This window comes from Homo sapiens, chromosome 13 (assembly GCF_000001405.40).
Source record: "Homo sapiens chromosome 13, GRCh38.p14 Primary Assembly".
In the NCBI taxonomy this organism is placed as follows: Eukaryota; Metazoa; Chordata; class Mammalia; order Primates; family Hominidae; genus Homo; species Homo sapiens.
Genome location: NC_000013.11, coordinates 18,897,835 through 19,813,413, shown reverse-complemented (window position 1 = coordinate 19,813,413; position 915,579 = coordinate 18,897,835). Strand labels below are relative to the sequence as shown.

At 41.8% G+C, this 915,579-nt stretch overlaps 4 protein-coding genes, 7 long non-coding RNA genes and 20 pseudogenes across 44 annotated transcripts, besides 17 other annotated features; 19 read left to right on the top strand and 12 right to left on the bottom strand.

The window, feature by feature from the left end:
• Positions 30,458–30,537: an enhancer, noted in NCBI's record as "active region_7409". NCBI's record gives its function as "activates an Ori minimal core promoter by ATAC-STARR-seq in GM12878 lymphoblastoid cells {active_cell/tissue: GM12878}" and the evidence as "EXISTENCE:reporter gene assay evidence [ECO:0000049][PMID:35858748]".
• PSPC1 (paraspeckle component 1) lies at positions 30,469–142,209 on the top strand. 17 transcript variants are annotated; one of them, XR_007063688.1, is made up of 10 exons: positions 30,469–31,028; positions 40,871–41,172; positions 53,996–54,091; positions 61,947–62,143; positions 71,765–71,849; positions 83,070–83,175; positions 103,815–103,872; positions 107,583–107,752; positions 135,591–135,690; positions 139,160–140,917. XR_007063688.1 is itself a non-coding variant. In NM_001042414.4 (10 exons), exons 2-10 carry the CDS (start codon positions 30,657–30,659, stop codon positions 110,237–110,239), a joined length of 1,572 nt encoding a protein of 523 aa, NP_001035879.1. In that variant the 5' UTR covers positions 30,469–30,497; positions 30,623–30,656; the 3' UTR covers positions 110,240–110,914. The 17 variants fall into 17 exon arrangements, 9 of the variants coding, with proteins under 9 accessions (NP_001035879.1, XP_047286391.1, NP_001341837.1 ...); XR_941617.3 differs by lacking the exon at positions 139,160–140,917 and adding an exon at positions 138,430–138,662; NR_149052.2 differs by lacking the exon at positions 139,160–140,917 and adding an exon at positions 137,761–138,662.
• Positions 43,907–44,466: an enhancer, noted in NCBI's record as "H3K4me1 hESC enhancer chr13:20343088-20343647 (GRCh37/hg19 assembly coordinates)". NCBI's record gives its function as "activates a minimal SCP1, AML or CMV promoter by ChIP-STARR-seq in naive H9 embryonic stem cells {active_cell/tissue: H9 hESC(naive)}" and the evidence as "EXISTENCE:reporter gene assay evidence [ECO:0000049][PMID:30033119]".
• Positions 46,806–47,306: an enhancer, noted in NCBI's record as "H3K27ac hESC enhancer chr13:20340248-20340748 (GRCh37/hg19 assembly coordinates)". NCBI's record gives its function as "activates a minimal SCP1, AML or CMV promoter by ChIP-STARR-seq in primed H9 embryonic stem cells {active_cell/tissue: H9 hESC(primed)}" and the evidence as "EXISTENCE:reporter gene assay evidence [ECO:0000049][PMID:30033119]".
• Positions 70,331–71,100: an enhancer, noted in NCBI's record as "H3K27ac hESC enhancer chr13:20316454-20317223 (GRCh37/hg19 assembly coordinates)". NCBI's record gives its function as "activates a minimal SCP1, AML or CMV promoter by ChIP-STARR-seq in primed H9 embryonic stem cells {active_cell/tissue: H9 hESC(primed)}" and the evidence as "EXISTENCE:reporter gene assay evidence [ECO:0000049][PMID:30033119]".
• Positions 76,160–76,439, top strand: RN7SL166P (RNA, 7SL, cytoplasmic 166, pseudogene; annotated as a pseudogene).
• On the bottom strand, positions 139,973–179,755 carry MPHOSPH8 (M-phase phosphoprotein 8). 5 transcript variants are annotated; one of them, NM_017520.4, is made up of 14 exons: positions 179,453–179,755; positions 171,144–171,299; positions 166,123–166,971; positions 164,893–164,992; positions 163,154–163,411; positions 154,294–154,419; positions 154,125–154,213; positions 151,576–151,716; positions 150,288–150,374; positions 146,835–146,989; positions 144,883–145,037; positions 143,051–143,178; positions 142,125–142,208; positions 139,973–141,580 (listed from the first exon to the last, which is right to left on the bottom strand). In NM_017520.4, the coding sequence occupies exons 1-14, from the start codon at positions 179,663–179,665 to the stop codon at positions 141,539–141,541; spliced, it is 2,583 nt and encodes an 860-aa protein (NP_059990.2). In that variant the 5' UTR covers positions 179,666–179,755; the 3' UTR covers positions 139,973–141,538. The 5 variants fall into 5 exon arrangements, 4 of the variants coding, with proteins under 4 accessions (NP_059990.2, XP_047286351.1, XP_047286352.1 ...); XM_047430395.1 differs by lacking the exon at positions 139,973–141,580 and adding an exon at positions 142,450–142,574; XR_007063684.1 differs by lacking the exon at positions 139,973–141,580 and adding an exon at positions 142,450–142,570 and having other exon boundaries at positions 142,147–142,208.
• Positions 168,000–168,501: an enhancer, noted in NCBI's record as "H3K4me1 hESC enhancer chr13:20219053-20219554 (GRCh37/hg19 assembly coordinates)". NCBI's record gives its function as "activates a minimal SCP1, AML or CMV promoter by ChIP-STARR-seq in primed H9 embryonic stem cells {active_cell/tissue: H9 hESC(primed)}" and the evidence as "EXISTENCE:reporter gene assay evidence [ECO:0000049][PMID:30033119]".
• Positions 178,847–178,896: an enhancer, noted in NCBI's record as "active region_7408". NCBI's record gives its function as "activates an Ori minimal core promoter by ATAC-STARR-seq in GM12878 lymphoblastoid cells {active_cell/tissue: GM12878}" and the evidence as "EXISTENCE:reporter gene assay evidence [ECO:0000049][PMID:35858748]".
• Positions 179,147–179,276: an enhancer, noted in NCBI's record as "active region_7407". NCBI's record gives its function as "activates an Ori minimal core promoter by ATAC-STARR-seq in GM12878 lymphoblastoid cells {active_cell/tissue: GM12878}" and the evidence as "EXISTENCE:reporter gene assay evidence [ECO:0000049][PMID:35858748]".
• Positions 179,457–179,706: an enhancer, noted in NCBI's record as "active region_7406". NCBI's record gives its function as "activates an Ori minimal core promoter by ATAC-STARR-seq in GM12878 lymphoblastoid cells {active_cell/tissue: GM12878}" and the evidence as "EXISTENCE:reporter gene assay evidence [ECO:0000049][PMID:35858748]".
• Positions 179,797–180,186: a silencer, noted in NCBI's record as "silent region_5139". NCBI's record gives its function as "represses an Ori minimal core promoter by ATAC-STARR-seq in GM12878 lymphoblastoid cells {active_cell/tissue: GM12878}" and the evidence as "EXISTENCE:reporter gene assay evidence [ECO:0000049][PMID:35858748]".
• Positions 211,064–211,663: a silencer, noted in NCBI's record as "silent region_5138". NCBI's record gives its function as "represses an Ori minimal core promoter by ATAC-STARR-seq in GM12878 lymphoblastoid cells {active_cell/tissue: GM12878}" and the evidence as "EXISTENCE:reporter gene assay evidence [ECO:0000049][PMID:35858748]".
• Positions 212,636–213,625: an enhancer, noted in NCBI's record as "NANOG-H3K27ac hESC enhancer chr13:20173929-20174918 (GRCh37/hg19 assembly coordinates)". NCBI's record gives its function as "activates a minimal SCP1, AML or CMV promoter by ChIP-STARR-seq in primed H9 embryonic stem cells {active_cell/tissue: H9 hESC(primed)}" and the evidence as "EXISTENCE:reporter gene assay evidence [ECO:0000049][PMID:30033119]".
• TPTE2-AS1 (TPTE2 antisense RNA 1) lies at positions 224,919–252,075 on the bottom strand. Of its 3 annotated transcripts, NR_172899.1 has the most exons (5): positions 251,901–252,075; positions 250,940–251,090; positions 248,600–248,812; positions 246,224–246,363; positions 224,919–225,446 (listed from the first exon to the last, which is right to left on the bottom strand). It is a non-coding gene; the product is annotated as a TPTE2 antisense RNA 1 (long non-coding RNA). The 3 variants fall into 3 exon arrangements; NR_172898.1 differs by lacking the exons at positions 246,224–246,363; positions 248,600–248,812; positions 250,940–251,090; positions 251,901–252,075 and adding an exon at positions 226,025–226,338; NR_046988.2 differs by lacking the exons at positions 246,224–246,363; positions 248,600–248,812; positions 250,940–251,090; positions 251,901–252,075 and adding an exon at positions 226,258–226,338.
• Positions 225,262–225,331: an enhancer, noted in NCBI's record as "active region_7405". NCBI's record gives its function as "activates an Ori minimal core promoter by ATAC-STARR-seq in GM12878 lymphoblastoid cells {active_cell/tissue: GM12878}" and the evidence as "EXISTENCE:reporter gene assay evidence [ECO:0000049][PMID:35858748]".
• Positions 225,662–225,881: an enhancer, noted in NCBI's record as "active region_7404". NCBI's record gives its function as "activates an Ori minimal core promoter by ATAC-STARR-seq in GM12878 lymphoblastoid cells {active_cell/tissue: GM12878}" and the evidence as "EXISTENCE:reporter gene assay evidence [ECO:0000049][PMID:35858748]".
• Positions 226,072–226,121: an enhancer, noted in NCBI's record as "active region_7403". NCBI's record gives its function as "activates an Ori minimal core promoter by ATAC-STARR-seq in GM12878 lymphoblastoid cells {active_cell/tissue: GM12878}" and the evidence as "EXISTENCE:reporter gene assay evidence [ECO:0000049][PMID:35858748]".
• Positions 226,212–226,392: a silencer, noted in NCBI's record as "fragment chr13:20161162-20161342 (GRCh37/hg19 assembly coordinates)". NCBI's record gives its function as "represses an EF-1alpha promoter that drives an FKBP-Casp9 reporter gene in an ReSE screen in K562 erythroleukemia cells {active_cell/tissue: K562}" and the evidence as "EXISTENCE:reporter gene assay evidence [ECO:0000049][PMID:32094911]".
• MRPS31P2 (mitochondrial ribosomal protein S31 pseudogene 2) lies at positions 244,593–260,845 on the top strand (annotated as a pseudogene).
• On the top strand, positions 248,218–255,582 carry GOLM2P1 (GOLM2 pseudogene 1; annotated as a pseudogene).
• On the top strand, positions 251,840–390,537 carry TPTE2 (transmembrane phosphoinositide 3-phosphatase and tensin homolog 2). Of its 8 annotated transcripts, NR_073485.2 has the most exons (24): positions 251,840–251,914; positions 254,285–254,386; positions 260,741–260,843; positions 310,137–310,190; positions 319,913–319,966; positions 320,511–320,564; positions 330,867–330,926; positions 337,791–337,841; positions 339,339–339,500; positions 346,070–346,189; positions 347,850–347,949; positions 348,096–348,159; positions 348,894–348,958; positions 362,189–362,249; positions 363,070–363,151; positions 363,250–363,338; positions 375,261–375,322; positions 377,108–377,188; positions 380,836–380,941; positions 382,867–382,946; positions 386,897–386,989; positions 387,581–387,707; positions 388,397–388,467; positions 390,250–390,537. NR_073485.2 is itself a non-coding variant. In NM_001395978.1 (23 exons), the coding sequence occupies exons 4-23, from the start codon at positions 310,180–310,182 to the stop codon at positions 390,350–390,352; spliced, it is 1,569 nt and encodes a 522-aa protein (NP_001382907.1). In that variant the 5' UTR covers positions 251,882–251,980; positions 254,285–254,386; positions 260,741–260,843; positions 310,137–310,179; the 3' UTR covers positions 390,353–390,537. The 8 variants fall into 8 exon arrangements, 5 of the variants coding, with proteins under 5 accessions (NP_001382907.1, NP_954863.2, NP_001135440.1 ...); NM_001395978.1 differs by lacking the exon at positions 387,581–387,707 and having other exon boundaries at positions 251,882–251,980; NM_199254.3 differs by lacking the exons at positions 251,840–251,914; positions 254,285–254,386; positions 260,741–260,843; positions 387,581–387,707 and adding an exon at positions 276,651–276,818.
• Positions 251,916–253,997, top strand: ESRRAP1 (estrogen-related receptor alpha pseudogene 1; annotated as a pseudogene).
• Positions 305,625–305,674: a silencer, noted in NCBI's record as "silent region_5137". NCBI's record gives its function as "represses an Ori minimal core promoter by ATAC-STARR-seq in GM12878 lymphoblastoid cells {active_cell/tissue: GM12878}" and the evidence as "EXISTENCE:reporter gene assay evidence [ECO:0000049][PMID:35858748]".
• LOC124903271 (uncharacterized) lies at positions 346,506–346,602 on the top strand (annotated as a pseudogene).
• On the top strand, positions 354,630–355,213 carry CYCSP32 (CYCS pseudogene 32; annotated as a pseudogene).
• SLC25A15P2 (solute carrier family 25 member 15 pseudogene 2) lies at positions 397,982–398,146 on the bottom strand (annotated as a pseudogene).
• On the bottom strand, positions 405,266–464,283 carry PARP4P2 (poly(ADP-ribose) polymerase family member 4 pseudogene 2; annotated as a pseudogene).
• Positions 430,106–431,155, bottom strand: CCNQP3 (CCNQ pseudogene 3; annotated as a pseudogene).
• LINC00421 (long intergenic non-protein coding RNA 421) lies at positions 466,665–468,365 on the bottom strand. Its single transcript, NR_034026.1, has 2 exons — positions 468,197–468,365; positions 466,665–467,549 (listed from the first exon to the last, which is right to left on the bottom strand). It is a non-coding gene; the product is annotated as a long intergenic non-protein coding RNA 421 (long non-coding RNA).
• A 75-nt stretch (positions 468,366–468,440) lies between these two features.
• ANKRD26P3 (ankyrin repeat domain 26 pseudogene 3) lies at positions 468,441–550,614 on the top strand (annotated as a pseudogene). Its single transcript, NR_027248.3, has 21 exons — positions 468,441–468,839; positions 473,885–473,957; positions 479,820–479,848; positions 479,943–480,015; positions 481,531–481,788; positions 483,806–483,876; positions 491,875–492,041; positions 496,360–496,527; positions 498,667–498,700; positions 503,632–503,773; positions 516,565–516,778; positions 518,030–518,213; positions 518,739–518,876; positions 520,343–521,267; positions 524,225–524,282; positions 529,223–529,308; positions 530,157–530,214; positions 549,146–549,191; positions 549,403–549,631; positions 550,063–550,204; positions 550,383–550,614. The product of NR_027248.3 is annotated as an ankyrin repeat domain 26 pseudogene 3 (transcript).
• MRPL3P1 (mitochondrial ribosomal protein L3 pseudogene 1) lies at positions 507,654–509,337 on the top strand (annotated as a pseudogene).
• Positions 550,615–569,598: 18,984 nt separating the features above from the next.
• Positions 569,599–612,087, top strand: LOC124900335 (uncharacterized). 4 transcript variants are annotated; one of them, XR_007063709.1, is made up of 7 exons: positions 569,599–573,881; positions 585,982–586,166; positions 593,625–593,797; positions 602,462–602,539; positions 604,874–604,931; positions 608,905–609,074; positions 611,592–612,087. It is a non-coding gene; the product is annotated as an uncharacterized LOC124900335 (long non-coding RNA). The 4 variants fall into 4 exon arrangements; XR_007063708.1 differs by lacking the exons at positions 602,462–602,539; positions 604,874–604,931 and having other exon boundaries at positions 569,617–573,881; positions 593,639–593,797; XR_007063707.1 differs by lacking the exons at positions 593,625–593,797; positions 602,462–602,539 and having other exon boundaries at positions 569,627–573,881.
• PSPC1P1 (paraspeckle component 1 pseudogene 1) lies at positions 585,979–611,977 on the top strand (annotated as a pseudogene).
• Positions 612,088–625,948: 13,861 nt separating the features above from the next.
• On the bottom strand, positions 625,949–631,381 carry LOC101928697 (Putative uncharacterized protein LOC645739). The gene is made up of 3 exons (NR_126054.1): positions 631,272–631,381; positions 628,072–628,189; positions 625,949–626,294 (listed from the first exon to the last, which is right to left on the bottom strand). It is a non-coding gene; the product is annotated as a Putative uncharacterized protein LOC645739 (long non-coding RNA).
• Positions 631,382–631,589: 208 nt separating this feature from the next.
• Positions 631,590–639,642, top strand: TUBA3C (tubulin alpha 3c). Its single transcript, NM_006001.3, has 5 exons — positions 631,590–631,669; positions 633,851–634,073; positions 635,020–635,168; positions 635,807–636,487; positions 639,255–639,642. Exons 1-5 carry the CDS (start codon positions 631,667–631,669, stop codon positions 639,549–639,551), a joined length of 1,353 nt encoding a protein of 450 aa, NP_005992.1. The 5' UTR covers positions 631,590–631,666; the 3' UTR covers positions 639,552–639,642.
• Positions 642,218–661,129, top strand: SMPD4P2 (sphingomyelin phosphodiesterase 4 pseudogene 2; annotated as a pseudogene).
• On the bottom strand, positions 670,337–670,432 carry RNU6-52P (RNA, U6 small nuclear 52, pseudogene; annotated as a pseudogene).
• Positions 681,858–686,930, bottom strand: CENPIP1 (centromere protein I pseudogene 1; annotated as a pseudogene).
• LOC107984132 (uncharacterized) lies at positions 695,131–739,380 on the top strand. Its single transcript, NR_146902.1, has 5 exons — positions 695,131–695,435; positions 699,613–699,767; positions 700,266–700,305; positions 724,108–724,211; positions 739,153–739,380. It is a non-coding gene; the product is annotated as an uncharacterized LOC107984132 (long non-coding RNA).
• Positions 704,286–704,448: a silencer, noted in NCBI's record as "fragment chr13:19683106-19683268 (GRCh37/hg19 assembly coordinates)". NCBI's record gives its function as "represses an EF-1alpha promoter that drives an FKBP-Casp9 reporter gene in an ReSE screen in K562 erythroleukemia cells {active_cell/tissue: K562}" and the evidence as "EXISTENCE:reporter gene assay evidence [ECO:0000049][PMID:32094911]".
• Positions 724,833–724,927, bottom strand: RNA5SP24 (RNA, 5S ribosomal pseudogene 24; annotated as a pseudogene).
• On the top strand, positions 750,631–765,519 carry PHF2P1 (PHD finger protein 2 pseudogene 1; annotated as a pseudogene).
• Positions 780,788–787,413, top strand: GTF2IP3 (general transcription factor IIi pseudogene 3; annotated as a pseudogene).
• USP24P1 (ubiquitin specific peptidase 24 pseudogene 1) lies at positions 794,078–797,927 on the top strand (annotated as a pseudogene).
• Positions 800,780–805,155, bottom strand: LINC00442 (long intergenic non-protein coding RNA 442). Its single transcript, NR_026852.1, has 4 exons — positions 804,275–805,155; positions 803,971–804,140; positions 801,850–801,981; positions 800,780–801,734 (listed from the first exon to the last, which is right to left on the bottom strand). It is a non-coding gene; the product is annotated as a long intergenic non-protein coding RNA 442 (long non-coding RNA).
• On the top strand, positions 848,022–866,659 carry PHF2P2 (PHD finger protein 2 pseudogene 2; annotated as a pseudogene).
• Positions 886,673–907,975, bottom strand: LINC00408 (long intergenic non-protein coding RNA 408). Its single transcript, NR_104118.1, has 6 exons — positions 907,838–907,975; positions 907,304–907,387; positions 906,756–906,917; positions 905,612–905,779; positions 904,348–904,444; positions 886,673–887,104 (listed from the first exon to the last, which is right to left on the bottom strand). It is a non-coding gene; the product is annotated as a long intergenic non-protein coding RNA 408 (long non-coding RNA).
• Between the last annotated feature and the right edge of the window lie 7,604 nt (positions 907,976–915,579).

Below are 915,579 nucleotides of genomic sequence, written 5' to 3'. Positions count from 1 at the left end.
AAAAAATACAAAAATTATCCAGGCATGGTGACAGGCGCCTATAGTCCCAGCTACTCGGGAGGCTGAGGCAGCAGAATCGCTTGAACCCGAGAGGCGGAGGTTGCAGTGAGCCAAGATCACGCCATTGCACTCCAGCCTGGGCGACAGAGCGAGACTCCATCTCAAAAAAATAAATAAAATAAATACAAAAATTAGCCAGGCGTGGTGGCTCATGCCTGTAATCCCAGCACTTTGGGAGGCCGAGGCGGGTGGATCACGAGGTTAGGAGATCGAAACCATCCTGGCTAACATGGTGAAACCCCATCTCTACTAAAAATACAAAAAATTAGCCGGGCGCGGTGGTGGGCACCTGTAGTCCCAGCTACTCGGGAGGCTGAGGCAGGAGAATGGCGTGAACCTGGGAGGAGGAGCTTGCAATGAGCCGAGATTGCACAACTGCAGTCCGGCCTGGGCGAAAGAGCGAGACTCCGTCTCAAAAAAAAAAAAAAAAAAAAAAAAAAAAAAATTAGCCAAATGTGGTGGTGTGCACCTGTAGTCCCAGCTACTCGGGAGACTGAGACAGGAGAATCACTTGAACCCGGGAGGCAGAGGTTGCAGTGAGCCCAGATTGCGCCACTATACTCTAGCCTGAGTGACAGAGCAAGACTCTGTCTCGAAAAAACAAACAAACAAAAAATAAAAAATAGAAAACTGGATAAATATCTGAAATGGCTGTTTTTAGACAGGAGGCAATAAGCAGCACAGGACCTGGATCCTGGGGACAAGAGAAACAGGCCTTTTGCCTGGAGAGCCTTTCCAGGCCGTGGCATACGAAGATGGTGTCGATGAGACCACAGCAAACTTGCTGACTTGAGGGGACAGAAAAAGGATTCAGGGGAACTGAGGGAGCTAGAATGTCTGGGGCAGAATACAAGAGAGTAGGGAGCTACACAATGAAAGAGCTGCAGAAATCCAGATAGGGACCCCCTTGAGTCTTTGGCTTATTAATTTTTTTTTTTTTTTTTTGAGATAGAGTTTCACTCTGTTGCCAAGGCTGGAGTGCAGTGGCAGGATCTCCGCTCGCTGTAACCTCTGCTTCCTGGGTTCAAGCGATTTTCTTGCCTCAGCCTCCTGAGTAGCTGGGCTTACAGGCGTGTACCACCACGCCTGGCTAATTTTTGTGTTGTTATTTGTTTGTTTGTTTGTTTTGAGACTGAGTCTCTCTCTCTCTGTCACCCAAACTGGAGTGCATTGGCATGATCTTGGCTCACTGCAACCTCCGCTTCCTGGGTTCAAGTGATTCTCCTGCCTCAGCCTCCCAAGTAGTTGGGACTATAGGCGCACACCACCGTGCCCAGCTAATTTTTGTATTTTTAAGTAGAGAGGGGGTTTTATCATGTTTGCCAGGCTGGTCTGGAACTCCTGACCTCAAGTGATCCGCCCACCTCGGCCTTTCAAAGTGCTGGGATTACAGGCATAAGCCACTGTGCCCTGCCTTAATTTTTGTGTTTTTATTAGAGACTGGGTTTCCCCATGTTGGCCAGGCTGGTCTTGAACTCCTGGCCTCAAGCAATCCACTTGCCTTGGCCTCCCAAAGTGCTGGGATTAGGGGCGTGAGCCACCACGCCTGGCCTGGCTTATTAAATTAAATAAGCAAGAGGCCACTGGCCTGCTGCTGTCTCCATACTTCAAATTCCTACATATTGAACTGTGACCTAACTTAGTCCATAAAGGAATTTAAACCTAATTTAGGAGTATATATTTTGTAACAGATAATCACGTTTCAGCCAATCATAAGCAGCCAAGCTTCAGTCAATCACAGGCAGCCAACTGATGAGACCATGTCCATATAAGGCAAACCCTTAGGTTACTTCTGTAGTTTACTTCTATTTTCTGTCTATACTCACTACCCATGTTGCAGAGGGGAGCTCTCTGAACCTCTTCTGCTTTGGAGTGCTGCCCAATTTATGAATTGTTCTTTGCTCAAATAAAGTCTGTTAAGTTTAATTTGCCTGAAGTTTTTCTTTTAAGAGGCTGAATACTAAGCTATAAAACTGTAGGGTGAAATTCAGTAATACCAGGAAAAAAAACGAACAAAAAAACAAAAACCCTGCAAGCTATTCTAGTTGTAAACTGAAAAGTTCCCAGAGCTCACATTAGCCAGCAGTGGAGAGACTCTATAAGTAACCAAAGCATCCAGTAGAGATCCCAGAAGTGTCATACCCCAATAACAGGGTAGAGCCCTAGAGCAGTGCTTCTGAGAGTGTGACTCACATGACCCCGTGGGTTCACAGAACATTTCCAGGAGGTCTTCAAAATCAAAAGTAATTTTATAATCGTACTGTCAAAGTCACAATAAAGATGAAGAAACGAATCTCTTAAATTTAACATCTTATTTGGGAAGCAAGAATTGCAATTTGGGGCACATACAGGCTGGGTGGTTTTCAGTATGTCCAAAAAACACAGAGAGGTTTGGGGGTTTTATAAACAAGATAAATGTTATGTGTTGATTTTAAAGAAATTTCATTACGCTGGGCACGGTGGCTCACACCTGTAATCCCAGCACTTTGGGAGGCTGAGGCGGGTGGATCACGAGGCCAGGAGATCGAGACCATCCTGGCTAACATGGTGAAACCCCATTTCCACTAAAAATACAAAAAATTAGCCAGGTGTGATGGTGGGCGCCTGTAGTCCCAGCTACTTGGGATGCTGAGGCAGGAGAATGGCGTGAACCTCGGAGGCGGAGCTTGCATTGAGCCGAGATCATGCCACTGCACTCCAGCGTGGGTGACAGAGTGAGACTCCGTCTCAAAAAAAAAAAATCATTGATATTAATAAAGTTTCAGGGAGCTGACAAGATCCAATTAGTGAGAAAATGTGGTGGGAAAATTAGTCTTAGAGAGGCAGCAGGTTGTTTTAGCAGCTATGAGATAAGAGTGGCCTCAAGTTACAACAGGCAGTTTATTCAGCAGCTGGACGTACAGAGAACTACATTTTTGGAGCAATGTTATGTGCCCCTGAGTGCTTTTTCCCTCTGGTCTCTTCACTCTGTTTTGTTGAATATGACAAGAATGTCTCAATTAGTATGATCAACTTTCACAAAATCGGGATGGAATTTGCCTTTTCAGTGGTTGACATCTGCTCTGACAGGTACAAAAGAAATTAAGGAGGCTGAGCATGGTGGCTCAGCCTGTAATCCCAGCCTTTTGGGAGGCTGAGGGCGGGCGGATCACCTGAGGTCAGGAGTTTGAGCCTAGCCTGGCCAATATGGTGAAACCCCATCTCTACTAAAAATGCAAAAATTAGCTGGGCTTGGTGGCGCGTGCCTGTAATCCCAGCTACTCGGGAAGCTGACGCAGGAGAATTGCTTGAACCTGGAAGCAGAGGCTGCAGTGAGCTGAGAACGTGCCATTGTACTCTAGCCTGATGAACAGAGAAAGACCTTGTCTCAAAAAAAAAAAAAAAGAAAAGAAATTGAAACTGCCAGTTCCTTGGTATTAATCAAGAATCAAAGAAGTGAATGCAAGTCTCCATTGTATTCTTCACCAACACATGATCACAGTTTTTAGTTTGAATTAAGAGAGTCCTGTGATGAAATAATAAAACTTGGGCCAGGCGTGGTGGCTCACACCTGTAATCCTAGCACTTTGGGAGGCTGAGGTGGGTGGATCATGAGGTCAGGAGATTGAGACCATCCTGGCCAACATGGTGAAACCCCATGTCTACTAAAAATACAAAAATTAGCCAGGTGTGGTGGTGCCTGCCTGTAGTCCTATCTACTCAGGAGGCTGAGGCAGGAGAATCACCACTTGAACCTGGGAGGTGGAGGTTGCGGCGAGCCAAGATTGCGCCACTGCACTCCAGCCTGGGCGACAGAGTGAGACTCCGTCTCAAAAAAAAAAAACAAGGCTGGGTGTGGTGGCTCACGCCTGTAATCCCAGCACTTTGGCAGGCCAAGATGGGTGGATCACCTGAGGTCAGGAGCTCGAGACCAGCCTGACCAACATGGAGAAACCCCGTCTCTACTAAAAGTACAAAATTAACCAGGCATGGTGGCGCATGCCTGTAGTCCCAGCTACTCAGGGAGGCTGAAGCAGGAGAATCACTTGAACCCGGAAGGCAGAGGCTGCGGTGAGCTGAGATCATGCCACTGGACTCCAGCCTGGGCAACAAGAGTGAAACTCCGCCTCAAAAAAAAATAGTAATAATAAAACTTGGTAATTTCCAATGTTACAACTTTGTAACATTGAGTATGCACACACACACACACGTGTGTGTGTGTGTGTGTATATATATATATGTATATGTATAGTGTAATGAAATGAGAAGTAGATATGAAGCATTTTTGCTGCATACCAAAGTAGATAGTTGTCAGTCGGGCGCAGTGGCTCACGCCTGTAATCTCAGCACTTTGGGAGGCTGAGGCAGGCAGATCACTTGAGATCAGGAGTTCAAGACTAGCCTAGCCAACATGGTGAAACCCCGTCTCTACTGAACAAAATAAGTTGTATGCACTGTAGTCCCAGCTACTCCAGAGGCTGAGGCAGGAGAATCACTTGAACCTGGGAGGGAGAGGTTGCAGTAAGCCGAGATCGCACCACTGCACTCCAGCCTGGGGGACAGAGCAAGACTCAGTCTCAAAAAAAAAAAAAAAAAAAAAAAAAAGTTAGATAGTTGTCTTGAGGAAATTACTTACGTAATTATTTGAATTGCAAGCTGAACTAACTGCTTTCTTCATGAAACACCATTTTTACTTGAAAGAGTGGCTGACAGACAAACTATGGTTAAATAGAATTGGGTGTTTGGTAGATACATTCTTTAACCAGGAGAATCTTGTCACTTCAAGAAAAACTATTGACAGTATTTGTTGCCAATTATAAAAATTTTAACTTTCAAGCAAAAATTGGAATTTTGGAAAACTTGTGTTTGCTACTTTGAGCTTGACAGTTTTCCAATATTTCAAGAATTTTCTGGGCTGGGCACGGTGGCTTACGCCTATAATCCTAGCACTTTAAGAGGCCAATGTGAGAGGATGGCTTGAGACCAAGAGTTCAAGTCCAGCCTAGGCAACAAAGTGAGACCCCATCTCTACAAAAAATAACAAAATAAGCTGAGCACAGTGCTGTGCGCCTGTAGTTTCAGCTATAGGCAACGCTGAGACAAGAGGCTGAGGTGGAAGGATCACTTGATCCATGGTATTGGAGGCTGCAGTGAGCTATGATAGTGCCACTGCACTCCATCCTGGGGGACAGAGCAAGACCCTATGTCTAAATTTAAAAAAAAATTATGCTGTACTAAAAACTAAAAAAAAATTCTGATGAGATCAATGGTGATATTAACATGTGAATTATTTGTTGTTATTATATAATGTGGTTTTATATATGTATATATTTTTTGAGACAGAGTCTTGCTCTGTTGCCCAGGCTGGAGTGCAGTGGTGCGATCTCGGCTCACTGCAACCTCCTCCTCCCAAGTTTAAGTGATTCTTCTGCCTCAGCCTCCCGGGTAGCTTGGACTACAGGCACATGACACTGCACCTGGCTAATTTTAGTAGAGACAGGGTTTTGCCATGTTAGCCAGGCTGGTCTTGAACTCCAGACCTCAGGTGATCCACCTGCCTCGGCCTTCCAGAGTGCTGGGATTACAGGAGTGAGCCACTGCACCCAGCCTATAATGTGGTTTTATTTGTTCTTATTGGGCAGATGGTCCTGAACTTATGATGGTTCAACTTAAGATTTTTCCACTTTATAATGGTGTGAAAACAATGCTCATTCAGTAGAAACCCTAATTTAAATACCCATACAACCATTCTGTTTCCACTTTCATTACAGTATTCTATAAATCACATGAGACATTCAACACTTTATTGTAAAATAAGTTTTGTGTTAGATGATTTTGCCCAAGTGTAGGCTAAGGTAAGTGTTTTGAACATGTTTAATGTAGGCTAATCAAGCTATGTGTTTTCTAGGTTAGGTGTATTAAATGCATTTTTGACTTACAGTATTTTCATATATATTTTATATTTCAGGCATGAGCCACCACACCTCACCAAATTTACAATAGTTTCCGTTTATAATGGGTTTATGGGAGTGTAGCTGCATCCTAATGCAATCAAGGAGCATTTGTATAATGCAGTGTCAACATTTTGGAAGATCCACATCACTCAGTGAACCAATATAAACTGTTTTTTTTTTTTTTGAGACAGAGTTTCACTCTTGTTGCTCAGGTTGGAGTGCAATGGTGTGATCTCGGCTCATGGAAACCTGTGCCTCCTGGGTTCAAGTGATGATCCTGCCTCAGCCTCTGGAGTAGCTGGGATTACATGCATGCGCCACCACGCCTGGCTCATTTTGTATTTTTAGTAGAGACAGAGTTTCTCCATGTTGATCAGGCTGGTCTCAAATTCCTGACCTCAGGTGATATGCCCGCCTTAGCCTTCAAACTGCTGGGATTACAGGTGTGAGCCACCTTGCCCAGCCCATCTGGCTTATTTTTAATTTTTTTAGTGGTGTGGTGGGGTTTTTTGTTTGTTTTGTTTGTTGTTGTTGGTTTTTTTTTTTTAGATGGCATCTTGCTCTGTCGCCCAGGCTGGAGTGCAGTGGTGTGATCTCGGCTCACTGCAACCTCTGCCCCCTGGGTCCAAGCGATTCTCCTGCCTCAGCCTCCCGAGTAGCTGAGATTACAGGCATGCACCACCACGCCTGGCTAATTTTTGTATTTTTAGTAGAGACAGGGTTTCTCCATGTTGGTCAGGCTGGTCTCGAACTCTCAACCTCAGGTGATCTGCCCACCTTGGCCTCCCAAAGTGCTGGGATTACAGGCATGAGCCACTGTGCCTGGCCAATATTTTCAAATATTACAAAATCATGCAAGAGTAAAAGATCCATGCAAGGTCACATCACTTTGGGAGGGCAAGCCTGGGCAATATGGCAAAAATCCGTCTCTACAAAACATTCAAACATTAAACAGGTGTGGTGGTGCACACCTATAGTCCCAGCTACTGGGGCTGAAGTGAGAGGAACACTTGAGCCTGGGAGGTAAAGGCCGCAGTGAGCCGAGATCGTGCCACTGTACTCCAGCCTGAGGAACCCTGTCTCAAAAAAAAGAAGTATATATGTATGTATCCACATATGTATAAGGCTAGATTTTCTTCATATAGTTCACCCATAACATTTTGCTGCAGTTTGAACACAAGCAGGTATGACAATCCAGTAGTTTTCTAGTAGGCCAGGCATTTAAAAGAATTTGCAAAATGTAAAACAGTTAAATATGGTTTACTAAATTTTGTTTTGGAAAATGTGATTGTTTTTTACAAAAAAGATGCAAGGTGACACCCATTTATCATTGAATCCCTTCCTTCCTTCATTTCTTTTCTTATCTTTCCCTCCCTCCCTCTTTTCCTCCCTCCCTCCTTTCTTTCTTTCCTTTCCTTTCCTTTCCCTTTTCTTTTCTTTTCTTTTTTCTTTTCTCTCTTCTCTCTCTCTCTCTCCTCTCTCTCCTCTCTCTCCTCTCTCTCTTCTCTCTTTTCTCTCTCAGAGTCTGGCTCCATCGCCCAGGCTGGAGTGCAGTGGCACATTCTCGGCTCACTGCAACCTCCACCTCCTGGGTTCAAGAGATTCTCACAGGCCAGGCACGGTGGCTCACTCGTGTAATCCTAGCACTTTGGGAGGCCGAGGCGGGCAGATCACCTGCGTCAGGAGTTCGAGACCAGCCTGGCCAACATGGTGAAACCCCATCTCTACTGAAAATACAAACATTAGCCAGGCATGGTGATGCGCACCTATAAACCTAGCTACTCGGGAGGCCGAGTCAGGAGAATCCCTTGAACCTGGGAGGCAGAGGTTGCAGTGAGCCGTGATCATGCCACTGCATTCCAGCCTGGGTGACAGAATGAGACTCTGTCTCAAAACACACACACACACACACACAAAATTAGCCAGGTGTAGTGGCACATGCCTGTAATCTCAGGTACTCAGGAGGCTGAAGCAGGAGAATTGCTTGAACTCAAGAGGTGGAGGTTGCAGTGAGCTGAGATTGCACCACTGTACTCCGACCTCGGTGACAGAGTGAGACCCTGTCTCAAAAAAAAAAAAAAAAAAGCAGAAGAAGATCTGTAAGTCGCATCTCAACCTGACTAAAATTTGGCTGGGGGCAGTGGCTCACACTTGAAATCCCAGTACTTTGTGGGGCCAAGGTGGGAGGATAGCTTGAGCCCAGGAGTTCAAGACCAGCCTGGGCAACATAGCAAGACCTCCCCACGACTCTTTTATTTTTATTTTTTATTTACTTTTGTTGTTGTTGAGATGGAGTCTCGCTCTGTCACCCAGGCTGGAGTGCAGTGGTGCGACCTCAGCTTTGTGCATCTTTTGCCTCCCGGGTTCAAGCACTTCTCCTGCCTCAGCCTCCCGAGAACCTGGAATTTCGGGCGTGTGCCTGGCTAATTTTTGTATTTTTAGTAGAGATGGGGTTTCACCATATTGGCCAGGCTGGTCTCGAACTCCTGACCTTAGGTGATCTGCCCACCTGGGCCTCCCAAAGTGCTGGGATTACAGGCATGAGCCACCATGCCCGGTTTTATTTTTATCTTTAAAAAAGATAAACCTAACTGAATTTTAACAATGACTTAATCATGGCACAGGAGTAAGAAATGATGTGTGCTGTGTACTTCCTCATCACATCATAAAGGAAAAGATTGATAGATTTGATTACATAATAATTAAAAAATTTTGGCCGGGCGCGGTGGCTCAAGCCTGTAATCCCAGCACTTTGGGAGGCCGAGGCGGGTGGATCACGAGGTCAGGAGATCGAGACCATCCTGGCTAACACAGTGAAACCCCATCTCTACTAAAAATATTTTAAAAAATTAGCCAGGGGTGGTGGCGGGCACCTGTAGTCCCAGCTACTCGGGCGGCTGAGGCAGGAGAATGGCATGAACCCAGGAGGCGGAGGTTGCAGTGAGCTGAGATCCCGCCATTGCATTCCAGCCTGGGGGACAGAGCAAGACTCCGTCTCAAAAAAAAAAAAATCTTTAGGCTATGCTGGGCACACTGCCTATAGGGGAGCCTGCTCCACAAGCAGCAGTCCTTCTCTGGGTGCTCTACACTGCCAATTCATTAAAAGTTGCTGTTTAAAAAAACAAAACTGGGGCCAGACACAGTGGCTCACGCCTGTAATCCCAGCACTTTGGGAGGCCGAGGCAGGTGGATCACAAGGTCATAAGGTCGAGACCATCCTGGCCAACATGGTGAAACCCCATCTCTACTAAAAATACAAAAACTATGGTGGGGCGTGGTGGCGTATGCCTGTAATCCCAGCTATTTGGGAGGCTGATGCAGGAGAATCGCTTGAACCTGGGAGGCAGAGGTTGTGGTGAGCCGAGATCACGCCATTGCACTCCAGCCTGGGCGACAGAGCGAGACTCTGTCTCAAAAAAACAAAACAAAACAAAAAACTTGCCAGGCGCAGTGGCTTATGCCTGTAGTCCCAGCTGCTTGGGAGGCTGAGGCAGGAGAATTGCTAGAACCCAGGAGGCAGAGGTTGCAGTGAGCCGAGATTGCACCACTGCACTCCAGCCTGGGCAACAAGAGTGAGACTCCATCTCAAAACAAACAAATGGTGGGGAGGTATTATGCATGGACTGGCTTTAAAAACCCTGCTTTTGCTGGATACAGTGGCTCAGGCCTGTAATCCCAGTACTTTGGGAGGCCGAGGTGGGCGAATCACGAGGACAAGAGATCGAGACCATCGTGGCCAACATGGGGTAACTCCGTCTCTACTAAAAATACAAAAAATTAGCCGGGCGTGGTGGCACACGGCTGTAGTCCCAGCTACTCGGGAGGCTGAGGCAGGAGAATCTCTTGAACCGGGAGGTGGAGGTAGCAGTGAGCTGAGATCATGCCACTGTACTCCGACCTGGCAACAGAGCGAGACTCCGTCTCAAAACCAAGAACAAAAACAAACTCTGGTTTTACTTTGTGGGAGGTATAGTGAAAGGAGTACAGTCCTTGGAGTCAGAAGACCTGAATTCCACTCTGCTTTCCAATTACCTCTATTTGACCATGGCCATAATAGGCTTCATTTTCCTCATTTGTAAAGTGATGACAAATTTGTCACTTATCAGATGGTCAAAGGATGAAAATGGTTAACATACTGAAATGAGCACTCTGAAACTATTGCTAGTAGGAATTAAATTGTACACGCTCTGTGGAAGGCAGTTTGTCAATCATTATCAAAATTATTAAATAGCAGTTACCCCTTGATAGTGAAATTACAGGTGGTTTTGGTTTTATCCTAGTTTGTTTCTTCTAACAAGTAGAATAAGCATTTTTCAAATATTTATATGTACATGTATATATATATATACACACACATACATATATATATATATATATATATATATATTTTTTTTTTTTTTTTTTTTTTTTAAACATTGTCTAGTTCTGTCACCCAGGCTTGAGTGCAGTGGTGCAATCTCAGCTCACTGCAACCTCCGCCTCTCAGGGTCAAGCAATCTCTGACCTCAGCCTCCTGAGTAGCTAGGACTACAGGTGTCCATCATGCTTGGCTAATTTTTGTATTTTTTTTTGGCGGAGATGGGGTTTTGCTATGTTGCTCAGGCTGGTCTCGAACTCCTGGGCTTAAGCGATCTGCCTGCCTCAGCCTCTCAGTGCCAGGATTGTAGGTGTGAGCTGCCACACCCAGCCAATAGATATTTTGAAATATTTGAGGGCCAGATGTGGTGGCTCACGCTTGTAATCCCAGCACTTTGGGAGGCCAAGGCAGGCAGATCACCTGAGGTCAGGAGTTCAAGACCGGCCTGGCCAGCATGGTGAAACCCCATCTCTACTAAAAATACAAAAAAAAAAAAAAAAAAAAAAAAAAAAGCCAGGCGCAGTGGCTCACGCCTGTAATCCTAGCACTTTGGGAGGCCGCACATCTGTAATCCTAGCACTTTGGGAGGCCGCACATCTGTAATCCTAGCACTTTGGGAGGCCGAGGTGGGTGGATCACCTGAGGTAAGGAGTTCGAGACCAACCTGGCCAACATGGCGAAACCCCGTCTCTACTAAAAATACAAAAATTAGCCAGGCGTGGTAGCAGGCGCCTATAATCCCAGCTACTCAGGAGGCTGAAGCAGGAGAATTGCTTGAACCCAGGGGGCAGAGGTTGCCGTGAACCAAGATCGTGCCACTTCGCTCCAGCCTGGGCAAAAGAGTGAAACTCTGTCTCAAAAAACAAAAACAAAAAAATCAGCTGGATGTAGTGGCAGGTAGCTGTAATCCCAGCTAGTTGGGAGGCTGAGGCAAGAGAATTGCTTGAACCCAGGAGGTGGAGGTTGCAGTGAGCTGAGATTGCACCATTGGACTCCAGCCTGGGCACCAAGAGTGAAATTCTGTCTCAAAAAAAAAAAAAAAAAGAAAAAGAAAAAGAAAAAGAAAAAAAGAAATATTTGAGATTTAGTCAAAACATTCCATTGGTGCTAACAAAATAGGCCTCATGTTGAATTATTTCAGTTTGGTGCTATATGACAATAGTGTTTGGTGTATTTCACATGTCTCTACAAATAATCTGCAAATATACAAATGATTTACAAATAGATTTTCGACATCATTTCTTGTTTTTTTTGAGGTGGAGTCTTGCTTTGTTGCCCAGGCTGGAGTGCAGTGGCATGATCTGGGCTCACTGCAACCTCCACCTCCAGGTTCAAGCGATTCTCTTGCCTCAGCCTCCCGAGTAGCTGGGATTACAGGTGTGAGCATCCACACCTGGCTAATTTTTGTATTTTTAGGAGAGACGGGGTTTCACCATGTTGGCCAGGCTGGTCTTGAACTCCTGACCTCAAGTGATCCGTCTGCCTTGGCCTCCCAAAGTGCTGGGATAATAGGCGTGAGCCACCATGCCCAGCCCATAATGTCTTCGATAAAGAAAATTTTTTATTTGTTTTTTGAGACAGACTCTCAGTCTGTCACCTAGGCTGGAGTGTAGTGGCTCAATCCTGGCTCACTGCAACCTCTTCCTCCCGGGTTTAAGTGATTCTCTTGACCTCAAGTGATTCACCTGCCTTGACCTCCCAAAGTGTTGGTATTATAGACGAGAGCCACTGTGCCCAGTCTATTAAAGATTAATTAGTAATAATATTGTCTTAATCCATTTTGTGCTGCTATAACATAATAACTGAGACTGGATAATTTATAATGAGCAGAAATCTAGTTCTCAGATTTCTTAAGACTGAGAAGTCCAAGATCAAGGCCCTGACATTTAGTGTCCAGTGAAGGCTGCATGCTGTGGGGAGGAGGAACACTCTGTCTTCATATGCACAAGGCAGAAGGGCAAGAGAGGACCAACTTCGCTGTCAAGCCCCTTTATAAGGGAACCTAATCCCATCAATGAGGAAGGAACCCTCCTGCCCCTTTTTAAAGGCCCACCTCTTAATACTATCACATTGGCAATACCTAAATTTTGGAGGATCCTCATTCAAACCATAGCAAATATGTAAAATGCAGTTTTGTCTTTGAAATTAGTCTTAGTTGTGTGATTTTCAATAGAAATCAGGCAAACAAATTTAAAAGGTATTTTTACTAAAATTACATGGAGCTAGGTACAGTGGTTCATGCCTGTAATCCAAAACTACTTAGGAGGCTAAACTGGGAGGATGGCTTGAGCGCAGGAGGTCAAAACTACAGTGAGCCATTATCACACCACTGCACTCCAGCCTGGGTGACAGGGTGAGATGCTGTCTCAAAAACAAAAACAAAAACAAAAATAAGGTACATGCTACAACACGGATGCACCTTGAAAATATGGTAACTGTATTAAGACACACAAAAGGACAATTATATAATTCCACTTATATGAGGTATCTCAAATAGTCAAATGCCTAGACAGAAAGTAAAATAGTGGTTACCAGGGGCTGGAGGGAGGCGGTATTGTGAAGTTTTTGTTTAGTGGGTAGAGTTTCAGTTTGGGTTGAATTAAAAAGTTCTGGAGATGGATGGTGGTAATAGTTGCACAACAGTGTGAATGTACTTGTTGCCACTGAATTGTACGCTTAAAAATAGTTAAGATGGGCTGGGCGTGGTGGCTCACGCCTGTAATCCCAGCACTTTGGGAGGCTGAGGCGGGCAGATCACGAGGTCAAGAAATCGAGACCGTCCTGGCCAACATGGTGAAACCCCGTCTCTACTAAAAATACAGAAATTAGCTGGGCGTGGTGGTGCTTGCCTGTAGTCTCAGCTACTCGGGAGGCTGAGGCAGGAGAATCGCTTGAACCCGGGAGGCAGAGGTTGCAGTGAGCAGAGATCGTGCCATTGCACTCCTGGTGCAGCCTCGTGACAGAGCAAGAGTCCGTCTCAAAAAAAAAAAAAAGTTGGTAAATTTTGTGTAATGTACATTTTAGCAAAGTAAGCAAAAATAATCCTATGTAATTTTATTAATTAATTTTAATTTTTTTGGAGAGGGAGTCTCCCTCTGTCACCCAGGCTGGAGTGCACCGACACGCCTCCCGTGTTGCAATTCTCCTGCCTCAGCCTCCAGAGTAGCTGGGTTTACAGGCATGTGCCACCACGCCGAGCTAATTTTTGTATTTTTAGTAGAGACGAGGTTTCACCATGTTGGCCAGACTGGTCTCAAACTTCTGACCTCAAGTGATCTGCCCACCTTGGACTCCCAAAGTGCTGGGATTACAGGTATGAGCCACTGCGCCCAACCAAATTTTATTTATTGTGTAAGAGACAGGGTCTCACTCTGTTGCACCAGCTGGAGTGCAGTGGTGCCATCATAGCTCACTGCAGCCTTGACCTCCCAGGCTCAAGCAATTCTCCCACTTCAGCCTCTTGAGTACCTGGGATTACAGGTGTGAACTGTTACATCCACTTCAAGGTTTCAATTTTGAGGAAGTCCAGATTGTCTATTTTTCCTTTTGTTGCCCTTGTTTTTGGTGTCATAGCCAAATCATTGCCAAATCCAAGTCATGAAGATTTTGCCCTAGTTTTCTTCAGAGTTTTATAGTTTTAGCTCTTACATTTAGGCATTTGACACCTTTTGAGTTAATTGTGTATATGGTGTATGATAAGGGCCCAACTTCATTCTTTTGAACATGTATTTCCAGTTTTGCCAGCACCATTTGCTGAAAAAACTGGTCTTTCCCTAATGAACGGTCTTGACATCCTTGTTAAAAATCATTGATGGGGCCAGGCACAGTGGCTCACACCTGTAATCCCAGCACTTTGGGAGGCTGAGGTGGGCGGATCACCTAAGGTCAGAAGTTCGAGACCAGCCTGGCCAATGTGGTAAAACCCCGTCTCTACTAAAAATGCAAAAATTGGTTGGGCATGGTGGCCCATGCCTGTAATCCCAGCTATTTGGGATGCTGAGGTAAGAGAATTGCTTGAACCCAGGAGATGGAGGTTGCAGTGATTCAAGATCAAGCCACTGCACTCCCACCTGGGTGACAGAGCCAGATTCCGTCCCAAAAAAAAAAAAAAAAAAAAATTGGTTGACCGTATATATATGAGGGTTTATTTCTGGGATCTTGATTCTATTCCATTGTCTGTACATCTGCTTTTATGCTCATATCACACTATTTTGATTTCTGTAGGTTTGTAGTATATTTTGAAATCAGGAGTTGTGAGACCTCCAACTTTGTTATTTTTCAAGATTGTTTTGACTTTTTAGGGTTTCCTGAAATTCCATATACTTTTTTTGTGTGTGTGGGTAACGGGAATTTCACTCTTGTTGCCCAGGCTGGAGTGCAATGGAGTGATCTCAGCTCACCACAACCTCCACCTCCTGGATTCAAGCGATTTTCCTGTCTCAGCCTCCTGAGTAGCTGGGATTACAGGCATGTGCCACCATGCCCAGCTAGTTTTTGTATTTTTAGTAGAGATAGGGTTTCTCCATGTTGGTCAGGCTGGTCTCGACCAACTCCTGACCTCAGATGATCTGCCTGCCTCAGGCTCCCAAAGTACTGGGATTACAGGTGTGAGCCATTGTGCCCTTAAACCTTCCAATCTATGAACATGGAATGTCTTTCCCTTTATTTATTTTTATTTTTATTTCTGAGTCAGGATCTTGCTGTCTCACCAGGCTAGAGTGCAGTGGCCTGATCACAGCTCACTGCAGCCTTAACCTCCTGGGTTCAAGAGATCCTCCTACTGCAGCCTCCTGAGTACTGGGACTTCAGGCGCATGCCACCATGCCCGGCTAATTTTTTTCTAGTTTTTGTAGAGATTGGGGGCCAGGTCTCACTTTTTTTCCCCCAGCACTTTGGGAGGCCAAGGTGCAGATTGCCTGAGTCCAGGAGTTCAAGACCCACCTGGGCAACATGGCGAAACTTGTCTCTACCAAAATACAAAAATTCCCCGAGTGTGGTGGTGCACATCTGAAGTCCCAGCTACTTGGGAAGCTGAGACAGGAGGATTGCTTGAGTCTGGGAGTGGGAGGTTGCAGTGAGCTGAGATCATGTCAGTGCACTCCAGCCTGGGTGACAGAGTGAGACCCCATCTCAAAAAATTAAAAAAAAAAAAAACAATTTTTTTTTATCTTTCAGCAATGTTTTGTAGTTAACAGTGTGCAAGTCTTTTTTTTTTTTTTGCCTTTTTTGTCAAGTGTATTTTTTTTTTTTTTTTTGAGATGGAGTTTTGCTCTATTGCCCAGGCTGGAGTGCAGTGATGTGATCTCGGCCCACTGCAACCTCCACCTCCCTAGTTCAAGCAATTCTTCTGCCTCAGCCTCCCAAGTGTAGCTGGGATTACAGGCGTGTGCCACCACGCCCAGCTAATTTTTTGTATTTTTAATAGAGACGGGGTTTCACCATGTTGGCCAGGCTGGTCTCGAACTTGAACTCCTGACCTCAGGTGATCTGCCTGCCTGGACCTCCCAAAGTGCTGGGATTACGGATGTGATCCACCGCGCCCAGCCTTAGGGTTGTCTTTTGAAAACAAATGTTTTTCTCTTCTTTTTTGTTTTTTATTTTTTGATACGGAGTCTTGCTCTGTTCCTCAGGCTGGAGTGCAGTGGCCCAATCTCAGCCCACTGCAACCACCGGCCTCCTCTGTTCAAGGGATTCTCCTGCCTCAGCTTCCCAAGTAGCTTGGATTACAGGTGCGTATCAGCATGCCTGGCTAATTTTGTACATTTTTATAGAGATGGGGGCAGGTCTTGCTATGTTGCCCAGGTTGGTCCCAAACTCCTGGCCTCAAGTGATCCTCCTGACTTGGCCTTCCAAAGTTCTAGGATTACAGGCATGAGCCACGTCACCTGACCATTTTTTTATTTTATTATTTTTCTTTTTTAGAGATGGGGATCTCACTATGTTGACCAAGCTGGCGTTGAACTCCTGGCCTCAAGTGATCCTCCCATCTCAGTCTCCCAAAGTGCTGGGATTACAGGTATGAACCACTGTGCCCGGCCTTTGTTTTTGTCAAGTTTTTGAGTTGTAAGAGTTCTTTATATACTCGATATTAAGCAAGACCCTGTCTCTTAAAAAAAAAAAAAATGATACGGCCAAGCGCAGTGGCTCATGCCTGTAATCCCAGCATTTTGGGAGGCCGAGGCGGGTGAATCACCAGAGGACAGAAGTTCGAGACCAGCCTGGACAACCCGGTGAAACCCCGTCTCTACTAAAAATACAAAATTAGCCGGGTGTGGTGGTGCATGCCTGTGATCCCAGCAACTTGGGAGGCTGAGGCAGGGAGAATTGCTTGAATTTGGGAGGCAGAGGTTGCAGTGAGCCGAGATCATGTCACTGTACTCCAGCGTTGGACAACAAGATGGAAACTCCATCTCAAAAAAAAAGAGCTATTAGTCCCTTACCAGATATATGATTTGCAAATATTTTCTTACATTCTGTAGGTTGTCTTGTCTTGATACTGTACCTCATTCTTTTTATGCTCTTTTATTTTTTGTTCTTACTGTTCCATCTTTTATTTGTGTAAGCACTTTAAGTAATATTATTTTGCATGCTATATAATCATTCAAGTGCCTGACATCCAACTCACCCTCTTTTTTCCTATTGACTCTTCCTCATGACGGATTATTTCTTTATATATTTTGTAACTTTTGTTTGACTGGTCTTAAATTATGAAAATTGAGAAAGATTCTTTGCTTGGTGAAACTTTGGTCAGGCTCCTAAACCACCTCTTAGGCCCATCTGTGTGCTTCCTCGTAAGATCCAGTTTTAGCAAAGAACCTTGCTGAGTCAATTTAGCAAGAATTTCCCGCACTTAAGATCCTCATCCTTCACCCTCCCCCAGGGGTCTGGTCACCCTGGCCTGTCTTCTGCAAGAATTCCGGTAGGTTGGTCTAGACAGAATCTCCCTCATCCCGATGTTTCCTCTTAGTGATTTTTCGTTCACTAACTCCTGCCTTGCTCTTTGGTTCTAAATTCCCGCTTGCCTGTGCTGTATTCAGAATTTAGCCCAATCTTTCCAACTCCAGTAGTTGGACCCCACTACAGTAGTTCCTGTACTGATCTCCGTAGTCCTGAGGGTCCTGAGTAAAGTCTTCCTGATGTGCTTTTTTAAATTTATTTTTATTTTTATTTTTTTTGACAGAGTCTTGCTCTGTCGCCCCAGGCTGGAGTGCAGTGGCGCAATCCGGCTCACTGTAACCTCCGCCTCCCAGGTTCATGCGATTCTCCTGCCTCAGCCTCCCGAGTAGCTGGGACTACAGGTGCCCGCCACCATGCCTGGCTAATTTTTTGTATTTTTAGTAGAGACAGGGTTTTGCCATGTTGGCCAGGCTGGTCTTGAACTCCTGACCTCAAGTGATCCGCCCACCTGGACCTCCCAAAGTGCTGGGATTACAGGCGTGAGCCACTGCGCCAGGCCATCTGATGTACTTTAACAAATATCACTGAAACATTTTTCTTTCCTGCCAGTGGGGTAGTCTGTCTGCATTCTTTTTTTTTTTTTTTTTTTTTTTTTTTTTTTTTTTTTTTTTTTTTTTTTTGAGATGGAGTTTCACTCTTGTTGCCCAGGCTGGTGTGCAATGGCATGATCTCGGCTCACCTCAACCTCCATCTCCTGGGTTCAAGCGATTCTCCTGCTTCAGCCTCCTGAGTAGCTGGGATTGCAGGCATGCGCCACCACGCCCAGCTAATTTTGTATTTTTAGTAGAGATGGAGTTTCTCCATGTTGGTCCAGCTGGTCTCGAACTCCTGACCTTGTGATCTGCTCGCCTCGGCCTCCCAAAGTGCTGGGATTACAGGAGTGAACCACCGCGCCCAGCCTCTGCATTCATTTTTTAATCACCAGTCATAATTTTTTCTTTCACAGAATACATATCTTAAACTTGGAAGGAATCTGCTGCATTTCCCTATAGAGTATTTTGTTTTGTTTTGCCAGAGACAAAAGCAGTTACTGGGGCTCATAACACAATACCCCTAAGTATGGCACATTGGCATTCTGGTTGTTTTTTAGCTGAAGGAGGCAGGAGTGCCTCAGAAGCCAGATGGTCTCTCTCTCTCTCTGACCTTCTCCCGCCCTCTCTATCCTCCCACTTGCCTACCTCCCCACTGCCCGACCCCACTACTTCTCCCCTAAAGCAAGCCATGAAATTGAGAAAGATTACTCTCTGACTTACTTCTTCTGAAAGTAGGTCATAGACCCTTATGTGACATGGGTCCTGCCTGAGGGAATGCTACACAAAGACACAAAGAATCTGGACAAACGGGTTATGCTGAGTTCCCCCAAGCAAACACACATTTTTCCCTGGGTCTTTCTCTGTCATTCAAGCCAGAGTGCTGTCACGCAATCCTAGTTGACTGCAGCCTGGACCTCCTGGGCTCAAGCTATCCTCCCACCTCAGCCTCCTTAGTAGCTAGGACTACAGGTACATGCCACTGTGCCTGCTAATTAAAAAAAAAAAAAAAAAAAAAAATTGGCCAGGTGCAGTGGCTCACACCTGTAATCCCAGCACTTTGGGAGGCCGAGGCAGGCAGATCACCCAAGGTCAGGAGTTTGAGACCAACCTGACCAACATGGAGAAACCCTGTCTCTACTAAAAATACAAAAATTAGCCAAGCATGGTGGCTCATGCCTGTAGTCCCAGCTACTCAGGAAGCTGAGTCAGAGACTTACTTAAACCCAGGAGGCAGAAGTTGCAGTGAGTTGAGATTGTGCCACTGCACTCTAGCCTGGATGACAGAGCAAGACTCTGAAGAAAAAAAAAACAACAACTCAGGGGAACACATTTATTATAAATAGGTATTTTATTTATAAAGAACATTTTGAAGGATACAGATGAACAGCCAGATAAAATACATACGGCAAAGTACCGGGGAATGGGTGGGAAGCTGCCATGCTGTCTCTGAGCATGCCATTCTCCTAGCACCTCTGTGTTCAGCAACTTGGATGTTCATCAAATCTCATAGTTCAGGAGGTTTTTGTTTTTTGTTTTTTGAGATGGAGTCTCGCTCTGTCGCCCAGGCTGGAGTGCAGTGAGTGGCGTGATCTTGGTTCACTGAGACCTCCACCTCCCAGGTTCAAGTGATTCTCCTGCCTCAGCCTCCCAAGTAGCTGGGATTACAGGCATCTGCCAACATGCCCAGCTAATTTTGTATTTTTTTAGTAGAGACAGGGTTTCACCATGTCAGGCTGGTCTGGAACTCCTGACCTCAGGTGATCCACCCACCTTGGCCTCCCAAAGTGCTGGGATTACAAGCACAAGCCACCGCGCCCAGCCCTTTGAGGAGTTTTTATAGGGCTTAATCTGTAGCTTTCCCCACCACTCCTTTCTGGATGTTCCTGGTGTTGACCTAAAGGAAGAAGCTGAGGCAAAATTAATATAAGTAGAGAGTTTATTTGGGCCAAGCTTAAAGCTTGCAACCTAGGAGCACAGATTCAAGTTGCCCTGAATATACACTCTGATGAGAAGCAGTTGCAAGTATATTTTTAAACACAAAAAAGGGGGACAGGGAGTGGGCTTATACAAAGTTGTTTGTAAAGCCTAGGTGCAGTGATTTACACCTGTAATCCCAGCACTTTGGGAGGCCAAGGCGGGTGGATCTCTTGAGGTTAGGAGTTCTAGACCAGCCTGGCCAACATGGTGAAACCCTGTCTCTAGTAAAAATACAGGAAAGTTAGCCAGGTGTGGTGGCACATGTCTGTAGTTCTAGCTACTCGGGAGGCTGAGGCAGGAGAATCATTTGAGCCAGGGAGGTGGAGGTTGCAGTAAGCCGAGATTGCACCACTGCACTCCAGCCTGGGGGACAGAGTAAGACTCTGTCTCAAAAAAAAAAAAAAAAAAAAAAAAGAAAATTTTTTTTGTAGAGATAGGGTCTCCCTGTGTTGCCCAGGCTGGTCTTGAACTCTGGGACTCAAGTGATCTGCCCACCTCAGCTTCCCAAAGTGCTGGGATTACAGGGGTGAGCCACCTTGCTCAGATAGCAAGCAGTTTAAACGATGAATACATAGCTGAAAGGAAGGAGTAGGTTATGACTGCTGTCTCATTTTAATGTCTCCTTGGGGGCTAATAATTTATTTTTACTTTTTAATTTTTTTTAAATTTTTAATTTTTGGAGATAATGTCTTGCTCTGTTGCCCAGGCTGAAGTGCAGTGATGCTATCATAGCTCACTGCATGCTTAAACCCCTGGGTTCAAGTGAGCTCCCACCTCAGCCTCCCAAGTGGTCGAGTGGCTGACACTACAGGCATTTGCAACCATTCCTGGATAATTTTGTAATTTTTTTTATTTTTGTAAAGACAAGGTCTTGGCCGGGTGCGGTGGCTCAAGCTTGTAATCCCAGCACTTTGGGAGGCCGAGGCGGGCAGATCATGAGGTCAGGAGATCGAGACCAGCCTGGCTAACACAGTGAAACCCTGTCTCTGCTAAAATTACGAAAAATTAGCTGGGCGTGGTGGCGGGCGCCTGTAGTCCCAGCTACTCGGGAGGCTAAGATAGGAGAATTGCTTGAACCTGGGAGGCAGAGGTTGCAGTGAGCTGAGATCACGCCATTGCACTCCAGCCTGGGCGACACAGCAAGACTCCGTCTCAAAAGAAAAAAAAAAAAGACAAGGTCTTGCTGTGTTGCCCAGGCTTGTCTTGAACGCCTGGGCTCTAGGGATCCTCTCTCTTTGGCCTCCCAAAGTGCTGGGATTACAGGCAGGAGCCACTGGGTTCACAGGGTTCGTAATTTAAAGGATTTGCATTCCTCAGATAAAAGTTATCTTTTCTCACTGGCTGGGGCTGAGAGTTCCAACCCCCTAATCCTCTAATCACTTGATCTTTCTGGAGCCCAGCCCCAGCCAGTGCTGCCTAAGGTACCCCGCTCCCTATTTCAAGTTTCTGCATTAGCATAAACTCAGGTGTTATCAAAGGGGCTCATTATTAATAACAAAAGACCCTCCCATCCTCAGGAAGTTCCAAAGGTTTTAAAGGCTTTGTGATGCCAGGGTACCATGACCCAAGCCTGTAATCCCAGCACTTGGTGAGGTTGAGCTAGGAGGACCCTTTGAGACGAGGAGTTTGAGGATGCAGTGGACTATGATCCTGCCAGTGCACTCCAGCCTGAGACTCAAAATAAATAGATAAATAACATTAAATTAAATTAAATTAAAATAAAGCTCCATGACAGGAAGTGGGGACAAAGCCCAAGTATATTTCATATTATACCAGGGTGTATTTCTCTTATTCTTTTGGGAATTTAGCTCTGCATGTAAAGGATTTATTTTTCTAGTTTTTCCAGCATTTTTTGGTAGTTTTAGCAAGCAGTTTTCTCATTATGTCTTGACAAGATCTTCCCGAAAGCAAAAGTGTGACTTAAATTTAAAATACATCTCTGAGCTGGGTGCAGTGGCTTGTGCCTGCAATTCCAGCACTTTTGGGAGGCCGAGGTGGGAGGATTGCTTGAGCCTAGGAGTTTGAGACCAGCCTGGGCAACATGTAAAGACAACATCACAAGGCCGGGCGCAGTGGCTCAAGCCTGTAATTCCAGCACTTTGGGAGGCCAAGGTGGTTGGATCACGATGTCAGGAGTTTGAGACCAGCCTGGCCAACTGGTGAAACCACATCTCTACGAAAAATATAAAAAAATTAGCCAGGCATATTGGTGCGGGCCTGTAATCCCAGCTACTTTGGAAGCTGAGGCAGGAAAATCACTTGAACCCGGGAGGTGGATGTTGCAGTGAGCTGGTATCAAGCCACTGCACTCCAGCTTGGGCAAAAGAGCAAGACACCATCTCAAAAAACAAAACAAAACAAAAAAACACACCACTAAAAAAATTAAAAATAAGCCAGATGGACTGGGCAAAGTGGCTCACGCCTGTAATCTCAGCACTTTGGAGGCCGAGGTAGGCAGATCACCTGAGGTCGGGAATTCGAGACCAGCCTGATAGACATGGAGAAACCCCATCTCTACTAAAAATACAAAATTAGCCAGGCATGGTGGCACATGCCTGTAATCCCAGCTACTCCAGAGGCTGAGGCAGGATAATCGCTTGAACCTGGGAGGCAGAGGTTGCAGTGAGCTGAGATTGCGCCATTGCACTCCAACTTGGGCAACAAGAGTGAAACCCCGTCTCAAAAAAAAAAAAAAAACAGATGTGGTGGCACATGCTTGTAGTCCCAGGAACTTGGGAGGCTGAGGCAGGAGGATCATTTGAGCCTGGGGGAGTTGAGGCACAGTGAGCTGTGATGGTACCACTGCACTCCAGCCTGGAATGACACAGGGAGATATTGTCTAAAAAGATAATAATAATATGATAAAATACATCACTGCTCTCTAGAGAATAGATGTTAGTACTTCTCTGGGGAAAATTAATAAAAATAATCAAAATAAAAAAGAAAGAGAAAGGACGTTAGCAGAGCAGGAGGGGAAGCAAGAAGATAATTAGGAGAGTACTTCAGTAGTTATCAGTTAATGGCTAGTAGTTATTAGATGATGATGAGTTGGCTTAGAATGTGTTCAGGATATATTTTGAAAGTAGAGCCAACAGGATTTGCTGATTGGATATTGTTGCTGTAGTAAGAAAAGGAGTAGGCTGGGCGCGGTGGTTCAAGCCTGTAATCCCAGCACTTTGGGAGGCCGAGGCAGGCGGATCACAAGGTCAGGAGATTGAGACCATCCTGGCTAACACGGTGAAACCCCGTCTCTACTAAAAATATAAAAAAAAAATTAGCCGGGTGTGGTGGCGGGCGCCTGTAGTCCCAGCTGCTCAGGAGGCTGAGGCAGGAGAATGGCATGAACCTGGGAGGCGGAGCTTACAGTGAGCTGAGATCGCACCACTGCACTCCAGCCTGGGCGACAGAGCGAGACTCTGTCTCAAAAAAAAAAAAAAAAAAAAAAAAAGGAGTAAAGTAAGACCTCTAGTTTGATGGTTTGAAGATGTGGATGAATAGCAGTGCCATTCATGAAATGGTAAGGACTGGGTCCAGAAAGGTCTGTGAAGAGATCACCCACAGTCTTGGTCTGGACACTTTACATTTGAGATGCTCGGCATCCAGGTATACATGTAAAGTAACTAGGGGGCAACTTTGACTACTGATTTTATTTTATTTATTTATTATTATTATTTTTTGAGACGGAGTTTTGCTTTTGTTGCCCAGGCTGGAGTGCAATGGCACGATCTTGGCTCCCCGCAATCTCTGCCTTTCAGGTCCAGGCAATTCTCCTGCCTTGGCTGGGATTACAGGTGCCCGACACCATGCCCGGCTTATTTTGTAGTTTATTAGTAGAGACGGGGTTTCTCCATGTTGGTCAGGCTGGTCTCAAACTCCCGACCTCAGATGATCCACCCATCTCAGCCTCCCAAAGTGCTGGGATTACAGGCATGAGCCACTGTGCCTGGCCTATTTTATTTTCTATAGCCTCATAACAGAGGTGAGACTAGTGATTTTAGAGCCACATTTCCTGGCTTCTGTTTTTATTATTTTAATTATTTATTATTATTATTAATTTTGTTTTTTTTGGGGGGGTCGTTTGTTTTGTTTTTATTATTATTATTTTTTGAGTCTCACTCTGTTGCTCAGGCTGGAGTGCAGTGGCACGACCTTGGCTGACTGCAACCTCCACCTCCTGGCTTCAGGCGATTCTCCTGCTTCAGCCTCCCCAGTAGCTGGGATTACAGGTGCCTGCCACCATGCCCAGCTGTTTTTTGTATTTTAGTAGAGACGGAGTTTCACCACGTTGGCCAGCTGGTCTTGAACTCCTGGCCTCAAGTGATCCACCTGTCTTGGCTTCCCAAAGTGCTGGGACTACAGGCATGAGCCACCATGCCTGGCTGCTTCCCATACATTTTGTTTAACAATTCACCAATTCACATCCTAGCTCAACTGTTTTTTTTGTTTTGTTTTTTTGTGTTTTTTTTTTGATGAGACAGGGTCTCACTCTGTCGCCCAGACTGGAGTGCATTGGTGTGATCTCAGCTTACTGCAACCTTGGCCTCCCAGGCTCAAGCAATTCTCCTGCCTCAGCCTCCCGAGTAGCTGGGATTACAGGCACACACCATTACTGCCTGGCTAATTTTTTGTATTTTTAGTAGAGACGGGGTTTCACCATGTTGGTCAGGCTGGTCTTGAACTCCTGACTTCAAATGATCCCAGCCTTAGCCTCCCAAAGTTTTGAGATTACAGGAGTGAGCCAAGGCGCCTGGCCTTGAGCCACCTCACCCAGCCTTCAACTTCGTATTAATTGTGTGATCTTTGGCAAGTTACTTAGCATCTCTTTGTCCTAGGTTTTTTCTTTTTTCTTTTTTTTTTTTGAGACAGAGTCTTGCTCTGTCGCCCAGGCTGGAGTGCAGTGGTGCTGGCTCAGCTCACTGCAAGCTCTGCCTCCCGGGTTCACTCGTGCCATTCTCCTGCCTCAGCCTCCGGGGTAGCTGAGACTATGGGCGCCCGCCACCACGCCCAGCTAATTTTTTTGTATTTTTAGTAGAGACAGGGTTTCACCATGTTAGCCAGGATGGTCCCGATCTCCTGACCTCGTGGTCCACCTGCCTCGGTCTCCCAAAGTGCTGGGATTACAAGCATGAGCCACCGCACCCAGCCTGTCCTAGGTTTTTTCATCTGTAAAAGGTGGTAGTAGGACAGGTATGGTGGCTCACACCTGTAATCTCAGCACTTTGGGAGGCCGAGGCAGGCAGATCACCTGAGGTCAGGAGTTTGAGACCAGCCTGGCCAGCATGGTGAAACCCTGTCTCTACTAAAAATACAAAAATTAGCCAGCTGTGGTGTCATGTGCCTGTAATCCCAGCTATTCAGGAGGCTGAGGCAAGAGAATCACTTGAACCTGGGAGACAGAGTTGCAGTGAACTGAGATCGTGCCACTGGACTCCAGCCTGGGCAACAGAGTGAGACTCCGTCTCAGAAAAAATCATAATAATAATGCCTGGCACATTTTGGGTTGTCACTGGGAATGGGTGCTACTGGCATCCAGTGGGTAGAAGCCAGGGATGCTGCTCAACATTCCCTTACAATAAATAATCACTTGGTCAAAATTTCTATAGTGTCAAGATTTAGAAAACCAATTCTAATGCATCTGAGGCACACTAGTGTGCAGGTCTGACCTGGGAAATCAGTGTAGCTGAAGAGGAGAGGAGAGCTGAGGCCTGTGGTTCTCTTGGCTCTCTCAGGAGTCAAGTTTCTTGAGAGAGGCAGAGGGACTGAGAAGTAGCCAGTGAGGCAGGAATAACACAGAAGAGTGTGACAGGAGTAATGACAGAACAGTTTCAAGAAGGGGGCAGGAAAGCGATCAATGATAACACTGACTAATATTTATTTATTTATTTATTTTGAGACGGAGTCTCACTCTGTCACCCAGGCTGGAATACAGTGGCATGATCTTGGCTCACTGCATCCTCCGCCTCCCTGGTTCGAGGGATTCTTGTGCCTCAGCCTCCTGACTAGCTGGGATTACAGATGCCTACCACCACTCCCGGCTAATTTTTGTATTTTTAGTAGAGACGAAGTGTCACTATGTTGGCCAGGCTGCTCTGGAACTCCTGACCTCAAGTGATCCACCCGCCTCCCACTCCCAAAGTGCTGGGATTACAGGCGTGAACCACCGTGCCCAGCTACACTGACTAATATTTATGATGGCAGAATATTTTCTTTTTCTTTTTTTTTTTTTTTGAGACAGAGTCTTGCTCTGTCGCCCAGGCTGGAGTGCAGTGGCGTGATCTCGGCTTACTGCAAGCTCTGCCTCCTGGGTTCACACCATTCTCCTGCCTTAGCCTCCCGAGTAGCTGGAACTACAGGCGCCTGTCACCATGCCCGGCTAATTTTTTATGTTTTTAGTGGAGACAGGGTTTCACCGTGTTAGCTAGGATGGTCTCGATCTGATCTTGTGGTCCGCCTGCCTTGGCCTCCCAAAGTGCTGGGATTACAGGCGTGAGCCACCGCACCCAGCCAAGTACTTTAATTAAGCATTTATTTATTTATTTATTTATTTATTTATTTGTTTGTTTATTTATTTATTTATTTGAGACAGAGTGCTACTGCAAAGCCCAGGCTAGAGGGCAGTGGTGCGATATTGGCTTACTGCAACCTCCACCTCCAGTGTTCAAGCGATTCTCCTGCCTCACCCTCCCGAGCAGCTGGGATTACAGGCTCCCGCCACCACACCTGGCTAATTTTTGTATCTTTAGTAGAGATGGGGTTTCGCCATATTGGCCAGGCTGGTCTTGAACTCCTGACCTCAAGTGATCTGCCTGCCTTGGCCTCCCAAAGTGCTGAAATTACAGGCATGACCCACTGAGCCCAGCCTTAGTTAAGCATTTAATATGCACAATACCTCTGTGAAGTAGGTATTATGCCCATTTTATAGTTGAATAAGCCAAGGCAAAGATCTATAAATGTCAAATGCTGCTAAAAGGTTGACTGGAGGAAGAGCTGAGATTTGAATATGGGGTTTGGCAAAGTGGAGGATGTTGCTGACTATGACAAAGAAGGGTTCAGAAGAATGAAATGGTGGGGGCAGAAGACTCATTACTGTGGCTAGAGAAGAAAATAAATGATGAACAATTGGAGACATATAATGCAGAAACTCTTTTTTTTTTTTTAAACGGAGTCTTGCTCTGTTGCCCAGGCTGGAGTGCAGTGGCATGATCTCAGCTCACTGCAACCTCCGCCTCCCGGGTTCAGGAGATTCCCATGCCTCAGCCTCTCGAGTAGCTGGGATTACAGGCACCCGACACCACGCCAGGCTAATTTTTGGTAACTTTAGTATAGACGGGGTTTCACCATGTTGGCCAGGCTGGTCTCAAACTTCTAATGTCAGGTGACCCACCTGCCTCGGCCTCCCAAAGTGCTGGGATTACAGGCGTGAGCCACTGAGTCCAGCCAAAACTCTTTTTTTTTTTTTTTTTTTTTTTTTTTTGAGATGGAATCCCGCTCTGTCGCCCAGGCTGGAGTGCAGTGGCGCAATCTCGGCTCACTGCAAGCTCCACTTCCTGGGTTCACACCATTGTCCTGCCTCAGTCTCCCCAGTAGCTGGGATTACAGGTGCCCGCCACGCCCAGCTAATTTTTGTATTTTTAGTAGAGACGGGCTTTCACCTTGTTAGCTGGGATGGTCTCAATATCCTGACCTCGTGATCTGCCAGCCTCGGCTTCCCAAAGTGCTGGGATTACAGGCGTGAGCCACCACACCCGGCCTTTTTTGTATTTTTAGTAGAGACGGGGTTTCACTATGTTGGCCAGGCTGGTCTCCAACTCCTGACCTCAGGTTATCCACCTGCCTCAGCCTCCCAAAGTGCTGGGATTACAGGCATGAGCCAGCGTGCCCAGCCTATTTGTGGTAATGCATTTAAAGAGAGTTCAGAATAGTATTACAGGGAGAGCAGGGAGAGACATGTGGTCTAGGGAGGGACTAGTGAGCATGAGAGTGAGAGTTTGAGTTGGGATGACCTTGTTGGAGTTGGGATTTTTGTCAAAGAAAGGAGGGGAAATGGACTTGAAGTTGAAAGGGATCAAGAAGCTTCTATTCTATGTCCTATGACACATGAGATGTAGGATAAGAACACACCCACTTCTGGAGAGGGCTGCAGGGGAAGCAGTCCTCAGAGGAAGACCATGTTCCAGTTAAAGCAGGAAAGTGATCAGAGAAAAAGTTAAGGACAGATGATTTTGCTGATGACAGAGAGTGAATTTCCAAGGACTCAGTACAATAGAAGGTTTTGGAGCACCTGGGAGGGATGGGGGAAACTGGGTCAGATTGTGGACTGTACAGAGTTGGATGTGTATTAGAATCTGGGGGATTCAAATTTGGGTGGTGACGGCTGGGCACGGTTGCTCACGCCTGTAATCTCAGCACTTTCGGAGGCCAAGGCGGGCGGATCACCTGAGGTTAGGAGTTCCAGACCAGCTTGCCCAACATGTCGAAATCCTGTCTCTACTAAAGATATAAAAAATTAGCTGGGCGTGGTGGCAGGCGCCTGTAATCCCAGCTACTTGGGAGGCTGAGGCAGGAGAATCACTTGAACCCGGGAGGCAGAGGTTGCAGTGAGCCGAGATTGTGCCACTACACTCCAGCCTGGGCAAGAATGAAACTCCGTCTCAAAAAAAAAAAAAAAAAGGATTTGGGTGGTGACTGAGGACTATGGTAAATAGAGATTAGTGTTGATTGTGTTTTATTTTTATTCTTTTGGGTAGTTAAAAAAATGTTTGTTCAAAGTATAACTTAAGTACAGTAACATTCACCCTTTTTTTTTGTCTCTTGTTGCCCAAGCTGGAGTGAAATGGCACCATTCAGCTCACTGCAACCTCCGCCTTCCGAGTTCAAGCGATTCTCCTGCCTCTGCCTCCTGAATAGCTGGGACTACAGGCTTGCACCAACATGCCTGGTTAATTTTTTGTAATTTTAGGAGAAACGGGGTTTCACCATGTTAGCCAGGCTGGTCTCCAACTCCTGACCTCAGTTGGTCCGCCTGCCTTGGCCTCCAAAGTGGTGGGATTACAGGTGTGAGTCACTGAGCCCGGCCAACATTCACCCTTTTAGTGCACAGTTAGACTTAGTTTTGACAAACGCATACAATTGTGTAGTCATCACCACAATCAAGATTTAGTTCCATCATTCCAAAAGCTTCCGAGTGTTACCATGTGGTTAACTGCCCTCCACATCCCAGTCCCTGGCAACCACCAATCTGTGTTCTGCAGCAATAGTTTTGCCTTTTCCAGAATGTTATATACACAGTTTGTAACCTTTTGAGTCAGGGCATTGCTTGTATCAGTTCATGGTGTTGCTTGTATCAGTAGTTTATTCCTTTTTATTGCTGAGTAGTATCCTGTTATGTGGACGTACCACTGTTTATCCATTCACCAGTGGAAGGACATTTGAATTGTTTCTTTTGTTTTTGTTTTGAGGACAAATAAAGCCCCTGTAAACATTTGCATACAGATTTTTGTGGGAACACAAGTTTTCATTTCACTTGGGTAAATACTTAGAAATGGGATTGCTATTGTAAAGTAAGCAAATGTCAAGCTTCATGAGATACTGCTGAACTGTTTTGCATAGTGACTGAGTTCATTTCTTTTCAACATTCATTAAGGAGTCACCATGTGCCAGGAGCATAGAGTTGAGTAGTTGTTAGAGAATGTGGCCTCCAAATCTGAAATACTGGCTATCTGGCCCTTTACAGAAAAAGTTTGTTGACCCTTGTCATAAGACTATGGCCCATAAGAGCTCATGGCCTGATTATACTAATTTTATAAGCAATTTCACGGAGTCCTCTGAGGCCAATAATCAACAGCACAGTTATTTTATAGAATTGTATTGTTTAACTAGGAAATATAAAAACCTTGCTCTTGAAACAGAAATAAAGATTTTTAAAAATTACTGGGAGGTATCTTGTTATTGAATGCTACATCCAAAATATGCAAGTTTTTATTTTTCCACAATCATTGAAAATTGAGCTTGATATGGCCGGGCGCGGCGGCTCACGCCTGTAATCCCAACACTTTGGGAGTCCGAGGCGGGTGGATCACAAGGTCAGGAGTTTGAGACCAGCCTTACCAACATGGTGAACCCGTCTCTACTAAAAATACAAAAAAATTAGCCAGGCGTGGTGGTGCGCACCTGTAATCTCAGCTACTCAGGAGGCTGAGGCAGGAGAATTGCTTGAACCCAGAAGGCGGAGGTTGCAGTGAGCCGAGATCGCGCCATTGCACTCCAGTCTGGGCGACAGAGGGAGACTCCGTCTCAAAAAACAAAACAAAACAAAACAAAACAAAACAAAACAAAACAAAATTGAGCTTGATATCTAAAAGGGTAAGGATGTTTACTCAAGTCATTGTATTTTCACACACTGCTGCACACATCACATAATTTGTCCCAAGAGTACAGCCAACAACAGTTTTGATATTTTAGCAGGATGGGAAAGGACGTCTTCACCCTCCTAGGAGATTTGTCGATTGCACGCGCAGCGTTATGCGCATGCGCGGTCAGTCAACGGTCCGTTGGTGCCGCGAGTGCGCAGGCGCGTCGTTCCGGCGCCGGCTTTGGCGGAGGGGTGGGACTTGCACCGGCGTCTCTTCTTCTAACTGCAGTTTGTGGCAGCGCCATTTTGAATGTGCAGCTGCAGCGGGCGTGAGTTGGGGGAGGACGGGTTGCCGACTCGCCTACCTAGCGGTCTCTTGATTGTCGATATTTTGTTGGCATAGGTTTATGTAGAGACGTATACATATATATAGACACACTGTCTATAAATCTAGGCCTGTATCCGGTGTCCGAGGCGAACTCAGTAAGATGATGTTAAGAGGAAACCTGAAGCAAGTGCGCATTGAGAAAAACCCGGCCCGCCTTCGCGCCCTGGAGTCCGCGGTGGGCGAGAGCGAGCCGGCGGCCGCGGCAGCCATGGCGCTCGCTCTTGCCGGGGAGCCGGCACCGCCCGCGCCCGCGCCTCCAGAGGACCACCCGGACGAGGAGATGGGGTTCACTATCGACATCAAGAGTTTCCTCAAGCCGGGCGAGAAGACGTACACGCAGCGCTGCCGCCTCTTCGTGGGAAATCTGCCCACCGACATCACGGAGGAGGACTTCAAGAGGCTCTTCGAACGCTATGGCGAGCCCAGCGAAGTCTTCATCAACCGGGACCGTGGCTTCGGCTTCATCCGCTTGGTGAGTGTCAGGCGCCCGCGCGAGGGAACAAAAGGACTGTCGGGGTGGCCGCGGGGTCGTGGGGCTGAGGCCAGCCTCGTCCTAGGACGCTGTCTCAACCTGTGGCAACCGTGGCGCCGCTCGGCCTCATCGATTCCTCTGTGCGGGGTTGGCCGCTTCCCCAGCTCGGCGCCTTTGGTTTCGAGTTCACGGTCCCGGGATTTCCTGCGCTCACAGTGGCCGCCGTTTTCTGCCGTGCGCCGATCGTGCTTTGCGGTGGCTGCAGGCCTGCTGCCCTGCGCTGGATCGGGCATGGTGCACCCTGTCCAGGTAGCGAGCGCTCCCGGGTTCCCCGTTGCCCCGGGTACCGAAAGGGTCCGGGGACAGGGGCGGGCAGCGTTTTGGGGTGAGAATTCTTCAAGGCAAAAATCGTGCCATAAAAAACGAATTGGATGTACATTTGGAAAGGAAGCTTAAGTCGGACCAGACGTATCACTGGTCGTGAGGGTCTGTCCAGGAGACTTGCTTCTTAAACAATTATTAACATCCCATCCTTGGCTTCAACCACACCTATATGCGTTTAAGGGTAGACCACTTTATTTCTTTTTAAATTAAATTTATTTATTTTAATAGAAATGGGGTCTCGCTATGTTGCCCAGGCTGGTCTCGAACTCCTGAGCACGAGCGATCCTCCTGCCTTGGCCTGCCACTTTATTTCTCACCTCAGTGCAGCCTGCTATTTACCTCAAACTGCTTAGGTGCCCAAACTCTGTACTCAAGTAACACCGTTTAATCTGCAGTAATGAGACAGTGTTTAATTGTATGTATCTAATATAGTGTTTTTCTACCAAACATCCTGGAGAGTTTCACGTTTTTATAGGGGGGAGAATAGTTGATACACAGTACTACTTCATAAATTACTGATACATATCCCAGTATCAGAGTAATATAGCTTACTCTCTTTTAATCTAAACTTTGAAAAGTTTTCCAATAATTTATGCAAAAATTATGATTCCTTTATATTTAAAAAAAATTTGAACAAGCCTGGCCAACATGGCGAAACTCCATCTCTACTAAAAATACAAAAATTAGCTGGGCGTGGTGGTGCGCGCCTGTAGTCCCAGTTACTTGGGAGGCTGAGGCAGAGGCTGCAGTGAGCTGAGATCACGTCACTGCACTCCAGCCTGGGCGACAGAGCGAGATCCCGTCTCAAAACAAAACAAAAATTGCTAAGGTTTACGCCTTTTTTTTTTTTTTTTTTGAGACTGGGTCTCGCTCTATCACCCAGGCTAGAGTGCAGTGGCGCGATCTCAGTTCCTGGGCTCAAGAAGTTCTCCCACCTCAGCCTCCCGAGTAGCTGGGACGGGGACTACAGTCACGCACCCCCAAGCCTGCCTAATTTTTGTATTTTTTGTAGAGGCGGTGTTTCGCCATGTTGTCCAGGTTGCTTTCGAATTCCTGGGCTCAAACGATCCTCCCGCCTTGGCCTCCCAAAGTGCTGGGATTACAGGGTGAGCCACTGTGTCCGGCCTGGAACTTTGATTTTCAAAATTGGGTTCTCTGTCTGGACGATACAAAATCTTTTTAATTTATTTTTTTATTGATAATTCTTGGGTGTTTCTCACAGAGGGGGATTTGGCAGGGTCATGGGACAATAGTGGAGGGAAGGTCAGCAGATAAACAAGTGAACAAAGGTCTCTGGTTTTCCTAGGCAGAGGACCCTGCGGCCTTCCGCAGTGTTTGTGTCCCTGATTACTTGAGATTAGGGATTGGTGATGACTCTTAACGAGCATGCTGCCTTCAAGCATCTGTTTAACAAAGCACATCTTGCACCGCCCTTAATCCATTTAACCCTGAGTGGACACAGCACATGTTTCAGAGAGCACAGGGTTGGGGGTAAGGTCAGATCAACAGGATTCCCAAGGCAGAGGAATTTTTCTTAGTGCAGAACAAAATGAAAAGTCTCCCATGTCTACTTCTTTCTACACAGACACGGCAACCATCCGATTTCTCAATCTTTTCCCCACCTTTCCCGCCTTTCTATTCCACAAAGCCGCCATTGTCATCCTGGCCCGTTCTCAATGAGCTGTTGGGCACACCTCCCAGACGGGGTGGTGGCCAGGCAGAGGGGCTCCTCACTTCCCAGTAGGGGCGGCCGGGCAGAGGCGCCCCTCACCTCCCGGACGGGGTGGCTGGCCGGGCGGGGGGGCTGACCCCCCCCACCTCCCTCCCGGACGGGGCGGCTGGCCGGGCGGGGGGCTGATCCCCCCACCTCCCTCCCGGACGGGGCGGCTGGCCGGGCAGAGGGGCTCCTCACTTCCCAGTAGGGGCGGCCGGGCAGAGGCGCCCCTCACCTCCCGGACGGGGCGGCTGGCCGGGCAGGGGGGCTGACCCCCCCCACCTCCCTCCCGGACGGGGCGGCTGGCCGGGCGGGGGGCCGACCCCCCCACCTCCCTCCCGGACGGGGCGGCTGGCCGGGCGGGGGGCCGACACCCCCACCTCCCTCCCGGACGGGGCGGCTGGCCGGGCGGGGGGCCGACCCCCCCACCTCCCTCCCGGATGGGGCGGCTGGCCGGGCAGAGGGGCTCCTCACTTCCCAGTAGGGGCGGCCGGGCAGAGGCGCCCCTCACCTCCCAGACGGGCCGGCTGGCTGGGCGGAGGGCTGACCCCCCCCCACCTCCCTCCCAGACAGGGTGGCTGGCCGGGCGGGGGGCTGACCCCCCCACCTCCCTCCCGGACGGGGCGGCTGGCCGGGCAGAGGGGCTCCTCACTTCCCAGTAGGGGCGGCCGGGCAGAGGCGCCCCTCACCTCCCAGACGGGGCGGCTGGCCGGGCGGAGGGCTGACCCCCCCACCTCCCTCCGGGACGGGGCGGCTGGCCGGGTGGGGGGGCTGACCCCCCCATCTCCCTCCCGGACGGGGTGGCTGGCCGGGCTGAGGGGCTCCTCACTTCCCAGTAGGGGCGGCCGGGCAGAGGCGCCCCTCACCTCCCGGACGGGGCGGCTGGCCGGGCGGGGGGCTGACCCCCCCACCTCCCTCCCGGACGGCACGGCTGGCCGGGCGGGGGGGCTGACCCCCCACGTCCCTCCCGGATGGGGCGGCTGGCCGGGCGGGGGGCTGACCCCCCCCACCTCCCTCCCGGACGGGGTGGCTGCCGGGCGGAGACGCTCCTCACTTCCCAGATGGGGTGGCTGCCGGGCGGAGAGGCTCCTCACTTCTCAGACGGGGCAGCTGCCGGGCGGAGGGGCTCCTCACTTCTCAGACGGGGCGGTTGCCAGGCAGAGGGTCTCCTCACTTCTCAGACGGGGCGGCCGGGCAGAGACGCTCCTCACCTCCCAGACGGGGTCTCGGCCGGGCAGAGGCGCTCCTCACATCCCAGATGGGGCAGCGGGGCAGAGGCGCTCCCCACATCTCAGACGATGGGCGGCCGGGCAGAGACGCTCCTCACTTCCTAAATGTGATGGCGGCTGGGAAGAGGCGCTCCTCACTTCCTAGATGGGATGGCGGCCGGGCGGAGATGCTCCTCACTTTCCAGACTGGGCAGCCAGGCAGAGGGGCTCCTCACATCCCAGACGATGGGCGGCCAGGCAGAGACACTCCTCACTTCCCAGACGGGGTGGCGGCCGGGCAGAGGCTGCAATCTCGGCACTTTGGGAGGCCAAGGCAGGCGGCTGGGAGGTGTAGGTTGTAGCGAGCCGAGATCACGCCACTGCACTCCAGCCTGGGCACCATTGAGCACTGAGTGAACGAGACTCCGTCTGCAATCCCGGCACCTCGGGAGGCCGAGGTTGGCGGATCACTCGCGGTTAGGGGCTGGAGACCGGCCCGGCCAACACAGCGAAACCCCGTCTCCACCAAAACCAGTCAGGCGTGGCGGCGCGTGCCTGCAATTGCAGGCATTCGGCAGACTGAGGCAGGAGAATCAGGCAGGGAGGTTGCAGTGAGCCGAGATGGCAGCAGTACAGTCCAGCTTCGGCTCCGCATGAGAGGGAGACCGTGGGGAGAGGGAGAGGGAGGGGGAGGGGGAGGGGGAGGGGGAGGGGGAGAGGGAGAGGTCTTAATATGTAGAGAAAATTGTAATTACATGGTACGGTATTTTTATTAATTTTTTTCTTTTTTAAAAAATTAATCTTCTAAAACCTTTAAGATAGTGTAATTTTTTTTTTTTGAGACGGAATCTTGCTCTGTCACCACGTTGGAGTGCAGTGGCGGGATCTTGGTTCACTGCAACCTCCACCTCCTGGGTTCAAGCGATTCTCCTGCCTCAGCCTCTGGAGTAGCTGGGACTACAGGCGCATGCAACCACGCCCAGCTAATTTTTGTATTTTTAGTAGAGACGGGGTTTCACCATGTTGGCCAGGATGGTCTTGACCTATTGACCTCGTGATCCGCCCGCCTTGGCCTCCCAAAGTTCTTGGATTTCAGGGGTGAGCCACGGCGCCCAGCCAAGGGACTGTTTTTTTGAGAGGGAGTCTCACTCTGTCGCCCAGGCTGGAGTGCAGTAGCGCGATCTCGACTCACTGCAACCTCTGCCTCCCTGGTTCAAGCGATTCTCCTGCCTCAGCCTCCTGAGTAGCTGGGACTACAGGTGTGTGCCACCAGGCCTGGCTAATTTTTGTATTTTTAGTAGAGATGGGGTTTCATCATGCTGGTCAGGCTGGTCTGAAACTCCTCACCTTGTGATCCGCCTGCCTTGGCCTCCCAAAGTGCTGGGATTACAGGTGTGAGCCACTGTGCCTGGTGAGACTGTATTTTTTAGGGCAAACACTTCAACATGTAAGTGGCTTCAAGAGAAGGGTAAATATTCGCAAACTATTAATAATAATGAAATATGGAAATTTCCTTAAAATTCAGGTTAAATAATCATTACATTTTGAACATTATAAATGCATTTATTTATTTTTTGGACATCAGAGACAGCTCGCCATTTGGTGAAAATTTTTATGTAAAAGTTATCTTTTTTTTTTTTTTTTTTTTTTGAGCTGAGGTCTTGCTGTGTCGCCCAGGCTGGAGTGCAGCGGTGTGATCTTGGCTCACTGCAACCCCCGCCTCCTGGACTAAAGCGATTCTCCTACCTCAGCCTCTGGAGTAGCTGGAATTACAGGCGCCCGCCTTCATGCCCGGCTAATTTTTGTATTTTTAGTAGAGATGGGGTTTCACCATGTTGGCCAGGCTGGTCTCGAACTCCTGACCTCAGGTGATCCACCCGCCTCAGCCTCCCAAAGTGCTGGGATTACAGGTGTACAGGTGTGAGCCACTGTGCCTGGCCTCTTTTTTTTTTTTTTTTTTTAGATGGAGCCTCGCTGTCACCCAGGCTGGAGTGCAGTGGCACACTGGGCTCACTGCAGCCTTGCCTCCCCAGGTTCAAGCGATTCTCACTCCTCAGCCTCCTGAATAGCTGGAATTACAGGCATGACACCAGCCCAGGCTGATTTTTGTATTTTTAGTAGAGATAGGGTTTCACCATGTTGGCCAGGCTGGTCTTGAACTCCTGACCTCAGGTGATCCACCTGTCTCGGCCTCCCAAAGTGCTGGGATTACAGGCATGAGCCACCATGCCCGGCATATTATTTTTTAGGGTTTTAAAAATTTACATATAGTAGGCCGGGCGCGGTGGCTCACGCCTGTAATCCCAGAACTTTGGGAGGCCGAGGCAGGCGTATCATGAGGTCAGGAGATCGAGACCATCCTGGCTAACACAGTGAAACCTCGTCTCTACTAAAAATACAAAAAATTAGCCAATTGTGGTTGCAGGCACCTGTAGTCCCAGCTACCCGGGAGGCTGAGGCAGGAGAATGGCGTGAACCCAGGAGGCGGAGCTTGCAGTGAGATTGCGCAGCTGCACTCCAGCCTGGGTGACAGAGTGAGACTCCATCTCAAAAAAAAAAAAATTTGCATATAGTAAAGGGTACACATTTTAAGTGTACTGGTTGGTGATTTTTGTTTTTTCTCTTGAGACAGAGTGCCCAGACTAGAGTGCAGTGGCATGATCATGGCTCACTCTAGCCTCCACTTCCGGGGCTGAAGTGATCCTCACACCTCAGCCCCTCAGGTTGCTGGGACCGCAGGCACACACCACCACACCCAGCTAATTTTGTTTATTTTTTGTAGAGACAAGGTCTCTCTCATTATGTTGCCCAGGCAGGTCTCAAACTCCTGGGCTTACATGATCCCTCCTCCTCAGCTTCCCAAAGTGTTAGGATGACAAGTGTGAGCCACCATGCCTAGCCACTGGTTTGTGAATTTTGACAAATGTATATGTCTGTTTAACTCAAACCCCTATCAAAATATACATATTATCACCCCATTAAATGTCTTCATATTTCTTCCTATTCTCATTTTATTTTATTTTTTTTTTGAGATGGAGTCTTGCTCTGTCACCCATGCTGGAGTGCAGTGGTGCGATCGCGGCTCACTGCAAGTTCCGCCTCCCGTGTTCACACCATTCTCCTGCCTCAGCCTCCCCAGCAGCTGGGACTACAGGCGCACACTGCCACGTCCGGCTAATTTTTTTGTACTTTTAGTAGAGACGGGGTTTCACTGTGTTAGCCAGGATGGTCTCAATCTCCTGACCTCGTGATTCTCCTGCCTCGGCCTCCCAAAGTGTTGGGATTACAGGCGTGAGCCACTGTGCCCAGCCCTATTCTCACTTTCAAAACTGTTTCTAAAGTCTACCTCTTAAGAGTTGTTGGATTATATGATGTATTAGGTAAGAAAGTACCCATCTCTTTTTAGGTGTTTATTAAGTGCTTGCTGCTACTACTGTTACTAGTGAGTTAAAAGCAATAAACAAAACGACTGTTTAGAATGCAATTATCCCTCAGTATCTGTGGGGGATTGATTCTAGGACCTCCTCCAGTACTAAAATTCGTAGATGCTCAAATCCTTATACTGTGTAAAAATGGCATTGTTTTTCCATGTTACCCATGCAATCCTCCTGTATACTTTAAATCATCTCTAGATTACTTGTAATACCTAGTACAATGTAAATGCTGTATGAATAGCTGTTATGCTGTATTATTTGGTTTATTTTTTTTTTTTGTCTATTTATTTTTTTGAGACGGAGTCTCGCTCTGTCACCCAGGCGTGAGTGTAGTGGCACTGTCTCAGCCCACTGCAACCTCTGCCTCACGGGTTCAAGCAATTCTCCTGCCTCAGCCTCCTGAGTAGCTGGGACTACAGGCCCGTGCCACATGCCTGGCTAATTTTTGTTTTTGTTTTTTTTTGTATTTTTAGTAGAGACGGGGTTTCACTATGCTGGCTAGGCTGGTCTCGAACTCCTGACCTCGTGATCTGCCCGCCTCGGCCTCCTAAAGTGCTGGGATTACAGGCATGAGCCACTGCGCCCAGCCTATTTAGTTTCTTTTATTTAAATTTTATTTTTTTATTTTAAAGGAATAAAGAAGAGGTCTTGCTATGTTGCCTAGGCTGGTCTTAAACTCCTGGCCTCAAGGATTCTTCCTGTTTTGGCTTCCCAAAGTGCTGGGATTACAGGTGTGAGCCCCCTTACCCTGCCTGTCAATTTTAAATTGTTTCTTTCCCAAATGTTTGCTTTTCTTTCTTTCTTTTTCTTTTTCTTTTTTTTTTTTGTTTTTTTTTTTTTGGACACAGAGTCTGTCCCTGACACCCAGGCTGGAGTGCAGTGGTGTGATCTTGGCTCACTGCAACCTCTGCCTTCTGGGTTCAAGAGATTCTCCCACCTCAGTCCCCCAAGTAGCTGGGACTACAGGCGCTTACCACCATGCCCCGGCTAATTTTTGTATTTTTTGATAGAGACTAGGTTTTGCCATGTTGGCCAGGAGGCCGGTCTTGAACTCCTGACCTCAAGTGATCTACCTGCCTCAGCCTCCCAAAGTGCTGGGATTACAGGTGTGAGCCATTGGGCCTGGCCCCAAATATTTTTGATCCACTTTTGGTTGAATCCATGGATACAGAGGGATGACTATATCTCTAAAAAGGGTAACTTCATTTGTTTTTGTAAAAATAATTCTATAGGTAGATTTTTGCAATAAAGGGCAATAATTTCAAGCTGTCATGAACATTTTAGGGATTGAATAAAGAGCTCTTGTGACCTTAAGACAATTTTCATAAGACAGTATGTTTGTATTCTTCTTACATATACATATAAAGCCTCTTCAGTTGTCCTTGGAGAGTTCCCATAACACAATGAAAAAGACATACTTCTGTTAAATTTACCAGTTCCTTATTTATTGTTTTAGGTGCTGCCCATATTCTACACCAACTTTGAATTCTCCCAGTAGAAGGAAGTTCTCTTACCTTGTAGTTTCAGCAATGAGCATATTTTTTAGTTTATAGTAAGTGTATATGTACACTTTATATAATGGCGAGAACTATTATAGCTCGTGAATGTTGCCTTTGTTTCTCTTCATGTAATAGTGAGAAATGTGTAACCCATGCCAGTATTTCAGGAGAAGTCATTAAGAAGACATTGGCTAGGGCAAGATGGCTCACACCTGTAATCTTACACTTTGGGAGGCTAAGGCGAGAGGACTGTTTGAGGCCAGGAGTTCGAGAGACCAGCATGGGGAATATAGTGAGACCCCCCCATCTCTACAGAAAATTAAAAAATTAGCCATGCTTGGTGGCATGCACCCGGAAACCCAGCTACTCGGGAGGCAGGAAGATCCCTTGAGCCCCAAAGTTTGAGGCTGCAGTAAGCTATGATTGTGCCACTGTACTCCAGCCTGGGCACCAGAGTAAGACCCTGTCTCAGACACCTCCCTCCCCTGAAAAAAAAACCCAAGAACTAACAGTTTTTACATATAAAATTGAAGAGAAATGAAAATAAAAAGAAAAGGTGATTTGTCTGGCTGTAGAGAGGTGGGATGTTTTGTTAAGATATAAAAAACAGGCCGGGTGCGGTGGCTCACGCCTGTAATCCCAGCACTTTGGGAAGCTGAGGTGGGCAAATCTGGAGTCAGGAGTTCAGGCCAACATGGTGAAACCCCGTCTCTACTAAAAATACAAAAAATTAGCTGGGCGTGGTAGCGGGCACCTGTAATCCCAGCTACTTGGGAAGCCAAGGCAGGAGAATCTCTTGAACCCAGGAGGCAGAGGTTACAGTGAGCCGAGATTACGCCATTGTACTCTAGCCCGGGTGACAGTGCCAGATTCTGTCTCAAAAAAAAAAAAAAAAAATGAGATAAAAACATAAAGGGTATGGAGAATTATTCCTTTGTTGATAGTTTCTAGTCAAGTTATTATTGTTTTTTTATTTTTATTTTTTCCGAGACAGAGTCTTGCTCTGTTCACCAGGCTGGAGTGCAGTAGCGCCATCTCAGCTCACTGCAACCTCTGCCTCCTAGGTTCAAGAGATCTCTTGCCTAAGCCTCCCAGGTAGTTGGGATTAAGGCACCCGCCACCACGCCCAGCTAATTTTTGTATTTTTAGTAGAGGTGGGATTTCACCCTGTTGGCCAGGCTGGTCTCAAACTCCTGACCTCAGGTGATCCGCCCGCCTCAGCCTCTCAAAGTGCTGGGATTACAGGGGTGAACCACTGTGCCCAGCCTCTAGTCAAGTTGTTAATATGTGTTCTTAATATATGTAGGAGATTTTAAAACTATATTGCTTTGAATATTTAATAGTTGGTAACTGGCCTTATGAAGAGCTAATCTTTAAATGATTACTTTTAACAAAACAATGGAGTTGGGACCTTTTAATTAAAATGTTTAAAATGATCATTGAATAGTTAAAAACCATGTGATACCAAAGTTAAAAGATACAAAATCAAATTGACCCTGTCAGCCATTTGCTAAAGATACCTAGTTCTCCCTAGAAGCCAAACACTGTTTTGAATTTTTTCTGTTACTGTCATCTTTTAAAAATGTTTTTTCTTCCTAAAAAGGAATCCAGAACCCTGGCTGAAATTGCAAAAGCAGAGCTGGACGGCACCATTCTCAAGAGCAGACCTCTACGGATTCGCTTCGCTACACATGGAGCAGCCTTGACTGTCAAGAACCTTTCTCCAGTTGTTTCCAATGAGCTGCTAGAGCAAGCATTTTCTCAGTTTGGTCCAGTAGAGAAAGCTGTTGTGGTTGTGGATGATCGCGGTAGAGCTACAGGAAAAGGTTTTGTAGAGTTTGCAGCAAAACCTCCTGCACGAAAGGCTCTGGAAAGATGTGGTGATGGGGCATTCTTGCTAACAACGTAAGTTTTAAATATCTTGTCCTTCTTCTATCCAGTTACATATGGGCTTCTCTCTGTTTTGGAATTCTGTCTTTCATTGCAGTTCATACTAGCATATGGTAAGTAGGTGTTGAGTAAATATTCAGTGAATATAAATAAGAAATTTTCGTGTACTGGTAGGAGTCAAGAGTCATGTACTTTCTTCAAACTTCAGAGTTTAAATCTCTGCAGTGTTTTGTATTATTTCATTTAACTTAATGAACATATATACAAAGTAAAATCTATAAACTTAAGGTAATCCTTTCAGAAATTGTAATCAGCTTTATTGACACCTAATTTACATTAATAAAAAGCACCTCAGGGGTGCAGTGGCTCAAGCCCCAGACTTTCAGTGCGCGGATCACCTCAGGTCAGGAGTTCATGACCAGCCTGGCCAACATGGCATGAAACCCCATCTCTACTAAAAATACAAAAATTAGCCGGGCGTGGTGGTGCATGCCTGTAGTCCCAGCTACTGGGGAGGCTGAGGCTCAAGAATCACTTGACTCCGGGAGTCGGAGGTTGCAGTGAGCCGAGATCATGCCACTGCACTCCAGCCTGGGTGACAGACTCTGTCTCAAAAAAAAAAACAAAACCTCATCTCTTCTAAAAATACAAAAATTAATTGGGCGTGGTGACACATCCCTGTAATCCCACCTACTCAGGAGGCTGAGGCATGATAATTGCTTGAACCCTGGAGGCAGAGGTTGCAGTGATCCCAGATCATGCCACTCTACTCCAGCCTAGGTGACCGAGTGACCTTGTCTCAAAAAAAATAGTACCTTGGGCCAGGCGCGGTGGCTTATGCCTGTAATCCCAGCACTCTGGGAGGCCCAGGCGGGTGGATTGCCTGAGCTCAGGAGTTCGAGACCAGCCTGGGCAAATGGCGAAACCCTGTCTCTACTAAAAATATGAGGAATTAGCCGGGCTTGGTGCTGCGTGCCTGTAATCCCAGCTACTTGGGAGGGTGAGTCACCAGAATCGGTTGAACCCGGGGGGCGGAGGTTGCAGTGAGTCCAGATTGTGCCACTGCACTCCAGACTGGGCGACAGAGCGAGACTCTGCCTAAAAAACAAAACCAAAAACAACAACAACATAAAAACATCTTGGGGGCAGCGTGGTGGAGTGCACAGTAGTCTCAGCTATTTGCGCTGTAGTCCCAGCTACTCAGGAGGCTGAGATGGGAGGATCACTTGAGCTCAGGAGGTCAAAGTTGCAGTGAGACCCTGTCTCTATTTAAAAAGAAAATTAAAAATAATAATAAAATAATAAAAGACATTCTGTTGTAGAGCTCAATGAGGTGTTTTTTTTGTTTGTTTTTTTTTTTGGAGACGAGTCTCACTCTGTCGCCCAGGCTGCAGTGCAGTGGCGATCTTGACTCACTGTAACCTCTGCCTCCCAGGTTCAAGCAATTCTCCTTCCTCAGCCACTTGAGCAGCTGGGATTACAGGTGTGCACCACCATGCCTGGCTAATCTTTTGTATTTTTTTCTTTTGAGATGGAGTCTTGCTGGGTTCAAGTGATTCTCCTGCCTCAGCCTCCCGAGTAGTTGGGATTACAAGCGTGAACCACTGTGTCCGGCTAATTTTTATATTTTTAGTAGAGATGGGGTTTCACCATGTTGGGCAGGCTGGTCTGGAACTGCTGACCTCAGGTGATCCACCCACCTTGGCCTCCCAAAGTGCTGGGATTACATGCATGAGCCACCATGCCTGGCCCGTATTTTTGTAGAGACGGGGTTTCACCATGTTGGCCAGGCTGGTCTCGAACTCCTGACCTCAAGTAATCCACCTGCCTGAGCCTCCCAAAGTGCTGGGATTACAGGTGTGAGCCACTTCACCCGGCTGAGCTCAGTGAGTTTTAACAAACATATGTACTCATGTAACACACTGCCATAATAAAAATACAGAACACTTCCGTTACCCCACAGAAGTTCCCTTGTGCCCTTTTACAGTTATTCTGCACTCTACCTGCCTTAGATAGCTATTTCTTATTTATAAATAAGTTTTGTGTTTTCTAATATTAAGTGAAATCATATAGTATGTATTCTTCTGTGTCTGGCTTCTCTTGCTCAGCATATGTTTATGAGATTTCATTCATATCTTTGTGTGTATAGTATTTTGTTCCTTTTTATGGCTGAGTCATATTCCATGGTATGGACATAACTATGTTTTGTCCGTGACATATGGATGGATATTTGAGTTGCTTACAACTACTGGCCATTGTGAATAAAGCTACTATGAGTATTTGTTTACAAGGCTTCTTGTGAATATTAGGCTTTCATGTGGCTTAGGTAAATATTTAGGGGTAAATTGCTGTATGTTTAATTGTATAAGAAACTGCCAAGTTCTTTTCCGTGGTGGTTGTATCATTTTACATTCCTACCAGCAATGAGTGAGTGACTTCTAGTTACTCCACATTTTACCCACACTTGGTGTTTTTATTTTTTATTTTTATTATTTTTATTTTATTTTATTATTATTTTTTGAGACGGAGTTTTCGCTCTTGTTGCCCAGGCTGGAGTGCAATGGCGCGATCTCAGCTCGCTGCAACGTCTGCCTCCCGGGTTCAAGCGATTCTCCTGGCTCAGCCTCCCAGATAGCTGGGATTACAGGCATGCGCCACCATGCCCAGCTAATTTTGTGTTTTTAGTAAGACGGGGTTTTTTTTTGAGACGGAGTCTCGCTCTGTCCCCCAGGCCGGAGTGCAGTGGCGCGATCTCAGCTCACTTCAAGCTCCGCCTCCTGGGTTCACCATTCTCCTGCCTCAGCCTCCCGAGTAGCTGGGACTACAGGCTCATGCCGCCACGCCCGGCTAATTTTTTGTATTTTTAGTAGAGACGGGGTTTCACTGTGTTAGCCAGGATGGTCTTGATCTCCTGACCTCGTGATCCACCTGCCTCGGCCTCCCAAAGTGCTGGGATTACAGGCGTGAGCCACTGCGCCCGGCCGTTAGACGGGGTTTCTACGTGTTGGTGAGGGTGGTCTCTAACTCCAGACCTCAGTTTGGCCTCCCAAAGTGCTGAGATTACAGGCGTGAGCCACCGCGCCCAGCCTATTATTAATTTTTTGTTAATTTGCTTTTTGAGGCAGAGTCTTAATGTGTCACCCAGGCTGGAGTGCAGTGGTTCCATGTCGGCTGCTACAACCTCTGCCTCCCGAGTTCAAGTGATTATTGTGCCTCAGCCTCCTGAGTAGCTGGGACTACAGGCATGCACCACTATGCCTGGCTAATTTTTTTTTTTTTTTTGCAGTAGAGATGGGGTTTCGCCACGTTGGCTAGGCTGGTCAGGAACTCCTGGCCTCAAGTGATCCACCTGCTTCGGTTTCCCTAAGCGCTGGGATTACAGGTGTGAGCCACTGTGCCCAGTTGCCACTTGGTGTTTTTAGACTTAGATATTCTAGTTAGTTTAGCGCAATCTCATTGTGATTTAAATTTTATTTTCCTGATGACTAATGATGAGCATCTTTTCATGTGCTTTTTGGCCAATTATATATCTTTCCTGAAATATCTAAAATTTTTTGTCCATTTTTTTAGATGTCCCCCTTATTCATTTTTTTTTCTTTTCTTTTATTTGAGACAGAGTCTTGCTCTGTTGCCCAGCCTGGAGTGCAGTGGCGTGATCTCGGCTCACTGCAAGCTCTGCCTCCCGGGTTCACGCCATTCTCCTGCCTCAACCTCCTGAGTAGCTGAGACTACAGGCGCCAGCCACCATGTCCGGCTAATTTTTTTTGTATTTTTAGTAGAGACAGGGTTTCACATGTTAGCCAGGATGGTCTCGATATCCTGACCTTGTGATCCGCCCGCCTCAGCCTCCCAAAGTGCTGGGATTACAGGCGTGAGCCACCACGCCCGTCCCCTGCTTGTTATTTTTAATTGGGCAGATTGTCTTCTTACTGAATTATGAAATCTAGATAAGTCTGTATTATAAATCTTCCTGCCAGTCTGTGGCTTGTTTTTAAATTTTCTTTTATTTTTATTTATTTATTTTTTTGGGGGGGGACACGGTCTTGCTCTGTCACTCAGGCCAAAGTGCAGTGGAGTGATCTCGGCTCACTGCAGCCTTGACCTCCTGGGCTCAAATGATTCTCCTTCCTCAGCCTGCTGAGTAGCTAGGACTACAGGCATGTGCCACCATGCCTGGCTAATTTTTTGAATTTTTTTTTAAAGTAGATATGAGGTCTTGCTATGTCACCCAGGCTGGTCCCTAACTCCTGAGCTTAAACTATCCTCCTGTCTTGGCCTCCCAAAGTGCTGGAATTACAGGTGTGAGCCATTGCATCTGTAAAGTTTTTTAACTTTAACAGTGACCCTCAAAGAGCAGATGTTTTTATATTTTATGAAGTCCAAATTTCATCAATTTTTTTCTTGTATGGTTTGTTCTTTTTGTGTCCTTGTATGATCTTTGCTTAAGATTGCAGAGCTTTTCTCATGTTTTCTTGAGAAATTTTATAGCTTTTACATTTATACATTTTGAGTGTGACGTAAAAATCCTTGTTACCGTGCAGGTCTCCAGTTGTTCCAGCACCATTAATTGAAAAAATTTATGATTTCCCCTTTGTTACCAGGAAAAAAAAAATCTGTACTTTTTTGTTTCATTGACCAGTTTGTCAGTTCCAAAATTGTACTTGCTTAATTACCATATTTACCCTAAGCTTTGAAATCAGGTAGTATAATCATCCAATTTTATTTTTTCAAAAATTTTTTTGGCTATTTAGGTTCTTTGTATTTGCTTATTGTATGGTGCTGTCAGCTATTGGTTGGGATCATTCAGATGTTTTAGGGTTTAGGGAATTTAGGGTTTAGGGAATTGATCCCTAAAATTTAAAAAATTTTGTTTCCTGGCTCTATGGAACTTAGTTGCTGATTTGTAAGCATTTTAAAACTTACTTTCGACTATTAAGCATTGATACTAAAACTGAAATTCGTGCTATATCTGCTGTTTTACAACACAATCTTGTCAGAGATTGTGCTCTTATTCTCTTTCCTTAGAGAATGCTCTTTCTTCAGATTGTCATAGATCTTGCTTTTCCATTTTATTTTTATTTTTTAATTTTTTATTTTTTTTCGTATTTTTAATAGAGCTGGGGTTTCACCATGTTGGCTAGGCTGGTCTTGAACTCTTGGCCTTAGGTGATGTGCCTGCCTCAGCCTCCTAGAGTGCTGGGATTACAGACATGAGCCACTACTCCAGGCCTACTTTTTGTATTTTTTGTAGAGGTGGATTTTGTCATTTTGTCCAGGCTGGTCTTCAACTCCTGAGCTCAAGCAATCCACCTGTCTCAGCTGGCCTCAGCCTCCCAGAGTGCTGGGATTACAAGTGTGTGAGCCATTGTTCTTGTCCTTTTTTTTTTTCTTTTTTTTTCCTCGAGGCAATGTCTCAGTGTGCCTCCCAGGCTGGAGCGCAGTGGCATTATCACAGCTCGTTGCAGCCTCAACCTGCTAGGCTCAAGTCATCCTCCCACCTCAGGCTCCCAAGCTGCTGGGACTATAGGCATGCACCACCACACCCAGTTAACTAACGATTTCTTATTGATAGCTTTTTTTTGGAGATAAGGTCTTACTCTCACCCAGGCTGAATGCGATCATAGGTCACTATGCCCTCAGCCTCCTCAGGCTCACATGATCCTCCCACCTCAGCCTTCCGAGTAGCTGGGACCACAGGCATGTGCCACCAGACTTGGCTAATTTTTTTACTTTTTGTATTTTCGCCATGTGGCCCAGGCTGGCCTTGAACTCTTGGGCTCAAGTGATCTGCTCGTTTTGGCCTCCCAAAGTGCTAGGATTACAGACACAAGCCACCGCTCTTGGCTGGTAGGATTGATTGATTGATTGATTGATAGATTGATTTGAGACAGGGTCTCACTCTGTCACTCAGGGTGCAGTTCTGTGGCATGTTCTTGGCTCACTGCAACCTCTGCCTCTTGGATTCAAGCGATTCATGTGCCTCAGCTGCCTGAATAGCTGGGATTACAGATGTTCACCACCACACCTGGCTAATTTTTGTATTTTTAGTAGAGACGGGGTTTCACTATGTTGACCAGGCTGGTCTCGAACTCCTGACCATAAGTCATCCGCCTGCCTCAGCCTCCCAAAGTCCTGGGATTACAGGCGTGAGCCACTGCGCCCAGCTGCAGGCTTGCTTTTTAAAACTCTTTTCTGCACACTTTTCCTGTGCAGAAGAGTACAAAAATAATTTTGTACTTTTCCTATTTTATATTTATATTTGAAAGGGATTACTTTTTCCAACATTTTATTTGCTTTATCATATCTTTCCATTAAATGAGATTACTTTTAGACAAAAAAAATTCTTTAAGAAAAACATTATAATATTTCCATTGCCTGTTGAAAATAATGAGTTATCTAGGAAAACCTGCTGATAAGTATAAATTGCTACTTAACTTTTTAGGAAAGCAACATTAACCCTTGATATACTATCAGTGCTAATTGGATCCAGTTTTAGTTTTTTGCTTTCTTTTTTTTGTAAAGATTGATATTTCCTTATTTGTTATTTGTAGTTATTTGTAAAGACTGATACTTCCTTATTTCTTAGAGGTCTTCAAAAGAACAAAAAGAAAAATTAAAAAAATTAAAACAAGCTGAGTGTAGTAGTAGGCACCTGTAGTCCCAGCTACTCTGAAGGCTGAGGTTTGCTTGAGCCCGGGAGTTCGAGACTAGCCTGAGCAACGTCGTGAGACCCGTCTCTCAAAAAAAAAAAAAAAAAAATTAGATCCCTTTTCTTAAAATTACCACATGGATCTATTGTGTCATTTTGTAAATCTAAGATATCATTATCAGATCCTAGTGATTTTATTTTTTCTCCATCATAAAATATTTTATTAATATCGTCATCCTGGTAATAATAATAATAATAATAATTATTATTATTATTATTATTTTTGAGATGGGCTCTCATTCTGTCACCCAGGGTGGAGTGCATGGCATGATCTTGGCTCACTGCAACCTCTGCCTTCTGGGTTCAAGTGATTCCTGTGCCTCAACCTCCTGAGTAGCTGTGATTACAGGTGCGCACCACCACACCCAGCTAACTTTTGAATTTTTACTGGAGACAGGGTTTCACCATGTTTGTCGTGGCTGCATCCTGATAATTATTTTATCATTACTATTCAACTATTCTCAACCATGCTTATAAATATGCAACTGAGCTAAAATGAAAAACCATCACAAAATGGTACATGTCTATAAGGGTGATTCAGTGCAGAAATAAATTGTCATCATCATTACACATTCTTCGTTTTAAAAATTATGTGTAGCTTGGGCAACATGGCAAAACCCTATCTCTACAAAAGAAAAATAAAAAAATTAGCTAAGCATGGTGGTGCACACTTGTAGTCCCAGGTACGTGGGAGGCTGAGGTGGGAGGATCACTTGAGCCTTGTAGGTCGAGGCTGCAATGAGCAGTGATCATGCCACTGCATGGCAGCCTGGGCAATAGAACAAGACCCTGTCTCAAAAAAAAGAAATTACATGTGCAAAATATTGCATTATCTTTTAAGCCACCTTTTTTTTTTTTTTTTTTTAAGGCAAGTTCTGCTCTTACCCAGGTTGGAGTGCAGTGGCACGATCATAGCTCATTGTAACCTGGAATTCCTGGCCTCAAATGATCCTCCCACTTCAGTCTGCCAGAGTGCTGGGATTACAGGCAAAAGCCACCTTGCCCAGCCCTTAAGTCACCATGTTTTTTTTAGTACTGTATATTTTACCTTGTTTCCACAGTTCTAAGAAAAGATCAGCCACAATGAGGAAAGATCAGTCACAAATACGTAGTTGATGTTATATATAATTACAGAAAACATGAAAACCCCAGATGTATACCAGTTGGTATGGTTAAAAAAATTATTGTGCATGCATGCAGTGCGTAAAATGGTGCCATTTTACATTGAGTACATTGGATATCTGAAAAAAAGCATGTATAGGTAATTCATTTTATGTAAACTTATGCATATATCCAACAGAAAGGCAAGTCTTAAGTGGTTTTCACAAAAATGTGATCAGAGCTCCTCTCCATATGTTAGGATTTCAGGGGCCTTGTTTCTTCTGCAATACTTGCTATTTAAGTTTTTTCACAATGAAACATTTTTCAAGTTTTTTTGTAAATAAATTAACACTTTAAATTTTAGTATTTTCAAGCCTGAAAGAACACTGAAATACTTTTTCTCTCTCTTACCCCCTGAAAAAAACCTTCAGTTTCTTTTTTTCCGAGACAGGGTTTCAGTCTGCTGCCCAGGCTGGAGTGCAGTGGTGTGATCTCTGCTCACTGCAACTTCCACCTCCTGGATTCAAGCAATTCTCGTTCCTCAGTCTCCTGAGTAGTTGGGACCACAGCCGCTGCCCGGCCACCATGCCCGGCCAATTTTTTGTATTAGTAGAGATGGGGTTTTACCATGTTGGCCAGGCTGGTCTCAAACTCCTAACTTCAGGTGATACACTTGCCTTGGCCTCCCAAGGCGTTGAGATTACCAACGTGAGCCACCACGCCTGGCCGAGTTCACTTTGATTTAATGAACTCTCTTTACCAAGAACTGTGCTAAGTGCCCTACCTTTCTTCTTTCGTTATCATAACAACCCTATGATGCACTGATATCCCATTTTACCGATGAGAAAACTTCAGAGAAAACTTCAGCTAGCGCAGGAACCTCCTAGCCAAAGGCTATGCAGCTCATAACCTGCTGTAAACCCCAGGGCCTCAGTCCCGAAGCCTCTCTCTCTCAGTCCTTCAAGTTTATAACCAAACTAATGATTGACTTGGTGGTAAAATGGGGAGAAAAACAAAAACCCAAGCAGTAACTTCAGATTTAACATTATGGTTGAACACTTTGATTTGTTTCTTTTTGATCTGTTTTGTACTTATTATATACTTATATTTGCAAAAAGAGTAACCTGGACAGACGTAGTCACTCATGCCTATAATCCCAGCACTTTGGGAGGCTGAAGCGAGAGGATATCTTGAGCCCAGGAGGTTGAGGCTGCAGTGAGCTGTGATCGCCCCACTGCACTCCAGCCTAGACAACAGAGTGAGACACTGTCTCAAGAAAAAAGAATAAATGTAGTTATTATACCTATGGTAAACAGAATTTAAGTTGAGTTTTTTTTTTTTTGGAAACAGTTTTGCTCTTGTTGCCTAGGCTAGAGTGCAATGCCGCGGTCTCAGCTCACTGCAACCTCTGCTTCCTGGGTTCAAGTGATTATCCTGCCTCAGCCTCCCAAGTAGCTGGGACTACAGGCATGTACCACCATACCCAGCTAATTTTTTGTATTTAGTAGAGACGGGGTTTCACCATGTTGGTCAGGCTGGTCTCAAACTCCTGAGTGATCCACCTGCCTTGGCCTCCCAAAGTGCTGGGATTACAGCTGTGAGCCACCGTGCCCGGCCTTAGGTTGAGTTTAACAAATTTTGGTTATACCTAAAGATGAAAGTGAAATAAACAAGATGAGTCAGAAAATGGACAAAGGGAGCTTCTATAGGGAGTGGTGTATGTACAATGAAACCATAGATAGAAACACATTTTAGCATGTGTTCCAATAAATAAAAATAAGACACAGTCCCTTAAGTAATTCCCTTGTACACAATACGTACCCATGTTCCTTGGTCTTTTTATGTTGTGTAATTAGATGAATGTGGTTGTGATTGATCTTTTTTTCTGAGACGGAGTCTCGTTGTATCATCCTGGCTGGAGTGCAATGGCACGATCTCGGCTCACTGCAACCTCTGCCTCCCAGGTTCCAGCGATTCTACTGCCTCAGCCTCCCGAGTAGCTGGGACTACAGGCGTGTGCCACCACGCCTGGCTAATTTTTGTTATTTTTTTTAGTAGAGATGGCATTTCACTATATTGGCCAGACTGGTCTCAAACTCCTGACCTCGTGATCCACGCACCTCGGCCTCCCAAAGTGCTGGGGTTACAGGCGTGAGCCACCACGCCCAGCCTGATTGATCTTTGCTCACTGGTTTATGTTTCTTCAGAAGTGGAATTGTAGGAGCAAGATGATATATAGAGTGGTAGAGGGAGACTTTATAAACTTGTTTGTATCGATTAAGTTCCCTCTTAGAAATCTGTACTTCTCCTCTCCCGCACTGTGTAAGAGTTGTCTAGTGGTCCAAACTTACATGTGAAAAGTTTACAATTTGTTAAAATCTCTAACATATTTGAGAGTACAGAGATGTCAGAGTTTTCCCTTAATTCTGATTACGGTTTCCCTTGGCTTCATATACTTTTGTCATTTCTGATGAATGACATATCATCTGCTTAGTTCATTTTTCCCTCTTAATTCTGTTTCTGAAGTTTCTCTGAAGGGGGATGGTCTTGTGTTACTGGAGGGGTTTGCTTGTTTCTTTGTTGGCCTCTGCTCAGGTGCACCTTTTATCTGATTCTGTTACTGTTCTATGTTTGTGGCCCTGCCATAGCTTCCAGCGGATGAATGGTCCATAAAATGCATCATCTTCATTTTGGCCCTGGGCCTTTTTGGGTACTTTTAGAAGTACCACATCTTAAGTCTCTTTACCTTTGGGTTCCTATTCAGTTTATCTGAGGTTTCTATAATCTCATTCCACCACTCCATGATATTCCATACCTGCTTTAACTGTTTCCTTAAAATGTCTTCACTAACTCAGTAATAATTTTGAAAAGTTATTTTGTATCTTTTCTTACATTTAGGATCTAAAGTCTGTGTTAATCTCTGGTATTATGTGTAAGAGAAGCTTTTGGAGTCCAAAAACCCTTCATCTCTCTAGCTTAGTTTTTTCTCTCTGAAGCATCACTGTTTTGAAGGTAGTATAAATAGATTTTAATGCCCCTTGCATGGTGAAGAGCCGATCTCAAAGGAAATTTTAATATCAGTGTGCCATCCATTCTGCTTATTCCTCTTCCCCTCCATGAACTCTCCTTTTCTCCTATTTTACTGAAGAAAACAGTAAAGAAGGAGGGCCTCTAGTCATATCTTTCATTACCCACTCTTGTCATTTCCTTATCCCAGCTTTTCTCCTTGAATGTCTGGTGTCTTCTGCCTTCCCTTTTTCCCTTTTTGTCTGGCTAACATCTTTTATTTTTATTTTTATTTAGAGATGACATCTTGCCTTATTGCCCAGGTTAGAGTGCAGTGGCTCTATCATAGCTCACTGCAGCCTCAAATTCCTGGGCTCAAGTGATCTTCCCACCTCAGCCTCCTGAGTAGTGTATGCTACCTGGCTAATTTTAAATTTTTTTTTTTTTTAATTTGAGACGGAGTTTCACTCTGTCGCCTGGGCTGGAGTGCAGTGGCGTGATCTTGGCTCACTGCAACCTCCGTCTCCCGGATTCAAGCGATTCTCCTGCCTCAGCCTCCTAAGTAGCTGGGATTACAGGCGTGCACCACCACGCCCGGCTAATTTTTTGTATTTTTAGTAGAGACGAGGTTTCACCATGTTGGTCAGGCTGGTCTCAAACTCCTGATCTTGTGATCCACCCGCCTCAGCCTACCAAAGTGCTGGGATTACAGGCGTGAGCCACTGTGCCCGGCTAATTTTAAAATTTTTTATAGAGACAGGATCTCGTCATCTTTCCCAGGCTGATCTTGAATTTCTGGGCTCAAGCCATCTTCCCCGCCTCTGCTTCCCAAAGCTCTAGAATTACAGGTTTGAGCCACTTCGCCGAAATGTTTTAGGTCGGATTTTCAGCTTTAACTTTTTTTTTTTTTTTGGTGACAGAGTCTCACTCTGTCGCCCAGGCTGGAGTACAGTGGTGCGATCGCCACTCACTGCAACCTCTGCCTCCTGAGTTCAGGCGATTCTCATACCTCAGCCTCCTGAGTAGCTGGGACTACAGGCGTGTGCCACCACGCCTGGCTAAATTTTGTAGTTTTAGTAGAAACGGGGTTTCACCACGTTGGCCATGTTGGTCTCAAACTCTTGACCTGAGGTAGTCCGCCTGCCTTGGCCTTCCAAAGTGCTGGGATTACAGGTGTGAGCCACTGTTCCTGCTGGCCAACATTTTTAAGAACTTTCTGAACAATACTGATAGATACAGGGAAACTGGGTGGTGGGTACAGATGGGTGGGTTGAGGTGGTGGGACATGTTGATGATAAAGATATATATTTAGAAAATGTCTCACTTGAGAAAAATGTCTCAGAAGTATCATTTGTACTCATAAAAATCAATCAATAGCTGAAGCAGTGGCTGTGATGATGACCACACATATAAAACATGGGTTAGGTACAAATTCGTTTTCATTATACTTTCTAAATGTTAACTATAACCGTTATGCTGGTTCATAATTGTTGCTTTATTTACTCATCTTTTTGTGGCTTTTGACATTCACCTCTCTCTGACTCAGTAAATGTTTATTGACTGATTTTTTTTTTTTTTTGTGATGGAGTCTTGCTGTGTTGCCCAGGCTGGAGTGCAGTGATGCGATCTTGACTCACTTCAACCTCTGCCTCTGGGGTTCAAGCAGTTCTCCTGCCTCAGCGTCCTCAGTAGCTGGGATTACAGGCACACACCACAATGCCCGGCTAATTTTTTGTATTTTTACTAGAGATGGAATTTCACCATGTTGGCCTGGATGGTCTTGAACTCCTGACCTCAAATGATGTGCCCTCCTTGGCCTCCCAAAGTACTGGGATTACAGGCGTGAGCCACTGCTTCGGCTGTTGACTGATTTTTATGAGTACAAATGATACTTCTGAGACATTTTTCTCAAGTGAGACATTTTCTAAGTATATATCTTTATTATTATAAAACATTTCTTTTAAGACGGTATTAATTCTTGGCACTGTGTTAATTTTTATGAATGCTTTTATACCTATCCAGGACCCCTCGTCCAGTCATTGTGGAACCCATGGAGCAGTTTGATGATGAAGATGGCTTGCCAGAGAAGCTGATGCAGAAAACTCAACAATATCATAAGTAAGATTTTATTAATAGATAATTTGTGTCTGTACTATTAAGGGTGTTCATTACATTTGTTTTCAAATATTGGATTATGAGGTGTTCTGTTTATTTATATAATCTGGGTAATAGAGTGGTCTAGTCTACATGGAATGCTAGTTTTCTTTTCTTTCTTTCTTTTTGTTTTTTTTGAGATAGTATCTTGCTCTGTCGCCCAGGCTGGAGTGCAGTGGTGTGATCTTGGCTCCCTGTAATCTCTACCTCCCACGTTCAAGTGATTCTCGTGCCTCAGACTCCTGAGTAGCTGGGATTACAGGCACGCACCACCATGCCCAGCTAATAGTTTTCTTTTTTTATATGGGTAAAACATACTAATTTTTTTTAGAAATGTCTACTTTTATAACTGGGGCAGGGAGGGTACTAGGAGGACACTGTCAATAATATTCATGCCAGAAAAACGATGAAATCTAGATAACATGAAAATACTTTTTTTTTTTTTGTTTTTGAGATGGAGTCTTACTCCTGTAGCACAGGCTGGAGTGCAGTGGCGTGAACTCGGCTCACTGCAACCTCCACCTCCCAGGTTCAAGCAATTCTCCTTCCTCAGCCTCCCGAGTAGCTGGGATTACAGGTGTGCGCCACCACGCCCGACTAATTTTTTTGTGTTTTCAGTAGAGATGGGGTTTCGCCATGTTGGCCAGGCTGGTCTCAAACTCCTGATCTCAGGTGATCTACCCGCCTAGGCCTCCCAAAGTGCTAGGATTACAGGTGTGAGCCACCACGCCCAGCTGGAAATACTTCTTAAGTTTTATTTTGTGCTTCAAGTCTATTGTAGGTTAAAAGGAGATTTTTGGTGTGCCAGGGTAGAGCAGGGTATTCCTAGTTAAATAACCTGGCACAGCGGAAAAACTCTTAGAGGTTGCAAAAAATAGCTCATTTTCAAAATGTATGTTTATTTTCCCTTTTCACTTAGAATAATACAAGTATATTTACATAAATTGCCTATATGAGTGCACTTTTTTTTTTTTGAGACGGAGTCTCACTCTGTTGCCCAGGCTGGAGTGCAGTGGCACGATCTCGGCTCACTGCAAGCTCCATCTCCCGGGTTCACACCATTCTCCTGCCTCAGCCTCCCGAGTAGCTGGGACCACAGGCGCCCACCACCATGCCTGGCTAGTTTTTTGTATTTTAGTAGAGACGGGGTTTCACCATGTTAGCCAGGATGGTCTCGATCTCCTGACCTCGTGATCCACCCACCTCGGCCTCCCAAAGTGCTGGGATTACAGGCGTGAGCCACCGCACCCAGCCGAGTGCATTTTTTTTTTAAGTTTATAAAGCTTTATTAAACATTTCAAACAGCTGTGCAACGAACACATCAAATAAAAGTCCTAGAATAGCAGTCCAGATGTTTCACAAGTATGGCCTCACAGTCCCATTCCCTAGATGGACTGCCTCCAGTTCTGTTCTCTGCCTGTCCCACCTCCCTTTCCTCTCCAATTACTTTTGCAGAGCTTATTATATTTTTAAAAACCAGTCACTTACTTATTTATTTTTTTGCAGGGGAGGAATGAAGGGTTTTATTGAAAATGAAAGTACACTCTGCAGTGTGGGCCTGAGCATAGGGGCTCAAAGGCCCTGTTACAGAGTTTTTGTGAGTTTAAATACCCTCTACTTGGGGTATGCCTTATGTAAATGAAGAGGATGAGGTAAAGTTACAAGTCATTTACTCGGTGTATGTCCTATGGAGAGGATATTTCCTGTTATAGCTGAATTGTGAATTGGTCTTCTGTTCCCTGCTTCCAGACTGTATTTTCCTGCCTCATCTCTCCACTTAGAGATGTGATCCTCATAAATCTTTATGGGAGGCAGAGGGACCGATGGTCTTTTTTTCTGTAACTGCTTCATGCTGACTTGGGGCATAGTCTCTACCTATTGGGGATCACGGAACTCTCGCCCTGCTCTATCTAATGGAGGCAGGGTAGTTTCTTGATGGCTAGGGGTGGTGTCTTTGCCTGGAACTGGCTGGAGCCTTTGTTGCATGGTCATCTGAAGCTTGATGGTCTGTCAAGGGTTCCAGTGGGTGCACAGTTCCAAAAGTGTGGAGGGACCCTTCTCAGTTGTGAGACCATGAACCCAAAGTTCAAGGTCCCAAAGCTTTGTTGTGGTGTGGATGGCAAGGACAGTCTTTCTTTCTTTTTTTTTTTTTTTTTTGAGACGGAGTCTCACTCCATTGCCCAGGCTGGAGTGCAGTGGCACGATCTCAGCTCACTGCAACCCCCGCCTCCCAGGTTCAAGCAATTCGCCTGCCTCAGCATCCCAAGTAGCTGGGACTGTAGGCACGTGCCACCATGCCCGGCTAATTTTTTTGTATTTTTAGTAGAGACGGGGTTTCACCGTGTTAGCCAGGATGGTCTCGATTTCCTGACCTTGTGATCCGCCTGCCTTGGCCTCCCAGAGTGCTGGGATTACAGGCGTGAGCCACCATGCCCGGCGACTGACTGTCTTTGACGTTTCCAGAAGATTCAAACCATAAAACGCTTTCTTAGGGCCGGGCACAGTGGCTTACACGTGTAATCCTAGCACTTTGGGAGGCCGAGGCGGGCAGATCACGAGGTCAGGAGTTTGAGACCAGCCTAACATGGTGAAACCCCCGTCTCTACTAAAATTACAAAAATCAGCCGGGTGTGGTGGCACGCATCTGTAATTCTAGCTACTCAGGAGGCTGAGGCGGGAGAATTGCTTGAACCCAGGAGGCGGAGGTTGTGGTGAGCCAAGATCGCGCCACCACACTCCAGCCTGGATGACAGTGAGACTCCGTCTCAAAAAAAAAAAGGTTTTCTTTACCCTTTTGCCAGCATGCCAGGCTTCTGAGTTCTCGCTCCCTGAGTGGCCGTAGTGAACCTGCTTGACTCTTCCTCCTGGCTGGCTCACCAAAATATGTTAACGGTGGAGAGTATCCAAGTTCTTGGCGTCTTGAACAAAGAATTGGACAAAATGCTCAAAGCAAGGAAGGAGCGAAGGGTTTTATTGAAAATGAAAGTACCACTCCACAGTCTGGGAGTGGGCCTGAGCATAGGGGCTCAAAGGCCTACTTATTTATTTTTTGAGACAGTCTCACTTTGTCATCCAGGCTGGAGTGCAGTGGTGCAGTCTCAGCTCACTGCAACCTCCACCTCCCGAGTTCAAGTGATTCTTGTCCCTCACCCTCCCTGAGTAGCTGGGATTACAGGCGTGCACCACCACACCCAGCTAATTTTTGTATTTTTAGTAGAGACGGGGTTTTACCATAATGGCCAGGCTGGACTCGAACTCCTGACCTTGGGTGATCCACCCACCTTGGCCTCCCAAGGTGCTGGGATTACAGATGTGAGCCACTGCGCCCGGCCCACTTGTTTATTAGATAAATAAAACTTGGAGTGCCTTTGTGTTAGCCACTGTTCTAGGTGCTAGCAGTGTAGTCAAGCAGGTAGTTGGATTTATAACTAGGATTTAGAGCAACTGTCCTGGCTGGATTTATGAACATGATATTTTAAAGTCAAAGGACCAAACCTTGAACCTTGGAGTTCTTCAGTGTGTAGAGATTGGGAAGATCAGAAGGAATCAATAACGACTGAGAAGGGAGCATTCATTCATTGGAATAGGGGGAAGAACCATCAGACTGTGTCCTGGAAGCAAGGGAGGAGAGTATTTCAGGGAGGAAGCATTAGCATTAGCGTTGATTATAATTCATATCTATTGTTTTTTTTTTTTTTGAGATGGAGTTTCTCTCTTATTGCCTAGGCTGGAGTGCAGTGGCGCGATCTTGGCTCACCACAACCTCCGCCTCCCAGGTTCAAGTGATTCTCCTGCCTCAGCCTCCCAAGTAGCTGAGACTACAGGCGCACATAACCATGCTCAGCTAATTGTTGTATTTTTAGTAGAGATGGAGTTTCACTATGTTGGCCAGGTTGGTCTCGAACTCCCGACCTTGTGATCTGCCTGCGTCAGCCTCCCAAAGTGCTGGGATTACAGGCGTGAGCCACCATGCCCAGCCTAATTAATATCTATTCTTATTTCCTTTGCAATGCTATTTCTCTTTCTTTTCTTTTCTTTTCTTTTTTTTTTTGAGACAGGGTCTGGCCCTGTTGCCCAGACTGCAGTGCAATGGCATGGTCATGGCTCACTGCAGCCTCTACCTCCTGGTCTCAAGTGATCCTTCCACCTCAGCACCCCCCAAGTAGCTGGGACTACAGATGTGGGCCACCATGCCCGTCTCATTTTTTAATTATTTTGTAAAGACAGAGTTTTGTCATGTTGCTCAGCGTGGTCTCGAACTCCTGGGCTCAAGCGATCTGCCTGCATTGGCCTCTCAAAGTGTTGGGTTTACAGGTGTGAGGCACTGCACCTGGCCACAATGCCATTTTTTTTAAAGGGTTCCTGTGATTTCCTCTTCACTTAACTTTTTCCTTGTTATAGGTCACCATTACAAATTTGAAATAAAGCATACGTTTGGATTTGGGAGTTAGAGAACTAGAAGTACAAGGTTGTTAACAAGAATAGACTTTATAGGCAATATTTGTTTATATAGTTAATGATATCAGCAAAACTTAAGAGCTAGTTATGGCTGGGCGTGGTGGCTCACGCCTGTAATCCCAGCACTTTGGGAGGCCGAGGTGGGTGGATCACCTGAGGTCAGGAGTTCGAGACCAGCCTGGCCAACATGGTGAAACCCTGTCTCTACTAAAAATACAAAAATTAGCCAGACGTGGTGGCGTGCACCTGTAATCCCAGCTATTCGGGAGGCTGAGGCAGGAGAATCGCTTGAATCCGGGAGGTGGAGTGGAGATTGTGCCACTGCACTCCAGCCTGGGTGACAGAGCGAGACTGTCTCAAAAAAAAAAAAAAAAAGGAGTTAGTTATATTCCCACTTTTATTACTAAAGATTTAGATTTATTCACAGAAGAAAATGCTCACAAGGCTGGGCGCAGTGCCTCACACCTGTAATCCCTGCACTTTGGGAGGCCAAAGTGGGTGGATCACCTGAGATCAGGAGTTGGAGACCAGCCTGGCCAACATGGTGAAACCCCGTCTCTACTAAAACTACAAAAAATTAGCTGGGTGTGGTGGCAGGAGCCTGTAATCCCAGCTATTTGGGAGGCTGAGGCAGGAGAATCGCTTGAACCCAGGAGGCGGAGGTTGCAGTGAGCCAAGATGGCGCCATTGCATTCCAGCCTGGGCTACAAGAATGAAACTGTTTCAGGAAAAAAAAAAGAAAGAAAGAAAAAGAAAATGCTCACAAAGCAAAAAAGCCAAAATTCAAATTCACTTGCACCTTCAAAAAATCATGTTATTTCAGTGGTTTTTTTTTCCTTTGAAAGAAAATAAATAATTTAAAAATATAGTCAGTCTTTGACTTTGGAACTGCTGACCAGTAAACAATTCTTTTAGAAAAATTAGTGGTTGGTAGATTCTCCCAATCTTTCCCACTTTCCAGTCAGTGCTTTAAAAAGAAAAAAATCCAAGTAGGGTTTTCAGATATAGAGTCCCTAGGATCATGGCTGTCTTTGATTTTTCTTCACATGCTTCTGAATATCTTTCCCTCTCTTGTTATTACATCTTTCCCTCTGTGACAGCCTTCTTCTCTCCTAGATTTGTCATACCCACCCCTCCTCACCTCCCTACCCCAAAATAAAAGTTAAAATTTACATTTATAGCAAGGTATCTATGCTTTTATTCATGGAGTGGGAATTGTTTTCCCATGAGTACTTTTAAATACAGGCTGTTATAGGCGAGACTAATTGAAGATATTTATGCAGAAATTTCTTGAAAGTTGGCTGGGTGTGGTGGCTCCCACCTGTAATCCCAGCACTTTGGGAGGCAGAAGCATTGCTTCCAGGAGTTTGAGACCAGCCTGGGCAACAAACGTAGTGGTACCTCATCTCTACAAAAAATACAAAAATTAGCTGGTCATGGTGGCATGCCTCTGTAGTTCTAGGTGCTCTGTAGCCTCAGGTGGGAGGACTGCTTGAGCCTGGGAGGTTGATTTGGCAAGTGAGCCTTTTTTTTTTTTTTTTTTTTGAGATGGAGTCTTGCTCTTGTTGCCCAGGCTGGAGTGCAGTGGCACAATCTCGGCTCACTGTAACCTCCGTCTCCCGAGTTCAAGCGATTCTCCTGCCTTAGCCTCCTGAGTAGCTGGGATCGCAGGCACCCGCCACCACGCCTGGCTGATTTTTGTAATTTTAGTAGAGAGGGGCGGTTTCGCCATGTTGGCCAGGCTGGTCTTGAACTCCTGGTGTTGTGATCCGCCTGTCTCAGCCTCCCAAAGGGCTGGGATTACAAGTGTGACCTACCGTGCCCAGTCTCGGCAGTGAGTCTTAATTGTGCCACTACACTCCTGTGAAACTGAGCAAGACCCTATCTCAGAAAAACCCAAAGCAACACCTCCAACAACAAAAATTCTTAAAAGTGAAAAGAAAGGCTGGGCACGGTGGCTCACGCCTGTAATCCCAGAACTTTGGGAGACCGAGATGGGTGGATCACAGGGTCAGGAGTTCAAGACCAGCCTGGCCAACATAGTGAAACCCCGTCTCTACTAAAAATTACAAAAAATAAGCCAAGCATGGTGGCGGACGCCTGTAATCCGAGCTACTCGGGAAGCTGAGGCGGGAGAATGGTGCGAACCCGGGAGGCGAAGGTTGCAGTGAGCTGAGATTATACCATTGCACTCCAGCCTGGGCAATACTGTGAGACTGTGTCTCAAAAATAAATAAATAAATAAATAAAAAAGTGAAAAAAAAATTGACTGGGGACCAGGTGTGGTGTCTTGTACCTGTAATTTTGCACTTTTGGAGGCTGAGGAATGAGTATTACTTGAGGCCAGGAGTTTGAGATCAGTCATATTTTTTATATGTCTCTAAAATAAATATTTACATATATATGTATATATGAAAAAAATGAAGACTTTCAAATATATTCATAGCCCTTTATTTGGTAATTCGTTAATTTATTCAAGAAATGTATATTAAATGTATATACTGCACTCTAGGTACTTGAGGTGGTGGTACAGCATTTAACAGCCACATTTGATGTCGTCAATTGAGTTTAAAGTCTATCAAGAGAAAGAGGTAATAAATAATTAACTACAATGGTAGTAAGTTAGGCCTTGATTTTTGGGGCCTACCCAATTAATTGGCACATAACGCTCAGTAAAATCTAGCTGGTTTTACTAGAAAAACATCTGATCCAGACAGTTAATTCATATTCATGTGTTCCAGACTTTCCTTTGTAAAATATTTCTTTTTTTTGGGACGGAGTCTCGCTCTGTCACCCAGGCAGGAGTGCAGTGGCAGGATCTCAGCTCACTATAAGCTCTGCCTCCTGGGTTCATGCCATTCTCCTGCCTCAGCCTCCCGAGTAGCTGGGACTACAGGTGCCTGCCACCACGCCCGGCTAATTTTTTTGTATTTTTAGTAGAGACGGGATTTCACAACGTTAGCCAGGATGGTCTTGATATCCTGACCTCGTGATCTGCCCGCCTCGGCCTCCCGAAGCGCTGGGATTACAGGCATGAGCCACTGCGCCCGGCCTGTAAAGTATTTTGTTGACTGAAAACCAGAAAATGAAACCTCCAAAAGCAGAAATTTTGCAGGTAATAATTAGGAGAATGCAGGTTGTGGCATCAGATTGTGTAAGTTTGAATTATTGTTCCATTATTAGTTGAACATTCTTGGGCAGTTCTTAAACTCAGGCCTGTAATCACAATATTGTCACGAGGTAATTCATGTAGACACGGTGTCTCACACGGTGTCTTGGACATTGTAAGTGCTTGTTGTTCTCATTTGTTGTTGTTTTACCTTTTAAGCATACATTTCTGTATGTTTTAATGTTAATTTAGGGAAAGAGAACAACCACCACGTTTTGCTCAACCTGGGACATTTGAATTTGAGTATGCATCTCGATGGAAGGCTCTTGATGAAATGGAAAAGCAGCAGCGTGAGCAGGTTGATAGAAACATCAGAGAAGCCAAAGAGAAACTGGAGGCAGAAATGGAAGCAGCTAGGCATGAACACCAATTAATGCTAATGAGGCAAGGTAAATATGGATTTTCATGTACATGTGGTATGATTTTTTTTTTCCCTTAAGTGTGTGTACCATTCATGTACTACTGTGTAAAGTGCCATTTAGGAGTTTAGAGGTAAAGTTGGAACTCAACATATTAGGTGTGAAAATCTCCCTTTTCCCAGATAACTTCCCTTAAAAAAAAGAACACAACTTACTAAAAGTTAGTTTTACTTGACGGGCGCGGTGGCTCACGCCTGTAATCCCAGCACTTTGGGGGGCCAAGGCAGATGGATCACCTGAGGTCGGGAGTTCGAGACCTGCCTGACCAACCTGGAGAAACCCCATCTCTACTAAAAATACAAAATTAGCCAGCCGTGGTGGTGCGCACCTGTAATCCCAGCTAGTTGGGAGGCTGAGGCAGGAGAATTGCTTGAACCCGGGAGGTAGAGGTTGCTGTGAGCTGAGATCGCATCATTGTGCTCCAGCCTGGGCAACAAGAGCAAAACTGTCTCAAAAAAAAAATTAAAAAGTTAGTTTTACTTATGCAAGCAGTAGTGTTGGAGGTAATTTGCGGGTATTAAATTGTGCCAGTATCAAATACATGATTCTCTTGGCAAACAGAAACATAGCAGGCAAATTTTGGTAGGTAGACATGGCACATACAGGATTTTTTGTTTGATGAGAAGAATTTGGACAAATGCTGGCTATTTAAGATTATTATTACATGTTTGAAAGAGTACAGATGGATAATCTGGTAGAGATGAAAAAGATTCATTTGTACACATTGATATGGGGATTTAGGAAAAGTTAGTAATTGGTAAGTGTATATATATATATATATTTTTGTTTGTTTGTTTTTTGTTTTTTTTGAGATGGAGTCTTGCTCTGTTGCCCAGGCTGGAGTGCAGTGGCGCCATATTGTCTCCCTGCAGCCTCCACCACCTGGGTTCAAGCAATTCTCCTGCCTCAGCCTCCCGAGTAGCTGGGATTACAGGCACACACCACAATGTCCGGCTAGTTTTTTTGTATTTACCTTCTCTTGGCTGTCCCCAGAGATCAAGGTACCACAGCTGCCTGTCTGAATTTCTGCAGTAGCATTCCTGCTGAACGTTTCTGCCATCTAATCTTGGCTTTCTTTAAACCGTTCTGTGTACTAGATTCAGTATTTTTCTTAGCAGGTGAAATTTTGATCATTCTTCTCTAAATCCTTTTGGGTAAATTCTCACTTGCTTTAGAATGAAGTGTAGGTTTTTTTGTTATGTGTGTTCTAGTATTTCGTACATCACTATTCAGTAAATGTTTATTGAGCACTTATGATGAAGTCATTGAGTAACTGTGCTGATGCCACATACGTTAAAACAAAATCGAGCCCAGCAAACCATAGAAACTAGTTAGGTGTTTTGGTTTAATTTGGACCCTAAGCTTGGTAGTTCTATAAGTTCACTTTTCTAACAAAATTGAATTCATTTATATCTTAGAGTAGATTTAAAGGTAAACTGTCATTAGCCAGATGTGGTGGCGGGCGCCTGTAATCCCAGCTACTTGGGAGGCAGGGAATTACTTGAACCCAGGAGGTGGAGGTTGCGGTAAGCCGAGATCACGCCACTGCACTCCAGCCTGGGCGACAGACAGAGCGAGACTCCATTTCAAAAAAAAAAAAAAAGATAAACTGTCTTTTATTTTGTGGAAAATGTGCAAGTTGTTATTTGAGATAAAGGTACTGAATCATTCATTAGCTGTTAGATCTGGAAGAGAGATTTTTTTTTTTTTTTTTGAGACAGAATCTCACTCTGTCGCCCAGCCTGGAGTGCAGTGGCATGATCTCGGCACACTGCAACTTCCGCCTCCCATGTTGAGGCAATTCTCGTGCCTCACCCTCCCTAGTACACCCTCCCTGGGACTACAGGTGCGTGCTACCACGCCCAGCTAATTTTTTTGCTTTTTTAAAATTTGAGATGGAGTCTCACTGTTGTCGCCCAGGCTGGAGTGCATTGGTGTGATCTTAGCTCACTGCAACCTCCACCTCGGGGGTTCAAGTAATCCTCCTGCCTCCGCCTCCTAAGTGGCTGGGATTACAAGTGTATGCCTCTACACTCGGCTAATTTTTTGTATTTTTAGTAGAGATGGGGTTTTACCATGTTGGCCAGGCTGCTCTTGAACTCCTGACCTCAGGTGATCCGCCCGCCTCGGCCTCCCAAAGTGCTGGGATTGCAGGCATGAGCCACTGTGCCTGGCCAGTTTTTTTGTATTTTTAGTAGAGATGGGATTTCTCCATGTTGGCCAAGCTGGTCTTGAACTCCTAGCCTCGAGTGATCTACCCACCTTGGCCTCCCATAGTGCTGGGATTACAGATATGAGCCACCGTGCCCAGCCAAGAGATCTTAAAGTTTGTCCAGTCCAGTGGTTTTGAAATTTTATTACCCATTAGAATCATCTTGGAAATTTTTGAAATTTCGTTTCCTGGGCTCTGTGGTTACCCTAGCCCTTCTGTTCAATATGAATTGTTTTCTCTTAGCCTGCTAGGCACTTCTCTGCCATTTTGTTTCCCACCTACCTACAGTTGTGCCCTAGTTAGATAACAATGTTGATTAGATGTGGAAGCATCTGTACTAAAGATTTGTGTTGATGCTACGAACAGTGGTATAACATTCACTAATTTAGCACATCTTTAATGTCAGTTATGGGAGACATGTCTGAGGTACTGAGGATATATTGATGGCAAAGAACATTTCCTTAGACTTCAGTTTTTTCTTGAGCTCTTAGAAAACTTTGCCTGAAGGTATTTTGATGTTTGAAGTAGAGTAATTTTGCAGTTATTTCCCATGAGTTTTTTTGTTGTTTATCGTGTGTGTTCATTTAAAGCCTCTGTTAACAATATCTTAGTTTATAATATTAGAAAATCACATTGCTTGTTGAATCCTACTCCCTGCTTCTGGGTTCACTTGTGCCGAAGTACTTGTACTTATTTGATCCAAAGTCTGCAATTGGTAAATTTCAGTTGTAGTTTGTTTAAAAATTTAAAAAGTTACAACTTTCTCCCATTTGTTCTACAATTTTGTATTTCTTTTTTTTTTTCTTTTTTTGAGACAGACTCTTGCTCTTCGCCCAAGCTGGAGTGCAGTGGTGCAACTTCAGCTCATTGTAGACCTACCTCTTGCCTTCTGAGTTCAAGCGATTCTCCTGCCTCAGCATCCCAAGTAGCTAGGATTACAGGTGTACACCACCACGCCCAGCTAATTTTGTATTTTTAGTAGAGATGGGGTTTCATCATGTTGGTCAAGCTGGTTTCGAACTCCTGACCTCAAGTGATCTACCTGCCTTGACCTCCCACAGTGCTGGGATTACAGGCATAAGCCACTGTACCCGGCCTACAATTTTGTATTTCATCCAGCATTTCTAAGGATGTATTCAGGTTGAGGAGAGACTGTAATTAATCTTAGTTGTGTGGTTCCGCAGAAACATGTATCATGACATATCATGGAAGGAGAAATCTCAAACAATACAGAAAAATTGTCCCCCTATTTACTACCTTCTGCTTTTTTGTAGGAATCACTTTTTGTATTTTAAGTCTCTTTTGTATTCTTTAATGAAAAAAAATTTGCATATGTCATTAGATGTTTTTGTGTATTTGTAAGCAAAAAACCCAAAAATCGTAACAACAAAACAAACTGGCTGGGTGTAGTGGCTCATGCCTGTAATTCTAGCACTGGGAAGCTGAGGTGGGAGGATTGCTTGAGTCCAGCAGTTCAAGACTAACCTCAGTAACACAGTGAGACCCCGTCTCTACCAAAAGTACAGAAATTAGCTGGGCATGGTGGCATGTGTCTGTAGTTGCAGCTACTTGGGAAGGCTTAGGTGGGAGGATCACTTGAGCCTGGGAGCTTGAGGCTGTAGTGAGCTGTAATTATGCCACTGTACTCCAGCCTGGATGACAGAACGAGACTCTGTCTCTAAAAAAAAGCTGTTTACCTTTTCTGTACCTTTTTTACTTTCTACATGAATATATATGTAAATATCCGCCTTATATTTTTAATGGTTGTATGATATTCTTTTATATGGGTACAATTAGTTTAGTTCATCCTCTTTCGATAACAATTTCTCTTTTCAGTTTGTTTTTAAAAGCAGTGCTGCAAAGAATATATATGCATGTATCAGAAAATTTTTGTAAATGTTGATTTTTTTTTATTTTTTTGAGACGGAGTTTCACTCTTGTTGCCCAGGCTGGAGTGAAATGGCGCCATCTCGGCATACTGCAACCTCCACCTCCTGGGTTCAAGCGAGTCTCCTGCCTCAGCCTCTTGAGTAGCTGGGATTACAGGCATGCGCCACCACGCCTGGCTAATTTTGTATTTTAGTAGAGATGGGGTTTCTCCATGTTGGTCAGGCTGGTCTCGAACTCCTGACCTCAAGTGATCCATCCGCCTCAGCCTCCCAAGGTGTTGGGGTTACAGGCGTGAGCCACCACACCCAGCCGTAAATGTTGATTCTTATTGAACACATGGGTACCTTACAATAATAATTGTTTGATTTATACTTTACTGATAATTATTTAGTCCTTTCTAGATTCAACTCCCATTACATTAAAAAAAAATTTTTTTTTGAGATGGAGTCTCACTCTGTTGCCCAGGCTGGTGTTCAGTGGCACAATCTCAGCTCACTACAACCTCCGGTTCCCGGGTTCAAGTGATTCTCCTCCCTCAGGCATGAGCCACCATACCCGGCTAATTTTTGTATTTTTGGTAGAGACAGGGCTTTGCCATGTTGGCCAGGCTGGCCTCAAACTCCTGGCCTCAAGTGATCTGCCCGCCTCAGCCTCCCAAAGTGTCAGGATTACAGGCGTGAGCCACTGCGCCTGGCTCCATTACATTTATTTTTTTTTAACATTTATTTATTTATTTAGAGACGGAGTCTCGCTCTGTTGCCCAGGCTGGAGTGCAGTGGCGCAATCTCGGCTTGCTGCAACCTCTGCCTCTGTGTTTCAAGTGATTCTCCTGCCTCAGCCTCTTGAGTAGCCTGGATTACAGGTGCATGCCACCACAGTCGGCTAATTTTTGTATTAGTAGTAGAGATGGGGTTTCACCATGTTGGTCAGGCTGATCTTGAACTCCTGACCTCGTGATCCGCCCACCTCAGCCTCCCAAAGTGCTAGGATTATAGGTGTGAGCTGCTCGGGTAGCTGAGGCAGGAGAATTGCTTGAACTAGGGAGTCGGAGGTTGCAGTGAGCCAAGATCGCACCACCGCACTCCAGCCTGGCGACAGAGCGAGACTCCGTCTCAAAAAAAAAAAAAAACAAAAAACAAAACAAATATGTTGCTGTGAGCCCTTCTTAAAGAAATCAACAGAGGATAAACATCACATAAGTGAAGAACAGAACAGTCATGCCTGAACCTACTTGAGATATTAGGATTTAAATACATGTGAGGTTTATGATTAAAGAACATTAATGCCGACAGGAGATCGAGACCATCCTGGCTAACATGGTGAAACCCCATCTCTATTGGAAATACGAAAAATTAGCCAGGCCTGGTGGCATGCGCCTGTAGTCCCAGCTACTTGGGAGGCTGAGGCGGGAGAATTGCTTGAACCCAGGAGGTGGAGGTTGCAGTGAGCCGAGATCACGCCACTGCACTCCAGCCAGGGCGACAGAGCGAGACTCCCATCTCAAAAAAAAAAAAAAAAATTAATTCAGTGTCATAAATCTGGACAGATCAGCGGTAAAATAAAAACTGAAAGAAAAATAAAGAGACTAGTATTTTTAGAAAATAAAATTGTTAGATCAGAAGTTATACATTCAGTTTTCATGACTTGTGCAATTTTAAATTGAGAAAACACTGTCTTACAGTCTAGCAAATCAAAATTTTAGTTTGTTTATATTCCTTTTTTCTGTACCTGTATTTATGATACATTGAAATTATAGCATATAATTTCATGTAATTTTATCATTAAATTTGTTAGGACAGCATTTTAATTAATTAATTAATTTGAGACAGTCTTGCTGTGTCACCCAGGCTGGACTGCGTTGGCATAATCTCTGCTCACTGCAACCTGTGCCTCCCAGGTTCAAGTGATTCTTCTGCCTCATCCTCCTTGAGTAGCTGGGACTACAGGCGTGTGCCACCATGCCCGGCTTATTTTTGTAGTTTTAATAGAGACAGTATTTTGCCATGTTGGCCAGGCAGGTCTCAAACTCCTGACCTCAAGTGATCCACCCGCCTCAGCCTCCCAAAGTGCTGGGATTACTTTCGGAGGCCGAGGCAGCCTCCCACTTTGGTAAGCCACTGTGCCCAGCCAGGAAAGCATTTCAAAGTGTTATTTGGTTTAGTAAGTAATAAGTAATACGGTAGATGATGCCTTCATGACTGTAGATGGCTTTATTTTATTAAGAAAAATTCCTGAGTGTAATTTCCTGGATCAAAAGATAAAGACATCTCTAGTTGGGCCGGGCGCGGTGGCTCACGCCTTTAATCCCAGCACTTTGGAAGGCCAAGGCGGGTGGATCACAAGGTTACGAGTTCAAGACCAGCCTGGCCAAGATGGTGAAACCTCATCTCTACTAAAAATACAAAAATTAGCTGGGCGCGGTTGTGGGCGCCTATAATCCCAGCTACTTGGGAGGCTGAGGCAGGAGAATTGCTTGAACCTGGTAGGCAGAGGTTGCAGTGAGCCGAGACCTCGCCATTGCATTCCAGCCTGGGCAACAAAGCGAGACTCTGTCTCAAAAAAAAGAAAAAAAAGAAAAAAAAAGACATCTCTAGTTATGTACTTTTTACAGTTTTTTCCCCTAGAAAGATATTATCATGGCAGTGTACAGATGTATAAGCTTTAGTGAAATATCAGGAACTTTGGGTATTAGGAACTTTAAAAAATATATAATTTAGTCAACATAAAATGGTAGTTTTAAGTTTATAGTTCTTTTAAGTATTAGGTAATTGTGCTTATTTGATAATTTCATTGTTGGAGCCTTTGAGCTAATTATACCAGTGTTACAAGTAAGGTGATAAGATCTGAGAGGTTAAAAGCCTGTCAGTCCTGGCTGTTGGGGAGACTGAGGTGGGAAGATCTCTTGAGCCCAGGTTTTTGAGGCTGTAGTGAGCTACCATCATGCCACTCTACTCCAGCCTGGGTGCCAGAGTGAGACCCTGTCTCTGAGAGAAAAAACAAAAAAGGTATTTAAGTAATTTTTTTGTTTTTGAGATGGAGTTTCGCTCTTGTTGCCCAGGCTGGAGTGCAATGGTGTGACCTCAGCCCACTGCAGCCTCCGCCTCCCGGGTTCAAGTGATTCTCCTGCCTAAGCCTCCTGAGTAGCTCTGATTACAGGCATGCGCCACCACGCCTGGCTAATTTTTGTGTTTTTAGTAGAGACGGGGTTTCTCCATGTTGGTCAGGCTGGCCTCCAACTCCCGACCTCAGGTGATCCGCCTGCCTCAGCCTCCCAAAGTGCTGGGATTACAGGTGTGAGCCATTACTTAAATACTGGTCAGGTATTTAAGTAATTCTAATGAGTATTTAAGGTTGAGAATTATGTTATAAAGGTTCGAAATAATTGCGGTCATGTTTAACATTTTTCAGATAATCAAGTGTTTTCTCTATGGGCCTATTATGAGAACTACCTGGGCCCTGTCTCATATACCAAAACAGACTTTTCTTAGCAACATCCCCAAATGCATATTTTTAAGTTTTCCAATTGAGTCTGATCAACTAGGTTTGGCATACTTTTTTGAAAGAGCTTTGGAATAAGGAGAGGTTTGGCCTGGCATCCCAGTTGAATCATGTAATAGCTGGAGCAACTTTATAATCTGTCTGAATCCTTTTTTTTTGCATAATTTATAAATGTCTGTTTTTAATCTGTAAAATGGGGAGAACAATATTTACCTTGTTATGGTTATGATGCCTGTCTTGCTATTGTTATGAAGTTTGGGTTATTGGTACCTTAGATTAACTTTAGCTGTAGTATTATATGAGTCAACTCTTGAGTACAGGTGTTTATTAAGAAACATTCAGTTGAGGTAATTTGTTCACTTTAGACATTTCAGATATAAAGAGAAAAGGAAAATAAAAGCAACCAGCAATTGTGCCATCCAGAGTATTTTAACATTTTATTATTTTAAAATATATGCATATATACATACATAATTTTATACAAAATCACACACAAAGATTTTTAGCTTTGGAGATTTTTAACGTGGAAAGTTTATACACTACTTCTTAGATGTGCAATACAAATGTACTTTTCATTATCTTACTCTGGAACCCCCCCATTCTTGATATGGCAGGGATTGGTGATAGTGGAAATGCTTTTTTGTTGTTGAAAAGTCTTGTTTATATCAGCATTTATCTTTGCTTTCTTCTTTGAAGAATTGTCTCCTCACTCTTCTTCGTAAGACATTGGCTTAGTTAGGGAGGAATTTCATGCTAATCGTGTTGCGAGGGAGGTTCCTTGGGTTTTATGTCATGATTCCTGTTTGGTCTGGTTCTTAAGTGCTCTCTGCTGGTGTCTCTGAAGGCATGTGTTGGGGCTTTGCATTTGCTGCTGAAAACAATTACAATTTGTTATTTTATTTTAGAGACAGTTCTGCTGTGCAACCCAGGCTGGAGTGCAGTGGCGCAATTTTGGCTCACTGCAACCTCCGCCTCCCATATTCAAGTGATTCTCCTGTCTCAATCTCCCGAGTAGCTGGAATTACAGGCGTGCACCTCCATACCCAGCTAATTTTTGTATTTTTAGTAGAGATGGGGTTGCGCCATGTTGGCCATGCTGGTCTCGAACTCCCAACCTCAGGTGATCCGCCTGCCTTGGCCTCCCAAAGTGTTGAGATTCCACCTGTGAGGCACCACACCTGGCCCTGATTTTTGTATTTTTTGTAGACAGGGTTTCACTGTGTTACTCAGGCTGGTCTCGAACTCCTCGGCCGAAGTGATCCGCCTGCCTCGGCCTCCCAAAGTGCTGGGATTACAGGCACAAGCCAGCCTACCTATTTTAATTTCTTGACGTAAAGATGAATTTTTATTTATTTATTTGTTTGTTTTTTTTTTTTTTTTGAGATTGAGTCATCTCACTCTGTTGCCCACCTGGGCTTCCCAAAGTGTTGGGATTATAAGGCGTGAGCCACCGCGCCCAGCCAAGATGAGTTTATTACGTGTTTTTCCCCTAACAATGAACTTGTTTTTGAGATGGAGTCTTGCTCTGTCATTCAGGCTGGAGTGCAGTGGCACAATCTCAACTCATTGCATCCTCCACCTCCCGGGTTCAAGTGATTCTCCTGCCTCAGCCTTCTGAGTAGCTGGGACTACAGGCGCGCGCCACCATGCCCAGCTAATTTTTGTAGTTTTGGTAGAGTTGGGGTTTTGCCTTGTTGGCCAGGCTGGTCTCAAACTCCTGGCCTCGAGTGATACGCCTGCCTTGGCCTCCCAAATTACTGGGATTGTAGGCGTGGGCCACCGCACCTGGCCAAGAATGAACTTGAATACTCTTTTTTATATACGTGAAGAAACGTGCTCAGAAAGGATATTTATTTAATTACCCAGCTTACATTATTATAAAATGAGTAATATACCAATATATTGCCAGTGATAGAGAACTTCTATGCTTATTGGTATAAAAATATGGAAAGGGAAACTAAAAATATTAATGTGCAGTCATTATTTTATAGATCTAATGAGGCGTCAAGAAGAACTCAGACGCTTGGAAGAACTCAGAAACCAAGAGTTGCAAAAACGGAAGCAAATACAACTAAGGTAAAAGAAGATCATTTTAAGAAACATGAATTGTATGTCTTATTAATAAAAACTCCCCACAACCTGTTACAAGTTGTATAAGTTGAGTATCACAGGAAAAATAGAAAAATTGCCCATTTTAACCACATACAGTGAATTACTTCATAATGTAGCATAATTCTTTGCTGGTTTTTAGCTGGTTAAGGGCACTTTGAATGCTAAACTTTGAAGTTAAACAAGGGTTTTAGGTATTATTATATGTAATTTATTATAAGAATATGCTGTGAATATCCATTTTTCCAGAGATGGATATATTTGCGTTGCTCTTATTTATTTTGTTATGTGTAAAACTCTACTATGAATATCTTTATGTAACTTTGTGCTTCTGATAATCTTTAAACAAGATTTCTGAGGCTGGGGGCAGTAGCTCATGCCTGTAATTCCAGCACTTTGGGAGGCTGAGGTGGGCAGATCACATGAGGTCAGGAGTTCGAGACCAGCTTGGCCAACATGGTGAAACCCTGTCTCTACTAAAACTAAAAAATTAGCTGGCTGTGGTGGCACGCGCCTGTAATCCCAGCTACTCAGGGCGTTGAGGCAGGAGAATCGCTTGAATCCAGGAGGCGGAGGTTGCAGTGATCTGAGATCTTGCCACTGCACTCCAGCCTGGGCTACACAGTGAGACTCCATCTCAAAAAAAAAAAAAAGATTTCTGGAAGTTGACTCCGTGTTAAAAGGGGTTATGGGGACTTAAAATCTCAGTACATAATAGACAATCGTGATGGTCAGCTTGAAATCTTTTAGGTTTAAGTAAGGATGTTTGAGAGAGTGGTTAATTCAAGATATATAAACCCACATTGATAGCTCACCTTGTGCCTGTGGTGTTTAATTGCAAAATATAATGGTATAAACATTACTCTTCAAAGGTTCAAAAATCATACTAGTTAGGAAATATTATAAACAAAGCTATGATAGTTAAAGCAAATGTAGAAATCTGTTTTTGAAAATAGTATTTGCTTTAAAAATGTAAGGTGCTTGTGATAAGAAAATAAGGTGTTCATGGGGAAGTAAAAGTAAAGAAAAAAGTGAAAAACCGTGAACAAATTTGAAGCTTCTCTGGTCTACAGATAGGTGATATTCTGTATATTTTGATGTATTTCTTCAAACTTTGTACCTGAGTTTATCAATTTATAAATATTTCTATGTGATTTTACTCTACCCAATTCATTCTTTTTTTTTTTTGAGAGGGAGTTTCGCTCTTGTTGCCCAGGCTGGAGTGCAATGGCGCGATCTCGGCTCACAGCAACCTCCGCCTCCCGGGTTCAAGCCATTCTCCTGCCTCAGCCTCCCGAGTAGCTGGGATTACAGGCATGTGCCACCATGCTCGGCTAATTTTGTACTTTTAGTAGAGACGGGGTTTCTCCATGTTGGTCAGGCTGGTCTCGAACTCCGGACCTCAGGTGATCCGCCTGCCTCGGCCTCCCAAAGTGCTGGGATTACAGGCGTGAGCCACCGTGCCCGGCCCCAATTCATTCTTAAATCATATTCCCTGGACAGACAGCATTAACATTTCACCTAGGGAACTGTTAGGAATGTAGTCTCAAGCCTCCCTGCAGAACTACTGAATGAGAAACAATAGTGGTGAGGCCCAGCCACCTGGAATCCTCCAGCATTCAGATAGATCTGAAAGCTTGAGAACTACTGTTTTTTTTTTTTTTTTTTTAAACAACTCTCAACATCATGAATGTGCCTTCCTCAGGAACCTTTTTTAAAACTTTTCTTTTTTCCTTTTTATATAGACATGTTCAAATCTCTTCTACTTTTTTTTTAAATTTTATTTTGGAGACGGAGTTTCGCTCTTGCTGCCCAGGCTTGAATGCAATGGTGCGATCTTGGCTCACTGTAACCTCTGCCTCCCAGGTCCCAGTGATTCTCCTGCCTCAGCTTCCTAGCTGGGATTACAGGCTTGCGCCACCATGCCCACCTTATTTTGTATTTTTAGTAGAGATGGGGCTTCACCATGTTGGCCAGGCTGGTCTTGAACTCCCGTCCTCAGGTGATCTACCTGCCTCGGCCTCCCAAAGTGCTGGGATTACAGGTGTGAGCCACCACGCCCGGCCAGATCTTTTCTATTTTTAACAAAGACAACGAAACCTCCTCTCCCCTAACATAAAGGCTTACCTGAATCTAGCTTTTTCCTCTTAAAACTTAGAGATGACAGCTAGGCTTTTTGAAATTATACCTACCCCTCATGTAAGCAAAAAATAAATCATTAAAACCAAACAATATGAGGGGTGGATTCCAAAATAGGATACAAAAATACAAGAAATTAACCTAATTGTCTTACAAATGAATAACATCATCACATTGAAAGGGGGTAGGGAAGAAAACAAGGAACCTAAATAACTGGAAAATAGTGTGTTGACTGGATATCATAATACTAATGATAAGAACCATACATAAATTCTGTAAGCTAGTTAGGCATATGGGCTAGTAGTTCTGAAACCACTTTGTGTGTATACGTTACATGAACAGATTAGTACCTACAGTCTTTTGTATCTGTGGGTTCTACATCTATGGATTCAGCCAACTGTGGATTGATAATATCTGGGGAAAAATTGTGTATATACTAACATTAACAGACTTTTTAAACTTGTCATTCTCTTTTTTTTTTTTTTTTGAGATGGAGTCTCGCTCTGTCGCCCAGGCTGGAGTGCAGTGGCGCAATCTCGGCTCACTGCAAGCTTCGCCTCCGAGTTCACGCCATTCTCCTGCCTCAGCCTCCCAAGTAGCTGGGACTATAGACGCGTGCCACCATGCCTGGCTATTTTTTTGTATTTTTAGTAGAGACGGGGTTTCACCGTGTTAGCCAGGATGGTCTCGAACTCGTGACCTTGTGATCCTCCCGCCTCAGCCTCCCAAAGTGCTGGGATTACAGGCGTGAGCCACTGCACCCGGCTAACTTGTCATTCTCTAAACCGTGCAGTATAACAACTATTTACATAGCCTTTATATTGTGTTAGGTATTATAAGTAATCTAGAGATGCTTTTAAGTGTGTAGGAGGACTTTTTGTTACTTGTCGTTCTCTGTAAACAGTGCTGTTTACATAGTCTTTACATTGTATTAGGTATTATAAGTAGAGATGCTTTTAAGTGTGTAGGAGGATGTGCATAGGTTATATGCGAATACTACACCATATGTCAGGGAGTTGAGCATCAGTGGATTCTGGTATCTGGGGGAGGTTCTGGAACCAATCCCCTGCACATACCAAGGTATGACTGTATATTGTGGATAATGAGACTCAAATTTCTCATCATTAGAGAAAGATGAACGGCTAAACTTAAAATCCTGTGTGAGTGTGATTTGAATCAGAGGTATGAACTCTGTGGTGTTTAATATTGACAAATACATGCAGAAATATAGATGTGTGTTTATGTATGGGTTAATATGTATACATATACTGTATTTTATTTTTAATTTAAAAAAATTATTTAAGAGACAAGGTCTTGCCCTGTCACTCAGGCTGAAGTGCAGTGTCTCAATCATAGCTGACTGTAACCTCGAACTCCTGAGCTCAAACAATCCTGCCTTAGCCTCCCAAGTAGCTGGGACTATAGGTGTTTACCACCACACCCAGCTAATTTTTTAATTTTTATTTTTTTATAGAGATGGGATTATGCTATGTTGCTTAGGCTGGTATCAAACTCCTGGCCTCAAGTGATCTTTCCTGCCTCAGCCTCCGAAAGCGCTGATATTACAGGCATGTGCCACCATGCCTGCCCCATATGCTGTATTTTATGGCTTTTTCTACTGAGAGGCCCTAGAAGCTTCAGTAACAATGAACATAACTGGTGCCTCGATCTTTAATAATAATTGCTACAGACAAGCTTTTTTGATGGATACCAAAGTTGGTGGGCAAAACTTGAGAAACAGGGTTTTTGCATAGTCTCAAATTTGTATACAAAAGGAAAAAATATTAAATTTAAAGGGAGAAACCCAGTAGACACCACCATAACCAAACACTAAATTTCATATCACCTGTAATAAGACAGTTAACATCAGGAGCCCCTTGATATGATTCACTGAATGGGATATAACATTATTTCTGTGATATTCTTACCAGATATGCATAATCATTCCAGTTATGAGAAAAAACAAACCCAAATTCAAGGACATTCTACAAAATAATCAGTTCTCTTTAATAGTGTCAGGTTCATGAAAGATAGAAAGACTGAACTGTTACAGACTGTTGGAGACTAAGGAGAAATAACGACTAAATGCAATGTGGGATTCTGGATAAGGTATTGGAACAGAAGAAAGGTGTTAGTGGGCCTGTGGTCCCAGCTACTTAGGAGGCTGAGGTGGGCGGATTGCTTGAACCCAGGAGTTCTGGGCTGTAATGCACTATGTCGATTGGATGTCCGCATTAAGTTTGGCATCAATATGGTGACCTTCTGGGAGCAGGGGACTACCAGGTTACCTAAGGAGGGGTGAACTGGCCCAAGTCAGAAATGGAGTAGGTAAAAACTCCCGTGCTGATTAGTAGTGGGATAGCGCCTGTGAATAGCCACTGCACTCCAGCCTCAGAAACATAGCAAGACCCTGTCTCTTAAAACAAATAAACAAGCAAGCAAACAAACAAAAAACATAGGAAGACCCTATCTCTTTAAAAAAAGATTAGTGAGGAAACTGGTGAAATTTTAGTAATGTCTATAGTTAATTATAATATTGTGCCAGTATTCATTCCTGGTTTTCATAATTTTGTACTATGGTTATACAAGGGGTTAATATTAGGGGAAGCTCGTGAGGCACATAGAGGATACGTTGCTGATTTAATCATAGGCTGAGATGTGGAATACTTGTTGCAGATGTAATTTTTTATTTTATTTTATTTATTTTTTCGAGACGGAGTCTCACTCTGTCGCCCAGGCTGGAGTGCAGTGGCGCGATCTCGGCTCACTGCAAGCTCTGCCTCCCAGGTTCATGCCATTCTCCTGCCTCAGCCTCCGGAGTAGCTAGGATTACAGGCGCCTGTCACCACACCTGGCTAATTTTTTGTATTTTTAGTAGAGATGGGGTTTCACTGTGTTAGCCAGGATGGTCTCGATCTGCTGACCTTGTGATCCGCCCGCCTCGGCCTCCCAAAGTGCTGGGATTACAGGCTTGAGCCACTGTGCGTGGCCTGAAGATGTAATTTTTTATTGCGTGATTTTTTTTATTATGTAATCTCAGTATACAGGGGCATCAGATTTAATCTAAAATTCAATTAACTGAAAATATCTCAATATAAGGTGATAATTTGACGGGTAACCTTTATGTTTGACCAAATTCTAGTAAATACAGGCAGTAATAAATCTGTTACAATCTTAGTTTTTCCTGGTGGCTGGGGAGTTTCTTTTGAAATTAGCTGTAAGAATCTTGATTTAAGAAGTGTGAACAACTTGCCTTAAAATTGAGTAGTTTTTGGCCGGGCGCGGTGGCTCATGCCTGTAATCCCAGCACTTTGGGAGGCCGAGGCAGGCGGATCACAAGGTCAGGAGATCGAGACCATCCTAGCTAACACGGTGAAACCCTGTCTTTACTAAAAATACAAAAAATTAGCCGGACGTGGTGGCGGGCGCCTGTAGTCCCAGCTACTCAGAGTCTGAGGCAGGAGAATGGCTTGAACCCAGGAGGCGTAGCTTGCAGTGAGCAGAGATGGCGCCACTGCACTCCAGCCTGGGTGACAGAGGGGACTGCGTCTCAAAAAAAAAATTTTTTTTTTGAGTAGTTTTGCAGTATGTATAAAGGAAAGAAAAAAAGATTATGTCTGGGAACTCATATATATTTGCAAGATGGAGCAAATGAAGAAAATTGTCACAATTAAATTGAAGAGATTTATCTGGCTGAGGCTGCTGCCAAGTAAGATAGCTTTATTTGTTAACAAGCCAAATAGTCTGAATTCTGCCTTTGTGCTTTACTTTAGTTGGAAGATAGAAAAACTGGCCTAGGACAGTACATTTTGGGAGAAATGTATTTGGAGTACACAAGTTTCTGGTTTTACTTTCAATGCTATAAATAAATTATTTAGTTTTTCATAGGTAACTTAATTCTTCAGAGGTTGTGGCAGGTACCAAAGGAAGACCAGGATGAGGGGCTTACATGAACTGGTTCAGTCTGTGACTTGACCACTTAGTAGTTATTCCTTTGTTTTGTTTGTTCACTTATTCCTTCATTCCTTCTCTTTCCACCCATTTACTCACCTACCCACTTCGTTTCTTTGGTTTGTTTTTTGAGACAGAGTTTCGTTCTTGTCGCCCAGGCTGGAGTGCGGTGGCGCGATCTCGGTCGCTGCAACCTCTGCCTCTTCGGTTCAAGTGATTCTCCTGCCTCAGCCTCCCGAGTAGCTGGGATTATAGGCGCCCACCACCCTGCCTGGCTAATTTTTGTATTTTTAGTCGAGACGTGGTTTTACCATGTTGGCCAAGCTGGTCGCAAACCCTTGACCTCAGATGATCAGCCCACCTTGTCCTCCCAAAGCGCTGGGATTACAAGCATGAGCCACCGCACCCGGCCCCACTTCCTTCCTTTCTTTGTTTTTTTTGTTTGTTTGTTTGTTTGATTTTTTGAGACGGAGTCTCGCTCTGTCGCTCAGGCTGTAATGCAGTGGTGTGATCTCGGCTCACGGCAACCTCCACTTCCCAGGTTCAAGTGATTCTCCTGCCTCGGCCTCCTGAGTAGCTGGAATTAAAAGTGCACGCCACCACGCCCGGCTAATTTTTATATTCTTATTATTTTTTTTTTGAGAAGGAATCTTGCTCTTTCGCCCAGGCTGGAGTACAGTGGTGCAATCTTGACTCACTGTAACCTCTGCCTCCCGGGTTCAAGAGATTCTGCTGCCTTAGCCTCCCAAGTAACTGGGATTACAGGCACCTGCCACCACGCCAGGCTAGTTTTTGTAGTTGTAGTAGAGACAGGGTTTCACCATGTTGGCCAGGCTCGTCTCGAACTCCTGACCTCAGGTGATCTGCCGGCCTTGGCCTCCCAAAGTGCTGGGATTACAGGCGTGAGCCAGTGCGCCTGGCCCCCACTTCCTTTCTTAAGTCATTTAGCGAATTATTATAAAGCCCTTCTTCTGTCTTGGGCTCTGTGTTGGATGTGGAGCCATAGTGCTGAACAATAACAGCAAGGAGGTTTCATCCAGTAGGCGTCTTTCAGAATCCTGCAAGAATATTTGAGACCTGTAAATAATTAATGGGCCTCAAAATAAAACAAATTGTAAAATTGAAATTTTATTAGTTTTCAATTAAATGTAACGTGAAGGTTTAAAATTTGTCATAATTACTAGTTCTCCTCTCCTTAGTAGTTCCATTTGTGAATATAACCTAGAAAGCAATCCTTGACCTGAAGAGGTAATTTGTATAATTATAAAGGTGGTCATTAAAGCATTTGTGGAGTAGAAATAATTGAAAGCAAACATATATGGACAACAGGAATGTTTCTGTATGCTGTCATTAAATTTAGATTATAGAATCTTCTGTGTGGTATAATCGTAAGGGCAATGCTCCTGTTCCCCTAATCATTTCCAATGTGGTATATAAACTTTTTCATACCCTCTTCTATGGTTTTAAAAATCATTTTTATTTTATTTTTTAGACAGAATCTCACTCTGTCACCCAGAATGGAGTGCAGTGGTGTGATCACGGCTCCCCGCAGTCTCACCTTATGGGGTTCAAGTGATCTTCCCACCTTAGCCTCCCTAGTAGCAGGGACTACAAGCGTGTGCCACCATACCTGCCTAATATATATATATATATATTTTTTTTTCTTTTTTCTTGTTTTTGAAATGGAGCCTTGCTCTGTCACCCAGGCTGCAGTGCAGTGGCATGATCTCAGCTCACTGCAACCTCCGCCTCCCAGGTTCCAGCGATTCTCCTGCCTCATCCTCCTGAGTAGCTGGGATTACAGGTGTGCGCCAACACACCTGGGTAATTTTTTTGTATTTTTAGTAGAGATGGGGTTTTACCATGTGGACCAGGCTGGTCTTGAACTGCTGACCTCAAGTGATCTGCCCGTCTCGGCCTCCCAGAGTGCTAGGATTACAGACATGAGTCACTGTGCATGGCCGTGGCTAATATTTTCTATTTTTCGTGGAGAGAGGCTGTCACTCAAGTGATCCTCCCACCTTCGCTTCTGCCTCCACCTCCCAAAGTAATCCCAGTAATCCTGGGATTACAGGTGTGAGCCACCAAATTCGGCCATAAAAATGGTTTTTAAAAGCAGTAATAGCAATACCATTCTTTTACTTGCCCTTTTTCCTGACATTTGCATCGCAGACATTCTTTCATGCCAGTAGATAGTAATCCACCTCTGTAACAGATGTGTTTCTTGTCTCCCAAGGTGTCAGTGAACCTTGTCTCCCATTTATAACTGATTAATGTGTCCTTGATCTTTTGCTTTTATAAATAATGCCACAATATATATCTGTGTATACATATGTCCCTGCACATTTGTGCGTACATTTCTGTTTACTGGAAATAGGCTTGTTCATTTAAAATTATGTGGTAGAAGTGGGCCCCCAACAAGGTCACTGTGTCTACTGTATTGTCTTTGTAATTCGGAAGCTTTGAGACTAAAAAGTTGGTGTTTTTTTTTTCTTTTTCTTTTTCTTTTTTTTTTGAGATGGAGTCTCGCTGTATTGTGCAAGCTGGAGTGCAGTGGCGCAGTCTCAGCTCTCTGCAACCTCCGCCTCCTGGGCTCAAGCGATTCTCCTGCGTCAGCCTCCCGAGTAGCTGGGATTACATGCACGTGCCACCGCGTCCAGCAAATTTTTGTATTTTTAGTAGAGACAGGGTTTTACCATGTTGCCCAGGCTAGTCTTGAACTCCTGACCTCAGGTGATTCACCTGCCTCAGGCTCCCAAAGTGTGGGATTACAGGCGTGAGCCACCGCGCCCTGCCAAAAGTTTTTCTATGTATCCTCATTCAGGTGGCAATCTGACGTGAATCCATTTGATGGCAAAAGTTGATCTGAACTCCTGTTATGTGAAACCTTTATTACCTCCAGAGTGTGAATGTTTTATCTTACTGCAGAAATATTAATGTGGTTGATTATGGGGTGCTGCCCCAGATCCCACTGAGCATATAAGTATATTATTAGTATATTGACTCTTTTTATAAGTAGTATTGGTATATTATGAGTATATTGACCCTTTTTTAAATGAGAAAAACTGAATTTCAACACATTTGACCTTTATTGGATCTTCCCATCGCCACCCACACCCATGAATGTGAAGTACTTTCTTCACAGTAAAATATATGAAATGTGTTAATATCCAGGAAATGGATTAACCAGTTTACTTAAAGATTATTTTTAAGGATTATACTAAGAGTTGTATAGAGAGTAAGACAACAATCTTAAAATAGTCCAGATTTTGCGTGAAATCCCTTAGGAACATTTTTGTTCATGTTGTCTGACATGAAGTTCTGAGTTTTTTCTCTGGTAATAGAAGAAATCACCATATCTTTGAATTAGTGGACTCAGATTTAGCGGGAGTGTTGTGCAACAAACAAGAACAAGGTATCTTGAAATTTGAGGATTTGCAATTCTAAATGTAGGAAAAGTACGTTATAAGAGTAATCTGGAAAACGAGACCTAATAATGGGGCATCAGCTTTATATAGCCTTCACTATATAAATTACTTTTGCAGTTTTATTGGTGGAGGGCATACACCTTGAGTATCCATTATGGGACATGTTTAACACCAGAATAAGTATTTTGGATTTTTTCACATTTTCAGTATTTGCATTGTGTTTACCAGGTGAGCATCCTAAATCTGAAATGCCCCAGTGAGCATTTTTTTAAACATCATGTTGGCTATCAGGAAGTTCCAGCCGGGGTGTTGGGGCTCACGCCTGTAATCCCAGCACTTTGGGAGATTGAGGCAGGCAGACCACTTGAGCCCAGGAGTTTAAGACCAGTCTGGGCAACATGGCAAGACCCTGTCTCTACAAAAGTACAAAACATTATCTGGACATAGTGGCACGTGCCCGTAGTCCCAGCTACTTGGGAGGCTAAGATTGGAGGATTGCTTGAGCCTGGGAGGTCAAGGCTGCAGTGAGCTGAGCTGAGATTGGGACACTCCAGCATGGGTGACAGAGTAAGACCCTGTCTCAACAACAACAACAACAACAACAAATCCAGATTTTGGAGCATTTCAGGTTTAGAAAGATTCAAGAATGCTTTCAGATTTTTGGTTTAGGGAAACTCAACCTGTGTATATTTGAATTTGCATTGGTTTAAATGCCAATATAATGTGAGTCTGTTACTTCAATATTACTATATAGATTTTTCCTCTTAAAAGTAACCATAGACAGTAATGTAAATGTTTATGCTATAACACGTAATTTCTAAAAGCAGATTGTGGACTGACACCTGCTTCAGGGGATTTCTTTCAGTGGGTTGATGAATATGGGGAGGGAGGAGTTGGTAAGGCTTCCTTTTGGAAATAGGATTTTTGTCTAGGCATTGTGGTTTTTTGAGGTGGCTTATCTCTGGATATGTTCTGAGTGGCTTTAAGAACTGTGCAGTGCCAGTGATAGATCAGTAGATCTCAGACTTTTTCTGTTTTTTTTTTTTTTGTTTTTTTGTTTTTTTTTTCTGAGACAGGGTCTCACTGTTGCCCAGTCTGGAGTGCAGGGGCGCGATCTCCGCTCACTGCAACCTCTGCCTCCTGAGTTCAACCTATTCTGGTGCCTCAGCCTCTCGAGTAGCTGGGATTATAACACACCTGGCTAATTTTTGTATTTTTAGTAGAGATAGGGTTTCACCATGTTGGCCAGGCAGGTCTTGAATTCCCGACCTCAGGTGATGTACTCGCCTCAACCTCCCAAAGTGCTGGGATTACAGGTGTGAGCCACCATGGCTGGCTGAGATTTTTTCCTTTCTATAGTAAGAGAGTACATGTTTCAGCTTTTTTTGACTCTCAATTTCTTGAATATACGCAAATAACTATCCTAGTTATGATTTTACTTTGTTTTTCTGGTTTACCTTAGCTAAGTTACTTTATTTCTTTGGCTTTTTTGATTTATTAAAGGCTTGGAGTGACATAGAAGGAAGGTAAATTTAGGATGCCGTGGTCAGTCGTGATTACAGGTTTGGCATAATATGATTGCATAAATGATTTCATTTTACATGAAGTAAAATGTCCAATGGCAGCCCACATGTTATGATGCTGAAATTTTTATTTGAAAAATTTTCAGACATGAAGAGGAGCATCGGCGGCGTGAGGAAGAAATGATCCGACACAGAGAACAGGAGGAACTGAGGCGACAGCAAGAGGGCTTTAAGCCAAACTACATGGAAAATGTAAGTAAACTACTAGTTAACTAAAATGATTTTATATTTTCAGGTTTATGATGCATATTTAGAATGCTTTAGATTTTGGTTTATACAGTAGTCTTTTCTAATCTTTCTAAATTCATCATGTTTGATAAATTAGTGATTTTCTTAACCTCTCATAGGTGGTAAAGTAAAATTAGTTTCTGAAGATATCTATGTTTTATGAAGTGGATGTTATATTTTTTCCTATTATTTTGGTTGATCTTTAAAAAAACATATGCTATTAAGTTAGAAATCTTGATATATACATCATTTCCACTTGACTGATTTTCACCACATACTAATATTGAAACATCTCTATTTTGGAAGATTTCAGACATGTACAGAAGAATTGTAGTGAACACTTATAAACATATGGCCAATCTTTTACATCTTTAAGTATAACCACTTTATTTCCCAATTTATGTTATTTGAAATACCTGATTTCATATAATTTTATTTTCAGTATGTATCTCTAAAAGATGAGGACTTTTTAAAAAAATCTTTATCATATTTTAAAAATGGTCAGCTCTTTCATCTTAACTAATTAAAGCCCAGATTTGCACAGGTCTTAATTTTTTTTTTTTTAAACATTTGGTTTCTTTGAATTGACTGTTATATCCAGCCTCTTTTAGTCTATAGGTTTTCTCTTCCTGTCTTTAATATTTTAGTAACCTTTTTTTTTTTTTTGAGACGGAATCTTGCTCTGTCAACCAGGCTGGAGTGCAGTGGCACAATCTCAGCTCACTGCAACCTCTGCCTCCCAGGTTCAAGCGATTCTCCTGCCTCAGTCTCCCAAGTAGCTGGGATTACAGGTGCGCACCACCACACCTGGCTAATTTTTGTATTTTTAGTAGAGACGGGGTTTCACTATATTGGCCAGGCTGGTGTCGAACTCTTTACCTCAAGTGATCTGCCCACCTCAGCCTCCAAAAGTGCTGGGATTACAGGTGTCAGCCACCATGCCCAGCCGACATTTCTAAAATAGATCATCTATTGTTTCATAAGATTATGCTTATAGAAAAGCATTAGGTGACAATATACCTTCTTTTCTAGTAGTTACTTAAAGTATGTATCGCATACTTGAAGCATCATGATAAAATTAATTTGGCTAGAGTGTAAGTTGGCAAGCTCTAGCCTGGGACTACTGCCTGGTTTTTATTACTCCACCACAGAGATACTGATGGTGCTTCTGTTTTTAAAGGGTTATTGCAAAAGAAAGAAGAATATTAGAAATGATTTGTGACTCGCAATAACTTAAAATATTTTTTTCTGACCTTTTTATAGTGTCTGTGGAAACCTGGGCTGGAATATTTATGTTTTTTAAAAAATTTTAAAATTAGTATTTATGGTAGATAGACCACAAAGTTACTATGCTCTTAACTTTTTGGGATATCCGTATTTCAAATAGTATGTAAATGAGGTATGATAATTGTGTAACACTGACTAGTGTTCTATAAGTTTATTTGTGATTAGAAGTGATATGAATCTACACAAGTTTTTCATTATTTTGGTGTCAGTTTTATTTGGTTCCAAGCTTCACAGTGCCTCTTACTACTGCAAACTTAAGCACTAAAAGCAATATGAATGAAAGCTCTACCTATCTCAAATATTTTGTGTTAATGGGAGTATATTAATAGGAAAGCATTGTATTAAGAATGCATTGAGGCCATTCTGGCAGTTGTTCTTCATTTACTTTGAAAACTGTCTTTGGAGAAAATTGTTAAACAATTTTAATGCTGTGTGTGTGTGTGTGTGTGTGTGTGTGTGTGTGTGTGTGTGTGTGTTTAAGCTTTGAAATTAGGCCCTCTTATGTGCTTTCTCTTTATTTCACTGTTCAGTTTAAAGGGAGGAATCAAATGGTAAGTGTTCAACTTGTCCAAGTAATGAGTAAAGTTGATTTTCTTTGTTAATTTTAAGATGCCACCTCTCTCTTCTTGCCTTCCTAATAGAAATATTCCAACAAAACTAAGAGTTATGGGACTTTTAAGTATAAAATAAATATTGATTTACATATTTCACATTTTAAATAATAATTTCATGTAACAAAGAAAGAGTGAAAACACTTGTCATATCTGGTCATCTTTTTGTTTGTCAGCCTTCAACTTGATCATAATTTTATGACACATGGGAATATATTTTTAAGAGTTTCAAGGATGTAAGCCAGTACTTCATCAATATCAGTTGTCAGTTTTATTTAATACTTGATTTTTCCTTAGAAGACAAACTTTTTGATAATTACTGTTGTAACTATAAATTAAACAACATTTTTTACTCATTTAGGATAACATTCAACTGCCTTAAGAATGTATACATTTTAATAATATGTCTTAATTGCATTTAGGTTTGTCTTTACCATAATATAGAGTGTATTCAATTTTTTTCCAGGCAGTATTTACTAAGTGGAAATTTTCTACTTATCACAATTTTTGGACACATTAAAAGCTATTATTCTGGAAGCAATGAGAATTTTATGAGATTGTTTTTTATAATTGTCTTGTGATTGTTTTCATATTAGGTTACTCCACCAACTGTAGATTAAGTAGTTTAAACACTTCAGTACTTACCAGTCTTTATGGGAAAAATCTGCATTGGACTAAATGACAGATTTTAGTTCTAGCATTTGGTTGATGCAGTTTCTTGGAGTAAACATTGCTTCTTGGGAAAATGTTAATGTCATAAAAATATCCAAACGTCCATCTTATTTTAGCTTTAGTTATTGTATCATGTAGTTATGAAATATTTGGGTTAGGAAAATTGGGGTGATGTTTAAATTGTATGTTACTTGGTTTTAAAATTTGAGAAGTTTCTTTTTTTTTTTATTTATTTATTGAGGCAGAGTTTCACTCTTGTCGTTCAGGCTGGAGTGCAATGGGATGATCTCAGCTCACTGCAACCTCTGCCTCCTGGGTTCAAGCGACTCTCCTGCCTTAGCCTCCCGAGTAGCTGGGATTACAGGTGCCTGCCACCATGCCCAGCTAATTTTTGTATTTTTGGTAGAGATGGGGTTTCACCATGTTGGCCAGGATAGTCTCGAACTCCTGACCTCAGGTGATCTGCCCGCCTTGGCTTCCCAAAATGCTGGGATTACAGGCATGAGCCACCACACCCAGCTGAGAAGTTTCTTTTTCTTGTATGGTACATATTAATGTTTGCCTTTTCAATAAAGAAAAGAATAATTCTTCATACCCTTTTCAGGTTTCCTGCATTGAACTAAATATATACCTGACTTACTATTAAAGCTTATTAGTCCCATTTGAGTAGTTGGGAATAGCCCTAGGTGTTTCAACACAGTTTATTCAACACACATAATAAACTTGAGAATAAAGGTATGTTGTATGCTAAGGCAACAGTTTGACTCAGTTGTATTTCTTTGCTTGTCAGAGGCATTCCATTGTAGCACCCGAGGGACTGTGAGGCCAGAATGATTAAGGGAATGTTGGCAGAGGCTAGCAGTGTAGTGCTTCTTCCAAGGACAATGTAAAACATTTTTTTTCTTTTAGAGATGGGGTCTTGATATGTTGCCCAGGCTGGGCTCAAGCAGTCCTCTTTCCTCATCCTCCTGAGTGGCTGAGACAACAAGCACATGCCACTGTGCCCAGCAGAACAGTGTTTTTCCAATGTACGTAATAAACACTCAAGGAGCTTTTAAAAAATGTGGGTTCTTAGATCATACTACTAATAATTGATTTGTTTTGTGATCCAGGTAGATTGTAATACATTGATCTTTGATCACATTTTTTTGCTAAATCCAGTAGTTTTCAACCTTGCAATATATTTGTGGAACTTAAGGAAAAATGCCTGAGATTCAGTCCTCCAAGTATTTTGATTCAGTGTGTCTAGGTTGGTACCAGGAGATATACGTGTTAAAGAAAACTCTACACCTTGCTTATTTCTTTTTGGTAGCGAAGATTCAAAACTACTGGCCTTGTATTGAAATGAGACATACTGAAATGAAAATAGTTGAATTTTTCATGGATCCTGGGAGTGTTAGTGGAAGGCATGCTTGATGTGGTTCAACATGGTGTAAGATTTATATAGGATGCAATTTATTTATTTATTGATGGTATCTTGCTGTGTTGCCCAGGCTGGAGTGCAGTGGCTATTGACAAGTGTGATTATAGCACACTACAGCCTCAAACTCCTGGGCTTAAGTGAATCTTCCTGCCTCAGCCTCCCAAGTAGCTGGGAGAGTAGGCATGCTGCTGTACCCATCTTTCTTCATTTTTTTCTTTCTTTTGATTGGGTCTCCCTGTGTTACCCAGGCTGGTCTTGACCTCCTGAAGCTATCCTCCTGTCTCAGTCTCCTGAATAGTGGGACTACAGTTGCCTACCACTGCATATGGTTATATATCCATCTTTAGAACACGGTTCAAACAGTATGACATTCTACGTGAATAGTACCCTGCAGAATTTGGGTGTGGCAACCTTGATTTGGGCTTTCAGACTATATGTGCAGGACATATTATCTCAAACTATGCATTAATTTTGCGTGCATAGTTCTAATAATTTTAATTGTCTCATCCAGTCGAGGGGTTGACAGACTAGAACAGACCAGGCTCAGTTCACATGCTGCCTATTTTTGTAACACTTTTTTTTGTTTGTTTTGTTTTGTTTTGTTTATTTTGCCCTACAAAAACTGATTTGAGTAGTTGTGACACAACTATGTGAGACTGTATTGAGACTACATGGCCTGCCAAGCCTAAAAAATATTTACACCTGACCCTTTACCTGAAATGTTTGCTGACCTCTGAATCCGAGAGTTGAAGGGAATCTATAAAAGTGGCTCATATTACCAAACTCGTAGAGCTTGTGAAGAATAATGCAAATCTATTCATTTATATATTCTTTTCCAGTGTTTTTAGAAGGCTCACTGAGCACAGTACCTCATATTCCAGATCCAAGGATTCCTGAGGAATCCAAATTAGTATCCAGAAGGTTCATTGGTAGTCATGGTTATAAACCAGAGCAAAAGTTAATGGGAAGAAATGGTAAAGAGTCACTGCATTGCAGCTGACACCTGGGATTTTAAAATCTTTTTTTCGTTTTTGAGATGGAGTCTTGCTCTGTCGCTTAGGCTGGAGTTCAGTGGCGTGATCTTGGCTCACTGCAACCTCTGCCTCCCAGGTGCAAGTGTTTCTCCTGCCTCAGCCTTCCGAGTATCTGGGATTACAGGCACGCGCCACCACGATTGGCTAATTTTTTATTTTTATTTTTATTTTTATTTTTGAGACGGAGTCTTGCTGTCTCGCCAGGCTGGAGTGCAGTGACATGATTTCGGCCCACTCCAACCCCCGCCTCCCAGGTTCAAGTGATTCTCCTGCCTCAGCCTCCCAAATAGCTGGGACTACAGGCGTGCGCCACCACGCCTGGGTAATTTTTGTATTTTTAGTAGAGATGTGGTTTCACCATGTTGGCCAGGATGGTCTCGATCTCTTGACCTCAGGTGATCCGCCCGCTCGGCCTCCCAAAGTGGTGGGATTACATGTATGAGCCACCACGCCCGGCCCACGCTCGGCAAAGTTTTTGTATTTTTGGTAGAGATGGGGTTTCACCATGTTGGTCAGGCTGGTCTCGAACTCCTGACCTCGTGACCCGCCCACCTTGGCTTCCCAGAGTGTTGGGATTACAGGTGTGAGCCACCGTACCCGGCCAAAATCCCTTTAGTTCTAGTCAGTAGAGGAATAAAGCACTGTTCTTTCAAATGTGAACCCCTCTTGATCAGTATTGTCCAATCTGGCCTGTTCTTTAACCAGTCAGCCTCTTTTCCTGCCTCTTGCATGGGCTTTTTGTTGTTGTTTCTTTGTTTGTTCATCTATCATCTCTTGCTTTAATCATAACCTAACTTTCCCTGATGTGGCACGTGTAAAACTGAAAAACAGAAACTCTATCTGGTAAAAAAAAAAATTCCATTAATTTATGCTGTCAGAGAAGAGTGATCCTGTTGTTATTTACTAATGAATAGATACAAATTTATTTTCTGAAATGGTTTGTGAAGATTCCAGAGCAGAAGTTACAGTTTTGTGGTTTCCACATGGCTGTCCCTCTTTTTCTACAGTTTTTAAAGCTCTAATGAGGAATTTATGTTGCTTAAGAAGATTTGTTTTTTGAAGTCTAAACTTCTGAAGCATTCAAACAAAAGACACATTTTACAAGGGATTTTTATGGCCTCTTCATTAAGTTATGGAAATAACTAAAGAATTATTTGCTGAAGGATTTGATGTCAGATTTAAGTGTGACCTGCTGGACTGGTAGGCTTATTTATGGTATAATGATGGCCTAGTCCCAGTGGTTTGGACATGTTGGTGAAAATCAAAATGGATAATAACAGACATTGCAATGGTCTCATATGTAATGTTCTAGTTGTGACTAGTTTCGGTTGTTAATGTTTTTACTTATTCATTAAAATAATTTATTACAAGCCAAGGATTTTTCTCAATATTTGGCACGGTACATAATTGTAACTTAACTTAGACTTTTGTGATCAAATAAAAACAAACATATATATAAGTTTGTAATGTTTACACATATTCTTAGAATTGATTTGTAGGATTTTGCTGATTTGGGATAATTGGTTGAAGGTATGTGTCAGTTTTAACCAGGTGTTGAGTTATTTGATCACTCCTCCAAAGATTATTTAATAGTTTCAATAATATCTAATGATGTGTGGGAAACCGTAGAATTTTTCATACAAACTGGGACAAATGAACATGCATACTATTAAAATACTTCCTACAATAGGCATAAAATGGGCTTTCTTAGGTGAACCAGGAGGTATAGTTAGCCTAATCATATGCTATGATTATTAGTAATGGTTTTCTGTGTTTTATCATTCATATTTGTAAATCTTTTTTGAATGACTACTTGGAAATGATGACTGAATCTCATACTGTGTACACACTTCATCAGAGGACACTTAATTGTATTGATTAACATTTTTTTGATCTTACCTTCTGTTAGAGTTTCAGAGAGGTTCATAATCCAGAAAAATTATCATGTTTTCTTTTTTCCTTTTGGAGAATATCTGTTCAGACTCAGGTCATGTGTTTCTTCTGATTCCTCACCCCAGCTGTCATCTTTTTCATTAAAATAATTTAAAATTAAAAATTGGTTTTAAGGAGGGAGTCTTGCTCTGTTGCCCAGGCTGGAGTGCAGTGGCGTGATCTTGACTCACTGCAACCTCTGCCTCCTGGGTTCAAGTGATTCTTGTGCCTCAGCCTTCCAAGTAGCTGAGATTACAGGTGCTCGCCACTACATCCGGCTAATTTTTGTATTTTTTAGTAGAGATGGGGTTTCACCATGTTGGCCAGGCTGCTCTTGAACTCTTTACCTCAAGTGATCCACCTGCCTTGGCCTCCCAAAGTGCTGGGATTACAGGCATGAGTCACTGTGCCTGGCCAGAAAATTTTTTTGTTTTTGTTTTTGTTTTCTTGAGGCGGTGTTTTGCTCTTGTCATCCAGGCTGGAGTACAGTGGCGCGATCTCAGCTCATGGCAACCTCCGCCTCCCAGGTTCAAGTGATTCTTCTGCTTCACCCTCCCGAGTAGCTGGGATGACAGGCACCCGCCACCATGCCCAGCTAATTTTTGTATTTTTGGTAGAGACGGGGTTTCACCGTGTTGGCCAGGCTGGTCTCGAACCCCTGTCCTCAGGTGATCCACCTACCTCAGCCTCCCAAAGTGTTGGGATTACAGGAGTGAGCCACTACACCTGGCCGAAAATTTTTTTAAGACAGGCTCTCGCTGTGTCACCCAGACTGGAGTTCAGTGGCACGATCATAGCGCCCTGTGACCTTGAACTCCTCAGCTTAAGTGATCCTCCTGCCTCAGCCTCCCATGTAGTTGGGACTGCAGGTGTGTGACACCAGCCCCTCCTAATTAAAAACATTTTTTTTGTAGAGTTGGAGTCTCACTGTGTTCCCTAGGTTGATCTCAAACTCCTGGGCTAAAGCAATCCTCCTGCCTCTGCCTCCCAAAGTGCTGGGATTACAGGTGTGAGCCACTGCACCTGGTCCTTTTTATGTTCAATATAGTTTATTCTTTATATTTACCAAGTTGTATTCTAATTTTTTTCTGACTTTGTTGTCTACTAATTGTGTTCTCTGAATTTTTCGAGGTCACGAATTTTATGTTTGTCATATTATAGTTACTTAGATGTAAACTGAGAGAATTAAGTAGCTGTTTGAAGTCTTGTTTTTCAAATGCCAATGCAGCTCAGTTATGGTTTTCAGTCTGTATGGATCACTAGACCTTGGCATTTATTGAATATTAATGCCTCAGATATTACACATTTGGCACTTTGGAAAACATAGGTGGCATTGAGGTACAACTGCTGATACATTTTTATAGACTTCATACGTGATTAAGTAATGAAGAGTATTTTTAAAAGCAGCCAAAGAAACAATTTTTTTTTGCTTGGTTTTCAACACACCTAACTTTTTACTTCAGAGTATTAGACTTACAGGTCGTCTGGGAGGTTTCCATTTTGGAAGAAAAATTTGTTCACTGTTTCCTGTATTCAAAACATAGTGCTGAGCACTGTGGAGGATACAGAGGATGTTAGAGGACTTTAGGTGCTGAGTACTTATACAGAGTAATGTTAAAAGAAACAGCTCAAACGTTCTGAGAATTTAGAAAATGAAATTCTCTACTGAGAGTGTCATTAAATAGTCTTGGTACTTTTGTGTGTGTATATGTCTGTGTTTATAAAATGATGTGATTTGTTTATTATTCCTGCTGTGTTGTAGGTATACCTCATGTCTTTTCATTTGAAATGGTAAGTTCTAATAATTTTTGGTTCAGAATGGTAAGATTTTTTAGCTAATGTTAACTCTTTTTTGAGCAATCGGAGAAGAGGAGAGTCAAGACCGGCAAATAGACATGGTTAACTAATGTAAACATATCTTGTGCATTGTCTAGTGTATAATATAACTAATAATAATTTTAATTATTAGTTTGAATTAGTAACAGAAGATCCTCAGAAGGCATAAAAATTTAACTTGTTACTTCTGCTTTGTGACTTGTTTAATGTATTTGGAGCCACCTTACAGTGCTTGTTCTACATAGTGACGGTAAATTATATTTTAGGCTAGTCAGTATCTAAGATCTTCTATACTTCATATTGAGGATAGTATCTCTGTAGTATCATCTAAAATGTTAGAATTTTGTACTAAAACTAAAAAATTATAATGTCTATGTTCAGTATTAAGTAACAACTAGTGAGATGTAGGCTGTAGGAACTCTGGTTTGTAAGCATCTGATGAGATGCAGTTATGAGTTAGATTGGTAATTATTATAATTATAAACTTTCAAAGGCTTTTACTTATTTGAGTTAGATTGATAATTATAATTACAAACTTTCAAAGACTTTTACAATTCAAAGTAACTGAAAGTTTATGGGTAAGTTTGTTTCTTTTCTTAATGGTATCTTATACTATATTGTGCACTATGTGTCAAACCCTGGCTTTTCTGGTTGTTTTACCATAGTTTTCTTAAGATAACTTCTTCATTTGATTTATTCTTGTTTTTTCTATATATGATTTTAACCAATTGATATGATTGTTACAGTAGTTTGTTTTATAATGGCAAATTTTAAATAACTTTGATTTTTATTTTGGTACCACTTAAATGTGTAAAAAATGACTATGTATTTAAACCTGTAGCTTTGAGTTAGTTACTTAGAAGAAAATATGTACTAACATCACAATTTCAAGGCCTCTGGTAAATTATTAAGATGATTTATCTAATGCCGACTATCACAAACAGAAATGGATACTCTCCTGTATAAAATGTGTACTTAACTCATACGTTGGCCATCTATGCCTTGTTTTCCTCTTTTCTGCTTTTTTCTGTTGACGGGACCAATTTGGAACTGCTGCTTGTGCAGTTTATATTTGTTCTTTTCTTTCACCTTTCATACCTTGACCTGGCCAGTTATGATGGTTTTACTTTGGTAAGGAAATGCACTGGATAAGAAAGAGGTTTTGGATCAAGAAGTGCAAACCAGTCACCAGTATTATGTGAACTTTGGTAAGATTTTATTGCTAGTATTGTTTGTCTTACAGCTGGTATCCTTGCTCATTGTTTTTTTTAGGAGTTCTGGGTAAAATAACTAAATTTGAAGAATAATTAAATACTATTAATCAATTTTAGGTTTTAAAAGCACCTCTTCAGAGTGAGTTTACACCTGACAATTGAAACTGGTAATCTTGAAAATGCTCTCAGGTGTATGCATTACAAATAAAATTCTTAGGAGCAGTGTTGTGTGCCTTGTAGTCCCAGCTACTTGGGAGGCTGAGGTGGGAGGATCAATTGAGCTCAGGAATTCAAGGCCAGCTCGGGCAACATAGTGAGAGGCCCGTCTCTTAAAATCTCAGCCAAATAGAAGCTTCTTTAACAATTAATTTATGTAAAATACTTATTTCCTTCTGTCCCTTGATGTGTGCTAGATTGTGTTTACATTTAATTGATCTTCGGTTAGAAAGCCACCCTATGTATTAAAAAACAGCCATTAATTTTGCTACACATTCAGTTGAATTTGACAGTAATATCAGAGCAATCTATTCACTCAATTACCTGACCGAGGCTTTCAAAATACATTGTTGAATGTATTTGGTTTAAGAGGCACATGTCAAGTTAATGAACACAGTAAGTTTCCCTACTTCTATTTGTCGTTGCCTCCATTTCTGATTTAGTATTTAACAAGTAACAACTACTTTTTGTTTCGTGACTAAACCTTGCAGTATAAATTAAGATGTAATTAGCTGGGTGCGGTGGCATGACTGTAGTTCCAGCTACTAGGGAGCCTGAGGCAGGAGGATCCGTTGAGCCCAGTGAGTATAAGTCCAGCCTGGGCAACATAGTGAGACTCATCTTGATTTATTATTATTATTTTTAATGTAATTGATTATTCAAAAGGATTCATTTTAAAGTTTCAATATTTTAGTAGCCTTTTTCAAAAGAGCTTTAGGTCCACAGCAAGATTATGTGGAAGGTACAGAGATTTCCCGTCTACCCCGTGCCACATGCCTACAGCTTCTCCTGCTATCAAAGTGTTTTACCAGAATGATACACTTATAACAATTGCTGAAGCTACATTGACACGTGCTTATCAACCAAAGTCTATCGTTTACCTTTAGATTTGCTCTGGGTGTACATTCTGAGGGTTTTGACAAATCTATGACATGAACCTATGATTATAGCATCATACAGAGTATTTTCACCTCCTTAAAAATCTGTGCTCTGCTTCTCTATCCCTTCCACCTAACCCTTGGCAACCACTGATCCTTCTATCGTCTCCATAGTTTAGTTTTTTCCAGAATGTCATATAGTTGGAATCATACAGTATACAGCCTCTTCAGATTGGCTTCTAGTCACCTGGCAATGTGCATTTAAATTTCCTCTATGTCTTTTCATGGGTTGATAGCTCATTTCTTTTTAGCACTGAATAATATTTTGGTTGTACCACAGTTCACCCATTCATATACTAAAGGACATCTTAGTTGCTTCCAGGTTTTAGCAATTATGAATCAAGCTGCTATAAACATTCATGTGTAGGTTTTTGTGTAGACATAAGTTTGCACCTCCTTGGGGTAAAATGCAAAGAGTGATATTGCTGTATCAGATGGTAAGAGTATGTTTAATTTTATCAGAAACTGCCAGACTGTCTTGCAAAATGGTTACACCTGTTTGTATTCCCTTCAGCAATACGTTGAAGTTCTTGTTGCATCGCATCTTGGCCAGCATTTGTTTTTGTCAGTGTTTCGGATTGTCACCATTCTAGTAGGTTTTGTAGTGCTGTCTCATTTTAATTTGCAGTTCCGTCAATGTAATTTGCAATTCTATCAATGGCATACGATGTAAAGTTTCATTTTAACAATCATATATCTGAAGAATATTTTCCCAGATATTCATGGGTGAAGATATTTAGGAATGCATGTATTGAGGGGAGAAAACTTGGGTATATATATATAAAGAGATTGTCTTATATTTTTTAAACTACCCCTCACTAACTAGCAGCGAATAACATATATTGGAAATTGTTGTTTTTAATTGCCTGAATTTCAAATGTTAAGTTTTCCAAGCATTCACTATTGATTAGGTTGGAAAGTTTACATGCTATTGAGTTGTATCAATAGAAACGTATATTTTTTTCCTTTTCATTTTAAAACGTTTAAAAATTTTTTTGGAGTGAGGTCTCATTCTGTCACCCAGGCTGGAGTGCAGTGACGCAATCATAGGTCACCATACCTCTAATTCCTGACCTCAAGGGATCCTCCTGCGTTGGTCCCCCAAAACCCTGAGATTACAGGCACTGGACACCATGCCTGACCCTTATTTACTTTTTTTTTTTTAAAGTGGAGTCTCCCTCTGTCGCCCACGCTGGAGTGCAGTGGCACGATCTCAGCTCACTGCAAACTCTGTCTCCTGATCAAGTGATTCTCCTGTCTCAGCCTTCTAAGTAGCTGGGATACAGGGGTGCACCACCATGCCCGGCTAACTTTTTTTTTTTTTTTTTTTTTTTGAGACAGAGTCTTTCTCTGTTGCCCAGGCTAGAGAGCAGTGGTGTTATCATGGCTCATTGCAGCCTCCACCTTCTGGTTTCAAGCGATTTTCCTGCCTCAGCCTCCCGAGTAGCTGGGACTACAGGTGCCCACCACCACACCTGGCTGATTTTTTGTGTTTTTAATAGAGATGGGTTTCACCATGTTGACCAGGCTGGTCTCAAACTCCTGACCTCAGGTGATCTGCCCGCTTCGGCCTCCCAAACTGCTTGGATTACAGGCTTGAGCCACCGTGCTTGGCCTTAATTTCTTTTGTATTTTTAGTATTTATGGGGTTTCACCATGTTGGCCAGGCTGGTCCCTAACTCCTGACCTCAAGTGATCTGCCTGCCTCAGCCTCCCATAGTGCTGGGATTACAAGTGTGAGCCACCATGTCCGGCCCAGTTTACTTTTATTAGAAAAGATTCATTTGCTGATGTATATTGTTCAGTATCTTAATACTTTTTTCATGAGTTAATACTTTCTTGGCAAAGAGGCCTAATATCTTGAGGTTTTTAAAAATACCCATGAATATTTCATGTAAGTGATTTTTGCTTCATTCTTTGTGTCTACAATTTGTTATCTAATATTTCTGGCTCCTAACGATTTTCTTTTTTGTTTTTTTTGAGATGCAGTCTTGCTGTGTCGCCAAGCTTTTCATAGAGATGGGGTTTCACCATCATGGCCAGGCTGGTCTCGATCCCCTGACCTCAGGTGATCTGCCTGCCTCAGCCCCCCAAAGTGCTGAGGTTACAGGAGTGAGCCACCGCGCCTGGCCAACAGTTCTTATTTAATCTTTCTCATGAAAGTTTAATTGGTTATAACCTTATTGTTCTGTTATGTAACCTTCTTTAGTGAAGGAAAAGGTAATAGAATATAGTTTGCTCACACTAAAATATTTTCAATTGCTAAATATAGTTTTTTTTAGGGAATTTATTTTTAGGAATATTTAGATATTCCTAATTGATTAAAAAGGCTGAATCCTGTTGTCAGAACTTACTATATTTTTCTCTAGAATTATATATTTTTTAGTGGATTTAAATGTTCTACATTATTTTAGCATTTTCGTTTTTTGAGACATAGAACCTAAATAGCATGTGGTGATTCCTGGACAATTCTTAAAGCTTTTTTTGAGATAAACATGAGAGGTCTTTATCAATAAAGAATTTTGACTGTGACCTAAAAAAGAGTATTGATTGTGCCCATTAAGATTGCATTCACTCAAACAAGAGTTATATTGATAAAGTGTTAGATGAATACCTCTCGTCATTGATCATTAAATGGTGTTCCAGTTGACACAGTTAAAGCAGTTTTTATTTAGTTCAGTGAGTGTATCCCCAAGTTTAGGTGGTCATACTACACTTTAGCTTTACCTGAGTACTGTGTTAAGTCATTCCTTTAAATTAGGTTATTGGTAATACACACACACATATACACCCACAAAATATACGTGTTGAGTATCCCTTATCTAAAATGTTTGGGACTAGAAGTGTATTGGAATTTGGATTTTTTTGAATTTTGAAACATTTGTGTATTATGTAATGAGATATCTTGGGGATGGGACCCAGATCCAAATATGAAATTCACTTATGTTTCATATATGTCTTATATACATAGCCTGAAGGTAACTTCATAGAATTTAATTTTTTTATTTTTTATTTTTTATTTTTTTGAGACGGAGTCTTGCTGTATCGCCCAGTCTGGAGTGCAGTGGCGTGATCTTGGCTCACTGCAAGCTCCGCCTCCCGGGTTCATGCCATTCTCCTGCCTCAGCCTCCCGAGTAGCTGGGACTACAGGTGCCCTCCACCATGCCCAGCTAATTTTTTTGTATTTTTAGTAGAGACGGGGTTTCACCGTGTTAGCTAGGATGGTCTTGATCTCTTGACCTCGTGATCCATCCGCCTCAGCCTCCCAAAGTGCTGGGATTATGTGTCTGTCCAAAAAAAATTTTTTTTAAGAGACAGTGTCTCACTGTGTGACACAGGCTTGTCTTGAATTCCTGGGCTCGAGCAATTGGCATCTCAGCCTCCCAAAGTGCTGGGATTATAGGCATGAACCACTATGCCTGGCTCAGTAGAATATTTTAAGTAATTTTGTGCGTGAAAGTTTTGCCTACATTTTGACTTAGACCCATCACATGAGGTCAAGTATGGAATCTTCCACTTTGGGCATCGTGTTGGTGTTTAAAAAGTTTTGGATTTTGGAGCACTTGGGGTTTTGGATGGTTATGCTAACCTTGTTTCATGATAGCCCAAGTACTAAATATTAAAGGAAAAATATCCATGTTCTGCACAAAAAGTGCCATGTGCCAGTAGTGGCATGTTTACCATGCCACTTTGGAAAATATTTGTTAGGTTAATTTACCTTACTTAGTGCAAGCTTCCTGTTCTATATTTTCATGAAAGAAAACTGACTGCGATTTTAAAAATATTGCTTCTCAAACCTTTTGGCTTCCATATTTCTTTAATTTTCCATATCACTATTAAAAATTATTGAGGGTGCCAAAGTCCTGCTAAAGGATTATATCAATATTTACCATATTATAAGCCAAAGCGAGGTTTTAAAGAAAACGTTACAGAGTTAAGAGTCGCTTTCTTGTACATTTTTGCAAATGTCTTTTAATGTTCCCTTTAGTGTAGTGGGAAGAATGGTGTTGTTTTATGTTTTGTAAATTTGTTTTGCTCTATAAAAAATGGTTGGCTTCCCACGTTTGCTTTTGCAGTCCATCTATTGCAGAAAGCTTTTTAATTAAAACGCATCAAAGAAGACCTGACTTTATACGGAGAAGTGATAAGGGAGGAGTATGTTAATAACCTTTAAAGATAATTGTGGATTTTTTTGATACTACTGTAAAACTTAAAAGTACTCTTACATCGAAATTAATTGGGTTGGCTGGGCATGGTGGCTCACACCTGTAATCACAGCACTTTGGGGGGTTGAGGCAGGTGGATCACTTGAGCTCAGGAGTTCAAGACCATCCCAAGTAACATGGTAAAACCCCATTTCTACAAAAAACACAAAAATTATCTGGGCGTGATGGTATCTGCCTATAGTTCCAGCTACCCTTGAGGCTGAGGCAGGAGGATTGCTTGAATCTGGGAGTCAGAGGCTGCATGAGTTGAGATCACGCCATTGCACCCCAGCCTGGGCAACAGAGTGAGACTGACAAAGGAAAAAAAAAAAAAAAAAGAAATCCGCTGGGCTGCTTTGAATTTTGAATGGATTTTTTACCCATGCATGATTTTTTAGTGTTATGTACCAATCAGAAGAAAAATACTGATGCATTGGCCTAAGCAGATTATCCAAAATGCTAATGTATTTATTTTACAAAATTAAAAAGAAGTTACATGTCTTCATATTGATCTCATAGAAAATATCCGCCAAATACTCAAGCCAATAATTATAGTGTCTCTTATAAAAACCTTGTTCTGTGAAAAAAGTATTTCATTCAACATGCACCTCAATTATGAATGCTTTTTCTTAAAATAACCATCCTACTTCAGAATGCAGCAGATGTACTTTGTGGACAAATCCTGTTTTATTGTGAAGAACATGAAAAAAGCATGTACCCATGGATAGAGATTTAATAAAATTAACTTTGACTGCTTCCTCCAGGTATTCATAGTTTAAAATTTTAAACTACAGTTTTATCCATGTGACAAATGCAGTGGTTACTAGTAAAAATTGGGCCCAAGTCTCTTGGCTTGTGCTATAGTGCTGGGACTTTTCCTAGCCATTACTTTCGCACCATTAAATGTAGTGAATGTTGATACAGAGAAAAGTCTGATGATAGTACTATAACTAACTGTATCTTAGTGCTGGGAAAACATGAAATAGTTGTGACTGTGCACTTCCTGAGTTTTGGGGACTCTTAGTGTACTCCATGACCTACACGTTAAGAACCGCTGCAATGATGGAATGCTCTTTTGACATGTGGTTCTGGGAATTAGTCATACTTTGCCTCCTTTTTTGGTCATCTGTTAATTTAAGTACACTTGAATTCGAAGCTTTCAGGAATACATATGTATAATTCTTTCCATGGAAAGGCATACAATCTTATAAATACCGCAAAGATAAGTTAAAATCTTGCCTTTTGTTAGGCTTCGACTGTTGGAATTCTTTTTTTTTTTTTTTTTTTTGGCTGTCTGGGACATGGAGATATGTTGGAATTTTTGAAGAATGAAAGTATCTCGTGAACGTCAAAAATTTTGTGAACTCCATTTCAGTAGAATCGTATAGGTTAGCTCAGCCACTTACTATCCATATGACCTTGACTAAGTTATTCAACAGCTTTGTGCCTCAGTTTCATTATGTCTAAAATGAGGTAACAGTAGGCCTACTTCATAGAGTTGAATCAATAATGTAAAACTGAGTTTTCATCATAGGTTTATTTTAGCGCACTGCAGTCTTTTGAGATGTTGGTTACAAATAAGTTGTTTTGGCTTAAACAACAACTCTTAATTTTTTGTAATGTAATAAAGCATTATTAAAATTTGTAAAAATATCACGTATACGCACTGGTTCTAACTTAAATTCTAATTTGAAGTGTTATTAAAAGTCATTCATAGAGGGAAGTAAGGGTTTTGTGTATTGCTTGTTGGGTGGGCACACAGTTGTGAATTTCCTCAAGTGATTCTTATTAATATTTGATAGATTTAGTGTTAGTGAAGAATGCTGTATTTCATTTTACAAAATCATCCTAATCTCTACCTCTTTTGCATTTTACTAGAAGTTTGTAGCGGTGGTTTTCTAGAAAGTAACAGCCTGAAGACATGACTAGGAAGCTGAAAATTTCTTTTGCCCCTTCTAAGATAGTTACAAAATGATGCCATCAAATTATACTCTTTTTTCTTAAGAGCAAAGCTGTGTAAAATAGTATTCAGTAATCATCTTTAAGATATTGTCAACATTACTAAGTACAAGTATATATATATATATTTAGTGAAAAATGCTGTAATGTGCCTCATGAATTGGTATTTTAATACAGTAATATGCTATGGTAGCATGGAGTATTCTAAGATATTCTGATTATCTCATTTAGAGAAAGGTATTTTAGAACTTGTACCAATTTATAATATACCACCAGAAGGGGAATGTTCATGTTTAATAGTTAACTTAAAACCATAGATATTTTTGGTACATTGATACATTTCCCGTGAAATTTTCTTAATGACAATGGATTTAATAATAAAAGAAGGTACTTTGTGAATAATAAAGCTTGCACTATTCTAGAAAGTTATTCTAGAAAGTGATACATAGAGCTGAAAATACAAAGAGACAATAAAAAAGATTGTTTATGCCCTTTTTTCCTGCCAGTGAATCATAGGCCAATAGTTAAGGTATTAGGGTATATAAGGGGTAGTTGAAAATTGAAATCTCAAGCAGTGAGACTGTAAACAATTACCCTATATTAGTGGTTAGATATTGAATTCCTAACCTTTCATAGTGAAGACAAATTCAAAAGTAAAAATATAAATTGAAATCCTGTCCTCCCCAAAAGTCATGACTATGAAATCCATGTATTTTACTCGATGGTGCTGGTGTGTAACCAGCTTCTGAACAACGAAATGTCTACTATATTTGCTTGTTACAGATACTTATCTAGATACTATAGATATTATTTTTATAGCTAGAAGATTTTGGGTGTTTTGAAGCATTCTTAAGTTTTATCAGTAGGTTCTAAGAACCTATCAGTAGTTTCTAAGTAGTGATAAGGAAATGGCAATTTGGTTTGGTTTATTGAAAGTAGTGATAACAGAAGCTTTATTTTAAAATAGTTTTCTAAATATAATGCTTGATGAGTAGCAATTTTATATTACAGTCTAGCTTTTTTTTTTTTTGAGACAGAGTTTTGCTCTTGTTACCCAGGCTGGAGTGCAATAGTGCAATCTTGGTTCATTGCAACCCCCGCCTCCTGGGTTCAAGCGATTCTCCTACCGCAGCCTCCTGAGGAGGTAGGATTACAGGCATGTGCCACTACTGCCCAGCTAATTTTTTTGTATTATTAGTAGAGATGGGGTTTCTTTTTTTTTTTTTTTTTTTTTTATGAGACGGAGTCTCTCTTTGTTGCCCAGGCTGGAGTACAGTGGTGCGATCTCGGCTCACTGCAACCTCTGCCTCCTGGGTTCCCGCAATTCTCCTGCCTCAGCCTCCCGAATAGTTGGGACTACGGGCGCCTGCCACCACACCTGGCTAATTTTTTTTGTATTTTTAGTAGAAACGGGGTTTCACCGTGTTAGCCAGGATGGTCTCAATCTCCTGACCTCATGATCCGCCCATCTCGGCCTCCCAAAGTGCTGGGATTACAGGCGTGAGCCACCGCGCCCAACCTAGAGACAGGTTTCACCATGTTTGCCAGGCTGGTCTTGAACTCCTGACCTCAGATGATCTGCCTGCCTCAGCCTCCCAAAGTGTTGGGATTACTGGCGTGAGCCACTGCACCCCGCCTCAGTCTAGCTTTTTTTGCAGGTCAGCAATAGTATCCATTAATGGTCACAAATTTTATGATGAGAAATTTTTAGGAAAGTTAAAACATGGCTTTTAGGGCTGGGCATTGCGGTTCACGTTTGTAATCCCAGCACATTGCGAGCGTGAGGCAGGAGGATTGCTTGAGCCCAGGAGTTAGATACCAGCCTGGTTGACATAGCGAGACCCTATCTCTACAAAAAAAAATTCAAAAATTCACCAGGCATGATGGTGCATGCTTGTCATCCCATCTATTCGGGAAGCTGAGGCAGGAGGATCACTTGAGCCCAGGAGTTCGAGGCTGCAGTGAGCTATCATGACGCCACTGCACTGCAGCCAGGGCAACAGAGCGAGGATCTCTGGGAAAAAAAAAAAAATTAAGCTTTTTAGAAAGATTGGTATTTAAATCTTCTAAATAATGTGAGAAAGCATTTTATCTCTTCATGATGGTGTTTTTGTTGTACCGTAGCTTCATTCATTGTACCGTAGCTTCATTAGGATTACCTTTGGACATCTCCATTTAAGTTAGGCAGTTTTTTTAAGGAGCCACTTGTGGCTTAATGGCAATTACGTTTCCATCATAGGCTTTTATTTTATTTCCAGCTTTATAGGTGCTTTTCAACAGTCTTTCGTATTATAAAATGGAACTTTAAATGAACATTTAGATTTTAATAAGATTGCTTTTCAAAAGTACAGTAATTATGCTTTCTTTAAACATTGCTGCATTTGTCTCATAATGGAATGTTTTTCATGATTGCTACATTTAACAGTTTTCTGTGATTGGAAATGGTCATCAAGTCAAAGTGAAAATTGCAATTTTCCTATGTTATCTTGAGAAATTTCACTTAGAGATTTCATTGAAGTTAATTCTATGTCACTATTGTTGGTAAATGAACAGCTTTTAGGAAGCAGTTTCTGTAATGAAATTTCAAATGTTCTGAATATTTCTGTTTTATAGTTAACTGTGTAATACTTTCATTCAGGTTTTCAAATAAAATTACTGCGCAGTTAAAGGAAAGCAATGTTATGTCGAGCTTTCAGTAATTGCTTGTGTGGGCTATCTATAGTCCCTGGATGGAATAATGCTTGAGTAGATGAATACAAATACATGAATGAATTATAATATTTAGACAATGAAGATTGTAACCTTATTTTTAGCATAATTCCCTAAAGCTATTTGTGTTATATGTTCAAATACATTTCAACATGAACTTGGTAACAGTCATTTCTATTTTAAGACTTCAGTGACCTGGGAGGAGAAAATAATTGGCTCTGGTGGTTATCATTACTAGATTTTCCTTTGCTTGGAATCTAGGCATGTGTCTTTCATCTGTTGGAATAAAAACATTAAAAATAATTTGTGATATATTTTATATAATCTGATTCATTAGTAATCTAATCTTGCAATATAAACTGGATGCATTAAGCATTTGTAGTATATTAAGCCTGGGAGACTGAAGTTTCTTTTCAGCATTCTTATTAAGTTTATGATGATGGAAACTTTTCAAAATTTTTAATGAAAAATGATGTCCCAATTCACTCTTTTCTTTTTGATTTTAGATGGGAAATGTAAAGTCATAAGATCGATAGGTTGACTGTGACAACTATGTTTACTTACAGAGAGAACAGGAAATGAGAATGGGTGATATGGGTCCCCGTGGAGCAATAAACATGGGAGGTAGGGATTTGAAGCAAAAGGCTTTTGTAATTTATCATTTTTGGGGGGACTGTTTATGCTGTTTGTGGTATCTACATATCAGTAAGAAACTAAAATACAGAACCAACATTTCTAAAGGTGAAATCTCTTACATCCATTAAACTGGAATACAATACAATTATATTAAAAATATATGTCTGGGAAGAAAATTCTCATTTTGTTTTTGTTTGAAGGCTAAAAGATGTGTTATACATTCATAGGCTTAATGAAAGAAACATATAAACCAGGTTGCAATACAGCCTGAAGGTAGTTTAGTCATTGCATTGTGTAATACAGCTCTGTCTTTGCAGTTTTAAAATCAAATTTTATGCCTTCTATTTGGCTTTTTTTTTTTTTTTTTTTTTGAGGCAGGACCTCACTCTGTTGCCCAGGCTGGAGTACAGTGGCACAAACTTGGCTTGCTGAAACCTCGACTTCCTGGGCTCAAGTGGTCCTTCCATCTTACCAAGTAGCTGGGACTACAGGCATGTGCCACCACGCCTGGCTTATTTTTTGTATTTTTAGTAGAGACAGGATTTCGCTTTGTTGCCCAGGATGGTCTCGAACTCCTGGGCTCAAGCAGTTTACCCCCATCAGCTTCCCAAAGTGCTGATATTCCAGGCATGAGCCACCTCGCCTGTCCTAATTGAACACTGGAAATTGATAGTTTCCGAGTTGGAAATTGATAGTTTCTGAGTTGTGTTTTTAGGTGGAGAGCGTTTTATACATTTCTATCTTAAACTAGCTTTTTGTGTAACTTTGAAGCTGTTTTCCTTCACTTTAATGAATATTGAACTTTTTTCCTTTAACCTACAGTGTTGTGCACAGAAGTGCACTCAGTGTTTGTAGTCTATAACTCATCAAGGGAATTATGTGTGTCGCCAATGCATGTTTTAGAGTTGACTAAGCTTTTAAGAAAGCATATTAGCAACTTTAGTATGGATTTGCTCGTATAGCCAAGTTGCAAGGGAAATAATGCCAAGTAAATAACCTGAAGGAAAAGCAAGTGTGGCATATCGTAGGCCTTACTAAATTTGAAATTTGAAATGTCATACATTTAAAAGTTGGATAAGGAATTAAATTTTATTAAATTAATTGTCCCACAAAAGCTGTCCCACATTAAATTGTCCCACAAAAGGTGTTATGAAGCTAAAAATCTTTATATAACTTAAAAGTACATAGTTTCAAAGATTACACTACCATGGCAAACAATGTACTTAACATGCACACCCATTTACAAAATCAAGTGTGTTCTCAGCATATATAGTCTATCAAATGAAACTTAAGTCATGTGTGGAATGAACATTTTCCATGATCAGCTTTTTTTTCTTAAACTTCTGTTGCCAGTTTTTCAATACTACTAATCAGATAATGTAGAGTCATATATTGCTGTTTTACTTGGTCACTTTTTACCAACAAGTAGTTAGTGAATATCTCTGATATATGCAGGAAGCAAGAAACATGGCCCTCGCCCATAAAGAACTTAATTGTGAAATTACTGCAGTGGATACGTGAAATAATTAATGAACCAAGAGTGTTCTAAATTATGAAGCATAATTGAGTATAATGATGTCCAAGTGGTCCAATATTTATGTCTTTTTTTAAGAGTAAATGCTGGGGTGCTATTTAATATAATCCATGTAATTTTAAGGATTTTAGGAATAAGGTTATTGTAGATTATAGGCAGTTTAAAAGGCTGTTATCATTATTAGAATGACATTAACATCAGAGCTAAACTTTAAAATAGTATAAAACTTAAAACCATTTCTGATGGTGCAGAGATACTCTGCAATTTTATCAGAAGAAATATCAGAATATGCCTTTAGAGTCCTTATTTAGTTAGGAATTGAAGATAACTTAAAATTTTTGTGACATTTTATTCACCAGAGGACTTACTTACATTTTAGCACTTAACTCTCCTAAAGCCCAGTTTATCTAATTTTCTCTTCAGTCTTCATTCAATGTGAGACTTCATCATAATGGTTTTGTAGAGCTATTAATCATTATCATCCAGTTGGGTTGTTGAGAAGTTAAAACTGTCATAACTCATCAAGTTACATTGATGGAAAGTGGCAGCAGATTTTCTGGTGTATCACTAGTGTGTATAACCAAACGAAACCTACATTATAATGCTACCTTTCTAGTAATCAGATAATGCTAACATTTTTTATATCTTTAAATTTATTTATAGCTATGTGGTGGAAGATGTGAATACTAAAAGTAAGGCTCTAAGTTAACTGCTGTTAGTTGGAAATATTATTTTTGATTTTTTATACCCATAGTTGTATAGTTATATTCTGAACCCACCATTGTTAAATTACATTCTATTAAAGAGAAAGAGAGGAAAAAGAAAACTTCCGAACCCACCATTGTAAAATTACATTCCATTAAAGAGAAAGAGAGGAAAAAGAAACTTAGTTTGTTTTCTGGGGGATTGTTGAGGTAAGACGCCTCTTAGATACTGTTCTTATATTCTCTTCATGTCTAGATTGTAGAAATTATTAAAAATAGCTATTTAGGGCTATACTGAGGGAGCGGAAATATTCTTGGTTAAAGTCTGTTTATCGGCAAGAGCATTTGGGGATGAAGGAAATAATTCCTTCCTATGAATTTGCTAGGTTTCTGGGGATTGGATTCAAAGAGCAGAAGTATGATGCCAGGGGCTGGTAAGGACTCAGCCATATAGAGATTTCAGCTGCATTATAATGTATATTTGAGAAATTGAGTTCTTATTATCAGAAAATTGACCTATGTAATGAAATACTAGAAGAAAACTCTAAATTAGAATGGCTTTGTTATGAATTTTTAATGATAAGTACTAACACTTAAAAGGGAAAAAATTTTTCAAAGAAAATGCCTAAAAATGTGTTGTATCTGAGATCATCATATATGTAGTATTACAGTGCAAACACTATTAATGTTAATGAGGTAGGTGGATTTTTTTAATGAAAAAACTTGAAATATTATCAGGTTGTCCCCATTTATGGAATTTAAGCTTGTCAGAAAGATCCAGATAGCTATATTAATATTTTATCTGTATTTGGTTGCGGTTGCTTTTAAAAATAAGTTTTCTTATAAGTCATTTCAATTTTTTGGTTTAGAGTCCATATTTCAAAATAAAAAGTTAAAAAAAGAGTACCTTATGTAATTTAGCAAGGTATTCCATAAACTCAGGGAGGAAAAAAAAAAAACTAAGATGAGAGGCTAGTTATAATGATCTTTATTTATATATTGCAGGAAATGATTTCCTCTCTCACAACTTAGCATAATTTACTGCTAATATTTTTAGCCATGGGTTGAAAAAAATTAAGTGGTTTTGTAAGTGCTAATCCTTTGTTACTCATTTAAACTGGTAAAATGTAGTCCCCATTGTTAGGGATTCTTTGGTTTAAAAGCCTGCTATTACAAAATAATAGTGATGTCTCAAAGCTTGCAAACTGTTAGTCTCAAATGCCCTAAAATGATTGATAGTTTCCTCCTTGATTTTATGTACGTTTGGCTTGGGGATGAAAATTCTAATTCTAGAGTGTAGGTAATACCCTATTACAGAGTAGATAACGCATATCGCATTCTTAAGGAGCGAAAATAATTTTGATAATGGTCTTGGTATATAGATTGCATAAATATTGTTAAATTGTTAATGTTTACTAAACTAAGATAGGACAGCTCTAAGTATAGATTGTTTTACATAGATGCGTTTAGCCCAGCCCCTGCTGGTAACCAAGGTCCTCCTCCAATGATGGGTATGAATATGAACAACAGAGCAACTATACCTGGCCCACCAATGGGTCCTGGTCCTGCCATGGGACCAGAAGGAGCCGCAAATATGGGAACTCCAATGATGCCAGATAATGGAGCAGTGGTAATGTATCATAAACATTATTTTGATTATATTCAGTAATGTACACTTCTGCATCAAGGATAACTTCACACTTAATATAATTTGGTATCATTTGTTTTGGCAGCCAATGAAGAAGAAAATTTTGTGACATCATATGTTGATGTGTTACAGATAGTTTTTTTTTTTTTTGAGACAGAGAGTCTCGCACTATTGCCGAGGCTGGTGTGCATGGCACGATCTTGGCTTGCTGCAACCTCCACCTTCTAGGTTCAAGCAATTCTCCTGCCTCAGCCTCCCGAGTAGTTGGGGCTACAGGCGTGCGCCACCACGCCAGGCTAATTTTTGTATTTTTAGTAGAGACAGGGTTTCACTATGTTGGCCAGGCTGGTCTCAAACTCCTGACCTCGTGATCCGCCCGCCTCGGCCTCCCAAAGTGCTGGGATTACAGGCGTGAGCCACCGCGTCCAGCTGAGATAGTTTTTAAGTAGTCCAAGAATTAGGATTACTGTCTGTGGCATGCTGTGGTACCTCAGTATATAGCAAATGCATATGTTAATTACAGATATTTTTCTGTGCTTTTTAATTTGTTTCCATCTTTTACCAGCATTCTAACGTTCAAGCATTTTATGATAGTGTTCTTTTCCTGTGTGGACTCCTTATATTTGATGGGGACAAAAGTCCAATATGTATGAACACACAGTTTTCAGTAAATATTTTTGATAAAAATATTACCTGTCATGATTTATTGCAAAGAATTTGGCTGTAAATTAACATTAAAGTTTTTGTGTATTTCCAAACCACCATTGTGGCATTCTTTTCACAGAATTTTAAATTATATTTAGTAAATTTAAAGTAGACAGTTTTTTGTCTTGATCTGAGAGTGTGAAGATATCTTTGTGTGGATTAAATACTATGAAAACAAGGTTTTTCAGTTGTAATTTTTATTATATTTAAATATATTAGTAGCAAGAATGATACCTTTTATCATTTCTATTAAAGTCTGTCACTATATAAATCGGACTTTAGGCAAACCGTTTTCTCATTTAGTGTTTGTTAATGCTTGTTGTAAATAACATTTTGAAAGGGAAATTGTTTGGTTATCTATTTTGAAAAGGCAGTTTAGTTTTGAAACTACTGTATGAAATCTTGAGGCGCCAATGCTGCTAAGAAAGAAAGAAAGCACTGCCTGTTAGACTCAGACCTGTCATCAGTTGTAAATCCACCGTGATCAGAGACGTTAAAAGCAATGCATTGTATGTCTTAGAGTTGAATGCAGCATTTATCATTATTTTATTTGCTTCAAGAATTTGGAGAAATTGGACATGCTGGCAGTTGGATTTTTTAAAATGATAGTTTATACAGGGAGATGAGGCAGTGCACGGCTACTATGAACAGATGGCGCTTAACACAGTGATTGCATTTATTTCCTTCAGTAGAGGCTTTATTTTATAGTGATATGTTTGAAAGCTAGTAAAAACTTATACTACTTTGGTTAAGTTTTTGTGTGGCATATAATCATCAATAGAAACATAGAAGTAACATTAACTGTCCCATTTTTTTATTGTCTCCCTGAAATTGTAAACTTTATTTAAATATCACCCTTGGTCTGTTTTGCACTGACATTTTACTGCTACACTTCAGGGAGTTCTATCCAACCTTTCAGATTAATATGTATGATTATTGTGAAGTTTTTCAAAATACTTAATTCAGATGTTTAAATGTGCTTATTAGTGCATGTTATTACATTAATTTTTAAAACTATTTTCCCATGATAATCTTTCAAGGAAAACACTCTCAGAAGTTTCCATACTGAAATCATAATTCTTTGTGTATGTTTGTATTAGTGCTTTCTATCTTCAAGGAATTGATGTGAAGATTTTTTTTTAGAATGTTTACTTTTAAAAAACCGAATTGATGCTGCTCCCCAGTTTTATTTCTCTGATTTTTTTAAGAACGTATTTTTCTTACATAGCGTAGTTTCATGCAATATAAACTTTTGAAAAAAGGAATCAGAGATTTATTATAATATTGTTTAGGCTTAAGATTACATTTGCTTCTGTCACGAAATCAGTTCTTTGTTCTTTAAATTGGGGCATAGCATTAGCAATATGTAAATCTTCAGATGCTGCATTTTTTTAAAAAAAACATAGTAACTAATTAAATTGCTCCTTTCTTCCTTCTATGTGTGATCCTGATTCTGCTGGACTTTCTGCCGAACTTCATGACACCACCACTTGGGATTTTGCCAATTTTTCTTGTCACTTATATTTGGCGTGTTCCAAATGGACTTCATATTCTATTCCTTATTGTGTGGTATCATAGCACAATGACAGATTTCCTCAAGGACCACCATCTCAGATGGGTTCACCTATGGGGAGTAGAACAGGTTCTGAAACCCCTCAAGCACCAATGAGTGGTGTAGGTCCTGTGAGTGGTGGTCCTGGTGGCTTTGGTAGAGGAAGTCAAGGGGGCAACTTTGAAGGCCCTAATAAGCGTCGTAGATATTAAACATTCGTTCATTCCTGGCTATCTAGAAAAAAAAAAGTCAGTGGTATGCCTTTATACTTTTACCTGTTATCTGGAAGAAATGGTTTTATTGTTAATGTATGTAGACTTAAAAGTTTTTTTTTTTTTGTAAAACTTGAGGTTTTTGTATTTTTCTTTATTCATGAGCTTTGTAGATTAGAATGGTAATGATGCTCATCATTTTGAATGTTGAAATGTGTTTGTGACTTTAGCTAAATATAAGTATTCCATAGTACTGTGAAATCTATGTAGTTAATCTCAATAAAGAAATCATTTTGGATAATTTAAAACTGTTATTAGTGGTATTCTCTTACGGTCTTACTAAACTTTGCTGTAACAGTAATGCTTTGGTTGCTTTAACTAATCCTATCATTAAAAATGAAAATGATTTTGCTTTTTAATTTGCGCAAGTAGCACTAAAGATAGAAGCTTAATTAATGAAAGCTAATGTCAATAAGGGGTAGATAGAGTAGTATATGTGGGGGTGGGAGGGTATGGGAGTTTAATTTGTATAAACCACTGATGTTCTGTGAAATCGGAATTTCCAGCTACATTTCATATAGCTTCTGAATATTCAGGTATTCTGAGACAGATTATTAAGGATATCTTTGTCCTGTGCTGATTTTTCCAAATAAATCTTTTTCATCTTGAAAAAAACTGTTTGAAGGCAAATCTCTTTTGCTTATAAAAAATAATGTCTAGTTTTAAACATATCTGCCATTATTTATTTGGTTTTAATATCTAGACCTTACCCGATTATTATCGTACAGTTAGTGTTAAACATTCTTTAAAATAAAACAATACTGTTGGGTTGGCTGTGAAGTGAGGATTTGCTGTGTGATTTGTGGTGAATTAGGCATTTCTTGAGAATGTAGGTTTCTAGAAGTATTAAAAGATGGCTTGACTCTGCAGTGTTGTAAATATTTCCCTAAAATTTGGACATTTCTCCAGTAAAACGTGTCTGATGGGTTAGGACCATTTGTCTCCAAGGAATGGCAGTGGTTTTCTTTTTAATTGTTTGTTTGTGTTTTTCAAGATAATGCTGAGAGACATCCAAGGAGTACAGTTCAAGAGGTGATTTTAAAAAGCAGATAATTACTTGAGAATGGCTAGAGTCATTGGAATCTGATTAGCTCCTTTCACTATCAAATACCTATTTTGATTTTCAATACTAGGGAGAAACTGATTTTATCACATTATAATGTTTATTGCAAAACAAAGTCATAACTCTTTAAAAATGTGTATGTTGGTCATGTTTATTTAAAATTACATTTAAGGAATCATATATGACTCATACCACAAATGTAATTCATCAGACACTGATCATAGCATAGCTGTTTCTCATAAAACATCATTATGGTTTGCTATATCATGCTTTCAGCACCTTTCTGAAAGATAATATGCTATTTTAAAATAAACACTATGTAAATAGTGGTGTCTGTTTTGCTGGAAGGTGTAGTTTGGAAAGAAACAATTTAAATTTTGCATAAAAGCAGTTGGTTGTAAAGCATAATTGATGCATTCTTTTATACTAATTAAAATTTTCATACGTACTCTTTCATGTTCTGCTATTTTTTTGATACACAGTGTGGATGGAACTATTTTCCAAAATTTGTGGTATTCATAGGCTTTTGTTTTTGACAGTTCTTTGAAAACATGATTTGGAGATTGTAAAATAATAGTCAAAGACTATTCTCATGTTTCTCATAAGTATGAGGTGATGGAGAGTGGGATTTGCTTTAATTTGTGACATTAATTGGGGTATGGGGAGTTTTAACATTGATTACAGTTTTTCAGTGATATCTATTGCACTTAAATCTACCTTTCCCGTCATCTATATTTTATTCATATAATTCTCAGGTAATTTTTAGCATTGTATTTCACTTCAAAGCTGAAATATGATTGGGAGAAACTTGATCCTTTGATGTTAAACCAAGGTACCTTTGGCCAAGGCTGTGAAATTCTGTATGATTCATTCAAGAACACTCGAAGGCCAGTGCACAAAAAGATGTCTTAATCTCCTGAACATCCTAGTGTCCAGGCTCAACTCTGGCACCAAGAACAGAGTTCTACACAACTTTTTCCCAGCATCAAGAAAATCCTTGTTCCGGCTTTACCAAGTTTACGCTGGGAGCAGTCAGCTTCTGAGTGACAGTCAAGTGGAGCATCTCTGAACTCCCAGTTATTCCGTGTTTTTAGTGTTTTTGTATAGTTAAACTTTGTGGCTGGTTCAGTCAATTTTTTTTTCTTGTGGATTAGTATACCAAGGAAGATTTTTGAATATCATCTGCTTAAAAGTGGTAGATACAAAAATAAAGAGGAAATTCAGTAGTGTTAGCTTTCTAAGTAAGTGTGAAGTTGTCATATATGCTATCTTTTTTTTATAAAAAGTAATATGAAACAATTTTAATATATAACAATATTATGATAGTTTGTGTGATGATTTGAAGTACTGAGTTTAAAGTCTTCAGGACTTAATGTTTCATGTGCTACTTGTAATTAGTGTGTATAAAATAAAGGAACACCTGTTTTCCTAATAGTTTTATTCTAGTACTCTATGTTGTTGGAATTTCCCCCATTTTTGTATATTTTGTAAATAAATGCATATTTTTTTTCTTGACAGATGCAGATTTTAAAAAACTGATTCACTTGTGTTTTTGCAAAATTCAATTTGCTATTCTTTCTTGAGGTTTTTTTTATTTTTCTGTGTGAAATCAGTGCTGAGCACTTAGTGAAAGAGATTGAATATTTTTAACCCTGAAATATCAATAATATTAGGGGAACAATATCTGTTTTAGCTGGAATTGCCATTTAATAAAAATAGGAATTGTAAACAAGGACAGTGACTGAAACTTTGGCTCTTGTTTTTCAAACACTATTTGAAATAATACCTTTACAGTTTGTTGAGAAACATACTTGTTGAATATTTCAGTAACTTGCTACTTATATGTAGAGTCTCTAATAATTGCTAAATAGCAATGTGAATGATTAGTAGTCATTAATTAGTAAATGGGGATTAGGTTGATCATTACAACATAGATTCTGAATGAGAAAAAGGACATATATGATTGAAATCAAGTAAGTTTTGTGAAAGGATGTGATCATATTATGGTAAAAGCTTTAAAAAGGGTTGAGATTTAGTGTCAGATGGTATTAGTGAAAAATAAATGGGCCACATCATTTTGAAAAAATGAAGGAAGTTCCTGGGGAGTAAGGTATTATTTAAGTGTTTTCTGTAGGTGTTCAGAGTTTTGTTACAACATCTAATGTGTTAAAATATATTTCTGAGGTGTCAGAGGATAGCAGTGATATAAAAAGTCAGACTTCTTATTTTCAAGAATAAGGCAGTAAATATCCATATACATATCTTCTAATTCAACAGTTATTCATGTTTTCCTGTGTTCATAGATGTTTTTAGGCATGGACTTTTTGGGGGGATGGCAAACTACTTTAAAGTAAGTAGCAGGCTTGATGTTACTTGTCCCTTAAATATTTCAACACATGCCTCCAAAAACAACATTTTTAGGTTAATTTCATACTGATGAAGATTCATTTCTTGAAATCGAAGAGTCCACCTCTTATGTAGCCCAGCATGGAAACATTTCATTCTAAGCAAATCATATAATTCAATGAATTGGGAGTAGTCTTATACTTTACAAGATCATTTTGTTTCCAGCAGCTTTCATTACTGAAGTTTAAAAATTAAAATCATTTTTCTCTGTTCACTTTACATGTTTTTCTGGTGGTGTAAAATGAAGTATGTCTGCCATTTCCTAAGTGAGTATCCATCAGTTAATTTATGGACTGTTACTCTGGGGAAATAATGAAAAAAAAATGCAGAAAAAAATTTATAGTGTCTAATGTTTAAAATCTGGAGTTTTTTAAATACCAAAAGCTGAGATGAGCCTGGGCAGTTGTAGTGAGACCTCGTCTCTACAAAAAATAAAAAAATTTTAAAAATAAATATCAAAAGTAGTGTCTTCTATGTGTTGTGAGAATATTTTGAATTTGTTTTTGTTTCCTTGATTATGGAATAACAATATTAATGATTGAAATTTGAAGCTTGTAAGACAGTGTTTAAAGGCTTACCACAAAACTTGTTTTCTGATTTTATTTGACCTTTTTTTCTGTAAAACCGTTTAGAATATAAATACCTCTAAGGGTTCCTCTTTGTTGAAACTTACTATTTGATTACACTTTTTTTTACCTGATGAAATTAACAGTGTATGTGTTTTTTCTATTTTATGACATTTTTTCCTTTTGAATAACAGAAGTCTGTTATTTCCAGATTGAAGATACTGAAATTCTTAATGTTATATAGCCAGAGTTTATACATACACATTAAACAAAATCTTTTTCAAGAAAATTTTATGGCTTCAGTTACCATTGTCACTATCAGTTCCCTCCTCTGCGAAAGATCCTGTATTTTTAAAAGAAGTTTGTCAGAATTGTTCTTTTTAAATGTGCCTTTCTCATTTAATCAGATGAACTTTAAAAGAGATGGTATTCTGCTTGTACACATAAATAAAATTTCAGTTCTGTCTTGTGGAATATAAATCACTCAAATTTCACATGAGGTAGTTCAGTCTCAAAATTAAGAATAGAATTAGAATTAAGTAGGTTCAAGTGGAAATGTACTTAGTTTGAACACATTTCATTTTAGATTTTCTTCATATTTTAATATAAATTTAGTCAATAAGACAAATTATTCATTAAATACGAGGTCCTACATTGTGTTGATAGTAATATAAGTGGACCTTATATTTTTTAAATGCTTTGTTTAAGTGTTTTGTTGATGGTGTTGAAGACTTTGAAATAGATACCTTAATCTAAATTTTATCTTAATTTTTATTTTTATTTCATTGTCTAAATTTTTATCTAAAATTTTTTCTAGCTCTTTATTACACCAAGACAGCTTCACATTTTTATTTATATATTGTACATCTCATGTAAGGAATTACCGTATATAAGCTAGTGTCATAACTTAAGTAGCCACATTCATTCAGTATGTTTTATGTTTTCTCTCTGACTGGATCTCTGATACATTCTTTCCTGTTCTAGCTGCTTTTATGCAAAAGGGCATTATATGTTTGTCAATCAACCAGGCTTCTGTGACTGTTTAGAAGAATTATGTAAATATATAATCCTGTGCCTGTTCACTTTGCCATGTTTGGAATACAAGTTATTTACATTATTATCTTTATGGTTATTTAAATAATTTACTTTTTGCAAGTTATTTGTATTATTTATTACGTGAAAATTGAGAAAACATCTTAGTGTACCTTTCGTGGTTAACTTTTCCTCAGGATATTTTTACATTATTAGATAATGTAAATCAGTATTAAGTTTCAGACATTCTTTAGATTTAAATATGTTGCCTGGTGTTTTTATGTATTGAGAAAAAGTAAACTAAATTCTACATAGTCATTCTGTATGACTTTTAGTAATTTCTGACCTTTTTGGTGTTAGAGGCAATAATAGTAAGTTGCTTAGTTGTTAATCACTGTATGTTAATTCTTTGAGTTGATTAGAAAATATGTTCCCAGACTTGAATGCTTTACACATTAGGATAACTTTGGAGTGAGAAGTTCAGATAACTGAAAATGGTAATGGGAGTAATTGTCTACAAAAACTTTTCTTAGTCATATAAGATTTTATGAGGTGCCATGTCATTCAGAATTTCACTATATCCATTAATTCATTGTAACAGCATGTATCAAGGGGACCTACTGTGTATTGGTTAGTTTTCTAGGGCTTAAGATACAACAGTGGAAAAAAACTTGTCCTCTAAATTAAGGGACAGCAGCCACAGACATCCTTCTGAAGTTAGTGGTTCTCACACTTGAGCATGCATTAGAATCACCTGGGAGGCTCATTAAAACACAGATCTCTGGACTTTATTCCAGAGTGGTCTGTAGGCCTCAGGTGGAGCCAAAGAACGTTCATTTCTAGTAAGTTCCTATGTGATGACGCTGCTACTGTTGGTAAGAACCCCTTTGAGCATCTGTTTTCAGATATTGTGCCTCAAAAGAGGCTATTCTGATTGTGATTTTTGTTGTTGCTGTAGTTGACTGTCCCAGTACACTGTAGATTGGATAAGATCCCTGACAATCAAAACACCCTCAGACATTTACAGCTATTGCCAGTTGATAAGCACTGCAAAAGTCCATTATTTCTGACTAGGAAACATATTAGCTATTGAGTGTTATTTAATGCATAAATTCATTTATCATACATTTTTGAACTAGGATTTTAAAACCTAGTTAATTCAAATGAAGAGGGTATGTGGAGAAGTGTACTTTGAAGATTTTGTGAAACAAGTTTCCTCTTAGCAGATTCTCAGCATACCAGTATGAGATGAAATAATGTAACTGTTTTTGTATCGGTATGTTTGGACATGCTTCTGGCTGCTGGATGAAGGTGCTAGAAAACTGTCCTGTCTTTACTTACCCTCATGGTGAATATGAATAGAATGATAGTTTGGTGGATTAAAATGATGGCCTGACTTTCTCTTTGGTGTAAGCTTGTTTTGCTTTTCTAGCTTGAAGATAAAAGATTTGATAAGTGTATTTCCCAAGACCATAAGTATATATATTAAAATATTTTCTTTGTAGCGTCAGATATGTGTGTGTGTGTGCGTATGTGTGTGTGTGTGTGCGTGTGTGTGTGATAAAGGCCTACTCAAAATTATGCAGCACAATAAAAAATTAAATTGGTTCATAATGAGAGCATCTATTTGCTGTATTGACAGTTGTTTGTTCCAAAAAATTGTGACTGTACCAGTGCAAAGAAACAGTCACCTGATTTCAGTCCTTTAATATCCCAGAAAGTAGATTCTATAACATTGACTTTGATGTGTGTATGTTAAGAATATCTATATGTAGGAAATAAGTATAGAGATTTGTTTCTTAATTGTAATCCGGATATCACCTGGGGACTCTCTGACTCTGCTTCCCAAAAACTACCCTAAAATAGAATTTGGTATCTTCTCAGTTTTCCACATGAATCAGCCATTTTGAGATTTTTGTGAACATAAATGGGTTTGGTTTGGAGAAGGTGCAATCAGTGTTATCTTTTAACATTGCACCAACCACACCCCTCCCCCATTTCTTCTGTTCAGAGTCAGATTCCTCGCTTCGTGGAGGCCCAGGTCTACGACATTAGGCTGCTTCTACCCCATGGTGGCTTATTAACCTATTTTCCAACTGAGGAATTCTCAGGCAGCCTAATGAGAGTAAGACTTTTTTTTTTTATCTCTTCTAAAAAAAATATGTTGATACCAGACTTTTTCACAGTTTTTCCTGTTATGTATTACTAATTGTCTTCAGTCAAGAAATGATTATTTTTAACTCCTGTGACACCAAAATGAGTTACATCTCTACAAAAATCAGTGTTTAACTTTTATTCTTGGTACATGAATACAGAAAAAAAAATGATAAAAATTTAAAAAGGGACCTGCCTTGAGTTTTTACTTTGTGTCATCTTATACATTACTGAAGTCTTCTGATTGGAATGTGGTTCCCTCCCCCACCAGCATGCATATTTAACGGCTCTAGCATTACCTTACTGGGCAGCCATAGAACTTTATATTTGATCTGTTGCTAATATGTAGATTTATGCATGATGATTAATTGGGAAAAATAAGACTACTTCTTTTGTTTCTTGGCTGTGTATTGTGCTACATTGCCCTTTATCTGAAGCCATTAAATTTTTTTAAAAAATTAGTGGAAGATGGGCAGTTTGTGGAAAATAACATGCTCCAAGTTTTAGGGCTGGGAAGTACAATGTAGAAAAGTGTGTTTACATTCTTAGATTCTGCTTTGCAATAGAATGTACTTAACTTATGTTCTGCTGTTTGTGCTACAGGCCTTAAAGTCAACTAAAGTCTAGGGGTTCATGTCATGAACTTTTTGACATATGAATGGATGAAATATTCCCTAGGTTGGCTGAAAATATAGATCTCATAGTTTGAATTATTTTGGAATTACTTGAATGATATAGAAGACTAACCTATCACAGCCAGTTTCTATTTCTTTTCTGTAGGTCATAAACACAGCATAGATACACATGTTAAATAATTTAGCAGTGCTTGAAACCCTCTTAGTTACATACTGACTTCCTACAGTTTGCTATGTAGACTGTAGTTTCTTGCAGTTTGAAGTGTGAACACAGTGGACCCATCCTTTGCCCTGATAGCATTTGTGTAATAGAGTGACAAATAATATCTTACCATGTAGCGATAAAGGCAGTAGAGAAAATGACAGCTACTCTTTTAGTTAAGGGGCCTAGAAAATAGCTATCTTAGGAGACAAAGGGGAAAGAAAATGATTTTTATTTAGTTTGTGCTCATTGAATTGAGTTGTGCTGAAGTAAGCGGCCACAGTTCTGCCTGAAGCTGAACCATCCTAGTAGTAGTGGCATTTGGCTGTTGAGTCCTTGGAATGGGACTAGTGAGATGAGGAACTAAAGTTTTTATTGTAATTGACTTAAATTCAGTTATTGATAGAATATTAAGCATACTTGGAACGACTTGATTATATTAATCTACTTTTGTATCTTTGATTTTATGTAATCTAAATACAGTTAAGTATTTTTGAGGAAAATTTTGCATCTGAATTAGATTTGCAGACTTACGAAGAAAAGAATGTAAAATTTCTCAACTTTTAAATGTGGCATATGCCGAAGTGATAATATTTTGACTACATTGGGTTCAATAAAATATATATAATTAAGCTAATTTCACCTGTTGCTTTTTTCCCTCCTTTAATGTGGCTTCTAGGAAGTTTAATATTTCACATGTGGTTTGAAATATTTTTCTTGGCCCTGATCTTAGAAGAATAATTTAGTCACATTTTAATTTTTTCCTTTCAATGATTGTAATCTCTGAATCCCATTACATAGGCTATAATTATGTAATTTATTGTTCCTTTTAAAATGAATAAGGTTGAAATTTAAAGTTTTAGTGTGTGTGTGTGTGTATGTGTGTATGTATATATATATATATGGTTTTTTTTTTTTTTTTTTTTTTTTTTTTGAGATGGAGTCTCGCTCTGTCACCCAGGCTGGAGTGCAGTGGTGCGATCTCGGCTCACTGCAGGCTCCGCCTCCCGGGTTCACGCCATTCTCCTGCCTCAGCCTCCCAAGTAGCTGGGACTACAGGCGCCCGCCACCACACCCGGCTAATTTTTTGTATTTTTAGTAGAGATGGGGTTTCACCGTGTTAGCCAGCATGGTCTCGATCTCCTGACCTCGTGATCCGCCCATCTCGGCCTCCCAAAGTGCTTGGATTACAGGCGTGAGCCACCGCGCCTGGCCAAGTTTAAGTATATATTCATAGTTAAGTGTCAGTGTGAGATTAATTTCCTGAGCTTAATTACTTGGTGTTTGCTGTCCTGCAGGGAAGGAGTTGGAGCACGAAGTTCTCAGGAAAGAAATCGTACACATCAAGTTTTACACCCCTTTCACTTTGTTACTTTCCTTTTGTGTTTGCTATCACCTTGATACTATCCATAACATTTTTAAGCATATGTTTTAAGTCCTGAAAAGGTTTGGTCGTACATACAAGATTTCTCTTAAAACATTTGTGTGAGGTTATCTTGTTTATTTATTTATTTATTTTATTCCTTCTAGAATATCCGTCATTTAGTAATTCATCTTAATTTCCTAGCAAGTCCTTGTTAGATATTTGCTTGGTGAATGAATGACACCAACTGTAGAACAGACACAGTGTTTACAAATGAGGATACCAAAATGAACAAAATATGGTCCTTTTGTAGTTTAATGGGTATATGTAGAGTTGTAAGGAAACTGACCAAGTTGTTGTAATAAAGGGCATAGAAAGTTCTTTGAAAACCCAGACGCAAATAGTTCATTTACTTTGCGGAGACTGGGAAGATTTCACTAAGATGATAGCGTTTGAGCAGGTCCTGAAGGTGAGTAGATACTTGATAGTTGTAGGCTTTTTGCACGAGAGGGTAAGGAGCATTGTGGGGTGGCAACATGATGTGGTCACAGGCCTGGTGAGGCACTAAGCCGTCTAAGGGGAGGACGCTAAGACTGGTTGGTAGCAGAGAAGAGAAGTAAAGTTGAGATAAGATTATAATTGATCACTGTTAAGGAGTTTAGACCTTTATTTACCTTTTAGGTGACTGCGAGTAAGGATAAGCCCCATTATTACAACTTAAAATAATTATGTTAAATGTAAGAGTGACTGGACTGGAAACAATGTTCTGGAGCAGAGAGACCACATAGATCAGGGATCCAGCCCCAGCCTCCCTACATTGAATTTGAAAGGATCTTTAGTGTCAGGATTGTTCAGATTCCAGATAAGAGTAATTCAGAGGTATAGTGAATTCAGCTGTTTCTAATGTATTGGGAGGGCGGAGGAGGGAGATGCAAAGTGTCCTAGGGGTTTCTGGTTTGAATGATGGGTTGAGGATACTATGAACAGAGACGCCAAAGGTAAGTGTGTTCAGGGTCGATGGTGAGGTGATTGATGTAGCTGCTAGAGGGAGAGGAGGGCATAATCCATTTGATTTTTGAATGTTTTGGTTTTGAGTGCTTTTAGGTGGTTGGTTGGGATTTTTAAAACTTTGGAAAATCCGCCTGGTAAATATATTATCTCACAGGACCTACCATCTGTCACCAAAGATGACTATGATACATTCCTAACTCGTCCTGTTTTTACTTTTGCTCTTGCAACTTATTCTCCACAAAATGCATCATTCTAAAACAAGACTTGGCCGGGTGGGCGCAGTGACATGCTGTAATCTGAGCACTTTGGGAGGTCAAGGTGGGTGGATCACTTGAGCTCACAAGTTGAGACTAGCCTGGGCAAGATGGCAAAACCCCATCTCTACTAAAAGAGTAGCCGGGCATGGTGACGCAAACCTGTGGTTCCAGCTACTCGGGAGGCTGAGGCAGGAGAATCGCTTGAACCTGGGAGGCGGAGGTTGCAGCGAGCTGAGATCACACCACTGCACTCCAGCCTGGGCAATAGAGTGAGACTTTGTCTCAAAAATAAATAAATACACAAAACATGACTCAGATTCTGCTTCCTTTTCTTTTCAAACAGTAGTTTCCCATCTGAATTAAATCACAACTACATGGTAGACCACAGGACTTTATCTGATTTGGTCCGCCTTTCCAACCTCATCTACCTCCATCCCTCCCCGCTTGCTCACTAAACTCTAAGGTGGTTCCTCCGTCTCCCAGATATTTTTGTAGGTCTCTCTTTTTTGAGATGGGGTCTCGCTCTGTCACTCAGTCTAGGGTACAGTGGTGCAATCTCTGCTCACTGCAACATCCACCTCCCAGGTTCAAGTGATTGTCCTGCCTCAGCCTTCTGAGAAGCTGGAACTACAGGCACCTGCCACCATCCCCGGCTGATATTTGTGTTTTTGTAGGGATGAGGTTTCACCATGTTGGCCAGGCTGGTCTTGAACTCCTGACCTCAAGTGATCCGCCTACCTCGGCCTCCCAAAGTGCTAGGATTACAGGCAATGACTCACCACGCCCGGCCTTTGTAAATCTCTTATAAGTGCCTTTTTCAGAACAGTTTCCCATCAAGTCTTTTCATTCATGTCAATTTTATCAGTATATTTATTTGCTCGTTGTGCCTACTTTGTCTTTTTTCGAGACAAGGTCTCACTCTGTCACTCAGGCTGGAGTGCAGTGGTGTATCATAGCTCACCGCAGCCTCAAACTCCTAGGCCCAAGTGATCATCCCACCTCAGTAGTAGGGACCACAGGTGCATGCCACCATGCCTAGCTACTTTTTAAAAAAAAAGTTATAGAAACAGGGTCTCACTGTGTTGCCCAGGCTCCCAGGCTGGTCTCAAACTCCTTGTCTCAAATGATCCTCCCGCCTTGGCCTCCCAAAGTGCTGGGATCACACGTGTGAGCCACTGTGCCCAGCAATGCCTACTTTTTTTCCCCATCTTTATCAATGTTCACACAGTGTTTGACATTTGGTATTGAACTGATCTGAGAAAATTTTCAGGAGGAAAAATGGAGTCATGGTATGGATTTAGGAGTAGAGTTTTTAGTACCAATTAAAGTGTTTGGATGAGTATTGCAGATTGTTTATTCATTCAATAAATTTTTATTGAACATTTTTGTCTCAGTCTGTGCATATAATAGTGAAGAAAATAGACACTGTCCCTACCTTCTTTGAGTTTGAAGTCTAGTAAGTGGCAAAAGAAAAATTGGGAAAAGAAAGTGCATAAAGAAATTCTTAGACAACTCCATTACACTAAAGGGTCAGAGTAAGAATAGCCAGCAGGGAGGACGAGTAAATAGTCCAGCTCTTAATAGACGTTGGTAGAATATGTACCCTGTCTAAAGAGGAAAGAGAAGAAAGTTGGAATGGATAGATAGGAGTTAAGATATCCTGCTGTGTGGGACCAGAGAGTGGAATGAGGTTGGCGGAATGGGAGAAGACTTGGTTCAACGATCAATATAAAATTTAGAACTAAAATCACGGTGTATGTTCTTTGTATTGATTGGCTATACCAAATACAATGGCGTTTGGTCTTGGTGGAACCCCAAGCAGTAAGAAGACCAGAGGACGTGGAAGTAAGTTTAAAACGCCTACCTGAGGTTTCTCCAGGAAAGTAGGCTTTTTCTAATTGAGTTTTAAATGAAGGCTACTGGTTTTATAAGTTTCTGTATTTGTTTTTCTCTCACACCTTTTCTTCCTTTGTTATACATTGAAGAGAAAACCAGAACCAACACAAATGGGAGAGGTTCACTGCTAGGAGCAACTCGTCAGGAAATGCTCAGAAGGGTCTTCTAGCAAAATGTAGCAACTAGAACTCATTGTTGATGTGATTATCCATATATAGTTTCTATAGGTGATCACTATATATACTTCTTCAGACATTGATGGTCCAGTTAATTCTTCCAGTAATTGAACTTTAAGATGACAGTGTGGCTAAGATTTGCAGGAGAAATAATTCAGTAAAAATTATATGTGATGAAGGGGACTACCTAATCCTCTCAGGTTTTGATACATTGGATATATTGTACTGACATAGATTGAAAAACTCTTTTACAAATACTGGGAGGAGAAAAAGCATGTAATTAATAGTTTGAGACTTGGTCTTTCATGTTAAGAGTCCCTGTTTATGAGTGGATAGTTACTCAGATACTCTGAGGAGTTCTTAAGAGTTACCAGTTTCCCTCTGCCCTATCCTTTTTTTCAGTTGCTTGCTTCTTTTATCATGGTCCTTGACCTCATATATATTACTGTTCAGTTGGATGGGTTATAGGAATTTAAAACATTACCTGTAAAATCGACATTGCTTTTTTGGATTGCTTTTACAAATGGTGATTTCAAATGTTTTCTAAGAATAGACCAGATTAACATTTTTCTTAGTTATATGGTAGACATTACTCAGTTCCTGCATTTTGGTTTTAGTCTCCGTTTGTGAAATATGTCAGTTATATTCTTTTCAGCATCCTGGGCTCTCTGTTTTATAGTAAGTACAAGTTAGGAAGAATGGGAATGCCACCAAGTCTGGGGACCTGACCTCTGCAAGAAGCATTGTTTTTTTCTTCTCTTCTTGACAAGAGATGATGAAAACTTGGGATTAAATGTATAATTCAGCGTATGCAAAGGGTTTTTAAAATGTTCAAGTTGACATTATGATATAATTTTGGTTAATAATCACATTATAGTAGTATATATAGTCTTAAGTACTTTTGGAGCATAAATAAATGGAATCAACTCTAGTTTGCCAAAACTCATTTTTTTCTATATAGCTAATCTATAGTATGAAATATGTATTTGGTTACATAAAATTTTCATGTGTGTTTTCCCAGTGTTCAGTGTCTTTGCCATTTCCTTAATTTTGCATCCTCGTTATCATCCTGTTTTTATTTTGCTTTTGTCTTCACTCTAGGCTTCCCTCTGGAGGCCTGCCTTTTCCTGCTCTAGTCTGAACTGGCTGCTGTCTAGAGCAGCCGGAGCAGAACTGTACCCTTCAGACCTCAGTGCTTCTCTGGGTTGGATGTGCTCTTGGCTGGATTATCATTAATTGAACACCTGACAGCTCATGTCGACAGTTGACTATAAGTTTTCTGTTTGTCCTTTAATAGTTATTTTCCTTTGGCTAGTGCACACACTGACACATAAAATAGCCTGGGTGCTAGTGTAGGAATACTACAATGAGTTTCCTTTTTTTTTTTTTTTAAGAGTTTATCACACCATTAAAAGTAACTTATGTATTAAAATGCTAATTTAATGTGAATGTGTCTTTGATGCCATATAAACTAATAAGCGAACACTGTATTTGGTCAACAAAATGAATGGTTTCTAAACAATCTATAGGGTCCATAAATTAATTGCAAGAGATTATGTCATTGTTATATTTGTGAAGGGCCTAGATTGCTTGAGCTGAGTTAGTAGACGCTCGAGTCATAGATTAGGAATAATTGATTCTACAGTAGGTCTGGGTGGCATGGAATATAAGCTCCGTCCAGCAAGGATTTGCTCCATCGAAGATAAACGCAGCCAGCGTGGGGTAGATATGAGGTGCTCCTGTCTTCCAGCAACTCCAGACAACTGATACATGTTAGAAGACAGCACATTAATTATGAAACAATGCAGAAAAGATCTTAAGGGAGAAAGAAAGGATGACAAACATCAATAATGGTAGGAGCACCTTTCAGCAGTCAACTTGGACTTTACTTACATATGCATGAATTGAGAGGCAGACGGAAGGAAAAATTCAAGAATACACAATACAAAATAAGTGTTGGAATCTTGTTCTCAATAAAGCATACATCTTGTTATCAGTTTTGGGAGCATCGTGTGACAGGAGGTTATCTAGTATTATCTGTAAGAATCACCTGCTATGTGTACAGTTCAGTAGTAGTGCTAGGTATACTTTGGTACCTTGACGGATTACACATGAAACCTGTTGCCCAACATAAGTGTGTTACAGGGAGTTCGGCAAAGAGAAATGCATATAAGATACAATAGTTGGGAAGGATTTTCATAGAATGCTCTTGTTTGGAGGTGGGAGCATTAGACGACCATTCAGAACAAAAGGGGAAGTAGTATCTATCTTAGTGAGTGTGTCCAGAGATTTGGGGAGGTAGAAATACCTAGGTATCAACTTCAAATGAGCTATATCTGTTTCGGGGAGTAGATACGATCAGAGTGGGCCCACCGTGAGCAAAGGCTGACAGTTGATACTGTGTAGAAAGCTGGTAGGAACCCAAAACAAGACTGGAAAACAAATCTAAAATCTTATTCTGTGATAAAGACCCATTGAAAAAATCTCCAAAAATCGTTAGGAGATTTTTGGCAAGAGAATGACAGTAGTCAGATTGCAGTCACTATATACCTAGGGATTGGCAGTGGGATGCATTTGAATGGCCTTAACTGCAGGAAGTGAGAGCACTTGATATGTGGGATAGTGGGATGGAGAAGAAGGGCAGAAATCAAGACGTGGAGTGATTATGATATGGTCACGACTGGGATTTATGTGGAAGAAAGAAGGCAAGGGTGACAGGTTTTAAAAAACCAAATGATAGGTATTTTGGTGCTGCTAAAAAGAGGAGAAAGGGCAGATGGAAGGGTTGGGGCCCTGTGCCATCTAGAAAGTGGGTTCAGCACAGGAAATCCTGATGCTCGGGGAAAAGATCTTGGCTAGAGAATTGTCAGTAGAGTAAGCAACAATTGACAAATGAAAATATGAGACACAAAAGTTTGCCAGTGTCAAATGTATATAGGTTAGGGGGCTGAGATACCCTCTGTACATCCACAGAGTGATTTGGGTGTCCCCTGCAGGGCTTGGTGAGTTTGAGTCTTGTACTGGAATACGTGGAAACCATTGAAGCTCCATAGAACACTGCAGTTGCATTGATGAGTTACAGAAATGCACATCCCAAAGAAATGAACATATACTAAAGATGGCTTTATTTTTTAATATTAATTTTAATTTTTTGAGATGGAGTCTTACTCTGTTGCCCAGGCTGGAGTGCAGTGGCGCGATTTCAGCTCACCACAACCTCCGCCTCCCGGATTCAAGTGATTCTCCTGTCTCAGTTTCCTGAGTAGCTGGATTACAGGCATGCACCACTATGCCCAGCTAATTTTTTATTTTTATTTTTAGTAGAGATGGGGTTTCACCATGTTAGCCAGGCTGGTCTCGAACTCCCGACCTCAGATGATCCGCCCACCTTGGCCTCCCAAAGTGCAGGGATTACAGGCATGAGCCACCGCGCCCACCCCTAAAGATGGCTATATTCATACTTGGTCAGTGGCCAACATGAGGAAATACGGAAACCCTAAGTGGACTAACCCCATTCTCTTATTCCTCAAACTTAAAAGTTACCTAAATAGGCCCTTCATTATAGCCATCATTCAGATCCTCCTTGAGATCTAGAAATAATCTTTATTACACTGTTGCACTTTAGAAAGAATACCTAATAAAAATCAACAGCCTTCAAATACTATTTATACATAAACTATATTTTTGAATTTTATGAACAATAATGTGTACCTGGTACACAGAAATCAAGATACAAAGTGATGCAGAGTGATAGTAAATTTCTCAGTATCATCTAACAGCCATCCAACTTCTCTATCCAGGGGCAGCCGCTGTTACTAATTTCTGGTGTATCCTTCCAGAAGTTTCTGTATTCATAGATGTATATATTCTTAATACATCCGCATTTCTCAATTTTTTTTTGTGATCACTTCCTCCACAGAAGGCCTTTTAGACCTTCTTTTCCTAATTGACCCCCTGCTACTGAAATGTTGACAACCTGGATAACTGTGGATGGTTGTAAGTCTATCTGTTAAATCTGTGCTGCATACATAGAAAGAGTACGATTTTTGTCCTCTCCCTCCCCCAGGTAATTTTCTCCCCCTTGGGACGGAGATTGCTCTGTTGAGAATGCAAGATGTGGAGCAATGCCGTGGTCAGTAGTTGGGAATTTTTTTTCCCTGAATAAAATGGGAATTCAGCGGAGAGACTTTGCCTAGGTCATGATAGGATGTAGCTTATTTTTTAGAAAGGAATTACGTTAGCTACTTAATAGAGAATTGAGTGGAGGAGAGCGAGAATCAAAGCACTTAGATCAGTCAGGAGAGTTGAGAGAGGTGATGGTGGCTTGGTCTGCAAAGATCACTGTTGGCAGATAAATATGTAAGAGGAGAGACAATAAGATGCATATAGCAGTAATGGCCAAAAATAAAGCATGTCTATGTATATTAATGACAAAAGCTCTGGATACAATGCCTCTGAAGACATGTAAAGGGAGGTTGTCTGTGGAACCCACAGCTGTAGTAAAGGAAACTTTGGGAAATGAGAAACTCAAGTCTGATTTTTAACCTTGAGGTCATTGTAAGTTTTTTTTGTTAGGGATTTGGGTATATAAATAGATGATCACAAAAGGAAACTAGAATGGTCAAAATTCCATATTTATTTCACCCTCTTATTCCAGTCTCCTCTTGATTGGAGAATCTGCTCATTGCCTGCTTGCTCTACTCTTGCTGCTGCACTAGTGGTGATTGTGCACTAGCATATGAACATCTGGAGTTGAATTTCAGTGCTCTTTCTGTCAGACTGAATTATTCTTACCTAATACACAATCTTCAGACCTTCTGAGATGTTAAGGGAGACCTTCTTAAGTTGTGAATACCCTCATAGAGGTGCTTCCTGTGCTTTTGTTGAATTAGTGAACAGGCCATTTGTCTAAGATAAACAAGTTATTAGCCGAATCAAAATAGGATTTCTTTATACCACATAGTTTTTCCTGAAATAATCACTGCAAAATTATTGGGAGTGCTTTTAATGAGCCCTGATTATGACTGAAAGTGGGAAATAGTATGTGTTCTAACAAAGGGACTGCCGGGAATTCTGAGGTTCACATGGCACTTACGGATATGCTGTTAATGCCTTACCAAGGGCCAAAGGTTGGGCTGGGCTCTGATGTGGCGCAGTGCCATGCAGCTTTGCTGATGGGAAGCTTCTGCATTTACAAATGATGTGGAGGCAGGAAAAGTTTGAGATGGTAGATTTACAACTACATGTTACGGCTTTCCTTATACTTTGTTTTTCTGTTACCTATTAACCTGGTCTATATAGTCTAAATTTCTCAAACTTTGTGGCAACCAATAAATGAAGTTTTGTACATTTACAAAATGTGACAGATATCTTTTAAACTTGTCTTCTGTTTTTAGACTTTAGTCTCTTTTTAGAAGATGTGTTGTCATTCTATGTTAAAGCAAACCATTAAAACATGTAATGATCCTAATGTATTTTCATGTAAATACAGTTACTGGATACACTTCTAATTCAGAAGTAGTGTTCCCCAGTGAGGAGTTCATGCCAAATGGGGCAGCAGAAGAAAGGATCCTGACTGAGGTTGGTCATCAGACCTCATCACTGATTCGGCTTAGCACCTGTTTTCCCCCTGCATTTAAACAGATGATCAGCACATAACACTGCAGTGATATTTGAGTAATTACCCCCAGTACAACATTTTGGTATTATTTAATGCACATGAATATGTAATGGATTCTGCAAGAAATATTTTTCCTAATTTGATTTACATGTTATCTTCAAAATAAGTAACAGTAAGGTGCTATTTTTTAAATGGTTTTACGTGTGTGGTGTAAAATAAACTATTGAATATTATTTGACAATTTGTTTCCAGTGGCTTTTCATGATATATGAACATGATTGATACATTAAATAAGTAACAGTGGGATTCTTGGCTGTGGCAGTAATTTACTTGAAATATTGAACTTTTAAAGAAAATAGTGGAGGCTGTTCAGGTAAGTTCATAATAATTTCTTGAACTAAAAAATGCAATTTATTGTTACCGTAGTCCATCATGGTTTAAAAAACTTACCTTGATTATGCAGTGATCAATGGTAGTTTTTTTCTTGACTGTTTTTGTTTTGTTTTTTCTATTATGTTTGAGAAATTCATGTGATCACAAGAAGATAATTCTGGATTTTGTTTTCGAGATGCCTTTGTAGGGATTTGGGGACAAAATTAAGGTTGAAAATTTTCAGTGACATGTCTCACTTCCTAACGAGCGCTTGCCTCACTACAGTTGCCTTGCAGATAAAGCAGACAGATATTCTAAGATCCATTCCAAGCTTTTCTCTAGAATTTGGTATTTTTCAGGTCTGGGCACTTGAAATGGAGTTAATTTTTCCTTTGAGGTCATTAATTATGTTTGATAAAGTCATCATATTGTACTTTATTCAACTATGAGTCTTTGCTGAACTTCACATTTCTTTGATAACTTACAGGAAACGTTACCATATAATCTTAAGAGGAAAAGATGGCATATATACATATATATTTTTTTCCTGAAAAAGTTAAGATTCTAACTGGAATGTTTAATATTTCTTTAATATTTATCTAAACTTCAGTGTTATTTTTAATATTTATAAATGATTCCTATATCTGAACATGGTTTTATTTTAGGTATTTATTTCTCAACGTTGAGTTGCTACATGAACTTACAAATAATTTTCCCTTCTTTAAGAAAATGTAAAATTTTGCGTTTTAGAATTTAGGGTTACCCTGTCAGTTATTCAAACGTTTTGGATTTTGTTCAGTTTGACTGTTTTCATAAACGTAAGGTCTTATGAGCTCCTTTGTAGTCAGTCCATCCTGCGTCAGAGGACGTCACTGTTGTGTATTGATCACCGTTGATAAATCTGTTTTTGAATTTCATAGAAATGGAATGGTACAATATGTACTCTTTTTTCTCTCCGGCTTCTTCCACTTCACATAATGTTTTTGAAATTCATCTGTGTTGCTGCATTTATCAGTACGTGGTTCTCATTCTGCTCAATGACATATCTTTAAATGAATATGTCACATTTTGTCTGTCTAGTTTTCTATTGATATGCTCTTGGGGCAGTTTTTATTTTTGGGGCTATTGTGAATAAAGCTACTATGAACACTCTTGTACAAGTCATTATGCATTCATTCCTCTTGGGGAAAATTCCTAGGATCAGTATTGCTAAGTATAGAGTAGCTTATGTTTCTTAGAAACTCTTAGAGTATAGGGCAGTTTCTTTCTTTCTTTCTTTTTCTTTTTTTCTTTTGAGACAGGATCTCACTCTGTCACCCAGGCTGGAGTATAGTAGTGCGATCATAGCTCACTGCAGCCTTGAGCTTCTGGGCATAAACCATCCTCCAGTCTCAGCCTCCCGAGTAGCTGGGAATACAGGCATGTGCCACTGCATCTGGCTAATTTATTTTTTTTTTTTAGTGAGAGACAGGGTCTCTCACTATGTTACCCAGGTTGGTCTTGAACTCCTGGGCTCAAGTGATTCTCCCACCTCGGCCTTCCAGAATGCTGGGATTATACCTGTGAGCCATACTGTCAGTCTAGGGCAGGTTCTATTAATATGTTTCTTAGAAACTGCCAAGTAATTTTCTAAAGTGCCTGTCCTGTTTTCTTTTCCCATGAACAATGTATAAGATTTCCGTTCCTCCGCATCCTTGACAACACTCCATACTGTCAGTCATGTTAATTTTAGCCATTTTAGTGAATATATCTCATTGTGGTTTTAATTTGCTTTTCCTCATAACTTTTTTTAGTGAGCCTGACGTTGTGAACATTTTCCGATAACTTCTGATGTTGAGTACCCTTTATATACTGCTTTTTTTTTTTTTTTTTTTTGCCATTCAGCCACCTGCTTTGTAAAGTACTCCTGCTTTTTCTTTGATCACCGTACACCCATATTGCTATTTAACTAGCTTCTGTGGTTTCATTGCCATTTGATGTTAAAACTCATTGACCTATGTATAATCTGTGAATGTAAAAATGAGTTTAAACATAGATAGCTTTATTAGAATTCTGAAAAGCCAGATGATATTGGGAATCCAGAATTGAATGTTCATATTACAGATTTTTGCTTCTTACAAAATATCAGCTGAAAGATACAACTTTTTTATTAAAACATCATCTAGTTGTCCAATTAACTGAAATTATATTTTAATATGTTAAATAATTTGTTCATCTATTGAGGTTATATTACATCAAAATTAGTTTGACCTTGTGGATCTGTTGTCAAGTTCTTTCATGTTTGTTGCTTTCATAGTCATTTTCTCAAGTTTTCTTGGAAAATGTTGGCTTTTGAATTTTTTGCCTTATTCTTTTGCTATATCATTCACTGAGTCTTCACTATTTCTTTATACTGTCTGTTGAAAATACATTCTTTGTTGCTTAAAGAGAATCTTACAGTTAACAGTAGAATAGAGCAGCTTTGGTGAAAGGTAATCCTGTATATTTTGACAGCTATGAATTGCTTGTAATAGCATTTAGTTTCTTTATTGCTGTAGCAGCCAGTGTTGTGGTCTGTGCCTTTGTCATGAAGGCAAAGGATCATATTCAGTTGTAAACACTCCTCGGTATAAGATTTCTCTGGTGGTTATGTTAGATAACATGGAAATCCCTACCCCACCAAAATCTGCAGACTTCAGAGCATACCTTTCTCCGAAAGGAAACCCTGCTGTTGAACAGTGAACATCTGGTTAAAAGAATGCTGGTCCCTGTGGCTCAGCACAACAGGTGTCTGCCTCACAGGAAATCCTTGCCTTTTAGGCATCTTTCAACATATGCCATTGTTAAAATCCTGTTTCTTCAAGTTTTACAATTCGTATGTTGTAATTTGAACAGCTCAGCTTCCATGCTCATTAGATCATATATTATGTGTATTTTATACATTCATTCCTTAGGACTTACTTCTATTATATATAATTTATATATTACATAATATATAACATGTAATACATGAATAATAGTAGATCTTGTGTCTTCAGGGAAAAGAGTATCTTCTTTTACTCAAAGGCTGGGAGAATGTTACATCCATTATCACATAGTTTACCATTCTCAAAAGAATGGGGCTTCTGTATTTAAAAATATCTTTACATTTTATTTTATTCTTTTTTAGAGATAGAGTGTCACTCTGTCACCCAGGCTGGAGTGCAGTGGCTTGATCATAGCTCACTGCAGCCTTGAGCTCCTGGGCTCAAGTGATTCTCCCATCTCAGCCTCCCAAGTAGCCAGGACGACCTGTGTGTGCCACCGCACTCAGCTAATTTTTACATTTTTTGTAGAGTCATCTTGCTATGTTGCCCACGCTGGTCTCAAACTCTTGACCTCAAGCAGTCCTCCTGTGTCAGCTTCCCAAAGTGCTGGGATTACAGGCATGAGCCACCGTGCCCGGCCTTGTATTTTAATGTTTTATTCTTTAAGTCATAGAAAAGTATGTGTGGTATTGACTGTTTACATTTCTGACTATGTGAAAAATGTCTCCATTCAATCTTAGGGGGTGGTTAGAGGGGCCTTTTTCACTCGCTTTTGTTTAAATGTTTTGGCATGAGGATAAAATCCCCCGTTAATGTGTGGGTAGTTCTTAGTGACCCAATTTTATTCTGAAATTAAAGACAGACCACCTGTGTTCAAGATGGTGTCATATAGTTGTTACAGTTATACTTTTAGGATTTCACTTAAGGGAGACCTTTTCTTTTAATTTGATTATTGGTTTTTTTTTCATATTAGGCAGTATCACTTTGATGGAGATGCTGTTCTTCAGAATGAGGAAGTATTAAGTGCTGTCTTTGTCTTAGCTTTCTAGGACTTCGCATATTTTGAAATCCAAATTATGAGTATCATTGAATAGATGTGTAGTAGCTCATTGTGATGGTTTTATTAGGGTTGATTACAATGCAATGTACAATCAGCCTTGTCACTTTTTTTGTAAGACCAGTTTAAACAGAACTCTAGTAATTTTTCAAATATTGAATAGAAGTAATAAGAAAAAATGACCCTTTTAAAAATTAAATATTGGGCCGGGCATGGTGGCTCACACCTATAATCCCAGCACTTTGGGAGGCTGAGGCTGGTGGATCACCTGGGGTCAGGAGTTCGAGAGCAGCCTGGCCAACATGGTGAAACCCTATCTCTACTAAAAATACAAAAATTAGCTGGGCGCGGTAGTGTGCGCCTGTAGTCCCGGCTACTTGGGCAGCTGAGGCAGGAGGATCATTTGAACCTGGGAGGTGAAGGTTGCAGTGAGTCGAGAACACCCCACTGTATTGTAGCCTGGGTGACAGAGTGAGACTCCACCTCAATAAATAAATACATAAAAATTTAAAAATTGAAATTAAATATTGACAACTAAAACTTGGCTAAATTCTGGAAATTACTTTTCTAGGTTTTAGTAATGGTTTATAAATTGAGTATTCACATATTTGAGAAGCTGAGAATGCTTAAAGTTTTTAGTAATCCTGATGTTATTGAGAAGGATTAAGTGACACTGTTGTCCAGTTTGGTTTATGGTTCTGTTTATTTTTATTGTCAGCCTTTACTGTACCAAAGGCATAAACAGTTGTTCCTCCATTTCCTGGGAGGTTGCTTCTGCCCCCATGAATATCAAAATCTGCAGATCCTGAAGTTCCTGATATAAAATGCTGTAGTATTTCACATATCCCATGTACATCCTCCTGTATACTTTAAATTATATGTTGCTTATAATACCTCATACAGTGTAAATGCTATGGAGCTATATTGTTTAGGGAATAATGACAAGGAAAAAAGTCTATACATGTTCAGTATAGACACAACCACTCGGGGCCTAACTACATTTTCTTTTCTTCCTTTTTTTTTGAGAAAGGGTCTTGCTCTGTAGCCCAGGCTGGAGCACAGTGGTGTGATCTCAGCTCACTTCAACCTCCACATCGTGGGCTCAAACGATCCTTCTGCTTCAGCCTGCCAATTAGTTGGGACTACAGGCATGTACCACCACGTGTGGCTAATTTTTGTATTTTTTTGTAGAGACGGGACTTTGCCATGTTGTCTAGGCTCTTCTCAAACTCCTGGACTAAAGTGATCTGCCCACCTCAGCCTCTCAAAGTGCTGGGATTACAGGCGTGAGCCACTGCACCTGGCTTCTAACTGCATTTTCAATCCATGGTGAATATAAGGATACAGAGTCTATAAATTCAGAGCTTGCATACAAGAGTAGATAGAATGCCAATTGCTGGTGGAAATATATAAAAAATAATTTTTTGTTCATTTATGCCATGCCTTGTTTTAAAAAATACTTACAGGACAGGCATGTTGGCTCACACCTGTATTCCTAGCACTTTGGGAAGCCAAGGCTGGAGGATTGCCTGCGCTCAGGAGTTCCATACGAGCTTGGACAACATGGCAAAATCACATCTCTACAAAAAATACAACTAGCTGGGTGTGGTGGTGCGCACCTGTAGTCTCAGCTACCTGGGAGACTGAGACAGGAGGATTGCTTGAGCCTGGGAAGATGAGGCTGCAGTGATCTGTATTCACGCCACTGCACTCTAGCCTGGGTGACAAAGTGAGACCCTCTCTCAAAACAAAAACAAAAACTCCAAAGATTTGATTATAGGGACCCCATGGGTCCTCTTGGGTTACTGGGGTGCATTAGGGTATCTGTGGATCCCCTTTACTTGCAGGCAGTCTTGTCTACAGTTTCTGCATACATATTTCACATATACTTTCTGGGGGGACAGTTTTGGGCTTCATCCAATTCTCAGGCAAATTGAGTCCCAAATGGGTTTTAACAACACTGATCTAGGGTAATGATTTCCAATATTTTTGGATCATGGACCCCCAACAGTTGAAAATTGAGCACACAGCTGTATGTTTATGTGTCCCAAAATGCAATTGTGTATGACTGTATGAATATTTCAGGCATATTATAAAACATATATAAGGATAACTGTACACATAAACCTGTCCTCTATTGAAATGTTTTGGGTATGTGCTCTTTGAAGAACATTGATCAAGGTCTTACTAGGGTAAGAGTCTTTTTCTGATGGAGCACGACACACACATTGGTATTCCCTGCCTTGGTACAAGTGGAATACGGTTTTGCAGACACAGTGGGAGTGAGGATCCTTTGTGGGATTTTGCAATACAAGGTTTCAAGCTGTGTTGTGCTGAGGTATCAACAATCTGTACAAGAGGGCCTGTGGAAATAAGGAGGGACTTAGCCAATTAAATTCTTAATAAATTATTAGCAGATCTGAAAATTATTTGGTATTTAGGACTTAATACTGTTTACTGTAGAAGATAAAATGAAGCTGATTTTAATTCAGTTGATGTTCTTTGAGGAAATGGAGAGTATTTTGAATTAAAAAGAAAATCCTTACTGAATGGAAATAATCAGCACGCAGCACTACATGGTATCGAAACCTCAATTACTGTTATGAATTTACTAAATGAGTTAACTCTGATTTTTCTCATTGTTTATTGAAATCAGTTCTTAAAAAGGCTGAATCTGATTTCATTGTATTTCTAGGGTGATAAAAGAAAATGTGGCTGAAGTTACCCGAAGTTCAGCTTGCAGTGTAATTCAGAAGAGTTAAGACCAGAAGTACTGGAATCATACTTCCTTTCAGGTCAGTCCGTATCTGCTCATTATTTTCTAACAGATCCTTGAGTATTCGTTTCTTCCTAGTTTTTTCTAGTCAATTCTTCCTGATTCTGATTCTGTGGACTGTAATGAAGATATGTAATGGTCCCAGTGTTTTGAGTCAGTAGAATATTTATGAACAGTTTATAGGTGAAGCTGAAGCCTCTATAGCTTGGCCTGTCTTCGTAGGAAACCCTGGCATCATATCTCAGCAAGGCTAGAGGGGACTCTCAGCTTCGCCTTGCCCTCCTCTTTCCTCACTGGTGTAATGCGTATATTAATTTGTCTTCAGGTAAAACTGGACTAAGAGGGGAAATGACTAAGAGGGGAAATGACATAGAGGTCTTGGAGTGAGGAGAGAGAAAAAAAAGGTCTTTGTAAAAAAATTTCCTGTTGATTTTTAATGACCTCCAAACCTAGAATTTTAAACTTGTGTTCCTTTGGAAAATATGTAATCTCTTTTTTTTTTTTTTTTTTGAGACGGAGTCTTGCTCTGTCGCCCAGGCTGGAGTGCAGTGGCACGATCTTGGCTCACTGCAAGCTCTGCCTCCCGGGTTCATGCCATTCTCCTGCCTCAGCCTCCCGAGTAGCTGGGACCACAGGCGCCTGCCACCATGCCCGGCTAATTTTTGTATTTTTAGTAGAGACGGGGTTTCACTGTGTTAGCCAGGATGGTCTCGATCTCCTGACTTTGTGATCCACCCGCCTCGGCCTCCCAAAGTGCTGGGATTAGAGGCGTGAGCCACTGTGCCCGGCCAGAAAATATGTAATCTTAAAAATGGATCCATTCCTCCTCCTCTGCTTTTTACTTTTTCGGAGAGGGGTCACAATTTTTCGGTTCTTTTGTTATGTCACTCTTAAAATATTATTGAAACATTAATGCAGTCTTTATGACAAAATTCCCATGGGTACATTGTCATCCTAATAGATCCAGAAAGTATTAAGTGTATGTCTTTTCTAGCTTTTGTCTGGTGATACTAAACATTATTGTGTCTTATTCTTGCTGCTACAAGTGGTTCTGGGGACTAGGAGTGACAGTGTTGCCTGAGAGCTTCTTGGAAATGAAGTGTCTCCCACACAGGACACAGAGTCCTGCAAGTCAAAAAGTCCGTTTTAACTGTGAAGATTAGGTCCTGTGTACTAATGAAGACGTTTCTTTCTAGGATTTGTGTGCACTTGGTTTGAGATGCACTGATGTATTCTGTAGTTTTGAGAAATTATACCTTTTCAAAGTATCTGACACCTCATGCAGCACAAAAATGTGACAGCTGTTTTGCATACTGTACCCAGCTCTAGAAAGTTAAATCTCAGGCTTTGGTTCTCAGGCCTAGACCAGCAGCATCGCCATCTGGGAGCTTCAGAATGCACATTCTCAAGCCACACCCTCAGCCTATGCAACAGAAATTTTGAGGATGGAAACTAGAGAATAATTTTCTAGTCTATGGAGATTTTATTGAAGTTAAACTTTTAAATTGCTGTATTATGTAGGTATCTGAAAATCCAAAGAACGAATCTCATATATGGGTAAGGAAATATATGGGAAAGGAAAAAAAATTGTGTACATAAGCTGTCTGTGGCATAGATCAAGCCTGTGGCATTCTGTGGCCTTCAAAGAGAGAAGGGGAGAGAGATTCTATAAGCTTATCAGGTAGATTTGTCATTGGAACTTTAGGATTTTAAAATTTTGGTTAAAATATGTGAATACTGTTACTTCAGTTAAAGTAACTCCTTTTATAGATTTTGCTTTCTAACAAAGTCAGTGAAAAGTAACCGAGGTTCACTCCAGAAACATGTAAAGAAAGTAAAATTATTAAAAGGCCAAATATTTAATTCTTGTGACATTGAATCTGCTTTTATTATAAAGAGTTAAGAAATTGCCATTTCCATGACAGTTTCCTCCATCAACAATCTTAATATTGAAGCTTGAATTTAGGTCTGCTGGTCAGTGATTCTAGTCTAGCAAATTACTTTAGGACTGAAAGCTCTTGTTTCTTTAGAAAAATATACTATGGAGATTAGATCCTGTTTACTAGTGAAGACTCTGTCTCTTTTCCAGGTCAAAACATTTTGTGGGAAATATCCTGTTCGTGACCTAGGAGAAACAAGACAGAAAACAAATCTTTCTTCATTTATGAATTTCTTACTCCATACAAGCAGTTTATGGATGTCTGGGCAATCATAGCACTTGCCATTTAAAAACATGCTACAGGGGCACATTTTCTGTGGTTAAAAATGATCTCCAGAATAAGTGTAAACTGCAGTTTTCCTTTGCATTGAGGGTTTTGGCTTTTTATTTGTAAATTAAATCAAGATGTTACCCACTCCTTGGTGTGGTGGTCTTGCTGGTTCGTGTTGGGAAGTAGTATGGCAGCAATGCACAAATTCAGAATAGCCAAGAAATCCCTCCTTTTCAACGCTCTGTGCCTGGGAACCATTAGAGGAGTTTTAAAAACCATCCCTCATAGCCCACAATTTTGGGTCAACTCTCAAAATTGGGAATAAGAAAACTGGCACTGTTGGGAGAAAAATCGTTCTTACTGAAACATGAACTGGCTCAGGCAAGCAAATAGCGGGAGTCGGCACAGGAAGGAGTGTGTGCTGCGGGGATGCGTGGTGGCGTCACCTTCAAAACTAAAGTGGTGCCAGGCGGACAGATGAGTCCTTGATCTTGTTTCCTGATCTTGTTTCCATTTGACTGAATTCTGAACCTTCATTGTCTTCACAGTCTTGCCACTTGCCTAGTGAGGCTTTTCCGAACCTGGAAGGAGACGTCTAGAAATCCCAACTTTGCTGTGTAAGGACCATTAGCTGCAAGTCAGTGGAAGTCTATAGAAAGCAGTGTGAATTCCATAGTGGTCTTGACTTCTTAGCAAGGATTTGGGATAAGTCTAAAACTTCAGACTTAAAGCTTTGAAGCATGTTAACTGCATGAAATATTAAACATTTCGAACTTCTTTAGCCTTTGTCATTTTGTGACCCAGGTTTTTCATAGTCTGCTCTATGTCTCCTGCTTTTCCTTGTTTTGCTAATCATCCTCCTTGAGCTCCACTGTTTTCATTCTGGGCATCCAATCCAGCCTTTCATGGTGTGTGCTTCATCAGGCCCCTGGTTCACATGCTGAGTGCCTTATAAGCCTGGCCAGCACTAGTATATTCTCATTAACAAACAAACAGTCAGCTTCGTTTGGGAGGGTGCTTCACTTTCAAAGCTACCCAGTATAATGCATACAATGCAGTACAAGCGGAACTCACTCAGAAGTAGCACCTGAGCTTCAAATAGACTCTCCTGATCATTCTACTGAGTAAGATTCTCCACATTTAAGAATCAATACAGGATTTACTTGCGAGGATAGTGTATAAAAATGGAATAGTTTTTCTATTTCTGGACTGAAACCAAACTCCTCATATCTAATTGTAGTTATTCAACATTATCAGAATCCCTATTTATTTTGGCAGAACAGACAAAAGGACGTGGAATGTACTTTCTGCTACAGCCATTACAGTCAACTAGATTTGAGTGCTGCCGCTGGTAAGTTAATTGAATAGCCAAGTTATGTTGTCCTTACCCAAGTAGACAGTGGAAAGGAATAATGGCAGAGGCCATGATGCGAGTCTGGCCACAGCCATGCATCCCATCTGTGGTGATCTTAGTCCTGAGATCACCTATGTCCTAGGCCACGAACTGAATCATGTACTAGTACCATATCATCTGACTTCGTAGCTTTCCAGGGGAAAAGACTAGGAGATCCGGACATGACTAGGTCTGTGTCCTCAGTCACATAAGCTGTGCTGCGTACACTTGAACTGCACTACACAACATTGCCCTGGGCCTTGACCTGTACTTCTAAATGTTATAATAAACCTTTTGGTAAGGTGCTGCCTGAGAACTGCTTTGTTTTCCAGAGGGATCATTGCTCAGGCTTTTTCCCCCGGATAATTTGAACTATTTGACGATTCCTATTTGGTTTGTATCTTAGAGAGAAAGCCCCGCCTTCCTGATAAACAGCAGGTCACCTTCTCATGTGTTCCTCTGAGGCTGTTCATTCACATCTATAGTTGGACTCCTCCTACTGTCTTCTTTACTGCTCCTGACCTGCACTGCTGCTAATTCAAATCCTCCCTTTTCCCCCAGAAAGCTATGAAATCAGATATACTACATGATTCAATTTAGTTGAAAAAGTCCAATCTTGGCCCTCATTTAGCTAGAAAACCACAAATATCTACTGTCTTTTAAAGTTTTGAGACTTGAGATATAAAAGGAAACAGACCAACATCATAGTGTTTTATTGACAAAACCATAGGAAAAGGCAGTTTTAGGATGTAAAGTAAAAATGGTTCTCTGAAATATCTACACAAACGTGAATTCTGAAAAGTTTTCATTAAAATCGTATTTCATACAATTATAAACTAATGAGGAACAAAACAATTTTCAACTTCTCCATAACCCAGACTGAGCTTGATTTATGCTTGCCATACAGAAGCAGGAACTCTTCCCAGAGAGGGTGGTGGCTCCCACACAGCTGACAGCCAGGTTTGGCTGTTACCTAAGCCCCATCTTCCCAGTCGGTGTTCAAAACAAGGGCACAAGGTCTGGCTTTTCAAAAAAAAAAAACAAAAAAAAACCGTATAGGTTCCAAGAAACTTTTTTTTTTTTTTGAGACAAGGTCTCATTCTGTCACTCAGGCTGGAGTGCAGTGGCCTTTCACGGCTCACTGCAGCCTTGACCTCCCTGGCTCAAGCAATCCTTTCACCTCAGCCTCCTGAGTATCTGGGACTACAGGCTTGTTCCACCCCATGTTACCCAGGCTGGTCTTGAACTCCTGGACTTAAGCAATCCTCCAACCTCAGCCTCCAAAGCGCTGGGATTATAGGTGTGAGCCACCACGCTCTGCTAAAAGTTCACATTTAATACTCTCTTTTAGGTCTCATAGTGTACTGGTTTACATTCTTACTACATCTTAGATTCTCTTGTTACCCTTTGAAAAGATGATAAGTGACTACAGCATATTTACAAAGTGACTGCCATCTCCACCTTTTGTGCTTGGGGAATGTGTGGCAACTGTCTACTAGAAAAAGATCAGGCCTCCCAACCCTTTCAAGGGCAGCAAACCCACACTTTATTTGGTGCTTGGGTAACTTGAATATAACATGGCTCCCTTGCTGTAAGCAAATGTTTTAGAGCTGAATTTTTCCTTTTTTTTTTTTTTTTTTTAAGCACAGAAGTTCACCAGGGCTAGTAGAAAATTTCAAGTTAAGAAAATAACTCTTGCTGGGTGCGGTGGCTCATGCCTGTAATCCAAGCACTTTGGGAGGCCGAGGCGGGCGGATCACCTGAGGTCAGGAGTTCAAGACCAGCCTGACCAACATGGATAAACCCCATCTCTACTAAAAATACAAAATTAGCTGGGTGCCATGGCGGGTGTCTGTAATCCCAGCTACTCAGGAGGCTGAGGCAGGAGAATCACTTGAACCCAGGAGGCAGAGCTTGCAGTGAGCCGAGATCGCACCATTGCACTCCAGCCTGGGCAACAAGAGCGAAACTCCGTCTCCAGAAAAAAGAAAGTGAAGTCTTTAATTTTCTTAAATAATCCTCATATGTACTATCCACATTGTGGAAAAACTGAAATACGCAGTCTGGACACTGCACTGAGATTCCGGCATACTGGCACAGACACAGCTATGTCGCATCTTACAGACTACAACAGACAACAGGCTTAACTGCAAGAGGTTTACAGACAAAACTTTACATAGATGTGCTAGAAGAATTCCAAACTGCTGTCAAAGAGAGTATAGGAATCGGTCTGAAGAGAACTCCGCCCAGTCCCTTCTGTTTGGTCACTGCAGCTGCACTCTGTATGCACCTATTAGCAACTTAACCTGTTGAAAGAAAAGAACGCAGGTGTCAGTACAGATCCAGATTTCCCCTTTCTTACAAGAAAAAACCCACAAATGGCCAAGATTTGCTTCTATTATTTGGCAATATTTTCAAGTTGCTTATCAATTTACATTGTTAGATCATTGCCATTTTAATTCAAGAAATAATTCCAAGTGCTTATAATTTTATATTACTGTTTTATTAGAGAGACTATTTTGTCCAGCTTCCTTTCATACAAGAGAGGTTAGGGACCGGCCTAAAGACATACATTTGGCAACTCCATACCAAGGCCTAGATCATGATTCAGATGGCTCCATCCTCTAGAGAGGCATCTTTCTCAGCTGCAACCTAGTTCTTTTCCTGCCGCATTATTATGTCTAACACATTGTAAACTGAGAGAGGGTGCACCTAGCATCACTACCCCAGGGAGTGCCTGTCTCTAGGACAGGTACACCAGGATTCTTGGAATTTTTTTTCTAATGTTGATAAAGTAATCTGGAGCAACAACTTGAGTAGTGACACTAAATGTGAAGAAAGGACTGTCACCTTGGCAGAGGGTGCTTCTGTCAACCTTATGAAGAGTTTATTGGGACCTGCAACAGGGCTGAATGAGTAAACAAAATGACTGTCCTACAATGGAAAGAGAAAAAAAAAGTCAGTGTTTTCAAACTTACACCAGAAGCCCTTAAAACACCAATGATGTAAAAGAATCATAAATAAGTTTTATTTTTTATTTCATAAGTCAAGATGTTGTGGAGGAGGCCAAGGCGGACAATCGCTTGAGCCCAGAAGTTTGAGACCAGCCTGGCCAACATGGTGAAACCCCATCTCTACAAAAAATACAAAAAATTAGCCGGATGTGGTGGCGTGCATTTTTAGTCCCAGGTAGTTAGGAGGCTGAGGTGGGAGGATTGCTTGTGCCTGGGAAGTCAAGACTCCAGTGAGCTGTAATCCGCGCCACTGCACTCCAGCCTGGACAACAGAGCGAGACCCTGTCTTCAAAAAAAAAAAAAAAGTGATTTATTTTTCCCTTGATTTATTAAAAATATACAAATGACAGAATCAATCTGGGAAACTGGATTAGAATGCCCCCAGCAATATACAGTACAAGTGTTAAAATGTCTATATCTAGCAAATTTTGCTTAATTCAGTCCAAGGAAATAATTCTAACAGTGGCAAAGTAATTATGTACAAAGAATCTTTGAGATCATTAAGTATTTATATTCAGAACAATGCTGGCCCTAAGACAGTATGGTGAGCACAATTTAAGGCAAAAAATAAGCAGGAAAAATTCCTACTGACAAAACTTAGGATAATTTTACTTTATGGGTATTGCCTCATTCCCAACCACTATTACTGGATCGTTTTCTGAATGCTTATATTTTATTAAGACACAGGAATTTAAAATTAAGTCATCTGTGCTTTTGATTAGAAGAATGTACTTTTCAGTAGTGAAATACAGAGTATCTTACCAGAAAAACAGGAAGCTGAAATTTATCATTCAGAACTACAGCTTGTACACTACACGGTCCACAGAGCCGAGCAATAACTTCTTTACCCAAAAAGTTTGCATGGAAGATAAACAGCAGGATGCCAGAGCCTGAAAATGGGAGATGTGTGTGAATTACTTCAAAGGCAACCTTCAGTCCCCAGAGGAACACTCAACACCAGATGGAAGCAGGCCCCTGAGCTGGGCCTGGTCAGACAGGCATCACCCACTCTGCCTGGAGGCTCAGAGGAGGCTGGCCCTCTCAAAGCTCGTGTCACCTGGCATTTTTCAACCACAGAACTCTTTTTACCTTTTGCCCAAGTAATCTCTGCTGACAGTTCCTGGAAAAGACTTACGTATGATTTTCTACACTGAAGTTATTTAACTGGTATTTAAACACTGCTGCTGAATGTGCACACGTCCCAGGGACATTCCTGTGGTGGGCATCTTTGGGTGTGGGTCTGAGTGGTTTTCCATTTTCTTCCACATACCCTTTTGCCCCTTCCAATTTTTCTGATTAATACATAACCAAAAATTGGCCAGGCATGGTGGCTCATGTCTGTAATCCCAGCACTTTGGGAGGCAGAGGCAGGCAGATCACTTGAGGCCAGGAGTTCAAGATCAGCCTGGCCAATATGGTGAAACCCCCATCTCTACTAAGAACACAAAATTTAGCTGGGTATCATGGTGGGCACCTGTAATTCCAGCTACTCGGGAGGTTGAGGCAGGAGAATTGCTTGAACCCAGGAGGCGGAGGTTGCAGTGAGCCGAGATCGCACCACTGCACTCCAGCCTGGGGAACAGTGTGAGACTCCTGAAAAAAAAAAAAAAAAGTTGGTGGATGCAGACATTGTACACATGCTGAGAAAACTGCAGGCCCAGCAGTTGTAGGTGTCAGTGGGGGCTCAGGTTCACCAGGGCCAGCTCAGGGCATCGTTCTCTGGTACTCATACCTGGCAATGCAGATGGTCCACCCGAATAATCAAAACTATAAATTACTGAACGCGCACGGTGGCTCACGCCTGTAATCCCAGCACTTTGGGAGGCTGAGGCAGGCGGATCACTTGAAGCCAGAAGGCAGAGGTTGCAGTGAGCCAAGATCATGCCATGCACTGCAGCCTGGGTGACACAGGGAGACTCCATCTCAAAACAACAGCAACCACCTGATAAGTTCTCTCAACACTAAGATATTACAAACGGCTCTTTCAGGGGCAGGGCTATATGTTCTTAAATACATTTTCCAGGAATGAATACAAACCATTTACAAAATGGGGAACAGGAGTTTCTAAGCAAAAAAAGCCAGAGCCCGGCTTCCTCCCCTCGGCAGACTGCACTGCCTCCACGTCTACCTGGCGCCACGTGTAGAGAGGGCCAGCCGCAGCCCTGCCTGGAGAGGGTCTGTCGAGCAGAGGCTAGAGAGGAAAGTGGCTTCTCCATCTCTTTCCACTCAGCTTTACTATGGAGCAAGACTATTTTTTTCTTTTTCAAAGGGCAAAGACTATTACAAACAACAAAATTCAGGGAAAAAACATTCTAGGCTTAGAATCTTGACGCTGAATTTTAATAAAACTCATTGAGAACTAGTGTGATTATTAAGACCTAACTTCCATGCTCTATATGGGTGTTAAAACAGGGATGGGGTGTCAGCTGGATGTCTCTTCCACCAGAGTGGCTCTACTGTTAACCGGTCTGCAGAATTATTACACGTAATGGAATTTCCTTAAAGTTTTGTTCCAAGAAAGGATTCTGTCTAAAAATCTGTTAATATAGTGTCACACTTCACATAGAAAAGTGTGAAGGGAGGCATCGGCTTACCTTCTGGTATGTTCTGTGGGGGTTTGTAATTGAAATCTGTTGAAAAATCTGGACCCTCACAGAGTCGATGACATGCGATTGGAAAAACTGGTTCTAGCAGAGCAAGGCGAGCTTCAAAGTAATCCTTTATTGTCTCTTCTGCTACTCTTGAAAGTCTAAGAAAAAAAAATAGTACGTGTTAACGTTAATGTAGAAAAGAACCACAAGCCTGTCGAATACCAGTGAGGGCTTCCCAGGCCAACCTTCCAAACAAAGACCTGCAGCTCTGCCTGCCTCCGCTTTCCAGCTCTACTTCCACCAAGCACCTGACACCCATGTGTCTGTCTTGTTGTCCATCTCAGTGGAATTGAAGTTCTAAGAAGGCAAGTCTCTTCCCTCCACTGCCATTTCCATCTCCCCAGCCTTTAGAACAGTGCCTGGCACAAAGTCTATGCTTAATACATAGTTGTCTAATGAATCAGTGGAAAATCAGAAAGGGGAACCCCTCAGTACTGGGCAAATCAGGAAAGTGGGTCACTCTACTTGCTGGATCTATGCAAACCCCCCGTGTGACCAGAGGAGTTGGGACTGCAGCCATCAGCAGCACTGAGTTCAACAGGCGCGGTCCCAGAGGCCCACCCGAGACCTGCTACATAAACACCGCCTTGAGTTCGCTACTGTCTGATACATGCAAGTTTCTGATATGTGTTGCCAAGAGTTCTTAAGTGATAGAAATACTAAATTGTGTTATAAGTATGAACCTGCAATAAAATAAAATATGATTGAGAATTTATTTGAAAAAGAATGAACTTGAATAAACTAGTAAATCTTGACAACCAACAACAGAATATTAGTCAGTGCTAAACAGAAATGCACTATCAAGACATGGAAGGAATCTTGAATGCCTATTGCTAAATGAAAGAGGCCAACCTGCAAAGACCAAATAATGTGTGATTCCACCTGTTCTGGAAAGGGCAAAATATGAAGGAATTAAATTACTGGTGGTTGTCAGGGGCTGGGGGAGGGAGGGATGAAAAGGTGGAAAACACAGGCTTTTTAAGGCAGTGAAACTATTCTGTATGACACTGTGATGAGGGATGGATGTCATTATGTATTTGTCCAAATTCATAGAATGGGTAACACTACGAGTGAGCCCTAATGTCAATGCTGCGCTCCAGGGGATTATGCCATGTCCCTGTAGGTTCCCCAGCTGTATGTCCCACTGTGGGTGACTGGGATCTCGACAGTCGGGGAGGATGGCGGTGGGGAGGCTTGGAAATCTGTACCCTCCGCTCAACTTTGCTGTGCTTAAAAGTGTTGCAAAAAATAAAGTCTATTAAAAAGAAAGACAAATGTTTAAAGTTTCTTTCTTTTTTTGGTGGTGGGGGGCGGAAACAGAGTGTTGCTCTGTCGCCCAGGCTGGAGTGCAGTGGTGTGATCTCAGGTCACTGCAACCTCCGCCTCCCGGGTTCAAGCGATTCTCCTGCCTCAGCATCCTGAGTAGCTGGGGTTACAGGTACCCACCACCACGCCCGGCTAATTTTTGTATTTTTAGTAGAGCCAGGGTTTCATCATGTTGGCCAGGATGGTCTCAAACTCCTGACCTTAAGTGATCCACCCGCCTCGGCCTCCCAAAGTACTAGGATTACAAGCGTGAGCCACTGCGCCCGGCCAAGTTTAAATGTTTTTAAGAAAACCTTTGCTAACCAAATTAAGAGCATACTTAATATTTAAGGAAAATACTCCCAGATAGGCCAGTGTTAAGTTTGAAATTTTCTGAGAGTTAAATAACTTGCAGAAAAATAATTCATATGCCATTTATTAAATCTGTGATCTACTGGAAACAAAACCATCAGGACTTGTGCTGGATGTTTTTCTGAGCAGTTACACACAGGCCACTCCAATTATAATATGTCTACATAAACAGATGTATGATATGTGACTTAACTATGGCACAGTCGCTTCTCACTTACGTCTCTAAATGGTTCTTCAGCAAGTCGTACACAAGCACATTGTTAGACTGCTTCGCAAAGTGCAGGGCACTATTCTGGTGCTTTGACAAAATATTGCAGTCAGCTCCACATTCAATTACGAGTCGTACGATGTCTGAATTTCCTCTTTTACAGGCCTACGTCAGGTAAAAAGGAGTAACAATTACTTAGCTGTAAACTGTGGCATGGGTGCTGGTCCCTTCTCCATACATGCTTAGCGGTTCTGTGAAGAGAGGGCACAGGCCATGGAAGAAGGATAGAGAACTTTTGGGGCCCGTCAGGCCACAGCGTTAGGAGTCACACAGCATTGCTTAAATGCAAGTGGGGAGTATCTTTGACTCAGGGGCCAACATAAAAATCTGTGTGCTACATTCAGTTAATATCTTAGCACTGAGTTTTCAGGAAATGGGCAACTTCAAAAAGGATGCTTCAGTCCCAAGACAGAACAGACACCAGGCCTTGCTAAGCAGTCCCCTGCTGCTGCCCTCTGTCCATGCCACGCTGTCCCCCGTGAGCCAGCCCCTCAGCGAGGCGCAGAGATACGTAAGCCTGGCCTTCACTGTAGACAACTTTGTCTCAGGAATCTCAAAAACACCTCTCAGGACCACAAAACACCCTCGAAATGTCCCCAGCTGCCGCTTTAAAGGAGACAACCCAAGCACAGATCCGAATCTGAACCTGCAAATGTACGATGGAGCTGTGGCACAGCTGACAGACTGTCTCCTTGTCTCTGTCACTTATTAGCCACGTGACTTCAGATAAGTCCCTTAATTCTTCTGAGTGGCACGTTTCCATTTGCGAAAAGAGGATAAGGGTGCCTGTGCCTCCCTACCCTGTGAGGCAGATGCTGGGGCAGCAGCGTCACTTTGCAGAGCAGCCTCCAGGAGCGGTGGCACTCCCGCAGCCCTAGGAGGAGCCGCCACACTACCCCGACAACGGTGTCATCCAGTGCTTCTGGCAGGGGGAACTCTGCCATCAGGGGAGCCTGGGCAATGCCTGAGACCTTTCTGGTTGTTACCCTGGGCATCCAGTGCAGAGGTTAGGGACGCCGTCCAGGACAGGCTCGGGACAGAGCGAGTGGCCCACATTACAGCCACGGGGAGGGTGAGAGGCCCTTCTGGGACCAACAGAGCCTGCAGTGACAGGCGAGGGCAGTCCCTCTGCACCTGCCCACTCTGGTAAGGACCAATGTTACACACTTTCTCCTCAGATAAAAAGGTTTTTAATTTCTGAAAATCACTATGTTTACATCTTCTCATTCTAAAACTCAAACTTCAACATGCTAAATCCTGAAAGCAATTAAAATACAGCTTTTCAGGAACAAACACTTAAATAAACCTCATGGCAGATAAAGGCAGTCTACTGAATTCAGACCCAGTAAAATAAATAAGTGCTACATGTCCGCTCAGGGAAGAAACGCCACGCCCTCCCCAACCCACTTCCAGAGCCATCTCCCCTCTGCACCCCACTCCCCAACTCAACACACGTACCTCAGCAAGGCACACAGCCCTGAGGTGCTGACCTGGGGCACTCCCGCCTGCCTTCTGCCTGCTGTGTGGGGGAGGTGCTGCCAGCCCGTGGACCACTTCCTCCTCCTCCTCTGCTTCTCCCCACGCAGGCTCTTTCCATCTATGGCCCTTTTCTCCTTTCCAATTCCCCATGGATGACCCCACTCTCAACCTATGGCTACGGTCACTGTTGCAGAGCTGGACAGCAACAAACCTGAATCTCCAGCCCACACCTCTCTCCTGAGCCTAGATGCCCCTGTGAAATGTACAGAGGTGACATCTACACGACCCAACGCCCAACTCCCCCAGCTCTGCCAGCCGTGCCCCAACTTAGGAAATGGGATGCCCAGGCGTCACCTCCAGTTACCAAGCTCTTACCAAGTGGGCACCTCACCCACTCCATCCCTCCTGCCACTCCCGAGGTACAGACTTCTGTTATTTCACATAATCTGGAGACCCTCCTGACAAGTTTGCAAACTATCTTCTTCTCAATCTATGCCCCTTCTGTACTAAGCAGCATTAAAATACACAAATGAAAACCCTCTAATCCGATTCTACCCTTCTTCAGCTTCAACCTTGCTGTGGCTCCCCAGTGCCCTCAGGACGAACTCCCTAAGGCTTGGCATGAAGGGGGCTTCTGTGCCCACCCACCTCTCTCATGCTCTAAATGCACCTGCGTGGCTGCAGTTCAGGGTACACCTGGTCATCTGTCACTAAGATGATGCTTGCAGAGGCCACCTCTGCTCCACACAAGACAACCACAGAAACAAATGAAGGGAAACAAAGACAAACCTCAGGCTCCCAAACAAAATGAACATTTCCATGAACCAAAAGGAAAGTGCTTGAGGCCAGGAGTTCAAGACAAGCCTGGGCAACACAGTGAGACCTTGTCTCTAATAAGAAAAAAAATGGCTGGGTGTGGTGGCTCGCACCTGTAGTCCCAGCTACTCGGGAGGCTGAGGGAGGCACTTGAGCTCTGGAAGCCAAGGCATCAGTGAGTCATGATGGTGCCACTGCACTCCAGCCCGGGCGACAGAAGGAGACTGTTTATGGGCCTCATGCAGCAGGAGGACAAGGGACAGGTGGTCCAGGCCATCAGAAGAGGGTTCACAGTGAGACTTGATGCCAGGTGCCCTGCAGACCCAGGGCCTGGCTGTGCTCTTTTGCTTACTGGGGACAGCGGCTGGAATGGGCGCTGTGGGCAGGCCCCCGCTTGGCTCAATGGCTTACATGGAGCCAAGCATCCCAGGAAGGAAAGAGGACAGGTCCCCACAGGGAGCTGAGCCGGCCACCACTGGCTGGGTGTCTGGACCTGCTATATCCTAACAGCATCCTGGGCCAGGAACCCACAACTGCCACAGAGGAACCAACCAGACCTGGCAGGGCCCCCTAAGACAAATGCCAAACTGCTGACCTTTCTCTCAAAACCTGTCTGCAAACCACGTTCCAGAACACAGGAACAAGCCCGAGGCAACAAATTCACCAACATAAAATGACGAACACACAGAGTGCACGAGGAACTCCGTCCCACCCCTAGGCCTGCACTTTCGAGGCCAGCAGCCTCCCTGCTGCTCCAGCTGCGGCCGGAGTGCTCCCTCCCGGCTGACTTGACTGCCATTTAGGACACAGTGTGGCACCTGCCTCATCCACCCTAAGGATTGTCAGGGTCCCCAGGGCCCAGCTCGGAGCACTTCCCTGTGACCTCATGGCTCTCTGTGCCTGTTCTGATCACACCACTGCCCATACTGAGCTCTCACTGCTACCCTGCCAGCCCGCTTCTCCTTCTCCCCTGCAAGCGGCTGACTCTAGGACTGTCTTGGTACCCACTCTGTTCTCAGTCCCCAGCACAGTGCCTGGCAGTGGCAGATGCCAACACGAGCACCTGCCAACGTAGTGAAGAAAGGGATGACCTGCAGGAGGGATTTACCTTCATCAGTGCAGTCTCACCATTGCTTTGCTGGACATTTACAAAAGCTCCTGCTTCCAAAAGAATAGCCACTGTTGTTAAAAAGTTCTATGAAAAGAAAAAAAGGCAAATTTAATTTCCCAAATTATTTAAAAGACAGTTTTCAGATATTTTGAAATTTTTAGTCATCAGGAAAAATACCCAGCAGGTTCTATCACAAGTGGTTGCGGGCTGCAGCATTCCCGTGGGGCCACGGGGGTGCACCCCGCCCCACAGAGGCCCAAACGTGGCCACTCACTGTGCTGCCAGCAACTGCGAATGGAACCGCTAGCTCCAACCTAAGAACCTCTGCATATAAATCCTTTAAAAAGATAATATATGGAAACATTTCAATTAAATTATTAACCAAAAGGAATACAAATACCATTTATTCAAAAAAATTAAATTATCTAAGATTAAAATATTAGTACTTTAATCAGAGTATTTTAATATAAATTACTTCCAACGAGATAAATCACATTTTGAAATGTGATTACAATGTACTACTGATGATAAATCCATTCATTACATGTCACAGATCAACTGAAACAAAATTAAAAAGTTACTCCAGCTGGGTGCGGTGGCTCATGCCTGTAATCCCAGCACTTTAACTGAGGCAGGAGGATCACTTGAGCCCAGGCTGGGCAACACAGTGAGACCATGTCTTTACAAAAATTTTTAAAATTAGCCAGGTGTGGTGGTACACACTTAGTCCCAGCTACTTGGGAGGCTGAGGCGAGAGGATTGCTTGAGTCCAGGAGTTTGAAGCTACAGTGAGTTATGATGGTGCCACCTGCACTCCAACCTGTGTGACAGAGTGAGACCTTATTTCTAAAAATAAATTTTTAAAAAGCTATGGGACCGTGTGACAGCCAGGCGCGGTGGCTCACGCCTGTAATACCAGCACTTTGGGAGGCCAAGGCAGGCAGATCACGAGGTCAGGAGATCGAGACCATCCTGGCTAACATGGTGAAACCCCATCTCTACTAAAAATACAAAGAAATTAGCCGGGTGTGGTGGCAGGTACCTGCCTGTAGTCCCAGCTACTCAGGAGGCTGAGGCAGGAGTGAACCCGGGAGGTGGAGCTTGCAGTGAGCTGAGATCGTGCCACTGCACTCCAGCCTCGGCGACAGAGCGAGACTCCGTCTAAAAAAAAAAAAAAAGCGATGTGACCATGTGACTGCTATATTTCACTACCAAAGAGATCCTCTCAGTCCATCGGCAGGAATACCATGAAAGCTCTGAAACTGATGCATAAGAAGCCACAAACCTTCTCTGCAGCATGAATGAGGGCGGTGGTCCCGTTCTTCTGCCGACCGTTCACTTTCGCGCCTTTTGTGATGAGGAGTCGCAGGAGGTCGTCCTGCCCTCCGGCGGCGGCAAGCATCACCAGTGTCATTCCACTGGAATCCTGTGTTGGTTTGTTAAATAAAAAACGTGTTAATCTTTAGTCAGAACAATTTCAGAACCAAGTCTTCTCACTCGAGATGTTTCAATGTGAAATCACTAATAGGCACTGATTTAGGCATCTACTTAGGATTTTCACTAAAATATCCCAACCATCAGAAGCTACTAGCTTTTAGAGTATCTTTTCACATATGAATGTTTGCATAAAATTTTACAACTTTCCTCTATAGGCCTACCTTGTTTCACTGAGCTTTGCTTTACTGCACTTCACAGGGACTGTGTTTTTTACAAAGGGAAGGTTTGTGGTAACCCTGCCACAAGCACGTTTATTCACATCATTACCCCACAGCATGTGCTCATTTTGTGTTGTTGTGTCAGCATTTTTTAGCAATAAAGTGTTGTAAATTAAGATATATAGGTTTTTTAAAAGATGTAATGCTATTCACATTTAGACTACAGTATAGTGTAAACCTAAATTTTATATGCACCAGGAAACCAACAAATTTGTGTGACTCGCTTTATTCCAACAGTCTGGAACCAAACCCACAATATCTCCAAGGAATGCTTCAATTTTTTTTGTTGGTGTTGTTTTTCTTTCTTTCTTTTTTATTGAGACGGTGTTGCTATGTCAGCCCAGGCTGGTCTCAAACTCCTGGGCTCAAGCATTCCTCCTGCCACAGCCTCAAGTAGATGGGATTACAGGTGCATGCCACCACGCCCAGCTCTCATTTTTGTATCTTCTTTTTGTTTTGTGTATTAAATCCTAAAGGCACATGAAAAGTTTGCACCATACAAAATGAACAGTGAATTTTTGGGGGGCATACGATCAAATTTTCTACCTAGAAAATCCAAAACAAGTAACTTAAAAACTATAAGAATTTCATTAAATGACTGGAGTTACACACACTTATGTGTACAAAGACATCCACAGCTTTACCATCGACAAGCAATAACCAGTTAGAAAACAAAATGTAAATGAAAAAAGACTCTAATGACCATTATAAAACATATAGGCATACATCTATAGGAAATGTGCAACGTCTATATGAATGAAAAAACCCATAGAACTTTGCTTAAGGATATAAATGAAGAGCTGAGTGAATGTAGAATTACCATGTTCCTAGACAGAAGATGCAAAAAGTAAATGTCAATTCTCAATCTATATTATTTCATGCAATTTTAATCAAAAGCCCAATAATTTTGTGAATTGTAATCCCAAAGGATTAAACCTAAAAAATCCACAGCTAAGCTAAAAAACTAAAGAATATAAAAATATTTTCTAAGCAAGACAAGATACCCAAAAGCCATAAATGTAAAAGATCAACAGATATGATTGCCTAAAACTAAAAATCTTCAAGCAATACAAGACTCAAACACAAACCTAAAATCTAGGGAGAAAGGGTCAATATGCTTCCATTAAAAAAATCCATACGTGGCCAGGCGCGGTGGCTCACGCCTGTAATCCCAGCACTTTGGGAGGCGGAGGCAGGCAGATCACAAGGTCAGGAGATCGAGACCATCCTGGCTAACATGGTGAAACCCCGTCTCTACTAAAAAAAAAAAAATACAAAAAATTAGCCGGGCGAGGTGGCAGGCAACTGTAGTCCAGCTACTCGGGAGGCTGAGGCAGGAGAATGGCGTGAACCCGGGAGGCGGAGCTTGCAGTGAGCTGAGATCACACCACTGCACTCCAGCCTGGGCAACAGAGCGAGACACTGTCTCAAAAAAAAAAAAAAAAAAAAAAAATCCATACATATCAGTATGAAAAATCCCCAGCTACAACAGGAGAGATGGACCATTGTTGTAAATGGGACAACCATCAAAGAAACACAAATGACCACAGGAAAATGGTCTCACTCTACGCTCTCAAGAGTGGCAGAGGGTAAACCACATACAAAACAGGTAGACCATAACCAAACCAAACCATCACTTTTAGAGGGGAGGGGGTTGGAATTAAAGGGACTATAATTGTACATTTATAGGGTTCTACAATTTTTTTATTTTACAAAGTGAACGTGCATTATTTTTTTTTTTTTTGAGATGGGAGTCTTGCTCTGTTGCCCAGGCTGGGGTGCAGTGGTGTGATCTCCACTTACCACAGCCTTGACCTCCCAGGCTCAGGTGATCCTGTCACCTCAGCCACCCAAGTAACTGGGACCAAAGGTGTACACCACCATGTCCAGCTAATTTTTGTATTTTTTGTAGAGTTGGGGTTTCACCATGGAGCCCAGGCTGGTCTTGAATTCCTGGGCTCAAGCAATCCTCCTGCCTCGGCCTCCCAAAGTGCTGGGATTACAGGTGTGCACCACCACGCCCAGCCTTTTGTAATTAAAATAAATGAAAAGTTAAACTGAATTCTTTCAAGTGTTACTTTCCATTTTCCTTTCATGAGATTTTTCAACGACATATTACCTCTTGGTCCAGGTTATATTCTTCATTTGAATTAAGTGCAACTTTTACAGTAATATAATCCCCATTTTTCACAGCATCCCTTAACACATCTAAAATGAAAGAAAAAATAAGTTAGATTTTATAAATCTAGATTTGTGAAAGGGATTTCAATATTTCCAAAACTACTCACTACTTGGAATTGCATCTGTTGCAGCAAAATTCTCATCTTTCCCATCAAGGTGCTTTTGGAAATCTTCCAACTTCATCCATTCCAACTGCAGGTCCATGCCCAAACTCAGAATCTGCTGCCTGCCATCTGGAACACACAATAGCCTTGTTAACATACATTTGTCTGAAGTATAAAAAACCCACAATGTTGTTTATGAAATTTGTGGTGTCTTAACCAAAGCTTTATGTACACTTTTAACACAAGTCATTGTATAATGGGGTCTTTTAATTGATAAAATCCCCAATTTTCTTTGGGAAGTAATATGAACGATCCACATTTAGAAGCCATGGTACTCTGAAGGCATAAAGATAAATAGGTAAGCTGTCATTGTAAAATAGCAAAGGAGGAATTTTAAGACTAAGTAGCTCAAAGGAAGGAGGGATCGGGGATCTGGTAAGAGGAAATGCAATTCTAATGTGACTCTTCTCCCTTACACCATTCTTCTTGGACATACACTGCTTCCAACCATGTACAGATAAAGCCATTCTCAGCATGTGAGCTATCCCAGCATGTGAGTCAAAGGCACTGCTTATGGATCCTTCCAGACTCCCACAGGCCCCTACATCTGGAAGCCTCCTGCTCCCAGTGCCCTGGCCCACACCCACCCCCGTGAGGTATTGCTAGAGTCTTCCCCGACAGGACCTACAGGCACGGGAACACTGAGGACGCATGTGTTCAGCCTTTATCACCACTGCAATCAATCACACAGACTTCAGTGCAGGTCATTTGGGAGTAATTCACAATGGTTTTGTGCTTTTTTTACAAGTGAAAAACAGAACTACTTGATGGTAGAGTTAAAGGATTTTCACCTGAAACCAGTTCCTCAAACTATATAGATGATGTTAGGCAGATGGCCTGGCCACAGAAAAAAAGTTTGTAAAACATATGCAATAAATGAAGAACTTTTCCAAAGCCCTCAACTCAAACTAACACTTCTGCTAACTCTGAGAGCTGACAGCAGAGAAACAGCACAGCCTCTGGGCTGTCCATCCTGGTGCAGCATCCCAGGTCTATCAGCAATGGTAATAGTGAAAGCCACTAGCAATCATAAGACATGTTAACTTATTTACATGAATGGATTTATTTCCTCCATACACAATAACCTGTAAGGGGAGACATGTTACAGATGAGAGAGGCTGGGAGAGGCTCCAGGGTTTGCTCAGAGACACACAGCAGTGAGTGGCAGAGCCAGTCTTCTTATTCAGGTGTCTGAGTCCCCCATGAAGCCCCCACCTGCTATGCCCCATGACCCATCCCACCACTGAGGAAGCAATGTGGAAAGATTGTGGAAGCAGAACAGATGAGGTCTTTATGAACTGAGATAATACCACCAAACTCACAGGACTGCTGTAAGAACAGAGAGCATGCCTAGACCAGAACCACTGGAAAGGCTGAGCTGCAGCTCAGATTGTGGTCTCTAACAAAGCAAACTGGTTCAAAACCCATGTTCATTCCTGACAAGTGTGGGTCTTGCCTCTGGACCTGATATGCTTGATTTTCTTTTCTTTTTTTTTTGAGACGGAGTCTTGCTCTGTCCCCAGGCTGGAGTGCAGTGGCGCCATCTCGGCTCACTGCAACCTCCACCTCCCAGGTTCATGTGATTTCTGTGCCTTGGCCTCCTGAGTAGCTGAAATTGCATGAGCTATGTTTTGCTCAAGCGCAAAAAAAAAAAAGCTATTTTTTTGCTCATGCAAAAAAAATTCTGCCTGGCTAATTTTTGTATTTTGTAGTAGAGATGGGGTTTCACCATGTTAGCCAGGCTGGTCTCGAACTTCTGACCTCAAATGATCTGCCTGCCTCAGCCTCCCAAACTGCTAGGATTACAGGCGTGAACCACCGTGCCTGGACCCTAAAACTGTTTTCTAATAAAAATGGCATATATACATTTTAGTAACTTTCAAGCAATCAAGAAATCTTTAAAATTTTCTCCATACAGGCCTTTTTTTTTTTTTTTTTTTTTGAGACAGAGTTTTGTGCTGTTGCCCAGGCTGGAGTGCAGTGGCACTATCTCAGCTCACTGCAACCTCCACCTCCTGGGTTCAAGCAATTCTCCTGCCTCAGCCTCCTGAGTAGCTGGGACCACAGGCGTATGCCACCACAACTGGCTAATTTTTGTATTTTTAGTAGAGACGGGGTTTCACCATGTTGGCCAGGCTGGCCTCGAACTCCTGACCTCAAGTGATCCACCCTCCACAGTCTCCCAGGATTACAGGCGTGAGCCACCGTGCCTGGCCCATCTTTTATGAACAATATTCTAAGCAATCTTTTAAATCTTTTAATGTGTTGCTATTGAAAACTGTATGTTTTTATTTTTTATTTTTGAAAGAAAGTCTCACTCTTGTCCCCCAGGCTGGAGTGCGATGGCACGATCTCAGCTCACTGCAACCTCCGCCTTCCCGGTTGAAGCGATTCTCCTGCCTCAGCCTCCCGAGTAGCTGGGATTACAGACATGTGCCACCACGCCTAGCTAATTTTTGTATTTTTAGTAGAGACGGGGTTTCACCATGTTGGCCAGGCTGGTCTCAAAATCCTGACCTCAAATGAGCCACCCGCCTCGGCCTCCCAAGGTGCTGGGATTATAGGTGTGAGCCACCGCGCCCGGCCTGAAAACTGTATCTTTTAAAAAATACATTTATTATTTATGTAGAAATGTATATAGGTTTAAAAAAGAAAATTGGCTTTTGTCACTGATCTTATATCCAGTCACCTTGCTACATTTTTAATACTTCTAATAATTTATTTGTAGATTTTAGGTTTTTAATATGAATCTGATGACGACAGTTTTTTTTTTTTTTTTTTTTTTTGACAACAGTCTTGCTCTGTCGTCCAGGCTGAAGTGCAGTGGCACGATTTTAGCTCACTACAATCTCTGCCTCCTGGGCTCAAATGGTCCTCCTACCTTAGCTTCCTGAGTAGCTGGGACTACAGGTATGTGCCATCCTGCCTGGTTTATTTTATTTTATTTTATTACGTTGTTGTTGAGACGGAGTTTTGCTCTTGTTGCCCAGGCTGGAGTACAATGGCGCGATCTCGTCTCACTGTAACCTCCACCTTCCCGGATTTAAGCGATTATCCTGCTTCAGCCTCCCAAATAGCTGGGATTACAGGCATGCGCCTAATTTTGTATTTTTTGTAGAAGTGGAGTTTCACCATGTTGCCCAGGCTGGTCTCAAAACTTCTGAGCTCAAGCGATCTGCTTGGCCTCTCAAAGCACTGGGATTATAGGTGGGAGGCATCCCGCCTGGGTGACAGCTATTTCCCCTCCCCGTTCCTTTCCAATGCCTATGGCTTTTTTATTTCTTTGTCTTACTGTACTGAGTAGACCTTAGTATAATGTTGAATAAAAGTGTTGACAGAAGGCATCCTTGTATTATTCCTGGTTTAAAATCAATGTTTCTGGCCAGTCATGGTGGCTCATGCCTGTAGTCCCAGCACACTGGGAGGCTGAGGCAAGTGGATCACTGGAACCCAGGAGTTCAAGACCAGCCTGGGAAACATGGTGAAACCCATCTCTATAAAAAATCAAATCAAATCAATGTTTCTAATGTTACACCATTATAACTCATGCTGCTAAAGGGTTTTTTGGTGGTGGTGGTGGTGGTGGTGGTGTTTTTGAGACAGAGTCTCACTCTGTTACCCAGGCTGGAGTACAGTGGTGTTATCATGGCTCACTGCATCCTCGAACTTCCGGGCTCAAGTGGTCCTCCTGTCTCAGCCATCCAAGTAGCTGAGGCTATAGGCAAATAGTACCACACCCAGCTTTTTTAATTTTTTGTACAGACAGGGTCTTGTTTTCCCAGGCTAGTCTTGAACTCCTGGGCTCAAGTGATCCTCTCATTTCAGCTCCCAAAGTGTTAAGATTGTAGGTGTGAGCCACCATGCCTGGCTTATGTTGCTAAAGGTTTAATGTCCTTTATCAATCGAGAAAGCTCCCTTTATTCATAATTTGTTTTTACTTTTTAATCAAGAATGCTATTAAATCAATTTCTCCTTTACAATTTGTAGGAAAAACCCAACGTGATCATGAGATTTTTTTTAAAACAGGGCCAGATTAAATTTGCTAATATTTTGTGGGGGATTTTGCGTGTGACTTCGTTTAGTGAGCTTGGCCTGTCATTTTTCTTTTTTTTTTTGAGATGGTGTGTCGTTCTTGTTGCCCAGACTGGATTGCAATGGTTTCATCTCAGCTCACTGAAACCTCTGCCTCCTGGGTTCAAGCGATTCTCCTGCCTCAACTTCCTGAGTAGCTGGGATTACAGGCATGTGCCACCACATCCAGCTAATTTTGTATTTTTAGTAGAGAGAGGGTTTTTCCATGTTGGTAAGGCTGGTCTCGAACTCCCGACCTCAGGTGATTCACCCGCCTCGGCCTCCCAAAGTGCTGGGAATACAGGCATGAGCCACTGCGCCCGGCCTTTTCTTATATATAGTTTTTGTCTGGTTTTGGTACTGAAGTTATGATGGTCTCCCAGAATAAGTTAGCATTAGCATTCTTTGTCTATTTTTAGAGCGACTTTTATAAGTTTGGTAGCCTTTGGTTTGAGAAACCCATCTGACTTGGCGTTAAATTTATGAGGCTGTTTTTATTATTCCACGTTCTTTTTTTTATTACTATAAGTTCTGGGGTACATGTGCAGAGCATGCAGGTCTGTTACACAGGCATACACGTGCCATGGCAGTTTGCTGCACCCCTCATCCTGTCATCTACATCAGGTGTTTCTCCTAATGCTATCCCTCCCGGAGCCCCTACCCCCTGACAGGCCCTGGTGTGTGATGTTCCCCTCCCTGGGTCCATGTGTTCTCCTTGTTCAACTACCACTTATGAGTGAGAACATGTAGTGTGTGTTTAGTTTTCTGTTCTTGTGTTAGTTTGCTGAGAATGATGTTAGTCTGACAGGCTTCCCTTTGTGGGTAACCCGACTTTTCTCTCTGACTGCCCTTAACATTTTTTCCCTCATTTCAACCTTGGTGAATCTGATGATTACGTCTTGGGGATGCTCTTCTTGAGGAGTATCTTAATGCTGCTCTCTGTATTTCCTGAATTTGAATGTTGGCCTGTCTTGCTAGGTTGGGGAGGTTCTCCTGGATAATACTTTGAAGAGTGTTTTCCAACTTGGTTCCATCCTCCTCGTCACTTTCACGTACACTAATTAAACGTAGATTTGGTCTTTGCACATAGTTCCATATTTCTTGGAGGCTTTGTTCATTCCTTTTCATTCTTTTTCCTCTAATCTTGTCTTCTTGCTTTATTTCATTAAGTTGATCTTCAATCTCTGATATCCTTTCTTCTGCTTACCGATTTCGTTATTGATACTTGTGTATGCTTCATGAAGTTCTCGTGCTGTGTTTTCAGCTCCATCAGGTCATTTCTGTTCTTCCCTAAACTTGTTATTCTAGTCAGCAATTCCTCTAACCTTTTCTCAAGGTTCTTAGCTTCCTTGCATTGGGTTAGAACATGCTCTTTTAGCTCAGAGGAGTTTATTACCCACCTTCTGAAGCCTACTTCTGTCAATTCGTCAAACTCATTCTCCGCCCAGTTTTGTTCCCTTGGCGAGGAGTTGTGATCCTTTGGAGAAGAGGTGTTCTGGTTTTTGCAATTTTCAGACTTTTTGCACTGGTTTCTCCCCATCTTTGTGGAGTTATCTACCTTTGGTCTTTGATGTTGGTGACTTTCAGATGGGGTGTGAGTGGACATCCTTTTTGTTAATGTTGATGCTATTCCTTTCTGTTTGTTAGTTTTCCTTCTAACAGGCACCTCTGCTGCAGGTTTGCTGGAGGCTCACTCCAGACTCTGTTTGCCTGGGTATCACCAGCGGAAGCTGCAGAACAGCAAAGATTGCTGCCTGTTCCTTCCTCTGGAAGCTTCGTCCCAGAGGGGCACCCGCCAGATGCCAGCCGGAGCTCTCCTGTATGAGGCGTCTGTTGGCCCCTACTGGGAGGTATCTCCCAGTCAGGAGACATGGGGGTCAGGGACCCACTTGAGGAGGCAGTCTGACCCTTAGCAGAGCTCAAATGCTGTGCTGGGAGATCCACTGCTCTCTTCAGAGCCGTGAGGCAGGGACGTTTAAGTCTGCTGAAGCTGCGCCCACAGCCGCCCCTTCCCCGAGTTGCTCTGTCCCAGGGAGATGGGGGTTTTATCTACAAGACCCTGACTGTGGCTGCCGCCTTTTTTCCAGAGATGCCCTGCCCAGAGAGGAGGAATCTAGAGGCAGTCTGGCCACAGCAGCCTTGCTGAGCTACGGTGCGCTCCTCCCAGTTCGAACATCCCGGAGGCTTTGCTTACACTATGAGGGTAAAACGACCTACTCGAGCCTCAGCAATGGCGGACACCCCTCCTCCCACCAAGCTCAAGTGGCCCAGATTGATCTCAGACTGCTGTGCTGGCAGCGAGAATTTCAAGCCAGTGGATCTTAGCTTGCTGAACTCTGTGGGGGTGGGACCCGCCAAGCCAGACCACTTGGCTCCCTGGCTTCAGCCCCCTTTCCAGAGGAATGAACGGTTTTGTCTCGCTGGCGTTCCAGGTGCCACTGGGGTATGGAAAAAAAACTTCTGCAGCTAGCTCAGTGTCGGCCCAAACAGCCACCCAGTTTTGTGTTTCAAATCCAGGGCCCTGGCGGCATAGCCACCAGAGGGAATCTCCTGGTCTGTGAGTTGCGAAGACCATGGGAAAAGCACAGTATCTGGGCCAGAGTGCACCGTTCCTCATGGCACAGTCCCTCAGAGATTCCCTTGGCTAGGGGAGGGAGTTCCCCGACCCCCTGCATTTCCCAGGTGAGGCAACGCCCGACCCTGCTTTGGCTCACCCTCCGTGGGCTGCACCCACTGTCCAACCAGTCCCAATGAGATGAACCGGGTACCTCAGTTGGAAATGCAGAAATCACCTGCTTTCTGTGTCAATCTCGCTGAGAATTGCGGAACGGAGCTGTTCCTATTCGGCCATCTTGCCAGCAATCCCGTATTTCATGTTCTTTTTTTATTTTGAGATGGAGACTCGCACTGTTGCCCAGGCTGGGGTGCAGTGACGTGATCTTGGCTCACCACAACCTCTGCCTCCTGGGTTCAAGCGATTCTCCTGCCTCAGCCTCCCAAGTGGCTGGGACTGCAGGCACGCACCACCATGCCCAGCGAATTTTTTTTTGTATTTTTAGTAGAGACAGGGTTTCAGCATGTTGTCCAGGCTGGTCTCGGACTCCTGACCTTGTGATCTGCCTGCCTCGGCCTCCCAAAGTGCTGGGATTACAGGTGTGAGCCGCCGTGCCCAGCCCTCATGTTCTTTAACAGTTGTGACTATTCAGTCTTTTTTGGATCAGTCTCATTATTTTTTTCCCAAGGAATTTTCCCATGTCATTCAGTTTTCAAACCTCTTTTTCAATTTTAGAGATGAAGTCTTGCTATGTTGACCAGGATGGAGTACAGTGGCTATTCACAGGTACAATCTTAGCATAATATAGCCTCAAACTCCTGGGCTTATTGATCCTCCTGCCTCGCCTCCAGAGTAGCTGTGACTATAGGCACATGCCACCATGCCTAGCCAGTTTTCTTTTTTTTTTTTTTGGAGGTGGAGTCTCACTGTGTCACCCAAGCTGGAGTGCTGTGGTGTGATTTCAGCTCACTGCAACCTCCGCCTCCCAGGTTCAAGCAATTCTCCTGCCTCAGCCTCCTGAGTAGCTGGGAATACAGGTGCACACTGCCACGCCCAGCTAAGTTTTTGTATTTTAGTAGAGATGGGGTTTCACTGTGTCGCCCAGGCTGGTCTCCAACTCCTGAGCTCAGGCAATCCACCTGCCTCAACCTCCCAAAGTGCTGGGACTACAGGCCACTGTGCCTGGCCGCCTAGCTAGTTTTCAAATCAACTGGTAAGAAATTGCTCATAGAATTCTTTCATCTTTTAAATCTGTACACAACCTGTAATCGTACCTCTTTTTCATGTGTTTCTTTTGTTCTCAACAAACTGTGTCAGAGGCTTATTTTATAGAAAACCAGGAATCCACTTCTGGCTTTACTGATGTTCCCCTACTGTATCTGTTTTTTACTGCCTGGTATCTCAACAGCAGTGTTACTATTTGGCATCTGCCCTCTGGGCGACATACCTCTTCCTCCTTGCCCACTGGTACCAGAAATTACCCTAATTTCCTGCAAGCTCAGCAATATATCCAAAAGCACATTTTCCCTCGGTATCCAAGATATAGTCATTTTTGTAGTATAAGGGTTTCCCAGGCGATCTAGTCTGTCATATATTCCGAATTTTTCAATTCTCAACTGTTTCTCAAGATTCACAAATTATACAAAGTTTTATTAGACTAACCTCTCTGATTTATTAGGTCCTAGTTATAAACATGTATGTACACTTTTTAGCACTCCTCCTCCCCACCACTACTGTAGTCTGTATTCTTCTTCTTGACCAGCTCCAATGTCCTCAGGACAGCATTTATAATATAATCTTATTTAGTGTTACTTGCTACAACATTAAAAGGGTAAAATACAAATAAGTTTATATTTGATAATTTCCTGAAAGAAATCTATTAAATAGTAAGATATAAAATGGGGCTGCCAGGTAAGAGTAGGTAAGGTAGAAAATCAGAAATCTTTTAATTTCTATACGTGCTGAGAACATTATAGGAACTCAGAAAAATTGTTTGATCCATTGAGAAGTCACAGAATGACCCGTCTTCAATATAAAATGTTATTTATTCAGGAGATCCAAATAAACTCTTCGACTCCATTATTTTTTGATCGTTGAGATCAGAAATACAGAGAAGAGTACAGTAAAATAATATGGTGCACTACCTTGAAAAATTCTGCAAAATGATTCCAAACTCACCTGAATTCTCATCTGCTTGGCACACGCTGTCTAAAACCTCCTGATCACCTTCTGCAGCAATGTATGCCCAAGTATCCGTTTCGTCTCTGGTGTTTCTCCTTTCTTTAAGTGACTGTTTGTTTTCCTTGGTTTTGTGATCGTCTATGGTTTTAAAATCCAGTGGTATTTCTTCCCTTTTCCGATTATTCTCAGAAACATCATTTTTTTCTTCTGGAGTTAATTTAAATAAATCAAATGCATTTCTGATTTCCTTAAGTGCTAACGAAAAAATTAAAATAGATGGTTAAGTATGAGTCACAAATTTCTGTTACATTCAAAAGAAAATCTAACTTAGTGTTAAAGCAACAAGATATTTTCTTAATTTTTACTAACATCTACCTTGCTTATAAAGCCTGGTCTGATTTACTGTCAAAGCCACAAAATCGTTTCAGCTGGTCTTTCTACTGGCTGCTCAATATTCAGAAAGGATGTCCAGTGTGAATGGCTGTTAAGCAGATGTTCTGAACTACTCACCTGCAGTTGTGACAAAGGCCTACTGAAGGCAGTGAGTCTCAGAGTGATCCAAGTCACACCAGCACCTTTCCCACAGCTAAAGACACCAGACTGTCTATAGCTGGATGTTGAAGCTTGTACCAAAATGGCTTCTGGTGGCAAGTGAGGGAAACAGCAGGGTGCCAGAGCACTGCCTGTGTACCTGGTAAAACTGTACCTGACGCTACCAGCTTTTAACTAAAGAAGAAAGTGGGAAGAAAACTGGCAGGTACTAGACCTGACATAAGAAATAACCCCAAAAAGAAGAGAATTAGGATGAATTCTATTATAAACTCTGGGTACACAGCAGACAGGTTTTATTATCAGGGAATATTGAAAACTGGACTCTAGTGAGTACCCTTATGAATGGGACAAACAGTAGTTCCATTTAAGGCTGTATGTTCACAGTAAAAATGTATCTGAAACTGACATACAAGATACTAGGAGGAAAAAAGGTTAACAAGGCCAGGTCCAGTTTTACAGTATTTTGAACCTCTAGTCATTCTTTGAAGAATAGAAGGCATTTAAGATTTTTGTTTTGCTTTGAACAACAGTCTTACAGCCACTTTATGTGTGACCCACTGAAACAGCCACTGCTCCTGCCACTTCATTCACCTGCTTCTACTGCCAAAACCAGCCTAGGCTTAGAAAAAAACTTACTTTTAATATTACTTCAGTTACATACAGCTTTCAGTAAGAAAACCTAAGGAAAAGCATCCATCTCTTAGAACCACTGTTTGCCAGAAAACATGTGTTCCAAGTACTTTTGCTACAGAAACTAAATATTTATCTGCTAGGGTTTATTCAAACACTGTAATGGTGTTTTTTTGTTTGTTTTCAAGAAATATAAAGTATTTGTTCCAATATTTATATATATAATGGATTTTCTATTATGGTCTATCTTGAAGTGATCCAAAATGCGTATTCAATATTATATTTACACAAATGACACAGAGTTACATATAATGAATATATTAAAAGGTTTTTTAAAATTTAGCATCTTGCTATAAAAACACATTTATTTTTCTGCCACAACTAATTTCCAGTCTCAGTAATTCTAATCAGATCCCTCATCATATTAAAAAGGAAAAACAAGGTGAAAATAAGGAAAAAAAATTATATAAATTTTTATATAATAAATTTAGGTAACTGGTTATTTGTATAAAAGATAGCAACGTAAATGGCAAAACGTTAATATTTACACTCACTCTTTAATCCTTTTGGCTCTTTTCTGCCTTTTTCTTCCTTGTCAGAATCATGCCTTTTCTGATATTTTTCTTTGGATTCATTTCTTTTGGTTTCTTTGTCCTGAAAATGACATGATATCCAAAACAAGAATGGATAAAGAGTTGACACTGTAAATTTATTTGAGAACCGGAAAATACAGGTTTGTGGCTTCAGGGAATCACCCTTGTATACTGTGGTACATGATAACTGATCATTAAATCCTCTTCACACAAAAGAATTTTGCTTCCTCAGTCAACCATATAATAATTCACAAAATATCAAATTCCAAACCCAACATCAGTTTTCCAACCCTCTTTTAGGAATTTTATTATTAAAAAAAAAAAAAGAAAATTATAAGAAAGTTTTCCACCCATAGTCTTAACCAACCATGACTATTGTACTTCTCCATGTTCCCCCTTCTGGTCCTCGTACTTTTACATGGATAATCTTTTTTAAAATTCATTTTTGTTTACATTACACACATATTTTTACATGACTGTGTTCACATTTATGTAGGGTTTTCTTCTCCACTGCATTTTCTAAGTTGTTCTATTTTGCTGTAGCACTAATGAAGATAATACTGCCATAAATAACTATGTATGCACAGCTTTTCCTTCTTTAAAATGATTTCCTTAAAATACATTCCCAAAACTGGAAATAATGGATGAAAAAAATGATGTTTTTTATAGCCCTTGATAAATATTGCATATATAAATACTCTCATAATTTGGAAAATATATCCATTTTGCAAAGCCATATAAAAATAATTTTTATAATGGGACAAATTCCCTATTAAATACATTTTAAAAAGCATTAAAATACTGGTTAATGTAGTTTGTGTCCTATTATTTAATAGTGGTATACTCAAGACAACAGGGGAAATGACCAAGCAGGATGTGAAAAGTTAATAAAATAAGCTGATGAAGCTATAAACCTGAGTATACAATGCTCCATATATCATCTGAGTACCTCTAAAAACCATCCTGATTTTTGTTCACAAATTAGCCTTTAATTTTCTAGTCATAATCATTCTAAGAGAAACAAACCAGAGACTAAGAGATAAGCTGCGGTGTCCAAAAGCTGGAGGATCTTCATTTATGACCGCCCATGGTCATAAACACTTTCTTATAGCTTGACTGTTTCCCTTTCCTTGCTTGTGAAATGTCTTGACCACTCAACATGGGTTTTCTGCTGCCTCCCGTGGCCCTTACCTCCTCGGCTGAGTCCGTGGACCAGAGGCCTCTCTCTTCCCCGCTCAACCTCCGGCCCTTTGGCGTTTGGGCAGATACAGGCATCAGCTTCTCTAACTCTGCAGCACTTTTGCTTCTGTCTTGATTCCTCTGCTTTTTAGGCACAGTTTTCTTCTCTAAGAAAGCGTTCTTGTTCTCTAGCTTCCTGTTCTCTCTAGTGTCCTCAGCCTTTCTCGGGGTCTTCTTTTTCCTCCTGCCTCTGACATCGGTATCCTCCTCAGCACTCATGGCACTGTCTAGGGGCTTCTCAAAGCCATGCTCCAGCCCCATGTCCTGCCCTGCTCTCTCTCTTGCACTTTTAGTGTTTTGTTTCTCTTCTCTGCTGTCGGAATGTAGCCCTTCACTGTCATCCTCTGGAAAGGGAGAATCATTAAGTACACTTGATTCAGATTCCACCTGGGATTCGACAAATTTTTCTTTTTTTGTTTTTCTATTTTCTTTGGGATCTTCTCTTGTTTTCGTCTTTAAATCTCTTATTTCACCCTTTTTAACTTTCTTTAATTCTTTTGTTTCTTTTACTTCATCTTTTTTGGGCTTTTTGGACTCCTTTAGTTCTTCTTTGGCTTCAGAAATTCTTTTCTTTGTCCTTAAATCAAAAACTAAACTTTCCAAGGAGCTCTCCAGGTCTGGTTTGGACTTGTCTTTTAGCTTCCCGGCCTTTGCTTTTTTCTTTTTCAGATCATCTGGGCTTTTCTCTTCTCTCTGCCTCAATTTTTTCTTTTTCTTCTTTGGGGAAGTATCTTCTTTTGTCTCACTTTGCTGATCGCTATCAGAGTTCGCCTCAAATATGTCGTTATTTAAGGATAGTCTCTATAAAATACAAAACAGATTAAAATATTCATTAACATATTGATTTTAAAGGTTTTGAAAAGTAGTACTAATGAAATTTGGTAAGAATATTTTTTGTTCCAAGCAGAATCTCAACTTCTTAAAACTGCTTACCTAAGCTGAAATCGTATGCTACCTCTATCTCTGACTCAGCAAACAGGTCTTGGCGGTGAGGGCAAGTGTGAGTCTGGAAGGCAGGGGTGCACAGAAACTCAGTGCTGCTGAGCGCCCAACCCAAAGTGGGAGTGAAAGGACTCAGGTATGGTGGGCTATAAATGATTTGAATTTCAACATTTCCAAAACCACCAAGAAAGTAATTTTTACAGACTTTCTTGGCTGCCAACAAAGTAGTTACCAATGCAAATACAAAACGTTTTCTAAGACCCTGGATCCTGGAATGTCCTTAAACTTGCTCCTACGTTTGACAGTTATGTACAGAACAAGCAAGACTGCACACAAATCTTACTTCCCAAGTTCATGTGTTATCTGAAATATTGCTTATGAAAAAATATTTTCCTATTTTAAAATTGAAAAAAAGAAACTTAAGAATAAAGTACTCGTATAAACACAAAAACACTATGCAAAGTATTTTCTGTTCCCATTTCCCAAAACCACCTTATCCTAAATGACTTGGGGGTAGAGAGAAGGGATGGAAACGATAGCTTTTTTTTTTTTTTTTTGAGACAGAGTCTCATTCTGTCACCCAGGCTGGAGTGCAGTGACTCACTGCAACCCCTGCCTCCTGGGTTCAAGCGATTCTCCTGCCTCAGCTTCACGAATAGCTGGGATTAGAGGAACGTGCCACCACACCCTGCTAATTTTTGTATTTTTAGTAAAGACAGGGTTTCATCATGTTGTCCAGGCTGGTCTCGAACCCCTGACCTCTCGGCCTCCCAAAGTGCTAGGATTACAGGGGTGAGCCACGGCGCCTGGCCAGATATACTTTAAAAATGTCTTCCCTGCACTGCCTAAGAAATGGACACCACCAAGGTTAACAAGTGGGAATATGGTGGCACTGGCTTAACCTTTCCAATCTCCCTGAATCACCTCATAAAAAACAAGGCAACTAGGACAGCAAAACAAAACTCCCCACAGACAGCTTTTGGTTTTAGTAAGTCCCAAGTCCCTACCACACAGGCCTTACCAAAACTAAAACAGTGGTAAGGCCCATGTGGTGTGGATGGTCACTCAGGGGAAGCGAAGGCAACAATCTGGAAAAGCCCAGGCTGCTGCTGCCTGAGAGAGCAGCTGTGGGGTGGGGCCTGCTGTGCACTGGGCAAGGCGGAGAAGGGGAGAGGTGGCTGACCCCTCCCAGGCCCTGCAAAAGGGACCAGTGAAGCTCTCCTCAGGACTTCCAGGACCAAGCCCCACAAGGAGGAAAAACTGCTAGGATTAGATTCCAAACCAAGTAGGCCAGAGAAGACAGAAACAAAAGATCTAAAAAAAAATTTTTTTTTAATTAGCCAGGTTGACTATCCTAAAAGCAATAAAAGCATACCAAAAAGACATGTCTATAAAACAGAAGAGAAAACAAACAAAAACTTTGGAGCATCAGGCAAAAAGACCCCAAGTCACTTACAAGACAAATAAACTCAACTGGTCATCAAGAGCAATGTTTTGTGCCAGATAACAATGGATTAACACAGTAAGACACCTGAGAAAAGAAAATGTGCACTAAGGAATCTGCAACTGGCATTCAGATAGAAAGGCTGCCAACACACTGTTAGGAAACAAAAGAAGTCAGTGAATATTGTTCTCAAGAGCCTTCCTACCACAGAGGTGGGTTGCAAACTCTTGCATGCACCTCTGCTGGGGACTGATGCTCCTGCCGGAGTCCACACTTTGAGACGTCCGGTACTAAAGCATGAACTTCAGATAACCAAAAATGACTGGACAAACATCACCATAAGGACTGGTGGAAAGCATTAATTATGTATTTGCTTCTAGGACTAAGACTGAATGAGGGTTATAAGAGAGACTGTAGTATGTGTGACTAAATGTTCTAACAAGGTACAGTGTATCTAGGAAATAACAGGGAGATGTGGTGAGAACATATTAAAGGAATATTATGCTTGCTGATTATAGTTATTAACTGGGAGTAAAGGACAGTATTTCAAATTAGATATAGAGGGAGAGAGAGGGCAGGGAGAAGATAGGTCCTAGTTAATTTCTAGTTTTATCCTTTGAACCACATTAAGTATTTTACATACTCAACAAAATTGCATCGGCAAGGATGGAGGAACCCTAAAACTGAATACAAACAGACAAATGAACCTGTTTATAAAATTGATAACCACACAGAAAAAAAAATTCAAGTAACTTCTGAACATTAAACAGTGCATATATTCTAAGAACAAAAAGAACTACAAATGAATGTGGAACTTTATCAAATAGATTAACAAATACTGTTTGTCATTCACAGTAGAAAGGGCATAGCAAATCTGAGGTTAATTTCTCTGTATTGTAAGATTTAGTAAATGAGGACATGCAATACTGTTGTGACCAGAGTTCTCCTGGTAGGAAAAGGGAGAACACGTAGGTCTCTGTGGTGACACTGTGGTGACAGGCCGAGTTACAGAGGTCAGCATGGATTTATTGAGGCTGGGATGTGCCACTGTGCCAAAAAAGAGAGCAGTGCTACCCTGAGTGGGAGCGCCAGGACACAGGGGCTGGTATGAAGGGGTTCCAGCTAAATGTACAACAGTTTTAGCACCAATAGTAACATGTTGAATAAAAGAATCTCTGAAAATGTACTGGTGCCAAAAAAAATACCCATATTTGTTTTCTGAATAAAATATGTATTAATAAAAGATTATTTTAAAGGAAGGGCAAAGGGCAAAATTAGTATATGGTACCATCTTTAAAAGAAAAATCAGGTCGGGCACAGTGGCTCACACCTGTAATCCCAACCAACACTTTGGGAGGCCGAGGTGCGAGGATTACTTGAGGCCAGGAGTTCCTACCAGCCTGATCAATAGAGAGAGACCCTGTCTCTGGAAAAAAGAAAAAAAATTAGCCAGGCCTGGTGGCGTGTATCTATAGTCCTAGCTGCTTGGGAGGCTGAGGTGGGAGGATTGTCACTTGAACCCAGAGGTTGAGGCTGCAGTGGACCATGACTGTGCCACTGCACTCCAGCCTGGGTGACAGAAGCAAGACTGTATTTAAAAATAAATGAGAAGAAAAGAAAAAAATCATACATCTACGTATAACCTGAAGACAGATCAAGCGCAGAAAATAGATTTTACCTATCTTTCCGTAACTGTAACTGTTTAGGGGTCTGGCCCCTATGAGACACTCCATGTTTACTCAAAAAAGAAAAAAAAGCTAAAAATACTACGATGTTGACAAAACAGTTCAGTAGAAGTCCATTAGTGTCACGTAACATCACTCAAAGCTCATGACAGACCAGTGGTCATCTTATAAATACACCTGTTTTACTAAGTGATTGCTTCACTTACTAAACCAGTGCTGACCCAGTGTATGGTAGTTATGTAGTATACACACATGCTCAATAAATGCCAGGCACTTCTGTTATTGCTATTATTATTAACAACTACTACACACAGTCAAAACTAATATTGTTTTGGTCATTTAAGAAAAGACTAGGTATTTTAAAAAACATAGTTGAAACTTAAATTGTAGGGAGAAAGATCAATGTTCAGCCTATAAAATCATGAGAATCATTCTCTTAATGTGAGATATCTTCACTATATAGTTCTAAGTTGTTTTTTTTTTTTTTAAACCAGGTCCTCACCAGATAATTTGTTTTAACTAGCAGAAAAAGCAGGCATAAGACATAGTTAATAATGCAGAATAAATATACAAAAACAAGTTGCTCATGTCACGGACGAACAAATGATAGTTTGGCATGTCTCTTTTTTCTCCACCTTGACCTTACTCTTAACTTAAAGGAAAATATCAATATTCATCTCCAAACTATTCTTGTTTGTCAACTGCAACTGTAGGTTGGGTACAGAAAGAAGAACCCAGCAAAAATCACTGAAAGCAGTCTGTGAGAATTGGCTACATGGAATTTACACTAAAGAATACGGTACACTTTGTTATTTGTAAATCATTTACTACACATACTTTGAGAGTTAAAATTTACAATAAATTTATGTATGTAAAAACAAATATGAGACAAAACATAGTACCTGAATATCCTTCCTGACTGCTTTGGCTTTGTTCTCTGCAATTTTCTTCCTAAATTCAAGAAGCACTTCTTTACAGTCCTCCAGGTGAATCTCGGGCTCCCAGGTATCATCATCCGATGTATAGCCTTTCCAGCGAACTTTGTAAAGAACTTTACCCTGTTATAGAAAATAAAAGGAGGCAAATAAAGCAGATTGCTAACTTGATTAAATTTCCAAAAAAAAAAAAAAAACTGATGAGAAGACATGAAAGAACTTGAAAATTGCTTCTAAGTGGAAATTTTCACATTCTAAAGTACACACATCTCCTGAGAAAAGTGGCTTAAGAAAAAAAGTATTGACCAGGTGCAGTGGGATCATGCCTATAATCCCAGCACTTTGGGAGGTCAAGGTGGGCAGACTGCTTGAGCCCAGGAGTTTGAGAACAGCCTGACCAACATGGTGAAACCTTGTCTCTACTAAAAATACAAAAATTATGGGCCAGGCGCAGTGGCTCATGCCCGTAATCCCAGCATTTTGGGAGGCCGAGGCAAGCGCATCACCTGAGGTCAGGAGTTGAAGACCAGCCTGGCCAACATGGTGAAACCTTTTCTCTACTAAAAAACACAAAAAAATTAGCTGGGTGTGGTGGTGGGCGCCTGTAATCCCAGCTACTTCGGAAGCTGAGGCAGGAGAATCGCTTGAACCCAGAAGGCAGAGGTTGCAGTGAGCCAAGATCACACGCCATTGCACTCCAGCTTGAGCAACAAGAGTGAAACTCTGTCTCAAAAAAAAAAAAAAAAAAAAAAAAAAAGATGGTGGCACGTGCCTGTAGTCCCAGCTACTTGGGAGGCTGAGGCAGGAGAATCGCTTGTATCCAGGAGGCAGAGGTTGCAGTGAGCAGAGATTGTGCCACTGCACTCCTGCCTGGGCAAAAGAGCGAGACTCCATCTCAAAAAAAAAAAAAAAAAAATTAGCTGGGCACAGTGGCATGTAACTGTGGTCCAAGTTACTTAGGAGGCTGAGGTGGGAGGATTACTTAAGCCCAGGAGGCAGAGGTTGCAGTGAGCCAAGATAGTGCCATTGCACTCCAGCCTGGGTAACAGAGCCAGACCCTGGTGTGGAAAACAAAAGAGAGAAATGAAAAGAAAAAACAGTATATTATTGATCTGTTTTTCATAAACCAAAGACTGAAGTCCTATTCTGATTCCATAAAGCAGTACGTAATTCTTGAAAAGCAATGAAAAATAGAAAAGATAGGAAGAACCAAATAATAAATGGATACTGAAAACAATTTGATCTATTTCCTTCACCTATTACATTAATACATATTTAGAATGTTTTTAAAACATTAGGATAATACTATAATTTTTAATATTGCTTTTTCACTTACGTATCAAGCACTTTTTGTTATAACTTTTCAAACGCTCTTTAGTGACTTAAGATTATTCCATCATACAAATACAACAAAAAATAGTACAAAAACGCTCCCTTTTCCATTTTTTTTGTACTTATAAATAAAGCTGTAATATCCCTGTGTATCTCTTATTAAGTTGTTAGAATAAATTCCCAGAAAGGAGGTCAATGGGGTAAAAAAAACCTAGCCATTTCCAGGGTTGATGGCAGCCAGGCGTGGTAGTAGGCACCTAGAGTCCCAGATACTTGACAGGCTGAAGTGGGAGGATCGCTTAAGCTCAGGAGTTCGAAGCCAGCCTGGGCAACATAGTGAAATCCCATCTCAAAAAAAAAAAAGGCAAGCCATTTAAAGATTAAAACACACTGCCAAATGCCTTCCAGAAAAAATGCTCCAATTTACACTCCACCAGATACAAGAGTCCATCTCTCTGTATCAGGGGTCAGCAAACTACAGCAGGGCCTGCCTCCTGTTTTTGCTCACCTTGTGATCTAAGAATTGTTCTATATTTTTAAATGGTTAAAGGGAAATCAAAAGAATTACATTCATCAACTGCTTTACAATGTGCCATGCGCTGTCTAAATCTTTGCATTTATTAGTTCATCATTAATATTTACAACATCCCCATGAACTAGGTAGTATTACCCATTTTATAGATGAGGAGACTAAAGCTTCTAGATAAAGTAACTAGTCAAAGATCACACAGCTAATGGGTAGTTCAGCTGAAATTCAAACCCAGTGTCTTACCCCACAGCTTTTTTTTTCTTTTTGGTTGTTTTTTTTTTAAGACAGGGTCGCCCAGGCTGCAGAGTAGTGGCGCGATCTTGGCTCACTGCAACCTCCGCCTCCCGGGTTCAAGTGATTCTCATCGCTCAGCCTCCCAAGTAGCTGAGATTACAGGTGGGCACCACCATGCTCAGCTGAGTTTTGTATTGTTTAGTAGAGATGGGGTTTCGGCATGTTGGCCAGGCTGGTTTCAAACTCCTGGGCTCAAGAGATCTGTCCGCCTCGGCCTCCCAAAATGCTGAGATTACAGGCATGAGCCTCTGTGCCTGGCCCATAAAATTCTTAACACAGGAATAAGTTTTCACGACTTTGGATTTGGCAATGCATCTGTAACTGGGGACCTCAGTTTTTAAAATATATTTTAATCACCTTCTTTTTCTTCCTTCCCTCCTCTCTTACCCCTGCATTCCTTTCCTCTCTAGACACTCTCTTCCAGCAATGCATGCTTATCTAATTATGCTCTTGCTTAAGAAATTCCAGAGGGTAGGCCAGGTGTGGTGGCTCACACCTGTAATCCCAGCACTTTGGGAGGCCGAGGCAGGTGGATCACGAGGTCAGGCGTTTGAGACCACCCTGACCAACATGGTGAAACCGTGTCTCTACTAAAAATACAAAAATTAGCCGGGTGTGGTGGCGTGTGCCTGTAATTCTGGCTACTCAGGAGCCTGAGGCAGGAGAATCGCTTGAACCCAGGAGGCGGAGGTTGCAGTGAGCTGAGATCACACCATTGTACTCCAGCCTGGGTGACAGAGCAAGATTCCATCTCAAAAGAAAAAAAAAAAAGACATTCCAGAGGCTAATCTCAAACAAACCAGGCACTGTAGAATCCTCCTGCTCAGGAGGAGTCGCAAGCAACTAGGCTACCACCAGCGCCAACCAGACCTCCAGATGGGTGACTAGCCAAAATAGCCATCCAAACAAAGACACACAGACCCTGTAGCACCACTCCCACATGTCTCCCATACCAAGCTGCCTTTTAAAAACCCTATGGTAAATTTTTTTTTTTTTTTTTGAGACGGAGTCTCGCTCTGTTGCCCAGGCTGGAGTGCAGTGGCACAATCTCAGCTCACTGCAACCTCTGCCTCCTGGGTTCAAGCAATTCTCCTGCCTCTCCCTCCCAAGTAGCTGGGATTACAGGTGCCCAGCACCACGCCTGGCTAATTTTTGTATTTTTAGTAGAGATGGGGTTTCACCATGTTGGCCAGGCTGGTCTTGAACTCCTGACCTCAAGAGATCCGCTAGCACCATTCTAGCTACACACTTAACACTTGCCTGATTTTCTTCACACCACCACCAAGGCAATAAACTTTCCAAGCGAAGTGCCAAGAACTGCTCCCCACCCATTTTACCCTTCAATTGTACCCACACTGCCCTTCAATCATTCAGTTATCTGTGTAGAAAGATCAAGTACAAGCACTGAGTAGAATCTGAACTCAAGAAATATCAGAAAAAGAACAAATTCAAAATCTTAACTTTTTTTTTTTTTGAGACAGAGTCTTGCTCTGTCAGGCTGGAGTGCAGTGTCACGATCTCGGCTCACCACAACCTTCGCCTCCTGGGTTCAAGTGATTCCCCTGCCTCAGCCTCCCGAGTAGCTGAGACTACAGGCGCACACCACCACGCCTGGCTAATTTTTTGTATTTTAGTAGAGACGGGGTTTCACCATGTTGGCCAGGATAGTCTCGATCTCCTGACCTCGTGATCCGTCTGCCTCGGCTTCCCAAAGTGCTGGGATTACAGGTGTGAGCCACCGTGCCCAGCCTCAAAATCTTAACTTTTAAAGATAAGCCTGAAAAGCCTTAAAATTTTAAAATAATAGTTAAGAGTACATCAATACAGTTTTATTGTTCAGCAATACAGTTTTATTTTTACTGTTCAGCTACATTAAATGGGTGGGAAGATGGTGATTTTATCCATTGAGAATATATGCATATTCTTTTAGGCAAAATAATATACAAAAGGAAAACTATTGTATACAACTTTTTTTTTTTTTTGAGATGGAGTCTCACTCTTTCGCCCAGGCTGGACTGCAGTGGCACGATCTCTGCTCACTGCAAGCTCCACCTCCCGGGTTCATGCCATTCTCCTGCCTCAGCCTCCCGAGTAGCTGGGACTACAGGCGCCTGCCACCATGCCCACCTAATTTTTTGTATTTTTAGTAGAGACGGGGTTTCACCATGTTAGCCAGGATGGTCTCAATCTCTTGACTTCGTGATCCGCCTGCCTTGGCCTCTCAAAGTGCTGGGATTACAGGCGTGACCCACCGCGCCCGGCCTGTATATAACTTTGTAAGAGCTTCTGTCTTCTGTAAAGGCATAATTAAAACTGAAGAAATTAAAGATGAGACAGCACAGCTAAGAAGACAGCTTCTTAGCTTGCATGAATGGGGGAAAAGAAAAGAAATCTTAGTCAATAGTATGCAGAACTGCCTAAAAGAAAGCAATATATTTGGTTTTAGAATAAACATCAGAGCCAGGAGCGGTGGCTCATGCCTGTAATCCCAGCACTTTGGGAGGCCGAGGCGGGTGGATTTTATCAGCTAATTTTATCAGTAATGGGTCATGGGAACAAAAATGATCCTTGTTTGTGTGTGTGCATAAAAATAGTGGTAAATGCGTTATTCAACATAGCCCTTAAAAACACCACTTTCAAATGGGCCAGAAAAAAATGTACATAAACAGAAAAAAGATAAATAAATGATTAACAACTAGAGAATCTGGGTGAAGGTATATGAGAGTCTATCTAATTCTTACATTTCTGATAATTTTTAAAAAGCAGTGGAGACTAGAAAATTACCTTTTACATTAACATAGTTATAAATCTAATGCTAGTTATCAGTGAAATATGACCTAATTGATGAGGAGGGTATTAAGAACAATTTTCAAGTATTAAGGAACATATCTTAATTATAGCTCCAGATTTAATTTACTGATAATTGTTACCCTTTACTTCAACAGGTGTGCTTCATTCATTCACTCATTCAACAAATAGTTATTGAACGTGGTCACTATGTTTCAGGAACCTTCTGAGTTTTAGGAGCATGGCAGTATACAAATACAGATGAAATCCCTGAATTCCACGTCTTTGTATGGAGTCATGTAAATCCAAAAAATTGTCCAGGGTTTTGCCATGTATAAGGAAATTGCATGATAGCCCTAGGATTTATAAATTTGACTTCAAAATTCCAGAAGCAGTCTATTTCTTGGTAGCCAAAGTTTCCTTTAATCAGTGAGCCAAACTAAAAGGCAGACCCCTATTCTACCAGATCATATACACTAGAGCAACAGTTTAAAATTTTGTTAAAAAAATTAAAAAATTGGCCTGGCACAGTGGCTCACACCTGTAAATCCCAGCACTTTGGGAGGCCAAGGGTGGAGAATCACTTGAGCCCAGGAGTTCAAGGCCAGCATGGGCAACGTAGGGAGACCCCATCTCTATAAAAAATTAAAATATTAGTCATGGTAGAGCACACCTATAGTCCCATCTACTCCGAGAGGCTGAGGTGGCAGGATTGTTTGAGCCTGGGAGGTCAAGGCTGCAGAGAGCCATGATTATGCCAATGCACTCCAGCCTGGGCAACAGAGAATCTGTCTCAAAAAAAAAAAAGGAAATTAATATACACTATTAGAATTTAATTCTCTGCTTACTCTATTACCCCAAATAAATTATAAATAATGATTTGGAATGGTGGTGTATGTATGTATTTCCACAGTTCTTATGTTAATTATTCATACATATAGTTAGAATCAAGAAATATTATTAATTAGTAAAAAGTGAATCAATTGTAAGTGTTTCTGATTATAGACTATAGACTAGACTATAAGGAGGCCTAACAAACCGCTAGCAGTACCCTTAAGTTTGTCAATGGCTAGGTGGCTAACCAACCGGCTGGTTCACTCAGCAGTGAAAACAGAAAACTGCAATAGTCCTGTTCCGCTAACACCTTTTGTATTAGTCCGTTCTCAAACTGCTATGAAGAAATACCTGAGACTGGGTAATTTATAAAGGAAAGAGGCTTAATTGACTCAGTTCAGCATGGCTGGGGAGGCCTCAGGAAACTTATAATCATGGCGGAAGGCAAAGGAGAAGCAGGCACCTTCTTCACAGGGTGGCAGGATCGAGTGAGTGCAAGCAGGGGAAATGCCAGACGCTTATAAAACCACCAGATTGAGACTCACTCACTATCGTGAGAACAGCATGGGCGAAACCACTCCCACGATCCTACCTCCACCTGGTCGCGCCCTTGACACATGGGAATTATGGGGAATACAATTCAAGATGAGATTCTGGGTGGGGACACAGCCAAACCATATCATCTTTAATCATATAAACCACTCCTTCACAAGAGCACCTAAAAATGCAAGAACTTGAATTTTAACTCACAACACTAAAGCCTAATTGCCTTACACAAATAAGTTTCTTAGTTTCACCCTCTTTAGACTGGTGAGGCTTTAGGTATACAGTGCTTACAATTCTTTGAGGCTGGCAAAATTAAACACTGTATGAATGAGAATCATCTTAATTCTAAAGATTTTATCCTTCTAGCCAAATTATTATTATTTTTTTTGAGACGGAGTCTCCCTCTGTCGCCCAGGCTGGAGGGCAGTGGCGCAATCTTGTTTTACTGCAACCTCCGCCTCCCGGGTTCAAGCAATTCTCCTGCCTCAGCCTCCCGAGTAGCTGGGATTACTGGCGCCCGCTACCTCGCCCAGCTAATTTTTGTATTTTTTTGTGTTTTAGTAGAGACGGGGTTTCACCATGTTGGCCAGGCTGGTCTCGAACCCCTGACCTCGTGATCCGTCCGCCTTGGCCTCCCAAAGTGCTAGATTACAGGTATAAGCCACTGCGCCCGGCCCTAGCCGAATATTTTTCAAATACCTCCTGTGTGCCAGGTATTGTGTTAAATGCAAGTGATACAAAATAGTCTAACAGTGGCTCATCCTTTCACCTCAAAGTGCTTACAATATATTTGGAGAAATTATACATAAAAACATTTCCATCTTTATTGCAAATAACAATATTAATGACATCAGCTCTTAATTACTTAACTCCTCATAGGAAAAGTTTCCACTATTAGCAACTGTGTATGCTTCAATTAAAATCTCTATATTGTCCGGACCTAACACAGCACCTGGCATACAGTAGTTGATAAAAAATGCTGAATGAATGCGCAAAAAATTGACACAAGGCAGCATATGACCAATGGGAAATAACAGACAATGAAAACACAACATACAGAATGACCACTGTGGGACCTTTGTTTACCTCACATCCATCTACTGAAACAGATTGTTTTCTTATTGTCCATGCTTCCCCTTGGATTAAAGGAGACCACATATAGCAGGAGAGACAAACAAAGAACGATAATGGCTTAAATGCCTTCATAGAGGTCAATACAAAAAGTAAAAAGAGCAGAGATGAGAAGCTCCTCACTCTGCAGAGGTTAGGGTCAAAAAAAGCTTTCCCAGAGAGCTACACCCCGAGGCCTTGGAAGCATTTGAGTAAGATTTCACCAGAAGAAGAGGGCAGAGAACTGTCCAGGCCAGGAGAACAGGAAACACCAAGGCATGGTGTGATGAATTCCAAGTATTTCTGTGTGGCTGCGAGCTATACAACGCATAGGGGAGAGAGGGATGATGCTGATCAGGTTATGAAGGCCTTTAAATGCCACCCTCTGGGTAAGATTGAGATTTTACTCCAAGGGCAAATGAAAATTCCGGAAGATTTTAAACCAGGGAGTTGGTTACGGTTTTGGAAAACACTGTAACGATGGCGTGGACAGTGGACTACGACGAGAAGCATTACTTCACTATCATATCACGCCAAAGCGCAGCAGCTCCCTTCACCAGCTGCCTGCAGCCTTGTGATCACCACACACCACATCCCAAACTGCTTCGTCTCTTCGGCCAAAACAATCCTCCAAAATTTGCTGAAGCTTCCCTCACACACTCAGCCCTAAGAGTGCAGTTGGAAATGTCACTTCGCTTTTCCCACGATTTCGCGTGCTTGCATTGAACTCTCACATTCCTCCCCCGCTCCTGTTTTGGGTCTGCCCGTGCTGTTTCCAGCTCGCGTCCTCCCCGCCAGGCCCGGAGCTCCCCGCCCAGCCCCGCGCCGGGGCCCCTCCACATACCCCCTCGGTCTTCATGTCCAGGATCTTCTCCACCTCGAACACATCCTCTCCGTCCTCCTCACTGTCGCCAAAGGCCTCCGCTCCTCTCGCGGCTGCGTCATTATCTTCGCCCACTACTCCAACTCCTTCTTCGACTTCGGCCAACTCCTCAGTGCTGTCGGCAGCTGACACAGGGACTGCGGTCACCCTTGCTCCCTCCGCAACCTGCTCCATCCTAGCAGCTCCGCAAACCGCCGAGGAAAACCCGCTGCGACAAACACCCCAGCAGCCCCTCGCGTTCCGCGCTCGGCCCTACTCCACATCAGCGGCGTAACGGAAGCCGACCAATGGCGGGCTTGGATCCTAGAGTGACAGGAACAAAAACCAATCATATTAAGGCGGGCGCGGCGTAACACCGCTGAGCCCGCGGGACGCAGGTGGGCGGGGCAGGGAGGGCACCCTAGGCGGAAGAGCGCTTGGGCGTTCTGTAGCTGTGGCGGAAAAGGTCAAGGGTGGGAGGGGAGCCGGCGAGGCCGCCGAGTGGCGCGACGCTGGGGAGGAGGAGGGTCGTTGGGGCGGAGGGCGTCCCAGGGCTGAGGGCGGCCCCGAGGAGCTGACAGTGCCTGATCCCCCAGCAGGGAAGCCTCAGGTGCGGACGTCGGTAGGGCCAGAGCTGGGGACTTTCTAGGAAAGGGAACCCTGCTGCTGCCGAAACCCCAGCCAAGCAGAACGGCTTCCCAGAAGTCATATATGATTTTGATAGGTTTAGCACGTGTGGATGATCCAATCAAACATAACTCACAGTGCTCTTATATTTTAATGAGTGTTGTTTAAAGACAAGGAAATTTAGCGGCCTAAAAAGCATCCGTTTTCCAAGTTCTAGCGCCCTTTGCCTTTTCATTGAAAATATCGGAGAAGGACGTGATTAAAAGTATTTGTTCAGGTTGTGAAGAGTTGACAAAAATTACACCACCCAAAGTTAGCGAAATACTGCTAGGAAAATACATTTAAGGATAATATATTTTTCTCACTTTGAATTTCGGATGTGCAACTGAAGTCTTTATGGCATCAAGCTTTCTATTTTTGTTTCTTTGAACAGTGGACTTAATTTGTAAGATGAGCCTCATCGTCAAATCTCTGAGCTTTAACTGAAGAACAATCTATGGTCCGGCAAATCCTTTTGGAAAGGATCACCAGATCTTTGAGTTGGCTCAATGATTTTTTTTTTTTCACTCAACTGTAATCAGATAGTAAATGATATACCGTTGAGCTTATTAAATACATCCTATGTACCATCACTATAGTAGGCATTAGTAACAGGAATACAAAGATCAGTAGAGTGTAGTATGCCTTCCTAGGACCCACAGGAAGGAGTCCCAGGAAGACACACACCAATACTAACAATTATGTATTTTAAAAACTGTAAAAATATTACCCATATAATTAGTTGATGGGAGAAAGCTCATTTTTACAGAATTCCAGATGATAAATATAGAAGAAAAGTTAGAAAAATCACAATAATGTGTGCAAAAGATCTAAGGAACAAAGCATTATATGAAACGGTGATGATGAGGAACTGGATATTCACAAGGCACTATAGATCCACAGATCATTTGTTGGTTGTAGGGGAAATCTGGCTTCACATTTGAAAGCCCACTGATCAATGTTAGCATTACTACAAGTGGAACAACCAGACTGTATGCTTTCTGTTAACAAAAATGTTGATCCTTAATATACTCAGGCCTTTAAGTGGAATTTCCAGTTATAGGAAAGAATAAAGGGGAAAGAGGAAAAGGAAACAATCAGACAAATCCACAATGTGGGATATCCTATTGGACAACTGACTGTTTCTTCCAGTTAAAGGAAAAAGAGGGAGGAGAAGATTGTTGTAGATTTGTAACGATTTGAGATGAAAAACATGGCAACATTTAAAATATTTTAAATCTTAACAGGTTTATTATACTATTCTCTGCTTTTATGTGTTTTTAAATAAAATTTAAGGACACATATTCATGATGAAAGTTTTCAATTAAAAAATACATAAGGCCGGGCACGGTGGCTCACACCAGTAATCCCAGAACTTTGGGAGGCTGAGGTGGGAGGATCGTCTGCGCTCAGGAGTACGTGACCAGGCTGGGCAACATGGCAAAACTCTGTCTCTTCCAAAAATACAAAAAATTGGCTGGGCGTGGTGGCTCATGCCAGTGGCCCCAGCTACTAGGGAGGCTGAGGTGGGAGGATCCCTTGAGCCTGGGAGGCAAAGGTTGCAGTGACCTGAGATTGTGCCTCTGCACTCCAACCTGGGTGACAGAGTGTGACCTCGTCTCAAAAAAAACACACACACATATATATATATGTCTGTCTGTCTGTCAGGCATGGTGACTCATACCTGTAATTCCAGTGAGTGCTTTGGGAGGCTGAGGTGGAGGATCACCTGAGATGTTGAGGCCAAGGGTTCAAGACCAGCCTGGGCAATATAGTGAGAAACCATCTCTACAAAGATAAAAAAAAAAAAAAAAAACTAGCTGGGCATGGTGGCACGCACCTGTAGTCCCAGCTATTTGGGAGGCTGAGGCAAAAGGACTGTGGCTTGCCTGAGCACCACTGCACTCCAGCCTGGGTGACACAGAGTGAGATCCTGTATTAGTCCGTTTTCATACTGCTATGAAGAACTGCCAGAGACTGGGTAATTTATAAAAGAAAGAGGTTTAACTGACTCACAGTTCAGCTTGGCTGGGGAGGCCTCAGGAAATGGCAAGACCAGCTTGGCTGGCGAAACCCTAACCCAGTGGCGCTAGAGGAATTAAAGACACACACACAGAAATATAGAGGTGTGAAGTGGGAAATCAGGGGTCTCACAGCCTTCAGAGCTGAGAGCCCCGAACAGAGATTTACCCACGTATTTATTAACAGCAAGCCAGACATTAGCATTGTTTCTATAGATATTAGATTAACTAAAAGTATCCCTTATGGGAAATGAAGGGATGGGCCGAAATAAAGGGATGGGTTTGGCTAGTTATCTGCAGCAGGAGCATGTCCTTAAGGCACAGATCGCTCATGCTATTGTTTGTGGTTTAAGAATGCCTTTAAGCGGTTTTCCGCTCTGGGTGGGCCAGGTGTTCCTTGCCCTCATTCCAGTAAACCCACAACCTTCCAGCGTGGGTGTCATGGCCATCATGAACATGTCACAATGCTGCAGAGATTTTGTTTATGGCCAGTTTTGGGGCCAGTTTATGGCCAGATTTTGGGGGGGGGGGTGCTGTTCCCAACATGTTCCCCTTCTTTGATTTGCAAAGCAATAAAAGCCAAGGCAGCTTTGTCATGGTGAGCTACTTCTCGCGGGAGTCAGGATCCGCATCTGCAGACTATACAAACAACACAAATTAAAAGCACAATCATCATTGAAATCACAGAGCTTCCAAGTGTTTTTATCCATTTTAATGGGTTACTAGCTGCTAATCTGTCTGCAGCTCCTTCAAGCACTCCAGTTCCTGGCATTAAGGTCAGGTGTGCCTGGGATGCTTTAAATATTTGTTCTTTTAATTTTGCAATATCTAAAGACAAATTTGTAGAGTGTCTTTCTAGATGCTTTTTTATTCTTTCCCAAATTTTTGATCTTATTAAGCCACAAATCCTTATCTTATGTTTAGCTCCTACAACGGGCCATATCATCTGAGGTTGAGGTGCCACTATACCGCCATGGTTTCAGATAAGAGGAACTCTTGCCGTACTTTTTATCATTTCTACCATCTGACCATTTTGTTCAGATCATCTAAACATAGTGTAGCAGTGGCACACAGACTGAGAGGTGCAATTCAAGCTAAACATCCCCTTAGGGGACCAATTAATAATGATTCCATAGGAATCGTTGTGCAGCACCTCTGCCTGTTCTGCAATGCAATCTTCCTAAACAAGTATGTTCATTTTGTCTAACTGGGTCCAATCCTGTGTACAAATAGGTTTTTGAGGGCGGTATGCCTCAATTATAGGAGCAGATTTATTATGGTAAATACTGAGATCAGAAAGCATGTGTAACTGTGTGATAGAGTGATTACATCCAGGCATTATTGCCAGCCAAGATTGATAAATATGCCCAATAAGAATAATTGTTCTCTGTGTCAGCTCTTGTTGAAGGAATACTTACGGCAATGGTGATCACCGCTATCATAGCTACCATTAAATTACCCATTGTGACTGGCTGTCCCGCTTTCCTCAGGTTTTCTTCCGCCATCTGTGACAGCTTCTTGATCTGTCCCCAGGTGGGTGGCTGTGTTAGACGGGTGTTGCTTGTGACAGTTGGGGTCCTCCTCAGCCATCAGTCTCAACATGGCTGCAACTGAGGGGTCCTCGGGATCCTCCCGGAATCTGGCTCATGATAAGGTTTCAGGTGTCTTGATGGTATCCAAATCAGCTGTTGATTTTGGCCTGGAGAAACACAAGCATAACCTCTACCCCAAGTTATTATTTTACCTATTTCCCAACTTTTTGTTATTGGATCTCTCCACCAAACCAGTTGTTCTGCTTCTGTCTTTGCAGCTGGTTTCTGTAGATGCTGTTCAGCTGCTGATAACATCTGGCCTTTGGGCAGGCTCAAAAAATTTAAAGTTAATAATGCTAGATTCAGTTGTGTATGGGCTGTCCCGTAATGCCTATTTCTCCCCCTTTTTTGTTTTTGTCATCAGTTGTTTATCTGTATGAAATAGTAACTGAGCATTTTTAATTAACTGTGTGGAATGAACCACATATGAAGAATCAGAAATCCCATTAATAGGCATATCAAAAGCAGTCAATACCTCAATTACAGCTACAAGCTCTTTTTGAGCTAAAGTATTGGGCGTCTGAAAAACTTTACTTTTCAAGCCAGAATAAGAAGCTTTACCATTACTAGACCCATCTGTAAAACAATGAAAATACTTAGCAGGCTGCAGTTTGTTTACTGCAGAAATTGTAAATGCAAACCATTGACAGTCTTGCTTAGCTAAAGGGATAGTAAAGAAACAGTCTTTTAAATCTATGACTATTAAAGGCCAATTTTTTGGAATTATAGCAGGAGAAGGCAATCCTGGCTGTAATGCTCCCATAGGTTATATAACTGAATTGATGGCTCTTAAGTCAGTTAACAGTCTCCATTTACCTCATTTTTTCTTAATTACGAAAACTGGAGAATTCCAAGGGGAAAATGTTGGAGTTACGTGCTCATTTTCTAATTGTTCAGTAACTAATTTCTCTAAAGCCTCCAGTTTCTCTTTACTTAGCGGCCACTGTCCTATCCAAATTGGCTTATCTGTTAACCATTTTAAAGGTATAGGTTCTGGAGGCTTAACAATGGCCACCATCAAAAATGATATCCTAATCTTTGGCAGGAACTTTGTCTTTCCGCTTGAAGCAGTTTTTTCAAACTTTGCAAATTTTTTTCTAGTCCCATACCAGGGACATACTCCATTTCATGCATTGTATGTTGACTTTGAGGGCTATATAATTGTTCTGGAATTAGAACTTGTGCTCCCCATTGTTGTAATAAATTTCTCCCTTATAAATTTATAGGTACAGAAGTTATAATTGGTTGAATAGTCTCAGGTTGTCCATCAGGCCCTTCACAATGCAAAATATAACTACTTTGATATACTTCAGGGGCTTTACCAACTCCAACTCTGTTAAATTGAGTGGGTGGAATTGGCCACGCGGACGGCCAGTGCTGTAGAGAAACGATTGAAATGTCCACTCCTGTATCTACCAAACCTTTAAATTTCTTTCCCTGAATAGTTACTTCACAGGTAGGATGTTTATCAGTAATTTGATTCACCCAATAAGCTGTTTTGCCTTGTTTATTTGTGCTTCCAAATCCTCCTGTTCGTTTAATTTCACTTTTTCCTATTCCCACATACGACACAATCAGGAGCTGTGCTATATGCTCTCCTGGCTCTGCTTTCCAGAGAACAGAAGTAGATGTAACAATTTGAATTTCCCCATTGTAATCTGAATCAGTGACTCCTGTATGTATTTGGACCCCTTTTAAATTTAAACTAGACATTCCTAAAAGTAATCCTATCGTCCCTGCTGGCAAGGGTCCACAGACTCCTGTTGGGACCTTTTGCGGGGTTTCCCCAGGCAGAAGGCTCACAGCTTTTGTGCAGCATAAATCTACTGTGGCACTACCGGCTGTGGCGGGGGACAGACATTGTATAGGGGTAAGGGAATGGCCTGAGCTAGAAATGCCCCGGTTTAGAACGGGCCCAGGATGGGCCCCTCATGGCGTTTCCTGAAATTGGGTTCCCATTTTTATCAAACTTAGAGTAACACTGATTAGCCCAATGTTTTCCTTTTTTACATTTTGGACATATTTCAGGCTCAGCAGTTTTCTTTTTTCCCCTATCTGGCGGCCTGACTCGCTGATTTTTTCTACATTCTTTTTTAGTATGACCATGCTTCCCACAATTAAAACAAGCTCCAGGAAATGGAGTATTTCCTTTATCCACTCTCAGTCCTGCCACTGCCTATGCCAAAAAAGTAGCTTTATGCAGATTACCTCTGATACTATCACAGGCCTTGATATAATCAACTAAATGTGCTTTCCCGAATTTAAAAGGAAAAGGCTCAACTGTAGCTATAATATTTCCCTGTTGATCTGGGGGGTGTATTCTAACAGGTAACTGCCAAGCCTCTATATCACCCTCTCATCTAGCTTGCTGAATTTCTGCCTGAATAGAACTAAGAGCAGTCACTTGAGGCGCTGCTTGAACAGTCACTGGGGCAACTACTTTTTGCCCAGTGTCCTCTGGAAAAGAAAGATCTGGAGGGTCTTTTTCTTCAAAATAATAAGGAGGGAGTGCAGAAGGGTAGGGATGAACCTCTCCCTCCTTTGCTGCTTTAGCTTTAGCTGGCAAATAAACCTGCTCTGTAACCTCTTCTGTTACTTTGTTATACTCTCCTTCCTCCTCCCCATCAGTGTGAAAAAGTTCCAAAAGGTGGAATGAACCACAGCCCACACTTGTCCCATTGTTACCCTGATGCTTCTGAGCTCCCCTTCTTACTCACCCCGGGGATTGCTTTAAGAGTACTCGGGTGTCCTCCAGCTAGTTCCACGTTCTCCAACCATCGCTCTGGCAACCCTTCAACCTGTATTTGTGGCCCCAAGATGGATGCCACTTGCCAAGACCAGCTCAGTCAGGGAGACCCTAGCCCAGCGGCGCTAGAGGAATTAAGGACACACACACAGAAATATAGAGGTGTGAAGTGGGAAATCAGGGGTCTCACAGCCTTCAGAGCTGAGACCCCCGAACAGAGATTTACCCACGTTATTTATTAAGAGTAAGCCAGTCATTAGCATTGTTTCTATAGATATTAGATTAACTAAAAGTATCCCTTATGGGAAACGAAGGGATGGGCCGAAATAATGGGATCGGTTGGGCTAGTTATCTGCAGCAGGAGCATGTCCTTAAGGCACAGATCGCTCATGGTATTGTTTGTGGTTTAAGAATGGCTTTAAGCGGTTTTCCACCCTGGGTGGGCCAGGTGTTCCTTGCCCTCATTCCAGTAAACCCACAACCTTCCAGCGTGGACGTTATGACCATCATGAACATGTCACAGTGCTGCAGAGATTTTGTTTATGGCCAGTTTTAGGGCCAGTTTATGGCCAGATGTCGGGGGGCCTGTTCCCAACAGGAAACTTACAATCATGGTGGAAGGCAAAGAGGAAGTCAGGCACCTTCTCAAGGCAGCAGGAAGAAGAGACGAGCGAAGCAGGGGAGAGCCCCTTATAAAACCATCAGATCTCGTGAGAATTCACTCACTATCATGAGAACAGCATGGGGGAAACTGCCCCCAGGATTCAATTACCTCCACCTGACTCTTCCCTTGACACGTGGGGATTATGAGGAATACAATTCAAGATGAGATTTTCGGTGAGGACACAAAGGCTAACCATATCAGATCCTGTCTCTAAAAAAAAAATGTTGGGCACCATGGCTCACACCAATTCCAACACTTCGAGAGGCCAGGGTGGGAGGAATGTTTAAAGCCAGGAGTTTCATGGTGCAATGAGCTATGATCCTGCTGCTACACTCCAGCCTAGGCAACAGAGCAAGACCCTGTCTCTAATATATATATATGCCATTTCAGTATATACTATTTTAGTGTGTATATATATATACATATATATATACACACTAAAATACTATATACATATATACACCATATATATTTTAGAAATAAAGTTCCCATTCATCAAAGATAACCAATTTGTAATATGACATCACAAATTTTTAGCCTATACACATAGAAGCACCAACACACACATAATCTTTTTTTTTTTTTTTTTGGTCATTCGGGCTGGAGTGCAGTGGTATGGTCATAGCTCAGTACAACCTTGAACTCCTGGGCTCAAGTGATCCTCCCACCTCAGTCTCCTGGGTAGCTGGGACTACAGGCACAGGCCACTACGCCTGGCTAATTTTTGTATTTTTGTAGAGATGAGGTTTTGCCATGTTGCCCAGGCTGGTCTGAAACTCCTGACCTCAAGTGACCCACCTGTCTCGGCCTCTCAAAGTGCTGAGATTACAGGCGTGAGCCACTGTGCCTGACCCCATGTGAACATAATCTTTAAAATGGGCTCTATTGCATATTGTTTTACAACTGCTACATATATAATATATGGTGCTACGTATAAACTGTGATATATATAGTGCATGTGTGTGTGTCTATATTTCTGTAAGATAAATTTCTAGAAGTGAAATTCTTATTAGTAGAATTTATGAGTGAAAGAAAGTAGTGATTTAAATTTCGATAGATGTTACTGTTTGAATGTTTTTTCTTTCCCAAACTCATTTCACATGAAGCAGGGCCTTTAAGAGGTGATTGAATTATGAGGGCGTGTCCCTCATAAATGGATTAATCCATTCTGGATTAATGGATTAATGAGTTAATGGCTTACCATGGGAGTGGGACTAGTGGCTTTGTAAGGGGGGAAGAGAAACCTCAGCTGGCACGTGTTGCCTCCTGCCAGGTGATGCCTTGCACTGCCTTGAGACTCTGGAGAGAGTCCCCACCAGCAAGAAGGCCCTCACTAGATGCCCCTCCCTTAACCTTGGATCCAGCCTCTAGAACTGTAAGAAATAAATTTTATTTGTTTATAGATTACCCATTTTCAGGTATTCTGTTATAAGCAACAGAAAACAGACAAAGACAATAGCTATTGCCAAATTTTGTTTCACTTGTATAATCTCCCTTGATGTCCACGGGCAATTAGTTTCAGAATGTCCTGCAGACACCAAACTTCAAAGATGCTCAAGTCCCTGATACAAAACGGTGTACTATTTGCATATAACCTATGAACATCCTCCCATATATTTTAATCATCTCTAGATTACTTATAATAGCTAATCCAATGTAAATGCTATGTAAATACTTGTTATACTGTATTGTTTACAGAATAATGACAAGAAAAAAAGTGTGTACATGGGTCAGTACAGATGCAACCATCATACGCATAATGATCTGCAGTTGGAGGACCAACTGTATTTGTTTCCAGTAATATGTAAGGAAGTATGTGTTTACCCATGCTCTCTGTGCTACTGGGCACTTGCAATCTTTTAAATAACTTAATCTGGCCAACCAAGAAAAGACAGTTGATCTGCTGTGAATATGTCAAGCACAGGGCAGGCAAGACCAAATCACCTAACAGATCCAGCCAGGAAAGACGTAACAAGCCTTCTTTAGATTTATTTTTCTTTAATTTCTTTAACTTTTTTGAAACAGTCTTGCTCTGATGCCCATGTTAGAGTAGAGTGGTGCGATCTTGGCTCACTGCAACCTCCGCCTCCAGAGCTCAAGCCTCCCAAGTAGCTGGGATTACAGGTGCCTGCCACTAGGACCAGCGAATTTTTGTATTTTTAGTAGAGATGGGGTTTCACCATGTTGGCCAGGCTGGTCTCCAACTCCTGACCTCAAATGATCCGCCTACCTCAGCCTCCAAAGTGCTGGGATTACAGGTGTGAGACAGCACACCCGGCCCCTCTTTAGATTTAGATGGTTTATTACTTACATAAACAGCAAAAGGAAGGGTAGTCAAATATGTCAGTTCCCCATGGTCCTTGTCCCACACCCCAAAATGAACATGGAAGCAAAAGGAGCTAGATCACTGTGAAATGAGTTGTGAGATAACCACGTTGCTGAGGAGCTGATGTTAGACTGCAGCTGCAGAGATTTTTAGCCTGAGCCTTAGACCTCATCAGAACTGGATGGCCACAAGAAACTCTCTGGCAGCATCCTTGGTGGGGAAAAGGAGGCAGGTGGGAGAAGCCCCATGGCAGCTCCTCTCAAGCCCCATCCTTTTGTGTTCCAGGAGTATCACAGGACTCAGGATAGCTGTGGTTTAAGCTTTTGCCCGTATGTCCTATGATGACAGTGCAAGGTGACCAGGGCCATCATGGAGCAGTTCCCCTACAGATTATGAGGTTATTCAGGCTTTTTACATCTTGTTCTAATTTTGATAATTTATTTATTTTCCCAGAAATCTGTTCATTTCACTGAGATTTTGAAATGTATGGGCATAAAGTTGTATATGGAATTATCTTATAAATCGGCTTGGGTTTTTTTGTTTGTTTGTTTTGAGACAGGGTCTTGCTGATTGCAGTGCCACGATCACGGCTTACTGTAGCATCAAACTCCTGGGCTCAAGTGATCCTCCTGCTTCAGCCTCCCAAGTAGCTGGGACTACAGGCATGCACCACCATGCCTGGCTAATTTATTTTATTTGAAGAGGCAGGATCACGCTATGTTGCCCAGGCTGGTCTCTAACTCCTGGCCTCAAGTGATGCTTCTGCCTCAGCCTCCCAAAGTATTGAGATTACAGACATGAGCCACCATGTCTGGCCTCTTATAATTCTTTAATTTCATTCATATATGTATTTTCCCCCTTCTTCATATCTGGTGTTCTGTATTTGGGTTTTCTCTCTTTTTTTTTTTTTTTTTTTTTTTTTGAGACGGAGTCTCGCTCTGTCCTAGGCTGGAGTGCAGTGGCACAATCTTGGCTCACTGCAACCTCTGCCTCCTGGATTCAAGCAATTCTCCTGCCTCAGCCTCCTGAGTCGCTGAGACTTCACGTGTATGCTGCCACGCCCGGCTAATTTTTTGTATTTTAGTATAGATGGGGTTTCACCATGTTGCCTAGGCTGGCCTCGAACTCCTGAGCTCAGGCAATCTACCCGCCTCAGCCTCCCAAAGTGCTAGGATTACAGGTGTGAGCCACCGTGCCCCGCCTGGGTTCTCTTAATTGTTCCTTGCTCAGGTTTACCAAGGGTTTGTTTATTTTTTGGAATAAGCCCTTGGTTTTACCTAGCAATCTATTGCTATTTGACTTTTTCCTTTAATTCCTTATTTTGTTTTATCTTCATTATTCCTTTTTGTCAATTTCTTTAGGTTTGTTCTGATGTTCTTTTTCTAGACCCCAACAGCTCTCAGATAAATTCCTGGTTAATTTAGTTTTACAGTTGCAGAGACAGAGTGGTGCTATTGGCTGCCAGCTGTCCACTCCCCCGTCATCTATTCTAAGTCTGCTAGAATAGTCAGGTAGAGTTACAGGAAGCCTGTTTCCCCAAGGTGTAAACAAGAGCCTCAACAACCCGGTAGTAAGACTCCTCCCAGACTAGTCTGGCACTCAGGGTAGGCTTTTACCAATCCAGCCTCCTAATAGGGAAACTGAAATGCAAGACTCCACGGACAGAAGCAACCAACAAGCAAGACCCTAAATTCCTTTTTAATCCACTTTTTCAGCAGGATCAACTTTTCTATGTGAGAGGCTCTCAGTCCCATCGATTTCAGATTGTGACTTTCTATTCCTTTTTCTTTTTTTTTTTTTTGAGACCGAGTCTCAATCTGTCACCCAGGCTGGAGTGCAATAGCATTATCATGGCTCACTAAAGCCTCAACCTCCCAAGCTCAGGTGATCCTCCCACCTCAGCCTCCTGAGTAGCTGGGACTACCGGCATGTGCCACTATCCCAGCTGATTTTTTGTATTTTTCTGTAGGGATGGGGTCTCACCATCTTGCCCAGGCTGGTCTCAAACGCCTGGGCTCAAGCAGTGTGCCTGCCTTGGACTCCCAAAGTGCTGAGATTACAGGTGTGAGCCACCATGCCTGGCCCATATTAAGACTTTCAGAGCATCTGAAGTTTGTTCCTCTCTGGACCAGCTCCAAGGCTAAAGCTGACAGAAATCCCAGAATATGATTCTCAGGCTGCCCCGTCACCACTGACAGTGGGCACAGGAATAGCCTAACCATTAGGAAAATGAAAGAAGGAAAGATAAGCACCAGGCTAATGTGGAAGCCTTCAAAGTTGGAGATGTCCAACAGCAGCAGGAATAACTTGGTGTTGGTCACTGCTCTTAATTTATAATGTATAAATCCTGGGGATTTCTTTTGCTTCCTTCTCCTGTTGGATCTCTTATTGTGGGGGTTCCGTTTCTTCCTCTTTCATGGCTGACTCCTTCATTTTCTGGAGCCCATCCTCTAGGACTAGATTTCTCAACCCTGACACACATTATTGACATTTTGGACCAAATAACTATTTGTTTTGTGAGTCTGGAGGGGTGAGCAGGGGATTGTAAACAATAAATAGCTGTGTAACCTTTGTAAAAGAGGCTAGAATTTATTTCTAAGACAGTAGAGAGACACTGAAAGGTTTTAAGTGGCAGAATGACAGGGCCACATATGCATTTTAGAATTGCTCTACCTACACTATGGAGATTAAATTGAAGGAGTTAAAGTCAGGAAAGCCAATTAAGAGATTGTTATAAACCAGGCATGGTGGCTCACGCCTGTAATCCCAGCGTGATTTTAAAGGCCGAAGTGGGAAGATTGCTTGAGGTCAGGAGTTTGAGACCAGCCTAGGCAACATAACATAGTGAGACATCATGTCAGCAAAAGTTAAAAAAATTAACCAGGCACCATGCTGCATGCCTATAGTCCCAGCTACTAGGTAGGCTGAGGTGGGAGGATTGTTAGAGCCCAGGAGGTCATGGTTGCAGTGAACTGTGATCACACACCACTGCACTCCAGGCTGGGAGACAGAGTAAGACCCTGTTTAAAAAAAAAAAAAAAAAAGACTGCTTTTTTGTTTTTGTTTTTTTTGAGACGGAGTCTCACTCTGTCGCCCAGGCTGCAGTGCAGTGGCAGGATCTCAGCTCACTGCAAGCTCCGCCTCCCGGGTTCATGCCATTCTCCTGCCTCAGCCTCCCAAGTAGCTGGGACTACAGGCGCCCGCCACCATGCCCAGCTAATTTTTTGTATTTTTAGTAGAGACGGGGTTTTACTGTGTTAGCCAGGATGGTCTCGATCTCCTGACCTTGTAATCCGCCCGCCTCAGCTTCCCAAAGTGCTGGGATTACAGTTGTGAGCCACCGCGCCCGGCCTAAAGAGACTGTTAATAATCATCCAAATGAAAAGGGATGGCTTTGTGTGGCAGTAAAGAGATGGGGGCAGATTTGATAACTATTTATGAAGCAAAATCAAGAATACTTGGTTAATAATTTGACATGGCAGGAGAGGGCAGAGGTAAGGATGATTCCTAAGTTTCTAGTTTAAGTACTGTATGGCAGCAGGTGTTGTCTTTCTGTTGTTTAAGGAACACCGTGGTAAAGCAGGTTTTGGAGAGGAAGATCAAAAAAGTCCAGTTTTGGGCCGGGCGTGGTGGCTCACGCCTGTAATCCCAGCACTTTGGAAGGCCCCAGGTAGGTGGATCACCTGAGGTCAGGAGTTTGAGATCGGCCTGGCTAACATGGTGAAACCCCGTTTCTACTAAAAATACAAAAATTACCCAGGCATGATGGCGTGCGCCTGTAATACCAGCTACTTGGGAGGCTGAGGCAGGAGAATTGCTTGAACCCAAGAGGTGGAGGTTGCCGTGAGCCGAGATCGCATCACTCCACTCCAGCCTGGGCAACAGAGTGAGACTCCATCTCCAAAAAAACAAAACAAAAAAGTCCAGTTTTGATGTACTTATGAAGTAACAGTGTGCTGAGTGATATAAGCAAGATGGAGAATAGGAAACCCCAGACCCTCATTCTCCCATAGAGACATCAACTTAACAACATCATATGGACAAAATTGCCTGAGAACTCCAAAAACCAGTTGAGAGTTTGCAGCACCCAAAGGTGCACAAAGCCAAGAGATGCAATGAAACAGGTAGGAAACGGTGTGGCATTTTACTTGCCACTGGTAGAGAACAGCAAGGACAATTGTCATAGTTACAGCAAGACAAGTGGGGATTTACAGTCAAAGAGCAGAGTGCAGGGTGGTGGTGGGGTGGGGGTAGAGGCGGGCATTGGATGGAAAATTACTAAGAGGCAACGTCAAGGGAAGGGTGACATTCTGGTAAAACTGATTTGACAGGATTCTTGCTGAAGGCAGACCAGGATGATCGAATGTCATCTGGAGGATGGTGGAGGATGATGAATTTGATTAGATGTCAAGAGTGGAGGATTCTTGCTAAAACTGCAAGAAATAGTTTTGTGATGCAAAGATGAATACAGGAGCTCAAAGGTCAAGTCCTGGTTAAGTAGAGGGTTCAGAGGAATCTGACTAAAGTGTGGCCAAGGAGAGATTATTTGTCACCCTACCTATTATCCCTAGCACACTGTGGTATAATTGGAAGAAAATTTCCAATCCTCTTCTCCCTCAAGAGAGAAAAAGAGAAGGGAACCAACCATGAGTCCAATGCGCAGGCCTTTTGACAGTTCGCCCAAGGAGCAGATTTCTATCTCTCCTGACTTGGAGTGCTGATGGAAACAGCGGTTTAAATGCCAGGCTGGGGTCACTGAGATCAAAGGTGAGTGCCACAGCTTGTTATGGCAACAATAAGACTGTAGTACCACAGACAGACACCAAGGGGAGCAAGAGATTATGGGCTGCAGAAAAGAGGCAAGCAAACCTTTGAGGAATTATATCCACAGCCCAGAAAAGACTTATTGCCAAAAAGAAGTTAGAAAAAGCCCTAGAATCTCTAGCGGGTTGACTGGTGAAGGTCTTACCCTGTATAAAGCCAGCCTGAAATGCCCAACGCTTAAAAAAAGATTGCAAGCATACAAAGAAGCGGAGAAACATGGCCCAAATAAATACAATAAATCTCTAGAAACTGACCCTAAAGATATGGAGATCTCTTAATTACCTGACAAATAATCCAAAATAATCATCCTAAAGATGCTCAATGAGCTAAAAGAGAACATACACCACAAAACAAAATCAGGAAAACAATGCATGTACAAAATGAGGGTATCAACAAAGAGACAGAAACTATAGAAAAGAACCAAATGAAAATTCTGGAGCTGAAGAATATAATAACTGAATGGAAAAATTGACTGGAGGGTTCATACTTGATCAAAGAGAAGAAAGAGTCAGTAACTTTGAAAACAGTTCATTTGAAATTATTGAGTCAGAGGGAAAAAAATGAAGAAAAATGAAGGGAACTTAAGGAGCTTATGGGACAACATCGAATGAAACAACATATGGACTACGGATATCCCAAACATAGAAGAGAGACAGCATTGAGATCCTACTTGAAGAAATAATGACCCTGTATTAGTCTGTTTTCATGCTGCTGATAAAGACATACCTGAGGCTGGGCAGTTTACAAAAGAAAGAGATATATTGGACTTACAGTTCCATGTGGCTGGGGAGACCTCACAATCATGGCGAAAGGTGAAAGGCGCATCTCACATTGTAGCAGACAAGAGAAGAGAGCTTGTGCAGGAAAACTCCCGTTTTTTTAAAAACCATCAGATCTCATGAGACTCACTCACCATCATGAGAACATCACAGGAAAGACCCACCCTTATAATTCAATCACCTCCACCAGGTTCCTCCCACAACACATGGGAATTGTGAGAGTTACAATTCAAGATGAGATTTGGGTGAGACACAGCCAACCCATATCAGACCCCAAATTTCCCAAATTTGAGGAAAGAAATTGCCATACAAATTCAAGAAGCTCAACAAACTCCAATAAAAATAATCTCAGCAAAACCTATATAGAGTCATACTATAATCACATATTGTCAAAATTGCAAAGAGAATTTTGAAAGCAACAAAAGAAAAGTGACTGAGGTGGAGCCAAGATGGCCGAATACGAACAGCTCCAGTCTGCAGCTCCCAGCATGAGCAATGCAGAAGACGAATGATTTCTGCATTTCCAACTGAGGTACTGGGTGCATCTCACTGGGGACTGTCGGACAGTGGGTGCAGGACAGTGGGTGCGGGACACTGGGTGCAGTGCACCGAGCCTGAGCCGAAGCAGGGCGAGGCATTGCCTCACCCAGGAAGTGCAAGGGGTAGGGGAATTCCCTTTCCTAGGGGTGACGGACGGCACCTGGAAAATCGGGTCACCCCCACCCTAATACTGCGCTTTTCCGACAGTCTTAGCAAACGGCACACCAGGAGATTATATCCTGCACATGGCTTGGAGGGTCCTACGCCAATGGAGCCTCACTCATTGCTAGCACAGCAATCTGAGATTGAACTGCAAGGCGGCACAGAGGCTGGGGGAGGGGCGCCCGCCATTGCTGAGGCTTGAGGAGGTAAACAAAGCAGCTGGGAAGCTCAAACTGGGTGGAGCCCACTGCAGCTCAAGGAGACCTGCCTGCCTCTGTAGACTCCACCTCTGGAGGCAGGGCATAGCCAAACAAAAGGCAGCAGAAACCTCTGCAGACTTAAATGTCCCTGTCTGACAGCTTTGAAGAGAGTAGTGGTTCTCCCCACACGCAGCTGGAGATCTGAGAACGGAGAGACTGCCTCCTCAAGTGGGTCCCTGACCCCCGAGTAGCCTAACTGGGAGGCACCCCCCAGTAGGGGCAGACTGACACCTCACACGGCCGGGTACTCCTCTGAGACAAAACTTTCAGAGGAACGATCAGGCAGCAAGATTTGCTGTTCACCAATATCCGCTGTTCTGCAGCCTCCGCTGCTGATACCCAGGCAAACAGGGTCTGGAGTGGACCTCTGGCAAACTCCAACAGACCTGCAGCTGAGAGTCCTGACTGTTAGAAGGAAAACTAACAAACAGAAAGGACATCCACACCAAAACCCCATCTGTATGTCACCATCATCAAAGACCAAAAGTAGATAAAACCACAAAGATGGGGAAAAAACAGAGCAGAAAAACTGAAAAATCTAAAAATCAGAGCTCCTCTCCTCCTCCAAAGGAACGCAGCTCCTCACCAGCAACGGAACAAAGCTGGATGGAGAATGACTTTGACAAGTTGAGAGAAGGCTTCAGACGATCAAACTACTCCGAGCTAAAGGAGGAAGTTCAAACCCATAGCAAAGAAGTTAAAAACCTTGAAAAAAGATTAGACGAATGGCTAACTAGAATAACCAATGCAGAGAAGTCCTTAAAGGACCTGATGGAGCTGAAAACCAAGGCACGAGAACTACGTGACGAACGCACAAGCCTCAGTAGCTGATTCGATCAACTGCAAGAAAGGGTATCAGTGATGGAAGATCAAATGAATGAAATGAAGAGAGAAGAGAAGTTTAGAGAAAAAAGAATAAAAAGAAACAAACAAAGCCTCCAAGAAATATGGGACTATGTGAAAAGACCAAATCTACGTCTCATTGGTGTACCTGAAAGTGACGGGGAGAATGGAACCAAGTTGGAAAACACTCTGCAGGATATTATCCAGGAGAACTTCCCCAGTCTAGCAAGGCAAGCCAACATTCAGATTCAGGAAATACAGAGAATGCCACAAAGATAATCCTCAAGAAGAGCAACTCCAACACACATAATTCTCAGATTCACCGAAGGTGAAATGAAGGAGAAAATGTTAAGGGCAGCCAGAGAGAAAGGTCAGGTTACCCACAAAGGGAAGCCCATCAGACTAACAGCTGATCTCTCGGCAGAAATTCTACAAGCCAGAAGAGAGTGGGGGCCAATATTCAACATTCTTAAAGAAAATAATTTTCAACCCAGAATTTCACGTCCAGCCAAACTAAGCTTCAGAAGTGAAGGAGAAATAAAATCCTTTACAGACAAGCAAATGCTGAGAGATTTTCTCACCACCAGGCCTGCTCTACAAGAGCTCCTGAAGGAAGCACTAAACATGGAAAGGAACAACCGGTACCAGCCACTGCAAAAACATGCCAAATTGTAAAGACCATCGAGACTGGGAAGAAACTGCATCAACTAACGAGCAAAATAACCAGCTAACATCATAATGACAGGATCAAATTCACACATAACAATATTAACCTTAAATGTAAATGGGCTAAATGCTCCAATTAAAAGACACAGACTGGCAAATTGGATAAAAAGTCAAGACTCATCAGTGTGCTATATTCAGGAAACCCATCTCACGTGCGCAGACACACATAGGCTCAAAATAAAGGGATGGAGGAAGATCTACCAAGCAAATGGAAAACAAAAAAAGGCAGGGATTGCAATCCTAGTCTCTGATAAAACAGACTTTAAACCAACAAAGATCAAAAGAGACAAAGAAGGCCATTGCATAATGGTAAAGGGATCAATTCAACAAGAAGAGCTAACTATCCTAAATATATATGCACCCAATACAGGAGCACCCAGATTCATAAAGCAAGTCCTTAGAGACCTACAAAGAGACTTAGACTCCCACACAATAATAATGAGAGACTTTAACACCCCACTGTCAACATTAGACACATCAATGAGACAGAAAGTTAACAAGGATATCCAGGAATTGAACTCAGCTCTGCACCAAGCAGACCTAATAGACAGCTACAGAACTCTCCACCCCAAATCAACAGAATATACATTCTTCTCACCACCACACCACACCTATTCCAAAATTGACCACATAGTTGGAAGTAAAGCACTCCTCAGCAAATGTAAAATAACAGAAATTATAACTGTGTCTCAGACCACAGTGCAATCAAACTAGAACTCAGGATTAAGAAACTCACTGAAAACCACTCAACTGCATGGAAACTGAACAACCTGCTCCTGAATGACTACCGCGTACATAACAAAATAAAGGCAGAAATAAAGACGTTCTTTGAAACCAACGAGAACAAAGACACAACATACCAGAATCTCTGGGACACATTCAAAGCAGTGTGTAGAGGGAAATTTATAGCACTAAATGCCCACAAGAGAAAGCAGGAAAGATCTAAAATTGACACCCTAACATCACAATTAAAAGAATTAGTGAAGCAAGAGCAAACACATTCAAAAGCTAGCAGAAGGCAAGAAATAACTAAGATCAGAGCAGAACTGAAGGAGACAGAGACACAAAAAACCCTTCAAAAAAATCAATGAATCCAGGAGCTGGTTTTCTGAAAAGATCAACAACATTGATAGACTGCTAGCAAGACTAATAAAGAAGAAAAGAGAGAAGAATCAAATAGACGCAATAAAAAATGATAAAGGGGATATCACCACCGATCCCACACAAATACAAATTATCATCAGAGAATACTATAAACACCTCTATGCAAATAAACTAGAAAATCTGGAAGAAATGGATAAATTCCTCGACACATACACCCTCCCAAGACTAAACCAGGAAGAAGCTGAATCTTTGAATAGACCAGTAACAGGCTCTGAAATTGAGGCAATAATTAATAGCTTACCAACCAAAAAGAGTCCAGGACCAGATGGATTCACAGCTCAATTCTACCAGAGGTACAAGGAGGAGCTGGTACCATTCCTTCTGAAATTATTCCAATCAATAGAAAAAGAGGGAATCCTCCCTAACTCATTTTATGAGGCCAGGATCATCCTGATACCAAAGCCTGGCAGAGACACAACAAAAAAAAAGAGAATTTTAGACCAATATCCCTGATGAACATCGATGCAAAAATCCTCAATACAATACTGGCAAACCGAATCCAGCAGCACATCAAAAAGCTTATCCACCATGATCAAGTGGGCTTCATCCCTGGGATGCAAGGCTGGTTCAACATACACAAATCAATAAAAATAATCCAGCATATAAACAGAACCAATGACAAAAACCACATGATTATCTCAATAGATGCAGAAAAGGCCTTTGACAAAATTCAACATCCCTTCATGGTAAAAACTCTCAATAAATTAGGTATTGATGGGACGTATCTCAAAATAATAAGAGCTATCTATGACAAACCCACAGCCAATATCATACTGAATGGGCAAAAACTGGAAGCATTCCCTTTGAAAACTGGCACAAGACAGGGATGCCCCCTCTCACCACTCCTATTCAACACAGTGTTGGAAGTTCTGGCCAGGGCAATCAGGCAGGAGAAAGAAATAAAGGGTATTCAATTAGGAAAAGAGGAAGTCAAATTATCCCTGTTTGCAGATGACATGATTGTATATCTAAAAAACCCCATCGTCTCAGCCCAAAATCTTCTTAAGCTGATAAGCAACTTCAGCAAAGTCTCAGGATACAAAATCAATGTGCAAAAATCACAAGCATTCTTATACACCAATAACAGAGAGCCAAATCATGAGTGAACTCCCATTCACAATTGCTTCAAAGAGAATAAAATACCTAGGAATCCAACTTACAAGGGACGTGAAGGACCTCTTCAAGGAGAACTACAAACCCCTGTTCAACAAAATAAAAGAGGACACAAACAAATGGAAGAATATTCCATGCTCATGGATAGGAAGAGTCAATATTGTAAAAATGGCCATACTGCCCAAGGTAATTTATAGATTCAATGCCATCCCCATCAAGCTACCAATGACTTTCTTCACAGAATTGGAAAAAACTACTTTAAAGTTCATATGGAACCAAAAAAGAGCCCTCATTGCCAAGACAATCCTAAGCCAAAAGAACAAAGCTGGAGGAATCACGCTACCTGACTTCAAACTATACTGCAAGGCTACAGTAACCAAAACAGCATGGTACTGGTACCAAAACAGAGATATAGACCAATGGAACAGAACAGAGCCCTCAGAAATAATACCACACATCTACACCCATCTGATCTTTGACAAACCTGACAAAAACAAAAAATGGGGAAAGGATTCCCTATTTAATAAATGGTGCTGGGAAAACTGGCTAGCCATAGGTAGAAAGCTGAAACTGGATCCCTTCTTTATACCTTATACAAAAATTAATTCAAGATGGATTAAAGACTTAAATGTTAGACCTAAAACCATAAAAACCCTAGAAGAAAACCTAGGCATTACCATTCAGGACATAGGCATGGGCAAGGACTTCATGTCTAAAACACCAAAAGCCATGGCAAGAAAAGCCAAAATTGACAAATGGGATCTAATTAAACTAAAGAGCTTCTGCACAACAAAAGAAACTATCATCAGAGTGAACAGGCAACCTACAGAATGGGAGAAAATTTTTGCAATCTACTCATCTGACAAAGGGCTAATATCCAGAATCTACAATGAACTCAAACAAATTTACAAGAAAAAAACAACCCCATCAACAAGTGGGCAAAGGATATGAACAGACACTTCTCGAAAGAAGACATTTATGCAGCCAAAAGACACATGAAAAAATGCTCATCATCACTGGCCATCAGAGAAATGCAAATCAAAACCACAATGAGATACCATCTGACACCAGTTAGAATGGTGATCATTAAAAAGTCAGGAAACAACAGGTGCTGGAGAGGATGTGGAGAAATAGCAACACTTTTACACTGTTGGTGGGACTGTAAACTAGTTCAACCATTGTGGAAGACAGTGTGGCGATTCCTCAAGGATCTAGAACTAGAAATACCATTTGACCCAGCCATCCCATTACTGGGTATATACCCAAAGGATTATAAATCACGCTGCTATAAAGACACATGCACACGTATGTTTACTGCGGCACTATTCACAATAGCAAAGACTTGGAACCAAGCCAAATGTCCAACAATGATAGACTGGATTAAGAAAATGTGGCACATATACACCATGGAATACTATGCAGCCATAAAAAATGATGAGTTCATGTCCTTTGTAGGGACATGGACGAAGCTGGAAACCATCATTCTCAGCAAACTATTGCAAGGACAAAAAACCAAACACCGCATATTCTCACTCATAGGTGGGAATTGAACAATGAGAACACTTGGACACAGGAAGGGGAACATCACGCTCCGGGGCCTGTCATGGGGTTGGGGGAAGGAGGGAGGGATAGCATTAGGAGATATACCTAATGTAAATGACGAGTTAAAGGGTACAGCACACCAACATGGCACATGTATACATATGTAACAAACCTGCACATTGTGCACATGCACCCTAGAACTTAAAGTATAAAAAAAAAAAAGACATAGAAAAAAAATGTATTGTATTCTTGAAACCAATTGCTAAAAGAGTAGATTTTGTGTTCTCACCACACCAAAAAAAGGATAAGTAGGTGTGGTAATGCATATGTTATTTAGCTCAATTTAGCCATTCCACATTGTATACATATTTCAAAACAACATGTATACAACAAGTATATACAAATTTGATTTTTCATTTAAAAATAAAATTCTTGGCCAGGTGCGGTGGCTCACGCCCGTAATCCCAGCACTGTGGGAGGCTGAGGCGGGCAGATCACTTGAGGCCAGGGGTTGAAGACCAGCGCGGCCAACATGGCGAAACCCCATCTCTACTAAAAATACAAAAAAAAATTAGCCAGGGCACACACCTGTAATCCCAGCTACTTGGGAGGCTGAAGCAGGAGAATCACTTGAACCCAGGAGGCAGAGTTTGCAGTGAGACGACATCATGCCACTCCACTCCAGCCTGGGGGACAGAGTAAGACTCTCTCTTATAAAATAATAATAAAATAAAATAAAATAAAATAAAAGTCTTAGGAATAAACTTAACCAAGGAGGTGAAAGACTTACACACTGAAAACTACAGGACATTGCTGAAAGAAATGAAAGAAGACAAAAATAAATGGAAAAACATTCCATGTTCATGGATTGGAAGATTTTATATTGTTAAAATGTCCATACAACCCAAAGTGATCTACAGTTCAGTACAATCCCTATCAAAATTCCAGGGGCCTTTTTTGCAGGAATAGAAAAAAAAGATCCTAAAATTCATATTGAATTGCAAAGGACCTTGAATAGCCAACACAATCTTGAAAAAGAACAAAAATGGAGGCCTCACACTTTCTGATTTCAAAACATATTAGAAAGGAACAGTAATGAAGACACTGTGATCCTTACTTAAATATAGACATATAGACCAATGGCACAGAATAAAGAGCCCAGAAATAAACTCTCATGTATGTGGTAAAATGATCTTCAACAAGGGTGAGTAGACCACACGATGGAGAAAGGACAGTTTCTTCAACAAACACTGCTGGAAAACTGGATATCTAAAATCAAAAAAAATGAAGTTGGATCTTTTCCTTCCAGCATATAAAAAATTAGCTAAAAATGAGCTGGGAATGGTGGCTCATGCCTATAATCCCAGCACTTTGGGAGGCCAAGGCGGGTGGATCACTTGAGGTCAGGAATTTGAGACCAGCCTGGGCAACATGGTGAAACCCTGTCTCTACTAAAAATACAAAAATTAGCAGGGCATGGTAGCACACGCCTGTAATACCAGATAGACACAGGAAGGGGAACATCACTCAGCCTCTCAGGAGGCTGAGACAGGAGAATCACCTGAACCCGGGAGGCAGAGGTTGCAGTGAGCTGAGATCATGCCACTGCACTCCAGCCTGGGTGACAGAGAGAGACTCCATCTCAAAAAAAAATTAGCTAAAAATGGATTAAAGATCTAAATGAGGCTAGGTGTGGTGGCTCACGCCTGTAATCCCAGCACTTTGGGAGGCCAAGGCAGGCTGATTACCTGAGGTTGGGAGTTCGAGACCAGCCTGACCAACAGGGATAAACCCCGACTCTACTAATAATACAAAAATTAGCCAGGCATGGTGGCGCATGCCTGTAATCCCAGCTACTTGGGAGGCTGAGGCACGAGAATTGCTTGAACCCAGGAGGCAGAGGTTGCAGTGAGCCGAGATCACGCCATGCACTTCAGCCAGGGCAACAAGAGTGAAACTCTGACTCAAAAAATAAAAGATCTAAATGAAAGATGGAAAACTCTAAAACTCCTGGAAGAAAACGGGGAAATCTTCATGACATTGGATTTGGCAATGGTTTCTTGGCTATGATACCAAAAGCATAGGCAACAAAAGCAAAAACAGACAAATGAGGCCACACGAAACTCAAAAATTTCTGTATAGCAAAGGAAATAATCAACAAATTAAAGGCAACATACAGACTAGAAGGAACTATTTAAATTATATTTATGATAAGGGTTTAGTATCCAGAAGATACAAAGAACTCCTACCACTGAACAACAAAAACCAAATAACCTGATTTTAAAAAGAGCAAAAGACGAAGACATTTCTTTTGAGAAGATGTACAAATGGCCAAGAAGCATACGAAAAGATGTTTTAACATCAGTAATCACTAGAGAAATGTAAATCAAAATCACAATGAAATACCTTACACTCATTAGGATGGGCCACTATAAAAAATTAAAAGCCAGAAAATAACAAGTGGCAAATATGTGGAGAAACTGGAATCCTTGTGCACTGCTGGTAGGAATATAAAATGGTGCAACTACTATAGAAATCAGTGTGGAGATTCCTCAAAAAATTAGAAACATTATCATATCCAACAATCCTTAAACAAAAGAATTCATCCTCTGCTGGATGATAAGGTTAAGAGAGCAAAAATCAAACAAACAGGCCAGGCATGGTCACTCACACCTGTAACCCCAGCAGTTTGGGAGGCCAAGGCAGGCAGATCACCTGAGACCAGGAGTTCGAGACCAGCCTAGCCAACATTGCGAAACCCCATCTCTACTAAAAATACAAAAATTAGCCAGGTGTGGTGGTGCGTGCCTTTAATCCCAGCTACTTGGGAGGCTGAGGCAGGAGAATCACTAGAACCCGGGAGGCGGAGGTTGCAGTAAGCCGAGATCACGCCTCTGCACTCCAGCCTGGGTGACAACTCCGTCTCAAAACAACAACAACAACAACAAACCAAAAACAAAACACCCAAAAGAATTCAAAGCAGGATCTCAAAGAGATATTTACACACCCACGTTGATAGTAGCATTATTCACAATAGCCAAGAGGTAGAAGCAAATGAAATGTCTGTCCACAAATGAACAAATAAACAGAATGTGAAACAGACATACAATGTTATATAATACAGCCTTGAAAAGATAGGAAATTCTGACATTTGGTACACATGGATGGACATCTAGGACACTACACTGAGTGAAATAATGCAGCCACAAAATACAAATACTGCATGACCCCACTCATATGAAGTATCTAACGCAGTCAAACCCATTGAAATGGAAAGTAGAATGGTGGTTTCCAGGGCTGAGAGAAAGGAAGAGATGGGCAGTAGATTTTTTTTTTTTTTTTTTTTTTTTGAGACAGTCTTGCTCTGTCGCCCAGGCTGGAGTGCAGTGGTGCGATCTTGGCTCACTGAGACCTCTGCCTCCGGGGTTCAAGCGATTCTCTTGCCTCAGCCTCCGAGTAGCTGGGATTACAGGACGTGCCACCATGCCCAGCTAATTTTTATATTTTTGGTAGAGACAGGGTTTCACCACGTTAGCCAGGCTGGTCTTGAACTCCTGGCCTCAAGTGATCCGCCTGCCTCGACCTCCCAAAGTGCTGCGATTACAGTCATGAGCCACGGCATCGGTTGGCAGTTGATATTTAATAGGAATAAAGTTTCTTTTTTCAAGATGAAAAGTTCTAGGGATCTATTATACAACAATGTGCATATACTTAGCACTGCTGAACTGTATACTTAAAAATGGTAAAGCTAGGCCGGGCGCAGTGGTTAAAATGCTAAATTTTATGTCTTTTTTTTTATTTACCATAATTGAAAAAAGAAAAAAGGAAATAACAGAATGCCCAAACGGATATTTGGGCCAAGAGGAGCTCAAGAGAGAGATCTGGACTTGAGATAAGATTAGAAAACAACCAACCTGTTGATGACAATTAATCCATGAGGGGATGAGGACACCAGAAAAGAATGTAGAGTTAGAAAATGGCTTGCGATCCTGAGCCCTGCCATCACTTAGGAAATGGCAGAGGAAGGGCCTGCAAATGAGCCTGGGAATGACTGGCCAAATTGGAGGCAAAAACAAAGGCAGAATGGAGGAGGAAGGAGCGGTGGGCGTGCGCAGTAAAGTCACGGGCATTGCGCTAGAATATTGCTTAGAGCACGCCATTCAGGACAGCCCTAAACTGACACTTGGTACACATGGATATCAATGTAATTACTCATTCTGTGGTAGGTATCGGGGTGGTTTCCTGACGTGGCTGAATGGCAGAAACACAATGTTAAGCAAAATATGCTGGACACAAGCAACCACATACTGTGTGATTCCACTAATACCAAGTACACAAACAGGCATGGTTGGAAGGAAGTGGGAAGGAGGCTTCTGGGGTGTGGGGTTTTATTTCTTGACTTGGACGTCAGTTTCTTGTGTTCAATTTGTGAAAAATCACCAATCTATATACTTACATGATTAAGAATATAGAAAGCTATTGAGTCCAAGTGTGGTGGCCCACACTTGTAATCCCAGCACTTTGGGAGGCCAAGGTGGGAGGATCATTTGAGGCCAGGAGTACAAGACCAGACTGGACAACATAGCAAGACCCCCTCTTTTTTTAAAAAAAAAAATTAGCCAGGTATGGTGGTACACCTGTAATCACAGTGCTTTGAGAGGCTCAGGTGGGAGGATCACTTGAGTTCAGGAGTTCAAGACTATACAGTGAGCTACGATCGTGCCACTGCACTCTAGCCTGGGTGACAGGGCAAGACCTGTTTCTAAAAATAAAAAAAAATTAAAAAAAAAAAAGCTTTTGAGAGGTATAGAAAGATAAGGACTAAAAAATGGTTTTTGGAGCAGGTGTGGTGGCTCACACCTGTAATCCCAACACTTTCAGAGGCTGAGGCAGGAGGATCACTTGAAGCCAGGGGTTCAAGACCAGCCTGGGCAACAAAGCAAGACCCTGTCTCTCTCTAAAAACAAACAAACAAAAACCCCAAAAAAGTGGTCTTTGGATGAGAATTTTGGAATAGTGCTAGACAGAAGGAAGCATGAGATAATACTAGTGAGAGAGTAGACTGCAGAGTGAGATAGGAAGATAAGCCACCCTGGACAAATCTGTAAAGGTTAGGAATGAACCCAGTGACGGCTGAAGGGCAGGTGACAAAGTGAGGTTGAGAGATGCGTTTTTTTCTTTAATTTGTTTAAAATGGGAAATGATACCAATTGCTCAGTTGCCTATTCCCCTTGCCCAGCCTCAGGTCTGAGTATAATTCTCAGGCCTGATGGGGTTTGCAGTGTGGGCTTTATCTCCTTGTAGTCCTGGGGAGGAATGGAGGAGTAGCGTTGGTGCCACTAGGGTGTCGTTCTCTTAAGACAGATACAATGCTGTTTCTTTACAATACTGGCTAAGTTGCTGTCACAAAAATACTCCAAATATGCAGTAGCTCAAACAAGATAAAGCATATTTCTTTCTCACTTAGCAGCCTGAAAGTGGGCAGGTGGTTCTGGGTGAGTAGGTGTTTTTGTTCCATTTCATCCAGGGACACCCTTTTGTCTTGGGGCCTGCAGCTGCACCAGGGTGTGCCATCTGCTACAGGGTGGAGGTGACTCAAAGCCCATGAGTAAGGAAAATGGTAGGATGCAGTAAGTAAGTTGTTTCCCTTTTTGAGGACCTGACCTGGAAGTTGCAATCATCAAATCTACTTACATTCCATTGGCTAGAAATGAGTGTCATGGCCACTCCCAGATGCAAGGGTGTGCACTCCAGCTGGATGGCTGGCCAGAATCAAATCCTGGGAATTGACACAGGAAGACAATTAGCCTTCTCTGCTTCCAATGCCAACTCCAGCAATATCTTTCCAGAATTGAGACCTCTCATACTGTTCTGGTCTGTAGGGCAGATATTTGCTGGATACCTGGTATAAGCAAATCAGCTGCTTAGAGCTGGTGTCCCTTTCTTCTGAGACAGAGTCTTGTTCTGTCATCCAGGCTGGAGTGCCATGGTGCAGTCTGGGCTCACTGCAACATCCACCTCCTGGGTTCAAGTGATTGTCATGCCTCAGACTCCCAAGTAGCCAGCATTACAGGTACACACCACCACACCTGGCTAATTTCTGTATATTTTTTTGTAGAGATGGGGTTTCTGCTGTGCTGCCCAGGCTTGTCTCGAACTCCTAAGCTCAGGTGATCCACCTGCCTCTGCCTCCCAAAGTGCTGGGATTACAGGCATGAGTCACTGCACCTGGCCGCTGGCGCCCCTTTTGATTGGGCCACCCTCTGTCTACCTGGCCATGTCTGGATGCAAGTGTCGTGAGACATCTTAACTGTCACCCCACTCCTCCCTAGCTAGCACGGCAGAAGAGGTTTTCCTGGATTTCTTCCTTATGACTAATCTAAAATAGGAAGATCTTCTCCTTCAGTGCATTTATTTTTCATAATACCCAGGCAGAGTTCTCTTGCTTTGTCTTTCTGCTTATTACCTATTGAAAGGAAAGTTTCCAAATATAGGCAAAAATTCTTCACTTTTTCTTTTAATTTCAGTGCTCATATGTAGATCATTACAAACAGAACTTCTAAAAATGTTAGTAGTGACCAGCCAGGGCATTAGGCCAGGCCATAGCTCAGGATGCTGGAAGTCACTGAAGATGAAGGCAAGAACCACAGGAATGAGGGAGGTCTTGGGTGGCTGGTGGATGGGGGCGATGAGAACATGTAGGGAATGTCAAAGAAACCAGATTTTACACAAGGTAGAGGGGGAATGGCTTGCAAGTGGTTGTGTGGAGAAAGGCGGAAAGTGACCTTACACCTTTTACAAAACACAAATGTTCTATGACCTTACCTTTTACAAATCAAAACGATCACAGACTGAAATGTAAAAAGTGCAAAACTATCTAGGTGTGGTGGCATGCACCTCTCGTCCTTCTACTCGGGAGGCTGAGGCAGGAGGATCGCTTGAGCCCAGGAATTTGAGACTGTGGTGAGCCATGACTGTACCACTGCACTCCAGCCTAGGCAACAGAGGGAGGATCTGTCTCTGGGGAAAAAAAAAAAGAAAAGAAAAGTGCCAAACTAGAAAACTTCTAGAAGATAACAGCAGAAAATCTAGATGAACTTGGATTTGCCAATGAGCTTTTATATGCAACACCAAAAGCAAGATTCATGAAATAATTTCTTGAGACACCTAGTTTCCCTAAGTAAGAAGAAATGGATCAAGAGATCTGCACATGCACATTTTGCACACTGAGGGCCACAGTCTGGGTAGCCAGACCCTGGAAACAGACATATGCTAGGAATGCTGACATCAGCCAAAGACTGCTGGGTCTGACCTGCAGACCCTGGCCGCATGACAGATGAAGAAATGCACTCAGACACAGGTATCTATCCCCTGAAAGAGCAGGCTAGAGGTCCAGGCAGCTTCACAGAAAGAGCTGTAGCAGCCACCAGCCCTGACAAGCTGGCGCCCTGTGCATTTATTCAGTACAGATTTAATGACAAAGGTCTCGAGTAAACACCACTAGAGGGTAATTAACATTGCTGACCTCCCGAGTAGAGAGCAGTACTGCACCCACAGAGGACCAAAGGTCGGTCTTAGGACCACATGAGCAAACAAGCCATTTAGATGAACTCCTCTACATTCCTATGTATCTACGCCCTAAGCTTTTAAGAGAATTCAGTTGCCTTCAGCCAAATCTTTTACTGAAGCCATGCAAACCTCCCGGCCTTCCAAGAAGGTTTGTGTCTATTTCCTATAAGTTTATTTTTATAATTTCTCCCACCACCCTGACCGATCCCCTACAGTAACTTATTTGTGAATAAGGAACAATTTATTCCTCATCACACTGAGGAGCTGTGCGACCCTACCTGCTGGATCAGAGACAAACACCAAGTGCCTTCCTAACACCAATGTCATCCTGAACGTCAACAGAAAACACTGGCTGTGGAGAAGTTTTTTAAACCTCTTGAAGCATTTTGCCAATGACCAGATTTCAATCATCTTCATTTACAAAAATTTTAAAACCAGTGGCAACAAAGGCACAGTACTTAATAAAGCAACTAAGTTAGAAGTGCAAGACGCTGATTTATATGCTGTTGATAGATCTGGAGAGGCAGGACCATTTACTAGGCTGAAAAGGTGGTGGTCATCTGGTATCTTCCTAAAAAAGTATATCAAGGTCCTAATCCTTTTCCAGAAGGCAAACTGAGGCCTGGAACAAGACAAGGTCTTCTCCAAGGCCACACAACTAGTCAGTGACAGAGGATTCATTTCAAAGTCCTGTCCTTTCAGGTCTGTGCCTACAAATCAACACTTAATCTGACTATTTCAACCTGGCCAAAAGCAACACAAAACACCCAACCATGCATTTTAGGGGAAGAAAATAACGGAGGCAACTGAGAAGACAGACAGGGGCAAGTCCAATGTGGCCTCCCAGATAAACCTCAATGCACTTACTTCTTTTGGCACAGACACTTCCTTCTGAACTTTGAAGGAAAGTCACATCACATTGCACTCTGTCCATGTGAATTCAACCCCGCTGGGTTAACCAAACTTAAACGCATTAAATTCTACAAATAGGCCGGGCACAGTGGCTAACACCTGTAATCCCAGCACTTTGAGAGGCCGAGGCGGGTGGATCACCTGAGGTCGGGAGTTCGAGACCAGCCTGACCAACATGGAGAAACCCCATTTCTACTAAAAATACAAAATTAGCCAGGCGTGGTGGCACATGCCTGTAATCCCAGCTTCTCGGGAGGCTGAGGCAGGAGAATCGCTTGAACCCAGGAAGCAGAGGTTGCCGTGAGCCAAGATCGCGCCATTGCACTCCAGCCTGGACAACAAGAGCGAAACTCCGTCTCAATAAATTCATTCATTCATTCATTCCACAAATAGCCACTAGTAGAATTATTAAGATAGAAAACCATGATGGGTACTAACATTCACTCAGAAGGGCTGGGCTAAAACTAATTCACATACGTGTAGCTCTGGCTCGGAGGAGACACAGGGCTTGGAGGAAGCAAAACTGTTCAGCATGAATTAAAATTGATTTATGAGCTTGCTGTAGCACTTGGAATAGAAAAAAATAATCTTTTCAGCGCTTTTGACCCCTCTCTCAAATTACATCAGGGTGCGACTGAGGAACAACAGCGCAGACCACCCATCCTTCTCGATCCTTCGGGAAATTAACTTTTTTTTGGATGGGAGAGTCAGTAGATGAGGCTTCATTTTCCATCAGGGAACACAAACTGCTGCGGGAAGATCCCAGCTTCTGGCTAAAGCTGGGGCAGTAGGAGCCGCCAGCTAGCTAGCCATCCAGTCCCCAGAGCCCGGGCTTTAGGTAAAGCGTGGAGATGCAAACCAGTTTTGCCGCCAAGGACCCGGCCAGGCGCGTCTTCTCCCGGGCCTCACAAGGAACAGGTTAGGGAGACGACTTCCAACTTTCTCTGCCCGGCCCTAAACGCTCGCCGCCCCTGCCCAGCCACCCACTCTCTGGCAGCCTGCAAGTCTCCATGCAGAAGCGGCTCCGTGCTGCCCAGCGCTGGCGCCCCGGCGGCGCGGAGCCCGGCCAAATGATAGGACTTGAGGGCAAAGGAGGACAAAAGTTCCCACGAGGTGGGCACTGCGGGAAGGAGGCCGACGACCCCGAGATTCTCCGGCGACCCCGGCGGGCCACCCCGGGGCGGTGAGGGTTCCCGCGGCACGTGTGCGGCGGCGCCGGCCGCTTCCCCCGCCGCCCGGGAAGGTCACGCCGCCCGGACGCCGAGGCTCTCCCCGTGCCCCGCTCCCTCCGCCCCGCACACTCCCCGCAGCTGGAGGCGCCGGGTCGGTCTGCGCTTACCGCCTCGCCAGCGTGGCCACGTCCCGCTCAGGCTGCGCCGCCTGCTCTTGGCTCCGGGTAGCCGGCCGGGGCGGCCACTTAACACCGACGTCGGCCGCGGTCGGCTCTCCGCGCAGGCAGCCCTAGAGGCGGCCCCGCGAAGCTCAGGAGCGCCCCTGCGACCCGGGGGCAGACTGCGCAGTGCCACGCTCAGGCAGGTACCTGGAGCCGCCGCAGCCCACCGGCTCTGCCGCCATCCCCCGCACGGGAAGCGGAAGTGGGCGCGGGACCGCGGCGCGCCCAGCCCGGCCAGTTCCCGCGCCCAGCCTAGCCCGCGAGCTGGCGTGTCGCTGCTGCCTGCCCTAGGAAAGCTGTGGGGCAGGGCCTGCGCCTCTGGGGACTTTCCCGCCTCTGGGCTCCCGGAGACCCTCTCTGAGGTCGGACCCTCAGCCAGCTGGGCTGAGGATGAGGGCTGGGGGCTGGGAATGTCAGTGGTTGGGAGGACTTAAGTTTTTAGCTAGTTTGACCTTGTTGGGAGGCTAAGGCCTTATTTATAAATTATATTTGAGTACAAAATTATACTCGGGATTCAAGGCCCTAATATAAAATACAGTTGAGTATGAAAATACAGGAATTAGCCGGGCGCGGTGGCTCACACCTGTAATCCCAGCACTTTGGGAGGCTGAGGCGGGCGGATCACTTGAGGTTAGGAGTGCAAGACTAGTCTGGCCAGCATGGTGAAACCCCGTCTCTACTAAAAATACAAAAATTAGCCGGGCGTGGTGGTGCGTGCCTGTAATCCCAGCTACCCGGGAGGCTGAGGCAGGAGAATCGCTGGAACCCGGGAAACAGAGGTTGCAGTGAGCTGAGATTGCACCACTACACTCCAGCCTGGGCGACAGAGCGAGACTCCGTCTAAAACACACACACACACACACAAAACAAAAAACTGGAATTGTAGTGATGGAAAGTAAATTCCCTTATTACCAGTTGTAGGGGTGGGTTGCCCCTCCACACCTGTGGGTGTTTCTCGTAAGGTGGAACGAGAGACTTGGAAAAGAAAAAGACACAGAGACAAAGTATAGAGAAAGAAATAAGGGGACCTGGGGAACCAGCGTTCAGCATATGGAGGATCCCGCCAGCCTCTGAGTTTCCTTAGTATTTATTGATCATTCGTGGGTGTTTCTCCGAGAGGGGGATGTGTCAGGGTCACAAGACAATTGTGGAGAGAGGGTCAGCAGACAAACATGTGAACAAAGGTCTTTGCATCATAGACAATGTAAAGGATTAAGTGCTGTGCTTTTAGATATGCATACACATAAACATCTCAATGCTTTACAAAGCAGTATTGCTGCCCGCAGGTCCCACCTCCAGCCCTAAGGCGGTTTTTCCCTATCTCAGTAGATGGAACATACAATCGGGTTTTATACCGAGACACTCCATTGCCCAGGGACAGGCAGGAGACAGATGCCTTCCTCTTGTCTCAACTGCAAGAGGCATTCCTTCCTCTTTGACTAATCCTCCTCAGCACAGACCCTTTACGGGTGTCGGGCTGGGAGATGGTCAGGTCTTTCCCTTCCCACGAGGCCATATTTCAGACTATCACATGGGGAGAAACCTTGGACAATACCTGGCTTTCCTAGGCAGAGGTCCCTGCGGCCTTCCGCAGTTTTTGTGTCCCTGGGTACTTGAGATTAGGGAGTGGTGATGACTCTCAAGGAGCATGCTGCCTTCAAGCATCTGTTTAACAAAGCACATCTTGCACCGCCCTTAATCCATTTAACTCTGAGTTGACACAGCACATGTTTCAGAGAGCACGGGGTTGGGGGTAAGGTCATAGATTAACAGAATCTCAAGGCAGAAGAATTTTTCTTAGTACAGAACAAAATGGAGTCTCCTATGTCTACTTCTTTCTACACAGACACAGTAACAATCTGATCTCTCTTGCTTTTCCCCACAACCAGTTTTGTTTTTTTTCTTTTCTTTCTTTTTTTTTTTAAAGCCAGGCCGGGCACGCTGGCTCACGCCTGTGATCCCAGCACTTTGGGAGGCAGATGTGGGCGGATCACCTGAGGTCAGGGGTTGGAGACCAGCCTGACCAACACATGGTGAAACCCCTTCTCTACTAAAAATGCAAAAATTAGCCGGGCATAGTCGTGGGCGTCTGTAATCTCTGCCATTTGGGAGGCTGAGGCAGGAGAATCACTTGAACCCCGGAGGTGGAGGTTGCAGTGACCCAAGATCGCGCCATTGCACTCCAGCCTGGGCAAAAAAGTGAGACTCCATCTCAAAAAAAAAAAAAAAGCCATTTCCCAATCCCCCTCTCCCAAGGAAATCCATCTGATGCCATTTCTGCAAGTGCACTGATGAAAACTGTAACACTGTCAGCTCTGATCTTGTAGTCCCTAAGGAACTATAGGTTATATCTGTGGTTCTCTGGCATTTTGTTAAACAAGTGAAAGCATTCAAGGAAGCTGTTGTTTGCCCAGAGTAATTTTCTTTAATGCCCTAAGACAAAGGGTCAGAAAGGTCTTGGTCTATTTGAGACAGCCACTCAACATAACACACAGCCACTGCCTTCCCATTGCTTTGGTTCAGCCTTTGTGTATTGATTTTCATTTTCAACACTATTTTCTTCCTTAAACAGGGTGTGGGCCAGGCGCCGTGGCTCACGCCTGTAATCCCAGCACTGTGGGAGGCCGAGGTGGGCAGATCACCTGAGGTCTGGAGTTCGAGACCAGCCTAGCCAACATGGTGAAACCCTGTCTCTACTAAAATTACAAAAATTAGCCCAGCGTGGTGGCGTGTGCCTGTAACCCCAGCTACTCGAGAGGCTGAGGCAGGAGAATCACTTGAACCCGGGAGGTGGAGGTTGCAATGAGCTGAGATTGCACCACTGCACTCCAGCCTGGATGACAGAGAGAGACTCCATCTGAAAAAGAACAAAAACGAAAAAAAAACAGGGTGTGATGACACATGCCTCTAGTCTCAGCTACTTGGGAAGCCAAGGCAGGAGGATCGCTTGAGGCCAGGAATTGGAGGCCACAGTGAGCTATGATGGCACTGTTGCACTCCAGCCTGGGTGACAGAGAGACCTCATCTCTAAAACACACACACAGACACACCGACACACAGACACACACACATACACACACCCCAACTGTCCACACAGTGTAATTTTCTTTTACAACTTTCAGTCTTGTTTGGATGTGCTGTTGGTATTTTGTTTTTTGTTTTTTCTGTTTTGTTTTTTTTTTTTGCTTGTTTCTTTTTTTGAGACAGAGTTTCACTCTTCTCACCTGGGCTGGAATGAAATGGCACGGCCTCAGCTCACTGCAACCTCCGCCTCCTGGGTTCAAGCGATTCTCCTGCCTCAGCCTCCCGAGTAGCTGGGATTACAGGCATGCGCCACCAAGCCCGGCTAATTTTGTGTTTTTTAGTGGAGACAAGGTTTCACCATGTTGGCCAGGCTGGTCTCGAACTTCTGACCTCAGATGATCCATCTGCCTCGGCCTCCCAAAGTGCTGGGATTATAGGCGTGAGCCACTGCACCCAGCGTGCTGTTGGATTATTACCTATGTTATTTAAGTGATTTGATTGGTGTTAGTGCTTAACATGAATGCACACCTGAATAGACCTCCCAGGCTATAGTAGATGTTATGACGGGATCAGAGTGCCTGGTAAATGGGCACTCATCAGAATCAGCACTTTAGAACTAGGGCTTCTGGACCGTAATTGAGTTACAGAAACAAGCCAGGGAGTTGGGATGACTTGTCCAAAGTGATGGGAAATTAACTAATTGGAAGCAGATCCAGGAGCCGTAACTAGTTACAGCAACCTAGAGGGGCTAGCAGTATCACTTGGTCCAGTGGCTTTTGCACCTTAAGAAAATGAGATCCAAAAGAACCCTGATTAAGGACAGACTTGGCTGGGTGCAGTGGCTCACGCCTGTAATCCCAACATGTTGGGAGACTGAGGCAGGAGGATTGCTTGAGCCCAGGAGTTCGAGTCCAACCTGGGCAACATAGTGATGTAACTGCCCAGTGGGTTCTTCTTGCCTGCTGCCTTGACTGAGCCAGTTTATCAAGATGGGGGAATTGCAATAAAGTTTAATTCACACAGAGCCAGCTATACAGGAGACCAGGGTTTTATTATTACTCTAATGAATCTCCCCAAGAATTCGGGGATTGGAGTTTTTAGGGATAATTTGGTGGGTAGGGGGCCAGTGAGTAAGAGTGCTGATTGGTCAGGTTGGAGATTAAATCACAGGGAGTCTAAACTGTCCTCTTGCGCTGAGTCGGTTCCTCGGCAGGGGCCACAAAACCAGATGAGCCAATTTATCAATCTGGGTAGTGCCAGCTGATGAAGCCATCAAGTACAGGGTCTGCAGAATATCTCAAGCACTGATCTTAGGTTTTACAACAGTGATGTCATCCGATGAGCAATCTGGGGAGGTTTAGAATCTTGCAGCCTCCAGCTGCATGACTCCTAAACCATGATTTGTAATCTTGTGGCTAATTTATTAGTCCTACCAAGGCAGTCTAGTCCTCAGGCAGGAAGGGGGTTTCTTTTGGGAAAGGGCTGTTATCGTCTTTGTTTCAAAACTAAACTATAAACTAAGCTTCTCCCAAAGTTAATTCAACCTACACCCAGAACAAGGACAGTTTGGAGGTTAGAAGCAAGATGGAGTCCGTTAGGTCAGCTCTCTTTCATCATCATAGTTTTCTCGGTTATAATTTTTGCAAAGGCAGTTTCAGTGAGCCCCTGTCTCTACAAAAAATTTAAAAAAAAAAAATTGTTTTTAAACCTGGTGTGGTGGCATATGCCTGTAGTCCCATCTACTGGGGAGGCTGTGGCAGGAGGATCGCTTGAGCTCGGGAGGTTGAAACTGAAGTGAGCCGTGTTCATGCCACTGCAGTCCAGCCTGGGCGACTGAGCAAGACCCTGTCTCAAAAAAAAAAAAAAAAAGTGAAAGAAAAAGAAAAAAAGGAAGAACCCTGTTATAGATTAGAAAGAGCACTGGACTTGGGGTCAGGATGTTTGTGTAAATGTCTCTGTTGACCTTTGGTGAGTCAGCCTTTCGTAAACTCCAGCCACAGCATGACTGCATCACCGGTTCCTTTGAAGCCCCTATGCTCCATCAACCTGCTGGAACAATCCACCATGCAGGGTGCCTGGTACTCTCCTTGAGCCTTTGGCCCCAAGCCTAGTGCTTTGTCTTGTCTTCCTTGAGCCCCTTCCTCTCCTATCCTCACAAGGGCTGTTCCAAACTCTCATCACTCCCAAGCCTTCCATATTTCTCCACTCCATGCTTCCCCTGTGCAAGCATCAGCTTCAATTTGTAATATAAGAAACAATCAGAATTTTGCTCAGATTTTTAATACCTAATCTACAAAGTTACCATTTTTTTTTTTTGAGATGGAGTCTCACTCTGTTGCCCAGGCTAGAGTGCAGTGGTGCCATCTCGGCTCACTGCAACCTCTGCCTCCCAGGTTCAAGTGATTCTCCTGCCTCAGCCTCCCAAGTAGCTGGGATTACAGGCGCCCCCCACCACGCCTGGCTAATTTTTGTATTTTTAGTAGAGACAGGGTTTCACCGTGTTGGCCAGGGTGGTCTCGAACCCCTGACCTCGTGATCTGCCTGCCTTGGCCTCCCAAAGTGCTGGGATTGCAGGTGTGAGCCCCAACACCCAGACATTTTTTTTTTTTTTTTTTGCACAAACTCATTCATTTGTCTTCTGTCCAACTTACTTGCTGTGTCCCCTTGCCTAGCCCAGTGGCCTGTAAGAATGAGGTTGGGGAAGAAACCAAGGGTTAGAGAGGCCAAGTTACACAGGTGCTAAGAGAAGAGCAGGGACTCAGCAAAGTTCTGTCCAACTCCGAAGGTCAGGCGCTCAGCTGCTACACTGTGCGGTGCTCCCTCCCAGAGGCTTCTTATTAAAAGCAAGTGGGCTGCAGGAACTGGAAGTTCTTTCTTCTGAAATACATCTCCCTCTATAATATTTTATAAAAGTCACTTTAGCAGCTTAAAATCCCCCACAACAGTGGCTCTTTCTGCTATCTTTATTTTAGGAATAGAGAAATAAATATATAGATGTTAAAATGCTTCCTATCTCTCAGATACTCAGAGAAGTGACTGTAAAATCATCTGGTTGGCACTAAATCAAGAAAGTGTCCATGCAAGCTTTGTTCTCAGTGTAATTTCTTAGGAATCCTGGCTGGGCCTGGTGGCATACGCCTGTAATATCAGCTACTCGGGAGGCTGAGGCAGGAGAGTCGCATGAACTAGGGAGGCGGAGGTTGCAGTGAGCCAAGATTGTGCCACTGCACTTCAGCCTTGGTGACAGACTAAGACTCTGTCTCAAAAAAAAAAAAAAAATTCCTAGGAATCCTGTGGCCTCTTGAGAACAATATTTTAGAGACATGGGTCACTGCTCTCTATAGAGGTAGCTCAACTCAATAGTATTTCAGACCTAGGTTCCAAACAGGAAACACGTAAACACACTGACCTCTCTGCTCCAGGTGACTGTTTGCTGCGCTTGGGATTGCCCGATTCAGAGATTTCAATGCAGCTAGTTTTGTGATGGGTGGCAGGTGTGACGCAGGTCAGAGGTGAGAGGACAGACATGGAATGTCTGCATAGACGAGCAAGCATTTGCTATTTCAACAGAATTTCACAAAGCACTGGTTAATGACACTAAAAGGAGAAATAATTTCACAAAATGTATCCGTGGTTGATACCACATGGGGCATATTTTAACAAAGTGAGTTAATTGGAGTTGCAAACAGATCAACAGCATAAAACATCTCTGACTCAAATATATTTATAGTTAATAAGAAAGAAGATGGGAGGCCAAGGTAGGCATATCACCTGAGGTCAGGAGTTTGAGACCAGCTTGGCCAACGTGGAGAAACCCTGTCTCTACTAAAAATACAAAAATTAGCTGGCTGTGGTAGCGGGTGCCTGTAATCCCAGCTACTCAGGAGGCTTAAGCAGGCAAATTGCTTGAACCCGGGAGGCAGAGGTTGCAGTGCAGTTAGCTGAGATCATGCCACTACGCTCCAGCCTGGGTGACAGAGTAAGACTGTTGCAAAAAAAAAAAAAAAAAAAAAAAAAGGATGTGGAGAAATAGGAACACTTTTACACTGTTGGTGGGACTGTAAACTAGTTCAACCATTGTGGAAGTCAGTGTGGTGATTCCTCAGGGATCTAGAACTGGAAATACCATTTGACCCAGCCATCCCATTACTGGGTATATACCCAAAGGACTATAAATCATGCTGCTATAAAGACACATGCACACGTATGTTTATTGCGGCATTATTCACAATAGCAAAGACTTGGAACCAACCCAAATGTCCAATAATGATAGACTGGATTAAGAAAATGTGGCACATATACACCATGGAATACTATGCAGCCATAAAAAATGATGAGTTCATGTCCTTTGTAGGGACATGGATGAAATTGGAAATCATCATTCTCAGTAAACTAGCACAAGAACAAAAAACCAAACACTGCATATTCTCACTCATAGGTGGGAATTGAACAATGAGATCACATGGACACAGGAAGGGGAACATCACACTCTGGGGACTGTTGTAGGGTGGGGGGAGGGGGGAGGGATAGCATCGGGAGGTATACCTAATGCTAGATGACGAGTTAGTGGGTGCAGCGCACCAGCATGGCACATGTATACATATGTAACTAACCTGCACAATGTGCACATGTACCCTAAAACTTAAAGTATAATAAAAAAATAAAATAAAATAAAAAGAAAGAAAAGAAAGCTTGCTTTTGACTATACAATTTTAGTACCCATTAAATATTCTTGGCTGCTGATATAACTTTTATTGAAAACTCCCACAAGTTTTTTTTGGAGTCAGGTAGAATTTATATGTTATTTTATTTGTTCCTTTTATTTCAAGTTGACATATAATAATTGTACATATTTGTGGCGTACAGATTGATATATTAATACATGTATACAATGTGTAATGATCAAATCAGGGCAATTAGCATAGGCATCACCTCAAATATTTCTCATTCTTTGTGTTGGGAACATTGAAAATCCTCCCTTCCAGCTCTTTGACCACAATACATTATTGTTAACTATATTCACCCTAGAGTGCTATAGAGCACTAGAATTTGTTCCTCTTATCTTGCTTAAATTTCATCTCTGTTGACCAACCTCTCCCTATCTTTTCCTCCCTCTGCCCTTCCCAGCCTCTAATAACCATAATGGAATTTGTATTTTAAACAAATAAACATGGATTTGGATTTCTGTCGGTCTTCTTAGAATAAGAGGGTGATCTGCATCCAGCAAAAGACTTGTTAGAGCAGTGTTTTGGGAGTGGGCAATTTTTTTTGTCTTTTCCTTGGCAACATCTTAATGGTACAGGGAAAGAAATGGGGAGAGGAAGGGGGAGGAGAAGGAAGCAGAAGAGGGGGAGGGAGAAGGCACTAGCTGAGGCACATATTTTATGAGGCTTAAATTTGTTTTTATTTTATTTTATTTCTCCATGTTCCCTCTGATGGTTAATGAGCCTTAAATTTGAATTTGTAAGATAAATATTTTTAAAAGATAAAACTTACAATAGTAAATAATTAAAGGAAAATGCTCATAAATGGTTAAAATTTTATGGTTCATCAGTAAGAGGAAATACTCTTCTCACATCATATGCTTTAGGACAAATCTGGCCACAGTTAACAGGATGTCCAACTATCAGTTTATTTGTTTGTTTAGAGACAGGGTCTTGCTCTGTTGCCCAGGCGGAGTACAGTGGCATGATCATAGCTCACCAAAGCCTTGAACTCCTGGGTTCAAGCCATCCTTCCACCTCAGCCTCCCCAGTAACTAGGACTATAGTTGTGTGCCAGTATACCCAGCTAGTTTTTTTTTTTTTGTTTTTTTTTTTTTGTAGAGACAAGGGTCTCACTATATTTCTCAGACTGGTCTCAAACTGCTGGGCTCAAGTGATCCTCCCACCTCAGCTTCCTAAAGTGCTGGGATTACAGGATGAGCCACTGTGCCCAGCCTAGTATATTTATTTTGAGTGTTAAAAAATTCTAGAAGTAGGAAGTTCCAGAGCTGGTTTATTTAACAGCTCAACAGTATCTGGGGGCAGCTTCTCTGTGGTTCTCTTAGCTTTTCCCTCATGACTAGATGGCTGCCACAGCTCTGCCTATCACATCCTCACATGCAACATCCAAAGGCAAGAAGGAAGCATGCTCACATATCTCCCTCTCATCAGAGAAAACAATCTTTCCCAGCAGCCCTCTGTCAGGCTTCCTTTTGTGTTTCATTGGCCCAGAAATGGGTCTTATGCTCCTCCCAAAAATCAATACTGGAAGGAGATTGGCATTAGCATGATTGCTTGAGAACAGGGTCAGCAAACTTCTTCTGAAGAGAATCAGCCAGTAAATATGTCAGGCTTTGCAGGGTGTGCGGTCCCTGTCACATATATTTAGCTCTGCCATTGTAGAGCCAAAGCAGCTAGACACACCAGAAACAAATACCTATGCCTGTGTTCCAGTGTGTCTGTGGACATTGAAACTTGAATTTTATATATTTTTTACCTCTCACAAAGAATTTTTTCTTTTTTTTCCCCCAACTGTTTAAAACTGTAAAAAGCATTTTGTATGGTGTGAGGACATAAAAAAACAGGTGGCAGGCCAGGTTTGGCTAGCAGGCTGTAGTTGGTCAACCCCTGGTTTAGAGCAATGAAAACTCATCCCCTTGGGGCTGTGGGAGGGTCCACCTTCCCGGAGACATCACCACCCAAACCTGAAAAAAAGAAGGGCAAGGGAAGGGTTGTTGTGCAACTGAGAATGTCACATACAGTATATTAAGGATATGGGAAAATGCTGAGGGATATAATAATTTGTCTTATGGGCAGGATGATCCCCACCAATTCCGCCTGTTAAAATCCCTGCCATTCACCGAGATCTATGTTAGACGCAGCCACCTCATAGCACCTGTTTCTGATTCCTGGTTCTCAGAAAGCAAACTGGAGCATTCCTTCCTCTCAATAACAAACTTCCCTTTAGTACCTATCATGTGTTGGACGCTGTCAACCCAAACTAACTGCTGGAAATGCAGAAGTGAAAGAGCCAATGGCTAGCCTCAAATAAATCATGGTCCAAGCAGAGGCAGAAGAAACAGGCAATTCTAATCCAGGGGGGCATGAGGCGAGAGGCGTGTGGGTAGTGAGGGCACCCCAGGAGGGCATGGATCAAGGACGGAATAGAAGATTTCAGGGGAGGCCCACAGGAGACCTTCATGCCAACATGGATTTTGCAAAGTAAGTGGCCTTTTGTTAACAGGATTAATGTAGGTTGGTGTATCACCTACCACAGGGGTTGGAAGAGTTGCAACTAAGCCAGACTCTTAGTTGTAATCAACAAAAGCATAAAAGAGATTGATTAAAATGATTAAAAGGATATAGAGTGACTCTTCTGGATGGGGAGGTAAAGTGCCATGAAGAGTTTCCTGAAACAAGGCCCTACGCCCACCGCAGACCTGGCCTGTAATGGAAACCACGCCGCTGCCCCTCTAGAGCTCTGGATATGACGGTTTGTGACGCTGCCTCTTCTTGTGCCAGGGCCACAGCCTGGTAACTATTGCTCCTCCAAAGCCTGGCGCCTCTGTACCAGCATTGCCTGATACATCACTTCCACACTGTGTCTACTGCCTTGGATTGCTCATGTCTAAGTTAGTATCTCGTGTAGACACAGCTGATGGAGGGAGGCTGGGTCATGTGCCTGTACCCTGCTTGCTCTGGCATCTGCCTTGGAGAGGCAGGACTCATTCTTGTGTTAGGAAATTCCCAGAACATAGGCAGGGTTTTCAAACCCTGCTAAGCAGCCAGAACACATGACACATGTCCACTCTGCACTGACTGAGCATTCCAGTCTGAGGAAACATGCAAAGGCACAGAGGTGTGAACCGGCAGAGCACATTTGGGGAACGGTAAGCAGTTTGGTTCTGCAGGAGAATAGAGCAGGGAGTGCTGGGAGAGTGGCTTGGAGCAGCCGGCGGGAGTCCCTGCTGAACTCATGGCCCCTGTGGCTCCAACCACAAGGGCAAGTATATATATATTTTTTTTTTTGGTGGTGCGGCTTGAGGGGAACAGGGTCTTGCTCTGTCACCCAGGCTGCAGTGCAGTGGCATGATCACAGCTCACTGAAGCCTCAAACTCCTGGGCTCAGGCGATCCTCCCATCTCAGTCTCCTGAGTACCAAAGGTGTGCGCCACCACCTTCAGATAATTTTTGTATTTTTCTGTAGAGATGGCATTTTGCCATGTTGCCCAGGCTGGTCTTGAACTCCTGGTCTCAAGTGATCCTCCTGCCTTGGCCTCCCAAACTGCTAGGATTACAGGTGTGAGCTACTCCACCCAGCAAGGGCAAGTACTTGTATCTTAGTGTTCCCTGCTGAGGCCCAGGAGCTGTGACTTACTCCTTGCCTGGCCCAGGGCCCTGCCCCTGGTAAGTTTTAGTCAGTATCTGTCTAAAGGAATCGTTGTCATAAATCTGTTGAATTGCATCATTGTTGTGAAGTAGCACGTGTACACAACTTCTCTCTCTCGTGTGTACAGATCCGCAGTGTACTATTTTATAATCATATTAATAATGGTTCCCCCAGTAAAAATAACCTGAATTTAGACCTTTTGTATCTAAATACTTATATGGTACCCAACACTAGATACTTAGCCGTTTACAAACATTTTTAAAGTGCTTTTATTAAATTAATTATTCTGGTCAAACACAGGCAGATACAACCATTGAAAGCTCACAAATAAAGGCCCAGCGCAGTTGAGACGCCATCACCTTAGGACTTAGCATGCAGGCTCTGGGTCAGACACCTGAGGGGAAAATCCTAGCCTCTCTGCTTCCAGCTGGATGAGTTGGAAAAGTCTCTTGGGGTGGGAATGAGAGGAAAGATCAGGTTCTGCCAGGTGACACTCTAAGTACTCCCTGCTCCATGCTGCTGCTTCTCAGCTTCATGCAATTGCACCTTTGAGGACTCCCATGGGCCACATTCTAACCCTCTTATTTTATTTTATTAATTTATTTATTTCTAGAGACAAGGTCTCACTCTGTTGGCCAGGCTGAAGTGCAGTGGCTTGATTATAGCTCACTGCAGCCCCGAGCTGTCGTGTTCAAATGATCCTCCTGCCTCAGCCTCCTAAGTAGCTGAAACTATAGGCATGTGCCACCACACCTGGCTAATTTTTAAATTATTTTGTTTGTGTGTTTGTTTATAAAGAAGGCGGAATCTCATTATGTTGACCAGGCTGGTGTCGAACTCCTGGTCTCAAATGATCCTCCTATCTCAGCCTCTCTAAGTGCTGGGATTACAGGTGTTAGCCATTGTGCCCAGCCCTAACCGTCTTATTTACAATAGTATTCTTTTCCTCACTGTGTCTAAAATTGTAAAACATGGCCAATTCCCAAATGCTCCATCATTCATTTTGCCAACCTCTCTGTTCCAACTAAGCCCTGGAAATTTGGAGATGAAAAGCCACACCTCATTCCATTCACTAAGAATCACAGAGCCAGGCACAGGGAGCTGGGAGCAGCAGTGCATGGGCACAGAACCTAGCCCAGAGCGCCAGGAAAGGGTCTGGGGGGGTGGCAAGAGCTGAGTCTTGAAGCAGGAGTAGGAGTTAGGCAGGGCAGAAGGAGGGAGCACACCATAGGATTGCAAGGAGGTAGGGGAAGGCATGACCGTGTCCAGGAGCTACAGGGGCTCCAGTCAGGGTAGGAGGAGAGGTAATGGGAAGGAGACCAGCAAAGGAGGCAGAGCTGATCTTGAGGGGTCTCACAGGCCCTGCTAAGAGAGTGTAGAGTTTTAGAGGATGGTAGAGGGAGCCGCTGAGTAATGCAGACATCGTGATTTGAACGTGGCTGTGTGGAGGAGGTTGACGGCATGGACTCTGGGTTGACTATCCAGTCCCCAGAAGATGACCTTGTGATGGTGAGAAGCTCCTGTAAGCCTCAAATTTCTCATGTTAAAAATGGAAGACTGGGTCAGGTGTGGTGGCTCACTCCTGTAATCCCAGCACTTTGGGAGGCTGAGGTGGGCAGATCATGAGATCAGGAGTTTGAGATCAGCCTGGCCAATATGGTGAAACCCCGTCTCTACTAAAAACACACACACAAAAAAAATTAGCTGGGCGTGGTGGCATGCACCTGTAGTCCCAGCTACTCTGGAGGCCAAGGCAGAAGAATCATTTGAACCAGGGAGGCAGAGGTTGCAGTGAGCCGAGATGGGCCACTGTACCCTAGCCTGGGCAACAGAGCGAGACTCTGTCTCAAAAAAAAAAAAAAAAAAAAGGGAAGAATGGTGTTACTTGCCTCAGAAAAATTTGTGAAGATGAGATGATACATATAAAGCACTTATTACAGCCTCTAGTACTTAGTAAGTGGTCAATAAATGCTATTATTGCTATTGATCATTTGAATAACAATGAGGTATATAGTTTGCCTCATTTTTTATAGTTGTGATAATGGAATGAATTAACTTTGTCACAGCAAAAGAAGTTTAAAATGTTAATTGTGTATCCTGATAGAAAATATAAAACATTTTTATTTTTTAGAGACGGGGGTCTTGCTATGTTGCTCAGGCTGGTATCGAACTCCTGGTATCAAGCTATCCTCTCCCCTCAGCCATTGTGCCTGGTTAATATAAACATTTGTTTATTCATTCCACAAATATTGATTGACCATGAAGGATGTACCAGACACAGTTCTAGGCTCTTGGGAAAAAGTAGAGAACAAGGCTGACAGAGGTCCCTGCTCCCCTAGAGCTTACATTTTAGCCAGAGGCGGATGATGAAAAAGGAAACAATGTAATTCACAAGGCCTGTAAATTCCACCAGGGTAGAGAAGGTGTTGCATTTGTACCTTGATCTATCCCAAGTGCATAAGACAGGGCATACGAGCAGGCACTCAATGAATGTGCTGAATGACTGGAAGGAGATTATTTCAGATAGTGCTGTGTGCAAGAAGGCAAGGAAACGGCCCGACATGACAGAGCGGGAAGGTCGGCTTGGCTAGATGCGATGTACTCCTGAGAAAGCCCTGCTGAGCTAAAGCAGATGGTGTGAAGGAACCAATCATGGGACAGTCTTTGGGACGGCTATTCCAGGCCAAAGAAGATTCCGTGCCTAAGCTGAAGGCCCCAAGGCAAGGCTGTGCTGGACCTGCAGAAAGAAAGATGGAAAGGAATGAATGAACCCCACAGTACAGGGACCAATCATTTGTGGGTCTTTGGCAGGCCTGTCTTTCATCTAACAGGAGACTGTTTTTGCCTCCAGAGGGCACTTGAACATAACAAATGCATCTAAGGGCCAGCTTGGGTTAGCACTTAGAGAAGCAGTTTGCCGAAGGCATAACTTGAGAGGGCTAGGAATGCAAGAAGAAAATAATCTCAGCTGAAGCCTTTGCTTATTGAAATTTGAAAGCACCTCTTTTAAAAATTAAATTTTCTTGAGATAGTTAGTACAATAAGCTAGCAATGTGGGCTTTCATACATTAGTGTTAGTTTAATAATATAGCCCTCCCCCTGGTGGATAGATGAGAGAGGGGTTTGACAGGTGTAGGAGAGGGGAGGAAAGGCTAATTTAGAGCGGTCTTGGCAAGGGTGTCAGGTGTGGGTGAGACCCAAAGCAAGGAGGCTCTAAGAAGCTAGAAGGCCACATAGAGACGGCCAAGGGACAGGAGAGAATGAGTACAAGAAGTCAAGAGGATGGGCTGGGGGAACCAGAGTACTTTGATGTACTTTAGAAAGTGTCCTGAGGACAGTTCTGCCTGGTCATATCTCTGTCATCTCCAAAAATTATGTGCTAAGCACTGTTTCAACTCAGTTCTATGTCACATGCTGTGCAATACACATTAGTGTGACATGATCCTGGTCTTCCATGCACTTAAAATCCAAAGCAATTTTACACATAAATGTACTAAGAATGAGTCATTTTTCATGGAGGGGAAAGATGAGTATCTAGATAATCTAACTTGAAGGGCACGAAACCACTTCCGCTTCTGTCTGATCTCCTGTAAGTTCCGCTGCTGCGGGCCTTTCCGTGCCTCTCCCCCGGAAGTTCCGCTGCTGCGGGCCTTTCCGTGCCCCTCCCCCGGAAGTTCTGTTGCTGCGGGCCTCTCCGTGCCCCTCTCCGGTAAGTTCCGCTGCTGAGGGCCTTTCCGTGCCCCTCCCCCTTACTTTGTCATTTGGCTTTGGGCTCTAAAGACCTTGTGAAGAAGGTAATGGGATCTAGAAGACTCATCCATCTGGGTGCAACCTCTCTGGGCCCCCACAAGCCTGGCACCTGTTGCATTGCATATCTGGTTAGATTACCTGCTCCACATCTGTGATCCCTGCTGGATCACCAGCCCCTTGAAGCAGGGAGCAAGTCATACTCATCCGTGTATTTAAGGGGACTAAAGCTTCATTCTTCACACAGTGTTATACATTTACACTAATATCTATCTATGTATTATATAAACATGCATGTATGTTCATCTATTGCTATTTTTTTGAGACAGGCTCTGAACTCTGTCACCCAGCCTGAGTGCAGTGACATGATCATGGCTCACTGCAGCCTTCGTCTCCTGGGTGCAAGCAATCCTCCCACATCCACCTCCCAAGTAGTTGGGACTGCAAGTGCATGCCACCACACCCAGCTAATTTTTTTTTGGTATTTTTTATGGAGATGGGGTTTTGCCATGTTGTCCAGCTGGTCTCTAACATCTGGGCTCAAGAAATCCACACACCTCGGCCTCCTAAAATGCTGTTTTAGGCTGTGTTTGATACTGTAATTTGATCTGGTTTATAAGATAGACCAGCTGGACACACACACACACACACACACACACACACACACACACACACACGCTTCAAATATTTCATTTGGGCAGCTGGACCAATCCCTTCCGGGTGGTCCTTCTGCACCCATGCAACCTCCCAGAGCAAGTCAGATTCTTGACACTGGTCCTTCCTATCTGCTCATCCCACTGGAGAAGACTGAGAATGCCTATCTGTATCTCAGGATAGGACCAATCCTAAGTTTTCAGGCTGGCTTCATCCAAAGATATGCTATACTTTGGAATACAGAAAAACTCTTCATAACATCCAGTGCTAAATATATTTATTGCTTTATAATACAATGGAATGCAAGAGCAACGCTATTTTCACTTAGACTTATGCCTTTTAGTGATAGATTCAAGATTCTGCAGCACCATGAATTATTAATAGCTGGAAACAATATTCTTATTTCTTAACATTATTTCATTTTCTTCAGCCCTTGCATGTGGCAATATATTAACATTCTTAACAACATTCTGGACTGTTTGATAAGGTCGACTAATGAAAGTTCACTCTTACATCCATAAGTAGTAATTGCTAAAAAAATTGTGTTCTCTAGGAGTGGCTACATTAGAAATCAGAAGATATCCTTATAAAGACCAGTGTTTACTAACCTTCTAGATAACAACCTCACCCAAAATTGTTTTTTTGTATAACTTCCTTGATTTTATATAGACTTTTAAAAAAAATTTTTTTATTTTTTATTTTTTTTTTGAGATGGAGTCTCGCTTTGTCACCCAGGCTGGAGTGCAGGGGCGCGATCTCTGCTCACTGCAACCTCTGTTTCTGGGGTTCAAGCAATTCTTCTGCCTCAGCCTCCTGAGTAGCTGGGACTACAAGTATGCACCACCATGCCTGGTTAGATTTTTTATTTTCAGTAGAGGCAGGGTTTCACTGTGTTGGTCAGGCTGATCTTGAACTCCTGACCTCAGGTGATCCACCCACCTTGGCCTACCAAAGTGCTGGGATTACAGGTGTGAACCACTGCACCTGGCCTATGTAGACTTTCAAAGGATATTTCCATTCCACCTTTCCATTTTGACTATAACAGCTGCAAACACTTATATAGTGCATACTCTGTGCTAGACACTGCTATAAGCACTATTCCATATTTTAACCCATTTAATCCTCAGAGCAACCCTGCAAGGTAGGTGCTGACATTATTCCCTTTTCCACTGATAAGGCAACTGAGACACAGAGAGGGTGCAAAAACTTGCTCAAAGTCCCACAGAGAAAGGCAGGGCCTGGCTGCCTGGTTGCACCTATCCTGCAGCATGGCAATGTTCCGCTGTGTCTACTCAACACCTGAGCACTGGAGGCTTAGTGTGATTGCTTTATTCTCTGGCTTTTTCTTTCTTGGGAGAAAATTTCAAGTCATTTAAGAACATATATTAGAATTTTCTTTTTCTAGTGATGAACATTTTGTGAGCAGCCTATTATGACACGTGGCACCCTTCAAATTGCTTAGTCCACAAATTGTACCAGCCCCCTGCCTTGCCTCTTTACCTGAGAACTGTCTCCATGTATTAAAGAGTTAAGGAGGCTGGACGCAGTGGCTCATGCCTGTAATCCCAGCACTTTGGGAGGCTGAGGTGGGCAGATCACTTGAGGTCAGGAGTTCGAGACCAGCCTGACCAACAGGGTGAAACCAGTCTCTACTACAAAAACACAAAAAATTAGCCAGGCGTGGTGGCGGGCACCTGTAGTCCCAGCTACTCGGGTGGCTGAGGCAGGAGAATGGCATGAACCCGGGAGGCAGAGCTTGCAGTGAGCAGAGATCATGCCACTGCACCCCAGAGCAAGACTCCGTCTCCAAAAAACAAACAAACAAACAAAAAACAAAACAGAAAGTAGCCAGGTGTGGTGGCACATACTTGTAATCCCAGCTACTTGGGAGGCTGAGGCATAAGAATCCCTTGAACCTGGGAGGTGGAGATTGCAGTGAGCCGAGATGGCACCACAGAACTCCAGCCTGGGCGACAGAGCGAGACTCTGTCTCAAAAAAAAAAAAAAAAAAAATTCTTGCCTTGCCTACCTTGATTGTTATGATGATCAAATTAAATGTGTGTGGCAGCTCTTTACAAAATTGTATATGAAGCAAAATATGAAGTTGTTAAAAGATCATCAAGATGGTTGGAAATTAAACCAAAAAAAAGAAGCCATCAGAATTGACTGATGAGGAAAAACCTAAAGAATCCACAAGAAAACTAATAGAACTGATAAACAAATTCAGTAAAGTTGCAGGATTCAAAATTAACATACAAAAAATCAGTAGCATTTATATATGTCAATAGTGAACAATGTGAAAAAGAAATTTAAAAAGTAATCCCATTTACAATAGCCACACATAAAATTAAATACCTAGGAATTAACCAAAGATGTGAAAGGTCTCTATAATGAAAGTCATAAAAGATGGATGAAGGAAATTGAAGAGGACACCAAAAAATGGAAAGACATTCCATGTTCATGGATTGGAAGAATTGATATTTTTAAAATGTCCATTCTATCCAAAGCAATCTACAGATTCAATGCAATCCCTATCAAAATACCAATGACATTCTTCACAGAGATAGAAAAAAAAAATCCTACAATTTACATGGAACCACAAAAGACCCAGAGTAGCCAAAGCAATCCTAAGCAAAAAGAACAAAATTGGAACAAATTATAATACTATAATGTGATTCCTCCAATCTCTAGTATAATCAAATTATACTAGAGAGCTATAGTAGCCAAAACAGCATGGTACTTGCATAAAAACAGACACATAGACCAATGAAACAGAATAGAGAACCCAGAAACAAATTCATACACCACAGTGAACTCACTTTCAACGAAGGTGCCCAGACATACATTGGGGAAAAGAGAGTCTCTTCAATAAAGGGTGCTGGGAAAACTGGATATCCATATGCAAAAGAATAAAACTAGACCACTATCTCTCCCCATGTACAAAAATCAAATCAAAATGGATGAAAGACTTAAGAACTCAAACTATAAAACTGCTACAAGAAAACATTGAGAAAAATCTCCAAGACATTGGTCTGGGCAAAAATTTCTTGAGCAATATTCCATAAGCACAGGCAACCAAAGCAAAAATGGACAAATGGGATCACATCAAGTTAATAAGCTTCTGCACAGCCAAGGATACAATCAACAAAGTGAAAAGACAACCCACAGAATGTGAGAAAATATCTGCAAACTAGCCATCTGACAAGGGATTAATAACCAGAATATATAAGGAGCTCAAACAACTCTATAGGAAAAAAAATCTAATAATCTGATCAAAAAATGACAAAAAGATTTGAATAGGTATTTCTCAAAAGAAAACAAGTGGCAAACAGACCTATGAAGAGGTGCTCAACATCATAGATCATCAGATACATGCAAATCAAAACTACAATGAGATATCATTTCACCCCAGTTAAGATGGCTTATATCCAGAAGACAGGTAATAACAGATGCTGGTGAGGAGGTGGAGAAAAGGAAACCCTTGTACACTGTTGGTGGGAATGTAAATTAATACAGCCACTATGGAGAACAGTTTGGAGGTTCCTCAAAAAACTAAAAATTGAGCTACTTTGTCATCCAACAATCCCACTGCTGGGTATATACCCAAAAGACAGGAAATCTGACTATAGAAGAGATATCCACACTCCTGTGTTTGTTGCAGCACTGTTTACTATAGCTAAGATTTGGGAACAACCTAAGTGCCCATCAACGAATGGATAAATAAAATGTGGTATATATACACAATGGAGTACTATTCAGCCATAGAAAAGAATGAGTTCCAGTCTGTGCAACAATATGGATGGAACTGGAGGTCATTATGCTAAATGAAATAAGCTCAGAACAGAAAAACAAACATCTCATGTTCTCACTTATTGGTGGGATCTAAAACTCAAAACAATTGAACTCATGGTCATAGAGAGTAGAAGAATGGTTACCAGAGGCTGAGAAGGGTGGTGGGGAGTTGGTTGGGGGAGGTGGGGATGGTTAGTGGGTACAAAAATAGAAAGAATGAATAAGACCTACTATTTAACAGCACAGCAGAGTGACTATAGTCAATAACTTAATTGTATATTTTTAAATACCTTAAAGAATGTAATTGGATTGTTTGTAATTCAAAGGATAAATGCTTGAGTACTCCATTCTCCATGATGTGATTAATATGCATTGCATGCCTATATCAAAACATGTCATGCACTCCATAAATATATACACCTACTATGTACCCACAAAAAAATTTAAAAATAAATTTTTAAAAAAGAATACACTGATGAAATGAATGGAATTAATTAAAAGTTTCCTAGGATGTGGTAGCAAGTCTCTGAAAATGGTCCCCCAGTGAGCCACTGCTACTGGTACCAGCAAGGAAATGTAGTTCCTTCCCTTTGAATCTGGACTGGCCCTGTGACTCATTCTGCACCAGTAGAATGTGATGAAAGTGATGCTATGTGACTTTCCATTCTGTGCAGCTATAACCTGGTGTGAATGAATGCTCACTTTAAGGCAAGTCAGCTGCTCTGTAAGAAGTCCAAATATGCTGAGATGCCATGTTTTGAGGAAGCCCAACCTAGCCAGGTACAAAGGTTATAGGGCAAAGGTGTAGAGAGAGGCCCAGTCAGCCCCTGTTTCTTCCAGCTATTCCAGCTGAGGCATCAGATGTGTGGGTGAAGAAACCATCCTGGACATTCAGTCTTATCTGATGGCAACCACATGAGAGATCAAAGTAGGGACCACCTAGCTGAGCCCCGTCCACCACAGAACTAGGACAGATAATAAATTGTTGTTTTAAGATACTAAGTGTTAGGATGGTTTGTTTTGCAGCAATGGATAACTGGAATATAGGATGATTTTGTTTCTTCATTTTCTTGTAAGGCTTGTTGAGTTAATTAGTATAGAATTTTATGAGATACCTAGGACAAAGTCACCGATCTATATCAGGAGCAATTTCAGTTGATTTTCTATTTCTTGCCAAAGGTGCCTTGTTTCTAAAGAGTACATTTCCAGGGGGCCCTGGGAAGAAAATGACTGGTGAATCAAATACCATAATAGAAAGTTAGAAGAGGAAAAACATCTTCTACTTTCTGGCTTTATTTTTGTCACTCTCATAAATGATTGCTCTGGAAAAAAAATTACACAAGTTATATTAGTTTTTCAAAGCACAGACTTTTGAAATTTGTGGGGAATTTATTGAAATTCTCTTTATGGTTTAATTTATGGCTAACTAGAACTACCCTATTAATTCTCTTTTTTATTAAAGTCTTATTTATTTATTTAGAGACAGGGTTGTCTCTAAATTTATTTATTTATTTAGAGACAGGTTGGAGTGCAGTGGCTCAATCACTGCTCACTGTAGCCTCCACCTTCTGGGCTCAAGCAATCCTCCCACCTCAGCCTCCCAAGTAGCTGGGACCACAGGTGCACCATGCCTGGCTAATTTTTTGATGCTTTTTTTGTAGAGACAGGGTCTCCCTACATTGCCCAGGCTGGTCTTGAACTCCTGGGCTCAAGTGATCTTCCTGCCTTGGCCTCCCAAAGTACTGGGATCACAGGCATGAGCCACCGTGCTCAGCCTAAAAGTCAGGTTTATTGAGGTATAATTTATATGTAGTAAAATTCACAGTATAGGTGTACAGATTTATGAGATTTGACAAATGTGAGAGGTCATATAAGCCCACCAGAGTCTTAGCAATCTCTTAATAGACTGTTTCAATATCCCCCAACAGGGTCCTCCTGCCCCTCTGTCATCAATTCCTTCCTTCCATCTCTTTTTCCTGGTAACCAGGGATCAGATTTGTGTCCCTATAGCTTTGTCTTCGCAATGTCATGTAAATGGAATCATACAGGATTGGTCATCTTATGTCTGGCTTCTTTCACTTAGCATAATGCCTTTGAGATCCATCCATATTGTTTCAGATTTTTACCTTTAGTACTGTACCAATTACATCAACTTCTTTATGTGTATTCTAAGGGCCTGCAGAGTTTTGAATAGCTAAATAAGACATAGGGACATGGCAATGTTTCTCAAAGCTCTGTCAGAGGAACACCTGCAGAATCACCTGGGGTCCTTGTTGGATTCTCAGATTGAGATCTACTGAGTCAGTGTGTCTGAGCTACTACTCAGTAATGTGTGTTAACAAACACCCCCGTGTGACTTTTACACATGACTAAAGTAAGAGACCCTCAGCTATTCCAGAATGAACAAGTATATCAGATGGTCCTGAGTTAGAATGTGGCTTTGCCACTTATTAGCTGTATGAAGTTGGGCAAATTACTTAAGATCCCTCTGCACCTGTCTCTTCCTTTTTAGTTGGAAACAGTTAATTTATTCACCAAATATTTTCTGAGCACCTATTTTTAATTGCAGGTACAGTTCTAAGAACTAAGCTTGCAGCAGCTGATAAGACAAAGTCCATGCCTTCGTGAAGCACATATTCTGTCACGGCAAGATAGACAAGCATTTTAGCACATAAATATATGAGATAATTTCAGATCATCGATAAATACTCTGTAGAAAATGAAACAATGTTTTGACATCAAGGGTACCTTAGTTAAGGTACAGCCTAGGCTACTTGTAACAAAGAGACTGGGAAATACATTTAAACAAGATGGAAGTGGGTTCCTCCTCTTTTCTCCTTAACTGTCTGAAGGAGGTGGTGAAATACACATGTAGAATGCCTTTGTCACCCACATCTCTACAACCTTCCATTTTTCTGTTGTCTAGTTGCTTCAATTCCTATCATCTTGTCTGTATTCCAACTAGGAGAAAGGAGAAAAAGGTTGTGGGAATATGTGCCCATTTTTTTAAGGGTACATCACTTCTGTTCACATTCTATTGATTAGAACTTCTAGTCCATGACACATCTATCTGCAAGGGAAGCTGGGCAATGTAGTCTCTATCTCTGTGGCCACATGTCCAGCTAAAATTCCAGACGAGGATGGCTATAGGTGGACAAGAGCAATCCCTGCCAGAGTGCAACTGGATGAGACTACATTAACCACGGTAGTCAAACAAAGCCTCTTTTATAAGAAAGTGATAGTTGAAGGAACCAAATGGTAGAGAAGGCTAAATTTCAATTCCTGCTTGTGACCCTCGGTCGGGCACTTTCATATAGTCACAGCCTATCTGCCCTCATGCAGCAGGGAGGTAATTTACTGTGTCTGCACTACCTTAGAGTAGATTAAGAACAGGGTAACTGGGACAAGATCTTCCCCTAGAGGAAACTGTGAAATTGAGATGGAAGTTTCCATCTCCTTTGTCAAGAGTTTTTAGGGTTTTTATTTTTATTTTTTTCTGGTTTTTTTAAAATTATACTTTAAGTTTTAGGGTACATGTGCACAACGTGCAGATTTGTTACATATGTGTACATGTGCCATGTTGGTGTGCTGCACCCATTAACCCGTCATTTAACATTAGGTATATCTCTTAATGCTATCCCTCCCCGCTTCCCCCACCCCACAAGAGGCCCCAGTGGGTGATGTTCCCCTTCCTGTGTCCGTGTGTTCTCATTGTTCAATTCCCACCTATGAGTGAGAACATGCGGTGTTTGGCTTTTTGTCCTTGGGATAGTTTGCTGAGAATGATGGTTTCCAGCTTCATCCATGTCCCTACAAAGGACATGAACTCATCCTTTTTTATGGCTGCATAGTATTCCATGGTGTATATGTACCACTTTTTCTTAATCCAGTCTATCATTGTTGGACATTTGGCTTGGTTCCAAGTCTTTGCTATTGTGAATAGTGCTGCAATAAACATACGTGTGCATGTGTCTTTATAGCAGCGTGTTTTATAATCCTTTGGGTATATACCCAGTAATGGGATGGCTGGGTCAAATGGTATTTCTAGTTCTAGATCCCTGAGGAATCGCCACACTGACTTCCACAATGGTTGAACTAGTTTAGAATCCCACCAACAGTGTAAAAGTGTTCCAATATCTCCACATCCTGTCCAGCACCTGTTGTTTCCTGACTTTTTAATGATCACCATTCTAACTGGTGTGAGATGGTATCTCATTGTGGTTTTGATTTGCATTTCTCTGATGGCCAGTGATGATGAACATTTTTTCATGTGTCTTTTGGCTGCATAAATGTCTTCTTTCGAGAAGTGTCTGTTCATATCCTTTGCCCACTTGTTGATGGGGTTGTTTTTTTCTTGTAAATTTGTTTGAGTTCATTGTAGATTCTGGATATTAGCCCTTTGTCAGATGAGTAGATTGCAAAAATTTTCTCCCATTCTGTAGGTTGCCTGTTCACTCTGATGATAGTTTCTTTTGTTGTGCAGAAGCTCTTTAGTTTAATTAGATCCCATTTGTCAATTTTGGCTTTTGTTGCCATTGCTTTTGGTGTTTTAGACATAAAGTCCTTGCCCATGCCTATGTCCTGAATGGTATTGCCTAGGTTTTCTTCTAGGGTTTTTATGGTTTTAGGTCTAACATTTAAGTCTTTAATCCATCTTGAATTAATTTTTGTATAAGGTGTGTAAGGAAGGGATCCAGTTTCAGCTTTCTACCTATGGCTAGCCAGTTTTCCCAGCACCATTTATTAAATAGGGAATCATTTCCCCATTTCTTGTTTTTGTCAGGTTTGTCAAAGATCAGATGGTTGTAGATATGCGGCATTATTTCTGAGGGCTCTGTTCTGTTTCATTGGTCTATATCTCTGTTTTGGTACCAGTACCATGCTGTTTTGGTTACTGTAGCCTTGTAGTACAGTTTGAAGTCAGATAGCATCAAATAGATGCAATAAAAAATGATAAAGGGGATATCATCACTGATCCCACACAAATACAAACTACCATCAGAGAATACTATAAACACCTCTACGCAAATAAACTAGAAAATCTAGAAGAAATGGATAAATTCCTCGACACATACACCCTCCCAAGACTAAACCAGGAAGAAGTTAAATCTCTGAATAGACCAGTAACAGGCTCTGAAATTGATGCAATAATTAATAGCTTACCAACCAAAAAAAGTCCAGGACCAGATGGATTCACAGCTCAATTCTACCAGAGGTACAAGGAGGAGCTGGTACCATTCCTTCTGAAATTATTCCAATCAATAGAAAAAGAGGGAATCCTCCCTAACTCATTTTATGAGGCCAGCATCATCCTGATACCAAAGCCTGGCAGAGACACAACCAAAAAAAGAATTTTAGACCAATATCCCTGATGAACATCGATGCAAAAATCCTCAATAAAATACTGGCAAACCGAATCCAGCAGCACATCAAAAGGCGTATCCACCATGATCAAGTGGGCTTCATCCCTGGGATGCAAGGCTGGTTCAACATACACAAATCAATAAACGTAATCCAGCATATAAACAGAACCAACGACAAAAACCACATGATTATCTCAATAGATGCAGAAAAGGCCTTTAACAAAATTCAACAGCCCTTCATGTTAAAAACTCTCAATAAATTAGGTATTGATGGGACATATCTCAAAATAATAAGAGCTATCTATGACAAACCCACAGCCAATATCATACTGAATGGGCAAAAACTGGAAGCATTCCCTTTGAAAACTGGCACAAGACAGGGATGCCCTCTCTCACCACTCCCATTCAACATAGTGTTGGAAGTTCTGGCCAGGGCAATCAGGCAGGAGAAGGAAATAAAGGGTATTCAATTAGGAAAAGAGGAGGTCAAATTGTCCCTGTTTGCAGATGACATGGTTGTATATCTAGAAAACACCATCGTCTCAGCCCAAAATCTCCTTAAGCTGATAGGCAACTTCAGCAAAGTCTCAGGAAACAAAATCAATGTGCAAAAATCAAAGCATTCTTATACACCAATAACAGACAAACAGAGAGCCAAATCATGAGTGAACTCCCATTCACAATTGCTTCAAAGAGAATAAAATACCTAGGAATCCAACTTACAAGGGACATGAAGGACCTCTTCAAGGAGAACTACAAACCACTGCTCAATGAAATAAAAGAGGATACAAACAAAAGGAAGAACATTCCATGCTCATGGGTAGGAAGAATTGATATCGTGAAAATGGCCATACTGCCCAAAGTAATTTATAGATTCAATGCCATCCCCATCAAGCTACCAATGACTTTCTTCACAGAATTGGAAAAAACTACTTTAAAGTTCATATGGAAGCAAAAAAGAGCCCTCATTGCCAAGTCAATCCTAAGCCAAAAGAACAAAGCTGGAGGCTTCACGCTACCTGACTTCAAACTGTACTATGAGTTTTTAGGGTTTTTAAAAACCCATTTGAAGGATATTATAAGAAATTGAAAAAAGGTGAAGTAACTATTAAATGTGATCCAGATGGACTACTTAGTATACTCAAGAATGGATTTTCAACTGGGTATCAAGTGATATCAGAAAAGTGTGCCCTATTGCTAATATTATGTTTATTGATCCATGTGGAGGTTTATATAGGTGAATATAACTCTGTGATCATTCCTTAAACACATTTTTGGTTAGGTGCGGTGGCTCATGCCTGTAATCCCTGCATTTTGGGAGGTGGAGGTGGGCGGATCACCTGAGGTCAGGAGTTCAGACCAGCCTGGCCAACATGGTGAAACCATGTCTCTACTAAAAATGTAAAAATTAGCCAGGTGTGGTGGCGCATGCCTCCCAGCTACTTGGGAGGCTAGGGCAGGGGGATCGCTTGAACCTGGGAGGTGGAGGTTGCAGTGAGCTGAGATTGCACCATTGCACTCCAGCCTGGGTGACAGAGCAAGACTCCATCTCAAAAATAACAAAAATACATTTTCATCAACATATTTATAATTCATGTACTTTTCTGTATTGAAGTTGTTAAAGTTTATAGGAGGCCATAGTTTTGGACAAGCTTCCTGTACTAGCCTGCAGCACACCAGACCAAAGAAGAATAGTCACTTGTGCCAAGTAATCAAACTGAACTTTGAAATCGGGGGCAGTTTTCCAAAAGCAGGAGATTCACAGCACCAATCAGAGGGGGTCTAGTTTACCTGAGCCAACACAATGATAAGGAAATCCCCTCTGTTTTAACCCTATAAGGAAGGTAACTTCGAAATGACCAATCTGATTTTTGTTCCCTTTTTCTATTTTCTTCAACCCTTTTGTGCCTATAAAGCCAAACCCCTCTGCTCAACTCACTAGAACACTCATTTTATTTTACCGAATGAGATGTTGCCCTATTCTAGAATCACAAATAAAAGCCAATTAAACTAAATTTGCTGTAATTTTGTCTTTTGAAAAAGTTATGCTTCAATTTTTTTTTAAAGTTTATTTACAAATAAGATAAAGTAAGCATCCCCAAGTGTACTGTGTAGAGCATTCAGTCACAAAGTTTCTATTAGTGTTGGTGGATCTCAGGAAGGTCTGCTCAATGTAAGCTATGTTTTAGCATCACAAAATCTCACCTCCCCACCTTGATTATTTTTTGAGAGGACAGGAAAATGTTGATGTAAACTTGGGAATGCCTTTATGGAATTTTAGGCTAGTGGTTCCCATGTGTCCTATTAGCCAACATTTCCCACCAGATTTATTCTCATGCCCTTCCAAGTTTGGGAACCCCACATCTTTTCTGGGGTCATGGTTCCCCATTTCATGAAGGACAGGTAAAAGCGCACTTGCATCTTTCTTTTTTTTTTTGAGACCAGGTCTCACTCTGTTGCCCAGGCTGGAGCGCAATGGTGAGATCTCAGCTCACTGCAGCCTCCGCCTCCCGGGTTCAAGCGATTCTCCTGTCTCAGCCCCTCGAGTAGCTGGGATTACAGGCACTCGCCACCACGCCAGGCTAATTTTTGCATTTTTAGTAGAGTCGGGGTTTCACCATTTTGGCCAGGCTGGTCTCGAACCCCTGGCCTCAAGTGATCTTCCCACTTCGGCTTCCCAAAGTGCTGGGATTACAGGCGTGAGCCACCGCGCACCGGCCTAAATTCTTATGTGTTTTTTTTTCTTGAGTCTCACTCTGATAAGAGTCTCACTCTGTCGCCCAGGCTGAAGTGCAGTGGCACAATCTCGGCTCACTGCAGCCCCCACCTCCTGAGTTCAATTGATTCTTCTGCCTCAGCCTCCTGAGCAGCTGGGATTACAGGCATCAGCCAGCACGCCCGGCTAATTTTTCTTGTGTGTTTTTTTAGTAGAGACGGGGTTTCACCATGTTGGCCAGGCTGGTCTCAAACTCCTGACCTCCAGTGATCCACCTGCCTCTGCCTCCCAAAGTGTTGGGATTACTTATAGGCGTGAGCCACCGTGCCCGGCCATAAGGCCATTTTTGAAAAATGAAACCTAGGTCTCATTTTGATTCTACATCAGTAATAAAGACTGAAAGGAAATGCTAATTCACAGGGCAGCAGGTTTTTGTTTGTTTGTTTGTTTGAGACAGAGTCTCGCTCTTTCGCCTAGGCTGGAGTGCAGTGGTGCGATCGCGGCTCACTGCAACCTCCGCCTCCAGGGTTTAAGCGATTCTCCTGCCTCAGCCTCCCGAGTAGCTGAGACTACAGGCGTGCATCACCACACCTGGCTAATTTTTTGTATTTTTAGTAGAGACGGGGTTTCACCGTGTTAGCCAAGACGGTCTCGATCTCCTGACCTCGTGATCTCCCCGCCTCGGCCTCCCAAAGTGCTGGGATTACAGGCGTGAGCCACCGCACCCGGCCTGTGTTGAGGTTTAAAAATGTGTCTTTTAATGATTTTTGCCTCCCCTCCCCCTTTTTCAAGGACTCTAAGGTGCACGGGATTAGGTTAGTCATGATCTTTGCTTCATAAGGCACTGTCATCATTGCTTCACACATAGCCTGCTTTTTTTCTTTGTATTATATATTGAACCTTCATTGATATGGTTACCATAGCTACACTACCTCCCAAACATAGTGGCATAAAACATTCATTCATTATGCTCACAGATTCTGTGGGTTAGCAATTTGGCTAGAACACAGTGGGGAAGGCCAGTCTGTGCTCTGTGATGTCTGGGGCCTCAGTTGGAAGGCATGGAAGTCTGAGGCTGGAATCGTTTGAAGTTTTCTCACTCATAGGTCTGGCAGTTTTTGCTGGCTGTCAGCTGAGACCTTAGCTGGGGTGGTTAGCAGAAACACCTACATGTGGCTTTCCTCGTGGCCTGGGCTTTCTCACTACATGGTCGCTGGGTTCCGGAGCGGGTGTTTCAAGAGAAAGTGAGCCAAGAGAAAGCTGTATTTTCTTTTTAATGACCTAGCCTTGTAATAAGATTGGACATTACCGTGTTCATCCCTGTTCCACATTGATTTTCCTGGGATATTTGTTTTTATCACAACCACTCCTGAGAAACCATCTTAACAAAGATATAATGTTATTGATAGGAATGGGGCAATATACAGGTGGCCCTCTGTATGCGCAGGTTCTGCATCCACAGATTCAACCAAAATCTGATTGAAAACATAAAAAATATACAGTATAACAACTACTTACATAATTAGGTATTATAAGTAATCTAGAGATGATTTAAAAGTATTCGGGAGGATGTGTATTACTTATATGCAGGTACTCTGCCTTTTTATATAAGGGGCTTGTGCATCCATCCTGGGGGTGGCCACAGCTGTTCTTGGAAATAATGCCTGTGTCCCATGGCCCCACATCCCCCAATCCCTGCAGATATGGACTGCTGCAATGTTACTGTGAACTGCTTAGTTTACATCATTATTGACAGATGCGGTTGTATTTTCCTGTGGTGCCCCAGAGTGCCTTAGGGCACAGTTTGGGAAGCAGGGTCCCAAGTGGAGAGCTTATGTCTTCTCTGCTCATCTTTAGCTAAGGTAGATTCAAGGCTGGGATCTGGAATCGTCTGAAGGCACTTTTCCAGTGGTTGATACTGGCTGTTGGCTGAGGCTTTAGCTCGGGCTCTTGGCCAATACACTAACCCATGGCCTTTCGATGTGGCCTGGGCTTCTTGCCTGGTAGCTGGGTTCCAAAGACAAATGTCTTGAGGGATCAAACTGAAAGCTGTATCACATTATTTGATCTAACCTCAGAAGTCACAGTGTGTTACTTCTATCTGGCAGTCACAAAGTTTCCCCTGGTTTTCAGGGAGGGAAGATAGAGTCTCTCTTGATGGATATGTGGCAATGTTTTGGAAGAGCCATGTGGGACCAGAAGTAATGCTGTCACTATTTTCTGAAAGTATAAGCTACTTTGATTATACATCTGGTACCTGATAACTGTAGAATGTCAGCTATATTGTAGACAACATTTTCATGACAAAATTGACCCCTAATTGATAGATTGCATCTGGCCTGGGAGAACTACGGGTACCTGATGGGTATATCATATTTAGGACTTAATGCAGAGATTCTTCTTCTTTTTTTTTTTTTGAGATGGAGTCTCGCTCTGTCGCCCAGGCTGGAGTGCAGTGGTGCGATCTCATCTCACTGCAAGCTCAGCCTCCTGGGTTCACGTGATTCTCCTGCCTCAGCCTCCCAGGTAGCTGGGACTACAGGCATGTGCCACCACACCTGGCTAATTTTTTTGGTATTTTTTTTTTTAGTAGAGATGGTGTTACACTGTGTTAGCCAGGATGGTCTCGAACTCCTGACCTCAAGTGATCCACCCACCTTGGCCTCCCAAAGTGCTGGGATTACAGGTGTGAGCCACCACGCCCAGCTAAAAGCTTTTTCTTATGAAAAATTTGAAACATATGCAAAGAACACAAAATGGTATAACCTCTTTCTACCATTGCCCAGATTCAACAGTGATCAACATTTTGCCATTCTTGTATCATCTATGCCTTCACCCAGTTTCTATCTCCTGCTTGATAATGATTTATGGCTCTTTTTTTTCAGGTAAAATTTACATATATTAAAGTGTACAAATCTCAGCTGTAGGATTTTGACAAACAGTAAGCCCCGGTGACCCACACACTCACCAAGACACTATGTTTTTCATTTTCACCTTCCCAGTCAATAGCCATCTGTCCTGAGGCAATTGCTGTTTTGATTTTTTTTCTTTTTCACCTCAGATTAGTGTTGCCTATTCTGGAACTTGATATAAAAGGAATCATACAGAATTTTACTTATTTATTTATTTTTAAGAGAGAGTCTAGCTCTGTCGCCCAGGCTGGAGTGCATTGGTACAGTCTCCGCTCGCTGCAACCTCCGTCTCCTAGGTTCAAGCGATTCTCATGTCTCCGGAGTAGCTGGGATTACAAGCATGTGCCACCACGCCCAGCTAATTTTTGTATTTTATATTCTTTGTGTCCAGCTTCTTTCAATTGATCTAATGTTTATGAAAGTCATTTATGTTGGCATGAGCTGAGTACTCTTCCATTGTATGGATATATCACAATTTGTTTTTCTATTCTAGTGATAGACCTTTAGGTTGGTTGCAGTAAAGCTTCTGTGAACTGGTTAACCTGCCTTAATATTTGCTTGCAATATATACTGCTTTTGAAATACAATAGCATTTAATTAAAAATTCCACTAATTTATAATTTTTGAGGCTGATCTGTCCCTCACCCCTCCACCTTAATATATTGTTCTGAGTTAGTGTTGTACTTCAGCAAATATCCATTAATTTTAACATTTAACATTTCAAAGTTTATTTCAAAGTTTATATAAAACTGGTACCTAATAGTTGAGAATTCTTGCTTTTGCCAGAAATTGAATTGAATACTTTTTTGAACACCAAAGTTTTCCCCCAAAAATCATTTTACCTTTCACTAAACTAATGAACTAATGGCATAATAAGCAATCTCTCTTTTTTTTTTTTTGAGACGGAGTCTCGCTCTGTCTCCCAGGCTAGAGTGCAGTGGCATGATCTTGGTTCACTGCAACTTCCACCTCCTGGGTTCAAGCAATTCTCTTGCCTCAGCCTCCCGAGTGAGTAGCTGTCACTACAGGTGCACACTACCACACCTGGCTAATTTTTGTATTTTTAGTAGAAACGAGGTTTCACCATGTTGGCCACGCTGGTCTCAAACTCCTGACCTCAAGGGATCCCACCTGCCTCAGCTTCCCAAAGTGTTGGGATTACAGGTGTGAGCCACTGCACCTGGCCAATCTCTCTTTTTTATTTCTCATTTGTTTTCCATTTTATTTTTCAGAATTGAGTCCCTAAGTCCTGAGTTGGTGGCAGCTGCATCTGCTGTGGCAGATTCTCTCCCTTTTGACAAGCAAATAACCAAGTCAGAGCTGTTGAGGCAGCTCCAGCAGCATGAGGAAGAGTCAAGGGCACAGAGAGATGCAGAGAGAACTAAAATTAGGTGAGTGAATCAAACCTTTAAGTCAGTAATGTTTATATCTCAAAATGGGCCATTTTCATGTGGCTAGTGGGTAATACACATAGTATATACCACATAAGTGGAATTTGTATATAGCATGTATGGCATAATTTTAGCAATTCAATTTTTTTTTAAAACTTAAGACATAAGTATGACTATAGTTATTAAGAAACCAATTGAATAAAGTTTCCTTTTAGGAAGTTACAGTTTCTTGTCCATGAAAATAGAAATGGTAAATTCAGTAATGTTATTAAAAATAAATAACAGAATAAGGTAACTTCTCTGAGAAAAGTAATTTTTTTCAGTTAAGTAGCTTGTTGGTTTTATGCACAGTATGATAATCTTCAGGTCTGTTTCCTTCTCTTTTTCCTCCTATTGTTATGTATCAGCTGACATCTTTCCACTTATTCTCTTCGTCTCTCATTATTTTATGCCATGTTATACTACTTGCTGCCTACTTTATAGTAAGTGGTAACACTGCTTTATTTTGTAGAGTGATCTAAATCAGTTGTTCTCAATGAGCATGTGTACCAGATTTATTTCAAGAAGTGAAAAGAAATGGCCATATGCGCTGGCTCATGCCCATGATCCCAGCACTTTGGGAGGCTGAGGCAAGAGGATCACTTGAGGCCACGAATTTGAGACCAGCCTGAGCAACAAAGCAAGACCCCATCTCTACAAAACATAAAAAAATTAGCTGGGCACAGTGGCTTGTGCCTGTAGTTCTAGCTACTTTGGAGGCTGAGGCAGGAGGATCACTTAAGTCCAGGGTTTGAAGCTGCATTTAGCTGTGATCTCACCACTGCACTCCAGCCTGGGCAATAGAGTGAGACCCTATCTCTAAAAGAAATAGTAGTTTTTTAAAAAAGGAAGACATAGATATCTGGACTGTCAGTTCAGTGACTCATTTTATTTGTGTTTGAACAAATACAAAGCAGCAAATAAATATGGCTAACTCTTGGTTTTAATTTAGTTATCAAATGTAGGTGATAGGTATACAGATACTGATTTTACTTTCCTATCATTTTCTCTGAATAATTTTTCATGAGACACTTAATGATTTAAATGAAGATTTCTGAAGAACATCTTTAAAAGATGAAAGTAAACATTAATTGTAATGTTCTGTGTTATGTGAGTGTTAATAGGTGACTTTTTATTTAAACATTTTTATGCTGTATAATTAGTACACAAAAATGAAATAAGAATTAAATGATATCAGTCTCCTGTTGAAGAAAGTTTTTACTGTTCTGTAGCTAAGATTTCTAATACACTTGACCTTTTTATTATTTCAGTTTCAGTAACGTAATATCAGATATGAATGTTGCCAGATCTGCTACAGCTAGAGTTTGTTCAAGACCAGAGCATCAGATTCAGTTTGACAAGGGCTATGACAATTATCCTGGCCAGGAGAAGACTGCTGATCTTACAAAAAGGTATCAGGCTTTGTAATCTTCTGGGTTTTGTTTGTGTAGTTTGTTTTTACCTTAACTGTAGACTTTTACCTTATTGCGTGTGTGTATTATTGCTGTTGGATATCTGAGCATTATGAATGCATTTACATCTGTGTTCTTACTCTCTGTATACCACTTCCTAGAGAGGGAACCATGTGCTGGATTTAGCCAGTCCTGCAGTTTTCCATACCTGAAATCAAAGTGGGCCATGCTTCACATCTACCCATGATGAATAGTGGTCTTTTGATTTAGAATAAGAAGAGCTGACTGAATTCTGAACAAATAAGTATTTTGTGAGAAACATTATTTTTCATTTTGAATATAAGTGACTAATACTGTGTATTCATATCCCCTTTATATCTCAATACGTGCTTATCTTTTGGTGTACCTTAGAGAAATAACCCACCATCAATGAAAAGAAGGAAAGGCAAGAGGAAAAAAGTTTATATAGTACCTTAAAGTGGTAGATTATTTGTGGCCATTTGAATTTACTGATTTGAAGTTCTTAAAGATGCTGAGCCATGCCTTACATAGTTATTTTAGAATCTAAAGTTGTTCTGTATTTGCATAAAGTTTCTGTTCTTTCTCACCTTTAAACCCTGAAAGTGATAGCTGGGAAGGAGGAACCAGATATTTGGCATGGTCTGCAAACATTAACTTGTCTTTACAGCAGGATATGCTCACAATTGGAGTGTTTTCAATGCATTATGTATTCTGTGGATTTAAGTGAAATCAGAAACTTGAGTTAACTCCTTCCAGGTGTTAAATTACTGATTTATACAGGAAAGTTGGAAAAGGTGGTCAGCAGTTAACACAGGAAGTTCAAGAGGTTATGGTGACTTTGGAAGATTATTTGAATTACTAAAGTGATTTAGTGTCTGTTACATACTATTGAATACAGGAGAGGTCTACTTGGAGTTTTACTTAATAATATTTAACTGAGTCGGTTAATTCTCGAGAATATTTAACTGAATCATTCATCTTGGACATGATTCTGTGCAACTACATTAGGATGGTATATTATAATTTGATTTTTAATATTATATTTGATATTTAATATTTTTAAAATTAGAAGCTAAAATAGGAAAGGGGTTTCTTTGCCTCCAATGTGTTAAAAAGCCAGGGAGTAAGGGGAAGCAATGATGAGACACCAAGTTGTTCACCCTGCTGTGACTGGGGTAGGATCTGGGGTGTTAACCCCAGACAACCCAGGCCTGGACTGATTCCTTCTGTTGGAGATTGACAGTTCACACTGGCCTGCCTCAGAATGTTGGCATTGCCACTGACTGTTCTGTGACTGGGCACCTTTTGTAGCCTCCATCAACCTGTTTCCCCAGCTATAAAATGCTGAAAGTGAAACCCAGCTTAAATGGCTTTCTTGAGGAATAGATCTGGTACACAGTAGGTGCTCAGCCAATGTCCATTCCCTTTCTTTATAGTACATTACTCTTTTGAAATTCAATACTTTACCAAGACATTTGCCCTCTGCTGTGACTTGCTTTAATCCACCATCCTATTTGCCAGACGTGCAGTTGAGGGAGAAGAAGGCAAGGCAGTGAAGAGAGTTCTGGAGCATAAAAGCCTTTGTTTATAAATAACTTGGGAACCTGCTAGAGGAAAGATTATATGTTTGAGATCACGTTATTTAACGTTCATATGGTATTTGCATTTTTTCCAGTTATTTCTGTTCAGTAGAGAGAAGTAATTTAGTTTATAAAAAAAAACAATAATTCATTTTTTTTTTTTTCAGACAGAGTCTTGCTCTGTCGCCCAGGCTGGAGTGCAGTGGCATGATCTCGGCTCACTGCAAACTCCACCTCCTGGGGTCAAGCGATTCTCCTGCCTTAGCCTCCCAAGTAGCTGGGACTCAGCCTCCCAAGTAGCTAGGATTACAGGCATGCGCCACCATGCCCAGCTAATTTTTTTGTGTGTTTTTAGTAGAGACAGGATTTCACCATGCTGGCCAGGCTGGTCTTGAACTCCTGACCTTGTGATCTGCCCTCCTTGGCCTCCCAAAGTGCTGGGATTACAGGCATGAGCCACCACGCCCAGCCTCAAAATTATTTTTAAAACTAACCCCCGACTTTATTTTTTATTTTTATTTTTTGAGATGGGGTCTCTCTCTTATTGCCCAGCCTGGAGTGCAGTGGCACAATCTCAGCTCACTGCAACCTCTGCCTCCTGGGTTCAAGGGATTCTCTTGCCTCAGCCTCCTGAGCAGCTGGAATTACAGGCACCTGCCATCACATCCGGCTAATTTTTTTGTATTTTTGGTAGAGATGGGGTTTTACCATGTTGGCCAGGCTGGTCTCGAACTCCTGACTTCAGGTGATCCACCCACCTCGGCCTCCCAAATGCTGGGATTACAGGCATGAGCCACCTTGCCTGGCCAACCCTCCAGTATATAAACTGGATTTTAACCTGCCACTAGATTTATTCAAGTAAATATATGAATTGATGCATAAAGCAGTTGATTATCAAATGTGCAAGAAAATGTCACCTATTAACTCTCTGATATTAATTTCAATAGCTAATTTAAAATAGTCATGTAAAGAAGGTTAATAATTATTTTAAAATTACAGAATGATTGCTTTATGAAAGGGAATGTTGTGATTTGCCTATGCAATTTTTTATAATTATGATTTATAATTAAACATTGCAGTGTTTTCTGCCCTTAAAGACAAATGTTGACTTTAACAGCTTCTATTTTAGCATAGTTTTATAGTTTTTCACAACATGGAGTTTTTAAAACCTTAATATAAATGGGAAAAAATAAAAATTATGGCAAATTAAGCTAATCTTTTCAATTAGGTATTTTGGAAATTAAATTGCTTTAACTAATTTGTTGTATATGAAGCAAAACTTCAAGTGCACATTTCTGTTTTTAGTTTATTGGTCCTAAAAATGTGTCAATTTAGCTAAGATTTTTGATGTGGGTCAGTGGAATTATTTTTAATTTCTACATAGAATATTTCACTTAAGATACTTTCTCATAATTTTTGTTGACAGTTTAAAATATATTCATTAAAATGTTATTTTCTTTTTTTTAGACTTAGGAAAAATATATTCACGGGGAAAAGACTTAATATTTTTGACCTGACGTCAGTTACTAAAGACACACCTGAAACAGGTTTGTTAAGAATAACACTATTGGCCGGGCGCGGTGGCTCACGCCTGTAATCTCAGCACTTTGGGAGGCCGAGGCGGGCGGATCACGAGGTCAGGAGATCGAGACCATCCTGGCTAACACGGTGAAACCCCGTCTCTACTAAAAATACAAAAAATTAGCCGGGCGTGGTAGCGGGCGCCTATAGTCCCAGCTACTCGGGAGGCTGAGGCAGGAGAATGGCGTGAACCCGGGAGGCGGAGCTTGCAGTGAGCCGAGATAGCGCCACTGCACTCCAGCCTGGGCGACAGAGCGAGACTCCGTCTCAAAAAAAAAAAAAAAAAAAAGAACACTATTGGAGGTGTTGGGTTCGGGGCGCGGGCAGCTGGGTTCTCCCTGTTCCCTTGGGCAGGTGCACGGTCGAGGGGTTCAAAGCCTCCGGAACGCGTTTTGGCCTGAGTTGGGGAGCGGAGCGGGGAGGGACCTGCGGCTTGCTGCCCCGCCCCCTTCTCCGGCTCGCCGCAGACCGATAAGCCCGCCTGCTCCCTCTGCCGGCCCTGGGGCCGTGTCCCCCGGGGAACTCCAGCCGAGGCCTGGGCTTCTGCCTGCAGGTGTCTGCGGCGAGGCCTCTAGGGTACAGCCCGATTTGGCCTCATGGTGGGTTTCGGGGCCAACCGGCCGGCTCGCCGCCTGCCTTCTCTTGTGCTGGTGGTGCTGCTGGTAGTGACCGTCGTCCTCACCTTCAACTGCTGGAGCATCTCTTCTTGCCACGTCCTGCTTCAGGAGGAGGTGGCCGAGCTGCAGGGCCAGGTCCGGCGCACCGAAGTGGCCCGCGAGCGGCTGGAAAAGGGCAATTCGGACCTCTTGCTGTTGGTGGACACGCACAAGAAACAGATCACCAGAAGGAGGCCGACTAGGGCCGCCTCAACAGCCGGCTGCAGGTCAGACAGGGCCTGGGGAAGAGATGCGAGGATGACAAAGTTAAACTACAGAACGACATATCATATCAGATGGCAGACATACATCATTTAAAGGAGCACCTTGCCGAGGGCTTCGTCAGGAGTTTCTTCGACAAGAAGACCAGCTTCAGGACTATAGGAAGAACAATACTTACCTTGTGAAGAGGTTAGAATATCAAAGTTTTCAGTGTGGACAGCAGATCAAGGAATTGAGAGCACAGCATGAAGAAAACATTAAAAAGTTAGTAGACCAGTTTTTACAGGAACAAAAGGAAGAGGCCCTCAAGATTCAATCAAATGACGGAAAAGAACTGGGTATAAACGATCAAGTAGTACCTAAAAATATTCCAAAAGTAGCTGAGAATGTTGCAGATAAGAATGAAGAACCCTCAAGCAATCATATTCTACATGGGAAAGAACAAATCAAAAGAGGTGGTGATGCAGGGATGCCTGGAATAAAAAAGAATGACCTAGCAAAAGTCGATGATCTTCCCCCTGCTTTAAAGAAGCCTCCTATTTCAGTTTTTCAACATGAAAGTCATCAGGCAATCTCCCATCTTCCAACTGGACAACCTCTCTCCCCAAATATGCCTCCAGATTCACAGGTAAACCACAATGGAAACCCTGGTACTTCAAAACAGAAGCCTTCCAGTCCTCTTCAGTGTTTAATTCCAAGCTCAAACTTGGACAGTGAACCTAGAATTCAAACAGATATACTAAAGCAGGCTACCAAGGATAGAATCAGTGAGTTCCATAAATTGAAGTAAGGCCACTTCTTTGATGAGAATGAATCTCCTCTTGATCTGCAGCATGGCTCTAAACTGGCGGATTATAATGGGGATGATGGTAACGTAGGTGAGTATGAGGCAGACAAGCAGGCTGAGCTAGCTTGCAATTGGGAAGAAGATGGTGATGGTGGAGCGGAAGACGTCCAAGATGATGAAGTACGAGAGCTTCAAATGGATCCTGCAGACTATGGAAAGCAACATTTCAATGATGTCCTTTAAGTCCTAAAGGAACACTTCAGAAAACCTAAAGTGCTGTAAAATGAAATCATTTTCTATTTTGTCCTTTCTGACTTTTGTTGTAAAGATGAGTTGTATCAGTTGTAAAAATACATTGAGATAGAATTAAGGAAAAACTTTAATGAAGGAATGTACCCATGTACATATGTGAACTTTTTCATATTGTATTATCAAGGCATAGACTTTTTTGGTTATGATACAGTTAAGCCAAAAACAGGTAATCTTTGCATGTAAAGCAAACTAATGTGTATTTCACATTTTATTGAACTGACTTATTTCCACAAATAGATAAACAAGAAAAAATGGTTGTACAGGTTATATGTTGCACAGCATAACCATAGTAAGAACAGAACAGATATTCAGCAGAAAACTTTTTATACACTGATTCTTTTTTTTTTTTTGAGACAGAGTTTTAGTCTTGTTGCCCAGGCTGGAGTGCAATGGCACAATCTTGGCTCACTGTAACCTCTGCCTCCTGGGTTCAGGTGATTCTCCTGCCTCAGCCTCCCAAGTAGCTGGGATTACAGGTACCCGCCACCACGCCCAGCTAATTTTTGTATTTTTATTTTTGTATTTTTTTTAGACGAGTCTCGCTCTGTCCCCCAGGCTGGAGTGCAGTGGCGCCATCTCGGCCCACTGCAAGCTCCGCCTCCTGGGTTCAAGCAGTTCTCTGCCTCAGCCTTCCGAGTGGCTGGGATTACAGGCGCCTGCCACCACGCCCGGCTAGTTTTTTTGTATTTTTAGTAGAGACAGGGTTTCAGCATCTTGGCCAGGCTGGCCTTGAACTCCTGACCTCGTGATCCACCTGCCTCGGCCTCCCAAAGTGCTGGGATTACAGGCGTGAGCCACCACACCCAGCCTAATTTTTGTATTTTTAATAGAGAGCTAATAATTGTATATTTAATAGAGACAGGGTTTCACCATGTTGGCCAGGCTGGTCTTGAACTCCTGACCTCAGGTGATCCTCCTGCCCTGGCCTCCCAAAGTGCTGGGACTACACTGGTGAGCCACTGTGCCCAGTCTACACACCAATTCTTGTTAGCCCAACAGCTGTGCTGTTCTATCTACCCCTCATTTCATGCTCAAGGAGTCATACCTAGAATAGTTACACACAAGAGGGAAACTGGCAGCCAAACACTGGACAGTATGTGTACAAAGTCACCTCCCTACTCCTTTTATTTTACATGAGTGCTGATGCGTTTTGGCAGATGAGCTTTCAGCTGAGGCCTGATGGAAGTTGAGATAACCTGCAAAGACATAACAATATTTATAGTTACATATCTTAGTTTTTTGTTTTGTTTTGTTTTCTTTTTTCTTTTCTTTTCTTTTTTTTTTTTTTTTTGAGACGGAGTCTTGCTCTGTTGCCCAGGCTGGAGTGCAGTGGCGGGATCTTGGCTCACTGCAAGCTCTGCCTTCCGGGTTCATGCCATTCTCCTGCCTCAGCATCCGAGTAGCTGGGACTACAGGCGCCCGCCACCACGCCCAGCTAATTTTTGTTTTTTTGTATTTTTAGTAGAGACGGGGTTTCACCGTGTTAGCCAGGATGGTCTCGATCTCATGACCTCGTGATCCGCCCACCTTGGCCTGCTGGGATTACCGGCGTGAGCCACCGCTTCCGGCCACTTAGTTCTTGAAATTGTGTGATGAGGCAGCAGGGAGGAGGGCAGGGCGGGCTCCAGGCGGGGGCCGGCTCTGGGGCCAGTCTGGGCCACGGTCGGGGCCCAGTCGAGGTCCGGACTGGTCAGGGTTCAGGCGGGATCTGGCGTCCGAGTTCTGGTGGGCCGGCCTGGGGCAAGATCTGGCTCTGGCTGCGGGTCCTGGCCCGGGTCAGGGTTGGGCCTCCGATCCAGCCCGCCCCGGGGCAGGGTTCAATCCCTCGCTTGCCGAAGTCCCTGGGGCTGGCCGGGGTGGAAGACGGGGAAGTCTCTATGTCGGGAAAGGGGCTCTGAAGACCACGTGGGGGCGCTCGAAGGGGCCTGGGGCCACCCTCCTCTCTGGGTCAAAGGTCATCGCAACGGCCGGGAAGAACTTCCTCTTCCTTGGCTCTCCCCACTTACTTCCTGATAACCTGGTAGCGGTCTCCCGCGGGCGTCGGGGCTTGCGGGGAGGCGTAGCAACTTTAGGCAACTTCCCAAAGGTGTGCTTAGGTTGGGGGGCGGGGCGCGGCGCCCCGGGAGGTGGCGGCGTCTGCGACAGCGGGAATATTAGAGTGGACCTGCAGGCCGGTCGCGAGGAGGTGGAGCGGCCCCCGCCGTGTGCCTGGGATCGGCATGCTGGGGCAGGAGGGCAGCCGCGTGTCAGGTGACCAGCGCCATGTCCAGCCAGGTGGTGGGCAGTGAGCCACTACATCATGGCAGAGCCGGCCAGGCCTGACAGTCCAAAGGGCTCCTCGGAGACAGAGACCCGAGCCTCCTGTGGCCCTGGCCCCTGGTCCAGCTCCCACCCACTGCCTCCCAGGCCACAAGGAAGAGGAGGATGGGGAGGGGGCTGGGCCTGGCGAGCAGGGCGGTGGGAAGCTGGTGCTCAGCTCCCTGTCCAAGCGCCTCTGCCTGGTCTGTGGGGACGTGGCCTCCGGCTACCACTGCGGTGTGTCATCCTGTGAGGACTGCAAAGCCTTCTTCAAGAGGACCATCCAGGGGAGTATGGAGTACAGCTGTCTGGCCTCCAACGAGTGTGAGATCACCAAGCGGAGACGCAAGGCCTGTCAGGCCTGCCGCTTCACCAAGAGCCTGCGGGAGCGCGCCTGGACCGCGTCCGGGGTGGGCGGGAGTACAAGCGGTGCCAGAGGTGGACCCGCTGCCCTTCCCGGGCGCCTTCCCTGCTGGGCCCCTGGCAGTCGCTGGAGGCCCCCAGACGACAGGCCCAGTGAATGCACTGGTGTCTCATCTAATGGTGGTTGAGCCTGAGAAGCTCTATGCCTTGCCCGACCCTGCTGGCCCTGATGGGCACCTTCCAGCCGTGGCTACCCTCTGTGACCTCTTTGACCGAGAGATCGTGGTCACCATCAGCTGGGCCAAGAGCATCCCAGGCTTCTCATCGCTGTCGCTGTCTGACCAGATGTCAGTACTGCAGAGAGTATGAATGGAGGTGCTGGTGCCGGGTGTGGCCCAGCGCTCACTGCCACTGCAGGATGAGTTGGCCTTCGCTGAGGACTTAGTCCTGGATGAAGAGGGGGCACGGGCAGCTGGCCTGGGGGAACTGGGGGCTGCCCTGCTGCAACTGGTGCGGCGGCTGCAGTCCCTGCGGCTGGAGCGAGGGGAGTACGTTCTACTGAAGGCCCTGGCCCTTGCCAATTCAGACTCTGTGCCCATCGAAGATGCCGAGGCTGTGGAGCAGCTGCCAGAAGCTCCGCACGAGGCCCTGCTGGAGTATGAAGCCGGCCGAGCTGGCACCGGAGGGGGTGCTGAGCGGCGGCGGCCAGGCAGGCTGCTGTTCACGCTACCGCTCCTCCACCAGACAGCGGGCAAAGTGCTGGCCCATTTCTATGGGGTGAAGCTGGAGGGCAAGGTGCCCATGCACAAGCTGTTCTTGGAGATGCTCGAGGCCATGATGGACTGAGGCGAGGGGTGGGACTGGTGGGGGTTCTGGCAGGACCTGCCTAGCATGGGGTCAGCCCCAAGGGCTGGGGCGGAGCTGGGGTCTGGGCAGTGCCACAGCCTGCTGGCAGGGCCAGGGCAATGCCATCAGCCCCTGGGAGCAGGCCCCACTCCCTCCCCTCCCCCCTCCTAGGGGATGTCAGAAGCTGGAAACGTGTGTCCGGGCTCTGGGCACAGTGCTGCCCCTTGCAAGCCATAGCGTGCCCCAAGAGTGTAGGGGGCCTTGCCGAAGCCACAGGGGGCTGCAGGGGATGTGTGGGAGGCAGAAGCCTATCTCAGGGAGGGAAGGGGGTGCAGGCCACAGTCTCCCAGTGGGTGATGCTTTTGCTGCTGCTTAATCCTACCCCCTCTTCAGAGCAGAGTGGGACTTGGAGAGCAAAGGCCCATGCTCCCTTTGCTCCTCCTCTCATCATTTGCATTGGGCATTAGTGCCCGGCCTTGAAGCAATAACTCCAAGCAGGCTCCAGCCCCTGGACCCCTGGGGTGGCCAGGGCTTCCCCATCAGCTCCCACCCAGCCTCCTCGGGGGTAGGAGAGCACTGCCTCTATGCCCTGCAGAACAATAACACTATATTTATTTTTGGGTTTGGCCAGGGAGGCGCAGAGACATGGGGCAAGCCAGGGCCCAGAGCCCTTGGCTGTACAGAGACTCTATTTTAATGTATATTTGCTGCAAAGAGAAACCACTTTTGGTTTTGAATCTTTAATGAGAAAAAATATATATACTATCGAGCTCAAAAAGAAAATTGTGGAATGCATGATTGACAATGTATTTTTTATTTCTATTTTTTCAAGTAATGCCAGTACTGTTACAGCCAGCACTGACTAAAATTTTTATATTTTCAGAGTTGACGCTGGTGAAGACATTCATGATTTAAACACCAGATCCTGAAATGTGTTAAATCTACTTTGAAATGAATCTGCAATCAGTATTTCAAAGCTTTTCTGGTAATTTTAGTGATCTTATTTGACTAGACTTTTTCAGAAGTACTAAATAAGGAATTTTAACAGGTTTTTATTAATGCACAGATAAATAGAAGTACAGTGAGGTCTATAGCCATTTTATTAAAATAGTTTAAAAGTTTGTAAAAAAATGAATCTTTGTAATTACTTAATATGTTAGTTAACCCATCAAGCTTATATTTGCTGGACTTACAACTTATTTTAAATACGTTTATCTTTTTTGACACTATTCAGTGGAATGTGTAAGCTAGCTAATTCTTGTTTTCTGATTTAAAGCACTTTTAAATCTTATCCTGCTCCCTAAAAACAAAAGGTTTTGATCACAAGGGGAAATGTAAGATTGTTAACCCTGTTTTTCAGAAGGGCTACTGTTAATTGCACCTAAACATGAAATGTGTTTTCCCACTGTCTCACAGAATGCAACATTCCACAGGAGAAACCTGACCAAAACTAGCAATATCGACAACTCTAACAGATTCTAGTCAAAATTCAAACTTAATAGTGGTAAAGAAACAGGTTGTTCACTTGTCGAGGTGCAACAATTCTTAAGACTTCTGTTTGAAATTGCTCAATGACTAGGAAAAGATGTAGTAGTTTACCAAAATTATGTTTCCACCATATCAAAGTAAACAATTCATGCCTTTATAGGGTCAGGCCTACAATGAATAGGTATGGTGGTTCACAGAATTTTAAAAACAGAGTTAAAGGGAAGTGATGTACATTCTGGGGGCATTAGGGTAGGGAGATGAATCAAAAAATACCCCTAGTAATACTTTTTATTTAATACTACAAAAGCTTTGCAAATGGAAACCATGCAATTACTTGCCTTAGTTCTTTTGTCATAAAAACAATCACTTGGTTGGTTATATTGTAGCTATTACTTATATAGCAACACTTCTTCAATTAGCAGTCTAGACATTTTATAAACAGAAATCTTGGACCAATTGATAATATTTCTGACTGTATCAATATTTTAGTGCTATAAAATACTATGTGAATCTCTTAAAAATCTGACATTTTACAGTCTGTATTAGACATACTGTTTTTATAATGTTTTACTTCTGCCTTAAGATTTAGGTTTTTTAAGTGTATTTTTGCCCTGAATTAAGTATTAATTTGATGGAAACTCTGCTTTTAAAATCATTATTTGCTGGGTTCTAATAAATTAAAAATTAAACTTGAAAAAAAAGAGAATAACTATTTCTCAGGTAGAGAAACATTCCATCTTTCCAAGATGTCCTTCCTTAGTGTTCTGATGGTATAATAGTTGAATATTTTAATATTCCATCCTGTCATTGGCCTGGATCCTGCTTAGGAATGTGGTAGTCATTATAAGGAAAACTTGGGACTGTAACATCCCCCCAAACTGGGAAGGCGTCGAGAGACTAAAGAATAATTTGGGCAAGTCCAGCTTGATGAATAGATGAGTTTACTAGGACTTACATACTGGACATTCCTAAGCAGCTCTAGAGTCACCCTGCCTCCCGTCTCTAAGCTGCCTTTCAGCTAATGTTCTGACTGTTTGCCTACTCTGTGTGCACGATGACAGTGTTTTCTTTGACATGTTCTCAGGTATGCCCTGGGATGTTTGGGTTCTCAGGGATCCCTGCTCCTCAGCTGGGCACCAGGGCCTTGACTCCCTGCCCAGCATTCAGGATCCAAGCAACACACATACACTCTTAAGTAACCTGGTAGGGGACACATCACACTACAGTTGTCAATATTGCTAGTTTTGGTCAGGTTTCCCCCATGAAATGTTGCATTCTGTGAGACAGTGGGAGGTAAGTACTACCAATTACCGAATCCAGAGGTTCAGATTAGCTACTAATTTGGGTTAGAACATTAATAACTACCATTTACAGTGTACCTCTATGCTATTACATAAAGATATACTGGTTCCTGCCCTTAGGCAGCTTACTGTCTAGAAGAGGAGATAGCATTTATAAAAAAACTTACTGAAGTGACTTAGTGATTGTTCAGGAGATGGGAAGAATATTCAAGGAATATATTTAACGGACTTGTAGTGTTTTCTCTGGGTAAGAAATTTGCCATTTTAAGTCTAAAACAGAAATAAGAGTGTCCTCTTGCTTGACATTAAATTTGGTTTACTAGTAAAATCAATGAAGAAACTCAATACAAATGGTCTCCAGCGTATAAGTGATGAGCATTTCTAAAGAATAGAAGTTAGTTTTTTGGATCTTGTAGAAATAATGTTGTATATGGACTTGGGAGGCTGAGACAACAGGATGGCTTGTGACTAGGAGTTCAAGACCAGCCTGGGCAACATAGTGAGCCCCTTTCTCTAAAAAATAGAAAAAAATTATCCAGGCATGGTGGTATATGCCTGTAATCCTAGCAACTTGGGAGGTTGAGGTGGCAGGATCACTGGAGCCCAGAATTTGAGGCTGCAGTGAGCCACGATTATGCCATAACACTCCATCCTAAGCAACAGAGTGAGATTCCAACTCAAAGGTGGGGGGGAGAATGTTGTACATAATAGATAAGTTCCTAGGCTGGCCTCCAAGGGCTCATTTAATCTTTCTACCAGTTACTTATACAAACTTTTGATTTTCCCCCTATTTAATATACCATTAGGGGCTATATCTCATTCATGTAGCACCTACTCATGTGGCTTACAGATCATAGCAACTAGTTATCTTAAATCTTAAATTCTTTTTTTGAACAAATTGTACTATAAAATATACACCTATAGAGGAAAGAAGTTAATTCAGTGTTTGTTCATTTGAACTGAAGGTGAAGCTGAAAGAACAACCCCCTTCTTGTATTGCAAAAACTGCATTTTCTTGTGTATGATAAAAAGGAAGTGCAAAATGCATAGGGACAATGAATCGCCTCTCCCCAGCTCAAATGGTTAAGCGTGCATCGGAAAGGAATTTGTTGGCCGGGCGCAGTGGCTCATGCCTATAATCTCAGCACTTTGGGAGGCTGAGGTGGGTGGATCATCTGAGATCAGGAGTTCAAGACCAGCCTGGCCAACATGGTGAAACCCTGTCTCTACTAAAAATACAAAAATTGGCTGCGCATGGTGGTGGGCGCCTGTAATCCCAGCTACTCGGGAGGCTGAGGCAGGAGAATCACTTGAACCCAGGAGGCGGAGGTTGCAGTGAGCCAAAATTGCGCCATTACACTCCAGCATGGCAACGAGCAAAACTCCATCTCAAAAAAAAAAAAAAAAAAAAAAAAAAAAAGAAATTTGTTGTTGTCAGGGCAGCTGCTGTTGTCCAGCCAAAAGAGATGCTTGAAGATTCTTGAGATTCTTGAAGGAGGCAGCTTACTTTTTAAAATAAAAAAATCTTATTTCTAAAACTGAAGTTAGTTGGCAAGGAAGCATTGAAGTTTTATGTATTCTATCAAACAGTATCAAATGATTATACTCTAGTATTTCCTCTAGTGAGGAAAATAGCACACAAGTTTATGTAATAATTTACTCTAATGAAGGTACTGTTTGAATATGCTACACTTGCATGAGTCTAAAGAATGGTTTTTGCTCCCAATTAAGTACAAGAATAGCAAAATGTGGAAAAGTAAATTTAGCAATTGTTCACTGTTGTTTTCCCACCACATCAAATAATGCTGGAAATGTAGTTGGCATTCAGTAATTTTTTTTAATTGACCGATTGAATGAGTTATTCTGTTCCATGATTCCCACGTCTTGTTCCATACTAAGTTCTTACCACTGCTACAGAGGATACAGTCATAGGCCCTACTGGTTATCCTAGAGTCGACAGGTAATATAGCTTAACAGAAAGAGTGTTGGTGTTGTGTAGAACTGGATTCAAATTCAGATTCTGCCACACTAACCTTTCCCCACCTATAAAATGAGGGCTAGTACATACATGTCAAGGATTAAATGTGGTAATCTGAGAGAGCGTCAGGCATAGTGCTTGGAACATAGTATATATTTAATAAATGCTTGAGGTGCCTGGAACATAGTACATATTTAATAAATGCTTGCAACTATTAGCAAGTGTAAAAATATAGTGATGATCCTAATGATGGTGGAAAAGGCATAGGTCAGTCAGTGACCACCAAGTAAAAGATAACTGAGACAAGTTATTTTAGTGGTGTGATTGCTCTGTAAATGTGGCTAGTTAAGGCTAACAACTGATTGTTTCCCAGTATCAGATGATCTAGGCCAAAATACTTAAAATCTAGCAGTCAGTGTGTGGTTAGACACATTTCTGCACATAAAGGCTCAGGAACAGATTCAGAAAAGCAAAATAGATAAAATAAGGCTTACACAGTTAGAAGAGTAAATGAGCTATTTGTTGATATGCTTTAGTGGGCTTGGCAAGAGTGAGTAAAGAGGTAAGCTGAAGGATAGATCATATGCAATCTATGCCTCTAACCCAGAAATTGTGTTCTTAGGAATTTGTTCTAAGGAAATATTACAGATATGTACAAAAGTGTAACTACAAGCTTATTTGTCATGATAGTATTTAAAAGAGAAAATATAAATGATCAAAATATTCAACAGTAGGGGATTGTGATACATATATATATATAAAATGGGATACTGATGCAAGCATTCAGTGAAAAAAGTATATTACCAAACTATACAATCCTCATTTATTTTATTTTATTTTTTATATTTATTTATTTATTTATTTATTTTTTGAGACAGAATCTTGCTCTGTCGCCTAGGTTGGAGTGCAGTGGCACGATCTTGGCTCACTGCAAGCTCCGCCTCCTGGGTTCATGCCATTCTCCTGCCTCAGCCTCCAGAGTAGCTGGGACTACAGGCGCCTGCCACCATGCCCGGCTAATTTTTTGTATTTTTAGTAGAGACAGGTTTTCACCGTGTTAGCCAGGATGGTCTCGATCTCCTCACCTTGTGATCCCCCCGCCTCAGCCTCCCAAAGTCCTGGGATTACAGGCGTGAGCCACCATGCCCGGCCCATCCTCATTTATTTTAAAAAGTGAGATCACACAGAAAAAATAAGAAAGATCAAAAATGTTGGTAAAAATAACTAAAGAATAAAAATATAGGGAAAAAGGTAGCCAAGGGATAGATATTGTTATTCATTTTCTTTTTACAACTTTATTAAGGTATAATTTGTGTGCAACAAACTGCACATATTTAAAGTATATAACTTGACTAGTTTTGACAAATATATACATCCATGAAACTGCCAGTTATAATTTTGAACATTTTTCATGACCCTCCAAAGTTTCCTTGTGTCCTTGCAATACATACACACATACACACACAGTACGCAGGCAACCATTGATCTACAATAGATTAGCTTGCATCTTTTAGAATTGTACGTAACTGAAATCACACAGTATGTACTCCTTTGCATCTGGCTTCTTTCACTCAGCATAATGATTTGAGATTCATCCATGCTATTACATGTACTAGTAACACATTTTATTACTGAGTAGTATACCATTGTATGAATGTATCACATTTTTGTACTTATTCACCTGTTAGTGGACATTTGGGTTGTTTCCCAGATTACAACCCACATTTGGCTATTACAAAGAAAGCTGCCATTAACTTTTGTGTACAAATCTTTGTGTGGACATGTATTATCTCTTGGGTGAATATCCAGGAATCAAATGGCTATGTTGAATAATAGATATATTTTTAACTTTTTAAGAAGCCATCAAACTGTTTTCCAAGGTGATTGTACCATTTTACTTTCCCAGCAGCAGTAACTGGTGGGAATATGGCTCATTCTCAAAAGATGATCTGAAGTTTCAAAAGTAAATAAGTTATTGAAACATGTAATATGATGGTGGTAATTAGCCAACATGATAATATGTTACTCATAGGGTTGGTTGTGAGGATGACATGCACTAATGCATAAAAAGCATTTAAGCACAGAGGAAGTACTCAGTATTCATTGGCAGTTTTATCATCATTCTGTTAATTTAACTTCTTTGGTTGTTAACAGTAGTACATTAGTGACTAATTTTGATAGACTAAAAATAAAGATAAACAGCCTAGACTTTAAAAACCAGAGTCACATATTGTACAAAAAACATTCACATTCATAAAAATACCCTTAAACAAAATTTATTTTTTTCTTTCCAGTAGAGGGGGCAGTGATTACCTGGCATTGTTGTAAAACAAAAGTTAAGCTTGCCATTATTGTAGTTATAATTTTTAATATAATTTTTGCAGTTATCTCTCAGTAACTTTTCATTATATACTATTTAATTATGAGTGTCAAGGTCTGAAAAATACATGATCAATTCAGGATTGGTTATAACTTTTTAAAGAAAGATATTTACATTGACTTGTTCTTACTTAAAATGTTTTTATTATACGACACATCACCTTCACTTTGGGATGTGGAATTTGCTAAGCAGTTAGCCACAGTCAATGAACAACCCCTTCAGAATGGCTTTGAAGAGCTGATCCTGTGGACAAAAGAGGGGAAACTGTGGGAGTTCCCAGTTAACAATGAAGCAGGTAAGTGTTAATTTCAGGGGGTTATAAAATTTATTGACTGAAATTATTTCTGCCAGATATTCACTTTCAGAGTGTAGATACTTACATGAATTTCAAAACACTTTGTAGATATCTCCATGGTGTCCTAAAAGAAATCTGACAAGGTTTTTTTAAAAAGACTTTAGAATTTCACTTATTTTTAGATGCTTGATAAGGAAAATGAAGAAGTAAAACTAGATGGCAAAAAAGCATCATGAATTTCTATGACATAAAAGGACTGAGAACTGCAAATGATTGCAGTTTTCTAATCGCTCAACAGGTTATTACTTGGTGAATTTTCTATATATTGAATAAGGGGTATGAGATTATACTTCAATTTTGGAGAACATTACAACTCTTAAAGTCTCACACTGGTGTCCTTTAGTCATAAAACCATTGCACTAATGAGGTGCAGGGAACTTTTATGAGCAACTCAAAGCAAAAACATAGTAGGCTTTGGAAATCTTTGCCTGCATAATATAGATGCTTTGAACTGGCAACAGAATATCATCTACTTCACTGGGTAGTTTTTGGAGATGTTATCTCTTCCTAAATCAAAAGGAAAACAGTATTACTATGCTATTTATTTTTTGTGATATCCATATTGTCATCAGTTAAACATTTTAATTCAATTTATAGAAGTATTTTGAATTAGAAAAGATTGATTTACTTTTAGGGTAAGATTAGCTAGAAGTTGGAAGAGCCTGAATAAGTCTTAGGAAAATGTAGTCCATATTTTAACCTTTATAATGTTGTGGTATCATTGTAATATCTTAATTTTTGATAATCTTTTATTTGTTGGATTAATAGGTAGAACAGAAGCTTAAATATCAGAAATATTTAGTCTTATATGTAAATAATATAATTAATATAAAATGTTGCTTTTTATAGGAAAACTTTAGAGACTTACAGATTCTTTTAGCAAATTCTTAATATTTTGTATATTCATATTTTGTTTTTGTTTTTTGAGAGGGATTCTCTCTCTGTCTCTCAGGCTGGAGTGCAGTGGCATGATCTCGGCTCACTGCAACCTTTGCCTCCCGGGTTCAAGCAATTCTCAATCCCAAGCCGAGTAGCTGGGATCACAGGCGTGTGTCACCACACCCAGCTAATTTTTGTATTTTTAGTAGAGATGGGGTTTCGCAGTGTTGGCCAGGCTGGTCTCAAACTCCTGACCTCAGGTAATCCGTCCACCTTGGCCTCCCAAAGTGCTGGGATTACAGGCGTGAACCACCATACCCGGCCTGTATATTCATATTGTACCTGCAATAATACAGCATACTGTGTTTCATGTATTACATAACGTATGTATTGCTTAAAGGATGGTTCTGTGTTCTGGAAGGTATCAGGGTAAGGTAAAAAGACCAATGCCTTTTTAAGTTGTACCAACCTGGGTACCAGCTCTTTCCATTATTGGCCATTTGCCTTTGAGGAAATTATTTAAGCACCTGGGCCTTAGTTTCCTCTTCTGCAAAATATCTGATATTAAGGAAAGATTTGGTCTACTCTTACAACATGTTTGGATTTCATTATTTGAAGAAACTTGGATGTTCCAAGTCCTCATGGTTAAAAACTTGATTTGAAAACCCAGTATTAGGCTGGGCACAGTGGCTCATGCCTGTAATCGTAGTTACTTGGGAGGCTGAGGCAGGAGAATCACCTGAACCCAGGAGGCAGAGGTTGCAGCCAAAATTGCGCCACTGCACTCTAGCCAGGGCGACAGAGTGAAACTCTGACTCAAGAAAAAAATAAATAAATAAATAAAAAAGGAAGAAAGAAAAAGAACAGTATTGAGGTATAATAATGTGACTTTATTCAGGAGAGTCAGTGAAGCATAGTGGTTAGAAGTTCAAGATCCTGAGTGAGTTACAGAATTGATCTCTCCAAGCCTCACTTCCTTCATCTCTAAAATGATGGGAATAATAATAATAGTACTCATTATATGAGATTGGTGTGAGGAGTAAGTGAGGTTAACCAGTAAAGTATCATCACCATCATCATCCCTGTTTCTATAGCAACATTGTGAGGGAGTTTGTTTCTGTAACTGTTTTCCGTTGTATACAGTAACATTTTATTTTTCAAAATTTTACTTTATACTGGAACATTTTAAATCTTAGAATATTAACAAGGATAGTATGTATTATCTGGGAACCACCAAACAGGGTGCTAGGAAAGCACGAACTCGTGGTATATTGTCATCAGCAGTGAAACACTTAAGAGCATCAAAATTATGAGTGATCAAACTCCAACGGAATTTATCTTAAATTTGACCTGGTTTCTGAGAAAATTTAATTTCTAAATAGTTAAATTTTCACTTTTTAATTTATGTCTTCTTTTTAAAACTCTCATTTATTTGTGTCTCTAATTTTTGTTTTCCTCCTATTTTTTTTTTATTTCCAACTTTTAGGTTCAGGGGTACATGTGCAAGCTTGTTACATGGGTAACTTGAGTGTCATGGGGGTTTGGTGTACAGATAATTTTGTCACCCAGGTAATCAGCATAATACCTGTAGGTAGTTTCCCAATATTCATTCTCCTCCCACCCTCCCCCCTCGAATAGGCCCCAGTGCCTGTTGTTCCCTTCTTTGTGCCTATATGTACTTGGTGTTTAGCTCCCACTTATAAATGAGGAATGCAGTATTTGGTTTTCTGTTTCTGCATTAATTCACGTAGGATAATGGCCTCCAGCTCCATCCATGTTGCAGCAAAGGCCATGATCTCATTATCTTTGTAGCTGCATAGTATTCCATGGTGTATATGTCCCCCATTTTCCTTATCAAATCCACCATTCATGGGCAACTAGATTTATTCCATGTCTTTGTTATTGTGAATAGTGCTGCAATGAACATACATATGCATGTATCTTTATGATAGAATAATTTATATTCATTTGGGCATATACCCAGTAATGGAGTTGCTGGGTCGAATGGTAGTCCTGTTTTAAGTTCTTTGAGAAATCTCCAGACTGCTTTCCACAGTGGCTGAACTAATTTACATTTCCACCAACAGTGTATAAGCATTCCAATTCCTCTGCAACCTCACCAGCATCTGTTGTTTTCGATTTTTTAATAATAGTCATTCAGACTGGTGTGCAGTGGTATCTCATTGTGGTTTTGATTTGCATTTCCCGGATGATTCATGACATTGAGCATTTTTCATATGTTTGCAGACCATGTGTATGTCTTTTTTTGAGAATCGTCTGTTCATGTCCTTTGCCCATTTTTTAATAGGGTTGATTGTTTTTGCTTCTTCAGTTGTTTGAGTTATAGATTCTGGATATTAGACCTTTGTTGGTTGCATAGTTTGCAGATATTTTCTCTCATTCTGTAGGTTGTCTGTTTATTGAAATTTCTTTTTTTGTGCAGAAGCTCATTAGTTTTATTAGATCGCACTTGTCAATTTTTATTTTTATTACAGTTGCTTTTTTTTTTTTTGAGACAGAGTTTTTGCTCTTTTTGTGGAGGGGAGCACAGTGGGGCAATCTCAGCTCACTGCATCCTCTGCCTCCCAGGCTTAAGTGATTCTCCTGCCTCAGCCTCCCAAGTAGCTGGGATACAGGGGCCCGCCACCATGCCCAGCTAATTTTTTTGTATTTTTCATATAGACGGGGTTTTGCCATGTTGGCCAGGCTGGTCTTGAACTCCTGATCTCAGGTGATTTGCCTGCCTTGGCCTCCCAAAGTGCTGGGATTACAGGAGTAAGTCACCGCACCTGGCCTACAGTTGCTTTTTGACTTTGTCATGAAGTCCTTGCCTGGGCTGTTGTCTAGAATGGTATTTCCTAGATCTTCTTCAGGGTTTTTATAGTTTTAGGTTTCACATTTAAGCCTTTAATCCATCTTGAGTTGATTTTTGTATATGGTCAAAGGTGGGGGTCCAATTTCAGTCTTCTGCATATGGCTAGTCTAAGGCTATTTTTGATATGCTTTCCTAGAGTAACTCTCAATTTAGAGGCTTCAGTGGCGAAAGAAGGTCAGGATGGATGTTAATCACACTTTTGTTTGTATTCTTTAGTTGGTTTAAACCTTTTCAATTCTTACATATCCTCTATGGTATCTGGAATATATGCTATAATATGAGCCAAGAAGAACAGTGAGATAAGTTCAAATTACCATAAAACCCTAAAGAAGGGCTCTGTTATTTGGGCAAGTATAGTGTGGAGAAAATTAGGGGAAGTGTAAAGATTATTAGGTATGTGCTAACTGAAAGGTAACAGGATCTGTTTGTTGTTTTAGATGAGATTATGGCCTGGGAACAAGAGCCTTAAAGTACTGACAGAAAAATAAATAATAGTTTTGATAATACATAGAAGTGGAAACAACAATTCAAAGTGAAAATGACTGAATTTGGTTCAGTGCTCTACTATGCCCTTCTCAAAAAGAATTGGTCATTGCTACTAACTGCAATTCACCCTTTATTTGTTGTACCATATTTTAAAAGTATTCAATATTTAAAGCAGAATTAGACACAATTAACCTGTCACCTTATTTGATTGTGCATCATATAGAATTTCCTTCTTATGTTTAATGTTTCACTATCTCTTATGTTTTCTTTACTGTATTGTGCTTCTTTGGTTTATTAAACATATTTTAAATTATATAAATAATAACGAAAGTTTACTTGCAAAAAAGTCAAATGATATAAAAGAATATTATACTTTACCCCTCATTTCTCTTCTTTTTTTCTGAAATAACCGTTGTCGATAGTTTGATATGTGTTCTCTCAATCCACATTAAATGGCAGTTACACATTTATCCGCTGTTTTATTTGACTTGTATGGGACCATACTATACACATATTGTCCTGCAGTATGCATATATATATATATATATATGTATATTTATTACTTAGCAGTATGTCTTGAAAGCATTTCCTTGTCAGTACATAGAGATAGACCTTATTCATTTCATAGTTCTATATGTCCCATTGTTATGAACGCAGACCATAATTTCTTTTACCGTTTTCCTTTTGAATAATGGAGCTATAGTAGATCCTTTTACACATGTTCTTGTGTACATGTTTGAATACTTTCAATTCCTAGAAGGGTCAAAGAATAGGTGTATTTTAAATTGCCATAAGTACTTACAAATCCTCTTCTGAAATGATAGCCAGTTGACCCACTCCAACCGATTATGTAAAAATCCTATTTCTTCACAGTCTAACTAATACTGGATATTGTTAATCTTTCAATGTTCTGGATAAAAACTGATATCAATGGTGTTTTCTGATATCAATTGCCTGGCTAAGTTTTTACATTTTTATTAGGGATAGGATTTCTCTATGTTGCCCAGGCTGGTCTTGAACTCCTGGACTCAAGCAATCCACCCGCCTCAGCCTCCCAGAATGTTGGGATTACAGGCGTGGGCCACGTTCCCGGCTACCCCACTGTCTTATGTTGTTGAGAATGCTTTTGCCATATTTTCCATTCTTATCCTAGATTCATTGTATGTGATCTTTTTTTTTTTTTGGTAACTTTTAGCATCTTCTCTTCATAATATTAATAAGTTTCAGGAGGGCTATCCTTGGTAATGGATTTTATTTGTTTACAATCATTGTTCTAGGCATTATTAGGTAATTTTAAGTAACTTCATTTTTCGATTCTGGTTAAATTTTCTTGTTTTATTTGATAATTTCAGCCTCCCATTTTTTTTTCTTTTTCTCCTATTGTTCTATGCTCTGGGGACATTCCTTAACTATTATCTTACAACCTCTCCATTGGGTTTTTGTTTCTGATGCCATATTTTTAACTTCCACATGCTTTGTTGGGCTGGGTGTGGTGGCTCATGCCTGTAGTCCCAGCACTTTTGGAGGCTGAGGCGGGTGGATCACCTGAGGTCAGGAGCTCAAGACCAGCCTGGCCAACATGTTGAAACCCCATCTCTACTAAAAATACAAAAATTGGCCGGATGTGGTGGTGCATGCCTGTAATCCCAGCTAGCTGGGAGGCTGAGGCAGGATAATTGCTTGAACCCAGGAGGCAGAGGTTGCAGTGAGCTGAGATTGTGCTATTGCACTCCAGCCTGGGCAACGAGAGTGAAACTCCCTCTCAAAAAAAAAAAAAAAAAAAAAAAGAAAAAGAAAAAAAAACCCAAAAATCAAACTAACTAAATGCTTTGTTGTTGTTCTTCTTTTTAGTATTATATTTTTTTCCCAAAGTGTTGGGATTACAGGCGTGAGCTACTGTGCCTGGCCCAGTTCCACTCTCTTGAAGGCTCTGGGCTATAAATGTCACACATCACCTCTCTTTAGGTTCTGCTGGTGATAATTTAAACATATGCCCATGCCTAACCCAATAGGGGCTGGGAAATGTAATGTTGCTGAACAGCCGTGCACAGGTTTTTTTTTCTTTTCTTTTAAGAGGTGTGGTGTCACTCTGTCTTCCAGGCTGGAGTGCAGTGGTGTAATCACAGCTTACTGCAGCCTCAAACTCCTGGGCTCAAGTGATTGATCCTCCTGCCCCCAGCCTCCCAGGTACTAAGACTACAGGTGCATGCCACAACAGCTGGCTACTTTTTAAATGTTCTGTAGAGACGGGGTCTCACTTTGTTGGGGTCTCACTTTGTTGCTCAGGCTGGTCTTAAACTCCTGGCTTCAAACTATCCTCCTGCCTCAGCCTCCCAAAGTGCTGAGATAACAGACATGAGCCACCATCCCCTGCCCATGGACAGATTTTTAATTCATTTACCAAGATAAAAAGCAAGAGTAGATTTTGAGAGATAGGTATGAGTTCCTGCCAAGGAGTCTGTCACTTGTGTTAGACACTTTCTTAAAATATCTACTGTTCTTTGAATGTTTATTAATACTTGAGAGGAAAGCCATGAAAAGCTGTTTGTTAGATGCATGAATGGACGGGACTAGTTAACCACTGGCTTCATTTGAGAGGAATTGGGAAGAAATCTCTTCATGTAGGGACTTCTGTAACTCCTTATTTATAATTTTTCTCACTGAGTTTCTCCAATGAGAGCTCTTCCAGCCACCTGACTTGAGGCTATAGGCTTTGGCTGCGTGCTGAGAACTGGATGGGGGAAAAGGATTGGGGTGAGGGGGCTGTCTCACCATTCAGCATACAGACTTTCACTTTATTCTTCTCTTATAAATCCAACAACTTATTTCCTCTTTCCATTTTAATTTCTCCAAAAAGTAAACTGCCCATCTTCTTCAGGAATGGAGGAGGATACACATCTAGAGGTACATGTGGGAGATGGGACATGGGAGGTCTAACTGTTCCCTAAACTTATTTTCAATTAATCCTCCTGTTTTTTGTTCCTTATCCCCACTCATAACTTCAATGGTACCTGATTCCTCTCTTCTTAAGGCTTTTTGAAGCCTTTTTGTTTCTTGTCTTCCCCTTTTACAGAGAGTTTTAGTATCTTCTCCTCTGCTAAGTCAGTTACTACTCATTTGTGCACTTTTCATCTTTTACAGTTTTACTCCCATCTCTTGTCTGTTCTTTTTCTTTTCATCTTTGTGCTTTTGTACTTTTTCCTCTTTTCTGGCCAGTTGGTAGGTGTTACAAGGGAGCAGAGATTTAAGCATGGATTCAGTTTGCCACAGTTTAAGTCCTTGCTGCCTATCGTGTGTGTGTGTGTGTGTGTGTGTGTGTGTGTGTGTGTGTGTGTGAGTGTGCACGTGTGTGTTTTGCTTTTTGTTTTTGAGACAGAGTCTCACTCTATCACCTGGGCTGGACTGCAGTAGCACAATCACAGTTTACCACAGCCTTCAAGTCCAGGCTTAGATGATCCTGCCACCTCAGCCTATTAAGTATGATAGCTGGGGTGACAGGCGCATGCCACCATGCCCAATTAATTTTTTTGTATATTTGGTAGAGATGGGGTTTTGTCAGGTTGCCCAGGCTAGTCTTGAACTGCTGGGCTCAAGCAGTCTACCTGCCTTGGCCTCCCAAATTCCTGGAATTACAGGCATGAGCCACCGTGCCTGGCCTGGCTGCTTATCTTTTAATATGATAACTTAGAATGTTTAGAATGTTTTTAATGAATAGAGATTTAATTTGTACATAGCTCCATAGCCTTTTTCTATTTAATCTATCTAGAACTTATTTTTGTATATAGTATATCCTCTTTATTGCTCTCTTTTTTTCCTTTGCGTTATATGTGCCAGTACCACTTGGCTTCATTCATTCATTGATTCATTCAGGAAGGATCTATTCATTCTGACCTCCTGGAGCATTCTAAGTTAAAAAGACTGTTGATCTACGTTATCTTATATTCATATAGCCAATTATACTTTTGAAAAAAATATAATGTTACTAAGATAACATTAACCATCCTTTTTACTTTCAATCTACCTATGTTGTGTTTAAGGTGAATTTCTTATGAACAGCATATAGTTGGTTCATGTTTTTATATCCACTGTGCCAGTCTCTGTCTTTTAATTGGTATACTCAGATTATTTACATTTAAAGTATTATTTTCTATTCATTTTCTCTACTTCTCATTTCTCTCTTTTCTTGGCTTTTTTTTTTTTTTTTTTTTTTGAGACAGGTTCTCACTCTTCGCCCAGGCTGGAGTGCAGTGGTGTGATCACAGCTCATTATAGCCTCGATCTCCCAGGTTCAGGTGATCCTCCCACCTCAGCCTTTCAAGTAGCCGGGACTACGGGCATTGCCATCACACCTAGCTAAATTTTGTATATTTTGTAGAGACAGGGTTTCGCCATATTGCCCAGTCTGGTCTTGAACTCCTGGGCTCAAGCAATCCTCCTGTCTCAGCCTCCCAAAGTGCTGGGATTATAGGTGTGAGCCATGGCGCCTGGCCTCTTGGCTTCTTGTCAGCTGCCTGAACGTTTTTCACAATTCCATCTTGTTTCATTTATATGTTTAAAAATATAATTTGTATAGTATTCTTGATGGTTGCGATTATTTATGAAAATATTCATTAGTGGCCAGGCGTGGTGGCTTATGCCTGTAATCCCAGCACTTTGGGAGGCTGAGGGGGGTGGATCACCTGAGGTCAGGAGTTCGAGACCAGCCTGACCAACATGGTGAAACCCCGTCTCTACTAAAAATACAAAAATTAGCCGGAGGGCTGGCAGGTGCTTGTAGTCCCAGCTACACGGGGGCCTGAGGCAGGAGATCACTTGAACCCGGGTGCAGAGGTTGCAGTGAGCCTAGATGGCCCATCGCACTCTAGCCTAGAAGACAAGAGTGAAACTCTCTCTCTTAAGAAAAAAAAAAAAACAGAGAGGCTGGGTGTGGTGGCTCATGCCTGTAATCCCAGCACTTTGGGAGGCTGAGGCAGGCAGATCACCTGAGGTCAGGAGTTCGAGACCAGCCTGGCCAATGTGGTGAAACCTTGTCTCTACTAAAAATTACAAAAATTAGCCTGGTGTGGTGGCACACTCCTGTAGTCCCAGCTACTTGGGAAGTGGGACGATCGCTGGAGCCCAGAAGATGGAGGTTGCAGTGAGCTGAGATCACGCCACTGCACTCCAGCCTGGGTGACAGAGCAAGACTCTGTCTTAATTAAAAAAAAAAAAGAAAAAGAAATAAAGACTGAGAATCAATGAAGTAAGTTTATAATCCTAAGATACGAGAAAAGCAACAATTTTTTTTTTTTTGAGACAGAGTCTTGCCCAGGCTAGAGTACACTGGCACATAGCTCACTGCTGCCTTGACCTCCTGGGCTCAAGTGATTCTCCCACCGCAGCCTTCCATGTAGCTGGGACCATAGGCTCACACCACCATGCCTAGCTAATGTTTTTATTTGTAGAGACAGGGTCTCACCGTGTTGCCCAGGCTGGTCTTGAACTCCTGGGCTCAAGCTATTCTCCTGCTCAGACCCCCAAAGTGTTGGGATTACAGGCATGAGCCACCATGCCTGGCCTACATGAAATATATGCTTATTTGGTTTTGATTTTTACACTTTTATGAAGCCAAGATGAACCCCCATTACCCCCCAAAAAGGAACATCCTACTAGCTTCACATTAGAAATGGAATATTTACACAATATAAACAGAGAAAACTGAGATGGGGTGATTAGGAGATTTAATAAGTCAGAGTAAATCTTAAAGGGAAATACAATGAAATGTCTAAGGTAAAGGCAGAAATTAATAGAAATAGTATAATAGGATCCATAAAGTCAAACACTAATTCATTTAAAAAAACTAATAAATTTCTGTCCAGATTTATTTTTTAAAAAAGCTAAGTTTTAAAAAGGACCACAGTATGGCTGTCACCTTGATTACAGCCTTGTGAGACCCTGAGCAGGAGACTCTCAGAAACTGTGAGAGTTGCTCACGTCTGTAATCCCAGTGACTTGGGAGGGAAATGGAAGGATTGCCTAAGCCCAGGAATTGGAGGCTGCAGTGAGCTATGATCGTGCCACTGTACTCCATCCTGAGTGACAGAGCAAGACCTGTATCTAAAAAAAATATTTAAAATGTGAATAACTATTGATGTTGTAAAGATTAAGAGATTTATTTTTAAAGAAGCTATTATGAACAATTTCATGGCAACAAATTTGAAAATTTCATGGGCAAATTACTCAAAACTATGTTATCAAAATAATTTTAAGGAAAAACTGAATAATCATTAAAGAAATTTGATTGGTATTTTAAAATCTTCCCAGAAAACAAACCCTAAACTCAGAGAAGTTTTCATGAATGTTCTACTGAACATTCAGGAAAAAAATAATTCCAATCTTATATAAATTATTCCAAAACAGAAAAAGAGGAAGCACTCCCCAATTAATCTCAATCATGGAGACAAATTTGAAAAATCCAAAGCAAGATAGTAAAGCAAATTCAGCAATGACTAGAAATCATTATCAAGTTGAGTTTGTTCCACAATGTCAGGGTAATTTAACAATGGAGGAAAAAGATCACACATTATCTCAAAAGATGCAGAAAAAAAAGTTTGGTAAACCTTGGCAGCCATTTATAATTTTTTAAAAAATAAATCTTAGAAAACTTGGAGTAGAAGAGAACTTTTTAAACCTGATAAGTGGCATTTACAAAAAGCCTACAGCAAATATCTTACTTTATGCTGAAGTACTAAATGATTTCCTTTAAGATTATAAATAAGAGCAGGATAATCACTATCATGATTTCAGCATTGTACTGGGGGCCTAGCCTATGCAGTATAGCAATAAAAAAAGTGATTAGGATTGGAAATCCACTCTATAGTAACCCCAAGTAAATCACAACCTCTCTTTGAGTGTGGATGAGACCTGAGACATGCTTACAACAACAGAATATGGCTAAGGTGATGGGGGTAGTCACTGCTTTGATTGGTTCATGTTATATGGCAAAAGTAATGGAATAGTTACTCTTGTGATTATGTTATGTTATAGAAGACTGCTTGTTAGCGGACTAGAGTGTGCTATCATGTTGTAAGAAGGCCTGTGAATGAGCCACCTGGCAAGAAACCTTGGGGACCACTAGGAGCTGATGGAAACTCCCAGCTGACAGCCAGAACAAGGCAGGGACCTCCATCCCACAGCTTCAGATAACTGAATCCTGCCAACAACCACCTGAGCTTAGAAGAGGACACTAAGTTTTAAAAAGGACCACAGTCTGGCTGTCACCTTGATTACAGCCTTGTGAGACCCTGAGCAGGAGACTCTCAGAAACTGTGAGAAAATAAGTGCATGTTTTAAGCCACTAAGTGTGAGGTTATTCATTATGCACCAGTAGACAGCTAATAAAGGAAGAAAGAAACAAACCTGTTATTAGAGACTAGATTACATAGAAAACAAAAGAATCTATGGTTAAATCATAAGAATTAACAGAATTTATTTGGCACTTTTGCAGTTGCATTTCTATATGCTAGCAACAAACATGTAAAAATATAATTTATAAAAAACATTTACAGTAGCATCAAAAATATAAATAAATAAAATCTTAATAAAATATATGCAAGAAGATTTTGAGTAAGATGTTTTAAAACTTTAATGAAACACAGATTAGTAATAAAAATAATAAAGAGATATGGGCTGGGTGCAGTGGCTCATGACTGTAATCCCAGCACTTTGGAAAGCTGAAGCCAACAGATCACCTGAGGTCAAGAGTTCGAGACCAGACTGGCCAACATGGCGAAACCCCATCTCTACTAAAAATACAAAAGTTAGTTGGGTGTGGTGGCACACGCCTGTAGTCACAGCTACTTGAGAGGCTGGGGTGGGAGGATCGCTTGAACCTGGGAGGTTGAGGTTGCAATGAGCTGAGATTACGCCGCCACTGCACTGCAGCCTGGGTGACAGAGCTAGACTTTGTCTTAAAAAAAACCATAATAATAATAATAATAATAATAATAATGAGATTTAATTGGGTAGATAAGTTCTAGAATAAAGAGACTCAATATCATGAAGATGTTAATTCTTTCCACATTAATCTCTAGATTTAATGCAGTTTCATACAAAATTCCAATAGGATTTATTTTATTTTATTTTTTGAGATGGTGTTTTGCTCTTGCTGCTCAGGCTGTAGTGCAATGGCACAAGCTCAGCTCACTGCAACCTCCACCTCCTGGGTTCAAGTGATTCTCCTGCCTCAGCCTCCCGAGTAGCTGGGATTACAGGTACTCGCCCCCACACCTGGCTAATTTTGCACTTTTAGTAGAGGTAGGGTTTCAGCCTGTTGGTCCGACTGGTCTTGAACTCCTGACCTCAGGTGATTCACCCACTTTGGCTTCCCAAACTGCTGGGATTACAGGCGTGAGCCACCATGCCTGGCCCCAATGGGATTTGTTATGGAACTTCATAAATGTATTGTAAAATCATCATAGGGAGAAACAAAGAACCAAGAAGAGCCAAAATACTCTTGAAAAAGAGGACAAGGTGAGGGAGTTGCCCTAATTTGGAAGCTATTAAGATTTATTATAAAGCTATAATAATTAGACATGATACACACAGATAGTTAAATGGACTGGTGGAACAGAATAGAGAACACAGAAATAGAATATTAGTATATGGAAATTTGACACGTGATAAAATCAGTGCTATGGTTTTGTATTAGTCCATTTTCATACTGCTATGAAGAAATACCCAAGACTGGGTAATTTATAAAGAAAAAGAGGTTTAATGGACTCACAGTTCCACATGGCTGGGGAGGCCTCACAATCAGAAAGCGAAGGAGAAGCAAAGGCACATCTTACACAGTGGCAGGCAAGAGAGCGTGTGCAGGGGAACTGCCCTTTATAAAACCATCAGATCTCATAAGACTTACTCACTATCACAAGAATAGCATGGGAAAAACCCACCCCCATGATTCAGTTACCTCCCATCAGGTCCCTCCCACTTCATGTGGGGATTATGGGAGCTACAATTCAAGGTGAGATTTGGATGGGGACACAGCCAAACCATATCAAGTTTGAATGTCCCCTCCAAAACTCATGTTGACCCTTAATCCCCAATGTGGCAGTATTGAGAGGTGGGGCCTTTAAGAGTTGATTGGATCATGAGGGCTCTGCCCTCAATGGATTAATCCACACATGGATTAATGGATTAATGGGCTATCATGGGAGGGCACTGGTGGCTTTATAAGAGGGAGAATCTAGCATAGCACCTGAGCATGCTCAGCCACTTCAGAACTCTGTAGAGTCCCCACCAGCAAGAAGTCTCTCACCAGACATGGCCCCTTGACCTTGACATCTCAGCTTCCATAACTAAGAAATACATTCATTTCTTTATAAATTCTCTGCTTCATACCATACATACAAAAAATCCAATTCTGTCGGATTTATGATTTAAATGACAAACAAGATTTAAAATGTTTGAAGCAGGCTGGGTGCATTGGCTCATACCTGTAATCCAAGCACTTTGGGAGGTCGAGGTGGGCGGATCACTTGAGGTCAGGAGTTCAAGACCAGCTTAGCCAACATGGTGAAACCCTGTCTCCACTAAAAATACAAAAAATTTGCCAGGTGTGGTAATCCCAGTTATTCGGGAGGCTGAGGCAGGAGAATCACTTGAACCTGGGAGGTGGAGGTTGCAGTGAGCCAAGATCGCGCCACTGCACTCCATCCTGGGCAACAGAGGGAGACTCCATCTCAAAAAATAAAGAAAAAAGAAAAAAAAAGGCTGGGCGTGGTGGCTCATACCTGTAATCTCAGCACTTTGGGAGGCGCAGGCAGGCACATCACGAGGTCAGGAGACTGAGACCATCCTGGCTAACACGGTGAAACCCTGTCTCTACTAAAAATACAACAAATTAGCCGGGGGTGGTGGCGGGCGCCTGTAGTCCCAGCTACTCAGGAGGCTGAGGCAGGAGAATGGCGTGAACCCGGGAGGCGGAGCTTGCAGTGAGCCGAGCTGGCGCCACTGCACTCCAGCCTGGGTGACAGAGTGAGACTCCGTCTCAAAAAGAAAAAAAAAAGTTTGAAGCAAAATACAGGAGAATATCTTTATGGCTCTGGTGTAGGCAAGGATTTAAGATATCAAAAGCATAATCTCTGAATAAATTTGACTATGTTAAAATTTAGAACTTCTTTTAAGCAAAAAGGCAAAACCAAGAGTGAAAAGATAAGCATCAAACTTGGAGAAATATTCACATATAATCACTAAATGGTTAGTATTCAGAAAATATAAAGAACTTCTGTAGCCAAAAGTACCATTTATGAATCTACTTATTGATGGATGTTTTCTGAACTTCTTTTGCCCAGAGGAAAAATAGTGCATTAAAAAGCTTCTGTCCGGCCGGGTATGGTGGCTCACACCTGTAATCCCAGCACTTTGGGAGGCTGAGATAGGTGGATCACCTGAGGTCAGGAGTTTGAGACCAGCCTGGCCAACATGGTGAAACCCCATCTCTACTAAAAATATTAAAAACCTAGCTGGGCATGGTCGTGGGCACCTGTAATCCCAGCTACTCAGGAGGCTGAGGCAGGAGAATTGCTTGAACCCAGGAGACAGAGGTTGCAGTGAGCCAACACAGTACCACTGCACTCCAGCCTTGGCGACAGAGTGAGACTCTGGCTCAAAAAAAAAACAAAAAACAAAAAAACACTTCTGTCCCAAACAAACAAACAAACAAACAAACAAACTTCTAAAAATCAAATAGAAGGTGGCCTGGGCACAGTGGCTCACGCCTGTAATCCCAGCACTTTGGGAGGCTGAAGTGGGCAGATCACCTGAGGTCAGAAGTTTGAGACCAGCCTGGCTAACAAGGTGAAACCCTGTCTCTACTAAAAATAAAAATTTAGCTGGGCATGGTGGCAGGTGCCTGTAATCCCAGCTACTTGGGAGGCTGAGGCAGGAGAATAGCTTGAACCTGGCAAGTGGAGGTTGCAGTGAGCCAAGATCGCGCCACTGCACTCCAGCCTGGGTGACAAGAGCAAAACTCCATCTCAAAAAAAAAAAAAAAAATCAAGTAGAAGACAACCCCCCAAAATAGTGGGCAAATGCCATAGCATTTCATACATTTCATAGAAGAAAAAATATAAGTGGCTAATAAAGATATAAAATAATGCTCAGGGAAATGCAAATTAAAACCATATTGAGGTAGCATTTGTACCCCTTAGATGCATAACCCTTAGAAGGCCAAAAAATCAAAAGTTAGCTGGTATTACTTTCACACTGTTGGTGGCACTGTAAATTGGCAACCCCTTTTTGGAATTACATAATTATATTTATAATATATGTTCTATATAATTATATAACATTTATTTCATATTCATATTAAACAAGTATATTCATGAATATATAAATAATTGTGTATATGTATTGTATATATTTATATATGTAATTACATAATTTATGAAAATCAATCCTGTTCCTGGAGAACATACCCCCCCAAAAAAACCTCTTGCAGATAAGGACTGGGAAGCAAGTACAGAAATGATCGAAGCAGTACAAATCAGGGGAGAACGTGCCCAAGACCTGGAGAACTGATAATAAATTGTGGTTTATCCTTGCAATGGAACACTATATGGAAGTGAAAATGATTGAAATAGAGCTATACACATCATCACAGACAAATTTCAGAAACAACGCTGAGTGAAAAAGTAAGTTGCAGCAGAATACATGCAATATAATAGTATTTTATAAAATTCAAAAGCCAAATTTTGAATATACTTTCTTAGCTATAAATGTGATAAAACTATAAAGAAAAGCACAGGAATGATCAACATAACACGGTGATTGAGGAGGGACACACAGGGGCTTCGACAGTACTGTCTCTGTTCCTCAAGTTGGATGGCAGGTTCACAGGTGGTCATTTCCTCATGCTTTCATGTTATACTCATTATATGATGACTATATTATAATTATAGTATATGTTATGCATATTATACATTATATTATACATATTTTGTATGTAACAGTGTTTCATAATATTTTAAGGAATGAGTGGAAATGAGCACATAATGTAGACATGCAGTGCCTCGTCATTAGTAGAGTCTCAGAATTATCAGATTCCAAGATAATTCCTACACAAAAACAAGCAAACAAAGAGCATGTTATCTAGAATGAAAAGACCATCCATATTCTAATAAACTGAGACAATCAAATAGGGAATCCCTCTTTTAAGGTTGGCATTCGTTATATGCTTGGAAGTGATTTGAAGCAGAAATTAGTTGTGAATAAATCTTCTCCTTATTAATAAAACAGAAGCTTGTTTTTGATGTCATATTATCCCTGCCAAGAAATTAAAAATCCTGGAGGTAGGCTGGGCATGGTGGCTCACACCTGTAATCCCAGCACTTTGGGAGGCCAAGGCAGGCAGATCACTTGAGGCCAGGAGTTCGAGACCAACCTGGCCAACATAGTGAAACCTCATCTCTACTAAAAATACAAAAAATAGCTGGGCATGATGGCAGGCACCTGTATGTAGTCCCAGCTACTTGGGAGGCTGAGGCAGGAGAATCACTTGAACCTGGTAGGTGGAAGTTGCAGTGAGCTGAGGTCACACCATTGCACTCCAGCCTGGTGACAGAGTGAGACTCCGTCTCAAAATAAATAAATAAATAAATAAATAAATAAATAAATAAGAAAATCCTGGAGATAGTATTACTTAGAACCTCAGTCACTTATTAATCAATCTAAATTTAATCCTTGATTTTATAATATCTTTCTATAGAGTTTTGTTTTGGTTTTGCTTTGTTTTTAGAAAAGGCAGGTGCATTTACCCTCTTAGGGGATGACCATTGGTGTTTTAAAAAATAAGACATTTGCTGAGAATTCCTTAAATTTTTCTAATTTTCACTAGCCAGTGATGACATTGTCCCTTTTTGTAGATAGCTTTGGAAGATGATGATACCTCCACAGTTGGGACCATGTTGTTAAAAACATCCTTCGTTTGACTATTTATACATTTGGTTCTAAAGAAGGTGTTATCCTTAGATTCTTGGATCTAAAGAATATATATATATATATATTTTTTTGTTTGTTTGTTTTTTTGAGAAGGAATCTCACTCTGTCACCCAGGCTAGAGTGCAGTTTGTGATCTCAGCTCACTGCAACCTCCGCCTCCTGGGTTCCAGTGATTCTCCTGCCTCAGCCTCCTGAGTAGCTGGGACTGCATGTGCCCGCCACCACGCCTGGCTAATTTCTGTATTTTTGGTAGAGATGGGGCTTCACGATGTTGGCCAGGCTGGTCTCGAACTCCTGACCTCAAGTGATAACACCCGTCTCGGCCTCCCGAAGTTCTGAGATTGCAGGCATGAGCCACCGTGCCCAGCAAGAGTATATTATCTTAAGATTCTTGCCTCGTTACTACTCTTAAAATTGCTCCAAAACTTGCTTAAGTAGTCAGCTTTAAATTATGTAAATATAGACAACAAAACTCTTAATCCTAAAGGTGCTTTTAAAATTCATGCATTTATACATGGCATGCAAATTGGCTACAAATTGGGAAGATTTTATTCTAAGTAACCAAATCTTAAGGAGCTAAAGCAATCCTGCTTTATAAAATACATTAATTCAAGGACTAAGCAATTCCTGAAAACAGACTGATTTACTGTGCTTCTTAATATTTCCTCAAACTAGTATATGAGTGATGGTGGTAGAGGGAGGAAGTAGCTCATACTTGGAGGAACAAACAGTTGCTGGAATATGCTTGTGGTTTAGAGCTTCTTTTAAAAATCCTGTTAACTGCAAAAGAAAGGAAGGACTAATATTTTCCATGATTTCAGTAACATCTTTATGAAGATGCTCCTTTTGAATGTGGTACAGAAAGTTAGAAAACCCTTAGGCATGGTATCTGGCATAGTGCCCCCAAGGGAGCGTTTCATATACAGACGGTCTGGGGCTTATGATGCTTTGACTTAAAATTTTTCAACTTTATGATGGTTCCAAAGGTGATGCACATTCAGTAGAAACCATACTTCAAGTCCCCATACAACTATTCTGTTTCTCATGTTCAGGATGTTGTTCCCGTAAATTACATGAGCTATTCAACACTTCATAAGAAAATAGGATTTGTGTTAGATGATTTTGCCCAACTGTAGGCTGATGTAGCGTTGTATGTTTAAGGCAGGCTAGGCTAAGCTCTGATGTTCAGTAGGTTAGGTGTATTAAAGGCACTTGACTTACAATATTTTCCCTTCCTAATAAACCCATTGTAAGTCAAGAAGCACCTGTATCTGATAGAGGTCTACCTTTACCAATTTAAATAGACAAATTTAATGTTCCTGTCTTGCTTTTAAATTGAAGAGCAACAGCAGATCTGAAATAAATACCGCAGTTAGCTTTGCATTCTTGACTATTTATTGAACAGTTCAGAGGGCAAGGAAGCAAAGAGAAACGCTCTGAGTGTGTCTTTGCTTGCCAGCTCCTTAATTGTCAACAATTCTACAGTGGCTTTCCTGTATTTTTCTGTGCTTTTTTCTGTTCTCTGCTTTGGAGTCAGAAACTTCAGTTCAAATCCCTGCCATGACAACATAACAATCTATCAGCCTGTTTCCTCCTTCATAAATGATGGGTATAATTTCCATCTCACAGGATTTGTAAGTGTTAGAATTGAATGAGGTAATGTATTAATACATACTACTTGCTTCAAAAATAGTATCCGTCTCTTTCCACATGCTTGTCAGAACTCCAGTGCCACAATGGACAGAGTGAGCCACTTTCTTCACTGTCCAATATCAATTTGGGAATGGCAGCTTGCTGTGTTTGTATTTTCAGATTTAGTTAACATAACCTTCCATCAGTGAAATAGAATACTTAATCTTTATTATATATTCCTCTCATTTTCCAATATCTTTAAAGTCATTTTATCACTATTTTAAAAATCAATTTTGTGAACTCTTGCTTTTGCATGGAGAAAAATGGGATTGATCAAACATTGAAATGGGATGATTGGTTCTCTAATTTCTCTGTATTTAGTCCTACACCTAATAGCTTCAAGCTGTCTCCTAGGAAGACAGGACTCTGGGTATGTCCAAATGAGTGGACACTCTTAATGAGTTTTCTCTGTTGTATGCTATAATATCTTTTTGAGTGTTCCAGAGAACTGAATAAAAGTAGATCTCTCCATATTAACTAAATGATAATGGCTAACATCTGTGTGGTACTTTGCATATATAGTGTTTTCACATATAACACTCATTCATTAATTTGTTAAGCATTTACTGAGCTCTGCTATGTGCTATGCCTCTACTAGACATCAGAGTATAGTGTACTGAAGTACTCCTTGACCTTGAGGTGTCATCATAAATTGACTTCCCAAGAAAGCCTTCTCCTCCTGCTTTAAGTCACTCTGCCCTTCTTATTGTCAAGTACAATACTCTGTCTCCTTTACAATATTTTCTGTGCTGATCTCCTTAAAGGTAGGGGTTGTGTCAGTTTCGGTCACTTCTGTGAGGTCCTGACTGTAAGACCTAGCTATTGCTAGGCCCAAGATGGGCACTCAATAAAACCAGTTGAGTGAGTGGAAGAATGGATGAAGGCAACATGCTCATAGGAAAGAGACAGGCTACAGATTCATTGCTACAGAATGTGATGGGTACTAAGGCAGAGAGGTGGGTTGAGGGCATTGTGTTAGTCTGTTTTGAGCTGCTATAACAGAATACCACAGACTGGGTAATGTATAAAGAACAAGAATTTGTTTTCTCACAGGTCTGGACGCTAGGAAGTCCAAGATGAAGGCACTGGCAGGTTCATTTATCTGGTGAGGGTCTAGTCTCTGCTTCCAAGATGGCATCTTGACTGTTGCATCCTTGAGGAGTGGGGGAAGAATACTTTGTCCTCATAACAGAAGGCAGAAGAAAAAGAGGGATGAACTCCCTCTTTCAAGCCCTTTTATAAGGGCACCTAATCCCATTCACAAGATAGGAGCCCTCATGGCCTCATCACCTTTTAAAGGCCCCACCTCTTAATACCATCACATTAGCAAGACCTAAGTTTTGGAGGAGACACATTCAAACCATAGCAGGTATAAAAGACAAGCATTTAATCAGACTGTTTGTCAGCTGATAATTTTTCCTTCCCTGCAGGAGACCTGTCTATGAGTGGCTGGGAGGCCTGTTTAATTCTGGGGTTTAGAATTAAAATGGCCATCTGCCTGCAAGTAGAGAGAAGCTGCATTCTCCCAAATCAGCTTTGTTCATAATAAAAGTAGCATTTTGGCCTCCATATGCCATACTCTTTATTGTCTATTTCTTAAACAGTTGACAACTCGGTTAGAGAAGAGGCAGGCTATGTATTGCCCCATCCTCTACTTTTTTTTCTTTTTTTGAGGTAGAGTCTTGCTCTGTCACCAAGGCTGGAGTGCAGTGGCGCGATCTTGGCTCACTGCAACCTCTGCCTCCCAGGTTCAAGCAATTCTTCTGCCTCAGCCTCCCAGGTAGCTGGGATTACAGGTGTGTGCCACCATGCCTGGCTAATTTTTGTATTTTTAGTAGAGATGGGGTTTCACCATGTTGGCTAGGCTGGTCTTGACCTCCTGACCTCAGGTGATCTGTCTGCCTTGGCCTCCCAAAGTGCTGGGATTACAGGTGTGAGCCACTGCACCTGGCTTACTTTTTTTTTTTAACTAAATACCTAATTGTTATGTTATTATTTTGTCTATTATTGCTCTCCTTAACACATGTAAAAATAGACCAAACTGACATGATCATATTTTAGAAAAATACTATTTTCTTTCTTTGAAAAGGAAACAGAAGAAAAAAGATAAATGACTTAAATTTTCTACTTAACATAGAATTGGAAATCCCAGTCTTTGTGGCTGCCAAAAAAAAAAGGATAAATGACCAAAAAATGAAATCAAATAAAAATCTTTCATGACTCTTTTCCTATGAGTATTAATACGAGGAAACTTAATAGTTCTAAAAATAAAGATGTAAATTGCTGCAGAATGTAAAACAGGATAAAGTCACAATAGCCAAAATGTGGAAACAACTCAAATGTTCATCCATGGATGAATGGATAAACAAAATGAGGTATAGATGTACAATGGAATATGATTCAGCCTTGAAAGAAGTACAATTCTTATATATGCTACAACACAGATGAACCTTGAGGACATTATACTAAGTGAAATAAGCCAGTCACAGAAGAACAAATATTATATGAATCCACTTATGTGAGACACCTAGAATAGGCAAATTCATAGAGACAGAAACTAGTTTCCAGGGGATAGGGGTAGGGGAGAATAGAGACTTAGTGTTTAATGGGTATAGACTTTCTGTTTGGGATAATTTTTTTAAAAGTTCAGAGAATGGATAGTAGAGATGGCTACATAACAATGCGAATGTACTTCACACCACTGAATTGCACACTTAAACATGGTTAAGATGGTACATTTTTTGTGTATTTTACCATAAGAAAAAAAATTTAGGGCCGGGCAAGGTGGCCTACATCTGTAATCCCAACACATTGGGATGCCGAGGTGGGAGGATCACTTGAGCCCAGGAGTTTGAGACCAGCCTGGGCAACATAGTGAGACCCCATCTCTTAAAAACAAATGGTGTGCGCCTATGGTCCCAGCTACTCAGGAGGCTGAGGTGGGAAGATCACTTGAGCCCATGAGTTCAAGGCGGCAGTGATCTGCGATCATGCCACTGCACTCCAACCTGGACAACAGAGTGAGACCCTGCCTCAAAAAAAAATTAATATGATAAAGCACATACCATGTATATAATAAAGATACTTCAACCATTTGAAGGAGTGTTCTGTTCTCGAGCCAAAGAGAGAAGCACATATTATCCCCAAAAAATGCACAGTTAGCAAAGCATCCAGGGAAGCTGGAAGGGCTGGTGTTTGGTGGCTGAGGTCAGTAGATGTGACTGCTCGGTTTTCGGCACCCCATGGGTACTTACCGTCATCTTCGTAGCCACCACTGACAGGGTCCTGCTTGACAGACTGACTCTGTGCTGTGTATATCACATACATTATCACTGAATTTTTGAAACACCTTATAAAGTAGACATTATTCCAATTTATAGGAATTTAATACCTTTCTGAAATTTGCTAAGTGGTGCAGCCAGCACTTAAACCCTAGATCAGCAGACTCCAATAGTGAAGTACTTTCCTCAGTATATCCCAAGGATGGCTTTTAAGAATAATTGTATGGATAATCTGGAGTAAAAGGAATATGAATTTCTTCATTTAGGTTCAGCAAGATGTGCTGACAAGATGACCACAAATGCAGGAATGTTGGAGTGGTAGTTAATATTTAGATGAGAAATCATTAAAGAGTGGAATAGCAATGTGAGTTTCTGGGGCTACTTCAGTAGGGCTTTTTGGAGCTGATTGAGGGGGCAAAAATTAAAGCCAGAAAGCTCAGTGGAGCAAATGTCATAGTGGCCACAGAGAAACAAAGTTTCAAAATGAGATGCTAAGTGAGAAACAGCAACTGAGGAGAGAAGTAATGTTTCCAGGATCACAAAGGGCATAAGGAGAATTGTTCTTTTAGACTCTAGGTGAGCTTGTAGTAATCCAAGGATTGGTGATTTAGGCCGCTGAACTCTGGCTCTGAGTACATCTCTAATCCCTAAACCTTCACCAAGAGGGATCAGGAGAAGAAAGTAGGGGAAGGGAGTCAGGTATGCCACATATCTGCTACTGAAAAATGCCTGGATGGGAAAGGAGTTTGAAATGTTGTCCTAAAATGAAGTTTCTGAGTTCGATGGGCTGAATTTTACCATGTGTTCACTATTATTACTGTGTAAAATCAAGAGATTTAAATAAGATTAAGATCTAATTAGCTTTCTGAGATATTGAAAACTAAGAACCCAGCTGGGCATGGTGGCTCACGCCTGTAATCTCAGCACTTTGGGAGGCTGAGGCGGGCGGATCACCTGAGGTCAGGAGTTGGAGACCAGCCTGGCTAACATGGTGAAACTCTGTCTCTCTTATCAGTGGGAACCAAACCTGAGTCTGCAGGCTTAGGGCAGGGGCCCAGACAATGAGAGGGGCTCTTCTCTTTGAGACTTGTCATCTAGAACTCATTGTCACTGGAAGACAGAGCCTAAATGAGCCTATCAGTTGCCTTGGGTTACAAGAACAAGTTTTCATTAATTAATTAATTATTTATTTATTTTGAGACAGATTCTTGCTGTGTTGCCCAGGGGCTGGAGTACAGTGGCACGATCTTGGCTCACTGCAACCCCCGCCTCTGGGTTCAGGTGATTCTCCTGCCTCAGCTTCCCGAGTAGCTGGAACTATAGGCACATGCCACCACACCTGGCTAATTTTTTTATTTTTAGTAGAGACAGGGTTTTGCCATGTTTCCAGGCTGGTCTTGAACTCCTGACCTCAGGTGATCCGCCCACCTCAGCCTCCCAAAGTGCTGGGATTACAGGCGTGAGCCACCACACCCAGCCAAGTCTGAGCTTTTACTGGGGAAGCCAAGTAGCAGTTCAGGGACTTGTGGCCACCAACCGTCTCTGAGATTCAAGGTCTGTTCTTTCTACTGGGGACTGAGATGGGTGGATAACCATGCAGACTTAAGGAGGAGTCATATCAATGATTCAGCCTCGAAGGAAGTCTGAGCTAGCGAGAACTGGAGGAATAATTTCCCTCTGTAGGAATTCCTGCTCTACCTACTTACTACGGGAGTAAAGTGGTCATGATTTAAACAGTCTTGTCTATACCTGTTATGTTATAAGGATGTGTTCATGGCCCTATCTGCTAAGAGTGAGTTGTTCTTATAAATAAAATAAAAATTAGTAAATTTATACACACACTATTTGTTATGCAAATCCTAAGAGTGATGTTCCAAAAAAACAAATTTTGGAAGTAAATAAGTATATAAATAGGCTTTTTTTTTTTTTGAGATGGAGTTTCGCTCTTGTTGCCTAGGCTGGAGTGCAGTCATGCAATCTCAGCTCACTGCAGCCTCCGCCTCTTGGATTCAAGCGATTCTCCTGCCTCAGCCTCCTCAGTAGCTGGGATTACAGGTGTCTGTCACCACGCCCAGCTAATTTTTTATATTTTTTTTTAGTAGAGAAGGGGTTTCACCACATAGGATAGGCTGGTCTCGAACTCCTGACCTCAGGTAATCCACCTGCCTCAGCCTCCCAAAGTGCTGAGAGTACAGGTGTGAGCCACCGCACCCGGCCAAGAAAGGTACTTTAGATAGTGCCAGAGTTGAGGATTTGGCCTGTGACTTACTGCAGTTGCCACACTGCAGTTTCCACACTGTGGCCTTAGAACAGTCTTATCCAGTCCTGAAACCCCAGTGCCTTGGAAACATCAGGACTGGTCAGAAGGACAGTAAGTCCTCAAGGCGCCAGCCCCTGCTTCTCCACACAGATTGAGGGCTAAGTATTCCAAGCTCTCTGCAGGACCCATAACCTGGATGTGGACACCAAGTCCTTCTAGGACCTGCTCCCAGAAGAGTTGATCCCAGCCATGAAACTGCCCTGATGCCTTCATCCTGTATCAGCCTTGTGAGTAGCCAGTAGCTGGGACCACAGGGGTGCACCACCACACCTGCCTAATTTTTTTTGTTGAGATGGGTTTTGTCATGTTGCCCAGGCTGGTCTGGAACTCTTGAGCTCAAGTGATGTGCCTGCCTTGGTCTCCCAAAGTGCTGGGATTACAGGCGTGAGCCACCACACGCAGCCCAATTTGTGATCTTTTATGCATTGTTTCTCTCATGTAGCATGTTTTCAAGGTTTATCCAACTTGCAGTGTATTAATGCTGAATAATACTCCATTGTGTAGATATACTATATTTTTATGTTTTTAATTTTATTTTTAATTGGTACACGACAAATATTTGTACATATTTATGGGGTACAGATGATATGTTGTTACATGCATAGAATGTGTAATGACCAATCAGGGTATTAAAGGTATCTGCCACTTTGAGTATTTGTCATTTCTGTATGTTGGGAACATTTCAAGTCCTCTTTTAGAGCTATTTTGAAATACACAATACATTTTTGTTAACTGTAGTCACCCTACTCTGCTATAGAACATTAGAACTTATTCCTTCTGTCTAACTGTATTAACCAACCACTCTTCCCTGCCAACCGACACGCACTTCCCAGCCTCTGGTATCTGGTATTTTTGTAGAGATGCGGTTTTGCCATGTTGGCCAGGCTGGTCTTGAACTCCTGACCTCAGGTGATCCACCTGCTTTAGCCTCCCAAAGTGCTGGGATTACAGGCATGAGCCACCACGCCCGGCCTTTTTTTAATGTTTATTCCACATTGTGTCAGTCCTCACACGTCTTCTGGGATCCATCTGACATGTAATCTGTTGGTTTTCCAGCAGTAATAATTTCACGTAAAATCCTAAATCTGACCTGAAATATTTTCTCTTCTCTTATTGAGAAGAGATTACCTATACATCAATATTAACCATTTTGATATACTGAGATATAATTCAGTTGGTTCATGACTGTGCCAATAGCTCCATTTTTATATACAAATAGACATGCCTAAATCCAGTTTTTTTTGTATGCACATTTTATTTAATTAATTTTTAACTTTTATTTTAGGTTCAAGGGTACATGTGCAGGTTTGTTATATATGTAAATTTTGTGTCATGGGGGTTTGATGCACAGATTGTTTTGTCACTCAGGTGATAAGCATAGTACCTGATAGGTAGCTTTTTGATACTCACCATCCTCCAGCCTCCAACCCTCAAGTAGGCCCCAATGTCTGTTGTTCCCATATTTGTGCCCATGTGTACTCAATGTTTAACTCCCACTTATAAGTGAGAACATGAGGTATTTGGTTTCCTGTTCCTGTGTTAGTTTGCTTAGAATAATTTTTAAGCTGGAGCTGGATGGCCTCCAGGCTTTTAGGCTTTTAGGCTGGATTGCTGCAAAGGACATGATCTTGTTTTTATTTTATGGCTGCATAGTATTCCATGGTATATGTGTGCCACATTTTTTAAATTCAGTTCACCATTGATGGGCACCTAGCTAAATTCTGTGTCTTTGCTATTGTGAATAGTGCTGCGATGAACATATGTGTGCATGTGTCTTCATGGTAGAATGATATTTATATTCCTGTGGGTATATACTCAGTAATGGGATTGCTGGGTCACAGGGTAATTCTCAAGTTCTTTGAGAAATCACCAAACTGCTTTCCATAATGGCTGAACTAATTTACATATCCACCAGTAGTGTATAAGCATTCCCTTTCCTCTGTAACTTTGCCAGCATCTATTTTTTGGCTTTTTAATAATAGCTATTCTGACTGGTATGAGATGGTATCTCATTGTAGTTTTGATTTGCATTTCTCTAGTATTAGTGATGTTGAGCATTTTTTCATGTTTGTTAGCTGTGTGTATGTCTTTTGAGAAGTGTCTGTTCCTGTCCTTTGCCCCCTCCTTTTTTTTTAGTGAGGTTGTTTTTTGCTTGTAAATTTGTTTCAGTTCCTTATAGATTCTGGATACTAGAACCTTGTCAGATGCATAATCTGTAAATATTTTTTCCCATTCTGTAGGCTGTCTGTTCAATCTGTTGATAGTTTCTTTTGCTGTGCAGAAGCTCTTTAATTAGGTTCCACTTGTCTGTTTTTGTTTTTGTTGCAATTGCTTTTGGCATCTTCATCATGAAATCTTCATAAGGTCCTATGTCAGAATGGTATTTCCTAGCTTATCTTCCAGGGATTTTATAGTTTTAGGTTTTACATTTAAGCCTTTTATCCATCATGGGTTGATTTTTGTTTGTGGTGAAAGGAAGGGGTCCAGTTTCAATCTTCTGCATATGGCTAGTCAGTTATCCCAGCACCATTTGTTGAGTAGGAAGTCCTTTCTCCATTGCTTGTTTTTGTTGGCTTTGTCGAAGATCAGATGGTTGTAGCTGTGCAGCTTTATTTCTGGGTTCTCTAACCTGTTCCATTGGCCTGTGTGTCTGTTTTTGTACCAGTGCCATGCTGTTTTGCTCACTGTAGCCTTGTAGATGGTTTGAAGTCAGGTAGTGTGGCATCTCCAGCTTCATTCTTTTTGTGCAGGATTGCTTTGGCTATCCTCCACATAGCTAGTCAATCACAAGTTGTACTAATTTTTTCTGCTGTTTCTCAAATCTGTCTCTCCTCTCAATTCTTACTACCACCCTGGTTTTTCAGGCCCTCAACATCTCTCACCTAAGCTGTGTAGTAGCCTCCTAACTGATCCCTGAAACTTCAATGTTGCCCTCTCTCCTCACCACTGAAAGACAGGCTACATAAAACAAAATTATCATGAGACTTCCATTCTTAAAATCCCTTTTTGACTCTCTATTGCCTATGAAATAATGTCTGTACTTCTTAATATACTGTGCAGGCATCTCCTGTTACTCCCTGCTCTACATTTGTTACTGCAGTAATAGGTAAATGTTTATAATTTCCCCTGAAGTCCCTCTGCTATTCAGTGCTTCCATGTATTTGTTCATTATGATCTTTTTCTCTGAAACTCGCTCCCCACTTTTTCTCCTGGTTTATTATTTATTGTCCTTCACGCCCAAGCTCAAGCATCATCTTTTTCAGAAAACCTACTTTGAAGTTCCAGAGTGGACCAAGGGCCACTTTTAATGCTCCCCATAGTGTTGATCTCTATTTTTTCACTTTAAACATACTTTTAAACCTGCTTCCTGAGTATAAAGTTTGTTATAATTTTAATATTTGTATTTTTCTATGTCTTTTTCTTCTCTTTATGGTTTCTGTTGACTCCTGCTTATGGCAGTTTGACTCTTCAACTCTGTTAAATTTTAGAAATAGCTCATATTTGTATAAACTTTAACTTTGGGTATCCTGAGAGACTGGAATTGAGATGATTTGCCTGGTTTCTGCTTGGTTCTGGAAGTACTACCAATCAGGAACCATTCTAGTTTGATTTATTGGTTTGAGGTTTCTTGGACTATGAATATGGTGTAAATTCAAATTCCAGCCTAAGAGTAAAGCTGGTTAGAAAACATTAGGGAAGACTTAAAATTATTAATGTTTTAAAATCTACTGCCTGCAGACTGATTTGCTTATTGGTTCACTTGTCATATCCTTCCAACTTTGTCTTTTCTACTAAATATATAGCAGATTTTGGTCCCTGGATTTATATGGAGGTCTCAGACTCAGTTCCCTACTTTGTCAGGTTTAAATCCTATTAGTCAGTTAACCAGAAAAATTCTAGATCCCCAGCATTGCTGAACAGATTCCCAGGAATGTGTCAGAGCATTTCAAAGTCCCCTATTGACATCTCATTCCCAGCTTTTTAAAAAAGAAAGTATTTTGACGTTCCTATTCATTGCCCCGATTCCTATTTGCTACCGCAGGCAGCCACAATGTTAACTAACAAAGCTCTAGGTTTTTGGTTTTGGCACACTTCCAGGGCATCTCTGGCTTCTATGTTGACTGATGACTTTAGTTTCACCTCTAGATTGTGTGTGCATGTGTGTAATCATTTTGTACTTCCTTCACATTTTGCGAGTTCAGAAATATATTTAAAAGTGTATTTGGGGCTGGGCATGGTAGCTCATGCCTGTAATCCCTTTGGGAGGCTGAGGTGGGACGATAACCTGAGGTCAGGAGTTTGAGACCAGCCTGACCAACATGGTGAAACCCCGTCTCTACTAAAAATACAAAACTTAGCTGGGCATGGTGGCATGCACCTGTAATCCCAGCTACTAGGGAGGCTGAGGCAGGAGAATCACTTGAACTTGGGAGGCAGAGGTTGCAGTGAGCCAAGATCGCACCACTGCACTCCAGCATGGGCAACAGAGCGAGACTCTGTTTCAAAAAAATAAATAAAAAATAAAAATAAAAGTGTATTTGGAAGTGATGTCACTAAAAATGGCAAGCTAGGAACCTTCAAAAATTCCTTTATTCATAAAAGCAGCTAGGAAAAATAAAAGCAACTTTTCAGATCTCTGAAAATATCCAAAGGCTTGCTGCAATCTTGGGAGCATTTATTCAAGAATGTAAGCTGAATTTTGGTGGGAATAGTGAGCTTTGTAGTGTTCTTACTTTATGTTCATTATATCCTTCCAGCTCCATGGTAGCCTTGAAAACCAACATCCTACAATCTTGGTGAAAAACAAGCTCCTGGGAGCCATAGAAAGGAACAAAATGGGGTTGGGACTCATTCAAAGCCTTATTCCCAGAGAAACGTCATTACGTGACCTGACTAGGAGGTCCAAGGAAGACCCCATGCACAAGGCTATCTTTATTTGGCCTGACTTAGAGCTCCCCCAGCCTTTGTTCATATTTGTTGAAGACAATCAGAGGCAATTGCTGAACATAATGGCTACCTGGGGTATAGATAAGTTGAGATACACAATATGCTAACAAAAAATGTAAACAAAGGCTGGGTGCAGTGGCTCATGCCTGTAATTCCAGCACTTTGGGAGGCTGAGGCGGGTGGATCATGAGGTCAGGAGATCGAGACCATCCTTGCTAATGTGGTGAAACCCTGTCTCTACTAAAAAAAATACAAAAAAATTAGCTTGACATGGTGGCGGGTGCCTGTAGTCCTAGCTACTCGGGAGGCTGAGGCAGGAGAATGGCGTGAACCTGGGAGGCAGAGCTTGTAGTGAGCCGAGATCACACCACTGCACTTCAGCCTGGGTGATGTAGCGAGACTCCATCTAAAAGAAAAAAAAAAAAAAAAAGAAAAAAAAAGTAAGGAAAACAAAAGAAAACAAAGAAAAAAACAAATGCTGAGAGTACTAAACCTGCTTGCTGTCAGAAGACATTTCTGTTCATGTCTTCCACCTACAAATTTAATGTCTTTTCCATCTCTACTAAGTACTTATCATGCACTGTAGCTGTAACTTTTGCAGCTTTTGACAGCAAAACTGGCACAAATTTCTTTGTTCTTCTTCACAATTTTGTGAGTGGAGGATTTTTCCTTACTGTAAATGTTAGCAACCTCAGCCTATAATATTTTTCTTTTCTTATTATGTCAGAGACTTTCACCTTTTCACTTAAAGGAAGCACACTGTGGCTTCTCTCTGGCATATCCAAATTGCCAGGATAATTACCATTGCATATTGGGCCAATTATGAAGTGAAATAAGGTTTACTTGTATACCACCCCTGTGATGCCATGACAGTTGGTGTGATAATCAAGATGGCTACTAAGGGTCTAATGAGACTTATTAATCAAGAATTCTATATGTAGCAAAAATATCCTTCAACATTGAAGGAGAAACATAAGGCATTAAGTATCTTAGGACATTTAAGACATTCCTCGGTAAACAAAACTAAAAAAATTTGTTGCTTGAAGACATCTCTATAAGAAATACTAATGGGAGTCATTTAGACTGAAAGGAAAGAATACTAGGTAGTAACTCAAATCCACATGAGGAAATAAAGAGCTGAGAAAGATAACTATATGAGTAAATATAAAAGGCAGTATAAGCATAAAGCAATTCTCATAAATGGGTTGATGAACATAGAGTATATGAAGATATGGTTTATAAGGCATTAACAGCACAATGGAAGAGAGAGGGAATGGAGCTACATAGGAAAAAGTTTATGTATACTGTTGTAATTAAGTTGGTATTAATATGAACTACATAGTTATAAATCAACATGTTAATTGCAATATCCAGGGCAACCACTAAGAAAACAACTCAAAAACGTAGTAAAAGAAATGACAAAGAAATAAAAATTGTACAGTATAAAACTATTTAGCATAAATCTTACTTTATCAATGATTGTATTAAATGGGAATTTCTCTCCATTTAAAAGGAAGAAATTTGCAGAATGAATTAAAGGACATGATCCTACTCTATGCTGTCTATAAGAGACTTGTTTTAGACCAAGATGCAAATAGATTAAAAGTATAGAAAAAGATATAACAAGCAAACAGTAACCAAAAAACTAACTAACTAAATAAAGAGATGGAATCATGATAAAAAAGCAGAAAAAAAACAGACTTAAAGGCAAAAATTTTTATTAAAAACAAAGGACATTTTATAATAATAAGAGGATCAATCCATCAAAAACATATAACAGAGCCCCAAAGTACATGAAGAAAAAATTGACAGAATTGAAGGGAGAAACAATTCAACAATAATAGTTGAGGACTTCAATTCCCCACTTTCATTAATAGCTAGACAATTGGGCAGAAAATCAATAAGAAAATGTAAGACTTGAATAATACTATAAACCAACTAGATTTAACAGATATCTATAGCATTCTCCATCCCCCAGCAACAACAGAGTATACAGTCTTTATAAGTGCACATGGAACATTCCCCAGGAAAGACCATATGCTAGGCAATAAAACAACTCTCAATAAATTTTAAAAGATTTAAATCATACAAAGCATGTTCTCAACTACAATAAAATGAGGTTAGAATAGTAAGAGAAGGAAATTTGGGAAATTCACCAATATATGGAAATGAAACAATGTACTCTTAAATAATCAATTGGTCATAGAAGAAATCCAAGAGAAATCAGAACATATTTTGAGATAAATGAAAACAAAAATTCCACATCTCAAAACTTATGGAATGCAGCTAATGCCATGCTTAAAGGGAAATTTATAGGTGTAAATTCTTACATTAGGATGGAAGAAAGATCTCAATAAATAATTTAACTTTCTACCTAAAGAAACTAGAAGAAGGGCAAACTGAAACCAAAGCAAGTAAAGCAAGGATATAATAAATGTTAGAGTGAAAATAAAATAGCAAGCAGAAAAACAATAGAGAAAATAAACAAAACCAAAAGTTATGTGAAAAGATCAACAAAATTGATAGCTTAGCTAGCCTGATCAAGAAAAAAAAGAAAAGAACTCAAAAATGTGGTAAATAACTTAGGTAAATAACAACAACAACAACAAAAAACCTAAACTCTTAGATAATCTGGTAAAGATTATGAAAAACCAACAGCTAACATTAAACTTAGTGGTGAAAGTTTTACATCTTTTCTCCTAAGATGAGAAACAAGACAAGGATACCTGCTTGCTTTTTCTGTTCAACATTGTACTGGAGATTCTAGCCAGGATAATTAGACAAAAAACAAAACAAAACAAAACCAACCACAGAAAAGAAATAAAAAGCATCTAGATTGGAATGGAAAAAGTGAAACTCTATTTTTTTGCAGATAAATAATGTTGTATATAGAAAATCTAAGGAACCCACAACAACAACAAACCTGCTGGAGCAACAATTGAGTTCACAAAAGATATAAGATCAATGTGCAAAAAATTAGTTATATTTAGAAACATTAGCAATGAGTAGGCTCAAAATGAAATTAAGAAAGTAATTTTATTTACAATAGCATTAAAAAATAAGACCAAAACAAAAGAAATGTAAGACTACAAAACATTATTGAAAGTGATTAAGACCTAAATAAATGGATACACATTCTGTATTTATTGAATGGAAGACATTACTATTAAGATGACAGCACTCCACAAATTGATCTACATATTCAACTCAGTTCCTATCAAAATCCTAGCTTCTCTTTTTGTAGAAATTGACTTGCTGATCTAAGATTCATTTGAAAATGCAAGGGACTCTGAATAACCAAAACAATCTTGAAGAAGAACAGTGAAGTTGCAGAGTCCACACTTTATTATTTCAAAACTTACTATAAAGCTATAGTGGTTAAAATTGTGTAGTACTAGAATAAGGATAGATATGTAGATCAATGGAACAGAGTTGAGAGTCCAGAAGTAAGTCCGTACATTTAAGGTCAATTGATTTTCCACAAGGGTACCAAGACTATTGAGTGGAAAAAACAGTCTCTTCAGCAAGTGGTGCTGGAGCAACTGGATCTCCACATACAAATGAATGAAGTTAGATCTCTTTCTCACATCATACAGAAAAATTAACTTGAAATGGAAGAAATATCTAAATGTAAGATCCAAAACTATGCTCTTAGACAAAAACATAGGTGTACATTTTTTATGATATTGAATTAGTAATGATTTCTTTTTTTTTCCTTTCCTTTTATGTGGAACAGGAAAGCTAGAGGGGTTTAGAGTTGTCTCACTGGTTTTCCCCTATGTCAGACAAGGCCCTGATACAGCAGTTTTTCTTTAGAGCAGGTCTTTCACACAGAGAATAGAATGCTCTGGGCATATTTCAAAATGGTTGCTATACCCACTCACTCTCTCTATCCTCCAATTAGGGTATATTTTGAAATGGTTGCTTTTCCCTTTGCCTTGTGTAAAGAGCCTGAGGAAATTTTCTTCAGCCTTCATCATGAGAACCTGGTGGGGTTTCTGCAAGTAAAATTCATGAAAGTATAAGGGGCCCCCAAGACGGGACTCCAACAAGTTTTTAACTTTCAAGCTAGTCCACACTCAGCCACCAGTAAATTTATTGATTACCATTGAAGTGTTCCTACCAATTACTGGCTCTGTGGCTTCTGCTCTCAGGTAAACTGTGATTTTCTATAGTCACCCATCTCTCTAGTTTTTGAGGAAGTGGTTTCCCTGTGACCTCTATTCTTGGACAGATCTAAGAAAAGTTGTTGATTTTCAGTTTGATTATCTTTTTTTCCGTTGTGAAGATGGGAGTGATGACTTCCAAGTTCTCTACATGTTGGAGTGGGAACTGGAAGACCTAATTAACTTCTTAAGAAACTGTCAAACTGTTTTCCAAAGTGGATCTAGCACTTTACATTCCTGGCATTGTATGAGAGTTTCAGTTTCTCTCTATCTTTGTCAACATGCCATCTTTCAAATTTTAGATATTCTAATAGGTATCTAATGGTTTCTTATTGTAGTTTTAATCTGCATTTCTCTAACAGCTAGTGATGATGAACATTTTTTCATTTGCTTATTTGCCAGTTGCAAATCTTCATTAGTGAAGTATCTGTTCACATATTTTGCCCATTTTTTAAAAGTTGGGTTGTTTTCTTACAATTGAAGTTTATTTTTTCTTATACTCAAAATTTTAATTGACACATAATAAATTGTACATATTTATGAGGTACAATGTGATGTTTCAGTACATTTTACATTGCATAATGATCAAATCATGGTAATTAGCATATCCATTGCCTTAAACATTTACCATTTCTTTGATGTAAGAATATTCAAAATCCTCTCTTCTAGCTAGAATATGAGTGTATTTTAAATGTACAACTATTTGTTTTCTCACAATCCTATAAAATGATAGCTTGAGTCAATGAGGTATCCCCCCAAGTCCTATCAACTTTGTCTATTTTAGTGAATTTTAATATTGTCTAGTAAACATTAAACAAACATAGTTATTCAGAGAGGATAACTGAGCCCTCTGGTTATTCTCTCTAACCCACAAAGGAAGCTGAACACTTGATGTAAACTTCTTCATCAGAGTAAATAAGAAGAATCCCCTCCATTTCATATAAAAGAAAAAATAACTGGAGAGATAATCTCTGCTCTGAGGTTATTATCCTGTGGTCTTTGATTTTGGTACATTCTCCCCCACCCCATGCCCTTCTCCCTCATCTTTAATGAGTATCTGTATGTATGGCAGAACAGTATGTTTTTAAGTCTCTGCAGTCTTGGGCCAAGCTCGTTCTATTCCCCACTCTACAACAATCACAAAAGCACCAGGATTCTGTTTGGGGTTGCCATGGACGCAGAGTTCTTATTACAGAACTGACTTATTCTCAATACGAGGTAAAAACCTAGAGGTGAGGTCTCTGAGCAAGGGAGTCCCATCCCATCCTCTGCCCTCTCTGTTGGCTAATGCTGTCCTCTCATCCTCATCAGGAGAATTAAAATCATGTAAAGTTTTGGCGGGGGAACTAGATGGTGGTCTCTGGGGCCCATAGACAGGAAAGTTTGCTTATACCCAGCTGGAAGGACCACTAACTGACATTCCTTTCCCCTCCCAGGGACCTTACAGAGTCCCCTTACCCTCAGGGTACTGGGGGACAACCAGTGGGTGTAAGGCCAAATAGCAATAACCTTGTTACTTGCCAGGAATTGGGTCAAGATTTGATTTAACAAGCTTGGTTTTGGGAACTAAAAAATGAAAAAAGGAAAAGCCATAATCTTGAAAGGCAACAAGTGAGAAAACTGCTAACAGGATCTTGATTAAATTTCTCCCTCTTAGAGAATGTTGTACCAATAACACAAAACCTCAGACTTGTGTTATTCTGGCAGCCGAACAGACCCCAGGCTCTTCTGACTGGCAGTGGCGCTGGAAGCAGTCTCATCTGTAGGTAAGCAGGTCCAGGGCTTACAGGGAGAAACTCCCAGAAATCCAGCTCTGCCTTGGGTTGCCCTGGTTCACGTCCAAAGATGTGCTTGGGCCACATCTGTGGAGCACAAGGTGGTAGACTGAGAGCTTTGATATTTCTACTCCTACTGCAGATGAGCTGGTATAACTCCGAAGGTATGGAATTTGCTGTTGTCTGTGACCCAGCAAATAAAAATAGAAAAATAATTAGATAGAAAAATAGTAGAAATAGAAAAAATTTAAAAAACAAACCAAGCCTCATTCTATGCCTGTTAATGTCCTTAAAAATACGACATTTTAGGCAGTGTGATAATATGCATATACTGGTCACTTTAATCTTTCCTACAGGGGCGGCTGGTTGCCCTAATGGTGAATGCTCTGTTCAAGGATGGTGAGCTAGTGTTCAGCTCAGGAAGCCACTCCACAGAGATGGCCACCAAAAGGGCCCCAGTGGTCCCATTGCAATTAACACCTGAAACATTGTTAATTATTACAGTGAAGATCACAAATGGGTTTTTATTAGTGAAATTGGTGGCTTACAAAGCAGCATGATGGATGTTACAATTATATGACATTTTAAGATCTGTGAATCAACTAAAGTGTTTTGGAGACAGCCCACCCTTGCATAAACAGGATAAAGGTGTATGGTGGTGGCCTCATATTTAGAGATGACACCCAATGCTTGATCCTCATATGATCCTATCTCCAGGAAGGTTTAAGAAGATTTTGGCCTCTGAAACATTAGGAATCTGTTGAGAATGAAGCTTTCATGCTTGGAGCACCTAAAGTGCAGAAAGCTTGCAGAAGCTTATGTACTGTGCCTGCTTGCTACTGAATGTTTTGTTAAATGAATAACTGTATGTGTGGCAGATTTGGTCGGAGACGTACTTTTCATTATAACCTGGTAGCATGATTATAAAGGTGTAGCTAACCTCCACCTAACTCAAACTTCTGTGGTTGCTCCTATCTACCAAAAAGCATTTAAGAATTCTGCATGACCACTTCAGTTTAGGACAGTTTGCAATTCTCACCTTCCTTAGAGGGCAATTTAGCTAGCTACTTAGTCATGTCCCATGAGGGAAGTCATTCTGTGCCCCAAAGCAGCTTATCAAAGTATTATTTCAGACTTCATGCAATACTCTCCCTGAAAGGAGTTCACATCTATGGATGTCTCATGCCCTTTTTGGAGATTAGTTTCCCAAGGAACTTGCTTAGCAATCCTGGCTTGTCACCTGAATCTGGAGTAATTTGAATGTCTTCCAGTTCTCTTCCTCAGTAGAGGATGTCTGAAAAATCTAGTAATCATTTAATAAGGCTGCTTATGTCAGAAACTCAAATTCTTACCTTTTTGGTGTTTTGAACATTTTCCCTTGTTATGATTTATTCATGTATTCTTCATAAACAATCCAATTATTCATCCTGCTGAAAAGTAGCGGATGCCTATAGATGCCTTTCTTCTTGTAAAAGGTATTGTTTTTCCTGAGACCTGGATGAATTTCCAGGAGCCATTCAAGGACATGAGAACACCCACTTAGAACTTGAAAGGTTCCCCTCATGGCTCTCAGACCAGGCTAACGAGATTTGGTCATTTGAACTCTGGCACTCCTTTCCCCACAGGCTGAAAGATTAGCACAATATTAATGTCTATCTGTGCTTAAAGGTTTGAGCTATTGATCAGAGTCCAAAATTAGTTTGTGTAGGAGAACTTTTCTTAAAGACATAAAAAGATACCATTTAATATATTGTTTCCAAAATGTGTTTCTCACACATTTCCATTGTGAGAAAGAGGTTCTGTGGTCAAATAAGTTAAGAAACCTCAGCACACTCTTAGAGAATCCCAGTTTTTATCAGCAGCAAAAAAATGTATGTGATCAGTTTCTTAAACTTATTTAAACGTTTGAAAAGTTAGAAAATTGTGGCAAAGAGCATTAATTCTTGAGTCTTGGGAGTGTATTACCTTGAGGAGAATGTTTGTGTATTTGAAACTAAAAATATGTATGTTCATATTGCCACATACTGATTTTTATGGCATAATATACGGTGTAGAGAGCAGGTTGTCTAAAAACCAATATTGGCAAAATGCTGAATATTCAGCATGGTTTTATGAAGTTGACAGATGTGGAGTGTATTTTGCATGTGTCTTAACTTACAGATGAAGAAATAAAGTTGCAGAGAGATTAAATTAGCCAAGCCAGGGGTTTCGGTGCTAGGAAGTCTTGATATTGTAAAATATAGCCATATAACTTTAAAAAAATGAATCCAGACAAAAAGAAAACAAAATCATTGTAAACACATAATCCACTTTAAGTTCACAAAATGTTTTAAACATAATTAAGGCTATGCTTGACTTACCTACTTGTTTATTTCCTACCAAGGGTGACCGGGAACTAGCCATTGATATAGAAACATTCATTATTCTTACATTTTCTTTCTTTTTTCTGTGTCCTTTCTCTCTCTCTCTCACACACAGACACACACACACACACACACACACACACACACACACACTCTCAGAAGTACTGGTGCTGTATCCTGAAATTGTTTCTTTAGTTCTTGTCAAAATTCCTCCGATTTTATTTTTTGTGTCCTGAAATACTGTTGAGATTAACATCCTGATTGCCTTCCAAAATATCTGACTTTATTTTTTGTATGGGCTTTTTACTCTTTGGTAGAGTTATGGATTCACTAACAGATTCTACTATATGCTCTGACAACTATGACCACAATGGGTGAGTTGACTGATCTAAGTGGTGAAAAATACTGGGAGCATCAATGGCAATAACAGCTTTCAATCAGAGACTTTAAGCATCTTTGGTAACATTGTTTTTGAACCAGAGTGGAGAAAATAAGATCAGGTCAGAAGAGGGATGCTTGGTACTCAAAGATTGTTTGTGACCCCAAGTAATTAGCAGCCAAAACCTTAGGAAACTATCAGAATGCCTGTGTATGATACTCTCTCAAGAGTGGTCCAAGAGAGGAGAGAATCCTGCTTGGAGAAAGAAGGTGGTAGCATTGGACAGGCAGCAAAGGAGCCCTCAGCAGCAAGAAAGGAGCTAAGAGACCCTGTATCTGTCCCTCACCCTTCAGAGCTGGTGCCCCAAACTCAAAGCCATCATCACATTGGATGGAGCCCCTGCCTCAGGTTTAGTCACTTGATCCTATTTGAGGGGAAGCAAAGATATCTGTGACTCATGAAGAGCATGAAGGTGGTGGAGGGACTTGATAATTAGGAAATCAAAATGGGCAAGAATAACGTGTGCCTACAAATGGGAATGAATTTGAAGCAAATTTAAGTTAAATTTGCTGCCACACATGATCTGGTTCAGTAATAAAGAATTGTATTTAAATCCTGATTCATTAAACTTTTTTGAGAGTCCTAAACAATTTTTATTACCAACACATAAAGACTTCTTTCCAGAGAAAAATGAAGTACCAGGTGCCAAATAATAGATTTACATGAGAATTTTTAGGGACAACACATTGTAATTTGTAGCGCAATCATAGCCAATTTGAACAACAACAACAAAAAAAGTCGTGTATGCATTTATGTTGTTTCTTGCTATTTACCTTTCAATCCTTTGCACTGACCCCAATGAATTGACATCAGAAATCTGTGCTGGAGTCAACAATGAAAGGTGATGACATAATAGATACTGGAGATGGGAGGAATTCAGGTTTGTGAAATTCAGTCTCAGAATTATTCATGGGAAAATAGTTTTCTGGACACTGATTCTAAAATTCTTTCTAAAAAGTTAGGTCTTAAGTAAGCTAAGTCATATTTACCATATCTTTTAGATTCAAGGAATTTTGTTGTTCAAATAAATTGGTCATATCACCACTCCATGTGGCAAATCTCTAATATATTTTTGCATTTGATGTTTGAAGTAAAATACAGCAACCTTACATAGAGCTTTATAATAAGCTTCATGTGTTCAAATATAATTGGTACTTTTATAACCGATGCTGTGTGTGTTATACTCAGAAAGTTATTTCTTATCGTAAGATTACCAATATAGTCACCAAAATTTTTTTTATAGTTTGAATTAATTTTCTACATTTAAATAAAACAAGCGCTGCTGCTGTTGTTACTATTCCCTTTTAACATCTCCCCAAATTAGTGTTTTATTCTGTACACTTTATGAGATGCCAGCTTAACAATACCCTTAATATGGCCCAAGGATTCTACAAAAGGAAATGCTGGTGTGTTTGTCAAAAGTGTTTTCTGGCTGGGCATGGTGGCTGAAGCCTGTAATCCCAGCACTTTGGGAGGCTGAGGCAGGTGGACCACGAGGTCAGGAGTTCAAGACCAGCCTAGCCAATATGGTAAAACCCTGTCTCTACTAAAAATACAAAAATTAGCTGGGCATGGTGGTGCATGCCTGTAGTCCCAGCTACTCGGGAGGCTGAGGCAGAAGGATCACTTGAATCCAGGAGGCAGAGGTTGCAGTGAGCTGAGACAGCGCCACTGCACTGCAGCCTGGACAACAGAGCAAAACTCTGTCTCAAAAAAAAAAAAATGTTTCCTGTGCAGATTATCTATTCACCACTTGCAGATTTGAAGTTTACTAAGCATGTGTGATATCTAAAAGTTCATTTGAAGAATAAGTTTCAATGCCAAAAATGTTTAAAAGTGGGATATAGGAAGATGATGTAAAGATGGAATCTCCCAACATTTCCATTTTCACCAGGAGGACTTAATAGAATGTCTAACAGCTACTTTTAGATATTTTTGAAGTGTGAGAGGGGTGAGTTAGTTAACAAAAAGTAGACTATGAGATTAAAATGTCTATTCACTCTAAAATCTCAGCATTCACTTTCTTATTGTCAAGTTATTCATCAGACTCTTTTCAGAGACAACCTAAATGCAAGCTCTTAGAATATTACAACGTCTTTTATATGAGATGACAGGAAATAATTTCATGGCCTTTTAAAGGGTAGATGAGGGATTTGAATACCACTTTCAGATTAAGTAACTCCTCTATTGAATATTACACTGTTTTATGGTTCATATCTCTATTGTGGTTGAGAGGTATTGCCAGATTTATTCACTAACAAGTAAATATTATTCAGTTTCTAATTAATATCCACTTTGGGGGGAGATACTTTCAGTCTATGTTAGAACTATCTTCAATGTTCAGTATCCTGTTCCACATAAAACTTTCATGCACTAGTTTTAGCATTCATTGATTTTTATGTGAATCAGTTTAACTGTGATCATTACAAAATGGTGATTTTTTTTTTAAAAAAAGTGGTTTTTCTGTGTTTAATAAGTATCATTCTATTATAAGGAGAGCTATTCCTACCCCTATTTATTCACTATTACTATGAACTTATAAATTCTTACATTATTTCAATGAATTACAATCCTTCCTGTCATTATTTATTTTGATGTTTAAAAGGTCCCATATTTGGCCAGTGGGACCCCCTAAAAGCTAGCCCCTGTGTTCCTTTGGCTTGACATGTTCCCATCACTTTTTGAGCATTTCCCCAGCCCTGGAATCAGCCGTTTACCCAAAGAACCTGATGCCCTTTAGAAACCAATATTCTGCATTTGGTATGCTCATTGCCATTGGCTCATTGCTACTTGTAGGCCTTTTTAATACCTAGATGAGAGTACAGATATACATATTGACATATACAGATATATGCATATATGCAACAATTTTCATATGTTTAATATACAGTATATACATTTATATGTGTTCTGTAAACTATGTATTGTTGTTTTGCCTATATGTTTTTAAATTTACTTAAATGGTATTAAGTTGTATCTCATTTTGTTAGTTTTTTGCTTAGTAACATAAGATTATTCTTCTTGTGCATACCTTTTGTTGTTGCTTTTAACTGGTATGAAAAATTCCACAGCATGCATCCCCTAGTGAGGAACACATATATTGCTTCCTACCATTTGCCTTCGCAAAGACTGCCGCCAAATTATTATCCTTATGCCAGACCCCTATAGACCTGTTTGAGTAGTTCTGTAGGAATATGAAACAGGACTTGATGGGCCATGAGACTGCACATTTTAAATTTGACTGAATACTGCCTATTGCTCTCCCAATGGTTACACCAGTCTGCATCTCATCAGTAATGCATGATGGTTCCTACACATACACATTCACAACAACACTTGACATAATCAAACTTTCCAATTTATATAATCAATCTAATAGATGGTAACATATTGCATTATGTTTTACTTTGAATTTATGTGATAACTTATGAATTTGAGCATCATTTTATGTTCTTATAGCATTTGGGATTTCTTCTGTAATGGTCCATTCATGAACTTAGCCCATTTTTCCACTAGTGTTCCTGTCTTTGTCTTGTTAATTTACATGTGTTGTTTTTGAATATTTTATATTTTAGAATAAGTTCATCAAATTTCTTTTAAAATTATGTTTAATTTTCAAAGTGATTATGTTACATTTGTAAACAATATAGCAAGAATTCACTCTTTTTAGTAACATTAAAAACGTGGTGCTATTGTTTGGAGGTTTGTACCCCCAAACCGCATGTTGAAATTTGATCCCCAATGTTGGAGGTGGGGCCTAATGGAAGGTGTTTGGAAGATGAATAGATTAATTCCCTCCCTGGGAGTGAGGGTGAGTGAGTACTCAGTCTATTAGTTCTTGCAAGAGCTGTTGGTTTAAAAAGAGACCAGTGGCTTCCCCCACCTTGCTTTCCCTCTTGCCATTTGATCTCTGCACGTGTCAGTTCCCCTTCGTCTATCTTCCACCATAAATGGGAGCAGCCTCAGAAGCAGATGTTGGCATCAGGCTTCTTGTGCAGCACACAACTGTGAGCCAAATAAACCTCTTTTCTTTATAAATTACCCAGCCTCAGGTATCCCTTATGGCAACACTAAACAGACTCAGATGCATGGAATCCCATTCAAAAGTTTGGACTATCGCTTTATGTATTCAAATCATCCTTCATGTCAGTTTTAGACATTGAAGTTATGTTCTCCAATAGGTCATCTGCCTGTTAGCTTTGGCATTGTTGTTCTTCATTCTCTTCATGACAGAACTTTTTGCCTTATTATTTTACTTTTGAAGTTTGAAATTTTCCCACTTTCAGTCTACAAAGGTAATTTCTAATCCTCATAGTTTTAATTTACACATTTAATGCTTTTAATCTACTTAGAGTTTACCCTTAAATATGGTGTTAGGTAGGGATTTGGTTTCATTTTTCTCCCAATGGTAGGCTGATTTTCCAAATACCACCTATGAAACAGTTCATCCTTTTTCCTTGTTTATATAATCATCATCAATGACATATATCTACATAGGTTTATCTCTGAGCTCAATATTTTGCTCCATTGATACTTATGGCATCCCTACACCTTTTTTTATTACCACAATTAGTTATTAATGGAGCCTTTATATGTTGACATAGATTTTGTAGTAAGTATGTCAATATTCTAAAAAATTTTGAAAAATACCTATGTGGGCCCTGTGGTGTTTGGGAGAGGGAAAGCCTTTAAATACTAGGTTGATTTCTTTGTTACTTGAGTATTCTATTTCTATATAAATATATTTTCTTGCACTAATGTTAGTGTTTTATATTTGTCTAGGAATTTTTCCATTCCATCCAAGTTTTCACATTTATTAACATATAATTGAATAATCTCATTTTAAAAACTTTTAGTTGTGTTATAGTTATGCTCCCTTCTTGTACATTGTATTTGGATATTCACTCTGTTTGTTCTTGATTATTATTGCCACAGGTCTATTGTAGTAATCTTTTCAAAGAGACACACTTTTGTTTTGTTAATCTTCTCCACGGTTTTTTCTTCTCCAGTTCAGTGACTTATGCTTACCTCCTTATGTTTTGCTTCCTTATTACTCCATAGACTTTGCCCTGTGCTTCTTTTCCAACCTTTCTACTTAAATGTGTACTCTTTGCTTTTAACCATCTTGACTTCTTATTAATGCTTATATATCAGTAAATTTTCTTCTAAATATTGCTTCATTGTATCCTACAAACTTTGTCATGTTATTATCAATCAGTTCTTAGTATTTAAAATATTTCGTGATTTCCCTTTTAACATAAGAGGTATTCAGTAATGTATAATTTAGTTTCAAATGTGGGTTTTTTTAAAAAAGCTAATCATATTACAATATATTCAGAGAACAGCAATATGATATTGATCCTGTGGACTTTATCCTGTGGAAGCTTTCTTTATGGTACGGAGAGCTATGATGTTGGTCTGTCCTTGTGCCCTCATAGGTCTTTTGCTCTTTCTAGAAGGTGTTAGAATTTTCTCTTTGTCTCCATTAGATACTTAAAGCTGATTTATTTCTTCTTTCTTGAATTCTGGGAAATTTATCATCATAAATTTTCACATTTTGCAGTTTTAGTTTTCATTTCTTCTTAGATTTCCATATTCTAGATGTTAGATAGCTGTTTTTATCCTCCATAACATTCTTCTTTTCTTTAGTATGTTCTCTTTATTCTTTTCTACTATTTTCTGGGTAAGTTCCTCAATTTTCTCAATCTAACCTTCTAACTCTAAATTAATTAGCTTTTCACATGTATCCAAACTACTATTTATCCCTCAACAATTTATATTTTTTGACAGTCATACTTTTACAGTTAAGGCTTTCTCTTTTATTTTTTCTTACAACTCCCATTCTCATTTCATGTTTCAACATCTTCCTTTGTGTCCTCTTATCCTTAAGAATATTTGTCATGCTTACTTTAAAATCTTGGTCAGTGTGTTCCAGTAGTTTTGCTACAGTTGGTATGCTGTTGTTCAGCTTGTTGTATTTCTTTTTCAGTAGTTGTATTCCTCAGGTATCTAATCATGTTGGTTTGTGAACTCAGATTTTGTGTGGTTGTTGGCTACTCTGTCTGGTCATTTGTACTGGAGAAGGACTGAAGGACAAAGTCTGCTGCTGTTCTTGCAACATAATTATTAATAGCACCCACTTTTTCCTTTCAAAAGTGTCCTGGTTTGGGCAGGAATTATATAGTCAGTCTCACTGAAATCTAGGACGTAAGCCGTGTCATTGTCAGTAAGTTTAAAATGAAGAGAAGTGATGTGCCCCAGGGTAGAGAGTCTCAGGAACCATGAAACACTGACCAGGCAACTCCTCTGGGTTGTGAAAAGGAAAAACTTTAGACAAGGTAAATTTAACAGAGTTTAATAGTGCAAGAATGATTCGTGAGTTGGGAAGCTTTTAGAACGAGAACAAGTTCTGAGAACTGCAAGCTGGCAAAAGCTGGCAATGTGGCCAGACAGCATTATGGACAGAAAACGGAAGTGAGGTCCAGAAACAGCTTTGTTGGTTACAACTGGGTACAGCTGGATGTTTCGTCTTATTTGAATCAGTCAGCCACCCGCAATTGACTGAAGCTCAGCTGCTGTAATTGACTGAGACACAGCTATCTGTTACAAGTGTATATTCTATTCATAATCATGCTGTTAGTTTACACACTGGGTTAGCTTGCAGTTTGTTGCATAAGGACTCAAGCACAGAGGCAACCTCAGGGAAAATTTCGTTTAATTAAACAACTATATCACCCTGAAGCTCCTGAACAAAGCAGCATTGGAGGAGACAATCTCTCTGGTTTGTAACCTGGACTTTGGAGATGGAGGCAGGTGGAGGAGTGAAGGCCCAAGGATGGCTCTTCAGCCCTTCCCTGTTTTCATCAGCCAGCCTAATGCTCTCCTAATTTTACTGTAACTACTCCTGGGTAGTTGCTGTTGTTGTCTATGGAGACAGGCAGGGATGGTCACTATTGTTTCCAAATGGCTAAATTGCATGTGTTTTTTTTTTTTTTTTTTTTTAGAACAGCTAGTTTATTAGTTGTAGGGTTATTGTAGCTAATTTGAATAAAAATTAAGCCTACAAATTCACATGGTATTTGATTATGTACAATTTAGTTTAATTCTTTAGCTCTGACCCAAATGAAGTGATATCACTATCCCATGATGGAGTCCTCAGTGATAGTGAAATGATATCACTAGCCTATAATGGAGTCATCAGCAAAAGGTGTTGTGTGTGTGTATGTTCATAAAGATACACGCAAATGTTAAATATAGACTTTCTTGGACACTGTTTCTAAAGTACTGGTAGTTTCAGCTTCTGTATGTAACATCCTTTTCTTTTTGGGTCTAGTTGGATACAAGATAAATAGATCACAAGAAGTCTACTTCTTCTTCCTAGCTGAGTTGACTAGTAGCCAAAACTTTTAGAAAACTGTTGGATTGCCTGTGTATGAGATTCTACCAGGTTGGGCTATATTAGTTTCTAGGGCTGCTTTAACAAAGTATCACAAACCAAGTGGCTTAAACAAAAATTAATCATCTCATAGTCCTAGAGACTAGAAATCTGAAATTGAGGTTGTCAGTAGGGTTGGCTTTTTATGAAGGCTATAAGGAAGAATCTGCTTGATACCTCTTTGCTAGCTTTTGCTGGTTGTTGGCAATCTTTGGCATTCCTTGGCAGGTAGACTCATGTCTAGAGTAACTGCAGCTATTTGACCAAAAGTGTAAGTCCAAATTATGTTTGTATCTGAATAATATGCTTTTATAATTCCTCAGCCCACAGCCAATTGAGTTGATGGTAGTAACCTATGAGAGAGCCACCCATGAAATGTGAGTTAAAAACAAAGATTTAGGCCAGGTGCGGTGGCTCACGCCTGTAATCCCAGCACTTTGGGAGGCCAAGGCGGGCGGATCACGAGGTCAGGAGATCGAGACCATCCCGGCTAAAACGGTGAAACCCCGTCTCTACTAAAAATACAAAAAAAATTAGCCGGGCGTAGTGGCGGGCGCCTGTAGTCCCAGCTACTTGGGAGGCTGAGGCAGGAGAATGGCGTGAACCTGGGAGGTGGAGCTTGCAGTGAGCCGAGATCCCGCCACTGCACTCCAGCCTGGGCGACAGAGCGAGACTCCGTCTCAAAAAAAAAAAAAAAAAAAAAAAAAAAAAGATTTATATACACGTAAGTGTATATATACATATATACACATAACATACACTCATGCATACACATACACACACAGAAACATAAAACAATGACAGAGAAAGAGAAGCTGATATTTGTAAAATTCACTGTCAGGCATATCCTTGGAAATACAGAGTATCTTTGACACTATGTCTAAATCTTCTCACTGTAGGATCTATAGATAACCTTCTATTTTTTTTTTTCAGACCAAATTGGATAAAAGAGGACGAAGTCATGAAAGGGATGCTTCTTCCTCTTAGTATATTTGTCACTCTAAGTTGGTGGTATCCAATCCCTTAGGAACGAACCTCTGAGGTTTTCCATTTATGAGACTCTCCTACTACTAGAGTGGGCCAAAGGGAGAGAGAATCCTATTTGGAGCAATGAGGAGGTAACAGGTAACAGGGAGGAGTGAAGCACTCAGCAAAAAGAACAGAGTTCATGAAACCTTAATGGGTTCCTCACCCTCTAGAGTTCTACCACCATGTGAGGCTGGTGCCCCAAACGAAACCCAAACCCACAATCATTTTGTAGGGAGTTCTGACTCAGGGCTACAGCTACATGGTCATATCTTCTGGGCAGGAAAGACAGCCATGATGGGTGAAAGTAAAGAAGTGACAGAAGGACTTAGGAATCAAGAATTTAGATGGGGTAAGAGGCATGTTTCCTTACAGACTGCAGTTACATTAGAAATAAATGCCACTGGCCAGGCATGGTGACTCATATCTGTAATCCCAGCACTTTGGGAGGCCAAGACAGCTAGATCACTTGAGGCCAGGAATTTGAGACCAGCCTGACCAACATGTCAAAACTCTGTCTCTACTAAAAATACAAAAATTCGCCAGGTGTGGTGGTGCATGCCTGTAATCCCATCTACTCAGGAGGCTGAGGAAGGAGAATTGCTTGAACCTGGGAGGTGGAGGTTGCAGTGAGCCAAGATCGCATCACTGCACTCCAGCCTCGATGAGAGTGAGAATCCGCCTAAAAAAAAGGATACATCTAGTTTGAATTAGTGATATACACATGAATATTTAAATATCAACCAGATAGTACATTATAGAGTAACTGTAGCTGTTTGATCCAAAAAGTAAGTTTAGAATTATATGTGTGTCCAACTATCTACTTTTATATTCCTTTAGCCTGCATACAGAATTGACATCAATGACCTGTGATAGAACCACCAATGAAATGTGAATTATAAAATATGTGTACACAAATATGTAAAGAAATGTATGTGCAGATATACTACTTCTGTCTATCTAGACACACAAACACAGGGAGAGAGAGAAAGGGAGAGAAAGAGAAAAGAGAGAGAGAAACAACAGAAAGAGGGATGAAGATTATGTGCTTTACTCTCAGGATCATCCATGGCCATACAGAATGTCTTTTACACCATTTATAAATCTCCTCACTATAGGCCCTGCAGGTCTCTTATCCAACTTTTTGATTAAATTGGATAAAAAAGGAACAGGGCAAAAAAGGGAAACTTCTTGTTATTGTCTTGTCACCCTTAGTAGCAGGCACATACTTAGGAAAGTCAGATTTCCTGTGTATGAGACATACTAGAGTGGACCAAGGGAAGAAAACCCTATGCAGAGCAACAAGCGAGTAGCAGTGGACAGGGAGCAGTGGAGCCCTCGGGGAAAAAAAACAGAGCTAATGGCCCTGGCAGGGTTCCTCACACCCAGAGCTCTACCACCATGTGAGGCTAACACTACAAGCCCACACCCATCATCACATTGTATGGGGCAGTTTCTTGACCCTGTGTGAGAGCAGAGAAGACACCCATGATGGTGAAAAGAAGGCACTGATGAAGGGATTTTAGTGTCAGGAAATGAGATGAGGTCAAGGGGATTTGTACATAGAAACTGCAGCTGAATTTGAAATAAACCACCAAATGCTTAGTTTGTGCTTCCTTCAATTGTAAAGAACTAAACATCGCTTGTGAGTAATTCAAACCAGAAAGTGAAGTCTAGGATGTCATATTGGTGTTGGACGATACATATATATATTTAAATTCTGTAGCGCTGCCAAGTCTAAATTCAAATCAGTACCCTGGAGTGGAGCTATCAGTGAACTGTGAGACATAAATAAATCAATATAGAGGCCGGGCGTGGTGGCTCATGCCTGTAATCCCAGCACTTTGGGAGGCCGAGGCGGGTGGATCACGAGATCAGGAGATCGAGCCCATCCTGGCTAACACGGTGAAACCCCATCTCTACTAAAAATACAAAAAATTAGCCGGGCGTGGTGGCGGGCGCCTGTAGTCCCAGGTACTCAGGAGGCTGAGGCAGGAGAATGGCGTGAACCCGGGAGGCAGAACTCCTCAGGAGAAGAGAAAAAAGCTAACAACCCTAGAAATGTTTTTGACCCTGCAGAACTCTGCCACAATATAGGGTGGTACTCCAAACCCCAAATACCATCATATTGGATTGTGTCCTTGACTCAGACCTGCAGTTACTTTACCCTACTTGTGGACCAAGAGAGACAATCAAATGAAGAAGTAATGGAGGGCTTTCAAGGCAGCACATTTAGTGGAATAAGAGGGCTGACTACCTCCACACAAAAGTTTAGTTTGAAATAACTGCCACCACAAAGGCTGTCACGCATTGGGACTGAGGTCATAATAAAGAGGTTTATTTAAATCTGAAAGTATTACTATTTTCCCCAGCCTAAGATGTTGGTTGCCATCTTGTTGGTTGCCTCCTTTCTAATAAAAAAATGACATTTCAGACCAAATAGTGCTATACACATGAATAGTCAAAACTTAACTGGTTTATGTGCAGAGTAATGAAAGCTAGTTTTACGAGAAAAGTAAATTTTGAATTGTGTCTCCTGTCTGACTGTATTCTTTTGTCATCCTCTAGTCCACCCACAAATGAATTATCAGGAGTGAACCCAGAGGCACGTATGAATGAAAGGTGAGTTATGCATACATGTGTCTTTATTTATCTAATTATAACTGAGCATAGAAGTATTCACACACACAGGCACATAAACAAATATATCCATCCATGCATCCATGCATCCATCCATACACACTTCTCCCAAACACATCCACTAACCCATGCACACAGTGGAAACATACAAGGAGACAGATGGACGGACATTTGTGGAGTTTATTCTGAGAAGCTTTTAACAGGGTTTCCAATTCTTTTCAATGTAGCCTTTGTAGGTAACATTGCATCCTTTTCTAATGGAGTCATAGGAAAAGGAGCAGGTCACAGGAGGGCTGCTGCTTCCTGTTAGTGTATTTGTCACCCTTAGTTCCTAGTAAGCAGCTTCTTTTTTTTTTTTTGGCTTCAACAAGAGAGATTTATTTTTATTTTTATTTTTATTTTTTAAAATTATACTTTAAGTTTTAGGGTACATGTGCACATTGTGCAGGTTAGTTACATATGTATACATGTGCCATGCTGGTGCGCTGCACCCACTAACTCATCATCTAGCATTAGGTATATCTCCCAGTGCTATCCCTCCCCCCTCCCCCTACCCCACAACAGTCCCCAGAGTGTGATATTCCCCTTCCTGTGTCCATGTGATCTCATTGTTCAATTCCCACCTATGAGTGAGAATATGTGGTGTTTGGTTTTTTGTTCTTGCGATAGTTTACTGAGAATGATGTTTTCCAATTTCATCCATGTCCCTACAAAGGACATGAACTCATCATTTTTTATGGCTGCATAGTATTCCATGGTGTATATGTGCCACATTTTCTTAATCCAGTCTATCACTGTTGGACATTTGGGTTGGTTCCAAGTCTCTGCTATTGTGAATAATGCCACAATAAATATACGTGTGCATGTGTCTTTATAGCAGCATGATTGATAGTCCTTTGGGTATATACCCAGTAATGGGATGGCTGGGTCAAATGGTATTTCCAGTTCTAGATCCCTGAGGAATCGCCACACTGACTTCCACAATGGTTGAACTAGTTTACAGTCCCACCAACAGTGTAAAAGTGTTCCTATTTCTCCACGTCCTCTCCAGCACCTGTTGTTTCCTGACTTTTTAATGATACCATCTCACACCAGTTAGAATGGCAATCTCATAGTGGTTTTGATTTGCATTTCTCTGATGGCCAGTGATGATGAGCATTTTTTCATGTGTTTTTTGGCTGCATAAATGTCTTCTTTTGAGAAGTGTCTGTTCATGTCCTTCGCCCACTTTTTGATGGGGTTGTTTATTTTTTTCTTGTAAATTTGTTTGAGTTCATTGTAGATTCTGGATATTAGCCCTTTATCAGATGAGTAGGTTGCGAAAATTTTCTCCCATTTTGTAGGTTGCCTGTTCACTCTGATGATAGTTTCTTTTGCTGTGCAGAAGCTCTTTAATTAGATCCCATTTGTCAATTTTGGCTTTTCTTGCCATTGCTTTTGGTGTTTTAGACATGAAGTCCTTGCCCATGCCTATGTCCTGAATGGTAATGCCTAGGTTTTCTTCTAGGGTTTTTATGGTTTTAGGTCTAATGTTTAAGTCTTTAATCCATCTTGAATTGATTTTTGTATAAGGTGTAAGGAAGGGATCCAGTTTCTGCTTTCTACTTATGGCTAGCCAGTTTTCCCAGCACCATTTATTAAATAGGGAATCCTTTCCCCATTGCTTGTTTTTCTCAGGTTTGTCAAAGATCAGATAGTTGTAGATATGCGGCATTATTTCTGACGGCTCTGTTCTGTTCCATTGATCTATATCTCTGTTTTGGTGCCAGTACCATGCTGTTTTGGTTACTGTAGCCTTGTAGTATAGTTTGAAGTCAGGTAGTGTGATGCCTCCAGCTTTGTTCTTTTGGCTTAGGATTGACTTGGCGATGTGGGCTCTTTTTTGGTTCCATATGAACTTTAAAGTAGTTTTTTCCAATTCTGTGAAGAAAGGCATTGGTAGCTTGATGGGGATGGCATTGAATCTGTAAATTACCTTGGGCAGTATGGCCATTTTCACGATATTGATTCTTCCTACCCATGAGCATGGAATGTTCTTCCATTTGTTTGTATCCTCTTTTATTTCCTTGAGCAGTGGTTTGTAGTTCTCCTTGAAGAGGTCCTTCACATCCCTTGTAAGTTGGATTCCTAGGTATTTTATTCTCTTTGAAGCAATTGTGAATGGGAGTTCACTCATGATTTGGCTCTCTGTTTGTCTGTTGTTGGTGTATAAGAATGCTTGTGATTTTTGTACATTGATTTTGCATCCTGAGACTTTGCTGAAGTTGCTTATCAGCTTAAGGAGATTTTGGGCTGAGACAATGGGGTTTTCTAGATATACAATCATGTCATCTGCAAACAGGGACAATTTGACTTCCTCTTTTCCTACTTGAATACCCTTTATTTCCTTCTCCTGCCTAATTGCCCTGGCCAGAACTTCCAACACTATGTTGAATAGGAGTGGTGAGAGAGGGCATCCCTGTCTTGTGCCAGTTTTCAAAGGGAATGCTTCCAGTTTTTGCCCATTCAGTATGATATTGGCTGTGGGTTTGTCATAAATAGCTCTTATTATTTTGAAATACATCCCATCAATACCTAATTTATTGAGAGTTTTTACCATGAAGGGATGTTGAATTTTGTCAAAGGCTTTTTCTGCATCTATTGAGATAATCATGTGGTTTTTGTCTTTGGCTCTGTTTATATGCTGGATGACATTTATTGATTTGCGTATATTGAACCAGCCTTGCATCCCAGGGATGAAGCCCACTTGATCATGGTGGATAAGCTTTTTGATGTGCTGCTGGATTCGGTTTGCCAGTATTGTATTGAGGATTTTTGCATCAATGTTCATCAAGGATATTGGTCTAAAATTCTCTTTTTTTGTTGTGTCTCTGCCTGGCTTTGGTATCAGAATGATGCTGGCCTCATAAAATGAGTTAGGGAGGATTCCCTCTTTTTCTATTGATTGGAATAGTTTCAGAAGGAATGGTACCAGTTCCTCCTTGTACCTCTGGTAGAATTCAGCTGTGAATCCATCTGGTCCTGGACTCTTTTTGGTTGGTAAACTATTGATTATTGCCACAATTTCAGATCCTGTTATTGGTCTATTCAGAGACTCAACTTCTTCCTGGTTTAGTCTTGGGAGAGTGTATGTGTCGAGGAATTTATCCATTTCTTCTAGATTTTCTAGTTTATTTGCGTAGAGGTGTTTGTAGTATTCTCTGATGGTAGTTTGTATTTCTGTGGGATTGGTGGTGATATCCCCTTTATCATTTTTTATTGCGTTTAATAGATTCTTCTCTCTTTTTTTCTTTATTAGTCTTGCTAGTGGTCTATCAATTTTGTTGATCCTTTCAAAAATCCAGCTCCTGGATTCATTAATTTTTTGAAGGGTTTTTTGTGTCTCTATTTCCTTCAGCTCTGCTCTGATTTTAGTTATTTCTTGCCTTCTGCTAGCTTTTGAATGTGTTTGCTCTTGCTTTTCTAGTTCTTTTAATTGTGATGTTAGGGTGTCAATTTTGGATCTTTCCTGCTTTCTCTTGTGGGCATTTAGTGCTATAAATTTCCCTCTACACACTGCTTTGAATGCGTCCCAGAGATTCTGGTATGTTGTGTCTTTGTTCTCATTGGTTTCAAAGAACATCTTTATTTCTGCCTTCATTTCGTTATATACCCAGTAGTCATTCAGGAGCAGGTTGTTCAGTTTCCATGTAGTTGAGTGGTTTTGAGTGAGATTCTTAATCCTGAGTTCTAGTTTGATTGCACTGTGGTCTGAGAGATAGTTTGTTATAATTTCTGTTCTTTTACATTTGCTGAGGAGAGCTTTACTTCCAAGTATGTGGTCAATTTTGGAATAGGTGTGGTGTGGTGCTGAGAAGAATGTATATTCTGTTGATTTGGGGTGGAGAGTTCTGTAGATGTCTATTAGGTCTGCTTGGTGCAGAGCTGAGTTCAATTCCTGGGTATCGTTGTTGACTTTCTGTCTCGTTGATCTGTCTAATGTTGACAGTGGGGTGTTAAAGTGTCCCATTATTAATGTGTGGGAGTCTAAGTGTCTTTGTAGGTCACTCAGGACTTGCTTTATGAGTCTTGGTGCTCCTGTATTGGGTGCATATATATTTAGGATAGTTAGCTCTTCTTGTTGAATTGATCCCTTTACCATTATGTAATGGCCTTCTTTGTCTCTTTTGATCTTTGTTGGTTTAAAGTCTGTTTTATCAGAGACTAGTATTGCAACCCCTGCCTTTTTTTGTTTTCCATTTGCTTGGTAGATCTTCCTCCATCCTTTTATTTTGAGCCTATGTGTGTCTCTGCATGTGAGATGGGTTTTCTGAATACAGCACACTGATGGGTCTTGACTCTTTATCCAATTTGCCAGTCTGTGTCTTTTGATTGGAGCATTTAGTCCATTTACATTTAAAGTTAATATTGTTATGTGTGAATTTGATCCTGTCATTATGATGTTAGCTGGTTTTTTTGCGCGTTAGTTGATGCAGTTTCTTCCTAGTCTCGATGGTCTTTACGTTTTGGCATGATTTTGCAGTGGCTGGTACCGGTTGTTCCTTTCCATATTTAGCGCTTCCTTCAGGAGCTCTTTTAGGGTAAGCCTGGTGGTGACAAAATCTCTCAGCATTTGCTTGTCTGTAAAGTATTTTATTTCTCCTTCGCTTATGAAGCTTAGTTTGGCTGGATATGAAATTCTGGGTTGAAAATTCTTTTCTTTAAGAATGTTGAATATTGGCCCCCACTCTCTTCTGGCTTGTAGGGTTTCTGCCGAGAGATCTGCTGTTAGTCTGATGGGCTTCTGTTTGAGGGTAACCCGACCTTTCTTTCTGGCTGCCCTGAACATTTTTTCCTTCATTTCAACTTTGGTGAATCTGACAATTATGTGTCTTGGAGTTGCTCTTCTCGAGGAGTATCTTTGTGGCGTTCTCTGTATTTCCTGAATCTGAACGTTGGCCTGCCTTGCTAGATTGGGGAAGTTCTCCTGGATAATATCCTGCAGTGTTTTTTCCAACTTGGTTCCATTCTCCCCATCACTTTCAGGCACACCAATGAGACGTAGATTTGGTCTTTTCATAGTCCCATATTTCTTGGAGGCTTTGCTCATTTCTTTTTATTCTTTTTTCTCTAAACTTCCCTTCTCGCTTCATTTCATTCATTTCATCTTCCATTGCTGATACCCTTTCTTCCAGTTGATCGCATCGGCTCCTGAGGCTTCTGCATTCTTCACGTAGTTCTCGAGCCTTGGTTTTCAGCTCCGTCAGCTCCTTTAAGCACTTCTCTGTATTGGTTATTCTAGTTATACCTTCTTCTAAATTTTTTTCAAAGTTTTCAACTTCTTTGCCTTTGGTTTGAATGTCCTCCCGTAGCTCAGAGTAATTTGATCGTCTGAAGCCTTCTTCTCTCAGCTTGTCAAAGTCATTCTCCATCCAGCTTTGTTCCGTTGCTGGTGAGGAACTGCGTTCCTTTGGAGGAGGAGAGGCGCTCTGCTTTCTAGAGTTTCCAGTTTTTCTGTTCTGTTTTTTCCCCATCTTTGTGGTTTTATCTACTTTTGGTCTTTGATCATGGTGATGTACAGATGGGTTTTTGGTGTGGATGTCCTTTCTGTTTGTTAGTTTTCTTTCTAACAGACAGGACCCTCAGCTGCAGGTCTGTTGGAATACCCTGCCATGTGAGGTGTCAGTGTGCCCCTGCTGGGGGGTGCCTCCCAGTTAGGCTGCTCAGGGGTCAGGGGTCAGGGACCCACTTGAGGAGGCAGTCTGCCCGTTCTCAGATCTCCAGCTGCGTGCTGGGAGAACCACTGCTCTCTTCAAAGCTGTCAGACAGGGACATTTAAGTCTGCAGAGGTTACTGCTGTCTTTTTGTTTGTCTGTGCCCTGCCCCCAGAGGTGGAGCCTACAGAGGCAGGCAGGCCTCCTTGAGCTGTGGTGGGCTCCGCCCAGTTCGAGCTTCCTGGCTGCTTTGTTTACCTAATCAAGCCTGGGCAATGTCGGGCGCCCCTCCCCCAGCCTCGCTGCCGCCTTGCAGTTTGATCTCAGACTGCTGTGCTAGCAATCAGCGAGACTCCGTGGGCGTAGGACCCTCCAAGACAGGTGCGGGATATAATCTCGCGGTGCACCGTTTTTTAAGCCCCTCAGAAAAGCGCAATATTCGGGTGGGAGTGACCCGATTTTCCAGGTGCCGTCTGTCACCCCTTTCTTTGACTCGGAAAGGGAACTCCCTGACCCCTTGCACTTCCCAAGTGAGGCAATGCCTCGCCCTGCTTCGGCTCGCGCACGGTGCGCGCACCCACTGACCTGCGCCCACTGTCTGGCACTCCCTAGTGAGATGAACCCAGTACCTCAGATGGAAATGCAGAAATCACTGTCTTCCGCGTCGCTCACGCTGGGAGCTGTAGACCGGAGCTGTTCCTGTTCGGCCATCTTGGCTCCTCCTCCGAGATTTCGCAGCTTCTTAAAGGACTCAGATTTCCTGAGTTTGAGAGCGTACCAGATTGACAGAAGGGAGGAGAAAATCCTATTTGCAATATGGAGGAGATAGCAGCTGACAAGGAGCAGGGAAGCCCTGGGCAGAAAAGAACAGAGCTAATGGAACATGGACTTGTCCCTCACACTTCAGAGCTCTGTCAACATATGAGGTTGGTGCTAAAACACAAACACAAGCACAGCACCTCATTGGATGCAGACCTTCCTTAGACCCACAGCTACTAGCCTGTGTCCCATGGACAGGAAAGACTAGCATGATGGGTGAAAGGAAAGACGTGATGGAGAGATCCAGGAAGTGGGCCATAGTTGGGATTAGGAGGAGGAATGCCTACACAGTAGAGTTGAATTTAAAAGAAATTCACCCACAAAAGGCTGTCGTGCATTGGCCAGCTCCAGTGGTAGAGAGTTTTGGTGAACTCTTGAGTCAGTGAGTCTTAGATAGGTGTGAAGTATGTGTTGCAGTCATATAAAGTATGATGTGTAGGGTAAATGGCATGGCAGATTCCAAAGAACCAAATACACACATGACTTCTGTAAGGGTAAGGCAATTTACAGGTTGAAAAGTAGTTGGAAGGTCGGGTGCGGTGGCTCAGGCCTGTAGTCCCAGCACTTTGGGAGGCCAGGGTGGGTGGATAACGAGATCAGTAGTTCAAGGCCAGCCTGGCCAACATGGTGAAACCCCATCTCTACTAAAAATACAAAATTAGCTGGGTGTGGTGGCGGGCACCTGTAGTCCCTGCTAGTTGGGAGGCTGAGGCAGGAGAATTGCTTGAACCTGGGAGGCAGAGGTTGCAGTGAGCTGAGATCATGCCACTGCACTCCAGCTTGGGTGACAGAGTGAGACTCTGTCTCAAAAAACAAACAACAGCAACAAACAACAACAACAAAAAAAACAAAACAAAAGCAATTGGAATTATTTTGAACTGAAAATCTTAAGTCTAGGAAGTTACATGTTGTCTTACTATGTACATGTTAAGTTCTTTGGCAGTGCCCTGTGTATGAATTGAGAGTATCTTCTAGTAGGCTGGTCAATGCACCATGCGATATCAAGGAATACAGTTATACATGTATCTATGCATATACAAACACATACATACATGCATTCATACACACAAGAGAGAGTTGGGCTATTGAGTGTGACAAGCATCCATGGGAACAAGGAGTTCCCTTGAAACTATTTCTAGAGTCCTCTCAGAATGAGCTTTGTATGCAATGTTCTTTTGTTTTTTGGATGGAGGTAGGAAAATGGGGAGGAACTCACAGAGGGAGGCTTTTTATGTTAGTGTTTGTCACATTACCATTCAGTGAGAATGAGACTGTGCTAGTAGTGTGGACCAAGGGAGAAGCGAATCCTGCTTGCAGCGAGAAGGAGATAGGAGTGGACAAAGATCAGAAAAATCCCAGCCAAAACAAAGAACAGAGCTAATAACCCTGGAATTATTTCACCCCCTCCAGAGCTCTGCCTTTATGTGAGGCTGACTGCCTTTGCCCATACCCACCCTCACATGGGATGGAGCCCTTGCTTGAGGCCTCCAGCTACTTGGCCGCAACTTTTGGGCAGGAAAGACAACTAGGATGGGTGAAAAGTGAGGAGGTGATTGGAGGTGATAGAGAATGAGGAACTCAGATGGGATTATACGAAGCGGGACTTAGAAAGTAAATTTGAACTAGAATTAAATGCTCTCCAAAAATGCTGTTACACATTGAGGTGTAGATACCCTTACTTAATCTGGATGCATCACTATGTTCACAGCCTAAAATGCTCACTGTTGGCATAGGAAACCTCATTTCTAATAAAAAGACAAATGCCATCCCAGGTCAATTTAGTGATATACGTACATGTGAATAATTAAAGTGTAACTAGGGAATGACACATAGACTAACTGTAGCTATTTATTGCAAAACATTAGAATTACGCATTGTGTCTGACTCTGCCCATATTTGTCCTTTAGTCCTGATCCGAATGCCCTGGCGGGAGTCATCATTGAGAGAGCCCCCAGTGACAGGTGAATTATAAAAGATGTACACATGGCCAGGTGCAATGGTTCACACCTGTAATCTGAGCACTTTGGAAGGCTGAAGCAGGCAGATGCCCTGAGATCAGGTGTTCAAGACCAGGCTGGCAAACATCGTGAAACCCTGTCTCTACTAAAACTACAAGAACTAGCCAGGTGTGGTGGCAGGTGCCTCTAATCCCAGCTCCTCAGGAGGGTGAGGCAGGAGAATCGATTGAACCTTGGGAAGTGGAGTTTGCAGTGAGCTGAGAACATGCCGCTGCATTCCACCCTGGGCAGCAGGAGCGAAACTTTGTTGCAAAAAAGAAAAAAAAGAAAAAACAAAAGATGTACACACACACACAAAACAGTGACAGAGAAAGAGACCGAGATTAGTGGGATTCACTCTTAGATGTGTTCACGATAATACAGTGTTTCTTTGACACAGGTTCTTTATCATCTCACTGTATCGTGTATAAATAACTTCCACATTTTAACATTGTTTAGAAAAAAAGAAACTGACTATAGAGAGAGGCTTCCATCTGTTACTGTCTTGTCGCCCTTAGTAAGTAGCAGGCAAATGCTTTGGAAAAGCAGATTTTCTGTGTACCAGACATAGCAGAGTAGGCTGAGGGAAGAGAGAATCCTGTTTGGAGTGAGGAGGAAGTAGGAGTACTTGGGGAACTGTGCAGCCTTCAGCAGAAAGCAACAGAGCTAAGAGCCTTGGAGGTGTTCTCCACCCTCCAGAACTCTGCCACCACGGAGGCAGGTGCTCCAAACCTCAAATCCTATTGGATTGTGCCCCTGTGTCAGACCTCTAGTTACCTGACCCTTTTTGTGGGGCATGAGAAACCACCATGCTGGGTGAATGTAAGGAGCTAATGGAGGGCCTTTTAAGCAGGACATTGAATGGAATAAGAGGGCTGCCTACCTACAAACTGGAGTTGAGTTTGAAATAATTGCCACCAGAAAATCTGTCACACATTGGGACTGAGGTCATAATAAAGAGGTTTACTTAAATCGGGAAGCATTACAATTTTCCCCAGCCTAAGATTTTGGTTGTCGTCATATACATCCTCATTTCTAATAAAGAAAAATAGACATTCCAGGTTCCAATAGTGCTGTATACATGAATAGTCAGAAATTAATTGGTTTCTGTCTAGAGTAATGAAAGGTAATTTTTCCAAAATATAAATTCAGAATTATGTCTCCTCTCTGACTGTATTCTCTTATCATCCGCTAGTCCACAGACAAACGAATTTAAAGGAACAACCGAGGAGGCACCTGCGAAAGAAAGGTAAGTAATAAATAGTTAAATAAAGTCACCCGTCAGCATAAGTGTGCATAGAACTATACACACACACAGGCATATGAGCAAATATATCCATCCATCCATCCATCCATCCATCCATCCATCCATCCATCCACACTTCTCTTCAACACGCGTACACAAACTAATCCATGCACATGATGGAAACATAGACCAAGGAGAAAGGAGACTGATGGAGGTTTGTGAAATTTACTCTCAGGAGCCTGCATGGCCATAGAGATTTTTTTTTTTTTTGTAACAGAGTTTCCAATTCGTCTCATTGTAGCATTTGTTAGTAACTTTGCATCCTTCTTTGGTGGAGTTGTATAAAAAGGAGCAGGTCATAGGAGAGTTGCTTCTTCCTGTTAGTGTAATTGCCACCCTTAGTTCCTACTAAGCAGTATTTTTATGGGACTCAGATTTCTGACAGAAATTAATTGGTTTCTGTCTAGAGTAATAAAAGCTAATTTTCCAAAAAAGTAAATTTAGAATCGTGTCTCCTATCTGACTGTATTCTTTTATCATCCTCTAGCCCACACACAAGTGAATTTAAAGGAGCAGCCCTGGTGTCACCTATCAGTAAAAGGTGAGTTATAAATACATGAAGACACACGTATGCATAAGAGTGCATAGAGCTGTACACACACCAAGCACATACACAAATATATCCATCCATCTTCATCCATACACACTTTTGTCAACACATTTACACAAACAAACCCATGCACAAAGTGGAAACACCAAACACGGAGACAGATGGACATTTGTGGAATTTACTCTCAGGAGCCTTCATGGCCATACAGAGTATTTTTTAACAAGGTTTCCAATTCTTCTCATTGTAGCATTTGCAGGTAACTTTGCATCCTTTTTTGAAGGAGTTGTATAAGGAGGTCAGTTCGTAGGAGAGCTGCTTCTTCCTGTTAGTGTATTTGTCACCCTCAATTTCTAGTAGGTAATTTTTTAAGGGATTCAGGTTTCCTGAGTTTGAGACCCTACCATAGTGTTCCAAGAAAGGAGAGAATCCTATTTGCAACATGGATGAGATAGCAGCCAATAAGGAGTAGTGAAGCCCTGGGAAAAAAAGAACAGAGCTAATGGAACGTGGACTTGTCCCACACCCTCGAGAGCTCTGTCCACATGTGAGGTTGGTGCCTAGACCCAACCCAAACCCACCACCTCATTGGATGCCGCTTTCCTCAGGTGCGCGGGTACTTCACTGTGTCTCATGGGCAGGAGAGACTAGCATGATCAGTGAAAGGAAGGAGATGGTGGAGGGTTTTCCCAGTCATGTGAAAACCTCTCCTGGAAATAAATCATAAAGGTGTAAGTAATACGGAAAACCTGATTCAAGTTAATTATAGTGTAATGCTCAAGAAACCTTGCAAAATGAATGAGATTTTACAGAAGGAATAAAAGGATTGTGTTTAATCAGTGGCTGATTAAGGGAACATCTAGGTAAGAATTCTGTAGTTGCTCATTAAGCAATAGCATGTGAGTTTTGTATGTAGCATTGATTTTTAAGCCAATAAATAAATTTTTAAAAGAATTTATTTTATAGGACGTTGGACGCATGGGCAAATTAAAATGTATTTCTATTATTATTATTATTTTTTGAGATGAAGTCTCGCTGTTGCCCAAGCTGGAGTGCAGTGGCGCGATCTCGGCTCCCTGTAACCTCCATCTCCCGGGTTCAAGCGATTTTCCTGCCTCAGCCTCCTGAGTAGCTGGGACTGCAGTCATGTGCCACCATGCCCGTCTAATTTTTTGTATTTTTGGTAGGGGCGGGGTTTCACTATATTGGCCAGGCTGGTCTTGAACTCCTGCCCTCGTGATCCACCCGCCTTAGCCTCCCAAACTGCTGGGTTTACAGTCATGAGCCACTGCGCCTGGCTAAAATGTATTTTTAATATGTACATAGGTTTAATTTATATAAATTTAATTAATCTCTGATTAACTGACCATTGGTAAATGAGTCTTTGTTAACTGTTGAATTTTACTTACTGGGCTTATGTGGTAGGATTTGCATACCCTCACTTATTATATATGTATGTATTTCATATTTATGGAAAATCTACTCCTTTTGGTGCAAAAAATGTATTTGCTAATAGTGTCAAAAAGAGAAATTCATTATATGTCTATGTACCTTTTTACTCCATCAGCACTGTCTTCAGTGAAATGACAACAGTAACACATGAAGGGACCTTCCACAAAATTTGAGGTTTAAGTAAATAAAAAGCTAGATGTAAACATATATATGTAAATACACACATAGACACACACAAAAGTATACATGTAGAAAGGAGAGATTCAGATTTGGGAAGTTCATTGTATGGAGCATCCATAACAATACAGAGTGTTTTAGACACTGTTTTCTAAAGTCTTATTTCTGTAGTATCTGCAGGTACCTTTCTTTCTTCGATCTAGTTGGATAAAAGAGGAATAGGTCTTAAGAGGAATGCTTCTTATTCCTATTCCATTGGTCACCCTTATTTAGCAGCACCCTGAAACCTTAGGAAAATATGAGAATGTGTGTAGTGTATGACACTCTACTAGAGTGAGCCAAAAGAGGCAACAGTCCTATTTGGTGCAAGGAGGAGGTAACAGTGGGCAGGGAGCTGAGGAGCTCTCAACAGAAAAGAGCAAAGCTAATAGACCCCTGGTCTCTTCGTCTGTTACCACATGAGGCTACTGCCCCAAAGGTAAACCCACCATCAGATCGTATGCAGGCCCTGCCTTGGGTCTGTAGTTACTTAACCCTATCTGAGGGGCAGGAAAGACATCCATGATTGGTGAAGAGTTACTGTTGGTATTTGAGAAGGCAGAAAATTACAAGGGCAAGCAAGGTGGGTATTTACAAACTGAAGTTGATTTTATGTAAATTTTGCCAGAAACAGTAACTTGGGGATGAGGTTTAGGAGTAAAGAAATGTATATAAACTTGATTCATTAAGTTTTTTTCACAGGCTGAAAAATTCCATTACAGACATCTAAAACCTCATTTCCAGAGAAAAATTAAACACCATGTTTCAAAGAAATAACTGATTAATGTCCATTTTTCAGGGTAACTAGATTATAAATTGTAGAATAATTATTGCTAATTTGTATCAGAAAATTAAGTCTAGGATAACATGTGGAGTCTTGCTATGTTCATTTTTAATCCTTTAGCTATTGAATTAAAAAGAGCAATGAGTGGTAGAGTCATCAATGATGGGTGAGATTTCAAAATATGGAGAGAAAGAAGAGAGGGATATATTAAGATTGGTAAAATTCACTCACAAATGAAGTAATAAAGAACTGCACTTAAGTTGTGATTCATTAGATTGTTTGTTAAGGCCCAAGAGCACCTTTACATAATATAAGCTTTTCTTCTAGGAAAAAATGATATATTAATAGTAGATTCCAAATCATTGACATATACATTTTCAGAGTTCAACCAGTTTATAAATGTAGAGCAATTGTACATAACTTCAACCAGAAAAGTATGTCTCTGAAGTCACTTGACCTGATGTGTACATTTTTAATCCTTAGCACTGGCCCGGATAAAATGACATCAGTAGTCTTTCACTACTTTGATATATCTTTGATATAACTCACCTTTCAGTGGTGGTGTCACTGAAAACTACTGATGTTATTAATTTGAGTCAGTGCTAAAGGATCTACACACACACACACATATAACACACATGTATATATGTGTGTGTGTATATATATATACAGATATATCTTTTAGCTATATATGTAGTATATATAGATATATAAATATGTATTTGTGTATATAGATATACACATATCTATATACATATGTCTACATATGTGCATATTTAAATGTGTGTATATATATATCTATATATACATATCTATGTATAGATATATTCTTTAGCACTGACCCAAATTAATAACATCAGTAGTCATATATATATCCTCTAATATATATATGAGCATGTGTATATATATGTAAACATATATGTATATATCCTTTAGCATATATATGTATATATACACATATATAGTTTACATATACATATATGTGTGTGTATATGCAGGTATATCTTGTTTTATTGTGCTTTACTTTATTGCCCCTCAGATATTACTTTTTTATAAACTGAAGGTTTGTAGCAACCCTGCATTGAGCAAGTCTCCTGATTTTATTTTTCCAACAGCATGTTCTCACCTTGTGTCTCTGTCACATTTTAATAATTCTTGCAATATTCCAAACTTTTTATTATCATATCTGTTATGCTGATCTGTGATCAGTGATCTTTGTTGTTACTATTGTAATTGTTTTGGGGCAACACGAACCATGCCCATATTAAGGTGACAAGCCTAATCAATGACATGTTTGTTCCGACTGCTCCACTGACTAGCCATTCCCCCATCTTTCTCCTTCTCCTTGGGCCTCCCTATTCCCTGAGTCACAACAATATTGAAAGTAGGCCATTTAATAAGCCTATGATGGTCTCTGAGTGTCCTAGTGAAAGGAAGAGTCACATGGCTCTCACTTTAAACCAAAAGCTAGAAATGATTGTGAGCAAGGCTAGACTTCTTGTAGCAGTTCAGCCAAGTTGTGAATGTAAAACAAAAACAAAAACAAAACAAAACAGAAAAGCCAAAAAACTTCTTGAAGAAAATTAAGACTGCTGCTCCACTGAACATACAAATGATGAGAAAGCAAAACAGTCTGATTGCTAATCTGGAGAATGTTTTAGTGGTCTGGATAAATGATCAAACCAGCCACAGCATTCCCTTAAGCCAAAGCCTAATCCAGGACAAGGCCCTCACTCTCTTCGATTCAATGAAGCCTGGGAGAGGTAAGGAAGCTGCAGAAGAAAAGCTTGAAGCTAAAAGCTTGGTTCATGAGGTTTAAGGAAAGAAGCCATCTCTATAACATAAAAGTGCAAGGCAAACAGCAAGTGCTGATGCAGAAGCAGCAGCAAGTTATCCAGAAGATCTAGCTGAGATAATTGATGAAGGTGGCCAAACTAAACAACAGATTTTCAATGTAGACAAGATAGTCTTTTATTGGAAGAAGATGCCATCTAGGACTTTTATATTTAGAGAGGAGAAGTCAACGCATGCTTTCAAATCTTCAAAGCAGAGGCCAATTCTCTTGTTAGGGGCTAATGAAGCTGGTGACTTTAAGTTGAAGCCAGCAATCATTGACTATTCCGAAAATCCTAGGGCCCTTACGAATTATGCTAAATCAAGCAAGATGGGTGAATAGAGATGCCTGGTGCTCATCTCCCCTACGAGAAAAAACCGAGGCAACAAATACACGTCTAAGATTTGATTAGAGTATCAAAGGCATAGTCCTGGAGTGCAGCAAAGGAGTGCAGACACATCTGTGGTGACTGGAAGTTGCCACAGCATGGAAGCACTCAGCCTGTGCAGCCCCTTCTGCCCCATCTGGATTGAATTGGCCCAGAGACAGGAGGGACTTCTCATTGCAGGGTGAAGGTAAGCAGAAGATCCCTGTCACCCCACTGCCATCACAAACACAAAGTCTTTACAACAGGAGAATCTCACAGTCTTTGCAAGCCCTGAGGCCAGTTTGGAGTACTGCCAAGAATTGACAAAGCTGCATGTCCTGGACTAGGAGTACAAGGTGAAGACTTCCCACCCCCAGAGACTTAAGCTGCAGCAACACAGCACCATCTTGAGACCAGAGTCATCTCTTGAGTGTGCCCTCCTCTGGGGGCCAGTAGCCACTGTGCCTCTCCAGCACTGGAGCTTTATCTTCAGTACACCAAGCCCACATGGGTGGGTTAAAGCCACAATCCCAGCTGTGTGGAGGTTGGTCCCAGGACTGGCTGTAACTCAAGTAATGCAGAGCAGGGAAATCAACCCCCACCACCACACTTCCAGACAGAGGAATAATCTGCAGTCCCATCCAGGGTAAACTCACTCTTAAGACAGCCAAACCACTGCAAGCCCTCTCCCAAGTGGGAGAGGCCCCTAAGCCTCTGAGCAGCTGATACACCCCCAGGTCAACAGAGTGACTATGAGCCCATGCTCAGGACCTGAGAAACAGCCTTGCAGGCCCCATCCACCACAGACATGCTCCTGGCCTGCCCAGGAGCCCTCTGCCTTTGATAAGGGCCTGAGAAACAGTCCCACAGGCTGCCCCTAGCAGGCACACCACCGAGTGGGCCTTGCACCTGTGTCTCAGACCTGAGAGACAAGCAGCTGTGTATGCCCAAGTCTCAGGGCCGAGAAAGAACCCTGGGAGCTTACTCTGGCCAGCAGACTGTCAGGCCAACTAAGCAGCCACATACCTATGTCCCAGCTTGAGGAACAGCCCTTTAGGCCACCCCCCACAGAAATACTCCCAGGCCAACTAAGCAGCTGTGCAACCTTGCACGAGCCTGAGAAATAGTCCTGTATCCATTCCCAGCAGATGCACCTCCAGACTAGCCAATCAGCCATGAATGCCCATGTCCTGGACCTAAGAAAGAGCTCCATGGGCTACTTCCAGAAGACATGCCCCTAGGCCAGCCGAGCAGCCTCGTGTCCACATCCTGGCTTATAGAAGCAGTCCCCTGGGCTTCCCCTGGCAGGCACCACCCAGGCCAGCTGAGCAGCAGTGTGCCCACATCCTGAGCTAGAATAGCTCTATGGACTACCCCCAGCAGAAACACATCCAGGACAGCTGAGAAGTCATTTGACTGTATCCCAGGCCTGAGAAACACCCCCTCTTGGCCAGCCCTGGCAAAGATATCTTCAGTCCAGCTTAGGAGCTATGCAGCTGTATATTTGGCCCATGAGTTTCCCCCAGCAGACTGGCTGCAGGCCAGATGAGCAGCTGTGTACCCACATACCAGGTAGGGGAAACAGCCCTTCAGGCCACTCCTGGAGTGCATGCTTCCAGGCCAGGCAAACAGCTGTGTGCCTGCGTCCTGGGCCTGAGAAACTGTCCTGCAAAGCACATCTGGCAGTCATGCCCTGGTTGAGCAACTGCATCCCCATGCTCCTGGCTAGAGTGACAGCACCATGGCCAGCCGCATAAGGCCATACTCCAAGTTTTCTGACCCAGTGTATGCCTGCACACACCCCTACCCTGAGAAACAGCCCAGTGAGCCCACCCCTGGCAAGGCTGCACCACCATCACCACAAACTTCCTTAGCCGAGGCCACTGAGTAACTTGCAAATGTTACTAGTGTAGATCACAGCTGAATAAACTACATGGAGACTACACTTACTGCATCCATGTAGAACCAAGGCCAGTATACCCCAATGAACTGACATCCGAGACCTATTCATAGAAATAAATTCATACAAGTAAACCTACTCCATAAAATTGGAAAAGGTGACTTTTTCACCAGATGCATAGAAATCAATTTAGAAACACAGCAACCGTGAAAATGCAAGAAAACATGTCATCTACAAAGGGAAATAATAATTATCCAGTAATAGAACCCAATCATAAACATAAGAGATGACAGAAAAAAGAATAATCTTAAGGAAACTCAGTGAGATATAAGGTAATACAGATAGACAAGTCAATGAAATCAGGAAAACATGATTTGAAAGAGAAATTCAGTAAAGATACAGATATCATAAAAATAACCAAACAGAAGCCCTAAGAGCTAAACAGTTCAATGGATGAAATGAAAAAATACAATCAATGGCTTTACAGACAAGAACAAGCAGAAGAAATAATTTCTGAACTTGAAGACAAGTCTTTTGAAATAACACAGGCAGGCAAAAAAGGATAAAAAAGAATGAAAAAAGCCTACAGGATTTATGGGACACCATTAATTTGATCAAATATTCATATTATGGGCATTCCAGAAGGAAAAGTGAAGAGAAAATATGAGGAAAACATATTTAATAAAATGAGAGCATAAAACTTCCTAACTCTTGAGAGAGAGCTAGACATCTAGTTCCAGGAAGATCAAAGAACCCCAAATACATTCAACCCAGACATTATAGTCAAATTGTGAAAAATCAAAGACAAAGATTTTTTAAAATAGCAAGAGAAAAGTAACACATTTATAATGGAATCCCCATTAGACTAACAGCTGATTTCCCAGCAGAAACCTTAGGCTAGAAGAGAATGGGATGATATATTCGAAGTTCTGAAAGAAAAAAAAAACTTTCAGCTGAGAATATTATACCCAGCACAGCTATCCTTTACAAATGAAGAAGACATAAAATCTGTCATAGATAAAGAAAAACCAAGATAATTCATCACCACTAGACCAGCCTTACAAGAAATGCTCAAGGGAGTCTTACATCTGGAAGTAAAAAGATGATAACCACCATCATAAAAACATGCAAAACTTTAAAAGTTACTGTTAGAGTCAATGCATAAAGGAGAAAGAGAAAGGAATGAAGCCTTATCACTATAGAAAACTACCCAACTTCAAAAGTAAACAGGAAGAAAGGAATAAAACATATACAAAACAACCAGAAAACAATAAAATGTTGGAAGTAACTCCTCACCTACCAATAATAACTTTGAATGTTAATAGATTAAATACCCCATGAAGGATATAGACTTACTGAGTGGATTAAAAAATAAGACCTAACTATATTTTATCTAAAAGAAACTCATCTTACCGGTAAAGAAACACATAGACTGATAATGAAGGGATGCAAAAAGATATTCTATGCAAATGGAAGCCAAAAGTGAGCAGGGATAGCTATACTTGTATCAGACAAAACAGAGTTCAAGTTAAAAACCATAAAAATGGACAAACAAGATTATTTTGTAATAATAAAGGGTTCAATTCAGCAAGAAATATAATTGTAATATGTGTATAATTGTAAATATGTATGCACTCAAACACCAGAGCACCTAGATATATAAAGTGAATATTAATAGATCTAAAGAGGGAGATAGACCCCATTACAATAAGAGTTGGGCACTTCCATATCCCACTCTCAGCATTGGGCAAATCATCTAGACAGAAAATCAACAAAGAAACATCAGACTTAAACTCCACCATAGACCAAATGGACATAAATAACAAACATATACAGAACATCTCACCTAACAGCTGCAGAATACACATTCTTTTCATCAGCACATGAAACATTATCCAAGATAGACCATTTGTTAGGTTACAAAACAAGTCTCAACAAATTTTTAAAAATTGAAATTCTATCAGGTATCTTATCTTACCACAGTGGAATAAAACTAGACATTCATAACAAGAGGAACATTCAAAACTATACAGACATATGGAAATTAAACAACATGCCCTTGAGTTACAATGAGTGAAGAAAGAAATTAACAATGAAATTTAAGAATTCCTTGAAACAAATGTAACTAGAAACACAATATACCAAAACAGGAGACACAGCAAAAGCAGTTATTGAGAAGTATGTTTTTAGCTTCATCCATGTCCCTACAAAGGACATGAACTCATCATTTTTTCAGCAACCTATCGCAAGGACAAAACACCAAACATCACATGTTCTCACTCATAGGTGGGAATAGAACAATGAGAACACTTGGACACGGGAAGGGGGATATCACACACTGGGGCCTGATTGGGTAGGGGGAGGGGGGAGGGATAGCATTAGAAGATATACCTAATGTAAATGACGAGTTAATGGGCACAGCACACCAACATGGCACATGTATACATATGTAACAAACCTGCACATTGTGCACATGTACCCTAGAACTTAAAGTATAAAAAAAAAGAAGTATGTTTTTAGCAATAAATGCCTGGATCAAAAAATCTAGAAAACTTTCAAATAAACCACTGAACAATTCTACCTCAAGAAACTAGAATAGTAAGAACAAACCAAACCCCAAATTGTTAAAAGGAAATAAATAATGAAGACCAAACAGAAATAAACAGATTTGAGGCAAAAATTACAAAAGGTTAACAACAAAAAGCAGGTTTAAAAAATATCAACAAACCATTAGCTAGACTAATTAAGAAAAAGGGAAGAACCAAATAAGTAAAATCAGAAACAAAAAAAGAGACCTCATGACAGATATGACAGAAATAAAAAGAATTATTAGAGACTATTATGAGCAACTCTACAATAAATTTGAAAACCTAGAGGAAGTGGACAAAATTCTTGACCATACGACCTACCAAGACTAACCAAGAAGAAATAGAAAACCTGAACAAACCAAAAACAAGTAATGAGATTGAATCAGTAATAAAAAGGCTTTCAACAAAGTCCAGGACCTGATGGCTTCACCACTTAATCCTCACTTGTGAAAGGAAGAGTCATTTGCCACAGCAAACTTCATTTTCCTATTTTAAGAAATTGCCTCAGCCACTCCAACCATTGGCAACCACCACTCTGATCAGTCAGCAGCCATGAACATGGAGGCAACGCCCTCCACCAGCAAAAAGACTGTGACTTGCTAAAGGCTTAGGTGATCATTAGCATTTTTTAACCAATAAAGTAGTTTTTAATTAAAGTATGTACATAAGTTTTTTGAACATAATGCCATTGCAAACTTAACAGGCTACAGTGTAGGGTAAACATAACTTTTATATGCACAGGGGAACCAAAACATTTGTGTGAGTTGCTTAATGCAGTTTTTGCTTTATTGCAGTGGTCTGGAATGAAACCCACAATGTCTTTGATATATGTCTATACCTATATTATTTATATATTATATATCTGTATACATATTCTTTTATATATCTTTATATACATATATATAGAAAGGGACAGAGAGAGAAAAGAAGATAAAAATATGCAAAATTAAGTGTTGGGAGTATCCATGAGGAAAGAGTTTCTGGTTAATGATTGTAATTTTCTTTCTTAAATATTAGGTCTTCCAGTGAGCTAAGTCATGTTTACTATATCCTTTAGATTCATGGGATTCTTGTTATTCAAATATATTTTTCATCACTATTTTGTGTAGCAAATATCTAATGATATATTTTTGCATTTTTTTTTGGTGGCTAAAGTATGTTAGAACGACTTTCCAAGTTTGAAGTTGAAGATGCTGAAAATGTTGCTTCATATGAGTAAGTCAGTTTGAAGTTTGAAAGGAGGGAGCCATTGATGGATCTCTTACCTTTAGTGAAACAGGGCTTCCGCTAAGGCAAGAAGGAAAAAGGGAAACTATGGAAAGATATCAAAATGTATGGTGGGAGGGTACACCGTATTTACTCCAGTTGAATTCTTAGACAAGTATTATTTTGAAAAAAAAATTCCATCCATTCAGAAATAAATGTTCTTCTAGCTTGAAAATGTAAAAAGTATTCTTAGAGGAAATTAATTCCATTAAAAGTTTTTTTTTAAAAAACAGGAATGCAGAATGCTACTTAACTCATCAATAGTGAACGTTTCTCATTTTTACTGGATATGGTGTGATTCCCAATTTTGTAGATTTTCCCTATGAGCAAATAGTATTGATAGCAAAAGCAAACATGTTTTGCTGACTAAAGACCTCTTTATGCTCATTGGGATTTTATTCTTATTTGTTTCTAATCTCACTAGAGTACTTCCTGTTGCACTGACCTGAAGGCATTTTATCATGTACTCACTGTAATGAAACAATACATTCTTAAACTGGCTTGTGTCTGAACTGCAGACATATTCAGGAGATTTTTCTTCTGCTTCTTTCTTGCCCAGTTGTATAACCATTCACCAGCTTGTGTCAATGCTGGAGAGGAAGTACTGCCATAGAGGAAGTTAACTCACCATGGTTGTAAGCTGTTGGTGTCTAAACAAAGATTGGAAACAAAGAGGGCAAATACAAGTAGTTTTTCAAATTGCCCTGAATTTGCCACTGAATTAAACTGTGTGTCTGCAAATTAGCTATACGTTTTCTGTAATGGAGCTGCCCAGGGCCGAAACAAAATTAGACAGATTAAGCAAGGCAAGCATTTCCTTCTTTCCCCACTCCAAACAAAATAAAGCAGGTTTTCATTTTATTTTATTTTTAAATTACAAAGTCTCATTACATAGATATAGGAGGAATTTGCAGTAGTCCCTGTGAGAAATGCTGGTGTTTCATACCAGGGGGATGATATTGGATTTATAGTAAAAGCTGGAATCAGTGCTTGGCTTTGACATCATATATTCATTCACCTGATACTCAGCAAGTCACTAACCCTCTTTAACTTTCAGATTATTCAAATGTAAACTGGCTATGATGCAATCTATGTACTGGATATTGTATTGTAAAAAATTAGTAATAAAACGAAAATAACATGCAAAAATACTTTGAAAACTCTGTAGTTCTGTAAATAGGTTTTATTCTAAAAACTGAAAATAATGTAAGAGTTCATTAAAGGAAAATCTGAAAATACAATCAACAAATCTAACCACATATAGTCATTCTTAAACTTTGATGCATGCACTTCTAAGTTCTTTAGGCATATACTTTTTTGTTTACAGATATGAGACCATACTTATTCTTTTGTAAATAACCTTATTACTTAATGACATCATGACTATATTTTTTTGTTAATATATATTCATGTGCACTTACAACATTATTTGCAACAGTTGTGTAATATTTCATGGTGTAGATGAGCTATAATTCATTTAATAGTCAGATATTGCTGAACAATTAAGTTTTTTACAAGTTTTTAACTGTTACAAAAATGAATATATTTGAGGCTAAATGTCTATATTGTTGGTTATTTGCTTGTTATAAATTCTCAGAAGTGGAAATTCTGTGTCAAAGGGAATGATTGTGACGCTATTGATATTGATATGTGCTTTAACATCAAGATGCAAAGTGTACATTTCTCCCCCCCACACTTAACACTAGCCATCATTGATTTCTCTGATATTAGTAAATATATTTGTTCTAATGCACATTCTTTGACACACCTTCATTTATCCTTTTCTGTCTTTGGACTGAAAAGTTAAATCTATTGATCCTTTTTCTATTTTATGTAATATAAGCAATTTCTCCCAGGTTGTCTTGCTTTTCACTATATAAAAGCATTTAATCCTCATGTAATCAAATGTATCTGTTCCTTTCTTTGTGATTTTGCCTTTAATGTTATTCTCAGAAAGTCCTTCTTACCCCAAGATTTTAAATATATTCACCAAAATTTCTGTTTTGAATTTATTTTCTTCATTTAAATAAAATATCTGCCCTGAATTTACTTTGTCTTAAGGTATAAAGTGTAGAAATTTACTTTTCTCCTAAGTGACTCATAGTTTTCTCAGCATGAAAATGTCATCCCCCTATATTGTCCTTACCCTGTTTTAGTGATCTAGAGTGAGCAGGAAGACCAGAGTCACTACAGTGTTTTTCATGCTTTACATCATGGCCACCTCCCTACCCCCAGAGTCTGTACCAGAGAAAAACGTGTCCAGTGGGAGAGATAGCACCTGCCTTCAATACAAATCCCATTTCATTAAACATGGTCTTGTTAGTGTCATGTAGCTTCCACCTTCTATTGATAAAAAATGAGTCATGTTCATAGTTAATATTTGTGCTTTTAATTCAACTTTGATATTAATATTGGAACTTTTAGTGTTTTAAGGTTTAGTATCTCATATCTTTTTCTATCTCTTTTTTTTTTTTTTGAGCCGGAGTCTCGCTCTGTCACCAGGCTGGAGTGCAGTGACACCACTCAGCTCACTGCAACCTTGGCCTCCCAGGTTCAAGCGATTCTCCTGCCTCAGCCTCCTGAGTAGCTGGGACTACAGTCACGCACCACCACGCCCAGCTAATTTTTTGTATTTTTAGTAGAGATGGAGTTTCACCATGTTGGCCAGGATGGTCTCAATCTCTTGACCTCATGATCCGCCCACCTTGGCCACCCAAAGTGCTGGGATTACAGGCGTGAGCCACCGCGCCTGGCCTCTATCTCTTTATTTTTGAATTGTCATTTAAATTTAGTTTTTGTCACATGTAATGCCTTTAATTTCAAAGTTATCTGAGAGTATTTCTCAATATGCAATATGAGAGTAATATGTTTGTATTTATGATTTCTGGTATGTTTGGTTTTATTTATCATCTTTTTCTTTATTAAAAATACTTTGATATTTTCTTTGTAAATTTGTCTATATTTTGCTATTAATTGATTTGTTTTTATCCCTTGCATTTTTTATTGATATGCAAGTCAGAAGCCCATTTCTAGTCTATCAATGTTTATATTTAAATGCTTAGAAAACATAATTATACCATTTTTTCCATCAATATCGAGATGTACCTGTGAAAGATAAGAAATGCAACCTGCCTTTACTTCTGTCTTCTTCCACACCTTGAATCCTAGTGTAAGAATGCCTAAAAATTCAAATCAATACTATTATTCATGATTTTATATTATTTATCTTTACTTTTAGAATCATTTATTTACATTTTCACCTGCTACATTTTTTTATTATTATACTTTAAGTTCTAGGGTACATGTGCACAATGTGCAGGTTTGTTACATATTTATGCATGTGCCATGTTGGTGTGCTGTACCCATTAATTCGTCATTTACATTAGGTGTATCTCCTAATGCTATCCCTCCCCAATCCCCCCACCCCATGACAGGCCCCGGTGTGTGATGTTCCCCTTCCTTTGTCCAAGGGTTCTCATTGTTCAATTCCCACCTATGAGTGAGAACATGCAGTGTTTGGTTTTCTGACCTTGCGATAGTTTGCGAGAATGATGGTTTCCAGCTTCATCCATGTCCCTACAAAGGACATGAACTCATCCTTTTTTATGGCTGCATAGTATTCCATGGTGTATATGTGCCACATTTTCTTAATCCAGTCTATCATTGTTGGACATTTGGCTTGGTTCCAAGTCTTTGCTATTGTGAATAGTGCCACAATAAACATACATGTGCATGTGTCTTTATAGCAGCATGATTTATAATCCTTTGGGTATATACCCAGTAATGGGATGGCTGGGTCAAATGGTATTTCTAGTTTTAGATCCTTGAGGAATCACCACACTGTCTTCCACAATGGTTGAACTAGTTTACAGTCCCACCAACAGTGTAAAAGTGTTCAATTTCTCCACATCCTCTCCAGCACCTGTTGTTTCTTGACTTTTTAATTATCGCCATTCTAACTGGTGTGAGATGGTATGTCATTGTGGTTTTGATTTGCATTTCTCTGATGGCCAGTGATGGTGAGCAATTTTTCATGTGTCTGTTGGCTGCATAAATGTCTTCTTTTGAGAAGTGTCTGTTCATATCCTTTGCCCACTTTTTGATGGGGTTGTTTGTTTTTTTCTTGTAAATTTGTTTGAGTTCTTTGTAGATTCTGGATATTAGCCCTTTGTCAGATGAGTAGATTGCAAAAATTTTCTCCCATTCTGTAGGTTGCCTGTTCACTCTGATGGTAGTTTCTTTTGCTGTGCAGAAGCTCTTTAGTTTAATTAGATCCTGTTTGTCAATTTTGGCTTTTGTTGCCATTGCTTTTGTTCACCTGCTACATTTTTATGCTACATTAACAATTATTATTTAGACTTACCTAATTTTGAGTTTATATTATTTACCATCTTTTCTCTGTAAGTCATCTTCCTTATTTCTGTGTTCTTCATTTTGATTCATTGCTCAGCTGACTCAAGCACTTTGAGTAATTGTTTTTAGGAAAGGTACATGGAGGCTATGCTTCGTGTTGCTTCATGTTGGAGTGTCTGTCTGTTGCTCCCGAGTGTGAACAGTACTTTTCCTGGATATGGATTTACTGAGTCATAGTTATTTCCCTGCAAACTCTGCACATAACTGCTTGAAGCTGCATTTACATAGTACACTTTTTTTAACCAAAAAAGTCTCAATTGTGTATTTACTTGGTATAGTTTCAGGGAACACTGAAACAGATTAAGGGGCTAAAGCCACCCAAGCCACTTCTTCATGCCTTCATAATCTGTCAGACTTGGTTCTGTATGGTGACATTGTCAAGTGAGTTCAGATTTATGACATTTCCTTGATACCTGGAGATCCAGTAGACTGTGTGGGATCAGAGGTTCTTGTAGTAAGGGCATGGCAACTTGAGGAGAGAATTCACCTCTTTTGGCCAATTGATCCTCCATCTACATCAGCCTTAACTCTCCAAGCCTGGGCGGAGGTGGTGGGTCCAGGTGGAGAGGGGAAGATTAGACGGATTGGGGATTTCCTTTATCTCAGGTTAACCTAACATCATTCATCAAAGGCCAATTTTATTTTTTTTAACTTTTATTTTAGGTTTGGAGGTACACGTGGGGTTTGTTATGTAGGTAAACTTGTGTCAGGGAGGTTTTTTTTTTTTAACATATTATTTCATCATCCAGGTATTAAACTCAGTACTCAAATAGTTATCTTTTCTGCTCCTCTCTCTCCTCCTACCCTCCCCACTTAAGTAGACCCCAGTGTCTATTTCCTTCTTTGTGTTCATCCGTCCTTATGATTTAGCTACCACTGATAGGTGAGAACATTCAGTATTTGGTTTTCTGTTTCTGCACTAGTTTGCTAAGGATAAGAGCCTCCAGATCCATCCATGTTCCCACAAAATACATGATCTCATTCTTTTTTTATGGCTGCATAGTATTCCATGGTATATATGTACCACATTTTCTTTATCCAGTCTGTCATTGATGGGTACCTAGGTTGATTCCATGTCTTTGCTATTGTAAATAGTGCTGCAGTGAACATTCATATGCATGTATCTTTATAGTAGAATGATTTATATTCCTCTGGGTATCTACTCAGTAATGGGATTGCTCAGTCAAATAGTTCTGCTTTTAGCTCTTCAAGGTATTGCTATACTGCTTTTTACAGTGGTTGAACTAATTTACACTCCCACCAACAATGTATAAGTGTTCCCTTTTCTCTGCAACCTTGCCTGCATCTGTTATTTTTTGACTTTTTAGTAATAGCCATTCTGACTGGTGTGAAATGGTATCTCATTGTGGTTTTGATTTGCATTTCTCTAAAATCTGTGATATTGAGCTTTTCTTCGTATGCTTGTTGGCCACATGCATGTCTTCTTTTGAGAAATGTCTGTTCATGTCAAAGGCCAATTGTCAGTGCCCCAGTTCTGCTCAGTATCTGCCCTCTTTGTTCTCCAGTCTTAGGCACAGGCTGTGAGCATTGTCTTAGGATTAATGGCTCTCGGGGTGGAATTTGAGTCCTGTGTTGGAGGCTTCAGTATGACAGAAACTTCCTGAAGACTTCTCCTACTGAAGTCTCCTGTGTTGGAGGCTTCTCCTCCTGAAGAGCCTCCAACACAGGAGGCTTCAGTAGGACAAAAAAAATTGTTCCTCATCAGCTACTTTGTCTCCAGCCATAAGGTAAAATGAGGCATTATTGGAGGCTCTATCAAACAGGTTCTCCTTCCTTTGATTAATGGAAGGAGCCCAGTCTTTCGGGTGTTTGTCCTTTGAAGTATATCTTACTAAAATGTCTTACCTCTGAAGTTCATTTGCAACCTCATATGTGACTCTTGCTCATGTGTATCTGTTCACTAGGTGTCTAGTTTGAGGAGATGACAAGAGCATCATTTACTCTCCCTATGCTCATTCCTGAAACACCTTATTTTATTGCAGTGGAAACTGAGATCTGGCCAAAGTTTGATGATTTGCCCAGGCTGGCATTAAAATACGGTTCTCTTCTACCAACCTTTTCTGTCTTCATGCTATACTCCTTGAGTTGATGACCACAAGTTTAAGTTTAGTATTGCCATAAAGTTGGGGTTGGGGCTTTGCATGCAATGGAAATGTTACTAAACATCCAAAGTTTACTGTCTTCTGGATAGCATAGTAAACAAGTAAAATACTCATGGAGCAGGAAGAATAAAATTTTAGCTATTAGTAAAAAGCATTTTGTTATACAACTTCTGAATAATTTTCTTTTAAAATTATATTTATAAAGGCCTTTGTTTTTTGGTTAAATTTACAATATAAGAAGAAATCTGGTTAATTTTATTTTTACTTCTTTTTGCAGCAGCAAGATTAAGAAAATTGTGCATTCAATTGTATCATCCTTTGCATTTGGGTATGTGAGACATAGAAAACACCATGTATTAAATATATCTGAGACTTGGCTGGGTGCAGTGGCTCACGCCTGTAATCCCAGCACTCTGGGGGGCTGAGGCGGGCAGATCACATGAAGTCAGGAGTTCAAGACCAGCCTGGCTAACATGGTGAAACCCCATCTCTACTAAAAATACAAAAATTAGCCAAGCATAATGGCAGGTGCCTGTAATCCCAGCTACTCAGGAGGCTGAGGCAGAAGAATCGCTTGGACCGAGGAGGCATAGGTTGCAGTGAGCTGAAATTGCACCATTGCACTGCAGCCTTGGCGACACAGCAAGACTCCATGTAAAAAAAAAAAAGAAAAAAAAATATATGAGTCTCATATGCATCTATACATACATATATATGAGACTTAATACTTCAATGAGAAACACTGAAATAAAATAACAAAAGAGCATTTCCACTGTCCATCAGTTGCTAAGTAGCCATGTGCCCCATCTAATGTAATGTAATTTATCATGGAATTTTGGTTTAAGCTGGACATTAAGAATTGCAAATAAATGGCTTTTGCCTAAGATTAATAGTAACATATTAATATTGTTTTTCTTCCATCTGCAAAAGTAACATTAATGAAAATCAAATGTTAAAATTCTATAATTATTAGTAAAGTGTTTTATTAAGTACCTTATACATCTGGAATTACTCTTTAGTTCTGGAAACAATTTACTTAGACTCTTCTCTACATAAGAGTACGATTTCATACTATGATATAGATTTATGCAATATAATTGTTTCCTTTTGAATTAATAATATTTGAATTTGAGCTGCAAGTTTTTAAAAAAGTACTTCAAAGGCTAATTCATCTTTATGGATTAGGCAAATAGTCTAATCAATTTATGGAGAATGTATTTGGAATATGTAACAGCAAGTGGCAGGAAGTACTTTAGAGTTCAAGACTCATGTGCCCATCACTATGCTAGAAGCACCCATAAATATGGAATCATGGACTTGTTGAAAATGTCACTGATGAAAAATCTTGGTCTTTTAAGAGCTTATGTTACTCATGCTTTCATTTGGTTTTTATTAATAAATTCTTTAGAATTATCCAGATTAATGAGGGTTTATTTTTTATGAGAAATTGGTATAAACTTCTTATGAAATTCTGAAATTTTAGGAAGAGTTTGTAAACAGACACAGGTGATTTTAATTCAGTTTTGCTTTTCTCTCTTGAGGTGTTGGTCTGATGTGTCTACTATAAAAGGCCATGATATCTTGTGAAGTGGTTTGGTGAGAATTTTGTTTATTAAGAACTGCTTCTATTGGGTGAAAACAGTGATTTTTCTGAGATTCCAAGACATTACAGTTTTTCCTGCCACTGGGCAGCTTAATACTAAATAATAACATTTTGGTACCTGATCAGTGGCTTAAATATAGTATAGCTATAGGGACAAATGCCCCTTTATCTTTGCATTTATTTATTTATTTATTTATTTATTTATTTATTTATTTATTTTAGAATATTTGGAGTTTTCCTGGTCTTACTGGATGTCACTCTCCTCCTTGCCGACCTAATTTTCACTGACAGCAAACTTTATATTCCTTTGGAGTATCGTTCTATTTCTCTAGCTATTGGCTTATTTTTTCTCATGGATGTTCTTCTTCGAGTATTTGTAGAAGGGTAAGTTTGATTATTTTTATAATGCATTAAGCTATTTTGTACTTTTATAAGAAGCACTTTGGGAGGCTGAGGTGGGAGGATCCCAAGGTCAGGAGTTCGACACAATCCTGGCCAACATGGTGAAACCCCGTCTCTATTAAAAATACAAAAATTAGCTGGGCATGGTGGTGGTTGCCTGTAATCCCAGCTACTTGGGAGGCTGAGGCAGGAGAATTGTTTGAACCTGGGAGGCAGAAGTTGCGTTGAGCTGAGATCACGCCATTGCACTCTAGCCTGGGTGACAGGGCGAGACTCCATCTCAAAAAAAAAAAAAAAAGCATTTTAAAATAATTAACAGGAGCATTCACCACAAACTGACTTAAGAGCCTTTGGGCCTTATGAGAACATTGGTGGTAGTCTGGCAGTACCCCCCATGGCCTGTGTTTGAGGTGGCCATGGATTGATGCTCCTCTGCCTTTGGACAGGGGTGGAAAGAGTGGGAGGGACTGCATCTTGTGGTTTGAGTGACAGCTCAGCCGTAGCACAATAAAACACTAGGTAGACTTTTAAAGTTTTTGATCTAGGCCCTGATTCCCAGACAGCACCTTTGGATCCACCTGGAGGCTAGGACAACTTGCCATCCTGAAGGGAAGGACACAGGCCTGGCTGTTTTTACCATGTGATGACTGTAGAGCCCCAGGGCCTTCAGCAAACTTCTGCAATAGCTAAGGAGTGGTTACAGCAGGTCTTGGGCAAGACCCAGTGCTGTGCTGGCCTCAGGTCTGACCCAATGCAGTCACAGTATTGGTGGCCACAGGGGTGCTTGTGTCACTCAACCCCAAGCTTTAGGTGCCTCAGAACAGAGAGAGAGAGAGACTCTTTGTTTGGGAGAATGTAAGGGAAGAAAACAAGAGTCTCCTTTTGGTAATGCAGAGAATTATCCTGGATCTTGTCCAAGACCATTAAGGCAGTACCACTATAAGTCTGCAAGAACCACAGAGTTTAGGAGGCTTGGGGTGCCGCCTAGAGCAGATAGAGCTTAGATCACAATATCCAAGTTCTTTCAAATATCTGGAAAGCCTTCCCAAGAAAGATGGGTACAAACAAGCCCTGACAGTGAAAACTACAATAAATACAGTGAAAACTACAATAAATGCAGTGAAAACTACAATAAATACCTAACTCTTCAATGCCTAGACACCAAAGAACATCTGCTAGCATCAACACTATCCAGGAAAACATGACCTCACCAAATGAACTAAATAAGACACCAGGAGCCAATCCTGTAGAAACAGATATATGTGACCTTTTAGACAAAGAAATCAAAATAGCTGTGTTGAGGGAACTCAAAGAAATTCAAGATAAGACAGAGAAGGAATTCATAATTCTATTAGATAAGTTTAACAAAGAAATTAAATAATTTAAAAGAATCAAGCAGAAATTCTGGAGCCAAAAAATGTAATTGGCACACCAAAGAATGCATTAGAGTCTTTTAATAGCAGAATTGATAAACCAGAAGAAAGAATTAATGAGCTTGAAGACAGGCTATTTCAAAATACATAGAGGAGACAAAGGAAAGAATAAAAAACAATGATGCATGCCTACAGGATCTAGAAAATAGCCTCAAAAGGACAAATCTAAGTGGTATTGGCCTTAAAGAGGAGGTGGGGAGTGTAGAAAGTTTATTCAAAGGGATAGTAACAGAACGTCCCAAACCTACAGAAAGATATCAATATCCAAGTACAAGAAAGTTATAAAACACCGAGCAGATGTAACTCAAAGAAGACTACCTCAAGGAATTTAATAATCACAGTCCCAAAGATCAAGGATAAAGAAAGGATCTTAAAAGCAGCAAGAGAAAAGAAACCAATAATATACGATGGAGCTACAATATATCTGGCAGCAGACTCTTTAGTAGAAACGTTTCAGGCCAGGAGAGAGTGGCATGACATATTGAAAGTGCTGAAGGAAAAAAACATTTACCCTAGAACAGTGTATCCAGTGAAAATATCCTTCAAAGTGAAGGGGAAATAAAGACTTTTCCACACAAAAGCTGAGGGATTTTGTCAACACCAGACCTGTCCTAGAAGAAATGCTAAAGGGAGTATTTCAATCAGAAAGATAAGGACATTAATGAGCAATAAGTAACAACCTGAAGGTATAAAACTCACTGGTAATAGTAGGTATACAGAAAAATGCAGAATGTTATAACATTGTAACTATGATGTATAAACTACTCTTATTCTAAGTAGAGAGACTAAACTATGAGCCAATCAAAAATATTAACTACAACTTTTCAAGACATAGATGGTATAATAAGATATAAATAGAAATAACAAAAAGTTAAATAATAGCGAGACAAATTTAAGTTGTAGGGTTTTTATTAGTTTCCTTTTTACTTGTTTGTTTATGAAAACTGTTATAAGATTAAAATAATGGATTATAAGATAGTATTTACAAGCCTCATGGTAACCTCAAACCAAAAAACATAACAGTGGATACATGAAAAATAAAAAACAAGAAACTAAATCATATCACCAGAGAAAATTACCTTCACTATTGGAAGACAGGAAGGAAAGAAGGAAGAGAAGACCCCAAAACAACCAGAAAACAAATAACAAAATAGCAGGAGTGAGTTCTTACTTATCAATGATAACACTGAGTGTCAGCAGACTAAGCTTTTCAGTCAAAAGACAGAGTGGATGAATGGATGAAAGAACAAGACACATCCAGGTGTGGTGGTTCACGCCTGTAATCCCAGCAGTTTGGGAGGCCAAGGCAGGCAGATCATGAGGTCAAGAGCTAGAGACCATCCTGGCAAACATGGTGAAACCCTGTCTCTACTAAAAATACAAAAATTAGCAGGGTGTGGTGGTGCACACCTGTAGTCCCAGCTACTCAGGAGGCTGAGGCAGGAGAATCACTTGAACCCGGGAGGCAGAGGTTGCAGTGAGCTGAGATGGTGCCACTGCACTCCAGCCTGGTGACAGAGCAAGACTCCATCTCAAAAATAAATAAATAAATAAATAAATAAATAAATAAATAAAATAAAAAGATCCATTGATCTGTTGCCTACAGGAAATACTCTTCTCCCATAAAGACACAGGTAGGCTGGAAGTGGTGGCTCACTTCTATAATCCCAGCACTTTGGGAGGCAGAGGCGGGTGGTTTACTGGAGGTCAGGAGTTCAAGACCAGCCTGGCCAATATGGTGAAACCCCGTCTGTACTAAAAATACAAAAATTAGCTGGGTGTGGTGCTGGGTGCCTGTAATTTCAGCTACTCATGAGGCTGAGGCAGGAGAATCACTTGAACCTGGGAGGCAGAGGTTGCAGTGAGCTGAGATCACACCACTGCACTCCAGCCTGGGTGACAGAGTGAGACTCAGTCTCAAAAAAAATAAAAATAAAAATAAACAAATGAAAAAACCCAAAAACCAAAACCAAAACCAAAAACATGCTAATATATCTGATAAATATTGATGCAAAAATCCTCAACAAGATACTGGAAAACTGAATTCAACAATATATGGGAAAGATCATTCATCATGACAAGTGGGATGTGTCTCTGGGATGCAAGGATGGTTCAACATTTGCAAATCAATCAATGCGATACATTATATCCACACAATAAAGGATAAAAACCGTAAGATCATTTCAGTTGATGCCAAAAATGCATTTGATAAAATTCAACATCCCTTCATAGTAAACACCCTAAAAAAACTGGGTATAGAAGTAGCACACCTAAACATAATAAAAACCATATATGACAGACCCACAGTCAGTACCGTACTGAATGGGGAAAAAATGAAAAGCTTTTCTCTGTGATCTAGAACACAATGAGGATGCCCACTTTTACCACTGTTGTTCAACATAGTACCGGAAGTCCTAGCTAGAGCCATTATAGAAGAGAAAGAAAGGGAATAAAAAAAGAAATCCAAATTGGGATGGAAGAAGTAAAATTATCCTTGTGTTTGCAGATGATACATTTTATTTGGAAAATACTAAAGACTCCACAAAGAAAACTATTAGAACTGATAAATTCAGTAAAGTTGCAGGATACAAAATCAATATACAAAAATCAGTAGCATTTCTATATGTCAACCGTGAACCATTTGGAAAGGACATTTAAAAAGTGGTCCTATATGCAATAGCCACAAATAAAATTAAATACCTAGAAATTAACCTAACCAAAGAAGTGTAAGATCTTTATAATGAAAATGATAAAACACTGATGAAAGAAATTGAAGAGGACACCAAGAAATGGAAAGAGATTCCATTTCATGGATTGGAAGAATCAATATTGTTAAAATGTCCATACTATCCAAAGCAATTTACAGATTCAATGCACTCCTTGTCAAAATATGAATGACATTCTTCACAGAAATAGAAGAAACAATCTTAAAATTTATATGGAGCCTCAAAAGACCCAGAATAGCCAAAACTATTCTAAGCAAAAAGAACAAAGCTGGAGGAATCACATTACCTGACTTCAAATTATACTACAGAACTATATAACCAAAACACCATGGCACTGGCATAAAAACAGACACATAGACCACTGGAACAGAATAGAGAACCCAGAAACAAATCCACACACACTTACAGTGAACTCATTTTTAGTAAATGTGCCAAGAGCATACATTGAACAAAAGACGTCTCTTCAACAAACGGTTCTGGGGAAAACTGGATATACACATACAGAAGAATGCACCTAGACCCCTACCTCTCACCGTATACAAAAATCAAATCAACATGGATTAAAGACTTAAATCTAAGACCTCAATGAAACTACTATACTACAAGAGAACATTGGGAAGAATCTCCAGGACATTGGTCTGAGCAAAAATTACTTGGGCTATACCTGACAAGCACAGGCAACCAAAGCAAAAATGGGCAAATGGGATCACATCAAGTTAAAAAACTGCTTCGTAGCAGAAGAAACAATTAGCAAAGTGAAGAGGCAGCCCACAGAATGGGAGAAAATATTTGCAAACTACCGATCTGAAAAGGGATTAATAACCAGAATATGTAAGGAGCTCAAACAACTCTCTAGGAAAAAATCTAATAATCTAATTTTTTAAATGAGCATAAGATTTGAATAGGCATTTCTCAGAAGAAAACATAAAGATGGTAAACAGGCATATCAAGAGATGCTTAACATCATTGATCATTAGAGAAATTCGCAGTGTAGAAAACTACCATGAGATATCATCTCACCCCAGCTAAAATGGTTTATATCCAAAAGTCAGGCAATAACAAATCCTGCCAAAGATGTGAAGATAAGAGAACCCTCATACACTGTTCATGGAAATGTAAATTAGTAGAATCAATTGGAGAACAGTTTGCAGGTTCCTCAAAAAACTAAAAATAGAACTACCATATGATCCAGCAATCCCACTGCTGGGTAGATACCCACAAGAAAGGAAATCAGTATATAGAAGAGATATCTGCATTCCCTGTTTGTTGCAGCACTGTTCATAATGGCTAAGATTTGGAAGCAGCCTAAGTGTCCATCAACAGATGAATGGATAAAGAAAATATAGTACATATACACAAGAGAGTATTATTTAGCCATAAAAAACAATAAGATCCTGGCCAAGTGCAATGGCTCATGCCTGTAATCCCAGCACTTTGGGAGGCTGAGGTGGGCAGATCACCTGAAGTCGGGAGTTCGAGACTAGCCTGACCAACATGGAGAAACCCCATCTCTACTAAAAATACAAAAATTAGCTGGGTGTGGTGTCGGTCGCCTGTAATCCCAGCTACTCGTGAGGCTGAGGCAGGAGAATCGCTTGAACCTGGGAGGTGGAGGTTGCAGTGAGCCGAGATCACGCCATTGCACTCCAGCCTGGGCAGCTGAGTGAAACTCCATCTCAAAAAAAAAAAAAAAAAAAAAAAAAAAAAAAAAGAGATCCTGTCATTTGGAACAACATGGATGGAACTAGAGATCACTATGTTTGTTAAGTGAAATAAGCCAGGCACAGAAGGATAAACATCACATGTTCTCACTTATTATGGGGCTCTAAAAAAAAAAAAAAAGCAATTGAATTCATAGACCTAGAGAGTAGAAAGATGATCATCAGAGGCTGGGAATGGTAGTAGGGGCTTGGGGGTGGGGAGGTGGGGATGGCTAATGGGTACAAAAAAATAGAATGAGTAACGCCTACTATTTGATAGCACAACAGATTGACCATAGTCAACAATAACTTGATTGTATATTTTTAAATGACTGAAAGAGTGTAATTGGATTGTTTGTAACGTGAATGATAAATGCTTGAGGGGATAGATACCCCATTGTCCACAATAAGGGTGATTATTACACATTTAGTTATATCTCTTATTATGTTTGAATTGCCATGTTGGTGTTTTAGTCACATATAAATGTCAAATGATGAATATAATTTTATTGTTTGAAAACTTCCCATGAATGTTATGTTTTTCCCTTAGTCTACTCTAGAAAATACATTTTAAATAATTCATGATAGTAGAATTCTTAATGGGGATGAGTCAGTAGTTTGTGGTCTTTAAATATTCCTGTCTCTTCTTGCAGAGGGAAATGAACTTTTTTTTTTTTTTTTTTATATTACAGGAGACAGCAGTATTTTTCTGACTTATTTAACATTTTAGATACTGCCATTATTGTGATTCCTCTGCTGGTTGATGTCATTTACATTTTTTTTGACATTAAGTTGCTTAGGAATATTCCCAGGTATGAAACATAAGACTTACCTCTCTTAAAGTTTTTCATTACTTTTAGCATTTTCTGTGGCTTTTATTCTATATAATCTTTTCAACTTCAAATGTTCTCATCTATACCAAATACATTGCTTTAAAATGAAATGTTTGGGTAAATGCCCACATACTTTGAAACTAAAAGATTGTGATATTTAGGGACCAGTGAAGAATATACACGCTAAGTACCATTAATGGAATAAAGAAGATGGCAGTACCCAAAGAAGGACTTTTACTCTTGTACTAACTTTAACTTCTCTACATTTTGAAGTTCTCATCGAATTCCCATTTGTATCATTTTTTGGCCTTTTGGCTAAGATCAAGTATAATATTCTTATCAGTTTAATATCTGCTATATCAAAAAAACTTATATTGAAAACAATTCCCCTCTGTGCTTCAACTACAAATCCCTTACACATAATGTTCTGTCTGGATTTTTCCTACAGCCAAGAGGGAATTTATTTGAGCATATGCAAAATTTGAGTGATTTCAATCATGAGTTTCTAAAAAATAGCAAACAGAACAGAAACTAGGAGATGACACATGTAGCAACACAATAGTAGAGTTTTGCAGTATAGTTGTGGTAGAAACAAAGAAAGCTTAGGCAAAGTTAGAACTGTTAGGGATTAGGAAAACTTAACAGTGTATGAGGCCCTGGTGACTCTTTTTCTTTTTTTACTGTGACAATGAGGAAAATGAAAGAGCAAATGTATACTGGGATGTAGATGGTGGCTTCCTAAGCTTGTTCATGGGTCAAATAGCTGATTTCTTTTTGTACCCTAGCTTCCCTGGACTACAGCTCAGGCCCCAACTAAAAGCATGTTAAGTGATTGGCTTTTGGAGTTATTTGAAAATAACCTCAGCCAATGTGGTTCTCTGACTAGAAACCTCAGCATCACTTGACAGCTTGCTAGAAATATAAGAAGAAAAATACCTTAGGCCCCACCCTGGACCCACTGAATCAGTATCTCTGGGACCCAGCAATCTGCAGCTTAACAAGCTTTTCCAGGTGGCTCTTATTGACATGTGCCCAAATCAGAGAAGCACTAGTCCAGACCATCAGTTCTCTGCTTTGGTGGTTCTGATGGCAGGAGAGATACCAGCTAGCACACTTTGGAAGTATCTCAATCTGTTGCCTGCCTGATGTGCATTAGCAGCTGTAGTGAACATCTGTTACTCATGGGAATAACAAAGATGAACAAGAATAATCGATTTGTTTTGATGTGGAAAAATTGAAAATGCTAGTCTTAAATCCCAAAATTAAATTTACAAATGCTAAGAGTCTATCGTATCACTATTTCTCTAGACCAGAATTTCTCAGCCTCAGCATTACCAACATTTTGGGCCAGATCATTGTCATAAGAGGGTGGTGAGCAGTTATATTAATTGTAGGGTGTTTAGCAAAATTCCTGGCCTCTATTCACTAGATGTAAGTAACACACAGACACAAACACACATGCACACACGCAAGTTGTGAAAACCTAAATGCCTCCAGACATTGCCAAATATCCCCCAGGTAGGTAATTGGGGAGAGGAGGGAAAATTGCCTCTGGTTAACAACTGCTGCTCTAGACATAGTTTATATTGATAAAATTCTGTTTCTGAAGCAAAAATGGATCTTTTAAATTTATTGTTAGATGGACACATTTAGTTCGACTTCTACGACTTATTATTCTGATAAGAATTTTTCATCTGCTTCATCAAAAAAGACAACTTGAAAAGCTGATGAGAAGGCTGGTAAGTGGGCAAAACATGCTTATGATTCAGAAAAATATTTTGTGTTTTGGGACCCATTGGCAAGGGTTGATATCTATACTGTATAATGTTTTTTATTTTTATGTTGATGAATGTTTCACAAACTAATGATGATTTTAAACTCTCAGGTTTCAGAAAACAAAAGGCGATACACAAGGGATGGATTTGACCTAGACCTCACTTACGTTACAGGTTTGTGACACTTAATGGTTGATTTACTTGTATTACTTCACTTTTTCTTGTAATTGTATTTTTTTGCCTCATCTAAGACACATTCATTCAAAATATTCTTTATTCTTGAGAATATATGCCACTGTGATAGTGTGACATATTTGTGGTTTAGCCCTGGCAATGGAAGATCTGCATGTCTTCTCAATTCAGGACTACTCAGTTGCAGCATAGGAACTTGAATGGATTTTCAGCTGACTCCATTTGAGTTTCAATTTATTAACCTCTTGTAGTTATTTCTGAGTCCCAAGGATCCCACAGAGACCTCTTCTCATCCTAGAACCCCAGAGAATGAGGTCAGTGTTTTGTAGATCTCAGGTTTTCTGAGTCAGAGGGCTGCAAAGCACCTTGGGAGTTCCCACCGTCACTGGTGCCCAGAAATCTTGGATTTTCTCTGGTATTTAAGATAAGAAATAAATTCTAAGAACAGGGGGAACTTCAGACTGAGGCCATCATAAGTACATGGCATACAGTTAGAACTAGTGGAGACTTAAGAACTCCATGCCAGTTTAATGGTCATTGTGTTGGATAATTTAATATGTTATTTGATTATCCTGAGTATTAGCTCTTTTCTGTCAACCTCAATTTTAAAAGTTTTTTTTCTGTGAAAATGGAGTCTGATCATGTATAAATTAATTTTTTTTGTGTTATATGAAATCTATAATAATGTTTGTAATAGTGATGATTTTGACTTTCAGAACGTATTATTGCTATGTCATTTCCATCTTCTGGAAGGCAGTCTTTCTATAGAAATCCAATTGAGGTAAGGGTCTTTATCTGACAAATACTCATTTCTCAGTGAATGTAGACTGTGTAGTCATAAGTTTAATATTGACCCAGATATGGCAGTATTCTTTTAAAAATGTACTCTTTCAAGTAAAAAAATCATAATGGATTGATACCAGTTACAATTGTGCCAGTGGTTACAAACCACCCCAAAACTTACTGGCTTATAACAGCAACTATTTATTTGGCTCATGATACTGTGGTTTGTGAATTTGGTATGGGCTTAACTGTCCAATTCAGGTGCTTGCAGAAAGGATTTCCTGTCTCAACTAAGCTCATTCATGTATCTGTGGGCAGCTACTGGGTCATCTGAGGACTGGCTAGTCTAAAATGGCTTGGCTACCCTCAACTGACAGAGCCACTGCATGCTACGTGCACCCCCCCGAGGCCCAAGGCCCATCCCATCTGGCACCCACTGCTGCCAACAGCCCCACCCCCTTCACCAGCAGAGCCACCATATGCTGCATGCACTTCTAAGGCACTGAGGACTGGCCTACCTGGTGCCCACCCTGCTGTTGGCAATACCCCACAGCTAGCAAAGCCACTGCAGCTAGCATGCATATGCCTAAGGCCTGAGAACTAATCTGAATGATGGCTCTCATACCAAGAAAAGCCATACCACTGTCTCCACAAACCCTCACCATCAGGCCACTGAGGCAGTCACAGACACCACTGAATGCTGATTACAGCCAAAAAAGTCACCTGAAGATTATATTACTGCACCCACCCAGAACCAAAGTCAAAGCACCCTACTCAATGAACACTATAGGAGACAACTATTGGAAAAAGTATTTCTCTATGAAAGCTCTCTAACATTGGAAGAGGCAACAGTTTCCCCAGATGTGCAAAAATCAGTTTAGGGCCACAAGAAACATGAAAAGCAAGGAAACATTACACCTCCAAAGAAATACAATAATTCCCCATTAACAGACCCTAAATTTAAAGAGTATATCAAATGGCTAAGAAGGAATTCAAAATAATGATCTTCAGGAAACTATGAGATACAGAGAATACAGATAGACAAATCAATGAAATTAGAAAAACAATTTATGATCTTATGGGAAATTCAACAAGGATATATATGTCATTAAAAACCAGACAGAGATTGTGGAGCTGAAGAATTTAAGGAATAAAATAAAAATACAATCAAGAGTCCAGGTGCAGTGGTTCACACCTGTTATCCCAGCACTTTGGGAGGCCAAGGCAGTGGATCACTTGAGGCCAGGAGTTCAAGACAAGCCTGATGAACATGGCAAAATCCTGTCTCTAAAAAATACAAAAATTAGTTGGGTTTGGTGGTGCATGCTTGCCATCCAAGCTACGTGGGAGGCTGAGACACGAGAATTGCTTGAATCCAGGAGGTAGAGGTTGCAGTGAGCCAAGATTGTGCCACTGCACTCCAGCCTGGGTGGCAGAGTGATACCCTGTCTGAAAAAAAAAAATACAATCAAGAGCTTTAAAAACAGACATGGGAGAGATATGGCCAAAATCTAGGAAGCTCGAAGGTTCTCAAATAGATTCAACCCAAAAAGGTCTTCTCTGAGGTGCATAGTAGTCAAACTGTCAAAAGTCAAAAAGAGGGAATATTCGTCAGGTGCAGTGGCTCACACCTGTAATCCCAGCACTTTGGGAGGCTGAGGAGGGTGGATCACTTGAGGCCAGGAGTTCAAGGCGAGCATGGCCAACATGAAGAAACCACATTTCTACAAACAATAGAAAAAAATTAGCTAGGTGTGGTGGCGTGAACCTGTAGTTCCAGTTACTTGGGAGGCTAAATCACGAGAATTGCTTAAACCCAGGAGGTGGAGGTTGCAGTGGGCCAAGATCACACCACTGCACTACAGCCTGGGTGACAGAGCAAGATTGTATCCAAAAAAATTAAAAAAAAAAAAAAGGAAATGTTAAAAACAGCAAGAAAAAAGCATCAAGTCACATATAAGAGAAACTCCATTTGATTAACAGTGGATTTCCCAGTGGAAACTTTACAGGTCAGTAGACAATAAGATGGGATGATATATTCACAAAGTACTGAAGGAAAAAAAAAACTGTCAACCAAGAATACTATACCTAGTAGAGCTATCCCCTAGAAATGAGGGAGAAATAAAGTATTTCCTAGACAAGCAAAAACTGAAGGAATTCATTCCCACTAGACTGACCTTTCAAGGACTGCTTTAAGGTGGTTCTACATCTGGAAGCAAGAGGATGATTACCATTGTCAAAACACACAAAAGTATAAAACTCACTGGTAGTACAGATATACACCTGAGAAAGAGAAAGGAATCAAACTTTGTTGCTACAGAAAATGACCAAACCACAAAGATTAAAAAAAAATAGGTGAAGAAAAGAACAAAGGATATACAAAACAACCAGAAAAAAATGAACAAAATGACAGGATAAAGCCTCATCTATTAATAGTAACCTTGAATGTAATGTAAACAGATCAAATTCCCAATTAAAAGATATAGAGTTGGCTGCCAAGATTTAAAAAAAAAAAAAAAAGACCCAACTGTATGCTGCCTACAAGAAACTAACTTCACCTGTAAAGGTTCATACAGACTGGAAGTGAAGGGATAGAAGAAAATATTCCAGGCAAACAGAAACCAAAAGCGAGCAGAGGTAGCCATACTTATCAGATAAAAACAGACTTTAAGTCAAACTGTATGAAGAGACAAAGAAAGTCATTTTATAATAATAAAGAGATCAACTTAGCAATAAGATATAATAATTGTAAATATATATGTACCCAACACTAGAGCACTCAGATAAACAAGGCAAATATTTTTAGGTCAAAAGGGAAAGATAGACTCCAATGCAATAACAGTTGGGGCCTTTAACACCCCACTCTTACCACCGGACAGATCATCTAGACAGAAAATCAACAAAGAAATATGAGATTTAAGCTTACAGATAGGAAAAAGTTCTGGTGTTCTGTAGTGCTGTAGGGTGACTATAGTTAACAATAATTTATTGTATATTTTTACGTAGAGAGGATGTTGAGTGTTCCCAACACAAAGAATGATAAATATTTGAGGTGACAGATATGCTGACTATCCTGATTTGATCATTACACATTGTATGCAAGTATTGAGATATCCCTGTGTACCTCATAAATATGAACAAGTATTATGTGTCAGTTAAAAATATTTTTAAAGAATGAAGGAAACAGATTTTTTAAATGAAAGGAAAGAAAATTACCTGACTTGGCTGAATGGCCCCATGTGGTCTCTCATTCTCCAGTAGGCTACTTCAGGCCTGTTCACGTGACGGCAGAGGCAAGAGTCCCAGGAGCGGCAACAAAACAATGCAAATCCTCTTCAGGCCCAGGCTCAAAATTATATATTACTTCTACCCCATTTTATTGGACAATGCAAATTACACTACCAGTCTGGATTCAAGGAGTAGAAAATAAACTCCAACTCTTGATGGAAGGAACTATAAAGAATTGTGGCAGTTTTTGATAGTCTACCATAGGGAAGAAAGATGGGGATGCTATAACCCAAAATGTGTATTCTTAGGTTGAGATCCTAAATTATAGTCAGGGCATATGGCTTTAGGCTCTGTGGATGACTAAATTAATTTCAAACATATAATGCCGTTTACTGTGAAATGCCAGCTGAAAGGATCATTGTTTAATTTAATATAAATTACAATACTTATTATACCTCAATAAAAATATAACTATCAAGGGCTGGCATCAGTTGCCGAGAGGTGGAAGGAGTACCTCTCTGCAGTTTGTTAGCTCAGTTCTGAACAGGACAGGCCTGCAAGTTCAGCTACTTCCCAGAAAATGTCCTGGATCCCTGGCCTGAGTCATCATCCCATGACTAGAGAACATGGATGGATTATTTTGTCAAGAAACTGGTGATAAACCAAGGGCTATAGGAATTAAGAACTAGGGCTAAAAAAGAAATGTTTAGAGTGATGCAAGATGGCCAATTAGAAGCAGCTGCAGTCTGCCGCGCTCACAAAGAGGAATGAAAAGGGGCGAGGGAATTCAGCACCTTCAACTGAGATAACCAGGTTGTCACATTGGGACTGACTGGATGAACAGGTCGACCAATGGAGAATGAAGACAAGCAGGCAGAGGGTGCGATGGCCCAGCCGGGGGCGGCATGGAGCCAAAGGAAACCCGACTCCCAGCCAAGGGAAGCAGTGAGTGTGCAGTCCTGCCCAGGAAACCATGCTTCTCTCATGGATCTTTGCAAGCCATGGATCAAGAGATCCCCTTGTGAGCCCATGTCACCAGGGCTGCGGGTCTGATACACAGACCTGTATGGAGTCTGGGCACATCAGCTGCTCAGGCACACACAGAAACCCAGGAGTTTTACACACTGTAGCCGGGGATCTTCAGCACAGTGGGAAATCTGTCCATATGTATCTCTGGGAAGTGGGCTGAATCCAGGGAGCCAGGCAGCATCATTCTGCAGGCCCCATTTCCATGGCACCTCACAAGTTAAGACCCACTGGCTTGGAATACTAGCCTGCCAACAGCAGCGGGTTGGAATCCACCTCAGATGGGTCTGAGTTCCCGGGGAGGTGGGGAGAGGCAGCCAGCATCACTGTGGTTCATAGACTCAGCCACTCCAGCCTGCCAGCTATGGAGAATACAGACAATCTGGACAAGGAAGAGTTCCCCACAACACAGCACAGCTGGCTTGCCAGATCATGACCAGACTGCTTCTTTAAGCAGGACCCCAATCCATTCCTCCTCACTGGGCAGGAATCCCCGCGGGGGCTTTAACCACTGCAGCAACGGTTCTATGGACAGAGCTTTGATCTCTCCCTGAAATGGAGCTCCTGGCGGGAGGGGCAGCTGCCATCTCTGCAGTTTGGTCAACTCAGCCACTCCAACCTGCTGGCTTTGGAGAATACAGGTGGTCCGGAGGAGGAAGGATCCCCCACAATGCAGCACACCTGCTCTACCCCAAAGCAGCCAGACTGCTTCTTTGGATGGGTCCCTGATCCAATGCCTCCTGATGGTGGGAATGCCCAACGGGGGTCTCCAGCCACCTCCTGCAGGTATGTGCGGGCTGGCTACAGGTCAGTATCCCCCTGGGATGAAGCTTCCAAAGGAAGGAGCTGGCTGCCATCTTTGCTGTTTCTCAGGCTTCACCGGCAGTATCTCATTCAGAGTCTATGAGGAACTTAAATTTACAAGAAAAAAACAGCCCCATTAAAAAGTGGGCAAAGGATCTGAACAGACACTTCCCAAAAGAGACATGCATGCAGTCAACAAAAATATGAAAAAAAATCTCAACATCACTGATCATTAAAGAAATGCAAACAAAACCACAATGAGATACCATCTCATGCCAGTCAGAATGGCTATTATTAAAAAGCCAAAAAATAACAGATGCTGGGAAGGTTGTGGAGAAAAAGGAATGCTTTTACACTGTTGGTGGGTGTGTAAATTAGTTCGACCCATGTGGAAGACAGTGTGGCAATTCCTCAAAGACCTAGAGGCAGAAATACCATCAGACCCAGCAATCCCATTATGGGGTATATACCCAAAGGAATATAAATCATTGTCTTATAAAAATACATGCATGCACACATATGTTCATTGCAGCAGTATTCACAATAGTAAAGACATGGAATCAACCTAAATGCCAGTCGATGATAGATTGGATAAAGAAAATATGGTACATAGAGTGGGATGTCTGGCTTCTGAGCGGGAATCTTTGTAGTGCCAGTGATGAAAGAGAGAATTAAATATGGGTGATGTTGAGAAAGGCAAGAAAATTTTTGTTCAGAAGTGTGCCCAGTGCCACACCGTGGAAAAGGGAGGCAAGCAAAAGACTGGGCCTAATCTCCATGGTCTCTTCAGGTGGAAGACAGGTCAGGCCATTGGATTATCTTACACAGAGACTGATAAGAACAAAGGCATCACCTGGGGAGAGGAAACACTGATAGAGTATTTTGAGAATCCCAGGAAGTACATTCCTGGAACAAAAATGATCTTTGCCAGCATTAAGAACAATGCAGAAAGGGCAGACTTGATAGCTTATCTCAAAAAAGCTACTAGTGAGTAATAATTGGCCACTGCCTTATACCTTATATTACAAAACAGAAATGTCTCATGACTTTTTTATGTGTCCTATGATATAATAGATCTCATACACCAGAATTCAGATTATGAATGACTGTCAGAATATTTTTTGGGCAGTCCTGATTTAAAACTAAGACTGGCTTGTGGTTAAATGAATAAGTTTGGTTTTTGAATATTAATAGTAATTCCAATTCAGTGAATGCTATCACTGTTTACTCCTTCTAAAGATATGATTAGACTTTGTTAATAATGTTCAACTTTTCACAAAGATGGTGAGTACCATCTTAAAACTTATTGAAGATTGGTTTTATATTTATATTTATATTGGTTTATATTTAGATTTATATGACTGGTTATGTGAATATATTTAAATACTGGGGAAATTCCTTCACTGTCTCAGAACCAAGCAAGATGCACCTGTATTTTGTGTTTATTTGCCTCTTAAAGGCAAGGGTTGAAGATAAGGTAGCAATGTCTTCTTTGTATTTTTGGCCTTAACTATGCCAATGTAATTAGAATTCCTTGTATTTAAGATGGTTCCTTTTACTTATTCAAAGGCATTTTGTGTGGTTTATGTGTAATATCAAATAAAGATTATTTAACACTTAAAAAAACAACAACAAAAAAAGAAAATGTGATACATAAATACCATGGAAAACTGTGCAGCCATAAAAAGGAACAAGATTACATCCTTTCCAGGGACATGGATGGAGCTGGAAGCTGATATCCTCAGCAAACTAACACAGGGACAGAAAACCAAACATCGCATGTTCTCACTTACATGCGGGAGCTGACAATGAGAACACATGAGCACACAATGGGGAACAACACACACTGGGGCCTGTGGGGAGGGAGGGGATGGGGGAAGGAGAGCATCAGGAAGAATAGCTAATGGATGCTGGGCTTAATACATAGGGATGGGATGATCTGTGCAGCAAACCACCATGGCACACATTTAACTGTGTAACACACCTGCACATCCTCCACATGTACCACTGAACCTAAAATAAAAGTTGAAGTAAATTATCTGTATATACATATGCCCTGATGTACATACGTATACATTATATATGCATGCATCTATAACCACATGTTTATTGAGGTATAACACATATGGTAGGTTGCACTACTCAAGTATATATCTTGATGATATTATACCTGAGTATATATGCATGTAACCAACACCTCTGTCAATATATTGGTCTATGACTGACCTCCAATTAATTGTTGTAAAGATATAAAGTATCAAGTTTCATGTTTTTCACATAGCTCTCAATTCCTCCTGTACCATTTATTGTAAAGAGCATGATTTCCCCCAATGAATTGCAGAGGTGCGTTTATTGCAAATAAAGTGAACATATACGTATAGGTCTGTTTCTGGGCTTTTTGTCCTTTTGTTATGACTGTCTATACTTAAGTCCAGACCATAGTTTTAATTATTATGGCCTTATAGTGACTCTTGAGAACTTGTGTATAAGTCCTCCAACTTTGTACTTCTTTGTTTAAAAACTATCTTGGCTCTCTTAGATTTTTTGAATTTCCATATAAATTTTAGAATCATCTTGGCAATTTACATACACACACACACACTCAAACCCACACAAACACACCCCCACACCTTGTTAGTATTTTGACTTGGGCATTGACTACACAGCTTAATTTGGAGAGACTTGACATGTAAAAATATTAAGATTTCCAACTCATGAACATAATACATCTCTCTACTGATGTCTTCTTTGATTTCTTTTAGCAATGTTTGCAGTGTACAGGTTTTACAACTTTTGTTAGTTTTATTTCTATGTAGTTGATAAGTTTTTGTGCTATTTTAAATGATATTTGAAGATCTTCATTTTCTAAATATTTGCTCTTGGTATGTAGGAACATAACTAATTTTTGTATATTGACTTTTGTTTATTTGTTTGTCTTAAGACAGGGCCTTGCTCTGTCACCACAGGCTGGAGTGCAGTGGCACCTGGGCTCAAGCATTTCTCCCACCTCAGTCTCCCACATAGCTGGGACTACAAGCAGGCATCACCACACTTGGCTAATTTTTTTAATTAATTTTTGTAGAGAAGGAGTCTCTCTGGTCTCACTGACCCAAGCTGGTCTTGAACTCCTGGATTCAAGCAACCCTCCCACCTCAGCCTCCCAAAGTGCTGGGATTAAAGGTGTGAGCCACCACACCTGGCCTTGTATGTTGACTTTACATCTAGCATCCTTCATAAATTCACATATTCATTTTAATAATGAATATGTAGATTCCCTGGGATTTTTAAAATGTATGCAATCATATAAAGTTACTACTTTCTTCCCACTTTTTATACTTTTTTCTTTCTTTATTGAATTATCTAGGACTTTCACGGTAATATTGAATAGAAATGGTAAGAGGAGGCAACCTTGCCCTGTTCCCAAACCCACGTGGAAAGAATTTCATGCTTCACTATTTGAAATGATGTTTGCTATAGGCTTTTGTAGTCATTCTTTACTAGATTAAGACAGTCCATTTTATTTCTAGTTTGCTAAAAGTTTTGAATCATGAATTGGTGTTGAATATATCAGATATTTTTTCTGCATCTATCAAGATAATAAAAATGTTTTTCTGTTATTCCATTAATGAGATTTTCAAATGTTAAACCAACCTTTTTTATTTTTGGAATAAACTCCTTTTGGTCTTAATGTATTTTTTTATGTATCACTAGATTCTATTTGCTAATATTTTATTTAGAACTTTTCATCTGTGTTCATGAGGGATATGTAGTTTTCTTTCCTGAAATGTCTTTATCAGCTGGTCTACAATTAGCTTAGGTGTCTTGGGTAACTCCTATCTACTCAACTTATCTTCATCCTCCATCTGGATGAATATGATGGGTATGTTTCAAGGTCATGGCAAAAGGAAAGAGCTAGAGTGGAATCTTACAAATGCTTTTGCAAGCCTCTCCTTTGTGGCATCCCAGTGACCAAATCAACTCACATAATGGAACACAAAATTAGAGAGAAGGGGCACTACGAGGTGAAATGTGAGGGCTTGGATTCAGGAAAAGTTGAAGAATTGAGACCATTGATGGAATGATTCTACCTTATTCTCAGGCAGGGAAGCATTTTTATACATGCAGATAGTTCACAAGAAATAACTGCTCTATAGTCAGAGACTAGAGACTTCAGCAGTTGTATAAAAATACATTTGTAAATACCTAAAGACCTTGAAGAGAAGGGTCTGAACCACATCTCACCCAGGTTATGCTATTGATGGCTAAGACATGACTCTACCACTCCCTTGGCCAATTTTGAAAATTGTTTCAAACTATTTATTTGAGGTGGAAGTACTTTCTGTTGCTCCGAATGGGCACAGTCATGGAGTAATGTGACCAGGGTCCACTGGATGGGTCATGGCACTTGAGGGCAGCCATCCAAAAATTTCCAAATTCCATCTTTATGGGGAAAACATCTCTTGATTGCTAATATTGTTTTTTAAAGCAGGTTAAGTTAATGACTGTGAGTTAATTATAGCATGTCTAAATTGAGCCCATTTTCTTTTAGTAGATTTGGTGGTGACTAATATAAATTTGGCAACACTTAATATTAGCTGGGGTGTTTTTAAAAAGCCAAAAACTTTTAGCATGTAAATCAAGACAAAGACATTACTATTTTTTTCTGGGGTGATCTCTAGACTCTTGGTTTCTATCAGTTATTAAACTGTTATCTCCTTGGGGCATTGACAAAGTACTAATAAGTCATTGATTCCTTAACCATTTTTAATCAGAGTATCCCAAAAGGAGGTAATCATGTGTTTTAATAAATTCCACAAATCATAAACCACTCAAAAAGCAAATCTACCATCCATATTAATATTTAATCTTTCATCTTTGCCAGAGTGCAGCCCCAAATCTAAGCTACTAGTTCAGCTACCTGGGCAGGCTGGGAATCAGGCCATGGAGCCCTTCAGTGATTGCATGTTCAGTGATAACAGCATGTCCTGCACTGGGAGTGTCTCTGTCATATTTGAGAAGTATCTACAAAGTATATTAAATCAAGGTTGACTAAAAGGGAGAAGATTCAAATCCAGGCATACTTAACTCCTGAGAGGATGCTAAACAGTCATGTGATTCCCCTTTATTCTTAAAAGGGAATCAAGTTGCAGGGTTACATTTTGAACAACAGCGAATGAGCAAAGCAGACATTACAATTTCATAAGTGGTAAATTTGCTAGTGGAGAAGTGTCAGATGCTGCCTTGAAGTAGCAAAAACTTTAGAGAAGCAGGACCCATAGAGTTAGTGGAGAAACAAGCACTACGGTGGAAGCATCAACAAGTTTGGCCACTGCTACCACCTCATGCAAGTACGGAAGGTATACTTTTGCCTCCAAATCAAGGAATGTACTAAGATAGGCAGAGAGAAGAGTATGGTAGATTTAGGAAAACCCAAAGGTGGAGGTTGTTGCAAGAGGCTTTCTAAGAGGAGACAGCATTTTTTACTTTTGCATCACAAGGAAGAGTTTCAGAAATTATAAACTTAGTAAGCCATGCAAAGGCTGAGCTATTGAGAAAAATCAGGTATACAATTACCTACATTCCTACAATCTTAGCCATCTTTTAATTTCTGTTCTTGGTAGAATTGAATGCACTTTATTCTGGCTGAAAACAGAAACTGTCCATCTGGTGACAGATTGTGACCAGAAAAATGTAGATTCTTGGCAGAGTTGAATTTTTTCTAGATTCTTTATGTCCTTTTTCACCTAATTTGGATAAGAGGTATTTGCAGTCTTCGGTAAACTACTTAGATCAGAAAACACAGCAGTAAATCATCTAAATGGTGAGTTGCTATATATATATATATATATATATATATGATTATAAAATGATATATATATATCATTTTTTAGGCATTGAGAGAACTAGGAAGTGGATTTGGAAAAATCCCTAAAGCTTAACTGTCCAGTTATATTTGTTTCCCCATGAAAAAGCAAATATTGACTGTTTTTCTATATATGTATACTAAGGAAGGCTGCACATAAATTACCAGTGTGAGATATTTACTTGTTGAGAGAATGAAGGACAGGGATGGGCACGGTGGCTCACACCTATAATTCCAGCACTTTGGGAGGCCGAGGAGGGTGGATCACCTGAGGTCAGGAGTTCAAAACCAGCCTGGCCAGCATGGTGAAACCCTGTCTCTACTAAAAATACAAAAAATTATCCAGGCGTGGTGGCAGGCACCTGTAATCCCAGCTACTCAGAAGGCTGAGGCAGGAGAATTGCTTGAACCTGGAAGGCAGAGGTTGCAGTGAACTGATATTGCACCTTTGCACTCCAGCCTGGGCAACAAGAGTGAAACTCCATCTCAAAATAAAATAAAATAAAATAACATAAAATAACATAAAATAAAATAAAATAAAATAAATAAAATAAAATAAAATAAAATAAAATAAAATAAAAAAATATGAAGGACAGGACAGTATTCTAAATGTTGCATGATATTTCATTAGTGCTATGATTAACCTCTAATGTTGGACATTTAAGTGTCACTATAATCAACAATACAGCAACAGACATCTTTGCGCATAAGGCTTTTTCTGTATAGATTGCTAGGAGTGAAATTACCTAGCTAAGAGTATGAATATTTTTAGGGTTCTTAATATATATTGCCAATTCCGAGAGCAATTGTATTCTTGTATCCACAATAAATCAAAGTTTTAAATTTCATGCCTTATTTTGCCAGCATTGGATTTTCTCATTAAAAGAGAAAGGGCTAATTTCATGGGTGCAAATGGCATTTCATTGTTGTTTTGACTTTGTTATTGGTGACACTGAATGTTTACGTAGGTTGTTAATCAGTTAGATTTTCTCTTTTATGGATTATTTGTGTCCTTAGCCCATTTATCTATAAGGTGAGTGAGTAATATTTAAGTTGTTGTTAATGAATTATTAATTTATCATACTAGGCATAGTCCCCATTCAGTCAATTTTTCTGAAAAATCGTTTCCCCTGTTATTCATTAATAGCATTTTTAAGCAGAAATTTCAGATTTTTATGAAGTCAAACCTAAGCCTATTGATCTTCCATTGATTCAACACCTTTAGTTCTTCCTCATCCAAAGAATTGATTAAAATTTGCTTAAATTTCTCATAGATATTTATAGTTTTTATATGTGATTTCTAAACCCGTGTGGATTTTATGTAAGAAATTCCATGAATTCTGAAGTATGTAAAACTATTTATCCTTGCCTCCCCCACTATGCAGATTCAGAGTGTTCATCTTTTTGACTTATTATTTCCTCCTAACAGAGATAGCCAGTTTAATAAATGGATGACTTTGAAAATTTTATTTTTCTCAATATTAAGCCTGTAAACATCGCTCTGAGGGTACCATACTAATCAGTTTTAAAATTTTGTGTCATTTTTGTTGTTGCACAGAGATATATACGTATGTGTGTGCATGTTTCAGAAAGATATATTTACTGAAAGTTGGATTCATATAGTGGTATTGATTGTATTTTAAATAATAACTACTATTTGTTTTTCATTTTAAAGGTTATACATATATACACACACACACACACACACACACACACACACACACTTATAGGTACACATATATCTTCATTTAAAAAAATAAAGAGAACAAATGAGCCAAAAAAGTCTCCATATTGTTACCAGTTATTTAAAATTTGATATGTTTATCTTTTTCTATCACACATACACACAATCATGCTATATACTTTTTGCATTTATTTGTTTCCATAGTGCTTAGATAGACTGTAATATGCAGATCACTCTCTAAAGATGTATCTATTCAGAATTAAATTGAAATAAGAACCAATATGAATTAGATTTAAACAAGAACCATATTAACTGTGAATTAATGATTTAGAACAAATTACTTAAAGTTAGTTAACCAGCTAATTTACTTATGTGATAGCTTTAAACAGTGTGTATTTACAATAGAGACTCATCTGAGTAGCCAAACACACTTTGTGGACTATTTGAAAAATCACAGTGGATTAGAACTTGAAGTTTGCATACCCTCTTATTCCCTGAATCTCCCCTAGAAGATGCTAGTGAGAGACAAATTAATAAAAGTAATAACCATTTTAGGTTCCCCCTAGGAAATAGCTTGTGTTGGTGCCATGTAAATATGTAAGATATGTGTTTGTCTTTTTTAGGAAGTTGTGCGGTTTCTAGATAAGAAACATCGAAACCACTATCGAGTCTACAATCTATGCAGTATGTACATTACTCTATATTTTGCTACTGTAGGTAGAAAACAGATTACTGCACGTAAGAAGATGATTTTGCTTTTTAGATTGCATTTAATCATAAGTATTTGGTAGTGGCAAGGAATGAATTTAAAAATCCCCATCTTGGACTGGCCCCATTTAGTAGAGGGAGTTAGCCCAGCAGCACAAGGTACCGTATGAAGGATGTGGCTTTGGCAGGACCAATGAGGCTGGAGTGGAAGCAAACCATTTTAGGGAAGATCTGTTCTGGCCATATTAGGTTTAGGAAAATCTTTCTGTTTTTCCTGCCAGATTGTGTTATGAGGACATAGACAATTTAACAAATGAGCCCTCTGACCCATCAGCAGTGGCATGTGATGAGAGCAAGGCTCTAGATGGGAAAAAAGCAAAAGACTCTGTAGAAAATAGGTTGTAACCCAGTTTAATACCCTGTCTCTCTTGATTTTTTCCTCTACCTGTATACTCAATAGACATTTTCAGGGGGCAAACATTTTGGTCAGCTACATTTGCCTCTTGTGTGGTTTCTAACTACCCTGAAATAATATAATGAATAGGCTGCTAGAAAGTTAAAAATTATACCTATTAAACAAAAATAAGTTGAGTTTAGGTTACATGAGATGGATAAACCACTACCATCCTTACGTTTTTGAAATGCTTGCGTTTATTTTAGAGTGGCAGGAGCAACTTGGAAAGCTCTTTTTGAAGATAGATAAGGAATTCTAATAAGATATGTTAACTTATTCATAACTTCATCATTTATCATGTTATTCCCTATAGAGATATGACATACATATTATTTATTTTAGGTGAAAGAGCTTATGATCCTAAGCACTTCCATAATAGGGTCAGTAGAATCATGATTGATGATCATAATGTCCCCACTCTACAGTAAGTTTTATGCTAAATTGACTATCAGAAGAGGGCTAAATATATTGGGCTTGATTTTTTGAAAATATTTTAACTAAAAATCTTAAACTTGAAATCAGTGAGATGGTGGTTTTCACCAAGGAAGTAAATGAGTGGATGGCTCAAGATCTTGAAAACATCGTAGCGATTCACTGTAAAGGAGGCAAAGGTAATAACATTTTCCTTTTCATTTTTCCCTTTCTAAAGACATGTAAATATAGATAAAGTAGAAGAACAAGATACGTATTGCTATTAATATGTATTAATAATTGTTAGCATTTTTAAATATTAGCTCCAAGACTGAAAGAAGGGAAGGAGAAAGGAAAGAGGAGAGGAGGAAGGGTAGGAGATAGGGAGAGGATAAGGAATGGAAGAAAGTAGGAAAAAAGAACTAAGGAAGGTTGAGCATATTTTCCCTTGTTTTCCTAGTATTTGGATTTTTTATTTTTGGTTTGCCAGTTTATATCTCTCAAAATACAAACAGTCTTTAATTTTAGAATATCAGAGTACTTTTATTTTATTTAAGGCTGATCTTTTTTATTTTTAAATTAACAAAAAAATCAATATATTTATGGTGTACAACATGATGTTTTGATATACATAAACATTGTGAAATGGCTAAATCAAGCTAATTAACATATGTATTACTCCACATATTTTTGTGTGAGAACATTTAAAATCTACTGTCTCAGCAATTTTCAAGTATACATTATTATTAACTGTGGTCACTATGTTGTACAATAAATTTCCTGAACTTATTCTTCCTGTCTAACTGAAATTTTGCATCCTTTAATCAACATCTCAGGCTGGGCACAGTGGCTCACACCTGTAATCCCAGCACTTTGGGAGGCTGAGGCAGGTGGATCACATGGTGAAGCCCCATCTCTACTAAAAATACAAAACATTAGCCGGATGTGGTGGCATGCACCTGTAATCCCAGCTACTCGGGAGGCTGAGGCAGAAGAATCGCTTGAACCTGGGAGGCAGAGGTTGCAGTGAGCTGAGATCGCACCATTGTACTCCAGCCTGAGCAACAAGAACAAAACTCCATCTAAAAAAATAACAATAATAATAAAGTAAAAACCAACATCTTCACAATCCCCCCAGTTTTGTCTCCCCAGCCCCGGTAACCACCATTCTACTCTCTGCTTCTATGAATTTGACTTTTTTAGATTCCACAAATAAGTGAGACATGCAGTATTTGTCTTTCTATGCCTGGCTTATTTCACTTAGCATAATGTTCTCCAGGTTCATCCATATTATCTTGTGACAGGATATCCTCTAAGGCTGAATAGTATGCCTTTATTTATATATACCACATATTCTTTATTCATTCATCCACTGATGACATTTAGATTGACTCCATAGCTTGGGTATTATGAATAATGCTGCAGTGAACACGGGAGTGCAGATTTCATTTCCTTTGGATATATACCCAGAAGTGGAATCTCCAAATCATATGGTAGTTCTATTTTTGTTTTTTTGAGGAATCTCAGTGCTGTTTTCCACAATAACTACTAATTTACATTCACACCAACAGTGTACAAGGGAGGGTCCCTTTTCTCTTCATCCTCACCAACTCTTCTTTTGTCTTTTTGTTAATGACCATCCTAACAGGTGTGAGGATATCTCTTTGTGGTTTTAAATTGCTTTTCCCTGATGATTAATGATGTTTAGCAGTTTCTCATTATACCTCTTGGCCATTTCCGTTGGGAAATATCTTTTCAGGTTCTTTGCCCATTTTCTAGAGAAGTAACATGTTCTCTTGCTATTGTGTTGTCTGAGTTCTTTTTTTAAAAAATCTGTTAACCTATTATCGAATGTATGCTTTGTAGATATTTCTCCCATTCTGTAGGTTCTCTCTTTACTCTATAAATGTTTCCTTTGCTGTGCAAAAGTGTTTTAGTTTGATACAGTATCATTTGTCTACTTTTTCTTTTGTTGCCTATGCTTTTCAGTCATATCCAAAAATATCTTGGCCCAGACCAATGTCAAGAAGATTTTCACCTATCTTTTCTTCTAGTAGTTTTCCAATTTCACGTTTCACAGTTAAGCATTTACTTTGAGTTGATTTTTGTATATTGGGTGAGATAGGTTGCAATTTCATTTTTCTGCAAGTGGATATTCAGTTTCCCCAGTATCGTTTATTGAAGAGACTGTCCTTTCCCCATCTTGGATTCTTGGCACCTTTGTTGAACATCAGCTGAGTATAAATGCATGGATTTTTTCTGGGCTGTCTATTCTGTTCCATTGGTCTATATGTCTGTTTTTGTTCCAGTAATATTTAAGGTTGTTCTTAAACTTTGTGAGAACCTTTTAGATTAAGGGAGCCAACAGAGATGCTATTTCAAAAATTATGCTGGAATTTTTATAGTGTAATGATACGAAGAAGTTGACATTGGTGGGGTTAAAATGGGGAAAAAAAGCCATTTGTAAATCCAACCAATTTAAGTTTAGTTAGATTTTCTCTCATTCAGGTTTAGGCTTTAAATAATCATCTAAGCATATTTCACAAATTTTGCCAAACATAAATAATTACATTTTTAGTGGGCTCTAAATGAATTTTTATATCAAATTCCAGGAAAACATAGCACCGTAAACTGACTTATATAATTCAGTAAAATCAAGTTTTAGTCTTATTGACTAGTTTCAAGCCCATTAGTTAATATACAGGTTCTGTGTTTAGCTGTATATTAGTTCATATACAGGTTCTGTGTTTAGCTCTACAGGTTGGAATATTGTATATAAACTGGCAATTTACAATACCATAGTTAAGAATATAGAGGTTGAATCATTTGAAATTGCCAGTTTTTAACCATCTTTTGCTTTAAAAATGGCCATTTCACATTACCCAACCTAAAATGTTATTATTAAAGAAGTTAGCATCAGCTTTCTATTAACTAATGCTAATTCCTTGCTTGAAGGAAAACATTCATTTCAAATTTGACTTTTTTTCTTTTTTGCTGAGAGGGGGTTTACATTATTCTGTATTCACATAATATTTTGTTGATTTTGTTAAAGTTTGTTTAGAGGGCTAATATTCAGCTGGTATGTACCAGAGCAGCCTCTTTTTTATGTGTTCATTCATATTAGTCTTGCTATCTTCTGGTTGGTTGCTGCCTGCAGGTTACCAGTAGTATCATGATAGTAAAAATATTTTATATCGATTTATAGGAGTTCTTTAAAGAATCTGAATGCCAATTTTTCTTAGTATTGTAATTATATTCTCCCCACATGTTGCCTTTAAATTTGATGGTGATTTATTTTGTTGTACAAAAGTTTGTAAATTTTTGTTTTGTTTTGAGACATGATCTCGCTCTGTCACTCAGGCTGGAGTGCAGTGGCATGATCTCAGCTCATTGCAGCCTGAACCTCCTGGGGCTCAAGCGATCCTCCCATCTCAGCCCCTCTGAGTAGGTGGGACTACAGGTGAGCATCACCATGCCTGGCTAATTTTTGTATTTTTTATAGAGACAGGGTCTCACTGTGTTGCCCAGACTGGTCTTGAACTCCTGGACTCAAGTGATCCACCCACCTCAGCTTCCCAAAGTGCTGGGATTACAGGCATGAGCCATCATGCCCGGAGAGAAGTTTGTAATTTTGAATATAGTAAAATTTGTTTTTCTATGTGTGTGTATGTATTTCATGCTTTTCTGTCATGTTTATGAAATTCACCCCTATACTGATATAGTAAAGATATTCCACATTTCCTCAAAAATATTCAAGTTCCATTTTTAGTATTTGGGTCTTTAATCTAATTGGAAGTTGGGGGGGAAGTATTTTTTTTCATATAGATAGCCAATTGTCCTAACACCATCAATTGCATGCTATTTTGTTCTCCATTAATTTGTAGTCCCTCTCAGTAATATACCAAGTTTCTATAAATATTCAAGACTGTTCCTAAGTTCTCTCTACCACACTTTTGTAATTATTGTAGCTTTATAATATGGTTTGATAAAGGCAGAATTGTCTTGCTCTTCTTGGAACTTTATTATTACATTCAATTTTAAAATCATTTTGTGAAGTGCCATAATGGAACACTTTTAGGATTTTTATTGGAACTACATTGAATTTACAGATTAACTTGAGAGAACTGACAACTTTGAGATATTGAGTTGTACATGTGAATCATCTTGTTCATTCTTTAATAATATTTTATACTTTTTTTATCATGTCTTTGCACATCTTTTCAAAAATTCATTCCTACACAAATTGTGACTGAAAATGGAATCTCTTTTTTTCTATTACATTTGGGTTGTTTCCAATTTTTATTGTGATAAATTATGTTTTTTGTTTTTTGTTTTGAGATAAGGTCTCACTCTGTCACCCAGGCTGGAGTGCAGTGACATGATCTCAGTTCATTGCAACCTCCGCCTCCTGCGTTCAAGCAATTCTCATGTCTGAGCCTCCGGAGTAACTGGGATTACAGGCGTCCGCCACCATACCCAGCTACTTTTGTATTTTTAGTAGAGATGGGGTTTTGCCATGTTGTCCAGGCTGGTCTCAAATTCCTGACCTCAAGTGATGTGCCTGCCTCTGCCTCCCAAATTGCTGGGATTACAGGCATGAGCCACCATGCCTAGCCCAATAATACTGCTTTTAAAAATACATGTTTCTTGTTGCACATGTGGCCACATTTTTGTTGAGTGTATACCTCAGACTAAAATTGTTCTGTCTTAGGGTAATGAATCTTGAACTTTACTTGATAATGTCATCTGTTTTCTAAAACAGTTGTACCAATTTTTACTCCACTGGTATTGTAGACTTCAAGCATTCCGTATCTTCCCCAATACTTGCAATTCTGAGTATTTTTATCTTTAGCCTTTTGGGTGTGTGATGGCATCTTATGGTGGTGATCATTTGCATTTCTATAATTACTAATAAGTTTGAGGAAGTTTTTTTAAGATTATTAAGTATTTGGATATCCTTTTTTGTAAAGTAACTTTTTTATTTTCTTAACCATTTTTCTCCTGGATTATTCATCTTTTTTCTCCTGATTGTAGGAGTTCTTTATGTATTCTGATTTCAATTCTGTTATTGGTCATAAATGTATTTCAAGAAAGCTTTTCTGCTCTGTGATTTGCCTTTTCTGTCTCTCAGGAGTATCTTCTGGTTAACAGAAGTTCTTAATTGTATTACCATCATATGTATCATGCTTTCCCTTTATAAAGTTTGTGTTTTTGTGTCCTGATTAAGAAAATTTTCCTTGAGTTTAAAGGACATTTTACTACTATATTTTCTTCGAGAAGGTTCATTCCTTTTAAACTTGATTTATGTGTGTGGTGTGAGGAAGGCGTCATGTTTCATCTTTTTTCATGTATGGCTATCCAGTTATTCCAGCACAATGGTTCAGAAGATTTTCATTTCTTTGCTACCCTGAAGAACATGAATCTGTTTCTGACCTTTCTATTCTGTTCATTGATTTTTCATCTGTGTGCCAATAGCACAACTATCTTACTGTAGCTTTCTAATACGTCCTCATCATCTTCTTCTTTCTCACAATTGTTTGGGTATTTTAGGTCATCTATATTTCCATATAAATTTGGGAATCAACTAGTCAAATTACACACACTGGATAGAAATTTGTTTGGAATTGCATTGAATTTATAGACTGGGGAGAATTGAATCTTTACAATATTGACTCATCCAACCCATGAAGAGAGGTATTCTCTCATTTAGTTAGGTCCTCTTCAATTTCTCTTTACAATGCTTTCTCATTTTCTGTATAGAAAGCTTGCGTATTTTTGGTGAGATTTATTCTTAGATTTTTTTTGTGGCTATTTAAATGATATCCTTTTAAAATGTCTGTTTTCTAAATGTTTTTTGTTGTTTTAAATGCAGTTCATTTTATTTATTAATCTTGCAATTAGCAACTTTCCTAAACTCACTTTTTTTTTTTTTTTTTTTTTTTTTTTTTTTTTTTTTTTTTTTTTTTTTTGTGGCAGAGTCTCATTCTGTCACCCAGGCTGGAGTGCAGTGGCATGATCATGGCTCACTACAGCCTCAACCTCCCTGGGCTCAGGTGATCCTCCTATATCAGCCTCTTGAGTAGCTAGCACTGCAGGCAGGTGCCACCATGCCCAGCTAATTTTTTCATTTTTTTGTAGAGATGGGGTTTCGCTATGTTGCCCAGGTTGGTCTCAAACTCCTGCGCTCAAGTTATCTGCCAGCCTCAGCCTCCGCCTCCCAAAGTGCTAGGACTGCAGGTCTGAGCCACCGTGCCCAGCCTAAACTCACTTATTAGTTCTACTAATTTATCTATAGATTCTTTTGGATTTTATGGTACATGATTACATCATATGAAAATAATAAATTGTATTTTTTCCATTTCAGTCATTTATCTCCCCTAGCACTGGCTAGAACATTCAGTACAGTGTAGAATTAGAAGTGGCAATAGCAGCCATCAACATACAGTTCCATTCTCAAAGGAAAAGCTTTCAACATCTCTCCAATTGCTTAACGACTGTGTGTGTGTGTGTGTGTGTGTGTGTGTGTGTGTGTGTGTGTATTAGCTACCATTTATCGATTAAGAAATTCCTTGGCTGGGTGCCATGGCTTACACCTGTAATCCCAGCACTTTGGGAGGCCCAGTGGGGTCAGATCACTTGAGGCCAGGAGTTTAAGACCAGCCTAGGCAACATGGTGAAACCCTGTCTCTACTAAAAAATACAAAAATTTGCCAGGTGTGGTGGCACATGCCTGTAATGCCAGCTACTCCGGCTGAGGCACGAGAATCACTTGAAACCAGGAGGCAGAGGTTGCAGTGAGCCAAGATCACACCACTGCTCTCCAGCCTGGATGACAGAGTGAGACTCTGTCTGAAAAAATGAAACAAAAAAAAAAAAAAGAAAGAAAGAAAGAAAAAAGAAATTCCTTTAGCTTGCTAAGAGTTTTTTTTTTTTTAAATCATGAATGGATGTTGAATTCTTAAAGATTTTTCTGAATCTTTGAGATGATAATTTTTCTACTTTATCCTATAAATAAATGTGGTTAATTACATTGATTAACTGGTAAACCAACATGTTTCTGGAATAAATGTAATTTAGTTGTGCTGTATTATTTTGTTAAATACTTATTAAATTATTTTATTATTATATTGCCAGATTCTGTCTGTTAATATTTTGTTTAGGATTTTCAAATTCATGTCATCTGGGCAATTGGTTATAATTTTCCTTTCTCATAGTTTTTTCAAATCTTGGTTTCATAAAATGAGTTAGATTTCATTTTCTCTGTTTTTATTCTCTGGGTAAATTTATGCATGCTGATTTTTTTCCTTCTTAAGTGTAAAGTGAAATTCACCAGTGAAGGCACATTGGCCTAGAGTTTTCTCTGGAGAGAAGTCTTTAAATTATGGCTCAATTCCCTATATAGAATGTTTTTATAATTTTATTTCTTTTGCCCATTTTGGTAGATTATAGTTTTCCCAGCATTTGTCCATTTAATTTAACTTTGCAAATGTCTTGACATCAAATTGTTCACAATATCATTTTACCATTTTAGTGTCTGCAGAGATGTTCCCTTTTTTATTCCCGACATTGCTTTCTTGGTGCCTTCTCCCCTTTTTTCTTTTGATTAGTCTCACCAGGGATTTATCAATTTTACTAGTCTTTTAAAAGAACCAAATTTTTGGCCTTATTGGTGGTCTCTATTTTTTACTTATTTTTTATTTCATCAATTACTATGATATCTAGTATTTTCTTCTGTACTCCTTGGGTTAATTTGTTCTTTTCCTGACTTCTTGACATGGATAATTCTTAGAGTGTTGGCCACTCTCTTTTCTATTTACGATTTAAGGCTACAAGTTTTCCTCTAAGAATTGCTTTAGTTTCATCCCATAAATTTTTATTTGTAGTGTTTTTATTTTACTTAGTTCAAACTATGTTCCAACTTTGTGCTTTTTTTTTTGACCCATGAGTTATGTAGAAGTGTGCTTCCTTATTTCCAAACATATGAGAGTTTTGTATTTATCTTTAAATTTTTGATTTATTACATTTTGTTGTGGACACAGAACATACTATGTATTTTTTTCTTTTTTAGTTCTTTGAAATTTGTTTAGACTTGCTTAATGGCCCAGAATTTGGTTGATATTGTCAAATGTTTTCTGTACATTTGAAAAGAACATGTATTATGCATTGTTGAGAACAGTGTTCTATGTACATCTATTTTATTTAACTCTTCTATTTTCCTACTGACATTCTGTTTTCGTTCCATTGAATTTTAATAATATAATTTTTTGCTTCTTACCCTCTGTCCTTACCTTGGAAGTCATATACTCCTTTTCTATGTTTTTAGTAATTACTGTAAAGATTTCAACCTGCATCCTTGATTTAGCTATTAATTTTTGTTTATGTTGAGCCTGCATCTAGAAATCTTCCTAAATTCTCTCATTAGATTAAGGAGTTATTCTAAAGATTTACTTACTACACTGACTTTCTACACTGGTTAGGCTCTGCAGTATACTGTTAAATGGAAACAGTGAAGAGAGGGCATTTTTGTTTAATTCCAGGCTTTAAAGAAAATGCTGTCAATATTATGTCATTAATATGATGTTCCTGGTAGGTATTTTGGTGGATTCTCTTTGTTGAGTTAAGGAAGTTTCCTAGTTGTTGTTAATTTTTAAAGTCACAGGTGCAGGCTGAATGTTAGTGAATGCTTTTTCCTGCATTAATTGAGATAATTGTAAGGTATGACTTCTTTAATCAATGAATATGATAAATTGCATTATTATAGATTTCTGATAAAGGATGATTCTTGTATTTTTTATTATTTGTTTTTTAATGGGCAAAATACTTTTTTTTCTTTTTGAGCTTAGATTTTTGGTATAAATTAACTTTTAGATTTGGAAGTACATATGCAGGTTTATTGGTAATATTGTGTGATGCTGAGGTTTGGGGTGTGAGTGATCGCATCACCCAGGTACTGAGCACAGGACCCAATAGTTAGTTTTTCAACCTGTGCCCTTTTCTGCTGTGCCCCGTCTAGAACTCCCCAGGGTCCATTATTGCCACCTTGATATCCATGAGCACCCATTGTTTAGCTTTCACTTATGAGTGAGAACATACGGTATTTGGTTTTTTGTTCCTGTATTAATTTGCTCAGGATAATGACTTCCAGCTGCATCCGTGATGCTGCAAAGGAAATTATTTTTTTTTTTTTTGAGAGGGAGTTTTGCTCTTGTTGCCCAGGCTGGAGTGCAATGGCGCAGTCTTGGCTCACTGCAACCTCCACCCCCCAGGTTCAAGTGATTCTCCTGGCTCAGCCTCCCAAGTAGCTGGGATTACAAGTGCCTGCCACCACGCCCAGCTAATTTTTGTATTTTTAGTAGAGATAGGGTTTCACCAAGTTGGCCAGGCTGCTCTCGAACTCCTGACCTCGGGTGATCCACCCACCCCAGCCTCCCAAAGTGCTGGGATTACAGGCATGAGCCACCGTGCCCAGCCTGTTTTTTGTTTGTTTGTTTGTTTGCTTGTTTGTTTTTGAGATGGAGTCTTGCTGTCACCCAGGCTGGAATGCAGTGGTGCAATCTCAGTCACTGCAACCTCCGACTCCTGGGTTCAAGCGATTCTCCTGCCTCAGCCTTCTGAGTCACTGGGATTACAGGTGTGCACCACCATGCCTGGCTAATTTTTGTATTTTTAGTAAAGACGGAGTTTCACTATGTTGGCCAGGCTGGTCTTGAACTCCTGACCTCAAGTGATCTGCCTGCCTTGGCCTCCCAAAGTGCTGGGATTACAGATGTGAGCCACTGCATCCGGCCCATGGCTCTATTTTGAAGTATGTTCCTTTGATTCCTAGTTTCTTGAGTGTTTTTTTTTTATCAAGAAAGATGTTGAATTTTATCAAAAGCTTTTTTTTCTGCATCTATTGAGATGATCATGTGGTTTCTGTTTAATTCTGTTTGTGTGGTGAATCACATTTATTGGTTTGCATATGCTGAACCTTGTATCCTTGGAATGAAGCTTACTTGATGGTGAACTTTTTGATGTGCTGTTGGATTTGGCTGTTATCCTGATGGGGCTACCTTTGTGTGTGATCTGGCCTTTTTCTGCAGTGCCTTTAGGGCTTTTTCTTTGACAGTGACCTTGGACAGTCTGGTGAGTATATGCCTTGGTAATGCTCATTTTTTATAGTATCTCACAGGTGCTGTCTGGCTTTACTGTACTTAGATGTCTATCTAGCAAGATTCAAGAAATTTTCTCGAATTATTCCATCAAATATGTTTTCCAGGCTGTTTTCTTTTTCTCTTTCTCTCTAGGGCATGCCAGTAATTCGTAGGTTTGGTCACTTTACATAATCTCATATTTCTGACTTTCTTCACTTTTAAAAAATCTTTTTTCTTTATTTTTGTCTGACTGGATTAGTTCAAAAGACCAGTCTTCAAGCTCTGAAATTATGTTTTCTACTTTGTCCAGTCTATTGATAAAGTTTTCAGTTGTATTTTGAAATTCCTTAAGTGAATTTTTTTAGTTCCAGAAGTTCTGATTGATTTCTTATTAAGATGTTTATCTCTTCCTTCATTTCCTGGATTGATGTAGAAGTTTCTTTTTGTTGATTTCAACCTTGAATCTCATTGAGCTTCCTTGCAACCCAAGCTTTGAATTGTTTATTGTCATCTCTGAGTTTTCATTTTGGTAGGAAGCATTGCCAGAGAGCTAGTGTGATCCTTTGGTAGTGTCACTACATTCAGATTTCTCATGGTGCCAGAATTCTTGCATGGGTCCTTCTTATCTGGAGATGCTAGCACTTCTAATTTGTGTAATTATTTTTGTTTGGGTAGGATTTTTCTTTTTCTTTCCTTTCCTATAATATTATTGTTATTTTTTTCTTCTTTCCCTTTCCCTTCTCCCTAGAGGGTGTGACTGTAGAGCATGCTGGGTAGGGTCTTTTGGCTTTGCTTCTGCAGCCCTATGCACTTCTGCCAGCAGGTTTTATATTGGGTGTGTGGTTTGACCTATGAGCCAGTAGATGGCGCCATGGGTAAGAGCTGGCTGTTGCCAGTGCCGCTGGCTGTGTACTTGATCCTTGTTTATTGGGAGGAGCTCTCTGCTGCCCCAGGCAAAGGGCTGATTTCCTGAGTACACATTAATCTGAGCTCCCTCAGCCCTAGGGGTAGGGGGATTGGGGGCACAAGATGGGTGGAGCCAGATAGGGAAGATTCCCCCAGTGTTGTCCTGCTGCCAGTCCAGGTTTGGGAAAATGCCGGCAGCGTTTCCCTGTGTCTTTCCCCCACAAAGTCTCCAAGTCTCTCCTCAAATGAGCTCCAAGGCTTGGGAGAAACAATCTCTTCCTCTGCCCGGGTTGCGTGGATCTCCAGTGGAAAGGTGAGACAGAGGGATGCTGTCTGCCTCTCTCACACCCTGAGGCTTCACTCACTTTTATCAGTCGAATGCTGTCCTGAGGGCTGCTTGCCTGCATTGTCCTCCCCAGGATCTGGGATGTCCTTCATAATTCCGAGGAATTGCCATTTTCTTTCTTGAATTAAAGCTCACAGAGTTGGTCTTTATGTACTTGCTTGCTATTTCCAAATGACTGAGGCATGCTAAAAGCCTGTAATCTGCCATCTTGGAAAAAACATCCTTGCATCCTTAAGAGAAATGGCACTTGGTGTTGATACATGGTGTTTCTACATTGCTGAATTCACTTTGAAAATATATGTATATTTTTAAATCTACATTTATATGTGAGACTGGTGTAAAAATGTCTTTTCTTCTACTGTATTTGTGCAATTTTGGAATCAGTTATATTAATGTACTAAATGAGGTGGGAATTTTTCTTTTTTACTATTATCCAAAAAAATTATAAAAGACATGAATTGTTGCTTTCTTATAGATTTAGTAAAAACCTCATCGTGTCCTTTTGTGGAGAGATGGTGAGAGATATTTTTACTGTAAATGTAATTTGCGTATTTTTCACCTGTGAGGCGGAGGTTGCAATGAGCCAAGATTGTGCCACTGCACTCCAGCCTGCGTGACACAGCAAGACCCTGTCTCAAAAAAAAGAAAGAAAATCAAGTTAAAATGCACTCCTTGAATATTTCTGAGTGTATTTTTATACCATGTATGTTCTTGAACTAACTTCTTTTCTTTTCTAGGAAGAACCGGGACTATGGTTTGTGCCCTCCTTATTGCCTCCGAAATATTTTTAACTGCCGAGGTATGAAAGATGTTCTACAAACTTTCTCTTATGATGATTGAGTTTGCTAGTTCTGAAAGATCGCTGGTAGGACGTTAAGATGATTATTTGAGTCATGGTGCTTAGTAAAATTGTAATTAGAGAAGCAGTTTTTAGAAAGTCTATTTTTGATACTTTCTTGTTTAACGTGCACTAGTTAGTAGCTGACTGCAGAATCTCTTTGGGCCAGGACTAGAGTGAGGTCAATGAGGTGCAAAATTTAAGGGAATGCTAAAAATTATAATAATTAAAATAAATAATTTTAATGCAATATTTTAATAAAAATTAATGCAAAAAATCTATGATGTATGCAATATCAACATTTTAAATAAAGACAAGACCTGATGGGGCAGGATTAAGGTGAGGGGAGTAAAGTCATGTTACACAGAAAAAAACATTCAGTAATCAACATGCTTCCCTCACTTCACCTGGCCCTGCTCTTATTCCTGCCAGTACCATGACTTCTTCCTTCCTCGTGAGAATAGTATCAAGCTTAATTAGATAAATTCTCCAAAGAGCCTTGCCCATCCTCACAACTCTTAGGTAGATAAAAAGCAACATTTCACAACTGAAAACAAAGCCTCTCCTGAATGTAAATATCTTTGCTTAGTCAATACATGTGGAGTCTGTGACCTCTAGAAATTTCTGATTAGACAAGGTGGGCTGTTTCCACTTAAAGCAGAGTTCTCAGTCATTTTTCTTTCTGCCATTTTCTTGCTGAGATGCTACCATTTCCAGCAGCTCTGCTCGAGTTGTTTGGCCTGCAGTCTAGGGAAGAGGTGGTGGTTGTGCACAATGCCCAGACTCCAATTCCACCACCTTTGGTTTCTCTAATTTGAGATACACAGATTTTGAAAATGGGTGTTCTAGGATGGTGTTTTTCAAGCTGTGGATCATGATTTATCAGTGAGTTTTAAAATAAAGTTACTGGGTTGTAACTGACATCTTTTGAAAATAAAATGGAATAGAGCAGAATAGAAAATATCAAAAGGTTTAAATATTGGTGTATGTGTGTGTGTGTGTGTGTGTGTGTGTCTCCTAGGTTTATTAATGTGGATTGCAGCTTAAAAAACAAAAGGTTTGAAAGTCATTGACAGCCATTGATCCAGAGCCCTAGACTGAGATCCAGGGACCTGTATTCCAGGCCTGTGCTTCTTCTAACTGGCTGCAGCATCTCCTTGGCAGGTTGCTTGGTTTTCTTTTGGTCTCAGTGTTGTCATTTGTAATATGGAAAGAAGGGTTGGACCAGATGCTTTCTATGGTGTTTCCAGCTCTAAAATTTTATGAATGTATGAATCCTTGAATGAGAGAAGTCCTAATTTTGTTATTTTTGGTAGCCTCTGCCCAAAGATCACTGTGGCCGGGCATGGGTGGCTCATGCCTGTAATCCCAGCACTTTGGGAGGCTGAGGCAGGTGGATCTCTTGAGGTCAGGAGTTTGAGAGCAGCCTGGCCAACATGGTGAAACCCCTATCTCTACTAAAAATACAAAAAATTAGCTGGGCATGGTGGTACACACCTGTAGTCCCAGCTACTCAGAAGGCTGAGGCAGTAGAATCACTTGAACCCAGGAGGCAGAGGTTGCAGTGAGCTTAGATCCTGCCACTGTACTCCAGTCTGGGTTGCAGAGCAAGACTCTACCAAAAAAACAAACAAACAAAATCACTGACTTTAGGAAAGAAGGTGGGCATAGAAACACTAAGGGTACCTAATATAGGAAAGGAAAGAGTGCAGATGAACCATGGTTGGATTGTACCCTTTTTTGTAGGAAAGCCTATATTATTTTGGAGAAAGGCGAACCAATAAAACCCACAGCAATAAATTTCAGGGAGTAGAAACTCCTTCTCAGGTAAGTTTTCTTTTTAAAAATGGGAGTTTTTTTAGGGGAGTGGGTTAAGATTGCCACCTGTTATTTGGTTTCATTTTAGACTCTTCTCCTTTGGTGATCAGGCAGCAGCAGTTGGGTGCCCTGCAACAGGCCTTGGTCCCTCCCTGAGTCTGAGGGTCACACTTCAGGTGCTGCCCACATGCTGGGGACTCTGGCTTCTCCTCAGAGAATCCTGCTTTCTATTCTATACTGGTTATTGTTTATGGAGCTCAGGAGTCGATTATTTTCCCAAAGTAGGAAGGTCCAGTACCCAAGGCTCCAGGACCCTGAAGTGTATCTAAAATCACCAGCCTTTGATTTCAATGTAAAAAAGATCCAAGTCTTTCACAAACCCTTACTAGGGCAATTCAACCCTTGCAGAACATCACAAAGACTGTTTTTGGATGACTCCTGGTGTGTGTGTGTGTGTGTGTGTGTGTGTGTGTGTGTGTCTTTTCTGTGTGTTGTGGGGGAGATGTATTTTAAAAGAGAAAATAAAAGGGGAAATAAACTTTTCAAAACCCCTTCTGTATCCCAGACAGTATTGCACTTTTACATATCTCATTTAATACCCATAACACCTATATGAAATATACACTGTTACTCTGTTTTTTCTTTTAGAAGCATTTTGTTATGGAAATTTTTAATCATATACAAAAGTCCAGAGCATCATACAATATATCCTCATGTAGTCATCACATTGCTGCAACAGTCATTTCAGCCGGCGCCAGCCACGTTTCATCCGTTCTTTCCCACTCCACTCACACCCCTCAACCCCACTCTCCACTCTTGCTTTCCCTAAATCTGAGTTATTGTAAAGGAAATTTCAGTCGTCAGATCATTTTATCCCACAGCATTTTAGTATGACATTTAAGTACTCTTAAAACAACAACAAAAAACCTTAACACTTTTTATCATATCTAACAATATTATACCTTAAAAATCCTTCATATCAAATTTGTAGTCCATGTTTGTTTCCAAAATTGTCTTAAAATCTTTGAAAATTTAGTTTGTTTAATCAGAATTCAAACAAAGTCCACACATTTCATTTGGTTTCTGTGTCTCCTAAGTCTCTTTTAAGAATCTAAGTTCATAGATTTCTCACCATTTTTTATTACTTGTAATTTGTTTATTGCAGAAACCAGGATATTTATCCTATAGCGTTTACAACATTCTAGACTTTGCTGAACTATTCTAAGAGTTCTCTATTCACTATCTCATTTAATATTCTCAGTAACTCTATGAGTAGGCACTACTATGATTCTCATCTTATAAATTAGAAAATTGAGGTTCAGAGAAAGTAACTTTTGAACCAAGGACTGAAATCTAGATGTCAGTCTCTGAAGCCCTTGCTGTGCACAGCTTCTCATTTATATTGCCTTTTCTATATTGCCCCTGAAACCGAAGTGAGAGCGGGTTGGGAATTCCGAAATGGATTTGGATGTGGCTGTAAATGAGTTTTTCTTTAAGTGGTGGGAGCTGAGTAAGTACTCTTGGCCCCGTTAGAAGAACACTCTAACTACCGGCCCTAAACCTTTAGTTTGGGCCAGAAGAACTCACCCTTATCCACTGCTACTTTTCTCCCACACCCAAGCCCCAAACAAAACAAAACAAAACAAAACAAAGATAGTCATAGACCCTAAGCTAAAAGTGATAGGTGAATTTACTGAAGTGCAGCCCTAAACATGCCATTTCCATGCTCAAAATCCATACTATGTCCCCACTGCCAATGGCAATAAACTAAACGTTTCAACCTGGCACTCAAGAGCCACACTTTGACTTTTCCAACCTTCTCTTCCACTATGTGCATGCACACATCCCATACTCCAACACATTTAGACTGTGCGCTCTTTCCCAGCCTATGGACACTTGATACCCTCATGCCATTGCTCATGCCCCTTTTCCTAGAGTCCCTTTCCCTTCTCAGCCTGAAGTAGTCTCTTGCTTTTTTAATTCTTAGAGCCCTTTGTGTTTCTTTTAGGGACTACGTCACTTTGCATCATTCTCTAGTTATTTGAAGTGGTGACTTCTGTATCCCCTTTAAAGGCAAAGCCCGTGGCTTACCCATCTTTCCACCCTTTTCTCATAATATTTTCTTTGTTTGTAGTGAGTGCCTCCTATGTGTTGGTTGTATTAATTTCTACTACAAGTCCATGTTGTTTTAAGTTGTAGGAGAAGGAAGCGTGGGAGCACAAGTAGCTTGAGGGCCCTGGTGGTTTACAGCCCTTAGGGAAAGGTGGAGAATCTAGTGGCAGAAACTAAGGGGATGCTAGATGGAGCTCCTTCAACAACTGTCCCCACACATCTCCCCATCCCCATTTCTTCTGCAGTCATGCATAGTTTCCCTAACTTTAGTCCAGAACCAGCACACCAAAGGCTGCAACTGAATCTCTTCTGATTCACCGAAAAAGCAACACAGGGACTCAGCTGCATGTTTGAGAGCTGTGTTGGCAAGACCTCAGGACAGAGTGCCCTCTATGTCTGGTGGTGATTCTCAGACACCATCACATTCTGATCCTGCATTGTGGGCCATTCTACTGACTACATCTACTCCTAAGTTAAGGACTTTCATGAACCTGTCTCATGACTGGCCCTTTCTAAAGGGAAGTATGGCAGTTAGTTACTTTAATGAACATTTCCCAATGGGTAAGGAACAGTCTGTGAACTTATGAGTTTTGCTTTGTTTTGTTTTGTTTTTAATTTTTGAGACAGAGTCTCGCTCTGTCACCCAGACTAGAGTGCAGTGGTGCAATCTCAGCTCACTGCAACCTCGACCTCTTGGGTTCAAGCGATTCTCCTGCCTCAGCCTCCCGAGTGCTGGGATTATAGGTGCCCATCACTACGCATGGCCTATTTTTGTACTTTTAGTAGAGACAGGGTTTCACCCTGTTGGCGAGGCTGGTCTCAAACTCCTGACGCCCAGTGATCTGCCCACCTCGGCCTCCCAAAGTGCTGGGATTACAGGCGGGAGCCACCATGATGGCCAACTTTTGAATTCTGAACCAGTTGATTGAGTACCAGAGCTCTTCAATACCTTGAAGAAAGATTCAGGGGAGAGCCGTTGTGAACAGCTTGCCCCAGGGAAAGGACAAGGCTGAGAGAATTCCAGGGCCTCCTTGAGAAAACAGAATTGAGGAAATGCAAAGTGAAGAAATTCTAGCTGTCAGGAACAAGAGAAGAGTGACGGGAAACCTGCTACTGAGGTTTGGAGGTATTCCTCTGGAGTTTTCACTTATACCATTCTCTCATGTCCAGGAAGCTGCTCTTCACCAAACCACAAGCCTTCCTCTAACTCAGTCACAACTAAGCTTCTGTCTGGACACTGATGATGCTGTAACTGTTTTGTTGTGCTTCTGATTAGTTGCCCTCTCAACCATAAGCAGCCTATAAACAGGGCCTGGCTCCATCCTTGTTACTTCCCCATTGCACTGAATTCAGTATTTTTCCCTCAAGGTAGATAGTTGTGGGGCAGCATCCCTAAAAATGTCCAGTTATATAATGGCATCCAGTAAATGTTTTCTTAATTACTTACCTCCATTAACAAGCTTTATGCAAAAAAAAAAAAAAAAAGGAATGCTGACTTTAGACTTTTCATCTCCACTTAAAGGAAGATTTCTGTTGCTTTTCAGAATAGATATGTTGGATATTTTGCACAAGTGAAACATCTCTACAACTGGAATCTCCCTCCAAGACGGATACTCTTTATAAAAAGATTCATTATTTATTCGATTCGTGGTAAGTGCTTTATGTGTAATTGAAGAATTGGGCAGGAGGGCCAATGTCCCCACTCTGGGAGGGTTTTGCTCATAGTCGTATATACAGATGATCCTAACTCATACCTGTCTTTTTACATATCCTCACACAGGAACTCCTCCTTATTTATGCCGCTCCTCCTGCAATTGCCCATTGATTGCCAGCCCTGAGATGTTCTTCACTTTTTCTTTTCCATCACCAATTTGGGGGACTTCATCCCCTACCCATCTCTCCTGTTCTCATTGCTCCTCCGGTCTCAACCCAGGTGGACTTTTCCGGGCAGAGGGAGCCTCTGATGAGGGAGGAGGAGGACCCATGTGCCCTCAAGCCTGCTTATTTCTCAGAACCACCTCTAGTTCAGAGTTTGCCTTGGTGGAGGTGTCTCCGTATCGTATCATTTTCTCACCTTCTTTTAGAGGCATATTTTTTTCTCATCACCCTGGGCTCTCCCTTTCCCCTCTCTCCTCCATCTGTAACCCTCTCACTCCCAGCTTACACTCAGGGGAGGCGGGAAAGCAGGATGTGTCTGTGTGGAAGGAATGGGGCCTCACCACTCCCACTGCCAGAGAGGTAGCAGGGAGGCGATGCTTCGGAACCCCTAAAGCAAACCTCTTCTAGCAGCCAGCTTGTGGACCTGAGATGGTGCCAGTGCTGGGTGCTATAGGTGCCATGGGGCCAGGATGCTGGTGTCCACACAGACAGCCTAGTATTTTTAGCCTTCTGAGTTTAGTTCTACATTTCACTGATTTCTGGTAGACATCAATAGAAGGAAGTTCTGCACCTGGAATGGGAAAGAGGGAACTGAGGCAAGAAACTGTGATTTCTAATGACAAATGAATATCATGGTGTTAGTGAAAACAAAATTAAATGAAAACAAACAGCATATGAGATGAACAATCAAAGATAATTAATACACTAGTTTATTAAAATATTTGTTTTAATTCTCTACTTAGTTTTGTGAATATTTAAATTAAAATTAATGTAGAATTGAGAGGAAAGCAATAAAAAATTAATTGGCTGAGAAACCAAGTCTTTGAGGAAACGCTAAGGGAAGTGGGTCATTTGAATTGAAAAAAAGGAACAGAAGAGCCTTTGTCTGTAAATATATACTGAACACCACAGGAATTTTTGGATATAACTATCCTATATTTTTATAGAGATTGCATCAGGAACTGGCCTTAAAGTAGGGCCAAAGTAGTTAAATGACAGTATTTATTATTAAGAATCATTATGATTAGAAGTCTGAAGAAAGCAACATATTAGCAAGAAAGGTTGCAAGTCACCTTTCCTGAATTTTTTTTCTTTTTCTTTTTCTTTTTTTTTTTTTGGAGACAGAGTCATGTTCTGTCACCCAGGCTGGAGTGCAGTGGTGTGATCTCAGCTCACTGCAGCCTCTGCCTCCCGGGTTCAAGCAATTCTCCTGTCTCAGCCTCCCAAGTAGCTAGGATTACAGGCATGTGCCACCACGCCTGGCTAATTTTTGTATTTTTAGTAGAGATGGGGTTTCACCATCTTGGCCACGCTGGTTTAGAACTCCTGACCTCAAGTAATCCACCCACCTCGCCCTCCCAAAGTGCTAGGATTACAGGTGTGAGCCACCATGCCCGGCCTAGCTTCCCTAAATATTTTTTCTGGAAAGATAAAGTGATGGGATTCTAAGTCTTGGAAGCTGAACTATATGTATTCTTTTCTCTTCTCTCATCTTATAAAATCTGCTTTAGGAGACAGAAATGGGCTTGAAGCCTTGTCTTTCAAAGACAAAATCCATGCAAGACCAAATAAGTAACTATTGATACGTTGTTAGCTTGGATAATTTTTTCTCTTTTTAATCCATGATGTTAAGTGGTGAGACATATTGATCTTCATGCTAACCAACCTAACTTTTTAATTTCATTTTGTTGGAACAGGTGATGTATGTGATCTAAAAGTCCAAGTAGTAATGGAGAAAAAGGTTGTCTTTTCCAGTACTTCATTAGGAAATTGTTCGGTAAGAGAAAACATGTGAATTGAAAAAATCTGATGTTTGTTTTAAGGCTGAATGTCAAACCAGCAATGTTCACCTCCATAAACTATCACTCACCATAAAGAGATTCCATAACGCTTTCTGGTTACCATACAACTTGGTGTCACTGGGTTTGGATGCAAACCAGAGATAAATTAACCTGTTTGTTCAAAACAGTTTTTTCAGGGTGCTTTCCAGAATGTATTTCTGGTCAGTGTTGCTTTGCCTTTCACACTTCCACAAATGCTGAGCATGTTCCCAGGAATGTATTAAGGATTTTAATTTACATATCTGGTCATTTTTAGCCATATTCTCTTCTTCTCAGTCATTTGATCTTTTATTATATAGCACTGATTCTAAAAGTTTAGTGTGCATGAAAACCACTGAGGAGCTTGTAAAGATTTACATTCCTAGGTTGTACCCCCAAAGTATGATTCGGGAAATCTGGAATGGGGCCCAGGAATCTATAGACTTAGCAATGTCCCAAGTGATTCTAAGTCAGACGTTCTGTGGGATGACCCTGTGAGAAACAACGCAAGGGTGAATGAACTGGGGAGGAACCTCTTTATCCAAAGCAAAAGGGACCTGGTAGTCAATGTTTTGCTACAATGAAGAAATGCCTAAAACTATATACCTTTTCTGAAACAGTAAGAAAGCATCCTTCATGGTCTAATAACCCTAAATTTTAGAATTCCTACCCAGGCCTTTGTCTCAAATTCTCCTATTACTAACCCTGTTCCCTGCCACCCCCTCCCGACTCTGCCCCCGGCTTTTTTGGCCTCTCCCAACTGAGGGCATTCACCCAGGCCTGACCCTTGGCTTTCTGTTCTTAGCAAATGCTTTATTCTTAAAGAATGACCCATTCCCCTTACTTCAACTATTATTTGTTCATTTACTGAACAGCTATTTATGAGCACCCACTGAGTGGTAGATGCAGGAGCTACAACATGAACAGTTTCCACTCCAACTCAAATGCATTCGCCAGTCTCAGTTATCAAGGAGCTTTCTCTCTGCCTCTGCAAATGGCACCAGCATTCTTCCACTCACGCCTTGGGCTTTGATTCTCTTTGCCTCAGCCCCCTAAATCCAGTTAGTCATCCATCTCTGTTGATTATGCCTTTGACAGTTTTCTATGTTCTCCTTCCTTTCTGTTCTCACTGCCACTAATTGTCCAGAATCTCCTTTGCTCAGCGTAGATTTCTGCAGTGGTCTCCTTACCCTTTCTTTCTCCTTCTATAATGCAATGTATAGAATCCTGAACTATGCATCCTGAAATATTCCTCTCATTGTGAAAAATTGTAGGTAGAGCAGAAGACACACTGTGTGCCCATGGTCAGAGCCAGTTAACACCTTTGTCTCAACATCTTTATCTGTAAAATAAATAACACATCCAAGTGTAATGGGAATTCAATTAGATAATATATATGAAGTTTCTTTGTGAACTATAAATCACTAAATAAGTGTTATATGTGATAATTATCAGGCCTCTTTGTCACATAGGAAATGCCCCACCATATTTTTCAACAACTTCTCTCTTATTTCCTTGGCTCGAGCTCTGAAGATGTAATAGCCCTAACATAATACCTGAGCTTTTTTCCATCAGTAGCTTGACCAGCAGACTTCATTCCAAATAAACTGGGTCATCCCTTTTGGCTCTTGGAACACAACTCTAATTTAGTTAGTTAGTTAGTTGGTTATTTCTTCCTTTCCTTTTTTTTTTTCCTGAGCCAGGGTCTCATTCTGTCACCCAGGCTGTAGTGCAGTGGCATGATCATGGCTCACTGTAGCCTCAACCTCCTGAGCTCAAGCAATCCCCTAATTTTTTTTATTTTTTGTAGAGCCTGGGACTTGCTATGTTGCCCAGGCTGGTCTCAGACTCCTGGGCTCAAGCAGCCTGTCCACCTCAGCCTTGCAACATGCTGGGATTATAAACATGAACCACACTGCCCGACATTGTTTGTTGTTGTTTTTCCAAGTTTTTTCTTTTTCTTTTCTTTTTTTTCTGAGATGGAGTTTTGCTCTTGTTACTCAGGCTGGAGTGCACTGTCACAATCTCAGCTCACCACAACCTCTGCCTCCTGGGTTCAAGCGATTCTCCTGCCTCCGCCTCCCAAGTAGCTGGGATTACAGGCATGTGCTACCACACCTGGCTAATTTTGTATTATTAGTAGAGACGGGGTTTCTCCATGTTGGTCAGGCTGGTCTCAAACTCCCGACCTCAGGTGATCTGCCCACCTCAACCTCCCAAAGTGCTGGGATTACAGGCTTGAGCCACCGCACCTGGCCCATTTTTCTAATTTCTACTTTGTGTTATTGCTCGTCTTTTTCTCTCCGTTTGGACTAAATTCTTTTTTCAGAGCTCTTCTTCCTTTATCTAAACTGCTTCATGCCCAATTCAATTTCTACCTCCTTAATGAAATTTTTGCATTCTGCACCTTCTGTTAACTAGCCCCCAGTAGTACATAACAGCACACCCAGTCTTTGTCATACAGATTGAGTTATGTACCATTCTACTATTGTTTCTTAAATGTACAGCTCCCTGAAGGGGCCAACTGAGTCTGCACCTCCTTTTGTGTTTTTCACAGGGCCTAGCATAGACCTTTCTTATTGTGGGTGCCATTATTTCTATGAGAATGAGTCAAAGAACTAGTACGGCTTCAAAGTCATTCATTCCAAAACTTGAGCTATCTTTGGTCACTCCATCCTGCAGCCTGCACTGGTCAAGTTCAAAGATCCCATTGACAAACACAAGAGTTCTGATAAAACATGATGAGCAGGGGGACCCCACTCTCCCCCTCCCTTGGGAGGAGCATGCAGGCCCAACCCCCAAGTGTTACAGACCCCTGTTGTTATTTTTTAAATTTAGAAAATAAAAAACCATGATAAGTTATGCATTGCTTTTTGAATGTCAATGCTAGCTTTAAAATTGAGCTTCTTAATGTATTCTCAAAAAAGGCCCTAACACATGAAAATCAAATGAGACACATTAAATAATAATATTTAATTGATTAAAGTCTAATGGAAAATTCAATACTTTTTAAAAGTGCAGCACTTTTGAAAAGTGCCTCACGGCCGGGCACGGTGGCTCATGCCTGTAATCCCAGCACTTCGGGAGGCCAGGGTGGGTGGATCATGAGGTCAAGAGATCGAGACCATTCTGGCCAACATGGTGAAACCCCGTCTCCACTAAAAATACAAAAATTAGCTGGGCATGGTGGCACGTGCCTGTAGTCCCAGCTACTTGGGAGGCTGAGGCTGGAGAATCAGCTGAACCTGGGAGGCAGAAGTTGGCAGTGAGCCGAGATCATGCCACTGTACTCCAGCCTGGTGACAGAGTGAGACTCTGTCTCAAAAAAAAAAAAAAAAAAAAAAAGAAAAGAAAAGAAAAAAAAAGAAAAGTGGTTCATGATAACCCTAAACATGTTGGCCTTTAAAAGACATAAACAACAGGCCGGGTGCAGTGGCTCATGCCTGTAATCCAGCACTTTGGGAGGCCCAGGCGGGCAGATCACTTGAAGCCAGGAGTTTGAGACCAGCCTGGCTAATACAGTGAAACCCCATCTCTACTAAAAATTCAAAAATTAGCTGGGTGTGATGGCTTGTGCCTATAGTCCCAGCTACTTGGGAGGCTGAGGCACAAGAATCACTTGAACCTGGGAGGCAGAGGTTGCCATGAGCCGAGATCACGCCACTGCACTCCAGCCTGGGTGACAGTGAGACTCTGTCTCAAAAAACAAAAAACAAATGAAAACACACACACACATAAACAACAGTATTGCAACTAGAAAAGATTATTAATAATTATTTATGCATGTAGTGATTGGGCTGTGAGAGCAAAAGTACTTGATAAATACAGGAAGTCATGATAAGTGAAAAGGAACTTTTGTTATCGTTATCTAGGTTTGTAGTTCTCAATTCCATGTGTTCATTCATAGATATTGCATGACATTGAAACAGACAAAATATTAATTAATGTATATGACGGTCCACCTCTGTATGATGATGTGAAAGTGCAGTTTTTCTCTTCGGTGAGTAATCACAAAATAGCCTCTGCCATTGTTCTTGTCTGGTCTAATGATTTTATTTCAGATTTGCTTTACTACAATTCCCAACAAGGGAGGGGGAGGGGGAGGAAAACAATAAATCAGATCTATAACAAATTTTTTTAAAAGAGCGTATGTAATTTAAATAATTTGTGTTCATTTGTTTTTTTCTAAATTGTAAATTTTCTAAATTTTTCTAAATTTACCTGTATTCTCAAATACAAAAAATACAAAATAAACACAAAAAAAGTAAAAGCCAAGATGCTAAAAAAAAAAAAACCCAAAGGTACGTTTTACTGCATAGCAATGATTACATTTTGTTTTGCATCTTTTTTAAAAAATTAAGAAGTTGAGACAGGGTCTCACTCTGTCACCCAGGCTGGAGTGCAGTGGCGTGATCATAGCTAACTGTAGCTTCACCCTCCTGGGCTCAAGCAATCCTCCCACCTCAGCCTCCCGAGTAGCTGGGAGCACTGACTAGAAAGAGTTAGGTTTGGGTGACTCAGTTGGGTGAAACAGAGAAGGCAGCACAATACAACACACGAAATAACCAAAGCAGTTTTTTATTAATTCCAGAGAGAAGAGGGCAGCACACAGGGCCAACTGGAAGGGGGAGCCATCCAGGAGACCTGTGCTCGACTGATGGGTGGGAGCAATAGCGAGAGAGAGGGAGGGACCTGAGAGTGGAAGCCTTTATTGGGATGTAAGGTGCTACCTGAGCAGGTTTCCTGAGGGGAAGTCTAATTTGGTTTAACGCAAGCAGCCATGAGTCTCTGCTGTGACTGAGAGGTGGTCACTGATATATCCACATGGTCCCTGCGGAGTATGGGGGTCTGTGGGATGAGTCAAGTAGGTTATATCTAGCTGTCCCATAGTGAAGTGGTCATCAGGAGAAGGTTGTATAAGGCAGATATCAGGATCAGTCACATGGAGAAACTGGGAGGAGGTGAACTGGAAACTGCTGAGGGTGACTGAACCCCGCTTCTGAGATCAGAAAATACAATTTATAATTAAAAGGGATGCTGAGGCAACAAAAAAATTATAAGAATTCACTACAATGTAGTTGGGTATATATAGGCATAGGTCCTTAGTAGCATCTGTTTGGCACTATCTAAACCAGATTCAAATAGCAGCATTTAAATTAAAGACCTATCATGGGAAAAACACTATTCCTTGAAAATTTTGATAGAAACAGCAAGAGAATGCAATAGCATTTTCTTAAAGCCTCCTCCTTTGTGTCTTGAGTGTATTGTTATAGATTGCAGAGTGCTACCTATTTAATGGTTATAATTGTTTGATAAATATATAAAGGAATAAAGAAAGGAACTTTAATTTCTTTGGAATGATTAGTTCCTGGTGTCAGTTTTACTTTGAAATTTTTTTTCTTTTTAGAATCTTCCTAAATACTATGACAATTGTCCATTTTTCTTCTGGTTCAACACGTCTTTTATTCAAAATAACAGGTATGAATATAATAGAAACCCATAGAAACAGCCTAATCTTCAATGTCTATAAATAAGGTGTAATGGCAAGTCTTTTGCTGGTTGTCATAAACTTAATTTATAGAAAGCAAAAAATCCCTGAGCCACCATTTTTCCTTGCCTTACTCCTCTTACTTTGGTTATTTTAAAAATACATTTGTTCTTGAGACCCACTGTTGCAGTATCCTCAGGGTCCATGCCATAGGACTGTGTTATGAGTTCAAAAGTATTATCATCAGATCTTAAGTTTGGTAGTAAATTCCTCCCAGAGAAGTTCAATATGAGTCTGCTCAGCACCTTCAGTATGTCAGGTCCCTGTCAGTAGGTGCTGATTTACCAATGACGAACCACCATCAACTTTTGTGCTAAAGTAAGGCAGGACCTAGGGAGGCTTCAGCTAGCTGAAAAGCTGACGGACACACTTATATCTGGGAGAAGTTACAAGACACAGTATTAAGGAATACAGCTAAGAAATATCATTAAGTAATAGTCTATTTAAATAGCCATTCAAATGTGGCTTTCTAATAACTGAATTGGGAAAACTTTCTGAAAAATTACTAATTGGGTTTGGAGATTATTGTTCCAAAAAAACCTGCCATATTTGGAACCACATTTCTCAGTCTAGAAGTTCTCCACTATAAGTAGCATTTGTTTTGTGATGGTGAAAAATTGAGATTTTTTTTTGTATCAACCATACTCTTCAATACAAAAGGACAAAATATTTTTTAAATGATTTAGGTCAGAGTTGAAGAAGTGGCTATGATTATATGTGGCATGAATTGATAGTTATTGTTACATCCAGTCCTAATCTTTTCTTCAAACGTGAACTGGATCGAATAACTCCTTAAGTCCAGCAAGGCAACAGGAAATTAAACCTCTGGTCTACACACTTGCAATGCAAAACATTTAATGGATTTTGATAGAGTCAACTTTGGATTTGATGGAAATTTTTTACAAGTATTTTTTTTAGATGCATACAAACAATAAGCTTTTTCTTCTAACATGAGCAAAGTCCCTCAAAAAGTGAGACCTGGGTGGAGCTTCATTTGATGCTGCTCCTCAAAAGTGGTTCTTGCTAAAGGATACCGTTTTTTTCCTTTAAAACACTGCGTTCATTTTGGAGAAGTGATAAGCTAGATCACTTTTATTCTTACTTTTATATAAATTTCTAAAGATTTCTGTAACATTTAAATTTACATACTACTTGGTAAAGCTGTTTTTGTTAGTTATGAGATTGTTGTTTAGCCAAAAATGCTAACTTCTATCATTTAGAACACCAGGCATAAATGGGTTAACCAATTTATGCCTAGTGTTCCATTATTGGAACGCTAAGCATATGGGAGTTATAGCCTACTGCTCAAGGTCATTTCCAAGGTCTGATTGTAAAAATTCAAAAAATTGCAACTTCACACATAAATTAAAAGAGATATAGTATTTTATTCCTGGGTTTTCATTCATGTCTATCCTGACTGATTTCTGTCACAGAGAGAAATTTAGATATTTTATTAAACTTGGATGTCATTAATTCCATATAAAGCAATGCTAAGAGAGTCAGCATGTGTTACTGATGTGTTGCTGAAGATTAAAGTATTTTTAAGTCTCACTAAAAAGGTGGAAGGAGCCAACTGAAATGCAAAAAAGGGTCTGGGGTTCTATTCATGGTGAGGTTTTTTTTTGTTTCTTCCAGCTCTAACGTGGGTACCCAACTGCGTGGCTTTTTGGTGAGCCCCAATATAAAATGTAATTTTTTTTTTCTATTCTTAGGCTTTGTCTACCAAGAAATGAATTGGATAATCCACATAAACAAAAAGCATGGAAAATTTATCCACCAGAATTTGCTGTGGAGATACTTTTTGGCGAGAAATGACTTCCAATGATGTTGTAGCTGGATCCGACTAAGTATAGCTCCCCCTTCCCCTTCTGGGAAAGAATTATGTTCTTTCCAACCCCTGCCACATGTTCATGTGTCCTAAGTCTTCCTTGATGATGCATCTATATTTATATATGTTTATATATGTTCTTCATAAATCTATTAAATATATATAGATAAAATGTCAGTGTTTTTCTTCTTTTTTGAAGGCACATACTTCACACACTTTCCATCTTGTATTTACATAAATTTGGAACACAGTATGCAGGAACATCAGGCATCATTTTGAAGAACTTTGAAATAGAACTTTCATGGCAAAAACTTGAGATATTTAAAAATTGTGATTCCCCAACACCCACTTACTTACATATTTTTGGTCAAGTATTTATTCCCTGCTTTGGTTCACATTTGTAATTTCAGATTTATTAGAAAGCTAATTTATATATTTTTCTTCCCCTTCATTTACAAACAGTCTGTTAACAGATTGGCAACCAAGACTAAGTTTTAAATCCAGAAGAGAGAAATGTTTCACATAAGCAGTTCCCCAACTCCCAACACACACTCTCTTTCATTCCGAGCATTAAATAGGTAGCTTACTTGACAAGCTTCCTTTAATTACACACAGACATGGGGGTTGGGGTAAGAAGACTGTGGTAAATATGAAGATAAGTAATCTTTGGTAACTTCTGCTTTTGTATAAAATTGTAAGTGAAGTCAAATATTCTTAATCTAGGTGTATTATTTTGAAATTCACTACTCCTGCTCACAACCAACTTCACCTAAGCTTGGGGGGACTCTGAAGGGAGGTTATCTTTGCGTTATAAACACTGGTTAGCCTTATGTCTACAGAAAATCATTATTATTTCCTCTTTGGTGCTGGGTGCTACTTTTTTTTTTAACAAATTTTTTATTTGTATTTTTTATTTTTTGAGACAGCATCTCACTCTGGTTGTCGAGACTGGAGTGCAGTGGTGTGATCTTGGTTCACTGCAGCCTCAACCTCCCAGGCTCAGGTGATTCTCCCACCTCAGCCTCCCGAGTAGCTGGGACTATAGGCGCATGCCAGCACACCCAGCTAATTTTTTTGTATTTTCAGTAGAGACGAGGTTTTGCTGTTGTTGCCCAGGCTGAGCTCAAATTCCTGAACTCAAGCAATCTGCCTGCCTCAGTCTCCCAAAGTGCTGGTATTAAGGCATGAGCCACCATGCCCAGTCCGTGGGTGTTACTTTATTCAAAATACCTTTATTGCCACTGTATCTTCAGGCCATGATTGTCCTTGAAAACCTTCTATCTTGGCTTTATTGAAATTATTCTTATTTGAATGATTTTCCTTTTATTGGCAAGGCCCTCAACAATCTAGACCAAGATGAAAGATAACAACTAATAAGAAAAGTGTCACTGCTAAAACACGATATACTCATTCCTGAAAAACCTGGCACTCTACAGAAAGGACTAAAAAAAGAAGCAGTTCATGAAAATACAGGGTTTGAGAGTCCAGGGCAAACCTGTCTGGCATAGCAACTTTCTAACCAACACACTAACCGCTGGGACCACTCACATCAGCAGCTCAATGTCGGGAGTTTGCCAGAGAGCTTTTTAATTTTTGAGTGGAAATAGAAAAATACTTGCTATAATGGCTGTGGGTACCAGAGTGGCACAGATGAGAGTAGAGCCCTGAGCCATGGTGGGCACGGAAGGCAGCAACCTGCCAGGAGCCAAGAGCCCCACTAGGCTGGTGAGCCACCTCGCTGCAGGTGATTTTTTCTCCTCTAAATATTCCAAAAACGTTCCGACTGCCCATGCAGCAGCCCAGCTAAGGCCTTTTTCCTTTACTCCCCCTGACCTGGCTCCCCCTTTGAGGAAAAGATCATAGAACATGCTTTCAAATTCCTTTCATGTTAATATTACGCCCTGCCATTCATATGACAGAAACATGTGTAGGCACAACATAGGTTACACTATTTCCTTTAAAATTCACACAGCCATAATCTACAGAGGGCAGATTATGTCCTGGGTTTAGGTGAATAGGGAGGAAAATACTTAGCTGGCTCAGTGAAGATTAAGATCTGTCTTTTTCAGTACCAGAAATACAGGAAGGAAGGAAACCCCCTTTTTTATTTTAAGAATTTCCCTTTTTGAAATAGAGATTACCAGTAAGGTTTCTCTTCCCCAGACCTCCAAGACCCACCAAAATTTCTGGAAATTATGAGTTGTCACACTATTCTGCTTTCGCTTATTCAAAGAAAACTCATTTAAGGCCTCTTTGGGTATTGCTTTCTTAGAATGCAAAATGAATGATTCTTTGAAGAACTCAAGAAACTTAGATCAGAATGATACTCATGTCTTAAAATTTTAGCTTTAATTTTAAATATAGGGGGTATGTGTGCAAGTTTGTTACATCAGTATATTGCACCCTGGTAGAGAGCATAGTACCCAATAGGTAGTTTTTCAACCCGCAGCCCTCTCCCTCCACCCCCTCTAGTAGTCCACAGTGTCTATTGTTCCCAACCTTATGTTCAAGGATACCTGTTGTTTAGCTCTCATAAGTGAGAATATGTGGTATTTGGTTTTCTGTTCCTGCATTAATTTGCTTAGGATAATGGCCTCCAGCTCCATCTATGTTGCTGCAAAAGACATGATTTTGCTCATTTTTATGGCTGCGTAGAATTCCATCGTGTATATGTACCACATTTGCTTTATCCAATCCACCACTGATGGGCACCTAGGTTGATTCCGTATCTTTACTATTGTGAATAGCACAGCAATGAACATATCAGTGTGTGTGTCTTTTGGTAGAATGGTCTTTTTTCCATTGGGTATATATCCAATAATGGGATTACTGGGTTGAATGGTAGCTCGTTTTAAGCTCTTTGAGAAATCTCCAGACTGCTTTCCACAGTGGCTGAACTAATTTACACTCCCACCAACAATGTATAAACGTTCCCTTTTCTCTGCAGCCTTGCCAGCATCTGTTGTTTTTGACTTTTTATTAATCGCCATTCTGACTAGTGTGAGAGGGTATCTCACTGTGATTTTGATGTGCACTTCTCTGACAATCCGTGATGTGAAGCATTTTTTCAGATGCTCATTGGTCACTTGTATGTCTTCTTTTGAGAAGTATGTGTCATGTTCTTTCCACATTTTTAATGGGGTTATTTGGTTTCTGCGTGTGGATTTGTGTAAGTTCCTTATAGATTCTGGATATTAGACCTTTGTTGGATGCATAGTTTCCAAATGTTTCCTCCTGTTCTGTGGGTTATCTGTTTGCTCTGTCGATCATTTCTCTTGCTGTGCCAAAGCGCTTTACCTTTATTAGGTCCCACTTGTCAATCTTTGTTGTTATTGCAACTGCTTTTGGGGACTTAGTTAAAAATTCTTTCCCAAGGCCAATGTCAAGAAGGGTATTTCTGAGGTTTTCTTCTAGGATTTTTATCACTTGAGGTCTTACATTTAAATATTTAATCTATCTCCGGTTAATTTTTGTATATGATGAAAGGTATGGGTCGAGTATCATTATTCTGCATATTGCTAGCCAGTTACCCCAACACCATTTATTGAATAGGGAGTCCTTTCCCCATTGCTTGTTTTTGTCAGCTTGCAATATCAGGTGGTTGTAAGTGTAAGGCTTTATTCGGGGTTTTCTGTTCTGTTCCATTGGTCTATATGTCTGCTTTTGTACCAGTACCATGCTGTTTTGGATACTATAGCCTTACAGTTTGAAGCCTCTGGCTTTGCCCTTCTGCTTAGATTTGCTCAGGCTGTTGAGGCCATCTTTTGGTTTCATATGACTTTTAGAATACTTTTTTCTAATTCTGTGAAGAATGACATTGGTAGTTTGATAGAAATAGCACTGAATCTGTCAATTGCTTTGAGCAGTGTGGCCATTTGAATGATACTGATTCTTCCAATCCATGAGCATGGAATGTGTTTCCATTTAATTGTGTTATCTGATTTCCTTCTGCAGTGTTTTGTAGCTCTTGTAGAGATCTTTCACATCCTTTGTTAGCTGTATTCCTAGTTATTTCATTTTCTTTGTCGCTACCATAAATGGGATTCTGTTCTTGATTTAACTCTCAGCCTGGACATTATTGGTGTATAGAAATGCTGTTGAATTTTATACATTGATTTTTTTATCCTGAAACTTTGCTAAAGTTGTTTATCAGTTCTAGTAGGCTTTTGGCAGAGTCTTTCGTTTTCTGGATATAGAATCATATCATCAGCAAAGAGAGATAATTTGACTTCTTTTCCTATTTGGATGCCTATTCTTTGTTTTTCCTGCCTGAGTTCTCTAGGTAGTACTTCCAGTACTATGTTGAATAGGAGTGGTGAGAGTCGGCATCATTGTCTTGCTCCATTTCTCATGGGGATTGGTTCCAAGTTTTGCCCATTCAGTAGGTTGGTGGCTGTGAGTTTGTCATAGATGGCTCTTATTATTTTGAGGTATGTTCCCTTGATGTCTAGTCTGTTGAGGTTTTTAATGTGAAGGGATGTTTGATTTTATCAAAAGCTGTTTCTGCATCTATTGAGATGATGATATGGTTTTTGCTTTTAGTTCTGTTTATGTGGTGAATCGCATTTATTGATTTGCGTATGTTGAACCAGTCTTGCATCCCTGGACTGAAGCCTTCTTGATTGTGGTGTGTTAACTTATCGATGTGCTGCTGGATTCTGTTTCCTAGTATTTGGTTAATAATTTTTGTGTCTATGTTAATCAGAGTAATTAGCCTGAAGTTTTCTTTTTGTGTGTTTCTCTGCCAGATTTTGGTATTAGGCTGATGCTGGCTTCATAGACTGAGTTAGGGAGGAACCCCTCATCCTCAGTTTGGATCAGTTTCAATAGAACTAGTACCAGTTCTTTGTACCTCCAGTAGAATTCAGCTGTTGCTTCATCTAGTCCAGGGCTTTTCCTTGTTGGTAGATTTTATATTAATGATTTGATTTTGGAACTTGGCATTTGTCTATTTAAGGTTTCAATCTCTTTCTAATTCAATCTTGGGAGATTGTATGTTTCCAGGAATTTATCCGTTTCCTCTAGATTATCTAATTTGTGTGCATAGAGTTGTTTATAGTATTCTCTGAGGATCTTTTGTATTTCTGTGGGATTGTTTGTAATGTCATCTTTGTCATTTATGATTGTACTTATTTGGCTCTTCTCTTTTTTTCTTTGTTTAGCTATCAGGCTATCCATCTTGTTTATTTTTTGAAAAACTAATTATTGGTTTCATTGATCTTTTGTGTGGATTTTTGTATCTAGTCTAAAAAAAACAGCACTTCAAAAAGCACTTCATTCAGTGCTTCTCTAATTTTAGTTATTTCTCTTCTGCCAGCTTTGGAGTTAGTTTATTCTTTTTTTCTAGTTCCCTTAAGTGCAAAGTAGGAATGTTAATTTGAGATATTTCTAACTTCTTGATGAAGGCATTTAGTGCTATAAACTTTCCTCTTAACACTGCTTTAGCTGCATCCCAGAGATTCTGGTATGTTGTGTCCCTATTTTCATTAATTGCAAAGAATTTTTTTATTTCTGCCTTAATTTAGATTTTCACCCAGGAGTTATTCAGGAGCAAATTATGTAATTACCATGTATTTATGTAGTTTTGAGAGATCTTCTTGATACTGATTTCTATTTTTGTCTCACTGTGGTCAGAGTGTGTGCTTGGTATGATTTCAAACTTTTTGAATTTATTGAGGCTTGCTTTATGGCCAAGCATGTGGTTGATCTTAGAATATGTTCTGTGTGCACATGAGAATGTATCTTCTGTGTTTGTTGGACAAAGTGTTCTATAGATGTCTATCAGGTCCAATTGGTCAACTGTCAAGTGCAAGTACAGTGTTTGTTAGTTTTCTGCCTCAATGATCTGTCTATTGCTGTCAGTGGGTTGTTGACGTCTCCTGCTGTTATTGTGTGTCTAAATCTTTTTGTAGGCCAAGAACAACTTGTTTTATGAATTTGGGTGCTCCAATGTTGGGTGTGTACATATTTAGGCTAAGTCTTCTGGTTGAATTGTGCCCTTTATCATTCTATAAGGAATGCTCTTCTTTGTCCTTAATTTTTATTGGTTAAAAATATGTTTTATTTGGCCAGGTGCAGTGGCTCATGCTTGTAATACCAGCACTTTGGGAGGCTGAGGCGGGTGGATCACGAGGTCAGGAGTTCGAGGCCAGCCTGACCAACATGGTGAAACCCTGTCTGTACTAAAAATACAAAAATTAGCTAGGTGTGGTAGTGCACCCCTGTAATCCCACTTATTCAGGAAGCTGAGGCAGAAGAATTGCTTGAACCCAGGAAGCAGAGGTTGCAGTGAGCTGAGACTGCACCACTGCACTCCAGACTGGGCAAGAGAGTGAGACTCCATATTTAAAAAAAAAAAATCAACCACTTAGAATAGTACACACATTAAGCAGATCCTACATCTAGAATGGGTTAAGCAACCATTTGTAAGCATCTTCATGAAAAACGATCACCTCTGGGTTTTTCTGGCAATATTTGAAATAAACATGGAACCAAACTGTATTTCCCTCAACACATAACTGTCCAAATTGAATGTGCAAGTAGAGGTTTATGTAAAAGCCCTGACAGAACTGTACTCAGTCTTTTGAATTAGGTGCATAAGCCTACTGACCACTCTCTATTTTACCAAGGGAAAGAGCAGTGACTTCTCTATTTCAGTACAATTATGGGCAGAAATGACATGATGCAAAATAGAGGTTCTTCCAAACAAGTTAAGATATAGGGTATAAGAGAAGACAGAAAGGCAAAATTCCCAAGAAATCAGAATGACTTCACGCTGGTCTTGTACTACAAGAAACCCTGAAATGAACTGTAGTCCTCAAACACCTGTGCTTGGCTCAGGCCCTCCAAGACACTTCAGTATGCTTCCAACTGGCTCATCATCAAATTCCTGCTATATTCATAGGCCAAAAAGAGTGCTCCATTGTCAGGGAATGCTCGAATCATGTAGGTTTCAGTCCAGAATATAAGGCCATTATTCCTAGAAGACAAAAGGGCAAGCAAAGACTGCAACAATCCCTCCTTTGGGGACACCCATGCAGCTGCATAGTACAGGAATATTTACACATGCAAATCCAGACAAGAGTGCTAAAAACCAACAAGTCATAGAAGGACGCATTCCCAGCTTTCCCTAAATAGACCAACAGAAACAAGGACAAGTATCAGGTCTCCTGGCAAAACTGACTGATGCTCATGTAACATACCCCAATTCCATGCTTGGTTAACTCTTAGTATATGGATGGGGCAGAATTGAGGCCTGAGATGGCCAGACAGAGGCAACCATGGAGACAGAGGTGGCCACAGCTTTGCAGCTTCACCTGGGCAGTGGCAAGAGCACCAACCTTGAGGTTGGAGACTGGTTTAAAATATTAGTACTGCCCAGGGTGGTTATGAAGATTGAATTAGATAAGGGAGGTATAAGTACTTTGTAAAATTTCACATGTTATACAAATTTAAGGGAGGATTACTATGAGTAATAGACAAGGTATCTGTGCTCTATTTGGGACACAAAGTTTCTGTGTTACTGTTCTCTTTCCTTTTACAATCAAAACAGAGAAGTTCATATCTCAGATTTTAAGATGTATAATAGATGCTGGAAAAACAGGTGTTTATTCAGCTTCATTTTTCACAACATTTATAAAGGTTCTGATAAATTCTGCCTGTTTTCCAGACATGGAAAGAACTTGAATTCTGGATTTGATACAATCCACTGGATATACCGCAAGCCAGAGCAAATCCCGCCAACTCCCTCCACCACTTAACATCAAAGGGACAGGGCCTAGAGGAAAAAAAAAATAGCAAATGGTATTTTATCTTAAGAACAGCTGATGTGACATTTCCAGAGTTCAATGCAGTAATGGCTGCAGGTAGGTGAAGATAGAAATGCTAATGCTGCGGAAGGGTTCTTTGTGGAAACTGTCAAAGCTCTTGTTCTCAGGCTCTAAGAACACAAGGTTTTGTTTGGTAGCCCAGGTCTATGTCTGGGTCTTGCCAAGTACAAGAAGCTCTAGTGAGGGTTGTATTTCGTTTGGTCACTGAGGTGTCGAGGGCTGGCCCACATGAACCAGCAGGCCTCCAGCTGACTGGCAATCCCTTACGGTGGGGGGAAGACATGCCAAACACAATCTACGTCTTTTTTTCTTTTTTCAACTTTCTCATTCTTAAGTATTTTAATAGCCCCGATTCTTCCTTTACCGTGTTTTTATTAAACATAGCAGGTAAGTCTGGGAGCTTGTCTAATCCCAGAATAGATTCAACATGCTGAGGGAGATGGTAAGAACAGGTAAATGCATTTGCATTCACAGCAGTGGGGTGTGATGGTGTTTGCTCCCTGCAGGTATGGTTTCTGTGGATTCTCTGCTCTTTGTGCTCTCCTCCCCACATTGGTGGCTCCATCTGGCACAGGGAAGCTTCTGGATGCCAGAAGGTAACATGTTGGCAGGCAGTTGATAGCACCCCACCCTCCAGGCTTGATAATTTCCTTAGGACAGGGGCTGAAGCAGTACATCCCAAACTCTCTTACTGGAATAAAGTTTGTTAATTTTTCTAGATCTATTTTAGAAGAGAAGAAATTCAGAAATGACTTTCCCAGTTGGGGAATCACCTATAAATAATCTTGAAATAAGCTTAAAACTTGGTAATCTCAGTGGCATTTTGAGAGCAGCGAAAACCATAGTTCTTTGTAGCTTATCATGTTTACTTGGTTGGTACGACTGCATGCGATGTTTGCGTCACATTAAGTGAGTGAGTTTTTCTTCCCTGATTCCCTGTCTTCTCTCCCCATTTTGTCCTTTGCTAAGGAAACTGAACTGAACTGAAGTCCAGGTCTTCTGTAACAGAGTGTCTCTCCTTCAACAGGGAACAACACTACAGTCGCCCATCGTTTTGCTTCTGTTCAGTCTCCATCGTGGCATGCCACACTCTCCTGGTTTGGGCCCTGCTCATTTCTTTACTGCCTTCCTGCCTGCCCTTTTTGTGCTGGTAGGTCATCCCATTCATGCTCAGCCCTCCTTGCTGTCTACACTGTCTTCTTGGGCAATCGTATCCAGTCCCAAGCCTTTTAAAAAAAACAAGCTATACCCATCCTGGTGGAATTCCTGCCTATAAAAGGGCACACCTTCAGACCTCCAGGCATCTCCAGTGAACACTACTATGCACAAGGAACCGAATTCAGTTGTGTGGAACCTGCAGCTGCAACTGGGTTTCAAACTCCTATTGCTGATGATCAAGTTAAAATACGAATGTGCTGGATTAAATGCTTCATTCAGCTTATCTGCATCTAGGTTATCTAAACTACGCAGCCACTTAAACCATTCTGTCACCTCTTCTCTTGGAATACTTAATTATTTTAATGTAATTCAGATCTCATTTTATCCTAGCCCAGCAGCACCTGGGAGAGAATGACCCTGAATTAATCATAGTAAAATCATATTAAATTATATTCCACTGATTCAGAATCGGAGATAATCTGGCAATTAAAGTGAGAAGTGTGTCATTCCTCTCCTGGAAGAAATGAACAGTAATGATGGGATCACAGAGATCGTACATACAAGGGCCCAATACACACATGCCCACCAGCAAACGGCTTACATACCAGGCTCCCAACCATACTGTTTCAATTTCTATCTTTCAAACTAACTGTGAATTACAAATGTGGTACCCAAATACCTGTATGCACATAAACAGGAAAAGGTAAACTCTTTTTTTTTTTTTTAGACGGATTCTCGCTCTGTCACCCAGGCTAGAGTGTAATGACACAATCTTCGCTCACTTCAACCTCTGCCTTCTGGGTTAGAGCAATTCTCTTGCCTCAGCCTCCCGAGTAACTGGGATTACAGGCGTGCACCACCACATCTTGCTAATTTTTGTATTTTTAGTAGAGACGGGGTTTCACCATATTGGCCAGGCTGGTCTTGAACTCCTGACCTCAAGTGATCCACCTGCCTCAGCCTCCGAAAGTGCTGAGATTACAGGCTTGAGCAACCTTGCCCAGCCAAAAGTAAACTTTTTAATTCCATCAAAATATGTTCTAGATCTTTGACAGACTGAAAGACATAAAATGTCAAAAGGTGAGACTCTGTCATGTGGCTAAACACCCTCCTACTGCAGAGACAGAACTGAGCCCAAGAGCATTCACGTGCTGGTGAGAGGTGGCCAGGGGCAGGCAGATGGTTGCACCACTCTCAGGGTCAGCATCTTCCCCAGTGTGGCATGGGGGAAGGGAGGGGGCACGGGGCCTGGGAGGCTGTAGCCTAAAGGCACACAGTGGGCAAGAGACTACTGGGCGGGCCCCTGCCAGCCTTCAGTTCCCTGAGCATCTGGTGCCAGGACGCTCCTTGTGGGCTCTGCCCTGGGAGAAGTGCCCTTGCCCAGTGCTCCTTATCAGTGTCTGTGATGCGCTGTCTCCAGTCCTCCTCATTAGCATACCTTGGCTGACCTCTGGCTCATGGAAAAACACTTTGCTCTTCTCTGAACAATTTCTTTTTCACAGCTGAGCAAATGACTGATGAGGTAACCACACTCATGACCATACTCATCTGTTGGTGGTGGGTGGGGGGTGGACTGGATGAGGACAGCATTGGGCAACACTCCTTCTGGCCTCCCCACTGCAGGGAGCCACAATTACTATGAGAGTCCTGTGGGAGGCCAGGGTAGTCCAGGGTTTCCCTTTGGGCAATCAGCTTTCCAACCGCTCCTCCTACTTCTGGCCCCAGGAGAACTAAATTACCACCATGCACTTCCTATTCCGCCTGTGCCTCAGCCCGAGGGTTCTGCTCTTCCTGCATGTTCAAGCTGATCTTTCTAGGGAGTAGCCTGCACTGTGCCAGCACTACCCCCTTGTCACAGGTAGCACCTCCCTGTGCTGGGGGAGCCTCAGTCTGCCCTTGGGCTCAGGCCCCTAGGCTCAGGTTAGCTGACATTCCCAGGAAATCCTACAACTTCTCCTTTCCTTTCATGGCTCTAAGACACAGTCCATTATCAGTCTCATTGTAAACGACACTTCTAAAGAGTGTCCTCCTTTCTTTGCCAACACTAGCAGGGACAGTAAGTGGTGTTTCCTGGGAGATGCTACGGTGTTATTTTTGCACTACAAGGGCTCTGAAGACTGCCAGACTTGAATTGAAGAACCATGTCACCTGCCTATCCCAGCCAGGTGACAGTGGACAAGGGGCTTCACCTCTGAGCTGTTTTCCAGCTGTACTGGGCACATTCCCCCCCTCACCCTGACTCACAAGGTGTTAGCAATAATGGACACTCCTCTACCTTCTGCCACACTCTGAACAACACTTCCATCAAATGGATTCATCCCAAAGGTAAAGCCCATCACTTCTAGAGGGAGAAAGGCAATGTTTTCATACCACTTTCATTTGATCTCATTTAGAAGGTACTTGAGGAATAGAGAAGACTGGGTTTTCTCTGGGATTATACTTAGGCATTTCTTAATGACTGGGACATGTTCTGAAAAATGTGTCATTACACAATTTCATCATTGTGCTATCATAGAGCATATACACCCGACCCTAGATGGCGTAGCCTACTCCACACCTAGGCTGTACAGTATGGCCTGTTGCTCAAGTCTACACACCTGTACAGCACGTTACTGTACTGGATACTGTAGGCAACTGTAACACAGTGGTATTTGTGTATCTAAATGTATATAAACACAGAAAAGGTATAGTAAAAGATGGTATAATCTCATGGGACCACCATCAGATACACCATCCATCACCAACAGAAACATGGTTATGAGGCACAGGACTGTACTTGCAGCCCCTGCCATGAGGTCAATGGCAGCCTGGATAGGGGGATTGGACTTCATGTTTGCCCACTCTTCTGCTGGTCTCATGGAAGGCAGCTCTCTGGAGCTTATGACAGGCACCACATATCCCTGGGGGGAGGCAAGAGTTCACCATTAGTCCAAGTCTGCAGCCTCCCATTCTCTAGGCCTGCAGCCAAATTACTGGACCTAAACTTCTGGGAGCCATGAACTGGGCTCTACATTGTTCCAAAGGAAAGGGGCTCAAGGTATCAGTGCGGCTTAGCAATTGTCCCTTAGAAAGCACACAGATCAAAAACTTCCCCTGCGTATCAATTCTACAGCCACCAGCAGCACTTCAACTGACCTTTCTGAAAACTGAAAAAATGAACACCAAATAAGTAAGCCAACCACAGATGTACTAACCCACATCAGGCTTGCTTTTTTAGAGGCCTGCACTGAGCCATCAACTGAACAGGCTCAGTTCTAAATCAGACAGCAGCCTGTGCTGGGTGCCTAAGGGGATGTCACAAGACAGTAGGTGTGGAAAGAAGCACCCAGGCAGCCAAGGGTGGGAGCTGCACCCCAGGATCACAAACGCCTTGGTGAATGCCTGCTCTACCTGCAGTGTGGCCCCTTTGGCCTCTACAGCTGGAAGTCTTCATCTGTACAAGGTGAATAATAAAAATATTATAAAACAAAGGCAGTCACAAATATCCACATTGGTGTTGAGGTGATCAAACCCAACACCAGGCCGTGGGGGCTACAAAGTCCGGCGGAGTCAAAGGAATGAGACAAGACAAGCTAATAGTACATAAAGTGGGTCCAGGGGGCCAACGCTAGTATAGAGGCTGTGAAGGCCTTGAACTCTGGGAGCCCACACCATTTATTGGTGATTAAACAAAGAAGCAGGTGGCGAGGATGTGCTGGTTGAAAGGAAGCAGTCACATCAAGTGTTTAGTTTACAGCTGTGTCAGTCTAGCATTTTCTTTGAAGCATATGGAACATGTTCTGCTACTCAAGATAATGTTGAACATTTCCTTCTACCTCAAGATACAATCAATTTATGATCCTGGGAGAGCAAGAAGCAAGGAGCCAGCAAGTCTGGACACATTCCAGAGGCCGTGAGGGGTTTTATGTACTGAGTCCTGGATTCCATCCAAGCCACGAGGGGTTTTATGCCCTGGGCTTAGGTTGTAGTGCAGTGGGGCAGCCTTCCACCCTTAAGCACAGAGCCTGGTGTTCCATAGGCCACAAGAAGTTTTAAACTCTGGACCCAGGACATGTTCCAAGGCTCTTTTCATATTATGTCAGATAGCAAGTCTTGCCTCAGCTTTTCTCCCAACAATTGGACTGATGGGTTGCTCCACTGGGCACAAGCATCATGGGTTCTTAAAACAAAGCCCTGAACAAGCACCAAATATGTTCCTGTCACCACATTCCACTAGCCCTTCAACTATAAACATGCACAGGAGTCACCTGAGGGCCTTGCTAATTAAAATGCAGCTTCTGATTCAATAGTCTCAAACAGGACCAGAGATTCTGCCTCTCTTGATGAGTTCCCGAGTGAGGCAGACAATGCCAGTCCACAGACTCACACTTTGAGATACAGCACCTGGGCCATTGTGTTCTAATGTGCTTGATAACCTGGAGCACCTATTAAATATCCAAGTTGCCAGGACTTTCTTCTGGAAATTCTGATTCAGTATGTTTTGTTTGGAGCCTTGGACATTTGGGAAAACTAGAATTTCTTTGTCTCCCTTTAGACAAAAGTCAACTACTGCTGAGGCATGGGCTTAATAAATGTTGACTAAAATATCCAACTCAACGACCAATCCTGTATAATTTTCAAACTCTGTCAATAACTTGCTGGGTCCAACCTGCAGACCCTGGCTGCATGACAGATGAAGAAATGCACTCAGACACAGGTATCCCATGAAAGAGTGGGGTAGGGGACCGGGCAGCTCCCAGACACTGAGGAGGGTGCTGTAAAGAGTCAGCAGGCACAGCCCTGTCAGGCTGGGGCTCCAGGCATTTATTCAGTAGAGATTTAATGACAAAGGTCTCAAGTAAACACCACACCACTAGAGGGTAATTAACATTGCTGACCTCCTGAGTAGAGAGCAGTCATGCGCCCGCAAATGATCAAAGGTCTGTTTTAGGACCACATGAGTAAACAAGCTATTTAGATAAACTCCTCCACCTTCGTATGTATCTACACCCTAAGCTTTTAAGAGAATTCAGCTGCCTTCAGCCAAATCTTTTACAGAAGCTATGCAAACCTCCCAGCCATCCAAGAAGTTTTGTGTCTATTTCCTACAACTTAATTTTTATAATTTCTCCCACCACCCTGACAGATCCCCTACAAAAGACCATGTTTCTTCTCAGCTTGCTCAGTCCAGCTGAGCCAGCTTTCCACTGGACTCCTGAATGTGAGGAGAACACAGGCTCCCAGGACCATCCAGAAGCATCTCTCATCACCATAAAGCTCTGAAACACTGGCTGGGTGCAGAGGCTCACACAAGTAATCCCAACACATTCAGAGGCTGAGGTGGGAGGATTGCTTGAGGCCAGGAATTCAAGACCAGCCTAGGCAGCATAGCAAGACCCCATCTCTACAAAAAGTACACCCCAAAATTATCTGGGTGTGGTGGCACATGCCTATAGTCTCAATTAATTGGGATGCTGAGGTGGGACTATTCTTTGAGCCCAGGAGTTTGAGGCTGCAGTGTGGTATGATCGCACCACCACACTCCAGCCTGGGAGACAGATTGAGACCATCTCTAAAACAACAACAACAGGCCAGGTGCAGTGGCTCATGCTTGTAATCCCAGCAATTTGGGAGGCCGAGGCAGGTGGATCACCTGAGATCAGAAGTTTGAGACCTACCTGGGCAACCTGGTGAAATCCTGTCTCTACTAAAAATACAAAAAATTAGCAGGGCATGGTGGCACGCACCTGTAATCCCAGCTACTCGGGAGGCCAAGGCAGAAGCATTGCTTGTACACAGGAGGCGGAGGTTGCAGTGAGCTGAGATCACGCCATTGCCCTCCAGTCTGAGCAACAAGAGCAAAACTTTGTCTCAAAAAATAAAAAATATAAAAAATAAAACAACAACAACAAAAAATGAGACAGAAAACTGAAATATTTTAAGTTTCATTATTGCTTGTTAGTTGATTAAAGTAATTCTGCTTCCACTTTATTTTTAAAGACACTAATTGCTACACTGAATAAAACCTTAATGGAGTTTCATTGTAAGTATCTATTATCGTTTGATTATTTTCTACATAGAAGCATGCAAAAAGTTTAAAATTCAGTTTCATTTGATTTAGCCTTGACTGTAATGAAGGACTCTATGAAGAGGGGACACAGTGCTTATGGGCTGGAGTCCCAGCAACTGCTTGGTGGCAGAGTCCCAGTCGTTCCCCAGTTCAAGCCGTGGGCAGATAGATGGGTACTGTCCTTCAGTTCTTCTTACCCATTCACTTGCTTGCTTTATTGCCTCAAAAGCCCAGGGAATATTCCTAGATTAAAAAAAAAAGTTTCAGATTTCAGAATATAACATGTGAAATGTAATGTGGTACTAAACCCATCACATTATATCAGACAAAATGATTCTGCCAAAAATTAAGATATTTAATAAAAGCAGTTTTCCTTGGCATCTTACGGAAGTTCTTCTGCCCGTCTCACCTGAGCTTATGCACTGCATTGTCAAGTGTCCTGTGCCCGCCACCTCCTGGCTTCCACGTGCCTCCAGGCATCCCTGCTGCCTGCAGCACAGCTCACGTTCCAGCCTCTCTACAGTTGTTTATGGTTGTCCCCTTTCCACGCTTCTCAGTCTAAATCCTATCCATTCTTCACGCACAAACTCAAGTACTATTTCACAAATGAGGCTTCTGTTTCTCTCTCCTTCCCACTGTACTGACTTGATTAGGTACCTTCAGAATATCTGAGAGTCCCCCATGAAACTGGCATACATTCAGTTGTGTCACGTAAATCAGGAACAACTTGGTAGAATAAGCATATCGAGTCAAGTCTGTGTCCACTAAATGGTGTCAAATATTTGAGACTGTTGAATATTCAAGTCTATTCAACACTCAGAAAAATTCTGAGGTTGTTCATTAATATTAATTAGCTACTTCCTCATTTGTTCTGTCATCTGCTAGAACTTGTTAGTGAACAAGTGGCAACATACACCAAAGTTCTTCAGAAAATTCTATGGGGAAACTTAATATTTTGAAAATTCTCTCCCTGTTCCTGATTTTTCCCTGTGAACTGGGAAAGGGCTGTCAGTATAGCGTGATGGTGAAGAGCTGGGTTTGAGTCCTGACTCTGCAATCACATGATATTGGCCATGTGATACTGTGTGGCTTTCATTCAACACTGGGAATCTCAGTTTCCTCAATTATGAGAATAACATGAGGTCCTATGGGTTTGTGGTGGAAATCAACAAAGCTTATAAATTTAACGTGCTTACTAATCCCTGGTACACAGTAGGCACTCAATAAATGTTCACTGAATGTCATGATAGAATGAACATACTAAATAAGAAGCATGCCCAAAGTGTTTAAAAGACCAACATTTCCTGGTAAATGTTTGTCTACTGATAGTTACTGACTGCTGAAAACGACAAAACTGGCTCTGAATATTTTCACTGATTGAGCCGGCCTCCTTTAGTGCAGTGGCCTCTACACTTTTTGGTTCACATTCCACTAGTAAGAAAATCTTGTGCCCACACCCCCATGTAATGCACTCCTGCATCAATGTTACGTACATCCTGAAATAGAAAATACAGAACAAAGTTTCAAACATGCAATAAACAGGAAATAAAAAATATTTAATTTTTTTTTTTTTTGAGACAGAGTCTCGCTTTGTTGCCAGGCTGGAGTGCAGTAGCACAATCTCAGCTCACTGCAACCTTGTGATCTGCCCGCCTCAGCCTCTCAAAGTGCTGGGATTATAGGCGTGAGCCACCGCGCCCGGCCTGAAATCGTATTGTCTTATGTCCTCAAGTGCCAGCAAACCATTTTGCCAGCACCATAGCAGTAATGTAGCAAGAGCTATATGCTGGAATATACTTGATCAATTTTGAAAATCTTGCTTTAATACTTTGTGGTATTACAGTTCAAAAGCAGGTTCAAAGTTTATACTTGTTCTAACAGCTATAATATTACTAATTAGGAACAATATAAATAGAATAACTACCTCTTTGGATGTGCCTATTAAGTCAAATACTAATTTTTTAGTCCCATCCCCTAGCTGTTCAAAGTGTTTTTTCTTTGATATTTATTTAATTAATTCTCTCGGCAAGTGGCACTGGTTTATTTTCACTTGAGGCCGGGAGTTTGAGACCAGCCTGGCCACCATGGCGAAACCTCATCTCTACTAAAAATACAAAAATTAGCCGGGCACGGTGGTGCGCACCTGTAATCCCAGCTACTCGGAAGGCTGAGGCATGAGAATTGCTGGTCTTAAACTCCTGGACTTGGTCTTGCTGGGCTCAAGTGATCAACCTGGGAGGCAGAAGTTGCAGTGAGCCGAGATCATGCCACTGCACTCCAGCCTGGGCAACAGAACGAGACCCTGCCTCAATAAATAAATAAATAAAATAAATAAATAAATAAATAAATAAATAAATAAATACAAAAAAAAGAAAGCCCCCCAAATAGAAAAAAGAATAAATTCTCATCTTCCTTGGCAAACTAATGAGAAGGTATTGCTTTTTAAAAAATGGAAGTATAAATTACATATAGTAAATTATGATTCTCCTTTTTTTTTTTTAGACAGGGTCTCACTTTGTTGCCCTGGCTGGAGTGCAGTGGCACAATCACAACTCACTGCAGCCTTGGCCTCCTGGGCTCAAGCAATCCCCCTCACCTCAGCTTCCTGAGTAGTCACACACTACCACACTCGGCTAATTTTTAATTTTTTTTGTAGAGATAGGGTCTTGCTATGTGGTCAAGGCTGGTCTTGAGCTCCTGGAAGCAAGCAATCCTCCTGCCTTGGCCTCCCAAAGTGCTGGGATTCCAGGCGTGAGCCACTGTGCCCAGCAATGACTGGGTAATTAAAAAAAGTTTTTTTGTAGAGATGGGGGTGTCATTGGTTACCTAGGCTGGTCTTAAACTCCTGGGCTTGATCTTGCTGGGCTCAAGTGGTCCTCCCATCTCAGCCTCCCGAAGTGCATGGATTACAAACATGAGCCAATGTGCCTAGTCCAGAACTTCCTGAACACCTGTTTTGTGTTCGAGAACTTTTTCTTAATCATTACACTTAAAAAATTGTTATCAGACACGGTGAAACCCCGTCTCTACTAAAAATACAAAAAAATTAGTCAGGCATGGTGGTGGGTGCCTGTAGTCCCAGCTACTTGGGAGGCTGAGGCAGGAGAATGGTGTGAACCTGGGAGGCAGAGCTTGCAATGAGCCAAAATTGCGTCACTGCACTCCAGCCTGGGCGACAGGCGAGAATCTGTCTCAAAAAATAAAAAATAGTTATCAATATTTCTCTAAATATCATAAAATATCCAGGTAGTGTTTAATTTTTCCTGTCTCACTTTTTTAAATGCAGTGGGTTTTGTTCAAACCAGGATCTAAACAAGGTCTACCCTTGCTTTTGGTTGACATGTCTCTAAAGGTTTATTTACAGGTTCTGCTCCTCAAACCTTTTTTTCTCTTGCCATTTATTTCCCCACATTCCAGACTTTGCTGACTGCATTTGCATGGTGTCACATATCATGTTCCTCTATTCTCTGATCTAATTCAAGTTTAGAAATCAAGGGGTTTCGTTTAACTTATTTGATTTTATACATATTGGTTTCTAACAATATTAGTATCTACCTTCCAAAATAACAAATCAAAAGTGTTATTAACACCATGGCTACTCCCAGTGAGATTTCTTTGTAATATTTTTTAATCCTTAGGCACTATCCCACTAGGGGATTTGACATAATTTGACACAGTCAAATTATTTACTATGTTGTAAAGTCACCTTAAATTAATTCCCAGGCTGGGCATGGTGTCTCATGTCTGTAATCCCAGCACTTCGGGAGGCTGAGGCAGGAGGATTGCTGGAGTTCAGGAGTTCGAGACCAGCCTGGGTAACATGGTGAAGCCCTGTCTTTACAAAAATTACAAAAATTAGCAGGGCATGGTGGTGCATGCCTGTAGTCCCACTTACTCAGGAGGCTGAGGTGGGAGGATGGCTTGAGCCCAGGAGGCGGAGGTTGCAGTGAGCTGAGATTGCACCACTGCACTCCAGCCTGGGCGATAGAGCCAGACTTTGTCTCAACAAATAAATAAATAAATATCAATCTTATCCGTTATTATGTAAAATATTTACATAGTTCCAAAGTCAAAACTGCAAAACAAAGCACACTAGGAGAAACCTAGCTTCCATCTTTGTCCTCTCTACCAAACCTCCCTCACAATAGTATTTTTATTAGTTTGATTAGTTTTCCCCTTATCTTGCCTTTAAAAGAACATAAGCCAATTACATGTGTATGTATATGTGTATATGTGTATGTATGTGCATATGTGTATGTATATATTTATATATATACATGTGTATGTGTGTATGTATGTGCATATGTGTATGTATATATTTATATATATACATGTGTATGTGTGTATGTATGTGCATATGTGTATGTATATACTTATATATATACATGTGTATATGTGAATGTATGTGCATATGTGTATGTGCACATGTGTGCCTTCACATACATGTGAATGTATGTGCATATGTGTATGTATATGTGTATATGTGTATGTATGTGCATATGTCTATGTATATGTGTATATGTGTATGTATGTGCATATGTGTATGTATATACATATATATGTATGTCAGAGGGATCCTACTCTGGTCATGCCCCTCTCGCCATGGGGTGGAGGGTCTGTAGGGACAAGAGAATGTGCCCACCCCGGAGCCCATATCTTCCTTTTTAGACCCTGCAACTCCAGCGTCCCTGACCACATGGCCCTGAGTCCACTTCCAGGGTCTTCCCTGGTCTGTCATCCTGAGTTTGAACAGTGCTGCCATCTCACTGGTGTTACAAGGTGGCTGGTGTGAGGGGGCACTGGCATGGGGTCTGGATGGCATTTTGATGGGTGGGGTGGGGTATTCACGTGTGCAGGCAAGGCCTCTTAGGGTGCTGGGGGTCAGCCAAGGGCTGAATTTGAACCTGGCCTTCCAGGTGGTTATGAAGTTGTATTTGCCAAGGGAGGAGATTAGGACACACTTAATCTAATAGTTTGCTAGTTTGATTTACAACTTTTTAAATACTTGTATTGTTATAAACTATAAAGTTATAAACTTTAAATACTTGTATTGTATTCTTGTCCCAGGCCCTGCCATTGTTGGGAACAGGGCTGGGCCCAACAGTCACACTGTGGGTCTTCTGGAGGCACCCAGGATCAGCAGACTGCTGTGAAGAGTACCACAACCAGAGCCAGAAGCGCCGGGCTCCAGGGGGAGCTGCACTGAAATTCTTTGAGCCCATTTCCTGTGCAGGCCAAGGCACAAATACCACATCAGCCCTGCCCGCCACAGGAGACTGTGGGCAAGCTGTCGCCTGCAAACAAATTATCTTCCTACATACTTATAAAGTAGCCTACACATGAAAGATAATTCCCTGTAGCTTGTTTGTAAGGTTTATTAAATAAATAGTTGAAAATATAAATAAGTTCCTTAATACTATAGTTAAAGCCACCTGGAAATAGAAGCGTCATCCAGTTCCATCAGTGATTTGAACACTATTCCCGTTTTTTCCAACCTGGTGCGAATAAACTGTAGTATCGCATTGTGGCAATTAGGTCCAGGAGATGTTCTCTTCCTTTTACACCTAAAGGGGAAAAAACTCCGTTAAGTCTGTTGGAAACTCTGCATCTCAAACTGCCTGTTTATAAAATTCCCATTAAAGAATTATAATACGGTTAAATCACAGGACATGAGCAGATCGTGAAACTCTCTAATACTCTTCAAGGTCCTTAATTAGCTTGCTATTTAAATAAATGAGGACAGTTGGAACCGTGTGCCTATCACACTATCCTGATGGTTGTCAGGAAACTGACCTGTATCCAGAGTGCCCCTCGCTTGCCATCTTCAATGACCAGTGAGCCATGAAGTGCAATGAAAGAAACCCAGTTTTTAGGCTCCTGTTACAAATAGCTTGGAAGAGTAAACCTAAATATTCAACAGATAAACAACAGTTATGACCAGTTACACTGGTGTATCAAATTATTTCTAGTGGTTAGTACCTACAGGTATCCTAATCAAGATATTTTACTATATTATGAAATATCAAAATTGAAAAATGAATGTTTACATGTGTTGAACTCAGAATTAACAACCCATTTTTATTTTAAAAATACAAGCTTCATTTTTTTTTTTTTTTTGAGAGACGGGCTCACTCTGTCACGTTGGAGTGCAGTGGGTGTGATCAGAACTCACTGTAGCCTCCAACTCCTGGACTCAAGTGATCCTCCTACTTTGGCCTCCCAAAGTGTTGAGATTATAGGCATGAGCCACAGCACACAGCCAAAAAATGGTTTTAGGGAAGAAAAAAAAAAAACCAAATCTTTGTCTTATAATTAAGAATATGCAATTACTTTTTTTTGAGTAAAGACAAAAGGACCTGGCAGAGTATGCACATATCTGCATATACACCATTAATTTTACATCATTGAGGTAGCCAAAACTGCTCATAAGAGGGCTTTTATTAAATAATATAATGTTCTTAATAGAGGAAAAAGGGATTGAATAAATTTTTAAAAACAAAATAAGAAAACTAATACATTGTCCCACAAAAGAAAATCAATGGAGACAAAAGCAGTTTAATTTGCTGGATTCTTTTGTGGCTTATTTTTTGGGTATTATTTACAAAATGTTAGACTAATTTTTAAGCAATATTAATAATAGCAACATACAACTCCAAGAATAATATAATAAATAATAAACTGATGAAATGCCTAATGTGTATCAGCGTCATTTAAAAAACAAATTCAGAAGGAGAAGGGACGATAAAAGAGAAATGAAGAAGAGGATAAAAGACAAAGTTGGATACAGAGATATAAAAACAAGTCAGAGAAAAAAATCAGCTTGAGACTCTACGTAGAGGAAGAAAGAAAAGCACACGCTTACAGAAAAATAACATGGATAATAGGGAGTAATACAGTGAAACACAGGAAAAGCCCATGGAAAAGGTACATCCATGAAATCCCATCCCCTTGCATCTGTGATTCAATTTTCTCCAGTTTTCCTCTTGTTTCTCAGGCCACTCCTTCTCAGCGTCTTTGCTGGTTCTTGTGCAGTCTGAACACTAAACCCTGCTGTGTGGCAGGCTGGTCCTAGCACCTGCTCTGCTCAGACCACCTTCTTTCTTTGGGTGACCTCATCCAGTGCCAGGCTTTAAATACTACTGACATTGAGAATTCTCCCAGTCTTTTCCAACTCTGACCTCTTCCCTGAGCTCTAGCCTCACATGACAATATATTTATCTTGAATTTTTATCTCACTCTGTCACCTGGGCTGGAGTGCAGTGGCACAATCATGGCTCACTGCAGCCTCAACATCCCAGGGCTCAGGTGATCCTCCCACCTCAGCCTCCCAAGTAGCTGGGACCATAGGTGCATGTCACCATGCCTGGCTAATTTTTGTAGAGATGGGGTTTCACCATGTTGGCCAGGCTGGTCTCGAAATCCTGGGCTCAAGTGATCTGCCCCCTTTGGCCTCCCACAGTGCAGGCATTACTGGTGTGAACCACTGTGCCCGGCTTATCTTTGGTTTTCAACAGTTTGACTCTGGCCTATCTAAATGTGGTCATTTTTGTATTTATTGTGCTTGGAGTTCTGCTGAGTTTCTTGGATCTGGAAGGTGCTGTCTTTGATCAATTTTACAAAACTGTTCAAATATTTTTCTGTCTACCCTTTCACTTTTTGAAACCCTAGTTACACAAATGTTAAATCTTTTGATATCATTCCACAGTCTTGGCTCCTCTGTTCTTTTTTCATTCTATTTTTTTCTTTCTATATTTCAGTTTAGAGAAGTTTATTGAGTACATTGCAAATTGAATTAAATGATTTTTTTCCTGTTGTGTCCATTCTGTTGTTAAGCTCATTCAATGACCTTTTCATTGCAGATACTATATTTTCCAGTTCTAGGATTTTCATTTGGTTCTTCTTTTTAGTTTCCATCTATTTGCTGAGATTCTGCCATTTATTCACCCATTCCATCCTTTTCTGGTAAATCAATCCTTCACTATATTTTTAATAGCAGCTTTAAAGTCTGTGTCTGCTAATTCTAACATCTGGGTCATCTGTGGGTCAGCATTTGTAGCCCATTTTCCCTTTGATCACAAGTCATATCCTGCTTCTTCATATGTTATTAAATTTTCATTCCATACTGAACATTAAAAATGACACCTTGTAGAGACTCTCAGCTATGCTATCTTACTCTAAAGAGTGTTCAGTTTTGTTCTGGTGGGTCCTGTGTAGGCTTTGTTTTAGGCTTTATTAGGATGGGTCTATTTTGGTTTATCCTTTTGTCCTGGGGCATAGTCCTTGATCATGAGATATGATCCTTATGACCCTTTTATGGCTTCAATGGAAAGATATTCATAAAGTCTCTCTAATTTGGTGCCACTTGAACTGTAAACTCTGGCCAGTACTAGGCAGCAGCTGAAATCTCTGCTTAGCTCTGTAGCTTCCCAGCTGTGGCTTTTTTCTGGATTCCTTGAGGTTGCACCCTGTATACGTAGAGGTTAGGAGACAGCCAAGAATCTGAGGGGTATTTGGATGCAGATTTCAGAGCTCCCTGCTCTGTGGTTCCCTACTTTATAGGATTTTAATCCTTAACTTCCAGCCACGTAGGCAACCTCAAACTCCAACCCCGTGTCCTCATCCCATTAAGACTTTCTGTTTTAGTTCAAACCTCCCACTGTGTCTCATGAGCTGAGAAATGCCTTTAGGTGACAAGCTGGATATATGTGGAGCCCACCTAGTTGGCTTGCTTTCTTTCAAAGATTATATTCACTCTAGTTTCTGCCTGTTTTTGATTATTCTCCTAGCCTTCAAAGAACGGTTTTAAACATTTTATTCAAAGTTAATAACTGTTATTGGCAGGAGAGTTAGTCAGATAGAGGCTCTTCTATTATTCCAGGATCAAGCACTCACTCCTCACGTAAATTGTCATCATCCCTTTTTGGCCTAGTGCAGGTCAAACAGGCTATGCATTTGCCCACCCACCCAGCCTGGAATCTGAAAACTCTGGCATTTTAGAGGTGATGGTGGCCAGTGAGACACTGCTGTTCTATCTATTCATGAATATTGGCTAGTTGTTTAATAATGTGTATTTTATTAAAAAAAATCTCCAGGCTGAGTATGGTGGCTCATGCCTGTAATCCCAACACTTTGGGAGGCCAAGGTGGGCAGATTGCTTGAGCTCACAAGTTCGAGACCACACTGGACAACATGGCGAAACCCCATCTCTACCAAAAAATACAAAAATTAGTCAGGCATGGTGGCAGGTGCCTGTAGTCCCAGCTACTCAGGAGGCTTAGGTGGGAGGATCCCTTGAGCCTGGGAGGTAGAAGTTGCAGTCAGCCGAGATAGTACCACTGCACTCTAGCCTGGGCAAGGGAGCCAGACCTTGTCTCAAAACAAACAAACAAACAAACAGCTCCTGTCCTAGGGCTAGCATTTGACCTTCAAACCACTTGCTGGGTCAAGGATGCTCAGGACTTCCTCATCTATCCCCTTGTTGTCATGATAGGAAACAGGTCCAGAGGTTGAACAACTGCCTCTGGCAGAGGCTGGCTAGGAGCTCATCAGAGCTCTTTTCTCCTCCTGGACACTCAGCTTAACAGTACATTTCTCAGGCCTTCGTACATGGATGGGGCTATGTGACTAGTATTCTTCCTCTTGTCTAGCAGGGGGATGATGCCAGGGTAATCTTTGTTCTTCTCTCTTACCAGGATAATTTTAAAGACATATATTGAAGATGGTGGAGCCACAGTATGGAAGGAGTCAAGGTCTCTAAATGACCACATAAGTGGAACTTTCTTCCTGACCAATATTTGACTGTGATATGGACAAGAAAGTAATCTTTGGTTATGTTAAGCTACTGAACAATTGGTGCTATTTATGCTAATAAGTTTGCACAGACAATACCCTAGTTAGTGGTAAAAATGTGACTAGAAGCCAATCTCCCATTTCCTTTAATGCTTAAATACAATTCCATTCAAATATAACTTTCATAATTATTACATTAGTACACTAGTTTACAAAATAGTTTATAACAGTTAGGAGCATGCTTATGAATGAATGAAAATAATGACTTAATAAATGGAAACATAGTGACTTACCTAGAGATTGAATGCCTTTTTGTTTAAGAAAGCTGTGCAAAGCATTTGTATTAAGATTTAATATAAATCCCAGTTCTGGTGTAAGTTTCCAGAAGCCATCCTACAAAATTAAGAAAACAAAGGTAAGTTATGTTATTGACATTTTATGACATAAGAAGTTATGTAGTGGGGGAGAGAGAGGGGCAAGGTTGAAAAACATATTTTCACTACTTGGGCAACAAGACAATTAGAAGCCCAAACCTCAGCACCACACGGTATGCCCATGTAATAAACCTGTACGTGTACCTCTGCATCTAAAATAAAATTTTAACAAATTAAATGAAAAAAGAAGTTATGTGATAAATATGTTTCCATGTATTGAATTTCAGTTAATTAAGGCATTTCTAACATTTTTATTACTGTAAAATAAAGTTCTTCATACACTAGTGACATAGTATTGTTTGGAACCTCATAAATGCTATGAACACTACATATCTGGTGGCATTTATAAAAAGTGTGGAAAGAGGCTCATGTGTAGAGATTTTTTTAAATCGTACTTTTTTTCTTCTAGCAATGCTTTATTTCATTTTTTATTGATACATAATACTCGTACATATTTTGGGGTTCACATGATATTTTGATACATGCATAGAATGTGAAATAATCAGGTCAGGGTATTTAGGATCTCCCTCAGCTTGAACATTTATCATGTATTTGTGTTGGCAACATTTCAAATATTTCCTTCTAGTTATTTTGACATATACAATGTCTTGTTAACTATAGTCACCCTACTGCATTGTCAACTAGCAATGAGCATTGAACTGGTATTTCTCAAACTTTTAAATAGCATGATTCCCTCTTTAAAAAAACCCCACTTTATTGAAATATGATTGGCATACAAAAAGTCACCAATATTTAATGTATACAACTTGATGTGTTTGGAGATAAGTATACACCCGTGAAACCATCAAACCATCACTTATCAATGCCATGAACTTAGCCACCACTCCCAGAACTTTTCTTCCACCCCTTTTGTTTTGTTTTGTTCCCTTTTGTGGAAAGAGTACTTAACATAAGATAGACCTCTTAGCAAATGCTTCAGTATACCATATCGGATTGTCAATCATAGGCGGTGTATTGTACAGTAGATCTCCAGCATGATTCCTTTTGTTTAACATAAAAATGTACCCTGATGTAGTCTGAAACATGAAAATGACAGTTTTTTCTAAGTACAAAATTGTTATATTAAACATGCACTTTAAAACTACCTTCCCTGCACCCCCCATCATCTGCCTGCCCCATCACATGCAGAGGAGAGTGTGCTAAGCCTGAGCTTGGGGATATTAACCTCAACGGAGACAGAATCCAGGCCCTAGGGAAACCAACACAGGGAGCAGAAAGCAGGGTGTGGCCCTAGGCAGGTGCACAGGTTGAAGGATCTATGGCAATAATTTGAAAAATGACAGCAGTGATAATGTGTACCAACCCATAGAGAACTGGTACCAGGTGCTGTTCTTTTATGTGTTTAGCCACTTCCTGTGGAGCATGATTTGTCACACCCACATTGCAGATGAGAACACGGAGGCAGAGAAAGGTTAAGCAATTTGTCTAAAGTCTCACAGCTAACAAGCAGCAGAGCCAGGAGTGGCCGTGGGATCCACACTCCTGACCATTTGCAGTATGCTCCTGGCAGGCTTTTGGGTGCACTGTCTCAAGTAGGGAAACTGGGCAGCTGTGATTATCCTGTTTAAACCCCAAACCCACTCTGTGAAGTAGACACTATCATTATCTCCACTATATGGATGAGGAAGCTGAGGCTCAGACAGGTTACCTGACTTGCCCCAAATCACAAAGTGGGCTGGGACTCACGCTTACTTTTATACTACATCAAGCCCTTTCCATTTCACTAAACTGCTTTACACCAAAACAAGTAATCACAGATGCAGGACTGGGTCTTAGTACCAGCGATGGGGCCAAATCTACAGGGTGTTTATCAGCTTAACAAATGGAGTGATAAGCTCTAACACAATCTACATGTTGAATAATATCTGTACTCCCATGACCTTATATGAAAATATTTAGAGTACAGGTGCAAGTGCTTGTGCTCTACTTCACAGTGGGAAATTTATGTGGATTACAATCCATTAGTTCTAGAATCTAGGAAATTAAGATCTCACCCCATCATCTGTTCAGAGATGTTCATTTTCACGTGAGGAATAGTAACATTCCCCAGCATGAGGTTCTGGTCTAATGTTGGTAGGGAAACACCAGCCAGCATCAAGCACACTGTTTTGTTCAGCTGTCTGTTTTGTTCTGTAGCAAGAGTTCCTCAGTGAAGGAAGCAGTATGATTTACACCCCAGTGCACAAGCCCCTTCCTTCACTACAGACTGACGATAGACAGTTCCTTGACCAGCTGCTTTGAGGAGCCCCGTTCTAAACTATGAAGCCAGCTAACCACAGATTTAAGGAGAAATAAGACACATACCTCTGTCTGTAGACTGAAGAGTTCAGTCCAAGGCACAGCATCCTGCCAGTGCTGTGTGCACACTATTTCATCCTCCTCTATTACCTCCAGAAAGCACGGGATACTGTTGTCTGTTGTATCACATTTTATTTGTAAAAAGCAACTGTCTAGAAGTACTTCTCATAGCTCATGACTTTCTGTTTCAGAACAACTTTGAAAACCATAGTCAGGATATTGACTTCCTTCGAGACCGCTTACTGATTCTTCCAGAAGACAGAGATCTACTGGGGTAGTCCAGGACTGACTGTAAAGAGGCTCAGGTAAGGCAGAGGCTATTGGCAGCCTCAGGTTGGCAGTCAAAGAGGCTGCGGAAGGTTGAAAATGAAAAGGAGAGGAAGCAGAGGGATGATAAGACCCAAAACCTCTGATGGGATCAGGGTCTGTAGGAAGAGAGAAATGAAGCTGGGGAGAATCCAGCTCAGGGAAGGTGCCAGCAGAAGGCCTGGTCATACGGCCTCCAGCAGGTTGCAGTGGAGCAGACTGTGTGGAGCTCAATGAGCTCCCTGAAAAAGTAATGCCACAGTAGGGTGCAGAAGACGGGTTCTGGAGAGGTCCTGTGGGACAAGACGCCAACTGTGGGATCCAGTCAGCACAACTGCCAGGCGCAGGGCCTTGGCTGAATTGAGATGCATCAAACCGTCTGGAAGGAGCAGCAAAACCAAAACTAGCTATCTGACAATATGAGGCAAAAGGCAAGGAAGCAGCATTGTGAGAGCGGGCAGCCGGGGAAAGAGAGGAACCAAAGGCTGGAGCAGAAACACAAAAAAGGCTAGAAGTAGATGTTTCCGGCCGGGCGCGGTGGCTCACACCCGTAATCCCAGCACTTTGGGAGGCCGAGGCGGGCGGATCACGAGGTCAGGAGATCGAGACCATCCTGGCTAACACGGTGAAACCCCGTCTCTACAAAAAATGCAACAAATTAGCCGGGCGTGGTGGCGGGCACCTGTAGTCCCAGCTACTCAGGAGGCTGAGGCAGGAGAATGGCGTGAACCCGGGAGGCGGAGCTTGCAGTGAGCCGAGATCGCTCCACTGCACTGCAGCACTGGTGACAGAGCGAGACTCCGTCTCAAAAAAAAAAAAATGTAGATATTTCCAGTGGACTTTCTTAACTTTCTTAAATAGTGGTTCAGTTGCTGTTGGTTTACATGACTCTGTCCAATTTAAATCCAATAGCTTTTCCACACCTCCACGTTCTAAAGTTGATGTGAAAGCTAGTAGTACACCTAAGCCATCCTCTTCAAAATCTTCAGAAACTTCTGGCTTAGATAATTTCATTTTTCTTTTAGCCCTAAATTTTGGTTTGGATGAACGTAATTCTTGCCACTCAGAGGACACTAAAAGAGGCTGCCCAGAAGAGAGAATTATTAACGTAAGGGGAAAACACAGAATAAAAAGAACAATCAAGCAAACATTCTTCCTAGCACTTGACTTCCCACCCATCAGGCAGTTGCTCATCCAGAATCAGGATCATCAATGTGAGCTGGGATGTTGAAAATAACACCAGTGCTGGGCGCGGCAGCTCACACCTGTAATCCCAGCACTTTGGGAGGCCAAGGAGGAAGGATCACTTGAGGCTAGGAGTTTGAGAACAGCTTGGGCGACACAGTGAGACTCCATCTCTACAAAAAATAAAAAATTAGCTGGGTGTAGTGGCTCACGCCTATAGTCCCAGCCACCTGGGAGGCTGAGGCAGGAGGAGTGCTTGAGCCTGGGAAGCTGAGGCAGCTATGAGTGCAGATTTGCACTACTGCTCTCCAGCCTGGGCGAGAGGGCAATACTCTGTCTCAAAAAAGATAAAAAGGAAAGAAAATAATGCCACTAGAGACATTCAAGATCATTTCAGTACAAGGCCCTTTTTTTCTAGACATGGAAGCTGAGACCTGGAGAGAATATCAGCAATCAATAGATTGAAAGACCTTCTTTCTTAGTTCTCAGAATTGTGGAATTTTAAACACCCCTCATTCTACACATGAGGGAACTGAGGAGCACAGAAGTGACTTGCCCAAGATTTTACAACAAGCAGTATCACAGGGTGTATGTTAGGCCTAAAATAAGATAGTCATTTGAAGTAAATTATTCTAGTCTTTTGTATTGCTTTACAGCAATATTAAGAAAATGAGAAAATGGAAAAACAGTCTTAAAAGCTTTATTTAGTTTTTTACTTATTTATTTTTTGAGACAGGGTCTTGCTCTGTTGCCTGAGGCTGGAGTACAATGGCACAATCACATCTCACTATAGCCTCAAACTCCTGGGCTCAAGCGATCCTCTCACCTCAGCCTCCCCAGTAGCTGGGACTGTGAGCATGTGCCACCACACCCAGCTAATTTTTAAATGATTCTTTTGTAGGGATATGATCTCGCTATGTTGATGAGGCTGATTTTGAACTCCTGGGCTTAAGTGATCCTCTCAGCTCGGCCTCTCAAAGTGCTAGGATTACAGGTGTGAGACTCTGTCCAGCCAAAAGTTTTAAGGTAATTAAATGAACATATAGTTATACCGGAATATGAATAATATGCATGCAAAACAAATTTTGAGGGATGCTATATTACTATTACTGTTTCAATCTAAATGGAAAGAGTGTTCCTCAAAAAGTTGCCTGTAGCAAATCCAGTTTTATATGGACGACAAGTCCTTGATATTTTTGAAATAAATAGCCTGTAATTTTACCTGTGAATATAAGCTATTTAAAACAGGAGTAGTCCTTTCCCAACTCAGTCAAATTTTAAGTATATACCTGAATAATTAATATTATAGAACATATGAAAAGACAGATTTAAAAATAATGATTACTTATCTGGTTAAATTTTTAAAAATCAGAGAAGCAAACTGGAAAAGACCAATGGTGATGGACTAGACCTATCGGATATTAAAGTCTCTTATAAAATTACAATAATTATAGTAGATGAATCAAGGAACAGAGTAGGTAAGTCCAGCAATAGCTCCTAAAACATGAAAATTACTAGATTATGAAGGTGGCATTTCAAGTCAATAGGAGGAAAAGGAATAGCCATCTGGAAAAGAAAAATGTTGGTTCCATATCTCTCATCCTGTGCCAGGATAAATTTCAATTGGATGAAAAATTGAATGTAAACATGAAAACATAACACTATTTAAAGAAATAAAGGGAAAAAATTTTAAGTATAATCTCCAACTAGGAAAGGTATTTCTAAGCATGATGAAAAGCAAAACAACACTAAACAAAAAGAAGAAACACAAGATTAAAAATTTGACTGCATTAAAAAATCTGCATGACAAAAAGATAATAAGCAACATCAGAATAACGTGGAATACTGGGAAACAAATTTTCACAACTCATATCACAAAGGGCTAATTTCCCTAACATAAAAAGTTTTCCTAAGATAAATAAGAAAACGACTAAAATCTCAATAAAAAAGATAAAAGACATGAACAGATAACACACAGGAAGTGATACGTAGGGCTGTAAGAATATAAAACATGCTCCTCTTCATTCATAAAGAAACAAAAACTTAAATGTCACCAATACATTTTTCACCTGTAAGATTTGCAAAGATCAAAATTTTATTAAGTCAGGTATTGTGGAGCATCCCAGCTACTCAAGAGGCTGAGGTGAGAGGATAACTGGAGGCCGGGAGTTCAAAGCTGTAGTGGTCTGTGATAGAGCCTGTGAATAGTCACTGCACCCCAGCCTGGGTGACAGTGAGACTCCATCTCAAAAAAAAAAAAAAAAAAATCATACTGAGAAATATGGGTTATTTTATGAAATTGCTTCTTGGATAGTATTTTTGTATTTTTTAGTAGAGACAGGGTTTTGCCATGTTGGCCAGGCTGGTCTTGAACTCCTGACCTCGGGTGATCCACCCACCTTGGCCTCCCAAAGTGTGGGGATTACATGTGTGAGCCACTGTGCCTGGCCTCGTCATGATTCTTCTATTTGCCAAAATCACCCACTTGCTTCCTCTTTCCCTTCAAGTTCACAGTTGCTTATTTTGCTTAACCACACACCCACACCTTGATCATCGAACGTGTGGCCCCCAACCTTTATGGCAGCAGGGACTGGTTTCATGGAAGGCAATTTTTCCATGGACGGGGTGGGACAGATGGTTTTGGGATGAAACTATTCCACCTCAGATCATCAGGCATTAGATTCTCAGAAAGAGCACTTAGATCCCTCCATGGGCTGTTCACAACAGGGTTCGGGGCTCCCATGAGAATCTACTGTCACTGCTGATGTGACAGGAGGCGAGCTCAGGTGGTAATGCTCACTCACTGCCCCCCACCTTCTGTTGTGCAGCCAGGTTCCTGACAGACCAGGGACTGAGGGTTGGGGACCCCTGATTTAAGGAACAGTGTGGGCTCTGGACCCCTAGCTTCCGTGCCCTCAATTTCTTGCTAAGAGTTATAGCATTGAATTTTTCAAATGATTTACTTTAAAAACTTGGATTAGGAGGTATGTTTTAAAAATGTCTGCCTCTCGCTTGTTCTCAATGTGCTTTCATGAGCAGGAGGGAACGAAGTGGACTTGGGGTTGGTGCAGAAGACACTGCGCCTAAGCCCAGGTGTGGCTGCGCGGGGGAGCGAGCACCCAGCACTGAGCGCTGTCCTTCCTGAGCGCGTCCCAGCAGAAAAGGTGTTGCGCTCCCTGGAGGGTCTCATTTCACAATGAAGACGTATCAAATAAGGAAATGCCCCAAGCTTCAGCGAGTCGGGAAGGACCAAACAGACCCGGATGTCCGGGCTCTATTGCGGCTGGCTTGTTACTGAATTCAGTGGAATGACTCCGTGCGGAATGCGGCAGGTGCCACATTTTGGTAAAACAGATACCGAGGGAGAGTAACAGAGGCTTGACATTTTTGCTAAATTACATGGTCCATTCAAAAAATTTATTGCAGCTAACATAAATATAAACTTTCAAGTCATCAAGCTAATGGATAATATTTTTCATCTGATATGTTTGGATCTGGAAGTATTCAGATCCAAAGTATTTGCAAATTTAGTATGAAATAATTTATTAGCACACTGTATTAAAACCTAAATTAATTTATAACTAATTTTGAAAATAACTTCAAAAATCTCTATAAACAGTCCAGGCATGGTGGCTCACTCCTGTAATCCCAGCTACTTGGGAGTCCGAGGTAGGAGAATCTCTAGAGCCCAGGAGGTCGAGGCTGCAGTGAACTATGATGGTGCCACTGCACTCCAGCCTGGGCAACAGAGTGAGACCCTGTCTCAAAAAAAACCAAAAATCTAAAAACAATACATGTGCACTATGAGAAAATTAGAAAATACAAGTAGACACAAGTAGACAGACACAAAGAAGAAAATAAAAGCCATACAGAATGTCTTATCTGATCTCTGGCATATATCCCTCCAGACCTTTTCTGTGAACAAAGTACTTACGTGTGTGGCAGAGTGTAGAGGCGTATCTCTTATTTTGTTAATTTAATTTTTATTGTGGGAAAAATGTATATAACAATGTTTGCTATTTTAGTCATTTTAGAGGTTAGTGGCATGAAGCACACTCACACTGTTGTGCAACCATGACCATCTCCAGTTTCAGAGCTTCTTCTGGGTGTGCGTTTTTGAAACACATATAAGATAAGTATACATTTTCCAGGGCCCATTTTAACACTGAGTCTCTCTTGTTTCAAGGACAAATAGTCGATTCTTAATTGTATATCAGAATTTTTTTCCCAAAACAATGAACTTCCTACTCCTCCTGACTCCCCAAACTCTTTGTTTGTGTTTGCTTAAAGTATTATTTTTCTTTCATGGGCAATCCATGCCAATGGTTCAAAATTCAAAATATACAAAAGGGTGCACTGTAAGAAAGTAAGGCCGGGGGCGGTGGCTCACGCCTGAAATCCCAGCACTTTGGAAGGCCAAGGCGGGTGGATCACTTGAGGTCAGGAGTTCGAGACTAGCCTGGCCAACATGGTGAAACCCTGTCTCTACTAAAAATACAAAAATTAGCTGGGTGTGGTGGTGCACAACTGTAATCTCAGCTACTCAGGAGACTGAGGCATGAGAATCACTTGAACCCAGGAGGTGGAAGGGGCAGTGAGCTGACATCGTGCCACTGCACTCCAGCCTGGGTGACAGAGCGAGACTCCATCTCAAAAAAAAAAAAAAAAAATTAAGATTAAAAAAAAAAGAAGAAAAAGCAAGTATCCCTCCAAACCCAAGGCCACTTGTCAGCTTTCTGCCCCGTCTGTTGGGCAACAGTGTCTGTTTCAGACACCTTTGCAAATTAATAACTACAGCTAATATTTATCAAATATCCACGAGCTAGACATGTTATAATGGTCTCAAAACTCTTCACAACCACCTGAGGTGGATTTTACCACTCTCCCCACTTGGGCATTAGGACTGGGGCACTGGGAAGGTCAAGTCCCAGAGAGTGAAGCGCGGGCTGGGGTTCAGACCTGAGCAGTCGGCCACAGCACCTGTGATCTTAACCACTATATTTATTGACTTTCAATCATCTACCTTTTGTGATCTTTGCCAACCTGACAGAGTTAAAAAATAAAAAGGAATCTCATGGCAGTTTTTATATTTTAACTTCTTTTAGCAACAAGGTTGCACATCTTTCATATATTATTTTCTTATTTATGATCAAATCCTTGCTCTGTCAACCAGGCTGGAGGGTAGGGGTGCCATTTTGGCTCACTGCAACCTCTGCCTCCTGGGTGCAAGCATCCTCCTGCCACAGACTCTTGAGTAGCTGGGACTACAGGCAAGCGCCACCACGCCCAGCTAAGTTTTGTATTTTTTTTGGAGAGATGGGGTTTCACCATTTTGCCCAGGCTGGTCTTGAACTTCTGGGCTCAAGCCATCTGCTGCCTTGGCCTCTCAAAGTGCTGGGATTACAAGCATGAGCCACTGCGCCCAGACTAAAAAACTTTTTGTAGAGATGAGGTCTCACTTTGTTGCCCAGGCTGGTCTCAAACTCCTGGGTTGAGGTGATTTTTCCCACCTCAGCTTCCCAAAGTGTTGGGATTACAGGCATGAACCATGGTGCCCAATTAGATTTTAGATTCTTAAATTTTGGAAATTTTAGTTTTTTTAACCTAGAGACCTAAGAGTGTTATCAGCACTGTTAACAAAACAGTTTCTTTGCTTTTGAATTTGTCTTCCAATTTTTATTTAAGCCACATTTTTTCATTTCTATTATGTTTCTGGTTATAAGGGCCACAGTATAAAGCACTATAAACTTTAAGAAATATTGGTGGTGAATTTAGATTATTAGATAGCACTTCTATTGATAATTTCATGACAAACTTATTATCCTACCTAAATGACTTTAGCTTCCTGGATGACAATCTATTTGCCCATGATAGAAGCACAGCCACAGGTGTTCTCTTTTTGTACTATACAGCTCCATTCATACAATGTGAAGTCTCTGTAATGCAACATGATGTAATTCAACATTTTATAAATGCATGAATATTTTCCATCATCAGGGATACAACAACTTCTTCATGTACAGGTAAGAAGGGAGCTATTTTAGCAAAGGGTTCCCTTCATCTTCATGAACAAACGAAAGCACGATATCAACTTATTTGGTAATCAGCATTTACCTGGTTCCTGACGGCTTCTTGGGGCTCCCCCTGCCAGCTCATGTAGGGCAGGAAGTCTACATCTTCTTTGGCAATAAGTTCAGAAACTTTTGGAATATCAGGGAAAGGCGATTCATTCTCATCCTATATTGAATCACAAATAGATTAAATCAAATAGACGTTATCCAATTAAATGATGATTACACATTCTAAAGCCTATGGGGTGTTGGTTTGGGATACGCTGGTGTGTGGGACTGGAGCTTGTGCCATGGGCCACAAGCGTGAGGGAAAGTGGGGAGGTGGAGTGACTTTCCTCTTTACGGAGCACTGGCAGGTGCTGGCCACTGTGCTGGGCACGTTATGTGAATTTTCCCCTTAAACTTATGTAGGGGAAAGGGGCTCTCAGGGAACCCAGGCCTTTTCTATTTTTTGAGGGTCTTGGATTAAAAAAAGACAATAAATGCCAAAACTGTAACAAAATTATAGGGTATCCAAAAAATACACATTAGCTAATTATTAATAATTATAACATTAAAAATGATAACATACTCAACTCATTTAGAAAGATCACCCTAAGTCCCAACACCGAAGCCCCCCATGAATGGGAGGTTGGGACTTGTGGGGCCTACTGGCCTGTCTGCAACCCACGCTTCCCAGGCCCAGGGTGTGGGTGTTGTCATTAACCACCAAAGCAAGGGTGACTTTCTTAATGTGGAAATATAAATAAAATAATTTAACCTAAAATTAACAATAATATATACCCTTTTCTCAACTGCCACAAAGCTTGTAAATTGTATTATGAGAGAGTTTTCTTTACTGAGTTTAATAATCAGAGATTTCAAGGTTTGTTTCTTCATCTAGGATAGAATAAAACATAAGTCATGTCCTGTTTTGTTTATTTCTATTTAGCTATGTCAGTAAATCATTTTAAGATTCGTATTTCAGACTAAATATTGAATTGTAGGTCCCATCTAAATTGGTGGCTCAATATTCCCTTTAAAATGAGATCAACTGATTTAGCCATAGAAAATGTCACTCTTCATTATTCAGCTCCCTGTAGTTCACAGAGAGCTCCCCCGGGCAGTGGGCTTTCTCATTCTTTCACAGTCTGTGGCTCCCAATTTAAAGCTGAGGAATTGGAAAGATGGAATGTCTTGTTCAGGATAAAAGGGTCTTAAACAAAACAGCACACAGAAGCTGCCAACCCAGCGGCATCTGAGGAGAATAGGGAGACCACCAGGTGACCATCTGTCACTAGAACTGACTGTGGGGGTCTCCAGGGCCTGCTGTCACCTTCTTGTGGGATGGCATTGAGGACTAACACTCACAGCCTTGTTGAAGATCTCATCCCTCAGAGAACAGCTGGGCAGTCCAGTCCCGGTGGCCTGGCTGAGGGGCCCCTCTGCTGAGGCCCTGGTCTGCACAGCATGGGGGGAGTCAGGTGGGCTTTGGCAGGTCACTCAGCATTTCGCACTCAGGACTCTCATCAGTAAGATGGGAATACTAATGCTACCACACGAGAGATCTGAGGTGACGTCCACTACAGGCACTCAGCGAGTGTTCTCTGAGCCCTCCTTGGGCTTTTTCTGATAAGTAAAACATTACAGAATTTTCCAGAAACCACTGACATCCACTCTTTTGTTAATTCATTCAACAAACATTTACCACACACCCCACATCCCAGGCACAGTGTCACAGATACAGTGATGAATGCCCTGACACCACAGTCTCTTTCTCCACGCAGCTGACCTCACTTTCTATTTCCACAGATAAATCAATGTAAGAATGCTCAAGAAGAATATCTAATAGTTTTTACAATGAAAAGAACAAACCTCATGACTGGTTTCATTTTCGTGAAGAATGCCATCTTCGTAATCTCCGATTAGAGCTCGGATTGCCAGCTTGTGGATCATCTGTGTTTAAGTAGCAAAGGAAAAAAAAAGATTCACTTGGCTTCTAATACAAGACTTGCAAAGAACATCATTTTAAAAACGGAGGTATAACCTGCATACAGTAAAATGCACTCCTCTTAAATATACAGTTTGATGAGTCTTAAGGGATGTATACAGTTGTGTGACCACTGTTGAAGTGAAGACACAGAACATTCTCTTTACCCTGAAAGGTTCCTGTGTGCCCCTGTGTAGCTTCCTCCAGCTCTGGCAGCTCATCTGTTTTCTGTCCCTAGAGTTTTGCTTTTTCTATAAAAGGCCATTTTGTCAATTCATTTTATTTAAAAAATTGAAAACTTCTTTTCTACCATAGGAAGAGCCACCTTGGCCCTGGGATGCCCGTCCGTGAACATGGTCTGCACTCTGAAGGGTGAAGACTGCACAATGTGCACCACCAGGTGCTTCCTCTCCAACAACTGAGTGATGGAACTCTCCTTCATTCCAACTCTTGTAATTTTGTCATTGATAAGGCTGCTTCTCACAGAGGAAGTACAACTTGCTGTGACTCTATGGAAAATGACCTCTTCCCAGGTAAAATTATTTTACCTTCTTTCCCCCTTAGAGCTAACTTTTAAAAATAGTTAGATTTTATTTTATTTTATTCTCTTTTAATTTATTCTCCCTTATCAGTACCCACAAAGATCTAATTTTTAAAGCAATATTGAGCTTAAGTTCTATACATAAGTCACTGGCAACTAATAAGTCAATGATACCGATTTAGTGCTGAAAAGTAAGCTATACATTTTTGAGAAAAAACCCAGCAATGTCTGGGAAATGATTTATCTGGTTATACTAATACTCCTTTGAATAAAAAAAACTACATAAATAGCATGTATAGGCTAAACTATAGTGGATTCAGTACCAGTCCAAATGTTGCTTCTTGGTAATAATTTGTGATATTGTGATATGTAAAAAGGTAAAATAGGCCACCCCAAAAGATACTTCTTCGGCATATTTTGAGATGCTATTCAGAGGGACAGCAGACATAGGAGTAGCTCTGAAAAGCAGTCCTTTTGCAGGGAATATTTGCATCTGCAGAGGAATCCTATGTCGGTGAAGGAAACAGCAGATGCAAACAGGCTTTCTCTGAGACCCCCTTATCTGCCTTATCCAGATTTAGGAAAGATGAACTCCCAGGAAGAGGAGGCTGAAGTCTGATACTTTAAAGGGATGATAGAGAAACTGTTACCAGAGGTGCCTCTATTCTCTCAGGGCTGCTGCCTGCCAGACTTCATCTGCATCACAAGAAAGCCTTTGCTCACCACGTGTTTCCTCCCCTCACCCTCCCACAACCTGTCCCCACCTCCCCCAGGAGCCCCACAATCCCACCCGCCTCTGTACGGTATGAAACTTCAGTCATCTGGCCCTTCTTTGAGTCTCATGTGGCTCATGCACACGTAACGACATCTGCATGTCTCTTCCCCTGTTAATCTATCGTTGGATTATTTTATAGACCAAACATGGAAACTTCAGAGGGAAAGTCTGAACTTCCCTACAGACATAAGAAATGTATGTATTTGTTATTCCTAACAGGACGCTTCAACCACACCTGAGTTTATGTTAATGAGGTGACTTTTAGAAAGTCCCTAGAATGAGGGCTGGTTGCTGGGGAACCAACCATATGATTAGAGGGCTGGAACTTCAACCCCACTCCCCAACCTCCAGAGAGGGGAGAGTTAATCACCAATGGCCAATGATTTAATCAACCAGGCCTTTGTAATGAAACCTGCATTAAAAACCCCACCTAAGGGGGTTCAGGGAGCTTCTGGGTCAGCATTCATGTGCCAGGAGGATGGTGCATCCCAACTGTATGTTAGACAGAAGCTCCTGTGCTTGGGACTATTCTGGGCCTTACCCTATATACCTCTTCATCTGGCTGTTCATTCGTATCCTTTATAATATTCTTTGCAATAAATCAGTAATACTAAGGCAAACTTTTCCTGAGTTCTGTGAGCTGTTACAGGAAATTACTGAACCTGAGAAAGGGTTGTGGGAACACTGACTTGGAGCTGACCAGAAGTATGGGTAACCTGGGGACCCGCTACTTGCTACCGGTGTCTGGAGTGGGGAACAGTCTTGTGGGACTGAGCCCTCATCCTGTGAGGTCTGTGCCAAACCCAGGCAGCTAGTGTCAGAACTGAATTAAATTGTAGGACATGCAACTGGTGTCAGAGAATTGGTTGGGAAAAACACATATCTGGAAACCAGAAATGCTGTGAGTATGGGGGAGACAGGAATTTTTTTCTTTCATAATTCATTTGCTTTTAATCAAAACATGGAAAAAACCCACATCCTCAATATACGATATGATCTACTCTTAGTCCAGTACTTTTATAACTAATATTTCTAAGTAGCATCAGTAGACCAGTGGCATGTAACTTTTTTTTTGACTAGCATCACCTTTTATTACACAAAATAGATTTCAGCCACGTTGCACATTCATTCTCGCTATAAATCTGGCTTTAAAAAAATCCCTAGGGATTCAGTCTCATCGATTTCATGATTTTCCTTTCATTGATGTCATGCCTATATTGTAGTCAGAGTCCTCTCAAAGGACAAAAGCAGATGTGGCTGCCTTGGATCAGCTGCACGCAGTGCACTCCCGGCCTGCCCGCTGGAGGCGCGGCTCCCACCATCATCTGGACCGCGACTGCTAGGGACTGTCAAAGCGGCAGCATGCTATCGCCTTCTCCAGCCCTTCTCCAGCAGCACAACCAGTCCTCCCAGCTGGTCCTCTGAGGACCAGCCATCGTGGCGACGTGGTGGCAATGTCCCCAGGCAGCCGACCATCCTGGGCTTCTCTTTGGGCAGACCTGGGCCAGGGCCTTAGGGGATCTCTGTGTCCGTGGTATAAATCTGAATGAGATCAGATACAATATTATCAATGATTGGTAAGGTCGTCACCAAACACCTGCCACCACGGCTTCTCAGCCTCGACCTCAGCGGGCACCTCAACTCCGCAGACCTGCAGGGCCAGGTAGAGCACCGCCACGGTGATGTGCTGGTCCTGGAAGCGGAGGCACAGACCCCCGTGGTAGCTGTCCCGCAGCAGGGCCCAGGCAGTGACGGCAACGGGGATCCGCTGCCAGCTGTGGCGGTTCAGCCACTTCTTGAGGGAAAGCAGGTAGTGGAGCAGGTACTTGTGTGGATGCTGGAAGGAGACCTGGAAGCGCAGAACTCTCAGCATGAGAAGCTGACACTGCACAATGCTGTCCCGGAGCTCCCAGAAGCGGGAGTCCAATTCCAGGGGCTCACCGCTTGGGTTAAAGTACCTGTTGGACACATTGATGATGTCACGAGTCTGCAGGTGCTGCTCTTCCACTTTGCCGGCCAAGTAAATGGAAGACATGGCAATCAGGTAAGGGTCACAGGCGTCCAGGCTGGTCTCGCAGAAGAACTTATGGTAAATGGTGCAAGCAGTGGCAATGGGAATGGACCGCATCCCTAGCTTGACACTTGCCTGCATGATGAACCTCGCCACTCGGAAGTGCACCCTGGCTTCGGGCGCCGGCTGCCCCTCCGGGCCCCGCGCTGCGGGCCCCGCTCCGCCGCCCTCCCGGGCTTCCATGAGGCTCCGGGGCTTCCAGGAGACCCCGCTGCCCCTGCGGAAGGAGAGGCGGCCCCAGCGCGCAGAGGCCAGCAGAGCCCGGGGGGAGGCGGGGGTGCTCGCGGTTGGCGCCCCGCCCTCGTCCCGTCCCGCAGGGCCCGCACCCCAATGGCATGTAACTTTTATTGAGTCATGAACATCTTTGAGAACCTCTCTAGACAAATTTGCAAGCATAAATGCCATATTTAATTGCAGATATTGCCTCCCACTGATGCCCATATAGACACACCTAGACCCAACTACCTCAGATGAAGAAGTGCTGCGTTAGAAACCGAAGGAAAGTATACTCATTGGTACAGATGGCCCATCTCCACATCGTGTAATGAAATTTCAACACAGGAAAGCAACAAAGGAAGTACAGACAGCAGAGGATCCAATCTTTTGGCTTCCCTGGGCCACAATGGAAGAAGAATTGTCTTGTGCGACACATAAAATACACTAACTAATGATAGCTGATGAGCTGAAAAAAAACTTGCAAAAAATTTTCGTAATGTTTTAAGAAAGTTTACGAATTTGTGTTGGGCCGCATTCAAAGCTGCCCTGGGCTGTGGGTTGGACAAGCTTGACATGGAGCATTATATATGGAAATATAAAATCATAACTTTCAAACAATGGGTCGATAGTTTAGGTTTTGAATCTTAAAGTTGCAGTTGTCTTCTGAAGCTCAATAGTCGACACTATTGTACAAAAATTCTTTCTCTTAAATTAGTGCACACAAACTTGCCTGAAATGGGAAAAAAAAATAAATTCCTCATTAGCCTTTCCACTCTGCAGTGTCTTGGTTTAACAGAAATTCTTTTGGTGATTTACTCTCCCCTTTCAATAAAAACTAGAAGCCTCCCCAAAGCCCTGGCTAACCACCAGCTGTGTTCCCAGAAGAAGAAAATCTGCTGGTGAGAAGGGGAGGGAAGAAGACAGAAAAAAAATTAGCAAAATATATTGGTCTTCCCATAGAATAACAAACTCTGTGCCTTCTTACCTGTGTGCAGTGAGGAATGAATCCATAGACAAGGAGTCGATCATTGCAAAACAAGGACGGCACCTGGGCTGGGGCCTGCAGGGCCTCGGGTGCATCTGGATTGAGTTGCCGCCATTTGACGGAGACAGAGTGGCAACTCGGAGAACATTGCCTGCTCATTTGGTCTTCTGTCTATTTATAAAAGAGGAATTATTTCTCTTTCAATGCTCCATCCAGAAAATAGTTACTTCACATTTAAAATAAAGTATACGTTCTATCCTTCGGGAATTTTATAACTCTATGGTATTTTCTCTCCCTCCTGCTACAGGGTACTTTCCCGAAAAGATTTTAAACAGAATTTTATTTTATTTTACTTTATTTATTTATTCTATTTTGAGATGGAGTCTTGCTCTGTCACCTAGGCTGTAGTGCACTGGCGCAATCTTGGCTCACTGCAACCTCCCCCGACTCCCAGGTTCAAGTGATTTTCCTGCCTCAGCCTCCCAAGTAGCTGGGACTAAAGGCATGTGCCACCACACCTGGCTAATTTTTGTATTTCTAGTAGAGATGGGGTTTCACCATGTTGCCCAGGCTGGTCTTGAACTCCTGACCTCAGGTGATCCACCCGCCTCAGCCTCCCAAAGTGCTGGGGTTATAGGCATGAGCCACCACGCCCAGCTAGAATTTTAAATAATAGCATGATCATACCCTTTACATTTACAAAGCATCCTGAAATTATGCCTTTAGCTAATTATTAATATGCAGCCTTGGTATGAGTAGATTCCAGTACTTGATATTTCTCCAAAGAAGATACACAAAAGCCAGCAAGTGCATGCAAAGATGCTTGATGTCATTAGCCATTAGGGAAGTGCAAATCAGAACCACAGTGAGATCCCATTTCACACCCAGTGGGATGGCTGTTATTAAAAAACAAGTGGTGGCTGGGCAGAGTGGCTCATGCCTGTAATCCCAGCAGTTTGGGAGGCCAAGGCAGGCAGATTGCTTGAGCTTGGGATTCCAGACCAGCCTGGGTCCATGGTGAAATGCTGTCTCTACAAAAAATTAGCTGGGTGTGGTGGTGTGGGCCTGTAGTCCCACCTACTTGGAGGGCTGAGGCAGGAGGATGGCTTGAGACCCGGATGTCAGGGCTGCAGTGAGCCAAGATTGCGCTACTCCATTCCAGCCTGGGTGACAAAGTGATACGCTGTCTCAAAAAACACCAACAGCAAACAAAAACCAAACAGACAAATAAAAAACAATAGGAAAAAAAGTGGTGGCATATACCTGTAGTTCCAGCTACTCTGGAGGCTGAGGTGGGAGGATTGCTTGGGCTCAGGAAGTCGAGGCTGTGGTGAGCTATGATTGCACCACTGCACTCCAGCCTAGATGACCGAGCGACACTGTGTCTCAAAAACCAAAACAAACCAAAGAAAAGCTGATTGATTTCAATCAATATGGAAAAAACCGGAATGATGAGTGTTGGTGAGGATGTGGAAAAACTGGAATCCTGGTGCACTGGTGCTGGGAATGTAAAATGATGCAGCTGCTATGGAAGACAGCATGGCAATTCCCAAAAAAACTAAACATAGAATGAGCATATGATCCAGCAATCCCACGCTGCGCATACATCCAGAATTGAAAGCAGACTCAAACAGACGCTTGTATACCAATGCTCATAGCAGCATTATTCACAATAGCCAAAGGACAGAAACAACCCAAGTGTCCACCGATAGATGAATGGATAAGCAAAATGTGGTCCATTCATGCAATGGAATATTATTCAGCTTTAAAAAGAAGGGAAATTCTGACACATGCTTCAACATAGATGGACATTAAAAACATTATGCTAAGTGAAATAAGCCAGACATAAAGGGACAATGTCCTATGACTCCACTTATATGAGATACTCAGAACAGGCAAAGTCATAGAGACGGAACGTAGAATCGTGGTAGCAGGCGCTGGGTGTAGGAGGGAATGTGGAGTTACTGTTTAATGGATACATAGTCTCTGGGCTGATGAAATAGTTTGAAGATGGTGATGGTTGCACAGAATTGTGAATGTAGCTAACAGCACTAAATTGTACACTTAAAAAAGGTTAAAATGGTAAATTTTATAATAAAGAAAATTAATTTCAGCAAAACATATTTAATAATTCACTTTTAAAAAATCAGTCCATGATTTTTAAGGCAGAAATCAAACTATGAGCTGGGAGAATGACCAGATGATGAACTCCTGTGTTCCCGCTGGTGCAGTCCTGAGGCAGGGCTCACACCTGCGGCAGCTCTTGCCTCTTTACGGCTCCCCTCTCACTCAAGGAAACACAGGTATTCCTATTTCTTAGCCTTGGAAGAATGTGAGATTTCCACATGTAAACATAAAACCAGATGTTTAAAAAACATATCTGTTTTCTCCATCTATGCTTGGATTTTGCATTAAAATATTCAAATACTCCGGCACCACACTGGGACAAAATCCTTAGGATGTGACGATTTGCTGTAGAACTGATTGCATTTCACATGTTTTAATTTTGAAGACATTGGAGAAATATTTTTGCAGTACCTGTTAACAGTGTTGAGAAAGCTCACAACTCAACATGAGAGACATGACATGGGGAAGAATGTACTCATGTGTAGCTGAGGTTAAACAGAGAAAGTGATAATGGGAGGAAACATCTGAAAGTTTGGCTAATTTAAGCTCCCATCCATCAGAGGACTAACTTATCCTTCAAATAGAAAAAAGTTGAAATTCTTGACTTTCAATTCCTGAGGGAGGGAGTAGATGACTCTAAAAACAACCCTATAAGGTATCAGAATGCTGACAAAGATATCAACTTAATTTCCATAAATAACAATATTACCTGAATCTGATCCCAAAGGCCTAGAGCTGGCAAAGAGTGAATAAAGTCTACCTCTTAAAATCTGATACACATCAACATAGCAAAAGGCATAAAGAAGCAACTCTCACTCTAGCAAAGAGCATCTCTGACATTTAAATGACAAGTGCCCTATTACTTTTCTCTCTACAATAATTCTACAACTATCAAGAACTCCTTGCTTAGAGGAGTTCCTCCTGAAATATTAAAGAAAACATCAATTATTTTTCAGAAAAAGAGCTTATGAAAACAATTTCCAAGATGTTTTTCAACCTATGGATAAAGACTGGATTTGTCTTTACCCTCCATATTAATTGGTGATGATCATAACATTGACTAGAAGATCCCTAACATGGGTTATTGGTAGTTACAGCTTCCGTCCGTTAGCGAGGCAGGCTGGAGTCTTCCTGTGCTCCTTCAGGGAGGCTCTCAGAGGACCAGGACTCACGCCAAGGAGGAGGCCTGATGGTCTCTACCCCTGGGAAGCTCACTTTACTAGAGTTTATAATTGCAAACACATGCTTGGAAGATGAGGGAGAAACAGAAAGATCCCAAAAACTTGACAGAAAAGCAGAACGGATCCCAGCCCCTCCAGGCATGGGCGGTGCTAACTGGCACAGTCTCTTCTTGGAGCAGGCTCCCCCGCTGCACACCCAAACTCTCCATCACATGCCTTCCTTTTTTCAAAATTTTGTTTATTTTTAAAGATGGGGTCTTGCTCAGTCACTCAGGCTGGAGTGCAGTGGCCTGACCATGGCTCACTACAACCTCCTGGGCTGAAGAAGTGATCCTCCTTCTTTGGCCTCCCAAAGTGAATACCATATATTATGATATGAGAACATTATAGTCACAAGATGTCAAATACATTCTGAGAGACCTGAAGTCTTGGGTTAGCAATAGTTCTGATCAGACTTTACCCATAGGTAATATCTTTTGTGAAGACTGTTTTCTTGTGGACCATATTCCTAGGGAAATACGTAGGTATTTAGGAGGAAACATTTACCAACTCACATAGGAGGATAACCCGATAATGAACCCCAGGCTTCTATACATACAGTTTGGCCATACATAGAGTTAGCATTGTTAACTGTTCAATAATCACCTCTTCATTGCCTATTCCCATCCTGCAAGTGGATATCTTAGATGTCAAGAGCAATAATTTAACCCTTCGATCTATATTAATCTTGAATGTGCCCCTAGCCCCAGCAAACATTAAATTTTCAAAACACCATGGCCATTTGTCTCCCTCAGAGGTGATACTCAAACATATGGCCCCATCTGCAAAAACAACTAAAATATCTGTACTAGAGTTAGACGCTGACTACACGCAATCTAGCACCTGCCAGAGGCCTCGTGAAAACACCTGACATTTAAGGAAAGTAGTCCAGTGGACCTGCCAGCTGTTCCCTCTTCCACGCTGTGCAGGTCACATCCCTGCTAAAGCTAATCACCTAAAAGCACAGGAGCTGGGCCCGCACAAGACCTGGCAGAAATGCCTCCCTTCTTTATGTTTGGACCATCTGCTAGGTAAGCTTACTTCCAGGGAAATTGTAAATATATCACACTCTTCTTTTTTTTTTTTTTTTTTTGAGACGGAGTTTCGCTCTTGTCACCCAGGCTGGAGTGCAATGGCGCAATTTTGGCTCACTGCAACCTGTGCCCCCCGAGTTCAAGAGATTCTTCTGCTGCAGCCTCTCCAGTAGCTGGGATTATAGGTGCCTGCCACCACGCCCAGCTAATTTTTGTACTTTTAGTAAAGATGGGGTTTCACCATGTTGGCCAGGCTGGTCTCGAATTCCTGACCTCAGGTGATCCGCCCGTCTCAGCCTCCCAAAGTGCTGAGATTACAGGTGTGAGCCATTGTGCACGGCCAATATATCAGACTCTTATCAGAAGATGAAAGTTACATATCTCAAATGTTATCTTTTTGTCTGTCATTCCTTCTGGGAAACTCAGTTCCCAATGACAGGCCTAGCTCTTCCTGTTTGTCTGGAACTATTGATGCCGTTTCCTCTTTTGTTTAGATAAGTCAAATGGGTCTGACTGGCATGGCTTCCCCTTACTTAGAGCAAGTGGAACTCTAGGCCTACAACAGTGTAAATTATCTCAGCCTCTAGCATGAAATTCGTATTTCATATCTTGTTCTAACTCTCTTTCCCTCTCCTGTATGCACGCGGCATGCACACCAAGCGGTACCGGAGCATCCTGACTCATCAGGTAAGCACCATGGCCCTGGGTCACGGCTCCTCGGTACTCTCGCTGGGCTTCTTCCTTCTCTTTAATCTGGAAAAGATGATTTTTAAATCATTCCTTACATGAAGAGTGACTTCAGGCTTTAATGAAGAAAACAACATCAATGTTTATTAAAACCCAGGCAAAACCTAAAAACTGAGTCTAAGATGAATGGAAACTTAAATAAAGTGATCATCGAAATGTACTTATCTGATAAGAATTTGAACCAGGAAAGGCCAACTAAAGAGAAGTCTCTTTCAGTTGGGATCAAAATATTTCAGAATCAATAGAGAAAAAAAATTTTTTTTGGTTGGGAGTTTATGTTGAACAAAAAATAATAATTACTTTAAATTTAGTAAATTGTAGTTTATAATTGTAACTGTGGTCTAATCCTTACAATATACAAAGAATTAATAAACTGTTGTTTCTTTTCTTTCTTTTTTCTTTTTTTTTAGAAAGTTACAATAGTTTTCATTTCAGCTTGACTTTTATAGCAGGATGCCGGGGATCAGGTTTTACAAAAATATATAAGGGCTTCACCAATTTTCCAATGTGCCTCTCTTAAACTTTTCTTTTTATTTTTTTTCTGAGATGGAGTGTCACTCTGTTGCCCAGGCTGGAGTGCAGTGGTGCGATCTTGGCTCACTGCAACCTCCGCCTCCCAGGTTCAAGAGATTCTCCTGCCTCAGCCTCCCAAGTAGCTGGGATTACAGGCGTGCACAACCACACCTGGCTAATTTTTGTATTTTTAGTAGAGATAGGGTTTTGCTATGTTGGCCAGGCTGGTCTCGAACTCCTGACATCGAGTGATCTGCCTGCCTCAGCCTCCCGAAGTGCTGGGATTATAGGCATGAGCCACCACACCCGGCCCTTTTAAACTTTTCATACTGAAATCACTCTTACAGTGCCAAGGGAAAGAATGTGCAAGACACTGATCATGAAGACTGGATAGATAGGGATAGAAACCCTTCATCAGGGAGGGATATTTGAGGAAGGCTCACTGTGCAAGAACTGGTTCTTCAAAGAATATTCTCGTTTTATGATAAGGCTGCTACTCAACCTTATAGCCATGGGGACTCCGAAAACAAAGGTTCTGGGAAATGGAAGCTGACTTTGAAAGCCGAGAGCGGGCACGATGCATCTTCTCGCCTTACCTCTCCAACTATGTGCTTCCCACTGATGAAGGCTTCGAAGCCACACACAGCGGCCTTGTCATCCAAAGGAAAGATATATTTTGCCTCAATGGGCACATGACTTTTATTTGTGTATGTCTGAAATACAATGACCTGAAGAAGAGAAAAAATCCATACAATTGATGAGACCACATGGATTACATTTGCAGGAACAAGGACGAACGAAAATGATTTTGCATATTTATTTGAATTTCCTTGAATTTGTATCATGCCCCTCAAATTCCCAACCCTGGCTTCACTTTTGCAATGGAGAGCTAGTGTCATGTGATAAAATGCCCCAGTCCCACGGTTAGGTGGTTCATTCATGTCCAACTGGAATAGAAGCCACCTGAAGTCTTACCAACACTGACTTAGCAGAGGCAATATAGCTGTTGTTAAGACGGCTGGAAAATCGCCCCTTTCATGTTGTGGGCTTTGATGCCTCCTTCGTGCCATGTTGGCTGGAAATGATTCCAGAATAGTCCTTCTATCCTATCGGCTCTCAGGACTTGGCCTTTCCTCCTGGGGACCTCTCTGTGGCTTTTCCCCTCTCTCTACCCAGCCCTCATCTAGCTCCTCATCTCTGTGTGCGTTGGTTCTTCCAGAATCAAGTCTTCTCCACTACTCTCTGTTGTCTCTATTATCTAATTAATCTTTCCAACAGACTGTTTTCATCACTCCCTCACTCAGGAAAAGGCGGGAGGCTTTAAATGTTTGAAAATTAAGAAAAAACCCCCCAGACATATAATAAACAGTAAGATTCTAACATGTGACAATAATAAGGCAAAAATATTTAATGATCTGTAATCAATAATCCGGGGAAGAGACCAAAATGAAAAATTAAAAAAAAAAATCTAACTTATTTGAAAACATTGTCTACACCTGGATTTGCTGCAAGCTTGGCTGCCCCTAGGGTGTGTAGGGTGCCAGGGAAAATTTTTCATGGAGTCCTTGTTAATATAAGCAATTTGAGTCTCCCCAAATCAGCAGGTCAGCACCGTCCTGGAGACAGAATCTCTTGGCATCCTGCAAATGAATACCTCGCTAGCCAGTGGGTAGGATTCCTGGAATCCCGGTCTGGCCAGCCACCCAAGATGAGGCAAAGGTGCGTCCTGGAGTTTCTCAGCAATCTGGGCTACGCTGCCTGCAATGAATGGTTAGAGTGTGCCTGGCTGGGAGACACCAGGACTGGGGCCCACCTAGTACTGACTGGGAGGACGTCAGACACTGTCCCCTTGACTGTGCACGGAACTCCTTCTCATCCTCTCTTGGATTTCCTCAGTTTTACGAAACCCTTAAAGGCATGTATGCTTGCCCTGAGTTTGATGATCAGGACCACTATCTAATTGTACTTGGTATAGACTAATGTTTCTTCCTACTCAGTAGCCTTCCTGCCTGTTCTATTTAGCAGGCCTGCCTTTGCACAGGAGTCCCCAGGAGGCCAGACATCAGGCCTGTGTCAGCTGCACTCTCTTTGCATATCACACTGTGTGGCTGGGCACTCACAAAGGTCAATAATTTTAGACTATAATAAAAGTATTTTTACCAGGCCTTAGAACAGAAACTAATATAATGTAACAAATTTTGACATCTTAATTTTCTTCCATTAGATAAAACCATGAAGTAACTAAGCTTAACATCATTAATCTCTTCCAAGAAGGGTCAAAATGTATCAGCCATGCACATATAAGAATCTACACCCCAGCCTCTGCTTGGATACTCAAGCTCGGTCTACAGTCCGGCTGTTTCATCATAAAATGAGTGAGAAATTCACTGCTAAATCGAAAGTTATTTTGGGGCAAACTTCCCCAGGGAACAGGCCTCTTTGGGTTTGAAATATCAAACGGTACAAGTCGTCTAATACCAAGTAAGGCATGGAGGACACACGCCTCTCCCTGTAACCTCGTCATAATTTGTTTTGCACGTAAGGACAATCCCTAAGTTCTTTATATTTATTAGATCGAATAGCCACAACACTGATGGGCAGATATTATTATTTCCATTTTACACATGAGGAAAACGAGGCAAAGGAGTTAAGTAACTTTCCCAAACTCACAGCACTAGAAAGAATAAGCAAGAATTCAAAGCTAAGCCTTACAAACTCCGGATCCTTTGCTTTGTATGATCTACCATGCTGCACTATGGTGTACTGGTTAAGAACCTGGACGCTGGAATCAGAATGATCTGAGTCTGAGAGAATTAAGTACTGCATGTGGAAAACTCGGCTGAGGGCCTGACTCTTAGGAAATGGTAACCATTATGTTTACAGATCCTAAGTGGTGCCAAAGGGATTGGCGGAAATGGAACATGTCCCATGAGCCCACAGCTGGGTCTTTCAAAGTGTATGCTGTTGCTCTGAGCTGCCTTGAAGATGTGCGTATGGGTCAGAGTGGGCCCAGGGGTGGAGGTCAGCTATATCCAAACTGCTCTTCTCACCCAACACCGCATATCCCCAGATTAAGGTGATCACTGAAATGGAGCTAATTTCCCTCTACAGGGATCAGAACATCATGGCACTGTACTTGAACATTCTTAATCTCCTAAAAGGCCTTTATGGTTGTTCAATGCAATCTTCAGAGTCAGAAGCTGATCATGAGGCCAAATCTTAGCAAACCAATTCAATTTTAGAAAACCAAAAACTTAACTTTCCAAGCTCTTACCACTGCATCTGGCCACTTGGCACCCCTGAAAAGCTGCCTTCCATCCTGTGACTGTGGATGATGAACCTGCTGCGAGCTCCTGGCTGCAGCCCCAGCACCCGCATTAGATAACCCTCCTGTGATGCTTGTCTTTCGCTTTGACCAGTTCTTACTCACTTGGTATTTAATGCTCTTTCTGAGCTTCAGTGCAGATAATTTAATAAGGTGGGGTTTTCTCCTTCTCTTTCAACACCCTGAGTTTTTTTTTTTTTTTTTTTTTTTGAGACAGGGTCTCGCTCTATCACCCAGGTTGGAGTGCAGTGGTGCGGTCTTGGCTCATTGCAACCTCTGCCTCCTCCAACCTGCCCTCCTGTGACTTTGCCCATTCTAGTAATGGCAAGCCATCCTCCCATCTCAACCTCCCAAGTAGATGGGACTACAGGTGCACGCCACTGCGCTCAGCCAATTTTTGTAGAGATGGGGTTTCTCCATGTTCCCCAGGCTGGTCTGGAACTCCTGAGCTCAAGCAATCCTCCTGCCTTCGCCTCCCCTCCAAAGTCCTGGGATTACAGGCATGAACCACCGTACCCAGCCACCACCCTGGTATTTATGATAGCAAAATGTGTATATTTTAGAAGCTAACAAAGATTTGGGAGAACAGTAGAATTCATCTCTCTCTGGGAAGAAAGTGCTTTGAGCACTGCCTGGCACAACATAAGGGCAATATACATGTTTGTTACATAGAAATGTTAAATAAATAAGGGCATAAGAAAGTTCTAAATTGAGTCTTTTTGATAAAAGTAAAATTCAGAACAGTTTACCCGGAAAGTCTTTTCAACAATATTTCCTATTTATGCAATAAAACATAGAGAAGGGTGTAGAGAAGGAAGTAGCTCCAGCAATTCCCCTCTCCCAGGTCGCCAGGTTTCCCTCCTGCGCTGACTCCCACATATGCTGTTGTTTCTTGCACCTTAAAAGGAGAAAGAAAACACAACCCCACTTCTCTTCAGCTGCTGTCTCATCCTCTCCTCTGTCTCCCCATTCTTCCTCCCATTCTCTCTTGAACTCACTCTGATCAGCCTTTCACCCCCACAACACCATCAAAAGGCAAAGGTCACCAACAATCTCATTGCTAAATCCAATGGTTAGGGCTGGTCATTATTCATGAGACCACCAGCAGCCTTTCCTGCCCTCCCTGTTCAGCTGTCCTCGTGTGTTTCTACAGCCGCTCCCTCTTGGTCTCCGTGGCTGACTCAGCCTCCTCCCCTACATCCCCATGTTGGCTTCTGTGCTCTATTGATTCTCTGGGTGTTTAATCTGGGCTCATGACTTTAAACACTATCTGAATGCTGCTGACTCCCCACTTATAAGTCCGGCTTGGGTCTCCTCCCTGGCCCTATGTAGCCACAAGACCTACGTGGCCAAAGATAAACTCCTGATGGCCCCCAACCTGCCCTCCTGTGACTTTGCCCATTCTAGTAAATGCAAACATGATCCTTCTAGTTATTCAGGGCAAACATCCTGCTGTCATCCTGTCCCGTCCCCACCAGCAAATCTGATTGGCTCTGCCCTCAGGCCTTGGCAGACTCCATCACTTCCTATACCCCCACTGCAAACCTTCTTCTCCACATCACCAGGTCCCTTAACTGAATTGTCAATCGTCTCCTCTATGTGATGTGACGTTGGGCCCGCTGTGTCACCTTCAGTACTGAGACTGCTAGGAGTGTCACCTGTGGGGCGCCTCCCCAGGAACCGTCCTCAGCCAAAGACAAACTGCCTTAGCCAAGGTTCTGACCCCTCCCCGGAGCAGCCCACATCCCAGGACTGGCCCCAGTGGGGCTACAAAGCCCGGCCCCCTTGCCTTGATTCAGACCTTCTCTCAAGGACCACTCTGGCCCAGAGCTTCCCCCAAGATCATCTGAGGACTCTGTTGTCTCCTCGGCCACGTCCTGCCTCCCTCACTCCCTCACAGGTGCGGCTCCCGCAGGCACAGTCCCACAGGCTTCCTGAAAACAAATTCCATCCAGAGTCTGCTTTCCAGGGAACTTGACCTAACATTTCTCCCACTGGGCCTCTTCCTACTGTTCCCAACATGGTGGCCAGAGTGAGCCGGTTAAAACAGGTCTGTTCATGTCATTCCTCTGCCAAACATCTAGAAGCTTCCATTTCACTCAGAGTCAAGGACAGCATGACCTGTGTGCTGATGTGAGAGCCCCTCACCTCTCTGACTCAGTCCCCACGCACTCTCCCCTTTCCACCCCACTGCAGCCACAGTGCATCTCCTTGGCGCGCCTGGGCCAGATCAGCCTCCTTTCTACCTCTGAGCCTTGGCATGTGATGTTCCCGCTGCCCGGAATAAGCATCCCCCGATGTCCACACAGTTTAGCCCCCATTTCCTTCAGGTCTGTATGCAGATGTCACCTTCTCAGGGAGGCCTCCGTGGCCATTCTGTTTACAGGTTCAAAGCCCCCGTCTTTCACAGCTTCTATCCCCTCCTGCTTTCATTTTTCTCTTTAGCACCTGTCACCATCTAACATGTTATGTGTTTCACTCTTTCATCATGTTTATTGCCTATTCCCCCACACAGTGTGTGCTCCACAAGGGCAGAGCTTTTGTGTTGTGCACTGCTGGATGCCCAGAGCCTAGCTAGTCCCTGGCATGGAGTGCTCAGCGAATATCTCTTGAATAAATACATTTTAGAAATCTATCTATTCCCTTCAGTTCAGGCAACTGCAATCAAATTCTCATGTATGGTTTACATCCATGTAGTTTAAGTGTCATAAAGCCACAGACAACATACCTGGGCTACAGTGTCTATGATTCTCCTTGATGTGGACATCCTCCAGAGGAACCAAGTTCCCAGAGGCATCCTGGAGGCTGGCCTTGGTGCTGCTGGAAGTTTTGGCATCTGGTAACTGGTAATCTAAATGTTAAAAATGTTACCATTAGCTTTCAAAACCATCCCTGTCTATTTTTGTTATCTTGATCTTTATTCCTTCTCCATGCCTTCATGCATTTTATTTTAGGGAAAATGGATAAACAGCATTTTATGATTTTCAATAGCCAATTTTGAAAAGCAAGTGAACCCACATGAGAAAAATGGGAGATGCCTTTTTTTTTGAGACAGCATCTCACTCTGTTACCCAGGTGGGAGTGCAGTGGCACAATCTCTGCTCATGGTAGACTCATCCTCTCTTGCTCGGGTGATCCTCCCATCTCAGCCTCCTGAGTAGCTGGGACTACAGGCATGCACCACCATGCCTAGCTAATTTTTTGGTATTTTTTTGTAGAGATGAGGTTTAGCCATGTTGCCCAGGCTGGTCTTGAACTCCTGGACTCAAAGGATCCACCTGCCTTGACTTCCCAAAGTGCTGGGACTATGGGTGTGAGCCACCATGCCTGGCCTGCCTTTTTTTTTTTTTAAAGACCCTTCTGCTTAAATTTTTGTTCTTCTTTTCTTCTTTTTGGTAGAGATGGGAGTCTCACTATGTTGCCCAGGCTGGTTTTGAACTCCTGTGCTCAAGTAATCCTCCTGCCTCAGCCTCTTGAGTAGCTGGGACTACAGGCATGTGCTCTTCTGCTTTTTTAATGTACAGACTGTGGGGTGTCCTCTTGAAAACATAGCATTACTTGACATATATTTAAATATACACACAAATACACAGAAGTCTTCAGACTGTCTCAAGGGTGGCTGAAGCCTGAATCCAGGTGTCTGCATTCCCTGGCTTGTAGTGTGGAAGGGCTCGGTCACTATTATTTATGGTGCCACCCAAGCATTTTGGGATGGCATCAAACAACGTAGATTTTCAATCCAAGGCTCCTATGGCAGCATACTGAAAAATGTTCACATCCTATTGTAAGTGGTACAAACATACAGAATACAGATAAGGTTAGGAAATATAAATACATATCATCTTGCCAGATATTTCACTTAATGACACCCAGAGAAAAAATTGGAGTCACCTCTGAACACACATGACCTCATGCATTTCTGACAAAAAATAATTTGAGCACGGTCAAAAATGTTAATGTGTTCTTACAGTCCTACTAATTAATACTGTAATTGTTTGGGCTCATGATACTCTGAGAAGTGAATATACTCTTGTATGCTCGCATTACTATGGCTAACACACGCACCACACATGGCAATTTACTCAGTGCCTTCAATTTCTCTCATTCCCATCGGAGAGAAGGTGGAGCGCAAAAGGTATGCAGTTTCAAGACTGCAGGGTGGCAGGGCAACACTCAAACCCTGGGCTTCCTGGCTCTACAGCGGCTCTGCTGTCGGTTCTCTCCATCCCATTACACTTTCTGCACCATGACATCTTAGCAAGGTTCCACAGGTTTTTAGCCTTGGCTATTCCTGAAGGGAATAAGCTCAACTTCAGTGTGTTAATGAAGTCACATGGAATTTTGAGATCGCTTAACCTTTCTCAAGCATCCTGGTTTTTATGTATGCAAGATAAAAAAGGAAATGAGGCTGGCCATGGTGGCTCACATCCGTAATCCCAGCACTTTGGGATACCAAGGCAGGAGGATCGCTTGAGGCCAGGAATTTCAGACCAGCCTGGGCAACATAGTGAGATCTCGTCTCTTAAAAAAAAAAAACAAATTAAAAAATGTTGGCAGGGCACCGTGGCTCATGCCTGTAATCTCAGCACTTTGGGAGGCTGAGGCGGGCGGTTCATGAGGTCAGGAGATTGAGACCATCCTGGCTAACACAGTGAAATCCCGTCTCTACTAAAAATACAAAAAATTAGCCAGGTGCGGTGGCGGGTGCCTGTAGTCCCAGCTACTTGGGAGGCTAAGGCAGGAGAATGGCGTGAACCCTGGAGGCGGAGCTTGCAGTGAGCCGAGATGGCGCCACTGTAGTCCAGCCTGGGCGACAGAGCGAGACTCCGTTTCAAAAAAAAAAAAAAAAAGGTCACGGATGGTAGTCCTAGCTACTTGGGAGGTTGAGTCAGGAGGATCATTTGAACCCAGGAGTTTGAGGCTGCAGTGCACTTTGATCACACATTGTACTGCAGCCTGGGGGACAGAGTGAGACCCTGCCTCAAAAAAAAAAAATATATATATATATATATATATATTTTAAAATTAAGTGCTCTATTTTGATATTAGGCAGAGGGGTTTGACTGATGTTAACATTGAGAGAAATTTGTGGGAAACAATTCTGAGATTGAAAAGAAATGAAATACTTATGAATGAGGTCATAGATAAAATAAATGCAAATATACACTCCATTGAAAATATAACATTTGAGGTCTATAAATATAATAACATAAAACCGCATTCAAGAAAATTGTCCTACCTTCATCCTTTGAAAAATTTGAAAACTCAGGTCTGTATTCCTCTAATTCAGTAGGATCACTAGGATGAAAGTCCTTTATTTGATCTCCAGGCATGGGAAATTTAATAATATATTTCATTTTAACCTGATTGGTTTTATAGACAACAAATTCATCATTCTAGAGCAAATAGAAATCAGTAGGTGATTAACAACAATAGCAACAAAAAACCTGTATGGGCAGATGTTTTCATAAAATCATGTTTGCTAATTTAGAAAATGTTGAATTCATGCAGTAAATATTTAACAATTATTTAAACTTAAGTATATTTAATGAAAATAGGAGCAAAAAACTGAGGCTCTTCTTTGAGCATTCAAGACCCTCTTTGCTTGTTCCTTGATATAAAAATACCTCTAAGTCTGTGGTGACAGAGGCTGTTTGTGAAACTCCATGCACACTGTCGTAGCCTGGTGGTGCTTCAGTCAAGGAAAAGTTCTTCTCGTGTAAGTCCATACACTTTCTGAGGGCTACGTCACAAATGAGCAGGAGTCTGGTGCCATCTGTCTCTCCCAGGTGTGAGTACTTGATACTTGTAATACATGCAAAAGGAAATAAACACATATTTATAGCTTAGAGTGACTTGTCAATAACATACTATTGAAAAGACTTTCCTGGTAAACTGTTCTAAATTTTCCTATTATTGAAATATCTCCAAAGACTCAATTTAGAACTTTATTATGCACTTATTTATTTAATATTTCTTCTTCTTTTTTTAAGACAGAATCTTGCTCTGTTACCCAGGCTAGAGTGCAGTGGCACGATCATAGCTCATTGCAGTCTCGAACTCCTGGGCTTAAGTGATCCTCCTGCCTCAGCCTCCTGAGTAGCTGGGACTACAGGTGTGCACCACACCTAGCTAACTTTTAAAGTTTTTTGCAAAGATGGGGTCTCACTATGTTTCCCAGGCTGGTCTCAAACTCCCGGGCTCAAGTGATCCTCCCTCCTCAGCCTCCCAAAGTGCTAGGATTACAGGCATGAGCAACCATGCCTGGCCTATTTCGCATTTCTACGTGACAAATATGTATATTGCCCTTATGTTGTGCTAGGCAGTGCTCAAAACACTTTGTTTCCAGACGGAAATGAATTCTACTGTTCTCCTAAATCTTTTTTAGCTACTAAAATATACACACTTTGCTGTCATAAATACCGGGGTGGTAAGTAGAAGGAAAAATCACCGCCTTATTAATTAGGAAAAAGTAGATTTAATTCTCTGCACTAAAGCTCGGAAAGGAGTAAGAACTGTGGGTACCAAGTGAGTAAGAACCGGTCAAAGGGAAAGACAAGCTCTCACAAAGCCTTCTGAGTGGAAAAACAAACATTTCAAATGATATCCAAATGAGAAATGTTGTTTTATCTTTCTTGGGGAATCAGCAGCTTTAATAAGGCAACTCTTGCTATTAGGAGCACAGGCTAGGACACACCTTTGGGGACAACATTTTATTTTTTTATTATACTTTAAGTTCTAGGGTACATGTGCACAACGTGCAGGTTTGTTACATAGGTGGGAATTGAACAATGAGAACACTTGGACACGGGACAACATTTTAGAGACGCATCTCTATTTTTTTTTTTTTTTTTTTTTAGAAACAGAGTCTCCCTCTGTCGCCCAGGCTGGAGTGCTGTGGCGGATTTCGGCTTACTGCAAGCTCCGCCTCCCGGGTTCACGCCATTCTCCTGCCTCAGCCTCCCCAGCAGCTGGGACTGCAGGCGCCCGCCACCACGCCCGGCTAATTTTTTTGTATTTTTAGTAGAGACGCGGTTTCACGGTGTTAGCCAGGATGGTCTCTTATCTCCTGACCTCGTGATCGGCCTGCCTCGGCCTCCCAAAGTGCTGGGATTACAAGCGTGAGCCACCGCGCCCGGCCTATTTTTTTTCTTTTCTTTTTTTTTTTTTTTTGAGAGGGAGTCTCGCTCTTTCCCCCAGGCCAGACTGCAGTGGCGCTATCTCCGCTCACTGCAAGCCCCACCTCCCGGGTTCACACCATTCTTCTGCCTCAGCCTCCGGAGTAGCTGGGACTACAGGCGCCCGCCACCACGCCCGGCTAATTTTTTGTATTTTTAGTAGAGACCGGGTTTCACTGTGTTAGCCAGGATGGTCTCGATCGCCTGACCTCGTGATCTGCCCGTCTCGGCCTCCCAAAGTTCTGGGATTACAGGCGTAAACCACCGCACCCGGCCTTATTTTTTAAAGATTAAGTTCAAAATGCAGAAGTATGGCCAGACGACCCTTCTTTGTTTCCCCCACTAAAAAAAAAAAAAAATCAGTCCCCCCATTCCTTCTATAAACCTCTCCCCTTTGGAAGGCTCTTTTCCTGCAACTTACAAGCATGCTTCCTTCCTTTTCATTAAGCCCCACCCTGGACTTCTCCCTGGAGCTCTCTCTGTTGCTTCCTATCTCACCACGTTCTGGCAGAGGGGGCCAGTGACCGTCTCTTCTGGCTCATTTACTCCTTAATCCACTGCTATTTGGCTCAATTCACATCTAAAAATTTTTACTTTGATATATTGTGCATAGGAAAAAACATTTATGATATACATATTTACAGAATAATAAGATAAATATCCACATAGCTACCACTTAGCTTAAGAGCTAGAACATCCCTAAAACTTCTATGCTGCCCCACAGCTCACCTTCTCTCCCACCCAGAGGTAATTTGATCACTGTCTTGATTTTTGTGTGTGTTATTTTCTCTTTTTTCCCATGTGGAATTTATTCCATAAGGAGCCACAGAGGAGACCCTGGGTAGGTGGGAGAGGTTTTACTGTGTCCCCCTTTTTATAACAGTTTTCTCTTTTGTGTGTGTGTGTGTGTGTGTTTGAGACAGGGTCTTGCACTCTTTCATCCAAGCTGGAGTGCAGTGGTGCAATCATAGCTCTCTGCAGCCTCAACCTCCTGGCTTCAAGCAATCCTCCCACCTCAGTCTCCTGAGGCTGGGACTACAGGTGTGCACCACTGTGCCTGGCTAATTTTTAAAAACAATTTTGTAGCGGCTGGGAGCAGTGGCTCATGCCTGTAATCCCAGCACTTTGGGAGGCCGAGACGGGTGGATCACGAGGTCAGGAGATCGAGACCATCCTGGTTAACACGGTGAAACCCTGTCTCTACTAAAAATACAAAAAAATTAGCCGGGCGTGGTGGCAGGCACCTGTAGTCCCAGCTACTAGGGAGGCTGAGGCAGGAGAATGGCGTGAACCCCGCAGGAGGAGATTGCAGTAAGCCGAGATCGTGCCACTGCACTCCAGCCCGGGCGACAGAGTGAGACTCTGTCTCGAAAAAAAAACATTTTTGTAGCTATGGGGTCTCACTATGTTGCCCAGGCTGGTCTTGAACTCTTGGCCTCAAGCAATTTCATCCACCTTGGTCTTCCAAAGGGTTAGGATTACTGGCTTGAGCCACTGTGCCTGGCCTATTTTCTTTCATAGTATTAATGCACAGATATATGTCCCTCAACAATGTAATGTATACTTTTGCTTGTTTTTGAGCCTTGCACATACAGGTATACCTCGTTTTATTGCACTTTGCAGATATTGCTTTTTTTTTTTTTTTTACAGATTGAAGGTTTGTGGCAACTCTGTGTTGAGCAGGTCTACTGGTGCCATTTTTTTTTTTAACAGCATGTGCTTCCTTTGTGTCTCTGTGTCTCATTTTGGTAATTCTCACAATGTTTCAAACCTTTTCATTTTTATTATAGCTGTAATGGCAGTGTGCGATCAATGATCTGTGATGTTACTGTTGCAATTGTTTTGGGTGCAATGAACTGTGCCCATATAAGGTGGTGGGCTTGGTAGATGTTATGTGTGTTCTGACTACTCCACTGACCAGTGGTTCCCTCATCTCCCTCCTTCTTCTCTGGCCTCCCTATTTCCTGAGATACAGCAATACTGAAATTAGGCCAGTTAATAACCCTACAGTGGCCTCTAAGTGTTCAAGTGAAAGAAAGAGTTGTACATCTTTCACTTTAAATCAAAAGCTAGAAATGATTAAGCTTGGTGAGGAAGGCATGTTGAAAACCAAGGCAGGCTGAAAGCTAGGCCTCTTACAACAAACAGTTCTCCAAGTGGTGAATGTAAAGAAACAATTCTTGAAGGAAATTAAAAGTGCTGCTCCAGTGAACATACGAATGATAAGAAAGCAAAACAGCCTTATTGCTGATATGAAGAAAATTTTAATAGTCTGGATAGAAGATCAAACCAGCCACAGCATTCTCTTAAGCCAAAGTCTAATCCAGAGCAAGGCCCCAACTCTGTTCAATTCTATGAAGGCTCAGAGAGGTGAGGAAACTGCAGAAGGAAGGGTTGAAGCTGGCAGAGGTTGGGTGAGGTTTAAGGAAAGAAGCCATCTCCATAACATAACAATGGAAGGTGAACCAGCCAGTGCTGATGTAGAAGCTGCAGCAAATTATCCAGAAGATCTAGCTAAGATCATTGATGCAGGTGGCTTCACTAAACAACAGACTTTCCATGTAGACATAACAGCCTTCTATTGGAAGAAAATGCCATCTAGGACTTCCACAGCTGGAGAGGAGTCAATGGCTAGCTTCAAAGTTCCAGACGACAGGCTGACTCTTGTCAGGGGGTAATGCAGCTGGTGACTATAAGCTGAAGCCAGTACTCACTTACCATTCCAAAAATCCTAGAGCCCTAAAGAATTGTGCTAAATCTACTCTTTCTGTGCTCTATAAATGGAACAACAAAACCTGGATGACAGCACATCTGTTTACAGAATGGTTTACTGAATTTTACGCCCAGTGTAGAGATCTATTGCTAAACAAAAAAGGTTCCTTTCAAAATATGACTGCTCACTGGCAAAGCGCCTAGCCATCCAGGAGCTCTGATGGAGAGGTACAAGGAGTTTGTTGTTTTCACGCCTGCTAACACAACTTCCATTCTGCAGCCATGGATCAAGGAGTAATTTCAGCTTTCAAGTCTTATTATTTAAGAAATGCATTTTGGGCTGGGTGCGGTGGCTCATGCCTGTCATCCCAGCACTTTGGAAGGCCAAGGAGGGCAGATCACCTGAGGTCAGGAGTTTGAGACCAGCCTGACCAATATGATGAAACCCCATCTCTACTAAAAGTACAAAAATTAGCCAGGCGTGGTGGCATGCACCTGTAATCTCAGCTACTCAGGAGGCTGAGACAGAAGAATCGCTTGAATCCAGGAGGCGGAGGTTGCAGTGAGCCATGATCACGCCATTGCACTCCAGCCTGGGCAACAAGAGCAAACTCCACCTCAAAAAAAAAAAAAAAGAAAGAAAGAAATATATTTTGGCCAGGTATGCCTGTAATCCCAGGAGTCTGAGGTGGGATGATCACTTGAGTCCAGCAGTTTGAGGTTCCAGGGAGCTATGGTTGCATCTTACTGTACTCTCACCTGGGCAATAATGGAGCAAGTCCCCAACTCTAAAAAAAAAAAAATACATTTTGTAAGGCTATAGCTGCCTTAGACAGTGATTCCTCTGATGGATCTGAACAAAGTAAATTGAAAACCTTCCAGAAAGGATTCGCTATTCTCCTTGCCCTTAAGACCATTTGATGAGTTATGGGAGCAAGTCAGCATATCAGTATTAAAAGGGGTTTGGAAGAAGTTTATTCTATCTTGGGTGACTTTGAGGGGTTCAAACTTCAGTGGAGGAAGTCACTGTAGATGTGGCAGAAGCAGCAGGAGAACTAGAATTAGAATTGGAGCCTGAAAATGGGACCGAATTGCTGCAATCTCATGATCAAACTTGAATGAATGAGGAGTTGCTTCTTATGAATGAGTGAAGAAAGTGGTTTCTTGAGATGGAATCCATTCCTGGTGAAGATGTTGTGAACATTGTTGAACTGACAACAAAGGATTTTGAATATTACATAAACTTAGTGGATAAAGCAGCAGCAGTGTTTGAGATAATTGACTCCAATTTTCAAGGAAGTTCTACTGCAGGTAAATGGTATCAAATAGCATCTCATACTACAGATAAATCTTTCATGAAAGGAAGAGTCAATTGCTGAGGTGAACTTCATTCTTGTCTTATTTTAAGAAATTGCCACGGCCACCTCGGCTTTCAGCAACCACCACCCTCATCAGTCAGCAGCCATCAACATTGAGGTCTTGACCTTCCACCAGCAAAAAGACAATGGCTCACTGAAGGCTCAGATGATTAGCATTTTTAGTAATATAGTATGTTAAAATTAAGGTATGTACATTTCTTAAAAAAAACAATGCTATTGCACACTTAATAGACTAGAGTGTAAACCTTTTATACTCATTGGGAAACCAAAAATGTGTGTGACTTACTTTATTGCAATATTTGCTTTATTGCAGTAGTGTGGAATCAAACCCTCAATATCTCCAAGGTATGCCTGTATATAGAATCATCTAGTAACTTTTGCTCCACTAAGGTCCTAAGGCTCATCCATTTGACATGTGTAGCCACAGTCCACTTGTTTAAACTTCAGGATGGGACTTCATGTAGGACTCCACCAAAATGTACGGATCCATTCCACTGTCCATGGACATCTGCATGATTTCCAGTGTTCTGTTATTACAGTGCTCTCTCTTTTTTTCTTTTTTCTTTTCTTTCTTTCTTTTTTTTTTTTAAAGATTGGGTCTCGCTTTGTCTCCCAAGCTGGATGTAGTGGTTCAGTCATACCTCACTGTGGCCTTGGACTGCTGGGCTCAAGCAATCCTCCTGCCTCAGCCTCCTGAGTAGCTTGGATTACAGATGTATGACACAATGCCTGGCTAATTTTAAAAAGTTTTTTTAGACATAGGGCCTTGCTGTGTTGCCCAGGCTAATCTCAAACTCCTGGACTTGAGAAATCTCTCTGCCTCAAACTCCTGAGTAGCTGGGACTACAGGTGCATACCACCACGCACAGCTAATTTTTGTATTTTTAGTAGAGATCGGGTTTCATCACATTGGCCAGGATGGTCTCGAACTCCTGGCCTCAAGTGATCTACCTGCCTTGGCCTCCCAAAGTGCTGGGATTACAGGCATGAGCCACTGCGCCTGGTCCCAGGTCATTTTCTTTGCTATTGGGTTTCTATTCAAGTCTTTTGCACATCTGCTTATAGAGTTGCTTATCTTTTCCTTATTGATTTGTAGGAACTCTTTAAATATCTTGGATCATTATACTTTGTCCTGGGCCTGAACTCAGTCTCTATCCTTTAATTAGCTCTGCAACCTCAGGCAAGTTCCCTGACCTCCCTGAGTCTGTTTCCTTGCATAAAATGATGTCGCAATACCAATTATGAGGTTGGCAGATGATGTACATGGGGTTCTTCTCACTGTGTTGCCCACTCTGGACTGCAGTGGCATAATCATAGCTCACTCCAGCCTTGAATTCCTGGACTCAAGTGATCCTCCTGCCTCAGCCTCCCTAGTAGCTGGAACTATGGGTTCTATTAGCGCCACCATGCACAGCTAATTTTTAAAATTTTTTATAGAGATGGGGTCTTGCTATGTTGCCTAGACTGGTCTTAAACTCCTGGGCTCAAGTGATCCTCCTGCCCTGGCATCCCAAAGAGCTGGGATTACAGGCATAAGCCACCATGTCTGGCCCAAGGGCAGATTTAAATATTATCAAGGATGTTGAAGATGAAATAGTATTCCAGGCATATTGAGGTCATATATAATAGATAAATCTGTGTTTTGGTTGAGAAACTCCCTCACCAAGGAAAGACAGAAGAAAACACATAGCAAGTACTCAGTAATGATTCTGTGATTAAGGATCGAACATACCTGAGCAAATCACTGAAATAAATCCCACTTCCAAGGTTTCCGACGTCTGTTCTTTGCACACCACGATCTTCCACTACTTTGGGTAAAAGCAACCCTCTGAAAAGAGAAGGGCAGGATAAGGTGTAAGCCCAACACTGACTGCATTTCTCCCTCGCTCAGAACTTTGGCAGGTTCCTACTGAACTTCTGGCATTCAGAGAACTCTGCAATCAGGGTGAAGCCATGGTTGTTTCTCGGAACACAAGTAAAGGGAGATTTCTGCCTTTTTTTTTTTTTTTTTGAGATGGAGTCTCGCTCTGTTGCTCAGGCTGGAGTGCAGTGGCACCATCTCAGCTCACTGCAAGCTCCGCCTCCCGGGTTCACGCCATTCTCCTGCCTCAGCCTCCCGAGTAGCTGGGACTATAGGCATGTGCCACCACACCCGTCTAATTTTTTGTATTTTTAGTAGAGACGCGGTTTCACCGTGTTAGTCAGGATGGTCTCGATCTCCTGGCCTCATGATCCACCTGCCTCAGCCTCCCAAAGTGCTGGGAATACAGGCATGAGCCACCGCTCCCGGCCCCTGCCTTTTATTCTATAAACACCTACTGTTTGAATTTCGTATTAGGAGATCTAATGAATTTTGTAAAATAGCTTTTGGGTTTTGGTCCTACTTAGAAAGCTCATCCCTACTTAAAGATTATTTTAAAAAGATTCTCCCATTTTTCATTTAGTATACTTTTATGGTTTGAATTTAAATATTTAAATATTTGCTCTATCTGGAGTTTAAGTATGAGAAATGAGGTAAGGGTCCAACTTTATATTTTTTCCTTGCGGTTACCCGTTTATCTCTATAGATAGTATTGAAGAACTTGTCTTTCTTCCACAAAGATCTGCTTGTATCATATCCTAAATCTTCTGTGTTTTTGAGTTAATTGCTGTTTAATATTAATGTCACCCTCATTACGCTTCTTTTCCAGAATTATTCTGGTAATTTCAAAATTAAAAAAAGTATGTGTTGTAGAATCAGCTTTTCACTTCTTTAAAAAAATCTTATTGGTAATTTTATCATGATTGCACTAAATCTATAGACTAATCCAGGAAAAACTGGCATCCTTCTGATTCATGCAAGTTGTCTTTTGGGTCCCTCAGTAGCAGTTTATTGGTTTTTTTTTTTTCCCCCAGGTGAATCTTGTATGTTTCTTTTTACTTTTCTTCTAAGTACTTAATTAATGGATCTACATTTAATAGTATTTTCTCCTGCTCCTGTGACTTCAGTTTCAGTCCTAATATTAAGTAGTAATTCAAAGCAAACAGAATCTTAGAGTTATGTTTCAAATAAACAACTCGTGTTGTCTGGTGTGCACTCTAATTTCTGGACTCTTCTCTTTAAATATTGGGCTATCCCTAGATTAGATACACATGGAAGACTCATGAATATAGAATCACTTTTCTTCATGTGATACAGTCTTCAAGAAGCAATTCATACCTATTTGCTAAATTTTAAAAATAATAGATACATAATTTTTCAAAATACAGATGAGGTCTTGCTAGGTTTTCCAGGCTGGTCTTGAACCCCTGGCCTCAGGTGATCCTTTTGCCTCAGCCTCCCAAAGTGCTAGGATTACAGGTGTGACCCACCCTGCCCAGCCATAAATATGTAATTTAAATTACACACTTAATTATAAACTGTGTAATTTTCTCCAGAATGCAGTAAGCTAGCTGATTTTAACTGAAAAGACCCATGTAATATAGAAAAAAGTAGGAAAAAAAAAGTAAAACACTTCACATTTGTGAGGCTGAAATTTTTGAAAAATAAAGATGGCTACTCTTACCGACACAAGATTCCCACGATGTTTCATACAGGAGAACCATGCAACAAGGGCCTCACATTGCCAGGTTTGCTCAAAAACTCTGTGGTTTCATTCACTCTGCCAACTCTAAATATCTGCAAGACATCCACTGGGCTCTTACTGTAAGAATTAGAAGAAAAGCCTTTAGATTACATAATTGGAAACAAAACAAAAAGTCATTATAGCAGAAGAAATCCCAAAAGAGTCCAAATGTCCATTATCAGGAAACTGATTCAATGAGTCATAGCACAGCCTATCTTGGAAGTATTATGCAGGTATTAAAAAAATCAAATTCTTTAAAAAAAATAAGGATATGTAGTAAAACATACAGTAAAATATAAAATTTAAAAGTAGATTACAAAACTTTATACATAGTATGATCCCAATTTTGTCAAATATATGATAATATATGGAATATATAGTTCTTGCTCTGGGCAACAGAGCAAGACCATGTCTCTGAAAAAAAAAAAAAAAAAAAAATGTAACTTCTGGCCGGTTGTGGTGGCTCAGGCCTGTAATCCCAGCACTTTGGAAGGCCAAGGCTGCTGGATCACTTGAGCCCAGAAGTTTGAGACCAGCCTGGGCAACATGGGGAAAACCCATCTCTACTAAAAATACAAATATTAGTTGGGCGTGGTGGTGCGCACCTATAGTTCCAGCTACTCAGAAGGCTGAGGCAGGAGAATCACTTGAACCTGGCGGGGGATGGGGGCGGTAAAGGTTGCAATGAGCCGAGATCGCGCCACTGCACTAGAGCCTGGGCGACAGAACAAGACTCTGTCTCAAAAGAAAGAAAGTTTGCCGGGCGCAGTGGCTCACGCCTGTAATCCCAGCACTTTGGGAGGCCGAGGCGGGCGGATCACGAGGTCAGGAGATTGAGACCATCCTGGCTAACACGGTGAAACGCCATCTCAACTAAAAATACAAAAAATTAGCTGGGCGTGGCAGCGGGCGCCTGTAGTCGCAGCTACTCAGGAGGCTGAGGCAGGAGAGTGGCATGAACCCGGGAGGCTGAGCTTGCAGTGAGCCGAGATCGTGTCACCACACTCCAATCTGGGCGACAGAGCAAGACTCCGTCTCAAGAAAAAAAAAATGTTATCGGCCGCGCGCGGTGGCTCACGCCTGTAATCCCAGCACTTTGGGAGGCCGAGGCGGGCGGATCATGAGGTCAGGAGATGAGACCATCCTGGCTAACACGGTGAAACCCCGTCTCTAGTAAAAATACAAAAATTAGTTGGGCGTGGTGCTGCACACCTGTAGTCCCAGCTACTCGGGAGGCTGAGGCAGGAGAATCACTTGAAGCCAGGAGGTGGAGGTTGCAGTCAGACAAGATCGTGCCACTGCACTCCAGCCTGGTGACAGAGCAAGACTCCATCTCAAAAAAAAAAAAAAAAAAAAAGTTATCAAATACCTTATTTTTAAGTGCTGTTTAGGAAACCAACCAGGTTTGGAGAAAGGGTTGTCAAGAAAGGCCTCTCTTGGGAGGTGACGTTTATTGGAATGTGGCACCATAAAATGTGTATTTTAAGACCTCACTGGTTGTGATGGGTTGGATGGGGCAGGAGTGGAGGAGAATCTGGAAGGACTTTGTAGATGGGATAACATGATCGGATTAAAGATGGCGGCAGAGTGAATGGAAGTAGCCAACAGACGAAGGACACTTTGAAGGCAGAATTGACAGAACGTGGGTATGTGGGGATGAGGGACAGAGAGACCCCACACTGGCTCTGAGTGGGTAGCTAAGATGGGGCAGTTGTTGGGGGAGACGGGGGTACGGCTGAGGGCAGCTGTGGTGGGAGGAAGGGCACATCTTCCCAACCCCATGTCCAGTGGCCTCAGGTCAGCACCTTGACATTAGCTGTGGTGGGAGTATTTGCTTCCCAGAACTCAGCAAATATTCCAGACCAGGACTTTTCCTTCACAGAGCTGGCTTACCAGCACACCCCCGGGGGAGCAGCATCGGGGTGATTCAGGCTGGGTTATGTTCTACACCCAAATGTTAACAGTGGTTATGTTATATCTGGGTTGTCCCTGGGTGGTGATATTTTGAGTGATTTTTAATTTTCTTCATATTTTTAGATATTTTCTAAGCTTTTAGCAAAGAACATGAGTTTTGTAACTAGAAAAAAGTAATATAAAGAAATCATGATTAGTGAAATGAAGGAAATCTAACTTTTCACAGCAGCAGGATCTTTCCCTAAGAAGAAGCCCACTTTAGCTGTGTGACTGCTTTTGTACTTAGGGGGTGGGGTGGCTCGCCAAGGGCTTGCTCAGGTAGCCCTGGAGGGCTGAACTGCAGCTGCCACTCCCGGGGCTTGACGTGGCTCTTCCTGTCTTCCTGGAGAAAGCTTATTGCCTTCCTGATTCTACCTTCCATGTCACCGGACTCTTAATTAGTATAGATCTCAACAGACACCTAGGGGAGGGTCAAAAGTCAAACCAAAAGAATTTGATTACATATAAAAACAAAATCTGGAGAAGGCCTGTGGAAACGAATGTTTTTGAGACAGAGTCTTGCTCTGTCTCCCAGGCTAGAGTGCAATGGCGTGATCCTGGCTCACTGCAACCTCCACCTCCCGGGTTCAAGTGATTCTTGTGCCTCAGCCCCCTGAGTAACTGGGACCACAAACGTGTATCACCATGCCCTGCTAATTTTTGCATTTTTAGTAGAGACAGGGTTTCACCATGTTGCCCAGGCTGGTCTCAAACTCCTGACCTCAAGTGATCTGCCCACCTTGGCCTCCCAAAGTGCTGGGATTACACGTGTGAGCCACCATGCCTGGCCCAGATTTTTTAAAAATTACAGTGAAATTACAAAAAGATAAAATTAACCATTAAGTGTACAATTAGGTAGTATTTAGTACAGAACATTCAAAATGTCATGTAATCACCACCTCTAGTTCCAAAATTTTTATTTGCCCAAAAGAAAACCCCATACCTTTTGGCTGTCAGTCCCCATCCCTCCCTCTAATGGCACCACACAATTTGCTGTCTCTGTGGATTTATCTATTCTAGATATTTCATATAAACAGAATCATACAATATGTGGCTTCTTTCACTCAGCATAATATTTTTGAGGTTCATTCAAAAAAAAATATTTTTGAGTATGTGTCAGTACTTCATTCCTTTTTCATGGCTGAATAATATTCTATTACATATATTTATCACATTTTGTTTATCCATTTCCCTGTTGATGAACATTTGAGTTATTTCCACCTTTTGACTGTTGTGAATAGTGTTGCTATGAATATTCATGTACAAGTACCTATTTGAGTACTTGCTTTCAAGTCCTTTGAGTATAGAACTAGGAGTGGAATTGCTGGGTCTTATCTTAATCATATGTTTAATTTGTTGAGGAATCATCAGAGGCTGCATCATTTTTCCCTCCCATCAGCAATGTATGAGGCTTTCAGTCTCTCTATATCCTCACCAACACTTATAATTTTCCATTAAAAAGAAATCATAGCCCTGGGAAGCCACACTACTCGGGATACCCATAAACCACCCTCCCAGATAGGGGGGCTGCAGGACACCTCTGAAACTTGGAAAAAAGAAGTGCCTGTTGAAGTCACTCCATTTAAGAAGGTAGAGTTTAACGTAATTTTGGAAGATTCCCATCAAAATGGTTTTATTAAGCAGAAGGGCAGGCTGGAAAATCCTCTTCAGCAGAACGGTGGACTGAGGCTCACTGCTATCAAGGTGGACAGGCTTCTCTGCTCAGCAAACCAGGCTCACCCAGGGGGTGCTCTACACAGACTCGGGCTTGCTAAGGGAGGAAGGCACCCTGAGGGATGTCCTGGCCTACACGATGCTACGGTTTTCTTTCTCAATGAAGAAAACAACGACACATTCTATCATCTCTACACAGACTCGGGCTCGCTAAGGGAGGAAGGCACCCTGAGGGATGTCCTGGCCTACACGATGCTACGGTTTTCTTTCTCAATGAAGAAAACAACGACACATTCTATCATCTCTACACAGACTCGGGCTCGCTAAGGGAGGAAGGCACCCTGAGGGATGTCCTGGCCTACACGATGCTACGGTTTTCTTTCTCAATGAAGAAAACAACGACACATTCTATCATCTCTACACAGACTCGGGCTCGCTAAGGGAGGAAGGCACCCTGAGGGATGTCCTGGCCTACACGATGCTACGGTTTTCTTTCTCAATGAAGAAAACAATCACACATTCTATCATGTTTTTCACCTTCGTTTTTACTTACTTCTTACCCAAACAACTAAATCCTCCACAAAATCCAGTATGCATTTCAGGGTACAAGGGTAACAAAACCCTTTCTCCTTCTTGGACACATTTGACCATGGATTAGCTTTCTAGCTCTGTTCCCATGGAAATCTGATAAAGATGGCATGTCAGCTGTAATAGTAGGCAAAATTGCTTATGTAATTGTGGCCTCTCATTGATAAATTGCATTGAGACAGGGGGTTCAATGGTGGGAAACCCAAGCTTTGGGCTTGTCAGAGAGCAGTGACTCATATAATTGGGTATGTCCCTTGAGGGCATCTGGAACCTAAGACAATGTTACAAGAGCTATGGGCTCTTGTGGGGTAGGGCTTCCAAGCCAAGTGGATCTCACATCCACCTGACGTGAGTCTCTTTCTCTTGTACCTGAGCTGACACTCAGAGTGGGAACAAAGGGAAAAGCTCCTGGAGCCTGTGTGGGCCTCTGTGAGGGCCACTCCCACAGAGAAGTGACTGTTTCCTGGCCCGAGATAGATCTGTAGGCAGCACACAGTGGCTCATGCCCGTAATCCCAGCACTTTTGGAGGCCAAGGCAGGCAGATCATGAGGTCAGGAGTTCGAGACCAGCCTGGCCAACACGGTGAAACCCTGTCTCTACTAAAAACAAAAAAATTAGCCAGGCTTGGTGATGCTTGCCTGTAATCCCAGCTACTCGGGAGGCTGAGGCATGAGAATTGCTTGAACCTGGGAGGCAGAGATTGCAGTGAGCCGAGATCGCACCACTGCACTCCAGCATGGGCAACAGAGCGAGACTCTGTCTTGAGGAAAAAAAAAAAAAAAACCTGTAACTCTGAATGTCTACTTGAGAAGGCATCCTGGTGAATGTTACAGAATTTTATTTGAACTTCAGGCATTAATTCTAAATTTATTTTTGTTTCATGATTATTTTAGATTGGAACTGTGCTCTTAAACTGATACTGACCTAAGGCAAAGGTCATGGCCTCTGCAAAGCCTCCCTTATTGTTCCCAGGGCTCTGTGACCTTGAGCCCTCAATATCTCATATATATATATTCAGGATTGGAAGTATCACAGTGGATTGTAATGATGAGTGTTATTTCTTTCTAGACAGTGATCTCTGAGGCCAGGGTGTGAAGCTATTTTCATCTTTGAGTGTCAGCCCTAGTCGATTGCTTGGTATATAGCAGGTGCTTAATGAAGTGTATCAGTGGAATGCTTTCAGAGGTGTAAATATTAGGAAAATATCCCATAAGTGATGTGGAACAAGAACAAAAATGCTATACACCCTGCACCCATTAAACATTCCCTCCTAGTGGGACCCTGTGCTGATCTACTCAGGGGGTGAGGTCCCCACCTCCCATACTCCAAAAGAGAACACATTTCCCCTTTGCAAAATTATTTACCAGGTGTTAGGGCTGAACTGTACCCCTACAAAATGCATATCCTGAAGTCCTAACTCCCAGGACCTCAACAATGGGACTGTGTTTGGAGATAGAGCCCTTAAAGAGGTAATTAATTAATTAAGTGAGATCATAGGGGTGGGCCCTGATCCAATATGACTGCTATCCTCATGTGAAGAGATGAGGACACAGACACCCACAGGTAGAAGATCATGTGAGGACACAGCAAGAAGGCAGCCGTCTGTAAGCCAAAGAGAGAGGCCTCACCTCAGAAGAAATCAACCCTGCTGCGCTTTGACCTTGGCTTCCAGCCTTTAGCACTGTGAGAAATAAATGTCTGTTGTTTAAGCTCCCCAGCCTGTTGCATTTATTAACAGCAGCCTGAGCTAAGACACCAGGTAAGAAGAAAAAGGTTGGGAGGCTGGCTGGTTCATTGAAACGAGTTATGAACAGAGGTGAATAAACACATAGGACTCAATATAAACAGCATTACCTGCATGCCATCATCCAGGAGGAAGTGTGAGGATATCAGGAAAGGACAGTCCCTGGAGTCCTGCGAACACTGCAGTTCCACAACCACAGCTTCCTGGCCTCCCTCCATTCCCACCTGGAAAATAGGATGTGCTTTCAGAAGCTGCACTTGGGAAACATCAAACTACATGTGCCATTTGAAAATGTTCATTATAATTATAAAATAATATATGTTCATTTAGAGATATAATTTAGAAAATACAGAAAAGTATCAAGAAGAAAATTAAAATCACCTAAAATCCTATGACAGCAATACAATCACTATTAATATTTTGGTACATTTCCCTCCTGTATTTTTACCATCCCATAAATAGATCTGTATATGTTTATGCCGTACCATTTTTCATGTTTTCTTTATCAATGAGGGAAATGTTATTTTCAAATTATGTTTTATTAACATACCTAAAAATACAAATGGAACATCACTTTGAAGGCTAGTGTCGATTTATATCTCTCTATATATTTTAGAGACAGAGGTCTTGCCATATTGCCCAGGGTGGCCTCAAACGGGTGGTCTCAAACTCCTGGGCTCGAGAGATCCACCTGCCTCAGCCCCCTAAGTAGCTGGAACTATAGGCGAGTGATGCCACACCAGACACTAGTGTTGATTTTCATTTGCATGACTTTGTGAAAAAGAAAAAAAAAAGGGATTTTGTTTTTCTTTCTAATGCAAAAGGAATGGAAATGCAACATAGCGTAAATACTTAGTGTCAAACCTTCCCTTCCCAAATACAAGAAAATGTTAATAACAGGGAAGAGGACTTTTATTTTTAATGCCATATTGATATTTTATACTATTTAAAATTTTTGCTATGAGCATGCATTTCTTTTATAATATAAATACTAAAAATTTAAACATTAAATTCTAAACATAAACATTTTCTTGGCTGTTAAAAATCAGGTCCGGGCACAGTGGCTCACGCCTGTAATCCTAGCACTTTGGGAGGCTAAGGAGGGAGGATGGCTTGAGCCCAGGAGTTCGAGACCAGCAACATAGTGAGACTTTGTCTCCACAAAAATAAATAAATAAATAAAATCAACTCATATTTTAAGGAATATATGATATTCAGGATATGCATAATTTTTCAAAACAATGAGAAAATATCAAATAGGAAAAACACTCAGAAGACAGTCAAACAGGTGTGTTTTTTTTTTTGCTAACTAGAAATCAGATTCTTACTTTCTCCAAGGTGTTATATTTTGCAACTTCAAAATCTTGAGGAAGATGAGGAATTTCAACATTCTGTGTACCAAACCTGAAATTTGTACAGCATATAATTAAAATTTTAACATTAAATGAATTTTAGGCTAAACAGAATTTCATAAATTTTTTCTTGTACATCTTTACAAAATACATGATAGATTCCTTACAAAACACATGGTAAGTCCACATGGTAAGTCCCTAAGGCCTCCTTAGCTGTTCCAGAAATTGTTAAAAGATCATTTGAAATGAGCTGGATGCCTCCTCTGCATAATCTCTAGCTCAGATACCCAGGACTGTAGCATCTGCACTGGAAGATGGTCTCCACACGGCAGAGGCAGAAAGAAGTGGGCCGCACACTCTGGGGATGGGCTACTTGTGTTTGCTTTGGATCTGACTCTTAGAAGCTATGTCACTCCTCTCAGACCACAGTCCATTCCTCTCTAAAATAAAGGAGTCAGACTTCTCATAATTTGTACTTTTCATTTTGGATTTTCTTCTCTTTAAACACTATTATTAACAAATATAACAAGATTGAATGTGATGCCTAATGAACCTGATGTTTTGGATATGCTTTAAGAAGCCATACAGAACTTTAGACTCCCATACTCCATTTGAGGAAGGCTGTTGTTATTTCCATTTTTGAAAATATCAGGCAAAAGTAACAAACTGTCTTTACTCTAAGGGCTGCTCAGTAAAGTAATGGGATGAAAATAGATGTTTTTTTTTTTTTTAAAAAAAAACCCACTGGTTTTTCTTTTCAAAAATCAATTAATCTAATAATTACACCCAATCTCATTTAATACTGAGAATTTAAAATAATGATCACTATGCTAGTTGAAGTAAAAAGACTCAAATAAAAAAATCACTAAAGAGTTAGATATGCAAAATAAATTAAAATATGAAAAAGTCTACAGATAGAATTTTAATACTGTGCTTGAGGTTTACACAAGATTTTGCAAACTCTATAGAGTCCTAGGGATCAGAAAGAAGTAAATTACTCAGTGAGTTCCAGTGTCTTCCTCCTCTGTGGCATTGCCCGGGCATAGACCTTCCGTTTTCACTTCTAGAATTAAAGCAAACAACGCACTTGTTTACTGCCCAAAGGCTTATTATAATTAGTTAACCTAAGTGCTGGAATTGTTAAGACTCATAAATATATCCTTAAATTAGTTATAATTTTGGTGATCTAAGGATAATCCAGTGGGAAAAAAGGAAGGTATAATATTATAAGAGGAAGGTATAACATTTTAAGAGGAAGATATAACATTATAAGATAGTGAGAACATACTCTAATTCTATTTTAATAGGCATATCAGGAGAATTCTCATCTGTTATTATTTGAAACTCACTGATGGCCATACAATTTTCAATTGGCACTTTCTTCTTGAAGAGTACAAAGTGCACAGGATCAGAATGAGTTTCTGAGAGTCGGCACATCACGAGCGAAGGAGCTGGAGATGTTCTAGCTTAGAGGCGGGAAAGTCAAGGGCTCTGCATGAGCTTTTGCCTCATACTTTTTGTACAGAGAAACAGTATCACTATCTATAGCATTGTGATATATAGGAATAACTCTTAATGTGAGGACTTCTTTCCAGTTTTAATTATACTGTCACAATAATTTATACTGTCTTCTTAGATGCTTTTCATACAATTGAATTGGGCCTTTTGTAAAAAGAATTCTTCTGAGTTTTCTTGTAATGTAGAACATGTAAAATACATGGCCTCTTTTCACCTGAAAAGCAGTATGGTATGGAAGGGCATAGGGACAAAAACACACAAACAAAAACCTTCACCGATATCATCGGAACCACAGCAAAAACAAATACAAAGCACTTACCGTATGCAGGAAACCTGCTGGGCCCTGGGGTACCTGCTTCGGCTAATTTCCATGACAACCTAAAAGACCAGGACACAGATGAGGAGACTGAAGGTCAAAGAGGTGAGGGCCTGTGGCAGGTGGCAGAACTAGGGCTGAACAAGGTTTGCTTGCTCCAAAGCCCAGGTTGTGGGGTGGAGAGCAAGGGCCACGGAAGGCCTGTGCCCTCCTCAGAGAAGAGTCCCGCTGCTACCTGCCCTCTGCAGCCCACCTGGGTTGGCATCGTAGAAGCAGCCTCTCCCCAGCCGCAGCAAGGCCAGCAGGGCCAGCACGGGGCCATCTGAGTCCTCAGGAGAGGGCTACCAGCAGGGACTTGTGGGCCTCATCCAGGTGGCCACCAGGGTGTTGGCCACCAGAAGGTGCGATACGTCCTCCACATCCAACTCATTGGCAGTGTGGCCAGCTGGTGCATGCCGTGGGGCTTCCCTGTGGGGAGAGTTGCTCAGGATGGGCTGGCCCCTTCCCCACAACCCCTCAACTACCCAGATGATTGGGCCAAGGTAAATCCTGTCCCTATGCACCTGGCCTGGGTAGCTTCCTTCCCACAGGACTGCAGAGACCTGTGTCCCTTTGGAGGGACCCCCACGCCATGCCATCCCCAGAACCCACAGCTGCACTTCCCGGTGTGCAGCCATCGACCCTACATTCCCCTCAATCTCTCCATTGCCCTGTCAGGGAGGCACTTTACAGATGACAGAATTGAGGTTACACAGATGCTCAACAGCAGGGCTGACCCTGGGCAGATCCTGCATCAGTTTCCTTTTCCACAAAAATTTGGATTAGCAATATGGCCTTGCTGGTCTCTGGACCCATGGGTGTGTCTGTAGGCAGAACAAGGTAACACAGGGGCTACAAGTGGCATGTGTCTGTGTCCACGTGGGAATGTTGGGAATGCTCATGAATTCTCACTGGGAAAAGGAGACAGAGCCTCAATTTTAACAATTTCCAGATACAAATATAATGGCCTCAAATCACATAAAAGAAAGAAGAAAGTTCTTCCTCACTAGCAAACCAAAGCCATACAAATTAAGCACCTGGGAGGCAGAATAAGAGTGTGTGTGTGTGTGTGTGTGTGTGTGTGTGTGCGCGCACTTGGTGGGGAGGGGGCTGACATTAATGATGCCCCCAAATCCCCAGTCTCAGTGGTTTTAATGTTGCTAAAACTCCTTCCTGTCACCTTCCAGCAGTCAGAGGAGTACTCATCAGAACAGCTGAGGGTTCACCCGTTAGGTTGGCAAACAATTTGCAGTGAGCATCAGAGCTGGGTGGAGGATGAGAGGTGACCAGATGGTTAGGGGGACAGCTCCTGAAGTCAAGGATCCTACAGGTGGCAGTGCTCTCTGATCCAGGAGCGCTATATCTGTCTCCATCTTAAGGAGAAAACATCGTGGAGACAGGATGTCACTCCTGATGTGTTACAACTAAGAGCAAAAATCTAGGACTCTCCGAAGGAATAACAGCACGTGCATAGGATGGGCCATGGGGCTGCCAGGAAATATAATTAGCAACAAAGGGGATTTTCATGATCTATTGAGTATAAAAGGTAGGATATAAATGGCATCCACAGCACAAACTCAATTTTCTGAGATATATTTTATATGCACACGCAAAAAAACCAGAAGGAAATGTGAGCAGTGGGAGAATGGGTAAGTTTCATTGTTCCCTTTCCATTTCTGAGTTTCTAATTTTCTGTGGAGAGAAAGCCCATGATACATCATGGTATTTGAGAGGGAGGATCCTAAAATCTAAGCCCTGGAGCTAAATCTGCCATCGTTGCTGGGGGAAATCACTCCAGCACTCTGCCTCAGTTTGCTCATCCATAAAATAGAAACACATCCTTCCCTACCTCAAAGGAGAACAGAATCTAACAGCAGCCCACATGCATGCCCTCCGGCTGGTTTATGCTCTTCCTGCGCAGTAGGGCTGTCTATGTCCACAGCCTTATGCCCTATGCCCTCTAAAACCCTGAGTCAGGTCTGAGCTGGAGCATTCTGCAGCCCTCCTCCTGCAGCAGCCCTGCTGGTTTCCAGGCACATAGGCCTTGGCGGCCAGCAGTTCCCCCTCCGGCCACAGCCTGCATGCGGTGACACAGTCCAGTGTGCCCAGAATGCACTGCCGGCCAGCACCCGCAGCAGCCCGCAGCTGCGCAATTACACACAGCTGTCTGGGTGTGGCGCCCCCTGCTCCACCACCTCTTGGAAGTCTTCCTGGATGCACCATGAATTTCCTGCTGGCCAGCAATGTCCTCGGCCTTTGGGTGACCCAAGATGAAGTCCTGGAGGGTGCTGACCACACAAGGAGGTAGGGGCATGGCAGCTGAATGCAGCCAGGTTGAAGGCGATGGGAGGCTGGGAGTGCTCAGGCCGAGATGCTGGTCTCTTGGCAGAGGCAGGCCGCGAGTTCCTTGGCTGACATCATGCCCATGGCCCTGATAGGCCCATGTCCAGTCTTCATGACACCTGGGGGATGGAGAGTGTGGTCAATGCACAGGGGTCAGCCAGTCCATGCCCCCGTGGCCACCCATGCCCAGCCTCAAGCCACCTCCTGCTCTCTCCCAGTGAGACCCCAGGGTCAGTGTAGACCCCATTGCATGAAAACTGGGGGATCCAGCCGTTAAGGGGCGTTTGTAGTGCTCCCTCAGTAGTTGGTCTCCATGGGCTGGGATTGGGGTCTACCAGGCCCACTCCCAGCCCACTGTTTACCTCGTGGGCCTCAGCTTCCTCCTCTGCAGAAGGGGACGGTGACCCTGCCCAGCTTAGTTCCCTCTAAGAACACCTGACCCCTGAGTGCCCACATGGGCAGGGTCTGAGTGGCCTGAGGGGTCAGAGCCCAGCGATAGGACCCCTGCCCTCATCCCTTACCCCTCCCAGCACTGGGCCACGCAGGAAGGCAGAACTCCCCAACCCCAACCCCTGTCAATCCCGGGAGCCTTCTCAGCTGGACCCAGGGCCACCCCTCTGCCCACCGGCTCACACCTGGGCCATGCAAGGCAGGGTGGATGCACCTGCCTGGCCCTTGAGCGTGTGGGGGAGCCACTGTTTCCCACTTCGGAGGCTCAGTTCTGAGGTCGGGATTCCGGGCACTCCCTTCTCCCCCATTCCCAAACCTCTGACTGGAAGAACTCTCTCGGCACAGCCTTTTCTTTCGGGGTCCCAAAGTGCCTGTGAGCAGGCAGCTCCCGATCTCCTCTCTGTGACACCCACAGACTCAAAAACACCCATATGCTCACTCATGCAGACAGGCGCTCTCGCCTACGGCTCTGAGGCTGAGCACACGGAGCTCCCTCGGGGCCAAATTTGTGTCACGCGCAGGGACACCGGAGGCGCGTGCACAGTCCGTGTAACGGCTTTGCTTGGCGCGTCTCCGTTTCTCTTCTGAGGGGCTGAGAGTCGCGGAGTTTCCTGGTTGGAGGCTGTGGCGGACGCGATTTGCTTCCTCATATAGGGTTCCGGAGGCGGCGGAAAGTCCAGCGGGTCTCCGAAGCCGGTAGACGGAGCCATGAAGAAGACCTCGGGCTTCAGGAGGGGGAAGGGCGAGCTGCCCTGGGGCTCGGTCAGCAGCCCCGGGAAGGTGGGCGCGGGCGCCGGGAGTGAGAGTGAGGACCACGCCTCCTCCCAGCCCAGGCGCCACGACCCGGACAAGGGGTTCGACAGGCTCCGCAGAGCTGCCGGCCGACACCGGACAGAGACGATGCGGCGGATCCTTTCTCTGCCGAAGAGTGGCGTGGATGACAGAGACGAGAAGAACAGGTAATAGGAACTGGAGCCCGGCAGAGGAGGGAGGAGGGCGGGTCGGGGAGAGGCCCCCTTTCCTGCTCTCGGCTCACCCCTGTCCCCGAGGGCGCTGGGCTTTGTTCCCTCTGCAGCCCGCAGCAGCCGGTGTGGCAACCTCAAGGTCATCAATATGAGCAGCGCGACAAACAAAACTTTAGCTGGTCCGATCCTCTCATAATTCCCGTTACTTTACTGAAAGTTTTAGTGCTTTAAAAAAAATTAAGAAACATAGCTTTTTATTTTTATTGTACACATTTTAAACAATGTTATATATGTTATGGAAACAAGCATCATGAGAAAAATAATTTCTATATTATATTAACTTCTGGGCTAAAAATTCTTTGGATAAAATCTAATATCCCTTTTATATCCACCTACACCTGAGTAATAAGTTATTTCATGAATGACCTCAGAAGGATCTTTTGAAGTGAGAGGATGGTTCCCTGTTCTTGAATAGGAAGACTCATTTTTCTTTCTTTTTTTCTTCTTTTTTTTTTTAAATTATACTTTAAGTTCTGGATTACATGCGCAGGACGTGCAGTTTTGTTACATAGGTATACACGTGCCGTGGTGGTTTGCTGCACCCCTCAACCCGTCACCTACATTAGGTATTTCTCCTAATGTTATCCCTCCCCTGGCCCCCCACCCCCTCCCCCCGACAGGCCCTGGTGTGTGATGTTCCCCTCCCTGTGTCCATGTGTTCTCATTGTTCAACTCCCACTTACGAGTGAGAACATGTGGTGTTTGGTTTTCTGATCTTGTGATAGTTTGCTGAGAATGATGGTTTCCAGCTTCATCCATGTCCCTGCAAAGGACATGAACTCATCCTTTTTTATGGCTGCATAGTATTCCGTGGTGTATATGTGCCACATTTTCTTAATCCAGTCTATCATTATGGACATTTGGGTTGGTTCCAAGTCTTTGTAATTGTGAATAATGCCGCAGTCAACATACGTGTGCATGTGGGAAGACTCATTTTTCTCGAGATGTGAACTCTATTCATTTTAGATAAACCAAATAAAAGCATCAAGGTTTTAAGATTTCTAGGTTACGTATGCTACCTTTTACTCTTATGATGACATTAAGAAAATTTTTATAACAGAGTAAAGACTTGCCCTTCTATATATCAAAGTGTGATATTAGGTTTCATTTACTAAAAGATGAGAAGACAGATAAATGTGTGGAACAGAATAAAAAATGCACACATACTGAAAAATGTGTAAGATTTTAGAACCTGATCCTGATGACATTTCATATGTGTATGGAAAGATGAGTTATTTGTAAATGACATGTCTGTGAACTCGAGAAAACTAGCTAGATTTTTATGTTACAAAAATAAGTTATTGATAGAATATGCGTAAAAACTTAAATATACAAAATTAGAAAATGCCAGAAGAAAACACGAATGCCTATTTATACAGATACATTTTTATGTTGACAAAGACCTTCCTATGAATGCATTCTGCAGGTTGATTTAGAAAACAAAAATTAAAACTCCCCTTACATCAGAAAAAAGTTAACAAAATAAAAGACAACATACTTGCAAAATATTCACATTATATACATAAATATAGACATTTATTATTTGCAATGAAAAATGTGTCTTCCTTTTACAGAGAATTTTTTTTAAAGAAATAAGAACTATAATTTAAAATTGGTCAAAGTACTTTTTCCAAATCTACTAGTGATCTGGAAAATCAGTAGTACTTACACCACTGCTTAAAGTTTAAGTTGCTGTTAACTTTTTAAATAAACAATTTGGTGGTGAACATCACTCTTAAAAAGGTATGTATCCTTTACCCATTGATTCCATTATACTAAAATATTTTCAGAAAATAATTAGAGATGCATACAATTCGTTTTTCTCAGCACTGTTTCCAATAGCAATGTATTAAGGAGAGGGCAAATAAAGGATTTTATAAATAAATTTCAGTGCATCCATAGGATGAAATTATATGTAACTTCTGAAGGTGGCAATAGATATGGATGTATGTTGACATGGGAAGATGTACTTTGGTATATTAAGTGAGAAAAAATCGATTTGATTATACATACACACAGAGGGAATGGTCTTGTGGTAGCTGAAAGTATACACAAAATGTGATAAAATTTTGTTATTTTGGGACATTTGTATTAGGGGTGATTTATTTTCCTTTTTCTTATTGTGATATCCACAATGAGCATGTATAACAGGTTTAGTAAAAGTCTATTATTACTGAAATAATCCTAGGTAAGAACAGGAATATGAATCTTGAACAGATAAAAATAAGTTTTTGCTTTCTATTAATTTTTTTTGTGGATTGGTATCTTCTGCCAAGGTTTAGCCTCTTCAGAAATAGAGGGAATCTTTTAATCTGTGCTGGTAGATTGTATTGTGTATATTTTTTATGCATGTCTTTTATTATGGATAGATTTATTACATACATGCAAACAATTATAATTTAATCATTTTATTTTAGTGGTGTCCTTATGAAAATAAAAAATAGCAAATATAAATCATTTCTATTGCACAAGTGTTACTTATCTTTACGAGTTTTCTTTAAAAATATTGAACTCCTCAAATACATTTATGTATTCTTTTAATCCATTTATTCATTAAATGTAACCTGAATGCCCACTATGTATTCTACTGTCTCTCAGGACCCTTCCAAGCTTAAAAACTTTATGTTTACCTGCCCAGTCTGAACAAGTTGAGAGATTTAAAATTGGACTATTAGGACTTAATCTAAATTGAAGCTTTTCCTCCCTCCTTTCAAACAAAAGCATTTCTGAAGGTAGAAAGTTGTGAAAGATAACCTTTTAACTACCCTTTTGAAAATTTATAGCAGTGTTTTTCTTTTCTTTTCTTAACTTCAACTTTTATTTGAGATACAGAGGGCACATATGCAGATATCTTACATGGGAACATTGAGTGATGGTGAAGTTTGGAGGACAGATGGTGTCACTCACGCCGTGAGCATAGTACCTGATAGTAGTAATTTAACCCACTCCCTTATAACAGTCTTAAATACTAATATTAATCATTGATAATATCTGATTTACGTATATCATATAAATCTAAATATTGAATAAAATGAGCCATGCTTATTCATTTGAATGTTGATGTTTCTTTGGCTTAAAGTTTTCTGAAATCCAAGTAAGAATAGTTTTTTGGTAAAAATGTGTCCTTGTTATCTCAGCCCTTTTTTTTGCTGTTCTTTTCTGCGTTATCTTTCTATTTTTTATTTCCATGGGTACATAGCAAGTGTACATGAGGTATTTTGGGTACATGAGGTATTTTGATACAGGTATGTGGTGCATAATTATCATATCAGGGTAAATGGGTCTATCTGTCCCTTCAAGCAGTTATCATTCTTTGTGTTACAAACATTCCAAATATACTTTTTGGTTATTTTAACATGTACAATAAATTATTGTTGACTATAGTTTCCCTGTTGTGCCTTCCAGAGCTAAATCTTATTAATTCTATCTAAATATATTTTTGTACCAGTTAACCATCCCCACTTCCACCCTCCCCCAATCTCACTACCTTTCCCAGCCCCTGGTAAGTATTGTTCTACTGTCTATCTCCCTTAGTTCGGTTGATTCAATTTGTAGCTTCCACAAATGAGTGAGAACATGCAAACTTTGTTCTTCTGTGGCTGGCTTATTTCACTTAATATAATGTCCTTCATTTCCATCCATGTTGTTGTAAATGTCAAGACCTCATTTTTTATGCCTGAATAGTACTCCATTGTGTCTATGTAACACTTTTTCTTTACCCTTTCTTCTACGGATGGACAGTTAGTTTTTTTCCCAAATCTTGGCTATTGTGAATAATGCTTCGGTAAATATGAATGTGCTCATAGTTCTTGAATATACTGATTGCCTTTCTTTGGGATTTATACCTAGCAGTGGGATTGCTAGATCCTATGGTAATTCTATTCTTAGCTTTTTTTAGGAACTTCAAAGCTATTCTCCAAGATGGTTGTACTAATTCACTTGGGTGGTGGGGAACGTGTCTGTACTGGGGACAGATGACTGAGACTACACGTAGTTTGTTTACCGGAAGGAGGGAAATAGCTCCTACTCTTGGTCATTTGAACCCATTTTTTGGAATGGGTGCTTTCATACATGAAAGACTTCAATGTTGGAGACTGTCATTGAGTCCTAGAGTGATCTGTAAGTAGGAGCCCATAGGAAGGAAGATATTGAGATAACAGTTGGGAAAAACAGAGATACAGCTTTCAGGACTCTATTTTTCCAGCAGTCTCTCTCCTTGGGTATCAGAGCACCTATGAAGATTCTCAAGGGCTTGCTAGTTGATGTGGACCTGAACTAGGCGGGACCTACGCAGGGAACATAATTAAAGTTTATCATTTTTAAAGTTTTAATTTTTCTGCAAAGCATATTTCCAATAATGACATAGACACTTGTTCCTTTAACTTTTGTACGTTCAGGTGTCAAGAATTTCAGACATTTCAGGGAACTGCCTACACTGTTTTAGGGTAAAGGGCAGCAATAGGGCCTACTTAAGTGGTTTCCATGCTGAAGAACCAAGACTGCCATTTTTGAGTGGCACAGATTAGCCTTTGAACCAGATACAGGTAATGGAGAAGACACAGTGTCTCTTTCTACCTTGTTTTAAGTGATCCACTGGTTCCAATTCAGGTAACAAAGGTTATGTCACTCATTAATTGGATATTGAATTCAGCCTTCAGGACAGACACTTCTGAAGACAAATTATTCTCAGGCTCTGCCAATATATTGCCAGTCACTATTTGTTAAGGAACTAAAGGTGAGTCTTTATCGAACATTTCATAGATTGGGAAAGGTGGAGGCAGAAATAGGTAACTAAAATCTTTTTGAAAAAGAGGCCAATTTTAATTAATTAAGAAATATTATTTATTCTATAGGTAGCTGACCTTTCCCCAGATTTTGTTTTTGTTTTTTTTTTGTGGGATGATACCTAGACACAAAACAATCCATTTTTTTTTAGATAAATGAACTCATTCATTTTTGTTGTATGTTTTTCTCTATAGGCTGTCCTGTGGACAGAGTTCTGGTGACTCATGGCTTTCAGTAGATGACGAACCCTTTGATTCTGATACCAAGGTAAAGTGCTCTTTTGTGAAATAAATTTTCTTGCTCTGAATCTAGTTTTGCATAGTATTTACTCTTCAACTGTGGCAGCGGTCTATCTATAATTGTTTTATGGTCTTGGGGAATAGTTGGTCAGAAAAAAACATATTATAGTAATATGACTATTTGAACGTCTTTTACATTTTTTCTTTGGAAAATGGGAAAGGGTGGTAAATACTTTGAGGAATTGGGGCTGAAAAATGGCATGAACTGGAAAATACATAGTGATAGGAAAACTGCATGGAAAAGCTTTCCCACAGTAGAGGAAACTTGAAATTTGCTCCGGGTTTATTTGGTAAGTATTCTTACTGGAACTTTTCAGTCATACTATAGTGATCTTTATAATCCTTGTGCCTGAATACCTTTTAATGGGTTCAATTACTCATTATAGTAACCATAGAATGTCCCCGGTGTCTTTCAGTTCCAAAACTGTAAAGCACATATCATATGGTTTCCTTTTACTTTCTTGGATGCTTATTGTGGGATGACACAGTTTTTAGTAGGAAACTTTTTCTCTCTTTCCGTCCTTGGTTCTGTAATTAGACTCCAATAACATTGTGGACATGTAGCTGGGCATGCTGGCACGTGCCTGTAGTCCCAGCTCCTTGGAAGGCTGAGGCAGTAGGATCACTTGAGTCCAGGAGTTCCAGACCAGCCTGGGCAACATAAGAAGACCTCACCTCTAGTTTTTCTTTTAATGTGGAAATTCAGAAATTTAAAATTTCTGTCTCAAAATCTGTATTACAAAGAGATTCCCATGTATTTCCTAAGCCATTCTATGAAGCGTATATTTAAAGCTCTTCATCTAATTGAAGCATACATGTTTTTCCTCCAATAACAACCAGCTCCAGAAGCAGAGACTTTTAACAACCATGTGGTAAGACTTTAATTTCAAACACTTTTTGCGCTGTAGTTGTAAAAAATATTCACAGAGCATCTTTGTATCACAGTTTAAAGTTTCAAATTTCAGAAGTTTTTGTATTTCATTCTTTAAATAATCATTTTAAAGGTCCTGCACTACTGTGAACTACTGAATATTACAAAACGTATTCTTGTGTATCCTAAAGTACCTAAAGTCTTGCATGTAAGAAGTGTTTTAATCATGTTTGAACATGAAGAAATGAACGGACAAGTAAATTTCTATATAACAGAATGTTATAGGTAATATAATATGCAGAAGATATCTAATAATAACATCTAGTGCATTTCCAAAATATGGCTTAAATTAATGTTTAGGTTATAAGTTCACATGAGTTATGCAAATATGTTATAAATAAGAAGGAAATAAATTAGAACTATGTCATCAGTAGGAAAGCAGATTACAGTATTTTTCTAATATCCTCTAACTGTAAGCTCAGATTTGGATTTTAGATGAAAATTTTTTTAACTTTCTTTTAGCCCCAACCTATGCTCTTTTAAATATATCTTTTCAGGTTGTACATTACTCTTTATAATTTTGATTTCCTATTCTTTCTCCTGGTGGAATATTGATGCAACATTTCTTTTCTCTTTTATCTCTCTGTAGTAATAATGTTCCAGCTTTCACATAGTGGTAGATGACCATGTTTACCCGAATGAATGTCTTATTTTGTAGGAAGAAAATTGAAGTCTTTATTACAGAAATACTTACAAAAAATTGTAAATTCTAATAAGTATTTTTAGGGCTATCCTATGAATTAAAGTCTCCATATATATCTGTACTTCTCCATGTACCTTACTGTAATTCACATTATAAGAATGACACTCATAAATATTACCTCTTAAGTATGTCTAATGAACAAATTTGGGGAGAAATGTTAAATCCTTTTGTAAACTGTAAAGTGTGTATACAAGTGTAGGACAAAATGATCACAGTGGGATTCAGTGATTTAGTAAATATTGAGGATTCTTTTTGTAAACCTGAACAATGAAATGGCAGTAGTGCCGAGAAAAAAAAGGGAAAGTTAGAACAGGCATGTCGACTTCTACTTTGGTTTACATTAAGTTTCAGTAGACTATGGGAATATCCTAAGGGAATCCAGTGATTTGGCACTTGAGACCTTTCCAATGAGATTCTGTTTTTGACCTTGAAGGAATTTCTGTTCTTGACTCCTGACTGTGTGCTAGGCAGTGAGACACTGAATGTAGAAGATAAGGCTTACGATAGCATAGTAGGAGCAGAAAATCAAGTAAAGAACAAACACTTCTAAGTCACTATAAGTGCTTCCTATAAAGAAAACAGAGAATTTTAGGTTAGGGCACATTGAAGAAGTGCATAGTTAGGATGGGGCCCGGAATGGGAGTAGAATTCTGTTCTCAGAGAATATCTTTCTGAGTGTGACATTTAAGCTGCCAACTAGAGGACAAGAAGCAGCGAGCCATGTGAAAGTCTAGAAGGAGGATATTCTGGACAGAGAGAACAGTGGGTCCCATCTGTTTTTCATTTTGTTCTCTACATCCAAAAAGCGGGAAGTGTGGTAAGCATCCTCGTCCTCATGTGTATTATTAGAATGTGTAGAAAAGAGAATGTGTAAATAAGGGCCTGGGACAGTTTAGATGCTTCATAACAAATGTTCTTTTCCTTCCCTTTTTACTAACTCTTGCTTTACTTTCTTGAAGTTATTTCTTAATTGGGAAATAATTGCATACTATATCTAATATTTGCTTGCTTCTATTTAAACAAGGCATAAAAAAAAGGCTTCTTACTATTTTGCCATTTTTCCTGTCAATAAAAATTTTACCAAAAATATTTTGATTTTTCCAAGCCCTTCCTCACCTAAATAAAGCAGCTTTGACAATGTTCTGCTTACACTCAACGTAACATACCCTGAAGTTACCTATCATGCCGAGTATCTTATTTTAACACTAAGATCATTTATGTAGTTAGAAATATTTCAAATATGAATGTTGTAAGTATTATACCAAGTGTGTTGGTTTTTTTTAATGCCCTCTTATTGTTGGTAGTGAACACAAAGTAGAGTTAGGTATTTGAAGTTAGTTCCTCGCTGAAATATACACATGAGCTAATATTGTGTCTGTCACAGTGTTTCCTTTGGCTTTCTATGTTCAGTTTACAGAGTCAATAGCCATATGGAGATAAAAGTTTTGCTTGATCTGGAGAGCATATATGAGTTCCTCTGTTGAAATATTTTGGTTTTCAATACATGCTTTCCTTATTTCTAGGTCTCATTGCTTTTAAATCAGGAAATTCAGAACATGATTAGGAAATATTGAGAAATTCATTGTTTTTTCATTGAAACTCATTATTCATTATAATTTCAACAGACTACCTTTGAGAATGTTCCACAGAAATATGATAGTCGCTTAACTGGAGCTGATGGTCAAAGAGGAAAAAGTACAATAAAGGAACAAGAAGGTAGGAACTGTATTTTATTTAAAAATGTGACAGAATGTTTATTTAAAAACATGAGCTCTGTTACATTCTAGTAGCCAAGGAAAATAAGGTATTAAGTGCATAGTCAAAAAAAGAGAAGTGAAATAGTGATATGTTGTATATTTTGTAAGGCATTAATTAGCAACCGATTTAATTGAGAGTGCCACTAAAGGAGCTGAATCATTAGTTCCAATTCAAGATAGTCTAAGACCTGAGGAAAGTCAGAAAATAAGGAAGAAGAAAAGAGTAAATGCAGGAATGAAGAGTGAAAAAGGCAGAGAATACAGCGAGTAAATGAAGGAAAAAGAAGCAGATATATGCAATGATGGGTGATAGAGTAAGATAATTATTTGGGGAGAATATAAAGTGAGCTTCCAGTACCGAAACTTGTCAGAGAAGTCAAGCAAAATGTTGCCACTCTTGCCATTTTCGTTACTTTTGGGAATGCATTAAGGATGGTGGTACCTGACCACGCAGAGCTGTGTTTCATCTGCGATAGAAGAATGTAATGTATGGTCAGCCATGCATAAATTACATGTCTATAATTTAATGTGCTATAAAATCTTGTTTCTTCATGGGATAGTATCTTAGGGGCCAAAAGAAGAGCATTGGAAAGAAGAGGGTAGGATTAGTTATGGAGAGATCAAGGAAGCTATAGCCTGATAAAAAGTTCGTTAGTAACCTTAAGACTTGTAATGCAGCTTAGATTTGGAGGACGTGATAGGGTGTAGCTTGAGGCTGGATTCCAAAAGGGCAGGTTGAGGTTAACGAATGTGGGAGCACACTCAGTATAGACCAGAGCTTCCCAAATTTTAACAAATCAGCTGAGGACCTTGTTAGTAGTGCAGATTCTGATTCCACAAGTCTGCGATTCTGCATTTCTAATAAGATCTCAGGTGATGGCCGACCCTTCTTGTCCCAGGACCACACTCTGACTAGCAAGGGTATAGCTGTGCATTTAGAGGAATCTGGAAGAAGAGCCCTTGGATCACCACTCAAGACATAACAGGATCAAGGGAAAGCATGATTTTCCTTTTATTTCTGAGCGTGTTTCTAGCCACAGGGGAAGGAGAAAGAGATGAAGAAATAGAAATCATTGCTGGAAGATCCCACTGCTAAATGAAGAGAAGAGAAGTCATGGGAATAGTCCATCAAAAGAAGGCAGAAGGGTCAGAATCAGGACAACAGATCTAGAGATTACTTTTGCAAAGGAAGAGGGATTGTGAGTGGAGGAGGAGGGAGGAAAGAAAGAAGTTGGCTAGTTAATTTTGGAGTTGATAATAAGGAAACTTGAGAGCTCTCACTTCTGATGGCTGCAATATATTGGCACTCAAACGGAAGATTAGGTGATTGCTGTTCCAGGAATTACTGGAAGGAGGGAGTGCTAGAATGGGGGTAAACCACAGGAGCTAATTTCTTCTCTCTGTGACTATCAGACATCAAAGATGCATGTTTTGTTGATATGAGTTAATCAACTGAGGTGAAGTTAAAAGTAGGCGCTTTGGCTGCTTTTTCTTTAAAGCAGCCGATTTTTTTAATAGGATGCCTGTTTTGTAAAAGTTTATCATGGATGACATGATATGCCAACCCAAATTAAGTTTAGAAACAAAAAAATTACAAAGTTTATTCCTCAAATAGAAAAGGCATTATTTTCCATAAATATTACACTCATTTTGGTATATAAAAGTTCAGGAGTAGCTAATAATTGTGTAGCAATGCATTTTTTATTAATATTTCAATGTTGAAAGCTTCTTATACATTATTTTTAGAAATGTTTTATATACCTTCTTGCATGAGTGGATAAAAAAATTTAAGATGGCCAAACTAGAGGATATAAGAAATGTAGACCTATCAGTAAGCCCAAATAGGTATGGAAAAAAAATAAACATTTTTATGAACTATTTTGCTGTAAGTGTGGATCCAAAGTAATCACTTCAGAACACTTTCTCTGATGAGAAATGAATTAAACATTCAAATGAACTGTCATGACAACTGTGTGCTTTCTACATTCTAGGACCAATTGAAGGACATAGTAGGTACTTGTAGTAGAATGGTATAAATGATTCTGATGTGTCACATTAAAGACACACTATAGCGTTCTACCATCAGCTTGGACATTTATCTGCCCAGGGTCACAATTTGCTCTGCTGGTTAAAGATCACTTTTCTCCTCCTCAGCATGTACACATGGTTGTATGCATACTTTTCTATTTTAGTTACAGATATCTGAATCAGAATCTTGCCTTTGAAATGTTAACTGCATGTTTTATTCAACCTATCTTCTTAGTTTTCTTCAGGATATTTCTGTCATGTTGCTGTCCTGACAGAAGAAACGCACCCCTAAATCTAAACTCATTATTTTTAAAGTGAAGCACTAAGGTTCAGCTTGATACTAACTCTGAGTGTATGGTTAGCTTTATCATATTTATATATAATTGATTATATATCCCTTTTGCCTTCTAGATTCTCTTGAGCAATATCATCACTTGAAGGTAATAACTTTTCTATATTTATCTTTAATTATTAACCACATAGCATATGAAACATATATTATTTACTAATCATTTTGTCTCAAAACCCTTTCAGCCTAAGGTTGAAATCAAAGAGTGTGTTTCGAACCAGGCGGTCGGAATGAAAGATGTACAAGCATGCACATCAGGTAAAAATTTTTGCAATACAAATTTAACTCTGGAAAGGAGCACATTAAAATATTCTAAATGCTAACAGTCTTCATATTCCTATGTCTTTTTTCAAATTTGATGGATAGATTTGATATATATAATGCAGACATTTGCATTGGTATCTATGTTTGAAAAACATTATATTTAGAAGCATAAGATAGATTTTTAAAATGTAAGCTCTGACTTAGATGTATCTTCTTTTACGTATTACTACGCTGAAGTTCTCAGTTGGGAATACCTATACTCATTCGGGTTTCACAGAGGTGAATTATGAGACTACAATTTTTTTCCCATGTTTGGAATGCTTCTTGAAATTCTGATCTTTACCTAGAGGAAAGCTTTCCTCACTAACATGTCAATTTTGTACTAAGTTTAATTACTTCATCCTAGTGTTGTTAGACTGATGATCTGAAGCAAATCGGATGCTTTGATTATTTTGTGTGTGTGTGTTTGTGTGTGTGTGTGTGTGTGTGTGTGCAGGGAATATCTTGGATTACAAAAATGAGGAAAGTAATCATTTTTTTTCATGGCTATTTGGCAGACACACTCATTTCAAAGAATGATTCTGAAACTTTATACGCTTAGGGTTTTTTGTACAATTAATAATTATTGCATAGAAGTAACCAACACTCTGAATTAGGTGTTTGTCATTGTCATGAAGTTTTCATACGTTTTACTGTGTATGTGTATGGCCATAAATCATATGTAGCATTGGTGTTTCTGTCCTAAAGTTTCAATCATATAAATGATTGTACATTATATATATTATTCAGCAGCTTTCTTTTGCTTACTCAGCATTACATTTTTTAGATCAGTCGATATGTTTTGTTCACACCCATTGATTTGACCAAAGAGATCATCGCTATTTTCAGAAGGAGCTCTAGCTGAGTTTACATTTCCTATAGTATTTCATGCTATAACAGTACTACATTTAATTAAACTCTCTTCATGGTGAGAAAAAGATAAAAACATTAAAAAATGATGGCAGATTCCAAAGAGCTTTTGTTTAAGTGGATTGTATCTATTGATATTTACTATATCAGAAACTGAAGCTGAATAATTTAAAATATAAGCATGCACCGCCATGCATTCCAATAGTCATTATAACTCTGGCCCATTAAGCACCCATGATCTTATGACACATCATGTGTCTAATGGTTAAACATAAGTCTTGTTAGTAAAAGAAAGTTGATATTCTTGAAGAATCTTTATTATTAATAAACAAAGCTCTCATGGAAAACAAAATATATAATATCGCTGAGTGAATCAAAGTAAGTAACACTAAAAAATAAAAATGTCAAAGATGATTGTTAATAAAACCTATGCGAGTGAATGGCAAGTACGGGACATGTAGAATACAATAAGCCATGCAGGAGTGGTGTGTTTCTGGGGGAGTGGAGGACATGGGACTGCTTCTGTTTTAGAAGGAATTTCTCCACGTTAGTCAAAGTGTATTATGATTTACATTCTAATAATGAAAACTTTACTTTCAGCTTTTTCAGCTTTGGATTTTAATAGTTTGACCTTTAGTAATGAGCTTCATGAAAGATCTGAGAATTTGAAAGTTGGTGATCTATGTCCATTTGTATCTCCACCAATGACCAACACTGTGTTGGGATCCACAGACTTGGGGCAGAAGAACTTAATAGATCAAGAAAAGATGACCACTGTAGGTGCGCTTCTATTTTGGAATCACACTCTCCGTGACCTGTGTGAGTCACAGCTACCAGAAAACAAAGATAGCAAAGAAGGTAATAAAGAAGCATAGAGAATTCAGTCCCAGTGTAGCTGTACTTGGCTTCATAATACCATAGTTGTAACTTTTAAAGAATCATTTTGTGGCAAACTGTGTATTGTGTTCACACCCCCCTTATACAAGCTACAACCAAACAGAGGACCTATCAGCAGGGCATTTATGTTCTTCCTTTAACCAAAGCAACATAAAAATAAGAAAGAGAATGAGATGGACGAGTAATTTTGTTTAGGCTAGCATTTAACATAAACTTGAATGTGAGTCCAAGGATTACATGCAGAACTTTGGGACTGGGGGGGAGATGTTTGATTGCCTGCTCAAACACAATGTGGTTTCTTTGCTTTATTTCCATAGCTCTGAATTTGTATCAGTTGTTACTATATAAAATGTAGCCCAAAAAGCACCTTCCAAACCCCAAAATTAAGTTATTTTTAATAATTTCTGTGACTTTATGTAGTATAGAATTGACTTTCCCAGTATGAATGGATATCCTTGAGAATTTGCTAGATGGTGTCTTTTCGGCTGTGTCCACATAGTGTATCACCTTGTTTTAATGAGTAACAATTTACTAGGAATATTGGTTTGAAGGAAGGTGGTGTCATTTAAAAAATAACATGAAAATACATTTTAATTTTACTAGGACACATAATCTGTTGAATAACTGCATCTAATATGTGTTCTACTTTATGTCCCAGTTAAATTCAGTGTCTTTAATCAGGTATACGATCAGATCTATATAGTAATAAATCATAAAATATTTTTGCACCCAGTAGTTTCATTTCCTTTTTTACACGGTGAAACCCAGTTTCTGGAAAAAATAGAAAAATTAGCCGAACATGGCAGCACACGCCTGTGGTCCCAGATACTCAGAGGCTGAGGTGGGAGAATCTCTAGAGTCCGGGAGGCAGAGGTTGTAGTTAGCTGAGATTGCACCGCTGTGTTCCAGCCTGGGTGACAGAGCAAGATCCTGTCTCAAAAAAATGAAACAGAAGAAAAAATGATTTGAAAGATTGTCCCATACAGTTTAGGACAAAGGGGATAATAGACATGCATAGAAAGAATGTACATTTCAGGTGATAAAGATATACTAGAGAAATCAATGCAGTACTAAGGCAGCCCCAAGGAAAGAGACATCTGTTTATCTGAGGAAAGATAGCAAGAATCAAGGAATACTTAACACAGCAATGTGAGTGATGAAAAAGAAATGGTTAGAATAGTAGAGGAAAACATTTCAGATATCCAGAGCAGGATGTCCACTGGTAAAAGTATAAACGGTTACAGTAATTCTGGAAATCATTGATCATAGGCGTAGTGTGTTGTTAAGACTGGTACTACTGGGCCAGGCACAGTGGCTCATGCCTGTAAATCCAGCACTTTGGGATGCTGAGGGAGACGGATCACCTGAGGTCAGGAGTTCAAGATCAGCCTGGTTAACATGGTGAAACCCCATCTCTACTAAAAATACAAAAATCAGCTGGGCGTGGTGGTGCATGCCTGTAGTTCCAGCTACTTGGGAAGCTGAGGCAGGAGAATCGCTTGAACCTGGGAGGTGGAGGTTGCAGTGAGCCTAGATCATGCCACTGCACTCCAGCCTGGGCAAAAGGGCGAGACTCCATCTCAAAAAAAGAAAACAAATAAATAAAATGGTACTATTATGAAGTAGAGAACAGTATATACAGTGTTACCATAGATGTTCTTAGTGTATTTTACACTTTGTTTCATTTCCAATGGTTTTGTTTATTTATGTTGGGTAGATACATTGGTGAGAAAATCTTTGAGATGTTTTGTACGGCTTGCACTGGTGATATCTAGTGTAGTCGAGTGGTTTGTTGAAGTTTTGGATAACTGGAAGTATTTCTTAAAGAAATAAATATTTCACTAAACATTAGGCTTCATTTAAAACTCTCAATTTATAAAATACTATGTGTTATTTTCCATCTATTTTTATAATGACTTTAGCCTTTATCTAACTCTTCTAAGTAGTTCATTTTAACTAACTGTGGATTTGTCAGCAGAACAAGATTTAGAAGTGACGTCAGAGCAAGAGCCAGAAAGGCTTGAAGGAAGTGAAAATAACAAGCCACAGGTACGTAAAAATTTGAACTTCAGTACTGATTTTATATTGTTTTCTTTGCTCTAATGACGTGACATAGACCAAATGAAATTATTTTTCACACTAGCTGTTTGGAATCAATAGATCATAATTTAACATTTAGCTTTGAAAGCATTTTTAATGATATATAAATTTTAAAATATTCTTAGAATCTATAGTATCTCATAGCTATTGTTTAACTCTTGATATAGAGGCAAACAATTTTTAGAATTTTATGTGGTCTTCCGTTTTTATAACCTCCTTACATGATAAAGAATGTAACATTGAATGTTGCATTTTACTATTTAGCATGAGAAATGATAAACAATTGAACAGTAATGGCCGCTGAGCTAAATTCATGTGAAAGGAGTACTCATTCCCAGTAGTTCAAAATTTGGAGATTTATATTGCCAATCATTAGTGCCAACATTAAATATTTATTTTGGCTTTTGGTCTCTAGTTCACTTCGTTGTCTACATTCAGGGAGAAAATGGGCTTATAAAATCAACCCAATCGTGCCTTGTAGATTGGGACCTTTGGTGTTAAGATACAAACAGTAACTTTGTGACTTATTTCAATGCAGGAAATCAGTAAATATTACTAATTTTAAAATCCACTGTCATTAGTGGACCTTGTAATACATTAAAACTGTATTTAAGCACAGAGTGTATCTAGATACATAACACTATCTTATTATGATAGATCATTGGAATTAAAATTTAAGAATTTGCTTTTTCTGATTGGTGCTGATTCAAGCTCTGAATAATTTAAAGTTTACTCTTTTCCAGTTAATAATCTTTAGAAAAAGTGCTTAAATGCACTGTAGGGCTCAGTCTTTAAGGTGTCATATGGTAAAATCTTTTTAGATAAAGAAGACTTTGCAATGCTACAAATCATCCACTAATTCATTTTTGGTAGATTTAACACATCATAATTTTTATTTATGTATTTATTTTTAATTTTTTGTGGGTACATAGTAGATATATATGTTTATGGGGTACACAAGATGTTTTGGTTGAGACATGCAATGAGAAATAAGCACATCATGGATACGGGGTATCCAGTCCCTCAAGCATTTATCCTTTCAGTTGCAAACAATCACATTACACTCTTTAAGTTATTTTACAATGTAAAATTAAATTATTATTATTATTAAGTTATTACTGACTACAGCCATCCTATTGAAACACATCATGAATTAAGTTGAGTGCAAACAAACAATGACAGTTTGCTGGTTCATGTTTCACTCCTACTTTAGGGCGAGGTAAATTATTTTTTACTTCTTAATTATAATCCAGTGATTTAGGAGGAGCTAGACATAGAGTAATAATTTTAACAGTCGAATTTAAATTATTTTCTAATTTTAATTATTTTCCAGTTTTTCTTTGTTCTTTTTACTTAGGATTTCTTTGGCTGTTGTGGCTTTTTGTTGGTTCCATATGAATTTTAGTTTTTTCTAATTCTGTGAAAAATCATGTTGGTATTTTGATAGGAATTGGGTGGAATCTGCAGGTTGCTTTGGGCAATATGGTCGTTTTAATGCTATCAATTTTTTCAATCCATGAGCATGGGTTTTTTCATTTATTTGTGTCATCAACAGTTTCTCTCACCATATTTTGTAGTTTTCCTTGTATAGATCATTCACCTCCTTGGTTACATATATTCCTAGGTATTTTATTTTGTTTTATTTTTGTTGTTATTTGTAAATGGGATTGTCTTCTTGATTCAGTTCTCACGCTGATTTTGATAGGAATTGGGTGGAATCTGTAGGTTGCTGCAGTAGAGAAATTCTACTGATTTTTGTGTGTTGATCCAGAAACTTTACTAAATTCATTTATCAAATCTAAGGAGGTTTTTGTGGAGTCTTTAGGGTTTTCTAGGCATAAGAGCATACTATCAGTGAATAGAGAAAATTTGATCTCTTCTTTTTTAATTTGGATGCCTTTTATTTCTTTTCTCTTTGCCGATTGCTCTGGCTAGGACTTGCAGTAGCAGGAGAGGTGAAAATGGGCATCCTTGTCTTGTTCCTGTTTACAGAGGAATGCTTTCAACTTTTTCCCTCTTCCATATGATGTTGGCTGTGGGTTTATCATATATTGCCTTTATTATTTTGAGATATGTTCCTTCTATGCCTAGTTTGTTGAGTTTTTATCATGAAAGGATGGTGGATTTTATCAAATGCTTTTTCCACGTGTATTGAGATGATTAAAGGTTTTTGTCCTTAATTTTGTGTGTGATGAATCACATTGACTGATTTGCCTAACTTAAGCCCTCCTTGCATCCCTGGAATAAAACGCATTGGATCATAATGTTCTTACTATCTTTTTGATGTGCTGTTGGATTCAGGCTGCTAGCATTTTGTTGTGGATTTTTGCATATCTGTTTATCATGGATACCGGTCTGTAGTGCTCTTTTTATGTTGTGTCCTTGTCTGGTTTTGGTATCAAGTTAATATGGGCTTCATAGAATGAGTTAGTGTGAAGTCTGTCCTCGTCAATTTTATGGAAGAGTTTCAGGAGGATTGGTACCAGCTCTTTTTTGTATGTTTGGTAGATTTTGGCTGTTAATCCATCTGGTCCTGGGCTTTTATTTGTTCAGAGGTTTTTTAGTAGTAATTCAGTTTCAGAATTCATTATTGGTTTATTTGGGATTTCTATTTCCTCCTAGTTTAATCTTAGGAGGTTGTATGTTTCCAGGAATTTTTCCATTTCCTCTAGGTTTTTTACTATGGGAGCAAATCATTGTTTATAATAAATAGTCTCTGACGATCCTTTCTATTTCTGTGGTATCAGTTTTAGTGTTTTCTTTCTTATTTCTGATTTTGATTATTTGAATTTTCTCTCATTTTTTTGGTTAGTGTAGCTAGGGCTTTCTCAATTATGTTCATCTTTTCAAGGAGTCAGCTGTTGGTTTTTTGATCCTAGGTATTGTTGTTTTGGTTTCTATTTCATTTAGTTCTGCTCTGATCTTTGTCATTTCTTTTTTCTGCTTTGGATTTGGTTTGTGGTTAGTTTTCTAATTTTTTAAGGCCAATGTTAGGTTGTTAATTTATTATTCTTTGTATTATTTTAATGTAGGCATTTAATGTCATAAAATTCCAGTGGACTTAGTATGCTATATTTCCATTGCCATTTGTGTCAAAATTTTTTTTTTAATTTCCATCTTCACTTCTTTGCTGACCCAAAGATCATTCCAGTGCATGTTAATTTCTATATATTTCTATAATTTCTGATGCTTCTCTTGGTTAAGATTTCTAGTTTTATTCCACTGTGTTTTCAAAAGATACCTGATATGATTTTGATGTTTAAAAATTTATTGAGACTTATTCTGTGGCCTAACATATGGTCTATCTTGGAGAATGTTCCATGTGCTGATGAGTAGGAGGTATGGCTTTCAGTTACTGGGTAGAATGCTCTGTAAATACTGGTTAGATCAGTTTGGTCTGAAATCCAATTTAAGTTCAAATTTTCTTTCTTGATTTTCTGTCTCAATAATTTCTCTAGTGGTGTCAGTGGAGTATTGAAGTTCCCCACTCAGACTGTATTGCTGTCTATCTCTATATGTGGTTCTAATAATATTTGTTGTATAAATCTGAGTGCTCCAGTTTTAGGTTGCATATATATTTAGGATTGTTTTTATCCTGTTGCTAAATTAATCCATTTATTATAATATAATGACATTCTTTGTCTTTTTTACTTTTTTTAATTTAAAGTCTGTTTTATATGATAAAAGTGTAGCTATTCCTGCTCACCTTTGGTTTCTGTTGGCATGGAGTATATTTTTCCCTTCCACTACTTTTGGTCTACAAGTGTCCTTACAGTTAATGTGAGATTGTTGTAAGCAACATGAAGTTCGGTTATGTTTTTAAATCTATTCCACCAATCTATATCTTTTAAGTGGAGCATTAAATCAATTTAAATCCAAGGTTAATATTGATACGTGAGATTTTATTCCTGTTGTAATGTTATGTGTTCCCTGGTTGTTTTAAAATTTCTTTGTTTCTTGTTTCCTTCTGTCTGTGTTTGTGGTCTAATGGAGTTCTGTCATGTTGCCATTTGATTTCTTTCTCTCGCCCTTTGTATAACTGCTTTTAGAAATCCTGTTAATTTTATTCTATGTTATTTACTGATTTATTTTAGAGACAGGGTCTCACTCTGTCACCCAGACTGGAGTGCAGTGGTGGAATCATAGCTCACTGCAGCCTCAAATTTCCAAGCTCAAGTGATCCTCTTGCCTTGGCCTCTGATATAGTTTGCATGTTTGTCCCCTTCAAATCTCATATTGAAATGTGATTCCTGATGTTGGAGGGGGGCCTGGTAAGAGGCGTTTGCATCATAGGGTCAGATCCCTCATGAATGGTTTAACCCCATCCTTTGGTGAAAGTGAGTTCTTGCTCTGAGTTTACATATCCTTGTTTGAAAGTGTGTGGCACTTCCCCCCTTCATGCTCTCCTACTCAACATGTGCCACACCTGCACTTCCTTTGCATTCCATCATGACTGTAAGCTTCCTGTGGCCCTCGCACCATGTTTCCTGCACAGTGTGCAGAACCATGAGCCAATTAAAGCTGTTTTCTTTATAAATTAACCAGCCTTAGGTATTTCTTTATAACAATCCAAAAATGGCCTAACACAGAAAATTGGTATCAAAGATTGGGTGTTACAATAAAAATACCAGAAAACCAGAAGCAGCTTTGGGTTTGGGTGTTACAATAAAAATACCAGAAAACCAGAAGCAGCTTTGGGTTTGGGCAGTGAGCAGAGACTGGCAGAGTTTGGAGGGCTCAGCAGAAGACAGGAAGATGAGAGAAAGTTTGGAACTTAGAGACTTGTTAAGTGGTCAGAACCAAAATGTGATAGGAATCTGAGCAGTGAAGGCCAGGTCTTAGATGGAATGAAAAAGTTGTTGGGAAATGGAATAAAGATCACCCTTGTTATGCCTTAGGAAAAAATGTGGCTGCATTGTGCCCAAGTCCTAGGGATCTGTGGATATTGAACTTAAAAATGATGACTTAGGGTATTTGACAGAAGAGATTTCTAAGCAGCTAGGAGTTCAAGAAATAGCCTGACTGCTTCTAGCAGCCTACAGTCAGATACAGGAGAAAAGGAATGGCTTAAAGTTGCAACTTGTATTTAAACTGGAAGCAAAGTGTAAAGCTTGGAAAATGTACAACCTGGCCATGTCATAGGGAAAGAAAAAGCCTTTTCAGGAGAGAAATACAATGGGATGTGGAACAGCCACTTGTTAGAGAGATTATCATAACTAAAACATAGCCAAGTTCTAATATCCAAAATGTTGGGGAAAATGACCTGAAGGTGTTTCAGAGCTCTTCCCAGCAGCCCCTTTCATCACAGGCCCAGAGGTCTAGGAAGAAATAATGGTTTCAGGGGGCATGCCCGGGCCCTGTTAACTCTGCTTGGCCTCATGACACTGCTTCTCACATCCATGCCACTTTGGCTTCAGTGGCTCAATGGGGCTCAGGTACAGCTTGGGCTGCCACTCCAGTGAACACAAGCCATAAGCCTTGGTGGCTTCCACATGTTGTTAAACCTGCAGGTGCACAGAATCCAAGAGTGAAGGAGGCTTGGTGGCTGCCACCTAGATTTCAGAGGATGTATGGGAAAACCGGGGTGCCTAGGCAAAAGCCTGCTGCAGGAGCAGAGTCCTCACAGGGAAAAAAAAGCCTCTCCTAGGGCAATGCCAAAGGGAAATATGGGGTTGGATTCCCCACACCAAGTCCCCACTGTGGTACCACCTAGCGGAGCTGTCAGAAGCGGGTTGCTGACATCCAGACCCCAGAATGGTAGATCCACTGGCATCTTGCACCCTTCACCTGGAAAAGCCACAGGCATTCAACTCTAACATGTGAGAGCAGCCATAGGGGCTGCAGCCTGCAAAGCTACAGAAGCAGAGTTGTCAAAGGCCTTGGGGGCCCGCACCTTGCAACCACGTGCCTTGGATGTGAGACATGGAGTCAGAAAAAGGATTATTTCAGAGCTTCAAGATTTAATGACTTCCCTGCTGGGTTTCTGACTTGCCTGGGGCCTGTTGCCCCTTAATTTTGGCCAATTGCTCCCTTTTGGAATGGGAATCGTTGCCCAATGCCTGTAGCATTCTTGTATCTTGGAAGTAAATAACTTCTTTTTGATTTTACAGGCTCATAGGTGTAAGGAACTCATCTCCAAATGAAACTTTGGACTTGGGCCTTGTGACTTTTCAGTTAGTGCTGGAATGAGTTAAGACTTAGAGGAACTTTTTGAATGCATAATTATATTTCAAAATTTGAGAAGGTCATGAGATTTGAGCGGCCAGAGGTGGAATGATATGGCTTGGAAGTTTGTCCCCTTTAAACCTCCTATTGAAATATGATTCCCAGTGTTGGAGTTGGGGCTTGATAGGAGATGACTGGATGATGGGAGCATTTGGCTCCTGAAAGGTTTAGCCCATCCCCTTGCTATTAAGTGAGTTCACATGAGGGCTGCTTGTTTCAAAGTGTGTGGCACCTCCCTCCTCATGCTCCTGTTCTCACTCTTGCTATGTGATGTGCTTGCTTCCCCTTTGCCTTTTGCCGTGATTTTAAGCTTCCTGAGGCTCTCACCAGGAGCGGATGCTAATGTCACACTTACTGCACAGCCTGCAGAACTGTGAGCCAATTAAACTTCCTTTTTTTGTAAATTAACCAGCCTCAGGTAATCCTTTATAGCAAGATAAGAATTGCCTACTGAGCCTCCAAGTAGCTAGGACTACAGGCATACACACCACACCCAGCTAATTTATTTTAAATGATTTTTGTAGAAATGCCATCTTGTTACATAGCACAGGCTGGTCTCAAATCCCTGGCCTCAAGTCATCCTCCTGCCTTGGCCTCCCAAAATGCTCACATTGTATGCATGAACCACTGTACACCAGCTATGAATTTTACACTTCAGTGTGTTTTTATGATGATGAACATTGACAGCTGTTTTCCATGTTTAGGCCTTCTTTGAGCATTTCTTGTAGGGCTGATCTAGTGGTGAAGAATACTCTCAGCATTTGCTGGTCTTGGAAAGACTTTTGTTCTCCTTCATTTATGAAGCTTTTTCTAGCTGGAGAGAAAATTCTTGGATGGCAGTTTATTTCTGAAAGCATTGTGAAAATAGGATCCCAATCTCTTCTGCCTTGTAAGACTTCTGCTGAGAAGTTGGCTGTTAGTTTCATCAGGTTTCTTTTATAGATGACTTGATGCTTTCTTCTTGATGATTGTAGGATTTTTTCGTTCCTGTTGACTTTAGACAGTCTGATATCTATATGGCATGGTATAGTCTTTCAGAGTATTCATCTGGTGTTCTTTGGGCCGATTGTGTGGGTGTGTGTGTTTGTATGTGTGTGTGTGTGTGTGTATATATATACATATATATATATATATATATATATATATATATATATTTCAGTGAGCACCTTCACTTTTTTTGATATCCCAGGAGCCAAAAGAAAAAAGAATTATAAAAGGTGGTGGGAAACAGAATAGCTTAGTGAAGAAAGGGGAAAGCTTCCTTTCTCTTCCTGAAGCCCCAAATGTCACATCCTCTAAATCTGGCTGTTTGATGTAAAATCCAGGAGGAAAAGGCAGAAGATGACACATTTTGTGTCTTCGTCTTTTTATTTCTGTTTCTTCCCAGTTAAATGGGTGAAAATTCATATGAGGTAGCAAAGAATGGATGGAAATAAAAGGACAAAATTTAGAAGAGCCCTTTTGAAATTTTGGAAAATCCTGTCGCATTCACTCACACAGAAATGAAGCTAACTTTATACAAATGTCAGTGATAAAATTATGCTACTTATATCTTATAATTCTATATATAATCCTATATATAATGATAACATAAGTACAAAATATTTTAATGACTAAAATTGTGAAAGTTAAACTGTGAAGCGATAAAATCAATGAAAACAGAACAATTTTTCAATGAATAAAATGATAACAAGTATCCTATCTATGAAACTTTCACTAAAGGCGGAGGGAGAAAGGAAGACACATGCAAGGAATGAAACAGAAGCATCAAGAAACCTACATGATGTCTCCACAGATGACCGTATTGATAATGGGTTAATTCAACAAGGAGAGAATGGAAAAACTGATGGTCAGCAAATTCCTAGGACAGAGCAGGAAGAGTGTGATAGGTAAGCCTACAGCAATATTTAACAGTAGATCATTTCCACTGTACTATAAAAGTAATCCAAATTTGGGCAAATATTCATGATTGACAAATTTTACACTTTTACAAGGGATATTCAGCCTTGCCTGTTGACCATAAAAATGCAGAAAAAAAGAGGTACCATTTTTTCAATTGTATCAATATTTTATTAAAAAATGATAACCAGTGTTGACAAATGTGAGGAAAAAGGGATTCTCATACGCTGTGGGTAAATGAAATTGGTAAATTCTTCTTGAATGTTAATTTAGTAGTGTGTCATTCCTTTCACCTGACACCTTCAGTGCTGGGACTAGATCCTACAGGAAGCCATGACTTGTGTGAATACATACACGTTAAGGACTTCATATTATATAATTTACAAAAATTTAGTTTCTATAATAAGATTGTTTCCTTCATTGATCCCCTTTTATTCCTGTTGTGGAACTCAGTATTTTAATATGAGTCATTACTCTGTATATTTGATGAGGATAAAATATCCTAGAGTTGAATGGCTTTTATCAAGCACAAAATACTGCCCATGAAACTTTTAGTCTTTCTGTGATATTTAATTATAACTATGAGCAAAATGATGATCAGCTTCCATAATCTAGAAATGTTCAGGTAGTCTTTTTAGTTCTGTAATTTTATAAACTTATAATACCTTGGTTTTGCATTTTTTAAATGCCATATGTATTTAATTTAAAAGATCTTCAAAGTGTTAGACTGTATACTCATATAAGATTCGAAAAATGCAGCTAAACCGCAAGAAAATTAGATGGTTCATGATCATGCCACTTAGGTATGATGACCTTGAGAGAACTGCCTTACTCAAGGGGCTCACATTTCCTTTCCATTCACTCTAAAAGTCACTCCAGTAATTTGCCCTCCCATCACTCCTCCAAAATTGTTTTTCTCAAGGTTACCACTGATTTTCACTTTAATAAATCCAGCCTTAATTTCTGAGACCTCGTTTTACTCAACCTATCGGCAACGCCTGACTCAACAGAGAACTCTCTAACTCTCTGCTCCTCAGCACTTCCCTCTCTTGGTTTTCAGGATCTCGCTCCCTCACCTGGCTTCTCCTGCCTTTCTAGTCCATCCATCACAGTCTGTTTGGCTTGCTTCTCCTCATCCCCTACCTTTCACACATTGACATGTCCCACCACTCAGTCCTCAGTCTTCTTTCTCATGACTGTTACTACCCTGTGTATTGAGAATGATGTCCAAATGTGTATCTCCAGCCCAGGTCTCTCTCCTTAATTTCAGACGTGAATATCAAACTGCTTCCTTTACGCCTCTCTTTGGTCACCTATTGAGTATTGCAAACTTGTCAGGTCCAAAATCGGGCTTCTGATGCTCTTCTTCATACCTTCCTCACAGGTAGTCTTTCCTACTTGGGTACATGGCAACTCATCCAGTTGCTCTGCCAATAAGCCTTGGTGTCACCCTTGATTCATCTCCCTCTCTCTTTCTCTGTCTCTGATACCTGACATCTAATCTGTCAGCACATCTTATGAAGCCTATCTTCAAAATATATCCAAAAGCCAGTCTTCCTTCCATCTTCCATGTTCAAGCCACTACCATGTTCTGTCTCGATGAGTGTAACAGACTAGATCCTACAGGAAGCCAGTTGATCTTGTTTCTTTTTCTTAGTTCTCTGTTTATTAATTCTTAGCCCAGAGGACCTGTTAAAACATGTTATATATGGCACTCCTCTGCTCAAAACCTAATTGCCTCTCATTTCTCTCAGAATATATGCCAATGTTCTAGTATCTAAAAGGCAATGTGTGACCTGACCTGTTAGCTCTCCAACTTAAACATCTATTTTTCTATTCCTTTTGCTCCGTTCCAACCATACTGAACTTCTCGCTGTTCCTGAAGCACTCCAGACTTACCTCTGTACTTGGCAGTTCACTCTATCTGGGATGGTTTTCCCTCAGATATCCTCCTGGCTTGACCCTCCCATTCCTTCAGGTCTTTGCCTAACAGCCACATTCTCAGCAAAACCCTTTCTGGTCATTCTACTATTTCCACCAGCCCTCCTCCCCGACCCATAAACCTTTCATTTCCTGCTTTAGTTTTTCTCCTCTAGCATACTATATATTTTGCCTATCAATTATATTTGTTATTGTGTGTTTACTTCACTCTTGAGTGGGATTCCTATTTATTGCTGTACCCTCAGTGCCTAGAAAAGTGCCTAGCAGATAGTATGTATCAACTTAATAAGTATTTATTAAATGAGTGAATGGAGTTTACCCTGGGTATATTGATTTAGACATTAAATGGATTCTTACTTAAAAACCAATTTGATATGGGTTCATTTTGACAATTTTATCTGGAAGTTATATGCATATTTTGGATTCTGTTGGCTCTTTCCATCTAGGGAGAAAAGCCCAATATTGTGGTTATTCACAAATTATTCTTTTTCTGGTAATTATGATAGTTTTAACTACGGTACTGTGGATCAAAGGAATTGCAAACTTCATTTGTATTTTATTAAGCAAAATAAAATATAGGGGTGGTAGATGTAATTGAGTTGAAAACATTTTCCTAAAGCGTTAGAAGCCTTCAGTGATTGAAAAAAAAGAGGCAAGGTTGGAATTCATTTCCACCTATAGTAGGAGAGATGTGCTGGTCAAGCACAGTCTCTTCTGATGGAGCAGCTGCTGATCTTACATAGGGTTTTGGGAAGAGTGGAGTTGAAGAATTGGCTGAGTTTTAAAGGAATAAATGGGTTGATATCATCTGGAGCAGCATGGTTATCAGAGTGAGATTGTTGTGGATTGGTTGGCATTTCCAGGCTCACTGATTGGAGTGAGTTTGTCTCTGATTGTTTCTCTATCAAAAGCAAGCAGCTGACATTGATTGGTTGGTGGATGAGGCCAGTGGTCATTGACTGAGTAGATTTAAAACTGGTTCTGGGTAGCCACTTGTTGCCATGGCTACCAGTCAGTCCTTTCCTAAGCGGAAGGTGACTTTAACCAGATGCTTTCTGCTCATTAAAACTTTACAGAAAAGCATCTTTGTTTTTTTTTTTTTGCTTCTTTCTATTTTACACTTTCTCTTCAGGTTCCTAAGAATCACCTAGATGCCATGTACCCAGTCTTTGTGCTCACATCCTGATCTCTAAGTAGGATGATTTTCGTGTACTTTTTTCCTCATGTGCTTCCCTTATATTTTACTGCTTCTGTAAAGCCTTCTTTGTGCTCAGAAATAACTTTTCATTTATCAGCTGTTACATGTTGCATTGTATTATAATTGTGTATTTACCTGTCTTTTGAGGCAGAGAATATACATTTCCTTGTATTTTGTTGGTACTTCATAACAGGTTTTTGTATTAGTAAATGAATTGAGATGGAAAAGAGTTGCAGTTTTATAAAAATTGGGTTTATTATTTTTTGTCTGTAGAATTATTAGAAAACATTATCCTTTTTGATATGAACAGACACTTCTCAAAAGAAGACATTTATGCAGTCAAAAAAACACATGAAAAAATGCTCATCATCACTGGCCATCAGAGAAATGCAAATCAAAACCACAATGAGATACCATCTCACACCAGTTAGAATGGCGATCATTAAAAAGTCAGGAAACAACAGGTGCTGGAGAGGATGTGGAGAAATAGGAACACTTTTACACTGTTGGTGGGACTGTAAACTAGTTCAACCACTGTGGAAGTCAGTGTGGCAATTCCTCAGGGATCTAGAACTAGAAATACCATTTGACTCAGCCATCCCATTACTAGGTATATACCCAAAGGATTATAAATCATGCTGCTATAAAGACACATGCACACGTATGTTTATTGCAGCACTATTCACAATAGCAAAGACTTGGAACCAACCCAAATGTCCAACAACGATAGACTGGATTAAGAAAATGTGGCACATATACACCATGGAATACTATGCAGCCATAAAAAATGATGAGTTCTTGTCCTTTGTAGGGACATGGATGAAACTGGAAACCATCATTCTCAGCAAACTATCGCAAGGACAAAAAACCAAACACCGCATGTTCTCACTCATAGGTGGGAATTGAACAATGAGAACACATGGACACAGGAAGGGGAACATCACACACTGGGGACTGTTGTGGGGTCGGGGGAGGGAGGAGGGATAGCATTTGGAGATATACCTAATGCTAAATGATGAGTTAATGGGTGCAGCACACCAACATGGCACATGTATACATATGTAACAAACCTGCACATTGTGCACATGTACCCTAAAACTTAAAGTATAATAATAATAAAATAAAATAAAAAAGACAACATTATCCTTTTAATGAATTTTTTGAAGTAGTGTCCCTGCCTTGCATATGAAGAAAGTAAAGAAAAATGAACATGAAGAATGGACCACAACAGAATCTGTGACTTCACTAGTATTTAAGAAGGCTGATTTAATAACTCTTGATCTGCTGCAAGTGACTGATGAGAGCAGTTTAACTGAAATAGATGAGGAAGAAAGAAGGTAAAATTGACAAGTTCTTTATTTCTCTGTAAAGGAACGTTAGCAGTGATTACTTTTTCTGAAAATAGAACAGTGAAATATTTCAAAGCTACAGAATACTCAACAGTAGCAATGCTGCTGAAAGATTGATTAAGATAAGGATGAGTGGGTTTGACAAGGAGCAGTTTCAATAAATGGTCACCATGGAACCCTGACTCTAGTGGATGACAGTAGACATCTCTAGAGAGAACATTGTCTGAGAAAGGCAATAAAGAAATGGGTAATAAGTGAAGAGAAATACGGGATTCAAGGGTATTTTCTTCTTTTATTTTAACATAGAAGTTTTTAGAGTATGTTTGTATTCTTTTGTAATTGATCTGGTAGAGAAGGGCATGCTTATGAGATTTAATTTGGTTTGCATGTCTAAGCGTTAGAAAGCTTGATACAGTGTTATTTAAAGATTTATAGTAAACTAATTCTTTTCCCTCCTTCTATTCATATATAATTTTATGGTAAGAGGTTGTTCCTTCAGAATTGAGTTGGAAATGGAATATTCTAATGAAATTGAACATAAAAATGATGACCGAAAAGTTAAACTATTGTAGATAGATTTTTAAAAGTAATGTAATAATAAATGTACAAACATTAGGTCATACTAAATAGTATTTACATAATTCTTGATGATTGTATATATTACAATGCCTTTGACAGTAGCATCATAAATAGCTATGATTTGGTGAGGTACTCAAAAATATCAGATATGTCAACTCTATAGCTGTTTGGCTTCTGGGGAGAAGAGGATGATTTTGTTTATGTACAATAGAAAAGCAAGCTACTGATGATCTATCAAGGATTATTACTCTTAGATTATACAGTTTTCAAGTATAACAACCATATTTTCCTGGACCAACTGACATGTATTGTGTGCTCAAGAAGCATTAGTTGGATGCAGGAATAAACAGTTGAATAGATGAATGAATGCCTGTTGATGGATCTTTAGGAAAAATTGAATTATTCGTTCATTGAAAGTAGGTTTCTAAAATTGCCTAGGTATAAGTTCTTAGTATTTTTTTAATTGCAAGATTCAGAAAATATTGCTTATAGTTTTGGCCAGAAATAGAATGAAAGTCTGGATTAATGTGCTATCATATCACTTAAAAACAGCTGAAAATAAATATTGAGTTCATGGCATGTTGTGAAACACATGTTTTAGAGCCAGAATTCCTGGGTTTGAATGCTGGGTCTGCTACCGACCAGCTGTATGGGCTAGGGAAAGTTACATGAGTTTTCTGTCCCTGATTTCTTCCTTCATAAAATAGCTGATATGTTACCTACCTCACATAGTTGCCGTGAGAATTAAAGTACATTTTTACGAGATGTACATTGCTTAGAAGAAAGCATCCAAACTGCTTAGTAAGGCCTGAAAAAGCTAAGTAATATCATTTAAGGGGAGTTTCTCTCATATAAGAACACAAGTAATATTTTCCAAATAGCTTGTTTTCATCAAAAATGATAATAACAAAAAATGGTATATATCTTTTATCAAATAATGCAAGTAACCTGTTTTTCCTTTTGCTGTGGCTGTCAGAAAGCTTACTCTAAATTTAATTTTTGGTTGTATTATTAATTAGTAGTATATTTTCTTTGTCCCTTAATATTGCTTCTTCTGTTTGTAGTTTAATCTCCCTTGTATAAAATAATTGTATTTTCCATTCCCCGTAAAAAAATTACCTGTAGGCTGGGTGCAGTGGCTCACACCTGTAATCCCAGCACTTTGGGAGGCCGAAGCAGGTGGATCACGAGGTCAGGAGTAAAGACCAGCCTGACCAACATGGTGAAACCCCGTCTCTACTAAAAATACAAAAATTAGCCAGGTGTGGTGGCGCGTGCCTGTAATCCCAACTATTTGGAAGGCTGAGGCAGGAGAATCGCTTGAAGCCAGAGGTGGAGGTTGCAGTGAGCCGAGATCGCACCACTGCACTCCAGCCTGGGTGACAGAGAAAGGCTGTGTCTCAAAAGAAGAAAAAAAAAATTACCTGTAAACTTTAAGAATAGGAGAAATACAAATACAGAGATTTTATACACAAGACAATAGTTTTAGATATTCTTTGTATTTTACATATTTGTTGTTTGCCTGATATGAACTGTTTGTTGTTTTAGGCTTACAAAGAAAACATCTAACGAGAAGGACAAGGTATTGTTAAAAAATATGTTATCGTGAATATGATTGTTAAAAAATACATTATAAGAGGTAAAGTGAAAAACAGAGAATCTGTGATTGTAAAGACATTTACTTTGAAAAAGTAATTAGAAACAGCAGCCAGCCACCCCTTGAAGGCACTGCTGCCCAAGGAATCCCCACCTACCATCCAAAGCATTTCCGCCCCCAGCAGCCCCTCTGGAGTGCTTCTATTCGCGGCCCTCCATTGCCCCACCAGAGCCCTATCATCCCTAGCACCCAATGGAGTTCTCTTGCCAGTGGTCTGGGAGCACCTTGGTTCCCCCAGGTCATCCAGTGGTCAACCACAAGAGACCAGAGAACAAAGCCACAGGCCCAGTTGCAACCACCTAGGGTTAGAGCACTCAGCACAGGAGTGTGGAGCTGAGCTTTGGCCCTCTGAAAGCATCCAGAAATGAAGCCACTCATCTATACCTACATTGTACCACAGTCAAACCCTCAAACATGAAATTATAAAGCCAAAGGACAGCAGCTTAAAAGGAAGAAAGGATATCAGCCTTCACAGATGAGAAAGAACCAGCACAAGAACTCTGGCAGCTCTAAAAGCCAGTGTCTTCTCACCCCCAAATGATCACACTAGCTCCCTGGCAATGCTGCTTAACCAGATGGAGATGGCTGAAATATTCGAAACAGGATTCAATGTTTGTATGGCAAGGAAACTCATCAGGAAATAAGAGGAGGTTGAAACCCAATCCAAGTAAAGCTGTAAAACAATCCAAGTTGAAAGATGACATAACTATTTTAAGAAAGAACCCAACTCCACTTCTGGGAGTAAAAAATTCCCTACAGGAATTTCAAAATACAATTGGAAGCATTAACAGTAGAATAGGCCAAGCTGAGGAAAGAATCTCTGACATTGAAGAGTGCTCCATCAAGGCAAAACATGCGGACAAAAATATAAAACAAAATGTTTAATGATCAAACCTCTGAGAAATATGGGATTGTGTAAAGAGAACAAAACAATGACTCAGTAGCAATCCCGAAAGATTAGAAGAGAGTACACCCAATTTGGAGAACATATTTTAAGATATTGCCCACAAAAATTTCCCCAGTCTCACCAGAGAGGTGAAAACACACATTCAAGAAATTCACAGAACCCCTGTCAGATGTTACACCAGATGACCATCCCCAAGACACATAGTCATTTGGTTCTCCAAGGGCAACACAGAAGAGAAAATCTTACAGGCAGCTAGACTAGAACAGGGGCAGGTTACTGTGAAAGGAACCCCAACAGGCTAAAAGCAGACCTTTCAGCAGAAACTTTACAAGCCGGAAGGGATTGGGGGCCTATTTTGAACATTCTTAAAGAAAAGAAATTCCAACCAAGAATTTCATGTCCCACTAAAGTAAGCTTTGTAAGCAAGGGAGAAATTAAATCCTTTTCATTTGAAATACAAACCTCGAATATAAATGGTCTAAATGCTCTACTGAAAAAACACACGGTGGCAAATTGGATAAAGAAGCAAGTCCCAACTGTCTACAAGAGACTCATCTCATAAGTAATAACACCCATTGGCCCAAAGGAAAAGGATGGAGAAAGGTCTATTGGGTGAACAGAAAACAAAACAAAGGGCTGGGGTTGCTATTCTTACATAAGATAAAACAGACTTTAAACCAATAACAATCAGAAATGACAAAGAAGGGAATTATATAATGATAAAGGACTCAATCCAACAAGAAGAGTTAACTATCCTAAATAAATACTCTCACCCAACCTGGAGCACGAAGATGTATAAATTCTTAGAGACGTACAAAGAGATTTAGACAACCACACAATTATAGTGGGAGAGGTCAACCCTGCACAGTGTTAGATCAGACTCGACATGTGGCCAATTGTACCTAATAGACTGCTACAGAAAACTTCACCCAACAAACATATAATATATTAATACATCCTTCTCATCTGCACATGGCACATACTCTAAGATCAACCACATGCGTGGCCATAAAGCAAGTCTCAGCAGATTCAAAAAAGCAAAATCATACTAACCACACTCTCAGGTGACAGCTCAATGAAAATAGAAATCAATACCAAGAAGATGTATCAAAACCATACAATTACATGGAAGTTAAATAACCTGCTTCTGAATGACTTTTGGATAAAGAGTGAAGACAGAAATAAAAAAATTCTATGAAAATAATGAAAATAGAGACACAACATAGCAGATCTTTGGGACACAGCTAAAGCAACGTAAATAGGAAAGTTTATAGTGCTTACTGTCTACATATGTAGTTAGAAAATTTTGAAATAAAGAACCAATATCGCACCTGAGGAATTAGAAAAACAAGAGCAAACCAACCACAAAGCTACCTGAATAAAAGAAATATCCCAAATCAGAGCTGAACTAAATGAATTTGAGATGCAAAAATCCATATAAAAGATTAACAAAACTGGTAATTAGTTTTTTGCAAGAATAAACAAGATTAATAGACTGTTAGCTAGGTTGATAAGGAAAAAAAGAGAGAAGATCCAAATAACTGCAATCAGAAATGACAAAGGTGACATAACCACTGACTCCACAGAAATACAAAAATCCTCAGAGATTATTGTGTGCACCTCTGTGCACACAAACACGAAAACCACAAAAAAAGGTAAAAATTTCTAGAAACATACAGCCTCCCAAAGCTGAACCGGGTAGAAATTGAAACCCTAGACAGACCACGAATGAATTCCAAAACGAAATCAGTAATAAAAAGTTTACCAATGAAAAATAAAGCTGAAGATCAGATGGATTCATGGCTGAATTCTACCAGATATACAAAGAAAAACTAGTACCACTCCTACTGAAACTATTCCCAAAAATTGAGCAGGAGGGACTCCTCCCAAACTCATTCTATGAAGCCAGTGTCATTCTGACACCAAAAACCTGCCAGGCAGATGACAAAAAAAGAAAACTTTAGGCCAATATTCCTGAATAACATGGATGCAAAGATCCTAAACAAAATATAAGCAAACTGAATCCAGCAACACATCAAAAAGTTAATACACCGGAATGTGCAGGCTTTATTCCTGGGATGCAAGGTTGATTCAATGGGAAACCAATAAATTTGATTAAACACATAAACAAAATTAAAAGTAAAAACCACATGAGCATCTCAATAGATTCAGAAAAGGCTTTAGATAAAATTCAAGATCTCTTCGTGGTAAAAGCCCTCAGCAAAGAACTGATCAAAAGAACACACCTCAAAATAATGAGAACCATCTATGGTAAACCCATGGCCAATATTATATTGAATGGGCAAAAGTTGGGAGCATTCCCCTTGAGAGCTGGAACAAGACAAGGATGCTCACACTTACTACTCCTATACAACATGATACTGGAAGTCCCAGCCAGAACAGTGAGACAAGAGAAAGAAATAAAAGGTATTTACATATGAAGAGAGGAGGTCAAACTATCTTTTTTTTTTTTTTTTTTTTTTGCGGATGATATAAATCTATACTAGAAAACCCCAAAAAATCTGCTAAAAGTCTCCTAAATCTGATAAATGACCTCAGTAACATTGCAGGGTACAAAATTAGTGTACAAAAATTAATACCATTTTTATACACCAGTAAATATCTGAGAGCCAAATCAAGAATACTTGCCATTTACAATAGCCACAGAATCAAATACCTAGGAATACAGCTAACCAAGGAGGTGAAATCTCTAAAATAAAAATTACAAAATAATACTGAAGGAAATTAGGGATGACACAAACAGATGGAATAATGATCCATGCTCATGGATAGGAAGATTCAATATTGTTAAAAATGGCCATACTGCCCAAAGCAGTCTATGGATTCAACGCAATTCCTGTCAAACTATCAATGTCATGTTTATTTTATTTTATTTTGAAACAGGGTCCCACTCTGTCACCCAGGCTGGAGTGCAATAGTGTGATCTCAGCTCACTGCAACCTCCACCTCCCGGCCCTCAAGCCATCCTCCCACCTCAGCCTGCCAAGTAGCTGGAAATACAGGCGCATGGCACTATGCTAATTTTTATATCTTTTGTGGAGACATGGTTTCACCGTGTTGCCCAGGCTGGTCTCAAACTCCTGAGTTCAAGCGATCCACCTGCCTCAGCCTCCCAAAGTGCTGGGACTACAGACATGAGCCACCATGCTTGGCCCCAATGTCATTTTTCACAGAATAAGAAAAGATTATTCTAAAATTCAAATGGTACCAAAAAGCCTGAATTGTCCAAGCAAACTTAAGTGAACGGAACAAAGCCAGAGACATAACACTACCCAACCTCAAAATCCTTCTGCCAAAAAGATGCTTGCACTCATATGTTAATCACAGCACTATTCACAATAGCACAGACACAGGATCAACCAAGATGCCCATCAACAGTTGTCTGGATAAAGAAAATGTGGTACATAGGCAGCATGGAATACCACATAGCCATAAAAAGAATGAAATCCTGTCCTTTGCAGCCACATGGATTCAGCTGGAGGCCATTATCCTAAGCCTACTAATGCAGGAACAGAAAACCAAATGCCACACGTTCTCATTTATAACTGGGAGCTCAACATTGAATACAGATGGACACAAAGATGGGATCAAGACATGCAGGGGAGAGGGAAAGCGGGGATGGTGTCATGGGTTGCAAGACTAACCGTCAGATACTGTTCTCACTAACTGGGTGATGGGATTATTCCTACACCAAGTCTCAGTGATGTGCAATTTATCCACTAACAAGCCAGCACATGATGCCCCCTGAACCTAAAACAAAGGTTGAACAAAGTAGTAGTTATTGATAAGGGTATCCTTTAATCAAAAATCAGTTCTTGTACCTACATTTTTGATCATATCAAAAGATGGGTGATTACCACTTATTTACATTTAGTACATGCTCTAATTATTTGTGGAAATTTTTGATATGTCGTTATTTATTTCATAGGTCAGAAACCAAATCCATTCTGTGGATGGCTTTGATGACTTAACTTGGTCATCTGAAATAGCCTCAGAGTGTTGTGAGCTACCTTACTCTAATTACAAAAAGTTTATATTGCTCATTGAAGAACTTGGCGTGGATTGTAAAGGTAGGACCATTACCATTACATAAATAAAAGGTCTTTTTATGTATCCTGTATTAATGTGTGCACACTTTGCTTAGCACTGCTCTATAGAGTGCTTAGGTGTTATAGTGATGTTCATCTCAGAAGGATGCCTTATGTCAAAATAGAGTAAGAATGATTGTATATTATGCACTCTCAGCCCAAGAGCTGTGATAATTCCACTGTACTTCATGTGAAGGACTCTGCTTCTCTCCTGTGCCTTTCCTCAAGGTCAGGTTACCATTGTCCACTACCTAGAATACTGCAATAACTTCTGAACTGTTTTCCTTATTATCCCACCTTCCTAAATCATGTCTATTAGGCAACCATAATTATATGTTTTTTAAAATTCAGATCTGTTCATGCTGTCCTTTTGCTTGAAAGGACTTTTTGCTTGAAACCTAGCTATTACTCTCATTGCTATAAGGTTAAAGATCTCAGTTTTCCAGCTGTCTGCAGCATCATTTCATACTCTTCTTTCTGTTTGTGTCCCAGCCACTGTCTTAGATGTGTGGCCCTGCTATCAGTAGCTTTAGTGATATATAGTTGATATTTGATAAAGGGCACATGTATATGATGTAGAATTTGGTAAGTTTTGACATATGTACACACTTGTGAAATCATCACCGTAATGGAGATAGTTAACATATCCATCACCTGCTAAAGTCTCCTGATACCTCTGCATATCCTCTTATTAAGAAACTGCTAAATTGTTTTTCAAAGTATTTGTACCATTATCCATTCCCATCAGCAGTAAACGAGAGCTCCACTTGCTCTGTATTGTCACATACACTATGGACTTCTGGGTATTTAAAATTTTTTTTTTGCCTTTCTGATGGATGTGTATTGTGCATACTATTATGGTTTTAATGCACGTTACCTTAATGACTACTAATGTTGAGTATCATTTCATGTGCTTATTTGCCATCTGTATCTTTGGAGAACTGTCTTTTCAAATCCATTGCCATTTAAAATATCATGCTGGTATTTGCAATGACCTGGATGAGACTGGAGACTATTATTCTAAGTGAAGTAACTCAGGAATGGAAAACCAAGCATCACATGTTCTCACAGAGATGTGGGAGCTAAGCTATGAGGGCACAAAGGCATAAGAATGATACAATGGACTTTAGGGGCTTGTGGGGAAGAGTGGGAGGAGGGCAAGGAATAAAAGACAACATACATGGTGCAGCGTATACTGCTCAGGTAATGGGTGCACCAGGATCTCACAAATGACCACTAAAGAACATACTCATGTAAACAAATACCACCTGTACTCCAATAACTTTTGGGAAAATTTTTAAAGATTAAAATAAATAAATAAATTATGCTGTTGTTTTCTTATTTGTTGAGTTTTAAGAGTTCTTTATGTATTCTGGATTCTATTCCTTTATTGGCTATGATTTTTGCAAGAATTTTTTTCCCAGTTTGTGGCTTCATTTTTCATTCTCTTAATATTTTTTAAAGAGAGGTTTTAAAAATTATTATTATTATACTTTAAGTTTTAGGGTACACGTGCACAATGTGCAGGTTTGTTACATATGTATACATGTGCTATGTTGGTGCGCTGCACCCATTAACTCGTCATTTAGCATTAGGTATATCTCCTAATGCTATCCCTCCCCCCTCCCCCCACCCCACAACAGTCCCCAGTGTGTGATGTTCCCCTTCCTGTGTCCATGTGTTCTCATTGTTCAATTCCCACCTATGAGTGAGAACACGCGATGTTTGGTTTTCTGTCCTTGCGATAGTTTGCTGAGCATGATGGTTTCCAGCTTCATCCATGTCCCTACAAAGGACATGAACTCATCATTTTTTATGGCTGCATAGTATTCCATGGTGTATATGTGCCACATTTTCTTAATCCAGTCTATCGTTGTTGGACATTTGGGTTGGTTCCAAGTTTTTGCTATTGTGAATAGTACCGCGATAAACATACGTGTGCATGTGTCTTTATAGCAGCATGATTTATAATCCTTTGGGTATATACCCAGTAATGGGATGGCTGGGTCAAATGGTATTTCTAGTTCTAGATCCCTGAGGAATCGCCACACCAACTTCCACAATGGTTGAACTAGTTTACAGTCCCACCAACAGTGTAAAAGTGTTCCTATTTCTCCACATCCTCTCCAGCACCTGTTGTTTCCTGACTTTTTAATGATCACCATTCTAACTGGTGTGAGATGGTATCTCATTGTGGTTTTGATTTGCATTGCTCTGATGGCCAGTGATAATGAGCATTTTTTCATGTGTTTTTTTGGCTGCATAAATGTCTTCTTTTGAGAAGTGTCTGTTCATATCCTTTGCCCACTTTTTGATGGGGTTGTTTGTTTTTTTCTTGTAAATTTGTTTGAGTTCATTGTAGATTCTGGATATCAGCCCTTTGTCAGATGAGTCAATTGCAAAAATTTTCTCCCATTCTGTAGGTTGCCTGTTCACTCTGATGGTAGTTTCTTTTGTTTTTAATTTTGAAGAAGTTCAATTGACCTGTTTGTTCAATAACGGCTTTTGCTTTTTGTGTACTATTTTTTAGTAGATTGGATAAGATTTTCTCCATAGATCAAAGGTTGTCAAGCCTTTTCTTTCTCGAAGTATGCTCTTATTAAAGACAGTAAATATTCTAAGATTTGCGGCAAAACAGATGCTGTTGCAGCTAATCAACTCCTCCACTGTTAGTATGAGAGCAGCCATAGACAATACGTAAATTAATGAACATAGCTGTGCTCCAGTAAAACTTGATTTATGAAAACAAGAAGGTGTCCCACAGGTTGAAGTTTACTCACCCCTATAATGTGATCATGGTTGTAAATTTAGTTTCATCTCTTTCTTCCATTTTATTTCTTTTTCTTGCCTGAATGCATAGGCTAGAATCTTCAATGCACTGAATAAAAGTAGTGAAAGCAGACATCCCTGTGTTGTTCCTGATCTTATGGGAAAAGCATTCTGTTTCTCATCATGACACATGTTAGCTGTAGGTTTATCCTAGATGTTCTTTATCATGCTAAGGAAGTTCTCTTGTATTCTTAGTTTTCTGAGAGGTTTTTTTGGTCTTAATCAGTAATAAATGTTTAATTTTATCAAATGTCTCTATGTACTGAGAGGATCATATAGTTCTTGTTAGTTTGTTAATGTGATGAGTAACAGTGAATTTTGAATGTGAAACCAACCCTGCATTTCTGAGATAAACCACATTAGCTTATGATATATTATCCTTTTAATATATCATTGGATTCAATTTGTTAAAAGTTTTGTTTAGAATTTTTTAAAGATCAGTTTTAGAGCAGTTTCGGGTTCACTTCAAAATTGAGAGGAAGGTACAGAGAGATTTCCCATATGCACCCCCCACTACATGCGTAGCCTCTCCATTATCGATATCCCTCACCAGTTAGATACAGTTGCAATGATGGATGAACCTACATGGACACATCATAATCACCCCAAGTTCATAGTCTACATTAGGGTTCACTTTTGGTGGTGTACATTTTCTGGGTTTGAACAAAGGTATAATGACATGTATCCATCATTATAGTATCACACAAAGTGTTTCCACTTCCCTAAAAATGCTCTGTGTTCTGCCTATTTGTCCTTTCCTACCCTCCTCAAGTCTTTGGCAACCACTGATCTTTCTATTACATCCATAGTCTTGCCTTTTCCAGAATGTCATATAGTTGGAACCACACAGTAAGTAGACTTTTCAAATTGGCTTCTTTTACTTGGTGATGTGCATTGAGGGCTCCTTTATGTCTTTTCATGGCTTAATAGCCCCTTTTTTTTAACCCCTGAATATTTCACTGTGTGGCTGTACCACAGTTTATTCATTCACCTACGGAGGATATCTTGGTTGCTTATAAAATTGGTTGAAGGAAGGGCATCGGCTGGCGGCCATTGCAGCGACTTCCCCATGGCTGCTGCGTCCGCGTGGTGGTGGCGTGGGGACGCCCTGAAAGCAGAGCAGCTGGGCACCCGGAAGTCATGAGTTGAGTCTTCCCGGGCTAATCCATCCCGGGTTGGAGGCTGCTGATGCAGGTCGGCGCCCAGGTGCTGGGTCAAGTCGGGGATGGCCTGGGTGCTGCCCTGGGCCCGGGGAACAGAACACACATCTGGCTTTTTGTTAGAAGTCTTCATGGAAAGAGTGGTACGTGGTGGGATGAGCATCTTTCTGAAGAAAATGTCCCATTCATTAAGCAGTTGGTCTCTGATGAAGATAAAACCCAATTAGCAAGTAAACTGTGTCCTCTGAAAGATGAACCATGGCCTATGCATCCTTGGGAACCAGGTTCCTTTAGAGTTGGCCTTGAAGCTGGGCATGATGCCTTTATGGACCAAGGATGGTCAAAAGCACGTGGTCACATTACTTCAGGTACAAGACTGTCATGTCCTAAAATATACTTCAAAGGAAAGCCGTAATGGAAAAACGGCAGCCCTGTCTGTAGGAGGCAAACTGTATCACGTTTTCATAAAGCTACACCTGTATTGGAATTTTACCGAGAACTTGGATTGCCGTCAAAACAGACAGTTATAATCTTTAATGTAACAGATAATGCTGCAATTAAACCAGGCACTCCTCTTTATGCTGCTCACTTTTGTCCAGGACAGTATGTGGATGTCACAGCCAAAACTATTGGTAAAGGTTTTCAAGGTGTCATGAAAAGATGGGGATTTAAAGGCCAGCCTGCTACACATGGTCAAACGAAAACCCACAGGAGACCTGGAGATATTTCAACTGGTGACATTGGCAGAGTCTGGCCTGGAACTAAAATGCCTGGAAAAATGGGAAACATATATAGAACAGTATATGGACTGAAAGTGTGGAGAATAAACACAAAGCACAACATAATCTATGTAAATGGCTCTGTACCTGGACATAAAAATTGCTTAGTAAGGGTCAGAGATTCTAAACTGCCTGCATATAAGGATCTCGGTAAAAATCTACCATTCCCTACGTATTTTCCTGATGGAGATGAAGAGGAACTACCGGAAGATTTGTATGATGAAAACGTGTGTCAGCCTAGTGTGCCTTCTATTATGTTTGCCTAACACCTTTGGATGTGGCAGAACCTTACATATTCTGTGAGCTTTGATGAGCCAGAGTAATATAATAATCACCAGAAATCATACTCTCCTTTCTTCGTCACAACAAAATCACACATGTCATCTTTGTCAAGGGTGTAAATATATCATTCATACCCCCATTAAATTTTGTTAGAAAAATTACCACATTAAACATACAAGTTAAGTAGATTGGATTTGCTGAAATTGGTGTTTGGTGTATTAGCAAAATATTCATAATTTGTGGACTTGATTCTTTTTTACTACATATTTCCTAAGATACCTTAAGATGTCTATAAATTTAACTTTGATACAAGTTTTGTCAATCTTTGTGAAATAGTGGTTGTGGAACAGTAGAAAACCATATGGGGACTATGGTGCAACCTGTTTCGGTAAAGAAACTATTTGCTAAAATGGAAAAAGTACATAAATTTTTATTTAAATTACAGAAACATGTATGTTAAAGGCTGGACAAAGGAAAGAATCAAATCATAAATTATGGGTCCTGTTTACATTTTTGTTGGGAGAGGTGATTTCTTTTTAGTTTTATCACTCAATAATAAGATCAGTATGAATTTTTTATTTTTTTATTTTTTTTTTGAGATAGGGTTTTGCTTTGTTGCCCAGGCTGGTGTGTAGTGCAGTGGTGCAATCTTGGCTCACTGGAGCCAAGACCTTCTGAGCTCAAGTGATCCTTCCACCTCAGCCTCCCATGTATCTGGGACTATAGGTGCCCACCACCATGCCTGGCTATTATTTGTATTTTTTGTAAAAATGGCGTCCTACTATGTTGCCCAGGCTGGCCTTGAACTTCTGAGTTCAATCTTTTTACCCTCCGTGGCCTCCCAAAGTGTTAGGATTACAGGTGTGAGCCACTGCACCCAGCCTACCTTTCAAAAAGAATTTATAATGATTTAAGATTGTATGTTCAACAAACTTTTATTAATCATGTATTAATCAAAATGCTAATGGTTTCTGGGTTTCTTTTTAATTGCATGAAATTAACATGTATTTACTAATGGCAGGTTCATGACAAATAAGTTTAACCATGTGTATAAGCAGACCTCAGCTTAAATACTTGATTTCCTCTGAACCAGATTGTTAATTCACATCACCCAATAGGTTTGTTAGTCATAGTGTTAGATCTCCATGTGATATACTATCCTGGTCGTATCACATTTTTCACTTTAAATCCAAAGGTAGCCACTTTTTTTTAAGTTTTTATTTATACTTTATCTTATTCCATTAAAAATTTATGGCAATTGATAGGAAATCCACTCAATAAAATAGAAAAATAAGAGAAAAATATTTAGAATAATATAAATTAGAATAGGTGGTATTTTGGGGGAGGGAATAGTGTCAATGTTGTATAGATGAGCAGTCTATGCTCTGTAGAGTTGTTATATTCAGATAGTTCGGTTTTGAGCTGCCTGGGTGCTAAAGTAAAACATATAGCATTATTTGTTACATACTGTTCGTTATTCATGAGTTTGGATAGTGATAATAATAGACTGTCATAGTCTTTAACTGGAGTAGATTACATTTAAAACCACCACACCATATTTGGTTAAAAAAATAACTTATCAAACTAGAAATTTGTTAACTTGTTCAAAGTTATCTCTAGCAATCATCATATACAAGGGTAAAATGCTAGAAGAATTCTTTTCAGGGATCAAACAAGGATACCCTCTACAACTTCTATTCAATAGTATTCTTGGGTGTCCTAGCCAGTGCAGTAAGACAAGTAAAAGTAATGAGATAAATTGGAAAGTAAGAGCAAATCTCATTATTTGTAAGAAATATTTACCTAGAAGATGAAAGGTAGACAACTGACAAGTTATCAGAACCAATAGAGTTGAAAAAGGTAACAGTACAAGATTAATATACAAACATATAGAAATATTTTATGGGAAAAACGGATACTATTTATAATAGCAATTAAAAATTACCTAGGAAAAGCCTAACAAGAAATATGCTAGTGTCTTATGTCCTTTTTTGAAAGATAGATAAGAAAACTTGAATAATGGAGAAGAATATCATGGCCATGAATGGGAAGATTATGTTGTAAAGAATTCATTTCAGTCCTGTTTTAAAACTTTCAACAGGACTTAGAGCTAGTCAAACTGATTCTAAAATCATGTGAAAGTGTAAATTCAAGAACAGCCACTACTTAAAATGGTACACATTAGTTAGATATGCCCCCATACTATGCTTAGGAACTTATACAGACATACCTTAGAGATATTGTGGGTTTGGTTTCAGACCACGGCAATAAAGCAAATATCACAATAAAGCAAATCACAAAATTTTTAGTTTCCTGATGCATATATAAGTTATCCTATAGTCTATAATGTGTTTCAATAGCATTGTATCTTTAAAATATACAACCTTAATTTTAAAATATTGTCAGAAAATGCCAAAGATCTTCTGAGCCCTTAGCATGTTGTAATCTTTTTAGTGGTAGAGGGTCTTGCCTCAAAGTTGATGGCTGCTGAGTGATCAGGGTGGTAGTTTCTGGAAGGTTGGGTGGCTGTGGCAGTTTCTTGGCATAATGCAATGGACTTTGCCACTTGATTGACTCTTTCTTTCCAAAAGATTTCCCTGTAGCATGGAGTGCTGCTTGATAGCATTTTGCCCACAGTAGAACTTCTTTCAAAGTTTGAGTCAATCCTCTCATACCCTGCTGCTGCTTTACAACTAAATTTATGGAATTTTCTAAATCCTTTTTTGTCATTTTGACAGTGTTCACAGCATCTTCACCATAAGTAGATCCCATCTCAAGAAACCACTTTCTTTACTCATCCATAAGTACCTCCTTTTCTCTTCAAGTTTTAGCATGAGATTGCAGCAATTCAGTCACATCTTCAGGCTCCACTTCTGCAGTATATTCCTCCACTGGAACCTTGAACCCCTCAGAGCCACTCGTGAGAGTTGGAGTCAACTTCCAAACACCTGTTAATGTTGATATTTTTACTTTCTCCCATGAATCGTGAATGTTCTTACTGGCATCTAAAATGGTGAATCCTTTCCTGAAGGATTATGGCAACTTTATATATAAAGGACTATGGCAACTGTAACCTTACAAAACATATTTCTTAAATAATTAGAGTTTGAAAGTCACAATTACACATTTATGCATGGACTACAGAATAGATGTGTTAGGCATGGAAACAACATTATTCTTGTACATCTTCATCAGAGCTCTTGGCTAACTTAGGTGCATTGTCAGTGAGCCCTAATCTTGTGAGACAAATGGACAATTATTTCCGGGAGAATATACAATCTTTTTCCTGCATTATTTGTGAAAAAGGAATCAGTATATGAAGGTAGCCAGTTGCCAAGACATAAGATGTTTTCACGAAGGCAGGGAACCTTCTGCACTTAAAGAGCCTGCCCCAAACTTACTGTCACTGTAGTCGGTGGTCTGTGGATCTGTTTTTGAGTTTTAAAATAACATTTCTGATCACCTTCTGGGATTACAAGTATGATTCCTGTCTTCTAGAATCAGGGAACAAAACTTTAACTCTCACCCCCTAACCCCAACTAGTCCCACTACCAGCAGCTTCTACAGGTACATATCCTTTGAAGAGGATTCGGGCTCCATTCTGGCAAACTAAGTGGCCCAGACGAACTGTGCCCGTCTTTCCAGTTGTGGAATACCTAAACCAGTCTGCCTAGTCCAACACTACAAAATGTGATTTCCCAAGAACCTTAGGGTTACTATTTCTGGCTACACACAAGCATTTTGCCTCAGCAGCTGTCCTCAAATGTTCAGCTCTGAAATGGAAATCTGCCTACTATAGATAGGGAGTACATGGTCCCAGGACTCCCCTGCTCTACTCTCTGGATCCCAGGCAGTACTAGAAGCCTGCTCTTGAGCAGTGCTGACCACTGGACGAATATGGTGGCAATTCAGTTCTCAGCAGTGGAGCCATCTTGGGCCTGAGTTGAGCTTGAGTTTGATTTACTCTTTTAGATTTTGTCTTGAAATGGAGAACCTTTTTGTAATTAAACTTCATTCAAATTAGACATTTGTTCCAGCATACTTGGTACTAGCTATTAGGAATAAAACATGGACATACTGAACCTTGTATAATTCTGTAAGCCTTAGAGAGGCCAACAGATTAAGGGATACTTTAAGAGTTACACTACTGGTCATCCTTCCTCTCCAAGACCTTTATCCTACCTGCTAGGGTAGCCGAAGCTGAAATGCAAATGTTAATTAGTCCTATTTCCACAGCGTCCCCTGGCATGGGTAAACTGGATGATGCCAGCTGTCACAAACATTAATCTATAAATCAAAGTATTTATTACAGCAAGTATAAGGATATACTTTACAAGAGTATGAAGCATTTCAGAGTCAGTAGTGCTTTTGCAGTCTTTAACGGTGAGGTACCAATCTGCTTTTCAGCTTTTCACAAGGGGTGGAATATAAGGATGAGCTTTACAGCTAATTTCTAAAGGTAAATTTGCAGATGGGACCTGACCATGTTTCAGCACATATGGAGAAATGCATATAGAACTATGGCCTGTTTTTCTAGTGTAATGAGTATTAGAACACAGTCACACACACAGAAGCTGAATTCGTACGTAGGGTTCCTCATATGCAGAATGAATCCCATTAGTCTGTAAGATTACTTGCTTTACATTAGTAGCTTATTTTGTTTTACTAATCAAAAGAACCCCTCTTTGAGAAAGAATGTGTCGGCGTGAAGTCTCTCCTGATTCCAGCAAAATTGAACCTACGCCCTAAATCATTGCCCAGAGAGAGACTGTTGGCTGTGTCACAGTGAAAACCCATTATGGGAGGAAAGAGCAGCATTCGGATTGCTGACTCTGAACCTGTTATTTGGACCTCTGGAATGAATACCTTTAAATGTTTGTGTTATTCCTCATTTTTGTCAGAGTAGAAACACAGTGTGGGCTTTCTGTGGCATTGAGTCTTGCAAAATTGTCTTCTAGCCTGGAGTGTGATGTGCTTCTACTAGCTACATTATTTGTTTTTCTATGGCTGTTTCCTTTCCCTTGGTAGGATGTGTGTGATTCTAAAAATGCCTTTTACTGCCTGTTTTGCCTGAAGGTCACCACCTGGGAGGTTTTCCCCACTTTTGCAGGAACTGTGGCAAGAAGAATATTATGTTTCTATTATGGTACTTATCATGATACTGTTTATCATGCTTTTATAGTTTTATAGTGGAGCACTTTTGCGATAATGTAGGGCATGTTGCTCATAACTGTTTTACTGAACTGCTGAACCAAGAGAGTGAAGACAGGCAGACAGAAGCAAGTCACTATGCTATGAGGCCACCTTGGGCAAACATCTTCAATAGCTTTATAATCATGTGTTACTTCATGGCTACCTGTTTTCTATATGGGAAGAAGTTCTTCACATGAGAGTTTATTTTGCTAGTGATAGATAAAGTTTCTACTCTCTTCAGGGACATTCCTTAAAGTTGACTTTACTGTAACAACAGACATTTCTTCAGTTTTCAGTTTTATTGCTATTTCTGCTAGAACACCTCATCCACCAGCTTGGCCCCATAAATGATGGTGGTCTGTCAAAGCATGCCCTACCAGGCAAGTGAAGACTGCCATTCAGACTTTGCCTCCAGCAATTACCTAGGATTCCCTGGAATGAGAGGACTCAGTGTCATTCCCTCCTCCAGAAAACAGCCAGTCCTGAGCGTGCAGGGTTGCCAGCCTCAATTTCATCACTTGCTTTTCTACTTTTAAATGTTTGCAAACAACAGCAGTCCATGTCACATGTTTTATTCTTTTTAGATTAATGAGGTGGCCTGTTCAAGTTGGACGGGCCGCATTAATCTCAGTGAATGCAGTCCTTAGCACCACAAAAACAAACAGATGATTTTAACTCAACTGGACAAAGAGTCTTGGCATAGTAGGTGCATAATTGTTGCTTTTTGGCATTTGACTGGACAGCGAGAGTTGTGATTTTGATTCTCCAAAAGCAGACTATGTGAGCACCAAGTATATTTTAGGTCATTTAGATAGTTTGTTGTTTGAATGAATGAGGATAAGACATCCATCAATTTTTGATACTACACCAAATCTGCCTTATTTCAAAAGGAACTAACTAAACACTCCATCACAGATGTCCTGACAAAGATGCACGGATGACTATATTAACGAGACTGTGTCAGAATGAATAATAATCAATGGCTGTCCTGAGAATCCAACATAAATTTCCTTATCTAAAATAGTGGTTTGTTTAAATGATGAAGCAAAGATGGCATTGGAGCTGTTGGCTCACTGTCCCTTTTATTCTGTTAACTGCAGAAGCACTGAATCTGATGCCCTACCTTGTGGGGTAATGGTGTGCTTATCTCCCCCTCCTCAAACAGAGTTTGGAACGTTGCTAGTAACAGCTAGCCTACTGCTAAAATACCATCAATGACAGGACAGAAGAAATGGATATTTAGGAAAACATAAAACTGAGGAAGTAGGCCAAAAAAAGTACTGATCGAAAGCAAATAAAGGAAAGATCTATAATATTGAGACAGGCAGCATCTCCCTGCTTGCATGGTAATTTTCTTTAGCCGGTAACCAATGAGAACGCCTGCCATGGGAAGAAGGTGTGATTTTGTGATTTAATGATCCAAAGCCCATTTTTAGACACCACTTAGCCATAAAGAGATGCCCAAGGTTCTGTGGCGCAGGAGTCATTGAGATAAGTATTTATGACAAGGTCTACCCAAACACAAGGGATACAAGAAGGGGGCATGTCAGGCACAGGGAATTTTCACAGTGGCTTACAAAGGCAAGTCTTACCCTCACCTAACACAGTAGTTCTCCACACTGGCTGCATGTTAGATCCCCACAGAAGAGCTTTTGAAATCCCCAGTCCAATATTCTTGGAATATGGGGGCAGGAGAGAGTAGGAGAGCCAGTCATCAGAGGTTTTTAAAGCTCCCCGGTTAAATATTTAACTCCCCTGTTTGAAGAGGGACAGATAAGCCGAGATTAAGAACTACTGACCTAAAACAACATGATTTACAGACAGGCAAATCATTTGTGGAACTCAGGCCAGTTAATTGGTCATCTCCCTAAAACAATTCAAATTGGAGAAAATTCTGTATAGATGCAATAATAGCAATGTTTTATATGTGTATAGTATTTTATATTTTAAGGTGTTTTTATGTTCATGTGAGGGTGCTTTCTTAGGAAAATGCTTAGCATCTTGTAAAACTGTGCAACTGTTAGATATCATCAACCCAGTGTTATGGGTTGATGTGCAGGTCTAGGACTTATTTGGAGTCTCACTAAAGAAGTGGCTGGCAGAGCTTAAAATTGGGGCATTGGACACTTTCCTATATTCTTCTATTCTGGGAATCATGATTTCCTTTGAAGAATGCTGTAAAATGTTGACATATTTGGTTTTGTCTGTTACGAACTGTGATTGGCCTCACACATAAATAATGAATTCTTTTAGGTTGCTTTAGAAATGTGTTACTTTAGTATCTCAAATCAATAATACAATCACAAGTGAAACAAAAAAAATTGGTTGAATTTTTTTATCCATGTTCCCAAGAGAGCTGTTTATTATTATTTTTTTGTAATATCAAAGTCTGATTTTTTTCAGAGTAATGCTAGCATTTTAGAATGCATAGGGATGTACTCCTGCTCTTTACTTTTTGGGGAGAGTTTGTGTAGAATTTTTTTCTTCCTATAATTTATCTCATGTCTGTCTTGTTTTCTTTCTGATACAGATCCTGTTAACCTACTGAAAATTCAGGATGCAGTTCATTCATGGGAAAGATCAATAGAAGTTGAAAAAAATCACTGTGAACTACTTACAGTAAAAATGAAAAAAATGGAAAATGAGGTCCATGTACTACAAAAGGAGTTATCTGAAACAACAGAAATAAAATTACAGTTAGAACATCAAAGTGATGAATGGGAACGAGATTTCTACAGTTTGAGGCATGACACCCTAGTTATAAAGAAATGGTTGAAGTATTTCCTTTATGCTAAAAATATGTAATTACTGACTTACCTTCTGGGGCTGAACAGGGGAGAGAACTTCTGAGTCTTCTGCAGTGTGAAATTCTTTGATATGATATAACAAGTTCTTTACTGTGAATACTTCTACAAATAACTAATTGCTTACTCTTTTAAATCATCATTTTTATGACTATATAGGAGTTTACCATATGGAAATCTCATCATTGGTTTAGCAAATTGAATTGGGGGTTTTAAAGTTTTTTGTATTTAAATAATGTTGCAAGGAACATCTTTTATACAAATCTTTTTCTACATTTTTGGTTATTTACTTTGAATAAATTCTTCGATATAGATTTTTTTTGTTGTTCAATTATAAAAACTTTTAACAAATGGCCTTTGTCACTATTTCTCAGTTGTTCACAAGAAAATTTATATTAACTTGCAGTTTAGCCAACACAGTATGAAATGTCCATTTTTTAAAAACTCAGATTAATTCTTTTAAATTTATAGTTTTATTCTTACTATGCATGAAATAAAACTTGAAATGGAAAGTGATTTCAGATTAGTTTATTCCACACCTCTCACTTTTCCACAGATAAAATTAATTCAGAGTTCTATGTGAAAAACACATACTGTCCAAAGTGTCACCCAAAAAAGAAAGCTCAAAAGTGTGGGGTAGCGGATTAGACTCCTTAACCTAGTCTTGCATTATAGTAATCTGCTGATACATGTGTGAAAAGCAGCTGAAGGTGCTCTTTTACGTTGTAAATCATTTTTAGGGGTACCTGCACTATTTCATGAAGATGAACATTTATTTCTAGTGAATTTATAAACATGCTTATAAATGGCAAATTCTTTTTAATTAGCTAACTCTAAATTACTTGCCCTAATTGAGGAGCAATTACAACTGTATAGGGGAAAAAAAGTTAATTTTTCTACCTGTAATGTTGCTGAATAATTTCCAATATCCTTTTCTATAATATTTGCCAGAGTTACTAGGAACAGAAACTTCCCAGTTACCAGGATTTTCTTTCCTCATTACCTTTCAAGTATACATCCTTTGGAAGAGATGGAAGTAAGAAATTGGAAATATAAGAACTAGAAAGGAAAAACACTCACAAGCACAGACATTTTACTAAGATAGCAACCAACACGTGGAGAGCCAGATTGCAAAATGAACTTTTTATTTTCTAATGAAACTAATATCAAGATAAACACATTTCACTGCAGATCTACCTTAAGACAAGAAGAAGAGAAGAGAAAAAATGCCAGTGCATTGTATGAAAAAATCAGGGGACACTTAAGAAGAAAAGAAGAGCAGTACAGGAAAGAAGTTGAAGCAAACAAACAACTTCAGCTGACGCTGAGAACACGAGATACGGAATTGAGGACAGTAAGAAATCATTTGAACCAGGTAAAATCATCTGTGGTAAAAAGTTTCCATTTCTAATTTTACTTCATCAGTATTACTTATAATATCCTTTTGTTTTAATATCTTAGGCTTAAAAAATCAAAAATTAAAAATAACCTATGACATTTATAGCTAAAGTTACTTATTATATCATTGTTATCAAATAGATGCTCAGTATGTTTCCTGAGTAAAGGGTGCGTTGAGTTTGATCACTAACATAAATGTTCATTTAGGCATTTTTAAGTTAAAAGACAGGATAAATAGCTTTAAAACTGTATTGAAACTAGTTAAATATGTTGCGAAGAAATTTTACCTCACCATACTATATCTGCTTGTATTTAAAAAAATGTTTTTACTCTGATGAATTTAGCTGTTACTTATACCATTAAAGCTGTGTAATTCTTCAAGGAAAAAGGTTTTTATGTTTTAATAGGCTACTTATTAAATAGTTTTTTTAAAGGTTCTGCTCTTAATGTTTTAGACTTCTTTTTCAATGTTTATTAGACCAAAAATCTAATGTATTTCTAGGTTGTACAAGAGCTAAATGACACCCAGAGGCAACTTTCTCGGGAACAGAACGCCAGAATATTACAAGATGAAATTCTGACCAATCACCTTTGCAAACAAAAGGAGATAGCACTGGCTCGAAGGAAAAGGAATTCTCAGGTATTTTCTTTCAGTCATTCTCAAATATGTGTGCGTATACATATCTGTATGTGTATATATATTTAAAATCCAACCATATGTATCTTGGCAAGTAGAGAATATTTTAAAACCATTGGTGTGTGTCCATATAGTTGTGGGGGGAGTGGTGGTGGTGGCATTTTTGGCCACTGGATAAAGTCATGTTTTAAATTCAACTCCATCTGTGTGCAGTGGTCAAGCAGTGACTCTCATGATGGCCTCATCCTAAGGAGAGGCTTTTAATATTTTCCATAGGAATTGATGATCTCCCCATTATCTCCAAACCCTTGCTACTAACAATAGATGTTCTAGTTTTTGGAAGTGATTTCATCCCCTTGATTTATTAGTGGAGAGGTTAGTTTATTATTTGCAAGAAAGTACAGCCAATTCAGAGACCATTATTTTGAATGTGATTCTCCTCACTTTTGAGAATAGCAGTTTTCTCCAAGTGGTATCTTATTTCAGTACAAAAAGCTTTTCAAAACAGTAAGATACCATAATGTATACTTAGTGGTAATTTATTGATAAGTAGTATTTTGTTCCTAGTGAGCTAGTTTAGTGTTTTCTCCTATCTCACATTTAATACTGTTTCTAACATTGTGAAGGAAACAAAAGTTATTGAAACAGCAAGTAATCTCATGATTTTCTAAGAAGAGCTCTGTAAAATTCATCTATTTACCATTGGTGTCTTGGAGAAATAAGCTTCTTTTGTATTTACATATTTACACCACAGAAGGAACAGTGATTTTGGGGAGGAGCACCAGAAGTAGAATCAGAAGACCTGGGGAAAATCTTGCAGCTTGCTTCTATTTGTAAACTCTCCTTTTCAGAGTTGTGGTAAATGAGTTTATTGATGTATGTAGAAGTGCTTAGTACAATGACTTGATGGATCATTTATCAATAAATGTAACTATTACAACATTATAAAAATGATAGAAAAGTAGAATACTTATAGAATATTATATGTTAGATAAGTAGAATATCTGTAGAATATTCTCAGGAAAATGAACTTGAAGATCTTTGGGAAATTTCATCTGTCCAAAGATACCCAGAGCTACGGCTCTTGCTATGGGGTGGTGTACAGGTTAGATATCAGAGTGTAAACCCAATTTTTAGTGGATTCAAATTTATTAATATTTTATGTTATGCCTTTGGATTTTTTGTAATTTAGGGAAAAACTTTTCTTATTGTGAGATTCTTAAACATTCTCTAGAGGTTTAGTTTTTAACTTTCATGAATTTGTTGTCTTCAAATAAACTTTTGGACATTGAGGAATTTATGTTTAATAAGGTTTGAGGTTTTGATACAACTTTTTATCCCTTTGCATATCAACTGATGGCAACCCTTTCATTGTATAAATGTATAGGGTATGATTTAATTTCAGAGGAAACCAAGACATGTCCTTTTACTGAGTGCTAGCTAGTGAGCGCTTCCTTTGTTTCATTTAGATTCCTCACAGCCATGACAAAGTACAAGATCTGTTGCATGAAAATCGCATGTTGCAGGACGAAATTGCCACCCTCAGACTGGAAATAGACACAATAGAAAAACAGAACGAGGAAAATAAAAAGAACTATTTTGAGGACATTGGTGACCTGCAAAAGACAATAAAACGGAATGGGGAAATATTAACAACAATGATATCCGAGTATACTGCACAGCTTGGTGTCCTGACAGCTGAGAATACCATGCTCCATTCTCAACTGGAGAGGGAAAAACAAAAGAAAGAAAGCCTGGAGACAGAAGTTGAATCACACCGTTGCAGACTGGCTGCTGTTAGACGTGATTGTGAACAAAGTGAGACATCCAAAAGAGACGTGGAACTTGCTTTCCAGGGAGCAAAAGATGAATGGTTTCATTTACCGGAGAAAATGAATTTTGATGACCTAAAAGCTAACAGTGTCCTTCGTTCTCAGCAACTGTCTAGAACTCAAAGTAACTTGGAAAGCCTAAGCCTTAAGTTCCAACACACAAGAGATGCTCTTACAGAAAAGCAGAAAAGAGGTTTGTTTCAGAATGCATGGGAAGAGACCTACGCCAAACCCAGTGTCAAATCCAGGAAATTCAACAAATGTATCAAAATAAACAATGTAACTGAAGGAATTCATTGGAAAGCAGGAATCTGTAGAGGCGAGGCTGTCTCAACTGCAGAGTGAAAATATGTTGCTTCCACAGCAACTGGATGATGCTTACAACAAAGCTGACAATCAAGAAAAGACAATAATTACTATCCAAGACCAATCTCGTGCTACTGTGAAAAATCTTCAAGCTGAGAAAGAAAAGCTAGAAGAGAAAAATCAGACATTAATCAACGAATGCAATCATTTTTTTAAAAGGCTTCAACAACAGGGAAATGAGAAAGCAGAAAGAGAAGTAAGTATCAAGAAAGATAAATACTTTTCAAACTTTCTGAAAGAAAATGTAAAGTAATATCTGGTTATGGCTAAATGTTGAATGGAGTTGAATATGAAGATAGATGGATTGTCAAGGTATTTGCTATATCAGCCTAAAAACATACCTTATTCTCAGTAAATAAAAGTTAGACCTGAGAGATGCTTTACTCTGAGTAAAGACATACTGTCACCTATGAAATTTTAGGAGGTTGTTACAAGTTGTTAATAGATATAGACTAGTATTAATAAAGCAGTCTTATACTCCTGATAGAATAATTTTAACGTCTTTACGTGAAGACCATGATGAAGCAGATGAATGGAAATGATTACTCCTAGAATGAGTACTTTTAAACTTAAAATTCAGTTCAGTGAGTTATTTTGACAGTTAATTCCAGTTTTCCCAGGTGAACTGGAGTGTATGACTGAATCTCATAATACTTCTACATCAGTAGCTTTTTATGTATTTTATTTGGCATAATTTTATTTTTATTCATGTCCATTCGACTTGAATCTGAAAATATGTCCATCTCAAATTATGTGTTGCAATGACCACTCAATTCTTTAAAGGCATATACTTTTTATTAAATCAACATTAGGGACAAATGTGGTGAATGTTATCAAAGCCTTGTTTGATTTAATCTTCTCACTGTTATGTGTAATTTACTTTGAATATCTTTACAAATAATTTGTTCATAATTTTCATCTCAAGGCTCCATGACTATCATTTGAATATCACTTTGTCCTGTACAAAGATCATTGTAGCTCTATGTGATTTATTAGTTTAGCATTGGAACCCTATTTTCAGACTAGTGAGGGGTGACAGGGATACACGTATAGTGGGAAAGGAGTGAGTAGTGGGGAACAGAGTTGTAGGAGCCGAGATCAGGGAGGAAGGTGGAGGCCAGTTTACCTAGGGCCTCGGAGGCCCTGGAACTTTCCTTTTATTCTGAAATAGGAATCTATTGGAAAGATTTGAGCAGGCGATTGACTATGTGAGGAGCTCTGAGGTTGGTTTGAGCTTCTAATAAAAACGAAGGAAAACATTTCACAGTGCAGAATTTACCACCACCAGACCCTCCCACGTACCCATTTCTCTGTGAGACTTCAGTAGGTTATTAGGCATTGAATGTTCATCAGGGTATGAATGAATAGTGGGGGTGAATCTGTTGTCTAAGTAACACAATAGAGATTTGGCAGGAAGATAACACCTTCTGTGTCCTTAACTGAATTCAGTAATAAACAGGAACGTGAACCCATGAAGAAAAGAAGGTAAGTCAATGTACATGGTGATATATTTGTTATGTATATATGTTAGAATTAAATGTTAACATAATTTAATAATAAGGTGATTTATAAAATCGGTAGAAAAAAATCAGGTAGTTGCAAGACAACTTCAACAAGAATTGGCAGATACCCTTAAAAACAATCTATGTCAGAGGCGTCACTAGAGGTTACATCCCATTGTCACATCCATTTAGAAGAGGGCACACAAGAGTCAAAGAAGAAATGAGGGCAAATCAGAAGTCATGTACAAACAAAATTGAACACGTCAACAGTTAATCTACAGCTGGTTAAACAATACAAAGCGTTTTCGAAGACCAAATTCAACATTCAATAGAATGTTCTAGAAAACTATAATATTTCTAGTCCGGGAGCGGTGGCTCACGCCTGTAATCCCAGCACTTTGGGAGGCTGAGGCAGGTGGATCACCTGAGGTTGGGAGTTCGAGACCAGCCTGACCAACATAGAGAAACCCTGTCTCTACTAAAAATACAAAATTAGCCTAGTGCGGTGGCACATGCCTGTAATCCCAACTACTTGGGAGGCTGAGGCAGGAGAATCGCCTGAACCTGGGAGGCGGAGGTTGCGGTGAGCCGAGATGCAGCCTGGGCAACAAGAGCGAGACTCTGTCTAGAAAAAAAAAAATTATAATATTTCTTGTCTTTACTTTTATAAATGGATACAGACACAACAGTGTCTGTATCCATTCAGATACGCAACTGTATCCATTCACAAAAGTAAAGACAAGAAATAGGATAATTGTATATTTATTTAACGGATGTCAGGATAACTTATACAGAAAAGCCATTATCCTCTTGGCAAAAATGCTAATATTTTAGATTAATTTACAAGCTATTTGAAAAGTTAGGCGTTTTCTTTATGTTCCTTTTATTTTAAATATATTGTAAAAGCACAGAAATATTCAGATCATGTATAGTATGTACATGAAAAATAGAGAAATTAAGAATTAAGAAAATAATTAAGATAGAAGAAAATTTTGTAGATCCCACCATTGGATTTTTTTAAAACAATTTTATGGAGCTATAATTCACATACCATACCATTCAACCATTTAAAGTATATGATTCACTGTCTCAGTATATTCACAGAGTTGTGTAACCATCACTACAATTAATTTTAGAACATTTTTTTCTCCCTGAAATGAAACCCCATTTCACTTAGCCATCACTGGCTGCATCCCCTACTCAAGTCTTTCCACCTTGCCTGGTCCTAGGCAACCACCCTCTACTTTTTGTCTCCATAGGTTATACCTGTCTGACCATTTCATACAAATAGCATCATACAAAATGCAACTTTTTATGACTGACTTCTTTCACTTTGCACGTGTATTAGGCCATTTTTGTGTTACAAAGAAGGGATTCCCAACTCCCAGGCCAAGGACCAGTACTGATCCATGGTCTGTTAGGAACCAGGCCACACAGCAGGAGGTGAGCAGCGCTTCATCTGTGTTTACAGCCGCTCCCCATCACTTGCATTACCCCTGAGTATCACCTCCTGTCAGATCAGCTGTGACAGTAGATTCTCATAGGGGCATGAACCCTATTGTGAACTACCCACATGCAAGGAATCTAGGTTGCACACTCCTTCTGAGAATCTAATGCCTGATGATCTGTCACTGTCTCCTATCACCCCCAGATGAGACACTCTAGTTGCAGGAAAAGAAGCTCAGGGCTCCCACTGATTCAACTTTATGGTGAGTTGTATAATTATTTAATTGTATATTATAATATAATAATTATAGAAATAAAGTGTGCAATAAATGTAATATGCATGAAACATCTTGAAACCATCCCTCTGCTCCTTGGTCCATGGAAAAATTGTCTTCCGTGAAACCAGTCCCTTGTGCCAAAAAGGTTGGGGATGGTTGCTATAATGGAATAACTGAGGCAGGGTCTTTTATAAAGACAAGAGGTTTAACTGGCTCATGGTACTGCAGGCTGTACACACATGGCCACAAAATCTGTTCTGCTTCTGGTGAGGCCCCAGGAAGCTTATTAGCATGGTGGAGGGGGAAGGGGAGCAGGCACGTCACCTGGCAAGAAGGGGAGCAAGAGAGAGGGGGAGGTGCCACACACAGTTAAACAAACAGATCTCGCATGAATTCACTCACCACTAAGGGGATGGTGCTACGCCATTCATTCCCCCATGATCCACACACCTCCCATCAGGCCCCACCTCCAACACTGACAGCTACATTTCAACATGACGTTTGGAGGGAACATGTATTGAAACCGTCTTAGAATGTTTTCAGGGTTCATTTGTGTCATACCATGCATGAGTACTTTATTTCTTTTTATGGTTGAATAATATTCTATTGTGTGGACATACCAGTTGTCCATTCATCAGTTGAATGTTATTGTGTGTGGACATATGTTTATTTTTTCCCCACTGCTGTTGGATTTTATCCTCAAGTTATTGGGCTGATTTCACCATCTCTTTGCATTACCCATGCTGTCCTTCCTGACTTTTCAGCTTCTGTTTATCTAGCCTCGTTCTTTCAGACCTGGAGCCCAATTTTCCCTTTTTCATGAAACTTTCCCTCACTGTTCTGTCACTGGCCATATGCTTCAGCACCTGTCTAGTCTGTGCAAGACACTTATCCCTTAATTTTACATTGCTTTTCACTTTTCTCACAGTCTCACAGATATCTCACTGATATTTTTTATCTACTTTCTTGTCGATTTGTACATGTTCTTTGGACAAATATCTCTTCAGATCCTTAGTACCATTAATTGGACTTTTTAAAATTGTTGTTTCAGATCCTTGTGTATTCCAGATATTAGTCCCTAGTCACATGAATTGTTTGCGAATACTTTCACCCATTCTGCAGATTGCCTCTTTACTCTGTTGGCTGTTTCCTTTGTTTGCAGCAGGTTTTTATTTCACCGTAGTCTCAATGGTCTATTTTGAGGATTTGGGCTGTACTTTTGAATCATAACCATAAAATCATTACCTAGACCAATGTCCTGAAGCATTTCTCCTAGGTATTCTTCCAGTAATTTTATAATGTTGGGTTTTATGTTTAAGTCTTTAATCCATTCTGAGTGCATTTTGTATATAATGAGAGGAAGGGACCCAGGTTCATTCTTCTGCCTATGGATATCCAGTTTTCCCAGCATCATTTATTGAAAACGGTGTTATTTCCCCGGTGTATCTTCCTGGCACCTTTGTTGACAATCAGTTGGCTGTAAATACATGGATTTATTTCTCAGTTTTCAGATCTGTTTCACTGACGTACCTGTCTTCATATCAACACTATGTTATTTTGGATACTATAGCCTCTTAATATATTTTGAAGTCAAGTAGTGCAATTTCTCCAGCTTTGTTCTTTTTGCTCAGGAGTGATTTGGCTGTTCGGGATCTTCTTTCAGTTCCATACAAATTTTAAGATTGCTTTTTCAATTTCTTTGAAAAACAATGGTATTTTGATAAGGATTACATTGAATCTGTAGATTGCTTTGGATAGTATGGTTATTTTAACAGTATGATTTTTTTTTCCAATTCATGACCATGGGATGTCTGTCCATTTGTTTGTATCTTCTTCAGTTTCTTTCATTAGTACTGTTTAGTATTCCTCATAGAGATCTTTTACCTTATTTATTCCTATTTAATCTTTTTGTAGGTATTATAAGTGGGATTGCTTTCTTGATCATTTTCCAGCTAGTTCATTTGATGTATAGAAGCACTACTGATTTTTGTATGCTGATTTGGTATCCTGCAACTTTACTAAATTTGTATATCAGTTCTAAGACTTTTTTGGTAGAGTCTTTAGGTTTTTCTTTTCTTTTTTTTTTCTTTTCTTTTTTTATTATACATTAAGTTTTAGGGTACATGTGCACAACGTGCAGGTTAGTTACATATGTATACATGTGCCATGTTGGTGTGCTGCACCCATTAACTTGTCATTTAACATTAGGTATATCTCCTAATGCTGTCCCTCCCCCTCCCAGGTTTTTCTTTCTTTAAGATAAGGTCATCTACAAAGAGAGACCATTTGACTTCTTTTTCCAATGGATGCCCTTTATTTCTTTTTCTCAGCCACTTGCTCTGGCTAGGAATTCTAGTACTGTGTTGAATACAAATGGTGAGAGTGAGTATCTTTGTCTTGTTCCAGTTCTTAGAGGAAAGGCTTTCCGCTTTTCGCTATTCAGTATGATGTTAGCTGTGGCTTTGCTTATGTGACCTTTATTATGTTGAGGGATGTTCCTCGTGTGCTTGATTTGTTGAGAGTTTTTCTCATGAATCTTATCAGATGCTTTTCTGCATCTGTTGAGATAGTTGTATGTGTTTTTCCCTTCATTCTGTTGATGAGATGTATGATGTTTATTGATTTACATATGTTGAACCATCCTTGCATCCCAGGGAGAAGTCCTACTTTATCCTGGGGTGTTAACTTTTTGTGGTGTTACTGGATTCAGTTTGCTAGTATTTTGTGGAGAGTTTTTGCATTTGCGTTCATCAGGGTTATTGGCCTGTAGTTTGTTGTTGTCATCCCCTTTCTAGTCTTGATATCAGGATAATGCTGACCTTATAGAACAAACTAGGAAGATTTTGAAGTGGTTTGAGAAGAATTGGTGTTAGTTTTCCTGTAAATGATTAGTAGAATTCATCAGTAAAGTTATCTGGTTTGGGGTCTTTCTTTTTTTGTGAACTTATTACTGGTTCAATCTCATTATCTGTGATTCCTCTGATCAGGTCTTCTAGATTTTCCTTGATTGTGATCTTTGGTATTATCACAAGAGGGCACCTGGAGACAAAAATAGCCTGTCTAGTTTTGCCGTTCTACATAAAGATATACTTGTGAAATAGGGAATGATTAATACAGGAGTAAAGGGAAGTATAATTCACAAATGGTTAAAAATAACACCTCAGTCAGCCTGAGGGGACGTATGGAAGCCAGAATGGGCAGGCCCCACCTCCAATAGCTGGCTCACAATGTTAGGAGCTAATTGAGTTTGGAGCTGCTTTAGATCTCTTTGGTCACCAGCTCCACTATATCATCCTCCCCTCGGAGGCGTTGCTCTGAATTATACCTCAGTGCCAAATGCTTAATTTTTCCCACATAATGAGTGAAATGTACAAACATGGTAAAAGCAAATGCTTGAAAATGTCTTTGAGGGATTTTTTTTAAATCTCTACACTGGTTTACTAAATACAAATATCTCTAGCTTATTTTCATTTAATTTATTTTATTGCATATATTTAAGGAATACAACATGATATTTTGATACATTTATACACAGTGAAGTGGTTATAGTCAAGCAAATTAACATATTCATCATCTCACATAGTTCTTCTTTATATATCAGTATTTCTAATGGCATTCTCAGAACCAGGAGGCAGCAAGTGTTATCTGTTAAGCCATATATCATTGATAGTCATTTCTCCCCACTCCCTACTTTTTTGAATTACTTATTTGTTAGAAATCCCCCTAGAAGTATATATAATTCTTTAGGACAACTTCAAAACTATAATTGCATACAGTAGTCATGCTCTGACCTATTTTCATAGTTAAAACACTGTTGCTGGGAATGTCATCAAAAATGCAAATTATGGAGGAATTATTTAGGAAAAAAAAATGAAATACTAAGCATTCGTCTCTCGTACTCTTCACAGAACTCATGAGAGGGTAGTAGAGGCAACCAAGCCTCTGATGTAGAGAGAGAAGACCAGATCTTTATCCACTGCTCATAGTACAAGGCCAGTTCTAGAGTCACCTTGTATGTGAAATGTTAATAATGGTTTAGATCTCAACAGAAATCATATTCCAAGAGAAAATCTAAGGATCCCTACCTCATGCTCATGAACTTCAAATAACAGTGTAGATGACTACTTGTTTAAGGTTAGCTATATAATCTTTTTTTCTTTAGCTTTCAGATTTCTGATGTAATTCTTGCAGTTTATTTAGTGAAATATATTGAGTTGCTTAATTGCCTCACAATAGTTAAGTAAAGGTCATAATTATCTGTGTTAATAAAGGGAGGAAATAATTTTACAGTTTAAGTCCCTGGAGCTCTCATTTTCAGGAGCGGCCCAATTGCTAATTCTATTCAATAACTGTAAGTAAAAGGATGCATTTAAATCCTTTAAAAGCTGTATTTGTTAGGTTTTAGAAATTGAATGTTATTGCCTAATAACTAGAGGTAAACTTAGAGATGCTTTGGCTTACTTTCTAGTTGATGTTAATATGGCTGTTGTTCACAACACTTGTAAAGCTTTCCACTCCTAATCTTATGTAAATGATTGGTACCTTAACATTTAATCACAAATGGTTGTTTATTATTTAAAGGAGTCTAAGATAAACAATTTTTATGAATTAAATACACCTGTGACACTATAAAAGATTAATTTATAAGTTAAAAGTTTTGTCATTTTCTTACATAAGAGTACATTGTTAATTGCTGTTGTACTTGCAACATTTTCATCTCAATTTTTGTAAAATATGTCTATTGCTGGGCAATTGTACAACAACTTTTAAGTAGTTAAATCAAGCAAATATTTGAATTTTTAAAATAAAGTTCACAGATGTCTATCTTGTCATCACTTGAATGATTTGCAACTAATATGGTAGTGATATAAAGTCATTAACTCACCAATACACCAAACAGAATTAATTATATTCTTCCTTCCCAGAATTCCATGAAAAGCCATGCATGGTCGCTGTCTACCCTGGAAATGTGACAGGAACCTTCCAGTTCAATCATGTGATTTCACTCATGGTAAGAGTCCATTTCTGGGAATCTAAAAATAAATCCAACAATGACAAGCTATAGCAATTGTAGAGATTGTAAGGGAAAGGGTAGTTCAATCATGCTTGACCCAGTTTAAGACACTTGTGTAATGTTTGACCATTTTTCAAGTGGGGGAAAATTACAAAAGCCAGTCACAGTGGCACATGCTTAAAAGTTCTCACTATTCCAGAAACTGAAGCAAGAAGATCAGTTGAGCCCAAGAGTTCAAGGTTGTTGCATGCCATGATTCTGCATGTTTATAGCCACTGTACTCCAGCCTGGATCATGTAGTGAGACCCTGTCTCAAAAAAATTACAGAAACCATAAAACATTTTTTTAAGACAGTGTCTTACTCTGTCACCCAGGCTGGCTTATGGTGGCAAAATCATGGCTCACTGTTGATTCAGCCTCCTGGACTCAAGCAATTCTCCCACCTCAACCTCCTGAGTAACTGGGACTACAGGCACGTGCCACCATGCCTGACCTTTGTTTTTTTTTTTTTTTTTTGTAGAGATGGAGTCTCACTATGTTGCCCACGCTGGTCTGAAATTCCTGGCCTCATGCAATTCTCTCTCCTCAGCCTCCCAAAGTGCCAGAATTACAGGTGTGAGCCACCATGCCTGGCCCCTTAAAGCATTGGTTGAACAAAAATAAATAAACAGCAACTAGTTTTCTTTGTGTATCATTGTTACTAAAATAATCATTTCAATCAATGAACTTTCATTTATAATTTTGGTGGGGTTTTTATGACCTCCTTAATGCAGAGAAAAGTAGCATAAGCCCATGTTAAGTGAAGACTCGACCTTGTTTCTTTTCTTGGCTTTATATCCTAACAGAACATAGAAGAGCAAACTGAGGCTTTCTTGGACAGCATTGCAGCCAGGAGCTTAAAAGGTAACAAAGAAAATGATTGGTTTTGTACATATATTAGGAGATTCTAGCTAGCTGATTTTATTTTCATCATTTTGCTGGCTTATTTTGTTTTTCTGAAAATAAGAGATGATTTAAATCTAAGTGCTTCAGAGCCATGAAATTGTACAACTGGGCATGAAAAGATGAATGTTATATACCTCTGTAAATTGTTAAGGATGAGGCAAATATAAAATGTTCTCATTAGTTCTTACCAGAAAAATCAGGTCATATATCTGTCATTTTACCAGAGGATGATGTGTGTAAATGCAGATGTGATTCAAGGGAAGATTTTTTTTAACTTTAGATTCTGGGATAAATGTGCAGAGCGTGCAGGTTTGTTACATAGGGATAATTGTGCCATGGTCGTTTGCTGCACCTATCAACTCGTCATCTAAGTTTTAAGCCCCGCATGGATTAGGTATCTGTCCTAATGCTCTCCCTCCCCTTGCCCCCAACCCCGGCAGGCCCTGGTGTGTGATGTTCCCCTCCCTGTGTCCATGTGTTCTCGTTGTTCGACTCCCACTTATGAGTGAGAACATGCAGTGTTTGGTTTTCTGTTCCTGTGTTAGTTTGCTGAGAATGATGGTTTCCAGCTTCATTCATGTCCCTGCAAAGGACATGAACTCATTCTTTTTTATGGCTGCATAATATTTTCTTGGTGTATATGTGCCACATTTTCTTTATCCAGTCTATCATTGATGGGCATTTGGGTTGGTTCAAAGTCTTTGCTATTGTGAATAGCGCTGCAGTAAACATACGTGTGCATGTGTCTTTATAGTAGAATGATTTATAATCCTTTGGGTATATACCCACTAATGGGATTGCTGGGTCAAATTATATTTCTGGTTCTAGAGGCTTGAGGAATCGCCACACTGTCTTCCACAATAGTTGAACTAATTTACACTCCCACCAACAGTGTAAAAGCATTCCTGTTTCTCCACATCCTCTCCAGTATCCGTTGCTTGCTGACTTTTTAATGACTGCCATTCTAACTGGAGTGAGATGGTATCTCATTGCAGTTTTGATTTGCATTTCTCTGATGACCAGTGGTGATGAGCTTTTTTTCATAGGTTTGTCAGCCACATAAATATCTTCTTTTGAGAGGTGCCTGTTCATATCCTTCACCCACTTTTGATTGGGTTGTTTTTTCTTGTAAATTTGTTTAAATTCCTTGTAGATTCTGGATATTAGACTTTTGTCAGATGGATAGATTGCAGAAATTTTCTCCCATTCTGTAGGTTGTCTGGTCACTCTGATGATAGTTTCTTTTCCTGTGCAGAAACTCTTTAGTTTAATTAGATCCCATTTGTCAATTTTGGCTTTAGTTGCAATTGCTTTTTGTGTTTTAGTCATGAAGTCTTTGCCCATGCCTATGCCCTGAATAGTATTGCCTAGGTTTTCTTCTAGGGCTTTATGGTTTTAGGTTTTATGTTTAAGTCTGTAATCCATCTTGAGTTAATTTTTGTATAAAGTGTAAGGAAGGGGTCCAGTTTCTGTTTTCTGCATATGGTTAGCCAGTTTTCCCAGCATTATTTATTAAATAGGGAATCCTTTCCCCATTGCTTGTTTCTGTCAGGTTTGTTGAAGATCAGATGGTTGTAGATGTGTGGTGTTGTTTCCGAAGCCTCTGTTCTGTTCCATTGGTCTATATATCTGTTTTGGTACCAGTACCGTGGTGTGTTGGTTACTGAAGCCTTGTAGTACAGTTTGAAGTCAGGTAGCGTGATGCCTCCAGCTGTGTTCTTTTTGCTTAGGATTGTCTTGGCTATACAAGCTTTTTTGGTTCCATATGAAATTTAAAGTAGTTTATTATAATTCTGTCAAGAAAGTCAATAGTAACTGGATGGGAATAGCATTGAATCTATTAATTATGTTGGGCAGTATGGCCATTTTCACGATATTGATTCTTCCTATCCATGAGCATGGAATGTTTTTCCATTTGTTTCTGTCCTCTCATTTCCTTGAGCAATGGCTTGTAGTTCTCCTTGAAGAAGTCCTTCACGTCCCTTATAAGATGTATTCCTAGGTTTTTTTGTTTGTTTGTTTTGTAGCAATTGTGAACGGTAGTACACTCATGATTTGGCTCTCTGCTTGTCTATTCGTGTATAAGAATGATTGTGATTTTTGCACATTGATTTTGTATCCTGAGACTTTGCTGAAGCTGCTTATCAGCTTAAGGCGTTTTTGGGCTGAGATGATGGAGTTTTCTAAATATACAATCATGTCATCTGCAAACAGGGACAATTTCACTTTCTCTTCTCCTATTTGAATACCCTTTATTTCTCTATCTTGCCTGATTGCCCTGGCCAGAACTTCCAATACTATGTTGAATAGGAGTGGTGAGAGAGGGCATCTTTGTCTTGTGCTGGTTTTCAATGGGAATGCTTCCAGCTTTTGCCCATTCAGTATGATATTGGCTATGGGTTTGTCATAAATAGCTTTTATTATTTTGAGATATGTTCTATCACTACCTAGTTTATTGAGTTTTTGGCATGAAGAGTATTGAATTTTATTGAAGGCCTTTTCTGCATCTATTAAGATAATCATGTGGTTTTTGTCATTGGTTCTATGTGATGGATTACGTTTATTGATTCGTGTAAGTTGAAACAGCCTTGCATCCCAGGGATGAAACTGACTTGATTGTGGTGGATAAGCTTTCTGATTTGCTGCTGGATTCGGTTTGCCAGTATTTTATTGAGGATTTTTGCATCAATGTTCATCAGGGATATCAGCCTGAAATTTTCTTTTTTTGTTGTGTCTCTGCCAGGTTTTGGTATCAGTTTGATGGTGGCCTCATAAAATGAGTAGGGAGGAGTCCTTTTTATATTGTTTAGAATAGTTTCAGAAGGAATGGTACCAACTCCTCTTTGTAATCCTAGTAGAATTCCGCTGTGAATCTGTCTGGTCCTGGGCTTTTTTTGGTTGGTGGGCTATTAATTACTGCCTCAATTTCAGAACTTGTTATTGGTCTATTCAGGGATTCGACTTCTTCCTGCTTTAGTCTTAGGAGGGTGTATGTGTCCAGGACTTTATCCATTTCTTCTAGATTTTCTAGTTTATTTGTGTAGATGTGTTTATAGTATTCTCAGATGGTAGTTTGTATTTCTGTGGGATCAGTGGTAATATCCCCTTTGTCATTTTTATCATGTCTATTTGATTCTTCTCTCTTTTCTTCTTTATTACACTAGCTAGTGGTCCATCTATTTTGTTAATCTTTTCAAAAAACCAGCTCCAGGATTCATTGATGTTTTAAAGGGTTTTTCATGTCTCTATCTCCTTCAGTTCCACTCGGATCTTAGCTATTTCTTGTCTTCTGCTAGCTTTTGAATTTATTTGCTCTTGCTTCTCTAGTTCTTTTAATTGTGATGTTAGGGTGTTGGTTGTAGATCTTTCCTGCTTTCTCTTGTGGGCATTTAGTGCTATAAATTTCCCTCTAAACACTCCTTTAAATGTGTCCCAGAGATTCTGGTCATTGTGTCTTTGTTCTCATTGGTTTCAAAGAACTTATTTATTTCCGCCTTAATTTCATTATTTACCCACTAGTCATTCAGGAGCAGGTTGTTCAATTCCATGTAGTTGTGTGGTTTTGAGTGAGCTTCTTTTTTTTTTTTTTTTTTACATGAACCAGTGATGCAAATCTTTACTGAACTTTACTGAACATTCTCTGGAATATAAAAGAACATGTTTTATTGCATTTATCACAAAACTTAATGGTAAGCATTTTAGATCATTTTTTGTTTCTCTAACAAAAAGCAGTTACTCCTGATAAATTTTTATCTTTGTTTTCTCCTTGCCTTTAGCTCTTTTATTTTTCCCTTGCTTCTCTCCCTTTCCTCTAACTTCTTTCTACCTTATGAATATATAACAGAGGCTACAGACCTCCTTAGGTTTGCCAAATCCTCAGAATTAAGGAAAATAACTGAAAAAATGTATTATATAAAATATGGACTTTAAATTTATATAGCTTTCCTGTAAAACTTTAATTATTGCTTTTCTTCCTTTGTGCTCTACTCTCTCCATCTCGAGTTCATATTATATATTTCTTAAAATTCTTGCTTTTCACATTGAATATCATCAATTTCCTCATTTCAATCTCTTCTTCTTTGCATTATGGGATATCTTTTTGAGCTCGGTTATTTTATTTTGATATTAATTTGTTTAGTATTTAATTTTTTTTATTATACTTTAAGTTTTAGGGTACCTGTGCACATTGTGCAGGTTAGTTACATATGTATACATGTGCCATGCTGGTGCGCTGCACCCACTAACTCGTCATCTAGCATTAGGTATATCTCCCAATGCTATCCCTCCCCCCTCCCCCCACCCCACGACAGTCCCCAGAGTGTGATATTCCCCTTCCTGTGTCCATGTGATCTCATTGTTCAATTCCCACCTATGAGTAAGAATATGCGGTGTTTGGTTTTTTGTTCTTGCGATAGTTTACTGAGAATGATGATTTCCAATTTCATCCATGTCCCTACAAAGGACATGAACTCATCATTTTTTATGGCTGCATAGTATTCCATGGTGTATATGTGCCACATTTTCTTAATCCAGTCTATCATTGTTGGACATTTGGGTTGGTTCCAAGTCTTTGCTATTGTGAATAATGCCGCAATAAACAAATGTGGGCATGTGTCTTTATAGCAGCATGATTTATAGTCCTTTGGGTATATACCCAGTAATGGGATGGCTGGGTCAAATGGTATTTCTAGTTCTAGATCCCTGAGGAATCGCCACACTGACTTCTACAATGGTTGAACTAGTTTACAGTCCCACCAACAGTGTAAAAGTGTTCCTATTTCTCCACATCCTCTCCAGCACCTGTTGTTTCCTGACTTTTTAATGATCGCCATTCTAACTGGTGTGAGATGGTATCTCATTGTGGTTTTGATTTGCATTTCTCTGATGGCCAGTGATGGTGAGCATTTTTTCATGTGTTTTTTGGCTGCATAAATGTCTTCTTTTGAGAAGTGTCTGTTCATGTCCTTCACCCACTTTTTGTTGGGGTTGTTTTTTTTTTTCTTGTACATTTGTTTGAGTTCTTTGTAGATTCTGGATATTAGCCCTTTGTCAGATGAGTAGGTTGCGAAAATTTTCTCCCATTCTGTAGGTTGCCTGTTCACTCTGATGGTAGTTTCTTTTGCTGTGCCGAAGCTCTTTAGTTTAATTAGATCCCATTTGTCAATTTTGTCTTTTGTTGCCATTGCTTTTGGTGTTTTAGACATGAAGTCCTTGCCCATGCCTATGTCCTGAATGGTAATGCCTAGGTTTTCTTCTAGGGTTTTTATGGTTTTAGGTCGAACGTTTAAGTCTTTAATCCATCTTGAATTGATTTTTGCATAAGGTGTAAGGAAGGGATCCAGTTTCAACTTTCTACATATGGCTAGCCAGTTTTCCCAGCACCATTTATTAAATAGGGAATCCTTTCCCCATTGCTTGTTTTTGTCAGGTTTGTCAAAGATCAGATAGTTGTAGATATGTGGCGTTATTTCTGAGGGTTCTGTTCTGTTCCATTGATCTATATCTCTGTTTTGGTACCAGTACCATGCTGTTTTGGTCACTGTAGCCTTGTAGTATAGTTTGAAGTCAGGTAGTGTGATGCCTCCAGCTTTGTTCTTTTGGCTTAGGATTGACTTGGCGATGCGGGCTCTTTTTTGGTTCCATATGAACTTTAAAGTAGTTTTTTCCAATTCTGTGAAGAAAGGCATTGGTAGCTTGATGGGGATGGCATTGAATCTATAAATTACCTTGGGTAGTATGGCCATTTTCACGATATTGATTCTTCCTACCCATGAGCATGGAATGTTCTTCCATTTGTTTGTATCCTCTTTTATTTCCTTGAGCAGTGGTTTGTAGTTCTCCTTCAAGAGGTCCTTCACATCCCTTCTAAGTTGGGTTCCTAGGTATTTTATTCTCTTTGAAGCAATTGTGAATGGGAGTTCACTCATGATTTGGCTCTCTGTTTGTCTGTTGTTGGTGTATAAGAATGCTTGTGATTTTTGTACATTGATTTTGTATCCTGAGACTTTGCTGAAGTTGCTTATCAGCTTAAGGAGATTTTGGGCTGAGACAATGGGGTTTTCTAGATATACAATCATGTCGTCTGCAAACAGGGACAATTTGACTTCCTCTTTTCCTACTTGAATACCCTTTATTTCCTTCTCCTGCCTCATTGCCCTGGCCAGAACTTCCAACACTATGTTGAATAGGAGTGGTGAGAGAGGGCATCCCTGTCTTGTGCCAGTTTTCAAAGGGAATGCTTCCAGTTTTTGCCCATTCAGTATGATATTGGCTGTGGGTTTGTCATAGATAGCTCTTATTATTTTGAGATACGTCCCATCAATACCTAATTTATTGAGAGTTTTTAGCATGAAGGGTTGTTGAATTTTGTCAAAGGCTTTTTCTGCATCTATTGAGATAATCATGTGGTTTTTGTCTTTGGCTCTGTTTATATGCTGGATGACATTTATTGATTTGCGTATATTGAACCAGCCTTGCATCCCAGGGATGAAGCCCACTTGATCATGGTGGATAAGCTTTTTGATGTGATGCTGGATTCGGTTTGCCAGTATTTTATTGAGGATTTTTGCATCAATGTTCATCAAGGATATTGGTCTAAAATTCTCTTTTTTGGTTGTGTCTCTGCCCGGCTTTGGTATCAGAATGATGCTGGCCTCATAAAATGAGTTAGGGAGGATTCCCTCTTTTTCTATTGATTGGAATAGTTTCAGAAGGAATGGTACCAGTTCCTCCTTGTACCTCTGGTAGAATTCAGCTGTGAATCCATCTGGTCCTGGACTCTTTTTGGTTGGTAAGCTATTGATTATTGCCACAATTTCAGATCCTGTTATTGGTCTATTCAGAGATTCAACTTCTTCCTGGTTTAGTCTTGGGAGAGTGTATGTGTCGAGGAATGTATCCATTTCTTCTAGATATTCTAGTTTATTTGCGTAGAGGTGTTTGTAGTATTCTCTGATGGTAGTTTGTATTTGTGTGGGATCGGTGGTGATATCCCCTTTATCATTTTTTATTGCGTCTATTTGATTCTTCTCTCTTTTCTTCTTTATTAGTCTTGCTAGCGGTCTATCAATTTTGTTGATCCTTTCAAAAAACCAGCTCCTGGATTCATTAATTTTTTGAAGGGTTTTTTGTGTCTCTATTTCCTTCAGTTCTGCTCTGATTTTAGTTATTTCTTGCCTTCTGCTAGCATTTGAATGTGTTTGCTCTTGCTTTTCTAGTTCTTTTAATTGTGATGTTAGGGTGTCAATTTTGGATCTTTCCTGCTTTCTCTTGTGGGCATTTAGTGCTATAAATTTCCCTCTACACACTGCTTTGAATGTGTCCCAGAGATTCTGGTATGTTGTGTCTTTGTTCTCATTGGTTTCAAAGAACATCTTTATTTCTGCCTTCATTTCGTTAGGTACCCAATAGTCATTCAGGAGCAGGTTGTTCAGTTTCCATGTAGTTGAGCGGCTTTGAGTGAGATTCTTAATCCTGAGTTCTAGTTTGATTGCACTGTGGTCTGAGAGATAGTTTGTTATAATTTTTGTTCTTTTATATTTGCTGAGGAGAGCTTTACTTCCAACTATATGGTCAGTTTTGGAATAGGTGTGGTGTGGTGCTGAAAAAAATGTATATTCTGTTGATTTGGGGTGGAGAGTTCTGTGGATGTCTATTAGGTCCACTTAGTGAAGAGCTGAGTTCAATTCCTGGGTATCCTTGTTGACTTTCTGTCTTGTTCATCTGTCTAATGTTGACAGTGGGGTGTTAAAGTCTCCCATTATTAATGTGTGGGAGTCTAAGTCTCTTTGTAGGTCACTCAGGACTTGCTTTATGAATCTGGGTGCTCCTGTATTGGGTGCATATATATTTAGGATAGTTAGCTCTTCTTGTTGAATTGATCCCTTTACCATTATGTAATGGCCTTCTTTGTCTCTTTTGGTCTTTGTTGGTTTAAAGTCTGTTTTATCAGAGACTAGGATTGCAACCCCTGCCTTTTTTTGTTTTCTATTGGCTTGGTAAATCTTCCTCCATCCTTTTATTTTGAGCCTATGTGTGTCTCTGCACCTGAGATGGGTTTCCTGAATACAGCACACTGATGGGTCTTGACTCTTTATCCAATTTGCCAGCCTGTGTCTTTTAATTGGAGCATTTAGTCCATTTACATTTAAAGTTAATATTGTTATGTGTGAATTTGATCCTGTCATTATGATGTTAGCTGGTTTTTTTGCGCGTTAGTTGATGCAGTTTCTTCCTAGCCTCGATGGTCTTTACATTTTGCCATGATTTTGCAGTCGCTGGTACCGGTTGTTCCTTTCCATGTTTAGCGCTTCCTTCAGGACCTCTTTTAGGGCAGGCCTGGTGGTGACAAAATCTCTCAGCATTTGCTTGTCTGTAAAGTATTTTATTTCTCCTTCACTTATGAAGCTTAGTTTGGCTGGATATGAAATTCTGGGTTGAAAATTCTTTTCTTTAAGAATGTTGAATATTGGCCCCCACTCTCTTCTGGCTTGTAGGGTTTCTGCCGAGAGATCCGCTGTTAGTCTGATGGGCTTCCCTTTGAGGGTAACCCGACCTTTCTCTCTGGCTGCCCTTAACATTTTTTCCTTCATTTCAACTTTGGTGAATCTGACAATTATGTGTCTTGGAGTTGCTCTTCTCGAGGAATATCTTTGTGGCGTTCTCTGTATTTCCTGAATCTGAACGTTGGCCTGCCTTGCTAGATTGGGGAAGTTCTCCTGGATAATATCCTGCAGAGTGTTTTCCAACTTGGTTCCATTCTCCCCATCACTTTCAGGCACACCAATGAGACGTAGATTTGGTCTTTTCACGTAGTCCCATATTTCCGGGAGGCTTTGCTCATTTCTTTTTTTCTTTTTTCTCTCAACTTCCCTTCTCGCTTCATTTCATTCATTTCATCTTCCATTGCTGATACCCTTTCTTCCAGTTGATCGCATCAGCTCCTGAGGCTTCTGCATTCTTCACGTAGTTCTCGAGCCTTGGTTTTCAGCTCCATCAGCTCCTTTAAGCACTTCTCTGTATTGGTTATTCTAGTTATACCTTCTTCTAAATTTTTTTCAAAGTTTTCAACTTCTTTGCCTTTGGTTTGAATGTCCTCCCATAGCTCAGTGTAATTTGATCGTCTGAAGCCTTCTTCTCTCAGCTCGTCAAAGTCATTCTCCATCCAGCTTTGTTCCGTTGCTGGTGAGGAACTGCGTTCCTTTGGAGGAGGAGAGGCGCTCTGCTTTTTAGAGTTTCCAGTTTTCTGTTCTGTTTTTTCCTCATCTTTGTGGTTTTATCTACTTTTGGTCTTTGATGATGGTGATGTACAGATGGGTTTTTGGTGTGGATGTCCTTTCTGTTTGTTAGTTTTCCTTCTAACAGACAGGACCCTCAGCTGCAGGTCTGTTGGAATACCCTGCCATGTGAGGTGTCAGTGTGCCCCTGCTGGGGGGTGCCTCCCAGTTAGGCTGCTCAGGGGTCAGGGACCCACTTGAGGAGGCAGTCTGCCCGTTCTCAGATCTCCAGCTGTGTGCTGGGAGAACCACTGCTCCCTTCAAAGCTGTCAGACAGGGACATTTAAGTCTGCAGAGGTTACTGCTGTCTTTTTGTTTGTCTGTGCCCTGCCCCCAGAGGTGGAGCCTACAGAGGCAGTCAGGCCTCATTGAGCTGTGGTGGGCTCCGCCCAGTTCGAGCTTCCCAGCTGCTTTGTTTACCTAATCAAGCCTGGGCAATGGCGGGCGCCCCTCCCCCAGCCTCGCTGCCACCTTGCAGTTTGATCTCAGACTGCTGTGCTAGCAATCAGCGAGACTCCGTGGGCGTAGGACCCTCTGAGCCAGGTGTGGGATATAATCTCTTGGTGCGCCATTTTTTAAGCCCGTCGGAAAAGCCCAGTATTCGGGTGGGAGTGACCCGATTTTCCAGGTGCCGTCTGTCACCCCTTTCTTTGACTAGGATAGGGAACTCCCTGACCCCTTGCGCTTCCCAGGTGAGGCAATGCCTCGCCCTGCTTCGGCTCGCACACGGTGTGCACACACACTGGCCTGCGCCCACTGTCTGGCACTCCCTAGTGAGATGAACCCGGTACCTCAGATGGAAATGCAGAAATCACCCGTCTTCTGCGTCGCTCACGCTGGGAGCTATAGACCGGAGCTGTTCCTATTCGGCCATCTTGGGTCCTCCCTTTGAGTGAGTTTCTTAATCCTGAGTTCTAATTTGATTGCACCATGGTCCGAGAGACTGTTTGTTATGATTTCAGTTCTTTTGAATTTGCTGAGGAATGTTCTACTTCCAATTATGTGGTCGATTTTAGAATATGTGCTATGTGACACTGAGAAGAATGTATATTCTGTTGATTTGGGGTGTAGAGTTCTGTAGATGTGTATTAGGTCTGCTTGGTCCAGAGCTGAATTCAAGTCCTGAATATCCTTGTTAAGTTTCTGTCTCATTGATTTGTCTAATATTGACAGTGGGGTGTTAAAGTCTCCCACCATTATGGTGTGGGAGTCTAAGTCTCTTTGTAGGTCTCTAAGAACTTGCTTTATGAATCTGGGTGCTCCTGTATTGGGTGCATATATATTTAGGATAGTTAGCTCTTCTTGTTGCATTGGTCCCTTCACCATTATTTAATGCCTTTCTTTGTCCTTTTTGATCTTTGTAGGTTTAAAGTCTGTTTTATCAGAGACTAGTATTGCAACCCCTGCTTTGTTTGCTTTCCATTTGCTTGGTACATATTCTTCCATCCATTTACTTTTGAGCCTATGTGTGTCTTTGCACATGAGATGGGTCTCCTGAATACAGCACACCTATGGGTCTTGACTCTATCCGATTTGCCAATCTGTATCTTTTAATTGTGGCATTTAGCCCACTTACACTTAAGGTTAATATTGTTATGTGTGAATTTGGTCCTGTCATCATGATGTTAGCAGGTTATTTTGCCCGCTAGTTGATGCAGTTTCTTCATAGTGTCGATGGCCTTTACAATTTGGTATGTTTTTGCAGTGGCTGGTACCAGTTTTTCCTTTCCATGTTGAGTGCTTACTTTAGGAGCTCTTGTAAGGCAGGCCTGGTGGTGACAAAATCTCTCAGCATTTGCTTGCCTGTAAAGAATTTTATTTCTCCATCGCTTATGAAGCTTAGTTTGGCTGGATATGAAAGTATGGGTTGACATCATTCTCAGCAAACTATCACAAGGACAGAAAACCAAACACCGCATGTTCTCACTCATAGGTGGGAATTGAACAATGAGAACACTTGGACACAGGGCAGGGAACATCACACACCCATACACCTGGGCCTGTCGGGGGGTGGGAGGCTGGAGGAGGGATAGCATTAGGAGAAGTACCTAATGTAAATGATGAGTCAATGGGTGCAGCAAACCAACATGGCACATGTATACCTATGTAACAAACCTGCACGTTGTGCACATGTATCCTAGAACTTAAAGTATAATTAAAAAAAAAAGAAATTATAGGTTGAAAATTCTTTTCTTTAAGAATGTTGAATATTGGCCCCCACTCTTTTCTGGCTTGTAGAGTTTCTGCAGTGTGATCTGCTGTGAGTCTGATGGGCTTCCTTTTGTAGGTAACCTGACCTTGGTCTCTGGCTGCCCTTAACATTTTTTCCTTCATTTCAATCTTGGAGAATCTTGTGATCATGTGTCTTGTGGTTGCTCTTCTCGAGGAGTATCTTAGTGGTGTTGTCTGTATTTCCTGAATTTGAATATTGGCCTGTCTTGCTAGGTTGGGGAAGTTCTCCTGGATAATATCCTGAATAGTGTTTTCCAACTTGGTTCCATTCTCCCCATCACTTTGAGGTACACCAATCTATCATAGGTTTGGTCTTTTCGCATAGTCTCATATTTCTTGGAGGATTTGTTTGTTCCTTTTCATTCTTTTTTCTCTAATCTTGTCTTCACGCCCTATTTCAGTAAGTTGATCTTCAATCTCTGATGTCCTTGCTTCCACTTGATTGATTCAGCTATTGGTACTTCTGCATGCTTCATGAAGTTCTCATGCTATGATTTTCAGCTCCATAAGGTCATTTATGTTCTTCTCTAAACTGGTTATTCTAGCTAGCAGGTCCTGTAACCTTTTATCAAGGTTCTTGGTTAGCTTCCTTGCATTGGGTTAGAGCAGGCTCCTTTAGCTCAGAGGAGTTTGCTATTACCCACTTTCTGAAGGCTGCTACTGTCAGTTTGTCAATCTCATTCTCCGTCCAGTTTTGTGCCCTTGCTGGAGAGGAGTTGTGATCATTTGGAGGAGAAGAGGCATTCCGGTTTTGGGAATTTTCAGCATTTTTATGCTGGTTTTTCCTCATCTTTGTGGATTTATCTACCATTGATCTTTGAGGCTGATGACCTTTGGATGGGGTTTCTGTGTGGGGGGGTCCTTTTTTCTGATGTTGATGTTGTTACTTTCTGTTTGTTAGTTTTCCTTCTAAGAGTCAGGCCCCTCTTCTGCAGGTCTGCTGCAGTTTGCTGGAGGTCCACTCCAGACCCACTTGCCTGGGTATCACCAGCAGAGGCTGCAGAACAGCAAAGATTGCTGCCTGTTTCTTCCTCTGGAAGCTTTGTCCCAGAGGGTCACTGGCCTGATGCCAGCCAGATCGCTACTGTATGAGGTATCTGTCGACCTCTGCTGGGAGGTCTCTTCCAGTCAAGAGGCATGGGGGTGAGGGACCTGCTTGTGGAGACACTCTGCCCCTTAGCAGAGCTTGAGCACTGTGCTAGGGTAATCTTCCTTGTCAGGATCCGCTGCTCTCTTCAGAGCTGGCAGGCAGAAACATTTAAGTCTGCTAAAGCTGTGCCCATAGCTGCCCCTTCCCCCAGGTGCTCTGTCCTAGGGAGATGGGTGTTTTATCTATAAGCCCCTCACTGGGGCTGCTGCCTTTCTTTCAGAGGTGCTCTGCCCCGTGAGGAGGAATCTAGAGAGGCAGTCTGGCCACAGCCGCTTTGCTGTGCTGTGGTGAGGTCCCCCTAGTCCAAACTTCCCAGCTTCCTTAGCAATGTCATGGGAAAGCTGCCTACTCAAGCCTCAGTAATGGCAGACGCCCCTCCTCTCACCAAGTTTGAGCATCCCAGGTTGACTTCAGACTGCTGTGCTGGCAACGAGAATTTCAAGCCAATGGTTCAAAGCTTGCTTGGCTCCATGGGAGTAGGACGTGCTGAGCGAGACCACTTGGCTCCCTAGCTTCAGTCCCCTTTATATGGGAGTGAAGAGTTCTGTCTCTCTGGGGTTCCAGGTGCCACTGGGGTATGAAAAAAAAAAACTCCTGTAGCTAGCTCAGTGTCTGCCCAAACTGCTGCCCAGTTTTGTGCTTGAAACCCAGGGCCCTGGTGGTGTAGGCACATGAGAGAATCTCCTGGTCTGTGGATTGCATTTTCCCTAACTTTAAGGAAAATTATATTACTTATTTCTCTAGTATATGATTTCAGTTGTACTGGTGGTTGAAGCAGTTTTTTTTCTATGTTCATAATGTTTAGCTTTAAAGGCATCTCTCACTATTCCATGAAGTCTAGCTTCGCCACTAATCGATTAGCGATAGAGTGATTAGAGATTCCTGTACATATACTTTGCTAATTTTTACTTTCCGTCTGTACATTCTAGTTTAATTCTGGTATGCTTTGTTTTATATATGAGAAGTAATTTTAAAATTTGATTGGTTCCTCTTTTAATTATATTGTTATAAAAAGGAAACTTAAAATTAGCCTGAACAGCTACTTCACTGTGGGACTTTTTTGCACATATAATAATTTTCCGATCACAGAATCTTAAAAAATGATTCCAATTTTATAAAAGGTAAAACTTACCTGGTTTAAAAACTATGTATGTTCAAGCATTATTTAACACTTCTGTGCCTAACAGAATGCATAACCCACAGTAGTCACCGAGTAAATGTTTTCTTTTAATGTTTTAAATAGGAAGACTCTTTTTTACATTGATTAGTTTTGGATTTGTGGTGCACTACTGACACATTCAGAAATGTTTATTTCAGTAATTTCTCTATTTCTCAAAGATGCTTTCTATTTAGCAACTTCTTCTAAATGTGGTTATACAGGTACATCCAAGCTAAAACAACATTTCTAAATCTTTGATTTTTTTTCATGGTGGAGCATTGTGTCTCAACAGAGTGAGTTGCGTTTCTTCCTAACTAAAAAGAGGCCTGTTTGCATCATGAAGGCAGTGACTCTCTACTCCAAATTTTAACTCCAATGAAACTATCATGATAGTTACGCTGTTTATTCAGGATACAAAGACAGTGTTTGATAAACCTTTTGTTACATCAGTTATATATGTTCTATATAATTCCTTCTGTCTGCACTTTATTGTACTTTCTTACCAAATGTCCAGTACTCAGTTTACCCTTTGAAAGTTTCAGGCAATCTCTCACCTTCTTCTCATTCTTTCTCTTCACTTTTTTCACAAGGTCTTTAAATATATGCGTGGCTCTGTGCTGAATCCTTTAGCTCCTCAATCACCAGACTGTTCCCCACTCATTTTCTCTGTGACAAAATACATGTATTTCATAATCACAGACTGACAAGTATCATTTCCTCCATTCATTAGCCTATTTAAATTTATATTGAATTGCAGTGGTTTAAATAGGCAAACATATTTGATTCTATGACACTTGAGTGCATATTTACTTTTACAACACTTGAATGGTCCTTAAAATAGAGAATGCTATCACAGTTTAATTTGAAAACATCAAAAGTTACTGAAAATATAGTAGCTATAAAAATGTGTGTGTGTGTGTGGTGTGCATGTATTTATTAAATCAGTCTCGAAAAATGCAGCAGTATTTTCCAGCCAGTAATCTCAAGTGTTATTTGACAGTAGCCTGTTACTAGACACTATTGTTGAATGAATGAACTATATATTTGTATTTACTGGGCTTTCCCATTGTTATTGATTTCACTATATTTCTTTTTCTAAAATTTTCCTTTTGAATCTTCTCCTCTTAAAGTGTGGGATGTGTTGGAGAATGTACAGTAAGAGCATGTAACTGAGGAAGAAGGAAACATTGGTATACGTGTTGTAAGGTCAGCTTTCTTGCTGAGGCTGTGGGGAGGTAGGCAGCAAATCCCCTTTGAAGTTGGGAACATAGGAGTCAGACAGATGAGCAGCAACATACTAGCTTTTATTACTGACTCAGAATAACTAATGAGGGATGTGGCTCAGAAGTGCAGGCACAGTGCGCTTCTGAACACTTCATCCCAGATTAGGCACCCACCCACACAGTTATAAGTGGAGAAAGCTTGATACCCATCCCCAAAGCAGGCTGCCTGCTGCAGAGATGACAGCTGACTTGAATTCATGTCACTGTGGACAGACACATCATTTCACAGGACAGACATAGAACCAAGCGAGCACAAATTCACCCTTTTGGTAAATCTTTCCAAGAGGAACGTAGAGAGAATGTAAGTCCTCATGTGGAAATGTGAGGCCAGGGAAACCAAGGTTCTCCTATCATTTCTGCCTGGATTTAAATTGTAATTGAAATTAAATCCATGTCTTTGTAATGATGAGGCAGTGGACAGAAGTGTGCTAGATGAAAAAGAGAAATCTGTTTTGTGTCTTCAATTTTGCTATAAATAACCAACAACATGGATAATTGACTTATTGATTGATTGTGGTAAACCATGTTTTATTTGGAGAAAATTAATAGTCCTTTTGAGGAATAATTTTTCTCAACTTCAGCTTGCTTAGTTCAACTAAAGGCTCTTTATTTCATGTTCCCTGTCCTGTGACTTAAAAAAAAAAGTTCTTTATACATTGAGTACATTCACTGCTACTAACAAAAGTTCTGACATTAATTGCTGTTCTAATTTTTTTCATAACTTTCAAACTTAAAATTTAGAGAAGTACTCTTTTCTGTCTCATGCCTAAACATTATTGAGCTATGTGACAGTTTTACATATGCATTTCCTCTGAGCTGTATTTTAAAATCTGTGTCTGTTTTCTGAATAAGAAGGAAGCAGCTGGCATAGAACTCCAGGCTCAGTAAGGAGACCGGAAGCCCATTTCCGGCCTGTATGTAGCTAATTCACTACGTGACCTCAGGCAAGCTACAATCTCTCTGAGCCTGTGTTGCCTCCTATGAAAAGTTAGGGACTTTAACTACATTGGTGGCATACCTTAAAAAATTGAAGAATAGCCCTTTCCTTTTTAATAAAACGTCTACGAAACTGTATTCTGTAAGACAGAAGTCCAGCTGTCTGGCTAAGGGAGGGATGGGAGCTCTAAACTGTGACTTCCTTGTCTTTTAATCCTGCAGTGTCCTGTGTGGAACCTTAGATTTCTTTGGGACGTAGTTTGAAAACTACCAGTTATGAGAGAATTTTTCTAATTAGCTAAAATTTGTTGGTACATTATTCTGTGTATAATTTGTCACCTACCGATTTTTTTAATGAAAAAGTACAAATGAAGTTTCAAATGTGCTCCCCTTATTAATGTTGGACTTGAAGCCACCTCCATCATCTGAAACATAATCTCCACCTGGAAATAAACAGAAAGACCACGGAGAAAGGAAGAATGTGTTTAATGAAAAGTTTATGTATTTTAATTCATTAGGAGCTAATGTAGCTTTTGATTTGATTGGTATATTGCATAAAATGAAGATAAGCAGTTTACTAAGCTTTTTTATTTCCTCTGACAACGTTCAGTTTCTCCTAAGCTGTTGCTCTACACACTTCCAAAGCCATTGATGCCACCTTTGTCTCTAACTGAATAGGACAGTGATTAATGTCACCAAGATGCTTTTCTTGCCATTTTCCTTCTATAACCTGTACCAGGCACTGTATTAAGTCATTCAATGGGTGACAACAGTTCTGAATTTCTATTAAGGGAATTATTAGGAAAATATATTATTTAATGGAAAAGCAAGAATAAAATGAAAGGGATTTTGAAAAGTCATTTCATATTTGCCAGTTTTCACTGCTGAATATGGGCAGAACTACCCCAGCCTGCCACCAGCCAGGACAAAACTGGGGCCATCAACCCTTCTGACAGCTCTTGCAAGCCCCTTTCAGAACAGCTCCCTCCCTGTGTTCTGGTCTGTCCCTTTTCCCTCTGACCCTGCAAATCTGACCTGGTATCTCTTTCCCAAAGACAGTTGCCCTCAGCAGTCATTTGTGTGGTAAAATATTCAAAAGTCAGCAAAAGGCTGGAAGAGGATTTATGTAGGGAGAGGCAGCTCCAGGATTGGACTAGAGGCAACTACTTCTACACTGTACTCTTTCAGAGTTAGGAGGGAAAAGAATGACCTTTACTTAAATCTATTCTACAAAAAGTTTCCTCTATCTAGAGAGTTAAGACTTCTTGAGGATAAAAGTAAGAAGCCTATCGAGAAAAGTATTTGATTTGTAATCTAAGTAACATGTAAGTATTATGAAAGTATTTGTGACTGTGGTATAATGAACTAATACAATCTATTACACAAAGGAAATATTTAGGAGAAGAGCTTTTGGAAGAAAAGAAAATAATAACATTACATTTGTAGGTTCTTAGTTCAAGTGATGTAAAACTGCACATTTTACACAGTGTTAATGAATGATAACGTAAGATTTCTTCAATAAAGGCTTCTCCCTTTATCTGGTATTGAGTTATTACTTTTATAAGACCCAGCTAGTAATGATTTTGTCGTGTCACCCATTTTATAAAGTCTATCTATAATGTTATTGTCACAAAAAGTTACAGAAAACTGTCTCTCTAGTCCTAAACCTGTTAGTCAGAAAAATGTCTTTAAACCCAAAATTTGTGAAGGCATTGGATATCATATTATCATGATCACTGTGGGTGAAAAGAGTCAAACTCTGTAAAATATTTGAAGAGATTTATTCTGAGCCAAATATGAGTGACCGTGGCCCGTGACACAGCCCTCAGGAGATTCTGAGAACATGTGCCTGAGGTGGTTGGGGTACAGCTTGGTTTTATATATCTTAGGAAGGCATGAAACATCAATCAAATACATTTAAGAAATACATGGGTTTGGCTTCGGAAGGCAGGAAAACTGAAAGCGGGGGCTTCCAGGCTATAGGTAAATTTAAACGTTTCTAGTGGACAATTGGTTGAGTTTGTCTAAAGACCTGGGATCAATAGAAAGGAATGTTCATCTTAAAGATAACCTAGATTGTGGATAGCCTAGACAGATAATCTAAAGATAACCAGCATTGTGGAGACCAAGTTTTATTGAGCAGAGGAAGCACTTTGATAGCACACTTTAGAGCCAGCAGGTTGTAAATTGTTTTTATTGGACTTAAAAGGGTGCCTGGCTATCAGTCGATTATCTCCTGGATCTGGGAGGGAAGGAAGGAAGAAAGGAAGGAAGGAAGGAAGGAAGGGAGGGAGGGAGGGAAAGGGGCCAGGGGATTCTCTATAGAATTTGGATTTTTCCCATAAGAGATTTTGCAGGGCAATTTCAAGGTATAGCAAGGAAATATATTTTGGGGTTAATTTTTTTTCCTTGTCTCATAATGTTATGCCAGAGTCAGATTGAAAAGAAAGTCACAATATATAGAGTTAAATAAAACCCATCTGATGAGAATTTATGGTTTCTGGGGCATGACTCCCCAGACTCCTAGGTAGGAGTTTGGATAAGATAAAAATCAGAGCTTAGTTCTTATCACCATGATATAGTTGTTATTTTTAATATATCAATATTAATTGTAGTTTTTATCAATGCTGTTAGTATTAATCTAAACAGCACAACACATATATGTTCTCTGTTATCTAAACTTAAAATAAGTAGGAATTTTATTTATATGGTTATTGTTTAAGCAATTCTCAAGTTAGATCTAGCCTTTGAAATTATTATATAAAAGGCTACATTTTTATAAGTGATGTATCATTCTCATAATAATGTTTCCTGTTTAACTTAAACATTATAAATTATATTTGACATATTTCAGATGCCGCAGGAGTTTCAAGACAGTATAGCTAGAGAGCTACTAAAAGGTATGTTGCCAAAGTTTATGAACTAAATTTAATTCATTGATTTCTGAAACAAACTATGAATAGCAAATAGCAAGCATCCCTTTCCATAATTTGGTTAACAGGTAATATGTTAAATATTTTTTCATACACACCACTAATGGAAGATGTGAAAGCATTAACATTTATAATGAAAAGTATACTTAACTCGTCATTAATTCATCATGTACCTTAGCTTCAGAGAAATCTCAAGAAGTCTGTGTATCCTTTTTCCTCTGGCTCTACACTTTCTTCACTTCTACCGTCCCTATGGACCTGCCAGCCAGCACACTGAAACTGTTCTCAGAAAACAAAGGCATCATCGACTTCCCAGGTTTATGGTGGTGATTTAAGGCCAAGAGACAGACTCCAGGCTCATCTAGTAACACTCAGGCTACTCCAGTTCAAAGGCAGCCACGTGACAGGTGACATTTTAAATCTCCAGTCATTTACTTTGTCATTGGTTTACTTTTGCTCTCAGGAAAGGTTCCAGATTCCTAGCATGGAGTAAAAACACCCAAATCAGTTTGGCTCCTGTCAAGTTATTCTGCCTCATCTCTCATCACTTGCCATACTCTGTCCCTTTGCTCTATCATCTCGCCAAAGTCAGCTACGCAGAACACAGGGACCTTCCTCGGCTCCAGCTCTCTGCACGTGTTCTTCCCTCCATCAGCCATTCTTCTCTCTTGTCCTTCAGGTACTAACCTACATATTGTCTCCAGCAAACAGCCTACAATATTGACATGAAACTGAGAAACATGTCTCTTCTGTGTGTTCCAACAGTGCCCTGTTTAATACCTGCCATAGTGTCTGTGACTGTCTGTGGAAATTGCCTGCGTGTCTGCTTGCTTTTCAGGTTGTAGCATGCAATGTTGAGGGGTGGACTGTATCATCTTCGTCATGTAATTTCGGTGCTTGTCCTAGTTCCTGAACATATGGTTGTTGAATAAATGAATGAAAAATGAGAAAACCAGGAGCTCTGATACTTAACCACAATGGTAATTCAATCTGTGACTATGACCAAATTATATTTCACAGTAATTTTGTATTGTAATATTGCATACGTATTTTTTATTCTTATGAACACTGATGAAGTTCTCAACTCATGTTACTGACTTACACTTAGTTAACTATGGAATATTTGAGATAAGTAATTCCTTCTTTTTTTTTTTCCAGATGCTGCTGAATTTGAATTGGGATCGTATGTAGTTCCTCATCTAGGAACTAGTGATGAGTCAAATATAAATTAAGATATAGTTTGGAAATATTAAGAAATATGTATTGATTTTAACCAGAAATATATGATCTGAAAGACAGTAGAATGTAATTATTGGTCTGTTTACCTGACATTTTGCTTCCCATTATGTATATGACGTGAAAATCTTTATTAAAGGAAAGTATTTTTGTATCATGCCTGTCTGATGAAAACTTATATAGTATGTAAAGTAATGATTCTTGGTCCTCTTGAGTAACTCTCAAATGGATCTTACAAATGTAAACTAGTATTATTGGCCGGGCGTCGTGGCTCACACCTGTAATCCCAGCACTTGGGAGGCCGAGGTGGATGGATCATGAGGTCAGACCGAGACCAGCCTGACCAACATGGTGAAACCCCGTCTCTACTAAAAATACAAAAATTAGCTGGATGTGGTGGCACACCTTTAATCCCAGCTACTCAGGAGGCTGAGGCAGGAGAATCCCTTGAACCCAGGAGGTGGAGGTTGCAGTGAGCCAAGATCGTGCCACTGCACTCTAGCTTGGGCAATAGAGCAAGACTACGTCTCAAAAAAAAAAAAAAAAGAGAAAAGAAAGAAAAGAAAAAGAAAACGAGTATTATTGAGTTTTACATACTCAAACTTTCAAAATGCCAGCTGGTTAAACAGCCAAACAGCTAAGTTGTCATTAATACTTCAGTGGAGTTAGATGGTTTATTCTTATTTTATAATTTTTCTATAGTGATAGATTTTGATTTAGACAGACATCCTTTTGACATATTGATACTGTGGTCATTGTCAATGTTTGGATGTATGTCAACTGTTACAGTGCTGTCGAACTTACGTAATCTTAATTTTAAGCACTGATATATGTAGATCTTTTCTTCTGGAAATATATGAGTTGCCTTAGGCTTTTCACCTTTTCTATTTATTTATTTTTATTTTTATTTTTATTTGTGAACCTTTTGGAAACACTCTTAAAATTATAGAAAAGTTCCAAGTTGTATTACAAATAATTTCCCCCCTGAACCATGTGAGAGTAAATTGCTGACATTAGGCCAGCACTCCTGATTGCTTTAGTAGGTATTCCCACAAGTCAGGACACTCTACATAACAACCTTGATAATCAGTAAGTTAACTTTAATACATCATGTCATTCAATCTTCAGCTTCTTTTGAGCTTTTATTAATTGTCTGTCATGTCCTTTATAGCAGACGGATCCCATTCAGAGCCATGGGTTGCATGTAGATGTTGTGTCTCTTACACTCCTTCAGTCTGGAGCAGTTCCTCAGGTTTCCTTGACTTCATGGCTTTGAATCTTTTGAAGAGTAAAGTTCAGAGTATAGAATGTCTCTCAGTTGTTTTTTCCTGATGTTTCATTATGATTAGATTTAGATTGTGTTATTTTCAGCAAGAGTATCTCAGAGGTGATCCTGGGATCTTCTCATTGCATCCTACCATATAACCTATAATTTTGATTTGTCTTATTACTGGTGATATTAGCATTGACAGTTAATGATGGTATCTGCTGGATTTCTTTTCTGCAGTGTTACTTTTTCATCTTGTAATTAATTCATATATTGTGGGGAGGTAATTTAAGACTATGTAAATATCTCTGTTCCTCATAAAATCTTCAATTTATTCATTTACTTAGATCAACATGGATGCATGGTTTATTTCATACAATGGGATATAATTTGTTGATATTTTAAAAAATTTGTTTTTCTTCTTAGATATGTTTTGACAATTTCAGACTTAAGGAAAAATTTTAAAAATAGTACAAAGAATCTTTGTGTCTCATTCCTCAAATGTTAACATTTTACTGCATTTGCTTTACTTCTTCACCCACTTTTCTTCTTCTCTTTCTAAATAAATATAAATTTAGGTACACAATATATATTTCTCTTCCTGAACCATTTGTTAGTCACAGACATGATGCCTCTTTATTTCTAAATACTTTACTATTTCCTAAAAAGAAATTTTCTTACATAACTATGATTATCGTTATCAAAATCAGGAAATTGAAACTGATTCAATATTAACATCTAATTGACAGACCTTACTAAGATTTTGCCAATTTCCCCCATAATATCCTTTATAGCCAAAGAAAATCCAAGATGGGGGATTTTCACATTCCATGATGTATTGGGTCCAATTGTCCTCTTTCTTTGTTCTCCTTTAATCTGGGACTGTTTTTGAGCCTTTCTTTGATTTTTCATAACATTCACGTTTTTGAAGAGTATGGGTCAATTATTTTATGGATTTTTTTCTCAGTTTGTGTTCATATGATGTTTCCTCATTATTAGATTCAGGTTATGTCATTCAGGCAGGAATGTCACACAGGTGATGCTGACTTCTTCCCAGTACAACATATCTGGAGGCTTATGCAGCATATCTGGAGGCTGTCACTTGGTTTCATTGCTGGCCAGTGTTGACTTTGCTTCTTTGGTTAAGGAGTACCTGTCAGGTTTGTCCATGGTAAAGTTACAGTTTACCTTTTGTATTTCACTGATAACTTGTGTGGCAATACTTTGTGGCTCTATAAAGGTCTAGTTACGCCTCAAAATTTCACCCACTAGATTTAGCATTGCATTGGTGATTTTTTCTTTTTCTTTTCTTTTTTTTATTGAGACAGGGTCATGCTCTGTACCCTAGGCTCATGCCTGTAATCCCAGCACTTTGGGAGGCCGAGGTGCGCAGATCACCTGAGGTCAGGAGTTCAAGACTAGCCTGACCAACATGGAGAAACCCTGTCTATACTAAAAATACAAAATTAGCTGGGTGTGGTGGCACATGCCTGTAATCCCAGCTACTCGGGTGGCTGAGGCAGGAGAATTGCTTGAACCCGGGGAGGCGGAGGTTGCGGTGAGCCGAGATCAATCGCGTCATTGCACTGCAGCCTGGGCAACAAGAGTGAAACTCAGTCTTAAAAAAAAACAAACCTAAAACTAAAAAAAGTATAGATAGAGTGTTTGTAACACAAAGAAGTGATACATGCTTGAGGTGATGTATACACTATTTACCTTGATGTGATTATTATGCTTTGTATGCCTTGAGCATAACATCTCATGTACTATATATATATATATATATATATATATATATATATATATATATATAATGCACATATAAAAATAATTTTTAAAAAAATACCATGAGAGATCACTTTTCACTGTGAAACAGGATTTACCGGCAAGACAAACTGCTCCTGTGGAGATGATGAGCATCACTCGGTGTTTTAAGTGGATACCTGCAACACTGGGGCTCACTGCAATAGCAACAGGAGGTGGCTATGAAACAGATATAGTAGTAAAGCATGTAATATATTTAACTGTATGTAGTTATGATTTATATTTTATTTTTTAATAAGGGACTTTATATTTTAGAGCTTTTTTAGTTTCCCAGAACAGAAATCTCAAAGGCTCTAGTGTCCTCCAAAAGAATGAGCAAGGCACCTTTAACAGTCCTTGCTCCTGTACCCTGTCAGGAGAGGGAGAAGCCATAGCCAAGTGTCATGAAGAGGTGGCTCAGCAGTTTGAGAAAAGCAGGATATTTTCATATATTCTGTCAGTTCCAGCTGCTAATCACAATTATATGATGGATCCAGTGTGCAAAGACATTAAAGAGAGCATTGGGAATTTGGGGAAGATGGAGCCAGAAATGGAGCTGATTTCAATAACAACAGGAAAAACAGCTTGTGAAGATTTGACTACTGGTAAATATTGATACAGGAACATTCCAGAGCCAGTTGGTTTCATCCAGGCTCTCACAACTGCAGCCAAATGAAGGGAAAATGTCATGTTTGTTGAAATAGCCCCTAAGAGAGCCCTCCAAAGAAACATCAGGTAAATCATAGGTGAAGAAACCTACATTTTCTCTTTTCTACAGCCAAAAAAAGAGTATGAGACTGTTTTTGATTTGGTGCAAACTCTATTTGGATATGGACACAACCTTAACTGGCCATGCTTTTATGAAGGTTTGAAAACAACAGGTTACCTGAGGTATCAACTTGATCACAAGAATCTTAAGACTTATGTAAAGAGTTGTTAGTTGCAGAAAAAAAAATAGCTTACTCCAGTCATCCTCTCATTAGTATTACAAGTGACAACATAGATTTCAGTTGCTTCAGAACTCGGGATACAGCACCCCGTGTTTTTGAGCACAAAACAATGGAACTACTTAGGTTCCTGGTTCCTGTTTTGTGGAGTCTGGTTTGGCTTGTGTGATGGACAGTTTAAAACCCAGAGCACCTCTGAGTACATATCAGGTAAGAGTTGCTTTTTTAGCTCCCTGTGTGGTGAGTCAAAAGTTTTTAGATCATCTCTAAAGATGCAGTTGGAACCTGGAGAAACAGAATGGAAATTTAAAATAATATTTTCTCATTAGTAGTTCATGTAATGAAAGAAGTTAAAAACATTTTTAAAAATCTTTGAGTGAAACAACACATTTTTCTTGGGAGCATCTTTCAAAGGTGCAAGTTGATTTTGACCAGTGATGAGGTTGCTGAATAACTCTTTCATGTTGGTTTCCAATATTGTACCATTTTAAAACAGTTAAAAGACTTCTCATTTTACAATAAGCTAAAGGAAAGCAGAAAAACAAAGTTAGTGAAGATCTTCAGAGAGACATCTATGAATATCATGTCCATCTGGTGCCGTTAGATTGTTTCTTGCAAATGGCATTTGTCATGAACACAAGAGACAGAAAGATTGGAGTAAAAGCTGGCTTTCCATCAGAGATAGACAAATTGAGTTTTCAAAAATCAGAAAGGGGAGGTGAATGTATACATAAAGGCCATCAAATGTACAGAAAACTACTTTGAAGTATGTAGATTCTTTAGAAACAAATATAGTTCCATTTTAGCAAGGCTAGAAGACACTGTGTTCATGTATAGTAGACAAATATAATCTGATAACCTCCTTGAAAACATGCAGAAACAAATATCAGATTCAAATGCTTGTGAACCCCAGTGAAGTAGCTCTGTTACTTGTTCTGGCTGACACATTAGATTAGCCCAACAGCTTAAAAATTCTTTGCTTTATGACTCCAAGTATGTTGGGTTTCAGAAATGGACAATGAGATTTTGAGATGAGAATATGTGATAAGATGAAAACTGAAATCAAGGACTTCCATTATGTTTTATTAATGTACGAAATTCAAAATCTAAATAAAGACATCCCATGCACACTTCTTCAATAACTAACAAAGTGCTATGAGGCATTTCGTCAACTTATTTTGCCTCTAAAAGACTAAAATGCTGATTGTTGTGTGACAGTGTTCACCTACAGAACAATAAGAAATGTGGATCATCTCAATCCAGGATTTGTTCTGACATAAGAGCCTCTTATATAAGTGCAAGTATAGTATAAGTGCAAGCCACTTATACTGCTGCTAACTCTTTCCTGAACATCTTCTACCACTATCTCAGGAACTGGGTTTCTGCTGTACAATCAATTAACTGGGGAGCCTTGACTCTTGAATTACTGCTAAACAAACACCATCTTCCAAGTGTTTTAGCCATCAGAGAAATACTTTTCAAATATCCAAAATCCATGAGTATCTCTAAACATGCTTAATTCTGAATAATTCTCAACAAACTATAGTCAGATGTAATTCAGGTAAATACAGAAAACCTTTCCCAAGTTCCATCTCTTAGAATGCATTTCTCCAAAGAATCCAAGATGAATTCGGTTTTCTGGAAGATTCGGTTTACTTATTCTTCATCTCGGATATCATCAGATGAGTACACCACTTCTTGGGCTAGTGTCTTCGTGAATAGAAACCTCAAAAGACGTTATGATGTTCACATTGCTCACATCATAAGGCATAGACTCCATGCCAGCTATGACACTTCAAAGTAAGCTCTTTCATGATCTAAAGGTTCAAACTCCTCTAATCAGACTGCTTGATATAGATACAACTCTGCAAACCTTAAAACTGTTTCTGACAGAACGATCAAATATTACCTGAGAGAGGAGCGGAATGGCCACAGTCACATGAAGCTTTTTAAAAAAAATTCATGCAGTATGCTGAATCAGAATAAAAACAGGAACAAGATGATAAACAGGATACAGTCCGCCTTCTCTTAAACTTACCTGAAGTTATATATATCTATTGTTTTTCCTGAAAAGGTTAGACAATTTTTATTGATATTAAATAATCATTCTAAATTAACAATTCATTTGAATTTATGTATACTAGTGAACATTCTCTATATTAACTGGCTTTATTATCCAGGGCTAAATCAAAAAATCTTTAATTAAAATAAAAAATTAGTCTTCACTGATCAAAAAATAAGGTTTGTTAGATTTATCACTCTTCCAATTAGTTTGGTCATTATTGATTTTTTATCTGGGGAATCTGTTTAGAATTCCACTACAAATAAATACCTTTCCATTGTTTTGTGAGGTGATAGATATTACAGGTAATTTCTGTAATGGATATGTACTTTTTAATTTTATCCATGAGATGGGGGAATACTATCTTATATTTTAATAGACATTTTGGCCATTAGACAGGTGAAACAGCTTTTCATTTGTTTATACACAATTTGTCTTTTTCTTCTGTGCAATTCCTCTTAATATTCTTTGCCCATTTTCTCATTGGGTTTTGCAAGTTCTTTCTTATTGGAATGAACTCTTTGTATATTCTGAATAGTATATTTTTATTATATATACATAGTAAACATTTTCTTCCAGTCTTTCACTTATTTTTTTAACATCGTTTATCAATACATTGCTAACAAAATGATTTGATCATTTTGGTTAGGAACATTTGTCTATCTTTTACTTCATAATATTTGCATTTCATGTCATGTGTAAAAGGAATAATTTACTGCAAGAATGTAAAAAGTTATATTTTCTTATAATACTAATTTTATTTTTCTATTGATGTCTTGATGTTATTTGAAATTTATACTTTTGGTTTTTTCAAATTCTAAATAATAACAACTTTCTCAAAACAATTCTGTTCTCTACTGATTTCAAAGGCTACATTTCTAATGTCTTAAATTCTTGCATATAATGTAAGTCACGTCTGATTATCATGCTGATGCCATGGATGCGTTTTGTATCAGCACAGTAGTCTAGGATTATAATATCTCCTGATGTCCAATGGGTGCTGACCTCCACTCACTATTGGATGGCATCTTTGCTTTATGAACTTTAAAATTACTTTATTAATTCACATACATACTAACATCTGAAATTTCCATCTTTTAAAAATTTTTTATTATTATTTCAATAGTTTTGGAGGAATGGGTGGTGTCTGGTTAATGGATAAATTCTTTAGTGTTGATGTCTGAGATTTTGGTGTACCCATCACCCAAGCAGTGTACACTGCACCCAATGTTTAATCTATCACCCCTCCACCCTTTCCCCTAGAGTCCCAAAAGTCCATTGTGTCATTCTTATGCCATTGCATCCTCATGGCTTATCTCCCACTTATGAATGAGAACATATGATATTTGGTTTCCAGACTTCGGCTACTTCACTTACAATGATAGTCTCCAATCTCATTCAGGTTACTATGAATGCCATTATTTCATATCTTTTTATGACTAAGTACTATTCCATGGTACACCTATATACCACATTTTCTTTATCCACTCGATAACTGATAGGCATTTAGGCTGGTTCTATATTTCTGCAATTGGGAATTGTGCTTCTATAAACATGTGTGTGCAAGTGTCTTTTTAAATTCTTTTCCTCTGGTTAGATACTCAGTAGTGGGATTGCTGGATCAAATGGTAGTTCTACTTTTAGTTATTTAAGGAATCGCTATAGTGTTTTCTATGGTGGTTGTCCTAGTTTACATTCCCACCAGCAGTGGAAACGTGTTCCCTTTTCACCACATCCACACCAACATCTATTGTTTTTTTATTTTTTAATTATGGCCATTCTTGCAGGAGTAAGGTGGTATCTCAATGTGGTTTTGATTTGCATTTCCTTGATGATTAATGATGTTGAGCATTTTTTCATGTTTGTTGGCCATTTATATATCTTGAGTATTTTCTATTCATGTCCTCAGCCCACATTTTGATGGGATTATTTGTTTTTTCTTGCTGATGTGTTTGAGTTCCTTGTAGATTCTGGATATTAGGTCCTTTGTTGAATGCATAGTTTGTGAATATTTTTCCCCACTCTGTGGGTTGTCTGCTCACTGTACTGAATATTTATTTTGCTGTGCAGAACCTTTTTAGTTTAATTAAGTCCCTTCTATTTACCTCTGTTTTTGTTGCATTTGCTTTCAGATGCTTGGTCATGAACTCTGCCTAAGCCAATGTCTAGAAGAATTTTTCCAGTGTCATCTTCTAGAATTTTTATGGTTTCAGGTCTTAGTTTTAAGTATTTGATGCACCCCGAGTTGATTTTTGTATAAGGTGAGAGATGATGATCTAGTTTCATTCTTCTACATGTGGCTTGCCAATTATCCCAGCACCATTTGTTGAATAGGGTGTCTCTTCCCCATTTTATATTTTTGTTTGCCTTGTAGAAGATCAGTTGGCTGTAAGTAATTGGCTTTATTTCTGGGTTCTCTATTCTATTCCTTTGGTCTACATACCTGTTTTTATACCAGTACCATGCTGTTTTTGTAACTATAACCTTGTAGCATAGTTTGAAGTTGGGTAATGTGATGCCTTCAGATTTGTTGTTTTTGCTTAGTCTAGCTTTAGCTATGTGGGCTCTTTTTTGGTTCTGTATGATTTTTAAGATTTTTTTTTTTTAGTTCTGTGAAGAATGATGATGGTATTTTGATGGAAATTTCATTGAATTTATTGATGGTTTTTGGCAGTATGGTTATTTTTGCAATATTGATTATATCCATCCATGGACATGGGATGTGTTTCCATTTTTTGATGTCACCTATAATTTCTTTTGGCAGTGTTTTGTAGTTTTCCTTGTAGAGGTCTTTCATCTTGGTTAGGTATAGTCCCAAGTATTTTATTTTATTTATTTATTTATTTATTTATTTATTTATTTATTTATTTGCTGCTGTTTTAAAAGGGGTTGAGTTCTTTATTTGATTCTCAGCTTGGTCACTTTTGGTGTATAGCAATGCTACTGATTTGTGTACATGGTTTTGTATCTTGAAACTTTACTGTATTCATTTATCAGTTCTAGGAGATTTTTGGATGAGTCTTTAGGGTTTTCTAGGTATATGATCATATCACTGGTGAACAGCAACAGTTTGACTTCCTCTTTACTGATATGGATGCCCTTTGTTTCTTTCTCATGTCCGATTGCTCTGGCTAGGACTTCCAGTACTATGTTGAATAGAAGTGGTGAAAATTGGCATTGTTATCTTGTTCCAATTCTCAGGGGGAATGATTTCAACATTTCCCTACTCAGTATGACGTTCGCTATGGGTTTGTCATAGATGGCATTTATTACCTCAAGGTATGTCTTTTCTATGCTGATTTTGCTAAGGGTTTTAATCATAAAGGTATGCTGGATTTTGTCAAATGATTTTTCTGCCTCTATTGAGGTGATCATGTGATTTTTAAAAAAATTCTCTTTATGTGGTGTACCACAGTTTTTGACTTGCATAAGGTAAACCAACTCTGCATCCCTGATATGAAACCCACTTGATCGTGGTGTATTATCTCTTTGATATGCTAATGGATTCAGTTAGCTAGTATTTTGTTAAGGATTTTTGCATCTATGTTCATCAGGTATTCCAGTCTGTAGTTTCCTTTTTTTGTTATGTCCTTTCCTGTTTTTGGTATTAGGGTGATACTAACCTCATAGAATGATTTAGGGAGGATTCCCTCTTTCTCTCTCTTTTGGAATACTTTCAGTAGGATTGGTATCTGTTCTTCTTTGAATGTCTGATAAAATTCAGCTGTGAATCCATCTGGTCCTGGGCTTTTTTTATTGGCAATTTTTTAATTTCTGTTTCAATCTTGCTACTTGTTATTGGTCTGTTCAGAGTTTTTATTTCCTCCTGGTTTAATCTAGGCGTGTTGTATATTTCCAGGAATCTATCCATCTCCTCTAGGTTCTCTAGTTTATGCGCATAAAGGTGTTCATAGTAGCTTTGAATGATTTCTCTGGTATTGGTCGTAAATCTTCCATTTCATTTCTAATTGAGCTTATTTGGATCTTCTTCCTTCTTTTCTTTGTTACTCTCACTAATGGTCTATGGAGTTTGTTTATTTTTTCAAAGAACCAGCTTTTTGTTTCATTTATCTTTTGTGTTTTTTTGTTCTGTTTTGTTTCAATTTCATTGAGTTTTGCTCTGATTTTGGTTATTTCTTTTCTTCTGCTGGGTTTGCCTTTTGTTTGTTCTGTTTCTCTAGTTCCTTGAGGTGTGAGCTTCGATTGTCTATTTGTGCACTTTCGGACATTTTGATGTAGACATTTAACACCATGAACTTTCCTCTTAGCACCGCCTTTGCTGTATCCCAGAGGTTTTGATAGGTTACGTCACTATTATCATTCAGTTCAAACAATTTTTAAATTTCCCTCTTGATTTCATTGTTTAAAGATCATTCAGGAGCACATTATTTAGTTTTCATGTATTTGTTTAGTTTTGAGGGTTCTTTTTGGAATTAATTTCCAGTTTTATTCCACTGTGGTCTGACAGTACTTGATATAATTTCAGTTTTTTTAAATTTATTGAGACTTGTTTTGTGGCCTATCATATGTTTTATCTTGAAGAATGCTCCATGTGCTGATGAAAAGAATGTATATTCTGCAGTTATTGGGTATAGTGTTCTGTAAATATCTGTTAAGTCCATTTGTTCCAGGGTATAGTTTAAGTTCATTGCTCCTTTGTCAACTTTCTGTCGTGATCACCTGTCTAGTACTATCAGTGGAGGAGTGAAGTCTCCCACTATTATTGTGTTGGCATCTGTTTTATTTCTTAGGTCTAGTAGTAGTTGTTTTATAAATTTGGGAGCTCCAGTGTTAGGTGCATATACATTTAGGAATGTGATATTTTTCCAGTTGAACTAATCCTTTTATCATTATATAATGTCTCTCTTTATCTTTTTTTACTGTTGTTGCTTTAAAGTCTGTTTTGTCTGATATAAAAACAGCTACTCCTGCTTACTTTTCATTTTTATTTAGATGGAGTATCTTTTTCTACTCCTTTGCCTTAAGTTTATGTGAGTCCTTATGTGTTAGGTGAGTCTCTTGAAGACAGGAAACGGTTGGTGGATTTTTATCCATTCTGCCATTCCATGTCTTATAAGTGGAACATTTGGCCATTTACATTAAATGTTAGTTTTGACATGCGAGGGACTTCTGTTTATCATGCCAGTTGTTGCCTGAATACCTTGGGTTTTTTTCATTGTGTTATTGTTTTATAGGCCCTATGAGATTTATCCTTTAGGATGTCTCTAGCAAGACCAGGGAAGTTTTCCTCTATTATTTTCTCAAATACATTTTCCAAACTTTTAAATTTCTCTCCTTCCTCAGGAACAGCAAGTATTCTTATGTTTGGTTGTTTAACATAATTTCACATTTCTTGGAGGTTTGCTTATTTATTTTAATTCTTTTTTCTTTGTCTTTGTCAGATTAGGCTAATTTGAAAACCTTGTCTTCAAACTCTGAATTTCTTTCTTCTATTTGTTTGAAATCTGTTCTTGAAACTTTCCACTGTATTTTGCTTTTCTCTAAGTGTGTCTTTCATTTCCAAAAGTTGTGATTGTCTTTTCTATGTGATATCTATTTCTCTGGAGACTCTTTCAACCACATGCTGTACTGTTTTTAGTTTCTTTATTTTTTAATTTTTTTATTGCCATAGGTTTTTGGGGAACAGGTCGTATTCGGTTACATAAATTCTTTAGTGGTGATTGCACCCATCACCTGAGCAGTAAACTGAACCCAATTTGTAGTCTTTTATCCCTCACCTTCTTACCCTTTCCCCTGAGTCCCCAAAGTTCATTGTGCCATTCTTATGCCTTTGCATCCTCATAGCTTAGTTCCCACTTATGAGTGAGGGCATAGATGTTTGGTTTTCCATTTCTGAATTACTTCACTTAGAATAATAGTCTCCAATCCCATCCAGGTTGCTGCAAATGCCATTACTTCATTCCTTATTGTGGCTAAGTAGTATTCCTTCATATATGTATACCACAGTTTCTTTATCCATTCATTGATTGATAGTCATTTTGGTTGGTTCTATATTTTTGCAATTGCGAATTGTGCTGCTATAAACATGTGTGTGCAAAATCTTTTTCATAAAGGGCTTCTTTTCCTCTAGGTAGATATCCAGTAGTGGGATTGCTGGATCAAATGTTAGTTCTACTTTTAGTTCTTTGAGAAATCTCCACACTGTTTTCCATAGTGATTGTACTAGTTTAGATTCCCACCAGTAGTGCAGAAGTGTTCCCTATTCACTGCATCCATGCCAACATCTATTATTATTAATTTTTCTATTATGGCCATTCTTGCAGGAGTAAGGTGGTATCACATTGTGGTTTTGATTTGCATTTCCCTGATCATTAGTGATGTTGAGCATTTTTTCATATGTTTGTTGCCATTTGTATATCTTCTTCTGAGAATTGTCTGTTCATGTCCTTAGCTCACTATTTGATGGGATTGTTTGGTTTTATCTTGCTAATTTCTTTGAGTTAATTTCTGGATATTAGTCCTGTGTCAGATGGGTAGATTGTGAAGATTTTCTCCCACTCTGTGGGTTGTCTCTTTACTCTGCTGACTGTTCCTTTTGCTGGGCAAATACTCTTTAGTTTATTTAAGTCCTAGCTATTTATCTTTGTTTTTATTGCATTTGATTTTGGGTTCTTGGTCACAAAATCCTTGCCTAAACCAATGTCTACAAAGGGTTTTCTGATGTTATCTTCTAGAATTTTTACAGTTTCAGGTCTTAGAGTTAAGTTCTTGATCCATCTTGAGTTGATTTTTGTATAAGGTGAGAGATGGGGATCCAGGTTCACTATCCTACATGTGACTTGCCAATTATCCCAGCACCATTTGTTGAATACGGTATCCTTTCCCCACTTTATGTTTTTGTTTGCTTTGTCAAAGATCAGTTGGTGGTAAGTATTTTGCTTTATTTCTGGGTTCTCTATTTGTTCAATTGTTCTATGTGCCTGTTTTTATACGAATACCATGCTGTTTTGGTGATGACTATGGCCTTGTAGTATAGTTTGAAATCAGGTAATGTGATGCCTCCCAATTTGTTCTTTTTGCTTAGTCTTGCTTTGACTGTGCAGGCTTTTTTTTTTTTTTTTTCCTATACAAACTTTAAGATTGTTTTTTCTGGTTCTCTGAAAAATGATGGTGGTATTTTGAAGGGAATTACATCGAATTTATAGATGGCTTTTGGCAGTATGGTCATTTTCACAATATTGATTCTACCCATCCATGCACATGGGATGTGTTTCCATTTGTTTGTGTCATCTATGATTTATTTCAGCAGTGTTTTGTAGTTTTCCTTGTAGAGGTCTTTCATCCCTTGGTTAGGTATATTTCTAAGTATTGGTTTTTTTGCAGCTATTGTAAAAGGGGTTAAGTTCTTTATTTGATTCTGAGCTTGGTCACTGTTGGTGTATAGTAGAGCTACTGGTTTGTGTACATTGATTTTATATTGTGAAGCTTCGCTGAATTTGCCATGTCTAAGGTCTACCATATGGACCTTGCCTTCACATGTCTGAGGTTGACCAGATGGCTATTGCCTTGCCATGTCTAAGGCAACCAGATGGCCCTTGCCTTCCTATGTCTAAGGTCAACCAGATGACGTTGCCTTATTCTGAGTAAGGTCGATCAGATGGCTCTCGCCTTTCTAAGTCTAAGGTTAACCAGATGGCTCTCCCCTTGCCATGTCTAAGGTGGACCAGATGGCTCTCACCTTGCCATGTCTAAGGTTGACAAGATGGCTGTTGCATTCCCATGTCTAAGATCGATGAGATGGCTCTCGCCTTCCCATGTCTATGGTGGACCAGATGGCTGTCACCTTCCCATATCTAAGGTCAACCAGATGGCTCTTGCCTTGCTGTGTCTAAGGTCAACCAGATGGCTGTCACATTCCCATGTCTAAGGTCGACCAGATGGCTCTCATCTTCCTATGTCTAAGGTTGACCAGATGACTCTCGCCTTGCTATGTCTAAGGTCAACCAGATCATCCTTGCCATGCCATGTCTAGGTCGACCAGATGGCTCTTGCCTTGCCATGTCTAAGGTCAACCAGATGGTTCTCACCTTCCCATGTTGAATGTTAACCAGATGGCTCTTACCTTGCCATGTCTAAGGTCGACAAGATAGCTCTCATTTTGCCATGTCTAAGGTCGACCAGAAGGCTCTCACCTTGCCATGTCTAAGGTCAACCAGATGGCTCTTGTCTTCCCATGTCTAGGGTTGATCAGATGGCACTTGCCTTGTCATGATGATATGATCGTATACCTAGAAAACCCTTCAGACTCCTCCAAAAATCGCCTAGAGCTGATAAACGAACTCAGCAAACTTTGTACTGATTTGTGTACATTGATTTTGTATCCTGAAACTTTGCTGAATTCATTTATCAGTTCTAGGAGCTTTTTGGAGGAGTCTTCAGGGTTTTCTAGGTATACAATTATATCTTTGGCAAGCAATGACACTTTGACTTCCTCTTTACTGATATGGATGCTCTTTGTTTCTTTCTTTTATCTGATTGTTCTGGATAGGACTTCCAGTACTATGCTGAATAGAAGAGGTAAGAGTGGGCACCCATGTTTTGTTCCAGTTCTCAGAGGGAATGCTTTCAGCTATTCCCCATTCAGTATAATTTTGGATGTGGCTTTGTCATAGATCGCTTTTATTACATTGAGGTATGACCCTTGGATGCCAATTTTGCTGAGGGTTTAAATCATAAAGGTATGCTGGATTTTGTCCAATGCTTTTTCTGCATCTATTGAGATGATCGTGTGATTTTTGTTTTTAATTATCTTTATGTGGTGTATCACATTTATTGATTTGTGTATGTTAAACCATCCCTGCATCCCTGGTATGAAACCCACTTGATCATGATAGATTATCTTTTTGATATATTGTTGGACATGGTTAGCTAGTATTTTGTTAAGGACTTTTGCATCTATGTTCATCAGGGATAATGGTCTGTAGTTTTCTTTTTTTGTTATGTTCTTTCTTGGTTTGGGTGTTAGCGTGATACTGGCTTCATAGAATGATTTAGGGAGGATTCCCTCTTTCTCTGTCTTGTGGAATAGTGTCAATAGGATTGGTACCAATTCTTTGAATGTCTGGTAGAATTCAACTGTAAATCTATCTGGTCCTGGACATTTTTGTTGGTAATTTTTTTATTACTATTTTAATATTGCTGCTTGTTATTGGCCTGTTCAGGTTATCTATTTCTTTCTTATTTAAGCCAGGAGGGTTTTGTCTATCCAGGAATATATCCATCTTCTTTACTTTCTGGTTTATGTGCATAAAGGTGTTCATAGTAGCCTTGAATGATCTTTTGTATTTCTGTGGTGTTGTTTGTAATATCTCTCATTTCTTTTCTAATTGAGCTTATTTGGAATTTCTCTCTTCTTTTCTTTATTAATCTTGCTAATGGTCTATGAATTTTGTTTATCTTTTCAAACAATCAGCTTTCTGTTTCATTTATCTTTCTGATTTTTGTTTGTTTGTTTGTTTCAATTTCATTTAGTTCTGCTCTGATCTTGGTTATTTCCTTTCTTCTACTGGGTTTGACTTCGATTTGTTCTTATTTCTCTAGTTCCTTGAGGTGTGATGTTCGATGGTATATTTGTGCTTTTTCAGACTTTCTGATGTAGGCATTTAGGCTATAAACTTTCCTCTTAGCACCTCCTTTGCTATATCCCAGAGGTATTGATAGGTTGTGTCATTATTATCTTTTAGTTTGAAGAATTTTTAAATTTCCTTCTTGATTTCAGTGTTGACCCAGTGATCATTCAGGAGCAGATTATTTAATTTCCCTGTAATTGCATGGTTTGAAGGTTCCTTTTGGAGTTGATTTCCAATTGTATTCCACTGTGGTCTGAGAGAGTACTTGATATAGTTTTAGTTTTCTTAAATTTATTGAGACTTATTTTGTGGCCTATCATATAGTCTATCTTGGAGAAAGTTCCATGCACTGATGAAAAGAATGTATATTCTGCACTTGTTGGATAGAATGTTCTGTAAATATCTGTTAAGTGCATTTGTTCCAGGGTATGGTTATATCCATTGTTTCTTCATCAACTTTCTGTCTTGATGACCTGTCTAGTGCTGTCAGTGGAGTATTGGAGTCCCTTATATTTATTGTGTTGCTGTCTATCTCATTTCTTAGGTCTAGCAGTAATTGTTTTATAACTTTGGGAGTTCCAGTGTTAGGTGCATATATATTTAGGATTGTGATATTTTTCTGTTGCACAAGGCTCTTTATCATTATATAATGTTCTTCATCTTTTTTAACTGCTGTTTCTTTAAAGTTTTTTCTGTCTGATGTAAGAATAGCTACTGCTGGTTACTTTTGGTGTCCATTTGCATGGAATGTTTTTTTTTCACCCCTTTACCTTAAGTTACATGAGTCCTTATGTGTTAGGTGAGTTTCTTGAAGGCAGCAAATAGTTGGTTGGTGAATTCTTATCCATTCTACAATTCTATATCTTTTAAGCAGAGCATTTAGACCATTAACATTCAATGTTAATATTGAGATGTGAGGTACTATTCCATTCATCATGCTATTTGTTGCCTGTATACTATGTTTTTTTTTTCATTGTGTTATTGTTTTATAGGTCCTATGAGACATGGAAAAGTGAGAGCCCTCTAGTTGACCTTACATAGAACAAAGTGAGAGCCATCTGGTTGACCTTAGACATAGGCACACAAAAGCCATCTGGTCAACCTTAGACATGGCAAGGTGAGAGCCATCTGGTCGACCTTAGGCATGGCAAGGTGAGAGCCATCTGGTCAATTTTAGGCATGGCAAGGCAAGAGCCATCTGGTCAACCTCAGCCATGACAAGGCAAGAGCCAGCTGGTCAACCTTAGGCATGGCAAGGCGAGAGCCATCTGGTCGACCTTAGACATGGCAAGGCGAGAGCCATCTAGTCGACCTTGTTCTGGGAGATTTATGCTTTAAAGAGTTTCTGTTTTTATGTGTTTCCAGGATTTGTTTCAAAATTTAGAGTTCCTTTTACAGTTCTTGTAGTGCTGGGTTGGTAGTGGTGAATTTTCTCAGCATTTGTTTGTCTGAAAAAGACTACATCTTCCCTTCATTTATGAAGCTGCAAGGCGAGAGCCATCTGATCCAACTTAGACACGGCAAGGTAATAGCCATCTGGTCCACCTTAGACATGGGAAGGTGAGAGCCATCTGGTCCACCTTATACAAAATTCTTGGCTGATAATTGTTTTGTTTAAGGAAGCTGAAGATAGGGCCCCAATCACTGCTAGCTTGTAGAGTTTCTGGTGAGAAATCTGTTAATCTGATAGATTTTTCTTTATAGGTTACCTGGTGCTTTTGCCTCACAGCTCTTAGGATTATTTCCTTCATCTTGACTTTAGATAACCTGATGACAGTGTGCCTAGGTGATGATCTTTTTATGATGTATTTCCCAGATGTCCTTTTAGCTTATTTTATTTGAATATCTAGGTCTCTAGCAAGGCTGGGGAAGTGTTCCCTGATTATTTCCCAAAATATGTTTTCCAAACTTGTAGATTTCTCTTCTTCCTCAGGAACACCAATCATTCTTAGGTTTGGTCACTTAACATAATCCCAAACTTCTTGGAGGCTTTGTTCATTTTTTCTTATTCTTTTTTCGTGGTCTTTGTTGGATTGGGTTAATTCAATAACTTTGTCTTCGAGCTCTGAAATTCTTTCTTCTGCTTGTTTGATTCTATTGCTGAGAGTTTCCAGAACATTTTGCATTTCTCGAAGTGCATCCTTTATTTCCTGAAGCTGTGATTGTTTTTTATTTATGCTATGTATTTCACTGAAGATATCTCCCCTCATTTCTTGTATCATTTTTTGGATATCCTTAAATTGGACTTCACGTTTCTCTGGTGCCTCCTTTATTAGCTTAATAACTGAACTTCTGAATTCATTTTCAGGTAAAACAGGGATTTCTTCTTGGTTTGGATCCATTGCTGGTGAGCTAATGTGATTTTTTGGAGGTGTTAAAGAACCTTGTTTTGTCATATTACCAGAATTGTTTATCTGTTTCCTTCTCATTTGGGTAGGCTACGTCAGAGGGAAGATCTAGGGCTCAAGGCTGCTGTTCAGATTCTTTTGTCCCACAGGCTATTCCTGTGATGTAGTACTCTCCCTTTTTTCCTAGGGATGTGGCTTCCTGAGAGCCGAGCTGCAGCGATTGTTACCTCTCTTCTGGATCTAGCCACCCAACAGGGCTGCCAGGCTCCAGGCTGGTACTGGGAGGTGTCTGCACAGAGTCCTGTGATGTAGACTGTCTGCAGGTCTCTCAGCCATGGATACCAGTACCTGCTCTGGTGAAGGTGGCATGGGAGTGAAATGGACTCTGTGAGGGTCCTTAGTTTTGGTTGTTTAATGCACTATTTTTGTGCTGGTTGGCCTCTTGCCAGGAGGTGATGCTTTCAAGAGAGCATCTGTGGTAGTATAAGGAGAATAGACAGTGGGTGGGGCCCTAGAACTCCCGAGTACATGTCCTTTGTCTTCAGCTACCAGGGTGGGTAGGGAAGGACCATCAGGTTGGGGCAGGGCTAGGCATGTCTGAGCTCAGACTCTCCTTGGGCAGGTCTTTCTGTAACTGCTCCGGGAGATGAAGGTGTGGTTCCCAGGTCAATGGAGTTGTGTTCCTAGGAGGATTATGGTTGCCTCCGCTGTGTCATGCAGGTTGTCAGGGAAGTTGGGGAAAGCTGTCAGTCACAGGCCTCATCCAGCTCCCACACAACCCAAAAGACCGGTCTCACTCCCACTGTGCACCCCCACCAACAGCTCTGAGTCTGTTTCCAGACAGTAGGTGAGCAAGGCTGAGAACTTGCCCCAGGCTACCAGCATCCCAGGTGCAAAAGCAAGCAGGGTTTTCGTGCTTCCCCACTGTTGAGTGTGCACACAGGATTCATGCCCTCCTCCAAGTTTTGGCCAGGAGACTTCGCCTTCGGTTGGAATTGTTAACAACGTTCAGCTGGAGGTTTCCTTCTTACTGTGGTCTTTCCGCAACTCTGGCAGCTCTCCCCAAGGACCCCTGTGAGACAGGTATGAAATAGCTTCCTGGGGGACCCAGAGAGCCCACAGAGCTTTTTCTGCTGCTTCATCTACCTCTGTGTTTTGCTCAGATCTCTAAATTGACTCAGCCCCAGGTAAGATCAGATCCTTCTCCTATGATCTAGACCTTCAGGTTTCCCAGTGAGGGTATGTGTTCAGGGGCAGATGCTCCCCCTTTTTCACTTTCAAAGCTTGGCACTTACAGTATTTGGGTTGTTTTCCTGGTCCTGCAGGAGCAATCCACTTTTTTCAGAAGGTCTGTGGGTTTTCTTGACTTTCGTGAATTACTCCTGCAGTAGTTCTGGAGCAAAAATTCATGATGCAAGTCTCCACACACTGCTCTCTATCTGAGTGGGAGCTGGAATCTAGTCCTGCTTCCCATCTGCCATTTTTCCCTCAGAGCTTGTTTTTTAAATTTCTTTAAGTTGGTTTTTACCTTTCTCTGGTGCTTCCTTGAGTAGCTTAATAATTAACTTTCTGAATTCTTTATTTGGCAATTCAGAGATTTCTTCTTGGTTTGCATCCATTGCTGGAGAGCTAGTGTGATCTTTTTGGGGTGTTATAGAACCTTGATTTGTCATATTACCAGAATTACTTTTCTGATTTTTTTTTATTTGTGTAGACTGTTTCAGTGAAAAGATCTGGAACTCAAGGGTGGTTGTTCAGATTTTTTTCCCCCACAGGGTGATCCTTTGATGTGGTATTCTCCTCCTTTTTCTAGGGATGGAGCTTCCTGAGAGCCAGACTTCAGTGATTGTTATTGTCCTTCTGGGTCTAGCTACCCAGCAGTGCTACCAGCCTCCATGGTGGTACTGGGGATGTCTGCAGAGTCCTGTGGTGTGATTTGTCTTCGAGTCTCCCACCCGTGGATAACAGCACCTGCTTCAGTGGAGGTGGCAGGGGAGTGAAGCAGACTCTGTGGGAGTCCTTGGTTGTAGTTTTGTTTAGTGCCCTGGCTTTATTGAATGCTGGTTATGCTAGGAGTGAAGCTGATTGGGGACACAGCTCTGGTTAGCTTCTTTGGAGCAGGATTGTTCTCGTATGAGTTGCTGTAATAGCTTGAGTTGGTTGGCCTTCAACTGGCAGGTGGCACTTGGAAGAGAGCACCAGCTGTGGTAGAAGAAAGGGGATATAAGCTTGCCCTAGATTGGCCAGGATAAGTACTCGGGTTTCTTAGGTGATGGGTGGGGCCATAGAGCTCCCAAGAGTTTATGTCATTTGTCTTTGGCTATCGGGGTGGGTAGAGAAAAACCATCAGGTGAGGGCACAGTTAGGTGGGTCTGAGCTCAGACTCTCCTTGGATGGTGCTTGCTGCTGCCACTGTGGCAGATGGGGGTGTGGTTCCCAGGCCAGTGGAGTTATGTTCTTAGGGGGATTATGGCTGCCTCTGCTACATCATAAAGGTTGCCTGGAAGTGGAGGAAAGCTGGCAGTGACAGGCTTCACCCAGCTCCCACGCAGCCAGCAAGGCCATCTCACTCTCGCTGTGCCCCACTCACAGCACTGAGTTTACATCCAGGCAGCCGCAAGCAGGGCTGAAATCTTGCCCCAGGCTACAAGCCTCCCCACTGAGAAAGCAAGCATGGCTCCCAGGCCTCACCTCTCCCCACCTGCCTGCACCTTTGGCTGCAACTTCTATGCTGGTATCTGCACTTCCTGTTTGCTCCCCCACCCCAATTCTGCTCAAGAAAATTTTTGCTCAGTGGAAATTATTGTCAGTTCAATTAGGAGTGTCCTTCACTCTGTGCCCCTCCCGAGTTTTGCTGGCTGCCTTCCCCAAGGATCCCTGTGAGACATGGCCAGGAATGGCTTCCCTGGTCTTAAGCTGGGGACAGGGAGTGCCTACAGGGCTCTCCCTGCTGCTTCTTCTACTTGTATATTTCACTTAGCTACCTAAATCCATTTCAGCTATAGGTAAGGTCAGATCCTTCTTTCATGACCTGCATTTTCAGGTTCCCCAGTGAGGATGTGTGTTCAGAGGCTGACTTTTCCCCTTCTCACACTTTGGGAGCTCACAGGTTTTCAGCCATCTCATGGAGTTTGCAGCAGCAAGATGCTGCTTTCAAAGGGTCTGTGAATTCTTTTCTGAAGTTGTTCTTGGAGCAAAAGTTCACAGTGTGATTTTCTACACACTATTCTGTCCATCCAAGTGGGACCTGCAGGTTGGTCCTGTCTCCAATCCACCCTTTTCCTCTGACTCCCTGAAATTTCCATCTTTTTAGATAGAAATTTCGGGACTAAGATTATCTCCATTTTTTAAAAATGTTTCTCACCCAGGATTTAGATTTAGATTTTTCTTAAAAGATTTGCAGTTTGCTTAAGTGAGTGCATCTTATTTATTTTTAGTCCATTTCTATAAATTTAATAACTACTTTTTCCTATTGTGATTGTAATCTTCTTTTGTGATTTGTTATGGCAAAGTAAGGAAAGCTATTGATATTTTGAATACTTGCTTTATCTGCAGTCATGGTCATGTTAGTCTTTTCGCATGAGTTTAAAAATGCTTCATCTTTTTCTGTATTCTTAAAATTAAAGTAATGTATGATTTCTTTCTTGAACTCTGGTAGAACTCAGGAATAAAATGGATTAAGCTTGATGTTCCTTTTTAGGATACATCTTAAATTTTTAAAAGTAAAAAGAAGAGTGTTTATGATAATTTTAAACTTATTAAATTTGGAAAATGCCAAAACACATCTAATTATTTTCTTATTCATTCTATTTATAAGGCAAAAGAGCAAAATTTTGTGCCACCCAGTGGTCATTTCAGCAAATCCAATGATATTATAAGCATAAAAGACATTTGGGTGATTTTACTTTTGAAAATTTAGGGCCAAATACAGGAAACACAAAGTTAAGAATAATTGTTAGGTGGGGCAGTCATGATATAAGTCATAGTTGCATAAACAAAAAGCAGTTATTATGAGTAATATTTCAAAATAATCAGTAGCAATGATCTTTACTCATTTTAGAAAGTAAAAAACATATTTTTCAAAGCCATTTAAGAGATTATCAGAAGTCAACAGAGTTGCCATACTATTTTGTTGTTAAATGGGGATCTCTTTTATCTGAGCACATAATAGTTTGGTCACAATACAAAAGAAAACCCCAAGTCTACATCTACTCATTTTATATATACTTCATATAATAATTTTTAGTTAAGGTTTTATAAATCAGACTATTAGAAATGAATAAAATCACTAACATTGAGCTTTCCATATTTCTTATTCATCTACACAGAAATTACAAAATTTATTTTAGTAGACAATTATATATGTTCAGACATGTATAAACTCATAAGAACGTAAGTGGATAATGAATTTAAAAGTTGGATTTTAATTTTAAGATATGATTCATCTTACCTGAATTTAAATAAAAATACATTGTTATGTTTAAATTACTCCCTTTAGTAAACCATCTTCTTTTACCATTACCTTTGACTGTTTACATATTAAAGTTTTGTAATTAGTATACAACTATATTCTTAATTATTTATGTTAATTACCACCTTTATTTAAAACAACTAACTCTTGTTTTCTTCAGTCACAGAGAAAACTCGAAAGAAGACAGGAATCCAAGGATTGCCTAGATGATAATTTACAAGTACACACTTTAGATTACCTTATTGATGTTAAGATAACAAAACAAGTATGTATTAAAAATCAGCCAAACCTTTGGACATTCTGCGAATATATAAATCATTTGATAATGCATAAGAATAGGAAAAAATTGAAATGTGTTCATGACTAAAGTTTTATATTTGTGGTAATGTTAAAATGTATTATTAAATATGTTAAAATTATTTCATTTTTTTCCCCTTTGAGAGGTAAAGCCTAATACTTCTCCCCTTGAATATGGGCTAGACTTATGAGCACATTTCTAATGAACAGAGAAAGTGGATGTGGATGTGACAATGTGTATGTTGGAAGACTAGACAATATCAGAGATGAACATGATGGTGAAAGAAAATAAAAGAAGAAAGCTAGTTAATAAAAGGCACCATTGTTTCCTCCTCTTCCTCCTCCTCCACCTCTTTAACTCTCTCTCCCTCTCTCTGATCAACAGCTCTAGCAAAAGCCAGCTGCTATGCGGTGCGGACTTTCAGGCAGCTTTGCAGGGAGATACATGTGGCAAGGAACTGACAGGCCTTCAGCCAAAGGCACATGACTGAGTCATCTTGGAAGTGAACGCTCCACCTGCGAGATGACTGTAGCCCTGGCTGACATCTTGACTGCAACCTGCAAGACTTTAGGAGGCTCCAGAAACCAGCAGTAACCCAGGCCAGTGCAAAACCAAGAACAGCTGCATTCGAATGGGTGAGAAAAGATGTTGCATTTTACCCATGATATAGCCCTTTCCTCAAGTGGGCATAGTTTGGTTTGATCAGGAGAACATGTTCAACTCTTGGCTTCTCCCTCAGGAATAGAAGTTAAGAAGGGAATCTAAGGGTAACATTCTGACTTTTCAGGGGCTACCTGAGGGACTGGATTGTGTGTTGTATGACGTGGAGTGCTGACAGAAAATCCACCTACTTTGAATAACTGGTGGCCATGGAGAACAGAGAGTTCAGTATCTTGTTGCAGTACCAGAGAGCCTGTGTGCAGGCAGACACCAGAAGGAGCAAGAGATTATGAGATTCTGAAAAAGTGGCAAACCTCTGGAACTGGAAAATTACATGCACAAGACCAGAGAAGATGTATCCCCACAAAGGTTAGAGAGGCCCCCAGAATATCTAGCCAGGCCTATTGGTGAAATTCTGCCCCAGTATGAAGCCGGGGAAATGAATCTCCAGAAACTGACCCTAGTGTCCATGGAGGAGGTGAACAAGTGATGTAGTGATGTTTCATTTCTGACAATAGTAATCTGTGTCCTCTCTCTTTTTTTCTAAGTTAGCTTACTGGTTTTTTTGACCTCTTCAAATAACTAGCTTTTGTTTTCTCTCTTGATTTCCTGTTTTGAATTGTAATGTGTCTCTTCTAAATTTAATTATTTCTTTTCTTCTGCTTGCTTTAAATTTTATTTGCTCTTCTTTTCCCTTTTTGTGCTGTGGAAGTTTAGATTATTGGTGTTAAAACTTTCTTCTTTAATATATGCATTCCCTGCTCTACATTTCTCATGAGGTACTGCTTTTTCTACTTCCTACAATTTTTGAAAAGTTGTGTTTTCATTTTCATTAAATTTTCTCTTGAGATTTCTTCTTTCACCCATGTGTTATTAGAAGTGTGCTCCTTAATTCCCAAGTATTTGGGGATTTTCCAGCTACCTTTGTTTTATCAATTTCTAGTTTAATTCTGTTGAGATTTTTGTTTTTGTCTTAGTGATATCATCCTAATATTTTGATTTATCCATAATACATGCATGAGTCTCAAAATATCAATACTACAACATATAATTACTATGAACAGTTTAGACATTTTCTCCAGATTGTTATGTGTTTAAATAAAAGCACAAGGAATAGACCCTCTGTGAGGACTTATGACATCAAGTGGGTATGAGTTTATTTTACTTTCAAGTCATAGCGATTACTCTTTTAGATTTAATTTTGTCTTATGATTATGTGGAATATTTACGTAATTTCAAAATCAATCTGTAAAACAAGTATATTCAAAGTAGTCTAACTTGTAACCTCTATCTCTTGTACTCTATTTCTTTTTCTTAATTTAATTTTTGTGGGTACATAGTAGGTGTATGTATTTATGGACTACAGGAGATGCTTTGATAGAAGCATACAATGCATTGTAATCACATCAGGCTAAATTCATCACCTCAAACATTTATCATTTCTTTGTGTTATAAACGTTCCGATTACACTCTTTTAGTTATTTTTAAATGTACTATAAATCACTGTTGACTGTAGTTACCTGCTGTGCTATAAAGCAGATCTTATTCTATGTAACTACATTTTTATACTCACTAACCGTCCTTACTTCTCCCCAACCCCCTCCCCACTTCCCAGCCTCTGATAACCATCATTCTACTCTCTACCTCCACGAGTACAAGTGTCTTAATTTTTAGCTCTCACAAATGAATGAGAACATGATAAGTCTGTCTTTCTGTGCCTGGCTTATTTCATTTAACATAATGTCCTTCAGTTCCATCTGTATTGTTGCAAATCACAGAATCTGATTCTTCTTATGGCTGAATAGTAGTTCGTTGTGTATGTGCGCCACATTTCAAAAATCCATTCGTCTGTTGATGGGCACCTAGATTGCTTCCACATCTTAGCTATTGTGAATAATGCTGCGATAAACATAAATGTGCACATATCTCTTTGATATACTGATTTCCTTTCTTTGGGGTATATACCTAGCAGTGTGATTGCTGGATCATATGGTAGTTCTAGGCTTAGGGCTTTCTTAGGAACCTCCACACTATTATCCATGGTGATTGTACTCATTTACATTTCCACTAACTATGAGGATTCTGTTTTCTCCACATCCTCACCCCACAGCACAGCCTCCACTGCCCAGCCTGAGCATTTTTACCAAAGGCCTGGGAGCAGTTTGGACCCTTGGATGGTCACTGTTCAACCACAAGGGGCCAAACACAAAACTGCAGGCTTTGTCTCAATGCCCCAGGAGTCAAGCACACTGTGTAGGGGTATTGGGCTGAGGTCTGTGGCCTGAGCTCAAGCACGGGAGGAGCCCCCACTCTCAGAACACTGAGAAGACTATGGTATGAGTTCCTGTGCTGGCATGGCAGCTGGGCATCCCTCCCTTTGCAAGACTGGTCCAGAGGGGTTGTAGCCTGTTAGCCGGATGCAGCTTCTTCCTCAGGGAGCTCAGTGGCCCAGAACACCTGGAACAGCACTGCATTCTGGGCACAGAAGGCTTGAAATGACCGGTGTCTCTTTTAGTTTTCACAGCCATGGAAATAGGTGATGTCTAAACTCCCTTGACTTTACATTGTTTGCAATATGTCAGAGAGAAGTGACCATGATATAAAGAAAGCAAAGATCTGCTCTCCATGGCATTCATTAAGATGGGGATGGGCCCAGCACGGTGGCTCATGCCTGTAATCCCAACACTTTGGGAGGCCAAGACAGGTCGATCACTTGAGGTCAGGAGTTCAAGACCAGCCTGGCCATCATGGTGAAACCCCGTCTCTACTAAAAATACAAAAAATTTGCCAAGTGTGGTGGCGCAAGCCTGTGATCTCAGCTGCTCAGGAGGCTGAGGCACGAGAATTGCTTGAACTTGGGAGGCGGAGCTTGCAGTGAGCCAAGATCATGCCACTGTACTCCAGCCTAGGCGAGAGAGTGAGACTCTGTCTCAAAAAAAAAAAAAAAAAAAAGATGGTGTCTTGAATGAGTAGGCATTTACAATCAAGAGGAAAACACAAATTAGTAAAACTACCAGGCCAGAGATATTAACGAGACTCATTTAAAGGGCCATCATCCCACAGTGGAAAGGCCGTTCACTTCTCCCTTTCAGTCAGGACAGGTACTCTTCTTTTGAACATCTGAGGTGTGTGCAGACAGAGGTGTTTCAGTTTGTGTGGATGGAGAACAGGCTTTCCGTGGAGAGGAAAAAAGCTAGGTCTGAGTCCTTGCAGGCATTGAGAGTGTGGATGGCAGAATGTGGTCCCAGTATGGAAGAACAGCCAGGCCATCGCAGGGCTGCAGTGAGGGCCACTGGGGCCTTTTGGAGGCCAGAAAAATTGTCACAGGTGTTGAAGGCTACTGAGTCTTGAGCAAGTCTATGCGGGCTGTTCACAACTAAATCCAAAAAACAAACAAACAAACAAACAAAACATTCACACATCTGAAGAATGCCTGAATTAAAAACATACTGTAAAAAATATTTTCCCTGTGGTCTCCTTGATAAGCACGAGAAGCATGGGACAAAGGGAAGCTGGCTTGATGAACACTTCTGGACTCCAAAGAAGATGACAGGCAAAAGAATACATAAAATGAGATAAAATTAAATAAATGCATGAACCTCATGTCTAAAGCAGACTGTTGGACACTGCCTACCCAGGTGGATGGATGATCCTAGTGTGAAAACTAGTGCCTACCTTGTGTGGTGGGGTGGCTTCAGCACGATGGATGTGTATTGTGCACATGAAAGCCTTAGACATACAAAGAGCCCTGAGGCCACAGGCCAAACATCTGGCCAAAGGCCTGAAGCTCTGCAAGCTTTCTGGCCGGCCTTTGGGTCCTCTCCTGTAACTGGGTCCTCTCCTGTAACTGAAGTGACAACAAAAGGCCGCTGGAGTTCTTCCCGGCAAGTTCTATGGGACCGTATTCCCCTGGCAAAGAGCAGGCCAGCAATTTCAAACAGACAAAGCCAAAGGACTAACATTCCTTGGTGGGAAAGCTGTCCACCTATCCTGAACCTGTAAGTCAGGAGAGATGGTTTTGATTGGACACCAATGATGGGGCAGACAATGGAGAGGCAGCAAGGCTTGGTCTGAGGATATTTTGGGGACATTGGTCTCAGGATATGTTGGGGACATTGCAAGTGTGGGAGACAGAACCTGATACTGGGAAGGTAGGACAGCCAGGCCATGGAGATGTGCACTGAGGGTTATTGGGGCCTTTTGGAGGGTCAGAAAAATGGGCCCAGATGCTGATGTCTACCCGGTCTTGAGTAAGCCTATTCTGGCCATTTGTAGCCAAATCTACACAAACCTACAGACAGACCTGAAGACCACCTGGATAAAATGTACCTGGGGAGCTAGGTTCCTGGGGACTCTTTTTAAAATATAATCTTTTATCTTTTATTTTCCTTTCAGTGGTCCATGTGCAGGTTGGTTCTACAGATAACTTCTGTGTTGCAGGGGTTTGATGTACAGATTATTTTGTCACCTAGGTAATAAGCATAGAATTTGATAGGTAGGTTTTCAATGCTTATCCTCATCTTACCCTCCAGCCTCAAGTAGGCCCTGGTGTCTATTGTTCCTTTCTTTTTGTCCACGTGTACTCAGTGTTTAGCTCCTACTTAGAAGTGAGAACATGCGACGTTTGGTTTTCTGCTCCTGTGTGTGTTCACTTAGAATAATGGCCTCCATCTCCATCCATGTTGCTGTGAAGAGTATTATCTCATTCTTTATAATGGCTGCAAAGGATTCCATGGTGTATGTGTATCACATTTTCTTTATCCACTCTGTCATTGATGGGCATTTAGATTGATTTTATGTCTTTGCTATTGTGAATAGTGTTGCAAGGAACATACACATACATGTGTCTTTATGGTAGAACAATTTATTTTCTTTTGGGTATATACCCAATAATGAGATTGCTGGGTCAAATGGTAGTTCTAAGTTCTTTGAGAAATCACCAAACTGCTTTTCATTGTGGCTGAACTAACTTACATTCTCACAAGTAGTGTCTAAGCATTCCCTTTTTTTCTTTAGCCTCACCAGAATCTGTTATTTTTTACTTTTCAGTGATAGCCATTCTGACACATGTGAGATGGTATCACATAGTGGTTTTGATTTGCATTTTCCTGATAATTAGTGATGTTGGATATTTTTTCACCCATTTGTTAGCCATTTGTACATGTTCTTTTGACAAATGTCTCTTCAGATCCTTGATTTAATCTTTAATTAGATTATTTGTTTTTTACTGCTGTTTGAGATTCTTGTATATCCTGGATGTTAGTCCCTTGTTGGATGACTCATTCGAAAATACTTATACCTGTTCTTCAGATTGCCTCTTTGCTCTGTTGGTTGTTTTCTTTGTTTGCAGGTTTTTATTCCACTGTAGTCTCAATGGTCTATTTGGGGGTTTTTGCCTGTGCTTTCGAAGTCTTAGCCATAAAATCATTGTCTAGACCAATGTTCTGAAGCATTTATCCTGAGTTTTCTTCTAGTAATTTTATAATGTTGAATGCACCCATTCGGAGTGCATTTTGTATATGGTGAGAGGTAAGGACCCAGTTTCATTATTCTGCCTATGGATATCCAGTTTTCCCAGCACCATTTATTGAAAATGGTGTTCTTTCCCCAGTGTATCTTCTCGGTGCCTTTGTTTAAAATCAGTTGGCTGTAAATACCTGGATTTATTTCTCAGTTTTCAGTTCTGTTTCACTGGTGTATTTCTTTTCATATCAACACTATGTTGTTTTGAGTATATTGCCTCTTAACATATTTCGAAATCAGGTAATGTGATTTCTTCAGCTTCTTTCTTTTTGCTCAGGAGTGGTTTGGCTATTCGGAATCATTTTTAGGTTCCATACAAATTTTAGGATTGTTTTTTGCATTTATGAGAAAAACAACATTATTCTGATAAGGATTGCATTGAATCTGTAGATTGCTTTGGGTTGTATGGTTATTTTAACAGTATGATTTCTTCCAATTCACGACCATGGGATGTCTGTCCATTTGTTTGTATCTTTTCTAATTTCTTTTATTAGTATTGTTTAGTGTTCCCCGTAGAGGTCTTTCTTCTCCTTGGTTAAATTTATTACTAGATATTTGATCTTTTTGTTGCTATTTTAAGTGAGAGTGCTTTCTTGATAGTTGTTCAGCTAGTTCATTATTGGTGTATAGAAACACGATTGATTTTTGTATGCTGATTTGGTATCCTGCAACTTTGCTAATTTGTGTGTCTGTCTGAAGTCTTTTTTGGTAGCATCTTTAGGTTTATTTTTCTGTGAGATGAGGTCATCTATGAAGAGGGACCATTTGACTTCCTTTTTTTCCAATGTGGATGCCCTTTATTTCTTTCTCTTGCCCACTTGCTCTGGCTAGGACTTCTAGTACTGTGTTGCATATGAATGGTGAAAGTGGGTATCCTTGTCTTGTTCCAGTTCTAAGAAGAAAGGCTTTCAGCTTTTCTCTATTCAGTATGATGTAAGCTGTGGCTTTGTCATACGTGACCTTTATTATGTTGAAGATTGTTCCTTGTATGCCTGATTTGTGAGAGTTTTTCTGATGAAAGTATGTTGAATCTTATCAAATGCTTTTCTGCATTTGTGGAGATACTTCTGTGTGTTTTCCCCTTTATTCTGTTAATGAGATTTAGCAGATGTATTGATTTGAATATATTGAGCCATCCTTACATCCCAGGAAGAAGTCTCAACTTATCATGGTGTATTCATTTTTTTGTGTTATTGGATTCAGTTTACTAGTATTTTGTGGAGGGTTTTTGCATCTATATTCACCAGGGATATTGGCCGGTAGTTTTCTTTCTTTCTTTCTTTCTTTCTTTCTTTCTTTCTTTCTTTCTTTCTTTCTTTCTTCTTTCTTTCTTTTTTTTTTTTTTGAGGTGTTCTTGTCTAGCCTTAGTGTCAGGGTAAAACTGACCTTATAGAATAAACTAGGAAGATTTTGGAATCGTTTGAGAAGAATTGGTATTAGTTTTAATGTAAAGAATTAGTAGAATTTGGCAGTAAAGATAATCTGGTTTGGGACTTTTTTGTGAACTTCTTATTACTGGTTCAATCTCATTACCTGTGATTCCTCTGATCAGGTCTTCTAGATTTTCCGTGTCAAATCCTGTAAGTTAATGTGTCCAGGAATTTATCAGTTTCCTCTAGGTTTTCCAATTTGTTGTCATATAGTTTTTCATAAATGTCTCTAATAATCATTTCTATTTCTATGGTATCAGTTGCAAAATCTCCTGTTTTGTTTCTGGTTTTATTTACTTGGGTCTCTTCTCTGTTTTTCTTATTTAGTATAAGTAGCAGTTTACTAGTTTTCTTTATCTTTTGAAAAACAATTCATTTGGTTGATGCTTTGTATTTTTTGTTTGCCTCTATTTCATTCTGTTCTGCTCTTTACTATGTCTTTCCTTCTACAAATTTTGAGTTTGCTTTGTTCTTGCTTTTCTTCTTCTTCTTCTTCTTCTTTTTTTTTTTTTTTTTGAGACAGAGTTTTGCTCTTGTTGCCCAGGCTGGAGTGCAATGGCACGATCTCAGCTCACTGCAACTTCTGCCTCCCGTGTTCAAGCGATTCTCCTGCCTCAGCCTCCCAAGTAGCTGGGATTACAGGCATGTACCACCACGCCTGGCTAATTTTGTATTTTTAGTAGAGACAGGGTTTCTCCATGTTGGTCAGGCTGGTCTCGTACTCCCGACCTCAGCTGATCCACCCATCTCGACCTCCCAAAGTGCTGGGATTACAGGCATGAGGCTTTTCTAGTTTCTTTAGGTGAATCATTAGGTTGTTTATTTGAAGGCTTTTTAGCCTTTTGATATAGGTGTTTGTTGATATAAATTTTCCTCTTAACACTGCTCTTGCTGTATCCCATAGGTTTTGGTATTTTGTGTTTCATTTTTATTTGCTTTCATTGAAGACTTTTTTTATTTTCTTCTTAATTTCTTCATTGACCCAGTATTCATTCATAAGCATGTTTAATTTCCATGTAACTGTACAGTTTATAAAGTTGCTCTTGTTATTGATATCTATAATTCTCTTGTGGTCTGAGAAGATACTGTATATGATTTTGAGGTTTTAAAATTTGTAGAGCCCTTTACTATGGCCTAACATATGGTCTGTCACAGAGATGAGGTTTTACCGTATTGGCCAGGCTGGTCTTGAACTCCTGACCTCAGATGATCCACCCACCTCAGCCTCCCAAGGTGCTGGGATTACAGGTGTGAGCCACTGCACCTGGTTCACTTGTTTATTACATAAATAAAACTTGGAGTGCCTTTGTGTTAGCCACTGTTCTAGGTGCTAGCAGTGTAGTCAAGCAGGTTGTTGGATTTATACCTAGGATTTAGAGCAACTGTCCTGGCTGGATTTATGAACATGATATTTTAAAGTCAAAGGACCAAACCTTGAACCTTGGAGTTCTTTAGTGTGTAGAGATTGGGAAGATCAGAAGGAATCAATAACAACTGAGAAGGGAGCATTCATTCATTGGAATAGGGGGAAGAACCATCAGACTGTGTCCTGGAAGCAAGGGAGGAGAGTATTTCAGGGAGGAAGCATTAGCATTAGCATTGATTGTAATTCATATCTATCTTTTTTTTTTTTTGATGGAGTTTCGCTCTTGTTGCCCAGGATGGAGTGCAGTGGCACCATCTCGGCTCACCACCTCTGCCTCCCAGGTTCAAATGATTCTCCTGCCTCAGCCTCCCAAGTAGCTGGAACTACAGGCACATGCAACCATGCCCAGCTAATGTTTGTATTTTTAGTAGAGACAGGGTTTCACTATGTTGGCCAGGTTGGTCTGGAACTCCTGACCTTGTCACCTGCCTCGGCCTCCCAAAGTCAGGCATGAGCCACCACACTCGGCCTAATTAATATCTATTCTTACTCCCTTTACAATGCTATTTCTAGCTTTTTTTTTTTTTTTTTTAAGACAGGGTCTGGCTCTGTTGCCCAGACTGCAGTGCAATGGCATGGTCATGGCTCACTGCAGCCTCTACCTCCTGGTCTCAAGTGATCCACCTCAGCACCCCCCAAGCAGCTGGGACTACAGATGTGGGCCACCATGCCCGTCTAATTTTTAAATTTTTTTATAAGTTATCATCATGTTGCTCAGTGTGGTCTTGAACTCCTGGGCTCAAGCAATCTGCCCGCATTGGCCTCTCAAAGTGTTGGGTTTACAGGTGTGAGGCACTGCACCTGGCCACAGTGCCATTGTTTGAAGGGTTCCTGTGATTTCCTCTTCACTTAACTTTTTCCTTGTTATAGGTCACCATTACAAATTTGAAATAGAGCATACGTTTGGATTTGGGAGTTAGAGAACTAGAAGTACAAGGTTGTTACAAGAATAGACTTTATAGACAACATTTGTTTATATAGTTAATGATCTCAGCAAACCTTAATAAGAGCTAGTTATGGCTGGGCGCGGTGACTCATGCCTGTAATCCCAGCACTTTGGGAGGCCGAGGTGGGTAGATCACCTGAGGTCAGGAGTTCAAGACCACCCCAGCCAACATGGTGAAACCCCATCTCTACTAAAACTATAAAAATTAGCCAGATGCGGTGGCACACACCTGTAATCCCAGCTACTCAGGAGGCTGAGGCAGCAGAACTGCTTGAACCCGGGAGGTGGAGCCAACACAGCACCACTGCACTCCAGTCTGGGCGACAGAGCAAGACTCTGTCCCCTGCCCCCCACCCCGCCCCCCAAAAAAGAGTTAGTTATATTCCCACTTTTATTACTAAAGATTTATTCCCAGAAGAAAATGCTTACAGGGCCGGGTGCAGTGCCTCACACCTGTAATCCCTGCACTTTGGGAGGCCAAAGTGGGTGGATCACCTGAGATCGGGAGCTGGAGACCAGCCTGGCTAACATGGTGAAACTCCGTCTCTACTGAAAATACAAAAAATTAGCTGGGTGTGGTGGTAGGTGCCTGTAACCCTCCTAGCTACTTGGGAGGCTGAGGCAGGAGAATCGCTTGAACCCGGGAGGCGGAAGTTGCAGTGAATCGAGATCGCGTCATTGCATTCCAGCCTGGGCGACAAGAATGAAACTCTGTCTCAAAAAAAAAAAAAAAAAAAAAAAGAAAAAGAAAAAGAAAAAGAAAAAAGAAAATGTTCACAAAGCATAAGAGCCAAGATTCAAATTCACTTGCAAGTTCAAAAAAGCATGTTATTTCAGTGTTTTTTTCCTGTGGGAGAAAACAAATAATTTAAAAATATAGTCAATCTTTGACTTCGGAACTGCTGACTAATAAACAATTCTTTTAGGAAAATTAGTGGTTGGTAGATTCTCCCACTCTTTCCCACTTACCAGTTGGTGCTTTAAACAGAGAAAAATCCAGGTAGGGTTTTCAGATATAGAGTCCCTAGGATCATGGCTGTCTTTGGTTTTTCTTCACATGCTTCTGAATATCTTTCCCTCTCTTGTTATTACATCTTTCCCTCTGTGACAGCCTTCTTCTCTCCTAGATTTGTCATACCCACCCCTCCTCACCTCCCTACCCCAAAATAAAAGTTAAAATTTACATTTATAGCAAGGTATCTATGCTTTTATTCATGGAGTGGGAATTGTTTTCCCATGAGTACTTTTAAATACAGGCTGTTATAGGTGAGACTAATTGAACATATTTATGCAAAAATTTCTTGAAAGTTGGCTGGGTGTGATGGCTCCCACCTGTAATCCCAGCACTTTGGGAGGCAGAAGCATTGCTTCCAGGAGTTTGAGACCAGCCTGGGCAACATACTGGTACCTCATCTCTACAAAAAATACAAAAATAAGCCAGTCATGGTGGCATGCCCTTGTAGTCTTAGGTGCTCTGCAGCCTCAGGTGGGAGGATTGCTTAAGCCTGGGAGGTTGATTCGGCAGTGAGCCTTTTTTTTTTCTTTTTTTTTTTTTTTGAGACGGTGTCTTACTCTTGTTGCCCAGGCTGGAGTGCAATGGCAGGATCTCGGCTCACTGCAACCTCTGCCTCCCAGGTTCAAGCGATTCTCCTGCCTTAGCCTCCTGAGTAGCTGGGATTACAGGTGCCTGCCACCACTCCCAGCTAGTTTTTGTATTTTTAGTAGAGATGGGGTTTCGCCATGTTGGACAGGCTGGTCTTGAACTCCTGACCTTGTGATCTGCCCACCTCGGCCACCCAAAGTGCTGAGATTACAAGCGTGAGCCACCATGCCTGGTCTTGGCAGTGAGTCTTAACTGTGCCACTACACTCCAGCCTGGGAAACTGAGCAAGACCCTGTCTCGAAAAACCCAAAGCAACAACAACAAAAATTCTTAAAAGTGAAAATAGAAAATTGATTGGGGACCAGGTGTGGTGTCTTGCACCTGTAGTTTTGGCACTTTTGGAGGCTGAAGAATGAAGATTACTTAAGGCCAGGAGTTTGAGATCAGTCATATTTTTTATATGTCTCTAAAATAAATATTTACATATACACGTACATGTATATATGAAAAAAATGAATACTTTCAAATACATTCATACCCTTTTATTTGGTAATTTGTTTACTAATTTATTCATTCAAGAAATATATATTAAATGTATATACTGCACTCTAGGTACTTGAGGTACAGCATTTAACAGCCACATTTGATGTCATCAATTGAGTTTATAGTCTATCAAGGGAAAGAGGTATTAAATAATTAACTACAATGGTAGTAAGTTAGGCCTTGATTTTTGGGGCCTACCCAATTAATTGGCACATAACACTCAATAAAATCTAGCTGGTTTTACTAGTAAAAACATCTGATCCAGACAGTTAATTCATATGTTCCAGACTTTCCTTTGTAAAATATTTCATTGACTGAAAACCAGAAAATGAAACCTCCCAAAGCAGAAATTTTGCAGGTAATAATTAGGAGAATGCAGGTTGTAGCATCAGATTGTGTAAGTTTGAATTATTGTTCCATTATTAGTTGAACATTCTTGGGCAGTTCTTAAACTCAGGCCTGTAATCACAATATTGTCACGAGGTAATTCATGTAGACACGGTGTCTCACACGGTGTCTTGGACATTGTAAGTGCTTGTTGTTCTCATTTGTTGTTGTTTTACCTTTTAAGCATACATTTCTGTATGTTTTAATGTTAATTTAGGGAAAGAGAACAACCACCACGTTTTGCTCAACCTGGGACGTATGCATCTCGATGGAAGGCTCTTGAAGAAATGGAAAAGCAGCAGCGTGAGCAGGTTGATAGAAACATCAGAGAAGCCAAAGAGAAACTGGAGGCAGAAATGGAAGCAGCTAGGCATGAACACCAATTAATGCTAATGAGGCAAGGTAAACATGGATTTTCATGTACATGTGGTATGATTTTTTTTTTCCTTAAGTGTATGTACCATTCACGTACTACTGTGTAAAGTGCCATTTAGGAGTTTAGAGACAAAGTTGGAACCCAACATATTAGGTGTGAAAATCTCCCTTTTCCCAGATAACTTACCTTAAAAAAAAACACAACTTATTAAAAGTTAGTTTTACTTGCCGGGCATGGTGGCTCACGTCCATAATCCCGGCACTTTGGGAGGCCAAGGCAGGTGGATCACCTGAGCTCGGGAGTTCGAGACAAGCCTGACCAACATGGGGAAACCCCATCTCTACTAAAAATACAAAATTAGCCAGGCATGGCGGTGTGCACCTGTAATCCCAGCTAGTTGGAGGCTGAGGCAGGAGAATCTCTTGAACCTGGGAGGTGGAGGTTGTGGCGAGCTGAGATCGTGTCATTGCACTCCAGCCTGGGCAACAAGAGCAAAACTCTGTCTCAAAAAAAAAAAATAGTTTTACTTATGCAAGTAGTATTGTTGGAGGTAATTTGAGGATATTAAATTGTGCCAGTACCAAATACATGATTCTCTTGGCAAACAGAAACATAGTGGGTGAATTTTGGTAGGTAGACATGGCACATACAGGAATTTTTATTTGATGAGAAGAAGAATTTGGACAAATGCTGGCTATTTAAGATTATTATTACATGTTTGAAAGAGTACAGATGGATAATCTTGTAGAGAAGAAAAAGATTCATGGGAGACTCATATGGGGATTTAGGGAAAGTTAGTAATTGGCAAGAATATATACATATATATATATACATATATATGTGTGTGTGTGTGTGTGTGTATATATATATTTTTTGAGGTGGAGTCTTGCTCTGTTGCCCAGGCTGGAGTGTAATGGTGTGATATCGTTTCACTGCAACCTCTGCCTCCTGGGCTCAAGCAATTCTCCTGCCTCAGTCTCCTAAGTAGCTGGGATTACAGGCACACACCACAATGCCCGGCTAATTTTTTTGTATTTACCTTCTCTCGGCTGTCCCCAGAGATCAAGGTACCACAGCTGCCTGCCTGAGTTTCTGCAGCAGCATTCCTGCTGAACATTTCTGCCATCTAATCTTGGCTTTCTTTAAACCGTTCTGTGTACTAGATTCAGTATTTTTCTTAGCAGGTGAAAATTTGATCATTCTTCTCTAAATCCTTTTGGGTAAATTCTCACTTACTTTAGAATGAAGTGTAGGTTTTTTTGGTATGTGTGTTCTAGTATTTCGTACATCACTATTCAGTAAACGTTTATTGAGCACTTATGATGAAGTCATTGAGTAACTGTGCTGATGCCACATACGTTAAAACAAAATCGAGCCCAGCAAACCATGGAAACTAGTTAGGTGTTTTGGTTTAATTTGGGCCCTAAGCTTGGTAGTTCTATAAGTTCACTCTTCTAACAAAATTGAACTCATTTATATCTTATAGTAGATTTAAAGATAAACTGTCATTAGCTGGCTGTGGTGGCAGGTGCCTGTAATACCAGCTACTTGGGAGGCTGAGGCAGAGAAATACTAGAACCCAGGAGGTGGAGGTTGCAGTGAGCCGAGATCACGCCACTGAACTCCAGCCTGGGCGAGAGAGCGAGACTCCATTTCAAAAAAAAAAAAAAAAAGATAAACTGTCTTTTATTTTGTGGAAAATTTGCAAGTTGTTATTTGAGATAAAGGTACTGAATCATTCATTAGTTGTTAGAGCTGGAAGAGAGACTTTTTTTTTTTGGACAAAATCTCACTCTGTCGCCCAGACTGGAGTACACTGGTGTGATCTTAGCTCACTGCAACCTCCACCTCCGGGGTTCAAGTGATCCTCCTGCCTCAGCCTCCTAAGTGGGTGGGATTACAAGTGTGTGCCTCCACACTTGGCTAATTTTTTGTATTTTTAGTAGAGATGGGGTTTTACCATGTTGGCCAGGTTGCTCTTGAACTCCTGACCTCAGGTGATCCACCCACCTCGGCCTCCCAAAGTGCTGGGATTGCAGGCATGAGCCACCGTGCCTGGCCAGTTTTTTTGTATTTTTAGTAGAGATGGGATTTCTCCATGTTGGCCAAGCTGGTCTTGAACTCCTAGCCTCGAGTGATCTACCCACCTTGGCCTCCCATAGTGCTGGGATTACAGATATGAGCCACCGTGCCCAGCCAAGAGATCTTAGAGTTTGTCCAGCCCAGTGGTTTTGAAATTTTATTACCCATTAGAATCATCTTGGAAATTTTTGAAATTTCGTTTCCTGGGCTCTGTGGTTGCCCTAGCCCTTCTGTTCAATATGAATTGTTTTCTCTTAGCCTGCTAGGCACTTCTCTGCCATTTTGTTTCCCACCTACCTACAGTTGTGCCCTAGTTAGATAATAATGTTGATTAGATGTGGAAGCATCTGTACTAAAGATTTGTGTTGATGCTACGAACAGTGGTATAACATTCACTAATTTAGCACATCTTTAATGTCAGTTATGGGAGACACATCTGAGGTACTGAGGATATATTGATGGCAAAGAACATTTCCTTAGACTTCAGTTTTTTCTTGAGCTCTTAGAAAACTTTGCCTGAAGGTATTTTGATGTTTGAAGTAGAGTAATTTTGCAGAGTTATTTCCCCTGAGTTTAAGTTTTGTTGTTTATCGTGTGTGTTCATTTAAAGTCTCTGTTAACAATATCTTAGTTTATAATATTAGAAAATCACATTGCCTATTGCATCCTACTCCCTGCTTCTGGGTTCACTTGTGCCGAAGTACTTGTACTTATTTGATCCAAAGTCTGCAATTGGTAAATTTCAGTTGTAGTTTGTTTAAAAATTTAAAAAGTTACAACTTCCTCCCATTTGTTCTACGGTTTCATATTTCTTTTTTTTTTCTTTTTTGAGACAGACTCTGTCTGTCGCCCAAGCTGGAGTGCAGTGGTACAACCTCAGCTCACTGTAACCTACCTTCTGCTTTTTTGCAGGAATCACTCTTCTGTATTTTAAGTCTCTTTTGTATCCTTTAATGAAAAAAAATTTGCATATGTTATTAGATGTTTGTGTGTATTTGTAAGCAAAAAAAAACAAAATTCATAACGAAAAAACAAACTGGCTGGGCACAGTGGCTCATGCCTGTAATTCTAGCACTTTGGGAAGCTGAGGTGGGAGGATTGCTTGAGTCCAGCAGTTCAAGACTAACCTCAGCAACATAGTGAGACCCCATCTCTACCAAAAGTACAGAAATTAGCTGGGCATGGTGGCATGTGTCTGTAGTTGCAGCTACTTGGGAAGGCTTAGGAGGGAGGATCACTTGAGCCTGGGAGCTTGAGGCTGTAGTGAGCTGTAATTATGCCACTGTATTCCAGCCTGGGTGACAGAACGAGACTCTGTCTCCAAAAATAAAGCTGTTTACCTTTTCTGTAACTTTTTTACTTTCTACATGAATATATATGTAAATATCCACCTTATATTTTTAATGGCTGTATGATTTTCTTTTATATGGGTATAATTAGTTTAGTTCATCCTCTTTCGATAACAATTTCTCTTTTCAGTTTGTTTTTAAAAGCAGTGCTGCAAAGAATATATATGCATGTATCAGAAAATTTTTGTAAATTTTTTTTTTTTTCGAGACAGAGTCTCGCTCTGTCGCCCAGGCTGGAGTGCAGTGGCACGATCTCCGCTCACTGCAACCTCCACCTCCTGGGTTCAAGCGATTCTCCTGCTTCAGCCTCCTGAGTAGCTGGGATTACAGGCATGCGCCACCATGCCTGGCTAATTTTGTATTTTAGTAGAGATGGGGTTTCTCCACGTTGGTCAGGCTGGTCTCGAACTCCTGACCTCAAGTGATCTGCCCACCTCAGCCTCCCAAAGTGTTGGGGTTACAGGCATGAGCCACCACACCCAGCCGTAAATGTTGATTCTTATTGAACACACGGGTACCTTATAATAATAATTCTTTCATTTATACTTTACTGATAGTTATTTAGTCCTTTCTAGATTCAAATCCCATTACATTAAAAAAATTTTTTTTTTTTTGAGATGGAGTCTCACTCTGTTGCCCAGGCTGGTGTTCAGTGGCACAATCTCAGCTCACTACAACCTCCGGCTCCCGGGTTCAAGTGATTCTCCTCCCTCAGGCATGAGCCACCATACCTGGCTAATTTTTGTATTTTTAGTAGAGACGGGGCTTCGCCATGTTGGCCAGGCTGGTCTCAAACTCCAGGCCTCAAGTGATCTGCCCGTCTCAGCCTCCCAAAGTGCCAGGATTACAGGCATGAGCCACTGCACCTGGCTCCCATTACATTTTTTTTTTTAACTTTTATTTATTTAGAGATGGAGTCTCTCTCTGTTGCCCAGGCTGGAGTGCAGTGGTGCAATCTCGGCTTACTGCAACCTCTGCCTCTGCGTTTGAAGTGATTCTCCTGCCTCAGCCTCCTGAGTAGCTGGTATTACAGGTGCGCACCACCACGCTTGGCTACTTTTTGTATTAGTAGTAGAAACGATATTTCTCCATGTTGGTCAGGCTGATCTTGAACTCCTGACCTCGTGATCCGCCTGCATCAGGTGGATCCCTGAGCACTCCCAAAGTGCTAGGATTACTCCCAAAGTGCTAGGATTACAGGTGTGAGCTACTTGGGAAGCCGAGGCAGGAGAATCGCTTGAAACAGGGAGTCGGAAGTTGCTGTGAGCGGAGATCGCACCACCGCACTCCAGCCTGACGGCAGAGCGAGACTCCATCTGGAAAAACAACAACAAAAAAAAAACAAACAAAACAAATATGTTGCTCTGAGCCCTTCTTAAAGAAATCAACAGAGGATAAACATCACACAAGTGAACAACAGAACAGTCATGCCTGAACCTACTTGATATACTAAGATTTAAATACATATGAGGTTTATGATTAAAGAATATTAATGCAGACGGGAGATTGAGACCATCCTGGCTAACATGGTGAAACCCCATCTCTATTAAAAATACAAAAAATTAGCTGGGCCTGGTGGCACATGCCTGTAGTCCCAGCTACTCAGGAGGCTGAGGCAGGAGAATTGCTTGAACCCAGAAGGTGGAGGTTGCAGTGAGCCAAGATCACGCCACTGCACTCCAGCCAGGGCGACAGAGCAAGACTCCATCTCAAAAAAAAAAAAATTAATTCAGTGTCATAAATCCAGACAGATCAGAGGTAAAATAAAAACTGAAAGAAAAATAAAGAGACTAGTATTTTTAGAAAATAGAATTGTTAGATCAGAACTTATACATTCAGTTTTCATGACTTGTGCAATTTTAAATTGAGAAAACACTGTCTCACAGTCTAGCAAATCAAAATTTTAGTTCGTTTATATTCCTTTTTTCTGTACCTGTATTTATGATACATTGAAATTATAGCATATAATTTCATGTAATTTTATCATTAAATGTGTTAGGACAGCATTTTAATTAATTAATTAATTAATTTGAGACAGTCTTACTCGTCAACCAGGCTGGATTGCGTTGGCGCAATCTCTGCTCACTGCAACCTCTGCCTCCCAGGTTCAAGTGATTCTTCTGCCTCAGCCTCCTTGAGTAGCTGGGACTACAGGCGTGTGCCACCATGCCCGGCTTATTTTTGTAGTTTTAGTAGAGACAGTGTTTTGCCATGTTGGCCAGGCCGGTCTCAAACTCCTGACCTCAAGTGATCCACCCACCTCGGCCTCCCAAAGTGCTGGGATTACTTTCAGAGGCCGAGGCAGCCTCCCACTTTGGTAAGTCACTGTGCCCAGCCAGGAAAGCATTTCAAAGTGTTATTTGATTTAGTAAGTAATAAGTAATACTGTAGATGATGGCTTCATGTCTGTAGATGGCTTTGTTTTATTTTGTTAAGAAAAATTCCTGAGTGTAATTTCCTGGATCAAAAGATAAAGACATCTCTAGTTATGTACTTTTTACAGTTTTTTTCCCTTACAAAGATGTTATCATGGCAGTGTACAGATGTATAAGCTTTAGTGAAATTTCAGGAACTTTGGGTATTAGAAACTTTAAAAAATTTATAATTTAGTGAGCATAAAATGGTAGTTTTAAGTCTATAGTTCTTTTAAGTATTAGCTAATTGTGCTTATTTGATAATTTCATTGTTGGAGCCTTTGAGCTAATTATACCAATGTTACAGGTAAGGTGATAAGATCTGAGAGGTTAAAAGCCTGTCAGTCCTGGCTGTTTGGGAGACTGAGGTGGGAGGATCTCTTGAGCCCAGAAGGTTGAGGCTGTAGTGAGCTACCATCATGCCACTCTACTCCAGCCTAGGTGCCAGAGTGAGACCCTGTCTCTGAGAGGGGAAAAAAAAGGTATTTAAGTAATTGTTTTTTGTGGTTTTTTTTTGAGACAGAGTTTTGCTCTTGTTTCCCAGGCTGGAGTGCAATGGTGTGATCTCGGCTCACTGCAACCTCTGCCTCCCGGGTTCAAGCGATTCTCCCACCTAAGCCTCCTGAGTAGCTGGGATTACAGTCATGCGCTACCACACCCAGCTAATTTTTGTGTTTTTAGTAGAGACGGGGTTTCTCCATGTTGGTCAGGCTGGCCTCGAACTCCCGACCTCAGGTGATCCACCTGCCTTGGCCTCCCAAAATGCTGGGATTACAGCTGTGAGGCACCACACCTGGCCCTAATATTTGTATTTTTTGTAGACAGGGTTTCACCGTGTTACTTAGGCTGGTCTCGAACTCCTCAGCTGAAGTGATCTGCCTGCCTTGGCTTACTGAAGTGCTGGGATTGCAGGCACAAGCCAGCCTCTTTAATTTCTTGACATAAAGATGAATTTTTATTTATTTATTTATTTTTTGAAATGGAGTCAACTCACTCTGTTGCATTTGCTCTGTTGCATTTTATTTTAGAGACAGTCCTGCTATGCAACCCACTCTGTTGCCCACCTGGGCCTCCCAAACTGTTGGGATTATAGGCATGAGCCACCACGCCCAGCCAAGAGGAGTTTATTACACTTTTTTTCCCCAACAAGAATGAACTTGTTTTTGAGATGGAGTCTTGCTCTGTCATTCAGGCTGGAGTGCAGTGGCACAATCTCGACTCACTGCATCCTCCACCTCCCGAGTTCAAGTGATTCTCCTACCTCAGCCTTCTGAGTAGCTGGGACTGCAGGCACACACCACCATGCCCAGCTAATTTTTGTAGTTTTGGTGGAGTTGGGGTTTTGCCTTGTTGGCCAGACTGGTCTCAAACTCCTGGCCTCAAGTGATCCACCTGCCTTGGCCTCTCAAAGTATTGGGATTACAGGCATGGGCCACCGCACCTGGCCAAGAATGAACTTGAATACTCTTTTTTATATACATGAAGAAACGTGCTCAGAAAGGATATTTATTTGATTAATTACCCAGCTTACAATTTATTATAAAATGAGTAATATACCAATATATTGCCAGTGACAGAGAACTTCTATGCTTATTGGTATAAAAATATGGAAAGGGAAACTAAAAATATTACTGTGTAGTCATTATTTTGTAGATCTAATGAGGCATCAAGAAGAACTCAGATGCTTGGAAGAACTCAGAAATCAAGAGTTGCAGAGGGTGGAGCCAAGATGGCCGAATAGGAACAGCTCCATTCTACAGCTCCCAGCATGAGCGACGCAGAAGATGAATGATTTCTGCATTTCCAACTGAGGTACCGGATTCATCTCACTGGGGATTGTCAGACAGTGGGTGCAGGACAGTGGGTGCAGCGCATCAAGCATGAGCTGAAGCAGGGCGAGGCATTGCCTCACCTGGGAAGCACAAGGGGTCAGGGAATTCCCTATCCTAGCCAAGGAGAGGGGTGACAGACGGCACCTGGAAAATCGGGTCACTCCCACCCTAATACTGCGCTTTTCCGACGGTCTTAGCAAATGGCACACCAGGAGATTATATTCCCCACCTGGCTCGGAGGGTCCTACGCCCACGGAGCCTCGCTCATTGCTAGCACAGCAGTCTGAGATCAAACTGCAAGGCAGCTGCGAGTCTCGGGGAGGGGCGCCCATGAACGCCGAGGCTCGAGTAGGTAAACAAAGCGGCTGGGAAATTCGAACTGGGTGGAGCCCACTGCAGCTCAAGGAGGCCTGCCTGCCTCTGTAGACTCCACCTCTGGGGGCAGGGCATAGCCAAGCAAAAGGCAGCAGAAACCTCTGCAGACTTAAATGTCCCTGTCTGACAGCTTTGAAGAGAGCAGTGGTTCTCCCAGCACGCAGCTTGAGATCTGAGAATGGACAGACTGCCTCCTCAAGTGGGTCCCTGACCCCCGAGTAGCCTAACTGGGAGGCACTCCCCAGTAGGGGCAGACTGACACCTCACACGGCCAGGTTCTCCTCTCAGACAAAACTTTCAGAGGAACGATCAGGCAGCAACATTTGCTGTGCACCAATATCCGCTGTTCTGCAGCTTCTGCTGCTGATACCCAGGCAAACAGGGTCTGGAGTGGACCTCCAGCAAACTCCAACAGACCTGCAGCTGAGGGTCCTGAATGTTAGAAGGAAAACTAACAAACAGAAAGGACATCCACACCAAAACCCCATCTGTATGTCACCATCATCAAAGACCAAAGGTAGATAAAACCACAAAGATGGGGAAAAAACAGAGCAGAAAAACTGAAAATTCTAAAAATCAGAGTGCCTCTCTTCCTCCAAAGGAATGCAGCTCCTCACCAGCAATGGAACAAAGCTGGATGGAGAATGACTTTGACGAGTTGAGAGAAGAAGGCTTCAGACGATCAAATTACTCTGAGCTAAAGGAAGAAGTTTGAACCCATGGCAAAGAAGTTAAAAACCTTAAAAAAAGATTAGACGAATGGCTAACTAGAATAACCAATGCAGAGAAGTCCTTAAAGGACCTGATGGAGCTGAAAACCAAGGCACGAGAACTATGTGATGAATGCACAAGCCTCAGTAGCCGAATCGATCAACTGGAAGAAAGGATATCAGTGATGGAAGATCAAATGAATGAAATGAAGCAAGAAGAGAAGTTTAGAGAAAAAATAATAGAAAGAAATGAACAAAGCCTCCAAGAAATATGGGACTATGTGAAAAGGGCAAATCTATGTCGGATTGGTGTACCTGAAAATGATGGGGAGAATGGAACCAAGTTGGAAAACACTCTGCAGGATATTATCCAGGAGAACTTCCCCAATCTAGCAAGGCAGGCCAACATTCAGATTCAGGAAATACAGAGAACTCCACAAAGATACTCTTCGAGAAGAGCAATTCCAATACACATAATTGTCAGATTCACCAAAGTTGAAATGAAGGAAAAAATGTTAAGGGCAGCCAGAGAGAAAGGTCAGGTTACCCACAAAGGGAAGCCCATAAGACTAACAGCTGATCCTCTTGGGAGAAACTCTACAAGCCAGAAGAGAGTGGGGGCCAAAATTCAACATCCTTAAAGAAAAGAATTTTCAACCCAGAATTTCATATCCAGCCAAACTAAGCTTCATAAGTGAAGGAGAAATAAAATACTTTACAGACAAGCAAATGCTGAGAGATTTTGTCACCACCAGGCCTGCCCTAAAAGAGCTCCTGAAGGAAGCACTAAACATGGAAAGGAACAACTGGTATCAGCCACTGCAAAAACATGCCAAATTGTAAAGACCATCGAGGCAAGGAAGAAATTGCATCAGCTAAAGAGCAAAATAACCAGCTAACATCATAATGACAGGATCAAATTCACACATAACAATATTAACCTTAAACGTAAATGGGCTAAATGCTCCAATTAAAAGACACAGACTGGCAAATTAGATAAAAAGTCAAGACCCATCAGTATGCTGTATTCAGGAAACTCATCTCACTTGCAGAGACACACATAGGCTCAAAATAAAGGGATGGAGGAAGATCTACCAAGCAAATGGAAAACAAAAAAAGGCAGGGGTTGCAATCCTAGTCTCTGATAAAACAGACTTTAAACCAACAAAGATCAAAAGAGACAAAGAAGGCCATTACATAATGGTAAAGGGATCAATTCAACAAGAAGAGCTAACTATCCTAAAAATATATGCACCCAATACAGGAGCACCCAGATTCATAAAGCAAGTCCTTAGAGACCTACAAAGAGACTTAGACTCCCACACAATAATAATGGGAGACTTTAACACCCCACTGTCAACATTAGACAGATCAACGAGACAGAAAGTTAACAAGGATATCCAGGAATTGAACTCAGCTCTGCACCAGGCAGACCTAATAGAGATGTACAGAACTCTCCACCCCAAATCAACAGAATATACATATTTTTCAGCACCACACCACACCTATTGCAATATTGACCACATAGTTGGAAGTAAAGCACTCCTCAGCAAAGGTAAAAGAACAGAAATTTGACAAACTGTCTCTCAGACCACAGTGCAATCAAACTAGAACTCAGGATTAAGAAACTCGAGGTCAGAGGAGCCAAGATGGCCGAATAGGAACAGCTCCAGTCTACAGCTCCCAGCGTGAGTGAAGCAGAAGACAGGTGATTTCTGCATTTCCATCTGAGGTACCGGGTTCATCTCACTAGGGAGTGCCAGACAGTGGGCACAGGTCAGTGAGTGCAGCGCACCGTGCGTGAGCCGAAGCAGGGTGAGGCATTGCCTCACTCGGGAAGCACAAGGGGTCAGGGAGTTCCCTTTCCTAGTCAAAAAAAGGGATGACAGACGGCACCTGGAAAATTGGGTCACTCCCACCCTAATACTGCGCTTTTCCGACAGGCTTAAAAAACAGCACACCGGCAGATTATATCCCGCACCTGGCTCGGAGGGTCCTATGCCCACCGAGTCTTGCTGATTGCTAGCACAGCAGTCTGAGATCAAACTGCAAGGCAGCAGCGAGGCTGGGGGAGGGGCGCCCGCCATTGCCCAGGCTCGCTTAGGTAAACAAAGCAGCCGGGAAGCTCGAACTGGGTGGAGCCCACCACAGCTCAAGGAGGCCTGCCTGCCTCTGTAGGCTCCACCTCTGGGGGCAGGGCACAGACAAACAAAAAGACAGCAGTAACCTCTGCAGACTTAAATGTTCCTGTCTGACAGCTTTGAAGAGAGCAGTGCTTCTCCCAGCACACAGCTGGAGATCTGAGAACGGGCAGACTGCCTCCTCAAGTGGGTCCCTGACCCCTGACCCCCAAGCAGCCTAACTGGGAGGCACCCCCCCAGTAGGGGCAGACTGACACCTCACACGGCCGGGTACTCCTCTGAGACAAAACTTCCAGAGGAACAATCAGACAGCAGCATTCGCGGTTCACAAAAATCCGCTGTTCTGCAGCCACTGCTGCTGATACCCAGGCAAACATGGTCTGGAGTGAACCTCTAGCAAACTCCAACCAACCTGCAGCTGAGGGTCCTGTCTGTTAGAAGGAAAACTAACAAACAGAAAGGACATCCACACCAAAAACCCATCTGTACATCACCATCATCAAAGACCAAAAGTAGATAAAACCACAAAGATGGGGAAAAAACAGAGCAGAAAACTGGAAACTCTAAAAAGCAGAGCACCTCTCCTCCTCCAAAGGAATGCAGTTCTTCACCAGCAACAGAACAAAGCTGGACGGAGAATGACGAGTTGAGAGAAGAAGGCTTCAGACAATCAAACTACTCCGAGCTACAGGAGGAAATTCAAACCGAAGGCAAGGAAGTTAAAAACTTTGAAAAAAATTTACACGAATGTATAACTAGAATAACCAATACAGAGAAGTGCTTAAAGGAGCTGATGGAGTTGAAAGCCAAGGCTCGAGAGCTACGTGAAGAATGCAGAAGCCTCAGGAGCCGATGCAATCAACTGGAAGAAAGGATATCAGTGATGGAAGATCAAATGAATGAAATGAAGTGAGAAGAGAAGTTTAGAGAAAAAAGAATAAAAAGAAACGAACAAAGCCTCCAACAAATATGGGACAATGTGAAAAGACCAAACCTACATCTGATTGGTGTACCTGAAAGTGACAGGGAGAATGGAACCAAGTTGGAAAACACTCTGCAGGATATTATCCAGGAGAACTTCCCCAATCTAGCAAGGCAGGCCAACGTTCAGATTCAGGAAATACAGAGAACGCCACAAAGATACTCCTCGAGAAGAGCAACTGCAAGACACATAATTGTCAGATTCACCAAAGTTGAAATGAAGGAAAAAATGTTAAGGGCAGCCAGAGAGAAAGGTCAGGTTATCCACAAAGGGAAGCCCATCAGACTAACAGCTGATCTCTCGGCAGAAACTTTACAAGCCAGAAGAGAGTGGGGGCCAATATTCAACATTCTTAAAGAGAAGAATTTTCAACCCAGAATTTCATATCCAGCCAAACTAAGCTTCATAAGTGAAGGAGAAATAAAATACTTTACAGACAAGCAAATGCTGAGAGATTTTGTCACCACCAGGCCTGCCCTAAAAGAGCTCCTGAAGGAAGCGCTAAACATGGAAAGGAACAACCAGTACCAGCCACTGCAAAATCATGCCAAATTGTAAAGACCATCGAGGCTAGGAAGAAACTGCATCAACTAACGAGCAAAATAACCAGCTAACATCATAATGACAGGATCAAATTCACACATAACAATATTAATTTTAAATGTAAATGGACTAAATGCTCCAATTAAAAGACACAGACTGGCAAATTGGATAAAAAGTCAAGACCCATCAGTGTGCTGTATTCGGGAAACCCATCTGACATGCAGAGACACACATAGGCTCAAAATAAAAGGATGGAGGAAGATCTACCAAGCAAATGGAAAACAAAAAAAGGTAGAGGTTGCAATCCTAGTCTCTGATAAAACAGACTTTAAACCAACAAAGACCAAAAGAGACAAAGAAGGCCATTACATAATGGTAAAGGGATCAATTCAACAAGAAGAGCTAACTATCCTAAATATATATGCACCCAATACAGGAGCACCCAGATTCATAAAGCAAGTCCTGAGTGACCTACAAAGAGACTTAGACTCCCACACAATAATGATGGGACAATTTAACACCCCACTGTCAACATTAGACAGATCAACGAGACAGAAGGTTAACAAGGATACCCAGGAATTGAACTCAGCTCTGCACCAAGCGGACCTAATAGACATCTACAGAACTCTCCACCCCAAATCAACAGAATATACATTTTTTTCAGCACCACACCACACCTATTCCAAAATTGACCACATAGTTGGAAGTAAAGCTCTCCTCAGCAAATGTAAAAGAACAGAAATTATAACAAACTGTCTCTCTGACCACAGTGCAATCAAACTAGAACTCAGGATTAAGAAGCTCACTCAAAACCGCTCAACTACATGGAAACTGAACAACCTGCTCCTGAATGACTACTGGGTATATAACGAAATGAAGGCAGAAATAAAGATGTTCTTTGAAACCAACGAGAACAAAGACACAACATACCAGAATCTCTGGGACACATTCAAAGCAGTGTGTAGAGGGAAATTTATAGCACTAAATGCCCACAAGAGAAAGCAGGAAAGATCCAAAATTGACACCCTAACATCACAATTAAAATAACTAGAAAAGCAAGAGCAAACACATTCAAAAGCTAGCAGAAGGCAAGAAATAACTAAAATCAGAGCAGAGCTGAAGGAAATAGAGACACAAAAAACCCTTCAAAAAATTAATGAATCCAGGAGCTGGTTTTTTGAAAGGATCAACAAAATTGATAGACTGCTAGCAAGACTAATAAAGAAGAAAAGAGAGAAGAATCAAATAGATGCAATAAAAAATGATAAAGGGGATATCACCACCGATCCCACACAAATACAAACTACCATCAGAGAATACTACAAACACCTCTATGCAGATAAACCAGAAAATCTAGAAGAAATGGATAAATTCCTCGACACATACACCCTCCCAAGACTAAACCAGGAAGAAATTGAATCTCTGAATAGACCAATAACAGGCTCCGAAATTGTGGTAATAATCAATAGCTTACCAATCAAAAAGAGTCCAGGACCAGAGGGATTCACAGCCGAATTCTACCAGAGGTACAAGGAGGAATTGGTACCATTCCTTTTGAAACTATTCCAGTCAATAGAAAAAGAGGGAATCCTCTCTAACTCATTTTATGAGGCCAGCATCATCCTGATACCAAAGCCGGGCAGAGACACAACCAAAAAAGAGTATTTTAGACCAATATCCTTGATGAACATTGATGCAAAAATCCTCAATACAATACTGGCAAACCGAATCCAGCAGCACATCAAAAAGCTTATCCACCATGATCAAGTGGGCTTCATCCCTGGGATGCAAGGCTGGTTCAATATACGCAAATCAATAAATGTCATCCAGCATATAAACAGAGCCAAAGACAAAAACCACAGAATTATCTCAATAGATGCAGAAAAGGCCTTTGACAAAATTCAACAACCCTTCATGCTAAAAACTCTCAATAAATTAGGTATTGATGGGACATATCTCAAAATAATAAGAGCTATCTATGACAAACCCACAGCCAATATCATACTGAATGGGCAAAAATTTTAGGTTTTAAAAGCACCTCTTCAGAGTGAGTTTACACCTGACAATTGAAACTGGTAATCTTGAAAATGCTCTCAGGTGTATGCATTACAAATAAAATTCTTAGGAGCAGTGTCGTGTGCCCTGTAGTACCAGCTACTTGGGAGGCTGAGGTGGGAGGATCAATTGAGCTCAGGAATTCGAGGCCAGCTTGGGCAACATAGTGAGAGGCCCATCTCTCTCTCTTTTTTTTTTTTTTTTTTGAGACAGAATCTCACTCTGTCGCTGAGGCTGGAGTGCAGTGGCGCAATCTTGGCTCACTGCAAGCTCCACTTCCCGGGTTCACGCCATTCTCCTGCCTCAGCCTCCCGAGTAGCTGGGACTACAGGTGCCTGCCACTGTGCCCGGCTAATTTTTTTGTATGTTTAGTAGTGATGGGGTTTCACTGTGTTAGCCAGGATGGTTTTGATCTCCTGACCTCGTGATCCTCCCGCCTCGGCCTCCTGAAGTGCTGGGATTGTAGGCATGAGCCACCGTGCCCGACCAAGGCCCGTCTCTTAAAATCTCAGCCGAATAGAAGCTTCTTTAACAATTAATTTGTGTAAAATACTTATTTCCTTCTGTCCCTTGATGTGTGCTAGATTGTGTTTACATTTAAATGATCTTCAGTTAGAAAGCCACCCTATGTATTAAAAAACAGCCATTAATTTTGCTACACATTCAGTTGAATTTGACAGTAATATCAGAGCAATCTATTCACTCAATTACCTGACCGAGGCTTTCAAAATACATTGTTGAATGTATTTGGTTTAAGAGGCACATGTCAAGTTAATGAACACAGTAAGTTTCCCTACTTCTATTTGTCATTGCCTCCATTTCTGATTTAGTATTTAACAAGTAACAACTACTTTTTGTTTCTTGACTAAACCTTGCAGTATAAATTAAGATGTAATTAGCTGGGTGCGGTGGCATGATTGTAGTTCCAGCTACTAGGGAGCCTGAGGCAGGAGGATCCATTGAGCCCAGTGAGTATAAGTCCAGCCTGGGCAACATAGTGAGACTCGTCTTTATTATTATTATTTTTAATGTAATTGATTATTCAAAAGGATTCATTTTAAAGTTTCAATATTTTAGTAGCCTTTTTCAAAAGAGCTTTAGGTCCACAGCAAGATTGTGTGGAAGGTACAGAGATTTCCCGTCTACCCTGTGCCACATGCCTACAGCTTCTCCTGCTATCAAAATGTTTTACCAGAATGATACACTTATAACAATTGCTGAAGCTACATTGACACGTGCTTATCAACCAAAGTCTATAGTTTACCTTTAGATTTGCTCTGGGTGTACATTCTGAGGGTTTTGACAAATCTATGACATGAACCTATGATTATAGTATCATACAGAGTATTTTCACCTCCTTAAAAATCTTCTGTGCTCTGCTTCTTTATCCCTTCCACCTAACCCTTGGCAACCACTGATCCTTCTATCGTCTCCATAGTTTAGTTTTTTCCAGAATGTCATATAGTTGGAATCATATAGTATACAGCCTCTTCAGACTGGCTTCTAGTCACCTGGCAATATGCATTTAAATTTCCTCTATGTCTTTTCATGGGTTGATAGCTCATTTCTTTTTAGCACTGAATAATATTTTGGTTGTACCACAGTTCACCCATTCATATACTAAAGGACATCTTAGTTGCTTCCAGGTTTTAGCAATTATGAATCAAGCTGCTATAAACATTCATGTGTAGGTTTTTGTGTAGACATAAGTTTGCACCTCCTTGGGGTAAAATGCAAAGAGTGATATTGCTGTATCAGATGGTAAGAGTATGTTTAATTTTATCAGAAACTGCCAGACTGTCTTGCAAAATGGTTACACCTGTTTGTATTCCCTTCAGCAATACGTTGAAGTTCTTGTTGTATCGCATCTTGGCCAGCATTTGTTTTTGTCGGTGTTTCGGATCGTCACCATTCTAGTAGGTTTTGTAGTGCTGTCTCGTTTTAATTTGCAGTTCCGTCAATGTAATTTGCAATTCTATCAATGGCATACAATGTAAAGTTTCATTTTAACAATCATGTAACTGAGGAATATTTTCCCAGATATTCATGGGTGAAGATATTTAGGAATGCATGTATTGAGGGGAGAAAACCCGCCTTTGGGTATATATATACATATAAAGAGATTGTCTTATATTTTTTAAACTACCCCTCACTAACTAGCAGTGAATAACACAGTATATTGGAAATTGTTGTTTTTAATTCCCGGAATTTAAAAAGTTAAGCTTTCCAAGCACTCACTTTTGGTTAGGTTGGAAAGTTTACATGCTATTGAGTTGTATCAATAGAAATGTATTTTTTGTTCCTTTTCAGTTCAAAACTTTAAAAAATTTTTTGGAGTGAGGTCTCATTTTGTCACCCAGGCTGGAGCGCAGGGATGCAATCATAGGTTACCGTACCTCTAATTCCAGACCTCAATGGATCCTCCTGTGTTGGTCCCCCAAAACCCTGAGATTACAGGCACTGGACATCATGCCTGACCCTTATTTATTTATTTATTTATTTATTTATTTATTTTGAGATGGAGTCTTGCTCTGTCACCCAGGCTGGAGTGTAGTGGGTTGATCTGGGCTCACTGCAGCCTCCACCTTCTGGGTTCAAGCCATTCTCCTGCCTCAGCCTCCCGAGTAGCTGGGACTACAGGCGCCTGCCACCATGCCCGGCTAATTTTTTTTGTTTTTAATAGAGACACGGTTTCACCATGTTGACTAGGCTGGTCTTAAACTCCTGATTATGCTTATAATCCCAGCACATTGCGAGCGTGAGGCAGGAGGATTGCTTGAGCCCAGGAGTTAGATACCAGCCTGGTTGACATAGCAAGACCCTATCTCTACAAAAAAATAATGAAAAAATTTACCAGGCATGATGGTGCATGCTTGTCATCCCATCTATTCGGGAAGCTGAGGCAGGAGGATCACTTGAGCCCAGGAGTTTGAGATTGCAGTGAGCTATGATGACAACACTGCACTGCAGCCAGGGCAACAGAGTGAGGATCTCTGAAAAAAAATTTTTTTTAAGAAGCTTTAAAAAGATTGATATCATGTGAGAAAGCATTTTCTCTCTTCATGATGGTGTTTTTGTTGTACCGTAGCTTCATTCATTGTACCGTAGCTTCATTAAGATTACCTTTGGACATCTCCATTTAAGTTAGACAGGCAGGTTTTCTTTTAAGGAGCCACTTGTGGCTTAATGGCAATTACGTTTCCATCATAGGCTTTTATTTTCTTTATTTCCAGCTTTATAGATGCTCTTCAACAGTCTTTTGTATTATAAAATGGAACTTTAAATGAACATTTAGATTTTAATAAGATTGCTTTTCAGAAGTACAGTAATTATGCTTTCTTTAAACATTGCTGCATTTGTCTCATAATGGAATGTTTTTCATGATTGCTACATTTAACAGTTTTCTGTGATTGGAAATGGTCATCAAGTCAAAGTGAAAATTGCAATTTTCCTATGTTATCTTGAGAAATTTCACTTAGAGATTTCATTGAAGTTAATTCTATGTCACTATTGTTGGTAAATGAACAGCTTTTAGGAAGCAGTTTCTGAAATGAAATTTCAAATGTTCTGAATATTTCTGTTTTGTAGTGAACTGTGTAATACTTTTATTCAGGTTTTCAAATAAAATTATTGCGCAGTTAAAGGAAAGCAATGTTATGTCGAGCTTTCAGTAATTGCTTGTGTGGGCTATCTATAGTCCCTGGATGGAATAATGCTTGAGTAGATGAATACAAATACATGAATGAATTATAATATTTAGACAATGAAGATTGTAACCTTATTTTTAGCATAATTCCCTAAAGCTATTTGTGTTATATGTTCGAATACATTTCAATATGAACTTGGTAACAGTCATTTCTATTTTAAGACTTCAGTGACCTGGGAGGAGAAAATAATTGGCTCTGGTGGTTATCATTACTAGATTTTCCTTTGCTTGGAATCTAGGCATGTGTCTTTCATCTGTTGGAATAAAAACATTAAAAATAATTTGTGATATATTTTATATAATCTGATTCATTAGTAATCTAATCTTGCAATATAAACTGGGTGCATTAAGCATTTGTAGTATATTAAGCCTGGGAGACTGAAGTTTCTTTTCAGCGTTCTTATTAAGTTTATGATGATGGAAACTTTTCAAAATCTTTAATGGAAAATGATGTCCCAATTCACTCTTTTCTTTTTGATTTTAGATGGGAAATGTAAAGTCATAAGATCGATAGGTTGACTGTGACAACTATGTTTACTTACAGAGAGAACAGGAAATGAGAATGGGTGATATGGGTCCCTGTGGAGCAATAAACATGGGAGGTAGGGATTTGAAGCAAAAGGCTTTTGTAATTTATCATTTTTGGGGGGACTGTTTATGCTGTTTGTGGTATCTACATATCAGTAAGAAACTAAAATACGGAACCAACATTTCTAAAGGTGAAATCTCTTACATCCATTAAACTGGAATACAATACAATTATATTAAAAATATATGTCTGGGAAGAAAATTCTCATTTTGTTTTTGTTTGAAGGCTAAAAGATGTGTTATACATTCATAGGCTTAATGAAAGAAACATATAAACCAGGTTGCAATACAGCCTGAAGTTAGTTTAGTCATTGCATTGTGTAATACAGCTCTGTCTTTGCAGTTTTAAAATCAATTTATATGCCTTCTATTTGGCTTTTTTTTTTTTTTTTTTGAGGCAGGACCCCACTCTGTTGCCCAGGCTGGAGTACAGTGGCGCAATCTCGGCTTGCTGAAACCTCGACTTCCTGGGCTCAAGTGGTCCTTCCATCTTACCAAGTAGCGGGGACTACAGGCACGCGCCACCACACCTGGCTTATTTTTTGTATTTTTAGTAGAGACGGGATTTCACCTTGTTGCCCAGGCTGGTCTCGAACTCCTGGGTTGAACCACTTTGCCCGCATCAGCTTCCCAACGTGCTGATATTCCAGGCATGAGCCACCTCACATGTCCTAATTGGACACTGGAAATTGATAGTTTCTTAGTTGGAAATAGATTGTTTCTGAGTTGTGTTTTTAGGCTTTTAGAGAGCATTTTATACATTTCTATCTTAAACTAGCTTTTTGTGTAACTTTGAAGCTGTTTTCCTTCACTTTAATGAATATTGAGCTTTTTTCCTTTAACCTACAGTGTTGTGCACAGAAGCGCACTCAGTTTTGTAGACTATGACTCATTAAGGGAATTACATGTGTGTCGCCAGTGCATGTTTTAGAGTTGACTAAGCTTTTAAGAAAGCATATTAGCAACTTTAGTATGGATTTGCTCATATAGCCAAGTTGCAAGGGAAATAATGCCAAGTAAATAACCTGAAGGAAAAGCAAGTGTGGCATATCGTAGGCCTTACTAAATTTGAAATTTGAAATGTCATACATTTAAAAGTTGGGTAAGGAATTAAATTTTATGAAATTAATTGTCCCACAAAAGCTGTCCCACATTAAATTGTCCCACAAAAGTTGTTATGAAGCTGAAAATCTTTACATAACTTAAATGTACATATTGTTTTAAAGATTACACTACCATGGCAAACAATGTACTTAACATGCACACCCATTTACAAAATCAAGTGTGTTCTCAGCATATATAGTCTATCAAATGAAACTTAAGTCATGTGTGGAATAAACATTTTCCATGATCAGCTTTTTTTTTCTTAAACTTCTGTTGCCAGTTTTTCAATACTACTAATCAGATAATGTAGAGTCATATATTGCTGTTTACTTGGTCACTTTTTACCAACAAGTAGTTAGTGACTATCTCTGGTATATGTAGGAAGCAAGAAACATGGCCCTCGCCCATAAAGAACTTAATTGTGAAATTACTACAGTGGATACGTGAAATAATCAATGAACCAAGAGCATCTATGTTCTAAATTATGAAGCATAATTGAGTATAATGATGTCCAAGTGGTCCAATATTTATGTCTTTCTTTTAGAGTAAATGCTGGGATGCTATTTAATATAATCCATGTAATTTTAAGGATTTTAGGAATAAGGTTATTGTAGATTATAGGCAGTTTAAAAGGCCATTATCATTATTAGAGTGACATTAACATCAGAGCTAAACTTTAAAATAGTATAAAACTTAAAACCATTTCTGATGGTGCAGAGATACTCTGCAATTTTATCAGAAGAAATCTAAAAATATGCCTTTAGAGTCCTTATTTAGTTAGGAATTGAAGACAACTTAAAATTTTTGTGACATTTTATTCACCAGAGGATTTACTTAAATTTTAGCACTTAACTCTCCTAAAGCCCAGTTTATTTAATTTTCTCTTCAGTCTTCATTCAATGTGGGACTTCATCATACTGGTTTTGTAGAGCTATTAATCATTATCATCCAGTTGGGTTGTTGAGAAGTTAAAACTGTCATAACTCATCAAGTTACATTGATGGAAAGTGGCAGCAGATTTTCTGGTGTATCACTAGTGTGTATAGCCAAGCGAAACCTACATTATAATGCTACCTTTCTAGTAATCAGATAATGCTAACATTTCTTAGATCTTTAAATTTATTTATAGCTATGTGGTGGAAGATGTGAGTACTAAAAGTAAGGCTCTAAGTTAACTGCTGTTAGTTGGAAATATTATTTTTGATTTTTTATACCTATAGTTGTATAGTTATATTCTGAACCCACCATTGTAAAATTACATTCTATTAAAGAGAAAGAGAGGAAAAAGAAAACTTAATTTGTTTTCTAGGGGATAGTTGAGTTAAGACACATCTTAGATACTATTCTTATACTCTCTTCATTTCTAGAAAGTATTAAAAATAGCTATTTAGAGCTATAATGAGGGAGTGGAAAGACTCTTGGATAAAGTATATTTATTGGCAAGAGCATTTTGGGATGAAGGAAATAATTCCTTCCTATGAATTTGCTAGGTTTCTGGGGATTGGATTCAAAGAGCAGAAGTATGATGCCAGGGGCTGGTAGGGACTCAGCCATGTAGAGATTTTAGCTGCATTATAATGTATATTTGAGAAATTGAGGTCTTATTGTCAGAAAATTGACCTATGTAATGAAATACTAGAATAAAATCCTAAATTAGAATGGCTTTGTCGTGAATTTTTAATGATAAACAAGTACTAACACTTAAAAGGGAAAAAATTTTTCAAAGAAAATACCTAAAAATGTGTTGCATTTGAGATCATCATATATGTAGTATTAGAGCACAAACACTATTAAAATTAATATGAGGTAGGTGGATTTTTTAATGAAAAAACTTGAAATATTATCAGATTGTCCCCATTTATGGAATTTAAGCTTGTCAGAAAGATCCAGATAGCTATATTAATGTTTTATCTGTATTTGGTTGCAGTTGCTTTAAAAAATAAGTTCTGTTATAAGTCATTTTAATTTTTTTGTTTAGATTCCATATTTCAATATAAAAAGTTAAGAAAAGAGTACCTCATGTAATTTAGCAAGGTATTCCATAAACTCAGGGAGGAAAAACAAAAAACTAAGATGAGAGGCTAGTTATAATGATCTTTATTTATATATTGCAGGAAATGATTTCCTCTCTGGAAACTTAGCATAATTTACTGCTAATATTTTTAGCCATGGCTTAAAAAAAATTAAGTGGTTTTGTAAGTGCTAATCCTTTGTTACTCATTTAAACTATAAAATGTAGTCCCCAGTGTTAGGGATTATTTGGTTTAAAAGCCTACTGTAGGCCAGGCGCGGTGGCTAACGCCTGTAATCCCAGCACTTTGGGAGGCCGAGGCCAGCAGATCAAAAGGTCAGGAGATCGAGACCAGCCTGACTAACACGGTGAAACCCCGTCTCTACTAAAAAGAGAAAAAAAATTAGCCGGACGTAGTGGCGGGCGCCTGTAGTCCCAGCTACTCGGGAGGCTGAGGCAGGAGAATGGCGTGAACCGGCAAGGCGGAGTTTGCAGTGACCGGAGATCGCGCCACTGCACTCCAGCCTGGGTGACAGAGCAAGACTCTGTCTCAAAAAAAAAAAAAAAAAAAAAGTCTAGTATAACAAATAATAGTGATGTCTCAAAGCTTGCAAACTGTTACAGTCTCAAATGCTCTAAAATAATTGATAGTTTCCTCCTTGATTTTATGTACGTTTGGCTTGGGGATGAAAATTCTAATTCTAGAGTGTAGGTAATGCCCTATTACAGAGTAGATAACGCATATCCCATTCTTAAGGAGCGAAAATAATTTTGATAACGGTCTTGGTATATAGATTGCATAAATATTGTTAAATTGTTAATGTTTACTAAACTAAGATAGGACAGCTCTAAGTATAGATTGTTTTACATAGATGCGTTTAGCCCAGCCCCTGCTGGTAACCAAGGTCCTCCTCCAATGACGGGTATGAATATGAACAACAGAGCAACTATACCTGGCCCACCAATGGGTCCTGGTCCTGCCATGGGACCAGAAGGAGCCGCAAATATGGGAACTCCAATGATGCCAGATAATGGAGCAGTGGTAATGTATCATAAACATTGTTTTGATTATATTCAGTAATGTACACTTCTGCATCAAGGATAACTTCACACTTAATATAATTTGGTATCATTTGTTTTGGCAGCCAATGAAGAAGAAAATTTTGTGACCTCATATGTTGATTTATTAGAGATAGTTTTTTTGTTTTTGTTTTTGTTTTTCTTTCAGATGGAGTCTCGCGCTGTCACCCAGGCTGGTATGCAGTGGCGCAATCTCGGCTTGCTGCAACCTCTGCCTCCAAGGTTCAAGCAACTCTCCTGCCTCAGCCTCTGGAGGAGTTGGGGCTACAGGCGTGCGCCACCACGCCAGGCTAATTTTTGTATTTTTAGTAGAGACAGGGTTTCACTATGTTGGCCAGGCTGGTCTCAAACTCCTGACCTGGTGTTCCACCCGCCTCAGGCTCCCAAAGTGCTGGGATTACAGGCGTGAGCCACCGCGTCCAGCTGAGATAGTTTTTAAGTAGTCCAAGAATTAGGATTACTGTCTGTGGCATGCTGTGGTACCTCAGTATATAGCAAATGCATATGTTAATTACAGTTATTTTTCTGTGCTTTTTAATTTGTTTCCATCTTTTACCAGCATTCTAATGTTCAAGCATTTTATGATGGTGTTCTTTTCCTGTGTGGACTCCTTATATTTGATGGGGACAAAAGTCCAATATGTATGAACACACAGTTTTCAGTAAATATTTTTGATAAAAATATTACCTGTCATGATTTATTGCAAATAATTTAGCTATAAATTAACATTAAAGTGTTTGTGTATTTCCAAACCACCATTGTGGCATTCTTTTCACAGATTTTAAATTATATTTAGTAAATTTAAAGTAGACAGTTTTTTATCTTGATCTGAGAGTGTGAAGATATCTTTGTGTGGATTAAATACTATGAAAACAAGGTTTTTGTTTTAATTTTTATTATATTTAAATATATTAGTAGCAAGAATGATACCTTTTTATCATTTCCATTAAAGTCTATCACTATATAAATCGAACTTTATATAGGCAAACAGTTTTCTCATTTAGTGTTTGTTAATGCTTGTTCTAAATAACATTTTGAAAGGGAAATTGTTTGGTTATCTATTTTGAAAAGGCAGTTTAGTTTTGAAACTACTATATGAAATCTTGAGGCGCCAATGCTGCCAAGAAAGAAAGAAAGCACTGCCTGTTAGACTCAGACCTGTCATCAGTTGTAAATCCATCGTGATCAGAGGCATTAAAAGCAATGCATTGTATGTCTTAGAGTTGAATGCAGCATTTATCATTATTTTATTTGCTTCAAATGTAGTCTTTTAAGAATTTGGAGAAATTGGACATGCTGGCAGTTGGATTTTTTAAAATGATAGTTTATACAGGGAGATAAGGAGGCAGTGCACGGCTACTATGAACAGATGGCGCTTAACACAGTGATTGCATTTATTTCCTTCAGTAGAGGTTTTATTTTATAGTGATATGTTTGAAAGCTAGTAAAAACTTATACTACTTTGGTTAAGTTTTTGTGTGGCATATAATCATCAATAGAAACATAGAAGTAACATTAACTGTCCCATTTTTTTATTGTCTCCCTGAAATTGTAAACTTTATTTAAATATCACCCTTGGTCTGTTTTACACTGACATTTTACTGCTACACTTCAGGGAGTTCTATCCAACCTTTCAGATTAATATGTATGATTATTGTGAAGTTTTTCAAAACATTTAATTCAGATATTTAATTGTGCTTATTAGTGCATGTTATTACATTAATTTTTAAAACTTTTCCCATGATAATCTTTCAAGGAAAACACTCTCAGAAGTTTCCATACTGAAATCATAATTCTTTGTGTATGTTTGTATTAGTGCTTTCTATCTTCAAGGAATTGATGTAAAGATTTTTTTTTTAGAATGTTTACTTCTAAAAAACCGAATTGATGCTGCTCCCCAGCTTTATTTCTCTGATTTTTTTAAAAAAGTATTTTTCTTACAAAAAATTAGCCGGACGTGGTGGCAGGCGCCTGTAGTCCCAGCTACTCAGGAGGCTGAGGCAGGAGAATGGCATGAACCCGGAAGGTGGAGCTTGCAGTGAGCCGAGATTGCACCACTGCACTCCAGCCTGGGCGACAGAGCGAGACTCCGTCCCCCCCCAAAAAAAAAAAAGTATTTTTCTTACGTAGCATAGTTTCATGCAATACAAACTTTTGAAAAAAGGAATCAGAGATGTATTATAATATTGTTTAGGCTTAAGATTACATTTGCTTCTGTCACGAAATCAGTTCTTTGTTCTTGAAATTGGGGCATAGCATTAGCAATATGTAAATCTTCAGATGCTGCATTTTTTTAAAAAAACATAGTAACTAATTAAATTGCTCCTTTCTTCCTTCTATGTGTGATCCTGATTCTGCTGGGCTTTCTGCCGAACTTCATGACACCACCACTTGGGATTTTGCCAATTTTTCTTGTCACTTATATTTGGCGTGTTCCAAATGGACTTCATATTCTATTCCTTATTGTGTGGTATCATAGCACAATGACAGATTTCCTCAAGGACCACCATCTCAGATGGGTTCACCTATGGGGAGTAGAACAGGTTCTGAAACCCCTCAAGCACCAATGAGTGGCGTAGGTCCTGTGAGTGGTGGTCCTGGTGGCTTTGGTAGAGGAAGTCAAGGGGGCAACTTTGAAGGCCCTAATAAGCGTCGTAGATATTAAACATTCGTTCATTCCTGGCTATCCAGAAAAAAAAAGTCAGTGGTATGCCTTTATACTTTTACCTGTTATCTGGAAGAAATGGTTTTATTGTTAATGTATGTAGACTTAAAAGTTTTTTTTTTTTGTAAAACTTGAGGTTTTTGTATTTTTCTTTATTCATGAGCTTTGTAGATTAGAATGGTAATGATGCTCATCATTTTGAATGTTGAAATGTGTTTGTGACTTTAGCTAAATATAAGTATTCCATAGTACTGTGAAATCTATGTAGTTACTTAATCTCAATAAAGAAATCATTTTGGATAATTTAAAACGGTTATTAGTGGTATTCTCTTACGGTCTTACTAAACTTTGCTGTAACAGTAATGCTTTGGTTGCTTTAACTAATCCTATCATTAAAAATGAAAATGATTTTGCTTTTTAATTTGCGCAAGTAGCACTAAAGATAGAAGCTTAATTAATGAAAGCTAATGTCAATAAGGGGTAGATAGAGTAGTATATGTGGGGGTGGGAGGGTATGGGAGTTTAATTTGTATAAACCACTGATGTTCTGTGAAATCAGAATTTCCAGCTACATTTCATATAGATTCTGAATATTCAGGTATTCTGAGACAGATTATTAAGGATATCTTTGTCCTGTGCTGATTTTTCCAAATAAATCTTTTTCATCTTGAAAAAAACTGTTTGAAGGCAAATCTCTTTTGCTTATAAAAAATAATTTCTAGTATTAAACATATCTGCCATTATTTATTTGGTTTCAATATCTAGACCTTACCCAATTATTATCATACAGTTAGTGTTAAACATTCTTTAAAATAAAACAATACTGTTGGGTTGGATGTTAAGTGAAGATTTGTTGTGTGATTTGTGGTGAATTAGGCATTTCTTGAGATTGTAGGTTTCTAGAAGTATTAAAAGATGGCTTGACTCTGCATTGTTGTAAATATTTCCCCAAAGTTTGGACATTTCTCCAGTAAAACTTGTCTGATGGGTTAGGACCATTTGTCTTCAAGGAATGGGGGTGGTTTTTTTTTTATTGTTTGTTTTTTTTTTTTTTTTCAAGATAATGCTGAGACATCCAAGGAGTACAGTTCAAGAGGTGATTTTAAAAAGCAGATAATTACTTGAGAATGGCTAGAGTCATTGGAATCTGATTAGCTCCCTTTACTATCAAATACCTATTTTGATTTTCAATACTAGGGAGAAACTGATTTTATCACATTATAATGTTTATTGCAAAACAAAGTCATAACTATATTTAAAAATGTGTATGTTGGTCATGTTTATTTAAAATTACATTTAAGGAATCATATATGACTCATACCACAAATGTAATTCATCAGACACTGATCATAGCATAGCTATTTCTCATAAAACATCACTATGGTTTGCTATATCATGCTTTCAGCACCTTTCTGAAAGATAATATGCTATTTTAAAATAAACAGTATGTAAATAGTAGTGTCTGTTTTGCTGGAAGGTATAGTTTGGAAAGAAACAATTTAAATTTTGCATAAAAGCAGTTGGTTGTAAAGCATAATTGATGCATTCTTTTATACTAATTAAAATTTTCATACGTACTCTTTCATGTTCTGCTATTTTTTTTGATACACAGTGTGGATGGAACTATTTTCTAAAATTTGCGGTATTCATAGGCTTTTGTTTTTGGCAGTTCTTTGAAAACGATTTGGAGATTGTAAAATAATAGTCAAAGACTATTCTCATGTTTCTCATAAGTATGAGGTGATGGAGAGTGGGATTTGCTTTAATTTGTGACATTAATTGGGGTATGGGGAGTTTTAACATTGATTACAGTTTTTCAGTGATATCTATTGCACTTAAATCTACCTTTCCCGTCATCTATATTTTATTCATATAATTCTCAGGTAATTTTTAGCATTGTATTTCACTTCAAAGCTGAAATATGATTGGGAGAAACTTGATCCTTTGATGTTAAACCAAGGTACCTTTGGCCAAGGCTGTGAAATTCTGTATGATTCATTCAAGAACACTCGAAGGCCAGTGCACAAAAAGATGTCTTAATCTCCTGAACATCCTAGTGTCCAGGCTCAACTCTGGCACCAAGAACAGAGTTCTACACAACTTTTTCCCAGCATCAAGAAAATCCTTGTTCCGGCTTTACCGAGTTTACGCTGGGAGCAGTCAGCTTCTGGGTGACAGTCAAGTGGAGCATCTCTGAACTCCCAGTTATTCCGTGTTTTTAGTGTTTTTGTATAGTTAAACTTGGTGGCTGGTTCAGTCAATATTTTTTTCTTGTGAATCAGTATACCAAGGAAGATTTTTGAATATCATCTGCTTAAAAGTGGTAGATATAAAAATAAAGATCTGTATAAATAAAAAATCTGTATTTCCAAATTTCCTCTTAAAAGGCTACCAACCGTATTCAATTAAGGGCCACCACAACTGTCTAATTTTAACTTAATTACCTCCTTTAAAGACCTATTTCCAAAGACAGTTACATTCTGAGGTGATGGAGGTTAGGACTTCAACATATTATAGAATTTTGTGGGACACAGTTCAGCTCATAACACCATGCTATATTGATTGAATTGGTGTAATTTCCTATTCATTGAGATAACTCATACCTTTTCCTCCCTGCAGTAGCCTTCTGCTTTCAGGCCCTCCTCCATCATCACCGCCATCTGTGACCTAGCCTCATATACCCTGACAACATGGAATCTCATCACTGTGGATCCCCTTCACCTTCCCAACATCTAAGCCTCTGTCTGTCCTCATCTTCGATCCTTTGTTGATATGCCCCTCCTTTCAAATGCCATGCCTGGGTTCCTGTTGAAAACAATGAATTGTGCCGGTGCGGTCACTCATGCCTGTAACACTAGCACTTTGGAAGGCTGAGGTGGGCGGATCACCAAAGGTTAGGAGCTCAAGACCGGTCCGACCAACATGGAGAAACCCAGTCTCTACTAAAAATACAAAAATTAGCCGGGTGCAGTGGTGCACGCCTGTAATCCCAGCTACTTGGGAGGCTGAAGCCGGAGAATCGCTTGAACCCAGGAGGCGGAGGTTGCAGTGAGCCGAGATCGAGCCACTGCACTCCAGCCTGGGTGACAGAGCAAGACTCCATCTCAAAAAAAAAAAAAAAAAAAAGAAAAGAAAAAAGAATATTGTAAAGGAGGTGGAAAAAAAGATAAGTGTACAGGAAGTCCAAGGAAAGAGTAACAACAAACTTCTTGACATAAACCATGCAAGCCAACAGGGGAACATGACTTTTTTTTTTTTTTTTTTTTTTTTGAGACGGAGTTTTGCTCTTGTTGCCCAGGCTGGAGTGCAGTGGTGCGATCTCGGCTCACTGCAACCTCCGCCTCCCGGGTTCAAGCGATTCTCCCGCCTCAGCCTCCCAAGTAGCTAGGATTACAGGCATGCACTACCATGCTTGGCTAAGTATTTTTTATTTTATTTTATTTTATTTTATTTTATTTTATTTATTTTTGAGAAGGAGTTTCACTCTGTCCCCCAGGCTGGAGGGCAGTGGCACAATCACTGCTCCCTGCTCACTGCAAACTCCGCCTCCTGGGTTCACACCATTCTCCTCCCTCAGCCTCCTGAGTAGCTGGGACTACAGGTGCCTGCCACCACGCTCGGCTAATTTTGCATTTTTTTGTGTTTTTAGTAGAGATGGGGTTTCTCCACGTTGGTCAGGCTGGTCTGGAGCTCCTGACCTCAGGTGATCCACCCGCCTCAGTCTCCCAAAGTGCTGGGATTACAGGCGTGAGCCACCGTGCCTGGCCTGAAAACTTTTTAAAAAGCTGTCTGCCTTAAAGTAAGGTGGGGTAGGGAGAAGCAATAAAGGTCAGAGCAGAAACCAATGATATTAGAAAAGTAAAACAATAGAAAAAAAAAAGGATATTTTTGAACATCAATAAAATTGATAAATCTCTGGCCAGAATAATCAGGAAGAGAGAAGACATGAATTACCATTATCAGAAATTAGTAAAATGGCATCATTAAAATGTTTACAGATTTTAAAAATATAACAAAATATTAACGACTTTATTCCAATAAACTGGACAACTTAGATAAAATAGACAAATTCCTTGAAAAACACAAACTACCAAAGCCCACTGAAGAAACAGATAAACTGAACGGACTTACATGTTCAATAATTGGATTTGTAGTTAAAAACCTTCCCACAGGGAAGACTCCAGGCCCAGACAGTTTCATTAGTGAATTTTACCAAACATTTCTGGAATAACACCAATTATATATAAACTCTTAACAGAAAATTGAAGAGGAGAGAATACTGCCCAACTCAGTGTAAGAAGCCAGTATTATCCTGATATGAAAACTTTAAAAAGACTTATCAAGAAAAATCTACAGAACAATATCCTTTATGAACATAGATGCAAAACTTTAAACAAAATTTTATTTGAATCCTTACAATATGTAAAAACATTACAACATCATGATCAAATGGAGTTTATCCTTTGAATGCAAGGTTGGTTTAGCGTTTGCAAATCACTCTAATTTACCTTATTACCACACACACACACACACAATCATGACTAAATGACTAATCATTTAGTCATTTAACAGCTAAAATGACTCTTTTGGGTTTGTTTGGCTGTTGGTTTGAGACAGTCTCACTCTGTCGCCCAGGCTGGAGTGCAGTGGCGTCCTCATGGCAGCATCTCCAGGGCTTAAGTGACCCTCCCATCTCAGCTTCCTGAGTATCTGGAACTACAGGTGCGTTCTACCACGACCAGCTGATTTTTGTATTTTTGTTAGAGATGGGGTTTCTCCATGTTGCCCAGGCTGGCCTCAAACTCCTGACCTCAAGTGATCCTCTTGCCTCAGCCTCCCGAAGTGCTGGAATTACAGGCGTGAGCCACCGCTCCTGGCCTGATCTACACTTTCAATGCAATCCAAGCTAAAATCCAGTAGGTGTTTTTGCGGGGGTTATGAGGTGTAGAAATTGACTAGCTGCTTCTAAAGTTCATGTGGAAATTCAAAGAACCTTGAATTACAAAAACAACTTTGAAAAAAAAAAGTTGGAAAACTTGTACTACTCAATTTCAAGACAAAATGTAAAGCTACAGTAATCAAGAGAGTGTGATGTTGGCATAAAGACGGACAAATAGCTGGGCGCGGTGGCTCACACCTGTAATCCCAGCACTTTTGGAGACTGAGATGGGTGAATCACTTGAGCTCAGGAGTTCAAGACCAGCCTGGGCAACACTGTGAAACCCCACCTCTACAATCTCTACTAAAAAAAAAAAAAAAAAAAAAAGTGAGCCGGCCATGGTGGCAGCATCTGTGGTCCCAGCTACTTGGGAGGCTGAGGTGGGAGGATTGCTTCAGCCCAGGAGGCCGAGGTCGCAATGAGTTCTGATTGCACCACTGCACTCCAGCCTGGGTGACAGAGAGAGACTCTGTCAAAAAAAAAAAAAAAAAAAAAAAAAAGCAACTGAATAAAACAGAGTTCAGAAGTAGGTCATTTAACATACAGGCTATTTTCAACAGAGATACACAGGTAATTCAGTGGGGAAAGGACAGTCTTTTGTAAAAAAAAAATGTGCTGAAACAAATGGGTATTCTTTTTTTTTTTTTTTTACGGAGTCTCCCTCTGTTGCCCAGGCTGCAGTGCAGGGGGGTGTGATCTCAGCTCACTGCAACCTCCGCTTCCCGAGTTCAAGCGATCCTCCCAACTCAGCCTTCCAAGTAACTGGGACCACAGGCGTGTGCCACCACGCCTAGCTAATTAAAAAAATTTTTTTGTTTAGAGATGGGGTCTTGCTATGTTGCCCAGGCTGGTCTCAAACTCCTGAATTCAAGTGATCCTCCCATCCTGGTCTCCCAAAGTGCTGGGATTACAGATGTGAGCCACTGCTCCCGACCTCCTTCTGAAAATTTTTTTTTTTCTTGACGAGATCTCACTCTGTCACCCAGGCTGGAGTGTAGTGGTGCAATCTCAGCTCACTGCAACCTCCACCTCCCAGGTTCAAGTGATTCTCCTGCCTCTGCCTCCCGAGTAGCTGGGACTACAGGCACCCCCCACCACTCCTGGCTAATTTTTGTAATTTTAGTAGAGACAGGGTTTCACCATATTGGTCAGGGTGCTTGAACTCCTGACCTCAGGTGATCCACCCACTTGGCCTCCCAAAGTGCTGAGATTACAGGCGTGAGCCACCACACCCAGCCACAAATGGGTATTCTTAAACAAAAAATGAACTTTGTTTTTTGTTTGTTTGTTTGTTTTGAGACAGAGTTTCGCTCTTGTTGCTCAGGCTGGAGTGCAGTGGCACGATCTCGGCTCACTGCAACCTCTGCCTCCCAGGTTCAAGTGATTCTCCTGCCTCAGCCTCCCGAGTAGCAGGGATTACAGGCACGTGCCACCACACTTGGCTAATTTTTTTTTGTATTTTTAGTAGAGACGGGGATTCACCATGTTGGTCAGGTTGATCTCTAACTCCTGACCTCAGGTGATCCACCCACCTCGGCCTCCCAAAGTGCTGGGGTTACAGGCATGAGCCGCCGCACCCAGCCAAAAAATGAACTTTGATCTGTACCTCATGCTATATATAAAAATTAACTCGAGTGGATTATGAACTAAATAGAAAACCTAAAACTATAAAACTTCTAGCAGAAAACATAAGGGAAAAATCTTAGTGACCTTTGGTTAGGGAAAGATTTCTTAAATATGACCCAAAGTGATTCATTAAACCAACATTTGAGAAATTAGACGTCAATAAAATTAACGTCTGCTTTTTAAAAGACACTGTTAAAAGAATGGAAAGACAAGCCACATTCTGGGAGAAAAATATCAGATAAAAGCCTCATATCTGGAAAATATAAATCATTCTCAAAATTCAATAATAAAAGAAAACCAAAAACATTTAAATGGGCAAAATATTTTAACAGTCTTCAAAAAAATACGGATTGCAAAAAAAAAAAAAACATGAAAACAAATTCAACACCATTAGTCATGAGGAAAATGCAAATTAAAACCACCATGATATACACATCCATTAGAAGGTCTCAAATGTAAAAGGCTGACATTATCAGCCCAGCACAGTGGCTCATGCCTGTAATCCCAGCACTTTGGGAGGCCCAGGCGGGCGGATCATGAGGTCAAGAGATTGAGACCATCCTGGCCAACATGGTGAAACCCCGTATCTACTAAAAATACGAAAATTGGCCGGGCGAGGCGGCGCACACTTGTAATCCAAGCACTTTGAGGTCAGGAGCTCGAGACCAGCCTGGCCAACACAGGGAAACCCTGTCTCTACTAAAAATACAAAAATTAGCTGCGCGTGGTGGTGGGCACATGTAATCCCAGCTACTCGGGAGGCGGAGGCAGGAGAATTGCTTGAACAAGGGAGGTGGAGGTTGCAGTGAGCCAAGACTGTGCCACTGCACTCCAGCTTGAGTGACAGAGCTAGACTCCATCTCAAAAAAAAAAAACCAAAAAAACCAACGTTAGCCAGGTGTGGCAGCGTGTGCCTGTAGTACCAGCTACTTGGGAGGCTGAGACAGGAGAACTGCTTGAACCCGGGAGGCGGAGGTTGCTGTCAGCTGAGATAGCGCCACTGCACTCTAGCCTGGCTACAGAGTGAGACTCCGTCTCAAAATAAATAAATAAATAAAAGCAAAGGAAAAAGATCTGTACTTAAATGTTCTATCAGCTCCATTATAATAGTAAAAAACTAAAAGCAAGAAGTATCATTATCAACTGATGAATGGATACACAAATTGTGGTATACATACACGAAATTTATCCACCATCTATTTTGGTGTTAGGTTTATGTTGTACTCATAAAATGAATTGGAAGCTTTCCTCTTCCTTTTTGTTGAGACGGAATCTTGCTCTGCTGCCCAGGCTGGAGTGCAGTGGCACGATCTTGGCTCACTGCAACCTCTGTCTACTGGGTTCAAGCGATTCTCCTGCCTCAGAGTAGCTGGGACCATAGGTCTGCACTACCATACCTGGCTAATTTTTGTATTTTTAGTAGAGACGGGGTTTCACCATGTTGGCCAGGCTAGTCTTGAACTCCTGATCTCAGGTGATCCACCTGCCTCTGCCTCCCAAAGTGCTGGGATTATAGGTGTGAGCCACCGTGCCTGGCCTCGCTTTCCTCCTTTCTCTACTGTCTGAGAAGTTTATGTAAGATTGGTATTATTTCTTTTTTAAATGTTTAATAGACCTCACCAGTGAAACAATCTGGGCCTGATGTTGTCTTTGTGGGGAAGTTTGTTGTTTTTGATTTTGTTTTAGCATTCATCATTTATTTATCCATCATAGTGAAACATCTGTCATTTGTTTTCCAGCATACTTTCTCTGCTAACATCTCTGATTTTCCTCCAGGAATCTCCCCTCCTCCTTTTTCAGCCCTTTGCTTCAGGTGGGGCTTTTCCTCCGCCTCAAGAATGGAGCTCAGCCAATTAGCAAATCACATTTCTGTGACTACCGTGATTGCTTCAGGGATGGCTATGTGATCCATTCAAAGTCCTTGGTATGATGATGCTTTTTTGTGGCATGCTGAGATAAGGACACTTTGTGTTTCTATTGGATATGAACCTCCAAAGATTAACTATGGCTGTGCAGTCAGTTTTCCAATCACATGGAAAATGGAACCAACTCTAAGAAAACATCTTTTTTTTTTGACAAGGTCTCATTGTGTTGCCCAGGCTGGAGTGCCGAGGAGCAATCACAACCTGCTGCAGCTTTGAGCTCCTGGGCTCAATGAAACCTCCCACCTCACCCTCCTGAGTTGCTGGGACTATAGACGCATGCTGCCACGCCCAGCTGATTTTTGTGTTTTTGGTAGAGATGGGGTTTCACCATCTTTCCCAGGCTGGTCTCAAACTCCTGGGCTCAAGTGATCCTCCCACCTTGGCCTCCCAGAGTGCTGGGATTACAGGCATGAACCACTGCACTGGGCCAATTATCTGTTTTCTTTTGTCCAAAAATGTCTTTATTTCCCCTTCATTGCTGAACAGTATTTTCATCAGATACAGGTTACACATTGGTAGTTCTATTTTTTTTTTTTTTTTTTTGAGACGGAGTCTTGCTCTGTCACCCAGGCTGAGTGCAGTGGCACGATCTCGGCTCACTGCAACCTCTGTCTCCCGGGTTCAAGTGATTCTCCTGCCTCAGCCTCCTGAGTAGCTGGGATTACAGGCATGCACCACCACGCCTGGCTAATTTTTGTATTTTTAGTACAGACGAGGTTTCACCATGTTGGTCAGGCTGGTCTCGAACTCCTGACCTCATGATCTGCCCGCCTCAGCCTCCCAAAGTGTTGGGATCACAGGTGTGAGCCACCGCGCCTGACCCTGGTAGTTCTATTCCTTCATCACTTGAGAAAGGTGCCACTTCCTTCTGGCCTCATGTTTTCTGATGAGAAATCCACTGTCTTTCAAATTGTTTTTGCCCTATAAGTAGGGTGTCATTTCTCTCAAACCACTTTTGATATTTTTCCCTTTGTCTTTAGTTTTCAGAAGTTTATGTTGGGTCTTGACTTGGATTTATTTGTATTTATTTTGTCTGTGGTTCACCCAGGTTTTCAAATCTGGAGGTCTATATCTTTTGCTAAATTTGGGGAATTTTCAGCCATATATATATATATATATATATATATATATATATATATATATATATATCTTTTTTTTTTTTTTGAGACAGAATCTTGCTCTGTCGTCCGGGCTGGAGTGCAATGGCGCTAGCTTGGCTCACTGCAACCTCTGCCTCCTGGGTTCAAGGGATTCTCCTGCCTCAGCCTCCTGAGTAGCTGGGACTACAGGCGCCTGCCACCATGCCTGGCTAATTTTTGTATTTTTAGTAGAGAAGGAGTTTCACCATATTGGCCAGGCTGGTCTTGAACTCCTGACCTTGTGATCTGCCCACCTTGGTCTCCCAAAGTGTAAGCCACCACTTTCAACCATATTTCTTTAAATAATTCTTCAGCTCCCACTCTCCCTGCTCCTTCTCAAATTCCAGTGATGAGAATGTTAGATTTCTTGTTACAGTCTCACAGGTCCCTGAGACTGTGTTCTCCAACCTACAACCATCCCTGGCCACAGGTCTATTTCCTGCTTTTTTTTTTTTTTTAAGATAGAGTCTCGCTCTGTCGCCAGGTTGGAGTGCAGTGGTACGATCTCAGGTCACTGCAACCTCTGCCTCCCAGGTTCAAGCGATTCTCCTGACTCAGCATCCCAAGTAGCTGGGACTACAGGTGCGCGCCACCACACCCTGCTAATTTTTGTATTTTTAGTAGAGACGATGTTTCACCATGTTGGCCAGGATGTTCTCCATCTCTTGACCTCGTGATCCGCCCACCTTGGCCTCTCAAAGTGCTAGGATTACAGGCATGAGCCACCATGCCCAGTCTATTTTCTGCCATTTTTAAAATTTATTTTTTCTGAGACAGAGTCTTCCTGTGTCACCCAGGCTGGAGTGCAATGGCATGATCTCAGCTCACTGCAACCTCCGCCTCCCAAGTTCAAGTGTTTCTCCTGCCTCAGCCTCCCGAGTAGCTGGGATTACAGGCACCTGCCACTATGCCCAGCTAATTTTTATAGTTTTAGTAGAGACAGGCGGGGTTTCGCCATGTTAGCCAGGCTGGTCTCAAACTTCTGAACTCAGGTGATCCACCCACCTTGGCCTCCCAAAGTGCTGGGATTACAAGGGTGAGCCACCCCACTCAGCCTTTTCTGTTGTTTAATTCCTATTGTTCTGTCTTCATCGATTCTTTCTTCTGTTCCCTTCATTCTGTTGAGCCCATCCATTAAGTGTTTTTATTTTGGTTATTGTATTTTTAAGTTCTAAAATTTCCATTTGGTTCTTTATGTGTCTGAGTTCTTTGCAGAGATTTTCTTTTTCACCTGTTTGAAGAGTGTTTGTTATTGCTCATTGTAACGTTTTGATGAAGGCTGCTTGTCAGATAATTCCAACATCTGGGTTGGTGCCTCTTGTATTTTGTCATTCAAATGGACACTTTCCTGGTTCTTGGTATGATGATTTTTTATTATATTTTGGACATTTTAGGTATAATGAGATCCTGGATCTTCTTTAAACCTTCAGTTTGAGCAGCCTCCTCTGAAACTACCCCTACAAAGGAAGCAGGGTGCTTCTTCTACAAAGGAGTACAGGTGTTTCTTCTCCTTCCCCTTCATCCCTTTTCAAATGTTACCACCCTTCATAGCATCAAATGGATTCCATTGCATGCACCTGCACACATGCAGAAGTGCATTCACAGAGCACTGTATGGAGCTACGTGCACCGATGGCTCGGGAGGCCCCCCTGCTGGTTTTGACTTATGATGTAGTTTTTGCCCTTGGGTGGAGGACACTTTGCAAAAGACACAGCCTCCATCCCTGCACACCCAGCCACCACCACAAGGCTGGGAGGGTGGGGAACAGGGGGTCCTCATTCTTTATTCATAGCCTCATGAATTTCAGGGAGCACAGGCAGCGTTAACCCCAGGAGGGTTGGTTGGTTGCTTCCTTCCTCCTTCCTTCCTTCCTTCCTTCCTTCCTTCCTCCCTCCCTCCCTCCCTTCCACAAACATATTCGGAAAGTGTATTTCATGACTAGCACTGTGCCAGACACTGGAGATAATAAAGAAAAACAGCACTGGGCCTATAATTGGGAGTCTAGATACATGATATGGAAATGCAGCTGACAATGCAAGGAGCAAGAGGACTCGCACAGTGGTGCATGGCAGCTTGCTGTCATTTTCTGGGCACAGAAAGTGCTGATGGAAGGGAATGAGAAGGGGAAAAAGGAAGGATGACAGGAAGGGAGGAGGGAAAGAAGGAAGAGGAAAAAAGGACAGGAGGAAGGGAGAAAGGCTTCTGCCAAAAAATTAAAATCAAATTTTTGACATTCTTTTTATTTGCCTGTTTTGAAACAAAATGACACTTGCCAGACACCAGCTTCCTGGCCCATGTCCTGGTCCTTGGTATCCAGATGACAGCAGTGTGATCCTGCTGTGAGTTCCTTCCGTGCCCTCTGATCTGAGTTCCTGAAAGCAGACAGCCACTCAGGAACTGCTGTCTCTCAGGCCAGCTGGCTGGTGACGGGCTTTTGAAGACTCTGCTCTCTCTCCTGCTGGGAGAGCTCCCCAGGGGCCACCAGGAGCCAGGTGATCACTCTCAGCCTCTGTGAGCTACTGGAGGTCACCAGACCTTCCCACACCCCGGGCAGGTGCCAGGGCCTTTAAGGAGGCTTTCTGCTCTGCAGGGATGTTCTGTGGGCTCCAGTATTCTGGCGAGCATCAGCTTATTCTCGGCTTAGTCTTCTTGCTCTATAGCTCCTGCCTCTGTTTTGCTTCTTTTTGGTGATGCCCTGTTTCCACCTTATGAAGAGGGCCTGTAAAATCCAAGCTCTGCACAAACCCCCAGGGGTGGTTAGGGGCACCGGAGAAGGGTTGTGTGTCGACCACTTGGTTGGATTTTACATCCCTTGGACTTGAATACTTATAATTTAAATTTGAGTCTCTGTCAATGTAACTCTTACATATTTTCTTTTTTAAAATTTCTTTCCCCAAAGTCTAGGGTATATGTACATATGGTCAGCACCATGAATCTGTTCTGAAATTTTCCTTTCTGCCAAGATTCTTACACAATTCATCTTCATAGATCAACAATAAATCCAAATTGGAGTTCCCTTTATTGCTTCCTCTTTTTGCTTTTCATTTTATAAGTAATTCAATATTTATTTGGAAATAATGTGAAATATTTAAAATGTACACAAGGGATATAGAAAAATTCAATGAACTACTGTGCATCCACCATCCAATGGAAGAAATAAAACATTATCAGTACATTGGAAGCCCTCTGGGGACCCAGTCCCAGGCTGCATATTGACCTCCCCACAGACAGATAAACACCACCATGAAACTAGGGTTTATAATCATCATACTTCATACCTTTCGTACATATGCTTGTATCTCTATGTAGTATGCAGTGTATTAAGTGGTTCTTGAATTGATATAAAGAGACACCCGAGACTGGATAATTTATAAGAAAAGCAGGTTAATTGGCTCATGGTTCTGCAGGCTATACAGGAAGCACAGTGTCAACATCTGCTTCTGGGGAGGCCTCAGGAAGCTTACAATCATGGCAGCAGACAAAGGGGGAGCAAGAGTGGCAGGGGAAATGCCACACTTTGTAAACAACCAGATCTCATGAGAACTCGCTCACTAGCCTGAGAACAGCATCAAACCATGAGGGATCTATCCCCATGACCAAAACACCTCCCACCAGGCCCCACCTCCAGCACCGGGAAGTACATTTCAACAAGAGATTTCAGTGGGGACAAATATCCAAACAATATCATTCAGCCTTTGCCCCCTCCCCCCACAAATCTCATGTCCTTACGTTGCAAAATACAATCAGGCCTTCTCAAATGTCCCCCAAAATCTTTTCTTTTCTTTTTTTTTTTTTGAGACGGAGTCTCGCTCTATCGCCCAGGCCGGAGTGCAGTGGAGCGATCTCAGCTCACTGCCGGCTCTGCCTCCTGGGTTCATACCATTCTCCTGCCTCAGCCTCCCGTGTAGCTGAGACTACAGGCGCCCGCCACCATGCCCAGCTAATTTTTTGTATTTTTTAGTAGAGACGGTGTTTCACCGTGTTGCCCAGGCTGGTTTCGAACTCCTGAGCTCAGGCCATCCGCCTGCCTCAGCCTCCCAAAGTGCTGGGATTACAGGCGTGAGCCACCGCGCCCGGCCACAAGGGAATTTTTAAAACTTAGTACCACAGGAACCTCTTTTAATAATTTCACAGATATTGAGGGATGAGAACAAAATAAATGCTCGGCAGATCAACTTACTTGGTTTCACAAAAACTTAAGATCCATTTTAAAGTAATTTACATAATACAGCTCAAGTTTTCAAAGTTTTTTTTTTTTTTTTTTTGAGACGGAGTCTCACTCTGTCGCCCAGGCTGGAGTGCAGTGGCGTGATCTCAGCTCACTGCAAGCTCCGCCTCCTGGGTTCACGCCATTCTCCTGCCTCAGCCTCCTGAGTAGCTGGGACTACAGGCGCCCACCACCAGGCCCAGCTAATTTTTTTTGTATTTTTAGTAGAGACGGGGTTTCACCGTGTTAGCCAGGATGGTCTTGATTTCCTGACCTCATGATCCGCCCGCCTCAGCCTCCCAAAGTGCTGGGATTACAGGCATGAGCCACCGCGCCCGGCCTCAAAGATGTTTTATTAAGGTCATACAAAGTACCCCAGAACTTAAAGTGTAATAATGAAACATTTTAAAAAGTCCAATCAATACCATCACTGAACCATATAAATAGCTTCCTCTTTCTGAGCTTCTTGGATCTTCAGCTCTCCTGCCACATCGTGTTGACTTTCTGCATGGCCACCTCCATCTCCCCCTCCTTGTCCCACACCTTCTGCTTCTGGGAGCAGAGCTCTGCTACCAGCTCACAGAGCTCCAAGAAGTCCTGCAGGGCCAGCTTTTGCTGCTGATGGGCATCTTTGAGTTCTTTGGCCTGGGATTTCAATAACTCTGAGGCTTCAACCAATTGCTGAAAAAAAAAATCACAATTATAGATGTTTTATGTTTGCTTAACAAAGGCCTGGAAGGTTTAGTCTTACACTATATTAAAGAGTTACAAGTGACAGCCAATGCTGGTTACAGATTAAAGCCAAAGATCGGAGAAATCCCTTGCTTGGAAAAAGCCCTGTGGTCACCTCACCCCAGCCAAACATTCAATGGGAAGACCACCTGGGCTCAGGTGATGAGCACCAACTCCACACCAAGCAAGACCCTGCAACTGCATGGAATAGCTTACAGCAGGACACCTGGCTCTGTAACGTCAACCTCTGCCTGATGTCATCTACACAATTGCAAAGGTGAATAAAGCATTTGGGCGCTCAATCTAGTTACTTAAACATAAACGGAAACATAAATACACACACACACACACACACACACACACACACACACTACTTAAGATTTAAATCGGACCAGGCACAGTGGGTCATGCTTATAATCGCAGCAGTTTGGGAGGCTGAGGTGGGAGGCTCACTTGAGCCCAGGAGTTCAAGACCAGTGCCTGGGCACAATGGTGAAACCGCATCTCAAGAAAGAAAAGAAAGAAAGAAGAAAAGAAGGAAAGAAGGAAAGGAAAGAAAGGAAAGGAAAGAAAAGAAAGGACAGAAAGGAAAGAGAGAGAGAAAAGAAGGAAGGAAGGAAGAAAGGAAGGAAGGAAGGAAAGAAGGAATGAAGGAAGAAAAAGAAAGAAAGAAAAGAAAAGAAAAGAAAAGAGAAAAGAAAACAAAGAAAAGAAAAGAAAATTAAGAAGAAAAAGATTTAAATCAAAGTCTCCCTGGGTGGAGAGCCACAGTTGGACTTACCGTGAGGTCAGCTGTACTGACAACCCAACCTTACCACTTGCTGCACTGATGACCCTGACCTCCCCACAGCCAATCTGGTCAACAATGTGGTTGTTTAGTCGCTGTCACACCTGCTGGACTGTGACTGGAAGTGAGGAGAGGTGGAGCAAGCTGGCAGGGCAGCTCCCGCATGGGGAGGAAAGGCCTCCCCAGGCCTCTCTGCCCGGCTCAGAGTTATTGTGACTACATTAAGCAATGAGACAGCACCCAGACCACACTGCAGTCCCAGACAAGTCATGCAGGGGAATCACACCACAGATGATCTTAAGTAGCAATTTGGGTTTACAATCTGGCACATTTTAGAGGACAGACCACAAACTATAGGTCCAAGGACTTAAGTGTATAAATGAATGTATTTTAGAAAACAGAACCTACTTGTGTTATTACTACTATACTGGCATTTGAACATAAAGTTTCACACATCTTACTAAAAACCAAATTTATGAAGAAGTTATGGGGGAATTACCCACATTTTAACAAATGGTCTTTTTTGCAGCTCCCTGTCATCACATGGTGGAGAGAGAAGGGGGAGTCACTGGTGTCAGGCCCAGCGTATCACTGCAGATAACACAGACATAGTTCCTCATTCAAAATTGGCAGGGGTGGGGGAGTTGCTGCTTACTTTGTGGGGTTGAACTGGAGATGGCAGATGACTGCGAAGTGGGTGCCTGCTGCAGGCAAGGTGCTAGTAGGCAGCCATGACTGGGAGCCAAGCTCAGCCAGCTGACACGAGCTATGCAGCACCCGGCTGGTCCCTAGATCCAGGCTTGGCCCTGGTGTCCTGCATGCAGCAGGGACAGTCCATGAGTAGGAGTCCCAAGAAGGTCTTTAAACATCTGTATGAACTCAACCTTACAAAACTGCAAAGTCTCGTAAGCCTTTCTCACCCAGAACTGAGCCACCTACCTTGCGCAGGTCCTCATTCTCCTGCCACACCATGCTGCCTCTCTGGCCCTGCCAGCCGCTGCGTAAAATCTTGGCAAAGTGTCCTTGTCCTCAAGTTGTCACTCAAGCCTGTTTGAATCTGAGCAAAAGAGGAAATAATTTGTGCTCCTTTCTGTGTAGTGACTATATGTAAACTTTGTTAGCTGGCTTACTGCAAGGATTTAATAATTGACAACACTTTTTTTTTAGTACTGTATACTAAATAAAATACACAAAGCAGCAATACTTACGGGCCAGAAATACTGTTTACTACAAGTCAGTTATGGAATCATAACTTACAGTAAAAATGGGCACGTCCAAGACTCAATTTTTATTTTGTTATTTACAGTAGAGTAAATATTTTGTTCCTAATTTTCCACACTCTCTACTGGGAATATGTGTTACTTTTATAATCAGAAAAATAAATATTGCAGTCATGTGGCACATAATGATGTTTTGGACAACAGCAGACAGCATATACAACAGTGGCCCCATAAGATTATAATACCATTATTTTTCATGTAGCTTTTCTATGTTTAGATACACAAATCCTTACTGTACAGGTCTGTAGCTGAGGGGCAATATGCTGTACCATGTGGCCTAGGTGGGCAGTAGGCTGCTCCATGTAGGTTGGTCTAAGTACACTCTATGATGTTCTCACGTCAACGAAATTGCCTGATGATGGCTTTCTGAGAGCGTATCCCAGCCTCTGAGGGACGCATGACTGTACTGAAGAGCATGGGGTGACATGGGCTACAGCTGAGTTCTGTGCATGATGTGGTTGGAGCCCTGAGGAAGGGGAGGGCTGTGGACTGAACTGTGTCCCCCCATTATTAGACACTGAAGCTCCGATCCCCAATGTGACTGTATTTGGGGATGGGGCCTATAAGGAAATGATGATGATTATGTGAGGTCATAAGGGTGGGCCCTGATCCAGTAGGATTCGTGTCCTTATAAGAGACCAGGGAGCTTGAGTGCTGCCTTCCCCCACCCTGTGGGAGGACATGGTAAGAAGGTGGCTGTGTGCCAGCCAGGACAAGAGGCCTCTGGGACTTTTAGCCTCCAGAACTGTGAGAAAATAAAACTCTGTTGTTTAAGCTACTCAGTCGATGGTATTTTTTTAGGGCAGCCGGAGCCGACTAAGATGGAAGGATTCACCCTTCTGGGGAGAAGAGGCAGGAGGCAAGAGGCCTCCTCTGGTTTCCCTGGCTCTCCACAGATCTCCCTCCCTGCTCCTCCTCTTTGTGCCAAAACATCCTTCTAAGGGCAGACCTGATTGCACTGTTCAGAGGTCCCCAAAGCCCACAGAAAAGTCTCAACTCCTGGACCTCGTGAGTCCCATCCCACTGGGGGAGCTCCCTCTCTCTTCTCTGCTCTCCTCTCAGGAGGGAAAGTTAAGAGCCTGCTTGGCCACCCTCTAGGGAGATGCCATGATAGGGTGCTGCATCCTGGTGATGAGCTGGGGGTAAGCCAGCACGTCTCCTCCAGGCCTTTTCTCAGAACTGAATATACACTGTTAAGATGATCTTTAGAAATGGAAGAATCAAACTGGGAAGAATTACACGCCTGTAGTCCCAGCCTACAAGGAAGCCTGAGGCATAAGGATCACTTGAGCCCAGGGGTTTTGAGTCCAGCCTGGTCAACATGGTGAGAACCAGTGTCCAAAAAATAAATAAATAAGCAATAAATAAATAAGAATCAGGTGACTGTTCCAGACTCCTCCAAAATGGGCATTGTGTCCCTACTCTGCTCTTCCCAGGACAGGGCTGTGCCTTCCCCTTTCCTGGTGGCCATAAACCCAGTCCCTCTCACTAAAGGAGAGAGAAAAGAAAAAGTGTTCAAAGCACTTTGAGTTATGCGAGGTGTGCAGAATGTATCAGGCCCAGAGAGACAGGAATATGGGACTTCAGTCACACACCTCATACCCATGCCCCAGCAGCTGTGTAAAGGCATTTTGTTCCTGACTAGCTTTATCTTCCTGTTACTAGAATTTGTGATACAAAAGACAATATAGAGCCAATAAATAGCTTATGTTATTTTAATATACATTCCTCTGGCCAGGCCAGCCAAGGTGGGAGGCTCCCTTCCGGCCAGGAGTTCAAGACCAGGCTGGGCAACACAGCAAGACTCTGTCTCTATTTGTAAAATTCTTGGTAAACAATTTAGAAACTGCCCCTTCTTTTCCTTTAAAAACCCATTTGTAACTGCTGCTAATTAGAGTGTATATTAAGGCAACTTGCATCTCCAAGGTTGCAGTTCGCAAACTTGGCCCAAATAAACTGTATTTTTTTTTAGTTTTTTATTTTTTGTGAGACGGAATCTCCCTCTGTCACCCAGGCTGGAGTGCAGTGGCACAATCTCGGCTCACTGCAACCTCCACCTCCCGGATTCAAGCGATTCTTGTGCCTCAGCCTCCCGAGTAGCTGGGATTACAGGCACCCATCACCATGTCCGGCTAATTTTATTCATTTTTTATTTTTTGTAGAAACGGGGGCAGGACGGGTCTCACCACGTTGCCCAGGCTGGTTGCAAACTCCTGACCTCAAGCAATCCTCCGGCGGAGGCCTCCCAAAGCACTGGAATTACAGGCCTGAGGCACTGCGCCCAGCCCAACCTCTCCACCTATATTAATTTTACCTCTGCTTCTTCTTTTCTTTTCTTTTCTTTTTTTTTTTAAGACGGAGTCTCGCCCAGGCTGCAGTGCGATCTCGGCTAACTGCAACCTCTGCCTCCCGGGTTCAAGCAATTCCCCAGCCTCAGCCTCCCGAGTAGCTGGGATTACAGGCACGCCCACCATACCCGGATAGTTTTTGTATTTTTAGTAGAGACGGGATTTCACCATGTTGGCCAGGTTGGTCTCCAACTCCTGACTTCAGGTGATCTGCCCGCCTCTGCCTCCGAAGTGATGGGATTACAGACGTGAGCCACAGAAACCCACTCACTTTTTCCTTTCAGATCACAAAAGTGATCGAATCCCGCCACTTCCCGGGTGCTGGGTGGGAAGGTGGGGTGATTGCTGTGCTGCTGTGACTTGGGTAGATGCCGTGAAGGCCTCTCAAAGGCGGCCATGTTTGCAAAGATCTGAATAAGGCACCTCCAGAGGAACCGGTCTGGGGCAACTGGGGAGGAGGCAGCGGCACAAGTTCGTGGTCAAGCCACTGCAAGGCTGGGAGCTTACTTACAAAGCAATGTTCCTCCACCTATAAAGACGCAGTAGCTGCTCCATCCCCGGTCAGAGGACCCCCGGAAACGTCTCAGCCCACGCACTGCCCTCTGACCCCACTGCCTTCCCGCCAGTCCTGCATCCAGTCAGAGGGCCCTCTCTGAGCCTGCTGCCTTCCCGCCAATCCTGCATCCAATCAGAGGGCGTCCCCACTACGTGGTTTGCACAACGGCCAATCAAAACTAGGATCCGAGCCTTGGCCCGCCTCCCAGGACGTCCGGACCAATGGTGGCCTGGCACCAGCAGGCCAATCCCAGACAGCGCACGGCGGGAGGCTGTCGTTGGGCGTGCGCAGCTGCAGCGGCGGTTGAGGTCAAGTAGTAGCGTTGGGCTGCGGCAGCGGAGGAGCTCAACATGGTAAGGCCAGGTCACTCCCACCCCGCAGACGCCCAGGCTGGAGGGTGGACGAAGTTGGCCTCCTGAGGTGGCTGGATGGAGGGATGCTGTTGCGGGCCAGGGTGCAGAAAGGAGGTCAGAGAAGGATGCGGGGCCCAGGGCGGGACACGAGGACACGGCATCGTCTGCTGGGTCTGCGGGCTCCAGGGCAGGGATGGCAGCTTTTGTTTTAGACGAAGCTGCCGGCCTTGAGTCAGTGGACGGGGAGCATTGACCGTGTCCTGTCCCCCAGAGAGCAAACAGTGGTGCCGCCTCCTGAAGACAGAAGGGCGCTGCTCCCGCTTTCCGGTCTCCAAATGTCTCTGTCCTATTGGAAACCACTGAGGAGCCCCAGGAGCCTTGTTGATGGAGGCAAGGGCTGTGGACATTGGTCAGATCAGGAATTAAAGCTCAGACGGGAGTTGGAGGCGGGGAATCCCCTGAGGTCAGGGGCTCCTCACTAGCCTGGCCAATATGGCGAAATCCCTTCTCTACTAAAAATAGAAAAATTCCCGGGGTGGAGGCGTGGATCTGTGGTTCCAGCTACTCGGGAGGCTGAGGTGGGAGGGTCAGCTGAGCCCAGGACTTCGAGGCCGCAGTGAGTCATGATGGTGCCACTGCACTCCAGCTTGTGCGACAGAGAGAGACCCTGCCTCAAAAAAAAAAAAAAGCAACCAACGCATTCACATAAAGAATAGATTTCTAAGTCCCAAGTCTGAATAGCAGTGGCCGTGGTTTGTCAAGTATCTTTTTTTTTTTTTTTTTGAAACGGCTCAACAACAGCTCTGTTGCCCAGGCTGGAGCACAGTTGCACGATCACGGCTCCCTGCAGCCTTGAACCCCTGGGCTCCAGCAATCCTCCTGCCTCAGCCTCCTGAGTAGCTGGGACTACAGGTGTGTGCTGCCACAGCTGGCTAATGTTTAAATTTTTCGGCCGGGCGCTGTGGCTCACGCCTGTAATCCCAGCACTTTGGGAGGCCAAGGCGGGCATATCAAAAGGTCAGGAGATCGAGACCATCCTGGCTAACACGGTGAAACCCCATCTCTACTAAAAATACAAAAAATTAGTTGGGCATAGTGGCCTGTAGTCCCAGCTACGTGGGAGACTGAGGCAGGAGAATTGCTTGAACCCGGGAGGCAGAGGCTGCAGTGAGCTGAGATTGTGCCACTGCATTCCAGCCTGGGTGACAGAGCAAGACTCTGTTTAAAAAAAAAAAATTTTTTTTCATAGTTGCCCAGGCTGGTCTCAAACTGGTCCCAAGCGATCTCAGCTCAGCCTCCCAAAGTGCTGGAATTACAGGCATGAGCCACCACATCCGGCTTGTCAGGGCTTAAAGAAACCACCAAGGACAGTGCAGTGTCCCAGCACTGATGACATCTGGGAGCCATTACACTCCTAGGCTTCAAGGGGTAGAGGGGAGGGAGTGCTTACGAAAAATTGAGAGGGTAACTTTATGAAGAGGGCCACCTGCCAAAAGTGTGGCCTTGATGGAGGGATTTGTATCGCCCATGAAAGGTGAGCAGGAAGGGGCCAAGGGGAGAGTACCCTGACGCCACTCTCCTCCAGCCTCCTGGTCTCCTGCGGCTGCCTGTCATTGAACAAACCAGCACGAAGCCAGAGAGCAAGGAAGGCCTCTGATGCTGTCCTCATGGGTCAGCCTCGGAGAGCACAGGGCGGGTGGTGAATGATGGAGGGTAGATCTGGGGGTGCAGAGAGAGGACACATACTGAACACCTGGGCTTGGACCACAGTGACCTGGGACCTACTCTCTATTTCCTTACCCAACCCCATTACCTTATCCTTTGGTAGGACATAATCAAAAACTGCTATGTATTCTTCAGAGAATTACTGTGACTGGCTATAATGTGGGTTTGATTACTGACATTACATGGCTTCCAAGTTTTAAAATAATCTAATTTTTGTGTAGTGGCAAACATTAGGTTCTAGGGCTACCTCTGGAACTTAGCAGCTGGGATGGTGTAGAGCAAGTAAGTTTTCACAGGGATAAAGGGGTCAGTCACCTAACCCTCCTAGGAAATATCAATTGTGAAAGCACCAGATACTGAAGCAGTATATAAATATTAAATTATAATATTTTGCATACCATATAGCTTCAAGTTGCCTTGAAATGAATGGGTCTACATTTATGTTCTGGTTCACAGCGTGAGTGTATCTCTATCCACGTGGGGCAGGCAGGAGTCCAGATCGGCAATGCCTGCTGGGAACTGTACTGCCTGGAACATGGAATTCAGCCCGATGGTCAGATGCCAAGTGATAAAACCATTGGTGGTGGGGACGACTCCTTCAACACGTTCTTCAGTGAGACTGGAGCTGGCAAGCACGTGCCCAGAGCAGTGTTTGTGGACCTGGAGCCCACTGTGGTCGGTAGGTGCTCGGGTCCTGGATGGCAGCTTTCTTAGGAGGGTGGGAGAGCATCGTCGGTAAGGCCCCATGTGGGCTCCTTTGAATCCTCCTGCAGAAGGTATGAGATAGACAAGCATATTCCCATGGTGTTAACAGAAACTGAAAGGTTCGTGATTAAAGTGTCTGTGAGATTCGGCTCCTAAGTTAGGAAAACCTGGCCTACAGGGAAAAGCTGCTTTGCCAACAGTAAGATGGGCTGTGGAGAGATTCCGTCGTGGCTGCCTCAGCCCTGTTCAGGTGGCCCTGCCTGCAGGGCACAATGGCATTGGTTTCCTCCTGAATGCTGTGTACTCTTATGCTGGTGCAAGAGAGTCTTGACCTGCATCTTAGGCATAGAAGGTTAAGTACAGAACAGTCATTTGCTTCCTCCAGATTAGAAGCCCAGGATAGTTTCCAAGGAGAGCTGCAAAGAGACAGCCCCTTTCAGTGGCCCCACATGAGATGACAGTGTCACCTGAAAGCCTGTGGGGCCCAGGCCACACAGGGTGCCCTGATGGGACTGCCCTGCAGAAGTCACACTGACCTGGTGACTTCTCAGTTTGTAAGCATTTTTAACTTACAGCCTTCGATGTAGCTACATGTAGGAAAGAATTATGTACCTGTAGAATTACCTGTGTGGGGGTGCTGGAGCTTATTTCCCTTCACTGGGAGCTGGTCGTGCTGACATTTATATTGTAAGCTGAGTTTCACTTCCTAGAGTCATAAATCACAGTTTGGTTATCACACATTTGCACTTTGGTTATCACACAGAGACATTTTCTACCAGACACTGCCACTGTTGACCTACAACATGTAGGTCATGTACTTTGAACAGCATGTACTTTGTAGAAGTGAACAGTCCTGGAATGTGTCCATCTTGGTGAGTATAGGCCTTAAAGATTCACAGTACATACGGTCTCTTTTGTAGATGAAGTGCGCACAGGAACCTATAGGCAGCTCTTCCACCCAGAGCAGCTGATCACCGGGAAGGAAGATGCGGCCAATAATTACGCCAGAGGCCATTACACCATCGGCAAGGAGATCGTCGACCTGGTCCTGGACCGGATCCGCAAACTGGTAAGAAGAGAAGGCTTCATGTGACCATTGTCCTGCACAGGAGGGTAGATCTTAGATTGTGAAGGGGAGGTCATTTTGTCAAAACCTAGACCAGTGCGTTGGCTGGGTCTGGTGGCTCACGCCTGTAATCCCAACACTTTGGGAGGCCAAGGTGGGCAGTCACCTGAAGTCAAGAGTTTGAGACCAGCCTGGCCAACGTGGTGAAACCCTGTCTTTACTAAAAATACACACATTAGTCAGGCGTGGTGGTGCCTGCCTGTAGTCCCAGCTACTCAGGAAGCTGAGGCAGGAGAATGGCTTGAGCCCGGGAGGCAGAGGTTGCACTGAGCGGAGTTCATGCCACTGCCCTCCGGCCTGGGCAACAGAGTGAGATTCTATCTAAAAAAAAAAAAAAAAAAACAACTTAGAACAGTATCTTGAGTCCTATTGCGTCTGCAATGGTCTTAGTCTGAAGTATGCATGGTGATTTGTCTGTAGATCTTTGTCTGCTTTTCTTTGCTTCAGAGTGTACTGCGTGTTTATTATGGATGATTGGAATCCATATCAAGTCTTCAGAGGCAGAGAAGTGGCCCTGGCTTGGTGGAGGTTGGTGGTGTGGCTTCCACGGGCATTGATTCATGTTGTCTGGTTTCCCTCAGGCGGATCTGTGCACGGGACTGCAGGGCTTCCTCATCTTCCACAGTTTTGGGGGTGGCACTGGCTCTGGGTTCGCATCTCTGCTCATGGAGCGGCTCTCAGTGGATTACGGCAAGAAGTCCAAGCTAGAATTTGCCATTTACCCAGCCCCCCAGGTCTCCACGGCCGTGGTGGAGCCCTACAACTCCATCCTGACCACCCACACGACCCTGGAACATTCTGACTGTGCCTTCATGGTCGACAATGAAGCCATCTATGACATATGTCGGCGCAACCTGGACATCGAGCGTCCCACGTACACCAACCTCAATCGCCTGATTGGGCAGATCGTGTCCTCCATCACGGCCTCCCTGCGATTTGACGGGGCCCTGAATGTGGACTTGACGGAATTCCAGACCAACCTAGTGCCGTACCCCCGCATCCACTTCCCCCTGGCCACCTACGCCCCGGTCATCTCAGCCGAGAAGGCCTACCACGAGCAGCTGTCCGTGGCTGAGATCACCAATGCCTGCTTCGAGCCAGCCAATCAGATGGTCAAGTGTGACCCTCGCCACGGCAAGTACATGGCCTGCTGCATGTTGTACAGGGGGGATGTGGTCCCGAAAGATGTCAACGCGGCCATCGCCACCATCAAGACCAAGCGCACCATCCAGTTTGTAGATTGGTGCCCAACTGGATTTAAGGTATGACTGGGTAATGTGGAGTCCTTGTACCTTTCAGCAAGCAACAGACACACAGAGTAATGCTGCCCCTGAAGGCCCACATCCTTTGAGGATACTACCCCTATTCCATGGGCTAGGCATGTGGGCATCAATTAGTGAACCAGAGTGATCATTAATTCAGTGATGTCTTTTTTTTTTTTTTTTTTTTTTTTTTTTTTTTTTGAGGCAGAGTCTAGCTTTGTCGCCCAGGCTGGAGTAAAGTGGTGTGATCTCAGCTCACTGCAATCTCCATCAGCCTCCCAAGTAGCTGGAATTACAGGCACCCACCACCACACCCAGTTAATTTTTATATTTTTAGTAGAAACAGGGTTATGCCATGTTGGCCAGGCTGGTCTTGAACTCCTGACCTCAGGTGAGCCACCCACCTTGGCCACCCAAAGTGCTGGGGTTAGAGGCGTGAGCCACTGTGCCTGGCCCAGTGATGTCTTTTGAACTCTTTCTAAGTCATTACACTATGTATCTGTGATGAGCTTTACTTACTTACTTTGTTGTTGAGAAGGCTGGAGTGCAGTGGTGTGATCTCGGTTCACTGCAACCTCTGCTTCCCAGGCTCAAGTGATTCTCTCACCTCAGCCTCCTGAGTAGCTGGGACCACAGACATGCACCACTACACCCAGCTAATTTTTGTGTATTTAGTAAAGGGATTTCACCATGTTGGCCAAGCTGGTCTCAAATTCCTGGTCTTAAGTGATCTGCTTGTCTTAGCCTCCCAAAATGTTGGGATTACGGGCATGAGCCACTGTGCTCAACCCTATTTATTTACTTTTTTGAGACAGAATCCCACCTGTCACCCAGGCTGGAGTGCAGTGTGGTGATCACAGCTCTCCACTAAAAATACAAAAATTGGATGGGCATGGTGGCCCATGCCTATAATCCAGCACTTTGGGAGGCCAAGGCAGGCGGATCACCTGAGGTCAGGAGTTTGACACCAGCCTGGCCAACAGGGCAAAATCCCGTGTCTACTAAAAATACAAAAATTAGCCGGGTATGGTGGCGGGCACCTGTAATCCCAGCTACTGAGGAGGCTGAGGCAGGAGAATCACTGGGACCCAGGAGGTGGAGGTTGCAGTGAGAAGATATCACTCCACTGCACTCCAGCCTGGGTGACAGCACAAGACTCTGTCTCAAAAAAAGAAAAAAAGACAAGATCATACAAATTCTAGGCCTTACAGGTTACACGACCTCTGTCACACCTACCCCACTCTGCTGTCGGATAGCAAAATCAATCTGCAAATGAAGGGGTGTGGTGGCTGTGTTCAGACAAGATCTTACAAAATTAGGTGGCTAGTCCAGCAGCTGTGCTAACCCCTGAAGGAGAAGAAGAGACACCCACAGTAGGAAATCCCAGTCAGAACTGACTGCAGTGGTCTCCCCCAACAGAGACGGTGGGGGTCTGAGCCAGAGGCAGCAGGGAAAGCACAGCACAAGAACGCACAGGCCCAACAGAGAAATGCCACAAGATTTAGTAACCAACTATTGATAAAGCTGAAAGAGGACAGCAAGGTTTCTTTTGTGTCAGTGGAAGGTGGGGACAGATTTTGTGTCTGAGGCAAACCCAGGCCAAAATTACTAGGCTTCCCGGAAAAGAAATAAAGACGTTGCTGCTTTTTGTTTTGTTTTGTTTTGTTTTGTTTTTGAGACGGAGTCTTGCTGTGTCGCCCAGGCTGGAGTGCAGTGGCGTGATCTTGGCTCACTGCAAGCTCCGCCTCCTGGGTTCATGCCATTCTCCCGCCTCAGCCTCCCGAGTAGCTGGGACTACAGGCGCCCGCCACCACACCCGGCTAATTTTGTTTTTGTATTTTTAGTAGAGACCGGGTTTCACCATGTTAGCTAGGATGGTCTCGATCTCCTGACCTCGTGATCTGTCCACCTCGGCCTGCCAAAGTGCTGGGATTACAGGTGTGGGTCACCGTGCCCGGCCTTTTAATTTTTTTGAGACAGGGTCTTGCTCTGTCACCCAAGGAGTGGTAGGATCTCAGCTCATTGGAACCTCTGCCCTCCAGGCTCAAGCAATCCTCCCACCTCAGCCTCCTGAGTAGCTGGGACCACAGGTGCATGACACCATGCCCAGCTAATTTTTTTGTATTTTTGGTAGAGACAGGGTCTTGCCATACTGCCCAGGCTGGTCTCAAACTCAGTTCAAGAAATCCACCTTGGCCTCCCAAAGAGCTGGGATAATGGGTGTGAGCCACTGCACCTGTTGCTGTTTTCATCACAAACAACTCATTCTTTTTTTAAATCAAACCCTACATGAGACAGTGGAACGAATGATGTTGTGAAGCAGTTTATAGTAATGCCCAAGTTAAAATAAAATATATACACCACCTACAAGATTCCCCAAAATGCCCATAAAATTACTAAGTTCAACCTACCTTTTCCACATGAATTCTACCACCCAAGAAAGGGGCACAAAAATCCTTTAGAAAATACCTTATTCTTAAAAAAAAAAAAAAATGCTGGGCATGCTGCCTCATGACTGTAATCCTAGCACTTTGGGAGGCTGGGGTGGGTGGATCGATTGGGCCCAGGAGTTTGAGGCCAGCCTGGGCAACATATGTTGTCTGGAACTGTCACCCTGCCTGGCACAGAGAAGGGCTTAGTGACATTTGTGGGGTGAACTGAGAATTCTCCTGTTCACCTACAGGGTGTCTTCTTTTTGAGGAAAAGCAGCCACCATTTCCAGGTTTGATATAAGCTTCATGGACTGTTTCTTCCTCTTCTCCGGCAGGTGGGCATTAACTACCAGCCCCCCACGGTGGTCCCTGGGGGAGACCTGGCCAAGGTGCAGCGGGCTGTGTGCATGCTGAGCAACACCACGGCCATCGCGGAGGCCTGGGCTCGCCTGGACCATAAGTTCGATCTCATGTATGCCAAGCGGGCCTTTGTGCACTGGTACGTGGGAGAAGGCATGGAGGAGGGGGAGTTCTCTGAGGCCCGCGAGGACCTGGCAGCTCTGGAGAAGGATTATGAAGAGGTGGGCGTGGATTCCGTGGAAGCCGAGGCTGAAGAAGGTGAAGAATACTGAGGGGAGGGTGTGGTGGGTTCTCCACTCCACTGCCACCCCCAGCGTGGCTGCTTTCAAGTTCTTTGCAATTAAAGGTTCTGTATAAAACCAAGACCTCTGTGTATCGTACTGCCTAGCTTTGCCTGCAGGAGCAGGTGGGACCCCCAGAGCCTGCATGGACAGTGGTGGGGTGCCAGCCTGCCCTGCTAGCATGGAGTTGGGTGCAGCGGGATGGTACATACTTAAGGAGCTGCCACAGAAGTAACTTGACACGGAGAAATAGATTTCCTAAATTCTAGGAAAGCACAGTCAGGGTTTTCAACTGAATTTGCAACTTTGGGGGCTTTTCTATTGATGGGTGATGCGAGCTACAAAGAAGAGTCTAGACATGGAGTGTTTAAATCTGAGGTCTGTGGATGGGGCTTGTCCATGAAATCCCTAAAGCTGTGGGTCAAATGTGTAAGGTCAGGACATTTTAGAAGGGAAAGAGTGTTACTGTGTTCTGCACAGCATTCGTGACCCATAGAAGGTTACAACACACCCAGCCTTCCACAGTAACCTGGAAGACAGCATTTGCCCTCCGTGCACACACACGGCCACTCTGCCCCTCAGCACTGTCAATCAATGATCTTGGTAGAAAACCTCCCACTTCCACTTCAAGTGAAGCTTGCTGATGTTTTATAAAAAACCTGGCAATCCAGATGCCTTTTCTCAGAACCCAAATCAGGTCCAGGAAGTTGACCCATGGTGAAGGGACCTGGTTAGTTCAGCTGTGGCACAACCAGGAATGGCACAAAAATGTCATTCTAAGTCTGTGCCTTAATATAATTAAAAAAAAAACGGTAGAGAATGTCGGACCTGGATGCTCTGCATCTCAGAAAGGTTTATCATCAACAGAAGGAGACAACACGTAGCCTTTGCTGGGGACAGTGATGTGACAAGTCTCTGCCCTATCCTAGGTGCTTCTCTGTGTAGGGCTCTTCCCACGCCCACCCCCCTTGGGCAGCCTGGTAGTGCTGGGCAGGTGGGGCATCCTCTGGCTGGATCCTTTGTGGCCGCTGCATTCCACCAGGGCCAGTGCTCCCCCGAGGGCAGTGCTGCCTGTGTTTCTCTCTGAGGAGACACAAAGCACAATGATTAGGAATGGGTGAGCCCTGTAACTGCAGCATCTACTATACTCATGCTCCTTGAGCAACATGGTGTCTACACATTTCCATCAAAGCCGCTTCAGCTAGAGACCCTGCATCAGCCTTGAGTCCTGAGGCCCAGAACCACTAAAGACAGGTCATGCCCCAGAAGCCCTTGGCAGTGTGTGCAGGGGACCCTTTAGGATGTGTCCCAGGAGCAAAGCCATGCAGAGAGCACACTGCCAAGGGAACATTTTGAAAGGACACACACCACAGGTCCATTTAGGGAAAGGTAGCCACGGCCAGTTCACACCTGGCCTGGACAGCAAACCTGGTCTGCCCTGATGGTGCCAGCAGTGGCAGCAGCAGCAGGGGCTCGCCACCTCATCCTCCAGGTGTGTTCACGCTGGACCGTACATCTGAGCTGCCCCAGACAGTGATAGGCAGGAAGTACTGCAGTCATCAAGTCCTGGAATCGGGTTTCTGATTTTGATTTTGGAAGCTCTTACGTTGTTTCCTACCTACCCAAGTGTTCTGCAAACACTGGTCAAGCCTCTCGCTCTTGGGTTTAGCTGTTGATTCCACAGCTGGGTTCCTGCCACAGTCTGAATGCTTGAGACTTTCCTTCTGACCGCCAGAGTCTCACTCAGATAAAGACCACGGGTTCAGAGTTTCTTTGATTTGTAATTTGCTTACTTTACTCTTTTTTGTGAAGATAGCCAAGAAAGATCTGCAAGGACACTGGGGCCAGAGCTTTACTTTAATGGATTTCCCTGGGCTCAGGGTGTTGACAGCATTAGCAAGACCAACTGAGAGGACCCTTCAGGGGACAAATGTGCCCGGGTAGCAGGCTTGCCTGTGGGGTCACAACCCTCTATGTGGAGTGCCTTGGCTAGGGCTCTCCTCTGCTCCAGCCTGGCAGGGTCTGCCCCGTGGGCTCTAACCAGGGCATGTGTCCCCTGCTTGATTCACAGTGTTGGATCCTCCATTTCATCCCCCCAGCTTTTCCTTTGTCCTGACCGAGAGAGCGCCTTGACCACTCTGTGACTTGGTTGGCTACATGTTCCGCCAGCAGGCTCAAACCCTGGCTGGGGCCTCGCATCTTCCCAGACACTGGGGTCAAGGCCGCAGTAAGCCATGATTGCACCACTGCACTCCAGCCAGGGCAGCAGACTGAGACCCTGTCTCAAAAAATATGTATCTTGTTTATTTTATGTTTTTATTTTATTTGTTTTCTTCATTGCGTTTATTTTATTTTATTTTCTTAGTCTTCTATCACACACAAAAAATGTATTTTGTTAAGAGGCTGACTTACTTAACTGGCCCAAGTCTAAAGCAACACTGCTTGGTATGCCATGTACCACACTGGAAGAATCCAAAGCTTCTCTTCTCATTGGCACCATCACATCAGGGTTCCTTTGGGCTCAGGGCTGATCCCATGGGTCTCAGCCAGGGAGTGGCCTCCTCAAGAGAGAGCTGGGCAGCAGGCGGTGCAGGACTGGAGCCAGGGCAGGAGTGGGTGCTGGTCCTGCCCACGGCCTCACCACATACTACTGTTTGAGGAGCTGCACACCATCTTCCCATGGCTGGTAGAGAGCATTTTCAGCAGCCTAGATGGTGTCCTCATTGGCTGGAACCTCTGCTGTTTACAGGGGCACGTGGATCCTGTGGAGTACAGCATCGTGATGGAGTTTCTCAATCCTGGGTAGATAGGTTTGTCACCTGAGAGAGGCTGAGTGCTTTCTCATGGTGATTACACCTTTAAATCACTCTCTTGATTTCTTAAGAAACAATCAAAGCAAGATAATTTGCAGTTTATTTGCCCTGTTTTTGTTTGTTTGGTCAATTTCATGTTCAGTGGCCCAATAATGAAGTTGGTTTATAAGCTTCAAGCTGAAGACTATAAGTTTGACTTTCCCATCTCCTTCCTGCCTGTAAGTAAACCACAGTGGTGGGAGCAGTGCTCGGGACAGTGGACATTGCACAGCCCTGTGGTGATGGGCAGTCTCCTCCAGTCCTCCAAGGACAAATTGAGGAGTTATTTGCTCTGGGGGTGGAGAGACAAAGGAGATGGGTTGCTACCCTTGCTGTCTGCAGCTTTTTATGTGATGGTAGGAGAAGTTCTAAGCAAAGACTCTTGCACAGGCACTGCTCAGATACAGGGCACTGTCCCCACAGGTGGGTTCTGTGTGTGGGTCTTTTCCCCAGCAGCCTTCCCAAAGGGCTGCTGTGCATGGGGCACCACGTATCAGGCACTATGTTCCAGCACCTGCCCACAGCCTCGCTGCATCTCTCTGCAGGAGTCCTGTGAAGGCGTCCATCCAGGACTGCATCCTCCCTGACAGTCCCCTGTACCACAACAAGGTCCAGTTCCCCCTCACTGGGGACCTTGGCCTGAATCTAGTCCTGAGTATCCTTTGGTGGCCCTGAGGTAGCGAGGCTGTGGGTGGCCCAGCACTTGACACTTGGTGGGTAGCCCAGCAACCCTGTGTGTTTGCCCCTGAGGCTGCTGTCAGATCTGTTGGAGTATTACATATTCTCCTTTGCCTTGAGCCTCATCACTCAAAAGGTAGGGAAGAGATGCCTCCTGCTGGGAGGGGTGGGGCCGTGGCCCTGGGCTTCCCTGCACTTGCCAGTGCTTGGTGGCCAGGCAGTGCCCAGAGCCCACGCTAACAAATAGCTTGGTTTTCCAGCCACTCCCTGTGTCCCTCCACGTCTGCACTTCAGATGTGCCTACTTCATCTTGGTGCACAGGTACCTGTTATGGTTCCTGCCCACTGAAGGCAATGTGCCCCCCACACTCTTCTCCAGCCCAGGGAAGCCAGACGCTCACCAGCTCCCAGGTAAAGCTGCCCTCATTGTTATGAGCAGGTCTTGATGGGGAGGCTCTGGCCAAGGAGCCTGTTGTGCCAGTCCAAACAGGCTGAGCCTGATGCCGGACTGCACAGGTGGGGAGTGTGAACCAAGGGCTCCCATGTCTGGCTGTGCTGGGGCCTCAGTGGGCCCTAATCCAGGGCCTCCTGGCTGACTTCCCAGAAGAACCTCTTGCTCCAGTAGCAGCTGCCTGTGCACCTCTGACCCTCCTCAATCTCTCTGGCCTATCGGCTTCCCAGGGAGGCTGCATGCAGGTCCCTTCCTGCAGATGCTGGCCCATCCCAAATCTGCTGGCATGTGCAAACCAGGCCGAACCTCTACCTATAATTCACACATGTGAACAGATGCCCCAGAGAGTGGCAGGGAGAAAGGGAGTGGCAGGGAGGAGACGCTGCCCAGGTGGCGGCAGTGATCAGTGACCCTGAAATGTTGCTGATCCTGTGGAGGACTTGGAGGTGAGGCGGATTCACATCCTCTCAGATGCACAATTCAGCTGCCAAGTGGTTTTTTTTAATGCCTGTTTTTTTTTTTTTTTTTGCCTATTTTAACATTTTGGGTCTTTTTACTTTTTTCTTTTAGAAATTATATCTATAATATAAATTAAATATAATAAGTATATTTTATATATATATATATATTTTGAGATGGAGTCTCACTCTGTCGCCTAGCCTGGAGTGCGACGGCACGATCTTGGCTCTCTGCAACCTCAGTCTCCCAGGTTCAAGCAATTCTCCCACCTCAGCCTCCTGAGTAGCTGAGATTACAGGCATGTGCCACCACCCTCAGCTAATTTTTGTATTTTTAGTAGAGACAGGGTTTCACCATGTTGGCCAGGCTGGTCTTGAACTCCTGACCTCAACTGATCTGCCCGCCTCGGCCTCCTGAAGTGCTGGGATTATAGGTGTGAGCCAGTGAGCCACTGCGCCCTGGCCTTTTTTTTTTTTTTTTTTCTGAGACAGGATCTAGCTTGGTCACCTTGATCTAGTTTGGCTGAAGTGCAGTACAATGTCGACCTCCTGAGCTCAAGCGATCCTTCTACTTCAGCATCCCAAGTAGCTGATACTATAGGCATGCTGCACCCCCACACCCAGCTTTTACTTTTTGTAAGATGTGTCTAGTTAAGTTGCCCAGGCTGGTCTAGAACTCCTGTGCTCAAGTGATCCTCCTGCCTCAGCCTCCCAAAATGCAGGGGTTATGGGCATGAGCTTCCACACTCAGCCATTATGTTTGTTTTTTGGTATATTTTGGAGACAGGGTCTCGCTCTCTTTCCCAGGCTGGAGTGCAGGGGCAAAATCTCAGCTCACTGCAACCTCCGCCTCAGGTTCAAGTGATTCTCCTGGCTCAGCCTCCTGAGTAGCTGGGACTACAGGCACCTGTCACCACCCCCAGCTAATTTTTGTATTTTTAATGGAGATGGGGTTTCACCATGTTGGCCAGGCTGGTCTTGAACTCCTGACCTCAAGTGATCTGCCCACTTCAGCCTCCCAAAGTGCTGGAATTATAGGCTTGAGCCACTGTGCCTGGCCTAGCCATTAATTTTTTTAAAGACAGGATCTTACTCTGTCACACACAACAGGAATGCAGTGGCACAATCATCACTGAAGCCATTCTCTCACCTCAGTGACTACGGGCTATCACCACAGCCAGCTAACTTAAAAAAAGCAAAATTTTTTTTTCTGTAGAGATATAGGAGGGGGCCTTGCTGTGTTGCCTAAGGTGGTCTTGAACTCCTGGCCTCAGCAATTCTCCTGCCTCAGCTTCCCAAGTAGCTGGGATTACAGGTGCAAGCCACCACACCTAGCTAACTTTTTATTTTGAAATAATTTCAGGCTTACAGAAAAGTTTCCACAGATAATAAAAAGAAATTTCAGACGAAGCATGATGGCTCATGCCTGTAATCTCAACACTTTGGGAGGCCAAGGCGGGAAGATTGCTTGAGACCAAGAATTCGAGATCAGCATGGGCAACATAGGGAGACCTTGTTCCTACAAAAAATAAAATTAGCCAAGTGTGGTGATGCACAATTATGCTCCCAGCTACTCAGGAGACTGAGGTGGGAGGATCACTTGTGCTCAGGAGTTCAAGGTTACAGTGAGCTATGACTGTGCCACTGCACTCTAGCCTGCATTAACAGAATAAGACCTTGTCTCAGGGAAAAAACAAAAAACAAAAAACACTTTCATAGACCCTTCACCCAGATTTCCAAATTGCTAACACTTTGCTGCATCTGTTTTATCCCATCTCTATTGTATGTGTTTTTCTTCCCTAAGCCAATGTGAGTAAGCTACAGGATATGACACCCCTTGACCTCTTAATATTTCAGTGTATTTCCTAGAAGTGAATGCATTATCCTATATATTCACAGTGCTTATAACCACACCAGGAAGTTAGTATTGCTGCTACGCCACACCTAGTCATCAGAGCCCACTCCGGGTTCATTATCAGCTACCCGATTCATGCCCATTACCCAGCTAGGGTCCAACACAGCCTCACCAACTGTATGCAGTGATGTTTCTAGTCCCCTTCAGTCAGAATGGTCCCTCTGCCTTTCTGTCTTCCCTGATCTTGATCCCTCCAAAGCATGTGGCTGCCCTTTGGGCTGTCTGATATTTGCTGGGGCTGGCCTGGGGCCGCCCCTTGGGCTGTCTGATATCAGCTTGGGCTTTGTTGGCAGTAGCACTGCAGTGGGACATCTGGTCCTTGCCAAGTATCTCATCAAGAGGGCTGCAGTGCCCCTTTGCCCCATGCTGGTGATGTTAGCTTTATCACTGGGCAGAAAGGGTGTCGGGCAAGGTTTGCCCCCTATAGAATAAGTACTTTGTGCCCAGATTAAATAGTAATGAAGCCAGGCATGATGGCTCATGCCTGTAATCCCAGCACTTTGGGAGGCCAAGGTAGGGGATCACTGGAGTTCAGGAGTCAGAGACCAGCCCGGACAACATAGCAAAACCCCATCTCTACCCAAAATTTACATCAGGCATGGTGGCATGCACCCATAATCCCAGTTACTTGGAAGGCTGAGGTGGGAGGATCACTTTCACCCTGGAGGCAAAGGTGGCAGTGAGTCAAGATCGTGCCACCGTACTCCAGCCTGGGCTACAGAGCAAGACCTTATCTCAAAAAAAAAAAAAAAATTAGTAATGAGTGTCTGGACAACATAACAAGGCTTTGTTTCTATTAAAAAGAAAAACATTAGTCAGGCATGGTGGTGTGCACCTGTGGTCCCAGCTACTTGGGAGGCCTAAGTCTAGGCAGTTGAGGTTGCAGTGAGCTGTGATTGCATCATTGCACTCCAGCCTGGGCAGCAGAATGAGGCCCTGTCTCAAAAAAAAAAAAAAAAAAAAAAAAACAAATCATTTTATTTTATTTTGAGACAGGGTCTCATTCTCTCACCCAGGCTGGTCTCAAATGCCTGGTCTCAAGAAATCCTCCTGCCTTGGTCTCCCAAAGTGCTGAGATTACAGGTGTGAGCCCCCATGCCTGACCTCAGTGTTGATTCTGGACCAAATCAGCTCTTAATAGGGCGGTTGCCAAATGGTGGTTCTCTAACTTCATCCCTCCTACATTGATTAGCGGATCTGTGGTCACTCTGTGGTAAGGAAGACTTCTCTCTTTGCTATTTATTTATTCAGGGATATCAGTGTGGATCATGGGGTTGGGGGGAGCATTGTGCTACTGAACAAATTGTAATCGGTCCCTACTGCCATTGATTTTGATGTCCAGATTGCCCCTAGCTAGGCCAGTGGGAGCCTGCAACTTGGACCTGTTTCTGTGTCTCCCTCAGGACACCAGCCATGCCCTTTGCTTCCTACAGCCTCCACCACACTAGCCTCCTGCAGCAAAACATCTCTCATCAGACCTCTGTGAATGCAGACCCCACCTCTCACGAGATCTGGAGGTCAGAAACTCTGCTCCAGGTGAGAGCTGAGCTGGTCTCAGCTTCTGTTTCAAAAGAAACTCTTCAGCCAGTGGGCGCAGTGGCTCACACCTGTAATCCCAGCACTTTGGGAGGCTGAGGCGGGTGGATCACCTGAGGTCAGGAGTTTGAGACCAGCCTGTCCAACATGGGAAAACCCTATCTCTACTAAAAATACAAAAATTAGCCAGGCTTGCTGGCAGCCGCCTGTAGTCCCAGCTACTCAGGAGGCTGAGACAGGAGAATTGCTTGAACCGGGAGACAGAGGCTGCAGTGAGCTGAGATTGCACCACTGCACTCTAGCTTGGGTGACAGAGCTAGACTCCATCTCAAAAAAAAAAAAAAAGAAAAAGAAAAGAAAGAAAAGAAACTGTTCAGCCACCTTCCGCTATGTGCAGGAGCATCTGAGGCGGCCTTTCAGCCCAGGGCTGATTCTAAATTGGTGGTATTTTCCTGCTATGACATTTAGAAAAACATGAAAATAAATCTGCCCACCCATCTAGCCCCACCCGTCTAGCTTATATGTCATTGGTGTTTTTCATCCCAGGATCCCCTGTCCATAGGAGTTGTTTCATCTTGCCCGTGGTGGATGTAATTGTTGCAGAGTGTTTTGGTTTCCATCTCCCTTGTTGCTGATGTTTCCTGTGATTACCACCATGTGGGTATTAAGCCCTGTCCCACTAGCATTTTTATGACACTGGATGGTGAGTGTCTGTGCAGCCTCCACAAGCCTTCAACTGATTCAGAGGATGCGAGTAGTGGGTGACAGAGTCCCCTGTCTGCCCAGAGGGGCTCCAGCCTCTCAGGATGGTATGGGCTGGCTCGCTTCCTGAGTGCTGGCCGTCTCTCAGGTCCTGGCTGTGTCTTCTCGGCACACCTCAGAGATTCAGCAGGTGCTGCTTCTGACACTGGATCCTAGGGCTGACCTGGTAGTCTCAGCATCACTGTTCACAGCCTGGCATGTAGATAACATAGGATTCTTTCTCCCACCTTGTACATAACTCCTAATATGTGGGGTGCTGTGTTTTTTGAAGCCTCCATGCCGTTTCACAGCTTCCTCCAGGGGTGAAATGGTAGGAACCATCACTCCTGTTCAGAGGGGACCATGGTGCCCAGATGGCTCTTGGGTGTGTGGACTGTGGGCTGTGCTGGCCGTGAAGTGGGCAGGAGACCATGACACAAGCTTACAGGACAGAACTGGAGGGTTCTGTTGTTTTCCAGACCAAAGCATTATTATTATTATTATTTTAGATGGAGTCTCTGTCACCCAGGCTGGAGTGCAATGGTGAGATCTTGGCTCACTGCAACCTCCACCTGGGTTCAAGTAATTCTCCTGCCTCAGCCTCCTGAGTAGCTGGGATTATAGGCACCCGCTGCTGTTGTGGGAAGTCAGCGACCCCGAACGGAGGGACTGGCTGAAGACATGGCAGAAAAACATAAATTGTGAAGATTTCATGGACATTTATTAGTTCCCCAAATTAATACTTTTATAATTTCTTACGCCTGTCTTTACTGCAGTCTCTGAACACAAATTGTGAAGATATCATGGACATTTATCACTTCTCCAATCAATACTCTTATAATTTCCTATGCCTGTCTTTAATCTGTTAATCCTATCATCTTCGTAAGCTGAGGATGTATGTCACCTCAGGATCCTGCGATGATTGCATTATCTGCACAAATTGTTTGTAGAGCATGTGTGTTTGAACAATATGAAATCTGGGCATCTAAAATGAACAGGATGGCTGTGATTTTCAGGGAACAAGGGAGATAACCATTGGGCATGACTGCCTGAGGGGCTGGACAGAACAGTCATATTTCTCTTCTTACAAAAGCAAATAGGAGAAATATCGCTGGATTCTTTTTCTCAGCAAGCAACAGCCCTGAGAAAGAGAATGCATTCCTAGGCGGAGGTCGCTAAAATGTCCGCTCTGGGAGTGTCTATCTTATATGGTTGTAGATAAGGGATGAAATAGGCCCCAGTCTCCTGTAGCGCCCCCAGGCTTATTAGGATTAGGAAATTCCTGCCTAGTAAATTTTAGTCAGACCGGTTGTCTGCTCTCAAACCCTGTCTCCTGATAAGATGTTATCAATGACAATGCGTGCCCAGTGGGACATGAAACTTCATCAGCAATTCTAATTTCACTCTGGTACTGTGATCTCACTCTGCCCCCATCTGCCTTGTGATATTTTATTGCCCTTGAAGCATGTGATCTCTGTGACCCACACCCTATTTGTACACTCCCTCCCCTTTTGAAATCCGTAATAAAAACTTGCTGGTTTTGCAGCTGAGGGGGCACTTCATGGAACCTGCTGACATATGATGTCTCCCCCAGACACCCAGCTTTAAAATTTCTCTTTTGTACTCTTTCCCTTTATTTCTCAGACCGTCCAACACTTAGGGAAAATAGAAAAGAACCTATGTTGAAATATTGGGGGCTGTTTCCCCCAATACGCTGCCATGCCCAGCTAATTTTTGCATTTTTAGTAGAGATAGGGTTTCACCATGTTGCTCCAGGCTGATCTCGAACTCCTAACCTCAGGCAATCCACCTGCCTCAGCCTCTCAAAGTGCTGGGATTATAGGTGTGAGCCACCACACCTGGCTCTTTTTGCTTTTTAAGAAAAAAATTTAATTTTAAAATATACATAACATAAAATGTACTGTCTTACCCATTTCCAAGTGTACAGTCAGTAGTGCTAAGTATATTCACGTTGCTGTGCAACCCATCTCCAGAATGCTTTTCACCTTGCAAAACTGAAACTGAATCGGCCCGGCCATGGGGACCTCACATCTGTAATCCTAGCACTTTGGGAGGCCAAGGAGGGAAGGATTGCTCAAGGCCAGAAGTTTGAGTCCAGCCTGGCCAACATAGTGAGACCCCATCTCTTTTAACAACAAAAAAGAAACCGAACCATTAAACTATTCCCCACCCAGCCCCTGGCAACCACTATTCTGCTTTCTGTTTCTATGGATTTGACTCCTAGATCTCATATCTAGAGTATTTACGTACAGCAACACAGTACTTATTTGTGTGACTAGCATGCTTCACTCAGCGTAATGGACTCAAGATTAATCCGTGTTACAGATTATGTCAGAATGTCCTTCCTTTTTAAGGCGGAATAGTGTTCCATTGTGTGGATGTACCACATTATGTGTATCCGTTCATCTCACAGTGGACACTTGACTTGCTTCTGTTTTTCTTTTTTTGCTTGAGACAGGGTCTCACTCTGTTGCCCAGGCCAGGGTGCAGTGGCACAATCTCAGCTCAAACTACTGGGAACAAGTGATCCTCCCACCTCAGACTCCCAAGTAGCTGGGACAATAGGTGTGTCCTACCACACCCCGTTCATTTTTGTGTTTTTTGTAGAGACAGGTTTTCACTATGTTGGCCACGCTGATCTTGAACTCCTGGCCTCAAGTGATCTACTTGCCGCAGCCTCTCAAAGTGCTGGGATGACAGGCGTCAGCCACCACATCTGCTGGTTGCCTTTCTACTCTATCAGTAGTATCTTTTGACACTCAAGAGTGATTTTGATGAAGCCTGCTTGTCTATTTTTCTTCTTTTGTTGCCTGTGCTTTGGGCATCATATCTAATTAATCATTGCCAAATCCAGTGTCATGAAGCTTTCTCCCATGTTTTCTTCTCAGAGTTTATGGTTTTAGTTCTTATCCTTGGGCTACTTACTGACTTTTAGTTTTTGGTGATGGTGTGAAGGAAGGGCCCAGCTTTACTGTTCTGCATGTGGCTATTCTGTGCTCCCAGCTCTCTTGTTGGAGACACTGTCCTTTCCCCACTGAATGGTCTTGGCACCATTGTTGAGAATAATTTGACTAGTGAATGCTTTTTTGCAGGTTTTTGTTGAAATGTGGCTTCACCAGTATTCCTTGGGGATGTGACAAAAAATGCAGTCCCCTCACGACAAGGTATGTTTCCACTGTTTTTCTTCCCACCTCCTGCTCTGACCCTGCTCAGCCTGCTGCTTCCTATCCTGAGTGAGACTGCACAGGCTGGATGGTGGGAATAGAGACTCACCACCCACCCCTCACTCAGAAGCCAAACAAGAGGTGGGCATAGTTCTCTCATACCTGGTGGGGGGCAGGGGGCGTTGCACCCTGACGTGTAGACACTTGAGGCCTGGACTCTCCAGAGCCCCCTCCCTGGCAGGGGAACAGATAAGGCTGTGGTGCTCTTGTTCTGGGTGTAGGGGAGCTGTGATGTCTCTGGGAGCCACGTTCTCATCTGCCTCCTTGACCATCAGCAGTGACTTTGTGTTTTCCCATGAAGTGGTTGCCTGGGGCATATGCCTGACCACCATGGTGACCTGGAGCCTCCTTTTCCTGTTCCCCCCTACTCCCCCACCTCCTCCAGAGCATGAACAAGCAGTCTTTCTCATGGTGGGTGGGGCCTGGCACCTGCCTGCATGCGGCCTGGCCTGCCTTCTCTCCCTCTGCCTCACCTCTCCCTCTTCCCTCTCTGGGGAGCATGCTACTCACAGATGCATGGAGGTGGCGGAGGCCCTGGGTCGCTCCTGCTGTGGCTGTCCATGGAGCTAACATCCCCCTGGACTGGTCAGAGTGAGAATGCGGTAGATCCCCAGTCAGGAACCCTCCATGGAGCAGCTTGACTCATGCACATCTGCGACCCTGCCTGAGGTGGCATCAGCCACATAGTCTGGTGCCCACAGTGTCTGCATCAGTGTGCTTTGGAGACTTTGGCATTGTCACTGACAAAATTCTTGAGGGCTTCCTCCAGAATAAAGGCTCTGTGGGTGACAGAGTTAAACTTCAGAACAGCATCCTGTGACTTTTCCTCTGGGAAAGCTCAGGGAAGAGCTGTGGATCTGCTTCTGCCACGGTCTCTGCAGCCAGTTCTACGGCCCCAGGCTTTGCAGTGTGGAGGCTGTCTCAGAGCGTAGGGTCCCCCAAATCCTCACCCTCAGCATCACATGGGAGAATGGAGAAAAGCTGAGGACCCCATCTTGGGCCTCCTGAGTCACAAAGAGCCTACAGTGCCCTTCGTGCTTCCAGAGCCAACTAGCTGCATGTGCCCGGCCAGTGCCTGGTGGCCTGGTTGCTCCCACGGCCCATTCCTCCCGTGGGGCTCTGGGATGCTCACTTAGTGCTCCTGCATGTAGTTCTGGCCTAGCAGAGGCAGGAGCTGCTACATTGCATTGTGTTCCTGTTGCTCCTTCTGCCTTCTGAGTGAGTGGAAACACACCTACTTTCAAAGGCCAGCCAGAAAGGCTCCTCTGGGCTGTCACCTGTGACGATTGTGTCCTCACGGGCCAGAGGGAAAAGCAGGTGCCTTTCCCTTCTTCCCCACATTCACTTACTCTTGGCCAGACCTTGGGGTGGGTGTGCCCTGCTCAGAATGACTTGCAGTGGCGGGACCAAGTACCCAGAGATGATCCACTCTTTGCCTCTTCCAATTGAGGTGAAAAAACATGAGAAAACTCAGTGGGTGGGAGCCAGAGAAAGGCAACTATGGAAGTCTGTGTCCTCTAAGGCCCCTTGCCACTTGCCTGGGCCCGTGCTGCACCTGCCATACAGAAATCCCTGCCCATCCCTGCTAACCCTTATTTCCAGATGCAGGAAGTGAGGCTCCTGGGGTCATTCTCCTCACCCTGGTTGTGTCCAGGGTGTGTGCTTACTCCCCGGTGGTCCCGTGGGCAGTAAGGATGGCCACAGTGCTGCAGGCCACTGTGTTCCTGCAAGCAAGGAGACACCACACTGGGGAACTGTATGTCAGATTCCTGCCCAAGCCCCAGGTCTGGCACAGAGGAAGACTGTGGAGAGCAACACCTCCCTGCCCTGCTCTTTCCCACCCTGCTCTGCGTGTCTTGATGTCTAGCAGGTGTGTTCTGATCTCTCCTGATGTGGACCCCAGTGGAGGCACTGCTTCGACAGGAAGCATGGTGCTGCCAGGGCAGGATGTGCGCCAGGATGCCTCTGGCTGCGCTAGGCTGAAGGGGTGCTTTGGAAGGCCACGGTGCTGCAGGGCATGTAGGTTGGAGGGTCCTGGCTGGGAGCCAGCTAAGCCTCAGGTTCCTGCTGCCTCTGGGTTTGTGTGGTTCTGGCCAGATCCTCGAGGGCTCCTGCCCTTGGAAGCCCACCATTATCTGGAGAGTGAGAGTTCCTGGTGCTGTAGGAGAGGATGCCTTCTAGCGTCAGAACTGATGTGCACACCACCTCAGCTGACCTCCAGACTGTAAGGGTGGAGGGCAGAGCCTGGTGCCCTGAGGGACATGTGCTCGTCCTTAGTTCTCAGAGAGCCACTCATGGAGGGGACATTGGGTTTTAGACACATAGGAATTGATCATGTCTTATACCAGTTTGGTAAATTTCTCAAGACAACCCAGGGAAATCGTCAATTACACGTGTCTTTTCTGGGCAGAGTCCACCTCCTGGACATGCTCCACTGGTTCTTTTCTGAGCCTCAGGACCTTGAGGTCTTGGTGGCTGGCAGCATGTCTCAGTGAGGGCCCTAGGCTCTTGAGGAGCTCTGATGTGCATGTGACACGGTGTGGCCTGAGTCACAGGGGAGAGTGGGTCCCATCTGGAAGGGCAATGAGTTGGGCCCTTCCAATGAGCTGGAGAGGTCTTTAGGCCCCAGCAACATTGAGTGGCCACCCAGGTGACCTGGAGTGTCTGTCTGCCCAGGCCTCCAAGGCTGATGAGTGTGTGGCCACAGCCCTGGCCTGACTGTGGAGGGTGGGTGCTGCAAATGACCCGTGGCTGCTGGGACTGTTTGGATTGTCACTGACTGTGGTGTTTTCTCCTCCTCACTTCTGGCCTCATTCTCATTGCGCTCTCTCTCCACTTTGCCCTCCCATGTCTGGTCCCATCTCTCCCCTTCCCCACCCCAACCTCTTGTTCTCTGCTCTTCTGTCTCTTCCGGCTTCTGTTGGTTGTCTCAGCTGGAGATTCTGCACTACTGTCTCCAGCACCCTCCACAGCCCCGCCCAACTTAGCCTCCAGGCTCTTCACAGCCTACCAAGTACTGGCTGTGGTCCTTAGTTCCTTTCCCCCACCCAGAGTGCATGTCCACATCTGGCAAAGCAAGGGGTCAGCCGCAGGTGACTGAAGAGTTTAGTTCCAGGCAGAATGAAACCCCTGTTGTTGGTGAGGTGGGGGTCAGCCTCCAGCCTGGCCTGGCCCCTGGCGTTGCAGAGTAGCCTGGTGACTATGAGGCAGAATGAGGTGTATGGCCCGGGCTGGCCAGGCTCCCATCCAGTGGAAGTGTCACAAGCTCTCTGGTGTTGGGGGCCCCGTGCCTGGCCCTGGTTTGAAGAGCTGGAGTTGTCAGGCCTCTGCAGTGACCAGGTTCACCCCCACTCTGCAGGGTTTGGCACTTGGGAAGATACAGAGGCCTGGGACTTCCGGGTGGTGTAGTTTCTGTCTTCTTCAGAAGTGTCTTGTCACGCAGCCTGGAGGTGCTGTGACCCAGAGCCTGTGAGGCAGGGGGATAGGAAGAACCTGGGGCTTGACCTTATAGCCCACAGAAGCTGTCAGTCCTTGACAGCCCAGCCATGGCCCGGCCTTCACCTGGGGAGCTCTGGCCACTCATACAACCTCCAGAGATGGATGAGTGTAAGCGGTGACCTCATAGAGGTTGTGGCTGTCTAGACAGAAATGACACGTGTGTGGATGGATTTGGGGTCAGTGGAGTTCAGACCTGTAGGGGACTTCAAGGATGGCAGAGTTAATGAATCTGTGACAGTGGGGGGAGATGAGCTGTGCTCGCAGCCAGGGGTCTGTCCCATTCACCTGGAAAGGAGCACATGAGTGAACGGGAATTTGAGCACAAGATGAGAAAACGTGTTGGGCCCCGAGTGCTGGTGGGCTGGGATGGCAGTCACAGCACATGGGGGTGCCCCATTCTGCAGGAGCCACTGCAGAGCAGGGACTAGAGGGCTTGGGCCAGGTGGGGAGGGCAGTGTCCAGGAACCATCTGGCAAACCCTATGATGGGAGGGGAAACTAGTGAGGCCCACATGGAGTGAGCTGAGGTACTATAAGGCTGGGCCCAGTGGGAAACATGTGGCTTTGAGGACACATCCTTAAGAAGCAAGCAGGTGCAACTGTCGCCAGGGACTCCATGTGGGAACATGGCCCAGGAGGGCTGCAAAGCTGGGGGAGAAGTTTGGCTCAGCAAACCTGTTGGAAAATAGTGAGAGGGATCCATGTGACTGCTGGGAGCAAGGGCAGTGAGCCCTCCAGACTCTTTGGAAGGGCCAGGTGAGATGGGGTGAGTGCACCAGTGGGGGAAGGTGGGTTTCCAGTTCCCATGTGGAGGTCATCTGCTCCCCTGAGCCGTAAGGAGGATGTCATGACTCAGGATCCCAGGTCAGGATCAGAGGGAGGGCTGGGGCTGAGACTGGAGGAGAAGGACCCTGGACCCCCCCCCGCTGGTGCCCTTCTAGTTGGGCAGTATAGGTACAGGTATTATATCTCATACTTTTCTCCTTTCTTCTTTTTTGAGATGGAGTCACCCTCTGTTGTCCAGGCTGGAGTGCAGTGACATGATCTTGGCTTACTGCAGCCTCCACCTCCTGGGTTCAAGCAGTTAATCTGCCTTAGCCTCCTTAGTAGCTGGGATCACATGTGCATGCCACCATGCCTGGCTAATTTTTGTATTTTTAGTAGAGATGGGGTTTCACCATGTTGGCCAGGCTGGTCTCAAACTCCTGACCTCAAGTGATCTGCCTGCCTCAGCCTCCCAAAGTGCTGGGATTACAGGCATGAGCCACCATGCCTAGGCCTTCCTTCCAAAACAACTCAAATTTATTGCCCAAAGGCCTAACAGTACAGATAAATACAAGTAAATAGCTGGGCACGGTGGCCCACGCCTGTAATCCCAGCACTTTGGGAGGGGGAGGCAGGCAGATTGCTTGAGCTCAGGAGTTTGAGACCAGCCTGGGCAACATGACAAGACCCCCATGTCTCCAAAAAATCATACAAAAATTAACCAGGTGTGGTGGTGTGTACCTGTGGTCCCAGGTACTCAGAAGGCTGAGGTGGAAGGATCCCTTGAACCCAGGAGGCAGAGGCTATGGTGAACTGAGATCACGCTACTGCATTCCAGCCTGGGAGACAGAGTGAGACCTTGTCTCAAGAAAGAAAAAAATAGCCCTCACCCCATAACTCGATCCTCAGACTCAGCCACTATCTGTGGGGTGTCACCTGGACCTGTGGGACATTTTCCTGACGGATACTTGAGTGGATTTTGATGTGGGCAGTGGCCCCTGTGGGGTCTGCAGCATCCCAGGATATACCTGGAGGCCATGCCCTGCACCAGCCTCAGCAGCACACACATGTGGAGGCCCAAAGGGCTGGGGGGCAAGCATGGAGAGGCGAGCACGTCCACTCAGACTCGGGGTCCTGCCTTCAGTGCCCCCATTCCCATGCCCTCATCCACTCGATGCTTCGACCTGTCCTCCCAATGCTGAGCAACCAGAGGAGGCCCACAGCCAGCAAAAAGCCTTTCCTCTCAGGTTAGGTCTCCAGGATCCCACTTGTGTTGCAAATCAAAAGTCTGGCTTAACTTGACCGTGCTCTTGTCTTGGGGGCCTTCCTGACCACAGGTCCATGGGCAACAGAGGAAGTGATGCCTGGAGCTTCTCCTGGGCTGAGCCCTCATCTGGCTGTGTCCAGGATGAAGAGCAGGTGGAAGGAATTAGGGAGGAAAGCAAAGCCATGGGGTTCTTACTTTCTGAACAGGGTTTTACTGTGTCACCCAGGCTGGAGCGCAGTGACATGATCCCAGCTTACCACACCCTTGAACTCCTGGGCTCAAGTGATCCTCCCACCCCTGCCTCCCGAGTCACTACGGCTATAGGTGTGCACCACCACACCCAGCTGACTTTTAAAAATCTTTCATGGAGACGGGGTCTCCCTGTGTTGCCCAGGCTAATCTCAAACTCCCGGCCTTAGCGATCTTCCTGCCTCAGCCTCCCAAAGTGCTGGAATTCCAGGTCTGAGACACCACACCTGGGTTCCATGTGCTTTCTGCACACACTTGGGAGGCCAGTGGGAGACCCTAGATCCAGAGTTTGAGGGTGACACCGGCCTTCTCCTGCCCTGAGGATCAAGCAGTGCCCAAGGGCACAGTCTGGTAAGCCCTATCCTGCGCCACCCACTGTGGGTGCGCAGCAGTAGGCAGGGGAGGGGTCAGGGCTGGGAGTCCCCCTGCAGATGTGTCTGTCCTAGAGAGCCCTGCCCAAGGTGGGCTGTGTGGGTGTTGGGCCAAGTGCTTCCCTACCATGAGCTGGTTGCAGTTTAGACCAAGCAGTGCAAGGTAGATGTGCTGGGTGCCAGGCACAGTGGTGTTCCAGGACCCAGTGGCCCCACTCCAGGCCTGGCTCGTGCTTCTGGTGGGGAAGTAAAGCAAATGGCCCAGGGCAGGATGTGGTCAGACCTGGAGGCCAAGTGCTGTGGTTGCCACAGCCCTTCCCATCCCTGACCCCTCCTCCTCCACCTAGCAGTGGTTCAGGCCCACTGGGGAGCACGTGCTGGTGGTGTGCCTGCTGCTGAAGCACCTGCAGGCATTTGCCAACAGCCTGAAGCCTGAGCAGGCCTCGCTCTCCTCCCACTCCCACTCCACCAGCCGCCTGGAGGAGTTGAAATGGTGGGTGGCCCTTGCAGCTTCCGCAGCTGCTGTCTCCTTCTCTTACCCCTCCTCAGGTGTCGCCCACAGGGACCTCACCCCAGGGCATGGTGGGGGGCAGGGTTAGGGGAGTCCCTTCCTGCTCACAGAGCATGTGAGGCCTCTGGAGGGCTAGACAGGTGCTTTTACACCCTGTCTAGGTGGCCCAGCGGGGCTGCCAGCTGATCTCTGGCTCCCAGAGCCTGTCTCCAGACTGGCCAGAGAGGCCCCACCGTGCTGCCATCTCTTGCTTCCCCCCACCCCTGTCTGGAGAAGGGCTGGGATGACCCTGACTCCCAGGCCCACCAGGGCCAGCAGAGTGGGCTATTTGCGTGGGACTGAGGTGAGGTGTGTGCAGGAGATGCACTGGCTCGCCGGCCTGCGTGCTGTGTGTTCTTGGGATGTTCCCTGACCTCTCTGAACCTTGGTTTCTTCCTCTGAGGAATGGGGCTAAGGCCAGCTCTTACCTCTCGGAGGTGCATGGTGCTCTCCCCCAGCAGATCCAACCCTTGTTGATGAGCTCTGGACTCATCTATGAGCAGGGCCTCCTTACCGGGTAAGCAGCAGGTGACCCATCCTATTCCCTGCAGGGCCACTGTCCCAAGATTCGTCCAGCAGAAACTCTACCTCTTCCTGCAGCGTTACTTTGGCCACTGCCCACTGGCCGCATCGTTCAGAGCTGTACTGGCTCCGTAACACGTGTGCCTGTGTCTTGTGTACCCTAATGAGGGAGGTCCACTGGGGTGGATGAGGAGGAGAACAAGTGTTGTCGTGAGGCCTTGGAGAGGAGGGAGCTCGTGGAAAGGAGGGGACCCTTGGAGGGCCACATGGTTCTGTTTCAGTTTCCAAAGCCAACCCTCAGGTACAGGAAAGCCCTGCCCTGTCCCACCTGTGTGGTGCCAGGCAGGTTCCTACCCTTACCAGACCAGGGAGCACTGGGCCCCCTGGGCTGGGAAAAGCCCACCCATGGCCCTGGCTTCTGAAGGGCCTGCAAGAGAGCCAAACCTCACAGGGCTGTGTGAGTCTCTCTTGCGCCCTCTGGGGGACGTGGGAAGAGCCAGTCCCACCCAGCTGCTGCCTGGGACCTGGACTCCAGACTAATGGAGGATTTGGCCCCCAGCCACTGGGCCCTCAGCTCACGTCTCCTCCCACAGGTCCTGGAAATGTGGCTGAGCTACCTGCAGCCATGGCGGTATGTGCCTGACAAGCAGGCTCCAGGCAGCGACTCCCAGTCCCGGTGTGCATTGGAGAAATGGTGAGCCTCGGCCCCTCTCCTCACAGCCATGCCACTGGCTCCCCAAAATGGATGTTGCTCCAGTGGTTGGAGGCCAAGCCAGTGGCCTGTGCTGGAGTCAGCCTGGCCCTGGCCCCGGTGGCCTCCTGGGTTCCTCTCCCAGGCCCTGCTTTGTGGAGCACAGACCAGCCCTTCCTAGGCTCAACTTTGCCAGGCCCTAGAATTGGTATCTTATGGAAGCAGTGGGTGACCCATCCTGCCCTGTCCCCTCTCCCTTCTGGCCCAGACATATGTTCAGTGACGCCCAAACTATCCCTTGAGCCTCACCAGCACAGAGTAGAGCAGTGGCTGTCTTCCCCTCATCCCCTGCTTGATCCTTATGTCCATCTCAGACCAGTGTGTGGAGAGCCCCCTGGCTGCTCCTTCCTGTTGTGGCTGGGCTTTGGCCCCCATGAATACCAACGGCTCCTACTCAGCCAACGACCTGGACAAGATGGGGCGGGACAGTGTCCAGAAGACAGACAAGTACCTGGAGGCGGCCCTGGAGTACCTGCACCAGATATTCCCGGTACAAACTATGGGGCCTGCCCCACAGCCATCAGCGTCCCCTTCTTCAAAGGATCCACTCCCCCTCACTCAGCCTGTGGTCAGCCCAAGTACCAGTTCCAGGCCCCACTGAGATGGAGCCAGTGTTGTGGGAGGCAGGCCCAGACTGAGTGTCAAGTCTGTGTCCCCTTGTTGCCACTGTTAAGAGGCTGGCGGGGTGAAGACCAGTCCCCACCCTTCTCCTTGATGCAGAGGGCAGAGGCGCTTCTTTCTGGCAACTCAGTGAAGCACAGCTCACACAATTCACACTTGCCTTGGGCACCACCCAGGATGAGAATGAAAAGCAGCAGCTCCTCGACTGCACCGTGGGTGAGGATGGACTCATCCTCATGCCGCTGGGTCAGTACCAGGTGAGAGGCCCCTGTCCCAGAGGTGCGTGGGCTGGGTCCCGACCTGTCCCCACCTCCTTCCTCCCCCATGAGCATATGCAGCTCCGCTCCTCTGAGTTGTGTACAGGCGGTTTTCTGACCTGTCCCTGTGGCCTGGGTTTCTAGATCATCAATGCACTGTGAAGGTTTGACATTGAGTACCAGGGGACCCAGAGCTGCAGTCCATCTGGAGCTACGAGATTGCCAGCTTGATCTGTGTGCTCTTCCAGTGGTCGTCTGCCATCAACCACAGAGTGAGTGGGCAGGAGGGTCAAAGGAGGGCCAACCTGGCCTCTTCAGAGAGGGTTCTCCATGCTCCTGCCCAAGGTGGCCTGTGGGGGTGGGGCGCTGCTGTCCTGAGGCCTGTGGTGCCACCACCCCACGCCCCCCTACCTCTGTCTGTGCATCATTTTGCAGGCCAGATGGCAGTCAGCTCTGTGTTCCTGGGACGACTTCCTTGGCAGCTTCTGTCTCTTATCATTTCATGAGCCTGTGCTGGCCAGCAGGCACCTGCTAAGCCTCATGGGCAGATGCAGGCAGCCGGCCATGCCCATGGCCCCAGGCTCAGCCTGTGCCTCCTGGGTAGCTACCAGATTCCGCTTTGGCTGCTGCTGGCCTTCTTTGAGGTCTCTCTGTTCTGAGTTGGGCCCTCCCTGACACTGCTGCTTGCCCTGGTCTATGTCCTCTAAGCTTCAGCTGTGAGGCTGCTGAGTGGAGAAGCTGCAGCAGCCCTGATGGTGTTGGCCACTGTCTTCAGAGAAGGCTGGGGGGATCTGCCATACAGCCCCACCCTTGGGCTTGGGAGGTGATGGGAGCACACCCCCCAATGACCCTGCCCCCGCACCTGCAAAAGCCCACCACACTTCAGCACTGTGTGCTCATCTGCCAGCTGTGAAATGTCAGAGCGAAATGTCAACATCTTGCAGGCCCAAGAGGTGAGGCCCTGGGTGGTGGGGATGGCCCTGGGCAGCCTGGCGCTGCCGTGGGCCCCACCATGCTGATGTCCCTGTCTTTCAGCTGCAGTAACTCAAGTCCCTCCTGCAAAAGGGCCAGAGGCCCCGGTGGCCCCAGAGGCGGCTGGGTCTAGCTCTCCCAGGTGAGTGTCTGGTAACCCCCACCTCATCCCTGGGGCGTGTTTGGGGCTCACTGCTGACTATTCCTTCACCGAGGGACCAGGAAACCATGCAGTTCCCCCAGGTCTCCACCAAGAGTCTCTCCAAGAAATGGCGAGTCCCACTGGCATGGGGACAGGGGCAGCCCTGCAGCCTGGGCCCCAGGGAGGTAGTGGGGAAGGAGGGGTGGCAGCGCAGAAGCAGAGCTGGCCGTGGCCTCACTGAGTCCCGGTGAGGGTCATACAGGCCCTACTCCCAGCACACTCCAGTCCTGGGGATGCTCAAGGTGACAGTCCCTCTACCCGCCTCCAGCCTGCTTCTGAGCCCCACGCCTGTGGCAGCACGTGCCACCCTGCCTGCACTGAAGCAGACCCTGAAGAACAACTTTGCCAAGCAGCAGAAGAGGCTGCAGGCACTGCAGAACTGGCACCTGCCCCTCTCCCCTCTCGGTGCTTTGAGCCACCTGCATCTGTGTCCGCAGCCGGTCAGTGCCAAGCACACGTACCTGCAGCTGGAGACTGGCTCTCTATAGCATTTCCTAATAATTACACTACTTTTCAACCCAGCTAAATTCCAAGATAAATGACACTCAATATAGAAAAAGTACTTGATCTCCAAACTGACAAACTATTTATGTTCTAGTATTTTGCTATTTGGTATTTACACAAAAGCACATGATGAAGTTAAGTATTGCCCTACCTTTTGAAGACTGAAAATAAAGCTTTTCCTTCCCTAGTCGTGTGCCTTGTTCCTCACTGGCTATCAGGCGTTTCTTCCCAGCCCCTGGCCCCTAGCCCAGCCCCTGCTGCCTTCAGGGACAGGGGAGGGCTTTCCTGGTCCCCTAGCTGGGCTGGAGCTGCCGTCCAAACACATGATCACCCTGGGTCTCCTGCTCAGACTGCATGCTCCTGGCGGCAAGATGCTGTCCTCTCCCGCCCTGACACAATACCGCTGACAGGCCTCAGAAGGCCATCTCCAGAGTGCCATGGCCACACCTGCACCACCCCTCCCACCGCAGCACAGCTGTGTCCATTGTTTGGAACTGGCCAGCTCAGCGCCACCCTCACCCGGCAGCACAGTCCTCCCAGGCCCACAGCCCCACTTCCTTGGCATTAATCTCAGCCTCTTCCTGCTTCAGGGAGCAGGAAGTTTGCCAGGAAGCTGGAGAAGGAACCAGGCCAAGGAATGGGACATTATGTCAGAAAAGGAGAGCTGAGGTCAGGGCTGACCAGGGCCAGACTGCACAGTGCTGGCCCCAAGACTGATAGCATCCTGACAGGACGGCAGGCCCAGGTTCATGGAGAAGGGTACACAGTGACAACTCCTGATGAACACAGGAATAATGAATTTATGATAACAATCACAAATGATGGGGTAGTGCACATAAAAAGGGCGGGACCTCTTATCACCAGAGGGCTGCAGGCCATTGCCCAAGAGTGGCAGGCAGCATAGGGAGGCGCTCACTGCATGGCCCCGCCAGCCCTCAGGTCCCCTCTCAATGGGTGGTGCCGTGCATGGTATTCTGAGGATGCAGGTCCTGAGGGCCTTGCTCTTCATCCTTCACAGTGAGAACATGGTCCTCATGCGAGCAGTACAGGTGTGCCTGCAGCAGGATCCTTGATGCTCCTGTGCCCTGGGTGCCCCACAGTGCTCAGCAGGAATGCTGCGAGGGCTGAGGCCCAGCTGGTGGTGGGAAACCGGCAGCGCCCACAAGCCAGCCCTCCCTCCGACGCAGCCTGTGTCCTAGACTGGGGCTTCCCTGGGGGGTGCCCCACTTGCCCAAAGCAGCTCAGCTTGAACCCAAAACTGTGACTAGAGAATCACATGTGTTTTAAGGGTTTCCTATCCTCTGTGTTCTCCTATAGAAATGAGTAGGGGTGTGTCGAGCACACACACGACACTCTAACACCCCCGAGTGCACCCTCACGCAGCTGAGATGGACTGGGACCATGGATAGGCTGCAGCAAGAGCAGCCCAAGGATCTGGATTCCTGGAAGAAGTCACAGGGAGGGCCTTCTCTAAGAAGATGGCCAATGCCCCCCAGACAGCCTGTTCCGCTGCTTCTGTCCCAGTTCTGTACAAGTGTGGGATTCTGTTAATCAGGAACTGGGCAGCCTCAGCAGTGCCCCCTACTCACGGAAATCATGCTGTCCTGACCTGGCCATCAAGGAAGGACAGACCTGTCATCCATCACTTTTACCGGTTCCATTAAAAATATGTATGTAATAGGTTGGCTGAGATACAATTCACCCATTTAAAGCATGCCATTCAGTGGTTGTTGGTACTACATTGAGTTGTGCAGCATTATCAAAATCAATTTCAGAACAATTTCTTTTCTTTTTCTTTTTTTGAGATGGAGTCTCCCTCTGTCACCCAGGCTAGAGGGCAGTGGCATAATCTCAGCTCACTGCAAACTCTGCCTCCCAGGTTCCAGCGATTCTCCTGCCTCAGCCTCCTGAGTAGCTGGACTACAGATGTGCACCATGACATCTAATTTTTATACTTTTAGTAGAGGTGGATTTTCACTATATTGTCCAGACTGGTCTCAAACTCCTGACCTCAAGCAATCCACCCGCTAGGCCTCCAAAAGTGCTGGGATTACAGACGTGAGCCACCATGCTCAGTTCGATTTTAGAACATTTTCATCACTCCAAATGAAAACTCCATTTCCCCCCACAGCACCCTTGGCCCTTGACAATCACTAATCAACTTTCTATCTGTAGTAGGCTAAATAACAGTCCATAAAGACATCAGGTCCTATTCCCTGAAACCTGTAAATGTTACCTTATTTGGGAAAAGTTTCTTTGCAGATGTGAAGTTACAGATCTTGAGATGGAGGGTTATCCTGGGTAATGCAGGTGGGCCCTAAGTGCAATTGCATGTATCCTCATAAGAGGGAGGCAGAAATTCACACACACAGAGGAGAAGACGATGTGAAGATGGAACACAGAGAGAATTTATTTACTCTGTGATGCTGGCCTTGAAGACTGGAGTGATACAGCCACAAGCCAAGGAGTACCAGCAGTGACCAGAGGCTGAAAGATGTGAGGAACAGGTTCCTCTCCTATAGCCTCCCTGCTGCCACTGTGATTTTTGCCCATGGTACTGACTTTGACCTTCTGGTCTTCAGAATTGTGAGAAATTAAATTTCTGTTCTTTTAACTACCACCAAGTTTGTAGTAACTTGTTATAGCAATCACAGGAAACATATAAATTTTGTTACCAGGAGTGGGGTGCCTAAAAACATGGCAGTGGTTTTGCAATTGGATAATGAGGGCAAAGGTAGAATTGTGAGAAGATGATAGAAAAGGCCTAGGTTGCCTTCAACAGGCTGTTACTAGAAATGTGGATGTTTAAGACTCTGTCACCCCAGACTCTGCTTTAAGGAAATGAGGAACTTGATGCAGAAAGTCTGTATTATCTTCAAGAATACATACACTATCGTAAACAGAATGTTGGTAAACACATGAACATTAAAGGTGATGCTAAGGGCACAGAGCAAACAAGGAACATGTTACTGGAAACTAGACCAAAGATGATTTTTTTAATATAACGGCAAAAATTTAGTTAGAATGTGTCCTATAGCTGTTTGGAAGGCAGAATCATAAGCAATGAGCTTGCACATTTAGCTGAGCAGACTTCCAATCAAAGCATTCAAGACTCAGCTTGGTTTCTTTTTCCTGCTTATAGTAAATGCAAGAGGAAAGAGATAAATTGAGGGTATAATAAAAAATATAAAGAATTTAAAAGTACAAAAAATAGATAAACTGAGGGAAGAACTGTTGTGCTAAAAGGAACCAAGACTTGATGATTTGGGAAATTCTCAGACTATTTAGATTGGAAAAAACCAAAATGCTAAAACCAGGAGATTCACTGTTAGGAAAGCGTGTTCTGTAGAGAATGCCAAGGGTGTGGCATGTCTTGCAAATTTCCCTACTGCCAAAGAGATTACACATGGGACTCACGAATCTCCTCAATCATCTCACAGAAGTGAGGAAGAGAGAAGAAATTACCAAGGAAAGATCTGTGGAGAAACTTCATCTAATGCCATGAATTCCATCATACATGCAGAAATTCCACAAGGATTTTAGAATGTTCTACCAGCATAAACACTGCCAGCTTGGACTAGAAAGTTTAGGGACCAGACAAAATCTCTCCCAAAATTTTAGAAGCAGGAAATAGGCTGATAAAACTACTCAACCTCAAACATGTGCTGCCCTTTAAGAAAAGGAAAGATGACCATGAAGGCAGAACCATGGGATCAGAAGCCAAAGCCATGGATCCAGAGATAGAGCCTCCAACTTTATGATTTTATGGCAGCCATGGGAAACTAATACACTCTCTCTACAGATCTACCTGTTCTTTGGACTTTTTTTTGTTTTTGTTTTTAGATGGAGTCTTGCTCTGTTTCCAGGCTGGAGTGCAGTGGTGTGATCTCGACTCACTGCAACCTCTGTCTCCGGAGTTCCAGTGATTATTTTGCCTCAGCCTGCTGAGTAGCTGGGCCTACAGCCACGCGCCACCACGCTGGGCTAATTTTTGTATTTTTAGTAGAGATGGGGTTTCACCACATTGGCCAGTCTGGTCTCCAACTCCTGACCTCGTGATCTGCCCACCTCAGCCTCCCAAAGTGCTGGGATTACAGGTATGAGCCACTGCACCCAGCCACTTTGGACATTTTATAAAAAGGCAACATGTGGTCTTTTGTGACTGCTTCATTTATGTAATGCTTTTAAGCTTCATCCAAGTTGTAGCATTTATCAGCCCTTCATTCCTTCGTGTGGCCATGTATTCCATTGCATATTCCACGTTCGGTTCATCCATTCATCAGCTGGTAGACATTTTGGTTGTTTCCACTTTTGGCTATTATGAATGTTATGATGCTACAACAATCTGTGTATATGTTTTTGTGTGGACATGTTTTCTTTTCTTTAGGGTATATACCTATGAGTGGAACTTCTAGGTCATATGGTAACTCAACATTTAATTTTTTGAAGAATTGTCAGACTGTTTTCCACAGCAGCTGTACCATTTCACATTCTCTCCAGCAATGTATGAGAATTCCAGCTTCTCTGCCAAATGTGGTGGTTCACACCTGTACTCTCAACACTTTGGATCACCCAAGGTCAGGAGTTCCAAACCAGCCTGGTCAACGTGATGAGACCCCAGTCTCTATGAAAAATACAAAATTAGCCAGGCATGGTGCTGTGTGCCTGTAGTCCCAGGTACTCGGGAGGCTGAGGCAGGAGGAATCACTTGAAGCTGGGAGGTGGAGGCTGCAGTGAGCCAAGATTGTGCCACTGCACTCCAGCCTGGGCAACACAGGAGGCTCCACTGCAAGCAAAAAAAGAATTCCAATTTCTCTACATCTTTGTCAACACTTATTTTTTTCTATCTTCTTTTTAATCACAGCCATTATAATAGGTATGAAGTGGCATCTCATTGTGGTTATTGGCAACCCCCTAAAGACTAGTGATGCTGAGCATCTTTTCATGTGCTTCTCGGTCATTTGTATCTCTTCTTTGGAGATGTTTATTCAAGTACTTTGCCCATTTTGGAGTTGCATTTTTTTTTTGGTGTTGTTGAATTGTAGTTCTTTATGTATTTTGGATTTTAAACCCTTATCTGATATGTAATTTGCAAATATATTCTTGTTTCTCCCCCTTTTGACAATGTCCTATGATGTACAAGTTTTTAATTTTGATGAAGTCAAAATTATCTATGTTTTTTGTTGCTTGTGCTTTTTTGACATCATATCTAAGAAACTGTTGTTGCTTAATCCAAGGTAATGAAGATGTATGCCTCTGCTTTCTTCTAACATATTTATAGTTTTAATTTGTAAATTTAGATTTTGACCCATTTTGAGTTAATTTTACAAAGAAAAAAAGTTAAAAATAATTAACATGCAGTTTATGGATTTTCCATATACAAGCCTAGTGAGAACTGATGATGTCAACAGAAAATCAGAGTGGTTCACTTAGAAAGCTGTCAGGCCATAAAATATAACTTAATGTTAGGGCGTGGTGGCTCATGCCTGTAATCCCAGCACTTTGGGAAGCTGAGGAGGGCGGATCATGAGATCAGGAGTTCGAGACCAGTCTGGCCAACATGGTGAAACCCCATCTCTATTAAAAATACAAAAATTAGCCGGCTGTGGCAGCGCATGCCTGTAATCCCAGCTACTTGGGAGGTTGAGGCAGGAGAATCACCTGAACCCAGGAGACGGAGTTTGCAGTGAGCCGAGATCGAGATGATGCCACTGCACTCCAGCCTGAGTGACAGAGTGAGATTCCGTCTTGAGAAGAAAAACAAATAGCCCAGATAGATGAAAATTCATTTTTAAATGGTTTAGATTAGAAAAGTAAGTAACAATGAATCTGTCTGGTTATTTGCTTTGAATGCCTATGCTAAAAAGCTTCATTTTTTTAAAGCTGCAAGCCCCAAGAAGTATATTCTTCATTCAGGACATAAATCCAAGAGGATAAATTTCCACTGGTAAGAAACCCAAAAAGGGGAATAACTGGAAAATTAGGAATTTGTCAGCAAAACATTTTCACCAAGATGTTTTTAACAGATGTACTCTTACTAACATGGTAGTACATAGTAATTTATAATGGAATAAAAAATAACAGACCTCCTGAATGTTCACCTAATTTTCAAAACTTTACTCAGTTCGTAACTGGTGAATTTCAATGTAGTGACATCATGTTAAATGAATACACAGAGAATGCATATAAAAGTACAATCCTTACTTGGGCCCTGGAGTTCGGGACCAGCCTGGGTAACATAGCAAGACCTGGTCTCTCAAAAAAAAACACAAAAAAACAAAAAAACACTGAAATCACATGTTTAAAATATGCAAACCAACTTCTACCAAGTTCTAAATATACCTTTGCCTTCTGAAGGCTTTTTTAAATACTGCACACATTTTCAACAAGCATTCCTTTAGTATTTCCATTGTTTAGGGTAAGATTTAGTTTTCTCCCATGGGACGAGCCCAGATCAAGCCCTCAACTTGTCATGACAATGTTTATTCAGGTAAAACAAACAAATTGCCCTCTAAAAAGTATTTTCTACAGCTCGAATTACCCACTTACACAAGTTATAACAACTATTAACAATTTTATCATTTATATTTGAAGTCACTTGCTTTGGGGGTTTTCACTGAGTGGGAGTAGATAACTGAGATATCCTCAAAGTCAGAGAAATTCTGTGATTCAACTGCTAGAGGTCATTTGATATTAATAATAGTTGAAGTTAGTGAAGCATGATAATCTCCACATTCCATTTATTTACATCATGCTCCTGAATATATTTCTTTTCCTTTCTTTTGGAGACAGGGTCTCACTGTGTGGCCCAGGATAGAGTGAAGTGACACAATCATGGCTCATTGCAACCTCAAGCGCTCAAGCGATCCTCCCGCCTCAGGCTCCTTAGGAGCTGGGACTACAGGCGTGCACCACCATGCCAGTCTAATTTTTAAAAATCTTTTTGTAGAGACAGGGTCTCACTATGCTGTGCAGACTGGCCTAAATAGATTTCTATAAACTACGTTTTATAACAAGTAGTTACCTAATTCCACGCTTAGTTAATAAAATATCATTTTGAGAGCTAAGCACAGGTAGTTATACTTTGCTCTGTGACCTTAGTCATTTCAATCCATTAGTCTTCCCTGAGTCTTAGGTACCAGGAGACCTATTTTGTAGATTAAACTCAGCTGATTGTTGTATGAAAGATGACATAATGGAGGAATACAGATGGCATTCCAAGGAGTTTTTTAATGTTTAGGGTTTTTTTTTTCCTAATGGTAAAACTATGGTTACTCTTGAAAATCTGGGGCAATAAAACTATAAATACTAAAAAGCCATCATCTTTTTTTTTTTTTTTTGAGACAGAGTCTTGCTCTGTTGCCCAGGCTGGAGTGCAGTGGCACAATCTCGGCTCACTGCAAGCTCCGCCTCCTGGGTTCATGCCATTCTCCTGCCTCAGCCTCCCGAGTAGCTGGGACTACAGGCACCCGCCAACACGCCCGGCTAATTTTTTTTGTATTTTTAGTAGAGACGGGGTTTCACCGTGTTAGCCAGGATGGTCTCGATCTCCTGACCTCGTGATCCGCCTGCCTCGGCCTCCCAAACTGCTGGGATTACAGGCGTAAGCCACCGTGCCTGGCCGTCATTCCATCTTTTTAAAAGAGATAATCAGTTAACATTTTAAGTTACAGCATTTAAATAAATTAGGTCAGGCATGGTGGCTCCCGCCTGCAATCCCAGCACTTTGGGAGGCTGAGACGGGTAGATCACTTGAGCTCAGGAGTCTGAGACCAAACTGGACAATATGGTGAAACCCCAACTCTCCCAAAAAAAAAAAAAAAAAAAAAAATTAGCCCAGCAAGGTGGTGTGTGCCTGCAGTCCCAGCTACTCAGCAGGCTGAGGTGGGATCACTTGAGCCCAGGAGGTCGAGGCTATAGTGACCCGTGATCATGCCACTGCACTCCAGCCTGAATGACAGAGCGAGACCTGGTCTCAAAAAAGTCAATCAATCAATCATAGGCTGGGCATTACAGGCTCAAGCCTATAATCCTAGCTTTGGGAGGCTGAGGCAGGAGGACTGCTTGAGCCCAGGAGTTCAAGACCAGCCTGAGCAACATGGCGAGACCCCAACTCTAGAAAAAAAATTTTAAATTAACCAGGCATGGTGGCCAGTGCCTGTGATCCCAGCTACGAGGGAGGCAGAGGTGTGAGGATCACTTGAGCCTGGGAAGTTTCAGGCTGCAGTGAGCTGTGATCACACCACTCCACTCCAGCCTGGGTGAAAGAACAATACCCCATCTCAAAAAAAAATAAAAAAATATAATTTAAAAAATCACAGATAGTTTTGGATGCTGCATGTTACCACTGGGGTTAATAAAAGGATGTGTCACCAATTTTTGCAACATATCCTGAATCTGTTCACTTAGGCCATGCTAATCTTTTCTGTATCATTCCAATTTTGAAATCTGTGCTGCTGAAGCAAGCACTTATCAGTACGCCTAAGTATCGGAGTGAAATCATAATTCCCAATGAATGAAATCCTTTCCAATAATTATTATTAACCACATCTATGTAACAAGTATCTGTACTACTTAGAAATCAACATTAATCATCACTCAGTAGAGAATTTCAGCGGTAGAAGTCCATTAATCATTTCATCTAAAGCATTATTTCATAAAGTTTTTTGCCTGGTTTGGCCCAGGCAATTCACAAGAGGTCTCTGGCTAAGGCCTTATAATTTCTGAATTTGGAAATATGTGATTTTATTATCTACTCCGTAACTTTAATTTTAAAAAATAAAAGTAAAATATTTCAATGTCCCCACAGTCCACTCCATCAGGCCCCTCCAAATCCTCTCCTGCTTTCACATCAAACCCCTGGAGAGAAAGATCTGTTCTTCATCTTATCCTGCCCACCTTACTTACCCTCAGCTAACTTCATCTGGCTGCCACTCCTATTACTCTCCCAAAACAGCTCTTGTTAACGCTGCAGTGGCCTCCATATTACACATTAAACATACATCTTTCGGTCTGAACCTTGACTTCCCCAGCTGAATTCAATGCTGTTAAACAAGTTCTCCTCTCCTTTTTATAAAAAATTACTTTTTTAAAAGTTAATTATTCTAAAAATCCCGTTATTAAAGATTAATGGTGGAAAGTAAGTCTTGCCCCAACCAGTTCCGTTCCCCAGGGGAACCAATGCTTCTGGTTTCTTGTGATGTTTCATTCATTCATTTATTTAGCAAATATTCACTAAGCACCTACTATGCACTGGGTACTGTTCTAGCATTGGCAGGGCACGGTGGCTCACATCTATAATCCCAGAACTTTGGGAAGCCAATGCAGGAGGACTACTTGAGCCCAGGATTTCGAGGTTAGCCTGGACAACACGGCAACATCTCATCTCAAATTAAAAAAAAAGAAAAAAAAAAGAAAGAGAAAGAGACAAAAATCCCTGCCCTGCTGCAGCTGGCATTCTAAGCAGGGGATACAGTCAATAGGTAACCAAATAAATGGGTAGTAAGAAGAAAACTAAAGCAGAGCAAAGAGGATAAGGAGGAACAGGATTTTATTTTATAAAAAATATTTTATATAGAATGGTCAGAAAAGTCTTTCTTGTAAGGTGATTTTTCTTTTTTTAAGAGACAGGGTCTTGCTCTGTTGCCCAGGCCGGAATGCAGTGGTGCAATCCTAGCTTACCAGTCTTGGACTCCTGGACTGAAGTAACCCTTCTACCTTAGCATCTGGCTAATTTTAATTTTTTTTTTTTAGTAGAGATAGGGTTTCCCTTTGTCACTTAGGCTGGTCTTGAACTCCTGGCTTCAAGTGATCCTCCTGCTTCGGCCTCCTGAAGTACTGGTATTACAGGCATGAGCCACTGTACCTGACCCTTTTTTTCTTGTTTTTGAGACAGGGTCCGTCTCACTCGGTTGCCCAGGCTGGAGTACAGTGGTGTGATTGCAGTTCACTGCAGCCTTAAACTCCTGGGCTCAAGCAATCCTCCCATCTTACCCCTCCAAATATCTGGGACTACAGATGTGCACCACTATGCGTGGCTAATTTTTTTAAAACAAATTTTGTAGCAGTAGGGTCTCACTATGTTGCCCAGGCAGGCCTCAAACCCTTGGCCTCAAGCTATCCTCCCACCTTGGCCTCCCAAAGTGCTGGGATTACAGTGTGAGCCATTGCACCAGGCCTGATAAGGTGATATTTGAGCAGAGATATTTAAAAAGTGAGAGAGACAGCCATGTGGTTATCTACAGTCCAATATACTCCAGCCTAAGGGACTAAGGGGGAACATGCTTGGTGTGTGTAACATGGAGGAAGCCAGCTGTGGCTAAGTGGCATGAACAAGAAGGTGTGGTAGGTGCAGAGGGTGTAGGTGCAGCAGGTAGTAGGTGCAGATGATGTAGGTGCAGTGGATGTAGGTTCAGAGGGTGTAGATGCGGAGGATGTAGGTGCAGAGGGTGTAGGTGCAGATGATGTAGGTGCAGCAGATAGTAGGCGCAGATAGTGTAGGTGCAGACGGTGTAGGTGCAGCGGATGTAGATGCAGAAAGTATAGGTGCAGGGGGTGTAGATGCAGTGGATGTAAGTAGTGCAGAGGGTGCAGGTACAGAGGGTGTAGGTGCAGAGGGTGTAGGTGCAGTGGATGTAAGTAGTGCAGAGGGTGCAGGTGCAGAGGGTGTAGGTGCAGTGGATGTAAGTAGTGCAGAGGGTGCAGGTGTAAAGGGTGTAGGTGCAGAGGGTGTAGGTGCAGTGGATGTAAGTAGTGCAGAGGGTGTAGGTGCAGTGGATGTAAGTAGTGCAGAGGGTGCAGGTACAAAGGGTGTAGGTGCAGAGGGTGTAGGCACAGAGGGTGTAGGTGCAGTGGGGACCCAATCATTCAGCACCTTTACAGAAGTAATGGGACATGGGATACATTTGGAAGATAGAGCAGACAGCATTTGCTGACTAAATATGGAATTCAGCAGGCAGGGGTAGGGGGAGAAGGCAGAGTCCAAAGTGACGCCAAAAGCCTCTAGACAGCACTGGAAAGACATAGATGCCATTATCTGAAATGGGAAAGATTTTGGAAGGAGCAAATCAGAGATAACCTCAGGAGTTTGGTTGGGGGCATATTTAGCTTGAAGTGACCATCAGTTTTCCAGCTGGAAAAGTCTAATATTCTTTGCACATACAAGCAAACAGTCACATCAATAAAAAAAAAATCCGACCCCCTGGCTTATGATTATCAATATTTTTTTAACCTATTTGCCTCTAAACAAATGCATAACACAAGACAACTAGGTATTAGTAGAGAGAGGAAGTTGGGAAAAGCAAGACTATAATGGACACTTCGTGGATAATATTAACTTCGTGCAAAAGTAATTGCAGTTTTTGCCATTGAACACAATAGCAAAAAACACAATTACTTTTGCACCAATCTGTAGTTCTGTCTAGGTGATATACTATAAAACAATAAAAGGGTACTAGGTACCAAGAGAAGTAAGGCAGTTGAAGGGTAGAAATGGAGACCTGAAGAAACAACAAGGTATTTTTGGTGGCTGCCAGGGGTTGGGAATGGGAAGAACAAAAAATAATGCTAACAACAGACTTCTGCCTAGCGCCAGTATTAACACAAGTCAGTACAGTGGTACCTGGACCTGAAAAAAAGGATTTGTTTGTTCATTTGGTTTACAAAAGTTAGTTACTCTGTATTGAGAAAATAATCACAAACTTGAAAATGTGAGGTTATTTTAATGATGCTAATAAGGTCATAGCCCACCTTAATGTTTGCACAGAGAATTTAAATAGTAAGCCAATAAGGTGGACAGCTTTCACAAAAATCCAAATGGGGAAAATGTAATGTGTATGAGCTTCTCATAGAAATCCAACATACAGTGCATCAAGAAAGTACTGTTGCTCTCCAAGCACACTGCAGTAGTGGATAGCCACCCTACACAGTGGAGCAGTTTAGACAGAGTTCATGGATCCACCCAAGGCTGTCTCTCTTCAATAAGAAACCATAACATTCAGATACAGAGTAGCAAAAGTGTTCACAATTTCCAAGCTAAAGCTGAATATAAAGGAAAAAGTTGGTGAAGGTTATAAAACTATCAGTGCTCCAATGTATAATTCACTTTTTAAAAAATCACAGTGATTAATCATAAAACTACATTTATCCTTCCAGGGAACCATTAAAATGAATTCATGGAACATTCTAACCAACCAGACTCTACTAGTAAATACCAGATAAATAAAGTATTAAGCTCCAAGCAGATATGAAAATTCTCGAGTGAGAGATATAAAAACCACTAGAAAAATAGGTATTCCATTAAAAGTTAAGGGGGGAAAAGTTCACATAAAAGTGACATGAAAATTTCAGGACCTGGCACAGTGCCTCACACTGGTAATTCCAGCACTTAGGGAGGCCAAGGCAGGCAGATCTCTTGAATCCAGGAGTTTGAGACCAGCCTGGGCAACATGGAAAAAGCTCATCTTCACCAAAAATACAAAAATTAGCTGGCGTGGTGGCGCATGCCTGTAGTTCCAGCTACTCAAGAGGCTGAGGTGGGAGGATCGCTTGAGCCTGGGAGGCAAAGGTTGCAGTGAGTGAGATTGCACCACCTCATTCTAGACTGAGCGACAGAGCAAGACTGTTTCAAAAAAAAAAAAAAATTCAGGCCAAGTGCAGTGGCTCACACTGGTTAATTCCAGCACTTTGGGAGGCCGAGGTGGGCAGATCACTTGAAGTCAGGAGTTTGAGGCCAGCCTGGCCTACATGGTGAAACCCCATCTCTACTAAAAATACAAAAATTAGCCAGGTGTGGTGGTGGGTACCTGTAATCCCAGCTACTCGGGAGGCTGAGCCAGGAGAATCGCTTCAGGAGGTGGAGGTTGCAGTGAGCCAAGATCATGCCACTGCACTCCAGCCTGGGCAATATAAGCAATACCCTGTCTCAAAAAAAATTAAAAATAAAATGTGAAAATGGACAAAATAGTACAGTAAAATAGAAAAAAAAAAAGGGAACTAATTTATCCCAACCAAATCAAAAGTGGTTTAAAGGAATAAATGTTAAAATGACTTTAGGAATCATTTCCTATACTGTCAGTAACACCGCAACAAAGAACACTCCCTATACCGTCAGTAACACCGCAACAAAGAACACTCCCTATACCGTCAGTAACACCGCAACAAAGAACACTCCCTATACCGTCAGTAACACCGCAACAAAGAACACTCCCTATACCGTCAGTAACACCGCAACAAAGAACACTCCCTATACCGTCAGTAACACCGCAACAAAGAACACTCCCTATACCGTCAGTAACACCGCAACAAAGAACACTCCCTATACCGTCAGTAACACCGCAACAAAGAACACTCCCTATACCGTCAGTAACACCGCAACAAAGAACACTCCCTATACCGTAACACCGCAACAAAGAACACTCCCTATACCGTCAGTAACACCGCAACAAAGAACACTCCCTATACCGTCAGTAACAACGCAACAAAGAACACTCCCTATACCGTCAGTAACAACGCAACAAAGAACACTCCCTATACTGTCAGTAACAACGCAACAAAGAACACTCCCTATACTGTCAGTAACACCGCAACAAAGAACACTCCCTATACTGTCAGTAACACCGCAACAAAGAACACTCCCTATACTGTCAGTAACACCGCAACAAAGAACACTCCCTATACTGTCAGTAACACCGCAACAAAGAACACTCCCTATACTGTCAGTAACACCGCAACAAAGAACACTCCCTATACTGTCAGTAACACCGCAACAAAGAACACTCCCTATACTGTCAGTAACACCGCAACAAAGAACACTCCCTATACTGTCAGTAACACCGCAACAAAGAACACTCCCTATACTGTCAGTAACACCGCAACAAAGAACACTCCCTATACTGTCAGTAACACCGCAACAAAGAACACTCCCTATACTGTCAGTAACACCGCAACAAAGAACACTCCCTATACTGTCAGTAACACCGCAACAAAGAACACTCCCTATACTGTCAGTAACACCGCAACAAAGAAAGAAACCTACAGTACAGAAAGCAAAACTCAGTTTTGCCTGAATTCCTCAGCTAAAATGCTGTTAAACGTATTTTTCCTTGAATTTGGCCAGGCACAGCGGCGCACGCCTGTAATCCCAGCACTTTGGGAGGCTGAGGCAGGCAGATCACCTGAGGTCGGGAGTTTAAGGCCAGCCTGGACAACATGGTGAAAACCCATCTCTACTAAAAATAAAAAAATTAGCCAGGCATGGTGGTGCACGCCTGTAATCCCAGCTACTTGAGAGACTGAGGCAGGAGAATCCCTTGAACTCGGGAGGCAGAGATTGCAGTGAGCCAAGATTGTCTCACTGCACTCCAGCCTGGCCTGGGTGACAGAATGAGACTCTGTCTCAAAAAAAAAAAAAAAAAAAAAAAATATATATATATATATGTATTATAAAAGTAAATATATTTATATAATATGTAAATATATGTAATATATATTATGTAAACATAAGTATAAAACAGATATATTCATGTATTATATAAATTTATGAATATATATCTATATATATAATTTTTCACTTCAATTCAATCCTAAAAGGGAATTAGCAAAATTTTGGGCTTCATTCTTCTAGTAAAAAACAGATCTGGCTATCCAGCTATTTGATATTCTCCCCGGATCAATGGATGGAGTCTCTTAGAGTACATATCGGTATTAGTTCAATCCATCCGTCTACTCACCCATCCTTCAATCCAATGATAAATGGATTAGGAAAAGACTTACAAATTTGAATTCATAGCTTTACCCTCCTATCTAGGTACTCAACAATGGTTATGCACAAGGAAAAGAACATGTGTAATCTTAAGAGTTTCAGAGATGATGATGACTCTACTACTGCCCACCACCAGGATAGTTCAGTGCCAGGGCAATCAAGGAACAATCAGGAGACCATTCATATAGGCGAGCATCTACACATATCCAGCTATTTGCAAAACTGTATCTTTTTTTTTTTTTTTGAGATGGAGTCTCACTCTGTCACCCATGCTAGAGTACAGTGGCACAATCTCGACTCATTGCAACCTCCTTCTCCTGGGTTCAAGCAATTCTCATGCCTCAGGCTCCTGAGTAGCTGGGATTACAGGCATGCGCCACCACACCCAGCTAATTTTTGTATTTTTACTAGAGACAAGGTTTCACCATGTTGGCCAGGCTGGTCTCAAACTCCAGACCTCAAGTGATCTGCTGGCCTCGGCCTCCCAAAGTGCTGGGATTACAGGTGTAACTGTATCTTAACTTTTTGGCAGCATTTCACAACTTCGTCTGAAACAATTTGAAACAATGACGATTGCTCAGAGCAGCCTCTTTGGCATTTGGATGAAACAATTCAGTGTTCAGGACTGCCTCTTATTACCCACCCACTGGAGCACATTGAGCAACCCCATCTCCCACATACTAAACAATGGTTGCGACCTCTTCCTAGTCACTGTGACATCAGAAATGCCCCCTCTTCGAGAACCACTGTTGAGAAGTTTTCTACCCTTCTCTTCTTATGATATATAACTACATGGCATATGGTCACATGATAGAAATACGGCATTACACCTATATTTACTAAATAAAAAGAATTAGTGAAAACTTGAGCTATACTACATAATGCCAAGTATTGATATGACGAGCAAAATTATCCACATATATGTCCATTTATTTAAGAATTTTAGAAAGCAGAATTCCTTTCTAAATTGTCTCCCTTAACTTATGACACTAATACAAGAGGAATCCTAAGATTTTTGGAAAGAGAATACAGAAATTGTATGGCAGCTATTTCAGGGGTACCAGAGACTTACATTGCAAGTTGGCCGAAGACTGTAGATGCAAACATACTATTTTGTTAAATCTCTTGCTCATCTGGGGAATAGAGAATGAATAAATACGGGTCCAGGCTCAGCAGCCCACAGAGGGGAATGCAGGTTAGGGAGAACCACAAGTCAAAGAGAGGAATTTCGGGCTGGATGTGGTGGCTCACGCCTGTGATCCCAATACTTTGGGAGGCCAAGGCAGGATAGCCTGAGCCGAGGAGTTCAAGACCAATCTGGACAACACAGTGAGACCCTGTCTCTACAAAAATAAAAAAATTAGCCAGGTGTGGTGGTCCACGCTTGTGGTCACAGCTACTCAGGGGCTAAGGTGGGAGGATCGCTTGAGCCTAGGTGGTCGAGGCTGCAGTGAGCTAAGACTGCATTGCTGTACTCCTGGGAGACAGAGAAAGACCCTGTCTCCAAAAAAGCAGGGGTGGGGGGTAATTTCAAACCCACAATTCTTGATGTAATTTAGGCAGAAGAGATTAAACACTTGAGTTTCTTTATAACAGTGGTTCTCGAACTTCAGCTTGCACCAGAATTATGGTAGTGTTAAAACAGATTACTGAGCACCAACTCCAGAGTTTAATTCAGTAGGTCTAGAGCAAGACCTGAGATTTGCATCTCTAACAAGTTTCCAGGTTATGCTGATGATCCAAGGACCCTATTTTGGGAAGCACAGCTTTACAAGATGTTTACTACCCACTAACGCTCCATTTCCTTCTAAAAGTGATCAGCTGTATATGGAAACAGTGTAATAATGAATATGAAGAATTAAAAACAATTTTTCGGGCCTTAAGAAGCTTCTGTTCTCTATTCTCCTACCAACGCAGGAGATCGCTATAGGGATAAGAAAATATAGAAAAATGAGTCTGGCCTCATCTTTTAATTAAGCTAACCACCAGCTATTTATAACTGAAGCTAAGGGGAATTTGAACATTGGTTAGATATTTGAAGATATTAAGAACTACTGGCTGGCACGGTGGCTCACGCCTGTAATCCCAGCACTTTGAGAGGCCAAGGTGGGTGGATCATTGGAGGTCACGAGTTCAAGACCAGCCTGGCCAACATGGTGAAACCCTGTCTCTAATAAAAACACAAAAATTAGCTGGGCATGGAGGCATGTGCCTGTAGTCCCAGCTACTCAGAAGCCCGAGACAGGAGAATTGTTTGAACCCGTGAGGCAAAGGTTGCAGTGAACTATCATCACTCCACTGCATTCCAGCCTGGGCAAGGGTGAGACTCTGCTTTTTTTTTTTTTAGAAAAAGTACCATTAATTTTTTAGTTGTCATAATGGTACCATTTTTTGCAGTTGAAATGGGAGCTGAATTTTGCTTAAAAATAATCGAAAAGAAAGGTGAAAGGTCTTATAGATGAAAAAACATTAACAAAAATTAGCCGGGTATGGTGGTGCGCACCTGTAATCCCAGGCTCCTCCTGCTGAGGCAGGAGAATCACTGGAACCCGGGAGGTGGAGGTTGCAGTGAGTTGAGACAGCACCACTACACTCCAACCCGGGTGACGGAGTGAGACTCTATCTCAAAAAAAAGAAGAAAGAAAAAAATCTTCCCCAGGCACAGTGGCTCATGCCTGTAATCCCAGCACTTTGCAAGGATGAGGTGGGCAGATCCCTTGAATCCAGAAGTTTGGGACCAACCTGGGCTACATGGCGAAACCCTGTCTCTACTAAAAATATCAAAATTAGCCAAGCATAGTGGCACATGCCTGTTGTCCCAGCTACCCAGGAGGCTAAGCTGGGAGGATCCCTTGAGCTCAGAAACCAGAGGTTGCAGTGAGCCCAGACCATACCACTGCACACTAGCCTCAGCAATGGAGTGAGATCCCATCTAAAAAAAAAAAATCTTTGATTCCCACCTACCTTACCCTTATCGCCATATTAAAGAAACGTATGAGGGGCTGGGCATGGTGGCTTATGCTTGTAATACCAGCACTTTGAGAGGCCTAGGCAGGCTGATCACTTGAGGCCAGGAGTTCAAGACCAGCCTGGCCAACATGGTGAAACCCCCGTCTCTACTAAAAATACAAAAATTAGCCAGGTGTGGTGGCAGGCACCTGTAATCCCAGCTACTTGGGAGGCTGAGGCAGAAGAATCACTGAACCCAGGAGGCAGAGGTTGCAGTTAGCGGAGATTGTGCCATTGCATTCCAGCCTGGGCGACGAGCAAAACTTTGTCTCAAAAAAAGAAAGGTATGAGGTTTTTATATTCACGACCATAAGGGGACATCGGATTTTACTTTTTTTTTTCTTTTTTAGACACGATCTCGCTCCGTCACCCAAACTGGGTTGCAGTGGCATGATCTCAGCTCACTGCAACCTCTGCCTCTCAGGCTCAAGCAAGTCTCTGGCCTCAGCCTCCAGAGTAGCTGAGATTACAGGTTCGTGCTACTACCGCCTGGCTAATTTTTCTATTTTTAGTAGAGATGTGGTTTCACCATGTTGGCCAGGCTGGTCTCAAACTCCTGATCTCAAATGATCCACCCACCTTGGCCTCCCAAAGTGCTGGGATTACAGATGTGAGCCATCATGCCCAGCTTGTTTTTTCTTTTTTAAAACAAGGTTGAGAAACACAGCTCTACCCTACATGTGAACCTTTTCTACATAAATACCCTGAATAGACAGCCATCAAACCTCTGCCTGACCTACTCCACTGTCAAGAAATATATTACTGCTAAAAGTCCTTTATTCCATCATGAGTCTGCTCTACCTGTAATGAGATACTGCCCTATATCTACCTCTGTTTCTTGCAGCCTTAAGGAGGTCTCCTTTTATGTGACAATCCTTCAAATATTGGAAGGGAACCAGAAAATTTTAGTATTTTTTCCTCAAGGCAAAATATCCCTACTTTAGTTACTATCTCAAGTTGGAAAGCTTTAAGTCATCTTGTGTCCTTCACACTTTATCTTCAGTCACCATATCCTATCAATTTTGTTTTCCTTCAAAATAGCCTACTTATTCATTTCCTTCCCAATCCCACTATAACTATCCTAGACCGGATCTTCACGTCTTTGAGGCCACTTTATCCTCCTCACTAGTCTCCCTCATTCTAGTATCATCTCCCAAGCCCCAATGCTTTCCTCATGGCTGCCAGACTCTTGTTATTTAAGCACTCCATCCACTGCATCCTCCTTCTTTCCAAGAACTTGCAATGTACATCCCATTAGCTAAGGAACAGTACCTTTTCGTCCAGTAATCTCACTCCTATAAATGTATGCCAAGAGAAGTTTTAAAAAATTCTATATTATGAAGATGCTCGAGACTGTTATCTATTCTGACAAAAGAAATTAGAAATAATAATAGAGGCCAGGTATAGTGGCTCACGCCTGTAATCCCAACACTTTGGGAGGCTGAGGTGGGAGGATCATTTGAAGCCAGAAGTTCCAGACCAGCCTGGGCAACACAGCGAGACCTTGTCTCTACAAAAAATTTAAAAGTTAGCCAGGTTTGGTGGCACACACCTGTAGTCACAGCTACTTGGGAGGCTGAGGTGGGAGAATCCCTTGAGCCCAGGAGTTCAAGGTTACAGTTAGCTATGATCAAGCCACTGCACTCCAGCCTGGGCAACAGAGCAAGATCCTGTCTCAGAGAGAGAGAAATAATAATAAATTACTAAATAAATTATGGTACTAAGGACTATGGTGCCCTAATAACATTATGATGACTATGTGGAAACATGAAAATTATTATGCAATGTTAATTATGTATTTTGATTTCTTAATTTATGTCCACTATGTTTGCAACTGTATGGAAAATGATAAATCAGTAAGGACAGATATTGAAAAATTAACATTCCAAAACAAATATAACAACATTACTGTGGATTTGTGGGGCCTTTCCCATGCAAAATTCTTTGGTGAAAATAAGTTGTTTGCTGATAGGTATAACTGACCAGGCCCAAAAAAAAACACACTGAAAATGTGAAAATACTTCAATAGACTTTAAAAATACTATTCATTTATACTTTGATTCAAATGTCAGTTTGGAATTGTGTACCACTAGCAACAGTGGTTAAATCTAAAGTTTTTGTTACCTTGAAATAAATGGCTGATGTAAAGAAGGGCTGTGCCGGACGATCAAAAAGAAGTGGTTTCACCTCTAGGAATTAAAAAATATATATCAAAATCCTTTCAATCACAGTACATTGAATTAAATGACTCCAAATTTTCATGACACATACCAGAGTAGCTACTAAAAGGAATCCATCTCACAAGCTGAAGGAACTGTGACCGACAACAGAGGCCATCCCAGAGAGGAAGGCTCTTATACAGGAATGCTTCACAGGAATGAAACCCCTCCTGTAACACAAGTGAATAGTAAATCCTTGTATGGAACTCTTCAGTCATAAAATTATACTCTAAACAACTAGTTTATTTTGTGCTATAGTGGCTTCACTCTTAGACTAATTTTTTGTCATCAATATAATAAAAGCGTTAGATCAATTATAATAAAAGCGTTAGATTATAATAAAAGCCAGACTTCCTCAAAAAAAAGACGATTAGTATTTGCATGCATTACCAGCTTTATCAATATAGTTCTCAAATACCAAAAAACTTCATCAATTGGAAAGAAGGTTAAAAGTTACAGAATTTTTAAAATAAAATTTATTATCTTGGGGTACATGCAGTAATTTGAACAGTCAAAATGTGTACAATGTTATGTAATAGGGCTAGAATTTCATTAGGGCGTTAGGCCAAATCCCAACTCTGAGCAGCTCCATCTTTAGAGGCTCAAATGTCTAGGTTGCTTATATTTCCACCAGAGTGAAGATCTGGGGCTTCTCTTTTTTCCTTTATCACCCAAGCCTTATAAAGTGACATGCACCAGGACTCTGTCCTAAGACCTGCTTTCATGATATGAATCCTCTGGACAATCTCATCCACATCATAGCTAAAACCACCCACATCATAGCTAAAACCACCGCTTTTAACATGAGGGATCCTAAATCTTTATCTCCAGCCCAAATCTCATTCTTGAGCTTTAGACTCATTATTTTACTGCGTACTGGGTATGACCGCTTTGATGTCCCATAGGCATCTCTTAAGTGAAACATCTTTCCTTCCAAGCCTGCTCCTCCTGTATTTCTTTTCTCAGCGAATGCCATCCATCTTCCCAAGTAGGAAACATAAACGTCAACCTAAATTGTTATCCTCACTACCATCGTCTGCACCCAAGCTTCTAATTAAATGGTTTCACACAAAATCCCTAAAACTTGGGCTGGGTGTGGTGGCTCACGCCTGTAATCTTGGCACTTTTGGGAGGCCAAGGCAGAAGGAATGCTGAAGCCCAGGAGTATGAGACCACCCTGGGCAACATGGTAAACCCCAAGTTTTACAAAAAAAAAAAAGAAAAAAAAAACAGACAAAAAAGACTAGCCAGGAGTGGTGGTGCACACCTGTAGTCCTAGCTACTAGATTGATGGGGGAGATCAATTGAGCCCAGGTGGTCAAGGCTGCAGTAAGCCATGATTGTGCCAGTGCACTCCAGCCTGGGCAACAGAGCGAGACCTTGTCTCAAAAAAAAAAAAAAAAAAAAAAAAGAATTACTCCACAAACATTTATCAATCAAATTGAACATCTATACATGAAGAGGAGTTAGATGTGGTTTCTGCCAGCTGGGAGCTCATCATGTGTGCAGAAATGGATGCTACAAAGTGTCACGATAGAGGTAAGCACAGGGAGCCATGGGAGCACATAGAACAAGGAGCTAACCCACACTGGGCAGTAAGTGAAGGCTTCTTGATGGTACTGATACCTAAGCTGCAGCTTAAAATACAACTCGGGGTTACCCAGACCAATCAGTCCATTGGCTGGAATATATCTGATGCTCAAATAATGTTTGTTGATTATAAGCACAAAAGTAGTAACCCTATGAAATTTACATTACTGGCTAATCCAATTAACTGAATACATTTAATTACATCTTCAGTTTGTTCTCTTAAATTACAGGCTTTTCTCTTTTATTTGCATAACGTAACATATTCTTCAAATCCAACAGTGCTCTATTTCAAGTCCAACTCAACTCTCCCCAACTCTATTTATAATGAGTTTCAAATTCAACAAATATTATTTACAAAAGGTGTCAGGTACTAAAAAGATGGTTTTTTCTTTGTTTTTGAGACAGGATCTCACTGTCACCCAGGCTGCAGTGCAGTGGCACAATTACAGGTCACTGTACCCTCGACCTCCTGAGCTCAAGTGATCCTACCTCATCCTCCTGAGTAACTGGGACTACATATGCATGCCATCTTGCCTGGCTAATTTTTGTATTCCTTGTAGAGATGGGGTTTTGCTATGTTGCCCAAGCTGGTCTTCAACTCCTGGGCTCAAGCCATCCACCCGCCTTGGCCTCCAAAGTGCTGAGATTACAGGTGTGAACTGCCACACCTGGCCAAGAAAAAGGTTTTCAATGGGTATCTAAATAAATGTTAGTAAAGAGTGGTGAAGTGTGGAAGCAGCAAGTGAAATCTTACTTGTAAGAAGGACTCTGCCCTGATGATAATATCCAGAAAGTTGGTAAATTCTTTTCCATGTTCATAATTATTCACCTTGTACCAAATACATTCTAGAGCAGAAACAGTAAATACAAGCATCCAGCTGTACCAGAATAAAAAAGTGCACAGAATATAATTATCACTAAGTGACAAATAAGTGAGAAAGTAAAAAAGCCATTAGTCTCATACATCCTAGCTAACTCATGAGGTAGACTACAACAGGTATGTTCAACAACTTGGTAATATAGGGAAAAGCTTATAGTGAAAACATAAATGGAGAGAATTCACATATAATGAATAAGGTAAGCTTCATATCACATACTAATCCAAGAAAGTATAAACATCTGAATTGAAAGTTTTAGAATACCCTAAACTTCAATTAGGGTAGGCTGGGTATAATGTAAGAATGATAGAAACTTAGTAAGTGGAAATCTAATAACCTATCATATTCTGTTTAAAAGATTCAGAGTAGAAGGAGGAGAATTGGCCTGGAACCAACTAAAAGCAACTTTAATCACTAGAAGAATCAGGAGTAGCTTATCCAATAATGGAACACTCAGTTTGGTCAAAAGAAATATCATCTCCCCACCGCCCCCCACCAGTGGAGGAATGAAATGCTCAGGCTTTACTATGGCCTGGATGAAAGGCTTCTCACTGTCCTTTCCTTTAATTCTATAATTGAGAAATCTTCTAACGACAAATTTGGTTCCCATATATGCTGATAGCAGAGAGGGGATATTCTAGTTGGCGGAGATGAGCATTTTGCTTACCAGAAATAATTAATTTTATAATTAGCTGACAATCTGGCTTTTACATTAGTCTCCTCTGAGTTTCATTACCATTAACGGGATGACTCTGGGGGCCTAATACCAAGTTTCTGGACATACAAAGATGAAGAATCCTTGGATTGTGATAGTCGTCAAAGTAGAGGCACCCGGTGAGTCTTGGTGGCATCCAGCAGTGTTTCCATCCATCAGTGTTTCCATCCAGCAGCATTTCCTCAACAAAATCCCCCTCCCTTCCTACTGCCTTGAAATTACAGCAAACATTCATGCTCTAAATATATGATTACCACAGACATAATCACAGCATATGAAGGCTCTTCTTCTCTAGAATTTGGCACCCTTACAAAAGAAACCCATTTGTAAACTATCTTGTCTCAGCCTCACTCAATTCTTACCTTCTTGTAATGTTTGACTCAACCACTAATAAGACCTTAGCAAGACTGTAGTGAAGCAGCAGAGAGTTGTTTAGCACGGAGCCCATCTGAGAAGGCAGCTGCCAACAGCAGAACAACTGATCAACAGTTAAGTATCTGAAAAGTGGATAAGGGAACCATCATAAAGAAAATATGTAACAAAAATAGGCTGGGCATGGTGGCTCATGCCTATAGTTCCAACACTTTGGGAGGGTGAGGCAGGAGGATCACTTGAGCCCAGAAGTGTGAGACCAGCCTGGGTTGGTAACACACACGTTACATATTTTTAACATGTATACACACACACACACACATACACACACACACATATATATATACACATATACATATATATATTTATTTTTGAGAGAGAGTCTCACTCTGTCAACCAGGCTGGAGAGCACTGGCTAGATCTTGGCTCACTGCAACCTCTGCCTCCAAGGTTCAGGCAATTCTTGTGCCTCAGTCTCCTGAGTAGCTGGGACTACAGGCATGCACCACCATGCCCGCCTAATTTTTGTATTTTTGGGTAGAGATGTGATTTCATCATGTTGATCAGGCTGGTCTCAAACCTCTGATCTCAAGTGATCCACCTGCCTTGGCCTCCCAAAGTGTTGGGATTATCAGTGTGAGCCACCGTGCCCAGCCTGATATAAATTTTTTAAAAAATTAGCCAGGCGTGGTGGTGCACATCTATAGTCCCAGCTACTTGGAAGGCTGAGGTGGAAGGATCACATAAGCACAGGAGTTCACGGCAGCAGTGAGCCATGAATGTGCCATGGCCTGGGTGACAGAGTTAAGACCCTGTCTCGAAAAAACAAAAACAAAAAGGCCATGAAGGAAGTTCAAATAGAAAATGCAAAGAAGCACATGGTCCAGTCACATACCTCTAAGCAATGGATGTTCTGTAAAAGTTGGGGGAAGCTTTGAAGCTGTTCTAGTGGAAATGATCCACTTCTATTCAATCAGAAAGACTCATCTCTTTTATTCCACATTCTTTAGTGTAGCTACTGCAATCAAGCACTAGTATAACTGAGAGAGAATTCCACTTCTAAAAAAATGATAATAAAACAATCTATTGATGGACTAAACAGACTTACACACCATAAATATAAAAGCAGCTATTAAGATGTTTCAATTAAAGGGATCTGAATATGGTTTACATAGAATCCTGGGTAACTGACATGTATTTAAATATCTATAATCTCCTCTAAGATCTGAATGGTTATTAATTGGATTTAACAAAAGAAAGCCATGCAAGTTGTTTGGGCTTTAGATACTTACTTTTTTTAGAGGACAAACACTAGCTGGACCTAACATCAACTTCAGAGGTTCTGGAGAAGGTCCCTGGTTTCTTTGCTTCACAGCAAGCTGAGCCATCTTCCATAGATTCTCTGAATTCTTCAAATAGATCTACAAATTTGGATATAAAGTACAAGAGAGTAGATATCCATAAATTGGAGCAACATAAAGTCTGAAACTCCTCTTTAATTGAAAATATAGTATGAAATCTTGGACATTTTATTGAGTGAATGGAGAGATCTAATCCATCTGGCAAGTCAGTTGAGAGAGCTTCTGCCATTTTTGTTGACATGTAATACTGTAATAAACTGACATGTAATACTGTAAAGCTCTGTAAAAAAATTTTAACCTAGCCTATTTGTTTAAAGGAGATGTTAACAATTCATGCTCCCTTGAACCTCTTCATTTTTGCTTTTAGGACAGGAGGGTTCATTAACACAATCAATTACTAAACACACACAGTCAGTTACTAAAATAAATATTACGCAGTAACCAAAAAATGCAACTTAAGGCTATCATACCCAAACTGAAATCCAGAAGCCAATTTAAGTAGTCCATGCCTCCTTGGCAAGACTGTACGGATAATATCTTTTCCTTGTGATGGTAAAACGCATCCATTTTCTTACCTCACCCAGTATCAGCTTTTAGGCTTTACAGATAAAGCAGACAATGAACGTACTGTACAGAAATCTTGAATTCTTAACTAAAAGGTACACGCAGAGTTATATCTAAATCATTGGCTACAATGATCTAAAATGCAGTTTTATCTAAATCATTTGCTATGATGATCTAAAACCATTTTATTTACATCTTAATTTAATCACAGGACAAAAACTCTTACATTACCTTTATTTTTAGAACTACAGCCAGTATTACTATCTGGCGCAGGCAACATGTCTTCATAACCCCATGATATTATGATATTTGGAGGCTAAGGTAGGAGAATCGCTTGAGTCCGGGAGGTGCAGGTTGCAGTGAGCCGAGATCACGCCACTGCACTCCAGCGTGGGTGACAGAACAAGACTCTGTGTCATATTTAAAAAAAAAAGGGAAGTTCTTGGCTGGGCACGATGGTTCATGCCTGTAAGCCCAGCACTTTGGGAGGCTGAGGTGGGTGGATCTTTTGAGGCCAGGAGTTCGAGACTAGCCTGGACAACATGGTGAAACCCTGTCTCTACTAAAAATACAAAAATTAGCCAGACATGGTGGTGGGCGCCTGTAATCCCAGCTCCTTGGGAGGCTGAGGCAAAAGAATCACTTGAACCCAGGAGGTAGGGGTTGCAGTGAGCCGAGATAGCGCCACTGCACTCCAGCCTGGGCAACAGAGTGAGACTCTGTATCAAAAAAAAAAAGGAAGGAAAAGAGCAGTTCTCACTTTCCTGCTGGACTCCACCTGTGGTGTTTCCATGAAGTAAGGCCCTGGACAGGGAAGAGATGGTCCGAAGAGGCAACAGCAGCAGCTTCCACTGGCTGGGCAGTCACTACATACCACCACCAGGCTGGCTCTCAACACATGCCATGTCCTTCCTCTGCATAAGAGATCAGGACAAGGGAGCCCCCCAGCAGACCTGAGGACATGCGGAGATACACAGGGAGGTGTGGCAGACAGGCTCCAATCTTGTCACACAATGAGGTGAGCCTCCCCCAGCTGTAAGTGAATGTGAGTTCTATGGTGTGTTTCACACAATACTCCACCTAAGTAAGGTGACGGCCAGGTGCGGTGGCTCACACCTGTAATCCCAGAACTTTGGGAGGCAAAGGAGAGTGAATCACCTGAGGTCAGGAGTTCAAGACCAGCCTGGCAAACATGGTGAAACCCCGTCTTTACTATACTTTTACTGATAAAGCAGACAATGAACATACTGTATAGAAATCCTGGCTCTTAATTAAAAGGAACACAGAGTTCCATCTACATCATTTGCTACAATGATCTAAAACACACAGAGTTACAACTAAATCATTTGTTACAGTGATCTAAAACCAATTTATTTACATCTTAGTATTAATCAGAGGACAAAAACTCTTACATTCCCTTGATTTTCAGAACTGGAGCCAGTGTTGCTATCTGGGGCAGGCAACAAGTTTTCATAACCCCATGATACTATGTGTTTGTCCCCAAGCAAACAGGAGGGAGATCCAGGCCCCCCTTCCGAAAGCAACAGCCAACTGGAGAGAAGGAAAATCAAAGATACTGAGACAATTCATTTTAGCAAGAAGTGTACCTGCCACCCCAAAGAGTAGAAACCACAATCTTAAAAGTAAGATGTATGTTTTTTTTTTTGAGACAGAGTCTTGCTCTGTCACCCAGTCTGGAGTGCAGTGGCACGATCTCGGCTCACTGCAACCTCCACCTCCCAGGTTCAAGCGATTCTCCTGCCTCAGCCTCCTGAGTAGCTGGGACTACAGGTGTGTGCCACCATGCCAGGCTAATTTTTTGTATTTTTTTTTAGTGGAGATGGCGTTTTACCGTGTTAGCCAGGATGGTCTCAATCTCCTGACCTCATGATCCGCCCACCTCGGGCTCCCAAAGTGCTGGGATCACAGGCATGAGCCACCGCACCCGGCCTATGATGTATAATATTTTGTATGAATATAATTCACGAAAGATATTCACAATATTTTTAAATAAAAAAATTACAAAGCCGTTTTTCTTAAAATGCTACAATAAAATTATATCTGTGTGTGTAAAATGTATCTATTGTATGTGTGCATTTGTGTGTATGTGACAGAAGGGGTTATGAATTAGGAAGCATATGTACCAAAACATTAGGAGTAGTTGTCTTTGGGTAATGAGATTATGAATGATTTTCACTTTATTCTTTATACCTTATCAATCACCATCTCAAAATTTACAATCAGAATTCAATATAAGCTATTGCATTATTTATTTATTTATTTATTTATTTATTTATTTATTTATTTATTTATTTAGTGTGGTGAGGTCTCACCCTGTCACTCACCCAGGCTGGAGTGTGCAGTGGTACAATCTCAACTCACTGCAACCTCGGCCTCCCAGGGTCAAGCAATCCTCCCACCTGAGCCTCCTGAGTAGCTGAGACCAATCAAAGTTAAGTTTTCTTCAGTTTAAAATAACTGATTATAATTATGTTGTTTAGCCTCATGGTAACCAGAAAACAAAAATCAATAATAGACACCCTAAAAATTAAAAGCAAGGAATTAAAACATACTACCTGAAAAAATTACCTCACTACAAATAAATACAGGAAGGAAGGGAAGGAGGAAAGAAGAGAAAGGAAGGAAAAAAGAAAGATCAGAGAGAAGAGAAAGAGGAAGGAAGCGAGAAAGAAAAGCAAAAAGAGTAGCAAAACAACCCGAAAACAAGCAAAAAATGGCAGTAGTATGTTTTTACCTGTTAGCAATAACCTTGAATATAAATGAATTAAATTCTCCAATTAAGACTGAGTGGCTGAATGGATTAAAAAACAAGACCCAATTATATACTGCCTATAAGAAACTCAGTTCACCTACAAAGACATACATAGACTGAAAGTGAAGGGATGGAAACAAAAAAGCAGGAATAGCTATACTTAGATAAAATACGCTGTCAGTCAAAAAAGGAAAAAAATGAAGATAATTACATCATGAGAAAGAAGTAAACAGCAGCATAACAATTATAAGCGCATATGCAACCAGCACTCAAGCAACTGAACACAGAAGCAAATATTAACAGACCTTAAAGGACAGATAGACTGCAATACAGTAATAGAGTACCTCAACGCTCCACTATAATCAACACTTCACTATCATCAATGGATAGATCATCCAGGCAACAAGACATCATCAGTTAAACTGTAATCTACACCGAATGGACCTAACATTTACACAGCTTTCCACTCTGCAACTGCACAATGCACATTCCACTGAGTAGCACATGGATTATTCTCCAGGAAAGACTATGTGTTAGGCCAAAAAACAAGTCATAGAACATTTTTAAAAACCGAAATCATATTAAGCATCTTTTCTGACCACAGTGGAATAGTACTAGAAATCAGTAACAGGAGGAACTTTAAAAACTATACAAATATATGGAAATTAAAATACATGCTCATGAACAACCAATAAATAAATGAAAAAGATAAAAAGGAAATTAAAAATTTATTGAAACAAATAAGAACAGAAACACAACATAACAAATCCCGTGGGATGCAGCAAAGGCAGACGTAAGAGGAAAAGTGCATAGCTATAAGTGCCTACATCAGAAAAGTAGAAAGATCTCAGTCAACCTGACAGTACACCTCAAGCAATGAGAAAAACAAGAAAAATAAAATGCTAAAATTAGTAGAAAAAATATCATAAAGATTAGAAAACAAATTTTAAAAATAGAAACAAAAAAATACCAAAAACCAATGGCATAAAGAGCTAGGATTTTTTTTTTTTAAATCAAAATTGATAAGCTTTAATTGGAAAGAAAAAGAAAATAAGATCATAGATGAAAAAGGAGACATTACAACTGATAACACAGATATATGAAGGATTGTAAGAGATTATTGAAAACACCTATATAAAAACAAATAGAAAAATCTAGGAGAAATGAACAAATTTCTGGACATACAACAAATTCACAAGATAGAATGATGAAGAAATAAAAAACCTGAACAGACCAATAATGAGTAATGTAATTAAAGCAGGAATAAAAAGTCTTCTGTCAAAGAAAAACACAAGAATCATTTTTTTTACTGCTGAATTCTATCAAAAATTTTTAAAAGAGCTAATATCAATTTTACTCAAAATATTCCCCAAAAAATGAAGAGGAAGGAAGGCTTTGAAACTTGTTCTATGAGGGAAGCATGACCCTGGTTCAAAAACCAGACCAGGACACAACACAAAAAGAAAACCACAGGCAAATATCCTTGATGAATACAGACGCAAAAAAATCCTCAATAAAATACTTGAAAATTGCATTTGACAACACAATAAAAAGATGATCTGCCATGATCAAGTGAGATTCATCCCAGGAATGTGAGGAGGATTCAATAAACACAAATAAATAGATGTGCGACATCACATTCAGCAAATCAAGAATAAAACCATATAATCTTTTCAGTAGATGCTGAAAAAAATAAAAATCAACATTCCTTCATGATAAAAACTGAACAACATGAGTACAAAACAACGTATCTCAGCGCAATAAAGGCCATATGGGACAAACCCACAGCTAACATCATAATCAATGGGGAAAAGTTAAAAGCTCTTCCTCTAAGACCTGGAACAAGTGTGGCTACTTTTACACCACTTTTATTCATCACAGTACTGGAAGTCCTAGGTAGGGCAATTAGGAGAATGCAATAAAAGACATCCAAATTAGAATAACGGAAGTCAGACTGTCTTTGTTTGCAGGGGACATGATCATATATATACATACACATATACACATACGCACATACATATATACACATATATACATACACACATGTATATATACATACATACATATATACATATATACACATATATATATAGAGAACCCTAAAGATTCCACAAAAAAACCGACTAGAAATTATAAATTTAGTTAAGTTGCAAGATACAATATCAATATATAAAAACTGGCACACACCCATGCACCAATAGTGAAATACCTAAGAAAAAAATCAAGAAATCTATTTCATTACCAAAAAAATGATATCTAGGGATAAACTTCACCAAAAAGACAAAAGATCCCACAATGAAAACTATAAAGCATAGATGAAAGATATTAAAGCAGACACAAGTAAATGGAAAAATATTCCATGTCCACGCACCCGAAGAATATTGTTAAAATATCTATATCACCCAATGTGATCTACAGAATCAATGCAATCCGTGTTAAATTACAAAAGACATTCTTCATAGAACTAGAAAAAAAATCCTGAAATTCACATGGAAATGCAAAATACCTCACATAGACAAAATAATCTGGAATAAAAAGAAAAGCTGGATTCATCACACTACCTGATTTCAAAATATACTACAAACCTATAGTAAGCCAGGTACTATCAAAACAGCATAAGACTATCAAAAAATGGGCGGGGGAGAGACCGAGAAATGAAGGAATGACAGAGACATAGACTAATGAAACAGAATGAGAAATCAGAAATAAATTCACGCATTTACAGTCAACTCATTTTTAACAAAGGCACCAAGAACACACATTCAGGAAGGACAATCTCTTCAATAAACTGTGCTAGGAAAACCCAACAGCCACATGTACAAGAATCCATCTAGGCCGTTATCTTACCATATACAAAAATCTACTCAAAATAAAAATTTAAAAGTAGGACCAGAAACCATGAAAGTACTAGAGACGAAGACAGGATAAACGCTTCATGAAATTGGTTAGGACAAGGGATTTTCAAATAGATATCAAAAGCACAAGCAACAAAAGCAAAAGTTTAATTACATTAAACTTGTCAAAGCACAAGCAACAAAACCAAAGATGTAATTACATTAAACTTAAAAGCTTCTGCAAAGCAGAGGAAGCAATCAGTAGAATGAGGAAGCAACCCAGAGAATGGAAGAAAGCATTTGCAAACTATGCATCAGCCAAGGGGTTAAGACACAAAATATATAAAGAACTCAAACTACTCAAAAGCAAAAATATAAACAATCTGATTTTTAAAAAATCTACCCAAAACCTTTGTCTCCCACCTTTATTTCCCCACCTTCTTTTCCCAACCGCCTTTGGCCCCCTCCCCCCTCACCACCCATTTTCTTCCTCCATCTAGCCCAAAACTTTTTCCCCACCGTCATTTCGCAAACCCTTCTCTACTCTCCCGCTCACCACCCTTTCCCCAACCGTCTACCTAAACACTTTCCCCACTGATTTTTCCCAGTCTTTTCCCCTTCTCTCTGGCCACCTTCTTTTTCCCCGTCCCACTCTCATCACCCTCTTTTGCTCCTTCATCTAAGTAAAAACATTTCCCCGTCTTTTCCCAAAGCCTTATCCCCACTCTTGCTGCTCACCACCCTCTTTTACCCCTTCATCTACCCAAAACTGTTCTCCTCACCGTCTTTCCCTCCGCTCCTCCTTGCCACCCTCTTTCCCTTCTCTAATCTACCCAAAAACATTTCCCCACCGTCTTTTCGCAAAGCCTTCTCCCCACTCCTGCTTACCTCCCTCTTTTCCCCCTCCATCTATCCCCCAAAATTTTCCCCACCGTATTTTCGTAAAGCCTTCTCCCCGGCTCCTGCTCACCTCGCTCTTTTCCCCCTCCATCTATCCTCCCAAATTTTCCCCACCGCCGTTTCACAAAGTCATCCCCTCTTCCCACTCGTTCTCTTCTTTGACCTGTCCTGCTTGCCACTCTCTTTTTTGCCCTCCATCTACTCCAAACTAAGTTCCCTTTTTTCCCAACCCTCTTTCCCCACTCCATCTACCCACTTTTTACCCACCGTCTTTTCTTTCTCCACCGTCTTTCTTTTCTGGCCGCTATCTTTTCGCAAAACCTTGTCTTCCTCCTAGCTACCCTCTTTTTCCTTCCCCAACTTGTTACCCTCTTTTCTCCCGTCTAACCAAAACCTTTCTCCCCATTTTTTTCACAAAACCTTCTCTCCCTACTGCTCACCCCCACTTCCCCCCCATCACCCTCTTTCCTCCTCCCACTTGCCACCCTCTTTTCCCCCTCCATCTACCCATAAACTTTTTAACCGCCGTCTTTCTGCAAAACCTTCCCTCCCTCCCGCTCCCCACCCTGTTTTTCCCCCTCCATCTACCCAAAATTTTTTTTTCCCACCATCTTTTTCCTATCGTCTTTTTGCAACGCCTTCTCCTGCTTGCTATCCTCTTTTCCCTTTGGCACTAACCACCCACTTTACTCCTAACCACCCGCTTTAACCCCCTCCATCTATCCCAAAACTATTTTCCTTCTCCTATCACTCCAGCCACGCTGCCGTCTCCGTTGCCGCCACCACCAACCGCAGCCAGGCGAGCCACGTTGTCGTGGCCCCACCATCCAGTGCACAGCCGCTGATAACCCATTCCTGGTTCTCTAAGCCGGGCAGTAAGCAGCTCTACATGAAGACACGTGAACTTGCAAGGGCCTGACTTCCCTTCAGCAGCATTCATATACTGAGGTTATATACAGGAGGATTCCTGGACTGCACGCTCTGATTGGATGAGAAGGAACCTCCGGGGTTACTCGGATTGGACTTTATTATCATGTTCTGATTGGATAAGAGCAAGCCTTAAGACAACCAATCACAGCATGAAAATAAAGTCCAATCAGAGTAGGCCTAAAGGTTTTTCTCTCATCCAATCAGAACATGTAGTCCAGGAACTGCGTGTGCCTTAACCTCGGCTATAAAGCATGCTGAGGCGGAGTCCCCTCGTTTCAGGCTCTTCAGTGTCAGTGCTCAGTATCTGCCTTAGAGAACTACGAGAAGGGGCTGCTAGCAGCCGCCATCCGGGGCACTGGGTGGCTGCAGGTGGTGGTGGCGATGGAACGGTAGGAGGGCGGCCAGCAGCGGGAGCTTCTCCTGCCGGGCAGGAGGACGAGTAGAAGGGAGAGGCACCACCACATGCTGGAGGCTGGAGCTTGCACCGCCGCAGCTCGCCTCACTGCAGTTGGAGGTGACGTTGGACACTACAGCTTGGCCAGAGTGGTAGAAATGTTGTTGCATAGGTGAGTTATCCGGGGCTGCACTGTCTGTCTCTGGGGGCAGGGGTTGGGTGTCCAATTGTGGCTCACTGCCCGAGGCTGCTCTGCCTGTGGTAGGGGGCTGGTTGGGGGCACTCTCCAGGGTTGCATTGCTGGCGGTGGGGAGGGTTGGCTGCCTAACCAGGGGGCTACATTGCCCGCGGTGGTGGGGGTGTTTGGGGGAGGCAAGTTGTGTGCACTAATGTGTACTGTCGGTGGCGGGGGACGGGTTAGGGGCGCTATTTTCTGCTGCACTGGCTGCGGCAGGGGGTGGGTGGGGTGGTTATCCGGAGCTCCAATGCTGGTAGTGGGGGTGGTTTAGGGGCGTTGTTGGGTGTTGCACTGCCCTTGGGGCGTGCTATCAGGAGCTGCGCTGACCTTGGTGGGGCACGTGTGAGGGACTGGTTTGGGGCACTATCTAGTGCAACAACACCCATGGCTGGGTCAGGTCGTGGGCACTATCCAGTGCTACACTGCCTGGGTGGAGGTGCTTTGGGGGAATACTGGGGTTACACTGCCTGCAAACTGGTACGGGGTGTGTTGGGTGTGCTATCCAGGAGATACACCTCCAGCAGCAGGGGGCAGGTTAGGGGTGCTGTCGGGGGTACACTGTCAGCGGCGTTGGTGGGCTGCAGAGGTGGCAGTGACAGTGACAGCAGTGGTCTCCTTCTGGTGACCATTCTCCTCTTCCCAACTCCAGACTCTAGTGGATAACCTCCTCCTGTTCGTGCACTCTCGAACATGGCAGGGCCCCCACACCAACAGCGGTTCCCTGGCCCATGCCCCCATGCTCTGTGTTGCAGAGACCACCTGGGACTACTGGGCAGGGAGTAGTGGGCATCACGGGGGACAGTGGGGACAGGGCACTGAGGGTGGAGGTGTCAGGAATGGGAACCAGCACTTGTGTGGGGATGGCTGGCTGGGTCTGAGTTTCTCCTACTCCTGCTCTGTCAGCCCTGGTGGGCCCAGCAATTTGTGGCCAGCTGCACTTGGCTGGGGGTGGTTTCAGCGAAGGCACTTACACTCACCCCAAGTCCCAGTTTCTGGCCAGCTTTTGCCAGAAGGAGAGGCTGGACTTTGGCGGGTGGGTGTGAGTGCCTTCACTAAAACTGGTCCCTGCCACCCAGTGGCCAGCGTGACAAGGTGAGACACTAACGCTACCACTCCCTGCATCCCCTTCTAAGCTATTCTGGCTTTGCCTGCTTAGCTGCTCCAAGCCAGGCTGGAGGAGGAGAAGGAGGAGTCACCTGTGGTACACTGGAGCCTGCGTATGTAGTGGCTCTGCAGTTTATCTCATGCTATTGTTGACAGTGTTGGAGACTGCAGCTCGACCAGAGTGCTAGGAGGGTGCCCACAGGGGCAAGGTGGTAGGAACCTTGTAGGGTGGGCTGCTGTATCGAAGGTGACAGTGGTTGTATTGGCATCAGTGCTAGTCGTGGTAGCAGCAGCAAGTCTGGGGGCCGGGAAGGGAGAGTAGGAGTGCTGCAGGGCCCAGCCAACCTGGGGTGGGGAGGAACCTGCGGGTGCTGTACTGTGGGCCTCAGTAACAGTGGTGGAGGCACACCTAGGGAAAGTAGGAGTCCTCCCACTTCTTCAGCAATCTCTGGAGGGTGCTCTCCTCCTGCTGGTGACTGTGGTGTGAGTGGCAGCATTGTCTCATTCTTAACAAAATTAGGGGGTTGACAGTGTAACTTTTTTGCTTCTGTTTTGTCGTGATAGTCTTGGACTTTTTCAAATTTCATGAATTGGGGAGGGGATAAAAGGTATCATAATAGGCCTTCTAATTCCCATGCCTGTTCTTTTCTCTTTCTTCCAGTTTGTGTTTTCTTCTTTTCATCATCTTGTTCATCAATTTTTTTTTGATGCCGCCTTTATTTCATGTTTCTATTCTTGTTTCTCCTCTTTTTGTTTTCTTTATGCCCAGACAACAAATCAAAACTGAGTTAAAAAGAAACTACTTTCACTGTGTTGTATTTTTAAAACAACAGGTCCCTTACTATGTTTTAGAGATGAGGAAAAAAATCGGTCGTGTAGTTACTTGAATAGCTATGCTTTCATGATCGTGTTAACCCACTTATGCTTAGCGTTCCATTATTGGAACGCTAAGCATGAGAGAGTTACTTGTATCCTACTACTCAGGGTCATCGACAAGGTCTGATTTTTCACTCATGCAAAAATTCAAAAAATTGCAGCCTCTGGCATAAATGGGTTAATGTGTTTTACGTAGTTATTCAAGGAATCAAAAAATGAAGCATCACATAGAATATTGGTAGCAAACAGCCATTTCATCTGTTCCACGTATTTGTCTGGAGCTATGCAAGAGTCACGGGGGTAATATGTTCTAATTTATGAGATTATTAAGTGAACTGTATTCCGTTCATTTTATTTCTCTGCCATCATTTTCTTGCCCAGGCTGGAATGCAATGGGGCGATCTCGGCACACTGCAATCTCCACCTCCCAGGTTCAAGAGATTCTCCTGCCTCAGCCTCCTGAGTAGCTGGGATTACAGGCATGTACCAGCATGCCCAGCTAATTTTGTACTTTTAGTAGGGAGGGGGTTTCTCCATGTTGGTCAGGCTGGCCTTGAACTACCTACCTCAGGTGATCCACCCGCCTCAGCCTCCCAAAGTGCTGGGATTACAGGTGTGAGCCACTGCGCCCAGCTCTCTGCCACCATTTTCAACAGTGTTGTCATCTGCATGAGCAAACCTGGTTCATCACCACCTCTTTGCAAGAGAAAAAGGAAGTGGGGAGAATCTGTGTGTAATTTTTTTCTTTTTGAAAACGAAGTCTCGCTCGTGTACCCCAGACTGGAGTATGATGGCACGAACTCGGCTCACTGCGACCCCCCACCTCCCGGGTTCAAGCAATTCTCCTGCCTTGGCCCCCTGAGTAGCTGGGATTACAGGTGCCTGCTGCCACGCCCAGTTAATTTTTCTATTTTCAGTAGAGATGGAGTTTCACTGTGTTGGCCAGGCTGGTCTAGAACACCTGACCTCAGGTGATCCACCTGCCTCAGCCTCCCAAAGTGCTGGGGTTACAGGTGTGAGCCATGGCGTCCGGCTGTATATAATGTTTTAAGGCAAAGAATCACAAACAAAACAAGGCTTTAATAACTTTTGCTTCAAAGAACCTGTGGTGTTGAGCCCTCTTTTATTCTTAGTATTACTACCTTTGATGTGAACTCTTTTTTTTATTATTATTATTATGTTTTTGGTGATGAGTCCTCTAGTTTATGCATTTTCTTGACTGCTATAAGACAATCTATATTGTATCGTTTTTCAGAAATGTGTAAGGCCTATAATTTGGACACTTTTTAGTTATTTTTAACATGAGCGTGTAAGATACTGTTGATATATGGAAGAATATGTGTAAATACCACTAGATAGCTTGTATTGAAGAGATACCTAAATTTTTGTTCAGAGTTGATTGGGTGCATTTTCGTAGGTGTGTTTCTCAATACATTGTGTCCACGTTTTAAGGCATATAGAAATTTGAATACTGTTCAACCTTATAGAGTCCTTTGTTTATAGGTTTAATATATTTAAAGACTAAAGACATCATAGCTCCCTTTAAGATTGAGTAATATTAATAAAATTTGAGATATACAGGGTTAGAATCCAACAGATTCAGAGGTGCCTCTGCCACCCAGGCTAGAGGGCAGTGGTGCAATCACTGCTCACTACAGCCTCGATCTCCTGAGCTCAAGTGATCCTCCCACCGCAGTCTCCCAGGTGGCTGGGACTACAAGCATGCGCCACCATGCTCAGCTAATTTTTTGTACTTCTTAGAGAGTTTTGCCATGTTGTCCAGGCTGATCTCAAACTCCTGGGGTCAAGTGACTCGCCCGCCTTGGCCTTCCAAAGTGCTGAGATGGCAGATGTGAGCCACAGTGTCAGGGTGCGCTCTTGGCTCTTGTTTATTAAAAGTCTGTTGCTGGGCACGGTGGCTCACGCCTGTAAATCCCAGCACTTTGGGAGGCCGAGGCGAGTGATCATGAGGTCAGGAGATCAAGACCATCCTGGCTAACACGGTGAAACCCCGTCTCTACTAGGTGTAGTATAGATTGAAGTCAGGTAATGTAATGCCTCCAGATTCGTTCTTTCTGCTTAGTCTTGCTTTGGCTATGTGGGCTCTTTTTTGGTTCTATATGAATTTTAGGATTACCAGGAGACACCAGGTGCTGCAGCAGCTTCGGGATAACTTGAGGATGCATCCTGGGGAAGAGACACCTCTTGTCCATGGCGCTGACTACTGAGGACAGCTTCGGTGTGGCTTTTCTGCGGCCAGCTTCTTTGAGGCCTTTTTCTTTCATGGTGAGTACAGAAGCTTTCATTTTCTGGAGTGTTCTGTGTATTTCTGCTAGATTCTCACTCCTTTTCTTTTTTTGTCTTGCTATCTTACCATTAATTTTATAGTAGTACTCACTCCCTGAGGGCTTTTGAAAAGCATAGGAGGCTTTAGGGCTGTTTCTGAGGGAAACTCCCCGAGAAGATGGAGAGAGAAGGCGGCTCTGGCTGTGGGAGGAAGAGGAAGCCCAGTGCAGGTGGGGTGTTGGGGCCAGGCCCCAGTTTGCATGTTGGAAGAAGTGAGCTCAAACTTCATAAAGGAGTTACCTGCCTTCCATCATCATGGAGGTACGAAAACTTGTCTTCTTGTTGGAAGCAAGTAAAACTCCAAAAAAAAGAGGGAGACATACAGCAAAATAAACTTCAGATCTTGACCAAATTTTTCGAGATCAGGGATGTCTTTTTTTATGGAGTTAGAGCTCACTTCTTCCAGCAGGCAAATCCATTTTTTTTTTCTGCTTCTAGGATGGTAGAGAGCAGTCTACAGCCTGAGACCCATCACAAGGTAAGAAACTGGGTTTGGATTCTGTCTTGCAAATTCCTTTTAAAGAATAAAGTCGACGTTTAATAACCAGCTGGTGTTAATTTCCGCTTACACTTAGAGTGCTCAGAAATCATATAATTTGTGTGACCATTGTTAATTTAGCAGAATTTTGTTCTAGCTGAAATATGGTAGTAAGATTAAAAGAGTTTTGTTTAAAGGAGCACAATTGTGTAAAAATCAGCTTAAAAGGTAACATCCAAGATTGTGTGTGTGTATGTATGCATGTTTCTATTTGAAAGGCCTTCGTGTTTTTGTTTTTTTTGTTTTACTCTCCTAAGACCTTGTGTTTTTTTCTTTCTTTTTTTTTCTTCTACTCAGTTGGCTGAGTTCTGTGTTCACTTGATTTTTTTTTTTTGACTAAAATAGTTATTGCAACAGAGGCTACACTTGGGTTTTTAAGGAAGAGTGCAGTTTAATTATGTGTAATTTGGCTTAAAGAAAAATATTAGTGTCTCCCTCTTGCACCACCAGACTTTTTTTTTCCTGTAGTTTATGATGTAAGTTTTGGTATTTGATTTTCAACTGAGTTGTTTCCTTTAATGTTCAAATTTAAGGCTATTTAGCTGACAGCTGTCTAGGGTTGTGAACCAGGTTATCAAGAATCTGAAAGTCTAAGATGGGAAATAAAGGGGGATCTTTAAAGCTGTAAAACGTACGGTAACAGCTCATTGGGTTCACCTTGCGCACTGTCTAGAGAGAACCAATTTATCAAGATAGAGGAATTGCAGTGGAGAAAGAGTAATTCACGTAGAGCCGGCTGTGTGGCAAACCAAAGTTTATTACTCAAATCAGTCTCCTTGAGCATTCGGGGATAGAGGGTTTTTGTTTGTTTGTTTTTTGAGATGGAGCCTCACTGTGTCACCCAGGCTGGAGTGCAGTGGTGAAATCTCTGCTCATGGCAACCTCTACCTCCCGGATTCATGCCATTCTCCTGCCTCAGCCTCCTGAGTAGCTGGGATTACAGGCACCCACCACCATGTCTGGCTAATTTTTTGTATTTTTAGTAGAGATGAGGTTTCATCATGTTGGCCAGGATGGTATTGAACTCCTGACCTCGTGATCTGCCCGCCTCAGCCTCACAAAGTGCGGTAATTACAGGCATGAGCCACCGCATGTGGCCAGGGATCAGAGTTTTTAAAGATATTTGGTGGATAGGGACTTGGAAAGTAAGGAGTGCTGATTGGTCAGGTTGGAGATGGAATCATAGGGGGTTGAAGTTAGGTTTTTTTGCTGTCTTCCATTTATGGGAGTGATGGCACATCTGGTTGGGCCAGATTATTGGCCTGGGCAGGGTCTGCAACATGTATCAAGCACTGATGTTAGGCTTTACAGTAGTGATGTCACCCGCAGGAGCAGTTTGGGGAGGTTCAGCATTTTGAAGCCGGAGACTGCGTAACCCCTAAACTGTAATTTCTAATCTTGTAGCTAATATGATAGTCCTGCAAAGGCAGACTGCTCCCCAGGCAAGAAGGGTTTTTTTTTTTTTTTTTTTTTCGGGAAAGGGCTGTTATCAATTTGCTTTCAGAGTCAAACAGTGAACTAAATTCCTTCCCAAAGTTAGTTCAGCTTATGCCCAGGAATGAGGAAGGACAGCTTAAGGGTTAGAAGCAAGATAGGGTCGGTTAGGTCTTTCACTGTCATAATTTCCTCAGTTATAATGCTGCAAAGGCGGTTTCAGTACTTCATCGGCATGCGTGATAGATTTTCATATGTATTTGTGTGTGGTGTATAGAATGTTCCACTACTAAAAATATTTAAAATACCTCTAATTAATTGGCTTAAAGAAAAATAAAAGTGCTTAAGTTTGATACTAAAAAAGACTAGTCAAATGCTTTTTCAAGTTTATGTAACTAAAGTAAAATCTTTAATAAATAAACTAGCTTTAAAATTATTGGTAAAGTAATATTAGAAATGTCGTAAGAATTGACAGCATACATTTTCTTTTACATTTAGTAATCAAGTAATTTTATACATATTCCTGCCAAATACTATAAGGTGTTGAAATTTGGCATTGGGTGTTCAAAACTATAAACCCAGCCCAAAACAGAATGATCTTTACTTGAGTAATTTTTAATAAGTAAGACATTGATAGGGCTTAATGAAAATAGCTGCGTGGTGAAGATGACTAGCACTTCTAATCCTGTGGCTTTTGGCAGTCTAGTTCACAGACAGTAAGGAAAGGACTGTTACTGCCTTTGTTTCAAAGCTATTTTTTATGTGTATAACTTCCCATATTAAATATACAAAAAGGATCTTGCAGGACATCTACAAAGTGTCTGATGGTGGCGGTTGTCAGAGAAGGTGGAGAAAAACAGTTATTTACATTTTGTATATAATAATACCTATATAAATGATGTTTAAAAAAGTCAACATTTATTAACTTGGGGTAATTGATAGTCTTTGATTTGTTAATTTTTTTCTCTACCCTCTTCTAAACTAAAAAAAAAATAGCAAAACTGTGATGCTTTTTCTGTGACCAAAGAAAGTTAAGTTTAAGCATGATAAAATTGTCATACTATTGGATCTAAATTTGGACCCTATATAAATGTTTTAAACACTTGTAGTTAAAATTGTAACATAATTTTTTGATAATAACAAATGCCCCCCGAGGCCCATTAAAAGCCAGAGCTATCAATGGCTACCGTCTAACCCCAGAATCTCTGAATTGTGGACACAGATATATATTCCTATAAGAAAAATTTCAATGATTGGTTTTAGGTATAAATATGTCTTTAAGAGAAAGGAGTCCTGAAAGCAGAACCTTGCCTTGTTTTTCTACTTATTTCCTACCAAATCTGGATGTGTTAACAAGGAAAATCAGAGGGGAACATATTTGCAGTATAAAATAAATGATGCTTAATATAAAATGATCTTGCAATTTATTATATAAAGCACAACACATTTGACAGCAAAAGGAAGTGCTTAGAAGCAAGAAGTCAGAAAGGAGGCATAGGTGAAAAACCTAGTTATAAGTTTTATTTTTTTACTTATTTTCTAAAGCTGCTCAATGATATTAAAAAAGAAGAATAATTTATGTTTTTATCAAAGACAGGCATGCCAGGAATTTTTTCAATTAAAACAATATAAATTATTGGTATATAAGTACTTATGGTTAATTTATTTTAGAAATTATTGACAATAGGAGTTAAGAGTCACTGCAGAAAGGATAATCTAACCGTCTATATTCCATAATACTTACCTTGTTGATTTACACTCTTACTGTTGGTAAAATTGGCACTTAACTGGAACAAGAGAGCTTTTATTTGTGCTTGATTGTTGAACCATTATTTATGTATGGGGGACCCAATTTTAAGAATTCGAAGCCACTTAAATTAACACTACAGTGGGGAGAAGCCAAGATGGCCGAATAGGAACAGCTCCGGTCTACAGCTCCCAGCGTGAGCAACGCAGAAGACGGGTGATTTCTGCATTTCCATCTGAGGTGTACCGGGTTTATCTCACTAGGGAGTGCCAGACAGTGGGCGCAGGCCAGTGGGTGCGCGCACCGTGCGCAAGCCGAAACAGGGCGAGGCATTGCCTCACTTGGGAAGCGCAAGGGGTCAGGGAGTTCCCTTTCCGAGTCAAAGAAAGGGGTGACGGACGCACCTGGAAAATCGGGTCACTCCCACGCGAATATTGCGCTTTTCAGACCGGCTTAAAAAACGGCGAACCACGAGATTATATCCCACACCTGGCTCGGAGGGTCCTACGCCCACGGAATCTCGCTGACTGCTAGCACAGCAGTCTGAGATCAAACAGCAAGGCGGCAGCGAGGCTGGGGGAGAGGCGCCGGCCATTGCCCAGGCTTGATTAGGTAAACAAAGCAGCCAGGAAGCTCGAACTGGGTGGAGCCCACCACAGCTCAAGGAGGCCTGCCTGCCTCTGTAGGCTCCACCTCTGGGGGCAGGGCACAGACAGACAAAAAGACAGCAGTAACCTCTGCAGACTTAAGTGTCCCTGTCTGACAGCTTTGAAGAGAGCAGTGGTTCTCCCAGCACGCAGCTGGAGATCTGAGAACCGGCAGACTGCCTCCTCAAGTGGGTCCCTGACCGCTGACCCCCGAGCAGCCTAAATGGGAGGCACCCCCTAGCAGGGGCACACTGACACCTCACAGGGCAGGGTATTCCAACAGACTTGCAGCTGAGGGTCCTGTCTGTTAGAAGGAAAACTAACAAACAGAAAGGACATCCACACCGAAAACCCATCTGTACATCACTATCATCAAAGACCAAAAGTAGATAAAACCACAAAGATGGGGAAAAAACAGAACAGAAAAACTGGAAACTCTAAAACGCAGACCATCTCTCCTCCTCCAAAGGAACGCAGTTCCTCACCAGCAATGGAACAAAGCTGGACGGAGAATGACTTTGACGAGCTGAGAGAAGAAGGCTTCAGACGATCAAATTACTCTGAGCTACGGGAGGACATTCAAACCAAAGGCAAAGAAGTTGAAAACTTTGAAAAAAATTTAGAAGAAGGTATAACTAGAATAACCAATACAGAGAAGTGCTTAAAGGAGCTGACGGAGCTGAAAACCAAGGCTCGAGAACTACGTGAAGAATGCAGAAGCCTCAGGAGCCGATGCGATCAACTGGAAGAAAGGGTATCAGCAATGGGAGATGAAATGAATGAAATGAAGCGAGAAGGGAAGTTTAGAGAAAAAAGAATAAAAAGAAATGAGCAAAGCCTCCAAGAAATATGGGACTATGTGAAAAGACCAAATCTACGTCTGATTGGTGTACCTGAAAGTGATGGGGAGAATGGAACCAAGTTGGAAAACACTCTGCAGGATATTATCCAGGAGAACTTCCCCAATCTAGCAAGGCAGGCCAACGTTCAGATTCAGGAAATACAGAGAACGCCACAAAGATACTCCTTGAGAAGAGCAACTCCAAGACATAATTGTCAGATTCACCAAAGTTGAAATGAAGGAAAAAATGTTAAGGGCAGCCAGACAGAAAGGTCAGGTTACCCTCAAAGGAAAGCCCGTCAGACTAACAGCGGATCTCTCGGCAGAAACCCTACAAGCCAGAAGAGAGTGGGGGCCAATATTCAGCATTCTTAAAGAAAAGAATTTTCAACCCAGAATTTCATATCCAGCCAAACTAAGCTTCATAAGTGAAGGAGAAATAAAATACTTCACAGACAAGCAAATGCTGAGAGATTTTGTCACCACCAGGCCTGCCCTAAAAGAGCTCCTGAAGGAAGCGCTAAACATGGAAAGGAACAACCAGTACCAGCCGCTGCAAAGTCATGCCAAAATGTAAAGACCGTCGAGACTAGGAAGAAACTGCATCAACTAACGAGCAAAATAACCAGCTAACATCATAATGACAGGATCAAATTCACACATAACAATATTAACTTTAAATGTAAATGGACTAAATTCTCCAATTAAAAGACACAGACTGGCAAATTGGATAAAGAGTCAAGACCCATCAGTGTGCTGTATTCAGGAAACCCATCTCACGTGCAGAGGCACCCATAGGCTCAAAGTAAAAAAATGGAGGAAGATCTATCAAGCAAATGGAAAACAAAAAAAGGCAGGGGTTGCAATCCTAGTCTCTGATAAAACAGACTTTAAACCAACAAAGATCAAAAGAGACAAGGCCATTACATAATGGTAAAGGGATCAATTCAACAAGAAGAGCTAACTATCCTAAATATATATGCACCCAATACAGGAGCACCCAGATTCATAAAGCAAGTCCTGAGTGACCTACAAAGAGACTTAGACTCCCACACATTAATAATGGGAAACTTTAACACCCCACTGTCAACATTAGACAGATCAACGAGACAGAAAGTCAACAAGGATACCCAGGAATTGAACTCAGCTCTGCACCAAGTGGACCTAATAGACATCTACAGAACTCTCCACCCCAAATCAACAGAATATACATTTTTTTCAGCACCACACCACACCTATTCCAAAATTGACCACATAGTTGGAAGTAAAGCTCTCCTCAGCAAATGTAAAAGAACAGAAATTATAACAAACTATCTCTCAGACCACAGTGCAATCAAACTAGAACTCAGGATTAAGAATCTCACTCAAAGCCGCTCAACTACATGGAAACTGAACAACCTGCTCCTGAATGACTACTGGGTACATAACGAAATGAAGGCAGAAATAAAGATGTTATTTGAAACCAATGAGAACAAAGACACAACATACCAGAATCTCTGGGACGCATTCAAAGCAGTGTGTAGAGGGAAATTTATAACACTAAATGCCCACAAGAGAAAGCAGGAAAGATCCAAAATTGACACCTTAACATCACAATTAAAAGAACTAGAAAAGCAAGAGCAAGCACATTCAAAAGCTAGCAGAAGGCAAGAAATAACTAAAATCTGAGCAGAACTGAAGGAAATAGAGACACAAAAAACCCTTCAAAAAATCAATGAATCCAGGAGCTGGTTTTTTGAAAGGATCAACAAAATTGATAGACCACTAGCAAGACTAATAAAAAAAGAAGAATCAAATAGACACAATAAAAAATGATAAAGGGGATATCACCACCGATCCCGCAGAAATACAAACTACCATCAGAGAATACTACAAACACCTCTACGCAAATAAACTGGAAAATCTAGAAGAAATGGATAAATTCCTCAATACATACACTCTCCCAAGACTAAACCAGGAAGAAGTTGAATCTCTGAATAGACCAATAACAGGAGCTGAAATTGTGGCAATAATCAATAGTTTACCAACCAAAAAGAGTCCAGGACCAGATGGATTCACGGCCGAATTCTACCAGAGGTACAAGGAGGAACTGGTACCATTCCTTCTGAAACTATTCCAATCAATAGAAAAAGAGGGAATCCTCCCTAACTCATTTTATGAGGCCAGCATCATTCTGATACCAAAGCCGGGCAGAGACACAACCAAAAAAGAGAATTTTAGACCAATATCCTTGATGAACATTGATGCAAAAATCCTCAATAAAATACTGGCAAAACAAATCCAGCAGCACATCAAAAAGCTTATCCACCATGATCAAGTGGGCTTCATCCCTGGGATGCAAGGCTGGTTCAATATACGCAAATCAATAAATGTAATCCAGCATATAAACAGAGCCAAAGACAAAAACCACATGATTATCTCAATAGATGCAGAAAATCCTTTGACAAAATTCAACAACCCTTCATGCTAAAAACTCTCAATAAATTAGGTATTGATGGGACATATTTCAAAATAATAGCTATCTATGACAAACCCACAGCCAATATCATACTGAATGGGCAAAAACTGGAAGCATTCCCTTTGAAAACTGGTACAAGACAGGGATGCCCTGTCTCACCACTCCTATTCAACATAGTGTTGGAAGTTCTGACCAGGGCAATCAGGCAGGAGAAGGAAATAAAGGGTATTCAGTTAGGAAAAGAGGAAGTCAAATTGTCCCTGTTTGCAGACGACATGATTGTATATCTAGAAAACCCCATTGTCTCAGCCCAAAATCTCCTTAAGCTGCTAAGCAACTTCAGCAAAGTCTCAGGATACAAAATCAATGTACAAAAATCACAAGCATTCTTATACACCAACAACAGACAAACAGAGAGCCAAATCATGAGTGAACTCCCATTCACAATTGCTTCAAAGAGAATAAAATACCTAGGAATCCAACTTACAAGGGATGTGAAGGTCCTCTTGAAGGAGAACTACAAACCACTGCTCAAGGAAATAAAAGAGGATACAAACAAATGGAAGAACATTCCATGCTCATGGGTAGGAAGAATCAATATCATGAAAATGGCCATACTGCCCAAGGTAATTTACAGATTCAGTGCCATCCCCATCAAGCTACCAATCACTTTCTTCACAGAATTGGAAAAAACCACTTTAAAGTTCATATGGAACCAAAAAAGAGCCCACATCGCCAAGTCAGTCCTAAGCCAAAAGAACAAAGCTGGAGGCATCACAGTACCTGACTTCAAACTATACTACAAGTCTACAGTAACCAAAACAGCATGGTACTGGTACCAAAACAGAGAGATAGATCAATGGAACGGAACAGAGCCCTCAGAAATAATGCCACATATCTACAACTATCTGATCTTTGACAAACCTGAGAAAAACAAGCAATGGGGAAAGGATTCCCTATTTAATAAATGGTGCTGGGAAAACTGGCTAGCCATATGTAGAAAGCTGAAACTGGATCCCTTCCTTACACCTTATACAAAAATCAATTCAAGATGGGTTAAAGATTTAAACGTTAGACCTAAAACCATAAAAACCCTAGAAGAAAACCTAGGCATTACCATTCAGGACATAGGCATGGGCAAGGACTTCATGTCCAAAACACCAAAAGCAATGGCAACAAAAGCCAAAATTGACAAATGGGATCTAATTAAACTAAAGAGCTTCTGCACAGCAAAAGAAACTACCATCAGAGTGAACAGGCAACCTACAAAATGGGAGAAAATTTTCGCAACCTACTTATCTGACAAAGGGCTAATATCCAGAATCTACAATGAACTCAAACAAATTTACAAGAAAAAAACAACCCCATCAAAAAGTGGGCGAAGGACATGAACAGACACTTCTCAAAAGAAGACATTTATGCAGCCAGAAAACACATGAAAAAATGCTCATCATCACCAGCCATCAGAGAAATGCAAGTCAAAACCACAATGAGATACCATCTTACACCAGTTAGAATGGCAATCATTAAAAAGTCAGGAAACAACAGGTGCTGGAGAGGATGTGGAGAAATAGGAACACTTTTACACTGTTGGTGGGAATGTAAACTAGTTCAACCATTGTGGAAGTCGGTGTGGCGATTCCTCAGGGATCTAGAACTAGAAATACCATTTGACCCAGCCATCCCATTACTGGGTATATACCCAAAGGACTGTAAATCATGCTGCTATAAAGACACATGCCCACATATGTTTATTGCGGCATTATTCACAATAGCAAAGACTTGGAACCAACCCAAATGTCCAACAATGATAGACTGGATTAAGAAAATGTGGCACATATACACCATGGAATACTATGCAGCCATAAAAAATGATGAGTTCGTGTCCTTTGTAGGGACATGGATGAAATTGGAAATCATCATTCTCAGTAAACTATCGCAAGAACAAAAAACCAAACACCGCATATTCTCACTCATAGGTGGGAATTGAACAATGAGATCACATGGACACAGGAAGGGGAATATCACACTCTGGGGACTGTGGTGGGGTGGGGGGATGGGGGGAGGGATAGCATTGGGAGATATACCTAATGCTAGATGATGAGTTAGTGGGTGCAGCGCACCAGCATGGCACATGTATGCATATGTAACTAACCTGCACAATGTGCACATGTACCCTAAAACTTAAAGTATAATAAAATAGAAAAAAAATAAATTAACACTACACACACACATGCCCACACACACGCATATATTTATATACATACAGGCATTTATATATATATGTATATACACCCACATACATGTATACATAAATACACACATACATACACACACACACAATTTTACACTTTAAGCATATGGGAAAAGTAAATGTGAAATAGGGGTTAGAATCAGGGAGGCAGGGCATCACAGGTTTAGGTTATAAATCTGATGGTATTTTTATATTTGGATTCTGAATTTTGTTTGAGCTCCCTAGCAACAATATGTAAAAAAACACAAGGAAGCCATGATCAGGTTTGTGTAGCCCTGAAGAAAAACAATATGCATATACATATATGTATATATGTATGTGCCTGTAAAGATACAAGTATGCATTTTTTTTTTCTTCAGGGCTACATTTTGCTTTGTATTATTTTGCTGTAATAAATCATAGCTATGAATATAACTATGCTGAGTCCTGTGAGTCCTTCTAGAGAACACTTAACCTGTGGATGATCTTGGGGATTTCCAACATACTGTACTGTATATTTAGCATTCTGAATGTTCTTTTCTGTTCTTATGCTCTCAATTTTAATTCATTTTTATTTTATTTTATATTTTTAAGACAGGGTCTCACTCTGTCACTCAGGCTGGAGTGCAGTGGCACAATCTTGGCTCTCTGAAATCTCCACCTCCTGGATTCAAGCGATTCTCCTGCCTCAGCTTCCTGAGTAGTTGTGGTTACAGGCACCCGCCACCATGCCTGGCTAATTTTTGTATTTTTAGTAGAGACGAAATTTCACTATGCTAGCCAGGGTGGTCTCAAACTTCTGACTTCAGGTGATCCACCCACCTGGGCCTCCCAAAGTGCTGAGATTACAGGTGTGAGCCACCACACCCGGCCTGCTGTCTTTATTTTAAAAATAGCATTCTTTAAATTTTTAAGTATTTTTTAGATATTAATAATTTACCGTTTTTTGAAGTTTTCTTCTCATTCCTTATCTTTTTTCTCAAAATTAATTGTATTGTTTTTCTTTCATGTTAATAAGGTTTCCTTATACCTGGTGATTCTGAGCTGTTTTCACTTTAAATATCTAATAAGTTTGGTTTGTTTGTTTTTTTGAGAGAGTCTCAATCTCTTGCCCAAGCTAGAATGCAGGGGCACATCTCAGCTCACTGCAACCTCCACCTCCTGGGTTCATGAGATTCCTGTGCCTCAGCCTCCCAAGTAGCTGAGATTACAGGCATGTGCCACCATGCCTGGCTAAATTTTGTATTTTTAGTAGAGATGAGATTTCACCATGTTGGCCAGGCTGGTTTCAAACTCCTGTCCTCAAGTGATCCGCCTGTCTCGGCCTCTCAAACTGCTGGGATTACATCATGAGTCATCGCGTCTGGCCAACTTGTAGATCTTAAATATTTTACACGCACGCACACACAGTAACTGTGAAGATGGATGTGTCGATTGTAGTAATCATTTCAGAATGTATACATATATTAAATCATCAGGTACACATTAAATTATATAAATTTTGTCAATTATACCTCAAGCTGGAAAAAAATGTAAATCTACTCCTAAATGTGAGACAATTGAAAGTTCATGTCCATGGGCTAGGGTAAGTTGGTGGAGAGCTAACTTCATTGTTGGAGGCTTTCTAAATGTATGTCTTTCATTTGCACATACATGTATTTCTTTTTCTTGAACATTTAGTTTGTTCAGGAAAATATTGCGTGGTTGGTTGCCTGGAAAGATACATGTCTGATTGTCAGACTTGGAAGCAAGATAAAGGAAAGAGCCTGCTGGTTTATGGTATAGAGATTTTCACTTGTTAAGGAAGTAGGATTATTGTAGAAATACTATTTGGCAGTTCAAGTTTGTAAAACACAGGTAAAGGTAATCGTTGATGGGTCCCTTCCTCTGAGATGACCAAACTATCTGTAGACTGATTGGTAGACTCACAGAGACCACTTGTTCTTGGACAACAGTTAGAAGGATACCGCCCTAGGCAATAAAAAGGTGGTTGTTGAAGGCAGCAAGAAGCGCTGTAACATACCAGTTCATTTTTCTTGCCTTAGCAAGCACTTACTGATTGCCTTTTAAAACTCCCAACCATAGGGGATAAAACAATTAGAAGAAAGATACCTTTTCTGCTCCCATGGAATTTACATTCTAATACAACAGTGGATATTAAACAATATATCATCTGGTTATGTAATTACAGTTGTTATAAGAACCATATAGGAGAGGCTTACTGCTGTGGGGTTCAGGATGGTGTCTATGGAAGTATGAATAAGGAAAGTGGTGGGAGAATAAAAGGAGAGTAGCAGAGACTTAGACTGAGAGACTAATTGGGATAATGACAACTGTGGGATTCAATGAGGTGTATAATGTGTTTAGTGCCTGGTACTTGTGCTCAGTAAGTGCTAATTAGTAATTGCTTATAGCAATACTGTTATCTTGGGTGATCAAATAGAAGATCCCTAGCAAGTAATTTATAAAGAAACAAATTTTGTGTCAACTCTATAATAAAACAACATATCCTTAGAATCATTTATCACTTAAAAATCCCTTATTTTATAGAAATTTTTGTGTTTCAAAAGTATAGCTAGGGCAGTCCCTCTTCAGGGCGGATACTTGAAGGAGACGAAATCGCCTCATAAAGGTGTCTGCACTCCCATGTTCGTTGCAGTGTTATTCAGAAGGTAGCCAAGATATGGAAACAACCTAAATGTCTGTTGATGGCAAATCAATAAAGAAAATATTTGTGTTTATACAACAGAATATTATTCAGCCTTTAAAAAAAGGATATTCTGTCATTTGCCACAATATGGATGGACATGGAGGACATTATGCTAAGTGAAATAGACCACACACACACACACACACACACACACACACACACACAAATATTATATAATCTCACTTATATGTGGAATATTTTTAAAAAGTTAAATATACAGAGATGGAGAATAAAACACTGGTTACCTTGGGCAGGAGGAGGAAGGAAATGGGATTATATAGATAACAAAGTGGCAGATAATGTAGAATGAAAAGTCTGGAGAGCTTATGTGTAACAGGAAGACTATAGTTGATAAAATTGCATTAGGGATTTTTATTAAATAAGTAACTTAGCTGCTCATTACACACACACACAGTAACTATGGTAGATATGTTGCTTCACTATAGTAACCATTTTACTATCTATATACATCCCATGATACCATTTTGTAAATCTCATATACACAATGAAATTTTTTGTTAAGGTATTGTTGGGGCAGAGATCAGGCTTAACTTTGTGGTTGTATCTGTAGCACCCAGCATAGTGCCAGACACATAGAAGGTGTTCAGTCTTTTTTTTAAGTATCTGAAATATTTACCAGAAATTCTAGTCTCTTAGTTGAGAGACATCTAGGAAGGATATGTGATTTTAGATATTAATAAAAGAAGTATTCTTCCTTTTTTTCTGACTACAATGTTGGTATTGGTGCTGTTTTTTTAGGGACATTATTGATGGCCTTTTAGTTAGAATTTAAATATTATCCTTTGTGTAGCCAGCAGGGATCTGTTGGGATGAAGTCTTATTTTTCTTTTCTTGGGGGAAATTGGTGCTTTCTAACTTTCCAGCACTTAGACTCACAGTGTATTAGTTATCTATTGCTGCAAAACACATTACTTCAAAACTTTGCAATTTAAAACAGCAGACATTTATTATCCCACAGTTTCTATGGGTTAGGAAGATAGGAGAGGCTTAGCTGGGTGCCTCTGTTGCAGGGTCTCCTGGGCTTGCAGTCAAGCGGTTGGCTGGGACTGTATCATCATCTGAAAGCTTTACTGGGGCAGGGGATGATGTGCTTCCAAGTTCACTTCCCTGATTGTTGGGAGGAGGACTGACTTCCGTGTTGTGTGGGCGTCTTCCTGGTTTATATTTGTTACCTGGTGTCTAGAGCTGATGTACTGGGCGCTGTCCCCCAGCATGGTTATTTTGTTTTTTCTCTCATTTAGATAAAAACTTATGTGAATTTTAGTGTAAACCCCACCCCCATTATGGTCTAAGGGGCCTTTTAGAAAATGAGTAGAATGTACACAGAAGCAAAATTTTTAGCCTGTGATCTTTTGAAGAATTCTCTGAGTGAAAGGAGAGACAAATTAACCGTTGTTCACTGAGTGCTTTGCTTAATGTTGTGCCTTCTTTTGCTAAATCCTGTTTGCTGAAATCTTATATCTTAAGTTGCTGATAGTTTGTTAATAGAGATCATCATTAAAAGGTGATTACATTTCTTCATGCAGCTTAGCTTTACATTTCTTCCATTATATCCCAAGATTTCTATAATATAGCATGAAATGTTTTAAAAAGTTTTTCCCAATTGTGTAAAAGTAATGTATCTAATTGAAAAGAGAAACTCATAAACGTAAAAAGTTTTAAAAATCATCTTATTCTTACCTCTCAAATACAATGACCTCATAGTTATAATTTTGCTCGAGGTTTTTTCCTCCTCATTCTAGGCATAATTATTTTCTTACATGTGTTCCAATATTACTTTTTTGTGAAAAATGTAGTTACAAATGTGGTCTAATTTTATTTTATACTTTAAAAATTATTAACAAGATGGTCATATTTTTATATATTTACTGATCACTTATCTTTGAATTGTCCCGTATTTCTTGAACAGTTTTTCCAATAAATATTGTTATTAGTAGGCAAGACAACCTTATCTGTTATGTAAACTTTTGGTAGCTGATTGTATGTCCATTCTTTTACCTCCTGTTTGTTTCTTTATTAGCAGTGTCTTTTTGTTACCGAATTCATTCATTTTCTTGTAGGCAAGTATCAGTGTTGTTATAGGTGCTGTGTGTTTGTCTTGCTTAGGAAAGTCTTTCTCACTCCAGTAATATTCTTTAGTGTTTTTCCTAATAGCTTTATGGCTTTGTTTTTTTCTTAATCTCTCTGTCTCTTGCGCGCATGCACACACACACACACGCTCTTTGAGACGGGTCTCATTCTATCATCACCCAGGCTGGAGTGTTGCGGCGCAATTATGGCTCACCTTGCATCCTCAACCTCCCGCGCTCAAGAGATTCCCCCACCTCAGCCTACCAAGCAGCTGGGACTACAGGTGCATGCCACCACCTCCAGCTAATTTTTAAATTTTTTTTGTAGAAACACAGTCTCACTTTGTTCCCCAGGTTGGTCTGAAACTCCTGGGCTCAAGTGATCTGCCTGCCTCAGCCTCCCCAAAGTGCTGGTTTTATAGGGATGAGCCACCACATCTGGCAATACCCATATATTTTAAAATTTGGTATGAATTAGTCTTTTCTTTTTGATGTGGCATCGTTGTATTGACTAATCCATTGATTTGAAATACCACCTTTATTATATTAAATTTCTGTGTAAATATGAAGATCTTTTCTGTGACTGCAATTAATTTATCCTTATAATGCACAGGTTGTGTTACAAGAGCTTAACAGTATATTTCAGTGCTTGGTCATGTCTCGTTCTTGTTTTTCAAAAATTTCTTTGGTATTCTCACAAGTTTATTCTTCCAAATTAGCTTCAGAATCAGCTTACCATTTTAAATAAGCATCCCCCTTCTAAATCTATTATAATACCTCATGACTTTCTCCTCTATTCTTACTAACTTAATTTAAGCTACCATTCTCTGTTGACTAAGACTGTTTTCTAACATACAGCAACAGGAGGGTTCTTTTTAAAACATAAATCAGATTATGTCATTCCTTTGCTTACATTCCTTCAGTGCCTTCTTCCCCTGTCTTTTGATTATCTGTTGCTGTATAATAAGGTATTTCAAAGCCTTGTAGCCTAAAAACTGTTTTATTGTGCTAACAATTTTTGGGGGTCAGTAATTCATGACAGGTTCAGGTGGGCAGTTCTTCTGTTCCATATGGTGTTGCTGAGGCTGGAGAATCCCTTCCATTATGGCTTCTTCAGTCACATGTCTGGCTCCTCAGTGCTTCTCGGCATCCTCTGCACAAGGGCATCTCATTCTTCAGCATCTCTGCATGCGGCCTCGGCTTCTCACAGCATGCTGCTCTCAGAGTAGTCCCATTTTTTTACCTGGCAGCAGGAAGAGGGAAATAAAAACTGTCAAACCAATTAAGGGCTGTGGCCTGGAACTACACAGTGTGCATTTAGCCATATTTTATTGGTCAGAAGAGTCACTGGACCTGCTAGATGAAAGGAGGTGGAAAAAGAAATTTCTCTTTCTAATGAGGGAGTGGCAAAATCTTTTTTTTTTTTTTTTTTTTTTTGAGACAGTCTTGCTCTGTCGCGCAGGCTGGAGTGCAGTGGCATGATCTCGGCTCACTGCAAGCTCTGCCTCCCAGGTTCACGCCATTCTCCTGCCTCAGCCTCCTGAGTAGCTGGGACTACAGGTGCCCACCACCATGCTTGGCTAATTTTTTTTTTTTTGTATTTTTAGTATTTTTAGTAGAGACAGGGTTTCACCGTGTTAGCCAGGATGGTCTTGATTTCCTGACCTTGTGATCCGCCTGCCTCGGCCTCCCAAAGTGCTGGGATTACAGGCGTGAGCCACCGCGCCTGGCTGGGAGTGGCAAAATCTTATTGCAGGAAGGCATGTGGGCTGAGAGATACTTTTGACAGTTGGGAAATATAATCTGTGATATCATCAAATTCAAAATAAATTCAAAGTTCTTAAAATGGCCCATAAGGCTTTTCATGATCTGACTCCTGCTTCTCGAATCTCTTGACCGCATCCCCTAGATTTTCCTCTTTTGTTCCCTTTGGGTGAACCACATTGGCCTTCTTGCTAGGCTTTGAACATGCCTCACCCAACATCCCAACATCAGATCCATTTTACTTGCAACTACTGCCTTGAATGCTCCTCTTTAGATCTTTGCGTGGGTCTTCCCATTCTTATCTATTTATTTATTTACTTAGAGACAGTGTCTCTCACTGTTGCCCAGGCTGGAGTGCAGTGGCAAGATCTTGGCTCACTGCAACCTCTGCCTCCCGGGTTCAAGCAATTCTCCCACCTCATCCTCCTGAGTAGCTGGGACTACAGGTATGCACCATCATGCCTGACTAATTTGTATTTTTTGGTTTCACGAGGTTTCCCCATGTTGGCCAGGCTGGTCTCAAACCCCTGACGTCAAGTGATCCACCTGCCTCGGCCTCCCAAAGTGCTGGGATTAGAGGTGTGAACCACGCTGGTCTTCCCATTCTTTTAGTTCATTTAGGTCTCTGCTCAAATGTCACATCTTCAGAGACCTTCCCCTGACCATCTTGTCTGATAAATTCTTGATTACTTGGAACTCCTTAATCTTGATTTTTTTTTCCTTTTTCATAGAATTCGGTGCTGTTAGTAGGAGTCTGGGGGACCTGAGTACCACTTTTCTTCCTTCCCTGCCTGGCTTCTGAGCAAGTTGAGAAATGAGTAAAGGTGGAGGCCAAAATATATTTTTAAAATTCCCCTAACTAAAGGGAGATGAAGCAAAGGGAACAAAGGAAGTATGGTGAAGATTCTCAGATGTCCCACATGGGAAACTGGGTAGATTGTGGTACTACCTACTATGATAGGAAACATAGGAGGAAGATTATGGATTAAGCTTTGGAAATGTTGAGTTTGAAGTGTCTACAAGTTATCCACGTGGAGAAACCAGATGGACATTTGGATAACACATCTGAAGCTCAGGAGGGAAGTTTACATTACAGATGCAGGTTTGGTGGTAGTTTTAGTTTTCTACTGCTGTGTAACAAACTACTACAAACAGTGGCCTAAAACACACAGAATGACTATCTTACAGTTTCTGTGGGTCAGGAGTCAGGGCATTGCTTAGCTGGGTTCTCTGCCCAGGTTCTCATCAGGCTGAAATCAAGGTTTTGGTTAGGGCCTCAATCTTACCTGAGGCTTGGGGTTCTCTTCCAGGCTCACTAGTTGTTGGCAGAAGGTTCAGGAATCTGAGGAGACAAGACTTTTGGGAACACCAACCCAGAAGTTGCCATTCCATGTGTCAGAGTCTTGTTCTTTCCCAGCCAGGCCCCTGATCTGGGCGTGGCAGACCTGCTGCCTTTGGGAGTTCAACCTTTGAAGCCCAACACGTACAGATTTAGATATCTAATCTGTTCGTCCGTCCATCCATCCAATCTATATAGCTATGAGATACATAAGTATAAATGAATGAGTGACAATTAAGTGCTGGTTCTGGTCCTTAGGTTTCTCTACCCTCCTGCTGCAGGAGAGGAGAGTCTCTCTGTGTTTTCAGAGAGGTTCTCTAGCTTTCAAACTTAATTTTCAATTGGAAGTTAATCAGCTTTTTTTTTTGTTGTTGTTTTCTTTTTTTGTTTCAAATCAACATATGGGAGTGAGGAGCACTAGGCAAATACGGTGCAGGCCCAGCACCAGCTTTGGCCAACCTCCATGGGGAGCCTGGAGTGAGAATGGGAGCCTGGGGCAAGAACGGCTCTTCTGGGTTGCCCAGAATTGCAGTTGAGGTGTCCAGGCCTTTATATTGCCATATCAGTTAGTCATTGGATGTGGGTTACCGTGGGAAAGGTATGACCTTGAACAGGGTTGTTCCCTGTAGGTGAGGCAATCCCTGAAGGGGCTGATTGACAGCACTTTCAGCACTTACAGCAAGTCCTTTTTTGAAGGAGGAACTGGGTAGCACCTCAGTGTCTACCATGATTTCTCTGTATCCGCCAAATGGCCAGTTTGTTGTTGGCTTTTATTATCATCATGCATTCATGGAATTAAGCATATATTTAGCAAACTTCGCTAAATTATGTGTATAGAAAAGTGCACAAATTGTAAATATACAGCTCAGTTACCAAGTAAACACACCGGTATAACCAGTATCCAGATCAAGAAATAAAACAATACTGTGAATCTCGAAGTCCTCCTTGTGTTTCCTTTCAGTCACTGACTTCCAGGGATCTATCCAGACTTATAAAATCATGGGATGAATTTAGCCTGGTTTTGAAATTTATGTAACATCATACAGAATATCTTGTTCTGACTTCTGTCAGTGTTGCATTTGCAAAATTAAGCTCACAGTTGTAAGTCATTTTCTTGCTGTGTATTTTTTCATGGTAGGTGTATACCAGTTTTTAAAAACCACTTCTTAATCCAGTCTATCATTGTTGGACATTTGGCTTGGTTGTGCACATGTACCCTAAAACTTAAAGTATAATAATGAAAAAAAAAAACACTTCTGCTGTTGACATTTGGATTGTTCCAGTTTTTGGAAATTATAAAACATGCTGCCATAAAACATCGTTGTACATGTCTTTTGGTGAACATTTATACATTTCTGTCGGGTGTATAGTAAAATTGCTGAGTGTGTGTGTGTTCAGTTTTAGCAGATAATGCCAGTTTTCAAGGTAACTACTAAGTTACACCCCCTACTAATAGCCCATGAGGTTGCCAGTTGCTGTAATTTGCTCCTGTTTGTAGAAGACACAGCCTTCCAGGGCTTATCACTGAGAACTGTATTTACTAAGGTCTCCATTAGCAGATTCTGAACTCTTACTGTCTTGAAGCTGCAAGGCTTTCACATTCTGCTTTGCTTTTCAGAAGTTTTTGGTTTAGCCTTTTTACCCTGTTCCACTCACTGAGGCATTTGCGATTCCCTCAGTTCTTCAGTTTTGCCAGTCTAGCCCTCAGTGAACACCAGAATCTCTGATGGTTTCTTCTTCCAGTAGAGGTACATTGCCTGGGGAAAAAAGCCTTATTTCTCAAAATCTCTTTTTCTGACCAGAATCTGCAAATGCCCCAGAGGAAAAGCAGCTGCAGAAGATCGCGTTACCTCACTATAGCTCACTGTTTTTGAAATCTTAGTCTTACTAATCATTGTTCCTTCAGTAGCTCTCTGAATTCTACAGATGAGTTTTATATTTCATCTTTTGTTAGAAATTAAGTTTGTGGTAGGAGCTATTGTTTTGCAGTAAACTATTCTATCCTACATGGAAACACTAGTGTGGATTTAAATATATTTAATATGTTTCATTAAATTGCCATCCTTAACCACGTCCAAGTTATTACACTTTTGGTCAGTGGGGGCCTCTTTAAAATTCTTTCCTAACCATTTTTGACATGACCCTTATTAGTCAGTGTTGCTGTCTGGTATGACAACATGTTCCAGGGTCATTATGTCCTTTTTTTTTTTTTTTTTTTTTTTTTTTGTTGCTTCAGACATAGAAGCAGTCATTTCCCAAAGGAGTCCAGATTCTTTTTACTGGGAAATGGTGGTTGAAGATTACAAATGGGTGGGGATTACTATGGGATTGGTCATTAGTCATTACTATAGGATTGGTCATTGTTTCTAGGTGTTTTCAGTGGACAGAAGTAGAAATATGTTTTTTTAATACAAAATAAAATATCTTGACTTCATTTCATATAGATACTTCTATTTCAAATTCAAGACTACAGGTTCTTTACCATTACTTTGCTCTCCCATGCTGAAAGTCTTGGGTTTTTAGAGACAGTAGGAGTGATAGAATTAAAATACCACAGAAGTATTTGTTTCCTTGATTCTACAGTACATACAGGATCAAGATTTATTTTCTGTTTGTCACTAGAGTTTATTCTACTAGGAATATACAGTCAGTATCACTTGAAATCACTTAGAATAGTTCCTCTCTTTATGATTATACCATTAAAGAATTAGATACAGATTTCAGTTCACTTGTTTATATTTTATTTCTAGACTTCTTAAAATTTTAATTTTATGTTTATGTAAGTTACATAGTTCTAAAATGAAATCTACAAAAACAATATATATTTCATACAGAATATGGATTCTGTCCTTGTCACTTCTGCTTCATTTCTTTTCATTTCCTAAAGGCAACTACTAATTTTTTTAACATTTCATTCTTCTATTGTTTTGTTTCTTAATATGAGAAACATATATTTCTATCTCTTCCCTCTTCTTAGATGAATAGAGTATACTGTGTATATTTTATCCATCTTGTTTTTTTTTAACAAGATATATTCTGGAGATTATTCCATTGTTTAATAAATTTGGAATATTTTTTGTTTTATGTTACATTTAATTTTAGACATGTCTTTTATTTAAGTGTCATTTTGTTGTCCACGTTATTTGCTCTTTCAGCATATATAAATATATGTACACATACACACACACACACACACACACACACACACATATATATATATATATTTTTTTTTTGAGACAGTCTTGCTCTGTTGCCCAGGCTGGAGTGCAGTGGGACTTAGCTCACTGCAACGTCTGCCCCCTGGGTTGAAACAATTCTCATGACTCAGCCTCCCAAGTAGCTGGAACTATAGGCCTGCGCCATCACAGTTGGCTAATTTTTGTATTTTAGTAAAGACAAGAGTTTCACCATGTTAGCCACGCTGGTCTCAATTGCCTGGCTTGGACTTAGCATATATTTTTGTATTTAGAAAGATTTACGTTTCAGACCGGCATTCAGACTATGTAATGCTAAGGAATTTATTGTAGAAAGTAGACTGTATACAATTTTGAGGGGACTAAGTGAGTTGTGTATCTAGAACAGGGAATTGGAGGATCAGAGGAGTCCACTAACCAGATTGTTCAAATCAATGACAATGGGTAGGCAAGTTGGAGCTGTTTGGGAAATCTGAGAAGTCAAGTATATCCAGCCCCTGAAGTGAGATTCTGAAGGAGGAGCTTGAGGAAGGCACTGTGGGAAGCTCTTGCCATGTAAGGTTTGTCTTAGAATCCTCTGTAGGTTTGCACGCAAGCATCTGGTGGTGGGATTCATGTGCCCAGGGAGCTTACTTCCCAGGAAGGTGCTGATGCATACAGCTGAGCATGTGTCTCTGGGCAGAGTCAGGCAAATTACACCTTAGTGTCTCAGCGTTTGTCTTTTTTTTTTTTTTTTTTTCTCGAGATGCAGTCTCGCTGTGTTGCAAGGCTGGAGTGCAATGGCGCGATCTTGGCTCACTGCAATCTCTGCCTCCCAGGTTAAAGCGATTCTCCTGCTCGGTCGCCCAAGTAGCTGGGACTACAGGCATTCGCCACCACACCCAGCTAATTTTTGTATTTTTAGTAGAGATGGAGTTTCACCATATTGACCAGGATGGTCTCGATCTCTTGACCTTGTGATCTGCCTGCCTGGGCCTCCTCCCAAAGTCCTGGGATTACAGGCGTGAGCCACTGCGCCTGGCCTCTATGAAGTTTTAAAAAACCTTAAAAAGAGTGCCTGGCCATGGGACGTGGTGAGGGAGGGGCATCCCCGTAAGGCTGGAACCTACCCTTAGGCCTGCGTAGCACTGCAGTCATCTTGCTGCTGAGCGCCTTTTCACGTGCTCCTTAAATTTGTGGGTTCTTCCGCCCTCCCTTTTGAGAACAGCGTTGGGAAGTATCTCATAGCCAAGATTGGAGGATTTTTAAAGAACTCTCCTCTCAGATCTCCCTTAAATTTCCAAATCCCTCCTCCTCCCCAGGAGAGCGTCTTGGTCTGACACCTCTCCTCCTCTGGACACCCTGGGGGCACCCTCATGGGCAGGGGTCCTCAGGTCAACATGGGACATTGGGGGCACCTCTGCCAGCTCAGCTGGCCATCAGAACAAAATGAACAGGCTGGCCGACTTCGTTTTGTTCTTGCTGGATGGTCTCCAGCTTGGATGGTGGCTGGCAGGCCTGCCCCTGCAGCTGCTCAGGCCCCTTGGGGGGAGGCCTGCCATCTGCCTGGTGACACCCCAGGGGTGGGGCTTGAGAAATCCAGATGCCTCTAAGGGGAGACAGGAAAACCCGATTCACGCCAGGCACGCAGCACACTGTGGACGTGTTATTTTGACAAGTGAGCATCAGGCTTAGCATTTAATCGTGATTCACTCCAAGCCAGTGAAGGGGGCCGTGCTGCGGGAACCCTGCCGCTGCGCTCATCACCAGGACCTTGGCTCCCATCCTACCAGAGGATGGCAGTCCAGAGGGACATTGGATGTTTGTCCGGCAGTCAGTCCACGGGGCCCCGGGGGGCTGGATGTAACCTTCCGTAAGTGGCAGTTCTGAGAAAACAAAGCTGCCAACCGCCATCAGAAGCGGGTTGTGCCCATGATAGTCCTGGCCTCTGAACTACGCTTGACCCGTCACCTGCTAAGAGCAGGCATGGTGCAGATATTGTCACCTCTCCACCCTCCCAAGAGGTTGTTCAAGAGTGTCAGCGCAGAGGTTCGCTCTGGCAGGCCCCACTGAGGAGGGGCGTCCACGGGGCCCTGGGCTGGGATGAGGCCGTACTTTGACCATTTTTCCTCAGTCCCCATCCCAGGCTGCTGGCACAGGGCAGGCAGGGCAGAGCTCACATGGAGGCCCTTGTTTCTTTACAATTTCATTTTAATCATCTCCAGCTCATACAGGAATGCATTTTCCTAAGAAGCTCATCACCTCATCCTGTAAGCTCCTCCCTTCCTGTTGGCCTGTCCCTGCTGCCTGCACCGTTACGGACTTCCCACCAAGCCCCATCTTTTGACGTGGCTGGTATGTCCGTGTGCGCCCTTGGAAGCAGTGTTGTTTTGTATTGTGCGTGCCTCTCAGACATGATGTCATTTATTGCACTGTTGCTCGGGAGCCTGTTTGTTGTGTCCAGCACAGGTCTCAGCGAGCTAGCCCCGTGTTCATTTCCATGGGTGTGGCTTTCGTGGTATCCCAGGGACCCTCTGCAGGGAGGTGGGGAAGTACCAGGTGGCCCATCGCATGCACCTGCAGGGGCTGTCCGGGGTGGGTTCCAAGAAAGGCCTGCTGGACTTTGGGTTTCTGCCGTGTTTGATTTTACTATCATTGTCTTCATCTTGAAGGTGCAGTGTTAGGCAGGGATTAGGTGGCACTGGCCTGGCTGGAGTGGCTGTGCCCACTGGGAGGGTGCCCTGCCACCACGCTATGGGCTGCCCTCCTCTCTCTCATTTCCCACAGGCCAGCTCCTGTTGCTCCAGCAAGCCCAAGAAGTGGGGCCTCATTGGGATCTAGGCAGGGGGTTCCTGACAAATTCCAAATGATGATGGCAGAGGTGGTGCCAGGAGAATGGGGTGTATGGAGGTTGGAAACAGTGATTTTAGAAAACGAGCAAAAGAGCATGCCACACTTACTGCCTGAATGCCAGTGTTTCAAAAGCAGGAACAAATGCTGGTGAAGCAGCTCATGGGGGACCGGCCTCTCAGCGGAGATATTTGGTGGTTGCCTGTGAATTTCAACTTTCCTGGACTTCAGCTATATCATAGCGTGCCACCACGAGGGCTGATGTGGTACAGCACCTCTTTTTACACGTGAGCTGCTTGCAGCAAGGGGGATCCGGTGGGGTCAGGTGTATACGGGACACCCAGCCACGCTCCCAGTTCTGTTGATCTGAAACTCGTCTGACTGGGTGTCCTGTGGTTTTGTTTGCTGAGTCTGGCCACCCAGGTGCAGACCAACCAACCCCTTGTCTTTATCCAGGAAGATGTTGAGGCCAAGAGAGATAGGACGACCATGGGCCTCATGCTGCCCAGGAATAGCCCCGATTACCCTGGCCCCCAGCTCCATGCAGCCTGCATGGCCAGGTGAGAGGAGGTGCCTGCTGTGCTTGTGGGTGGTGTGTGGTGTGTGTGTGTGTGATGTGTTTGTGTCTGTAATGTGTTTGTATCTGTGTGGTCTGTGTGTAGTATGTGTGTGGCATGTGAATTATGTGTGTGAATGTGTGTGCGGTTTGTGTAGTGTGTGTCTAGCACATGTGCATGTGTGTGTGGTGTGTGGTGTCGTGGTGCCTGGGGCATGTGTGCAGTCCGATGCCTGTCCTTACCTGTGGGGACCCACATTACCTTAGCCACACTGCTCTGAGGGGGCAAGGTTCAACATGGGACGGTGTTGCAGTGTGGGACAGCTTTGCAAGCTCTTGCAGCTTGGAACAGCTTTGCAATTTAGACCTGCTCGGCCACCTCAGGTGTGACCAGAGTGAGTCCCTCACCTCTCTGACTCTTTCTGATCACCTGTAAAATGCAAATTGACAGGGCTATCTCGCAGGTTGTGGGATGGTGGCCCTGGTGTGTGTGAGGGCTGGGTAAATGGCGAGACAAGCTCCATGCTGTGGCAGGAAGCAACTGGCACTGAAGGAGGGGAGCTTGACCCAAGCAGCTGCACCCAGACCCTGCCCCGAAGGGGACTGCTGCTCTGCTGCTTTACGGGGAGGCCAGCCTCCCATTGAAAGTCTGACTAGGCCTGACCCTGCTTAGCTTCCGAGACTGGACCAGATCTGGTGTGTTCAGTGTGGGACGGCCATAGATGAGCTAAGCCACCGAATGCAGGTGTTTGTCCACCACATTCGAGGAACAGTTAAGTTTTAATTTTGCATTTCTGGATTTATAAATGTCAAGGGTGACTTCAGAGAATGAAAAATTCTCCTGCAATAGCTGAATAGCCTTCTGATGTGCTATTGTGGTGTAAGGGTTTCTTTCTGCAGTTTTTATTAATAGGCATAAATGACTTTGTCCTATGAGTACTTATATGCCCTAGGAGAAAAAAAGGCAAATTATCCTTCCTTTCCCTGGCTGTTTGTGTTCAAGTGTGTTTCTACTGAAACCATGCAGACTGGCCGAGACCCACCCAGCTTTGGCTGTCTACACATATGCAGCCAGGGACCCCAGCCCAGGGTGGAAGCATCTTGAGGGCCCCCAGTGGCAGTTGTGTCAGAAAGGGACATTATAAGTAGCATAACTTTGTAAAATAGTTAAGGTTGGTTCGGGCTTGAGAGGGAAAATATCAGACACTGCAGTAGTGCTAAGTTTGCAAATAGGCTGTGACAGGTGGAAAACACACCTAAGTGGGCCTAGCCTTTTTTTCCCTTCAATGTCTTTATTTGATAAATAGAGGAGGAATTAGCCAGTGATGGACTTAGGCCAACGTTTTGGATTGGCATTTTGGGTGGGCTCAGTGTGTGCTGGGCAGGATGATTGGCACTCCCAAGCTGGCCCATTGCTGCGAGGGTGTCTCCATGGTCTCAGGGATGGCCAGGGGGCAGCTCAGTGTGCAGGGAGGGCCTCAGCAAGGTCTTGGGAAGGTGTGTGCAGAGCCCCTCTGAATCTCGTGGATTCCGCTTTGGTGCTGAGGGCTTGTGCTCAGGCACCCCTGTCCCTGAAGGAATCAGTGGCTCATTAGTTTCCTGGAGCTCTCGGGGCAGAGCAGCCAGGGTCGCTGATGAGGGTGACAAGCAATGGGAGGAGGCTTTGTGGCTTGTGGAAATGGAAGGGAGCCCGGTGAGCGTGCAAGTTTTCTCATGGGGAGCTCACACCCAAGGATAGGGGTGTGTTGGTGGGGTGGGGGTGGCCAGCCTTTTGTCAGTTCCACACCATCACACGGCCATCTGTCCTCCTCCTCTGGAGCTCTTTTTCACCTGTCCTCCTCCTTCCATCCCGGTGGCTCCTAACTGGGCTTTCTCGCCGTCTACCTGCTTCTCTGTGTCCCAGCCTGGGTCATTTCTTCAGATCTCTTTTCCAGTTCACCAGTTCTCTGAAGATGGTGGAACTATCAAGCAAAAGTGTTCAATTTGCTGTTTAAATTGTTCATTGAGTTTTAAATTTTAAAGTCACTTTTCATTCTTAGAGATTCTTTTTTCTTGTTTTTTTGTTGTTGTTGTATGTTTGTTTATTTTGTTTTGTTTTTTGAGACAAGAGTCCTGCTCTTGTCACCCAGACTGGAGTGCAATGGTGTGATCTCGGCTCATTGCAACCTCCACCTCCCAGGTTCAAGCAATTCTTCCATCTCAGCCTCCTGAGTAGCTGGGATTACAGGTGCACGCCACCACGCCCGGTTCATTTTTTGTATTTTAGTAGAGACAGGGTTTTACTGTGTTGACCAGGCTGGTCTTGAACTCCTGAGCTCAGGCAATCTACCTGCCTTGGCTTCCCAAAGTGCTGGAATTACAGACCTGAGCCACCCTGCCCAGCCTCCTGGAGGTTTTTATCAACTTTGATCATTTTTTTCTAGTGTGTGTGAATGTTCAGTTCCCTGTTTTGAATGTTTTCTTTTTTTCTCTCTCAGCAAGCTCATGGTTATGCTTGGGTCCTAGCTGGGTGGATGTCTGTGCCACCTGGGACCCTGGGTGTATGAGAAATGCCAGAAGCATCTTTTTAGATTCTTTGGACACACTCTTGGGGGCAGATTGCCAGGAGTGAGGTTATTTGGTCAAAGGATTGTAGTCAAGTTTTGTGGTTCATTCATTGTGATGTTGCCCCTCAAAGGGTCGCTTAGGTGTGTTCTAGCCTCTGGGCAGTCTGGTGAGGCCAGCATGAAGAATGGAACCTTCTAGCTCTTCCAGAGCCTGAGGCTGGGAGCCCTACCCAGGGGTCTCAGGGTGCACCAGGGCAGAAGTGAGTGCTGTGAAGCAAGGAAACCGCTGAGTTGCTTGGACTGGGGCGGGGGCGGGGAGGGGGGTGCAGAGGTGGGGGCTGAGAAATGGAGTGGATGTCCAGGTCTGCCCTTTCCTCTCAGGGCCCCAGGGCTGCAGAGGTGGCTGGGCTGGATGATCACGTTCATGCCATGAATCTCGTGCATTCCATGTTGGTGCCGAGGGCTGGGTTCTGCCTCAGTAGGCCATGTGGACAGGAGGAACAAAGGCCAACCTTGCTTTCTGTGATCCCAGTCTGAGAAAAGGTCCCAGGGTCAGAGGCACTCTGATGGCCCAGGAGAGGCCAGTGGCTGCACACCGCCCCCCGACCCCGACTCAGCTGTGAGTGTCTACGGCAGGGAAGGCTGGCGTTTCCAGCGACAGAGTGCAGGGCGTTGACAAGCAATGGACACGGTCTGTGTTGTTGTGGTTATTTTTGAGAAGCTCATGGGTTTCCCAAAGTACTGCTGGCTCTGGACTCCCACAGGCCACACTGCTGGGGTCACCGTTCCCCTCTGGGCCAGCCCTCGCCTCGGTACCCACTGTTGTTGATCTCTGCCGCTAGCCTCTCCCTGCTTAAGTCCAGTTGTGGAACATTTCACCCACAGTGCAGACCTCATGGGGCCTGGGATACCCTCATCACCTGCAGATTCAAGGGGGATGTGACCTCAACTTGCTGTCAGGACTTGTTGGGCGCTACCCTACATCACTGCCAGAGCCACCTCAAGGTGCACATTCACCTTCCTTTGCCTGGTAGCACCCCTCACCTGCGCAGCTAACCTGCCTGGGGAAGCCTCATTCATCTGTCAGGACCAGCCCCAGCATGGCCTCCCCCCAGAGGCATTCCTGTCTCCCATGGCATGCCCATAGGGTGCTGTGTGCCCTGATACAGTGCATTCACCTTAAATGCTCACCTTCAGTCTGAGCCCCGGGGGCTGGCTCTGCTTGGCCACCTCTGGATCCCCCAGCCTGAAGCCTTGTTCTGGCCCCAGCAGCCTATGGCTGGAGTCAGGAGTGGGCAGTCTGTGTTCACTGGCCTCTCCTGGACTGTCACAGTGAACATCTCTGCTGAGTTGGGCAGAGTCCCAGTTTTTAACCCTGGAAACAGATGGGGAAGCGCAGGGAGGCACAGAGGGGATTCCAAGAAGGGGACGCTCCTCCGAGATGGGAAAGAGAGGTTGGCATGTGGTAGGGAAGGGGCCTGTGGGGCTGATGTCTGGGCAGGGGTGGCACAGTGCAGGTGCCAAGGACCAAGTGGGTGAGTTGGCTCTCCAATTCTGGGTGCCAAGGAGTCTTGGAGGAGGAATGGGCTCTGGCAGGGGCAGGAGGCCTTGCTGTTAAATTTAGCGAGACTTCTTTACATTCGTAGAGGATTCTGAGATTCCATAGCAGCATGGATCATGATCTCCTTACCCAATAAACAGAATTTCTTATATTCTAGTCCTCCTCCATTTGCATGCTCATTCTTATTTTAAGTAGCACCTGAGAGAGAATCATTGAATTCTGAGCCTTTAGCATTTCGTTCATGAGATTTTCCATCTGGGTAGTTCCCCACTTTATGTCTTAGCATTTCCACCCATGTCCACTGATGACCCCCCATTTCCCCCAGATCTTTAAGAAGCTTGTAGATATACACACAGAACTTCTTCTATGTGATTTATTTTTAATAGACTTAATTTTTAGAACAATTTTAGATTTACAGTAAGACTAAGTGAAAAGATCGAGTTCCCACATAACTCCTCCCCCCATTTCCCCATTCATAACATCTTGCATGAATGCAGTGTATTTATTGTGATTGATGAGCCACTTTCGATAGTCATTGACAAAGTCTGTAATTTACACTAGGATTTACTCCTTGTATTGTATGTTTATTTTACTTTATACATTTTTTGAAACAGGGTCTCACTCTGTTGCGCTGCCTGGAGTGCAGTGGTGTGATTATAGCTCACTGTCACCTCTAACTGCTGGACTCAAGCAATCCTCTCACCTCGGTCTCCAAAAATGCTGGGATTACAGGCATGAGCCGGGGCAACTGGGCTTTTACGGGTTTTTTACTGTAATGTCGAACCATTAGAATGTCATATCCATCATTGCAATGGATCCACCATTGCAATGTAATACGGAATAGTTTCATCTAAAGTCCTCTGTGCTCTGCCAGTTCATCCCTCCCCCTACTCCCAACCTCTTACAACCACTGATCTTTTTGCTGTCTCCATAGCTTTGCCTTTTGCAGAATGTCATGGAGTTGAAATTACACAGTATGTAGACTTTTCAGATGGGCTTCTTTCACTTAGTCATATGCATTTAAGATTCTTCATGTCTTTTCATGACCTGATAGTTCTTTTTAGCACTGAGTAGTATTTCATTGTCTGGATGTACCACAGTTTATTTATCCATTCACCTACTGAAGGGCATCTTGGTTGCTTCCAAGTTTTGGCAATTATGAATAAAGCTGCCATAAACATCCTTGTGCAGGTTTTTCCGTGTAGACACGTTTTCAGCTCTTTTGGGTGCATACCAAGGAGTGTGGTGATTGTTGGATCATTTGGTAAGAGTATGTTTAAGTTTCTGGGTTTTTGTTTGTTTGTTTGTTTTTGAGACAGGGTCTGGCTCTGTCACCCAGGCAGTAGTGCAGTGGCATGATCTCAGCTCACTGCAGCCTCCACCTCCTGGGCTCAAGCCATCTTCCCACCTCAGCCTCCTAAGTAAGTAGCTGGGACTACAAGCTCATGCCACCATGCTCAGCTAATTTTTTTATTGTTTGTAGAGGTGGGGTTTTACCATGTTGCCCAGGCTGGTCTTGGGCTTGAACCCCTGAGCTCAAGCAATCCACCTGCCTCAGCTTCGCAAAGTGCTGGGATTACAGGCTGGGCGCCACCATGCCCAGCCTGTTTAGTTTTATAAGAAATCATCAAACTGTCTTCCATAGTAGCTGTACCATTTTGCATCCCCACCAGGAATAAATGAGAGTTCCTGTTCTTCTACATCGTTGCCAGCATTTGGTGGTGTCTGTGTTCTGGATTTTGGCCTTACATAATAGGTGTGTAATGGGAGCTCATTGTTGTTTTAATCTGCATTTCCCTGATGAGCTGTAATGTGGAACATCTTTTCATGTACTTATTTGCTATTCGTGTATCTTCTTTAGTGAGATGTTTGTTTATTTGGCCCTATTTGTGATTGGGTTGTTTTCTTGTTGAGTTCTTTGCATACTTTGGATAACAGTCCTTTAACAGAACATATTTTGAAAATATTGTCTCCCAGTCTGTGGCTTGTCTTTTTTATCCTCTTAACAGTGTGTTTTGCACAGCAGAAATTTTCAATTTTAATGAAGTCCAGCTTACCAATTTTTTCTTTCATGGATTGTGTGTTTGGTGTTGCATGTAAAAGTTCATTATCAAACCCAAGGCCATCTAGATTTTCTCCTGTAATCTTCTAGGAGATTCATGATTTTGCATTTTACATTTAGGTCTATGATTTAAAAGTTATTTTTTGTGAAATGAGTAAGATCTGTGTTGATTCATTTTCTCTTTTTTTGGCATTTGGATGTCTAACTGTTAGAGCACCATTTGTTGATAAGACTATCTTGTCTCCATTGTATTGCTTTTGTTCCTTTTTCTAAGGTTGGTTGACTGTATTTGTGTGGGCCTGTTTCTGGCTCTGTATTCTGTCCCATTAATCTGTCCCATTAAAGTCTATTTTTTTTAAATTATACTTTAAGTTTTAGGGTACATGTGCACAATGTGCAGGTTAGTTACATATGTATACATGGGGGGAGGGGGGAGGGATAGCATTAGGAGATATACCTAATGTTAAAGTCTATTGTTTCACCAGCACCATACTGTCTTGATTACTGTACCTTTATAGGAGGCCTCAAAGTCATGTAGTGTCAGTCCTCTGACTTTATTTTTCTCTTTCACTGTTGTGTTGGCTATTATGAGTCCTTTCCTTCTCCATGTAAAATTCAGAATCAATTTGTCAGTATCCAAAAAATAACTTGGTAGGTTATTTTTGTTGTTGGTGTTGTTTTTTGTTTTTTTGAGACAGGGTTTCTCTCTGTCGTCCAGGCTGGAGTGCAGTGGTGTGACCTGGCTTACTGCAACCTTTACCTCCTGGGCTCAAGTGATCCTCCCACTTCAGCCTCCCCAGTAGCTGGGACTACAGGCATGCACCAACATGCCTGGCAATTTTTTTTTTTCTTTTTGGTAGGGAGAGGGTTTCACCATGTTGTCCAGGCTGATCTAGAACTCCTGAACTCAAGTGATCTTCCCACCTTGGCCTCTCAAAGTGCTGGCATTACAAGTGTGAGCCACTCTGCCTGGCCTGGGATTTTGATTAGGATTGTGTTAAATTTATAGATGAAATTGAGAAGAACTGGCATCCTGGCAATACTGAGTCTGCCTATCCATGAACATGGAATATCTCTCCATTTATTTAGTTCTTTGACTTCTTTCATTAGGGTTTTCTGGTTTCCCTCATAAAGATCTACATATTTTGTTACATTTAGATCTAATTATTTCATTTGCAATGTAAATGATACCATGTTTTTAATTTCAAATTCCAAGTATTCATTTCTGGTAAATAAGAAAGCAGTTGACTTTTGTATATCAACCTTGTATTCCTGCATCCTTGCTATATAATTGCTTATTAATCAGACCATAGAAGCATGTAATGTAGAGAGAGAAAGAGATGAGAGAGAGAGGCAGAGAGAGAGAGAGAGAAGAAAGAAGGAAAGAAAGGAAAGGAAGAAGGGAAGGAAGGAAGATGGATTATTAGTTCAGGAGTTCTTTACTTGTCTTGTGTTACCTTATTGTATTAGCTAGGACTTCCAGGACAGTGTTGGAAAGCAGTGGTGAGAGGGACATCCTTGCCTTTTTCCTGATTTCAGTGGGAAAGCTTCAAGTAACCCTGTAATCCTAGCTACTAAGGAGGCTGAGGTGAGAGGATTGCTTGAGCCCAGGAGTTTGAGGTTGCAGTGGGCTATGATTGTGCCACTATACTCTAGCCTGGGCAATAGATTGAGACACTGTCTCATAATAATGATGATGATAATAATAATTCTTATTTGTATACATTGTTGGCTTTGATTTGCTGGTTTTGGGGGGGCTTTTTGTGTGAGAAATACTAATGTGTTTTTTTTTTTCTTGTGATGTGTTTGGTTTTGGTATTAGGGTAATGCTGGCCTATGCTTCTGTCATCTGAAAGAGACAGAAAGTTGATACACTTTATCCCTTTAATGTTGGTGGAATTCATCAGTGGGTTCTATCTGAGCCTGCTGCTGTTTTGGAAGGTGATTATTTATTCAGTTTCTTTAATAGATACAGACCTATTAAGATTTCTGTTTCTTCATGTGTGAGTTTTGACAGAGCATATCTTTTGAGGAATTGGTCTGTTTCATCTAAGTTACTGAATTTGTGGGCATAGAGTTGTTTTATCCTGTTACTTTTAGTTTGTCTGTGTCTTTATATTTTAAGTGGGTTTCTGTTAGACACCACAGTTGAACCTTGAGTTGGACCTTGTTTTTTTTTTTTTAATCCACTCTAACAGTGTCTGCTTTTTAGTTGTTATATTTAGGACCATTGATATTTAAAGTGGTTATTTGTGTAGGTGGATTAATATATACCATATTTGTTAACTGTTCTGTTAATTGCCCCTGTTATTTGTTTTGTTTTTTGCTTTTTGTCTTCTCTTTTTTATGCCTTCTCTGGTTTTACTTGAGCATTTTATATGATCTCATTTTTTCTCCTTTCAGCATATCAATAATGCTTTCTTAAAAACCTTTTTTCAATGGTTGTTTTTAAATATGCAGTATAGGTTTATGACTAATCCAAGTCCTCTTTCAAATAATATAGCACTCTATGGGTAGAGCAAGAAACAGTATTTCTAATTGTTCCCTCCCATGCCTTAGAATATTATTGTTATTCACTTATTCATAAACTCTAGTCATGAAGTACATTGTTGCTATTATTATTGTGAACAAACTTGTCTGCTAGATCAAGAATAAGAAAAAAGTTTTTATTTTATCCTCACTTGTTACTTCCCTAATACTCTTTTTTTTTCTTTCTGCAGATTCTAGTTTCTGACCTATATCATTTTCCTTTTCTCTGAAGTTCTTTTAATATTTCTTGCAAGGCAGATTTACTGGTGACAGATTTTCTGAATTGTTTTTTGTCTGATAAAGACTATTTCTCCTTCACTTCTGGAGGATAATTTTGCTGGATACAGAATTCTAGGTTGGTGGGTTGGTTTTTTCTTTCAACACTTTAAATGTTTTACTGCACACTCTTCTTGCTTGCATGACGTCTGAGGAGTTCAGTGCAATTCTGTCCTTCTCTGTGGATAAGGTGTTTTTAGCCCATTCCCTGACTTTTTTCTTTTTTTTCTTTTCTTTTTTTTTTTTTTTTTTTGAGAGAGTCTTCTCTGTCACCCAATGTAGAGTGCAGTGGCGCGATCTTAGCTCACTGCAATGTCTGCCTCCTGGGTTCAGGCAATTCTGCCTTAGCCTCCCAAGTAGCTGGGATTACAGGCAAGTGCCACAACGGCCAGCTAATTCTTGTATTTTTTGTAGAGACAGGATTTCACCATGTTGGCCAGGCTGGTCTTGAACTCCTGACCTCGTGATCTGCCTGCGTTGGCCTCCCAATGTGCTGGGATTACAGGCATGAGCCACCGTGCCTGTGACCTCCCTGACTTTTTTTTAATATATTCTTTTTGTGTTTGATTTTTTGTGTGTGGTTTGGATGTGGTATGTCTAAGTGTAGATTTTTTTTGGGGGGGGCTTATATGCTGCTTGGTATTTTTTGAACTTCCTGGATCTGTGGTTTGCTTCCTGTTATTAATTTTTGAAAATTCTCAGCTGATATTATTTCAGTTATATTCTCTGTTCCTTCCTGTTTTTCTTCTCCTTCTGGTATTCCTATTACATGTTATTACACCTTTTGTAATTAACCCATAGTTCTTGAATATTGTTTTGTCACTGTTCCTTTTTGTCTTTAAGTTTCAGTTTGGGAAGTTTCTATTGGCATATCTTCAGGCTCTCTGATTCTTTCCTTGGCCGTGCCCAGTCTATTGACGAGCCCATCAAAGGCATTCTTCAGTTCTATTACAGTGTTTTTGATTTCTAGCAATTCCTTTTGATTCTTTCTTAGTGTCTCAATCTCTCAGCTTACATCGGCTATGTATTTTTGCAGGCTATTTTCTTTATTAGAGACTTTAGCATATTAATAATAAATTCCTGTTCTGATCATTGCACCATCCCTGCCATCTCTGGGTCTGATTCTCATGTTTGCTTTGTCTTTTCAGACTGTGTGGTTTTTTTTTTTTTTTTTGCTTTTATTATACTTTATAATGTTCTTTTAGTATAAAAGTTGGAAAACAAGAAGACTGTTCTCTCGTACACTACCATCCAGAGGAGGTCACCTGGAATATCTGTATACACTTGCATCCCTGCTTCCTATTTGGATAAATGTGATTTCTGGGGCCTCTTTTGTTTTAGTCCCTGGGACTACATTTCCCTGGGATGGTCTTAGAGAAGACTTCTCCCTGTGTATTGGGTCTCCTGCAGCAGTGCCAGGCAGTGATTGTTGAAGGATTGAAAGTGCTGTGGCAAGCTCAGTCTCCATTCCTGGCTTTCCTGTCCTTGTTTCACAGATCAGAAGATTGGGCAGGATGGGTTTCTGTTCAGTCTTCTTTTGGATACTGTGACAGCCTCAAGTTCTTGCCTGCTTCTAGCAATTTTCTCTGGAGGTTCTGTACATATCATCCCTTTTTTTGACTTGCCTTCTACCCAGATTTATTTTTCAGAGTCAGAAGAGTATTCTTGGCTGGGCGTGGTGGCTCACACCTGTAATCACAGCACTTTGGGAAGCTGAGGTGGGTGGATCACCTGAGGTCAGGAGTTTGAGACCAGCCTGACTGACATGGTGAAACCCCATCTCTACTAAAAATACAAAATTAGCTGGGCGTGGTGGTGCGTGCCTGTAATCCCAGCTACTCAGGAGGCTGAGGGAGGAGAATCACTTGAATCCGGTAGGTGGAGGTTGCAATGAGCCGAGATTGTGCCATTGCACTCCAGCCTGGGCAACAAGAGCAAAATTCTGTCTCAAAAAAAAAAAAGTATTCTTTTTAAAGTCAGGTATAAAATTTTAAACTACAGTAACTCTTATTTGAATCAAAGCAGTTTGTGGGATTAAAAATACTCCTTTTATTTTTTAATATAGGGTCTTGCTCTGTCACCCAGGATGGAGTGCAGTGGTGTGGTCATAGCTTAATGTAGCTTTGAACACCTGGGCTCAAGTAATCCTCCCACCTCAGCCTCCAGAGTAGCTAGGACTGCAGGCGTATGCTACCATGCCTGGCTGTTTTTTGTTTTTATTTTTTGAAGAGATGGAGTCTTGCATTGTTGCCCAGGCTGATCCTGAACTCCTGGACTCAAGCCGTCTTCCAGCCTCAGCTTCCCAAAGTGCTGGGATTATACGTATGAGTGGCTGTGCCTCACCAGGATTAAAAATATTCTTTACAGTTCTTGATGGGTAGCAATATATATACATAGGAAAATATTCAGTAGTCAAAAATTTGTCTCCAGTGAGAAGCCTCTGTCCCTGCCGAGCACAGCCACCAAATTGTGGCCTCTCCAGAGATGGCCACTGGAATCGGGGACCTATGTGTCTCTTCAGAACATTCTGATTACAGACGGGACATGTTTATGGATTTCCTTCAGTCTTCGACACACACAAAAAGATGTGTCTCTATACTCTTCTGCAACTTGTGCTCTTTGCTGAACAATATACATCCTGGAAATTGTTCCAAATCAGCAAATACAGGATTTGTCCTTGTTGGCACGCCAGAATATTCCTCTCAGTCTCCCAAGAATGGACACTTAGCTTGACTTGAATCTATTGGCTGCTGTAGTGAATACACATCACCTACATATCTGTGGGGAGAGGACGTGTAACAGGTGTCTGTGTCTAAAATACCAACAGCTCCTACCCAAGAAGTTTTTACTAATGTGTGTTTTTGCCAAGAATATGAGAAAATGCCTGTTGGTCTATATCAGCAGGAACATGTGAGGCATGCCCCAGACTTTTGACCTTCGCCAGCCGGATAGGTGAGAAATCTTATTGCAGTTGTAGGTTCTGTTTCTTACTACAAGTGACATTGCACAGCTTCTCATGTGGTAAAAAGCAGTTTGTGTGGCCTTTTATATAAACTGTTCACTTAAAGTTAAATCACTAGTCAGACAGATACATTTTCATCTTGTGATTTGGAAAATGAATTTTCATATTGTTTACTACATCCTTCACATGCATTTCAGAAGTAGTTGGAGGTTTCCCTTAGGTAGGTACGACTCATTTGCAAGCAAGCATTTATTTTGGGTCTTGATGTTTTTCAGAACAATGGGCAGCTATGGTATTGTCCTGAATTGTTTTGATGTTTGTACCTACAACGTTGGCTGCAGCAGACTCTTGCAGGGCCCCGGGAGGGGTGTCCCCCACCCACCAGTGTCTCTGTGGGCTTGTGAGGAGGGCCAGTTCTCCTCTGAGGCCCATGCCATAGCCATCCCTGACATGCTCTTGTTTGCTCACAGATGGGGGACTTTAATTGCACCCTTCACGTGGAATGATGGTGCTGATAGGAGCTCCAGGGCTTCCCCACTTCCTCTATAAGCAGGCACAGCTGGTGCCAGGCCCTTAGGCTTCCTGATTATAGAAATTCAGCTGTCTGGGGCTATTGAGATGTGCCTGGCAAAGCACTTTGCCTGAGAGCTGAGTAACCAGGGCTCGTGAAGGATAAGTGACTTACCTCCACAGTTCAGGTGGCTCTGATCCATACATGATTCCCATCGCTCAGGCTTGGCGTTTTCTTTGAGCAAATATAATCTAGAAATGTAGAAGAAGTGAATTCCCAGAGAAGCGAGTCAAAGCTAGCACCTCAGCACAGACTTCGTGGCCGCATGCAAAGACGCCTGCAGGAAGGCAGCTCTGGGACTTGAGCCACACATTTGGGCTGCTCCTCTAGATGGGATTCTGTGGCCCCTGTAACAGAAGTTATAGCCCTGATGGGTCATGGAGAACCCTGGGTAATTAGTGACAGGGCACTTAGGGTTGGCCAAGGGCCCTAAACAGGCTGTGCTGCAGTGGCACCCAGGCCTGGCTTGTCTTTAGGAACAGATTCTGACTCAGTAGGTGCCGGTGGGGATTGAGGTTCTGATTTTCTTTTCTTTTTTTTTTCCTTGAGACAGGGTCTCACCCTATCTCCCAGACTGGAGTGCAGTAGAGCAATCATAGTTACTGCAGCCTTGAACACCTAGGCTTAAGCAAGGAACTCCTCGAACCTCCTGCCTCAGCCTCCTGAGTAGCTGGGATTACAGGCATGTGCTACCATTCCTGGCTAATTTTTGTACTTTTTATAGAGACAGAGTCTTACTGTGTTGCCCAGGCTGGCTTCAAACTCCTAGGCTCAAATACCAAGGATACCACCTTAGCATCCCAAAGCACTAAGATTACAGGCATGAGCCACCACACCTGGCCCACATTTTCAGACCAGAAGTCTGTATGGGTTGTCAGCTCCTGGGCTGGTCCCTCTCCTCCTGACTGCTGGGTGGACCTGGTGCTTTTGCCTCTACACATCCCTTTCTTGCTGTTTCATTCTCACGAGTTCCTGTGGAGTAGGTGGTGCATTGTCCCCTTTCTGGATGAAGGAAGGCACTGAGTTACCTGCCCCGAGGCCGCTGAGGGGAGAGGCACATGGTGTCAGGGCTTGCCCTCTACCTCAGAGCATGGCCACATCCCTCTAGAGTGAGTGACATTGGCTTACAGGCTCATTACCCACTTGTTTTGTGGATTGTGACAAATCGAGAAGTAAAAGCAGCACAGGCTCTTTAAGCAGCACCGGGTGGACCTCACTTCCTCTCGCAGCAGCAGGGCATTTTCCAGATTCCTGGAGCAGTGTCCCCGGGGCAGACATGGAGGGTGGTGAGGCTCCCCTCCTTCCTACTGGCCTGGCTTCATTTCTCCCTTGGCTTCTATATCCCAGTGACTTCTGTTTCCCCTCTGGCTTTTGTTCCCAGCTAACTTCTGTTCCCTCTGGCTCCCCCTCCTGCTGAAGAGAAGCATAGAGAAGGTACAAATGAAGGCATCATGGCTAGGGAGGAAGAAACTTTGGGTGACGTGGGGGCACAGCCCAGCCGGACAGAGGCTGCCCAGCCCCTCCAACCTCTCTTTAAAGACAGGAAGGGGCTGAGCTGGGGTCCATTCAGCTCATGGTCTTGGAGGAGTGGACATGGCACACTTGGGAAGAGAGAAGAGATGCCAGCATTCTTTCCAAGCAGATTCTCTGTTTTCTGTGGAGTTTTGTGCTTTCTCAGCTACTCCCCGCCAGAAATGAAAGCTAGGGTCATGGTCCATCAGCCCAGCAGAAAAAAGTGATGATGGTGAGGATGATGATGGTAATGATAGTGATGGTGATGGTAATGATGATGGTGGTGATGGTGATAGTGATGATGATGGCGATGATGACAGCCGATAATGGTGATGGTGATGATGGTGATAGTTATGATTGTAGTGGTGATGGTGATAGTGATGATGGTGATGGTGATGATGGTGATACAAATGGTTATGGTGATGATGGTGATAGAAATGGCGATGGTGATGATGGCGATGATAGTAATGATGGTGATGATGGCGATTATGATGGTGATAGTGATTGATGGTAATGGTGATGATAGTGATGATGGTGGTGGCAGTGATGGTGATGACGATGGTGGCAGTGATGGTGATGACGATGGTGATGGTGATGATAACTATGACAAGCAGTGAACTATCCTTACAGGCACGAGCTATGTGCCAGGCACAGTAGTAGGCATGGTACATACAAACCCTCCAGTATTTTAGTCGTTGATCTTCTACTGGATATGATGATCCACTCTCTGCAGAGAAGGAGTCTGAGACTCACTGAAGTTGTGTACGTCTTGTAGTCACACAGTTGTTGGTGGCAATCACAGCCCAGGGTTTGTGCGTGCATTGGGTGTCACAGGCTTCAGGTGATGCCCCATGTGCTGTGCTGGGAGGCCTTTTTTGCCATCCTGTTAGCCCCTTAACACTTGACCTCTTCCCCTCTCTCCACAGGTTCCTTGTGAGACACCTGGGGGACTCCAAACAGCCGGAATCCATCTGCCCACTGGTCCGGAGACAGGGATCCTCCGCCTCCTTCCAGGGTTGATGGCTCAGGAGGCCTTCTCTGCAGGGGACCAGGACACAGGAAAGCCAGGAAGAGATGAGCTGGGAAGGGAGCTGTTGGGGGCCATTCTGGTTTTAAAAATAAAGCAGGACTTTCGTTGCTTGTTATAAAAGGAACACATGCTCATTTTCTGTGATTTAGGAAAGCGCAGAAAAGTAAAAGGGAAAGAAGAACGTAGCCGCTGCCTAGCACCAGGGAAAAAAGGGCTGTAGTTTTTAGTGTCTGCCTAGACTGTAAAGTTCTAAACTCTAAAACTTGTACAACCCATTGTTTAATGGTTGTGTAATACTCCATCACATGAGCACATCATGCCCTGGTTACCTGACCCTTACTGGCTAGAGATGTGTGGTGTTCCTAATTTTTGCTATTTTAAATAACCATGGGAGGAACCACATTAACATGAATCTTTGGGTGCATTTGTGCTTTTTGCCTTAAAATAGATTTGTCGATGTGGAATTACTGGCCTGAAGGGTGCAAATCTTTTTAAAGCTTTTGATACATACTGCTGGGGTTTAGCAACACCTTCCCAAGTTAGTCTCCTGACTAGAAGGGAAAGAGTGCCTGCCCTGCAGCCCCACCTGCATTGTGAATTTGTATTATTAAAAGATAAGCCTTGCCAGAGGGACATTTCTAGCTTGAATGTGTGCCTGACACCGATGTGAGCTCCGACAGTGTGCCTTGAACCCTGTGCCAGATGCTGCAGAGGGCTGCAAAGTAAGGCGAAGGCTCTGCCTGTCTGCCTCACCTCTGGTAATGAAAGAGGCCACTTCCTTTTTTGTTATTTCTCCTATAATTTTTTTTTTTTTGAGATGGAGTTTCACTCTTGTCACCCAGGCTGGAATGCAATGGCTCAATCTCAACTCACTGCAATCTCTGCCTCCTGGGTTGAAGTGATCTCTCCTGCCTCGGCCTCCCAGGTAGCTGGGATTACAGGCACGTGCCACCACACCTGGCTGATTTTGTATTTTTAATAGAGATGGGGTTTCGCCATGTTGGCCAGGCTGGTCTCGAACTCCTGACTTCAGGTGATCAGCCCACCTCGGCCTCTCAAAGTGCTGGGATTACGGGTGTGAGCCACCGCACCCAGCCAATTTTTTTTTTTAATGTCAAAATCAGGTTCAAAAATTATGGTTTACATTAAACAGATGTTCTTAACAACAATAGAAGAAACCAGGAATGCAATCCAGTTGTGATCAGGAGATCATTTCTAGACTTGCCCTGGTCTGGAGGGTGGCATGGTCGGAGGGTTTCTGAGCCAGGGCCAAGTGTCAGTCATCCCTGGCTGGGCTTCTGTGCTGGACCCTCCAGACCCTCTGAAGGCAGCACCTAGCCCACTCAAAGGTCCCATGGGGGGCAGTGCCCTGTGGCCCGCAGCAGGGCTACAGCTCCATGAGCAGGGCTGTCACTGGCATGCTTGGGCTCAGAGTTCCATGTCACCCATGAGAAAGTCACTGTGTCCTGTCTGCAGAGCAGGGATCCCTGTGGGAAGAGCTCAGGAGAGCCACTTCCCCTCTGGGGCTGCCCTTGCCTGAGGATCTTAGGCAGCCAGACCAGCACCTGGGAGGCAGTGCAGGTTTGGCGGGGAGCGGGCTGACTTCCTAGACAGCAGACAGGCTTCTTAGAGATCCTCAGAGACAATTGTGGGGCCTCTGGAAGTGTGAATTCTACATTCCCCACCCCTGACCGCTTTCGGTTTTCTTTTTCTTGGCCATTTTCTTTGGTGTCTGTATTAGTTAGGGTTCTCTAGAGAGACAGAACAAATAGAAGATATATATATGAGTTTATTAAGTATTAAATCACATGATCATAAAGTCCCACAATAGGCCATCTGCCAGCTGAGATGCAAGGAAAGCCACCCACAGCCCTCAAGCATGTGGACATCTGGGAATTGGCCACTCTACATTAGTAAGGAGGTGAGGTTGGTTTTGTGTTAATGGGAAGTGTGTGCCTGTTTTTGTCTCTGAAATAAGAACTCATCCACTAACATGGCCTTGGGATGCCGTAACAGGTTTGGTGTTAGCTAGTCTTCTTCAGATTCTCAGTGTCTTATGCTCCTAGCTTTAGTGCAAGGAAAATGTTTTCCATTTTTCTGTAGCTATTATTCGCTTATTTTTTCATTTTGCCAATTTTCCAAGTAATTTCTTAGGGGGCATTAAGAGAGTCTTAATTCTGGTACAATAAAATACATGCCCAGTGTCAGCAAACAACCTCTCCTGTGAGGACAGGATGGCCCCGATGGAGCTCAGTGTGCTGGAGCGTGCACAGTTGGGGCCCTGGATCCCAGCAGCGGCCCCGGGAGTTAGGTGCTGTCTCCTCAGCATATAACCACAGCTAGTGACAGAACCAAGATGAAAGCCCCAAGACTTAGTTTCACCTGCCAAGTGGCCACTGTCACAGCTGGTGGCACAGGCAGTGGGGGTTGGAGCAGCGATGCAGATGTAGGATCAGTGCCAGCAGGGGGTCTGGCCTGGATCCCTGTGGAGGGTCCACTTCCTTCAGCCTTGGCGGGGGAGGAGGGGCAGCCCGGTGGTCACCCCCTAGTGTGCAGGCCCTGGATGCAGCCCCTGCCTCTGGCCCAGGCACCCAGGTGGTGAGGGGGTGCTGCGGCCTTTGGTCCTCTGAGCTGCTTCTGGGCAGCAGAAGGACCCTTCCACTGTGACCATTTCTCTTTTCTCTCAGTCTCTTGGGGTCTCCTGTACAAAGCAGCAAATGATGACTGAGGCAGCTGTCCTGGTCAAGGTGAGGCCTGTCACCTGTGCCACCCAGTTCATCCTGCCAGCAGGTGGCCCAGGGGTGGGTGGTGTGAAAGGAGGAAGCCCGCAAGGGGCCCTTGCTTGTGTAAGTGGACAGGCTGTGCCAGGGCAGAGCGTCCTGCAACAGACACTGGCCCAGAGCCTGGAGCCACACAAGTGGGCACTGCATGGAGGGCGGGGCCAGGTGTGAGGACCAGATCCCCACCTGACCTTCCTGTGCTGAGTCACTGGCTCACCATGGCTGTTGGCACCTTGTTCCTGCTACATCACAGGGAGGGGTGAGGCCTGGGATGCCAGAGGGATGGAGTTTGAGGAGACTAGGACTTCTTTACACTCAACAGGCACAGCTGGGGCCTCATGCAGTTTGGGCTTGGGGTCCAGAGAGGGCCCAGCCAGCCTGTCCATATGCTGAGCCTGAGGTCACCCTGAGTTGTGTTCTTTAGCTCGGTTGGCAGAATAACAGCCCCTGAAGGCACCCATGTCCTAATCCTGCAACTTTAAGTTGCATGGCAAGAGAGGAGGAAGGGAAGCTGTGGATGGAGTTGGGGCTGTTCACCCAGCTGTGGATGGGGAGGCTGCCCTGCATGACTCCGCAGCTGCAGTGTCCTCACAGTGGTCCTTAGGAGGGGAGGAGTGCAGGAGGAGGGTAGAGTCAGGGTGACGTCTGTGAGAGCTCGGCTGGCCATCACTGGCTTTGAACATGGAAGGGGCCAGGAGCCAGGGAGTGTAGGTGGTCTCTAGGAACTGGAGGAGGTGGAAACAGATTCTTCCTAGAGCTTCCAGAGGGAGCTGCCCTTGCCCACACCTTGATTTTAGCCCATTGAGACCCATTTGGACTTCGGACCTCTAGCCTGGAGAGCGAGTCCTTCAGCAGGGCTCCTGCCCAAAGGCCCTGTGAGGATCCTGGCGTCTCCAGCCCCTCACCCCAAGTCTTGCCCCAAGAACAGGCATGTTTCAGGGACCGCTGGTCCTGCTAACTGAACACCAAGTCTGTCTGTTCTACTCTGAGTTTGGTGGTCTGACCTCTGACCTTCTGCCTGAGGGTCAGCACCAACCCATAAAGACCTGGCAGGTAGGGGTGTGTGATGGTCCATGTGCGTGCAAGGCCCTGCTGGGATGGTGCAGAACCAGGTCAGGGTGGTATAGGTCATCCTGTGGCTTCATCTGCTCCAGATGCTGCAGTGAGAGCACAGCCTGGGGTCCAGGTGAGGGTGTGGACATTGGGCATGGGTGTGACTATGGATGTGGGCATGGACATGGAGCGTGGATGTGGCTGTGGATGTGGATTTGGGGTCTCAACATGGATATGGGGTCTGACATACGGTGTGGATTCTGGGTCTAATTTCTGGGCTGCAAGAGCTCAACTGGCTCCCCTCCAGGGCAATGTATTATAACATGTGTCTTTGAAATGAATAATGATGGTACTGAAGGGACTGTCCTCAGCTCCCAGCTATCCGGTCCCACAAGTCTTTGCATGTGACTGAAAGTTGGTGTCACTGATGAGAACCTGAGGTATACATGACACTGTGGTCAGTGCATGTGACATTTTGCAGCCCTGTCCTGCCCTCCTCTGTGCTGAGCTCTTCTTCACGTGCCATAGTGCTGTGCCCTGGTACAGTTCCTGGCTTTGGGCCTTTACTTCTATTAGGAAGACACCTTTAGTATAAACTGCATGAAGGAAGAATATTAACATTTTGCCATATTTGATGTAAATATTTTTCATAGCATGCATTTTAAAGTTTGTTTTGGTGTTTTGGAGCATGATTTTCATCCATCAATGTTCTTGCTGAGTTTCCTTTCCAATTTTTGTTTGTTTCTTTATAAAGAAAGTCACTTTGCACCCTGAGAGCAGAGCAGACAAGTATTCCCTCACGTTGTGCTTTTGGTGGCTTTTTTATTTTTATTTTTTATTTTTTGGCGGAGTCTCACTCTGTCGCCTAGGCTGGAGTGCAGTGGTGCGATCTCAGCTCACTGCAACTTCCACCTCCTGGGTTCAAGCAGTTCTCCTGCCTCAGCCTCTTGAGTAGCTGGGATTACAGGCATGTGTTACCATGCCTGGCTGAATTTTTGTACTTTTAGTAGAGACGGGGTTTCAGCGTGTTAGCCAGGATGGGCTCGATCTCCTGACCTCATGATCCACCCGCCTCAGCCTCCCAAAGTGCTGGGATTACAGGCATGAGCCACTGTGCCCAGCCAATGGCCTTTCTTTTACACTTGACTCTTTGAACTGCGTGGACTTTATTTTAGCTTGTATTCTAAGATACAGTGAATTTTATATTTTCAAAAACAATTTGCCAAGATATTTTCCTGGGCTTTTTGCTCTGTTCTCAGAACTCAGGACTGTGGTGGCTGTGGAAGAGAACATTCGTCTGGGGCCCAAGACGCTGGTGGCCTGGCAGGGTTAGTCTGATACATTGGGCACCAGTAGGAACAGCTCACCCTAACAAGTGTTTTTTCTGGGCCAGGCCCACCCATCTCTTTGCCTGGATTCATTTGCATGTGTAAATGCTCTAAGAGCAAGGGCAGTGCTATCCCCAGTGAATGAATAAGGAGACTATTCTGTGTATGGGCAGGCACTTCTCATACCTCAATTTCCATATTCTGATAAATAAGGCTAATAATAAGAATTCCCATTATTTCAGTGTTGTTGGAAAACAATGCTATTAGAGTTCTTGGCATGCTGCCTGTCTCACAGTGAGTGCTCAGCCAGAGTTAGTGATGATGGAGTTTGTAATGGTGGTGATGTTGGTGATGATGATAATGAGGAGGATGATGGTGGTGGTTCAGGTGATGATAATGATGGTGATGGGGGTGATGACAATGATGGTGTGGTGATGTTGGTGATGATAATGGTACCGGTGGTGATGATAGTGGTAGAGATGATGATAATGCTGGCGTGGTGGTGTTGGTGATGGTGGTGGTGATGACTGATTGAGATGATGATGACAGTGATGGTGTGATGGTGATGATAGTGGTTGAGATGATAATGCTGGCGTGGTAGTGTTGGTGATGGTGGTGGTGATGACTGGTTGAGATGACAGTAATGGTGTGGTGATGATAGTGGTTGAGATGATAATGATAATGATGGTGTGGCAGTGTTGGCGAGTGATGATGATGGTGGTGGTGGTAATGATGATAGTGGTTGAGATGATGATGATAATGATGGTGTAGCAATGTTGGTGATGGTGCAGCCTCCGCCTCCTGGGTGCAAGCAGTTCTCCTGTCTCGCCTCACCTGGTGATGGTGATGATAGTGATGATGATGGTGGAGGTGATGATGATGATGGTGTGGTGATGGTGATGGTGGTGGTAGTGATGATGGTTGAGGTGATGATGGTGTGGCATTGTGTTGGTGATAATGGTGGTGGTGATGATAGTGGTTGAGGAGTTGATAATGATGGTGTGGCAATGTTGGTGATGGTGATGGTGGTGAAGGCCATGGTGATGATGTCACTCTTACAAGGGTAAGTTCTTTTTTTTCCTCTTTTATTGAGTTAAAATTTACATAGCATAATATTAATCATTTTAAAGTTAACAATTCAGTGGTGCTTAGTAAATTCACAATGCTATGCAACCGTCGCCTCTATCTAGCTTCAAAATATTTCAATTTCCAAAGGAAACTCTGTACCCACTAAACTGTAACTCCTCATTGCTCTTTTCTCCCACTCTGGCACCACTAGTCAGCTTTCTGTCTCTGTGGATAGACCTATTATAAACATGTTATCATTTCACATGAGTGGAATCATACAGCATTAGTCCTTATGTGTCATGCTTCTCTCATTTAGCATAATGCCTTCAAGATTCATCCACATTGTAGGATGTATCAGGACCTCATTCCTTTTGAAGGCTGAATAATATTCTATTGTATATACAGACCATGTTTTGTTTATTCATTCACCTGACAGTGGACATTTGGGCTATTTCCACTTTTTGGTTATTGTGAATAATACTGTTAGAAACATTTGTGTACAAGGATTTGTTTGAGTACCTATTCTTTCTTTTTTCTTTTACTTTTTCTTTTTTTTTTTTGAGACAGAGTCTTGCTCTATTGGCCAGCTTGAGTGCACTGGTGCAATCTCAGCTCACTGCAACCTCTGCTTTCTAGGTTGAAGTGAATCTCGTGCCTCAGCTTCCTGAGTAGCTAGGACCACAGGTATGTGCCACCACACCCAGCTAATTTTTGTATTTTTGGTAGAGATGGGGTTTTGCCATGTTGGTCAGGCTGGTCTCAAGCTCCTGATTTCAAGTGATCTGCCCACCTTGGCCTCCCAAAGTGCTGGGATTAAAGGGTTGAGCCACAATACCCAGTGTGAGTACCTATTCTTAATTATTTTGGGTACGTATGTGTCAGTGGAATTGCTGGGTCACATTGTAATTCTATGTTTAATTTTCTGAGGAAACATCAAATTTTTCTCCACAGTGCCTGCACCATTTTATATTTCTGCTATTGATATAAGAGGGTTATGATTTCTGCACATCCTTTCCAACATTTACTTAAAAAAAAAATTGGCCAGATGTGGTGGCTAACGCCTGTAATCCCAGAACTTTGGGAGGCCAAGGTGGGTGGTTCACCTGAGGTAAGGAGTTCAAGACCAGCCTGACCAACAAGGTGAAACCCCGTCTCTACTAAAAATGCGAAAATTAGCCAGGTGTGGTGGCAGGTGCCTATGGTCCCAGTTACTCGGGAGGCTGAGACAGGAGAACTGCTTCAACCCCGGAGGCAGAGGTTGCGGTGAGCCAAGATTGCACCACTGCACTCCAGCCTGGGAGAAGAAACAAGTCTCCATCTCAAAAAAAAAAGAAAAATTGTAGCTATCCTGGTGGGTGTGAAGTGGTATCTTACTGTAGTTTTGATTTTAGTTTCCTTAATGACTGAGAATATTGAGCATCTTTTCATGTGCTTCTTGGCCACTGGCATATTTCTTTGAAGAAATATCTGTTCGAGTCCTTTACCTGTTTATTAATTGGATTGTTTGTTTTTTTATTGTTGAACTGTAATAGTTCTTTATATGTTGTGGATGCCATACCCTTGTGATATTTATGGTTTGCAAATATTTTGTCCTGTTCTGTTACTCACTTGCTTTCTTACTCTATTGATAGTGTCCTTTAATGCAAAAAAGTTTTTAATTTTGATGGAATCCAAATTAGCAGTTTTTTCTTTTATTGGACATGCTTTTGGTGACATACATATCTAGGAATCTATTGTCAATTCCAGGGTCATGAAGATTTATTGCAATGTTTTCTTCTATGAGTTTCATAATTTTAGCTCATATTTGGGCTGTCAATCCATTTCTAGTTAATTTTTGTTTGTGGTGTAAGGTAGGCATCCAGCATTATTCCTTTGCGTGTGGATGTCCACTTCCTTAGCATCATTTGATGAAGAGATTATTATTTCTCCATTGCATGGTCTAGGAACCCTGGTCAAAAATCAATTGGATGTTGATGTGTGGGTTTATTTCTGATGCCTCAGTTCTATTCCATTGATCTATATATCTGTCCTTATGCCAGTGCCACATTGTTTTATCATAGCCTTGTAGTAAGTTCTGAATCAGGAAATGTAAGTTTTCTTAGCTTTTCCATTTCTGTAAACAAAGTTGTTAGGATTTTGGTATGGATTGCATTGAATCTGTAGATTCTTTTAGGTAGTATTGCTGTCCTAACACTATTAAGTCTTCCAATTCATCAACATAGAATGTATTTCCGTTTATTTGCAGCCTTTAAGAGCTCTTTCAGCAGTGTACAAATCTTGCTAGGTTAAATTTATTCTTACATATCAATATTTTGTTACTTTTGATGCTATTGTAATGGTAATTGCTTTCTTGGTTTTATTTTCAGATTATTCATTGCTAGTGTATAGAAATCCAACTGGTTTTGTGTGTTGTTTTTGCACCTACAACTTCTGAATTTTTTTTTTTTTTTGAGGTGGAGTCTCTGTTGCCCAATCTGGAGTGCAGTGGCATGATCTCTGCTCACTGCAAGCTCCACCTCCCGGTTTCACGCCATTCTCCTGGCTCAGCCTCCCAAGTAGCTAGGATTGCAGGTGCCCACCACCACATCCAGGTAATGTTTTGTAGTTTTAGTAGAGACGGGGTTTCACCATGTTAGCCAGGATGGTCTTGATCTCCTGACCTTGTGTTCCACCCTCCTGGGTCTCCCAAAGTGCTGGGATTACAGGTGTGAGCTGCTGTGCCCAGCCCTTCTGAATTTATTAGCTGTAGAAAGTTTTTCTATGTAGGAATTCCTTAGAGTATTTATATATATAGGATTATGTCGTATGCAAATAAAGATAAATTTATATCTTCCTTTGCAATTGACTCCTTTACTTCAGGATTTATTTTTATTTTATTTTATTTGCCTAATTGCTCTGGCTAGAGCTTCCAGTACTGTGTTAAATAGAAGTGGCAAGAATAGGCATCCTATTTTGTTCCTCATCTTATGGGAGAAGCTTTCAGCCTTTCAACATTGCATACAATGTTTGCTGTGAATTTTTCATCCATGGCTTTCATCATGTTGAAGAAGTTGTTCCCCTCTATCGCTAGTTTGTGGTATGTTTTTATCATGAAAGGATGTTGTTAAGTGCTTTTTCTGTATCAATTGTGAGATGATCATGTAGGATTTTTCATCATTGTGTTAATATGGTGTAATGTGTCTTGGGAAGGATGGCGAATTGCGGAAGGATCGGGAGAGATGGGAACATAGGAATGAGGCAGAGGGCTGTGCCGGCTGAGGAGAAAGAGCCGGGTGAGCCCTGCTGCTTCTTGTATTTTACCCACTTGATGAGATCTGTCCTCCTGGGTGAAGGAAAGAGAAGCACAACTTCTGCTTTCCCAGCCTCCAGGACAGAGCCCCAGGGTTGCATTCTTTTCTTCTTGCAGTCAGATGTGATGCTTCAGGGGTTGAAGCACTGATTTATTTTCATGTGCTGAACCGTCCTTGCATTCCTGTGATAAATCCCACTTGGTCATGGTGCGTTATCCCCTTAATGTGCTCCTGGACTTCATTTGCTGGCATTTTGTTGAGGATTTTGACATCAATATTCATTAGAGATACTGGTCTGTGGTTTTTTTTTTCTTACAGTGTCTCTGTCTGGCTTTGGACTTGGGGTAATGCTAACCTCATAGAATGAGTTAGGAAATGTTCCCTCCTGTTCTATTTTCTGGAAAAGTTTGAGAAGGATTGATGTTGTTCTTCTTTAAATGTTTGATAGAATTCACTAGTGGTGGCTCTGGGGTTTTCTTTTTGGGGGAGGTTTTTTGATTACGGATTTAATCTCTTGTTATAGGTCTGTTCAAATGTTCTATTTGTTTTTGAGTCAGTTGTAGCAGTTTTTGTGCTTCTGAGCATTTCTCCATTTCATCCAGGTTACATAATTTATTGACCTATAATTTTTTCATAGTATTCTGTTATAATCCTTTTTTATTTCCTTAAGGTCAGCAGTGTCTTTATGTTCATTTTTTTTTTGTTTGCCCTGAGTGAAAACAGTCTGCTTCATGCACATCTGTATCTTCCATTCCAGGTAGCTTGCTGCCCTGACCCCCTCCCATAGCAACATTTTGGGGCTTCCTGGGGGAAATGTCCATTTTTTAATTTACTGGTCAGTTTTATTTGGCCACTCTTGTGTCACTCTTTTTTTTTTTTTTGAGATGGAGTCTCACTCTGTTGCCCTGGCTGGTGTGCAGTGGTGCAGTCTTGGCTCACTGCAAGCTCTGCTTCCCAGGTTCAAACAATTCTCCCACCTCAGCCTCCCGAGTAGCTGGGATTACAGGTATGCACCACTATGCCCTGGCCAATTTGTTTTTTGTATTTTTATTAGAGACAGGGTTTCACCATGTTGGCCATGCTGCTCTGGAACTCCTGACCTCAAGTGATCCGCCCACCTTGTCCTATCAAAGTTCTGGGAATACAGACATGAGCCACGGGCCTGGCCTCATGTCACTTTTAACTAAAACAAAAGTAGAAGGTATCAAAATAAAACAAAGCATTTCCATTTTGCTGGGTTTGCTTCTGGAGAAGTTTATTGATGTCTTAGGTTGTGTTCTTTGATAATCTTTGTCTTCATTCCTCAGATGACTTAAGGCCTGTAGCCCTGCCATCTGCACAGGGGGAGCTCTCTCTTGTTCTAAATCTCCAAGCAGGTTTACAAGGGATCTGGAGGAACTCCAGGGAGGGAATGAGGAAAGAGTGGTCATGGTGTCTGGAGTCTTGGGCATGTCCCAAGACCAGGCTGCTAGGCCTGTGTCTGGGCCTCTTCATGGCCCCCGTGAGGATAAGCTGGATTGGTGGCTATGGTGTGGCCTACAGGAGGGGGCTTCAAGCTGCCTCTGGTGTTTTCTGCCCCCTCAGGCTACCTCTGGTGAAGTGATGGGGACAGCCTGGCTCTGAGACTCTCTCTTCCTTCCCTGTCCTCTGGGTGACAGGGCATTGGTGACCCTCACCCTGGCAGGCCTGCCGGATGGCCCATTCATTGGGTTCTCATAGTGGGGCATATCCAGATGCTGCATCTGGGTCCAGGCTGCAGATGCCTTTCCAGGGTGACATCTCTCTAGCTGTTTTCCTCCGCCCTGCTTTCCCGGTGGACCACATTCCCTACACAGCTGTGCTCCATCTGGCCTAGGTTCCCAGATGTTGAGCAGGGATTCTCCCTAGAGCTTGGCAGATGGAAAGTGTTTGAGGGGGTGCTGAGTGCCTAGGTAATGGTCTGTTTCATCTTGTTTCAGCTGTGTTGGGAGTGGAAGAGGAGGAGGCCCCCGACATCGGCATATACCACTGCCCAAACTATGAGAAAACCCATGTGAAGTCCACCTGTAAGTACCGCAGCCCAAGCGGCCACCTCTTGCTGAAGAGAGCAGCATCCACCCTGCCTGGGCTGCATAGAGGGTGAGGTCTCTGCTGGGCCTGGGCCCTGGGTTGCTGGGGGCAAAACGCCCTGAGTAGTGTCTAGGCCTGGGGGCCCTTCCGGCCTAGCTTACTGTCCCCTGTAGCCTCACTAAGCCCACTGTAGCCCCTCCTGATCAGCTCCCGCTGGCAGAGGCAGCTGCGCCAAGACCCAAAGGGCCTTCCTTCTGAGGCCAGGGGAGAGGCCAAGCCAGCCTGAGTTAGGGGGACACAGACTTGGGGACCTGGATAAATGGTGATGTGGGGGTTTTCCAGGGGTCCCCAGGCTAGCCCGGCCCAGCCAGCCACTGCCACACTGGGGGCCCAGCCTGTCTGTGTTTTCTGGGCATGTGCATTGTGGGTGGGCTCTGTCCTTTCCTCCCTTTCAGCCCCGCCTCATCTCACCCACCTCCTCCTCTGCAGAGAAGCTTGGAGGGCCTGTGTCTTTCCCACACAACCTGCTGTTTGCATATCCTAAGGGCTGAAGCTCCGTATTCTTCTCGGTCCTCTCAGGTGTGGTGGGTTCTGGGGTGTAGGCTTGCCTCACACTATGCAGGTTCATCCAGGTGAGCTGGAGGTTACGTGAGCCTTGAGCTCCAAACCTCAGCCCTGGTTGTGGAGGGGGAGCTGTGTGGTGGTCTTCAAGGACTTGGGAGGGGTGTGGCCTATAGACAGGACAGATGACATGGTTGTGGGTGTGTGTGTGTGTTAATGTGGCCTCTGGGTTCCCCTTCGTTGGAGGGTCTTGGGTGCTCACAGAAGCTGCAGGCTGGACGTGGGCTGTGGCTGGGTCAGCTGATCACATTCCTGCTGACCTGAGCCCTGGACAAAGTGGGGCAGGGAATGCATCTGGCTCCAGATTACAGCCAGTCTGAGTCACTCTCCTTCAAAGGGAGCCCCCTCCCAGTGCCCAGTTGCAAGCTGAAGCACCAGACTCATGGATCCCTGTGGGATGGGTCTTGTGGAACCAGTGGGGGTGGAGGGAGGATGCAGGCAATGGGTGGAAGGGGCCCCAGCACCCCTGTTCTGTGGGCTGAGGCTGGGTCGAGGGAGCCTTGGAGGCCTAGCCTGGCAGCTGGTGGTGCTGGGGTCTGGGGCAGGTTAGGGTCCCACTACTCTGGAGACCTGGCTGCTCTTTCTTGGCCTCTCCCAAGGCCTGAACGCTTCATGCCGGTCCATTGCTGGACAATGGTGGGGGCTTCATGTGTCGAGAACAGATCTCGACCTGATCCCCAGCGCAGCCTCAACACGCGGGCAGACACCATGAAATATGCAAGAGGGTGATGAGGAGAAGCTAGTAGCTCTTCCTGAATTACAGGCTGATGGCTTGCCTGTGGGGAGATTCAGGGATTCCTAAATTGCCTTCTTACCCCTGGTCCCCAGTAGTTGGCTGCATTTATGCTCAGAAAGCATCTGCCTGTGGCAAGCTCATTAACCCATCATCTGGTTACTGCTTGAAAACAGATAAAAGGTAGGAAGGATCAGCCCGGCAGGGTGGGGCATCCTCGTGCTGCTGCCACCTTACTGAGCCTACCCAAAAAGCTCAGGGCTGTGCTGTCTTTATGACAGCAGGGCTGAGCTTCCAGTGGGGACCTGGGGCTGCCCCTATTGGCTTGGGGGTGGGTGTCAGGGCAGAGCAGGGTTGGAGCCAGGACACCTCAGGAGGTGCTTTCCTGGGGGGGCAGGTCCCGCTCAGGGCCCCTGAGTGGGGTCTTGGGAGGATGCTGGGGTGGCGCTGCTCTTGTGTGGTTCACGCAGCAGGTACACGTGCGCGTCACTTGGGAAGAGGCTTTCACACTGATGGGGAAGAAAGTGTCGGAAACTCCTGGGCCAGGGGCCTCTTCTCATAGGCAGCATAGGTTTCAAGGGCTCCTTGCTTGGCGTCTCTTGCATGAGCTGGGGATGGGGTAGAGCAGTGATGTAGTGCTGGGGTTAGGCAGGTTTTGCACCTTGGTGAGCACTCAGTTTCGAGTTGTCTAATGTCTCCAGGCATCCCCAGAAACAGCCCACCTGCCATGGGAGTCCTGTGTGCCTGCCTCACCCAGTCCCTGCCCCTGGGCCTGTGGGGAGTTTAGGCAGGGGTGTGGTGTCCCAGCCTGCCCTCGAATGCAGCTAAAACCCCAGTGCGGGCTCCCCTTTCTGTCTTCTATAGCCAACCGCCCAGGGAGAGACATTCTAGACCAGCAGACAGTGCTGAGGTTGCAGGCGGTGGGACCCCCAGCCCCTGCCTGGCTGTACACATGTGCGTGTGCTTACATATTTGTGCATGTGTATGTGCGTGCCTGTGTCGTACTCTGTTCAGGCTGCCATAACAAAATACTACAGACTGGAGGGCTTAAGTAATAGAAAATTTATTGCTCACAGTTCTGGAGGCTGGAAGTCCAAGATCAAGGTGCTGGCTGATTGTGTGGTGAGGGCCTGCTTCTGGTTCATAGACAATGCCCTCTTGCCGTGTCCTCACAATGGTGGAAGGAGGCAGCTCTTTGGGGTCTCTTTTATAAGGACACTAATTCCATTAATGAAGACTTCACCTTCAGGACCTCATTACCTCCCAAACGCCCCACCTCCTAAAACCGTCACCTTAGGGGTCATGATTTCAACAGATAAATTTTGGCGGGACAGATATTCAGTTCTCAGCTGTGTGCGTGTGTATGTGTGTATGTGTGTGCATGCACGTGTATCTGCATGCACAAGCCTACGTGCTGAGTGTGTTATATAAATTCCGTGAGGCAGATTTTTAGTCGTTATTGAGGGCTATGTGCTCCATCGGGGACAAAGGTACACGGTTCTAGCACCTTCCACCAGTGTGCATGTTGAGATTTGAAGTGAATGTGCACTGTGCCCAGAGCCTGTCTGCGATGCCCCATTTGGTGTTTGCATTGACTGCAGCCACGCCTTGCACGCCAAGGCACCCTGGGGACAAGAGGACCTCTCCGTGTCCCTGGAGAAGCTCTGAGCCAGCACTAGGAACCTCTGGAGGCCTTGAGCCTGCCTCCACCTGTCCTGCCCCTGCCACCCTGGCCTGCGGGTGGGGATGGGGGCTGCTCAGGGTTCCCAGAGTTAGCTGTGCCTGAGGCCTGGTTCTCAAGCTTCACCCGTCTTTTTGAAAGCCACGGTGGTGAGGATTGCAGGGTCCCTCCCTGTGCTGTCCCAACATGTCCCTTGAGCTGATTTTGGCCATGGCCTGTGGCAGGGGCCATAGGCCCATAGGTTTACCTGACTGACACTGATTTGGTACAGGGTGGCCCAGGGTACCTGGCCAGGAACTCGGGAAGGCGTCCCCATCTGATGAGGAAGCTGCATAGCAGTTAGAAGCAGCCCTGAGCTGCAGCTTCTGACGTATACACAGTCACTCATCTTATTGAACTGACTTTTCTCATCCCGTCCCGCTCTGTGGAGTTGGGGTGACTGCTCAGCGGCCATCTCCGTGGGTATGCCATCACAGGGATGCTGTCATCATGCTCCCCATGTGGCTCTGGGACAGGGTGCCCTGTGCCAGTGTAGCTGGAAGGGCATTCGACCTCCTTGCTCCTGTGTACCTTTGCTGGCGACCTTGGCACAGCCCCACGTCTCTGGCCTCAGTTGCTTCATCCATGAAGTGAGGACCCCGCCCCACGAGAGAAGAGGAACACAGGTGTAGCCGGGGGACCCTGGCCTCATTGAGCATCCTCGGACAGGAGTGCGATTGATGACATAGTAACCATGCAGACAGGTGACGCGGAGGACGCCCCCACCCTGCCGGCAGTGCTGGGCCCCTGCGGGCTCCCCTCCGTGGCACCCTGTCTCTGTGGGCTGCCTCCTTTTCCTTGGCCTCTTCAGCCAGCACCGAGGCCTCTCCCAGCTGCAGTGTCACTTCTGCTGCATGACCTCAGGGCTGCCTCATGCCCCTGCCTGAGTTGCCACCGTCCTGGGCCTTCATTGCAGCCCCTCCTTGGAGCCCTGCCCACACTTGGTGCTCCTCGCCGGTGATGACCTGAGGGCAGGCAGGGAGCTCTGCTTGGTGCAGAAAGCTCAGCTCTGGAAGTTTCCTCCCTGGGTCCTACTTGGCTCACCCACGGAGTGCACGTAACTGCCTCCATTTCCACGAGGCCCTCCGAGGCAGGGAAGGCACTTTGTGAACTCTGAAGCCCCTCACTCCCTGGATATCCACTCCCCCGGGTAGCAGCAGGCCCAGCAGGAGGGTGATGGTATTCACAGTCACCAAGGCTTAGGATTGTTGCGGGGGTCAGGAGGGTCTGGGCTGTCATTGGGGGTGTCTTTTTTCCAACTCCTTTACCCTCTGGGCCAAACATCTCAACACACACACTTCTAGGGCCTGCCTTGGCTCCCTGCCCATCTCAGCTCCTAAGAAGCAGGGACTCCCAAGCATCTGTCACTTAGGTGACACCTGCTCCAGCGTCCCCAGCCTTGCACGGAGCCAAGCTATTCAGTGAGTGCTTGCAAACTGCAACAGGAGGGCAGCTTGGAGTTATCTGTGGCCCTGGCATTGCCTGGCTCAGGCTGGCAGCAAGAGGGCAGGAGCATGGGCTGAACTGGGCCTTCCCTGTTGATAGTTACGAAGGCAGATGCATCCACTTCTTCCAAGATGCTCTGAAGCCAAGCAGCCAGTGTGACAAGGATGGGAGGCTTCATCTGCCCGCGGACACTCCCCCTGTGTGCCCACTGTGTGCTGGGCCCAGTACTGGGTGCAGGGGGCACACAGGGATGAGCCCAGGGTCTGTTAGGAGCACCAAGCCAGCTTGTGAGCATGTTCTGCCCATGAACAAGCACCTGCCACACCAGGTGGCTTTGCCCTGAGGAAAGGCCCAGAGGAGTCTGGCGCAGACAGTGTGCATGTGCCAACTTACATCCCACAGCCACCCAACAAGGCCGTGCGAGCGTTTCTAGTAAAGATGAGGTACAGAGATGTCAGGTAATTTGCTCAAGGTCACACAGCTAGAAGAGGATTGGGAAAGACAGATTTGAACTCCTTTTATTGCTCATCTGTGGTGCCCCATGCTTCCCTCAGAAGTCCTGGTTTCTGGCCTTGACTCTCAGATTTTGCCAAATTTCCATAACGTCCACTTGAATTGCGGGCAAGAAGATTGAACATAATGCGAAGATTCTTTGCAAATAAAAGGTCCCAGCTCCACCCAGCCCTGCTCCTTCGTGTTGGTAGCAGATCCTGCTCAGAGACAGGCATTGTCACTAGGTGGTTGTCAGCTTCCTTTGTCCCCACAACCACTGAGACTCAGGAGGGTGACATGGTCTTCTGAGGCCCCTGTCCTCTGCACTCCCCGACCCCGCCTTCGTCTGTGAAGGATGGGCACCATACGGGCCCTGCCTGGCTCTGCTCTTGAATTCAGTCCCTTTATGCTCAAGGGTCAGCCTGTGTCAGACTCAGCGAAGCAGCCCCCAAGGAGGCATCTGCGTGCCCCAGTGGCCTCCCTTATCCCAGCTGCTCTTCTCTGCCTGGTCGAATACAAGGCTGGGAGCTAGGGACATAACAGTGTGGAGAGGAGATTGCGTCCCTCCCCCAGGTACTTGAAGTCCAGTAGGGGTGTGTGCACGTGTATGTACATATGTGTGTGCATGCATGTGTGTGCATGCATTGTTGCATGGGCACATAGTCCACTAGAGATGTGTGCACATGTGCTCACATGCACATGTAAAAAGTCTAAGATGTCCGTACCTGGTGCCCCAGGAGAAGGTGTGACCTGGGCAGTGTGAGGAAGTACGTGGGGTGGACAGGCTCAGCGTCTCCATCTGACACGTGGGGTTCTGGATTCAGCACTGCATCTGCCCTGGCTGCCCTATGGTCCCAGATGCGGCACCGCAGCCAGGCCTCCTCCTGTGACTGTGGAGGTGGGTGGCCAGACCCAGGCTCGCCTCTCCAGCACTGAGGCCCTGTCCACACTTGTTCTGGTGCAGGAGGCCTCAGTCCTGACGTGGTCTCTGACCTGTGTTTTCTTGCAGTGTTAAAGACATAGTGGCCCATGTGCCGGACAGTCAGCTCACGCTGGGCCACATGGAGGAGCACAGCTTCACCGAGCCCATCCTCATCCCTAAGAAAGACGGGCTGGGCTTGGCTGTCCCGGCCCCCACGTTCCATGTAAGCAATGTCGAGAAATACGTGGGTAAGCGCCATCCCCTTCACAGTGCTCTGGGGCTTGAACTGGGAGTGCTGGGGCGCCCACCATTGTGCGTGCTGTTTCCCTGGCCCTGGCTGTGTCCCATGTGTGCCATGAGCAGGGGAGGCTCAAGGCTCACTGTACTCTGTTCTCAGTGCTTTTAGATCAGACCCTGTGTCCCACTGAGATGACATGTGACCTGGCAGGTCCCTTGCCCTCCCAGATACTCTGGCTGCAAAGTGGGGGCTGGTCTGGGAGACCCTTTGATTCTGGCAGCTATGAATTGCATTCCTGTGGGTGCTACATGACACCACCATGCCCGGGAGTCCCTGGTGTTGGGGCATATGTCACCATCCTGGCTGCCTGGCCAGGCACTTGGCCGGATGCCTGGCCTTCCGCATCTGTACTGACCTGCCCCCATGGCACCAGAAGTCTCCTCCTCGTCTGGATTCCATCTGGGTTCTAGCCAGTGCCATCGCCATCAGCAGTGCCCATTTTATGTCCCCTTGCAGCTCCAGATCTACTGGGCTCAGGTGGGCACTTGTGGGTGCAGGAAGCACCGGTGGGGATGCTATTTGAGAGCCAGTGGCAGGGAGAGGCCAGCACATCTAGCAGTGACCATGATAGGCCAGTGGTCACACGCCCAAGCATGGAGGCCGTGCATGGTTGCAGGGCTTCAAGGTGCTCATGAGGGATGCATGGATGGCCGGCACGGGGAGGGAAAACACTGAACAGGGAAATGCCCAGGACAGGAGCTGGGCAAGCAGGCACACTGGCTTCTTGGTGCTGGGGCTCCGAGATGACTACTCCCACCACTCTGAGCCTCACTCTCTTCCTCTGGGCACCGCTCGTGAGGTGTGTGCTGGAGATGAAATGAGGTCATCTGTACAAGCCTTTGGGCACATATGGGCACGCATCAGGAGGCCAACAAGTTCAATTTCAGCAGGGGCCTGGGACCACGTCTCTTCTCTCGAGCCACACAGCCACCCTGGGGCCACTGAGACTGGGCTCCCAGACTTGTGGTGAGGAGGAAGAGCGAGCACTGTGGGAGCTGTCAGGCATTTCAGGAAGAGGGGCTAGAAAAGGCTCATCCCGGTACCTGGGGTGGAGGTGTTGGGGGTCCATGCAAAGGAGCTGATTCTGTGGGATTCTCACTGAGGAGGAGGGCAGGCTGGGCCTGGTTTGAGCTGTGGCAGTAGCTCTGTGGCTGACCCTGCCCTGAGCCAGGATCCAACCCCTTGTCTTGCCTGTGCTCGGCTTTGCTGCAGGTTTGCCTGAGTAGAGAGAGGGCCATGGCCATCTGGTGGGCTTACTGCACGATGCTGGTCTGGCAGCCTTGTGTACCGCAGCCGTAATGTTCACACTTGCTGGGCCAGTGCTTTTTGTCACCTTCCCAGCCCCAGGCATGGTGCACGCAGGACAACAGCTAATATAGGTGAGGGCCTGCTCAGTGTCAGGCATTTTTCTAAGCTCTTCTGATGTGGGAGCTAATTTCCTCCCTCCCACATCTCTGAGAGGTGGGGCCAGCTCTGCCACCAAGGCCCTGAGGTCATCTAATTATGCAGACAGGGCCTGGTTTGTCCCCTGGCCCTGTTCCCTCCGCAACTGTTCCTGAAGAAGCAGGGAGATGGTTCATAGTTTGTATTGCTTCTTTGTCTTTCTTTTTCCTCTTAACTTTTTTTTTGTGATGGAACTTTTTAAACACACACAAAATTAAAGGAACGGTAAGCCCTCATACACCCAACACTGGAAATAAAAACCACCAGTTTTCAGCCGATTTTCTGCCTCCCTACGTTTGTTCTCTTGTAGTATTTTAAAAGAAATTCTGGCCAGGCATGGTAGCTCATGCCTTTAATTACAGCACTTTAGAAGGCTGAGGTGGGTGGATATCTTGAGGCCAGGAGTTCGAGACCAGCCTGGCCAACATGGCAAGACACTGTCTCTTCTCAAAATACAGAAATTAGCTGGGTGTAGTGGGTGGCACCTGTAGTCCCAACTCCTCGGGAGGCTGAGGCAGGAGAATCACTTGAACCTGGGAGGTGGAGGTTGCAGTGAGCCGAGATCGCAGCACTGCACTCCAGCCTGGGTGACAGAACAAGAGTGCATCTCAAAAAACAACAAGAAAAAATCTTTTTACATACATCATTTCACCCATAAAAATTCCATTATATAGTTGTAGCAGACAATTTAAAAAATACGTAATCACAGTTCCATCATCGCACTTGATAATATTAACAATAATTCCTCGGTGGCGTGTAAGACCCAGTTTAGTTCTTCTCAATTGCCTCAAAAATGCCTTTCTACATTTGGCTGTGGAATCCAAATGAGACCTCCACATTGCATTTGGTTTTTATGTTTCTGAAGTATCTTTTTTTCTGACAGTGCCATTTCCTTCCATCCCGTTAGTTTGTTGGGGAGAAGGCCATGTTGGCCCTGCAGAATGTCCCACATCCAGGATTTGGTTGCCAGCATCCCCAGTGGTGTCGTTGAGCAGGTCCCTCTGTCCCAGGACCTGCTCTAAACTCGTGGTTAGAGGCTTACTTGACTTGCCTTCAGGTTTGTGGCAGGACTCCCTCTGGGTGGGTGTGCTTCCACCCGTGGGGAGGCCTGTCATACCTGGCCACACACTTGCAGTGATGCAGACAATGGCAGTGGCCCCGGCACCCACCTCATCTGTTCACACTAATCCCATGACCTTGCGCTTTGTGGTCAGCGCAGCCATGGAGAACTATTGCAAAGGGTGATTGGCAGTTCTGTCCTTCCTTCTCCCTCTATCAGTCATGAGTCTTTATAAAGAAATTTTCCTCCTCAGCTCATGTGGTTAGCCTGAACTTTTCTTTGTTAACTACAGAAAAGGATTTTCCCTTTATTTATCAGTTTGCCAATTATCAGAGTAATGAATTGGTGCCCTACAAATGAAGGGGTTTTGATAGCTTAATTTTTAAAATGTAGGTAGGTCTCATGAACTACTTGGAACATACACCAAAACGTATTTGTTGTTCATCTGAAATTCAGGCAGGCCAGGCGTCCTGTGTTTTCATTTGCTAATCTGGCCACCCTCGCTAAGGCCTGTCACCTGGCCACCTCGCAGCATCACCAGGTCAGAGGAAGAGTGGTCGGGGCACTTCACTGAGCCAAGAGAAAAGCAGGTGGGTGAAGCTGGACGTTGGCACCCAGAGCCTCAGCATGCAGCCCCTGGCAGCTCCTGCCGTGTGTGAGGGCAGCCAAGGGTGTGTGCCCACTGGCAGCTCCTGCCGTGTGTGAGGGCAGCCAAGGGTGTGTGCCCACTGTACACGTCCTGGCCTCGGGAGGCTGTGCCACCTTCCCAGGGTGCTCAGGCTCCGCCCGCCACCGCCCCATGGCTGCAGTGCAGTGTGGCTGGGACAGATGTCACCAAGCAGAAGGACTGCAAGATGAAGCTGCAGGAGTTTGTGGACTATGACTACATCACCAACCACAAGCGGGTCCTCACCATCACCAACCTTGAGTTCTTCGACACCCAGTGAGCGCCGACACCATGGGGGTGTGGGGGATGGGGTTGGGGCAGGGGCTCTGTGCTGTCCTTGGCAGTCGCCTGAGAAGCACAGGACGAAGGTCTCATAGTCTGGAATACTGCACACGGCACGCACTGATTTTTCCTGTTTCTCTCTCTCTCTTAAATTTTTTTCCTGTTTTCTTCCTTTTTCTTAAAGACTGGCCCACAGCTGTTTTTCTTTTAATGTATGAAGGTGACACGTTGTGAACAATTCAAACAAAAATAAGGAGCAAAAAGGCAAAGCTGCCTCTGACCTTGGCCACCCCCATCCCACTCCTCGGAGAGAACCATTGGTAATGGTGTGTGGTTTTTCCCAGAATGCACACACTCATGATGCAGACACATCTATCACACACCCACTTAGGACACAACATCCACGCTTACTCATGAACACACTCCACTCATGACACCAACTTGTAGACACGCTCATGACACACTGACTCATCTACACTCCAACACATGACACATTCATGACACTTACATTCGCTTGTGGACACACATGACATGCTCACTCATAGATACATCACACACAGTCATGACACACTCATACCTACTCAGACACGTGGTGCACTCACACTCATGGACACACTCACCAGGACATGACACATTCACAACACTCACCCATGGACACACTCATGCCACATTCATAGATACGACACAGCGGACACATGAACACACTCATGACACACAGCACTCACCAACACGGTACACTGACATTCATGGAAACACTCGCCAACACACTTGTGACAACACACCGACACACTCGCTCACATGACATGGACATGTGATACACTCATGGACATTCACGGATACACCTGTGGACACACTCGATACATAGGACTGACACACTCAGACTCATGACATGCTTATGACACACATCCTTGATGCACTGAGACACTGACTCACTGACACACTCACACTCCCAACACCCTCATCCCTGGCACAGTTACCGACACTTGCACACACCCATGTAGACACCTACACTCACACACGAGATCCTGTATGGGTGGCTGTTGTGAATCGCAGGCTGCCTTTGCATTTCCTTATCTTCCCTGGATGTGAGTTGGCTGGATTTGACAGTGACCTCAGGGGTCGCGGGTGCCCTGTTGTCAGCTCTGAAGAGCAGTGGCTGTTACCCAGGTGACACCAGAGGCACCTGGGCTGAGTGTGAGAAATGATATCTATGCTCCAGCCCCGCACGTTACAGTCACATGCACGTGGCCAATCTGGAAAGACTTTCCAGTTCCCGGGAAAGGAGTTTCCCTCTCGGGTGGATGATTTTGGGGCCTTCTCATTGTCTTCTGGGGGTGGAGGCCAGCATCAGATCCAGTCTCCCGCCAGGGCCACAGCCAGCGCCTGGGCTCGTTTTGCCCTCTGTGATCCTGTGTGCTCCTCTGTGAAACGGGAGCTGTGACCTGTGGCCCGCAGGTGGTGAGAGAGTGTGGGACATGCCTCACAGAGCATGTTTCCTGCTCCAGGGGACATCAAAAAGGGAGTCCCAGGTTCCCTCACCACCTTCCTGTCCCACCCCAAGAATGTCCAGCTTCGTGGAGCCACCTGACACCATGAAGAAACTGTTCCGGGTAGAAAACTGGCCAGATGATGCATTGCTGGCCAAGCCCAAAGTGACCAAGTCCTGCCTGATCTGTGTGAAGGACAGCTACACCGACTTCCACATCGACTGTGGGGGCGCCTCCGCCTGGTACCACGTGCTCAAGGTGAGCCACACCCCTTGGGGGACTTCAGTTTTGCCGTGGCCATGACCCATCTGCAAGATCGTCTGCAGTCCCTGGGAGCCCTGACTGTGGCCAAGATGCCACTCCCCAGTGGGCCCCAGACCATCCATCCCTGGAACAGAAGGCCATGGAGACATCGCTGGGTGGAGGGGCAGGGGTGCATGTGGGATCAGAGAACTGCACGAGTGTCTCCTTTTTCTAATGGGATTCAGGCTCAATAACATTTGGGTGAGGGTGCTAGGTGACCGTGCACTTAGAGGAGAAAGGTGGGTGTTGCGGAGACATCCTGGAAGAGGGGCCAGCCGTAGCCAGGGCCTTGCACAGGAGCCAGTGGGCAGGATGGGGGCATCTGAGTGGATAGGGAAGGCTAGGATCCTCATCATCAAGGCCAAGAGAGGGAAGCCAGAAGAAAAATAAGATGTAAATAGCAACAGAAACAAAGGAAACCCTAAGCTTGGGCTTCCCTAGCTGCTAACTGAGCTTCTCCAGACACGCTGGAGCTGGAGCTGGGGGCGGGTGCGCGTGCTGATCCCACCTCTGGGAGGCCTTGAGCAAGTTACTGGGGCATCCTCGGAACCTGCCTTGGCTTTGCTGCAGTAGGACAGGGGTCTCGCTGCTCCCAGTGCAGAACCCCTCCTGGGGCCTGGCATAAGACTGCCTGGGACACAGTGGCATCATTTGACCCAGCCTGGGATCCAAGTGGCTCTCAAGAGTGGAGCTACCTGGAATGCTTCTGACAGCCAGTTACAGCTTTATTTGCAACCTGGGCACCCACACCGTTTGTAGTGCCTCAAAACTATGTAATGTGGGATTATGGGCTTTAGCTCTTGACTATGCTGGGGGCGCAGATACCCAGAACCTTCCTAACACGCACACTTCTGAATTGCAAAGCACCTGTGCCCTCAGTGGTGCAGGCAGGAGTCATGGACCTGGGTAGGGTACTTTTCACATTAGGGCCTATCACTTGCACTCCCACCCTATGTCCTGGCATGGGTGGCTCTGCCAACAGGCTCTCTTGGCAGGGGGAGAAGACCTTCTATCTCATCAGGCTGGCCTCGGTCGACATCTCCTGTATGAGTGCTGATAGTCTGCCGCTAACCACAGCGAGATGTTCTTTGCTGACCAGGTTCACAAATGCTACAATTGCATCGTCAAGCAGGGCCAGACCCTCTTCATCCCCTCAGGTGAGTGCAGGCAGCTTTGGGGACCGTGTCCTAGGGCTTGCGGGCCCTCGTCAAGGTTACTCCCCTGTCCCTCGGGCCGTGTCCCCACCACGGGATCTGTCTGCATCCCTGACATGCCTGCTCCCTTGTCCGGAGCTTAACGCCACCCCGGCCCAGTCCCTGCAGAGGGGCCCGCAGTGGAGCTGTCTGGTCAGCATGGGCACTCCTCACCACCGAGGCCACCTTGGAGCTGCACAGCCAGTCAGCCCCTTTCACAGCCTGGCTGGGCTCACTGTGACTGAGCCCATGGCTGGAGACCCAGCTCAGAGAGCCTTGTGTGGGGACAGCAGCCACGGCATCAGAGCCAGTGAGGGAGGAAGGCACTGGCTGCTAATTAAGGCAATATTAGGGGACATTTTGAGTCTTTGCTGAAGGAGAAAGCCCATCATGAGCCGCTGTGTGCCCCTAGATGATGTTAGAACAAATCCTAGATATCCCGCTGTTTCATTAAATATTCCACTATTTCTGAAGGGCTTCCTTTCCTTCTAAGGTAACACAGCTACAATACTGTTCTCACACCTCAAAAAATGAACAATTAACAGCAATTCGCTAGTATCGTCAAATAGTCTGTTGGTGTTTAGATTTTCACATTGTTTTATAGGGTTTTTTTCCTTCATTTTAAATAAGTATCAAACAGAGGGCTTCACATTTTAATGATTTATAAGCTTCAGAATCTTCTGTAATCTCTGGGTCCCTCCTCCCTCCGTTGGCTTCCTCACAGTCACAGCTATTTAGGAAAGAGCTGTGGATTTCCCAGGATCTGGCCCAGGCTCCGTCTCCGAGGATGACCCGGGGTCCAGTCCCAGCTCTGGGGGCGATGCAGCTGCCCCGGCCTTGTCTCCTGCCCCTGAGTGTGGTTGGGAGGCCGGGTAGCTGGACACAGGCTGGGGCTTCCTCTCTCTCAGTACTGCGCTCATGTGGCCCGAGCGAGTCTCCTCAGCTCTGGGCCTCGGCTTCCCTGTCTGTGTGGTGCAGGGCTGGACTGACTAGTCTGTGCCGCCTCAGATGCAGCCTCTACCCCAACCCCCTTCCATGGAGGCTGGGGTGGTGCCAGGGCCAGAGAGCTTCTCCCAGGGAGGCCCCAGGCTGCTGGTGAAGCTGCAGAGGTGGACAGGGCACCAAGGCACAGGCGGGCAGGAGCTGGAGCCTGGGCTGGGCCGGGGAAGGCCTGTGCTGGTCTCTGCCGCTCTCGGATCTGGAGCCATGAGAAGCCCGTTCATGGGAGCGAGGTCGGGTGCCAGCCACTCCTGCCTCTCTCTGAGACTGCATCTGTGCCACGCTCACTCCTGTGGACTGCCTGGCCCTCGTGGGACATTTCCTCCCCAGCCTGAGCATGCAGATGCAGAGGAGGTAGTGCCTGCCTTGCTGTCTGCCCTCAGGTTCTGTGGGGCAGCGTCCTCCCTCTAGCGGGGTCGGTGCTGGACACCTTGGGCCGAGCACTGGCTCATCCTGCCTGTGGGTGACCTGGACATGACCGTCAGTCTTGGTGGGCCTCTTCGTGATGTGGAGGGAAGGAGGAGATGGGCTCTGGGGTCGTGCAGGCTGGCCCCTCTAGGGACCTGGCTGCTGGACAGTCATAGTCGCCCTTGGTGGGGTTGGGGTTGCTTAAAATCCTGCTTCCTTCTCTTCTCAGGCACTGACAGAGCTCTCGTGGGCCCCGAGCCCTGCAGCCTCCCAGGGCGGTTGTCCCCTGGTCCACTTCAGCTATGCAGGGCCCAGTGGGGAAGCCTGAGCTGGTGTGTCTGGGGCTTGGACCCACCCCCATCGTCGCCTGCTTGATGGTCAGTGCACTGAGAATGGCTCTTTGGTGGCTTCCAGAGCATATGAAGTTGAAAAGAGGTTGAAACTAGGCAGCCTGACTCAGTTTCCCAACTTCAAAACTGCCTGCTGGTACATGGGGAAGCACCTGCTGGAGGCGTTCAAAGGTACTGGTTGCTGCAGGGTGGGTGTCCAAGCCTGGGGCTCTTGGTTATGAGGGAGGCCAGACTTGGCTCAGGGCTGACTGTCTGGGTGTGAGTGTCGCCTTCCTGTTGCCTGAACAGTTCCTCTTGGGACTCAGCCTCCTGGCCCTCAGTTTCCCCATCTGTATAACGTAGGGCTGGATTGAACAGGCTGGGCCTCTCTTTCTGATTGGACTGTCCCTTGTTGTAGAATGAACAGTGGGCTGCGGGTTGAGAGGGGTGAGTGTGCGCGGCCTCGGTGCAGGTATCAATCACACCTGCTCCACTCTTCACACTTGCCTCCATTGGGAATGTGGGGCCCTGGCTCTGTCACCAGCTGAGGAATGGGTGTGAGTGGGCTCTGGGTCCACTTAGGACCCCTCAGGGCCGTGGCAGCTGGACCATGAGGCAGGCTTGTGGCTCGGTCCTGGCCTTCTGTGGAGGCACTGTGGCATCCCTGGGCCGCCCCTTCTGTCCCAGGTCCTGCCTGGCCACACCCTCAGATGAGAGCAGGTGGCTTCCTGCAGCCACCACCCTGTTCAGGTCTCCAGACTCTGCCCAGCAGCATGAGGAAACTTGCAGGAGGGTTTGCATTTATGTGTGATTTTCTTTCTCACTGTGCCCTTCATCAGAAGTTGCTCTTTTTTGGTTCTGATAGCAGCCAAGAGCTCTTTCACCCATAACCCTTTGCATTCTGGCCCTAGTTTGAGAAGGAAAAATGGTCCTTAGTCATGGCTGGTCAGGTTTCAGTAAGATTCTCCCATTGCTGCCTAAATGTGGAGCCCTGCAAATAAATTTTAATCTTTATTATTTAGGGAATATATTACTTTGGAGACAGACTAAGCTTTTGTAGCAACAAGACACCAAAATATAATGTCTTAATAAAAGCACTTTATTTCTCTCTTCAGTAACAGTGTGCAGCTGAGGGATCCAGGCTGGTGGGAAGCTCTGCTCCATGTCTTCTCCCAGACACCCATATTCAGTGGCTCTTACTCCCATACATGCTCAACATATGGCCTCTATACCTGGTTCCATGGGAACTACAAAGATGTTATTTTCCAAGCAACTTTAAGGAGGCGAGGAAGTGCCGGCAAGTCTGATCTTTAAAATGGTGACTAAATAGTAGTGTGGCTATAGAATTTATTGTCTAAACCCGAGCAACTTTGAGGGGAAAAGGGGAGTGCTAAACATACTTATATACTTTTTGAAATATTTATTATTAGCTAATAATTTATTTTTATTGTATCGGTAGCTCTAAATTGTTCTAAAGCAAATTATAAAATAGTTTTAAAAATAGCTTATATTTGTATGCCTACTTCCACAGAAAGGAAACTGTTGGCTGTGTTGTGTGCATCCAGAGAGGATTAAGAATAAGATTGGTTATGTTACTGGACGTTGTTCAGATACAAGCTTCTGTTACAGTGAGAACCCTTCTTGCTGTGCCCACACAGATGTCTCATGTGCTATGAGAGGAAATCAAGGGAGAGTCTGGAAGTGCAGAAACCATCAAGGCCTACCTTAATGCAACCATTAATAGCGTGGTTAAAAGTGAAAAATTCTGGGAAAAATCCTAAACTAGATAGGAAGATAGACTGATAGGAAACCTAGTTTTTTTTAGTTGGATAATTATATATCCCGATAAATCTCAAGGAACAATTCCAAAAGAACAAGAAAGTGAGAGCTAAACTTGTATCATGGGAATTCATTGTAAGTATTAAAGACATACGCGAACTTTGAAACTTTAACAGTTTTGAGATAGAGAAGAATATAATTATGACATTGTTATACAGAATATGTTCTTTATAATAAAATGTCTTTAATATTCAGGAAATTTATTTCTGTGTATTATGTGAAATAAGTATAACTTTTTTAAAGGTAAAAATTTCAAGCCTCAAACTCTGTTATTTAAGCCAGGATGATGAGAATGATTCAACACAAACACTGAGTAACTATCCAAATTGAATATGAAGAATTGTGTGGCAGTTATAAGCATAACTAAATCATGAAACTGGATTTAAGAAATATCGGTGTGCAGCAAAGGGTAAACATTCAAATAGTAGAGAAATTTGGGAAACTTCAAATTTTGGGTGGAGGCAAGGACGATAAGGAGGACAAGAATAATTATCTAGGGAGGCTGGAGGAAAACTAAGAGAATATGGTGTCTGAAGAAAAGAAAAAATTTTTTCACATTAAATGAAATAACTTTATTTTCTTGTTTTTTGATGTGAAGAACCTGGTAGAGGAATTAAGAAATTTCAGATGCAGAAAAAGAAGAGTATTGCTGGAATGATAGGCATGAGTAGATAACAGGTGTGATGGTTAATATTGTCACCTTGATTAGATTGAAGGATGCAAAGTATTGTTCCAGGATGTGTCTGTGAGCGTGTCACCAAAGGAGGTTAACAGTTGAGTCAGTGAACTGGGAGATGCAGACCCACCCTCAGTCTGGGCGGGCACCCTCTAATCAGCTGCCAGCACAGCTAGGATAAAAGCAGGCAGAGGAACATGGAAGGGCTAGACTGGCTAAGTCTTTTGGCCTTCATCCTTCTCCCATGCTGGATATTTCCTGCCCTCAAGAATCAAACTCCAAGTTCTTCAGCTCTTGGACTCTTGGACCTACACCAGTGGTTTGCGAGGGGCTCTCGGACCTTGGGCCACAGACTGAAGGCTGCACTGTTGGCTTCCCTACTTTTGAGGTTTTGAGACTTGGACTGGCTTCCTTTCTCCTCAGTTTGCAGACGGCCTGTCGTGGGACTTCACCTTGTGATTGTGTGAGTTAATACTCTTCAATAACTCTTTTTATATATACATTACCTATTAGTCCTGTCCCTCTAGAGAATCCTGACTAATAAAACAAGAGGCAGGCCTTAGTCATAGTAAGAGGGGTGGACGTTATTTAGAAGCAAAGACAGTTCACCCATATGGAAAAGAGAGATAACAGAATGTAGGTATGGATTTATGAAGGTGAGCAGATGTAGTGACTGGAGACTTTGAAGTTCTTCTCAAATTACCACTTTTTTTTACAAGTGAAATAGAAAACAAAGTCATCAGCAAAGAGTGAAAATGGGAAGGAGAGAAAATAAACATGAACTGTTACTCTGGGAAAGGATGAGAGTGAATGGAGCAGGGAATATTATTTTTTTCTAGGAAATATAAAGACATGAGCTTTGTGATCATGAATTTCAGTTGAAACAAATCAACCTGATTCCCTCTTACTCTATTTTAAATTTTAGTTTTATTTATTAAAAAATCTGAACATAATATCCATAATTAGAGTATTGTACAGAAGAGTTTCACTGCCCTAGAATTCCTCCGTGCTCCACCTGCTCATCCCTCTGTCCCCCGTTACTCCTGGCAACCACTGATTTTTTTTAACTGTCTCCATACTTTTGCCTTTCCCAGAATGTCATGTAGCTGGAGTCATACAGTATGTAGCATTTTCTGATTGGCTTCACTCAGATAGAAACATGTAATTGAGATTCCTTTATTTCTTTGTATGGCTTGACAGGTCATTACTTTTTAATGTTGAATAATATTTCATTATTTGGATATATTAGTTTATCCATTTACCTAATTAAGGATACCTTGGTTACTCCCAAGTTTGGCAATTATTAAGCTACTATAAACATTCTTGTGCAGGTTTTTGAGTGGACATGCTGTCACCTTCTTTGTGTAAATACTAAGGAGCATGATTGCTAGATTATATGAGAAGAGTTTGCTTCGTTTTGTAAAAAGCTGACGAATTGTCTTCCTAAGCGGTGTAGCGTTTGCATTCCTACCAGCATCACCAGCATTTGGTGCTGTCTGCCTTTCCTATTCATCAGGCTCCATCTTCATAATTTTTCTGCACTTAAACTTTTAAAATAAAAGTCGTCATTTCATCCCCTGCTTCATTTCTTAAACATCCTTTAATGAGTACCTTAAAGTCAGAAATCTCCAGAAAATGAAAGTGTTAACCATATATTGAGAGCTAAAGACTGCAGAGCCAAGGGGTGATACTAAGTTGGTGATGATTTAAAACCCCAGTTGAAAAATTCTTATAGCTAAAGAAGAGGTATGATATTTTCATATATATTTCCTTCTCTTTCACATGTGTAAACTTAAGATAGTCTGGAGTATTGTATTCTTGGGAAAATCAGAGCTGTTTAAAAAATTGTTGTTTATAATGTTTAGAAATTTAGACCTAACATTTTCATGGTAATTAGACTAGAGTAGACTTAGCTAAACAGAGCCATTTATTAGCCTTTTGTACATACTGCTTTAGACAGATATATTAGATAATAAAATACTGAAGGAAAATAAAATAGTGTAAAACTACTTTGAGGAAGTATCCAAGAAAATAAGATAATTGTGGCATTTCTACTATCTACACTCAATTTAGAATAATAATAGGGTAATAAACATCACTGGTAGGTAAACCCACTGTGATAAGAAGCATGAAAGTATAGGTAGCAAATTTCAGTGAAGAATATTAATATTCATTAATGAGCTCATACAATCAAATGCTTAAAACCAAAGTACTTCAGTATCTCAGAGATTTAAAGGATTTTTTTGTGTGTGTTTTGTTTTGCTTTGCTTCTTGCCAGCAGCCTTCTCCTTATTAATATAACAGTAAGAGGCCAGTGAAAATTCATATGAATAATTCTGTAAACAGATATTTTGTAGAACTAAATATCAATGTTCATAATTTATTATTGTAAATTATTCACCAAAATGAAAATCTAAAAAAGGGTGATTTGAAAGGAAGGAAATATTAAGGGAAGTAGAATAAGTATTTACCTAAGTCATAAATTAGATGAAAAATATTTGCAACCAGTAAGAGTTCCTCAGACATTTCCCAACAGGAACAAAATGGGTATACAGTGTGGATGGTAAGAATGGTTACCGCCTGCTTGTGTACCTTTTGGAAAGCACAATATGGGGAATGTAGTAGCTCGGTTTAGAGCATGTGAATGTCTATCTCTTTCTAAAAGTGCATCGAGGAGTTTGGGAACTGATTTTCCAAGACAATCAAGCACAAAGCAAAAAGTATGTATGTAGAAGTCATAGTACTGGATTTTAGTTCTTATTTCATCATTTAACTGTACAAGACTCCAGCAGCTAACTGAACTTGTGCAACTTCATCCTCTCATCTGCTAGTATGAATATTAATAACTATTTCACCAAGTTGTAAGAATCAGTGTGTTAGCATACATAATGGGACTTGGGCAATGTTTGAAATATAGAAAATGCTCAATAAATGAGACATACTATCTTATTAAACTCCGACCATCGGCCATAGATCAGTGGATGTTCTCTCCAGAGTTAGAGAGAGAAATTCTGCATCATTGTGGGCTTTTAAAAATTATTAGCTTACTTAATAAGTTGTTATTTTAAATTTTATTATTTTAATAAACTATATACATATATGTATATATGCACACATATACATAAGTGTGTGTGTATATATACACATATACACATATATATACACACACATATATATATTATTCAGGGCTCTCCAGAGAAATAGAATCAATAGGACACACAGAAATATATAAGGAGAGACGCATGATGGGAATCAGCTCACATTTATTATTGTGGAGGCCCACAAGTCCAATGTTCTGCTGTCTGTGAGCTGGAGAACCCATCCTCTGCTTTTTCTATTGGAGCAGCCCCTAATGAATTGAATGATGCCCACCAACAATGGTGAGAGTGGACCTCTTTTGCTCCTGATTGCTTACTACAGGTTCAAATGCTAATATGGAAACATCTTCACAGACACTCTCAGAAAGAGTGTTTCCCCAGCTATCTGGGCACTCCTTAACCCAGTCAAGTTGACACATGAAATTAATCCTCAGGCCAGCACAGAGGCTCACACCTGTAATTCCAACACTTTGAAAGGCTAAAGTAGAAGACTTACTTGTGGCCAGGAGCAAAGAATAGCCAGGGCAACATGAGGAGATGCTGTCTCTACCAAAAATAAAAAACAAACACACACACAGCTGGGCATGGTGGTACACAACTGTAGCCCCATCTACTCAGGAGGCTGAAGTGGGAGGATATCTTGAGTTCAGGAGTTTGAGGTGACAGTGAGCTGTGATGACACCACTGCACTCCAGTGTGGGTGACAGACAGACTCTCTGAATTTAAAAAAATTAACCATGATATAATTCAACATAATATGTTTAATAATGTATATTCAATATTGTACCATTTAAACTAATAAAATGCTTGTTGTGCATGTATCACCTCAGGAACTTTCCATGTAATTCGTTAATTTTAAATTATTTCTGATTATTTTATTCCCTAGCTGTAAGATCCTCCTTATAAGATTATGAGAGATTTGGATAGAAATTTGGTTTCATCTCCAACAATTTATAGCACAAATTTGTCTTGTAAATAAAATCCAACCAGTAAAGACATAAAACAAGTTAAAATATTAGCTTTATTGTAAACTGAAAATGAAAATTTAATCAGTAATATTTTGAATCATGTGCGTTTTATTTTCTTTTAGTAACAATCCCTGGAATTAAAAAGAATCATGCATGGCTCAGTTGTTTAAATGACAAGAGAAGGGACATTTGTTAAAACCCTTTTTACATTTAATAATGTTTGTTACTGTGATATAAAAAATTATGTTTGCAGTTACTTATTAGTTTCTTTAATTGTATCCTGGCAGAAATCCGACAATTCTTTAATCATGAATTGAGAAACATAGCACTTACAGAAGGTGATAATATTTAGACATTGAAAGATACATGCAATAAAAAAGCAAAAAAATATACATCTTCATTAGACTCATTGCAATATAATTCTTTTGCTTTTTAATACTATATTAAATATTAAACTTTTCAGTTTGTGTTATAATATTTAGAGCTGTATCAGAATCCACTTGTATGGTTTGAAATACTCAATTTTGTAAAACAACAACAAAATAACTCATTGAATAAATCCCAGTTTGATGCTAGATTAGACAGAGAAAAAATATGTATCTGTATACTTCATTATTCTGGCATTCAGTATAGACTTTTGGCTGCTTCAACTATAAAGGACATCCAAAGAATGGCTTTCATGACAGCAGATTTGGCCTTTTCACATTTAACTCACGTTTTGGAATAATGCACTTGCAAGATTAAAGCTGTCTGTGACTTAAAAAAAAATCTAATACGTCTTTGGTGGTTAAAATCATTTGGATGTAATAAAAGGTTTTATCAAGGACAAATAGTTGTCAAAATCTAACAGTAAATATAAGTATTTTAATTTCTGAGTATATTTTCAAAGTTCTTTGGGGGATAATTTTTGCAATTTGTAATTTAGAAAAGTTTAAAAAACATTTTAATGGACACGTTTTAATTTTTATAAAGTGCTACCTAGCATAATTTATCTTTTTTATTTTTGAAATTAATTCATAGAGCTCTCTATAAAGTAAAACCATGACTAAACATTGAGGAATAATTTTGATGACTGTTGCTGCAAAATGTACTTCCGATATTAATCAAATAGGTTTAAAAACTAATTTCTAGCATCAGTTTCTCTGTGAACGTACGAGCTTCTGTTTGTGTTCTTGTGTATGTGTGTGTATGTTTCTGGAGATTTAGAATTGCATAGACCAAAACTGCATCTTAATCATCTACATGATTTTTTTTAGATTTTTAAAAATGATTCAGAAGTTTGGGTGTTTGCATATGCAAGAGGTAGATTTGGCATGATCATGCAAATCAAAAGGATTTTATTTTTCAGGTGTTTAGCAGAGTATCATTAGTACTTCAGTTTTGAGTGCAAAAGTTGGTTTGTTTATTTAGAGAATGTTCAATTGTGTTGTTGCAAGTCACTCTTCCAGGTTGCAGGCAGCCCGTTATGAATAGAAAGATTCTGTTCCTTACAACAAGGGACTTCTTATTTTCTCTGTAACTTTCCCCAATGCCCTCCTCCCCAGGAAGGACTTACTCAAAATTTGGCAATGAAAACCAGTACCAATGGGAGATTACTTAAAGATACTATTTTTCATAGAAGCTATTTTTACTTCCGTTGAAATATAAAAAGATCAGTCAGTTCTATTCATTTGTGAATTTTCACTAAATATTTTCACTCAAACCTATGTAGTTGACAATGCTGGATTAAAATTGATACTATTTTATTTTTTGGTAGAAACACTAGCCCCCATTGTTGAAAGCTCCTCACCACTGGCTGAAGTGAGTTTTATGGAATTAAAAGGGCCAGTGCCCCACCCCTCTTATTTTTCTCTTTTTTTAACTTTCAGAAGCCAGGTAATAAAGACTAGCATTTCGAAAGTTACCATGCATGCCCAGGAGAAGTCACAGGTTCAGAAGTGACTTCAGAAAACATTAAGTTTACACCTCTGACTAATCCACTAAAAGATAAAAGAATAAAAAATAATAAAAATGAAAACAGAATCAGTAAGCCCTGAGGAAGCAGGGGAATCAATTTCCAGAGTTTCCTATTGTTACTTTCAAGTGTTCAGTGTTCAAGAAAGATCTCAAGGGATGCAAAGAAACAAATGGCCTATTCAAAAGTACAAATAAACTGGTCTTGAAAACGTTTTGATAGGAGATTCATTAGACAAAGATTTTAAAACAATCGTTTTAAAGATGCTTAGAGAAGTAAAGACATGGAGAAAATCAAGAAAGCAATGTATAAACAAAATAAGATAAAATGATAGAATCCTAAAAATACAAAAAAAAGTATTTTGAAGCTAAAAAGTACAGTAACTGGAATAAAAATATTAGAAGATTTTAAAAGCAGACTTGGGTAGACAGAATAAAGAATCAGCAAACTAGAAGAGAGGACAATGAAAATTATTGAGTCTGAGGAATAGAAAGAAGAAAGATGGAGGATAAGTGAACAAAATTTGATCGATTTGTGGGAAACCATAAAGCAGAGCAATACATGCATTGTGAGAGTCCCAGATGAGATGATAGAAGAGGACAGAAAGACTATTTAAAGAAATAATGACCCCAGATTTTCAAATTTATTGAAAATTATGAATATAAAGATCCAAGGAGCTCAGTAGCTCCAAGTATGATAAACTAAAATATTCTCACATCAAGACATATTCTAACAAAACTTTTGAAAGACAGAATATTCAAAGCCAGAAGACAAGTGACTCTTCATATACAAAGAACTCCCGACCTCAGGTGATCCTCCCACCTCAGCCTCCCAGAGTGCTGGGACTACAGGCATGAGCAGAAAGTGATATCTTTAACACATGGAATGATCCAAACTTGTTTCATGATAATTTTTCCAACCATGAACTGAGATATCATTACAAGAAAGTTCAGTGTTGATGTTTTAGCATGCAGTGATAAATCTTTCTCCATATTGCATGGACCCTCTTTATTCTGATCTCAAAGGGCAGAATGTAAAGTTCTATTTAACTGGGAGAAGGAATATATCAATATTTAAATGTTCTTCCTATATACATGTTACCTTATTTTTATTTATTTATTTATTTATTTATTTTGAAACAGAGTTTCTCTCTGTTGCCCAGGCTAGAGTGCAGTGGCGTGATCTTGGTTCACTGCAACATTCATCTCCCTGGTTCAAGCGATTCTCCTGCCTCAGCCTCTTGAGTAGTTGGGACTACAGGTGCGTGCTGCCACGCCTGGCTCATTTTTATATTTTTAGTAGAGATGGGGTTTCACCATGTTGGCCAGGCTGGTTTCAAACTCCTCACCTCAAGTGATCCGCTCGGCCTCCCAATTACAGGCATGGGGCCCCGTGCCTGGCATACATGCAAACCTTATTCTATACAAATGTGTTTGTGTATGTATAATAGTTTAAAAACTAACATTGTATCTATAAATAACTCTTTATAAAATGTTTAGTTTTCATTGTAAAAAACAAAAGGCATGATACTACTGATGTCAAATAATCCCTAAAGAGAATCTAGCAAAGATGCCTCACTCTAAACCACAGAAGTTGCCCCCGTCTTCTTCAGTTTTTCAAGAACTGCAAGACCCAGTTAGTGTTAACTGATGGGGAGGTGGTAATCAAAGAGTCTTTATGAAATATAAATAGTATTTTACATTTCATGGGTTTTGCTAATTCTGAATGATACCTAGGGGAAATGCTCATTTAAAATAAATAACTAACTGGGTCACTGGACATTGAAGAGATCATTTGCAATGAATTAAAATCTATAATGAAATTCACACCTGTTCCCATGCTAATAAGTATGTTCTCATGCTAAATATATTACAATGTTTTATGAAGTACTCTCTTTACATAATATCATAAAATAGATAAAATTATGTTTTACAAAGATAAAATAGTTCAAAATTATAACTATTTTCAAAATTGATTTTTATGTATAAATAATTAAAAGCCCTTTCTCCTCCGTCTGCTATTGCATTTGGGTTAAACTAAAGTTCTTTAATTTTATTATCACATATACATGTTAAAATATCATTAATCTTAATCATCAACCCTAGAATACAAAAAAGTACAACATGAAAAAAATGAATTCAAACATCAACAAATGTTTCTACCTAAAAAATAATATCAATTTTTATTCAGTATTGTCAACTACATATAACGAAAACATTTGGTGAAAATTCACGAATGAATAGAACTGACTGATCTTATTATATTTCAACAGAAGTAAAAATAGCTTCTATGAAAAATGACATCTTTAAGTAAACTCCCATTGGTACTGGTTTTCATTGCCAAATTTTGAGTAAGTCATTGTGGGGGAGAAGGGGATTGGAGAAAGTTACAGAGGAAATAAGAATCCCTTATTGAAAGGAATAGAATCTTTCTATTGATGAAGGGCTGCCTGCAACCTGGAAGAGTGACTTGCAAAAACACAATTGAACGTTCTCTAAATAAACCAATTTGTGCGCTCAAAACTGAAATACTAAAGGTACTCTGCTAAACACAGGAAAAGGATAAAATCCTTTTGATCTGCATGATCGCACCGAATCTACCTCCTGTATATGCAAACATCCAAACTTCTGAATCGTTAAAAATCTTAAAAATCCATGTAAGGGATTAAGATACGGTTTTGGTTTATGCACTTCTAAATCTACAGAAACATACACGTGAACACACACGTAAGCTCATGTGTTCACATAGAAAGTGATGCTAGAAAGTTCTTAAACCTATTTGATTAATATCAGAAGTACATTTTTCAGCAATAGTCGATATTTTTCAATGTTTAGTCACAGTTTTACTTTATAGAGAACTCTGTGAATTAATTCCAAGAATATAGGAGATGGCCGGTCACGGTGGCTCACACCTGTAATCCCAGCATTTTGGGAGAGGCCAAGGCGGGCCGATCAGCTGAGGTCAGGAGTTTGAGACCAGCCTGACCAACATGTAGAAACCCTGTCTCTACTAAAAATAGAAAATTAGCTGGGCATGGTGGCCCATGCCTGTGATCCCAGCTACTCGGGAGGCTGAGGCAGGAGAATCACTTGAACCTGGAAGGCGGAGGTTGCGGCCTTTCTAGTAGCTGGGACTGCAGATGTGTGCCACCACACTCAGCTAATTTTTGTATTTTTGCTAAAGATTAGGGTTTCACAATGTTGGCGAGGCTTGTCTTAAACTCCTGAGCTCAAGTGATCTCTCTGCCTTGGCCTCCCAAATTGCTGGGATTGCAGCTGAGAGCCACCACACCTGACCAGCTCTCTACTTAAAAAAAAAAAAAAGCCTATCATATGCATAATTACAGTGAAATATTGAGTACTGATTATGTAGTTTTGTATTTTTATATTACTATCATGGTAGTTACACAATTTATATTTTTATGGGTAAGTAGCTGGAAATAGTATTTATTATAAAAAGTATCAGGCGGCCAGGCGTGGTGGCTCACGCCTGTAATCCCAGCACTTTGCGAGGCCAAGGCAGGCAGATCACGAGGTCAGGAGATTGAGACCATCCTGGCTAACATGGTGAAACCCCGTCTTTACTAAAAATAAAAAAAATTAGCCTGGTGTGTTGGTGGGTGCCTGTAGTCCCAGCTACTCAGTAGGCTGAGGCAGGAGAATGGCATGAACTCAGAAGTTGGAGCTTGCAGTGAGCCAAGATTGCGCCACTGCACTCCAACCTGGGTGACAGAGCAAGACTCCGTCTCAAAAAAAGTATCAAGCTTAGGTATTTTCTTTTTTTTTTTAACCTTTTTTTTTTTTCAGAAAGGGTCTTACTCAGTTGTCCAGATTGGAATGCAGTGGTTTAATCATGGCTCACTGCAGCCTGGACATCCTGGGTTCAAGTGGTCTTCCTACCTCAGCCTCAGAGTAGCTAGGACTGTAGGCATGTGCTACCACATCTGGCTACTTTGTTTTGCTTTTTAGTGGAGATGAGGTCTTAATATATTGCCCAGGCTGGTCTCTAATTCTTGAGCTCAATCAATTCTGTCTCTGCCTTTCAAACTCCTGAGATTACAGGCATGAGCCACTGTTCCTGGCCTAGCTAATTTTTAAGCTTTTTTGTAGAGACAGGGTTTCTTTATGTTGCCCAGGTTTGTCTTCTACTCCTGGGCTCAAGCAATTGTCCCGCCTTGGCTTCCCGAAGTGTTGGGATTACAGGTATGAGCCACCATGCATGGCCTTAGGTATTTTCTGACATATGAAATTTAAATATTTTAAGCAGGAAGAGCTATGCATTTTCCTCCCCTTAAGTGGTTGAAAAGTATTAGGTAGTGCTTAACCTCACAGAGCTCTGTGTGACATAGTTTGTGAATGCTTTTTTTTTTTTTCATTTTTTTGAGACAGGGTCTGACTCTTTTAGGATGGAGGGCAGTGGCATGATCATAGCTCAGTGCACCCTTGACCTCTTGGTTTCAAGTGACCTTCCTGCCTCAGCCTCCCAAAGTGCTCAGATTATAGGCTTGAGCAACTGTGCTTAGCCATCTTTTTTGTTTTCTTATTAGGGCATTTAAAAAAATGTTTTAAGAACTTTATAAAATTATCTCCTTAAAGATATTTTAGAATGGTTGGTGGTTATATATTGTTATTTTATGAATGACTTGTTTCTGCCTTGTGATCATAAAACCAGGCAAAATTTGTGACTTTAATGTTAAATAAAAATTTAGAGATGAAATGCCGTTCTGTTCATAATAAAATAATTTTTTAAAATATTGATCTCTGCAAAGAGTACCATAAGGCCATGTAAGACCCATTCACTTCCTTAGAATTTCTTTACAGTTCCTTCATCTTTGGCATAGTCATTTCACTATTCTCAGCCTTTATTTCTTCCTCCCCAGCATTAGTAAGACCATTTCTCCTCCTATTCCTAGTTGTATATGACACAGTATAATTAAAGTTGTAGAAACTGCTGAGTTCTTCACTGGCTTTTCAGAGTGCTAAGCAGATCCAGGCTGACTTTATCCCTTCCTTGGTTGGTAGACTTCATCTAATGTATGGATAGTACATGAATCTTGCTTACTCTTTCATAAACATTGCCTTTGTTGACAGGATTGTTTTAGAGTGTGAATAGTGAAGCAAGAATGTACCCTCATTTACCACAAAGTAAGTAAATAATAGTTCCTTACAGGATAGTAGCCACAGCACATGTCATGTAAGTGCAATGGAAGGAAATTACCGAGGCCCATCATTCTTCACGCTGGGGCAGTTGTCGGCCCACCTCCAAGTCAGAAGTTCTCTACCATGGCTTTATTATAGCTCAAAAGATTTCTGATCACCTCACTAGCTGCTAAATTGGTTACTGAAGATAACATTTTAAAGCAATATTATGCAGAAATAATCTCCATTTAAGAAATCAGAGGGCATTTATTGTACAAATCAAAAACAAATACTGGAAAGCTTACAGTTTTCAACAAATGATACTGAGAAAATAGGCTATTTGGTAAAAAGTAAAAATTTTGGTAAAAACAAGCTTCAACATATAGTCTTCATCATGTGATGAGTTAAATTCTAGATAAGCAAAAATAGTTATACTGAGACAAATTTTAAAACCAAAATAAAATATATGTAATTATTTTATAATTATTCAATTCCATAAATGGCTTTTCTATGCCTAAAATAAGTGATGTACTTTTATGGGTTAGTCGGAGATACACTAACACATTTGATAAATAGACAAAGGATATGATAATGCACAGAGAATTATGCTATGATACTCTTTAATTTAAACACTAATCAGTGGAGTATGTTTATGATACTAAGATACCCTTTTTCAAGGTTTCTGGAAAAGTCACATGGTAACATTTGCTAGGATATTATGAACCTTATTAGAAAGCAAATTTTAGTAGATTTTGAGTATTTGAAGTATTGACTCTCAATGGTTATTTTTCTTGACTCTCATGTCTTTTTTGAGAAAGTCATTGAAGATGTACATAAATATTTTCTTCCGAGGTTATTACAGTAGTGTTATTTTCAGGAGGAAAAATTGGAATCACTGACCTTTGAAATGATGTTAGCACTAAATGAATTATGGTGTATCCATAAAATGGAATACTATCTAGTCTGTAACATTTTTAAAGAATTTGACTCTCATAGAAATATACTTAGTGAAAGTCAGTAAGTAATCACCTAAATGTGATTCTGGCTATGTGTAGATGGGGTAATACTTCTGGAGGAGGGGATTATGTACTGAATGCTGTAGTGTGGGTTTCAGTCCCTTCTTTCAATACTGATGGCACTAATTTCCCCAGCTGCTGCGAGTGTTCCAGTCACCTTGTCCACCTTTTCCCTGGGGAGGGCCACACTGGCTGCTGAGCTCTTGGTGCAGCTGCATCCCTGTTCAGCACTTTGCCTGTTCAGCCATGCCTGCCTCCCACCTCCTGGGTGCTGTTATTATTGACAGTGCTCCCCAGCAAGCCTGTGTGAAATCTCAGTCTCTTTCTTGGAGAATCTGACCTATAATAGATTACAACGTATTTCTGCATTTTTTTCTTATAAATTTTGTGTTGTCTTTTGCTTAAAATCGGGCAAAAATCTATTTAGAAAGAGTAGTAACTTTAAAAAATGGTGTTAGTTTTTTCTTTTTTTTTTTTTAGACAGAGTCTTGCGCTGTTGCCCAGTCTGGAGTGCATTGGCATGATCTCGACTCACTGCAACCTCTGCCTCGCAGGTTCAAGCGATTCTCCTGCCTCAGCCTCCCAAGTAGCTGGGATTACAGGCGTGAGCCACCACACCCAGCTTTTTATTTATTTATTATCATTATTATTATTAATAGTTGCATTTTTAGTAGAGACGGGGTTTCACTATGTTGGCCAGCCTGGTCTCAAACTCCTGACCTCGTGATCTGCCTGCCTCGGCCTCCCAAAGTGCTGGAACTACAGGCGTGAGGTGCTGTGCCCAGCCTTGTGTTAGATTTTTTAATTCATCTAGCAGAAATGGTGCTTTTAAATGTCTGCCTTTAACATAATATTTGCTGTTCTTATTATAGTTTAAAGAACTGGCCAAGTTTAAGGCCAAAGTGGCCTGCATCACAGAGTATAAAGCAGATCTCTTTGCCTTTAGAACTGAAGGACAGAGGACACAATTTTTTCAGTACCAGAAAGGATTTTCAAACAGATTTTGTAAAATATTGTAAGCATCATATTATCATTTTTATTTCATTGATTTTAAACCTAAATATTTATAGATAAAACTAGTCATATTTTCTTCTAAAGCAGAATGAGGTTTAAAGTATAAAAAAAATTTTCGTTTTTGAGTTGGAGTCTCATTCTGTTGTCTAGGCTGGAGTGCAGTGGTGAGGTCTTCGCTCACTGCAACCTCTGCTTCCCGAGTTCAAGCAAATCCCCTGCCTCAGCCTCTTGAGTATCTGGGATTACAGGCACGTGGCACCACACCTAGCTAATTTTTTTTTTTGTATTTTTTAGTAGAGCTGGGGTTTCACCATGTTGGTCAAGCTGGTGTTGAACTCCTGACTTCAAATGATCCACTCACCTCGGCCTCCCAAAGTGCTAGGATTACAGGTGTGAGCCACTGTGCATGGCCTAAACTACGAATGATTTTCTGAAATGTTTATGAAGACATTTTGAAATGTTCAAAAGGAATCACCGAAGTGATAATATGTTGGGATAGATACCGAAGAGTTAAGAAAAATGGCAAGTGTTTATTGTACGGAGCTCCTTGCTTGGCTTCACTCTGGATTAATGAGACACATTAGAGATAAGGTAATGGAGAGAAATTTTGAATAGATGAAAAGTTCTTACTCAGATAAGGAGTTCTAGATAAAGATGTTGAACTGAAAACAAGAAAGGAGTTTGTTTAAGCATGATGCAGAATTAAACAGTTCTCAACTTGCTCAGTGGAATCAGCTTATCTGAATCTTCAGTGGGTTTTGCAATCCTCATTTAGAGTAGTGAGGTTATTTGACATTGGAACACAGTATTAAAATTTACTATAGGACGTTAATACGTATGGCCTTTCACAGTATGGCAATTTTCATATCTGTGCGTAACCTAACACTATCGATAGGTTTCATGTTAACTGAGTGAAACACTGAAAGGGAACAAAAAAAGGCAGGGCATCTATAGGCACAGAATACATACAGGCATAACTCTTTTTTTTTGAACCCTGCAGATACTGCAGTTTTTACAAATTGAAGATTTGTGGCAATCTTGTGTCAGGCAAGTCTGTTATGCCATTTTTCCAACAGCATGTGCTCTCTTTGGTTCTCTGTGTCACATTTGATTACTCTTAGAATATTTCAAACTTTTTCATGATTGTTGTATGTGCTGTGGTGACCTGAGATCAGTGAGCTTTGATGTTACTGCTGTAATTGTTTTGAACTCCATGAACGCACCAGTATAAGATGGCAAACCTTATTGGGAAATGCTGTGTGCTCTGACTGATCCACCAATCAGGTGGTTTCCCATCGCTTCCTCTCCTAAGGCCTCCCTAGTCCCTGAGACATAATAGTGAAATGAGGCCAGTTAATAGTCCTACAGTGGCCTCTAAGTGTTCATGTAAAAGAAAGAGTTGCAGCCTGCTCACTTTAAATCAAAAGTTAAAAATGATGAAACTTAGTGAGGAAGACATGTTGGCAGCTGAAAGCTAGGCCAAACAGTTTGCCAGGTGGTGAATGCACAGGAAAAGTTATCGAAGGAAATGAGAAGTGCTGCTCCAGTGAACCCACAAATGATAAAAAAGCAAAACAGCCTTATTGCTGATATGGAGAAACTTTGAGTGGTCTGGATAGAAGATCAAACCAGCCACAACATTCCTGTAAATCAAAGCTTAATCCACAACAAGGCCCTAACTCTCTTCAATTCTGTGATGGCCGAGAGGAGGTGAGTAAGCTGCAAAAGAAAAGTTGAAAGATAGCAGAGGTTGGCTCATGAGGTTCAAAGAAAGACACAGTCTGTATAATACAAAAGTGCAAGGTGAAGCAGCAAATGGTTGATGTAAGAACTGCGAGTTCTTCAGAAGATCTCGCTGAGATAATTCATGAAGATGGCTACGTTCAAAAAACAGATTTTTAATGTAGACAAAACAGCCTTATATTGGAAAATGCCATCTAGGACTTTGCTAGCTACAGAGAATTCCATTACTGGCTTCAAAGGACAGACTGAGACTCTTGTTAGGGGCTAAGGCAGCTGATGACTTTAACTGAAGCCAGTGCTCATTTACCATTCCAAAAATTCTAGGGCCCTTAAGAGCTATGCTAAATCTGCTCTGCATGTGCTCTTATCAATGGAACAATAAAGCCTGGATCACAACACATCTCTTTATAGCATTGTTCACTGAATATTTTAAGCCTACTTTTGAGACCGACTGCCCAGAAAAAAAAGTTCCATTCAAAATATTACTGCTCATTAACACTGCACCCAGTCCCTCTGAGAGCCCTGATGGAGGTGCCCAAGGAGATGAATGTTCTTTTCATGCCTGCTAATGCAACATCCATTCTGCAGCCCATGGATCTAGGAGTAATTTCAAGTCTTATGATTATTATTTTTTTCTTTTTTGAGAAGGTCATCTCACTGTTGCTCAGGTTTGAGTGTAATGGCACAATCACAGCTCACTGCAGCCTCAGTCTTCTTAGGCTCAGGTGATCCTCCCACTTCAGCCTGCTGAATAGCTGGGACCACAGGTGGTGTACCAGCATGCCCGGCTAATTTTTGTGGGGTTTTTTATAGAGGTGTTTTGTTTTCATGTTGCCTAGGCCGGTTTCAAAGTTCTGGGCTCAAGCAATCTGCCCACCTCGGTCTTCTTCAGTGCTTGGGATTACAGGTGTGAGCCACTGCACTCAGCCTTCAAGTTTTATTCTTTAAGAAATATATTTTGTAGGCCAGGCGCGGTGTCTTTTGACCTGTAATCCCAGCAATTTAGGAGGCTGAGGCAGGCAGATCACGAGGTCAGGAGATCGAGACCGGCCTGGTAAACATGGTGAAACCCTGTCTCTACTAAAGACACAAAAATTAGCTGGGCATGGTGGTGTGTGCCTGTAATCCCAGCTACTTGGGTGTCTGAGGCAGGAGAATCTCTTGAACCAGGGAGTCGGAGGTTCCAGTGAGCTGAGATCGCACCACTGCACTTCAGCCTGGCAACAGAGCAAGACTCCATCTCAAAAAAGAAAGAAATAACATTTTGTAAGGCATAGCTGCCAGAGATAGTGATTCCTCTGATGGATCTGGGCAAAGTAAATTAAAAACCTTCTGGAAAAGATTTACTGTTGTAGGTGCCATTAACATTTGTGATTTATGGGAAGAGAACAAAATATTTACAGGACTGTGGAAGAAGTTGATTACATTTCTCATAGGTAACTTTAAGGGGTTCAAGATTTTAGTGGAGGAATGAACTGCAGATGTAGTGGAAATAGCAAGTGAACTAGAATTAGAAGTGGAGCCTGCTGGCTGGGCACAGCAGCTCTCATTCCTATCCCGAGTAGTATTTTTAGTTTCTTAAAAAAACTACCCTCGTCACTGTATGCCTATGATCCCAGCACTTTGAGAGGCCAAGGCAGGTGGATCACCTGAGGTTGGGAGTTTGATACCAGCCTGACCAACATGGAGAAAGCCCATCTCTACTAAAAATACAAAATTAGCCGGGCATGGTGGTGCATGCCTGTAATTCCAGCTACTTGTGAGGCTGGGGCAGGAGAATCGCTTGAACCCAGGGGGCGGAGGTTGCAGTGAGCCAAGATCCTGTCATTGCACTCCAGCCTGGGCAACAACAGTGAAACTCTGTCTCAAACAACCAAAAAAAAGAAGTGGAGCCTGCAGATGGGACTGAACTGCTGGAATTTCATGATCAAACGTGAACGGATAAGGAGTTGCTTCTTACAATAAGCGAAGAAAGGGGTCTCTGAAATGGAATCTACTCCTGGTGAAGATGTCGTGAATATTGTTGAAATGACAAAAGATTTAGAATATTCCATAAGTTTACTTCATAAAGCAATGGCAGGCTTTCAGAGGATTGATTCCGATTTGGAAAGAAGTTCCACTGTGTGTAAAATGCTGTCCAATGGCATCATACCTCCCAGAGATCTTCTGTGAAAGAAAGATTCAACATAACTTTTAAAAGCATTGGGAAAGGACGATATTTGTGTAACTTCACTTTATGCTTCCATGATTGTGGTGGCCTGGAATTGAACCTACAGTATCTCCCACAGATGTCTGTATGCCACTAAGGTTTAAACTTAAATTTCTGTTGTCAGGTTAGATTCAATTCATCATAAATTGAGCAGATTACTAGTGAATTAAAAATTTTGCTAATTCACTAATTCCTATTCCAAGTAGTATTTCTAGTTTCTTAAAAAAACTATCCTCGCCACTGTATCCCTCCCCTCACCACCGGTGTTATAATCTTCCAAGCTTTATGGTAGTAACCTATTTTTAAAATTTTGCCAATATTATAATTTTGAGAAATATTAAGTCCTTGATTGTATGTTTCTTTATACTAATAATGCTGTTTTGATTGTGTGTGTATCACCTCCCCTCTGACCGACAAATACCACAATCTCGCGGGCAGCTATGTTTATTCTCCCCTTCCTGTGTTCCATGGCTTACGTGGTTCTCCAGTGATTCGAACTAAGCATTAGGGGAGTTGTCCTCAGTGGCAAGTTGTAGTCCTTGCCTATTGGTATTTGTAGTTTGTTTACATTGCTACTAATTTGATACCATGGAGAATGGTTTTTGTACCTAATTCTCAAGTACCTTTTATTTGTTTGCAATAGTGTTCTTCTGAAACATAATCAATAGGTTCATGAGGAAGTTGTAGAAGTTCTTCAGGAGAATTCTGAGCCCTTTTCTGGGATTTAGTGAAGTGCTATTAAATAGAACTAAATACAATGCGAGTCATTCACATGATTTAAAACTTTCTAGTTATAGCAGTAAAAAATACAGGGAAACAAGTGAAAATCATTTTAGTGGCAATACTTTAAAATATTTCAATGTGTAATCAATGTAGAAATTATTAATGGGGTATTTGGAATACTTTTTGTGCTGAGTTTTCAAAAGTCAGTGTGTATTGTTCACCTACAGAAGATCTGAATTTGGACTGGCCACATTTCAAGTGTCACGTATGCCTAGTTGTTATTGTGCTGGACTTTGTAAGGCTAGAATTTGTTTCCTGATAATAATCTTCCCATATTTAAGTTTATAGCCAATAAATTAATCTTATTTTAGGTTTTTATTTTAAAAGCTCCCTTTAAAAATTCTTCCCCCACTTTTTTTTTTTTTTAAGAGACAGGGTCACTTTCTGTGACCCAGACTGGAGTGTAGTAGTATAATTATAGCTCATCGTAACCTTAAATTCCTGGACTCAAGCAATCCTCTTGCTTCAGCCTCCAGAGTAGCTAGGACTACAGATACGCACCACCACACCTAATTTTATTTACCTTTTTTTGTAGGGATGGGTTGATTCTGTGTTGCTCAAGCTGGTCTTGAAATCCTGGGCTCAAGCAATTCTGCCTCAGCCTCCCAAAGTGGTGGGATTATAAGTGTCAGCCACCTCACTTGACCTACTTTTGTTTGTATAACAAATCACAAATATTGGGATACAGGAAAAACTATTTTTACTAGAAGCCAAATAAATATTAAGATAATAGATATGCACGTTTTTATTATTTTTTTTACAGGTGTTGAAGAAGAGAAAAGGTTGCAGAGATGCATAAAAATGAAATCTACAACCCAAGTGAATCAGATGAGTGTAGATGCTGTAGAAGTGGCAACACTCGGAAAAACAGTTGAGGACTATTTCTGCTTTTGCTATCTTAAAAGCAATACACTTAAATTTTATAAAAGATACATGATACAAAGAGTTTTCTAAAGGGTAGACAATGTTATGCCATTGATTTAACAGCATTATAACACACATTTTCACAAGCTGAATGGATGAAGAATAACCTTACTTTCCACTTCCATTTAGAAGGAACCCAAGAAATACATCAGGGTAGGACCATCTGAAAGACAATAATGCAAGAAATCAGACATTTCCCTGTCCTTTTGTGTAGTTTTTAAAGTCATATATTTAATATACTTTTCATTTTGGCCCTTTGGATCGGTGTCAGGTTTAGAACTTCTTATATGTGAATAAGATGCTGTAGTATTAAGTAATTTTAAAACCACATATTACAAAAGATCACGTATGCCTTTATTAAGCCACAATAAGGTGGTGGTGATTTTGTTCTTTAGTCTTACAATTTAATGACATTTATCTGCTTTTCATCTCCCCCAGGGAAAGCTTTACAAAAACCCACAGAGGTACCTGTACCATATGAGAAGATGCGACAAGACCAGTCAGCTTTGATAGTACAGGGGCTTCCAGAAGATGTTGCCTTTAAACACCCTGAAAACTATGATCTTGCAACCCTGAAATGGATTTTGGAGAACACAGCTGGGATTTCATTTATTATTAAGAGGTGAGGTGCTTTCTCCCTTCGTGCCCATCAATGGTTTATTCATATAAATTTGAATATTCAGCTTATGTTAATATGTTTTAAAAATTCTTGGTTAACACAATTCATTTAAATTTATGCTGTCATTAATTTTATGTATTCATGTGTAGTTTTATTAGTTTTGTTTTATTGCAGATCTTTCTTAGAGCCAAAGAAGCATCTAGGTTAGTGATTGCTTTGCTTCCTTGATAGCTGGCTGGCTTCCTAATCCCGTTTTGCTAGATTTTAATACACTTTGATGGTTTCTCTTTTATTTTCTTTGAGAATATGATGTAAGACATTTTCCTATGGGCTGCTTAGATATTTATATAATCTCAGAAAAGTTGATTGAGCTGAAAAAGTAGAGACTTGTTTTTTTGTTTTCAGATCAGCTACTTGTTTTCTGTGTAAGATCATAGATCTGCGCCCACTTCCAAGCATCATGAGTAGGATTAATGACCTAATGTCACTGAATAGGCCTGGCATTTTTGGGCACAGCTTTGGGTGGGGAGGGGATGCACAACTGTGTATAAGCATTATGGCTTTGGAGGGCTCGGAGTCTCATGGAAGGGAGAAAAGTTTGTAAAATGACCATGGCAAGAGCCTCACATCCCTGCTGTAAGAATGGTTCAGAGAAAGTGCTGCGAATGTTCATTAGGGGTTGGATTCCTTTATAGTTCAGGAAGAATTTCATGAGGGAGAGGGCATTTACATGAGCCCTTGGAGAATGAGAAGGATTTCACCTTCCTTTAGGGAAGTTTAGCCATTTCATTTGAAGAGAAAAAATGATAAAGAGTGGTACCCTTTGGAGCCAATTTTTTTTTTAGACTTTAGAAAGGAAATAACCTATATCGTTGGAATACTCTTCACAATGTAGGGATAAAAGGGAAAATAATATGTACATGAACACACACGTTTTGTTTTCTGTTAACCTTTGTTTTCTCATTGTTGTGAAAAGATTAATTTTAGCAGCTTTACTGAGGTATAATTGATGCACCATAAAATTCACCTGTCTGAAGTATTTAATTCACTGATAGTAAATTTACAGTCTTAAATTTTTAAAAATGATTTCATAACCATCATCACAATCTAATTTTAGGATGCTTTTATTACCCTTATCTCTGAATTATGATATAGAAATTTAATATATAGTGTATTTCCTATTGAAGTTAGTTTTTTTTCACTGAGCATAATTCACCTCAGGCTCAGTGGGCTTGTTGCGTGGATCAGTAGCTCCTTTTTATTGCTGAGCATTAAGTATTCTATGAACATATCACCTGTTTAATCATCACTTGATGATTCTGTGGTTTTCATTTTTTGCTGTTACGAATAATGCTACAGTGACCATACTTGAGCAAGTTTTTGTCTGGACATATACCTTAGTATCTCATACATTGTATATATACCTAGGAGTATAATTACTAGGAATAGGGTACATTTACACTGAACTTAAACTGACCAGTTGTTTTCCCAAGTGGCTGTACCATTGTATATTCCAGCAGCACATTATGAGGGTTCAGATTTTCCACATTGCTGCCAACTTACTGTCTTCTTGATGTTAGCCATTGTAATAGGTGTGAAGTGGTTTTTTTTTGTTTTTTCTTTATATTTCTCTAGTGACTTGTGTTAGCTTTTACTTTTTATTTTTTTTTTTGAGACAGAGTCTTACTCTGTCACTCAGGTTAGAGTCCAGTGGCACGATCTGGGCTCAGTGCAACCTCAATCTTCCCGGCTCAGGTGATCCTCCTCCCTCAGGTCTTGAGTAGCTGGGACTACAGGTGTGTGCCATCATACCTGGCTAATTTTTGAATTTTTTTTTTTGTAGAGATGGGGTTTCCTCACATTGCCCAGGCTGGTGTCAAACTCCTGGGCTCAAGCAATCCACCTGCCTAGGCTTCCCAAAGTGCTTGGATTACAGGTTTGTGTTATCTTTCAATGTGCATATTGGTCATTTACATATTTACATATATTTTTTGGAGTAATGTCTATTTAGATCCTCTTCCCATTCTAAAATTGGGTTTGTATTTTTATTATTGAGTCATAAGAGTTTTTTACATAGTCTCAATATAAGTCCCTAATGGATTGATGATTTAAAAAAATTTGCGTGAGAGAGAGGATGTCACACTTTCATGCAGGCTGTGGTGTAGGATTTGAAATTCTATTACAAACATTGCCATGTAGCTTCTGTTTCTGTCACTGCATAGAAACCACTCTTGTCAAATTTATCCACAACCTCAATCTTTCCAAAGCTGACATTTTATTCTTCCTCTTCTGTGGCAGCTTAGCAGCATCTGGCACAGTTCCTTCCTTGAAAGTCTTCTCAGTCTTGGCTTCCAGTAGGGTTTCCTGCTACTTCTCTGCCCTCTTCTCCTCAGTCCTCTTTGTAGGCTTCTCCTAAACTGCCTGCATCAGAAAGGTTGGGGTGTCCCAGCCTTTGACTTGAGATCTCACTTCTTCTCTATCTTCATTTATTCTTTAAATTGTTCCATTGCTGTGAAAATCTCCTGGATGCTACTAATTCCAGTCCTGACCACTGAACTGAATTTTGACTCATATGTCCAGCTACTTACTTGAAAACACCACTTGAGTGAATAAGCATCTCAAAATTGATTTGTCCAAATGAAGTTCCTGGGTGCCATTTTTCTGAAGTGCCATTTGGGGTTCAAGTAGAGAGGTGACAAGTTACCATCTAAACATTTACAGAACACCCTTAACTTGATGTATTTACCTTACTTTGACCATCTGATTTATCTGAAAATGCAGTTGGGGCTTCATCTCCAACATAGATCACCTTTGCATTGGCTTTCTCCATTTTTGTTATTGTAGACCAGATTGCCTTTTGCTTTTTTTAAATCTGGTGTGAGGCAATAGCTTCCTCAAGGGTGTCTCTGCTTCCTCTTTCACCCATTCCTGTCATTATTGCACTGGCAACTACAGTGACTTTTCAAGCTTTCATTTGCCTCCTAAATCCTATCAGGGGATTCTGACTGTCAGAATGAATAGGCTCCTTGCCATCTGCGGCCCTTCATTGGCTCCATCTCCTACCCTCGGCTTCCACACTATGTTGTAGCCAGGCTCAGTGATTTTCTTTCTGTTTTCTAAACATGTGAGGCTCTTCTCCTTCTTTGGGACTAGAGGAGGATTATAGAGAAAATGTGGCACAAATTAATTAATTTTTACATGTATGATTCGTTATCTGAATCAGATTACAAGCTCCTTGAGAGCAGACCCAATTTAATGCTTTTTGTCTCCAACATTCCTGCCTTTGCCTCCAGCCTCCTCCTTTGCTGTGTCTGGGACAGTAACTTGTACTAATTCATTTGACACTTTCTTTTTTTCTCTTCTCCTTTACTCCCCTCCCCTCTCCTCCCCTCCTCTCCTCTCTTTCCTTCCTCCCTCCCCCTCCCTGCCCTCTCCTTTCCTCCCCTCCTTTTCTGTTTTCTTTTCTTTTGACATGGAGTCTGCGTCGCCCAGGCTGGAGTTCAGTGGCATAATTTCAGTTCACTGCAGCCTCCACCTCCTGGTTTCAAGTGATTCTCCTGCTTCAGCCTCCTGAGTGGCTGAGGTTACAGGTGCACCTCACCATGCCTGGCTAATTTTTGTATTTTTAGTATAGACAAGCCTTCACCATGTTGGCTAGGTTGGTCTTGTACCAACCTAGTGATCCACCTGCCTTGGCCTCCCAAAGTGCTAGGATTACAGGCATGAACCACCGCACCTGGCCTGACATTTTGTTTTCTGAGCTTTCTATGTGTCAGGTTATGATTAAGTGCTCAGAATTTAGTAGATGTTAGATTTCGAGGTTGTTTCTCTCTTAGTTTAGAATACAAGCTATCACAGGATGACGATGGGAATAAGGGGACACCTGTGGTGATAAATGAGAGGTGTATCTGTGCAGATTTCAACTTGGGTAGAACTTCATTGTTCTGATGAATTTTGGAGACTATTATGAGCTAACATTATTGCTTTGGATTAGTAATTGACTAAATAGTGCCCCAGTTGCTTGCAAGAGTAAATTTAATTTCCCAAAGTGCTAAATTCAGTCCTAGGCTGTAGCTGAGAGAATCAAACTTAATGGAAACCAATGATATTCCTAATAGAGTAGACAGCAAACAAGGTAAACCCCTGCTTATCTTCCTCTCCCTCGATAAACATCATCTACTAAGAGTTTTGTCTGAAATGCAGTAGAAGAGTAAATCAAAGCACATTAAAGTGGGAAATATTACCCTTTTAGCAACAGACTACTTTCAGATTTAAACCCAACTACTGCAAAGTGTTAAGTGTGAGGTCATCTCTGTTCAGGTGTTAAACTTAGATGTGGAGAATATACTGTTTATCTTTGTTTCAAGGCTTTGTCCCCCACCAAAAACAAAACAAAACAAAAAACACCATTTAAAGCAAGTCTTGATAGGTCATCACCAAAAGCTTCCTTGCTAATGCGAGTGGAATTAGCTACCAGATACAAACATTGCATAGAAGCTTGGCTCTCAGAGTTTAGTAAGCAAGCTTTAAGCATTTCCTGTAAATTTTAAGTGATTAATTATAAAAGAGCAGAGCAACTTGGCATCTTAGGTGGAGAGAAGATACTGTATTCTGGTTAAAAATTGTAAGGGGCTTATGGAAATGAGTGACATGGTGTTAGTTATTTTGAAAAGTAAAAGTATATGTTCTCATTTTCTGCGAAAAAATATAATCAGAGGAGAAAAATATTCAACAAACAGGAGTTTTGTTTTTGTTTTTTGTTTTTTTTTTTTCCCTGTTAGAAGAGTGAAGACTGTGTACCCAGGACCTTTCCCCCCCACCACCACAATTTTTAATTGTGGTAAAAATAGATATAGCATAAAATGTATTATCTTAGCCATTTTTAGTTTACCATTCAGTGGCAATAAATACATGTATAATGTTGCAAAGCCGTCACCACCATCTATCTCCATATCTCTTTTCATTTTGCAAAACTGAAACTCTGTACCCGTTAAACAATAACTTTCCATCGTTAAACAATAACTTTCCATCGTTAAACAATAACTTTCCATTCCCTTCTCCCCCAGCCCCTGGTAACCACCATTCTACTTTCTGTCTCTGATTTTGACTAATGTTTTAAGTATCTAATATAAATGGAATCATAAAGCATTTGTTTTTAGTGATTGGCTTCTTTTACTCAGCACAGTGTCCTCAAGTTTCATCCATGTTGTAGATGTGATGGGGTTTTCTTTCTTTTTAGGACGGACAGTCCATTGTCTGTGTAGACCACATTTTGCTTATCTATTCATCTGTCCATGGACGCTTGGATTGCTTCCACATTTTAGATATTGGGAGTTAATACAGCTATAAATAAGGGTGTACAAATAATCTCTAGAAGACCCTGTTTTCAATTCTTTTGAGTATATACTGAGAAGTGCAATTGCTGGATCACATGCTAATTCTATTTTTAATTTGTTCAGGAAACAACGTACTGTTTTCTACAGTAGCTGTACCATTTTACATTCCCACTAACCATGCAGAAGCCTTCCAGTTTCTCCACATCCTTGCCAACACTTGTTATTTTCTATTTTTATTTTATTTTATAGATGCCATCCTAATGGGTGTGGAGTGGTATCTCAATGCAGTTTTGATATACATTTCCCTAATGACTAGTGATAATGAGTATCTTCTCGTGCTTATTGGCCATTTTCTATCTTCTCTGAAGAAATGTTCCTTTAAGACTTTTGCTTATTTTTGTATTAAATTGTTGTTTGTTGTTGAGTTTTAGAAGTTCTTTATATATTCTGGATATTAATCACTTTATTTGCAAATATTTTCTCCCATTCTGTGGGTTGCATTTTTACTTTGTTGATAATGTATTTAGATGCACAAAATTTGTAATTTTCGTGAAGTCCAGTTTGTCTATTTTAAAAATTTTGTTGCCTGTGTTTTTGGTGTCATATTCAAGAAATCATTGCCAAATGCAATGTTGTGAAGTTTTTGCCTTATCTTTTCTTCTAGGAGTTTCATACTTATAGGTTTTACATTTAAGTCTTTGATCCATTTTAACTTTGTATGTGGTATTAGGTAAAGATCCAATTTTATTCTTTTTCATGTTGATATTTAGTTTTCCCAATGCCATATGTTGACAAATGACTTTTTCCCTATTATATGGTCTTGGCGTTCTTGTTGAGAGTCATTTGACCATATATGTAAGTATACATTTCTGGGCTTTCTGTTCTATTTCATTGGTCTATATGTCTGTCTTTATGCCAGTATCACACTGTTTTGATTATTATAACTCTGTATTAAGTTTTGAAATCAGGAAGTGTGAATCTTCCAGCTTTGTTTTTTTTTTTGCAAGATCGTTGTGGTTATTTGGGGTTCCTCGAGATCCCTTATGAATTTTAGAAAAGATATTTCTATTTCTGCAAAAACTCATTGTGATTTTGATGGGAATTGTGTAAATCTGTAGATTGCTTTGGATAGTATTGACATCGTAACCGTATTGTCTTCCAATCCGTGAACGTGGGTTATGTCTCCATTTACTCATGTCTTCCTTATAGTGTTCATTATACAAGTCTTTCACCTCCTTGGTCAAATTAATTCCTAAATATTTTATTCTTTTTTGGGGGGTAAACACTGTGATGAGTAGCGAGCCAAGACTAGAGATCAGATTTCCCAACTATTCGTTCCCACACCTTGACTGTTGCTTAGCCCAGCTGATTCACTAGACTCCAGTCACTAACCCCAAGTTTCTATCAGGTGGGTCAATTTTAAATTATAGGGAAAAAACAGAAAAGAAAATTGGATAACTACTTTGTAGCAAGCTGGATTTTATTCATAGTTAGATTTATCTTTTCTTTGTATTTGCTTGTGTTTGTGAATTCTGTTTCGGTGGAAAGGACCTGTATTAAGTTTTGACCTAGTATCTTAGTAATTGACCTAATGAGATTTGGATTTGGCTGCTCCACTAAATATGATGAACAAATAAAGGTAACTTTTCTCCTTCTGAATTTTCTAAAAACACTTTCCTCACTCAATAATTTTTTCAGTTTTCATGTTTCGTTCACCATGTGAAAGGCTGTGGCCCCAGTGTTATGAGGAGCCCCTTGTCTGAAGCAGCTGCTGCTCATGGAACAGGCAGATCTCTGTACAGGAGCACTCATTTCTAGAGAGCAGTCTTGTCATTGCTGTGAAGGAAAATGCCTAATGCTCAAATCAGGGGCTACTAGGCTTTCCCAGAATTGCCCTTTCTTAGATTTTGTAATTAAATTGAAGAGGCAGTTACTCTGGGCTTAAACTAGGAAATCACATCCTCTGAATTCTGTCTAACTTAATTGAGTCCTGCTGTGTTACTAATCCACATTAATATGGTCTTTTTCCATTAACATAGTTTCCCTGGATGCTGAACATGGAGCCTTACAGTTTCTAGAATGGCTTGGCAGAATTTCTCTTTGGGAATTGGTGAAGATGGGTGAAGTATAGATCCAGGAAGGTGGAGGGTCCCCACAAAAAAAAAGTGCCCTCACGGAGGACTGTGCACTCAGTGTCATCATATACAATGGGCAGCACACACAGGCCCCTGCTATTCCTTTATGAAGGACAGGTTGGGAGGGTCTCTGGCGGTGCTTGCTCACTGGCTGCCAGTCTCTCCCCTGCTCTCTCTGCCTCCCTTATCATCCACACTCACCTTCATGGTGCAGGACATGTTGGCTTTGTTCTTTGACCTCATTTCATTCTGAATTTTTAAAGCTTGATGTAACTGGTTTTACCCCTTCAATTTGAAAAGTTATTTTAGAAATGGAAATAATTATTGCCACATTTTTCTTAGATGTTTAAGATCGTGGTCACCTGCTTTATTTGTAGACATTGCATAGAGATAAATGCTGGGGATGAGGGTGTTTGTTTTTAACCCTAATGTGTTTGTCTGATCTCTGAGTTCTAGGGGTTGTGGAAAAGGAAAGTGGTATAAAGTAAATGACACAATGACAGAAGAATTCAACCTAAATAATGAGATCCTGGAGTGTGACTGCTTTGGTGAAGAATATAGACCAAAAATTTATGATCAAGGTAAGGGTATACAAATGGATAGTTTCCATTAGTTTTGGTTTTTAATTTAGTTTTCTACAAAATTGGAAGTAGGATTCTTTAAATTAAAAATGGAATAGACTTTTTCTAGTGCTGCTGTAGCTATAGAACCATGAGTAGGTGGGGGAGGGGAGGTATACTGGAAGGGGATGAAATGAATATCAAAGAGACACTAATAAAGAAATCTAACCTTAAAAATAGTTTCAGTGGTTGTCCACTAAAATTTTCAAATGTCCTTTTCGCTTATATAGGAGCATAATTAATTAGAGAACATATTTTTAGCACCTGTACTTTTAACACCATTTTCATTCGTGTGGCAAAGCAGTCTTTACCTCCAATCCCCCCACTCCCAGGACAAAAAAAAATGTATCAGGGAAAGTACATCAAAAAACCCAACCACAGTTAGATATTTGAAAGCCATTTTGCAGAGATCTTAGCATTTCTTAGCAAATAATTTTGAGATATTCTAGGGGCATTTAGAAATTTCTACCTGTATTAGATTCACTATATTAGAGTTCTGTATTATGCCACTGTAGTCATGCATTCAGTGCTAATTTTTAAGGGTTAAATAAAGTATCCTTGCCAGAATTCACCCTAATATCAACCTCCAAATGAGGGTTTGATTTTATTGCCAGAACTGAGGTCCCCTACCTTCCACTCTAAGCAGTAACCTACAAAGACCCTCATTTTACTTACACTTTGCATTTAACACATTTACAGAGTAGTTGCTTGCTGGATTCATGGACCCTTTGTTTTAGATTGTCAAGACAAGAAAACCTTTTTCATTAGACTTCTTAATGCTGTGTTGTAAAGCAAACACATACACCTGTGTATGTCAATGATATAATGCCCGCATGCTCTTCCACCAGGGGGGTCTGATGAGAATGCCAGGGATCACCAAAGAAGACTCGAGTCAGCTTTGTACAGCAGAAAGCTGAGGACTTCTCTCTGTAAGTTTCTTTTCAATTGTGAATACAAAATATCTGAGACAGGTCTCAATGTTTGGAAAGTTTATTTTGCCAAGGTTACGGACGTGATACAGCCTATGGAGGTCCTGAGGACATGTTCCCAAGATGGCTGGGGTACAGCTTGCTTTTATACATTGTTGGGAGTTGTGAGACATCAGTCAATATGTTTAAGATGGACATTGGTTTTGTCCAGAAAGGTGGGACAACTCAAAGCATGGCGGGGGGCTTCCAGGTCATAAGTAGATTAAGACAAATGGTTGCATTCTCTTGAGTCTCTGATTAGCCTTTTTCTGAATACACAATTTACATGTGAGAGGAGGGTAGAAGAATCTTCACTTATGCCTTAGTCTGGCTTAGTGAAATGATAGAGCAGAAGAAGCAATGAGATGTGCATTTGTCTCAGGTGAGCAGAGAGATGGCATTGTGTTCTGTTCATCCTTTGCCCACAAGGAAATTCCCTAAGGGCAAATGGTGAGGGAGGTATGTAGCTTCCTTATCTTTGTAGCCATCTTATTTAGTAATAAATTGGGAGGAAGTTTGCTTGATGCAGTTCCCAGCTGTTTTCCCTTTGGATTAGTGAAGATTTATTATTTCATACCATAAACTTGCTCTGTGATTTAGTTGGTGTTAGTGTGATATTTGAGAATATAGTATTTGGGATTTGAAGATAATTAGCTAAGCTAGATAGAAATTCCTAAAATAAGTCTAAAATTAAAATAAATCACTTTTCTTTATTACTGCTTCCTGGTCATTATTTTCTTGGCAATAACTTACTTTGTATTTAGAAACATGCACATAAGTTAATTCCTTCTAGAATTGAGATTTTAAAAAAGTTTACACTTGAGGTTCTTTTAAACATATTGGCATCATTTATTGAATGACACTTCATGTCCAAAACATAGCACTATGTCAACATTCTCAGAATGTTGTTGCTTTTTAAAGACCCTGTGGTCAGTGAATTTGCCTTTTAATATATTGAATCAGGAAAGCATATAATTTACTTTTTCAGGTGAAACTATGTTTAAGTCTGGTTTATTAAGTTTGAAAACTTTGTTCAATAATTATTATAAGACTTTGAATGTGTGGCTCTAAAATGAGTTTATTTCACTGCTCTTGAATGGTCGTAATGACTGGAAAAGATACCTCATAGTTACATGTAGGAAGAATTTATTTTCCTGCTTCCTAAGTTACGGCACTCAGTTTTAAATCCCATATGCCAGTTAAGTTAAAATTTGTCTGCAAATTTTTAATTTTTTATAATGTCACTCAGTTCTCCAAACTAATTGAAAGATACTTTTTAATTATTTAATGAAAACATTATAATTCTATATACTTGATGAGGTACAGTTTGATGTTTTGATACACATACACATTGTATCATGATCAAACAATTTAAGTCTAATACCCTGTTCATGTGAGTTTGGCAAGTTTTAAAACTACTAAAGCAATAGCCACTTTCTGCTAGACAAAGTTTTCTAATCCTGTCTAGTCAGCTCCATCTTCACCAGCAATTTTGTGTCAGTCATCTCCTCGGTCCCATGGGCCTAATAATGCCTGGATGTCTGTTCTAACCAAGCTGATTTTAAAAGGCAAGAAGAAGGGACAATTTGGAGAAAATGCCTGTTGGAATATACCAGGTAAGAATCATGTGAAACATTCTAAAGTGGAGAATTCAGGTAGATGTCAGAGTGTACCTGGTAGATCCAGGCACTCCCGCTGGTCTTTTTCTGGATTAGTTATAGGCTGTAGAGATAGCTGTAGAGCTAGTGCCATGGAGTGCTAAGGACGCAGATGTGAATACACACTCAAGATTGGCCAGCACCATCACAGAGCTGCTGTGTGATGTGAGATGACACCGATAAACAGAGGCATGGGGAGTAGGCAGTAAGGAAATACATTGATGAAATTAACTTACCTGGCGAGAAGAACAAGTGAATGCTCATGATCATTAGGTAATGACTAGTAGGGCGATGATAGACATTACTTATTGTATACCTCCTCTGAGCTACATGCTTTAAGCAAATCTTCAATTCTTAAAAGACTCACGGAGTGGTGGGTTGTTATTTCCATTTTTCAGATGGAAAAACTGCAGGTTCAGAAAAGAAGTGAACAGCTAGTGTCATAGAGCATGCATTTAAATTCAGAACTATACACCCAGTCTAGACTTTATACACTAACTAAACAAAAGCTCAAAAGCAAGAAGCAAGGAATATATATATATGTACATATATATATGTATGTGTATATATGTATGTATGTATGTGTATATGTATGTATGTGTATGTATATGTACACATACATACATATATATACATGCATACATATATATATACACACACACACACACACACACATATATATATATATATATATATATGGCTGAGTGCAGTGGCTCACATCTGTAATCCCACCACTTTGGGAGGCTGAAGTTGAGGTGGAAGGACTGCTAGAGGCCAGGAGTTGGAGATGGAGTTGGGAAAAAAAATAGCCAGTTTTGGTGGTGTGTGCCTATAGTGCCAGCTACTCCAGAGGCTTAGGTGGGCAGGAGTTCAAGGATGCAGTGAGCTGTGATCACACCACTGCAATCCAGCCTGAGTGACAGAGTGACACCTCATCTCAAAAATAATTTAGATAAATAAACAGAGATGTGAGTGGAAAGGTAGAGGAGAGTATGGAGTGAATCCAGGCAGAAACCAGAGCCAGACCTAAAGGTGCCATGTGTGCTGATTGATTTAAGCTCAGGAGCTGTGAGGGCCATGGAAAGACCTTACATGGGGATTGATGTGATCTAGTTGACTTACTAACATAGCTCTAACTAGCAGGGGTGGAGGGGATGGGCAGGAGGGAAAGAGAATAGTTGAAAAGCCCATCAGACTAATCCAGGGAGGAGAGAGCAGGGCCTTGCTGAGGCTCTGGGAGTGAGGATGGAGAGAGAGGCAGGTTAGGGTGAAATGATGTGAAACCATGTGGATGGAGGTGCAGATGCTTCCACGTGCATAGTGGAGTCTTACACTGAGGGAGGAGCAGGTGAGAGAAATGTGAAGGAATCAACAGGACTTGTGCCTTCCTGCATGTGTGGAGTGAGGGAGAGACCTTGGGGATGACTCCTGGGCTTCTAATGTGGGAGAGAGGATGTAGGGAATAGCCCTACAGGGTCTGTGGGTCTTTCTCCCTGTGTGCAGAGATGAGAGATTGTTGAAATAAAGACACAAGACAAAGAGATAGAAGAAAAGACAGCTGGGCCTGGGACCACTACCACCAAGATGTGGAGACCGGTAGTGGCCCCGAATGCCTGGCTGCGCTGATATTTATTGGATTCAAAGTAAAAGGGGCAGGGTAAAGAGTGTGAGCCATGTCCAATGATTGATAAGGTCATGTGAATCACGTGTCCACTGGACAGGGGGCCCTTCCCTATTAGGTAGCTGAGGCGGAGAGAGAGGACAGCTTACGTCATTATTTCTTTATGCTCTTCTCAGAAAGATCAAAGACTTTAATACTTTCACTAATTTTGCTACTGCTATCTATAGAGCAGAGCCAGGTGTATGGAGTGGAACATGAAAGTGAAACGGGAGGACCGCTGAAGCACAGCATCACAGGGAGACGGTTAGGCCTCCGGATAACTGTGGGTGGGCCTGACTGATGTCAAGCCCTCCACAAGAGGTGGTGGAGCAGAGTCTTCTCTAACTCCTCCAGGGAAAGGGAGACTCCCTTTCCCGGTCTGCTAAGTAGTGGGTGCTTTTCCTTGGCACTGATGCTACCGCTAGATCACAGTCTGCTAGGTAATGGGCACCTTCCCAGACGCTGACGTTACTGCTAGACCAAGGATCCCTCTGATGGCCCCGTCTGGGCATAACAGAAGGCTCACGCTCTTGTCTTCTGGTCACTTCTAACCATGTCCCTTCAGCTCCTATCTCTGTATGGCCTGGTTTTTCCTAGGTTATGATTGTAGAGTGAAGATTGTTATAATATTGGAATAAAGACTAATTTTTACAAACTAATCATTAATGATACTCACATATAATCATATCTATGATCTACATCTAGTATACCTATTCTTATTTTATATATTTTCTTTATTATACTGGAACAGCTCGTGCCCTCGGTCTCTTGCCTCGGCACCTGGGTGGCTTGCTGCCCACAAGAGGATGACTGTGGTGCCTTGTGCTGAGACATAAGACCTTCTAGAGTAGCAGAGGGTGCGGAAGAAGGTACAGGGTAACCTGGCTTTCCACCTAGTGCATGTGAGGTGCCTGTGGATTGTCCAGGGAAGGGATATGGGAGGTGGTTTTGTGCGTGGTTCTGAAGCTTCATTTAAGGAGCTGATGTGACAGGCCCAGATATGACCGCCCATGGAGCACGTGCAGTGATGAGAAAGGAGGACAGGGCTGCCTCATCAGGGGAACACCATGGGCCCAGAGGCTTCTACAACCCTGAGCTTTCCAAAGGTGTATGAGATCAGAAGCCTGAGTAGAAACCTTCAGCTTGTTAGAAAGAAACCAAAATACCAACAAAACCATAACACAACAATCCTGCAAAATACAGTTATATTTCAAAAGCAAAATTAGAAAATGCTACTCAACCTCTCATTTCTACAGTGAAAATGTTTCATGAGATGTGAATGCTTTTTAATATATTTAATGCATCTGATGTGATGTAGGTGAGGCCCCCTCCAAAGACATTGCTCCTAAAGTCTATAAAAGGAGGTAGGGTGTGAGAAGGTATCTTCTCCTTTAATGAGACGCACACTCCACCTTCCGCAGTCCCCAGGGCTCTCCTTTTTTTCAGGGCGCATCCCCCCTCTCTGGTATTTCCTCCATCCTGCCAGGCCCCTCACCCTTGCAGAGGGCATTCATGTGATGCTGCATGTAGTGTTTGTGGGTCTGTAGCACTTTGAAGTGCAGTTCCCACAAGATCTGGTTCTGATGGACCTCATCCGGGGTTGTCCTCTCTGGTTCCCACAAGATCTGTTCCTGATGAGCCTCATCTGGGTTCACCTTCTCCCTCATGTGTCTCACTGTGGCCTCTGTGCTGCTTGGTCTGCTCAGGCAGTTCTCACAAGATCTAGTTCTGATGAGCCTCATCTGTGGTCGCCTTCTGCAGTTCTCACAAGATCGGAACCCGATGAGCCTTATCTGGGTTCGCCTTCTCCCTCAGGTGTCTCACCGTGGCCTCTGTGCTGCTTGGTCTGGTCAGGTAGTTCTCACAAGATCTAGTTCTGATGAACCTCATCCAGGGTCACCTCCCTGGGGTGTCCCTCTGTGGCCTCCATACTTCTTGGTCTGGTTTGACAGTTCCCACAATATCTGGTTCCGATGGACCTCATCTGGGGTCACCTTTTCCCTCAGGTGTCCCATTGTGGCCTCCATGCAGCTTGGTCCGATCAGGAGCACTCTGGGTGTTCTCTCGCTGCCTGCCTGCTCCTGGTCCTTCTGCCAACTCTAGGCAATGGCATCCCATGCTGTCTCCTGGCAAGTATCCCCTCATCCTGCTGGAGTAGATTTTGGTGTTGTCACCCATTCCCCTACTGTCACCCACCCTGCCCAGTCCCCTCCCACCTCTCAGGATCTTATTTCACACCCACCTTCTTCCAGTGCTTAACTCACCTGCCTGTGCTTCTCAGCACCTGCCTGATCACTGGAACCGCCCCTGGACACCGCCCAGAAAGGACTCACAGCCAAGTGGCAGGCCAGGAGGTAGTGGACATACGATTGAAACTCATCTTGGCCAATCATTCCCTAAAAGAGATTTTGTAAGGGGTCAGAAGCCTCTCCCCACTTAAAAGCAGATGTCCAGAATCCAAACTCTGTGTGTATCTCAGAAAACTGGAGGTTTTCTATATCAGAGAAGATTCTGGCCTATGTGGCAGATATCACCAATGTGATAATGTAGATGGAATAGCTCTCTCCCATTCTAAGTAACATAGTGACTTTAGAGTTTTTTGAATGTTTGTTGTAAACTACACATAAAATGTACCTTCTTAGGCATTCTTAAGTATATAGTACAATAGTGTTAAGTATATTCACGTTGTGTGAAACCGGTCTCCAGAACGTTTTCTTTCACACACGTTGAACAACTCTCCATTTCCCTGTCTCTCCAGCTCCTGGCAGCCACCATTTTACCTTTTGTTCCTATGAATGACTCTTCTAGATGCTTAATGTAATACAGTTTACTTTAAAAGAACCAAAAGTATGCCTAGCATTGAGAAATTAGCCACCCCCTGGATTTAGCGAGCACCTAAACACTGACTGTAAAGCCTGTGCTCTTCCCCACCATGTGTTCATTCATTCATTTGGGACACAGGGTGCTTCAGGATGCGTTTGGGTGTCTGGGAGACAGTGTTGAATGTGTTTTACTATTGATTGGGTGTCTATTCTCTATTAGTTTGTTGGAGTTTATTATTTTGGGAATTGTGTGTGCTACATCTTTTCTCTCTTTGTGGCTTGCCTTTTTAGTCTCTTAATGCTGTCTTTTTGAGACCAAAAATTTAAGTGCGGTCTAATGTATTAGTCTTTCCCTTTATGGTTATTGTTTCATAAATGCCATTCATGACATCTTTTCCTAATTTGATGTCCTGAAGATGTATTTCTGTGTTACCTTCTAGATCACTGCCGTCTAAGAAAAATTATGAAGTGAGACACATATTATCTAGACTAAGTATTATCTAGTATCCATATTGAGAGAGAAAAGGGAATCCAATAAAGCTAAGTTTAATAATGTTTTATTTAACTCAGTATATACAAATTGTTATAATTTCAAACTTTGAATATAAAAAGTATTGAGATATGTAGCATTGGTTTTTCCTGCTGTTTAACATTCCAATGCAAGTTTTCCGCTTATTGGCACATCTCAAGTGTTCAGTAACCATGCATGGGCAGAGCAATAGTGGAATATTTATTGCTTTTACTGTTTCATATTAGACCTGTGTTCTACCTAACTGATTTTTGAGTGTAGTGTGAAGTGGGAATCTCACTTGATTTTTTTTTTTTTCCAAATGAGTATCCAACTGACCCAGCACCAATTGCTTGAAAAGACAGTCCTGTCCCCACTGTTCTGTCGGCTGCAGGAGTCTTAAAGAAAGTGTCCACATGTGTGTGAGTCTCTTTCTGGTCTCAATTCTGTGCCATTTGTCTACTTGTCTATGCTTTTACCACTCCTATGCTATCTTAATTACTATAATTTTCATAAGTTCTGATTATCTGGTAGGGAAAAATGTCTTTTTAGGAGAGTGTTGGCTAACCTTGACTTTTTGCATTTCCATATAAATTTCAGTTGTCAAGTTCTCAAAAATATAGTGGAATTTTGATTGAGATTCTAGATGTTGAATCTAGATAACCGAATGGAAGAAGGGCCTTTTTTAAGCATCATCAGTTCATGTGCTGCAGGCACCTGAGTGGGATCCGGACGTGCTCTTGCTTTCAGACTCTGCTTCCCTCCCCATTGTGAGGTAGCAGCAGCTGATGAAAGAGGCTCAGCCCTTAGTGCTGTGATAAGAGCACAGTGGAGGGCCCCACCCCCTACTGCAGGAGACATTTCTCAAAGACAGAATGTCCCTACCATGGTTCTAGAATCCTAGGGTGAATACAAATAAATTCTGGGATAAGCCAGGCAGCAAAAACATAAACAAAACCATAACTGAGTTTCCACCGGTAGCGGGGGCCTTGTGCCCTGTGAGCTCTCAAGGAGTCATTGTTCTTGCACTCACTTGAACCCAGGGCAGGACTTACCCTCCTTGAGAACAGGTTAGGTGCTTCCCACTCCACACTCCCCTCTGCCTTCTCTGTCACTGGCCCTGTGGTTTGCTTTGTGGCTGTAGACCGAGTTCCATGGAGAAGCCAGGAACAAATGTAGAGGCTCATGCAGGCTGGCTGATGAGGCAGGGGAGGAAAGGAGCAGACTGTTTAGAGAGAGAAAATTGTTAGAGGTATCTCTGTTCTCTGAAGAGGATTAACAGGATGGGAATAAAGGCAAAATACAGGTGACAGTAGGGTGACCAGGACCTGGCCATGGAAAAGGGCTCTTGTGACTTACTGAGGCTGAATGCTGGTTTGCCATCGTCTTGCATTTCCTTTGTCCACGAGGTCAGACTGCTGGGAATCCACAGTCCTGGCCATCCTGAACTGTTCCAGAACTGCCCCGGGAGCAGGGAAACCATCTCCAAGATGAGACTTGTGAACCATAAGGTCTGGTTGGGGATGGCAGGGCTGGGGGCTGGGGACTAGAGTACAGGGTACTAGAAAGAAGTAGGGCTAAGGAGGAGGGGTAGAGGCATAGGTAGAGGAGTCCCAGGAAACAGCTCTGGGACGACAGCATTTGCAAGTAGGGCTGGGAGGAGGAGTAGGGGGACAGACAGGGTAGTCACAGAAAAGAGTTCTGGGACCAGAGCGTTGGCAAGGAGGGCTAGGAGGAGGAACAGGAGAACGGATAAGGGAATCACAGGGAAGAGTTCTGGGACCCAAGCGTTGACCAGTAGGGCTAGAAGGAGGGCTAGGGTGATCGATAAGGGAGTTACCAGAAAGAGTTCTGGGACTAGAGCATTGACAAATGGATGGTTTGTAATGAATAGCAGAAGAGCAGTGCAGGTAGAGTATTAGGGTAGGGTAGTGGGGAGGGCAGGTATGAGCCACAGTGGGATAACAGTTAGGGCAGAAAACTGAAAAATCCACGTACTTCTGGAGAGGAGGAAGGGGCTTGGCAGATGGAAGAAGAGGGAGGGATTCGCGGGCACGAGAGTGGGATGGCTTACGAGAGTGGGATGTGTTAGGAGGGCAGGATGGATTAGGAGGGTGTGGAATCATAAAACCAGGTACTGAGTGGGGTGGAAATTGAGATATTGGAGGGAGCTTTCCTGTCATTTCTTCCAATGAGAATTCTAGTGAATCACTTCTCCCAGTGAGTCCAGATGAGGAACTGGGAGGTGCCCAGACCTACCCCAGCATTTATAACATGCCCACCCCTTGCATCATACCATGTTTGAATGCCCATTATGATGCCTGTGTGCCCCTGTCTTTTGGTCTAGGGAGAGGGCCCCACCAACCAGAGAAAGGGTCCCAGTTTCTAGATGTAAGAGTGATCATGGGAAATGGCAAAGAGAAGAAATAAGGCCTGTAATATTTGTCCCTTTTCTGGGGATACCGTGTAGTTATGCCCCTCAGTAGGCAAAGTTTGATCAAAGGGCCAAGATGGAGTTAGGGGCTGGGGGCCTAGGAGAGTGGTTCTGAAGCAGGACTTGGGAAAATGGGAAGAAGTCAGTGCCCCAGTCTTTCACTTACTATGATTTTCAAAGCACTTTCACATCATTTATACTGCTGCATGAATATATGTGATTAGAGGAGCGATGCTGTATTCATTGGCTCAATGAGGACACTGAAGACCGGAGAGGAAGCTGCCATAAACAGGCAGTGGGTGACAAAGCAAGTGGGACTAGAACTTGGGCCAAAAGGAGGGGCAGGTGGGAGGCAGCCAAAAATAGCCCAGAATGCTGACCAGTGGCCTCCCTTCCTCCTGGCTCTCTAGACAGGATCCTACCTGCAGGCGGTGCTTCAGAGCACAGCTTTACTGTTCGTAGTAACCTCTTGATCCCTGTGCCACTGTGGTTTTATGCCTTACTCTTAGTGGGAACCATAAACATAGTTCTAAGGAGGCTGGGAGGTCTGGACTGGGTAGAATTCTCCCCAGTATGGCAAAGCGGCTGTGGCCAGACTACTTCTCTAGATTCCTCCTCAATGGACAAGGCATCCCTGAAGGAAAGGCCCCAGTCAGGGGCTTAGGGATAAAACTCATCTTCCTAGGACAGAGCACCTGGGGGAAGGAGCAGCTGTGGGCGCAGCTTCAGTGGATTTAAACTTTCCTGCCTGCCAGCTCTGAAGACAGCAGCTGATCCTGACAAGTGGGATTCTCCCAGCACAGTGCACCAGCTCTGCTATGGGACAGACTGCCTCAAGTGGGTCCCTGACCCCCAAGCGTCCTGACTGGGAGAGACCTCCCAACAGGGGTCGACAGACACCTCATACAGGAGAGCTCTGGCTGGCATCAGGCCAGTGCCCCTCTGAGATGAAGCATCCAGAGGAAGGAGCAGGCAGCAATCTTTGCTGTTCTTCAGCCTCCACTGTTGATACCCAGGTGGGCAGGGTCTGGAGTGGACCTCCAGCAAACTGCAGCAGACCTGCAGAAGAGGGGCCTGTTAGAAGAAAAACTAAGAAACAGAAAGCAACAATATCAACATCAACAACAACAACAACAACAACAACAAAAAACCCACAGAGAAACCTCATCCAAAGACCATCAGCATCAAAGATCAAAGGTAGATAAATCCATGAAGATGAAGATAAAATAGCAGAAAACGCTGAAAATTCCAAAACCAGAATGCCTCTTCTCCTCAAATGATCGCAGTTCCTTTCCAGCAAAGGCACAAAACTGGACAGAGAATGAGACTGACTAATTGACAGAAGTAGGCTTCAGAAGGTGGGAAATAACAAACTCCTCTGTGCTAAAGGAGCGTGTACTAACCAAATGCAAGGAAGCTAAGAACCTTGATAAAAGGTTACAGGAACTGCAATCTAGAATAACCAGTTTATAGAGGAACATAAATGACGGGATGGAACTGAAAAAAACCAGCACAGGAACTTCGTGAAGCATACACAAGTACCAACAGCCGAATCTGTCAAGTGGAAGAAAGGATATCAGTGATTGAATATCACCTTACTGAAATAAGGCATGAAGACAAGATTAGAGAAAAAAGAATGAAAAGGAATGAACAAAGCCTCCAAGAAATACGGGACTATGTGAAAAGGCCAAACCTACAATTGATTGGTGTACCTGAAAGTGTTGGGGAGAATGGAACCAAGTTGGAAAACACACTTCAGGATATTATACTGGAGAACTTCCCCAACCTAGCCAGACGGGCTAACATTTAAATTCAGGAAATAGAACCACTGTTAAGATACTCCCTCGAGAAGAGCAACCCCAAGTCACATAATCGTCAGATTCTCCAAAGTTGAAATGAAGGAAAAAATGTTAAGGGTAGCCAGAGAGAAAGATCAGATTACCTACAAAAGGAAGTCCATCAGACTAACAGCAGATTTCTCTGCAGAAACCCTACAAGCCAGAAGAGAATGGGGGCCAATATCCAACATTCTTAAAGAAAAGAATTTTCGTCCCAGAATTTCATATCCAGCCAAACTAAGCTTCCTAAGGAAAGGAGAAATAAAATGCTTTTTAAACAAGCAAATGCTGAGGGATTTTGTCGCCACCAGACCTGCCTTACAAGAACTTTTGAAGGAAGCACTAAATATAGAAAGGAAAAACCGGTAGGAGCCACTGCAAAAACACACCAAAATATAAAGACCAAGGAAACTATGAAGAAACTGCATCAACTAATGTTCAAAATAACCAGCTAGCATCATGATGACAGGATCAGATTCACACATGACACTATTAACCTTAAATGTAAATGTGCTAAATGCCCCAATTAAAAGATACAGACTGGCAAATTGGGTAAAGGGTCAAGACCCATCGGTGTGTTGTATTCATTCAGGAGACCATCTCACGTACAGAGACACACATAGGCTCAAAAGAAAGGGATCAGGGAATATTTACCAAGCAAATGGAAAGCAAAAAAAAAAGCAGGAGTTGCAATCCTAGTCTCTGCTAAAACAGACTTTAAACCAACAAAGATCAAAAAAGACAAGGTCATTACATAATTTTTGTAAAGACATGAATGAAACAAGAAGAGGTAACTATCCTAAATGTATATGCACCCGCCCAATATGGGAGCACTCAGCTTCATAAAAGAAGTTCTTAGAGATCTACGAAGAGACTTGGACTCCCACACAATAACAGTGGGAGGCTTTAACACCCCACTGTCAATATTAGGCAGATCAAGGAGACAGGAATATTAACAAGGATATTCAGGACTTGAACTCAGCTCTGAACCAAGCAGACCTAATAGACGTCTACAGAACTCTCCACCCCAAATCAACAGAATATACATTCTTCCCAGCGCCGCATAGACTTACTCTAAAATTGACCACATAATTGGAAGTAAAACACTCTTCAGCAAATGAACGGAAATCATACACAGTCTTTCAGGCCAAAGTGCAATCAAATTAGAACTCAGGGTTAAGAAACTCACTCAAAACCACAACCTGCTCCTGAATGACTACTGGGTAAATAACAAAATTAAGACAGAAATAAAGAAGTTATTTGAAACCAGTGAGAACAGACAACGTACCAGAATCTCCGGGACACAACTAAAGCAGTGTTAAGAGGGAAATCAGAAAGCTGGAAAGATCTGATATCAACACCCTGACATTGCAATTAAAAGAACTGGAGAAGCAAATTCAAAAGCTAGCAGAAGACAAGAAATAACTAAGATCAGAGCAGAACTGAAGGAGATAGAAACACAAAAAACCCTTCAAAAAAAAAAAAATCTATGAATCCAGGAACTGGTATGTTGAAAAGATTAACAAAATAGACAGACTGCTGGCTAGACTAATAAGAAAAGAGAGATCAATCAAATAGACACAAGAAAAAATGATAAAGGGGATATCACCACCGATCCCACAGAAATACAAGCTACCATCAGAGAGTACTATAAACACCTCAATGCAAATAAAACTAGAAAATCTAGAAGAAATGGATAAATTCCTGTACACATACACGCTCCCAAGCCATAACCAGGGAGAAGTCAAATCCCTGAATAGACCAATAACAAGTTTTGAAATCGAGGCTGTAATTAATAGCCTAGAAATGAAAAAAAACCCAGGACCAGTCGGATTTACAGCCAAATTCTACCAGACGTACAGAGGAGCTGGTACCATTCCTTGTGAAACTATTCCAAACAATAGAAAAAGAAGGACTCCTCCCCAACTCATTTTATGGGGCCAGCATCATCCTGATACCAAAACCTGTCAGAGACACAACAAAAAAAATCTCAGGCAGATATCCCTGATGAACACTGATGCAAAAATTCTCAATGAAATACTGCCAAAATGAATCCAGCAGCACATCAAAAAGCTTATCCACCATGATGAAGTTGGCTTCATACCTGGGATGCAAGGCTGGTTCAATATACGCAAATCAATAAACGTAATCCATCACATAAACAGAACCAATGACAAAAACCACATGATTATCTCAATAGATGCAGAAGAGGCCTTTGATAAAATTCAACATTCCCTCATGTTAAAAACTCTCAGTAAACTAGGTATTGATGAAACATAACTCAAAATAACAAGAGCTATTTAAAGCAAACCCATAGCCAATATCACACGGAATAGGCAAACGCTGGAAGCATTCCCTTTGAAAACTGGCACAAGACAAGGATGCCCTCTCTCATCACCCCTATTCACCATAGAATAGGAAGTTCTGGGCAGGGCAGTCAGGCAAGAGAAAGAAATAAAGGGTATTGAAATAGGAGGAAAGGAAGTCAAATTGTCTCTGTTTGCAGATGACATGATTATATATTTAGAAAACTTCATCATCTCAGCCCCAAAACTCCTTAAGCTGATAAGCAACTTCAGCAAAGTCTAACAAAATCAATTTGCAAAAATCTCGAGCATTCCTATGCCCCAATAATAGACAAGCAGAGAGCCAAATTATGAGTGAACTCCCATTCACAATTGGTACAAAGAGAATAGAATACCTAGGAATACAACTTACAAGGGAAATGAAGCACCTCTTCAAAGAGAACTACAAACAACTGCTCAAATAAATAAAAGAGGACGTAAACAAATGGAAAAACATTCCATGTTCATGGATAGGAAGAATCAATATGTGAAAATGGCCATACTGCCTAAAGTAGTTTATAAATTCAGTGCTTTTGCCATTAAGCTACCTTTGACTTTCTTTGAAGAATTAGAAAAAAACTACTTTAAATTTCATATGGAACCAAGAAAGAGCTCATATAGCCAAGACAGTCCTAAGCAAAAAGAACAAAGCTGAAGGCTTGCACTACCTGATTTCAAACTATACTACAAGGCTACAGTAACCAAAGCAGCATGGTACTGGTACCAAAACAGATACATCGACCAATGGAACAAAACAGAGACCTCAAAAATAACACCACACATCTATAACCATCTGATCTTCAACAAATCTGACAAAAAGCAGCAATATGGAAGGAATTCCCTATTTAATAAGTGGTGGTGGAAAAACAGGTTAGCCATAGGCAGAAAACAGAAACTGGGCCACTTCCTTACACCTTATACAGAAATTAACTCAAGATTGATTAAAGACTTAAAAGTAAGATCCAAAACCAAAAAAAAAAACAAAAAACAAAAAACAAACAAAAACCCTAGAGGAAAACCTAGGCAATACCGTTCAGGGCATAGGTATGGGCAAAGACTTCATGACTAAAACACCAAAAGCAATTGCAACAAAAGCCAAAATTGGCAAATGGGATCTAATTAAACTAATGAACTTCTGTACAGCAAAAGAAACTATCATCAGAGTGAACAGACAGCCTACAGAATGGGGGAAAATTTTTTGCAATCTCCCTATCTGACAAAGGCCTAGTATCCAGAATCTACAAGGAACTTAAACAAATTTACAAGAAAAAAACAATCAAAAAGTGAGTGAAGGATATTAACGGACACTTCTCAAAAGAAGACATTTATGTGGCCAACAAACGTGAAAAAAAGCTCATCATCACTGGTCATTAGAGAAATGCAAATCAAAACCACAATGAGATACCATCTCACGCCAGTTAGAATAGCGATCATTAAAAAGTCAGGAAACAACAGCATTTCCTTGTAGTGAAAACATAAAGTCTTTTCTTTGAGTTATTGTGAAGTTTTTCTCATATATTCGGAGCAAAATTCCTCTTTGTTATATGCATAGTTTGTGTTTTGTCACCAAAATTCATCACCTACATTCAAGTCCCTTTCATTCCTCAAGAATTATCCCACTTCTGAAATCACTGATGCAGACATGCTCTTCTCTGACCCTCACCTCATGTCCTTAGAGTATAATCACTTAACTGCTCTCGCTTCACTGGGACCTCCAACTCACTGAACATTTTTGTGTTTTTGAGACAGGGTCTTACTTTGTGACCCAGGCTGGAGTCAAGAATTGAGGTTTGGGAACCTCCCCCTAGGTTTTAGAGGATGTATGGAAACGCCTGGTTGTCTAGGCAGAGGTTTGCTGCCGGGGCAGGGCCCTCATTGAGAACCTCTGCTAGGGCAGTGTGGAAGGGAAATACGGGATTGAAGCACCCACAAATAGTCCCCACTGGGGCACTGCTTAGTGGAGCTGTAAGAAGAAGGCCACCATCCTCCAGAGTCCAGAATGGTAGATCTCCCAACAGCATGCCCTGCGCACCTGGAAAAGCTGCAGACACTCAACACCAACCCATAAAAGCAGCTGGGAGGGAGGTTGTACCCTGCAAAGCCACAGGGGCAGAGCTTCCCAAGACCCTGGCAACTCTTGCATCAGTGTGACCTGGATGTGATACATGCAGTCAAAGGATATCATTTTGAATCTTGAAGATTTGAATGCCCCACTGGATTTTAGACTTGCATGGGGCCTGGAGCCCCTTGTTTTGGCCAATTTCTCCCATTTTGGAATGGGGATATTTTCCCAATGCCTATACCCCCATTGTATCTAGGAAGTAACTAACTTGGTTTTGATTTTACAGGCTCATAGGTGGAAGGGTCTTGCCTTGTCTCAGATAAGACTTTGGACTGTGGACATTTGAGTTAATGCTAAAATGAGTTAAGATTTTGGGGGACTGTTGGCAAGGCATGATTAGTTTTGACATGTGAGGACATGATATTTGGGAAGGGCCAGGGGTGAAATGATATGGTTTGGCTGTGTCCCTACCCAAATCTCACCTTGAATTGTAGCTTCCATGATTCCCATGTGTTGTGGGAGTGATCCGGTGGGAGTTAATTGAATCATGGGGTGGTTTTTCCCATACTGTTCTCCTGGTAGTAAATACGTCTCATGAGATCAGTGGTTTTATAAGCTGTTTCCCCTTTTGCTTTGCTCCCATGCTCTCTTGCCTGCTGCCATGTAAGAAGTGCCTTTCACGGCTGGGCGTCGTGGCTCACGCCTGTAATCTCAGCACTTTGGGAGGCCGAGGTGGGTGGATCATGAGGTCAGGAGATCGAGACCATCCTGGCTAACATGGTGAAACCCTGTCTCTAATAAAAAATTACAAAAAATTAGCCAGGCGTGGTGGTGGGTGCCTGTTGTCCCAGCTACTTGGGAGGCTGAGGCAGGAGAATGGCGTGAACCCGGGAGGCGGAGCTTACAGTGAGCCGAGATCGCATCACTGCACTCCAGCCTGGGTGACAGAGCGAGGCTCCATCTCAAAAAAAAAAAAAAGAAAAGAGAGAAGTGCCTTTCACCTTCCACCATGATTGTGAGGCCTTCCAAGCCATGTGGAAATGTGAGTCCGTTAAACCTCTTTTTCTTTATAAATTACCCAGTCTCAGGTGTGTCTTTATTAGCAGCATGAGAACAGACTAATACAAGTTGTTAAACCATTTCACTGATGAGAATTGAGAGATTCATATCGGGATAATTTGCCCATCACCACAGTGGATAAGTGGCAGAACATGGGTGTTCCTTCTATCGATTAGCCTGTAGATTTCATTAACACTGGAGGGGAGTAGAATTTATTTATAAATTTCCTAGTACAAGTTTTATGATCACTCTGAAGTAGAATTGGTACTTTATTGTGGAGTTGCCAGGTTATTGCACACTGCACCTCCTGTGGCATGACCTTATAATAAGTTGTTACTTATAAGAGTGTATCTCTGGATGTATCGAAAAGACCTCTGCCGAGTCAGCCCAGAGGAACCAAACCACGGCCCGGTCTCTGAACGGGGTTTGACATTTTCTCTTCTCATCTCATCTCCTCTTGTCTCTTTCCTTTTATTTTTTTCCTCCTCTCCCTCTTGCCTCTCCCTGTCCCTGTTGCTGTCCCTCGAGTCTGGTTCTGTCACCTAGGCTGGAGTGCAGTGGTGCAATCACTGCTCACTGCAACCTCTGCCTCCCAGGCTCAAGCCATCCTCCCACCTCAGCCTCCTGAGTAGCTGGGACTACAGATGCCTGCCACCACACCAAGCTATTTTTTTTTTGTATTTTTAGTAGAGATAGGGATTTCACTATGTTGCCCAGGCTAGATTTGAACTTCTGAGCTCAAGCGATTCACTCTCCTCAGCCTCCCAAAGTTTGAGGATTATAGGCGTGAGCCACTGCGCCCAGTCAGTTTGAGCTTTTCATACATGCTTTCTCAGGGATGTCATCCTTGACTGTGCAGCCTGTCGATGCTGTTGGGGAGTAGCACAGTCTGAACCACGGTGTCCTTCAAAAAGTCGGTGCCCTTCAAGGATCTGGTTGTGAACATCACCAGGGAGGAGTGGGCACTACTGGACATAGCCCTGAGGAAGCACAGAGGCATGATGCTGGAGATCTTGAGTCCTGTGGCATCTGTGGCTGAATCTGTCAACATTCATTTACTTCATCAAATGCTACCCAGAATAGCTTCCCCACATTCCACTCCATCTCTGCCCTGGCTCCTATGCAGTAGTCCCCACCTCATCTGGTTTAAATATGTTCCCAGATCTTCAGTGGATGCCTGAAATGAGAGTATCGAACCTTTTCTATGCTGTTTTTTCCTGTACCTTCATACCCATGATAAGGGTTAAATTAGGCACACGCAAGAGATTAACAATAAAAATTAATAATACAATCAAATAATATAAAAATACCCTGTAATAAAAGTTATGTAAATGTGGTCTCTGAAAATATCTTATTGCGTGATACTTAATTTTCAGACCACAGTTGACCGCAGGTAACTGAAGCCGCAAAAGCAAAACCTTAGCTGAGGGAGGACCGCTTTGCACCCCTATAGCACTTAGAGCTAACTGGACAGAATTTGCTTATTTATTTACTTATGTGTGTAGTCTGTCACCTCATGAGAATGCCCACTTCCTGACCAAGAATTTATGGGGTTTTTTTGCCACTCCATATCTAACACCCAGAACCATGCTGGACACTCAATGGATATTTGTTAAAAGGAGGAAAAACTGTGTTAAGTATTTACTTGCAAGCGTTCTGCTCTGTGAACCATGGTGGAGTTTAACACCCCAGTAGTAAACATAGCAGAGACTGTTCCTCTAAAATAGACCTCTCAGGGTTCTGATTGAGCTTTTACCTATTGGACATCTTTTGAAAATAAGATCCAATCTACTGTGGAAACAATCCCATCCTGGTTGTAAAAAAGAGAAGGTTTAGCAGCCTGTCAGAGACAGTGTCCCATTCTGCCACCCAGGCTGGAGGGCAGTGGCACAATCAGCTCACTGCAGCCTCAAATTTCTGGGCTCAGGTGATCCTCCTGCCTCAGCTTCCTGAGTAGCTGGGACTACAGACATACACCACTACGCCTAACTAATTTTCTATTCTTTTGGAGACAAGATCTGTATGTTGCCCAGACAGGCCTTGAACTCCTGGCCTCAAGTCACAATCTCCCAAAGTGCTGCAGTTACAGGCAGGGGCCACCATGCCTGGCCGTGCATTCTGTCTTTAGCCCTGGGCATGGGCATCAGCAAACAACCCTCCAGTCTCTGAGCTCAAGACCAGGTGCCCTTCCTGCTCTGGGCGGGGCCTCCCATGTCTCTGGTATTTAGGGCGCTCTTCCTGGCATTGCCCTTTCATGTGTGCTGTGTTCCTCCCCTCCCTGCCCTTGAAGATCAGGCACAGATCTCAGCACAGAACGAAACATTCAGGTACGTGTTTTCTGCAAACAGGTTATCAGCTCTCCAAATCAGATGTGAATGCTCAGAGCCAGGAGAGGAGAAGCGGAGGGAAGGAGGAGGCTGCCCCAATCCCGAGTGCAGGTGAGCTCCAGGTCCTATGAGCTGGTGTGAAGAGCTGCCCAGGAGGGACAGGACTGGGGCCATGTCAACCTCAGGTGTCCTTGAGGGAGTGGCTTTTCCAATGTGGTGTTGAGGCCAATGTGAAAATGCCTGTCCAGTAGTGTCATAATTCTTCAAACATTTCCCTCTCTCTTCATCTAACCTTCAGCACGTTCCTTGGCCTCAGAGGGAGGCATCTTTCTGCTATGACTGGAGTTAAACTTTACACAGTGCCCTTTGTTTTTGGCCCTCCCTTTGTTGATTTTCCCTGTCTTAATCTCCCCAACATCCATCTTTTAATTTTCCCTCTCATTTTAGTCTTAATAATATTCTCTAATTGTTGATGTCCTATAATGTTCTTCTGATGGCTGGTATATTCCTTTATTTCATGTCTTTACTCTTTGTTAAAGATCAGTATTTGAAACATACCCACACATGTCTTGCTTGCTTTTATAAAATTTTCATTCCCCTAATGCCACTGTAGCTGTTTCTTTTCTCAAAGAAACATCTTTTCACATCTTCTCAGGTATGGAAAGTGAACTTAAAAAGCATGAAATGATAGTCACACAGGATATCTTCAGGAAATTCCCATTCATCCATACTTCAGTTGTTAAGTCTCAGGGAATGACCCTGCCTGTCCACCTAAGGGACCTGGGAATGGGATGCGTTAGAAACCCGGCACAACCACCTGCCTGAAAATAGAGATGAACATAGGCACTGCCCTAGCAGCAAATTTTGCATAATTTGAATTTTGGAATGAAATTGGCCTAAAGTCAAACTTTAATCTGAGTTTCTATGAAATGGAGGCTGCTTAAACATACCTCACATACATAGCATGTGGAACATAAACAAGACCTAAAACTTAACCGGAAAGCAGTGCAGGTGATGGGCTGAAATTTAGAAACTCTACGCGAATGTAAGAAAGTAACACTCCATTTGAATATAACTGACTCAGGGGACTTAAACTGGAGAGGATCCCTGAAGGGCCAACTCAGAAGTAATATGTAAAGGAATGAATGAAGGAATGTATGTGAGCAAGCCTCCCACAGCCTCTTCCTTGCATGCCAAGAGCAGAGATTTCTTACCAGAGAGGAGCTTTTTTAATGTAATGAGCCTGGGGAAGATTTCACATACAGCCCAAACTTCTGTCCTTCTTGCCTGGCCTTCATTTTTCTGCCTTCTGGCCTCACTTGCTGCCTTCTTGTCTTCTGACTCTGCCTTACTCCTTTCTGGGCTTCCGGCCTTTTGCCTTCCAGCCTTTCTGGCCTTCTGACCTACTTGGTTCCTTTCTGGCTGCTGCCATCTGGCCTGGCCTTCTGCCTTCTGGCCTTGCCTTCTTGCCTTCACACCTTCTGCATTTGGCCTTCTGGCTTTCTTTACTTCTGCTTTCTGACCATCTGACTTGGACTTCTGCCTTCTGGTTTTATTCCTTCTGGCCTTCTGGTCTTCTGCCTTCTGATGATCTGATCTGGCTTTCTGCCTTCTGGCCTGGCCTTCTGCATTCTGGCCTCTGGTCATTCTGGCCTTCTGCCTTCTGGCCTCTGGCCTTCTGCTTTCTGGCCATGTGGCCTACCGCCATCTGGCCTGGCCTTCTACATTCTTGCCTTCTAGCTTTCTGGAGCTCTGGCATGATGTCTTCCTTTTGGTGTTCTGTCTTCTGGCCTGCACTTCTGCCTTCTGGCATTCTGGCCCTCTGGCCTGGCGTTTTGTTTTCTGGCTGTCTTCTCTCTGGCCTGGCCTCTGGTTTTCTGCTTTCTGGCTTTCTGCCCATCTGGCCTGGCTGTTGGCCTTCTGTCCTCCTGTCTTCCTGTCCTTCTTTCTAACTTCCTGGCCTTGCTTTCTGGCACTCCAGCTTGGCCATCCCCCTTTCCTGTGTTCCTCCTTTTGGTGTTCTGCCCTCTGGCCTGGCCTTCTGCGTTTTTGCCTGGAGTTCTGTTTTCTGGCCTACTGACCTTCTGGCCTTGTTCCCTGGTCTTCTACCTTCTGGCCATGTGGCCTGGCCTTCTGCCCTCTGGTCTTCTGACCTGGCCTTCTTCCTTCTAGTCTTCTGCTTTCTTGCCTGGCCTTCTGTTTTCTGTCCTTTTGCCCTCTGGCCCTCTGCCTTCTGGCCTTCTAGCTTTAGTCCTTCTGGCCTTCTGCTTTCTTGTCATTTGCCCTTCTGCACCTGACCTGGCCTTCTGCATTCTGGCCTCCGGGTTTATGGCCTTCTGTCCTCTGGTCTTCTTTTTTTGGGCCTTGTAGCCTTCTGCCTTCTGGCCTGGCCTGGCTTCCCGGCCTTCTGCCTTCCGCTCATCTGGCCTGGCCTTCTGGCTTTCTGGTGCTCCGGCCTGAGCATCTACTATCTTTCTGTTGGTGTTCTGGCTTCTTGCCTCGTCTTCTGTATTCTTGCCTGGTTTTCTGTATTTTGTTGCTGCCTACTGACCTTCTGGCCTTCATCCCTGGCTTTCTGGCCTTTTGCCTTCTGACCTTGTGGCCTGGCCTTCTGCCTTTTGGCCTTCTGTCCTGGTCTTTGCCTTCTGAGATGTGGCCTTCTGCCTTCTGCCTTCTGAATATCTGGCTGGGCCTTTGGCCTTCTCACCTTCTTGTTTCGTTCTTGGCCTTCTGCTGGCTGTCTTCTGGCCTTCTGCCCTCTAGCCTGTTTTTCTGGTCTTGCCTTCTTTCTGCCTTCTGGCCTTTTCTGGCCTGGCTTTTTCTTTCCTGGCTCTCTTTTCTCTAGCTTGGCATTCTGCATTCTGCCCTTCTAGCCTTCTGGCTTTCAGCCTACTCACCTCTGTCCATCTGGCTTGGGCCTCTGCCTTCTTGCCTGGCCTTTGCTTGCTGGCCTTCTGGCCTTGTGCCTTCAGGAATTCTGACCTTTGGGACTGGCCTTATGGTTTCTGGCCATCTTCTCTCTGGCCTGGCCTCTGGCCTTCTGCCTTTTGGCCTTCTGCCCATCTGGCCTGGCCTTTTGCCTTCTTGACTTGTCTTTTGTTTTCTGGCCTCTGACCTGCTGTCTTCTGACCTTCTGACCTTCTCTCTTGGCTTTCTGGATTTCTTCCCTTGTCTTCTTGCTTCTGGCCTTTTTCCCTGGCCTTCTGGTCTTCTGCCTTCTGGCCTGGCCTTCTGTTTTCTGGCCTTCTGGCCTGCTACCTACTGACCTTCTAGACTTCTTCCCTGGCTTTCTACCTGCTGGCCTTCTGACCACGTGGCCTGGCCTTCTACCCTCTGGCCTTCTGGCCTGGCCTTTTGCCATCTTACATTCTGTCTTGGTTTTCTGCCCTCTGGAAGTCTGACCAGGCCTTTGGCTGTCTCACCTTCTTGCTTCCTTCCTGGCCTTCTGCTTGCTGGTCTTCTGACCTTCTGCCTTCTGGCCTTCTTGCTTCTTGGTGCTCCGGCATGGCCCTCTTCCTTTCAGTGTTCTGTCTTCTGGCTTGGCCTTCTGCCTTCTGACATTCTGGCCTTGTGGCCTGGTCTTTTGTTTTCTGGCCTCCATCTCTCTGGCCTGGCCCTCTGGCTTTCTGCCTCTGGCCTTCTGCTCCTCTGGCTTGGTCTTCGGCCTTCTGTCCTTCTTTCTTCTGGCCTTCCTCCTTCTAACCTTCTGGCCTTCTGGTTTCTTGGCACTCCGGCTTGGCCTTCTTCCTTTTGGTGTTCTCTCTTGTGGTCTGGTCTTCTGCCTTCTTGCCTCACTTTCTGTTTTCTGGCTTTCTTCCCTTGTCTACTTTTTTCTGGCCTTCTTCCCTGGCCTTCTGCATTCGTTCCTGGTGTTCTGTTTTCTGGCCTTCTGGCCTGCTGCCTACTGACCTTCTAGCATTCTTACCTGGCCTTCTGCCTTCTGGCCTTCTGGCCTGGTATTTTGCCTTCTGGCTATCTGGCCAGGCCTCCAGCCTGCTCACCTTCTTGCTTCCTTTCTGCCCTTCTGCTTGCTGGTCTTCTAGCTTTCTACTTTCTGGCCTTCTGGCATGGCCTTTCCTTTTCTGGACCTCTTCCTTCTAGCCTAGCCTTCTGGCTTTCTGCCTTCTGGCCATCTGGCCTGGCATTCTGTCTTCTAGCATGGGTTTCTGCTATCTGCCATTCTGGCCTCTGTCTTCTCTCCTGGTCTTCTGCCTTCTTGCCCTTTTCTGCCTTCTTGGCCTTCTGCCTTCTGGCCTTTTGGCCTGGCCTTCTGCCTTCTTGCCTTCTGGCTTTCTGCCTCCTGGCCTTTGGCCTTTTGTTCTGGTCCTCTTCTCTCTGGCCTGGCTTCTGGCCTTCTGGCTTCTGGCCTTCTGCTCATGTGGCCTGGCCTTCTGCCTTCTGGCCTTCTGCCTTCTTCCTTTTGGCCTCTGGCTTAATGGTGCTCTGGCCTGGCCTCCTCGTCTTGTTCTTCTGCCTTCTTGCCTTGTCTTTTGCTTTCTGGTCATCTGGCCTGCTGTTTTCTGGCCTTCTGTTTTCTGGCCTGGCCCTCTCTTTTCTGGCCTTCTGGCCTGCTGCCTTTTGTTCTTCTGTCCTTCTTACTTCTGGCCTTCAGGCTTTCTGGCACTCCAGCTTGGCCTTCTTCCTTTCAGCGTTTTGTTTTCTGGCCTGGCTTTCACCCTTCTTGCCTGGCCTTCTGCTTTCTGGCCTTCTGGCATTCTTCTCTGGTCTTCTGCCTCTGGCTATCTGACATTCTGCCTTCTGGCTATCCGGCTGGGCCTTTGGCCTTCTCACTTCCTTCCTTCCTTCCTGGTCTCTCCTTGCTGGTCATCTGGCCACCTGCCTTCTGGCCTGTTTCTCTGGCCTGGGTTTCTGCCCTCTGGCCTTCTGACTTTTGCCTTCTGGACTTCTATCTTCTTGCCTTTGCCTTTCTGGTTCTCTGGCCTGGCCTTTCTTCTGGCCTTCTGCCTTCTGGCCTCCTGGCTTTCTGGAACTCCAGGCCTTCCTTCTTTTGTTTGGTGTTCTGTCCTCTTTCTGCTTTCTGTTCTGGCCTGACTTTCTGCTTTCTTGCCTTGCCTTCTGTTTTCTGGCCTTCTGGCCCGCTGTCTTCTGGCCTTCTGGCCATGTGGCATGGCCTTCTGTCCTCTTGCCTTCTGGCTTGGCCTTCTGCTTTCTGGCGTTCTGTGCTGGTCTTCTGCCTTCTGGCCATCTGGCCTATTGCCTTCATTTTTCCGGCTATCTAGCCAGGCCTTTGGCCTTTTCCCTCCCCCCCTCCCTCCCTCCCTCCCTTCCTCCCTCCCTTCCTTCCTTTCCTTCTGCTTGCCAGTCTTCTGGCCTTCTGGCATTCTGGCCTTCTGGTTTGACCTATTGTTTTCTGGCCATGTTCCTTCTGGCCTGGCCTCCTGGCTTTCTGCCTTCTGGCCTTCTTGCCAACCCTTCTGGCCTAGCCTTGTGCCTTCTGGCCATCTGGCCTAGCATTCTGCCTTCTAGCATGGCTTTCTGCCATCTGGCCTTCTGCCTTCTGTTCTCGTCTTCTGCCTTCTTTCCTGCTGGCCTTCTGTCTTTTGGCCTTCTGCATTCTGGCTTATCCCTCTAGCCTTCTGGCTTTCTGGTGCTCTGGCCTGGCCTTCTTTTCTTCTGGTATTCTGCCTTCTGGTCTGGCCTTCTGCCTTCTGTCCTTCTGTTCTTTCTTTCTGCCCTTCTGGCCTCAGGCCGCCTTTCTGACCTTTCTAAACTGAGTCAGGGCTAGAGAGGGCTGTGGCATTACCTTTAAAGTTACATCATCCATGAATATGTTGCCACACCCCAACCCAGGCTATATATCCCTCTGGGGAGAAAGAACGCTAAGCCCTCTCTATGAGGCTGCCCCAAGTCTTTCCAGGCTGGGCTCGCTGACTCCACTTCACCCCACTTTCTAGCCTTACCTTCTGCCTTCTGGCCTTGCCTTTTGGTCATTGCTTTTTCTCCCTTTGGCTTTCTGCCTTTTTTGCCTCTGCCTTTCTGGCCTTCTCCCTTCTGGCCTCTGGCCTGCCCTTCTGGGTTTCTGGTCTGCTGTATTTTGGCCTTGTCTTCTCCCTTCGGGCCTTCTGCCTTTTGGCCTTCTGTCCCTCTACCTTCTGGCCTTCTATCTTGGGCTTCTGTATTCTGGCTTTCCATCCTGGTCTTTTTCTTCTGGCCTCTGTCTTCTGTCCCTCTGGCCATCTGCCTTTCTGTCTTTTGCCTTCTGTCTTCTCTCCTTGCCTTCTGCCTTCTAGCCTTCTGCCTTCTGTCCTCTGGCCTTCTCCCTTTAGGCCTTCTATTTTTTTTTCCTTCTGGCCCTCTCTCTGACCTTCTGTCTGTTTGGTGTTCTGCCTTCTGGCCTGGCCTTCTGCCTCCTAACATTCTGGCCTTCTGGCCTGGCCTTCCTGCTCTTTCTTTTGGTGCAGTACCTGTTCAGGTCTTTTGCCTTTTTTTTTTCCCATTGGGCACTCTACACTTTTCTTACTGGTTAGTAGGTGTTCTTTATATATTCTGGATATTAGTTCTTGATTGAAGATATTATTGCTAATATCTTCTCCATTCTGTGGGTCGCTCTGTGATTCTCCTAAGGGTGATATTTGTTGGACAGATATTCTCATTTGTAATATCATACATTTTATCTCTTTTTTTCTTGCAACAGAATAGAATTTTCTCAAGGATATTTAAAAGAAGAAAGCAGCATTTTCTAGTGGATGAAGGGGTTTGAGCAGAGGGAGGTGGGAATGTCAGGACCCTGGAGGACACAGGTGTCACCTGACCGTCAAGGATATGTAAGAATCTGGAAACGGTGGGGAGGCTGCAGGAGTTTTGGGTGGGATAATCATGGAGGCTTTCTAAAGCCATGCTGTGGAGTTGCTCTTCCTTCCTGAAGTCCACAGAGAGCTGAAGTTTTGAGCAAGGGCTGTCAAGACCAGAGCTGGGGTTAGGAATATTAATTCAACAGCAAATGCCTGATGGGGTGAAGTGGAGTCAGAGAGAGCCCAGCCTGGAAAGACTTGGGGCAGCCTCATAGAGAGGGCTTAGCATTCTTTCTCCCAAAAGGGATATAGCCTGGGGATGGGGTGTGGAGACGCATTCATGGATGATGTATCTTTTAAGGATAATGCCACAGCCCTCTCTAGCCTGACTCAGTCTAGAGCTGTCTTTCTGCTCTTATGTAAAAGCTCACAGAACAAGCAGATGAGTCAGAGGTTCACAGGGCAATCCTTCATCCACCAGCACTCTGAGAGCATTGGAGGAGATGGGGCAAGCCTGCCAAACTCCTCTCGCTGAAATCTAAATATCCCAAAACCCAGATAGGGATATGGAAATCATACATTTTATTTTGAAATATATTCTCATTCTTCTAAAAATATTTAAGGTGACTAACAAAATAATAACAATAACATCTCTACTGTATCCTTAGGTCAGACACCATACTGGTCATTATGGTAGGAGACACACTTGAAGCTGTTCACAGAGAGGATGCCAAAAGCAGAGGCATGTGATGGAGAATAATGCAGGAGCTCAAAGAGCCTGTGGTGGGGAGTTGTATGTGTCCACCTGGCTAGGATGTAGCACACAGTTACTCAATCCAACACTAATCTAAGTGTTGCTCTGAAGGGATTTTGTAGATTGGGCTAACATCTACTATCAGTTGACTTAAGGAGATTATCTTCAATAATTTGAATAGGCCCCATTTGATCAGTTAAAGGCCTAAAGAGTGGAATTGAGGTTCCTCTGAGGAAGAAGAAATTCTTCCCCAAGACTGCAGCATCATCAGCTCCTGCCTGAGCACTTGCAGCCTGCTGACCTGCCCTGAAGATTTCAGAATTTGCCAACCCCACAATTCCATGAGCAGATACCTTAAAGTAAGCCTTTTTTTATTTCTGTCTCTATCTCTATGTCTCTCTCTCTTCCTCTACTTCTACCTCTTTATCTCCATCGCTGCCTCCATCTTCATCACCATCTCTATCATCTCTGTCTCCATCTGTATCTCTAAGTGTGCATCCATATCTCTGTCTGCATATCTTGTTGGTCCTGTTTCTCTGCAGACTGCAAATGAGTACTTAAAGCCAAAGCCAGTGGGAGCAGCGGACAATGAGGACCAGCTCTCTGACCTTAGTGTCTTCCGTAGCTTCTCTCTCTTATTCTGCTGTAGCTACAAAAACCCTCTTTCTAGTCTTCAAACATTCCAAGCATGTTGTAGCTGCAGACCTTGGCATTTGTTCCCTTCACCAGGAAAGCTCTTCCTCACAGCCTGAGCATCCACTTCATCTAGAGGTCTGCATAGAAGCCACCTTGGGGAGAAGTCTTCCCTGATGGCTCTAACCTACAATATCCATCACCATCATCCTGTCTTTACTCAGATAGTTTTCTTCCCAGTGTTTATCACTGCTGGCTAGTAGATAGCGTTTATTTATTTATTTATTTATTTACACCCAGGCTGGAATGCAGTGGCATTTTCTTGGCTCACTGCAGCCTCCATCTCCCCAGTTCAAGTAACCCTCCTGCCTCAGCCTCCTGAGTAGCTGAGATTATAGGTGAGTGCCACCATGCCCAGCTTATTTATTTATTTATTTATTTATTTTTATTATACTTTAAGTTCTAGGTTACATGTGCACAATGTGCAGGTTTGTTACATACGTATACATGTGCCATGTTGGTGTGCTGCACCCATTAAGTCATCATTTACATTAGGTATATCTCCTAATGCTATCTCTCCTCCCTACCCCCACCCCACCACTGGCCCCAGTGTGTGATGTTCCCCACCCTGTGTCCAAGTGTTCTCGTTGTTCAATTCCCACCTATGAGTGAGACATGCGGTGTTTGGTTTTTTGTCCTTGCGATAGTTTGCTCAGAATGATGGTTTCCAGTTTCATCTGTGTCCCTACAAAGGACATGAACTCATCTTTTTTTATGGCTGCATAGTATTCCATGGTGTATATGTGCCACATTTTCTTAATCCAGTCTATCATTGATGGACATTTGGGTTGCTTCCAAGTCTTTGCTATTGTGAATAGTGCCGCAATAAACATATAAGTGCATGTGTTTTTAAAGCAGCATGATTTATAATCCTTTGGGGATATACCCAGTAATGGGATGGCTGGGTCAAATGATATTTCTAGTTCTAGATCCTTGATGAATCACCACACTGTCTTCCACAATAGTTGAACTAGTTTACAGACCCACCAACAGTGTAAAAATGTTCCTATTTCTCCACATCCTCTCCAGCACCTGTTGTTTCCTGACTTTTTAATGATCGTCATTCTAACTGGTGTGAGATGATATCTCATTGTGGTTTTGATTTGCATTTCTCTGATGGCCAGTGATGATGAGCATTTTCTCATGTGTCTGTTGGCTGCATAAATGTCTTCTTTTGAGAAGTGTCTGTTCATATCCTTTGTTCACTTTTTGATGGGGTTGTTTTATTTTTTCTTGTAAATTTGTTTTAAGTTCTTTGTAGATTCTGGATATTAGCCCTTTGTCAGATGGGTAGATTGTGAAAATTTTTTCCCATTCTGTAGGTTGCCTGTTCACTCTGATGGTAGTTTCTTTTGCTGTGCAGAAGCTCTTTAGTTTAATTAGATCCCATTTGTCTATACTGGCTTTTGTTGCCATTGCTTTTGGTGTTCTAGTCATAAAGTACTTGCCCCTGCCTATGTCCTGAATGGTATTATCTAGGTTTTCTTCTAGGGTTTTTATGGTTTTAGGTCTACTATTTAAGTCTTCAATCCATCTTGAATTAATTTTTGTGTAAGGTGTAAGGAAGGGATCCAGTTTCAGCTTTCTGTATATGGCTAGCCAGTTTTCCCAGCACCATTTGTTAAATAGGGAATTGTTTCCCCATTTCTTGTTTTTGTCAGGTTTGTCAAAGATCAGATGGTTGTAGATGTGTGGTATTATTTCTGAGGGCTCTGTTCTGTTCCATTGGTTTATATCTCTGTTTTGGTACCAGTACCATGCTGTTTTCGTTACTGTAGCCTTGTACTATAGTTTGAAGTCAGGTAGCGTCATGCCTCCAGCTTTGTTCTGTTGGCCTAGGATTGTCTTGGCAATGCAGGCTCTTTTTTGGTTCCATATGAACTTTAGTTTTTTTTTCCAATTGTGTGAAGAAAGTCATTGGTAGCTTGATGGGGATGGCATTGAATCTATAAATTACCTTGGGCAGTATGACCGTTTTCACAGTATTGATTCTTCCTATCCATGAGCATGAATTGTTTTTCCATTTGTTTGTGTCCTCTTTTATTTCATTGAGCAGTGGTTTGTAGTTCTCCTTGAAGTGGTCCTTCATTTCCTTTGTAAGTTGGATTCCTAGGTATTTTATTCTCTTTGAAGCAATTGTGAATGGGAGTTCACTCATGATTTGGCTCTGTGTCTGTTCTTGGTGTTTAAGAATGCTTGTGATTTTTGCACATTGATTTTGTATCCTGAGACTTTGCTGAAGTTGCTTATCAGCTTAAAGAGATTTTGGGCTGAGACAATGGGGTTTTCTAAATATATAATCATGTCATCTGCAAATAGGGACAATTTGACTTCCTCTTTTCCTAATTGAGTACCCTTTATTTCTTTCTCTTGCCTGACTGACCTGGTCAGAACTTCCAACACATGTTGAATAGGAGTGGTGAGAGAGGGCATCCCTGTCTTGTGCCAGTTTTCAAAGGGAATGCTTCCAGTTTTTGCCCATTCAGTATGATATTGGCTGTGAATTTGCCATAAAGAGCTCTTATTATTTTGAGATATGTCCCATCAATACTTGTTTATTGAAAATTTTAAGCATGAAGGCTGTTGAATTTTGTTGAAGGCCTTTTCTGCATCTATTGAGATAATCATGTGGATTTTGTCTTTGGTTCTGTTTATATGATGGATTACGTATATTTATTTGTGTATCTTGAACCAGACTTGCATCCCAGGGATGACGCAAACTTGATCATGGTGGATGCGCTTTTTGATGTGCTGCTGGATTCTGTTTGCCTGTATTTTATTGAGGATTTTTACATCGATTTTCATCAGGGATATTGGTCTAAAATTTCTTTTTTTGTTGTGTCTCTGCCAGGCTTTGATATCAGGATGATGCTGGCCTCATAAAATGAGTGAGGGAGGATTCCCTCTTTTTCTGTTGACTGGAATAGTTTCAGAAGGACTGGTACCAGCTCCTCTTTGTACCTCAGGTAGAATTCGGCTGTGAATCTGTCTTGTGGACTTTTTTTGGTTGGTAGGCTGTAATTTATTGCCTCAATTTTAGAGCCTGTTATTGGTCTGTTCAGGGACTCATCTTCTTCCTGGTTTAGTCTTGGGAGGGTGTATGTATCCAGGAATTTATCCATTTCTTCTAGATTTTCTAGTTTTTTTGCATAGAGGCGTTTATAGTATTCTCTGATGGTAGTTTGTATCTCTGTGGGATTGCTGATGACATCCCCTTTATCATTTTTTATTGCATCTATTTGATTCTGCTCTCTTTTCTTTTGTGTTAGTCTTGCTAGTGGTCTATCAATTTTGTTGATCTTTTCTAAAAACCAGCTCCTGGATTCATTGATTTTTTTGAAGGGATTTTTGTGTCTCTACCTCCTTCAATTCTGCTCTGATCTTAGTTATTTCTTGCCATCTGCTAGCTTTTGAATGTGTTTGCTCTTGCTTCTCTAGTACTTTTAATTGTGATGTTAGGGTGTCAATTTTAGATCTTTCCTGCTTTCTCTTGTGGACATTTAGTGCTATAAATTTCCCTCTACACACTGTTTTGAATGTGTCCCAGAGATTCTGGTATATTGTGTCTTTGTTCTCATTGGTTTCAAAGAACATCTTTATTTCTGCCTGCATTTCATTATGTACCTAGTAGTCATTCAGGAGCAGTTTCAGTTTCCATGTAGATGAGTGTTTTGAGAGAGTTTCTTAATCCTGAGTTCTAATTTGATTGCACTGTGGTCTGAGAGACAGTTTGTTATAATTTCTGTGCTTTTCCATTTGCTGAGGAGTGCATTACTTCCAACTATGTGGTCAATTTTTGAATAAGTGTGATGTGGTGCTGAGAAGAATGTGTATTCTGTTGATTTGGGGTGGAGAATTCTGTAGATGTCCATTAGGTCCACTTGGTGCAGAGCTGAGTTCAAGTCCTGGATATCCTTGTTAACTTTCTGTCTCGTTTATCTGTCTAGTGTTGACAGTGCGATGTTAAAAGTCTCCCATTATTATTGTATGGGATTCTAAGTCTCTCTGTAGGTCGCTAAGGACTTGCTTTATGAATCTGGGTGCTCCTGTATTGGGTGCATATAGATTTAGGATCGTTAGCTCTTCTTGTTGAATTGATCCCTTTACCATTATGTAATGGCCTTCTTTGTCTCTTTTGATCTTTGTTGGTTTAAAGTCTGTTTTATCAGAGATGATGATTGCAACCCCTGCTTTTTTTGTTTTCCTTTTCTTGGTAGATCTTCATCCATTTATTTTGAACGTATGTGTGTCTCTGCACATGAGATGGGTCTCCTGAATACAGCACACTGATGGGTCTTGACTCTTTATCCAATTTGCCAGTCTGTGTCTTTTAATTGGAGCATTTAGCCCATTTATATTTAAGGTTAATATTGTTATGTGTGAATTTGATCCTGTCATTATGATGTTAGCTGGTTATTTTGCATGTTAGTTGATGCAGTTTCTTCCTAGCATCGATGATGTTTACAATTTGGCATGTTTTTGCAGTGGCTGGTACCGGTTGTTCCTTTCCATGTTTAGTGCTTCCTTCAGGAGCTCTTGTAAGGCAGACCTGGTGATGACAAAATCTCTCAGCATTTGCTTGTCTGTAAAGGATTTTATTTCTCCTTCACTCATGAAGCTTAGTTTGGCTGGATATGAAATTCTGGGTTGAAAATTCTTTTCTTTAAGAATGTTGAATATTGGCTCCAACTCTCTTCTGGCTTGTAGAGTTTGTGCTCAGAGATCAGCTGTTAGTCTGATGGGCTTCCATTTGTGGGTAACCCAACCTTTCTCTCTGGCTGCCCTTAACATTTTTTCCTTCATTTCAACTTTGGTGAATGTGACAATTATGCGTCTTGGAGTTGCTCTTCTCGAGGAGTATCTTTGTGGCATTCTCTGTATTTTCTGAATTTGAATGTTGGCCTGCCTCACTAGGTTGGGGAAGTTCTCCTGGATAATATCCTGCAGAGTGTTTTCCAACTTGGTTCCATTCTCCCTGTCACTTTCGGGTACACCGATGAGACGTAGATTTGGTTTTTTCACATAGTCCCATATTTCTTTGAGGCTTTGTTCATTTCTTTTTACTCTTTTTTCTCTAAACTTCTCTTCTCATTTCATTTCATTCATTTGATCTTCAATCACTGATACCGTTTCTTCCACTTGATCGAATCGGCTACTGAAGCTTGTGCATGTGTCACGTAGTTCTCGTGCCATGGTTTTCAGCTCCATCAGGTCATTTAAGGACTTCTCTACACTGTTTATTCTAGTTAGCCTTTCATCTAGTCTTTTTTCAAAGTTTTTAGCTTCTTTGCGATGGATTCAAACATCGTCCTTTAGCTCGGAGATGTTTGTTATTACCAGTGGTCTGAAGCCTGCTTCTGTCAACTCGTCAAAGTCATTTTTCGTCCAGCTTTGTTCCATTGCTGGCGAGGAGCTGTGTTCCTTTGGAGGAGAAGAGGCACTCTGATTTTTAGAATTTTGAGCTTTTCTGCTCTGGTTTCTCCCTGTCTTTGTGGTTTTATCTACCTTTGGTCTTTAATGATGGTGATACACAGATGGGGTTTTGGTGTGGATGTCCTTTCTGTTTGTTAGTTTTCCTTCCAACAGTCAGGACCCTCAGCTGCAGGTCTGTTGGAGTTTGCTAGAGGTCCACTCCAGACCCTGTTTGCCTGGGTATCAGCAGCAGAGGATGCAGAACAGCAAATATTGCTGCCTGATCCTTCCTCTGAAAGCTTTGTCTCAGAGGGGAATTTGGCTGTACGAGGTGTCAGTCGGTCCCTACTGGGAATTATCTCCCAGTTAGGCTACTCGGGGGTCAGGGATCCACTTGAGGAGGCAGTCTGTCTGTTCTCAGATCTCAAACTCCATGCTGGGAGAACCACTACTCTCTTCAAAGCTGTCAGACAAGGACGTTTAAGTCTGCAGAAGTTTCTGTTGCCTTTTGTTCAGCTATGCCCTACCCCCAGAGGTGGAGTCTACAGAGGCAGGCAGGCCTCTTTGAACTGCGGTGGGCTCCACCCAGTTCGAGCTTCCCGGCTGTTTTGTTTACCTACTCAACCTCAGCAATGGTGGACACCCCTCCTCCAGCCTCATTGCCACCTTGCAGTTGGATCTCAGACTGCTGTGCTAGCAGTGAGTGAGGCTCTGTGGGCATAGGACCCTCCGAGCCAGGTGCGGGATATAATCTCCTGGTGTGCCGTTTGCTAAGACCATTGGAAAAGCACAGTATTATGGTAGGAGTGCTGATTTTCCAGGTACCATCTGTCACGGCTTCCCTTGGCTAGGAAAGGGAATTCCCTGACCCCTTGCACTTCCTGGGTGAGGCAATGCCCTGCCCTGCTTGGGCTCACACTCCATGGGCTGCACCCACTGTCCAACAAGCCCTGGTGAGATGAACCCACTACCTCAGTTGGAAATGCAGAAATCACCCATCTTCTGCATCGCTCATGCTGGGAGCTGTAGACTGGAGCTGTTCCTATTCAGCCCAATTTTTGTATTTTCAGTATAGATGGGGTTTCTCTATTTTGGCCAGGCTGGTCTTGAGCTCCTGACCTCAAATGATCCACCTGCCTCAGCCTCCGAAAGTGCTGGGATTACAGGTGTGACCCACTGCATCACACTATAGCTTTGTTTTAATTGTCTGTCTTACTCACTGGAATAGGAGCTTCAGAAGAACAGAGATACACTTTTTATCTCTTATGTCCTAGACCTAGCACAGTGCCTGACACAGAGTGGGCACTCAGTGGGTCCCAAATTATGGTGGATTTTGATTGGTGGGCTAAGTAATTGTAAGGAGTTGAAACCAGATTAACCAAACTGATATCCTCCTGACAGCCATGGACTCCTGGAGAGACGCCTTGGAGGGAACTTGGAAAGAGATACCAGCAAGAAACAACTCGGAGGTACCTGACAATTTTTCCTTATCTCTGATCCACCTTGCCTGGCCATGTTGTGCATGAAGATGGTCTTATGACACCTCTCATAAAAACAACCCTAGCCTCTCGATCACTCAGCAATTTGGGGGAGGAAAATCAGACATGGAAAATGAAAGTGCACAGCGGTAATATACGATATCAAATCCATCATTCTTTATACAACATGGACGATGGCCTTTGGGAAGCAGCAGTTGCATCTAGAAGATAGGCAGTTTAGACATGTCTTGACAGAGAAGAATTACACATCCCCAACCTGATCCCAAGGAGTGGCAGAATTACAAAGAAATCAAACACGGGGCAGATTCAGCAGAGATTCAGGGCTTTGGTGATAATAACAAGATGAAGTTCCAGTCTATCAGGTATCAGAATATTCTCAGGCTGGGCAAGGGCGTGGCTGCCCATTAGACAGGACTTGGTGGGATCTGGGAGGACTTACTTGCCTCCAATAGCTCTCAATAATTTGTCCAGGGTGCTGAATTGGGACCATGCAGGCCTAATTAGTGTTGACAAGTAGCAGTCACAGGTGATGGTTCTTACCCTTGGCTTCTGTGTGAGAGTGAGTTTATTTTGGATTGATGAAGCTGGAGTAGGAGTAGATATCTAGAAATTATAAACATAAGCTTATAAGGGCCAGTTGATAACATAAGCAAGTGAAGCAAGTTATAAAGCAATAGGGAGTAGTGGGGATTGTGGTTAACCTGAGAGTGCATCTCCCACCTAAAGCGAGAAGCTACCACTCAGTTTCAGCTGTTTGAGGCCAAGTGGGAGTGTGAGACTGGTGTTTCCAATTGGAATTCATGGGAGGAGTTAAAAACCTCTTTTATGTGGGATCTCTAGATTTTAAATATTAGCAGCTAATTTTAAAATGTTCTAGACTAACCCCTTATCTTAAGATGGGGAGTTGCAGGCCAGGCCAGAAAGGGGATGAGACTTGCTCAAAGCAGCTCAGCAACTTTGCCACAAGATAGGGATTGTAATTTCATTGCCTGACTCCTAGTTTAGTGCTCCTTCCTTTTCACTTCAGCTTGCTTTCCTCTTTAACAAAAGTCTTTCCTCTCTGATCCCTGGACCCAGAAAAGACAGGGGAAGGAAGAAATTGGCTGGGTGGGGGCATGTCTTAAGCAAACGAGCCCTAAATTTTACAAGAGCACAAGATAAACACAATTATTTTAACACACTCTAGCTCAGCAAAGTTCTGGGTTTAGGGTACAGAAGCTGGGGAATGGGGATATCAGGATTGGAGAGGCAGGGGTGCTTTGCAGAGATGTGTTCTCCTCTTGGACCATCTGCAGAGTTCTGGGGCATCCCTTGTGGAGCACCTCTTGAGTTCTGAGCCAAATGCGCCCCCTTTTTCCTTTATCCTAACCAAGTTTCACAAGAACAGATCCTGTGGCCCCTGACTTAAAACACTATAGTAGCAAACTCTCTTTGTAGGAGTTCTCTGGACCAGAATAATCAGGCAGAACATGGAGAAAAATCCGTCAAGATGTATCTGATGTAGCCACCTACCATACCTCAATCCCATCCTCCTTCTGCTCCCTGGCTTAGACTCCCTGAGCCCTCATCCTCCAAAGTTGGGCGAATTTTTCTCCTTCAGCAAAACTGGGTACACAGTTTGCATTAGACAAATCAACAATGTCATCTCAGAAGAGACCAAATAGGGGATAAGAGGCCTAATGGGATTTATCAGTTACTGTCTAGGACCATATTTCCTTGGGAAGTCATTGTTTCACAGAATCTGACATCTCATAGTTTTAGATTACTTCCAACCAGGACAGCCTACAAGATAGCAGTACAATCAGGGGAGAATTGGGCAATGTAATTATAGTATGGAAATGATGTTGATCACTCAAGCAGAGTGCAGATGTTGAATCTAAAACCTTGCTCTGTCTTCCCACCCCCTGTTTTCCATGGCTCTCACTTGAAGCTGTAGCCACCACACCCAGGAAACCTGGATGTAAGCTCACTCTTACTTGGAAGCTGGAAGGTGGTCAAGTCCCTGTGTAGGGTGTAATGAGGGGTGCGCCAAGGGATCAGGACCAAGTGGGGACTGAGCAGTTGGGGCTAACAGGAAGACCTGAGTTCTCAGGGTTAACCCATTGCCCTAGTTTATGACGGTAACAATTTCCCAAGTAATTCATTTCCCAAGCGTGTGTGTGTGTGTGTGTGTGTGTGTGTGTATCTCCTAATTCTTGTTACATATTAACAAAACTATGTATATATATATATGTATGTAGTATATGTATATATATACCTTCCTCCCATCTCCCTTCCTTTCTCTCACTCATCCTTTCTTTCTTCATCCATTCATCTATCCATCATCCATCCATTATTACTCTTAGCATTTTCCTTCCTTTTCTCCTTCCTTCGTTTGTTCCTTCCTTCCTTCCTTTCTTCTTTTCCTCCCTTGCATCCTTGATTGATTTCACCCATCCATTCATCTATACATCATTCACTCATCTGTTATTAAATCTTTTCTTCCTACTTTTCTCCCACCCATACTTGATTTCTTTCATCCATCCATCCATTCATCGATACATTATCTACCCTTTGTTATTAAACCTTTCCTTCCTTCCTTCCTTCCTTCCTTCCTTCCTTTCCTTCCTCCCTCCCTCCCTCCCTCCCTCCTCCCTCCCTCTCTCCCTCCTTTTCATCCATTTATTTACTGAGTACCATCTCTGCATCAGACAATATGTAAGGCTTTTCAGAATACAGAGAGGAATTATTTCAACTACTCATTGAGCATATGCTATGTGGAACCATACCTATACCTAGCATCCAGGTATAGAAAAACTCATTATTCATATTATTCATCAAATATCTGTGGATGACTGACAAGTTTTTTGGACTTAGTACTGCTCATCAAACCCATTTCCACTTTTACTTGAGCACACAGTAAAGCTACATTTTCCAGCCTTCCCTGCAGTGAGGTTTGACCAAGTGACTGAGTACTAGCCAAAAGAATGTGAGCAGAAGTGATGTGGGCTAGTTCCTGGCCTGGCCATAAAATATTCCTGTTTTTTCCACAACTTTCCAGTGAGGTTTCAACACCAAGGATGACCCTGGAAGGCCACTTGTTGAAACTGGCAGAGCCATCAGGAGCCTGGGTTATCTTGAATGAACGAGTGGAGCAGAGCCCCTCCTTCCCTCGCCCATCCTCTTCTGCCCTGAACCTGCATTGCATCATCAGGTAAGTAAGGTAAACCTGCACTAATTGAGTTGAAGAAGCATGGGAGTTGTCAATTGCAACAGTGAGATAAACTCTATACCAGGTGCAGGGGGAATGGACATTCATGCAAACCTTTTTTTGACACCTACTATGGTCCAGGCAGCATAGTGAGTGGCCAGAATATGAGGCACAGTTCACTCATTCAAACACTTAACTCTACTAGGCTGTGGGGCTGTAGAGATAGAGTCATAACAATTAATTGGTCACTTCCACAAACACTGATTAGATAATTAGTATGCCCCAGTCTTGGAGTTAAACTTTGAGGACACAAAGAATAATCCATTCAAACATGGATTAAGTTTACTAGTACGTACTTGACACTGGGTTAAGTATTAGGGAATCGAAGATAAACATAACTCCTCTCCTCAAGGGGTTCACCATTTGGTGGAAGAACCACGTCATGTCCTGGTGTTGCAAGTATAGAAAGTGTTCAAATAGAACTTTTCATGAGATTCCATGGCTACCCAAGAAATTATCTCTGCTTGAGGCTGAGGGAGAAGAGGAGGGAGCAGAGAAGACTGCAATGAATGATGGTTTTATATCTGAGCTTTGAAGGGTGATGTAAGTTTTCTAGGCAGAGAATAGGTGGAAGGGAAATCCAGGCAGAGGACACAGCATGTGCAAAGGGAGTGTGTCCTGGGATCAGTGAAGAGTTCTGTGTGTCTGGAGCTCAGGGGCAGGTGCCAAGGACAGAAGCAGGTGAACAGGGTGGCAGCCTGACTCTATGGCAGATGCTGTCTTTCTCCCTGCAGGGTTTGTGTGATTGGACTTAGCAGGGGTAAGAGGCTGAGATTAATTCCATCCTGGACTGAGGTGGGAGTAGACATTCTGTCTGATGCCTCTCCCACTGGGCAGGGACTGTTGTTCATTTTAAAAATGATACCTTAATGAGGAACCTCATGATGTCATCCTGCTAATATTATTCCCATTTTATGAATGAGCAAACTGATGAGCAGAGAGGTAAATTACTCATTCAGATGACACAGCTGTTTGACCCCAGGTTGGCACTTAAGCCTCCAAGTGAGATTGCATTTATAATGTGCTTGTGGCCCTTGCAGAATAGGAAAGGGGTTTCCAAATCAAACAGTGATGCAGAGGCTCTGAAAATCTCGGGGTCATTGACTATATTTGGCAGAGGCCAAGGAGCTTCCACTTCCTAACACTAATCAGAACTAGTTCCACCTGGCGCTCGTGTATGTGTGTGTTCATGTGCAAGTGCGTGTGCCTGTATGTGTGCATGGATGTGTGTGTGTATGTGTAGTGTAGTGAGGGGTATAAAGGTGGGAGAGTCCTAGCTGAGCCAGGTATAGCCTGTGCTGTGCTAGGAAGGAATAAATCTCCCCCTGAGCCAACATTAATACAAGCTTGGCAGGTTCTGGGCAGGCCTCCAGTTGATTATGCTAATGGATGCTGGGGAGGAAAAGATTAAGCTGCCAGAGTGGGGTGTGAATGCACATTACACAGGGTGACCACACACAGACCCACACAGCCACACCCCAACCCACACAGCAACACACAGACCCACATACCTACACAGCCCCCCACACCCACACAGCCATACACTGACCCACATGGCCTTGCCAAGGTGATCAGAGTCTGGAACACTGTCCTTATAGACTGACCGCAAATTAGATTTCCTATCAACTCTTGTACTTGGAGCCACAGCTGAGGGTATTTGAAGAACACACTTGTTGGGGGCTCACAGAGCCATTTCCCTAATTTGGGGCAGCCCAATCTGTAGAGTTATAAATTGTTGCTTTTTACAAGGTTACTTCGCTGGATGGGTTTTGTGCAGCTTTGAAAATCAGATTTATTCCTAACAGAGCTTTCCTCTGGGGCTGTTGTTCCATTACTGTTTTTATTATCTATTTATATGGGTGTGACATGGTCGGGGGAGGAGAAGGGGCCTGTGTGTGTGTGTGTGTGTGTGTGTGTGTGTGACAGAGAGAGAGAGAGAGAGAGACCATGGAAGCTGGTTGACCCCGTCTAAAGCATTTGTATCAAGTCCCTTCCAGAAATGTGTTTACATGATAGACTGTCTCAGATCCAGCGAGGCAGAGGCTGCTTTTCGGCATACATTATCAATTCCAAAATGCATAATAAATACACATTTCACAAAAGCAATATGTGCTTTAAAATATAATATGTGCAAGCAATCTTATAAATCAGTGGGCTTGACACTCGTGAGCTGGAGAGGCTTCTGGGGCAATGGTGATGTGCATGTGCATGTGTTTTTAATAATGTCAACATATTCATAATATGTTTGAAAAACAACAGCCAAAAACCCCTTCTACCTGCCAACTTTACAGTATGTATTTACCCAGAGCCTGCTGTATCCTAGACTCCCAGGCAAATAACAAGGGGGCTTCATCTCAAAAAAAAAAAAAAAGAAAAGAAAAGAAAGGAAGAAAGTATAAATATGAATAAGACGTGAAAGCTCCACCCATCTCAGGATATGTTTCCCAGATGGACTTGACCAGCTGATATCGAGACCAGCTCGGTCGGGGAGACCCTAACCCAGCTGCGTTAGAGGAATTAAAGACACATACACGAAAATATAGAGGAGCGAAGTGGGAAATCAGGGATCTCACATCCCTCAGAGCTGAGAGCCTCAAACAGAGATTTACCCACACATTTATTAACAACAAGCCAGTCGTTAGCATTGTTTCTATAGATTTTAGATTAACTAAAAGTATCCCTTATGGGAAACAAAGGGATGGGGGGGAAATAAAGGGATGGGTTGGGCTAGTTATCTGCAGCAGGAGCATGTGCTTAAGGCACAGATGGCTCATGCTGTTGTTTGTGGTTTAAGAACACCTTTAAGCGGTTTTCTGCCCTGGGTGGGCCAGGTGTTCCTTGCCCTCATTCGGGTAAACCCACAACCTTCCAGCGTGGGTGTCATGGCCATCACGAATATGTCACAGTGCTGCAGAGATTTTGTTTATGGCCAGTTTTGGGGCCAGTTTATGGCCAGATTTTGGGGGGCCTGTTCCCAACAATCTGAGGCTTCAGATGTCAAAAAGTATGCACTTTATGGTCTTCACGCAGAGGTTTCTGTAATAATATTCATGAGGCAGAGCCACAGACTGCAAGAGAGGGGAGGGCTTCCTCAGATCCCCCATGCTGACACACCCCATGGAGCCTCATGCTGTCAAGGTGTGTTAAGGCCTAAATGTCAACCTAGAGTATAAATTTTCTGCCCTTTGTCAGCTGGTGATACCCTTTGGATTTTTTTCATGCCCACTTTCAGTATTGAATGGTTTAACGGCACTCTCTTGGTATAGGCAGTAAGGGTCACAGTGGGATTCCTGACTCACAGTTACCCTCTACTGGATCCCTTAATCTCTTCAAGTAGTTACATGGGCCTCATCACCTCGTAGGTACTGCCTCACAGAGCATCAATATTCTAACCCTACCCCAGGGGTTGTCTACCTCTCCTGCTGCCCCACCAAAACTGGCAAAGAGAACCAGCATTTCTCAAGTGTTGCCACCAAGTTTTCAACATAAAAATGAGACCAGTGCCCAGATGAGGTAAAGTATATTTATAAAGAAGAATTCTACTACAAAGTACGTAGTGCAGCCTGGGCAACAAAGTGAGACCCCATCTCTACAAGAAGAAAAATTTAAAAAATTAGCCAGGCGCACTGGTGCATGCCTGTAGTCTCAGCTCCTTGGGAGGCAGAGACAGGAGGATCCCTTGAGCACAGGGGTTTGAGGTTACAGTGAGCTGATCACACCAGTACACTCCAGCCTGAGCAACAGAGACCCTGTCTTCAAAACAAAACAAAAACAAAAATAACAGGTAATGGAAAAAAAGAATATATGCCTATATTTAGGTGAAAGGATATTCGTTTAAGTGTTGGTCATAATATTGAAAAAATAGAAGCAAATTAAATTCCCAAAAAGGAGAGATTCTTTAAATGAGTTATGGTACATCTGTGCAGTGGAATACTATGCAGCCACTGAAAAAAAAAAGAAAACATTTAGAGACTTAGAAAGGGTTTCATGATACATTAGTAAGTACAAAAAGCGGTTATAAGTCAGGCCAATTTGAGAGTACTTTATATTCTCTTATGTTTGTTATTGCTATTGTGTATTACTTATGGAAGGCTGCAAAGTGCTGCATATTCAATATGAGTTTAATGTTTTAGTATATAATACATTTCATACATATTAGTTTTATATAGGTTTATATTTGGAAGAATATGTCTAGAAATGTTAACATTTGTCCTCTTGGGAGAGGGGATTCAGGATCATATTTATTTTCCTTGCCTATTTGCATTTGTTTCTGCAGTGAATAAAAACTTTTGTTTTCTTTTAAATTAGAGGGGTTTTCTTTGAGAAAGGGTCTCATTCTGTTGTCCAGGCTGGAGTGCAGTGGCACAATCATAGCTCACTGTAAACTCAAATTCCTGGGCTCAAATGAGTCTCCTGCCTCTGGCCTTTAAGTAGCTAGGACTACAGGCATGCAACACCATGCCTGGGTAGTTTTTGTTTGTTTGTTTGTTTTTACTTTTAGTAGAGACAAGGTCTCACTATGATGCCAAGGCTGGTAATAAGAATTTTAAAATGTGTTTTTAAAGTATTTTAGTGTCCTAGGAAAATAAGCTGACAATTAAATGTTTAAGTCTACCATGTGCATAAAAGAAATCAGGCAGTAGAAGAAAATACTAAGTCAGCAGGTATCATTACAACTTTTCTGTGATCTCTTACTCCTTTAGGGAAATTTCACTGGTGGATGTCCATGTTTTCTCATTCTCTGGGTGCCCCGTTAGTTGGTAGTCACCCCAGTAGCGGGCCTGGAGAGTTGCAGGATGAAGCTGGTATCAGATTCCAACCTTTTTGTTCTTTTATACAGACAACCAGAAATGGGTAACAGCCAGAAGAGAACAAAATGGCCCTTTCCTCTTGGTTTTGAAGTAATTGTAAGTGAAGGAAAGGGCTCATTGCATGTCCTTGGGAATGGTCATCATCCTCTTTTTTCTCCACTGGCCCACCCAGGACCTTATACCTGATTGTCATCATATCAGTAAGTGGAATGACCTCAGAAAACAATACCAGAAAGAGGATGAGAATAACATTGATAAACGCAAATCGTTGCCTGAAAGCAGGTGTCAGCAAAGTTTTACTGGAACACAGTGACACATATTAGGTTACTGATTGTCTGTGGTTGCTTTTGCATGATAGCAGCAATTGAGGAATTGAGAGTTGAGCCAGGAGCTCACAAGCCCCCAGTATAGACTCTCTTGACGTTTTATTATAGATGTATGTATTTGTTGTCTGACTTCTGTGTCTGAAATGTAACATCCATGAGGGCAGAAACATGGTGTCCCTAGCAGGCCCTTCCTTAGTATTAAGAATAGTGCCTGACACATGTTGGGCACTCAGTAAATCAATATTGAATGAATAAAACTGAATACCATAATGACAAGTGAAGACCTTAATCATAACTTAAGAAAACAGAAGCCAAGGAAAGGAAGACAATTTTATGCAACTGCACCATGTTGCTAAGGAATGAAAGAACATATATATTTTTAAAGGAAATCAAAGATTATAAAACAGTGAAATGAGAAGAAAGATTTCAAAGCAAAAGGAAGAAACTGAGGGCTAAAACAAAACCACCATGGAACTGGCAGATAAATTAGAACAGTAATGATTGAAATATGATTAGCTAAACTAAAATTCTGATATAAAGGCTTAATTTAATCATGTTGAGTGCAGAGAATAAAAGACAAAGCAATAAGAGACCATGTAATCAGTAATGGAGGACAGTCAAAAAGTGATCAACGTAAAGACAATTGATGTTCCTGAAGTCGAGAACCCACCAATGAAGAAACCTGTTAAAGATAGAATAGCCACAAGATACGAGATAACAACATTATACATAATTAGTGATAGATTCATAGAGAAACACTAACCTTAAGCTATATTCTGGTTAAATTTTTTAACCTTGAAAACAAAGAAAAATTGTTTAGATTTCTAGGCAGAAAATGCAAATCACCAGCAAAGGATCACCATCCTTTTAGGATGAAGATTAGATAACCTCTTGGCTTTATGAAACCAATGTTTACTGGTGGACAAGGGAGTAAAGGCTACTTAGGACTTGGTAAAAGAAAAGCAACTGTGGAATGATGGGAAAATATGAAAGGAAAAGTTTTTTAATTTTGCAAGAAAAGATCTGGAAAAAAATGCACACAAATGGACACGCACACACAATCTGCGGACTTCAGAAGCTTTCTTTAGAATTGTAATTCATTTTTATTTTTTTTCATGTAATGTGTCATTTTGGCATATCTGCCAGATTGCTTTGAGGTAGCTTTGTGCTGTGAGTCTAATGGATTCTCATTTGGTTGTTCCTGAAGTTGGCTTCCCTATGTCTGGCCCCAAATCAGGCCAAGTAATCAGGTATGCTGCTTCTGCAACTCCCTGATGATGTTTATATTCTCTGATTAGTGTATTCTACAAGCCTTTTGTTGTTGTTGTTTTTCTTAAACCGCTTAAGGTATGATTGACATCTAAAAAGTTGTACATATTTAATGTATACATCTTGATCAGTTTGGGGATAAACATCCATGAAACCATCACCATCATCAAGGTCATAAACATACCTGTCACATCTCAAAGTTTCCTCCCACCCCTTTTATTATGATTGTTGTTTTGATAAGAGGTCTTAACAGAAGATCTACCCTCTTAGCAATTTTAAGTACACAGTACAGTATGGTTAGCTATAGGCACTATGATGAAACTTTGTACCCTGTAACCATCACTTTCCAATCTCCCCCTTCCCCCAGCCCCTGACAACCACCATGCTACTCTCTGCTTCACTGTTTTAGATTTCACATATATGTAAAATCATACAGTGTTTGTCTACCTGTATCTGGCTTATTTCACTTAACATAATGTCCTTTGGGTTCATCCATGTCACAAATGGCAGGGTTTCCCTTTTTTGGGGGCTGAATAATATTCCATTGTGTGTATACACCACAATTTCTTCATTCGTTCATTTATCAATCAACACGTAGGTTGTTTCCATATGTTGGCTGCTGAGAATGCTGCAGTAAACATGAGAGTACAAATATCTCCTCAGCATATTGATTTCGTTTCCTTTGGATATGTACCCAATAGTGGGATTGCTGGACCACATGGCAGTTTTATGTTTAATTTTTTGAGGAACCTGTATACTATTTTCTATAATGGCTGTAACAATTTATATTCCCACCAGTAATATACAAAGTTTTCCTTTTTTCCACATCATCACCAACAGTTATCTTTTTTAAAAAATATGAGCCACCCTCATTGTGTATTTGATTTGCATTTCCCTGGTGATTAGTGATGGTAAGCACATTTTCCTATGTCTGTCAGTCATTTGTATGTCTCCTTTGGAGAAATGTCTATTTAGGTCCTTTGCCCATTTTTTCATTCAGGTTATTTGTGGGTTTTTCTGCTGTTCAGTTGTATGAGTCTTTTAGGAATTTTGGATATTAAACTCTTACCAGATAATATGGTTTGCAAATATTTTCTCCCATTCTATAGGTTATCTTTTCATTTTATTGATTGTTTACTGTGCAGAAGCATTTTAGTTTGATATAGTCCCACTTGTTTATTTTTGCTTGGTGTTGTATCCGGTATCAAGGATCTTTTCCCCTATGTTCTCTTCTAAGAGTTTTATGGTTTCAAGTCTTACATTTAAGTTTTTAATCCATTTTGAGTTGATTTTTGGGTATGGTGTACAACAGCTGTCCAATTTCATTCTTTTGTGTGTGGATATCCAGTTTTCCCAACATCATTTATTGAAGAGACTGTCATTTTCCCACTGTGTATTCTTGGTATCCTTATTGAAATTTAGTTGACCATATATGATGGGTTAATTTCTGGGCTCTCTATTGTGTTACATTGGTCTATGTAGCTGTTTTTCACTAGCCTTTCTACCATGCATAGTTGTTATCACAGACTACAAAAACATCTTAGGTATTTTTAAATTTATTGCAGTGTCTTATTTATGGAGCTAGTGATTGCTTCATTGGCTCTGCTGCAGGACTCTGTTCTGAGAGAAGCAGGATTAATATTTCATGCAACCTCCCTCAAGCTGCAGCTGCTGTATGTCCTGATGTCTTCAGCCTGTTTTGCTTGAGAGATGGGTTCTAGTGCTTGCCAAGCTTCTAAGTACAAAGAATAATACCATTATTGAAAAGGTCCAAAACCACATGAATGAAAAGATTTGATTGCCTTTACAATGCCATATAAGACATGAGAAATGTACAGACAAAACAGTCATTCAAGGGTGGGTGCATTGGCTCATGCCTGTAATCCCAGCACTTCGGGAGGCCCAGGTGGGCGGATCACTTGGGGTCAGGAATTTGAGACCAGCCTCGTCAACATGGTGAAACCCCATCTCTGTTTAAAAAAAAAAATACAAAAACTGGGCTGTGCACGGTGGCTCAGGCCTGTAATCCCAGCACTCTGGGAGGCTGAGAGGGCCAGATCACTTGAGGTCAGGAGTTCACAAGCAGCTTGGCCAACATGGTGAAACCATCTCTACTAAAAATACAAAAACTAGCTGGGCGCAGTGATGCATGCCTGTAATCCCAGCTACTCTGAAGGCTGAGGCAGGAGAATCCCTTGAACCTGGGAGGCAGAGGTTGCAATAAGCCGAGATAGCACCATTGCACTCCAGCCCGGGTGACAGAGTGAGACTGTATCTCAAATAAAATAAAAATAAATAAATACATACCTACATAAGTAAATAAATGATTAGCTTGGCATGGTGGTGCTTGCCTTTAATCCCAGCTTTTCAGGGGGCTGAGGCACGAGAATTGCTTGAACCTAGGAGGCAGAGGTTGCAGTGAGTTAAGGCTGTGCCAGTGCACTCCAGCCTGGGCAACAGAGTGAGACTGTCTCAAAAAAAGAGAAGAAAAATAAGAATCACTCAGTACTGACACCTTTGAGAGTCCACTAGCAGTTTGCACTGGGTTCCTCATTACCTTTGTCTTCAAATTATTTTCTCAATATAAAAGACACAATCTTTCATTGAATGTGAGCTCATTCTTTTTTTCTTTATAACCATAAGAGAGTATATCACTTTCAGATCCCTAATATGTGATAAAATGTAAAACATTTTATACTTCTGACTCCTAGTAAAATAAAATACCCAATAAGCTTATTTAAGACACATACATTCATCTTTTGGATACTTTTTAACAAAAACCTGATCACTATCTAGGAGTCAGTTTTCTGAAAACTTCTTGGAGGGAAAACCCAACATCTTGATGGGATCATTGGGGTCAAAACTTCTGTCCTTAAAATTTGTGCAAGAGGAATAATAATAACTCTAAGGTGAGTGAAAAAATCTGTAAGATGATTAGCATCGTAATTTGTAAAGATTATGAAAGGAATGCATAGACAGGAAGTTGAAGATGGTAAAGGAAGTTGTGTTACATTCAACTGAGAAGTATGGGGATGCCCCCACTTAGTGGTAGAATAAAACAGAAGACAGGTGACAGTTACTTGAACGTGTTCTCTAAGAAAGCAATCACAACTTTCTTAACTCCACTGTTACGATCACTTTACCAAAAACATGCATGCTGGGATGGACTCACTATTTTTTACTGAGACTATAATGCTAAAGTTGCTTAATAAGAGATTTGCTACAACAACAATAACAAAAACCTTGCTTTAACCTAGTAGAGTATCAAGATCTGTATTTTTACAATTATTTCATTCAAGAAGCTTCTTCCTTGGGTTTAAATAATCATTTACCAAATTAATGGAATAGAATAAAGTACCCAAGAATGTTCCCTTTTGGACACAGAAATTTAAAGAGACTGATATGGTTTGGATCTATGTCCCCACCAAATCTCATGTCAAATTTTAATCCCCAGTTTTCGAGGTGAGGCCTGGTGAGACGTGATTGGATCATGGGGGCAGATAATCCCTCCGGTAATGTCATTGCAATAGTAAGTGAATTCTTGAGAAATCTGGTTGTTTAAAAGTGTGCAGCACCTCCCCTCGCTCTCTTTCTGCTGCTCCTGACATGTAAGAGGCCTTGCTTCCCACTTTGCCTTCCGCCATGATTGGAAGCTTCCTGAGGCCTTTGCAGAAGCCAAAGCCTCTCTACTTCCTGTATAGCCTGCAGAGCCATGAGCCAATTAAACCTCTTTTCTTTATAAATTGCTCAGTCTCAGGTATTTCTTTATAGCAATGCGAGAATGGACTAATATAGAGACATTTTCCTTTCCACTCTAAGCAAGACAGATGAATTCAAAGATGAGTGAATCAGAAAATCATCAGTGGTGGCTTTTCGTGCTTTATTAGGCACACTGGTGACCTGCAGACAGAAATGCTTACATTGGGTGACAACTAGAAAGCGAACAAGGTCATTAGAATTCAATTTATCTATAATTTAGGGCATTATTCTCCTCTGTAAATGGTAGCTTCTAAGAATAAACAGTATTGTATTATACTTTTGGATTTTAATAAAGATTTCATTTACCCGGTAAGAAAGACAAATGGGAGGACACCTAGAGCTAAAATCCAGAGAGCCTGGCCCTGCTCTGGGGTTCTGGAGACACAGACACAGTGCTGCTCTCAAGAATGATTTGTCATCTTAGGCAAGGTTGGTATTCAGTAAATCCGGGTTGACTTTCAATTCATTCCAAAAATTAAATATTTTCATTCGATAGAAAACAAGGACATCAACATGCAGTTTGTCAGTCCTGAGATTTGTCATGATTAAAATGCTGAGATGGTGCCAACAGTGTTTTGTAAGTTAACGTAGCAAGTGTTTGTCAAGCGCTTAGCAAGTTCTTTTGAGAACATTTTTAAAAGTGTGACGCATAATTCCTCATCTTAAGAATCTTACCAGTACATTTAATGAAAATAATTCAGGATACCCAAAAATGCGTTACATAAGTTAACCAGTTTCTCAGTCTCTATAGAATCTCTCCTTTAGAAATCTTGGCACTTTGTAAATCTCTGACCTGTTCTAATGGGCAGAAATTCCTCCTAAACCTTGGAAGGTAGAAAGGAACATGGCAGAGAATAGTTTAAAGGACGTCACAGTTTCTGAAATGGCCTTGACTTAGCCCGTATGGTGTTCGTCCCATCCCAAAAGCATCCTTTCCCCTCATGTAATTGAAGATTTCTCACATTCATGGAAAATTTGACATTTTTCTTAAGTGGTTCCCCTGTGAGAATATGAAAGTATTTTCTACCTTTGAAAAAAATAAGAAAATAACCACACAGAAATATGAAAAGATTACTTCACATTTAAGACCCCAAACACCATTACACTGTATATATTAAAACATTGTCTTCTACACTTTAAACACATATACTAAAAAAGAAAATATTTTTAAAAGAACCAAAGAAATCGGGGATTATATTTATTTTTACATTTTATTGTTTTCAATATTATGAAAACCTGTACCATGTAACAATAATGTAAGAAATACAGCCACTGAGGCTGGGTGCGTTGGCTCACGCCTGTAATCCCAGCACTTTGGGAAGCCAAAATATGCTTAAACCAATAAAGGGTATCTATCAAAAATACATAGATTACTTGAAGCCAGGCGTTCGAGACCACCCTGGGCAAAATGGCGAAACCACATGTCAAAACAAAAAACAAACAAACAAAAAAACACCAAATTAGCCAGCCTTGGTGGAGCATGCCCATAACCCCAGCTACTTGGAATGGTGAGGCATGAGAATCGCTTGAGACCAGGAGGTGGGGGTTTCAGAAAGCCAAGATCGCACCACTACATTCCAGCCTGGGTGACAGAGCTAGACTCTGTCAAAAAACAAACAAAACTGCCATTGATAGACAGTTACCCCTCCAGTGCCCAATTTTCTAAATCAAACAGCACAACCAACTAGATCAGAGAATTCATATTATACAATCTGCTGTCTAGGAAAAATGATAAGAGTTTTTAAAATTGAGCACGGACACTTCATCATCTAATATGTTCCCAATGTCATCTTTTCCTATCCCCACTCATCACTCTTTGCCCCTAATTTTAGAGTTAGGTGTGAAGCAAAGGATATTGCCTATAGACTAATGCCCAAAAGTCTCACTATATTGCTAAGCAAAAACATATATCAGGATACCTTCTTTCATTGTGCTTCACTCTACAGCACTTTACAGATACTGCATTTTTTTTTACAAATTGAAGATCTGTGGCAAACCTGCATCAAGCACGTGTATTGGCGCCGTTTTTTCCAACAGTATGTGCTCATTTCATGTCTCTGTGTCAGCATTTGTTAGCAATAAAGTATTTTAAATTAGGTTTTTAAACATAATGATATTGCACACTCAATAGACTGAAGGATAGTGTAAACGTAACTTTTATATGCAGTGGAAAACCAAAAAATTTGTGTGACTCACTTTATTGTGCTACTCACTTTATTGAGGCAGCCTGGAATCGAACTCAGAATATCTCTGAAGGAATATAGTGGAAGTCTTGGCTATGCAAGGGGATTTTAACATATTGGAGTTGCCAGATATAAAAACAAACCTCCGAAAAGTCTCCTAGTGAAAGATGACCATATTATCTTGTCCCCGAGCCCCAGTGATCATGACCACCCAAAGCTTCATTAAATGATAATTATACTTTTAGATTCTGAGAATCTCCTTTTAAAAACCTAAGAGGGAAATACACACGGACTGTCAAGAGGGCGTGGCAAATTGGACTCAAAAGCATCACAGGTTTCCCTATGGACCAGAAATGGAACAGAAATACAAAGTCACACGTGACACAAGCCACAGACCTGCCAGAATCTCTGTCCAGAAACAGGGAGTGGCAACTTGGAATTGGGCTACTGCGTAGTGATACAGACTAAATGTGCTCTGTAAAAGGTGGGAGATTAGTAGGCTCTGTACATCTCTGCTTGAATCCAAAGGCTAAAGCAAATTTCAGAAGAGGAAATAAAAAGTCCTGCTTGCTTACTGCCTGGAGATTCAGCTTTATAGGGAACTACAGTTTCTGAAACCAATAAGGGGTATCTATTAAAAATATAGAGCATACAGCATACAGAATACTTACAGCATTCCATCAGAGTCATTTCCTTTTGATAGAGAAAATTAAGAAAATAATACTGGTAATTATTCTAACATAAATACGAAATATGTAGGAAGTTACAAGGAGGATATAGGGAAGAGTAATGGAATACATTGTGTCTATCAGATTATCAAAATAGATTAAGAAGCAATAATTAAAGAAATTTGGTATTTCAAGAACTAGAGACATGGGGAGAATCCAGAAAGAACCCAGAAATAGATGTAAACATAAAGATAGTGTATCGAGTCAGGAAAGAATAGATGACTGCCTTCATAAATAGTGTAGAACACCTGGCTAAACAGTTGGGAAAAAAGAAAGTGACATCAATAAACCTAAATAAATTCCACATGGATCAAAGACTGCAAAGTAACAAAAGCATAGAAGTTATAGAAGAGAACATTAGTGAACTTAGTATACCAAAGTGGGCAAACTTTCTAAAACAAAGATGAAGACCAGAAGCCATAAAGGAAAAGATTAGTAAGGTTGACTACGTACAAACCCATAAAGAAGACCTGAACAAATAGGAAAATAAGCAATGTAAAACATCAGTGTCCTATTAAAAGTCAACTATCAATTTGGCAAAAATGCAAGTTTGAGAACACAAATCCCTGGCAAAGAATTATACCACCATTCTTCATGGAATACAAATTTGTGGAACTTTTCGGAAGGCAATTTGGTAATAAGTATGAAACATTTAAATACATATATTCTTTTACATAGCATTTCACCTGTAGGAATTCGCAGATATGCCTCAAAAACACCACAAAATATCTACACGGAGACACTAAAGCGTTATTTCTAAACAAAGGACATTAAATATCTGGCAAATGGATTGGTTTAAAAAAAAGTATGGAATATCTTGTGATGGAATACTGTATAGCCTTTAAGAAGAGGGAGATAGGTCTTAACAAACTGGTAGAGAAACATCTCTGGGATGTATTTTCAAGTAAAAAACAGTGGAGAAGAGTGTGTTTCAGTATGAGTTCTTTGAGTAAGAAAAAGAAAAAATGGATGGATTATGTATATTATGTGTGTTTTACATATAAATTTTAATACTGACATTACGGACGTGAGCCACTGTACCTGGTCTAGTTTGACGTTTTTGATGAAATGTAGTGCATTTTATCCAGGACGGTGACATTTCATTGACTCGAAGGCTGCCTTTGCATTTCCCTATCTTCGCTGGATATGAGTTGGCTGGATTTGACAGTGACCTGATGTGTCCAGGTGTCGCGGGTGCCCTGTTGTCAGCTCTGAAGAGCAGTGGCTGTTGTCCAGGTGACACCAGAGGCACCTGGGCTGAGTGTGAGAAATGATATCTGTGCTCCAGCCCGGCGCGCCACAGCCATATGCAGGTGGCCAATCCAGAAAGACTCGCTTTCCAGTTCCCAGGAGTTTCCCTCTCAGGGGTGGATGGTTTTGGGGTCTTCTCATCATCATCTGGGGGTGGAGGCCAGCATCAGATCCAGTCTTCTGCCAGGGCCACAGCCAGCGCCTGGGCTCGTTCTGCCCTCTGTGATCCTGTGTGCTTCTCTGTGAAATGGGAGCTGTGACCTCTGGCCCGCAGGTGGTGAGACAGTGTGGGACGTGCCTCACAGAGCATGTTTCCCGCTCCAGGGGACGTCAAAAAGGGAGTCCCACGTTCCCTCACCACCTTCCTGTCCCACCCCCAGAATGTCCAGCTTCGTGGAGCCACCTGACACCATGAAGAAACTGTTCTGGGTGGAATGGCCAGATGCATTGCTGGCCAAGCCCAAGGTGACCAAGTCCTGCCTGATCTGCGTTGAAGGACAGCTACACCGACTTCCACGTCGATTGTGGGGGCGCCTCTGCCTGGTACCACATGCTCAAGGTGAGCCACACCCCTTGGGGCACCTCGGCTTTGCCGTGGCCATGACCCATCTGCAAGATGGTCTGCAGTCCCCGGGAGCCCTGACTGTGGACAAGATGCCACTCCCCAGCGGGCCCCGGACCATCCATCCTTGGGACAGGAGGCCATGGAGACATTGCTGGGTGGAGGGGCAGGGGTGCATGTGTGGGTGGAGGGGCAGGGGTGCATGTGGGATCAGAGAACTGCACGAGTGTCTCCTTTTTCTAATGGGATTCAGGCTCAATAACAATTGGGTGAGGCTGCTGGGTGACTGTGCACTTAGAGGAGAAAGTGGGGGGAGGGGGGTGTTGTGAAGACATCCTGGAAGAGGCCAACAATAGCCAGGGCCCCGCACAGGAGCCAGCAGGTAGGATAGGGGCATCTTGAGCAGGCAGGGAAGGCTAGGAATCTCATCATCAAGGCCGAGAGAGGGAAGCCAGAAAAAAAATGAGACATAAATAGCAACAGAAACAAAGGAAACCCTAAGCTGTGGGCTCCCCCAGCTGCTCATTGAGCTTCTCCAGACCTGCTGGAGCTGGAGCTGGAGCTGGGGGGCAGGTGCATGTGCTGATCCCACCTTTGGGAGGCCTTGAGCAAGTCACTGGGGCATTCTTGGAACCTGCCTTGGCTTCACTACAGTAGGACAGGGGTCTCGCTGCTCCCAGTGCAGAACCCCTCCTGGGGCCTGGCATAAGACTGCCTGGGACACAGTGGCATCATTTGACCCAGCCTGGGATCCAAGTGGCTCTCAAGAGTGGAGCTACCTGGAATGCTTCTGACAACCAGTTGCAGCTTTATTTGCAACCTGGGCACCCACACCGTTTGTAGTGCCTCAAAACTATGTAATGTGGGATTTACGGGCTTTAGCTCTTGACTGTGCCTGATACCCAGAACCTTCCTAACATGCACACTTCTGAATTGCAAAGCACTTGTGCTCTCAGTGTTGCAGGCAGGATTTGTGGAACTGGATGGCATACTTCTCACATTAAGACTTAACACTTGCACCCCCCACCCCCGTGTTCCACATGAGCAGCTCTGCCAACAGGCTCTCTTGGCATGGGGAGCAGACCTTCTATTTCATCAGGCTGACCTTGGCCAACATCTCCCTGGATGAGCTCTGGCAGTCTGCCTTTAACCACAGCGAGATGTTCTTTGCTGACCAGGTCCACAAATGCTGCAAGTGCATCGTCAAGCAGGGCCAGACCCTCTTCATCCCCTCAGGTGAGTGCAGGCAGCTTTGGGGACCGTGTCCTAGGGCTTGCCGGCCCTCATCAAGGTTACGCCTCTCTCCCTCGGGCTGTGTCCCCACCACGGGGTCTGTCTGCATCCCTGGCATGCCTGCTCCCTTGTCCGGAGCTTAACGCCACCCCAGCCCAGTCCCTGCAGAGGGGCCAGCAATGGAGCTTGTGCTGTCTGGTCAGCATGGGCACTCCTCACCACCGAGGCCACCTTGGAGCTGCACAGCCAGTCAGCCCCTTTCACAGCCTGGCTGGGCTCACTGTGACTGAGCCCATGGCTGGAGACCCAGCTCAGAGAGCCTTGTGTGGGGACGGCAGCCACGGCATCAGAGCCAGTGAGGGAGGAGGGTGCTAGCTCCTAATTAAGGCAATATTAGAGGACATTTTCTGTCTGTGCTGAAGGAGAAAGCCCGTCGTGAGCCACTGTGTGCCCCTAGATGATGGAAGAACAAATCCCAGACATCCCGCTGTTTCATTAAATATTCCACTATTTCTGAAGGGCTGCCTTTCCTTCTAAAGTAACACAGCTACAATACTGTTCTCACACCTCAAAAAATGAACAATTAACAATTCCCTAGTATTCTCAAATAGCTAAGTTGTGTTCAGAGTTTTGAATCGTTTTATAGGGTTTTTTTTTCCATTTAAAAAAAAGTATCAACTGAGGCCTTCACATTTTAATGATTTATAAGCCTCAGAATCTTCTGTAATCTCTGGGTCCCTCCTCTCTCCGTCGGCTTCCTCACCGTCACAGCTATTTAAGAAAGAGCTGTGGATTTCCCAGGATCTGGCCCAGGCTCCGTCTCCAAGGATAACCCGGGGTCCAGTCCCAGCTCTGGGGGCGATGCAGCTGCCCCGGCCTTGTCTCCTGCCCCTGAGTGTGGTTGGGAGGCCGGGTGGCTGGACACAGGCTGGGGCTTCCTCTCTCTCAGTACTGCGCTCATGTGGCCCGAGCGAGTCTCCTCAGCTCTGGGCCTCAGTTTCCCTGTCTGTGTGGTGCAGGGCTGGACTGACTAGTCTGTGCCGCCTCAGATGCAGCCTCTACCCCAACCCCCTTCCATGGAAGCTGGGGTGGTGCCAGGGGCAGAGAGCTTCTCCCAGGGAGGCCCCAGGCTGCTGGTGAAGCTGCAGAGGTGGACAGGGCACCAAGGCACAGGCGGGCAGGAGCTGGAGCCTGGGCTGGGCCGGGGAAGGCCTGTGCTGGTCTCTGCCACTCTCTGATCTGGAGCCATGAGAAGCCTGTTCATGGGAGCGAGGTGGGGCACCAAACACTCGTGTCTCTCTCTGAGGCTGGATCTATGCCACACTCACTTCTGTGGACTGCCTGGCCCTCGTGGGACATTTCCTCCCCAGCCTGAGCATGCAGATGCAGAGGAGGTAGTGCCTGCCGCACCGTCTGCCCTCAGGCTCCGCAGAGCAGCATCCTCTCTCTAGCGGGTTCGGTGCCAGATGCCTTGGGCCGAGCACTGGCTCATCCTGCCTGTGGGTGACCTGGACATGACCATCAGCCTCGGTGGGCCTCTTCTTGATGTGGAGGGAAGGAGGAGGTGGGCTCTGGTATCGTGCAGGCCGGCCCCTCTAGGGACCTGGCTGCTGGACGGTCATAGTCGCCCTTGGTGAGGTTGGGACTGCTTAAAAGGCTGCTCCCTTCTCTTCTCAGGCACCAACAGAGCTCTCATTGGCATCAAGGCCTGCAGCCACCCAGGGCGATTGTCCGCTGGTCCACCTCAGCTATGCAGGGCCCAGAGGGGAAGCCTGAGCTGGTGTGTCTGGGGCCTGGATCCACCCCCATCGTCACCTGCTTGATGGTCAGTGCACTGAGAATGGCTCTTTGGTGGCTTCCAGAGCATATGAAGTAGAAAGAAGGTTGCAATTGTGCAGCCTGACTCAGTTTCCCAACTTCTAAACTGTCTTCTGGTACCTGGGGAAGCACCTGCTGGAGGCGTTCAAATGTACTGGTCACTCCAGGGTGGGCGTCCAAGCCTGAGGCTCTTGGCTGTGGGGGCAGCCAGACCTGGGTCAGGGCTGTCAGGGTGTGAGTGCCACCTTCCTGTGGCCTGAGGAAGTCCCCTTGGGACTCAGCCTCCTGGGCCTCAGTTTCCTCATCTGTATAATGCAGGACCAGATTGAACAGGCTGGGCCTCTCCTTCTGATTAGACTGTGCCTTGTTTTAGAATGAACACTGGGCTGTGGGTTGAGAGGGGCAAGTGTGCATGGCCTCTGTGCAGGTATCAGTCACACCTGCTCCACACTCCACACTTGTCTCCATTGGGAAGGTGGAGCCCTGGCTCTGTCACGAGCTTAGGAGTGGGTGTGAGTGGGCTCTGGGTCCCCTTAGGATCCCTCAGGGCCATGGCAGCTGGACTGTGAGGCAGGCTTGCGGCTTGGTCCTGTCCCTCTGTGGACACACTGTGGCATCCCTGGGCTGCCCCTTCTGTTAGGTCCTGCCTGGTTACACCCTCAGAAATGAGAGCAGGTGGCTCCTGGCAGCCACCACCCTGTTCAGGTTTCCAGAGTCTGCCCAGCAGCATGAGGGAGCCTCCAGGAGGATTTGCATTTATGTGTGATTTGCTTTCTCAGTGTGTCCTTCACCAGAAGTTGCTCTTAGTTGCTCTTTTTTTGGTTCTGATAGCAGCCAAGAGCTCTTTTACCCAGAACCCTTTGCACTCTAGCCCTAGTTTGAGAAGGAAAAATGGTCCATAGTCATGGCTGGCCAGGTTTCAGTAAGATTTTCCCATTGCTCCCTAAATGTGAAGTCCTGAGCTTGACTCTGGCAGAGGGAAGTGCCCAGGATGGGAGTTGAGCCCTGCCCTCAGGGGACTCGTGCCAGCAAGGAGGGGATCAGGGTAGCACCCGGGAAGCCCTTCTACAAGGCCAGCCTGATTACTGGCCAGCTAGGCCACCGTGGCCATGTCCTCTCTGCCTGGGCCCTCCTCTCTGAGGGGATGACAGTTCAGTTGGCCCCCAGGACTGAGAAAACCCAGGGAGCTGTCATAGCTCTGGTGAGTCAAAGCCCTGGAGCCCTCTCCAATGGAGGCCCACAGCAGGAGCACATCTCTCAGCTGAGCTGTGGTTTGTCCCTTCACTGTGCCAAGGGGCGCCATGAGGTGGGAAGAGGTGCCTGGGGATGTCTGGTGTATGCCCAGGGACAGCCTGTGGCCCGGCTCCTGGCATGACTGTGGCCTCTTGCTCAGTGAGGGCTGGGATATTGGGCAGAGTGAGCAGAGCCAGGCAGCCTGTGTTAGGGGCCTGGAGGATGAGACAGTGGGAGCACAGTAGGAGGGCCAATCTTTTCTCTCACAGGGCAGGCCACCAGGAGGATGGGCGCCCCCAGGTTCCAAGAGGAACCGTTGGCATTTGGGATGGTGGCCGTGGGTGAAGGGAGACCTCTGGAAGGCTGGACCTGGCGTCCCCCAGTCTGGCTGTGTGGCTGGGCTTGAAGGCACCTGTGGGCAGTGGGCACCCACCCACCTCACCCAGTGTCTCTTTCCTGGGCTCTCACAAATCTGGCAAGCAGCTGCCCCCTCATCTAGTCCAAGGAGCTAAAATTCTCAATGATGCTTTCCAACCGTGGACGAAGAAGCAGGTAGGAATCATGTCACAAATGCCCTAGGGCAGGAAAGCGGTGACAGGTGGGAGCACCTCCCTGGAGACCCAGCAGCAATGTCCAGGGCTTGTCCTGCTTCAGTAAGATCCGGCCTGGCAGGGTCGGTGGTGCTCTCCTGCCTGGCTTGGCCCAGGGTGTGAATTTGCCCCAGACACCCCATGGGTCTGTCCCCTGCTCTCCACTGACTGGGCCACTTGAGAGCTGGGGGAGGACAGATGTAGGTGCAGAGCACCCTCCACCAGGGGCTCACAAGTTGGTGGGAGGAGGGTGGGCAGGTGACCATGTGTCCTGGGAGGAAAGTGGGTCTGCGGGTGGAGGACAGATGGCTCATGGTGGGATGACACTGTGTGAGCACAGAAAGGCTTGGAACCTGGTGGGGGCAGAGAAGGACTGGGGGAGTGGCTGGCCCCAGGACAGGGAGTGCTGGGGATGCCCTTTTGGCTCCTCCTGGCTGGCCCTGGCATCAGTTCAGAAGCTAAGCTGCCTGATGTGGGTGCAGCACCCCAGCCACCTTGCTCTGTGACCCGGGCATCCCCTCCCTGTGACACTCCCTGATGACCCTCCTGTGCACACCCCCACAGAAGTTCTTCCTGTGTTCCTTAGCATCTTCCCTTGGTTTTGGCTACAGAAGGGAGGGGAAGGTCTGGCTTAGCCTCGAGCACCCTCTGGGACAGTGTTTCCTGCTGGGGCTCTCATTTTGCAGAGGCTCTTTGCCCACTCCTGAGGGAGAAGGACCCTCTCCCAGGCCAGAGAGGGCCAGTGGAGGTTTGCAGGAAGCCTTCAGGAGGGGGAGGCCAGGCTTCAGGTAACACCATGTGCAGCCTGCCTCTCTCATGGGTGGGCCATGTAGGAGAGGCAGCCAGTACACTCCCAGGGCCATCCTGCAGCCACCACCTCCCTCAGGCCTCAAGGCCCAGGGCAGTCCAGGGTGCCCCTCCCACCTCACCTCAGCCGTGTGGCCCAGTGGAGTGGCCTCTGACCAGGAAGAAGGGATGGGACTCATGTTTACTCCATAGCCCGCTGGTGGTGGCCTCAGGCATGCTTGTCCCCTCTGGTTCTCAGTTTGTCCACCTATTGATGGGGGTCACAGCAGAGACCTCTTGCTGGGGCAGAATTTGGCTGGGGAGCCCCTCTCCTCATGCTCATCTGGGTGTCTCAGCAATCGGGACAGCCTGGAATGATGCAGGAATAGATCAAGGCCATGGGGCATGTTTGGCGCTGACCCTGGGCCCCGTTGCCCTGTATGCTTTGGCAGAGCATGAGGACAAGCTCCTGGAGCACTTCAAACCTTCACAGCTTGTCAAAGACCTGGCCAAAGAGATCTGGCTCAGTGAGGTGGGGTTGTGCCCAGGTACTGGGCTGGACCCCTGGGGATGGGGGAGGGCCTGCCTGTCTTTCTCTGGGCCTGGGGGCCAGCCTGACACAGAGCTGCCAGCTCCAGACAGTACTCTCTGCACTCTCCTGGGCAAGCTTGCCTTTGTGAGGGCTCAGGGTCCCAGGTCTCTGGCTGGGTCTGTGTCCTGGTGTGAGTGTGTAGGGACTGAGAGATGGCACTGGCCCCTCTGAAGCTCCAATGGGGAGGGCACTCTCTGGGAGGAGCCCCTGCCTCAGCCCCTGGAGTCCCAGCATGTGTGATCCTGGATGAGCCCCCAGTCACTGTGCTCAGGGTAGAACAGAAGAGCCTTGGGGAGAGCAAGTGACTGATGGTATATGGCAGGTGTGAGAGTGTCACACAACAGCGTGGGGTGGGTGTGAGCATGTCACATGATTGTGTGGGATAGCTGAGCCTTTCTGGGCTAACAGCTCCCCACCAGGCTAGCAGTGAGGGTCTCCAGCATCCCGGTGTGTGGACTCTCCTGGGCCACAGTTTGGCAGAAGCAGCAAGTAACCCTTTCCTTTCTGTACCCCAGAATGCCTCCAAAGCCACCTGACCGGAAGTGAATACTGTTGCCTCGTCAGATGATGTCTGTGATGGGGACTGGGAGAAGGAGGAGCCCCTGCCTCCAATTGAGGCCACCCCGCCTCCAATTGAGGCCACCCCGCCTCAATCCCTCCTGGAGAAAGTGTCCAAAAAAAAAAGGCTCCCAAAACTGTGAAGATGACCAAGCCATCCAAAATCCCCAAGCCCCCAAAACCCCCTAAGCCCCCAAGGCTCCACAAAATGCTGAATCTCAAAGATGGAGGCAAGAAGAAAAGGAAGAAGTCCTGAGAGTCAGCCTTGCCTAATATCTCCAACCTGGACCTGCTCAAAGCCCACACCAAGGAGGCACTGACCAAGATGGAGCCACCCAAGAAGGGCAAGGTAGGGCCCCCTCACCCTGACTCCCCACCTCATCACCAGAGGCGCTGCAATATCTCTTGGGTGCCAGGCCCATAGATATAACTAGGACCCATTGTCCTTGTTCTCCAGGGGACCCTGGGAGGATGTGGGGGTTTGGGCTCTTCTGTGAGGTCAGTCTGCCCAGAAGATGCACTTCCCTGCCTGGTCGTGACCCAATCCTGCAATATCCTGGTCCAGACCCTTCAGGGTGGACAGGCTCTGCCCCAGCAAGCCACAGAGCAGTGGGCCTGGAGAGGGGCCCTCATTGAGGAAGGCAGCACAGTGTGTGTGTGCTGTGGCAGCGGTGGCACTCAGGAGGGCCACCTGGTGGGGGAGGCATGGTGGTTTTCCAGGGTGGGATGTCTGAGTTCCTAGCCAGATGAGCAGTTGCCAGGGGACAGAGAAGCCCTGGATCCTCCTTGGGGCCAAGGCATTGAGGCTGAAGCCTGAAGGTAGATGAGGTGTCTGTGCAGAAACAACAGGGAGAATGCCATTGGAGGGGAGGGTGTTCAGGGATGAGGACAGGAGCAGAGTTGCCCTGATAGTCAGAGTCCCAGTGGACAGTGAGAGAGATGGGCCCATCCCTGAAGACCCACTCTAACTAGAGGATCTTAGGTCTGGGCTTCAGGGACCATGAACCCCTGAGATCAAGCACCATTGAGTGTGAGCTTCTGCCAGGAGGAGGTTGTTATCCACTTGCTGGGGGCCAGGACATTTCAGGGCCAGCATCACAGGGATGTAGTGGGACACTTTTGTGTTCCCTTTCTCAGGGCAAGCATGAATGAATGCATGAACAAATGAATGGATGGCTAAATGACTGGATGGATGAATGGGTCAATGAATGAATAGATGGACGAATGGATGAATGAATGCATGAACATATGGATGGATGGATAAGTGAATTGATGACTGGATGGATGGTTGAATGGATGGATAGATGAACGAATTGATGTATAGGTGGATGGATGGATGAATAAATGAATGGGTGGATGGGTGAATGGGTAGATGGATGGATCATGGAAGAATGAATAAATGAATGGATGGGTGGATGAATGGATGGTGAATGAATGGGTAGATGGATGAATGGATTAATGAAGGGATGGATGGATGAGTGACTGGATGGATGAGTGGATAGATGGATGGGTAGATGGATGAAAGAATGGATGGATGGTTGGGTGGGTGCGTGAGTGGATGGATGGATTGATGAATATATGGATGGATGGATGAATGAACAAATGGATGGATGGGTGGATGGAATGGATAGTTAGATGGAATCGATGGATGGATGGATGGATGAATAAATGGATGGTTAGATGAATGAATGGATGGAAAGGTGGATGAATGAACAAATGGATGGGTGAATAAATGAATGGATGGATGAGTGGATGAATGAATGAACAAATGGTGAGTGGATGGATGGGTGGGTGGTTGGATGGATGGGTGGATGAATGGATGGATGCATAAATGGATGGATGGATGGATGGATGAATGAATGGATGAACGAATGGATGGATTGATGGATGTGTGGATGGATGAATGAATAGATGGATAGATGGATGAATGAATCAGTGGGTGAGCAAATAGATGAATGGATGAACAAATGGATGGATGGATAGGTGGGTGAATGAACCGATGGATGGATAAATGAATGGATGAATGAATGGATGGGTAGATGGATGGATGGGTGGATCAATGAATGAATGAATGAATGAATAAAAGGATGGATGGGTGCAGGAATGGAGGAATAGGTGGATGGATGGATGGATGGATGCAAGGATGAATAAATGGATGGGTGGATAGGTAAATGGATAAATAAATGGATGAGTCAATGGATGGATGGGTGGGTGGATGAATGGGAAGAACGAATGGATGCATGGATGGATGGATGGGTGGGTGGATGAATGGGAAGAACGAATGGATGCATGGATGGATGGATGGGTGGGCAGATGGGTGGGCAGATGGGTGGGTGGATGGATGGACGGATGGATGGATGGATAAATGAATGAATGGGTGAATGGATGGATGGATGGATGAATGAATGGGATGAATGAGTGGATGGGTGGGTGGATGAATGGACAGATGGGTGGATGGATGAGTGGATGGATGAACAAATGCATGGAGGATGGATGGATGGATGAGTGGATGAATGAATAGATGAATAAATGGATGGTTGGATGGATGCGTGGATGGGTAGATGGATAGGTGGGTGAATGGATGCATGGATGGGTAGATGGATGGGGGCATGAGCTGCAAGCACATGGGCTAGAAGGAGACAGGGAATCTGTGTGGCACAGGGGAGTCCCACTGGCCCTCTGCGTCTGCCTCTGGGTCACAGCAACACTTTTTTCTAGGCCACAAAGACCATCCTGAGTGTGCCCAACAAGGACGTGGTCCACATAGAAAATGATGTGGAGAGGCTGGAAATTCGAGAGCAAACCAAGAGCAAGTCAGAGGCCAAGTGGAAGTACAAGGTGAGACATGCACGTGTGCATGGATGCATGTGCGTGCATGTCAGGTCAGTGAGTGTGAGCAGAGATGTGAATCCATGAAGCCCTGTGTGTGTGAAGGAATGTGCAGACGTGTCTGCTTGTCCTGAGCAGTTGGTGCCATGAGGTGTGGCTATGTGAGTCTGAAGTGTGTGTAGCCACCCATGGACTACCTTCCTCTGAGTTGGTTGGGATGCAAGAGGTTGGGTGTGTCACCCTGCGTGTTGACAGTGTTTCCCTTCATCGTCCACACTCTGGTTTTCATTCCCACTCCCTGAGGGCCAGGCACCATGGAGGCACTGAGCCCATGGGGTGCAGGCCCCTGAGCACCCCACAGCGGTCCAGGTGGCCATGAGACCTATGGGTGACTTTCCTTAGGCCTGTTCCCAGCAGCTGCCTCTGCCCCCTGACACTAGTCAGGGTCCTGACCCCCTACTTATGTCTGGGGCTCAGGGACAGCCCTGGTCTTGCTTTTCAGAACAGCAAACCCAACTCCTTACTGAAGATGGAAGAGGAGCAGAAGCTAGAGAAGTTGCCTCTAGGTGGAAACAAAGACAACTTCTCTTTTTCTTTCTCCAACAGGAAACTCCTTGGGTATGTGAGTGCCTGGATGGGAGGGGTGACCTCGCATGTAACCCACATCACACACACCATACATACTGCATCACGCACACTGCCTGATACCACACACACATTACACACACACCATGCATGCACACTGCATCAAACACACACCACACACTGCATTACACACAACCACACACACTGCACATCACACACCCCATACACACACAATCTTTGGCTGACACACCTCTGGGGACTCCTCTCCCTCTGAGCTGCTGACCTCACTGACTGCAGCCCTGTTCCCGGCACCTCTTATTCAGGGCCTAGACACTAGCAGAGCTGTGTCTGTGCCTCCCACCACGCTCCACCTGCAGGGCAGGTTTGAGGAAGCAGACATGCCTGGGTGGGGCTGGGCTGGAAGATGCAGCCAGTCTGCAGAGAGGGATGGGCCCCCCCAGGCAGGGAGGGAGGCTGTGGGACTCCACGAATGTTAGATGTGGGGCTCTTGTGAGCTGGTGCTGGGGACACGAGTGGTGGATAGGATCCTGGCCCTCGGAGCCCAGTGGCCAGTGGGGAGGGCTTGGTATGAACCCAGCATGGGAACCTGAGTGCTGAGAACATGACCCATCTGGGACTCAGGAGGGCCTCCTGTAGGAGGTGGCGCTGAGCAGAGATTAGGGGGTGTGTCTGGGAGGTGTGTGCATGCTGGATGAGCCTCGGGGTGAGGCAAGGGGTGCTGAGGGCTGTGAGCCCCATGGCAGCCTTGAGAGCTTCATGGTACCAGCGGCAACACTTGGGCCTGTGTGTACTCCCAGTGCGTGGGGCATGTTACCTGCTGAGGCCCCACACCTGGCTGGAGTCAGAGAGGTCCCAGTGGGAGGGGCGACCACTTTTCTGCAGCGAATACTGATTAACTTGGCTGGGTCATAGTTTCCTCATTGAAGAGATGGTAGAAGAAGGCGTCTTTCCGGGTGGTGGAGAAAGGGAGCAGTGCCCAGGCAGAGCCTTGTGAGGGGCAGGGAGCTCAGGGCAACATGCAAGGCCGTTCAGCCAAGGGGCAGGTCTGCAGGGTCCTGTGGCTGCCCAGCTTCATGACCCTGGGCATGCCGCTTGCTGTATCTGAAGCTCTGCTTCTAGGTTCTGTTCACTGTGTGGTGGTGCCAGGGAGTTGAGGATGGAGATGAGAAAGGCTGGCATGACTCTAGCCTGTGGACACTTGTGTGTTCTGTGGCTCAGCCCATAAGGCAGTGGGGCCCGCCGCCCCTTCACTTAGAGCACTGGAAGCAGCCTCGCCCTGGAGCTCTATCCAGGTGTCTGCACTTCCATTTCCTCAGAATTGGAGCTGTGTCTGTTGGAAGTTCCAGACTTTTCTGCCTCAGCCTGTTGTCTGTGATACTACAGAGGGAGAAACCTGTCCTCAAACCACTGGGAAGGCAAAGGCAGCAGCTGCTTGCAAGCCAAGCTCTGAAGTAGTCCTCCTTCACCCCAGCAGGGAGACAAGTTACAAGCCCTTTCTTAGACTGTTAATCTATCCTGTAGCCCTGGTCCTGAGTTTATTTTTCCAATATAGCTATGGAGAAAAAAACAGGAAAGTTGGATCCTATTCCAGTTAAAGACAGATTCAGCATGTGCCAGGATTCCCAGGCAGGCCCGAGGCGGGGCTTAAGCTTGTCCAGTGGCACTGGGACAGTTGGGGGTCACTGTCTCGAGCATCTAAACTGCCTGGGGAAGGGCTCTCTCTGGCTGATTGTGGGGAGGGAAGCACAGCATTGTGTAGGAGGCCATGGGGTTGGGGAGTGTTTCTCCTGTGGGCAGGTAGCTTCCCACAGTGGGGACTGAGGGCCCAGCCTGGCCTCCTGATTGCAGAGGCTTGGACCCTCCGCCCTCCTCCAACCTTGACTGGTAGTGAGGCTTCTTCGGATTGAAATTCAAATGATGGGGAATTCACCTGCCTCCTGGAGCCCATCCTGCCATGGCCTTGGCAGGGGACCCCTTGGGAGGTTCCACCTGTCTGCTGGCCATGGGGCTGTGTGGATGCTGCTGACCCACTCACTTCTGCCCTAGCTCCAAGGCTCTCAGGCCCCTGACAAGCCCTGGTGTGTTCAGGGCCTTGCAGAACTTCAAGGAGGACAAGCCCAAGCCCGTGCAGGACGAGTATGAGTACGTTTCGGACAATGGCGAGCTCAAGATCAACGAGTTTTCCATCAGGAGGAACAAAAATGCCCCAAAAAGGCACTTGTCCTGTGAGTTGGGAAGGGGCGTTGGGGGAGGGGTTGGGAGAGGCCCGTCATGCCCTGAGAGGTATTCCTGGAGTGGCTGGCTCCCCCCAAGGCTGCCCACTGGGCTCCCATCTGCTGTGCTTTCAGTCTTGTTGCATATGAAGGTGGTGCTGTCCACACCTGTCATGAAGCCAAAGCTTGACTCAGCAGCGTACAAGGTGAGCTGCCTTCCGGGCCCCCTCGGTCTTGAAGGCCATCTCTGGGCAGTCCCCAAGGCCATGGTTTGAGTGACTCCAGGGTGGTCTCTGAGGGTGTTTCTGCGCAAGATGATGGAGAGGCCCCTTACTCTCAACCCACCCTTGAGTGAGTGTTCTAAGGTCACGTCTAACTCTAAGACACAGTGGTCACCTCCGCCTGGGCGTGCGAGGGGCCTGTCTCCACTGAGCACCCTGCCAGGGGAGTTTATCCGGATTTGAGCCTGTTAACTGCTTTCCCGCAACTTGAGGTCCCTCTGAGGCTGCAGGCCCTGCCCCTGCCTCTCCACCCAGTCATCGCGGCATCTCTTTATATGTGTTACACACTGGGGCTCTCTTGTGTTAAGGGTTCCGTTGAACCAGTTTCTCTGTGAATATGGTGCACAGTGTGAAGACAGTTTGGTCCTTTGTGGTCCTGAGACATCTCTAGCACCCACGTCTGTCCCGTGTGCCCATGTGTGGGCCATCCAGCCCCGTTGGCTCCAGGGGCCTCTGTCTGACCCCAGCAGTGTTCATTAGAAAGGTAGTGCTCTTTGAAAACGTTAAAAAACCTAGTTTAGTCCCTGAAGGGAAAAAGTATCCCCCTCCCAACTCCCAGGCCACTTCGGTGGCCGGACCCTCCCCTGACCGGTGCCCTGTCTCTCACGCGTCACAGTGACGACTCCTTGGTCGAGGGTTTGCTGCACATCGACACGGACACCAAGCCCCGGCCACAATGCCAGAGTCAAGAAGGAGAGCGGGAGCTTGGCAGCCGACATCTTGCACCTGCTGCAGGCCAGCGAGGAGATCGGTGCCCTGGAATACAACCCCAGCAGGTGGGCCCCACCACCCAGCAGCACCCAAGAGTGGGGACCAGGCAGGTCCAGGGCTGGCCTTCGGCCATGGTGCTTGGAGCCTGTGAGGTGGACGCACAGCTGGAGCCAGTGCTGAGCCGCCCCGGGCCTGGGCAGGAGGGCACACCGCAGGGTACAGATGCTGCTCTAATGCCAGAGGGCACACTGCGGGGTACATATGCTGGAGTGTTTGGTCTCACTGGGGCTTTGCTTTCAACCAAGGGCTTACTTTTCTAGTGATGGTCCCTGGTACATTCTCTCAGAACTCCCAGGTTTTCAATTTTAAGTGCCGAGACTGTTGTTTTTTCAGGTGGAAATGTTATGGGTTGTTCCACATGTACTACAGACAGGTAGCCCAGGGGGCAGAGCTGCAGCCCCCTCCCTGGTGCCCCTGAAGCTCTGCTTCTAGGTTCCTGGGAAGCTATTAAATGGCATTCACTCTGAGACGGTGCTAGGCAGTTGAGGATGGAGGTGAGAAATGCTGGCCTGACCCTAGCCTAGCCCCATGCAGGGTGCCACAGCTGCCATGGGGAGCACAGCCCTCCCGGTCCTCATGACAGCTGCAGATTCCCATTGCACAGATGGGGAAACTGAGACTCTGAGGGCTTACACTTGCACATGGCCACACTGCTAGGAAGTGGCAGAGCCAGGCTCAGAATCTCCGTCTGCCTGATTCTGGAACTTGAGGTTGGAGGTCCTGGAGGGTTGACTAGCGCTGGGCAGTGATGTCTGGGTGTGCGTGGCGGGTCCCTTGTCCAGCAGTGACTTGGCTTGAGGAAGACAGAGCCCATGCTAGGGTCCTGCTCAGTTCCCAAGATCTGCTCTGAGACTCTGTGGTTTCCAGAATCCATGGGCAACCCAGGGCTACCCTGTCACCTGCTCCACAGCCCCGAGCTTGCTCAGTGGGCAGGTGGAGGCCGCAGGGCAGGCCTGCTTTTAGACAGACGAGAGGCTTGGGCAAGGTGGATTAAGGGCTTGATTGAAAAGAGCTTTTGCTAAATCAATTGGCTGTTATTTTATTTCATGTATTACTGTTTTACATGCAATATTATGTTCATGTAATATTGATCAGAAAGCCAGCTGTAAGGTTTTTTTTTATTATTGGGAGTGAAGCATGATGGGAGGCTTCCATAGCGCCTTAGGGGACAGATTTCCTGCTCGGCACTAGGTGGTTTCTGTCCATGTTAAGCTCCTTGCCGCAGAGACGTGCTTGTGGCTGGGGGTGAAGGCTGGCTATGAGCTCTTCCTCCCTATCAGAGGCTGTGGTGCTCCACACAGCTCTTTGAGGGATGCCTGTCTCTGGGAAGGAGTGTGCACTAGCCGACACCTCAGTGACTGGCCTCAGGGGTGGGAGAGGCTTCTAAACACCCTAGGCCCCTCCCGAGGTCCCTGGAGAGGCCCGGGAGCCGTGGAGTTAGGGGGTGTCTGAGGCCACCCAAGATGAGGGCAGACAGGGCCAAGAGCCCAGGGGTCACAAGGTGCTTTGTTGTGGGCACCTGTGGACTTGCAGGGGGCATGGTGATGGGGACAGAGGTGGGGAGGGTTTTGTGCTTGAGTCTGTGAGGAGGCACTGCGTCCTGGGTTCCCGGCTGTGAATCTGAGCCCAGGAGTGGGGCAACCCATCTGTGGAAACACTGATAACAAGAAACCCAGAGCTTCCCCTGCTGAACCCATACCTTCGGGGAGTGTGCACGTGCATATGTGCCTGCCAGGGGCCACTGAGACCGCCGGTCCCCCTCAGCCCGCTGCAGGCAGTTCCTCTCCCAAAATCTCCCATTTGGAGCGTAGGTCAGTTTTTGATGGTCCATTTGTTCTGTTTTAAGTATGGACTGCTTGGAAAAACAGCTGAAGAAAATGGAGGAAAATATGTTAATTTGTCATGGGTAGTTTGTTCAGTGTTTACAGCTGGGGGAAAAAGAGAGGATTTGGGTATGATAATTGGGGGATTAATGTATTATTTTTCATGCCAACTAGTTAGACGTTGCTCATTGATTCGCCAGCAACCCTGCAGGGCCCGGGCATGCAGCCCTCATCCTTTTGGGTTGCCGAGATGTTACGGCATGAACCCTCGCAGTGGGTGTCCCTGGCCACCCCCGTCCCCCCGTGGCTGGGTGCAGACCCCGCCCTCCAGTCTTTCTGGGCCTTGCAGGCCAGTTGAGGGATAGGGTTGGGCCTGCTAGAGGCTGCAGGGTGAACTGTGTGCTCTGGCTGGCTCCTGAGCTGGGGCTGGAAGAGCCTGTTCCTGTGGAGATGTCAGTGAGAGCAGGAGTGACCACCCTTGCTCAGGCAGGCCCTCAGAGCTGCAGCTTGTGTGGCAGGGGAGGTGTGGTCCCGGCACTGTGGGGGCGGCTCCCGGCAGTGCCTTCTGAGGAGTGCTCCAGGCTGACCGTGCTTGATTTTCTCATTGGTGTGGCTTTCAAACCTCAGTCCTGTTCAGTTCGTGTGAAACCCGAAATGCGGCGCAGTCCAGTGTGTCTGAGACAGGGCCCGGGAGGTGGCATTGGTGAGGGCTGCAGCGAGGGTGCCTCCCCCATCACTGGGCACCCCGAGTCCACTGGACCCTCAGCGAGCAGTGGGTTTGGGCCTCAGCGCTGTCCAGCATGGGCAGCTTTTGTCCAAGTTGCCTCACTAGCCCTAGACTCCCTTTGTGTCTGGGCTTCCTGCGGCAGCTTCCTCTCCCTGTCCCGCGCCAGCAGAACCTCAGTCTTAGGAGCCCTCTTGCTTCTGAGCAGGGACTTGTCCTCATGGGCCACTGCCCCAGGTGCCTCAGTCTCTGTGTCTGGTGACATAGATGGGTACAGGCATGCAGAGCTGGGTGGCCCGCCTGCCACTGTGTTGTCCTCTTTCTTGTCTCACATGTGTGCTGTCCTTGGTGAGGGGTTCTTGGTACACAAGACCCCATAAAGCACCGGGGTGTGTTCACAGCCACAGGTTTGCCAGCCTTTCTCGTTTGAATGGTTTTACTGCAAGTGCCTCTGGTGCTTCTGGGAAGTGGTGGAGAGGGGATGGGCAGCTCGAGAGACAGTGATGCTGATGCAGGAGTCCTGGAGGGGTGGGTCCAGGGAGCAGAGGGAGAGGACAGCAGGCACCCCATGTGCCCCAAGTATGGGCCCAGGAGTGCCCAGATGCAGTGACAGATGTGGCCGGGCCTCCCCTGTAGGGGGGGTGGGCTGCCTTGTCCTGGGGCCAGGTTTGGGCCATGGGGAAGTGGGCAGGGGTGAGGACTAGAAAGGGACGTTGCAGGGGGTACCTGCTGGGCTGAACCACGTGAGTGGTGGGGAAGCCTGGGGCACCTGTCCTGGCTACACACAGCATCTGGAGCCCAGGGCAGACTCCTGACTCAGAGTTTTTGGGTGGGGCCTGGGCCTTGACATTTGTAAAGCTGCCCAGGTAGTTCTGGTGCACAGACAGGTTAGGGTCCTGGCTGTAGGGATGTTTGGGCTGGGGTGGGGCAGGGCCCCATGAAGAGGCCAGGGCTGGATCCCATGGGAGGGCCCAGCAGGGAGGTACCCAAAGAGCCCAGGACTTGGCCTTGGGGGTCCTTGCCATCCAGCAGCACCAAGCCCCTGGTTCTCTGGGATGACAGTGGTCATCCCATCTCACCACTTTGTGTGTCTAGACAGGCTGATCACATATCGGGTGTTTCAGAAGCTTCTAGAAGGAGGAGAGCCAGTGTAGACAGGAGGTGTGTGCACAGGTATGGAGCATAGGACAAGGATGTAGATGAGAGAGAGGCTGGGCACTATGGGAGGGGCCACCTGAAGCTGAGGGCAGCGCAAAGAGAAAGCCTGAGAGTCTGTGGAGCCTGCCAGAAGGGAGTGAGCTTGTGCTGAGCTGAGGTGCAGCTGTGCCTGTTCAGGTGCACATGTAGCTGCAGGTCCATGTGCAGGTGGGTGCAGGTGTGGGGTTAGGTGCAGGTGTAGATGCAGCTGGGGGTGCAGATGTGGGGGTAGCACAGGTGTAGATGCAGGTGTGAGTGTGGAGTTGGTACAGGTGTAGATGCAGCTGGGGGTGTAGATGTGGGGGCTAGCCACAGGTGTAGATGTAAGTGTGGGGGTAGGTACAGGTGTAGATGCAGGTGTGGGTGCAGGTGTGGGTGTGGAGAAAAGTTGCAGGTCACTGGGGAGAGCATGTGCCATGGGAGGGAGTGGGCTGTGCTGCCCCTTCTCAGGGTGACACGTGGGAAGGTTCCCTGCGAAGTGGGGTAAGGAATGCCCAGGGCTAGTTCTGCAGTTGGGAAAGAGGGACAGGGTGGAATGAAGGAGTACACAGAGTGGCTGGGGTGCAGGAGGGAAGTCGCTGAGTCTGCTTGCCAGCTTTAAGGTGGGAGAGACCAAACCGTGACCATGTGAGGGTCTGGACCCTCCTTCCCATCTGCTGTCTTCCCAATTCTCCTCTCCATGCCCATCTCTCTCCCCAGGCCTCCAGCCTTCCCTGTGGAGTATGGGTGGGTGAACAGAGCTGGATGGGGGAGTGGCTGGCCTTTTCCAAGGGAGAAGTCATCAGTTCACTCCCACCCTCTCTGCTCCACACCCACTGCCTGCCACCAAGGCCAGGAGTTTGTGCAGGAGTTTGTGCAGGCCATGGGCTGTTGTCTAAGTGTCTGGGCTGCAGGCTAAGACTGCTGGGCTGAGTGCCTGTCTCTCCGTGCCCCTAGCCAGCCCCCAGCCTGCCCCAGCATGCAGGAAGCCATTCAGGGAATGCTGTCCATGGCCAACCTGCAGGCCTCCGACTCCTACCTGCAGACCACATGGTGCACTGGCCAGGCCAAGAGGAGCTCGCTGGCATCCCATGGTGCCCAGAAGAATGGGGGTGGCAGCGGCAAGAGTGCAGGCAAGCAACTGCTGAAGAGGGCTGCCAAGAACAGCGCGGACCTGGGCCACTACGAGGAAGAGCACAAGACACCAGATCTGGGAGTCCCTAGTCTCCAGAACTGTGATAAGTAAATGTTTGTTGTTTAAGCCACCCAGCTTATGGTATGTATGTTGTAGCAGGCCAAATGGACTAGAACATTTATTATTTCATTTACTCAAGTAAATAGTAATTTTAAAAAAAATCTGTAAACCTTTTACATAAAGTTATGTCACAAAGGTTACAGCAACAGAATTTGAATCAAGTTTGCAATATGACATGAGGGTTCTGGCATCTATTTTGTCCCTTGGTATCAAGTTTATTTCTCTAAATAGTTTGTTTTTAACTTTGGTTACCTGCCAAAAGGGGAAAAGAAAATTCTACTTGTAAGTATAAATATAAAGCAGAAATCCTGTAGTTACGTATGTAACGATCTTATAAAATATAATCAGACTGTTGTGATTGTTTCATGTATCAGTGGATGTATATTTACAGTAATACATTTATACATGTAAACTTTAAATTTGAGTTATAGTTCTATGTATATGTATTTTACTGAGCCTCTGAGCATAATAATAATGCTGTTACTAAGTTATTCTCCAGTTCTTTTCCTTATGGGTTAGTCACATTTCTATGTGATATATATGCATGTATCCAGTAGAGAATATCTAAGAGTTGCCAACAGTCTGGATCACAAACACCATGAAAGGAACCACCACCAGCTTCCTTTAGATTATATTTTCTTCTAGTGAATATAAGAATTTGATTTTAGATATTTAGCCAAGTCTTAAAGACACAAACTCTGTTCAAAGAGTAGTGGATGAAACACCAGGCAAGAGTCAGAATCCATGGGATCCAGTTGGGTATATTTGAGACCCTAGGCAAATCCCTTTACCGAATGGGGGCCTCACCTCTTATTATTAAAAAAAAAAATCAACATGGGGTATAAAGCATGGTTTTTACATTGAACAGGAAAGAAAACAAACTCATAAAGGAAAAGGCAATTTATTCACTTGTTTTATTAATACAATGAAAGCCCTAGGGATGTGTTTTACTCTTAATCTTAGCCAAAAGGCTGAGAAGTGATTGGGATAACGTGTTTTAGAGCTGGCCTTAGACAAAGCAGAATGCAGGAGCTGTTTTCCCAGGTTGGGCACCATTCTTAGGAAGGTGTTTCCCCGCAGCTTCAGGTTCAATTCTCTCTTCTTAGTGATCCTAGTGATGAGGTTATCTTTATCCTGAGAGCTCCCGATTAAAATCCCCTCAGTCTTTTTGGCTTTAATTGGTCAGGCTTGATCACATACTTTCTCTAATAGTTACTGTGGCCAGAGTGGCTGATTTAAAAAAAAAACAAAAACAAAATACTGATCAGCTATCTTTACTACTGTAGCCAATGGTAAGGACAGTTCTTCCTGAGTTACAGACAATGCTGCAGTTGTGGTGCCTGCAGGCAAATCAGGGACCCAAAGAAAGGAAAATAGATTTTGGGAAAGCAAAGCTACAGATATCCATCACAAATGACCAATGTTTCTTCCTTTTTTTTTTTTTTTTTTAGGTAAGGTCTCGCTGTCTTGCCTAGGCTGGAGTTCAGTGGCATGATCATAGCTCACTGCAGCCTCGATCTCCCAGGCTCAAATGATCCTCCCACGGGCCCAGGGGGGTTGTGGAGTCCCTGGCTTGCACCCAGGGTGCGTGTCTCCAACACGGTGGGGGGGCACCTGAAAGTGGCAAAAAGTGCCCCGGGGCACGGGAACAGGACGCCAGGCTTGCAGGGGGACGTCGAGGCAGCCCGGCGAAACAAGCGCGAGGCCGAGGAGGCGGCTGTGGTCATCCCGAGTAGGCCAGTGCCCTCCTGGCCACTCCTGCACCGGCCCTGGCTGGGTGGGGGATGGTCGTGGAGTCCCTGGCTTGCACCCAGAGTGCCTGTCTTCCCCATGGGGGGCACCTGAAAGCAGCAAAAAGTCCCCCCGGGGCTCAGGGACAGGACGCCAGGCTTGCAGGGAGACGTTGAGGCACGCCGGGGAAACAAGCGGCAAGGCCTAGAAGGAGGCTGTGGTCATCACGAGTTGGCCAGTGCCATCGTGGGAGCCCCTGTGCCACTGGAGAGGCATCGTGGAGTCCCCAGCTTGCACCCAGGGTGGGGTCTCCGACACGGAGGGCACCCCAATGGGGCAAGAAGTCCCCCGGGGCATGGGGACAAACACCAAGCTTGCAGAGTGACGTTGAGACAGCCCGGGGACAAAAGGGGTAAGGATGAGGAGGCTGGGGTCCTCTGAGGCCAGTGCCTCCCGGCAGCACCTGCACGCGGGGGTCATGGAGTCCGTGGCTTGCACCCAGGGTCTCCCTCACGGGGGGCACCCCAAAGTAGCAAGAAGTTCCCCGGGGCACTGGGACAGGAAACAAGGCTTGCATGGGGACGTTGAGGCAGGCCAGGGAAAAAAGCGGGGAGGCCGAGGAGGAGGCTGGCGTCTTCCCGCGGAGGCCAGTGCCTTCCCGGCTGCCCCTGCGCCGGGCCCGGGGGTTCGTGGAGTCCCTGGCTTGCACCAAGGGTGCGTGTCTACACCACCGTGGGCACCGCAAAGCGGCAAGAAGTGCCCCGGGACACGGGGACAGGACGCCAGGCTTGCAGGGGAACGTTGAGGCAATGCGGTGAAAAAAGTGGTGAGTCCGAGGAGGAGTCTGGGGTCGTCCCGCGGAGGCTAGTGCCTTCCCGGCAGTCCCTTCCCCGGCCCGTGAAGGTCCTGGAGTCCCTGGCTTGCACTCAAGAGTGCGCGTCTCCCCCACAGGGGACACCCCAAAGCGGCAAGAAGTCCCCCGGGGCAGGGGAATAGGATGCCAGGCTTGCAGGCGGATGTTGATGCAGCAGGTGGAAAAAAGCGGCGAGGCCCAGGAGGAGGAAGGGGTCATCCCGCGGACGCCATTGCTTTTCCGGCAGCTCCTGCGCCCGGCCCGGCGTGTCCTGGAGTCGCTGGCTAGCACCCAGGGTGCGTGTCTCCCACATGGGCGGCACCCCAAAGTGGCAAGAAGTCCCCTGGGTCACGGGTACAGGACGCCAGGCTTGCAGGGGGAGGTTGAGGTAGCCGGGGGAAAAAGCGGTGAGGCCGAGGAGGCTGGGATCATCCCTCAGAGGCCAGTGCCTTCCCTGCAGCCCCTGCGTGGGGCCCAGGGGGTCGTGGAGTCCCCGGCTTCACCCTGTGTCTCCCCCCACCGGGGGCCCTCCAAAGCGGCAAGAAGTCCCCCGGGTCACGGGGACGGGATGCCAGGCTTGCGGGGGTATGTTGAGGCAGCCCAGGGAAAACAACAGCGAGGCCGAGGAGGCGGCTGTGGTGGTTCCACAGATGGTAGTGCCTTCCCGGAAGCCCCTGCGCAGGGCCGGGAGGGTTGTGGAGTCCCTGACTTGCACCCAGGGTGCGTGTCTCCCCCACGGGCGGCACCCCAAAGCGGCAAGAAGTTCCCCATGGGACAGGGACAGGACGCCAGGCTTGCAGGGGGACGTTGGGGCATCTGGGGAAAAAAGCGGAGAGGCCCCAGGAGGAGGCTGGGGTTCTCCCGCAGAGGCCAATGCCTTTCCGGCAACCCCTAAGAAACGATGATTCAGGCAGACTTTACAAGGCAATGACCCCTTTGCTTTCAATGTATAATAGCACGTCCCTAAAACTGAAAGAAAAGGATTACTGATGGCTACACAATTTAGTCACAATCACAGTCATGTGACTTGCTTTAATGACATTCAATGCCTTTTTAAAAAAGATACCTGTCATTAACTGCTTCTGCGTTATGATTGCTAGGGTAAGTTTCTTTAAATACACTGTTTTATTCTAATAAATTTTCAGGTGTACGATAAAAACCCTGATGTCATAGTAAATGAATATTTCCTGGGGAATAAGTTGTCCGTGTCTTTGCGACGAATGCATGCTTTCACAGAAAACTTCCCCCAGTGGGATTCTGGCATCTGGGATAGTTTATTTCACTTAATAGGAACGTGCAGTTTACTGTCCTGGAGGAGTTTATGCAACATTTGATCAACTGTTATACTATTTCTTAAGATGAAATAAATACATGTAAGATTTCATAGATGATCTCTCTGTGTAAATATAAATTCTCGATATTTACTGGCTATTTCAAAGTGTGGTAGAAAAAGCAGCCACTGTGATTGTAAGGGCAGATGCACTTACAATAAAGAGGGGATTGTACTGAATATGGAGGAGCTGAACTGATGATTTAAAATTTATCAGAATATGATAGGAGTCCTCTTTAACCACTCTGAGCTATTTGTAATAAACTCGAGTAATTTTTGTCTTCAAAAATTAAAGTTATGTTTCATCATGTTGCTCTAATTCTTGGCAAATCCTCAATTGTTTTGCTCTGCAAAGTGTTTAATGTTCATGTTGACATTCTCCACAACGTTAGTAGTAATGACTTAGAACCTAGACTTATTAAAGAGATTACATTTTTACTTTTACATTTTTACAGAAACTTAATTTTTGGGTTCTAAAATGATGTCTCTGTCCAAGTTTGCAACACTGACACTTTTACCTTAATGTTACCCATGGAAAAAAATCAATCAGCTGAATTAGATTTATTTTTACAGGAAAAAAATGTGTAATTAAATTCATGAAACCCCACTATTATAAGAAACAATATATCATATCTATATCTCTCTGTATAGATATGCCCTTTACAAGCAAAGTGGATAATAGACTGTTTATTCACAAAACATTTCATATCTTTGCATCATATCACATGCAATATGGTGAAATAAGAATAGTTTTAACCTTAGGATCAAATATTTGGTTCAAATCTCAACTTTACCACTTACAAACTTTGTAAACTTGGGTTTTATTTATGTGTTTATTTATTTATTTTACCATTTGAAGCATCAGATTATATAACAAAATTAATAGTAATTCATAATGTACATAATGGTTTGTAGATTACAGAACAGCAGTAAAAAAAAAGTCTCACACAATGATTGGAGCATAACAGAGATTGAATAACTCATTTCTCCTTGTCTTCCCTTCCTCCACAAGGGATTAGCTTACATGTTTTCCATTGTGAATACCTGATAAATATGTTTTTACTTGGTTTACTAAACAGTTAAATACACACAGATTGACCAATTTCCTTCAAAAAAGTTGTAAAGGTATTTTCACAGATTAAATTTAGAAAAATGTTACCTTAATTTTTTAAATCATCTTCTGACATTTAGTCAATAATTCCTGTGTATTGTCAGGAATTTAATGAAATAATATATTTCACATAGTGCATTGAATGAAATACATATGTAATTATTCAACTACATGTTACTTATTGATACATACTACATTTTGTAAATTAAACAAAAGTTTACCTGAGAGCAAAAAACTATAAACAAGAATTCTTATTACAACATTTTTATTAGTAATAAAAACTTAAAATAATCCAAATAAATGTACAAAAACAATCACAGAGAAATATTATTTTTCCCCTTATTACTAAGCAGAGAAAAAATTCTAACAAATTTTAGATAGTATGTAGAGAATAGAATCCATTATTATTGCATTTTTGTAAATAGTAAAAAATGAAAATATATATAGATATTATGTGTAGAAAAAGGAAGAAAGGGAACTGAAAACAGTTATTGGAAGGGGAAGGTGATTATGTGGGTCTTTCTCTTCCTGCATTATGTAGTTCTCTAATGCTTAAACTTTGTAATATATTTTATATTAGAGTACATATTAATATTATCCTTTGGAAATAATATAACTTTCTGACTAAAAATGAAGAAAATAATTTGAGAGCTTGTCTCTTAAGGCAAATGACTAAGGTGATTTAACTATATATGTCTCAGTTTTCTCATCTAACAATTCTCATCTAACAAACATCTAATCTACTTTATAGAATTGTGGAAATAACTTGAAATAATGCGAGAGAGACCACTCTGCAATATATAGTGCCATCTCATAATTCGAAATCCAAAAATGGATTTGCTTCGAACTGTTGATAAGATTACCTTGCCCACCTCTAATTCAAGGTGGAAGACAGTGCAGTAAATGGCTCTTACATAGATAAAACACTGCCTGCCTTAGCAGCTAGGTTTAACTCCTTCAGAGACAGGCTATTGTCATCAGTTAGTGTTGAAAAACTAATCTCACACTTTCAAAAGAAAAGCTCAATTACCATGTTGCAGCAAACCTAAAGAATAGTCATATGCAACAGTGGCCATCAGATTGTTTATTAAAATGATTTATGATTCATATGTAAGACACTTCTAAATATTCATATTGATGTCCTAGAAGTACTGATGCAAGACAGACTGAGCCCACAGTTATAAAGTTATCATAAAGTTATCTAGAAAAACATAGCAAAGGACTGCAAATGACTTTGTAAAAGTAGGTTAGCTCATTTACAAAGAGTGTTCTTTTCCAGTTTTTTAGCAATGAAAATGAAAAAGACAGCATGGCAGCTTCCTTAGCAGCTTTTGACAGATTGAGGCAGTTAGAACCTCACAAATAAGGACAGCATTAGTTGTGCTAACATTTGCTGCCCTTCACCCAAGAAAATTTCCATAATTATTATCATGTATTTACATCACCAAATTAAGTTCAGTACTTGCATTGTGGCTTAAAATGCATACTGATTGTGATTTGATTATTCATTAGCATACCAAATATAGAAAATCTGGGCTATGGAAATGTTGGAAGCTACATTTCACTGTCCTCAAACTAGATTGTTTGTAAAAAACCTGCTCATCATGGCCTCTTATGTGTACATTTCTCAGATTTGCCTCTCCTTCAATTAAAATCCAGGATTAGAGAATAAGATGCTCCACATTTCATTTCAATAAGCAGAGCTAAAACTTTCATATGTATCATAATTTGTCTATCCTCGAAGTAAATCTCAATTATAATTAGAAAATCAAATGCAACTTTCTTAATAGAAGAGTGAAATTTGACATTTTTCTAACCCTAGTAATATTTAGATTCACAGTATCTTATAATTTAGTTCCTTGGGGTTTTTTCTTTATACTGAAAATGGTAGGTGTTAAAAAATATTTTGGAAAACTTTGAGAATAAAGAAAAACCTAGAATTTAATTAAGATGAAATTATAGTGTTTTAACTAAATTTAATTTAGCAAATAACACTTTGAATGTCAATGATGTGTCATCAACATAGGAAATCACACAAATTAAACAGAGATTGCATAAGAGAGACAATCCTTGACTCCAGGGAGCTTATTATTCAGTAGGGAAGTACCATGCAAAAGTATTGTAAAACAAATATTTACACATCATTGAGCACTTATAATTTTTTTTTTTTTTTTTTTTTTGAGACAGAGTCTCACTTTGTCACTCAGGCTGGAGTGCAGTGGCACGATCTCGGCTCACTGCAACCTTCACCTCCCAGGTTCAAGCAATTATCCTCCTCAGCCTCCTGAGTAGCAGGAATTACAGACACACATCACCACGCCTGGCTAATTTTTGCATTTTTAGTAGAGATGAGGCTTCACCATGTTGGTCAGGCTGGTCTTGAACCCCTGACCTTGTGATCTGCCCGCCTTGGCCTCCCGAAGTGCTGGGATTACAGCCGTGAGCCACCATGCCTGGCTGAGCACTTATAATTTTAAATGCAGTACTTTACCACAATCTCTAAAATACCAATGCTAGTCATGGTAAGGAAAATTTTTTTTTTTTTTAATGTAGAAAGGCAGTCTCACTATGTTGGCCACTGGTCTCACTTGGCCTCAAGCAATCTTCCCACCTCAGCCTGCCAAAGTGCTGGGATTACAGGCATGATGCTTACTACATGTTAGTCATCATCCAAGGCACCCCAAACATTATCTTATTTAACCTGTCCACACACAGAAAACAGATTTAAATCTTTACATAAACTAGAAAATAATTTGTCTAGATGTAAGATTCTGTTGAGCACAGAAATCTCATGAAATTATCAATAATATATACAAGACAATATAGGATACATTTGCGAGAGAATTCAAGCAAAGGATCTAAGTGGCAAAATGGAAGGCAGCTTTATCTGTTTGCTCACTGATTTATACCAAGTTCCTAGAACTATTTCTCATAAATAAAATATGCTCAATAAATATGTGTGAAATTGAATTAAATTTCAGGGAAATAAGTTTGCAGTCACTGGGTGTAGAGATTAGGATGGGAGTTAGATAAGGAGTCAAAAAACGCTATCTGAAGGCAGTTTTAAAGCTCTCACTGGCATTTGAACTTTCGTTAAGGTCCTTCCAGTCAAATCTTCTTCCCACTGCAGCTTGTCTGATTGCAAAATGATCGTTGAAGCCCTTTTGAACACTCTTCATGTTAGAGTATCTCCAAAATTACTTTCTAAATGTAATACTTAGATTAGCATGGTCAGATGCAAAGTAAGAGCATGTCACCTATGAGAAAATACAACATTTCAGTGTCTGTGAACTTGGAGGGTTATATGGTTATGCTTATGGCTGATAAAAATTAAATTACTGGAGTCATGGAGGTGGAAAAACTGTGAAGTGATTGAATTGTACCGTATAGTCATAAACTTTGCAGAAGGCAAGGCAGAGGGTGAAAATGTAGACCAGGTGCTGAAATCACTGAGGAAAAAGGAAGAATGTCTGGGGGAGCTCAGTAAATGACTGTATTAACGGACAGAAAGCAAATTCTGTCAAGATAAACTGAAGAAGAGGATGAAATAACTGCATCTGGCCACTTGCAGTGAGCAAAGAATGTGCAAAAGCTTTCTTTCTGTTACTATGAATTCCTGGGGAGCACATTATCAACCAGACATAGTGTTTTGGGGAAAGGCAAAAAAAAAAGTGATATTCTAGGAAAAGTCTAAGAATAAAACCCTACAGGATTTATTTACTGATTAAGTGCCCACGCTATTCTGGTCTCTTTGCTAGGCACTTTGGATGTAGAATTGTTTTTATTCTCAAAATAACAAGCATTTCAAAGGGAAGTTAATATGTGAATAACGGGACACACACAAATCAGGTGATTTTGATGAGAGCAGGACTGAGGTAATTCTGATCCAGCACAGGGGCAATATTGAGGAAGGAACAACAGGCAAAGGCAGGCGGACAAAACAAGAGGTTTAGGAAGTTACGAGGATATGGGATGGACATGTAACAATAGAAAAATAAAGTATAGAATTTAAAATAATATATTTAAAAAACTGACGAGCCTGGGCAAAATAGACCGCATTTCTACAAAAAAAAAAAAAAAAAATAGCCAATCTCGGCAGCTCATACCTATAATCACAGCTACTCGAGAGGATAAGGTGGAGGATCACTTGAGCCCAGCAGTTAGAGGTTACAGTGAGCTAGGATCACACCACTGCACTCCAGCCTGGGCTACAGAGCAAAACACTGTCTCTAACGAAAAGGAAAAAAAGAAAAGTAAAGATTAGTCCACCGAATTTTAATATTTGGATTGCTACTACTTATAATCATAAAATTATTAGCTACCAAATAGTTTTAAAGACCACTGGTGTCAACCATAACTTAATATGATTTTATGAAAGTCACCCCAGAACAATGTAATATTTTTGTGATAATGATGGTTAAAAAAAAGGCAAGACTTTTAATAGATCTGGATCCTAGTAAGTCCTCTGATACAGACTCACATGACATTTTTCATGAAGAAATTTGGAATATTTTGTAAGGTCAATGTATAACTGGTGTAAAGGTCATACCCATAGGTGATGATCAATGATTATGGGACAAACTAGGGTTGCATATTGAGAGCTGTCCCACTGGGGTCAGTTCTCAGGCCCACTATTGTCATAAACTTTATCAATGGCTTGGAAGATAATCTCATCCACCAGCTTAATGAGAACATTATCTGTCCAATCTTGGAAGGCTGCCAACACTGCAAAGCACAAGAATAGAATCCAAGTGTCCCTGATTAATTTTTTTCCATCAAAAGTGTGACATAAACCATAGGGACACACCCTCTATATTTAAAGGCTGCACACTATTTGATTATAAGCATAAACACACCAGCATAGCCCTAGACCATAACTAAAGACAAAGGAATTCCTTTATTGACCATTGTGAATTCCAATAGTATTCAGTTTATTGAGTATCACAAGGCCTTCTATGTCCTAATTGGAGCATTGTTTTCTTTTTTTCAATTTAAAAAAGGATACCACACACAGAAATACCCAACAAATGTTAATTGATAGAATATAAAAATAAATTAATATAATTTATTTAATTACTAATTTAATTTTACATACCATAAATTAATTTTATTCCAAAAAAATGTTTTACATTCTCTTGCTCCACGTTTTATAGATAGTAAACATTCAAGAAATATTTGTTAAATAAATTGATAATCTGAAAAGGAAACTTGAGAAGCAACAGATAATTTAAGAAAAATTTATTTATTTATATTAATTTATATTTACCATTCATTTAACTGGCATCTATTGTGCTTTTAGTATTTGTCAGATATGTGTTAGGCAATGGGAATACAGTAATGAATGAGTCATTGAGGCTGCTCAGAGGAGCAAACAGCCTCGTTCTAAAAAAAAGAAAAATAAAAGCAATGAGTACTATGATACGTGACAAATACTAGAAAATACATGACAGGTCATTATGGACAGTAGAGAGAGGCTGTCTAAATTGAGACACGATGGTGATCTGAATAAGAAAAAATTTAATGTTTGAACTGAAGTTTTAAGGATGAGCATGCCTTAACTATGGTGTGTGGGTGTGTGTGTGTGTGTGTGTGTGTGTGTGTGTGTGTGTGTGTGTGTGTGTGTGTTATAGGAAAAAAAACTACAGCTGACCTTCAGTGTTCATGGGTGATTGATTCCAGGACCCTCATCAGATAACAAGACTGGCAAATGTCCAAACATCTTATATAAAATGCTGCAATATTTGCATATAACCTATGAGTATGCTCCCGTATACTTTAAATTATCTCTAGATTACTTATAATGCCTAAATACGGAGCCTACACGTCATTTAATTATCATGGATTCAACAGAATTCAGTGCATGGAAAATTCAAGTTTTGCTTTTTGAAATGCGGCAGCTTAAATAAAATCAAATGGAACTGAAGCTAAGCATCATAGTTTCTGTCAGTGTTTTAACATTAGAACAGAATGTTCACAAAATATTGATATTCCTGAAAGTTATTAAAAATAGAATTTTAAAAATTGATCTTTCCCATTTTATATAGGAAACTAAAGTTTAAGAGCTAGAATTGCTGTCTAAAGTCCTCTCTTGCTTTGAAATGAAATATGTTGCTTGGATTATGAGTGAGAAAACACATTTATTGAGCATTTATCTCATGTCTGACGTGAATATACACTTTTCACCTAGGATACTTCTTATAGCTTTCACATATTATCACTGGTTTAATCCAGTGAAAGGTTATTTCTTTTACATGGCCATGCAAGTTACTAGAAGACTTTACTCACTGTATCTATTTGAAGATCCATGTGGAAAAAAGCTTTCAAGGTCATAACTAACAAGACAACATGGAGAATTGAGTCCCAGTTTGTCACACTTCACAAATCACTGCTGCTTACATTTAGAAGCAAGTCCCAAGGCTAAACCTGTTGTCAAAACAACAACAACAACAATGCGACCGTGTGTCAAGAAGTGAAAAATAAGAGACACTATAGAAGAGGTGCTGCACTGCCCAAGTGTACAGAAACGTGGGCAGGGAAGTATCACTATGAGCAGCGGGCTTCCTCTTGAATTGGTGCCTTCTATGAGCATCTACTCTGCTTATGTCTTGGCCACATTGTCACTTAGCACAGCTTTCATTGCTGCCTCTTGCGTTCTTTGTGGACCTTAGGGAATCACTAAAGGAATGAAGACAAAGAGGTGGAGGTGAGACAAGACAAAGAGGAAGACAACAGGAGGGGGCCTCTGATCAGCCTGCCTTTTTATGTTGATGATTGCTTCTTATTAATAAAACTGTGTGAGACATTGGAGCTGAAGAAAGGATAAAATTGGATCCCTCCCTGGTGTTTAAATTGCTCTTCACACAGCCCCATGGAGGTTATCTCATAGCATAATAAACACTACCTCGTAGGAACAGGGAAGTAAGTTTTAACTGGCTGGCCGCAGTGGCTCACGCCTGTAATCCCAGCACTTTGGAAGGCCAAGGCGGGTGTATCTCCTGAGGTCAGGAATTGGAGACCAGCATGGCCAACATGGTGAAACCCCGTCTCTACTAAAAATACAAAAATTAGCCAGGTGTGGTAGCAGGCACCTGTAATCCCAGCTACTTGGGAGGCTGGGACGGGAATCCCTTGAACCCGGGAGGCAGAGGTTACAGTAAGCCGAGATCGTGCCACTCCACCCCAGCCTGGGCGACAGAATGAGACTCTGTCCATCTCAAAAAAAAAAATAATAAATAATTTGTAACTGACCAAGTGAAAAATAAACATAATGATCTCCATTTAGTTAAATTGTTAATAGATGAATAAACAATTCAACCTGAGACTATCAACTCACAAAACAAGCAAGTTTGCAATTAACACATCACATCTGTTCCTGACTCTTAAAACTTAAATTTCAAATTTACAGAGGATTGGATGATGACCTTGTTAGGAATTAAACTGAGCAAGCTGTTGTTAGGAAACAGAGAGCAATTCTTGCCAAAAATCTAATTTATTTCTCTCCTCATATGCTTAAGTCAACTCAAATAGCGTTTATCAGCAGCATCAGCGTTATAGTTTTGTTAAATGAATCTAATCATAGAATTAAAACTTTAAAATGTAATTGCTCTATACTATATATTAACTAGAAATAAGCTTATATATGTATTGTAATATGCAAATATATATGAAAATATGTTGTTAATTGCATTTATTCAAATACATTTATGTATAGATATTCTTGGAAAAATTATATACTTAAACATACATTTTAGAAACATATTAATATTTTTCTACATTTCCATTTATTTCCAATAATAAGGAAGCCAGTGTCCCTGGTCTGCTGTTCAAATTCAAGACAGAATCATCTTTGATAACATATATTGGAATCGATTTCTTGATCTAGGAATATACATGACCCATTATTTCTAACATCATACAATATTTTGAGAGACAGCAGCTGCTAAATAAAATTATCACACGATAGCCTGCAAAAACATCATCAATGCAATTATTTCTCCCTTCCACCCACAGTCTCTTTAAAAAGCTGACAGTGCAGCCTTCAGTCTGTGGTTGAAGGTCCAAGAGTCCCAAAGCCGAATAACTTGGAGTCCGATATCCGAGGACAGGAAGGATCCAGCAGGGAGAAAGATGGAGGCTGGGAAACTAAGCCAGTCTAGTTTCTCCAGGTTCTTCTGTCTGCTTTTATTCTGGCCACACTGGCAGCTGATTAGGTGATGCCCACCCAGATTGAGGGTGCATCTGCCTTCCCCAGTCCACTGACTAAAATGTTAATCTCCTTTGGCAACACCCTCACAGACACACCCAGGAACAATACTTCATATCCTTCAATCCAATCAAATTGACACTCAATGTTAATCATCATAGGTGGTAATGGACAATAGAAGTGATCTAGCTGGTATCTGCGGCTGCTACAGTAAGATCTAATCGCATGGGATACTGCATTTCAAGGCAGCGTACTTTTATGAATAGCACCGTTAATGTTAAGTATTTGGAAAGATTCATTGACATTTCTGGGACTCTTGCTATTACATTCACTCCCCACAGCTTCCTCCCAGGCTTTCTCTGAGGTTCTCGCTCTTTCTCTCTCCCCACCTACTTAGTTCTTCCTCTCCTTCTAGGAGCTGGCCTTCCTCTGCTCCACCCCCGTATCGCTAGGTACCAAATTGGGGCACTCTTTCTATACAAGTGTAGTTTTTAACCTATATCAGTGTCCCTTTCATTACTAATCTGTGTGTTTCGCTTAAATAGGAAGATTTATTAGAGTCTTAGAGAGCTGGGAGAATCTCCAAGAAGGACAGCAACAACAGAAGTTAAGAAAAAGCTCAGTCATATTTAGTTATCTTTAAATGAAAGCCCCAACCTATTTTTTATAGTTCTAAGCACTAAGGATTTTAATAATTATATGCTAGGACTTCCACTAGACCTGAAAACAAGACCTGAATACCCACTGAAACGGTGCTGCCTGCTTTCTAAAGAAGCCAACACTCCTCAATATAGTTGCTTCCTCTGATTGCTCGCTTCCTTCCTCTGATTCGATGTAGTTATAACTACTTAGAGGAACCACAGCTGTATGGGAGTCCATCTGCAAAGGAATCTGAAAATGGTAATTATCTATGTATGTATGTATGTATGTATGTGTTCATCTATGTATCTATTAATAATTTGTTCATTTGTTTTTAGTTTACCACATTTTTATTAAATAAAATTGTATTAGAAAGTGATTGAAATGAATATTGACTCAATTCATAGTACTCTCAAAACATCTCATTCTAATTTGTTTGAAGTGATTATTTAATCCTGAAAAATCTTTGAAAAAATTTTATGAATACATATTTAAATTATTTCCCACAGCAAAAATAACCAAATAATTTGATGAATCATGATATCTACAACATTAAACATCTCATTTAGTAGCCCTAGATAATATTTAACACATTTTATACATATATTAGTTGCCTTCAGATAGTTCTACAAACATAATATAGTTTGTTAATACCTAGCATTATATGGAATAACAAAATGCATTTTATTTGTTCTGCTAACAGTTGCCTAAATAGAGGTTTAACATTTGGTGCAAGGGATGAATTTACTAAATCACCCTTCTGGGAGAGGTGGCCCAGAAGATGCATAAAGTTTGTTTGCCTTCATGCAAAGTTATGTTCTTTCTGGACTTTCAGAGTGTAGAAGTAGCAAAAGTTAAAAATAGCATTCACAAAGAGTGGAGAAAAAAGACCACAAATGTAAAAAATATCAGTGTAATTCTCTTTAATGCAGAATTAAAGATAATGACGTTAACTAAAGAGACTTGGCCTGAAACTTATTCAGATAAAACAAAATTCCAAAAGAGTATTACATGGGCCCTAAAGTAATTTATTTATTTCTTAATGGTGTGTAAAATGTCTTACAATTGTTTTTCATCAGTGCTTTTCTTTTACTATCCTCAGAACATATGGGATTAAAATTAGGTAATTTAGAATTGCAATGGACATATTTACCATGGTATTCACTTTGTTTTTTCCCATCCAAACTAAAATGAAAACATTCCAGGTCATTTTATTTTCAGAATAAAACCTCAAAACAGCAGAGTTCTAACAAAAGATTGAAATAGTTGCTCAATTATCAAACAAATGATAGCTGCAAGTTTTTACTAAAAAATGAATATCATAATAACCTCCAAAAATAAAGAATGAGGATGCTATAGGTAATCATTTCAATCAAGAATGCAGGTGTCAGATTCCCAGGTGATGGGGGTTAGGCACTGTGGTATAAACCTGGCTATGGCCAAATGGAGACAATAGGTACTGGGTTTTGTCTTTTTGGTTTATTTTTTGTCTTTTATATGATTGAAGAAAATATTATGTATCCAAGAAAATATATGTTTTCAATTTCTTTCTGCCAAAGGTTTCTTCAGCCCAGTCTTTGATTCATTATAATATTTTCTCTACTGATATCTCAAAAATAATATAACATTATTTTATTTTGCAGTGTGGAAATCCAAAATCCAATTATAATTTTGTGTTCTTGGAAATGTGCTGTGTTTCAATACCAAATATTTTATGCTTGTTTAAAAGAATAATAAAAGGAGGAGTAAAACAAGAGAAGAAAAAGACCATAAAGGAACAGAAGGAGGACAGTAGTCGTCATATGAGTGGTAAATCAGAAGGGAGGTCTTCACTTCTCTCTTTCTCCTTGTCTCAATCTGTACATCCATCTGGATTTGTATTGATCTTTATGTTCTATCCTCTTTCATTTCCAGGGATGTGTCACATTTTTCCCAAATCTAATGTTCAGTCTTTCACAGGAAAAAATGGGGAGGCATGTTTTCCCATCTCTTCCATTATCATGGATTTTGCTTCATAGATCATCCACTACCCTATCTGGGATGCCAAATTTCCCACTCTATTTCTTTCCTGTCCAAAGTAAGCATCTCTACATTTCCATGAGCTCAGAAAACAAATGAACACACATAACAATTTTTATTTAATCTTTATACATACCTGCAACCTACTGCAGCTACACCATTGTTCTCCTTCACACCAATGTTCCAAATTGTATTTTCCTCTTCCCATTTCACATTTCTATTCCCACTGTCTTAAAACTCATGGTAGTATGGCTTCCAATTCAACTATTCAAGTGAAAAGTGCTGTTAGGAAATTTCCAGTGTCCTCTAGTTTGCTAAATCTCAGGAACAAATTCAAGTGGGAGTCTTCTCTTTATGGTATATACTACTGTTAGATTGCTTCACATTTTCACTCTCAAAATGCAGTCATCCATAGCTCCTGTGACACTAGTGTCTCAAGATTTTTTTTTACATTTCTGAGCATTCTTTCTCAATTACTTTTGTAGACTCTTCTTCATGTCATTCTTCCATACATCATTTACAGTTAGTGTCACATAGCATTCTCTTCTGAGCTCAATTTTCTTCTTACTCTCCAAACTCTCCTTAAGTGATCTTATGCATATTCATGGGCTAATAGCCAGTAAATGTGTATCTACAGATCACACATCTCCTTTTTGAGTTTAAGACCAGTATATGTATATACATATATGCATTGTGTAGCTCTAATTGAATTTCTTAAAGACAGCTCGCCATGAGGATATCCAAAACTGAACTCATCACTGCTTTTATTGTAACACTCATTACCAGTCACCAATCTCTATTCTCTGTATTGAGTTACCAAACAATTCATTCAGTATTTCAATCACTATAAACCATGCTACTTATACATACAGTCAGTCTTATATGCGCTCTGTTTCCAAAAGCTCTCTATCATGCCTATCACCATTTCCTTACCTCAGGCTGTCCACATTTCATGCCCAAATTACCACAGCAGCCATCAATTAAATATTCGTGCCTCCAGGCCTACATTGTCTTCTCGTTTCTTAAATGGTACTCTTCTTAAAATGTGATATTGACTTTTAATCACTAAGTCTTTATTTTTAACTACTAATTACTCTCTGGAAATCAGGAGAAAATATTAAATTGAGCAAGAAGAACAGGAACAAGAAAAATGGTTGAGAAGAATCGTTCAGGTCAGGGCCGAAGTAAACAGCCCATGTTAATAAGTGCTTAATATATAATGTGCCAGATGTTTTAAGCCTATTTTCACATTTTAATCCTTATAATGTCCCTATGAGCAAGGCAGTATAATTTCCTAAATGTGGTGGTTAATATTGAGTATGAACTTGATCATATTGAAGAATGAAAATTATTGTTCCTGGGTGTGTCTGTGAAGGTGTTGCCAAGGGAGATTAATGTTTGAGTCAATGGGCTAGGAGAGGCAGATCCACCCTTAATCTGGGTGGGCAACACCTACTCAGCTTCCAGTGCAGCTAGGATAAAAATAGGCAGAGGAACATGGAAAGATTAGACTGCCTGAGATTTCTGGCCTCCACCTTTCTCTCGTGCTGGATACCTCCTGCCCTTGGACATCAGACTCCAAGTTCTTCAGGTTTTGGACTCTTGGACTTACTCCAGTGCTTTGTCAGGGGCCTTTGGCCACAGACTGAAGATTGCACTGTTGGCTTCCCTACTTTGGAGGTTTTGGGACACGGTCTGGCTTCCTTGCTCCTCAGCTTACAGACAGCCTTTTGTGGGACTTCACCTTGTGATCATATGAGTCAGTATTCCTTAATAAACTCCCTTTCATATCTACATCTATCCTCTTAGTCCTGTTGCCCTAGAGAAACCTGACTAATACACCAGATTTTTACCTATAAGAAAACTGAGGTATGGAGACACCGAGTACCTGGAGAGAGAGATTCAATTCCAGGAAGTCTGAGTCCAGGACTCAGGCTCCTGTGACTAAAGGCAATTATTGAAGCCACCACTTTTTGTTTTCTTGGTGGAATATAAGACATCAAAACCATGACCTTGCCTTGAAAGACAACTGTTTACAAGTAGAGAGAGAGAAGCAGTCAAAGAGGTAGAGAAATTAGAATAAAACATTCAATAAATCAAAAAGGAAAAAATTTCTTTAGAAAAGGAGGTCATCCACAGTGTTAAGAATCCTAGGATGGTAAATAGAGACAAGCCGTTTTTTTTTTTTTATTATACTTTAAGTTCTAGGGTACATGTGCACAACATGCAGGTTTATTACATATGTATACATGTGCCATGTTGGTGTGCTGCACCCATTAACTCGTCACTTACATTGGGTATATCTCCTAATGCTATCCCTCCCCGCTCCCCCCACCCCACAACAGGCCCCGGTGTGTAATGTTCCCCTTCCTGTGTCCAAATGTTCTCATTGTTCAATTCGCACCTATGAGTGAGAACAAGCGGTGTTTGATTTTTTGTCCTTGTGACAGTTTGCTGTAGGGACATGGATGAAGCTAGAGACAAGCCATTTTTAAAAGCCTTTTCAATTTCTCTTAAATAATAATTGGTGTCATTTATTATGTCACATTGGTGACATCTGTGAGCTGTCTTGAAAATTATGCCTGGAGCCCCAGTTGAATTTCCTCAGCTGACCTGATTGACATAGACAGAGATGAGACCTTCACACTGGGCCCTGCCCAAAGTTCAGTTTCAGGAACAAGATATAGTATTTTGTTTTAAGCCATGAAAGTTTAACAGGGAAGTTTGTAATGAAGAAACAAATAATAACAAACGATCTATCAAGCTAGAGAAAGATCCCATGCTCATTTCATTTTGTCTTACTTCACTAGTATTGCAAAGGGAAAGTGAGAAAGAAAAAGAAAGACAGAGGGAGAGAAAGAGAATCGAGAGAAAAAGAGAGAGACTCCAAACAAAATGATTATGTCTCAAAAGAAAATAAAATTTTTCATCTATTTGTCTAACACACACACACACACACACACACACACACACACACACACACACACAACTCTACTGCTTGGTATCCCATCGTTTTGTATCCCTGAGGATTTATTTGAGTCCTTGAGAAAGCCCCTTATGAACATTAGAGCTCCTCTTAGGGTTAGTGGGGAACGGGTATAACTGAGCTTTCCCTATAGACTAGAGTAAATGTGCTAAGCCAGAATGTCTTCTTCTTCCTCCTCCTCCTCTTCCTTATCTTTCTTCTCTCCTCCTCCTCTTCTAAATTTAAATAGTCTATATATGATTTTTATTTCTTATGTAATTGAGTTCCTAAATGTGTCCCAGGCTTAGTTTCTTCACACTCTTAAAAACCTATGCTTTCAGAAATCCTTAGGTTCTGGAGTCCCCTAGTCTTGGTTGGATATCTTCTTGTGCTATTTGCTATTTTTATGGCATTTGTCATTTACTAGCTGAATTAGTTCATTTCCTCACTGCTATGAAGAAAAACTGAAGACTTGTAATTTATAAGGAAAATAGATTTAATTGACTCGTAATTCCATTGGCTGTTAAGGAAGCATGATGCTGACACCTGCTCAGCTTTTGGGGAGGCCTCAGGAAATTTACAATCATGGCAGAAGGCAAAGGGGGAACAGCCCTTCACCTGGCTGCAGGAAGAGCAAGAGAGAGATGGGAAAGATGCCACAAACTTTTAAACAACCAAATGTCATGAAAACTCAACCACAAGACAGCACCAAAGGAATGGTGCTATACCATTCACGAGAACTCCACCTCCATAATTTAATCAGCTCCCACCAGGCCCCACTTCCAGCACTGGGGATTGCAATTCAACATGAGATTTGATGGGGTCAAAGATCCAAACCATATCATTAACCTTTTCTATGAATCAGGTTTTTTTAAAAAATCTGTTAATAATGGCACCTATATAATTTGCTTTGAGGATCTGATAAATTAAAATTATTTCTCAATAACAAAAATGTCCATGAAAAACTTGATTGAAAGTTAAATAAGATCCTTCTAAAGCTTCCAGTAAGCATCAGTTAATAAATGGTAGTTTCTGTTTCTCTTATTGTTTTTGTTAAAAACAATATCTTCTACATGTGAGTAATGGTAAAATGGGACAACAATGTGATTTGTTTCAAATAATTTATTTTTATGCTGGTATTTCCTACCTTAGAATAAATGAAAATATAAATTATTGAATCTGACAATAAATCATTATTTATAAATAAAAGCAGAATGGAAGATTAATTTCGGTTCAGATATTAAGAAGACTGAATAACTGATATGAAATATTCCTACACACTAGTTTTAAAATTATGTTCTACAAGGCAACTTTGAGGGTTTTTTGAAATGACATGTTTATGATAGACAAATGTATCATATGCTCTTATGAATATTCAATATGTCAGCAAAAGATCCAACTCTAAATTTTCATGTTAGAGTCAGCTTCCTAAGACCACTCTATGCATAACTGTGTTACACAGGTTTCCTGGAACAGACCTTGAAGTGGAGGATTGCAGGCAGAATCTTTGTTGTGGAGTGCTCTTGAGATACATATCTGTAAAGAAGTGAGAAATGCAGGATTAGACAGAGGGGGAAGCTGCCAAACAATAAGGTGACAATGGAGGATTCTGCTGATTCTATAAACAGCTCTGGACTTAAAATGAGCCTTCACACTGTTCCAAGTTGAGTTACAAGAGTTCAACTTTGGTATCCCCACCATAGGACAACAATGGACCTCGGGATGCATTCACACAATGGGCATAATCTTGACTATGCAGTTTCCTGTGGTTGAGGGCAATTCCTAATTGAGTGATGAAGCTGTAAATGGTCTTCCTCATAAACTGGGAAATGGGTTTCTTGGAGGCCCCGAAGAGGAAAACTGACAGAGTATCACAATAACAGCTACAATATCCTAGAAGGTCCCAATGATATACTACACTGTAATTAACACTGAAATTCTGGGAACTACTTTATCATTTCCAGTCACTATAGCTGCAAAGCTGGAAAGTAAACACTGTACATCAGATGATTGTTTTCCCATAGAATACAACAGGCTGAAGTTCCCTTCATTATACAAATTAATAAAATTCAAACTATATAAAATATATATTAGTCATCAATGATTAATTCATCTATATCTGGGTACCAAAGGTCTGGACTACTTAAACCATGTAGATTCAAAATTCTAGATTGGGAAAAATTATAAGGAAAACCTGAAGCTTTCATATAGTGTGAAAATTATTCAGCACATATGGGTAATTTTTGATGTTTGCAATAAGCAGGAAGATCTCTAATGGAGATGACTTTATGACTTTGTTTAGGAACAGCAGAAAAATAAACATTTTAAAGTGCTGTTATATAAAAATAAAACAACAGTTATTTCTCTATGTTTTGAAAGCTAAAACTAAATAAATGATAGTAGGAGCAGAGGTGCTTTGTTACAAGTGCTTCTCAAGCACTTACAATTAATACCTTTAATGGCGGAGGGAAAAAATACTGCTTCAACAATATAAAGATATAGCAGTTCACAGTGGCAACCAAGCAAGATGTTACTTTGAAATGCCCTGCTTTAACAGTATACCTGGGGACTTTGCATTCTCCTCTAAACTGGGTTTAATATAAAGCAAATCCCACCACAGCTGTCTTCAAGCTTTCTAGTAAAATGGCCCTCCAGAAAGATGATCTTTGGTGTTAACCCCTGTCAAAATGACAGCTCGCCAAATGGAGAAGTCAAATCCCAGAAAAAAACAATAGAAAGTTTCATAGAAGTTAGCGAAAAAAATAAAATTTTGAGTGTTAAATGATTCTCACATATTGAATACCATTTTACTTATTTTCTCTAACAAATCCATTCACCAGTATCATTATAATTTATGACCTTTCTTGTGGTACAATGCTGTCCTTTCATAAATGTACTTCAGTGAAGTAGGATTACTCCTGTATATTATTACTATGGATGCTACAGTCATGCTTTCTTTGTGCGCAAGTTGCCATGAGCTAAAGCCTCATTAAAAAAGGTAGATCTGTTTCTAGGTGTGTCTACTCCTATATTTTATCAAGTATGTATGTATGTATGTATCACAATATCTAAATATTAGCAAGCTTATGAGACAGTGATATTGATAACAATATCTTCAGTAGAATTAAGATTTATCTTCTTTGAGATCAGAAAATAAAACCATGTTAGATTTAGCTTAGAACATGCATACCTAAAAAAGATTGCTTAAATTAGCTTATAAGTGAGAACTGTGATAAGTATGTTAAGCAAACAACTTACTGGATGTTATTTCTTCCATTCTGTATACTCTTAACTACCACATATCATAAAGTCCTAAGAATCTAGTTTGGGAAAGTATAATAGAAGACTGAAGCAATTATTTAGATCATTTAATCTGAAAAAATCCCATCGTTGTGCCAATTCTTTGGTATTTCAAGGATAATAAGATCAATGTTTTCCATGATTATTGTTAGTATTATTTTATCATTAATTGTCATTAATTTATGATTTATTTAATACTTTCTTGACAATATCGGTATATCTTAAAATCCTGCTAAATTTTACAGGTGTAAATTCTGGATATTACTAAGCTGACCTAAATTACATATCTCCAAAAAGAAAAACTAAGGTGACAATACAGTTAAAACCAAATTTTAGTTTCAGATTCTAAGGAAATAATGTATAAATTTGAAAAATAGCTATGTTCTTATATAATTATAAAATAAAAATATTATTTCTACCTAAATTAAATATACAATGTATTAATCTAGATTAATGAACATGCTCCAAATACTGTGAACCAAATTACTATTTCCCATCTATTACAACATACGATTCCCATCTATTACAACATACGATTTTTTACTACTTTGTACGTTAAGTGTATTATTGAAATGTAACTATTATGTCTCCTTATATTTTCTGTGACATTTAAAACATTCTCATTATTTTAAAAAAATGTATGTGCTAATACTTATGAAAAGGCTTTTTTTTTGCCTGAGATTTCTATAACTGTGAAAAGCATAAGGGAGAATTTCCTTTCCAAAAACATGGACATTAATGAAGTTGTTTTTTGAGGCCTGTTCTTCATAACTGTTTTCTAGGTGATGGACTATTTATCAACTTGCTCCATAATCCGTTTAGAGTTAAAGAGGACCACAGAAACTCCACCTCCAGGTGTCACAGGTTACTAAACACAATAACTAAAACAAATTAAAAAACTTATCTCAGATTCCCTCCTGGAGTCTACTGCCTTGCTTATACAGTTGGACGACAAAGTCAGCCACTGCCTGAATTCATATTCTGCACTATGTGATTCAGGAAACAGTGAGTCCAAGCATTTCTTACTCTTAAAATTGTGTTCAATGTTTGCAGTCACTTTCCTATCCCTGATATTATCAGGAAAGGGGCTGCAATTTCCTTTATACTTCTCTGAGTCAACTGCAAAGACAAGAGAACAAGCAGCACCAATGAAAACCACGGGGTTCTATGGAGGCATCATGGGGTAGTGAGTAGAAGCATGCTGCTCAGCTGTATCTCACTGGCTTCAAATCCTGACTATACGGCGTATGGTGCATTAACAGCCAGCTGACCACAAAAATTTCTATGCTGGTAAAATAGGTTTATAATAATGCCAGTTAATCTAAAGATGATTTAAGTGAAGACTATTTGGTATTTTTCAAGGACTCAATAATCATTAACTGTGATCATGATCTTCCCCTTACCTACTTTCAATAAGTAAATAATTTACATTTATTAAACAAAAGAAATTTAATCTTGCTTTTCTGAAACAACACAATTCTATTTCAATTTTCTTTACATAGAAGGAGCATCTCACTGCAGATAAAGATATATGTATATTTTTTCTCCACTCAAAATTATGCTGAGACTCAAAAACAGAAATATCTAGTACGATATCAATTCATATATCAGTTATGTTTAGAGGGAGTTGGGCTAAACATACAGCATTCATTTAAAATGAAGGCCTCCCATCATACTTTGCTGATGGTATTTAAGTATTGAAAGCCAACTTTTTCTACCTGCTTACTATTATGTCATAGTAGCATGATTTCCCAGACAGCAGAGACTTTGTCTTTTTGTACATAGCTAGGCATTTGATGCTTATAACAGTGACTTCTCAATAATTATGCATTGCCAGGAAAGATAATTACTTTAAAAATTTATTTAGGAAATTATTCAGCAAATAGTAAATAAATAGTATTAGTTGGTTGCTATTATTTCTGAATATCTTCAGTTTCCCTCAATTTTCTCATCTGAAATGTGGAGACATGTATTTCACAGCAGCATTGTGAGAGACAATAGACTCAATATAGATTAAATTCTCCAAAGACCAACACTTTATCTAGCTCATATGTTCTGCATGAGTATTCATTTATTTAATTACTGTATCTTTTTAACTCATTATGACTAAAATTAAATATTTTTTTCTCTTTCAAGACGTTATGCTTCTCCTATGTTCCCAATATGCTGGACATCAGGTGTGGGTAATAACAGTACCATGATTTTCCTTTGGAGACTCCAAATCCTCAGTCCAAATGACTTTATTCCACTTATAACTCCATAGAAGCCATGAAATCCAGACCTCAGTACAGACGGTGACTTCCATGAACTTAGCTAAAATTTTTGGACAAAGTTTACTCCCTCTGGATTCTAAATGGATAGGGTAATGTTGCTGGCTCAGTGAAGCACCTTCTGAGCCTACTGAAGCAGGAGCCGATGCTGAGGCAGAACTGAAAGATGCAGAGGCAGAGTCCGGATAACACTGTCTGAACACCTGAAAACACACTGAACACTGATGAATTTTACTGTTCCGTTTTAGCCCAAGGTCAGTAAGCATCTTCTGTAAAGGGCTAGATTGCAAATATTTTAGGTTTTATGGAACATAAGGTTTGGGTGCAACTATTAAGCTCCAGTGTCGGATATGGCTGTGTTGCAATTAAACTTGATTTACAAAAACAGATGGCAAGACCAATTTGGCCGTGGATCATAGCTCATTGACTCCTGCCTTTTCCTGACAAAGTAGAGTTTCTTTACCTGGCAACCAAAGCAGTTAGTGTTAACTAATACCCCCTGTATCAGGCACTGGATTAACACATTTTTAAGCCAAAAATTTGAAAAATAATCATTTATACCTTTTCTCCGTTCCGTTGCAGCATAAATACAACATCACAAAGTATGTTTCTCTCAAATGTTTCCTTGGTCTATTTACTCTTTCCATTCCCACCTGTGTTATTTCAAATCACAATCATTTCCTGCTTAACATTCTATAAAAACTTTTTACATATTCATTTGAGTCCAGGATTCCTTTCAAATATTTTTCACACGGAAGGTCTTATTGTGACATCCTGCCTTGTTTTAACCTGAATTGACTCTCCCTTAGCTGAGAGAGCCACACAAACTCCAGTTTGGCTCCTTCACTTGCAGCCCCTTGCAGCCTCTTACCCACCCCCGTTCCTCAAGGACTTAACTTGTGCAGGCTGACTCCTAGCACATCAAAGAACCCAATTAACTGATAAGACACTGTGGCAAGCTATATCTGCAGTTCCCAGGAATTCGCCCAGCTGATAGGACCCAAAGCCCCCGCATTTGTGTCCAGTTGATAGCACCCAAAGTCCCCACGTCTATCACCTCATGATAGATTTAAAGCCCCTGCACCTGGAACTGTTTGTTTTCCCATAACCATTTGTCCTTTTAACTTTTTTGCCTGTTTTGCTTCTGTAAGATTGCTTCAGCCAAGCTCCTCCTCCCCTTTCTAAACCAAAGTATAAAAGAAAATCTAGCCCCTTCTCCGGGGCTGAGAGAATTTTGAGCACTAGCGGTCTCTCGGTTGCCAGCTAATAAAGGACTCCTGAATTCGTCTCACAGTGTGGGGTTTCTCTACAACTCGCTCAGTTACGACATTATGATATTTCCACAATACATATATTGGCATGCCGTGGTCATATCCAGGGGATTGTTTATGAACCTTTGACGTGGATGATGTCTCCTATCATAAAGTGCATATTATCTGACTTGTTTATTAAATTGTATCTTTTGTTTCTAGAATATAAATTATGTGAGGATCAGAGCAATTTTTTTTTGTTTATAGCTTTCTTCAATTGTCTATACATGTGGTTGATATAATGTGAATAACCCATATACATTTCTAAAAATAAGGCCAAATGACTCAGCAGGGAAAGTAAACATAAAAATAATGCATTTTTTTCTGAATCAATACAGACTTAAACCATATAATAAACTTCTGCATTTAGAAAACCATTAAGGTCTATAGCACATATTTACTATTCTATGGTAATCTCTTAGACTTATCTTGTGCCAACATACTAAAATTTTAATGGAATAAAAACAGAAAAGAGGTTTTCAAAAAATATTATTTTCATATACCTAATTTTCCAATTGTCTTTCTATTCCTGTTGGCTCTTAAAATTTATTTATTATTCAATGTCCAGTTCAAGTACAGATTCTTATTGTCTTTCTAATTTATTTCCTGTAGGGCTAGTTTGTTATTTTAGACACATTTTCTGTATCACACATTTTTATAGTTCATATTGTATGTAAACTGAATTGTTGCAGATTCTTCCTATGTGCATGTCTTTGATGCACATGTACAGTGAATGTTCCCAGAAAGTATTAATAGACAACACATTTTAACTTCTTTTTAAATCACCAATTTCAGTACAAAGCAGTGTGCACAGAAGATATTCACTAAATTCTTACTAAATGAGTGAATTTCATAGGAAATTGGAAAATGGACGATCATAAAATTACATCTGGAAGGAAATCATGCCCAGAAAATTTATCTGATGACTGCACACACAATTTTTGCTAACATTATGCTGAAGGAAACAAGTGTATGACAGTAACATGAAACATAGATGGTTGTTTACACTTCACATCATTCACTTGGTATTTTGGTGTGGAGAAATAATATTTGATCAAAACTTAATAGCATTTAAAATTGTCTATTGGATCTTTATTCTAACTAGTGATATGGATCACACAAAAGGTGTTTAGGTTCTTTCTTCCATGGCATGAGAATATTTTTAAAAATATATTTGGCTACTCAAAAAGTACAATGATATAAACAGAATATGGAAAATCAGGAGAAAAAACAGGAATTATAATTAATGACATAACATAAACCAAAAATGAAGTGCCAATCTCAAATCATTTTTTAAAATGTGTGGTCTGAAATAATCAAAACTGACTCTAGAAGAAATCAATACTAAAATATTTGTCATACAAATAATTAATGAGAAGGTTATCAAAGAACTTCATCAAAGAATTCCTCTAATAAAGTCCCTGGGCCCAGAATTCATAGCTCAGAAAGGAAAAGAAAGAATGCATAATTTCCTTAATGTATAAATGGATTCAAAACCAAAACATGAAAAAACTAGAAATTACTCATACAAAGCTAGCATAAACTAAAAAATAAGTGTACCTGAGTATGCTTATGCACACGTATGAGGGCATATGTGTACGTGTGCACACCTCACATGTGTATGCACTACACACGGTGAATTCTATTTAAAAACATAAATGCAGTTTATCTAGTAATAGAAAATAGCAGAAATTAAATCAACAAGTAATTATCTCAGGGATGTAGGATTTTCACTATTATATACATATCATAGATGTATGTGATCTGTGATCTGTGATCATTTGACTGGGGGCACAAAAACAAATGCTTAAATATTTCAGCATAATACAGCATTTACATCTGTGTGGTATAAATAATATTGAATAATATCATTGATTTGAAAGACCAAATTTGGCCGGGCACAGTGGCTCATGCCTGTAATCCCAGCACTTTGGGAGGCTGAGACGGGTGGATCACGAGGTCAGGAGTTCGAGACCATCCTGGCTAACACCGTGAAACCCCATCTCTACTAAAAATACAAAAAATTAGCCAGGTATGTGGCGGGCACCTGTAGTCCCAGCTGCTCGGGAGGCTGAGGGAGGAGAATGGCATGAACCCGGGGGTGGAGCTTGCAGTGAGCAGAGATCGCGCCACTGCACCCTAGCCTGGGTGACAGAGTGAGACTCCGTCCCACAAAAAAAAAAAAAAAATAAGACCAAATTTAACAAAATCTGAACTATAGTACACATATTTAGTCTTCCTCTTTCATTATTTAATTTTGCTATTCCATCATTATTGTCTGGTTTGAATTAACATGGTTATCATGTTTAGATAAATATAATATTTTTATAAGTATAGGCAGGGATCCATAAATTGGTAAGACATTTTACTGTTTTTAAATGTTTCTTTGTAATTCCCACTTCCACCCATCTAGTCTTCCATATAAACTTTAGAAAGAAATTATTAGGTTTCAAAAAGTATCCTAGATGGAACAGACTGATATTACTGTGAATTAATAGTAAAGGCCAGGCATGGAGGCTCATGCCTATGATCCCAGCAATTTGGGAGGCTGAGGCAGGTGGATCACTTGAGGTCAGAAGTTTGAAACAATCCTGGCCAAATGGTGGAACACTGTCTCTACTAAAAATACAAAAATTAGCTGGGTGTGGTGGCACGTGCCTGTAGTCCTAGCTACTCGGGAGGATGAGGCAGGAGAATGGCTTGAACCCGGGAGGCGGAGGTTGCAGTGAGCTGAGATGGTGCCACTGCGGGCTAGCCTGGTGATAACAGCGAGACCCTGTCTCAAAAAAAAAAAAAAAAAAAAAGAGAGAGAGACTGGAAAAAATTGAGGTCTTTAAATATTGACTTATGCCATGCATTAAAAGCAATTCTCTAATTTTTTCTTTTACATAGTTCAGTAAATTTTAATAGATTATATTCCATATTCCAATGTATTTATTGCTAATTTATTCCTAGGCAATTTGCACGTAGACATAAATTTCCTCTGTAAAATGAATTTCTTATATAATTTTCATTTTTCTTTTGATAATGTATAAGAAAGATGTTATTTGTTTTATGCTGACCTTACAATTAACCATGTTCTATACATTCTTATTAGTTCTTTTTTTTTTTGTTTTTTGAGACAGAGCCTGGCTCTGTCGCCCCGGCTGGAGTGCAGTGGCACGATCTCAACTCACTGCAACCTCTGCCTCCTGGGTCCAAGCAGTTCTCTGCCTCAGCATCCAGAGTAGCTGGGATTACAAGCACCCACCATCATGCCTCGCTAATTTTTGTATTTTTAGTAAAGACGAGGTTTCACCATCTTGGCCAGGCTACTCTTGAACTCATGACCTCATGATCCACCTGCCTCAGCCTCCCAAAGTGCTGGTATTACAGGCTTGAGCCACCATGCCCGGCCTAGTTCTTTTTATCTTAACCATATCATTATGACTTCTTCAATATATAAGAATCTAGATTCTTTCTGCTTGATATTCACTCTTTCATGTATTTTCTAGTTTTATTGCTCTTATTTTATTGAAAATCATCTCAAATTTTGCGTTTAAAATTAATTATAACAGGCATCCTAGTTTCCAAAATAAAAGATATCTTTCTAATGTTTTGCTTTAAACATAATATACAATATATTTCTCATAGATGCCCTCTATCCAAACAAGAACTTTCAATCTTACGGTTTCTAAGAATTATTATTAAAATTTGGAGTAAATATTTACTTTTTAGTGTATTTTTCTAAAACCATGGAGCTAAGTGTATAATCCTCCTTCCTTAATCTTTTAATATGACATGTTTACATACATTTTTTAAAGTTGTATTATCCTTGAGTTCCTGATGTGTTTTTGTAATAGAGTAAAAGCCTTACTTAATTTAAAATTTTCATTTTGGCATAATTTCTGACTTACAGAAAAGTTGACTTAATAATACCAATAATTACCGTGTATCAAAAGTCTCCAACTGTAACATTGTACTATAATTGTTTATCATTGTCTTTTTCCTTAAAAGACGCAGACGTTGTGTTCCTTCAAGGCATTCTCTTAAAGTTGTACTTGAATCAAAGAAAAAATTCACAGGGAAGTTGGAAAACCTTTCATACCGAAAAATAATGATACTACTATATATCACAACTTGTGGGATGCAAACATAGCAGTATTAAAAAATATTTATAGTCTTGTGTATTGATCCTAAAAAAGATAATGCAAAATCAATTATCTAAACATCCACGATAAGCTACAAAAACAGATTACATTAAAACTAAAGGAATAAGAATGGCAACAGCAAATATAAAAGTAGAAATTAAGGACAGAGAAAAATACAAGGAAAAATTTGTTCTGCGAAAGATTAACGTATTTGTTTGACATATGGTAAGTCTAATAACAAAACACACACACACACACACACACACACACACACACCCACCCCAATATAAAGAATTTTTAAAACAACATTAGTTACAGAATGTACAGAGGTTTATCGTTTATTTCCCAGATAGCTTGTGTTTTTCTAAGTATCTGATTTTTATTTATTAATAATTTAATATGCTTGTGATCAGAGAATGTACTTTCTATGATATAAAAAGTTCAAATATATTGAGACAATGTATAACTCATCATATATTCCATCTTGTTAAATGTTTGGTAACATTTACCAATGGAAAAATATATATATTTTGTTAATTGGTTATAAATGTCAAATATTTATTTGTTTTATTTTTTAACTATTCTTTTTTCGTACTGATATCTTATTCATTTGATCAAGTGGTGATGGAAAGGTGTTAAATTGTCTTTATTTTAATAGTTTTTAGAGGAAGAGGTGGTTTTTGGTTACATGATAAGTTATTTAGTAATGGTTTCTGAGATTTTGATGCACCCATCACCCAAGCAGTGTACACTGTGCAGAATGTGTGGTCTCCTTCACCCTCCTACCACCCTTCCTTTCAAGTCCCCAAAGTCCATTATATTATTCTTAGGATTTTGTGTCCTAAAAGCTTAGCTCCCATTTATAAGTAAGAATATGCAATGTTTGATTTTCCACTCCTGAGTTACTTCACTTAGAATAATAATCTCCAAGTCCATTCAGGTTGCTGCAAATGCCATTATTTCATGTTTTCTTCTTTTCTTTTCTTTTCTGGAGCCAAAGTCTCACTCTTGTTGCCCAAGCTAGAGTACAATGGCACGATCTTGGCTCACGGCAACCTCTGCCTCCCAGGTTCACGCAATTCTCCTGCCTCAGCCTCCCAAGTAGCTGGTCTTACACGTGTCTGCCACCACACCCAGCTAATTGTTGTATATTTAGTAGAGATGGGGTTTCACCATGTTGACCGGGCTGGTCTTGAACTCCTGACCTTAGATGATCTGCCTACTTTGGTCTCCCAAAGTGCTGGGATTACAGGCATAAGCCACCATGCCCGGCCTATTATTTTATTTCTTTTTATGGCTGGGTAGTATTCCATGCCACATTTTCTTTATCTATTCATTGGTTGATGGGTATTTAGACTGGTTCCCTATTTTTACAATTGCAAACTGTGCTGCTGTAAACATGCATGTGCATGTCTTCTTCATATAATGACATATTTTCCTCTAGGTAGATACCCAGTAGCGGGATTGCTGAATCAAATGGAGGTTCTACTTTCAGTTCTCTAAGGAACCTCCATACTGTTTTCCACAGTGGTTATACTAGTTTACATTCCCACCATTAATGCAAAAGTGTTCCCTTTTCACCACATCCATGTCAGTATCTATTATATTTTGATTTTTAAAGTATGGCCATTCTTGCAAGAATAAGGTGATATCTCACTATGTTTTTACTTTGCATTTCCCTGATAATTAGTGATGCTGAGCATTTTTTTCATATATTTGTTGGCCATTTGTATATCTTCTTTTAAGAATTTTCTATTCATGTCCTTAGCCCACTTTTTGATGGACTTTTTTTTGTCTTGCTGATTTGTTTGAGTTCCTTGTGGATTCTGGATATGAGTTTTTGACAGATGTATAGATTGCAAAGATTTTCTCCTACTCTATGTGTTGTCTGTTTGCTGATTATTTCCTTTTGCTGTGCAGAAGCTTTTTAGTCTGATTATGTTCAACCTATTTATCTTTGTTTTTGTTGTGTTTGATTTTGGTTTCTTGGTCATGAAGAACCAAGCCGATGTTTTTAATGTTTTTTCCAATGTTATCTTGTAGAAATTTTATGGTTTATGATATTAGATTTAAGTCTTCGATCCATCTTGAGTCGATTTTTGTATAAGATGAGAGATGAGAATTCAGTTTCATTCTTCTTCATGTGGCTTTCCAAATATTCCATTCCCATTTGTTGAATAGGGTGTCTTTTCCAAACTTTATGTTTTTATTTGCTTTGACGAAGACCAGTTGGCTGCTAAGTGTTTGGTTTCATTTCTGGGTTCTCTATTCTCTTTCATTGGTCTATGTACCTATTTTTATACCAGTACCATGTTGTTTCGGTAAGGATAGCCTTGTAATATAGTTTGAAGTTGGGTAATGTGATACATCCAGATTTATTATTTTTGTTTGGTCTTGCTGTGGCTAGGCAGGCTCTTTTTTTGGTTCTATATGAATTTTAGGATTGTTTTTTCTAGTTTTGTGAAGAATGATGATGGTATTTTGATGAGAATTGCATTGAATCTGTATATTGCTTTGGAGAGTATGGTCATTTTCACAATACTGATTCTACCCATCCATTAGCATGAGATGTGTTATCTATTTGTTTCTGTGGTCAATGATTCAGCAGTGTTTTGCAATTTTCCTTGAAGAGATCTTTCACCTCCTTGGCTTTGGATGTTCCTAAGAGATACATATGTATATAATATGTATAGTATAATATATATATACATATGGCTATAATATGTATAGTATAATACATATACATGTCTATAATATGTATAGTATAATACATATACATATGTCTATAATATGTATAATACATATACATATCTATATAATAGGTATAGTATAATACTTATACATATGTATATAATACGTATATATATGTGTGTGTTTATATATATATATTGCAGTTGTTGTAAAAGGGATTAAGTTCTTGATTTGATTCTCAGCTTGATTGTTGTTGGTGTATAGCAGTGCTAATGATCTGTGTATATTGATGTTTTGTGTCCTCAAACTTAAGTGAATTTATCAGATCTAGGAGCTCTTTAGATGAGTCTTTAGAGTTGTCTAGATACACAATTATATCATTGGAAATCAGTGACAGTTTGACCTCCTCTTTACTGACTTGGATGCCCTTTCTTTCTTTTGTCTGATTGCTCTGGCTAGGACTTCCAGAACTATGGTTAATAGATGTGGTGAGTGGGCATCATATTCTCACGGGGAATGCTTTTAAAATTGCCCTGTTCAGTCTGATGTCAGCTGTGGGTTTGTTATAGATGGCTTGTATCACCTAGAGGTATGCCCCTTCTATGCCAAATTTGCTGAGAATTTTAACCATAAAGGGATTCTGAATTTTGCCAAATCCTTTTTCTGTCTATTGAGATGATCATATAATTTTTGTTTTTAATTATGTTTATGTGATGTATCACCTTTATGACTTGTTTATGTTAAACTATCCCTGCATCCCTGGTATAAACCCCACTTGAAATCTTTAGATGATGAATTTGGCTGTTCTTTTTTAGCTACGTAAAATTTTACTTTATATAATTTGAAGTTATATTATTAAGAGCATATGCATTTCAAATTGTTTTGTCTTTTAAATGAATCAATTATTTTATCATTATAAAATGTTTCTCTTTCTCTTTTGTACTGTTTTTCCTGTAAAGTCTACTTTGGCTGGTATTCACATTAGAAGTCACATGTTTTTATAACACTGGAACTTATTGCAGACACATGGCATAATAAGGACTAGGTTTGTACTCTTGCCTTAAATAAACTAAGAAATTTTTGATAAAATATACATATCAATGGTCTTCAGACAGTGAACATCAGATAGTATAGGACAGTGACCTCAAAACAGGGAAAATGAAGGTATGAACTAAATCATCCATCCATCTTATTGCCTTCATTGAACACAGAATAATTTTTCTGAGATTGGATCAATAGAAGTATAATCACAAATACAAGCAGATGGATATAGCACATTGAAGAGGTATTACATTTTTTATGCACATGAAACAGTATCAAAATGAGTTAAATTTACATTTAAATCTTTAATTCATCTTGAGTCAATTTTTTGTATATGATGTAAAGAAGGGGTCAGTTTTAATTTTCTATGTGGCTAGCCTCTTATCCCAGCATCGATTATTTAATAGGGAGAACTTTCCCCATTACTTGATTTCATCTGGTTTGTCAAAGATCAGATGTTTGTAGATGTATGGTCTTATTTCCGAGTTCTCTATTCTGTTCCACTGGTTTATGTGTCTGTTCTTGTACAAATACCATGCTGTCTGGCTTACTGTAGTTCTGTAGTATAGTTTAAAGTTGAGTAGTGTGATACCTCCAGCTTTTTTCTTTTTGCTTAGGATTGCCTTGGCTATTTGGGCTTTTTTATGATTCCATATGAATTTTAAAACAGATTTTTCTAGTTCTGCGAAGAATGTCAGTAGTAGTATAATGGGAATAGCATTGAGTCTATAAATTGTTTTGGGCAGTATGGCCATTTTAACAATATTGATTCTTCTTATCCACGAACATGGAATGCTTTTCATATTTATTTGTGTCATCTCTGAGTTCCTTGGGCAGTGGTTTGTGGACTGTAAAAACTTTGGAAGACCACCTAGGCTATACTACTCAGAACACAGGCATGAGCAAAGATTTCATGATAAAAACACCAAAAGCAATTGCGACAAAAGCAAAAGTTGACAAATGGGATCTAATTAAATTAAAGAGCTTCTGCACAGCAAAAAGAAAAATAAACTATCACCAGAACGAACAGATACCTACAGATGGATAAAATTTTGGCAAAAATATGCATCTGACAAAAGTCTAACATCCAGCATCTACAAGGAACTTAACCAAAGTTACAAGAAAAAAACACGGCCATTAAAAAGTGGGCAAAGGACATGAACAGACACTTCTCAAAAGATGACATACATGTGGTCAACAAGCATATTAAAAAAGTTCAACATCGCTGATCATTAGAGAAATGCAAATCAAACCCACAATAAGATACCAACTCATGCCAGTAAGAATGGCTATTACTAAAAAGTTAAAAAGCAGATGCTGGTGAGATTGTGGGGAGAAGGGAACACTTTACATGGTTGGTGGGAGTGTAAATTAGTTCAACCATTGTGGAAGACAATGTGGTAATTCCTCAAAGACCTAAAGACAGAATTACCATTCGACACAGCAATCCCATTAATGGGTATGTATATGCCTAAAGGATTATAAATTGTTCTATTGCAAAGACACATGCATGCCTATGTTCGTCGCAGCACTATTCACAATAGCAAATACATGGAATTAATCTATATGCCCATCAATGATAGACTGGATAAAGAAAATGTGGTGGTACATATACACCATGGAATACCGTGCAACCACACCAAAAAAATGAGATAATGTCCTTTGCAGGGACATGGATGGAGTTGGAGGTCATTATTCTAAGCAAACTAAAGCAGGAACAGAAAACCAAATACTGCATGTTCTCACTTTTAAGTGGAAGCTAAATGATGAGAACATGGACACACAGAGAAGAACAACACACACTAGGGCCTATCAGAGAGTGGAGGGTTGGGGGAGGGAGAGAAGCTGGAAACATAACTAACAGATACTAGGCTTAATACCTGCATGATGCAATAATCTGTACAATCAACCCCAATAATGCACGTTTACTTATGTAACAAACCTGCATATCTTACACATGCACCCCAATCTAAAAATAGAAGTTTAAAAAAGAACAAAATGAGTTAAATTATTGGAAAATTATTTCAAATCAAATTACACATAGCAACGTGTTAAGATCTACTCACTGTAAAGAGCTCTTTTACTCATCTGACAAGCATTTAGTGTAAGTGTTCTATTCGCTAGGCCATAGGAACTAGAGGCTGGAAAAAGAATGGTGAAGAAAATGCCCATGCCATTAAGAAATTTGTGTGTGTGTGTGTGTGTGTGTGTGTGTATATATATACAAATTAAGACATTATTGAACAAAGGTGCAAACAGCAATTAACAATAACAAAAGGCTAAAATACAAAATTATTAAAATAATAATAACCCAACAATTTTTAAATTGGGAGGCAATATAAAAAGATATTGAAGAGATCCAAATGTCAACGTGTGTGTGTGTTGGCGGGGATAGAGTTACGGGGTAATAAATGTTTATAGCTTTTTGTTTCTCTCTTTTTTGTTCTTTGCAATCAAACTTAAGTTTTCTTCAGTTTGAAATCACTTGTTACAATGATATTCTTTAGCCTCATGGTAACCAGAAAATAAAATTCAGTAACAGACACCCTAAAAGTAATAGACACCTAAAAAGCAAGGAATTAAATCACACTCCCAGAGAAAATTACCTCACTATAAATACAGACAGGAAGAAAGGGAAGGAGGGAGGAAAGGAAAGGAAGAAAGAACTAAGGAGAGAGAGAAGAGAAAGAGGAAGAAATGAAGAGAGAAATAACAGAAGAAAAAAGAGAGTAGCAAAACGACCAGAAAATAAGTGGCAGTAGTATGTTTTTACCTGTAATAACCTTGAATATAAATGAATTAAATTCTCCAATTAAGACAGAGTGGCTGAATGGATTTAAAGACAAGATCCAACTATATACTGCCTACAAGAAACTCAGTTCACCTAAAAAGACATACATAGATTGAAAATGAAGGGATGGTAAAAGATATCCCATACAAATGGAAACAAAAAAGCAAGAGTAGCTATACTTGTATTAGATAAAATAGAAAGATAATTCTATAATGAGAAAGAAATCAATACAGCAATATCACAATTATAAGTGCAAATGCAACCAACACTCAAGCACCTAAACACAGAAGCAAATATTAACAGACCTTAAAGGACAGATGGACTGCAATACAATAATAGAGTACCTGAACACTAATCTATAATGAACACTCCACTATCATCAATGAACAGATCATCCAGATGACAAAAAATCATCAGTTAAACTGTAATCTCTATGGAATGGACCTAACATTTACACAGCCTTCCACTCTGCAACTGCACAATGCACATTCTACTGAGTAGCACATGGATTATTCTCCAGGACAGACTATGTGTTAGGCCAAATAACAAGTCACAGCCCATTTTTAAATACTGAATTCATATCAAGCATCTTTTCTGATCACAGTGGAATAGGAGGAGAAATCAATAACAGGAGGAACTTTAAAAACTGTACAAACATATGGAAATTAAAATACATGTTCATGAACGATGAATAAAGAAATAAAAAAATTAAATATTTATTGAAATAAATAAAAAGAGAAACACAACATAACAAAACCTGTGGGATGCAGCAAAAGCAGCTGTAAGAGGAAAAGTGCATAGCTATAAATGCCTACATCAGAAAAGTAAAAAGATCTCAAATAGCCAACCTAACAATACACCTCAAGCAATGAGAAAAACAAAAAAACAAATGTTAACATTAGTAGAAAGACTATCAGAAAGATTAGAACAGAAATTTTACAAATAGAAACAAAAAAATACAAAATACAAAAAAATACAAACAGTCAATGGAAAAAAGAGCTGGGGGTTTTTGGAAAAAAAATCAAAATTGACAAGCTTTAACTAAACTAAGGAAAAGAGAAAGAATACTGAAATAAAATCATAGATGAGGGTAGGCATGGTGGCTCACACCTGGGATCCTAGCACTTTGGGAGGCCGAGGCCTTTTGGATCACTTGAGGTCAGGAGTTCGAGATGAGCCTGGCCAACACGGTGAACTCTCTCTGCTAAAAAACACAAAAAAGTTACCTGGGTGTGGTGGGAGGTACCTGTAATCCAGCTACTGAGGAGGCTGAGGGAAGAGAATGGCTTGAACCCGGGAGGTGGAGGTTGCAGTGAGTCAAGATCATGCCACTGCACTCCAACCTGGATCACAGAGGGAGACTCTCTATGACATGCTTGAACTTTCTGACTTGTCCTATCTTTCCCTATTTCCTAAATAATTAGTCATTCTACTTTAGGACAAGAATTTGCCATACAAGATCCTCTCTCATATAACATTTCTTCATAACATTTCTAACCATAAACACATCTTCATATCCACAATTTTCTTTGTATCTCTCCTCCCTACTAATTTCTTATGCCCACCCAAATCAAACAAGATCAGGTAATGCAAGGCAAAACAGTACAGCCTTAGATTTTGAGAGGGACCTGTCTGCTTACAGTTCTTGGGATTCCATGAGGAAAAGAGAGGTTTCTCCTAAAAGGGGGTCTGTGGCACCTTCTGTTTTTCCCATGGAGTCTCAGGCTGCCAGAAATTATCTCAGGTCCTCTCATGTGGGCATCGAGAGTGGCAACAAGACAGACTAGGAAAGTAATTCAGACAACTAAGAAGAAAAAGAAAAACTTAGTACTACTTTCATTGTAAAGACAGATAAACTGAGGCACCATGCAGTTTAAAATTTTATGTTTACATAGTGTTAGACTCCACAGCTCTCTTTTAACCATCCTGTAATTTTGCTGACTCTATGCCCAGTCACTGATTCACTTGTATGGTAGCTTATGGCCCCCTTAGAGCTTGGAACCTGGGTTTCATTTCCTGCTCTACAGCTATATAATTTAACAATTTTCCTCTGGATTTGTTGGATTCTAACGCTATATATCCCAAATTTTATTAATATTACTGAATATTAATGGAGGCTGTGCTATCTTTAGTCTGTAGAAATATTAAGCAACCTACAAAGGACTATATGAGGTTAAATAGTATTAATATTTCTATATGCTTTAAAACATTGAGGCAATGTATTGAGGAACACACCTAAGAAACTGCAACCAATCCACTCTGGACAAAAATTTAGACACTATCTCTTCAACATAAGCTATCTAGTGGCATTTTTACATATCCTTACACATATCAACAGTATTTTACATGCTCATAACCTTAAAAATAAAAAGTGTCAAAATTATAGACTTTATGCATTCCTGTGGGCTTGAAAAATGATACAATATAGATTGTTTCTTTAAAGTAGTCAATAAAATGCATAAACTTCAAGTAATCACTAAAAAAAGATTTCATACCAAAGGTAGTAATACCAGAAATAAAAAAGGGCTCAACACTGCAGGTTCTTGAAGGCAAAAGTTAATAAAGACTTTGTTCTTGTTGTGAATCTTGGCCTTAAAACATTATACACATGATCCTCCCTTCCTTTTCCTGTTGCAAAGATGTGATGAACCAGATTTGCTCATGCAGATGACAATACTCTTGAAAATGGTGGCAGAGAAATAAAATGAAAGGAATACAGTTCACTTAATGATCTCATAAATTGGAACTAATTACCCCCTGACTCTTGCATAGCTCCAGACTATGTGAGAGAGATGAAATGGCTGTTTGCTAGCAATATTTTATCTGATGCTTCATTTTTGATTCCTTGAATAACTACTTACAACACATTAAAAGGATCATGAAAGCATAGCTATTCAAGTAACCAAATAATTACGCAATCAATGTTTTTCCTCATCTCTAAAGCATAGTAATGGACTGATTATTTTAAGAATACAACTCGGTGACAAGTAGTTTATGTTTAACTCAGTTTTGGTTTGTTGTTTGTTAAGGCCATTGCTTAGGATAATGAAAACAAGAGGAGGAGAAACAAGAATATAAACAAGAAACAGAAGCAGCAGCATAAGAAAATGAAGAGGAACAAGAAGATGATGATTAGAAGAAGAAAAAACAGACTGAAAGAAAGGAAGAACAGGTGCGGGAATTACAAAGCCTATTATGATACCTTATTTCCCCTCCTGATTTATGAAATTTGAAAAAAATTCAAGACTTTTCACAACAAAGCCAAGCTAAAAGATACACCAATAGTCACCCGCTAAATTTTGCTAAGAATAAGACAATGTTGCCACTCACACCTGGCCCAGGCACCAGCAGGAGGAGGGCACTTCCAGATTCTGCAGGAGAAGGAGGAGGACTCCTCCTTGCCATGGCTGGGCCTCCACTGCTGCCACCTAGGCCCACAGTACAGCACCCGCAGCTGCCTCCCCACTTCAGGCCAGGCTGGGCCCGGTGGGCTCCACAGCATTCCCACTCCCACTTCTCGGATCCCAGACTTGCTGCTGCCGCCACCACTAATGCCAACACCAACATGAGCACCGCTGCTGTTGCCCTCAATGCACCGGCCCACCCTACAAGCCTCCTACCACCTCCAGGAGGCCCCCGCAGACACTCTCCTACCACTCCACCACTCTGGTCAAGCTGCAGTCTCTGTCTCTGCCACCAACTGCAGCGAGGTGAGCCACAGAACCATGCCATCTGCAGGCTCCAGCCTCCAGCGTGCAACAGATGACTCCTCCATCTCCTGGCTCGAAGCAACTGGGTGGTAAAAGCCAGACGTGCCTAGAACAGGATGCAGGGAGTGGTAGTGTTAGAGGCTCACCTTGTCATGCTGGCCACTGGGTGGCAGGGGCTGGTTTCATCAAAGGCACAACTGGGACCTGGGGTGGGTGTGACTGCCTTTGCTGAAACCGGCCCCTGGCGAGGTCCAGCTGGCCAGGAACTGCTGGGCCCACGCTGGCTGCACTCCTTGGTGAGCAGGAGAAGCAGAAACTCAGACCCAGCTAGCTCTCTCCAACCAAGTGCCAGTTCCTGTTTCTGATGCCTCCACCCACAGGACCCTGTTCCCCCGTGGTGCCCAATACTCCGTGCCCAGGGGTCCCAGATTGTCTCTGCAACACAGTGAGAAGGGGCAGGCCCGGGAACCATGGCGGGTGTGGGGGCCTTACCCTGCTGAGGATTCCCAAGGAAACATTGTGCACCTGCCACGCTCCAGCATGAGCAAACAGAGGTTGCCCTCTAGAATCTAGAGTCTGGGAAGAGGAGGACGGCCCCTTCCTTGGAGGCCACAGCTATCGCAGCCACCCCCGTAGCCCGTTGCCAGAAGCAGCAGTGCAGTGCAACCCCCAATAGTGCCCCCCCACCGGCATGCCACAGGGCATGTAAACCTGATAGTGCCCCCAAACTGCCCCACTGCCCCCAGCAGTGCAGCCAGGGATAGTGCCCCCAACCAGCCCTTGCTGGGGGTAGTGACAGCCCAGATAGTGCCCCCAACCTGCCCCCCTGCCATGACAGTGCAGGAGCTGATAGCACCCCTAACCCTCCCCCTAGCTGGCGGTCAGCCCCCTTAGTACACACAACCACCCCCACCACCAGGCAGTATAGCCCCCACCAACTCCGCCAACCCATGCCCCCGATACCCCACCGGCAATGTGACCTTGATAGTGCTCCTACCCAGGGTAGCGCATCCCTGGATAGCTCACCTACCCTGCCACCTTTCTACCATGCTGGCCAAGCTGCAACCTCCATCACCTCCACCAACCGCAGTGAGGTGAGCCTAGATACCACAGGCTCAAGCCGCCAGCTCGGGGTATGTGGCTCCCACTTCCTGTTCTCTAAGCTGAGCTCCCAGCTTCGATTCTGATTGGATGAGAGCAAGTCTTAGGACAACCAATCACAGCATGAAAATAAAGTCCAATCAGAATAGGCCTAGAGGTTTTCTCTCATCCAATCAGAATATGTAGTCCAGGAACCTCATTTGCATAAGCTCATGTATAAGGCATGCAGAAGGGGCATCAGGCCATTCCAGGCTCTTGTGTGGCTGCCTGCGCAGCTGCTCCGTGCCAGGCTTAGAGGACCAGGAGAAGGGGTAGTCACTTGCCACAGCTGGAGGCTGGAGCGTGTGGCACCACGGCTCGCCTCGCTGTGGTGGGTGCTGGCGACAGAGACGGCAGCTCGGCTGGAGTGGTAGGAGGGGGTACATAGTTTTTGGGTAGATGGAGGGATAAAGAGGGTGGCTAGCAGCAAAGGGAAAAGAGGATGGCAAGCAGGAGAAGGCATTGCAAAAAGACGGTGGGGAAAAGATGGTTGAAAAAAGTTTTTGGGTATCTAGGGGGTAAAAAAGGGTGGCATGTAGAAGGAGGAAAGACAGGGTGGTGGGGGGGGAAAACGGGGACAAGTAGGAAGGAGAGAAGGTTTGCAAAAAGACGGTGGGGAGAAACACGGTGAGGAGAACAGAAAGACTGGGGAAAGAAAAGATGTGTAAAAAGATTTTGGGTAGATGGAGGTGGGAAAGGGTGGCACGTGGGAGGAAGAAAGAGGGTGCAGAGAGGGAGGGGGAAGACAGAAGGTGGTGAGCAGGAGGGAGAGAAGATTTTGTGAAAAGTCGGTGGGGACAAGATGGTGGGGAAATACTTTTTTTTCAGTAGATGGAGAAAAAAGGGTGGTGATCAGGAGAAGAAAAAAGGGTGGCGAGTAGGAGGAAGGAGAAGGTTTTGCAAAAAGACGGTGGGAAGAAAAGACAGTGGGGAGAAAAAACTGGGGGAGAAGCTTTTGGGTAGATGGAGGAGAGAAAGGGTGGCAAGCGGGAGAGTGGAAGGAGGATTGGGAAAACGACGATGGAAAAATAGTTTTGGGGTAGATGGAGGGCGACAGGAAGGTGGCATGTAAGAGGAGGGGCAGGAATGAGGAAAAGAGGGTGGTGAGCAGGAGGGACAAAAGAGGGTGGCAAGCAGAGGGAGACAAGGTTTTGCCAAAAGACCGTGAGGAAAAGACAGTGGGGAGAGAAAAGTTTTTCGGTACATGGAGGGGGAAAAGAGGGTGGCAAGCGGGAGAGGGGAAAAGAGGATGGCGAGTGGGAGGGAGACAAGGTTTTGTGAAAAGATGGTGGGCAGAAAAGACAGATGGTGGGGAAAGAAAAGACAGACGGTGGGTAAAATGTGGGTAGACGCAGCGGGAAAAGAGGGTGGCAAGTGGAAGGAGAAAAGAGGGTGGCGAGAGGGAGGAGGGAAAAAGTTGGGGAAAAGACGATGGGGAAAATAGTTTTGGGGTAGATGGAGGGCAAAAGGAGGATGGTAAGGATAGAGGAAAGAAGAGGGCGAGTGGGAACGGGGATGGCTTAGTGAAAAGACGGTGGGGAAATTTGCGGGGGTAGATGGAGGAAGAAAGAGGGTGGTGAGCAGGAGTGGGGAGAAGGCTTTGTGAAAAGACGGTGGGGAGACGTTTTTGCGTAGATGGAGAAGGGAAAGAGGGTGGCAAGGAGGAGGGGGGAAAGACGATGGGGAAAACAGTTTTTGGGTAGATGGAGGTTGGAAAAGCGGGTGGCGAGCAGCAGGAATGGCGAGAAGGCCTTGGGAAAATATGAGGGAAAAGTTGGGTAGATGGAGGAGCAAAAGGAGAATGAGAGCAGAAGGGAGAAAAAGAGGGTGTCCAGTGAGGGGGGAAAAGTTTTTGGGTAGATGGATGGCGAAAAGGGTGGTGAGCAGGAGAGTAGAGAAGGCTTTGCGAAATGACAGTGGGGAAAAATAGTGGGAGAAATGTTTTGGGGTAGATGAAGAAAAAGGGTGGCGAGAGGGAGGGGGCCAAAGGTGGTTGAGAAAAGAAGGTGGGGGACAAAATTTTTGGGTAGAACTTTTTCTGAGTTTTAAATCAGATTATTTGTATTTTTGCTTTGAGTAGTTTGAGTTCTTTATATATTTTGTGTTGTATTAACCCCTTGCCTGATGCATAGTTTGCAAATACTTTCTTCCGTTCTCTGGATTGTTTCTTCATTCTATTGATGGCTTTCTCTACTTTGCAGAAGCGTTTAAGTTTAATGCAATTGCATTTTGTCTATTTTTGCTTTTTGTTGCTTGTGTTTTTGATGTGTATTTGAAAATCCCTTGTCCTAACCAATTTCATGAGGCATTTTGCTGTTTTCTTCTCTAGTAGTTTCATAGTTTCATGTCCTACATTTAAATCTTTATTTTCAGTAGATGGTAAGATAACAGCCTCGATGTATTCTTGTACATGTGGGTGTTGGGTTTTCCTAGCACAGTTTATTGAAGAGATTGTCCTTCCCGAATGTGTGTTTTTGGTGCCTTTGTTAAAAGAGTTGACTGTACGCCTGTAATCCCAGCACTTTGGGAGGCCGAGGCGGGCGGATCACGAGGTCAGGAGATCGAGACCATCCCGGCTAAAACGGTGAAACCCCGTCTCTACTAAAAATACAAAAAATTAGCCGGGCGTAGTGGTGGGCGCCTGTAGTCCCAGCTACTTGGGAGGCTGAGGCAGGAGAATGGCGTGAACCCGGGAGGCGGAGCTTGCAGTGAGCCGAGATCCCGCCACTGCACTCCAGCCTGGGCGACAGAGCGAGACTCCGTCTCAAAAAAAAAAAAAAAAAAAAAAAAAAAAGAGTTGACTGTAAAAGCTTGAATTTATTTCTGAGTTCTCTATTCTGTTTCATTTGTCTATGTCTGTCTGTCATTCGTCTATGTATCTCTGTCTGTCTCTCTCTGTCTGTCCCCTACCTATTTTTTTTCTTTGGCCACTACCATGCTGTTTTGGTTACTAGATTTGTGGTATATTTTGAAATCAGGTAGTGTGATGCCTCCAGCTTTTTTCTTTTTATTCAAGATTCTTTTGTCTATCTGAGGTATTTTGCATTTCCATGTGAATTTTAGGATTTTTTTTTTTTTTTTTTTTTTTTTTTTGAGACGGAGTCTCGTTCTGTCGCCCAGGCTGGAGTGCATTGGCGCGATCTCGGCTCACTGAAAGCACTGCTTCCTGAGTTCAGGCGATTCTCCTGCCTCAGCCTCCTGAGTAGCTGTGATTACAGGCGTGCGCCACCATGCACAGCTAATTTTTGTATATGTAATAGAGACGGGGTTGCACCATTTTGTTCAGGCTGGTCTCAAATTCCTGACCTCGTGATCCAGGCGCTTTGGCCTCCCAAAGTGCTGGGATTACAAGCGTGAGCCATCATGCTCGGCCGTTTGTTTTTTTTTTTCCTGTATCTATGAAGAATCTCTTTCCTAATTTAACATGGATTCCATTGATTTTTTAGATCACATAGGGTGATACAGATATTTTAACGATATTCTAGTGCTTGGACATGGGATATCTTTACATTTACTTGTGTCTGCTTTAATATCTTGCGTCTATGTTTTATAGTTTTAATTGTGGGATCTTTCGCCTTTTTGTTAAGCTTATCTCTAGGTATCTTTTTTGGGGGGCATTGGGTAACTACTGCAATGAAATAGCTTTCTTGATTTCTTTCTTAGGTGTTTCACTATTGGTACATGGGTGTGCTACTCATTTTTATATATTGATATTGTATCTTGCAACTTTATGAAATGTGTTTATTATTTCTAGTAGGTTTTTTGTGGAATCTTTAGGGTTCTGCATATGTATATGATTATGTCACCTGCAAAAAGAGACAATTTGACTTCCTTTTATTTCCAATTTGGATGCCTTTTATTGCATTCTCCTATCTAATTCCTCTAGCTAGGACTTCTAGTACTGTGATGAATACAAGTGGTAAAAGTAGCCACACTTGTTCCAGATCTTAGGAGAAGATCTTTCAACTTTTCCCCATTGATTGTGATGTTAGCTGTGGATTTGTCATATATGAACTTTATTGTGCTGAGATTAGTTCTACTGTTGAGGCCCTCTCATGCATTTTTCAGTTCATCAGTTGCATTTTTTAGCTTTGAGGTTTCTGTCACCTTTTTAAATTACTTCCCTTTGTTAAATTTCTTTGATAAGTTTCTGAATTACTTCTCTATATCTGAATTTCATTGAGTATCCTCAAAACAGCCATTTTTACTTCCCTGTCTGGAGAGTCTCACATCTTTTCGTGTGTGTGTGTGTGTGTGTGTGTGTGTGTGAGAGAGATGGAGTCTTATTCCATCACCCAGCCTGGAGTACAGTGGCACAATCTTGGCTCACTGCAGCCTCTGCCTCCCACGTTCAAGAAATTATCCTGTCTCAGCCTCTCAAATAGCTGGGACTACAGGCACCTGCCACCACACCCAGCTAATTTTTGTATTTTTAGTAAAGACGGGGTTTCACTTTGTTGGTCAGGCTGGTTTCGAACTCCTGACCTCAGGTAATCCACCCACCTCAGCCTCCCAAAGTTCTGGGATTACAGGTGTGAGCCACCACACCCAGCCGAGTCTCACATCTTTAGCTCTGGTCACTGGTGACTTACTTATTGTTGGGTGAGGTTATATTTCCTTGAATGTTCTTAATGCTTTTGAGCATATGTTCATGCCTGGGAGTTGAATAAGTGTGTATTTATACCAGTTTTTGCAGTCTGTTCTTGTATGTGCTTGTTGTCCTTCTTTAGTCTTCCAGAAATTCCAAGAAATTCAAGACTGTTGAGTTCCCCAAGCCTGTGGTCACTGCAGCTGTTACAGCACCAGAGGGCACCTTAAGCTCAGGTTCACAGTGACTTTTGCAGACTGAGGTACCTGGTGGCCATGACACACTTGGAGAAGATAAGGGAGGGGTTCCCTGGGTTCTCAGGCAAAGTTCTTCATTCACGTCTATCTTCTTCCCCTTGCAAGGAATCTGGGCACCAAGCTTTGTGGATCTGGGCGAAGTGTGATTTGGGCACTCTCATGGCCACTGCATCTGGCGCAACACACCTGAAGCCCACAGCCTCCCAGACCAGAGCAGCACTAGGGTTTATCTGAGTCCTGTGGCCACTATATTGCCTGACTGCTGCTGACTTATTTAGGTTTCTAAGCCAGGTTAGTCTGCTGGTGATGAAGCTGGCCAGGGTTTGGGTCCATCCCATCAGGGTGGCAGAATCCCTTCTCCCTGCAGGGGGGTCTGTAGGTGTCTGGGAGCTCCTGCCTGGGATCAGGGCCACAGTGTTCTGCCTGACGCTGTGTCCACTGTGGTAGGGCTGACACCGGGTTCTCCTCTTTCTTGCATAGAGAAGGAATTCTCTCTGCACTGCACTGCCTGGAGTTGGGACTGGGGTAACACAGGCAGCCCTGTGGCCACTGCAGCTGATGTCACATAGGAAGCCCACAGCCTCCCAGACCAGCAGATCGTTGGTTGTTGGAGCTCACCCAAGGACCAAAGTGACTCTGGCCTGCCTGCCACTGAAATTTATTTGGGGCCTGAGGCCACTTGAATCAGCTGGTGGTGAAGCAAGTCAGGACTCAGGTTTGTCCCACCAGGGTAGTGGATTCCCTTTTAGACCAAGTTGTGTCTAAATGCTGTATCTATGGGCACTGGCCTGGAACCAAAGGCCATGGGGTTCTGCCCAGTGCTGTCCTTTACTATAGCAGAGCTGGCACTGGGCTCCAAGGGAAAGTCCCGTGGACCCTTCCTTGTCCCCCCTGCAAGAGGTGGACACATTCTCTGCACTGCACTGACTGGGGTTGAGGGAGGGGCAGTGCAGTCACTGCAAGATGGTCTTTTCATCCTCTTTAATGTGTTTTCTCTTGTTTTTAAGCTAAAACCCGGTTCTGTGATCTGTCACCTGCTTTCTTTAGCTCTTGTGAAGGTACTATCTTGCTTGGATTGTTGGACGGTGGTTCAATGTAATATTCTTGCAGAGACACAGTCACTGAGATTCTATCCTCCATCTCGCTCCACCTCTTCTCATTTATTTAGTTCTTCTTCAGTTTATTTCAACAATATTTTGGAGGTTTCAGAGTATTCGTTTTGAACTGCTCTTGTTAATTTCTAAATTTATTACTTGTTTTGCTGCTATTATAAATGGGATTGTTTCTTTAATATCATTTTAAGGCAGTTCATTGACAGTATATGGAAATAAAATTAATTTTTAATATTGCATTTATATCTGGAAACCATGCCAAATTTATTAATTTGAATACTGTTTTACTGAATTTCTTAGAATTACATATATATGAGATCATGCCATCTGTAAATATAAATAATTTTATTTTTTTTCAATCAGGATGTTTTCAGTTTTCTATTCTTTACTAAATACACCTCGCTAGAATCCACAGTATAATGTTGAGTAGAATTTGCAAGAGTGGACATTCTTGGAACTAACCCTGCCAGGAAAGGATTCACCCTTTCATTGCAGAGTGTAGTGATAGCTGTGGGTTTCATAGATAACTACCACTAGCTTCAGGAAGTTATATTACTGTCCATAACTGGAGTGTTTTCATGATGAAAATGTGTAATATTTTCTCAAATGCTTTCTGTCTATTGAGATGCTCATATATTTTGGTCTTTTATTCTATTAATATGGTGTTTGCATTCATTGATTTTTCAAATATTAAATCAATGGTGCATTCCTGGGGTCAATCACATCTGCACACAGTGCATAATCTATTTTATATGTTGGTGGATTCAGCTTGGCAGTATTTTGTTGAAGATTTTTGATTTTATAAAACAAATAAAGATACTGGTCTATATTGTTTTGTGATTCAGTTTTGGTGTCAGAGTAATCCTGTTTGTAAAATGAATTGGGAAGTATTCTCTCCCCTTTTATTTTTTTCAAGGGTTGGTGAACAATTGATATTAATTTCTCAGAGTGTTTGATTCACCTGGGAAGCTAGCTGAGATGAGATTTTTATTGTTAGGTTTTAAAATTACAATCCAATGTTTTAACCTTCCATGGATCTACTTATATTTTTAATTTCTCCTTTAGACTATTTTAGTTTCTGTCATTCTAGGACTTCATTCTATCTAGGCTATCTTACTTTTTCGGCATAAGATTTTTCATTGCATTCTCTTTTAATCATATTTATTTTGTAATACTGCCAGTGATGTGTTCTCTTTTATTGCCGATTTTAGTAATTTGAGTCTCTTCTCTTTTTTTCTTGCTTAGCCTAAGTAAACATTTGCCAATTCTTTTATCTTTCCAAACATTTAATTTTGGTTTATTGATTTTCTCTGTTTCGTATTCCCTATCTTTCTGTTATCCTAACTCTATTTTCCCCCCATCTTTATTTTATTTATTTATTTATTTATTTTTTTTTTGAGATGGAGTCTGTCACCAGGCTGGAGTGCAGTGGCTTGATCTTGGCTCACTGCGACTTCCCACTCCCTGGTTCAAGTGATTCTCCTGCCTCAGTCTCCCTAGTAGCTGGGATTACAGGCACACGCCACCAGGCCCAGATAATTTTTGTATTTTTAGTAGAGACAGGGTTTCACCGTTTTGGCGAGGATGGTCTCAAACTCCCAACCTCAAGCAATCCGCCCGCCTCGACCTCCCAAAGTGGTGGGATTACAGGCATGAGCCACCTTGCCTGGC

Coding starts and splice junctions, on each gene's coding strand:
- TPTE2 (NM_001395978.1), top strand. Junction 330,927..337,790: donor GAAAATGTTGCTTCATATGA/GTAAGTCAGTTT, acceptor TTCTTTTTGCAG/CAGCAAGATTAAGAAAATTG. Junction 375,323..377,107: donor AAATATTTTTAACTGCCGAG/GTATGAAAGATG, acceptor CCTTTTTTGTAG/GAAAGCCTATATTATTTTGG.
- TUBA3C (NM_006001.3), top strand. Junction 634,074..635,019: donor CCTGGAGCCCACTGTGGTCG/GTAGGTGCTCGG, acceptor TCTCTTTTGTAG/ATGAAGTGCGCACAGGAACC. Junction 636,488..639,254: donor GGTGCCCAACTGGATTTAAG/GTATGACTGGGT, acceptor CTTCTCCGGCAG/GTGGGCATTAACTACCAGCC.
- PSPC1 (NM_001042414.4), top strand. CDS start 30,657: ATGATGTTAAGAGGAAACCTGAAGCAAGTGCGCATTGAGAAAAACCCG. Junction 71,850..83,069: donor CGGAAGCAAATACAACTAAG/GTAAAAGAAGAT, acceptor AAAAATTTTCAG/ACATGAAGAGGAGCATCGGC. Junction 103,873..107,582: donor TGGAGCAATAAACATGGGAG/GTAGGGATTTGA, acceptor TGTTTTACATAG/ATGCGTTTAGCCCAGCCCCT.
- MPHOSPH8 (XM_047430395.1), bottom strand. CDS start 179,665: ATGGAGCAGGTTGCGGAGGGAGCAAGGGTGACCGCAGTCCCTGTGTCA. Junction 151,717..154,124: donor AATATAACCTGGACCAAGAG/GTAATATGTCGT, acceptor AAACCAACACAG/GATTCCAGTGGAATGACACT. Junction 142,575..143,050: donor TTCAGCTTCCTGTTTTTCTG/GTAAGATACTCT, acceptor TTTTTTTTGAAG/ACAGGGTCTCGCTCTGTTGT.